This window comes from Ammospiza caudacuta, chromosome 1 (genome assembly GCF_027887145.1).
Source record: "Ammospiza caudacuta isolate bAmmCau1 chromosome 1, bAmmCau1.pri, whole genome shotgun sequence".
Taxonomy (NCBI): domain Eukaryota; kingdom Metazoa; phylum Chordata; class Aves; order Passeriformes; family Passerellidae; genus Ammospiza; species Ammospiza caudacuta.
The window spans coordinates 139750312-140903744 of NC_080593.1; the positions used below are offsets into that span (position 1 = coordinate 139750312).

The 1153433-nt window shown below is 35.2% G+C and overlaps 1 protein-coding gene across 3 annotated transcripts; it reads left to right on the forward strand.

Moving 5' to 3' along the window:
* Positions 1–348350: 348350 nt before the first annotated feature.
* CSMD3 (CUB and Sushi multiple domains 3) lies at positions 348351–934588 on the forward strand. 3 transcript variants are annotated; one of them, XM_058820586.1, is made up of 72 exons: positions 348351–348528; positions 428899–429121; positions 454465–454577; positions 497546–497740; positions 534088–534295; positions 558893–559005; positions 560684–560686; positions 583273–583578; positions 595064–595141; positions 599735–599822; positions 609977–610101; positions 612344–612465; positions 629300–629403; positions 635396–635508; positions 677791–677973; positions 679148–679474; positions 685989–686183; positions 690392–690530; positions 695256–695443; positions 697887–698075; positions 707188–707304; positions 715117–715332; positions 715927–716115; positions 725256–725425; positions 733103–733259; positions 736455–736646; positions 737393–737519; positions 738211–738413; positions 755735–755926; positions 762774–762912; positions 764995–765182; positions 773160–773354; positions 795109–795225; positions 818854–818967; positions 819774–819869; positions 820741–820944; positions 823977–824101; positions 826398–826494; positions 827454–827558; positions 832465–832583; positions 834608–834677; positions 836851–836967; positions 842994–843203; positions 844663–844851; positions 848051–848228; positions 850250–850395; positions 853345–853425; positions 854572–854685; positions 858833–859021; positions 859418–859564; positions 862085–862273; positions 866201–866386; positions 867706–867900; positions 869586–869759; positions 881038–881211; positions 882579–882752; positions 886163–886348; positions 889333–889506; positions 895045–895227; positions 896795–896971; positions 900209–900388; positions 904064–904237; positions 909225–909398; positions 909659–909732; positions 918006–918117; positions 919400–919579; positions 922537–922602; positions 924674–924832; positions 927995–928107; positions 930020–930107; positions 932520–932655; positions 934043–934588. In XM_058820586.1, the coding sequence occupies exons 1-72, from the start codon at positions 348351–348353 to the stop codon at positions 934200–934202; spliced, it is 11121 nt and encodes a 3706-aa protein (XP_058676569.1). In that variant the 3' UTR covers positions 934203–934588. The 3 variants fall into 3 exon arrangements, with proteins under 3 accessions (XP_058676569.1, XP_058676577.1, XP_058676585.1); XM_058820594.1 differs by lacking the exons at positions 560684–560686; positions 583273–583578; positions 867706–867900; XM_058820602.1 differs by lacking the exons at positions 560684–560686; positions 583273–583578; positions 595064–595141; positions 818854–818967; positions 819774–819869.
* The last annotated feature ends 218845 nt before the right edge of the window (positions 934589–1153433 follow it).

Here is a 1153433-nt window from a genome sequence, read left to right on the forward strand (position 1 = left end):
GCTTGAAGTTTAAGGCAGATGAAATCTTCCTGTTGAAAGAATTTTTCCCATTCACAGAGAATATATTTTCCTATCTCAGCAAGAAAAGCCCTGGGCAGCAGATGGGAAGCTGAGAAAAGTTAGAATAAAGCATTTAAAACATTACTTTAGTTTAAATATGCCAAAGTAATTTATTAGCCAATGACGAAAATAAGCAATAACAGAGCACAGAATTTTGCCCCTTATTGTTTCATATGTGGGTGGTCTGTTCACCTTCACACACAGCTCTTTTGTAAGTAAGCTGGAATTTTTGCTTGGCTGCAGCTGCTGAAATGAACAGTAGGATTTGGATTTGGAGAAAAAAGTTGCTACTTAGAACAGTAACTATCAAACCACTTTCTCTGCCATGTGTTCACCAGCTCAGTCCTCTTAAATAAGAGGTACTGAAGCAAGGGTAACACCCAACAAACTGTATTGATACATGTTATATTTCTGATAAACTGCTTTTAATAAAAAGAGAAGTATCACACTGTATATTGTATAGACTGCACATTGTTTTAACACTCTTGGATCTTCAGATAAGTTTGTATCCATGAAGCACGTTTGTTTAGTCACAATTAGATCCGAATTATGTAAATAATTTCAAATAATCGTGTGTGCTAACTCTACCTCAAGTACATTTTACAGCATTTTTGCTGCAAGTCTTAAATTGTCTCCCTCCCCCCTTTTTTGTGATAAATGGATAGTATCAATCCATATGCAATGTAATTTTGTGTGAGGGTACTTGGCTTTGTAATATATGATAATTTAGCCTCTGAGGAAAATATCTTTGCCTCTAAAGAGCTGATTTCCCTCAGTTTACTTTTTTGTTTGTTTGTTTGTTTTCTGATGGTAAAAACAAAACAAAAGATGGTATCCAAAATACCTCATAACAAATATTAACATTCTAATATCTGGTTGTATCTTTTAAAAACTCCATGCAGTGACTCTGCTTACTCTGTGTTAAGAAGGGCTCTATCTAGAGTAGCAGCCATTCAAAACTGTAAGGGGAAAATTGCTAATTATATAATTAGATCCATATTTTATTTAATAGTAATTTTATTTTGAGACACTTCTTACCTATCAACATATATACAAGTCAAAACATGCACAGATGAGCAAGCAAGGTCCTTCTACCAACCCTGAGATGAATCTGATTTTAAGCCATGTAGTCCTGTGTCAAAGCAAAAACAGTAGTCATCTACTCACAACATTAAATATATATATATATACACAAAAGATACACATACAAAAGACACCCAGAGCTTCAGAAATTTCATTTCTGTGCTTTGATAGCAAGGAAGAAAGGAAAAAAAATCCACGTCACCCCATCCACCCTCCCCAAGAACAGGGATCCAGAAACTCTATATGAAATGTTTCTGCTCCAGGGAAAACAATCTGGCTTCATCATGCTTAGTTGGAAAATGTTGCAAAACTTCCTTTTCTTTGAGGCAATTTCCATAATGCAACTATCAGTTATTCAGAGAAAGAAACAGACATTATGCTACCATTTAAAACACTGCATGTTTACTAATCAGACTGAATTCTTTTAAATGAGCCCTTGCCTACATTTGCATTTCCCTGTAGTGTCACACTACAGTAACACTGGAATCCCTGTAATTGCAGAAAACCATTTTATTTCAACTTCTTTTTCTTAAAAAGAATAAAAATATGTCATTCACTGTAAGTTTTGCTATGATTAAATGCATTTTAGAAGCTGGATCTCTCAATATGATCCTGCAATATTAAATAATTTCCCTTTGAGTACCCAAATTTTCACATTAATTACATTACTGAGGTATAAGACTTATTGTCATAGATCTTGGAAATCCCATTAGCTGACTTACTTGAAAAGTCAGTAGTATCTCAGAATAGTTCAATGCATCTACAAATGTCAGTGTTTCTTAAAAAAAACACTGTCTGGATATCTGTGTTAGTAAAGAATCAAAAGCAATAATGTAATTTGGGATAAAGCATAACAATACATCTTTACTAAGGGTAATGAATACAAAGATGTGTAGTAAACCCCACAGATCACTACAGATCTGTATAAGATTTGTTCTAACTGAATGAATTTCTGTTGTTTAGTTGCATGTCTTACATGGATGGCAAAAGCAGAAGCACATTCAGATTTATTTATGCTGTGATTAATAAAAAGCCTTTGCTTACAAAAAATTTGCAAGAATTTTTAACCAATATAATTCAAAAAGTGTCCTGAAGATTCCCTGACAACAAACACACATTCCAGAGCTTTAAAACCTATCTTTCCTTGTTTTCCAATGTTCTACCTCTTATGGCCATATCTCAATGTGCTAAGGAGTACATATACTACCAGTAAAATAATTTTTCCCACTCCAAAGCATTTCAAATTTAAATTAATACACTAGACCAGTTTTAAAATGAGCAGGAAACAATCTACATTTTGAAATAAAATACAGATTTTTTTTTTTGTTATTAGAATCTAGTCATCTGCTAGTCTAGATGAGACAAAGCTATGCGCAATTTCCTACAATAATCAAAATTTCTTGAAATTTAGTTAATATAAAAGAAAATATACACCTGATTTATTTTATTAAAAACAAAGGGAATTCATTACAGACATACAATGTTCTTCAAGAAGAACATTGTTCTCATTCAAGAGCATTGATGATACAGATCCTTGTTGTCTAGTGAAGAGATAAATAGAGAATATTTATGAGCTCAGTGAGGTAACATTTTTGGTACTTTCTGTGCAATACAAGGAGTTGTGTTAATCTCATTCTATTCTCAAACAAGTAGGCAGTCACAAGTAACAAAAAAGAAGGATGTGAACAATCTGCCTGCAGACTGTAACTTAGGATGATTCTCGATAGCGTATGAAGTTACAAGTTCTAGCAGAACCTACACTGAAGCCAATGCACTTAACAGCTGTTGCATGGGCAGGTATTAAGGGTTCTTTAGTGACTTGCCTCATACCACCAAGTTGGGACTGATTCTCTGCAGTGAAAATCCACATCAAAAAGATTCACTATTTCTTATTACTGTTAATTTTAATTATATGCCTCTTTGAAAGATCAAATCCTTTTTGTCTGGAAATAAAAACCAGATACAAACTGTCAGAGCCATTTATACTGCATTGCACAAGCATGCAACACTTTACAGGATTCAAATGCCTTTTAGTGAAGAGTAACTCTCAAATTATCAGTTAAGCCAGTTTTTTTGGGGTTTTTTTGGTTTTTTTTTTTTTTTTATTACAACAGACCCAAGCCCAATGAGAAAAATCCTGAATTAAGCTTTAGAGCTGGGTACCCAATAGGCTAGGACACATTTGGGCTCAAGTCACCTCTTCAGTTAAGAGGGGAAATAACTAGTGGATGTAAATATGAGGATGTTGTGAAAAATGCTGAGCCAGAGACAGGCTGTAGAAAACAGAGACCTAATCAAGGTCACACTGTATCTCATCTCAGACTATGGAATAAAATGCCTTAAAGAATTTTCTTTAACATTGAGTTTCTCTGCTTTAAAGACAAGTGTCTTGGCTACAGCTCTACCTCATCATTCACGTTTGAAAAATGTCTTCCCCTTAGTAGGAAATTTATCAATCTGATCTTCTCTATTTCCGTCATAGAGGTTTTTGTTGTTGTTGTTGTTGTTGTTTGTTTTTGGTTTGGGTTCTTTTTACAGTAAAAATATTTAAGGGCATCTATCCTTTTCTTTTTAGTGTTTATGATCAAATATGTACCTATTGTTTCAGTCATTTAAAATCACAAAATGGATAATGAAAATTTTCATTGTTCCTTTGACATGCAAAATTTCATCCTGTGGGGTTATTTTACTATCTTTTGTTCTATAGTAAGAACGCATTATAGCTTGGGCCAAATTACCCTCAGGTCTGAAGGATCAAAACAAATTATTTCATAATTTTATTCAAACCATGGTATTGTGGAGTTTTATACATTCTTAAAAATTATATATCAGCCTTCAAAAGGAATGATCAAATTATGATTTCACTGAGATGTTAGGTTTTATGCCCATTGTTCTGCACAAAATTCTGTAAAAAGAAGGCCCTGCTCAAAGAAAAAATTCTATTTCTTCCCGTGTAGTAGTTTTGCATGGGAGGCATTTAGGGAAGTGAAATTGCTGTTTCTGCCTGGTTTCAAACTGAAACTGCCACATCATCTCCATTTGATTTGTTGTGTAAATATTGCTGAGTTGATATAGAATGTGTTCTCAGAGTTTTGGCACAGTAGCTGTGTAGTAATTCAAAATAATCTTTTCTGGATTTCACGTAAGTGTTCATGTAAGTAACAATGAGTGTAATTAACATTCCTTGTAATATTGAGATATTGCCAGAACTTTTCTCTTCTGGATTAGACGAGTAATCATTGTTCTTATAAAAAAGAAAACAAAACCAAAAAAACCCAAACAAACAAAACAAACAAACTAACAAAAAAACAAACAAAAAAAATCCCACAAAAACCCCCAACACCTCATAGAGTGTCATAGAGTGATTTCACATGTCTCATTTAAAGTATTAGAAACTGAATGTTCCAAAAAACTAATTTTTTATTATTTAAAAAAAATTAAAGGAAAGTTAGTAAATTATTTAGTCTGTATTTGAACAGCAAAGAATTCCTTGTTTTTCTGCAAGTTGAAGTGTTTGCTGAAAAACTTAACAGCTTAAAACTTTACATTCACCCCAGCATCCATTGTCTGAATGCTGTGGAAGATTATATATGTTTTTCTTTTTGATTCAAAAGCCAGAGGGTGGTTGAATTATTGCAGGAAGTTTTCTGTATAGCATTTCAGAAACTCCATAGCAACTGCATTCAAGTCATGGCACCTGCACAACATGAAACTCTTCAGAGCTCTACTTTAGGTTCAAGGAAGGTATTTTATAAAGTCATGATGACATGCAGAGATTGTCAAAGGAAAATATGTCCATTATGAACAACAACAAAAAAAAGTGTATATAGGAGTATCTTGCAAGCCTACCTACATGGAAATGTTAAAACTATTCTTTTTCTGGAAATAACAATGAGCAGTGGCAATTCCTTTCATTATTTTCTCTGAACTGCAAGCATTGAAAAATCTTGTTCAGTAATATGCTATTAGAAAAGAGGTGACATGTACTCTTGTACCCAACAGCATTTCCAAGAGATTCTTTTTTACTTCGAGAAAACTTATAAGTCTGTTACTGTTTTCCTCTAAGAAACAACAAAAATAATTTTGCTGACATGTTTCTGCAAAACTTTGACATTGTGGTTACATTAACTATAATTTTTCTGACCAGCATTGGCTGCAACAACCAATTATTCCAAGTGTAGTAAGCATTACTATTTACAGTGTTTTACAGCAGCACATGTTTTTAAGAGCAAGGTGGAAATAATTTTGCACAAATTACTTCAGCCTTTTACTTCTTTCTCATTTTAAAAAGGGGACTAAAATTTCCTTTGCTCATTAAAATATTTTTCCTGTTTTTAAATGTTGCTTTATCTGGAATGAGAAATTTTCCCACATATTCATTAAATCAAAAAGAAAGCAATTATTTTAAAATGCACTGAAAAAAATTTCTAAATAAATGACATTCTTTTATAACTGTTCAAATTTCTCACGCGCAGTATCACCATACTTTCATTTGTTCTCCAGTTTTTGGCTTTTAAATTATGTAAAATATAAAAATTATAAATGAATAATAACAAAAATGACACAGTTAAGGTCACCAGTTTTCTTAACACAGAGGTCAACAAAGTAAAATAGGTATTATGAGACTTGAAAAAAGGCATAAACATTTTTAAACATACCACTCTTGTCATTGCTTTTAGATTTGTGTTATTCAGGGTCCAAGCCAGGCACAAATCCAGTGGCAGCATTCTGAACTCTAATATTTACATAAAGCAGTCTCCTATGTGACCTGTGATGAGGGGCTGTAGGGCACTTCAAGTACATATGGCACACCTAAAATGTAGGCAAACTGTAATTACAAACGAGATAAAAACAAAACCTCACCCTCTCCCCTCTGTGACTGGAATAGGCTGGGTGAGCAGGGAAACGCAGCAGTGCTGGACTCTGCATTTCTCAGTTACTCCATGGGGCAGCAGCCAGGCAAGTGACCCTCCCAGAGGTGGCACTGAGCCACCTCATTCACTGTGCCTGTGACACAGCCCCCAGCACAGCGCCTGCATTTCAGCAAATTCCATGCAGCTTGTGAGGTATGTCTTGCTTATGTCAGTGTTAAGGCCCATGCAAATATTGGGAAAAAAAGTAACAGAGAAATTACAGGTATTTATTTATTCAATGTCTATTTTTGGTCATGGTCTAGCAAATGAAGACACTTGAAAAAAATGAATTAATTTAAGGGCCAGTGAGTATGACTATTACTAGTATTGATACAAATAATTTTAATTTTGATACAAATAATTTTGTTTCTTGAGTTCTCTTTGATGCTGTGGCACCTTTTTCTTATCTTAAAAATTGAATGATTACTTTCTTTAGTAAGTTGAGCTTTCAGTTGAGCTTCATTGAAAATGTACTAATATAAACTGTAAGAACTCAAAACCATTGCATAAAACGAGTGAACATGCAAACTTTAATGTGATTTCTATGACATCATCTCTTCTTGATCTGCTTATTACTCAGTTATTGTCAGTGCCCAATGCAGGTATCAGAAGCATAAAGTAAGTTTATTAATTAGTTAGTCACTGCACTTTTAATAATAACCTGGGTTGAAAACATCTGCCATTTCAGACTTGGATCTTTACTAAATAGCTTCTTTCTACTAACGTATGAAAGAATCAGACCAACTATACATGAAGAAATAAGCCATATTTTATTACCACTCATTTGGAGCTGAACAGCACTCAGCTCTGTGCATAAGAAGCATTTCCAAAACCTGCTTTTCAAAGAATTTTAACCTTTGCAAACTGATGTTATGTCACATTCTGTCACTCCTGAAATTTTCTTTTCTTGCTCTGACAGATCTTACCTGCTTTTCCAGAGCACTACTGAATTGTAATCAGGAGATCTGAGAAAATGAAGTGCAGAAATGGTGCTTTCAAAGAAAAGGTGATGCTAAGAACTTTGAGGTTTAATTTAATTGCTCAGTTAGAGCTTTTACTAAACAATGTTACAAAGTCATACATCACCAAGTAGTGATTCTTTTAGAATATGAGAAAGTTTGGCATTTCAACACAGTTTAACACACAGAAATGGAAATCTTTTCTTAGGAAAAGGCCCAATAACTCTATTTCTTGTTTAGCTTGCTCCAGACACAGGACTGTTCTGCTGAATTCCAGTAATTTCTCTTCTCTAGCACCTCTCCTTCAGTACAACTCAGGTACTTTTCAGTTCTGATGTTATAAAGTGCTGAAGGGCCCCTCAAAATCAATGTGTTGTGAGCATTAATCCATAAATCTTTGCATCAATGTTCACATGTGAATGAACATCAACCAGGTGGGAGAACTACACAGTCTGTAATATAAAGAACAAGTCTTAGTTTGTTTTGAAGTTCTGACTGGGGATAAATAATGCAAATATATATGCTTTCACTGATTATAGCAGGAGATCCATTCACTGGATTCCCAAACAGAAGCCAACATGAAGAGGACTGCCACAGTACACATTAACATTGTCACAGGAAAAAGTGGTTTCTTAATATCTTTATCTTGTATGTACTTCATAAACAATGCATAATCCATGGATCAGAATTATTCTCACATACTTATACATTTTCCAAAGCAAAATATTGTCAAGTACTTCCACAAGAGACATAAAGCTTTTTAATATCATTTGAAAACCCAAAATATAGTTTCATTAATTACTTTCTTTTAGACCCTTGATGTCTTAACTGTATAATCATCTGCATTTCTTAATTGTGTTGTTAGAAATTGCTTTCTTTCACATCCACAAATGCTTCAGACTCAGCCAGGCTGAGCCTAATTCACACCAAGTCTTCTTTTTAGGTATCTGAAATGTGCAGTTCCTTCACGTCTCACATGGCATACATCCATGTCAGATAAAGTAGTAATGTTTCTCTCTGAGAATGATGGAAAAAGGAGGGTTCAGGATGCTGGGGGCAAGGGGATGGGCTGTCAGTGGGGCTATCCAGCTGATGAGGAAATGGGCAGGGGAAGGAGATAGGGGAGGTACAAAGTAGGTACAAAAGGGGCTGGCAGCATGAAAAATGTGGATTTTCCTTATGCCTGCCTGACCGAGCCCTGCACCTGATCAATGCAATCTGTTCCATATTCTCAGTAACTATTTTCTTAGCTGTCTCTGCAATCCAGTATATGTGAGTGCCTGTGTCCCTTTGCTCGCAAGCACCGCGCTGGAGCAGTCAGGCAGTCGGAGACTCGTGGGATGAGCAAGAAGGTCTGTGACACTGGCAGTGCAACTGTAAACTGTGTGTGTGCCCACCCTGGTGAGCTGCTCTCCCTGCCAGCCCAGGAGGAGGGGGCTTGGCTGCCTTGCGTGTGCTAGAAGTGGGTGCAGTGTGTAGGTGCTGTTGAAAGCACTGCTGTGGCAGTCTGCGTGACCCGCCACGCCAGTGTCCCCTGGCCACTGTCTCTGGGCCACCAGCTCAGCTTTGCTCAGGGTCAACCCTGCAAAGGGGAGAGCAGCAACTGAATCCTCCAGCCTGGGTCTTCAGACAGCTGGGCAGGAGGGTCCTGAGGCTGCCAGAGGAGATAACAACTCTTAAAGTCACATATCATAAATTATTCTGTCTTTTTAGAATTTGTGGTGCCTGAAATGCCTATCTATATTTTCCCATGCAGAGGAAACCTAAGGAGAGGTAGGCTCCCCAGGCAATTAGACATCAAAATGTCACCCAGAGATTAGTGCTAGCTGAATGTGTTTTCTTTGTATTTTGAAAAAAGGCGTTAATTTTCAGACTGATCCTCTTTTATATAAATGGAATTTTTTCTTAGAACCCAAGAGGCTGCATTTTCTTAGCTCTTTTCCTACTCTATACCAGTCTTTAAAAAATAACATTTGTACAAAGAAGGTTTACTTGAAACTTTTTTATTTGACTTGAAATTAATTCAGATAACCTATTCTAGGGATTGATTTTTATGTGATGGTGCATTTCTCATAATTTAAGAAGTTGTACTAAATGCGGAAAAGTAACTTATTTTTGCTGTTTATCTAAGAGAGAAGAAAAGTCTCATGTAGGCTTTTTACTGATTTTTCCCCTCTCAGCATTAAAATTTCACTCATCATAATTGATTTCACGTATTTTTTTAACTAAAATGAAATTTGAATTTAAATAATATTAAATTCAAGTTCATTCAAAAATGAAAACATGCTTTTTACTGATGTAATGCTTTCATTAAAATTAGGATTCTGACAATGATTCACACCTCCTTTTACATTTACATGTAATTTTGGGCATCTTTGGGAAAATGACACTACACTGCGTGAAAAATTATTGTGATGAGTTTTTAGCTCAGTTCAGTGCAGATAAGTTTTGTGTTTCTTCATGAATTTTCACCTCTTTTATATAAAGAAAGGTAGTAGAAAAACCACCATGGAAATAAAAGAATAATCAAGGGAAGCACAATTTTTGTAGTTACAATAGAGGGACTCAAGGCAAAGATTATAATTTTTAGGTATTAAATAATGACAGACATGAATTCAGTAATAAAATTTATACAATCTTAAAGGTATACATCAATTGAAAATATTAAAGAGATACAAAAGACTTAGAGAGTTAAAACTGATATGTGTATTTAGGATGTGGTAGAAAATGAGCAAAACTTAAAAACAGGAGGTGAAGACTGACAGATGAAAACCAGGAGTTCTTCTGAAGAATAACTTTTGTACCCTGAGGCTCAAAACAGGCTCTTAGCCCTGCAGGCTACACTGCTGCTGAAGGTTTCTCCAGACACATTGTGTTGGTAGGCAAAACCCATGAACTTCTTGTCCAGAACACCAAGCCCAGGTGGCCTCTGTGTGTCTGTGTGTGTTTTCTGTGGAAAAAAGAGAAAAAGAGAGAGAGGAAACGGTTTATATTACGTGTGAGAGCAAAAGGCAAAATGTACAACAATGATGAAGCGAAATTACTGTGCATAGGAAAAAAATATAAAAAATTAATTGTAGAAGAGGGGAAGAATTTGAGCTTCTTGTGGTTTTTACAGACTTCTACCAAGCTTATTTACCTCTGAAGCTAGAATTACATTTTAGTTTCTGTTAGCCATCTGTCTTACCTGGTAAATTCATTTCAACTTTTAATGACAAAGATTCTTTCCATTTCTTTAGAAAAATAACATATTTTATTGATTGTAATCTAGATCTTTCTGAGGTTAGTTTTTATTTATTGTAAACTATTCTTAAAAAGGTTCTGCAATCTAGATGTTGGAAGAATATATTTTTAAATTCATAGACTTTGTTTCTAGAGACATGAAAAAGACATCACACATAATTGCAAGATTAACTGGATCATTGCATTCAACAATTAGAAGTTATATAGCATTTGAAATACTCTTGAGAAGTAATTTTCATTAAATTTTATGAATTTGTTAACATAAAATCAACACAAGATAAATAGCAAATATACTCTGTGAGTTTTCAAATGATGAAAATGCTCTATGCTGTGTATCAGTATTAGGATAGTTCCAAAGAATACATTATGCATTTTGTAATACTCAGAAATTCACAGAGTATCATTCATAATGAAAGTGAATCAGAGGAGACAAAATCTACATATAGGTTGCATTTATTTAACAAAATTATTGAAGGTTTGACTGTGTGACTTGAGGCTTTATTATTCAAATAGAGGAATATTTCTTATCTCTCCCACAAACTGGTATGAAAAATATTTAGAGAATAATAAAGTCACAAAGTTGAGAACACCAGAAAAAGGAATTTAAATAATTAAGCTACTTCTAGAAATATGGCATATGTTGCATTATTTGTACCAACCTTTTTATGGACAGAGCGATCAGCTTGAGGCCACAGACTGCTGAATGTCTCCAGCAAAATCAGATTTGTTAGTCTTCCGGTTTTATGTCTTAAGTACAAGCGACACGGCACCAGAGGGGCAAGATGGATAAAAGTACATAATTATACCATGTAAAGTGTGTCAGTGTGTAAATGCTCTCACAAAAAAAGATCAAATTAAGAGTGCACATGTTTTTCAGAGCAGAGAATGAAAGAGATGAAAGTAGGATAGGAGAAAAAGCTCAGCTTTTTTTGAGAGGTTTTAGAAGCAGCAAAATTTTATTAATGTCTGATATGTGGAAGCTTGGGAAAATCAAAGGATAGATACAAATTACATTCTTTACTGAATTTATCTCTTATTTTTACCTATTTACGTTTTCAATATTTTTGAAAATAAACATCAAAATTCCATTAAAAAACAGTTGAAGTAACTTCTAAAAAATCTATCCAGATGGTTTTTGAAAATTATTGAGATATCTTGAATATAATTTGAATTTAGGAAAAAACAAAAATCAAACACAAAAAATCATAGAAAATGTGGTTTTTTATTTATAAAATTTGTTAACCTGATTAACAGTTGCCATGAAAAATACAGCCTTTTAGAAAAGAATCTTCTTCCAAAAAACAAAATATGGATGGGAATTACCATAGTTTCATTTGATATAAAAATCAAATTAGGTTTGCAGTTTTGAACTTATTTGAAGGAAGAAACTGTAAAGGAAATTGAAGTTTAGGAGTACATTTTGTCTAGATTTCAGTTCACACTTTACTGATTGTTTCCTCAATGCAAAGACATCAATTTATATGCCAAGCCTCTTAAATCTTTATAAGAATGTGTCCATTGCAAGTAGAGGAATAACATAAGCAGCTCCTATGGTGCTTCTCAGCAGTATTTTCAAAGATTTCGTCAGTATTTCAAAAGGTATTTATATCATTTGTATACTCTAGATCTGTGAGAAGAACAGTTCCCAAAGCTGTTCTTAATAAACAGCAGTGAAGTCTCTGGACTCTAACTCAGGGGTCTGACAACCATCAGTTCTTTTACACAAATTAAATTATGCACTTCTGTCATTCATCTTTTCAAACCATTTGCCCTCAAAGAACAAACATGGCTTTATGAAAAGAAACATTAAACTCTGAAACATCTTGTTTCGTCATTGACTTCTTGCACCTTCCATATATCTGCCCAAAATCATCCTACCTTTTTCGTCTGGGAAATTCTATGATGGTCCTGAAATATCATTGTTGTTTCAAAGTAAATAACTTCATTAATCTTTTATTTGTTCAAATTAGAACTAGAGCAGTGGGAATCTGAAAACTTGCTTATCTGTCCTTAAAGTTGCTTGAGACGTATCATGAAAATTCAGGGATTTAATAAGAATTTAGTTAGACTATTATAATTTTCCACAATCTTATTGGGATGACTGCTGGTAAAATTAGTGTAAAAGTGATTTATTTTTCTTTTTATGTAGTTCATACAATACTATTTTTTTTTTCATTTTTCTCACTTCTGAGGACTTCTAAGAACAAGCTTTGACCCTTTCAGAGCTACGTTGATAAAAAATGGGCTTAGGAATTTGTAATTCTACACAATGTCTTGCTTGGGGGGAGAAGCAATAAATATTGAATCTTTAGAACTTGCATGCTTTGAAGTTAAAGCTGTCAGTAAATCTTTGTGAAAGTAGTCAGGACTCGGTTTTCACTATATCAAGAATTGCCTAGCCAACAAGCTAGGCAGCTCCAAAGGCATTTGGCTCTTAGAAATCTATTTCTAACTTTGCAAAGTTAAAGTTGAAGCCAGAGTTACTCCTAAGTCAATAATTTTCAGTTGTCAGTAAACCACAAATGACTTAATTCTCGGTTTCACTCAGAACAGACCACATAATCTAACACCACACACTTCTCTCATTGGAGGTCCATGGCACACCTTCATAAAATGCAGTTGGAGCTCCTGTAACACTTCTGAGCTTTCCTGTAGATCTTCAGAAAAGTCTCAGGGGTTGTGAGAAAAATATGTTCAGACTTAAGCTTTTAACAGGGCAAATGTATGTGGAGTGCCCAGCTTATGCCACAGGCAGTGGTTTTATGAAGCTATTAGGATTACAAGGGAGTTGCCATCTTGTATAAGCAGGAGTGCGGCACACATTGTTAAAAAAGAAAAAAACAACTTTGAAATTACTGGAGGGAAAAAAGAGAAAAGGATTTTTGTGAAATGCTTCAGAAAGCCTCAAGCTCTGATGATCAGAGCACATACCCAAACAGCAGCTTCTTGACAAACTGTGATAAGCACAAAACCTCTATTTACTGTGTATTGAACCTACTCATTTGAGATACTCACCTGTCAGTGCACAATGTGCAAAAAGGCAGAACAGAAATGAACTTCAACAAAGAAAATCTTATGTTTAATTTTCTGTCAGGGAGATTGTCTAGTCTGCTTCTTTTCTTCCTTTAGCCTAGCAACAGCATCATGTACTGCTGGGTGATTCCAGAAAATTTACTGTGATTAATGCAGAATCAAGAAAAAGAACAGAGAGAAGTGTGCATTTCTCTCATATGATAGGATTATAACACAAAGAGGCCTACTTTTTTGTTTTCAGCATCATATATTTAGGATGGCTTTAATTTTATCAACTTAAGCTGGGCAAAGAACTTGATAAACAACATCAGAAAAGGCCCATTTTGTATTTAGAAGCAAAAGTTAAAAGTAAAAATTGATTACACAAATTACTGAAGGAATAGATATAGCCAATGAAGTGTCATTGATTAAAAATGGGTTGCACTCAGCCTTCGTGTAGTATGACTAGCACATAACATATCTAAGTACCTATTTATTTTTTATTTATTTATAAAATAAAGTAAGAGAAGAGAAAAGTTGCAGGAGGATTGAAGAAGAGATGTGGTGAGGAATAAAAGGTGTTTGGAGATAGATATTTACCTCTATATTGAAAGAAATAATGAAAATATTTTGATGCCTTCAGTGTTAGTGACCTGAGAAAAGCCACCTAAAAATGAGAGGGAAATCAGCAAATTTGATAGACATCTGCCAACACAGGTTTGATCTTCCAGAATAAAGTATATATCTAATATTTTTAACAACAAGACCCTTAAATGATCCTAGAAAACTCATGATGACTCACCATCTCCTTGGTAACAGCTTGAACAATTCCTAGACTGTTTGCCTAAAGTACAAGTCTTAAATGACCTGAAGTATAGATCTAAATTAACAATTTATTCCTATTTGCAAACTTGAAGGTCAAGGAAAAATATGTATTTTTTTATTATATATTTTTCTGCCTCATGTAATTTGATAACAGCTTACCATTGTGGAAGTTTCAAAATCAAGTCCAAAGGAGAGGGGAGAGGTGAATCAATCCTCTCCCAGTGAGCGTGCAATTTGCTCCGAAGTGTTGAAGAAATTAGCATCCTTAAAGAAACAGCACTCTGAAGCAACAATCATCTCATTTCCATCAGCTGGAAAACAAAATCACAGTCACGTACTTGTTCCGAACCCTCAGAAACGTATACTTGGCATAGCTCAACATTTTCAGGGATAATCTATCAGGGAATGTTTTAATAATAAGTTTTAATTTTATATCTAGGTTTTCTAGACTACCCATTGTAAAATTACAATATAATCCCAAATATGATGACAATACATTTCCACTGAAGAAATATAGCAATTTGTCAAAAGAAAAACTGAAATAAAAATAAGTCTGCTCAAATAATATAACTTACATATAATGACAGTAAAAACTAAAAAAAATTCCCTATTCAGTTCTAATGTCTACTATTAAAATATGCAACTGAGCTACTGGGTGTCATTTAACTGATTTTTAAAATATTAGATCAATTGCATAATATCTCCTGCAAACTACTATTTAACTGACAACTGAAATTGCAGGTCATTTTCCCAAATGTTATAAAGTTTTACATATAATTGTAGCACCCTCTTCTAAAGTAATAAAGTTACTTTAAAAATTATTCCTTTAGAAAGACCTTTTAAAATCATGAAGTTAATGTTAAATCTGTTTCCAGTACTGAAATGAGTTACCATAGGAGTGCTACGTAACATGTAATGTTTTCACATTTTCAAAAACTTGAAGCTTTTTTTCTTTTTCTAAATTACATATTTGGTGGACCAGAGCAGAGTCTCAGTAATTAGGGCATTTATTTGTTGTGTAGGAGGCTGAGAGTAAATATCTTGTTCCAATTACCATACAATTATTTATGCAAAGTGAATCAGGTCTAGCAGGGATAATACCTTAGCAGGAATAGGAAATACATTGGTAGTGACCTGGACATTGAAGAATGGTAGAACAAGAAACTCAATAGTTTTTTCTCATCCCAAAATTGGGAAAAACTTATTTACATGATTTTCAATTCCATAAAAATCTTGAGATTTTTCCCCCTGTTTTTCCTATGTTAGCCCAAATTCTACCTCTGAGCTTACTAAATACAGTAAGGTATGTTGTTGTGACAAGTTTTAGTTCCTAAAGTAACATATAATATTATCCTTAGAATAAACCCCTGAATAACTGTTCCCAGGACCCAGGAAGTACCATTTGCCACTACAGCCTCTACAGAAATGAGAAAATATGTCTCTACAAATGTAGAGCTGTTCTTCTAGACTGGAACTGTGGTACTTTGAGGTTTCCCTTATTTTCAAAAATGTCACGTGCATAACCTTTGAGGGTTCTGTGGAACTTAACTAAGATTTGCAAATTTTTGTCTCCTCTTTGGACTGGTATTAATCTGCTGCAGGTCATTCAATGGCCACAAATCCCAGAAGTGTTCAAACCTCTTTTTCAGGGAGTGACAATTCTAACATTTCCTGGAAAAATCTTTAAACTTAAACTAGACACATACGGTGTATGCTCCCACTTTTCTACATCTCAGTCATAGTAACTGTGTTGTGTGTACAGTAACTGTGTACATCTGTGTGTAACTTACGTACAGCAAATCTTGTCACAGCTCTGCCAGAAGTCAGAAAATAACAATTTCATTCTGACCAAGGTTTATAAGCGAAAGTAACTACCATATGATTTGTGTCACTCCAACTTTTAACAGCATTTTCACTCTGTTAATTATGTTGTTAGAAAATGTTCCATTTTAGTTGACATCTTCTGATGACTGAAACTGTTTAAGCTGTAGAGCATTCCTGAGTCTTTTAAAAGTATGGAAAATATTTAAATATTAATAAGGGGTCTGAAGTAGTTGATTTTGGTCGAAAACTGCAGAACTACCTTTTTTTTTTTAAATTGTGGAAAAAAACAAAAAATCCTTTTAAGCTTTTTTTGAGACTGACCTTGAGGTAGGACTCCTTTCCTTCTGCATATACCAGATGCTTAGTCCCTGTAAAAAGGAATAAATTTTTGGTGAAAATTATTTTTCTATAGTGCTTATTGTTTTGCTTTATTATTCTCACAGCATCCAGCTGTGCTATTCACATGCAGACTATTTTTCTCAAAGCACTATGCAGGTATAGAGCAAAAAGAAATCTGTAGACTGAGGTCTTAATTTTTCAAACTTTTTATAATTTTTTTATTGAAAAAATATTCAATAAAATTATAAAAAGGAGTACAAGGAAAACTGAGACAACATTGGTTAATAGAATAGGCTGTGGCAAAGGGAAAGTTCACAGAAGACTCTGGAAGAGAAAAATTGAGTACTTTGATGGATAACTGTCCAAGTCATGACAGAGAACACAAAAATACTGGTTTGAAAATATTTTTTCAAGGGATGATTGCAGTTTGTATTATAGGTGGCCAGTCAATTAAGACAAGGAAAAAATTACCAGTGGGTTAGATCAACCTTTCTTCTCAGATTCATAATCTTCTTTGGAGTAAAACTTACTGTGTTGTAGACTATCAGTGCTGAAATACTTATTAGAATATGATGTATATAATTATTTTGATGTTGTCAGAAACTGAAAGGAAGCTCTTTTAATACAACTTCTCCTTAATAAGTTGTAAATTCCTCCCAGGTATTTCCTCTAGACTTCCACAACAGTGTATAGAGTGAGGAATACCTTTCCAAAGAGTAAGTCAGAAAATATGAGTTAGGAGCCAATTTCCTTCATTTATTTACACAGAGGCCCTAAAATAGGAAGCCATATTCATGATGGACATCAAAAAGAGTGAGATTTTGACGAAAATGGCAGTTATACTTTGTGAAGAATAAAAAAACTCCTAAATCATTGACCTAGAAGCCATATTTCCTGACATCCTGTCTGGAACTATAAATTCAATTCTATCTGATTAAAAAGAATGAAAGGCCCAAACTTACCTCTGGTCAAGGTGTTTGCTTTGAGTGGTGATCTGAAAAGGACATAATATAAAAAGGAACAAACTCACTTATTTAGGGGCTATGTTATTTCATACAATCTATCTTAATACTTGGGCTATCATTCATTTATTTTTATTACAAACTTCATTATAATGTTTGAGATTATAGAATACCTGCAACGCACTTTAGAAATATTCATTATATTCAGTCTACTTGTGTACAAAGAAGTTTGTTAATGCAGTAGAAAAATAGTTAATACAGGGAAGAATTAATAGATCACTGACTGAGTTTTGTATGCGTTTGCAGAAAAAATACAAACCCCTGTTCCCTTAATGAAGCATTAAGATTTTGGTTTAAATAAGCACATACTGGGCTTGTTTGAGCATCACAAGTTATTGCCCATAATTAATAAATATACATTTAAGTTTTCCTAACCTATACTATAAATTTTGTGTAGGATATTAGATGCTATAGGAAGATGTGGTCTGTCAAATAATTGCAAAATGAAATTAATGATGTTGAATACTATAGTTGCCATTTGAGTTATTTTTATCAGAATGTATATGTGAATAATTTTTAATTTCAGATCCAGACAGTAGTACAATGAGTTACTGGCAGAATCAGGACATGAAGTTATACAGCTTATCCTTTGTGGGAGGAATTTTCAAAGGATTTAAGGAAACACTACAGCCTCTAACTACGCAGAAGGCATCTTTGGTGGAGGAATACAGGCTTAAGCATTCCTATATGATGTTGATTGGTTTCAAGAAGGTAAGTGCAGCAAAGTAGTTTCAGTCTAAGGAGTAGCAGATGAAAGTGTGAATAGCTAGAGAGTCTAAACCAGCATAGGGTACCTTAAAGAGGTAAAGTATCCCATTCTGGGGTCTTATTTGATGAGCAAGGCAGAAAAAAACCCATAAGAAATAAAAATTTTTCACTGTCTTTATACTGGAGAAAGTAAGGAGTAATTAGTAATCAACTGTCCATTACATGTGAGGATGTGCATGACAGAGGATTGAAGTAAAGCCAGATTGATTATGTCCCAGTTTAGTGCATTAAGCAGAGTAATTTCTACAGCAACTCTTCAAAACAATTTTCTTCCTGAAAGTGTTTCTCATTTTATAAATAGAAATCATAATTTAGGCCAAAAAATACTTTCTTTTACCATTGAGTACAATTGAGCAGAGACATACCAAAGCCATTGAAGAAATAGATGTCACTACAAAGCAAAATACAGAAAAGCTCTCAATTCCTCCTGCACTGTTCAGACAACTTCAGAACTCCAACAGTTGCTGCTGCTAAAATATCAATTAATGTTTTTTCAACTCAATCATTAGTTAAAAATATCCTTTAAAAGTAGATTTCTGTTTGAGCAGTATGAGAATCTACATCTTCCAGGGGATCAGCTCAGCAGGGCATAAGCTATCCAATGGGAAGTGCAAAGTCATGCTCCTGGGGCAGAACAGCCCCATTCACCAGAGCATGCCAGGCTTGGGCCAGGATGAGCAGCTTTGCAGAAAATGTCCTGAGGTCTTGGTTGGACACCAAGTTAGCTGTGAACCAGCAATTTGTCCTTGTTGCAAAGAAGACTAAAACTATCTGAGGATGCATTAGGAGGAGTGCTGTCAGCAGAATAAGGGGATGATCCTTTCCCTTCATCCAGCATTGGTGTACCAGTTCTGGGCTCCTCAGAAGAAGAGACATGAGGACATACTGAAAATAGTCCAGCCATGAAGGTCCAAAAAGACTGACAAAAATTATAAAGATGTGCAAACAACTGCCACAGAAGAAAAGGCTGAGGATATTTAGCCGGGAGAAATGAAGGCTCAAAGGGGTAACTCATCACAGTATAAAAATATCTGAAGGGAAAATGAAAAAAGTGTTAGGTTTTTTTCAGTGATGTCCAGAAACAGGACAACAAGCAAGATGAACAAACTGAAACACAGGACATTCCATCTGAATATCAGGAAACACTGTTTTCTGTAAAGGGTGGCTGAGAACCAGTACAAGTTGCCCTGGGAGACTGTGGGATGTCCTTTGCTAGTGATATTTAGAAGCCATCTGGACACAGTCCTGGGCAGCCCTACAGGAGCAGGCATGTTGGGCCAGATGACTTCTAGAAAAAGTTTCAACCTGAACCAATCTGTCATTCTGTGTTTCAGGTAAACTTCTGGCTTTTACTGTGACTAAGGTGCAAAACACAAAAAACATATCAAAGTCCTGTATTTTATTAACATGGCAAAACACAGTTAACAGCAATAAATAGGAATATGAACATTTATAATCAAATCTACTCCTCAAAACCAGACTACGCTGGATCCACATCCTCACCATTTATTTGTGGTTCTGAAAGATGCTGGAACAGAAACTGTTTTATTGATATTTTCCAAGATGCTATGGAACTAAAATTTTATATAAGCCCGAGGGAGAGATACAGCAAGGTCATGCTGACACTCCTACCAGGAGGTTTACTACTGCTGTATTCAGCACTCATCAGAAAGTCTGAGGAAGAGTTGTGCCATGATAGAGCAGGCTCCATTTTTCCAGGTTCAGGTCTCCATTATCTGGGAAGAGTTCTATGCTCAGCTGGGATCATATTTACATCAGAAACTTAATACTTAAGTTGGCTTCAGACTCCTGCATATATATAAATTGCACTCCCAATATTCTTTAAAATAAATTTATAAACTATTTCCTAGTTTCCTCTACACTTTTGCCAGATATCACGTGACAGAAATTCATTGAGTGTTCCTAGGAACAGTTTTTCTCTTTCGAAATTTATGTGAGGTAACCTGTAGTATCCTGTTCTACACAATAGTTTTTGGGAATTTTTAACCTTACCTGAGACTTCAGATGGTTATTTTATTGCCTATCAGGAAATATCTTTTTTCATTTAATCTGAAAGCAGGAACAACATCCAAAATAAGCCCTGAACATTGCTGTCAATCTGATATTCTCTTATAGCTACTTTCCTCTGTATGTAGTTTTTTTTTTGCATGCAAAAAGGCATGCAAAAAGGCGTGCAAAAATGTATACTTTCAAAACATATTAACATTCATGTCTTCTACAGGAAGATATGAATGTTAATATGTTTTGAATGTATAAATGTGTGCAACTAACTGTAATATTGAAAATGGTTTTAATCAACCTAAAACAAAAAGGACAAATATACAATTGCTACAAAGAAGAGAAAGGACAGCAGAAAACATTCATGGAACCAACTTAAGGTCCATTTTAAAAAAACATTTTGAAAGCAGATTTAGCTTGGTGAGGGACACAAAAAGAATGGAGAAGGCTATAATGAAGAAATCATATCTTGCCTCTGATCAAGGTATGTGTTGTACAGATAGAATGTAGCCCTGTATGAAAACCACATAATTTAAAGAAGCAAGACTGCCACAAGAGTAATAGATTGCTTTACTGCATGTCAGCTCATTTTTAAAGAGAATGCCTCAGAAAAATAAGTAAAGTTTAAACTTTTTGTTTCTCATCCCCATATTCATGGTCATATCTGTTAAGAGACATGGAATACTTTTACTATTTTTCATTCTTCCCAATGCTTCAGATCATAGTTGTATGCAAATAAACTGTTTTGTACTCCACAATGTTCATTGAAAACACAAGTTCTAAATAAAGAGTTTAGTGTACTGCAAAGGAAGAAGCCTGTATTCAGATAAAGTTGGAGCTCTATACCCTCTTTTCGGAGGTACTTTTCAGGTTTCCAGTCACATAGAAAGGACCTCTCTTTAGCTTAAGCAACTTTCTATTTTTCCACTTGTGCTCTGTGGACTAACATAGAAGTAAATCTGGCATACAAGCAAATAGGAAAGAAAAGCAGGAAATCCTCTGATGTTATTATCCCTCCATGTACAAAGCCCACTATGAAAACCACAAATCACTTAAAATTCATTGCTCACTGAGCTCCTCAGAGAGATTTGATCCTGGCCTTATAAAAGCTGTCCTTACAGCTTTGTGTGCCTAATTCCTAAGCTATCCATATAATGAATGTGAGAGGAAGGGATAGTGTCATATTGAAAAACAGCTTTTCTCTGTTAGACAAGAACAGTTGCCTCCTCACTATACCATACGGGTGATTTTCTTAACATAATCCATAAGAAGTATTTATACTTTCTGATGAATGTCAGGACTACCACATTGCTGAAACCTTGGCTTTGCTTGTCAATTGCTGTTTGTAGTTATGGGGGAGATATTTCATCATGGGCATGCAATGGTAGCAGCTGCCAAATATTTTTCTATCATTGTGAATTGTATATAATAATTTACACAGAATTAAAATCACTAGATATTACTGCCAATAATATGTGCCCATTTCAAGGTCCCTTATCACAGTATGAAAGACAACAAAGCAGTGGAGTAGCAGCAGGATCACTATCCTTTGCATAAAATGTACATGAATTTTCAGTTGAGTTCTTTTAAAATTCATGCATATTTTGACCCTGAACCATGGAGTCATTAAAAATGAAAATCTTAAAAGCACAAGTCAGCTTATCCTAACAATAAACATATTTTTTTATTGGAAGCAGCAGTAAGAAAAGACTAAGCTGTATGTCTCTATGATCCCTGCTGTTTTATGATTTTTAGAGCTTTACTAATGCAGAAAATTTTCAGACAATTGCTCTAATTGTGTAACTAGTAACCACAGTGCAGTTCCTTTGGATAAAACCTCCTCATTGCATTCTAGTCAGTATTTAACAAAAGCAAAGATCACAACTAATGGCTGCATAGTCATACATCTCTTTGTTTTAAAGTGATTCTCCCTGAATACAAACAATCTTTAATTTTCACCTCTAGATAAAATTTAAAATCTCTCTCTTAGACCTTTCAAAGTAAGGTATTTTGCTTGTTTACAAAATTCATCAGTATAATAATCCTCTGTATTTATGCAGAATTCTTAATCTCAGTGTGCCCAAGTGTTAAAGAATATTCCTCATATTTTAGAAAACACTTTTAAAGGATGTGTTTTCTGGGTCAAGCTTGCCTGTGCAGCTACACAGCTCCTAGGACTTCATTCATCTTCACAAGCTGTGCAATCACAGAAGCTGTCTGTAATTGTGGAGGCTGTGTCTAACTCACAGAAACAGCAGATATTCCTAGGCAGCCTCAGTACTTGATAATAACTAAGAAAAATAAAAAATAAAACAAAAAACCACAAAGAAGTGCATAATTTCTCCTGATTCTTAGAGATAGCCCAAATCTCTCTAAACTCCTGTTAAAAATTTGGGAGATAATTTTACAAAGCATTAGCAGAGTAAAATATTCAGCTCAGAAATTACTTGTGTAAGCTACTTTTCCCACCTTATTCTTGCTGAAATATGCTTAACACCAACAGCATAAGAAGATGAGATTTGTGTACAAGAAAAACAGAAAAAAAATTAGACCCTCCTTCTTTTTTCATGTCACCTGTTTTCAACATCCTTCTAGTTGTCTTTTTTTTTTTTCCTCTTCTGTTCATGCAGTATTGATTTTAATTTCTTATTGGCTTATTCAGCAAGTGAATCCTGAATCTGCAAAAATATCTGAACATCTATTTTTCTTATGTATGAAATGAGGTTTATACATGAATATTTGCTAGACTGGGAGTTAATCTTAGATGAAATGTAAGGAGAATGAAAAGTAAAGGTTTTGGAAAATTTTAAGTTCATCAAGTGAACAGATGAGATGAAAATATTTTACTTCTATGGGCAGGAAAAAACTCCCCTTGTCATATTTAGCAGTTTCATTTTTCCAGCTCAGACTGGTAAAGCAAATAAGCTGTGCACTCTCACTATACATCTTTGTGCTTCTTTAGTTCCTACAGGTTGTGTTAATGTCATGTGCATAGGATGGGTACAAACAGTTCAGGGAAAAGTTGATGCTTGATGATGACTCTTGAAGAGGAATGAAAAGGAATCTTTTAATATATTCTGAAATATGTAATATATTAAACATTAAACATTTTTATATATACAATATATCTTATAGATTCATAAAATAATAAAATCATTTAGATTGAAAAATACCTGTTTGATCCAGTCCAGGTGCAAATGCAGTCCTGCCAAGTCCGCAATTGAACCACATCATGTCTTCTAAATATTTCTAGGGGCTGTCTCTCCACCACTTCCTGGGGAAGACTGTTACAATGCCTGACAATCCTTGCAAGGAAGAAATTTTTTCCTAATAGTCAATCTAATCCTTCTCCCCACAGGCCATTTCCTCTTGTCTTATCACTTGTTACTTGGGAGGAGACAGCAACTCCCACCTGACTGCGTTTTCCTTTCAGCTGTGGAGTGGAAAGGTCTCACCTCTGCTTCCTTTTCTCCAGGCTGCCCAACCCCAGCTCCCTCAGGCACTTCTCACCAGGCAGGCTCTGACCTCCTTGGCGCCCTGAGCACTCACTGCTCATGTTCAGCAGGGGCTGACCAGCATCCCCTGGTCCTTTCCTTCTGGGCAACTTTCCAGCCACTCTGTTCCAAGCCTATCAAGATATCTTGATTTCTCAAATCTAAAGTTTGCTTCAGCCCCATGGAAATTGGAAATACAGGGTACACTTAACTCCATAAGCATCTTGCAGTGCTACAGAGCATGTTCAATCACAGAGCAGTTGGAAAGATTTCTTCTGGCAGCGTAGACTACAGACTCAAGCGGCAAGAGTCAAGTGCCAATGAACAAAAGTAAAAGCAGCAGTACAACAGCCCAGAGCAGTGATTCTGCTTCTGGATGAGCTCCAAGTGCTTTATGTGGAGCATCAGAAATGTTTTTCAAAGCAGAGTTGACTTCATGCTGTGGGGAATGCTTTACATTTGCATTCCTTGAAATTAGGGCCATTAACTTCTCAAAAGTTTTAATATTTTCTCTACCCTCTCTGTTAATTATCAGGGTTTTGTTCTTCCTCACACACCCACATGATCTTTCTCTGTGATCCTACAATGAATTCATCATGTTGACATTTTGACAGTTCACTTATTTTCAAGCAGTATACTACTATGTCATAAACATAGTGTTTTGATTTTGCTGAAGAATAAAGAATAACATTAAAGTGGAAAGAGAAAGAACATTTTTATTCAAAAGCAAATGTCAACAATGGTGACAGAGGGAAAATAAAATATTTCTGGCACAGAAAATCACTCAAAGTACCACTATCTTTTATCTTTCTAACTTTTGATATATTTTTCCACAGATACAGATTTACAAACATTAGTGAAATTCCTTTATCACCATGTTTCATCTTCCTTGCTCTCTTGCTGATTTTACTCAAAAATCCCAATTTTTCAAAAAATGCTTATTTTATAAAAAATACTATCAAATTTTCTAATGTTTTTGATCATTTAGTATAAACTCTAAGGCCAAACAGTTTAACCAATATTTTTAACCTTCATATCATGACACAGTTTCCAAGTTGCTTCTGCGATGATGATCTTCATAGGCCTTCATCATTGCAGACCTAGAAAATTTGATAATTTTCAAAGTGATTTTGTAGATAAAAAAAAAAAACAAATTCATATTTCCTGCATAAAATATTTATGAAAAGAATTGTTGACACAATTTTTAACCTTAAAAAAATATGTAAGTCAGTTTACTTTTTAAAGAGAAAAAAACCATACCTTGCATCCTTGAATTGTTTGGGTTGGAAAGGACATTAAAGATCACCTAGTTCCAGTCCCCCTGCCATAGGCAAGGATACCACCACTAAATCAGGTTACCCAGAGCCCCACCCAGCCTGGCTGTGAACATTAGATGGATGGAGAAATGACAGCATTTTTGGGCAACCTATTCCTGTGCCTCAGTAAAGAAGCTCTTCCTAAAATTTAATCTAAACCTATCCTCTCTCACTTTGGAGCCATTCCCCTCTATCCCATCACTCCATGTCTTTGTCCTCCAAAGTCCCTCTCCAGCCCTCCTGCAGGCCCCCTTTAGGCACTGGAATGTGAGATAAGGTGTCCCCAGAGCCACCTTTCTCCAGGCTGAACAAGCCAACTGGACATGCTCCAGCCCTCTGATCATCTTCATGTCTTTCCTCTGGACTCACTCCAAAAGACTGATGTCCTTCCTGAGTTAGGCTTCCCCTTTTCCAATCAGTGGGAACTTCAGTGAACTGCCATGATTTCTAAAAAATGATTGATTGTGGTACAGCTCCATTCTACCCCAGTTCCCTCAGGACCCCTGGATGCATCTCGTTAGGTCCCATGGACTTGAGCTCCTTCAGGTTCCTTAGGTGGCCTTGAACCTCATTGTCTTCTGCAGCCAGAGTCCTTCATTGCCCTGCCTTCTGGGGAAGTGTGGCTGGAGTATTTGGTGGTGAAGGCAAAGGAAAAAAAGTTGATGAGTACCTCGGCCTGATTGATGTTCCATCCATCCTTTATAGTAATCCAAAAATAAATTAATTTAATGATTAATTTAATGGGCTACCATTACAGGTTATTTTTTTCAACAGAAGTGAACAACTTTTCTTTTTTTTTCTCCATGTTCATGTTTTGGGTTTTATTCAGATATTTTTATAATAAATATATTTACAATATTATTAATTCATTTTCTTTAACATAATTAATTAAAATAATTTACTTCTATATTCATCAATATTTATATTTAATAATATTTTATATTTTGTGTTTAATATTTTATAAAGTTTTCTTCACTGTTTTGATACTCAGCAGAGCATTTTCTTCTTATAGGTATTTAATGCAAGATATGTGATATCAATATTCAGAGGTGATTGTAGTGGACCAGGAAATTCACTAGATGCCAGGGTGCCAACCGTATCCTGGACCTCAACTCGAGTCCTGGGTGCATTTTTGGGCACAGCAATATAAAGAGGTTATAAAGTGATTACAGGACATTCCAAAGGAGAGCAACAAAGACAGTGAAAGGTCTAGAGGGGAAATGACTGAGGTTACTTGGTCTGTTCACCCTAGAGAAGAGGAGGCTGAGGGAGACCTCATTGCAGTCTTGAGGTTTCTCATGAGGGCAAGCAGAGAGGCAGACACTGCTCTGTTCAGTGACAGGACCTGGGAGGATGGCCTGAAGTTGTGTCAGGAGAGGATAAGTGGTATATTGCAAAAAAGTTCTTCACCCAGAGGATGGCTGGGCCCTGGAACAGCTCCCCAGGGCAGTGGTCACAGCACCAAGCCTGACAGAGCTCAAGGAGCATCTGGACAATGCTCCCAGGTGCATGGTGTGGTTCTTGAGGCGTCCTGTGCAGGACCAGGAGTTGGCCTTGGATGATCCTCATGGGTCCCTTCAAACTCAGGATATTCTGTGAGTCTTGGACTTTCAATCAGTTTCCCAGAGGGGTATTGTGTAGAACTCAGTTCAGTATAAATTGTAATTTTAAATAAATTTCTGTGAATATTTGCGATTTTCAGTGACTTTAAAAAATAATAATGAAAATATTTATAAAGTTTATTCCCAGACTCATATCACTTGCTAAAATGATTGGTATAATGTAAAAAAATAAACCAATGGAAAATGTAAGTACATTTTTCCATTAGATACAAAAAGGAAGATGTTTTCCCACTTCGAGTCTCTCTTCTGCTTAATTTCAATGGGCATCTTTCCTGTGTCTAACCAACACTTTTACTTCTGTGGTAGACTGTTTATGCAAGAACTTCTTCTAAACCCATGTTTATGACAAAAAAAGACATAAACTATCAAAACTAGACATTCTTTCTAGAACTATAAATGAGATTCTGACTAAAGTATAAATACTTAAAGACAGCTCTAGAGAATTTTCAGAGATCTGAATATCTGAGATACTTGGAAAATATTTATCCTCCCATACCTATAAATCCTCACCAAATTTACATTCTGACTATCCCATTCTGGGGATACCTATTATTGTAATCATAGGTAAGTATAAGGGAGCTCAGTTGGTTCTGTAAAGCGTATTTCATGTTAAATGACAAGGTCAATTTTATATTTGAGGCATCTGACTTGTTCCATTTAAATAAAATGCTCAGTTTGGTTTGTTTGCAGCAAGTCAATCCTAAATTTGAAATGATATGACAATGCTTTGTTTTCTTTTTCTTCCCCCAACAAGTTATGATTTTAGACTCATAATCTTTGGATTTACTATTTAATATAAATTCTTTTTTAGTATTACTAGTTTGTGTAAGGCACTACCATCATGGTAACTGCAATGCTTAGCTAATGTAAAGAGTGTGTTGTATGTTTCTGTTTTAATCTGTACTTCAAGAAAATCTTACTTATTCAGAGTACCAGTTTAAATTGCTAGAGTTTAGTAGACTCTTAATCTGTGTAAACTTGAGAAGATTGCTTACTCTTGCCATTCAAAAATTATATTTTGGAGGAACTCAATGTATTTAAATATCAGATTCTTAAGGTCTTATGCATATTATATTTCAGTATTCAGATCAACAAAAATTTGGTCCCCAGCTGAGAATGTAGCAAAAAACATTAATATGTGCAAAAACTCCCTGTATGACAATAATCAAGATCCTTATCAAGAAGAGATATGTTTTCAACAACCCCTTTTCCAAAGCAATGACACACCTCCAAAGCCTTGTGAACTTCCTCTGGAATAAAAAAAACAACAAAAAAAATATACCAAATACAGAAACAGTAACAACAGAAAGCCCACAACCTTGATCCAATAAACCTTAATTTAAAAGTGGTTTCGGGCTACAATCAGCAGCGTGACTCCAGTGAAGAGTGTGTGTCATGTTTGAAGGAAGTATGAGTAGGGATATACAGTAGTTTTCTTATGACTGAGCAGCTTAACTTGATTATCTCCCTGGCAAGTGCCTTTACAAAAAATACATATAGATTTCACAGTGAAATCAACACAGATGGAATACTATAATCAAGATCTTTTTAATGTAGTGGGACTATTTGAATTTTGTTTTGGTCAACTAGTTCTTTTTATTTTTTGGCTTGAATCCCAGGATGTTTCTTTAGCCCTTCAAAAACCAACCAGCCAAACAAAACCAAACAAAATGCCCTGCTCCTATCCACCAAGGTACTTCCTCTCAGCTCAGATTCTGTCATATGATGCAGCACAGGTCAATATTATAACTCATTCTGAAAAGATAATTTGGAATTAATTGAAACTTAAGTTAGCATACATTATTTTTTATAACTTCATAATCTACATCACAAACAGGATTTTGGGTAAAAATTTATAAATTTTATTATGTCCTGCTGATAATTATCAGTCCCAAAAGAAATGTAAAACAAGCTAGGAATAAATGCTGAATGTTCCACTTATATTTTTATACAAGAGGTTTTTGAGTGGAAAGTGTCTTTGAAAAAAGATAAAAACATTTTAAGAAACCTGACTCACTTTAATCAACACTTCAGTGAATGGCCTTGGAATAGGCTGTACAGTAGCCTTCACAATGAGGTTTTAATCTGTGAACAGTACTCATTGCAGTGTCAATAATCCTGTGAAATAACCATTACTTTCCCTTTCAAAATATTAAGTAGAAATACATTTTCCTAGAAACTTCCCCCAGCTATTAGTAGGTTTAATATTTCATTAATAACTATAGATTCTCCAAATGTCATAAAAATAAAATTCATATGCCGGCAAGTTTTGCAGCATTTCATGTCAAATCTTTTTGCTGAACAGATGTACCTATTATAGTTTAAGACTTAAAAAAGGAGAGAAATACATTCTAGGCAAAGTTTGTTAATACACAGTAGTTGTATTATCATCTTATAGGAAAGGTTAGGTTTACAATTATATGGAAAATAAACAAAACTTGAAGTGTTTGCCTAGCCCCATTAAAAACTGTCACCCTCTTCATGTCTGTTGCATTTTTTTATTCACTCTCTTCCAAGATATTAATAAATTCCCCAATAATGTTCTTTCATTCTTCAGAAAAAGACTGTTGATTCAAGAATAGGAATCATTGAGAAGCATGGGATAGTGCAACCTCTTTTCTTTATTTCTTTATTAAACCTGATGTGTATACAAACCCTTGCTTTTATCATAGACAAGCAAATGAAGGAACGTTATTGGAGGGACATGAGACAAGGTATAGTGACAAGTGAAATATTTATTCTCCATTTACCTCACAAATAAAACTACTGTTGAACAAAGATAGCCAAGAATTTCACCCATACTGAGGAGTGAAATTCAAATTTGGGGAGAGTTTAATTCAGACATGTCACTGCTTGTCTTGAATACCATACTAGGATCAATGACTTCTCGCAGGCTGAAAATATTCTCTTCAGAAAATTTTTTATTTTATAAAATGGACTTGGTAGTTATGGCACAGGCTGATTGTTCAGGTTCAAACACTGGCAGCACAACAAACTGTCTCCATATTGTCAATATTTCTCAGGCTGTTAATCAGCACAAAATCTCCATCTGTTGTCAAGGCAATTTACATTTTTACCCCAGTTTGGACTTTGTGAGCTAATTCTGGGGAAGGAAATGAAGGCCTAAAGATTCTGGATTGTGGCTGAGTTCTTCTGTTAAATGAGGAACACAAGGAGTTTGAGCCACATACCTTTGCAAGCCTGAGTTTTGCAACCCTTTGCACCCTTAGCATCTCCTCCTAAACCCCAGCTACCAGATCAGGCACTGATCTGAGATGAAACAGCTTTTTTGTGTTTCAGTTCCCTGTGCTGTGGTACAGAACAGCAGCATTTCTGTATTTTATAGGAGTGATGCTAAAATCCCACAGTATCAGAAGTCCTTCTATGCTAAAATATTGTGCTAGAGAGAGCCCTGCATAAAAATCCCTCAGCAAGAGTGAGAACCTTAGGAGTCCTAGACACTGCTGTGAGAGTGGATATTGGAGACTGGAGTAATTTTCACTTCTCTGGTGATCCTCAGGAGCAGGAATTATTTATGAAACATGGCAAGGAGCTTTCTTTGACTCAGCAAGTCTGTTTCTTGAGATACAAAAAAAGGCAAAACTGAAAAAGACATGAATAGGCAAAAATATTATTTTCAGCCTTCAAAATGTTTGGTTGGCTGTTTTTTTTTCATTTTGTTCACCATAACTGTCATGTCTGCTCTGCTGGTAAAAGACAGAAGAATGTGGAACAAGTTCAAACCAAAGGTATAGAATAGTTTACTAACTGATCAGCAATGAATAAAATGGAATAAAAATGCTTAGCAAAGATGTATTCATATTCTAACACCAATTTTGAACATCTTATATTCTGTCATGATCCATACAATTTTGTTTTTAAACTTTTTCTTACCATCATTACTCCAAATACTTCCCAATAACTAGAACTGAGGTTAAGCCTGATAATATTTAGCAAATTGATTTGTACTGTTGTAATTCATTTGAAAGTTGTACAATTAGACTTATTAAATTAATGAAGCTTGTGTGCATATATATATATATATATATATATATATAAAAATATCCTGTTTTCAAATAACTAATACAAATTCTAACATCAAATCTTGAATTACTCAAATACTGTCCCTGAATAAAAAAAATATGTCTGAAATGTGTGGTTTTCTGCTCCCAGAAAATTAAGGAATATACCACGTTGAGATTTGTTTGCTCAGATTTGTTTTTGTACTAAAAAGCTACATGTAATATTTACCTTAGTGTAACTTTTGCACACCTGTTCTTGGTTTCTCTGGTGCCCAAGGAAAGTAATAGATAAATCACCAGAGATACCAGAGAAAACATTAAAGGTAAAGACTTCATTCTTGAAAAATGGATCTTAAAGAAGAAAAAAAACTACTTGGTCCCATCCCCTTAAATGTAAAGACCAGATAATTCCAAGCATTTCATTTTTTAATTTAAGCGAGTTATGAGGGATTTTTAAAGCCCACTAATAAATCATCTGTACTAGAAGTAAAAGTTGAAGGCAGATGTGTAAAACTTGTTTTATCTTTAAAATTTTTTTTAATATCAGGTTATGACTTATTCTTGCTTTTGACGTTTCTAGCATTTATTGAATGAGTGCATATCTATTGAATCAATTTGCAAACACACTGCATTAGGAAGAAAAAATGTCTAGAGAGATATTGTCAGTCAGAAATCCTATATGTATGCAGTTGGAAGAGCTTTTCCATAGACTCAAGTCTGTTACTTAACGATGACACCTGGATTGTTTACAAAACATTTGTTACACTGTTTCCAGGAAACCTCTAGAAACAGGAATTCTACAACTCACTTATTTCAGGTTTGTGTTTCTTTCTTTTGTTGTCGTTGGTTTTTATCTTTAACACATGATTTAAATTTCCCTTTCTGTCACTTGATTCTTGTGCTGCTCTGAGTAAACACTGAGCAGAAGACACTCTTAAACGAACAAAGTTTCCATTTGGAATGCTAACACTCCACATATGTCCTCATGTTCTCTTCTCCAGCCTAAACAACTTCATCATTTTGGTTTTGTAGAAATCTTATTCTCAGAACTTTTTACCACTTTTGTAAGTCTGCTTGGCGTCATAACCCAATTATCTGTCTTTTTTCTTAAACTAAGGCACAAAACCCATTGATACCAAAGACATTGAAGATTTCTTCACAGACTCTTACATGCAACACTTGTCTTAGTATGTCCTAGGAAACTTTTTTCTGAAATTACTTCAATTTTAAAACATATTAAATCCCTTTATCCACTACAGTACAAGATATTTTTCTGATCAATATCATTGCACAATAATTTAATCTGCTTTTCATATTTGTTACCAATTTTTTCCACAAAATCTTCACTGAATGGAATAATTGAGAGACCATATCCTGTTATGTTTTTCAATTTGAGAGAAATCTGTTACTCATTTTTGAGTAAGTTTTATGAACTGACAATAAAATATATCTTTGAAGGTTTTATTTTCCTCCAGCTTTCAGAATGTTATCTATCAAAAGTGTAATAAAATTAGGATATTTCACAATGATTTCTGTCCAGTAAGACATGGACAGAAAGAAGTAAATTCTATTCAATTAATTTCAATTATCCTCATTGACTAAGAATCTGTACAAAAGTATAACATTTGAATACATCATAGAAATCTGGTTTTCTTTGTGTATAATCTGTTTAATGCAGACCTATAGTCATTTATCAACTGATGAAGGGCTCAAAAATATTGTTATATAACTTATGTTGATTTTCAAAAATTGTTCATAGAAAGTAAGTAATTTTGGTTAAGTTTCTCAGCCAATGCTCAACCTGTGCTATTGTAGCCATTCTTCTAAAAAAATCTTTGTTTTACTACTAGTAAAGGTAATGAGTCTATGGAAGTCATCATCATGATAGGAGCTTTATCTTCAGTCTCCTCATGGGTTTCTCTACAAAGAGGAAATGAAGTGATCATACAATTTAACTAATATATTTTATTTTCCATCTAACCAGGAGATTCACAACTCTGTTGGGCATGCATGTGCACATGTGGAAGTCTGAATGCAGCAGCTGGAGTGTCAGAGGGTCCTTGTGTCTGTGGTGCCAGAGGCAGAAGAGACAGGAGCATCTGCACACTGCAGTGTGTGTGCAAGTAGGTGCCTGCAATTTCCTAGAGAACTTCAGGGTGGACTAGATAACGAGTGTAATAAAAAGGATGGGAATCAGGCATCAGGAGTGCCATGACTTTACTGACATACAGGAGAGTTCAGGGGTGTTGAAACTGACTACTGGAGTGAAGGCTGGTCCCACCTAGCTACTGAGGTCAGGGGATCCCAGGGAGGGCTGTGAGCAAGGCCAGAGATCTAAACCAGCTACTTGTGAGTTCCACTCATGAGGAGGGCATGATTGGGCATGAGGCAAATGGGGAAATGTGGGGACCCATGGGACAGCTACTAAATGGACTGTCTAAAGTTTGTCACAGGAGGAAATTCAGGGTCATATGTCTCTGCATCCATGTGAGCAGGGCTTTGTGTTTATGTCTGGACATCAACAACTGAAATGGGTCTGTGTGACCATTTAGGGGTTCATGAGTTGATGCGCTGGCCACGCATCATCCCAGGATCCAGAGGCAACTGCTGTTTATATATGTGTATAATTTCCACGGATGTTTTTCCTTGATCAGCCAGGAGGGAAATGAGATCAGGCTATTCCTGCTTGTTGTGTTTGAGTTAGTATGGTATGGTTTGTATCTGTATTGATCTATATATATTGAACCATGCACAAATTTACACACAGAGGGAGAGAGAGTATACCTATTTAAAATACAGGCTCAGCCTCACTGCTGATTATCAAGTTGCAACAACCTTTCCTCTCTTGTGTTGCAAAACTTGGCAGTTTCTAAAAGACTCACTTTTGGAGAGTGAGATAAGCAGGTGTTAAAATCTGCATGGAGAAAATAGAGCTGATTACTCATCTGCACAAAATACACTTCGCTGGTACAAATAGATATCCTCAGCTTGTTGCAGATTTATCCCAAAGAGTATAAAAAAACAAAAAAAAATTAAAAAGGGTATATTTATGATTTGTGGTCTTGGATGCATGGGATTCTGGACATTTTGCAGTGGCAAATGCAAAATGCAGTAAGTCTGAGCTGCACTGAATACTAAGTTTTGGGATATTTTGTCTTTGCTGCTGGGTAGTTGTCTACATGGACATTGAACAGACATTTTCTGGAATACCTCAGCTTTGAACTGTTGTAACAGGTTCAATAAGTAGAAATGCAAAAGGTAGAAAGGGCTATGTAGAAAATTTCACACAAAGATAACGCTACATACTCCACAGGAGTAGAAACCAGAGAAAAAGAAGGTTGCAAAATGATCAAAATATGGAGGTCATGAGGATTAAACTACACACTCAAAAATGAAGTATTTAACTCTTCCAGTATAAAACCAATACTCAGTCCAGATTTGTTAAAAAGGTCATGAACCATTGAACCGGACTTTTTGACTCGAACTAAGCTTTTGAAAACTCCATTTCTTCCCAGAGGAGCAGTGAAAGAGGATTGCATTAGCTTTTGATATACTTTACTTGCTGTCAGCAGGGATTCAGTAGTGTCTGAAGAGTTTTGCTTTGAATTTTCTCGTTTGTTTACATGCTTCCAAAGGAATTGAAAAAGCCCATTTTTCCTTTTCATAAAGATTTATCGTGTTCTCTGGTAAATCTTGGATAATTGATATCAAAAGGTTTAATCTTCTCTGAGAGTTCACCACAGATAAACCCTTGGCACCACAAGCTCCAACATTTGGCTGCTTCTTTCTGAAGCAGCACAATGACAAAGCCAGTGTAAGAAAAAATGGAAGCAGAAGTCCATGGTGGGGGTATTTCTGCAGAAACATCCCCACCTCCACTCTCCATTACGTTATTTAAAAACAAACTGGACTGATATGTACCTAAGAAGAATCTTGGAAATCAGAGTGAATCTCAAGAAATCCACTTTAGCTCAGAATATTAAAACTTATAGGCAAGGTCGTTTGTCTTAAAATGGTTCTATGTATAACAGGCAATGTGTGCAAATTTTGGCAAGACGGAGACACTATAGCAACAAAACTATATAAAAAATGGCAATTATCTTCAGCTCATACATTTCAACAAAAGCTAAAGCTGGAGCAACTCTTCAAAGAGTTGGTAACAATGCAGTACCAAAACCAGGCAAAGAGCAAATGGAAGTAGGAAGAGGCAGTTTCAGCTGCATCTAATAACGGTGAAAAAAAATAAAATTGAAAGTTCATTGATTATGGAATGCTACAAATAATGTAATATCATTAATACCCTCATATTTCAAATAAAAACTGCAAATTTATCTTGAGTCTGGGAAAAAAATTGGCAAATATAACAATAATTTCAATTCTCGTTGTATTTCAGGTATATGTCTGGGATTCATCTGTGACAAATCAGCTGTCATATAATGGAAAGATCACGAACTAAATCCAAGAAAACACCAATTCCCTCAGCCAAGCTGAGCGTCAGCTGTTTTCCTAAGTGGGAAACATGATAAAATTACTTTAGTACAGCTAGTAACAAATGCTGTGAGTGAGCATATTTGTAGTCCTTGGTGACATTTTATGACTTGGGTTTAATCCACAATGTAGAAATGAAAATCCATTTAGTTATGGCCTTTTTTCACTTAAAACTTAGAGGGCTCAGAAAGTTCCATTCCAACATATCCCAGACATTATTATTATTATTTGGAAAGTTTCCAGATTTATGTAATAATTTCTTAATTTTGCTTTTTTTAAGTAATCAAATTAAATAGATTTTTTTTTTTTGCAGTTGCTGTATTTATAGAGCAGTGGAAAATGGGGGAAAAAAGTAATTACATGACATGCAAGAAAAAATATATAATTCTGTGCAGCCCAGGCAGCAAAATGGTGAAAAGCCAGTCACTACAACACTAAAAAGTTCCACTCCAGCATACCAGTACACACCTGCCCACCTGAACCAGTACCCACCTTACACACATGTAATTTTTGGATTGCTGTGATTGCTGAGCTGGGTGCAGATACCACAGGAGTCCTTACAAACTTTGTGCTGAGAAAGGATTCTTCAGGAAAGCTGCTGAGTTCTCAAACAAGCTAGATCTGCTCAGAGCAAATTAATTATGTGTGCAACACCTCTAAACCTGTTTTAGATCCTCTAGGATCTATAAAACTAAATTTTTACTTCCCTTTAGAATGTAGGACAGGAAATGGAGCAAAGAAGTCTTCTCATATGGTGTATAACATAGCTGTTGATTAAAGGAAATCACGTGTGATTTGTGTTGGGTGTGATTAGACTGAGATAATAAAATCTGTAAATTTAAATTTTTTTTTTGTTATTTTCAATCTCAAAAAGTCACTACTTTCAGAAATTGGCTTCCAAGGTCACTGTCTTTATGTCAGCACTGGAGTTACAACTCCTGAGATATAAAATAGTTTCACGAATTTGAACACATGATCTTTCTGGAAAGTTTCATGCTGGTTCCTTATGGTTGCTCTGGAATATTCTTTGGAATGAATTTGAGATTTTTAGTTAGTGGTCTTCTGCATCATGTCAAAGGTTTTCAGTGGTGTTTCAATGATTTGTCCATTAGCATACACAGTGGGTATGCACACTGCACAAGGCAGGAAACTATAATTCCTATTTTTCCTTTAGAAAAAGTCCTGAAAATGCATTAAGTGACAACTATGTTACCTCATTTCTTATTCAGGAGCATATGTTTTCTCGTTTTCCTTACTCTGTGTCCAGATTTCTGATTCCACTCCTCAAGATTTCCTTCACATATAATGACTATCCATACTTAATATATTACAGAAGTTTCAGCTGTCAAATTAGTTAAGTTTAACTAGTTTAACTGAAACTGCTGATATTTGGAACATTTCATTTTCTCCTTTCCATTTATTTCTATACATAGAAAGTGCAGAAACAATTTTTTGAGTTAGTAACCAGCAATACTGCCTTATCCCAAGTTATTATAGGACGACGTTTGGCTTAGTTTATAATCTATGTGCTAAATGGCAGCACAATTTCAGTATTTTAAACAATTTTTGGAGCATACCTTACTTCTTCTCCTGCCTCCTGTAAGTACACATCTGATCTTACTGAACTGAACTTTTCTTTTTTCTCCTCTTAGAAGTTATTATTTTCTAGTTAATTTAACATTTTCTGAATGGGAAAAAGGCAAGACCATAATGTTGTATATTTAAAGTGCATCACAAATACAATGACCCAATTTAAGTGAAAATATCTAATTTGAACATATAATCAAAATTTAAAAATATAATTTAAATTTAATTCTAGAATTGAACATTTTGTTGTTGACTATGATTGTGGGAAAAAAAACTTTATCATAGGAATAAAAAAGATTTTTTTTTCAGCAATCAAGTTCCATAAACCCCAAGTATTTTGTGGTAATTTCTTTATCTTTAATTTTTACATTCAAGTTCTGAATATGATTATACTGAATTTAAAATAAATAATTTCAAAAATATATTTTATCTGCTCTCACTATTTACTCTTCCTCTTCAAAAATTCAATAAAAGTGATATTATTATTATTTTTTAGAGTTCTGTTCAAGAAAAAACAAAACTGTGCCAGAGATGATGCCTAAAAATTGCTTACTTATATAAGCAGTGTTAATACATACTTCAAATAATTTTATAAAATTTTTTTGCAAACTTCCTGTTTATTAATTGCTTGCAGAATCTTAATAAGTAGACAATAATCTGATGGACATGAGATATCTTTGTTGACAATAATAATTTTACAAATAAGTTTTGGGAAGGAAGAACTTCCTTGTGTAATTTTATTGTCAGAATGCTCAAAAATAAAGTGCATCTGAAGACAACAATTTCTCAGAGAAGACCAGTCATAAAATTGATTTGACAGGTTTGTTTTTGGCTTCTTGCCCTTAGTCTCTTTAGCATCTTAAATCAGCCTCCAGTTTTTCCTCTGACTAAAAGCTTCAGATTGTTCCTCATTTTTCTTATTTTCTTATTTTTCTTTTCCCCATGTTAGAAGCTATTTCTATTTTTTGAGCTTTAATTGAAATATAGGCAGGTACTCTCTTCAGGCATGAACCCTAATTAAGATTGAAAGGTTTGCAGTTAATGCAATCTCAGTTCCACCAGAAACCTAGGGCTCAATCTGACAGAAGGCTTCAATACCAAAAATAGAATGTAGGTAGAATTGAGTTGCCTATATTTAAACTTGCTACCTTAAAAGCTTGGCAACCTGCACCTTAGCCCGCTAAAGGTGAAGGAATGAGGTTCACTTTTGTTTAACACCACTGTGGGGGCTGAGCTGCTCCTCGGCGTTTCAGCAGTGTGACAGACTCCACACGGAATGACAGCCTGTTTTAGCGATACAGTGATGGTGCTGTAATCCTCCTTTTAAATAATTGTCACAGGTCTAAAGCATGTTTTCAAATCAGGAATTAAGGATCAGCATCCTTCTCAGTTTAACAGATTCTATGAAAACCACTAGAATTTTTTTATTTTCTGGAAGACTGATCTACTTAACAAGTAAATTTTAAATATGTGAAGCATATTCTGAAAAAATGAAAAATCCTGAAAAATTTGTGCAGCAAAGAAAGCAAATGATGTAAAATTGATCAAGCCCTTTACATTTTCAGAAGTGTAAATCCTGGGATATTTAACTCTGGGGATTGTGATCCCTGATACAGTCCTCTTTGTGTATTTCATCAAATGGATATACATCACAGAAGAAACACCTCCTAAACGTAGGAGCCCAGAATATTTTCCTTCTACATAAGTGCAGCAGACACTAAGCTGAAAAATCACATACTGTCTGGTCTAGAGAAGAAAATATGAATTATCTAAAAATAATTGGATTCTTTATTGTATGGAGGAAAATCTACAAGAAGGGGAAAAAATAGTTGTCTGTATTTCTGACACTTAGTCAATTACTTTGAACATAGTCATTGATGAGAGTGTATTTGGCTTACAATGTTAATTTTAGACATCTCAATTGCTAACTTGCCTTCAGTCTAACTCCATTCTGATTCTTAACCATGTACCTAACTGGATGTAGAAAAGTGATACCATTTAGTCTCAGCAATTATGCCAGTCTAGAAAGTAAAGTGGAATGAATTACAAGCTATTAACTGGCTTTGAACTTATTGTTTCACACTTCCATTCTTTTTTTCCCCCTACATCTTGCAAACATAATAGAGGAGTCAAATGAGAAGTAAAAATGTACCAGAGTTTTCACAGTCAAGTAAAAGCTATGTCTTCATTTAAAAAAAAATTAATAATAATCATCAAAAAGTCTATCAACTTACAGTATTAAGCTTGGCCATTTGAAATACATAAGTAGCATCTTCATTGCTATTAACCAGAAAATTCTACAGTATTTTATCATTATACACATCTATATTTGCGATGAGCACTGTAGGACTTATTTTATCATAGCTTCTTATTTCTTACAGTAACTGCCTTGGCTTACGAAGATACAAAACAGTATTAGTCAACTAATTGTGAGAAGTTTTCAGTGAATGTCTATTGAAAATTAAATGCTTATTATATGTACTCTTTGACTTAAAGTGCATGTTTGTTTGTACTTGCCATCATCCATCTTATTTTGGAGACATCTATATGTAGGTCATAGATAAAAATTTTCTTAGAAACTAATTTTAAATTATCTGATATAGGATTTGTCTTGTAACAAATAAATTATTTCTGAATGCATTACTGATCATTTTGAAGCACATATAACTTCAGTTATCTTAAGATCTATCTGTTTACCTTAAAGCAGTTCTGAGGAGTTAGAGCTATTCTCTGTGATCTAGTATTGAGAACACATGTACTTATTACACAACAGAAAAGCTCCTTTATTGAGCAGTAAAATTGGGTTGAAAGCTACACTTACTCTCTTGACAGAGGAAGCAAACTTTTAAACAATATCACCACATTTACTATGATGTTCATTTCAAAGCTGTTTTTTCTGTGCATCTGTGCACACGTCTCAGCAGAAAGAGGTGGGAACTCTCTATGTGCTGGCTTCCTTTGTATTGCTATAACTGCAGTGCACAGCTCTGATAAGAGAAAATATCTTTGCAATACCTATTTCATCTTTCAGTGAGTACTACGCTCCTAGTTTCACTACTCCTCTTTGTTGAAATAGAATTATGGCAGTAGCAATAAAAAGTGAGTAAATGGCCAAGTAAAGGGCTAACAACTAATGCAGTATCATTGCCATTACTGCAATAATGAAATGCAAAGCAGTGATTGAAGGATGGTAACCAGGAAAGCAGTGCACACAACCTGATATATTCTTAATTTATATGAGAGGCATCATATTTTGAATATTTTTTCATATCATTCTACTTTCAATTAGTAAATACAGCTGTGAAAGAGAAAATCTGTTTTATGAGAATTCTACTGTGCATTTGCAAAGCAGTAAATGGAGTGCATGTACTCATGCATGAGAGACAAAGGAGTAGGTGGGCAAGGATATGAAGTTATCAGCTCTATTGTTTACCAAATGTAATATATGAGGTGAGAGGGAAACATAGTTACCACATTTATTGTTGCCATTGTTTTTTGGTTGGACTTTTTTTAAATTTGCCTAGAGTAATTCCATTGATTTGAAATTCAACTCTGAGCAGTCAGCTGAGTTTATATTGTTCTATAATAACATGATTTTACATTTCAGGGGAGAAAAGACTAATGTTTCTGTAATCAAAACCTGTTATGATACTCACTGAAATGACCACAAAAATGAGATGTTTAGCTCTGAAAGAACCTTTTTTTTTCTGTAGATGGAGATAGGGCTCCAAACAATGAACTTAGACCAGCAAATAGAGTACTGATAGACATTACATTGTGCTTTAAGACTGCTTTTGGGTTGTTTTTTGTGTAGGATTTTTGGGGCTTGTGGCTGTTTTTTTTCTCTTGTGCTAAAGCAGCAGGATGTTTTTAAACTACAATATTGAGAATTCACCTTTAATACTTGTGTTTCTCTCTGTACTGGTTGGAGAGATAAGTTAATCTTTGATTGTTTCTTTCCTCTCCACTGATGTCCATAAGTTCTCCTGAGTCTGACTTGTTCTGAAGTTTTCAGCCAGCAGTATTCAAGAGTTCACAGAAAAGATTTAAGAATGTATTTCATATGATCACGTGCTAGCATATAGCTTTTCATCTTTATGCGTTCAAATAAGTAAAGTATGAAGGATAATCATTGAAAATATACATTTTTGTGTTTTGCAAATACTAAATTTACTTTTAATGTGAAAACTTTGGAATACAGGTAAGTAAAAACTAATTTGCTTGAAATATGCCCTCTAGCTACAGAACTTTCTCATATCAGGTATAGTGCTCTTTCATTGTCATTGAAATAAAAGTTCACTTTTCATTGCCCAGACAGCTGAAAAATCTATTGTAACCTCAAGTACCCAGAGTTACACAAGCTGACATTTACATTTGCCATATCTTGGTTAATAAATTTCAGATTCTGACTTTCATGACATTTTCTCATAAAAAGTTACTTTCTTACCTAGAAGTTCAGCAGGTGTGAATTCAAGTCTAAGAAACTGTGATGCCAAGTTTGTGAGATGAATTATAGAAAAGAGAGTGGAAGAAAAGACAGAGAAACTTTAGAAGATAAATTAATAAAATGAGAGGTGGATTGTCAGAGAGTTTATCTTTGAAGAAACACAGTTATACATTCGGCTTATTTTAAAAAATAACAAAAAAGAAAAGGCAGAAAAAACTGTACTGCAACTTTGTTTTACTAAAATTATAAATCTGCTGATGAGATTTAAAGCTCTTGTGTTGTTTGTATTGATGTAATGAAGAGCAGCGTAAGTCAAATGATGTGCTTTATAGTCTAACAAAGTTCAAAGACACTTCTGAAATTATTGTTAGTACAGGGTCTAACTTGGGTTGTCATATTGATTATGTCTTTACTATGAAATATACCCACAAGCAATTCTATGTGTTTTAGCTGATGATTCACTTTTTAAACATGTGTTTTGCTGCATAAATATTCACTTTACTGCTTTGATCTCACTTGTCTCATTTTAGATCTTGCTGAGAACAAGCATGCATTTCAAATTCTGAAAACCACTTCTTTTGAGGGTCTTAGAGCAACAAGAAACTGTGTGACCACATTTTGTTTTCCAGCATTAATTTTAAGATGTATAAAACAGATGCAGACTGAATATTTCCAAATTCATTTGAATTCCCATATTAAATAAGTACTTGCCAAACTTTAAGTTCAAAATTTGTCTTTGCTTCTATATGCAATAGTTTTCTCAATTCCACTTAAAATTTCAGAATTCCTTTGTATCTGAATGCTAAAAAGATAGGATCTGATTTTGATCTGGCTTGCACATCCATAATTCTTTAACTTAAACATTCCTAAATGTTTATGTCTACAGGTAGTTATGAAAACAAAACCAAGTCTGATATACTGGACTATTTTTCTGATAACATTAGTTACCGTAAAACCAAAGACTTTGCTTTTGGAACATTCTTTTATCTTATTGAAAATCTTTTCTCTCTAGGTACAGTTCTGTAGGAATGCTAGTGTTAACAGGCACTTCTAAATCTCATGGTTTCAACATGAGCTTTCACTCATATATTACAAAACATGTATGGTTTACATATTGTGCCACAAATTTTCATTGCTCTTTAAACATCCTGTGGGTGACTTTGGAAATGTCTGGGCAATGTCTACTTCTTCTGAAGACACTTTCTGCCTCTCCTAACAGATTCCCTGCCGTCATCATCACCAGTTACCTTCATCTACCTGAGCTTTTTGACATTTCCATTGTGGCCTGCAATCAATTTTCAAGGTCCTGTGGCTCTGTAATGGAATATTAACACCCTGAAAATAGGCTTGCCAGCAGGAGGTGTGTCAGAGCAATTTGACAAAGAGTGCTTTGAAGGACTATGACCTTGGAAGCCTCTAGCAGGACAATCTATGAATTTGGAGTAGCTGTCAGATTGAATTGCAGGAGAGTGCATATTAACACATGGGATTACAATGAGGACTCATTCATAAACATCGACATCCTGCCAAAGAATGGATCACACAAAAGTTTAATGAATATCTATTCCCTTATTATGAACACATAATCCCCCCAAATTATCTATCTGCATTCTTGGAACACCACAATTGGAACATATTTTTCACATTTAAACATTTCCCTTCTAACATGCCAAATCCTTTTCCAACTGGGGGCTGGCACAGGTCCCACTGATTTTAACAGAAGTAGACCTGCCTTCAAAAGACAGCTATAATGTTGGTCATGTTAATATTGGGAATGGTAACACAGCTAAGTCTCTGAAATTAAATTTTAAATTCCTTATTGTTACTTCTACATACATTTTTCTAGCTTTTCAAAGACTTTCATTGGCCATGAATCAAAGGAAATACCTAGGGGAAGGAAAATTAGGTCATATTTATCTATAAGCCTTAATAAGGATTCAAAGCTTTAACTGCAGACATCCAGCTTTGGAAATATTGGCCTATGGTTGCAGCACAAACATCTCCAGTATTTTCTGGGAATGATCAGACAATTATACAGTAAAGACCATGTGCAGCACTGTTGACTATGGCATAATTAAAGAGAGTCAATAAAGCACTGAGTGCTCAAGTTAAAAAATATTGCAAAATTACGTGTAACCACTGAGCAGATTGTTTTTAGATTCTGTTGGAAAAAAAACCCAAAACCTTCTCTGAGAAGTAAAACTGCAGAACTAAAATATAAATTATAATTACTAAGCCTAAATATACATTTGTGGGGAATTATTTTCAATAATTTTGCATTTATGAGCACAGTTTAAAAGGCAGATTCATACAGCAGCAAAGTCTCACAAAAAGAACCTTCCTTTTGCAAATAGAAATGGGCTGCTGTTAGACAGAAGTACTTATGTGTTTCGTGCTCAACACTATAGTTTATCTCCTTAAGTGTACAGAAAATGTGGAAATGCTAATCCTACCATCTTGCACTGCTCCTCAGTGCAGCAGACTAAGAACTTATGCATATATTGTCTCCTAGAACCATCTAACATTGGCATAAAGAGATATCTCCTTTCCGCTGTGTCCCAGTTCAGCACAACATGGCCTGGCAGCACATGCAAGTCCCACAATTCTGAAGCCCTGCTGGCATCCATCCTGCAGGCAGCAGCAACAACCATCCTACACCTGACCCAAGGCTGACTGAAGTGAAAACGAACTGTCTTATTGCTTTCAGTGCCTTTTGGATCATGCAATCCTTGATAGATATACCCTGCACTGCACTCTGACATAACCCTCATACCACACAAGGTAGTTGGACACAAAAGGTGCTACGACATCAGCAGGCATAAGATTTATTTCAAGAAAATTGTTGAATTATATTCTTTGCATGTCAAGGTTGATCCCCAGACAGAAATATAATAATAATAATAATAATAATAATAATAATAATAATAATAATAATAATAATAATAATAGTAATATAATAATCTGATTATTTGTCATACATCTGGTTTTAGCAGAAAAATACAATTCCTCCTGAAGTAGAATGTTGTTTACTCCACTGGTGATATCAATCATTTTTAAATGATATTTTTCACTCAGAGTTCATTTCACACCATTTTGTAAATGTTGGTGTACAACCACATAGAGGCAGAGGCAGGCAGTGCCAGAGCACTTGACCTTCATGATTCTCCACTGGCAATGTAAAGTTGTTTTCCTTTACTGTATTTTTTTCATCTCTCTCACTCTTTAAATTCCTATGTTGAACATTTATAATTTATTATTTTTTTATTTTGTGCAATCGTGGTTCTATTCACTGACATGAAGACTTTGCTATTACCCTCAGCTTTTAAACACAGTAATAAAGGGCTATGTAGACAGTTCTGGGCTAGCATTAAGAAAAACAACATTGTTCAGTAACTTAAAAAAACTTGAACCAAGTTGTACATGCAGCATGGAACTAAATAAGTGAACCAAGATGCTTTTCTCTACCCACTGTACCAATTTGCATTCTTATAAACAGAATAAGCTATTTTTTATTAGAGTATAATTCAGTAAATGGCACACAATGCAAGTAAGGGAAGAACAATTTTGTAAAATAATTCATATAACTGTTTTACTTGTAAGTTTATAGTCCTTAGATAAACCACATCACTTTGAAAGAGGAGAACAAGTGAAACAAAATGAAAAATGTTGCATCTTTCAGTGGCCTTGAGTCATGTGTTCTGCAACAGATTAATGCTTCACTGCACCTTTAGTCCTTACACTGGGTTTTATTTAAAAATAAAGCCAGAGATAACCCAAATAAGAAGTGGAAGCAGAATTATAGTGAGCGGAGCTATTGAAACAGAAGGAACAGAAGGTTGTGGGGGTTAAAGGACAGCGAGGCAACAGAGAGGAGTGTGGAGGAGGCTGCATATTTTCCATCACACTAACTGGATATTCAGGTAGTTGGCACAAATCACTATGAACTCTAGCCATGTTCTTCTGCCTAACAAAATAAAATCTGAAAATTATAAACATAAAAATGTTTATCTCAAAATATTTTTTGAGATAGAGCGGGGAATTCCACTCCCTGTTTCCCTGTTTTAAGTTATATTATTAAAAGAAAAAAAAAAGGAAAACACAGAAAACAGATTTTTTTTTTCTCTCTATATGTAATGGACAGCCTCAGTAGTGTCTCTGTTAATACAAAACTTCCAATGTCTAGTTTAAATGTACTTCTTGTAATAACATTGTACTTTGCATTACGAACCTTTTCTCCCTTACTCTTTATAAATTCTCATATCAGTCACTTTGGTAAAAGAACAAACTTTGGTTGTTCTTTGGTTGTGGAGAACAACCTGATACTTCTACAATGAAATTATTTGCTAGATGAGCAGACAGCAGTCAATATCGTCTGCCTTGACTTTGGTAAAGTATTCACCACTGTCTCCCATAATAAGATCCTCAATGAAGCTGACGAGGTGTGGGGTGGATGGGCACACAATGAGGTGGATTGAAAATTGGATGAATGGCTGAGCCCAGGGTGGGATGATCTACAGGGCCACATCTAATTGGAGGCATCACCAGTGTAAACTGACAGTCAATACTGGGTGTGGTCCTCTTCATTATCATCCATACTGATTTGGATAATGGGGAAGAGTGTAATCTCAACAAGTTTGCTCGTGATGGACTGACACACCAGTGAGTCATGCTGCAATCCAGAGGCAGGCAGGAGAAATGGGTGGACAGCAACCTCATCAAGTTCAATAAGGGGAGGTAAAAATTTCTGCACCAGGGTACGCTGGGAACACCCAACTGGAAAGCAGCTTTGCAGAAAAGGACCTCAGTGTCCTGGTGAGCTGTTCAGAGGGCTACAGAAACCTCTGCAGTGTGTGACAGTGCCTGCTCAACAGTTCAACATACCCGAGTTACTCTTACTGTATTGTCATACACACAGCTTGACATAACTGCATGACTCTAAAACTGCTACTTGAGTTATTGAAAAGTTATTGAAACCTCATTCTGCTCTAAGTGATATGAAATAGACACACACATCTTTGATCATGAGTCTATTGGTATGCCTACAGGGGACAGACTAACCTTATGACACACGTTTACTATTACCACCCTCTGGGAAACAACACATATTATGACATTGTCTCAGTTTGGAACCAAAAATATCTGCAAAATGCAATCAGACTTCTTTTTTCCCCTCATTTCTTTCTTTTCTTTTGTATATTTTTGCAATCAGTCACACATTCCTTATACAAATCAAGGTGCAGACTTCCTATTGAAATATATCTGTGATCCTGTCAAGGTCAGCCTCACTTTTGTTCGGTGCAGCTCATTAGGGATACTGGAGAAATTCAAGTCCTAGGAAAGCAAATGCAAGAAAGTAACCTACCTTCCAGTTAGCTGAAACTTAATAATTAATTTGTTGCAAAATGCCAAATGCTTACATGAAGAAACATTCACGTATTTAGTTCCATGCTGCATGTACAGTCTAATGCTTTAAATAATTCACTGCAACAATTTCCAAGTCATATCCAAGGCTGTCTCATGGTAGCTCTCACTGATAGCTTGTATAAAACAGTAAGGTCATGCAGTCACTTTACCATAGCTTGTTTGTCACAGGAAATATGTACAAAGCATCAGGATCATAAAACTCTCAGAGTGTGCCTATTTGTATATCCCATGAGGACAAGAAAAGCTGATTTTCTGAACAGCAGATGTGTCTTATGAAAGTCAGAAACATACAAAGAACAACAAAACAATTATTTATTTTTAAATAGTAACATTAGGTTACTAAGTGCAGCTTATACTGAAAAATCTATTAAGAAAAAGAAGATAATTCCTTTGTGTATATCAGTGCATTACCTGTCTAATTTTTAGAATTGCTGAAGCACATCCTATTTCAAATGCAATTGCAACAAAACACTTGTGATAGCGGACATTATAAATTTCCTATAGTAATTCTTTTTTCAACATTTGTAATGGCACACATTACCATAATAGTATTTATGAGAATTACAGCACTATGACTTTCCAAAATAATTGTATCTTACAGATATGAAGACTCAGTGTACTTTCTTGTTAGATAAAGACAACTAGAGGCATGTTTTCTCTCTTATTCCTGGTGTACACACAGACACTGTTTACAGCAAGCTGAATATAGCCCAGGTCACAGCTTGACAATTGCAGTGCTGCTGGGTAGAAGTTAGCAATTAGAAAGTATAATTTTAAGTGCAATTGAGAAAATAGTTTAAAGATATGATTTTGTATTTTGATGAACATAATGGCTTCCATCAAACCAAGTTATGAGTACATTGACGCCAATTTGTTATTAATCAGTATCTTCTTCTGGTTAGATTAATTAAGTTAATCCATTTTGTAGACAGCACATGGGAGTGACAGGTGAGTAAAATCAAACTTTAGTTAACTTTAGCTCTGTTACCATTTCAAGTGAAAGTGACCTATAGGAGTGAAGGAGTGAAATGTCTTAAATAACTGTGGTTTTTGTCATATAGAAATCTTAGAGGAAAGTTTTTCTTTAGGCTATTTCTAACTACTCATGATCTCATTATTTCAAAACATAAGAAATACCTATGTCTAATACCAAATTAAAAATACAGGGACTGGGTCATCTCATTTCTAGAAGCCTCCAAGTTTCTCATCTCTCTCAACTGCATAACTATGAAAAAAAGCTACTTTTATATTTCCCTATTTCCCTACAGTGGCCCATGAAAGCCTGAAACAAATTCCATTTTGAGTTCTGATTTCCTGCAAATTGATAGCCAAAATATTTGTGGGAAATAAAAGAAATAAACAATAGGAACTTGTGATTTTATTTTTTTTCCCTGAGAGATAAGATAAAATTATGAATTTTAAGTCATAGAGGAAAGAAATAATCTAATTATTTCCTTTATTTCCTCAATGCTGCCTTCTTCTCTAGATCAAACTTGAGAACTTCAAAATGGACCTTTAACAAGACTAAGTGGAATACCTATATGAAATATACATAAAAGTAAAAAGGATTTTTTTAGGATTTTTTTTTTTTGCTTTGTTTTCTTTAACATTACAGGTCAAAAAAACACCAAGAAACATCTACCAAATACTAATATTAAACAAAAATCTTTCACTTTGTGACTTGATTTTCAAAGAAGCCTTGCAGAGATATATCAAAGAATCACAGAATAAGGTGAGTTGAAAGGGACCCACAAGGATCCTCGAGTCTGGCTCCTGGCCCTGCACAGCCCCATCCCCAAGAGTCACACACACCACGTGCCTCAGAGCATTGCCCAAACACATCGCGAGCTCTGTCAGGCCGGAGCTGTGATCACTTCCCAGGGGAACCTGTCCCAGTGCCAAACCACTCTGTGGGTGAAGAACCCTTTCCTAATGTCCAACCTAAACTGCCCCTGACCCAGCTTCAGGCCATGGCCTCGGGTCCTGTCACTGCTGACCGCAGAGATCAGTGCCTGCCCCTCCTCCTCCCCTCATGAGGGAATCGTAACTGCACCGAGGCCTCTCCTCAGGCCCCTCCTCTCCAGCCTGAATGGAACCAGTGACCTTGGCCTCTTCGTAAGGCTTCCTCTCAAGCCCCTTCACCATCCTCATGGCCCTCCTTTGGACACTCTCTAATAGTTTAATTTCTTTCCTATATTGTGATGAACTAAACTCCTTACAATATTCCAGGCGAGGTCACACAGTTACACTGCATATGTTCTGAAGGAGTTATTAGGCTAAATAACACCACCAACCTGTATCATGATTACATCCATGCTATATATTGATAGTAGCACAACAACTGCTGTTGATGTCAGTTCAATAAATTTGGGATTTTGTTGGCTCATCATTTTAATGTGAAGCATTTTTTCTGGGAGTAATCCTGTCTGTCAGACATCTTTTTATAAAAACCCTTTCCTTAGGATTTTTTCCTCCTGAGATGCCGAGAGGCCTCAGGAACAAATGTAAACAATGGTTACCTGCTGCTGTGGAATGCACCAGGTGCATCTGTGATTGGTCTCACGTGGTTGTTTGTAATTAATGGCCAATCATAGCAGAACTGGCTCGGACAGAGAGTCCAGGACAGCTGCCTTTGTTATTCACTTTTTTCTATTCTTTGCCTAGCCTTCTGATGAGAACTTTTTCTTCTATTCTTTTAGTAAAATTTTAATGTAATATATATCATAAAATAATAAATTAGGCCTTCTGAAATATGGAGTCAACATTCTTGTCTCTTCCCTCATTTGAAAACCCCTGTGAACACCATCACACTTGTCAAGGAAAACAAGTGGCCATCCTTGCATAATTTTCTTTGAATGGGAATAAGGGGGAAAAAATATATGGCTAGATCCTCTAAGGAAGAAAAATAGGCTTGCTGAGATAAATGTCTGGAAGAACTACAAAACAGGTTCCTTGGCAACAGGTAGTACCTCTTTTGAAGAACACACCACAGCCCAGGTATTCCCACAGAAAGTTTAACTTAGTTTATGATTTTTGATGACCAAAAAGTTTGCTCATGCTCTCTTTTGCAATATTGTCTACAATATAAGAATATTTAGTCATGATGTATACTTGTATATGTATATACATACATCCTTACAAATGTATCCATAAATGTACATTGAGGCAGTTTCTTTCTGTTACTTTACACTGAATTTTTAACACAAAAATAAGGTTGTAAAAATTTTGTTAACAATGAATCATACATACCATAAATCTGTACGCAAATTTGTATATATTTTTAATCTTTTTTGTTGCACCTTAACATTGTCTACCAATCAGTACAGAATGCTAGTAGCTGTGGCATTCTGGTCCTCTAATCTGTTATACTCTCAGAAGAAACAGAAGCTCTCCCTTTTCAAAGCATAACCACAATCCTATTTTCAAGCTGTTTTTTGACTTCCAAGGCTTCCTGCTAGCAGACATAATGCTTTCCCAGCCTTCTGCTTCTTACTTTGATTTTAGATGCTCCTTCTAACACCTAATACACAAAACAGAAATTTTGGATCCAAATTTTGGTGAACTTTTGCTAATGTCTTTCCTGGAATAAATAGTTATAACTATTATAACTATATAATAATAGTTATAATAGTTATAAATGCAGCATAGATCATACAGGTAGGCTTAGATCTGAATGAGAGTTTCTGTTAAGAATTTCCAGTAGGCTATTGTTCCAATAGATATTAAAGACTATTTTAGTCCCAAGACCATACAGAAAACTTAGCATAATTTGGTATTATGACCTTGGTGGATAAATCATATTATCTGTTTTTCAAAAAAGAGAGTCACATGGAAGTCATTGAAAAAGTGAGAAGAGACTAATTTTGAAACATGTTAAGTTGATTAATGATCTAAAGTTCTTCTTCCTGATGAAATACCTGTATATAAATGGTGTTAGCCATCGTCAACTTGAAATACAGTCAAACATTGAAACATTTTAGAGAGAAAAAGCTTAATTAAACCAAAGCTAATGAATAATATTCAAAATATTTGGGCTTCTTTTTTGATACCACATTAATCAATTATTTTAAATTATATGGACAGAAATATTCAGCAAACACACTGACTGGATTGTTCATACATCTTTTAATTCTGTGAAAAATTAAATGATCACCCTGACACTGATTGTCACTGACCTTTGATTTTAGGCCTTGTTATTACATTTTTAGAGCATTTATTCAGCAGAATCTTCAGTATCTTTGTTATTGCTATATAAGGAGAGATTACTTTTACAAATGACTGTTTCAACATTATAAATAGCCCCACTATATTACAGTTTTCCCATGAGTATCCTCTCTATTGAGTAAATTGACCTTATACAGGACAGTAAGTCATTCATGACTGGGAACTTTAAACTACAGAATAAATTTGGAATCACTCAGTTCCCAACTAGACACTCTGTATTTAGCTTCGACATAACCATAAAAATGCTATATAAAGCATCCAGCTGAGATCCTAATACAATTAGTCTCCTAGTCAAATCTGTATTTCATGTATTCTGCTAAACTGCACTTCCATAAATGAACTCCCGGTGTGGGAAAAAAGTAGTGGTAGAAGACATGCTTTGAAGTGTAACCTTTGCTATGTAGAATCAAGTGGTAATTATAAAGGCTTCTTCTCAATTTTAGTAATGAACCTAAAGTGCACAGGAAGATCATGTTCTAGTAACAGTTTATTTAACAAATAGCTAAAAAATGAACATCCTTTTACTTCATCTGCATTTCAACAGGACAACCAAAATTAGGAAAAGAATTCACTCTCCAAATTCCTTATGCCATTTGTCTGGTGAGATTTCTAGTATTAACAGTAGCTACAGAACAGCTTTGTGATATGTGCTTGGCTTGAAAGTCCTGGCCTTGACAAGGAATTAAGTTGCTAACATGTTTTGGATCAGTACTATCCTGAGAAAGTATAACTGCCATGATGGAAAAGGGTCATCAAGCTGTTCCTAGACCTCAGAACATTAAAAAAAACCTGCTGAGTGCTACTTTATAACTATTCAGATTTAGAATTGATGCTGCTAAATGAGAAAGATGAAAAGATAAGCAAATACTTTCAGTAATATCTTATGTAGCAAGTTCTCAGCTCCTCCTTTTCCCTCAGTATAACACAACTAAATCACAAGTAAATGAGGCCACTGCATACAATTTTGCACAAATAATTCACTCTTTAGGCTCTTCTAGGTTGTCATCTTTTTTTCCTATATACAAACCCTTTTCTTAATGTAAAGAAGTGTAAAGTCACTGCGGCAAAATAATTATAGTCCTTCCCATACTTTGACTTCTGTAATCCCAGGTCTTGTGATGTCTCTGGTCACAGATGGTTCCAGCTTCTCTTGCTAACCACCAGAAATCTCTCTCTTTATGAAGCACAAGCTGCAGTGGAGACTAGAAGCACAAAACAAGAGAATATTCAGAAATATACTGGCCCCTACAGAGATGTGACACTGTTGCAGGGGCCTGGATTCCTAAGCTGATGATACTGGCGTCTAGACCTAATGAGTTCTCCTCATCTCAGTGGGGAAAAATTATGAAATGGAAGCTTCTCCAAACCTGGCTTGTGCAACAGAGTTTCAGATGAATTCTAAGCCTTGGGTCAAGTACCTCTTCTCTTCTGTGCAGGCTGTTAAACCGCTCAAAGCAGGTCCCATTCTCACCTTCAGTTCATCAAACACTGACTCAGCAAACAACCCATACAAACTGAAATTACCCAAATAATAAAAAAGTTAACAAAATCACCAGAGCTTGAACAAAGAAATAGAAGATAGAATAGGTGAAGATCAATGTCTCAAGGCAAACAGAAGGGAGAAAATGGACTGGAGATATTGACAACAATAAAACTTTGTGCCTCTAGTTATTTTCTAGGGTAGTTGTAATTTCATATAATAAAATTACAAATATAGATTTAAAAAGAGAAAGAAAAAATTGTTAGCTGAAAGAAGTTTTTTTCTCCTAAGTCTGTGTGACAAGTTTTCCTTAGGAAATGGTATTTGAAGCCATTTGATATACTTGGACTGTAACTTTTCCTGCACTGGAGAAGATGACTGAGATAAAATGGGGACAGAAATAAAAAATATCTCAAAGTAGACAGCAAGCTAATTGTTTAACCCAAGCTAGTTACTAAATTAAGACTTCCAAACTACATCTACTTATGATAAGAGTGTTGAAGGTTTATTTGTGTGTGACCAGAAGCATGCTATGAATATCATCATTGCTATGCTGTATATTGAAAAGATATTCCAAGAATAATAAATATATTTAGTTTTCATGAATAAATAGAAGAGACAGTTTTAATACACCACTAACCACTGTAAAATGTGCACATGTAGAGATTTCAAAAGAAAGTTTATTTTCAACAAGAAAAAATTGAACATTTTCTGAATTTTTTTTTTTAAATTAGTAGAAACTACTATAGGATAGCAGCACATTAAATCAAGAACTACAAGATAAAAATTGACAAATTATTCAGTTTCAGTCACTAAAAACAATTTTATTTCAATCAGACTTCTACAATTCAGCAGAATTAGAAAAGATTTTCAGTTTTTAGTCTTATGAAATAAAAACTATGGGAGAAATCCTTTTAGGTTGTTTTCTTTTACAACAATTCTATACCAAAAAAATTAATGTCCTTTTGTTCTTTCTGAGTCTGTTAAAATTCTGGTGACTTCTGCCCTATTACTCTTGACTTATAGCATATGATCAAATTCAAAGGCATTTAATTCCTGGAACTAGTATGTAATGAAATCAATACTCATTCAATATTTTAACGAAGATGAAATTCCTCGGATTTCTACTTGAGAAAAACAATGATAGCAATAAGAAAGAACAAACAAGGAATTGAAATTTAGAAGTAATTCAGTTTTATCAAGATGTTGTCTTTTGTAAAGGTTGCTTCATAAATCCATTAATTTTAAGTTACGTATCTGAAGTTTATATCAGGATTTCAGAATATTTCAGAGAATATATGAAATTATTAGACATTTCAAATTCCTGAGCAAATATGCGATAGGGATATAAGAATAGAAAGACATATTTGAGAGTCCATAGAGAAAAAGGAAAGCAAAAAGTATTTTAATTGTGAATTGAATGGAGTAAATACAGATTAAAATATCAAGGTTGTGTTTTGTGGCAGACTGTCAGGCATGAAAGAATTCTATAACAAGATAAATAATTTTGCTGAATGATCATCTTGGAATTACAATTTTTCATTCCTTGTTGAACATTCAAGCAAGATACCTTTCAAGAACCATTTCATTTGGAATGTGGGAGTCTTTCCAAATATTGACAATTCCCTTATATATAGTGTAAGAGTTCTGTAAAATTAATGTTTAATTCTGGTGTTTATGAAGATCTTGAGATTACCCTCTTCTGGTGCCTCTGGGTATTTTGTTGTTGGTGCTGGTGTTTATTTATTTTTTTAAGTCAACTTTACTGTTTTTTCCACCAGGGTCACTGTACACTTAATAAGGGATGTAAGTGAACATTTAAAAAGCATTAATCACCTGCCTAGCAGTATTTCTATAGAAGTATTTAGTAAAATACCTTCAACTTCAGGAGGAACACTGGGATAATGATTTATGTATTTTTTCAAAAGAGTTCCTTTTGGTATCAACAGTTTCTTTGCCAACAGAAGAAAACCAAAATACAGTAGGAGCAAAAAAAAGTAGAATTAGAAATATAAGTAGACTGAAGTGTTTTTTTTCTTTAAATTTTGATGTTGTTCTTTAATAAATCTACAGTAGTGGAAAAGATGAACAGATTTGCTTGACAATGAATCACATAACATGAAGAATTCTATTTCATCAAGCCTGGGTGGGTTTTCTACGTAATTCTGAAAAGTTTGTTAAACCTTTTTGCCAATATCTCTTAGAAAACAAAAATGAAGCACCAAAACTCCCCCAAAAATAAAGTGGAAAATAAACCCCTACCATTATTATAATGTCTGTTGAAAAGAAGCATGCTAACAGAATCCATTAGTGTCTTTGATAATCTCAGTTTTTACTGTGATGAAGAAAATACAAGTACAGTACACAGGATGTATCACAGAATCACAGAATCACTAGATTGGAAGAGACCTTCAAGGTCATCGATTCCAACCCAGCCCTAACAGCTCAACTAAACTGTGGCGAAGCGTATGTGGCCAAAGTCCGGCTGGCTGATGGGTAATGTCCGACGCCTCAGCTGCGTGGAACGCCAGCTCCCCTTGCCGTCTTGGCCTCGGGCTGGGCTGGATCGCGGACTGGACTCGCAACGCTGGCGGGACGAGAGGAAGGAGTCGGACACTTGCTGGGGGTGAAGGTCGGTTTATTGATGTCCTGGGAGCACCAACCAAAGGAAGGCACCAACCACCAAATGGCCAAGAGCAGCGGGAGAGGCAGGGTTTTAAATACAGTGGGTGGAGAATGGAGGGATTCACAGAGAACCAATGGGGAAAGGTACAGGGAGGAACTTAACATTACTGACACACAAAGGTATCCAATAAATACAAAGCAAAGGAGGGGCCCCGGGACCACAGCCAACCACAACTCCCAGAGAGAAGAAGGTTCTCGAAAACTAGGAGGAGTGGGGGGTGATTGACTGGGCCCAGGGAGGAGAAAAGGTTTACTTATAAGGAGAAATAAGGGAGGGGAAATTACATAACTTACTTGACTGACAAAGCAAGGGGCAGGGGTAACCATAGAAACGTAACTGTCAAAAGGGCTGTGGCGGGAAAACTGGGGAGGGCAGAACCATGTTACATAGAAAAAGGGGGGAGCAATGCATAAAATGGGGGAGCAAAACAAGAAACTTAAGAACACACTACAACACTAAACCATGGCATCGAGTGCCACATCCAGGCTGTTTTTAAACACGTCTAAGGGTGGTGACTCCACCGCCTCCATGGACGGACCATTCCAGTAATTTATCACTCTTTCCATAAAAAACTTTTTGTAATTACCAGTCTAAACTTCCCTTGGCACATCTTAAGACTGTGTCCTCTCATTCTGTCAGTTGCTGCCTGGAGAAAGAGGCCAACCCCCTCCTGACCACAGCCACCTGTCAGGGAGTTGTAGACAGTGATAAGGTCACCCCTGAGTCTCCTTTTCTCCAGGCTAAACAATCCCAGCCCCCAGTCTCCAAACCAACCACAGCAAATTCTGAGTTCCTTTAATTTTCAAAACTTTCTTCAACAATTAATTGCTCACATGGTTAATGATTTGAAGACCAGCTGCTCTTAGGTGTTGTCACAATTTATTGCATCAACTGGAATTGGTTGTTTGTTAAACTGGAGATGGATCCAATGATCTTCTAACACTCGGTTTAACAAGGTTAGAAGATCCAAGAACACAGTTTAGTTCTGTTTGAGCCCCATCAAGCAGTTTTAATTTGTCATTAAAGACTCATCCAGTGCAGGTTTACTACTGGAGCTGGTTTGTGGTTAATAATTAATGAGATTTGCATGCAAAAATTTATCAGTGGGAGAAGAGGATAAAGAAATGCTGCCTATAGCATGGGAGTGGTGGTTTTATTCTGGGGCATGGTTTAAAATTTTCTATCTCCGTCACCCTCTAAATGTTACTTTAGAGTCTTTTTTACAAGCTGCACTTACTTTCTAAACATATGTCTATATAAATTTTTCATTAATTATTTCCTTTCTATTTTTTCCTAAATTAAAATATTTACCTTGCAGACAAGACTGTATCTCGTATTGTTATGAGACTTCTACTCAGAATAAGATGGTGTAACTGTTCAGGTTTGGAGAATGAGAAATGCAGTAGGAAAGCTAGAGTAGGGCAAAACAAGCTCCCAAATAAAGCAAAAAAAATAAAGAAGAATAATAGATATAGGTAGGGTTTAATTTTAAGCCATATATAATAAATATATTAGTTTTGTTACAGTTGGACTAAGGAAAAAAAACCTTCAAACCTTTGAAGTTTCTCCCACTGAGCAAAACATAAAAACAATTAATTCTCCACTCCACTTCCCTAAACCTTACAAGAATTAATATACTGAAATAGCAAGCAAAATATCAGAAATTTACATTTTCCCTTACATTCACATTTACAGAAATCTGTCTCAAATCCATTCAAAAAGGAGAAGCCCAACTGTGTTGTAATCAGATTTTACACACATCTGTCCATATTTTCCTACATGTTTTATACATTTGATTCTTTCTCCAGGTTTTGGAGGTAGAAGCAGAAAATCCTCAGCTTAGCGAAAGAGTTCTTTTTCTTTTATGTTATGGTCCTTCCGCCTCTGGCCTGCTTTACTGAGTGTTCTGCAAGGCTGTTTTTTGGATCTTACTTTTAAATGGCACAAAGCCCTGCCCCCTTCAAAATATTTAATGATTTCTGGAGAAGAACTTTTGACAGGCAAACCATCCAAGAGAGAATTAGTGGCAGTTAACTTGCAGTTCTTTTCCTGATAGCATGTTTTGCTTCTTAGAATAGGAAAAATCAATTATAAATTAGTTGGCTACAATAACACAAGGTCTTAGCTTTGACTGATCAGGAGATTGGGAGATATCTTTGCCCAGTAACATCTTTCTTAGCACCAAATTACCATTTCTTTTTTGTCATTCTTACTGCAATCAATTATAATTTTTTTTAGTTTTTTTGAGCCAGGAAAACTATACTGTTTATAGTAGTGGCTATTCTATTGACCCGGATTTTCTGAATTTTGGTAGCTTGCATATCAACATGCAAGGCTGGATAAAATAATAGAGTTGTGTTTAATCAAATGAATCTTCAATTATCCAAAGATTTTCTCTTTCGAGTCTCTTCTCCAGGTCCATCAGAAACACCAGGAGGTACTTATCACATATATAGAAACAATCTTTTCATGTTTTCTAGTGCTGAAATTATGAATATGTGGAATTTTAACCAAGGAAACCAAGTAATTAAATTGAGTGTCCTAAGAATAAATTTTGACAGATTTTTTATTTTAAAAAGTGGACATATTTATGAACAGACAAAATAGAATTAATTAAGTGTTAATATTACTTATAAAATTGAGTATTTTAGCTGGAAAAGATGCTATTTCTGTGACAAACAAGGTTTATAATTGTGAATTCTGTTGCTGTGAAAGACGAGCAACAACTGAATCCTGAGCTCAAATTTCATCATGGCAGAAGAACAGATAAATGGACCATTGCTCTTTTGCCTGCTTTTCCTTTCAGAAAATGTCAGAAGCAAAGCTAATTTTTTTTTATTAAAAACATGATACTTATGCCAAAATTAATCAAGCATGGCATCGTTTGAAAGCTCCAAAGAGGTGTTCATGCCTGATGTTGAGGAGTGTGACTCTGTATTTCAGACAGGCCCAGTCATGAGTGATGGAGAGCTGAGGCACAAGCTGCCCACGAGGGGCTCAAGCTGGGGGTGACCCCACTCTGTCTGTGTTCTCACCAGGGATGCACAGTGCCATGGGGGATGAGCACAGGCAGGCAGAGACCTGGGCTGGCAGCAGCTGGGATCCCTCCTGCAGCCAAGCTGGGGGCAGAAGCAGAAGGGCACTGGAGAGGAGCCTACAGTGCTTGTTCAAGATGTCCATCCAGGACACAGGAACAGCCACTCATAATGTTGATGGGGCAGTGGGAGGGAAGGCCACAGGTGGGGCTGGATGGGACCAGGAAGGATTGTTAGTATCCTCAGGATACTGAAAAATTTGACGGTGTGCATCTGTCATCATTACATTGCAGACTCAATCTTATCAGCCTTTCAGGTATAACTTTGAGAAAAATGGTGTTTATGTGGAAGGTCTCTTTTTCTCAAATCAATACAGTTTTTCATTGGAACACTATAAAACAATCCCTAAGAGATGTTTAAAGTCAGGGCACATTGACTATATTTTGTGTTCTCTATTCCCTTGCTAGCTAATGGATTTGTATTCAATTAAAAATAAACCAGAAAAAACAAAAAGCCAAACAGAACCAGAGTATTTCAGTTTCCAATTAACTCTTTAAAAGCACTTTAACAAAAATCTCAGGTACTTAAAAACACATGCTTGTTAAAAGAATTGATAAAGAGAATTAGTGCGGTGGCTTGACTTCTATTCCTCTGAAAACACAGAGCTTCTATAATTTGCCTTATTTTTTCATTAATATAAAAGTCTGGCTCCAGTTTGCTGCTCCATTGGCATTGTAAGACCAGTTTTCAGGCCTGACTGCATAAGACGCCAGTAAGCAAATCACTAAATTAATGCTCAAAATGGTATTTAGGTGACTAAATAATGACCTATTTCCAGCATTTTTATACTTGATTGCTTAAAATTAGGAAGTGTAAATAAATCCCAAGTTAAAATAAGTTATTAATGCAGAAGTGCATTGATCTTCAAAGCTGGAAAAAAAACCAAACTAGTGAGTGTCCCGGGAAAGGTTCAGATATGCATGCACTTTGCAGATTTAGACCTGCAGAAGATCAAGAATGTTGCCTGAATTTGGCTTATAATTTTACCTTCCCTCAGCCATTTTTTGAAAACAGTAACACAAAAGATATAAATTATGAAATATGGAAGTAATATGAGGTTGCTGTAATGCAATTATTTAATTATTTTCTAATGACATGGAAAGATATAGATTTAGATTCACTTGTGTGTAGGGTTCATTTCACTCAAACCTACATACCCTAATGTAGGTCTCTCATTTGGAATTAGTTGCTTAGTTTCCCATTATAGATAACAGTGGTCTAATTAGCATATTCACTGGAGTTTGGTCTTAAGTCCATTGTCCAGATGTAGAAGTCCAATTTAGAAAGAAGTGAATTATACCTTAGTTTCCACACTGATCAATTCTTTGCCAACAGTGAGGCACCTCAGGTGATTTTAATATTGCAGTCACCAGCATTTATCCAGATTAACCCAATCAAATTATAACACTTATAATTTAATGAAGTTATTCCTCAGTGAAAATGGACTGAGGAAAGAAATTGTAGTTCTTTGTGAGTGTATAATGTAATGCTAGCTCTTTTCCCCATTATTTTATAACATCTTCTTCCAAATTAGCTGAAATAAAGTCCTAAAAAATCAACTTAGGAATTTAACTTTTTCATTTTTTTTACCCAAGTGTACCCTCAACAAGTGCTGAGTATATTTGATTTTAAGAGGAACATGAAAAAATCAATATTAATTTGTTCAGATGTTTTTCTGATTTTTAAAATCTTTGTGATGTGGTCAGCATATGAGACAGAAATAATTTTCTATTAATCAATGCACAGTTGTTTGAATGGTTGACCTTGCCATAGCAGAATTAAGTACTAGATTCAGCCTTGAAAATTACATTTATTTGTCCTGTATCCAATTACACAATGGGAAAATGGTGTGATGTAGGGCAGTGATGACTGATATCTATGAGGATAACAAAGCTTGCAATCATTTTTGCCTTGGTGTTTGATTTTCAGAGACAAGAATAGGTGACCTCTGGAGAGCATTTATGACATGAGCATTTGTTGACAGGTTAAACAAGATAATCTTGTGCAAATTACCCTTTTTTTTATAGTCTAGTCTTCATTCTACTTGCACTGTTCATGTTGTCACACTGATATATTGTGTAATTTTTTTTTTAGTTTTTAAATAAATGTCATTATTTCTTTTCACGTCTCAAGATATTGGATATGGACATACTTCCCATCCTTAGTCTCCATGATAACCTCAGAGCTTCCTTTTCTGCTGGCTACAGTGGCAATATTCCAACAGGACAAATGCTGGTGATTAGGATTTTCTGCCTCAAGAAACATGTTCTATTTCCTAGTTGCCAAAGAACTTTCTGAAGGCAAAATCTAGAAGAAAGGCACTGTGAGGAGCCTTGTTAACAAATCTAGGTCTTTCCAGATCTGGAAAGATGTTTATGATGTTCTATGTTGCCAACAGCTGTAGGAAGGGTATGTTTTCTCACAATCAGGCTTGCAGCCTGCTTATGGCAATACAATGAATATTTAGTTGTCAGACAAAGCACTCCCAAGGTTACCAGACAAGTGCTGAACACTGAGAGAGAAAAACATACTGAACAATATTATCTGTCAACAGCAGAGGGTAGCTTGAACGACCTTAAAATCTCAGTGCGAGAGTAAACAATGAGTGTTCATATAGTATTTTAATTTTAGATTAGGACAAATAAAAGATGATACAAGAAAAAAGCTCCTTGGATTCGTGGGTGTAAATACTGTACAATTTTCACCTCATTCTTTTGTTGCAAGTTGTCTGTAGAAGGTATCTTATTTGTAGTCAGAGGATTAAATTGAATCAGGTCATTACAAAGACTTTTACATGAAAGAAATGAATACACTTTTGTTCACATCAGTGAGAGAAGTCAAATGACTGTGCTTATACTTATCTGCAATGATCTTATCATTCCAAGATGACTTAAATTAGAGATGCTCATAAGAAGCAGGGCGTTTTTGTATTGCAGTACTTCTGCCTCAATTTAGACATCAGCAGCAAGATGAAAGGTATCTGACTGTAAATAGGCCTTTTTGTCTTCATGAGCTAAGAAAAGAGTCTTGAAGGCTGGATCAGCTCTCAATATCTACAATGTAGAGACTGATCATAAAAAATTTCCTAGCAGGGTGTAGACCAGGCCACAGATTATCTGACATGGTGTACCTACCACAAGTCTATTTCCCACAGATGTCCATGAGTGACTATTTCACTAGCTCATTTCATGACCATTTTGTTTGCTGCTGCATACCTTGAATGCAATAATAATAAAAAAGTAAAAGCAAAAGGACATTTGAAGCAGACATTCAGGTTTCATTGCAGCACTATTCATGTGATTAATCTGTGTAAATGGTGCTCCATTTATGTTTATGCTATATAAACCAGATTTTCAAAATTAAGAAATGCATCATAAAACAGTGCATGAGATGTTTTACCTCTTCCACTACTGTATATGTTTCTATCTGACTTTTGACCAAGACCCTGTTAAATGTATACATTTTTTTAAAAAGCCCTATCTTACTCATAGTTACCTACCATAAGTTACTATTTTTAGTCACTTATTTTTCCATGCTGAGAGCTGCCCAGTAATAATAACCTAGACGAACCTGAGTATGTGAAACTGAAACTCAGAGCCCACAAGAGATGGGCACAGTGACTGCTCTTTGTGTTGACAGAAGTTTACAAAGAAGTAGAGTACCCTCTAGGCTTCAGATCTATGCATTGAATTTTACATAACTGAAGGCTGGCAGGGGTTTGAAAGGAACATGGGAAATGTCTCTGTTCCACCTTTGTAAAACACAATGGTTACAGCAGATCTTCTTTGAAGTAGAAGCAGATCTTCTTTGAAGCTTTAGCTCTGTAGTTCAAGGTGGCCATCTGTGGCATCCTCTAGGCTACTGTTGAAGAGGTGGGCAGCAACCCTTCCGCCAAGGTTTTTAATAAAAATAATGGTGATTCTTTAGACTTCCAGAGAGTACTAAATGTACAAAGATTGCTCTTATCAGTTTAGCTCCTTTGGGACCTGGAGCCAGCAACACTGGTTCTGTAATCCCGAACAGCCGGAGGTTGGATGACGCTTCGAGCTAAAATGACAGATCCTCTGAGTAAGTATATTGTCAAACTCTGGGCATTAACATTTGTTCTGGTACAATTTGGTTGTCTGCAGGCTGTTAGGCACCTAAGTATTTAGGTGGGAATTGCTGACCAACATTTTGGACTTTCACATGTAGAGAAAAATTAACATTTTTTCATATATATTTTTTTAAATTTCTCCCTGAGCCGTTCAGAAGAAAAGAAAATTGGTTTAGTATAACCATTCAATAAAGTGGCTTACTGCAAAGAAAAAAAATTGTTTATTGCTAAAAAAACCCCACTCTGTGTGTGTACTGAGTTGCATTGTCTGCATATTGCAGACATCTGTTTCATATAATTTTCTTTGAATATGTAATAAGTATTGCTATCAAATTAAAACACTTGATCCTTTTTTTCCTTATTAATGTACAAATATATTCATGTAAGCAATATGTACATTCGTGATTTTCAATTTGTGAAATGAAGTTATAAACACTGCACTGGCAATTGTTCTCAAACACAAAAGCAATTAATAAAAATCAGCAGGCAAACATATTTTTAAACTTTTTATCCCAAGGGAAATCAGACACCTTCTTGAATTTCAAGCACTTGATAATGCTAGTGATGGTTAGATAGTTTCAAGATATCTGATGCTCTAAGCCAATTCAATTATTCTATTTCTTTTGGATTATGCATTAAGAATTGCAGTGTAAGTATTATTGGAAGAAATGCTCTTAGAATGAATAAGATTTAATTCACTGACTCATATACAGTCCTGTTTGTCCTGATCATTAACAGGATAACTTATCTTGGCTGAACTGTGTGTCCCAAAAGAAAATTGCTACAGTGCTTTTTAAGGTGAAGGGAAAAAAAAAGGTTTCATGGAACTGATTAGATTTTTCAAGAACAAGCAGTGTTGTTTTTAAATTTATATACTTACAGGAGCACTTGATTGCTAATTTTATCCAGTAGCCCAAGATATCCCAATTAAGGCACATCATTTAACACAAAAAATAACTAAACTGAGATGTTGCAAGAGGATTTTCTCATTGTAAATGTCAGACAAAGAATACACTAAATTATATCATAAGCATTAAATATGTGCAAACCTATATAAATCAATTTCTCCCACAACAGAGAAGCTTGGAGTTTCAAATAAATTAATGGGCAGAGAATCTCCCATAAAATTTTTGAGCTGCATGTCTTTTCATACACTATGTGAACTACTTGCCAATGAAAAATGATTGACAAATGCAGGAAAAAAGCAAGATGGCAACTTACAGAAATGTCTGTCTCTCTATGTATTTTTAACATCAGCACCAATTTCCTCATAGAATCTTAAAAACCTGCTGTTGCAGATTGCAGACTGATGGTGAAAGCTTGAGAAAAAACAAAAAAGAATTGCTGTTGAAGACAGCATTGCAATGTTCACTGGAGGTTTATGTTTTAAAGGTTTTTTTTTTTTTGGTTTTAAGCCTTTTGAGGAGCTAGTCACTCCCTTTTCTGCAATCACTGCTAGAATGTCTACCAACGTGTTAGATAACGGTACTTTCAAAATCAGTATGCCCTTGCTAAATATTTATTTATTGACAGGGTTTATTTTACTTCATGAGAATCATATTTGAGAAAGTTGAATGATTTATTTAATTTTTGCACCCGACACACTAATTTAACAGCAATGATTGGTTCAACACACTTTTTTTTTACTCTATAGATTTCTATAATGAATATATCAATTGCATATCATATATTTTGATTTCAGAAATTACCAGTCCATGAATTTCTGCTAGAGACCCACAACAAGAGGTCTTTTCATGTTGAAATGTAAAACAATTTTAAACTGTTCTGAGTCTAATGGATAGTGATTAAGTTTGACAGGAAATTATTTTCCTTTTACATGGCAAACTTTGAGAATTTTAATTTAGTCACATTTTTAAATGGAGCAAAAAATAAATCAAAAAAGTTTCTTTCATACATAAAAAAGAAGAAGAACAAAAATATATTCATATATTTCATTGTAGATGATGCATAACACTATGATTTAAATGCTTTTTGCTAATTTTGCTATCAATTACAAAGTTAGTATTTATTTCAAAAAAAATCAAAAGTTTTGTTAATTTTATTTCCCTCTTTATATTTTATTCAGATATTGATAGATTTATTTCTGTGAAAATTTAAGATAAAAAGTTATATTTTTGTATGTTTCATTTATAATGAAACAATTATAATCAAAGGTATACTATAATGCAAGTAAAGATATAGGTAAATTTAGAATTAGGGGAAAATGCTCCAGTTTTTTCACTGAATACCAGAGGTAATGGAAACTTGATTTCCTATTTTATCTCTGATATAGACTTTTTGTATAGATTTATATGAGTTACGTAATCTGTTAGACAACATTTCATTTGCAAGCAATGCAGTGAGGATTAATGATCTGCTATTTCCTATGGCTACGAGGCTGAAAAACATTTAAAAACAGGGCCACATTTGTGTTTGGATAAAATCTTAATATGTCCTAATTTGTCTATGACAGCAGCTGGCCTAAAGATGTCTTTTATTTATAAAAAGTATATTCTAATCTCATCCTGGGAGACTGTAAAAAAATCAGAGGTTTATGAGAAGTTTTTGAGAACCAGAGCCCTGAATTCTGCTCAGTTCTCCCCTGTGGATCATGTGAGGCTAAATTAATTCCTTTCTCTGACAAAATATCGCAATTTTTAATCTGTGTGTGTTTTTTAATTCAAGACTGTTATGCCTTCCTTCCTTCCTTCCTTCCTTCCTTCCTTCCTTCCTTCCTTCCTTCCTTCCTTCCTTCCTTCCTTCCTTCCTTCCTTCCTTCCTTCCTTCCTTCCTTCCTTCCTTCCTTCCTTCCGACACTTCCTTCCTTCCGACACTTCCTTCCTTCCTTCCGACACTTCCTTCCGACACTTCCTTCCGACACTTCCTTCCGACACTTCCTTCCTTCCTTCCGACACTTCCTTCCTTCCTTCCTTCCTTCCTTCCTTCCTTCCTTCCTTCCTTCCTTCCTTCCTTCCTTCCTTCCTTCCTTCCTTCCTTCCTTCCTTCCTTCCTTCCTTCCGACACTTCCTTCCTTCCTTCCGACACTTCCTTCCGACACTTCCTTCCTTCCTTCCTTCCTTCCTTCCTTCCTTCCTTCCTTCCTTCCTTCCTTCCGACACTTCCTTCCGACACTTCCTTCCGACACTTCCTTCCTTCCTTCCTTCCTTCCTTCCTTCCTTCCTTCCTTCCTTCCTTCCTTCCTTCCTTCCTTCCTTCCTTCCTTCCTTCCTTCCTTCCTTCCTTCCTTCCTTCCTTCCTTCCTTCCTTCCTTCCTTCCTTCCTTCCTTCCTTCCTTCCTTCCTTCCTTCCTTCCTTCCTTCCTTCCTTCCTTCCTTCCTTCCTTCCTTCCTTCCTTCCTTCCTCCCTTCCTCCCTTCCTCCCTTCCTCCCTTCCTCCCTCCCTCCCTCCCTCCCTCCCTCCCTTCCTTCCACCTTTCTCAAGATTTCTGAACATTATCTGGCCATGCACTTTCTATATTTTAATAATGAGCAAATGTTGAGGCTTATTCTGTGTATGAGCAATAAATGAACTGTAAAAGGGCAGAGGACTTAGACAACCATATTTTCTCTTTGTAGTTCATTCGCACCTAGACAAAAAAGTGCTTCAAAGGTTTAGGTTTCATATAAGATGAAAACCCACCATATGTTGTATTTTCACAAGTCTTTAAATAAGGATCAACAAAACATTCAAAGTGTTTGGATTTCTACTGGTGTAAATGAGAACTTTCATCAATATTCTGTGATCAGGTCTTTGATTACCAAATATTTTAATACACGGTATTTTGGTGGAATAGTGACAAACTTGGTCAATGGTGAGCTCTCCTCTTATCAAACTAGATTCAAAGCTGGGATTTCATCCGTTTTCATTTTAGACTGCATACATTTTTTTTTTAAAGTTTGTTTTATGTCAGAAAGTTAAACCTTTATTCATGGCCTGATTTACACAAACTACACCCATTAAAAACAAATTAAGCTCAATTTGTAACAGGGACATCGTCTGCAGCAAGCTATTTGGATGGAATGTTGGAGCAAATTAGCACAATTTACAATTCAAAACAGTCAAAGGAAATTTTGGCAGTTGTTGAAGGATTATCATATTGATTGATTATTTTACTTTGTTTTTAAAAGTATATAAATGCATCAAATCAAACAATGGAGAAAAAAGATGCCAAAGATGGTAAACTGGATTTAACATTTCTGGTATTTGTAAACATTTCAGCAATATGATTTACAGACAAATACAGGAGCAGTAAGGAGAAAAAAATGAAGCAGACAGAAGCAACATGCAAAGATAATATTAAGTGAATATAATCCAATGTAAAAGTTCTCCATCTCTGATGAAAAACAAGAGTCTAAGCAAGAATTCTTGGAGGGGTTAAATGAGTAGGTCTATTAGCTACAGAAGTATTTTTAACATAAATATATTATTATTTGGTTGTTGTGTCCTGGTATTGCCTCGGAGCAGTTAGGATCACTGATCTGCATTGTGTTAGGTATTTTATGGATAATTCAGAAATCACAGTTCCTCTATTAAGAATTTGACAAGTCACCTTTTATATTCAGCTAAAATTCTGCACAATTTGCAATGACATTGAATACAACAGGAAACAAATCTATTTTAAGCCTTGAGTTGATTATTCTATCCTGCTCTAACCAACATTAATGGAACTTTTGCAAATCTATCCAGGGTGAAGTACAATGAAAAATGGTCATATAAAGAAAAAACCACATCTGTTTCTAAGAAAAATAAAACACTAATAAACACTGACTACAACAGAAATCCAAAATGCTCCACAGTACCACCCAAATTTAAGTAGTGCTAGACAAAGTCTATTGTGCTATGGTTTTGCTGGGAGTATGATTCATTCTGAAAGGAAGTTTAGTTGGGAAGTGTCCCAGAGGGAATAAGGAAGAGGAGAGTCTTTGCAAAGCTGTACTGTTTCATGTGCTGGTGGCCACAGTTTCCTCCTGGACACATAAATACAGGGAAAATGCATTTTTGGACTTCAGCTGGATAGAAACAAATACTTCTGTCTCTGCCATCATGCAGTATCTTTCCTGCTCTGAAAATTCTCATGCCCATGTAACTCAGCAGTTTGTCCATCTCCTGCATCTCACACTTTGTGCTGAGAAGCTAGAGAAAACTTCAGCATTGTAATGGGCATGTGGGAGGTGGCAGAAGCACAGCAAAGAGAAAATGGGTTAATGCCTACAGGACACCTTGGCATAACAGGGCACCTAAGAACAGTTTCTGTCCTCATACCTCTATCAATCTCCTAGCCATGGAAGCAGCCTCTTGGATCACAATTGTGGTAAATGACACTTTAATCATCACAGAACATGCTGGCAGAAAAAGCTATTCATATTATGATATATTCTTGCTTGTTGCATGCAAATTTTTCATGGCAGAAAGCATGCTGTGGAGACAGACATTCCTCAATTTTCCAAGGACATCTACTTCTCTTCCTTTGAACTCTGTTTGTTTCGCAAGCTTGCCTTTATAACTAAGGAACAAAAGTGAAAAATACCTCTAGAACCCATGACAACAGTAATTTCTAACTTGAATTTATTTCTTTTTGGATTTTTGCCATCTTCTAACTGGGCAAAGGTGTGTACGTATTTTTCACCTGTTACACAAGATGTAGAAGAAAATTAAAAAAAACATGAGCAAACACATTGAACTAAAACACCTCAAACATTGCCTTGAGCCCAGGAGTGGGATTCAGAACTATTATGAACTAGAAATACATTTTTGATGTTGGCATGTCAAAGGGCATATGACTGAATTTTAGTGATGTTTAACAATTCTTTTGGGTATTTTAGTCCCTAAAAATTTAGGGACTGAAAAAAAGCTGCTACTATTGCAGCAAGCTTTCCCAGGACAAATCTATACCCACACATATGTTCCACTATTTTACAGAAAATTGGCTTAATCTAGGTAAAGGTCATTGCTCAAATCAAGAAAACAGGACAGAACAAGAAAAAGGTTTCTGTATCTTGGGCTAGGAAGCATATATTTTTTCTTTTTCACTAGCTTTTAGTCTTAAGACTTTGAATGAGTGCAAATTCTCATTTATAATATATATAGCTATAGTCTCTTTCCCTTGTCTGACAGAAATGGTCCTTGATTTTCCATTTCCTGAGAAGTAGCACTGTGAATATTTTTATGTCTACTTAGAATTTTTGGTTCATGTAAGAGAACATCCAAAGAGCTGTTAGGCTCTTCCCCTTTAAATCTCTTTGCAAGACACTTGTGATACAGCCACAAATCAGACGTCCATTGCTATGGATTCAGCAAAACTGAGCATAAAACTTTTATTAAAGATCTAATTGCATGATACTAGTTATCTGTCTTTGCTATTAATTCCCTGTTGTCTAAAGAGTAGAGAATTAGTTGTTTTCTACAAGGGATATTTTTCTAATGGTTTTAAGTAATGTTTTGTCCAAGAAAAACACCAGTTTTTCTAGTACAGCAGGATGGGTGCACAGTCAGACTTTTATTATTGTTCCATTCCCAATTATAACCATTATGTCAGTGACAATAGGTTCTAATTTTAATCAAAAGTCTCCATGCATAAAGACAAAAATATATTTGAAACAGTTTTTGTTTCATTAGTTCACACAAACTTAGCTACAGACCTCTCCGAAAGACTGGCAAATTAAGTCCTATCATGGCAAAGATGAGAAGGGGAAAAAAAGAGGTTATTCTTGGGGATGGATAGTTCTGGCTATTGCTGCTTCTGCTGCTATGAATTCTATTTCCCTCATCTGGACCCAGCTTTCCCTCCAAAATCTATATTCTCTTCAGTCCTACAGAATAGGACTTTGAAGTACCATGCCAAAGTGGTTGGAGACTGAACAACTCTTTAGACCTGGCTTGGAGGAGAAATACCAAAGACTGTGTTATAGAGGGTGCTGCTGAGACGTATGGCTAATGTGAGAAGACTCCAAACCACAGGGCACTGCGATTTATGTGAATTACAAAGGCATCAACCTGAATAGATAGGGCTTGTAGTCTATACTGTCTTAGGTTGTACCAGATCAGCTTTATAATATACAATAAGTTTAAACTGTAATTAAATAATCAATATGTGCATAAATTTATACATAAATACACACATATATATAAATGAATATACATATGCACATGTGTATATGTATATATATATCTAAATGCAAAGAACTGTGAAAAATGCTTTATGTCTACTGTTCCAAGTAAAGACCAGATTCAATACTTCTTTTTTTCATAACACCTGTTATGGAGATTTTAGAATTATATCCCTCAAAAAATAACTTTTTAAAGGTTTGCAGAAAGATGAAAGTTTGTTTCAGTGATGGTCTAATATGGAAGTGCTACACAAAACAGATGTGCATGCATATGAATGTTCAGTGTCTTAGAAAGGTTGCCTCTACTAAATAATTATGAAGAAAAGGAGGACATTTTGTCCAAGTGTTTAGTCTTAAGGTTAAAAAAAATATATCAAACATTGATTTTAGTAAGGCCAGCTTATGGTAATTGTGGTCAATGTTCAGCAACAGATAGCATCAGACACATATTTCAACTTACGTCTATAGGCAAGAGTTATCAACTGCTTTATACATAAGTAAATTATTCATGTTTCCCTATTTATAGGAAGCCATTGTACCAAGGTGGATGAGCTCAGCAAATACCTGTATCTCAGCATCAGCTCTGCACTACACTTCTGCATCAATGTGCCCTTGAAGGACAAAGCCTTCATGTCTCAGCCCTATTTTCCAAGTGAGAAGCTTTCGTCTTACATTGACACAGCCTCAATGTATGTCAGGTGAAAAGTGCAGAAAGGGAAATAATTTTCACAGTATATAAATAATAATTGCAATTTTTTATAAAAACATATTGGAAAAAACTTTCATAGAAAATTGTGTTGAATGCATTGTTTTCTCTCCCTTTCTTCTTTTAGTAAGTAATAATGAAATTTATTCCAACTGCAGCAACTGGATTATTGGCACAGTTAGTTGGGCAATTTTGCATTTTCCACAGGTTATTCATACATTTGTAACCATTCCCATTTCCATTTGAATTCACTGTGCCAGATCCTTTTTCAGTAATGAATGCTCTATCTAAAGTCTGTTGAGTTCAGTGGAAAGTGCACTTCTGACTTCTGTATTGGAATCAAGGCCCATATACCTTACAAATTGCTCTTGCAGGCACCAGGACAATCTTCTAATTGAGTATAGCCATCAGCTGGTGAACAGACATCCATTGCCAATGGAATATACCAGATGTACTTCACTATAGAGAGCAAGCATGTAAGACAGGACAGAAAGTTAGAATGGCTGTAGACTGTCTCTACACATGGTATCTATCATCCAAATCTGGTACAGCAATTCCTTGTTCAGTGTGAGAATATAGCAGTCTGTAAATGTTTTATAAATTCAGGGATATGTGTTCAGTGGATTTTACTGCATGAGTTATTTTTTGGATTTGAAAGTTTGGGAAGCACTGGCTGTCAGTATGTCTTCCATATTAACTACAGCCGGCTAGATAACAGGGATGCTATGTCATGGAAAAATAATAAAATAAACTCAACCCCAAATTTCAGGTGTCCAGAAAATTGTTTATTTGTTTGTTTCAGTGACGTACACAAAAACAAGCAAGCAGATGACACTGCTTTCTCCATTCCTCTTCTTCTCAGTCAACAGTTCCATGGTTAAGCCATTTTTTTGGCATAGGACAGAACAAGTTGAAAATTCCTTCAAAAGGAATGCTTCCACCAGAGTTGTCCCCATCTGCAGTGTGGAGGGGTGGACAGCTGTGTGCTCTGGAGTAAGTCCCGAGATGTGAGGAGTAAATTGGCCCTGCATCCCCATCTGGACGATGGGAGAGTGGTGGGAACTCGATGCTGCAGCCAGAGGATTCCCTGCCGCATGGCCAGCGGGATGGGGAATGGCTGGGCTGCTCTGAGCTGCCAGGGCAGCAGTCTGACACCCACACCCACATGAATGCAGTCAGGCTAGCACCGATCATCAGCATGCTTCTCCAGTAAATGAGTCTTGTCTCCTCTTTCTGACTTCACACCTGGGAACTATTCTAGTGAAATTTTCGTCAAAACAGATATATTGCAACTTAAAGTTACAGTTGATATATCATTGCTGCTTAATGGAAAAACATTTTTTTGAAAGATTCCTTTCTGTTTTCACATCAGTGTATTTAACTGGTAGAGGAAGTGGTGGGCGTAGAGGGACAGCAAACTCAGCAAATGCTCAGAGGAAAATCAGAGAAATTAGCTGGGAGCCCAAGAAAAATCATGAGAAAATAAGGGAGGTTTTTCAAAAATAAGCAATAGGAAGTCAGTGTTACTTCTGCTCCTAAATCTTTCACTCTGCTTGATACTGCTGTCTTAAATCTTTCTTCTGATCAGCTTTCTGTCATTTGAATGTTTCCACTATTGATGATGATTTCACTTCACTGGGAAATATTATTCTGTTGCTAGGAAGTAAATGTGGTAACCAGGATGCTATAAAACAACAAGAGGTTTTAATGGTTTTCTTAAAGCATGATATTCACATAAGTTAATAGTGTCTGCTCACATGGGAATTCTGTGATCATTAGGTAAAAGAACAGCCTGAGACATTTGTCTCCAGAAATGAGAAATTGTAATACTTTCTTGCAAAGCGATTACAGAAGAAACCTCTGAGACATTGGCAGGCGCCTAAATGTGCTGGCTCATATAGTTGATGATTCTGAGAATTAAGTGGTTGATATACAGCAGAAACCTTTGGAATCAAAGAAGAAAACTATCGAAATAAACCCTGTTATAGGAATAAGGATTCTAGTTAAGATACTTCCTTAAAAGTCTCAAAAACTGTTGCTGATTTAATATCCCTCTACAGTTAGAAAAGTGCATGGCAGACACAAACGATGTATGTTTTTACACTTCTCTTTCTTACCCTTTATCTAGGAATTATATGACTCAAGATTAAAATATCCTTGACTTTGAATTATAACTTTTGCACAACCACTCTGCAGAAGTGTCAATACCTTCACAAGTACAAGGCAAGAAAACCATCACATGCAATTTCTGAATCTAACTTCTGTGGGAAAATTGCAATTGCTTCTGCTTAGTATTTTGCACAGTCCCTAGGGGAATGCCAAGGCTATTTATGTTATAAGCTTTATTAGTATAAGATGCAGGATTATTATTTTCCTGGAAGAATCTCAGTATAGGACTTTGTGGTTGTTTTCTGTTAAGTGGAATGCCTAAATAAAAATATAGTGGTTAGACAGATATAATGGAATATATGATTTGCCATATAAGGATTTCTTCTTTTCTCTCTCCTATTCAATTATATTGTAGCTAAATTTCCACTTCTGTGTTTGCATTTTCAAATCTGCAATTAATTGAGGACTCATTTTATTGCACATTTGAGTCTAATTACTTCTTTGGTGGGCTAAATCTGATACTTAGACATCTAAGTACTTGCAAAAAACCACCAGTTATTTGCAAGTATAATAACTTGCAATCAAAAAGACAAGTGGAAAGGTGGCATTTTCTTTGGAAATTACTCCTTCTACATTATCTATTTATTTATATAATACACACAAGAGACAAATTCATTTTTGGAAAATAAAGTGGAATTCTTGGGAAATCTTAAATCACTTTTTCTCTTTCCTCACTGATGCTGTAAGAAGCAGTCAAAAGCTAATATTCAGAGTAGATAATCCTTCAAAATGTTTGTGCATTACAAAAACACATCAGTATTGAAGGTATTTAAGTAGCTGGTTCTTTTTCTGAATGTTAGGCAAATAAATTCTCTTAGAGAAAATAATATGAAGGAAAATCCTACCAGGGGGTTTTCCAGAATTAGCTACAAGGAAATAAACTATTTTTTGGATATTTCTTTAACTATGCCATAAACATAATTACATGTATATATAAACAAAATGGTTTTTCAGAGTTCAGCAATTGCCTCTGAAATGATTTTGTCATATATTTAATTTTATCCATTTCTTATTTTATTATGGAGAAGCTTTCCTATTTTACATGACTTCCATTTAATCCAATTATTGGTAATTTGATCTGCTGTCCAAAGATATGAAACTGGATCATGCAAAAATAAATAACTATTTTTAACTGTGTTTGCTTTGCAAATGTATCTAGAAAATTTAAGAATCCTCACCAAATTTAAATTTTTTTACGGAACGATTCATTTCAAAATTAAAAGAAAAAGGGAAAATAATATGACAGATGCAAAAGAAATTATTATTTAAAAGAAATTATTATGCAAAACCTTGTCCAGAAGATTGTCCTTTAGATAACAAGCCATTTATTTAAATTGAAAGAACAAGAGAAAAAAATGTGAATAAGAAAGAAGACATCCTACAGATACATTATTGTTGTACCACTTCTGTAGAAATTACAATTAATTTCTAAGTTAATCAAACTTAGACAAATATTTCTGTATATTTTTCATTAGTTTAGCAGAGAAATTTTGATATCCTGGGATGTGACTGTGTCACACATACAGGGGACAACAGCAAATGAAATTGTCGCATAAATATTTCTGAGGAATTAATGGGGATTAAAGATAAGTAAATCTATCGGAAAGTTTTCAGAGTGCAGCAATATCTTAGAGGGAATTAGACCCATTGTGTACATCTCGAATACACAGGTGACAAATAAGAATCCTTCATTTCCTCTAGGGAAACAACCAGAGTTCGCATTGTCATAGGTTCTGAATATCTGGAGAGATGAACATTTGCACCATTTTCACTTTTATCAGTCTCTGGTGTTATGGGCACACAGTTCCCTGTGAAGAAATTGGCTATTACCCAGGAGCATTTCAGAGCATGACCATCCAGTGCTTTCCATGCCAATTACACTTCAAGCTCATCATCATCTGATGTTTCAGTCCCTCTGTCTGGAGACAAGAAAATTTCCTAATTTAGCTGTCAATGCTTTCTTCCAAAGATGGAAAGATAGGATTATCAAACATAAATTTGAATCATTATAAGCTGGATGCTACATTTTTATATAAGATTTAATAGTTATTTCATCACCTAAGCTATGGAAGGAAAGGTCAAAATTTAAATCCCATTCCCTATCCATTCCTTACTGGAAAGCAACTTTGTAAGAAAACCTAATAAGTAAAATGACATCAAAGTTCTCATCAATATTGATCTGACAGCCTCAGTCTTTTGTTGAAAAAAAAAACAACTCTAAGACTTGCTATTAGATGGGGCAAATTTGAACTATATATACACCGAAAAATATCTTTAAATTATTAAATTATTTATCTAGTATCTTCCTATAAGGTACACTGAGTAATCTCTGGGGAGTGCTGAGGAAACATAATTTTTCTGGCAGAATATATTACTGAGTGGGTCAACATAAGTCCTTGAATGTAATAAGTGGTCACTCCACAGACATGAATAGAATCAAACTGCAGATGGGATCTTAGAGCCCAACATGAAACATGGGGAAATCCTGTACTATAACCTTGTTTTAAGTTCAACAGAAAATGGTTTTAAGTCATGACCTTCTACCACTTCTGAAGATGGCTTCAATTTGTAGTTAAATTATTGTTGTCTACTTTGGTTGAATTTAAACTGACCAAAGCAGATCTTAGAAATATTTTGAACCCCTTCTCTATCAGAGAAAAGAAAGAAAAATAGGAACTGGATTAGACCAGGCCAGAGTCTGCTTTTAGGTACTAACATTGTCTGGTTTTGAAACCCTTAACATCCCCCAAAGAATTTTCACATCATCTCAGGTTTTTTGTTCCTGTGTGAACCTAAAGTGACAGCATGATGATGCAGGTTTTACATTATTTCCTCGATAGAGTTACACTTCTCACAGGAGAAGAAATGTGTTCTTACTGCATCTGGTTACCAAGTGAGCATATCACAGAAGATAAGAATTAACATCAAATAATCAAGAATCATCTCTAAGTTTGTTAAAGAAATTTTCTTGACAACAATAGTAACATATCTCTAAGAAATATTTAATGGAAGCTGAAATTAGACTGGCAACATAAAAAATAGTAACATAAATATGTGATTGCCGCAGTTTGCTTGGGTATGAAAATGCTTTTCCCAAACCATTACTGGCCCAAGAGATGTTATCAGCTACAAGGGTTTGCTCCCTAGAGCTGTTGTAACTAGTGCTGTATGATTTTAAAGGAGCAGAGATATCCAAAACAGTCATTAGCATTCCTTTTAAGTAAAGAAATTGGATGCTTTTTTCAAAATAGGTACTCCAGGAATACTTTTAGTTGGCTGAAAAATGGGACCAATTGAACTGACAGATATAAGAATAAATTCACTTTGTGGCTGACTCACATAATATTCAGGTTTCATTTAAAATTCATTTTGAAAACACAAAACATTTAAATTTCATCTTCTCTGCCTCCAGACCACACATTATTGCATGATATGAGACATCATGTTCAGATTTACATATTTTTAAAGTATGGGTGGAAATGCTTTAGCATGTGATAACATAGTTTTAAATTTAATCTGTATAGCAGCAGAAATGCTAAGATTAGGCACAGCTGTTGTATAAGTTTATTTGCTAGATTTCCTAGATTTGAGTGTCCTAGCAGACAATACATACTTTCCAATTGTGTTATTCTAGTACACTGATTTTTTACTTCCTTCCTTCTTTTCTTCATAGCTAGTTTGTTCCCTCTCTGCATCCTTGAACAGCTCATCATTTAAAATTTTCTAAATAAAAAGGAATGTCTACTTGTCTTTTACAGATGCTGAAATTGATTGTCTTTTCCAGTCCAGCCCAGGCTTTCTCCTTCGGTGACCTGACTGCTTTAGTATAAACTTCCTTGAATAATTAGCGAAGGATTGCATTCTTCACTCAAATGCCCTGGCACATTGGATGTAATTTGATCAGGTTCAATCAAAACAGCTATTAGAATGGTATTGCTTCCAAAAATGCTTGTGACATATCTGAGCTCAGTTCTGCAGCCCGGCTCCAAGCTTAATACACTTTGTTGTATCATCTCTCATTGTCACTAACTTCCTACATCTTTCTGGTAATACAGAATGTGGGAAAGAAATCTTAAGGGGCAGCCTTGCAAAACAAAGCCCTATATGACACAGAGAGGAGGAAGAAAGGAATTCCATAAGTTCTTTTACCCCAGGAACTCTGCAGCTGGTTCCTTCTCTTCTCCTAAGTATGTGGAAAACTGTTATCACATCCTGTCACAGTACAGATGGACAAAGATACCTGTTTCTTCTTGCACTATGCTGAATCTTTATTGCACACAGCTCATATTTATATGGTTATCAGAGGGCACCATGTTTAATTCCAATTGGTCAGCAACTTGTTGTAACTCATTCACTGGTTGGTAATGGCTAGTGTACATGTCCATCAAAACTTTTCTCTTTAAGTATGTTTACATATTTGTCTCCTAGGTAAAGAACAATTTCTAACAGGTAAGAGTCTTTCTCCTCACAGGTGCAATTAGTTCCCACAGGAATAGATTGATATGCAAGCTGATTCTCACTGTTACAATTCTTTTATCATGGGAACGTATCAGACTAGCTGTTACCTATACTTAGCTGTAGTAATAAGGCCTGAACCATGATTTTACAAGGCCTTTATTTTGTAAGATTTTACCTATATGTGAAAATGTCCAATTTTTCTTCTGGTGTTGTGTTAAAAAGATATGTCACAATTAGATATCAGAGAGGAAAAGACTGATCTAAATGGAATGAAGTCAGTTTCAAATCTTACACAGTTTGCATAGTGATGCTGGGATGATCTTCTATCTTTACCTAGTGCATCTAATAATTTTGGCATGAAAAATTTTGAACGTGGCAATATCGCTATCATATTTTTTTTGGACTTATGTTGTACCAGTGCACACCATGCCTGGAAGATATTGCTACCTTAGAGCCAAGGAAAACAACAAAACAAGGCAGTTAAGACACATAAGTGGAGGATGTTTTACTATTTTCTCCTAAAAGGGACTGTCCTAAAATTCTCCAACCAGTGTAATCTATTCAGTATGCGCAGGTATCTGTGGTTATTTCTTCTCATGGGCAGAAGTTTGCATTTCCCCTTGCTGAACTTTATGTGATTCATCTCTCTCTTTGTGTGAAACCTAAGGAGCAGCTTGCTGCTCTATGTGGCAGCATACTGACCTGGTCTACCAGCCAGTTCCCTCAGTTCTGTATTTTTGAAATTGCTGATAGGGTACCCCATCTCTTTCTGCAGCTCTTAACAAAAAGTTGCAACAGTACTAGTCCCAGTATTGACCCCTGGGACAATAGTGGCACACCAGTGACAGGACTCCAACCGAGCCCTTCACTGCTCAGCATAACTTTCCAGACCTGGCCTTTCAGTGGCTGTTCAATTCACCTCACTGTATCCTTATCTTTGTTAGCCTCTCTACAAGAAGTTTATTAGAAGTCATGATGGAAGTTTTGCTAAATTGAGATTAAGTAGCATGAACTGCTGTTCCCTATCAAACCATCACCTCACTGAGGCTGCTGAAATAAGAGTTTTCTTTCACATAGCCATACTGACTACTCTTGACCACCTTCTTGTCCTTCATATTTTTGGAATTTTCTCCATCACATTCCCAAGGACTAAGCTTAAATTATTTCCTCTTAGGATTCAGAACACCATCTCCTGGCTACTCTAGCCAAGGGTTATCCTGACTTTCACATCCTTGAACAGTTCTTTCTTGTTCACAAATGTCAGATCCAGCAGAGCCCCTTTCTTTACTGGTTCTTCAGTTACCTGGAACAGAAAGTTGTCTTCAACACATCATAAAAGTCTTTCGGATTACCTGGGTCCTGCTGTGTGTCTATCTAGCATAGATTAAGGTGTTTGGAATCCACCATAGGAAGCAGGGCCTGTGAATGTGAGGCCATATCTGCTTTCTGATCAGGAGGTCTATACTGGATTCTGACTTCAAAAGAAACCTGTGTTGGGCTGCCCACTAGTCTTTACCCATAATTCCTGGACAAATCATAGAGACAGACCTCCATGTAATCAAGTGGTTTCACATAAAGGACAAATCCCTCTTCTCACCTTCCCAGACCTTTCCTTCTAGAGAGCCTGTATCCCTCTCTTGAAGCACTAAGCCATGTGTGCCCTTCCACACATTCATGTAATCTCAATGTACTGCAGTGACAGAGCTGTGAAGAAGAGGAAGATTGAAGGGAAATGGTTGCTTTTACGACAAGCAAGAAAACCAGCCTGGCTTAAGGCAATCTTTCGCTTTGCTTCTTTATGTGATCAAAATAAGATTTAAAAAATGGAAACAGCTAGTGCCTGTTTTGTATTAGCATGACAGCTTTAAGATGTAGGGAGTGCAAGACTGGCTAAAACTGACTAGCTGATTAAATTTGATAGCCTTGTAATAGAATTTTATAAGACTTTGCAGACGTGTACAGTATAGAAATGTGACTGCATGCTGAATAGGCTTTTAGTCCTCATCTTTTTTTAAGTACCAATACTGTCCAAACCAGGCTCTGAAGCATATTCCTTAACTAAAAGATTTGCTATATTTAACTTAGGCAGAGGGACAAGCCCTTGGGAAATATCAAAGTTTTCAGTTATTTAAACCAAATTAACTAATAAAATGTACACTTTACAGATTGTGCAGGTTCCTGTATCTTATCTTTTCAAAATTACTTAGAAGAGATATAGGTGAACTGCTTCCTGTTTACTTCTTTTTATCAGCAGTACTGGCATATTCCTGTATTACCAAAACTCAAACAAGTTAACTTTCACCAGCTGAAGTTCATTGAAAGGATATTTCAGCTCCAGAGCTAAAAGACCAAACTAAAGCTAATCCAATAACTTCTGAAAGTGATACATGACATTTACAAAATTATTTTCTGCAGGTACAACTCTTTTTAATTTTTTTTCTGTTTTAAATCTAGTATTTCTCGTTCATTTAAAACAGATTTTGCCATAGAGGGCCACTGTATGAAAAAGAACTTGCTATTTAATAACACTTTTTTTTTTAGAAACACAGGGTGTTATTATAGTAGTTAATTAATTAATATTAGTCTGACAATTAGGGACAATGAAAGAGATACTTTGAGTGACTTGGGAATATATTCAAATGTAAACAAAATACAAAATACTGTAAATCAGAAACTCTATTCCTGATCAATATATGCTGCTGTGTGCTTTCAATACTAGAAAATTTAGGATGCAATTAGAGTAATAGTAATAGCAAGAAAAAATGAAATACTTTCTATTTAGATAGGTATTTCAACAAGGAAAATATTTTTGAAAAAACTTGCAAATGAAATTAATCTATCAAAATTACTCATAGGAACACTGTATTCCATAAAGAACAGAACAGTTCATATTGAAAGATTTAATAGGCAAAACCCTGAGTGTTCTGGACATTTTTCTTTACACACATTTGTATAAATGTATTATATGAAGGCACACATGTATCAACATTTTTTCTTAATGGAGTAGTTTATTAATAACAGGATATAATATTTTACATGTATATATAGCAACCAAACACTATTTTTTCACTTGAGCATTTTGTAAATGCCCACTGCACTATAAATTTAGCCTAATTTGAAGAAAATGGGAAAACCCCATTAACAAACATGATAAAATCAAATGGAAAAAACCCAAATTTAGGGAATATTTAGAGAATATAGGATGAATATAGGATATATCATGAAGAACCAAAATTATGTTCCACAGCAAGTGCTGTTCTCATGTATAAAGCAATTTGTTCCTGTAGACCTTGTAATAAGGTCTACAGGAACAACTGGTTTCCATTGTCTGTTTTCAGATTCATGGCATAGGAAAAACTGCTGTGGACTGGAAATAGAAGCCATTACTTATAAATAGCATATTGGTAGAAGCTCAGGGATATTACTGTAGCTCTGAACTTCTCTACTTTTTGGTAAGAAAGAGAGAAAGGCATTACGGGAAGCACTGAATAAACTCAAGTGACAGTGAAAGCAATTTCTACTGAGCTTTCACTTCTCATGGTTTAGATACTTGTACTGCTAGTTCTTACTAGTGTAGAGGCATATGAGTTTTGCAATGAAAATCCATTTTTAAAGACATCATATGTTTCATGGTCCTCAGTACTGTGATGTGCTCCTTGCCTACAGAAAAGTTTATCACAAAACTAAGAACAAAAGTCTTCTAGATACACAATCACTAATCCAGAAAGAGTCAAAGTCACAATTAAAGTCACAAAATAATAGAGCTGGGAAAAAAAAAATTGAATTCCCATCAAAATAAAGAATCCTGATGCCTCTTCTTGGCCATCTACAAATAATTAATAACTGAACTTCAACAGAATACAGGTAGTTTCTTGTAAAAATGTGTTTCCACTGCTCCCTGGAGTTTTGCAAATGTGGAACATATAATGTGAAGCCTGAAAATTTTGTGATGATTATTTAGCTTTCAGTGGTATATACATAAGTCATATTTGTCAGAACTTGTTAAAGACTTGCTGACATGGTGCACCAGCTACCAAATGCCCACCCAGCTGATCTCTCACTCATCTTTCTCAAGAAGATAAGGGGAGAAAATAAGAATTAAAAGATCATGGATTTCAAGAATTAGACAGGTAGATTAATAAGAAATTATTTTCCTTGGCAAAACAGACATTACTTAGGGGAGTTAGTAATTAATTTTCAATTAAAATATACATCTATGGTGAAAAATAGAAACAAATTAAAACAATACATAACCCCTGCCTCCACTTTTTTATTAATCTTCACATCACCTTTTCCACTCACAACCCATCTGGGTCCTTGCTGTAACTCAAGCAGTACAGAAGATATGGGGATACAGTTGGTTCATAACTGTTCCTCTGTGCTGCTCCTTCTTCTTCACGCTTTTGCCTGCTGCAATGTGAGTCCTTCCCATGTCCTTCAGGAAAAAGTTGCTCTGGAGGGGGCTCTTCACCAGATGCAGTTCCTGCTGTATCAGCCTTCTTCCACAGGGCCACCTCTGCTTTGGTGCCTGGACACCTCCTTCCCCTTCTTCCCTGACCTTGGTGTTTTCACTGTTCTCTCTAAAACTTCATTTCCTCTCTTCTCTCTGGTGTTTTGGGCATTTCTTAAACATGTTATTAAATATCATTAGAGGAGCCACCAGCATGGCTCTGGGATAGCCATGTCACTGTGTCTGGCATAGGGCAGCTCCTGCCCTCTCAGAGAGCACTGCATCCTCCACACAGTCAAAACCTGGACACAAACATCCCATACACACAATCTCCTGGTGTTTACTGCCCCCAGCCTGAGATTGCTGAGCTGTTGGGGTAAGGAGTCCCCAAGTGTAAACACTGCTCCTTTTTGTGACCTTCTGTCATGTTTTACCCACATCATCTAATAATCTGTGCAGGCACTGGCTACTACTTATTAGGAACAAAACAATAACTAAGTTTTTCAGAACATCTGAAAACATCTGCCAATAACTTTCAAAAATATTGCTCTTGTGTCCACAGATACATGTACTACAAAGGGTTGTTTGCATGGGAGAAGTTTTTTATCAGTGGCTTTCACTGTCATTTGCTCTTATCTTTTCATATTTCCTCCCATGCCAAACCTGTTTCTCTGAAACCTCCAGCTAAATTTCATGGGCTTCATAAAATAATTCACTACCCTAACCTGTACCCCATAATTGCTCCTCTCTGTGCTTTAGGAGAACTCAGCTTTTCCATGAAGGTCACAGCTAAATTTTAGTTGCTGAAACCTTCAGCCTGTCACAGGTTCATTGCTACTGCTCTCTTGACCTTGCAGATAGAGTGGAGGCAATGTGTAATTCCTTATCAGAGAGGAAACAGAAGGGTAAAGAGAAAAATAGTACATATATAAAAGAAATTAAAGGTAAAACTTGTCATGCATGTTCCATTGCTTTCTGGTATATGCAATTCAATTCTAAGCAATTTATTTTTCTTAGTCTAGGTTTTCACAGAGATCTGATTAGGAGAGATTGGGGAGTTCCTGAATGTGAGTGACTATAAGAGGAGAAAAAGATTAAAAAAAAATTAAAATTTACAATTACTATGCTAATATGTTCAGGGGAGGGCCTGTTTGGTTTTTTTCAAGGAAACAATCAAAGACACAACAAACAGGTCCAGAAGAAATCAAAATCTTTTGTGCTTTGTGCTCCATCTGAAAACTTCAGAACATGACTTGAAACCAGACTTCCAGCTTTCTGACCAATGTCAGATAAGACTAAGTACTTCAGAACTTAAACTTTCAGTAGAACATAGCATTTAACATGGCTTTAAAGCATGTAACATACCCAATAATTGTTTTCACAGTAAATGTTGTAGGTGTTCTTCCAAACAGCAGCACCATTAAATATACTCTCCTTCTTGCTGTCATTCTATTACTTTTCCATAATTTTTCTTTTTTCTGCATTTCTTTCTTTCTTCCTTCTTTTAAAAGTTTTGTATGAAAATCCTAAAATAATATATCCTGAGTTTATCACATCAATCAAGAAAAATTTTTACATAAACCCCAAGTAAACATGACCAAAAATAAAGAAAACATGGAATTAATATCTTATAAAACTAAACTTGGAACCTTCCAGTCAAGCTGGTTTATTTTGATTCATTTCTGATTGCTGGGCTACTTTTTCCTTAGGAACAGTACAATCCATTCCTAGCACGACATGACAACCCTCTATGAAATCTTTCTTAATCTCATTTCCGTCCTGCACTAAGCAGGGAAAACTCAAATGCCAGCACCAATCTTGGCAGCACACACCCAAAGAGAAAGTACACACTGAACCAGGAAGGATATTGCCAGCTGAGATTTCCACCAGCTGGAAAGCAGGGGAGCTGCCACAGCACAATCAGTACTGGACGTTTAAACAAGTTTATTGATCATTAGAGCAGTTTTACTGCTATATCTCACATAAACTATGAGCAAAACATTGCATGGAAATCTACAAGCCGGAAAATGTGTTGTGTGTATATACATGAACTTATTATGTAAGTATTATAAATATGCTAAAAAGAATATGGTAATATATGCAATGTATTATATATGGAATGTGTCACATAGTAATATACCTTATAGAAATATTCACTATAAATTTGTCATACATTTATGTTTATTATTTTATGAATATTATGTATCCTTATATTCACTTCTAGAGAAAATAGAAATGTCTTCTGAAAGATATGGACTCTATAACTGTCCACCAGAGGATGGAATGGGTTGGATTTGCATCAGCTGTAGGTCAGTTCTATTCAACTGGTTCATTTTAGTCTCTTTGATTCATATATTCTTAGTAAAGGATTTACCTTTTTCTGTATGTTGCTCTTGTCTTGTACCATGGACTTCACAGAGAAAGTCAATTCCTGCATTTTCTTCTATGTACATTCAGGTCAGTGACTGTTACTTTGTTTATTAGACAGATTCTGCTTGTGAGTAAAAAAAAACCACACTGTTTTTTGTATTTCCCATTAACTTCCTGGCCTAGGCTCTATTTCATGATAAATTCTCTTTTTAAAATCCCAAGATCTAATAAAAACTAGTTAAGAACTTACTTACTCTTATAGTTACCCTGTATTTCATTTCCTCTCTTTTATTCTGACATAAAGAGATAATGTTGTGGAAATTGGGTCTACTATGCAGCACTTTATACACACTGGGGAAAAAAAAAACCTTCTTTCCCTATATAAGCCCATAATGTAACAACATGCTAAATAGAAAATGTAATTCTGATTATTCCATCTCCCAAGGTCACCCAAGGACAGGGAGAGAATGGAACTGCAAAAGGCAAAAAGGGTAAAGTAGATAACTGGAAGCATAGGATAAGTAAAGATTAAGTTAAGATTAGATAGGGTAGCTCGAAAATACAACATATGAGGAAAAACAAGATGTGATACTGGTTTGCCAAATCAAGGACATTATAAAGAATTTGAATAAGCAACAATCAGTATACACAAAACGAAATTTATATGAGGAGAAATAAAGTAAAAAAGTTTTTTTCACATTTCATGTATTTCGTGTCTTTATAGTGTCTTAAGTCTAAAAAATAAGAGTGAAATTAAAAGGGAACTAATTGAGAAGAGGCATTCAGATTATTAAGCATGGTGATTGCTTCTTGGAAGTGATTGTAGGATACAGTGGGGCAGATATCCCTTTATATTTTTCCTTTAATATCTGCTGGTGCTCTTGGAGAAAGAAACAAGGTTAAATCTTTACCCTGACTTGGTGGATCTATCCTTTCACATCCTTATGCAGAGCCATGACAGACAGTTTTCATTAATTATTAAAGTGTTGATCAATGATGATGCAATTAGATGGCCTGAAAACTCTTAAGATTTTTTTTTTTTAATGGGGAAATTTAAGCAAAAGATCAGACTGAACTTGTATAAGCCTGAAATTATTTTTGTTTGTTTGTTTTATGGGCACGTGTTATTCTGTAGTGTTATAAGTATGCAAACGTTTAAAATACTAATGGTATTTAGGAAAATGAAAGGAAATGGAGGAAAAAACCCCAAAAAATCAACAATTTTTAAAGGGATACTGTTGTCAAGCTTGCTTTTCTGGAACACAGAGAGTAGAAATAGCCACTAACTATTGGTGAATCACTGGGAGAGCTGGACTTCCTTGACAGTAGATCTCTAATCAGAGTTTACTTTTTTTCCTGGTCTTTCCTGGATAGTGTACTTGTTCTTCCTTTGATGCTCCTGTGTCCAAGAGGCTTTAAAAATGTTTTTATCATTTCCCTGAGGCATGCAAACAAAAGGAGAAAAGTGTTTTTTCAGTAGTTTGTATCTCAGCAAAAGCCATACAGGCGGGTGGCAGTGCAGGCAATGATATTTATTTTCTTTAAAAGCTTTTAGAATTGGCCTGGATTCAGAACTCCAGTGTTTGTGGCAGCTCAATCTGTATTACCTACTATGCATTTTTTCTGATAAATGGCAGAATCAAGATAATTGTTCTGGTAGACATTAGGTCTGATACTACAGCTCCCAAATCTTTATTTATGTTAGGCTGAGCACATGGGAATTCCAGGCAGTAAGAGTCGTGTTATTTGTCACTTTCAGCTAGGAAAGGCAGGACGTCTAAGCTTTACAAGGTTCTTCCTGCATTCTCAGCAGAAATCCTGAGATGGAGAGAGAATGGAGACAGGCCCTGGTCTAAAATAAATTTTTTATGCTTCCCACTAGGCCTATGTGTGCAAGCGCATATCTGTTTCCCTCTAATTAAAATGCAAATAGATTAACTAAAAGTGCCTGTGATTAAAATTTGATGTTAATCTGTAGGAGTGGAACAATGAAGCTTCAGATGGCCAGTAGCAATTGTGGCTACCCAATCTAGCCTGCCAACACTTCTTTAAGAAAGTGCCCAAGTCCTAATTTAAAGACTGTTCTGGTTGAGGCCTAAGACTCATTCATGAGTGTCTGTGAATCTATACAATTAACTTTCCCTTTGGCATATCTAATCCTACCAGATCTCTTACTCCTTGTTCTGAGTCCTAAATGGGAGATCAGGTTTTGTTCACTTCTATGGATGCCTGTTCCTTGGTTAAGCAATTTTTCCTCCATAGGTCAGTATGTTGAGCAAATAGAGCATCTCTGATCAGGCAGAAGAGATATGCAGATCTGTCTTAGGGGAAATGACAAAGTAACTGGGCAAGTGTTTTGACCTTAAATCAGAGCTGTATGAGGGCTGATGGAGATGTATTTCTAAGGACTTCAAATTATAGAGTCAAATTACTGCATGTGAAATTGCAGTGAACAGTTTGAGGCTGACCTACAGACAGGATGTCTGCTTAAATAAAACTCAGACACCTCATGGAACAAAAGCTCCTATAAGGATTATAACTATGCACATTATATCATCCTGTGTTCAGAAGTTGTCTTGTACCATGACTGAGCACATATTGAACAATTTTAGAAAGATCCCTGCTACATACTTGCAACATTTCAAGTGTCAGTTTATTCTTCTGTACATCTACAAAAGTAAAATATGACAAGTAGGGAGGCATTTATTATCATCCCAACCCCTGTACTGTGTTCCACCTATTTAGAGAAAGATCCTGACCTGAAGGAAGTACATTTAAGTTTTGCCATTGAATAAAATTCGTACAAGGATGTGCTCAGTCTGTTGCAGAAGACAAGGAAGATACTCTTAATTGGGAAGGTGATACTTGAAAACCCAAAAAACCTTTTAAAAGGGATGAGAGTGCTCATTCAGTCTAAGCAAAGGGAACAATGGGTGGCTTGGTACACTTGTCATATTTTGAAAGAAGAAATTTCATCTTGAAAAAGGAAGCAACAGTTTAAAGCTAAAGCCAGAGAAGAAAAAAATTTTCCCGAACTGGAATTACTAACACAAGAATATTAATCACTATTATTTGCTTTGTAAGAAATAAAAAAAGTAAGAAGTAGGAAGGAAAAGTGGTTCCAGAAATGGAGTTCTTCAGGGTAAGTAACAGGACAGCTACAAAGCAGATGAGAGGTTGTGAGCCAGAAAGCTGTATTCAGTACTGCATTATTGCCTCTTACAATTATCTCATTTTACCAGGAAAGACAGTGAAATTCCTAGGTACTGATTTCATAAAACTGAATGCCTATATTTTTATTTTTGTACTTAGAGAAACTTTCTAGTACCTCCACCAAACATTCTCTGTGTTTCTCCTATAATGTTTTTGTTAGTGTACTTTTGCTATGTTCTCTTCTATGAAATAGTTGCCAAATTCTGAGAAGCAGAGAAGTTTGTACTCAAGGTATGACCTTTGCCACCATGACTGTGTACATAAAACTGTCAAAATGCATGTAATTCTAGGTAACTGGCAGAGCAATACAACAGTCTTGTGAGTGAGCTGGAAAACACTGGACTCTTGTGAAATGTGCATCTGTATTCTGATCTGCAAAGCCCTCTTATTTCAACTCTGCCTATGTGTTGATCTTTATCCATTGTAATTACTCCATCAGAGTGAGCATATCAGATTATTAAGTACAAACATTCTAAGACAAAACAAACATGCAATCACAAAAAAGTAATTAAAATGTAGGCATTATTTCCTGATGAGTTGTAGAAAGAGTTCAGATAATCAGTCCTCAAAGTACATTTTAATGAGATTCAATTTTACATGTTAAATTGCGTAAAAATTTGTAGGATAAAAGGTTAAGTATTTTTTGTGAAACAAAAAGCTTAACAGGACTAATTTGCAGACAAAAAAGGTTAAAGTAACTGAGTTTAATGTAAGAGAGAAAGAGAAGAGAAGAGAAGAAGAGAAGAGAAGAGAAGAGAGAGAAGAGAGAGAAGAGAAGAGAAGAGAAGAGAAGAGAAGAGAAGAGAAGAGAAGAGAAGAGAAGAGAAGAGAAGAGAAGAGAAGAGAAGAGAAGAGAAGAGAAGAGAAGAGAAGAGAAGAGAAGAGAAGAGAAGAGAAGAGAAGAGAAGAGAAGAGAAGAGAAGAGAAGAGAGAAAAGTGGAGTAGGATGAGAGGCCACGTAGGATAAAATAGCAAGGATAAGGTAATTTGGGAAAAAAGAAACTTACAAGGATGCTATCTTTTGATTTATTGCCATACACAATAGAAGAACATGTAGGGTTAACTAAGGTTACGTAGCGTTTGAAACCACAATACATCACACTACACCATTGTAAGCATATTTTTCAAACATTAAAAGGCCACAAATCTAAAACACATTGTATGTGTGAAACTGAAACTGCTTTGCAGTTTGCAATACATTAAAAAAGTGCATCATTTCAAATGACATTTGGACCAGCTGGCAACCAAAACCTCCTTGTATCAGTTGCAGCATATTGGATCATCCTTTATTGTCTGCAGCCAGGATGATAAAGTGTTATAGGCAACAGCATTTAGAATATCTTACATTTCCTGACCAGACAATATCCTGAGGGAGGTGACTAGAAATTACTGGTTTGTATAATGAAATTTTTTTCAGAATTTGGCAGTTGCAGCCAAATCTATGCATATATGTAATGTAGCCATATCAGGTGCTTTAACTTGCTTAAGCTTCTTGGAAGTAAGGAAGCATTTCATGCTCTTTTTATGAAACATAGCATAGCAACAATTACCTATTTAGTGACCATAATTAAAAAATTACACTCAGACAGAAAAGAAATAAACTTATCTACCAATATTGCCATAACCACTGCAATCTAGTCTCTAGTCACAGAACCTTCATTACATAAAACTGACAACTGTAATGAAGTTTCTAGAGCTGTAAATGAACAATGCTGCTATCATAGAACTTTTCCCAGAAATCTCATCATAAGGTCTCTTTTTACAGAACTTTATTTAAGAAAGTTTACAGAACTTAAATTTACTGCTAACTTAACTTTTACAGACCTGAATTGTGGAAGACCAAAAAATCAGCACTTTATCTACAAGGTGTATCAGATATACTTTAGAAGAGACCACTTTAAAATTCTACATGTAGGAATCTGACTTACATAGAAATATTTTAAAAAAGTGCTTTTCTTCTACTAAAATCATTCAATCATCATCATATTTTAAGAAATATTTTCACTAGCATTCAGAATAAAAAATCTGTTTCCTATCTATTTGTTTTCTGATTTATTTCAGATTTTCTGCTACACCCAGGACCTGAAGTAGGTCTTTATATACTTTTTTTAGTATTTGCTGTTCTCTGAGTTTACCAATGCCTATTTGTTAACTTATTTAATTTTGTATCTAGCTCTTAGATTATAAGCTCTGTGAATAAAACTTCTTTGTGTTCTTACTGTTACTCCTTTGTAACACAGATCGAGCTACTAGTGTACATAACTTTAACAAAGGTTCTGTATCCAACTACTAATCCTCATTCTGCTCCCAATACACTTTTATAAAGATAGCCATATTATTATAGTCATGCTGTAATTGTGTGTCTCATATAATTTATTGATATATGCTTACAACTTATTGGAAACAGTGAAGAGTGCTTTAAAACAGATATAAGGAGAAAAAGTAAAGTATACTCCTATGTGATTAATAGTTCTCTTTCAGTCGCATATAGATTCTCCAAATATGACATCTGGGTTGTCCTAAATTTTTATTGGTATTGCTGCATGTCAGACAGAACAAACGCCTTATCTCTGTGCCTGATGATTTATCATGAATATTTCTATACCAAAAATTTTCTACAGGGTTGAAAGGCTTTTATTACTTTCAATAAAATCAATGAACAAACAAAAAATTTTGATCATTTTTCCTTTATTCATTCTCAGGCAGTATGTGTATATGAATTATAAAGAGACCTAGGGTTTATTGAAGACAATCTTTTTGTTTGATAAATAAACCTAAAATGTTTTTCTCAGTGCATGGATGATTAAACTGAGTATCTTAACTTTTGAGACAATTTAAATTTATGTTAAAGCACATGAAGTTTATTCAAGGTGGCTGTTACTACAACAGGACTGATACTACCATCAAGAGTAAAGAAATGCTCAGAAAATTTGGAAGAAAATTTGGATATGTTTCTGGTCTCTGTCTGAAAGGTTGTCATGAGAAGAAACTGTGCATCCCCTGTTTCTTTCCTTCTGAGCCAGTTCAGTGTTTAAGCAAGATCTTACTGAGAGAGATCTTCAGGATCTGATCTTCAATAATAAGAAGAGAATAATAGTGGCATTTTTTTAATGTTTCTTTGTCTATACCTTAAAATAATCTTCTATCTGACTTTGAACACAATTGAATCTTCAAGGTTTCAGTTTCTTTTCTGATACTGCTAGGTAGATGGAAGTAATTTCTGAGATGTAGAGCTAGTCACTACTGTGGGATACTCCCACTGACCACCTTGGGCCTGGCAGTTGTTCAGACAGGTGTTGAATAGTCCCTAAACTTCCTGAGGGCACCTTTGTCCAGACTGATCCATTTAAAGGTGAAGGTGTCTATCAGACAGTTTAGATTAGTCTAGGTACTATATTGAGACTTTAGAAATTAAGAGTGATTGAGCTGGAAAAGATATATAGAAGTGGCATGAGAATGTGCAAAATTTTAAGTTGTAACATTTGTGAGGGAGAAACCAAGAAGTGCAAAGACCAGTTTTCAAAATCCTTTTATGCACTCCTATAAATCTCCTAAAGACATCATCAGGACCTCTGCCTTGGCCTGCCAGAGCCATAGGATGCTGTGACAACTTCAGTCCTGTCATCCGTGGGTGACTACGTGCTCACTGGGGAGCAGCACAGGTACAGGTAAGGATGGAGCACCCACATGCCCCACAGAAGGGGTGTGTGAGTGGGATATGCACCCACATACTCAGGAAAGGGGACCTTTGTGGCTGTAGCACATGTGGTCTGTGAGAGCATGTGCGTGCAGCTCTATGTGTGCATGTGCATGGGTGTGAGGCTGCAGCATCTTGGATTTGCCTATAATGTGTGTTTCTTAAGCTCCTAACATGGAGATTTTTTAAGCTCCTAACGTGGAGATTTCTATGTTGCACTGTTGATATCAATCCTAAATGAACGACTGATTGATGGCTAATTATGAATAATTATTAAATCAATAAATAATTTTGATCTTGATTTGGTTTAAACACACATGAACCAAGCGGTTTTTTCCTTATGAAAATGTTCATTATGCTGGTTAAATCCATACTTCAATATTTTCATTGACTCTTACAATAATCAAGAATATATATATATATATATATATATATATATATATATATATATATTTACATATAACATATTTCATCAGTTATATGGATGATCCTTTATTGAAAGATCAAAAGTTGTACAACAGTTGCCTCTTTGCTTTACATCTGCTTACAAAAGGAATGAACATCTTAAAAAAAAAAAAGGAAAAAAAAGCAGCATGGTGACAGTTACTTGTGTCCTAGTTTAACTGTTAGGGCCAATGTTACTCTAAGAGCTAGAGGAAATACATTTCCTTATTAAATTTTCAAACTCTAAGACAGGAGTGTGGTCTTTTTGTTGGATTGAATGTCTCATTCATTTAGATTTTTTTCAGTTTGTTTTTAAGACACTGCTTAATAGTCTAAGGGAAATGTTCCACAATTTTAGTCATTCCTACATAACAAATAAACAGCAATAAAAATATTAATTCTAAAATATATATAGTGGGATAAGGTTTAATTCCAGATTTGACAACTTTCAAGTCAAAAGGTTAATTGAAGTCCAAATCTAATCAACATAGGCAGTATTGATTTTCATGACCAAAGTGAAAATTCTGTGTAGATAACAGAATTAATTTCTCAATTTGCTGTAAATGCTGATAAAGTTCACTGAGATCTTAAAATATTCTGGAGGCAGCTCTAAAAATGAAGATAAAGCACTAAGCACTTTCCCTCAGATCACCAAGAATTAGAGTAACTATATACTTGCTCTGTAGGACCTCTCAGAGTGTCTACTTAATATATGTGCCAGGAGGGGTAAAATGTGTCCCATCCTTGTCATGGGAAATCATTGGATCATAAAATATCCTGAATTAGAGGGACTTACAAGGATCAACTAAAGAGAACTCCTGGCCCTGCACAAGATACCTAAAGATTCACTCCATGTGCCTGAGAACCTTCTCCAAGCGCTTCTTGAACCATCAGGCTGGTGATTTCACCATTTTCCAGGGAAGACTGTTCCACTGCCCAACCACCCCTCAGTGTAGAAACTTTATGTAATATCAAATTTAAACCTCACCTGCCCCTCTGCTTCACCTCATGAGGAGGCTCTAGAATGCAGTGAAGCCTCCCCTCAGTCTCCTCTTTCCTAGGCTGAACAGACCAAGTGACCACAGATGCAACTTTCATGGCTTCCCTTCTAGACTCTTCATCATCTTCACGGCCCTCCTTTGGACACTCTCTAACAGCCCCATGTCTTTTTATATTGTGGTGACCAAAACAGGCCCCAGCACTCGAGGTGAGGCTGCCCCAGAGCAGAGCAGGACAATCCCCTCCCTTGCCTGGCTGGTGATGCTGCCCCTGATGCCCCCCAGGACAGGGTTGGCCCTCCTGGCTGCCAGGGCACTGCTTGCTCATGTCCAACTTGCCATCCACCAGGACCCCCAGGTCCCTTTTGGTGGTTCTGTTCTCTAATCCCTAAGGAAATGAAGCTTCAAACAAAAAGTGATAATTTCAAACTACCATAAAATTTAGCTAAAATATTTGATCTTTAAAATGTCATATAGACAAGTAACAAACAGATGAGAAAAATTTGGAGGAAAATACAGAAGTCAAAATCAAACCCTAGCCTATAGATAAGTGATCCTATCCAAACCAGTATAGAAAAAAAAACAAAAAACAACAAAAAAAAAAAAAAAAAAAAAAAAAAAAAAAAAAAACAAAAAAAACCCAAAAAACAAACAAACAAAAAAAAAACCAAAACAAAAACTTGAAAGATTATCTTTGGTTTACACAGAAATTACCCAAAACAAAAATATTCTCCCATCAGATAAATATGATAAAAAAGCATTTTGTTCATACCACCAGGAAGAATTCTTTAGTTTTCTTTTCCAGTCAAATTGGTTAGTCTAATAAAATCTCTCTTCTACTTGAAGCATCCATTTTTACTGGTTCATTCAAATGTTTTAATCTTACCTCTCAACTATTCTGAAAACTTTAGTGAACTAAATAAACTGAAGTCCAGAGATTCTGTGCTTCTAAAATAATTATCTTTTGGTCTTTAGTGTGATGCAGTAATAGAAAACTGAATTTTGCACTTTTGTGCAAAAATGTGGAACTACAAACACAATAGTTAACTTCCTTAATTACAGTGGGTTTTGCTTCATAGCTTGGTCTCTTCTTTACTTGCCTCTGTTCTATTTGTCTAAATCTTTTTATGTATAGCAAATACACAGTATGTTGGGATAAAGGTGAAATATAATCATTAGTCTCTCTCAAACTTCCCAAGGAAAAAGAGTACCACATGTACAATGTAGCTTTATATTTCTGTATGTTTTTAGATAAACTGATAAGGCTTCAAAACTTAGCATCAGATATTTTGCTATTCATGAAATATGAGTATAGCTTTGAAAAAACTTTTTTTGCAGACGCATTGTCATATGACACAACATACTGTAAATTTAATATTACCTTTCTTGATATAGCACTTGCACTGTATAAAGAGGTGTAAGAAGCTGTTGTGATTATAAAACTTGGTAGAGAATAGTGGTAGTTTGTGTTTTTCCAGGATAGTCTACTAACACTTTTAAAAAAATAATTTTGAGGACATATCAGGAACGTAAACCAGGCTTCAGACTGACAACAGTGAAAATAGTCACAGAACAGCTTGCCATATTAAGAATTTGATGAATATCAGTGTTAATTGTGATTTACAGAATCTCTGTCTTAGAGATAGGACCAACAAAATTATCAGTTTCATTCAGCTTGTTATTCATGTTTCTTTGTAAATATTCTGGAGTTATTGCATATGCAATATGGAAAACTTCTGGAGAACTTGGCCTTTACTGAAAGCTTTAGCAGCTTCTTGCTTCTTGCTTCCCTTAAGATAACAAGTAACTGATGAATCATTTGCTGATTTATACTAATGACAGTTTGAATGTTTTTTTAATAGTACAATTTAAAAAAGCCTTGTACCTTACATATCACTTCTGTTTTATTTTTATGCAAACCAGATAAATGTTTTTATGTTAATCACTAACTTTTTAGTGGAAAATAAAGGAAGAGAAAGGGAAGGAAAAAGGAAGAAAGGCAACAAATAATTGTGTCAGATATTGACACTGACAATGTTATTGTCATAGATGAATGTTACACACACATATTGGCATAATATACGAATATTCAATGTTTCATTGAGTATATTGGAAAATTTATTCAGTGTGGTGGTAGGAAAGTTGAATAAAAATAGGGGCAGAATTTTAGAAAGTGAAAATATCAGTTGCTTAAAAATGAGAAAACTGCTCACTTGAGAAGAGAGTTTCCAGCATTGGGAAGATCCAGGCTGAATAGGATAAAACACTTGGGCCCTTAGAATAATTGAGTTCCTGGGGAAATTTTGACTGTGTAACTCACTGGCCATATACAAAGAAAGTATCTGGACTCACTCATAGGAAGAAGCAGCTGTTGAACAGGTACAGTTCTGCCTGCAGTCAAGACAAACACAGAGCCTTAGCAATTCCTTGCACATGTACAAAATATTCCTACCCATGTAGTGAAAAGCCTACAAGGCACAGTGTAGATTAATTGTTATGATTTCTTAAATGTAGCTGTTAATTTCATATAAATCTCATAAATTTAATATAAATCCCTTATATTTAACACTTTCATTCTTCAGATCAAAGGGTATTTTATTTTATTTTATTTTATTTTATTTTATTTTATTTTATTTTATTTTATTTTATTTTATTTTTAAATAAGGAACTTCAGGTCCACTGCAGTACTCTTTCACAACATACTTGTTTTCTGCATTTTGAATGGCATACTGGGTAATTCCTCTGGGTCAGTAAATGAATTCTGAATACATCAGCATTTAATTCTAAATTTCCTGAAAATTACAGTGTAGAAAAAACTTTTTGAGAAAAATGAACCCTAGCAAGAATGTGTGGGAGGCCTGATATACAATAAAGAGACCATAAGATCACAGCTAATAAGGAGAGGCAAGTACTGTATTAGCATTAAGTGATTAACTTCCAGAAAATTAAAATTACTAATATGACATTAGCAAAGAAAACATTGTTCTGTCATTTATATTGAGTCAAAATGTGTTTGATGCCTCATAGGTGGTTATTATAAAGGAGAATTAGTGACCTATGCCAGATATGTGTTTATATATATCATTAGGATAAGTAATTAGCATAAGTTCCTCTCTAATTGTTTTTGATTGAGACACTGTGGAAAATGTGGAAGATGGTATCTTTCTAAAAAGTTAGCTGAATTAAAGTTTTTAACCTTCCATTTCTGGTAGATTTGTAAAAAGATCAGCTATAATATTAAGAGATTTTGTAGAATCGCTTGATATTTAAGAAAGGTTATGGGATAAAGTTTTGATAACATTAATTCATTTGGAACCTGTGGTGTAATTCAGTGAGATAATGAGGATGACAAGAGGGGAAAGCCAAAGAGATTGTTATTTTTTTTCCTAAGTAATGACCTACATTGTCCTTATATTCATTTTGCATCACTGCTCTGAAAATGGGACAAGTCAAATTTCTTAAAGTAAAGCAGAATCCATCTTTTAATCATAAAAATTACTTAATACAGTGTCATTTTTATTTTTTGTAGTGAATTTCATGCTACCTTCTGGTACTATGTTTACAATTGATATTAAATTGTTCTATGAATGAAATGGTGATGTTTCTGAGGGAGAAGACACTACTTAATATTTAGTATTATTTCTTTTTGTACTTCTTTCATTTAAGTGTGACAATGCAGTTTCTCATTCCTCAATCACTCTCTGACTCATATTTTTAATATAACAGGAAGTGAAAATAAGATGAAAAAGCTTGTGGGTCAAAATCTCTTACCAATTACTGTTGTGGGCAAAAGCGATTTAACTTAGAGAAAATCAGTGTAATTTATTGCAAAGTAGAATAATATGGTAAGAAACAAGAACAAACACTAAAACACCTTTGCCTCACTCCTCTCTTTTCCCAGGCTTAACTTCATTCTTTCATTCTGACTCGCACCCTGACTGGCACTGGGGAGATCTGAGGAATGAGTGTTTCAGTTGGAGGAAATTGGAAGGCCCTGGCATCCTGCCTGTCCCATGATTCTTTTTTGTGCAGAGAATGATGAGAAGCAGTGGTGTAGTTGTGTTCTGTATTCCATCATGTTAGTGAAGCAGGCTTTTGGAGTTGAAAAGCAGGTTCGGGAAATATGTTCAAAGTTCCTATGTATTCATGTATCTGTGGAGATTTTAAAGGCTGTTCTTAAACTTACCTGGATAAGCTGTGGCATCTTGTACGGAGTGTAAAAAGATTCACATGAGCAAGTTACACGGTGTTTTGGAATTATTTTACCTTTTATTCTTCTCTTTTCCAATACATAACTACTAAGTAGTCCAATTAAATTCTTAATATACTAAATGAAGACAATTATTAGAATTGTCTTGATGTTGAAAAACTGATAATGATCTTTCAATAGAAGGGTTTATTCTTTGAAACCTGTGCTGCATCAAACACACCTGTGTTCACTTACAAGTTTACTGCATATCATGCTGTGATCCTCCCCAGCTGAACATTTTTAGAGGCACCACCAGAAGCATTAACAAAAGTGTTTTCTTTATCTGCTGAGGAAACAAATTTGCATGATTCATAAATACTGTGGTTCACACCAAAAGATGACTCTATACTAAAACTAACAAAGAGTTATCAGTACCCTGTATAATCAAAGGAGAAGAAATATAATTTATCATACTTCAGTCTACCATTGTGAAATTCTGCCAAGAGATAAGTAATATTTTGTGAGCAGCTGCAGAAACATTCAATATATGTGATAGCGATTAAGAGAATAACTGTGTGACCTGAATTGTCTCTAATACCGTTCCACACCTAGTGCTGATATGCATTTGAGAAAACCCAGGATCAGTGATTATTAATATGAGAAGGAATTTATTTTAATTTCCTGCTAAGTTCAAGCTCTATAATTTTAAGCAGTGATTCTAACAACAGTTCTGTGACTCTGGTAGAAAAATACACAGACCTTAAATCTGGATTCAGTAAATGCATATTAAAAAACTCCAGTATATTCCTAGCAAAATTGTTTCATTAGTTAACAGCACTGATGTGAAGACCCTAAATCTCATGCTATGAAATCTCATGAGCAGTGTTTTAGTTTTTTCTTTCTTCTATATTTTTTTCCACCCTAACTTCATCTTCCAGCTATTTTTATTTTTATTTTTTTATCAGAATGTTAAAGACTAATTTTTCCTTGTCATCTGTGCTGTATCGACTCCAGCTGGCAACCAAGCCCTCATCCAGTCTCTTGCTCACTAATTCCCTGTGTTGAGATGAAGTTGAGATAAGGATAGTGTAATAAGTGTAGGAAAAGAAAAAATGAAAAAACCCCAGAAGTTATGCAAAGGCAATCATTCACCACCTTTCATGAACAATTTGAAGCCCAGTCAGTCCCCAAGAAACACTTTCCCAAAGTGGAAAAACCCCATCAACCCAGACTTGACACAGTTTTATTGTTCATCATTGTGTTATGGACTATCTCTCTGGTTAGTTTGGGTCAGCTGCCCTCTCTGTGTCCCCTCCCAGCATCCTGCACATCCCCAGCCTACTCATTGTGTGGGCAGAGCAAGAAGCAGGTCAGAAATCTAAAATACACAGCCCCATATGGGCTGCTATGAAAAAGTAGCTCCATCTGAGCCAGATATAATGCACTCCTCTCCAAATATGTTTTTGCTAAAGAGATTGAACTGACCCTGTACGAGTCTATGAAAAATGGCAAGTTGGGCAGCTGAAGAAGGGAAACTGTAGTTCATTCTCCTGCTCCCATCCAGGTGCAGTTTTACTGAGTAGCCCCACTGGATCAACCCTACAAAGGAATCTTTGACACTTTTTGTGATATCACTATGAAGAACAATACTTCAAGTTTTCTTGCAGGAGGCTGCACTCATTATATTACTGAGTATGAAGATGTCCCTGTATGACTCAATTGATTTGGTTTGTTGCTAGAGAAATCAAAACCACCCCCTACCCAAACTTCTGCTTTTTCTAGGCTGCTCTAACTTCCCACTGAAGTTGCTCTGTACCTTGCTTAAATATAACTTATGAATATAACATTTAATAAATTATGCTCATATTTGTACATGTTCTACCTAAAAAATGGCTCTTTAAATGAGCCTATTGGTTTACATATGCATGAATGTGTAAATTTCTGTATACATAAATATACATACATACATATATATATTTATAGTATCATTACAGGACCCATGTTCACAACTATATTTAGGCTTTCCACATCATGTAGTCGAAAAATGTTTGCAAAATAAAAGCAGAAAAATAAAAAAAATATAATGAAAAATATTTTAAAATCAATTTACTAATCAGATCATAAAAGTTAAAATATTTTCTCAGCATTTGTGAACAGAAAAATAGCCATCTACAAACTTTTCTATTAGCGTTCAATGTTTGCAATGTCTTGCTTAGTCTTTAATATCTTTTCCAACTGTTTTAAGATTTGTTTCAGTTGTTTTCTGCCTAAGCTGTTCCATGGTTGATAGATGGTCCTCTGATGAGCAATTTGAGAGTCTGCCAAATAAAGGCTTCACTTAGCCAATGTTATCTTTCATAAAATTATTTAACATACCATGGCTTTAATAAGATTAAGAAACTCAATATAGCTGATTTACATTGCCATATCCAGGTTTTATTTTTTTGAGAATGTTGTTTGAGAAAGAAGAAACAGATGAGAGAGAAAATGGAGACCATAGAAACTGGAAAGTATTTTTAAAAATTAATATTAATCATACCTGCATGTCACTGTAGAAAATGGTTTATACAAGTAAATTAACATTAGTTATGCTCTAATTATGTGAAAAAAATAAACCCTGGTATGCAGAAAATGTGCTTGAGGCTTTCCAGCATTGAGATTTTTAAAAATACTAAGAAAGAAGAAAACTGAACAAATTATAATTTATGCTTTATAGTTTTTTTAAGAGCAATTAAAAACTAAAAAATGTCAACTTAGTTGACATTGATGAGGAGTTCTGGTAAATTGAAGTGGTTGATATCAACAGTAAATCTCTTAGTGGTTTTGAAGAATTTGGTCATTAATTTCGAGATTTCATCTGGATGTATATTACTGAATTTTTGTTTGCATGAATAGTTTAAAATAGTGCTTTTCCTGAGTGAAAACAAGATCTTACACACAGTTCTGTAACAAAGGTAGACTGTACTTTTTGTGTAGTCATTAAAAAAAGAAAGGCATTCATGTGGTTGTCTAGCATTTAAATATGCCAGCACCTCAGAGAGTTCACAAAAGTCTCATGGCTGAGTGATCACACAGAGGAACAGAAACAGGATCACCTTTAATCTCTGTCACAGCTGCTTTACAATCCTGAATGAGCCGCTCCAGGTACCTGTGCACTAAGCAGCGCCAAGTCATAACAGAACTGCCTTGAAAAGCAAAACGGACCCAGCTCTTAGGGTCACGCTGGTAATTGGCCGTGCTAAGTGTTGCACTGTAAGGCCATGTGAGCTTCATCTCTGCACAGAAATACTTTTTTCATGGGACTGTATCCAGCAGTGAGTTCACCACGACTGAGGCCGTTCTCCGTGTGTATGCTCCTGCGGCACACTGAGAGACTCAGTCACACAACTCCACTGCTTTCTTGTCTTTGTTTCTCCTGTACTACTCATTTCAGTTTAAATAGCACAATTTCTCACCAGCTAATTTACCCCTGCCTTTTGAATAACCCGTCCCTGACAGAGGACTGTGCTGCAAGATGTACACAGAATTAGTCACGCTGTTCCTTAACTGTAAGAGTGGGAACACACAGACTTTCTTATTTTTCTTTCTTTCTCTCCTATCTACCTAATTATAAATTGATTGAACTGTAATTTCTACAAATTATTTTTTATTATGCAGACATCTTTGAATCTAACCTGAAGTGTAGCTGGTATATTGTGTGACAATGAGGACTAGGAAGGATGTGAACAGAAGGGGATATGAAATGCCTAGTGTAGAAAAAAAAAATTGGCAAGAGTTTTCTACATGGGGAATAGCACTGGCATAATTTTCCTTGAAAGATTTGGTATTGAATATGTACCCAAATAAAGAATTTCATAATTTTTTCCCCAAAAGGATTTTATATTCTTTGCAAATTATTAAATCACCTCAACATTACAGGTATGACATCATAAATCTAGATTTTTTCTTAGAATAGAAAATATTTGTTTTTCAGATTTACTCTCAGAATTATAAGGTATGTCTGAAACCTCTGTGTAGGGGATGGGAACAATCTTAGCAAAGGTTAGCTGAACAAAAGCATCTTAGATTACTCTTTGGCATTTGCTACACCATCATATAGATAGTACTTGCTTAAACTAGATGTCTACATTTCAGGTGGATAAAACTGGATGAGATTAATTTTATCCTGTGGCACTCTATGTCAGACTAAGAATTACTAAAAGCTAAAGGTTAAAGAACAATTAATCCCTAACTAGTTAAACAGGATGATATAAATTTCTTTCATACGCCATCTCTGGAAAACCTATTTATGTATGGGCATTTTCTATTAATCTCTTTATCTCCTACTCATCTGACTCACATGAATTTTCCTTTCAGTCAATTTTTACTGTAATAATTTTTCAAGTTTTCTTTTCTTTTTAAAAGAGGACCCTTCCCCTAAATCATGGTGCACTCACTCCAATTTTGAGTGTACCACTGCCTGATTTCTCTCTTCATTCTCACTCCAGACAGTAAACACTGGAGGGTTTACCCACTGTAACCACTGTTACCCTTCACCTCACCTCCTCTTTCTTTTCTAGCTCCCCTCATAGTTTTATTTGATTCTTTCATTCTTTCTTTTTTTTTTTTTCCTGACCATATTCTAGCTTTTCTACAGAGAAAATTCATCACTGTACTTCTTAAAGCTCAGGGATGAATTAAACTACTTACTTAAAGCTGTAAGAATAGTTTAAGTTAATAGGTTGTCTAGATAGTTAAAAAAGATAAATAAAAATCTTCAGAAGGCAATTTTTTCCAATATTAATTTTCTCAGTTTATAGTAAATGGGTCAGTTCCATTCAGATGCATTTGTCTGTTAGTAAAAGTCACCTAGGCCCTTAACTTTAAATAGATGCCTTGATTTTGGACAGCTTCTTCTCTCATGGCTCCCTGTCAGGAAATGAGCAACTTAGTGACCCTTAAAGGAGAATCACCCAATACAAGAACTCATCATTTCTTCTGATGATGTCCATGTATTCTCAGCCCTTGTTTGGGTTTTCCTGGCTCTGAGAATCCTATCCACCTGAATCTAGTGCTCGGACACAGAATTTACCACTGTTGTCCCTGCCTACCTTGCTGAGTGCTGATATTGAGTTTTCAAATATTATTTTATATGTGCATGTGTATCCACCTACATTGAAATGCTATGCCAAAAGTATTTAAATTGTATAATTGTATGCAAACATGCCATATTTATATTTCCAAGTACACTTATGGATATATATGTGTGTGTATATATATATATATATATATATGTCTAGATATATGCATATTTAAGTATATAAATGTTTGAATTAGCTACAATCAAACTAGCTCAAATTTCAGTTCTTTATAATCTGAATGATATTTCAAATTCCTTGAGTATATGGAAATTAATCTTAAAATAACAATTACTGAGAAGAGCATCAACTTAGTAATTCAGAACATCCATGCCAATTATCTTATTACTATATTATTGTATTACTTTATTGTATTATTGCCAATTACTGAAATTATATTACTGAGCAGAGCTGATATTGTTCAGAGGAATTGAAAATAATTTAGTTTAACATAGCACCAGTTATCATTATCACCTTATTAGGAAGTTTTATTTCAGAATTAAAACACACAGTTTTATGTGTAAGTGTCTGAAGAAAAATTTTTAAGCACTCTTTTTGATATTGTGATATTATTTTCGGAAACTGTAGGATATAATGTTGATGAAGGATTTATTGGAGGATTTGTTATTCATTCTAAACAGTGTCTAATGTTTATGACTCCTACTCATTTCTGGTAAAATGTAGAGGTTTTGAGGGCTGGCTTGTGGATACACATGGCACCCACACTCTACTTTTAGTTAACAGTAAAAGCAGGTGCTTTTTGTTAGCTCCTGTGAGTTCCGAGTGGATATTTACCTCTGAATTTAGTATCATCACTTTTGCTATTCTTCAGTGCTTCAGCTTCCCAGTGGTTTTGGTCAACGGAAGTAAAGAAGGTGAGAGAGACTAATGTGTCCTCATTCTTTTGTACCAATCAAAGATTAATTCAGGCTGAAGAACAATAAAAGGATGGTTACTAGAATGGTCAGTTAAATAGATGACGTTTTTTGGAAGGACACTAAAAGAAATAGATTTATCTTGGTTAGCAAAAGAAGATCAAGAGTGAATACAGTTGAATTCCTCATGAGTTCTCTAGGATGAGAAACACAAAGACCAAAAAATCTGAAGAGATAACTATGTACAAAATTATCAGATTATTATTAAGATGGAGGATATCTCACGACCAAGGTGGCAGTCTAGAGCATCATTCTACCAGGAACAGAATTAATGGAATTACTGTAGGATCAAGCCTGGTCAGCAAAAGAGATGATGGGCAAATGTTGGCTGTCACAGCAGAGAAATGAGCTTGGCATGATCTTCCATCTCTTGAATTATTGCTCTTCAGTTATGCCAATGAGATATTTTCAATTTCAGTGAATTCCTTACTCATGGCAGGTAAAGTAAATTCATCCACGATATTCTCTTGATTCTCTTGATTCTCTTGTGATTGGACAAGCACAAGGAAAGATGCTGACGCCAGCACTCCTTCATCTTCCAGCTTGACTACACCAATATCCTCCCTTCCAGGATTCCTTTCACCAGAGTTTTAGAAATAATCTATTTTTATATCTTTACCTGAGAATTCATGTAGAATACCTGGACTAGCAAAATAATGATGTTTGAAATATGGCATCACTGTAATTGCTGAAGAGTGAAGTGTTAACACTTCCCATCTGCTCATTTATGGATGAAACAAAATTCTAGAAGTAATGCAAAAAAATATCACAAACCAAATATTTTCATAATTTTATAAGATATAATTTTATTATTGTATAAAAGATAACTCTATGACCTAACTTTTTTTCTTCTAGTGATGCTGGAATAATCTTCTTCTGGGCTGAAATTGGTCTTCTGTGTAGGAATGATCTAAAGTTTAGGACAATAATAACTGCTCAAGTTAGTGTGTGGGTAGGTGTTTCTTTTTCTTTAGCCAATGATGTTTGTAACTAAATAAGTTTTTTAAACACTACAATATATATATGAAGTGACAAGAACAGCACATTTTGGAGACAGAAAAGCCACAAGCTTATTTTCCCATATTAAATTGAAATTGCATACGAGCAGACAAGAATAAATACGACAGTAAAAAACCAACCAACCAACCAACCAACCAACCAACCAACAAACCAACCAACCAAAAAACCAACAAAAAACCCAACAAAAAACCAAAACAAAACAAAAAAAAACAACCAAATAAACCCAAGATTCCCCAAAAAACCTGGAAAAGCCCCAAGAACTGATGAACAAAAGGGAAAGGAGGAGGAGAGGGAAAATTCCAAAATGTTAGGACTTTTAAAGTCTTCCTTACAATCTAAGTTTTTCAGAGCTTGAGGGAAATGAAAATTTGCTCAAAATCTTTTCTTTAATTGCAATCACATTTTTATTTAGCCACAAAGTGTGGATGCATGTGGCCTGTACCCTGCACTGGCCTGCAGTGTGTGATCCTGACGTACAGCCTACAGTGACCATCCTGAGAAAATGGCTGTGTTTGGATAACATGGGAGCCTCTAGCCTGCACAACTGCCTTTGAGTTTGCTTCCTAAAACAGAATGATAAAAAAAGGAAAAGGAGAGAAATTGTTCGGTTGCTGTGTTACACTAATGTGAAATGTCAGGGAGGGATGGATTGTATCATAATAGGAAATTTAAAGCCTAGGGATATGACATGAAGCAGAATCTGTTGGCCTGGTCCAACGCATCATTTAACCAGCTTTATCTGAATTCCTGCTGAACCGTAAATGCCAACCTTTCAAACAATGCAAATTAGATCAGAAAAATGTATAGCCATTCTTATTCACAGATCAATAGATTGAATAAATATGCCATTTATTTGATTTAGCTAAATGTAGAATTAGTTCTCAGTCAATGAAAATATATTAGATTCATAATTATTTTCTAAATTTTTATTTCCCTTAAGAACCAAATTGTATTAACAAGCTTCCCTAAACTTCAAAAGAAACCAGTACTACTTCTTTGAAGTCATCTTATTCTCTTCTCCACTGTCAGTATTTGGACTTCTTGCAAAATCACAGAATCATAGAATCATTTAGATTAGTAAAAAACCCTTAAGAACATGATTCACTGCTGGCAGGACTTCTCTGGGAAGGATAATTCGTGACTTGTATTTAAGAACAGTAATTCTCTGACAATAAGCACAGATTGCTCAGTGCTTCTCTACTTCTAGATTCAGGTCTTGAAATCTCTGAGGTTTCCAAGATATAATGTGCCATGTCTGGAGAGTCAAGTAGTGAGGTACTAATATGCTACAATACTGGAAAACAGGCTGTAGCACAAAACAAATTAAACAGCTGCAATTTTCAAGGAGATATTGATTTACCCCTGAACAGTTGATTCATCTCATTTTGTTGTGTGGTTTCCTTTAGCTAGTACATGTGAGTTATAGTCACCAGTAGGTGAAAATTCAGAGCAGATTGTATTTTATCCAAATTGTTAATATATCTTTCTACTAAAAATTTTCAGAAGAAGTGCTGGATATCCCAATATCCCGCAATAAGAATATTTCTATCTAAATAGAAATATAGGATTTGCAGACTTTAACACATACATTTAAAAACAAAATGATAATATTTTCCTTTAAAAGTAAAATTTTAAAACTAAAATTATTTTAAAATTATTTGATCATGTATTAAGGATAATAAATATAAACCTTTAAATTCAGCAGAATTTAAGCAAAATTTTGAGGCACATTTCAGGCTTAGTAAAGTCTATGTCCTTCCATTAGGTTGATTCTAGCCACTTGGAAATATTTTACTGGAACAATAAATTTTTCAGTTAGGAAAATCAAAATATAAACTGCTTCTCTTTACTATCCTTGCTGAGCAAGGACACGATGGATATGGAATGTAACACAAGAACTGTGCCCCAAAGTATATTCTGCCTTATGAATATGAATTGCATGTTAATGGGCTTGTGTTCTTTATAACTATTACGACACCAACTTAAGGAAGCCTTGATGACCACACAAGGCAAAAAAAAACCCAAAACTGAGCTGGTGTGTGGCTCACAATATCAAAGTTAAGTGGCAATCACTGTGGATGAGGGATTCAAATAAAACCTTAGAAAGAATCTCCAAGGAAGAGGCATGAAGTAAATCAGAGTTGCTGGGAATGCATATGATAAAATTCTTGGTTCCACTGATCATACAACACACCTACAGTAACAATCTCTAATCACCAAATTCAGATTCAATTTAAAAAATATATTAAAAAATATTAATGTTTGACATACAAGCAACACTGCTGCTAAATCAGAAGCAACATTAACTGTCTGACATTTTCCCATAATTATTTACTTCTCGTTTTGAAACAGGTTTTTGCTCCAGTCCCATCAATATTCAAGCAAGTATAACATGTCCTTATTCCCAGTTCTGAGCTAATTTGGGTGTACAACTCCTACAGCAAAATTAAATTGAATTTTCTTTTTGGTGAAGAAGCTGTCCATCAAGAAGGGATGTTTTATCTAAAAACTTCCTTTTTTGAGAGAATATGTCAAATTTGGACAACATGATTTACAGAAAAAGGATTGCATGATATATAGCTCAAAGATTATAAGAACAAAATCAAAATATTTTACTCCAATATTATTGACCTTTTACTGCAATTTATTTTCCAATTCTCATGATTTATAATACACTGTAACAAAATAAAGGCATTTAACATTTCAAAACAACATTAAAATATATAATCTCTTCTGAAATAGCTAAAGGTTTTTTTGCTGTGCTGCTAGTGTAAACAAAATACAAAGCACAAAATAATTTTCTGAGATGAAATTAAATTGAAAACTTCTTTCAGAACAAGTATGTTTTCCTCTATTCATCTCCTCTTTCCATGTTTTGAGATAACTTTCAGTTGCCCAGTTATGAACTTTTCTTTTCATGTGAAGGCCCTAAATCAGACAACCATGCAATCATAAATTCAAAGAATGGTTTGTATTGGAGTGGACTCTAAAGCTCATTTAGTTTCAAGCCCCCTGGTGTGGACAGGGACATCTTCACCTGGACAAGGTTTCTCAAAACTCCATCCAATATCCACATCCTGTGTTTTTGCTTTGGGTTGCCCTAGCCAGGCACAGAACCTTACACTTGGGCCTGTTGAACTCCATGAGGTTTGCACAGGCCCATCTCTCAAACCTGGCAGATAACATTGTAAGACAAAATCTGATTCCATCTTCTATATCTTGAACATAACTTACTTTTCTTTTGCCTTTTGTATTTTTTGTTTATTCACCACCTTCCCCATAATTTTCACACACATATTGCTTTTTCACTATTTGTTAATCGTCCTCCAGCCCTCTTGTTATACAAATTGTTAGTTTAGACAGGTTAATCTAACCCTGATTATCCCACTTCAACTGGGATTTGTTAGTATTTAGTCTTGATTATTATATGGGCTAAGTGGTCTTCTATACAAGCTATACTACTGGTTTTGCTACAGGAAACATCAAAATTAAGGTAGCTTCCTAAAAGACAGGAGTATGGATCTAAGCTATGTGAGAGTTTATTAGAGCCCATGTGATTATCCAGAAACTAATCATAAACTAATTAATGATCATATTAATTTCCATACTTTTCCTTTTTTGAAGTGATTAAGTTCAGTGGAGAAATACATAGATCATATATACAATATATGGGAACATTTTAGATATTCAAGACTCAAAGAATAATTCTATCTATCTTAGAGCTGGGAATAGGCATGATAGAAAAAAATACCAACTCTCTTACCAAAATTCAACTTATTTGATGACAAAACTCTATGAATTACAGAAGGCTAATAGGCAAGGGCAGTCACTGGTTATGGTGACCTTTGTTCCTTAGACTTTAAGAGCCAAAACTGCTGCCACATTTGGGGATTCATTTCTAATAATGTCTCTTCCAACGAAGTGACTGTGCTCTCCAGGCTCTCTCAGTGTGAAGCACGGATATGACAGTGCTGAGTTGCCTCTTGTAATTTATTCATGAAAGTAATGTTAGGTGGAGATATGCAGAACTTGCAGAGATAGATAATGATCTGTCAGTCAGCTGCAGGCTGTGGAGGAAATGAGGACATTATTGTTCCCTTGAACGTATGCACTGTGCTCTACAAGGATGTGCCCAGAGGAAGGAAGGAATATGGATCTACTGTCAGTCCCTCGGCAGAATGCTGAGAACTGCATACTCCTTGGGAACTCCCTGCTGAAGGTGCATTCTGAAGGACAATGTCTCAGGCAACACTTGGATTTAATAAAATGCTGTCACAGGCCTTGGAGAGTGTAATGCAAGATTTTTTTTTTCTATGCAGCAAGAAGTAACCTGACTACCAAATAAAGTAAGAGCAATGTAGTCAGCTTCCAGACATCTCTGCTTCAACCAGACCTTCCCAACTGTGCTGGTAGTTTATGCAGTCATTCCCCTGTATTGGTACCTTATCTATGCATCATGTGACTTAACTTTGTACCTAAATTTTGAATTTGAATGTAACTTTTTTTCTTCCTTCACTGCATTTCCTGAAAGAATATTTTCATACCTCTTCTTTCTGATAAATGGATTATAGAAACAAATGTTATATACATATAACCATGAGCGCTTGTTTTGCCTTGAAAGAATTTTAATATATTCTGTTTTAGCAGCAGTTAAAATCTAGGTATCCATTATTTTGCATACTGCAATAAGTCTTCAGTAAGCCTAAGTGAAAATCCTTATTTATAATAGATTACTGAAATTATCCTAAATATTTACAATGGTTGCAAATATAATTAAACTGAACACCAATATGCACACTATTGAATCCTTGGTAGTTTGCAAAACATGCTAACAGTTTCTATAAATATGCAAACTTAGGACTGCTTTGTTGCAGACTTGTTACTTTGCTCACAATATCACAGATTCACAGTTTTATATGTTTATATAAAAGGTATGAAATAAAGTCAAGAGATTATCAGTTGTAGTGCTATTTTTAGTCTTATTGTCCTCACACTTTCACAGAGAGCACAATATACCCGGTGATAGCTGCAGAATACACAAATTAATTATTAGACCTCTACCCTGGACTTCTCCTGATGTCTTTACATAAGTAAGATTTGAATATTTTGGAAATTTCAGCCTCATATTTTGATGGCTGTACAATGAATTTGATCAAGACAATGTTAGCTTAGTGTTCCACAAGAAATTGGTATTTATAACATAATAAATATTAAGGCATTTTGCATGGTGCATTAGTTATAATTTTGAGGACCAAAATCTATCTTTAGTTCAGTTAAGATTAGGAAGTGGTATCTCAAGCCTTTCAGCTGCAAGAAAAATTGCAGACTACGATGATAAGCAGATTTAAGGAATAGAAGTAATTTGGACAGGAAAGATTTTTTGTATCTGTGTAGACTAAACGAAGGGGATGTCTGTGGGGCCTTTATATTCACTAATGTGACCCTCCAAAATTCTGCAGTGGGCTTGAAAATGACTGGATAGAAGCCAGGTTCAGTCTAGAAGAAATACAGCTTCATTCACACAATCCTGCACCAAAATAATAAATCTTTTCTCTCTAGACTGCAGTGGTTCTGCAGCTATATTGGCTCTCATCTTTGCAAGCCTTGGAAACTACACTGTGCTCCATTGTACAGTCTAAATTCACCCACAGCATTTGGCTGCAGGGCAACTGTAGGCGCCTTCCTTTTCAGCACACTTCAAAGTGTCATAGCACAGAAGCTACGTCTACACTGCTTATTGTGTCAGGGGCATTTACTGGAAATGATAAAATTGGACACCAACATTTTCTGGATTTCATTGTGTTTGTTTTCAGAAACCTGCATTTTAATGAACTGAACTTTTGTGACACAATACAAGACATCATCTATAAACTTGAATTCTGTACTAATGAAGCACTGGTATTTTTCACTTCCAGCTAATTTCTTCAGGGATTTTTGTTTGATTTGGCTTTTATTGAATTGAGACCTTTTTCTTGTAGAAGATGTTCGCTGTTTACATAGTTAATGTTATCAGCCAGGTTGAAGTTGAGATACAGCTATAACTAGATTCTGCATGCAGAATGACTCAATATTTAACCCTAACCTGAACATATGGGTATAAAATGCTATGCTATGCTTATGGTAGAAATGAACCAGCAATGCACTCCTGCTGCAAAGACAAATGGTCACATCAGACTCAGTATTGCCAGCAGGTTGAGGGAAGATCACCTCCCCTTGTACTCAGCCTTGGTGAGGCCACACTAAAAGTACTTTATCCAGGTCTGAGATCTTTGGCGCAAGAGACATAAGTCCATATTGGAGACAGCCCAGAAAAAGGCCAGAAGAATAGTCCAGGCAATCACTATCTGTATAAAGTTTAACAAGGTGATGGATCCTGCATCTGGGAAGGGGATGTATGTTCAAAACTGGGGAATGAGAGGCCAGAAAGCAGAGCTGTGGAAAGGGATCTGAGACTCCTGGTCAATGGCAAGTGGAACATGAGCCAGCAGTGCCCTGGCAGCCAGGAGGGCCAACTGTGCCATGCACAGCATCACCAGCCGGGCAAGGGAGGGGATTGTCCTGCTCTGCTCTGCTTTGCACTGGGGTGGCCTCATCTTGAGGATTGCATGCAGTGTTGGCTATCACAGTGTGAGTGAGATATTAAGCTATTACAGAGTGTCCAAAGGAGGGCAACAAAGACGGTCTTGAGGGTAAGTGATTGAGGTCACCTGGTCCGTTCAGCCTGGAGAAGATGAGACTGAGAGAAGACCTCATTGTGGTGTACAGGTTCCTAGTGAGGGGAAGAGGAGGGGCAGCCACTGATCTCTTCTCTGGGGTGACCAGCAGCAGGACCTGAGGGAATAGTCTGAAGCTGTGTCTAGGGAGATTTAGGTTTGATATTATAAAAAGTTTCTACACTCAGAGGGTGGTTGGGTACCGGAACAGACTCCTCAGGGAAGTGGTCACAGCACCAAGCCTGACAATTCAAGAAGTATTTAGACAATGCTCTCAGGTACATTGTGTGAATCTTGGTGTGGTCCTTTGAGCCACCACGAGTTGGATTTATATTATCCTTGTGAGTCCCTTCCAACTCAGGGTATTCTACGACTCCATGATCCCGTGATTAAGGATCTGGAGCATCTCTCTGACGAGAAAAGCCTGAAAAAGTGGGCATTGTTGAGCATGGGGGAGAGAAGGCAAAGTGGGAAATCTTATTAATGTGTGCAAATACCTGAGGGATGATGCAAAGAGGACAGAGCTTTTCAGTGGTGCCCAGTGACAGAACAAGAGCCAATAGACACAAACTGCAACACAGGATATTACCTCTGAACATGAAAAAAACTTCACTGTCAGGGTGACTGAACACTAGCACAGGTTGCCAAGGGAGGTTGTGGAGTCTCCCTCTTTGGAGATATCCAACGTTGTCTGGGCTTGGTCCTGGTTACCTGGCTCTATGTAGCTGTTCTTGAGCAGATAACCCTTAGAGGTTCTGTCCTATCTCAAGCCCATCCTGTGATTATATGAATTCACTCTTTCTATTTCTATTACCTAGAGTGCAAAGAAGAAATGATGATTATATTTGCTGTGATCCTTTACCTTTCCAAGAATTCATCTCTACCTTGCATGTTTAGATGGAGTGGGTCTTGTACCAGGTGGTGCTTCTGGGCATGCACAACATATGCAGGGAGCCAGTTGCTGGAACTCTTTGGGTCTGCCTTTCCTGGGGGTGCTCCAGAACTGTACAAATGAGTGGCTTTTGAACAGGACATCAAATACCTCACAAGCACTCCTGAGTGTATACCACAAGATACTCAGACAAATTCACATAAAAAATTTGTTAATGTGACACCTAGTCTGTATCCCAAATCAACGGCAAGAATTACAATAAATTATGAGTATGGCTTAAGACAGATCTGCTTATTTTCTTCCATTTTCCTCTTCCTGGAAATCAAACCATATTTGTAAATATTTCCAGTTTATTCTAATTTTATTTATTTTGATCACCCAGAAAGTCAGCATATTTAAAATCATACTAGTGTATGAAGAGTGCTCTTTGCTGTATAGCACCCTTTCTGCTCTATAATTTTGTTAGAAAAAGGAGTATGTCACAAGTTAGAACAGCTTTCAGTATACTTCAACACCTTCTTTTCTGAGCTTAACCTGACTGGACTTCCTGCCTTTGCTGCAGCTGGACCTTTCCAGCACAGCCTAAGTCTCATTCCCTGTGTTGCTCATCTACCCACAACTGGTTCTTCTACTTCTTGTATGAATCACATCTCAGCTTTGTATTAGAACATCTAAACCTTTCAGATTTCAAATTTCTTTGGACCTAGTTGCTGCCTTTTCAGAGACAGAGAGTTTCTCAGGCCCACTCCAAATGATAGCCTCCTACAACCCTTGTGTGGCTTCAAGAGTTTGGGAAAAGGAAAAAAGCCCAAGTCCTCGGGGTCCCTAGAATCCATGAGGATATCCAGCTGTGTGACATGAAGGAAAAGCAGTTCAGCTGCAGCCAGGAAGCCAATTTTCTCTCACAAACCTGATGGTGCTTACTTATACATTCTGAATATTTTCCTCAGTGACATGTTAAAAAATTTGCCAATGGAAAAATCAATAACCAGAACACACTGAGATAACTGTGTTGTGACAAGGATTTGTGGTCCAGCCAGTGACATGGACAGAATGTACAGCACCAGTCACTGCTGACCTTCAGAAGCACTGTGTATCCAGAGTCCTGTGTCAAATTATCTGGTAGGATACTAAGTCTTATCTTACGAAATACATCAAATTTCAATGAAATACAAATAAAAAATTATCTATTACTACGATAGAGAACTCAACAAGATTTTCAGCTCAATAAAACTATTCCAGAGAGATGAAGACACTCTGAAATCACAGATCTGAAAAATGTGACATAATCTATATAAGTTTGTGCATTCCCTCTATATTTAAGCACATGCGTCCACTTATCACACAGAAGTACAGGACTCAGAAGGTAGATAGAGAGGAAAGATGGAATCCCTACCATTGGAAAAAGACAGGGAAAAACCCAAACCCTTGCAGAAGGCATATATACCTTCCAGTCTCCCTCGCCTGCTGCATTCTTCACCCACATCCAAAGGAAGAAGCCTGTTCTGGAAGGAAATTGAATTGCAGAAAAAATACATTCCTTGAATTTCTGAAGAGGGACAGGTTTAATTTACACTGTACACAGAAAAAGCTACTTCATGCCTCCTTAAGGTACCTAATATTTTCAAATGCTAGGAGTTCTGGTAGTTAAAATATACTCCTACAAATCAGTCCCTCTTTGCACAGTGTAATCCATCTGATTTTTAAGACTTGTGCATGCAGCAAGAGGTGTGCCTTGCTTGTTTAAGGCTATAATTTTAAAATTCTACTTTCTCATAAAAACAGTGCAACGCAAAAGCCACTGGGTGTCTGATCTCAGTTGCAGCCTAAGGTTTGAGGAAGAATTGACTGATGTCTAAAAAAACTGCTTGTTTTTCTCTTTCCAAATTCCTGTATTTCTATTACAGCGTCCTGAGTGGGTCGCTGCTGGTGAGAGGGAGATGGTGAATCTTGTCCAGAAGGCTGGATTTATTGATATATGACATATAATACATTATAACTACACTAAATAGAATAAGGAGAGAGAAGTTTGCAGAGCTGCTGCTAGGCTAAGAATAGCAAGAAAGAATCTATAACAAAGTTGTGTCCAAGGACTGTGTCCCTAGCTTGTTCCTTGTGATTGGCCCTTAATTATAAACATGGGAACATGAACCAATCACCAATCAAAATAGGTGCCCCTGTTGCATTCCACAGCAGCTGATAATAATTGTTTACATTATCTTCTGAGGCCTCTGCCCTCCAGAAGACACAGAAATCTGAAAGAAAGGATTTCTGTGAAAAAATGTCTGCGACATATTTCAGGATCCTTTTACCTAGACTTAGCATATCGAATCTGTGCATTCTTAACTTCCAAAAAATTCCAAACTAACATATGGGATTTTGAGCATAAGACAACCTTCACAATGAAAGTTCTGAGCTTTCACTGTGGGAGATTGATATGTCAGCGAGAGAGACAGAGAGAGAGAGAGGTGGAACTAAAAACCTGGCCCTTACATCGCAGGTGTGGGGAGCTCTGCTCCTGTTTACTACAGGTGTCCTGGAGCTTTTCCTTTGTGAATCCCTTTCAAGGACAGCAAGGCACCTTTTGGCAAATCCAATTCTGTTGCCAGCCTGGGCCTTTTTCAAAGATGTAGGATCTGGTCAGAAAGTTTAATGATTTTTGTTTTGGTTTTTCTTTGTAGAGTAGAAAAACTTACCTCATTTACCTACATAAAAAAGACACAGAATTAACTCTTATGGGAGAATAGAGCATAATTTCTAGAGAAAATTTCCAGGGAAACTTTACCTAAAAATTGATTAATCTGATGGCCTCTTACTTGGTTTCTCATCAGCGTTGTACTCTCCATCACAAATATTGCAAAGGCTGTAGATGTACTTGCTCAGACTGGGAGCTTACTCTACAAACACTATGTAAGTATGGGCAGGAACTGGTCATTGGATAAAATTAATATACTTTGGAAAACTTCTTTTTCTATTTTGAGGTAACAAAGCATCAGAAAATTCTAATAGAGTGATATGTTTAAGGGACACAGGAGGGTTTTAAGTAAGAAATATTTTTGGCATGGGACACATCACATCTGAGAACCCACTGGTATTATTATATCATCTACTGATTCATCCTACTTCAGAAAACAATGCATGATGGCTGGCTAAATTGTTTTTGAAATATCATCTTGGAGACAGTTTTCCTCTTTTAAGACCCCAAGTGGCAAAAGCAATTGAAGGGAATATAAAACAATCAAATAGATGTAATATAAAGGCAAATAGGCAGGAGAACTGATAGTTTTCTCTCCAAACCAGCAGGAGATAGTAAAAGATTGCAGGAAAGGATGAAAAAGAAGTGAAACAGAGGTGTAATAAAAAATCCTGTATCCAGCAACCTGACTTTTAATTGCAAATCATGGAGCAATGGGACAAAATCAAGGACCAATTTTCCAGAAACCAAGAGATGAAACTGGTTTTTCTTTCATAAATGTTTTGTAATTTTGCAATATTCTTTTAAATAAGTAAAACATTACAAAACATTTTTAGAGTTATATTTTTGAAGTTTATAATTTGTTTAGGACCATAGTTTCTGCTGAAAATTACAGTAATATATGCTACCAAACTTGTAAAATATATTAAAAATTCAAGTGGGTTTAATACTCAAGCATATGGGACATTTCTTACATTGCTTCTCATCTTATTTTCCTTTCACTCTTTTAAATTCCTTTTTTTTTCCTTCTGTCTTCTTTTGAAGGTTTTCATGTTTTTTCCTTCATAGAATTTTTTTCAATATATTTAGCAAAAGAAGTAAAAATATTTATTTTGGGAGTTCTTTTTAAATATCTGCTATTTTTGCAGGATTAAAATTTTGATGTTCAATGCAGATTTGGACATTGTGTGTTTCAGTTTCTCATGAAAGCATTGACTACTATCACTAGTAGGCAGTGAGTGGAGGCTATACCCTTTGGAAAGAATACAGATTTTATACATAACATGTGGCACATAATTAAAAAAAAAAAAAAAAGCTAGCTGAATAAAAACTACTACTCTAAAATAAGAATGAGTAATAAATTAAACAGCCAGAATGGTACAACATTCTATCCAATTCTTATTTGTAAAACATCACCGTAAAATTGTGAATTTGATCATAAAAAGCAGTATTTTCCAAATAAACATTAAGTTTCATCCACACTCATTTTAGCTGTGTCATTAATGAACTAGAGTCCTGCTCTGCTTTCTCTGAAATCAGTGGAAAATTGATTTAAATGGGTAACAGAAAACCTCTCAGAATTCAGATGCTCTTCCAGTACTTAACTGAAAACTTGAACTGGGTAAACATCTGTTACAGGTAATAAAAAATCAGAAGAAAACTCACACATTACTCTAAATGAATACAAAGAATAAAATCTTTTGTATTGTAGGTAACAGCTGCTCTTACTCATTTATCTCAGGGCAAAATAGAAGAATATGCTTGCATTAGAAAGTGTTCTGTATCGTAGAGATGATCTTTTCCATTTGTAGAGGAAGTGATTATTTGGGAGTTAACTCATTCCACTTTCACCTAGACTTCTATATCATAACTGAGATAGCTCATAAGCACTGAGCATTCCTCATTGTTACCTAATTACATTCCAGATTTCTTTTTTTCTGACATTTCAAAGCACATTCTGGGGTTTTTGGGATGGTGCAACCACAGAGCAATAGCATTCTCTGCTTGCAGTGACAAAAGTGCAAAGGGTTTAAGGGTAGAATGTTTAAAAATAGCAACATGAAAATAAGTCATTTTTTAATTACTGACCTGCAATGTCAATTCTTAATGACAGGAAGCATGCACTTATTGTCAATTTTGCTAAAAGAAATCAAGAGAGAAAAGGAAGCAGGCTGTGAAGTTCAGAATACTAGGTTCAGCTCTGGAGAGCAATGTGATAAACACAAGGTCTGTGGAAAAATTACTTTGCCAGACTTTGCCAAATCACAACTCCTGCCCAGAGAAGCTTGAAAGTTACATTGCTAACTAGGCAAGAAATTGTTCTGACCTTTTCACTGTATTACAAGCATACTGTTATAACGTGATTGCTATTGAAATTGATTTTGGTAGCAGCATAGAAGGCATTTTTGTTGTTCATTGTGTGTTTGTTTTTTAACAGTTTAAACTCATCTTGGTGCTGTGTAACAATATGCTTTCCACGGACTGAATAAATTTTCTGTACATGACCTTAAATTCATGTACAGAAAACAAAACCCAAATCCCTCCTGATAATATTACATAGGTATATGCCTCAGTTTAAAATTCATAACATGATTCTTTTAATATGACCGTGGAGCAGTTATTTAAGAACGAAACAAACAAAAAGGATTATTCTCTTAAAGTTATTTCAAACAGCTCTAAGTATAATGCTAAGTGTAAATTATGCAGAGGTAACTTATCAGACAAGTAACTATAGAAAGAAGGCAATCTCCCTGTCCTGATGAGAGTTTGAATTATATTAAATTTGATTGCTGTATGTATCTCTCCTGTAATAAGTAATGTGGTAGCCTGGTAACATATTACTGTACTCCATATTTGTTATTATAAAGATAACTAAGAAGAACTCCTTTATAGTGTGAGTGGTTTCTATTTCTAATACAGCAATAAAGTATAAATAGTGTAGAAATTTAACTTAGCATCTGACTACATCTATGTTTTCATGTTTTGTGTCTAGCAGAATGAATAAAATTTATAGCGATGAGGCAACTCCTCAAAAGTTTCACATTTTAAAGCCTTCTCATGAGAAAATTCATATCTCCCAGTGAAAAAGACTTCCCAGTCTCATTCCTCCAGCCACCCCTACCCTGATGGATCCTCAAAAATAGAAAAACTATTTAGTCTTTTTATCTTAAGAGCACCTACAGAAGTCTGGCGATGAAAACAAAGAAAGCGTTATCCGCTTTTTGCGTTATTAAGAGATAAGGTGTAATATGGTGTGGAATGAGTATTTCTGAGACTCTCTTGTTATTCATCTTAAGTTGTGTAGTGTAACTATACCAGATTATGACATATTCACAGTGGAGTCATCTATTATCACATATTTAATTTGTGCTGTTACAGTCAGGAAGAAAAATAATTCAGATTACAAATTTGAATACTGAAGCATAACAGTAGCTCAAGATAAAACCTACATAAGGATTTTTCCATTATCACCAGAGATAAATTCTTATGCTATGAAGCTGGTGGGCTTGGTTCTAGCAGTATACTAAATTAATAGCAGTACATGATGGCTAATGGGTTTTACAAAGCATTAAACTGTCCTAGGTGTGGATAAGACATTCACATATCAGGAGATACCTGGAGTACTTCCACAAACAGAAATATATCTGCTATGCAATCACAGCCATGTGGGAAAACATAAAATGGCATTAGTAGGGAAGAAGAAATTATGTATTTTGTGGCCTTGCAAAATTATACAAAAATACTAATTTTTATAATTGTTTTTCACTCAGATTTTTCTTGTTACTGTCCCTATAATTTTTTGATTTGACAAGGGAAGTCATCATCATCCCAAATTACAATAACAGAAAGGGCATATTAGGCATTAGTGACAGAATAATTTATGAATCAAGTAAGAGCTTATAAGCAAATACTGCCAACACTATTTAATTTGCAATGGTGGAAACCAAGAGCCAGTGACAGCTACTGTCTCAGCTGTAGGGTGAAATTCACTACAACCTTCTTTAAGGAAGCACCAGGGGAAAAACTGCATGAAAATGGAAAATAACAAAGAGTTTGATCCTCCTCTCCACTGGGGAAAAAAAAAATCTTCTCAGTAATTGCAAAAGAAATCATAAATGTGATCCTCAGATAGCTGTTTTTGATGTTTCAACATAGGTAAAAACAAAATTCAGAATCTCAGTTTATAAATGCAATTTTATTAAGCAAAAAATAAATGAGAGTAATGCTGACTATATTAAGTCAACTGGCTGCAGAAAACCTAGACTGTATGACATGTAAATTAAATATTTTTTAGGTAAAAAGCACTTGGCTTATGTTAGGAAGTTTAATAATAATAACAGACATGAATCTCTACAGATGAAGGAAGGCTATTTCAAAGTTCTCATGCTGGCAAAACACACCCAGAGAGAGTGCTTTGCTTATTCTGAGCATGCAAAGAATGCAACTCAATTTTGATAGCAACAGCGAAAATAAGAGAAATATCTTTTCTTCAAGCCTTAGCATTTGCAGATAGAAAACTACACCTATATGGATTTGCCAGAATAATAACTTGATTTTGAGGCAACTGTATGTTCCTTGCAATTGTCGGTTGCTCTTTACAAATCATGAGTCCACAATGCATTTGCCATTTGCAATCAGCAAAAACATTCAATGTCTTTCTGCATACACAACTGTATTAATAATAAAAATTAGTCTTTCTGTAGGAAACTTGAATAAACCCTACAACCAAGATTTCTTTTTCTTAACCTAGACAAAGCATGCCAGACCGTGCTGAAAGGAGTCTCAGCCTGTATGGAGAAACAAGTAGATGGTGCATTTCAGAAGGCCATTGTAAAATTCATTGAACTTATTGGCTTCCTCTTGTAGGTCTTATTGGTTTTTTTGTAGTCAATGGAATTTTTACCTGTGCACTAAAAGCACAAATGGAAATATTACTCTGTAACTGCTTTGAGTTGATAGAAAGTGAAGAAATGTGAAGATGCAATTAAAAAAAAAGACATTTTAAACAATTATTCAGACAATAACTTTACTGCTTAAGATATTATATAGGCTGCAATTTTAATTTTTTTAATTGTTTGGCTTTGGTTATGGTTTTGGTTTTTCCAGGCCCTCTGCCATACTATCCAAAACAATGCATGATTAGATTTGGAAAAATTCTTCTAAAAATTTAATTATTTAGATTCTTATCCTAATCCAATCATAATCAACCAAAGAATTTATAATGATTTATTTCGCAGCTGAATAAGATAGTACTGAAATATAAATCAAAACAACAACACATGTGCTGACCTTCACCACAGCAGGTTGACTGGATTTCATTTTGAAATACTCGAAGAAAAATTCTGTCTTCACAAGACACTGGGAAAGGAATTTAATATTCTTCTCCATCTACTTTTCTGAAGAGCAGAATTTTAACCCTCTTTAATCATATAACTTTGGGAAGGGGTTTCAGGTGTTTTTGTTCTCTAACTGATTGCAATCCTGATAATTTTCTTCTTATATTAAGAGTTTTTAACTTTTTAAAAATTCTTTGACAAAAAGATTTTTTTTCAATGAAATGAGTAAAAATGCCCAAATTATTCAGATTCATCTGTAATAGAATAAAAGACTCAAATTCTGAAAGTTAAGTTGCATGTAGCAGAAGTATATGTGGTTTAGATTCTGTAAGAATATTTTGTATTTTTATTACCCTTTGAGTTTTGATGTGATTTATATATATTTCCTGATTACCAGGCTTGCTAGATATTTCTCTATTTCAGTTGTTATAATCTCACTTTTGCTTTATTGAAAGGTATAACTGAGTGTAAAGGTGTAAAAAACTCCACCAACAACAACCAGATCCCAAAATAGTACTGAAAAATGAATTCCATTTATGCATGACTTAATGAGATACTCAGGTCCTAATCCCATACCTAATGTTTGTCAGCCCTCAGTAGATCAGAAATTTATGAGAAATTTTGTTAACTTGTAATTATTAGATTCAATTTAGCAACACTTTTTTTTTTTTTTTTAATGGGTGAATCTAGCTAGAATTTCCTCCCCACCCAAAAACCTCCAAACAAAATCAGCAGAAAAGTAACTTTCTCAGACTCTTGTATTCCCCTATTAATCCAAAAAAAAAAAAAAAAGTCCAAAAATATGATCATAATAAACTGCAATACAATAGAGGAAATGACAAAAGAAAAATCTATTTGATCATGTTGAGTGCTATCCAAGTGTGGCTATCCAAGGTACACTTTAACCATGACCCTCCAGTACGGATTAATGAAGTGCTCTGGTTTATTTCCAAATTTATGAAAGTCTTGGGTGTACATAAGTCAACTCTCATCTCCAAAAATTTAGCAGTAGATAACAAAAGATTAAGTTGTTTCAGTCTTTTGCTTTTCAGCTGATCATAATTCTGGCTGTCAAGAAAAAAATTCAAAAAACAGAATTCTCAACTCTAGAGGATTTTTTTTGTTGTTCTAATCTTCTCTCCTTCTTGAGTCAAATCTAAATAAATATTTTTCTTTAATTTTGAAATCACAATGTGAAAATATTAATGGTTTTAAAATTAAAGCATTAATGTTTTTCAAGAAGATATCTGCCAATTTCAAATAAATAGTTACCTTATGTAAGTTCAGATAGAAATTTTTTGTTCTTTCTAGGAAAATGGTGATAGCAGAAAAGTAGTTTCATTAAAAAGCAGAGTAAGAACAGAATGGTTTCCTATTGGTTCATCAGCTCAATGGTTCTATCCATATCTAGGTTGCAGAAAACATTTGCTTTTCTCTCCTGTCTGAAGGGACTAGGAGGAATTCGTGCCACTTCTCTGAAGAGTGCTGTGCATCTGCATATAACTCCTTTGAGAAGTGATTCTCTCAATCCTTTTCAATAAAGAGTTTAATTTAGTCTGTAATATTTAAATATTCATGCAGTGAGCAAAAGTAAATAAACTAAAGACTAAAGTTAGTGTGGGGCAGTTACTTGCTGTCAGAGATTGAAATGTTGTAAAAAAAGACTGGATGTGGCACTTGCTGCCATGATCTAGCTGAACAGTTGGAACATCGGCTGGACTAGATGATCTTGTGGGTCTCTTCCAGTCTTGAAAATTCTGTGATTCTGTGATTCTGTTATGGTCAATGGCTTAAACATTATTAGGAAGGAGTTTTACCCATTATGGCAAAATTGCACAGAGAAGCTGAGACCACCAAAGCAATCCCACTCTTACCTGAAAATGCCTGACTGGAACTTTGGACTGTGAGTTCAGACACCTAAGGGAACTTGAGATAAGATAAAGGTGACACTATTGTCCAATTATCTCAGGTCTAGGGAGGAATAAACAAAGCTGAGGGAGAAAAATGCTTTCACAGGAAAGCCAAACGCAGTTCTGAAAATCATCCATGGCTGGGTTTGGAGTGGGGGAGACCAAAGTCCACAGGTTCATCTGCTGAGACCAGGTTTGCACACACTCCTCATCATCCAAGGAGAAAGGAGGAAAGTTTTGGGTTATGTGGCGAAACCTCTGGTCAGAGGGAGTGAACACTCATCCCCCCCTACACAAATTGCCTCAGCTGTAAAACCTCCCACCCCAGGAAGGCCACATCCATGGGATATTCACGTGAGAGGAATGGCACTTATGGCACTTAGGAAGTGCCATAAACCATCAAAGACCCCCAAGGTACTTCCCTGGACTAACGCCTGAGGTTTGGCAGCAGAGCATGATGCAAAATGATGCAACAGATCCAGAGTCTGTTAGACTCAGCCTGCAAGAGACAGTGACAAACTTCCCCCACAAACCCAGGGGAGGTACCTGGGCACTCCCACCTGGCCCAGGAAGACCAGATGGAGATTATCAATGAGACTTCCTTGGGATCCACAACGTGGATATTTTCTACTTAATCTCTCTCTATCTCTCTCTCTCATTTCCAGGTACATAACATTCATACTATTGACTTTGGCATATGGTATCATTTGCACCTTAATTCAGGCAGAGGCATCTCTAAACATTTTAATAGCTGGCTCTTAACACTTGCTTCATTGGAAAACTCAAATTGAAACCTTCTAAAACCAATGATGGTGTCATATGATAGAGCTGTAGAGATTTCTACAGCTAGGTTAACAGAGACCTAGTGAAACAGATTTAAAGTTTAGTGATATAGAATACTCAATTTTTTCCTTTTTTTTCTCTTTTTTTTCAAGAAAAAAAGCTATGTTAGATACATTAAGAAAGAAAAGCTGTCTCTGAATATGGACTAGGACTTCTAACATAGAAGACACAGAAAACAATTAGTTACCAGTTTCCTCTTTTCTTTGCTGTTTTTGAACCAGTAAAAGACATTATATAGCTTTCAGCAGTTGAAAAAAAACCCCACAATAATTTATTGAAAGAACTCTCTGCCTGAAAAATATTTCCAAAATATATTGATTATGACAATTTCATTATCAGAAGATAATTTTATATAAGAATGTTATCTGTGAATCTCAGATCAGTAGAAAATTTACATTATCTACTAGTTCACAACAAGCAAAAAGGAAACAGCAGTTGAAGTACACAAATGCTTATCCACAAGAACTTTTCCTTCATCAGTATCAAGGGCAATACTTCCTACATAAGATGTAGGATCATCTTAGTGGTTAATAAAAGGTGACTGCAAGAAAAATAAGACAAGAGATTTTGGCTGAAAGCACAGAGGGATAGAATGCAGGAGTGGTAAAACCTTGGGAAGAATTGTCATTCTGGAAAATGAGGTATGCTAATAGCAGTACTTTGTTCTGAAGTTCTGACACAGCATTATGCATTTCTTGCTCCTGCTTTGCAAGAACCTCTGGTGTGCAAGAGAAATCACATTTCGTGATATGGGCCCAAAAGACATTCCTGGTATATATTCCCCAGGACATGCTCCAATTACTTACTGGCATTTCTTAGCACAGGAGTGTAACAGAAAAGTGGTGCAGTAATGCCACAGGAATTTTATTAAACTCATTCAAATATGCATCTTCATTCATTGATGTAAATGAGATGAATAAGCCCAAGCAGAAATAATCAGGCTCAGTGCAATTTTAAATATGAACATTAAAAATTTGTCCGACAAGGGTTTTCATCCTCAAGGAATTACCCTAGGCAAAACCATAGGGAGAGTTCTCAGCTACTGGCCCAGTGCTCAAGGAGGAACTGACTCAATTGATCTTTCCACAAAACTTCATTTATAGCACATTCAAACCTCATCTTTGGTCAAGTATGGGCTGGACTATGAGATCTCCAGAGCTCCCTGCCATACTCAGTGCTCTATGTTAGAAGACTAATCATCTGTTCTCCAACTAAACACGCTCTTCTATGTTATTAATATATAAAAGTGGAAATTGCCATTAACAGAACATTGATGACAATAGAAGAGAGAAAGATATCCTGTCTCTCCCGGGGAAAAGAAAAAAATAAATAGCAGTGGTCACTTTTGTAACCTGAAAATTTCTGGTTCACTGGTGCCAGAGACTGGACAGATTGATGTCTTGAGACATTTTGGGAGGCATGTGTGTACAGGAAGGGGCAGGTCTGGCCTTGCCCTTGCAAAGCCCCACATGCCCCTAACCCAGTCCCTGATAGACCAAATGACCAAAGTCCCACCTGGGAGAAGGGCCCAGGAAGGCCAAGGGGTATTTAATGGCAAACACAAGGCCATCACTGTCTAGACCCTACCTCTTCTTGGATTTGCTGCTGTTCCCAATCCTGTAGGACTTTGCTTTTCATTCATTAGGAAGATATCTATCTTTATTTGTCCAGCTGATTATCCACTATTATTGCCACAGCCTTTGAAAATCTTCACATTCTGAAATGTGTCATAGCATTTGTACTTACATAAGTGAATTATAGGTGCCCACAGTAAAATATGCATTATTTTTTGATTTACAAATCTATGTCTGGCACCATGTTGCTGTCATGCTTACTATTTATCAATCCCCAGACACTGGACCATCTGAATATTTTACCAGTGGTTCTAACATTTATGTAAAAGTAAAAACTAGAATCAAAGGAAATTCTGGAATCCATCTAGAAATAACATTCAGTAAGTGATAATTGCCTATTTAGAAATAATTTTTAGAATTTAAAAAATATATAATATTTTTGTATCATTTTAGGATGTTTTTATATATGAATGTACATATTTAAATTGGATATAATCCCATTGCTGCATCAGTGTTGAAATATAAAATCATCTACATCCATTTAAATCTGGACCAACTATTGTTTAGCCAAAGCAACATGAAGATCTTCTTGTCTCCTTTATGACATATGATAATTATTGAAATAAATGGAAATAAATCTGTAAATACTTTGTGTATTTTGATGATGAAAAGCGAGAAGAGAATCAGTTCTACCTCTGTCCTTGCACCCTTTCTTGTGTAAGCATAATTTGGCTTTCACCCATGTTTATAATATAGGTTGTAGAACCTTGGCATCAGTTCTTTCTTCTCATAAATGCAGCTTGACTGCACCATAGCATTCAGAAAAAAAAAAAAAATCCATTTCTTAATTAAACCAACAAACAAACAAGTCTTTCTCTATTCCTTCTGACCTTGTAGTCTCTCCAACTCTCATTCCTCCCTCAATCAGGGAAGTAGAAAGTACTCTCATATAACTATTTAGCAGAGAGAAAGTAACAGAATTAGAGTTTAAGGTCATTCATCAGTGTTGGTTTTGAACTTCACGGTGATTCTCTGTCTCTTTTAAAAGGTTCATGAACTTCTATGCGTTAATCAGTTTATGTGTGGAACCTTATTAGCAGGCATATTTTGGGTTTTTATACAAGATGCAGACAGCAGAGCAGATGCTACAGGCAGCCCTTGAGATCTGAAAAGTACAAAGGTAGATTAAACAAAAGCAGAAGAAAACACAGATGTACATGGATATACACAGAAGTTAAGTTGCAGACATTTAATTATCAGTACGTTTCACCATGAGTCTGCATATGTTCTGAAGTACACACAGTGACCTCAGTCCAGCACAGAACTTAGCCATCTGCTTAACTTCTATCATTCTTAGAATTTAAAGGAAACAGAGAAGTGCTTAAGCTTAAACAGAGACTTGAATCTTTTGGATATCTATACGTTCTTATTGGACATATTTAAAAACAGAGGATAGACATACAATTTTTTTTCAGATTTCAGAAAATTATTTGAGTTACAGCATTCAGTAGGAAAAAGATATGCTGCAAAATTGTAATTTAGCTGCAAATTAAGATACCTTAAACTGGTGAGTACCTGTGCAGTGAAGGTGTAAAACTTGGCTGTTGTGAGTAGAGACCTGGACAGTCCAGTCAAAAGAGCCAGGAAAAAAAATTTTGCTCAACCTCTTGTCCATCTAGTGAAAAAAACTCCAAGTGCTGTTGACTTTGTTGACTAAAGCAAAGGGTTTTTGGAAATCTGGCTCACTTACAAACTCTGACACATTCACACATAAATTTAAGGTTCTTCACCTCCAACTGAGTATCATTGTAAATTCCTTTTCGATGCATCCCAGTCTAAGTCTCTCATTATAAACATAAAACTCGGTAATTTGCTTTGCCCACAGAAGTTTAAGAATTGACAGAGTCTAAAATAATGAAGCTAAGCAAATTCAGCTCAATAATAGGACTTTAAAATTTGAATTATGAGAGAATTAGCTAACAGACTAGCTTATAGAGAGTTTTAATTGTGCATCAGACAGAATATTATGGGTTGTTTCACTAGTTGACATTATCACTTGAGAATGCTAATCCTAGCTTTTACTGCAGGTCACATTTGATATCCCTTTTGGCATCATAATCTATGATATTTGATTTATCACAGGACTCACAGATTTACCCCGGCAGAATTTGGAGCTCAGCACTGGCTTTTAACACCCAATCAGAACCTAGTTTGCAAAAAATTGCTGGTTTTATTTAAAAAACCTATTAGACTAACACTTTACACTTTAAAATACAAACTTATTGCCTTATAAAGAACAGCCCATGCAAACTACAAATGTCTATTTTAAATAATACACCTGCTGCTCACTCACAGCCTTTGTGACAACAGGATTTTAATTCTGAGCATAGATCAGAGTCATTAGTGCAATTGTGAGAAAAGACTTAAATGAGCAATCAGTTGTGCAAGCTTCTAGCAAGAAGGGAATTATATTAATAAATCTAGGCAACAAAAACCAATTCTTTCCCTACTTTTTTTTTTTATCTGGGTACTAGTCTTTTAAATTTTTTTTTTCCTTTCATATATATATACATATATATATTTATATATATATATATATATATATATATATACTGTTTTTATATTTAATGAACATAGTACTTACCTTTCTCAAGATGTCTTGAAAACCAAATGTATGGGAGCTTCTGTAATTTGGATATGTTCAGTCATTTTTTTCTAAAACAAAGGGAAAAGGAATTAAAAAGACAGAAAAGTTTAAGAAATATCAAATTTCAGTAAAAGGTACTCTGTGTTGCCAATGCTTTGCTGATGCATTTCCATTAATCTTTCTGTAGCAAACATTGAAAATTTTATCTGTAATGGAAAAAAAAAAATTGGAGGAGGGGAGTGTCAGAAAAGACAAATCCATTTTTTATTAAAAATTCTATTTTAAGATGTAGCATTTCCAATCAAGTTATTAGGAAAAGAAAGCCAAGACTCTGCAATTAGCATGCATACTACAGGAAGCAGAACAGAATTTCTTGAAGTTATCAAAAGCTTAAAATATATCTAAACATGTGACTACCATCACAGTAATACCTGTGGAATTAAAAACATGAATTCACTTACCACCACAGCACCAGTAAAAGCTACCAAAACGATTGCATTCTACACTTAGAAACTGATTTTCACAAAAATATATGAAATTTCAAGAAAATAAAGTATATGGTTGGCCTAGTTCTCCTAATCTTTGTCCAACTTTAGATGTCATGCGTGTTTACCTACGTTTATTATGGCATTCACTGCACTTTGGTGGATCATGGGACAATTCTGTACAGTTGGTACATTTTTGCTTACATGAAGATATTTCTAAAATGTACTCAAAATGCAGTGGGACACTGGATGAAGGATGATATTATGGAACAGTATTTCTGCAGACAGATTACAATAATGAAAATAAACAAATAAATATTTTTTTAAAAAGCTTCAATATAACTACTAGTTCCTTTTAAAAACATATTTTCTGATACAGGACACCTGCTCTGAAGAAGTACTTTTTGAAAAGAAAGTGGTGATATTTAACCCTTCATGATCCGTATTCCCTGCTTGCTATTTCTTGTATACATCTAATTTTTTCCTTTCTTTCTTTCTTTCTTTCTTTCTTTCTTTCTTTCTTTCTTTCTTTCTTTCTTTCTTTCTTTCTTTCTTTCTTTCTTTCTTTCTTTCTTTCTTTCTTTCTTTCTTTCTTTCTTTCTTTCTTTCTTTCTTTCTTTCTTTCTTTCTTTCTTTCTTTCTTTCTTTCTTTCTTTCTTTCTTTCTTTCTTTCCAGCTTTTCTTTTTTTTTCCCTTTGTTTTCTTTTTTACAATTATTGTAATATTTTAAGCCTAGGTGATCTACTTCAGCTAAGTAAATTTTAAAAGTTGGCTGCATGAAAAGAAAACCTAAACCTCTACTACTTTTTTTGTTACTTCCACTTATCTGAGGTGAGGAGGAGTAGCTGGAGACAAACTCTTCCATAACATAATCATAAACATGTGATCCAAAACAAACTAAAAGCAACTTGTCCATTCCTTTATGTAATAATTTTCTGTTGGGAAATAAGGTAATAAATCACTCTCGAGTTAAAATGTCAAGCTGTGGTACTATTTGTGTGTGATGACTGAAGCACAAACTACAGTGTGTTTGGGAAAAGTCCCAAACAATGAAATAGTAATGAACTTAAAAATTGATTTCAATATGGGTCCCTGAGGCCAGGAGTGATGACTTTCCTGACATGCTACTTTGCTACTCATCCAGTGTGGAAGGGGTTTTGAGATTTGATTTCACCCTGCTGTGAGGAGGTAACTAGAACACACACTTTGAATTTTTCAGAGCACACAGTAAATTACAGGAGGAAACTGTCTGGTGCAATTTGCTTAACATTTCAATCTGTTAATTTTCTCATACAATTCATTTCATATTCTACTTCTGAGACAGAAGTAGAATGTTGTAACTCAGAGCTGACCAGACAGTTCTGATCGAATAAATTTTGTTTGGCATTTCTAACCAGAAGGACCCCACACATTAGAAAGCACAATATAATGAAAAGGGGTCAGGTTTTCTTGGGTTTTGTTTGCTTGTTTTTCATTTATCACTATCATAAACACTGTGGTCACAAATCTTGCTTTTTCCTCTTCTTACTACAGTCTTTGTCAGTGAAATGAAACATCAGAGAATTTTAATACCCAGTATAATCTTTGAAACACAGTAATATACTGTGTAACTCTGACCTTTTCTATGTTGTGTAATTTGATTGGCAGGAAGCCATTCTATTTCTCTGTTACATTTTTGGCAGTCTAAATCTCAAAAGAGAGGCTGTATGACCAACCAGTCAAAATGCAAAGTATGTCAGATGCAGTGAGTAAGGTTCAGTAATATAATTTACAGATTACATTAGAGACCAGAGAGAAATGAGATTCTTGTCACCAGTCAATTATTGTATGATAATAGTGTTGATAAACAGCCAAAAAGAACAAAAAAAAAAAAAATTCTAAACAAGGGGTCAAAAATGCTTTTTTTCCCTTCGGATACTGATCAGAAGGATGGTGTTAATGGGATCAAGGAGAGTGGAGAAATGCCCATATGGACAAAAGAGATATATAACACAATATAATCCTTAATATTTTATAAATACTTTTCCAAAGATCTCTGACTACCATTTTAATCCTTTTTTGTTCTGGGATAAAAGGAAAATAAAGGAAAAAAAAAAAAAAAGAAAGGAAAGAGAGAAAAAAGCTGTGTGAAAATTAAATGCAAAAGAAAGAAGAGTGACTATTCTCTTGCTAATGATTATTACAGGAAACAAAGCATGTAAAGTCTAAAATTGAATGACTTTATATTCTCTGACAGCGCATCAAAGCTGGTATCCAGAACTTAAAAGACTGAAGTGCAGATAGAAAATAAGATGTCTAAAATCTTGGCATCTAAGACTGAACTAGTCACTCCTGGGTGTCTTTCTAATCAAGGCAACGTCAAGGTAACATTTGCTTCGGCTCACGCTTAGACAGGTCAGATGCATTTCCTTCTAAAGGTGCCTACGTCCATCCACTGTTTGCAGAGTGAAGCCACTGAGAGGAGCAAGAGCTCCGAAACTTTCAGCAAGGTGAGTTGACCTTGTCTTGATGCCATATGCCCATCCTTTTCATATGCCCATTCTTTTCTCAGCTGCTCAGGGGGAAAAATGAAAGAGTTTGTGGATCTAGATAAAGATAAGTAGATAATTTATTAATTACCATAATAGGAAAACCAGATTTGATTTGGGGAAAATTAATGTCATTCATTGTCAAATAAAACAAATTTGGATATTGAGAAATAAAGATCAAAATACCTTTGACTCCACTTTTTTTCCCAGTCTTGATGCAATTCCTTCATTCCTGACTCATCCATCTCCCCTCAACCTGAGCAGTGCATTGGGGATGGGAAGTAGGAGATTAGGAAGTGAGTCCATTAAGACATCTTGACTTCCTCCTCAAACTTTTCCCCAGCCCCAGTATGATTCTTTTCCGTGGGCTACTTTTAAGAGCTGCTCTGTCCTCAGTCCTCTCCACAGGCTGCAGTCCTCTAGGATAAACCCAGTCCAGAGTGTACTTTCTACCAGCAGCAGTTCCTGTTGTGAGAAGCTGCTCCAGCAGGGGCTCCTCATGACATGCAGATTTTGTCAGAAGTAGTCACCAACTCTGCTCTGGTACCTGGAGCACCACTGCCTCTCCTTGAACTCTCATCTTGGCGTCTGCAGGGCTGTTTCTCATCCTTCTTCCTCTCCCTCTCACACTGCTGCACACTGTTTTGCCCTATATTTATTCAGTGATGTGTTCAGCTTTGTTCTGTCCTGGGACTGCTGCAGGGATGGCTGGAATTGGCTGCATCCAGAGGACACCCTTGGAGTGACCCACTGTCAAAATATTAGCATGGATACCCAGTGCAAAACAGCATATATACACTACCTCAGACTCCAGAAATAAACAACCCACTGAGCTCTGGATACAGAATTTATATCCCCATCTGCGGTTTAAAGCATAAATTTTGGTTCGTCCTTTTATCTGCAGATAAAAGGTAACTTCAGACTGTGAACATACTATGATACATTATCAAATTAAAATATTGCTTTTCAAATAAGATACGTACCTCCACCTTCCAGCATATGTGATTTCAATGCTATTTATCAATACTAATTGTTCTTCTCAGCTGTGGAAGAATCACATTAACCTTTTATGCAAATACTTGTAGCTACAGTAAAGACGAAGATCCTTCCAAGCTTCTTGGATTCAAAAAGCTGGAAGACAGATTTGCTTTGCTCATGAAGAAATGTTAGAGGACAGCAAATATTCCCTTTCTACTTCTTTTCCCATTTCAATTACGTTTGTACCATGTTTCACTGAAGAGGGATAGCTCCTGTGTACAGCTACAAGTCACTTGCTCCAAAGGGCAATGATGAGTGAGGAGCCCAAGGCTCTATCCTTCTGTCTGACAAGCACAGATGCTGTACTTCCCTGAGCAGTATTAACGAGCGTAGCCCCAGTGCCTACATGTCAACATTTTATAGTAGCGCAAACCGACACTGGTAATAGTGGAGAAAGCCGAAAGCTGCAGGTCCTCTTGCCTTTGTTAAATGAGCAATGACTTATCTCACTGGTATCAGCGAATCTGCTTGTCAGCCTGCTTAAATGGAGGAAGCATTTCGAGCAAGATACAGGTGGAGAACAGCTGAAAAAAATTTGAAGTCACTGTCCCAAACCAGAGTTCAATTAAGCACCTGAGAAATTCAGAATAAGTTCCTCGAAGCTGTATAAAATATGTGGAGGCTCCAGCACTCGTATTTTACCTGTGTAATGATGTGTGCTTTTATGTGAAAGGATGCCAAAGGCAACAGGGAGTCAGAAGAAATTAAAGATTGATGGGAGCCAAAACAACTGTGCTAGTGCTTGTATTAACTGAAAAGTCTGTTTAGGAAACAGAAAATGTGCAAATTGATTTGTCTGGCTTGATAAGGCCATTTGAATTGCTCATGAAAATCAACAGAACTGAACATGAAGTAACTAAGTGTCCTTAGCAATTTTTCTTAACAATGGAAACATCTCAAATTATTGACTGCCAGCCCGAGGGAAAAAAAAAATTGAACCCACCCAAAAAAAACCTGACAAACCAAAACCCCAAAAGTTTTTAGGTTATTAAAAGAAGAAGAAATAATATATCATTCCTCAAAATTATTTTGAATATGTGTTATACAGATAAACTGTGTATTTCTCTCTAAGTTTTGGCCACTGATAAGAATTTCTTGCTGCTGCAGTCATGATTACATATTCCCTATTATCTCATCCAACCCCCAAATCTGTCTGCTATAAGTGATGAAAAAAAATCTTTCAAAAATATCTTCAAAAAAAATTTGCCTTGGTGATAGTCTAGTAGGGGAGGAGACTGTTTCTAAACAAAAATAGCTCAAAAATCTAAAATATTATAATTAATCTGACTTCAAAATTAACATTTTAATGAGACTGACATAATCTGATTTGCATTAATTCCTTTTAACATTTCAGTCAGCTAGAAAACACTACTTCTTCTTTCCAATGTACTAAATAAAAAGCATAAATATTTCTGAGGCATTGAGATTTGCTAGAAAGTCTGAAAAAAGGCTCTGTTGAGTCATAACAACAGCATACGAGTCATAGTCCTCATACAAAAGAAATCTTCCTCACCTCTTTTATTTATAAAATATTGTTAAATTGTGCATAATAGGATCTGGATGAAAGACCACAGTTCTGTAAATGTGTTTCCTTTACTACATTCTGTGAGCAATGAATGCTTAATGGCTTAAGCATTTCTAAAATCATCAGAGGACTTTGGCCCACTCTAGCAAACTGCAAAGAAGCAGCTGTTCATCTGTGACCACTGAAGTCCACCCCTCCCCAAACAGGCCAGCTAACTGGAATTTGGACTGTGACAGGAACTTGAGGTAAGATAAAGGGGATACTACTGTCCAATCATCCTAGGTCAGGGGAGAAGAATGTATCCAACAGTGATACTGGAAGAGACTGGAACTGATGGTTCAAACAGGGGAAAAGCTGTTGATGTGCAAAATACCCACCTCAGGCTACAGCTGGTGTTGACTGAGGTACAAGGAAAACCCTGTGGGGCCTGAGGCCAGTACTGACTCTTTGTCCTTACCCCAGAGCCCTTCAGAAGGACCTGGACACATTGGAGAGATGGGCAGAGAAGAAGTTCTTCTGAAATTCAACAAAGGCAAATGCAGGATCCTGCACCTGGTGAGGAACAGCCCCAAGGACCAGTACAGGCTGGGGGCTGACCTGCTGGGAAGCAGCTCTGTGGAGAAGCACCTGGGGATCCTGGTGGAAAACAAACTGTCCATGAGCCAGCAGCGTGGCCTTGTGGCCATGAAGGTCAAGGTTATCCTGGGGTGCATTAGGAAGAGCATTGGCAGTAGGACAAGGGAGGTGATTCTGCCCCTCTACTGAGCCATAGTGAGAAACATCTGGAGGTGCTTTGTCCAGTTCTGTGCTCCTCAGGAAAAGAGAGACAGCATGGAGCTCTTGGAGCAGGTCCAGTGGAGGGTGACAAAGATGATTAAGGGACTGGAGCATCTCTCTTAAAAGGAGAGGCTGAGGGAGCTGGGCCTGTTCAGCCCTGAATTAGAACAACTGAGAGGGGCCCTCATCAACGTCCATAAGTATCTGAAGGGTGACTGTCAAGTGGATGGATCCAGGCTCTTCTTGGTGGTGCCAAGCAATAGTACAAGAGGGTACAGGCAGAAACTACTGCACAGGAAATTCCACCTGAACATGAGAAATAACTTCTTCACGGTGGACCCTCACACAGTCACTGCCCAGTGGAACAGATTGCCCAGGGAGACTGTAGAGCCTTCTTCTCTGGCTGTATTTAAAAGCCACCTGGATACAATCATGAGTAGTGTGCTTTAAGATGCCTCTTAGTCAGTGAGGCTGGACTGGACAACCTCAGTGGTCCCTTCCAATCTTACTCATTCTGTCACTGTGTGTTTCTGCAAGTCAGAAAATCAAGGGAGGAAAATCTCCTTTTTTACTTCCTTAATAAAGGACAAGGCTTTTGAGACTGAAGCATGGGAAGCGTCATGTAATATGAGGCCATTAGATAACACCTTGAATTTATTTTTTGCTATTTAATTAAATATATCTGACTATTTAATAGTTTTGTCTCCTATTCCAATTACATAGATTTTTTAAAATAGATTATCAGTTAAATAAACTTCTTAACTTTCACCTACATCTGGTATAATAATATTCATGTAAAAGTTCACTACATTTCTTACGTGCTATCTATGTTTCAATTCTGAGAGCACAAAAACATATTTTATGTCAGTTTCTAGAGGGAAGAACCTAAAAGAACATACTGCTGTAGAATACAATACAATAATCTGAAAGCATCTTTACAATGGAGGTGTGGTGGTATGAATTGAGTTATTGTACATCTTCCTGTTAGAACATCTGCACTTTTCACTGACCCAAAGATCTTTCCATTAGCTGAGGGCCCTTTACCCACTTAATCATCTGAATTCATTTTTGGATCCTTAAAAAAACTTTGCTTGAAATATTAATACTATTCAGGCACTAAGAAAGTATCACAAACAAAATCTTTTGGGAAAAGAAAAAAGAACTCATGACACTGAGTCTATGGTGTCATGAGTTCTTAAATATAAAATTACCTATTTGCTTCAATTTTCTACAGATATCATTAAATAGTGAATATATATTTTTAAGAGAAAGAGCCATTAGCAAAATTATAATGGTTTAAGAAGATATTTGTAGTACAGCTATAAGCTTCTTCTAAGGGTTTCAAATGGGAAAGCATTTTGTAGGATGAAAATCCCTTAATATTTTCAAATTCCTAATATATATCATCAGATGTAAATCAGCAGCTGATTTGAAAAAGAAAAAGAAAAAAAATCTTTCTGAAATAGCTTCATAGAGTGGTCTGTTACATTATTTTGGAAAATTTATTTCATGAACCTCTGAGTATTTTAAGTTCATAAATCTCATTGGTTCACTTAGGAATAAGAAAATCCATAAAAGTTAGACTTTTTATCTTATCAAGGGTGTTAGAGCATAAAATATTAGTACTGAAATAATATTAGCATTGAGAAATATTAGTATTGAAATTTATTGTCAATATAAAAGTTGACCAACCAAGCTACATCTAAATGAAGAAACCTGAAAAAAGAGAAAGAAAACAAATTTAAGAACCAGGCCAAGCAGAGCACACTTTAAACAATTTGCACCTATGAGGGAGTGCCTCTTAAGACACTGTGACAAATACAGAAAATATTTAGGAAACCAGGCTTTTACCTGTAATCAAACAGCTCATCATGGCTCAATGGTGTTGGCTTTTGGAGATCTGAGTCATCTTCCGATTTCTCAAGGAACTTTATTCTCTCTTCTTATACTTTGTTTTAGTCCACAACATTTCTGCTTAGGCATTTTGCAATACAAGTTACAACCCAACTATATGGAGAAATCAGTGTAATTAAAAAATAATGAAGGCACCAAATAAGACTAAGCATGAAAATTATGGATGTTCTCTGTGATTGTTATCTTCCACAAAAACTGTCTTGGACTTGGAGGTCCTGTCAAATGAAATGAAAAAGTATGAAAAAGTATTAGTATGTAGTGAAATACTTTAGCATTTTACAATTGTGAGGCTAGCATATCCAGTTTTAAAATATGTGCTTTTTTTTATACAGTTTTCTATGCATTTTGATAAGAATAAAATACTTTTAATTGTATAACTGGATGGGAGACAGAAAAGAATACTTTAAAAAAAGAAATAGAAAGAAAGGGAGTGGGTTAAAAAGGGCCAAAAAGCAGGATATAAAATATTAAGGGTGAGAAAATCAGAAAGAGCAATGATTAGCACTTTTTGGGATTGATTTTCATTTTCCTTAAGTCAGTCATAAACATGAGAATGAATAAAACTGGAATCACATCAGACCCTTAATCCGTAATTGACTGGTTCTGCATTCACTGGGATTTTTTCCTTCTCTATGGGCACTAACACACTGCCAGTCTTGGGCTGCAGAATTGCTGTAACTCCGTGCGTTTCAAAAAAATCCTCTAAAACTATTTACTACCCTCTGAGGATTTGACCTATTGTTTAGAAATTCCATAGTTACAGAATTAAAGATGATGAAAAACAAACAGAGAAACCCGAAGCGCTCTTGAGTTTCCTCTGTGTCAGTGAGCTGCCTCTTTGAAAATCCCCGGCAGACTGAGACAAACAGGCTTAGAGAAAGATCCCAGTGGAGCACTCTCCCTAGCAACAATAGTCATGTAAAATGAGTCTCTGCATCCTCTTCTTCTTCACGTAGCTATCCCTGGCTCAGAAACACTCAGAAGCTACAGTCAGTGTAATTTTTGAGTCAATTGGTATCTGTAAAGATATAAATGAGGAAAAAATGAATTACGCAGTACTGTGTTTTCTGATAGAGCATACTTTAAGAAAAGAGTTTGTGTTATTCTGCACATAGGAATTTTCTCTCTTTTTGATATTGCCATCATAATTTATATTATGATACCTAATTTATATTTGGTACAATTATAAAGACTAGAAAATTGATGTATTTTGATATGCTTACCTAGGGCTGGTTTTCAGATCAAGTTTCTGACCTGTGCAAGTCTCATTCATTCTTTTTACACAGTTTACTTTTTTCCCATTAAAAGTTCCTATGGCATTTGTTTTTTTAATTTTAGTCAACCCTAAGAGATAAATAAACACAGTTTCTATTGTACCAAATTCAGGTTATTCTGAAATTCTCAAATCATGCAGTCAATGCATGTATGGCAAGGAGAGGCAGTTGCATCCAAAGTGGATGAAAGTGATTAATGACAACAGCTGAAAGGAAAAATATCAAAGATGGAAATGGTATGAAAATGAATCAATCCTGGCCTAAAAGCACCAGAATGCAGTAACTTGGAATTCACTTTCAGTAAAGGCTATTTTTCTTATTCAATGTCTTGATCTATTTTCTACTCAAAACATGCAGGAAAAAATTCTAAAAAATTACATTGCACCACAGAAAAAAAATAAAACTATTAATTTTTTTGAAAAAACCCCCCTATTATTAGGTAATTCAACTCACTCCCTTAATTTTTTATAATAAAAAAGGATAATTCCCTACTTGCCTCTGTATATAATTCATGATTTTGTATGGAGCATATTTTTTCAAGTTTAAATCTTATTTGGTCATCTATGCTTCTGATCTCTTGCAGCCTACCCTAGAATATTTTCTATTTCTACTGGTGCTTCATGTTCTTGAGAAAGTTCAATCAATAATGTTTAGGGACACTATGGATTTATGTATTGGCTTAATTACATTTTCTGGTTTGTTTTCATTTCCATTCCTAATATTTCCTAGCTTACCTTTTTTTTTCACATATTGACAGACTTTATCCCCTTTTTGACAGAGCATTTCATTTCTGCTACATGCAGGAAAGCATGTATAATGTACAGAATAGCTTCCCAGAGCAGCACCTTGTTCTCACACCCTAACACCAAGTCCCAGGAACATTTGCTGTACACACACGGATGCACTTGGCTATGGATGCTTTTTAATGACCTGGGATCTGCTTGCACAAATATCCTGCATCCAAAACTGAGGAAAGTAGAATTATTCCATTTTGAACAATGCAACCAGGAGCTACTTTCCTGAATGTTACCTGTACTTGTTCCTATCTAGAAAATGCTATCATATTTATTTTATTAAATGCTGTTCCTCAAAGTTCTTAAAGACCAGCCCAGTCTCATTATTTTGGGCTACTGCACTGAATGATAGTACTCCAGGATCAGTGACCCACATATACATTTCATTACTTCATTAAATATTGGTTCCTGATTTCCAGTTATTTCTGTATTTTCTTTTTTTCTGCTACTTGAATAATCTCAGGCTTTTGATGATTTTTTTGTATAGCAAATTCCTGGCCTCCTCTTTTCTCCCATGGCCTGGATATATTTCTAATGACCCTCAGTACCTTAAGGAAGTTTTTCAGAATCAAATGATTGCTGAAGAAGGCAGCAGTAGGTCTTTCCAGCTTCAGTTTGACCTAAAATGCTTTCAGAAAAGTTGCTTAATGCAGTTATATTCTCACACCACTGTTAAGGCTTGCCTCTTTTTTAACTTTTTTCAGTAAGAATATCATCTGTTGTAATTATCTGTTATAATCCTTCAAAGCCTAGTTTACTTTATGTCACTATTGACTTGCAGGCTCTGTTCATACCCAGAGCCCTTTGTACCCAACAATACTTGTCAAGAGGCATGTGAAACACTGCCAAGCTGTTCCAATGACACTGATACTTTGCATGTAAAAATACACACAGTCAGCAGTTTAATCTGGTAAATCATCTAGAGTGTCCTCAATAGCTGGCAAAGATGGGTCATTCTTTTTCCTTGCTTTGTTGGGAGGTCTTGTAAAAATTAATCTGAACATTTTCCCATGGTACTAAATTTATATTTTTTATTTGTGCCGGTTGGGGTTGAGATATTGAAGTTGGCATATTGAAGAGGTTGTGTGGGGTTATATTTGGTTGGTTGGTTTTTTAGAGATTTTTCAGTTCATTCCTTTTACATGACAAAATCTTAATTTTGCATATTACCACTGTGTATTGATACTTTTTTGCTATACTTTTATCTATAATCCCTAATGAATATTTTCCTTCTTTCCTGATTCTGAGGATAGCTTCAAATTATCTTCTGTTCATATCTATATATAGCATTGTTTTGTTGCCCAGCAACTATATCTCAGAGTACAATGTCCTTGTGCGTGTTTCTTAATGGACATTTTACATTTGCAAGATTTGTCCTCACTATTAGAGTCATGATGAGATATCACAAACACTTTATCCACCATTTGGCTCAGACTAATACTGCTGGTTTTCAGCATTGATTGAATTTGAGGTATAACTGAATTAGGCACCAATACAATATCCTAGCTACAGATTTGACATTTGAGTGGTTTTTGCAATATGTGTTCACTAAGAATCTCAGGACATGCTCTTTATAGGCTATAATCTCTTCTCCAACAGAGTTCTGAAGCTATTCAGCCAATACCTGGACTGCAGGTGACTAAGTGACAGTGGACAGAAATGAGATTCAGGCCATGAAATACCTTCTGTGTCTCAGTCTTCACCACTGGGGGCTCCAAGGCCCCTGTGGTCAGTGACAAGTTTCAAGGCTGAGGTCTATCAGCTGTGAACAAGAGCTGAGCCAGGGATTACTGGAGAGGGTTGAACCTCTGCAAGTACATATAAAAGGCTGTGTGCAGTGATGCTGGGAGATCTGGCTGCTCTCACCTTTAACAGGCCATGAAGATAGAGGGAGTATTCCCAAAAACAAGAGAAATGCCCATATTGTACCCATCTTACAAAAAGTCCTAAAGAACAGCCCTGGGAATTACAGATCAGTCATAGTTTTCTCCCCGTGAAAATCACAGAGCAAGGTGTGTTGGAGCTGATTTTCCTCAGACTGTTTTATGTACTTTTACACTGGACAAGAAAGCTCAAGGTCTGTCATTTCTCTGTTTTTCTTTTGCCAAAAGCTGCACAAAATGCTGCAGTGGTAATAGTTGTTTGAGATAAAGTAACAATTTCCAACAAATTAAAATAATTTGAATTATTTTTATACAAATATATTTTAATATTATAATAATAAAAATATATACAATTCTTCTGTCTTTACAAGGTGAATGACTTTCTTTGTGACCCTTTCATGTAATCTTTAGAGACTTCATACTACTTCATTTATTGCCCACTGTCACATCTTCAGGTTTAGTTCACAGCTGTATCTCTATGTTCCATTAGCTGGTGTTCCTTTTCTTCCCACTACCTTCTAAAATTATTCTTTTCCTTTCTGTGGATCCTGGTAGTCCCAGGGCTATCACTACTTCACTGCTTCTCATTATTCCCGAGAGATTCCATGATACCTCTGCAAGACATAAGTTAGCTCCAAATATTCAGCTGTGCCTACATGAAGTAACATAGCAGCTGTGGAAGAACTATTTCAGATTATCACTTATCCCCATCCTGGTTTCTCAGCAAGATTATTGATTACTCAGTTGATGTAAAGCGCTGCACTGACTCAGCTGTAGCATACATAGTCATGGGACTAGCTCACATGCAACAAATTTAAATGTATCCAAGTAGTTGCTATGCTACTTGCAGAAAACATCTAAAACTAAATAGGTTTTATATAAAACCAAACAAAATACAAAAAAAAAATTAAGGAGAGTGCAAGCCATGCAAATAACATCCAAACCACCGTAGATAGTATAGATACTTTTAGGAAAGTAAAACAAGAAATAAAATAACTATACACTTTCACTCATCCTAAAGAAATATCAGAGTTTCGATTGGGGCCAATAAAAGTAAATCTATTTGTCTTTAATTAGAAGTATGGTTGGATTTTTTTTAAAATCATATTCTTGAAATCACATGAATTAAGGTCTATTAAATCACTAATAAGTGAGAGAAAGATTAAACTATATACACCATTCTGTTTACTATTCTATACCTTCATTCCCATGTTGGAAATATTTTACTGTTTTCCAGTGAATTCAAAAATCTTGAATTGAAACAATAATCAGAATAACATATTAAAAAATATAGAAATTTCTGTATAGAGTAGCTCAAAATATCTAGCTCACAGTATGGGGCATCTGTTTTGTGTTTCTTCATGACTATCATCACTTTTCACTCCCTTTTAATGTTTTACTTATATGGCAATATAAGTTTAGCATAACAGAATAGCAAGAGAGTTTCCAAAATTTACAGTAATTAATTAAAAGCAGGCAATTCCTGCAGCGTTTAGGCTAGGAGTCAAGATGATTCCATGTTCTAATTTCAACTATGGCAGTGAATGACTTTGGACAACTTTCCTGACTTTTTCTCCTTGTTCCTTATTCAGCTCAGCTGCACAGCTGAGTAAAAAGCAAGTCACAGTGACAGCCAGCTGCTGTGCCTAACCCATACTCTGGGGAAATTGAAAAGGAATAGGGAGGGAAGAGAACACACAAAACCACCTACCATCTCAAACCAGATAATTGCAAGTACCAAAAAAGTGTCTAAACAATGTGCATGGTCCGAAAGTCCTTACTAAGCATCACAAAGATTCTTCTTGTTTAAAAGGTTTTTAATCTCATGAAAAAATACTCTTGCTGACATTTTATTGTGAGGTGACAAACCACTGTTTAATATCTGGCACTTGCATTCTACCTTCTCTAAATCCTGGTTTCTGCTTATGATAGTATGCAAATTTTATTTAAAACTGTAGCAGGGCAACATTAAATGTTGCTAGTGATTGGCAGCCCACGTGTAGTTGATGAACTATGAGCAGTTAAAGTTTGTAACAATGTAAAACCTTGATAAATTCCCACTGTCTCTAATAAGAATTGATTTAAACACTGCAAGTGAGAGCAGTTTCAGTGCTCCATCACCGAGCAAAGTCAGGATTGAGACATACTGGCACAGCAGTGTGGAAAGCACAGTAGTGCTGATATCCCTTTCATAGCAGGCACCATTTCAGTTTTGATGACATACTCATCATCAGATTGGCCTTATGAACAGTGGCAGCTTGTGCGTTTGCCAATGGGTTAATGCCACCTATTTTGGGTTTTGTGCAGAGTGAGAAGAAAGTGCAGTCTGCTGTTCAAAACTGTTCATTTATATGATTTCTAGTAAATAAATAAGTTAAGAGTTAGATGCCTAAAATTTGGTGTCTGAATTACACTTTTATTTATCTCAGATACTAGTTAATAGATGCCTACAACACATTGTGGTGTATTTCTCCAAGAGAAGGTAAAACTCCTAAATATGCTACACCAAGCAAGAAATTTCATGTATGTGTGTGTGTTTTACTTGGTACAGATTATTTCTCTGTTTATGATGAGTCTATTTAGAGGAGAGCATAGCCATAACGTCCCTGTGAATGAAGGGCAGTAGGCAGTCTCTCTCATAGTGTGTCCTGCAAATGTTCACTGATTTCATGCCCCTCAGTCTTTAGCTTAGTCCCCAGTGACAAGTCACAACCATAAGGACATCTGTGCTTCAGCCTGGTCCCTAGATCAAGCCTCAATTTTTATTTTTTTTTTCACTGCTGTACATGCTAGCAGTGCAATTCTGGGGTTGTGCCCGATCACAAAATGTTTGTTTACAAAGTAGTTTTTGGAGTAACCACAGGTAAGGAACACACTTGCCCTTTATCTCAACTTGCATTGCAGCACTATACATAACTGTGAGCAGTGTACTGCAGAATTATTCGTCCTGCTTAAGACAGCAGAAGACAACATACTGCTGTGAGGCATCTTGCCAGATCATTTAAATGCTGTGATGTCAAACCATTTTAAAGTGCACACTTTAAGTGACATTGTTATCTAACCTTTATTTATATCTTATAACTGGCAATCACTGAGGTACAGAACAGAACTCTGCATGATGCAGATACAGCTGAAAATATAACACAGCCCAAGTATTGTCATTTCTGAATGAGCTATAAACCTGATTTATTAAACGTACTCTATCAATGCTACACCAGGAATGGAGTGGTTACAGAACCTTTTACATTGTAAGAATGTATAATTATGTATCCTCCTTAAGAAAAAAGAGGATTTTTTATGACATACTTAGTATTTTTCAATATGCTGGGCTGTGTAAAACTGATAATGAGTTGAAAATTAAGACTGTCAGCAGTACATTTTACAAAAGAGTACATAAGCCAGTCAAATCCTGAAGCTATAATGAACTTTGTGTTTGGGTTCTTCTGAGAGGGAGAAAGGCTGAGCTGAGTGATTTGGGCTTGGGGTTTTGCTCCCTTGTTTGAGAGGAGGACCAAAAAGAAGAAGCTTTTGGAGAAAGGACATTGACCACCTCATGACAGCTTTACAAAAGAACCCTAGAATTTCTATGACAGAAATAAAAAATTGTTTTGTCATTATCTTGCAATTTAAACGACTATAATAAAAATCAATACTCAATAAACAATACTCTAAAGCCCTTCATCAGCTCAAATTCCCAATGAACTCAATGGCAATTTTGCATTTGAGGACAGATTATAGCACACCCCTCTCTGAAGGAAGCCCACACAAACTTCATGCAGAACTAAAATCAATCATATGTGTTGTTTTGAAGGCTTATGCCCAATTTAGATGATGTGATTTTTTTTTTTTATCTTTGTTAGAAACCTGCAGGTTTTTCTCAAAAATTATTCTTACTCATTCTAGCACTCATCACCTTTTCATAGGTTTTTAGTTAGTATTGAGGTATGGCATGACATTTGTCTTTTTACTGTGATAGCAGTCTCCTTAGACATAACTCCCTAATTTAACATTAAATCACTTGGGACTATGTTAATGTAAAACAGGTACAAGAACACTAATTTTGATAGGATAATTATATGAGTGAACAGTGAAAGATTTCACCCATTCATTAATTAGCAATAATAAAATGAAAATCAGTTTTACAGAGATAACTGCTACAAGGTAAATGTTCTTGGTATTAAGCACAGACATCCAACTACATTTTAAGAAAAAAGATCTTAAGTTTTGGTTTTAGATCCATCTGCAAATCCAAATTATGTTAACAATAATTTTCATGATTTTCAGGTTTTAGTTACTCAAATATTTATAGTAAATTTTCTTTAATAATTGGCAGCATGTTCTACTGAGGTTATATTCTGTATCCCTTATTCACAGTTACTGCATATATTCTCTATGTATATTTTATTTGCATTGAGCTGGATATCTGGAGGGGGTAAGATGCTCTTCAATGACATAAATAAGATGTTAGAATATGTCTACAACTGCTCAGGTAAATTGGCATTTGGTCATAGTAGCAGAAAACATTTTCAGAGAGATTATAAATAGTCATGCAACTCACATTTTACACTTTTATTTATCTCAGATAAAGAGCATTATTCTGAGTGAGGTTGAGGGAATAGTAAACAAAGGGAACTAACTATCTGAGGTAAGGAAAAAGAAATCAGTCCCCTACAAAGGATAAGAGTATAAGACCTGGACTTTTAAACTGTAAATGATTAATAGATACTATCAAGGAGATAAGTAGAAACAATATGATAACATGAACAGGAAATCTGAGCTGCTCTGAACTGGACAGATGAGTAAACCAAATGCTTTTGATAGAAGTTGCATGTGAAGATTTTCTGTTTTCAAAGATATGGAAAGAATCATGCAGATTGCGGTGTAAGGGGGACAATTAAATAAGAATATACAAAGAACACCATAAAAACAATGAAAGATTTGTGAATTCAATCAATATGGCAGTTGCTGTGAAGAGAAATACATGGAAAAATATTGTCAACAAGGAAATATTTGCACCAAAAGTCAGGCAAAGTAGGTGGCAAGATCTTAACTGACATACCACCCTATAATATTTGGACAGGATAAAAAGCAAAATTAAGTGAAAAATTTATCTGTGGGAATATCCGAAAGAAAAAAATGCTCACTGTTATCTACTTAATAATTCTAAATGCCCAAACTAGAAAGACCTGCAACTTACGTAACAGAAGTATGAGTGCATGTGGGATTCAATACATTATGTTCATGGAATGATCATCTTCCCTCTCATAACAACTTTTAAAATCTGGTCTTATTTAGTACTTCAGCTGCTGTCATTTATGTTTTAATCATAGTGGGAGAGAGACTCGTAGTAACCAGCAATAAATAAGTTTGTTTAAATACACAGGCAAATTTCTTTTATATCACTATGCATATTTGTAGAAATGGCAAGTAAAAAGTTACATTGGAAACAATGGTATTAGAACAAAGAAATCATCGACAAAACAGGAAAAACAAACCATGTTTGAAGAGAAGTCTAATACTTTCAAAACTAAATACTGAAATGCATAAAGGTGATTGCTGAATGTTAGATACTCATGAGGTTCATATTATTTTGGTGAAAATACTATCTCCCTGTCCCTTGCAGGTCCAGCACTGTACAGCAGAGAATGATATTCATATTTTGGTTTTAACTCCACTATAGCTCTGTTAATCTAGGAACAGCTCTGCAACAAGATGTATCATGAAATAATACTGAACTGATTACTAGGTAAGCACATATGAAAAAGCATATGGTTGGTGTAATATTAGTGTATCACACCAAAATTATTACTCTATGGAAATATTAAACCCATTGCATTCAATAACCAAAATAATTTATGATGTAAATTTCTGTTCCTCATTCAGACAGAAGAGCATATTTAAATTTTTCTTATGTAACACTTTTTTACATTTACACTGTAAAAGTACAGAGAATTCATATAATGGAAATTGACAAAAATTATGTTACCAACTTTCAAGTGGAGCCTGTAGAAGTAAGACCTATGGTGGTGTTTACAAACAACTTCATACATTTATTCTGAGGCAATCACCACAACAGATTTCATGGCTGCGCAGAGATCACAATTTTCACGTTGGACTTTGCCTCCACTGCTCAAAGCTGTGAGCACTTGACATGACTGTCTTTCTGAAGTCAAAAGGAACTTGGGAACCTCGTACATTTCCAGCTTTTAATTCAATGTACTTAACATAAGTTCTTTAGAGACTTTGCTTCTGAGTCCCTTTAGTAGGCATTTACAACATACCAAGCTTTAGAGGGGCTACAAATATGAAATAAATCTGCTTATGGCATCAGTGTAAGTCAGCCTGAGAGTGCAAAAGATATTGAAACTTAGAATCTTTGAATCTTTTTTCAATTCAGTACTTTACTTATTTACTTCTGTGCACACTTATTTTTATAACCTTGGATTAGTAAATAAATGTGCATACTAGTATGTGTGAAGCTTATTTGAAGCTTATTATTAATGGGATTTGTAGACAAGCATCTCTGTTGCTTGCTGCTAAAGGACAGATTGCTTAAATTATATATCTTCCAAGGAGAGGATCCTCATATAAATCCTTCCTTTCACTCATGTGCAGATGTTAGTAGTGGAAGAGATTTTCTATAGACGCATTTCATCAATATTAATCTTTTCTGTTACAGTATAAATTATAAATAGTTCTATTTAAGTTATACAGATAGGGGATTTTTTTTGTTTTGTGGGAACCAAGATAGCCATTGACTCAAGTTTCAAACCACTTATGCTGAAGAAGACCCTTGGTTACCTATTTCCTGTAAGATGAACTAGGAGCTCCCCACTTTGTCTGCACAGAAGAGCCAAAAAACTGGCCTGAGACAAAGAACTCATCTGCAAAAACCTGAGATTCAGGCACTCATGGTGCATTCTGGTGCATCTGCACTGACTGACAGGTACTATTTGTGTGATTGATTAACCTCCTGGATGGAGAATGTGGCCAGAGACAGCTGTGGGCCCTTCCTAATGTGAAACTGATAGAAATTATACATAAACAAGGTTCCTGTAAATAGCCAGTAGAAACTGTGCTTGCAGATGCAAAATGTTCACATAAGACAATCCTCCTCAAATAAGTGAAATAGTTAAGAGATGTTTTGCACAAAGATTAATACAAATAATAGAAACAATCATGCATGTGCTGAGGGGGTTGTGTGGGCCCACAGCCCAGCTGGACACAAGAACAGAGCAGCTCAGCGATTTGAGGAACCCCATTCAATCCAGCTGGATGTCATTGCAAGGACTTGTGCAACAAAGACTCCCATCACCCTCTGGACTGTGACCAACCATCCTGTCACAGAAATTCAATTCCCATTACAGTGTTCAAAAGATCCCAATAAATTAGCTTTTGTTTGTTTGCTGGTTGTTTTTTGTTTTTTGGTTTTGGTTTTTTTTTTTGTTTTACAGGCATTCTGACCATGAGTGCAACAGCATTCAATTCAAGTCTGTGAAAAGTATAAAAAGAACACTGATGCAATACACATACAAACAGCATAGACATAGAAATTCTTGTACACCCTTTTCTTATGCTAACACATTTTTTTGATTTGCTTCTTACCTGTGCTCAAAGGAATAACTAGTGTTAAAGTAAATAGCAAACAGTGGACAGCAGATTAAAAAAGCCTGTGAAATAAGGATCCACTATTCTTAAAGTAGAAGGTTCACTAGAAAAAAAAAACTTCACTTCTCTTTTTATTCCTTTTATGAGGAAAAAGTAAAGATCATCTGTGCATATGAATTAGCAGACTTTTTGCAGTGAACTTTATACAAATAGCTAGTGCTATCACAGGTCTTTGTGATGATTCTTTTTAGAAAGATAATGCAGAAAAAAAATTCAGCAGGTGTGAAGATGAGGTAATTGTCAGTCTTCTCTATGAGCTATTTCAAACTCAAGATCAGTAAAATAACATATAGAAGTTCAGGAAAATAATATATACATTTCTGGAATAAGTTATGATTGATATTCAAGATCTAGTCACATTTCAAGGAAAAGTTGAAAAATCATACCACAGTATTATGCAGAAATAATATCTATCAGACTATAAGAAAGTGTGTGATAAAATCACTACATCACATAATTACCCACTTGTAAATTCATTGCATCTATTTCTTATTCTGTTTTCCTTTGTAAAGCCATAATGGTATATAAAAATGAATGAAAAGTACTATCTGAGGCTCCATATTTTTAATTTAATATTGTACAATAGATTTTATCCAGTAATCCCAGTAAAACTAATGGATTTAAATGGATCAAGTAATTTCATATCATGGAATTATCTATCAAAAGTTGTATTTTTAGATATGCAGTCCAAGAGCTGTAAAATTTCTCTTTTCTTGTAGGAAATTTTTCACCTGAAGAACAATCCAAAATAAAGTTTAGACTATTTTACTCTTATGAAATGCCTGGAATTTTTTGTTCCTCATGCAGCATGTCTTACAGCTGTCAAGACTTTTTTCCTAAAATTTCTGTGTTGAACTTGAAAAGCACTTTCCATTTTGTGAGTGCAAATGTGTGCAAAGAGGACCCAAAGCTCTTATGTTTTTATAAATTTTATTCTTATAACAAGAAGAGAGAGTGAAAGAATGAAATTTATTAAGACTCAGACTGAATAACTGATTTTAAAATGAGGTGTGGGGAGTGAATGTATTCCAGTTCAATATAGTCATCGTAAAATGAATGTGAACATTTAAGGGATGAAGTTTGCTTGAACATACAGAGAGGTGACAAATTTAAACTTACAGTCACATTCAGAATTAAATTGATAATTTTCACCTGAAATTTTCATCGTCTATTTTGCTTTCTAAGCATCTGTCAAAGGTCCAATGTGCTAGTCAAAGGAGTTCATGGTTCCACATATACGCAAGGTCATGTCTACATGACATCTTGGTGTGCAACACCTTGGGGTATTTTTCTATTTCTCCATCAACATGGTATCTTTTACATTTTGCTTTTTCTATATGTTTATCTCATCACTAAATTGTTATTGATTGGGTGTAAGCATTTGGTACAATTTGTGATTTATATAATTTCTTTGCCATATTCTGTTGTTTAGCCCAGTTATTCTCTACTTACATTTTTCTATTTGACATTTCATGTAAATTAGTGTCAATGTGTTCCTTTCTTTCAGAATCTTATTTCCTAGTCTATAGGGTCTTTACTTGGACTTCTATTTTCTAAAGTATACAGGCAAATCTTCCTTTGTAATTCAGACTTGCAGACCTGGATCATTTTGTTTGCCCCCTTTCAATCTCAACAATGTATTTCTTATATTGAAAAGAATAAAATTGGATGTGATATAAAAAAAAAATCAATTCAATTTTTAAACCATTATCTGGGGAGCAACATAAAGTGCATTATTAGCAGTGTATTTTTTCTTTGAAATCAGAATCTGTTGTGAGATGAATTTAGGTCTCCCTGGCTGCAATAAAAGTAAACAGAATATAATGGGCCAAAGTGCTATGCAGTACAAGCCTTTTCAAGCTAAATTTTGTCTCACTGTCAAGTGAGATTGATATGTTATCACAGGCATTAGTACATCCAAATTTATAGTAAATGCAAACTCTAATGGGAGATAAGGTGCCAAAACAAAAGAATCTATGCAAAACTGAAGTAATTAATTTATCTATCTACTGTAGTCACCACCTGGAGCCTTGTGTCATCACCAATAGTAAGTTCTAAAGGTATCACATGTATCTAAGGTATTTCATAGAACAAATTAAGTTAGGAAAGTCTAATTTTTATGATTCTTATGTGGCTTCATTTATATAGATCACTGGAGCTGAAATTTATGTTGTGTATTGGAGTAGTGAAGTAACATCCAGAAATTTAGAGAAAGATACAATGTAAAAGAGAAGAAAAAAGGATAATGAACGAAAAAATAATTACAGTATCCTACTACTGTTCTTATTTAACTTTAATTTCATTTTCCTGTTCAATATTAATATTTAATATTAATTTTCTTATTGTTGCACTAAAATATCAGAATTTAAGTTGATGATTAATTCATCCAATGAGAATACAGCATAAAGACTGAATCACTGCTCTACTTGCTGAACAAATTGGTGGCTGCATTCCAACATGATGATGTAATTCATTTGTATCTTAAATTGAAATCTTCAATATGACCCACAGTTGGGTTTTCTTCATCTGAGACAACAGTACCATTAGATGGCACTCTGGGTAAAGTTGAAAAATTACTTTGTAAGGCTTTGCAACTCAAGCGTTTAATGAAAGCACAATAAAAGAGAAAATAGAAAAAATTTCATCAAATGAAAATATATTCATATTTATTATAGTTTCAACAGTCTTTTATTATATTTATATAGAATTATTTAGATATTATATTTGAAAACAACATTTTCTTCTTTTGTTTTTGCTTTTAAATGAGAGGTAGTGAATGCTTCCTGTAAGATATACTAACTTGCCCTTTTTTAATCTTCTTTTCAGCTTTCTTTGGGATATGTTAAAGCCAATGGAAAGAATGTCAATATCTAATTATGTAAGACAAGTATCTCACAACATGAACATTTCACAGTATTATGACAGTGATTGAAAAAGTAAGTTACCTCTCAGATATGTGTTACTACATACATATTTTATCCGAAAGTGAAAGCCTGAAATTTTTTATTAATATCAAGTTTGGCTTTCCCTTACTTTGTATGTATAAGTATTAGAGTGTAATAAAAACATGCTTTTGAAGAATGCTCCAAGATGCTTTTTTTTTTCTTGACAGAAGTCTTCATGTGAAAAAGGAGCAAGAAAAACTTCTGAAACTCAAAGCAGTCAATTATTTAAGGGAAAATTTCTCCAAGAACTTCTAGACTAGTCTATCTTTTAATCTGTGTCTACCTGTATAGACATCCTACATCCTGGTAGAAACAAGCTCAATAGAATATTCAAGTGATGATATACTAAAAAAATATTTTAAGTTGTCATTTAACTCCAAAATTGCCATTATTCATACTCAAGGCACCATGAATCCAGTGAAATCCGATGCAGTTCCAAAAGTACACTGATGCAGAACTGTGTGAAAACCTTAATAATTAAATTATTACCTGGATTGTTTCTTATGAAAAGTTGGATTGCCATTGTTGAAAGCCTTTCACTTCAGAGGTTCAATTTTTCTTTCAAGCTGTTCTTAATAACCTGTTTTCACCCAATATTCAAAAATATTTCAAAAGCTGTAGATTTAATCTTAAAACACTTCAATCCCAATAAACCATCACATGTATTTCAAGCAAGTGCTGTGAATTTCAAATTAGACTTTTTATCATGAATACTAGCTAATATGCTTCAGTCTGCTCCATATTGTGGAGAAGAGCAAATGGTAGCTAAAGGGTGGAAATGTCCTTCAATATGCTTTTGGGGAGCAAAAAATCCTCAGTAGTCTTTAGTGCTTTAGCCATGTGAAGCTAAGTTACTAGAAAATCATATTCTGGAAGCTCTCCAAATTTTTAGGGCCAAGTTGTCAAATAATTTATGCCATGGACACTTCTGGCCGCTGAGAAGTTCATTGGGAAATTTTGAATAATTGATTATGGGAGAGGGACACTGTCTCCTTAACATAGGATGAGGAAAAATTTAGAAATATTAGTATCCACTAATAGCAGGCATTTAGCATTAGTATCCACTCACTCATATATGATATGTAACAACACCATCTGGTAGTACAGGAAGATTGATTGATTTTTCAAAATTGATCCCTGCATTTTATACCTTCTTTCTATACCCAGTTTTTATGAACATTAATTCCCTCTCCTTCCACCCACTAGTTGATTTCCACAAGAAGTCCCATTCTCCAGTAATGATGGTCTCACTTGGTATTCAGACACAGGTGTGAAGCTGCCTTTCTTTCTGTGTGCAGCCTTCAAAAATTAAGTTCCACTCTGGTACCTCTACAGGGAAATTTTCACAATTCTGACACCACTAGGGCACTGTAGGCTAGATCTCAGCCTTCAGTCATTCCCAAATGATCTAGCTGAGCTCTGGTAGTGTTTTTATTCAATTTGCAAGTCTGTATTAAGAAAGTTAGGTATTACAGAATTTAAGCTAAAAAAAGGAAAAAATATTTCAAGAGGAAAGCCTTTAAAATTGGAGATTTTTCATTCACTGCACAGAATAATTTTCTACACTTTGGTGATAATCTAGTAAAATATAACTTCTCAGAAACTTATTCTTCTTCCTTTGCCTTAGTCTCTTTGATGTCTTTTTTGTGGAACTATTCTTTCCTTGCCCTTGACTATTCTCAGCACTGAAATGTTTGCTTAGAGGTAGTATTTCTCCAGCTATATGTTTCTTTTCCATTTTTTATTCAACCAGTCTATTAAGCTAAACAAATTTAGTCAATTCAGTAGATAGTTCAGTCACTGGATCCATAAAGACAATTTGATGTCAATTTCTATATGGATTTTCAGAGTTCCCTTTACAATAAAAACTCTAGTCACCAAATACATACAGTTATTTTCTTGATGCTTCAAGATTCCATCAATTCATTAATGAACTAATAGAACTATTACCAGTGTAAATCCCTCTATGCTATTTGGATGCACACGTCAACCTTGTAGAATACCAGTATTTTTGGAAGATAAAATAAAAAACAGCAGCATAACAGATTTTTCTTGTTTGGTTAGTTGGTTTGTTTCCAAGCCCTCTTTTTGTAGCAGGAGAAATGTGAAAACAAAATGGTATAGAGAAAATGGAGCAGAGAGTTTTTTATCTGTGTTAGGACACAAAATATCATGCTATGCCTAGTTTGAGATAGAAGATATGCAGTTATTTTCCACTGCACTTCACCTAGAGGGATAATCACTCTGTCACTCTGCAGACAGAGGAAAGACCCACCACATCAGGAGAGAGGCTGCAGCTAAGGCAGCCTCACCTGCTCCCGGTATAGCAACCATGGTAACTGAGTAAAGCAAGGGGATAGCAGCAGGTGACTCTTCTGAGAAGGAGGGAGGCATCCAGCTGCTGGCCTGCTGCCCTCATGTCCAGAGCTGAGCTCCTCACCAGGGCCTGCTCCTGGCAGGGCTATTCCAGGACCTGCACAGACCATGGCTGTTTCCTGTCAGTCCAGTGACACAGTGTCTGGTTTGAGAGGAAGTGAGTTTTTTGGGATGCTGTGGTCAAACCAATGGGTGCTCAGATTTGAATATTGGCACCTGGTGTGGGCACTGGGGACATGGATACGCCTCTGAGAACACAGGGGTTAAAAGCAGAGAACTGCCAGGGGGAAGCTCTCTTGGGTTCCTGCAAGGAAAAAGGTCAGGCTTCCCCTGGCCCCAGCTGCCGGCTGGGCCGGGGAGGGGAAGTCGTGTGGCCGGGTGAGGTAGGCCTGGCCCTGAGAATGGAAGGGTGGAGGGGCACTGAGGGGCATTGGGCAGCCACCCCCGCTCCTCAGGGGAGAGAGAGAGAGCAACAGCCTGTGCCTGTGCCTGTGCCACCTTGAAATTTGATAGCAGGCCGGGCTGAGAAGGAGGTGGTGGGGGGGGGAGAGGGTGGTGAGCAGGTGCCCGGCAGGGCAGTGTGGGAGTCCTGGGCAGGCAGGATTTTTAACCCTTTTCTTGCATGATGGAAACCTTACCAATGCTGATCCTCCTGGAGCTGAGTGAGAAGAGAGATAGAGAAGAGATCACAGAATCACAGAATTAAAGAAATTCTAGGCTGGAAGAGACCTGTAAGATCATCAAGTCCAACCCATGTTCTAACACCTTAACTAGATCATGGCTCCAAGTGCCACATCCAGTCTTTTTTTAAACTCTTCAAGGGATGATGACTCCACCACCTCCCTGGGTAGATGATTCCAGTATTTGACCACTCTTTCTGTAAAATACTTCCTCCTTAATTCTAACTTGCATCTCCCTTGACGCAGCTTGAGACTGTGTCCTCTTGTTCTGTCTGTTGTTGCCCGGAGAAAGAGACCGACCCCCAGCTCACCACAGCCACCCTTCAGGAAGTTGTAGAGAGTGATAAGGTCACCTCTGAGTCTCCTTTTCTCCAGGCTGAACAACCCCAGCTCCCTCAGTCGTTCTTCATATGGCTTGTGCTCCAAGCCCCTCACCAGCCTCGTTGCTCTCCTCTGGACACACTCAAGCATCTCAACGTCCCTCCTAAAGTGAGGGGCCCAGAACCGGATGCAATACTCCAGGTGAGGCCTCACCAGTGCCAAGTACAGGGGAAGAATGACCTCCCTGCTCCTGCTGGCCACACCGTTCCTGATACTGGCCAGGATGGCATTGGCCCTCTTGGCCACCTGGGCACACTGCTGGCTCATATTCAATCGACTGTCAACCAGCACCCCCAGGTCCCTTTCCACCTGAGCACTGTCCAGCCACACCGTTCCTAGCTTATATCGTTGCAGGGGGTTATTGTGGCCAAAGTGCAGGACTCGACACTTGGATTTATTGAAATTCATCCCATTAGATTCTGCCCATCCATCCAACTGTTCCAAGTCCCTCTGCAAAGCCCTACGTCCCTCTAACAGATCAACACACGTTCCCAGCTTAGTGTTGTCTGCAAATTTGCTGATAAAAGACTCTAAACCCTCATCCATGTCACCAATAAAAATATTAAACAGAGAAAAGAGGAAATGGTCCATGAGAGAAGTGGAGAAGAATCTTAGGTGGGAGGAGATGATGGAGTGTCCTTTGGCTGGACTTTTCTTGTATAGCCATGGACAGAACCATTTTTTTCCTCTGACACAGAGACTGCATTTAGGGGGAGGCAATGGCTTGGAGCCAAGAGAGTGCAGTGATGTTATGTGAAACAGTGCATGAAAAGAGACAAAAGGTGAGGAGGGTGGTTGGTGCCCTCAGTATTCAGAGGAGAAGATCTCTGTTCTTGAGACCCCTCGGCCCCAGGGGGTGAAATCTGGGGGGGACAGTGAGAAAGTGAGAGACTGTGCTCTTTTTTGGAACTGGACAAAGCACCCTTAAAAGGAAAACCCTAGAAGCAGCTCTGGTCCATGCGGAGTGGTGAGAGCACTGGGCATGGAAGGAAGATGTCACGATGGCAATGATCTCCAGGTGGTGCTACGTGTGACAGGAAACACAAGAGGTCTCAACTGTGTTTCCCGGGGAAGCCTATGGCACAAGAGGGACTCCTCACCCCTTGATGAACTGAGAATTGGTTATCTAAAGGGTGGTGATGGACTGAGAGTTGATGATCTGAGGGGTGGATGCATTGGAAATTTGGTGAGGGGGAGGAGGAAATGATTTTGGAAGATTTTCATTCTTTCTGTGTGTTTCTTTTTGCATGTAGTTGTAAGTTAATAAAATTTTCTCTTCTTTATTCCTAAGTTGGAGCCTGCTTTCCTCTATTTCTGGTCACATCTCACAGCAGACACCAGGGAGAATGTATTTTCATGGGGGCACTGGCATTGCGCCAGCGTCAAACCATGACACACAGAAGCAGCATGAGAAGGATCAAGGATTACAGAGTCCTGTGAGCAGTGATAAAGGACTCAGAAGCACAGGTAGTTTTTCATCAGTACTCCTGTTCTAAGGGAAGGAGGTTGAAGGGACAGTAGTATTTGGAGAGTAAACAATGGTCACGGGACTGATGGTACAGCCAGGAGTGAAGTACTTATACCATGGGGCTTGCTCTGTGAAACCTGTTCTGCTGAGGGCAGATGCAGCCCAGCTGTCAGCGAAGGGGAAAATCATCTTTGGTCACAGACTTGACAAGCTGGTTAAGAGGGCCTTAAGCAATAATTAGTGGATAAAAGGAACTTCAATCCATCTCACTCCTGTCAGTTTTATGCCAGCATCAGAATGAGATGCCCAGAGCCTAGAGTAGGGTTACAGATCAGCAAGAGAGCACACAAACACAAAGGAATTTCAGCCACTCCAGACAATAAGGCAGCTTCTATGGGGGCCCAACTTAAATGTCTCTATACAAATACACACAGCATGAAGAATAAAGAGGAGGAGCTAGTGACATGCACACACCTCCAGGGCTGTCATCTTATTAGAATCATGGAGGTGTGGTGGTATGACTCCTGTGAATGGAGTGTCAGAATGGAAGGATACCGGCTCTTTATGAAGGGGTGTTGCTCAGCATTATGGAGACCATGGCAGGAAGGTTGGAATGAGATGATTTTTAATGTCTCTTCCAACCCAAATTATTGCATGATAACAGAAAGCTAGAACTATGAGCTAAATGTCTGCTAAAAATTCTAGAAGAAAGTGATCAGTAGAAAGGCAGCTACACCACACATTTACATGCAAATATAACAGAAAGTGACATTGACTTTCACAGAATGTTCTGGCTATGTAGTTATCATTAAGGTGTCAGACAAAAACTTCTATGAAATTAACTATGAAATTCTCCTAAAGTCTTTTATCTGGTGCCTACCTCTTTTATCTGTCTCATACAGCTGCAGTTCCCTCTGTCAACCAAATAATACTGTGGTGTCTTTATGTTCATATCTATCCTTGTCCTTTCACTCACAGTAGACCAACAAGGCTATGCAGGAAGGCCTGGAAGACAGGTAACAAAAAGTCTTCCAGTACCCTCAGATGTCTACATCATCTCCAGCAACCCACTGAGCAGAGCAGCAACCTATCAGGAATGCGTTTCTACAAAACCCACAAAGCTCTACACTCATATTCACACAAAGTCCAATGAGAAGCTTTTATTGCTTTGTATAATTACCCTGGATTAAGCAGAGTTTCAAATGGCCAGGGGGAGCCAGATGGCATCTTGTCTTTGTGTTCAGAATGGAATTTGTCTATAGTTTACAATGTACAGCAATGTAGTTTGTAGTATATACATTTCTAACTCCTGAGTGATGCTTAACAAAACAAAATTCTGGGTTTTTTCCTCTATTTTCAGTTCAAACTTTTTTTTTTTTTTCCCCAGGCGGATAGAGATGTTAAAGGAAGTAATCAATTTGCTAAATAATACCCTCTGGTATCTTCAAAAAAAGGGACAACATTTCATTGTATCTAATCATATGGAGTGAATGGCTGAATGGCAGACTGACAAATTCTCTGGGGTTGTCACAAATCTTTACACCTACACTGCACAGGAATTCAAACACTGTATCTTTTTTACAGTGAATTGCTAAAGTAAATATATTTCATTTTCTTTCTCATAATCTTCAATGAAACTATAAGTCAATTGTAAAGTTTTGATGGACGTTTACTGTTTAACAATTATTTCTTAGTTAGGTGGCAAAATCATCATCATCATCATATTATTATTATTACTACTATTACTATTATTACTACTATTACATGGCTATTGGTAATTTATTTTAGTATTTCTCTAGTACCTATGACTAGACTTCCTCAAAAGCAAGAACTTTATTTCATACAAAATGTTAAGTTTTGAAATTAATTTCCATTTTTCATCAAGAAGAAAAAAAAAGCCCATATGAAAACAACAGCAACAAAACCACCATAAATTAAAAACAACCAAACAAAAAATCCTCTACAGAAGAAAAAAACACAACAAAATCCTGAGAGAAATACCAAAACAGTCTCAAATGACAAAATTACTAAGGAATTATTACATAGCCAAACAAGCAGCTGGACTACTACTAGTGTTACTTACTGTGTGAGACAGCTTCCCATCTAATTCCTGCAATGCATGTTGTCCCTTTCTTTTTTCTACATTGACACAAACAGAGAAAAAGTTGTGGAGATGGCAATACTGACATAAGTTTATAATTGGAAAATATACAGATGCTGCTTTCTACTGCTGCTACCTCTTCTCAAAATAGTTTCAATGTGTTGATTATCCAACCAGCTTGGAGGAATTGAGATGATGTTTGGATAGTCAAAGACTTATCTAAGCCCTGGTTGAATGACCAGCAGGAATACCTGGGTGAATGGACTGGCTTAGAGGTCTGAGCTGCATCCAAGCTGCCAAACAACTGAAAACTCTTTGCCATTAGTGGGCCCAGAAATAACTAATAAACTGTGTCCGTGCATACTTTATTATGTAACACAGAGACTGTTCCTCTATCTAATATGTGAAATGATGGAAAGAAATGTCAAAGGACTGGGCATAAGGAAGAGAGGGAGAAGAAAACAAAAACCTTAGAATATGCCTATATTAGAATTTAGTTTGGCCCTTGAGTAAGAGATCTATACAACAAAAGAGATAATGTTGAAGAACCAATATTTAACATATGCTTTTCAGAGCTGTTTTCTGGTCCCAAAACATGAATGTTCATTAATGCCAAGAATGCATTAAGTGTTCTCCTGGGATGCATTTTCTTGTTTACTTTCATCTAGAGGAATCTAATTTGTGAGTTCTAAGCCTGCACCGTGGTGCAATCTGAAATCAAATGGCTAAAAACAATAAGTAGATTTATTTTTCACTCTTAATCTAAACAAATTATAGACACACCCCTAGGCACTCAGAATTACTTCGTCATTTCTCTGGGTTTTGTCCAGTGTTTGTAGGCTGTATGTAAACAGTGATTGTCCACGAGTATTTAGGATATTAGTAGTGAATAATATTTTAATTCTAGGTAAATCTATTAGGAATTAACTTAGTAATTGATTTTTCATACTATGACTAACAACACTGTAAGTGATAACACCATTTATTGATTCAAAGATGTGAAAGAGTGACTGAAATGTTGCTTGAGCATCATCACAATTTGTTTCCTCGTGATACATGGAGAAATGTGAAGGATGAGTCAATGTCCTCTAAACTTGCTCCATTTTTTAAGTGTGGCCATTTCCACCTTGATAAAGTAACTTTTGCTGACTAGGTCTGAAATTCACAAAATGTGGTCAGCTTGCTGATGTTGTCTGAAATGATCTGAAGAGTGCTCAACTCCAAATTTCTTGAAATACTACAATGCTTCAGAACTAAGTAAGGGACTGTGGTGAGAATTGGCAACCAAGCTTATTTTATAGTTGGAGAAACATAATTTTATCTTATCAACAGAAAACAAATTTATGTCAACATAACATAAACTTCAAACTTTCACTGAATTGCCCCTGACATGAGTGTTAGAGGCCAGTGCTGTGGGACTGTAACTCCTTGCAATATTTTGCAAGAGTGATAGAAAGGTCCAAGAGAATCTTCAAGTTCTCAAGCACAGGATTCACTGTCAACCTCAGGGATTTAGAAGATGAACAGTGAATGCTTCTCAATTGTTATGAAAAAATTTTTTCACTTAACAACATGAGAGTATGCAGCTTCAGAAATTTTAACCAAACAGTATTGAAAGCTGCTTAAAGCTGGTTAACAAAGAGATTTTAAAATAAGCATTGTGATATTTTTCAATGTTAAAAAAAATATTTTTGATCTAATAAGATGAATATCACCACTAATAGAGAATATACTCCCATGAGCATTTTACTGTACAATAAAAAGGGACCATTATTCACATGTTAATAGAGCAGGAATATGCATGAAGTAGTGACTTCTTTATGAACAAAATGAGAAGATAGAAACAGATAGATCATATTTAACTGTATTCTTGCTCTGTTAGTTACATTATGCCTTTTGGAATTAAAAGGTTGAGTTGTACAAAATTAACAAAGTCACCAAAGCAACACCTAAGATTTAAGCCTTAACAAATGGCAATATATCAAGAGTTTGAATTAGCTTCATGCTGGAAAATGACCTTTTCCCCAACAAAAAAAGTCAATAAAGGAGAACATAAGTTGACCAAATTGCTGTCTGATGTTTTCTAAATTTATTAATTTTTGCTATTAAAATTATCTTGGATGTTTAATTGAGAAATATGTTTCCAAAATACAATGCCAAACCGTTCTGATTAATCTATCCCATCCAATGCTTAGAGAAGTCTTCTCCTTGCACAGGTAGTGAAATAGCCAAATGAGGAATTTTTCTCAGGAACTTTCTCAGGAAAGTGTGGAATGGGATGGAAAGAATCTAAAAGAATGTGGAAAAAATGAGTCAAGGAGAGTGTTGGATTTCTAGCCTGAAAACATTTATACTCTCTATTCGATATTTCAGTTTAAGAAATACAGTTCTCTACCCAAGACATATATAAGCAAAATGTGTCACCGACAATAGCTTACAGCTATTTGCAGTGCGGAATACTGTATTCAAAAAAGAAAGATAACTCTTTTAATGTAACCACAGTGATTTGCTCTTCTACCACATCAGAATGGAAGCTAGATTTTTGCCAAGAGAAACACATATAGCTAATAACATTTTTAGGAGTGAATTGGGCAGAATAGAGAATACAAAGGATCAGTAGGAAAAAAGGAAAACAGAGGATACTATGCCGAGATTGCAGATGGATTTTACATTAAAATCTTTGATAGCAATGCCTCATATTTGCCCTTCTCCAAATTTTTACAGGCACATATGAGCTCCAAAATTTCCCTTCAAGTTTCAGTCTCCAGCACCAGCTCTACACATTCATTAAGGATGTTAACTTCACAAGATTATTATAAGAAAAATTATGCATTTTAAGTTAAATATACCTGAAATAACTGTAAATAAATTAACTTGGTGTAAGTTAAATATACCTGAAATACCTGTAAATAAATTAACTTGGTGTAAGAATTAGTCTGGATGTATCAGTGCAATAAGTGTAAATTGAGAAAAGTAGCATAACAAAATAGAAATATTTTCTTAAAATTCTAGGTTGATTGATTTTTCTTTAACCCTAGGATCTCTATATTACTCTGCAGATTCCAAATGAGTATAACACTGAGGTCCTGGATCCAGAGGCACAAACCTTCTTTTCCTGCAAATATGTCCAAGATCACTCACAGACAAGTTCTAACTATTGGTACATATCTGGTAGTATCTGGTAGTTCACACTTTCAGTACTGGTTATACAAAATTAGCAATCTGCACACATATTGTAGACAAGACATATGTCTTCAGTTTCAGTTTTTAAAGGAAGTTAAAATTTCAGTGAAATAATAAGAAGTAATCATTTCTAGGTAGTCACACAGAGATAAGTGGTGCTAAAACTCACTTGAATAGTTTCATTTTCCCTAATAGTTTTCATGAACAATACAATACTTACATACACAGTTATGACAGCTTCCCTCTTCACACATGGTGTTATAAATCAACTTTCATTCAATATTCAGAGTAACTTGAATAAACATTAAAAGATGTTCAAAAATTGTTTTGACTTTTGTGTATTAGATGATAGTTGGGAAATAAAAGACTCAGATGATGGAGATACACCAGATTCTGCACCTGGAGTGAAGCAACCCTGGCTGTGTATGTGGCCTGGGGAATGAAAGGCTGGAAGGCAGTGCCATGGAAAGGGACCTGGGTGTCCTCTTTAATGGCGCATTTAACATGAGTCAGCAGTGCCCAGGCAGCCAGGAGGGTCAACCTTTTCCTGGGGGGCATCAGGGACAGCATCATCAGCTGGGCAAGGCAGGGGACTGTCCTGCTCTCTCTGCACTGGGGCAGCCTCACCTCAAGTGCTGGGGGCGGTTTTGGGTGGCACAATATGGAAGACATTAAGCAATTAGAGAGTGTCCAAAGGAAGGCAACAAGGAGGGTGAAGGAGGGAAGCCCTGTGAGGAACAGCTTATGTCACTTGGTCTGTTCAGCCTGGAGAGGAGGAGACTGAGGGAAGACCGCATTGCAGTCTTTGCCATCCTCACAAGGAGGACAGGTACAGATCTCTTCACACTTGTGACCAGTGACAGGACTCGAGGAAATGGCATGATGCTGAATCTGGGAAGGTTTAGGTTGGATATCAGAAAAATGTTTTTAACCCAGAAGGTGGCTGGGCACTGGAGCAAGCTCCCTGGGGCAGTGGTCACAGCAACAAGAATGTCCAAGTTCAAGACGTGTTGGACAATAGTCTCTGGTACCTGATGTGATTCCTGGGGCATCCTGCGCAAGGCCAGGAGTTGGACTTGATGATTCTGGAGGGTCCCTTCCAACTCAGCATATTCTGTGATTCTATGGTTCTGCATGGATTATTTCCTAAGCTCTTATTTTTAGATTTAACCAACCAGAGGTTGAGTCAGCTATTTCAGATAATTTCAGAACTCCTGATACATTCATCAAGGAAAAGCTTGTATGTACAGTAAAACCTTCATTACCAGAAGCCTGTATTATCTCATTTATATTTGTTAGGTAGCAAAATCTAAGATTGATATAAGATGTCTTCTATCTGATAGATAACTAAATAAATTTTAATTAAAATTACTTTTATCAATAAGTTTATGGTTTATATTGTTAATTATTCCAATAGTAATATTCAACAAATATTTTCATTTAGGATACAATGCCTATATTATTAATAATATGAGAAATCTCTATATTAAAAATTTATTTACTTTTACCCAGGATATTGTATATTGTATTTTTTTAAAATTTAAGTTTTAAATTTCTAATTGTATGCTAATTTTAATTAGCATAAAAATTAATTTGGTAGGAATACATGAGGATTTTTCCATGTCATTTTTGTTCAGCATACATAGATTTAGTGTGAACAAAATTACCTTGAACTTGAGTGGGAGTCGAGAAAGCAGAAATTTTGTTTTCGAAGGCTTATTTCTCTGTTGTTTATATTTTGTTATTTAATGGCAGTAGTCGCTGCAAAGGTTGCTGTCATGAGCAAAGTGAATTTGATTCAGCTGCTGCTAATCTTGTACAAACACAAACCTGCTAATTGAAAAGCTTATTATGATGATGGAGTGATGAGAAGCACATTGGGCAGGATGACATAAAACCCATGAAACATCTATTATAAACCAGCTGGTCTCTTTTGAAGCTGGAAGTATTATAGATTGCCTTCTTGTGTTAAAGCAGGGATATTAATGTTATTCCTTGCACAGCTAGCCATTTTTAAAATCTAGAACTCTCAATAACCACAGACTTCAAGCAGCCAGAGTAGTCCATAATAATAATATGTACATCAGTTCTATCAGTGTTGACTTTAATGGAAATGTTTAATAAACAGGAAAATGGGAGGCATATGAAGTGCTGATAAATATGAAAAATGAGAAGTCATCAAGCACAAACTCTATTTTTGCTTCAGTCATTGAATTTTTGGCAAGATACTGATTCGTATTTGAACATTATTGAAGACGAAGGTCAGATCAACAAGGATTTGAATCTTTTTCTATTCAGACATTTGAGAAAGCTTTTTCTAGCTTACAGTGGAAGTTTTTGCCAAAGAAAAACCTAGATGCACATTTTCTTATTTGGTGTGCTAATTATTGGATCATCCTTTTCCCCACAACATGCCACCACTGTCTAATGCCATAGGGCTGTAAATCAGAGGAAGAGTAGAAATGGAGACAGTTCTTTTTCTTTAAATATTTTACAGACAATAAAAGAGGCTTAATAACTGAGATGTTAAAAATAAACCACTGTAAATATATATTTCATTATAGTTCAATTGATAAAAAAAATATTTTAACTCAAATAATAGGGTTTTAAAAAATAAAGAGTTTAAAAAAATAAAGCTGCAAGAAGTATCCATGTCAGAGATTAACTTTTAGACAAAATATGAACTGGGGATTAATACTTCTTGTCCAAGCTCTGTTGAATTTTCTCCTGAACTTTCTTTGTACTCTCTCATCAGGGGAAAAAATCTTATTAAATCTTTTAATGACATCAAATAAGTCTTCCTTTTTGAAGGGTCAGTAAGGTTACTTACACATACTATGCCACAAGAAGAAACATATGACTATTGTGGGTATTCTTATAAAGCCACAAATATTCCTAATTTTCAATATATTCTAAACATTTTTTTAAATTGCCTTATGATTTTGACATGAAAATATTTGCCAGAAATTATTGTAATGCCATACAAAAAAATTGTGACTAGTCAACATCTGGACAGAAATTATAAAATGCAATTAAAACAACTGGGGAAAGATTTTAGACTGAATACCAAAGCAAATCTCATTTTCCTATGCAGACACAGATCCCACTTAATTCAGCATAACCTGGTTGTGATTAAGTAGCACTTAGTAGGAACAAACTTAATGGAAATAAAAAATATGTAATAGAAAGCCTAAGCAAAACCAGAATCAAACCTGAAATTCAGTGTTTTCTTTAGCTTTATACAATTTTCTAATGCTTTATTTGTAATAATATCTATTGGTTTATCGGACCTGTGAATTATGGATTCAGAGAACATATATTTGAGTTCATTCCTTATCTCTTAAATTCCTTCCTTCACCTCTGATTTTGCATTTAAGTGCAAAATCTGTATCTCCAAATCACTGTGTGAACAATCGTGTACAATACTATCCATTAACTACAATTTATAAAAATTTGTGTGAATATGCTCTCACTTCTGTCCGTAGATTTTTGTGAGAAGGAACTCAAACTCAGATTTATAGCTTGAATTCTTCCAATATTCTTGATGTAGCTTTCACTCATTATCCTGGTTTGGAGGAGTTAGCTCAGATCATGTAGGTCAGAATCACTGAGAATTGTCTCCCTCACCCAGCTTCCATGGGTGGAAGCTTTCCAAGCACGAAGGAAAACTCCCAGGCTGATGGATAATTTCCTATATCTATTTTGTGCACATACAGAAAATATTTTTAAGAGAGTAGAGGTAAAACTGATTAGACCTACAAGCTAACTTCAGGAGCTGAAACCAATTCCCAAGGAAATAAAAAGGTTGATGGATAGATTTTGCTGGGAATAGTTCACTTAGTGCTTTTCAAAGTACCAATCTCCTTAATTTATGTACCAAAAAAATTTAACAAATTTTATTTACATGTATCATATTTTGTTTCTCTAACATCTCTTGTGAATGTTTGACAGAGGTATAGAATTAAGAAAATACATTGTGGATGTACGTTTGTAAATGAAATCAAATATTCACTTACTGATAAGAGACCATGACTATTCAATTTTTTAAGGAAGATTCTTTGTAGCATGTCAAATTTCATGAAATCACATGGAGCATACTGATATATTTAAAGTTAGACCTCTTGATCAGACTTTTTCCAAGTATATCTGTTGCTCTGTCCTTGATGCAGGAACAAGAGTGCCAGACTCTAATGAAATTTGATTGAACTTTGATTAGGATAATTGCACAGGGCTTTGAAATGCTAGCCTTGATAGAACTACTGGATCTATTATCTTCAGCAGTGTCTAGACTAGTAAATATTTGTTCAAAGTAACTCCAAATCAAAAAGCAAAAAAGCAAAACTGTACTCTCATCCTCTGGGAAAAAAAAAAAAAGTTGAATGAAGCAGTCTCTAAAGCAAATTACTTTGAAAACATTGATTTAGTAAGAGACAGATCTGCTAAACTCTGTTCAGTGACACCATAAGTCAAGAAGTTTGGTGAGAAAATGGAATTTATACCTCATATTTAAAAATATTCCACTATTTCTACAGAAATCACTGAATTATTAGTGCTATGCTAATAAAGTCAGTTGGGTCACCTGACCAGTCTCCTTGCTATGTAATAAAACTTTTAATAAACAAATGAATTTCATCACAGGTTTGTGGTATCTAAGCAGGTAATAAGGACCACGTTGCACAGACAAAAATGCATGCCAAACAGCCAAGAGTACCTTTAGGCAGAAAATAAGGAAAAGAGATTTCCAACCAGTGGCAATTTGAAATAACCTTTCAAGATAAAAGGACTGAAAAAAAGCCTGACTACTTTTAATATACAGATTTACCAATCTGCATAAAGAAATACTAGATTATCCAAAGTCCTCTTGTTCTACAGTTTTTATGGTTTTGTTCAATATATTCTTAAAAATCAAAGAAGTGAACATATTCCCAGCAGTTAATGAATAGAACTTGACTGTCCTCTGTTAGAGGCTGTTACAAAATAGAAGAAAATTATTCTTTAATAGTGGCACCTCTACAAACAGACATTTTTCCTGAAATTGCAAAGACATAAACTACAAGATGAAATAAAAGGTGACCCACAATACTATATTACTGTATTCAGAAGAATTGTCACTTTTCCAGTGCCTTTGTAGAAAATATCCAGATTTTTACAATTATCTGAAACCCCCTTCCTTCTGCCTTAAATTAGTATTTAAATTCGATGTTTAGACAAGTGCTAATAACTAACACAAACACAATACAATGCTGTAACTTTCAAGTTAAAGCTGGGTCGTTGATGCCACAAGAAATTTCCTTTGGAGGTTTTCCTTTATAGAATGATTATTTATTTCATTCATTGCAGGGACTGGAGAATTCCTGCAATGTCTTACTTTAGCAAAGAGGTCTTTCTGTCTTCTTCAACTCTAAAGTAAGTCAATAATTGAGTAAGGCAGCACTTACACTGGAGGTTTCAAGTTGCCCTGCCACTTTTGCAGATGCATTTGCTGTAAGCAATTACAGTCATCACAGATTACAATTTTCACTTTGCTTTTCACAGGTAGGTACAATATTGGTGTTTTGAGAAGGTGGTTTCTGAATATTGAATGAGAAATATTCCCAAAACAGTTTTTCTTTCAACAAGCCAGAAGTAAGCTGAAAGAAATGCATATCACATTTACAACTTGACAGTAGTAAACAATCCTTACAACAATTTCTCCAATGAATGAAGAACAGAAAGCAACATATAATACAGTTTATGATATGGGTTTTTCTACCCTGAGTGCATGTTTTTCTGTTTCTGTTTCTGTGGAAATGACAATAGTATTAATGACAAAACAAAGAAAAACTGAAAATTCAATTACAACTAAGATTATGAAATCTATCTTACTTTTTTGTCTCAATTCTATTTTTCAGAACAAGTACTTTGTAGCTGTCATTATCTTTGCACATTCCTTTAGAATCTTCCTATATCATTTTATAATCCTTAAAAAGATATAGTAACATCATTTTATGTTGGTATATTTAGTATGAGTGACTAAATTTGGGAAAAAACCACAAAACCCAACAAGTTCTTTTACAGATAAAATGGCAATTGCAGTGTATAAGGAATGGGAGATAATCAGTATTCCAGGCAAAGTCTTATTATTCAATTAGTCCAAACTAGAAATGGTCACTGTTTAACAAGAAAAATTTCCTGATGTATTTGTGGTGAGAAATTTGAGCAAGAATCAGGTAAAATTAGGCACATGTTCCACTTCCCTTATGCTGAAGTTCAATTCTTTTATTTTTGTAGCCTTGAAAGCCCCCTGACACTTTTTACCTCCCAGGAAAAACGCCCCACATAACTGCAAATTCTTGTGGAACTTATGGAGTAGCTCACTGCTGATCTCCAGGTGCCATCAGGAGTAAAGTTTAGAGGAAACAGTCTTTTTGGAACATGTATATTATATTTTTGAATCTGCCTTGCACTTCATATGGCACCTGGAAAAGGCTGTGTGAATTAGCCGGGGGTTTTCTGAAGAATTCAACCTGTGTTATAGAATAAAACTAGAATCTGGAGGGCACAAGAGTAAAGGAACCTTTACAGATGGTCCTGTGAGAATTATTTCTTTTTTAAAATTTTGTTTAAAATATTAGAGAATTTTAGAACCTTTTTTTTTTAACCTCCTGGCAATGATTTCTCTGTAGATTTTTCTCTCTGACACTTTCTCTTTTGGTATAAAAAAAGACTTGCAGTCCATCAATCTTTGTACACGAGAGCAAATGCATATATGTTATAATTCTCTTGGTTTCCTTAACAACGGCAAGCAGTCTGTGTGAGAAGGGGATTTCTAGTCCATTGCTGCAACATGATGTTTCACTGCAAGAAAGTCTGGAAAAGGTGATTTACCAAGTTTAAAATATTTTGTCTGCATTTTCTTTTCTGTGATGATGTCATCGTTCATGATGATTCAGTTTGCAAATTGCACTTGAGAAAAATTCAGTTCCAGTTAAATTTATATATATCAACTAGACAATACCATCTCAACCCACAAAGACAAATGAGACAATTCTGTTGCTGCTTTATTTGTCACTGCCAAAAGCTGCCAAGGTGAGGTCCCACACCCTGTTTGGGATTCATTAGCCATGTCACCTTTGCAACTAATTATCTTTTGTTTTGACCCTGAGTTCACACTTCTAAAATCTTAAACATGCATCTAGGCCAACTTGAACACAACTTTTCACTAAAAATTCAGAGTGAGCAGTTACTGCCTGTTTATGTTAACAGGTTTTTGCCCTCAGACCTGCAACAAGTGGCCATCCTGTCTCCTTTCTTTTCTTTCTTATTCTTCTGAGTGGTTAATATCCAATCTGACAAATGCTCATCAATTGATGGACACAAGAATGTGAGAAGGATGGGAGGATTTTAATTTACCACTGTGTTTGCAGTAGACTTAAAGATAGCTCTTCTTCCAAATTCAAATTCACTATATATATATATATATATATATATATATATATATATATAACAGCTTTCCACTATTAACTTCTACTTGTGTACCATCAAGCATATGTCATTTGTCCTACCAAAATTTCTAATTATTATTGAAAGTCCATGAATCACTCATTACTGACTGTGATTCACATTACTTGCAAGTATTTGTCCAGTTTAAACTATACTTATTTCTTTTTATTAAATCTCTGCAAAAATAATAAGAAGGAATGTCTCAACAGAAATATTTCTGATTAACAAAAGCTAGCTACAGGACAGACAAATACTAGAGGTTAATTGGGTTTTTATTGTTTGAATTGATTGAAAAGGTCTCCTAGGGTTTTTTTCAGATTCAGTCTGGGTGGTAGGAGCATGTTTATTGCACAGGAAGGTTCTGTGTTTTCTTGTGAATTCATTTTATACTCAATAGTAGAACAGGGTTAGACTTGCTAAGATTGACATGTGACATCTTTGTTAAAAGATATTTTAAAATAGATGGTGTAATGAAAGTCTAATATCAAACAAGTCTACAGAGAAGAACAAATTCACAGTACAAATGATGAATGCAAATAAAATGAGCAGAGACAAAAATACGGCCAAGAAAATGCACTTACAAAAAAGTGTATTTATGTTTATCATATGTCTCAATGAACAGAAGAATTTCCTATCTCAGGCTTCATTCCTTTAGCAGAAAATTAGACTTTTCTATTGTTAGTCCTGAAAAAAAAACAAAACCAAAAACTACTAATCACCTATAGAGAAAGTAGTTTAATTTCTAGAATTTCAGTGAGAGAAACATAAGCAGCTTAAATCTGTCTCAGACACAAAGTCAATAAAAGTCCAAATGAAATGTGATGCTATCATGGATAGCTATTGGGTTGATTTATAAAATATACAACATTAACAATTGTCACATTATCCAAATAAATATTTTAGGAGCAATCACCTTGCAGTATAAAAATTTTCAGGCTCTAAATAATCTTTGAAATACCAGTTAGCATCTTTAAAATTTGCATATTAAAATAATGCATTATGCAAAATATAAAAGGAAAAAAATTTCCATTGGGCTCAGCCTACAAGTCTACAAGTGAATGTAATACATTAAAGCTAAAATTCAAGGACTGTATAATGACATAAATAAAATCCTAGGAAGGTTGAAAATTTTCAAATGTGCAGCATTTTCAGCTGTTACTGGCATTTTCAAAGGTGACTGATTATATTAGTTGAATTTGCAATGGGAAGTACCATTGGATCAGACATTACTAATTAGAAAGAAGTAAAGATGAATCAGCCTGAAAACAAGCTTTGAGATCAGATGATAATTATTATACAGCTGATTATTATGATAAAAGATGACAGATTCTGCTCTCTCATGCTATGCAAATCTAGAATCATTGCATTTTTGGTAATGCAGACCTTTATTTTCTCATCAGAATGGCAAAAAGGAGGAAACTGTCAGAGAAAATAATAACTGAAAGAAGGAAGTAAAAATGCCTCAAAGTGGGAACAGACAATATTAGAAAATACAATGAAACAGCAACTGAGTAAGAAAATAGAAAAGATAATTCTTGAGATTCAATATCCAGAAAATAAAATAGACTATAGGGACTGAAAAATTGAAAAGGCACAGTTTAATAATCAGGTGTTTTAAAATACTCAGCAGAACAAAATGATATAAGGTGGAAACACTTGAAATCTTTCAAATATTAAATAAAAATAATACAGATAATACATAATGAAAATTATAGAAACTATTATACCGCTGAAATGTTGCTTCTAATGATGATGAAATGCCTCAGAGCATTTCCTAAAAAGTTCTGATTATTTCTTCTCAAAGGGATGTTGCAGAAATAGGGAATCCACACAAAGTAACAGTGTGAAATACACTCGTAACTCAAAATATTCAAAAACACGGGAGAAAACAGGCTTTGTCCTTAACCTTAAGAAGGCAGCTAAGGTGAGATATTACTGCAGAGAGCTATCTGATGCTGGCTGTACATTACGGAGTCTTGGAATGGTTTGGGTGGTGTGGGCAGGTGCAACTTCCCTAGACTTTGCTGCTCAATACCTCATCCAGACGTATTTGAACACTTCCAGTGATTAAGGGGCATCCATGACTTCTCCGGGCAACCTGTTCCAGTGTCTCATCAGTCTTATAATAAAAGAGTTTTTTCCTTATATCCAACTAAAAACCTCTTTTAGTTAAATGCATTGCTCCTTGTCCTGTCACTATAGGCCCTGGTAGATGTCTTGCTCCATATTTCGCTACGAAAATTTCAACTACTGAAAGACCACATTGAAGTTACCCTTGTGCCCCTTCCTCTCCAGTTTGAAAAATCTCAACTTTCTGAGCCTTCTCACATAGAATAGGTGTTCCACTGATAATTTTCATGGCCCTCTTCTGGGCCCACTGTAATCAGTCCCTTTGTGGATGTATACTATGAAAGGACAAAACCCAAAACAAAAGCTACCAAAACCAAACAAACTACCAAAGATATTCAGTTAGGGAAAGATTTTCACTGCTAAGTTTGTCAAAGCCTGTAGGAGGTTGTCCAGTGAGACTGTGGAATCCCCTTCTCTGAAGATACTCAAACTTGACTGCCCAAGGCCATGTGCAACCTCCTCTGCTTTAGCCCTCATGTGGGCAGAGGTGTGGATTAGATGACTCTCAGAGATCTCATGAAACCTGTCTTTTTCTAGAATAGAGAAGAGAACTGAGAAATTGTTTTTCAAAAGAAGTGGTCAGTATCTTCTACAACAGTATTTCCTCATTTAATGACCACCCAAAAGTCAGAAGAAAGTTGGTAGAGTTCAAAATTTTCGGTGCTAAATTCTGAAATCCTTAATTGCTCCTCAAATTAGAAGTAATTATTAAAGATCTGACTGCACATGTGGGAAAATTGCCACATCAAATATTTCTCATGATGACTTGAAAATATCTACATTAATCTTCTCAATCTGAGTACTATTTTCTTTAGGATATTCACAAAATTAGCCAAGTTCAAGTTTCTTGATGCAATAATGTAATTTTCTAAAGTAAAAGAAAAGCTTTTCACATCTAAAGTAAAAGAAAAGCTTTTCTTATCAGAGTAACTTAATAATTATTACTCTTTTGCTGAAACTTTACAAAAAGAAATTCCATTGTTAGCATCACTAGATTGAGGATAATAGAAGTTTATAATAACATGCCTAATATCAATAGTACTTGACAAGTAAATAAAAATAGCAAATGAGATGGAGTATGTTCTGGTGGATAGGGCTTTATCCCTGGCTTTCACATTATCCTGATGAGTAAATTGTATTGCTTAGGTTTTTCTCTATGTACTTGACTTTTCACCTTTTGTTCATCTTTTCCTAGACAACTATACACTGCTCTGAACAGTAGCACTGCATTCTTGCTTGTTTGTTTTGTTTCTAGTATAACAGAGCTGCTAAGGTTGGAACATCTAAATAATACTGTAGTGAAAATTAGCAAATAACGGTAGTGTCAGAGTCTCAGATATTTTACAAGACTTACACAGGCCATGAGGTAGATATAGCACAACAGAATAATGTCTTGTGGTAAGAGCAGCTGATTTATGTCACTGAACCAAACTTCTGAACTTCTGACTTATTTATGTCACTACCACCTGAACTCTTCAGCCACAGTAACTTTTTAAAATTGTCTTTTGCAACAGTTGTTAGACTTCTTAATTGTTTTATATACTATATAGACACAGAACAAGATTATATGCCTTACTAACAAGATCTCTAAACAGTTTGATGTCTAAGTGAATAAGGCAGCTATTTTTTGAAAGAAGGCAAATGCAAAATTAGTAGATGATGAGTGAAAAAACAACCAAAAAAGGGTCAGATCTAGAGGACACTGTATTCAGTGATCCAATATCTCATGCAAAATAGATTTTGGATCAGATTTTTAATCAGCAGAGAAGAAAATCTGTCTCTCCTGCACTCGATTTATTAACAGGTCTGTCTCCCTTGGAAACTAAAATAAACTGATAGCATACAGCATAGCAGTAGTGAAATAATACAGTTTGATTCATAAATTGAAAATACAAGGAAAAATGCATATATCTTAGAAGATTAAATAATACATGAATTTATGAGCAGCCATTGCTAAGTAAGCACCAAACCAAGCTGCTGGGAGGAAAGTGGAAGAATAGCCAGGAGAATGGTAGATTCACTTGAGTGTCCTTGCAGGTGGGATTACTGAGGTCTGGAAAATAATAGTGTGGGAAGCCTCATTATATTATGCCTGCGGCCATTTATCCTCTCTCTGTTTTGAGATGGGAAATCTCTGTGTAACATAGGTGATTACAGAGATTTGGAGGCACTCTCATGGACATGCTTGAACTCTGTGTCTTGGGAGAGAGTTCAAAGTTCAGAGATCACAAAAAGCACAGAGGAGATCACTTTATGGTAGGAAACACTGCATTCTTGGGCCTTTGCTAAATTGGTGCAAACAGCAGCCCTGCCTTGCTGTGACTGAGCCTAACTCTGCCAGAGTTCCCACTTGTGTGTCTCTGCCCAGGTGCTGCTTCAGGATCCTCCAGCTAGCAAGGTGCTGCTGGGCTTGCAAGGGTTGCAGGTTGAAGAGAGAGGCGAGAATCTTGACCTCATGTTCAGAAGCCTGGATTTATTATTTTATGCTATATATTACATTATTACTATGCTAATAGGAATAGAGAGAAAAAGTCTCAGAAGCTTGCTATGCTAAGAATAGAAAAGGAATGAATAAACAAAGGAGTTCTCTCTGATTCTGTCCCAGAGAGAGCTTGGTCTTTGATTGGCCCTTAATTGTAAACATGGAACATGGGCCAATCACAGGTGCACCCGTTGCACTCCACAGCAGCAGATAACCATTGTTTACATTCTTCTTCTGGGGCCTCAGCTTCCCAGAAGGAAAAATCCTAAAGAAAGGATCTTTCACAAAAGATGTCTGTGACAGCAAGGCAATGAAATAAATTTACTCTGTATTTTAGCCATGGTTTCACGTTCTATCCACATGACTGTGTTGATGACTCACACACAAATCCTCTGCAATGCCCCTTTCCACATTCCCAGGTTCCTCTACCCACTACTGAAATAAGCTGTCAGTCAAGGACTTTCAGGTTTCACTGGATTGGTCACCAGTTTGTCTATATATATTTTTGCACTGATATATATCTGCCAGCCAATACAAGAAACAGCAATTGCAATAGAAGTCTGCATCTAAGTGTTTTGAAAGACTCACACGTCAGCATCAGTCTCTTTCTTTTTAGCAGAACTGAATTTCATAAAAGGATTTCTACAGCTTACAAGTTCTTTTGAAACCTCTCTTTACTGTGCATGGCAGTTTTTCCCCACAGTGTTTAGGGGAATTTATGTCATCACTTTGAAAAGCAGTAAGTATTGGCTTAAGATGTAACCTCATTCTCACTGTTTGTCACCACACCCACAACTCTGTTGTGGTAACCAATTTTAAGGTTAATCCCTTGGTACAAAGCATGTTTTTGCAGCTTTAGGATACAGTTCTTCTATATTTTCTTTGATGGATAAGCTCATGTTTGAATTGCTGGACCTCTCTCCTCCCTACTCTAGCTTTATTCTGTAATTCCTTATTTCTTCAGGTAGCCTGATTAAATTTGTGAAAATTTAATTAAATTTGGGAAAATTTGTGGCTTCTGAAAACCACGTTGGTGATATATTTTGGGAAAAGTTTTCATAGTGACTGTGTGATGTCACATCTAGATTATTGTAATCTTTATGATGTGATTTTTTCATTTATAGCTAAAATTGCTTGGTAACTTTTCTAAGCACTACCTTATATTGCACTTTTGCTCTGAAAGTATATCTGCAAAAAGATGTATTGGGAGTTGAAAAGAGGCAATTTGAACAGATAACTTAAAATGTTCTGTAAAACTATTAAAGAACCAATTTGCGCTAATAATATGGCCAACTAATTTACTTGATCACTCCAAGAGGACATCTGAATGGATATAAGTGGTTTCCTGAAAACTCTTGCCTTACAGGAGCTCTCCTGTTACTCTCAAGGTGCTCTAAGGGATGGTTCTTAGATTATATAGCAAATTAAGGAGGTCACTAATTCATATGTCTTTATAGAAACTCAGTCCCATTCTTTTACCCCGGAGGCTTACCCAGTTAGAAATTTTTATTTCAATGATTGCGATCTGGGTTTAAGATATAGTTTGGTTTTTTTTTTTATTTTTTTTTTAATCCTTATTATATAAGACAATTATGTGGTTAGCAGGCAACACATGTAAGATTAAGGTATGGAAACAGATACAGCAAAGGTGGAAAGCAGAAAGCAGATAGAGGGATGCTAACAGCTGATGGTGTGAAAAGATGGTGTGAAAAGAGCAGAGAAGATTACAAGACCTGCAGTAACTGGTGGAAGGACTGAGATATTAAGGGTCCAAGAGTCTTAAGGACATTGAAGGCCTGAAAGAGTGTGAGGGATATTATAAAGTTGGATTGAAGTGTTTGCAGACCTGGAGTACAAGGGATTCCAGAAATTCTGAGGCATGAAGAAGCAAGGTGTCACCTTGATCCTTTACCCTTCCCCAGACATTTCTAACAGCTCAGTTTGGGACCCATACGTAAGTCACCATTGCCATCATTCTCTGTCACCATGATCCTCATTCAGGTATAAACATGATGATTAAAAAGATACAGCTATTGCAATTTTTTACAAATTTATCTCCTATGATGCCTAGAGGCCTGCTATAAATTTCAAAGGAGAGGCCAAGAACATAGATGCTTAAATATTTACTTTTCAGTGAACTAAACTATATATGAAATTATAGTGGATTGTGTTATGCTACTACAAATTTACAAACACACCACATACAGGGCAGGTCTCTGCATGCTCAAGTGGAGCTTGCTCTTTGTTCCTTCTGCAGGAAGTGTAAGTCAGCCCTGAAAAAAGAGCAACCATAATTTTATGTGCAGATGCAAATGGCACATACATCATCCTACAATTTCTATGTAGGATGACAAACACAGACTCCATGTAAGAGATTACTCATTTGTTTGCCACCTTAGTCAGTTTTGTTGTAGTATTGTACAAAGAACTCTTCTCATTTAGTATGCACCAGAACAATAGTAAAACATGTGTTCACTTATCTACCAGGTAATTGAAATCTTCTGTATACTGTGGTGGTCTCACTGACATAACCCCATCTTAATCTTCTAATCTTTTGCACAGACAGGTCTTAAAGATTCCAAATAAATTTCAATACAAATGCTCTAAATGCACGTAAAATGCTTTCATCTGAGTACATGTACTCATGCATCCATGCAAGAGAACATTTAGATTAAACTCATGAATGATGTAAGCACTTTTCCTGAAAAAGAGTTCCACATTTCAATTAAAAAACCAGAAAGTTAAAAACTGAATTAACCTTCCTTCCTATAGGAGTAAACATTTCAGACTTTGATGATTTTTAAAATATTTTTTCCTCTTTTTTATCTGTAGAATGAAAGAAGAGGTCACTCAGGCTGTCAAATTTTGCATAAATCTTGCTGTTCAGATTATGCATATTGTTGTACATACATACAAATCTTGTGTTCAGAATATACATATTATATCCAGAAGTATCCCATTATTTTTAATCTCCATAGTCACACTTTGATACTGATTTCCAGAAACTGTCACAGACTTTAAACCTAAACCAAAAATCCCAAGACACACAAAACACTAGAGGGACAGTCTAGAATACACATTTACAGCTCCAGTGTCCTTGCAGTAGCAGAGCACACCTTAGGTAAGAAGACCAAAAGACCTGGAAGCAATATGCTATGGAAGAAGATAATAAATTCACCCAAAAAATAGGATCTACTAGGAGCCCATGAAAAGATACACAAATTTTATATTCTTATTCCAAATTGGATCATGTGAGCAACATACAATTAGTCATAATAATTATTTCCCGATAGTGTTTATGGTGCATGACAGGTTTGTCTACTTCATTCTTGACTGCAACTATGGAACATAAAATGTATATGGCCTTGAAAAATAATTTAATATATTTTCAACTCAGTTTTCTATTAGGAATTAATTAGGAATCAAAATACTTCAGAAAAATCTCTCATATTCCCCAGACAGATTAAATGAAATCCCCAAGACTTTTTGCCTTTTTCCAATGAAAACATTCTCCTGGGTACTGCACATAATCGGCTCAAGTAGGGAACAATTGGCTCAGAAACTGAACTTTTGTGTTGACATAGAATTCTGAAATCTCATTCATAAACTTTATAGATATAATAGCATCTATGTTTTTCTCTATTTATTCCAATTATCTGTTGTTAAAGGTAAGTTTGATTTTGCAGGAAAAGCAGCAGGAAAATACTGGCTTGTTAAATCTGTTAACTTATTGTGTATTTCACAGCATTTCTGGCATGAGCAAAAAGACGAGTCATCATTCAGTTAAAATAGATATTTGTTCAACAAAGGATATTCAGTAGTCTGGCTATCAAAATCCACTAGCTATGTGGCTGAGTAAATTGAATACACTGAGTATGAATATTAAACTTGATTTCATGTGTAGTTAATTCTAGCAATATACAATTGCACTGAGATCACAAAATCACCAAATACCAAATACCAGAGTGGGTCATCTGATCCAAATTCCCTGCATCCAGGGGATTGCATCCAGAGAGTCCTTGACTATCTCCAGTGAGGGAGACTCCGCACCCTCTCTGGGCAATCTGTTCCAGCACTCAGCCACCTGCGCGGTAAAGAATTTCTTCTTCACATTCAAGTGGAACTTCCTGTGCATCAGCTCTGGCCTCTTGTTCTGTTGCTTGGTGCCACCCAGAAGAGCCTGGCTCCATCCTCTGACACCCTCCCTTGAGGGGAGATAGACATTGATGAGATCCTGTCTCACTCAGCTCTTCTCAAGACTGAACAGCCCCAGCTCCCTCAGCCTGTCCTTGTAAGAGAGATGCTCCAGTCCCTTAATCAGCTTCAGCTCTCTCCACTGGATTCACTCCACGAGCCCAGATATTGAGGATAATCAGTATTTATTTGCTTTATTTAATAATATAATCCAATAATTAAATAAAATCAACTAAATCAGTAAAATATTTATTTGCTTTGTAATGCCTAGACGAGTTTCTAATCAATTGAATCTTGATTCAGAACTGAAGGATATATATATGTTAATTTGAGAAAACAATTATTGAAAATGTAAGAAAATAAACCCCCTTCTGATGTAATGGCGAGATATTTAAATAGCAGGATATTTAGATAGCAAGACTGACACATACATGAGTTTCTTTCCTTGTTACAATCCTATATATTGCCTATTAGCATAATACCTAATTCTAATGATTTTAGTAGGAGGTAGTATATTTTTATACTACCTATAAATATGTCAGGAGGTGGTAATCTATTATTATGCACAATTAAAAAACTTAAGTTAAATCTGTAAGCATATTTTAAAAGGTAGTATTAGAATTTTTTTTTTTTAATTTAGTTCTTGGCTTAGGAATGAAATATGATGTGTTTTGGATTCTGACCAAAGAAATTTACAGACCAGCTTTTTTGGTGAACTTTCCATCCTCAGTCACTTTCAACCTACCAAGAGAATGTTGGCAGGAGCTAGTTTCTGAAAAGTGACTTTTTTTAGCTTGCTCATCACTCTACACAAACAAGTTTCTGTAACTAACTTATTTTAGTGACAGACAATTACCATTTTAATTAGTAAGTCTCTGTAACACTTCAATTAAAAAAAAAGAAAAAAATCATTTTGCCTTTCACTTGCATATGTATGTATCTCAAAGGGCTAAGACTGATATAAAAATCTATCATAGACACAACATTTGGGAAATAAAAGTAATTTCATTGTTAATCTTTCTACTTCTCTCTTTTCCACTATGTAATAAACACACAGAAAATAACAAGTTTTCTTCTACCTACTTGATACACATGCAACTACCTGCTAATGACAGCAGTAAGAGTTGCACTCTGGAGCATAGGATAGAAGTCTGACAATCAAGACTTTGATTTTATTCATAAAAATAAAATATAGTCAGGTTGCACTTAATTTGCTTTGGTCTTGCACTTGAGAAGATTTAGGCAAAAAAGACTTAGAAATATTTTGGAAAATGGAAAAAAACAAACAAAAAGAATGTGATAATTATTCACATATATTCACATTCTCTTCAATAGAAAATAAATATCAAGCAGGATCTAAACATAGCCATAGTAATTTTTTCCTTCAACTACAAATCAAGAAATCTCCACCCATTTGCAGTCCCTGTTTCAAATACAGAGACACAGCAAGAGTTTCTGCACAGCTCTCTGCAGCCTCTTAGAGCCCATCTGCTGATGCCTGAGCAGCCAGAAGATATGGCTCTAAGGAGGATCAGAAAGGGCCAGTTCCAGCCACACATGCTATATATTTACTTATGGTGTTAGATAAGCTGGAAATTTTTTTTTTTTTTTTGGAGAAACACCCTTCTTATTATTTATTTGCTCATGGCAGAAACAATGAAGGGAGTCTGCTTTTAAAAAAGAGGAAGAGAGGAGAGGAGAGGAGAGGAGAGGAGAGGAGAGGAGAGGAGAGGAGAGGAGAGGAGAGGAGAGGAGAGGAGAGGAGAGGAGAGGAGAGGAGAGGAGAGGAGAGGAGAGGAGAGGAGAGGAGAGGAGAGGAGAGGAGAGGAGAGGAGAGGAGAGGAGAGGAGAGGAGAGGAGAGGAGAGGAGAGGAGAGGAGAGGAGAGGAGAGGAGAGGAGAGGAGAGGAGAGGAGAGGAGAGGAGAGGAGAGGAGAGGCTACTGGCTGTTTAATGGTGAATGTCCACTGGTACCACAAACTATTCTCTAGTAATTTGCTTTCCAGATGATTTGACATAATGTGTATGACAGCACGGAATTATCCTTCTCAATTTCATGAGGCTCTTGTTGGCTCACTGCTCCAACCCTTGTAAGTCCCTCTGAATGGCAGCACAAGCCTAAATCCTAAATGCACAAGTTACTCCTCTCAGTTTTTTCTTATCTGTAAACTTTCTGAAGACCTGCTTGGTCATATAATCGGTGTCATTAATAGTGATGTTAAGCAGTGCTACAAGTATTCATCTCTGGTACAACCCACCAGTGTCCAGCTTCTAGATAGACTTTATGCTGCTGATTACAGCCCTGTTCATGTTTGTTTTTCTGTATGCTGGCACTGAAACCCTAAAGTTTACAAAAGATTGGTGGAGCAAATAAGGAAAAAAAAGTGACGTTTTTTATTTTGAAATTTTAGTTCATTTACATATTAAGGGAGAAAAATGTCTTTACATTTAACTACTCAAAACAAACCAAATAATTTTGTGTTTTTGAATAAAGCTCTTTATTAGTATTAGTGTGTTAATTATATGATAGCTTCTATTAGTGCCAAAATGTTGGCATTTCCACAGAAGTAAATACTTATATTCCTTTGAAGATAGATAGAATATAGTGGTTTTGAAGCATGCTTACTTCCCTTCTTACTGGTATCTATCTTATTATAAAGATTTATGAAGAGAAATAATTTAGGAACTGAAATAATCTTCCTCTATAAAGGTTATCTTTTAAAATAATAATACTGGCCTTACAGTGACACATGCAATTCTTGTTAAAACTTGGAACTGAAAACAAGCACTCTGCAGAATGAGGTCTTTTTAAAGTAAACAACTGAAACCAGGGAGCTTCATTACATTTAAATCCTGTTTTCTCATTAGGACTACAGCTCCTTGCCAGCTGGAAGTGACAAGTGTTTAAGAAGGGAATTTGCTCTGCTACTACTTTAATTTTTATTTGTCAGTTTGCCAAGGCTTTCCTCTTGGTTAGAGCATGGTGCTAATAATGCCAAGGTTGTGGGTTTGATCCCTGTACAGGCCAGTCACTTAAGAGTTGGACTCGATGATCCTTGTGGTTTCCTTCCAACTCAGAATATTCTGTGATCAGCATCAGCATCAATTTGCAGCCACAGACCTGGGAATAGATAGGACTTGGCACTGGTTACTGTAGTAAAGAATGCCTCTTGTCAAGACTTCTTGAAAAAATTTAGTGCCAGAACAATTTGCCAGAGAGAAATCCGTGCCCTTTTCTTTATTTTCTTTGTTTAAATTTTCTATTATTTTCATCTTAAGAAAATAATGAAGAAAATAAACCTTTCCAAAATATGATGAGAGAGGCAAGACCAAACACAACAATCAACTTGAGAAACCTATCCAGTTGATCTGAGGATAAGAATCCTATTTCATAAACAATTCTGAAGTATGTGTTTTTGCAATGGAATAAAGCAGAGACATTTATCTTTTTTCACCAGGGAAAAAGAGGAAAAAAGTAAGGACCAAAGAGCACACAACAGTAGAGCAGACCTCAAACTGATATAGCAAGAAGTCCTGTTGTTTCTGCAGCTACATTTTGATGTATGAATTAAACTGTGACAGAAATTTGAATTTGAATATCTCACCTCTCAGAGAAGTGCTTTTTGTTGGCCTTTGTGAGAAGGAATATTGAGGAATGGGAGCACTGCCATAAGGTACCTCTGTCTCTCCCTGCAGAAGAGAATTTAAGCTGCAATCTCTGCAAGGTTAAGTTTCATAATATAATTGATTTGTCTTCTTCAGCTATATAAAAAGAAGTACTGGGTCTGCTTTAGTTTTAGCTGCTTTAACAGTTCCTGCTGCCAAGACACAGGATGCATGAAAACAGATAAAAAATTTGGCAAACACACTGTCAAATGAGGTCACACCCCACTGCCAAAATAGCCATTTGGTTTGGGAACACTTAGACACGGGATAGTACACCAGGAACCCAGTACCAATCTCTAAGCCAGGCAGTTCAGAAGCACAAAAAAACTAAACCTATTTTTGTGAACTGTTTGTCTGGCACATAGATTAGCCAGCACTGAGAAACTAGCTTTTCTCTCCATAGGAAATTTATTTGTCCCAGCTTTGCTGGCAGTTTTGCTCTATTCCCTTGGCACGAACCTGCTGTTCACAATTTTATTCAGATCTTAAGGAACATATTATATGGAACACATTACTGTTCTTGTTGGTTAACATGCTATGACAGATAGTATCTGTGGAGTCCTAGCAGCTATAGTGAATAACAGCCTGAAGTCTTACAATCTTTTAGGATACTGCTTACAGTTAAGTGATTATCCTCTCACATTCCTTCCCCTTTCCACTTCTAAGGATTTGCTGGTACTATGATGGTGTTCATTGCTGATCCAGAAAAATGTGCACTGCAGAAGTGTGAGCCCACCAAAATGGCGTTGACATGAAATGGGTACATGTTTTTCACCCATTCATATTACCTAATTAATGATTAATGACTAAAAATTATAATATTTTCAATAATAATAATAATAATAATAATAATAATAATAATAATAATTTAAACCAATCTCCCTTAACAGGTAATATATATAAAAACTATTCTCCTTTGTTAGTCCTTCTGTCATAGGTAAAACATATAAAATTTAAAGCAGAAAAGACTTTTCATTTCTAAAACATTGGCAAAATTGTCAGTGTCATTACCATTTATGAAAGTGGTTATACTGGAGTAAGACCAAAGATAAGCTATCCCAAAATACAAAACTTTTAAGTTTTCCTGTGTGACTGTCTAGGCATTTCAATCTTTAGTTGGAATGCCCAGTATATTACAGATCCATACATCTCAGAGATGAGTTCTGACAGCTTTGATGGAAATATAACCTACATCTTATTCCAAACATCTAGTATGTCATATATCAAATCTCCCTAAACAGGCAGTCAGCCAAACTGCTGTACAATGTCCAGCTTTGTGAGTTCTAAACTTGAAGGCAGAAGTCCTTGGAGGCAGAAGATGATGAGGAGAGAAAGAAGTTTACCTAAGTATGTACTGAGAAGAGAATGGATTGTCCAGCAAGCTCTGGAAATGCACTTTGTAAAGACTTTCAATCTTCACTGTTAGGACAACTAGGTGTTGTTTTCTACAAAGTAGATGTACCAACTGGGAGGACACACTTGAGAATTTCAGAGTGAAGGGTTACTTGGATGATGGTGACAATAAAATTAGCACTTTCGTGGAATTTAATACAGATGGAATTGTATCAAAATAATAATTTTTAAAAGTCGAGTTATATACTTCAATAAACTTAAAGCATTTATTTGAAAATTTTTATAATGGATCCATCTAAGAAAACAAATCTGGAATAAATTTTGAAAGCATAATAAAAGAGCATTCAAACAAAAGATGAGTTCAGTATACAACTCACAAAGATTAAAAACATGATTGCAAGTGTTTACTACAATCTTGAGAGAAAAAAATCAAATGAAGCACAAAGATGCAACAGTAACCAGAAGCCAATTAGTTGCAGGAGGGAAAGCTAGAAGTGGGCTCATGTGCCACTCAGTGGAGAATGAAAGCTATTGATAGTTAACACCAAAAATATGAACTAATTTTTCCCATTTTTTTTTAACTTAAAAGCTAACTGGATTCAGCTATGACAATTATTTTCAGTTGCAGAAGGAGAAAACAAAAAAAAAATATAACAACAGAGCAGATTATGGGTGTTAGATAAATTCATTGAATTCAAGCCATTGCATTGTAGGACATTTAGGCATCTGGCTGATGAAATTTAGAGAAAGGCGTGGCCAGACTAAAGGAGGTCCAAAGGAGGACCACAGAGATGCTTGAGCATCTGGAGAAATGCTCAGTGAGGAATGACTAAAAGTGTTAGGTCTTTCCTTCCTGGAGAAGGGAACACCTAGGACAGACCTACTGACATCATTCCAGTTCTTAAAGAGCAGCTCCAAAGAGGAGGCTCCCTCTTCCCCAGGAGGCACATGGAGATGACAGAGGACAGCAAGTGAAATTTTCCATGGGAGCAGTTTCATCCCTACATTAAAAACTTATTTTCTATAATAAAAAACTTATTTGGTGAAAGGGCACAGGGTCCCTGTCTCTCGAGGTTTCCAAGATGTGATTGAACAGAGTGTTGCATAATCTCACTGGGGCTTCCACTCCCATGAAATGTTTGACCAGATAATATTTGGAGGTTTCTTCCAACCCGGTCGGTTCTATGATGCTACAATTCTTTGATTCTACAGTCTTGTGATCTCAGCTATCCAGTGATTTTCTTTACAAACTTTTGAAGGACAGCTGAATTTCCAGAGGACTTGGAAAAAAGCCATAAATTATGTTTTTAAAAAAAGAGTATATGGGATATTTAACAGACTCCTGATAGAATATATGGGATATTTATCAGACTCCTGATATTAATTTAAATTTTGAAAGAAACATTGGGTAGAATTTTAAATTAGAAGCAAGCAAACAATTAAACAACAAAAAAATTCACTCCACCTTTAAATATGTGAAATGTGACAAGGAACTAAGGAAAAGAAAATAGAGATTCATTAAGAACAAGGCTGGACAAATCCTAATTCTTTTACATGAGAGAGTAACACCATTAGATGGGAAAAGGCATGCAGAAGGGGAGAAAGAAATAAAACCAAGATCAAGCACAATGATGCATGTTATGTTTGAAAGAAAAATGCAAGAGACCACATGTAGGAGGGAAGACTGAACAAACACAAAATGGTGAAAAATTAGCTTAGTACAATCCAAAGCTTAGAGCAGATCAAATCTGTAAACAAGATGACAAATGAAATAATGTGTTGAAAAGCTGTGCTGGGCTTTGTAAACAACAGTACAGTATGCAGGAACATAAAGTAATCTTTCTGCTGGCTAAGACACAAATAAAGTAATATAGAAAGATGGGGATTTACTAAGAAAATTGCACAAGAGATTGATAAAAATGATCAAAACACGCTGTCTGAAAACTGTTATCCTAAAGTACAAGGAAGGATATGATAACTGCTCTGAAGCATGTAAAAGGCTTCTGTGAATAGTTAATTCTTTTTTCATATTTATAGTGAAAAAGACAAAAAATATAGATTTAAACTGCAGAAAAGATATCTATAAATTAAACATTAGGGGAAAAAAAGTGTTCTATTGCTGATGCTGGTGAGGCTTAGAAAGGAATTGCCTGAGAAGTTGTAGAGTGCTCATTATGGGAGATCTTTAAGAAATCATTAAACAAACATTAGTCAGAAACAGCAGAGATATATTTGATCCTTTTCTGTGTTGGAGGCGAAGACTTTTTTGATGTCTTGAGTGACACTGAAACTCAAGAAGTTGTCCTAATCTTTTAGTTTAAGTACACCTATAAATGGTGCTGAAAATGGAAAAGAACTGCACATTAATGTAATATTCTGATAGCTTCAAAGCATTATGTTCTTTGCTATACTGCATGTACTTACTTTGTTGCTAGCTTGATAGATCTTTATAGGGAAAAAAAAGGACTAGCATAAAACTGTAGTGTAAGACTGAACTGGTAATTTGTGAGTGAGAAAGTTCCTTCCTTAATTTATTTGAGTATGTTGCATTTATCTTTCACAGAGCTACTGGAAATTGTGGTCACGTGTTATACAATATGTAATAGATGCTATAATATGAATGTCCTGCTGCACTTCCTAAATATGTAAAGATAGAAAGAGTAAGGGAACTTTATTAGGTGACCCGGTGTTCAAGGACTGGATATAATTCCCAGCTCCAGAGAGAATCCAGTTGCTTATGCATGTTCAACAGACCTAAAAGAACTCTTCATATCAGCAAAAGAGCTGGTCATTTTGGAAAGACTGATTCTCTTCTGAGAAAGATGAAAAAAATAAAGACTAGAAAAGACTTAGGTATGACACTGGGTCATTTGGGGAATATTCCCTCATCTGGGTGACTTAGTATTTCTTTTTGTTCTTAGTGGTGATCAATTTATTTCCTACTTTCTTATTTTCTTTTCCTGGCTCTCCAGAATGATAAGACTGAGCTTCATGTATATGAAGGGCAGGAAAGAGTTCAAAATCTCCAGAGGTATGGAAGTATTCCTCACCTTAACTTCTCCACATGTCAAAAGTTTCTTTAGTGTGGTAAATGGGTTTACCTCAATGTGGTTTTCCATTATGTAACAACATATATAGGCTTTTCTCCTTTATTTTTAGATATACCTTCCTCCACTTGCTAGAATTAATGGTTGTTCAGACATGCATAATATGCAAACAAATGACTTTGTGTATGGAATGAAATCTTTTCTGTACAAGAAAATCTTCTGGATTAAGTTTCAGAAAATATTAACTGCCAAGGTTCACCCTTCTGTAATTGAAGACAATGGGAAAAAAAATCTTATTTATTGTACTCAACAGACTAAGGATGGTATCAAACTTGAAAAAGAAAACAAAACCCCAAAAACATCCTTTCCCCAAAGATCACACATGCTAATCGCAGGAATGAAGATAAAGTGACACACATTAACTCTAATATTAATCTCTAGAAGTATATCAGAGCAGTGACTCCAATTTTAATAAAATACTGATTAAAAATTCTCATCACATCAAAACATAGAACAATTCAGGCAGTTTAAAGTTCTATGTTAAACTTCTCTCAAAGCTCTAACTAAATAGCTTCCTCACTGCCAAAGTAATTACGTGGAAGAAAAATACTTCTGAAAATTGTTTTCACTACTGAGTAATTTGAAGTCAGTACTATTCAGAAACACTCTACTTTATTAGATGAGTTGGATGGTTGGGATTTGTGTCTGTGAATGTTTTACTTGTGTGTTTTATCTTTTTGTACTGCTTTCCAATGCCTTCTCCAAGTACTTTTCCTTCCACTACCCAAGGTTCAAATTTTACCTTCACTTTCCTTTTCTATCTGAAACACTGCTATAAAAAGAAAAAACTAATACAGAAACAAACAAAGAAAATAAAACAAAACACACCCAAAAAGCAAATCCCCACACACATTAGTTTTTGAATAAATCTTTTTGAATAATTTTTTTCTGTCTGTTTTCAATAGAATCTGAGGAAAGCTGGAAGATCCTTGAATTTCTCTATGTGATACCTGTTGAATTGTTTTTTTTTGAATGTCATGGTTTAGGAATGGCATTATTTAATTTAGTAGTCCAACTAAAATTACCACATGACATTTCCCTCCCTGCTCCAGTGGGAGCCACAAAAGCTGAAGGTAACTGGCTGGGATACAAGCAATTTACAGAAACAGCATTGAGATAAGAAAATGAACAGTAATGGCAATAATAGTAATAACAAAAGGTATAAGACAAAGAAATTATTTACGCAGAAAAACCTCTGAACATAAACCTGCTGGACTTTCCATCTTCCCCACTGGAAGGGAAGGCCCAGTTGCCCTGCCCCTGTCGTATCAGAAACAGTCCTGGCCACTCGTCCTCAGCCACTGCCACTTCCCAAAACCAGGACAATGAGCTATCACTTGTAGCTGCACTGAAGGTGCATTTTATGAAAAATGAACAATAAAATTCTATTCAGTAAAATCTCATCTAATATAAAGTTTTCAATAATTTTTTTTCAGTCCATGTGTGATTAAATTGCTACTGCAGATCTGAAGCTACTGTCACTGCTCTCTCCTTCAGATATTTACAAAGGATAATGTGAAGAATTTAATAATAAAATCATGCCCATAAAAGAAGTCTTCCACCCAGTTAAAAAATTATTATCCAGAGTTGTCTTTATGAAGCTGGATTAAAAGTGATGATCACAAGCATGTATATTATTTCAAACATTTGTGTTTTGTATCTGGGTTTTCTTCTGTGTCAGCTGGATAATACTGCTATAACATGTGAACTTGTACTTGCTTCTTACATTTATAAATTGTAAATTTAAAAAAAAAATTCAAAGCTTTATTGAACAGTATGAAAATTCAGTCCAAAACCAAGTTCCTTGCTGCAACAAAAATATATTTCTCAAGTAAACATTTAAATATGCATATTCCTCTGTTATCATTTTATGAGACTCTTTTCTAGGAGGTTTCAAATGCTTTTCCCTTTAATCCAAGAAAGTGTGTGATGCAAAATTCAATATTGTGCTAATCCTTACATATAGGTAATGCTGACTGAAAGATGCAAAATAAGGTTTATGTTTATGGGATTTGCTGCACTAAACTAAACCTCTGGTGCTTCAAAAGAGAATGTTCTCAGTAAATTATTTCTCCCAGTGTCAAAGGTTGGAAGAGGGTAGTGGAATATACTGATAATGATGGAAGTTTAATCAATAATTCATATTTTGTTGATATTAAGAACATTCCCAGCATAAAGAAATCACAAACTAAATTTGTTTTAAGGAGATAAGTCCTCCAAGGCTTTCTATACTCCTTAGAGAGAGATTCCCTCAGAGAAAAACTCAAAGCCTCCACATCATTTTTGCATTTTGAATCACTCTAAAATAACAGATAATTTCTATCTGTATTGTCTAGCAGCTCAACTCTCTTAGGCTGAAAACAGTTTCTGGGAACCCCATGATCCCAGCTCTAGAAGAAAATTACTAAATTTTACAACTGCTGAAATAATTTTGCATATATTTTTTTCCTGCTGAATCTTTACAAGATTTTAGATCAAAAGTAGTAAAAGAACTTCTTCTCCCTTTTCATCTACAACTTCACAAAGATCTTAGGAGGCAAAAATGGTACTTCTGTAAACTAATCTCTTCTTTCAGGTCTTTATTCTCTCCATGTCACGTGGCTTAAGCTTGGACCCTAAGAATCCAGTCTGCATTATGTGAACAGTTTGCAATACATTAAAATATTGCTGAAGAGATATGGCAGTAGCAAAACTCTCCACCCAGTGTGACTAAATATGTCTTTTGAACATTAATTTACCAACTAGTTTGCATTATATCTTTTCTCTTTTTAATGTACTTTTTATACTGACCTCCTTTTACTTTTTTTCTGTGTGTTAAATTGTTGATTTCCCCACATAATCTTTAAACCTCTTTTTCTCACTTGTTCTTTTCACACACAAATTAATTGTAACTCTTTTTAACTAGCATCCTGAGAATTTATTAGCAAATTTACAGACTCTAATCTGAAGCTCTGAAGCTCTCTCTTGACCTTCAGAGAAAGATTTCTCAGAAGTTCCTAAAAAATAAGATAGCAAAAATAATTTAGAAAAATAAAACCAGGTTATGTGCGTATTTACCATGGTCCAGCCAAGATAATTAGTCACTTTTAAAAATCTTGATATAAAAATCTTATCTGATTTATCCAGATTGAGTCTATTACATGTGAGAGATGTTAGCAAGATAAACATCTTCCATTCTAAATACCTTGACTATCAGCAGAATCAGCAGTTGTAAATCTGTTCTCAGAATGTATAAACCCACTATTGAATGAATGTTTAGCTGCCAGGCAATGACTATAGATAAAAAAATTTCTGTGTTCATGAAATAATTGATGAACACAGGGAAATTATATATCTTTATATTTGAATTTGCTACACCAGGTAAAAGGCCAGATATATTACAACCAACTTCAACTCCAAATGCCTGTCTTGGCTTGATCTTGAAAAGACAGCAGTTGAAAATTTTGGATCACAGCACTTTTTGGTAATTTTAGTGTGCAAATCCTTTTGTTCCTGTCACTGGCTTTCAGAAGCCATTTAGAATCATGCAGTTTGTGATATGGAAATTTCTCCATTTTCTACCCAACTTAGCAACACAGTCAGAAACAAAACAAATAAATCCTTTGAGAAGTGTTGAGGTCAACTGTCATGAGTAACAGTTCCAGTTCAGTTAATTCAAGCTGTTATCAAAAACACTTAAGATTGATCCCTGAGTAAATAAGGCATAAAAATAACATAGCCTCTTATTTGAAGGATGAGAAACTTCATCTGTAATTTTAGTAGGAGATAATTATTTTTGTGCAACAATATTTTAAAATTAAAAAAGAAACTGTAAATTTTTCCAAAATTCAACAAGAAAAAGGGAAGATCAGAAGGACATCATATAACAAAGCAAAGTATTAGCAACCTCGGTTTTAATAGTTTCATATTACGGTCAGAAATGAATTTTTAAAAATTCACCTATGTAAAATGAAATGCAGAGAAGAAATTGCTATTTCTTATAATTTCTAATACGCTTATAAAGGCATGTGAATGAGCTCACATTTATATAGCACTTTTCTTTCAAAAGATTCCTGAGTATTTTGTCCAATATTTTCAAAGATAGCGAAAAATTGAGATTTTTGACCAACTGCAGGTTGAAAGCTCAAAACATGCAACTCATATTAACAACAATTCTTGGATAAAGAAGAAATCAGCAGCATATAAAATGCCATCATGTGGAGAGTCTGGTTCAAGCATGGCTTAAAGAAAGAGGCCATGAAGGCATACAGTTGAGAGAAAAGTAAAAGGTAATTGTAAAGCATTTCCCAGGCTTGATTCTATAAATAATTAGGCTCTCTCAAGCACCACTTTATAAACAATAAGATTCTCAGACAGTTTTCCCATAACAGGCAAAACACTCTGTCCTTGGGCTCTCTGAGACCACTGATCCTGTTTTCAATAAACAAACCACAGGTATTGTAAAACAAAAGGAGGGGTTGGAGTTTTCTCTGTAACCTATCATGAGCTTGGATTTTGCAATATGCATGAAGTTAATTAACACTGTTATATAAAGTGGCTGATTGATCAATAAATGGAAGTCAATGCTGATCAACGACAAGGTGGGTTGGCTTCCCTTTGCTTTCAACACCATCATACAAGGACTGAATGTCCATTTGCATGGCATATGGACATAATAAGATTTGAAGGTGAGCAGTTCCCTGACAATGTCTTTGCCTGCAATTTCCTGAAAAACCTAGGGTTTTTCTGAGCTATCCTCTCAGCAACCAAGTTTTTCCTGTAATTTTGGTGTCTTTGAGAATTATGGCATCGTGGATATCAGACTGTGTGCACACTGTGCATTTCATTCCCTAAATGAATGGTTTAGTGGTTTTCCCTCATCTTGTCTCTGAATAGAGGGGACACCTAACTGATTTGGGACAAGGGTCTCACCTGGGACAAGGTAATTACCTGAACTCCCATCTGCCCTCTCAGCAAAGCATTTGACTGTCTAGTGGGCATTGTACATACATTCAATGAGTTGTTTACCTTCTGCATGAGGAATTTATCAGTACAAGGAATTATTGCTCCTGCGGACTCTTTCCAATGAAAATTTGCTGTGTTTCTTCTTTTGATATTTCTCTATTTTTCCAAAATTTGAATAAAAGACTTACAAGCCCTATAATATCTCACAAAGTTTAGAGGCTTCTTAAAATACCTGTAAATATCTCTCAGTATCAACACGAGTCTATAGTAGAATTGATATTAATAAACAGAAACACTTGTATTCTAATATTAATAAAATTATATTAATAAAGTTAAAATTCAGCAGCAATAAAATTTATAATTCATAGCAGCATAATATTTATATTAAATAATACTGAAATGTAACAATAATCCACATAAACAGTGGCATCTAGAGAATGCATTTTATTTTGGACCAATGGTGTCTAAATTTATAGTCCAGTCTCTAGTGTGTTATGACTAGAATTAGTCACCATTTTAGGTGATACTTAAATTAGGAATATGAAATAAGAAAAATTATCTCTTGTTATAATTTTAAAAATTACAGACAGGTGAGGATTAAGAATCTTTTATTTCAATGGAATATACAAGATGTTAGTTATATGTTCCTTGCAGGTAACAGCTATGCTTTTTTAATTAATCTGAGGAGGTCTATAAAATATTTTTGGTTAAGTATTTTCCAACTTGTTTTTTTTTTACTCTTTTTTTAATCAGTTCCTTATAATGTGTTGAACTCACATTTTCTAGAGAAGTAAACTTCCCTGTATGAGCTTATTGAGTATAATAGCCATTATAAGGGAATATTAGGAGAGTATTTTGTGGTTATTCAGTGAAAACTACCATAACTAATAACAATGTAATTAGATTTGATGTATGTAATGTACATCAATTTTGCTGCCCTTCTAGCAAATTATATCCCCAGAACTGATCAAGTGTTTTTGATTCTCTGATGAGACAACTGCCTCAATGGAAGAGGAAAGTACTGCAGATATTATTTACCCTGATGTCAGAAAGGCTTTCCATTTAGTATCTTGGTGTATCCTTGCAGTCAAATTGTAGAGCTGTGATTTTGACAGTAAAACAAAGCTGTACATCTTAACCAGTAAGACCATGACCAGCAGCAGGAGGAAGAGCTGATGTCCACTTTCCACTGGCACTGCTCAGGGTGCTGGTGCTGTCAAACACCTTCAAGAGGGATCAGGGTGATGTGACAGAAGGCATCTTTTAAAAGCTCATAGCTGATACCAAACTGGGAAACATTCGATATGCTGGAGGGTAAGGCTGTGATCTTAACAGGTTGGAAATTCTCTGGCAAAATATTAATGAATTCCTGCAAAGACAAATGCTAAGATCTGGGACAAAACAATCTCATGTGACAATACCTGCTGAGAAACAACTGGTTAGGAAGGACTTTTACATAAAACAAGCCCCAGGGTCCTGGTATTGAGCATGAGTAGGCAGTAAGCCCCTGTGGCAATGGAAGACTACAGTAAATATAAGCATTTTTCATAGATGTGCCATACTGGAAAAATATACAATCAGAAAAATTGTTCCTCAAATATTTTTTGTGCTCTGTGTATTTAATTATAGGTAAGGGTACCTGGAAAATAGATTCTACCCACAGATATGGATATCCAGGTATATGTTTTGTCCTGGAACAAATGCTGAGAAAGCTGTTCAATAATTCTATTGCTTTCAAATTATTTAAAAAGTCAAGAGAAGACAAAGTTATTTGGGTTTATTGGTTTTTATGGAGTGGTAGTCATTTAGCATTATCAAGTTGTTTCCTTGATATTTCATTTTAAAAATTGCTAAGTAAAATAGTCTTTCTTAGTTGTGGATAGAATGATCTGAATTGTTTACGCTTCCTATCCAGAAATGGGAGAGAAGTAACCAGAATTATCTCTTATGATTATATATGGCAAAGGAAAATAATTTTTACTAGCCCTTCCTGGAAACAGCTGAACTATTTTATCTGAAACATCTCCAGAAATAGTTAGCCTGAGGGGGGCATACTCCATGTAAAACATCAGCCAAATGCTCAGAGATTGGCAAAGCTACAAGCAAATGTATGAATGGTCCAGGTTTTAAAACAGACTATTAAAAATAATGGAATGGGGAAAAAATCGAACTATTTTTGAGAAGAGCTTGATAAATGTGCTATTATTGAATTATGACACAGTTTCTTGAAAAAACAAAGCCCTGATTTGGAAAAACATTAAGGTTTAGTCAGCTATTGAGTCACATTTCACATCGTAGTTACAGAAAATATTTGAAATCAATAGACACATGTAATAGACACAATTAGCAGCTGCCTTTGTAAACAATGTAGAATATCAATTTTCTTCTTTGCATATATAGAGCTCCCAGGGGGTACTTAGAGGAAATTTGAAGAAAACCCCAGAAAATCAAAACACACACACACAAAAACCAAAACAAAACCAAATTATGTGTTATGATTTAGAAATTAGAAGGTTGTCACAAGTAGGATTCTGGCCTTTCACTTGATTGTGGAAAAGCATTACCAGCAGCTAGAACTTTGTGTGTTTTCTATTGTTTTATAGATTTTGAAAAGTGATCAGTCTATGGGTCATATAAAAAAACACTAAACACTTCAAACATCATAGCAACTGTTATTTTTTTTTTATTCGACTACACTGGAAAGTCAAGATTTTTAAAGTTCTATCTAGAATGGCAGTAAAACAAAGTTTCTTCTAAGTCCTTCTGTACCACATGACAAAGAATCTAGGGGATTCATTGAAAGTACAAGCATTTTGTTCATTTTTTCATCTCTCTACCTTTAGTCTGGTCCTCAGGGAAATAAATGCGAAATGTATAATATAAATTTTGTCATATTTCTACCCATGAAACAAAAGTAGGATTTGAACATAAAAGCAAATTGAGTGTGAAACTACCTTTTAAACCAAAAGTGAAGAAAATCTTATGTTTTCTTTCCCCAGTGGAAAAAAAATTAAACACTTTAGTTAAAAGCTTAGGAATTACAAGTAAATAATTTTAATTATTTCTTTTGGTTTATTAACCTGAGACATAATTAAAGAGAGTAGCTGAAAAGTTGGCACCACTGATCTTGTAAGGAACACATTAGCAATATTATTTCCCTTTTGCAATTAACACAATTGCCATTGTATGTTGTCACAGCATTTTTAATGTATTTATTTTCATTCTCTAAAAATACTTAGGAAGAATTTATTTTTTGTTGTATAATAGCTTTTACTTTTTGTCTTTGTCAACAGATGCTGCTCTTTTAAGACAAGGCCTAAGAATCCAATTACAAGTTTTTCAGAGAGCTCCAACTAATTGAGAACAAGATGGTTTACCTGATAACGCTGCAATTACTGACCTGTAACACTCCTGGCCAGCATATAAACAACATCAAGATACAAGTCACTAAACTAGTCTTAAGAATCCAGTGCTAATTATAATTTGCTACTCTATACATAAATAAATAATAAAATTAAAGTATTTCCTTGTCCTTCTCAGCTAATAATATCACACATATAATCTTATTACAAATTATCTGTTTTCTTCTGAGTATCATTTGCTTAATAAGGTATTTGAAATGTGACACTTTTTTATGTGCACTAGGACAACTTATTTACAGTAATTAACATGCAAATAAATTATTATACTAGCAAAAGCTGGGTGCAGTTTTTCAATGAAGATGATGTTTAAGGCACACTGGTTTTCATCCTTTACCCTTTCCTTCTCCATAAAAAACAATAAGACAGACAAAAGCACTTGTCTAACATCAAGTAGAATCGTTTCTCCTCAGGGACTTGAAAAAGGATCTAATATTTCTGTATTGATATTTTCCATTACAATTCCTCTTGTACTTTTCTACTATTGGTCCTTGTAATATATCATGCTTGCAATTAGCATTCTCCAGTAGTTCTGTCTGAAATTTCTTCCTTCCTATTTAATAGTATTTAGTTTTATATAACCAGCTATTAAACCAAATATTCCCTTGACGTAGGAAAATGCATCTTTGCAGTTTGTGGTTTGAGCAGCATTTTGAAAAGTAAAATTGAATTCAACATTTGGAATTTTTCTTTTTTTTTAGAGAAAACTAATGAATCAAAGATGATATTCTAGAAAAGGATCTTAGGCAATGGTGAAACGCTAGCTACTCCAAGGTTTGGTTCTCAAACTACGGAGCAGAAGCTGATGGTTTCCTACCTGTTATTTTTGTGTATGCAGTGCTATCAATGTAGTAGTCAAGGCCCTGAAGAGCTCTTAGGGCTTAAAAAGCCACAAAAGAAAATTTCAGCTTTGAATCAATGACCCTTTTACCAACAAAGTAAAAATCCTTGACAAATATGTTATGCATTGAAAGACTGATAGATTTCTTAGACTGAGTTTGCATCAAAATTTAGATCTACTTCATTAAAAGAATGTTATATAAAAAAGCCAAACTCAAACTATGACATATTTGATGCTACAGAGTAGGGACAACTTTCTATAGAACTTGAATATTTCAAATGCTAGTGAAAAATCTTCAAAGAGAATTCAGAAAAATTCAAAGAGAGAATTCAAGAGAATTCAAAAAAACCCAAAACATCAGCTACTTTAATGTTTAGTCAGAATCAGGTAGAAGTAGGTTTTATATTCTGATTTACAGCATAAAACAGACAAAATAATAACATTCATTAATTCTTGCACTGTGACTCTAATCTCTGATACAGTTATAGTATGGTACTTAAGAACACAACTAATCTTCAACCAATTTCATTTTAAAAATTTCACTTAATGCAAAGTCCTCGAGCTCTCTAGATACATTTCCAAAGGTTAATTATACTCTGTTAAAGTGTACACTGTGTTTCTCAAAGGAATTAGTTTCTTCTCCATTTCTACTCACTTATCCTATTGTTGTTGTACTGACTCAAAAATACATTATTATTCAGTTTCTTTCAAACAAAACTTTTGTGTTTTGTTTGAATTATATGTATGTACTCATGACTATATTCAAGGGAATCATCTGAAATATCAGGTGGAGAACATCTGGTTGGTTACAGCAGCCAAGAGAGCACATTTTTAATTAAGAACTAGTCTACCAACTTGGGGTACAAAGAATAATATTTTCTGAACCTAACAACCACAAAGTTAGAATATAAGAAGATGGAATTATTCTCTCATTCATAATTTTTTTTAATTCTGTTAAAATACGATATAGTTATCATAACAAAACATTTCCCCCCTTGTCTCTTCATAAGCATATCAAATTGTATCATATAACCACCAATGAAAAATACTGTGTAACATATCAGTAGATTCCCCTCAAGTCATAAACTAAAATGGTGGGTCTGAATTGTGGAATTATTTTTGTATTTTTTATTAAAAAACAAATAAAAGCTGGTAATAATCCTTCATCTTAAGACTAATCTTATGACTAAGCTTGAACTCCTCTTAATGGAAAAGTATTTATTTAGAAACCACCTGAAAATTGCCCTTCCATGAAAAAACTAACTTCTCTAACACATACTGAGAAATGTCATCATAAGAGAGGTGTTTCAGCCCTCTGATCATCTTTGTGTCCCCCTGCTGGACTTATCTTTCTCATTGTCTTGACATCTTTCTTGAGCTGAGGACCCCAGGATGCAGAACTGCAGATGAGGGCAGAGGAGAGGGACAGACTCCCCTCTTGACCTGCTGGCCACTCCTCTCTTGATGCAGACCAGAGTGTGGTTGGCTTTCTGAGCTGCAGGCTCACACTGCTGACTCATGTTCAGCACTTTGTCCACAGGAACCTCCAGGTACTTCACAGAACTGCTCTCCATGACTTCTCCCAGTCTGTACTTGTTTCTGGGATTGCCCTGAGCCAGGTGTAGCACCTTTCCCTTGGACCTGTTAATCTTCATGAAGTTCTTATGGGCCCATTTTCACGTTTGTCCTGGTCCCTCTGCACATCATCCCTTTCTTCTGCTGTGTCAGCTGAAGTGCTCAGCTTCGTGTCATCGGCAGACTCGCAGAGGGGGAACTCCACCTCACTCTCTGTGTCATTGATGAAGATATTGAACAGTGCCCATCCAAGACAGAGCCCTGAGGGACACCACTCCTCACCAGCTTCCATCTGGACATGGAACCATTGACCACAGATTGTGGTTGTGTTCACAGGGGTCCCAGGACGGGGGATGAGATGACTCCACATTTCAGAAGGCTGATTTCTTATTTTATTATACATATTATATTAAAAGAAAATTATATCTTAAAACTACACTAAAAGAATAGAAGAAAGGATTTCATCAGAAAGCTAGCAAAGAAAGGAATGAAAATAAAATCTTGTGACTGACCAGAGAGTCTGAGACAGCTGTGCTGTGATTGGCCATTATTAAAAACAACCACATGAGACCAATCAAAGATGCACTGTTGCATTCCACAGCAGCAGATAATTATTGTTTATATTTAGTTTCTGAAGCCTCTCAGCTTCTCAGGAGAAAAAGATCCTGGCAAAGGATTTTTCATAAAATATGTCCGTGACAGCAGATATCTGGCTGTGTCCATCTAGACAGTTCCCCATCCACTGAATAGTCAAAATCCATCCTTCAAACCCATGTCTCTACAATTCTGAGCTTGCTATGTAGAAGAGTTATGTATATAATGTTAATAAGGAGGAGGTGACTAAGAAGAATGCATGGCCTATCTGGAGGTGTGGGCTGGATACATCTGTTTGAACTTGCTGCACAGAGAAATAAAGAAATTTTGTGATTACCTCTGCAAATGGATAACACAAGTCATTCATGAACCAAATATGGGCATTGCCAGACAAATAATTCCAGGAAACCATAGAGAGTGGTAATGAGGTATAGCCAGAAAGTTAATTTTCTTTACTTTAAAAGATTTTTTGTCCTTTGTTTTTTATTGAAATGTCTAAAAATAAACATTTCAAATTAAATTTGACTCCATCTCAATCTGAGATTAAACCAAGTATTATGCAGCCTCTCAAATTCATATCAGAAAAAATAATCAGATATGTGTAGCTTCTTGCTTTATAAACAGAAGTCTCATTTTATAAGTAAGACCTACACTACTATTCCTAGAACTCAGGTGGCAAAAAAAAAAAAAAAAAAAAAGACATTTAATTCAGCAGTATTGCTATTAGGTTTGAACTTTTTAAAAGAAAAAAAGGAAAATTCAATTTTTTATAAAATATTTGCATTTATTGGATTTTTTTAAATTTAAATGTTAAATTCTTACCCATTTTTAACATCCATACTTAATTCTTTTAAAATGCTACTGTTTCAATTTACATTTAGCTGAAATACTCTTATGTTTGGAATCTACTCACCAATCACACAGTATTTGTATCAGCGATGCTCTGAAGTATACATATCTGAACAAATAATTGGAAGCTGCAACAACTGAAAACACCACAGAACTTCAAGTTTTATTCAACTAATAAAAGCAATTTAAACCCACAGCTTTCACACATCTTAAATGAATTTCAATTTTCATGGTAATGAGGCTTGACATAAACAATGACTAAAGATATAATTGTTACCTACTACCCAGTAAATTATTTCTATATATTAACTGTGTGTTGGGAGTTTTCAGAGAAGCTCTCAAAAATTCAGTACTCTAATTTAAAGGGTTTTAGGTCCTTTCCCTGGAGTCTGATTCAGTAAGAGCACCTAAAGCCTTTCCCCTGCACACCACTGGCTGGGGCATGACATACCTATTCTGGATCCCACTGCAAAATAGCATCTTCTTTCCGCAAATTACTTCCTGCTAATACCTAAACTGTAAACAGTTATGTTTTCCCAGTTTCAAGAGGGAAACCAGATGACTTTCAAAAGGGGTAGGCTGGATACCATTACAATAAAGTTATTTCTAAAATATATAACAAGGATCTGTCCCAGTATATGTGCCTTCCACATATTTCTTTTTTTATTCCCCTTTCAGAAAATTACTTTGTTCTGTTTTTTAAGTTACTGAAACTGAAATTCTAGATTTCCTGCAAAGCTGCATTTGGTTTAATGTTTATGAAAATTAATGAGACCAAAACTATTTTTGGGAAGAAAATAAAGGAAACTTACAATTAAAATTAATGATCTTAATCATAATCAAGATGTTAAAAACATGATTAAAATAATATATTTAAATGACAGTTCATGGAACAAAACTAAATTCTAGACTGCCACATGACAATATTGTTCTGTATAGAAGTCTCACATGTACCTAAACTCAATTTAAGTTAAAATTATTAGAGCTAGAAAACTTATCCTCAAAGAATTATAAGTCTCATATACTCATATGAAAGGAAGAAGACTTTAGTTGATTCTCTCTTCACTATTTTTCAGTCTTAGACCAATATTTTTTCAGTCTTAGACTAATATTTTTTTCAGTCTTAGACCAAAAGTAGCTGTCATCAGTTTTTATACACAGAAGTGAAATATGAAGAACAAGGATTGATTGCATTGAAGTCATAGCTAAGACAAATTTCACTGCCTTTTTCAGAGATATCAAACATGGCATGCTGGTTCAGAGACACATCTGCTTAAGGAATATGGACCTGGACATGTTCCTGTGTAACCTGCTCCAGGTGACCCTGCCTTGGCAGGAGTTGGACTTGATGATTTCCAAAGGTCTCTGTGATGATCCATGTTTGAGGGGAAGGAAGCATTTCCCTTCCAACCCTAAATATTCTGTGATTCTGTGAGCTTGATGACATTATACCTTTGCATGTTGATTTTTAGCTTTGAAATGCAAAGTATTTTTGAGGTTTTGTTACAATAGACAACTTAAAAAAATACGTGAATATTTTTTAATCAGTTCCTCTTGGCCAGTGTCATGCTTTGGATAGTCCTAAGCTTAAAACACTTATCATTGAGTAGATAACACCCAAAATCAATGCTCGGATTGGTGAGATTTTGGCTCTATCTACCCCAACTCATTCATATGTTCAGGTATTTGCTGGAAAACAAAGCGCAGAAAATAATTATGGAAAGCCTTGTCAAAAACTCTGAACTGTATATTTGATTTCTTGCAGCGCTTCACTTTTTAGGAGAAGGAACCAAAGGGGCATTCTAAAAAACTTTAAATGCTTATAACACACTTATAGCAGGAAGCCAGAAACTAAGTATAATCTAGGTAACTACTTGGTAATGCGAGCAGCAAGGTCAGTGACAAGTTTTATAACTACCCAAACTAAAATGAAAGAGCGAAAAAAATAGCCTGTTCTGTTCCCCTCCACCTTAGAGGGACACATTCAAAGCCATGCTAAAAGCTGAGTCCAGTGCAGAAGCACTATTCACAAAACCAGCAGATCTTGTAGCACCTCCCAGTACCTAAAGGAGGGCTAGAAAACAGATGGAGAGAGAGTGTTTGCAAGGGGTTGTGGTTTTATTCTGAAAGAGGGTAGGTTTAGATCCGATGTCAGGAATAACTTTTTCACTGTGAGGGTGGTGAGGCACTGGCACAGGTTGCTCAGAGAAGTTGTGGATGCTCCATCCCTGGAAAATGCAAAATGAGAGTTCCCATTCAAGGCAATGTTGGATGGGACCCTGAGCAATCTGGTCTAGTGGAAGATGTCCCTGCCTGTGGCAAGGAGGTTGGAGCTAGAAGATCGTTAATGTGATCCAATCCAAGCCGTTATTTGATTCTATGCACTCTTAGGTACCTTGCCAGCTACAGTGTGTGTTTTAGTGCCCTGAATTCACAGTAGTGGTCACTGTTGGACCAGAAGCCTCAACTGATGTGAGTTTGCTCTGCACAGTGAGTGTAACTGTGTGACACACATGTGCACTTTTTGTAGACCAGAAATCAAAACCCATTTACTATATCTATTGCATTCAGAAACCCCAAATTTTGAGGATTTTTTTTTTTGCTAATGACTACTGTGTTTCTGGTTTTGAGATTTCCTGACTCTTAAACTCTACTGGAAACGAAAAATATTAGCTATGTGCACCGTTCAGTCAACAAATCAAAACAAAGTTTCTGAAGCAAGTTGAGAAGTGAGATTCTACATGCACACATTTTGGTACCTGTTGATGGTAGAAGAGAATGGACACAGCTTTCTTTAGTGAAACTGTCCCATTCTCTTCCCCATTCAGGTACGTGATAACAGTTATAATCTAATATGCTATTTTAAACATATTACTTTAGGATTGTTATCTACATAATTTTATGAAATGCATGAGTTCAATTATAATTTATTTTCTGTGCCTAAGGTAGGGTAGTAGGAACACAGCAGGATTCTTCTAGAACACACAAAAAAGAATTAAATTTAAATGCTTGAGACACAATCAAATGATAAAATCTCCTCATCCAATAGCAATAAAAGAGAGAGATTACTTCTCATTTTAAAGGTCAGCCTATTTGTTAGGAAAATAAAAACATTACTTTTCACTTGGATGAGATTGTCTAAATTATTAAATACTTGGTTAAATTGGAAAAAATGTGTTTACTCTCAAATTAAAACAGTGTTCCTATAAATAGTTCTTACTTTGACACATAGCAATGTGACTCTTCTAAGAATTCTCTAGCACTTGAATGATTAATGTGCCTTTTGCATATTAAAAGTGTAGTTATGCTTTGTGTAAATTATAAGCTCCATTCAAGTGCAAGTATGCCAAGGAATTTTTTTATAGTTTAATCTTCAGTTTCAAATTATTTATTTTCAGTATACAGCTAACAGGGTTCAAATATCTCTTTAGACTTATACAAATATCTGTTCTGAACTACCAAAGATGTCTGTGTCCTAAACCAAACAAACTTTTTCCAGTGTTATATATTTGCTACCATGATTCTCTTCACACATTATTCATTTGAATTTTAAAGTTCTCATTACTTTCCAAATGATAAATCACATTGTGTTCTTGGCCCTTCAAACAGATCTGCATTGGCATATATTGTTTCCCTTCTTCTCTTTATTTAGATTTGATTAAAGACAGTTTTGCATGAATAAGTTCATAAAGAAAGTGAGTACTCTCATGTGTATTTATGACTTTGGGGTATTGATGCCTCATATTAAAATTGATGAAACAAAGTGCGGAATTATGATTTACTATTTTCACATGTCAGTAGAAATCACACCCAAATCAAGTCAAGATTGAATATTCCTTAGAAATATAAATACCTTAAGAGCATTAGCTCTTAATGTGAAAGTGAAAAGAAAAACCAAAATCACAATGTTCACAAAAAGCCTCAAACAAAACCCCAAACCAAATATTTATTTATTTAAAGAAATAGGATTTTAGGGGAGTCAATGATTATTACTTTAAAAGTTTACTTAGTCATTAATTTATTTATTTTCCAACATTTTTTTAGCAATGTCTTGGTGACTTTCCTATTTCTTTGCCAAATAAATAAGTACTTGAAGAAAGATTACATTTTATCACCTAATTGGCCAAATACAAAGGGTTAGGCACATTCTGCAAGTAACTTTCTACTTTGGGCATCTCTCATATTGGCATAAATCATCCTAAAGATGATATTACCTTAGCACAGAGTTAATTTAGGCTGAATCTGTTCCTTTTGTGTTCAAGACTTATGTACTCAGATGCTTCTGAGTGCTGTGGAATAATAGGAGTTAAAACAGAAGGAAGATCCAAAAAAAATTCTGCTCTTTTTTGTCCTTTGTGTTACAAAAATGTTATCAAATTGCAGAAAATATTAATATCAAATCAAAACACATGTTCTGTTACATGCATTTTAAGCAAAAATATTCTACTGCAAAATATTTATTGTATAACATTGAAGAAAAGTGAAGAAAAGAAAACCATCAAAAAACATTTTACATCTCTAATATAATGTTTAGAAATTTTACTCACAAGGTATACTAGAGATGTTAATAGAAATGTTTTATTTGAGGTTTCAGAGGGAAAAGACTGCAAAAGACAAATTTAAATTTTCTTTCTTAACAACAGAAAGAATATTAAAAACATTTAATGCATGACTGAGTACTCAATAAAAAATATTTATGTATGTGAAAGTATATGTACATTGGCTTCACTGTATCAGCATTTACCTCTCAGAGTAGGAGGTTTAATAGTGTAGAATATAAAAGTATGAACCAGAAAGATATGCCATAAAAATAATTTGTTCAGCCCATTAGTCATCAAATCTGCTTCAGGGCAAGTGAAATCTCATAGCTAAAATATTAAGAACAGAAAGTGGCATAAATTGGCTTAGCTGAATGATTGAATTCAGCAAATATTTACTGATGAACATGAGTCAGTAAAAGAAACTCATGTGACTTTCCAGTCACAATTCCAGTAGAATGTTTCAAAGGTGTCATTTCGGTAACTGAGGTAAATAGAGCCATCTTAAATATTTTGTTATTTCCAAGCACTAGTCAGAAAACACTTGTAGAGATTCTTTTGAATAGGCAAAAGAGTAGGATTTAATAAAATAAAATGCTTTGCTCTATTGTTTTTAAGAAAAATTTTACTACAGAAATGCCTTCTGTTAGCAATTGAGGCACAGAAGAAGGGAAGAAACTTCACAGGATTTTGCAGCAACACAAAGGCAAAAAAGGATAATAATTCACATTTTCCCAATTCCAGACTAACATTTATACTACTAAAAATTATAAACCTGTACTGCAACTAGAGCACATATGATTGAAAAACTTTGTCTATTTGTAAAATATCTTCCTGTAAAAGTATTTCTTTAAACTAGAATGAATTAGCCTATGTGATATTCCATAGACTGAGGCATTTCCTTTGCTTCAGTCTCCACTCTCAAGACTGATTGTCCCCAGGATACCCAGCCCTCAGAGCTGGAATTTAGGGACAGGGATCTTAGTGTAACCCTCGTAATGCTGGAGATAGTTAGTGACCTGCTATGCCAATCAGACAACCATAAGTTATGGGTCCTCATGGAAGCCACCTCAGAGTAATGAGGGAAATGCCAAAAGAACTTGCCAAACCACTCTCAATCAACTACCAGCAGCCCTGGTTAACTGGAGAAGCTCTAGGTGACTGGAAATTAGCAAAACCCTTCTACAAGAAGGATTGGAAGGATGATCCAGGGAAATACAGGCCTGTCAGCCTAACCTCAGCTCTGGGCAATGTCACGGAAAAGATCACGCTGAGTGTGATTATACAGCACATGCAGAACAACCAGGGAATCAAACCCAGCCAACATGGATTTAAAAAAAAAAAAACAGGTCTTGCTTGACCAACCTGGTCTTCTATGACAAAGTGACCTGCTTGGTAGATGAGGCAAGGACTTGTGGATGTAGCCCATATAGACTTCAGTAAAGCATTTGACACCATCTCCACAGCATCGTCCTAGAAAAACTGCTTGCTCACAACCTGGGTAGGCTCTTTGCTGGGTAAAAAACTGGTTGTCTGGCCAGGCACAGAGAGTTGTGGTTAATGGAGACAAATCCAATTGGTGGCAGGTCACTTGAGGTGTTCCCAAGGCTAGTTTTGGGGCCAGTATAACATCTTTATTGATGATCTGGATGTGGGGATTGGGACCACCCTCAGTAAATTTGCAGATGACACCAAATTGTGTGGGAGTGTTGATCTGCTCCAGGTGAGGAAGGATCTACAGAGAGACCTGGAAAGATTTGATCAGTGGGCTGAAGACAGCTGCAGGAGGCAAAGTGCCGAGTGCTGCACTTGGGTTACAGCAAGCCCATGAAGCACTACTGGCTGGGGAGAGTGGCTTGAGAGCTGTTTGCAGAAAGGGACTTGGGGATGCTGTTTGACAGCTGGCTCAGCAAGAGCCAGCAGTGTGCCCAGCTGGCCAAGAAGCCCAATGGCATCTTGGCCTCTGTCAGGAACAGAGCAGCCAGCAGGACCAGGGAAGTGATCACCCTCTGTACTCGGGACTGGTGAGGACACATCTGGAGTGCTGTGCTCAGTTCTGGGGCCCTCAATTTAAAAGGGACATGAAGGTGCTGAAGCATGTCATGAGAAGGGTGGCTCACAAATGGATTAGAAAACATGTCATATGAGGAAAGGCTGAGGGAGGTGGGTTTGATTAGTCTTAAGAGGAGGTTCAGGAGGGATGTCATCGCTCTCCACAAGTACCTGGAAGGAGCTTGTAGTGAGGTGGGGGCCAGTCTCTTCTGCCATGTCTGTGGTGACAGGACCAGAGGAAATGGTCTTAATACAGGGAAGATTCAGATTAGATATTAGGGGAAAAAAAAATACTGTTATGGTGGTCAGGCACTGGAATCTGTTGCCCAGGGAGGTGCTGGGGTCACTACCCCTAGAGGTGTTAATGAGGTGTCTGGATCTGGTGCTTGATGGTCTAGTTTAGTAGCTTAGAGTTTAAAGTAGCAGTGCTTGGTTGGCAGCTGAAGTGGATGATTTTAAAGGTCTCTTCAAACCTTGATGATTCGATGATTCTATAGCTACAGACTAGTGTAAGGTCTCAAGTGTAGTTCAGACATGCTCAAGTTTTGTTTGCCAGATGAATAAAAATTATCCTTTTAAAATAATTTTTTTCTTTACTACATTGTGACTTTGCCTCTTCTGCCTCCTTATTCCAGACTACTTTTGGTAAACTTATAAAGAATAACATTAAGGATTGGGTTCTGCAGTTGAATGCTTTTTGCTCTGCTGCTGAGGGAAACCTATAAGCATTCTATATTGAAGGGGACATACAAATTAAGCTAAACAGGAGAGTTTCAAACATAAAGCTTTGAGTTCTGCTATAAGAAAAGTTTCCTTTGCCACACTGGGATGTCGGTAATTGTATTGATAGATTTAATCGCCATCTCTTTATTTTTCTCACTTTCTCCTTCTTTTTCAGGTTGCAGTGATCCTTCTACACTAGTTTGGGGAGTTGGACATTTTTGAAAGTTAATTTAGTTATTAATTTACTTATTTCTCATATTTTTCTTAGTAATTTTGTATTAATTTTTCTACTTCTCTGCCAAATAAATAAGCACCCGAAGAAAGACACTATCAGATGATTGACTTATTATAAACGGTGAACAAAAAGGATAAGCAATGAGTAGAGTTGGGTTTACAGATACGGTTCTTTGATAACTTTGTATTAATAGCCACAAAAAGTAAAAATACTATCTTATAGCCTTCAAACACTGAAAACATTTTTTTGTATTCTCCAGTGAAGAATTTTATCCCCAGAACAATGATTTTCATTTTTCTTTGTCTACCATTTAATTGTTTCATTGGCAGTAACAGCCCAAGAAGGTATTTCTTATATGTAGCTGGAATAAGCAGTGGGCATAAGTTACAGGAAACAAAGCCCGCAATAAAATGCAATTCCTTCCCATTTCTGTAGGAGTTGAAGAATATTCATATTATTTGTATAGTTGCAAGTTATACCATTATTTTACCAACATGTTTGTTGCTGGGTTTGTTATTTATGGTCTAAAACTTACTTTCAGCTGATGCAGTAAATACTTCTAATGTTGTTGTTGGGCCACGATTCACCCCAAGACACAGAGATTTGCCACATGAACATTGGTGAGAAGAGCACCAATTTAATTTGACAGCAGATATATGGGAACCTCACAATCTGTACTTCCATGTAGATACAGCTGTGAAAGTTTCCTCTTTTTTTCCCCTTTTTATAAGTTTAAAACCTTCTATAAAATACAAAAGGCATAAAAATATTTTCTTAGGAAGGGTTTTTAGAGAGCACATAAGAATGCCACTGTGGCAAAGCACTGTGTCAAAGACTTTTGCCCCATTCAGGCTGATCTGGAATGAGAAGGTCTGCCCTAGATAAGTCAGGAAAGATACTGAAACAGGAGTATACGGTTTACAATTCTGGACCAGGAAGAGTGTCCCCAGGCCTGAAGCTAAACACCAGGCCACTTACAATTTTCAAATCCAACAGCTCATGGTTCTGTCAATATTTTTCACAAAATTCCATTTTTCTGAGAACACTGTTTTCAGGAAGGTTTTCTTATTGTTATACTGTGGAAAAAAAAAAATCAGTATATTTCCAAGTCTAAAAACTTGCTTCAGGATGACATTGATTTGCCATTTAATTCTGGCACCATTAGACTGTGGCACCAAATAAAAGACTTCAGAAATTATATAAATCAAGTCTCTAGAACCCATTGAATGTTTACATGTCATCATATTTCCAGACTTGTGATTTTTCTGCTTTCTGGCTATTTTGTATATTACTAGAAACTGAAGGAAAGATTTTAATCTTTAAAGGGAGTTTCTTACAGAGATGACAGTATAATTTGGAAACTGTGCCTTACAGATTCACAGATATTTTGGTAAAATCCTAAATCCCATTAAGCTGCAAAAAGGCATCTCCAGAACAGGGAATGATCAAAAGTAAATTGTTTACTCTTGTAAACTGTGGATCAAAAATTTGCCACAAAAGTTTGCTACATACTGTGTCGTATTTCAATTGACTGAAGTTGAAGTTCATGGCACAGCTATTCACTATGCATGTTTAACTCTGATTATGTAAGGTTGTTTTTGATTTGAGACTCTAAGAGAAGGCATTTATAAGAGGTCTTACAATTCCTCACCCCTTTGGATGCGTCAGTAAACATAACATGGGATAGAAGTTAATTTGCATGTATGTAACCTCATAATTTTTTTTGGAGAATCTTAGTAAAGTAGGCTGTAGAAATATGAATCAAAGCAATGAATGTGAAACTAAGTAACCAAATGTTTAAAACTGCAAATGCTGATGAAAAAAGCTGGTTATGAAAATTTCATCTTTCATTTTTGAATTGACTATATCTTACTATATTTTCCTGGCAAAATGATGTTATGACTGGCATATAAACTAGTTTCAACACAGTGATACATTTTTAAGGATCATCTGTATCGTGTGATTGATTCACAAAGTAATGTAAGGCTTATTTTTCAATGGCTAAGCAGGTAGGACCCCACTTCATGTTTTGAGTTATAATGAAATTTTCATTTCATTTCTAAGAATATAAAGATGCACTCTTTATTTAGATTGAATTGTAAAAAAAAAAAAAAAATGAAAATAAGAAATGTAGATAATCAGCTTCACAGAGAGTGACAGGCAGTAGAGATAAGATCATTTGCCACAACTGATAATACACAGCTAGAATAATTCTATAAAGTGTTCTTCTTCCCAGCTGACAGCCATGTAAATTAAAATAAACACATGAAACATAATTATAGACATAAAACAACTGAAAGAGAGACTGTGGTTTGATTCATGAGTCTTGTCACGCACGCAATCAAGGCAAGGCCAGATGCAGTTAGAGTAACCACACGGAGGCTATGCAAGGACAGTATCTGTCCCTGATCATGCTGGGGGGGATGAGTGAGAGGCTGTGTGGGGCCTTGGCTGCTGGCTGGAGTTAGGCCACAACACCTTTGGGCACCTCATCTCTTTGCCCACATACCTCTACATACTGTACCACAGCTCCCGTTTGTCTTTGCTCACTAACAACACATCTGTTATCATAACTTGCCTTAGATGTGTTGGTGCATTCTTAGTGGGGCAAGCAACGTGTAGGAGACGTTGAATTAGTGCATCCACGTGGGGAGAGTGGAGGAAAACTAAGCCCAGAGCCTACTCCAAAAAGATCCATCAGAGCCTTTCCTACAGCGAATGTATGCATGTTCTAAATTCTTCACATTCTGGGTTTAAATTTATTGATGCCTCAGAAATTCTCTTAGAATCTCTAATGTGACTGTCATTGCAACTACACAGATATGAGATTCAGTCAGCCAAATTCATAGACTGGTTCACAAAAGCCATTTGAAAAAATGTGGATTCCTGCAGTTGAAGCGCCAGGGAGTATAAGTGAGATTAAACTTGTGGTATGTCCGTATGAGTGTGAGAATGAGGTATGACAGAGTTTGAAAGGTCATTTGCAATTCTCTATCCTCTTGTACAGGGCAGAAAAACATTCTTTCCTTGGCTAATGTTTTGTAATGCAAAATTCAAACTTGTCAAACACAAGTTCCTGTGGAGCCACAAACAATCCCCTTGAAATATTGAGCCCTAAACAACTGTTTTTATTTCCAGAGCAAGAGTTTTTGTTATTTTCTTATCTTTTATTTCCATCCAGTGAACAATGCAGTGCTCCCACTAGAAGAGGTAGTGAGAATGGAGATAAATACAATGAATACAGATATAACTTTTAGAATAGGGAAGATATTGTTGTACGTGTGAGTCCTAGGGTAATCCTCCATTAAAAATGGGGGGGGTCAGAAGAAGTGAAGAAAAGTGATTTCGTGTATTATAAATCATATTTAACAACAACAATATAAACATAACAGCTTTTAGCTCTAAGTTTTAGATAACTGAAAAAATATAAATTATAAAATATTAATAATAGCCATGTTTCTACTGTTAGAGGAGAAACTTACCATATAATTTCACATGGAAACATTCAAAGATACTACCAGTACAAAACAGAAGAGCTCAGAAAGTCAAGACTGATGACCCATGCACATATTCTATGCTACCATCTGTGGAGAAAAGTTCAGCCACTCCATTTCAAGGACAGTGGCAGAAAGATGTTACCTGAATGTGTTGGTTTTTGTCAACATACTTATCTATCCTGTCCTTAAAGTAGGAATTTGATTACCAAGAACAATGTAACTGAGCTATGGGCCAGCAAAGCTTGCACAGAGAGCCGAAAAAACCAGCTGTGACTAGACCTACTGCTGTTCCTGCTATATTCCTCAATTCTCCAGATTAATGCTGATTTCACATATTCCTGAACAGTCTTCGTCACCTCTATGTAATCCAGTGGCTATTCCGCATCTAACTCCAATCCCAGCTCATGAGTTGTGTTTCTTTTCCTTTTATGTATCCTTGGTCCTAAGTTGGTGAATATGCCACTGCAGAATTTTCAGCAAGGCTCTGATGGAATTCCAGTGGCTACATTCTGATCGAGTGACTTCAACTCATCCAAAGAACGAAGGTAAACCAATCAGCAGAATGGGGGGTTGCCACAACCTGCACCACACAAAGCCTGGGAGAATTCCTGACTGAAGGCCTCTTAAAGAACAACCTACCAAGGTGAAACCTGTACCTATTTGCCCACCAGTAAAAAATTGTAAGGAGACAGATGGTGAGGAAAAAGGAAACTTAAAGGACAGAGAAAGAAGGGAAGGGAAGGGAAGGGAAGGGAAGGGAAGGGAAGGGAAGGGAAGGGAAGGGAAGGGAAGGGAAGGGAAGGGAAGGGAAGGGAAGGGAAGGGAAGGGAAGGGAAGGGAAGGGAAGGGAAGGGAAGGGAAGGGAAGGGAAGGGAAGGGAAGGGAAGGGAAGGGAAGGGAAGGGAAGGGAAGGGAAGGGAAGGGAAGGGAAAAAAAAAACAAAAACAAAAGGGAGATATGGAGAGGGATGAAAAATAAAGGTGTGGGGTTTTTACATAAAATTACAGAAGAGAGAAAGGAAATAGGTACAAGCATGATACAGCAATTGTCTAATGTGTGGCTTTGAGGTGTGTGATAAAACACTTAGCAAGTTTGTTTACGTCCAATTTATGCTCAGGTCATTACTTTTACTAACCAGTTAGCCATTCTCAAAGGCATGGTTTAAGCTTTATCTACACAGGACTGACTTATAATCTATGGAAAATATAAAGCAATAAGCATTTTCTAAAAGGAAGAAAAGAAGACAGCAGCAGAGTCAGAATCTGGAGACAGAATCTGAGAGATCTTAGGCCTGGGTACCAAAGCAAGAGCAGATTTAACCCAATAGACATCAGAGAAAGGAAATTTGAACATTTAAGAATTGTGGTTTCTGGCGGAAAGATTGTCTTTTTGATCAGTAGGGTCATATAACAGGATTTCTCACTCTCTCTTTAAAGTCACTAGCAAAGAAACTTTCTTTTTTTTAAGCAAGTGGATATGAATGGTAATCACATTTCTCTTACATAGGCATTTTTTATATTTATTTTACTTGTATTTTAGAAGTTAGTAGAGAGAAAGAAAAGCTTGTATTCAGAGAGTTGCTGTAAATGAAGGAAAAAATCTGCTTAATAATTAACAATAAAGAGAATATTCTTTCTCTTTCTTTTTCACATTTTAGTTTCTTGATATGGTTCATGATCAGGAGCTTCATCAGTGATAAAGGCAAAAATAACCAGGTGTGCTTTTGAAGGAAATGCTGTCAAGGTAAACTCCATAACGATTGCGCCTCATAGCAAATATGAAGATTACTTGTAAAGATTGCACTATAGCACCATAGAATAATGGTTTGGAAGGACCTTAAAGATCACCTAACACCAGCACCCCCTCCCACAGGCAGAGATAATGCCGTGAGGTTGGATCCCAACAAGGACCCTATATGCACAAGTACTGCAGGAATCTTCTAAGTTTTTTTTCTTCTATTTGTGGAAAAAAGTCATAGAATCATTCAATCACTTAGGATGGAAAAGACCTTTAGGATCATTGAGTCCAACTGTTGACTCAGCACTGCCAAGTCCACCACTAAACCATGTCCATAAGTGACACATCTACACCACTTTTAAATACCTCTGGGGATACTGACTCCAGGACTTCCCTGGACAGCCTGGTGCAATGCCTGACAGCCCTTTCAAGGAGAATTTTCTTTTTTTCCTAATATTCAATTTAAGCCTCCCCGAGCACAACCTGAGACCATTTCCTCTCATCCTGACACCAGATACAGGGAGAAGAGGCTGACTTCCACCTGGCTACAGCCTCCTTTCAGGGAGTTGTAGGGAGTGATAAGGTCTTCCCTGGGTTCCTGCCTTTTCTCCAGGCTAAACAGCCCCGGCCCCCTCAGCTGCTCCTCACCAGACTTGTGCTCCAGACCCTTCCCCAGCTCTGTTGCTTTCCTCTAGCCCAGCCCCTCCAGCCCCCTGTACTAGAGGGGGGCCAAAACTGAGCACAAAATTCAAGTTGCAGCCTCAGCTGTGCTGAGTACAGGGGAATGATCACTACCTTAGTCCTGATGGACACTAATAAGTACTGATGAACAATTAATAACTTTCTGTCTGTACTTATCACCCACCTACGAGAAAAGTTTAAACAAAATCTGTGATTCTTTCAATATTTCTCATATAAAAAAAAATTGGATTAGGGGGTATATTAAAGTTTTCAATAAGAGAAGGAAAGAGTGAGTTTTCAGAGTATTCAAAAGAATATATTATATTAGTAAAATAAAGTTGAGTAGTTTCCCTTTGGAGAGAAAATTATATACTACTCTTCTCCCAAATGTGTAATTGATGGGAACAAGAAAGAACTAATGGAATACTTTCCATTCTCTCTTCTTTTTAACCCCTTTCATAAATTACTTTTCTCTCAGTACTTTTCCTAATGCTAGCTAGGCAAACGTAATTTTTGCAAAATTAAGTTTCAAACCTGGTAAAATAATGATTAGATTACATCAATATGCAAACTTCCTGTAAAACTTTTCACTGAAATGTAAAGGAAGATGACGCAATGAAATTTTAAAAGGAAACCTGTTAGGCTAGCTGCAGTGCAGGATTTCTGGGTTTATGACCTCTATTTAATATAATTCCAACTTTTTTGTCACTCTGTGAACATATGCTGTTGTTTATGCTGCTCACAGACAGATGGACTGTGCATTTGGCTACAGAAATGGATATGTAATAAGAGAAGCAGCTCCTGAAACTTGTACAGATACATGATTTTTTTTCCAGAACTTTTTCTTACAACCCCATCCAGAGCTACTAATCAGTTTGCTGGGCTGAATTGTGTACAAAATGTGGACAGAATATATTTAATTAACTGATCTATCTATTAATTTACACTACAATTATATTTTTAATATATATTTTTGCAAGTCTATCTATATAAATTTATGAGCTGAAGAGAGTTCATAATATGTATGATGTAGCTAACTTCCTATATTGTGAATATAATAGCTCACACATTCACAAAATACTGATGAATCACTGGACATGAAATTCAAACTTTTAGAATCTATTCCAAAATTCTCTAATGTTCTGCAATACTTGATTTGTACAGTTTTCAGCACAAAGTAATCAAATAGAATAGTCCATCCGACCGATTAATATTAATCATCTAAAAGTATGAAAATCCGCTTTGAACAAAACAGTACAAACAGGGGGGTATGAAGTTCTGTTTAAGTGTCTTTTATTTCCTGACTAGGGATAACCACATCTCTGGCAATGTGTCCTCCAGATACAAGCGCTGACAAGGCAGGAATCCATCACTGTGTCCAGCCAATTCAGCAAGCCAGAATCTCTAATGGTGGATGAATGCTTATGTTATGCTCTTAAAGCCAAGATTTCTAAAGCTGGCTCCCTGAGGTTTTACTTAGATATTTGTTTTCAGCTTCTGTTTAACTCCATCCACAGTAAGCAATTAGAAACTTAATTTTATGTAGACTGTTTTCAAAATTTGAGTCTGTTTAGTTCCTTTGTGTTGGTGTTAATAAAGGAAAAATGCATGCTTTCCTTATAAAAAATTGAAAGTTTGCTTCTTGTGAAAAATAAGAATATTTTGAAAATTAGTAGTTGTGGTTTTTTCTACACATTTCTAACATGAACTTAATCTTCACAGCTATGCAAAAAATATTGTGTTTAACTAAAGATAATAAAGCACATAAAAGAAAACAAAAATGCATACATATGAAATAGCTGTAAAGACAAGATTAGTTAGGAAAAATGGGTGAACTGCAATTCTGTTTGCAGTGTTCTGTATCCAGACTAGACTTGACAAATTCCCTCCTTTTGCCCGGAGGGTCCAGATTTCCATCCCCACCTTCAGGCTTGCCAAGCTCGTTCGTCTGGCGGCTCTGCCATGCATCCGCCTGCCCAGCCGAGGTACCGCGTCCTGCTGACACAACAGCCATTGCAGCCATGTGTGCCAGGGGCCTCGGTGGCACCTGCTCAGCCTGCAGCCATCTGACCTCCTTTCCCTCCATCCCCCAGTCCCTCCCCAGCCCCGCGCAGGCGCAGAGGGGTTGAAAGCGTCTGGTGCCACTGATGCAGCCCTGTTCCCAGGCAGCAGGTTTTGTACCAGCTAGCCAGCCTCGCAGCAGCCCTGTCAACCCCTCTTTTGTCTTGCCAGCCCTGTGATTTGCTCACAGCTTCCAGTTCACCTGACCCAAAGAATGTGCCTGCTGAAATAGCGCTGCATGCACAAGTTGCTCAGCCCTGTTGTCAGGTTCACATCAGTGACAAGTCTCATTCTTTGAAATGAGCCATACAACAGCTTCAGTTCCTAGTGGGTTGTCATCAGCAATTTGTCAGTCTGTAATTTTCCATTTGGATTGTAATGCTGCCAAACGCAGAGCTTTTGCATTTACCTGACTTCTCATTTCTAGATGTCGAACCATGATTTCTCTTTTCTTAGTGTAACTGGGATTTTCAGATAGTATCTAATCCAAGCTACTTCATATTTAATAGCAGGAGAATTTTTTCAAAGGGAATTACATTTACACTGTTTTCCATAATTTCTTCATGATGATAGATAATTAAGAAGAGAAGTTTATTCCCAGTGTAAAAAAAAAAAGCAAAACAATTACTGCTATCTGGAACTGTAAGTTTTGTTTTCCTGTGAAAGAGGAGATTGATTAGAGACACACAGGCAACCACCACCTGCCTGCAGCTGTGTCATGTGATGCAGAAGGACATGGATTATTCTGGCTGAAGGACGGGGAATCCCTCTTGACAAATCTGAGTTTGACTGATGGTACCTTCAAGCATTCTGTATGCAATCTGATGCTGGGGTACTGATCACTGCTACAAATAGCTTTTGTTATTGACCAGAGGAAGTGCTAAAATCCTTGATTCAGCAACATCTTCATTTACAGGTTTTCATTTGGCTTTATAGTAAATGGAGAATGGGAGAGGGTTAGGGACTAGTTTAAACTGCCTTAATATTTCACATGTAAATAACTGTTAAGTAACCAAAACTCCATTAGGTAGGTAATAGTGGATAATTATTTTTATTGAAAATGTTCTCACTACTTTGCAGTTTTGTCAAGGCATTCAGTACAGGCAACATGTTACATCACCACATTTTTCCAACAAGCTATTTGAAATCTGTGTCAGCCAGATTTGATTGATGCAGTGTACCAGAGAGCATAAGTATTGCAAAAAATGCCATTTCAGAGTTCAAAACAGTAGAAAAATTGTTGTTTAATAATTCAGCAGTGAAATGAAAATAATGTAAATAAGATTAGCCATGGTCTTTTATTAGGTGGTATTCATAGTAACATTCTCATTTCTAGGCCTGTTTTGTCCAAGTTATATTTTTAATCAAATGCTATTAATAAAACCTTTTTTCTTCCTGTTTTGAGTAAGGCCATAGAAGAGACATCTTCTAAAAGAACAAACTTCCTTTTATTCAGCAATAATACAGAAATAAAATTTGTTCTATTTATTATACATTTCTTTTGTTTCTATCATAATGATACGCAAAAAATTCAGCCAAAGTCTGTGTCCTCCTAGAATCTGTTGTTTTCATTGTGTGAACTCTTCAAAGGCACTTGCAAACATTCAGCTGCATCCTGTTTTAATATAGCTTAGATCAGAAGTGGAGCTCTAGGATAACTGCTCCATTTCAGTGTTTCTCCCATGTCAAGGGTTTCTTTTACACTCAAAAGAGCTGCTTGGCCAGCAAACACAGTGTCTCCTACACATGTCCATTTCCCTTTCTACCCAGCCACAATTCTCCCAGAAATCTTGAAAAACAGGAAACCCTGAATATTTGCCATATACTAAATTCATGTTCTGCAGACCATTTTTTTTTGACACCTAAAGTAATAGGTTCCTGGGTCAATAACCCTTCACACATTTCCAGGAAGATCTAAAAATTATGTAAATGTATATTCTTGAAAAAGTAAAACAAAGCATTATTCTTCACAGTTATTTTCTCTGCAACTGCAATGAACAAAATAAATATTCAAATTCAACTGAGCTTGCTTATCAGTCAGTTGGACAATCTGGTGAATTCTCAATTCTAAGAATTATATTTCCACAGTTGTTCTGTAAATTGTTCAGTTTCAAATGTTGATTGATCTGTTTGAATATCCTGGCTATTGGAAATCCAGTTTTCAGCAGAATTTATTTGCTAAATCCTCTCTATGTTTGAGAATACAAACACAGAGTAAAATATATTTTGGGGAATTGCCTCATCCTATACATTTTGCAGCATACCTTACCTGAGCCCTTTCCTGTTGAAAATACAAAAGAACAATTTCCATAAGAGCAATAATTCATGTCAGAGCATTTCTAAATTTCAACTGGTGAAAGCATCCAGTAAATTAATTCAGTAATTATTTTACTTGACAACAGGTTTATTAATGGAACTGATATGGACTGGAATTCCAAACACAGCTGTAACAGTGGTGATTTTTTGCTGCAGTGTATATCCCCTACTGTGCAAAACATCCCCTAAGATATTATAAGATTAAGGCAGCCTAGAGATGTTGTTTAAAGAAAACCACCAACAGTCACTGCTCTGTTTCCCAGCCTGGAACAACTTCTATTCTAGTACTTTGGTGCTGCTTGGAGATTGAAAGGCGCCATTCGTTACATCAGTCACCCTAGATATATCTTTGGGTCATTGTGATCTCTGATTAGAAGATCAGCCAATTTCTGAAATTCTTGAAATGTATAAATACGTTTTCAGCATGTTTTCAATAAAGTTGGGAAAAGTAGGAAAAAAGACCCATCCCCATACATAAACTAGCAACATCTGTAATCTACAAAGTATTTGGAAGAATGCAGATTTAGAGCTTTTTTCCCCCTGAGTTTCTAGTCCTCTGTCTTTCTATATTCTGCACACTTCATTGTGTAAGAAAAAATTAGGAATACAATTTTATGTATATTTTTACAAATGGAAGGGTATAATTGAGGAACATGATTTTGCTTTCTGTTTTATGAGGAAATAGAAGAATAAATATTATTTCCAGTCAAAATTCAAGCCATTTAACATATAAATTGCAAAGCTGTTTTCTCTGTTCTGCAGGCAGCCATGTACACAGGTAAAGCAGTGCATGTGCAACAGTGAAAACATCGGGTTAATCTGACATAAAGTGAAATGAAGCAGCACATAGCAAATACTTGTTCATAACACAGATGTTATACCATAGCCTGCAGTTGCCAACAAATAACTTAAATTTTGTTTTCAAGAAATCAGTAGAAAGCATGCTGACCTTTTAAAACAGGAAATATAATCACTTTCTGCTGGGAATATTCACACATTTAAATTTACCAAGGTGTTTAGTTGCTGTCCTGAAACATGCCAGCATGTCCAGCTTCTTTCATTATCAGGTACATTGGAAACACTGCACAGCAATTATTTAAGTTTTGGTACATTGCCACAGCCATTATTTAAGTTTTCGACATACATGGAAAAACAACTCAAGGAATTCTAAATAGTGCTTGTCAAAACATGTTTCTTAGTCATGTATGACAAAACACTGAGAAACAAGAGCAGGGATCAGAAATTACTAATTTAAAAGAATCTCTGATTTAAATTAACAAGAAATACTGTCCATAGTATTATCCACCTGTTAAGATCCAGTTATTAAAATTATTAGAGTGATGCCTCTGCCAGAATTAAGGTGCAGACAAGACCATATGCTGAAGTCAACAGTATAGATTTTATTTAACAGTAAATGGGAGGTAGAGAACAATAAGAAAAAATATAAAAAGAGGTGAGAGGGTAGATGAAAGACAGTGGCAAAGACAGATTAAGTAGAAAATATCACCACTCTGTGGATCCAAAGAGCATCCTGTTATCTTCTTTTTCTGGTGATCTTGGAGGTGAGAGTCCCTCAAAACACGGAGTTTGATGGATTAACAAATCTGGGCCAGGGTGAAGGCCCAGGTACCTCACTTGGCAGGAGAGAAGTTTGATTCTGTCTCTTGCAATGGACTGGATCTATTGAATCTCTGCATCACTTGCAGTTCTGTAGTGCAAGGCCTGAGGAGTCAGTCTGGAGAGAACTTTGGGGGCGTCTTTGATGGTTTATGACACCTCCTCAGCTGCCTCTCACGGGAATGCCTGGTATGGCCAGCTTCCCGGGGTTGGGGGTGGCTTTACAGCTGAGCTGGTCTGTGTAAGGGAGAATGGGAGGTCAGTCTCTGCCCAGAAGTTATACCACACATCCCAGAACTCTTCTCCTTCCCCCCTGGCTGCAGGAAAGTGTGTGCAAACCTGGCCTCAGCAGATGAGTCTGTGGGCTGTGTCCCCACACTGAAGCCAGCTGGGGATGATTTTCAGGACAGCTGTCGGATTTGGCTTCCTTGTGGATACATTTTCTCCCTCAGCCGTGTTTACTTCTCCCTAGACCTGAGATAATTGGACAGTAGTGTCACTTTTCAAATCACTTTACCTCAATTTCCCTTGGGCAGCTTAACTCACAGTCCAAAGTTCCAGTGAGCTGGGATATTCAGGGAGGAGTGGGCTTTGGTGGTCACAGCTTCTTTATACAGTTTTGCCATAACGGGCACACTGTCCTTCGTGACAATATTTAGGTGATTGATCATAGCATTTCAGTCTCTTACACCACCAAACAAAATTTTTCAAGATTTTAATTAGGAGTAAGTCTTATAAGAAACTAATCAGAGAGCATAAAAAAAGTTGTGCACAGATCATAATTTTTTCATTGAATTTGTTAAAGAACCACATATTGGAGTTTTTTAACACCAATTCTTGGAATACCAAAACAGTAATAAAGGTAATTTTTGAAGAATTCCATTAATAATTTTCCCTATGTAAACTTTATAAAACATTCCCATAATGTGAACTGTTTCCTATTTAATGAATATCTGTTTAAATCAAAAGGAATTGCTATTTTGGGGTTTCAGAAGAAGTATCAAAAAATGTTTATCTGGACAAATAAAGGTAACTGTAATATTCAGAAAGCAGATACAAAGATTTTTATTCTGATTTTTATTAAGACAATGCATCAAGATTTTGTAAACTGGTGCTTACTGAATGGACATTCTGTAGCTAAGCCTAGGTAATGCAACTGTACTGTGAATCAGCATTTGGATTTAATCTGTGCTGTGGTGTACATGGGTGCACATTCTTCAGAAAGCTATTTCAAATGCCTCAGCTTTTACATCTGCAGAAAGAAGTGCTGATTTACTAAATTACAGATAGTAGAGAAATATTCAGTTAATGGAAAAGGCAATAGAATTACAAAATAACTTTGAAATTACGGTGTCATTTTTGTTGAAAGTGAAAGCACCTAAACAACCAGACTGCTCAGGGAGGGTCAGCTATAATACATTACCTCAGTCCATGCTTCAAAAGGCTTTGAATATATCCATAATGGAGTTTCCACAAACATTCTGGTCAACCTGTGCCAGTATTTTACCAATCTCACAGTAAAAAAAAAGAAAAAAAGAGTTTTCTAGGACTCAGATTGAATCTGCCTATTTTTTTAATTTTTGGCGATCGTTTCTCCTATCACTGTCTACTGCTGAGAGAAGCCTGCTTATCACATCTTCAGTTCTCCCATCAGGGGGTTATACACATGGATGCTGACCATTCAGAGCCCCCCTCTCTCAGCCTGCTCACTCCAGTGCCCTCATCATTTCTCTGGTACTCCACTGGGTGATCTCCATAAAACTCCATATCTTTCTGGTGCTGGGAGGTCCAGAAATGGCACAGCACTTGAGTTGTGTTTCATCAGAGGAGAGCAGAGAAGAAGGATGACTATCCTTGATTGCTGGCAGGAGCCTGGGAGGTTGTCAGCCTTCTTTTCCTTGTGGGGCATTTCTCACTCAAGGTCACCTTTTTGTCCCCCAGGACCCCAAGTCTCATCTTTACAAATCTGCTTAGGCAATGTAATGTGTCTTGGTGCATAGGGATACTGCTTCACAGATGCAAGATTTTCCTTTTCCTTTGTTAAATTCCATTAAATTCCTGTTGGTCCATTTCAAGTCTGTCTAGGCCTCTCTGAATGGCAGCACAACTCTCTGGTATCACCAGTCAAGCATCTTATCGCACTTTTTAGATCTCTGGAATTTAAGGGAGATATCTCTGAGACATTACTATTTGCCTAACTTGGAAGGTACTCAAGTTTTCCAGACACTGAATGCAAGGCAATAATTCATGTTAAAGTGCCTAAAATTGTATTGTTTTCACCGTATTCAGTGTCCCTGTCTGTATGCAGAAACTCTGAGCTCTCCCTAATTTAAATCAACAGTACTGAGCCTACCATGAATCAGACCTTGAGGTGGGTTCATCAACATTGTGGGGGGCAAGAACAAGCCTGAAAAAGAGCTGACTTTGGTATTAGTCTGGGAATTACAGTCGTCACCCAGAAAATGGGGAGGTCTTGTCTCTTGACCTTTTCAACCCAAAGTGATTTATACCAGCATTTCTCCTTCTTCAGACAATCTCATTTTTTTTTTCCAAAAAAACCCTGACCAAATAAAAAACTACAAATCAGGAAAGAAACTTAGGAATAGAACTTAGGTTTGTCCTTTCTTGTTTTTTTCTTTAAACAGATTTCAGCCTCTGCCAGGATATTTCTCTTCTGTTTCCATGATAAATGAACTCTCAATGGTTGCTTGATAACCTATTATTTAGGGAAACCTCTAGAAAAATGGTTTGGTTCCTTTTAAAAGGAGACAGGCCTATAACTAGTCTTCATTAAATGACATTTGAGTACTAAAGAAGCAATACCTCCTGGAAACCTTAAAATCCTGCTCAATATATGCACTTGCAAAGAATTACTTCAGCAGTATTTTCCAAGGGGATGAGCATATTCATCCTGAAAGTGGCATAAACTTTCAAAGAAGCTAGCCTTTAAGTTCCAAAATTGGATGCAACAGTATTGATATAGATAGCCCTGCACTTGGCCTTTCCTATTGATTAATGCTAGGTCAGCCCTTTCACAGTATATTCATCTTTTTGGATTGCACTTCGGAAGCGACAGATGCTTCTAAATGATTGTGTGGGGAGCACAGAGGTCTAACCCTGCCTTTCTTGGAGCATTACTCAATGAGAATGTTGAATTAGTCTCTGTGGATCTCACCTGAAGGTTGCATTTATCAGATGCTGCTCTTTCCTGCCTTTGGATATAGTTCATTGCCAGTATTTAACATCACTTTTAAAAGTAAGGAGAAAAAAACCATAATCATTATATACATAAGAAGTCAAGAAAATGAGAGATGATCACAATACTAAAGTATTTTTTTTCTGATTCAGAACAACCTTGTAATGTTTACATTCTTATGCTACAATTGTCATTACTATTTTTATAACCAGAACATTCACTTTGCAAATTTCATGGTTTTTTTCCACAATGGATTTATTTTAAGTTCACTATTTGGTCAAAGCAACCAAAATGGAAAGGCATAGCAATAAACAGTGAGGGAGATAATGGGCAGTTTGTATGACAGAAGTAAAATCCATAAATCTGTGACCTGAATATGTCTGAGTAGACAAATTTTCTCTTCATAGACCTGCACACTCAGAATTGAGTCCTGCAGCAGTAACACCACAAGTATATTAAAAATTAAATTCAATCTGAAGTGTTGCAGGAATGTTTTTGTTCTCTGGTTTATCACCATGATAAGGCTGTATTTATGTGTTCATGATGCTTGAAGAGGTACATGAAAACTGAGGGAAGACATGTCCTTGCCTTGGAGAGCTACCAAGGACTGAGGAATCTCTGAAGGATGTGGTTTGGTGAAGGAGCATCCTTGCATAGTCCTGAAGCCAACCTCAGGGGCCTTAACAGGATGTGCTGCTACTCAGAAAGATTATTAAAGCAGAAATTATTTGGTTATGGTATAACCACCTGGAATGACATAGGTAGGCAGGAGACATTGTGTGTTAACCCTTTGTTAACTTACAGGAGGAAGACTTTACAGCAGGAAAATCAGTAATTTATAAGTGCAAGCTTTAGACAGAAATTGTATTTCAGTCAATGTTCTTTGTTGTCACCCATTTCTGATGGTTTGCATTTTTTTCCCCAAGCAGATCCTTGTTACAACCAGAAGGTGAGGATAGCTTAACTTCTTAATAGATCCCCTGGGGTGGATTAAAGTGAAGTAACACTGAATGATCAATTTTTGTAAATATATATAGGGTTTATTTTAGAATTGGTTGCAAAGGAAAACAGATACACAGTCATTTTAGGGGTTATTTTCTATAGTAATAGAGAAATAGAGTAATATAAGAATAATACTTAGGAAAACACGTAAGAAAAAGAGAAAAGACAAACATTGAAAGATATATACAGTCACCACCCCTAGGATCCAGTGGCAAGTCTTGATTGTAGCAATTTCAATTTTCATTGCCAAAGTGACTCCTGATCCATCAGCAGTAGAAAAATTCAACAATTTCATGAATTATATACAGTCAGATTCAGGTAGAAACATGCAGTACTTCCGGGCCTGAGGTGGGAAGTTTTACCCTGGATGATGCAATGCTGTGAGTCCCAGGATACAGTTAGGAGTCTTTGATGGTCTGAGTTCCTAGAGCTGCCTGGTAGGTCAGTGCAGTTGAGTCTATTATGGTCTGTCAGCAGATATGAATACTGTCAAGCCACCTGTGAATGTCCCAGTGTGTCCCAGCAGGAGAGTTATCACAGCTGAGCTCATTTGTGTAGGGACAAGAAGACAGTACCAGCCTCACAGGATTTGCCTCTTTCCTTACCTCAGTCAGCACCAGCTGTAGACTGAGATGGGGCTGTGCTCACCCTCTGCACCTGGGCAGTTTTTTACACATCAGCAGCTTGTGCCCTGAATGCTTAGGCCATCAGCATTCCAATGTCTCTCCCAGTATCACCTGTGGATACATTCTTCTCCCCAGACCTGGGATGATTGGACAATAGTAGCTGTTTTATGGCAGTCCCAACTCCAGTTAGCTGGCCTGTTAGGGTCGGGGTGGATTTCAGGGGTCACAGATGAACAGCTACTTCTTTGCAGTTTGCTACAGTGGGCAAAAGTCCATGATTTTACCAATGTTTAAGCCGTTAACTATTTCAGTGTCTCACAACAAGATTCATGGAACGATTTGCCAGAACTAGGTTTGCCTACGCCAAGAATCTCACATCTTTACCTGTGCTCCTTCCACTGCAACACTCACATAAAAGCTATAAACTTTTAATAATAAACCAGCTGAGTTTGGCTTGTTATTTTATTTATAAATTATTTTTAAAACATTTTGCACATAACTTATCAGTATAACTAAATACTAGTACTATAGTCACTATCTGTTCTTTTTCTTTCTCAAGTTAAGAGGGCACATTTTTCAAATTAGATGTTAATTCCTAATGGAAATTTACCTTCATTTGCAAAAGACTACTCTCTGAAAAAGGGATTTTATGTTTAATAAATACATTTATTTGAGGTCACAGACTTGCCAGTGAAGTAAATAGCTAAATGACATTAATGTCCTAGTGCTTCATGAGTTCACAGAGTTTCTAGTTCTACATAATTTCCCTCTATTTCCCCAGGACTGGGAAGGCAAAAAAAGAACTGATGTGTGATAAATCAGGAGATAAAGAACCCAACTTTATAAAGAAATTAGCATTAAAAACAGCTTAGAGTTCCAAATTTAAGCAGAGGTAAACAAAGAACAAGAGAAATAGCTCATTATAATGAAAATATTTTGCAGTTTTCACATCATCATAATATTAACTTCCGACTACATGGCTGCAATAGAAGTCTTCATCTTCAAAGGGTGCTGTATAAACATAAACTATATTTTTAAATGCCAAAGCAAGCCTTTCAGAATCAAAGGGTAAAAACGAGATTTATGAATGTATTTTTTGTGTAATGTTCATTCAGTGCTGATTCCAGAAAAATATTCTAGATGCATTTACAGATAGTATCCACTCTTGTTTTGGCTTTAAAGTTGTCATAAATACCTTTTGCCCTATATTTATATATGATGTGTCAATGCTAAAACTATTCATATAGTAAAGATCATTTTTATAACAAGGATTGATAACTTACTTTGGTTAAAGTCTCAAAAGTACATCTACAAACCCTCAACTTACAGGAGCCTCACAGGAGCCTCACTTTCTGTTCTTTCTATCCTTCACAGGACGACACCACTTAAAACAATTTCTGGATAACTTTGTGTGTATTCTCCTCAAAGAGCCAACCACTCTTTTGCCAAAATCCTACTCACCTTTATCTATTTTCAAGTAGTCCTTCCCATGAGATGAAAGTATTGCTTACTTCCACAGTAAAACAATGTATATATAATTTACAGCACTTTCACACTACATTTCCAGTAATTTAATTGACCTATAAACCCTTTTTCTAAATCTTCCTGGATTTTTATGACTGTATAAATATATTCATACCCTAGCATCTATATAAAGAAGCTCTGCAGACAGGGATAAATCTTAAATTCGGAATCTGTCTGCATCTTCGTTTCCACCTCAGCAGCTCTTGAAGGTAGTTGCCTGAGTAAGAGATCCATACGTCAGGCATTTCCCTGAAAGTAGTTGTTCAAGTCTAAGTCATGTAGGATGCATTAGATTCACTGTTGATATGAAAATCAATTGCTGCTTGGACTCACTGCTTATGTGCTGATTTGCATGCACGGAACAGCCATTTACCCATCACTTGCAGAAATCAATAGTTTGTTACCTGAAAATAATAATTTAAAAAGCTCGTCAGACTGCCAGTGCAAGGAGAAAGGTTCACAAATCTGTTTCTGAAAATGGGGCAGCTGCTTTCATCTTAACCCTCCTCTCACTCCTTCTCCAATCTAGCAGGTCCAAACTCAGGGCAGACAATTAGTTTGAACATAGTTGGATCAGCATTTTCTGTGCCTAACAGAAATCAAACTGAATTATTTTCTACAGAAGTGTCTGAACCATATGTTATTCTAACTGACCTACAGAAAGCTTCAATAATAATAAAAGTTTACCATGTGCAGTGATGTAATTATATGATATAAACAGACACATGTGCTAAATAGCAATGAAATGAGATAAAATATGCTTTTCTTCTACTTTAAGGACATAATTGAAAGAAATAAATATCTTATATGCCACATAGGGGCAGCTGTCTCTGACATGACCATATCCCATTAAATCTTTGAATCTTCATATTGAAAGGTGTCAGTCAGACACAGGGTACGGAGACATGCTGCAGAAAGGCTGAATTTTCACAAAGAATCTTGGAAACAATTAGGTCTTGATTCATTGAGGTAGAAATTAGTAAAGTGACAGTAGAATAATATTTTATGTTAAAATGCTTGGGTGGACTTTTCAGTCCAGTTACAGAGAAAAGAAATGTCTTGAAGCATGAATAAAGTCAAGTTTTACATAGTTTGTAATGTTTATGATAGCTGGAAGCCAAATAACTTCTTCTATGTTGCTCCCTTCCTAGCACATGCATTTATTTACACCCACATACATGGAACATACATACATCTAGATGTGTTTGTGTTTTTCTAAGGTCTAAACACAAATAACACCTTTTTAGAGAAGATCTTCTTTCCACCCAATAAAGTTACAGAAATGTATCAACAGAGTAGATTTTAGCCTTATGGTCAAATTCTTTGATCCTTACCAAACTAATGCTTAATTAACTATCAGTGGGGAAAAAATGAGTGAGAAGGATGGCTGTCTGGGGGGAGAAAAGAAAAATGTAGAAAAGTTTTAGAAAAGTCAAATGAACAGGAAGGTTGTAGATAAGTGTTTCAAAAGTTCATTGAAGAGAAAACGAACCTTCCAAAAATAATTGTAATAATTCTTGTAATATTATCAACTGAAAATTTCAGAAAGGACAAATTTGAACATTTGAATAGTTTCATTTTCTGAGATGGTATGTATCTATTAACGATTTGTCATTCCCCTCACCCTCACATCCCAAAAAAAGTTTATTGAGATATTTCAAAAATATGCAAAAGTCAAATAATTTTAGATACTTATGAAAGTGTTTGTCATACTTTTGTGTTTGCTAGGTAAGTTACAGTTTTAGACCTCCAAATAACATGTTTTAAATTTATTACTGTTACAGTAAGTTCAATGGAAACAGATAAAAGAAACCTCTCCTATCTGTCCGGCCTAAAGGATGGAATATTTTTACATGGTGTACTTAGTATTTAAAATTCATATATCTTCTAATACATGGACTGACCAAATGTTACAGTGAGTGACAAAGTTTTCCTAAGTTTTACCTACTATCACAGTAAAGTCTTAGAAATACATGCAAATAGATAAAGTAAAAGTAACTCATTGCAAACAAAAAAGTAATCTTTCTCTTTAAAGAAAGAGTGCTGAAATCAATATAACTTTTGTTCCTGTACTCTCCATAGGTAGCTCTGAGCATTCAGCTCATTATAATACAAGACTTTGGTTCAGATACAGGGCAGATTGTGGTGTGTGATGGGTAACAATGTGTGACATAAGAGCACAGTGAACAGAGGTCAACAATTTATCTGTGAAACACATTTGCAAATCAAAATATCTCATGGACTACTTCTAGAAGTGGAAAATAGAAGTAAGATAGAAAAGTATTTCAAATCAGGCTTTCTGCCATGAATTCTTATCCAAAAAGCTTATTTTTAAAACTCTTCCTAGTAATTTATGAGAAGGATTGATGGTCTGAGCTTGAGTGCTTGTAAACATCGCCACCAATTCCATAAATTTGGTCCAGAAACTCTCTGGTCACCATTAGTCTGAGAAGAGTGGGATTTTGTGTGCTGGTAATATAATATTAATGCTTTTCATTTCTTTGTGAAAAATTTTCAGTTTATTCACACATTTGCCTACTACTATTGTTTATTTTTTAAATTTAAAAAATCATAAAGTTGCAGAATACATATTTCAACAATTTTTTTTAGAATTGTCTGAAGCCTACATACAGGGCAGAGGTTTCTCTAAAATAAAAACCATAGAGTAAACTTTTTTCACTGTTCTTTTGAAGCAGTTGGGAGAAGTATTATCTCTGATAACAACTGTATTGATCAAAAATATAAAGAGGTTCTTAGATGTCCACTTCTAGTTTTTGGTCCTATTTGCCTTTATCATCTTACAGGGATTCAGTCTTTCTCTCTCAGTTTCAAAGTAGAAAGAAAAACTAAAGTCAAAGACAATATCTGGAAAACCATTCCATTTCCTGCTAATGCAGATAAAAGTACTTCTGAATTATATTGGAGTAAAATATAAAGTCTCCAGTAGAACCTTACCACCAAGGGTCAAGTCATGGCATTTGGAATGCGTGTGTAGATCAAGATAATTAGCATCACTAAAATAATATAGATACATCTATGTATATGCATATATATTTTTATTTTTATTTTCTATCTTACTAAAATGACATTTAATAATTTTTCATTACAGGATGATTTCTTTTATCTTAAAATGTGTTTATCATAGATTCATATAGAAGCATAACTGTCCTGTCTAATGCATAAAATGAATGACTGACCAGCCAAAAAAATCCCCAGCAAAACAAACAAAAAAAGGAGTATCAAGACAGTAATTGGCAAAGGGGGAAATTATATAAACCCACCAGCCATTAAGAAGAAAGATGGAGAATACAATGCTGCTTAAGTTCTGATTTTTCCTCATCAGAGCCTGACACCCATGACTACCTTGACTGGACACTAAGAGCCACCAAGGACTGCAGTGAAAAATGCTCAAAAATGGCATCAGCTGTGGGATGTTTCGTTAATGCATCTAAAGTAGTATATGATTCCTAAAGAGTAATAATTTTTTTTTCCTCCTGGTAGTGATGATGTTCAATAGAAGCATGAACTATGAAAATATGAAAGTGTGTTGCTTAGGAATAAATTCAATTAAGTTTAGGTATAAACTGGTCTGATTTGTTAGTCTTCTAAACATTCCCATCCAAATTACCTCTGATTTCCTACCTGGTGTATTGATAAATATGTACGTATGAAAACATGCATTTGCTTGCAATAATGGGGAGGTAAATATTCGTACAGAGGAGCTTGATTAGTGAAAAACAGACTGACTCAGTGTGTAAGATATTTTTTTCTTTTTATAATTTCTCTGTGGTGGTTTATATTCTTGGAATAGGTTCCTAAACTAATGCATACCTAACTCCCTTCCTAGTTCCTATTAAAAATTATTTAATAATACAAGCCTAAATCACCTGAATTATCTTCTGTAATACTTAATTTCTGGGTATAGGAAAAAAAAAAGTTATACATGAAGAAAAAAAAAAGAAACAATCAGAAAACAGATTATTTTGTGTAGATTCCCATACGCTGCAACTGACTAGCTCATAAACTTTCATCTCTCTCTTTCTTGCATTCTACACTGAATGCTTGCAAATCCTCTACAATTGTGTATAAATGATGGTTGATTCTGCCATAGTATCGACTCCACTGGAAGAAAATATAAATCCATTCTGATTCTTTTCTGGCCTTTTTCCCCTGAGTTAGATTTATGTGCTCTATTATAGATAGCTGTGATCCTTTCTTATACCTATGTGCTGGAAAACTAAAAAATTCCTGAATCTAAGAGATTGCCCATCATTTGCTAGATTTATACAGTTATCGGATTAGTATAGAAATACTAATTCTACAAAATGGTGAGGCTGAAAACTAAATGACTATATGCAAAGGGTGTTTTTTTAACAGATCCTTTTATTAAGGATTAAGTTTATTGTACAGAAATTCAGAAAGTCTTTTTTTACAGTAGATTAAAATGTTCTGTTATCACTTTATCCTGAGTTTCCAATTTCTGTTCTTCTGATAAATTTTTACTTCTTTCTTGATTAAAATGATATTTCCAGTAGAAATATTCTCAGCCAAAGTCTGCAGTTTCATGTGGCCTTTGCAACCTTATTAAACATGCCCTCAGTAAAATTAAATCAAGACCAGTTCAAATCTATTCTTTATCAGTTCATCCCTCTTGGTGAAAAAGCAACAAAAAAAGAGAAAAAGAAAAATCTGAACAATTTCACTATTTCATTGAAGGATGATATCAAAAGCTGATCAAATAATTATAAGAGCTGACTAATTTAGAAAAGATTAATATATATATTGAGTGTTCATGGCAAGGTTTAGGTAGCAGGGGGGCTAAAGAGGTGACTTTTGTGAGAAGCTGCTAGAAGCCTGACCTTCATGCTACAGAGCCAATACCAGCGAGCTCCAAGAAACCTTGGCCACTGGCCTAGGCTCAGTCCATCAGCCACAGGGGTAGCAGAACCTCCGGGATGCATTTAAGAAGGGCAAGGAAAGGGGAACAAAAAACAAACACCACAACAAAAACAATCTTGCACAAAAGCACTTGCAGCCCCCTAGAGGAGTGAGAATATGTGAAGGAAACAATTCTGCAGGCACCAACACCCATGAAGAAGGAAGGGGAGGAGGTGCTCCAGGTCTCAGAGCAGACATTCCCCTGCAGCCCATCATGAAGACCATGGTCTTGGAGATTAACAATGGAGCATACACCCATAGAGGAGCACATACCCATAGAGGAGGCCACAACAGAACAGATGGATATTTCCAAAAGAGGCTGTGACCCTCAGAGGCTCCTGGAAAGATCTGTAGACCCATGGAGAGAGGAGCTCACATTGCAGCAAGATCCTGGCAGGACTTGTGACCCTGTGGGAGAACCACATTGGAGCAGCCTGTTCCTGAAGAACTACACTCTGTAGAAGGAACCCATGCTGAAGCAGTTAGTGAAGAACTGCAGCCTGTGGCAAGAACTCAGGCTGGAGAAGTTTGTAGAAGACTGTCTCTCATGGGAGGGACCCTGTGCTGGAGCAGGGGAATAGTGTGAGGAGTCCTCCTGTTGAGGAGGGAGGAGCGCAGACACAAAATACAATGAACTGACTGCAACCCCAGTCCTTGTCCTCATGTGCTGCTGGGCAAGAAGGATGTAGGAAATTTGAAAGTAAAGCCCAGAAAGAAGGTTGAGGTCAGAGGAAGGTCTTTGGCAACAAATGAAATTAATTTCCCCAAGCAAAGTCTGTTTTTCCTGTGACAGTAATTGCTGAGTGATCTCTCCTTGTCCTTATCTGGACCCCCAAGCCTTTCATTATATCTTGTTTCCCATCTAGTTGAGGAGAGGAGTGATAGAGTGGCTTTGGTGGATGCTTGGCATTCAGCCAGTGTCAAGCCTCCGCACCAAAATTTCCAACTGCAAGCACAGTAAACCAGTAAGGAACTGATGTCTCATATTTCAACTTCTCTGTCATTTCCAGCATAGGGTTAAAATTTAAAGCTAACCATGACAAGGTATTTTGGTTACTGGAAAGAGATAAAGATACTCTGCATTTTGCTGCACCACAATTTTAGATATTTGCCTCCTAAATATAAACCACTATGTCTATTATACATGCTAACTCCACATTTAAGGCCCAGAAGCACATAAAAGCATAAAAAAAATTGAATTGCCAGAAAGGCCATATTGAATGGAAGATACCTGAAGTAGCCAGAAAAATTGCTGAGGACCAAGGAGAATGTTAAATTTTGCTGCTCTTCAGAGTTTGTGCTACAGAAATATATCTTTTCTCATTTTATTTACACCTTTTTGGAACCAGGTGCAGAAGACCTTATTTTACAACAGACAGATGGCAAAACTGGCACTATTTCCTTTGCTGTGCCCTTTATTCAGTATCTGAACACTCACACAAGACCTGGTTTCAGGTGCCAACAACACCCTGATGAAATGAAAGTCACATCCACTATTCAAGAGAAGCCTGACCTAGCTTCAGTGGTGAAGATCACCTCAGACTGGTTAAGCTGATCCATCCTCTGTAATATAACTAAATAGCTACAGGAAAGTGTGACACTGGAGATGCTCTTAACCAAATGAGTAACTGGTGGAGTTACCATCCCTGGAGGTGTTTAAGGAAATTTAGTGCCATGAGTTGTGACATAAATGCATTTAGTGCATTTAGAGCATTTAGTTGACACGGAGGTATTTGGTCACAAGTTGGACTTGATGATCTTGGGTTTTTTTTCAACTTAATTGATTCTGTGATTCAGTGGCTTGACCCCCAAATGGGCCAGAATCATTAAGGATCTTTATGTCAATTTTTAATCATGAGAGTGAAAATAAATGGCAAACATGCTTTGAAATAAGAGAGAGCTTGTTTGTTAGCTACAAAGTTCAAGTAGACTCTGGGCAGTGATTGACAGGTAAATGGTGCATATATAAAACTATAGATTTGTTAAACTTGCGGAGGTATTGTGAATATGATTTGTTGTATAATTTATAATTAATTAAAATTAAATTTGATACAGATTGAAGAAGATTTACTGGGAGATATTTTTTGATTTATTAAGTCTGACTGAAGGAATTAAAGGACAGGTTAACATGGGTGACACTGTGAGTTTTTACTACAGGTCAGGTGGGCAGGAAGAAGTCAATGAGGCCTTTTACAGGCATTTGGATTTAGCCTCATGACCACAGGCTGTAGATCTCATGGAGCACTTCAGCCACCCTGGTATCTGTTGGAAAGACATCATAGCTGAAGACACACAGTCCAGAAGGTGCCTGTAGAGCACTGATGACAGCTTGACACATGTCGCAAAGGAACCAACTGGAAGAAATGTGTTGTTGGACCTTGTACTAACAAAGAAGGACTGGTTGGGAATGTGAAGGTTGGAAGGCAGCCTTGGCTGCAGTGACCATGATATAGTAGAGTTTAGGATCCTACATGGAGAAAGCAGGGCAATTTGGTAGGACTGCAACCCTGGACTTCAAGACAGGTGACTTTGTCCTCTTCTGAGACCTATTTGGAGGAATCCCATAGGATAGGTCTCTAGAAGGCAGGGGAGTCCACAAAAGCCATTTAATGCTCAAGCGTCACTTCCTCCAAGCTCAAGATCAGTGCATCCCTATCAGTAAGAAATCAAGCAAAAAGTGAAAAGACCTGCATGGATAAGCAAAGAGCTTCTCACAAAACTCAAATAAAAGATGAAGATTTATGGCATGTGGAAAAAGAGACAGGCAACTTGGAAGAAATATAGAAACACTGTCAGAATTTGCAGGGATGCAATGAGAAGGATAGATAAGGTTCATCTCTTTTATGAGGAAGGGCTGAGAGAGCTGGGCTTGTTTACCCTGGAGAAGAAATTATTTTGAAGGGATCTTATCAATGCCTACAAGTATTTAAAGGGTGGATGTCAGGAGGATGGGGCTGTGTATCTTTTTAGTGATGCACAGCAACAGCAGAAGAGTCATCAAGCCCAAACTGAACACAGGCAGGTCTATCTAAATGTGATGGAAAACTTGTTTGTTTTGAGGGTGAGTGAACACCAGAACACACTATCCAGAGAGGTTATAATGTCTCTTTCTCTGGAGGTACTCAAACCTGGACATCATCCTGTGCAACCTGCTCTTGTGGAACATGCTTTTGATGCCTTAGGTTTTATCTTTCACATTTTTCAGATTTTGTACTGCTGTAGTGTGTAGTTCTGAGCATCAAATTAAGGGACAGTAAGGTCTCTTCCCATAGTAGCTAGACAAAACAATTCCTTTTCCTGCTTGGGACCAAGGACAACTGATCCAAATTTCCAGCCCAAAAACATAAACAATGTGGACTGATGAGGAAAAAACAAGGATGTGACTTCATAAGCTAAAGCTGTAACTGGACAATTAACTCCAATATTCTAATGGACCAGAACTGATAGAAGTGAGAAACCTTGTGACCAGCCATCCATTTTTGGTGACCATTTTGGGTTTATCTAGGCTGTAGCCCTGGCTGGGCTCTTGTACTGCCCAAGGTGGACCCATTGAGGCGTTTTAATAAATACCTACTTTGTTCTTTAACTCCATCAAGCCTCTCTTCTAGGTCAGCCTTGACAAGGTATCACTTTAACAGCAGAATTGGACTAGATGATCTCCAGAGATCTGCCAAACCCAACCATTCTGTGACTCTGTAATTCTGTGACTAATGGAAATGAACGAAAATAAAATATTTACTGTCTAGTAACTAATTATTGGGTGAGGGAGGAAAGCAGAGAGTAGATCCATATTTTATGCCACCTAGGTTATTTATGACAAATGAAAACTTCTTTTTTTAAATCTTTAGAGGAGTAAGATGCTTTCCTGTAGTATCAGTAGAAAGCTTCCAGCACTATTTATGTACTTTGCTTTTTTTTTTTCTAATAGATAAAGTGCATTGTATGCTTAGAAGAATTCCTGATAATTTCATTCTTGATGTTAGAAATTAAATCCAGAGTAACTCCTCAAAGGCTGATGATACTTGGCATTTGTGACTTACTGAACAAGTGCAGCAAGCCACAGTTTTATTTGTATAAATAGCTAGTGGAACTTGGTATCAATATCATTGGGAGAAAGTGCAGTACAAATATTTTCACAAAACTGTATGCAGTCTTAGCAAGAAAATGACTGAATAACTTAAAACACATTTTTGAAAGAGTTATTAAATTGGGGAAAAAGAATAGAAGTCCAGAATTAAAAGACCATGTAGGAACTTATGTACTGAAGAAAAGTTATTATATTTTAGAGATGGACTTGAATAAGCAGAGGAATGAATTCAGACTGTAATACAATACACCTGTAGAAAATGGATGTCACAGTTATAACAACTAGATTTTTTAAAGTGTAAATATCTAAAACTTATTTATGCTCATCAGCTGGGCAAAATACAGAGTTTAATAGCCAAAGTTTTCTATTTTATATTTCTAGCATGATTGGGTTTTTTTACCCTTCAGGTAAAAGTTTGGAAAGGCAACAAAACTGATATAGTCAAGACCTCTAAGGTGTTCTAAAATATCTCTTTCCTTGTTTCCCCCTCCTGCTCCGTAATCCTGACAAAAATGTAATATAAATTATTCAACTTGATCTCAGAGAACTGATTGGATTTTGTGATTTGGCCATGTTTTAAATTTACTACAATTCAAAAAAATGTGTGTGATTTTGTTTTTGTGTGTGTGAAATTCAAACAGCAGTAAGTGATGCAGGATTTTATATTCCTTGAGTTTTCTAACTTCATAATTGTGATAATTACACATCATCACTATGAGCTGAGTGAGCAATTGCAGCATATGGTCAGCCCTTGATTCAGAACTCCTCCAGCTAATGTTTATGTTTTACAATTTCTGAATCAGTAAAAGTAAATAAAAGAAAATGCAACAACTACAAAACCATAAAGTGTCTTCTATTTCATTATTTTTACATTCATTCTCTGAAACTTTTCTAGAAAGTGAACTTTTTCAGTCATTCACTCCCAAGTGTAATGTAAAACCAATGAGTACATTAGCATCAAGTGAGCATTTAATCTCTCAGAAGCCTGGTAGACTGGTTTGCAATTGTGAGGGCTTAGCAAGCTCACCTGGCAAATGTGTTCTTCTTTGGATAGTTAGAACAGCTTAAGCTGTCCAAAATCACACACCAATGGAGAGATTAGCAATGTTTGTGTCTGTCATTTTCAAATACTCATTAAATATATTAAAATATTTTCAGTCTTATTCATTGTGGAAATGCTGTTTGTTTTCCTCTAGATTGTACAAACAATGTTATGCCATACTAATTGGAACAAAATAAGATATTTGCTCTGAGTCACCTTCTACTGTAAAATTGCAAAGGCTCCTGGTATTACTCAAGCACCAAAATGTTAGAAAATTCCTGATGCACATCTCTCATTCATTCTGAAGTAGTTGGATAACCAGTTTTTAACCAATGTAACATTTTGAGGTGTCAGAGTTCAATAGGATTCAGAAATGAATTAAAACAGTCAAAATCCAAAGGAATTTTGAGGCAAAACCCTGTTTTAATAAGAGTTATATTATTGTAGTGTCTGATTTTTGTTTATCCTTATTTTCCTCTTCCAAAATAATGTAAAGGATATGAGTTATACATTTAGGGACCAATGAAATAGGTGACAGATCAATATTGTGGAGAAAGTATTTATCAGAAAATAAAGTTTTGAAAAAGACATGATAGTTACTGGGGGCCAGTTAAAATTGATTAAAGATAATGTTTTTCTTCTTCATTATCTTGAGGTAATTACCAAATGACAATGAACTTAGAAGGTTATATAAACAATTAAACATTAGTGTAGAAGTTGACTGCATAAATTGAGTGTCTTGAGAAATAAGACACTTCATGCAAGTCCACCTGAATTATAAATCACTAGATACTTGAATCTTTCGCTGTAGCTGGAATTCAGCTGGGGCATTTAAGGTAATTTTGAAGCATAGTTATGTTCCTATCACACTGTACAGAATAATGAAATCTCTTTCCAAGGTAATATATTGCCCATCACGTCTATCTGGTGTCCCAGTCAGAAGCTGAGGACTAACAGCTGCTTGCACAGCCAATGCTTCACTCACCAATTTTCTTGAGTACCAAAGGTCAGAAGATGACCAGAGCCACCAAAGGTGATGATGATATGAGGGTGGTGGAGCACTGATACAGGTTCCCCAGAAAAGATGTGGTAGTCCCATCCTTGGAAGTGTTCAAAAGCCAAGCTGAAGGGAGCTTTGAGAATATTGTTCTAATGAAAGGTGTCTTTGACCATGGCAGGAGGATTGAATTTATAGTCCCATGGCGTGATCTTCAATGTCCTTTCCAACACAAATCATTCTTGGGTTTGTTCAGCCTGGAAAAGAAAATGTTTAAGGATCACTGGTTGTGGCCTTCTAGCACCTGAAGGGAGCATACAAAAAGGATGGAGACCTTTTTAGAAGAGTGTGTAGGGATAGGACAAGGGGGAAATGTCTTCAAACTGAAAAAGAGTAGGTTTAGATTAGATAATAGTTAGAAATTCTTTACTGTGAGGGTGGTGAGGCACTGGACAGGTTGCCAAGAGAAGTTGTGGATGCTCCATCCCTGGAAGTATTTAAGACCAGATTGGATGGAGACCTGAGAAACCTGGTCTAGTGAAAAGTGTCTCTGTCCACATCAGAGGGGGTGGAACTAGATGGTCTTTAAGATCCTTTCCAACTCAAACCATACTCTGATTCTCTGATTCACTGATTCTATGCTGTGTAACTATCTAGAATTCTGTGAAAAATTGTAACAAAGGGAAAAATGTAGTTCCCATGTTTTGTTCTTTTAATTCACACTATTTTTAAAAGTTCATTGGTTAATAACATGAAACAAATAATTCAGCAATGAAGATCATCCTGAATTATCTGAATCAAACTGGTTTTCTACAAAAGTATATTAATGCTTTAGTCTATTTTGTCTCTTTCAAACAAGGAGTCTTATGAGTCTTACTGCTACCTATGTTTGTTATGCTGCTCCTCAATCAAAGCATTCACCAGTTTATGTCATGAAGTATTTACTAAACTATACCCTGTTCTGAGCAGATCCATGAACTTACTGCTTCATGGATAAGCATTGGCTTTCCTAGGTTCATAGCCATCTGCTGCTGTCTAAACTAAACTAATTATATAGTATCACATAAACTGGACATTAATTCTTACCATTTAATAACATTTCAAAAGTTCTTATGGAAAAAACAATAGTCCTTAAAAACAGCAGCCCAAGGGAGGTGTTGGTTGCCTCATCTCCACCACCCCTGGCTGGGTAAGAGGCGAGGCTGAAGTTGAGTTTCCAGGAGGCCTGTGCACACAGAGCGCATGCAGGTACCACACACAAACCTACACGCATGGCCACACTGGTAACCAGCAGACACACAGAGCATTGCACAAACGCCCTCATGCTTCTTCCCTCTCTGGCTGAGGAGGTGGAGGTCTCCTTGTGAGAATCCATAGAGTTACTATGTACAGCTTGGACTCCTCCCAGCCCAGCTGCTGATACCCAGAACTCCCTTGCTGCAGTTCCTGACACCCTAGCCACACACACCCCTGTGGCACACTGTACCACTACAATTCCTGCTGCTTGCAATCCCTTGCTTCAGCCTCTCCACTGGCTGGCACTGCAAGCACAGAGACCCTCTGGCCCATGGCCTGATTCCAGTTATCACCCTCATGCCTCCATACACATACATGCACACAGAATAGAAAGTCCTTCAGCCAGGAAGGAGTTAGAAAATAATTCAATTGGAAGATAGAAGAGACTGTGCAGTTCAGATATGGCTTATGGTCATCGAAGTGTATTTACTACCAAACAATATATGCCCGGCTACTTTTACCCCCTTATCCTCTCTTTTCTCATGTTATTCCTCCCCAAATCATCCAAATACATTCCTTCACCTGCCTTTGGCCCCTCCCTGAACATTCCCAGCATAACACTTCAAAAGTGCTCTTCCCCTGCATTGCTCTCAGGTAACACGTCTGGCCCTGACTCATCGGGATGGCTTTCACCCCCAGTCACTGGGGCTGAGGCACTCCTGGGGCTGTCCTGGGAGGCTCTCACACAGGGAGTCCCTTTCTCTGAGTCCTCAGAGTCCTGCCTGACAGAGAGGCCTTGTGGTACTATGAATTTAAGATGATAAGCCTTATTATCTTATGGGTTTATGGTTCTTGTTTTGGGCCTGGTAATAGTATACCAGAGTGTTATTTGGGTTTCCCTGCTCCTCTGAGAATTTACAGATGAGCTTTCAGCACACAGCCTACATAAACAAAGTACAAGATGCAAGTAAAATATTTTAAAAGGCAAACCCCTTGAAATAATTAATTTTGAGTCTTCATTTATTGCTGTTGATCATCTTTGCTTTGTTATTCAACAACTGTTTTAATGGAATAATCCCTGCAATAGAACAATCATCCTCTTACAAAGACATAGAGATATATAGAAGCACTTCATATTAAGTCAGAAATACCTTATTGTCTGTATAGAAGCTAGATATAATTTATTGGATAGTCTGTGATATTTGGAGTAATTTCATATCATTTTAGTCAAATATGATGATAATATAACTCAATGGTTATCAGGAATAGACAGACATGTCTAAAGACCAAATAATTCTGCAGTTAGGGGAAGTCTTATGGGATGAATGTGCTTATATAATTCTGGCTCTCTGTACGGGCTGCTGCTGAGGGAACCAGAACAGGTAATTTAGCCTTATGTCCTGATTTCATATGGGATACAGTTAAGTTTCTTCCTGGTAGCTGATACAGTCCTGATCTTTGGATTTAGGGTGAAAGTAATGTTGATAACACACTGAAGTTTCAGTTGTTGCCAAGCAGTGTTTACACTGGGAGAAGCACAAGCTTCTTGGAGAGCGCACAGCCAGGACAGCTGACCACAGCTGGACAGAGGGATATTCTCTGCCATATCTTATCATGCTCGGTTTATAAACTCTTGAAAATGTTGAGCGGGAAACACTGCTCAGAGAGTGGCTGCGCATCAATCAGTGAGTGGTGAGCAATTACATTTGGACAGCACTTGTTTATTTTTATATTTTTTACATTCCCCTTTCTTTTCTGTCCAATTCAAAGGTCTTTATCTTGACCCAGGAATCTGAGATTTTTTTCCCCAATTCTCTCCCCCATCCTACTGTAGGAGGGAGGGAGGGAGGGCATGGCTGTGTGGTGTTGCCTGACATGTTACACCACATTCCTGGAAACCTACCTTTTGGAAACAAGCTTGGGGAGTTTGTTTGTATCACAAATGCTGTTCCTGCCTAGGTATTATACGTGGAGTTCTTTAGAGGTAACTCCATGCCTTTCTGAGAATTCCTCTTCCAATGTGAATGCCATCTCTGGCTCAGCTTGGGGTGTGGGGGGAGGTAAATACACAGCACTTTGGGGTAACAATAACAGTAAATTTCATACCTAATGATATTTGAAGGTGGCAAAACAAAACACCATCCCTGCCTGAAGGGAGAGCACAGTATGTGATTCTAGTCTAATGAAATGTATTTCCTTGAACAATGTTGGAGACTTAAAGCTTCCATTTTTCCAGTGATTTACAGAAAAGGTACAGTTCACAAAAACAATGTGCTACTTTTCAAAGCAAAACATGCAAATTTGGCCTCCCCATGATTCAGGCTGGCTTCTCTTCTACTGATTTGTTATCAATGACATTTTAATTAATGTCCTGCATTAATATTCATTATGGTGTTACCCCTCTTGTGTAGACTGTGCTTTTAGAGAACACCTCTGAGATGTTATTGCTCTCAGTAAGTAGGGGTAGTGATACACATGATGAACAAAATGCAGCAGATTCCAATTAACTTTCTTTTCTACTTTATTGGCAAAGCTGTGCTAACAGTAAGTAATAACATAAAAACTTATTTTCATGGCTACAGTCAGTAACTATGATTCTGAATACACCACAGGGCCAGTCCTTTGATATAAAAAGTGTCACTTTAGGAGATTTTTTAAAAAAAATAAAAATTAGAACTAGAGGTACACTTTTAATATTTAAACTCTTAGAAGTCGTTATTTAATGAATAATTACCCACAATTAAGGGCATAAATTTATGGCATGCAGATTATTTTATTTTTCAACTAAGCTAGTAAGCTGGTGAATTTTAACTATTTGGTGAATGTTCAAATACTTGGTCAATGTTTAAAATTTTACACTTGCTTAAACATTTAATTAATGCCTTTATTGTGAACAAAATATATCACAGCCTTATCTTTTAAGTAGAAATGTGAGCTCAAATTAAGAAACTACAGTTTTGTAAAGCCATCACCCTACAGACTCCAGTCATCAACAACTGATGTTGGCAGATATACTGGTCCCATACCAGATCCATACCAGCTAGGCAGGATTAGGATGAGTTTATACAGTTGTCACAATGAAGACTACAAAAATATTGCAAAATAACAAAGAATGGTTTGGTATTTTTTTTCTCTCACACTAAACCCTGTCACCTCTATCTAAATGAGATAGGATTTTAATCTGACACAAACATTTGAGCTCAGACCAAAAGGCTTTTAATTTCAGTTCTAGTTAGGATCTATTAATAGAGACTGAGTTTAGTCATATATCTTACATAAGATATCTTCATATATATTTTCCTTAAAGGTTAAAAGTAGTTTGTTCTTATTTGGCACCAAAGGTATGTTTCTTCAACATAAATATGTCTGTGTACAATCCATCATATTTTAATTTAAGTCATGGCATTAACTATGTTGCAAAACTCAGTTTTCCATATAACAGGTTCAAATGAATGACAGATTTAGAGAGTATAAAGCTGCTAATTTACCAATGCAATGAAAGGCAGTGTTCAACTCTTAAAAATGGGGAAAAAAGGTATTGAGGATGAATTATAATGTGGCTGAGACATGCAAAGACACAGTGCACTTGAAAGGCATTCCTCTGATCCACTGTGGAAATCTACAGCATCACCTTCTCAACTTAGCAATTATCATAGCACCATTTTATAGTTAAGGGGGAAGAATAGGCAGTCACTGAAAACTAAGTCTTATCCTAAAATGACTGTATAAAACCTTTTGTAAGGATTTCTCCTTTGACTAGAAATGTAAGCTAGTGACTTTCTCATCTCTTGCTATCTACATTGCAAATATCTAAAATCATATGACAAATTTAAAATTTAGAGAGGGATTGATTTTCCTAAATGGAGGTAACAGGTGACATTTGAAATGTTTAAATCTTCTTTGTGAGCTTGGGAAGCATCACAATAACCTACCACCCTGAGGGTCAGGTTGCTTGAGTCAGGCAGTGTACATTATATTCTTAGAGTTAAAACATCTATATGTCTGTTTGCAGATAATAAAACATCATCCTTGCTATCTTTTCATCTTCTATGATTTAATATAGAAAAAGTGGGATTCCTTTCTCATACATTTTACAGGAGTTATATATACTACATATTTGCAATTAACACCAGAGAATCTGGAGATGCTAATATTGTAATAAAAATAAATTATTTGTGAGACCTTGTAAATATTTTAATGCTTTCTCAAGTATTGTTAGCACTAAATGGCAAAATTCAATGAGTAAGACTCAAGATAAAATAGTTTAACTTAATGGGTATTCTCATACCAACAAGTATTGATGTGCTTGCTTTAGGTGGTAAAAGTGTTACATTTTGTCTTTTTGCCAGAAGTCGTTTGAATGTATTCATAAAACAAGTCTAGACTATCTTTCAAATCTAAACACTTAGCCAGCTACTGACAAATCATTTCAGATAAAATCATGAGATTACTGATATTGATACACTCATACTCAATTAAAACATTCTCTTTTCCTGTCTATTTTCTGCCTGTTAGAGAGAGCTCTGGAATTCTTCTGAGGACAAACTATCCCAGACTCTGACACCTGACTTCTTATGTCCATATATTACCTAAAAAAATGATGACTATTTAGTTTTGCAGATGAAATTGAGCCTTAAATGATAGGCAAAATTCTTTAAGGCACAAACACACACAGGTGTATGTATGATGAGAGAATAAAATTTTGGTTCATATTAAGGCAAATAAAAAAAATTATTTATCTCACTGCAATGGACACGTACATTCAGATTAAAAACCTCAAATTTAAAACTAAACTTCCATTATTTCCGTGTCCTTTTCTGCCTGTTATTTAGAATCAGGCTTGCATCCAAATACAATTTGGGCTTTAAATATGAGATGTGAATTAGCTCTGGAAGTTGAGGGGGTAGGGCTGGTGATGCTCTGGCTGCCCCCCAGCCCAGCTCTCTCTGCTTGGGGCTGCAGGACAGTCCTGGGTGCCAGCCCCAGCCCTGCTGCCCCAGGGGAGCCATTCCCTCCCTCCCTCCCTCCTTCCTTCCTTCCTTCCTTCCTTCCTTCCTTCCTTCCTTCCTTCCTTCCTTCCTTCCTTCCTTCCTTCCTTCCTTCCTTCCTTCCTTCCTTCCTTCCTTCCTTCCTTCCTTCCTTCCTTCCTTCCTTCCTTCCTTCCTTCCTTCCTTCCTTCCTTCCTTCCTCCCTCCCTCCCTCCCTCCCTCCCTCCCTCCCTCCCTCCCTCCCTCCCTCCCTCCCTCCCTCTCTCCCTCCCTCTCTCCCTCCCTCCCTCTCTCCCTCCCTCTCTCCCTCCCTCCTTCTCCAGGTGCTGAGGACACCCAAGCCCGTGTGCCCTGGCACACCTGTACCTTGACATCTGCCTTGACTAAAGGCAGTATTTCACAGTTCTAACACCTAAATGCATATCAGTAGAGTATAAAATGTTTATTATTATTATTATTAATTTACATTGATCCCATAAATGTCATGTAAGCTTTATGGAACAGATAAAAAGACATGGTCCATGAAATGAAAACTCACCATCTAATTTTAGAGGAGAGAAAGCCAGAGTAAGCAAATAAGTCATACTGCTGAAGAGAGTCATCAGGAAAGGTTTCCAGCTGAAAAACAATGGTAAGCTGGTGTGGAGCAGCAAATGTAGGCTAAGAAAATGACCATATGAATTTCCTTAAGCTGAAAAGGTATACTGCCTAAGGCTCAATAGGAATAAAAAAAATATATATTTTCATGTGTTGGCACTGAAATCAAGCAAATGATTCTTTGTATGTGAATATCATGTAAAAAATTGGATTAAGGGAATACTGATTGTATCATTCTGACTTCATAAGTGTGCAAATTAAATAATGAAATGCAGCAAATTTATTTTAACAGAAAACACACAGTGAGAATACATGGAGTTCATTTCAGACAAATCCATTGGAGGAAATATGAAAATCTGGTACTACTGGCTCTCACTAGGCACCTACATAATGCCAGATTTTTCATATCACACATTAAATAGTTTTTGGCAGCTCATACTAGGCAGTGTTATAATGAAAAACTGTTTTTAAAAAATTGGCAGCACTGGTGTGAAAGCGAAACTAATCATAATGGTGTGCTGCGGGAATTATTTCAGGACTGACAGAATTATATTTGTGTCATTAACAGAGAGTAATTTTAAATGGTAAAAATACACAAGAAACACTTCTTGAAATAAACGGATCCAGTAACCAATTAGATGTGACAACAACTTCCTGTAAATTTGTAGTTTTATAGATACTCCATATTGAGCAACCTATAAAAAATATGACATGGACTAAAGCAATTGGATGATTTCCAGTTACTATTCTAATTTTCCAAATACTTTTCTTAATGCAGAGAGTCCCTTACCTTTATTCAGGCTGTCTTTGATTTCTTTTGTACATCATATATGCATCAAGCTCAGTTCATACTTCAGGATAGAAATCAAAGTTCTAATTCTTTGGAAAAATCTATGGACTTGCTTATATTCATGTACTGAGGGTAGTATGTCTATGCTTTATAGGGACTACTCAGTGTGTGAGGAGCAGATTTAATGATTACAGCGATGGTGCAAAGCAGAGCAAAAGCACCACCAAGGTGTACTGAAAGCAGAGATCTCAAAGACAGGAGGGGCCATCCAACCAGTCAATTTTTCACTGCATATTGCCCACTCTTGACATTTCTTATAGGTTTTCTCTTTTAACAGATAACTGTGGTTTTCTTTCAGATCAGCTAATTTTCTAGTAAAAGAAATCATGATCTTCTTGAATCTTTGCCACTATTAACTTTTTCATTTGTATCTCAACAAAGTCCTCATTATATCTTAATAAAATACTTACCAGAGTATTCCTGATTATTGTCCAGAGTGCCACCCAACTCGTGGATCCTTTTAGCCACATCTCAGCTGTGAAGTTCAGATTTGCCTTAGGCCCCAGACTAGGCAGTAGTCTTTCTCAAATTCAGGGCTGAAATTAGTGTTTCCAATCTCTTTTTGTTATGGGAATGTGTTGCAGTGGAGTATCTTCAGGCAATCTTCTACCTGGGGGAGAGACCTGAAGTTAATCGTCCATGTGTGCTCCAAATGAAACTTTCTGCACTTGAAGTTGCTCAGTTCCTCAAGTTAACTACCACGTCTCTGTTGCCACATTGCTGCCAGCCTGCCCACAGCTGCAAGGGGGAGCAGAGCAGCTCCTTCTGTTTCTGATGCTGCAGGAAACAACCTTCATTCAGCATCTGCTTGCTGTTCTGCCCAGCAAACTGCAGCCACAGCCCTTCCCGAGTCCTGCAACGCTGAGCTGCATGGAAGGCTTTGCTCTCAGTTTGATGGGTTAAGATGATATATATTTCACACACGTTTCCTTCTGTGTCTGAAGAGACTTTATTACGTCTTTGACTGTGCCTCCTGGTTTTTATGTTCCCTATGATACTTTCTGCTGTCCAGATGACTTGAATCCAGCACAGTTCTCATGTGCAGCACTGAAGACCTACAGTATAAATCATGACTCCTGGTGGTCTCCAGAAAATATTAAGTCCTATAAAGACTGTAAAGGGATATTTTAGGGCATGTCCCTTCGGCCATCTAATTTTTACTGCAATAATGAAAATATAGCACAGATTTTAAGATGGAGACTGTACAAACAGTACGTGTTTGTGAGAGCAGTTTTGTCCTTCTCTAATATGATAATATTTCAAGATAAAATGTTATGAACTCCCGAAGCGTAGACAGGTATAAAAAAATGAGTTTTTACATACTGTGAACACGTTAAAGGAAACTAACTGTGTTTTCCTTTAAAAAACATGAATCGAATTCTCAAACATCATTTTACCATTATGTTCTAGGTCTCTGGAAAGACAATGACTTACAGTGGAATTGCTGACTAACGGATTAGTTTTAACTGTATTGGCATAGCAACTAGATGTCTCTTTCTTTAAATATCTTTGAAGCTTATAGTGAATTCTTTGAATTTTCAGGTTTTCACATTTCCAGTAAAAACTGAAGTGGAAACATTAAATACCTAAATATTTTCCATTAGAGAGGCTAATACTGTTTATTCATTAACATTTTTGTTGATTTATGATATGATGATATTTTGTTGATTTATCATATGATACACAGAGCTTATATTCTTCAGATAGTTTCAGCTAAAAATTAGAGACTAAAGAATTTTATAGCATACCTTAAAAACATGCATAAGCTTAATAGCAGAAAGAAAACATTACCTCAATTAAAACCTCAAGAATGAAGGATGAGACACTAATATTATCTACAATATTCAGTAATATATTTGGTAGCCCTTCCTTACTTTTTTAAGAACCAGTATTTTGACAGTGCCCTTGCATTTTAACTTCTGTGGAGACAGACTCTCAAATAACATCCCTCTAAACTTATAAATGCTAGGAAATGGAACAACTCTGCCCACTACCCACCAACATGTAGGATCTCAAAGGTTAGGTGATGCCACTGTCATATTCAATCTGAGAGATTTTAATGAGGAGAGCTAAATTCTGATTAGTTTTGGCTTCTCAGTGGTCTCACAGAGATTGCAAAAATGCAATTTCAGGTGAAAAAAAGCCTGGTGAGAGTTATCAAGGTTCATATATGAAACACAATTCTATATTATGTGTATAAAAGAAAGATGGGAAAAATAAATAAAAAGCAATCCCATCTGAAACTATCACTGCCCAAGAGTAGCTGGAGGTTTATTGATACCTCCCTACAGGAGAACATCCTAAAGAAGCTCCCGTGCAGAGGACATTACATACCTCATGCCTTCATTTTTGCCTTCCAGCATACCAATAATATTGCAAATTTATTGAGAGACAACCATGGTCTAGGAATCTAAAAGCATGAGACATGATTGTAAATAAAGGAATTAACCCATTAGCTTAAAAGTTAACTCTGTCAAATCTCATTTCACATAATACAGTCACAGAATTGTTTAAGTTGGAAAAGACCATTGAGTCAAACCTTTGATCACCACTTGTCAATTAGACCATGGCACTAAGTGCCACATCCAGTCATTTTTTTAAGACTTCTGGTGGTGATGACTCCTCCACCTCCCTGGGAAGCTTGTTCCAATGCCTAAAAAAGCTTTCCATGAAGAAATTCTTTCTGATATCCAATTTAAACCTCCCCTGGCACCTGAGGCCATTTTTTCTTGTCTAATCACTTGTGTCAGAGAAGAGACCAACCCCCAACTCGCTGCAGCCTCCAGTCAGAGAACTACAGAAAGCAATAAAATGACGTCTTGAGCCTCCATTTCTCCAGACTAAACAAACTCATCTCACTCAGCTGCTCCTCATAGGACTTACTGTTATGATCTGTGGGCATGATGTTCATTGTAAGTTCTCATCAGGTTGAGCAAAGACACCAGACCACGTGTCAGAGAAGTCTTCCACTTTTATTGTACAGTCACTTTACCTCTGGCAACTAGCCCATTCTATAGCCTCAAAGGTGTTAACAAATTCTCAATATCCTTTGTAAAAAGTGGAGGTTAACAAGCCCTTAGATTTTGTATAGTACATTTATATAAGTTCTCAGTTCCCAAACACCACTGCACAAAGGTGTTGGATGACAAGCTGCAACAAACCACCAAAGGTGCTGGCTAAGAAACCACAACACACCAATACTCAAAGGTGTTGCCTAACAAGCCACAACACACTTTTACAAGCTTTCCACTTCCAAAATAAAATTCAGTACAGACTATGAGGTAGAATACAACAGCTGTGTTTTGGACAGTCAAAGCAACAGAAGAGAGAAATAAAGACAGAAAAATAAGAGAGAGAACAAAGACTATCACTAGTCCTTAGATACCACATTCATCCTTCTGTGAGCATGGTCCAGAGATGGGGTGAAAGAGAAAGCGAGGGAAAAGAGAGTGAAGGGTGGTAATCCTGTTCCTTTTATAGTTAAACTGGTGCATACCTATTATGTAAACTAGATTTTTTCTGCTTTTTGCTCACATATGCACAATCAGCCCTCCTTCAGCAAGCTGGGGTAGGGGGATTTGATTGAGCACAAGTCTCAAGGTAGAACAGGAAGCTGCTTCAAAAGAGCACTGCTCCAATTCCATGGGATCCTCTCCTCTGATCACATTTTTGCTGCTGTAACAGATAGAATGTTTGAAACAAAACATGCTTAGGTCTGGTCCTTTCCACTTACCTTCTAGACTGGTCTCCACCTTTATTGCCCTTCTCTGGATATGCTCCAGCACTTCAAGGTCTTTTTTGAAATGACAGTCCCAAAAGTAGACATAATACACAAGGTGTGGCCTCCCCAGTGACAATTATGGGGGGGAATCACTGCCCTGGTCCTGCTGGGATACAGGCCAGGACAACACTGGCTTTTTTGGCCACCAGGGCCCACTGCAAGCTCACGTTCAGTCACTGTCAGCCAGCAGCACAGACCCTTTTCTGCTGAGAAGCTCTCCATCTGCTCTTCCACCAGCCTGTAGCTCTCCATGGTGTTGCTGTGACCCAAGTGCAGGACCCAGGACTTGGCCTTGTGGAACCCCATAGTGTTGGCTTCAGCCAACTGATCAGAATGCTAAAGGGGGACATGGAGGCACTGTGAATCCAAACAGGTTGGCCCTTCCACACAAACTCATTCACTTTTCTCCACTACCTTTAGCATTCCAGATGTTAACTATTACCAGAGTTAAAAATATATCTGTATATCTATTTTTCATTTTTCTAATTTTAATCTTGGGCTCTTTCACTTGATTAAACTGACAATTTACAGTAAGTTATTTCCTTGCTACATATGTATTACCTGCTCGGGCTACTGAATAAATTTCTGTTCAATAAAATAAATGGATTGATTTCTTATATTTGTGTTAGAAATTATGTTTCCACAGCCACATACTTGATGTTGCAGTTTTCTGCATCTATAACATTATTAAAAATCTTGCCAAATATGGGCATTAGAACAAGACTGTTGCAGAATATTCTCACACAAGTATTGTTCCACTAAATATTTTTTAGCTACTTAAAGAAGAAAATGTGGAGAGGTTCCTTAGACTGTATTTTTCATGAGCTGGATGTCAGTATTAGAATGGATAAATTATCCAGTTCACTTACAGGGTACCAGGTAGCTTCTGTCTGGTATTTTTTGGAATTATTTTAATGTTGCTTATGTCATGGTTATTTCTGAGAGAAAAATAGGCTTGTCTTTGCACAGTAACCTGACAGAAAGAAAAACTTTCCCTTTGGAATTTCACTTTGAACTGAAACAGGTTCAAGAGAAAGTATGTTTCAGTTCAATTTTTGTCAAGAGGGAGTTTTTTAGAATTCTAAAATCATATTCAAAGCATTTCTTTTGTCATAATATGTAACTAAAGTTGTACATCTACATTCAGTTCTATCTTATTTCTTTTTCTCTTATTCTATATTATAAATGTCATTCATCTAAACAGAAGCTTCAGAAGAAACTTATTAAAAACTTTATCAAAATGTAATACCCATTTCAGAAAAGAGATGGACTACATCTCTCAAGAAGAGCATTCATCAGAAAGCTTTAAAATGAAAGGTAGGTTTCTAGTATCTTTCAAACATATGAAACAAAAGTCCTTGTAAAAGGAAATGTATGCACAGCAACTCTTTTCTTTTAAAAATGCACTCAAATTTTGAATATTTGCAATAAATATAAAACACGATACATAAAATGGTAGAAATTTTCCCTTAATAAAAATCTTTCTCGTTTCACTGCAGTATTTTGTACCAAAGAACAAACTCAAATATTGCCAGAAAAGCATACAATAGCATAGAGTTTATATGAGAAAAGAAATAGCAGTGAGTATGACAAATAATTAATGGAATAAAATCTCTCACTACATTTCAATAATTCCGCCAACAACACACATGCATTTTAAAGTTAACAGGAAGTGGCACAAACAAGTTATGTTCAGTATTAAAATATTGCATAAACCTATAGATTTGTTTCTATTCTTCCACATCTATACCTAAATGTATCATTGCCTGATTGACTGGCTGTTTAATGATGGTTTGTGGTAAGCTTGCTCTAATACAGGTCTAGCACAGCAAATCTGATGTGGTAACTCCCTCCTAAACCTCATCCCCACATTGCCTGTGGGCATCTGATGATGGAAAGTAACTGTACAACAGGGTACAACAGTGTGAAAAATACTTAATTACTTCTAGTTTTCACCTTTATGGACTAGAAATGTAAAGTAGAGGGTGATTTATACAACAGAAATAATCAACGGCAAAGGAACTGCTATGATATTTCTCTTTCTTATGATTTCTTTTAATAAAGATGAGTGTGATTCAGCTACATGTTAGACACATGAGCTAAGAAAGAAAAATGATGCAATAAAAGCCAAGGAGAACAGGAAGAAGAAAGAAGATGTGCAATTTCAGAAAGTTCTCTTCTGATGTGAAGATACTTTGCAAGGGATGGTGATCATGACCTATATTCACTACATTCATAAAGTTGTAAAGTCATTGTCTTTGGTTAAAACACAAATTTTTGAAAGCAATAAAGGGGAAGAATTTAAAAAAAAAAATATAGTTCCAAATAGCACTCTGACTGCTCTAATTTGGACCAGTGAAAATATCATTCCCTAATTTCATTTTGAATTTTAAGGAAGAAAGGACAAGACTGAACAAGAAAGAAGAAGGCGTAAGAATGGGCAAAAGAGAAGAATATAAAAACACTGACTTGTGCGTCTGTCTCAGCTTTCAAGACCTGTTTCATTGTTAATAGAATCTATCTCTGAATTTGGTATATTTACAAGATATGAGTTTTGATTCAAGGAAAGGTAAATGGAAAAACTGCATGGAGAAATACTGAAAAACCATCAGTAATTCCAGTGCAAAGCAAGAACTGAAAATATTTTATTTTTCTGTGATATGTTTAAGGTTTCAATAGGAGTATCATATAAATGTATGAGCTACAGGCTGTTTTACCATTTTGAAATATAAGTCTGATTATACATAGCAGAAAATCTCATAGCAGTAACTCGCATAATTCTTTAAAAATGGATGTAAAGGTATCAAATGCCACTGCGCCTTGCTAATAAGTCATTCATACTCTAAGGGTAAGTGCAGGTATAGAATTCAAGCTCTTTGCCTGAATATTAATTAGTTGTTAAACAGACTTTTACAGACAAAGGAAATTCACCATGTGTTTCTGAATTGCCAAGCATTATATTAATATTCAATTGGTGAGGTGCTGTGTAGAAGGAATGACCTGCTACAGGCTTAAAATGCTGAATGCATGTCTCAATTTACTGTAACTGCATACTAAAAGGACTTCTCTGTCATACATTAGAAAAAAAAGTTCAACAGCTGTTGTAATGTAGGAAAAGTCCAAATGCAAGGTACTTGGTTTGAGTTCTCAGAATTAATTGAAGTCACAAGCACACTAAAAAAAGGGGGGAAATCCTTTGCCTACATGGATATACTTCTTAAAATAATATCTCTTCTAGGCTTCTGTATTAATCAGTACTTTAAAGGATATCTGTTAGAGTTGAGTGAACTGTTCAGGTTGCATTAAAGCAGATTAGAACATTTTGCCATGACTTGCACTTTTTGAGCCATACATGGTCGCATTGGAATATGCTTGGCCTCAGACTTCTTTGTGTTCTACCTAGGGAAAACAGAAGAAAACTAGAGTCTTCCTAGTATGCTGAGTCCATCCAGGTGAATTCAAATGAGATCATATGTTGTAGTGTGTTTTTAAGTTTCTCAGTTTGCTCCCTCATTTTATGTATGTTCTCCCTTTGTTCTCCATAAATGGCTCCTCTCTTCCCAGTTTTCCCGCCACTATTGCCCTGACAGTTGAGTTACTATGGTTACCCCTGCCCCTGTTAGTTGTCAATCTCCCAAGTTACATAACTGCTCCTCCCTTATCCCACCATATAAGTAAAGTTTTCCTCCCCCCTGGGCCCAGTCAATCACCCCCCACTCCTCCCTGCTTTCGAGAACATTCTTCTCTCTGGGGGTTGTGGTTGGCTGGCGTCCCGGGGCCCCTCCTTTTTTCTATGCTTATTGGATAAGTTCTTGCGTCAGTTTTCTTATGTACAGCCCCATATGTTCCCCTATTGGTTAGCTGGGCTTCCCCTCCCTTCTCCACCCCTTCCCTGTAAAAACTTTGTTTCCCCCCCGTGTTCAGGGCTATTTGCTGTGGGTTTTTCCACCTGTTGGTTGCCCTTTTTGCTGCCTGTGGGCTCCTCAATAAACCGACGTTTTACCCCCAGCAAGTGGTCGCCTCCTCACTCGTCTCGTCCTGCGTGAACCCAAGTCCGCAATCCAGCCCAGCCCGAGGCCAGGACGCCAAGGGGGGCTGGCTTCTGATGCGCAGGGGCGTCGGCCGCTTCTCCCCTTTTGCTAGCCCGACTTAGGGCCGCGCGTGCCCTCGCGCAATCATACGATCTCAAAAGATGATCAGGGCAACCATAAGCAAAGATATCCCCTGTGATGCCAAAAGAGCACAACTATGAACTGGCATATCCAAATTTCATGCAGGTCATGTGCAAACCATAAGCAAAGTCTGATTAGTCTACTTAATTATCAACATTATCCTTGCAGGTTGTCATCAGTATCATGGTAATGTCAGTGACAATGTTATTACCATCCATGCCAGTCTAATTGATTCAGAAATTTTCAGCACACTCATCACATAATTCTATTCAAATATTAAGGAAGACTTGAAAAAATTTGCAAAAGCCTGAACAAAACTAGTATTTTATTTCTTTGGAGGTAGCTTGTCTTTCTTTGCTGTTCCATTTAAAAAGAAGTATATAGCTGCCTTGCCTCAGGAAGCATCAAGAAAAGACATTATTCTCTCACAAAGGCATGATTTCCTCCCTATTCTCTCATTACTCCCAGAGGTTAGCAATTTGTTACTAGCTCTGAACAATGCCAAATGCTGTCTCAGCAACACTGAACACCAATGGGATTTGGAGGGAAGGAGAGAGGAAAAATCATGGTTCCAGTTTTGCTTTTGTCCGGTTTCCTTACAGATACAGAGATTAAGCAAGTGCTAACTCTGCCCTTGCTTTGCTCAGATTAGTTGTCATGGCAAAGAGACTGGTAAGACAGTTTGAAATTTTATTTCTCAGCATAAATAAGGATAATAGTCTGAGATTGAGAATTATTATGGTTTTAGATGCTGAACTAATAATTCTCAATACATGCGGGATAAAGCCTATAGAATCCTTCTACCTTAATTTGTGTTACTTCTATATTTATTGAAATTTCTCTAATAAAAAAATATTTGTAGTCACTTGTTTGGGGAATGAGTGATTCATCCCCTCCCCTCTTTTTCGTTCATTTTAGGTAGGAGTTGGGGGGTTTTTTTGTGGATTTGGGTTTTTTGTTTGTTTGTTTGTTTGTTTGGTTTGGTTTTAGTTTGGGGGGTTTGTTTGTTTGCTTGTTTTTTCCTATGGTAGATGTGTGGCTTGGTCACTTTTGGAGGTAACATTTCAAATAAATATTAACTATGGTATATAACTATATTTTAAACTTTATGGTTAAATTTGTTAAATTTTACAATTATTTATTTTTATAATGATAGACCTGAAAGAGAGATCAAAAATTTCAATTAAATTCATTGTAAGTACAGAAAACTTATGAATAGTATATTGAATTTCTTTTGGGGGGGGGGGGGGAAGTGTTAAATGGGTTCATGTTTATAGTCTTGGCTAAATAATAAAAATGGGAGGAGTGCCCAATTCCCCAGAGCACTTTGCTGCCGTGCAGGAGGATCTCGAGATCCTGGAGAGATGGGCTGAGAGGAACATTTTGAAGCTCAGCAAAGGCTATGGGAGGGTCCTGCACAGGTGGCAATAGCTCCATGCACCAGTACAGGCTAGGACTGACCCACTGGTGACCGTCTCTGGGAAAAAGGACACTGTCCGTGAGCCAGCAGTGCCCAGGAAGGCAGTGGTATCCTGAGCTGCAGTAGGAAGAGCATTCCAGAAGGTTGATCCTGCATCTCAGCCCTGGTTTGCCATACAAGGATTGGCTGAGGTCACTTGGATTGTTCAGCCTGGAGAAGAGACTGAGTGGAAACCTCACTGCAGTTACAACTTCCTCATGATGGGAAGAAGGGAGGCAGGCACTGATCTCTTTTATGTGGTGACCAGTAACTGGACCTGAAGGAGCACTCTGAAACTGAATGAGGGGAGATTCAGAACAGATATTCTGAAAAGGGTTTTCATCCAGAAGGTGGCTGGGCACTAGGACAGACTCCCCAGGGCAGTGGTCACAGCACCAAGCCTGACAGAATTCAAGAAGCATTTGGACAATGCTCTCGGGTGCATGGTGTGATTCTCGATGTGGTGCTGTGGATGGCCAGAAGATGAACTTCAATGATCTTTGTGGGTCCCTTCCAATTCAGGATATTCTATAATTCTATAATAAAATTGAGTGAAGCACAAATCACATGGAAAGGCTGTGCAAGCAGCAACAGACTTGGCCTGTGCAAAGCAATAGATCTAGCTAATACCTTTCAAAGATGTGAGTGATGAGTGTAAACTGAAGTCTGAAAGTCAAGATTAATTTTGTTCCAATGATTCTACCAACAATAAATACACCAGTAAATATTTAGTTGACTCCTGTTGTTTATATGACCAGAATAGAATACAATTCACTTACCTACACATATATTGACACCACAATACCGACAAAGCAAGAAGGATGCTGATGTTGGTCACTAAGCCAATAGATATGAACCTGAACACACAAGAGATTCAGACCATAGAGGAAACTTTGCCATTTATGTTTTTCCAATCAGCCTAGTTCATCCACTTTCTTCTTGTTTTGGAACAAATTCAAATAGTTAACCACAGTAAGTTTTGAAAAGTACGACTTTTAAGTACAATCTTCTCTCTTTACAAAAAGTGTGTGAAATCACTGGACTGTTCTAAGAGCATGTAAGAACAGGGCTGTGCTCTAGGCCTTAGAAATGTTCTAGTGGAATAACACTTTAAATTTTCAGTCCAGGTTTTAGTGACAAGTGATTAAACCATGACAAAATAGCCTTCTTCTCAAACAACACTGCCTGGAAATATATTATTTTTTATGATTAATGCAGTGAAGTGTGAGCTGTAAGAGGCCCAATGCAGTTGTGTGCATTCAGAGAACCATCATTACTGTAATATTTAAAAGGTTCAAGCTGCGACTGAAGAATGGCTGTGAGTTACAGAGGAAAGGAGCTCTGAGAAGTCTTTTATACAAACAGGAGAACTGAATGCTTTTTCTGAAAGATGTTCCTTTGAGCCATACTGAACGCAGGTCTGTGCACCAGGGTATATTGCACAGAAGTTCCACAGACCAGCAGTTGTAGCAGCAGACTTCAGAAGAATTGAGTTTCCTTTTTCTTTGCAGCTGTAATGTTGTCAGCTTAAAAAAAAAAAAACTTTTCAGGTGCTACAAAATAACATAATACCAGTAATTAAAGAACATTTAGAAGGGCGTTTTTTTGTCCATTTGCTGTTCCTATACTATCATTGATATAGGCAAACCTATCAGGTTTAAAACAGAATTATTTTAAAATAAGGAAATAAAAACATTAATAATATTTTTTAGAATTCTCTGATGTGAATCAGAGTATTTCATTCCCACTTCCATAGTTATAGGGGAAAACACCTAAATCATAATTTATGCTGACAGCCAGACAACAGCCTTTGAACAGGTTAGTTTTATAAAACCCTCAAAACATTGCTGAACTTCATTGTACATAGGTCTCAACACTTTCAGTTCGTAAAGGCTTAATATTCTCCTAAGTCTACTTTTTCTATAACCAATTTTAGAAAGGCCTAAAAATTAAACAAAACTTAATTTTTTAAATTTATTCTGTGCTCTCAATGGCTTTTGTCACTTTTGCTATGTTTAAACAACACTTCTTAAACAATAATATGGTGTCTGGGATGGAGATAATTTTCTTTATGGCAGCCTGTAGGGTGCAGTGTTTTGGATTTATGATGAGAACAGTGTTGCTAACACATCTGTTTTGTGATGCATTTTACTGAGCATTATAATGTCAAGGGTTCTCTGTTTCTCACTCTGCCTCTGTACCAAGTAAAAAGGCCAGGAGTGGGCAAGAGGGAGAGGGAAGGGACACAGGAGGGACATGTCATCCCAAACAGCCAAAGGGATATTCCAGGCTACATGATGTCACGCTCAGCAATAAAAAATAAAAAAATAAATTCATTTTGGCTGCATCTCAGAGACTGATTGTACATAAATCTACTAATGGCAAAGGTTACTTCCTTTGCATCGCTTTTGTGTTTTGGTTTTGTTTTGTTGGTGGGTTTTGTTGTTTTTGGTTTTTCTTTGGAGAGAGGGGTCTAGGGGTGATTTGTCTCTCTTTCTTTTGTTTACCAAACTCTCTTTACCTCAACCCATGAGTTTTCTTGGTTTTAGTCTTCCTATTCAGTCCTCAATCAGAAGTGGGGGAAAATGAGTGAGTGGCTGTGTGGGTGCTTAGCTGCTGTGCAGAGTCAGCTTACTGTAACTCTTGAAATGTTTGTCAGGGTTGCAAGCATGAGACCAGACTGCTGACCTGACCTTGGGCTGAAGTTAACTAAGCAGGATGTGATAAAGTACCAGAAAAATCACCACACATGACAAATAGCAGTCTGAGAAGCAGCCAGGTGTTGAAGACAGTGCCACAAAGTAGAGATGAAGCTCAAGAGTGTTTAAAGACAGAAATAGGAAGGGCCTGAGCCTCACAGATCCTTTCAGGGAGTACCGAGTCCTGCTGGGATTGTGTTTGCCGAAGGCCAGCTCTGCCAGGATAACTGACAGCGATGCTGCCCACCACTGTCACCCATGTGGTAACAGCAAAAACACCAAATTGAATGTGGATATAACAGTGCTGGGATTGAAAGAGAAAAAAATAAATTAGGGCAGGTTCTTTATATGAGGGTGTATGGGTGATAAAAAAAGGGTCAAGAACCAGAAAAAATGATAACAATTTATGTAAGTCATGCCATGGGTGCTGCACAGAGATACCTGATGGGCAGCCCTGTGTTTGATGGTACAGGCTGTGATGGACTATAAACCCTTAGGAACATAATGGGACTCCTATAATGGATGAAGTCCCAGTGGAGATCCACAAGGGTGATATGCCACGAAACTTAGAGAATAACTCAGAGAAGATAACTTTATTGCAAAACAGAAAGAAAGTCTGTTTTAGTAAATAGCTATCAAAGTGAGTGTTTCAGCTGGTGTAAATGTTTCTCTTTGAGTTCATTAAATGAGTGTGAAGTGTGATGCTCCCTCACCAATATTGTGTAGGAAACTGTGTGTCTCCTGCCTGCAAAATCAAGTCAGACACCTGTGCTCTCATCAAAACAGGTTTGTTGTTCTGCTCCAAGCTTTGCTGGTCAGATCAGGGTTGCTCACCAGGGACCTCCAAACAGCCCCACTCACAGGTTTTATTTCACGTTATAGCTGGGGTTTTTTTCCCTCTTTCTTCCTCACGGATAAACAATTTACCTACATTAAACATTTTTACCATTTATTCCAGTTTTACTGATTTTACACACTTGGTTTAATTTTGGCCTTAAACACCAAACCCTTCGTGAGCCAGCAGCATCTGTTCCTCTATTTTATTGGCTTCTTTGGCTTATATTCAGCTCCTGATGCTACCACAACTTCCCTAGTTTCTTCCTTTCCTGTCTTAGTAGCTTGGGCCCTGGTCAGTTGGGGCAGCTACTTTTCCCCTTATGTTTTCTGCTGGATCCAGAAAACTTTCGTCTTGAAACCCTGAGATGGAGCTCTGTGGAATTCCACTCCTGACAGGTCACCAGTCTGATGTCACCCCATTCACTGTAATCCATTGTGCCCAACCTGTGAGCCTGCCCACCCATTGCATGATGCATTTATGCAATTGTGTGCTGGATTTGAATATAAAGAACAGTGAAATTTTAAGTGTACTTTGTGTGCTGCTGTCAGGCACAATCAGATGGCATTTTCCATAGTTCTAGTACATTCCAAGAGTCCTTCATGTCTAGCTCCTTACTCAGTGATTTTTATTTTGGCTAGATGACCTATTAAAGAGGAAATGCCTGCTATCACATTGAAACCGTGTCCCATTGCTGCGAAACAGCAATTCAGAGTATAAGGCAGTGAAGAAAAAGCACTGAAAGCTGTATGTTGTGCAAGTTAAAATAAAAATTCTGTTATTTTGTATTTATAGCAGTTACTAATTAAAATCCATCAAAATTCCTTTGTTCAATAAATACCTATAAATAACAATGCTATCTTACTTTTTCTGAAAATGTTCCCCTTCAACAATGACAAAAACATAGTCTGTCATTCACAGACATGCTGGTTGGAAGATGAAAAACTACTTGTTTAGTTTCTTTCTTTGCTATTTGTTTTCTGTTGTGTCTTTTTAGGGCTTTGTTTGTTTGTTTTCTTTACATAAATTTGCAAGGTTGATGAAGCAATTAACCAGATAGGACAGAGGCTAATTTCTCTAAATTACTCCTGAGAGACCACAGAACTCTGTAAAATCAGCTATAAACTGAAAAATCAGCTCTCATGAGTTACGAGTGAGTTTTGACAAATCACTAGAAATTAGTCCTGAAATAATATTAGCATTGTAGGACAATAAAAAAAAAGCTGAGAAGTAAACCGAACCTCCAGGGAGAAGAACATGAGTTTTTCCTTTAGTGGAGGTTACTTATGTGCGATATGATCAACTTTTTGCTGTGAATTGCAGCTGTAAGAAAAAACTGAGCTATTGCTCAGACAGCAATAGCTGTCTTGTAGTGATAGCGATGACATTGGGTAATTTTTTTTCTTAAAGAAACAGCTACAGAGAAGAGTTAGTGTAAAGCATAAATAACAACTTCTCTTCACAGACACTGAAATTAAAAAGGTAGGTAAAAGAGAAAGTTAGTTGAACAAATGATAGATGAGTTTTGTGTTAAAAAGCTCATTAGTCCAGATCAAATACATCAAGGAGCTTATTAAAATATTACTCAAGAAGGCATATTGATAAATATAAATATTATGCTAAAATCCTTTTGGAGCTGGATGAAATTTCTCCTGCTCTGTATCACAAATTGGAATAAAAATGTGAAATTTCAATATTTTTTGAAAGAAAGTGCTATTGTATATGACATTTTGTCTTGACAAAACTTATGTTTGGTAACTTTTGTTTTTTGTCTAGACAAAAAATCTTGTCTAGATAAGATGAAAAAGTTTTACTTTAGTAGTATAATTTAGAGTATACTATACAGTAGTGTAAATACCAATACAAATATTATTGAGTCATAGAGTCAACATTGTGTCAGATTACACACACACAAACAGTGTGTCATATGAAAAACATGGACAGATAAAAGAAATTCACCTTAGAAAAATATAAATTGATATAATTGATTGAAAAAGAAAAGTGAAGCCAAAGCAATAACTGTACCATCTCAACAGGCAACCCCTGTAAGAATTTTTTTCCTTCAAAAAGTAAGATTTTTTTCCATCAAAGATGCCTTAAATTGGTATTCCAGAGGAGCATTGAGACTAGCTGTGCTCTTAGTTCTTCTGACTGACACACATAAGTTTGACAAGGCATTGATTCTAGTGATTCCTTTTCACCCCAGAGACAGTCACAGACAGATATCCTTGTGCTTGGGAAGGATGTTCCAGTCTAGGAATTCACCAGAAGATGTTGGTCTGACAGTGAGACCTGAGGCATATACTTTGTGAAGAAAGAAAGGAAGAGACATTTACCAAATAATTTATTCCCACCAAGTTTCTAAAACATGGGCTTTAAAAATTTAGACTTCTTTGTTGTTTTATAAGCCAGTGTTAAGGAAGAGGTGGCAGAAGTTTTGGCTAAAAACACTGGCTGACCTGGAACCCAGTTACAGATGTACTAAAAGACCCTCTCTACTTTTTGTCTATTAGCTCCTTTTCTATCTTGAGCTGGACAGTGCTTCTGATGCAGCATCACCAGGGCAGAATAGAGGGGGAGTGTAACCTCCCTCAGCCTTGTGGCCACTCTCCTCCTGACACACTCCAGCACCCAGCCACAGAACTCCTTGCTGCTGCTCCCGTCTGCCTCACTGGCTGAGTTTGTTCTACTGAATTGCCTTTCTCTGTAATCATAAATGTCAGCTAGGTTACTCTTCCTAATCATGTTGTCGATATGCTTGAGTTTTGAAAGGCTGATACTTTAAAAACTGTTCTTTGGTTGATTAACTTTAATTTGAAAGGCAATACATGATATACCAGACTTCCAATACCTGAAGGAAGTCAACAAGAAAGATGGAGAGGGACTTTTGGCAATGGCATATAGAGATTGGCCAACAGATTGGCTTCAAATTGAAAAAGAGTAAGCTTAGATTCAATATTAGGAAGAAATACTTTGCTGTGGGAGTAGCAAGGCGCTGGAAGATATTTCCCAGAGAGGTTGTGGAGTCTCCTTTACTGGGGACATAAAAAGTCCTCTGGACAAAATCCAGGCCCTGCCTGAGCAGGTTCTGTGGTTCTATGACCATGGTTTTCAAATAGCAAACAATTCCATGAATTTGCAACTAAAAGTATTGTTACTGTCTGTTTATATATGTATTTTGAGAAACCAGCTTACCAATGAATCACTTTGCAATCAACATATTGAATCCAATCCATTCATTCTGCGGAAAGATGGGCAATTCACAAATATATGTCAAGTCTTACTCGATACATTTATGACATTGATTGTCAATTTTTGAATTTCATGGGGATTTATTTCTATTTTGATAGGTGAATTTCACTTCTACTTGGAAGAATGACTAGGGTTCAAAAAATCTTGTAGGTAACTTGTGTCCAGCTCAGAATAGTGACACAAGATGGAGATTTCTAGTTCTATTAATCACTTCAAAACAACAAATTCCTCTGCAGGGAGCAAGTGCCATGCCTATAATTAACTTCAAAACAAATTCACATGCTTATTCATTTTCCTTTGATCATGTAAGCTACATCTCTTGTAAACTCAAGCAATTTTCTCAGACTATATGAGCTCCCAATTAAAGCAAAAGACTTCTGTTGATAAAGCATTCCAAACAGCAATTCAAGTCAGCTCCCTTTACAGCAACAATAAGCTCTCTCTCTGTTGCATTTTCAGCTACAACTGCACTTGAAAAATGCTCCTCACTAACTACTGTGAATGGCATTATATTTTGAGACAAATATTTGTGGATGTCAATGAAAGGGCAGCAGCCTTCTGCTTTTTGTCAGTGTGATTCAGCCTGAAGGCCCAAGTGAAATGTTAGCTTTATTTGTATAGGAGCATAGGCAAATTAAATAAATCTAAAAAAAATAAAAGTGTGTCATGACTATAACAAAACACTTTTTGGCACATTGAATCTCTTTTTCTATTGCTACATATATCCTGTGTATGCGTGGATTTGCCCTACATCACACATTATTTTCAGTTAGTCCTTTGGATTTTATCACTGCTGTCGCACAAAACAGTATTTGTTCCTAAGAAAATCACCTAGAAGTAAACTTCAGATTTATGTATCTTATGTACTTGGCTGCATTCTGTGCTATTGCATGATTAAAAGAGGAGAAAAAAGAGAAAATAAATGTCACAACCCAAGCCTGAGACCAGGCTCTTGAGAGCTTTCTTAGGTTTTCAAGTTTAGACACAGTGAATGTGGTTAGAGAACAAAGCAGCCATGTACATTCAACATCACTGGGCTGTTTTACTGGGCTGTTTTATATCTGGAAGAGTTAGACTTGGGCAAAACATGTTCAGTGTCTGCATTTTCAGGTGTGGTGCAACTGGGTCACAGAAGACTGACATATTACTCCACCAAAATCCTGTACAGAGATGTGAACTCCTCAGGAACTGACCAAACACAAATTTTGGAGTAGAAAAAGCATCAAGTAGATGCTTAATCATCCCATGACCCTGCAAAAAGTACAGAAAGAGAGAGATAAAAAGAGAATAAATGAAGTAAAGAGGGGGAAAAAAGGAAAAGGAAATAAATTAAATAATAAAAAATATCAGACTTGTAGTCCCTAATATTTTTGTTTCTCTACACATGATGTCAATTTGGCTTTTTAAGGCAGAAATATCTATCTACTGGAAATTAACTAACTCTTTTCAAAGTGGATATTTTGTTATCTGACCCGATGCAGATGTTAACTGAGAGTAAAAGACTCAATGAATTTGCAGAGCTCTGCGCAAAAATGAGTTTTGTCTTTGACCCAGTACTTCAAAGCAAACACATATCATCATTTTATTCCTTTAGCACTGAGAATAAACCACTACATTGAGCATTCCTATTATATTCAATGTAGTTAAATTCCACCTTTCAGGAAAACTATTAATTAATGAAAGTGATTATTCTTTAATTTAGAAAAGGTAGTACTAGAATTCTCTCTGTACACTTTATTAAAAAAAAAATATTCTGGAAAAGTCACAATGCAAAGAAATTAAATATATTTAAACTCAAGTAATTAAATTCCTGTGAACTATTTATAAAAGGAGTATCCAGCAAATTTTTGCTCATGATGAATATTTGTACATGCAAATAGAACTAGTAAGAGATGTCTAGAGTATTTGGAAGTATATAAGGCAGAGGGAGATTTTTCTGATTAGCTATTTCTATAAAGTTCAGTGTGAGCCTTATTTTTCTTCGTTAAAATTGTTAAGTACTAGTTAAACAACTTTAATTTCACTTTCTTAAAGCCCTCCCATTCTTTTTTCTGAATTCTGGAAAGCAAATACCATGTTTATGCTAAAATATATCTTGATGGATTATTTAAACTTTTCCCTCCAAAGTGTACCTCCTTACAAAAAAAAATCAGTTATTATACTAGATGTTGTGTTCTACATGGTTTAGAAAATAGTTTCTCTGAAGTACTTTATGATTTCCTGACTCAGAGTTTGAAATTCCTGCAAGTTACAAATCCATATTATGTTTACAAAATAAATAATAACATTCCCCAGAACTATAATGAGAATCTCTTAATACCATATTGTATTATAATTAGCTTTTTGTAATACATTTGAAAGAAAAAAACTGGCATGTTTAAATGAAACTAGTCTGATCCATAAATGAATTAGAAATCATTTTGAAGTTTAAGTAGCCATAACCAGCCATAACCAGTTGTTTATTCATCAATTATGTGAATAGTTTAAAAATTTAAAATGTATCATACATTAAAGAATTAATTCTCCTTGTCCAAAAATTTTAGCTCAGTTTTTACTTTAAATTCTAATTTTAGACTGTTAATTATTTTAGTTTAAAAATCATATTTACAAATGCAAATATATCAACCAGTGTAAAAACCTGTTTTTTACATCATCTTACAACCATCATTTTACAACCATCATCTCTACCTGTTAAACATATTTCTCTTATTCACTGTAACACACATTCCTGTGTCAGTTTTGGATCAAATGAATCCTCATCTTTACAAATTTTTTTTAAAATTCTGAACCTTCTTGATCTCAATAGCACCATACAAATTTACTGATGTCAAACATTAAATCACAGCAGGCAAAGTCATAAGCATATTATGTCATCAGCTAATGTGTTTAATTTAAATAGCTTGAGTTTGCAATTTGTCACTTGAGGGTTTACATGGGTTCTTTGTGGAGCAGGAGTCTGTCATTGAGTTATGCTTTTACATTGTGCAGTAATGTAAAATGTCCAGAGCTTTTTCCTCCATTTCAGGCAACTGCCCATGATGTATCTATTGACACTGATGTTCTAATGCAACTCATTCCTGCCAGACATTTTAATCCTATCTGCCTGAACTAAAAAAACATTTAAGAAAAAGTATTCATCTTTATGCTGGCTCATACTACAATTATTACAAGGATGAGAACTTTAACAATGTGCTGCAGCCTGAGCATTATGTGTTAGTCATCAGCTTTGATCAATGTTTTGGAGCTTCACTGCTGATGGAAGGAATAAAAAGCAATTATATAGCATTACCACTGAGGTGCTATTCCAACTTCATCATAGTTTTCATTCTTTTTCTTCTTTTTGCTCTAGAAACTAGTAAGTTTTATGATATTTAATATCCTTCTACATTTTCCTCAATCGCTCTTTTCTCCTTCAGTTGTAAACTATCAATAACAGTGCCTTAGTTACTTAATGCATTATGTGAAATACACGTATAAGTTATAGAAGATAGGTAAATACTTCAAAATGGTGAGGACATTTTTTACTTCTTTGTAAGGACCCCCACATCCTTCTCCTCAGGGCTGTTCTCAATCCATTCTCTGTCCAGTCTGTATTGTTTTTTTTTTATTGTCCCAGCTCAGCTGCAGGATCTTGCGCTTGGCCTTGCTAAGCATCATAAGAATTGCACAAGCCCATCTCTCAAGCCTGTCCAGGTCCCTCTGGATGGCATCCCTTCCCTGCAGTGCTGACCACACCCCACAGCTGGGTGCTGTTGCCAAACTTGCTGAGGGTGCACTGGATCCCACTGTCCATGCCACCAACAAAGATGTTAAACAGCACTGGCCCAATGCCAGCCCATGAGGAACGCCCTCAGATCATGCTGAAGTGTTGTTTGTTCTGCAGTTTTAGGACGTGGTTATCTTGTCCTTACTGTTTTGATTACTATCTTAAATGATATGTATCAATCATGGGGGGGGGGGGTGGTTCAGTTTTCTTTTCAGTGTATTCTGTAATCTCACATAGTTTCAAACATCCTTTTCCCTTTTAAATTATTTATTTTTCCAGAAATGTTGACAATCACACCCTAGAGTGTCCATGGAGCACTGTGGGATTTGGCACTGTGAAATCTCTCCTTACCACCCCACTCCTGCCACAAGAGTGCGTGAAAAGATAGGCATGACTTTTGTGATGAACACCACTTATCCAGAGGTGAAAAAAAATTTATAAATGTACTACAACAGAGACATTATTGTTAGGTATTTAAGGTCAAGGCTGACCATTACTGAAGACTCAGCTTTCAGTATTGCTAAAAAGACATTTCAATTAGGAGTACCCCATTATCCTGACCATATCTAAATCCATAGATTTGGTTCAGACCAACTCTTCAGGCAGTATGACAAATCACTCCAACTGTGTGTCAAAAATGAGTGTATGTTTCTAAGAGACTTGGGACTATTTTCTGCTCAGAACTAGATGTACTAGGTTCCTTGTAACCTAGATCCTCTGGTTGTTCTCTGTCCTGTGTCCCTCAGAGCTGAGAGATGTCTCATGGGAAATCATAAAGAGACTTTAGGAGAAATTACCATTCCCAGTATCCAAGCAGTCTTTTTAACTTGACCACAACATCATATATCTTATGTCTTTCTTTATGTCCCCTAAGATGTAAAGAAGGTGAATCTATTGTGAAAAGAAACATCTCAAACTCAAGCATTAGATTAGAACCTATATTCTGCAGTTGCTTTGAAAAGATTAACATGATTTACACATAGACATCTCTTGGGTTCCATGTTTTCTTTATGAAGGAATATAGGATTCAGAAGCAAGACTGATTTCTTCTTCAAAGCATATGTACATTTATAGTAAATCCAAGAGAAGAAAACAAATCAAAGAGATTTTCTAAAGCATTACTTGATATAAATACTTTGGAAAAAATGTAAAGAATCCCAAAAATGGGATATACTATTTTTAAAATTAATCCACTCAGAATTGAAACCCATTATTTGCATAACTTCATACATATTTCCTGGATTTGAATGTAGTAGTAATGAGGAATTTCTGCTCTATTTAAAAGACATTTAGTTACTGACAGGAGTCAAGTACAAAAATGCAAGAATGCACAGATCATGGAAATAACGTAACAGAAAAATCATAATGTTAAGAAAAGTAGTTTGTGTCAAGGACTTAGAACTAATTCTTAAAGAGGTTAAGCAATGAGATAATCAATGAGAAAAAGATAAGGTGAAACATGCTTTAAAACTGTAAAATTTTATTGTTCACATGTTCCATATTAAAAACAAGTGAGAGTGATGAAATCAGATAAGAAAAAAAATCAGTTTGAAATAACAAAATATACACTATTAAGACAATTATATCAGTATATTATTTTTAAAAAAAAGGATGTATTTCAAACAAGAGTATATTTGTTTCTGAAATGGAAACAATATTATTGAAAATATCATGAGAAACCAGCAGGTATACATATCTATTTAAAAAGTAAAACTTCAATTTAAAGATTCACTTTAAGCAGTGAAATTCAGTAGAGGATCATTGGAAGGAGTTAAGAAGATGAATTAAATTTCCAAAGTTCATGTGTGTTAACAGACAATATAAGAAATGTTTAATTAAAATAGTGAAGGTTTTTCTAATATGTACAAAATCTCCTTATGACAGTTACGATTTAAAAAAAATTAGTTGAGATATCAAGCTTAATAAATTTGTGTGAGCATAAGAATAGGTGTTACATTGCTATTTCATTTACATTAAAATGTAGGTTTTATACACCTTTCTTTGTATCCCTAAATGTTGAATAATTTTAAACATTAATTTATATTAAATTTTATTATTGATACAACAAGCAATGGCTTTCCATCAAAAGTGCCTTGTTAATACATCTCTGTATTTCTAATCTTACTTTCTGATAGGTCTACATTTGTTAACTTTAGTGACTGAAAATGTCATAAACTTAAACAATTTTGTTCAAATGAAGAAAGGTAGCTTTTAAAACTTGGGGTTTATTTTGAGGTATTATAATGGTAAATAACAATATCTACATAAAGTAAATTTGAATAAGCATCACTACCCTTTTAAACCAAATGGTTAGGTTTTTAGGGTTTGCATGTTGTGAAACGCATTTTTAAACTGTAAAGATACAAACCACAACTTTTATTTTATTCCTAAACTTATGTCCTTTTAATACTTATTCCATAATGTCTATCCAAGTGAAGAATGGGAAGGCAAGAACTTGGAAAAAAGGCAAGGAAGGAAAATGCCAAATTATAGCAAACCTCTCCAAGTTCCACCAGCTGCTGCTTCTTCTTGGGAATGCTCTTGTTCTAGGGAAGAGACGTTGCCAGCCATATCTGGAAAAGGCTGAAGGAATAGAGAAACAACATTTTGTAGCAATTCTTTGTTGCTAACTAGTATGCCTTAATTTTATAATTTCTACTCTTTGAAATTCAAATAATAAAAGAATAAATCTGTCATCCATGTATACCAATACAAGACCAGCTACATAGTCTCCTAAGAGTAATTTCCTGTCAGAGTATAGATGAGATATTGTGGGTGATAAATTGCAGTCAACCCTTTATTCCAAACTGCAATTCTTATTCTATGGATAAATACCCAACCTTTGAGTTTATTATCTGACACTGCACATAGGAAAAACTAAGACAACACTACCAACACATTTTTAATTGAAAGCCTCCAGAGGAATGAAATAAACTTATACAGGGAAACAATATAGTGGAAATCTACTAATTTCTTATTTCAGATCTCTTGACTGTTGAGTCTTAAGGCTTCATATTCCACAGCTGTTGGTAGAATTATAAGTACATTGCTAGTCTAGAAAAATCAGTTAATAAAGAGATATGTCCTATGAAAGAAACAGTTTCCATATATTTGTCTAAAAAATATTTTTAGATTCCAAATGCATCTACCAACTTCTACAGTTTATACAGTGAATATTAATAAAACTGAATAATCATATGTTTTTGTACTGGATTTACTGTGCAGAGGAGTTTCATTTGGGTCTACAAGTCCTTAGACAAAAGTGTCACCTTTTAATAACTGTCTTTCCCTTGACTGAATGGTATTTAAAAAGGATGTAAAGGTCCTTGAACACGTCCAGATAAAGGCAACCAAGCTGGGGAAAAGGCTGGTAGGCATATCCTGTCAGGAGCAGCTGAGGACTTTGGGCTTGTCTGGTTTAAAGAAAAGGAAGCTGAAGGATGAGCTCTTCATTTGCTACAGCATCCTGAGGAGGCAAAATGGAGAGGGAGAGGCTGACCTCTTTTCCCTGATATCCAGAGACAGGTGTGTGGGAATGGTTCAAAGCTGCATCAGAGAAGCTTTGATTTGGTTCAGACTTTATATGAGAAAACCTTTCTTTACTGAGATGATCATCACATACTGGGAAGGGCATCACAGAGAGGTGATCAGTGCCTGTTAGTTCTCAAAAGGCATTTGTACAACCTCCATAATAAAATGCCTTAACTTTTGGTCAGTACTGAAATGGTCAGGTAGAAGGACTAAAAGATCATTGTGGTCACTTCCAACTGAAAAGATTCTATTCTATTTTTTAGATAAATTTACAGTTTTCTTAGATTCAGCAAAAGTCTTAAATGAATACTCACATATAAACTCAAAGGTTCAAACCTGGAATCATGCAAAAAATCTGTTAGCAATTCTTTCATTCAGGTATTCATTAAGATTTTTCATAAACTTAGAGTCTTGAGTAAAAATGTTTTAAATTTTAGCCTTGGCTAAACTTCCCTGCTAGAATAGTGGACACATTATTTTCCTGAATTTTAGCTGGAGAATTTGGGCTGGGTAACAAGGTTCTGACACAAGTGTTAGAACAGCCTCAGTTTGTAATTTATGCATCTTCTGACTTTTGGTAGGATCCACAACGAGAGAAATGTGTTCTTGTGGCAGCTACAAGTTGCCATATAATCTCCCCAGACAACCTAAGTTTTCTTTATGCAGTCAAATTGTACAGTCTGTTAATGGTCAAATACCCTGCAAACACTTTTTTGCTCTGGAATATAATGGATCAAGGTTCATTAGATTACAATGGCCTCCCTCCCTAACATTTGATCACTGGGCTTCATCACAGTCACTGCATTAATGCTTCCTCTCAAAAGAGCTGTCTGCATTTTGTGAGATGTTAGGAAATTCTTCGTAGTGATAATCCTTTGTTCTTGATACAGCTGTTGCAATAGGAATTATCTAAATTTGATTAGCTGGTTGATAAAATTTTATACTATCCTAGAAGCAATTATGACACTTTGATTTTCTTCTTTTTATTAAAGACAAAACCTGCAGATTTAGAAAAATTCTTTAGTGAATGGTCCTGTATAGTCTTATTTTATTCACCTACTCTGAACTGATTTTAAACAAAGGGTAGTGTTTTGTTTATGATTTGTATAGTGCTTTCATTTGTTTTTCTTTTTCTGCCTCCCTATGTTTCTGCAGTTACAGCCTTGATTTACAGCTGGTTTGCCTTGATTAAGTCTTTTTAATATTCCAGAATGTGTGGTCCTGAAGCTCAGACATTTTTTTACAGTAGTGAAATTTGCCAGCTCAAATTCTCCTTTTTTTATTGCATTCTGCTTTTAAACACTTGCTTCTGGGAAATGCTTGGATGCTTTTAAGAAAACTTCATCACATAAAAGACATTTGTAGTAAAAAGAGTGACTTGTCTCAGCAGGAAATGCAATTTTCAAAGACATCAACCATAGGAGATGTCCACATTCAACTATGTATTATGACAAAGAATTTGGTTTCTAGCAGCAGGAGTATCTCTGAGCTATAAGAAATCACAATGCTTTTTGAAACTGGAGAATATGCAATCTGTCCTATGCTGAAGATATATTTAAGAAGTGATTAGGCTTCTTTGTATAAATGGGTAGCTGAAACAATGGCTGCCATCACATAAAAGGTGAAGAGTATGAAGGTCATAAAAAAACTAAACATATGGAATAAAAACTGGTTTCAGTAGAATATAATAAAAATAATGGATATGAATATGTTTGAATGTGGGAGCAATGCTAACAGCAGTAAGAGAAGAAAAATAAGATGAAAAAATGCACAGTGTTCTGAGGGGAAATACATTTGGGTTGCAACCCAGGAAGATTATTTTGGTTTCCCTTATGTTAATATTCAGAAGAACTGAATTTTGTAACATTTTATGCATATAACAAGAACTCTGCCAAAGATATTTAATCACTAATTTTTTTTCTTTCTTCAAAGGGGCTTTAGAGCTGATATTCATAGTCATTAATTCAGTTGATTAGAGCATGATACTAATAAAGCCAAGGCTGTGTATTCAATCCCTCAATCCCTGTGTAGGCCATTCTCTTAAGAGTTGGACTCAAAATCCTAGTGAGTCCCTTCCTTCTCAGAATATTGCCTAATTTTAATGAATTCAGCTGCGTGAGGTGCTGTACTAGCTCAGAGACTGCTGAAGAACTGCTCCTATGGTTTAATTGTTAGGGCTCCCACTTGCATGATTTATCCCATACCAAACCTCAAACTTCCAGACAGTGTCTGAGAATAATGCTCAGGAGAATAATGGGCCAAAGCATGGGCAGCATGAATGGAGACACCTGTTTTTTACCCTGGAAGAGAATATAATCATAGGGCCTTTTACTTACTGGAAGAGACATAGCCTATAAGTCTTCATATGAGTCACCTGAAATCTGACATTAAGTTAGGTGCAAGGTTGGTGTTGCACAAAGCCAACCAGTTATAGCTTTAACACTTTGTCTTTTCCAAAACTGTTAATACTGCGCATTTAATGTATAGAAACATTTTGTAAATTTTCAAATAATAATTGGCTAATTACAGGATCACAGAATCATGGAATAGTCAAGCTGGAAGAGACTCACAAGGATTACCAAGTACAATCCTTAACCCTGCACAGGACCCTCCCCAAGAGTTCTACCATGTGCTTGAGAGTTATGCTATGTCCAAATGTTTCTTGAGCTCTGTCAGGCTTCATGGTCACTGTGGCTGAGGCAGCTGCCAATCTGCACTCATTCATGAGATCCACTCTGTTCACCAGCTGCAGATCAAGGAGGGCATGTTTCCAAGCAGGCTCCTTTAGGACCTGTTCCATAAAGTTGTCGTCCAGATTTTTTAGGAATCTTCTGGTGCAGGTTGTACCAGCTGTGTGATGCTCCCAGTTAATTTCTGGCAAGTTAAAGCCCTCCATAAGGACAAGGGCAGTTGACTTGGAAGTGTCCCTTAGTTCCTCAAAGAATAAATTCATCAGTGTCATTGTCCTGGCTGGGAGGTTACAGCAGACCCCTACAATGACATTTGCATTATTTGTTTGCCCCTTGATTCTGCCACAGAGACTCTCAATTGTGCCATTGCCAACTGTGAGCTCCATGCATTTGAACATTTCTATTACATACAATGACAACCCCCAGCCTCTTCTGCCCTGCCTGTCCCTCCTGAAGAGCCTGAAACCATCCAACAGGGCACTCCAGACACAGGACTCATCCCACCAGGTTTCACTTATACCAGTAATGTCAAATCTCTGGGACTAGGACAAAGCCTGAAGCTCCTCCTTCTTGTTCCTCATGCGACATGCAATAGTGTAGAAACATTTCAGGTGTGGTACATTGGCACTGGCACCTCATGAAGCAGGCTGAGAGATCCCATTAGTGCTCATTTCCTCAAGTTCTTCACACCATCCCATCACTCATCGCTGGTGACCCTGGGTTTTTCCCTTTCCCCCTTTTAAATCAACTTTTAAATAAATACTTCTGAGGATGACTGTGTTATTCATTTACTCTTTTGCAATATCTATTAAATCAGAATTTCATTTCTAGGTTTACAGAAGTTTAAAATAAACCAAAAAAATTTTTAAAAAGAGAAATAGCAAGCAAGGTTTTTTTCTTTTTTTGTGTATGCGAATTCAGTTTTCCTCAAAATAATCTCATATTTACTATAAGGTTGTTTTATGCTGCAGTACTCCTGAAATAAATCAAATCAGTCTTCATTTATAGCAATCAATGTATATGAATTAAAGTTATATGCAGAATGCTGCACCCTTTGTTCCAAAGACATCCCAAACAAATGATTGTCATTGCTGTGTCTGTGGACATGGCATGCTTAGTCCTACCTTGCAGTGTTAATTCATTAATCTGTCTTGTTTTTGTCCTGATGTGAGAGTCCAATGATTACAGTCACATTTTAGTCTAACCTGTCACTACCAATATTTATGCTGACATTAATAAATGTTAAATGCTTTGGAACCCAAAAAATTTTTAACTGGCCATTTTCTAGTGGGGAGAAAAGTATAGATCCCAACCTGAAGAATGCAGAGAAAAGAATGATATCCCAGAAGAGCAAACTAAAAAATACAATAAGTTCTTGCCCAACTAGATAAATGCCTTTCCTAAATTTAAGTTTTTTGAATGTCCCTTGCTACATTCATCACTCTGCTATATATAGAGCTGCCTTGCAATGAGGCTTTCTTAGCAGGATGACCAGAAGGGTACAACCATGCCCAGTAAAGCTTCATATATCAAAAATTCTGGTCATGACTGCAGTAAAACTTTGAAATCCAGTTGAGTATATTTCACACATATATCATATGGTGACAACCAAAGTTCTTATAAGGCGTTGACATAAATGCAGAGAACACAAAAAAATGTTAATCTCCAAAGTAAGCAGTCAGTGCCTGCCATCACAGTAAATCCATTGTTTTCCAGAAATGCTCATTTGTAGCAATGTATCTGAAAAACTTCTATTACAGGGTGCACCAGCCATCCAGCTTGTAACTGCTCTTATCAGGATTTTCTTAGGGGTCCCTGGAATTCATCAAGGTTACTAAGATATAAACTGCGCTAAAATAAGAAAGAAGAAGCTGAGAAACCAAATTCCAAGATGGCAAGATCTCGATAACAGGGACAGCGAAGCACCTGGACTGTAACTAATTGCATATTCTGAGAAGTGCATGAAAAACACGTGGACAAGCAAAGGCCCCAATAATAAATGAGAGATGAGGTGTGCAGTACAGTTAGAATGCATAAATAAGTGCATAATGAAAACAATAAATGGCTTCTGCTTAATCATATCGGTTACTTGCCCAGTAGTCCTGAATTTCCCACACTCATTGACATTTGTCCTGTGGTTTGTGCACAGAATTAAACCTCAGCCAGTTCTACTGATCACATGGAGAACAAGTGTAAATTACAAACATATCCCCACCAGAAGTAGAGGAGGCCTAGTCAAATCAGCCTCCTGTCCAACTTGTGTACAACTCTCTAGGTATTATATCCTTCTAGTCTTCCTGATTATGCAAATTTTTCAGTCAGATCCATAAGTTAGATGTAATTGATGAAAACACTTAGAAATGGATACAAGGCAAATAAGATAGTAGAGGTGCTGATTTTCCTTATTCTTCATTAGATTACACACAGCATCTAATCACAAAGGCATGGAGTTATTATGAAGTTCCATGCAAGGTTTAAAATACATCATGTGTAACAGTGTTTCTTTCTCTCTCTATTTTTCTTAGACAATGAACTACAGAGAAATGACACATTTCTGACCCTGTAGGAGTACAGGAGATCAGGGAGGCAACTGAAGACAACCTGTGACATTGGCAAAATGAACTCTTTAGACAGGAGATCTGTTAAATTGGAAGACAGCACTGTTTTTTTTAAGCATATTCTTAATTTAAATGGACGTCCTTTAAATAATTGACAAACAACCTTTGTATTTGTGTAATAAGGGTATACATACAAGCAGAAGGTATTGTGTTGGAAATTAATAGAAAATGTCATGCAGTCCAGCATCTTACACAGTACAAATTGTGACAAATTGAAAATTCTTGCAGCCTGCCACACAAACCAGGCAATGAGAGATTCAAAATAATTACACTTATTTGATATTAAATATGACATCACATTGTGTCTCTTGCTTGTTAGCTAAGGTTCTGAGCATCTGATTAAGGCCCCTGAAACAATTCCATAGAATGTAGATCCCTGGAAAGAGAATTCCAAATTTCCATTAATGTGTTATCCAGGGGCATCTGCAGTTCAGTCAGCATTATAATTCCAGACCAGCAGGAGTTGCAGGCACCTTGGCTACTTTTATTTTTACATAGAGCTTTTTATTTAATTAATAATCACTAAACATTTATGTGTTTCAGTTCTGCTGTTACCTTCTGACAGAGTCTAAAGAGAATTTGAAATTCCCAAGAGGGCTTTGATATTGTCTGGACCTACTTAAAATATATTAAATTCAACAAAAAAAGCACATTAGGTATTGTTTCGTGCATTAACATTAGAGGCTAGAGAAGTTCTACTGCCTATATACAGCCTTTAAAACACTGCAAAAATTTTGCAGACTGGACTTCAAATGTCATTCATTTTCCCTTCCTTAATACATAGCAAGCACATAGTTTTCACTTCTTACATGAATCTTCTAAACATATAAGCCTTCTAAACATATAAGCCTCCCTTCCTTCCTTCTAGGCAAGGAATATTGGAGAAATAAACAAAAGACCAGCTCCTTAGCTGAATGACTACTGCTCAATTCCTTTTGGAGTGGTTTAGTATATAATTGGTTTAGTTTCTGACACTTCGCTGAATAAAATGGATGTTTAGTTCTGAATTCAGGACCAGAATGTAAATATACATTTCTAGAAAAGTGTCATAAATATTATTATATATTCCTGGGTTGGTACTTCTGTACTTCTTTGCTACTCTTTTACACTTATAACCTCTGACTATCACATCTTTAACTGGCCCAAGCAAAATCCAACAAAGTATTTTTTTGTCTTTCTTATTCTTTTCTGTGCCAACACCTCTTGGGAAACACATTTTTTGGAGGGGCAAGCATTTCAGGTGAATAGAATATTATAGCATTTCTGATCAGTAACTGGTGCAGTGTCACTAATCAGATTGCTGGAACACTGAATCACCTTTCTCTGCACCTCTCTCCATCCTTCAGCAGCTTTAATTATCTAAACAGCAAACACTGTGAATCACTCAGTCATAGGCAAATAAGCATTTTAGGAATGCCCATATTAGCATTCCTCATGCAGTGATTTTATTGACAGTAATGGATTTATTTTGGTCACAATCAAACATGTAAAAAAGACTGTATGGATATAGCTGAGCATAACATTTCAAGAAAATGAAGACAGTACCAAAGATCAAGACAGCATCAAAATCAGAATTGATATTTGAAGACTAAATTGAATTAGTCAGATAAAGCACTGACAGACATCTTTAAAAGACCTGTGTTTAGATGCTAAGAATTCTGATCAGTTAACATTTGGAAGAAGTTCCTGAATTGTTTCTGATACAACTCCAACAAGAAAAAAACAAGAGTTGGAAGAGGTTACAAAGAAATAATTAAGAGATATAATGTGAAGGAAATACACTAGAAACTAGTTGGAGAAATGTAAACCTGCACACACACACACTAATGTGCTTATTAATCCTTGTGAAGTCTTAGAGCAACATGAAATAGAATGAATGTTGTATATGAAGTATGAAGGAATTTCCAGGTCTAGTTTTCAAATACGGATTTATAAATGTAACATAACTGTATATTTAGGCATCAGCCACATACGTTGGTCATAAATTAGTACTGACTAGCTATAACATATTTTTGGATACCAAAACAAAAACACAAACTCAACACCTCCTCCCTCCTTCCCAAGGAATATTTGAAAAATCAAAAATAGAGAATTGTGGGAATTCAATTTCATATAAAATGTAAACAAAGTACAACCTGGGTTTTATTAAATTATGCTTAAAATAAAATGCAGGTATTAGGAGCTTACATTAGAAGGTGTCAATAAAAGCATTGACTAATAATATCTCACCCATCCTCATTCCTTCTAATTATCTTAAGGTCATTTTAAAAAGAAAACAAAGAAAAAAGTTGAACATAAAGGAACACTATGAATTTTAGACATTAAAAGCATATCTTATGCAAGAAGTATTTGTAAAAATGTGTGAAAAGGTGAATATATCATAATAAGGTTTTACAAAGAAAGAAATCCTAAGGCAAAGCTAAATATGGTTACTGATCTGGCTTAAAATACAGCAGTAAAACTGACCTTACTTGTGAAAAGTGCACATTATATGGCTCTATGCAGATATTTACTGTATGTGTTATGTTGTATTGATTAGTAGTGCTGTATTAACATTTTAATAGTATGGTAAATGTAGTTCTTGTAGTTAAAATAGAAACTATGCATGTGGGATATTTTTTAATGAGGTACTCACACTGAGATAGCAGCCACAGGACACCTAAATCTTTCAGAGAAAAAGAATTTATTGCTCCATTATCAGAAGAAACCAACTTCTTCCTGCCTTGTTCAGCCCTGAGACGCCGTCAGGATTAAGAAGAAGTTGATACTGACCAGATAGAATCCTTTGTTTGAATGGAATTTATGCATCATGTATGAGATGTACGAATATGCAATGGGCTATTGCTTTTAAGAGTTAAACCTCTGTTAACGTGGGCCTTATTTGGGCTCATTTTGCCCATAAAAAGGTACCCAGACTGCCCATAACTCTTTGTTTTTATTGTCTTGCATTGTCCTAAATCCTAATTGCCCAAATTTTTATTACTCTAATTATATTACTATTTTTATAACCATTTTATTACTATTAAACTTTTAAAATTTTAAAAACAAGTGATTGGTGTTTTTCACATCCCTCAAGCTGTACCTCTTCCTCTGCCCCTTTCCAGTAACAAAAGAAATACTAGGACAGATCTCAAGTTGTAATCACAATTTTACTGAAAAACTGACAATGAACACAGAAGTATTATTAAAAGAGGGCACAAAAGAGAGAGTGCTCTACCCACAAGAGGGTATTCACCACCCAACAAACAAAACCACTTCTGAGAGAGAGGGAGAGGAGAGACGAAGAGCCTGGCATTGTTTTCTAGACAAAGGCAAAGTGCCTGTCCCCACTCTGCCCATCGCTCTGCCCGGGAGAACAATGGCAGCATGCTGGACAGGCTCTTCCCTGTGCTCTCCCCAGCCTGCAAACAGGGGCAGCAGGGCAGAGCGGGAGCTGGGCAGCTGGTTCGGATCAGGAGCGTTGCTGCCGAGCTGCAGCTCTGCGCTGCCCCGCGGGGCTCGAGGCTGGGCTGCTCCATCCAGGGAGCACTGAGCATCCAGGGAGTCCCAATCCTGGCCCACCACAGACCTCCCACAAAAAGAGCCCCACAAATAGATGGAGGCCCTTCCAGCCTTGTCCTGCTGAAACCATGGCCCCACTGAGAGTGCGTGGTACGGAATTAGAGCTAGAAATGCCACCCCTCTTTCCTTCTGTGACCAGGACACCTGCAATAGCCTTCAACTTTTGATATTATCAGATGGTTTTCTGTATTGGTTTTATTTTTATTTTCCTCAAAGTCATAGATAACATGAAAAGGCTCTATTTTGTCATCTTTGAGGAACTTCACTTGGCTGAGAAAATTGTTTTTCCAGTGCAAAAGTTTCATCTTAGCATTTCTGCAAAAGTTTTTGAATTTATCTAGGGCATGCCATCAATAAGACAAGAATTAAAAGACACTACCATTTCTAAACTGGATCAATTGTGTACTATAGCATTAAAGATTAGTCTCAATCTCATCTTAAAGTGTTCCAGATATATCAATTTAGAGTATATTTAATTTTATAAATGCTGCTCTAATTATGTATATTAATTCCAGTGAAGCAGAACTGTAAGCACCTAGAAAGCTGTGTCAGCAAGGGCATCCTGTGTTTTAAAAAACAATACGTGACACATCTGGCTGAGTTACAATACCAATACCACTTAAAAGATCTTGAAGCAGTGGAGAATTCACAGCATCTCCTCACAGCCCCAGAGGCATTCAGAGCTTCACCTGGGGCCCTCAGCCACCTTTGCACACAGATCTAGGACATAATTTCATCTCAGCTTTGGGGCTACCACAGCTCCCCAAACAATACTGCAGAAGCCCCAGTCTGCAGCCCAGTCCTGGTCCCCTGGATAAACCCCTCAGCACTGTGATTTGCCTTGCCTTGATTTCTGCTCCTAGGAGCAGGACTTGGAAGGACACTGAACCCGATTCATAGTTTGTCCCACTGATGGACCCTGTCCCCTGTTCTCAGCTCTGCCCCTGGGTTCAGGCCTTGCGGGATTTTCCCCCATCATCAGCAGGGAAACGTCCTGCCACAGCCAGCCTTGGCTTCCAGATTCCGATCCCTTCAAGTGTAGCTGTCCCTCACTGCTCTGTGGCAAACCAGTCTTTAAAAATCTTTACCTTCATGTAGTCTGAATTTCTCTAGTTTTAGATTTTTGATAACAGTTTTCGTTGTGCTGTAGCCAGCTAAGCACAACAAGCATCTTCTCTCTTATTACAGGCAACTACAGATCCAATGTTTTTTCTACTACTTCCCTGAAGTAATAATGCAGAGGTAGATAGATAAAAATTGCTCTGTTTTGTTCCCCTTATGTGTCTGTTTTTATTGAAAAGGCATGCCATGCTACAGATTTTGTGGTACAACCTGAAACAAAATGTTAGGAATGTTACTAAGAATTGAATTTTCTTATGGCTATAGATGAGTGAGCAGGACTGTTTGAGGACTTTCCTACAAAAACTTCTGAAAACTATTATTTTCCAATGACACTGTAAGGATGAAAACCACTGTTAGTTCTGCTTCTGCTGTCGACAAAAGGAGTTAGTGACACACAAATGCTGCACTTTGGAGTCTGTACTAAGCTAGAAACTAAAGTGTGGTGCTAGAGGGCACAGACTTGCTAGAAACATCACATTTTTGCATGAGGCATAGCAACATTAAATCAATGGCTGTGAAAGTCTCAGCTTTGTGCAGACACGAACAGCATTAAAAAAAACCTTTGGAAACAATTTACCTTCTTATATTGGAAATATCCATTTCCATCTTTTTGCTAGGTTTCTGGAATATATGGTGACATCTTTATCAAGTGAATTTCTAATGTTAGTGAAGACCATTACTTAAGATTATCTTAGAACTCTCTCTCTGATACTAAGCCCTTTGTTACAACTCAAAATAAGTCATATATGTTCAGTACAGAATTAAGGAACCTCTCATAATTGAGCCATGCAGGTGTAAAAGTTGTGCTGTGCATTCACAAGTATTTTCTATGCAGTGCAACAATACAAGCATGTTCCTCATGCAAGTGAGGCCCCGAGTCCATATGTGGGTCCTTTATTTAATCAAATTATATCTTTTTTCTGTAGAAAAGGTTCTATTTCCCTGAAGGGCCTGTGGCTTCCCAAATGTGGGACGGTGGGGAGACAGTGCAGACCAAAGCATGGAGAGCCTTGGCAGTGCCCAGCAGGCATGATGCCACCCTGGCAAAAACAGAACTGAAGATTTTACAGTAGGGGTGAACACTGAGGTGGAACAATTCATCCCACTACAAATGATCTTAGGTGACAAATTTAAGAGGGGAGGAAGAACATGTTAGGAAAAGCTATGCTGGAGACCTGCTGGCAGATCAGACAGCACAGAAATGGAGACAGAATAAAAAAAGAAAACAAAAGTGATGAGAAATAGTAGTTTCACATTAAACTAAATAAATTGGAAGGAGAAAAATCAGCAAGCTTCACTGTCTTTATCTGTAACTAAGCTTTCTGCTATGTATAATCATCAACATCATGAAGGTCATAATGGAAAAAGGCAGGAGAAAGGGATCAGTGAACTGTTAGCAAAAAGTTATTGTAATAGCATGATCATCAGCCTTCTGATGGTTTATATTGCCTTATTAACATAATTCAAAATAATTTGGGGAAATAATTTTGCAAGACAATTTCTAAAACTTTGCTTAAATATGTCCAGTAAGGAAAGAACTCTTCTTTATTTGAAATCACTCATGGTAGGAAGAGGAAATGTTCTCTTCATTTTAACCAGAGACACTGTTCAGATTAATACCTCTGTAAAGTCAATAGAAACAATTATTATTTGAAATTATTTCTGTTAAATCATATGGCTTCATTGCTTAGAAGCTTTCAGGAGAGCCCTCCTTGGTATATTTTCACAACATAGGTTGTATTTCAACTGACAATTGATGTTAGTTTACATATAGTTCCTATTTTTTGCTCTGAAAAATTGTCTATAGCCTGGTAAAAATAGAGCAAATTTATCCTTTTGTTCCATTCCTAACACTCCCCTTTATGTTGCAATTGCCAGACATCTTTATCCTTACATTATCTAATCCATTCATGTAATTAAGTTAAATTTTCAATATTTTTGGCTTGAAGTTTCTTCTTCTTGACTTTAGAGAAATGGAAAGATTTGCTTGTTCAACCCTTATATTTCTTCTCTCTTCCCCTCTGCAAGACTTTTGATTTATATAGAAGTTATTACCTTCTACAAACTCTCACTTTTATCCATAGAAATTAATGTCTTTTACAAAAGCAGCATCTAAAATTAGAACACTTGAAACACTTGGTTGTGACTATCTTCTGCAGATCAAATGAAAAAACACGACCAACAGTGGCTGGTGACCATTAGTACTGTCCTGCTGATCAAATCATTGTGTATTTTTGCCTGCATTCACAGGGTGTCCTTTTAAAATAATAACATTTAAAGAAATAAAGTTTTAAAATTTTTGGATTTCCAATATGATTTCACTTTGTTAATTATTTCCATGGAGAAAGAAAATATTTTAAGTAATGGAAAGATATGATGAGCCTGTATTAAAAATGCATGTCACAGATCCATTCTCCAATAAGTTCCTTGTATTATTTCTTAAGAAATAATTCAAGAATTCTTGATATACTGTAGATATTGCGAATGTTATACATTTCTTGTAAATGATGTAATGATAAGCAAGAACTAATTAGATCTACTAACATGGCTTTACTTCTTTTATTTTATTATTGACATAGCTTGCCTGTAATTATAAAAAACAACCAAAATTACCAGTGTAAATAAATAGGGACATTTATATAAAGATCCAGAATTATAAAAAAAATACAAATTTTTAAAAATTGTGCAAATTTCAGGCATTTCAAAGGAGAAAATAAATAAATACAAAATTTTATTTAACCAAAAATTTTCAAAGGATTGTCACATTAACAGTGTGGAGTTTTCCATTAAACACATACAAACAATTTGATTTCAATACAAAATACCAAGTCATTTAAATAGGAAGACTGTCCATTTTTAGTGCCCTCAGTAGTGAATAGACTTCAGCAGAAGAAATTAATTGCTTTATTTAAGAGAAACAATAAGTTATCAGTTAATGCCATTTTGTGAAGTTGCATCATAACATACTGATTTTTTTGAGGATGGGGCTTCTCACATAGAGATGTTTAACCATGGAGAACATTTATGTTAGGTGAGATAGTGGTACAGATGCACAATTTGTAGTTCAACATAAGAAATAAATTCTTTATCTGCTTGTACTGCTGTTCTACTTTTGATTACGGGCTTTACTGTAGTCTGTAAAGAAGAATTTCTTTCCCTTTTCTTTTTTATTTTTTTATGAGTTTAAACTGATACAAACAACACCTACTTCAATGAAAATTGAAGCCAAGGTCTATGTTCCAGAAGATCAAATAGACCCCTTGGCAGCCAGTGCTATGAACCTTGATGTCACAGTTTGCATCTTGGGATTTGGCTTTGGTTTTAATAGTCTTGACATTTCTGACATCCAGTGACACTCAACACAACTTCACTGAGTTATGACAGAAACTAAACTATAACTGAAACTAAGAGCACATGCCAATCATTAACTGCCTTTTTTACCAGTCCACTTTTACATGGATTTTGACAGTAAAACAGCACTAGTTGAATATGGCCACTGATGCAAACACCATTGCATGGGGTTTGCAGGGCAAAGTCGTGGTTGTGGGGCTACAGGGCTGGCTTCTGTGAAAGGTTCTGGAAGCTTCTCCTGGGCTAGACAGGATCGATGCCAGCTCTGCTAGCCAAGGCTGAGCCTATCAGTGACAGTGTTAGCACCTCAGGAATAATGTCTTTAAGAAGGGAAAGAAAAAAGTGTGGAACAGGAGTGAGAATATGTAAGACAACTCTATGTAAACAGCTCTATGCACACTGAGATCAGTGACCAAGGAGGGGAAGGAGGTGCTCCAGGTGCCAGAGCAGGGATTCTTTCCCCTGCAGCCCCTGAAGGATCCCACACTGGAACAGGTGGATGTGCCCAAAGGGTGCTGTGACCCTGAGGGAAGCCCACCCTGGGCAGGCTCCTGGCAGGGATCTGCAGAGTCATGGAGAGAGGAGCGCACGCTGGAGCAGGTTTGCTGGCAGGAGTTGTGTCTCCGTGAGGGACCCCTGCTGGAGCAGCCTGCTCCTGAAGAACTGCACTCTGTGGAAGGGGATCATGCTGGACCATTTTGTGAAGAACTGCAAACCATGAGAGTGACACTATACTGGAGGAGGGGAAGAGCATGAGGAGTCCTGCCCTTGAAGAGGAGGAGCAGCAGAGAAAAAGACTGATGACTTCAGTCTCCTGTTAGAGCCCCATCTGTCTTGACCTCAGATGTTTCCAAGGATGGGGAATTCAGTTTCCTTGGGCAACCTGGTCCAGTGTCTCACCAGCCTCATCATAAACAATGCCTCTTTATATCCAGTTTAAATCTATCCTTTCTATTTAAACCTATTGTCCTTTGTCCTGTTATAGAGGTTTTGGTATGAAGTCTCTGACTTGCTTGTACTCTTCCTTTATATACTAAAGTCCTAAGTATTATTCAGACAGAGGAAACATATACATGAATACAAATTTTGCTGTTTAGTCTAATCCTCAGTCCAGTTGATAATGATTCCACATCCCAGTTTTACAGAGATCTGGTTCCAGACATCAGTTTGATTCTCACTGTCTTCCATTATCCTCCACTTCTACATATAGTACAGAAGATTTATGTATCAGAAATTAATAGGTAAATAATTACCATGAGAAAAAAAAAGTCAGATTAACATAGAAAAGTTGATCTTTAAGTTTCAAATTAAAAATGATAGGTTTAGAGTTCTCCATAGTGAACAGAAGGTGGGTAGCTGAAAAACTCAATTAAACAAAAGACAAAAGACAGATTTTTTTTTTTTTTTTATTCCCCAGGAGAAAAGTTGAGTGAGAAAAGACAAAGAGACCCAGAACATAACAGAAAAATATCCCTAAGTTTAGCACAGAATTTTTCATGCTCACACTTTGTTTTAAGCTGATAGAATTTATGGATGATAAGCTTGATTCCCAAGGACAGTGTTTATAGAAGTAGCCTCCAAGTTGAGTTTCAAGAAGTCCATTGGCCTTATTTATTCTGAACATTGAAAACTATAAAGGAAGTACTCAAACATAACTGTTTAGACCTTATACACAGCACTTAGGAATAAATAAGAAGCTTAGAAAAGGTGTACCTTGCCTGTAAAATTACTTGCATTTCAATTTATCTGGAAGAAAAATGAACAGCCTAAATAGCAATACTAAAAGAAATAGTCTACAGTGAAAATTCAGGAAGAATTGCACCAGTAAAAGAGTGAATGAATTAATTGGAAATATCTCTGTTATTTCTCAGAATATAGCATTATTAATATCTGCATTGTCCATATCCCTCCATGATTCATTACAATTTTAAATTTCCTAGCTAAATATTATTGTACGTAAAATTTTTGCAGAGATTGAGTAGGTTGACAAGTGTTACATAGTAGTGATAAGCATTTTAGAGATGCAGGGTAAGCATTGTGTTCAGCATTTGGATATCAAAACTAGAGTCTACAGAAGAGAGCTAATCCATCTTCTTGCACTAGCTAAATCCCACTGTTACTTCATTCCTCTCAGAGCCATGATTAATGCCTCTCCTGTTTATCACATGCATCCAAATAATGATACAGACCTATAAACAAGTTATATGAGGGAACCTAGAGATGTCCTCTGCTCCATATAAATGTCTGTCTGTTTAGCTAATACATAATGGAGGGCAGTTTACTCCTGAATTGAAGCTGCTACTGAGAGCTTACAAATAATAATGCAGAATTCTGATGTATACTTATTATATTTGCATGATTAAGTATGTTGTGTATTTGTATATTTACTGACTCAGCTCATGTCCATAGCACCACATTCTTCTAATTTAACATGGATTTTCTTAAAGATTCTATGCTACTATGTAATACATATATGACTGTACAGAAATAAGAACAAAGTAATTTGGATCTAGAAGAACACGAATTGATATTTGGTAAAACATACAATCTAATCTGAGTTGTGCAAGTCCCGCAAAAAGGCAGGTGTTATTTTTATTCATTTTATTTACCCATAAAATGCTCTCATTTATGGTTCATTACCTTTATACTTACCATTTAGGTTAAATTAATAGATTTAAATGTCCTTTTTACAGATTTTGTTCTCGTTCTTTATGTTTGTTTGGGTTTTTTGATCTGAAGTGATTCTCTTTTTTGTATTGGACAAGACATAGTGCTATCTCTTTCATCACTCAGAAATGTGTTTGATTAATATCCAATTCAGCAAAGAGGAAGACAGAGTTATATACAATAGATATATTTAAATGAGAACAAATAGTTTACATACTAGAAATAATCTCCATGACTATGGAAAAAAAGGATTCACTAAAAGTATTTTGTAAAATACACATCCATGGCCTCATAGAGTCTATAAAGGCTGTCAAATGATTCTCTGTAATCTGATGAGTAAGGAGAGAATACATCACATATATTTATATAGATATATATGTATATAGGCATAGATATAGATATAGATATAAGTATTGATATAGATATATTGTAGTTGTTAACTGTTGAACAAAGAAATAGTGATATGGGGATGTGAGGCAAGGGGAAAAAATCACTTAGATATTAATTAAGAAAACAGATAAAGAAGAGAGAGGAAAAAGTAATGACATGCATGCAGAAAATCAAAGAGACTTTGGTGGTGTTTCTGCCCTTTTAAATCTAACCAACACTTGTGATTCCAACACCTTCCATTACTTTTTTTTTTAATGTATGAATCAACATGCATATGCTCCTTTTAAACACCCTGTCACAAATTAACAAGACTTTCATGGCAAAATGTCCCTACGAGCATAGTGACACTATTGTAAAAAAAACAAAAGTTGAGTCTGGTCTCTCTTGGACAAAACTGTTAGATGTCATTTATTCTCAAAAGTATATTTACCATTTTACATAAGATATTAAACTTTCATTGCATCTGGTGATAACACTATAACAGAACCAGACTGCATAATTTACATCAGTTAACCACCGAATTTCATAAATGTTTTTCACCTTTATTCTCATTATGCTTCCTTCTCTCATATTTCATCCTGAAATTGTTGACATGAATTTTATGGTACTGGGGAGTGACATTCATCTTTATTTTCTTTCTTCCCTTCCTTTTCTTTCTTGCATTTATTTCTTTACCTTCTAAATTTACCTCTCACTTTTCTGTTCATGTTGTGTGTGTCATTTTTTCAATTGCCAAATAATAACAAATCAATTACTGTGTAAGTATAGAGATTTGTGTCCCAGACTTGCTGTTGCACAGGTTTATGTTTCCAGCTCCATCATAAAATAATATTCCTGAAGATTGATATTTCTTACATATTACAAAAGAAGTCTGAATTGGCTTACTGGTGATGTCAAGCTTAGTTAGTGATGTCCTCTCACATAGTTTCCTCTTTATAGACATTATACATGTCTAATGATGCCTGCACTGTCATGAATAACAAGCTTAATCTCAGTTTGAAGGATACTTGACCTCAACTTTGCCTTAATTATAATTATATTACATTACATTTTATTAATTTATACAGCACTTTTAGTATCAAACACTGACAATGTGTTTCATTTTCAAAGGCTGTCCTTCTAGCATCAAGCTTCATTACTTTTTGCCTTGCCAATGGCTAGTAATTGCTTGATTAGTGATACTTTCTAACTGAGCTGTGAACTTTTGTCTTCAATTATTAAATATGCTATCACAAACCTTCTTCTAGGACCACCAGTACAAATTACTTCAATAAATACATGGAAATGGATGAATACTTATGCATGAATATAAATATTTAAAGTTATATGGTGAAATTCTGTTAACAAGTGATTGCATATATGAATAGATTTGTGTCTTGGTTTTGGCTGAGACAGAGTTAGTTTCTTCTCAGAAGCTAGTAATGTGCTGTGCTTTGGACTCAGTATGAGAATAATGTTGCTAACACATTAATCTTTTGGTTACTGCTAGGTTGTGCTAATCCTAAATCAAGGACTTTTAATGACTCATGCTCTGAGTGAGGAGGTGTAGAAAAAAAGCTGTGAGGGAGCATGGCTAGGATAGGTGCCCAAAACTGACCCAAAGGATATTCTGTACCATAGAACATCATGTCCTGTATATAAATCGGGCAAGTTATCTGGAAGGGGGACTGATCAGGGTTTGGGACAGGATCTGGCATTGGTCAGTGGGTGATGAGCAATTTTATTGTGCATCACTTGTTTTTCCTTGGTTTGTTTCAGTTTTTTTCATTATTATAATTTATTATTATTATTATATTTTACCTAGTTTCAATCATTAAAATGTTCTTATCTCAACCTACATGTTTTACTTTTGATTCCATTTTTCATTCCACTGGGGATGGGGGGAGGGTGTGAGCAAGCAGCTGCATGGTGCTTAGTTGCCAGCTGGCTTTCAACTACAACAATCCTTTTTGGTGCCCAGTGTGAGGCAGTGGGTTGAGATGACAGATCTGACCATACTGTGTAAAATAAAAGTTGTTATAAACATTCAATTGGTTCACTAGTTACTGGTTATAATGGTGATTCATTTGCTCTCACAGTTGTGTTTTAGCCCAGGGCTTTGTGCTGTAATAGCAGTAGTATCTGACTTGCAATGTGTGTTCCCTGGAGCAATCTTTATTGTTCTTGGGGCCTGGGCTAAGATTATCATTGAGGGCCATTTTGTAGTATTGGCTTATGATATGGTAGTTTTGCTGGTTGGTAAGCCAATCTGCTGAATGTATTCAGCATTCCAAACACCTCAGTACTTTGGGACTCATCTACTGAATGATCTACTGGGAAGGATTAATAATCATATTTGTGGCCTTTTCTCCTCAGAAAGAGAGCTGGGTATCCTTTAACACATAGCTTTATACATTTTGTAATACAGTAAGGGAAATAAATACCATACATTTGTTTACTCCATAACAATTGAAACTTATGATTGTCCTGGGTAACCCAAAATGTTATTGCATTCCATAACTATTTATGCCCAAAAAATTGTTAATGCCTCTTAAAAGCCCAGAGGTGTGAGCAGAACCAGAACTGTGTGGCTATCTGGAGGTGCCAGTGCCCTTAGAAGGCTGGGGCACCTGAGCTGACTCCCTCTTTTGCCTGGCAGCCTGTGCTGAAGGCAGAAGCACCGCTTTGGAGAGTGCTGCTTCCCATGGGTTTCTGGGCTTGCAACTGGAGAAACTTAGAAAATCTGCATTTCGCAATTAGAAACTGTTCTCAGAGTGAACTTGGCAAACTCTATCAGCAGTGAAGCATGAGCCAGGCCCAGGCAGCCATTTCAACCCTGTGTGAGCACCAACAAAGGGGTTCTCTCCCCCAGCACACCCACAGAGCAGGGGACAGCAGCACGAACACCGCCAAGTCTGACAGACAGCCGGAGGAAGCAGCGGGCAGGGTATTGACCCCATGCCCTCTGGCAAGCCGCCATCTGCCACTAGAACTTCTCCATAACTTCTTGCATTTGAGGAAGAGTTTGCCACCACCTTGTCCCTTTGTTTCCCAGAGCATGCAGTCCCCCATGTGTGTCCGGGACTTAAGATGGGTCTAAGGCCTGACATATTTTGTCCACGGTTGTGCACATCAAGATAATGTAGAAGAAGAGTTTATTGTTAGCTGGTAGGATTAACCTTCAGAAATGAAACTATGTATCAGTCACCTGGTGTGATTTATCCTGTGAAAGGAAACAATATACAATAAAACCACTCTGATCACGGGCCATTGTGACCTCATCTCATGCATTGCGTCCGTGTGAGATGAGGTTGGAACTGGCCACTCCTGAGGTGGAGATATAAGGGTGTAGTCCCAGGGGAGAGGGTTGAGGATGACATGAAGCACATTGTTTTCATCCAGGGGATGCCCTGAAGGTGCCTTCCCACTCAGGAGCCATGCTCTATCTTTTCCTCCTGCTTGGCAGCCTCTCCGACATCCAGGGGTCAGTATGTATTTATTGCTTTGCTACCCTGACTGCATCTTGATTTTTTTGTGCACAGGCCATCTTCCCTAACCCATAAGACCATGGCAGGCTCCATCTTGGGAACGGTCTGATGTCATTTTCCCTTTGTCTCTGTGCACACTGTCAGCAGTGGGGCCATCTTGGACGGGGGTGGTGCCCTGCCATTTTGTGTGATCCTTCCCAAGGAGTTTATAAGATTTAGCAGTTTTGTACCTAGTGATTACTCACTGCTATTTTATGCCTGTTGCTGTTTCACTTATTACTAAACTGTTATTTTTTCACTTACATTTTCTTGTAGCCATTGCTTATTGGTGGAAAGGGATTGGTTCAAACTAAAGAAAGGTAACTCATTTTAGAATGTCCACCTCTTTAAATTTTCTCTAACAATGGTAAAATAGATTCCTTCATATTTATGTAATTATTCCTTTATTGAATCATACACACACACTAAAATGGTATGTGAAAATAGAACAAAGCTTATACAAAAATGCAACTTATTGTAAGAGGCTAGACAATAATGTAACACATAAAATGGAACTACATAAATAGACTCATAAAGACTACCTAAATAAACTAATAAAAATGAGCTTCTCTTTTGGAATTGTGCAGCCCAATATTAATTATTTTTAAAATTAATTTATGTAGTTTTTCTTTAGTTCCCCGTTGATAGAAAGGATCTTCTCAAATAATTACTTTTAACTAATTTTCATGAGTCCTCAAACAAAATCTCACTCAGCAACTCAACATCCATCACAAAGTATTTATCTTTTCCTTTCCTGAAAGCTATTTTAAAAAATAATAATGGAAGTTTCCTTCCTTAAGCTGTCAGGGAAATGTTCATGGTAAATGAAATCCTATTTTGAATGAAATAATAGTGCTTCTTATCATAATTCCTACATGAAGATTACAGTAGGAATTATATATAGGTCAATGTTTTATCTTTACAAATTTAAAGAGAGGAAACAGAGAAACTAATAAATTAGTCACAGTACAATGAAACCAGTCACTAGCCAAAAAGATATAAAAGTCAAAATTTGAATGGGGATTTAAATGCAGTAAAAAATTGTTTTCAAAAAAAAAAAAAAGAGGTGCAGGTTCTTCTATGCAATTCTATCTAATGTGTTTATATGGATAGTTCAATGTGTATGTCATTATTTGCATAAATGGCAAATGTAGTGTTATTTAAATATTCTCAAATACAGTGATAATTTACAAAATAGGTAAGTCCCAGTTCTGTACCAACAGATAAATGCCTTTATATTAGATAAATCTTAAATCCTATGTAAGAATTCCCTATCAAATTTCTTGTAAACACTGTTCATTCATTTCTGAACACAGTCTCCTCTGTACAGTAAGGTGTGAGACTCTCTGATATGTTTATTTGTTCAATCATGTTCCCTGATTGGCTAGTCTTATAGGCAACAAGTGAACTAATTCTGAAAGCAATTTAGATATCTCTGTGTTTGGACTAAATAACATTGTGATCTTTTGTTGGATCCAACTAAAATCCTTGAAGGGTTGAATTCACTGAGTATGACAATCACCATGACAGCTATTAATTTCTAGTCACCTTAAAACTTGTTCTAATTCCCACTGTTCTTGTTATTTTATGACTAAGACTAGTGAAAAAAAAAAAAAAAAAACAAAAAAAAAACAATAATAAGATTAACAAAAACCAGAACACTAGCTTAGAACATCAGTATCTACAGCTTCAATATTTAGATATATAAGAACATAATTAAACATCTCATTCCTCAGAACTTCATAAGCTCACCCATTTCCTCACCATTAGCCATTTCTTATCCTCTTATTTCCTCCATGATACCTTTGTGCTACACCCACGTGTGTGTGAACAAGTTTCACAAAATTACTGGAACAAGAAGTTGACTTGAAAAATAACACAGCAAAACACAATTAGTCTCCACAGAATTTCTCCAGCTTTTTAGTTTGTGCAATTTATAGTTAGTTCCATGCTATAAAGCCTGAGAAATCCCAAAATACCATATAAGAAAGGCATTAGAGAACTTTTATGTGTAACATGAGCCCATGTTTCCTCAGATGAATAAAGTATTTGAGTTTATATCCTCCATGTTTCATCTAAATATTCTTTTCTTCCCTGGAGTAGGTGATTAGTACAAATTCTTCTCAGAAACATTTTACTAAATATTTTTTCCGTCTGTTTGCTTTGGGTTTTTACTAAACCCCTGACTCTTTAAAGGAGTCAACCTCTGGAGAAAAGAGATTAGGCCAACCCAAAATAATCTCTTTTCCTAATAAAACAACTATGAAGACAACAACATTCACAATCTATTTAGTTCTCTTGAAAGCAATGTTTTCTTTTTTGTTTATTTTGTTTTGGTAATTGTTATACATGTGTAATATGTAGTCATATCAGAGAAATTTTTTTTTGTCAAAGTCTGGCCACCAAGAATTGCTCTCTGTGATGAATTTAAAGATGTGCTTTACTTTTTCCAGTAGTTATCTTTACTGTTTAATTATTCTGAGTATTTTAGGGAAAATATTGATTGCCAAAAAATCTATACTGCTATTAAGAGACTGCAATGAAAACTGAAACTTCTTTCACTGAAATGTTTATTCTGCTGAAGTGGTGGCTGTATAAAGTAAACAAGTTTTCATCCCCGCATTATTTTAAATAGTTTTATCGCCATTGTAAGATTAGCCAGTCCAATCAGATATAAATAAACTGTTTTCCCTCTGAGTGAATTAAAATAGCAATTATGTAAAAAAGCAAACAGGAAGAAAAATCAGAAAGCTCAGCCAGACCTCTATTTTGTTCCTCAAGGACACAAATGTGTCAAGGACACAATATGCCCCTGAGGGGTATATCAGGTTCACATGCAGTAGAAAAATACCCTTTTTCTTACCAGTATTACACGTGAGAGTGATTTGAAGATTCATATTCCCATGTTAGAGGTTGCTGGATTGGTAGCCTGATGGAGATAAGGCTATTGTCCTCCTTGTTTCCAGAGTTCAGCCTGCAAAAAGGCTCATCACACAATCCCCAGCGGGAACACACACGCTCACAGTGCACTCACAGCCTGCTCCATGAACAGCCTGTCACCGTACACACATCCAGCATGCACACAGCTGACTGCACAGACAGCACAGAGGGAAAACAGTGCCTTACCAGCACCTATGCAAATGTGCAGCATTCACACAAACATGAACAACACAGATGGCTTGATCCTTTTCCTCCACAGGAGCAGGGTTAGGAAAGTCTGTTGGTAGGATGATAAAAACCCAAAGAAGTCACTGACTGGGAAAAGGCAACATGCCTTTACTAATACCTGACTTACCTGATCACCTTCTACAGCAAAATGGCATATTCTGTCAACATGAGTGGAGCACTTGGACTTGAGCAAATCATTCAACACCATTTCCCACAGCCTTTTCCTGGACAAACTGCCAAGGCACAGCTTGGATAGGTGGTCTGTGTTTTGGGTATGGAATTGGCTGACAGGCTGCACTCAGTGGGTAGTTGGTGATCAAAATTTTCTCTCAGGCTGGCAGCCTGTCTCCAGTGAGGTCCCCCAGGGATCAATGCTGGGCCCCATAATGTTAAGTATCTTCATAAATTATCTGGATGAAGGGATTGAAAGCAGCCTCAGCAAGTCTGCTGATGACACCAGACTGAGGTGAGGCAGACATGTAAGAAGGAAGAGGCATCTTACAGAGAGACTGAACAGGCTGGAGGAACAGGTGAGAAAGAACTCTCTGAGGTTAACAAAAACACCTGTAAGATTCTGCCCTGGGATGACAGAACCAAAGAGCCCAGAACAGGCCATGATCTGTGCGCTGGCTGGGGAGCAGTGTCACTGAAAGGCTCCCAAGGGTCTTGGTGGACAAGAAGCTGACTGTGAGCCAGCAGTGTGGCTGCAACAGTGAAAGCAAAATGGATCCTGGGCTGCATCTGCAGAAACACTATCAGCAGTGGTAGAGATGTGATCATCCCACTTTGCCCTGAATTTTTAAGGCTACACTTGAAGTACTCTGCACATTTTTGGCACCTGAAATTTAAAAGAGGGTATGGACAGAGGAGAGTCCAATGGAGTGTCACCATGAAGATCCAAGGGGCTGGAGAACCAACCCTAAGAGGAACCAGCTGAAGAAGCTAGGTCTTTTGTCCCTGGAAAGAGAAGGCTTGTGGGAACCTCATAACACCATCTCTGTACTGAAAGGACAGTTACACAGAGGGATGTCTCTCCTCATGGCAGAAGCCACATGAAGAAATCCATGCCCAATGAGTACAAGTTGCAGACCAGGACCAATTTAATCTCTATACAAGGAAAAAATTTTTGCAGTGAGAACAGGCAATGACTAGAACAACCTCCCCAGAGATATGGTAGAGTCCCCATCATTGACGTTTCACAAGACATGATTAACAGGATGCTAGATAAACTCATCTAGGCTGAGGAGATGTCATATAATTATGTCAAAAATTTCACTCTGAATACCCTGAAAAGCAATACTTTCAAGTGTGAGAAACAGAAAACACTTGCATTGTTAACATTTTTTTGTGTGAAAGATACCTTGAAATAAAAGTTATTTGTATTATGTATTTGTTTTACATTATTTTTCATAATATTTGAAATTTGATCATGTTTATTCATTAGTATATATCACATCATGCTAGATTGCATTTAAATATATTTATAAATTATTCTGATTTTAATTTATTTATAGCAGGAAAAAATGTTATGTATTAAAACTATTGTAGACTTCTGATGAAAAGTGTTGCTTACAAATTAGAATATAGACATGACTCTTCTAAGCTGTTTGTATGGTACCATTTATGTTGACATGCGAAGTAAATACTGTATCAGCTTCTGCTGAAATCACAGGATTAATGAGTCATTGCTTTGAAAAACTACTTTCTGAGAAGTAACAAAAGCTACTTAATATTAGGCTACTGCAAAAAACATCAGAGTCTTCCAGATAATCTTTCCAAGCCATCCAAAGCTTCATTTGTTACTAATAAAACAAATGACAAATAAAATGTTTCCCAGATCTATAAAGAACTTTTAGTGAAATTAAAACTGAAACAGAACTGAGTGCTTGATATCTTGATAAACCTTATTTCCTCAATGCTTTAGCCCAGTGGATTGTTAGGAAATTAAAAGATTGGGAAATATATTTAAGATGTGGAAAAGAAATAAGAAAGCATTCAATAACCAAAAGTATTTTTATATGATTAGCTGTCCAATTTCAGTCTAGGCACATGAAAGAGATGGCAACATACAGAGACCAGCTTTGTGTAGACCCCCCAAGTATGCCTCAGTTTTATGGAATAGTGTTTCCTTAGAATGTCTCTCTCCCTAGACATGCCAGGGTTGGTCTAGGCTGTCCTCCCCCTGGAAATGTGAAGATGTGAAACGTGAAATGTGTCCAGGGATGTGGGCACTAAAGGAGTCAGTTCTTACCCTGAGGGGAGTGCAAGGGAACCAAGGCAGCCAAGGCTCCCTGGGTCAGTGTTGACTCAGCTTCCCACCCACTGCAGGAAAAGGTTATGTCCCCTGTGGCAGCTCTCCTTCCAATAGTCAAAGCCCAATGGTTTCATTCAATATGAAATTTTCAGATAATCTTTTAGGTGAGCTGAATACCATCTTCATGCCAAGCCACTCCAAAAAACTTGAGACAAGATTTATAAAGAAACTGAGCTTTATGCAGATACATTTTTGAGATGTCAGCTGTCCTCTGCAGCTGGCTGTCCCAAGTTTCTGGATCAATATGGTATCATGCTGGTGGTATTCATCAAAAGATTAAGAGCCTCTGAGGAAAGACATTACCACAGTTTACAGTGTTAACAGCTATTGCATATGTATAATGTAATATATGAGTATTCTGGATTAATATACACTATTGCAGAAAACTAGAATACACAGCAAAAAGTAATAACAACAGATGCAGAGAATGAATTTAGTCATGAACTGCAGAACATGGGAATTTAAATCCAGCTTCAGCTGAAAGATTTCAAAAAACCTTAAGGACCTATTAACTATGGATTTAATACTTATGCCTACATATTTTTCTTTCTAAGTAGGACATTTTTTTCTCTCTGTAAAGCATAACTCGATACTCATGGAACACTGTGGCTTTACACAACATGTGAAATTTTAATGACAAAAACACGATTCACAAATTAGACATCTATGCAGATGTACATGATTTATGCATTGAATTATTTTTGTGTTACACAGAAAGGACAAGCAGGTCCTTTTGACCCAAATTTGACTTTCATTTTGCTGTTTTAGCCATGACCTAATTTAGAGCTGTCTCAAGCATGTTTATAAAATACTCAGCATTTAGACCATATGGTGTAGTTAGAGGCACATTTGAACCTTCCTTAGAATTAGACTTCAAACTCTTTGTAGTGTTAACATTAAAATCAAACTTTTTAATTTAGTAAATACTATTCAACTATATATATTATATCTATATACTATAGATATAATGCTAAAAGCATAGAAATCCACCATTAAATCTTCAAATTCTCTGAAAAACAGTCCATCTCTTTCTGATGTCTATAAATAGCATTGTTCATGAAAACACAGCACTGATGCTTCTTAATTTATGTCTGAGTAATTAACTGTACATATAACTAAATATCTGCTTCTGCCTTTGACCTAGGAATTGCCTGCTAGCACTAAATCACACATTGTCTTTAACCACCAATTAGATGCATTTACAAAACCTCCAGAAATTAATGCATTTAACTGTAAATAATCCCATTGATGCTAAAACTGTTATCAGCATAAGCAAGTAGACAAATAAAACCTGTAGGCTAAAACATTGCCACCTATTCTCATATTGATTTATGTGTTCTAAGGAAAGAAGACACACAGGCAGACATCTAAAGAGACTGTCCAATGTTTCCAGCTGCCTCTGGCAGGACATTCTGTTCTATTATGTATAGAATATATAGATTTAAATTTGTGAGAGGATTTTTACTCCACTGTTGAAGATCCACTGAGAAGAATCCAACTTGTTCCTAAGCAGGATTTTTAGTGCTTTGCTTTACTTACTGATTCCTGCAAACCCCTATCTTTTTGGCAGTGAAATCAAGACTACAACAGACACAATTTCTTTGCCAGACTTGCTGGAATTCCACCCTCAAGCTTTTTCATTCAAACATTATCTTTTTTTTTCTCAGCTTTCTTAGTACTATCATGAGGCACAATGTTACAAGACTTTAAAAGCTACGTTATTTGACTCTATTACTTCTCTTCTGTCTATGAGGGCTATTATCCTGTTGCAGAAATAAATTAGCATGTTTTGAGGTGGTTTGTTAATGATAAACCTTTTTTTTTTGCTATTGCTCTGCTCTTTCTTATTTGCAGGCACTCCAGGTTTGTTAGATTATTTTTTTCTAGTTTCTATTTAGAAATTAATATCAAAAGATGTACAGTTCCACAGTTCCTCCTTCTCTGTATTTTCTTTAAATGTGGCATAGCAATTACCTTTTTGATCTGTAAATTCTCAAAATAACTACTATCTGAGGTCTGATTTCAGCAGTTAAACCTTTAACTACATAGACTAAAAACTACATAGACTAAGTTAGGTATATTACATAATTTGTATAAGTAGTCTCTAGCCTATTCTTGATTTATTTAAGGCTGAAACATTTCTTTGCTCATTTAACTACATTTATTTCTAGGCTACAGCTGATATTTATGTCAAGAATTCTAAAAACCATAACTTATCATGTTGAACTTCCTATCGTCATCTACCAACAGTTTCCTACTCTTGTAAACGTGGACCCAGTGTCACTAAACCAACTTTTTCATTCTCTTCATGCCTTCTTGTTATTGCAGTCAGTTAACAGTAAACCCAGTGATCTGTTACTATATTTTTGGGAGGGATTAATTAATTTCATGACAGGTAAATGTCTATTATGAATTCCCTTTGCTGTATAAGTAGTATAATGAATCAGATACTCTTAGAATGCAATTCAGCATATACTAAACTGCAGCAGACAGTGAGTAGCAGTTTTCTTCTGCTGCCAGGAAGAGTGCTTAGAATTACCAGCTCCCATGCAAAAGTCTTTACTGTGTATATCTGTAGTTATGTGAAATTGCTCACAACAAGCCTAATTTATGTCATCCCTCAGATTTACTGATCTGTGGGGACTCCTATAATGTTAATGTTCCTTTTGTCCTGAATCATTACCCAGAACATTTCCAAGAGCTTCATTTAAAGTTTCAGTATAAGAATTTTTTCTGTATGTTAGAATGCTGAGTTAGTCCCTCTTCTGTTGCCTTTCTTTGCTAGCAAACCATACTCCTCTCTTGGGCACAAGGGCACACTGCTGGCTCATGGACAGCCTGTTGTCCACCAGAATCCCCTGGCCCTTCACAAAACTGCTTTCCATCAAATCTTTCTTCCAGTCTCCTGATCACCATGACCCTTCCAAAATGATCATGAGTGGCATAGCTAAAGTATCTGCCAGTTTTCACAACACTCATGGGTACATCCTGATTTTTTTTCATGGGCCTGAGAGGCCCACGAACCCAGAGCCTGAAGAAAGGACTTATATAAGAATATAAAATTATAAAAATAAACTAAAGCAGTAACAACTTTAACTCAACTCTGTATTGATAAGAATAGCTAGCAAATGCTTTACATCATCTTTGCAGGTTTTGTACTTTTAATTCTTCACTGATAAATGTTTTCTATAAATTATCCCTTCCGCATTTTATTTACCCTAGCATTAGCCCTCTGATATTTTCATTCATGATTAATGAATAGTTACTGAAGGCTTAGTGTCATAAAATAATTTTTGGTGTTTAGTTGCCATAGAAATGAGAAATATATTTATACAGGTTTATCCCCAGCCTCTGCAAAAAACTAAACATGGGTGAAAAAACCCAAGCTTCATTTTGTTGCTTCTTAGAAAATCAATATTTTTAATGATTTTTCAGCATCTGCACAAAATCTCACTAGTCTTCTTCCTAAAGCTGCTTAGAAAAACTGATTTTTTAAAATTTATTAGACCGTATTTCTGTTACTTATGACTTTGGTGAAAAACTTCTATAATACCCTATTTGAATAATCAATACAAAATATTAATTTTTTTCCACTGGAAAAAAAACCCCACACAAACAGAATACTAAAGAAAAATTAAGAAAAGTCTTGATAAAAATTAGCCTGAGGTACAGAGATAGTAAGAGTTTTAAATGCCTCTTGGTAGCCCATATAGTTGCTTTCATATTTGTTCAAGCAGCAAAGGATGCATGACTGAAGTTTTGGTTACAATGAATTCATTATCTGTGGTACATTAACTACCACATTTCCTTTTATTCAAATTACACAGATAATTTTACATGTTCCATACCTAAACCCTATGAAATCTAAGTGGCATAGATAATGTTTGCACTGGCACAAATGAATGCTAACTGTAGATCTTGTCCTTTTCCAGTCAACCCAAATTTCCACAGATTTTCTTCCCTTCATGAGTGTGTTAGAATTAAATATAGACTGAAGTTACATGAAATACCTGAGGTGACATATCTGAAAAGTAATTGAATGCAGAGTTCAAAATTCTGTGAAACAATAGAAAACCCTTTTGTTTGTTTGTTTGATCCTCAACCCTCTTTATAGCATAACTTCAAAGAACATTTGCAGGCACAATTTTTCCTTTTGAAATGACCTGTTGCTTACAATTCCCAATGAAAATCTTGATTGCATCCATTACTTCAGTTGCTGTCAGATACAGGAACATATGCCTTTCTTTCTTTGTGTATTTGTATTGTATTTGGTTGACTGTGTTGGATTTCTATAGGGAGATAAATGCTCTTGACTTGTTTCTAAAAATCTTTTAACACATTTTGGGAAATCTGCTACTAATGTAAACCTAACAGGGCTCATGAGACCACTGATGAAAATTTTCTTAAATTTCAAATGAAAATGGTCATTAGGCACATATTTATTATGCTTATATGACAAACCTTTACACCAGGACTTTACAGAAAAATGTTTCAACTTTGGCAGCAGAATATTTTTTTCTGATGAGAGCTGAGATTTCTCACTGTATTTTATAACTTTTTTGTATGATTTCAACATCTCAGTAGAAAGCTACCCTCAGTAGCTAAGGGTATTTATGCATTGCAAATGTCAATGCTTATTAAATTATTTTTTTATAAATTTACTCTTCTCTGATGTGTAGAGCAGGTATATATACATACAGAGACCAAAGAAGATAAAAAATATTTAAATTATATTACAATTCACATTGACATTCAAATTTTACAATACTAAATTTTTTTTATGTAGCTTTGTAACTGAGAATGAAGGAAAGAATGATGAGCAGAGATTACCTGTAAAGATTCTCACAGCTTTTGATTTTCCCTTGGAAAATGTGGTATATATAGTAGTAATACATTTCCAGGGGAAAAAACTGAACCAAAATAAAATATAAGATAACATTTCTCTTCTTGAAAGAAAAAAAAAAGTAAAAAGAAAATCAAGATGCTGAGTAGAATTAATATGGACAAAGTGATAGCAATGGAAAACAATATAAATACTTCTTCCTTGTCTCCCTTATTTGCTTTATCTTTGCTATCTTCTGCAAAGGAATGTTATAAAGTTGGGGAAGCCTTTGCAGTCATATTGAACAGCCAGTCTGCAAAGGAAGATAGTTTAGTGTGTGGTTCCAGCCAGGACAGAGTTAATTTTTCAGCAGCCAGGAGAGGGCAAGTCCAGGACCCAGAGGTTATTCTGCCCCACCTCATGTCATTGCCAAGGGCAGGGGGAAGGGAGTCTCTTATGAGGAACAGGCAGAGGTGGGTTGGTGGCTGGAGGGAACAGTTGGGTAATGCTGCTTTCAGGCTGGAGCGAGTGTTGGGGTATTGACTATTGTCAGGGCCTTTTATGGTGGGCACTAACATTTTTTTCATTGTATTCTAAGCCATTAATATTGTTGTTGTTGCTATTCAGTTTTCTCTTATTGCTGTTTCCAGGACAATGTTCTTACCTCAATTTGTGATCTTTCCTTCTTGTGCCTCCAATTCTCCTCTCCAGCCCACCTCAGGAGGGAAGGCAGTTTGGGGACCAAATGAGTAGTGCATTGTTCAGGAAACGTCTGTGGGAGTACTGACCTGGGGATTATCATTCCTAAACCACAACACCTTACCAGACAAACACAATCAACAAAACTGGGGAGCAAATACTGAGCTACAGTTCCTTTTAATGGCAATGGTTACACAGGCAGCAGTGCAATAAGAGGCAGGATTAACCAGTCTGCAGATGAGTTTCTCAAGTATACTGTGAATCATCGATCTATTTTCTGCTGGAGTCTTCTGTAGTCTTCTAGAGAGCTTACAGACAGCTCTGCCTACAATGTCATGTATAGGTTCCACATTAGGGTATGATGCAATTTTATATCAGTAAAAAGGAATTTTCAAAAATAGCCTAAAAGCCTCCTGAACTTTGAAAAACCCTGGTTTGGGGGTGGGAGAAGTCCAAACAAGGTCAGATGTGACTTTTACAGTCTTTATATAATTTGGTCAGATGCATTCTTATTCCAAATGTATTAATAATTTTCTCTAACAGCAACAGAGCCCAGTATATATATAATTTATATAAAAACATATATAGTATAACACTATAATATAATAGTACAACAATGTGTACAAGGATCTTATGATATTGATATCTATTTAGTTTATGACCATGTACTGATATGGACAACAACTTAGTTGCTTTCTGGATGAAACACCGTGCATATATCTTGCCAAAATAAATTCTTGTTCCACTAAGATTTAGTAGTAGTAACACACACTGATTAAAAAAACCAAAATATGTCATATGTAGTTACAGTGTCATACATGCAATTACTGGATGCTGTGAAAAAGGATTTTTCATTACTTGTTTACTGTTAGTCTTGTGCATCCCCAGAGATGAAACAAGATGGTTCTGTTTCCTTGGTACAAAAACATGCCTGTTCTTCTTTCAGGACTAGAGAACAGCTTCGCAGGCAAAATGTCAAACATTCTTGGAATAACATATATTCAGAAATTTGCTACCTCAATCCCAAATGTCTGCTCCAAACAAGCACTGCTAGACTCCTGAAGGGTCTAGCCAGGAGCAAAGAGCACAGAAGTGTTTTTCTTCGCTATTTTTCAAACCTGTTGAAGTCAAAGACTGAAACAAACAAACATTAGCATGCTAATGTAGCTGCTAGTTTGGCAGTTAATTTTCGGCACCATCTTGCTACTCTTATTTCATTATCCCAACTGACATTTTATTCACTTAGTCACAATTACACTGCAGGAAAAGTGTAACTGTGCTAACATAACTTGGAATGGAAAGACATAAAGCATCATGAATTTCCACCTATTAACAATCAACAGTTGGTGGCTTTTTCCACAATGCTAAATGCAAAATCTTTAATTCCTAAATTGTGTAATATGCTTAGTCTTTGCAACATTTGCATATTGAAATGGATGGAAAATAAGAATAATCAATCATGCTGGGAAATCTGAATATAAAGAATAAGGAAAAAAATGTTTCAACTTTATTCTTTTAATCCTTTCAGGATGTATATTCTGTATAAAATGTTTTACTGGTGACAATATATTTAATTATGTAGGTTTTAGTAGACATTTAGACATGTCCAGATTAGACTCCCCAAAATTTTCCATTAGAATGCAAAACCTCAATTCATCTCATTATTATAATTTTTGTCATTTTTGGAATATATTTCCATTTAGCCCTTTCTCAGCTTTTTCAAGGTTCCTTTCTGCATAGTCTCCAATATGGTTTCCAGCTTTTAATTTCTAATATTTTCTGCATATTGACACTCAGCTTTCATTCAAAATGATCTTTAGAAGCCATAGAGTACCGTTTCTGTCCTATTAATCCAAAACTAGAACTAAAGCAAACATAATGCCAGAAAGAAGAATGTGAACGAATAAAAAAAAAACACAACTAAACCAAAAACAGAATAAACCCCACACAACTTGAAGAAGGTATTTTTCCCAAACAGAATATTCAGTCAGCTCATCCCATTTCATTCAAATTGCTATTACCTAAACCTTCTGGCAATTTGAAACTATGTCAACCATTGCACATTTTCTGTGCAAACCTTTAGATGACCTACTCACAACCCATAAAACCATAATGACTCTAAAGAATATGGACTCTTTTCTCCTCCTTGCACTAGATATGTACTTAGAACCAAAACTGTATTTTTAACACGTCAGTAAATGACCTGTTTGCTGGGCTCCCACAGCTTCTACTGATGTCAAGGTTAGTTACCCTTTACATTGTCCTATTTCTTTCTCCAATTCATTTACATGACAAAGCTACAATTTATGATCATTAATAACAGTTACAACTATGCAAGCTAACATAATTACAATAAAATTGTATGCTTCAGGGCATAAACTGATAATCTATGGGAGTCAGGAAAGAACTTTTCTTCTCTCATTATGACATTAAACAATGGACAAGTGCTTTATGGTGGCTTTTGCTGTTATTTGAAGCATCAAGTACAGGCAGCTGCTTATGGAATCAGAATGCCAGAGTAGATCTATTAAGTCAGTAATTCAACATTACCTCTTTTATAGTCTGATAAAATCTCACCCATTATATCTCTTACTGTAACAAATAACATTGATATAAGAATGAATACAGAGGTCATTTTTATTCTGTCATTCCTATGCCAAAAAAGTATTCCTCGGTGTTTCCACTGGCAAGATTGATATTTTCATGGGGTTTTTTTGCTGTTAGTTTTTGTTTGGTATTTTTGGGGTTTTTTAAATAAGTAAATTCCAAGTGAATAGTTCTGAAAGAAAATCTTAAAATGAAAGGTGAACAGTTGCTGGGAGGCAATGAAACTAAGAATGTTGACTAAGTGTGCATGATAAGTCTGTCAAATTGACTCCCAAAAATGTGCTCCAAAGCAATATTTTCCTTTATTCCATTTCCCTTAGAATGTAGGAAGAGAGGAAGCAAGAAACAAAAGAAGGCAAACCTTAAAAAAAAGTAATTACAGAAACCATGACAAAATAATGTGTAATGTAAAGACAAAAAATGTGTAATACAATAAACATACCCTTGATAAATTTCTCCAGTTTTTTGGAGGATCTGTTTCCAGTGACAATTGATGATTTTGGACAACTGGGAAAATAAAATTAAACTTTTAGCAATTATAAAATGATTTATTTTTATTCCTTCTAAATTATTATCCTACAATATTACTTCACAGCTTTGATGGAATTGTCAGTGAAATAAAAAAACATAATTCCAAATCAGTAGATTTTATTCTTAGAACTAACATTGTTATCTTGATATCCAGACAGAATTTTTCAAATCATTAACTACATCTTCCTGGTATCCTCAGTAGTGTACTGCCCCTTGGGATAAAAGCCTAGTTGTCTTTATTAATGACAGAGGAATCAGAGGAAGATTAAAATCACTGGGCTACAGTTAGCCTTTGGGGATATTTCCATAGAGTCTTAATTTTATTGTTGAAATCAGGTGAAGTAAATTCTGATTCTGTATATCAAACACAGAAAAATTTATTATTAGAAAATAAAGCACGCTATTATTGTATGTGGATCCGTAATAAAACAGTTGTAGTCTTGGAGGGGGAGATGATCAGGAAACTGTTACCTTGGTTCCCCAGCAGCTTTATCTAGTAGAGAAACTATCCAGTACCAGACCATTTACCTCTCTCCCATCCAGAAAATTGTTCTCATATCATAGTTTGATGTTTAGTTCCCAAATGAGGAATATATTTAGTCAGCTTCTCTCAGGTCTCTTGAGGGTGCCATCATCATTCTCTGTCTTCAACATGCTATAATTTCAATTTCAGGTAATGCTTGAAAGAAAAGATAAAATGAGAGTTTGCTTCATTTCACTGACCTCTCTAAGCACCCAGATCTCAAATTTCTGTGATACATTAGCCATATTATTGCTATCAAGGTTATCTCTAACAGCCCTTTCCAATCCACATTTTTTTCCACGTCAGTCTACCTGCATGAAAAAATTCAAGTTTGCAAAAGGTATTAGTGCTTTTAAAAATGAGAGGAATTCTTGGTTAAAAACCTGCACAAATGATACCCTCTTGATAGCCCTATTTTAAGCTCCTCTCACATAAAGAGAAGACAGGGCTTTCTTTCTCTCTGAAGCTCTGTGCTGTGGTATTTTCGGGGTCTCCTGTGGCAGGAAGGAATGATGAATCTGACTACAAGTTCTTAGAAGGCTATTATATTATATTACAGTATATTATATTATATTATTATACTAAAACTATAATAAAGAATAGAGAAAGGATACTTACAGAAGGCTTAACAAGATACTAATGAAAAACTCGTGACTCTCCAGAGCTGGACTGTGATTGGTCATTGAGTAAAAACAATTGACATGTTGGATAAACAATCTCCAACCACATTCCAAGGCAGCAAAACAAAGGAGAAGCAAATGAGATAATACTGTTTTTCCTTTTTCTCTGAGGCTTCCCAGCTTCCCAGGAGAAGAAATCCTGGCAAAGGGAATTTTCAGAAAATATGACAGTGACACTGTACATCTATGTTTTTGCTAAATTAATTTGGCAAACAAAACCCTCATGGTCATTTTTCCAGTGGACCCACCAATGGGAATAGTTGTTCTTTAAAACTTAAGAACAGAGATATGGTTAATTCACAATTTTGAGCACTCAAATATCTGTACCTAATATAGTCAAATTAAGAAATTGCTATTTTGTGTCTATAATTGGTCATACCCAATCCACAGAACCCAAATCTGAAAAATTGCTTATTTATAAAATCCTGCTTGCTATTATTCTCTGAAAAGAAAATCTGCTTTTTTTATAGACAGGCTTCAGAAAAAAATCACAATGTGCTCACTAATACTGAACAAAGGAGAAGGATTAAATTACCAAAACATTTAAATATGTTTCCAAATTCTGGCCAGGGTGAAGGCATTTACTTTTGGCAGGGTCTCATACAGATATTTTTAGGCTGCAATCTTCATGAAGAGTGTGCATATCTATGTATAAGGGAATAATATTCAGATTAATTTGGGGGTGTAGAATTTTTACTGCATCTAAATCTGTTCACTTGATCTTAATTTACTCAGCTTGAAGTGGAAGCAGAATCCTGATTCAGTTTTCACAACTAAATTACATACATAAATCTGAACAGACTCTAAATTCAGGACCAGACTTTGTGGCTTAGGTATATTATTGCTTTAAATACCAGCAGAAATCATTATGAGAACACAGAACACAGAAACACATGATCCATCTGAGTCAGTTATTCCTTGAAGGAATATTTTATATTAAAAATTCCCTTCAGAATAATATCTGAGAGATTGGATGGAAGAAAACATAAGGATTCTCTTTTGCATGTTGCTTAATTACCCCTGCTTCATGCCAGAAAAAATTAACTATTCCCTTTAGGATGTGATCTGCAATGTGAGCTATGCTAATCATGAAGGCTACTGGTGCTGATCTTTAAGGCATGACTACAAAATTTTTCCTGAATTCAGAAAACCAGAAATTTAAATCAGATGCATCTTGGATCTCTAAAGGTTTAATGATGAGTTTATTTGGTTAGAAGGCATTGCTACCCACTTTATATTTTCACTTACCCTTTTTTTAAGTCTGTGTACCTTGCAAGTCTACCTTGAGGAGACTGCACAACTGCCTTATCTATAAATTCATAAAGATGCTTATAGATTTGTCATTATATCTATTTTTGCAACATTAATTGGTGCATAGGTTTCCTGACTGTTTTCAGTCCCAGTGAACTCTAATAGCACCTTACATTTGGTACTCTGATAAGTTTAGAGGTCAAATACCTCTCCGGAAAGGCTCCATCATTGCAAAGAAAAATGAGAAAAGCAGCAATGCTGCAGTAGCTGAGCTATAGCTCAGGTAGAAACTACTATCAATCTTCCTTTGCATTTTCTTTGCCAAAGACAAGAGCTGGAAAACAGTGATTGTTAGAGAAATTAAAATCCATATTATGCATTGGTGGTTTGATATGAATACTTCAAGAAGAGTTAAAAACTGACTCTAAGGTACTCAAATCTTTGCAATAAGAAATCGTATTTGCCCAGAGAATTTATGGAGTCTCCCTCACTGGAGATAATCAAGAACCATTCAGACACACTCCTGTGCAGTGTGATCTGGAATGAGCCTGCTTGTGCAGGGAAGTTGGACCAGGAAATTTGGACCACTGTGCTCCCTTCCAACCTGACTCTGTGATTCTGTGATCTTAGCAGGAAGTTTCTAATGCACAAATGCAAAGGCTTTTGAAATTCAGTGAGAAAAACTGTAGAGCAAAGAAAGTTTTAAGACAGTGGTCAAATCATGCATGTATAAATAAATCTATTCAGAAGAAAAATAATGCCATCCATTTGAAGTAAAAGAGACAAATGTCATTTCCAACATAACATGGATGCGGTAAAATATACAGTAAATATTTTTTTGAAAAATATTTTAAATTCTGTACATTTTTTAATTTGCATATTTCAATCTATTGATAGATGATGTTACTATGCCTGGGAGCTGGCCCACTGAGTTTCCATGCATTACTACAGTATAAGCAGAACAGCCAAGTCATGAAATGGAGTATTCTGGAATTCACACAACAGGCTGGGGAACTATGGAGGGACCCAGCTGCCAGTGGAATATTAATCAACAACATTTTCCCTCCATTCTTACCCTGGTGTATCCTGTAAAGTAAAAACAAAAAAAAAATTGCAATTTTTAAAATATGCTCCTTTCTACTTCATAGAAGTCTTGTGGCCACCTAATAGGCATCAGACAAGTTTTATAGGAAACAGGCTAGACTTATTCAGTTAATCTGATTTTACTGTTGCTATTCTCAATATTTTCTCTGTGTGTCACAGAAAAAAATAATTGAAGGGTAACATTGTTCTTGTTCATTGTAGTGCCCTCTAAAATAGAAATAAATTCCTCAATGTTACGTCATTAAGAATTATTATTATTCTCAAACAGTTGATTTTCTATGGGTGTGCATTGAGGCATTTTTTCTTTATTCAAACACTTGTATATATTCTGCATTAAAGGCTGTTTCTATATTAACTACAAGAAGTACAGACCTTTTACTAATGAAGTCAGTCCTATGGAAAATTATCAAATCTCCACATTATGATTTTTCATTTTGTATTTTAAAGAAATAAAAGATGCGGTATCTTTTATAACAAAAGTTTGGTTTCTTTTTCCTACAAAAATCAACAGAATGAGCAAGAGGAAATTAACACCCCACTCTCTTCTACTACTGAAAGCATATGCTAAAATAAAATATTCTATCTCTTGCACTGTATCATCATGTCCATGTAAATGGATATATTTAATAGATACATTTAATTAATTTGAAGTCAATGAAAGTATTCTTATTTTCTTTAGTCACTTTGTATAAGGCCCAAAAACATTTGTTTCTGCTGTTTCACTTTTATTGTACACTTAATACATCCAGTTTACCCTTAGAACATAATTGATTGCAACTAATATAAGCCTTTTTAAGTGTTAGGAACTTAGGATGCCTCTGTGGTCAGTTAAGACACCTGTCCAGGATAAACATTGCAGAAAGACTAGATGTGCTTGTCTCTTGCTATAAATACCAATGAAGCCTAAATAGGTATTTGTCACTAGATTTGTGGCAAGTAAAAAGTTATTAAATGGATCCCAACCTGTTGATTTTAGGGTCTTCTGCATATTTAGAAATTACATATCCAGATCCCCTAAACATACAGCCCAAATTTCATACCTCCTTAGTAAATTGTACATTGACTATAGAGAGCACTGAACTATTGAATAGATAATCTGCTGTACATTCTAAAAAAAGTATCTTACTATTCCTAAAGATGGTCTTTTGATTAACATGCTAGACAGAGACTCAAGCAATCCTTACATTCACAGACAGCTTCACTGAACAGGAAGAGCCTTTTGTTCATCTTTAAAGCAGTGTTTTAAAAGAATTTCCCTTCCCTCTTTCCATTTCTTTTAACACAGAGCTCCTTGCAAACTCAAATCCTTTGGCTTGTGGAAATTTTTATTAGTGCCTATTAAATTAGAACCAATCACACTTGGCAATATATTTTCATGCATAGTTATATTAACATGTTCTCTGTTTTTTCAGATATAATTTAAAAATTATGTTGAAATATCTACCTTTATTCATTAAAATTAGGAATTAGGATAGAAGTCATCTTCTATACAACATATATTTTGATATTAAAGCACACAACCAATGCTCCTCAATTCTGTAACAATACATGACTTTTTCTTTTTTTTTCTTTTTTCTTTTTTTTTTTTTTTTTTGTTTCCAGAGTGGTAAAGATTAATACCATTTTTTTTCAGAAAAAAGAATCAGAATATCAAGTGCCAATGATGTATGAAATGAAAAAAAATTCCAGTCCAATGTGCAGACAGAATATGGACAATGTTAGGTATTCTTAAACATTCTTAGACATCCACAAGGAAAAAAAAAAACAGTGTGGAGGGGAAAAAAGAATATAAGCCAGAACACTTAAAGAGACAACCAAAGCCCATTGTAGTCACAGAAAAAGACTCTTATTAACCTCTGCAAACTTTGGATGTAGTGATTCTAGATGGCTTCTTTGAAGGGGCTATCTTTTTTTTATCCCTTCTGTCTGACTTCTTTCTTTGAATCTTTAAAGCTTCTTGCAGTCATACAGCTCTAATACCAATGTTCCTTTAGACCCATTATTTCAAATCACCTTCAACTGGAATATATATACAAGAAATTTCATAGGAAAATGACATAATCATAGAAAAGTCCAGGTTAGAAGGGAGTTCTGGGAACAGATATTCACCTTTCTGTTGAAAGGAGGCATTAAATTAGACTATTCATGGCTCTGTCAAAACTGTCTTGAATATTTCCAGCAAAGAAATTGAACCACTCCTCTGGGCAATTTATTGCAGTATTTTGTTATTTCCACAGACATGATTATGTTTCTTATATCCAATTGGGATTTCCCCTTAAATAAACTCATGCATATAGTCTTGCCACCATGTATTCTTGCAAAGGAGGTATCCCCATCTTCACAGTAGTTATGTTCTAGGTGCTGGAAGGCAGTGATTAGACTCACACATGCCCATCAGCAACCTCCTCTCATAAGGAATGAAGCCACTTTCTTCAACATTTTCATGCATCAAGTTCTTCAGTCCTTTAACCATCAGAGTGCTGGGGGCCTCACTGGGCCCTTTCCAATATTACGATTTTTCCTCTTATTTGAGCCGGGGGTAGACACAGCTATGCACATTTTTCCAGGTGTTGCCAATGATGTTGCAAGTAGAGTGGACTAACCACACACCTTTATCTGCTGGATTTTATTTTACAGATGCAGCACAGGTTTGCCTTCCTTGCTGCCCTTCCACACTGCTAATCAATATTCATTTTACTGTCCACAGAGGCACTTCAGCAGAACTATACCTCAACCTGTATTTCCTTTGGGAACTATTCTCCAGTGTAGTACTTTCCATATACCATTGTTAAACCTCATAAAATTATTTCTATCCCAATCTTCCAGCCCATTGCAGTGTCTCCATGCAGTGGATTTTCTTTGCAGTGAATCTGCCTTCCCTCGCAATCTGATGAGGCCTGCAGTCTTTTTTAGGAGGCATAGAGTCCTGTTATCCAGATATTTTACAAGGATTTTGTATAGCATTGGACCTAGTATTGATCCTTCTATGGTGGAAAAAGCTTTTCTGAAAATGCTGGTTTTTTTCACATCATGAGGATCAAAGAAAGCAGAAACCATTTTATTCTGATGGAATAATGGCCAAACACAAAATCCAGAGGCATGAATGGGGACATCTACATGATACATCTGGTGCGTTAGAGAGGGGTGTTTGGTGGCAATTTGCTAGTATCCATGCTCACAGGCCTGCACCATGCACCCCAGGGCACCACTGATATGCTCAGAACACAGCAGAACCAGCGCTGAAGGCACAGGGCAAGGAGTCACTTAAAGCTCCTCACTTGGCCCAGGGATGCAAGGTTCTCCAGCTGCTCTGTCCATGCGTGCATGGCTTGTGCTAGGACCAGGATCTCGTGCAAAATGTGTTGCTAATAACTCCATGATGGTCCTGGAACCATAGCAGACCATGTTAAATCAAGTGTTTGACCTTCCTTCCCTGCACTGCACCTGGCAATATTGTATATGCATCCACAAAGGACTATTGGAGTCACTGTAATTTGATTGGGCTGAAAAGACCTAGGGTAATCCTGGCTAAAAATCAGGAAATCTTTATTTCTTCCAGACTGTCTTAGATTCTTCTGCATAAAATACCTACTATTTGCTCAGGTAGATGAGTTGTAAACTACTCAGGGCTAATGTTGCCCTGAAAATATAATATTGCTGTCCACACTGCCTAACTCTTCAGGACCTCAGGAGTAAAATTGCCCAATTGATCTTGGCCTGCCTAGAGATAAAACTTGCTTGTTTCCTTGCAACAACTAGGTTGAATACTACCTAACTCAATCTAGCTCCAGCTGAATTTTCTGCTATTATTACACCTCTTCTTATAACAAATTTTTTAAAAAATTCTGTAACAAATAGATCTTCACAGCAAGTAGGTGGTTTTTTTATAACTCTAGAATAAAAATGAAATGCAGAAAATGAAAAGTGTAAGATGTTAGCAGAGGCTTTGAAAATAGGGACACTACCTGAGCCTTTAAGCATGTAACACCTAAAAAATTATCAAATCCTTGTCAACAATGTAATACTGTCTTGAATAATTTCCTTCAAGAAACAGCTAAAAGACTTTCACCCTGAGTAAAGGTACCTCACTACACCCATTAAATTAGCTCAGATCTCATATTCTCAATTTCTTAGGTTTGCTCTGTGGGAGAGTACTCTAGAGATCCTGAAAAGCACTTTAAGGCTTTGGATCTTGAGTAGCTTGAATCACAGAGCATTTCAGCTGGAAAAGACCTCTGATGGCCATTTAATCCAGTGACCCTGCAATAACAAGGGACATCTCCCACTAGATCAGATTGCTCAGAGCCCCACCTACCCTGATATTAAATGTTGCCAAGTATGGCCATCTGCCACTTCCCTGGGAAAACTCTTCTGGTGTTTTACTGTACTCATGATAAAAAATTTCTTACTTCTATCTAATCTGAATCTACCCTCTTTCAGTTGAAAACCATTATCCCCTGTCATATGGCAACAGGCCCTACTAAAAACTCTGTCCTCATCTTTCTGAAGTACTGAAAAGAAAAAAATATGGTCCCTTCCCTTCCCTTCCCTTCCCTTCCCTTCCCTTCCCTTCCCTTCCCTTCCCTTCCCTTCCCTTCCCTTCCCTTCCCTTCCCTTCCCTTCCCTTCCCTTCCCTTCCCTTCCCTTCCCTTCCCTTCCCTTCCCTTCCCTTCCCTTCCCTTCCCTTCCCTTCATTTTCTCAAGGCTGAACAGCCCCATTTGTCTCACCTTTCCTCACAGGAGAGCTGATGAGAATCCTCCTCATGGGCCTGCTCTGCACCCACCCCAACAGGTCCATTCTTTCCTGCACTGAGTCCAGAGCTGGACCCAGCATTCCAGGTGGGGTCTCAGCCCAGCAGAGTGGAAGGGGCAGAATTCCCTCCCCAGACCTGCTGCCCCCTCTGCCTTGGATGCAGCCCAGGGCATGTTTGGCTTTGTGGCCTGTGAGTGCCCATTGCCAGCTCATGCCCGGCCTCCCAGCCAGCAGCAGCCCCAGGTCCTGCTGGCCAGGGCTGCTCTCCCTCTGTGTGGACACCTGGAGCTGCCCTGACCCAGGTGCAGCACCTTGCACTTGGCCTCGTTGGCCCTCATGGTTCACATGGATCCGCTTCTCCAGCTGGTAAAAACACAAAGATATCATGTGGTTATAAGGAACTCAAAAACTATAAAAGAAAAATTTCTCAGCTTTGACAACATCCTACTCTCACTTTTTATTTTCTTTAATATATTGCAATTAAAATGCTGGTGAACTGTAGATCTGTGGCTAAAAGGTTAAAGATATAGGAGCTGAAAGATTTTCACAAGGAGGCATCAAGGCTACCCTCTCTTTTACTTGGAACAGCATAATTTCATTATGCAGCAAAATTTGGACTATTCATAACATTATTTCATGGCATTCAGTAAAACTGGCAAAAGAAAAAGTGGTTTGATACCTAACATCAAAAATTTTTGCAGACTGGATCACAACTAGTGTATAATATGAAAATTCACTCCAAAATGAAAAGATTAATCTCATCCTTGAGGTTGTAATGATGTAGATAAAAGAACTAAATCAACAAATGATAATGCAAATTTTTAATGCAGAAGTCATAATTTTCAAAAAAAGATTGTTAAAGTCAAGTTCCTAAGATTATGTTTTTGACCAATTAAATCACAGGATCTTTCTAAGACTTTTATTTTCAGAAGAATTTGTCACTTCAACAGGTGTAAAAGAAAATATTAATTTGTACAAATCTTACAAAATTAGTAAAAATTTATTACCCCCCCCCCAGTACATCTGTTGTGCAAAGTGTTTCATTTTTCAAAGCTAGTGGGTTAATTTAAGTAACTCAGAATATTGTTTTAAAATTTTTCTTTATTTATTATTTATAGCTACTTTTCCTACTTGGGCCGTAGAAAAGGCTGTGACTTGACATGGATTTCTCCTGGCTGCATTTTGAGTGGCAAGCAGCCTCCAAATCCTGCACATGGCCTTCCCTTTGTAGCATCATCTGTGTTGGTAGGAATTCTGGGGAGCTCCAGAAATGCCAGGTGAAGGAACTGCTCTGAATAAAAATAATTTAGAGAGAAAGAAAAAAGTGAAACAAAAAGGTTTTTTTCCCCTAATCCTTCCCCAGGGATAATTGTATCAGTGGAAACAACTGGGGTAGGGCAACTGAAATGGCAGCAATGGAACGAGGTAAAGAATCCACATCAAACCTTTCCTGACTGTAAAAGGTTCAGCCCTTTGTGGCAGCCAGTTGATTGCTTTTTCCCCTTGATATTTCAAACTTCCAACAGAGGACTCTATACTATAAACAGTACTTGGGCAAAGTAATAGTTCTTAATTCAACCTTTCATACTGAAATGCCATTCAGGTTCCTGCCAGTAAATGCCACATGGGTGTATTAAGGATTATGGCACTGTCCTGTCTTCCATTTGTTCAGAAACTGTTCAGTCAGCTGACATTTCTGACATATAAATTACTCTGAATCTCAGAAGTTTGTTTGGTTTTCATTTACTAAATACAATCAAGTAGATATATCCAAAGCAAACAAAATTAAAAGTTAATGTGAAAAAGTCAGTGAGTCATTCACTTTACTGACTCAGCAGCACTTGAGATAGTAAACATTAGTATTAAAAGGGAATAGCACTAGTAGTTCTCAAGTAGGATAAGACATCTATCTACTTATTTCAAATAATGCATTACCCTTTCATGGTCCACCCAAAGAGGGGGAATGCTTCAAAAGGGCTCCTCCAGAATCACAGGAAAGAGGAGACAATGTAGGGTTTATTCTGAAAAAGAGTTTTGAAGAATAAGACTTATTAAGATATGGATGGTGGAGTCTTAACGAATTCAAAAGTTTTTATCATTAAAAAATGAAACATTCCAAATTTTCCTAATACTTTTGATCAGTATGCCTCCATGGACAGAGGACATAGTTCAAGCAGGTAACTTTTATCGGCTAACACTGAGAGGAAGTACTGAATGCTTACTTCTTGCAGTTACTGGTGATTTAATAAGAGCCTGGTGGAAGATTGCAAAACACTTTCCATCACCAATAGCTTAGCATTACTCTGCTGCCTCATAGAATTACCTGTTTTATTTTATTTTATATAATTTTATCCAGTAAAAGACTGCAAGGAGAACATCACTTTTTCAATGATTCATTGTTCCTCTCACAAGCTAAAAAAAATATTATTCCTTGCCCCACCTTTAGGGGCTGGGCCATTCAGATTTACCTCTGCTGGATATTGTTGACAATTTATGGTGAATGAACCATCACTAGAAGCAGATTCTTGTTGGTTTAATCTGAATTGTGTTTCCTAAAGCCCTGATCAGTTATTAATCAGATTCATGTACTCTTGAAAAATGAATTTGTATGCATCAGAGCCACAGGGAGAGGAGGGTGAGAAGGACAAAAGAAAACAATTTGGCAAGCAAAAAAGGGCGAAGAAGAAGAAAGATGAAGGACTGACTGTAATCATCTGGGAAATAAACACTAGTAATAAATGGAAAATGCTGGTAGCAGAAAAATATTATTAGAAATTTGCTATCAAGTAAAATGTTAATTTTATTAAGATTATAATTTATTAAAATCTTAATTTATTATTAAGATTATTATTTACCCTAGAAATTAAAAATTAGTGAAAACATTCCAGAATTATCTCAGTGACAATGATGTAGTGAAAGGATATAAATCAGAAGGAAGCAAGGAAGGATGAATGGGATGCAAAAATTACTTTAATGATAAACTTCAATTTAATAATAAACTTCAATTTGTTGGTGAAATAACTTATATGACTGGGTTATCTGTCACAGCAGATGACTCAAGAAGTAGAAGGTTTTTCATAGTTAAAAGTTCTGATCTGATGAATACAGAAGACAGAGGACATGAAAAAAAACAAAAGGTCTTATGACCATCTTTGAAACTTGTTCATGTGTCGTATTAGGCAAGCAATCTCATTGTACCAGTACAAACGTGAAAATTAATAGGTTAGATGACAGAGAGCATTGTATTTTCTTTTCCTAAAATGACAGGGAAAAAAAGCTAAATTACAGTTCAAGTTGTAAATGAAGAGAATTTATGCATTTGAATAGGCTGAAGTAGGGGTACGTGGAAATTAACAAAGTTCCAAAATATGAGAAGGATAATTACACTGAATTTTATAAGCTTTCCAATAAGGTGCTGAAAATGTTAGTTTTTCTGGCACATTTGCATAAGATTTATAATTTTGTTTTCCTACCATCACAGGATGCATAATACTCTTGTGCAATTGTTAAATAGCATGGATTTCTATACCTCTTGCAAAGCCCATATTTGTGGGCCTGGATCAAAAGTACTTGCCATTTAAAGCCTGAGCTGATGAGTTTGGGGACAAGGATATAAGACATACATATGATTTATCAAACCCTGTTGCACATTTCTTTATGGTGCTTTTGTTTCATTTCAATTTATATCTGCTTTACTTTGAAAATTAAAAGGATTTTTAAAATTTTTATTATTTGAGGGTAGTAAGAAGAGTCTCCTTATGATGTAAGTTACATCTTTCTCATAGAAGTAGGACCAACAGAACAAATTAAAGTGCTGCATTCAACTTATTAGTACAATTTATTTGCTTTCTTTTTCTAAGCAACAGTTGCAAGGGACAGTTGAGTTTATAAGGAATCACTTACAGTTTCTCTTTGTCCTGGAACACAACAATGAGGCTGATCTTCTAACTTGAATTAGAACTAACTAACTTCCAACTCCTCTTGAGAAATGCACTGTTACAGAATACAGCAAGAGCTGAGCTAAACCACAGACATGAAAAACAGATTTGAAGGAGGCAGAAAAACCAAATCTTTCTAGTTCACAGAGGTATTAGTTAATTAAAGAAGTTCTAGGATTCCTCTGAAACCTTGCATGCAAGCTAGAGCAAGCTGGATCTCCAGCAAAGGAATGCTCAGGACAGGCAGAGGGGAGGGGAGTTTGATGTGCTCTGCTCTCGTAGCAGGCATTGCCCATGGTGTCTCAGGAAGTTCTCTGAGCAGTGCTCCGACTTAATTCCTCACTCATAGGGTATCTCTATCAGTTCTTCATTAGGGGATGCAAAGCATAGTCATCTACAATTTACTTATTTCCCTCTCATCACCCACAGCCTCCTCATTTCTCAGCGAGTTTGCTACAGTGCCAGAGGCAAATCTCTCCAAATCCAGGGCAGACCCTTTCTAATTACACATTTAGGCCTTATCCTGGTTGAGCACTAGTAAAAGCAGTAAAATGTTTGCAAATGCAAACCCCATTGTATTCAAAGAAAAGTTATGATTCAGTCCATTTTTAGCTCTTCAGAAATTACCTCATAGAAGAAATTAAAAGACACACAAATTCAGAAAACAAAGATCAATACAGGAGACCTTTCTCTCTCAAAAGAACCATAAGAAAAACTGACAGCTGAAGGGAAATATATTTTTATCTGTGGTCACTGGGGAAATAAAGACAAGACTTCAGAAAAGGAAACAATATGGTTTTAGCAACCACAAATAAACTTCCTTAGAAAGAGTTTAAAACAGAGAATCCAAGTGACTTCAAGAGATATTTTAGTGGGTTTATGAGTAGCAAAGGATGAAATAAAAAATTGTGATTACCACATCACTGAAAAAGTGATGTGAGACTTGTGTCTCAAGTCTGCTGAGACAGATACCCTTTCTGATCTTTAAAGAGCTCTCTGTTAAATATACTGCAGTAAAATTATGGAATTGATAAAATTAGCTGCTTTATCCAAATGACTCATCACATTTTTTCTTTGTTTTTAAAGACTTTTTCCTTTGCTTTTTAAGATGGATGATCTATTAAAATTGATTGATATATTTATTCTTATTAAAGTACATAAATTTAATATCAAAGACGGTGTGAATTGGTTAAGAAGCAGTGTCATTTTCAGTATAGATTTTCTCAGTGTTTAACACCAGCAAATCATGCTGTGCTGGGAATGGAGGATAGGAAGCTTCTGGTGAGCTGCAATACAATGATTGATTGTACTTTTCTAAAGTGAGCACAATTTACCTGCCATGCTAAGATTATTTACTTTGTTATTTACTTAGTATTTTTGTTGATCAAAACTGCTGGCAGTAATTGCTGTCAATATACAAACCATTGCTTAAATCTTGAAACATAAATGCTGTATTTCTGAGCAAAATTTTATCACCAGTGTGAGTTTTTCTGTACTGAATTTTTGCTTACATCACCACATTAATTTCCTTTTTGAAGAATGAAGTTCATTTCTTTGTGAAGAGTAGAATTTCAGAGATTCAAAATTAGATAAGATACTTCCTTAGATTTTTTAATTGTAACAACTGAGTTAAATGAATAAGATGGATATTGAATTAGTATTAATCTCCTTGATCATATGCAAAAAAACCTACACAGAACATAGGGCCTGAAGTTTTTATTTTGCTACTTGTGTATGTCAGAAGTAATTCGTTACACAGCCCTGCAGTGGTTTTTGCACCCTAAGACTATTCAATTATTGAGGAATATGCTAGTGTTGTGTTTTAGAAAGTTATTGAAGTCTTAAAAATAAAAATACATTAATTCAAGAACCATAATCTGGTAAATAAAGAGAAAATTCCTTATATTAAAAATTCCAATGATCTTCATTTCTATATTTTCCTATTTTCAAATAGACAATTCTACATACTTTATTTAATAGAATCAAGGACTCATTAAGGTTGGAAAAGACCAGTAAGATCATTGAGTCTGATCTTTGTCTGAACACCTGTCACAGGGCTTGCAAGTGTTGCAGGGTGAAGAGAGACGAGAATGTTGAATCTGTGTTCAGAAGGCTTGGTTTATTATTTTATGATATATATTACATTATTTCTATACTACAAAGAAATAGAAGGAAAGTTCTCAGAAGCTAGCTAAACTAAGAATAGAAAAGGAATGAATAACAAAGATCTGTGTCCCAGCAGAAAGCAAGAATAGCTCTGCTGTGAGTGGTCAATAAATCCAAACATCCACAGGAGACCAATCACGGATCCACCTGTTGAATTCCACAGCAGCAGATAACCATTGTTTACATTTGTTGCTGAGGCCACAGCTTCTCAGAAGGGAGAAAAATCCTAAAGAAAGGATTTTTATGAAAAGATGTCTGTGACAAACACCACCATGCCAAGTATCCCTTTAGATACAGCTAAGCAACAAGGTGTTTAATCTCCCACAATATTCCATGTATCATCACAGCAGTACTGTGCAGTGGACAGCATCACGATATTCTGTTTGCAGAAAAAGAGATTGGTGTGGTTCTACCCCAGGTGGCAGCTCAGCTCCCCTGATGGAATGCAGGAGAGAATCAGAAGAGCAAAAGTGAGAAAATGCATCATTTGAGATAAAGACATTTTAATAGAGAAGGTGCACGCGTGAGCAAAGCAAAACAGGGAATTCATTCACAACTTCCAATGGACAAGGAGGTGCTCAGGAAAGTAGGACTCCAGCATGCATAATGGTGACCTGAAAGACAAACACCATCACTCCAAAAGCCCCTGCTCACTCCTTATTCCCCAGCTCTATGTGCTGAGCACAATGCCATGTGGTCTGGAATATCTCTTGGATCCCAAGAGAGCAGCGATCCTGGCTGTGTCCCCTCCCAGCTCCCTGTGTATCCCCAGCACCCTTGCTGCTGGGGTAGCTGAGAAGCAGAAAAGGCCTTAGTTCTGTGTAAGCACTGCTCAGCAACATTGAAAAAAATCCCTGTGTTATCAACACTGTTTTCAACACATCCAAAACACTGCCCCATAGCAGGTACTGTGAGGAAAATTAACTCTATCCCAGAAGAGAGAAAAAAAAAGTTAAATGTTTAATTGCATGTCAGAAAAAACAGCTATGGTAATTAGGACTCTGAAATTTGCTATTCCAAATGCTATATTTCTATTTAGGATGACTTTATAAGTTGAAAGCCTAACTTTCATCTGATTGTCTAAAATGAAATTGTTTTCTTCAATTCAGTATTGTTCCAGAAAAAAAAGGAAATTATACCAAAGCTTAATTTGCCTATCAACCTATGCATAAAGACTGGTATTTTAATTTCAAAGGAAGAACTATGTCTTCTTTTCATTCTTCAATAATCATCATCATCAACATCATCATAACATTTTGTTCTGTTACTGATTGTATAGTTTTTACTGGCTGCTTGAGGAATTCCCCTGTAAATATTCCCCAATATTTCATGCTGTGTGAAATACATAAAAAATCTGTTCACTCAAATCTGGAAAATAAGAATTCAACTTGCATTAAGGAAAAAAGAAAAGGAAAAAAATGCTGCTGTACAGAGTAAAACAAAATGACAAAAAGATAAACTGTTTAAATTACAAAGTATCTATCAAAAAGAAGAAAACACTTCAGCAAAAGTAGATGTGAGAATGTAGACGTTTTAAAAGAATTTCTCTTGGTGGAATTTTGCTATTATGAAAATAATTATAAGATACAAAATTAGCTTTATTTGCTTTCCTTTAACATTGAATCACCATTGAAAAGCAGATTTGAAAATGCAATCTGAAAACTAAGTCATATGCTAAATATCAAATAACCTTAGTGTGATCATCAAAAACTATAAAATACCTGCAGATTAAAAGAAAAGAGACAAAGGTGTCAAGAGACAGGAATGAGAGACAAGATAGTCTGGATATTTTGATAACAGAATAAACACTGCAGAACATAGAAGCCAGTACACCATTCCAGGAGCAAGATTCAAAGAACTGAAGAAGTATTTCCAAAAGGAAAGAGGGAAAGTTTGTATGTTTTACACTACAACATGGATTATAAAATACATCAACAATAGCAGTAGATAGTTTTATCAACAAGACTCAGACCAGTTCCTTTTTCTCTTTTATTTTTTTTTTTGTAAAAATAATAATTATTGAAAATCCAAGTTTTGAATGCTTGGCTGTTATAGATAAGTCATAGCTAAACTCAGACATGCAGGCAGAACACCTTAATCAGCATTCAGACTGTTGTACATTTTGTAGCCTCTTTGGAGATAAGCAAACATGGTATTTGAGAGCCGTCTATCTGGAACTCAGGATGAAATCTGCACAGAGAAAAAAAATCACTATAAAAGAACCCACAATAAGAAACAACTCCCCCCATCCCCCCCCAAAAAAAATTAGAAAATAAAATTCTGGGCAGACAAAAATGCCATAATTTATCCTGCTCCTAGTAAAGCTCCCTGGTTACATAAATTTTATAGTTTTGTATTAAAATGGGGTTGAAATTATTTTCTGATTTTGGTATGACTGACCTTTTGGAGTCTTCAAAGCTGTCATATTTTAGTCCTACTCCTTACAATTCTCTGATTTTCTTCATGGACTAATTGCTTCTTTCTTCATCCATAAAGGAAATAGACTTTTGAAAAGCTTGGATTTACCCCTTACTTAAATGCCTAAACTGGACATGCAATTAATGAATCAGTAGTCACTTCAATTGTACTAAATACTGCTCACTGCATTAACCACATTGCTCATATTAGTCCTTACAGGTTAGACAACAGAACTAGGAGTTATAGAAATTTGAGCAGGCTTCAAATCTCTCATAGAGCGAATTTAGATACCAAGGGCAGGTTAAATCAGAGCCCCCAAACACACAGGGAAAAACCAAAAAGACATTAAATGAGTCCAGATTTTGAGTTCAGCACTTATTTGCTGCTACGAAATTTTTTCATCTTTGCTCTCCATATTATTCATTCACCAGGTCTCAGCTGAGGAGCTAAGGCAACTTTAGGAAAGATACTTTCAGGAATTTTGTAGTATTAGTAGAGACTTTTCCCAACTAACTTTGTGATTATGTTTCTGCATACAAAGGCAAATATGACAAATTCAGTTGATAAGAATGCTTTAAAAAGGTGTCATTTGTGACTTTCACAACTTTCACAATAATGCAACAACAGACCTGCTTTAGAATAAGGCAGAGCAAAGCCATAAAGTGGAATGTGGAGATTATTTCAGTTCTCTAGATGTTTGAATTCAAAGTATATAAAACTGGACCCCAAAAACTATTGAATAATAATTTCTTCTTTGGAAATTAGTAAATTAGGACTAAAGCTTTCTCCTTTTTGTAGACTTTAGAAATAGACTGATAAATCTTCTTGAGACACACTGATTGAGCACTGATAAAACCCAGAATAATCACTTAAAATTTCTATTCTAATAACTCATCAATACTTTCTTTTCCTAGTTTGAAAACACTGAGTGTTGCATTAAAAGTCTTGTTCTGGGCATGGAAAGCACACATTTTATTTGTGAATCCAAGAGCTTAGTCAATTGAAATAATTTTAATGGTCTAACCTTAATATGGCAGATATAAAGATAAAATGGAGCATCATAGCAAGCCTTCAGAATGCAAGGGTGTCTTCCAGCAGCTTGGCTCTGTCAGCTGGGGTACTCCTGGCTGTCTGTGTGTCCTTTTGTTCAGTGATTCCTGATTATTCAGGCTTTCTATACCCCTTGTTAACTTTAAAACAGATTTTATCTTGAGCAATAACTGGTGTGATTTGCGATTTATGTTAGTGAAGTACCATTTTTAACTCTGTAGCTCAGTAAATATACGGTTGACATTGTTAGTAACAGGCTGTGTAATTACTTAGTTGGGACCTCCAAACTGATGTTACAAAGTTTACTTTGTCTGAATTTGCTTCATCCTACCTGGAAATTTGTTTTTATTTGATTTCTCTGTAACAGCAACTGTTCCAATGACTGGGGCTATACCAAATTTGGTTTCTTTTCACTTATATTTGTATAATATAGCTGCAGTTTTTATATAGAGGGAAGTGCAAGCACGGGGGTGGCAAAGAGACAGAACACAGGCTCCAGACCCCAGGGTTATAAACAATTCAAATAAATGCAGACATAAGAATTGGTTTTGGGGTTTGTTCATAAAAAGAACAAAGGAAACCTAAATTATATCTATACATAAAATGCACCATATGTATCAAATGGTTACAGACCACAGGAGAGAGATCAAACTGCAAAGTGGGTTTAACAAAGGCATAAAAATAGCCCTAAGTAAATTCAGGAGAGAGGAGGAAGAAACCATCATAATTAACACCATACTCCTCCATATGAAAGGACTTAGGATGCTGATGACTTGCAATACCCCAATTATTATTGAAGCCATTTACCCCAGGATGCAGAGAAACAGTGAAAAGATAGTCAAAACCCAGAAAAAATTGGGTTAGGCACCAGGATGTGTGCATAATAACTTCAACAGTATTCTAAAAGATTTTCTTTCTTTTGATAATGACATTACTCCTTATTTTCTTACTTGGCAATAACTGAATCTGATAACAAATGAAATGAAATTAAGTGAAATAAAATAAAATAAAATAAAATAAAATAAAATAAAATAAAATAAAATAAAATAAAATAAAACAAAATAAAACAAAATAAAATCTTGAATAGACTGTTAAGATTTCAACTGTATGAAAAGCAAATTTTTGGCTACATATATTGTTTACCCATAATAAGATGCTCATTATAATATTTCAGTACTAGGAAGTAGCCTCTGGTATCATTCTGTGTCCACTCATCCATACCATATTTTATTCAGAGACAATTTAATCTGCACAGAATAACTATGTCTTCTCACTATAGGCTAAAGCAAAAAAATTCAGTTACCTGATAATTAAACATCTGCTCATATGTCTAAAAGGAGACAAGTACAATCATCCTGAGTCCCCAAAACCTGTGGCCCATCTACGTATAATGGAAATAACCTGATTTACAGAAGATGATTGGATAAAGTGAAAAAACATAGGAGACCTGGTTTAGAAAATTAATAGACAGGGGAAAATAGGACAAAAGGAGCAAAAGATGTGAGGGATAGATGCGCCATGAGGGTGAGATGGAGAAGCAGGGAAGGGCCCTGTCAGTGCTCTGATACTGCAAGGAGCAGTATTAGTGCACTGCACCCCAGCACTGTGGCAAATACCACTGCAAATGTCAGAGAGGGACAAGGCATCATTCTTCATTCTGAATTTGCTGTCATCCCATGGGGTGTCACCAAGTGCTACATTCATAATTTTCAGCCTTGCCACTTTAGGAAAACTTAGCAATAATTTGCCCACTTACCATTGTTTTAGATAAAAGATCTACTTTTTCAAAGTAGAGCTAGTCACAACTAAAATTAGATTGGGACTTTAATTCTTTTTTCCCCAAGTGTGTAAGGTTTCTTAGACCAATGTTTGGGTTAAAGTGTATTCATTGCCTTTCTCCAGAAGAATTGTAATCACGATAAATGAACTGAAATAACTAAATGGCAAGGTGACCAGTTTTTCCTTAGTTATGTGATGCTTCTCCAAAGGCTCTAGAAAATGTGTAGATTTATTCTAATAAATATATTGAAAGAATAAAATATACTTAAATAAATTCTAGTAATTCCTGCACTTTTTAAGTGTAGCTCAATGTACAGAAGAGCTCTTAGTTAACAGTGGGAGCTGAGCTCTACTGAAATTCTTTTCAATTCCACTGAAGACACACATAGTTCTTGGTAGTGATAAATCATTTAATATCTACTCGGAAGAACTTCACAACCTTTTCTAAATTAATTTTAAAAATCAATATAAAAAGCCAGCTGTAGATCCAAATACTGGAATAGATGTGTCACCAGAAAAGAAAGTTAATGAAGACAAGACAGCACTAAAAGGATTCAAGGTGTTACCAACGAACATTAGAGGCTGCGGCCTGACATCATCCAGACTTACATCAGCTTTTTATCAGCTCAGGTTCTGACCATGAACTTAAAAGCAACCCAGGGGCAGATGCACCCTACCTACCACAGGAAAATGGCTTCCTGGCTCCAGCAGGACCTTCAAATGAGGCAGCCAGACTCCTTCCACAGCTTTCCCAAAAAGATCTTCTGGAGAAAGTTACTGTTCTCCACCAACATATTTCTCTACCTGCATTTCCAAAGGCTGTATCAGCTAACAGAATCAAGCAACAGAAAACATGAGTCACATCAAAATACTCTTTTAGGAATATTTTGTCAACTACTTTTTTTAATAAAACAAGACCACTGGAACAAACATAACAGTTCTTTCACAGAGCAGTCCTGTAGTAATAGCACCTGAAGTACTGAAAGTAACAGAATTGAGATATTAAGTCTTTCCTGCCCAGAGCAGCCTTAAACCCATAGCTCTGCTTTCTGAGAAAGTGTCTGAATTTACAAACTGCAGAGCCTGGGGCTGAGCAGTTAGCTTTCCTGATGGAAAGGGAGTAATTTTAGTTACCAGGAAAGTCATACAGAGAATAAACAAAAAAAAGCCTGATGGCTTCCATATGACAAGACCTCTTCTGAGATTTAAGATTTTTCTTTTTTCTGACCAACACTCCCAAGGGTAATTGTGCATTTTCTCCATTAACTTTAAACGTGAAGTTCATAAACAATCTTTGACATTGAGTTCAAGCTCTCATTCCCTCCCACCTCCACACCCACCTTGCTGAGTGGCACAGTAAGGAATTCATGCTGGGAAGTATAAAATCAGATAGAATGGCATTATCAAGGGCAAATTAAGAGTTTCCAATGACAGGATTTTCTCCCAGGTGACACTGTTCATTAGATTTGTCTCAAATTCACAAATTTCACTGCTTAACACATTTTTTAAAATATCGACCATAATGGTTAGGCCCTTTTTTTCCTTGACTGTAATAATAAAATATCTGATTATAAATTTTAAAAAAATTATATAGATATTATGTCTTTTGTTTGGATTTTAGCTTTTTTTGGGGGTTCAGGGTCTTTTGGTGGTTTTGGTTGTTTATTTGGACTTTTTTGCAGCATTCCCTATATATTTAAGAACCTATTTTGGCATATGTAAGTACATTTATAAAATGGATATTTTTTATAGAGAACATTATGTTAAAGGTTAGATAACATCTCTTCATTATAATTATCAGTTAAGGGAGCTGTAGTATGCAGGTGTATTTCAATGGGTAATATGCTTAGATTCCAAGAGTCTTCTCACAATATAAGATTTTAAACAAATTTTCCATACTGTACCATGCACTCTATAAATGATATACAATATCTATTCATCATATATGTTTTTTCTACATAACCAGAATATGCACAAGGCATTATATTATTCTTGTATTCTTTGAACTCCTTTTGGGCTTAAAGCCATGAATTTAATTATCTTCTATCCCAGATATGAAAATCAATTGAACATCCCAAACTTATAGCACAGTTTTGGTGGAGGTTTGAGGCTGATTTTGCATTTTTGAGATGGTTTCTTGGTTACATCAAGGTAATTTAGTTCTATTCCTATTAGAACTGCCTATACTTCTGAATCAGCACTATCCTACAAAGCTGCAAATAGTCAGTTTGTAACTATGACTTCATTCACAACCCTGGTTTGCCTGGTTTGAATAAAGAAACTCTCAAACCAAAGAAGGAAATAGCTGGCATAATTTCAAATACTTTCTTGCTCCATTCAGTTTAACAGGATATACCTAAACTCCGCAACCCAGCCACATGTTATATCCTGTGAGCTATGGGTTTCTCTCCATAATCTAGTGATCACATTCCATTGATCAGGAAAAAAGACGGAGAAAAGCAAGAAAAACCAGTCAAAGCAAAATCCAAAGGATCAAAGCAAACAAAAGGTACTTTGTGAATAAGATTCCTTTAATGTGGGAATACAAAACAATGCAAAGACTTCATCTGAATATTTTCAGTTATGAAAACACATGAAGTTATTCCAAGTTTATTCAGCTTCACTGTTTCATGATCTTGAATTTTTTTGTTCTGAAATGAAATATTTGTCCTGGTTACATTTTACATAAAATCAGTCTGCTTCTCTGGAGAGCCCTTGTCTTGACAAACTTGTATTGTCTAATAGAATACATTTTGTTATTATACCAGTGTCTGCTGATAATACTTGTGTCTACCAACTCTAATGATAAATGCGTGCCTGCAAGCTTCTCAGAATGATGGGCCCTGAAGGAACAGAGCGGAAAAAACCCCATCTTTAGAGTTAGAAACATAAACAAAGAATCCCTATTGCGGCCTTTTCAGACTACAGAAGGAAAATAAAAAATATGCAAACTAATAGTTAATCTAAATTATTGTTTTATATGCAGTGTGACAGTTACTCTTGGAACCCTGGTGTAATAGTCTTCAGCACTTCAAGACACTCTTATTAGACTGTATGATAGAATTCTGTGTGCAAATAGACTAAACTCTAGTAATCTAACACAAATTCCCCATTTCAATGAAGAAGCTTTCAACATGTGTAAGAAAATAAAAGATTTTTTTTTTGTAAAGGCCCTCACAGTAAAAATTATTCTGATTCCAGTTATATTCAATCCTAAATCCAATTCTTAAATTCAGTCCATGGACTGAATATTCTAGGATTATATCCGAAAAGCCAGATTAAATACTCAATGACTTTTACTTATTCCAGCATCTTTCTGCAAACTAATGTCTTTATTAAGCTATATTTAATGCTGAGCAGCTCTTCTCATGGTGGTCTGCTGAAACAGATTGTTTCCTCTTCTAATTAGAGTTTCATTTGCATGAAGAGTATCTTTGATTAGAAGCATTTACATCTTATTTTTTACCATGGCCTTCTGTGAAATTATAATAATTTTCATAGCAATAATTTGAGATATCACAAACAGAAGATTATTAATTCAAGTAGAGACAATAAGCAGATAAGATCCTGTTTTCATTCAAGGTTGTTGGCCATACGGAAAATAAGAAAATGGGTTACATAAAACTGCACAGCATCAGCAGATACTGCAGTGAGAGCTCTGAAGACTGATGTTTATCTGCAGAGCAGGTGTCACTACTTTTAGCCTCTCACACAGACATACTGGTAGGTGTTTCAGCCTTGTTTTGGAAGAAGTGCATCCACAAGAGTGTATGAAAGCTGTTGACTTGCTTTGTTCAACAAGAAAGGGTGACACAGAGCCAGTTATTGTGTGAGAATAACAGCTCCTTCTGAAAAACATTTGATGAATCACTGTGTAGCCAAAGTAGAGATAACATGGTTTATTTTTTTACTTTCAAATTCTAATTTGCAGGAACAAATGTACAGACACACTTTTTAGCACTCTTTAGACAATGCTCTGTTGATGAACAATATAAACATTCTTTAATTTCCTTTTTAAAAAACTTGTTACTTCATGCAGCGTTATTAGGCAGTGTAAGTAAGTGTAAATAGGATTTTATTTTCTAACAGGTCATCTGTTCAGCCTGAATTTGTAATCATCTGTCTGTGGCAATATAAATCATTTGTTTAACTTATAGTTTTGAACTCTTAAACATTTTGCACTGTTGTAAAATATTTTTATTGTAGTGCCTTGTAGTATTCTTGAATTTTAAGGCTTTTCTGATCAAACCTTTTAATTAATTTTGTTTACCCTTGAGGTCATCTGGTAAGAGAAAGATTGTTTTCTTGAAGTTCACACGGAATAGACAGTGGATTTAAAATATCAGTTATTTTTTCAAAGCTCTTAAAGTATCAAATGGTATCAAATGCATGGCATTATTACCATCTATGAGTCATATCATTTTCACAAAAACTGATCCTGTACCTAATTTAATACAACCTCCATTCATTTGCACTTAGAATTATAAAAAGTGTAGAATTGCTTAGGTTGGAAAAGGCCTCTAAGATCATTGAGTCCAACCATTTATGTAGACAAGTTCTGCAAGTCCTCCTCTAAACCATGTCCTTAAACACCACATCTATACATCTTTAAACGCCTCCAGGGGTGGTGGCTCAATCACTTCTCTGGGCTGCTTCTTCCAATGTTTTAACAATCCTTCCAGTTGAGAAACTTTTACTAATTCCTGAATCAAACCTCCACTGGTGCAATTTGAGGCCATTTCTTCTTGTCTTGTTGCTTATTATTTTGGAGAAGAGACTGAACTGATTCCGACCTGGCTACAGCCTTCTTTCAAGGAGTTGCAGAGAAGATCTCCCCTGTGTCTTCTTTTCTCCAGACTAAACAATCCCAGCTCCATCAGCAGCTCCTCATCAGACTGCTCCAGACATTTCACCAGCTTTGTTGCCTTTCTTTGGACACACTTCGGACCCTCAATGTTTTTTATGTAGTGAGGGGCTTAAAACTGATTTGTGTTCCTATTTTAAAAAGTCCTTATTCCCTTCAGAATTACAGATCCATCACATCTCTTAAAAATGCTACTGCCCATGGTGGGCCAATGTGTGCAAGCTTTCCAGTATGGAGTATTTCCTGTTCATGGGAGCATAGGGGCACAGAATCAAAAGCTAATGATTTACAGCAGCTTTACAAGCCACTGTACATGAGGTGAGTTACAATAGCCCATATGTGCACACTTAACTTGCCCTATCTTCTGAGGTAAAATGCATGTGTTTAAAGTAATTTCATGGGGGTATAAATTCTATCTTATCTTTTGGCAAGGTTAAGATGACACATAGCCCATTGCAGTGATATAGCATCTATCGGCTGACTTTTTGGAAGGCTGTAACTCAGTCTGGATTGATCCAGACAAAGCTCTTAGACTATCAGCTTGACTTCTGTAAAAGGTAATTTTTATTGATCTCAGTGATTGCATAACGATAAATCATCTCTTTAAAAAGAAATCCAGTCTTTATTCAAAGAGTCAGAAAGAGGAAGCTTTAATATTTGTGAGAGACTGGATAAAATTATTACTGGCTCTAAATAACTGAAATGTGGATTGGGGGGGATAGCAGTGCAAGTTCTGTGGAAGTAGGGCATGCCCTGCTCCACACCTGATCTCCCTGGAGCCTCCAGGCCAGCCCAGAATGGCTGTCAGCTGCTGGAACTCCTGGCACATGGGAAACAATGCCCTGACCCCACGCCTGCAGCCCCACTGAGCCCCAGAGTGGCCACATGTCTGGAAGCCCCACCTGGGTGGGGGTGGCAACAAGAGGCCAGAGCAGATAAAACTTCTTGCCCTGAGACACACAAGGTTGTATCCCTATTGTACTTGAATTTTATGGCATCTGAAACCACATCAGGATCCAAGACACTAGCTGTATCTTGCTTTTCCCTCTTCCTTTTTCTCTCGTTCTCTTCCTTCCTATTTTTAATTCCCTCTTCTTGAAATATGGGTTATTTAAGGTTGGATGAGTAGAGTTTGCTAAGCCTATTCTCAGTTAAATACTTTATTTTGATTGAATGGCCTTTTTTTTTTAAGTTTTACCGAATTTCTGATCTTCTGAAGTTTGCTAGTTAAATTTGGTTTTAACCTCCTGAGAATACTGTTGCATTTCTCCCATGCACTCACCTCAAGACCCTTTAAAATAAACTTGACGAGTGAGGACTACGGCTCCACACCATTTTTTACTTGACTTAATTGCATTTTCCTATAATCAAAAAATATACCCTTTATTTCTAATTTACTAGATTTTATAATTTCAAGCCATGATTCCTTTTATACCTGTCTCCAGCAGGTTAAAAAAAACAAAAAACAAAAAACCACACAAAACCAAAAACTCACCAGAACTTTCTGTACCTTGAGATATTTATACATTATTTGCAGTTTCTTTGAAGATTGTGATACATGTAATTTCTACAATAGCATCAGCTTCAGTGAAGGAAATAATTTTCAGAAACGCTTTCAAATCCATTCTTCAAACCTGCATTTGTGATAAACACCTTCAGTTCATCATTGTCCAGAGGGGGCCAGGAGGCAAAGTTCAGCCTGTGTGAGGGTGACCAAATTGAGTACTGTACACCCACCTATGTTACCTTAACGGGCTGTCTTTTGGGGCAGCAGGCACAAGCAGAATTCTTCAGTGGCCGGGTTGAGGAGAGGTGGCTGCTGCTGGAACCACACGCGGTGTTGGGAGCGCCCTGCCCACACTGACACCCAGCTGCTGCAGCAATACCTGCACTGCTTCTCTGCAGCGATACCTGCACCGCTCCACTGGCTGCTGCTGCAGCAATAACTGCACTGCTTCGCTGCAGCAATACCTGCACCACTTCAGTGGCAGCTGTTGCAGTGATACCTGCACTGTTTCACTGCAGTGATACCTGCACCGCTGTGCTGGCCGCTGCTGCAGTGATACCTGCACTGTTTCACTGCAGTGATACCTGCACCACTTCAGTGGCAGCTGTTGCAGTGATACCTGCACTGTTTCGCTGCAGTGATACCTGCACCACTTCACTGGCCACTGCTGCAGTGATACCTGCACTGCTTCTCTGCAGCAATACCTGCACCGCTGTGCTGGCCGCTGCTGCAGTGATACCTGCACTGCTTCTCTGGCCACTGCTGCAGTGGCTGCAGTGATACCTGCACTGCTTCTCTGGCCACTGCTGCAGTGATACCTGCACTGCTTCTCTGCAGCAATACCTGCACCACTTCAGTGGCAGCTGTTGCAGTGATACCTGCACTGTTTCACTGCAGTGATACCTGCACCGCTGTGCTGGCCGCTGCTGCAGTGATACCTGCACTGTTTCACTGCAGTGATACCTGCACCACTTCACTGGCCACTGCTGCAGTGATACCTGCACTGCTTCGCTGCAGCAATACCTGCACCGCTGTGCTGGCCGCTACTGCACAGGACCTTAGACCAGTGCCCGGGCCGAGTAAATCCCTTCAGATGGAATGGCCTTCTTTGGCCTCCCAGCCATGTGGAAATTTTGGTTTTGCCTGACCAGGTGGCATTTTTCCTCTGCTGGTTTTGTAGGTAAAACATTTTTTTCTGTACTGTTTGTGAGTTTAGCTTCAGTAAAACTGTGACTAACATTTTTAACCTCTCACAGTCTTGTTTTCTTTGGTTTCCCTCCACATGAGTGAGGCTTGAGCAGTCTTAACTTTTCTCCAGTGAGTTTTTATAGCCAGTACAATAATTAATACATATTTTTGAGTTGTTACTTATTACCGATGATAAACATCAGTCTAAATGCAGCTTCCCAGTTCAATAGCAAAGACAGACACCTATGAATAGTTTTTCCAATATATTTGTAAAATTAGAAATTTTCAACAAATACAGGAACATGATCACAAAATTTACTTTCTTTCCTGTCTTCAATTTTTCCTGGTTTCCTACTTTTGGAATTAACAGGATCTTGTTATATTCTGCTTAAAAGCAGATTATGAATGCAGTTACTGGTGAAACTGTCTGGAAATATATCTTCCATTACTTTTATCAGTTGCATCTGGTAAATTCAATATAAACTTTCAGATTCCATAAAAATAAAAATAACGTAGATATTTATCAGTATAGGCATAGCAATTAACTTTTCTATTTGCCATATTTTTCTTAAAATTTTCTAGCCTACTTTTATTTTTAGTCCAGGATCTTACAATCATCAGAATAATCAGAATTTTATTCTTAAATTCCCTATATAAACAAAGGAGTTAGAATATGGACTTGTAAGCAATATTATATTGTTCCTGAATAAAATAACATTAAATTCCTTCAGCTTGAATAAGAATATCTTAATTTCTTTGTGAGATTCCATAGACTAAAATAGGAGTTTCTACAGTAAATTGATGGTAAGAATGCACATAGCACATAAAAACATGGTTCTAATGATAATCAAGCCATGTATGAGTTCAGAGAACTGCTTGTCTGAAGACTGTAATCAAAGAAAATCTGTTCTCTCCTACAGCCAGCTTTTCCAGGCAGTTAAAGGTCTTGTTAATCCTCACTTAATATCCTGTCCTTATTATCACTGTGTCTCCTTTCAGGTTGATAGCAATGGGCTGAGAATGCATTAATGCCATGTTACTTTTTTCCATTGTGCAATGAATAATTGCATACAGCTCAGTAAATGTTCATCTACTTAATTAAAGTGTACTCTGGCACATACTGAAGAAAGCATGATGTGAGACATGAAACCTATGTTCCTAGGGCAAAAGAACAAGTTTACAATATGTAAGTAACAATGTTTTCTCTCTATGATGAGATGCAATGAAATCTAACATCAATGTCTTCAAGATAAAGAGTTAGCTAAATATAAGTCATGTTTTTCCATTGCTCTGGACAATGACCAGGAAAAAAAATCTGTAGCATCAGAGTGCCACTTTATCCACTTGAGAGCTTTCAGAGCTCTATTGAATATTTAAAATTTATATTATTTTATAATTTAGATACTGGATGTAGCCATGATTTGTTTTATAATAAAGTAAATTATTTAAAAGAAGTCTAGAGTTTTCAAAACCAATTGATGCTTTGGAAAACTGCCTTGCCTTCCAGTGTCAGGAGACTTATGCAAAAATAAGTGTCACTAGAGAAAGACTCTTGTAAACCACTGGGGTTTTACAACTTTTAAGTTTTTCAGGCATCCCACTGAATAAAGCAACCAAAAAATGTTAGCTCTTCCCCTTATAAAATCCTGTAATATTTTCAAGAACTGTGACAAAATACATAATTGTGTGATTATATAAAACACCCACACATCTAAATATTGTCATCTTTGCATTGACATATCTTTGCATTAAATACTAAGATAACAGACCTCTAAAGATTCTACAGAGAGACTGATGACCTACAAGTAAGGCACTGAGTATGTGGTATTAAAGGAATGTATTTTTTCAGAAATTGGAACAGTGGGTTGAAATTATTTCTGAATAATTGGAAAGTAGTGAACAGTCTATCCCTAGTGCCATTCAAATAAATTGTTTTCATAGACATTCATGAAATACACTAGTTTCAGCAGAAAGCTGAGCACATACTTATGTGTCATATTGAGTTGAACAAGATTACTCAGCACAACAAAAACGCTACTTAGCAGATGACAGAATTCACCATTTTGTAAAACAGAGAACAACTATACTATTGGAGCATTAGTAGTCCTGTAAAATGAAAACAATTTACAGGTCCTCCAAAGAACAGGTTATGAAATTTGTCTAAGTTGTCTAGGAGATTTTACTTTAGGTTTCTCCAAAACACAAATGCCTCAAAAAAAAAAAAAAAAAAAAAAAAAAAATAAAAGCATCATTAGGTGTAAATAGAATCTAAATAGAATCTTTATGCACAATATAAAGTTTTATGCTTGGACGAAATTATTCAGTAATAAATTAAAATTACACACAAAAGATAATATTTTCTAAACAACAAAAAAAAATCTCAAATATTTTATCATTTTCCCTGTATTTAGAGGTCCTGTAATTTTTTAGTATTTCAAAAATTTTTCACTTGAGAGGCTGAAGTAAAGAAAAAAAATCCTAATATTAATGTCTATAGGAATATGGTATTTAGTTCTTTTGCATTTTTATATGCTATATTATTTCTAAAAATTATTAACCTTTCCTAAAATTTTCACTTATTCACATACTCCTTTATACACATATAAAATTGATTAGCCAAACTACCCAAAGATGAAGCAATAACTATGAACAGGGAATAATTAATCAATAGCACGTGGAGTACGAATTTGCTTATTGGAACTGTTCAGCAGAAAGATGAAAGAAAAGACATTCAGTGAAATCACGCTATTTAAGCATATCATCCTCAAACACAGATTACAGGAGTGGTTTTTTGATTTTTTTTCTCTGTGCATAACAATTTATTCTCTTTTACTTAGCAAACTTTTTTTAATAATATAACTATTAACCTTGGTAAAAATAAAATTATAGGCATACTTAAAAGTCTTGATACAAGACTGCATATTGATTCAATTCAAAGAACAGCCTGCTAGCAAACAAACACTCAAAGGTAGCTGGTTCCATGCTTAAATTTTTAATATCCTTAGAGCTTCTGGACCTCTAATTACAGTACTGCTCCCTGGATTTCTGAAAAAGAAGTTACTTATTTAAAGGTTGTCCCTACAATTATATTGTGTTGTATCAGACTTGTTAACTGTATGGATCACATCCTCATGGACTAGAAGACCTTCTTTTAATATAAAAGGTATTGGCTAGTTTTAAAGTCCTTTAAACAAATAATAATTTATGATACTCTTTTTTATGCGGATTGGTCTACTGATTCCATAAACTACTCTGTAAGATCTGGCCAAGTAATGCTTCAAGAAAAGAGAAAAGAGGCATATTTCCACAGGGTCTTTAAGAGTGCTGTTGAATTAAGCATGTTCCAGCAGAAAATAAGTGGATAATATAACAGTTGAAGGCATCCCTATTCAGGGAGTTTCATGGTTCTCCAGAAAGAAAAGTCAATGTTCCTCTTGATTTTTCAGGAAGTAGATGTCTTCTTTTACTAGAATGCATGTATGCATATACTTGTGTACAATTTAGTGTATCTGATATCAAACAACACTTGACCTACACAAATTACAGATGCAAGAAGAAAAGTAAGCAATCAGTTGATTAGTTTCACATGTTGAATGTGTACAAGGAAATGGCATATATCTCAGTTTCATCTAAAGGCTCAAAATATTTCAGTGAAATTTGTATTGAATCCAGTAACTTTTGAAAAAAACCATAAGACATTATGCGGTAAACTTCTTTAGTTAAACAAAACTTAATAAAAAGAAACAGCCATTTGATAAAAATTCATTATTAATTCATTATTAGTGGCTCTATGGTTTCTGTCTGATAATGTTTAAGAATGCAACCTATGTACTCCTTACAAACATTCTGTCATGCTTCAGCTAACAGCACAGTGAGCCCACAGGATAACTTCATTAGGTGTCCACCTAGAATTATTTCCAGATACAATGTATTGATCCATCAAAGATGTACTCCTAGAAAATATGCAGTTGGCTGGGCTGCCCATATTCAATATGCTAGTTAATATTTTCTTTCGTCTAACTTTATCTCTGTGTTTGTGCTCTCCAGAGAAAGAAAAGAAGTCAGTTGGCAGTTTGAGTCAGAAAAATAAATCAAGCAGATGTCAAAAAAATTCAAAAAGCATCTTCAAAATATTTAAAAGGATCATTTAAGACTCCAGATTTTTGATGAGTGATTCATATTTTTAAGTTGAGCAACAAAAATCCATCATGTTTGCAACAGGAAGCCTTTGAGCTCCTAGATGAAATTTCTCATTGAAGGAATACTTTGCACTTAAAGGCCTTGGAAACTTAGATGTTACTTCTTCTTAAACACTTTCTAAAGATGAAAGCATAGGCTTTGTAGCACCTAGTTATGTAAGGAAAAAAAATCACATGAGAAATATATCAAATCAAAACAAGTATGTTGTCTGCCCAACAAAAATATTCTACATCTCCTACATTTGTAAAGTCACAGGGTGCTACTGAAGATACAGATTATGTTTTACAAAAGAAATACAATATTTTAGGGATTAAATAAAATCCTAAAAACTTAAGCATAATTGGGCATAATAATGTTCTTAGCTCAGAACTGGAAGCATACTTACTAGATTTGGACCTGCAGTTAATTTATTTCATGTGTATAACAAAGGAAAATCCACTCTAAAAAGAAAGAGAATTTAATGATTTTTCTGTACTATGAAATAGTTTTATGTTTCCGTTTTCTGCTTTTTTTTGTGGTCTTTTCTGTTTTCATTCTCCAATATCATTTTCCTTTGTCTTTTCTCTTGATCCTGAACAGCTCCATGACATCCTTACTTCTTTGTCGAACTCTAGCAAGTTAAACAAAATCTTTATCAGCCTACAAATTGGTTGTGTTTAGTTTCCTAAAATTTAGCAACCATTTCTTTGATTTATCTTCTCAAATTGCAGTCAGTGTTTTAAAAAAATAAAACTGGGGAGTTTTCCTGCTCTAAGACAAAGAACATTTGTGTGATTGTGATGAGGCCTTTAGGAACAATTGTTAGATGAACAACATAATTCACAATAGTAGAAAGATATTAAACATATGACCCTAAATAATATTTGTGTATTTTTCTCTGCTTTCAGTTTATGAAATTCATATACCATGTCAAGCAAAATTCACTCTGTATTCTGCAAGACAAAGATAATTTATTTACCTACATGAGAAAGATGATAACAAAGTAAATTACTCAAGTCATAACAATAGGTGATGATAAAGGAGTTGTTGCTCTGCATTTCAGATGACATGCTTTGGTATGGGGTACTGTGTATTTTTTTAAAAAAGAGATGAATATGTCTTCCACTCTTGTTGCTAAAATGAAGCAAGTACAAACAAATAAAATAGATAAAATCCTTGGGCCTAAGTAGTAATTTATGGTGAATGATCAAATGAATCTTGCATAAAAGTCTTCTATCAAGGATATATGTCCCTACAGCTAGGTACTTATGCATGTATGCACAGAAACCTTAATAGGTTGACCTGCACACCTGCTTGTTGAAACAGCCCTTTTGCCATTCCAGAGTATAAAGTTTTGTAGGCATATTTCAATGAATTTCTGTAATTATCTGTTAAATCTCATTAAAAAGCCCACATTGTTATTCTGAAGGTTTCAGAATGGAATTCTGGATTCATTTTAGCAATAGCACTGGTCTGTTTAGTAAGTGATGTTTTAGGAAAGGAGTGAGGATGATTCTTCCCTCAGGGAAGAATCATTGATGATGAAAGAGCTCTAAAATGCATAGTTATTATAATCACTTTGGCATCAGCAGGTAGAATCCATCCCACATAGAAAAAAAAGAAGAACAAAAAGTATTAATTTGATTATGTGGCTCTCTGAGATTCTCTGGGAGAGTTTTTCAACATTGTTCCAGCTCCTTAAAGAAATTCACACATTTCATTAGATCATTGCTGTAAATGCAACCCATTGAAAAAGCTCAGCTACTGCGAAGGCAGACATTTTACCTTTAGCTCAGTAATATATTACCTTTAACCCCTGAATTATTTCTTTATTTTGCAACAGTTAGGTCTCAGAACAAATATGTCTGTGTTCTATTACATCGTTCCTTAGTTTAACCTTATAAAAACAATTATACATATCCAATGACTAGTGAGTAGGAGCCTCTTTAGTATTTTAGATGTTGTTCTTCAAACTCTGCAAAAGCTTACACTCGGCTGGCATTTTTTACCTGTTATAATGCTATGTTTATTTTTAATTAAAAGTCACTGAAACCACAAACTACTTTGCTTTCTGAAAACTAGTAGATTTCTCCAAATTCTCAGTCATTACTTCTGCTAAAGGAACATATCAACCAATTTCTGTTCAAGAAAAGAGCAAAGAGGTATCATTAAATATATACTTTAAACTCTGTTGAACTCACTTTGCTTTCTATCACAGTTATGCTCTTCTGAAACACACTTGTTTGTGCTCAATTAGCAACATTACCCACAGCTACTTAAGATATCAGATGTAGGTAACAGTGAAATTCTTGCTCAAGTCTTCTGAATTTATATTGAAGAAAACTATATTTCAATAAATATGTTTCCTTATCTACTTCATAACCTGAATTTCATGGCATCCATGAGACAAAAAAAAAGAAAGCTGTATCTCCACCTCTTGTAGTGGGAGCAAGCTCTGCACCTCCTTCAGCTCCATTTCCCAGGTGTCCTTACTCATGCAGAAGAGCCTGTGCTTGGATGGGCTCCAGGCTGGCGGCACAGTCAGGAGCTGCCCCTTCCCAGCTCTCTCTGCAGGCACGGGGCAGGCATGGCAGCGCTGCTCGTGCATCCCTGCTGGGATGCAGGGCGCAGCAAGCTCTTGAAGGCAAAAGCAGGCTTGTCACCAGCGTGTCATACTTTCAAAAACACCCCAGAGAACCACACATCTCTTCAGTCTCACTGTCGTCAGTCCTGCTCATATTCTTCAACTTTCCACTTTTTGGGAAACAGGACCAATGGGTCTCGTCTTGCCACTGCGCTTTGCTGCTCTGTGACTTGCCTTTGTCACACTGCAAGAGCTATTTTTTTCCCAAGCAAAACGGAAGCATGAATCAGCCCGCTCTTGGCTACATCACCTTTTGTTAATGCTAATAAGCATCAGCTCTGAAACAGATTGAGAAAAATAAGATAAAAGAAATAAAATAAAATGAAGTTTCCACTTGTAATCTTTGTGATATGTGTCCTTGAAAATGTTTTTGGAGCTGAAAAACCCTGGCATTTCAGACAATAATAGTCTCTTCATCATTTGACTCATGGTGAGCTCAGGGAATAGGATAGGACAGAATAACATAGAACAGTAGAATAGGTTATGCTACATAATGCCTATGGTAATACATGGCAGTCTAGACCTAGGCATGAGAGGTCCACCCAGGAGCAAAGGCATTTGCAGTGCAGATCCCAGGAGACAATATCAGAGACAGGCACACAAACAGCAGGGACTGAAACATTCCTGTACTGTCAACACTGGTTTTAGCACAAATCCAAAACACAGCCCCACACAAGCTACCATGAAGAAAATTAACTCTGTCCCAGACAAAACCAGCAAAATAGGGATTGATTGCTAGTTTGTAATATCCCTTTGAAAATACAACTTGATGTTATTTTCACACTGTATTGAAAGTGTTCAGAATACTACTTCTAATTAATTGCATTTCTGCTAGCATTAACAACATTTAAAGTAAGAACAGTATATGAGCACAAATTGTATTGTATTTGTACTTGAATTTTTCCTTCATCAATTTTTCAGTGTTTCATCAAGTCATAATAAATCATGCTGAAATTCTGTTTTCTGTGACAGTTTCTGAGGACAAATCAAGTGAGAAACACACCTATCATCAAGCTAGAGGCAGCAGGTGAAACACACTTTTGACCATTTTATTTGAGTTCTAGTTCTGTCTTTGTGTAGTTGTGGAAAGAAAAATGCACATTCACTGTCCCCTGTGGAGCTCAATATATAGAAAAAGATTTCAGCAACACTTGCTCTTTTTTTGGGCACATACTGTCTTTGTCCAGGATAGATGTGTTAGACAAGAGATTTAAAAAAAAAAAATCACACTCGACATCACAGTGAAACAAAACTTTTGTATTACAAAAATGTCTAGGGCAATAAGAAGTTACAGTACGATGTGAACTTTTGGGTATCCAGTATTCCAGAGTTTAAGAAGTTGGAATACACACAGGTTCAGAAGTCAACACATCATGATATAAAGTGCCATGATCTGGGGAGCCTGTTCTAGTGCCCAACTACCCTCTGGGTGACGAAATTTTTTCTAATATCCAACCTAATCTCCCCAGACACAGCATCATGCCATTTCCTTAGATACTATCACTGCTCACCAGAGAGAAGAGACTGATGCTTGCTCCTTTTTTTCTGCTGGTCAGGATGCTGCAGAATCCTCTGAGGACTTGGTCTCGTCCAGGCTATCAGACCAAGTGACCTCAGCCACTCCTCATATGGCTTCTCCTCAAGGCTCTTCACCATCTTTTCTGCTCTCCTTTGGATGCTCTCTAACAGCTTAATATCTTTCTTATATACCAAAAACTGCACACAATATTTGAGGTGAGGCTGCCCCAGGGCAGAGCAGAGCAGGGCAATCCCCTCCCTTGCCCAGCTGGTGATGCTGCCCCTGATGCCCCCAGGACAGGGCTGGCCCTCCTGGCTGCCGGGGCACTGCTGGCTCAGTTGCCATCCACCAGGACCCCCAGGTCCCTTTCCACGGTGCTGCTCCCCACTCACTCATTCCTCAATCTGTCTGTACATCCAGGGATGCCCCATCACAGGTGCAGAATCCAGCACTTGCCCTTATGCTTCACATGGTTGGTGATTGCCCAGTCCTCTCATTTGTTGAGGTCTCTTTGCCTTTGAGGAAGTCAACAGCTTCTCCTAATTTTGTATCATTGGCAAACTTACTTATGACAGAGTACGATTTATTTTGATTGTCCTTCAAAATGCTTAGTACAAAGTACATTTCTCAATTATTTTTGTTTAAAAATATGATTAAATATATTGTGAAAAAAGACCAGCTAGTTAGGATCTATCTTCTTTGACTCTCCTGGGAGCATATTGATTTATGCTAGTTATCTATATGTTACCTAAATTAGAATGATACCATCTTAAATTAAGAATGTACATTTCTTTGTATGCTTTGAAGCCTTGCACTAAGTAGCAACTATGAGTTGAATATGGAGCACTTAGGTTTTTATAATCTCAATATGTGAATGCTACAGAACAAACATGTTCCTATGTCAAAAGAAAGCTTACAAGTATCAACTCATATTGAAAAGTCTGTCAATTATGAGAGAAAATTAAAAACCCCAGAGTACAAGCACTTTCTATTAATTATTGAAGAACAAATTTGCATAGAATAGTAATAAAATCCTTTATATAAAAGATACTAGTTATGCAACACATAGTATAGAAATACTGTGATATCAAAGATGGTTGGAGCACAACTTACTAGTTTATTTTTAATTTTCTGTATATATTTTGGCCTGTTGATTTTTTCCTGAAAATCTCTTACAACAACAACAAAAAAAAGAAAGTAATTTTCCTTTCATTTTTAGCTATTCTAAATCGAGCTGGTATGGTATACAAAACTGTGTGAAAACTGAAATTCTGTTTTAAGGTCCTTGAATACCATAACTTTCTTCAGAAAAGTTGGCTGAAATCTGAGTCTGTGCCTATAATACATTTGAGTACTCATGTCATGGAAATAATTGTTTCTGTGGCTTTTATTCGTTAGACATATACTCGGGTAAATTTTTCCATAGTAGGTACGTCCTATTAAAATCTACACTAAGGGATTGGAAAGACTCGATAATTTGATTTTTTTATTACATCTAAATGTTTTTATCACATCTAAATGTTTTTATTGTTTTGCTGTTTTAGGAAACTTTCCCTAATGAGTGAGAGCATCAGTCTCACACTTGAGGAAAAAAGATGTGTAACTCTAAGGTTTACAATGTTGGCTTCAGGCTTTTAAAGCAGAATACTTTTTTTAAGTCCCTTATGAAAGCCCTATTCTTTTTTTTCCCCTCCTTTTCTTTAAACCATTTGAAGATAATTTAGTGTTGATGAAAAGATGCATTGTGATAGTAATGGAAAGTGGGTATCTTCTCTGCTTAGAGCAAGTATACGAAGACACTAAAATAAAGTAAAATTTAAGGCAATTAATTTACCCAATGAACTAATTTTATATGTCAGCATTTAATGATTTAAATGATGCTCATTTAAAGATCCCCTTTCTTCTTACTTTTTTTTCCCAAGTATGGAAATAAAAAGGTCTGTTGATAATTAGACTCCACAGGTCCTAGATTTATGCATCTAACATCTACTTCAAATCCACTGAGGGGTTTATGATCCCTTCCAATTTGACATCACCTTTCAATTTCTTGCTAAACCAACCATCAGAATTGCTAGATTCACACCAGTAGGACCTTCAGAAACATATTGCTGACAATATTTGCAACCAGTTCAAAACTAATTGAAAAAGTATCTTTGGTTTTTCTTTCCCCTGCTAACCCAGAACAGCAAATTCTGCATTTTTCTTGCTGTGGTCTTCCAACTTTTCACCAAGTGTCACAATCAGAAACAAAAGGATCCATTAAAGGGCTAAAAGCTGCTCCAGGTCCAAACTGGAAGGCAAGAAATCATTGTGGAAAGATACGACATGAAATTATCATTCTTCAATCTACAAAGTGATACAGAGCCATTACATTATTACTGTTTGTTGACCTAAAGTTGAAACAGAGAATAGATGTACCCTACACAGCATCCCTAATATAACCTCTTCAATGCTGTTTCCATAATGATAGAAAAGTTAATTAATTCCTTGCACAAAGGCAAAAAGGGGTCAAATCAAGAGAGGAAATAATTAACAAACCAAAACCCTCCACCATAATTAAATCTCACCTTCAGTCTTTTATAGCAAAAACGTATATTAACAGAGGAGAATGCACCCCCTGGTGAGGACTGTAACAACTTTTTCTGCTATTCAGATCCCTTATTTTCCTCACATGAATTTATTAAATTCTTTTCTTACCTTGTTTGTTGGTGTTCTCTCATTCTCTATCCTATGTATCAAGGCTGCATTCCACAGGAGTGGCAGCAAATGGAGAAGGGGATGTAGGTAACAATGTCCACAGATCAGTGTCCCAGCAACTAGAGAGACCTGAGTGAGTTTATGTTTGCATCTTTGCCCTGGGAATTTAATACTGAACATGTGTGTGTGTGTGTGTGTGTGTGTGTGTGTGTGTGTGTGTGTGTGTGTGTGTGTGATTTCTTAGCAAATGTTTGAGTCCTCTGTGTGTGCCTGTGAGTGTGTGAGAGTCCCTGTGCTGACACGTGGACTCTGGTACACAGGCTCAGCCTCACCAGCTGCCAGACCTGCAGACAGGAACAGCAGCAGCCATGGGAGCAGGACAGAGAGACCCCTGGGTTCCTAGGCTGGATCTGAGATGGCTTCAGCCACTGCAAAGAAGAAACCCTGGCCCTGGAATCCACAGATTTTAACAACTCATAACTGGCAAAATATTTTCACTTTTACTACCTTGGAATTAGACATGCTGGTTTTGATTTGATTTGCTTTGAACAGCTTTCACACAGATCCATTAAAAATACAAAACATTATTTTCATCTGTTTGACTAATATCTTTTTCACAGGAACACAGCATCTGATGTAGAAGATCAGAGGTCCATTTAATCTAATTTTCAAACACTTTGTGCAGTGAGATGCTATGAAAGCTGTCATGTTCAATGGTTCTGCTAACAAACCCCTCATTTTAGAAATTATTAAATTATGGATCTAGGATTCTCTGAAGACTGGTAAGAACAGAAAACTCAGCACTAAGCATGGGACAAGTAGAGTGTCCTTCTGAGTAAGCAAGTATCATCCACAAGCTGAACAGCTGCTGCTTCAATGAATGCTACCAGCAAAAAATCAGTTTCCGGGTCCTTGTGACAGTGTGGAGAAGAGGCAGCAGCAGCAATGAAGAGTCTGGGTGAGAAACCAAGGGAGGGCACAAACTGAGACCTGGGGGATCCTGCAGTGGAAACAATACCTGCAGAAGATGAGTTGGCTGAAAGACAAAACAAAGTGTTTCTTCTCCAATGTCCAGGGCTTCAGTGTTCAACTTTTAGGTCATTGCAATTGAAAAAATATGTGTCTATGCATGCATGTGCACATATACAATATATCTATGTGTATCTATTTTTTTGCTAATTAATAGAACGCCATATAGGGTTTGGAAGACTGACAAATCAGGTCAGTTTTAAGCTTTAAACCCAAATGTTACTAAATTTATTTATTAACAACACATTTTGTGCTAATAATTAGTTTTTCCATATTACCAATCACCGCAATGTATACAAAACTGTCAGTCAGTAACATTAATATGCTACTCATTAATATGCATATCATTTATTATGAGTATGCAACACCAGGGATTTCAGGATGACACTGTTGGCTATGGTCGTTATCAGTTCTCACTTGCTGAGATTAAGATGATTAAGACCAAGAGACTTTGATGAGAGAATTTATAACTGAAGGGCATTTATTTTATTTTTTCTTTATATTTTCATTATGTCTAATGTTTCTAGGCAATTTGGTTCTCCCAAGGGGAAGCAGGCTCTCAACTGCTTCTAAAACTGTTTATATTGGGGTTTTTTCTCATTTTGTCATACTTCTTGAGTATTCCCCAAATCATCTTGTATGCAATACATGTTTGTCCCTTTGATGATCACAGTCCTCACACACTTTGTGAAGTGGTTATGCACAGTTCTGCCATCAGAGCACTAACCAATACATAATATTAATGCCTTATTTTAACTTAATTTAGCACTCTTAAAACTGAGTTCAAGGCAAATTAAAACAGATTACAGCATTTACAGTTTCTCATTGACATAGGCCTCTGCTTTGGCTACAAGGTATCTGGCACCAAGATAAATTATTTAAAACCTAAGCTCAAAGTCTTTGCTCCAGGCAAAACACACAAAGAGACCTGGGCATTCAATAATCAGATGCAGAACAGCCAGTCCTCTGACTAGAGAGTTTCCAGAATGAGCAATTATAGAATAATGAAAAAATGCATCAAGAGTGTACACCTGATTCTCATCCAAAGGGAAATTATTTTATTATGAGGATTATCAGCCTGGAATTCTCTCATGGTCCTTGGTTCCCAAACAATTTCTTTAAGAAACACAGATGAGTCATTTATTCCAGAGGATGCCTGAAAGGAATTCTGCTTAGCAAAATCTCAGGAGTAGGCAGCTTGCCAGGATTTGGGAGTCAGACTGGATGCTCAGCATAGGAGACAGACTGCCTAGAAAGCATGGACAGTGATCAAAGGAGAAAAACATGCTTTGTCCCCTTGAGAAAGGCTCGTGAATAAGTATTAGATTATTAATTCACTTAAGAGAATAGAAACATGTGTCTAGTCCTAGTAAGTACGACAAAAATATTATTAAATAGTCATTACAGAAAGTAAAATTTAGTAAGTTCCAACTTTTTCACTTTATTCAGAAATATTTTCTCATCTCTTATGTTTTTTCAATTCTATATTCACTTTATTTCCCCTAAATTCTCTATGTAATGTTGTGGGCCTCACATGAGTCTGTGGCATCTCCCAGTTTGGTATCATCAGCAAACTTTCTAAGGGTTTATTCAATTCCTGCACCTGCATCACTGATGAAAATATTGAACAAAACTGGCCCTAGATTTGAAGACTGAGGGACACTTGGTACAGCCAGATGTAGCCCCACTCACTGCAACCTGTTCAGCCAGTTCTTCATTCAGGTCACCACTGAACTTGCTCATACCATGAGTGGACAAGTGGTTGAGAAAGATGTTGTGAGAAACAGTATCAAAAAGCCTCACTGAAATCCAGAGAACCTACTTCCACTGCTTTCCCTTAATCCACTATGTGGGTGACCTTAATTAGAAAGGTACTAAATAAGGTAAGACTTTCTCTTTGTAAACCCAAGTTTACTGTGCCTGATGATTGCATTGTTCTTTAAATGACTTTGAATACCACCAAGTATAATCTTCTCCATGACATTTCCAGGACCTGAGGTTAGACTTATGTGTCTGCAGTTCCCTGGGTCTTCCCTCACACCCTTTTTGTAGACTGGAGTAACTGTGGACAGTTTTCTGTCAGGAAGGACTTCACTGAACTTCCAAGACATTTGGTAGATGATCAAGAGGGGTCCTTCCATAGCATCCACTCCTTCAGTACTCTGGGTCGAATCCCATCAGGCTCCTACACTTACAGACTGATACAACTGCTCCCTTAAAACTTCAGTGGCCTCCCCTGGAAAATCACTGTTTCTGCAGCTGTGGTCCTCCAACCCAGAGGACCACATAGCCCATGGGCTTACCAGTATTATTAAAGACTGAGGCAAAAGCCCCCAACACTGAATGCTGTGGAGACCCTGGGGGGCATTCCCTGGTTTAGGGAGACACAGGAACTTACCTCAAAAAGCTGTGAGACCCACTGGCTCATTCCCCTGTTCCTACCTCTGTTCCTACGTCCCTGAGCCTCTCCCTCCCTATTCCCTCACTGGCCCTTATCTTTGTACTGCCCCAAGACTGGATTTACCCCCAGGCCCCTCAGAGACCATCAAGCTGGGGACCCTCCATGTGTGGATGCTGGGACCTGATCATCTCACCGTGTGGCTGAATAAAACATCTGTGGATACCACGCAAAGACCCTTTTTGCCTCCTTACCCTGGACTTTACCAGCAGCAATTCAGGCTGCAACAGAATGCCTCCACCTTTTCTTCACCCTTATTTGTCAGGTGACAATCAAGTATCAATCAAACATTTTCCTTAGACCTCTCTTGCTATTAGTATATTTCAAAATGTCTCTCTTGTTTCCAGACATAACATGGGCCAGTTTCAACTGTATCTGAGCTTTGCCCTTTTTTCTCCCTGCTCTGTGAACTACATCTCTGTAATCTCCCTGTGAAGCCTAACCTTGTTTACAGAGATCATACAGTTTCTTTTTCCTCTTGATCTCCAAGAAGAGTTCTCTGTTCAGGTAAGTTGGTCTTCTATATCACCTACTTGCTTTATGATACTATCTATTAATGATACTGAAAAATTATAACGTTCCTATGGTATATTTTTAGTGTGCTTTTTATTTTCCATCTGATTCTAGGCATACTCCAGCATTTTAATGTGATGAAACCAAATTAATTGTCAAAAAGCCTTTCAAATATTCAGCATTCTTTCCAAGATATTTTCTTGAAATAACCCTGAAATACTTACAGTTAAATTTAACTTTCTCCATTTAATGATTGTAGAGTTACTGAAGATTATTTTACAGTCACCTGAGTTAATTGTCAATTTTTCAATATATTCAATATCTAAGAATCTCATTATTTTCTTTACTTGTAGCCCTTCAATGCTTCTCGTGCAAATCTTTTTTCTCATAGTATAAAATATTTGCATATCATTAATTGTATCTCTAAAATACTTCTGCCAGATGATATTGGCATTTCAGACAAAAAACTACTTACCTATAAATGAAACAATTTTCCTAAAAATATGAATAGACTGAGAAGCATATAGTCATGCATTCAGCAAGACAACACACTACAGTCTTATTTTATTTTGTTTCTATAATAATGACAAACACATATGTAGATAGACAATAAGCCTGAAATTAAAAATGTAATTGATTGCTCTTTCAGAACTGCAGCTAACACTTTAGTGGGAAACTGGAAATCCTGAAGCAGTAAAAATACATTAGTATGGAAAATAAAAAATTAGTGCCTCTATATATTAACACTATACTTTATTGAAGTACTCTTTTTAAATAACTTTTATTTTTAATAACTGAATTTGGAGGACTTAAAACAATAGTTCATTCATGAGCATGGGTAATATAATACATTCTATATTTTTATGTAAAAAAAAAGTAATTACAGAATAGTTATAGAATCAAAACTAGTGCACATATCATGTCAACAAATTTTGTTACTAATGAAACCAATAAATAGGTAAGAAACAGCATATTCAAGTGCATCAAACTACATAAACCAAAGATGTATAGGACTGAAAAGCATAGCCCACCGCCTGAAACACAGACCAGGGTACCAAACAGCAAACTGTCAGCAGATTCCCTCTATCTTCTTCATTTGTTCCTACCCAAACTGGCTTGATCTCTTCATCTGCCCACATTTGGTTCCCCCCGAAATGTTCCATAGTAAATCTTCCATGCTCTTTCCCTGTATCCCGTAATGAGCCCTGTCCCCAGGGCAGGGACCCCTCAGCCTGTGTGTTGTCCCGGGGGGTGATCCCCAGGGGCTTGTGGTGCTTTATCTCACCTGGGGCTGGTGCTCTCCCAGGACAGCCCTGAGGAGCTCAGGGCAAGGGCTCGTGACTTCATGCTCCTCTGTGAGGGGGAAGGCAAGCTTTTCATCACATCCCTTAACACAGGTCAGCTCAGATCTGCATTTCAAGCTGCACAAAAAATTACAGCATCACCACATCAACACTCATTGCTTTTAGCTCATCATTCTCCAAGTGACGTGATGCTCACATAGAGAACAAAGCAAGATACAGAGCTGGTTGTGAAATGCTATTTAAAATCAGCACCAATATACTCTTCACTGTAATACTGCACTCAGCTAAAAAAGGGAAGGATTGAAACATTATAAATCATTTTAGAATGGAGTACAGAGAGAAATAGATAGCAAAAGGGTCTAGCCATGTTCATGCATACCAAGTATGTAGCTGAAACAAAATAGCTTGACACTAGTCCAATATTCTTTCCCACACACTTTCTTTGACCCTCCCTCAGCTTCTGATCAATGTCTGACATTAAATAATATGAAGAAAAGCCTGAAATATTTTACTAAGCTGCCTTGAACACTGTGACAAATTAATAGTTCAGTTGCGAATCAAAATTAAATCTTAGCTTGTTTATCAGATATCCTTACGTTCCTGTTTTTCCTGTCTTTTCTACAAGATTAGTAATTACAAACACTTGCTACCAGAATTTCCTAAGCTATATGTAACTTTAAAATCCCAACATATGGCATCTAAAAGCCATCAGTATATGTTAGCTGTGTGTCCAGAAATACATCTCTAAACCAGGTTATCAACTGCCTGTAATGTCAACAGACATTATATTCTTAAGTGTTTATTAAAGAATATATGGCAGGTAGAATTCCCATCTTCTTTCTAGCTACAAATGACTTAAAAATGTTCTTTATGTAATTTTTAGTCTGAAATTAGAGTCAGGGTTACCAGTATTTTATGGGCTTATGTTATGTACAGCTCCATGCACAAAATTCTGGTTCAAGCCAAGGGAATCTTTCATGAAGAATAACAGGGAAACACAGGCCTACTAGATTTGTTCTAGATTTGTTTCTTTTCTCTGGCATGTGCCAGAAAATTTACATCCATAACTTCTGCAAGTATTATCAAAAATAATTTAAAATTTTATAAATATAGTGCTTATCTTCCCTGAAACTTCAAGAACCATACAAGGACATTGAAAACATTGCAAAAGATAATACAAAAAAAAAAGTCACAGAAATAATTAAAGCAAAACCTGGGATGCAATAATTTTTTTTGTATAAACAATTCCTTTCACCCCACCAGCGAATAAATAGAAGTTTACAGAGAAAATCTACACTCACCAGTGGAACGCATTTCAGATTTGATCAATGAAGAATGATGGTACATACACTGCATTTCCTTATTACTCAATTGCAGTAAATAACTGACATGTTTAATATACCTTAACTATATCTCAATCCAATGCAAACAGAAGAGTGGAATTCTGAAGGACAGTTTAACATCCTCCCACCAGCTCATGAACTTTATTACCTACGTAGTCCACTAAATATACAATTTTTTTTCTTCCTGTTACAGCACTTCACTACCCTTTCCTGACTTCTTTTCCTCTACATACTGCAGTAGTACTATTACAACAGAAGGATAATATGTGATGCAATTCTGGATAATTCCCTTTTGCTTATTACATTAGTGACAAAGCATAGCAATTTCCTAGCACACTTATTTCCCTGCAATATTTACCTTTTCTTCTCTTTTGTTCTACTGACACTGTGTGCAGTAATTTCCTATTATGGAAAACAATGGTATATAGAACCCAAGGTGATATTCTGTCGTCAAGTATATATTAAATAATTTTATTTGGTGCAATGATCATATAAAATGTATTTTTCTATTTTCTAAACCTTCACCATTCAAGTGTCCCTTGGAAAGCTTCCACTGCACAATGCTGTACTGTATCTCATTCATGGGGGAACTATCATGTTGTTATGCTCTCTTTTACTTTGTATCTCCACAAAAGCAGTGCATTGGGCAGAATAAACATTGGCATTTTTGGTCACAGACTGAAAGTCCTAAATTACTGGAGCTAAGGGGTAACACTAGTGTTCAAATGGGTATCTGAACAGAAACCAGTCCATTAGCAAACACAGGGGGATCAAGATATAAATTCTGCCAAAGCTAATGGCATTGTACATACTATATGAAAAGTCATTCTGCCTGTGTAAAGAACTCAGACACTTCTGGTTTTTATATACCCTAGAGAATTCCCAAATCATCCAACTCTGCAGACAAGAGATGGCAGAACACTACAGCAGTGACAGCTTTTGCTGAGAATGCCCATTGTCTAAATCTCAAACAAACACAACTACACACCCACTTCATCTTGACTGATCATGACTAATAAAATACAATACAATAAAAGTAATCACTAAGACAGAAAAATCTTGTAGCAGTAGAACAAAACTAATTCCTTGGATTCCACTTGAGAACTAAGTGTTTTATGGTACAACATCTAAATCAGGAAACATTGCATAAAAGAGAATTGCATTCTCTCTCTTGTCTGCAAATAGATTTCACATGTGGCCTCTAGTAGAATACACGGAACATTTAACAGGAAGTTAACAAAATCACAGCTAATTCTGATACTGAAACATATGAACCCCTTCTCTCTATGCACAGTGCATCTGAAGGAAATACTCTTTATTTTTTAAGTCAGAACTATAGCAGGTACTCTTGAATATTGCCACTATTTAGTTTCCTTGAACAAAAAGAAAGTATATTTTCTTGAAATATTTTGTGTTAGAGGCAGCTTAGAACCTTACTTGTAAAAGCTTAAGTAGTCAAGAAGAGGTCAGTAATCCTGCCCTTTCCCCTCCAGCTTTCTCCATTACTGTATCTGTTTAATACATCTTTTAATTGTTTGGTTGTCTTATCTTTACATTATGACTGTATCCTGTACTGTGAATATGAAGCAGTAACAGCAGCACATCATAGTATCCCAATATTTGTGGAATGATCTCCATGCACTCTTTTCTATTGAAAATTCATTATCTGTTTCATGAAGTAAAATTATTCTAATCTGAGTGAGGTGGGAGTGGCACAATGGTGTCTTCCTCTTTGTGACCTCCCCTGAAGGACTCCAACATGTTCAAAAGCCGAAGTGAGGAAATGGACGTTTACAGCAGATTTATAATACTCTCCTAGTGTTTTCAAGAATGTTAGGTCTCACTGATACACATGCAGTCTGTGTTCTGGGTCAGAGCTCGGACCAAGAATCGTACCAGCGTTTATAACCACATGGACTAAGTTATAGGAATACAGAATATTCTGCAGTCAGGATTTGCAAAAGAATTATATAAATGAATAAATTTTGTATCCCAAGTGAAATACTCATTTTTAAATATCACTGCCTATATGCTTTGCACATGCCTACATATGCTGTCTGTATTTGCAAGCATTGTGCACCGTATTAATCACAGCATTATTTGTCACAGAAGACCCCACTGCATTTTTTAAAGCAGAGCAATCAGTCTATCCACAATTAGAGTGACGTTACCTGGAAGCAAAATGTAGGAGCTATTTAACAAAATACAGCTACCTCACACAAAAGTATATGACAGTGAATGAAGAATAACAAATGCAACTGAAAACATAGGAGGAATTCATAATGTAATTATCAAACTTGAATTTGATCTGCCTTGGCAAAGTGAGCAGGGAACTGTGAACGGGGAAGATGTGAATACCAATAGTAACACCTTATTCTGTAGAACTATTTTGGTGTATTTACTTCTTGGAGATTGAGAGGTAAGCGCCTGCTTACAGATAGTGTAACTAAGGCATCACACCCTGTCAGGTCTGGGATACAAGTTTTCCACTAGCAATGCTGATATTCATGTGCCTGACAGGTCAGACAGCTAAGTATCTGCCCATTTCTGATTTCAGCACATTTTAAAATTCTTGGGAGTATTTAATCATAGTGATTGACTTAATGGTCCTTGCCAAGTCACTTTCATCCTTGACTGATACCCAAATGATCAATAAGCTTGACCATGCCAAAAGTGAGAAGAGAGAGAAGGAGAAAAAAAGAGGGTGAGAAAGAAAAAGAATGAGGAAGAAAGCATAAAACACAAAGGGACGAAGAAAAACAGAGTAAAGAAGGACAAGAAGGAAAAAGAGAAAGAAGGGAAGAAAGGAAGGAAGGAAAGAAAGAAGAAATTGAGGGAAGAAAGGAGAGGAGAGAGGGGAAAGAAAGGAAGGAAAACTAAGATGGAGGAGGTGGAGGACACATTATGAGTATGAAACATACAGCATAATCTATAACTTGAACCCAGAATCACACAGAAGGTTATGGGACACTGGTCTTGAACAACAAATCAATAATGAGAAAAATGCAACATCACCGTGTTGGAGGGTTGGGGTGGGGGGTGAACTATGAAGAAATTCCAGTCCATCTCTAGCACTAATACTACCAAATGTACCTAGCATTTGCCTTAGTAGCTGAAGTGCTATTTTTAAAATGCATCTAAATTACTTGAAAACCTAAGGGTCATTGAAAATTAGTAGGAATTTTATGACAAAAAAAAAAATTGGTTCCTTTTTCAACTGTAAACAATTCTTTGTTCATGTTGAGCATCTAATTGATGAACCAAAAGTTCATTTCCAGAAGTAAGACCGGTAACTTGCAGCATAAATCTTTTTGGATGCCAAACAGATGTGACTTCTAATGACATTAAAGTAAGACCTCTAAACAAGTTAAGGTATTGAAGTACTGAGCAATGCAATGCATGAATTAGAAATAACAAGTCTATATCTTCAGTATCTATTTCTTATCCTCTACAACTGATAAAGTATTTACCCCAAGGGATTTTGAATTTCAGAACCAGAAAGTGTTCTCGGGGGAATAAAGGCAGACTTTTATTCCAAGGACACCCCAAAATATGAATATTTGAGGTCCGGCCATCTATGCTGTTCTGAAAGCACAGGTCGTCAGTTTTGAATTTCTCTTGAAAAAATGGATTACAGTTACATGCATAAATGTAAATACATGTATCTAGTAAAGAGAGAGATTCCATAATTAATAAATGCAGTTGACAGGTTTAGAACAGAGTGATTTTCACCTATCCCACTTTAGCTAAAATAAGAACCACTTGTTTTAAAAATGTTGAAAATTTAAAATTAAATTTTGTCATAACACTGATCCTACCATGGCACTGCCCTTAACACCAACACAAGGCTCACATCACTTGTGCAATCACATTCTTGTGTCACTGCAGAGGAAGCAAACAAGCCTACCAAGTTTCAGTTACAGTAGTCACACTTCAGGACTTATGTGTCAGCAAGAGAAGGCTGTGGATGGTACAAAGGGCTGTGAAATATATATCTTGGCTTCTCCCCAGTCAACAAACATGTATGGATCCAATGGGACTGGTTAGTGTCAGCACTTGTAGCTGAAGTGATTCTGTCCTCACACATGAGAGCTATAGGGGTGGGCACAGCCAGCCATGTGCAGAGCCACACTGAATCACTGCTGGCCTCACTGAAAGAGGGTTTAAGTACAGGTGGAAAAGGCACATCCTGCTCACCCTGACACCCACATGGGAGCAGAATTGGCAGTAAAGGGTGAATCATTACCTTTACAGATTTCTTCAGTACTATTTATCTATGGTGTTGTGGCACTATTACATATATTGTGTATGTATACAAGTATGTGCTCATAAAATTTCATACATGCACCTACACCTATACAGAAAGCCTCAGTTCACATTCCAATTTCCTAACCAGGACAGATCTTTCCAAAAATGCACTCTAGGCATGTAAAGACACATCTCCACCCAGTTCAACACAAGGAAATGCAAACCCCTCTGTGGACACACCTTCAAAGACGTGTTTTATTACAGGCTGCCAGAATTTCTCAGCTCATACACCCATGTCCATTTCCATCGGCACTTCAGATTATGCATTTACATAGGTCACACATTTAACATATGTGCATGTGCACACATGCACTGCATCTTCCATGCAACAACTCATACACACAAACCTGCATGAATTAACAGGTGTGTGAACAAACCGGTGTGCACACACGTGCAAGACAAAAGCACGTCAGAGGCACACATGCTGACGTGTTAGAGCACATTCACACGAATACACGTGCACAAAGCACACACATACACAGAGGCACCGGAAAGAATCCACGCACACTCAAACACTGAAGCGTGCACATATGCACAAAACACGTGTGCGCACACACCCGCACCGAACCATACAAGCACTTGCACACACGAGCACACGCACAAACACCACACACGCACTCACACTCGTCACGGCAGCACAAACGAGCACGCACAGACACTCACTCGTGCAGCGCGAACACTCACAGCCACTCGCGCACCCAAACACGCACTCCGCCCCCAGAGAAACCTCCCACGCACGCACTGCGGGGCCGGCACACGCGCGCAGCGCTTACGCGCAGAAATGCGCCGCCACCATCCCCACCGCCCCCGCACACCTGGGACAACACCCCCGCGCCCACCCACGTGCGCGCCCCCGCACCGCGGGCGGTGCCTGCCCGCCCCTCCACGAGCTCCCCGCAGCGGCGGATCCGCGCAGCTTGCGCGGTGTTGGGCGGGCCGGGCAGGGCAGCCCCGGGCGCGGTTCGGGTTCCCCGGGCCGGGGCAGCGCCGCTCCCGCAGCCCCCCCGCTCCCCGCCCCGGCGGCCGGCAGGTGGCGCCCGCGCTCTTCTGGCGGAGCCGCGGCCGCGCCGCCCCCGCTCCGCTCCCGGCCCGGCCCGGCCCGGCCCGCTGGGAGCCCCCGCCCGCCGGCCCCGGCCCCCGCCCGCCGCGCCAAGGGGGTCCCTCAGCTGCGCTCACGGGCACCCGGGCTGTGCCCGCCGCTCCCCCGCGCCCGGCCTGTAATTCATGTCCCCGCGCAGAGCAACCAGGCTGCGCATCCCCGGGGCCGCGCTCGCTGCCGCGGGCTGTGTGCCCGAAGGCGCGGGCGAGCCGCTGTGTGCGAGCCGCTGTGGCGATGGCAGCCCCGAGCACCGCACGTGCGTGCTCAATAACGGGGCTGTGATTGCTGCCGCGGGCGGGATGGGCGAGCCCGCCGCGCCGGCCGCCCCAGGCTCCGGCGGGCGGCGGGGGGATCCCGGCACTCCGTTATCTCCCGAGCCGCTCTCCCAGGCAGAACTGATCCTCTTGAGAGAGCAAGGGGGTGGGGGGAGAGTCTCAATTGCAAATACTGTTCGGAGTTTATTGGAGAGAGCGAGTGTGAGCGTTGAGGTGCTCTCCCGTGGCTCCCGGTGGATGCTGCGAGGAGGGAGGATTGTGGTGGGTTTCGGCTGCGCAGGGAGTTGGGGTAGCGGGGGGGGTGGGGGAGGAAAAGACACGATCGAGAGTAGCGGAGACTTTGTGCCCCCGTTGGAGAGATGGTTGAGTCCTCGTCAAGGTTGCTGTGGTATCCCAGAAACACCATTCACTCCGAGCTGTGACCGCGCACCATCAACAGCAACAACTCCGCTGCGCCTGGCCGAGGAATAGGAATTAGGAGCTCTCAAGAATAATATGAAAGGGATCTGCAGAGGGGAAATCCGTGCAAAGGAATCGAAATTAGGAGACTTTTGGGAAAGGGGATGTACTAAATGTGGCCGGCTGGACTTCATCCTGGTGAAGAAAATGGAGATTAAAAGTGGATTTACATTTTGGAACCTCGTCTTTTTATTGATGGTTTCGTGTGTGAAAGGTAGGGTAGTATTTGAGTGGTATATTTTTAGGGGTCCATTTGCTTTTTGTCAGGGCGTTGCAAGCTCTCGCCTTGTATCAAGGTGTATTTCAAAATATGTTTATCTCTTATTTTATATTTTTGCCCTTGGTACTTTGCAATGGAAATATATAAACGATCTCTAAGGCGGGGAGGAAAGAAGGAGTTGATTCAGAGCTCTCTTCGGAGATAGGAAATGTATTTGCTTGCCAGAGCTGGCGTTCAATGCAGTGACTGAGCCGGGGCTCAATAAATATTCTTGCAGTATGCTCAAACGGAGACGTGAGTTGGTTCATATAGCCTCTAACTAGTGTATATTCAAACAAATTCCACTGGTTCACTTTTTTTAAGGTGACGATGATGTTAGTGCCGGGTGTGTGGGGGGATTACCTACAATTCTGGATTTCGGTCGAGCAGCGGGATCTTTGCGGGAATGCCTGTATCGATGCACTTATTAGTTTAACCCGTTGCGTGGGGAAAGTTACGGAGGAGCCCAGCGTACTCGCAGGCGTCTCGCAGCCCGAAATGCGCTTCACGCTCAGCTGTCTGTACGCATGCAGGGCTCCCCGGCTGCCGGAAAGGTGCCTTAGTAATTCAGCCTTGGTCTGTCGCTGGGTGCAAAGATCGACACCTTCTCTATTCCCTCGCTTGGTCCCTTTTCTCTGATGTGTGTGAGGGAGTTTGGGTGGTGGTTTTTATCTCTAATTTTTTTCCCCCGAGGCAGCGGCTATTTTGCTTTCTTCTTGCTTCTGTGTTCATGAAAGGAGGGCAAAAAGGAAATGTCTACTTAGCGGCATAAATGTCTTCACTAAGTCTGTGCTTGCAGGCAGTTAAGGGAAATGCTACACACAGAGAAAAGAAGAAATATGTGGCTTGAATAATGTGCACCTGCAGAATTACACAGGCATCGCTAAACAGCGAAGCGCCGATCCCATCACGCGTGCCTTCAGTAAAAGGATCTATTCTGCTACTCCCCACAGTCGGCTGCCTACCCGAAATAATCTCCCCTTGTTTGTGGCCAGTGATTAATATCCGATTAATCACCCTTTTATCCCCCTCCTCATCCTCATCCCTCCTCCCCGCCACACTCATACACTCTCAGAATATTTAGTAGACATTATCGATCCCCCCGAGTTTTTAGACTTGGTTATCGCCTACAGAGGTTGCCTGCACGGGTGGGAAGGAGGTGTCTTGTGGGGGTGGCATTCAAAGGCGTGCCTTCCTGAGCTGGCGCTGGCTTGGATGAAACAGTTTATTGTAGAGCTTTGCAGCTGCTTTTCCCCCCATTTGCATCGCGTTGAAAAAGACAATTCGCGTTTCACGGGGAGGGTCTGGAGGGCTTTTACCTCATCCCGCGTTATCCTGACGCGGGGTATCCAAGGGGCTTGCCTGCGACGTTTATGCACCCTGTAATTAAAGGCAGCCTTTCTGTGTTTGCATCTATTGAAGGAGCCGCTCCCGGCGCTCTGCCCCGGTCTGGAGACGATTCGCTGTCGGCACCGGCCCGGGCCTTTGGGGGCATTTCCTTTCCCCGGTTCAGCCTTCTGCCATGAGCGCGTTCTGGGTGCCGGGTGCCAGGGTGGGCAGCCCCGGGCTGGCTGCCGGCCGGTGCGGGGCGATGCGGGGCTCCGGCGCGGAGCGGAGCGGGGGCTCCGGCGCGGAGCGGAGCGGGGGCTCCGGCGCGGCGCGGTGCGGTGCGGGCGCGGTGCGGTGCCGGGGCTCCGGTGCGGAGCGGTGCGGGCGCGGTGCGGAGCGGTGCGGTGCCGGGGCTCCGGCGCGGTGCGGGCGCGGTGCGGTGCCGGGGCTCCGGCGCGGTGCGGAGCGGTGCGGGCGCGGTGCGGTGCCGGGGCTCCGGCGCGGTGCGGAGCGGAGCGGAGCGGTGCGGGCGCGGTGCGGTGCGGGGGCTCCGGCGCGGCGGCTGCGAGGTGAGCGCGAGTCGCGGGGCGGCAGCACCCGACCGCGGGACGCGCCGCGCGGAGCGGAGCGGAGCGGCTTCCCCAGCACCTGTTGAGAGCCGCCGCTTGCCCTTGGGGGTGGGGTGAGGAAAAAACGCTGAGCACAGAGGGCAAAAGCTGCGATGGAGCGCCAGAAACAGCCCAAGAAAAAGGGAAAAAAGGGTTTTGGAAAACTGGCTGTTTCTACTTCTTCCCATTATTAGGGCCTAAGCTTCCCCGATCCTGGTAGTTTCCATAGACTTCCTTTGGACTGGGGCAGCTCGCCCAGAAATTGCCGACCCAGGAGGTGATGTTTTACATTCTGGATGTGGGTTCCTTTAGGCAGCCAAGCCTTACAGAGCTGGCTTACACTCACTGACTGCAGCACTGCATCTATTCTGGACGTTTATCTTAATTCTTCTTCCACTCCCGTGAATGAAAGCATTTTACTTAGATTTACATTCCCATTGTGTCAACAGAGCTCCTGCCCCCAGAAAGCAGAGGCAAAGGATGAATGAATACCTGCCCACGTAAAATATTGCAGATGTTGGGAGCAAGATGACTCCACAGATCCTACATCTACTCTACCATTGCTTTGCAAGGCCTTTTTACCACACCCCATCTCTGCAAGCTCCCACCCATACCCTTCCTTGTTTAAACATTTCTACTGAACAGTCCAGCACCACATCATAACACCCAAACTGTTGCTGTCATTCCTGTCATCCAGACCAGTTCCACAGCTTCGCTTGATATTTGCCTCTCAGGCTTTTCCAATTTTTGTCATTGTCCTGACATCGTTTCCCCAGTCTTGATCCACAGCTCTCCCATCATTACATATGCCAAACTATCCCCGGATGCTTGAGGAACCACGCTCACATCTGGATAATTAGGCTTTACTTGGATATATTAATATGGACAAAACAAATCCTTCACGTTTATCTATAAATTCATGACTCTTTGGAACCTTCAACAACATTGAAAGGGGTTAGAAAAGGGAGAAGAAAGCAGGGGAAGGTGGAAGAAAGGAAATTGTAAGAACTGCTGAGGAAGGAGTGATAGGAAGAGCTAAATAAAAAGGAATTGTTCCTTTTTCAATTAGTCTTGCTTATACAATATCCCACTTATGCCATGGAACCATCTCCAACAAAATCTTCCTTCAATAGGAATGGAGTAAAAAAGCAAAGAAATGACACCACTGAAAACTGAGTGGTGTGAAAGGCATTAAAACGAACACATCCACGAACCCGCCTTGAGAAAAGGCCGAGCAGAGTGATTCCTGATCAGTTACAGGGGGTGGTGAATCCTGTGCTCTTCCCTTCAGATGAACGAGGCATCCAGGAAAGCTCCCTCCCCTCACACCATGGGAGAAATGAGAAGCACCATTGAGGCAAGGGAGATACAAACCAAATATTGAGGATGAGGGAATGGAAAGCTCCACTGTCCAACTCCCTTACAGAAAGTGTGGAAGAGAGCATGAAAGAGTGGGAAAAAATTAGGCAGCATCAGTGAGCATTGCCTCCTGGGATTTAGCAAAAGACTTGCATGCCTTCGATTTGGCACCTCCTTCCACCAAAAGAAAAAAAAGAAAAAGAAAAAAAAAAGCTTGTGATAGATAGTGGAGGCAAATCCTCCATCTCTGCTCCTTGGCTGTCTCTCCAAGAGAGAGCACCAAGGTCGACTTTTGTCTGCCCGCTAAAATGAAGCTTTGCCGCTGCTGTTGTTCCTCTGTTCCCCTCTTTCAGTTGTGACAAGCGGAACAAGGGCAGCTTTTAAAATGAAAGGGAGATGAAGCACTGAGATTTTAAACGGCTCATTGACAAGAGAAGTGATGAGAAGATGAAAAGCATTTCCATTTCCAGTGATGGGTACCTGGCATGTGGGAGTATTTAGCAGGGACAAAGCGTGCTCTGCTTCTTTTAACCACCTCTGCCATCTCCCTTTTCCCTCATTCCAACCTCAATCCCTTTCCCTTCATGCTCTGCCAGCCCCTCCCCACCGCTTCCTTCCCAGTCACTTGATTTATGCAGTTACTGACGATGGGTATGAGATTACTGGCGGATGGCTTTCCCCACTGGGGCCCGGCTGGGCGCAGGGAGATGCTGCTGGCTCTGTCCCCGAGGCGGGAATGGTCGGAGAGTAGCAGCAGGTTCAGGTTTCCTCACATCCCGATGGTCGATGCCCGCGCTGCATCTTTGTGTGATGTGTGTGTGTTGAGTAAGTTCGTGTGTTTGTGCATGTACTCACGCAGGGATAGGGACACACTGACCGGAGCGGGGACAGCGTGGTCCTTCCTTTCCAACCCCTCCACACCCTCCTCCGGGGAGCCCCTTTGCCGCGGGTGCCACGGGGCTGGCTGTGCTCAGCGGGCTGCGCAAACGCCGCTCGCCGTGTTTTCTATGCAGCTCTTCAGGGTTGCAGCCAAAGTTACCTCTGTCACCCCCGCCTTTCTCAGGGCTAAAACACAGCATGGCCGTGCCCCCGCTTAGCGCTCGCCTCCTCCTCCTCCTCTCCTGCAGGGCAGCAGTGAAGCAGCACACGGCCCCTCCCGGCAGCGCCAGCAGGGACGGCTTCTCCTTTCCCTGCCGGTGCCACTCGGGGCTCACAAAGGGCACAGGAGAGCCTCAGCTCCGCTTTCCTCCGTGTCACTGTGAGAGGCGGCAGTCCCAAGGCGGAGCCGGCCCCGGGCAGCTCCACCCGCGCCGGTCCCGGGCCCGCAGCCCCCGAGGTGTCCGCGCCGCCGGGCGCTCCTGCTGGCGGAATCCCGTCCTTGGGCTTTGCTGACTTCATCTCGGTCACTCCTGCGCCTCTTCGGCCGACAAGTCTAAGGCAGCTCTAGGAGGGTCGGCTGATTGGTTTGTTCGGCTGACACGCAGAAATAGCCCCCAGTCCCTAAGCACAACCAGCCCGTTCCTCTGCGAGAGGCTGAGCTCTTGAGCAGCCATCCAGGGTGGAGAGGGACAGGCTGTACCTTCAACTCCATAATCAGCATCTCAGTTTGCCAGCAGCAGTGCATGAGACCTAAAGAATTCTGTGGATGTGCTTCAAAATTCCTCCTTTTCCAAAATTCCTGTGCAGAATCATAGCAGAAACTTGTAGTCTACCGGTGGTTTTTTCCTTGTTTGCTTGTGTTTGGGGCGGGGGAGGATGTTTTTGAGCCACAAGTCTAGCAGGATAATTGCCCATCTAGCTTAGTGTCCTCTATCTCCAACCATCACAATTAGCGGCAGGCTAGTGAAAGACTGCAGAAACACAGCAAGTGGAGTGACTAGCACTTCCTGGATTGCAGCAGCCAACAGCTTTGGATCTCCTAAGATAGAGGCTGCTTTTGAAATATCACATTTGGAAAGGCATGGACTGGCCTGTGTTCCGTTCATTTGTCTGTTGTCTTTCATTCTGCTGCTTTTTTCCCTTGCTCTGCTTTGCCTTGCCTTGCCTTCCATCCCCATTCCATACCATGGCATTAATACAAATCCTGCATTCTTTCCACTCTTCATCTGGCTGAAAGCACTGGTTTGTATGAATATTTGTGATGAATTTGGTTGTTGTTGACATGATGTGAAGATCTACCCACAAAATCTGATTCAAACCCATTGAATGCACATGTATCTGGTAACAAGAAAGAAAATCACATACTCTTTCAGAGAAATTTGAAAAAGTTTTAAAATATCCTGTGAGGATGGTTCAATTTGCCTGATTGTAACAACTTTTCAGGGAAAATGTTCTGAAGAATAAGACAGCCTTGTGTTGTAGCTTTAAAAAAAATACTGTCTTAGACATTGTCTGATTTTCAGAGGTATTGAGCATTACATTTTGAGGTGGCTCTAGTAAGAGTCTGGGGGACATGTTAACATCTCTGAAGCAAGGCCAAGTGAGTCCAGCATTATGATACTGAGAGACAGAGAAACAGTATAAGTAAAAAAAAGCATCTGTAAAATAAATTAAAATTATATATAAAATTTTAATTCTACAGAATCTGATAAATTGGAATGGTTGGAATAAGAAAGGCTTTATGATCTGCTGTAAAATTTGTTGTTGTTTTGGTTTTTTCCCCTACTTATAGGAAACTTCAATTCTAATTCCATGGAGTTGTGATATCTCAGCTTCAACTACTTGCTGATGCACATCATTCAGGTTGTGTTTCTGACCATAATGGTTAAGGTAGAAGAATAGAACAAAGCATTTAGGGAAATTAGTTTGCCAATTACCTTACAAAGCAATTTCCAGGAAAGAGCAGTCAGAAGAGAACAGACAACTTGGTCTAAGCTGTTGATTTTTTTCCTTAAACCCTTGTATTTTTAAGACAGCTCTTACTATGTGAGATTTTTGAGGAAGCAATTTTTAAGTCATAAATCAGAGCCACATCTGATAAAATCAATTATTGCAAGGTTATAAACCTTACCTCAAAATTTTAAGTAATTTCCATGCTAGAGTTTATTGCAAAATTCCATAACTTTTACAAGATTTAGACACATGCCTTTTAACCAAATTTACAGAAGAATGTTTCCTTGTCAATGAAATGGTACAATTTCTTTACAAAAAAAAGATAACATTTGTCTTTATTTAAAATTCAAGGGACAATATTTGGCAATTATCTTAGGCCTAAATAGAACAGGGTGTGACATGTAATGCACCAATTTTAAAACTCCTTAAAAAAAAAAAAAAAAAACTAGTAGTAGAAAATGTTGAAAAACTCCTTCCCAATATCCAGCTTATTTTCTGGGAAGTAGAATGGAGAAGGATATGGGACTATAAGGAGGATTATTTAAAATACACATATACACACAGAAACACATTTACATTTGTACTTGTTTACAGTCAGTTGTTTACCTTTCCTGGGCAGATTTACAATCATTGCTGCATTGCTTTGTTCTCACAGAACGTGTAAGATTTAGTATGGCTTCATAATTTCAGCATTACAGATGCTGAGTACTGTTGTAAATGTCAAAGATGAAAATAGTGGGAATTCATCATGCCCTTCCCAGGGCCTGAAATCTTAGTTGGGTAAGTTTATAGATTTAGGAACAGTGTTACTCATAAAGGGGGAGCCCCGGTGTATTGATGAATGGCAAACAAGGGATCCCAGCAGGGCTGCTCCTCTCATAGAACTCTTGTTGAAAAACAAGATGGGATGCAGCCAGCACAGACACAGAGAGATGGACTGCCCATTTTCCCTTGGATTCTACAAAATGCTTCATAGCGTCATGTGTCATATTTGCATTGTATCATAGAAATAAGGAAAATAACTGTAAATAACTTAACCACAGAAGCATTCCTGGGGTGATGAATTCTCATCCCCCAAGGCCTGTAAATAGCACAGACTGTCTTTGCAAAAGAACTGAAAGAATTTGGAGGCTTGAGGCAGAAATGACTGAGTTGATTACTTGGATTATACTGCTATTGAATCACTATTTCTGACCTTGAATTCTATTCTGTCTGTTTCCCCTATTTATGTATCTTATTAGCCTTATGCATGTAACTAGTTTGATTCAATTCTCATGGAAATATGTATATGTGTGGAAATTATATCCACATATTTGATTATGTTATGAAGAAATTCAAAAGACTGCATTGTTACCTGTCAAAGGCACAGGTAACAACTCAAAACTTATGTGCTTCCTAAATTATCTATTACCTCTTAATTTATTGTGTATTCCAAATCTCAGAAGGAAGTTCTACTATAATGCATAATTGATTTCACTAACAAAAGAAGAGCGGTAATAGTGATAGCTAGGTATACTTGTTAGGAGAAAAGCTTGATGAAAAGAAAAAACACTAGTTACTAAAACCAGTAATTAAAAAAAAATTAGGAATTGACTGCCATATTTATTCCTAGTGATTTAGGGTTTTTTTACCAGATATAGTTTCTATAAGCTGGTTTTTTTTTAGTAGATTGAAAACGTCTAATCACCTTTCAAGTATACAAAAAAATGAGCATTTCTGCGCTGTCTTCTGGTTTATTTTAATACTGGTGTTATCATTTGAAGAGCCTGACATATCTCAGAGGTGGCTGCATTTCAGTGCAGTTGAAATGAACCCTCTGCCATCATTATCTCCTCATAGAGCCGGTTTCAAACCCAGCAAGCAGATACCTTGGTTAAGGTAGAAGAATAGAACAAAGCCTTTGAGGGAAATTAGTAGTTTGGAGTCCTTAGTGAAAATGAACCTCAGAAATGCAAAGTACACATATTCTCATTGAACATAGTGTTGAGATGGAACTACTTGAATTACAAAACCTTTTCTCCACTATTTAATCTGACCCAGAATGAAAACTTCACAGTCTACTATAGTTAGCTTTCTTGATTGCTGTGCAATTATTTTGGGAAATGAAGCTTAGTCTAATTAAAAGTATTCTAAAAGCCTATACTAAAAGTTGCATTTTTGCTTCTTTGTATGAGCTTTGACCCAAAGGTACCTAGAATTTGTAAAACAGGATATTAAAAGAACCTCTAAGCTGCCTGTTGTATGAGCCCATTGAAGGCAAAAGGAGAGTCCAGAATAAGATCTCTGAGAGTAGATTTTCCTGTTTCTTTTTGTACTGAGTTTTGAATTACAATTTTCTGTACATATATATTATTCTGTACATAAATATTAATTACAACAGAAGTTATGTATTTTGCAATATATGCTTGATATTTTAATTTGAAGTGGTCTTATTGCATTGTAAACCTAAGGATTACACAAGTAAATTGTTTATGATTAAGGGAAAATAAATTATATATTTGGATACAGTAGGAAAATGCCCTTTCCCCATTTCATTGATGGTCACATCAGCAGTTCTAAGGATGAGTTTACTGGATTCAGTGTAATGCTTGTATGCTAATACAATGTCAGGTGTAGTCCCTAGAACACCAGAATGGTCCTGTTTTTGTCAGGACATATGGTGAAGTACAGCAATTTTTTAACCTAGCTTCAAGATTTCATATTAATTTCTTTTGTTTCTCAGTAAAGCATTTTGGAATTTTCACAATGCTGCTAATGGCTGCAGAGGAACTAAGAGGACTTAAGAAAATAGATTTCAGTTCAAAATGCTTCAAATTTAATTATAAATGCAATTTGGTTTTACTTGTATCAGGCTATCATATATTCCAGTATGGAGTTACATTGAAAATGCTGAATTAGCTAATAAAACCAAAGCACAAAAATCAGAAAGTTTCCATGTTAGTTTTATTGCATTTTTTTCTAACAAATTCTTTGTATTTGCCCCTGCCTTATTTTAAAGATGTCTAATATGCGAGTCAAAATCAAAATAACTGAAATATAGTGGAAACCAAAAGTTCAAATCCTGACTTTTGGGAAGCTTACATGGCTAAGCAAAGACTTGGGGAAGAAAAGAATAGGTCTTTGGCCACCTGACATAATCATGGCCATTGGCTTTGTGGTAACAGATGCTTTTTTCTTGCATCTCCAGGGCCATGCAGGGAAGCAGACACACCAGCACTCCTGGTAGCAGGCATCTGTAACTGTGCCCTCTGTCAGGAAGGATTCTGCCTAATTCACGGCTATGCTCTCATCATCTGTGATTTCCCTTGAACGCTTCTGTGCTGACACTCCAGTGATATGGCTCCTGCTGACTTGAGCAATGCTTGTTGCAGAATTGGGTGGGTTGGCAAGAACCTCAAAGACCATCAAGTCCAACTGTTAACCCAGCAGTGCTGAGTGATGAGTGCTCTGCAATTTTAGTGACCACAAGAGAAGAAATATGTATACTTAATAACATATAACAAAAGGACAATCTTTGCATCAATATAATGCTCACAAAAGTTCTCAGCTGATTAGAGAGTTTTTATTGGTATAATACACTGAAGTATATTGGCATTTGCACTGTCAGCAGTGGAAAGTTGCACCAATCAACCACGTAAGACACAGTCTTTTTGAAAATGTACTGACAAATGTTTGATTTGCAAAGCTATTTATCTGATATAGAAATGAGCAACAGAATAATGTTTAATATAGAACAAGTTCAACAGCACTGCTGACTCCTGCATGCCTACCTCCATAACTTTCCTAAGGATGTGCTTCAAAATTCCTAAATCTTTCTAGTACTACAATTGCAGTCCATTGAAACATGTATGAGTTTCTACACTATTTTCAGCTACTTTTAAATTAGACTACCCATGAAAAACCCCACCATTCTCCTAAGCTCTAGCCATATATTTTTACTACACTCAAATCTAGCTCATCAACTAGCTCCTGTAATTTTTCTGAATTTATTCAGCCTCCTCTGCACTTCTGGGCTCCCTTCCCAAATTCTCTTCCCACTCCACAAGTACTGCTGGAAAAGTCCCAATAACATAAAGCCTGCAGAAAAATATAGAAAGTTCTCTTCAATTTCCATGTAATTTGTAAAGTCCTTTTTTGGCCCAAAGTAATAATCATGTAAGGGTAATATGCTAGGAAATGTAATGTCCTCCCAGCCTTAGAGTCATAGATTAGACTTACTAAATTTTCCAGGAAGTTCTTTGGATTTTATATCATCTCCAAAAAATGCAAGATTGGAAGAGTGGTTTTTCAGTTACATTTCTTTTCATTCTTTAGTATCTCGTGCCTTTTTCCCTGATTATTTTTTGATAACCAAAATAATACCCATTCACCCCAAAGAAGAAAACTTTAAAACACACTTTAAAAAAAGTCCAGAATTTGATAGTGAGATATTTTTACACTCACTTGTGTATAAATGAACAGTATAGAATCAGATAGTTAAAAGTGGAACACTTGATATATTTTGGAAATCCAAGATATATCTTCTTGGTTTTTCAAGCTCTAATGTATACAGTTCAACTCTCCAAGTGACATGATAAGAGAAATTTTACAGATCTAATATTACTCCTGTTAATCCTTTACTAATATCATTGTTCTGGGATGACCACTGACTTGTTGGGACTCTGGATTCTACATAATAGTGTAGAATAAGAAAATAATTACATATAAAAGGAAAACAATTGCATATTGTAAAACCAGGCTAGATTTGTCGGGGTGCTGTTACACACGTGCTCCCATTGACTTTGTGTATTCCAATGAAGTCAGGAGGGTTTGCTGTGTATCTGACTTGTGAAAGGTACTGTTCCAAATTGCTCCCTTTGGGGCCTCCTGTATTTGTCCCCTCTTTGAAATCCATTGACAGCTGAGTTAACACAAATCTGAGTCAGAGTGTGCCACAGATACCAACTAAGGAGAGAATCTGCTCATCAGAACCACTGTAATTATTAAGGAGACATGAATTTCCTCCTGGAATTTACAATAGATCTGAAGTAACTATATGGAAAATGGATAGTTTATTTTAGAATATTGTATGCAATGCAATGAGTATTGAATCATCACTTCTGAAAACATAACTGTAAGGTGTTTTCTGAAGAACGTTTTCTTCATTCTTACAAGCTTTATTATTTTGCATTATTAAGCTAGTACAGTGTCCTGTAGGTAAACATCCTCTGGCCAAACTGATATGGGTATATTTTTTTTATCAACCGTTTCTCCTCATCTGCTTCCTCCATACTTCATATGTAAAATTTTATTTCCACTATCTCTTTTGTATCATTCCTTTTTTGTGCTTTTAAGTCAGATTGCTCTGGGCAAGGTTCCTATTTTTTGTCTGGCCCACTTGGATGATTATGCACTTTTTAGAAGGTGTATCTTTGATTTTTCCTCTTTTCCCATCTCTTATCAGTATTAAAAATATGCCCATTATCTACTTGAATGTCCATATTTTACAATATTATTTTCTTTTTTTTCTTACATGACAATACTATTTTTTATTTCTTTTCTATTGATGGCTCAGTTGGTGTTCCTAACAGTGTTTCTATTTCACACTGCTTGGTGGCTCAGTCTTCCCATTTAAAGCGTCTTACTTCTCATGATCACTTTTGAAAAGAGTGATCATTCATTCAATTATAACCTTATTGAAATATTTACCAGTAGATTATTTTAGAGCTTGTCCCCACTGAACTGAAGATTTGTCATTGACTTTTAGCAGAACAGAGCAGATTGATACTAAAAAGCAAAATACTCATTTCAATACAGAGGAGTTTATTTAGGATGTGATAGCTCTACAAAACTGTTTATATCTTGCATGGGACTGAACTGATGAAACTGAAAAGCTGTAATAGATGAACTCCAGCACATTCTATTTGCCAGTACCCTAAAATGATATTAGAGCTAGATGGGTAAGTTATTGACACTCAAAAACCTTTCAGGCTTTGGTCCCTTTCGGTTCATTGTCTTATGAGAGTAGTTAAGTGAGTCGACAAAAACAATGCTTCAGACTACAAGATTAATAATCAGGTTTTATTATCATTTTCAAATCCTATTCTAATTCATCATTCATTTATAAAGATGGCAGGAGTAAGGATACAGTTGCAAGATGACCAAAAATCTAAAATCCTTTTTAAAGTTTAAAGTAAATAATATCAAAATTTTAGAAGACAATGAGTCAAAAGTTTATTAACCAATCACTTTTTTTTTTTAACTAATTTGGTTTAGAATTTGGCAGAAACACATGAGGAGCCCTGAGAGTTTAAAGTTTCTGGCTGATCTCTAAATCTAAAACAGCTGAGCAGATTTAAATATTTTGTGTAAACAAATTTGCATCCAGGCTGCTAATCTGCATGCCAGCTTTCAGCTTGACATTTTCTGAAATGATGGAAAAATGCTAAGCCCTTAATACTAAATGGAGTTCATAATGGAAATGCTGACAGACCCTTAATTACCTGTATTGTGATTCTGCTGAAAGCTTCTTTATCTGTCTAATCTTTCACAATGCAGTTAAATATATAAATTCTTGAAAGGAAGAAGAAAAGGAAATTTGAGTTGGAAATACTAAACTGTAGCAATGCTATATTTTCTTCCAGACATCCACTTATGGAGGCAGCAGTGACAAAAAAATATTTTAAGAAAGATATAGCATTATCTGTGCAAATGTAAAGGCAGCCAATGATGCTTAAAAGTCTAACTTAAACTCCATTTTTCAATCTTTTTGAGTCGCCTTTCGGGCAAAGTATGATTAAACAGATGCAATCAACCATTTTTAATATGATAATGAGGTATTATCATAGAAAAAATTTCTTATTGACTTGACATGGCAAAAAAATCACAACCAACAAAACATAACGAAATTATCATTCCACTGCCCTAATACTGTATATTTATGCTTAGCTCTTCTTCACTGAGTGGAGGAGGAAGCAGAGGATAATGTGAGAGAAAGGCCATTGTCTGGACTCTAATTTACAAATTCTGTAATGTAGAAACTCCACTATCTGCCAACTTTAGAATAGAGTCTTTATGATTCTCTGGAAGAGATTTCTTTGTTGCTGTTGCTGTTGTTGTTCCCACCATGAAAATCTTCCCCAGTTAGTCCAGGCTATAACCACCTGAAAAACTAGACAGTATTTGCTCTGCAGAGATTGCTTAGGGTGGATGACTCGGACATGCCCTCCTTGCTGCAGCTCCGCACAATCTCTGCCCCAGCCAAGGCACACGGCTGTGCCTGTGGAGCAGCTTTCACACAGGACCTTCAAGGAAACAGAATATCCTCCAGCATTTTTGCCTTTGTGCTTTGCTGGGCGAATGAAATCTATTTCTCCAGGGTTCCCACAGCAATGACTGACAAAGCTCAAAGAAAATATCCTGAATGAAAATGAGAAACATACCACTCTGATACCTTCTTTCCAGACGGACACCTTCTCCAAAAAGACACCTGGAATTTTAATTTTTCCTTGTGAAGAAACTACTTCAGTTCCAAGATCAACTATTTGCCCATCCCTGTATCTTCTTTAATATGACTCTGCCTTTCTTGACATAAGGAAATTAGAACTCTGGGCAGTACTCAAGATAGGGGTGCATTGGTGTTTTTTGTAGGGGATAGATTTCACTCTCTTTGTCTTGCTCTTCTGTTTGTGGAAGTGCCATGGAACATGAAGTCAGTAATTTCAAAGAAATTTCAATGATGTGTCTGAGGTCAACTCTGAGTTCTGCTCTCAGGTCAACTCTGAGTTCCAAGCTCATCATCATGCAGGTATCAGTTAGTTATATTTTCCTATATGCATATGAATCGCTAAAACTTGCCTACTTATGCATTTGCACACCTATTGATTTTGTGAGGACATTTTGGAGTACCTTGACATTGCTGCATCATTTGATTACCCAAAAGATCTTAACATCTCCAGTCTAGCAAATTTCCCTACTTACTCCTTACTCTGTTGAGGATAGAGATGTGAGGAAAACTGATGTCATCACTAATCTGAAAGCGGCAACCCCACTTTTGATTCATCATCTAAGCAAGCAATCACTTATTCTGTGTCTTATATTTTAACATCTTTAAGTTCATTAAAGGATCTTTTCATACATCCTATGTATTTTTAAAGGCTTTTGATGGTGAGCGTTGTCAAGAGATTTTTGCATATTCACAGTGACTAAACCTAAAAAAAATTAGTTTTTCTGATTAATGGACCTATACCCAGAATTCCCTTTTCCAGTGTGACAGCTTTAACCAAGGACCAAAAGCCACAGGAGAAGAGCTGCCTGTATACATTGCCTTCTCTGCTACCCAGAAGAAACATAAATATTTTCTAAATCACGGCACTTTTCATAGTACTTCTGAGGTACAATGAGACTGTTTAGTACTTTAATAGCTGACTAAAAAATATATTACTGGAGTTGTAGGAAATGGTGCTATTTCTGTTGGAAGCATTTTCTAGAATTTGAACAAATTACTATTCCAAGCAAAATTTAGAGACACTGAGCTCTTGCAGTTGTCATGTTTCAGATGAGAGGTTGCTGGCATGTCTGCTCCTGAAAGATTGCATGGTATTTTTCACAGAAGATTGTTATTAGCCTTCATCTGCTGGCAGAATTCCAATTTGGATAATTGCAGTCTGCTATCTAAATTCTCTAAGCAGAGTGTGTTAAATAACCTTCTACACTTCCTTTTCTAATCTTCTGAGGGGCATTTCTGAGAATTATTAAATAATAGATCTATTTAATATAAAAGGCAGCTGCTTCTAAATGCAAAGGGAAAGGAACTGTTTTAGAAGGTGTGTTGACTACTCAGTGCTCAGTGATAAATTACACAGTGGCATTGGTGTAGGAAATGCTCCTTAGCACTGTACAAGAAAATAAGGAAATTACCTCCTTAACAAGATTGCTGTAATTTAATTAAGAGTTCATGGAAACATTTTAGATAAACAATACAATATGCTCTTCCAAGATGAGAAGCACTAGCCTGGAGAAATCCATATAGAAATTTTTGGAAAAGTTACAAGTTATTGAAGGTTGAAATAAAGATTTCTTATTCAAGATGAAGGATTAACACACACAACTTTAGTACACAGGAGAATATAGAAAAGTGCAAAGCTGTGCAAAGCTTTGAACTTCCTCAGATACGAAAAAAATCAAAGGGAGAAAATGGGCCAGTTGGACCAGTCATGAAGTCAAGTCTCAGATTTGAAATAAATGGATGAAAAGGAAATATTGCAGATGTAGTTGAGTACAACATTGTGCTGATTACATACTAATTCAGTTATTTCTTTCAATGTGAGAAAAGAAGGGAAGGGAATTCAATATTAATCACAATTGCTTGACATGCCTTTGAACATGTGTAATTATTGGACAAGTTTAAGGATAATTTGTTAAGCATCAGCTCGGTCCATCAAAAGTGGTGTTTGCTTCATCCTCTTGGCCTGATGGTAAGTAACAGCATTCAGCAAAGTAAGAAAGAGATAGGAAGCAAAGAGATGCCACAGAAATGTCTTGACTCAAAAGGTGTTCTCATATTCACAATCTCCATCTTTCCTTGGGGCCTGTTGACACAGATGTGTTAAACTAGAAGAAATCCTTTCCTGTACCCTTTCTTCCAAACTTATTTGCCTTCCATAGAATGCCCTCTATCAAGCCCAAAGTTTTTTGCTCTCCATGTAGAAAAGACAACAGTGTCAACATTTTTGCTCATGATTGTTCCACCCTGCATTTTGAGAACTCTGTACAGGTTCAGAGTAAAACTTTTTTATGGGGGGTTTTGTAGAGAACAATACAACCACATAATAATTCTATGACTGTTATTGTTTGGCATTATTTTAGTTCAAGAAAAAAACATCATACCCACTTGTGCTCTTAAACTATGTCTAAGCTCAGTCCAATCTGTTTGAAAAAGCACAATAACAAGATCATTTTAGGTAATGTTATGTTCAAATTAGGCATTCACTGGGTTGATGCATGTCTGGATGGAATGGAAGCAGAGGTTGTTTATGGCCCTTTGAGAAAGCATTTAAGTCTGGTTCTAAGAAAACTCCTTTATTACAGTGCAGGTGGTTGAGTTGATTGTGATCTTGAAGATTAAGGATATCTTCATTTCTCTGATGTTACAGAAACACAGGAAACTTCTTGGCTTGATTGTCACTATGACTTACTGTTGCCAAAAACTGCATTAACTGCTATTTTGGAGCCTCCTCAGTACAGAATTTTCATTAGTTTAGTTTCTTGTATGAATAAAAAATTAGTAGATATGAGTGTAACACAATATGCACAGTTCCAAACCAAGTAGCAGCATTCTTAAGATAATGATCAAGACAAAAATGGAATGAGCTTATTCTCTCTTAAACAGCTTCATTATCTGTTGGTTTGTGAAACTTCAGGTACTTTGGTGTGCAATTTAACACTACATTGCCAGAAAGATTCAGTATATATATTGCAGTTCGAAATGCACTTTGAAGTCTTCTGTTCTTTATAGTTGTGTAAGAAATTGGCTTCAAGGGAATTGCTACTATCCTTCGCTGGAGAAAAACCAAAAATAAAATCTTGAAGTTAGTGGGTCAAATATCATCTGCTTTAATTACTTTAAACAGATGGAAACCATGAATAACTATTCATAAAAGGCTTTTTATATGCTTTTTCAGGGGGTATTATTGCAAGATTTTTTCAGTTACATAAATAGCAAAGTAAAAATTAGCAGGTAATATCACCTCATATCTGCATTAAGAAAGAGCAATAAATGGTTGGTTTTGTAAGTGCTCTGAGAAGTTGCATGGGTCCAAATCCAGTGCAGACAGCACAAAAAATTTCTAATGATTGAGATCAAACTTGATTGATGGATTTACTTCCAAGCTTCCAATTATTTCTTAATTTTTATCATTGGGTTTCACTAATACATGCTGCTAAGAGGGCAACTGGGTATTAGTTTCTGGGAATTAGATTTTTCACAAGGAGAAGACAACATACCTCTTTTCAGATAAGCTTTCAGATAACGCTTGATTTCTACCAAAGGAAACTGTGCAACATTTTCAAAATTCACAGAGTAAGAGTTCATTCATACATGAAAGATTTCTTTTCCTGATGATTACCCCACTTTCATAATTGTATTACATTTCAATTTGCATTTATATATGTATTATTTCTGATTTTGTGCTCACTAACATACCATGTTTTCGCACCTAAAATCAAACATTTTCCTGCTGACTAGTGGAGTAAGTATTCTTATATAAAATGCTGAAACATATAAAAATCAAAACCATGGCCAAACAACTGTGTCACCATGGCTATTTAGACCTATGCATCTGCTCAGTTTCCCACTCTTCTGAGCTTCCTGGCTATTTGTATCAGCTTCTGAAAATTTCTCCCTGTCCATTCTTACAATTCAAGGTATACCACAGTATAAAATAACTTATACAGTTACAAGTGCTGAAATAATTTACTTCCTACAGTCCATCAGCACATTTCAACTAAGACGCAGCAGGCTTTTCAATTGCTGTTACACAACTAAAATAGACATATGAGAATGCCTGTTTCCTCTTGCACTCACTTGTGGTTGTGAACTCAGTCCTCTGTAATAGCACACCTTTCTTTTTTTATTTTTTTAATATATTTTGGCAGTTCCTAAAAAAAGAGTTTGAATTTCAGAAAATGGAAGCAAAAAGGGAGGATTCCTCAAATGCCTCTCATTCTACATTTCAAAGACTAAAACAGAAATTTGAAAAAAGAAGTTATATATTTGCAAAAATAATAAGCAAAAGTAATTGTTGCTTGTTTCTGCACTTTAATAAGAATGCACTGTACATTGCTAGTTAACTGCAAATAAATTACAAATTATGGTTTTGCCTTTGATATATTATTTTTCCTTCCCAAGACATTTCAACACCTGTTTATCAAAACTGCTTAGGCAACCTCACCAAAATTAGTTTTTTGTTCCTGTTTGCATTATAAACATTGTGGCAGGTTTTTGGTGGTTGGTTGTTCTGCTCTTATTTGAGAAGTGGTCTAGGGGGTCTTTTTTGTCTCATCATTACAAGATTTCACAAACTCTCCCTCTTAGGAGTGAGAACTAATGAAAAAAAGAGCCAAACAAACCTTGTGAGAGCTTTTAGGGCAACATGTTCTGACCTGATTCCACAGATGCTCATCTATGGAGACAGTTACTAAGGACAATTTAAATTTCAGTTTGTTGTACGCTTTGTGGTCCTTTGGGTAAAGAGTTGCTACTTCCATGTAAGCATTACTTCAATAGGAAGCCATACAATTATTTTAGGTATCTTCCTATTGTTTTCTCTGCCCAGCTGGGGGGTTTATCTGCCAGTGAGGCAGCCTGGCTGCTCACCTGTGCAGAGCAAGGGGACCTGCAGGGAGCACTGGATGCTCCTGCACAGAGCACAAAGCAGCCACGCAGAGTGGAACATCCTCTCTGCTAACTAGGCTGCTTCCCAACGTATTATAATAATTTCACACCACATTATTCTGTGAGTCTTAAATGATTGAATGTCTCCTTTGAACATTCAAAGGTTCCCTACTCTGCTAGCTCACTGTTATCGCTTCCTACATTGCCTCGTGGCAAATTATTTGAATATACTGTAAAAAAAGGGAGATCATCAGTATCTTATTTGCATACAAACATCATATTATTTTCAAATTATCTTCTTTAAGGTTCTCATTTTCTTAGGATGTTTTCTTCTGCCTGTATGAAGTTTGCTCATTCTATATGCATTCTTCTATTAGTGTTTTGTTGCATAACATAATAGATTTTCATTTCCACCTTTATTCTCTCCCTGGATATAAGTGCTAAATTACACAATGTTAAGAACATCAGCAATACTTCACAATTAAGTTTTACCAATTTATACAAAGCTAGTCAGAAAAGTTAAGACAAAAATTATACAAAATTAAAAAAAAATCAACCAACTCTTCACTTTCTCACTGCATAAATGCTTGGATGGCTTGAATATTCCTATCATTGTCACTTTGCCTAAAAACTTACAGAAAATTTCTCAGGCTCATAATGCCTTAGGCAGCAACCCCTATGCTTTCCCCTCCCACATAAAAGAAGAAAAGGCTTGCTTACCCTACAGTCTTCATGGGTGTCTTTGGCTCATTCCAGTAACTGTATTGTTTTTGTTTTGTATGAAAAATTTGTACTTTGAGGGACACATACTTTGAGGGATAAGGGAATGGGAGGTGATTTTTCTAAGAGGAAAATGATGAAAAAAAGTTAATCTATGTACAGTTACCAGTGCTTTCAGTGCTGACAATGTCTGAACTGCAGACATGCTGAGATGTAATGGGGAATCACAGCTTCAGGGAGCCATCTGTGGATCTCAATGCAAAATCATTCAACCCAGCGAAGTTAAAGCAGAAGCAGATCTATTTGAATTTTTTTTCTTCAGATGGGAAAAGACTTTCTAAGGAAGATTACAGGAGAATTACTAGATTTCAACTCTACCTTATTTCTTCTTTGTCTTGACCAAACTCCTTTATCAATGATCTGTATTTTTGCAGTACATAATATTAACATTGTACCTCTCATTGAGAAAATGTTAATGTAATTCCTAAAAGACATTTTCATGGCAGCTTTTGAAACATAGGGAAATATGTAATTATGACATTCCTTAACTTTTATATTCTGGAGTTCACTACCTGAAAAATATCTCAGGTGTTATTAGTATTGCTAAAGGGAAGTGTCAGAACCTTACTGTGTTAGGACTGGGAAAAAGTAAAATGTTCTTTGAAGCAGAATTCTGTCCATTGCTTCCTCCCTCTAAATGACAGATTAATAAGGATCTAAAGTATGTACAGAATAAAATGAAATGCTTATTTAATGAAACTGTTATTTGCCTCATATTCTACATATGGTAAGAACTTTTAAGTGATAAAAATTATAATTAAATAAAAGATTCCATGGCAAGTGTTTAAAAAAAATGTCTCACAAAGATTGCCATACATACCTCACTGTTTCTGGATTTCATGCAGCTCCTTTCACTGTCAAGTACTGAACCAAACAAACATCACTACACTTAGCATTGCAAAGATCATGGGGCCTGTGGCTGGCTTCACAGGCTTTCAGGTCCATAGCAAAACAGACCACCAATATGAACAGTGAAACATATGTAAATCCATCACTAATTGCTTAGAACTATAAAAAAACAGAGATATTTCCTTTCCATTGCTAAAAATGAATTGCAATGTATGATCGTATAATCACAGTTTGACATTCAAAATAAACCACAGACATTCTATGTTTGAAGTCATGGAAAGGGGGAGATGTGTAGGGGAGAAAGTGGCACCCGGGCAGATTTTCTGCCCAGTGATTTGGTTATTTTTATTCCAAAATACAAGTTCTCTCTGCTACTGATTAGGAACAGCATGTTTAAAAGCTGCAGTTCATGTGGTGTCAGCTAAATATTGTCACTGTTTGAGATGTGAATAAAGAAACATTATCTTTCACAGAATACTGGTTTTCTAATAATCTCTGGCAGTTAACTTTTTCCTCAAGGATTTTAATAATGCTGCTTAGATATATAAAAATGTGATAGTCATTTCTAGTAAGTGAATGTTGAAATATGTTTTAAAACTTTCAAGCTGGTTATGAGGGTTTTAATTGCTCTTGTTTTTCCAGTCTCTGTCAATATATTATCTGTCACATAAGCGCATACTATTAGTGGGATGTAAGATGTTTGGTCATAATTAAGACTCAGGTCCAAATTTCTTAGTGATCTTTCCTCACTGTATTTTGTATTTCAAAGTGATTCATTAAAACTGAGATTATTTTTTAGATTTACTCTCTTTCCTAATAAGAGTTGCCTTACCTTACCCATTTTTAATGGAATTGTTTTACTCACATGCCAAAAGCAGATTTCTCCATTTCAGGATAACAGCCTTACTTTAAAATACTGAAAAAGCAACAGCAACACAAAGATGCTGTTGTGAGAAATCCTGGTCCAAAGGACCTCTAAGATAATATGAAGTGTTAGTAAAATAGAAGTGCAGTATATGTGAAACAGCACTAGTAAGAAGAAAAAGAGAATATGAAAAATATTTCTAGAAAACTTTGTAAGGGTAGTTGATCCAGAATAGATTGGTTAGACATAGTCTGTCATGTTGCAAGAGTATTTATGACTTTTTTAACTCTCTCATGCATTACATTTCTTATTATCTTCCATCATGCAATTTATTGACAGTTGTTATTTCATCAGTAAAAAAATTCCATGCAAAATCTTCTTTAGCAGTGCCATGCATTAAAATCACACCTGTTTCAATGGACATTTGAAGTGTTCTTTTGATCAGATTAGTAGTGATAGAGAAAAGAGGATGGCCAACTCTGGACAAACAGACAAACAAAACAGCAGAGACAAAGAGAAGCTTTGAAATTGAACACAAACATATATTGGCTTTTAGTGTAAAATTCCTTTGTTACTACAGATTATCTGATAGCTAAATAGTGCACCAAAATGAAAGGAGAAATGGAAAATACCTAGAGCTGAAGTGTTAGTCTAATGTGTGAGTGCAAGTAAATTGGTACAAAGTACAGGTGATTAGAACAGTGAGCATGCCAGATCATTTGAGATCTTGATTGAAAGTTTGGTTTCCTTTTTGGTTTTAAGTCTCTGAGTTTCTTTCAACTCTTCTCAACTTCTTTTCACACCTTTTTTTCAAGGCACTTAATCCTTTTTGTCGCAGTCTTTAAAGCACCTTTAATTCTGCAGTGTCATCTCTGGTACAGGCTGGGCACTACTGTCTGCAGTTTTCTAGATACTACTGCATCATTAATATTATGTAATGACATTTTTTAATGATCTGTCTTACATATTGATATACTATCCCAAGCTTTAATATATAGCAGTGCTATAATCTTTAATGCATGTTTCCTTCTACCAATGTCATAAGGGAATACTATTGCCTGTTACCTTACTTGCAGATAGAAAATCTTTCTGCAATGGGCCCGATTTGTTCAGGGTATTTAGGTACCTAATGATCCAGGCAAGTTCCTAGCGGAACTGACAGAAGCCTAAATGTGTAAGACCCATTATTTCAATAGGTGTTAGGTACTACATTTTTCAAAGTCATGCTATGCCCTCTCTGGAAAGTACCTTTTAAAAATCTTAAAGAATTTTAAAAATGTCCCAAGTGACTTCCCAAAGTTACAGAAGTCTTTCAACAAGCAGAAAGCTGAAGCCATATCTCCTGATTCCAGGACATTTCTGTTAACAGTGATCCATGAAAAATCCTCTCCTTTGCTATGAGTAAACATAAAATATTAACTCTGTTGTCACTAGGTATAAAAGAACAATGTCTGTCGGGAGTTTAGTTCAAGCATGGCTTAAAGAAAAAGGCCATGAAGCCGTGCAATTGAGAGAAAAGTAAAAGGTAGTTGCAAAGCAGCTCTGAAAGCAGTTCCCAGCCTGATTTCTATAAACAATTAGACTCTCTCAGGCATCACTCTATAAACAATAAGGTTCTCAGGCAGTCTTCCCATAACAAGTGTAACACCCTCTCTGGGAAAAGATGGCACCCTGGCAACAGATATGGAAGTTTTGGGAACCTTTCATATCACAGTGGGAACACTGGTTTTGTTTCGTGTAAACAATTATCGGTACTGTAAAACAAAAGGAGTGGTTAGAGTTTTCTCTGTTAGCCTGTCATATACCTGGATTTTGGAATATGCATGAAGTTAATTAACACTGTTATTTAAAGTGACTGATCAATCAATAAATCGGAGTTCGATGCATTAAAGGATGGTCGTCTCCCCCTCACTTCAACAAATGTCCAAGGGGCTTTTTATATTATTTTAAATTTCTATTTTCTTCTAATACGATGTTAGGTTCTATGCCACTTTTCAGTACTGATCTGCCTTACATATTAAATAATCAGCTTAGTGCAATAATTCACAAAATAGAAGTGACACAAGTCTTTAATTACTAGGCATTACTTTCTCTCGCAAATATTAAAATTTGAGTGGACATATAAACTGATATACAGTCAAAGCCATTGGAAAGGGACACATATACAATGAATGCATATGAGAATTATTAGTGTTGACTAAAATAAACAAATAACTGTACTTCCAAAATATATGTGCAGGATCTGGTAAATGAGACTGGTAAAAAAGAATTAATGTAGAGTTTTCTAATATGCACTAGGAATGATTTCTTTTTTGAGATTTTTTTGGTACAATTTCTCTAAACCTGGTACACATCTGACAGTGGGTGAACTGAAAGCACTGCACTTTATGGTGATTAGCACCATCTCACTGTGCTCCCTAGCCTGCATGCACTTGCACTATCCTGCATTCTGTTTAGTCTGCAATCTTCCCAAACTGAAGTCAGTGTCTTTCCTGTCTCAGTGCAGTGTGTAGCACAACATGTGCCTTGTATATATCAATATTTTAGAAATATTTTCACAAAATAATGGCTGAAACTATGCATGTAGAGGATTCAGTGGGTCTAATTATTGACTGCTTGTTCCTTTGAAAGGAAGAGTTGTTATTAAATACAACCAAATCATAATTTTGCATTTCCAATGACAATAACAATTTATGTCCATTTTTCAAAGACATTAATGGCAAAAGGACATTCACGGAGATGAAAGATCAAACCTCATCTCTGTGGGATTCTTGGCCTGTAAATAAACTGGACTTCAAAAGTTTTTAAATCTCTTAAGCATGTTTCAGTAGACTGATTAATGATTAATCAAAATGCATGTAACAATAACCTAATTATCTTCAAAGTTAGTTTGGTTTTTGTTGGGATTTATTAATTATATTAAAGTCCAAATTAGAAAATATTTCTCTTGAATGTCACAAACAACTTCATACTTTAACTGGAACTTTTTCATATTAAATCAATTGTCAATTTTCAATGAAGAAAAATTTGGTGGCTTCTTGAAGGTTTTTATTTTTAAGCATAAATTTAGAAAAATGAATTGTCATATTATATGCTAGATATGCAGTAAAAATATGCCTACCAGTGTGTAAATATTCTTATTTCTCAAATGCTCATTGTGAAGGTCTGCATTCTTGTAATTCCATTTTAAAAAAGTAGAACATATTTTTGCCAAACATTAATGATAATTTTGACATATACACACTGAACTTCCATCCCTGAATTGCAGAAAAATGCAGCTAGCCACACAATATGCTGAAATGTGCCGAAATCTCAGGGGAAAAAAAAAAAAAAGTGTCAAACTTTCTCCACTCCCTTGGTATCCATTCAAATTTGTTTGCAAAGAGGCCAACCAAAGAGGCCAACCAGTATGGAATTCATTCTTGTAATTAAATACATACCAAAGTATTTATTATTATTATTATGCTTCTCTACTACATTGCTATTGTTTATTATGTCTGTAAGATACTAATTATTTTTTTAGTTTACATTGTTCTTATAAAAAATTTACAGTAAGAAAAGGGGTTGCAAGGTTGTAGAAAATCAGATCAGATGCAGAGTAATGAAGATGTAGGTTCTGGTATTTATCTTGCACTTTTATTTAATGGTGTCTCAGGTGTATGTAAATATTCTATCTTGAGATGTATTTTCTATATCCATTACAAGTTCAAATTATATAAACTTTAAATTTTCTTTTTTTTCCCTGAAGTTTGGAGGGTTTTGTCCATGTTTGCTATAGTTGTATTGGCCAACAGCTATTATTAATATTCAAGGCAGGGAATTCTACTTATGATTTAATAGCCAACTTTTGGTTTGGTATGTAACTCATGGGACACAGAAAGAAAATTTATTGAAGTGATTATTAGTGCTTGAACCAAGGACATTTTCTGGCTTGTATTCTTGATCTTCCTTTTGTGTCCAAATGTATACTTCTTTTTTTTTTCTTTCCCCCGTGTTTTTTTTTTCCAAATTGCAATAGAGTGACTACAAATGAAGGACTGGAGAATGTCCAAAAATCATAGTCTGGTGTTTAGGAAAATATAGAAGGCGAGTGAATGGCTTCATGAAGAATCAACAGTTTCTGACCCAGGGAGAATACTCTAGTTATAAGCTTCATTGTAGTGTTTCTACTTAATTTTTTTCTCTTTGGGAGGTTTTTGAGATGAGGAGGTTTCAAACTGAAACTGCCACACCTAGAAAGAGGAACAGAGTTTTATATTAAATTGAAGTATTTTGAGTAAAGTTGTGACTCTTAACATTTTCTAAAAATCACAGAATCATCAAGGTTGTAAAAGACCTTCAAGATCATCTAGTCCATCTATCCAAAATCATCATAATAACCCCAAAACCATATTCACAAGTGACATACCCACACCCCTCTTGAACACTTCCAGAGACAGTGACTCCCACACCACCACCTTGGTCAACTTCTTCCAGTGCCTAATTACTAATTCAGTAATTGTTTTGGTTTTTTTTCCAAAATAACTAATCTGAACCTCCTATGGTACAACTTAAGGCCCTTTCCTCTCCCACTTTCACTTGAGACATGTCAGAAGAGAACAAATCCCTGCTTCAGTACAACCTCCTTTCATGTTCTTGTACCAAGCAATGAGGTGTCCCCGAGCCTCCTATTCTCCAGACAAAACTATTTCAGTTCCCTCAGCCATTCCTGCTAAGATGTTTTTTAGACCTCTCACCATCTTTGTTACCTTTTGTGGACACAAAAGATCAGTACAGACTAGAAACCTAGTCTATTAGATGGATTTTGAGAATGCCTGCTAGATGTTCTGAAGACAGGAGAAAAAGGATGGCCTTAGTCCAGACTAAGTATCAGAGAATTTCTCAGTGTCTCAACTCCATCATACTAAACCCCAGGCTTTTAAGCTTATTCTGTCCTTGTTGTTTTGGGTTTGGTTTTTTTTGGGTTTTTTTTTTTGTTTTTTTTTTATGGTAGCCAAGCAGATTGTGAATATTTCACATTCAAAATGCTCAAATCTTCAGAGATACTTCAACTCCAGTTCCAACTGTATCAGTTGCTTTGAAGTAACTTATTTAATCCTCAGCTTAGCACAGAACTTCTCTATGCCTAATACTTTCTAAAAATTCTGTACCCAAAAGGCATATTTGGATAACATCAACACTTATCCAGTAGACAGAACAAATCATGAACAGGATTTGCTACATATCATTATGTATCGATTAATCAATATCTGTTTGGGAGATCTGTAGGTGGAAAAAAAAAAGGGAAAACATTTTATTAAGGTTTTTTACTAAGTCAAAATAGCATGTAGTAGTGATAAATCTTAATAATTATGAAAAGTAGTTGAATTTAAATACCTTGGCTTAAATGTCTTGCACTGGATTTTTTTTTAATAACAGGGATTAAACAACTATTGCCAAATAATACATGGTTAGTTGAAGGAACTGCATTTACTTATGGGTTTTGTCTGTTTGCTGTATGGGTATTTAAAGAAGTATGTGTATCTTGTCTTTCTGTTGATGTTTATTTTTTTCCTTTCCTCTGGTTTTGTAAATTCTCAAAATATGAATGCATCAGAAGTAATTCACTGGCCGTGCATGAAACACTTACGTGTGAAAACACAGTGACTGCTCTGTTTCTCATAGCTGAGTTCAAGCCAATGCCACTCTTTGTGCTATTAGGGATTAAACCTTCTCTATTTTGTGCTGCAATGTCCACAGAAAACCTTGGCATGCACATGGACCTTGTTTGTCATCTATATTGCTGGGAAAGGGAACTGCATTCATTTACTGTACATGGCTGCTGAAACTAAACCAGCTGGACCTTGGTTCTGGTGTGAGTTTGTTGTTTGGGGTTTTTTGTTGGTTTGTTTGATTGCCTTTAAGAGCAAATGTTCACAGCAACAAAACTAAAATATTTCAGTATTCAAGAAATAGTAGATATGGTTACTCCTCTGTTGTCAGTGCATTTTGATAATGGGAAGTCAGTCTCTCATATTATTATTCTGCTACTCTTGGCAGGCTTCTGATATTATTTATCCTGCATTTGATAATTCATCCTCATAAAGCTGACTTCTCTAAAAATCCTTGTTTGTGGGTCTAAAATGTATGAGATGAATTCAGCATGTAAATTCTGAATTGCATCAATTTCATCATATATAAACAATCTTTTACTAGTGACACATAGATTTTCTTGTGTAAAGATTCTAATGCATAGTTTATAATAAAATAAATGCTAAAAACTTCATGTAAATTTTCATAATTCATTCATGTAGCTTCATTTTTATGAAAAATTTGTAAGCAGAGAAAATTTATTTTCATTCCCTAAAAGTATATCATAGGCACCAAATAATATTAGTGAAGGATTCTATGATTATGAGCCAAAATGTTAGGGAAAAGATGAAATATCCATTATGCAGCATAATACCTTGCTGTATGTTCTTACTTCTATGTCTGATCCTGCACACAAAAGTTTAATTTAATTTACAGAGAAATAATCCTACTAACTCTTTCCTGTTCTCCTCCTGTTGATCTAAATGGCAAAATTCCCACAGGACTGGAAGAACCAGACAAATTTCTTAATATGAAAAGTTAATTGTGTGGCTAGATTCAATTACACGGGTATCAGAGAACAAGCAGCATTTACTTGCTCCCTTCTTGCTCCCTCAATATTGCTGCCTTCCCTCCTTCCCTTCCAGAGGCCATCTAAAAAAAACATATTGTAAGCTAGAACAGAGCTGTTCTACTCCTGTCCGTGTGTGACTTGTGTTTAACTGAGGTAAAAGCTTAGATTGCCTCAAGCCTTTCCCCCCCCCCCAACAATTCAATGGTTCTTTCATCCAGATTTTATAGGTTTTACAGAGATCACCTAGCAGTCTGTGCATCTACTTTTACCAAGCACTTAAAAAGCAGTAAAATGCACACGCAATGTGTAAATATGTACAGGATTGGTTTTGTCTTCAGAAATTAACCAACATAATAAACAAAAGTGCTGACAGGAAAAAAAAAAAGCATTGAGAAAGTATATTTTTCATGTACTGATCTATTATACAATTATAAATCTGAAGTGATGTTTTAATTATTGTACCATAGAACATTTCAGTGTTGCATGCAAGAGCATATTTCCTAGAGACTATTTCCCAGAATATTTAAGAGCAAAAGCAATTCTATCTGAAAAAAAAATCCAATTTCTTTTCTTCTTATTTCTTAGAAGATGATTTTCAAAGCTTGTTAGATAAAGTGGAGATATAAAAAGCCACTTGAAAGCACAAACAAATGAAAAGGGAGGAGAAAAGCAAAGGAAAGCTAGGAAAATCAGAGTAAACAATTATTAACCCTTTTCAGCAATACCCTGCTCACATATTTAGCAGCAGAAATGTCTTCAATGGCCTTATAGATAAAGCTGATGTTTCATTAAAATACATAATAGTTCAGCACATACTGAAAATTAGGCAACTGAATTTATGTACTTCCTTGAATTACAGGCATTTTTTCTACTTCTTCCAGAAGTTTCTCGGTTATAATCAGATGAAACATCTCTGTGCAACAAACAGCTTTTTCTTCTCATGCGGCATTAAAAAAAGCCTGTGCTGGGTTCACCCCTGGTTGGGGACCAGGTGCCCGTTATAGCTGCTCATCACTCCTCTCTCCAACTGGGCAGGGGGGAGAAAATATGAAAAAGGTTTCATGGGTTGAGATCAAGGCAGGGAGAGATCACTCACCAGTTACCATCATAGGCAAAACTGATTTGACTTAGGGAGGATGAGGAATGGGGCCTGTGGTCAGTTCATCACATCTCTGCCAATCCTTCATCCTCAAGAGGACGATTCCTCACACTCTAGCCCTGCTTCATTGTGGAGTCCATTCCATGGGAGGCAGACCTCACAAACTCCTCTGATACACGTCACTCCCATGAGATTCAATTCTTCACAAACTGCTTCAGTGTGGGTCCCCTCCAGAGTCACAAGTCCAGCCAGGAATCCTTTTCCGGGGTGGGCTCCTCTCTCCATGAGACCACAGGTGCTGCCTGGAGCCTGCTGGAGTACCATCTTCCCAGAGTCACAGCATCATTCAGGAACATCCATCTATTCCAACACTGAGTCTTCCGTGGGCTGCAGGTGATTAATTTCTCCACGATGGCCCTCCATGCACTGCAGGGAACAGCCTGTCTCACACAATCTAAGTATCACAGAGTAGTTTGAGTTGGAAGGGACCTTAAACATCATATAGTTCCAAACCCCCTCTGCTATGGACAAGGACACTTTCCACCTGACCAGGTTGCTCAGAGCCCCATTCAGGCTGACCTTGAACACCACCAGGTATGAGGTATCCCTAACTTCTCTGGGAAGTGTATTCCAGTGTCTCATCACTCTTACAGTGAAGAAATATCTAATTCAAACCTATGCTCTTTCTGTTTAAAGCCATACCCTATTATCCTATCACCACATGTCCTTTCAAGTAGTCCCTGTTCAGGCTTCTTGTCGGTCCCCTGACAGTACTGGAAGACTGCTTTAAAGTGAGCTACAGTGTGTGGAATCCCAACTCTCTCAGCCTCTCTTCATAGGAGAGGCATTCCAGCCCTCTGATCATCTCAGTGGCCATCCTCTGGACTCTATATTTATGCTGGGAACCCCAGAGTTGGATGCAGGACTCCAGGTGAAGCCTCAAAAGAGCAGAGACGAGGAGGAGAATTATCTCTGTGGATCTGCTGGTCATGTTCCTTCTGATGCAGGACGCAGTTGGCTTTCTGGATTGCAGGTGCACATTGCCACCTCACATTGAACTTCTTACCCACTAACACTCCCACATGTGGCTTTTCCTTAGGGCTGCTCTTAATACATTCTCTGCCCAACCTGTATTTGTGCTTGGGATTGTCTTGATCCAGAGGCAAGACCTTGCCTATGGTCTTGCTGAACTTCATGAGGTTCAGAAGAACCCACCTCTCAAACCTGTCCAGGTTCTGCTGGATGACATCCCTTCCCTCCAGTGCTGACCACACCACACACCTTGGTGTTGTCAGCAAACTTGCTGAGAATGTACCAGATCTCATGCTCGTGTCACTGACAAAGATGCTGAAGAGCAGCAGTCCCAATACTGACCCCTGCGGAGTAACACTCATGACAGGTCTCCACCTGACAGTGAACAATTGACAAAAGCTCTTGGAATGTGACCATCTTCCTAATTCCTTATCCACTGAGCGACCCACCCACCAAATCTCTGCCTCTCCAATTCAGAGACAAAGAAATTGTGCAGGACAGTGTCAAATACTTTGTTCAATTCCAGGCAGATGACGACACTTGTTCCTCTGTTACCCATCAACACTATAGTCCTGTCACACAAGGTCATCAAATTTTGTGGCACAATTTGCCCTAAGTGGAGCCATGTTGGATGTTGGTGCTCACCAAGCATCTACTTATTTATCTTAGCATAGCTTCCAGCGTGTTCTGCTATGTGACCGTGCCAAGCATAGGGATGAGATTGACCAGCCTGTAGTTTCCTGGGTGTTCCTTATTGCCCTTTTTGGAAATGGGAGTTTTGTTTCCAGTTTTCCAGTTAGTGGGAACCTCACTTTTCCACTATGCTGGATAGTGGCTTGGCAATTTAATCTGCCCATTCCCACAGGACCTTCAGATTGATCTCATTGTGCCCCAAGGACTTGTGTGCTCTCAGGTTCCTTGGGTGGTTTTGTGCTTGGTGTTCTCATACACTGGACATTTATTTGTTCTCCCAGTCACTTCCTTTACCTTTTGTGACTTGGGTGGCGTGTCTGGAGCACTTGCCACTGAAGACAGATACAGAAATGTTGTTGAGTATTGAGTACTCAACCTTCTCTGTACTCTGGGTAACCAAGTCTGCTGTGTCCTTTCATAGAAGGCCCACATTTTCCCTGATCTTTCTTTCACTGCTAACATACCTGTAGAAGCTTTTCTTGTAGTCCTTGACATTCCTGGCCAGATTTCAGTCAAGGCTGTAGCTTTCCTAACCTGATAATTTACTGCTCAAACAATTTCTCTGTATTCCTTCCAGGCTACCTATCCTTGCTTCCATTCCATATCTTTTTGTATTTCAGTTTGTCCGAGAGCTCCTTGTTCATCCTTGCAAGCCTCTGACTTCATCTTTGTTGGAATGCATCCCACTGAGCTTAGAGGAGGTGATCTTTGAATATTAACCAATCTTCTTGGGTCATCTTGCCTCCAGGGCTTTATCCCATAGTATTCTACCAAGCAGATCCATGAAGAAGTCAAGGCTTTCTTCCTGAAGTCCAGGGGTGAACTTGCTGCATGTCCTCCTCACTGCTCTAAGGATCTGAATCAGTTAATGCTCTGTAAAGCCAAGGCAAACCTCCAGGAACCTCCTGGACTGCTTATGCCCTGCTGTGTTGTCCCTTCAACAGGTATCTGTGATTAAAGTCCTCCATGACAACCAGGACTTGTGAATGTAAGGCTGTTCCCATTTATCTCTAGAGGGCCTCATATACTCAGTCTTCCTGGTTGATGGCCTGTAGCAGACCCCTGTGACTATGACTTTGCCCTTCCTTTAATTAATTCTGATGATCCATAGGCTCTTAGTCTGCTCCTCAACCATTCTCAAGCAGACCTCCATGAACGCCAGCTGGAGTGCAACACCCCACTCTCGACTCCTCTACCTGTCCTTCCTGAAGACCTTGTATCCTTGTTCATTGCAACACTCCATTCATAGGAGACATCCATCCCACCAGGTCTGCATGTCATGCAGGTAAGATCACATCCCTGCAGGCATGTGCACATCTCTCACTCCCTTTGTTTATTCCCCATGCTGCTGGTGCTTGCATAGAGCTATTTGAGTTGGAGCCCCAGTGAAGCTGCCCTATGGTCTGGAAGGGTTGGAATTCCCTTGTGCTGCTCTTCAGGTGTTCTCCTGCTGACCTGCAGCTCCTCTCCAGGCTCTGGGCATCTCTTGCTGACACTGACATCAAACTGGTAGAAGTGGAATGGACTGAGATTCCCTTTTCCCTCGCAACTTCCATTGTTTCAAATTCCATAGTCAACTGACTAATTAGAGCAAAATCTAATAATTCATTTCACCGAAAACAGCCAAAAAGGGTGTCTGAAGAAGGCAGGCTACTTGCTTATGTAAATGCGGTGAGGCGTATGTGGCCAAAGGTCCAGCTAGCAGAAGGTGAAAGGCCAACGCCTCTGCTGCATCGAAGGCCAGCCCCCCTTGGCGTCTTGGCCTTGGGCTGGATTGCGGACCGGATTCACGACGCAGAGGAGATGAGCTAGCCAATAGGAAAAGGCATGGGGAGGTACATAACCCAACTGACATACAAAGGCAACCAATAAATACAAAGTAAAGGAGGGGCCCCGGGACCACAGCCAACCACAACCCCCAGAGAGAAGAAGGTTCTCGAAGATTAGGAGGAGTGGGGGGTGATTGACTGGGCCCAGGGAGGAGGAAAAGTTTACTTATAAGGACAAATAGAGGAGGAGAAGTTACATTACTTAGGTGGCTGACAAACTGGGGGAGCAGCGGTAACCATGGAAACATACCTGACAAAGGGCTTGTGGCGGGAAAACTGGGGAGGACAGAACCATTTTACATAAAACAGGGGGGAACATTACATAAAATGGGGGAGCAAAACAAGAAACTTAAGAACACACTGCAACATGTAAACAAGCCATTTTGTAGCCTACAGAGTTAGGGGTTTTTTTTCTAAAAAACGGAAGAATTATTTTCTTTGTGATCACAATACCAATACATAGATAGTGTGCTGCCTTTTTAAGGTGTATACATTTTAGCATGGCATAATATAGGGGATAAGATTTTGAAAGCCCTTAGCATTGACCTAATCTTGTTATCATTTAAGATACTGGTAGTGACTGTAAAAGAAGGGATTTTGTCAGGCCTGAGTGCTACTGCAAATCATATCCATTATTTTTAGCTGTACTTGTGCGCTTTGTGTTGTTTTATAAATCCAAAATCTCATATAAAAACCTTAATGGAAAGATTCATGACTTAGGAGTTAGACATTTCATTAATGCCAGCAGTGAGTGACAAGAAACTGCATCTTCAGGCAAATATTTCAGTACTGAAAGTGCCACCTATCCATTTCAGTTAAAATTGCCTACACTCAATGAGGATAAATAAGTTTATATGGTTTTGAGAGACTGACAGGAAAGATCCTTGATGCTTGATTGTCATGAAATATAGACTTACTCTAATAATTGTTTTTATAATCAGTAACTTATGCAGATACATTTTTTTAGTTGAATATAATGCAATTTAATTTAATTTTAATAAAATGTTACCATTTTTAAAAAATTAAACACTTTATAGTGTAATTTAAATGAGTAAGTAATTTTCAAGTAAAGGTATAGAACTTTTAAATCTCTTAATCAGACGTAGGCCACCATATTTCTTTTGTGAATTTTTATGCTGTATCCTCTGATCTGCACTTGGAATGAGTTCATTAAAAAGTATATTATGCAATTTGAATTGGAACACTCTTCAACTGCATAAAAATATAACTGCTGTAACTATTAGAGGTGGTCTGGGTTTATCTCTCTAATTTAAATTTCGTTCCATTGTCCACTGGTCTGTCAGTCAGATTTACTTCTCTTCCTTCTCTCAGTGAAAGTACTTGAACAACATGAATGACACATAACTTGGTGTTTCGTATAAAAGAACATTTAGATTATTAAAAGATTTGGCATTTTGGAGCTCTAGATCAAATTTCTTTAGCATTTGCAACATTTTGAAATAGTTCAAAATCATAAACACCAGAGACCCCTGAAAGTCTTGAGAGTTCAAGTGTTCAGGGAATACTGAGAATGACAACCAGTGCAGGGAGGGGGTAAAGATGGTGAGCTGCCTGCACATTCTACATTTCTACATTTTTAATTTTCCTGAAAATTGTAAGCAGGATTCTTAATGAAAAAGGCCCTTTTAAAATTATTTCCATCTTAGGGCTCTTCTTGTGCTTTTTGGTAGTGAATACTTACTTTGTTTCAGCTATTTTTTCCGCATTGTGTCATACTTTGGATAATCTAATAAAACATTGGGAGTATCCATTGTACTAAATTGATTCACACAGCCAATATTGCTATTGCTGACAGGACTCATATAAGTGATGGGCCTGGGGGATTGAGAGGGTTAAATTGCTGCTTTTGTGTAGAGAAACAGAAGCATGTACCTTCCAGGAAAGTCAGTCTTTTTTAAGCTGTAGAACTCACTTTTAAATTATTCCTGGTTTTATTTAATTCTGTGTTTCTGTGCTGCTTTCTGTTTGTGCTTCTCCTGATCCTGTTTTCCCAAGAGGTAGTTAGAGCTCCTCTTACCTTCCTTAGACTTTTTCCATACACAGCAGACTGATTTATTTCAGAGTGTTTATACAAATTTCCAGAGGTGAAGATACTTGGCTTTGGCTTAAATGTGTCCAAGTGACTCTTCCAATGACTGCTGTGGAGCAACAGCAAGCAGGATTCCTTGTTTGTGTGTGTGCCAGGGCAACTGTCAAGGGAAGAAATGGAAAGCTGCAGACACAGGAGGAGGATTAAAATGGAGCTTTCAGATTTGCTCTAGATAAGAAACTCTTACCTAATAATTTTTTTTTCTGTTTTTTTAATTTTTTTTTAATATTTATATATTTATTCTTATTTGGAAATTGAATAAATAAGAAGAGAATACACTCACAGCTGTCATTTGGGTAGAATAATATATAAATCATTCTGATTATCAGCATCAACTTGGAAGTCTAGATAAAAAGAGTGAAAGCTAGGACTTTTAAAAATAATTGGTAATTTTTTATTAGACAGAAATTAAAAAAAAAAAACAAAAAACAAAAAACAACAACAACAACAAAAACCCCTCCATGTGCAAAATCCAGGTCAGTTATGGTGTGGTAACAAGGAAAGCTGAGGTAAGAAAAGGGAAACCAAGAATAGCGGGCCCTGCATTAAATTAATGCTTTCCAGCAGTGGAAATGGTTATTAATCTTTCTGTCTTGGAATTATAAACGTTCTTCACATTTCACCAATCTACCAGCTCTGCTTTATGACCCAGATATTTGTCCTATTAGTTTGTTATGTATGTAATGGTGCTGCAAGCAGTACACGTATCACTTGCTAAGGTCAATGACATTGCTAATTTATTCTTACTTTAGGAATCCATCAGTGACCAGCTTAATTTAGTGCAGGTTGGTTTCTGCTACTGAAATATACTAATTTGCAGTATGGAATTGTAGCATTGTTTCATATTTACAATTAAAAATCTGTTACAATTTAAGTGTCATTGATTAAGCACTTTATTTTAGCTGTCCCATTTAAAAAAATTACCTATGTCTAATTTTAATTGTAAAATTTTCAATGGTTTAACTAAGTAACATTTTAAATGTTAAAATCAATTTATTGAAATGGACAGTAAATCATTACATCTATAAAATTTACTTGCATTTATAATAATCTTTAGTGATATCTACTTGACAATAAGATTCCAAATATAAGCTAAAAATATCCACTCGTGTCTAGTTTTAGCTGTCTCTTTGGTTACGTATTCACTGTGATTTATTTCCATGAAACTTTCTAGTATTTTTAAGTCATAAGAGGAAACAAAGGGTCCTTTCAATGTTGGAATGACTTCATATTCATGCAGGTAGCCTTTATGCTTCTGACTGCCAATGTATACTGCATCAGCACCAAAGTGACTATGTTGTATATTTCAGAAGCTTGTTACTGTTGCCACATCTTATTTCACCTCTATTATGGAAATTTATTAATGCCATTAAGAGACCATTGTTCTGGATTCAGTTAATCTTCAGCCTGGAAAAAATGCTGCAACTTTACACATAGTGGTATCCTTGACACAGCTGCTGAGCTGATCTAGGTTAATGTAATTGTTTGTGTGCAAGACCCTTGGTATTGACCTGAGAGACATCAAATTCTGCCTTTACTAACACTCGTATAAATCAGGAGTAGGTCCATTGATTTCAATTACTCAGTATTTACAGTGAAATGAAACAGAACATAATTTACCCTATACATCTAAATTTAACCTTGACACAAACTCTCACAGTCCCTATTTACTTGGATGAAGCAGTCAGAGAATTCCAGAACTGTATTGTAAGTGGAAAACAATGATATCTCAAATAGGCAAAAGTTAGAAAAGTAGCTGAACAGCCATTAAAATTTAGGGAAATTACAATTTTATCTTTCCTTCTGCCCACAAGAATAAAATTTACTTTTTAATTTCATAATTTCTTACCAGATGTAGCTTACTTGTAGTACAGTCTGGATTACTCTTAATTTTATCTTCATGAAGAACTATTCTCAATTGTATTGAGAATGAAGAACATTCTCAATGTACTTTTGCATCCAGTTTCTGCTACTTAGCTCCATGAGAACAGAAGAGGTAATCCTTTAGTCTCTTAGGATAGATTGAAAATTCATCTCAACCAGAAAGCAATTATTCTTAACATGGAGTTTTAGTATTTATAGTGAGCAGTGATTAATCTAAACCTTAAAAAATATATAGAAAAACTGAGATTAGGAAGATTTGTTAAAAGGTAACTTCGGGTTTATGCATGATGTGTAGGAAACAGAACTAATGCTGTCTTTTACCCTGTTTTGGAGACTAAAAATAGGTATTTATCAGGTTTTTATATCTAATAAGGCTATAATTACTAGTCCGATATAATTTAAAGGTTTTTCCAAGAAAAGAATACATACTCTTGCTTATCCCTGCAAAGAACTGTGCAGATAACAGTGATTTATAAATTATGATATTTTATATTCTTTGTGCCTCAACTTTGACTGGTTCAGCTGACTAAAACTGAAAGTTTATTTTAAAGTCTACAGTATTCTCCATAGAAATTATTTTCATATGTTTTATTTTCAAAATGTGTTTTATTCTGTGTTCCATAAATAAAAATTCCTCTTAATATGGATATAATGATGTTTGCTAACATTACATATATGTGGTTTCATATCCCCATTTTCTGTAGCTGTATTTAAACTGTATTCCCTGTCCAGAATGTAACAAAAGATGACAGCATGAAGTACCTATCTGGGTCATCACAATTAAATTGTATAGAAATAGATAAAATAAAACTTTAAAGAAAATTGGTTCCTTTCCTCTGCAGAGACTTGTTCCTCCAGGGTTTCCTAAGGATGAGCATCTTTAATCTTTAAAACCAGGCACTCTGCTGAAACTCTGTTTCTGAATAAAAATATTTTTGTACAGTAAATACATTTTGCAAAACTGAGTACTGTAGCTGTCATATTCATCAGGAAAATCTCAGCATAGAAAACTATTTCTCTGACTTTGAACCTACACTTACATTCACACACATCCTTCTGATGGGCAGATACAAAGTTGTGCTGCTCAAGTTGGGTCAGGTTTTGGGGGTTTTTAGCCTCTCCCTCATGCACATAGAAATAAACATCAACTAATTTGTTTTTTTTTAATAAAAACTAGTGTATTTTTTCCTATAATAATCCTCTTTAAAGTAAAAAACTGTAACTGTAAGATTTTAAAGATAGAGAGGTGACAGAAAATACAGACGTGCATCTAGTAATAATATCATTTGTGCTTAAATAATTAATTTACAGGTCCCTCTGCATCAGCAGACGCCTAAACCTCGATTCAGAGGCCAATAAATTTAATACAGACATAACAAGCTAGTGGTAGAAAGTTCATATCTTTTAGTTTAAGGCTGAATGACCTGTTCTTTTATTCAGACATCATGATATCAAAAATCACTGAGCTCTTTCTCTGATTTTTATCTGGTACTGATAAGCATTTGCACAAGTATTAACATTGCAATCCCTTTTACATGGCTACAGAAGTGCTTCCTCTTTAAGAGCCAGGTGTTTAATCTTGAAGAAATATATTCTGTATATCCTGATGTTGTGAATTTGACCTTATAAAACCATATCAAATTAAGATTAATTAAATTTGCACATTTATATCTACTCAGTCCCTTAGAAGTTTAAAATAATCCCCTCTGCCTGCCTCAGATTTTACCATCTCTTCCTCTGGTGAGCAAGTTGAACAGAATTTCTAACATTTCACAAGGCTTCTTGAATAAAGAGAGGCTGAAAAATCAGAACAAAAATTTGGTACAGGACTTCATAGGATGTTAGATTGCTTTCTCATATGAACAATTCTGCCAGTAGGATGCTGTTTTCGGGACTGTATGAGGATAACAGAGATTATTGCCCTTCTAGTTTATAGGTGATATGTAGATAACAGCTAATCTGTACCACATACATTGCTAACCTCATAATAATTTACTTTGTAAATTTTACTAGTTAAACTTGAGGCTGAAATATGACAGTTTTATAATGCATTGTTTTCGCCCTCTGTGAAGTAATGCAATATCAGAAATCTAATGCCATCCACCCCTCCCAATGCAAATTACCAAGAAAATTAATTCCAGATGTTTTCACTCCTCAAAACTAGCTGAATTTTGATGGGAAATGAAAATGAGCATATTAGAACTGAGTAGATTTTTGGCCTGCTCCCAAACTTGGAAAGTAACAAAACCCTGAGAGGAAAATTGAGAAACACTACTGGGGGAATGGATGGTTACAGTGGAAAAGTTTTCAGAGTTTCCCAGCAAGGTTATAAGCTAAGGAGCATTTTTCATTATTCATCCACAAGGCCAATGATTAGGGATAAGTAGCCTTCACACTATTGCTCAGCCTGAAGATAATGTTGCAAAGAATTTTCTCTGAGTATCTACTATATATATGATGGAAAGGTCCATTGCACACAAAATCTTGAAGCAATCTACAAAGTATGCATTTAATTACTAGAGAGTTAAAATAGATGGATGTGAATGCAGATGGAATACATGATCCAAAAAGCTGCACTGCAAGATAATTTTGCTTCTCTTTCATAACCACAGGATTTGTTTTTCATCTACAGCAGCGTGATAAATACTCAGAACAACAACCCACTGCTTAGGTATTTCCCTCACTGATTGCAATGGCCACCCTCATCAAGCACTTACTATAAACACATGGAAGAATGAACTGGTTTATAAACTATGGAAAATAGTGTGTCTCTAATGTATGTAGTCAGGGCCTGTGCAATACAGATGTTCTGCTGCTTAAACTACAGTGCCCTAACAGCATATGTTGGGTATAGGCACGGACAATTAATCTTAATTAGAGAAAGAGTTTAAAAATTGCTATATACTTACTGCCACCAACTTTGATTTAAATTCATTTGAGTCTTTAAAAAGCAAAATTAGGAAACAGAAATACAATTTTATGCCATCATTTATTAAGGAAGTAGAGGGGAAAATATCTATGTAGTTCATGTATCCATAAGCCTTCTTGATGTTTTTAGCATACCTTTCTTGACCTGGTTGCCTTTACATCTTTTTTGTATATCTTCTTGATTAGTTTCAATGAAACAGATGTTTTCAATGCAAAGCGATACTCTCATCCAAAATAATTTGTACTATTAGAGAAAATAAAGCAGTAAAAAGAGAACAAAACAGCAGCAAATTAGCACTTTTAAATAGTTTAAGTTTATCGTGGGTATAATTTCAAAGAAATCTTATCAATTCAGCAGTAGCAAGCAACAGAATTGTTTATTGTGGTGGTTTGAATCTGGCTGGGTGCCAGATACCTACCAAAACTCTCTATCACTCCTCTTGCAACTGGGCAGGGGTAAAAAAATACAATGAGACTGGTGGGTTGAGATAAGAGCAGGAAAGGTCACTCACTGATTACCATCACAGGCAAAACAGACTTGAATTAGGGAAATTAGTTGAATTTATTACCAAAGAAAATCAGAGCCGGATAATGAGAAGTAAAGCAAATCTTAAAAACACCTTCCTGCCAACCCTCCCTATTTCCCAGCTCTACCTCCTCCCCCTCAGCAGCACAGACAGACAGACAGACAGGGATGGGGGCTGCAGTCAGCTCATCACAGGTTGTTCCTCCTCTGGGAGAGTCCTCGCCCTGCTCCAGCCTGAAGTCCCTCCCATGGGAGGAGGGACAGTTCAAGAACTTGTCAAAAATGAGTCGTTCCCATGGGATGCAGCTCTTCATGAACTGCTGGGGTGCAATCTTTCAGGCACAGGCTGCTTCAACACCAGGCCCCCGCAGGGTCATCATTCCTACCAGCAGTCCTGCTCCAGTGTGGGCTTTTCTCTTCACGATTCTCCAGATCCCTGCCAGGAGCCTGCTCCAGCATGGGCTGCCCACGGGGTCACAGCCTTTTTTGGGTGCATCCGCCCTCTCCAGTGTAGGTTCCTCCAGGGGCTGCAGGCGGATCTCTGCTGCCCTGTGCCCTCCAAGGGCTGCAGGGACACAGCAGTCTCACCACAGGCCGCAGGGGAATCTCAGCTCTGGCACCTAAATCACCTCCTCCCCCTCCTTCCTCACTCACCCTGTTTCTCTCATATACATCACTCTTTATCTGCAATTATTTCTGTGTAATAATTTTTTTCCCCCTTCTTAAATACATTGCTACAGAGACATTATTGCCATCTGTGACGGGCTCAGCCTTGGCCAGCGATGGGCTGTTCTTGGAGCCAGCTGGTGTTGGCTCTGTCAGACACAGGGGGAGCTTCCAGCAGCTTCCCACTGAAATCAGCCCTGCAGGCCCCCTAAACCTTCCAAAACACTTATTAGGGAAAGAGATTATGGTGATCCATGAAAACATGCATATACAGTAAGTTATGACAGTGATACATAATATGTTCTGTTCCTCTACTTTCCTTAAGAACTGTGTTTTTACTCATTTGCTTTTATTCTCCCAACCTACACAGGTGCTTTCTGTTGAGATATTTTTAAAACTTGCTTTTCATAGTATAAAAATTAGTGAGTTCAGATACATCACATGTTTACTGAATGCCTGTCTTATGTTTAAATTGTGTGTCCTCCCCTCTAAAACTATTGGGAAGTAAAATCCTTGAGAAATATTAAGCATAAAGGAACATGTCTTAAGTTCATAAATTTCCAAGGAGTTTGGAGGTTTGCAGAAAATGCCAAGGAAGTTTTATTGCAAACTTCCTTGTTTCATACTCTTCTCCAAGAATTTAATTTACTGACTAATATATCATGCATATAAGCCAGTCTAAGTTTTACTGTGCTTCTTCTTTTAGGGATGCAATAGCAATGTGAGGAAAATACCACTTTTTAACAAATGTATGATTTTCAAATGTAAAAAAAATATGTGTATTATTACTCATGCCCCAGGCTGTTTTCATGGTAGTAAGAAATCTTGTGTTATTTTCCCATGATAAAAAAAGCTGAGATAAGAACATGATTACCATTTCCTAAGAAAGTACCTACTGTAAAAACATAAATTGTTTTAAAAGAATCCATACAAGGCTCATTAAATGAATTGACTTTGTTGCCTGATGTACCCCTGAGAGGATGAATACATTTATGGGAACTTTTTATGCAAAATATTTGCTTTTGAACCATGTGTTGTTATTAAATCACTAGTAGCAGAGGATTCATAAACTTAGGAAGGGTAGTCAGTAGCCATTTTTTCTTCTGTACTGAAGCTGGTGAGAGTCTAATATTACTGCTTTCAGTTTTTCTTAGGTTATTTCTTTCAGTTTTTCAGGAAAGATTGAGATGTACAAGCACCCTCATAAAAAAAACCCTAAAACTCTGTGTTTTCTTATGTTTATTTGTGAGAAGTTGTTGATGTAAATGAACTGATGTGCTGATTTTTCTCTTGTGTTCTCTGGTACCTGCTAGAGCAATGGATGCATGATTTCATCCCACAGCTCTGCATGTGTTGGAGATTGTCTACCTCTTCCTGGTCTAGTTTTGATTTTGATGCTTTTGGAAATACTACATACCTAGTGTTATGTTCTTTATTCAATTCACAGTGTTCCAGCTTCTTCCTACACTCTCCTCTTCACAATTTTGGTATGTCATATAGGAAGAAAGATAACAAGTACCACTCTCCTAGCATTTAATCTGATTTAGTAAAATTTGCTGAGGATATAACCTATACAATCATCCAGATAATTAATGAAGGTGTTAAAGAGAATTGGGCTCAGAATTGACCCCTGGGGTGCATCACCACTTACTGTACTCTAAATACAGTTCATGCCACTGATCACCACCCCCTGGGTCCAGCCATTCCATTCCCCTCACTCTCTGCTCCTCCTACCCATCCTTCATCCACAGCTCTGTGAGGACTGGGAGAGATCCCTGTGGGGAAAAGAAGGATTTCAGGAGAACCTTATGATGGAAAGATTGTCTTGCATAAAATGCAGTCACTATATCTTAATTCTTTTCATAATGCATGAAGTAGAAAATAAAGAGTAATGAGTGTTATCACCCATCAACGAAAAAAATAGAAAAAATAGAAAAAACATTAGAAACCTTTTATCTCTACTGGAGATCTGCTTAAGAACTATAATGAGAACTTTCTACATTCCAGTAATTTCCAGATACACAGGGTTTTTTACTAGTTTCTTTTTGAAAACTGTTTCTGACTGTAGTCAAATTATCCAAATTCCACAGTCTTTCAGGAAAACATTAAAAGAATACTATTCAATGTATCAAAATAATAAAAAACCCCTCTAAATTAAATTTATTTTTTAGAATCTAAATTTATACATTACTTAACAAAAAATAAAATAGAAATCTATTATCTAAATAATAATATATTTTTTTAAGAACCATAACAGTCTGTGATTGGCATAATATTTTTTGAGGGAAAGGTCTTTGACATTTCTTGTTCTTTCTTTGAACATTTATATTTCTTTCTAATGTTTCTGGAATTTGTCAACGAGTAGATAATAGATGATAAAAGAATTTTAAGGTTTAATAGAAAGATAGTAAACACCTTGTAGTAAATATTAGCATCTTAAGCCAAGTTGTGTGTGAGTATCTTTTGCAATCCAGAAGTAGGAGCATGTTCTGCATTTTTTGGACTCCCTCTGCTAGTTTTATACCAAGAAGCTAAACATGACAGATGCAAAACAGAGAAAAGATACCCAAGTCTGTATGAATGCAGTTAAAAATACCCAGACTTCTTTAATTTATGGAATCCCAAGCAGATGGTAAAATATATTTACTGAACTCTTCTCTCTTTTTCTCTAAAGAACCAGAAGCTTTAAATATCACATCATGTTTCAGAATTTGGCAGTGAGGACATAAGTTTTCTCTGGTTTTTTTCTTCTTCTATTTTTTTTTTTTTGAAGTCCTAATAAGATGTTCTGAAATTTGGAGCACTGTTAAGATTTTGATAGCTACAAATCTGACTCAAATTATTTCTTTGATGTCTCTATGGGAAAAATTTACTTTTAAAAATGATATAAAAGAAAAAATGTTTTCTTACTATTTTCAGTGTCTGTACTACAATTTGATTTAGGAATTAGAGTTTAACACTGTCAGAATTAGGCTGCTTTGAAGGCCAAAGTTACAATTAAATTGTGTAGTTTTTTTCTTGCATAACAGGATTAGAATAAAATAATTTCATTATTTTTGCACATAAGGGCAATGTGGTGTTTGTCTGAAACACATCTTCCAGATAGACATTCATTCCTGCACTGAGACAATGAAAGATGAGTCCTGAAGTCACTTATTGAGGATCACCTTAGAACATTTCTTTTTATTTCCTTCAGTTGTCCAGATGGTTTACTTTTAATTCATTTTTACTGTTTTTATTTCTTTTCTTGTGTTGATTCTTAATCATAATTCAGTTTCAGAAATTGAATAGCATTCATTTAAGTGATTAAAGGAAGAGTAAGAGATGATCTGAACTATTGTTACCTCATATCAGTAGGTGATATCAGAAGACACATATATGTGGCTCCATGTTCAGGTTGTTGTTCCAGAAATTTTTGCTAATATTCCTGTCTGAAGACTCTACAATAGTAGTGTTCTACTTACCTAGATAATTATTAATAATTACATTGAGCTTTTGTGTCCTCACAGGTAATTGTGTACTTGTCTTGAATTTGTCTGAAAACTTATTTGATACTCAGGAGTTCCAAATTATTTAAAATTTTTTATTTCCACAATCTTCAAGATAATAGTGAACACCCTGTTGGACTTCCATATGAGGTTGTTGGTATTTGCAAGGTGATTAGATGCAATATGTGTGAAAATTGTGTGTTCAACCTGTGTGAATCTATCTGAAAAAAATTAAGTTACAGTCAAGATCTTCTGAATACTTCTTCACAAAAGTGACTATGAGAGCTTCCTTAGAAGCCTGTCTAAACCAGAACAGGAGAGACCGAGCTGTGTGGCTGGGCAATGTGCAGGCAGCAAACACCAGGCACTTTCTCAGGAGACCACTCTTCAGGATTATTTCTCTGCATAAATTGCTGAAGCTCAGTTTCCAGATGAAAGAAGGAAAAATGGATTTTTACATGCTACATTTTTATGAGATTTTTAATGGCTCCTGAAGGAGCAGGCATGTGAAGCAGAAGCAGAGTACTGCTGTCATTTCCTATGTTTCCAGGACTCAAAGTGAAACTCCTGTAGCTCACATTTCAAAAATTTTGTGGGTATTGCTGAATTTAGATTTTTTCTTCCATCTCTGAAGATAGATAGTATAATGAGAACCAACAACAAGAGAAAGTATTCTCATGCAAATAACTCTGTATTCTGAGTGTTCTGAATGAGTGCTATAGTAGCAATTCAGGGATGACTAAGCCTCAAAGATGGAGTAAGGAATGTGTGTGCATGTTCATACATGTGTACATATCCCATTTTACATATTGAAAAGTATAAGGAACTGTATGAAAGCTGAATTTAATTTACCTCAATCTGCGGGTTTTCCATTCAGCAAGTATCATCTCAATAAAGAGATTATATACATGTTTAAATATGTAGCACTGTAGAGTTAAATTTGACAGCAGAGAAGAAAACTGTTGTTTGGGAATCAGGTCACAATAATATGTAGAAGTGGGAATATGCACTTTTTTGATGGAGACACATACATTTCAATATATGCTTTAATGTAGATATTATTGTGATCTGTTTAAAGGCCTCCTTTTTTTTTCTTATACCTTCCTAAAATTTGCATTTTTTTGATTCCACATTTTTAATAATAATTTATTTACTGTTATATTGATTATTTAGAAAGCTTTGTGACCTTCTAATTGCCTACAGTAGCATCAGATATGTATAAACATAGGGTTATAAATAATATTTGGCATTATTGACAAATGTAATTTAATTTATCCCTTTGAACAATGCCCTCTGAAATGCTGACATTCTAAGCTTTTGAGACATGAATGCTGCTCTGTGAAAACTTCTACATAATGGTTTTGGAGAAAGTGAAGGTGTGAAGAATAAACATTTAAAAGAAAATTTGGAAACAGTTTTCCTGAAAAATTAGGTTGTGAGTATGGTATTGTCCTCTTGAATGTTCCATGAAGCATAAGGGTGAAAATTCAAAACTTTTATTTGCTTTAAGAACTTTTACTACCCTTTTGTGATTGCTAGTTATAACATTTGAGCTGCACACACAATTAAATATTTTTAAAATTAGCTATCCTGGAGCTCCAGTCTTTATTCTCAAAAATGTCTAGAACTTTATGTCAAGAACTTGACTAAAAAAGAAAGGTAGGGATATGAGAACTGGAGTTATGAAAAGTTTGTCTTTAGCTGTGTCCACTTGTAACAAAGACATCAAAACTGAACTTCCTCCATTTCATACAGTGAATTAATAAGAGAAGTGAGCCTTTTATTAAGGCAGTGACCTTAATGGTAATGGTAGACAAATACTTTACAGCCTAGCAGGTCATTGGCTTGGTGATTTTAGGATATGGAATGTTTTGGTTAAGCAACCTGCATCTTATTCTTTCTGGATGAACCAAGACTCTTACATGTGGTTATGAATTACTTCATAGCAAGGACCTGTTTTGGTATAATCAGGGTGGAGAAGTAAGCTGGTCAGATGTCTTGTCCCTGCTTGCCTGCATCTTGCACACAGGTTTTGACCAGAACTGCTGGAATTCCTTTTAAATAAGTTAAAATTATAATAATTTTCTTTATGAACAGTTTCCCTGTACACTCAGATAAGTTATGGATTCTCCTATTTGTTTTTGAATGCATCAGTTTGTAAATCTGACATACCTATTCTAAGCACGTCGTCTTTCTGCTCCTGAGAGTATAGAAGGTAGACTTGTAATAGCTATCAGAATACATTTTCTAAAGCTTTTTTTTCCATTCTTTAACCTTGTTTCTTAACCCACAAGTCTTCAACAAGCCAAGAAAAGGGATCTAGTACACTACTTATCTTCCTTACTTAAAGGTACCTGGTTGTCGCTGAAAATAGTCACATAAAGGGAAAGGAAGGAAGCATCCTCTGCAACCTGATGATCCGAGAGATAACAACATTTTACTTGAACATTTTCTGATTTTCCCATGAAAGAAGCACTATCAAAATGGGAAAAATATCAAAGCAGTGGAAGAAAAACAATGAAATGATAAAAACAGAACTTAAGTATGTTGTGAATAGAATGTCTAAATATATATGTGGACACTGATTAAAACTTGTACAATTGTAAACCTGTACAGTGCACTTCAAGATCAAGATGGTAGATATTCTAAATCTTATCTGTGAAGAACAAAGTTCCTCCCAACTGCTGACTTTGTCTTCAAAACACTATTTCTGTATTACTTCCTAAAAAATAACACAAATTTAATGTGTTCCTTTTGCTTCTCTGACGATTTTTAAGGAAAAAACTAATTTCAAATCTGCCTTGCAATTAAGTGCAATAAGCATTGTTATACAGTGTTTACACTATATTAGGGGAATTGCAATTTGTTGGCTCCTAATTTATTTCTTTAAACTGTGATTATATCAAAGCCTGCAACAAGGAGTCTTTTCTTGATGTGGAAAATTCTCTCTATGTAAACATTTGTTTATGTTTATGTGAGTGTATAGCCATAGCCTTCAGTGCAGATGTAGTTTGGATAGCAAGGGGTGCAACATCAAATCATTGTTTTCTGTTACATTAATGTAAATTCAGCAATTATACACCAATTTCTGGGTTTAAATTCTCTGAGAGACTTTAGAGGGGAAGATGGAAAAAGATGATGAGGTGATCAGGAATTCTAGAAGTCCTAAGTAATTTCAAAGATGAAAAACATGATGTGCAGCTCAGCAGAGAATCTGGGCCATAACTACCAGGGGTAAATCCCACCTGACTGATCTGATTTTTTTCTGTGATAAAATGACTGGGTATGCAGGTGGGGAGAGGGCAGTGGATGTCATTTACACTGACTATAGCAAAATCTGTAATACTCTCAGCCACATTAAACATTGTGGTCTGGATCGGTGGAAAATCAGATGGGTAAAAAGTATTTGGATGGCCGGACTCTAAGAACAGTGGTTAGCAGGTTGGGCAGTTCAGAGGCTGATAACAAGGGCAGGGTCTTGGGCTTGTCTTATTTCCCACCTTTATCTATGACTGGAAGAAAGTTGTGGAGGTTCTAGGTGACAGCAAAGTGGGAGGAAAATAAACGTAAAAATCAATACTTAGTAAAACCTTCTTTAAAATTCTGTAATTCACATCAAAAACTAAATATCTTAGGATATATTAGAGAGAATAAAGTGAATTTATCTGGATGTGAGGTTACTTCATTAATCTATCATAAAATACAGCAAATTCAGAATCTACAGAAAGATAAGCATAGTACAGCTACAAGTCATAGGTCATTCTCTGTGTTACTTCATTTAATTAGAATGTATGAGATATCTTTTTCTAGAACTCAATTTCAAATGATCAAGTTTTGGAAATGTAAATAGGACCTAAATAAAACTGTTCCAAATATGTAGGTAATGATCTGAATATATGATTTAAATTTCCATTTTGGGAACACTCAGAATTTCACACTGAATTTTTAGATAAACTTCTAAAAATGGCTCCTTTTTCTCTACTTTTTTTTTTTAAATAATTCTCTTGGTATTTACCATGTGAAATCCATGTCTGTCTCTCACACCTTTAACAGCACAGCTGCTGTTAATGCGGACATTGTTTTAAAAACCTTATAAACTTTTATGAACCAAACCTGCTCTTGATTAGTCTCACTCAGTGCATAGCATTTCAGTGGAACACTTCAGTATGAAAGATTTTTTAATGGAGGAGAAAACTAAAGCAAGGTGTGATATCACAGCAGATATGACACAATTAGTGATTATAGAGACTGCTAGATTTGAGGCTTTAGCTATTATGCTCTTATAATTAAGTTAACACAAAGTTAAAAAGCTTTTTTTTTTTTTTTGAATGCCAATATTATGGAACTTAAGTTAATTTTGGATTTTTTGCTAAGTTTTATGCATAATATGGGCATAAAACTATATTTCTCCACTATGATCTGGGTTCTATTGCCAGAAAACATTCAGGTTTAACTTCATATGGAGTTAGTAACTTTGATGCTTGATAAAAATAGATGGTACCATATAATTTCCCATAAAGTATTTTGTTTCCAAGTAGGTTATATTATCATTAGAAATGCAGGTGAACTGAAGGATTACTACATTACTACGAAGTTAAGCTGCTTGTAAAATTGTCTGTAAAAACACCGAGAGAGGAAGCAATAAAGATCTGCAAGTAGACTTCCCCAGGCTTAATAGAAAGAAAAAGACCTTTCAGTTAATAATTCAGCACTTTTTTTTTTTTTAGAAAAAGTGTGCTTTATTTCTATTTTAATTAGAAATGTAACAGTCAATGAAATGGAGATCAAGGTGCCAGAGAAACAAATGCAAGCTCCTATTCTCCTTTTCCTTCTTTTCCTATCTTATTCTTGCTCTTATGTTCTTATTTTCAGCTCAGCTTCTTTTTCTCCAAATAGGAATATTATTGGAAATGTAGATTTTACAGGATGTTCAGAAAAAAAAAATCCTGTTCAGGTTTTGTTATAAGTCATCAAAAAGCCAGTAAGGATTCAAGTGAACAAAGTGCTGTTTGGCTATTTGTATAAATTACTGATAGAGATTGTTTTTAAGACCATGTTGCCCATGGTTAAAGTTTCTTTCTGTCTTTCAGTTTTCTAGACCTTCTTACACAAATTCTCTTGACTGAATAATAAGCTGAAAACACTGATAAAACCCCCAAAGCTGACAGCTCCTCTCCCCATTTTGTGCATGAAGCACAGGACACAGACATTTGAGCTCGTGGGATGCCACAGAGGTTGCGTAGCAACGGATGCGAGAGGCAGCTCATCTCTGCTGACTGTCAGACTCCCAGGACAGCACAGAACGTATTTCAGGGATTGCAACCTCAGATCTTTTAGGCTCTTTAACCTTTTGTGTTTAAAAGAAAGAACTATTTTTAAACAGTACTGGATAGGCATACATAGATTTTTAGGTTCCACCAACACAAGGAAAGTTAAACAGGAATATTATTACAACTTTTCAAAAAAGCTTTTTATTTTGCCTTGTACTTTCAGAGAATAAAGCTACAGATGGGACAAAAATGTTAAAGGGAAATCACATACTCGACTGTTCATTGGGAAGATGGCACTACAATTAATTTTTAGTCAATGGTAGAAAACCAATATTTTTTTTGTATTTTTCTGCATCAATGGATCTTTTTTTTTGTGTAGCGAGAGCAGTAAGAGATGCATGATATGCAGAGAATAATGAAGGGGTTGGAAAGGATTGACACTTAAACATGACAATGAAAAGGTTGCGTTTGGGACAAATAACACTGGTCACTAGGTAGGCAGCACTTAGAATTCTTTATATTTCTAATATTTTAGTTTCAGGATTTTCATGTTTTACAAAGTAGAAGTGGGACTTTGCAAGCTACTTTCATTTCTTTAGAAAGAAAATGTGAATCCAAGTAACACTTCACACATCTATAACAGTTCCTTTAGAAGATTATAAAGGCCTTTAACAACATGACGCAACAAAGCTTTGTGACAAATTACTCCCAGATATGAGCAGAAAACAAGTATGGCTCCACAGAGAAATAATTAGGACAAACTGGCACACTATTTAGATTGGAAATCATCATAGGACAAGATTGCCTTTTTAAGCCTCTAAAGAATTTGAAGTGCTAAATTAATTTCTCAATGAAGTATAGACAGCTCCTGTGTTAAGCTGAGTGAGGATTTTCGGGATCAGAAGTCTGGACTTAAGTGCCTAAAATGCCCATACATTTCCTGTGATCCAGAGTCCTTAGTGATAAGTTACTTAAAAGAAAAACTTTAAAGGGATTCAATTGTTTTTGTCAGTAACTGATCCAAGATCCCAGAGGCTGGGTTTTCAGGAGCACTAAGACTTACAGTTCCAATGGAAGCTGGCACTACAGTGCTTTTGAACTTGTATGAACTCATGGAATGTTACAGACTGCTATGTAGTGTGAAAAATTAGATGACTTTAAATACAAACCTTGTAATTATTTTTGGATTTGAAGGCTATGTGATTCAGTCCCTCTCCTATAAACAGTACTAGTTAATCTAGCATGGATATTTTTTGGTGAAGCCATGTTTACAGTTTTGGTATCTGATGCTTGTAGAAGGGTTGCTATATCTGAGGCACAGGCACTGTATTTCAGTAGTGAAATTGTCTCTGCCATTCCACATGCAGGCTTTTACTAATCTTTTCATATTTTAGTATCAGATTAAAAAAAAAATCTGGATGCTCCTGCCAGATCTTTGCTTAAGAAGAATGGCATGCAATTCAAGACGTGGCCAATTTGTTATAATCCCTGTCAACCAAAGGCTGGCCCCAGTGGGAGTGGTATCTCCATGGCTGAAAATGACAGCTTTGGAACTGAGCAGACAAAATTAGGCTCCTCATATCCCAAGATGAGAAAATTAATTTCCATGCCTGTAAGCAAAAGTAGTGCCTGGTATTGCAAGTTCCCCAAGGTGCAAGGACTCCAAGGCATCCTTACACAGATATCACATTAACTGCTAAATTGATGGAGTACAACATAATAGTAACAATGTTGCACACATTATGATATTATATATTTTTAAAGGACTGTATTAGAAAACATACATAAAAAGCTAATTGAGAGAAGTGACATTCACAAATTATTTTGAAGTAAATATTGCTATCATGCATCCATTTTAGAAAGGAAGACAAAATTGGAACCTTCATTTTTTAATAACATTTACTTAATAAACTAAACGAACATTACTAAATAACTTCTCTTGTTTAAAAAATGTGAAGTACAGTTCATATTGCTCTATGACATTGAATATAAAAATAGATTTATAATTTTAAATATAAAACTTTTTGGTAAAGCTGACCATTTGATCGTTGTTGTTTATTGCCAATATGACTTACCATATAAAAACCCCAAAAACAAAACCAACAACAACAAACAAAACAAACCACCAAAAAACAAAAAAAACCACCAAGCAAATAAAAGAAAAAAAAAACCCAATGCCCCCAAGAAAATAAACAAAAAACCCCAAAAAAGCCCAAAACAAAACAAAAACCACCAAAACCCACCCACCTTGGTTCACATTAAAAAGAAGTTAAGATTTCTTTATATTTTAATGTGAGTCTTGAAGATGATTGAATTTTTAGTATTAAAACTGTTCTCACAAAAATTAATCCGTAAAAATTAGGTTACTTACATGCTTATGAACATGGATTTTTTGAGGTTTACCATAGTATCTTTCCTAGCATCAGATAATTTAGCAGCAGTGACCTTTAGTATTTGGCAGTAGTAGTTTTTCCCAAACAGTATTGGAGGAAATGAAACACATGAAAAAATACTTAACTTGTGCTTTGTGGAACTAACAATTTCAATATCTAAGCCTGAGGGACAGATTTATTTTTATTAATCTATTTCTGTAAATGGGATGCAGAGTCACAAAAATTTATTTAAGACCACAACATTGTATAAAAAGTGGTGGAATAGGAACTGAGAGTAAACCTTAAAGAAATCACAGCTATTTACTTGTTACTGAGTTTTTTTCAGTCATAGAAATTTTCTCCTATACTCAGTGCACTCCTTTTCTAATCCTTTTTTCTACTCATAGCACTTACCTTATCCTTGCCTTTCTTAACTCGTTTTCATACTTATGCTTTCTGTCCACTTCTGCAATTGCTAAGAATTTTATAAAAGCACATTCATACAAACACAAGTATATAGTTAGAATGTAGTTGTGTGCATGTAGTTAAGTGTACATGTAGTATGAATTGTAAAACTAAATACTTACATTTTCTAGCATTTGATGACTAGAATAATTGTGAAAATAATATATATTTTTCTGCCATCTGTCTCTAATATTTCAAGTAGAAAGGACTAAAATTCTGCTTTTCTTTTTCCTTTTGATTTTTCTCTTAAATTTATCTTTCATATGTATGTAAGAAATATGACTTGTTCTTGAAAATACTTGAAGAATTTACATTCTGCCCATGTAAAGTCAAACCTTCAATGATTTCAGTGGAAGTACTCAATACGATTTGGAAAAGGAGAAATATGGATCCATACTGAACACTCTTTTTATTCAATTTCTGTTTATTATTTTCTAACATTTGCTGTATATAAGTAAATAAGTATGACAGCTTATTTTGTATTATTTCAACATATCTAAGCCTGCAAATTAAAGTACCTATAGTATCAGAGCAGTTTTAAAACTTCTATGAGCATTTCCAGATAAAGTTTGGTTTTCAGTTGAAAAATGTAATAGAAAAAGTAATATGTAGCACAGGATAGCTGCACACAATTTCCATAAATGGGTTTTCAATAATTATTTGAATGAATTTCATGGTACTCTGCCTTCAAAGAAAAATCAGAAGAAAACACTTATGTGTTCACTATTATGAAGTACTAAAATTAAAACTTATTATGGGCTTCCAGATGAAATCACTGAGGCATTTTTCTCAGAATCATTTTGTAAAATAAGGCAAGTATCCAGATAGATAGTGATGCTTGCTTGCAAGTGCACAGTAACAACATCCTTTCGTATTTAGCTGCTTCCCAACTCTGAAGTGCTCTTTTCCTCTTGTCCCTTGCTACATGACATGAAAGTTTGTCATCTGCACTTGCCTAGACCTCAAAAGAGAAATCTACATATGGAAACTTCTCTCTGGAGATATTTTGACCTTTGATGTAATAATGCAGATTTTTGCTTGTCTGACTAATGCAGTTCTTTATTGTTACCAAATCTATTTATTCCCAGAGCTGGGTTTGAGGTCTTTCAATAACATTATTTTTCTCAGTAGATATAAAAGAGAAAGAATGCCATGAAGGCTCTTATTGGTAGGAGGCTGCAAGGAACACATCTGTTCCAAAACAATTTGTATTACACAGTGTGGATTTCTGATGTTTTACAGCCATGATAATTTATTAAATTAAATTCTGATCAGGAAAGTTACTGTGATAGCAATTGGACAGAAGGGGAGCTAAAAATAATTCTGGTATTTTAGACCTTGTTAACTTTTCCACATGACTGATTCAGATTTTTTGGAACTTCCATAATTCTGTGACAGAAAGCCATAGTATTCTAACTTCTGGAACACTAAAGGATTTGCTCATTATGAGTGGCAAAATGTGCATCATTTGGCTAATATATGATCCTGTGGATGCTAGAAGGTTCAGATGTCCGCTGGTGTGCTTGTGACAAACATTGCTGGTGCTGCTGCGCAGCGTCGGTGTGCGGAGGAAAGGGAGAGCATCCTTTGCTGGGATGTGCCACGCCCCCGAGAGCCGCCAGATGGAGCGTGTCACTTACCCGGGACCGTGTCACTAACCGGGGACAGTGTCACTAACCGGGGACAGTGTCACTAACCGGGGACAGTGTCACTTACCCGGGACCGTGTCACTTACCGGGGACAGTGTCACTAACCGGGGACAGTGTCACTTACCAGGGAACCATGTCACTTACCGGGGAACTGTGTCACTAACCGGGGGACAGTGTCACTAACCGGGGACCGTGTCACTTACCTGGGACCATGTAACTTCCCGGGGCACAGTGACACTAACCGGGGGACAGTGCCACTTACCAGGGAGTGTGTCACTTACCAGGGCACCGTGTCACTTACCGGGGGACAGTGTCACTGACTGGGGGACAGTGTCACTTGCTGGGGACAGTGGCACTTACCGGGGACAGTGTCACTTACCGGGGACCATGTCACTAACTGGGAGACAGTGTCATTTACCGGGGGACACTGTCACTGACCGGGGCACAGTGTCACTTACCAGGGAACTGTGTCACTGACCGGGTTACCACGTCATTTACCGGGGGACAGTGTCACTTACCGAGGGACAGTGTCACTTACCCGGAAACTGTGTCACTGACCAGGGTACTGTGTCACTAACCAGGGGACAGTGTCACTAACCGGGGGACAGTGTCACTAACCAGGGGACAGTGTCACTTACCAGGGACAGTGTCACTTACCGGGGACCGTGTCACTTAACAGGGACAGTGTCACTAACCGGAGGACAGTGTCACTTACCTGGGACTGTGTCACTTACCAGGGACAGTGTCACTTACCAGGGAAGCATGTCACTTACTGGGGACCGTGTCACTTACCCGGGACAGTGTCACTTACCTGGGACTGTGTCACTTACCAGGGACAGTGTCACTTACCGGGATGCGCGGCTGCTCACAGCTCCACCAGCTCACCTGGTCCCAGAGCCTCCAGCACAGCAGTCACACCTCTCCTTTTAAACAGACAGTTCTTAAAAGAATTCAAATGAGAAGCGACTGTGATACGAAACTTCTTACTTTTCCAAATATTATTTCTATAATAGTATTACTAAATATGAATGCATCAAGTATACTTTCTGTACATTCCCAAAATTTAAGCTCGTTTATGTAAATGTTATGCAAGCAATCTAGTACCTTGCAAAAATCTCTTTCTGTCTTTCAATTATACTGCATCTTTTCTGGAAAGGACCTTCCTCCCCCCACCTCCCCAATTCAGTTTACATCATATTCATTGTGCTGTAGTCATAGCCTTTTGTACCCTTGATTATTTTAGGATAGATCTTCCATGTGCCATTTAGCAGAAATTATGGTTTACCTAATTTCTAGAGACTAAAACAGGCTTTACCTTTAGTATAGAGCTAGGGTAAAACTGTTTGATGAGTAAAATTTAATCTTCATTTCTCTATTGGTGCCATGTATAATTTTAAAAATAATTTATACATTAAAATATGAATCATACTGTGAATCCCACAGTAGCTATTCTAAGAAACTCAGACATCAAGGATCCAGGAGCCCCTTGCCATCCTTACCTCCCCTCCCCACAGCAAAGCAATCTCTGAATGCAGAGGAGCTGACTGGGACCTCTAACTTGCTGGTCATAAGCTCATATAAAAACAAAATTGTGATGCTACTCTATCTTGACATGTGTTTGAATTCTTATGAAGAAACACCATTTGTAATCATTGTATTAAAAAAAATCCTTCGGAAATGCAAATACCTTCTACTTTTAAATTGAAAGTAAGCTTAAGAGGTTTTCATACAGATGTGGGGTATTATGAGTTTTTAAAAATTGGAAATCTAGACTTCCCCCCCACCTGCCATTTGGATTAATTGCTTCTGGGCCTGTTTACTGTTTAAACACAAGTGCTTAATGGCATTAACCCCATAACACTCCTCAAAGAAAACAAACCCCTTCCAAACATAGAAAGTCTGGATCTTTTTAGAGTAGTCAGTTTACAAAGACGAAGGTACCTTCATTCTTAAAGTGTATAATGATAGAAGGAATCGTTAATATAGAACTTTCATTATCTGACTAAAATTAGTTTATCTGGAGGAATGCTTCTGTGAATAAATCTTGTATGCAAGGCTGAACAGAAATATTTTTGCAATACGATTTTTATCATGTCAGATATTTTTTTGTCTCTAATAAATAATTTTCTCCTGACATTTTTTATATAACTTACTGCATTCCCCATTCTCACGATCTGAATTCATAAAACCAAAACTCGGATGTTTTATCTCAAAAAGATTTTTTTAAATTAACAGTGATAACAAACCAATGTTAACAAAATGTAAAGCTTAACATCATTCAGCTCTCTGAAAAGATTTGCACAATCAGTTTTGAATAAAAATGCTGTATCTTCTCTTGAGTAAAAATTAATCAAAAGAGTAATAGCATAAGAAAAATATATGTATGGTGAATAAAAATGATGATATCTATTGTTTTTCTCTAGGAAGATGTATGGTTCATTGGTGGAATTACTACTTGGAACAAAACTATAGGAACAAAACAAATGTTGCTATTCTGCAGGAGTTATTGTACAATTGTTTTTCTCTCTCTTTTAAACCAGAAAAGTAAAAAGGCAATGCTGACAACAGATTCTCAAATCAGTTCAAAGTTATTCATACAGAAAAGTTCAAAACTTACCCACATTTCAAGAGAAGTATTTTTGATAAAATGCATATTAGAACTCTTCAAGATTTTATTGAAAGGGATAAAGCTGTTAAACCATTTTCTTTTCTCCAATATGTATTTGAGAATCTGGATGAAGTCAGAGATACAACTTTTCCTGTTATTTCAACCAACACAAGAAGTTTTTCCCCAATTCTTTATTTCTTTTGATGTCTTAGAGGCCATCAGTGAGAACCTCTACTGTTAGGTTGGGAGGATTGTATGCAATAGTAAGGAAAAGAGAAGGCAGCTCTTTGTGTATAGAATAAAGTAATCTAAAAAAATATAGCAGAATATTTGCTAAGGAAATCTGAATGAAGTAGGCATGCAGACCTTAAAATGACAATGGCAGCCATCAAAATGAGTCCGTAATCTGGTACAATGGTGTGGTATCACACACATATAGAGAAGAAATATAGGATTAACATATATAAATTGGTATTTTATTCTATTATCTTTCATTGAATTGATTAACAATACACAGTGATTCAGAGACTTTGACCTAGTCACAATAGTTGTGTTTCATTTATTATTTGGACTGTATAATTTCATACTCATTATCATTGTGTAGTTACAAAAGGAAAGAATAATTCATAGAAAGGTTTGTTCTAGAGTGCTTTGTGATGGAGCTACATCTGCCAGTCTGACTGCAGCTTCAGTTAGGTTTGTAGGATGCTCTAGGTTTAGGAAAGGAAGGGATTTCTGAAGAAAGGGCTTTGGTATCTTTTTTAATCCAAGAAAAACTAGAGAAATCTTATAAAACTGGAGAAAATATACCAGAAAATTCAGTGAACGTAATTTTGCAATCACATAATGTAGTGATAGGCAATAGCATCTGGACCATGACTGCCTCTCTGCCTATGTAATGTAATTGTGGGAAGTATTTTCTTTCCATTGAGATAGCTTATCTTGCATTTTTACTAAATTCATGTGCTAAGTCTTTTCTTGCATGAACAACCTCTACAGAACACTGGTTAAACAGAACTTTACAATGTATAATTATCTTCTTTTAATATTCAAGAATTAGGCAAAATAATAATTTCAGAACATCTTATCTGAACTGCCTGACCTATCATTTAAGCATTCCATCATTTTATATACCTTGTTCTTATTTATCTCTTAAATTGCTTCCTTTCCTTCATTCTCACAGTATCTCTGCACATTTTATTTTTCTTATCATTTCTGTAATATTTCTAAAGAGTAATGAATGTAGTTGATCAGTTACCAGCTGTTTTATATCAGTGTAAATTTTGGGACTTCACTGGATTTATTCCAACATGTATCAGAAGAGGATGCGATTTAATACTTCAGAGGAAGAATTTTCAGGTGCATTAATTCAAAAATATAAACATTAAGTTAATTTTGTGTGTTCACACACAAATTTTTATTTAAAAATTATTTTAGATCACTGTTTCAGTGTAATTAAGATTTCATTCAGATAATCAAAATTATGTCCAGTTAATCAGTTAATTTTCATTCAAAAGTGTGTTAAATCATATCAAGCTATGTTCCTTTTTATCCTCTTTCATTTTCTTAAGTACATCTTTGTTTGTTTTTTACAAACGTGCTCCTGACTTTTTCCATCCTCCATCTCTCAAATGATTTCATCTCTGTAAAATTCTGATCTCTTCCTTAGCCCTTTTCAAAAATCAGTATCCATTTAAAGAAAAAAAGAACTGTAGGACAGTATTTTTTCTCTCTTCTATTGCACTCCACATGACTTACAGCCTGATACAAGTAGGTATTAGATACACCAATTTTTGAAGGTATCTGTATTCATACGAGTTTAGAACAATGAAATTCGATTTTTGCTTTGTTCATAGATGGTATAAACTCCTAAGAAGGGATAGGCAATGAAAGAAAGGCAGAGGTGCAGCCCTGTATGTTTAGAAGAGTTTCAGTTTTCTAGAGTTTGATGCTGCTGATAATAGGGTTGGGTGTTTCTAGGTAAGAATCCGGAGAAGGCCAAGAAAGCAGATAACATGGTGGGAGGCTGTTACAGACCACACATCAGGATGAAGGGATGGATGAAATATTCTATAAGCAGATGGGAGAACTATCATGATTAGTAGCTCTTGTGGGGGGCTTCCACTTTCCAGGAGTCTGCTGGAAATAAAGGACAGCAGAAAGAAAGCAGCCTAGGAGATTTCTTGTATCTGTGGAAGAGAACTTCCTGACACAGCTGGTAAGGGAGACAGCTAGGGAAGGAACCTGTTTGATAATGAAGACTTTGTGGGAGGTGTGATGGTTGCAGACCAACTTGGACAAAGTGATGATGAAATGATAGTTTATAGCTCCCGGAGAAGTAAGGACCAGGCCTTATAGACCTGCTACCTTAGACCTCAGACAGGCAGACTGGCCTGTTTGGGAGACCAGTTGACAGAGTCCTTTGGGATGTGGTCCTGAAGAGCAAAGGAGTCCAGGAACACTTGACATTCTTCAATAGGGAAATCCTGATTATGGGAGCAGGCTGTCCCCATTCACTGAAAGACAGGCTGGAGGGCAAGACCATTCTAGATGAACAAAGAACCTTTGTTTAGAACTCGGGAATCACAGGAGAGTTTATGACCTCTGCTAGAAGGGACAGACAACTCAGGAAGACCACAAGGATATTGCGAGTATATGCAGGGAGAAAATTAGAATGGCCAAAGCCCAACTAAAACTTAACCTGGCTAATGCTGTAAAAGACAATAAATATGTTTCTAAAAAAACACAGAAGGGCTAAGGAGAATCTTCATCTTTTTGGATCTGGAGAAAAGCCTAGTGACAAAAGATGAGGAAAAGACTGAGGAAGTTAATGACTTCTTTGCCTCGGTCTTTAACAGTAGGACCAGCTCTTCTCTGGTTCTCAGACGCTGGAGCTGGAAGACAGAGATGGGGAGCAGAATGAAGCCCCTGTAATCCAAGAGGAAATGATCAGTGACATGCTATACCACAGCAAAATATGAAATCTATCTACAAGAAGGGTCAAAAGGAGGATTAAGAAAAATGTAGGCCTATCAGCCTGAGCTCTGAGACAGGGAAGGCCCTGGAGCAGATAATGTTCAGTATCATGACACAGCATGTCAGGGGATGAGGCCCAGTCAGAGGGAGCTTGTGAAAGGCAGCTCCTGCTTGGCAAACCTGGTCTCCTTCTGTGGCAGGATCACCTGCATTGTGAATGAGAGAAAGGTTTTGCGTGTCTACATGTAAGTAAAAAGCATTTGACAATAGTTTCCCACATGATTCTCCTGGAGAAACTGTTTGTTCATGGCTTGGAAGGGTGGACTCTAAACAACTGTCTATGTCTGGGCCCAGAGGGTGGTGGTGAATGGAGGCAAATCTAGCTGACATCCCCCAGGGCTCAGTATTGGGGCCAGTTCTGTTCAGTATCTTAATGATTTGGTCAAGTGGATTGAGTGATCTTTCAGTCAGTTTGAAGATGACACCAGGTTGGGGGGGAGTGTTGATGTTACGGGGAGTTGTAAGGCTCTGCAAGGGATCTGTACCAGCTGGATTAAGGTCAACCTCACTTGTATCACATTCATCATGGCCAAGTGTCATATCCTGCACTTGGGTCACAACAAACCAGTGCAGTGTTCCAGGTTTGGGACAGACCGCCTTCCAAGCTGCCCAGCAGTAAAGAATCTGGGACTGAAAATGATCCACCATGTACCCAGGTGGCCAAGAAGGCCAACAGCATCCATACTTCTACCAGCAATAGTGTAGCCATTGGTACTAAGACAGTGATGATGCTCCTGTGTTCAGCACTGGTGAGGCTGCACCTCCAATCCTGTGTCCAATTTTTTTCCCCTCTCTACAAGAATGATATTGAGGCACTGAAGTGTGTCCAAGGAAGGGGAATAGAGCTGCTGGGGAACTGAGAGTGCTCAGTCTGGAGAGAAGGAGGGTCAGGGGTGACCTCATGACTCTACAACTACCTGAAAGGAGGCTGTCGTGAGGTGGGAGTCAGTTTCTTCTTCAAAGTAGCAATTGATAGGACAATACAAGATGGCCTCAACTTGTGTCAGGGGAGGTTTAGATGGAATATAAGGGAAATTTTTTTTCCCAAAAAGGGTTGTCAAGCATTGGAACAGGCTACTCAGAGAATTTGTGCAGTCGACATTCTGGGAGATGTATAAAAAATGTGTAGATGTGGTGGTAGATGTGATGTTTAAGGACATGGTTTAGTGGTGGACTTAGCAGTGCTGGCTTGAACTCAGTGATCTGACAGGTCTTTTCCAGCCTAAATTATTCTCTGATTCTAGATGCCACCATATTAAACATGATCAAACATGTATATCTATTCACCTCCTTACTAGCATCCGTATCAATGTATTATCTTTCACTGCCAATTAATCTATGGTCTTGCAAGGCTTTTGTAAAGGACTTTATCCTAAGCTTTTTGGGCATTCAGATAAGTCATACCTGCTCTTTCTCCTCTGTGACAGTACTTTGAAGACTGCCATCTTCAAACACAATTTTTTTTTTTCCTGTCTGGATTGTACTCTTCTGACTGTCATGTCTTTCATTATTGTTTTTATCAGTTTTCCAAAATCCAGTGTATGAATGGCCCTTCAACTACCAGTTTTCCTTAGTAGTCTTGTGGAAATTCTAGTACTATCTAATTCATTGTATCTTAAATGTCTTTTGAATGTCATTTGAAAAAAATAATTAGCAGAGAATTTTATACCAATCTTACTGCAAAAGAAATAAACTGAATAACATATGTTTTTTCTTTTCTTCTCCTGAAGGCAGAGGAATGGAGTGAGGGGCATGAAAGTTACCCATTGTGCATTTTTTGAGCAGGTGTCTTCCAAATCTAATGTAAATTTTCTACTTGCTAATCAAGGCTCTATAGCCAGACTGTGTAAGACTGCAACACCTGCACTTCTGCTGTCTTGTTCTAACTGTATTTTAGTTTCAGTAACAAAACAAATATAATGAATTTTGTAGTGTAATAAAAGGAGAAAAATAACAATGGCAGAAAATAAAAGCACATCTCATTTGGAAGGGCTTTGTAATTTTGTAGGTAGGAATTCTTTCCTTTTTCTTGGAGATTTTTTTTTTCTAATGAGTAACTTACAGCTGTTTGAAGGGCAATGAACTTCATAGATATCATTGTGCATAGCTGTAGCATCTTTTCCTCTCTGTTTTATTTTTTTTCCTAAGGCAAGGCAGCAATGATTATCTTAGTTCAAAGTCAATGTTGCTATGTCATACTGTTATCTGTTAGGTCTGATCCTTATGAATTAATGATAATGATCTATGAACTCCTTTGCCTTAACTTTTTATATAAATGTTTTGCCGTATAGAATCCCAAGGAACATTAAGTTAGAGGAAAATTAAAGAGAAAAGTGACCGAGAATGTCATAATTTGTGAACCCAGTAACAGCTCAGTGTAAATCTTTAAGAGTTCTTTCATCTCTCTTGAGCTCATTAGCTGCAATAATCTTCCTGATTCTGGGTCAGCCATTGAAGTGTAAAACTCTCAGGGATATGATTATATTTACCTGTTGTTAAGACAATTTTTTTTGACATCCCAGGACTGATGAGAAGGGTAACTGTAGCTAATGCTTCTGCATTATTCCTGAGGCATTTTGGAAATCTTGTAACTCAGCCAGATGGAATTTTCCAGTATGTTTCTCAACATTATCTCAATGACATCTTCCCCTGTAGCAGGTAATGCAAGCCACAAAAAGGTTACTAGCTTAAGTAGGCAATAAATTCCCATCAAATGGAATTTAAAAGGCAGATTAAGAGATGTTTTCTCTTGTATGTTTTAAAAAAATTGCCATTGACAATCATTAATATTTTATAGCTCATCCCTAAAACTACTTGTCTCTACTTTTTTTCTTCATTTCCACAGTAATATGAAAATTAGAAAAGTAGTATTTAAACAAATTTTCCAAATATACAGCATACAATTTATTACAATGAAGACTTTTTTGAGAAAAAAAAATCATGTAGAAGCTAGAAGAAAATACTGAATAAAAAAAAACCAAACAGCTGATTGAAACAAATATATGATGAAACAAAATAAAGTAGTAAATATAAAAACACAGTGTTACCAAGATGTTAAAATATTGTCTATCATACACTGATAAAAATATAGCAATCTTTACAATTTTTCCTTATAGCAATCTTTACAATTTTTCCTTATATGGGAATTTGAGTATTTGGTGTCCTAAATTAAATTAATTATAAAACATGAGGATATATATAAGCTGTCAATAAGTAATACAATTTTTTTTCTTGTATCATTCATAGTATAGTAAGGTAACTGGAAGAGAATATTTTTACTTAAGTGGTCATTAAAGAAATGCATTTCATGACTGGCACAAACTGGTTGCTCTGTTATTTCAAAAATTGAGATGAATTTAATACAGGGCTTAACAGCAAATCAGTTAGGCTGGCATTACCAGCCAAAAAAACCCAAAAAATTGGTATTTTTTCCAAATCATGAGTTTTGTATAATATTAGAGCTATCAATATTTGTGGATTTTAAATTAAAATAAAATCTATATCTTGTCTTTTTATAAAATCAGAATCTTTAATTGATTGTGAATTGTAAGAAACAAGTTGTTTTGATTTATTCCTGCTCATATGAAAAAAATCAATTTAGAATTTTATAGAGGCATGAAAAATTTTGAATAGATTATATAAATTATTCTTGCTGTTTATTAGTCTGGTGGGATCATTAACCCTACAAACATTTAGGATTACAGATTAACAGAAGGTAAGTATTAAACAAGTCTAGAGGCAAAGCAGACCAGAATGTCTCACGTTGAGAGTCTGGATAATTGTTTTGCTGAACAGGACCATCTAGGAAGGTGTTATCCATAATTATTGATAAATTGTTTTTGACAATGCATTGTTAATAAGAATAAACACAGATTTTTCTGTGGTGTTGATAAAGTACAAAGAAAGTAAGTTAAATCTTCAGATTTTCTCCATGCTAAATATAATTTTGAAATATACCAAAGTGTTGTTAAACTGTAAGTTTTAATATATGTATAAAATGTTTTATAAGATGGATTCATTGGAATTAATTCTTTTAAAATTCCCACTGGAATGTAGGGAGCTTTATGTGCAAGGGGAGAATTTTTGTGAGGTTGTTTTGTGAACAGAATTGCAAAGTAGCAAAAGGATCTAGACAACAGATGCCACACTTTCTAAATGAAATCTAAAAATAAATTGACATTTTCATGTAAATAAATAGTCTTATTTTTATCAGGAACAGCCTTATTCTCAGCATTTCTGAATATTTTGTATACATATTTTTGGTATCTAATCTTCTATTTCAAACTACAGCTAATGGGTTAGTTTCATTTGGTGCTTAATATGTTAAGACCAGTGGCACTTAAAAAAATTAAATCAAAATTAAAATTTATTCTGTTCCCTCCTTTTGTTCTTATAACATTTATCAAACAAAGATAGATGCAATGCGATCTAGCCTTATTCTTTTAAAAACTAACAACTTGGAGTGGTGATTTGTTTTGTTTCTGAAGTACTGAGAATTCCTCTCTGAAGTTTCTTATTGCACATTTGATGAACTTTCAGAGAGCTTTAATGAACTTCTAAGCTTTGAAAAAAGTTGCAGAATCTGTGCATAAGAGGTATTTGTTCTTTAAATGGAGACCCTCTCAGCTTTCTGGTGAGTTCTAAGAGTTAGTCCATTAATCAACTCAAATCAGTGTTTAACCTTGATATAGCAGCTCATATTACATATTCAAAAAGCCTTTCCAGTATATTAATGATGGCAGTGTCTTAGTAGGACACAATTTTTTTATAGCCTAGCAATCAGGATTTTTGAATGGACTGAGCAGCAGTTGTATTCCCATCCCTGCAGCATCAATCATACACCGTTTGCCACCATAATTGAACAAATTTAGTACATCCCTTACACCCAAGAAGTAGGTAGTTTTTTTTAGAAGTAGTTGGGTTCACTGTGCATTGACTTCAGCATATTGCAGTGTGTTAATATCCTAGTCACATTCTCAAATTACAACAAAGTAATTAAGAGAAGCATAAAAATATATTTTGTTTGACAATTCTGTAATTTCCATGAAGACTGGGTAAATTATTCATACTGGATGTGGATTTCATTTTTGCTTTATTGCACTGATAGCATAATCACATAGTTCTAATTATAGAGATAGTAAATAAGAGAGAAAAGAATATACCAGCCCTTACTCCTCAAGAAATTTCTGCTGGCACAATAAGGACTAATTAAAATTCATTATTGCATCACATTTTGCACCAATACAGAAGTTTTGTAACAAAAGCCTGTGTGGGAAGGAAGGAAGGAAGGAGTCAGAGGGTTACTGTTGGGATATTTTTCAGTGAGTATTACTCTTTCTCTCTAGCGCTTGTTCAAATGCTTCACATTGTGCCCACAAAGCTGTTGCTGTTGGTCACTGGTGTCACAGGGCTGGGGCACTCCAGTGTGGAGCATTCATTTGCAGCACCAGCAGAGCTAATACAATTTTCAATTTCCCTTGAAGAGCTGGTTAAGCTGTACTGCTATTACACACTGTTTTCTTCACTGCCATGTCTCCATCAACTCCACCTTGCCCACAGAAAGATCTGATTTAGGATTTGAGACTGAGGCAGAGGGCAATTGAGCAGCCTAATTACCTTCTGCACTTCTTGGACCTGGGGGAGAAGCTGTTACAGGGAGTTGAAACAAGCCAGCTGGATGGTCCTGCCTAATGGCAGGATGGTAAGATGTGATGTACTGTTGGAACAAGCTGACAGGTTTTGCCTTGCTGTGCTGGCCGTGCTGCATTCTTCTGCACATTCCACAGTGATGGCACCAACCATGGCAACTCCATGTTGTAATGTGCAAGTAGGAAATGGAGACCAGACATGGAGCATGCAATGCTCAGGTACCTGGCCCTCATTTCTTTCAGAAAAGGCAGAGAAAAAGAAAACACTGTGAACCTTACAGTAAAAATTACAAGTAAATACTGAGCTTTATAAGCAACTGTACAGTTTTCCATTAATTTTCTCCAGTCCTTGTCTTGCTAGAGAAGAAAAAAGGCAATGATATAATAATTGAAAAGCACTAAAGTATCGATGTATCTTTGGCAGGATTCTCTCACTTGATCTTAGGCACCTGTGGAACAAGTGTCTAAGTTGACCTAGATATTTAAATTTCTGTTATAGCCAACAGAATGGAGTCAGTTTATTTGATTGCAGTCTGATATACAGGACTAATCATCACTGAATCTATTGTCCAGGACTTGACTGATAATAACAGGAGCCTTCCTGTTAGGACATTGTAAACACCCACATTTAATCAAATTGTGCTCTTTATATCTCATTTGTAAGCAGATGAGAGAAGAATAAATGTCAGTACTGGAACATAAAGATGACTTAAGCCCCTGGACTGCATTCAGTGGCTAGAGGACTCTGGATACCCTGGCAGAAAAGTTACTGACATGCAGTTAAGGCTGAAAAATAAATCTGCTTTTACAGAAACACAATTTGCAAATTTGGATTCAATCCTAAGCAACAAATTTAATGAAAACTAAGACACTCTAGAAGATACAAGCATGAAGCTGACTTGCAATTAACTTGTGTCAAATACTCTGTGGGACACATAAATTGGGAGAACACAGAGACTGAGGACTTGAAATTGAGTTTAGTATACCCCAGTAATTACTGTGAACAGCCAGCTATTACATGGCATGTCACTCTTAGTTAGACCAGAAGTTCATGTTGGCATTAAGAAACCTTAATAAAAATGTCTTTGGATATACATTTAAAGAGGTTTTGATTGAACAAATTTTTATTATATGGAAGGAAAAAAAAAAAAGAAATAAATAGTTATACCCAAAGATTCCAATCAATTCTGTTTCCAACTGCACCATCTCTGAAGAGAGTGCCACACAAGGTGATCAAATCTCCTGTGAGACAGGTACTTTGATGCTATCAAAGCTTTTTCACAGTGGTGTAGTCTTTTACCATGTCCCACATCTCTGGTACTTTTTTGTCAAACATCAATCCAAATTCCACTCCTACACCATACATAGGGTGAAACTGAGCATTTCCTCATCACAAGGATTATTTTGAGCTGTTAAAAAGAATATTTAAAGTATTATAGGTATGTGTGTTTTCTTTTTTCCTTTCCTTTCCTTTCCTTTCCTTTCCTTTCCTTTCCTTTCCTTTCCTTTCCTTTCCTTTCCTTTCCTTTCCTTTCCTTTCCTTTCCTTTCCTTTCCTTTCCTTTCCTTTCCTTTCCTTTCCTTTCCTTTCCTTTCCTTTCCTTTCCTTTCCTTTCCTTTCCTTTCCTTTCTTCACATACATGCTTATATACAGAAATCAAGTATTTTAAAACTATTTCCCATGAAAAAGGCTGTCTCTGTACTCATATTTACTGTCTTATAAGCAGACATTTGGCTTTGCTGCGAAGAAGTAGAGAATCAGTAACTAATGACAACATATCTTTGATTCAGGGAAAGAAAGCAGCATAAAAAAGAGGTGAGATTCCTAATGTTTATACTAAGAGGATCCAATGCTTACTCTTTAATGCCAAAATATAAATCAAAGTAGAAAAAAATAGTGCCTCCCTCCTGAAAATTTTGTTAGGCAAGACACTGCTATTATCTGATATTTAATAAAAAGAATATGACCTGAGAAAGACACAAAGGTTTCTCTCATCATTGGTTTCAATTGAACAAGCTTTAGTACTCTGTTGAGATTCTTTACTACTGGGGATATTTCAGTGCAGTACAATTTGTTTCAAAGTAATAGCTTTCCTGTTAGAGCTAGTTTGTCATGTCAGAGGAGGTGATTATTCATGATAAGCCACTGGCAATATTACCAGCAATTTTTAAAAAATGTAGGGTACTGATTAATTTCAGAAATATTATACTACTGAAAGCAGACATCAGTACTGCAGGATGGATGAGACACTTGGAGTAACAATTGCCAAAAGGTGAAATAAGCTAAAACTTGGGAACACATCAATTACAGATATAAAGTCACACAATTTAATAGAAAATTATGTGTTTTGCTTACCTTATCAGAAAAAAAAACCACTGGACCCTGCTGAGTATTAATTATAGGGAGGGAGAAACTGAATGTCTGAGACTTGGGCTGTTGTACAACAAATTTTCATTAAGTGTCAAGAAATAATTAGCACTTTCTCTTTTTTTTTTTTTTTTTTGTGCTAATACAAGCTGAAATCCAAGAAGAAAGACTCAGTCTAGACATCTGCATTTTTCCTATGCATAAATTGTTGGCATAAGAGTAGTTATGATGTAATAGTATGTAAGAGGCATTAGTGAATACATAAAACCTGGCACATTAGTAAAGTATGTCCAAATTCCAATCTGCAGATATGGCAGAAATTCAGTAATATGCCAGACTCCTTTGTCCCACACAAATTAAAAGAAAGACATTTTGCTAATAATATCTCAGTATTTGCAATAATAATTTTTGCAAAAATAAAATGGTGTAACTGTCCTCTAAAACAACTTTACATTCCAAATATACTATCCAAGTCAGAACTACTTACCTAAACATTTTTTCTTCCTGTTTCTGTTACATCTGTGCTGCAATGTTTGACTTTATTTCTCTGAAGATCAAATGGATTTTTCTTTGATGCTGAGCTGGTGTGCTTGAGTTTTTGTTGGTTTCTCTGTTTGCTGTTTTCAGTGGAGCATGGGAAGAGAGAACATCAATCGATGGTGCTGTAGAACATTTACTCCTCTTCCCCATTTTTTAAATTGTCACAGTGTAGCTTCAAGTTTTATCAAAGCAGGTAGAGAGATAATTATTCTTTTCTTCATGGTGATGACTCTACATGGGGATGTTTATCTCACATGGTAGGCTGGAAACTTCAGCTGGGGTGGATGAATCAGTTCATGCTGTCTCTCTGTACCTCAAAGTCATAGTAAGGGCAGCTGGCCAGGGTAATTCTCATCAGCTGATGCTTAAAACTTGTCTGCTCCTTGCACCAACTCCTAACATTTTGCCATAATATGCTGATTTCCTACTCAGCAACCCAAGATATGAAGTTCACCTGTCTGCCTCTAGAGTGAAGCAGGTTTTCTCTGGAAAGGAACAGAATAAATATATAGAGTATTAGCAACAGCTTCAATAGTCCTGTGGTTATTGGGACCAAAATAAGATCTGAAACAATACTCAATTGTATTGCTCAGCTCTATAACATTTTATCATTCTTATCTCTACTAAATAGTGTAAAAAAATCAAGAAGTTATCAGTGCCAGAGAGTTGGACACATCTGTACATCTTTTGTTGTAGAACAGTTTTAATACCTTGTCTAGAAATTTTTCGTGACTTTGAAGTGCTTCCCATGGTAAGGAGAAATAAATCTCTGATTTATTTTTTAGAAAATTATTTTATTTGTTAAATACTACATATTTAAAAGTCAAATCCTCTGATGATGATGCTTGCTTTCTAAATGGAAATAATGAGAATATATCTATCTAATATATATATTAGATAATATAGACATTAGATAATATAATTATATAAACAATACTGATAATACTAAAGTTACTGTTTTCATTATATCAATCAAATAAGTACCATTAAAAAAATCTTAAAGGCTCAGATATTACAGTAACCAACAGCAGTCTTTATCCTTTATCTTTTGGTCTTTTCTTAGTCTAAACTGTCTCAACAGACTACTGAAATTTAGATTCTGGCTTATGATAAAATATATATATATACATATATATATACTTATATATTTATGACACATAAAAGTAAATGGTAAAGAAGTTTATTCTTTGACCTCCTGCAAATTCAGAAATGTACAATTTGAATAAATTCAAAGTTAAAAATTGAGCAGAAGTGACAATATCTGAAAATTTACTTTTGGATTCAAACACCTGAAATTAGTGGAAAAAATGATAGCAGTCTGTAGATTTTTAGATGAGAAGAATTAATTTTTTTGTATATTTAAAGTCTCCTTCAATCAAAAATTACCTTTCTTGAAATTTTAAGTGTTAAAGACAGAATTAATTTCTGTTCATAATAGGTGTTTAAATTTTTCCAAGATGTTTAAATTGTGCTCTCTTCATTTTTAAGAACTGACAGAAACTGTCCTATGATGTCAAATTCTTCCTGAGAAGTTCTCCTGATCTCCCTGCATTCAGTTGACCCTTATATAGTCTGTGTCTCTTTGAAGTCGTTTTGGGATTTTCTCCACTATTATGTGATCTAGAAAATGAAAAGCAGAAAACCCCTGGAGTATATAAAAGACTCTAGCTGGATTTCCTGCTGCTGCTTCCTTTAATTCTCAACACAACTTTAATTTTGCTACCCTCAGATAGTTTAGGTTATTGTAGAGTACATGGAGTGCATTTGGTACAACAGTCCAAACCCTACAGAAATGGCAGAGTAGCTGCTGACATCAAGTTTTGTATATGCCTCACTGTGAAAGCTGACATTTCAGAAGCATGAAATATTAGTTAGGTAATTACTTAAATTTATAGCAGAGTCTCAAACGTCTGAAATTCCATATGATCTAAATTAGGAATACTTTTATTTTATTTTGTAAAAATTGTATTTTATTAAGGTCATCCTTGTGAGTGAATGAGGAGAACTAGGTTGTTTATGTGTAAAGCAATCTGAGCTGCCACAGAAGTATGTCTTTCTATTTTTGGAAGAAGGAAACAGAATATAGGAAGACTGTCTGTGGTAGTGTTCAGTAAACACTGTTCAATGTCTATTGGCAGAAACACAGACTTAATTTTTTCCTGATTTTCCAAGCACTGAGTATTTAAATCTTTTTCTAGTCTTGCTGAAGTCACTTCAAACCAGCATTGTATTTATTTTGTAGTGCTTACTTCCTATCTGAATGCTTACTAAAAATTTTATCCTTATTCTGACTTTTTTTGCCCCTTCTCCCCACTCCCTCTTTGAGTTTGACTAAATCTATGATGGTTTTGAAGATTTATAGGAACTGTTCCTTTCTTTCTCTAAATCTATATATGAATTTCAGCAGATTACTTAGATTTACAAGAATCTTTTCTGAAACTGCTGCAAGATTTCCAACACCAGAGGAAACATACTGTGGCTCCCTTCCCTTCCCTTCCCTTCCCTTCCCTTCCCTTCCCTTCCCTTCCCTTCCCTTCCCTTCCCTTCCCTTCCCTTCCCTTCCCTTCCCTTCCCTTCCCTTCCCTTCCCTTCCCTTCCCTTCCCTTCCCTTCCCTTCCCTTCCCTTCCCTTCCCTTCCCTTCCCTTCCCTTCCCTTCCCTTCCCTTCCCTTCCCTTCCCTTCCCTTCCCTTCCCTTCCCTTCCCTTCCCTTCCCTTCCCTTCCCTTCCCTTCCCTTCCCTTCCCTTCCCTTCCCTTCCCTTCCCTTCCCTTCCCTTCCCTTCCCTTCCCTTCCCTTCCCTTGATTATGTCTCTGTGTAAATCTCTTTCCAGTGGTCCATATTATCCCACATCTGAGATTTTAATGAACTAGGTATATAATGACAGAAGTTTATTGTGTATGCCAGTGGTCTTTAAATTCAGGGAATTCAACTCAGCATTTTACTGTCTGTTTTCCTGTCACATTAGAATTTGAAAACTAATTAATGCTATGGGACATTTGAACTGTAAAAGTGTAGTACTAAATCTATCTTAATTTCTTCAGAAGTTAATTTTGTTTCAAACATTATTTTTTAGAGGGTATTTCTTTAAATTCCACTATTGCCAAGAGCAAAGACTCTTCAAACACCTTATTGACTTTTTCCCTTAATTAAGAATTGTCTTATTTACCAATTTTGCATTTGTTAAATTGTACATATTGTTAATTAATTATTCTGATATGGAAAACTCAATTTATTCTTTATATTTTTGAAAATAAAATTTCTCCAAGCCCTGTTATCTATTTATATCCTAGAGACCCAAAGACCTGTACTCTAAAGCAAATTATAAACTGCTTTAGAAGCAGTTTGACCTGATACTGCAGTGGTTGTATCTTACAATTTTCTTCATGAGGTTCACATGAAAAGAACTGGCTACTTATCAGCATGTTTTAATAAAATGAAAATTTTACTCTAAGGTATTTTATTTACAAATCAGTTAGGAAATCTGTGCAAACTAAAATTTTATTTCTAAATGAACATGACTCTTTAAATTACGTTACCAATACATAGTATTCTGTAAATGGTCTTCCCTATCAGTTTGATTTGCTGGGAGACAGTTCTAAGGTAACTTTACAAATATCACAATTTAATTATCAAATTAACAGTTTCACAGATCACACATACGATTTAAATAAAAAAACAGCAAATAAAGAGCGTTAAAATCTTTGGACACGTTGTTAGCTTTGCAGAGAAAGAAACAGTGAAAAGGAAATGTAGAATAAATATAATTCTTTCAACAACTTATCTTTGTAATGGAATGTCTGCTCCTGTCTTTTCCAGAGAGTAAATTTTCTATGTTATGTATTTATGTAACCACAAAATTTGCATGAATTCATTTTCAGATGTGCCTTTGATATGCTGTTTTCTTTAGGGTTGCTGGGAAGATTCCTGATACAATTTCTCTTCTATGGTGGTTACTTTCCACTTTTCAAGTGCAAGAATTGCAGGAAGAGCAGGTAGATGCATAAAGAGTGTAAGCTCAGAATACTAATGAGGAAACTTCACAATTATCCTAAAATAAGGAAGTCATAGCTCAAAACGTTTAATCCCAGGAGTGAGAAGCAGGATGGCAAAATGCCACCAAGATGAGAAATTCTATTATTTGAAATCAAAATTATCTTTTAGAAAACCCCTCAAAACACTTTAATATCTATCTACACTCTCCCCAAGCATAAAAAATATTATTTTGCCCTGCAATTCTGTAGTGCTCGCATGTATGAAGGGTATTAAATATGGCAGGATTTCAATCCCAGAGAGTATTTTTAATTTGTTCTGTGATGAGATTCCAAATGTCTTCTCTTGTTTTTATGTCTAGTTCTATTGCCCAGATGCTTGTCACATCTGAGAGATTACCCTTATCTGGCTGCATGAGCAAGGAGGCAGTTGTTTTGGAACAGATGATCCCTTGTCTACCAGGCATTGAGGTATTATATGAGGAATAGGAGAGAAGTATTGAAATATACTTAGAAGGAAAGTTAATTACATACTGGGGATAAAATCCTGGGTGTATTTCAGCTGACTTTGTTGAAAACAGACTTTCATCTGTGGTGGTGCTACCAGTGCTTTTAAAATAGAAGTAGAAGACTATTCCATGTCTGAGAGTTATGTATAATCAAATGCCTAAAGGTGAGTTAAAACCCCCTCTATTTTCCTGTGAAGGTGATAATCTTCTATTGAATCACTTAGAGATTTCTAGATTTATGTTTCATCTTTTTTTTTTAAATTCCTCAAAGACTGACCACACTACTGAACCTAAACCCTCTTTGTTTTCAATTATAGGAAATGACAGTTTTCTGTCGTAGAAAAAGAAATATAAACAATAGCAATAAATTTTTATTTCAATACATGTAATAAAATGGTATGGGTACTTCTGTTACATGAGATCCAGTTTTATTTTGCTGCCCTTCCAATTTAAGCGTCCTGCTGGTCAGAATGTATTCCATGTGAACATGAGCAGCCTTAATGTTCCTTAGACCTTATGTTTCTCCAAAGAAGTAACACACTCAATGTTGACAGGAGAGAACAGAAACTTTTGTCTTTCTGGTATTTTCACAACTAAGACAAGTGGGAGACCAGACTAAAACTTATTTCTAAACTTCTTTCAGAAAATGTGTCTGTAACAGAGATAAGAAATTACCCTCTGGAGGAAAAACACTACCTCCAGAAAGTGTTTCAAATGTGGTGATAATATCCAGTGATTGCTTCTTTTTGACTGGTGTTCTGTACCAGTTCCACTGATTAAGTTATAGAGTTTCCAGTCAACCCTACCAAAAGATCGAAAAAGTCATTTTGGTACTTTATTATAGCTTATGCAAGGGCAAGACAATCTATCTTACTCAGTTATTTATCAAAAAATATAACAATCTTTTCTCATAGACTTAAAATGATAAAAATCACAGATAAACTTCTTTTGAACACTTCATGGTGTCTAAACTTCATAATGTCCCAATTTCCAATAAGTTGTGCAGAGAATAAGCATCAGTATATGTTGTTTGAGAAAGCAAACAACAATGCTTTTAAGAACAAATTGAAGTAAAATGGCAATTTAGTTATGAAATACTCAATTACTTGAGCTGATTTTCAAAGACGGTCTTCAATGTTCTTTGTGCACTTCACAAACACAATATTTTGGTGGTTTTTTTTGTCTTTATAACAAGGCTTTATTAAGCAGGTCTGAGATTTCCTTGGGCTAAAAAAAAAAGTCTTAAATCAAGGAAACTTGCATTATATGTCAAAACCACCAAGAATTATTTACAAAAACAAAAAATAAAAGACAACTCAAAAAGACAGACATTACCAAGACACAGGAAGTTGTAACTGTGAGAGCTGGAGTGTTTAGGTTCCAGGGACACCTTACAGAAACCTTCCAGGACCTAGAAGTCTACGAGAAAGCTTGAGCAGAATTTTTTAGAAGGATGTGTAGTAATAGGACAAAGAGAAATAGTTTTAAACTGATAGAGAATTAGCTATTAGGAAGAAATTTTTCACTATGAGGCCGGTGAGATATTGGAACAGGGTTCCCCAACTTGTAGATTTTCCATCATTGTAGTGTCCAAGGCCAGGTTGGGCAATCTGGTCTAAAGGAAGGTGTCCCTGCCCACAGCAAGGGTTTAGTAATATATGATCTTTAAGGTCCCTACCAAACCAGACTATTTTATGGTTCCAAGTTTTTTATTACTTTGGGAAATTAAAACATGTGACAGTAACAATTATAAGTGGTCAGGCAAAATATTAAGTGTAGACTTTTCTCAGCTGGTAGAGAGCTCATTATAAAAGCTGTTTTTGGAGCTGACAAAGAGAATTATTTGAAGTACAGAACATCAAGTTAAACACAGAGATCTATAGGAATACAAAATAGTCTTTTCTGAAATAGCAGAAGCTCTAAGGCCTTGGGGCTGGCATGGTGTCCTGGTTTAGAGCAAATTTGGGAGAGAATCTCTGAAGGGATTTTTCTAGAAAGCAGATTCCAGCAGCCCCTCCCCCAACTGGTTCGGGAAAATATTTCTTTGGAGAAAGGTAGAAAAAAATGTTTATTTAATATGCAAAGCATTCACCAGCACAAAAAAATGAACAATATTAAACAATAAAACCTCTTGCTACTGACTAAAAGTCAGAAAGTCTCCTTGGTAGGCTGTAGCTCAGCTCCCCCAGCCTGTTATGAGTCCCTCCAGCGCTGGAAATGCTGCAGCCCAGGCCTGGCCCAGTGGGCCACAGGTGGGAGCTCCCGGCGCTCTTCTGGGTGTTCAGTCCAGAGCAGGTTTAAACAAGTTCAAGAAAAAGAAAAAGCAGAGTCCAGGGAACTTTGCTTCAGCTAGCTAAATATAACTAAAAGCAAAGGAGAGTTCTATCCCACTGTCTGTCCATCCACAGACAACACAGTCCAGGAGCAGAAATGTGGAGGAGTGAGTGCAGTTTCTGAAAACCAACTCCACGCTTCTCTCTCCCCCTTTGCTCTCAGAACAAATCTTAATGGTGCAAAACTTATTTCTGGGCTAAACAGACAAATGGGGATACTAGCATCATAAAGTCACCCCAGCACACGTGGATTCCCCTGTGAGCTGCTACCCAGGTGCAGGGTGCTTCTGTCCCGGTGTGCTGTGCTGCAGGGCTGCTGCCTGCGTGTGCACCTCCCTGCCAGCACAGGGGAAACAGGAGAGCTGGGAAAGAACAGGGGCTGTAATGTTCTGTAGGAAGGGACACCAGGCAGTGTCCTTAACAGAGTCCTAGGGTGCCTCAAACCAGGACAAACAGTCAACAGTCTTTTCATATGAAAACACACTAGAATAAGGAAGAAGTTTGCAAGCTGCTGGACACATGGTGTAAGAAGACAAAAAGGTGGAGGGCAGGAGGGAACTAAGTCCAGTACGTTAAAGGAGATGATTACCTTTCATATTTGTACTCATGTGACAAAGTCAATAAAACTTTGTCTTATTGGAAATTCAAGTTAGTAAAAGGAGGCTTGTTTTATGCAGAAAAGAAGCATAATGGGAATGGAAAATAATAAATTAAAGAGAATTAAGACATGATGAAAAGAAAAAGGTTAATTTCAAACACACTTAAAAATAAAATAGAGTCATCACATCTGATGTGAGCATCCAATTCTCAGTTTTATAAATGGACTTAAAGATCTGGGAGTGAGGCATGTCAGGACAATTAAAGTTGAGATACAAATAAATAATAGAATATTAGAAATAAATATTGAGTTTATATTTTACAAAACTGGATAAGATTGATAGCAGAAGAAAAGGATTCACAGCAGAGGGATGGGATCACATCACTATGAAATCTATCTCTGTTGAACTCCAGTAGGTTCTTTGAAGTGCTAACTAAAAGGATGAACCTACAGGAACCATAAAAAACTAAGGTGATGATAATACAAGTGAACAGAAAGAGAATCCAGAAAAACAGAACGGAATTAGCAGGACAGTTTGTACTTATTTATGGTCAGGATGAAAAATAGCTACTTTTTGCTGCCAAATCCAGTCAAGTGATCAAAGACCACAAACAGAAAACAGTGTTGCAGAAACTTGTGATGAGCATGAGGAGAGATAAGTGAATAAAGTATTCTGAATAGAACTACCATTTAGGGAGACAAGAATAATTTTGCAAATAGGTATATTGCAGACAAAAAAGGCACATGAACATGGGTGACATGGCTAAGGAATACTTTAAGATAGGATTGACTATGTTTTAAGATAGGTGCAAGTGAAAGAAATGAAAGGAGATCACATTATCAGAAAATATATAGAAGAAAAATGCAGCATATGAACAAATAGTCTTCCATTTCCTTGGTTTTCTCGTAAAATAAAACAAAGAGAGTATTAAAAACTTAATTAAAAGGAAATACACGAGCAACTTAGAAATGTACAAGTGTGTTAATCACAGCAGACAGTATCATTATCTTATATTAATGACTATTTTTAAAGAACACACTAAACAGGGAAATTAAATGAAAGGTGTGGAGTATTTGAAAGGTGAAAGGTGTAGAAATATGTTATTAAACGGTATAATTGAATGGTCAGGAGAGAGAGAAAAAGCCAAAGACAATATTGTTGAGTATTGAATGAGTGTAATTATGGGACATTCAAGGGCAAGGGGTATGGACATGATGTAAGAACTACTTGCTTTGTTAGAAGGCAATGAATGTTGAATAAATGGATTAAGAACTGCTGTTACTGATGCTCACAATAATCCAACAATGAATCAAAGGATGACTGAAATCAGGAAGAGGAGCTGTGTTTTCTGATTTCAAGAAGTATTTATCCATGTAAAATTGATGAGAATTAAACATCTGAATTTTAAAATCTGGTAGAAAACAATGCAACAGAAACTTTGAATCATACTAGCTATTAAGAGAACCTCATGAGTAGTGTTGTTTATCTTCATACTTATTTCAACAAGAATTTTTCTTTTCTATTCTAACTTCAAGCTTTTCAAAATTCTTTGCTATATGCTTTGAATAAAACCATCATGTAATGAAAAGCAGTTTGCAAGTAAATTCTGCTTGGAATGCTGGTTCTGAAATCTAAATGTAAAAGATCACAGTATATGCTACTAGTTATTTCAGCATGAATTTTACCCCTTGAAAATAAATGTCATGTTTTCCACATTTGATCAGACCAGTCAGTTAATGCACGCTGTCTATTTTGATCATACCCAGGTTGGACTGCCAAGGTGAAGAGCATCACAGAATGAATTAACATATGAAAGCAGAGATTAAAGTGCACGTTGTGCACATGGTTTCTGTAGGCATGACTTTTTTTTATTTTACAGACTAAAAGACTAGATCTATCAAAATCAAACTTCACTGTTGGTTCATTTGGTTTTTTTTCCATTCTTGGAATTAAAAGTGTATCTTCTGATACATGCATAGCTGTGCTACATTCTGCTAGTCATCTCTGAGAAACATCCCAGTTGTATCATCTTGCAGCATATGAATAATTCTCTTTTGTTACAGTTTGAATATGGAATAAAAGGAGTAATTGGAACTTGTATATATCATGGATGTTTACATTTCATATCTGTGTATGAATAGGACTAATTATTGGATTGAGTATGAAGCATTATAATTCCTTATAAGTAGCATTTTATCTCACAAGACTGCGCCCTCATAGTTGTGGCTCTGGGGTTTTTTGGTTGGTGTTTTCTTGTGGTTTTTTTTTTTTTTTTTTTCCGGTGGTTTTGTTTTGTGAGTTTTTTAAAATATAATTTTATTCTGGTAACAGTAGACCTATTATAGATGAGTTTGTCTTTGTAGTTTCTATTGAATTAACAGAACGGTCCATACGTAATTAGAAGCTTTCATGAAATAGGTACAGCAACAAAAATCTGAATTATAGAGCAGTATTATGATCTTGAGTCAAAGTTTATACTGTACTTTCTACACTTGATCTGGAGAGACAGATGAAAAATTAACAGTGTATGCTATTTAATTTTCAAGTCTCCAAGTTTTTTTCTCTAACTCTATTGAAGTAGGCCTCAGCAAGAGATTTCTAGGAAAAGCTAGAATAATAAATATGTGCAGACAGCTATTTAAAAAGACTTATTACTGTGATTGTCTTTGGTAAGAAGTGTTAAAGTTCTAGGATGTAGATCTTATGAGTAAATAGTTTGATTTTCCAAAGGGTCTTGTGCAAAACTGTATTCCAAAAGTGCTAAATAAAACAGCTGAGTTAAATAATAAATAAAAACACATAAAGAGGATTTAAAAATAGTTCAAGTATATGAGGGAGATGCAGAAAGAGATAAATAAAACAGACTTCTAACAATGAAGTTTGTGCAGGTTCTGATATGAGAATGAATTCTCTAAGGCAACTTGCAGTCAAAGGTAAAATTTGCTGTACATGTCAGATGAGATAAACAAAACCCTAATTACATTCTAATAATATTTTCCTTTCCCTTTTTGTCCTATATATCTATGATACACTCCTAATTGTACTAGAAAAGCAGTCAAGCAGTCATACTTCACAAGAGGCATCTTTTCTCACCATTGTAAATATATACAAAAAAGCCGAGAGTAAAAAAATTGTACATGCCACTCTTCTTTCTGTCAAGAAAACACAAATAGCAATACAAAGTGTAAAATCTCAAGAGATTTCTGCTTAGTACTTCAGGGAAAGAGGCCTCTGTACATTTAAATGCTCAGTGTGAAGACAAGCTTGTGAATGAGCCATGAAGGAGATGATTTAACGAGCTCATATATACATGTGTGTATAATTTAAGAGTTGGCGTGTGGTTTGTTTGTTTGTAGTTTGTTATGAAGTGTACATCATGTTGCTGTGAAAGAGCAACTCACTGCTTTGTGCTTTCTCTCAGATGAAATCCCTCCACTAGAAGAGGAGGCTTGCTCTGAGCATTCTTGGGGAAGAGAAGTTTCAGGGCTGTGAAAAGCAAAGCAGGAAAGCTGATCTAATATTTAAGGGATAAGACAGCAGAAAGCCTGGAGAGGGGATGTAGACCTACATTCAGACTACAAAGCTGGTGGAAAACAAAAAATATTCTAAAGTCCCAAAAGTTTTAAGAACTGCCATAACTGAGTATTAGAACTTGAAACAAAATTATAGAAAAGGACTTGCCCTACCAGTGCACAGTGACTTGGGAAAGGCCTTTTTATAATTATTTGTGTTCTCTTATTTTTCTAAGGAAACAGATTTTCTATATTCAAAGGAAATTTTTTATAGTCCAAGAAAAGTTAGGGTTTGAATGTAGGGTAATTTCTGACACTTAGAAGGTTCATTTTAAAAAGGATCTATCAGCAGAACAACTTTTCAGCTTTGACCCACTGTACTGAGTTTGGCTGGGATAGTCTTAATTTTTTTCATGGTAGATCCTATGGTCTTATGTTTTTGGTTTGTGACCAAAACAATGCTGAACATTTGATCGGTGCCTACACACCATCCAGGCTTCCTCTGCTTCTCATACTTCTGGGAATGGGCAAGAAGGAGGGAGGGGACACAGATGGGACATAGATAACCCCAACCAATAAAAGGGATATTCTAGAACGTATGGCAGCATGCTCGGTGGTAAAAGCTGGTGGAAAGAAGGAGGAAGGGACCGCACTAATGGAATGAAGGAGGAAGGGACCATGTTCAGGGTTATGGTGTTTGTCTTCCCATGTAACCATTAGGCCTGATGCAGGCCTTGCTTTCCCAGAGGTGGCTGAACACCCTCCTGCCAAAGCAGCCAATTAATTCCTTCATCTGCTTTGCTTGCATGCACAGCTTTTGCTGTACCTATTAAACTGTCTTTGTCTCAACCCACAAGTTTTTTCACTGTTACTCTTCTTTCCTCCATCCCACTATGGGGAGTGTGAATGTGCTGTTTGAGGGAGCAGCTCTGGGGCCCCACCTGATCACTCCAGTTAAATAACATCCACATAGGGTCAGTCAAAACATGTAAACTGTTAATATTTATATGAGATGATATAGTGGGGCAACAAATGGCTATTGGAGGTTGAGCCCTTAAGTACAGAGTTCTCATAACCCAGATTTATTGATTGGGAAAAGCTTGTTCATAATAAATAGACTTTCAGTGTTTTCCAGAGCCAAAATGCATGGAGGAAAAGCACAAGGTTAATAGGTTTCACCTGTATCAGACCTGTATCCAAAGAGACTTACTTACTCTTCCATTTGACAAAAAAAAAAAGGGAATTGATGTGAATACTTTGCTTCATAAGCAAACAAATTTAGTCATAGATGTTGTTATGTTTATTTTCAGAAATGCTACCATATGTCCTTAGATAAACAGTATGGAAAACACATTTGTTAGGTAGGTGGGATTGTTTTGCATTAAGTGGCCAGCATTTGTATAAAACCATGGGCTTTACCTTTCTAAATGCAGTAATTACTAAAAAAATATTTTGATACTTTTCTAGTGATGTATTCTATTGAAGGTTGATATAAAAATAGATTAGTAACTTTTTTCCCTTGATTTTTTTTTAGGATTTATTTATACCTGTGGTGGAACTTTAAAAGGACTCAATGGCACTATAGAAAGCCCTGGCTTCCCATATGGATATCCAAATGGTGCAAACTGTACCTGGGTTATAATAGCAGAAGAAAGAAACAGAATACAGATCGTCTTTCAGTCTTTTGCTCTAGAAGAAGAATATGATTATTTGTCATTATATGATGGGCATCCTCACCCTGCGAACTTTAGGACAAGGTAAAGAATAAATATTAATAAAATATCACTTGTAGTATTAAATAAAAAATATCTGATAAAGTAGTTAAAGCTAATGTTTTTTAATTATGGATTCTTTCTTAGTCTTTAAGGTGTGCTTCCTCTAATTTATCAGATGTCAAAATGTATATTGTGCTTTAATTCTAGTTAAAGTAATGGCTGAAGTTAATCTACCCCTCACAAAATTGGTCTCAATGAAACATAATTAATTAAGAAGCATGTGAGCATGGATGAAATTATTGTGAAGTAAATATGAGTTTGTGGAGGTCTCAGTTTACATGATCTAGTAATAGTGGAACTTTTGTAGTCTTTGAAACAGGGGGCTATTTATAGAGATCAGGAAACATTTAATTAAGGTAGACTAGGTAATCTGTGTGTGTGTGTGTTTGTATATGAACATCTAAAAAAAGGGTTTACAAAAAAAATCTGTTTGAGATATCAAGGGTGTGATGTGCCACAGAACATTTTCTATCAGAGCCAACTTCAGAGTCTTAGCCCAGATGTTCAGTTCTGGAAGGCTGCAGTTTAAGGAATACATAATTATTCTGCAATACCAACAGATACATTACTATCATCTAACTTCTGTAAGTCATTTTGTCATCTGCCTAGACTTCTGTAAGGCCTTTGGCATGGCCACACAACATCCTTGTTATTAAAGGGGAGAAATTTGTATTTGATTGGGTGGACTGTCTGATGAATAACACAGTGGCCATGTGGCCATACCCAAAACATTGTATTCAACAGCTTAAACTCCAATTAGAAATCAGCTACAAATGGTGTCCCTCAGGGGGTCTGTATTCAGAAAAGTACTATTCAATATCTCTGTTAATGATGTGGACAGTGGAAGTGAGTGCAGCCTCAGCAAGTTTGCAGATATGAGCAGTGCAGTTGACTTGCTTGAGGGGAGGGATGCTGTCCAGAGGGACATCAGCAGGCTGGAGGAGTGGGGCAATGGGATGAGGCCAAGTGCAGCATCCTGGTCAGTTCCCAGTATCCATACCTACTACTGGATCAAGGAATTTAGAGCAGTCCTGCAGAGAAAAACTTGGGGATATTTATAGATGAAAAATTGGATGTGAGCCTGTAACACAGATGAGGACTGGCACACCTCCCCTACAAAGACAGGCTGAGAAAACTGAAGCTGTTCACCCTGGAGAAGGGAAGTTTTTGTGGAGACTTGCAACCTCCCAGTATCTGAATGGGCCTACAGGGAAGTTGGAGAGAGACTCCTCATCAGGAACTGTAGTGATAGGTCAAGGGGGAATGGGTGCAAATTGAAAGAGGGGAAATTCAGGTCAGATATTAGGAAGAAATTTTTTACTGTGAGAATGGTTAGGCACTGGAACAGCTCCTGCCCTGGATGCTCCAGCCCTGGCAGTGTTCAAAGACAGTTGGATAAGGCCTTGAGCAACCTGGTCTACTGGGAGGTGTCCCTGCAGGGGGTGGAACTAAATGATCTTATAGGTCCATTCTAACCTCTTAAAGGTCTTTGGATCTATCACAAGGTTGGATATGAGGAATAAATCCTGTATATAGAATGCAGTAAAATACTGGAACAAGTTGCCCAGAAAAGTCTTAGCTTTGTGTAACCTGAAAGATGTCCTTTCCCATGACAGTGGGGTGGGAACTAGGTTATCTTCCAAACCAAAACCATTCCATGATTTTATCCTGTGATAAAGAATGTAATACATCTTCCAAATCAGGGAACATCCAGTTTCATTTTACTTTGCATAATGTTGCTCAAAGAAAGGGATGTGTTTTCATAATATTTAATGATAAGTGTTGATACACTGGTAATGTATGTTTTAAACTATTGCATAACAATCTGGCATCTGATCACTAAAAGGAATGTGTAACTTGGTACTACAAGGAAATTAGAAGAGTAAAATTCTACATCTCAAATTTTTGCAGGATATAAATTCTCTTAAATGTTTAACAGTCAGCAGATGCAGAGAGATCATCTCTAATGAAATTGTTTTCCTTTGTACTTCTGTGTTTTCATTTATGTTTCATGAATGCTTGCATGCAATTCTGATATCAGCTGCAGGAAAGAGGGAACTCACCGATAAAAGATTTGAGAGCTGTCTTCCAGAAGCATTTGTCCTTTTTATTCACTCCTCAAAATATAAAACTGAGATTTTCTGAAATGTTGGAGCCTGAATAGGCCCTCTCTGTCAGTTGAAACTTTGGTTGGTGAATCTACTTTAAACTGCAATCTCAAGGATTATGTGAACAATGTTCTGCTCAAATGCAAAGAATAAAACTATGATACCATTTAGGAACCAATGGTCCTTACTGAATTTCTGTTTAAATAAACATCAGGGAAAGCAGATGATGGTAGTTAGCAGGCTAAAAGGAAGATGAAAATAATGTCTTGGAAAGGCAGAACTATTTTTCTTTATGTCCTGTTCAAGAAGCTGAAAAGTTTATATCTATTTATGTGAACACATACATTCATATATATGTATCAATACATAGATATATAGACAGATATATATGCACTTATAGATATATATGTGCAAGATTCTTTTGAAATTAAACTAATTCTTCAATGCTGGATCTTTAGAATATGTTTTTTTAATATCTTAGAAGAAAGTCAAGGAAGCCTGTCATGCTTAAATGTTTCAGTACTGTATATTTAGGATGCCATTAGATTTTGGTGAAGAACAGTGTAAGAAGTTATGTAGAAGAGAAAAGAATCAGTCAGCACTTAAAAAGGAAAAGATGATTAAAACTCAATATAGGTCTTGAAATAGACTACTTTTGCAAGACTTACAAGATCTTTTCAGAATGTGGGTGTGGAAGAATAGTACACATTTGTGTGAGTGGAGAATTGGCTTTAAAATTTGGAAAGCATGACAGTGAAATTACACAAGCTTTACTAAAATTTTCATAGTGACATTTATTTTCTCAGGTTGCTGTAGTAATTAGCAAGGGGATGTTTCCTTAAGTTTTCTTTTTTACAAATAAGTGAAGTTTTACTGAGGAACAGTTGCTTGTGGAAACTATTGTTCTAGCATGACAATGTATTTTGACATTTTACTTTGTGACATGAATGAAAGTGTGATCAGATTACACTTTTCTCCCTCCCTTTAATTTTGTATCAGGCAAAAATATTTTCAGGGGACTACACATGTATTTGAAAAAATATATAACTAGACAGCTAAAAAAAACTGTCTTGGATAGACAAGGCCAATACTTCTGTTTTTTACTTTAATATTGTGGAATAACTGTCTGTATGAATGAAATGATTTCGCAGTTCAACTGTTTGTGAATCTAATCACCTTTGACTCCCTCCTCATCCAGTTTTGTACTTTGTCTAATTGGTCTCCTCAGAATTAAATCTTATTGAAATTACATTGCATGTCTTCAGCAAATGCTCAACAGCTTTTAACTGATTTACCTGGCACTCAAATGGCATATAAACAATAATAAATGGAAAAGAAGCATGTCAGATATGACCACTATGGAAAATGTAGTCAGTATCTCACTTGCATCTTTTGCTGCATGCTTGATTTAGTTTATTTCACATTATAATCTTTGTTTAAAACTATAAATACAGAATAACTTAAAACCCTGATCTTTATGCAATTTTTTTTATAAATCATATTTTTAATCACTTAAAAAAAAGTTTACTTGAAGAAAGAAAGTGTTGCTTCCTGTATCTGAACCAAGCTTTTGGCAAAATTTCATAGTTGGGATATTTGTGATTTTTGAGTACCCTTTCTTTCACATTTATACAATTAGTTCCCCTCAAAATAAAAATTAAAAAAATAAAAATCAAGGCTTTATGTTCTGATTGCTTTTAAAAACATTGGTTATCCTTATTTTGGTAAGTAGCTAATATTTCCAAATCCCGTTCTAGATAGAAGTGTTGCATTTCCAGATTAAAACTCCTGTTCCGTTTTTTCCAACTTTCCATCTTTCTCATTTTTTTGTGTGTGGCACAAGAAGAATAATTTCAGCTAATCTTATAACATGTTTTCAATTTTCTGAGTGCCCAGCTTGAGAAAAAAGGGTTTTGTTTGCACTAGTGATAAGAAATCCCATGCTTTAATGAAGTTAGCAGAAGGTATGCTTGAACCAATAAAACATCACATAAATCAACTGCTTTGCAAAGCCAGTAGGAGTCATCTGATGAAACCTTTTGCATGTTATGAAAATAGCCTTTAGTGCAACTTACAAATAATTCATTGTACTAGCGTTATCCTAGGGAGCGGTGGGAAAAGATCTGCACGGAGGCACAAGGCAGGAGCCAAGGAGATGCAGCTCAGGCCGGGCTGGGAGAGCAGAGCTGGGACTCTGAGAGGCTCCAGCAGAGCCCCAGCACAGCCTGAGCCTGGCCCAGGGCCCCTCCGGGCACAGCAGCTGGGAGCAGCAGAAGGACTCGTGGATCACCACAGAGGCTCGGGCAGGAGCAGGCACGGGGACTGGGCTGCAGCAGCATGCCTCAGGGTGGGCTGAAACAGGCCCAGGGACCATGGACAGCGGTGGGCGGCCGTGCCACCATCTGAGGCTTGATAGGGCCAGGAAGGGTTATTGGTTTTCTCAGAGTCCTGACTCTGCAGAAGAGAATCCGTGAGAAAATTATTTAATATTTGCCTATACAACAAAAGATATGGGCCTAACTATATGAATTCTTCATTGTGTACTTCTCTTGTCAGTCCTTGAAGAGGCACATGGAAACCATTATTAGTTTTAAAGCACACCCTCAGTGGCAGTGGTATGGTGCATATGTAGGTGGATGACTTAATGGCAATATAAACCCTGATTATTCCTTGCAATTATTTTACTTTGCAACTCGGATAATATCTTGTTTTCTTCATTCTTTAAAAGAATTTGCTGAGTGTAAGACAACATATTGCCAGTAAATATCAAAAAGCATATTGGTATTTTTCTCCTTTTTCTTTAATCAAGGAGTTAGGTGCTTAGAATTAAATACCAATTTGAAAAGAGGTGTTGTACTCAGCAGTTGTCTAAAACTCTTTTTTTTCTATAATTAGTTTGCAGTGTAATATTCAAAATAGCTTTAAATATTTGAATAATAATGTGACTATATAGCCAAATTCAGTTTGCAGTTCCAAGGAAATATATTTCCAAAGTTACTAGTACTTAACCAGTTAATTAATTTAACCAGTAATTTTTTTTGCCTGTTAAATGTTCATGACAAAGTTAACATTGCATTGAAATCAATGAAATAAGTTCAGATCTATTTCAGACAGAGAAATAAAATGCATCCCTTCTGCAATTGTACTTGGCTAAATTGAAGCATTTAATCCAGTATATTCCTGTCTCTGTATGTTGACTAAAATAACCTTTCATATGTTTATGCTCAGAAAGCTATTTTTTAGTAGCTGAAATGATATATTTTACAAAGTAAAAAAAAAAAAATTTTTTAGAAAATTATTAACCTACCATAATGTTGTAGTAAAAATCATCATAAAATTTCATAATGTGTGTCCTCATAAGTACAGACGTGGTACAGGAGTTTAGAAAGCTCTGCTGTTAGAAAAATGGTATAATCATTTGTGATTCATTTGCAAAAGTGAAAAAAACTATTAATTTTTTTTTTAATATAAGTGGAGTTTTGAGAAACTACAAAAAAATGAAATTTTTGATCCCTGAATAAAAAAAAAAAAATATATATATATATATATATTTCTTTTTTTCCTTGTATTGAGAGCCTGCAAGATGAACATGTATCTGCAGAGATATTTTTAAATGTTGATAACATCACTGTGTCCAAAGATTTAATTATATTAAAATCTTTTCTCTTGTGACTCGTGGTTAATTTTCTCTTAGGAACTTTAATGGAAGGAAGCTTTAAACATAGTGTTTAAAAGGGGAGTTTGTACTCATAGTTTTTAATCTCTTGTATTTAAGCAAGATAAATCCTCCTTTCATCTACACTCCCTGCTGAGGCCACCAAGAATTAAATGTACACGTTACCTGATCAATCCTGCTGAGCTGAATAGGAAAAATTAACTGAAATTACTGGAGACATCTGCTACCTTTCCTCTGTTGGTGAATTGCTCTCCTAAAACATCTGACTCCCTGATTATGCCTACATTTTAAACATTTACTCCCCTTTCAGAGAAAACAGCATTTTCAGTAGATTAATAAGTAGATCTTTAAAATTTCGGCATGCTCCTAGTGTTAAATATAATTTGATATTGGCTCCTCACTCAATTACTTCCAAAGGTTTGAATTTGGTACTTAATCAACAGAATCATACTGACTGTAAAGTTAAAATTAAGTTCTTTGGTCCAACTTTGGTAAAAGTAGAGAAAAAAAAAGAGTGTAAAATATGTAAAATTACAATTTATCCTTAATATTCCTTCATATTAAATACTGCTACAATTGTAGGCAGCATGAATTGTCTGTTTAGTCGACTCTGGGGCAAGGCTATGGTAACCAAGAAGGGGCTGGAAAACCATCGAAGATGCCAGAAGAAGCAGCCAAACTGTCTTGTCTAACCATGCAGGAGTTAGACCTGTCTCAGTGCTCTCAGGGACCACACAAAGAGCAGAAGGAGTGATTTCCCCACCTGCTGAGGGGACATCCATATGGGTGATCTGAGCACCCCATCAGTGCCTGCTCCTGGCCTGAAAACCTTCTCAGATATCTGTTTCTCCATGATAAATGTGCCAGGCATTACTGACAACATGAGCTAACACTGTGTTTTAGCTGAAAACCAATCACAAATCTATGGTAAATTTTCTCTAAATAATTTACTTTTTTATTATTATTATTTTTATTTTTATTTTAGAGCTTTTAAATCATAGAATTATCTATCCTTTTCTCTATATCTAAATTTTAATTAAAAACCATTCAGGGCATTGGATAAATAAAACCAAGTCAAAACAAAATCACCAACAAAATCCAAAACGAAATCAAGAATACTTTCCTAATTTCGTCTTCTCACTTAAAAAATAAACAGCGCAAAGTTAAATGCTAACAATGCCCAATTTTAAAAGGCAAAAAATAGTTTTTGGAAGACTAGATTTTGCCTTTGAAAATTTCTGTTTTTAAAGTGAAAGAATTACAATTTACATCTTTCATTTGCTAAATTGTCAAATTTATTTTACAAGACTTTGATGAAGAAAGACTAGCAAAAGAATAAGTGTTGTCACTAGCAGAAGCTTCCAGTGTCCTCATTTAATAATTCTGCTTGCTTTTGCATTTCTTATTCCTTCACATATATGTTTCTCCTTTCGGTAGATATCAGTTTGTGTCAAACAGGCATCTCAGATTATTCTGCTAACATTGTTCTGTTAACAGAAAAATGTTAACAGAATACCAGCCAGGTATCTCCAGTAAGTGCTTTTTTCTGACCCTGACCCTTTCCTTCTGGTCATTAGAAATTCCTCCATATTTCTTTATGATCATTCATAAGTATCTTGGATCCTTTACTATCTCCCAGCCAAACTCTTTACCTTATTTTTTTTTTTAATGATTAGGCTATTATGTATTTTTATATATTCACTCTATGTTATTATTAGAGCAAGTGTTCCACTCTTTCTCATACTGATTCTCATAAAAACCAGAAGTCAAAAAAAGGTCCACATTTTTGCCTTGCTTTTGCCTCGCTTTTGCCTCCTTCTTCCTCCATTTCTGCTATATCAGGGTTTCCACTTTTAAAATTTCCTGACTTGAAGATTTGTTTTATTTGCTCTGTCTTTTCCCATTTCCTCTCCCTTTAGGTGATCTACAGTACTAAAGATGTAGTGCAGGGTGCCCAGAGCTAGAGCCAATGTCTTGTCTGCGCAAGATATCGTGAGGGTGTGTTGATTCTCCTTCCTGAATCCAAATTTTGTCATATGTAAATCCATTTTACTTCTTGCATGTGTATCCTTTTTTGTCTTATTAAGTTGTTTCTCATATGAACAATTCCTTCTTTAACCATATAAAGACTCTTTCAGAATATTTTATCAATTCACTTAAATTATTGCTATTTTAAATAGCAGATGGAGTATCTAACTCCAAGTTAATTCTGTGCATTACATCTACTAATTTAACAGCTGCTCAAGCTGGCAGACTACTGATAAAATAGAGAAAAACTGTCAGCTCTGTGAGGTTCTAGATGAAGTCTGTCAGAGACCAGCTCTTTCTGACTGTTTTGTTTTAAGGGCTTTAAGACATGTCAGGGTGGAATATTTGCAGTCTTCATTCACCACTAACATTGACAACAGAAACTTACAGAGCTTTCTTTTTCACTCTCCTGTTTACATCTTTTCAGATATTGATGAAGACCAGGACTTGTTGATAGGGAGACAATGAATTCTCTGTACCTCAAAAAGCTTCCAGTATTGTACTGTACCTCAAAAAGTTTCCATTACCAACCATAGCTCTGATTTTTTTCAGCTTAGGCTGTTTATTATGCCCCAAAAATATACATTTTTCTTCTTTCCTCGTGGTTCACTTCCTGTCCAAATTTTCAACCAGAGCAGATACTGTCAGCTGATTAGGATCAAGTTAGGGATTCTCCACTTTATAAACAACTTCAAGTCTCTTATTACAGTGATTTTTACTTCAGCTGCTCCGTGGTTTTTTAGGTTTCTCTATTATTTGCCTAGAAAGAGAAGAAAGAAAGGAATTTCATTTGAGAATTTAGAGACTAGTGAACAAAACCAACAGGATTATACTCTCACAAAGAAAGAGAAAATAAAAAAGGTATAAATCCTAGACAAAGACCAATGAGTAGATAAGGATACAGAAAACAACAAGAACAAATACCAAAGGAATTGAAGGAGACAAGGAAGGCCATTAAAAAAGGAAAGAAAGAACCAGCAACCAAAGTGGAAAACTATGAGATATTAAACTAAAAGATTCTTACTAGGACAATTTTCACAGCACAAACAACCAAAATAAATCCTGCAAAAGAAATAAATACTGTGTGAACAGAAGATGTGTGCAATCTTGAACTGAAAATTGGTAGGGACACAACAAGAAATACAGAAAAAAATTGTAGATAAGAGAAACAGATAATTGAAAGAAATGTAACATAATTAAATATATTGGTAAACAGATATTTAGCTCTGAGATGGATTCTGAGTAGACAAGTAATTTAAAAAGAGGAGGCTTTCCAAATCTGAAAAGTTTGTTTTGTGAAAAAATACATTGAATTAATAAAATGCTTGGCACTATGCTTATAAATGCGAAGCTGAAAGAACATATCAATTGTTCTATACTCTTAGGAATATTTTTATATGATGTTAAAAGTCTAGACACTGATAGAGAGAGAAAGGTAGATAATTAAAACTGATAAAAGAATTTGCTTGTCTAGACAAGGTGCGACTTGTCACCTGAATTTGTACTTACATTGCTAAAAAGAAGCCAAGGTTTTTACAGGTTTGGAAACAATAGTTAGCTAGAAATGAAATCTAAAGTAAAGTTGTAAGGATTTAAAAAACAAACCAAAAACCAAACTAAGCCAAACTAAATGAAACCTAAGCAACCAACTAAAATTTTGGCTATATTTGAAGGTGGAGGTAACTTTCTAGTAATTGATCTTAGGAGAGACTTTCCCATTATCAGCTTTCCATAGGTTATCTTTCTCTGAACTGGATGGCCAGTGTGGCTGCTTTGAATTGGCTGATGGAAATTGGACTAGCTTGTTTACTTCTCATAGAATGGAAGAAAAAACTCTTTTACAGCCTCTGAGATCTGTTCTCTGTCTTCTTTGGATAAACTGATAACTAATTTAAACTGGTAACCACCTAGATATGAAGAGTGCACTTGCCAGTTAATAGTGAGATGAGTATGATCATTTCTGAGAAACAAAAATTTTACTTATTCACTTTTCTTTGTGTTGCTGAATTGCTTCATGGCATTTGAAACAACCTGGGAAGAAAAGCTGATTTTTGTTGTGGAGGCCATTTATACACTAACACAGCCTGCCAGCACTCTCTGTGGCCATTAGTTTTTCATCTATGTTTCAGTTGTAGAAAGGAAAAGAATCATCACAATAATAGACTTGTCCCAGAAAGTTCTAGTCTTTGAGAAAGTATCATTCTATTACAGGACTGTCCAACTGTTAGACCTGTTTACATGACAGAAAGGTAACTACTTAACCAGCTGTTAAATTCACCTTGTATTGTTGCAGTTAGCAGTATCAATAAAAATACCTTATAAAGTTGAGAATTGAATCAGAATATATCTGGAACAGCCAAATATTGTTACTAAACTAAACCCTGAACAGTTGGTTCCTGTATGAATACACTATTTCTATTATCTTTGAAGAAAAGCATAATTCATTTTAACCTGTATGTTTGAAGAAAGCCAAAAGAATCCTTTGAGTTTTTGTGCAAATGCATGTTTGTTTGTATGTATTTACATGTACACTAATTAGAAAGAACATCAGGCATATGGCTTTACCTGGAAAACTTTTCTCTCTGTCTCTCTAATACCGGCACCTGTAATAAGCAATATGCTGGTAGGCTTTCAGCTTTGGGTATATTGAAAGTTGGAATTGCATTCAACGTGATTCAACAATTTTATGTAGAGGTTTAAAACATTTTCTCTTCCCGTGTGTTTTGGGTGAAGTAGATTTAATGTTCCTGTATCTCAGGTTCTCTTGATGGTTATCTAGGGAAATTAAGTCTTGATAGTTTGGATTTTTTCCCAGTCTATTTTTGGACATAGAATTTTGTCTAAACATTTGGTTGTATATAACTGTGCTAAGTAATTGATCAATATGCTGTAACACCAGGTTTCATTATTATGCTAATGTGTTCCAGACATACATGGAGGTGGCTTTTAACACTGTTTCATGAGATGCAGCTGTAAGAAATTTTTTAGCTGATAGTAGGCTATGAAGAAGTCAAATCAAAAACATGAGTTGCTTTTTAAAAAAATAATTGTAAACTTCATCACACAAATTTATTTATTGCACTTTTTGTTTGGTTGGGTTTTTTAGTAAAAAATGTGTTTTCTTAAACAAAGTGTCTTTTTAGATTGGTATTTAGAGTAGCCCCCAATCATTCTTGACATTGAATTAAAAGGTAAAATTTGAAGAAATGTTCAAAGCAGGACCAACTTTGAATGTTCTGAAAAACCCTATTCACTTTATGCCTTGTTAAATGGGTTGTTTAAAGAATAATTTTAAACTGATTTCTCACTTTGCATTATGTGAAGCAGTGGTTTGAAGAAGCTAAATTTAGCATTTTTATAAAGCATATATCCATAAAATGCAAGGAAAATGGAAAAGTTTTAAACTTTCTATGTAGGCTTTTCATTGTCTTTATCAGCCACAGTTCTCAAAAGTAACAACCCTAACTCTTTATTTTGGAATGAAATGTGGGTAGCCAACTCATTTTCTTCTTTGTGAGATATCCTGTTTGCGGTAACAATTGCTTCCTTTTTAAAGTCTTGTTTACTCTGCTATCTGATTCTGTTAATGTCAGTCAATGGTGATTCGGTTAATGTCAGAGTTATGGCTCTGATATGGAACCAAGATAACACAGATAACCTATCCTTTGGTGATTGCAAAATAGATCAGCTAAGTGGACTCATATTTCTATTATAACTTTCTTTTTATTTAAACACGTTTATTAAAAGGCAAATGTTAGTTGCAGACCTGTCAGGCCAATAACTATTTACAGATGTGCATTTTATGTGCCCGTAGCTATCATTCAATCCTAAATACAAAGACAAACACTAGATTTTCTTATCTGATTTCAGCAAAAGTAACAGAATATTTTAAAATCTCTTTTCTGAAATTATTTTGCTATTTCTTTGTTCATTTTGGAAGTATTTCTTCTATGTTCAATCAGTTATTAAAAGATTATGAAGAGTGAAGGTTAGAATAAGGTACCTGACACACTTCTGTTATATTTCCTATGTTCTCCAAGTCCAAATTTTAATTTAGATTTTTCTCCCTTGGAAAAGGGAGCTTATCTTCTATTTTAAAAGCAAGTATCCTTTTCTTACAAAATGCTTTTCATTTTCCTGCTAGAAGTTTTCTAGGGTATTTCATATGTAGCAACCAATATAGAATTAATAATTTACCTTCTATGAGACTGAAAATTGTATTTTTTATATATGTTTATATAGAATGTAAATTGTACTTATGTAATAGGTACATTACTTTAAACCCTTTATTTCACTGCACTTGTAAAAATCATTACAGGGTCACATTTCTGGTTTGATGGGATAAAAAGTGTCTCAAGTGCCATAACCATTTTTATTAGATCTGTCTTTTCCAGAATTTTAGATGTGTAAATGTAAAATATTTTCCATTATAATCTGGTTTTCTTCTAATTTGTACTTAAATTGATTGTCTGTTTTGTTGGTTTTTTTAACTACCCAAGCCCCAAGAGCATTTCAGAGAAATTCAGAGCTTAATTTCTCACTGCAGTGGTCAAAAAGAAAGACTTTATTCATACTTATTTCCTCACAGCAGTGGATTCAGGCTCTGCCTTGAAACACCATATGCTCCAGACCTCTGAGTGTAAAGATAGACGTACCCAGTGCTGGAGGAGAGACACCTCTACTCTAGCACCTCTCTTCCCTCCCTTGCTCTTTCTGGCATACTCTCCTTATATGTTCTCTTTTAAAGTGAACAGGGGCCTGTGAGAAAAGTAAGTTGTTTCTGACTCAGTGAAAGTTTTCTGGAAGAAAATGAATGACATAAAATCCATTGAGTTTTTTGTTTGCTTGTTTTGTTTAGGTATTGCAGCTAATTTAACTGATGAATCAGTTGGTTTTATTCTGTTTGTTGTTATTATTTTGTTTTAAAAAGCTGAATTTTTCATATTAAAAAGGATATGGATTCTGAAATATATGCATATAGTTGGTCATCTTTTATGTGACCTACTACTACAAATTTATCTCTATACCAGAACAGAAATAAAGAATGTGGTGATAATGTCACAAGCCTTTTGCTCATGGATGAATTCCAATGTGATACAGAATATTTAGTATAAGCTGAAGCTGTTCTGGAAGTTCCTGGCACCTACAATGGTGAGAAGCAAAATATGGCATCTCTCCTTTCCATATTGTGCTATTTTCACACATTAAGGCAAAGTTACAAAAGATAGTCCAACTCATCTAAGAGCTTGTTGTCACTCACAGAAGGGAACCCATCTCCTGTGTTCCTCTGGCTTTGGCTCTGTGATCCTTCTCTTTCTTCCACTGGCTCTGGCACTCGGCAGGCATACCACTTTGAGGATATGCTTCCCTTTGCTAACTGAATTGACTCAGGTTTATTTTTAAAGCAATAATTCTTCATCAGGGTGGTTAAATAAATTCAGAGAGAAGGGTGCAAATGACTAGAACCATGTGAACTCAGTGTTAAAACTCTGGGAAAATTGGATGGGGCAAGTTCCTCTCCTTTTGTGCTTTGAAGGCTCCAAGATCTGCTAAAACCTATCATAGATCTTCACCCAGCTTTAAGATGAGGACAGTAAATTATATTGTCACAATGTTCCAGACACTCAAGGTTAAAAATATGTACTGCTTGTTTAATGCTTTTCTTTTTTAATTCTAATTATTTTAAGGACTTAGGATGCTTTCAAATTCTCCAAAGGTTATTGTCTTGGTATGTTTTGTTCTTAACAGTTTTTCTCTCCAAGAAGCCAGCAAGTCCACATCCTACAGATTTTTAAAGACTATTTGTATGGTACTGCAATATCTGGTTCTTCTTACTTATAATTTGAAGTTATTCTTGATAGTTTTATATCTTAAAACAAATTGAGTGCTTTAGAAAAGATAATTATTTATAAAATCTGTTTCATTTCTTATGGTATAAAAAAAGTGGGGAGTTGTTTAATAAAAGTTTTACATTGATAATGGATGATGGCAGGTTTTAGAAACATGTTTTGTACAGAATATAATGATCATACCAGAACTTGATGAGTACTTTATTATTTAGTTCAAAGCAGCTGTTCAATTAACAGTTTTCAGCCTTGACCTATGATCATTATTTTAAAATAATAGATTGCATGAGTGGTTTTGCATTTTGACAGGGAAAAAATTATAATTTGACAAAAATTAAATTAGTTCATAAATCATATGTCAATTTGTTAATGACTTGTTGAACAAAGCATATTTTTATTACTATTTTCAATGAGAGTAAAACTCAAATCTAGTCAATCACTTCTGCTCAATCAATTTTGCTTTATTTTATAAACTATTAAATTCTGTTTATGTATTTTAAACCAATTGAAAAGACACATAAAAATTGTAGGAGTTACTCCTATTAATATTTTAATTAGAATACTCTTAAGGAAGTATTTACATTTCTTACTTTCTTCCTGATTCAATGGCTAAGTAACTGTTTCTTTAGAAAGAAATTTGAAAGACCAAAGATAAGCTGAATTTTACCAGGATGTTGCAGTCCAGTCTTGCAATACTCTCAAATGTAATTCAACACCTTTATTAACTTCACAGCATGTACAGATGAATGCACACAAGCACATCCAAAAACATAAACACTAAAGGGAATTGCACTTAATTGTCTATTACTCAGTAGATAAATGTTATCCTTTTCTAACACACTCCTGAGATTTAAAAGATGTTTGTTCTGAATTGGTGTGTAAGAAAGAACATTAGAAGTTGCGCTGGGTTGATTTTGGCTGGCTGCCAGATGCCCATCAGCCACTCCATCACTCCCCCTCAACAGCAGGACAGCAAGAGAAAAGAAGATGAAAAAATTCCTGGGTCAAGACAATGACAAGGAGGTCTTATCTTTATGCCAGAACCCAATGTACATATGAAATTTATACATTACAGAGCTTCAGTCACTGCCTAAAAATTGATTGATTTCTTGAATTATGGGATTTTCATATCCCGTGTATTGTTTTAGCAATTCTATCAATGATATATTGCTGAACTCTGAATTCACTTATTAGTTACATGTCCAATCCCTTTCTGAATGCTTTTAAACCCTTGGATTAATTGAACAACTAGTTCAACAAGGTAATTGAATTTCATCTTATCAGTTTTAGTTTGACACTTTTCAGTTTAATTAATAAGTGTGTATATATAGCAAGTGAGTGATTGATCACTATTATGGATGATTGTGTGATCCAAATAATCAGAATTCTTTTGGAGTTTATTTGATCCTCACTCGGATTAGCTACTAATATTTGCAGACTTTTTGACCCTTGAGATTCTTTGAAGTTGCTATTAGGATATGGTCTTTTCTGCTCAAAGCTCAAAAAGGCATGGTTGCATAGGTGGATCCATAAAACACGGATGTGAGAATAGGCCAATGCATGGGAGTGTTAATGAGAGATTAGTTTTACTCTGGCGGTTAAAAGAGTCATCAGAAACATATAATCATGGAAATATTGTTGGTGCTATCCATCAGATTAAGTACACAATTCTCAAATCTTCAGAAACTTAAATTCATATGTAAGATGTAAAAAATGTTATTTTGCTTTAAGAAATATTGAGGTGTACTAATATTAAAATATTGTCTTTTTAAAGAATGTAAAACTTCTTTTAATTCTTGAAAAACATTTATTTTCTATTTAGAAAAGAAAAAAAAATAAAAGTAACTCAGAAAATCCACCCCAAATATATGCTATAAACTGAGGAAAGTAGGATGCTTTTGTGTGCAAGTAGAATCATAGAATCATTGTGTTTCCTTGGGTCCTGTCACCGGTCACCACAGAGAGAGACCAGGGTCTGCCCCTCCTCTTTCTCTCATGAAGAAATTGTAGAATGTGGTGAGGTCTCGCCTCAGTCTCCTCCAGACTGAACAGGCCAGGTGACCTCAGTCTCTCCCCTCATGGCTTCTCTTCAAGCCCTTCAACATCTTTGCTTCCCTCAGGCTGAGGCCACACCAGTGCAGAATAATGGGGGACCATCTACTCCCTCAACTGGCAATTAATGCAGTACATGATGAACTTTGTACATCTACTTGATGTAGAAATATTCTTGTAAAATTTATATCATAAATAAATAGTGGTAGTACTAACAAAGATTTGGTTTTTTTCCCCTCCCCTCAGTTAGAGGTTCCAGGGACATCTTATTGTGATCTTTCAGTACTTAAGAGAGGCTTTTAAGAAAGACAGGAACACATTCCCAGTAGGGCCTGTGGTGGTAGGACAAAGGTTAATGGTTTCAAACTAAAAGAGGCTAGATTCAGACTAGATATAATGAAGAAATTTTTTACAGTGAGGGTGGTGAAACAGTGGGCCAGATTGCCCAGAGAAGTGGTAGATGTCCCATCCCCGGAAATATTCAGGGTAAGGTTGGATGGGGCTCTGAGCAGCATCCTCTAGTTGAATATGTCCCTGCTTATCACAAAGGACTTGGACTAGATGACCCTTGAAAGTGCTTTACAACCCAAAGGTTTCTATGCTCCTATGACTTTATTTATCATAAGGACTGTGAAAAAGAACTTTCTACAGAGATTAGGGCTTTTAAAACAAGCCTGAATCCTGGTATTCAAGCCTTTGTATCTGTTCAATCACTGGAAGAACAACACTTTCTGACTTTGGTATGTGCCGTCAGACTAAGCACATTAGAATTTCAAGGCTCTCTCTCCTGTGGTATTTGTGATCACTTTGGTCTGTTACTTAGATCAGGTGACAGGGCTATTACCACACAGAATAATTTGAATCTGATTTAGTGTGTCTCTTGGACAGTTAAGGACTGGATCTGACTGCCCAGAAGGCTGAGACACCTCCTTTCTTGCAGATTTTCAGAACCTAACTGTATAAAGCCCGAACAAACTGTTTTGACCTCAGACCTGCCCCTGCTTTGTTTGATATCCTCTTATTTAGTGCTGTGAAATGAATATTTTTTATATCCAAGCAATCTTTTTACAGTAATTTTCACATATATTTTTCATATTTTCCGTATTAAAACTTTTCTATTTATTTATTTGGGATGATTAATGTAATTTTCATTGTAACGTGTAACCTTGTAACATGCAAGGGAAAAACGTAACAGGAGTGAAAAAAAATCTTTCTTTTGTGATATTCATGATACTTTCAGTGGATATGGAGTCAGTAAAAAAAATGCTGAAATCGTTAGAGCTGCATCTCGAGCACTAGGCTGTGGAATTTGATATAGAAATCCAATAGCATGAGATGTACTTCAAATTTATAATCTGTATGCATTTGTGTATGGAGTTCAGATTTCTGAGAAGGAGGAGAAGCATAGGTAAATATGTTCTGGACCACTTTAAAGGTTTTGTTCAAAAGCAAAAATATTTGAAGTTAACAGTTGTAGATGACTTTACTTTTAAAAATACTTTATTTGATTACTCTTTCATATACTTAAAAACATTGTTGATACTTAAATAATGTATTTAATGATATAGAATATATTTTGTTTCATCATTTTTGGTAGTGAAATACATAAGTAGTTTTTAAAATCATATTGCCTTGCTTTTCTTAGTTTTCTCCTGACTGCCATTTATGGATGACTGCTATTGCTCCTCAAATAGTTTTCAGAGCTTTTGAAACTTTCTACTGGTAGATGCTCGGTTTGCTGTTTAGAGACCAGAGATGCTGTTGTGGCTTAACCCCAGCTGGCAACTAAGGACCACACAGCCACTCCCGAACTCCCCCACCAGGGGGAAGAGAAATTGAAGAGTAAAAGTGATAAAACTCATAGACTGAGACAAAGACAGGTTATTAGGGAAATCCAAAGCCACACACACAAGGAAATCAAACCAAGGAATTAATTCACCCTCAGGCAGGCAGGCAGGCATTCAGTCACCTCCAGGTGAGCGGGCTCCCATGAGGAGTGATGGTGACTTGGGAAGACAAACGCCATCATTCCCAACAGCTCTCCTTCCTTCTTCTTCCCCAGCTTCATATGATGAGCGAGACACCCTGTGCTGTGGGATATCCCTCAGGGCTGGGGCTCAGCTATCCTGGCTGCACCTCCTCCCAGCTTCCCATTCATCCCCAGCCCACTAACTAGAGTGGAAGTGCAGGGAGCAGCAAAGGCACTGCCCAGCAGGAACAGAACCATCCCTGCGTTATCTCACCGTTTTCAGCACAAATACAAAACATAGCCCATATTAATCAGTGTGAAGAGCATTAACTCTACCCCAGTCAAAATCAGCACAGATGCTTACGTGTCTGATGAATTATTATGGAAATGACATAGAAAAAAAGAAGATAACAGACTGAAAGAGAAAGAGATGCTAGATTTTGCATGCCCATAAAAGAGGGCAACCAAAAAAAATTAACAACCAAAATATGGGATGTCAAATTTCATACATTCAACATTGAAAATCTATGTTTATTAAGTAATCATAGATTTTCTTTAATATCTTGGTATAAAAAGTAAGAAAATTCCATGACATGTAGAAATAAGGGGATATGGTCCTCCGAATCAAATATTTGATGAGTATTAGATAAAAACAAATTTGCAGCTAGGAAAAAATAATGAAGAATGTTGTTATTTTAGTTGAGTAGATGCTGGCCACAGCAAATGCAGCAGCAAATTGGGTGAGAATATCATGCTTTTATCTTAGAGAATGTAAATAAGCAAACCCTTCTGTTGAGGGCTTTCTTTTTTCTTTTTTTAATAATAATTAGAGTTAGTGGGAAAATGTTAAACAAGTATCTGGCAGGCAAAAGATCTCACTAAATTTCAAATTGAATCAGTGTAGCATCAGGCTAGTCAGATGTTAAATCTAATCATCTGCTGCTTAGAAAATTAATAGAAGTTTATATGAATACAAAATCACACAGACAGGACTCCAGCAGCTAATAATGGATTCATCAGTATGTGGTCCAACAAAACCAAGCCCCAACAGTACCCAACGAAATTCAAGATTTATTTATTTGCAAAGTATTGACTGGCAGTGTCTGCATAAATAACAGATAGCAAGTTACTGGATATACCAGCAAATATAAAATGGCTGGTAGAAGGATTATAGCTAACTTAATGGGAAAAATCCACTGGTGATGAAGCTTCATTTTGTATATGTGTTATGGATTTTCAAATAATATTTTTTGAAGATTATCAACTTAAATATGTACCATTAAGACCAAAATTTCTTAGTGGAAAATTACATTCATGTAAAAGAAGGAAAAGGAAAAGTTACATCCATGTAAAAGAAAAAAAATTAGAAACATTTTATCTGTTATTTGAAAATATTAGATATTTCAGTTTTCTGTAAACTGCTAAATACAGAATAAAATTTCTGTTGTCTTCAGAAAGTTTTCCTTTACTTGTGGGGAAGATCCTCCATGAAGTTATACACCAGTTTGTTTTACCTGCCTCCCTTTTATACTTAAACTTTGCTTATTATGCATATTCTTTTTCAGAATCTATCTTCTCCTTTTTACAGGAATAAACAGTTATTTGGAGATCAAACTAACAGTGAGAATGTGTAAACTTTGACATTCTTTTTAATTTTGCAGTCAAAGTTACAATAACTCGGCATGTTAACACGTTTTATGTTTCTGCATAATTTTACATAAATTAGGGACAAACAATTCTTTCACCTTTCAGATTAGGCTAATACCTTCCTGCTGTAAAATTTCTGTGACCTAGTCAAAAATTTATTGAGATTAAGTGAGACTGTTATTCACTTAAAACTTTTTTGGTGAATTTCTTTGGATACTCTCCTATCTAAGCAGAAGTATTCCTGAGGAACTGTATTTTCTTTGGAAATAACTAATAAACTCTAGAAAAGCTAGAATCTTGTGAACCCAAAAAGAAAGCAAAACAATACAAAGAGCTGTTAAAATACATGCAAAAAACTACCTATTTAAAAGCATAATCAATGTCAAACAACAAATATCTAAGACACACAAGCAAAGAGGAAATACAGTCATCTTATTCGTCACATCACAGTCTCAAGTAAACAATTTATCTAGGAGCACTTTTCTATGACTAATCAAGATTTCTTTCCATAATTTCAACTTTGCAATTATGAAATGATTGCTCTATTTAGATTCTGAAATTGGGAGCTGGTCTTCCTTGAGGGCTGATGAGTTTAAAGTTCAGCATGCAGCTTAAAGTGATATATGATTTAAGTTTTATCACAAGGACCACAGTAAAAGCAGAAAGCAAATGATTGATCAAACTGCAGAAAATTCCAGTCAGAATTCTAAAGTCTTGGAAACCCCAAATCTGAGATGATTTGTTGTTTTAAAATTATGTCATATGTGATTGAGAAAAGATGGTGGGAGAGATTAAAATAATTACTCTTGGAGTACTAGTGTAAATATACTTAGAAAATGAAAACAGACATTCAACTGTTTAATATACGTGCCTTCTTTTTTTGAATCTATAGCATGTGACAGAATATAGTACAGGAGGAAGAGACACAGGGACACACTCTGTAATGACCTGTTTGAAAGAAAATAATTGTGTCATTTTTAATCATTTACAATACCAAAAAATATTACTACAAATTTACATATAGGTTCAACCATTATCCCTACTGTCCAGAATTTATTTATTGTATTTTAATTGGTATTGAAAGAATATTTAGAAGTTCCTGCATACATAAGACAATATTTTTTTTGACACTCCATTTGACTTTTCCATTACTGAAAAATAAATGAGGATGGTGTCAGAAGACATATAAGACACAGATTCCTTCAAAACTAGTCTCTCACCTGTAAAAAGACATCCTTAACCACTTTATTTGTACATTATGAAATTGTATGCACTTGGACCCTGAGTATTTAGAGACATCTGAGGACCCAAAAAAAATCTTATTTCAAGAAGTCTTAAGAAATGAAGATATAGCAGTGAATAAAACAGCTATTTTTACTAATCTGTCTACAATATTACTAGCACTCATACTCAAAGAAACTAATTATTCAAAAAAATGCAGTTAAAATTGTACAGAATTCTACTAGAATCTACCTCTTTTTTTTTTTTTTTTTTTTTCTGGTGGTGGTCTGTGGTGCTTTTAATGTCCTCTTGGATCCTAAGCCACTTTGGTTTTCCTTGAGAGGATAAAGATGACACCATGGGGTAGTCATGGAAAAAAACCAACAAGATGAATTCTTTGTCACAGAGTATGATGGTGATGATTCTCTTCTCCTCAGTCGTGGGTCTACATGGGTAATTTAATCTCATATGTCCTTTTCTCTGGTTCCAAGGAAATGGGTGTTTCACTTCTCCATTCTTATACTCTGAGATGATTGCAAATACATTGACAGATTCATGTTACTGAAACTATATAGCATTGTAGTTTTGCATGCAAGTAATACATAAATTTTGAATACGTATTGTGTCTCCAAATGATGCCTATAATTTTACCATATTTACTACTGAAGCTTTAGAATTTCTATATACAATAAATATTTCAGGATGAGCATCTGGTCTTTCTGACATAAAAAAGTTGAATCAATAGAAATACTTCTTAACCCTTTCCTGTGCTCCCAGAAACATCTGTAGCCTTGCACTACATACATAATGTGTCCATTTCCTGTGGGTGTTAGGTGCCTGGCAAGCTTGTTAGACACATCAAGAAGAAAAAAAACAAATATATTCACTCATGCAGTGTATTCATTTACAAATTTGTATCACTGTTCTGTGTTTGATAACATTCTGTAGCTAAACTGCATCATCAAAATCAAATACTCAAATAGACTGTCACAATATAAAATTTGGGTTTTTAAGAGTTGAGACAGAAAAAAATAGGTTTTTCTTAAACCTCTGTAGACATTGCCTTTTAGTTCCCATGGTTTCCCATGGTTTCCCATGGTTTCCCATGGCTACCTAGTACCAGGTACTAATGGGATCTCTTAATGAGGTCTGAGAACACTGCCAAAATCAAAAAGGGAAAGAAGAAAAGGAACAGATAATCCCACCAAAAAGAAAAAAAAGAAAAAAAAAAAAAAAAGAAGAGAAAGTGCATCTGCCATATTTATTTTTTTTTTCTGCCAAAGTGGTAGACTATAAAGGAATAATTTAAGAGCCTACCAAAAGATGTAGGCATGTCCTGCTTGGCCTCCATCTCTCCAGAAGCACATGCATCTCACAGTGGTACAATGTCATACCTACCAACTCTGTGGTTCTGTTTCAAATATCTCACAGTATCTAACACAGCAATAGAGAGTCACCTGAACAACTCCATTAGGTATTTTGAATTTGAAAAAAGTTGGTACAAATGGAATAAGATATGCAAATGCAATGTAAGATGGAAAATTGTTGCAGATAAAAAAAACTTCAGCTGCTAGTGGAAATTTAAATTTTAAATGTGTTTAATATGAATATGATATCTGCTTAACAAGATGACTACTTATTTTGCATAATTTTTCCACCTAAAATTTCATTTTTACCAGAGTACTGAGTTAGACATTTAGTTGTCTAACATTTAGTTGGACATTGAGACTGATCTGAATAAGTGGCAATCAGATCCATGCAGATACATTGTCTTACAGGTATTTTGGTGCTTACCTGCCATCTCTCTCCTGCAGTTATGATGTGCTTGCTAAGTTTCATTTTAAAAGGCAATGAAAACTATTCTAGCTAACACTTATGACAGAGTTGTAGAGTTTAACATACAAATAAGACTTAAGCTCTGAGGTCAATATCCTTTTGTACCTAATGAATAATACTCAAGTATTAGGTTATTTCAATATGAATTACATTACAGTTATTTCTAAAAATCTGTAGTATTTTACTGAGTGATATTTGCATGTTGAATTTTTACTTACTAAAATTTTTGATTAATTTTGCATCCACTAAACCAAAAATACCACCTTTGAATTTCTTCATATCATTTCAAGTGTAGCAACCAAATTAAAGAAAGAAGCTTATCCTTTTTGACTCAATGCAACATAATGATGGTTATAAAAGGCCCACTGATGAAAGCTAAATGGTATCCAACAGCTCCTATAATGATCTGTTTTGCATCAGGAGTTGTAATGTTTACTATGTTAGTAACATATGTGTTCATTTTAAAAATCCACTATCCATCTAAGCTGCGTCTACATACCACTCATAAAATTCAATGCTTTGGGATCACTGTATTTCTCTTCTGCTGGGTATATGTTTATACTCAGAATTCTTTTAAATCATTGAGTACATAAATGGATACCAGCTAGACCTACTGTGAGTTTTATTCTAATTATTGGTTTGGTTTTACATTAGGCCAAATTATTTTAAAGTATTGATGATAACCAATAAATTAAGTGATTTATTTGTTGATGACCAATCTATTAGATAAAATGCACTGATATTGATTTATTAAAAATTATGCATATGCCTGTTTGAGAGATGTAAGCATTTTATTTCCTTTTCCTATTAATAGAACAAAAGTATACTTTCCTAACTAAATGAAAATGCATTTCCTCAATCATAAATATTCTGTACATAATTATCCATCTTTTCATATTAACATAAGTTCTTTAGTCTTGTTTTAATGACATTATTCATAAAGATACCAATGACAAAACAAAGAACAGCTTTCTAAATACACCCTCTAAGGACATGCTACATATAATTATGTGAATATATATGTCGTTAGGGACCTTTCCTTCTTTTGTTCATGTTTTTCATTTTCATGGTTATATGATGGGAGTATTATTATCATTTGGCTTTCATATCTGTCATGACTGTAATATGGCAATAATTGGCTACTGTATTGAGGAGGTTTTGTTTTGTTTTGTTTTTTTTAATTTTGTTTTTTTTTTTTCCAAAGATTGTTTAAGAAAAAAACATCAATATAATACCTATAAATTTGCAGTATCTGTTAAGGATACCAAGTACATAGAGATCAAAGAAAAATCTAAAACTTTTTATGATCCCCACACAAATAAGCTTCAGAGTGGATTACTGCTACACTATATTGAACTCACCTAAAGGTATCTTAAAGCTAAAAATAGGCAAAACATTAAATAAATGCTAATATTGCAATTACACAATTTTTTAGCAAATTATTTCCTGACCTGTTGGATTCTGGGCTTCTCATCACTCTACATCCTTCCTTCGATGAGATTAGAAATGCTGATAATGGCAGGACATAACTTATCAGCTAATTTGTGATTTCAGAAGACTGAGACTGAATTTCAGAGTAAGCAGCAGTAAATGTATTGAAACATCAGTAAACGCCATTGGTGTTTGTTCCTACATCAAGCAAAATAAAAAATACGTCATCTCTTCCAGCAAAATTATCAGAGTTTGCAAATTTCTTAAAGCATGCTAAAGACCAGCCTACCTAGCTGCACATATATAGCTGTATTAAAAAAAAAAAAAAAAAACAAAACAAAAAACTAAACCAAACAGAAAAAAACCCTAGCAAACAAAAAATCACCATTAATTTGTTATAGCAATGAAAAAGGAAAGCGTAAATCTTGAGCCACCCAGATTAACTCTGCCTTTTAACCCGCATTGAACAGTAGGTTGGACTATGTGGCCTCTACAGGTCCCTTTTGACCAGTATTTTTCTGTTGTTCTTAATTCAAAGTAAAATGTAAAATAAGGGCTTATCTCAAACATATGGAAATAATTTTAATCACAGTCATTAATAAAATATATCAGCCCATCTACTACAAAATTCACCACACATGGCTGAGTGGGTTCCAAACGTATGTGTTGATTTCACTGGTCTAGGTGTTCACAGCTAAATTTTTCAACTTGTTCTTTACACATTTTTGACAGTTAAATGCTATGGGCTATATTGGTCTGATATGAACCCAGATAAGGTTATTCTCCTAAAACTGAGGAAGATAAGAGTTGTCATATGTACATCAAATAAATATGTAGAAGTGAGTATCAGCAGAGCTGAGTACACAAAAAAAAATTCTTTCATTTGTGTCTCAAACACAGTGGTTTTAATGCAACAAAACAAAACCAAAATTAAAAGTGAGAAAATCACAAACCTTAATGACCCTGTAATTCCTTTAAAGAGAGATTTTTGTAGGGATTTATTATTTCACAATAACGCTGCTCTTCGAGCTGAAATTAAAAATGTCTTCTCTGATGCCAAAGTGCACTGTTTAAATACTAAATTCCCTCATTAAAGTGAATCATGGTCCCTTTCTTTCATCATATTACTGTGGAAAAATTCAGCTACTACAAATTTTAGTAGAAACCTGTATAGGATATTTAATGCAATACATTTTTGAACATAAACCTTAAATTGTCTTATGTATTGTGATTTCTTTGGTTGTTCTATTTTTCCAGCTACCGATAATCTGAACTGGTTTTAAATCCAGTTTCTGCATCTTACTATCATCTATTCTAAGTATAGTGTCCACCAAATATAGTCAAATTTTCTAATAATTTCTCATTTGCTATATAAAATAATTTTTGCAAGTAATGCAAACCACATCCTTTTAAGACAGTTGTCCTTTCCATGATTGAGAACAGCCATCTGTCACACACACTTTTATTTTCCAAACAATTAACCATGAATTGTGCTTTTTTTTTTTTCTTAGGTTAACAGGATTTCATCTTCCTCCACCTGTGACAAGTACCAAATCTGTATTTTCACTGCGCTTGACAAGTGACTTTGCAGTTAGTGCTCATGGGTTTAAAGTTTACTATGAAGGTAAGACATTCTTAACAAAATAATCTGGTTTTTTCTTCCTCTGATCTTTATACATGAAAAAAACCCTAAACTTTCCAAAGAAATATACAGAAATACACATAGATAACCTTATCCAAGTTACTATATTTGCTTTTCATGTAATCATTCACAGATGCATAGTCATGTCTCAAACCAAATATTTTAAACTCTATAATCTATAGTACCATCCAGACACAAATATTTTTTATCTGTAATAGTGACAAGTTCTTTTAATTCTGAGAAACTTAATTGTTATTGAACAATTGTTATTCTGGTTCTTTTGACACATGCATATTCAAATTAATGTCAAGACATTGCTAGTTAGTCTTGAATATCACTGGATAGTGGCATCTGCAAATTTTATGGATGGAAGCCTTCTCATATGTTTGCACAGGAGAACTGCTGACTCAGTTCTCTGAATTGACATAAATATATTTCTCTACTGCTGTTTACACAATTGTCTGCAGTTTTCACACAGACACTGAAGTTAATGAGCTGGAACATGTATTCCTGAAGTCCAGAAGTTCACAGTATTTCATAAATATGTCCCAGGAAGGATCTTGTTTATGATCAATTCACTATGGTAGTATTTTAAGAGTTGGTTTATATCATGCATTTATTTTTTAAACCCTTTTCTTGGTACCAGGGACTATGAACTCTAACAAGTTTTTATAGGATATAAGCAGAAGCTGTTGGTTTGTTTTTTTTTTGTTGTTTTTTTTTTTTTTTTTTTTTTTTTTTTGTTTTTTTTATTTTTGAATTCCCCACCCTTTCTTTAAGGACACTTGGTGTTAACATACTTGATTTTTCTATTTCCATGAAGTGTCTCTGTCAGCAAAGCTGGAGCTCTAGTAAACTGCCTGGAGAAGTTCTGAGGCCATTGCTGTACCCTACGTGGTCCCATCTGGAACAGACACTAATCCCTGAGAAAGTAACTAGCTGAGTAACACTTTGATAGCCAGGAAACTTTCCAAAAATTGGTAATTCAGTGAAGAGCTGCTGTAGAAATACAGCCCAGAATCACTCTGTAGGAAAATGTCTTCAGCCATTGAAATAATTTACCTTTAGGCATGATGCATTAGAATTCTACTTCATATAGAAATTCTCTCCTATATACGAAGATATAAAATGAAAAACATAAAATAATTTTTGGGTCCTTCTTGTTCCTTGATTTATTACAGAAAATAGATGAAATTATTATACACTATCTTTTGTGGGTTGCATATAAAAGAGACATTCAGGCTATATGTAAATGGTTCTGTCTAGATTGCAGCTACTCTGCAGTCTGTTATTTTTCAAGCATTTGGTAACTGCTCAGAAGCAGATAATTAAAACTTTTATTAAAATGCACTATGAAATTCCTATGGATTTTTAATTATGCAAAATACATGCTTCTCATGCATGAATTGAATTCATTATATATGATATCATCTGTCCCTATAAACAACTTACTGAAAGATTTTGCACTGCTAAAGCTAACATATAGCATACCATGCATCTCAGTTATGATAGAGAATAATTAAGATTAAAATGGAAGATCAGTCAAAGGCTTCAGCTTGCACATATGACTGACCCCTCACATAGCTCCTTTCTAGGTGAAAATAACATGCTGATTAATAGAACTCAAGCTCCTGGGTCAATATAAAATCTGGGGAAATCTTACCTTCAACCACAGAAATCAGCATTTTAGAACAAAGCATAAACTTGTTACTTGAACTTGATACTAATTTCTTTTTGAAACTGATGTTTTATTTTGTGAAATTAGGAATTTTAAAAAAAGTTAGGCTGGATACTAGAGTTTTAGTTCAACGGAATCTGCCTTTCCACAGCCAGATCTACAGTTTTAAGACCTGAATCGAGCTGACTTCATTCAGTCAGAGAATTTTTCTTTCGCTATGCTTTTTTCTGACTTCATGTGAAGCTATCCTCTTTATATCCAGATAGCAAAGAAGTGAAAACTCATTACATTACATTACATTCATGTAATGCCTCTTTCCTTGATGTGAGAGAATAGATGTATTTAAATGATAATCACATCAGGGAAATTTCCATTTCTGTTCTTGTACTCTTTGTGAACATGTATAACCCTGCAATCAACATTTTAAGATCTGGTTCTGCCTAGTATCCAGTTTTCAAAAATTTTGATTGCCCAGTAGCTCCTTTTTAGCTTCTTGATGAAACATCTACATACTTAGTACCCTTAAATATCAGGCCTCATAATTTAAACCTTCATTATGGATATGTAATTTGAAATTTAAGACAGACGTGATTAACAACCTGTCATTGCAATAAAACAAAATTATAGAGGTGGTTTGAGAGGATAGGATGAGAAGTAAAGAGACATATATCTGAAGGGATTAGATCCAGTTGTAATTTGAAAAAGAAGGAACATACCTTTCATAATCAGAGATAATTTAAAACACTTTCTTTTGAGATGGTTTGAAATAGATTTCATAGGTTTATGGTTATATGGAATCCATTACTGTTCACTATTTAGAAAAAGTAAAATAAAATAAACAAAGGCTCCAAATATCTATTTTGGTGACTTCTCATCCTCTTGACAAATTTGCAGTTGAGCTGAAAGTTGACAAGAAACTCCAGAGTACCTGCTAGAATCTGTGGGAAATATAAATCTAGGGTGGACTTTCTTGATCATGGCATATAGGAACATATTCATTTTCTAATCTCTTGAGAATAAAAATGTTTATGAAAAGATATAAAATTGTATCATTAATAGAAAGACTATTCTGATACACCATAGGTAATCCACTGCAATTGCATTCAGTCAAACCAAGTGCACTGCAGACCACAAAATATCAGCCCTGGCCTGCTAAACATCAATATCATAAGCCTCAGTCTGCAATCTTCACCCCTCCATTCTTCTCTCCTTCTTTCTCTTCTTCTTATCCCCTTTTTCTTTCCTCTATATCAAGTAGCATATTTGAGTTATCTTTGGTACCATTACACACAAACTTCTTCATGTTCAACTTCTTTATTATTCAGAAAAGACCATATTTGATAAACATACCTCTCTACATAGCACAATACCCCTGAAGAAAATTTACTGCATGAGAGAAAACTGGAACAGATTACTCAAAAGTAATAGACTTCACTTACAGTGACAACAGAAAATGGTGAGGTGCACAAAAAACTAAGGAGGGATTTTAAAAATACCCTGGAGCTAATTTTATCACTGTCTAGTAACACAGCATTGCTGGTTGGAGTGAGAAATGGGGAAGTTCTAAGCCTGCTGAATCTGTGCCTTTTTGTTTGTTTGTTTGTTTGTTTTTGTTTGGGTTTTTTGTTTGTTTTTTTTTTTTGGAGAGGTTTATGAAGAGGTTTTTAGTAGCTTTCAGGCTCTCTACAACATGTATTAATATATGGAGAAAGAATGCTATCCTTAATTTCCTATTTGATAATTTAGCTAAGTACAGTGTAGATGTGCCTATTTTATTTTATAGATGTGCTTTTATTTTTTTTCTTGTGGGATAATTTGATTTTGGAACAGAAGAGGCCGAAGGACTTTTCCATTTCCTGTTGTCCTAAGATACATAAGCAGCTTTATTCACGGAGAGTAAGGGAGGGGAAATACAGCTGCTAAGAAAGAAAGCAGCAGAGCAGCTTGGCCACACAGCAAAGGGGATTCAGTGGACCTAGTCCTGCTTTGAACAGTGCTTCCTTCTGTTCTCACTGTGGTATTTTACAGCTTTTAAACAGGTAGCTGACATTGCTAAAATCATTGAATTCATTAAGAAATGGACTGCTAGCATTTATGGCAATCTTTATTCAAGTTAAATATGATAGACATTCTTGTGTTATCCTATTGGCCATCGCAAAGAATAGAAAAATTTAATATATAGATTACCCTTACAGTGGAAACTCTGAACGCCCAGCAGGTGAATTGCAAATATTTATAGTAATGGTATGAAATATAACTTTACCTGGTTTGTACTGCTGCACATAATTTTAAATCTATATAATAAAACTGAATTATTAGACATTGTATAAGTAATGAAATGGTCTTAATATTTATACTGGAGTGCTGCTATGAAGTTCAGAAATTCTGCTGAAATATTTTTAAGAGGGATCTGAGTGCAATGTTAAACATTTCAAGCATGATCACAGCTTTATCAATAATGGGAGGTGGGGAAGCAAAGAAAGAAGCAGATGGTGTTTATTAACAGAAGAGGATTTTCATCTAGTGACTTCTGTGGACTTATATGCATTTCTTTCAGAAATATTAAGAAAAACTGGTAGCTGATGTACAGCATTATTAAAGCATGTAGATAAGAAATACTAGTAGGACTTAAATATGTCAGGATGTGGGCGCTAAAAATAATTTTGGCAACTGGTATAAAGCTAGAGAATAAATAGGATAAACAATTTTTAGCTCTACTGCATATCAGAATTCAGAAATGTGGCTACACATAATCTAAATCTGGGATTCAGGTAAGGTTCATGAAGTCCTACATGTATAAAGCTAATAATATCACTGCTAGCTTAATATAACATTTAAAGGATTACTAATGAATTATTGTTTGATTTTGGAGTGCTCTCTATAAGAAATCCACTGAAAAATTGTTTGCCAGTTTGGAGTGTTAAAAGACACCAAATTTAAGCTGTGAGTTTGTCACCAAGCTGGTACCTGATGGATACTACAGGCTCTTTGTTGTTCTGTTCACATTTTGCTATAACTGCTGTAAGTGTGACTGCTCTCTGTCATTACATTGTGTCAAGAGACCCTTAATAAAAAATGAATTAAATTGAATTGAGGAGAGGAGAGGAGAGGAGAGGAGAGGAGAGGAGAGGAGAGGAGAGGAGAGGAGAGGAGATGCCATATGAAATCATTACCAGGTTGCCCTGGTGTTTCTACTGATTTTACCTATATGCTGTACTGGTACCATCATTCTTGTATAAATCCAGAGGAAGTAGGGAGAAAAATAGCTCTGTGGACTTAATCTGGTTAATTTTTATAGCGTTTCCCACTATTTTCTTGATACTACAACCACTGATTTGGCTAAAGAATAACTTCTGGAAAAAAAGTTAGCTCTCAAAGACATCAAGCTTTAACTTTCTTTGATCCCACTGATCACTCTGCCTCACTTAGAAGTAAGACTTTTTAATTCTGATTTTTGAACTTCCAGCTACTGGCTTTTGTTCTGCTTTTATCTGCTAAATTATAGAGCCCTTATTATTAGAATCTGTGAGTTCTTATGGAAGTTCTTAAGTACTGCAATTAAATCACAGGCTTCAGAGTATTCTTTCTCTTTAATATGGGCTTTTGAAGCATTAACATTAATTTTCCAAATAATGAATTATTTTCTGTCATTCTTCTGTATTTTCATCATTTTGTTACACCTCTGTGAAAAAGGGCTCTGATCAATGCACTTGTCTGGCTGGGGCCTGCCACCAGATCACCATAACCTGTCCTATCTTCTTATTAAATCTTTTTTTAACTTTCAGAGCAATCTCTCTCTGTGGTGCATTTGTGAGGGTTAAAAGGGCTGAGTGCCAGCTACAGGAGCCAGGCTGGGTTTGTAGGAAACCCTGGCCTGGCACCAGCTACTGGAGAGCCTGGGGTCTCTGTGCCAGCTACTGGAGAGGGTGGGGATCTCAGCTGCCCCTCACTGGGGTGGGGATGGAGTGTGTCCCAAAAAACAGCCATAGCTATCAGGAGGAACCGGCATGAGCAAAGCAAGGGAGGGGCTCCGTGCCAGTGCTTGGAGGAAGCCGTGTGACAGGTGCTGAGGCACTGTGGTGACAGCTGTCCTCAGCTCTCCACACTGGGTGTGCATGGGGCACTCACCTGCACACTTCCATCTGGACTAAGCAGCAGGAAGGAGATCTGGATCTAGGGTGAGGGATCAGCATGGGGAATCCATGCTGGGCAAGTGTGCCAGTACTCCATGTTGGCTAGTGAGCATCAAGCTGGACCAGCCAGTGGTGAGGGGACTCCTGGGGCCAGTAAGGGAGCCTGGAATCTGGGTGGGGTTTCCAGGCAGGCAGAGGGTTCATGCTGGTACCTGTGGGACCCGTGAATGTACATGTGCCCATGCAATCAGGTAATTCTGTGCGTGCCTGCATGGATGGCCTCCTGTGTCTGCCAAGCAAAGAGAGGATTTTGCCACTGGCGCTCATGCTCAGGGGGTGCTGGCAAAGCAGAGTTTTGCCTGTGGCAGTCTGTAGCCCAATCTGTCGGTATCTTGTGTCTGTGTGTTTCTCTGGGGTACTTATTCAGCAGTGAAACTGGTTAAATCCACAAATGGGAAAGCAGCAAAAAAATCCATTGGCTTGAGTTACATCCCCAGGACACAAGCTGTCCCAGGTGCGGGCTCCTGTGGCCAGGCAAGGAAATGACCAGATTTCAGAGCTGCTGGAAGCAGTGGCCAGGGGCTGCTGAAAGCAGTGGCCACTGATTACATCCCTTCAGGTGCCTAAATGTAATTTGGGTTCACGAAGCATCGTTCACCCTTGGTAAGACTGCGCTAACTACTCCCAAATAGAGTCATTCTTTAGGTGATGGAAAAGGGAATACAAAAATATGTTCTTAAGGCTACTTCCAGGAATTGAGGGAAGGATTGTTTGTTTATAGCGTCTGTAGTGATATCTCTTGCTTTCATTAGGACAAGTGTATCACTAATCTGTCTAATCATGAAGGACTACTGCTGATTGCTATAATTTTCCATGGATTATAGACAGCAGCTTTTCAGGTACAGCAGGGTGGGAGAGCTCTTCTGGTATCCTTGGGTGAATCTGTGAATTGAATATATCCAACTTTTCAACGCAAACCCAGAACGAATTCCCACTCTCCTTCCCAACTGGACTGATACCATAACAGGTTACTCCTTATGAAGAACAATGCACACAAGGCATGGAGTTCCTTGGCTTTTTTCATATTGAACATTATTTTCTTTTCCACCTGGTGAATCTGCAATTTTTCCATCCTTTTTTCCCACTAGGATACTTGTGGAGGCCCTTTGTATAATCCATGAAGCTCCTCCCTAGTGTTAGTGCCCCCTTGGACTTTGATCTTCTTGATTTTGTTCCTAAGTTCCATTCCTAACACCTTTCTTTCTGTCCACCCTATTTTCCTTTTTTTTTTTTTTTGTCTGTACTTCTTTGCATTATAGTTCATTAAGAAGCTCCCTTGTTAGCCTCATGAGTCATTTGCCAAAGTTCACTTCCCCTTAAAATAGTTGGGTTGTCATTTAAAAAAATCATCCATCTCTCTGACTACACTTCCTCCCCATAATTGCTTCCCAGGAGATTCTGCCTAACAATTCCCCAAGTAAATCCAAATATGATATCTTAAAGTCTAGTGTCCCAATTTTAGTACTTACTTCTCAGCCTTCCTTCTGAGGCTCAGTTTTCTTTTACTCTGTAGTTAGGTTCCTGTCCCCTAAAAGAGTGAAAACAGTGTTTTTAAAGGCCCTCCTTCTGAGTTAAAAATGCCTATGTACAATTATATTCTTATTTGTGCTGATCAGGCAGTTTCATTTCATCCCAGCAGTCCTACTTTGTCTTCAGCTGAGCTACTATGATTATGAAGACCTGTGAAGACAACTGTGCAACTAGGCATTGTTCTGCTGGATGCACTTGCAGCCACAGCTTTTCTCCTAATCAGAAGGATTGAAAGGGATACCAGCCCCTAAAGGGATCACAGGCATCCATTCTCCTGCTCAGAATCCCATATCAACCTTAGATCAGCTTAAGGTTTCCCTTGGCCATCTTATTACCACTCAGATGAGTGAATAGCATGAAGCAGCAGTTGTGAGGCTGAAAAAAGAGCAATTTCTCAGTAAAATTGTAAAAAAAAATATTCCTGAGCTCCAGGCAAGGAGTACACAGTCCAAGATTAGAGGTCTGTCTTGCAGGCAGGGGACTGTACCGTGTAGGAGGGAGTATCTGACCACTAGAACCTCTCAAAAGCTCTTTATAGATGGCTGTGTCACTTTATTATCAGTACTCAAAAAGTACAGTTAAAGATTGTTTCTGCTGCCAAATATTTGTCATCCTATTTTTGGGAGAATGTGTCATAAATTCATCTAAATAGACTTGTCACTCTCTTCCCTGTTCTTTTGTTTGAAAAATAACATATTTTAAGGGAAAAAGCTCATGCACACGTGCTTGATTATAGATCTAGTGTTTTATTCTACCATAATTAGCAGTTAGCCTCTAGTGGTTTTTGAGTGCTAAATTTTCTTTGATAAATCTTAAAAAAAAATGTTGATTGATTAGATTAGCCACAGAACATGCATAATATTGTTCCAGACAAAATGAATGGAAATATATTTATTTGTTTTATTTTTTGCAAAAAATGTCATTCTTTGAAAGTTAAAAACCAATGAATAACATATAATTACTTCTGCCTTGAGAAAAACTTAATCATTGGGAAAAAAAAGATGTCTCTCCCTTAGTCTGGTAAAAATCCACTTACTATTTCAATGTTCTGTTTAATTTATTTCTTTCAGAATAATGTTGTTAAATAAGCCATATTTGTCAACTTATGGTACTGCAATTTATCATTTTGATGCATGCCTCATATTGAAGCTTAACTAAGACAGAGATTAATTTGAAATCTTAATTATATGTCAGCCTTACTTTAGCAGGTTTTTTCTTATATTTTCAATGTCATTTTTCATTAAAAGAATAATTGAATATATACTGAAAGTCTTGAAAGAAATTTCCCAAGAGATTCTAAGGTTTTCTTGGTGAACTTATATTCTTCATCTACTGGACTGTTAAGTACAGTACCCTGACAATAGCAGATCTTAAGGCAATCTTATTTAAGATTCACATTTTGATCCCATGTCTAGACAAGCAGTGATAACTATAATCCAATGTAGCTGAAACAGTATTCTGCAGGAACCAGTATGTGGTGCTCATTAAAGTACTTAATTAAATGCAGCTCCATGTTTATAAGCAGGTGCTTCCTTCATGTTTTAAGTTACAGCTCAATGAAATCTTTAAATAGTAATTCACAATAGCAGACTTTGAAATATCCAGGCAATTCATAAAAATGAAACTGCTGCTAAATACCACTTGCAAATCTAGAATTACATGGCTTAATCCTTCAATCTGCATTTGGTTTTTGATAGCATTTTGGCTTTGATTTGTGATAGCTTTGACAGAACTTCTGTAGCAATAATATCAAAATACAGAAATCTGCAAGAACAGGTTCAGTATGCCAGCATGCAATCTTAAAAACTCTTCAAAACATAGGAGCTCTGCAGATGGAGAAATTTATTTATGGAGAGAACATAATACAGAATAATACAGAACTGTAACCTAAAAGACTCATTTTGCCATCTTAGCAGATTTTCAAATTTGCAAGTTTTTCACATGAGTTAAATTTGTATTTCATATTTGGACACTTAAATCTATAAAAGATAGTCATACTGTTGAGCACAAATTATGTGACATGGAAATAGGTGAAATTTAAGTATCCAGTTTTGTCAGTCACTAACATTATCCTGAACAATTCCAGTAAAATCATTTAGTGGTGATTATGACAACAGTTTTATTTTAACATGAAGAGAAAAGCAATTGCTTACTCAGCATTGGAATTCTCTGCCTATTAAAATGAAACGAAATTTGTTAGAAGTGTATTTTGAAAGATATTTACTTTTTTGAGCAGCTCTTAGCAGAGAATTTCTCAATAGCCTATGAGGCCATCCAAGGAAAACAGTGCAAATGTAGAGAGCTTTGAGATGGATAATAATACTGTGAACTAGATGGTCACTCAACTGCCTTACAATTTGGAAAAAAAAGTTTCAATTATTGAAAGTAATTTATAATTAAAATGCATTTTTATATATATGAAATAATTAAACACAAGCAAATAGTAATCTTCTTTCTGGTAGAGTCTTTCTCCTTTGAACCCCTGAACACCATGAAGAAAATGTCATTTCTTTGCCAGGTGACAATAGGCCACTAACGTTTCCTGGACCACCAGTGGTATGTTACAGCTAAAAATTATTTAGCTAAAATAAATACTATAGATGTATTTGGAAAGAACACAAAGCATTCACAAAATTTTAAAACTTCTTTTTGAAATTTAAAAGCTAGCCTATTTTTCTGAAACAGATATTTATTCTAGACAAAGTAATAATAAATTCTTGATTTTGGATAAATTCATGAATTCATGGTTGATTCTTGATAGATATTTATTTAAAATCCTAGAAGATTACATACTAAAAGAAACCATTAGTTCATTACATGTAGAATGTAACATAACAAAAGGATTTTCTGAAAATAGTACCAATGAAATAATTAAAAGAAAACCTATCAAAGTATCAGCTCAAGTTTTGGTGCAGAATTCTTATGCCTTCTTTTCTTTTGTTTTTAATTTTACATTCTGCATTTTACCTACTATAAAATAGCATGTGAAGTGTGTATTGAGAAAATGAAGAAACCTGACATCAGAAAATAATCCTAGTGCTTTCATATGAAATTAAATTAAAAGACTTGGAGACATCCTTATACATTTATTGCATGATTAAAGAAGAAATAAAAATATTAGGATCACAAAAGATTTTTTTAAATGGAATTTAGCATTAATGTTGTTCTACCTTACTCTTCTGTCAGTGTGCTTCTAAGCATTCAATTCCCAGTCTCTCTAAAAGATATAATCAACACTGATGCACTTAGTGCCAGTTGTAGAGCTGATTTTGTGATGAAATATGCATCCTATGGGAAATGATTTGAAATCACAGGGTAAGAAAATGCTCCTAAACGATGGCTTCTCAACATGAAGTCCAGGTCTGAACTGATGATGTAGAAATAAAAGTCTGTGCTAAATGCTTATTCTTCTCAGCACCCTGTCACTCCAGATTACTAGTTAATAGTAAGTAGACAGATGACAAGAATAAGATGTTTATAGGCAAATATTGTTGTTAAATAAAAATGTGCTGTGTCATCTTTAATTACAGTGTAGCATTGCTCAGTTCTGTACTTGTCACAGGAGCTCATACTGCAAGAAAAGGAATGTGTTATTCTGGGCATGAGGCATCTTAATTTGGAAAACTTTCTTCCACCCACAATTCTGCTTCTGTCACACCTAAAATACATTCCAGCTTCACATATTATTGAGAAGCCATGAAATACAGATCCTTCATCTAGTTCCAATCCACAGGCATGGTCAGGGACACCTTCCACTAGACTGCATTTGTCAGAGCTCCATCCAGCCTGACCTTAAACACTTCTGGGGATGTGGCATTCACAGCTTCTCTGGTCAGCCTGTTCCAGTGACTCACAGCTAAGAATTTTTCACAGAATCACAGACTACTCTGGGTTGGAAAGGACTCACAAGGACTATTGAGTCCAACTCTTAAGTGAATGGCCCATACCAGGATCAAGCCTGTGACCTTGGCATTATTAGTGCCATGCTCTTTTTCATAAAATCTAATCTAAACCCACAGTTTGAGACACTTTTTCTTTATCATTTAAATATATTTATTTATTTACTATTCATAGGATACCTCTTAAGTGCAGCATAAAATAACATTTAATAAAACCAGGGAAAATAGATCAAAACCAAGGAGTCAATTGGAAAAGAAATCAAAAGAAGAAATTCTTCAAAGATTAAAATGAAAAACAAGACAGAACCTAAGCATTGACAAAACAGATTTAGTTATAATGTAAAGTGAAAGGAAGACTCTTATAACATGCATTCCTCACATTATTGTTGGTGGGCAGCACATTTCAGTTTTGACCAGCAGACCAAGACAAATAAGCACAGTACTAGAGGAGTTTTCAGGGAGTTACTTGGTGAGATCAAATCAGAACTAGAGAGAAGGAAAAGGAATTGAAAAAGCAGTGAAGAGAAAATTGTTTTAATTTGATTATTTAATGTCACTATTGCTTTTGAGGTCCCACAGACTCCATCTGATTCCTATTGTCATGTACCTTTCTCCCTCTCTGCTCAGCACTCACTGGGCTATATAGGGAGCAATCTCAGGGAAACAATATGGATGAAAACAAATTTTGTTGCAGCTGTATTATTTCTTTATCCTTTCTCTAGTCCAGCCTGCTGCATGGCTCAAAACCACCAGCAGGAACCCAAGCAACCAAAGTCATAAATGAGATACAAATAACTGATGCTGTGAGAAAACACGTCTCCATTGGAAACAGCACATTTACTTTAATTTAAAACATTTATCAAATTGCATCTTGATGCATCATGTCTAATGCAGAGTGACAATAGGAGGTTGTAACAGTCTTAGAGCTGTAAATTGACCCACTAATTATCTGCATTTCAATGCTTAAAACCTGCTGACAGATTCACTCACACAAAACTGATGTTTGGTGCTTAGGAGAAAATGCATCACAGAATTTTGGATTCTCAAGATTGTTTGGAGTTGAAAAGGTTCCAAGAAGCAAGTTTGTCATGTTTGGTTTTGGGTCTTTCATGACAGAGTTATGCAGCAGGTCTGTTATATTCACTTGAATCCAGTTTAATCACTATGCCGAGTTGAAATGACAGATTAAAAATGAAAAAAAGTAAAGTCCCAAAGATTAAATTTGTATTACAGATTGAAAATAGTTACAAAAGAGAAACTTAAAAAATTTAAATCATAACACTTATTTTCTTTCTGAACTGTTTCAATTTCCCTTGAGATTGAGATCTCATTTTTCCAAAGTCTCATCTGGAACCTCTTTGGTTTTAAGTTTGGCTTTTCCATGTGAGATATTTCAGAATATGCTTTCACTATTCACATCTATGGCATGGAGTTCTTATGTCTTCTTCTGTCTCTATATTTTAGAACTTAAGTTTATTTATTTGATAGATAGAATGTTCTGAACTGTCCATGAAAATCATGACATGCATCAGTCTTCACTGCCAGTACTACTTAAAACTAAAATGCAAAAGAGGGAAAAAGGATACTGCCCTGATTTTTGCCATTAATTTCCTTTCTTAGGAATGTTTTTAAAACTTTCATTTTAATGGCATTTTTTCTATAGCTCTCTCCTTTAATCCCAGCACACTGTCTTGCAGGTGGCATTTTTAAAGATTGCTACATCAGTTTATAACTCCTATCACTTTTGAGGCTTTAGGTGGTCAGGATTCACTACACAGGTCTTCCAACACACATTTCAGTGCTTATATCAATATCCTGTATCGTCATTGCAGACATCCTGTATCTTAGAGGGTAGAGGTAAACAATTCCAGAGTACTATGCTATTTTTTTTCCTTACTACTGGGTGTAAAGTAAGCATAAATGAATAGGACTTGTAGGTGTATAGGTAAGTCATACCTGGCCACACTGCAACAAACAGTTTTTTCTCTTCATTGCCATGATCACACATATTTGAGTATAAATGTTTTTCACTCCATTCCCCAGAAATCTTAATCAGTTTTACACTATTTTCACATAGGAGCGTGTGACATGGTGAAAACCATAAGTTCTTGTGGCATTATTGCTGCTCCTGCCTTTGTGTCCCAGATGAGCATTGCAGTGACTCCCAGGGCAGCTGGGATTTTCAACACGTGGGAGGGCTGAAAGGCCACAGCAGTATTTCAGTTAAATTCATCCTGTCCTCATCCGAGCACTAAAAACTCCTCCATATTGCTACCCTCAACCAACCTGTCTGATCATTTCACCTGTTGTTTGCAGGTGGATTTTTCCTATGATTTTTGCCTGTATGCAACAAAGGCAAGAGTAGCTTTCAGTCTTTTTCTGAATTTGCTGCTTCTTTGAAAGACTGAAGCTAGGAAACTTATTCAAAGAATTTACTTGGATTTGCTCTATATTTAATGTTATGGTCTACAGATCTGGCCTAAATATGTGCATCTCCATTCCTGATCAAAATTATAAATTCATTACAGTTCATCTGATCTGTTGACTCTTTTTTATTTCTTTGAGAATAACTAAATTAATTTCATTTCATTTACCATAGAAATTGCACAGAATTCTAAGGATAGTTATCAACTGATGCTATTTTAGGAACAAGATGAAGGAACTAATTAGTTGTAAGAGACAGGGCATCTATTGAAAGTCACCTGTTTTTTATTCTGCTGCAATGATTCATTCTGTTTGGTATACAAAACAAACATACCTATTCTTATATATCCACATGTTAAAGCAGCAGATTGTTATAAGCAATACCATTATGGTTTGGAAACAAATGAAAAGCTTTATTTCAAGGCTTGCACTACAGACCTTTGTCTTTCCAGCAACTATTGTGAGATAAATCTAGCGTTGATTTTCATATTACAGAGAAGGTCAGCTTCAGGTTAAAAAAACTCGTGATTCCAGTCAGACTCCTTTGAATATTTTTCTTTCTTTAGACCCTCATAGATATGCTCTCCTCTTTTTTAAAAGAAAATTAATATATCAGGAACACCTGTTCATGTCATTCATTTGGGCCTAAAATCATCTTTTCTGTTACTGGGCTGTTTTGGGAAAATGCTAATAGAAAATTCTTTTCTTGTAACAGGATAAACATAAGCTTCAAATATTCAGTACATGATTTAACAGTGCACCCAGGAAACCATGGAAGTTAATAGCATAGTGGGCTGCCTCAATGCAAGTGACCAGGGAAAGCAAATTTTTCCCCGGCTTTTAAATCTGGAATATGGCATTCATTGTTGGACCCTCAGTGCAAGAAAGATGCTGATACATTGCAGCAAGTTCAGGGAAGGGTCACCATGGAGCACTCACCCCTCAAGGAGAGTGAAGGGAGATGTGCTTCTTCAGCCTAGAGAAGAGTTCCTGGGGACAAGGAGGTGTCACAGCATTCTTCAAATACTTGTATGGAGCTTAGAGAGAGGGGTCTTAATCGAAGTGAATGGAAAGACAGACATACTTACCAAAATTGTCTGCAGTGGTTGTGGAATCTCCCCTTTCAGATCTATTCTTCTAGTTGCTTCTGCTTTGAACAGGAGGTTGGACTAAAGCTCTCCTGAAGTTTCTCTGACCTGAATTATTTTATGAGTCTATACTAAGCAACCCATAGGAAGTAACCAAGAGTAATAATTTTAACTTCGTTGTTTAATATGAACATCAAATGTGCATTCTTGAAGGATTTATTTCCCTGCAAATACAGACAGATTTTGAAGTTAGCTTGACTTTGATCCAATTAGTCCAATTAAATGTAATTTTATTGCCAGAAAAAAACAAAGGCTGGACAAAGAACCTGAAACTGAGGGTCACTGGGTCAGTTTCACAAAGAATGTGCTCTCTTCAGTGGGACACCGTCCCACAGCTGGGACATGGGTAGCAGAGCCAGGGGCTGGTAACAGGGTGAGGGCCAGGCTGGAGATAAAGCACCAACACAGAGCTGAAAGTCCTTACAGAGCTCAGCCCACTGCATCACAGGGCCAAGGCATCTGTGCAGCAAATATCAGAAGGTTGGCTGGAGGGCACTGATGGATCCAGACTGGGATGAAGTGAGACTCCTGAGCCCATGGAAATGCACATCCCAGTGGAGGCTGATCAAGTTCCATTGCTGCCTTCACTGCCTTGGCATTTAATCTGCCCTAGGTTATTGAAGATATTTTTACTTTGTGTATGCATATTTTCCTTTTTTTTTTTTTTGAACTGTGATAGCTGCAAGTATGCAAATCCTACAGTTTTACTACATATCTTGAAATCTATAAATAAGCAGACATGCTCTGTTAATCTTTACTACGTTATTCATTCTTTATATTTCCGAATTGACAAGTCAGAAATACCATCATGTCAAATTCCACAGGAAAATAATTTTAACATTTGTAACCAGGTGACTATTACCTTCAAAATAGCTCAGAAGGCACGATAACAACACTAGAGTTAGTAAAACTCTAGTTTACAACACTAGAGTTAGTTTATCTCAGAGAATGTTTTTTGGACTTCAAATCATCCTCTGAAAAGAAAATATTTTTTTCCATTGATTTTCTGGAAAGCATTATCTCTTAATTTTGAGAACACCATGAGGATCTTGATAGTAAGAAGGATCCCCAGAGGAATCTGGGCAGGCTGGATTGATGGGCTGACACCAGTTATATGAGGCTCCACACTGGGGTCCTGCCCTTGGCTTAAAACAGTCCCCTGCCCCAACAGAGGTTTGGGGCACAATGTCCAGAAAGCTACTGGGTGGAAAAGGATTCTGGGGTGTTGGTCAACAGGCAGCTGAACATGAGGCAGCAGGTGCCCAGGTGGCCCAAAAGTGCAGTGACACATCCTGGCTTGTGTCAGGAGTAGCGTGGACAGCAGGACCAGGGCGGTGAATGTCTGATACTGAGCACAAACAGAACTAATCACTGATATTGACAGTGAATTTCCTTTCTTTTAAAAATATAATTGTACCACTGTGTTATCTGGTGAAATGAACTTAACTGAATTATATTTTGGATATTTTAAAAGTTTCATCAATTTACATGTTATATTTGAAAGCCGTGCAAAACACATTTTCTAACCTTGAAAAGTCTGCAAATTGAGGATGTCACAGACCATACAATGGCAAGAGAAAAGGCTGAGAGACTATATTTCTACTATATGTTTACAAATGTAGACTAAATGTCTAAATTGCATTTCCAATACAGAATACCTTTTGAATGTTCATTACGCCTGGACCAGCATTAGAAAGTAAATTAATTAAATTCCATTAATTAAAGCTGAATAAACTCAATACAGCAAATTATTTACACTTTTTGGCTAATTTTTCTGGCCAACAACCAGTTCTGAAAAAAATTAAATGTGGTTAAGTAGTTATCACTATCAATAAGGACTTGTGCCTTTTTCTGTTTTAACACTATTATTGCTACCCTGTGGTACATTAGTATTTTAAATAGATGGCACATTCTTTTAACTTTTCTAGAAGTGTTCATCTACTTCAACAAACCATTGAGAGCTTATTAGCAGAACTTACTTCTTTGCGACTTGTTTTGTAAACTGTGGTAATTTAAAAATTAAAAATAATCCAAAAAAACAGCAATAGTAATATGTATTAACAATAGTCCTAAAATTAAAGATTTTTTAATATTAACTTTTTTCTTTTCTCTTCTTTGTTGTTTGTTTGTTTGTTTGTTTCCTTTAGTAATGGTCAACCATTCTGTCATTTACTAGGAGTTATGTCATCATTGACTTTTTTCAAGTGAAAAAATCTCTGTAACTCATAGTACTATCATTAGAAATTCCACTGTAATGTTAGACAGACCTAATTTGCAAGAGCATGGCTTCACAACCTGGATCAGAAAAGTAAAGAGGTTATCAGAAAGACTGAAATATGACAAAAGGAAACAATCAATAGCTGGCCTTATCAAAGAGCCTCAGCTAGGGAGACAATGAATTGTCATTGATCTGAGACTTCATGGAAAAACTCAGCAGTTCAAGAAAGATAATTGGATTATCATGAACCTGAAAATGTGTTGAAAAGATAAGAGGAACAGAAGATGGTTTCAGATTGTAGGAAAAAAAATCTTGAGTTGATTTGTTGAAATTTTAAAACAGAAAAGAGGAATTTAAAACTTAGATGAGTAACTCATTTTCCTAATAAGGCTCAATCTTAAAGTAACAAATGAAAAAGTCAAAATAATTTCTCATACAGAAGAACCAGATGCAGTAGATGAATAGCTTTGCAATCTGCAAAAGATAACTGTCAGCAGGTTGGGAATTTCTTGTATTGATTAGAAAACTCCTTCTTAAAGAAAATATCTAAATTTAAATTGCCACCCTGCTTGCAAATTCAGCTAAATTTGAAATGGGCACTTATTCAAGGTCTAGACTCTGTGAACCTGTTAATTAACAAATAATCTGTAGTGGTTGTCTCAGTCTAGATGGTTGCAGCTGTACCTAATTGTATGGACAATTAGGTATTTCTTTCATCAGGGAGTTCAGTCTCTTTTATTCCAGGTGATTATTTGAAGAACCTCACTTTCTTTCTCAGCAAGCTAATATAACCCGGTTAGATACTAGTTTTCATATCTTCCTTTTCAGCTTTATTGAAAATGAGGAAAGTTTTTTTCTCATTCAAAAATTTGGTATTAATAATATTTTTTGCACAATATTTTTTGTGTTTGTTCTTCTGTATTTGTTGCAAAGAACTACAATAATTTTAAAACTATGTAGTTAAATGTCTAACAGGAAAGCATTATTTTATAGGATCTGAGTAGTATTAAAACAGAAGAATTAAACTCTTCATATATTTCAAACATTTAGATAATCTTAGTAAGAAAATACTCTGTTACATGAAAATATTTTTGTAGTGCAGTAAAAAGTACAATTACATTGTAAAAAAATCTTCTTGCCCAACTTAAATATAATTCCTTAAAACAGAAAAATTTAAAAATATGGTCCTATTGGGGATTATATTAACAAAGGAAAATTAGCATGATAAATCACAGTAAGATCACAGTAAGAGAGAGATGAAGTAATAAAATGAAATATTTTCATTTATATATTAATTCTGTTGCATAGTATTATGATTGACTGATTTGATAAAGAACCATAATTTACTTATTATGGTTCTTTCCTGTATGAAGGAACCATGATCAATAGGTATTGGTATGGTATGGTGCACATCACTGATATACAAGTTTTATACTATTATATATTTATATTAATGTATTTTTCCATCATTTAAAAAGCCACGTAACACTTTAAATACCCTGGTTTCTCATAGCAAGGGCAAGGCAAGATCCAGAAGTTCTGTGTAGTGCCAGAATTTATAATGAAAAGAAAAAAGATCTGGATTAGTAGACTGTTCTTATTTCCTATGCAGCCTCGCTGTATGATTTGTGAATAGGGAGAGGCCTGGCGGTGATTTCCAGTAAAGTTCCTGGCCTATAAAGGAGCAGCAACACAATAATGAGCTTGAAGGCTTTTCTCATCCCCAGAACTCTACCAGCACCTTACTAAAGAACTCTTTGTCAGTACAAATGTCTCCTGATATTTTTTTTATTCTTTGCATAAAGGAGCTCTATATAATTTTATTGAAAAGTAAAAGGAAAAAAATAGATAGGGCACAGTCTAATTAGCCATCATAAGATATTGTCTGCAATTTGGAAGTAACATTAAACCAAACCAACCTTAGTTCCTCTCCCTGCAGAGCAGTCCGGGGGCTCATAGACTGTTAGTGGGGACTGTGATGGGGATTGAATCAGTGCTCATCACTGTCCAGGACTTTATCCTGAGAGTGCTAAAGTGCTACAGGCAAGGTGACTGCTGCCAGTGCTTCTACCCAGTGCACTGCAACTTTCGCCCCTACTTCTGTTATGAACAAAACACTGTTGGGATGCCTTTAGCCTGCAAACTGGGGAAAAAAATCTCTTAAATGTTAATATATTATATGAAGTTATTTCAAGAGCATAAGCAATATTGCATTTTAATTATGCTATAAATGCAGTATTTAGATATTTTTAATCAAGAACATAGTATTCTATTCAAATAATTAATAGATCCATATTTCTATATGTTTTAGTTTAAATAAAATAATCATTTGTTCACAGAATTTCACTGGGGTGATAGAAATTGCTCTTTCATTGTCTTTGTAGGTGTTCCATTAAGCTTTCAATGTCAAAGCAGTTTTAAGTCAGCTAATGAAAATAAACTTTTTATTAAAGCACCTTTTTTTTAAATGAAATGCTTATTGCATTCTATGTTCTACTATATTCAATTCTTGCAAAATTCAATTAACCCTTCATATGTTCTCTTTAATGTATTTATTTTAATTGAATTCTCCTCTCCTGCAATTTAGTGAATAAATAGGAAAAGCAAAAGTGAACAAATAGCATTTGGCTGTACTGGGAAATGAAATGTTAGAAATGAGAAAATTAAATAATCACTAAAGCACGTGTGGAAAAATCACTATTGAGGCTAAAATTTGGTAAGATTATGGAAAAAAAAGGACTTGCTATCTATACAGTCACCTTCAACCCTAGCCCAAGTCTTTAAAAGATCAGGAGAGATCCAGGACACCACAGGATTTCATTTTAGAAACAATGATATTTTAAAAATAATCTCTACAAGGTCCATAACTGCAGCATGTCTGTCATAGAAAATCTAGAGGATTCTAGGTCATTTCTCTGCTGTGAACTGTTGAACAAAAGCTTTGAATTAAATATGCTATTCGTCAGCATTTCTACTGCCTGCAACATAAGAAGAGCAGCAAAATGTATAAAATACTTTTTAAATTGTGAAGGAGAAACCATTCAAGCCCTTTCAAGTTTCAAGTGTCAAGAGTTCCAGGCCTTCAGCTCCAGGGACGAAACTTGTATTTTTAATTCTATAATCTGCTTGCGTGGATAGCAAATGATCTGTGATTTCTGGGAGCATTTGCTCAAGATGACAAACACCAAAAGAAGTGGTCTTGTAAAAGAGACAGGAGACTGAGCTAGGGGTAGTCTTTAAAATCTTAATTTCACCAATTTATTTTTGAACTTCCATTTTTTCTCCAGCTTGCACTTGACATATGTATAAAAATGGAAAAACAAATACTAACATGTAAAGTTAATGACAACAGTCACATCTCTTACCAGTTTGTTCTTGCCCAACTTCTATTTCTGTGAAAAGCAGGCTTTGAGCTCTGTCTGCCCTTCCTATCATTAACACTGGCAGAGTCTGCTTTACTTCGTGTGGAGCACTTGGAGCACTAAATGAGATGCATCAACTAAAGCTTCCTAATACCATGGCAAGGTAGAAATGTAAATATAGTCTGTGTACAAACCAGTCTCCTTTTCTGGATAAGGGGTTTATTTTGGATATGCATAGCTGGGAGAGTCTCTTTTTGAAATGACTAGGAATTCTTATGATAGTCAATGACAAAGATGGACACTTTGATAGGACAGTATTAGTACAACCCTAGGCAAGATGGGGAAGTGGTAATTGATAGTTCAGTAGAAAAATATGTCAGACAGAGCTGAAACATGACATGCTGCTAATATTCTGTTTGCCCCACTTCTGGTATGCAGGATGTTTTTTTATGTCTAGACACCATTAAAATTTGGACTGTGGGTTCCAGCATAGTTTCCCACAAATTCTACCTGAAGGCAAAGATAAAATCTAGCATTTCATTTGGAATAAATGACCGCAGTTAAGATCATCAAATTATACCTATTTTTTGCAGAGAAAATTATGTCAGAACATTCAGCAGTCAGTATCATGGAAAAAAAAAAACCTTTGCTTCTATAATTCAGAACTTCAGTGCTTTCACAGGATGCCAAAAGCAAGAAAATACTTCCTAATAAAAACTTACAGTTTTACAGTGCTCCAAAGGGCCACAGGACTTCTTGCCCTTGGTTTGTTTGTATAGCTCCCTATTACATTAATGTGAATTGTATGGGTGAATTAAAGGCTTGGCTGTAGCCTAATTATCCTGACATTTCCACGGTGTATAACTTTTGATGCACAGAAACCACACCAATAGAGTTATTTAAATGTATGCTAAAAATAATAAGTGGAAACAGGTATTTTGCATGTAATTTAGCTCTTTGCAGAAGAGGGGAGGAAAAACAAGGTAGATCACATTTCTTGCATCTTCCTGGATTCAGCTTCAACTTTTTGTTCTTTAAATATAACAGAAACAGAGAATATGTAAGGCAAATATTGCATTTTTTATGTTTCCACAAAAGTTTTCATTATTAGTTTTATTATTTTATTCATAATTTTGTTGGGGTTTTATTCATAGTGAATAAATAATTTTTTTAATTTTGAATATGTTAAAAATTCATTGCTTGTGCACTGAAATTAAAAGGGTTTTTCCAGCTTTATTAAAAGGCAGTTATGTCAAAGACCTGTATTTATTTTGGCCTCTGAAGTCCCTATTCATGGCATGATTCTGCATGTGTCTTGTTGTGTTTATAAATCCATTAAATATATTCTTCTTTCTAGACATCCAGCCCTGACCTCTCTGTCAAAAATTATGAAGTTCAAAATGAATTTTTATACATGGCAAATAAAGTCAGCTTCCAATAGATGTATCTGGTGAATACAGACTGTTTATCCATTTCTACAGGACAAAGTACAGCTGCTTTTAATTTATTGTAGATTAAACAGAAAATCCTATCTGCACTATCTGGTAGTTAAAAGTATTAGTAGTTATAGTATATCTTTATTAGTTAGGGCAAAATAATATGGACAAGACTTACTTTATATATTCTAATTTAAGTTAATTATGTTAAGGACTACTATTTCAGAATTGCTTTCAGGCTGGATTAGCCTTCATTATTCACAGTTGTGAACAATATTGATGTCTGGAGGTGAGATAATCACTGTTCTTTTTCTATAAATGACAGGAAATAAAGCATGAGCCACCCAACTTGGTATAACACTAATGCCATTCATTAAGCTAATTAACTGTTCTTTAAAGATGCTGCTTACAACTAATTATAAATGGAACACAGATGAACAGTTCATAAGTAACTACACTATATATATCTGAATTTATTATAATCATCTATTGTCCTGGAAAGTCTATTTTTTGCATCCTGTTGCTGTATTTTTTAAGCTTTTTTTTTTTATTTTGCTTTGACACAAAAGCAGCATTTATGCACTTCCTATCACAAAACAATTATGACTGATGCACAGTACTATTGAGCAGGAGAAGCTTTTTCACCCGTTGTGCAGTGTCTGTCTGTTGAGCAGAACTACTGTCAGCTTTATTAATCATGACTTGGAAACCAACATGAATTAAAGAGAACACTTGCTGCATGGTCACCTTTGGCTATGCTGAAAGAATTGTATTTGCCAGCCTTTCTAAAGGGCTCTTCAGGGTTAACCCTGCTCCTCAAGTGACTAGTTTGTCATCTCTGTAGCTCAGGTCATGCTGGCACAGCCAAGGTCCAGAAGTGTAACTGAAAAAAAATAATTCACAGTGAAAGAAATAAAAATTCTGAGCAGGGATTTCACCTAGAAATTTTTTAACATTTTAACTAGGGAAGATCTATTTGGGTTACCAGAACCATAAACAATAATTATAAACGTTTTAAGTTTCTTCTGCAAATAATATGCATGTGTTAGTGTTCACTGCACTCTGGGTTTTTTCCAAACCTGATGCATTTTAATGTGTTTCTCCTCTCTCTGATACTTTGTGATACTTGAAAGAATGTGTAGTGTGGTACTTGGAGAAAAAAAACCAACAATTTGTTTATTTTATACAAGTTGGTCTTTGGTCATGGAAAAATTTATTGTGTAACAGCCATGGGTTTCTTTTTATTTCTTGGTCTGATAAAACTGGTTCTGGAAGCATTCTGGATAGTAAAGTTCTGAATTTATATGTCAGTGGGTATAAGATTAAAATAAGTTTTAGTTTTATAGTTTTGATTGGTACATATCTTTCTTGGTAATGTCTTTTTGTAATTTTTTTTAATAGAAGATCTTGATATAAATGTTGATGTAATTTAGAAAATTAAAATTCAGCAAAGCATCTGGATGTTATATGTTGAATAAATATTTGGAAAAGTTATGTTTTAATTTAAATAAAAACAAGCACCCAAACAAACAAGCACCTAAACAAAACACAAAACAAAAAACCAACAAACCAAACAAAAACACAAAAAAAGGACCAAGTCAGAAAATGCTATATTTACTTAATCTGAGGAAGAAAATTCCCAACTCCATACTTTTTTCTATTTCAGTTGTCTGTAAAGTTATGTAGAATCCTAAATGGTCTGATTAGATTCTAATGAAACAGATAAATACCGTGTCACCTAATTTAAGGCATCTATAGTGTACATATGACCTAAACACTGTTTTCTTCTTTTTAAACTGGAGGAAAAAGAGGTGTGCTTCAAGAATCCAATTTATCCAGACTCTGTACTCATCTACATTAGGAAGGCAAAGTCCTTCCCCAGCATCTTTCATCAGCCCTAGCAGCAATCTTGCTGCCACACAGATTTTATTTCCCATCCAAATGGTGTCAACACAAATAAATACAAGTATGTCTTCCCTCCATATGGAGTGCTTGCCCCTCAAAATTTCCAATATTCTGGAAATTTAATTTCAAATTTTTGCTATAGGGGCCTTCCTTCTGCTTAACACTGCTATTAAGAGTGATTCCCAGAGCCTCCTACATAGAGCTCTTGCTCAGGGAATGCATTTCCTTCATCCACATCGCATCTGCCACTTGCAACTGCATCAAAGTTAAAGATAAAACAATGATCCCAGCTTGAGCTTTGTAAGAATAGTTCCATGGTTTTAATTAACAAGGAACCTGATTAGAGCAGATGGAAAGACATTTATGCCGCACCGACTGAAATACTTCAGTTGTATGAACAGTGGTAAACCAAATTCCTATAGGATTGGTCTAGATCAACCCTAGTGGGTGATCATCTCTGCTATTTAATTGTAATATTTACTCCCTAGCATTTTTCCATTTCTATAAATTAGCACCCTGATACAATTCAAAGGCATGATGTATGGGACTTCATGTGTGGATGAGGCTGTCATAGTTTGGGAAAATACTAGAACATAAGGATTTTCACCATGGATTTCCACTGGTTCTCAGGGGTAGTGAATGGTTGCTGACCTATTTCTTTATTAACATTTATGCAGCCTCAACCTCCCCATTGACAAGTGTATAAAAATCACTTGCTTTGCATGGTTTTACCAGCTACAAAATTCTGTATATTCCCATGGAAAATACCCATATATGGGAACTATCTTTCCTTGGTATTCACTTTTTCAGTGTGTAAAACATGGAAATAAGACATGGAATTCAACTTTTTAGATTTTTGCCTTGGAAGATGGGTGTAAAAATCTAGATAAAGCAACAGAGAATATGGCAACTTTTTTACAATTAGATCATCATTGGATTTATTCTCCTCAAAATAATTTCAAAAATAATCAGTTAAGGATTTCAAAATAATGGCAAGAAAAAGAGATAGTTACTTTTATCATGGTTTGGTAGCGTTGGAAAAAAAATAATTCCAAGGCACTTATTCTTGGAGACAAAATAAATTATAATTTATCTTGATGAAGGGCTTTTATGAATTACTTTCATGATTTAGGAACAGTCCTTAAGCAGCTAGAAAAGTTGCATCTTTATGATGGAAAATGGGAGCAGGTACATGTCCAGCTAAGAAACAGCCATGTTAAAAAAAAAAAAAAAAGAAAAAAAAAGAGGATTTTTTAGGTGTTTGGTAGTTTGGCTTCCTGATTGATGGTTTAAGTTATTTAATATGCTTCTAGGTCATTAGGAAGCTTTGCTTTGTCTGTAAAGTTTCACATGTTATACATCAAATATGAGAGAAGAAATTGCTGGTATAGTATCACAAATCAATTGAATGCTGCTTAACAATTTTTATTTCACGCAAATCACCACTACTAGTAAATGAATTATGTTAAGATAACCATCATTGTTTAATAAATAAGGGCTCTTATTTCAAAATTTTTGTTGTTATGTATAAAGCTACCAGATGGCATCTTAAAATATATCTAAATCTGTTGATCTGAGGTTTAGAAACCCCAAGTTTTAGGATGTTCGTGACATGTCACTTCTAACCTTAGACTCAGATTTCTCAAGTCATTCAAGAGATGACTGTTCTGGCAGACATATAAAAAGAAATGAACTAAAACCATAAAGAGGTAAATGAATGGGATGAGGGCAAATTATATGCTAACTGCAGAGAAATAACTGAATATTATATTAAGCTACTAGTTTCTTTTAGTCTATAAAATGTATCAGGCTAAATCTGATTTAATTTGAAATTTATATAAATGCAAAATACTTGACAAGTTAGTGATGCTGTTGATATTAATTTAACTTATGCCTTGGGGCAATTGCCCCACTTTGAAATCAATACATCTGCATAATTTCAAATTTATAGCAGCATTGATGAGATCTTTGCTTTGCTGTTCAACATTATGAATAATTTGAATATTAAGAAGCATATAGCAATCAAAATCCTGAAATATATAAGGATCTGCATGATCACTAATATGGCAAATATCTGGCATTGCAAAAACTGAAAAAAAAAAAAAGAAAAAGGAAGTTGGCACATTAGGACACCATGGCTCCATGACCAAGGATATATTTCATCATGAAAGCATCACAAAATATCAACAAATATAAGCAACTTCTAATAAAAATAAGCAAAGATAAGCAACTTCCTCTGCTTCCTGTGGTAGAGAATATATTGTCACTCCTTTCACTCCTACATTCACAGAAACTACACCCTGACTGCCACTTCCCTGCCCATGAGAGTACTTTACCAACTTTCTGTGTAGTAGAATTAACTGATAGTTTAAAACAAGACCCAATGCTAATTAAAATCATAATAAAGATACAAGAAGATAGACATAGAGGTTATAGTGATAAAGTGTTGATTTCTCAATCTCTGGCCCTCAGGCTGGGCCCGCCTGGGGGGCTCCCCTGTCAGGGGAGATACCTGGAGCGGTTTTGCATCAGGAAAGAGAGGTGCACTGGATTTTTTTGGTCTTCAGGTTCTTGTTCATCATTATCTTATCTAAAGTTTTGCACACTGTCCACACCAGGCATAGCACACTGGAAAAGCACCACAAAAATGGCCAACAATCTCTTGTTACAAGGTCTCTTAGGACTAAACTATCCAATTAAGAACTGACACCTAGATTATTTCCCCTTTTAACCCAATTACTGATCCCAAAGAGCCCGTAATGCGGACTTTTCTGCCCAATTACAAAATGCCACCCAAACCCAGGAAGAAGAAGCATGAAGAAGGAAGAAGAAGCATGAAGAAGAAACCCAGGACAACACCCTGTGCTCTCCATCTTGCTCCCATCCACAACATACTAAAAATTCCAAAATCTAAATTTCTCACCTAAGTGATACACCTACACTACTCTCTATAATCTATTTCACACTTTTGTGGATTCTAGTCTATCTTGAAGTCTAGGAAACTTTCTCCATGGATGAAGGTCAAAGTCAGTGCTCCCCTGGGGGTCGGGACACCCTAGAGCAGACAGAGAAATATTCCCAGCGCCCTGGGTTTCCACAATGAAGAAATTTTCCTTTCTGCTGCTCCTGTAACAAACCCTCTTCTGTTCTGATTCTATTTTACATCCTATTTACCATGCTTGGAACATGGAAGTATATGCATTTTTAAATTTAAATAGTCCCTAAATTAAAAAAAAAAAAAAAAAAACCCAAAACATTTTGTGCCCTCAAAATCTCTTGCTGTCACCTGTAGAAGCTCTGTGTTTGTGGCAGCAGGACAGGCAGCAAGTTGCAATGAACAGGATGGCCTGATGGTAATGAAAGAGCTACAGCAACCCTTTGTATGTCTCAATTTATATGCAAAATTTCTATATTCTCTGGATTGCTGCTCAAAGACCCATTTGCAATTGTTCTCCTCAGCTGTAATTTTTCCTTAGAGATAGCACTAAATTATGGGATGGCTAAATTAGTGTTGTAATCAGAAAAATAGAAGTATAATACAGATTCCAAGGAAACCCTTAAAAATGTCATGATACCTTCATGCCAATACCAATATTAAATCCTTTATCCCAGCCAATTGCAATATGAATAATTAATTCTGCTGAACTATTTTGAAATGCAAGCTATTTTCTAATCCAAGACACAATGCCCTGATTATGTTCTTCATTTTAAATACTATGTTTTATCTGGGATCTCAAGATATTATCCTGAGTAAAAACATTTTCTGGAAACAAACAAGTGAGGAAAAAAATGGGATTTATCAGCTTCATAAAACATCATTTAGGTAATTACTTAGGTCAAAACAGTACCAACAGCATAACCATATGCTATAATGTGTTTTCAAAAGAGAAATTGAATTAAATTTCTAGAATGACAAGGCAGTAGATTTTTACCAGGAAAGATTGCTGAAAGCAAGACTGTTGGAAGTGAAAACCCAAATAGACTAAACCTCAAGCAAACTCTGAACTGAGGAAAAAATAATTCTGAATTCTAGGAAAATGTACTATTAATACAAATACCAAAGCACTTTTAGCAAACTGAAAGCTAATTAATTTCACCAGGTAAATATTATTCAAATTAAAATCATCTCAAAATAGTGTGAATTCAATCAAAGTAGTAATGTCTTTAAGAAATGGTCAAGGACAGATAAGAAGTACTTAATGCATGAAAAAGTTTGAGGTAATAATATATCAACACCTGAAACATATAATGATAAAATTCTTTAACAATACAGCTCTTATCTGAATATGTTTCATGGAAATGATATATTTAAATGATTAAGTGAATCTACTTGCTATGGTGTGCCATATTTACAACACAACTTCATGGAATGCTCCTTCAGAACTGACTTTAAAAGTGAATCTTCATTAAATTCTCTCCAGGTTATTTATAGTTTCTGTATGTAACATTTAGCTTGAGAAACAGCTTTCCTTTGAAATATTGCAGATTGGGTTACTTATCATTATATAAATGTATTTAATAAAGGGATGTCATATTTTCTGTTGTTTATATTTTTAAAAGTTATGTTTAAAGTGAATTTTTCCCATTTTCCAAGTCTTAATTTCTGGGAGGAAGTTTTATCTTCCTGTCTGAAAAACTTGAAAAGCTTTGTAAGTTTTCTACATTCAAGAAGATCTTGAAACTTTAACAAGGTAAACTTTTTGTGTCTCATTACCTTGCCTAATTATGGCTATCACACAGAACTGTAGAGGCCAAGTTCAGTGGGACTGTGGTTATGCAAAGCCGCCAGAAAGGACTCTGTATTTTCAAACCTTTGGAATGAAATTTCTGCACTTTAATGACAAAGGCTTCTCACTGCTCCCTCAAGCTCAGTTAGACCAAACAGGGAGAGTGGGATGCGGGGCCTTCCTCTCCTCTGGTCCCAAGGATTCTGCTGCTGACACCAAGGACACATGAGACACTGCCAGGCCTTTGCCTGTTCTTCATGTTAGGAGGATTGAATACTTTTGGATTGAAGGAGGATGCAGTTCAAGAAACTCTGTCTCACAAAAACTGGAAGATGATCAGCATAATGAGAAGGAATGAAATAATAAGCTTCTTTTGACAGATTTTTTTAAAGTACTTTTTTTTTTTTTCCAGGCAATCACAGCCTCTTTGTGCTCCGCATTATCTTAAAAATAATTTCTCCTTTTATATATTTTTTCTTTGAAAATTATGAAATTCATGCCTAATGTCTAACATTTATAACTGAATAAAAATTTCAGTTTTCTTCCAGTAATTTTGGTTTTCAGCTATAAAATCACTGGATTTTAAGCAGAATCATTCTTGAGCAACTAAAATATGAAAGGTCTTTTAGGAAAAAAACCATTATGTGAGCCTTCTAGACACTGGTAATTTTGCCACCATTTTCTCCTGTATATATTGAAAACTGTTGACTCAGATTATTTAAAATCCTCTGAAATTACCTGAGGCCAGTGTAGTTTTGACACAGAAAACAGATAACCAAAAATAATAATATCAGAAAGGGCTGATATGAGCATACAGGTTTATGGATTTACTTCAGAAATTAGTGGGGTTTTTATTGTTCTTCTTACAGAGTTTAAAGAAGAAAATTCTAGATGGTTCATGATCAAAAGGAGGGCTTGTGTTGTAAAACATATCTTCCTATATGCTCCACATATCAGGTGGAATTATTACTTGTTAAGGGTAGGGAGATATTTAAATGAAAACACTATTTCTTAAAATGGAAGCAATCATGATCCCCTGAATTAAAGAATTTTACTGTGTATAAATTCTTAAAAGATTGAATGATTTCATTTTCAAGTGAAGATTATGTAATTATCAATAGGTCATTCAAATGGATCTGGTATTAGTTAGGACTAAAATATATAGGATGGATTCATTATTGATCAGAAATGAATGGCATTTAGGAAAGCATTTCACCAGGAACTGAGGTGATGTATTTTGATTTCTTGAATTCAATATGTGAATTGATTTGCATTTGAGGTTGCCTTGACATTTGTTTCTAAACCCTTGTAAAAAAATTACCCTTTATTCCAATGCTGTGGTGAAAAAGGACACTTCAGTGTTGTGTGATGCTCTGACATGTACAAATTGAAAATAGTGGTAGTTTTAAACAATAACTGGCATTTCTAAACACTGCTGATGCTTGGAACTTTAGTTTTGGCTGTGAGCCAAAGGACTACAATGCTGAAAACAGCACTGATTTTGGAAGAGCAAGCAAGAAAATTTGATGTTGCAGTCAAACTCGAGGTGTTCTGGGGATTGTTTTCCTTTTGTACCACCAGGAGCAGACTGATCTCAGTAAAGATTGAAGGAGAAAGCAGTGCAGAGAAATTAATGTACTTTTCCAAGGAAAGGTATTAAACTAGTTTGGCTTTGCATAACCAAAAGTACACTTCACCCATCTATTTTCAAGAAAAAACTATGTCTGAGACATTTTCTATTATCTCTACAATTTAAATAAGTTTCTAAATACAATCCCGGTATACATATACATAGAAATACAGACAACAATAAAAAAGCTTTATTTCTTTATTCAGCCACAATAATTTTCATCACCAAGTACAGCAAGTCCTTATTCATCTGGAGCTTGATATCTAATCACATATTTAAGCTTTTTTCAAACACAGCTAAACAACTTAACAGTTTTAATAGCTAAATAGTCCCATAAATTGTAATTTTGTTGAAAAATGACTTATATCAGCAATGTAGCAATGCAAGGAAACATCTGCTAAGGAAAGTTTGTAATTGCTGATTTAATTAAATCACTTTGTTTCCAAATATCTTTTATTTCACAAAAGCAAATGAAATATTTTAAACAAATAAGGATTTTTATTCTTTACTCTCAATCCAATTTTTGATGTCACAGAACTAATGCACCAGAGTTACCAGTGAAGCTTTCTAAACTTTATTAAAAAATGCTCATTAAAACTGTGAATGAGGGGAGATCACAGTATAAATTTGAAATGCTATCTAAAATTTATCTCCAATTTGTAGATTTGATTAATTTAGGTATTGTTACTTTTTAAAAACAGCACTGATGACTACAACAGTAGTCAACTCTACCATAACTGTAGACTTTATATTTAAATCCTCTTGTAAATCTAACTTAGGAAAGCAGAAACACACAGACTCATTGCAGTTGAGATTACATAGTTTTGCTTATGTCTCAGCAGATCCCCAGTATCTTTGTGCAAAAGTTGCTAATGTAAGAGAAGGCAGAACATTACATTAAAGAAGTGAGAGATTTTAAATGGAATAAAGTACTGGGGAAAAAAAAAGAGACTCAAATTATAATAAAAAATTTCAGCTTATATATATTCAGATCTATTATAATAAGAGTTAATAACTCAATTTTCTTTATTTAAACTATATGTAGAGGGAAGAACATATGTTATAAAGAAGCTATGTTTGATTTTCCTTGAAATAAGGTAGATACTCCAGAAATCCTATTAACACTATAGTGTTGTCTATGTAGTGTCCTATGTATTTTAGTAAATATTTGATTAATTGATAAATAATAAATGTTTTTCAGGATTTCCAGATGTTATCCCCAAATAGCAAACTTATTACAGAAAAACTTATTGCAGAAGAATTTTGGACTGAGCATTCAGAGTGCTAAGACACAAAAAAGAAGTCTGGACATCGGTAAACTTCCTTGCACCTGACTCAATCTTTTTTTTTTTTTTAATTATATTCAGAATTTTCCTTATAGACTTTTGTTTACATTTGGCCAATACATCAATTCAGATAAGATCTGATAATCAAGTCCATGTTAATTGCAAAAGTACTTCAATTGTTACAAATGTGTCTGATACAAGGGGTTTTTTTTTTCCTGAATGAAAACACATCTTTCTAAACTTGTTGAGAAAAAATTTAAAAATGGATTTTTCTCCTCATTTTTCCCATTCATCTTTATTTTGCAGGGGAAAAAGGAGGAAAAACCTCAAATGTTCATCAGTTTGTAAGTGTGTGTCCAACAAAAATGGAAAATTAATCTGAAAATAGGGGATATTTGTCTGTCAATTGACACTGGCAATCTCTTGCTCCTTACACATAAATGTAGAACTCTGTATCACGTGATTGAGCATGTCAGATATAGAGCAGAGGACAGATTTCTGCGTATTCCCCACCATTTCACACTGTGCTAACAACCTACTTGTATAACATATATTTCTTTGACGCTGTTTAGCTCTTCTAACACACCAATCTGTCACTCTTTAAAGAAGTTTTGCAAAGATCTCAGTAAGATATATGATCTTTCAGTGAGTTAGCACCACAACGAACACTTCATAAGCTCTGTCAAACAGTGATTTGTGCAGCACTGCAGCAGGCTTTTCCTAGAACATTTTTCTTTTTTTTCAATAAAATCAGAGAGTATTGAAAGTATTTAAAAGTAGAAGCTGACAGGGCGTTGTTCAAGCCATTTTTCAATACAGAAATATCAGTAATTTCAGAGACATGACTGTCACAGCTGTTTCCGTATTAACCTGTCATGTAGAGATAGCCAGAGAAATGGTGACCTACACAGATGTTCAATGTGAAGGTAATGCAAATCTTGAGTTAAAGAAATGATAATCCTTTCTTTCCTCTCAAGTTATGATCACTTCTATTCAATCCAATTACAAATTAGTCAAGAGAGGAATGACCCACAGAGACTAACATGAAGGGATAGGAATAAAAGCAGTTCTTATTGTGGCTGCCAATATGAGGGCTCTCTATGTCAATTCTAGCTTATATTGTTTACAAAAGGAGACTTTGAAGAGAGAAATTTTACATGCTTACGTCTCATTAATTACTTGGCTGTTGCTCTCCATTATTACATCTATAAAATAAGATTAAATGCCTTTTATTACTTGTGTCTCAAACCAGTTATTTTAAAGAAGGAAAAGCAAAGCAAGTTGTTTGATCTCTGATCCTGCAAGACTCAGATTAGAAACTGCAGATAGCACTTTTGATATTAAAATGTCTGGGGAAAAAAATGATACCCACAGTAGTCCATAGCTCAGAATCAATACTGTTGTGAATTGTTCACATTGATATGTTATTTAACTTTTGACTGTTAATAAAAGAGTCTTGATTAACCACTTAAGAAAAAAGTCTTGATTAACCACTTTTCCTCGAGATCCCCAAAGAATAGCTTATATAAATCAGTGCCCACTCTGCCAGGTGTTACTTGCTTACGGAAGAATGTTGGTACATCAATCAATTTGAAAGTTCTTTCTTTCTTCAGAATTTAAAACCACTCCTGCATAACAAAATCATGTTTCATCAAACAATGCACTATTTTCACTTTCCCATGCTTCAGAATTCTGAAAATGTTTTTCCAAATGTTCCAGGGAACTTGGGAACTTGCCTCCAGCATAAGGCAAAGCACACAAATTTTGAGACTTGAGAGATGTTCTCTTAGAACTGTTCTCTAAGCCCATGCAACGAAGGTGATAATAGGATGCTGAACAGCAACATGATGAAGAAATTCTTTACTGAGAGGGTGGTGAGACACTGGAACAGGTTACCCAGAGGAGTTATGGATGACCCAGTCTTGGCAGAGCTCATGGCCAGGTTGGATGGGGTTTTGAACAACCTGGTCAACTGGAAGGTGTCCCTCCCCCTGTTAGGGGCATTGGAACTCGATAATCTTTAAGGTCCAGCCAAACCAGTCTCTGATTCTAATGATACTAGTGATACTAATGTTAACTCTTGCAACAGGAAAATGATAGCATAATGTTGAAATAAAATAACAATTAGAGTTGAATGCTTCTCGAGTGAAGGACATCTGGATATTCTTACTAAAAGTGAAAAGTAAATTTGGAATAGGTAGGAAAAGCAGTTTTAAATTTTTCATGTTTGCTGTATAATGTACCTTTTCTCTCATAGGGAAATATGACTTTTGAAAGGTACAACACTGTGGATGCACATCTCAGCACTGATTCATAAAACAAAATTTTTATGGAATATAAGTTATTCAAAGGTTTTGTAGTTGGTCTTGATGAGTGGCCTATGGCAGATGTTTATGTACATTGCTATCCATTAATTTGATCACACCATCTTTCTTGGTTAAGTAATCATCATGTAAGTAATTTGGACAAGATCGGTAATGTTCTATTATTTCACCTTATGAAATGGAGTCAATAAGCCATAATGCATTTTAGTTCTGTAAAATTATCAGGGCAAGAACCATTAAAAGCATAATAATGCAAATACCCTTGATCTAGCACTTTTTAATGGTCTCTCATCTGGACATTTTTAATGAAAAATTCATATTACACCCAAGATAAGCATTAACCAGAAAGACGAGTCTAGTAAACAGGACTGCATTTAGTAGCCTTCTGCTTTAGACTTTGAATGTATGATTGTGTTAGAAAAATGACTCTGAGAATAGCACTTTATTATGCAAGGTTTTGGATGTACTTCTGAGTTGTATCATAAACACTTAAAAAAATGATCAAAATAAAGGAGCTTTACTACTACTAGTTGTACACTTTTAGCCATAAATTTTCTCTGCCTAATGCATCAAGACTGTTTTCAGCCATATTCTGAATACATGATCTTTGATACAGTCTGATGTAAGCAAATGAGATTACACTTCCATCCTAATCTAGAGTGGAGATTTTATTTCTGTATTTTGATAAAAAAATAATTCAATAAATAGTAACATGATGTATTTTAGAATGAAAAAAAAATTAGCTCACAATTTTTCTACATTATTACAATTTGCATTCTTCAGAGTATGACTAAATAATAATGACAGATATATAATGCAATAAAACATGTTCAAGTGAATAAACTGTATGACAGCCATATAAAGCCTGAAAGATATTCTGGTGCACCATGAAGCATTCACAAAAATACTTTAAATGGAAGCTTGGAGTGAGGGCTTTAAATTTCAGTTGATGTTCTGAGACCTTGAGACATAAAAGGATAAACTTCTAAAAAAAAGACTTGTAAAAAAAGAACATTCAAGAAATTTGTCGAGTATTGGCTCAACAAAGGCATTGCCCAGCCACCATGTATCCTACCAACTGAGCAAAATTCTCTACCCACCAGCTGAGATGCACAATGGAATTTAAAAAAGACCTCTGAAGAGTTGGGTAATGTCCTCAGGACATCTCATAAAGCTGATTTTGACCCTTTGCCATCAAATACAATAAGGGCATTAATTCCATCAAGAAATGGTGTACTGCAAAAACAACTCTGATACAGATTTGGGAGAGAACAATGATTTAATCTTCTAAAGGAAAATTCTAAACCATAAGACTTTCCAAATGAAAATTAAATCACAAAACTAAGGCCATCTTTCCTTTCTCAAATTTTATTCTTTTTTTTCTTCTTCTTAACCAGAAGCATTTAGAACATACAGAAATGTAAGTCTAAATTCGTTAACATGCCTCCTGTAACCAGTGTTGTCACAGGTTTTCATACCAAAAGTAATGGTGGAAGCCAGACTGAAATTTCACTGTAAGAGACAACATGGCCTTTGAGTAAAAGAAGCAGGTGGTACAATTGCCCCAAACGTTTGGATTTCTAATGGGGCACTACAGTGTCTCCCTGTAGTAGTTCCACACATAAACAACAACAGATACATACAAAGCGTATGGAATCAATATGAGAAATTGAAATATTCTTATCTCTAAGATATATAAAAAAGGAAATGCTTGTTACTCTGCCAGATCATACAATAGCTCTGAATGTTTCAGATGCCACCTAGTGCCCAGTTCTCATGTGTCAAAATTCCCTTCAGAAGAAAACTGGTTTTCTTTGTGCCCTTTTATGCCACTGTACAACAACATGTCTATGACATCCCATATCTACATCTTATGCTTTAAATTGCACTTTTAAACTCTGAGTAATTCACAGTAGCAAAAATAACTTTCTAATTTTTTCCTTTTTCTTTCTTTTTTTAAAACAAGTTGAAAAGTTCAACATACCATGAGTTCTGCCTTCATGTTGAGACACAATTTGTGAAGAAGGCCTGTAGCAGGGAAACCTTGGCTAGTAAGTCAGACATGAAGCATGATTGATTAGCCATGTGGTTGTATCCTCAGACTACACACTGGTCGGTTCAGATGAGCTTTGCCAACAGGAAAGTCGAAGAGAAGCTGCATTCTTTTTAAGGTTAACCAGTCTCTAGTTCACAATAATTTAAAACATAAAATTTTCAGACTATCCTTTTTACCAGCTGAAGAGCCAATGTGTTAAATAGAAATGTCTATCAGTGCTCACTGAATTTCTATTTCTTCTTTTTTCTCTAGAAGTCCTGGTACTTTTACATTAAATGTGCTAAATTATCTTGTTCTCTAATTTCAGAAATTCTATCATCTTGAATATAAAATCTATGCATCTTGCTAGTATTTTGTTGTACTTTGGAACAAAATATGGAACCCTAATTTCAGTAGGAAACTAGATATGCTAGTACATCAAATATATGAAAATCATAACTTTTATTTGACATATGTATCTATTATTGTTTGTAAAATTTGAGTGGAGATGCTGCCTATATAATACCACACAACTGGTTTGTGCTGTGACATTCTCCTTCAGTGACTAAACTGATTTTTTCTAATTAGTTATCTTTTTACATATTTGGTTACTGTAAATTTGTAGATTCTCCAGGTAAGAACAGCCAGTGGGTAACAATGCAACATTTCTATTACCTAACACAAAGTAAAATCAGATGAGGCATTGAGGCTAAGATGGAATGAAGAAAGGTAATACAATAAGATAGTTGCTGTCATAATATTTCAGAAATTGAAAATTAAATTGTTTTATATAACTGTAAAAGTCCTAGTAAGAAATATATATTGCAGAAAGATTATCAATAATGTATAAATTTTAGGAATGTTTTTACTTTAAGTTGTCCTGGGCTCTGAAATAATTTTTTCTTTGTAATTTCAACAGCCTCTTTCCAGCTGCCTCCAGAATACAGCCATATTAAAAAAAGTACTCAGAAAACACTGCAGTCTAAATAGAACAATCCCATTTTGACACATACATAGGCATTTCTACACTGCCTTTGCACGATAGGCAGGGTGCATCTGTCTGGACTTCATCCACCTGAGAAGCAGAACAACCCTCACATGTGGCAGATGCACATCTCAGGACTCAAGTGATGCTGATTTGGTTGAATAGTTTCATAACAGGGTGGATGCAGCAATCTCTGTGCTGCTTGCATTGATACTTTACATCCAGGCCAAAACTTCCCGTTGTTTCCAATGGTCTCCCTCAGTCCATGCGCTGTGTGCCTCCACCTTCCAGCCATCCCCAGGATTAAACTGGTGCCCTCAGCAGCTGTGCAGGAATTGACTGCAGCTAGAGCTCCGCTCAAGTGGAACTTGGTGAAGGCAAGGAAGCGTGGCTGGTGCTTTTAACTGCATAGCTTTGCTAACAATCTGGTATTTGCCTGCGTGTCATTCTCTTCAGGTAGCGCTTCAGAAGTGTGTCTGATGGGGAAGATTCAGATTTAACCATATCTACTGAAGCATGTAGTCATCTTTCTGTTGGTTTCACTTGGTCCCTGCTTATGATGCCCTGCGGTTAAATTAGTAACTGCAATTTTATTTTTTTTTTATAATCCTTCACCTCTAGTGGTGCATCTGCAGCTGATTGAAGCAGATATCCTGAACACTGTATTGCATGTGAAGGGAATATATTGCAAACCCTGGACATTTTTCATGCTCACTGTATTAATGTGATTACAGTATTGTAATTATCCCTTGTTTCTCTTACATATCCTGGAGGTTTTTTTCTGCACTTCTTCTCTCTGTTCCCTTGCTTGCAGAAGAATTATGTTAATGCAGTTCTAACTTAATGCTGAAATAAGTTTGTCCCTATTAAAATAGCATATGACTTTATGCTATAAATAGAAACATTCTTGTCTTACTGGCAAGGAAGAAAAAACCAGTGCTTGTTTCAATGTACTTAGAAACAAAATCAAATTCAGTATAAAAAAATCTACATTAAAAGTTTCCTCATAACAGGGTCCTCTGTAATTTTTTGACATGAAAATAATCTCAAAGGGAAGAAAAAAGCAAAATTATGTAATTCATTGAAAAATAGGTAGGAAACTGCAATGTAATTAGCTGTATTATCTTTAGTGAACAGTAGAGACCCTCAGTGAGGTTACTATTGCAGATATATTAATCAAGAAAGAACAATTAGAACAAGAAAAGAAAAAAGTGTTGTTTTTCTTTGGGGAAAAAAAAAAAAACAACCAAAACTTCTTATAGTTTTTGTTGCTTGGCTATTTATAGTTAGACACCAGAATATGACAGTTTCTTTTGACTGATCCACAAAAAATGCAGAGATTAAAATAAGAACTTCAGAGAAGTTTAGATTTTTAGAAAAACAGTTCCTGTCGCTGTTGTAAACAAAGCTGAATTTCAGTATAGTGACTCTTCATTCTGCACTTGCATCTTAAGGTGACAGATTTGTTGGAATCAAGGGATAATGATTTTTGTTGTTGAATTTCTACAAAGGAAAAACCTGGATTTTGGGGGAGGGAATTTTTAAAATTCAATAACTGTTTTAATATATCTGTGCTGATCTGAAAGCATTCATTTATAATGTGTCTTTATTCTCTGAATGTTACATTTTTGTGCAGTTGATCTTTCAATGTTAAGTTTTTCATTTTTTTCCTTCACTGCTCTTATATTGCCTATTCAAATTTTTTCTTGTGGTTTCCTTCACTATGTAATCTCAAGTGAAACATGCATGTTCAATAATTCAATATGTGTGTAGACAAACAACAGTATTCCTATATTCATCTGTTAGTTCTTCTAGTCCCTATTATATTTGAATCTAGACCATGCTTACTCATATATTCAGAGCAATGTGAATGAGGACAGAATAGAAAGTAAGCAAATTAAGCAAAATATTATAAGTTAAAAGTTATGTATCTGAGTTACTTTTTTAGTTTGCAAAACCTGTGGAAAATAATGGACAATTAAAATAAACTATTATAGGATCCAATATAAATGAAATTTTAGACCAGGTAATTTCAGGCTACTTCTTATTTTTACAAAGGCCACACCTGGGAGTAGCAGTAATTGGGATCTTTAGAACACTTACTACATGCAGCACTTCTGAAATCAGCTTTGAGTCTTCAAAAGCATTCTTGCCTGTCAGTAAGCCAAAGTACATATTTCCAAGGGATATCCATGTTCAGACATATTCTAGTGTTTCCAGTACACCAGCATGTCCTGTCCCAAATAACAGCTGGAGTGGTCCCTAGAATAACATGTTCATACTCGTGTTTGCATGGCAGAGGAATTACTGTTTGGGGTACTAGACACAGTGAGCAGTTTAGGACTGGTACCACTCCCATAGGGGGAGATCTCAAACTGGGAGTGTAGGGATACCAGGAGTATTTAATATCAAATTACTACAGAAACAAGTGTTAGCCTGTATTGGGATATTACATACATCTTTCAGTGAGTGAGTACTCGTGAAGATATACATGTTGGCAGTATTTCTCACTTTATTTTGGGAAAAATGGGATCATAATAAATTGCAACAACTGCAACAAAAATGATGAAAATATATGGATCAACCCTTTAAAAAAGTAAAATTATTTATATTCCAAATTTTATAATAAAATAGTGTGTGAAGGTCATTAGTACTCATAACTAAGCTTAATAGAATGCAGTGCTATGACAAATGCCTTTATTACTGGAATATGTGAAAATACTTGTTTTGTATATTTAGACATTGATTATAAATTTAATGTTAAACATTTTAGGGACGATAATGCTGCTCTTGATTTCATAAATATCATGATAGAAAATACCCTAAACATTCCTGACTGAAAATCTGAATAAAAAGCAAATAATTTTGAAGTTTCTGTATCTGGTCCTGGTTTTGTTTCCCTTTGAGTGAAGGCTGACAAAGAGAGTCTAAATTTCTGCTAGCCTTGTTTTTTGAAAAAAAAATCAGAAATAAATTATATTTAATGCTATTTAATTTGAATATCTTATTAATTGGTATCTAAAAGGGGTTGAATTTCTGCTAATTAAAGTCTTTAAGTGAGTGGGTCCCCTCCTGCTAAGCATAAATCTCCCAGATACATTTTACCCACAGCTTTTTTAACAGAATTTACAGTGGCATTAATAAGAATTAATTCAATCGAAACTTACTGAACAGCATTGAAGGATATTTTAAGCTTCATGTTTCAACATGAAAAAAAAAAGACAAATATGTTCATACCTACCTTGTTTACAAAATTAAATCTAGGACAAAGAAAATTCCTGCTTGGAGAGAGATTGAAACAACTGGGGCAGCTTGATTTGAAAAGGAGATGAGAAATAATGCACAAAAATGAAAAAAAGCGGGAAGGTGCAAAAAATTCAATTATGCTTATTTTCAGACTACATAAACAAGAAGTTCAACCAAACTGTAAGATGGCAAATTTAAAAGCAAATACTTTTCCACCCTTTATATCATCAATTATTATCAAAATGTCACTAAAGTCAAGAATCTGTGCAGAGCTGAATACAAATTACAGTCTCATTTGGCAATTCCTGTGTTCCCTGGCAGATGACAATCTTAGGATAACAATCCGTAGCTTTAAATGCCAGGGAGTTGGTAGTACAGTGTCACATTCAGTTTGAAAATAGATACTACCTATCAAAGAAAACAAATGCAGCAACTTTGATAAATTATCTCCCTCTCACCCCCAAATAAGGCACTTGTAGATGTTCAAAATGAAAATACTCACAGAAGAAATTAATATACTTAAAAGTGTAAGATTTATTTTTTTCTACTTTCTTATCTAGAATCAGGAACAAAATGGCTTGAAGGGTTAGAAGTAGTAACATACTCCCAGGCCTCTTTATCATAAAGTTAAAAAGTTAATGAAAAATTCCAAGAATTCCTTTTAGATGAGTCATATAGTATTGCAACTGGAAAATTAGTTTTATTTTAGAAGGAGGGTGATTTTTAATTAGTGCTTTAAAATATAATGTAATTTCACAAGAATAAATTGCCTTCTGTGGGTAACTCTTGGTGAGACAGCAGTAAAAGTAAAGGAAGTAATTTTAGGTAGTGACAGTGCTAATCTTTATATTTTTTATTTCAAAGGACAGGGAATCTTTCTGTGACCTTTTTACAAAGCCCTAAGAGATACAGGCTTCTGAAAGACTTCATCTTCTGGGAGAAGTTGAAAATGAAAACACTGCGTACAGGCCGAGTTTTCAAGTTAATATAATATGATTCATATGATAACTAAAATCCACAGGATGATATTCTTACCTTCATTTTGACATGCTGTGATGATAAATAACAAATTGAATAGCCTTGAAAACTGTTAGAGATTTAAAAGAAATTATTTTGCTCAAATATGCAGGAGACACCATAGTATTGCCTTCTCTGTAAAGCTTGCAAGCAAATTTGAGGGAAAGGGAGTGTTGCTTCAGCACAGAACACTTCAGTAAAAGAGTGATAAGAATATCACTCTTTAGGCGAGCTTTGAAGTGCCCAAGGTGAGATAGGCTAGTTTGTTACTTCTGTGTTGTGTCACTGTGCAAGGTAAAGAAAGTCAAATCCAAAGCCACAGTTTATTATGTAAGAGAAAGCAGGGAATAGCAGCAATGACATCAGCAGCTAATATGCATATTTAACTTATTCACATCAGGACATGATTGGTAAATAAAATCTTGCAAAGTAACTCGTTATTAGCATATATTTTATATATTTATATTTTATATATATATAAATAAATACATATATATATAATATATATAATATATATAGTGCTTATATATGTATGGACATGTAGAGAAAGTTTTGATGGTTATAGTGAATTCTGCCTTTTAATAACTGTTCCATAGTTTTGTTTCATGACTGGTATCACAAATCTAGTAGGATTTCCTAGTTCTTGGTAGTTTTGGGCATTGAAGTTTGAGAATGTAATGAATGTTGGGAGTCATACTGATTGTTTTAATGTGCTTATATATCTTTTTTTAATTGAAACCTATAACACCTTAGATATTTAAATATGTTGTGCACACACTCATGAGCAATTCAGGGCTACTGAAGAATGTTTTAGTCACATGGAATTCATGGAAAAGAAATTAAAACAATACATACATAGCCCTCTCTTCTTCCATCCTTTTGCTTTAGATTAGGGGAATTTGGTATGAATCCAAATACAGGTTTATCTGATTTGCCTCTTCTCCATTAGCATTAGGCTGGCCAGTATATTGGCACAAGCCTTGAAGAGGTCAGGATGGGATTATAAAACATGTTTTGTTCACACTTGCAAAATATCTATGTTTTAATGTCCATTAACTAACTGAAGGACATTGGTAGTAAATGACTGAAAATGTTGTAATCAAGCTATTTATGATGCTGAAACACCAGTCAAAAGGGTACGCAGTCAAAAGAGTACCAGCTACTGAAACTGATCTCTAATTAATGGCCTCAGAGATCAGACTAAGAGCAGCCATGAGTGATTTTGGACTCTCAGTAGTGTAAAGCTCTGTATTATAAAAGTTACCAGACCTGAGGTATTTCACATGATTAAATTAACTAATTCTTTGCTCAGAAGTTAGTTACCCGTAGTATTTCATCCATTTTCCTCATTATCTAAAATCTATTAAATCATTAAGCAGATTCCTGATCATGCTCAGGCTTATGCTTGTTAAAATTTTCTTTTGTCATGATTAATTTTATTTTTCTTCCAGATTTTGTTCAATTTGAACCTGATGTTCTTTCATGTTTGTATTACAATTTTGTTTATTGTTTTGAATTTGTGTAACTTGAAACTCAGAAATATATCAAACTGCTTTGTTTCCTGTTTGTATGTAATGACAGGTATTCGTATGATTTCCAAATGTAATTGGTACAAAATAAATCATTCTTTTGTATCAATTTAATTTTAAAATTGCATGATAGCTGGAGCTTAAGTAAAATCTCATGCTTATTTTTTTCTGCCTTTGGATATTTGGGTACTTAAGGAAATGTTAAATACACTAAGTCAGCAATGGATTTTCAGTGTTGAGAGTTGTATAATATCCAAGAAAACACTATCTGTCCTAACATGCCTTGTGTTCTATACTCTTAAGCAAAATGAAACATTTATTTATCACAACATTGTAAGTATAAAAACATTTTAATTCATAAATACGTATCTTTTCCAGAATTACAGAGTAGTTCCTGTGGCAACCCAGGAGTTCCACCAAAAGGTATTTTGTATGGTCAAAGATTTGATGTTGGTGACAAAATCCGATACAGCTGTGTAACTGGATATATTTTGGATGGACACCCACAGCTTACTTGCATAGCCAGCTCTGTCAATACAGCATCGTGGGACTTTCCTGTTCCTATCTGTAGAGGTAAGAGAAATCCTACAGTAATGTTCTTGAATATATATGTTAGTATTAACAAATTTTAATCTCTCTATTAATAGTTAACGTTTAAACTATGATTAAATAACTCCTCTTTTGAATATTTTGATCTCTTGCTGACATATATGATGTATCTCAGCATATATACCTACCAATTTTCAGGTGAATATTCTACTAAAATTATAGTTATCATTTATTTTTAAAATATATATTATGTAATAAAACTAGAAATCTAGTAATAAGTAGAACATAAATGTCTGCCTACGATGTATTTGCAAGTATGGGAATATAGATTTGGGATCTCTTAGTGCTTTCTAAGAACTGACTTATTGTCTTAGTAGTAACTTGGTTATTGAGCAAACAGAAATATGAAACTGCCAAAACAATTGAGTTACAGGATTTTACCTCATTGTCAGTCAGGTTTAATTATCTTAAGATTTATATATAGAAAATCCCTTGTATTGTAACAGGTATTGTAGGTCAAATCCTTTTTCTTGGCTCTTATTAGAAATATAGCCATAGTAAGGAAGCCTGTATTACGGGTAAATCTTATTTTCTGAGAGAAATATTGTTAAAGATGAATAATGTTTGCAAAACAGCAAAAGGAGGTTATGCCGATAAAATGAAGGCATTATCACTACTATACACAAGCAAAGACAATATGCCAGGTAACCTTGGGATCAGTTTCTAGATTCACAGGTTAATTTTACAAAATGCAACCTTTATATTTGTCTAAAATGTTGATGAAGTATTGCAGAGTCTACAAAAAAATTCCAGCTGAAATTACCATCCTAATAAATACAGATTAGATAAAACATGGTTAAACACCACTGTGAAAATTAATTATGTATGAGAAAAGTGTCATTGGAAATACCATACTTTCATTTCCTGTTCTTGGATTACAGCTATTAAATATGTTTATCCATGGTCTTGAAAAAATTATAACCTTATTTTTAATAATACTATTATCCAGTAAAAATATTTATAACTTCTGAATCTTCACTCCTACTTCCCTGAAAATTGCTAGGTAATAATGAAGTGGATATAAAATCAAGTCATATATCCAAATTTAGTTTCTGGAGATGAGAATGCAAAAGATATGATGAGCATATGTTGACTTGAAAAAGACTTATATTTGTAACAACATCAAAGTCTAATGGACTCCATTGCTCAAATTCTCAATCTGCCAGTTTTGAAATGAATGGCATAAAAAACTGTATTCTTGAATGAGTTACACATTCTTCTTTCTGATATTTCATTTTCAGGAGATCTTTGGATATATTTTGGTTTTGCTCCAAGGGGAGATGAAAATCTATTGTGTAAATTTGTACTCACAAGATAAACTCCCAAAGTAGCCCTGTGGTTAGATATCACTAGTTTGTTAGAGGATGACAACTACATGAGAATATGAAAATCATTTTTTTAAACTCATAATTAGAGAGGTCATTATCTGCACAGTGTCATTTCTAAAAGCAAAATAGAGTTAACAAATTGGAAAGGGTTCAGAAAAAGAGGAAACAAGTTCTGTTAGGTTTCAAAACTGTCATTTTGTCTAGAGCCTGAAGGACTCAAGCTTTTCCATGTACGTAAAGAAGATTAAGACAATGGCTCGATTCACTGCAGAAACAAAACTTTTTTTTTTTTTCATGAAGACAATTCTTTAATCAATAGCAGTGAGGAATTTAAGGGATAAAAGTTTGATGAACAAAAACAAAACAAAAAAACAATCCAAGGTACATTTTTTAATAGTGGTGGTTACAAATTACTGAAATGTGACCTAAGAATGTGGCAGATTCTTGATTTAAGTCTTAACATTATGGCTTAAAGTCTTAATGCATAAAGTGCTGTTAAGGTATTTTTTTGCTATGTCAAATAAAAGAAAAAATAACCAATTATTTTCAAGAGTTCCTTTTGTGACTCAATGTTTTATATCAGAAACATCTAACTTTACACATAAAATGCACCCCTGTGATTCCCTTCAAATGAATCTCTCCTAATTTAGCCTAATACAATTATCCAACACAGAATTCTGCAAAAGGTTGCTAAAGATGATTATAGACTAATGAGCTTCTTATCTCTTTCTCACTGTTTGCCATGGAGACTCTGATTAAACACTCATCCTTAAAGATTTCCTGTGATATATGACTTATTATTCCCTACCAATGGTCATTACATCTAACGCAGTGGATTCTGACACAAGCAAGAAAAAAACTAAGAACAGAACAAAAGTATATTTTGTTCAATATTAATTTGAGGGTTGTTTGTTAGCTTGTTTTTGCATTTCAGAAAGAAACTGAATTTAACGCACACTTAGAAGTCAGCAGGCATAAGATCACAGACGTCTGTTAATCACCTATGTGTAAATATCACTCTCATCTGCCTCTTCTACTTCAGGACAAATAAATTTGAGGATTTTTTTTTAATTTTTATTTTTGATCTTTCCTCTTACATTGCCTTCACTTTAAATGAAGAGATAAGGAAGATGTCAAGCTTGTGCTGTAGCATTGTGATGATTATGGATTGATGTCTCAAAATGGGGAATTTCATTGAAAACAACAGTGTTTTGTAATGTCACAAGCAGAACACTCTACTAATGTTTTAATTTTTGTTTTGTTAAATTATACCAATATTTGCATTTTTAAAAGTAATACATCTTTGGGCCAAATTTTATTAATGAAAAAAAGTTAGTCCTCAAATAGGTTCATATTCCTTTACTTGTCTCTATAGGATTTTATTGAAAAATCAGCAGACTTATTTAATGATTGCTTTATTTCAAAGCCTCTTTCTAACTGAATATTGTTTGAATGCACAAAGATTTTCACCTGCATGTTTTGGTATTCATTAAAATATTGTTACTTTATTAGATTTATTAGAAGTGAAAAAATACCCTAATTATAAAAAAGCGAAATTGTATTTATTTTTCTGGTCAACTACATGGTGGAGTTGCTCTCTATATGAGACAACACTTGAAATGTACCAACCTCTGTCTTGGTGTGGACGACGAGTGAGTTGAGATTTTATGGGCTCAGATCAAAGAGTGGATTAATAAAGGTGACACTGCTGTGGGTGCTTACTACTGGCTGCCTGCTCAGGTGAAGGAGGAGGATGAGGCTTTCTCCAGGCACTTGGAGCAGCCTCCAAGTCAAAGGCACCAGCTCTTGTGAGGGACTCTGTCTACCAGGCCAGCTGCTGGAGAAGCAACACAGCAAAGCAAAAATAGTCTACGGGGTTCCTTTGAAAACATTGATGAAAATTTCCTGTCACTGGTATTAGAGGATCCCACAGGGAACGGTGAGCTGCTCAACCTCAGATTAACAGCATCTCCTTTTTGGAGATGTGAAGGCTGGGGGCAGCCTTGGCTGCAGTGACCATGAAAATTTGGAGCTGCATATCAGGAAAGGAGGAGCAAGTAAGAGTTCAGCCATGGACTTCAGGAAAGCTGATGTGAGCACTTCAGGGATTTTCTTGGAATAATCAGGCACGGCAGGGAAATGGGGTCCAAGAGAGTTGGTTGATGTCCAAAGTTGACTTCCTGCAAAACCAATAATGCTTAATGTCAATGAGCAAGAAATCAGGCAAAGGCAAAGTGGGAGAGAGACCTGCATGGATGAACAAAGAACTCCTGTCGTTACTCAAGCATAAGCAGGAAATGCACAGGAGTTAGAAGAAGAATCAAGCCACATGGAATGAATATAGAGATTGTCAAAGTTGAAATGGGATTGGGAAGGCCAAAGCCCATCTGTAATTAAATCTGACCAGGATGTCAAGGACAAGAAGGGTTTCTTAAAAGACATCAATAACAGAAGAAAAACAAAAGTATAATGTGGGCCCATTAGTAAATGGAAAGAAATCCTGGTAACAGGGGACACAGAGAAGGCAGAGTTATCAAATGCCTTCTTTGCATCAATCTTTAGTAACATAATTTTCCTTGGTGAAGGAGGCTTGAGTTAGATAACACCTAAACAAACTTGACATCCACAAGCCCATGAGCTCTGGCAGGATGTGTCCACAAGAGCTTCTTGACACCATAGCGAGGTCGCTCAGTCATCTTTGCAAGGTCATGGCAACAGAAGAGGTGCCTGGAGACTGGAAAAAAGCAAATCTCACCCTGGTCTTCAAAAAGGTCTTCAAAGTCAGCGCCACTTCAATCCCTGGAAAGGTGATGGAGCATCTCATTCTGAAGGCCATCTGTATCCATATGGATGAGAAGAAGGCAACCAGAGATATTTAGCATGGATACACTAAAGATAAATCAAGCTTGACCAAACATTGCCTTCTACAGTGAAACAACTACCTGGATCAATGGGGAAAGAGCAGTGGATATTCTCTACCTTGGCTTCAGCAAGGCTTTTGATGCTGTCTCTCACAAAATCCTGATAGACAAAATCAGGAACCATTGACTGGATGAGTGGACATAGGTCGATTAAAATATGTCTGAGTAGCAGGGCTGTAATTAGTGACATGGGTCTACTTTGAGGTTTGTCACGAGCAGTGTCCTCCAAAGTTCCATACTGGGCCCAGGATAGTTTAACTTATTCATCAATGACTTGAACAAAATGGCAGATGTCTCCTCAGCAGGTTCACTGATGACACAAAGTTGGGAGGAGTGGCCAATACCTGAGTTCTGTGAGACCTTCAGAAAGACTTTGACAGGCTGGAAAGATGGACAGAGAAGGACTGTGTGAAATTCAACAAAGGACAGAGCAGTCCTGCACCTGGGGAAGAATAACCCCACTGACCAGCACAGTCTGGGGGCTGATCTGGAAAGCAGCTCTGTGGAGAAAGACTTGGGGGTCCTGGTGGATACAATTCTGTGCCATGTGCTCTAGCTGGCCCTGCCTGAGTAGCAAGTTTGGATCAGACCACCCAATGCGTTGCCTCCCAAACTTAGCGATTCTTTGACTTACCCCATGCACAATCCATGACAAGTTTCTAAATAAACCTTCTCGCCTGAAAAATTAGTTTTGATAAGGTTGTTTTCAATAATGAAATCTGACAGAAGCTTAATTATATCACCTATTCCTGAGCTAATGTTGCAGCATGCAGTTTCTCCATAATGCAGCAAACTAGAAACAATTTACTAATAGTAATAAATAATGCTACACTTGTATATAATATTTTCATTCTATAAAGGTTATAAGAATTACACACTTTCATAATCAAGGAAGTATTCTGACATTTATGTCTTCTAAAAAATTCTTATTCCATGCTAAAATGGGTGTTGTAAGATTCTCCATTCTAAAATTTATTTTTTTTTAGAATTCAGAAATTTCAAGTGCAGAATACAGTTGTATTTGTATTCCTAGATGCTCTAATAAAATTTAAATTAAAGTGTCTTGTGGACCTTCCAATTGTCTGTACATATAGCTACAAATTATCTGCCAAAATAAAAACTCCATTTGTATTTTCAACGAGGAATTTTGGTTTTCTACTTGTCTAAATGAACATGTATTTTGATCAGAGAAGCATACAACCCACGGTCTAGCTTCATTTTTTCTATTGAAAAAATGTGTTTCTCCTTTTTTTACTATTTATCTGGGAGGACATTGAGTTATTTCTTGCATATATTGTCATGACAGGTAAAAGGCTGAAGAGGTTCATACTAAATTCCAAGTCTAGAAATTCTGTAACTCCCCTCTAATATATATATATGTATGTAATTATAAAGATATGTCTCTTTATACCTATCTTCTTCAGTGGATTTATTCCAAATGAACTTAACTGAGATATTTATAAACTCTTATTTTTAAAAGTGATCTAACACATGTCAGAATTGAATTAAAATATTCAGCTCACTATTTAAATATTTTGCCATGTCCTTTATGCAGAACCCACTGGACTGAAAAAATTTGTTAATTGCAAGTCACTGTTATAATTGTGTAAGTACACAGATACATGACTATACATATTTCAACTCCATGAGGTGAGTTTTAGGTCAGATACAACACAGAGTAGCTTCAAATTAAATTAAAGTGTTTTGTGGACCTTCCAATGCACTTATATTTAATGGTTGTATTTGTTTATGTATGGTATGGAATAGTATGGAATTTTGAAAAAAAACCCACTAAAATTAAACTTCACATAATTACCAAGAAATAATTATATAGCATTGTAAGCTTTTCACAGACAGATATATTTGGTTGCAGATGGATTTATGATTTTATGAAATCATGTCAAATAGAACCTAGTAATATAAACAGTAAAATAAGACTACTGCCTTGGCATCTTTGTTATAAGCTGGTCTATGTAGGCTTTGTAAAGAACAAAGCAGGATATAAAGTCAAAGTACTGCACTTGATGCCATGTAATGCATTAACTATTGGAACTGACAATCTGCACAGAAGAAAATAGAGTGCACTAACTTGAAAGCAGGAATAAATTACATCTCACAGGGAACGAGCAGTTTTCTGCCTGAAGCGAGTTCTTATACACAAATAGTTATTCTTGCTTATTCTTGGGAAAAGCCCAAGTATAGCTGTGTGAGTCTGGATAAGAAACATGTTAGATTATCTGAGAAAATTGAAAAGAAAACAAAAAAATATTTTCTAGAATTATGTATATGTACATAAGCAACACATTTCTGCAGATCCTTTTTGGCAAATAAGTAATCAGTGGCTTAGAACACTCTTATGGGTGGTATTTAAAAAAATATAAATGCCAATGCTTCTACCTAGAATTAGAGATAATAAGTAAGATTCTTTGGGGGGTGGAATTGATGAAAAAGATCTACTATTTTATTGAAATAGTAGAATAATGGTTGCGTGTTTTCAAGTACCATGCTGTGTGCTTTCAAGCAGGGCAGAGAAGATCTTCAAAATAACACCCAGAATGACATTTTGAATAAAAAAATATACAATATCTTTTGTTGCTTTGAATTTTTGCAATAAAAGAGCTTTGTGAGTTCTTTACTTTAGACATCTTTAAATGTATAATTTTTTGTACCAATAGAATCAAACTTTTCCATTTATGAAAAGCCTTGAAATTGCTCACCACTGTACCTTACCACACTTATATTTTTTCATTATATTAGTGTTATTCTCAGGATACTCACTATTCTTTCTGATACTCACTATCAGGGAAATAATGCAGAGTCTGCTGGTGTGAAAAAACAAAAACCTGAGCCTGAAGAATAGCAAATCCCCATGTGATTTTTATTATGTGACCAGAACCATGGATTTCTTATCATTGTAAATAGAGGTAAAACTTTGCTGAGTTATGTAAAGCTATTTTAAGTCATTAGCACAGAAATAGAAATGCTTACCACATATTCCTAACACGAATGGTAAAATATTCTAGTTTTACTGTATTGACAATAAAAACAATATTAGCATTACTGATATATGTAGTGTCTGTTAAATATATTCCTAACTCACTGAAAATATACCAGCAATAATAATGATCTATCACTGTACATTCTCCTTAAGCAGGCAACACTATTCATGAGAATTCCAATTAGGTTTAATACAATCAATTAATGTCTAGACTCAGTGCTTCTTCATTTATGATATTGGTGGTCAAATAACAAAATCCTTAGGATGCATGGAGAACTGCTCCCATGTGAAAATTTATGGCATGCAATGATGTGCTACTGTAATAGCAATGATACTTGAAAAAAAAATTACAAATTTTCAGAAAGTAATCAAACTATGGAAATATTTCTAACAAAAAATAATTCATTTTTATTAGCTTCATTTTTTAAAATCAGGATTTATATTTTCAAAGCTTTGAATATCTTAAAATGTTTTTCTTACTTGTCCTTTCTTTAAAAATGTATACCTCCACATCAGAATATTAATCAGAACATCAGAATCATACTTCCATTTGGTTAACATAATTTGGCTTTGCACATCTTTATGTAATTTCGGTAATTCCTATCGTAGTGAAGGAAGTTCTCCTAAGATCCATTAGAAAGTTGTATGAGCAGCGGACTAACCCTCAGGAGGTGTGATATAGTCCAGAATGAAAAGGTATATGCATCAAAGTAATTTAAACTCATCAGTGCAGAAACCATGCTAATTTGGAAAACAAGCCTCTTACATTACATCTCCAAACAGTATGCAGAGGACTGGAGAAAGAAGCAGAAATTAACTCTTTCTAAATAAATTAACTTCTGCTTAAAGAAGAAAGAAAGTAAATGTAATTATTCAAGGAAGAGAATGTTTGGGAAAAGTTGTAGTGAACACCAAAGTAAGGAAAAAACAAATATAACAATGCCTTTTGTTGCTACTTTTTCCAGAAAAAGCACCAATAACATCAAATTTAATTACAAAAGGTTGTTGTAACAATTGATATAGGCAATGAAGAGGAAAAAAGAAAGATCAGCTTTTAAAATCAAGAAATCTAGCCCAATACTGAACACAATAAAACTTCTTGAATAACAGAATTTTCATTTCCACCACTGTAAAGGTGGGAATTAGGACTTCTTACACAAGTGGATGGAAGTTAGTTGGGTGGTTTATGACAAGCTTGAAACACTGCTTTCATGTCCTGTTTTATTAAAAATTTTTTTAATGAAGGACAAAGGACATAGAAGTTGTGCTAATTGTTAATGTTAACATATGCTATTGAAATTAAGTTGTGAAGTTTTCACTGAGGACAACATAACAGTGAGAATTATACCTGCAATTGAAAGGGATAAAGATTACTTGAGTAATCAAGATGAATGAATGGGAAGAAGGAACCCAAAAGAGTAAAATGTCGCTTTAGCATTATGTTTAGCATCAAAGCACCGTACTAGAATTGTCAGTTACAAAAAAGACTCGGTCTTTCCCATCTGATTTAAAACGAATATCTTTATTTGTTAGAAACACCTAAAGACTATTCCAAGAGGATGGGTGTTAAATGTTTAACTAGCTTAATCCCAGTTTGGGCTAGTAAATTCTGCTTTTGCAAGGCAATTGTTACCCTTTAACGCCCTCTTGTTCTTCTATGGCTCCTTTTTTATATGGCATTCTTGGATAAAACCTTTGTAGTGATCAATTAGCAGAAATAATATTTGGAAAATAATTTGAGATACTTTGAAAGTAATTACTGGTTCATTAACCCAATTTACTGAACTGCTTAATCTAAAATTTTTGTCTGCCATAGGCTTTGAAACAGACTATTATATTTTCCCTAACATTGCTGAAATTATGGCTTGATAAACCTTTCAATATCTCTCAGTTTCTGCCTAAAATGAGAATTTACCTGGATATGAAATGAAATTGTGGGAATATTGTTCAGAATTTTGGTATCACTTTGCAAATCCTGATTTATAATTCATTTGTAATTACATCTGGAAGGCAGAAGTTATAGCAAATTAGTTTCCTGGGGAGTATTTAAAGTCCTTCAAATATTTCTTCAAGAGAATAACTAATGGCCAGTTGTGTTTTTCGCAGGTGAAAGATTTAATTGCTAAAATTCTAGTATGACATTTTAGCATTCTTCAAGACTACATCTGTCTAAGGCTGCATCTTTCTGAGCCTAAAGATTGATTCACCTATGGAACACAAATCTTCATCTTAAGCATTAATTAATCTTGTTCTTATAATTATCAGAAGTGTTGCTGGTTTATTTAAATATTAAGACATCACTTTTGGCATCTTGTGGGATGGTTTCCAAAACTGTAGCTTGTTTTTAAATTGTAATATTTACAATTGTACACTGATGAAGGAGTTTGAAGATGATACTGTTGTGTTACTAAAATAAATTTGGAATTCCACAAAATTTATTCATCTTTTCATTCAGCTCTTCAAATTCAGAGGCTAAAACCAATTTGCCTTAAATTATCTTGACTCTGGAAACGTATTTAAATTTAATGAAGTTGTAGCGTTTTTGCTATATGTGTATGAAAGATTCCACCAGAAAAGATTTAATTTCTCACAGAGCTAATGAAATGAACATATAGGCAAACAGTCTGTTTTGTTAATTCGTTCATCTTGTATATTGGCCTTTTGAGTTTTGTTTAGGATTAAACTATTGGTGGTAGATCTGTACAAGCGGAGCACATTACATTTATTTTGCATTTCTGTTAACTGGTGGAGGTAACCTTATCTCAGCTGCACAAAACAGTTCATGGGTAAAAGTTTTCTTTGCACTACACCATCAAGTTAATTCTGGGTTGTTTTAAGGCAAACCGAGAGGAGGTAAAAAATTTCAATTGTGAGAATTTAGGATCACTATCTGCCTCATCGGTTTAACCTTCCTAGACCAAATACTCTTAACATTGGCTGGTATTTTGCAGTTCAGAGAAAGAAACTTCCTTGTGTGCAGTTATGCATCAATTCTCTCCATGTCACAGTTCCCTCATCTTTCATTTTGAGGATTTAATATCATATCACAATATTATATGATTCACATAATCACAGCATTGTCAAGGTTGGAAGAGACCTTTAAGGTTATCTAGTTCAACCATCAACCAAGCATCACCATAATCAATATCCCCAGATGCCACATCCAGATGCCCCTTGGACACTTCCTGAGATGGTGCCTCCATCACCTCCCCAGGAAATTTGTTTGAATGCCTAACCACTCTTTCAGTGAAGTTTTTTTTTTCCTAATATCTAATCTGAGCCTCCTCTGGCACAACTTGAGGCCATTTCCTCTTGAGACATGACAGAAGAGACAGACCCCCATATTTTGCACTTTTCTTCTGATATAATTGTAAGTATGTATATTTAAAATTTTTGTATACATCTTGGAACCTGTAAAAACTGTGTAACTAATAGTGAAAAAAAATAGTCTTTGTTTTTGACGCCTGTTAGTTCCTAGTTTTGTCTTCTTTAGAGAACCATGAGGAAAGCAATCTTTTTCAGTATCAATACTTATATGACCCACATTTAAGTCAGGTAGCAGTGGATAGGGTTCATAAACAAAGGATGCAGAATGATGGGCACATGGGTGACATCAGAAATGGTAAGGCAAGGTGAAAGCATACCTGCCTCACGTCAGCCTGGGAGGAAAGCAGGAGTCACAGGAGAGCAACATTGTTGGAATAACTGAGATAGTAGGGCAGCTCACATGGCTGGAGTGTAACAAAGGATGTGTGCAAATTTTTCAGAAGACAAAGATGCAGAATGGGCTGGTCCAGGGTTTGTGGTTCAGGATCAGAGAACACTAGAACAATCAAGGAACTCAGATTATCAGGATAAAGACAAGGCAAGGTGTGAAGTGTTCTTTAAAGAGCTCAAGGAAGTCTCTAATTCACACACTTTAGTTCTCATGCATTTTCACCTTGCTGTTTCTTGTTGAAAAGGCAATAGGGCAGGATGAAAACTGTAAAGATTTCAGATCTTAAAGAATCCTGCATTCCACTGCAAGATCTATTCCCACTAGATAATGTCCTGATAGTTTTTGAAAACCTTACCATTTTCCAAAGGCAGTGGTCTTCTATATATATTTTTTAACATTATTAGAAAGAACTTATATAATTTACTCCACATTTTTTCCCATTGAAATTTAAACATACTATCTTCCACCTCCCTCTTCCCTCCTCATCGTATATACTTTTGCACCAATGCACATTAGAAAAAGTTATTTTCCTCCTCTTTGCAATTTCCTTTTACATATTTAGTTTAGCTCTTTTTTAACTACTATAATATTAATGCTATCTTACTTCACAACTCATGAGACCACTAGTAATGTTTGCTAATTTCCTCTTGATTTTTTTTTAATTTATCTATGCTTTCTTTTGAAGTATTGGGCCCTGATTAGCAAAGACTAGCTAAGAAGTTTTGTGCTTCGTGGATCACAGGTCGTACTTACAGCATAGTCTTTTTGGTCTCTGGATGTGTCCAGTTAAACTGTGAGGGCAATTTCAATTCTTGTTCCACTTTTTAAATAATGTCCTGGTTTTTAAATAACATTTTTTAATGAAAAATATTTGGCTTTTACTTTTATTGTTGATTGGTTGGTTGGTTGTTTGGATTTGTTTGGTTTCTGAGGTTTTTTTATTCAGAACATTAATTTTTGAATTCCAGGTAGATAGGCAAGGCTTTTATCCTTCTGTTTTGTCCGTGGAACAAAGCACTTTTGATAAGACTCAAATTAAAGGGCTTCAGTAGACAAATTTGGCCAAAGTCCCAGAATAATATGGTGTTTATTTACTGCAATCTATAAATCTCTAAGCTAGCCAAAAATGTGGTGTCAGATTCAAATTTCCTAACTATCTGAAGTAAAAAGCAAAGTGCATGCATCTGTAGGAAAAATGCTGTGGTTTAACTCTTCATTTACTCTTATTTAATTTAATACAAATAACGAAAAATAAATATTTGGAGATTCATTCTTCCTGCATGTTTGAACACCAAGTGAAAATGCTGAGGTAGTGGTTGCTTCATGTCAAACTTAAAGAATGATAAACATTTTTTTCTACATTTGTTTATCTAAACATGACTTAAAAAGCAGAGATTTATTAATAACAATAATGACTGTAACTTCATGAGCAAACATTCTGGAATTTTATTTTAATTGGAGATGAAAGTTTAAAGAGTTTCTGTCATTTATCCAAGTCTTGTGTATATTATCCATACACCAAGGATTTATAGTGTTCAGTTTCCACTAGGAACACCAAAGACAGAAGTAAAATTTTATAATCATTAACAAACACTAGGCTTCCATCACCTAAGTAAATCAAAATAGAGTGACTGATACTCACTGAGCTAGGGTTTATCACCTATAAATAGTACAGCAAATGGATTGAGAGCACTCCTTCACTGGAGGGAGAAAGCAGAGGAATGGACAGCACAATAGCTGGCTCTCTGGATTCTCAAGTACAATAATGACAGGTTTTTCCCTTTCCTAATTCGTTGATAGAGAATCAGTTCTTTCCAAATAACATGCAGTTATGCATTAGTCATAGTATAAGAATAATAACTGCAGAAGAATAATAGCTGCATTTTAAATACAGCTAAGTCAGCAAAGTACTTGCCAACCGTTTGCTCTTTCTAAATGTTCCAGGCAGCCCCAGTAGAACCAGTTATTCTTTATGTCTAGGTGCATGGTGACTCCATTATCCTCTTTTGCAGGTTACTGTAGCTGCTCAAGTAAGCTTGAATTGTGCAAGAAAAAGAAGTCTATATAACAGCTATAAGTATGTCTGTGGAAAAATTCCTACTATTTAAAGAGACCTCTTAAAAGAGTTTTCCAACTCCCATTTTGCAAATTTATGACTTGCTTTCTGAGTCTGTGAATTCTTGCCTTAAATTAAACACAGCCTCATATGTCTCACACAGTTTGATGGCACTTTTGGGAACTGTTTTTCATGTTATTACAGGTTTAACATTTGATCACAATCTTGAGCAGTTTGTTTTGGTTTTGTATTTTTTTTTATTTTAAATAGAGATGCACTCAAATATAATCAGAAAATGAAATATAGATTCAACATACAGTAAATATGCTCATAGTTCCTTTCACTTATTTTTCCTTCTGACAATCCTATATCATAGAACAAGGTCCTCCCCTTTTGATCTTGTTTCATCTGGATCTGTCTGGAAGAGTGGCTGGATATTCCAGTCATGTATAGTTGACACAGTAAGGCATTTTTCATTACACTTTCTAATGGCCTTATAATTATCAGATGAAAGATACAATAAATTAGATATTTTCATTTAATATGTGAGACACAACCTGATTACTATAATATTGCTCTTTTTACTTCTGTAGGTACCAATTAAAAGGCATTTCCTTCTCTGTGCTAAGGATAACTCTCTTAAATTTATACCAAGAAGTCCCTCTGAAATTCCTTTACTGATGCAGCTGTTTGCACACGATATACTCAGTTCATTAGCAGCATAGAGAAAAAACACCAACCATCTTAATGATTTTTACATTATTTTTCTCCACTTCATTCCCAATAGTGACACATTTTTATGTTTGTCCAAAAATCCTTAGTAAACCAGGTGTTTATTTTCACATACGTAGTAATTTCTGACTGTTATTTTAAGCACTGCAATTATCAAAGAGAGCAGAGTATACTGCATACCATGTTCTTGGACATAGTATACCATACTCCTTGGACTGAATTTCAAACATTTCTGGAAGACAATTTAACCATTCATTTTGTGTAAGAATAAACAAACTTCATCTAATACTCAGATCTTCTACACTAAAAATTTTCTCGTAGCATTCAATGGCTTTTCTGTGGTGAACCTATCCATTCATAATTTCCTAAAAGTACAGGGGCTGAACACATTTGTAAGGAAGTTATTTCTATTCATCAGTAAGAATTTTTCACTACACTGCTAGCTTTTTGTATTTGGATATCAAACTACCATATTATATTTAAAGTATGTAGTGGGTAAGGGTCTGAATTTAGATTTCCACAATGTTTAACTGTGCAAGTAGACTCATTGGACAGACACTGATTTTAGTATCAATTCTAACAGCATTAAAAAGCTAAAAAGAAACTAAGGAAATGTGTTTCATATATCTTAGAGTCTAAGAACCATAGGAATTTATTTTTAACCAAATATTTTCTACATTTTTATGGATTTTAAAATTTTTTTTAAAGGAAGGTGATATTAAAAATCTTGAATGCTCAATGAAATGTTTTTCTCTCATTTCTAAAACAAGAAAAAATGTATTTAGTTTACTGATGTTGAATGAATTTACATTATAAAAATATATTAATGGAGTTCTAGATTATAACTGCCTCATGTTGGAGCACTTTTTTAAGCACAGGAATTTTTTCAGGGAATTTGGAGGTTTCCACATTAGTCAGGCTATCCACTGAATATGCTGTTTATTAAGTAATGTTTAGCTAGTCTTTCAGAGTCTTGTTACTGTTAAAAATAGCATTAGCATGTTCCAAACATGATATTTGACTTTTCCTCTGAATAGTGACTCTCCTTAGAGCAATCATATACCTATGTAAGGGAATATCCATGTTCTTGCCATGCCAAGCTTCCTGCTGATTGCCTTTAGTTTTGACTATTAATTCTTTCTGCCTAATTATTTACCAAGCATATTTTAAATAGTACATAAGCTACCAGGATATTTTGTAAAAACCTGCAGTTACACATCAGATAAAAACAGCATAAGGTGAAATTTCCATGTAACATAGATGTGTTGAGAGGGTAAGGAGAGATTATTCAAAATATCATTTTTCCTTGCCTCAATGCATTGACACAGTACTTGGAACAGAGATTCATCCTTCTGACCTATCCTGAAAGAAATTTCTCTCAGTATATCGGTATCATCAGGCCTTGCTGTCTATCACCTCCCTGGGAAGCTTGTTCCAAAGCTTGACAACTGCTCACATGAAGAAATTTTTCCTAATAGCCAATCTAAACCTTTTCTGCTGTAACTTGAGACAATTTCCTCTTTCCTTATCTCTTGTTACCTGGGAGAAGAGACCAACAGCCACCACTCTACATCTTCCTTTCAGGCAACTGTAGAGAGTGATGTCTGCCTTGTGCCTCCTTTTGTCCACGCTAAATGGCCCCAGCTCTCTCAGCTGCTCCTCATCAGACTTGTGCCCCAGTCCCTTCACCAGCCCTGCTCCAGACACACTCCAACCTCTCCGTGTCTTTATGATAGTGGGAGGCTCAGATTCTACTTAACACAGGGCTCAAGGAGTGGCCTCAGCAGAGCTGGGTGCAGAGGAACAATCACTGCCCTGGTCCTGCTGAGCACACAGTCACTGACACAGGTCAGACTGTCATTGACCTTCTTGGCCACCTGGACTCACAGCTAGATCATGTTCAGCCACTGTCCAACCAACGCCCCCAGGTTCTTTTCCGCCAGGAACCTTTACAGCCATTTCCCCAAGTTCCAGTGAACTGAATGGTGATGGCAAGAGGCAAAAAAACAACAACAGAGGAAGCGGGAAAGATTAAGGGATTCAAAGGATTGTGCTACCACAGAGATATTGTACTACTGGGAAGGGTAATATATATGCTATTTTGGTAAACAAAGACTTTACCTAGGAAGCCCACTACTTGACTTTCCATTTAATACAAATCTATATTAATTTTGTATGTTGGATCCATGGTCCCCTTTTCCATACTACTTTTTACAGAACTCCTAAGATGATTTTGGAAAAGAGTATGTAAATCCAGGATGATATCCATCTGCACACCTGCCTTTCAGAAGTGTAGTTTTCAAGCATTCATTCTATCAAATTTCTGCCTCTCAACTCTGGAGGTATCTACAAGAAATGCAAGAAATTGGTTTAATTATCATAAGCTAATGTTGATTTATAAACAATATTTCTTCAATAGCAGTAATCTAATTCTTAAAGTTCCAGATATAATTTCGAAGTTTTGTCAGTGAGGGAAATGATTTTACAGTTTTTTCAGGCTCTGCTTACTGGAAAAGCTACAGGGTAATCTGGTTTTTCAGTATCTTCTTCAGTCTGTTATAGCACATTGCTGTTTACATGCCCTGTTTCTCCATCATGAATACTACTGCTCACCACCTAGAACCTTAGATAAATTGCTTGACCAAAGGTTCATTTGGGCATAGAAGAGACAGAAATATGTTCCATATATCAGGAATTGCTAAGTCTGACACTGCATGTTTATTCTGTTTGTTTTGTGCTGTTGCATACAGCCTTACAACCATTCTAATTTCAAGTATTTTTCGATTGTATTTGCTTGTGTTTCATGTCTACCCTGCCATTTGTAAGACTACCTGCCATTTTGAACAAGGATGTTATAATGATCTTGCTATTAGCCAAATAATTTCCTCTCAGACATAAATTCCAATGCTGCATATTATCCGCTTTGTGCCAGCACTCTGGAAATGGTTTACAGACAATAGTGATTTTGTAGCCCTCTAGTCCAAGAATAAATTAATGTATAATCTGCACAATGTCAGCACAGGAGTTGGCAGGCTTAGTAGATTCTGCTGCATTTCAGCCATTCTCTGGCTAGGCTAGTACATAGAAGGTCCAATTAAGAGATTTTCTAAATGCGTACAGATAATTACACTAACATCTCCCTTTTCCATAATCTCCAGTATTTCACTCTTCCAATCTTTCCAAAGATCCAACTTTTTTTCTTAGTTTTTGTACAATCATTTGTGTAACAGTCTGAAAGATCTATGGTCCAAATAAAGAAGCTGCTAGCAAGGAGCTTTGCCATCAATATTTAGATACACTTGAAGAATAGCTTGACATTTATAAGCAACTCTAGCATGCTAAGAGAACACATTTTTTTCTGGATACTGATCAGATATCTCTGTTTGGTAAAAGCTTTCAGTTTGTGGATAAATATTAGACATGTTTATAAAAAATATGTAAAAAGCAAAGATAAAAATATGAGCATTAAAATCCTACAAATGAACAAACTTCATGAAGTTAATGATGTCTGTCATATAACTTGTACATTTAGGAAAGAATATGGAATTCTGGGACAAAAATGCATTTGTTTCTCTCCCTGTCATCTATTTAGGGAGTTCTGAAGATAAACTGTTCATGTCTAATTATAACATTTGTCATAGCTACCTCCAAAGATCTCATGTTGTTAAACTACCATTTCATCTTTGTATCAAAATCTAAAGCAAACCCAAAAAGCAAATAGCAAATGAAGAAAAATGAACTGATTAAGTCACAGTCACGTCTAGTAGGTATGTAAACAACCAACACACAATTTTCAAGGTCTCATAACAGCCCCTGCCCAGAGGCTGCAAACCTCAGTGAAATTAATTTTGTAACTACAGATTACAAACTCCTGAAAAAAAATTACAGTATTTAATGTGAACAAATATTTGACAAGCAAAATAGGCCTATGCAAACTGAAGCTTTTTGGAGAATTTGAAAATTGGGAGACTCTAAAGACTGTTTTGCAGATCTGTCTGATGAGGACAAGAATGAAAGTTCACCTAAGAATAAGACTGATGCACAGGCTACCCCAAAGGAAGAAAGAAAGGAACTCAGGACAGCTCTGTTTTAAGGCACAGGCCTCAGACATCTATTTGCAAGTGCCTGCAGAGGTGATATGGGCTGGGTTTCAGACTCAAATCCACTGACAGTGATTTTAGGTTCAGAATGTATGATGCAGTGTATTCCTACAGGAAACAAATCTAAAATTTTGTACATGCATATGTGTATATGCAGATTATTTCTTCTACTAAATATTCAGATGAAAGAGAGTATTCTCACTGAGGTTCTATTAAAAAAAAAAAGCTGCAGTTTTTGCATAGATTGGATACCACATGTGTCAGATGGCTGGGTGTAATTCAGCTTGAATAGATTTAGGAGGTTTTAACAGGGTCAATTGGAACCTTTTTATATTCTATTGCTTCTTAAAAATTGGATTGCTTTCTATCTATACTTAATTTTTTTATTTTTAAACATTCTTACATAAATTTTAATGTATTTAATATGTGAGAGTAGAGTTTGTGTAAGTCAACCAAAAGCATTACCTTGTTCTTCTGTGTAGTGAGTGTACTTTCATGTTGTATTGTTCTTCTTTTCATAAAATTTATCCTGTATCCTTTGGCAGTATACGTGTGGTATTAAGTGAAGATCTATACTTGAAAAATAAAACAAGTTGTTGCTAAACAATTAGGAAGCATTATGTGATCACCAGTTCCCTAGAGAAGTCTATCCATCACACTGGCAGGGTTTCCATGGAAACAAGAACATTATTAAAGACACAAAAGAGTCCTGTCTTTCTCTGATTTGTCCCCTTTTCTTTTTTTTAGGTAGTTTGTGTTGTGCATAAGCATTTCATTTCAAATTGTGCAATAAATGAAAGCATTTAATCCCCTCATTAAATGGAATATATTCCTTTCTATAATAAGCTCTGAAATTCTGTGAATCTTAAGCTGCTGTTCTAATTTTAGGCAGTTTTACATTAAGAGGATATGACTATTCATTTACTGAGAGTGAATGAGAAATGTGACCTAGACTGCTATTTTTCTGTCATGCTCATTTTTTCTAGTAGCTTTAAAAAAAATAATAAAAAAAAAAAAAAGCAAGAGGAATATGGTATGGGCATGTGACTTACATCAGCCTAGTAACTTGCTTCCTCCATATCTGAATTTCCATAACTCTTAAAGAATACCAGCACTTAGAGGGTGGGTTTTCTTTCTTGGACTGAAATGTTTGCATTTAAACATTTCCTCTGGGCTCTGAACTGTGTATGCAATTGAGATGTTCGTTGACAACTGCAGAGAAATCATACTTGCAAAAATAGAATGTTTAGATGAGAAAACATTTTAATGAAATATTCATTTAGCAGGACAGCAGTAAATATGTTGTTAAATCTATCTTTGTAATGGAAATGAAACTGTGTTATCTTACTAATAGAAGTATCATGTTCTCTTCTGGTATCTTTGAAACATAGAACTTAAGTAAGACTGGGGTTTTTTTTTTCCATTTCTCAAATATCCCTTTCTTCTCATGATAATTTGTTTTCATATTATATGACTACTTCACATTAAAAAACCACGTAACATTTTAAATTCATTTTACGGCAGTTCTCAAAATTTTTAGTATTTATGAATATTGTTAGGTGACCAAAGAGTTAATCAGCCTCCTGTACTATCAACTCAAGTGAAGTTACAAAGCAGAATGGTGTTTAGCTAGATTTGGGATAGCCAGGATGAAAGGGATTCCTCCAAGCATCTTCAATATAAAAGTCTACATGTTCGCTACATTTCTATATTTTTAGGGCCACAACAGAGAATATATAAATCTTATGAAACAAAGAATCTTATGTTCTTTGCTGAAAGAAATCATAGATTTGTGATATCATGTAGGTTGGAAGGGGCCTCAGGAGGCCTTGTGTCCACAACAAGGTCTCAACTACAGTAATTTTCTTGGGCCTACTCTCAGTCTCTTCAAAGATGGAGATAATGTCTACAGAGACTGTCTCTGGGCCCTAGTTCCAGTGTCTGACCTCAATCATGGAAAATTTCTTAAACCTTACATTGAATCTGAATTTCATGTTTCAGTTTATGTTCATTCTCTCTTTTCCTTTCCACTATTTATCTTTTAGAAGAAACTGGCTCCATGTTCTCAGTACCTTACCATTAGGAAGTTGAAGACAACAGTAAGGAGCCCCATATATTTTCTCCAACCTGAACATATCCATTTTTTTCAGCTACTCCTCTAGTCATATGCTCCAGCTCCCAAATCACTGTGGCAACCTTCAACTTGACTCAGTCCAGTATACCTCTGTCTTTCCTGTTGTGTTGGGCTGACCTTGGCTCTATCACTTCTCCTTCTCAGCTGGGCAGGTGAGAGGAAATCTAACAAAAAGCTTATAGTTTCAGATAAGAACAGGGAGAGATCACTCAGGATTACTGTCATGGGCAAAACAGCCTCAGCTTAGGGAAATTAGTTTATTACCAATGAAATCTGAGCAGAATAATGGGAAATAAAATCAAATGTTAAAACACCTTCCCCCAACCCATCCCTTCTTCCTGGACCTGACTTTACTCAAGATTTTTTCTACCTCCTCCACCAAAATAGTGCAGGGATGGCACAGAATGGGGGTCGATGTCAGTTCATCACACATTGTCCCTGCCATTCCTTCCTCCTCATGGGCAGGACTCCTCAGACTCTTGCTCTGCTCCAGGGTGAAATCCTTCCCATGGGAGAGAGCCCTCAAAAAACTCCAGACTGAGTCATTCACACAGGCTGAAGTTCTTCATGAACTGCTCCACCACAGATCTCTCCCATGGGGTGCAGTTCTTCAGGAACAGACTGTTCTAGAGTGGGATATCCCATGGGGTCACAAGTCCTCACAGGAAATCTTTTCCGTGTGGGGTTCTCCATGGGTTCTGCCACGAGCCTACTTCAGTATGGTTCCCATGGGGCCAGGTGTCCTTGAGGTGCTTCTACCTGCTGCAGCATGAGGTTCTCCACTGGGGACCTCCACGAGGTCCAGCCTGCCTGACCATGGTCTTCACCACAGACTGCAAAAGAGCTCTGCTGTGGTGTCTGAAGCATTTTCTCCGCCTTCTTTTTAACTGACCTTGGTGTGTGCAGTGACGTTTCCCTCATGATCTCATACCTTTCTCCAGCTAAAATTGCAGTTTTTATGCCTATCTTGAATACATTATCCCAAAGATGCTATCAGTGTCAGTAATGGGCTCATCCTTGAAGAACCATTGGAGCCAGCAGGCATTAGCTCTGTCAGGTACAGGGGAAGCTTCCAGGAGCTTCTCACAGAAGCCATCCTTGTAGCCCACCTTGTTCTAAAACCTTGTCATTCAGACCCTTTACACTCATACTGGTCTTTTAATATGATGCACTGTAAAAGTGACTATTTCTCATAAATGATTATGAAAGACCCTAAGGTGACTTGCTCAAATACAGAAGTCTAGTGTATACGTATATGAAAATTAGATGAGATTTCCAGTTCCATATATTAAGTGAATACTGCAAATGCAAAGTGAAAGAAATTGCAGGAAAAACCTATCCTGAAGTACCAGACTTTGAATAAGAAATATGAGAGAACACAAGATACAGCAGGCAAGAATATTCTGAGAAATGAAACAGGCAATTTTGAAACTGTTAATGGAAAAAAAAGTCACCGCAATCCAAATATGGCACGGAAGATAAAATAGTCAGCAAGAACAATACAGTGATTATAGGGTATTTTTAAAGGGCCAAATGCGAAGGTCAAATCTGGGGGAATGGAGAGGGTGCACAAAGGGATATAAATATATACAACTGGAAACAAATTTCTCCATGGCAAAAACAAGTTGTATGTTTCCTTGAATGCATATGCCTCTGTTTTGAGAAATAAACAACCCAATTTTTGAATATGAATTAGACTGTATTTTATTTTCTCTTTTTTGTTTCCTTGTTAAACAGTGTATGATCATATTTAGAGGCTGCTGGTCTTCATTTATCAATAACCACTGTACTGTGTTCTGCCAAAAATGGTACATTTCCTTTTGTTGAACTGAAATAAAGATTTTTACTGTGTCAGGAGAACAAACATGAACTTTATCTTGACCACAAATTAACAGATTGAATGGCAAGTAATCTAATTGCATCAAAGAGGCAAGGGAAAAATTCATTATAGTTTAGCATTTTCTTAAAAAGAAACTTAAAAAAAGATAAACTTTTTAAATTTGCTGCATTTTCAATGAATGTTATAGATTTACTAAAAAATTCTAACTATAGTCTTGTAAGTTTTTACATGTGTATTTCAAATAATAAAGATATTGTCCTGAGTACATTATTTATACATATAAAAACACATTAACCAATAAAATACGTAAATATATATTTATATAAACACTCTAGTGACCTGCTATATGTGTTTATATTCTTGTGACATTATTTTTCAGGTAATTTACTATAATCATATTTTATTATTTTATAATTATATTTCCTATTTTATAATTTTTGAAATTGTATGCCGCAGGCTGAAAACTGTAATTTTTATTTTCTACAAGTTTTAATATTTCAAAAGTGTAACTTTCTGATCTTAATTTTTAGTAATTTCTGCATAAGTATAGAGAATTTCTGCATTAGACAGTAGAGTAGGAAGTAAATAGAACATGGATTCAGAAATAGTAATAATTTTGGTAGTCCCTCAGTACCTAGAAGGTGACTACGAAAAGAAAGCTAGAGAGAGGCTTTCCACAAAGGAATGTAGTGATAGGACAATAGGGGATGGCATTAAGCTGAAGGAGGGTAGGCTTAGATGAGATCTTAGAAAGAAATTCTTTACTGTGAGGGTGGTGAGGCTCTGCAACAGGTTGCCCAAAGAATTTGTGGATGTCCCATCCCTGGAGGTGTATAAGCCCAGGCTGGAAGGTGCCCCTGCTCATGGAAGGGGGGTTGGAATTCAAACCCGACCGCTCTATGCTTCTCGGACTGATCCTCATTTAGCAGAGGTTATTGTAGATACAGAGAAATACAATCACTTGTAGAAACCACATCAGTTTAAAAAATATTTAAAAAGTAAATAATAGAGTTGCAAGTATCAATGGTTTTTTTAACATTTAAAATCTAAAGTAATGAAATTACTCAGCTATCTTCAGACTCCTATCTAACCCTTCAAAAACAAGCAAAGAAAAAAAACAAGATAAAAATCTTTATTTTCTGAGGAGGTCAGCTGTAAAAAAAAAAAAAAAAAAAAAAAAAAAAAAAAAAAAAAAAAAAAAAAAAGGCTTTCTAGTCCTTTCCCTTCTGTGAATTTTCATTGTTTAATAATATGATTGTATTTGCTCTCCATTGTGTGAATTCTGCAAAGGGACTAGTAATTTACATCTATCTAGCTGCCTGTTTTCATGAAAATTTTAGCAGAGTTTTTCAGAATGTGTCACTACTGCTAAATTTGCTTAAAGCCAAGCTATAGATTCAAGAGGTGCTGGAGAAGGAAGCAAACTGAAATTCTTTGTGATTGTATAGTCAATTCAGCATCAAGTTTCAACAGTGCAGTTCAGGGCTTCTTTTGCATTTTGCTATACAAGTAATCATATGCACTGTGTTCTCCTAAGCATAATGTTTAATTTATATGACAATAATTTATGCTGTTGTTGAATTATTTAACTTTCAGGTAGTCTATGCTATAATGTAAGGAATGTGTTTTTCTTTGATTCTAACTGTTTCTCTGTCATCACGATGAAAATAGCACATTATGAATTTTATTACTGTATTTTTACATTGTGTGCTTTGAGAATTGTCAAATTCTTGATGCAAATACTTTTGCAGCCAATTAATTGCACGAGGTTCCTCAGCCAATTTGTATTTTCTTGTTTATTTTCTGTGCTGTTACTTCACTGAAGGTACCCAGACACATAAACAGTATTTGCCTTATGTCAGCATTACATTAAAAGCCAACTCATTTTAGAATTAATATTTTAAAATTCTTTTGATAGAAATTTGGTCTGCTGAACTCAGAGTTTTTCCTCATGTTATCTCTAAATACCTTCCTTTACTGTGTAAAAACATTGCTTTAGTAAATCCTGTGTAATGCCATTGGTCTAGATGGAATTGCAAATCAATCCAGCAATGCACATAACATCGCACCATCTTCATAAACAGTGTGATCTACCAAGTATTGGATGAGAAGTGTTACAAGTGAATGTATATAAATATGTCCACATGCATTTATCAGGGTGTAGGATCTTGAAAACATGTCCTTGACAGCCATTCTCATATAATGGACTGGACAGAACAGCCCATTGCAGGTTTTTTATAAGGATGTCTCCTATGAGTATCTACAAACAACCTTGTCCCTTGGGTGAACCACTCACATACTTCTCAAAGCCTCTTGGGTATTGTGTCTCTCTGTGGTGATGCAACATCCCAAAAATGCTTAGGTACTACTGCTTATGCTGCTAAATTGGCTACACAGTTATAGTGCTTTTAGCTGGACGTCAAGCAAATAATTATATCTTGATTAGTGCACTTTAATTTATGCTCGTAATAGACCTCAGCTCAAACTACAGGAGTCAGAGTATGAAGTTGCTTATATTGAGACAAGATGTTCATACTGATTCCCTTTTGATATTTATTTTGTCTAGGCATTTCAATAGCACGATGCCATTGTAATATGATACTTCATTTTCAACATGCTACCAATAAATATTTATCACAAATAATATCAGGATACCGATTTTAATTGCCTTTATCAGGAGAGCAGCTTGACAGCAACCATATATATTCAACTTTTTTTTCAAACTTTGGCAAAGTTTTAAACTTAGTTAAATAGAATTTATAAAACAAAATAATTCCATGTCTTGTATTTTGGAGGTGTCCCTGCCAGTAGGAGAGGGGTAGCAGCAAGATGATGATTAAGGCCCCTTCCAAATAAATCAAATACTTGAGTCTATATCCTGCTAGAGAGTTAATAGGGGAAGAAAAGATGAATATGAAAATAAAGAGAACCTTTTTCAGAATTCTGATTTTAGCAAGGTGGTCTACTACAAGGTCTGTCATCAGGAACCTCAGAGTTTTAATTGTGAGATTGCTGCATCTCTAAATACCTGCTCTTCAACTCAGCTCTATTTCATTTTGGGAAGTGTCTGTAACAGCTGTAGTCATTCACAGTGCTGTGACTCTTAATATCAACAAATGTATTGCAACATCCTTATTTGAAAACGGTACTAAAAAGATGTATGGGGTTTTTTAAATTTATGATTAGCCCAGTTCTGTTACATTGCTTTTTTCACAAGGTCAATATTACAAGATGTTGCATATGTTTTAAGTCCTGGCAATTGAATCTTTGAAGTTTTCAAAAGCTGAGACCAAGCTAATGAAAATAAAGATGAACATTTGGACCATGATTTGAATCATGTTTTAAATCTGAAGCAGTAAAATGGACATCAACCTGAGATTTTAAATTTACTATTAGACATGCATTATGATTTTCCAGGAAAAAGATCTAGAATGACTTCTAGCACACATCTTTAATGCTTTGGATTTCTATCATAAACCAGAATGGCTCCAAAGATGCCATGACTACCTGTTGACTCAATGATGTGTAAAGTAAGAAGGACATACATTGTAGGCCTCAATGGCTCTAAATTCAAGGCTTTTTAAAAGAACTGTTATGTATAACTTTTTTGATTAATGTTGAAGGGACGAAAAGTACAGATACTAAAAAATATGTATGTGTATGTGTATGTGTGTGTGTGTGTGTGTGTGTGTATGTGTATGTGTATGTGTGTGTGTATGTGTGTGTATGTGTATGTGTATGTGTGTGCGTATGTGTATGTGCGTGTGTATGTGTATGTGCATGTGTATGTGTATGTGTGTGTGTATGTGTGTGTGTATGTGTATGTGCATATATTCACTGTGAAATTTCTCGTGTCAGGAAAGGAATACTGAAAAAGGTACTTGCCAGAGCTCAGTCTTTTAGGTAGATCAGAGGAAACAGATGTGTCAGGGTAAAGCTTTTACCTTACTCACATATGATCACCATCCAGAGTGGATGTTGGCTACATCCACGGAAGTCAATAGTCCTTCCAGCCACTCTGTGCTGGTGTTATGCAGTGGCTGGGCTTCAACACACAGCAGCTCCACTGTGGGCACTTTGCTTCTATGCAATTTTGTATGGGTGAATTAAAACACTTCCAGCACATCTCTACAGGCAAGAGTCTTTGCAGGAAATCAGATCTGTCCACAGCCACCCACGTTATGAACCTTTCCTCTATTTTCTGGTATCGGTCTGAAAGTTGTCGATCTGTGGCTAATGTCAAGACTTGTGACAATCAATTTGTTTTTAAAATATCCTGGTTTCCATGGCTTTCTGCAGTCTGCACTGTACTCAGTTCTTGACCTAGAAGACAGCACAGTATTCCCAAAATCACAAAGACAGTATCTGAGGCTGGGAGGCACCTCTGAATATAATCTAGTTCAAGTCGCCCCACTGAGAGCAAGGCCACCTGGAGTGGGGTGATCAGAGCCATGTCCAGTTGAATTTTGAGTATCTTGGGATAGAGATCCCACAGCCTCCCTGAACAAACTGTTTGAGTATTCAATCAACCTTACAGTTTGAACTGTAAGTTTGAACTGTATTACTTTTATTTCAATTTATGCCAAATTTTCTTGTTATTTCTCTTTGTACTATTGAAAAGAGTCTGTCTCCATCTTCTTTACTTCCCTGTCAAGTATTTATAAGCATTGATGATTCCCCTTGAACCTTCTCTACCCCAGGCTGAACATGCACTCTCAGATTCCCTGGTATGTCTGGAACTCCAGTCCCTGAATAATTTTCCTCTTTGTGGGACTCTCTCTGTCCATGTCTCTCATACTGGGGAGCTATCACTGGAGTCAGTACTCCAGGTGCAAGGGAACTGGTCTCTGTCTGGACATTATGCTGCTTTTTGCATTTCACCACCCTTCATGCACTTCACCTCCCAGCTCTTCAGTCACTTTTCAACACATATCACAGACTCGTCACTACCCTGTACTTTATCAGTTTGTCTAGGAGAGTGTTACTGGCCAAAGAGAAGAAGATATATTCAACTTCTACTTCAAAAACTTTGTTCGTCACTCAAGCAGAACACTGAAACTCCTATTTCTAAATGCTTCTGTGGTGTAACAATCTTTTCCTTCCAGTTCTGATTTTAGTTTTCCAAATTTGAATGTCTCTGTGAACTTTTCAAATGCAGGCAGACTTAATTTAAGTTTGATAAATTTTGGCAAATAAGGTAACAGAGCTGCCAAAGCAGTCATAAATTGGCTGAGAAAATGTCTTCAGAAGAGGTTAAGTCCTGCTTCTCTCTTCTGGTGAAGCATCAGTCATAGCTCACATTCAGGAGTGCTGAATTCTAAAGTTTCTGCATAATTAAGCAACTACAGAAATCTTGACTCTGAAACCTTATTGACTCTGAAACATTTTGCCATCATTTAGGTATTTTATGATGCAATACAACACAAATTCTTGTAGAAATGTAAGTTTACAGAAGTAAAGAGATCACAAATATGCCACAGAAATTGTGCTTCTTATTTTGCACCGTGCTGGGTACGAATACAGCCTGTTGTTTAGAGGTTTTACAAAAATGAGCATATGGAATTGCACATTTTAGGAAGAAATTTTGATGAACATTTGCATTTTTCTTCAGTTAAAAGTAAGTTATTTTAAGATCCATGCTCCCTGTAATCCAGCTGTCATTAGGCCAGAAGGTTCAAAGGACTAGACAATGAAAGTTATGATAGCCTCTTATGCCTCTAAAGCCCTATACTGAATGTAATACAGAAAAATTAGTATGAAATCTTGCTTGATGGTTTAGACACTGAAGTGGTCTCATTTCAACATTTTTGAAGGTAAGATAAAAATAACTGAAGATGTACACATTGAAATCCATTCTCCATTGAATGGTGCAAAACTTAAAATAATGCACTGGTTCTGAGGAAAAAAAATACAACTTTTAATCAGGTCAAGAGAGTTGAAACTAAAACAAAGGAAGTATTCTCTTTCTCCTGTTCTTCCTCTAGGTGTTCTACTAGATTATGTGCAGGAAAATTTAAAAAATATTAAGTGAATTCAAACAATACAAGTTCTTCACTGTTTTAGTTTTTCAATTTGCTTGGATGTTATGTTTCTATCTTGAACCTTTATAGGAGAACTATATTGAATGATAGGAGAGCATATTTCAGGACCACAAGAGGTTATCAAATTTAACAGACCTCTCAAGTCTGACTTTAAAGGCAGTTATTTCCAAGGCTGTAAGTTTCACACCCTCTCCAGGCGAACATAAGCTCCATATAGCCTGTATCACCATGGTCTTCTTCACCAGGTACAGGGGAACTTTTGCACTTGTAGCCTATGATACCTTCTTCTTCTTCACTAGACTTGGTGTCTTCAAGTTTGAATCTTCAAGTTTGAATCTCTCATTTTTCTTACACCTCCCCCTCTCTCTCTGTCTCCCTCTGCCTGCTGCTGTACAGCATTTTCCCCTCTTCTTAAATATGTTACCACAGAGGCACTACCAATACTGCTAATTGCCTCAGCTTTACAGCGGTGCAGCTCCATCTTGGAGCATCCTGGAACTGGCTCCATGGAGACAGCCCCTGACAACTGCAGTGACCACTTCTGCAGCCTCCTGATACCAAATCTTGCCACACTAACTCGCTACAATGTTCATTTGTGCCATTTTTCCTTGATGGCTTTCACATCCTGCCTGCTACACTCTTCTCCAGAGAAGTTCCTCCAAACCAAGAGGTGCAAATAGATGCCAAAGGAATCGCTAACTCTTCCTCTCTGCACGCGCTGTCTGTCAGATGACACTGGGTGCTCTGGTTAGGATTCAGCCCTCTTCCTGACTCTACCACCACGTGATTTTCACAGAATAGAAAGAAACTTCTTTTATACAGTAAAATATCAACAGATAAATAAAAGAAATTCCACTTCAAATACTTAGTTACTCGTTTGGAGTGAGTGGATGTGCCGTGCTTTGCTGCCAGGTGGGTTAAAACACAACATTGCCATTATTTTATATATTTCCATAAATATTTGGTTTTAAATTACAATAATTTAATTCTATTTTTTCTGTGGTTCAGAGGCAAAACTGCAAAACCAGGTGTAAAAATCAGCCACTGCCAAGTACATACTTTGATGTAGTTTTTCTCAAGAAAAAAAGAAAACCCAACAAAATCCATGAGATCATCAGTAATTTCTAAAATCTCAAGTATTATGTTCTTTATCATCTTTCACATTTTTCAGGCTTGGTTTAAAGACAAGACAAGTTTTAAAGACAAAATTACATTTATAAATCATAGTAAAAGATGTTTTTCCCTGTAGAAATTAAAAATAATGAGAAATAAAAAATAGTTGAATTTCATGTTGATGAATTGATGTATTTACTTATAGGGTTTTTTTTCCTTTTCTTTGTTGAAGCAATCAACTAAAGTATTTTCTACTTTTCTCTTTATTCCATTTTTAATGAATTTACTCTTATACCTTCTGCCCCTCAGCAACTCAAAGAGTAAATATCAGGGTTGAGAACCATGAAATCTAAATGAGTATCTTAATGCTGCAGAGTTTCTAAGCTTTATTGTTTCACAAAGCAATAGGAAACAGTTTGATCATCAAGAAATCTTTATATATTTTTGTGTTGAGCTTATATTCATACAAGGCCTGCCCAAATATTTTAATTTAAATTATCTTGGTTCGCAAGCAATGAAAACACTAATCTTTTCCCAAAGCTCATTTTATGTGAGAAAAAACTGTAATTAATTTTTTTGTTGGAAGACAGCAGTAAAGGCACGGTTGACTGATATACTGGTTATTTTTGTTAAAAAAATCTTATTAATTAATCCACTAATTCACGTCCTGGTCTACTAAAACAGAAAATTTAAAAAAACAATTCTATGTACATTTTTAACCAAATATATAGGTAAGAGTTCAGGAGGCTGCACCCTTTGGGGCTTTTTTTTTTGTGTGTTGTTGTTGTTTGTTTATTTGTTTGTTTGTTTTGTTTAGTTTTCTTTGTGTTTTGTTTTGTTTTTGTAAAAAAGACAAAGTATGGGCTTTGTGTCAAGACTTTACTTGCGTTTAAATGTTTCCTTCCTTCTTTATAGAATAAACAACAATAAATGAGACCTCTGTGCACCATTGACTAGAAAACAGTTACTTTTCTTAGCAATACAGAAGAGCCCAACTTGCCTAAATAGCATCCATAACATGACGTTCCCTTGGAGAAAAAATGGGTAACTCTGAGGATATCATTGAACTTTTATTTATTGCCAAGTAACAAAAGCGTTTAGTCAAGATGTTAGAGCGCTTAAGCACCGAGAGAACAGTGATTTCCTCTGCTTTCACCTTGGCTCTGTATCTTCCCCCCTTCCCCTCACTCCTGCCGCACCTCACCTTCCTTAGGCCATTGACCTGTGGCGAGGGGACAGTGCCCACAGCTCCCCTTTGTCTGTCATCCTTTGCTGTGTCCTCACAGAATGGTGTCTTCCCCTGCTGCCCTTGGTGCCCTTGGTGCCCCACTGAGCCTCCCCTGCCACCCTCAGTGTCCTTGGTGCCCCACTGAGCCTCCCCTGCCACCCTTGTTGCCCGTGGGGCCCTGCTGAGCCTTCTCCATCACTCTCAGTGCCTTTGGTGCCCGGCTGTGCCTCCCCTGCCACTCCTGTTGCCCTTGGTGTCCTGTTGTGCCTCCCCTGCTGCCCTTGTTGCCCTTGGTGCCCGGCTGTGCCTCCCCTGCCACTCCTGTTGCCCTTGGTGTCCTGTTGTGCCTCCCCTGCTGCCCTCGTTGCCCTTGGTGCCCTTCTGTGCCTCCCCTGCCACCCTCAGTGCTCTTGGTGCCCGCTGCCCTCAGCATGGCCAGGCCGCGGTGCTGGTGCAGCTGCGCCGGGCCTGGGCCATGCATGGCCGTCTTCCTCATGGGTCACCCCACGTTGCCCAATCCCGGCCTCCAGGCAGGCACAGGCTGTGTGGCTATTGCAGTGTTTTCCCCTGGCAGAGGCAGTTTTTGTAGTTCTATCTCAGTGGTGGTAGGTGGGAAGGCAATTTATTCCATTGAACCTATGTTCAAGCACCATTTAAACTCCTCACCTCTTTAGCTACAGATGAATTATTTGATTTTTTTATTTTTTGCTGGCTGTCAAATCTGTGCAATTTTACTGGTATACAGCACAAAAGTGCAAAGTGAGAGATCTGAGGATGTGAATCATGTCAATTTATAGTCATCGCTGTGTTTATTTGGAATTTAAAATCTGTGAGTTTTACAAATCAACACAGAAAATAAGACTTCCATTTGTCCTCAAGAACTGTTTTATGCCCCTCTACTCAAAAGCTGGATGAATTTTATGTAAGCTGAAAAGATGAAAAATTTTCTGCAAAGCTATCCCGAAAGATTTTCAGTTGATGGTTGTTTTTCAATCTTTATATTTCAATTTCTGGAATCTGTAGGGTTATTCTTTGTGCATAAATTATGAGGAAAGGCTGAAATATTTTCATTGTTAAAGATTTGTAGAAAAAGTCAACATATAAATGTTGCTCAGATATTATATATTTATATATCTATCTTGCATTCTATTTCAGAGTTTCTAGAATGTATCAAAATATTTTATAAAATAAATATACATTATACTATAGACACTGATCTCTATACTGTATAGATCCATTCTTTTAATCTCTGACTCTAAACATTACATTATTGAGACTAAATTGAAGAGCTAGTTTTTATTTAGCAGAGCTAGATCTTGATAACCTAATGAGAAGATCCTTCACCGAGGTCCACTGGGTTTTTGTGGTTGTTTACCAAAGCTTGAAGTCTTATTGAGGAGCAGAGGATCAGAGTACACACAGAACAGACTGATGAGAGATTTTCTTGCACTCTTTTTGTGAAGTTGAGTGACCAGAAACAGCTCTCAAGTGTCTGTACGCAAGCAAACGTGGCACAAGAAGCCCAAGAATCGCAAATTTACATGTGATCAGAGATGAAGGACATAATTAAAATCACAGAGCCACAGCAAAACAGTTGGCACTGCTGGAGTTCTGCAATAGACATATAGAGACTCTCCAAGAGAAGTGGGCAGGAAACAAAAGCAGTAAGTGTTTGTGCAAAGGAGGAAGCAGAGGGAACTGGCATTGGCTATAGAGATTCCTAAAGACATTTTTGTGCCTATGTAATCTATTACTGTGCTCATTAGCAAGTTTCATAATCAGACTATAATACTACAGATTTTAAAAATGAGTTTAACTTTTTAGGGTGCTTTTCACTTTAGCCTGTATAGTTTCTATTCTGCCAAATGTAGCACAGCCAATGAAGAAACAGAATAAGAAACTAAATTGAAGCTGTTTTTTTTTTTTGTGAAGGCAGTATAGGAGATGTGGAAAATGTAACTGTTTAATTTGCTACAAATATCTAGATAGGTAAGATGATGTGATACATTATGTACCAGATTAAAGCTTGATCTACCATACAATCTCATTGAATTCTCAATGAAATCCACAAATTTGCATGTTGTATAAATCACTGATGACATTGCCTGTCTTTGATCATCCATTTTACTGTTCAATATTTATGTAGCATTATTGTATCACTGAAAGCTACAAGAATAAGCAGGAAATTAAATAAGACATAACTAGAGAAATATATTTTCAAAATTGATTATGAAAAGTGAACAGTGAACAGCAAAACAGGAATTAAAAAAAGATAAAATTTTATGAAATTGGATTTCACTGGAGATTATTTGAAGTTGTAGATATTTCACTTTTTTTCCTTCTTTTTAATGGGCATTTAATCATAAGATTGTAAAAGCAAAAAAAAAAGGAAGAAAGATAAGAAACTGCAGGTATCTATGAACATAAATAGAAACAATCTATGCCCACAAAAAGTAAAACAAAAACCAAACCCCCAAAACATTACTTTCATAATCATCACTCATCATGGTATCAGTGATACTCCCTCTGCACAAGAGCCCTTATGCATATTCAAACAGAGATCTTAATTTAAATTCATAATACCTTGAAAAGCTTTTTAATGCCAAGTCCCCTCTTGCATATCACTTTGAACAAACTTCCCCTCTCAGCATATGGTTAAGATCAGAGAAATATGTTGGGAAAAATGACATATTGGCAAGTAAGTGCATGTTTTGCATTTATGCCTTCATATCACATTTGCAAGATTGCTATTGGATAAAATTTCCCAGTACATGACCAATTCAATTTAATTTGAAAGCATGGAGTATGAATTATAAAAGTAGATTTTGATATAAATCAGTATTAGCTATGTAATTGTAATTGAACAATGTCAGACTCTATCAAGTCTTAACTGAAGTGTTGTCTTCTTACAATTTCTGTGAGTTTTTTTCTTCATTTTTGCTAATTGGAAATTAAAAGGAGAGGGATGCAGACAATTCTTTCAAGGTATTTAGGTGCTTTACTGCTGTTTAGCTACTACATTTTGACAGTAGTGATCGTAGTGTGCATTGGGTGTGGAAGCATGCAGCACATACACACACAACATAACTACATCCTTAAATTGTCTTGACAACCAACAGATAAATACATTCTCATTAACTACTGTCTTCCATCCTTTCACAGAGAGGTATCATTTTCCCATTTCCTGGACTTCATCCTCTCCAGATGTTCAAAAATAGTCCATGATTTGGGATCCATTCATCAGGATGGGTGCCTATGCCAGGAGAAGCAGCACACTTGATGATTGGGCACCAGCACCAACCAGATCTGGGTCACTGCCACACTGTCCTTGCTCCTCACAAAATTCATTCTTCATAGGTTCATGTTATTCCTGCTGTTTTACTCCCTGCAACAAAAAATCTTGCACCGCAGATTATTTTTTCCCCAAGATTAGATGTCCTTGAGGCACACACTGGGTTTCCCCATCCTGCTGCTTTAGCCACCAAGTATACTGTGAGCAAAGACGATCCCATGAAAGGGCTTGTCTTTTCCCATGGAAAAAGAGGGTTAGGCACTTAAGTATCTTTGAGGACTCCTACCTTGGTAGTCTGTTAGAGGTAATTCAGAAAGTTACAGAAAGTCAGGGAAGGAGATTGTTGTGAATCTGCACCAAAATTACAGCAAAGATTATCTTTCCTCTCTTCCTTGTTCACATCTCCTGACTGGGCTTGTTGCACATTGATGAAGATCAGCCACTGTTACTCTTTATAAATGTTCCCGCACCAGTTATTCTTTTATTTGCAACATTTCATAGCTGACATCTAAGAAATTACGCTGCTTCAATTGTGATAGAAATAGGGGTGCTAAAAGCAGGTTGCACAAAATAACAATTACTACATCTTCTTTTATTTGTCAGGGTCTTGTACACTATGAAGTTAGTGGTAGAACTCCTGTCAACAGTGATTGTCAATTTACTTGAAAATGAAATCTTTTTTTACACTGTCTTCACAACTTAAGGCACCAAACATTTGCATGGCATAATGCTTTTCAGTCTTCTCACAGATGGGAGCTTTTACCTATGGGGATGTGATTGCAAGATTTGAACCAAGCAAATTATATTGTAGGCAGAGGAAAATAAAATCACAGTACAGTAATTCTGTTATTTATTGTTTTAATGCTTGCAATGCACCAAGATGAGTGTGCTTTTAGTTATATATGCAACGCTTAAATGTAGATTATATTAATTGTATTTGTAGCAAATTTGCTACATGAATCAGAATAAAAACCATGATTATTTGTTTGGGCCATTTTGCTGATGGCAGCAAAATCACACTCTGGAAAAATTCCTAAACAGCTGTGGCTCAGAATAAACTGCACGCTCATTGGCATTGTTTATATTTTTAAACATGCCACACTAATTTTTTAAGTTTTAGTATACTATAGCAGCATTGTTAGTAAACAGTTTGTTGTATTTCTCAGAACTAAGATAGGTTTCTCTATAATTAATTTGTGAAAAGCAGGCAATGGATTCTGAAATACAGTAGGAAAGTTTGCTATTGTAAATTAGCAATTTAAAATTATTTTTCTGAATGTCTGTAATGCAGGAAAACATTGTTTTTTTTTTTTTCCTTTCACAGTATGGGGACAGAACCTGTGATGTGATGAGGTTTCTCAGTTTTATTTTATTTGGTGGATTTAAAGTGCTTTGCCTAATTATTAGTAATAAATTTAAAATATGTTTTTACTTTGTGTTTGGTTGTTTTGTTTTGTTTTGTTTTTTTAATCTGGCCATGGCATAATTTATCAGAATTTTTAAAAGAGAAAACCTGGTATTTTAAACTTGTAAACTGCTGTAAGAAAGAGTAATGAATTTTTTTCTTTCTGTTTGAAGTGAGCCATTATGTGTGTCAGAATTATTTAAACTTTTATTCCGTGATCCTATACTCTTTAAAGGTGTTTGGTTTGTTTTTTCCTATCTTTATCATTCATTTTCAATCAATATTGACTGGATTTTCAGACTCTGAGGCAAATTTTATTCATACTAGCACTCTAATTGAGCAGAAACGACCTTCAAATATGCTCCAAACATTTGGGTAATAAACTGAATAAGTAATGCAAAATGGTATTTCCATTCAAGTTATTTGAAAGATATTTCCATTTTTACAAATAATTTTATTAGCTCACAGAAATAATTTTAACATAAGATCCTTAAAAATAATTTTTGAGTTATTAGGCATATATATGCTATTAATAAAGAAGATACAGAACACCAATAATTTGAGAATTGTTTCATCATAGAACAAGTTCTTTTAGAACCGATTTTGTGAATATCCAATGTTTTCCTGGTATATCCAGTCTAAGATCATGTGCTAAAAAACAGAGAAATTTTGGTTTCAGAGTACTGTTAAAAAAAATCATTGTGATAATTGATCAAATAGTTCATAGTTTCATATGACATGAAAAATGTATTTCTATGGTAAAATTGTAAATATTTGATCTATTAAAACTTATTACACTGATGTAAACATCTTAATTTTGAAAGCATCTTGCATCTGACATTAAGAAATTACTCATGAATGGCTTTGGTTTGAAAACTGATCAGCTGTGGGAAAATGTGAAAATGATTTCTCAAGAATAAGTCTTATTACTAGATACTCACTAAAATAAAATATGGCAATAAAATTGGTATATAATGTGTAAGATTTTCATGCTTCTTTTCTCAGTATAATGCGGCTGCTGCACTTCATGTGTCAGACTGTTTATGATAGGGATTAAGCTTGAGTTGATTAATTAAAGCATTTTTGGTTAAAGCAAAATAAGAAATAGTGACATTTTTGCATGCTATTGTAAATTTAAACAATGCTAATCAAAATTTACACTTATTAATAAATAGTAGATTATAAAAATATGTGCTGGCACAAGTATAATAATCCTTAGGTAATTGGTAACTTGAAGCAATTACATTTTAGCACCTTAATTTTGGAGCAGAATTCCAAGTCAAGCATGTAAAAAATTTTTAAGCAATTGTTCACCTAAACAGCAATGAATTTCTATTCTCAGCAATAAAGTATACATTTTTAAGGGGTGATTTTAATTTTTGTGTTTTGCTTTGTTTTTTTACAGCTGAGGATGCTTGTGGAGGAACTATGAGAGGATCAAGTGGAATCATCACAAGTCCCAACTTTCCTAATGAATATCATAATAATGCAGATTGCACATGGACAATTGTGGCAGAGCCTGGTGATACTATCTCACTCATATTTACAGATTTCCAAATGGAAGAAAAATATGATTATTTGGAAATAGAAGGTTCTGAACCACCTACAATAGGGTAAGTCAAATATTGCAACTTTAATGTGATAAAAAAGATGACAAAATGTGAAAATACATCTTTTTGTGAATATGTAGTCTTGCTAAAAAAAACCCCTTCACATTAATAAATGTGACCATGGCATAAATGTTGATATTCCAATTGCAGCTGTAAAATGTTTTTTAAATATATTGTGAAGATGTAGCATCAAGATGAAGGACACTGTAGACTCATTTACCTAATTGTGTCTAACCATTTAACCATTATTATAGAGAAAATGTATATATTTAGAAACAGACTGGAATGGACTGTTGCACTTGGTAGGATTGGTGAAGCCTTCACAGAGTTTCATAATGTCAGAAAGTGAAAGGTGTGGAGGCTTTCAGCACAGAGCTAGGGGGAATTAGCATTGGCCACACCTCTTGGTCATGGGCTGTCTCTGGAGGAGTTTCTGTGCAGAGAACTGCATGCATGGTCTCTAAATAATGTGAGTATGGTTGGTGATACACTTTACCAAGAAATATCTATCCTGATCTGTGAGACCAAACACCCTTAGCTGAATAGTTGCAGTACTTTTTGGAGCTGGTTTTACCACAAATATAGCACCTTCAATCAGAGTTTATGACTGTTTTTTTGTATGTTGACTTAGCAGTAGGAACAATATTTTTGCCAGTCTGACTTCTTCAATTCTTAATCTCAGTGTAGATGTGTTATGTAGGTGTTGTAACACAAGCACAAGAAATAAAATAGTAAATAACTTCTTTCAAGACCAGATTCCATTAAATAGGAAAAATAAATTTTATACATTAAATATAAATTCTGTGGCTTTCTGGTCTGGTAGTTATATGGTAACAGCATCACGCTACTCAAGAAACATGTCAATATGACAAATCCTTTTCTTTATTTTATTAGTTTAAATAAGCTGTAGATTCACAGAAAAGGAGTTGTATACAAGCCCATAAATCACAGTTATGGTCTCCAGTAAAATTTTGATCTCTTAACTGGCTCATGAAGGTTTCTGGAGGTTCTGTATGACAGAAGCATGCGAACAATAGGTGATACAAGTGGCTGGCTAGATACATTAAGGTCAGTAGAGAGCGGTTTTCTTCAAATCAGTGTAAAGCCCCTCCAAATGTAACAGAGACCAAACAAAATGGGTTTGATTTTATAATAAGGAAAGATCTAAAATTAGATAATTATATTGTTTTAAAAGCATCAGATTAGGTTTCTGTAAGTGTTGCTTATAAGTAATATATTTTCACTGCTTCAGAATGTAATAAAAGTCTAAGATTTAGCAAATAGTGTTTTCTAATTTGAGTTAATTTATACTGCCACCTACATAGTTAATTACCTGTATTAGGTATAATTGCCATTGAGTTTTTCAAGCTCTTAAACTGAAATCTTTTAACTGGCTGTCAGCTAAAATAAATTTTAAACAATAATTTATAATAATTAGTGAGGTAACACCAATGACATACAGATATTATGAATCACTTGAATAGCTAAATATGCATTAGATTTTTCTTAAATGTGTTTTATTTATTCATTTATGAGTTACAAACAATTATTTCATTTCTTGTTCTATAAATACAAGGCTGTATTCAAATTATATAATAAGATTATATATGGAAATTCCCATTATATGTTTGCAAAACATGAAAATTTACAATGCTAATTTAATAATTGCTCATGTACAGAAACAGACTGAGAACATATTCTTTTTTTAGCTTGTCATTTATATTCCCTAAATAGGACTGATGTATTCAATTACAGAAAAGTATCCCCCCATATGTTGGGAAAAACAGCTTTGGAAAGCTTAATTAGCAGCAATTTGTTAATTAGATTTACAGTGGTAATACTATATACGCCCTTAGACTATAGTTAATCTAAAACTAAACACAGGTTCTTTATCTTTCATTCTGTAAAAAAGTATTTGCCTAATTTTCAAAATTACTAAAAACTTACTGGTTGATCTGGATAATGAGTATTATGAAAATTTCTTAGAAAATTTGGTGCTTTATATGACTGTTACACCTATTGATTTAAAAGAATCCCTCAAACTTTTCTTCTGAACATCTGCTGTGTTAAAAAAATATTTTTTCTTTTTATTTCTAACTGAAATAAAGAACCAGATTGTGCATCAAGTGGATAGGCTGGTGCTATCCATAAGACAAGACTTGGAATTCTTTATGAAGTACTAACTTTCTATAGTTTTGTAGTCAGTTGTTACAATATTTCAGTTTTGGCAGCCTTCTCTCTCAAGAAAATCTTGATAAGCCATTTTCATTTAAATAGTAGTAAAAAATTATGTAGGTGCCCTTCAGAGTTCTTGTTGTCATGTTGCTTATTCTAACATTTGCCAGCTTGAGTAGAATAATAGCGTTTCTTAAATTTTGGAAGTGAAACTGAAGGAAAATTACTTATTTGAGGAAAATTTTTTACCTATTTTTTTTCAATAAACAAAAAACTGAAAGTTAGTAAGATCTAGTGAAATGTTCCTTTTTGTCTACCAAAAACTAGGCTGTGCCAAACCAATACACAAGCTGACAGCTGTTCTTCCTCCATATTTGGAGGGCTTGGTTGTTAATTAGTATTTCCTGACTCGAAATTCCATTTTACTAGTGCTGTGAAAGAACAAAATGATAAACAGAACCTGTAAGAAATATTAGTGAAGAATATACTAACTAGTGATAATTAAAGTGAGGGTGAGCAAGCAGATAATATCTGTTATGGAAAAGGGTATTTTCTGGGTTGTTTTTTTTTTTTTTTTTTTGTGTGGAAAATGCAGCTATCCATGTTAGATAAATATATGGTCACTTTTATTGCCAGTTTGGTTGCAATAAAAATTAGCCTTTAGGAGGCATTTAAAAATTAAGTGTACTGTCACAACAATTAATCTTCAAGAGACACATGAATTAATAAGACAGATTCTCAATCAGAACTTTTTACCAAAGTGTTTATTTTATTTATCCAGTGCTCAATAAGGTTAGAGTTATTTTCATTTAATGTACTTTATTAAATAATGCTCATATAAAAGTCTACAGAGGAAAACCTCTACCTGACATAAATGTGGCAGCACAGGGATGAAAATCCCACCTCAATAATACAAGTACCAATGAAAGTAACAACATGTTGAAAGAAACAAACCAAAACAGACAAGACAAGGTTCTCATAAGAAGAGATTAAAATAGGAGGGAAAAAAATCCGACCTAAGGCCCAGCATTTTTTTTCTTGAAAAATCACTTCAAATTAGAAAGCGACAAGTATGACAATCTCTGTTTTAATAATGAAGACTGTTGACACTGTTTTAGATAATTATAACTACTTTCTCACTAATGCAAAGTTTTAAAATCTGTGTTTAATGCTAAGAGGAAGGACTCAGGAAGGTAAGGTTTATGAGTAATATGATTTTAATAAGTATGATAAAAGTGCCAGATGAAAAAGTTTGTAATCTGATAACAGTTGGATTTATATTTAAATAATAGCACCAAAATTGATACTGCTTATCACAGGAAAAATTATTTCAGAGGAATGTCATGGCTGTAGCCCAATAGGTAGAAAATTTTATTCAATTAATAGTGCAAGCAAAGTGCAGTCAGAAAAACCTCCTATAATTATCAGAGTGTTTGTTTACTGATAGTGAATAGAATTAATTTTACTGGATTTAATTGCAAAAACAAAATAAAACAAACAAACAAAAAACACATATTAAAAAAAAACAAACAAAAGAAAACCAAAAAAAAAGATAAAAAATGTCACTGCAAAAATCAGCCAAGTTTTGGAGTGCCTAAATCCTTTTCTTCTAAAACAGGGAACAGAAGGTAACAGAGATAATGCTTAACTGTGGAGCAGGGAGAGCAGAAAATCATGAATAGGAGGAATACCAATGCTAAAAATATTATCTGGTTTGAGCCTTTGATAATCCGTCCATTGTTTGTTATCATTTTTATCTTTTTCTGAAGGACTGAGAACAAAAATGAAGTTCTTTATTTCTTGGAAACAAAAGCTTTCCACAGAAGTGAGGTATTTCTGTCCTTTGCTGTTTACTTCTGTAATTTAATTTTTATCTTGGTGATTCAGCATTTCACCTGTGGCATTTCCATGAGGTTATTTGGAACCCTCCTAAAATCATTCTGTAATGTGTAGGGTTCAGGCACAATAAGTGTTTAAGAGGAGAATTTGTTAAGTGACTGTGGAGGTTAATGACATGTTCTTCATTGTTCTATTGTGTGATTCTATCTGGCAATCATCATCTGCAAAGGGCTTTGAAAGTGGCTTTACATCTGGTACTTTCAAATTCTTACTGAAACATGAGAAAGATTTGAATGTAAGAGAGAATAAGATATCAAATCATATGTTTAACGGTAGAGGCAGAGGATCTTCTTGTGTTATTTTATACTACTTGTTCTTGTGTGTTTCTGAAGAAATAGAAGGCCCTTCCATACTGAGTACCCTGTTTCATTGGGGTTTTCTGCATTAATTTCTCAGGTTTCAGTTCAAAGTGCAGCGACAAACGTGCCTCAAAATTTGCAGCCAGAATAGACACATATAAAGATGAGTTACATGATGAAAAGCTGGTGAAAATCTGTAACTTCAGGGTAGACACCTTGCAGTCTACGCTTTTTATAAAAGTTACTTTGTGGCATTTCAATTTAGTGCTTAGTAAAAGGAGAATGTGATTCCTAGAAATTGTCATATCCATGGAAATAGAAATCAACCTAGCTGTAAATCTAGAGTTTCACTCCGGAATTCAATATGTTATATATGTGTCCATATAACCAGCTTGTAAGGAAACACAAGACAGAATGACCAAATTTTATAAGCAGGATAGTTCTGCATGGAAGGGAACTCAGAAGCTGACTTGTCCAATCTACTGCTGAAAGCCAAATCAGCTTTTAGGTAAGGCAAGGTTACCCAGGCCTTCATCACAGCATGGAGTCTAAACAATCTATGTGGACAAGCTTCCTAATTTCCTGACTGTCCTCATGAGAGGAAAAGCTTTTCCATTTTTCCTAATTTAGAAACCATTGTTTTCAGTCAGAAACACAATAATTTATTATGACCAATTATCCATTTGAGGTCCAAACATCTCCTGAGTTCTCTTTCTCCCTTATGGGTAGGCAGTGGTATGGCCTTTCTCCTGAGCAGGTTGGCTGATATGGTCAATCCTAGCTCATGGTTTGAAGATCTTCCTTCGTCAGGCTCAAGTTGTGCCGTTCATCTCACAAGGATATGTACAGGAGCAGAGATATGATTTGTCCTGTCTTCCTCTAGAATACTAAATGCTAAAGCTTATCTGGCACATGCGATTTATAACTACATAGTGGAGTCAAGCCTCAGTGAGAAAACTATCTGTTAAATTCCAGCATGTATTTGCATCATACAAGTCAGGTGCAGGCACAGAATCCCCTTGGCTCACTGTGGTACAAATGAACAATTTACATGGCCACTGTGATGCCGCTTTTGAGAAAATCGTGTCCCCACTTCTATTTCTGACTCATCCCCTACCTGGTATTGGCTCAGACATTCACCCAGTCACAAAGGAACTGCATCAGGAAGTGACACAAGTTAAAATCAAGCTTTTATTTCCCCTGTGTTAGTGAGCAGGAAACACAAGAGTTGAAGACAATGACAAGGCACATAGGGAGGGAAATATTGTTTCTTCAAGCAATAGAACAACTTTATTGTCAAAATAAAGCCTGATCTGTTGTCTTCTCAGGTACTTGTATGTTGAATAATGGTACCTATGCAAAGATCTAGGTTTTTTTTTTCCCCTTTTGCAGTGGGTGCAGAAACTTCAGAGTTATTTTATTTCCTTTATTTTTTATACTGTATCCTTAATTTAATTAATTCTTGTGATGATATGAAATATTTTATTTTTATTAATGTACACAGTGTCACGAAGACAGTATTTGGTTGCTGTTTTTGCAAAAGGTGGTTAAAAGCACTTCTTTTGAGGAATCTTTTCTGAAGCTGCTCCTAATTTTTTACACTTCCTATGTTCAGGAGCACTGAAAAAAGGAAACATTTGTAAACCTTCTCTGAAGCCACATGTTTTCATTATCCTGATAGTACTTTTTAATATGCATGAAGTTATTCTCATCTGGAGTCAGATATTCAGCAGTTATCAAATGAGCAGTTATACATTGGATGGGCTTTTTATGTATATTCTTCTCAACAGAGATAGGATTATATTATTTCACAAAGTCTTATCAACATTCAGAGGCAATTTGTAAAACAGTTCTCTTGAATCTTTATATGCAAGAACAGTACTCTGGTTTTCCCATGTAGGTCTTAGACAAAGACTACTGCTTTTTGTGCTTCCATGGGTCACTTTAATCCTCCTTTGATGAAACAGACAAGAGTGCTTCCAATGTGGCTTATTTGTAACTCTGCATTGTAGAAACCAGGTAAATAATGGTCTAGACCTGGGGGACTTTGTTAATGAATACTTAAAAAGTGTAACAAAAAGAAAGAAAAGTTGGAATAGAAAATTAGAAGCCTCTTACAGCAGATTTGGGGAATAAAATAGGGGTAGGAAAATGGCGTGATGATTTAACAGGGAGCACTTTCAGCGTGCTTGCTGCAGTGGAATACTGTGCTTGTTTTGATGTGGTCATTCACTACAGTCTCAGGATGGCAATTGTTGGAGGAGTACGGGAGACATTGCTCTTGTCTTGGCTGAGACATCAGTGACTGAACTCGTAAGTAAATTTTATGCTGCGTGAGCTGTATGGTGGGGGAAGGTAAGGGAAAAGGCAGGGAAAAAACATCACAACCAACCCAAACCCCAAAGAAAAACTAAACTGAAAAATATATAATTGTTTCATTCCAGAGTAATTAAAACTTAACATTTTCTTCTCATATGTTCTGAGTCTTTGTCACCTTTACTTTATTCAGCAAACGTAAGTAGCATGTTGTGGGAGAACAGTGATCCCTAAAGAGATAATCCCAAATCACTCGCATTCCTAGATTCTGAATTTAAAATTTTAGTACGTTTTTTATGCTGAGTAAACTACATGCATTCATAATTTCAACTTTTATGTCTCAGGCTACAATAGCTAAAAGTATAATATTTTGAATACATGAATGAAATCCTTTAAATTAATAAATTCTGACAAGATAAAACATTATTTATATGGGCCCTACAGGCTAATCATAACTTCACAAACTAATGCTTCTTTTTGTGATTGTCCATCTGTTTTGCCTATGAATATCACATTAAGACATGTAGGGTGTAAATTCATTTGTAAAATGAACCAGTGACTAAACCAACCAATTAAGCATCTTTTGAATCTGCTAATCTACAATTCCATTATATTAACGTCAAACTAGTGTCAGAACAATTTTTTTATAATTACTTGCCAGTGATGCAGGTGTCTAGTGACAACCCACAACTTTCTGGCTATGACCTAACAGTCAGTAAAAAATCAAAATAAACCAGTCATGTACATTTACTGTATGTTTATTTCTTCTGCATACAGTAGGTCATACAAAATTTGACTCTTAAGGTAGTCATGCATTGGAATAGGTTGTCCAGGGAGGATCTTAAACACCAAGCTGGTGTTTAAGAGATATTTAATCTGGCACTGGGTGATATAATTTGGTGGTTTAGGGACTAGAGTGGTAGTGCCGGGTTGATGGTTGGTCTTGATGATCTTAAAGGTCTCCCAACCTTAATAATTCTCTGATTAAGTGATTTCACCTGACATTATCTAATTTTTATTCATAATAAAAATTGTAAGATGCAAACTATACTTTCAATGGCAGCTTTATTTGGTTGTTTTGTGAGGCTTTTTCATCATCAGCTACATTCTATCCTCTACTAAAAAAGTTTATTAATGAAGATCTATCCAGATTGAGTGAACTCCATTCCTCTTTCTTTGCTAAGTAGACTTTTTGCATATTTCTGTAAGTAAGGATATTTGGATATTTCATAAGTAAGTTGTTGGTAGCTTCACATCTCTCCATCAACCTTTTTGGTATCCAGACTAGTGTCTTTGAACCTGCAGAAAAATTACCTACTGCATAGTGCATACTCTTTCTTCCTGAAGCATATAACACAGGTGTTGACATCTTTCATGTGGCTATATTGCACTGCTACAGAAATTCTTTTCCCCATTATTTTTATGTCAGAGGAAAAACTCAAACCATCATCTCTATTTTCTGAGCAAGAATGTGCTGTCCTGAATGTCCTAAGGGAAGTTAAAGGTAAGGTGAAGGCTTATTTTCTGTTTAGTAACTGACACTATGCCTTTCAAGAAAAAGAATCAAAACAATTCTGAACTGAAGCTTCCAACTTTTTACCTAACTTTCCAATCCTAATTAACTTATAGAATATGAGATTAAATCCCAAAATGCATGCATGTTTGCTTGTTTGTATTTAGGTTATTTTTGAGGTACATGTTTTCCAGAGAGTTAATTATAAAAGGGTAATTCTATAATAAGGTGGAGTTAAAGAATTGCTACAGTATTGAATGCAATTTAAAGCAGAGTTCAGCTCCTAAGGGAGAGAAATGAGAGATGATTATGAGAGAGGCAAAGGCTAACAGTCATTAGAGTATTATTTTTTCATTTAGCTTTGAATTACAATTAATCTAACAGCATGACCTTCCACCAGCTTTTAATGGATTTAAACTAGGTAGCTGAAAGTTACATTTTTACTGAAAATTTCACTAACTATGAAGCCACAGCTTTGCTGGATAGGCTGGAAATTATTTTTATTACTGTACTCTTGAGCATCTAAAGGCATATAAAGGCATAAATTGGAGTGTTACAGAAATGTTGCCATTCCATCTGGTTTTGGTGATTTTGAACAGAGGTTCCCCAAAACCGTGAAGCAGAGCAGTACATTTTATTATTCTGCTCTATAAAGATTCCACAGAAATCATAAATTGTTAAACTTTAATTTCAAGTATGTGCTGCTGTTTAAAAGTGATGCAACTTGGTTTAAATAAAAGTCTAATCTATTTAATATTACTTTTCCTCTTAGTTTGTCCAAAGGTTGCTACGCATGCACAAAAAGGGTAAACATGAACCTGGTGGTTTCAATAGCTTACCTCAGTTTACACAGTGGAATCCAGATACTTTGCAAAATATCTTGTATTTCTGGTCTCTGATTTTCCTTTGTGTTTACCTGGAAATATGGGGCATAGATTTCAACTTTAGTGGCTCAGAATTCATGATAGGAGTATCTGTTGTGGTGCTCAGATTGAAAACTATTTTTTACAAGCAACTGGTTCATTCCAGAGACTATGTATACATGTTTTCCCATTAAAAAATATCTAGGGACAAACACTGTGAACTGAAGTTTGCAACTCAACCTGAGAAAAATCAGAGTTTGGAGTAAGATGCCATTGGTGACAACAGTACTCAGACAGATAAATAATTGGTAATTTTTTTGTGCTAAATAAGATGGTCAAAAAAGAAGGTACTGTATACTTATTTGTCCTGAATACCTATTTGTCTGCATTGATCTAAGCAAAATAAAAATATTTCCCTTTGTATATATTTTAATATACATCTGAATTTAAAAGAAAAAAAAAAAGAAAGGAAAATACTAGTGCTGCCAACACTGAATGCTGAAGTAGAAGAGCAAGGCATTCTTTGTATTCTGAAAAACTGCAAAACAAGCTACATGTAAAAGACTATTTGATGAAAAGAAGGATTTAATTTATCAAGAAATTGGTTGAAAGAGAAGAGTGGCATTATATAGATTATATAGACATATGAAGATATTTGTTTTTATGGGAAAAAATATTTATCTAAAAATATGAAGGATTAAGGCAGTTTGAATGGAATTTTGTTACTGTTTATGGGTAAATAGACATCAGTATTGGGGAGAAGGACATCAGGCATTAAAAAACCTACCAAAACCACTTCAGAAAAGAAGGGGCTAATATAATCCACAGGAGATCTGGCAGTAAGTGGAAGTGAATATATCAAGTACATAATAGCAGGCTACCCTATTTCAAAAGAAAGATATCTATCACAGTAAGAGACCTTTAAAGCTCCTGGTGCAGTCATAAAGATATACAGAGCAGAAAGAAATTTTGCAAAAGGTGAGAAAAGAACCACATGACTAATGAATAAAAGCATAAAATACTAAGAAGCTTTGAGAATAAGTAAGAAAGGCTATCACAGTTGCTGAATTACAATTACCAAAGGATATAAAAGACAATGATGGAGAGAGCTTGTAACTACATTACAAGGAAAGAGAAAACAAGAAAAATTGGTTCCTCAGTGAAACAAAAGCAGCAGAGGGCAAAGGAAAGGGACACCTGGAGAGTTGTAATAGAGACAGTTGGTGCTGAACCATGTAAAAATAATGGAGTAGGTGATGAAAAACTACTGAATGAAAAAAATTAATTCTTTTTACCTAGCACTTTTTTATTACAAACTAGTAGAAAAAAGAGTCAATGTTGTCTGTATATATGCGGTGTACTTAATTGGGAAAAGGCACACAAAGAATATGTACTGTTTAGTCTCTGTAAGTCATGTTGTGCTGCATCTTAAATGAATTAGATCTAGGCCTGGTAATGTTAAATATTTTTGCAATATCTCAGTGGAAGAAGGATTATACATAAATATCAATAATTTCAATCCAGAGGGTTATAGGCTTTTTAAAGGACAGCAATATACTTCAAAATAATGCTGATAAATCAAAGTGAACTTGAACATGTGAAATTTACTTCAGAGAGTACAAAACGCTGTAGACTAAATAAAGAAGTCATAGGAGTAAATATCAAATAAAGTAAGGACTAAATACCCAGTCAGAGTACTAACAGTGATTAAATAGATCAAGAAAATACAAAACAATTAAATATTCATAAGAAAAATATTGAACAGTGTCTCCTTGTGTGCACATGCTTTTATGTGTGCAAAAGGAAATTGTTTTTATAGTATATGCCATGCATCTATACAAGCATACAATTTTTGTAAGTTGCAGGTACGGTGAATAAAGATTCTGAAAAGGGTTGAATTCTTATTTAGCTGGAAAAAAATTGTGCATTGATGTTCATTTATAAATGTAAATGACACTTGATATTTATGCAGCCTTTAAAACTGCATTAGCAGTTAACACAAATCTTTTCATGTTTTCTTATGGGGTATTTCCAAGTATATATTGATAAAATAAATTAAAAAAAAAAACAACATTTGAAACAATGTTAAATCATCAGGTGGTGGTGTAGCTCAGTAAGCCCAACATTTGTTTGGTGAGTCATGCCAGAATGGGTATTAAGGGTTGAGACTAAAGAATACGGGCACAGTTGTGTGGCCTAAGCTTGCTTTCACCTGCCCATCTCTGGTTAACTTTCTAATAATTACATTCTTGTAAGTCAATACTTTAAAGGTCAGTCTTAATGTATAGCATGTAAATTAGTGACCAACTATCTTTTATCAGTTATTAGATCTGAGTACTTCCGAACTTTTCAACTCATATTTTTCAGAAGAGTTGCTCAAGATGTTCAGATAACATTATCTCATTACCACTAATATCAGCAAAGGTATCATATTTATAGATAATAGATTCTGATACAAGATATTTTAAAACTGATATTATCTTTTTTACTGCATAATTTAGAATATATTTCTTTCCAGTCAAATTTCATGAACAAAGGTTTCTTTTGGCAACTTCGATTTTTGCTGTTATACTTTATGTATGTGGTAAAGTAAATAAAAATCATTCTTGTAAGGGACACTTGCTTAAAATCTGGTCCAGTCTGGAAAATCTGCATAATCAGCTGGATGTTCAACTCGGATACCAGAATTTCCTAGAGTAGTAAGATATTTCATTCCAAAACCAAAGAATATTGATAGATTTTATAAAACTCTTATTTTTTCTCTAGCAAAATTTTTATGCTTATTAATCAATATACTGAGTAATTCCATAAATTTTATTAAAAATAAATATTATTGTAAATATTTTGTGTTCCTTGTAAAAGCCAACATTATTAAGCAGGTCTACTTGGTTCATTTTTTGTGGCAGAGGGAGAGGCAAAGACGTGAGGGTTAGCAACAAATTATATTTGCTTATAGGACAATGAAAACTTTAGTTTAACTTTCTAAGGAACAAAGCTTTATTTACATTTTGTTATGTCTCTTTCAGCTGTAAATTGAAGACTTGTGAATCCAAGGAGTTTTTTTGAGTAACATAGATTTATATAGCAAAATCAATTTGAAGTACTTTCAACTATCAGTCACCTTTTGTTTTTTTAACAATAATAATTGCCCCTAGTTAAAAAGGAGACTATGGGATTTTATAGTATTATAGAAAATCTTATACATTCTTCTTATTTCATAGTGTCTTGTTGTATATTTTTAGACATTTATTGCTCTTTAATCCTCAGTACAGCCTCTGTTTATGGAAAGTGTGATGTCTTTTTTTGAAAAGTTAAATACCAAATGTTCATTTTGGATACATGTTATCAAATCATGGAGAGATGAAAATGCTGTGTCATGGCTTGTTCACTGGCTGATTTACTGGAAACAACAGGTTGCTAGCAGTCAGGCCCCATGCAGTTTCCCAAAGCATATTCTCATCTCTGAGAGTAGCATTTAGTTTTTAAAAAAAAATAAAATTATATAAATTGTAATTTTACACACACTTTTCTATTAAGAACTGACATAAATAATTTTTACACTTATACTTGCTTATGCTTCAACTTAAGAAACCAAAATTACTGGTCTCATTTTCCATAAGGTTTGACACAAATATTGCTTTTTAAAATTCTTTGTATAATTGCGCGAGTGCGCGCGCGGCCCTAAGCTAGCAAAAGGGGAGAAGCGGCCGACGCCCCTGCGCATCAGAAGCCAGCCCCCCTTGGCGTCCTGGCCTCGGGCTGGGCTGGATTGCGGACTTGGGTTCACGCAGGACGAGACGAGTGAGGAGGCGACCACTTGCTGGGGGTAAAACATCGGTTTATTGAGGAGCCCACAGGCAGCAAAAAGGGCAACCAACAGGTGGAAAAACCCACAGCAAATAGCCCCGAACATGGGGGGGAGACAAAGTTTTTACAGGGAAGGGGTGGAGAAGGGAGGGGAAGCCCAGCTAACCAATAGGGGAACATATGGGGCTGTACAGAAGAAAACTGACACAAGAACTTATCCAATAAGCATAGAACAAAGGAGGGGCCCCGGGACGCCAGCCAACCACAACCCCCAGAGAGAAGAATGTTCTCGAAAGCAGGGAGGAGTGGGGGGTGATTGACTGGGCCCAGGGGGGAGGAAAACTTTACTTATATGGTGGGATAAGGGAGGAGCAGTTATGTAAGTTGGGAGATTGACAACTAACGGGGGCAGGGGTAACCATAGTAACTCAACTGTCAGGGCAATAGTGGCGGGAAAACTGGGAAGAGAGGAGCCATTTATGGAGAACAAAGGGAGAACATACTTAAAATGAGGGAGCAAACTGAGAAACTTAAAAACACACTACAACATATAATATTTATTTTCTAAAAGATGCTAAACACACTGAAAAACTATGTCCTTGTTTTTTCTGGATGTCTTAGCATATGGAAGCTCAATAATAAACTCAATAAACTCAAGAGTACATCAATACTAAAGTTTGGTCAATCCTTTTCAACATGATCTCTTGTAAATCGGTAGAATTTGGCCCAGACTTTCTTTACACACTCATACAGGGTTCAGTTCAGTGTCATACCAGCATAGGTCTAGAACTGGAAGCAGTACAGTTCTAACAATAGGAATCCTTGCTCACTGCAAATATTGGTGCTTTTGAGTGCATGAATACCTCTGAATGTTTTTTCAGTTTGAAGCACGGGAGTGTTTTAACTCCAGAATGTTAGTTATGCGGCACAAAGGGGAAGGGCTCTGGTGCTCATTCATTTGTTATCTGATATCTACACCGTGTGCTCTCCAGTGGTTCAAACTGTAAAGCAGATGTGTGATGTCCAGAATTCAGAGTTAATGAGGTGCTTGGTGCTGACTTGAATATCTCAGAGGTGTTGCTCTTCATTGTCTAGATATGCCAGTAATCTCCAGAATACACACAGAATAGAAAAGGTCATGTGTTCCTAGCAAGGAACAGAAGAGAGAATTTCAGTTACTAGTGTCAGGGGTCAGTAAGAAAGGCATTGTTTTTGAATGAGAGAAGCAACTCTTCTAATTTTTTAGATTCAATACGTGTTTCACAGATGCAGGGTTTAGTGCCAGAAAGAATTAGTGGATAACCTAGTGCCCCTTCCCGTAAATGAGAGCCTTGTACATTTCATTTGTTTTTCTATGCTAATTTAAAAAAAGTCAGAACAAACCAGTCTTCTCTTAAAAGTCCTAAGTGATTAAAATATTTAACTCTTTTTTTTTTTTTTTTCAATATGTTCTGATAGTTACTCACCATTGTCGTAAAAATAGGGGAACAATACACTTTCCATGTGTTTATCATTGGCTTCAGCTGCTGGTATTTTTTTTCATGTCTTTGTCAGGTTAGAGATTTTTGTGGTGGAGAAAAAATATTATCTATGTGTTGGAAATTTAAAAATTATTGTTATTGTTATTACTATCATCATCATCCTCATTATGTAAAGAATGATAGTTTCTTGGTATTTATCAAACACTGAAGTATACGTTGTACAAATTTATTAAGAAATTTCTTATAGATATATTGAAGAAGGGGGACAAGTCACAACAGATAAATGAAATCAATTTAAAAAATTGAATGTCTAATGTGATTAATCCAGTAGAATTAAAAGGAGACACAAAATTTGATATATAAAAGGAAGTTCTTGCACAATATATAGCTGAGCAAAATATTAATCCACCTTCCATAGAAGGTGGATTACACAATTATATTTAAATTATGCAGTAAAATGAGCCTTTACTGGCAGATTTTGATATCTACCTTTATACATTTTCAAAGGGAAGAAACAGGAGGAAGAAAGGATAAAGTAAAGTCTCAGAAAAAGATCATCTGTAATTTGAATTGAAATGTTTAATGTTTATCCCCTTACTTTGTATTGATGAGTTGTTCTTTAAAGGCATTTCAGGACTGTCTTATTATTACCCTTAAAAGATGAAATAACATAACTGACTCAGACTTTAAATGACAGCATTTCAAATTTTTATTCTAATGTTAAGGTACAACTCTTTTAAGATATTTGCATTTTGCATATCTAAATGTGAACAATGAGAGTGGCAGATACTCAGGAAAACTCAAAGTCTAGAAGTACTTTTTCTTATAAGACCCATGGGGTTCTCAATTTTGCTGCAGAGTGGGAGTAATTTGACTTATATTTTAAACTTTATCACCATCCAGAGCTGCATGCCAATTTCTTTTCATGCACTACAGAAAAATACAATTAGAGTATTTTACCAGTTTGATATACCTATATGAGGTGTTCATTTTACCTACTTTATTTACATGAAATACTAAGTTACAGGAAACACTAAGGATTATGGGAAGAAGTTAAATGAGAATTAGCTTCATAGATAAGTGCTCTTTGCTTCCTATTTCTAGTGTCTCCATGTTTCTTTAGTGTCCATCTGGCCATACTGATAACAACTGATAAGTCAGCAAATATGACTTTTGCCGTATTATTGGGAAGTGGTCACAGGCCTTGTATGGCTGTGTATTGATCTGACAGCTGGATTCTCTTAGGACTCTTCTGAAGTGTCTTAACCTGAGCTGTTTCTATCTTTTCTTTGTCTGCTGTTCAAGTCACTATATAACTATCTATATATAGTTATAGTTATAGATGATAGTTATAGTTATAGACGATAGTTATAACTGTGTAACTATCATCTTCACCAAAGGTTTAACAACCCTAAGCAGTTGCTGTGCAACACATGCTGGGCCTCTATGATAATCGGGTCTTGAGAAGGCTGGGAACCAATGAGAAAATACAAAGATTCTGTTTAGGAAGCATCAGCCCAAGGATGACTCAAGACTGAGGAAGGAGAGTGGTATCATGATGATCTCAGGATACTGGTTATAGAATCATAGAGTGGTGTGGGTTGAAAGGACCCTAAAGATGATTTAGTTCCAATGTCTCTGCTGTGGGCAGGTACACTGTCTGCTAGACCAGGTTACTTGCAGCCCCATCCAGCCTGGCCATGAGCACTCCCAGGGATTGGTATCCCCAGCTTCGGGTAACACGATCTGGTGCCTCACCATCCTCACAGTAAAAAATTTCTTCCTAGCATCTTATCCAAACCCACTCTCTTTTAGTTTAATGCCACGTTCCTTGTCCTATCACCACATGACCTTGTCAAAATACCTTTCAAGCTTTTTTATAGGCTCCCCTCATGAACTGAAAGGCCACAGTTAAGTCACCCAGGAGCCATTCCTTCTCTGGGCTGAGAAATACCAATTCTCTCAGCCATTCCTCATACCTCTAATCATTTTCATGGACCCCCTCTCTACTCCAACAGATTTATGTCCTTCTTGTGGTGGGAACTCCAGAGCTGGATGCAGTATTCTGGGTGGGGCCTCACCAGAGTGCACTAGAGGGGCAGAATGACTCACAATAAAAATTTTCCCCATCTATTTAGGGAAGAATGAAGTGCTGATCTCAGGGTACAGAAGGACACTTAAAATTTGGACATATAAAGAAAATAGATGTTAGAAAATTTTCTTTAAATAAATAAGTTACCGATAGCATTAATGAGACTTTTCAATATTTAGACTGTTAGTCTGTTAAAGCATTTATTGGACTAATAATAATTTTGACATGAGTCTCTTCTTTTCTATCCCAACAAGATTTTGTGTGTAAATAAATACTATTGCAGAACATCAAATTGTAGGGCAAGTGTAATATTTTTTAGTTTCATTCATTTATTTACACTTACCAGAAAGACTCAAGAACAAGCTTCCTTCTCCTGCTCAGGCAATACTTATAAGTATAACAATTTCTTATATAGAATTGAAAAGAAAACAGTCGCTTCAGAAATTGAGTGTGGCAACATTTTAAGAGAGGTAAATGATATAAGCCTCTCACAGGCTTATATCCAGTTATTCAGTTTGACTGTTACCCAAAAAAGAATTGGTCACATACAAGTTGTATTCAATTTAGTTTTATTTAGATTTGCTGTGAAAGTAGGGGGAAGAAACGTGCATGATTCCATGGAAAAAGGTCAGATAATCACATTCATCTTCATGGAGGACCTGTCCAGGGTCCTCCCCTCTCCAGCCAAGGCCCTCAGATTTGAGATTCTTGAAAGAGACAGTTTGATTTAGCACGTGCAGGAAAAAACATCCTGGGACAGTTCTTGGTGTCCACCTTAGCAAAGGTTCTGGGCCAGCAGGATCGGTGCCTTGGTGGGAGCCCTAAACTGCACAGCCTGCACCAGGTGGGCCTGTACCTTCCCAGCGGTGCATCCAGACTTGCCTGCCTCTGCTCTTTACTGACTGCCCTCAGCTTGGTCTCACCAACTACACCAAAGAGCTGCATGTGCAACTCCTCACAGATTGTGTGGTAGAAAGGTCCATGTATTAACCACCATGTGCAGCCCAGACCAGGAAAGGTGAATATGTATTTATATTGTTTCTATGATATGCTCAAGGAAATTGAGTCTTGAGTGCAAGGTCACTTCGTACATAAGATATTTACATCACATTTATGAAAAATGATTCCTTCTAAGACCCTGACATCTGTATGAAAATCAGCAGCTTGTACTACGCCTGCAGGCAATCAGGACACACCACTGTCCATCAGTGTTATTTTCTTATGTCACAAAGACAAGATTATATGTATCATGAGCTAACAATTCTGTGTTTAGAAGGCTCCTTTCCTCATACTTTATTATTCTGTCAAGTTAAGAGATTAGTTGCAAAACTTTGACATAGGAACATCTGGCTTTGTGGGGAGCAATCAACTTTTGAATTCAAAAAGTATTTCTCAATCTTGATGCTTTTCAACATTTCATATCCATAGTACTATAAACTTTCATTAATCATCCCTTGGACCTTTATTCAGTCCTTGATGATTTTACACAGGCTTCTCATGGAGCTGCTTTATATGACAGTGACTCTACTCTAAAACTGAACTTTTTCTAGCATTGCAAAGGCAAGACAAAGCTTTCATATATTTCAACACTGACATTTTTAAAACAAAGACCTTTTTTTTCGGTCTTTCAGACATCATAATGTACTTGACAAGAGTCAAAGGGTGAATTATTTTTATTCATCTAGATGAATAACTAAAATTAATTAATAGATTATTAAAGTACTTTACAGAAAAAAATATTTTTTTCGCGGTTAAATAATATAGAACTTTTTTCCTCTTCCTCTCAAGCACTCACTTATCTAAGTTTCCATGTTTTTGTTTTATAAATCAGAAATAAATGATTGTAGTGAAGTGTCAACCTAAACCCTTAGTTTAGTTCTAAATAGCTCATGAGTCTAAATTTGAAGAGTGGCAATTTACTGTTCTAAAAATAAAACCTGGTTTTTGTCATTCATTTGGCTGCAGTTCTGAGATATGGAAACAACAATTAATATAATATCAGACCTGTGAGTGTCCTCATTCCCTGATATATGAATGATCAGACCAGCTGTAAATATTACAGGGACTGACGATAAAAATTGGGTATTTTAATATCTTCATAACCACTTAAAACTTGGGTTATATATTGCCCTCAAAATTCTATTACAGTGGTAGATTTTAAGGTATCTTTGTTTGGGCATTTTACCTTTACTTTTCTCATGAATATTTACCATTGAGAATGGGCTCATTTTAGGAAGAGACTTTTTTTTCTTTCCTCTTTAAATACTAAATTATGACCGTTTAATTTCTCGTGGAATGATGTGTTCTGTCATTTATTATGACTGGGCATTAGACTATGGCTATGCAGAAGAATAACTTAATCCTCTTCTTTTGTTTCTTTTATATATATGTTTGCTTTATTTCCAAGTTCATCTTTCTCTTCCTGTGTTATTTTTGTTTTCATCATTTGAAGTCTCATCTGGGAAACTGCTTATTTTAATATTGTAATTACCTTTCAAATTAGTCTCCTTTCTGAAGCCAATCTATCTCACAAGGTGGACAATTTCTTAATCATGCAGGGAATTAATGACTTGAGTGTACTGACTGCACATACAAAAGCAGCCCTGATGCAACCCACCAGCAGTTTGAGTTTCATATATACAATTAAATGAAAAATTCAACTTAGAATTAAAGTTCTGTAGCTTCTGTCACAGAGATGTCTCATTTAGTCTTTTACTGAATACAGTATTAATATTATAAATGTAAGCTACAATTAAAATTCTAGGGAAACCACAGCTCTTAAAATATTAACTTTATGTTGTAAATTCTTCACAGAAGCAAAATTTACAGGCAATTATCCATTTTGTTGACCTTTGTTGTTATCCAAAGACAAGAGAAAATGCCTATTAGCATTTAATATCTATATGATATCTTCAAAAAGATTTAAATCCTGAGTTATCAGCTTCGACAGCAATAGATTTTGTAAGAAACATAGGAAGTTAGTGGAGCTTTCTTTGCTTTTTGACAATAGAGGTCAGAGCCATGTCCTTCTCTGAAATGATTTAATATAATTTGTATAGAACATTTCCAGGAAAAAAAAGAACAGTAACCAAAGCTGTCATGCAACGGACACTCACATCTATAATGAATGCCATTAAGACCCATTAAACTCATCAGTGAAATTGAAAACATAAAAAAAAAATATTGATATGCCTAGTCCTACAAAATACTTAGTCTTTTAGTGCTTGACCAAAGAGATAGGTTAGAGTCTGAACTTCAGTGTAAACATCATACAAACTGAGTTGGTGCAACGGGAGGGATATGTTAACTTTATCATTAAATCATTCAGAATCTTTCAGACTGAGTAATATATTAAATATTGAGTTGAAATCAGCTTTGCTTCTCTAGTGTGCAACTGCTTGTTTTAAACAGATATGGATTTATTGAATGAGAGACATGAATTTTAATCTTGTGCCCTTAAATCTGCATTGTGTGGTGGATCCTTTGCAAAAGATGCTTATTATGAACCTTGCTATGTGAGGTGCTGCTTTATGGGGTCAAGGCAGTCATGAAGAACAAAAGAAAGGGTCCCAGAAGTCATTGGTAATGTGTATATGTTGCATACAAATACAGGAGACACAATAAGCTGTATGATGTTGCTACTTCAAATTTATATTTAATACAAGCACTGCTTAATTTAAGCATAATTTAGCCAAACCAGAGAGGTCATCAATCAGGTCATTGAGTAAGTCTCTCCTCTCCTTTCAAGGGACACGTGGCTACTCTCTCTTTCACTGCATTATGCTGTGTAAGCATTAAACCCCAGTAGCACATGTATGAACCTGCATAGGCCCTATCAAAACATGTGATAATTTGCCCTTTTTTAATCAAAGCTTTATATAAAGTGGTTTTATTTAAACATGCAAATAATACCAATGAGAAAGAATGCACACAGCTGCAGTTTGCATCAAAACAAGCACTTAGGATTTTGTAGTGCATATAAAATGAGCAATGAGATCTATGTATGCACTTAGCCATGCTTAGATCTAAGTCTTTGTTAGCCTAAGGCTTTAGTAGAATTAGAAAGGGTTTCAGCACTGTTTATAAGAGTGGTATCAACCTCTTTTTTTTTTTTTTTTTAATTAATTCAATTTCTGTGAAGCTGGGATATGAGGAAATGTAGAAACTCTATGCTTAATTAAGAAGTTTTGGGGAAAGTATGCTGTATATTTTTTTAAAGAAAAGCAAAAATTTTTTCCCTTTGGAATACTTTTGGATGTATTGAATCACTAAATTAAGGCCTGTATTACATCATAATAATCAGTGTATTGACAATTGTGACAATCAGTGACAATATGTTTGTAAGAGCTGTCATTTTAGATGACTTTTAGAAATTAAAGCTAAAGTCTGGTACATGAGCAAGAAGAGAATGTTCAAATTACTTGTCAAGATTATAGCTATCTGACAGTATACATTTCAAATGTGAAAGTAAATGTATACTGTTCCTTTTCTGGAAGAAATAGAGGATGTGCACTACGCTATTAAAACACATCAACCCTGAAATCCATTCTTCAGCTTAAGGTGGGAATGATGTGTTGGAATTCTGAGGGCAAATAAAATACTAATTGACTTCACTGGATCAGAATTAGCACAAAACAGGCAAATTTCTTTTTTTAATTACTACCTAAATAGAGTACAAAAGAAGGGAGTAGAGGCATATTGTTGTAATGAAGTGCAAGAAGAATGAAATTTTGGTTCTCAAAAATGTTAGTCCGTTATTTCTCCTGTAAACTGTGGTTTACACACAAACTAAGTGCATAGATGGGAACTTCACTGACATATCTACATGCAGTTTTACATTTCTATTAGTCCTTTTTTTAACAACAAAGGTGCACTGTTTCAGGAAGCACTTCCTTTTTCAAATACATTTTGCAGTAGATAACAGTCGGTGCTGTTGACTGCACATAGTGGTAAGAGACTTTAAGTCTCTGGTTCACAGCCAAGATTCTCCATGAACATTTCTAAGGGTTTATGAAAGACATCTGCAGAAGGGCAGCCTACTCTCTGTTGACTGAAATTTACTATGCAGGATTCTGTGCAGCTTGAGAGGGAGCTACATCTTTTGAATTATAAAAGAACATGAGACAGCTGTGTTTCCTTTATGGAAGATATGGTGTTTTACTTTGAACTTTAGGGAAATATTGTAGATGATGCAGCATAACTACGCTTGGAAAGTAACTGACAGAGAAGTAGGTTGAGCTGCCAATATATTATTATGATGAACAGCTTTATAATTTGCTGAGAAGATAAATTGACACAAGAAAAGGGACAGTTATATCAACAGAATAAATTCTGTCAGTTTGCAAATTACTTTCTGGGAAGAATCCCTTAGAACCCATGAACTGTAAAAATTGGATTGTAGGAACTGTGAATTTAATTAGATGTCAGCATAGATGTAAGGATGCATATATTAGAAAATATCTGATTTGATAGGTAAACTAGATTTTTAGTTATTTTAGAAACAAAATTAATATTTTACTGTGAACATATTTAAATGTCTAGGGTAGTATTTTCTCATGTCTTGGACAATAAACATGCAATGTATTTTTCACATAGTTTTGTGATTATTGAAAAGAAACCTTCTTATAGGCAGAATATATGAGTCAAAATACAGATTAGAAAATGTGTTCTACAGACTTATTTTACTTCAATTGTTCAGTAAGACCTCTTCCAGTAATAGGTTTATTCTAAAATATGCAAGCAGTGAAAGGTTGTTGCCTCTGTCTCTACATTCCCTAACAATTATTTATAGAGTGAGAATTTAAATAAAAGGGCAATTTCCTCTTGCATCATTAGGTAATATTATTATAGAGAGAAATAGCTGTACCATATAGGATACCCTAACCTCTACCTTCCAAAAAAGAAGACACAAATTAAAGCACACTTTTATCTATAATACGAAATGTGTAGCAACTAAAGCCCCTTTGTATCTGTTAAAAAGTGTGCTTTATTCTAAAATTCACGAGGAAAATGCAGAAATATTTGATGTTTTCTAATCAAAAGGTGTAGGCTTCTGTCTCTTACACTTTATATATGTGCTAGTGCATATGACTTTAGTACAGAGCAATGTGCATTCTGTTGCAATCTCATACCACATCCGGTTGCAATCTAATAGCACTATTTTTTTGTTTGGTTGATTGCGTTTGTTTTTTTTTTTTTAACTTCATCAACAGGGTTTCTTGGATCTAAAACTGAAAGTCAATTTCATAAGCTTAAAAATCTTAGATTCTTATGTGTCGTTCAACTAAAATGAATTATGTGAGGTAATATGTTTCCACAGTATGAAAACATCCTCTTGCAAGCATGTGAAGGAGTTTTAATAGCCTATGGTGTCAGTCAATAGATGTCATTTATATCAGTGCCTGAGGGAAAAAGGTACTACTACAGTTTCAGAAATTTGGGAAGTTGTCTTAAACATGTTTTGTTTTGAGGTAAAGTGAGTAGGAAAAGATGAAAAGAACATTACCTCTAAACTATTATTATTTCAAAAGTCTTCCCCACATTATGGTACCTATCCAAACTTACTAGTTATTTATTTAAGCAAGGTTTGGGGTTTTATTTCACTCAAAAAAATAACTTCAGAATTGATTTATTATGAATACAGTTTTTCTTAAAATAAAATAGGAATTCATTATTTCTGAACATAAAATGGCATACTTGTTGGCTAGTATTTTATTTTAACTACGGGAAGCATTCTGTTTATAACTAAATGGAAGAGCATAGGTAAGTATGTTGACATTCTGAAGATGTGACTTATCTTTCTGGTTTTGGTGAGAAATGTATATTGAATTACTGCTTTGGTGGAATAATTTTTTATCTAAACTTTATTCTCCTTTTTTAAAACATGATATATCATTTAAAAATAAAATAACAACAACAAGGAAAAAAAAAAACACTACACAAAAAAGAACTTAAATTCAGACCTTCTTAATGAGCCAATCAAGATGAACGCTACTATAGTTGGAGCAATATCCTTATGCTAAAAAACAAACAGAACAATACAAAAACAAACAAAACATTAAAAAAAATCCAGGTAATTTTTTGTACTGGGTCTAATGGCTCATAATTAATTTTTTTCATAGAAGACTACAAGGTGCTATAGTTTGGATTTGTGGCTAAACCAGAGTTGATAGCACAACAGTGTAGTGGCTGCTTCTGAGCCATGCTTGCACAGCACCAAGGCGTCCTCTGCCCCCTCCTCCTTCCCCTTAGTGAGTAGACCTGGCATAGATAGGGTACTGGAAAGGGAAAAAAATTAAACAGAGCCAAATTGACCAAAAGGATATTTCATATAATATAACTTCATGGTCAGCAATAAAAAATTAGCGGTGCTGAGAGACAGCTGCTAGTCATTGGAGACCATTTTGATTGATCTATTTGTGGAATATCGTCAATTATCGCTTTTGTATCACTTCCTTTTTTTCTCAACTCTTCACTTACAAAACTGTCTTTTGAAGTGTCTTTCTTGCTTTTGCTCTTCCTGTTCTCTCCCCTTACAATTGTTTGGGGCAGGGAAGGAAGGGAGTGAGCAGCTGTGTGGTGCCTGACTGCTAGCTGGGGTGAATCCACTAGAATGCTCTACTCTTCTTGTACATCTGACAATTAATTTTCAAATCCACACAAGTGATGGAATATTTCTTTTATCTTTATACCCTAAAAATAAAAAATTAATTACTCTTGAAAAGTAGATGTCTGTTTTATCATTTTAGATAGTAGTTTGCATAACCTAAGATCTCTTCTTCCGTGTCTTGAAGGTGAAAGTCACAAGGTACAAACTTTCCCTGGTGCCCAGAGCAGTGTTCTGTCTAGCCCATTATCTCACCTGTATTGACACAAATTCTTTCTAGCCTGAGTGCGATGTACTTCCATCTTTACAGTGCTGTGCCTGACCAATAACGTGGCTGTATAGTTTCTGGCTTAGCACTGATTTGTACCCCATCACTTGGTCGGGCATAATGTACAATTTTGTCTGCTCTTGCTTGTTGAAATGCTACTACCCAATAAATAAAAAGTCCCACATAGGGCATGTCAATGAATGCTAGTTTGGATATAAAAAATTTCCAGATAATATTGAGATCCTTTATTAAATTTTTTTTATTTATTTGTTTTATTTCAGGCTTTCTGGAATGAATATACCTCCTCCAGTTATAAGCAACAAAAACTGGCTCAGACTACATTTTGTAACAGACAGCAATCACCGGTACCGTGGATTTAGTGCCCACTACCAAGGTACATTTAAAGAAATAAATTTTAATTGTGGCTGTATTTGTTAGAAAAAATAATGCATGAAGTTTTAGGAAATGGGAAGGGTTACGTTAACAAAAGCACCTCAAAAAAGTATAGCTTGTTTTTCAACCTGCTATATTAAGTTACAGTCTGTTAGAATATGGGTGGTGTGTTATCTAGTGTATCTAAATTCAGTTACCAAAAAAATATTATGGGAGATCCCTGCTTTACTTTAACCTGTGCAAGTACTTAGCTTTTAAAATGGTCCTAATATTCTGAAAAATACTGTGGAACAGTAACAGAAAGAATGTCTTTATCATTAAATTATAGGAATTACTCTAGAGTTATATAAGTCATATTTGTAAAGCAGTAAGTTTCTGTTCACTAAAGTAGCATTTAATCACTATTACTTTTTACTATGTTTTAGAATACTTTGCATTAATAAAGTTTTAATTAACCAGAAAGGTTCTTACTCACAATTTTTATGAACAAACATTTATTTTGAGTACGAGGGAAAGCATCTTAAGCATAATTTTGAGAATGTCACTGTTTGAAACAAGGTCATTCTAATTATGAAGTGCTAATGAAAACTAAATGTCAGTAGTGCAAGGTAATACTGCAAATAATATTTTTCAATATCCACAGTGTATCAATGGATCTTCAGGGAACAGTAGCCCCTTTTTGTGTTTTTGTGCTTTTTTCATTTATCTGATGAAAAACATCATGGCATTCCTACCAAGATCTAGTTCAGGAATGTTTTTTACAGTTTCTAATGGAAAATCTAGCATAGAAAGAAATTAGTTATAGTAAGTTTTTTGGAATCTGATAAAATTAATTAAGTAACGCAAAAAAATGCAATTATCTAAAGCCTATGACAAATGTTTTTAATTTGATTTTTGATAATAGCAAGTTTTACAACTCTGTGTGATTGCCTCAGATAGCACATTCTAAACAAGAACAGAAAAAAATTATTACTATTTCCAGCAGGTATTGTATATCTTTATTTGGACTTCCTGAGTTCATAGATGTTCTGAATGTGTATTCTGAATGAATTTAAATGAAAGAAGCTTTCTTAATGTAGCTTCAGGGCTGCTATAATGATTTATGAAAACATTGACTCATTTTTTGCATATCTTTCATACCACGTATGATAAACCACTCTCTGCTAAGAAGTTGCTAGCTTATGGGACTGTAAAAAGATAGGAAATAGGAATTCTCTGTAATAAATCTACCCCACAATTGAGAAACCATATGATAACTATTTTTGGAGTGTTTTGAATTGTTGAGCTACTTCTTTTGAGCTAATGAGAAAAGAAGAACAAACAATGTCTCATGGTAAACATACGTGCATTCCTGTCAAAAATGTGAGGTAATAGCTAATGAAAGATAACAGGATTATGTTTATTTTTAAATATGTGTTCTACCCAAGACCCATAAAACATGCGAATTTGTAGGTGTGGAAGATTTGAATATGCTGTGTGTCTTCTATTTCTCCTTACTGCCTAAGAATGTAGTGATTAAATAATAGTGGTTTTACTATTTTGGTTTGCTCATTTAATATTTAACTGTGTATTGCTGAATGTGTGTTAAAGTGGACTAAATAGCAAGTTGTCAAATGCTGCAAGAGCCCACCATACTTCAAATGAAGAAAATGTCTTTTGCTACATTAAAATAAATGTAGGCAGTAAAAAAAATCAGCATGTAAAGGAATTAAATCTGCATACTCAAGCCTATATGATCAGTAAAAAATAACCTTGATAGTAGAAAATAGGAAAAACTCATGTTCAGATAATAGAGAAGTGTATTTTCTGGTAGGTTAATGGTAGACTATAGGAAAGAGTTTATGGAAATTTAATAAGTATCATAGAATCATAGAATGGTTTAGGTTGGAAGAGACTTTTAAGACCATCTAGTTCCAATCCCTGTGCCATGAGCAGGGAAACTTCCACTAGACTAGGTTGCTCAAACTCTGCCATGAACATTTCTAGGGATGGGATATATTAAAAAACCTTCCTACATTTATAAAATAAATATTAAATATATAGCACAAAATATTTCAGTTTTTTTGAGAACTATAACCTTAAATTTTTCAGTTAGAGATAACTTTAAGCCTTTTTGTAAGGACAATTTTCAAACTTTAATTTCACTTATTTTGTGACGCGAGTTTTCTGAAAGTCAGATAATTGATAAAAATATTAAAAGTATTGCAAAATGTCATGTAGTACAAGGGCTTGACTCATGCTCAAGAGTTTATTTCTGTATTACTTTTGAGAGGGAATATGTTAATTCTTTCAATAGCCTTTTTTTATCAGAGTGCTACACTGTAATAACTGTGTTGAAACCGAGGTCCTTCTCCTGTTTAATTGATGCGGATTGACTGTAACTTCTTTCTGAGTTCCTGAAACATAGTGTTTGCTACATATTACCACTATAAACAGACTTACTAATTTCTTAGTACTTCCTCTAGTTTAATTTTCTTTAGCCTATTGTTACATGTTTTTAAGGACTTGGAATTCAAATTCTGAACTTCAGAACACTGCATAATTTTAGTCTGTCACTGCGTGGCACTGCAGTACCCTTTTCAACTAATCACTCCCTTGGTTTACTGATTTTGTTTGCAGTAGTGCACATTTTGTTGGTGTATTTGGGTCATGGTTTGACCCTAAGCAGCAACGAGGCCCTCTCACCATCACTCACTCACTCACTCACTCACTCACTCACTCACACCATCCTCAGAGTGCAATGGGACAAAATAGGAAGAACAAGAGTGAGAAGTTTCATGGCTGGAATGAAGATGTGGCAAATCACTCACCAACAACTGTCCTGGAAAAAAATGGCCTTATTATAAAACCTTTTAATGACTGTTTTGGCTGTTGGAAAACAAAGACAAATAGTAAAGAAATTATGAAAAACACATTTACTCGCCTCTTCTGAAAGCTTAACTTCATTCCAAACACTTCCCCTTCCTGTATTTTACCACAGATTACTCTTTGTCTCTTTGGTGACGTGAGCCACTGCAGGAGGTTCAGGTGAAAGTGTAGGAATTCATTTCTGCTGCTCCTCATTTCTCACTCTTTTCTTCTGCCATTTCTTCCCTCTTACTAATTTCTTCTGCCTTGATGTGCATTGACCATGGATCATTGCCTCTTAGGGGAAGAACCTGGTTCTGTGTGGCTTATCCATGGACTGCAAGCCCTTTGATGGTATTACTAGCTCTGGAATGGAGCTTGCATGCTCTGATCTTCTTGTTCATTTCCCTCAGTGTTTATTGCCTTATCTTAAATACGTCTTCATAGAAATGCCACAAATTCTGCTGATGGACTCACTTGTGTACTGTGGTGGGTCCATTGTGGAGCCAGATGTGGCCAGTTGTGACCAGCATGGGACAGCTTAGTGTCTGCTGAAGGGAGAGGTGATACGTTCAGCCCTATACTCCTCTGCTACCAAACCCCTGGCATTTATACTGATTACAGTCTTATTCCCTTCTGATCTCTTAAGTTTATGAAAACTGTTTTTTAAGATTCTTTTTCATAAGGCAGCCTCACCTAGCTGAGCTTCAGTGTAATACCTAAAGCTGTTGTGGCCTAGACATTTGAAAAGAAGACTAAAAGTCTTCTTTTAGATGCACTGCAAAGTCAAAATATAGTTGCCTATTGAAAAAAACCCCACAGCAACAAAAAAATAGAAAACCTAGGGTATTGCACATTTTTTTCTAAACACATTTTTAATGTAATTAAATATATTTCACTAATTTTCTGTTTAAGATCTTGCAAATAGGCAGGAACCTTTAAAGCCCTTAAAGTTTTGGTTTTGTTTTTTTTTTAATTGACTTATACAGAAAAAATGAAATCTGATGAGGTACATGAAACTGTGGGAAGCTCTCAGCTTCATTGAAGTAAACAGTCATGTGAGTTCTGTGTATTACTTTCTTTTAATAGGCAATTTTATTCATTAAAGGTATTCATTTATACAATATTTAAAATACATTGGTAAACAATAACCAATGTGATTAGAAGAGAAATTTCAGCAAGAAATTTCAATTACAGGAGAATGAAAATATTTCCCTACCTAGGTTGTGTTGTCTGGTCATCTGTGTTTCAGCACTTTTTTCTATTCACTGAGAGTTCCTTGCCTTGATGGTTTCTCTTCTTGTTGCCTTGTTAAAACTCCCTTTGAGTCAGAAACTGTTGGCTGAAGTAGAACAAAAGCTTCTTTGGATCTTCTAGAAGCAGCTGCTTCACTGTTTCTTGGCACCAGTAATCCTCTTTTGCTGTTTCTAAAATTAGTTGTGCTCTTTTACTCCTTCCATTTCCAGTTCCTTTTGGTTGTTGCTTTCTTTTGGTTACTTTTTGCACTCCATCTTTTATGTATGAATCCATAATATTATCTAAGTGGGCACAAGGGATTAAGTTAGCTTCACAGCATCTGGTCTTACTGACTGGCATACACAAACTTCAATCTTGATATCAAGCATACCAAAATTCAGAAAGGGCTTTCAGAAAAAAAAAACAACTTCATTTTCTGATAGTTAGATGTTACTTTTAGACGTTACTTTAAGCATCTTTGCTATCTTTTTAGATCCAGAAACCTTTTCCTCTCACTCTCTACCTTAATTCTTCCTTAAGCTCTGGAAAGTCTCAACAGTAGCCCTACAATTGCCAATCATTTAACTTGTGAAATCCATTTCTCAACTGATTTTGTTTCCTTCCCTTGTTTTTTTACCTCTGTTTAAGCATGTGCAAACTCATGCTTCCACTTTGAGCAAAATAGTATCAAATACACAAATTGAGTGCACATTTGCAATCCATTAAGAATATTTGCTTATAAGAAAATACAAATGAAGCCATGAAATATATCCATGAGCATTTCAGAACAAAATAAAATTTAGTTGTATTGCTCATATTTAAAAGTATGCAAATGTTACTCTCCTTCAGACTTTACAGACATTTATGTGGAGCTGAGGTTGGATAAATGTGAGCACCTTAAATGAGGGATGAAATATGAAGAAAAAGATGTTGAAAAGTTTCTTCTTGTTCTGCTTGATTTTCTATTGTTACTTTCTTTTTCTTTCTGTCATTTTGTTTATTAATAGAAATGTATCTTCATCCATAAATTATTTATGGAGTTAGCTCTTCTTAATCTTTTTTTCTTGGTTTTGCTTTCAGAAAGAATGTAAAGCAATTGCCAATCAGGTAAAGAACAATAGTACTAAGCTGCCTTACAACATCATGGCTAGAGTTGCCAGAAGGGGAAAACTGTCTTTATCACTTTTTTACTCAGCATTAGGCAAGTTAATCAGGAATTTGTCATTCATTTCTTATCTCAAAAGCTATTGCAACAACCACTACACTGTACTACTATTGAAAGACTAGCAGCTGTAACAGAGATATAGGTAAGATTTTTGTTTAGACGCCTATAGGTGTCTGCATACCCATTAAAGCTGGAGAGCTGTGAAGCACTCTGCCTGTATATAGGTGCTCTGATGCACCACAGAAATCGCCCAAGATACCCAATGCATTTCTTTGGCAGTGGCAGAAGTGCAGAAGTTCTTTGGGCAGACGAACCAAGGTGTTACCAAGACATGTGTTTTGAGATTAAAAAATTTCTCCAATTCAAATTATGTACGGGTAACTGAGCCTTCCCCATACCTTGCTAATCCTGCCAGTGTGGGCTGCAGAGTGATTCAGCTGGCCACATGGTAGATGTTGGGTAGAGGTGTTCTGGAGTAGAAGAGTCATCTGCATGGTGCTGGCAAGTTAGAACTTACAGGAGATGGAGTGTTTAGTGTGTCAGACACCAAAACACCAAGCAGATGTTTCCTCCCAGCGAGACAGTGGAGAGAGTCATGTATTGAGATAAAGCCGATTTAACACGACAGAAAATGATGGGAAAGTAGTAGTTTCGTTAGGAAATAATGATAAAACAATAAACAAAACTAGTGATACAAAGCAACTCACCACCTGCCAACCAATTTAATTCCAGTCCCTGAGCAGTGATTGCCACCTCCCAGACAAGTTGCCTCATCCTCTGTTCAGCGTGATGTCGTGTGGTATGGAATATTCCTTTGGCCAGTTGGGGTCAGCTCTCCCAGCTGTGTTCCTTTTCAGCTTCTTGTGCACCCTCATCCTCCTTGCTGGCAGAGCAGCGTGAGAAGCTGAAAAGTCCTTGACTCACAATGAGCACTGCTCAGCAAGAGCTAAAACATCAGTGTGCTATTCTCATCCTAAAACCAAAACATGGCACTACAACAGCAACTAGGAAGAAAATTCACTCTATTGTAGCAAGAACCAGGACCCCATGCCATTCTGGCATAGAAACTGGAAGATGGGAAGGAAGAAAGAACATATAGGCATCTGTTATAACGTGTCTTAGGTGTGTGCTTTAAAATTAATTAAAGCACTACATTCCACAGAACACAAAGACTAGATATGCATTTCTTCTAAGAGTTTGTATGCCTAGTGCAACTACAGACACACTGATGTGGGTTTTTAATCTCAGATTGCATTTACTAATCACTAACTGAAATGTTTTATCTAACCAAAACATTCAAGGGCCTGAGGTTCCCTAGAAGAAAGAAAGGTACTGCATCGCTTGAGTCGCATTTGTAGAAATCTACTACTTTGACAAGGGCTGTATCTTCTGCATAGGCCAGTGCAAATAAGTTGCTGCTTTCATTGATAATATATTGACAGATGACAGAAATTTACTTTTAAAGACAGATACCTAGCTATCAGAATTTTGAGTCTGTGACTTTTAAGATCTTGAAATTCTTTTGTCAGTGCAGCACAGATGGCTACCTGATTTTGCAATGGACTCAGGAGTCTCTTCATAGACTGAAATTACCAGAGTCTCTCAGAAGTACTTTTTTTTTTTTCCCCCTCCAGGCATAACAAGAGATTAAATTGTATACATCGTCATATAAGAAAATGTTTTTAGTGGATTTTTATACTCCCAGGTCCTTCAGCTCCACTTCATCTCATACTGAGATATATTTTCTAAACAGATTATTTTTCACCCTTGCACCCTTGAGATGTCTTTTATTAGCAATTATATACCCACACAATTACAGTGCACAGAATGACATTGACTTTGTTCTAATCAAGTTGTAGAAGAGAAAAAATGTTATATTTTGTTGACCATTTCCAAATTTAAAGAACTTACTAGCAGAGTTCCCCCAATGTTAGATTTTAGTAACACCACTGTTGAGTTAGTTCTGATACTGTGTACGAACCCAGAGAGATCTAATTTTAAAGTTTTTTTTACTTCAAGTAACATCATATTTCCTTTAAAAAAGTCAATGGAACTAACATTAAGTATTAAGACATGGTAGTAATTTACTTCTGGAATGAGCATTAAATGATGCAGTAAAGAGTTGTCCTTTCCATTTTTAATGATTTAATGGATGCATCTTTTTAATTTCATATTTACCATAAAGAAAAAAACTCCGATATTTTAGAGGCATTCAAAATATAATATCTTTCTGTTTCATTTGCTGCTCTGCATGCATACTCTTCTTTATTGTTTAAAAAAGAGAAAATGATAATACTTTATGTACTACTGACTGTAATTCAACTGCTCTGCAAAAGAAAAGAAGAAAGTAATGAATTACTCTTTATTTCCATTTAGGTAATGCTTAGAAAGCATTTTTTTTATTTGGGTAACATTGGTGGAAAGCTCAGGAATTTAGAAATTGAAATAAAATACAAGATTTCAAACAAATAGAAAAAACTAGGAAAATGAAATATTGAAAATATGAAATCCATTGGTAATATGAAGAATTCTGGTTTCTGGAAGGGAAAAGAATTATTTAAACCTCAGTGTGGTTTTAATGATCCTATTTATATAGATAGACAAATATAGATACACACATATATATACACACCTATGTAAATATATAAAAAATATTTTAAGTATATGAAAGCATATATATTTACATTTTAACCTATATTAATGTGTATCTGTATATATTTTTGCATATATATGCATAATACACCCATTAAAATATGTGTATTCATAAGGAAGTCCACTAAAATTCAAAGAAAATTAATTGGGAAAATAAATTTTCTATGGCACTTGAAAATTTCTATTAATTGTAGATAAACTTTATAGGACCTTCAAAATTCTTCATATTGATTAGGTCAAGACATTAATACAATAACCTAGATATTTTTATGTTTCTTAGCCATCAAACAGCGTAATGCATTGCACTGACAATCTGTTCATGTCAGGATGATAAAAAAGTGAAAGAAAAACCTGGAATAAAACACTTGTTTACATTCAGAATACTTAGTGGTGAGATTGAATGTTGGAACATTTTGTTTCCTCTTGGAAAATTTTTTACATGCAAATGTTTACATAATATGCTTGGGCTTTTTATTAAATTATTTATATTTTTCAGCTGTGAAAATTATTATTATGATTAATAATTGAATGCAAGAAGCCATTCAGCTTAGTTTATTAATAGTTTTCACCATTATAAGTTTATTGTACATTAAAGAAAATAAAGCTGATATGGTCTAACTCTAGAAAGTAGATTTTAAATGCTAAAATTAATAGTGCCACTGGTATCAGATGCATTGGATTTATTTCTGCTGGAAGATTTACTCCCATTTCCTTCTCTTCCTCACAGCATTTAAATTTTTATTTATTTATTTATTTATTATTTAGTTCTAGAAGATAATTTTACATTTTGGAGGGATGATTTTCTACCCTTAGGGGACACAAACACCAGGAAAGAAATAATTTTGATAAGAAAACAACAGGAAGATGAAGAGAACTAGATAATGAAGTAACTGAATATGAGTTTTTATGTGTACCATCACACTCAAATTTTCCCTTTTACCTTCAAATTAAATGACATATTATTCAGAAATATATTTTCTTTCTGTCTCTCTTTCTTCTCTTAACCTAATCTAGGTATTGTATGTTATTTAGTTACTGAGAGCACCTGTATTTGTGACAGAAGGCATATCCTCATGTCCTTGAGGTTATAAAGGTGGAGTAATTATGTAGTTTTAATTTTAATTTTAAATTAATAACTTGGCTAGGTTAATATATATGTGAAATATAGCTGTTGCATTTTTAAATGTTTCTCCCTGGTCTATTATTTGTAAAAATTTTATTATGGAAGTGACCTGTACAAGATATTATGCCAGAAGTTATTTCTTAGTGCTAAATGAGATGCTATGGTTTTTACTCATTCCCAGTATAGATCAAGTGAGGACATTTGATTTGACAATTCAGAATTAAGTCTAAGATTATCTAATTTGAGAAGTAAAAGTACTTTTTGCAAAGTACTCCCAGTAAATAAGGAGTCAAGTCTATTTAATGAAAAGTTAATCTTTTAATGAATGTTATTTCAAGTAAGAAATGAAATTTTTTGAACTACCTTTCTACTTCCCAGTTACACTTTCTCCACTTTAGTTCCAGTCAATGGATCTCTTTATACTCTAAAACACTGGCAGCTTTATTTGTGTACTGCATCAGTAGCAGTATGAGAAAGCTGAAGGAATTATTTTTTTTTCCCATTCACAAGCACCAGGAAATTTTTCAACATACATCTCTGTTCAACAAAGTGTTTTCACTTAAATGCAGCTGAGGCAATAAAACTTGTGTATTAATGAATATTATTCTATGGAATTTGTTAATGTACAAAATCACTAACTAGTACCAAAGAGATTCTCAGTTATATAATTTCTTAGATTTTTATTATGTGAAATTTCAGTACTGTTTATATTTAAAAGAAAAGTCCTCTGTCTGAAAAATGTCAGAGCAAACATAGAATAGCAGTCTGAATAATAAAGTGTTTCTAGCACTGATGTTTGTTGAATTGTATGTTTCTTTCTAATGTACTTGTTTAGTTTTATAGACGCCAAAATGTATATTGTTTTTGGTCTGGATCCCGGGTCAATATGAACATTGTTAATACCTTTTCAGAAAATTAAACTTTCTGAGTATGTAGAAGAAAGATAGAGAGCCAAGTAAAGTGGTTAGAGTGGAGAGTGAGGGATTGTGAAAGAAAGATTTAGGTGACATGATGGGTAGTAATAAGGAGATTGAACCTGAAGGGATTATGTTGAATAATTATGACTTCTTATATGATACATACTCTGGTTGAAATCTAGTCTGTGCTAGCTGGATTGAACAGTCAGTCAGGATAAATCTCTTTTCCTGAGGCTGAATTCTCTCAGCTTTTCTTCATAGGAGAGGTTCCTCATCTATCAAATTATGTTCATGGTTCTCCTCTGGACCTTCTGTAACAGGTCTATGTTCTTCCTGTGCTGAGGGCCCACATCTGGATGCAGCACTCCAGATGGGGTCTCACAAGGGCAGAGTAGAGTGGCAGAATCCCTTCCCTAGCCCTGCTGTCCATGCTGCTTTTGATGCAGCCCTGGGTCCCATTGGCCTTCAGGGCTGTGAGTGCACATTGCTGGGTCATGTCCAGCTTCTCATCCTCCAGCACCGCTGGCTCCTTAACGGGGCTGCTCTTGATCCAGCCATCTCCCAGGCGGTATTGATCCCTGGGGTTGCCCTGAGCCAGGTACAGCACCTTGTGCTTGGCATTGTTCAATTTAGTGAGGTTCTTATAGGCCATTTCTCAGACTTGTCCAGGTCTCTATGAATGGCATCCCATCCCTGTGACATGTCAACCACAGCACTTGGCTTCTTGTCGTTTTCAAACTGGCTGACAGTGCACTCAATGCCTCAGTATATATCATTGATGAAGACACTAAATAGTACTGATTCCCATATGGGCCCCCAAGGGAAACCACTTTTCTATCATGCCTGTCAGAACATTAAACTGTCCAGAACATTACCCTCTGGACACAACTGTCCAAGCAATTTGTCATCCATTGAACAGTTCACCCATAGAATCCATTTCTCCTCACTTTAGACAGAAGGATGTTGTGGGGGACCATGTCCAAGGCTTTGCAGAAGTCCAAATGGATGACATATATGGCCCTTTGCTGGATGATGTAGTTGGTCCATCATAGAAGGCCAGTGGTTGATTAGAGAGGACTTGCTCTTGGTGAAGCTGTGCTACTGTTCTGAATCACCTCCCTGTCCTCCATGTGCCTCAGCACAGCTTCTAGGAGGATTCTGGTTCATAGTTTTCCCAGGCACAGAGGTGATGCTGACAAGTTGATCATTGCAAAGATCTTCCTTTCTACCCTTTTAAACATAGGTAAAATCTTTCGTCATATGGTACTTTGCCTGGCTGCCATGAATTTTCAAGTATCATGGACAGTGGCTTGGCAACTATATTGGCAAATTCCCTCAGGACTCTGGAGTTCAGTTCATCAGGTCCCGTGGATTTAGGTCTGTTCAGGTGGTCATGAACCTGAATTTCTCTGGCAGTGACTTTGGTCTGCCAGTCCCTGTCTTGAAGCCCATCCACTCGAGAGGTGTGGGAAGAGGATTTGCCAATGAAGATTGAGGCAAAAAAAAAAGTTATACTGAGAGCATGCCGTAGTCCTCAGAATGCTTAAAAAAGCACACCCTAGTACTTTTTGACCTAAACACTAGGAAAAGAGTAGAGGACAGAACAGAAAACATGCTGCTGTATAAATCAAACTTCACCTTGACTCCAGTTGTTGCTCTGGCCTCTTTGCATTTCCAAAGAATATAGCAAAGCTGAAGAAAGTTCAGAGAAAGCAAAGATATCAAACATAAGGGTAAGTTTTTGATTGAAAATTCATCTATGTAGGACCCTGCAGCTTGGAAAAGGAATATATCTATGAAAGGAGGGGAGATAAACAGACCATAAAGTTATGAATCACAGGGATATTGGAAATATTTATTAGATCTCTTTTGGATGTCAGAATTGAGGCACATGCTTCATAGTGACTTACACAAATAATTAAGTTGCCAATGGAATAGGGCACCAGGTCTTTTGAGCCCTAATCCAGGGTAGATAGAAGCTAGGTAACACTTATCATTCCATTTTTGACAAAGCTGGCAGAATTGCTTGGATAATGCTGGTTTAGTTTTTAGTACTGCCTTGGTACACTATGATATATGAAAATGTTTGTGAAGAGAATTCTTAACCTGAAAGGCATATATTCAAATTAAATCAGGCTGACTCAATTTCAAAAGGGAAGAAGTCTATTGACTTTATGAAAATAAAACAAACTGCTGCTTCTTCTATTTTTCTTCACCTGAGTACTTTTCCTTTTCTTCTCAGTTAATATTAAACCTGGAATTAAAAGTCATACCTTTTAATTCCTAACAAATATGTCTAGTGCATTAATGTAATGGGCAGATAGCATTCACAGCTGTTTAATTTGAGATATAAGAAGAAAGTATTCTTCATTTGTATACAGCATTGTGTTGGGTAGTTTGGCTTGTCGTGAAAGATATATAAGGTTTACATGTTTTAATAACATTTTTCCCTAGAAAGTTCTTAAACCCAAAAATTAAACAAATTGGTGATAAAAATATTAGAGTTTTGAAAGAAATTTCAATTATAGTAATCAGACCTTCTGTTTGTTGAGAACATTTGAGCACACTCTTTTGACATTCAGAGCAAACCAGCCAGTAATACTTCAAACAAGAATCATTCAAATTCCCAATGACCCTAGTGGGAAATTATGAATATTAACCAATCTTAAAGAAATTGACAGAATCATAGAATGAATATAATAGAATAATGGAATCATAGGATGGTTTGAGTTTGAAGGGATCGTTTTGTTCCAAACCCCTGACACGGGCAGAGACACCTTTCAGTTGACCAGGTTACTCAGTCCCATCCAGTTTGGCCTTGTAATGTTGGAAGGGACCACAGTGGAGTCATCTGGCCCAACTCCCTGCACAAACAGGATCCTTCTAGAGCACATTGCAGAGGATTGTGTTCAGAGGGTTCTTAAATATAATATATTTATCCTTATACTGCTTGTGCAGGCTATCACAGTCATTTTTGAGTGTGTAGTTAACATTTAAGTATCCCATGGTCCTTATACAGAAGCAAAATGTCTCTTTTTGTACTCAGATTTTTACTCACTTTTTCTAGAATGAATGTGATAAGGTGGGTTTTTTTTGTTTTGGTTTTGGTTTTGGTTGGGTTTTTTTTTTGTTTCTTTGTTGTTGGGGTTAGTTACTTATTATTTCCTGGGGAACAAAGTTATTGCTGAAAACTCTCATTGACTTCTATCCAGCAACTTTTTCTTACATGTGAAGAAGTTGGTTTGGAACTGTGTGGAACCTCTCAGAAATTCTTGCCTCTGTAGAGATGGTCACATCATTTAATTTAGGTAAAATAAATATCAAGCAATGATTGTAAAACTGCTGGCAGTTCTGAAAGTGGCCAAATTCTAAGATGCCTTTCAACTTCAACCATTCTGATGAAGTCTGAAATGTTCAGATATGGTGAGCAATCAGCCATCTCAAAATTTGACATTTTTATGTTCTATCAGTTAAGTGTAAGACGTATCCAAAAACTGCTGCAACTTCTGAAAAATCACAGAATCACAGCATTGTTAGGGTTGGAAGGGACCTCTGGAGATTATCCAGTCCAACCCTTCTGCCAAAGCTGGGTCACTTACAGCAGGTTACACAGGTGCACGTCCAGGTGGCTTTTGAGTGTCTCCAGAGAGGGAGACTCACAACCTCCTTGGGCAGCCTGTCCCAGTGCTCTACCACCCTCGACGTAAAATTCTTCCTCATGTTGATGTGAAACTTCTTGTGGTCAAGTTTATGGCCATCGGTCCTTGTGACATCACTGGGCACCACCAAGCAGAATCTGGCAACATCTTCTTGACACCTGCCCTTGAGATATTTACATGTATTGATGAGATTCCCTCTCATCTTCCTGCTTCTGCACTCTCTCCTTATAAGAGGAATGCTCCAGGCCCCTCATCGTCTATTTTGCCCTCCACTGCACCCTCTCCAGTTGGTCCTTGTCTTTCTTGTGCTGAGGAGCCCAAATGTGGACACAGCACTCCACATGTAGCTGCACTAGGGATGGGGGGAGGATCACCTCTCTCGATCTGATCACACTCTTTCTGTTGAATGGCAGCACAGCCTGCAGGTGTATCAGTCACCTCCCCCAGTTTCATATCATCAGCAAAACTGCACATTCAATCCCTTCATCCAGGCCTTTGAAAAACAAGTTGAAGAAGACTGGACCCAGTATTGATCCCTTGGATTCATCACTGAGTACAGGCTTCCAAGTAGATTCTGCTCTGCTGATCACGACTCTTTGAGCTCTGGCATTCAGCCTGTTCTTGATCCATCTGACTGCCCATTCATCTAACACACATTTCCTGAATTTACCCTCTAGGATGTTATGTAAGATAGTGTCAAATTACCATGTTTTTAGATTTGCCAATATATTTTTTCCTGTAGAAGTTATCTTTGTGAGCATTTCTCTGTGCAACATAAAAGTGAGGATAGATACTCGCAGTATCCAAGCTTTTATGGATATTAGGAACAATTTTGGCTATTGAACAAGAACACTATAATTTTTATCATTGTATTGTGGTGCAAAATTGCCAGAAATGCTCACTAAGGCAATGCATATGTAATTCTTCTTAAAATTATTTTGAAATTTTAGTGTGTAAGCATTTACCTTAAGACATCTTGAAATTGTTGTCTAATGGATCGCTGGGGTTCTCTCACAGGGAAGATTTTCCTCAGGCAAAGCTCTTGTTTTGCACTGGATGCCACTTCTTGAATTAAAAGTTCACTTACTGCCCACTTGATGCTGACAGCACAATGTTCTGCAGGAATAGCTTTATCTCTGTAAACTCTTAGTGGATTTTGAAACAGTTTTTATACTCAAAAAACCTTTTGCCTTGCCAGAGAATTGTTTTCATCTCACTTAGGACCTGAACCTTTCTTTAAAAGTATTATTTTTTAGTCTATCCTGACCTTTTAGATAAAACCAAAACATAAAAGACAGTACAGTTTCATTTATAAATCATTCAACTTTGCTTTGCTTTATAATTAACATTTATTCTGCTTAGAGATTAACTTTATTTATTCAGAGTGAGAAATAAGGGAAAAATAACACTTCTTGTAACATGTAATGTATTGCTTTGTTCTTAGGCATTGTATTTTTCACAGTGAATAAGAGGCCCACAGGCCCACAGTTCCCTGAAGGCTGGCGAGCTCAGGGATCAGGGTTCAGGCCAGCAGTGCAGGGCTTTTCAGCCAGTGCTGGCCTTCAGCCAGGGAGTAGAGCAGGCTTTGTGCACATCTGCAGGCAGAACAAACCCTGGGCATTGGACATCTCCATGGAAAAGAGGACAGGCCAAAGGCGGGCAGGGACATTAGCCCCATGGCTAGGTAGAGCAGGAATAGGGGAAAAGGGGGACAAGCACTTCTGTGGCATCACTGGGGCAGAGACCCATGGCTTCAGCCTGCAGTTCATTTTGGGGCTGGGGAGAGGCCCTGGGGAGGCTGGCCAGTCCTGTTTGGGCTGATCAGAGCCCTCAGAGTCCTGACAATCATTGGAGAGTACTTCAGTGGGGTAGGGCACATAGAAAAATGTTCACTATACAGAACTTAGATCAGAAGTTAGGTGGGTTGTAATGTACTTGTGTAGCATTATGTTAGCCAGAGAATCTTGTTGTAGCCAAAGGGAATATAATTTATTATTATTTTAATTAATGTTATTGTGATCTGATAGTCTGAATTATCAAATATAGTAAAGCATCAAGGATAATAATGCACTTACAAAAGTTAAGAACTGCCTTTCTACTTCCCCCTCTATTTCTTTTGTCTTATTTTTACCCTTTTCTCTGTGCTCCTGGCTGGAGATTATGACCAATTTAGAGCATCCAAGGACCTGTTAGGAGAAGTTTTACACTTCTGGACATGAAGAAGTGGAACTCCTTCTTCAGTCTTGGAGTTGAATGATTCATTTTTTGTATATTTTCTTAACATAGTCTGCTTGTTTCTCATTGTTCTTTACTAAAATCTGAAAGTTGCACATTAGCCTCCCTCAGCCTAAGTATGTTACTTGCCATGCAAGACCTATGTAATTTATCAGATCATTACTGTGTGCAGTAGTATCAAAGCACAACACTTCTGAAATGCCACCAGCTCAAGAAATATTCACTTGATACCTATGAATTATCAAAACTAGTGAAAATAAGTTCAGGCCAAGGCAAGCCTACATGATGTCAACATAAATTCTATGGCCTTGTATTACTAATGGCAAAATTGTTCTTACTAGGCTGTAGTCTCTAAGTATTTTGTGTGACATAGGTAAGGTAAACAATGAAAAAAATATGCTGAAGTATTAAGATTTGTATTCAAGATACCTTTTCTACAACCTTGTCTTTACCATTTGCCAAGTAAATGAACAAACTTTCTAAGAACTTTATATCATTTCTAACAAGTACTAATCAGTTTAGAAACATACAATAATTAAAATATATTAAATATATTATCTATTAAAATAATCTTCTCTGTAATGAAAGTTACTATATTGGATAATTTATTATTTTAAATTAGTTTAGCAATCTCTAGCAATAAGTTTAAGTCAAATAAATTCTTGATGCCTCATATGGGATTTAGAATAGAAAATCTTGGCATTAGCCTGCTTAGGGCAAATATTAGACACTGAAGAGCCATGGTACAAAGATTTTTGCTATTGAGAATAACTGAAAGAGATTATTACTGGGTTTAAGATTCATTATTTTCCCATGTATCTGAACTCCATTGAAAATATTAAAACTATGACTGAGTGTCAATCATATCAATATATAATTTGAGCTTTAGCAAGTATTGTTCGATCTGAAACTGTATATTTGATTTATAACTACCACTCTACTTGCTTATGACAATGAACACCTATATCTTGGCAAGAAAAGACAGGTGTCTGCTAAGGAAGGGAGAAGCCTCCCTTGAAATGGAGACTGTAAACCCCCTCCCTCTGAATTACTATAATTTTATAATTTTATAATAAAAATAAGAGTTCTTCATTAGGGAAAAATAAAATAACAATGCAGTAATACAAAATTGACAGAGTCAAATATGACCTGACACCCTGTCGGTCAGGGTGTTGGTAGCAGTTCCATTAAATGGTGGCTGCAGTCCTCCTGGAGTGACAGATGGGGTTCTGTTGGAGCAGTGGTCCTGTGGAAGGGTGTAGCTTTCCTCTGAAGGTCCAGTGGTGATGTAGATGGGCCTGGTCTTCCTCTGGGAATCCAGTGGAAAAGAAAGCTGCTTTTCTGGCAATCCAGAGGAGGAAAAGGCTGCCTGTGGTGCTCCCAGTGTCAGATTTTATCCAGGTAGGAATCCTTGACTCCTCCCCCTGGGCAGAACATCTCACAATGGGATGACAATTTTATCAGTCAAGCAGTGAGACTCAGTGGCCCACTCACAGAAGATATTTGCCAGAGGGAAGATTGGTTGTGGAAGAGATAAAGAAAACTGCCCAATTAACAGAAGATAACTGCCCTCATCTAACAGATGGCAATAGAATATGCACTCCCATTTGCAATCTAAGGCAACGTATTGGCAACTAACATTAATATTAAAAGGAATGTGAGAATTAAATTTGTTGAAAAGAAATGAAAGCACAATATCATGGCATATCCATGGTGACACAAGAAACAGAATAAGAAGTTAGAACCTTTAAATTTTAAATTTATCTTTTTGTTAAGTGGTTGCTATATGCATTTTAATATATATAGTCTCTACAGTAATTATTCTTTCAGATTTGCTTATTTGATGTTATACTATCTTTGAAAAAGGGAAATAACATTCTTGCACTATGATTCATAGAGTCAAATTAGAAAGAAAATAAATATGTAACACAATATTCGTAAGGCTTTTTACTAGACAAATACAATAAAGCTACCCTTTTTAAGGCAAATAGATGTGAGTGCTTTCTGTTCCCAGTATTATATTGCTCATTTCATAGAGTCCTACAATATTATGGAGAGTCTTGAAGATTTTTTAAGTTGTATTGTTTGGGGGTTTTATTGTATGATTATGTTTGATTTTACAGATCTATGTTACATTGATATATATTTCTTTTGAAAAGAAAACTAAGTATGAAAATATGACAATTACTTTGTATTTGGAATAACTGCTTTCTCATTTATTAACATGCTTTTGTTTCAAGTTTTGGTTTTGTTTTTTTCTTTTTCTTAAAAGTAACAGGCTTTTTAAAAAGTACTTTCTCACTTTAAGTAAACCAACTGAAATAACATTATCCATATGTGGTCATTTTCAATTTTTTTTCTATTCAACAAACATATATTGCTGTAATAAATTCTATTATTTGGACAAATATATATGTTAAAAAAATAGTAGCTTGGTCTATGTCCTGATTTTTGTAGAAAGGAAATGAATAATGTTAGAGATATCTGGAATTTTGCCTCAATTTTCAGATTTCCAAATGTAATAATTTTGACAAAATTAAGATGCAAAAAATTTTCCATATTTTCAATATCTGCTTAAAAAATGTAAAGTGCTCTTAAATTCACTGAGGCATATGGAAGATCATCAAGACATGCATTTGTTTATACTGAAGTATGACATACCACCTGCATCTCTGAAAATTTCTGGGTGATACTTAATTGTCACGTTCAGAATGTTTGATATATGTCTTACTATGGCAATTGATTCAATTTACATAAACAATCCAGAACAATAGAAAAAAGATATAACAATAAGGAGGTTGAGAAAAGGAAGCAGAAAAAAAAGCAAGCTTAAAACACAATCATAAGAGAACGCAATAATGGAAAAAGGTAAATACTGGTACCAAAAGGAAATAAAAATGAAATTTTGATTCTAGTCCCACAAATGTGGACAACCTCAAAACAACAGGAAGCAAAAGGATTTTTTTAAACTTCTGGTTAGATAGCTTTGGAGTTTTTGCTATTTGTATAAGTCATTTTCTGTTTGAACTAAAGTCTAGAAATTTGTTTTGAACCCTATCTTTTTCAGTAATGTATTTCTTTGCAACCATGATTTTATTGTATTTCTGTAAAACCACAGTTTCATTTATTTTCTGAACAGCTGTGAGGTGAAAACAGATTTTGTCAGAAGAATATTTTATGGCAGCCATTAATACTGACTTTATGTTTAAAATTCATGTTTATGTATATGTTTCCTTTATTTTCTATTAAAATTTAATACTAAGAACAGGTAAAGATACTAGAAATTTACAAAGAATAAAATAAGTGATTGTTAAAAATAATATGTCTGGAATGATATATGTTAAAAGAGTCGAATAAGCTGCTATATCTACATAAATCTGAAAATTCCTTTAACAGATCCAGAATATATTCTTCTAATTAGGTTTCTAACTCTACTGGAAATTTTTTGTAAGCATCAGATATTTAATGACAGAGAAGATCAAAGAGAACCGTTAATTAAGTTAGGAAAAAACCCCCATCTTCTTAATAGGATGCCAGGGTCACTCCAAAATTAGTTAAGTGTAGGAAGGTTTTAAGTGAAGAAGCTAAATAAGCCTTGACTAAAAGTCCTTGAACATCGGAAAGAATGAAGGTGGAATATAGTTATTACTCTTTTAAAAAATTCTGTTTGTAATTGTAATGCTCTTTCTTCCTTCAATGAGGTATGAATTTATTTTTTGGTTTAAGACTGTTTACACTTTTTTCTCAAGTACCCATTGCAGAATAATAGACTGGCCTCTTGCTAATAAGATATACAGGAAACCTCCCAGGCTGACCTCATGTCAGTTACCTCATTAACATCTTTCTGTAGTCTGAGTCCCATTTGGGGTCATCTACATTAAGGATCTTTAGCCTTATTTGGGAAGTCTGTGGCTGGATCATATGTGTCACAAGAACTAATAAAGTCCTGTAACTTTATACATCCTGAATAAATAAGATAGTGAATATTCTGATTTGCTTTCGCATTTTGAACTCAACATGGTTTTAGGAATTAATCATAAAATTGAATTCTTATGAATTAAGATAGCTGTTGGATGGCATCCTTAGGTCTCTTTTGGTCTTATGAAAAATTTGCATGTTTTTATCTGTTCTTCAACCACTGAAGTTAAAAAAAATTAAATTTAGAAAGCAGTCATAAATGGGCCAGACTTTCTACCTGGAGTCCAGTAACAAGTGGAACACTACAAGTGTCTGTTCTGATACAAGTTCTCTTCAATATGTTTATCAATGAGCTTCAATCAATGACAGAGAGCAGTCTCATTGGCTTTGCAGACGACACCACAATGTCAGTCATTATAGTCAAGGACCAACAACCAATATAGCTGAGGACAGGGTTGCCACAGGGACACAGAGAAGCTGGAGGAATGAGCTAACAGGAATCCTGTGAAACTCAACAGTGGTCAGTGTGAAGTCCTGCAGCTGGGTAGGAAGAGCCCCTGGCAGCAGGAGCGTCTGATAGCAAAGCACTCTGCTGAATAGACCTGTGCCTTGTGGCAGACAGCAAACTGAGCATGACAGCAGCGTGCCTTGGGAAGAAAGAATGCCAACAGCATCCTGAGTTATGTGAATAAGAATGTGGTCAGTAGATTCGAAGGGAAAGATTTTTGGTTTTGTCTTAACTCTTCTGTGACCATAGCTGGAATAGTGCCTCAAGATTTGGGCTACATGACAGGGAAGACGAGTTTTTCACTGAAGCAAGTTCAGCGGAGGGTCACCAAGATGGCTCAGGGCTGGAGTGCTTACCCTGTGAGGGAAGACTGAGAAACCTGAGCTTTTTCAACCTGGAGAAGAGGAAAACTTTCCAAAGTCAGAGTCCTCTAAAAGGAAAAATAAAAATATCATTTTCAACAAGCATTTTCACTCTGTTAGATACCATTTTTTTGCCCTATTATTGTTTCTGCTGAATGCTTCTCAGAGTGGGCAAAGGTATTTATTACCTCCCTGGATTATTCCCTTAGGCATTACTCATTAAAAGTTAGTCCACTAGATTAATTGGTAATTGAACTTCCACTCTAAGTTTATTTGGGGTAAATTTCCTTTGGTATCATGTTTACAACAGGAACCCTGTGTATACTTGTAGCATATTGCATATGCAAAGTGTGTGCATCTAGCACAGATTCATAATCTATTTTTGGAGCTTTGTTTCAGGCAAATGTCAAAGGCTCTTGCCTCTTCTCTTTACTAAAAATGATCCTGGAATCAAGAACAACTTCCACTCCTATATAAATAGAAAGGCTTATGGGTCTCCCATATGTTTGCATTATCCTAAGTTTTAATGGTTGCAACACTTTTGAGTGGTGTCTTGTTAAGACTAGTTTTCTGAACTGAATTTCTCTGTAGATCATCAGTTTGATCCTTTTTCACTTTTGCAGAGCTATGAGTTTTTAAGTGTAAACACTGCTTTGAATCTTTTCTTGTGCAAGCAGACTAATTTGACACATTACAGGTCCTCTGTTTTACTGGCTTTGATCTGTTCTCCTTCCACAGAGACTTGCTTAGAGAAATGCTGGTCCAGTCTAGTAGGTCTCAGAGTGTTTTGGTGTGGGTTGCTCAGGTTCTCTTTCTTTGTGAACCCATATCCTAAGCAGCCATTATACTTTCTTGACCCCATGTCCTTGCTGCTTCCTCATACGATTCATCCTGGCAGTTCCTCAAATTTCACATTTTCTCAGTGGCTGATTGTGAGTTCAAAGTGATGCTCTGCCTCTGAGTTGACTTCAGTTGACTGTTGAAGCTTTTCTCAAAAAGCAGAGCTCAGTCTTCTTTTCTTCCTTTTTGTGCCAGTTATCATTAAAAGTTTTTCTTCTCTTTTTTCTTTTTAATTTATTTTAACTAGAATATTAAAGTAAAATAATAAAGGAGTATTTCTTTATCCCATAGAAAAATGTAGTTTTTAAAATAATCTCCTTGACAAACTGAAATGTCAGATGTGATTGCAGAAGAGTGGAGAGTATATTAAAATGTCCTTGCAACAAATGTGATTCAGTTGGTCTAAGACTGTTTTTATAAAATAAATGCACCAAAATTCATATTTTGCAGATTACTGTTTGTGGAAAACATTGATTGATCTACCCTGTGCAGTAGCTGATACTTACAAGATTGTTTATACATAACATTAATTTTCTCTCAAAATCTTCCATGTAAATCAAGCCATATTGTTTAACTTTACTGATCATCTGCATGAGTTCTTCAGTGTAAATGGAAGTGGAAGCCTAAAAACTTTCTGTTTGAAAATTGTCTCTGTATCAAAGCAGTACTTTCTAGTGTGTAAGCTTTGTAGCTTTAAGTAAGTTTAATTTTTCTTGCGGTTTTCTTTTGAGATAAACTTTCTTTTAAGTTGTTCTTATTTAAAATGCTGTGCCTATTTAAATAAATAGGATAGATCATGCCATTTGATGGAGATTTTGAATATAGTTTTGCTTTGACCATGATATTGGAAGCAGGTGAATGCCTGTTCTTGTACATTTGCATGCATGATAAAGATATATTCACATAGATTTTGTTTTAATAGCAGTGGTTATGTAACATACATTAAGTTTTCTTTGTTTTAAACAACATTTTTCTGTTCCACAATACCTCTTGGCCATGCATTTGTATTTTCTGTGTTTTAAACTTGATACCAATCTGTCAAAATTTATTGTACACTGAATCGAAAGTAGTCCAGACTTTTGATATTGTGCATATTGTGACAATTTTCTTCTTTTATTATGAAATAAAGAATAAAACATGTCTAGATTTATTTTAGTTACTTAAGCCACTGTAATTGTAGGACAGTGAATGGTTTTTGGTTTGGTCTCTGACAACCTGGAGTCTTACATGGTGCTTCTAAGGTTTTTTAGTTTTGCAGGGGAAACCACCGCTATGATTTAGAAGTGCTAGACTACAGAACAGTTGTTAAGACATTAAATATCAGATAGCAAAAATAAAACATCAGCTTCATTTGTTGTCTTGATAAAGCTAACATATCCTCTTATTTTAGTATTTTAATAGTTTGATAAAATAAACCATTTTAGCCTAAAATTTCTGCAGTAAACAAAAGAGACTTTATTAGCAAGACTGTTTCTGATATGAGTATCTCTTCCATTATTTTAGACAGAAAACTTGAGAATTCTATCAAGAGATCTGATATACCTTGTGCCTTAAATATACTATATAATGCTTAATTTCTCTGGGAATCATATTTCCATTTTCTAGTGGACAGATTTTCCTAATAGTGTGAAAACTCTTGTTGCTTTCCATCTTGACATCACCCACTACATTTAAAAGATAAGTCTCAAAGTACGAGAGGAGAGCACAGAACAAAAAAGAGAAATGTGGAATATTATTGTTTGAATGACTGTTCAAGCACCCCTAATTATTATGATGGAATAAAAAAGCCATGTTTTAAAGATATTAGTGAAACATAGTACAGTTCATGCTACATCAGCTTTGTTTATGCAATTTTTTATGGTGAATTTTGTTATTCATTGTTCAGTCATTTATTTGTTCCAGTCAAAATGGAGTTTCTACTGTGTTAAGATGTTCTAAATGCTCACAGGTGAGAGACTTGGCTTCCAAACATTTGCAACCAAATGTGGGGGATGGGGAAGGATGAAAATGTTAACAAAATATTGAAAAAATTGCTATGTATTTTAAATACTAGAGAACTTAAAAGTACTAACAATGTTTTCACAAGTAGGACATTTTTCTTAGTTTATCGAACATTTTGTGTGTGAAGATTTTTAGTAAAATAATTTAGTTTATTACAGAAATCAGAGAGCAAAAAGAAAATTACATATGAAACCTTTTTACAATCTTAAGTACAAATAACAATGCTGAAAAGTTTTTTTTAAATGGGTACCTCTTATTATTCCTCTACACTTGGCTTCATGTCAAGTCTAAATTGGCTTTTAGAGACCTGTCAAGCTTTGATGAAGAGAATCAGCATATCTGGCAGCCTTATTAGTAGCTGGATTAGTAGCTTATGGCAGCTTTTTCTGCTGCTTAGGTTACTACATAATGCTGCATTTCACTGCTCAATGGGATGGTTACCACTTTTCAAAGTGTGGGGCCCCTGTCAATAGTTTAGCTGTATATTTTGATCTAGCCATACTGGTTCAGGATTGAACATGCAGGGGTGGAAATTATGTGTTGTCATTATGACTGGTAAAAAAATTTAAGTTTTGAGGACATTTAAAACTTGACATGTATTATCACCATTATTACAAAATGTTCACTAGCATTGAACAATGCTCTGATTGCTTCAAATTTTTTAAATAAAGCCTATTGACTTTCCTCTTTTCATGTCAGTTGTCTTTACTATGTTAAACAGAGGGAAATTTAATCTTTTAGATTTATCAAGAAAACACAATTCAAAAGAAAAAGTTAGCATCCAGTACTACTGTGTGTCCCACAGGTTCTACTTTCATCAAAGCTGCCTCCACTGGTGAGTTAGAGGAGCATATTGCAGCCACTACTGGTGCCATTACTGTTGCTAGCACATCTGCTGATGTTGCTGTATCCAGTGCAGTGACCACCTGTAGACAATCTGCTGAAGAACAACGAGTACAAGCTATGAAAATAAGAAAATCAGTTCTGGAGTTGGCCACTTACACGGAAACACTCTCTCTTCATCAAGCAAATTTACAAAGCACAAGACGACGACCAAGAAATGCTGAGCAGATAGAAAGAACTAAAGAACTTGCAGTTGTTACTCATAGAGGTATTGGATATTATTTTACTTGTGCCCATGTAGTTATGAAAGAATATTTTGTTTTAATTAAAAATTAAAGTTCAGGTATCCATTCAGGAAATGTAATTGAACCAAATGGGAAAGGGATAAATCTGTCTAACTTTGAGTTCTAGCAGGGCAGTCAGATAGAAAAATGAAATTAGTAATAATATTGTCTTGGTTATTTAAATTTATTTGATTATAAAAAGACAAAATGTACGTATAAGGAATTGTCTTTTGATGTGACCATAGCTTGCATCATTATATTTCACAATGAAGCCTAGTGTAAGAGATATCTTATGAAAGTTTAGAGAATTCAGATTAGAATATTAATCTATTCTGCATATGGGATTAGATATAATTAACCATAGAATTAAGACTGTACTTTATAAACATCTGCTGTTCTAAACTAATAGGTGATGCAGTTGTATTCATCTCCCATCTGTTTAAATCTTCAGCAAAATTTTGTTTCTTAAAACATCTGTACATATTCATTCTATCAAACATGAAATCAATGATCAAAGCAACATTTAGAACACCAGGATATTCAGCAAATATCAAAGTGTTAAAACTAAAGATCTCATATATTCTTATATTGAGATCATCTAATCTGCATGCTAAAGTATTCATAATGAACAACATTTGGAGGATAAAACTAGCATTGTTTGCTGTGTTAAAAGTAAATGTCTATATCTGAAACATAAAACTCATAAAAAGAAACGGTGGAATGTCTTAATTTAACCCGCAGATATTCAGAAAAAAATTGCATGTGGTGTGTTTGTAAACATGCACAACTTCAGGAAAGGATCAGCTTAATTTTGCAGGCTAATGTTGTTGAATACAATTTATTTTACATTTTGAATTTTTGCTATGTGCTTCATGTTAATCAATTGTACATGAAAAATTTATAAATTTATAGAAACAAACATATTGATAAGAAGCACGTTTTGTAGTCCAAGCAATTTGTAGAAGTCTTATTGTATGATTGATATTTTGTAAGGACAGTTTCATTTGGAATCTGTTGTCTTACTGGATAGTCACCTAGTGTAACACCTAACTATTACTGACACCTTTTGAAACAGGAGAGCTCAAGTTCTTCAGAATTTTAAAATATATAATTAAATAGAATAAATGAAAAACAAACATTGTCTTTGCTTTGCATATAAAATAGAAATCATTAAGTAGGCGTTTATGTTTCATCTGTATTAATTTCAGTGGAGATCTGAAGTATTTTCTGGTTATTGACTGATATAAATTAATCAAAATTTTGGTTTGTACTAGTTGTGTGGCTGTGCACTCACTTCACATCTCTGGACAAATTGAAAAAAAGCAGGCTTATTTTCAGTTATGAGGGAGTATAAGAGGATCTGTAATAATATCTTCTAATCTAAAGATTTAAGAATGTACTACTCTGGCAGTTAAATATGGCCGTAATTGTGATACATATATAGTTTTTTCCCATTTCCTCTTTGGAGTCGTTACAGTGCAGTGTGCACTCCACCGTTTTCTCAGCGTTCCTTTCTTCTGTGACTTATTCCTTAGTACAAAATACAGGTACAGCATGTACTTCTAAATTATTTTATTAAAATAAAATGCTAAACATTAGATTATAAAAAAAGGAGAATAATTTAGACATCAAGATGCTACTAAGATAATGTTAGGATGCTAATTTTTCACATATTAAAACAGTACTACAAGTACCAAAAGGCATGACCATCCACATACAACTGAAATCAGACTTGTGTAGACCTTAGTGGAGAAGAAGGGCCACATCCAGTTCCATGCGCATTTTATTCCCTCATGCAACACTGAAAGTCTTGGTTTTGCTAGCACTCATTATACAAAACTTTAAAACTTTTTACTGTGTCTGTTACTCATGGAACAGTATATGTATGCATGCTATTAAAGGATATTCCTATACTGAGTGAAAATTTACCATTTTTACTCAGTAAACACCAATATTTGATAACAGCCATTAAAGCATACCAAATGACCTTGAATAAATAACCTATAATTTTCTTTCATTAAATATTCCCTACTAAAAAGACACAGACATATTCTGAAGGAATTTTTGTGAATGTAAGAAGCTGTTAATTGACTTGAAGGATTTTTATCACAGAAGGGTGTTCCAGAGGTATTTCTGTAGAATTTCCTATAGGTTATTATTGAAGTATTTTAACCTCTCTTTGACAATACATTATGCACAGAAGTTTAAAAACTCTGCACATTAAATAACTGGGGAATTAAGAATTACTACTTAAAAATTTTATATTGATAACTTTAAAATTATTTGTCTATTGATTATCTATTAAAAATTACATTTTCCTTTGGAAATCTTTTTGCTGTTTTTAATTTAGGAATTTCACTCCCAAGTTATGCAAATTAATTAATAATTGAGAAGACAAAATTTAATATCCTAAATATTGTTACTAAAGCTTACTATATGTAAGTGTGAATATTTGAAATTGTAAAAATTTATTGTATGTATAGACCTAACTGCAGGTTTTTTGAGAATATTACTAGGAAGACCCAAATAGTGCAGGTTTATGATACATTTTCATAGGTGCAAAATCATAACTGCAGAAAAAGGGTAGTACTATTGACCTTCCATGGGACTGTTCTGTGAATAAAGTGTTTCAGAATAAATAGACAATAAGAATACTGTCTTGTTTTGTAAAAATTTTTTGGAAGTTTATGCATGAACAAGATATATATAGAGAGCTAGAGGTTTATATATTCCAAAATTTCAACTGCTAGGTGCAAATTGCTGCACTATATATATATCCTGGATCTCAATTTAAATTATGTCAAAAACTGACTGATTTCTATCTTCTCTAAGCTTATTAGCTGGAAAAAGGAACTTTAGGTGCATTTGGTGAAATACTTTCCTTAAAGTTAGGGAAGTACAAGCATTACTTTTTAAGGCAGTACTGAGATCTCTTGAGGAATATTGTACATTATTATAGTTTCCTCATCAACAAGAACTCATACTGAATCAGATAAAGAAAGGTTATATAATTTTGTTACATTTTCCTGATCATCCCTCCTTACAAAACAAAATGTAAGATAGGATGAAAGCATAAATTTTGAAGTGAATGTCAGTATGTAGAGAACTTAAGTAAGGACAAGATAACATGTAATATATTAATATTTTTATTAAGGAGATGACTCAGAAGAGTTCATTTTATTGGAACACTGAAACCTTGTAGAAGGAGGAAGTAGATGAAGGATGAGAAGCTTACTTTGAAGATGCACCTTGACAGGCCAATGAAAAATATATTTAGATACAATAGCTGGTAGTGAAAAACAGCACCTTTTGGATCTTCAGTTGTAATGAAACCAAGTAGTTAAACTCAGGAAAGTTTGTGTCCTGAAATCAGAATAAGGGTGTAGAAAAAGGAGATCCCTAACCCCTTTCATTCAGTTAAACCTAGGAACTTCAAATGCTGAAATTTAGTAGAAATTCTTTTGATGCTACAATCACAGTTTCTAATATGATCTGTATTTCTCAGATGTGAAAATAAGAAGACAATGAGACATGATAGAAATATGGTATTTCCAAGTGATTTTTTGTTTGTTTGGGGTTTTGTTTCATTTAATTTTGGTTTTGGTTTTTGGGTTTTGTTCCCTCTTTAAGTATTTAAGAATTGTTGGCTTCATCATGAGTAAAGCAATAGAGGATAATCTGACATATTTTTGTTTTCTATGATTTTTGTTTCATATTGTGAATCCAATTTTAGTAATGCTTTTAGTCCTATTGTTCTATAGTTTGCATCAACTACATTCTTTACTTATTAAGGTTTTAGAATTTTTATTTGTGTATATGCATACATAATGATAGATATTTTAGAACATTTTCTTGTGAGAGCTTATATAGCATACTTTTACTGTCTAAAGAAAGGTTAAGAGGCATATGGCCAAATGTTACAAGGCATTTGTACAGTGTTCTTAACAATATGACTTAAATTTTGGTCAGTCCTGAAGAGGTCAGGCAGTTGAGTATCGATTGTTGTTGGTCCCTTCCAACTATCCTATCATTTCTATTCTATTCTATTCTATTCTATTCTATTCTATTCTATTCTATTCTATTCTATTCTATTCTATTCTATTCTATTCATTATATTCTCAACATTCATTTTATTGCAGAAATAAACATACATCATAATTAAATGCCCCTGAGAAACAAATGAGTACCATGTGCAAACAATGAAAAACACCTCTAGTACTGTTTGTAAGTCATAAATTAAATTTAGGAAAAATAAACAGTTGCAAAAAGAGACACAGTAGTTGGAGGAAAAAAATTGCTTAGCAGACTCAGGTTCAAATAGTGCCAGGAAGTCTTAATGGATGACTGTAGTCATTATGTAGCAGTTCACAAGTGTTTCTTTGCTTTCCTTATGAAAACAGTTTCAAGTGAACTCTGGATTCCAAAAAAATTTATGACTCTAAATTTCTCTTTTTAAAGAGAAGAAATGTCTCTATGCATTTGTAAATTTTTAACCATATATTTTCAGTTTGAGGAAATGTATATGTTTTGATGATTCAACTTAACTATTTTTTTACAAAATTTTATAATTCTCTGGATATCTCCATTCTCTACTTTCTCTCTGTTTTTTATTACTTTCTTGTAAACCTTTATAATTTTTCTGTCCTTTCCCCATTCTTCTACAAGAGTACTTGCCTTATGCTTTTTGATGTCTGGCTTTATTTAGTATCTTAGAAATGGCCAGAAAAAAAGAATCAGGGAGAAAAAATCTTGCAACTGGGTGTTCCCTATTAAAACAACGTTTCTTTTTCCTCCTGCCTTACAGGACAATTTATGATGGTAGAAGGCAAGAAGATTTTAAAATTTGTTACAGGAAATTAAATCATATGCCAATGAAACTTTTGAGGAAAAAAAAAAGGATGTTATGAGAGAATTATTTATTTTTTTTAAAGATTCTGATAAAAGTGTATGCTAGATCATTACTTTGGGATTCTTCAATATAAAATTTCTAAGGATTTGTTAGAAAATATGTATTCACATATCGTATTTTTTTTGAGGTCTGCTTAAAAGCAGGAAGAAGAAAGGAGGAGTAAAGATGGAGAGGTTTTTTTGAAGAGTTCGTTAATATTTTTAAGTCTAGTAGATAATCAATCTGCATATGTCCTCAGGGATTTTTGGTTTCTTTGTTTTTGTTAGTGAAACCCAGAACTACAAAGATGGGAATCTGAAGAAAGTAAATGTATTAGGCAGTAAGATTTCTAAGATTATTTGTATATAAAATGATTTGTGTATAAGAAGTTTTCTTCTGAGAATATTTTTAAAGTTTCAAGAAATGAGCATAACACATATGTAATCTAGCCCTCAAACATTTAATCAGTGAATTACACTTGTTTAATATTTCATTATTCTTTTGGAAAAGCCTATTTGATATGTGCAACAAATCCACAGATATATTCTGTTTTGTGGATGAGCTCTATAATGGATGGTTTGTTAATGTCAAGGTTTTTATTAGACAAAAAGTGATAATAACCTAAAGTTCTTGATATGCTCCCACTTGGAAAGAGGAAAGGAGATAATTTTGTTCATCCAACAGTCAGGTCTGGAGTGCTTAGAAGGAAGAAAGGGAAAAAAGGAAAATCAGTCATACATATTTTAATAAATGAGCTGTGGTAATGTTTTAATTGAATTATTGTCTTTTATACTTCTTGTCAATTATCTTCTCAGAACTAGTTTTTCCTATTCATGTTTTTTGCTCGTCCTGCAGTTCTTAATTGTTTTTTCATTGCACTATCAAAGTTTGCTTCTATAATTGATATTTGTCTGATGTGTTGTGTCATTACTTTCTCTTGATATTTCAGGTTTTCTTCTTTTGACTGCAAACTGTTGATATAAATCAGACTTATTTTAGTTAGAATATTAAAAAAGTAGTGAAATTAGAATTTAATATTAAAAACCACATATTAAATGTATTTCCTTCCTTTTAAATTTTTTTTTTCAAATTAGAGAAATTTTATATACTTATAGTACATAGTAGAAAAACTGCAATTTTGATAATTTTAAATTAGTAATGGAGTGCAATAATTCAGTGTAATAATGCAATAGTTGCAGTAATTTGAAATAAAAAGCTTCTATACAATTTGATTTTACCAGGTTACTTTAGAGTTTAAAGTAAAGAGGGATGTGGGAAAATGGGTGGAAGGGGTGGATAGTAAATAAAAAATGAAGATCAGCTCATGTAAAAAGTCAAAAAATTATTAGTATGAGAAGTGAGTGTTTCACCACTTGATTTTCTTTTCATCTTCTGTGTGGCTCTTCAAATTAAGAAATTGTTAGCCTATGCAGTTCATGCTGTACTACAAAAACTGAGGAAAATTCATGTTCTCTCATGCTGACTTTCAAGGTGCAGAAAGTTTCAAGAAGTTAGTGCTACATTAGTTGCTGTGTTGGGTTACAGTGACGTTTATTTGGGTAATCAATAGGTTTAGAGATTTTTTTAGTGGTGATCTCTAAGATACCTGGAGATTTAACTCTTGCATTGTTAGAATTTGGAAATTATGGATAGTTACGAGTAGTATGAGTAGAGAATATGATGCAAATGCAAAACAAAAAAGGTAACTGACTTTTTTATGAGTAGTGAGTAGTAAGTTCAGTGCATTTAGGCAGCAGATGTACTTCTAGAGGAAGTACAATGAATTAGACACGTGCCAAAGGTGAACTGGAAGTATCATGCATGATGCATTTGGTATATGTGCATATGCACAGCCAATGCTGGAAGTCCAAAGTATACAATACTCATTTCTGTCACTAGAAATTGTGGTTGTGAGTAACATCTGCCATCACCACATATTGAAGATTTTGAATAATTAATGAATTACTGGTTCTGCACAAGTCAAAATCACTTCTACACTGTACTCCAAACAATTTTTTTTCTGCCTCTTCAGAAAGCAGTTGAAAATTTAATTCCTCTTTATTTCTCAGATAACCTAACCTCAGGTTTTCCTGTAGTATTATGCTTTTGCATATGCATATTTAAGTAGGGCTGTATATACAATCTTGGAATAATGGCTTTGATGTTTTTATATGGTTTTCCATGCCCGTTAGCTGAGTGATAGTGAATATAAAATAAGAGTAGTTCTGGAGAGAGAAGGAGCTGTTTCCATTGCTCTGTATAGTTGAAATAATGCAACCTGAGTGCCTGCTTTGCATAGAACAGTGGTGTTTTAGTACTCAGGATTTGAAATATTGTTTATATTTGATTTGAAAATTTACAAAATATAGAAAGGACAAGCTGGATACTTCTGCTACATAAATGCTATTGCACAACCAAAACAAAGATGTGAATTTGTCAGTTGACAGTGTTTTAAACAAATGTCCTTGACATGGCTGTATTACCCTGATGCTTCCATATTGTACAAGCAAATTTTCCTTCTTGAATTTTTTTCTTATTTGGCCCTAAAGACACACTTTTTCAATGAAGCTGGAACTGGGTCAACTGAACAATCTTAATTCAAAATGAATTTTGTTTCTAGTGTTTGAGAGCTTGCTGTACTTTAGGTTGTTATTAAAATTTTACTTCTAAGTGGCTTTTTATGATATATGTGCTTAAAACTTCTTTACTTGAGGCCCTTTTTTAATGTAGTGCCTATCCTGAAGTATTAAATGCTGGAATTGTCACTCAGTCCTTTCTTACAAGTGTTTGTATGTAGCATGCCTGCTTATATAGCATACATGCACAAAAGACTTTGGAAAAATATACATAATTACACAGCCTTTATATTAAAGAAAAGGAAAAAGACAATATTTTAGTCTTTATGTATGCCTAAAATTTTGCCGTTAAGTATTAGATTCTTCATTATCTTACATGAGAGACCATTTTGGTCCAAAGCTTCAAGAAAATATTTCTGAGCACCTTTCTCTTTATATTGGCTGCTTGAAAAGTGTGCATGTCTCTGGTGTGCCTATTGACTGAATATTAGCTTACACATCTGTAATGAAAAAAATTCTTACTTTTATTACTGGCACTTCTCTCCTTAATAAAGCATGCAGATCCATCTTCCTTTACAGAAAATATTGCACCTTCTAACTTTAGAAAAAGTTACAGAGAAAGAGTGAGAAGGAGAGAAAGGTGGAGCTGTTCAGTCTGAAGAAGTAAGGCCTTTGTGGGGATTTAGGAGCACCTTTATTTTTCATAAAGAGGACCTTCAAGAGAGCTCTAGAGGGAGTTTTTACATAGGCAGGTAGTGATAGGATGAGGGGAGTTGGCTTTAAGGTCAAGGAGGGTAGGTTTAGATTAGATATTAAGTTCTTTACTTTGAGGGTGGTGAGGTACTAGGACAGGCACTTGGTACTAGATGATCCTTAGTTCCTTTCCAATCCAAACCATTCTATAATGCTATAATAATAATTATGTATTTGTATTAAAGTGACTTGAACTAGGAAAAAAGTATGAGCTTGAGCAGAAATCCCAAGGTGGATGCCTAAATTATTTTCAGGGTTTTGACATAATCTCTGATTTGATTTCACAGAGTTCTGATGCTACTCTTTATGCTTCATCCAGTCATGTGATCAAAAATAGATTTAGGATTGTGAGAGATTTAGTCACATAGGAGATGTGCACCAGTGTTCCTTCTTCTTCAAAAATAAAAAATATTAATAAACAAACCAGCTGTTTTCATAAATTTAAAACCAACCAACCAGCCTAGAAGCCCTATGTATTTAAAGTATCATTAAAAGAAAAATTAAGCCTCTTCTTGTATTTTAACACTGGAAAGATGGTATGTCATATAGGTTTTTATAAATTTAGATTATTTTTAGGATATACTTTTGTCTTATCACTACCTTCCTATTATATTTGCATGTCTCCACAGGAGTATCCTACTTTGTTGGTGTAATTTATTTTCTTGGCTCTTGGCTGTGCAAATATATGAGAACATACTAATCTGACTGTATTTAAATATTTGTACTGTTGTTACTTCTGAACACTTTTTCTTGAGCTAAATGGGCATATAAACTCATTTTATGCAAAAATAGGTATTTAAAGACCAGATTAACTGATCCCTTAAAGTGCCTGTTTTTCTTTGTGGATGGGCTTAGATGTGTACAACTACACAGTTGGTAGTCATTAATCCATCCTCCGAGAATTTTGAAAAGTGAAATCCACTTTCAATACTTACTGTCATGTGTTTGACATGCAAAAGAATCCTTATTTTGCCAAGTATGAAATAATCTATTTATTGGGTAGGAGATTTTTTTGTGATGGTGGGGTTATTTTTATGTATGTTCATGCATTTGCAGCCAACACATAGTTTAGAATCAGCATGTTTGCCATATAAATTTCTATAACTACTCTTTCACAGGGTATTCAGACACTACTGTTCAGTAAATCAACATAAAAACCCCAATTAAGAGTAAAATTCTTCCCTTGTAAACATGCTTTAAAGAACTGGAATTTCTTGCTTTCCTAGTGGTATTTAATAGTCTTGGCAAAGTGATTTTTTGAATCAATCAAAAAAACTTTGATTGATTTCACCATGGTCATCAAGACACTCTTAACTATTTGCAGTTCACCTTAGATCTTGTGAACTCTTTTGTGTACATAAACTAGGGATATGCCATCTACATGCTTCAGAACGAGTAGAAAAAATGAAAAAAAGAAATGCAGGACAGTCTTCCTTTGTTAGTGTGTTGTTTTGATGACTTCTGAAAATAAAAGAGAAACATATATTTAATAAAAACATTTAAACTCATTCCAGCATCTGAGATCATATATTCAGGACCACTCCCATCTTGCTTAGGTGCTGGAAGAATAACTAAGCCTATCTTCTGATTTATGAGGAGTTATTTTAAACCGATCCTTGCAGAAAGCCAAAAGAGAGTTAGAGCTATGATCCAACATTCCTATTTACATAGAAATAACATTTTAGAAAGCTCAGACCATGATGAGAGAACATTGCTGTTATTCCAGTATTTCTCTGTAGTATGAAAGTAGAGTTCTTCAGTCTATGATTTCCCCTGAGGATAGAATTGCTTATGGACTTCAAGTAATTTGGAGAGCAGGAGGGTCTTCTCCTATTAAGAGTAAAAAAGTCCAAAATCGAGTACTTTGTGTTAACATATGTTTTTCTTCTGCAAGTAATGTACTTCCCAGAGCCATTATCAATGTTTATATGTGACATTATAACACACAAGTAAATTTGCATTTTGCCTTTTGAGATATTATTGCTTCTGTATTTATAAGAAAATTTGATCTCTTCAATCAAAGGTATTAAAATATTTATTAACGCATCCTCTACCTATCCTATAAATTGTCTTTCCTAGTAGAATGCTCTTTCCTCTGAATCCTGTTCTTCTGTGCTTAGTAATGATACTTTTATTCATAAAAAGATATCAATAATATTTTGCTACTGTGGTATTTATACCTAATGTAAAGGTTCTTTGACTATCCATTGATTTCCTCTAGGAAGTAATGGGTATAAAAAATTATTTGATGAAGTACAGTGTATCTACTTAGGCTAAGCTCTCCTAGATGCAGCTCCTTTAATTTCTGCTGTCTCCATCAGCAGAATTGCTTGTAGCAAAGATAAAACATCTTCTATATAGTTTTAAAAAAATATATAGTGGCTATAAAGCCACTTAAGTATATTGTACATAAAGTAAACTTAGAATTTAAAATTTTTAAGCAGGTCCATTTTTATTTCTAAGTCACTGCTTACAGGCCAAGACTATTAGAGATGAGGCACTTAGTTTAATGACTGAAAAGGAAAGTTTCTTGTAGAGTATTTGCTTATTCTTGCTTAATTTTTTTAATATATGTTAAGCTTTGGGTTTATTCTCTTTTTATTAGTTGTTTTCTTTCAAAGATATTTTGAGGCCACAAGGTTTGCCTGGACTAATTGTTTATATTATAAAGCCAGCCCACAAGAAGGACTTTGACAAAAACAGATGAGCTCTGGGCTTAATGGAGAGGTGGGAGACAGCTATCTACCATATCACATTTTGCAAAAAACAATTTTCAAGCTAGAAAGAAGACCAGCTGCAGAACCAACAGCAGAATACTATATTGTATTTTATTTTCTACATTCAAATACCTTTTTTCTTCCTTTGTCTTTTTTTTTTTTCTCACCACAGAAGAAACAGCTATTTTTAGAGCAAACATAATTTTAATTCTTTTATTTTTCCAAGTTCCATAAATGTGTGACAATGTTTTATACAATTATGTGGTGCATAATAAGCACTTCTAGCCCTATTTTTTTTTTTTATTATTTATGCAGGAGAAAAAATGTGTTGCAAATGCCATTTCTTTCCTTTGTCAGGTATACAAACTGGTCTAAATTTTTTTTTTGGTAAATTATTTCACACCAAAGGTGCAAAATCTGAACTTGTGAGGTAGCCAGTACTCAAATTTGTATATACTTCCATGATAAAATTTGTCAAATGAAATATTTTAGATTGTATTGCCTGATACATGTTTTTGTTTTTGTTTTTAACTAGTGAAAAAGGCCATAGATTTTAAATCTAGAGGATTTAAATTGTTTCCAGGGAAAGACAACAGCAACAAGTTTTCTATCTGTGAGTGTACTCCTTTTTGTTACTTTTTCCTAGTGCAAGAGTGAAGTTTGTGGTGTGCTGTTTGTGTGTAATTATTTATATATTCTGATAATAGAACTGGTTTCTCCAGTCTGCATGGTGGATTTTTTAGTTTGGTTCTACACCAAAGACAGCCTTTCTATAAATCTGGCATTGTATAGACATGTTATCTTGTCAATAATTTTGCAGTAAATTTACAGTATTTGAAAGGAAACAAATATTCAGCCTTCTAGGTGTCAGCTCTAAATTTAGCTCTGAGTAAGAGATCAGTTTTTTTAATTGAACATTAGAAGTAACATCAAATGCTGTGCAAACTATAGCATATCCTCATTTACAAGTGCACAACCACATATAAGGTCCCTAAGTTTGCACATATAAGGTCATTAAGTTTGACATTTTAACTGATTAACTAGGTGTAGCTTTAAAAATTCTGGAGATGCTTGGTGCCTTCAATTTTAGTTACAGAAATTAGAAACTCAAAGTGCTTGACATCTCAGTGGACCAAGTCCTGATTAAATCACAAGGAGTCAGGCAACTTTCTAGCACAAATTAAACAGGTGTGTCTCTAAATGTATTGAAAGGATGCTTTTGAAAAAGAATGTGCCATTTTTATAGAGGCCTTTTTGGAATAGAACCACATTTTAAATATTTAAAAGTAAATAAAAAGGACTAAATGTTTAGCATATGTTGGATTATACTACATTTCGTTACTCTTCACAGGACTGAAAGGATTTGCTTTTGAAGCTCCCTAGGTTGGACAAGTTTGAATTAATATTTGTTTAAAGTATCTGTGATGAATTCAGTTTGTAGAACTTAGCAGTGTTAGCATATGTTTTTATTTTCAGGGCTAGATTTTAAACTGTCAAGGTATTATTTTTTTAGACAAAGATATCTCCAAGTACCATGACCCTTTAGCATTCACCAAGTCAGAAAAATAAAGCAAAACACACTTCTGTTAAATATTTGTAATGTCATCCATTGCCATATTCAACTTCTCTGTAAACTGCATCACCTAAATAGTTCTGTAAGACATTTCTGGTTTACTTGAAAACTTTGTATCAAGATATTTAAAAACAAATATTCTTTTTATACGTTTTGGGTGAATGGAAAACAAACTGATTATGCAGGAGAAGTAACAGTAAGATAATTGCAGTAGTGTTTATAAAGTACATCACTGAGGCCTCTGCCTAATGGCCCATATGTGATTCTGTAGTTATAAATAATATTACAACAATAATACAATGGATGATAAAATATATTATTTTGCACTAATCATTACATTTTCTACTATATAAACTTTAACAGGAATTCCATATTTATAATGAAATACCAGATACTCATGATATCCAAAGTTGATTGCTATGAAATTAGTGATGAAATTTATCAACGTATTATTGAAGGTCTTTAGATAATTTGTTTTCATATTCTATATGAAGCTGGAAATTTCTTTATATTTTTTGTTATTGATTATGCAGAATAGATTACATATATGAGTCAATAATAAGTGAAGGTGAAAACCTGGGTGATTTGTACCTTTAGTGACCATAATCTTGTCATAAATAGATAGCTAAGGTTTTATATTATAGTTTAGCATTTGATTCTCTAGTCACTTTGGTAGCTTAGAATATTGAAGAAATAGTATTTTGTAGGAAGTTTATTTATTTGGCTGTTGACAAGATAATTTTCTCAGTGTGCCCTCAGCTGGGCCTAGTGTGACAGTAGTACAATGACAGATAGGGTCCTTTGAGAAAAACAATAACCAACATTTTACTGTTAGTGAAAATAAGGATAAGTGAATATCTCTTTTACATTATATCTCTTATTAGTAATGTCTTTAAAAATTTTTTTGTCTAGCATTCTCATCTGTATGTCCTTTCATCATTTTACACATTTTTTGGGTTTTATTTAATGTATCAGTTGTATAACATTCAATTGTAATGCACAGGTGATTTTCACAGAGTAAAGCCAGAAGATATTTCATATAATGATGCACTTTGAAACAAATAGGCATCAGCTTCAGTTTAGAAGTGTTGACACTGACAAATGAATTAATTGGTGGATATAATTCAATCTGGATTTGAACTGTGGATTTCTTGATACCAGTTTCATGACCAGATCATGAATGAATACTTTTCCTAGATGCATTTAATTTACTACAGGAAACCCTTCAATTGCTTATTGTGCACAAGCATCTGAGGTGTAAAACAAAAGTATATAGACAGATATCTGTGGAATTACATAGGGCTGTAGACTGAAAAGTCAAGCATTATGTCTATCAATACAAAAATCCTAAACTGTGAAATTACTTTTCATTAGGCACTTTACAGAAACCAGAATGGCTTCAAGATTGTGTAAATGTATTTTGGAATTGGGATCAAATTAGAAATTAATATCTACCTATAAAATTTTTCTCTGTATTATTAGTGGAGTATATGTCTTTATTTTTTAAATTTAATTATTTCATAGATTTTCTTTAACATAATCCTTTATATTTTTGTTTATGAGTATTGATAATTCCATATATTATAATTTCAAATTATATCCTGTAGAATGTTTCTAGGAATGAAACTTTATCCAGAAAGTGTTGAAAACCAATAGGATTTTCAAGCTTCCATTTCTGGGAGAAATCAAAGTGTATAATAGTTCTTGTGTCTTGCAATCCAGCAGAATATTCTTTTTATACGAATATTTGCTCTATTACCTGTGTATGGGGAAAAATTATGTACAAAAATAAAAGAATTATTTGAAATATTAAAATATGAACTATAATAAATAGAGATAATATTGTTCAAACACTATTTTTTACAGTAAAAATTTCTTCTGTATGCATTGATTTACAATGCGTGGCCAAATGGCACTGTTATAATTTCTAGAAAATTATCAGATATCATGAATAATTTTTAAATTATAGTTTGAATATATATTTAATGTCAGAAAAGTTTGAATGTCTTCTATTTATATGCAGGCTACTTTTGATGATTCTGAGTTTCTCACATCTCATAATGAAGCCTCCAATATTTCAAAGAGAGCGTTAAATTCTAAATGCTTATCCAACAAGATGGCCTTGACTGCTTTCCATGCAGTCTATGGAATGGTAGCTGTCAGATATATATAGATATATTTCAACACTAGCATGAATTTGGGTTTCTCTATCTAATATGCTTTCATCACATGTACATCTATTGGAGGAGGAAAAGGCTGAAATCTGAAACCAGGATGCAAGACTCCTCCTGCCCCAAAAGTCCCCTGAACACAGAAAGGCAGAGATTGCCTTGCAGTGTTTTTAAAGCAACCTTTGACACGTTACGGGTGTCTTGGGACAGAGGAGGGGAAATGCTGTGGTTCCAGCTGACGAGCACTGAGCTTGACAGGCTTTTTGAGCAGTGTGCTGTGCTGAGATGTTCTCTGCTTAAGCCTGTACAACATTTGCCTTTGGCCTTTGTCTTCCTCAGGGGTACCAAACCAATTCTTCCCTTCCTGTGTGTGTAAGAAGACAAATTTCAAGGAAGAGAAACACCCAAGGATTCTGAATTATATTTCTCTTCATTAAAAGCTGAAAGTTAATGAACAGCCTTTAAAAGTATAGTTAGAATCTACTTTTTTTTTTTTTTTTTTTTTTTAATCCAACAGTCTGGTTACCCTAATTACATGCAAACCTTTTCTTTAAAGGGAAGTAAAATTCTGATACTGCAAATCCATTGGGCTGGTTCACCAGTAATAAAGATTAATAAAGGTTAAAATATTTCCCTGCTTAATACAAATTACTTGGCCTCATGTCAACTTTTTTTTTTTAATATTTTTGTGTCAAGCCATGAATTTATCAAGTAATATCAGACCAGCATTCTTTGCTAATTTTCCGCTTTTGTGAATAGGTGGTTGAATATGCTGAGATATGATTGGATTGTTATATACAAATTTCTGGAAAAATACAGAGAATGGTTCACAGGAAGTTTCTGTCTGGAGATCCATTTTAGTTTATAGTAAGATAAATAGATAAATGTATGCAAATCAAACTGGCACTTTGAGTTTACCTTCAGATCACCATATTTTGGGTATATATCCATTTTCAATACTGATTAAGGACAATTCTCTCAGCAGGAGTTTACGCACTCAAGTTTTATTGCAATTCAAGGAGAAAAGGTCAGCTCTTAGTGGAGATGACATTTATTAGCGTATGTTCAGAATAAAATCTCACAGCCCTAAACCTGATGAACATTCCTTTAAATGTTAATGTTTCTAAAAAAATAATAAATACATTTCCATATGGATTCAATAATATTGCAAACAAAAAATAGCTGATTAATACATCTGATAAAAAAAACTTGTGGATTTTTCTTTGGAAAATAACCCAGAAAATACATACTTTGTTAATTATAGGGAGGACAAACTTATGTATAGAGTTGATATGGGTTATCATATTCTGTAGATAATTTGTTTTAAAAGACCTAAAAGGAAAAGGATATACTTTCATATTTGTTAATTGCTTGCCTCTGTATTTTCTAAAAACTTTGTTTCTTTATGTATTTTTTGTTTATTTTATTTTGTTGTTGTTTTTTTTTGTTTCTTTTTTTCCAGTAAATGAGGGAGGTATTAAGCAGGCGTCCAATTTGTGTCCAGATCCTGGAGAACCAGAAAATGGAAAACGGATAGGCTCAGATTTTAGGTAAAATATAAGTTCTATTGTATCATTTCTCTAACACTGAACTTGGAAAATGAATATGTTGAAAATGTATTTGTGTTGCTGAGTACTTTTTCAAAACTGGCCTTCTTAGTAAAAAGTGCACTATAATTCTGTATAAAATTATGTAATGCAATATAGCATATACCTAGTATGCTAATAGATAAAATACCTGCCTAGGAGAGATCATATATCTCTGAAAATCTGAAAAAATTAGGATTGAAGGTAAGTTTAGGTTATTTTCTTATGTAAATACTGTGTAAGATTTATAAATATTGAGCATACATGTTTTACTAAAGGGTTTTGCAAAGGACAAAGTAAAACTGAATACAACACAAGAAAAACAATAAAATCTCAGAGAGAAATTTCAGATCTTACAGAAATATTCATTCAGTCTAATAGAGAAATTACAGTCCCTACTGTATGTTTTCAGGAACCCAGAAATTCTAAATATGCAGATGTATTTCCTTAGTAGTCCTCTCATTGGCCTAGAACTCTTAATACAGACCATTTTTTTATTATTTTTTCTTCAATTCACAGCTATCTTTGAAATTCCTTATCTTGTAAGATAAAAAAGGCTTTCAGTATTCTTTCAAAATATTCTCTTGTTTTATCAGTTACCTTGGCTCCTAATTCCAGTATCACCAGTGGTTAATGAGTAGAGACATAAAAAATGAATTTTTAAGAACGTTTTGGATTAATTTTAATCTGTTTTCTGAATTTCTGATTTTTTCCTTTTCAATTGTTGAACATTTATTTAAAAGGGTTAACATGCATATTATTTTATATTTGACATAAAAAGACACTTCAGACTGTATAAAAAAAACTATGTTCTTGTTTCACGGCATATGCTAATTTCACATTATGTTTATAAAACATGAAACACCTTAATGATGAAAGAAAAAAGAAAGAAGTAGAAGGCTGATAATTTTAAAATTAATTGGTTTTGATACATTCAAGTTTGATTTCTATGTATTTTGTATTGTGCATATCACACAGCACACTTCTAAGCATTTGAAGGGAACTCAGAGTAATCTGAATGTACAAAGATTTTACAAAATTATGATTTTTCATTCTTTTACATAACTTCTTGTTCCTTTTTGTGTGTGTGTTTTGTCTTTTCTCCTTGTAATCAAGGAGACACAGGACTGAAACACAGGACTGAAAACTGCATCCTAAGTAAATATGCTAGCTAGCAAACAGTTATTAAAATTTCTTAATTTTTCATGTCTCCCTATTTCTATAGTTTTGAGAAAAGCAAAAGCTCAATGTGCATCTGAGAAAGCTTTATAACTAATTTTATAAAAATGCAATTTCTTGTGTTGGCTTTCAAAATAAAAAACCATATATTTTCAGAGAAAAAAAAAAGGCTGTATTTAACTATAACACTTTCTAGAATCATTACTTTGGATGATATTTTGTGTTTTAACCTCAAAAATATGGCTTGAGAGCAGCAGCATTTGACAGACAACCTGCCAGCTCTTTTCTAGTGTTAGCTCTGCAAGTGATCATGAAAAGACCTACTTACAGAAATTATTCTAGTTAAACTTATGTGAGGGCAGTATCTTGAAAAAGATATGATGATGATCATGCCCTCATCTTTCTTTTTAAAACAAAATGTTAGGATTTCAGTTAGCATTATTTTTAACTGTATACTGGGATGATGTATCAGGCTTTCCTATTTCAAATGTATTGATGGGAAAATGAAAGGAAAAGGCATTCAAATTACTGAACAATAGTATAAAAGATCTAAACTACCAGCATCAATGTCTTTTACAGTGTTTCTTTTCCCTAATTTCTCATTAATCTTGGTGATATTTTTTTATCTTAGAAGTCCCCCAATAATCTTTCTTAATTTATACTTGTAAAAAACAGCACTGGTGCATATTAGTAAAACATGTGCATTTAACTTGGATTGTAAACTTCATACATTGATAAAGGTATTACAGGACACAAAATCAGACTAAAAATTTTCAGCAGATTTAATAAAATGCCTGTTAAAATTAACCTGGTTTCAATTCCTGACATTATGATAATGGTTGTTCAATTGCTTCATAAGCATCCAAAGTAAGAATGTTACAAATTATTGTTGTGTTACATTTACTTAAAAGCATCTAGTACCATGGAGAATAGTTTTCATTCTGGCCTATACCTGGCTGAAAGATAAATAGCACACTTTCACCTTTTCCTTCATGAAGTCACTGTCTCTGTAATGAAGGAAATAGCTTGAATTTAAGCTTGACTCTTTATTCCTTTCTGAAAAGAAAGTACAATTCCAATTGCAATGCCTTCATTTGAAAACATAATATTTTGAAGAAGGGTTTAGATCTATCTCTACTAACATCAATCAAAATTTAATTTCTGTACAATTTAATATATTATAGAGAAGAACATGCTCTTGTCACATCTCCTTAGCTTTCTTTAAATGTGAAGGTGTAGGTTTGGAAGCATTGTATTGCAGTTTTACTTCTGTTCTGATTAAAAACACTACCTGCTCTCAGCACATTAATTTCCTCTTACATGGTTCTTGCACAGATTTACAAAATCTCTAATGCAAGCTCTTAGACAAACTAGAGCATTCCATGACATTATTTGGGGCCTGTAATTCCATGTTTGTCCTTTTGGATATTTTTTCTAACATTAAAATTCCCCATAGCTGTATTTTGGGGTATTAAAGGCATTGTTTCTGATGCTAGATGCATATTTGAGCATACAAGGTTTTTGCATGTTGAAATAAAGTCAAGAAGACTTATAGCTGCCAGCTTTTCGTGTATTGAAAAAAAAAATTCTACTTCAGAAAGAAAACTTCCCATCCATCCCTAGGAGTTTCTTAAAATTTCAGATACAATAGTGATTATTCAGCTAGAATTTACAATTTTACTTTACTTGTCAACCACTGCAATAAAATCTTTTTAAATCTAATAATAAGTCTTTCTCACGTGTCCAGTTTTATAATGAATGCCGCTATGTAAAGATATAAGATGTAATAGATCAATGAGATAAAAGTTTTCACATGGTTTTGTTTCTACTTTTCGTTATTTCTAGTGGAATAAACATATCCATATTCATATCCTGAATTATCCTTTAACAGGCGTTTTTTTATAAGGCATACATGTTCCTTCATCACCATCTCAAAGTTCTATCTTCATGGGATGAATCAACAAGGCCATCTCTATCCCTCTACCTCTGTAGTGTGGTCCCACTAGGATTTAAAGATTTAAAGAATTCTGATCAAACCTGTATCACAACAAAGCAGTAAAAACTGTTGTAAAAAAATGCTGGTATAGTCTTAAAAATATACATTCTACTGACAGAAGGAAGAATATGAAGTTTATGATAAGGACATAACAAGTCCACGTAAGTCACTAAAAGGTTGAATTACAATATAGTTAATGATTATATCATCTTTCATTTTATATAATAAATTAATTTGTAGTTCTTTTCTTTGGAAGAATGAAATTCAGAATTAATTGACTAGATTGACTAGAAGTTTCACATTTGATTTTTCTTAAATCTTCCCTGAATCACCTATCCTTCTCTGCAGATATGCAAGGTGAGCTTCTAGACTTGGAAACTTGAAGCCAAACATCCTAAAAATGAATCAAACTTGGTTTGCAGCTTGAGATATGAGTCTAGTTTATGGGGGATTTGTGCACCTATCACATTTTAACTGTTAAGTGGATCCTTTGTCAAGAACAAGTGTCTGACAGTACAAGCTTTGCAAGAAAAGATTGCACTTTTTTTTTAAAAATGACTTACTAATGACTTCCATTGTGTCAGGAAATTTAGTCATCAGTTTAGTTGTTTTCAGCACACAGTAAGGATTTTTCTTGGTCAGAAATTTGGAAGATTTAGATATTCTAACATTATATCATGGAATCCTAGCATTTTGCAGTAATATTTCCATGTACAAACTTATCTGTGAAAATGTTCCTATGGATGTTCTTGAGAGAGAGGCTGTGACAGCTTAGGTCTCATACAGTGACTCAAAGACAACAGTAGAACTTATCTGTAGCTTGCACATAAAAAATATATGGATCAGCAGTGTGTAAAAAGTTGCCAGGTTAAAAAAAATCACTGTTCTTAATATTGAAAACTTACATGTCTTTACTTTCTTTTGCTGCAGACAGAAGAAAAAATATATGTGTTGATCGTGTCTTTATGCTAGGATTAAAATATATCCTATTGCTAAATTAAAAATTTGATAGAGAGGGACTTTAAGAACTGATTAATTATTTCTGGCTGTACATTTTCTTCTATGACTAAAAAGAGTGTCCTCTCTCAAATTTGTTCAGTTGCAGGCATAAAATCATGAAGATGGTTTTGATTCCTTGCATAATTGATTACTTTTCAATAATAATTTTAAAAACTTATCAAATAATGGAGAAGAAGAACCCAAAATGAGGTAGTTTGCCACAGAAATGCCAACTGTTACAATAATACTATTTAGTATAAACTTCACATGAAGTTCAAAATTTTAAACTTTCTCATCCTTTAGAGGTCCTATAGTTCATTTTGGACTCTTACTGCTTTTATTTTCTGCTGTTTAAAGAGAAATCACAAATTTGAGGCAAATGATGAAAATTTTAAAAACAGATACGAACTTCAAATTTTGTTCAGATTTGTATACTAACTCCCTTATTTGATACTTGTTTATACATTTTCCTAATAAAAATATATCCAAAATTTGGGGTTTTTATGAAAATGCAAACCTAATGGCAATCATCTTTTGTCTTATTAGAAACAGGAATTTGCAGATAAAGTTACTGAAAGACACTCAGGTCAAGCATTCATTTTTTGAGTTATGAACTGCTTTAGTGCATTATGTTATATAATGCAAAAGTTTTGCATTAATTCAGGACAAATTAAGCAGTTTATGTGAGTCATAGAAATATTGATTGGAAGGTCCTTCAGAAGGCATCCAGTCCATCCTCCTGCCCAATGCAGGACTAGTCAGATCAGCTCTGGCTTTGTTTAGATAATCCTGAAAACTCCAAGGATTAAAGATTTAACAAGAGTTTGTGTATGCTGTTCCAGTTCTGCTTTCCTTTATTGAAGGAAATTTCTTGTAAAGTAAAATCTGAATCTTCCAAATTGTCCCTTGTATAATATCTGGCACATTTAAAAAAGTTTGGCTTCATTATCTTTGTAATGGATCCTGAAATTGTTATGGTCTGCTATTAGATAGTACCTTAGCTTTTTCTTTGTCAGACTAATTTGTCAGTATCAGACCTTATGTTGATTTCCTGTCGCTCAGATTATTACTGTCCACTAGCTGAATATGAAGAGATTGAATTCTTACTCTTTAAGAACAGCTGCCAAGCAGATTTTTCTTATATATTGATTCCGTGTGTGTTTTGTCAGCTCTCAAAGCCCACTGCTGTAAAAAGTCCTCTCAGAAATGTTGTTGATGTTGAGCACTGAGATACTGAGCACTGCTACATCTACCACTGGGCTGTGCAGCCAGTCATTTTGTCATAGAAGACAATGAAGTTGATCAAGCATGACTCAACTTTGGTAAATTTGTGTATGTGCTCTTGATTTCCTGTTCATGCTTTACCAGAGCACATGTTCTTTCCAGAGATCAATGTAAGATTCCTAGCATCTCCTTGCCCTTTGTAAAAGTTCATGTAATGTTAGCCTTTCTATGATCAGTCAGAACATCTCATTATGGTTTTTCGTAGATGATACCCACCTTGCACAGACTCAGGGAGATTTTTCAGCAGCCTTTGGTGAAAGATATCTGGCCACCTGGCCTTGAATACAGCTGTTTCCTTTTTCCTGTTGTTTCCAAGTATTGGCTGTCCCTCTACTTCACAAATTATGTCATGATACCTAGGAGCACATCTGCTGTAGAAATTGATGAAGAAAAGGCATTTTGTGCTTCTGCCTTTTCCATATTGGATTTCAGCACCACAAGATTGCTTCATCCATTTACAAATGAACCCAGATTGTATATAAACTTGCTTTTGTGACTAATATACCCAAAGAAGCATTTTTGCTTTACCAGTGTGCCTTACTAGTCTTAGCTTTAGCTAGGGTTTCATTCAAAAGTCTAATTTAGTTACCCAGAGACTACTAAATTAGTAGATCCAGTTCAGTAATGACCAGAAGATGTGCTACAAATGATTCCTGTATTCTAAAGGTTTTCTCTGAGCATTAACTTTACATCACTTTGTGTTAGCATACTGAATTCAATTGCCATTGACTGCATCCACAAACAATTTTTTTAAATGAATATATTCTGATTCTGAAATTTTATGAGATTTTCATTTTATCCTTGATATTTTTTTCTTTTTTTAGTGATGTATATCTATATTGTATACCATAATGAACAGCTTCATAATTATATCATGCTTCAGTTTTCTTGAGATTTTCAAAGCAGAAATAGTCTACTTTTAGGGGACTTCATCTAGTAAGCAGTTTGGACCAAATGTAAGTCAGGACATCAAACTATCCTTATTTTTTCACACTATTTTTGGTCATTTGTTCCCACAATCTGTTTTCGGACTACTCTACCAGTTTTATCTAAAATAATACCTGCCCACAGTTCAGAGGTTCCCCTAAAACCAGCTTCCACAATCTGATTTTCTCACTCCACAATATTTAGTTCTCTAACATACCAGAAGGCTGAGATCAGATCTCTCACAGGTCCTCCTACAGTACCTCTGTATATGTAATAGATGTCATCAATTTTATCCTATCAAGGTTCTGTCTTTGTCCTATACCACAATCCTTCCATCATCTGAGATCCTGTCAAAGAGAAAGAAAATAAAAACTTAAAACCCTACTGAAATTGTTGCTATGTCACACATCACACAAACCCTCATCAAACTCTTGGCCTATCTTTTATTTCATTTTGTTTTAGAGCTAATGATTTTTTCCTGGTAATTTGCATGTCCTGTTTGAATCTTCATCATATTCACTTCATGGGCCTCATGCACCTGCCAATGGAGGGAAGTGACATTTTACCCTTTTTGTAGTCAAGCAATCAAACTGATTTTAGAGAAAGATGAATTTCTAACTGAATAACTCTAGCTCACATATTAAAGGTATTGGAAAATATTGTCATCAGAAACAAGAAGAATCTCTCCTTTGATCGCTGTGTCGGTCATTCACTTAAGAGTTGGACTCCATGATCCCTGTGGGTACCTTCCAACTCAGAATATTCTACGATTTTGTGATTCTCTGACACTAGAAAATTTGGAAAGAATTGGAAGAATTTCCATTTTTAAGAGTGTATAGACAGATAATGGCAGCAAAATATTAAAAAATGGTAATCTTGACTATGCTTTTCAGTTCCTCAGGGACACATTTTCTTAATATTTTCTTGACAAGCTCTCTATTATTGTCTTTTTTTAGTTGATCTTCCATAGGAACTAATCTCCTGCTCTTCTATTTTCTTTCTTAGACTGGTACTTTATGATCTGCTTATCTAATTGCCCTTAGTAGGTCTCACTCACACAGCATATATGTCAAAGATTTTGTAAATTATCCAGTCCCACTCTGAGTCCAGTCATATGCTTATGGTCATATGCTATTAAATATCAGTTTAATATCAAAACTAATTCGGACAAGTAAAGTGGACTTCATAAATTTATACTTTTGTAGATGATAGAAATAATTATCATGCTTGTACAGTCTTCATAATTATTCAGACCTCTGGGATGTTTGCCTGTTACAGTTGCTTTTTTTTAACCAAGAGTTTAATTTTATTTGTAAATGGTGTACTTCCTGCTCAGCATTTCCTCTTTAAATCACTCCATGGCTAGTTAAAGGAAATATATTACCGTGTTATTTTTCTTCATGTGTTCCTTTTTCTTTTCCTGATAATAAAGATCCTCATGTTTTCTCAGCATGACTTTCTGAAGGAGATGATTATGAAAATCTAATCTTGAGAAAGATATTCGTGTCTTCCCAATTGCTATCCCTTGAACTTTCCTAACCATATAGTCCCTGTAGCAGCTGTGCATAACTTTTTAAATTAGTTATAGACAATCTTTGTGTTTCATAGTTTTGAACTATCCTCCAACTCTGTGATCTGCCTGCTGGGTCTTTTTCCTCAGTCACCTATAAAAGCCTTTTATCCTTACATTGCAAGGGCCTTTACATTATATTTACTTTCTTTATTTCAGTTTTTCACTTTTATATCTCCTTTTTTGGTGGATTCTGCAGCTTTTCTTTATCCCATTCTTTCACAAAAATTCTTAGTCAAACAGGAACTGTTTTGGAACAGTTTATAGAGCTGTTACCCACTGTCAAATCCTCCTTTTCTGAGATATCTGTTCAGGTGACTGTATCATCTTTCATGTCCTCATTTTCTTAGTATCTATGTCCCTGTAAGGCCCAGGTACTTCCCAGATTTCATCAACTATTTTGTGCTAACACTGTTCTTTTTTAAATATCTAACATTTCTAACTCCCTTAAGTTAATTCTTTTTCTGATAAGTATCAATTTTCTTTAGCAGCTTTTTTCATCATAGATTAATAGATTACCTGAAAAAAGTTATTCTCTGGATTGTGCACTCAGCCTTTTTCTTTTTCTCTCTGCCTTTGTGAATTGAAGAATTGCAACACTAAAATGGCCTTCCATCCATCCATCCATCCATCCATGGTCAGATAACTACATGGCTTACAGTGTTATACAGGAAGGCTGCTATATCAAACTCTTGGGGAGTTACTGCACATTTAATCTTAAAAAACCTAGAGAATTGCATTCAGAGTGTAGCCAAGATCTTGTAAGTCATATGTGTGTATAAAGCATTTTACACTTTGCAGCTGTGGCAGACAAGCCTTTAAAAACAGCAGGCTGAAATTATGAAGTGTGAGGTACTGATATCAGAGAAAGGCTTGATGTATTGGATATTTTCAGCTATAATCAGGATTTGAAACCATAATGATATTTAAAGGAAAAAACTTAAGAATATACATTTATATATTGATTTATTCAACTTTTCTGGACTGAACAGCTCTTTTCCCTCTTCCCACCTACCCCCAATCCTCCTCTCAGAAAAACTTAACAAACAACAATAAAAAACAAACAAAACCAACCAACAAAAACAAACAAAAAATGAACCCAACAAACAAACAACAAAACAAAACAAACAACCAAAAACATTTTTCTGGACTTCTTGTTTTGTCCTGAGCTGTTTCCAGCACCAGATGTCAGCTTCATATGAGAAAGTATAAAACCTTTTCAAGCCAGCATTATAACTTCATAAATTATCACACCTAAACACCTCCAAATATGTTTCTAGAACTCTTTTATTTTCTTCCATTAATTTGAGAAACATATGCCAGCTAAATGAGCAAATCCTCACATTCTAGTAACTTTCATTTCTTGTAACTTATCTAGTAGATGTTACATTTAAAATCTTTTTACTTGCAAGAGTACAGCGACCACTTCTATGAAGTTGATTTCACTGCAAGTTTAATTAAAATCTTGACCTTCTAAACAAAATATAAAACAGTGCTATAATTAGAATTCTTAAAATAATACAAATTAATATTTTATACTTTTAATAATATATTAATTTTTAAATACAAGAAACATTATTAATATCTAGCCCTTTTTCTCTGGTATTATGCTCCACCTTCCAATGCCCTCCAGCTCAAAAGCACTAGATTTTCTCAAGAACAATCAGGGCTGGAAGACATTGACGGCATATTATTTATGTACTGAGGTTTTCACTGGGAGAAATAAAATGTTTATAATAGGAACTTCTCTTTCAGTCTTGCAGTTGACCTTTTGCCTTTTCTTCTAGGTGATTCCCTTATCACTTTCCCATTCTTTCCTAGCTTCAATGAACATAAATAACTATTTTTAGTTACACAATGTCTATATTTGTCAAATTTTTACTGTATGGAGGTCTGAAGTTAGGTCAGAAAATAGTCACCTGACCTCCAAAGGACTGTTAAAAGAGACAAACCAGCTCCAGCCAAAGTAGGCCCAGGGAGGGCTGAACAGTGTGCACTATCAGACTAGTACATGGCCTTCAGCATTTTACTATTGAGAGCAGAAATTTCTGGATTACACATTAGTATTGTTTGTCAGGACTATCATATCTAAAGGAATAGGAACAATGGACTGCTATCTATTTGCTAAAAATTGCTTATTTTTATGTCATTGTTTGATTTTAGCTTGGGAGCAACGGTACAGTTCTCCTGTGATGAAGATTATGTGCTACAAGGTTCCAAAAGTATCACCTGTCAGAGGATAGCTGAAGTTTTTGCTGCATGGAGTGATCATAGGCCTGTGTGTAAAGGTAAACAGAAATTCTTACCTTCACAGGGATTATTCCATTTGGCATCTATCCATTGTTTGATAGCCAATCCTATTCAATTTTTTGTAAGTATCTGAAATTTTAATCCTAGTGTCCTCACTTTCTTAATAAAAAAAGATTCTCCTACGCTGTTTTGTTTAACATGAACTTTGTATTTCAGCATGCTTGCTTCAGTAGGCGACTTACATTATAAATTTTGCTTCATAAGGAGCTGACACAAACCTATCACACCCTAATTATTAGAACTTATCAAGATGGATATCAAAATCGCAGTGATTAAATATAAAACCAGTAATTCATCAAGCTTCCTCATTACACATTTTATAAGCAGATAAGAAATTCTTGAGTTTATAATAGGTAAGTAGTGGAGTAACAAGTTTACACCTGGTTTTGACCCCAAGCAAATGGATAAAGGGCAAAAAATTCAGTGAAAGAAGAAAAGCACAAAATAATTTTGCTGAAAATATTTGATGACCTAATACAGCAGCAAGTGGTATGATGAATACCTGAATCATGGAATGAAAGTATTAGTGTGTAGGTACAGATCAGATATTAATATATAATGAAATTATTAATGCACACAAGTACACAGAATTTGTCCTAATCACAACAGGGTTTTCTTTTCTGGATTTCAAACTTAAAGTACTGGAATCAAGTGTCTGTTAGGAATATTTAAAATCAGTATAAATAATAGACATTGTGTGTCAAAGACAGATTTCATTCCACTGTAGAACAACATGGTTCCTTTGAGACCTTCACTATGAGGCTACACCAAGAAAAGGCAGCAAACAGAGCTCATAATTCTTCTGTAGCACACAGGCAAAGGAGCTGTGCTTTACATCCCAACTCTGCCCCAAAGGATGGACTCACATGTTCAGATGGAGCAGCAAATTTTCTAGAACACTCACTGTTTTTCCTCTCCTGACTTACTTCCCACATACAAGCTGCAAGAAGTCATGCAATTTCTTATTAAATATATAGACAAAAATGCTTGGCATTAGTGTTACTGGTGACCCTAATGTGTTCAGCAGCTGATCCTAAATGAGGAGCCTTCCTCTCACCTCTCTACCCTCTACTTCCTTCCAAGGAGCTGGTGTGACTTTGAACACACTCATCACCAGAGAACTGCTTCTCTGAGGGTGGTACATTCTTTCTAGAGAGTAATGTCAGTGAAGGAACAAGCCTTCATCCAGCAGCAGCTGCATCCTGTGTCCAGTATTGATCAAATACATATGCTATGTGAAAGTGCAGTGCAACTCTCGGATTATTTCACATATCTAAGTGTCAATTTGTTTTATTCAATTATGCAAGGCAGTCTGTCAGAATACAGTGGAAGAAATAGTTCTTTAGCTTTTGCAGTTTATGTGGTGTCATAATAATCACTGGAGAAATTGGATGGGCTCATGTTTAGTTGAGGTTTCTTGTCAGTTTTACATCTTAATACATGAAAAGTTAACCAGTAGGGCATTCAGCAAAGATCTGAATATCAAGGAAAGAACAATAAAAGTGTTATTGACTTCAACAGACTAGGAATTTAGTGCCTTGAAAGCGTCACTTGAAAGCACAAAGGACACAGTTTATAACCTTTGTATTATTCATGACAGAGATGCAAGCTATGTAAATAAGAATATTTTTTTTACTGACATGCTATTGTAAATAACCATACAGACTTTGAATTGAAAATAAATACCCTTTGTAATCTTTAGAAATAGATAACACTGTTTTGTGTTAGTCTAACTTTTACAAGATTCATTTAAATTTTTCAGTGCTTTGGTCGTTGATTCAATGGGTTGTACAGGGGTTATAGAAGAAAAAAATGCTGACATGCCATACATCAACACATATGCACAAAAAACCCACCTATGCACAGTGATAAAGGTTTCTACTATTTAAATTTGTCTTTCAAGACACTAGTGAAGGTGGAATAAGTTAGTCTTTGAACAATTTTAAAAATAAATAGGGCAGATTCTGATACTGTATTTACTGTTTTTCCTCAAAATACTTTCAACATTTTTTAAGATTATAAGTTTAGACACAAGAAATCTATTTTATTTTGCCAGAATAATTAAACGTGAATGTTCTATTCTCTTGTAAAAGGTGGTTCTGTTTCTGTCCAGTGGTATTTTAATTCCTCATACCTTGATTAGTGTAAGTTAGAGATCAGTTTATGAACCTGCTACATGTGTTTTCCATGTGAATTAAAAGATGAACTTTCTTTTTGCAGTCAAAACTTGTGGATCCAATCTTCAGGGGCCTGGAGGCACTTTCACATCACCCAATTTTCCATTTCAATATGACAGCAATGCTCAATGTGTGTGGGTCATCACAGCTATCAATACCAATAAGGTAAGTTTAACATTCTGGCTTTTCTTGAAAAAAAACCCCAAAACAAACAAATCCCTCCCTCCACCTCCACCCCCCCAACCCTAAACCAACCAAACAAAGCACACATTGACCATAACACTTTTCACTAATACGATTTATCTCTACAGTCCAGATTTTGTACTAGGTGCATTTCAGATATTTTTAAGAAATGTCTGACACCAGATGACTATGGACAGATGTTAAAACCTCTTGTTTCCCCTAAGATAGTTTTAGTTTTTGTATGCCACGTAGATACTCTCATGTTTTTTATGTCATTCTCCAACTTAATTCCCAGAAGCAACTCTCCAATGGTATGAGGCAATTTCATGGGCCCACTAGTATTGTGTTATAAGTGGAAGAGCTATTTTGTGTGTGTTTATATCATGTTTGGCCTTTGACTGTGTGAGAAATCACTGAAGTTCCTGAATTCACTTTCCCTTTGTGAGGAACTGCTTTGAAGATGTTTATCCTATTGTCTGAACCATTGTAATAAAATCCCATGTACTTTATACCTATACTTTAAAGCAAAAGTACTGAGAGTTCTGATAATGTCAAATGAGTCAAAGTGGAGCAATTAAGCTAAGTTATGACACCAGTTGTCTTTAATCTCAAGAACTAAACACCTGGAAGCAATGGCTATATTCTATTTGCAGGTGTATCAATTTGCGTGAACTGAGTGTAATGGACTTGTTTAGACGTAATAAAACATAAATTAGCTGTGCAGCTCAGGAATGTCTTATGAAAGACTATCATCATCTGTGTTTTCTGGTACAAGGATATGTTTTACCTCTAAATTTTGTTTTATATTGCTATCTGCATCACACTCCATTAACTGCTCAGATAGGCCTATAAGGCCCACTCCTTTACACCTGAATTCATTAGAGGACTCAGTGAAAACCTGACTATTTTCAAAATTTCAAAACCCTTTTAGCTACACTGGTGTACTTTTCACTCTAATTCTGCAAAGTCCTGTGTGGAAGCCATCTTTATGTTCCACTTCAGTAAAGGAAAAAAGGATATTTATACAACTGATTAGAATTTTATAACCAAAATTATAAATGTGTTTAGGGAGGAGGTAATTTTTTTGTTTGATCCTTGTTCCCAGGACTACTAATCAAATTAATCCAATTTATAGGTCATAAAAAAAGTGTGAACAGTTCTTGAAAAATTATTCAGTCTCTGTTCCACAGATGGGCAAAAAGTTGAAAAGTAATATTAAAGATTTCTTATCCCAAAGAATTTTCCTATTTTTATTTCTTTAATTAAAAACTGCTTGTGAGCAAGATGAAATCTGTATACATGTCTAGAATTTCTGAAAGTTTTGTCAAATGTGCCAGCTGAATTTAGTATCATACCATTTGAGGAAATGAAACACAGCTACCACACATTGTACAAGTTCTCTAAATGGACTGAAAATCTTCAATGAGCAGTTGAATGAATTTAAGACCCATTAGGCCACACTTTGCACCAAAGGCATGTCTACATAAAAAAAAGAAAGGCCAAATAAGATTTAGACATTCCACCATTGGTAGAAGGAAACCCTTGAGCTCACAAACTGGTACATATTTACTGGCAAGTAACAGGTGACTGCAGCTTTAAGATTTTAATGACATGGAGCTTGTTAAGGATTACATTTTGCTGGTGATATTCATGTCTTAATGCTGCCTTCCTTCTCCCTCCCTGCCAATTCACAAGATGGTGACACAATGTTAGCTCAAAACCTCAGAACTTTGCTTTTACCAAAATTATTTTTATGGGAATATTTAAAAACATTATTACTCAAATTTCAAAGTCTTATTTTCCTTTGAAATTTCCACTTTCTGAATTTATAGAACTGCAGAAAATTAATTGAATAAATGTTTTGTCTCTGGTTGTCAGTGTGGTTGACAGAGTTACAGAATGATTGAGGTTGGAACGAACCTCTGGAAATCTTGTAGTTGAACTCCACTGCTCAAGCAGAACCGCCTAGAAGCAGCTGCCCAGACTTTGACATCTCAGAAGATGGTGTCCCCATAACCTCTCTGGGCAACCTGAGCTAGTGCTTGCTCACCCCACAGGGGAAACTATTTCCTGATGTTCAGAAGGAACCTCCTGTGTTTTAGTCTCTGCCCTCCAGTCCTGCCACTGGTCCCCACTGGAAAGAGTTTTGTTTCATCTTCTTTACATCCTCCCATCAGGAGTTTATAGACATTGAGATTCAGTGATCCTCTTCTTCTTTAGTATAAGCAGGCTGAGCTGTCTCAACCTTACATGAAAGAAGTTCCAATCCCTTAATCTTTTTAGTGCCCCTTCACTGCACTTACTCTAGTACCTTCCTGTCTTGCTTGTACTGGGCAGGTGCAATTGTTTTCCTTTCTCTCAAAACACTTGAAAAAAACCCAAGTTATTCCACATATAAAAATTCCAATTCTAATGAAAATAAAATTGGCCCTCTCTTTAGTCAGAGATCATTCCTGCTATAGTTCAAATAAAATATGCTTAAGCTTTATTCTACACTGATTTTTTTTTTTCATGAAACTGTAAATACTGCAAAATAGCATATGATCATATGAAAACTTTCCTAGTACCCGAACAGTTCCATATTCTTATATGGAACACCATATAAGAATACACACAGTTTTAATACTTGGAGATGAATCAGAACTCCTATATTTAACTTCTGGTGGCTTAGCAAAATACTTCAGTATATGTATGCTTCAGTTTGATTTTATTTACAAAGCAGAGTTTCAGTGGCATGAATGGCTACTGTAGGAGTGACTTCTCTAGGAAGAGATCCGAAGTGGCCCCCATATCAGACTGAGACAGTTCCAGCTGACTCCAAGACAGACCCACTATAGGACACCATCAGGCAAGCTGGTGGCATCTCTGTGATAATTTATTTGAGTAAGGGCAAAAAAGGGCTGTACAAGAGCAGCTGAAGGAGGTGAATGAGAATACTCAAGAGAAATAACCACACAGACACTACATGCAGAGCAGAAGGAGTGGAAGAAGGCACTCCCTGTGCTGGATCAAGGATTCCCCTGGAGCCTCTGTAGGGCGCCATTGATGCAGGCTGTCCCCCACAGCTCACAGAGTCCATGTGGGGCAGAGATCCACCTGTGGTGTGTGCAGGACATGTGCCTGAAGAGGTGGGTGTGCCTGAAGGAAGCTGTGCCCCCACGGAGAGCCCAAGGTGGATCAGGTTTCTGACAGGACCTGTGACCCCGTGGGAGGAGCACGCTGGAACAGATTTTGAAGAACTGCAGCCTTGTGGGAGAGACCCGTGTTGGAGAAGGGTGTGAAGAACTATTCCCTGTGGGAGGCCTCTAACTCTGGAGCAGGGAAAGAGCATGAGGAGGAAGGAGCAGCACAGATGAAGTGTTACAAACTGACTGCAGCCCCCATTTCACATTCCCCTTTGCCACTTTGGGAGAGAGGAGGGGGCAGAAGAGTCAGGAACAAAAATCTGAATTTGAGCCCATGAAGAAAGGGGTTGGGATGATGGTGGGTTTATATTTGTTCTTATTTGTCATTTTCCTACTCTAATTTTAATTGTCAGTAACTAAAACAAGTTTTCCCTAGATTGAGTTTGTTTTGTCTATGACACTAATTACTGAGCAATCTCCCTGTCCTTATCTTGACCCATGGGCTTTTTCATCCAGCTTTCTCATTCTGTGCTGCTGAGGGGTAGTGATGGAGTTACTTGGTGAGCATCTAACAGGCAGCTAAAGTTAAATTAGCACACCTTGCATATTTATCTGTCCTCTTAAATATTTAAATACTCTGAAGATATAATGTGAAAACAATAATTAAGAACAGGTCACTTATTTAAAATGAGATATGAACATTTAGATACAGCCATAACAAGGAATACCTGTTTGTTGGTGGTACATTAGTATTATACCAGTAATAAGAATACAAAGAAGTAATGTCAGGTTAAGCAAGAAATTTTATTTCAAAGTGTAAGTTGGACACTGTTTCTGAACTTCTGTAATCTACTACTGAAATTGCTGCACTCTGAGTTAGATTCATCATGGGCACATTGTAGTGCTAGGAACTATATTATAATAGTTTCAATATTACCCAGAAAATACTGTTCTTTGCATGGTGTTGGTTGGAATAATAGCTCTTTGATATTGCAATGAAATGCAGATACACAGGAATTATGGAGTTTTTTAACTAAGGAACAGATAAAAGGTTTACAATGTTATCTGGAACAATATTCAGGTATGTTTATAGTTTTCAGAAAAGGTGTCTTGCACTGATTAGAAGAACATTACGTTGTTGAGATTAAAAGAAAAAGAGATCTTTTCACAAGTTAGATCAATTTGTTTTTATGATATATTGAGGAACTTGCATGTATAAAGTCTTTGCTTATATAATCAGTGGTTTAACGTGTTTGGTTTTGATTCATGCTAAAATTGCCTTACTGTTCTGAACACAATATTGCTGGCCTTGTATGACTGCTAGAAGGCATACAAATTGGGAGAAATAATGGGTAAAACAAGTATTCATCGTGTCCTGAAGTAGAATTATAGTGGAGAATTTGTATCATAATTGTAGTGAAGGATCCAGGGGTGGATTTTTGCAATTTTTCGTAATTTTTGCTTTTGTTCTGTGTTGTGAAAATGTATTTTTGGATTTGATGTAGAAAACTTTGTTTTCTGTTTAATTTATTTAGGGATTTTTGGTTGTTCTGAGTGAAGATTTTATTTTGAATATGGATTTTAATGATGTTTTGTGCCTTGAAGTCAAAAACCTCATTGATGTATAAATGAAGATTTGTCATTAAGAGGTTTTTATAATGACTACAACAAATAATGTGATGATATTCATTATAAAATGACAATATTTACAATATTCTACATCACAGCTGTGAGAACCAGGATGACTTCATCATCCTGGTACTTCAGGGATGCTACTGGTTACATACTTTGCAGCAAAATAGCTATGAAACGAAGAATCTTTTAAGGGAGAATGCAATAGATGAAAGACCCTGAAAAGCTCTTTAACTCTAGTATAAATGGCTTTATGCAAGACTGAATCTAGATAATTTTCTCCCAAACTGATTTCAGAAATATGTTTGATAACAGCACCATATAGTTGAATGAAATGTTTCCCACTCAATTATCTGCTTCCTTATCTTTGTACTGCATTATAACAGGTATCTTGCCTCATACATTTAATTAGATATACTGTTCATGCCCAAGCCTTGTTGACAGTGGAGTACGGCCAACTGAAACCCTCAAGCATGGCCAGAGATGAGTTTACTATTGGAAAGTAGAATAAAAATTATTTGTGAAAGGAAAGTCATGTGGATGGACTCCAAATTAAAACTCATTGATGAAGGTGCACTGACACATCTGATGTTATCAGTGAGATCCCCATATTTTCATTGTTCTTGTGCATGTTTTCTGTATTCTTATTCTTATATTAGGATCCTGTTCTCTGGAGCTGATCTGTTTAAGAGAAAACAACTAATTTTTCAATAATTAATATTGTGATTAGAATATTTATAACTATGATGTACAAAGTTCTTAATAATCATTCAGTGGAGAAAGAAATATGAACAATTGATACATAACTTTACAACAGTGAAATATCGATAGCTGCCTGTATGGTATCACACAAACATATTCTTCAAACCTTCTCGATGCCTTGTACCTTGCTTTGTTGCCCTCTCAGGAGGGAAATTTCAAATTCTCTGTGAAGTTCAGTACCTGCAAATGTCTTTTCCAACAGTATATGATAAAGGAAATTATGGACAGTTTTCCCATTTCTGGGTTGTCCTAATATGTTTTCCATATAGTGTTTTATATACACCAATGAAGTGATTGTTGCCACTTTGATCCATGGCTACCCTGGAATCAACAAAAGCTTTGTTGATGAAAAATAGCAAAGCTTTAATTACAGAGATCTACTTGAAAGAACATTAAGGAAAATCATATCTTTCTGTGGAACTCTGAAGAAGCAACAAAATTTAAACTTTACTCGTCTTCAGCTGTGTTGCACATATTATTAATCCTTGGGTCCCTTGAAAAATTTCTTGTGAATATCTGAACAGAAATGAGAACAGTATTTTCTCAGTTTGGACTCCATTTCATTACATCTTTCACATCTAGTAAGGGAAATACCTGGATATCTTTTGGGATACTGTATAAACTCATCAGTTAGGTTCTGGGCCATGGTACGTATTGCCAGTAATTTATTCTGACATTAGGTAATGGGATAATTTTATGTTTACATAAAATTTTGAGTAGTAAACTGTATTTTCAAGATTTAATTCCCATCTCCTCCCCAATTCATTTTCTTGTACGTCTTTTCTCCTAAAAAATTAAAAACTATTTTTCTTTCATTGTTTTGTACGGAAAAAAAAAAAAAAGGAAGGAAGGACTACAAAATGATGAATTTTAAATTTAATGCCAGGCTAAAGTACCAGTGAAATGTGAATTAGGGATAAAATTAACCATATAAAAATACCAGTGAAATCTGAATTAGGGCTAAAGTTAACCAGAGTTCAAGTCTTGTGGATTATACTTGCTGATTTTTTTCTAATCCAGAGTGGCAGAAACACTGTGGAAAATGTCAGTGCTAGAATGGCAGACTTTCTGACAGATCTCAACCACATTCACACCACCATTCACATATCATTCATCACCAAACATCAAGAAGGAGAAAAATAAGCAAAAGGGTTCCTTTAAAAAAAAAATCAAGCTTTTTTTTTTAGAATTGTAAGAAGAAATTATATATGGTAAGCCAACTGCTAAGTTTAGACGGATCAGAAAACTAGGTCCTGGTTAGTTTTGTATGACAGGAATTTTTTTTTTTTTAAATTTACCTGTATGTTATCTTTTGTCATCACCATATTCTATCTTGAATGTATTTCAATCATAAAAATCTCCTTACTGCTTGCATAAATACATTCTTTAAAATGTATTCTTTAGAATATAGGTTTTTGAAAGTTTGACAGTGTTCACATTGTTATCCTTTTATCTATTGAATTTTGAAATAATTTTGAAATTAAGAATGGCATGCTTGAGAGCTGGGAGATAGCTGACTTTTGTTTTTGGCCTTAGGGTTCTTTTAATCATTGTACTTGCTAAGGATTTTTAGATTTTGGAAGTTGCGTTTTTTATTTGGTTTGTTGGGTTTTTATGTGGATGTCAGTTGTCTGTTAGGAAATCTATAATCTGAGTTTTGTTGAAATGGCAGAGCTTACTGAAAATTTATAACATCTGTTTCAAATTGCTGTAGTCCTTTACTTTCTAAGAAACTGTCTGAATAATTCAAAGTATCTGGGAAATTCCTCACATGACATTTTCTGCAAGTCTGGAGAATTATACTGAGGGAATATATTGCAACCATTCCTGAAATAATATTAAATATGGTTGTCATTTAATCACTTTGTATTAAAATAGTCTTTTTTTAAAGTATGTTTTTACATTCAATTCTTCCCTTCCTCCTTCCTTATGTCCTTAAGTTGCTGTTTTCTTCCTTCAAGAAAAATGAATCTTTCAATTTCTGAGCTTTCTTGCTTTTAGACCAAGCCAAAAATAAGCAAAAAAATATTCAGAAAAGCATTGAGTATTTACATTTAATTTTCCACAGCTGTGTTTTTTTGTTAACCATGTCAAAACTGTCAGTGGAACATTTCCTAAGCTTGCTGTTAAGCCTAAACCCAGTTGCCATCCATATTTAATCAGGTTAACAGCATAAATCTCAAGCAGGCAGGGTGCTTCAGCATTAATTCAAAGGTCCATTTCATGAAGTTTCTTTTGGTCAGGTCTGTTGGAACAAAGCACCCTGCAACTCTTTTTTTCAAGCAAATCCCTCAAACTTGGCATTTCCTAAGCCTAGTGTGAAGTTGTACTGTGGGTGTTACAGTCAGTGAAATGATTAAAAAAGTATGAACATACTCAACTCGCTCTAAACTTATATTTTCCACATAATTGTGTTCTTCATCCATTCAGATCAAAAAGGCTGCTCTTGTATTTATCTATATTAGATAATGCATTTTTATCTTATATGAAACTAGAAAGTACAAATGTATATTTTCGTTCCGTTCGGAACACAATAAATTTCTTTGTGGTGTTGGCTACGCTATTCTTCCATATTGTTCGTGTACATTTTGATCCAGTTAAAATATCTGAGTCACATATATACTACAGTTAAAAACTCTTGGAAATATATGTGGACAGAGGGGAGATTCAGCAGAATAAGAGCACAGTAGGAAATCCAGCTATTCCTATGCTAGGAAGCTAACAGGTTTGGCTATGAGGGAACATGCTAAGCTGTTAAAAAAGAGAATTTGGAGTCAGGAAGTCTGTGCAGTAGTAGAGGGATAAATGACTTGTCGCTTCATCCTGAAATTTGGCTATAGGTCTTCATTATGAAAGGAGGACGGGTTCATTATCTTAATTATTGTAAACTTTTTTTCCTGCTATGTCTGTGACTGTAGGAGTGATGTTTCACACTCTGAAAACATGAGCATAGGGAATGGGTGAGATTGTGCTTATTGCAATAGCTACAACAAAAGTAATTATTTCTCTTTGAGCCATTAGCAATAATAGATTTTAGCTGTTGCCTGTATCTACTATACCTGGAGCTATTAACTCCACCCTTCGATAAAACTTTATGTAAAATTAAATGTCAAATTTGAATTTTAGTTCTTTTTGATTTTTTATAAATTCCCAAATTTGGTCTCAGTTATGTCTCACACCAATTCTAAATGCAAACATTTTTCTTACTTTTACTTATCATGAGTATCCACACCCAAGCTAGAACTTTTAAAAAGATTTATGTATATGACTAAGAGACTTTGATAGCAAATTTCCAGTGCTTGTACTGTGAGCACTTGAGATATTTTGGTCTTTTTGGTTTGATGAATTTTTGGCACAGAACTTGTCACTTTTCTCCATGGTTGAGTTCACTTGGTTGGTCTTGTGAGTGATCTTCACAGGAAATTTTTCTGCTCAATATATACCTTTTTTGTGATATTAGACTGGGAAATAGAGCTGATAGTAGTTTGTTTGATTGTTTTTCTGTTTTCTATGATGGGACTCCTTCAAAGGCTCATGGCTACCATTCTGTGGTGTGATAATCTTGGCCGTCAGATGCTCACCAGACTGATCTGTAATGCTCCTTCCTCAACAGGACAGGGGCAGAAAATATGAAGAAAAAGCTCACAGATAAAAATAAGGACAGGAAGATCAATCCCTCGATACTCTCATATGCAAAGCAGACTCAGCTTGGCGAAATTAATAAAATTAACTGACAAATCAGAATAAAATGGTTAAAATAAGAAGAAATCTTAATCAGCACCTTCATCTCACCCTGCAGTACCTCTGCTCCCAAAATCTTTCCTTGTAAATACAATACACATTTGAAGTGGAACTTGAAGACTTGTTCTGAGACTTAGGTCACAGTATGATTCCCATTTTCCCATCCCTTTCAGGATGTGTGGCTGCCCATCAGGTTAGGCTGACATCAGTTAGTGACTTCTCTGCTTTCTTTTGGAACAGATGGTTTACACTCTGTGGGATTAAAAAGTGCAGATTTCTATGCTGGGTGCAAGGATATCCTTCTGAGTAACTACATAGAGGAAGAACCAAAGCAGGGACAAGTAAATTTGAAGTCCTCAGGCCCTTCCTATGATTCCAATTATTTTACTATTTGAGAATAATAACTTTTTTTCTTTTTGTAAACTCTGACACTGAGCTTAGTTTTTTGAGAGAAAGATGAGTGTGATTTTTTCATTGTGGTTTTATAAATTAATTAATTTTCCTTCTTATACCTATTACTGTCTCCTTATAATGGTCCAGGCTAGTCATACATCCTTTCAGGCTGTCTAGAGCATCTTTATCTCCCTTTATCTCCATAGCTATGAAAGTAAAAAAAAAAAAAAAAAATTTCTGCAAAGCAGCTTTCTGGCTGGATGGACCCCACTATGTATTGGTATGTGGGATAGTTCCTACCCAGAGACTTGACTTTGCACTTCCCTTTGTTGAACTTTGTTTTAATGGTCCATTTTTCCAGCCTGTTGATGTCCCTCTTCATGGCAGCATGACCCTCTGGCCTATTAACTGCTCATCCCTTCTCAGTTGCTGTGGCAGTCTGCCCCATCATCTAGATAACCTATGAAGGTGTTAAAGAAGACTTGTCCCAATGTTGACTCCTGAGACACAGCATGAGTTATTGGCCCCTAGCAGGACTTTGTGTCACTGATAACCATCCTCTTGGCCCAGACCTTCATCCAGTTTTCAATCCACCTTGCTAGCCTATACATCAAAGGCTTGTCTGTTAATATCTTGACAATGCCAAAGGCCTACCTGAAGCCCAGGTGGAAAATATCCACTGCTTTTCTTTTGGCCACCAGGTGAGTCATGTAATTATAGAAGTCTATGAAAGTTTGCCAAGCATGACTTCCCCTTGGTAAAGCCATGCTGACTACTCCTGATGATTTTCTTGTCCTTAATTTTCCAGGATTAGCTACTCCATGGTAGCAGTAATATTAAATAAAATTATACCTATGGAAACAATTTAGATAAAATTATAGCTAAGTCTTATAATAAATGGTTGATTCAATATTTTTTCCTTCTGAAACTGTTCTTCTATGATCAAATGTATGATAACACAATTATTTTGATGGAAGAACCTGTGATTCTGTGGAAAATTATGGTGATAAAGCCAATAAATCAGACAGTGATATTTCCTTAGCTTGTACCATCAGATATAAATGCCCATTATTTACTTACTGGGAAATATTCAGACATCCTCAGCACAAAAGCAATTAACCATCCTGAGGGCATATGAGGACACTCAGATACAAACAGGATATGTTTTCTTCTCCTTGCCTAATTTCACTTCTACAAGTGACAAAGGCAACCAGACATCATTAAGAGTCTTTAGGTAGCTTTTTTTCTTGCTAGAGTAATAATGAAAAATGGAGAAAATAGGTATCTTGTGAATATTTTTCAGTGAGATGGATTTCTTATGTTTTGTTCTCATAACATGTAACTGCAAAAGAACCGATTAAACTATTGTTATGTTACAGAACAGTCTTGGATATGTTACATTCTTAGAAGGATGTTTTAATTAATATTTATTCCTTAATATTATCTAATATATAGCTCATTTAAGCTGTGTCTTAGCTTAATACTTAATTACACTCTTAAGGAGAAAACATTCCTTACATCTACAGAAATATCATCATTATTTTACTGGTAGAATGTCCCATTTTATGGAGGGAAAATGTTACTATACATCTGAAAATATTTTTAGAGTTACATTTGCATTGGAAGACTCAGGATAAGAGATGCACAAGTACGTGCAACTTTGTGTCTTTGCTGTTCCCCTTCAGAAGCAGTTCTGAGGAACGTATTCTTGCCTCTGTTACACACCATTCTGCTTTGGATGGTTTGAAATTTTTAAAAGTTGAGTACTTCACCTGGAACACTACCTTCCTTGGCAAATCTTCTGGGAGGTAATTTCATCAGGAACTAGGTACTCTTATTGAACAACTGTCTGGAAAATCTGTTGTCTGGAACACATCCTTCTGAGCATGCTCTCTCTGAAAAACTCTAGGAAGTTCTCAAAGTAGTCATTAAATATTCAATAAAACCTTTTCCCATTTTGCTGCTGAGCTGGTGTTTTGCCCAAGGAGTGGGTTCTAAAGGATATATTCCAAGGCACAAAGAAGGTACACCTACAGAAATTTGTTAGAAATTAGATCTCTGCTCCCAATGATTCCTTTAAAAAATTTCTTACAAAATAATTGGAGATCAAAGTACATAGTTACAATTTTCAGAAAATCATTTTTCAAATAGGGCTTTACTTTTTCTCTGTAGAGACTGGATAATACTTATTAGTTTTACAGTCTCTTATTACTATTTCTGTCTAGGTTTATAACTTCAATTTAAATCAGGCATTAAAACTTGTTTGTTGTTTTTGGGTTTATAAATAGCAAGGGCAGCCCAGAATGTAGAGAGACTTTTGCCTTCTATTTAGCTACTTTTTAATTTATTTTTTTTTTAGGTAATAATGCACAGGTCAGCATATTTTATTTTGAATAAAAATCCAAAACAAAACAAAAGCAGGTACATGTTTTTTATATAGTGGGTACATGAAGGAAGAGGAAATGCAAACTTCCTTTTTCCTCATAGTAGTATATAGGGATGTATTTAATAATATCCTCTGGAACAAAATTCAGGATATTATTAGCCTATGTCAGAACAAATGTAGCAGTCTTATACCTGCTGAATTAATCACAAATGCTATTATAAAGGCACAAAACTTTTAGGCACTACTGAGTATCTCTTTCTAAAACAAGAAAATATTGTAATTAATATATTGCTTAATTTTAAGATATTATTCTTAGTTCTGAAGCCACACAGATACATATCTGATATCATTAGTTGATGCATTATGTGTGAAATGTTGGCTCAAGACTGGTGGAAAACTGTCTGAGATGGGATCTTTGAAATTTTTTTCTTCTACCTTCCAGAACCAACTTTTGGTAGTATAATCCTATTATTGAGAATCTTATAGTTCAGACATATCAATAACGAATATTTTTGTTCATAACATTGTTCCCTGATGCTATACCTTGTTATTTGAAAATATTTTGTGGTCCCTCATTTTTTTTCTATTCAGCTTTGAAAAAGACTGTGGGGCAGTGGATAAATGCAATAAATGCATAAAAATATTATAGCATGATCGATGTTTGTATACATAAATAAAACCCATGGATCTTATTTCATTTGTATTAATGCTTTAATCTTGCTCTGGGAAACTGGAAAAATAGATTTTACTAGAATGCATAGATCAAGAAAAATACCTGTCCCTGTGCTTCTGATTGCTATGCATCTACTAACCAGATCAATAGCACACTTTAATAATGCTAGTCTGATTTAAAAATACATAGAATAAAGCAATAAATCATCACAGTTTTCCCTGAAGTGTTTATTCTTATGAACAACAGACTAAAAAGTAAAATAACTCTTAAGATTTTACTCTAATAATAAAGTGATTCAAGGATCCTACCCAACTTTGGTTTGCCATTTATAGATTTTCAGAAAAATTAACAAAGACACTGTTAGATAACTGGTAAAACAAGACTTTTTGGAAAGTTTATTAAAATGTTTTAAGTTGTTTACTCATCTTACCCAAATTTCAATTTTTATTTTGAAAGGTTCCATCACAATCAAATTTAAATGCTGATATCGTCAAAAAACCTGTTCAGTTGACTGTTGTAGTCAGTTGACTTTGCTAAAGGGAATAGTCAACATTATGAGCAGTGCAAGTCCGACTGACTTTGAGTGTGATCTAACTAAAGCTGACATTGTAAAACAAGGTCTCTGAAAACAAAGCCTTAAGACCACTTATTTTCTTGCTCATTGGCATATTTGGAAGGATTTGAAGTACATTTTCTATTGTACGTTTTGTGTGTACTCTGCATGTCAAAGGATGAATTTCCAAGAAGTATCCAGGGTTTATTTTTACAGTAGGAATATGTAAAGGCTTGTACAGTACATGTGTAGTAAATTAGTTTCCTGATGGATATTGACAGCTCTGCTGTTTCTATACGTTGCTTTTGCTCAATTTGTGCAAATTCCCTTAAAACTAAATATCTTCAATATCAGCTGACAAGCACATTTGTTAAATAAATGGCAAGTATACTTTACCAATTCCAAAATTTGTGCTGTAAATCATGTGAGGTTATGTTAAACCTAAGTTTGAAATCGGTTGCGTATTAACTGTTTCATACAGCTCATTTACTTTTAATGACCTGGAGTTACGAAATACTTCATTGGTACTACAGAATGTTTAGAGTAGGCTTAGCAACCAGTTTTAACCCTCTTCCAGTAGAGGTATGCATGGTGAACAAAATGATTTACCGTCTCAAGGAATAATATTTTACCTTCTACTGCACCTAAAATATGCTTCTATTTGGTGACTTCTGTTTCTGATTTTAATTTACTAGTGTCAATTTTGCACAACGATGAAGCATTTTCTAATTTTCGGTTGAAATGGAAACTTTTAAAAAGAAATATGGGTAATGGACTCACAAGAATAAGATTATCAAATGTTAATGTTTCAAATTACTTATAGTCAGTTCCTACAATGTTTTTTTAATATATTCTAACATTTTTGAAGTCATTAATGACATCATTGCTTCTTATAATCTTAAAAATGTGACTGTTTCACAGAATATTGTACAAGACAAATGTAGACTAAGCTATGCACATGTGGCTTTATCGAACTACAGTTTTCGATATCCTGCCTATCCCATTGTCATAGTTTTAGGTGAGTTAGAAAGACAATGAGAAAAAATTCTTGTAATTAAACATCCCTCTCTGAAAAATTTTAATGGAGAAAAAAATTATAAACTTTAAAAATATACACTTATTTAGATTAAAAATTAAAATTCAAAAAGCTCTCTTTATCATAGAAAATAATTTCAGATTGTAGAAAAGTGTGAGATTATATCAGAGCAGCCAGATTAGAACTGAGTCATCAATAATTTGGATATTCACTACAGAAAAGTGGAAAGATTGAAGCTGAAGTCTAGTGCAAAAGTTGACGCTGAAGCCTATGCTTTGGACAAAAAATCAGTTTTGGTTATTTATTCATCCTCCACAATATTCCTCAATGAGACAGATATTTTTCAGAATTGTCTCAGCTTTTTTATTTGTGGACATTGTTAAAAAAGAATGACAAAGATCTTACTTTTCTGCAGTAAAATAAAGATTTTTTTTCATTCCTATTTAAAAAACCACATACCTTGAAACTTATATTTTCCTTAACCTCTATCTTCTCCTCTGATGAAATACACACACAAGGGATAATGTTGATTGTGCTAAAGAAAATCTGTTTTAGATTTCTGACATAACTTATGTAGACAAGTACTTCCATTACAAAGGAAGAGATGCCTTGTATCAATTTGGTGATACTCAACTAATATAAAATATCTAGAAGGATATTAATTTTAAAAAATATTAAAAACCATTGCATTTGCCAAAAAACAATCTGATAATGAAGTTATATTTCTTGATGTGTTTAATGGAAAACAGGATTAGGATTTATGAACATGAATTAATTATACAATTTTTATACTATCTTCCTTTTCTTCTTATTATGTATATACTATTGATGGTTTTGCTGCAATATTATTTCAAGATGTATTTTACTATTTGTGAGTGAAATATGCTTTCAAGTTGAATTCAATACTAACCTTATTTGCCCTTGTTTTATTGTGAAGCCTTCTGTTCTGATGCAACTGCACATCTAGTTGCACAGAATTTAAAAGTGGACCAAAAAATAACGGCTTAGTTTGGTTGGTTTAGAGGTTTTTGGTTTTGTTGTTGGTTGGTTGTTTTTTCAAGTACTGAGTGAAATATGTGTCAGTCTTAAATGTAGTCATGGATTTCAGTTTAAATTCTTATGCCTAGTGTTACAAATTTTGTGGCTAGAACAGCACAGAATATCCAGAATATTTTTTTATACTAAGAAGATTAAGAAGATTTATGTGTGGTTTTCTCCTCTTTACTCAATTAGAGCAAATCAGCTGCTTGCCTGTGCAATTTTCCACGTCCTTTCCATCTGCACCCTCTTAACTCTCTGTACTTGCCCGCAGTTCCTGGGGTGTGGCACACATGTATGTACACGTGTACATGCACACACAGACATTTATTTATGTGAATGTGCCAAACTGGCTGTTCTTCAGTGTACTTATGTCACCACTTAGACCTGTAAAGGAAAGTGGTTCTCCTCCCTTTGGGACAAATTGCAGTCCTTGGAACATACACCAGTTTTCCAGCTTGCCTGTACTGGCTTTTGCTCATAGAAACACGTCCTCCTTCAATTACCAGAACCCCAGTGTAAGAAAGGAACAGGAGCTTTCAAGGACATGATAATAATCCATCAGAATGGCATCCACATCTTTAAGCACAAATGCTCTCAGTTCTCAATTATAACTGTAATAAAAGATGATTTATTACAGTATTAAAATTCCTACATATAAGTATTCTGTCATTTTAACTAAAGACAGTTACCATGATTAATACATGGGTGGAAACAATGTGCTTAGTGTATTTTTCTTTTCTTTTCTTTTCTTTTCTTTTCTTTTCTTTTCTTTTCTTTTCTTTTCTTTTCTTTTCTTTTCTTTTCTTTTCTTTTCTTTTCTTTTCTTTTCTTTTCTTTTCTTTTCTTTTCTTTTCTTTCTTTTCTTTTCTTTGAAATTGTGCTGAAATTTTTATCCTTCAGCAGAAGTATGCATAGAGCTATTTAATTTACAGGATATTAAAAATGGCCATGATTCTGATAGTTGTATTTTGCTCAACTTCATGAATTAAGAGAATTGCTTTTACCTTTCATACCTCTTTATCCTACTTGGGCCAGATTATACACGTCAAGAGTAAATTATACTCTTCATCTTCACTGCATTTACTTAATGATGTACAATTATTTAGTTGGTATTTGAAGACAGTGGTACTGCACATAAGGCAATTAGTTTTTTTGCCCTTTGAGTATATACTAATCAAAATGTAATGTGACTACCCACAACTGTAATAAACATGTAACAGCTACATAAATAAGTGAAATCATGGTGTTTTGAGGAGGTCAGCAGAGTGATGATACCTAAAGGGTTATTATAATTCACATATCATTAATCAAAACCTAGGGGTTAATTACACTAATTTATTGTGAAATATGCTAAACTTACATGCAATTATTAATTGGAAGATCACTTTTAGTTACACTGCTGAAAAGCTTAATTTGCAGACTCATCTCCCAAGTACTTTTATTTCTAAAATATACTTACTTTTTTATTTTGTAGGTTATTCAGATAAATTTTGAAGAATTTGATCTGGAGATTGGCTATGACACACTGACAATTGGTGATGGAGGAGAAGTGGGTGATCCTAAAACTGTACTTCAAGTGTAAGTCTTTTGCATTTACAGTTTGTGTACATTGAAGAATGCCATGAGTGTGTTTTGACGAGACTAAATAATTATTCGAATCACATAAATCTGAACAAAAACTAAGTGAGCTCCTAAAATTATAAAACTGACAGTGTAAATATATTGCCATATGTTTACTGATCTGAAGTCAGAAAGAGATGACCTAGACATCACAAAAGAAAAAGATGAACTCAAATCAGAAGTTTGAAAGGCATGGTGTGGACACTTACATTTAGATACGTAAATTTTAGGAAGTATTGTTCTCCCTTTTGTGTGTTCTCAGATTAAAAGTGTATAAGAACAATAAGAATAATTGAAAATAGATATATGGACAATTTGTGCACAAATTTTACAGTCCTCTAGCAAGGTTAGCATGACAAAAGATGTACTGCAGTGTCCTGACCTTAATTTGCTTAGTGACTATTACAGATAACTCAGAAGAGCAAGTTAACATAGTGAAGAAAACTACTACAGAGAAAGGCTGAATAGGGAGGTACCTAAACAACATTTTGCAAATCAGCATTGAGTATTGAATAGATTTTTATCTTTTACAGACATTTTTTCTAGAATGTGTGAGCCCAGATATATAGATCTATAATATTCTTAACAATCATTGATTAACTTAAAATCCATATTTCTCAAATACTTAGCTTGTGGCAATAATACTAACAATTGTCTCAAGACAAATCCAGAATTGTATTATTTTGTAAAATTTTCAAGACAGATTTATAAGTCAGTGATTCTGTTTGTTCCACAGTGCCTTGAAAATATGCAGAACACTAATTAGGCCTTATAATGAATAATTTTATATAACTCTATTTCTAGTCTGAATAAATCAGTCATGTAGGAGAAATTAATGTCTTTTAAAGTACATTGCATTTACTTTTTCAAATCGGAGTCAATTTTATTTAAAAAAAAATGATCTACTGCTTAAAAACCATAAATTGCCTGTAAGGGATTATCTGGTATCTAGAGAATATTTTTTAAAGGCCAAATAACATTTAGCTGTTAATTTTAAATAAATGGACCTTTCAGCAAATACCTGATGTAATAATTAGTTCAAATGAGTTAATAATTGAAACACAGATAAGAATGTGATACAAGTTTAGTACAAAATATATTTAATCATAAAACAAAATAATAAAAATTAGGATTCTTTAGAATGATATTCCCTGCAGTATATGTATTGGAAATGTGTTAAAATAATTATATATTATATTTTTCCATTATTCACCATAAGAATGATATGAAGAATTAGTTTCATTTGACTACACTAAACCCAAGCTTTGACTCTTTTTCTGTCCTAATTTTACCTTATTCATATTAGTAATTGCAAAACTTCAGACAGAATATACAATTTTGCTAAGATTTACAGATTTTTCTAATAAATTCCCCTTTAGATTTATCCTCCAGAAGACAGATTACCTGGTCTTCTATTTTTAATTGGTTTTGTAATAATTTTATCCTCTCTGTTTTGTTCTTTTTTGTTTATATCTTCATTAATGGTTTGGACAAGAGGTTTGAGTGTACCCTCAGTCAGTTTGCAGATGACACCAAGCTGGTCAGGTGTGTCCCTCTGCTGGAGGGTAAGCACAGAGCTGAAGTTCACAGATCTGTCGTTCCCTGGATCTTCCTTTCTCTCAGGAGTGATGTTTTCCTCCTTCCTGTAACCACGTGGCTGCCGTGACTTTTCCAATGATGGAGAGTGACCTGGCCACAACGTTAGCTAGCTCCTTATGATCCTGGGATGCATGTCATCAGGCCCCACAGACTTGTGACTTCTCAGTTTCATCAAGTGGTCTTGAACCTGCTCTGTGCTTACAGTGCGAGCGACCTCTCTCCCCCAGATCCCATGTAGAGGATCAAGGACTTGAGGGAAATGGGAAACCTGACAGCCACTAAAGACTGGGGCAAAGAACTCTCTGAAGTTGTCAGCCTTCTCCGTATTTGCTGTCACCAGTTGTCCCCTCTCGTTTATTGGGGGAAACACTCTCTTCACCTTTTTTTCTTTCCTGACTAATGTCAGAAAGATTGGACATTGTTCCAATGTCAAGCACTGGACGAGACTGCCCAAGGAGGTAGTGGAGTCAGCATCCCTAGAGGTGTTCCCGTGTGTAGGTGTGATGTTTAAGGACATGGTTTAGTCGTGGACTTGGCAGTGTTGATTTAACCATTGTACTTGATGATCTTACAGGTCTTTTCCAACCTAAGTATCTGATTCCAGGATTATTATTCATGAAAAGACCACCATTTGGCCAGGTATTTATGGTGCAATTTCTTTAGGATCAGGCAGTCTCTTAATGGATTGGAGATGAGGTAATTGCTACCACTGATAAATTTGAGATTTGTGGAAGTACTGTAATCTCTATTTTTAAGCAGTACTAATCATTTAAAAAATACTGCTGACAATGCTAGAATTTAGTTTCAGCTATTCTTAAATTCCTAAACTATATAGAATAGTCTCTCTTGTGGAAGGAACCTTTATTAAGTGCCAATGCATAAATTCTTACTAAAGTTTAACTAAAATATTGTTACTAAATTACAATAATGCATTAAGGCAAAGTGAAATATTTTAAATTTTGAGTTATATGGTAGAGCAGTCTGCCCAGATTGTATTTCATTGAAGATGTTAGCATTTCATAAAAGTATTTCTGATGATGTACTTTTGGTTGGGGAGAAATGATGGAATTATTAAAAACTATTAAAATTGCCACAAACATAAAGAATCCTGAGTTTTCTTTTTAATTAAAAAGTTAATTAGAATTATGGAGTCTTAACATACAATAACTGTAACTAACTAGGTAAATAATTTTAAAGAATTCTTACTATGAAGATCCTGGAAAAGCAAAAAAAAATACTCCATTAATTTATGGGAGTTTAATATTAAGTAACATTATACAATAAGCCACAAGTATTTTTTTTTAATTTACTCATAGAATCATTATTTGGTGATCAGAAGTATCAATGGTGGAGTTATTAGGGTTAAATGCAAAAAAATTACACGGAAGATGGAAGAAAATTAAGTACTATAAAAACCATGTAAATATTTTCTCTTGTGAGCCATGCAGACTTTGTCTGAGATATGATGCATAGCAAATAAATCAGCTGTTGTATCATTTAATTTTTGGGTTATAAATCTTAAAATAATTATCTTTCCCCTGGAAAATTGCTAAAGAAAATTGGTTTAAATATGTCTTGTTTATGTGTTAATAATGTGAAAACATTTATCTACCAATTTATCAGGGTTAATCAAGAAACTTATCCAAGTGTTTAATCTGCTAGTTTTACTGGGCACTGCTTGATAGTAAGGTTGAGAAGCAAAAATGGAAGTTAAGTGGCATTTAGGAATTAGGTTCCTAAATTGATAATTGCAGTCTTGATTATTCCTATTCTGCTGATGTAAATCAGAGAAGGAGCTAAACTCCAAAGCCTTTTCAGTACTTGCCATTAAATTTCTCTGGTGCCTGTGATTCTGAGCCTGCACCCAGCAATGTGACAGTCTGCTCTGGCCTGGTGAGCCTGGCACCCAAGTGAACTTAAACCTGATTGCCATAATATTTTTAGTCAGCTTGAAAAGATAACTGATATGAAGCCATTCTTAATGATTTCTTATGAAACTAAAATGCAAGGGGCAGCAGTGTTAAGTGTCATTACCAAGGGATAGAGGGGAAGAAGGAGAGTAAATGGTGGCTCCATACATCAGTCGCAGCACTTTTTCAGGACGTTTGGAAGTTTCCTTTCAGCAGCTTGGTCTGACAATTACTGCAGGTGACTTTTAATGCAATATCCATCTAGGCACTGGCTCCTGTAACAAGCCTTTTGAAAATCCAGCATACAAATTGTGAAATTAAATCTTTTAGTATGCTTGCTGTGTTGGGTGTGCATGTGTCTAATCTCATATTACAGGTTGTCTTCAGCAAATGGAGAGTGTCACAATCTTCTGAATGTCCTCAAACCCAGTCTTCAGCGTACTCTCTCAGGGGGAGAATATATGTCACTGGGATGTGGGAGGAGTAGTTCTGGAGTTGTAGAGGAAGAGTTGGAAAACACCCTGCTGGGTGTTGTAACTGTTAAGCTGTTTAATAAAAAGGGAGACATCATAATCACATACTTCCATTTCTACTGCTCTCAGTGTTCACTCTTTAGCTTTTAAAAGGGAACATGTACTTCCAGGACAGGAATCTCGGTACTGAATACAGGGTAGTGGAAACTACATAAATCCCCAGAAGGACAGAAAGAATAATTCTCCAGTGCAGAATTTCATTATTTTTTTTAATAGCTTCCTTCATATAATAATGATTTTCTGGATCTTATTGCTCTGTGGCCCATTCCTAAATGTCTTACAGGGACTTATAAAAGGACTTAAAAGATAGATCAACAAGTGATTTTTCTGTTCTCTTGATTTATTCTTGTTTTTTTTTTTTCATTAATGTATTTTCAAATGTTTTTTTTTTCTTCCTGTACTATTTAATTGGAAAGTATTTCTTGTACAAATATGGATGAAATAAAAAGTATTTATAATTAATTTCATAAAATGGGAATGCTGAACATTTTGATGGAGAATTTTTAAGGAAATTATTCTGTCTGACACAACAGAAAGATTAATATACTCAATGCCCTTAATATTCAAAATACATACTGTCAGTCACCGGTGACAATTACAAAACTCTGTTAGCCATTACATCAGTGTGGTTTTTCAGAAACATCCTGTTAATCTACTAATTTGGCAAAGACTGAATTCACTGAAAACACTTTCCCTTAGTGCAGGAATGAGCAGTTAATATGTTATTTTGGCCAGGCATTTACTTGTTCAGTTCTGGCAAGAGTCTTTCTAGTAGCTCCATCTGTGAACACAGATGTGGGAAACAGACGTGGGTTTTTTTCCCACAGCAGACTATTCAATAGAGAAGGAAGCTAAAAAGGACCAGAGAGAAGAACTAAAATTAACTGTAAAATGCATTTAAAGTAGTCCATTTTAAGTTTCAGCTAGCTTTAAAGAATGGTTAGAACTTCAAAAAATGAGCAATTTTCATTGCTATACAGTATTGTGCTTGTGATCCACTTTACAAGAATAAAAAATATGTGGAAGCTGTTCAGCATTTCATTTCAGATAATAAACTATAACAGAATCTGAGACAAAATTTTGGGGAAAAAAATGCAATAATAACATAAAACTACAGATTTCACAACATTTCCTTATTGCTATCACACTGTTCATTCAGCAAATAGAACCAACATTTAGGACTGCGCTGATTTGCAAGTTTTTGCAAATAATATTAAAATTAAAAGAAAAAAAAGAAAATCAAGTTTACTTCTTTCTATTAATCAGCATCCTGTAAGAGTAGAAGGTTTAAAGTTGTGACATTTGTTAGTTTTCTTAATGAAGGAATAGACAACAGCTTATTCTTTTTAGGCTGTTTTTCCTTTTTTGTAGAAGATGTGATGAGAGGAGGTGAGAGAGTGCAGGGAAGACAAGAGCCTTCATAATAATGTTGCTACTTAAAAATGACAGCTTTCTTTTAAATATGGAAGACATGTATTTTAAAGTGGGTAGCTGCATACTAGAAAAATCAGAGAATCACTCTAATGCCTCATTATGGGCTTCTAATGCAATTGACACGCCTTCATGTACCTGAGTAGTGGACACTGGATTGTCAGATGAGGTTAAGGATTAGGGAGGTTGCATTTCTTTCTGAAGCAGCAACTGAAAGTGAGATGAATATTTCAATACAACATAAGTAGTAGTTGCATGTGTTTATAGACTACTATCAATTTTCCAGTCATTGGAAATGTGAGATTTGTCCTGGTGGGTCAGCTAGTAAATAACTAATTTAGTGTGAGCTGAATGCAATGAATTTAAAAGTAAATATTAAAAAAAAATGCTTGGCAGTTATTTAGATTTCTTACAAAAAGAAAAAAAAAAATCTCCTTAATGCTTAATGGCTTTACAGAAATTTTCTTCTATCTATAGGTTAACCGGGAGCTTTGTACCAGACTTAATTGTGAGCATGAGCAATCAGATGTGGTTGCACCTTCAAACGGATGAAAGTGTGGGCTCAATTGGTTTCAAGGTTAACTACAAAGGTAATGACATCATTGGAAGCAAATGTAATGGTGTACCAAAAACTAGGCCAATATTATGGAATGTTTTTCTTTCATACTAGTGAGTGGATGCATTCTATTTCCAGTTCAGTCAGTTTTAAAAAGAAGAAAAATATAAGCTGAATTGTAAAATAAAAAACAAAAAACAAGCAACAAAAACTCTTAAAGGTGTTGTGTTACATGAAACACAAGCATTTGTTTGATATGTTGTAACAGCAATTGAGTTTTGACATTTAACTTTACACTTTACTCTTATTTTCTCTTATTTAATATTGGCAACTATTAAAATGAAATAATTCTGTGGTTATTTAAAGATGAATGAGTAAAACAAAATGAATACTTCCTACATTTTTTTGAAAATTAATGTCTGTCATAACATAAAAATACCCCTGCGAGTGAGCAACTTGAATTACTACTAAGTTTTGAGCCAGGACCAAAAAAAACCTAATAATGGTATTCTTTATGGTCTTAAAGTACATAATGCACTATATAAACAATCTGTTGCTATTTGATACCTCTGGAAGGGCATACACTTTTTATAGAGCATGAGCAGCGAAAGTACAACATATATATGCATATTCGTGCATTTCTGTATTATTAAAGAATGGGTGTTTTTTTATATTACCTTTGACATAGATGTATGTCTTTCTTACAAAAACTTTAATTTCATGGTTGCTGTCTAGCTCCAAAACCAGATAATAGAAAGTATGATTATTCATCAGAAAATGAGAGAGGGGAGGAAAAAGTTAAACCAGTGATTGTGCATATTAGAAATGGAGCTGATGTTGCTGAGAATCGGCAGAGGGAGTGAATGAGCATATTGTGAATAAACCTGCACAGTGTGACTTGCTGGGGTGTTTTAGTTTTTTTTTTTTGGTTTTTTTTTTTTTTTTTTTTTTTTTTGTCCATAGCTTTCCTGTAGTGTAAAGTAAAACTCCACAGAGGTGTGGTACAAGTGCACTTGTGCACTCTAGATATTCATATCTAGTGGTCTAAGATAAGAAGACCTTAGTACTTTGCTGCATGGTACTAATTAAGACCAAAGATTTCCAAATTCAGGCTATTGAAAGGGGCAAGAGAAGGATTAGTATAAACAAGTTCAATAATTTCCTAAGACAGCAAATTTCCACTTATTTGAGTGGAAAAGGATGGGGTTTTGATCTGAACTCTAACTTGCAGAGCTCAAGTTGTCGATTCTTTTGTTTACATGACTCTTTCCTGATAAAATTAGTTTTACTTGCAGCAGTTTTAGTTTGCAGAAGGCAGAGGATTATTGTCTATTCTTACATGCTATGTCTTTTATTCATGAGTTACATTTATTCTTAGAAGCTATAGTTCTGCAAGAATAAAATTAATTGAATATGAATAGGTAGAAGGGTACAGAAAGGGTGAACATTCACAACAGCATCTCCATTTAATCAACTTAGTGATTGTATGCCTAGATATTGAATCTATTTCTCTCTTGCCCTACAATGGTAATTTTTTTTAGTTCACTAAATAGCACTTGAATGAAGCAAACAATGAATATTTGCTCTGTGGTGGTGGTTGTGTGGGGGGATTGCCTTTTTTTTCTCCTTTTATTTCTGTTTGGGTTTATTTTGTGGGATTCCCCACCACCACCTCACTGCCAATCCAGAGTCTGGGATAATATTTTTATCTAAGTTGCCTTCATTTTGATGCCTGAGAGGATGTGTTTATTAGACATATCAGAAATTAGGCAATGGTCATAAAATGGAAGGGTATCAAGGGCAATCATATCTTAAGGGATTGCTATTTCTGTTGTTTTTAAAACTGTGTTAAGTCCTTTATAGTAACGAGGGTAGGCACTGAAAACAGATGCATAAATGTGTAGTATTTTGGATTTGCAACGGTTCTGCAATTTACGTTTTTAAATTTATGAATTGGAAATTGAGAGAAAATCCAGTGAGGTAAAACTGAGTATTTGCATTAGAACAGTGCATTCAGGGCTGTGACATAACACTGAATTATTTACTAGAATAAAAAAAAATGCAAAGAATTTTCCCTTTTAAGAGAATTTTTAGAGATACTTATTAGAATTATGATTTCTAGAAGTCAGGGTCAAAGGGAATTTCAGTTTAAGTTATTTCATTATTTCTTTAGAATGTATGCTTAGCTTGCTTGTTCATCTCTTTACTAGATACTAGATCAAATGTATTACTTTAACTTCACCTCTTCCACCTCACAAATTCCACTATCCACTTAGACAGCTAGCTATGGCTGATACTGTATTTATTTTACATGTATTTATTTTACATGTATTTATTATGTGTTTAAGTCTTGTAAATTTCTGCTTATGTGACAGGTACAATTACGTTAGCATTTTACCTTAGATCCAGCAGTTTAATTTTTGAACTGAATCTTCTCCTGATCATTCCCACTGACCTTGTTTTAGTTTTCATTATGGAGCAATCTTGAAAGGCACAAATTACATTCGTTTGAGGCAATTCATAAGATGCAATTGAATGGCATCAGGAATAGCATTGCTTTGGTGCTTCAGCTGCTAATGGGCATTTCTCAGGAACTTGTAAAGCTTTTTTCAAAGTAAAACCACTAAAACACAATGAAATGCACGTAGATAATATGGGTATTTATTGTTTCACTTTATTGATCTACTTATGCTGGAGTTAATTATTTGATATTGTACTTATAACAGTATTTACTAACACTAAAATAATTTACTACTAAAAGGTTTTGATGATCTGCTTCTGTGCTTCTCAGACTCAACTATAACTAGATGTAGTGGAGATATCCATGCCTCATCCCATCAAAATTTATGAAGCCATTCTTAAATCTTAGTGACATTTGCATCTGATTCTGGGCATTTTGAAGATCATTCCAATTCCTACCTGGAATTTGAGGAGCAAAAGGTTATGGGATGTCATCACCATCAGTGTCATCACCCAGTGCCCTTTCCCCACTGTTCCCCAAAATAATACACTTGCTTACAGGGCAAGATAGAAGGACACCTCCTTTCTGACTGCAGTAGAACTGAACATGCCACATCATTTTTAGTTTTAGAAATAGACAAAATAATTTTTATATACATCTGTATATATCCGTTTTTAGCTGATTTTTTTCTTTTAAGTTTGTTATTACAAGAACTAACAGATGATCCTCTTTTATGTATCTGCCATTTGATAAAATCTAGGAAGATTTTGCGAAATTTTGTTTACTTACACATTGAGGTGTTGCACATGGAGCTATTTTATGGTTTTTAATAGCTGGATAACATTTAAAATATTAAAAATTAAATATTTGTGAGGCTATTTTTAAGTAAATAAATATTAATTGTTGTTATATAATCTCTTTTCCCATATCACATAAAATAACACTACTTAAAATGGTAGAATAATTAATATAGGGATTAGACAGGACAGAAATACAAGCACTGCCTCATTATAGATAATATTTTATCTCTTAGCCACTGTGGTATAAATTGTTTTGGGTCTGTTTCATGCCTCAAATGTATGTGTAGCTTTATTAAGTAAAAACATGGAATGTTTAGAAATTTAACTGAATTATTTTCACATCATAATTTTAGGAATTATTTGAAAACCTTTCTTTAGAAGTGAGATCAGGCTTTGGTGATTGTGTAGTTAACAAGTAAAATAAATAAATAATGGATTTTCAGACTTGCCATATCATTACTATGAAAAGAAACCACAAATTAATAGTTTTAAATGTTGGAGTGTTTCATGAATGCTTAGGATCATTCAATATTTCAGAAAATGGTACCATATTGTCACAGTAACACTTTTATTCTCAAAGCCATGGTGAAGAGAAAAGAAGTATGTAGCTAAACAGTAGTAGTAGAGAAACTATCTCCAAAATACTCAAACACTGGAACTGAATGGTCTTCATCTATAATTGAGTATAAAACAGCTGCACAAAATATGAGACAAATATATGGCAGAACCTTCAAAGAAACCCATTTTTCTGAATTTTGCAGATTTTGATTTCACAAAATCTTTTACAATCTAGCAATAGAATATTATAGTTCATGGAAAATTATATATGAGAATATAAAGTGTAATAGCTTTCATACACACTTCTCTCCTTTTGTAACTTGGGACATGTGTGAAAGATTAAATACAAGATATTCTTTATACCATCTTTCAACATAAACTGTATGACAAAAAATTTTGGATTAACAAATAATGTAAATAGTCATGGTGTAAAATAGTAGGAAAAGATGCTGTAGGGAATGAAATCAGTAATGTAAACATAGTAAAAATTGGCTTTATCAGCATCATGTGGGAAAGCTGAAATTGTGTTTAGGTCAGATGTGAGTCTTCTGGAACAGACAAAACTAACCATTTTCCACAATGATGACTGAACTTTAGGATGTGGGATTTACACTCTGACATCCTGTATTTCAGATTTCTTTTTGCTTGAAGCATGGCGCCCATCTTGCTTCAAGCACTATGTCTTGTTTTTGAGTTCTTGGGATACTAGTGGAGCCTGGGGCAGCTGTCTGGAGTTTGTGATCCATATTTTATCCTATTTTCATAGCATTAAGCACTGAGTTTCAGATACATCTGAGGGTTTTTGTCACAGATGGCACAGAGATATTTTTCCATGACTAACTGCCCAACAGTGATTGCTTTTCTATTGGTGACAGAGTACTGAATTATCTGAATCCATTGTTAGTCCCCTGTGTCTACAGTCATGAATTTCAAATGTGTGAAATAAGAACCATTTACCATAATACAGACTTCAAGAAGGTCTCACTTTGACAAACTGTGAAATTTGCCTATCTATGGAATACGTGCCTTCACGTTCATTCTACCAAGAGAAAAATATAGCTTTAATTTTACTGTTCCTATTATTGGCTAATTTAAAAAAAAAAAAACAAAACCAACAACTAAACATCAGTGAGACTTTGGACAGTTTCATTGTGTAGCTTTGAGTTTCACAAGACAATTGATGTGTTTCTTTAGTTAAATACTATGTAATCCCCCTTTTGTGAGGATGGGGGAAGTAAAGCTTTTCTGCTTTCTACATATCAAAATCAATAATTAAATATATGACACATTTCTACTTCCTGAATTGTTCAATTTTATAAATTTCAGTGTATATCCTTTTGTGGTATTTTAACTGTTCTGATGATTTCTGTTGCCTTTCTATCCACTCTTTTCTGTGTTTCTCATCATGTACTTGTTCTTTTTGTGTGTTTTGTGATGCAATAACTAGATAGGATCATATAAATTGCTTATTTGATTGGATTCTAGCCTCAGTTCTATGCCTTGTGCATCCTAACTTTGTTTTGCAGAATGACATGCAGAGATTTGCACTAACGTTGAAAATCCATGCAAATTATTTTAATCCATATAAGTTTCATGATTAGTTCAAATTCTTAAATGCAGATACTGCTTTGTATTTTTCAAAAATTTAAACACTTACTTTTGGGCAACTCTACTTACCAACAGTTTACTAATACAGTAAAAATTTCTCTATACCGATTCCACATCTGCTGAAAGTTGTTGAAAGTTTTATAATTCAAGATCATTTCTATTTCAGATATTTCTTGAACAGATTGAGCAAAAGTACATCCATTTCAGAAACTTGTGGCAGTTCCCCTTGTTAACTTAATGCCAAGATAGTAGTTGATTGTGTATTTTACTCTTGTGTTCTTCCTGCTTTGTTGGCCACAATTTACCACTGACTTTTTCTGACCCCACTCAGTCAGCCTTATCAAATATGTTAACAATATTTGTATCTAATTTTCAAACCATGCATTCAACATAGAATTTCCAGTTTGTAATCCCTAGATTAAAAGAGTATGAGAACAGTTTTAGAGAAGCATAAGAAAGATTCATGTAACTGGATACAACATAAGCAAAAAATAGCAAGAAATTATATAGTGATACTTCTACAAAATATTTTCTTACTCCCTAACAGTTTATGGCATAGACACTTTCTAAATCCAGTGTATTTAGAGTAAGTAAAACTTGATGGACTTTTTCATCCATGATTTCATCTGTTTTTCCTCTCAAGCTTACATATAATTTTAGTATTATAAATATTTTATGGCAAGGACATTTCAGTGAAGAAGTATTTCCTTCTGTTCACTGTAATTCTACTAGCTTTATCTGATGCCTTTTTATTTTTTCTAGAAAATACAATGTATTTAATCTTCCATTTTACTGCTTACTTGATTTTGCAGGACTTTTATTTCCTCACAGGTAATTGTCCTCATTACTGTTTTGTGCAAGCTATCATCAGCAAGCTTTGTCATTTCACTGCTTGCCTTGTTTTCCATCTTCTAATATATTGCCAGACAATAACTTTAACTACCCTGACATCTGCTGGACAAGCCACACAGCAGAGCAGAGACAATCCAGGAGGATCCTGGAAAGCTTGGTGGCCGCTTTCTGACACGGGTACTGGAGGACCCCACAAGGATTGGTGTGCTCCTCAGCCTCATTCTACTGAACTGGGAAAGCCTTTCTGGTGATATAAAGGTTGGAAGCAGCCTTGGCTGTAGTGGACATGAGATTGTGAAGTTCAATATTGGGTGAGGAGGAAGCAGGGCAGCAAGTAAAATTACAGCCATTGATTTCAAGAGAGATGACTTCAGTCTGTTTGGAGATGTTCCTTGAAGAATCTCATACAAAAAAGCACCACAGGGAAATGGGGTCCAAGAGAGTTGGTTGATATCCAAGCATCACATCCAACCCTGCACAAGAATGATGCATCCTAACAAGTAAAAAATCAGACAGAGGAGACAAGAGATGTGTGTGAATAAATAAAAAATTGCTGTCACTACTCAAACATCAACAGGAAATACACAGGAGATGAAAGCAGGGATGGAAGTGGCCTCTTGGAATGAATATGGAGAGATTGTCAGAATAAGTAGAAATCAGAGACCAGGAAGGCCAAGGCCCATCTGGAATTAAATCTGACCAATGATGTCCACAACAACAAGAGCTTCTTAAAATGGATCAATAAAAAAAGAAAAACAAAAGAAGAATGTGGGCCCATTAGTGAATTGAGAGGAGCCCTGGTAATAGAGGATGCAGAGAAGGCAGAGTTATCAAATGCCTTCTTTGTATCAATCTTCACTAACATGATCAGCCCTCAGGGTTCTCTGACACAGACCAGGGTAAAGGAGTCTTGGAAAGAAGACTTTTCCTTGGTGAAGGAGGATTGGGTTAGATAACACCTAAGCAAACTTGACATCCACAAGACCATGAGCTCTGGCAGGATGTGTCCACAAGAGCTTCTTGACACCATAGCGAGGTCACTCACAGTCATCTTTGCAAGGTCATGGCAATCAGGAGACGTGCCTGGAGACTGGAAAAAAGCAAATCTCACCCTGGTCTTCAAAAAGGGCAAGAAGAAGGACACAGGGAACTATTGGGCAGTCAACCTCACTTCAATCCCTGGAAAGGTGATGGAGCACTTCATTCTGAAGGCATCTGTATCTATATGGATGACAAGAAGTGTTAGATTAGAAGTATTCAGCATGGATTCACTAAAGGTAAATCAAGCTTGACCAAACATTGCTTTCTACAATGAAACAACTACCTGGATCAATGAGGGGAGAGCAGTGGATACTGTCTACCTTGGCTTCAGCAAAGCTTTTGATGCTGTCTCTCACAAAATCCTGATAGACAAAATCAGGAACTGTTGACTGGATGAGTGAGCAGTGAGGTGGATTAACTGGTTGAATGGCAGATCCCAGAGGGTCATAATCAGTGACAACCTAGTTGAAGTTTTTCACTATTGGTGAAAAAGATTCCATATTGGGCCCAGTATCATTTAACTTATTCATCAATGACTTGGATGAAGGGGCAGATGCCTCCTTGGCAAGTTGACTGATGACACAAGGCTGGGAGGAGTGGCCAACACCCCAAAGGGCTGTCCAGGCCTTCAGAAGGGCCTTAAGAGGTTGGAGAGATGGGCAGAGAAAAGTTTGAAATTCAACAAAGGGAAGTGCAGGGTCCTGCACATGGGGGAAAATAACCCCATGGACCATTAGAGGCTGGGGGCTGACCTGCTGGGAAGCAGCTCTGTGGAGAAGGACCTGGGGGTCCTGCTGGAAAACAAACTGACCATGAGCCCAGCAGTGTGTCTGTGTGGTCAAGAAGGCCAGTGGTGGTCTGGAGTGCATTAGGAAGAGCATTGGCACCAGGTCAGCAGAGGTGATCCTGCCCCTTTACTCAGCCCAAGTGAGGCACATCTGCAGTACTTTGTCCAGTTCTGGAATCCTCAGAAAAAAAAACAAAAAAAAAAAAACAAAAAAAAAAAAAAAAAAAAAAAAAAAAACCCAAAAAAAAACCCATGAAGTTCCTGGAGCAAGTCCAGTGGAGGGCAAAATAGATAAGGAAGGGCCTGTAGCATCTCTCTCATGAGGAAAGACTGAGGGAGCTGGGCTTGTTCGATCTTGAGAAAAGATCTTGGAGAGAGGATCCCATCAATGTCTATAAGTATTTGAAGGGAGGGCATCAGAGGATGGATCCAGGCTCTACTTGATGGTGCCAAGCAATGGGACAAGAGGCAATGAGCAAGAACTGGTGTGCAGGAAGTTCCACCTGAACATGAGGAGGAGCTTTACTGTGCAGTGACCATGCACTGGAATCTCCCTCATTGGAAAAATTCAAGAGCTGGAAGTATTCAATATCTGGACATTCTCCTGGGCATTGTGCTCTGGGATGACCCTGCTTGAGCAGGGAGGTTGGACCAGGTGACTCACTGTGCTCCCTTCCAGCCTTAGCTATTCTGTGATTCTGTGAAACAGTTCAGATACAGAAGAAGTCCATTAGTAACTTCTCTCCTCTGGTGGAACTGACCATTTACTTTTACCATCAACTAACTTTATTTTAAGCTAACATGCAGAAAAAAAGCCTGTCATTTTATGAAAGAGTTCCTAATCTCTGTAAGAACCTTCCATTTGGGCTTCCTCAAATGCTCTTTTAGAACTACAAATAGTATACTTAAACTGAATTTCTCTCATCTCTATGCCAGCTAATCTTTCTGGAAAGCATTAGTGGATTTATAATGCAGGACTTTGCTTTAAAAAAACCGTGGTGGTTTGTTGATGTAATTTTTATCCATGTGTCAGCTGAATTTAAGCTTAATTATAATTTCTACAGTCTTGTTACATCTCAGGTTTACATCTGTACTTTTCAGGTGTCTTTTGGAACTCTTCCCGAAAATAGAAATTGTATTTGCATCCCTGTCCTACATTACTAAAATCACCTTAAGAAATTGGACATTTCTTAAGCTTTTCAACCTGCACTTTGAATCACAACCCAAGTTCTCATAGAATCATGGGTACAGAAAAATTACTTAGGTTTTATACTATTGCTTTATGGCAGCTAGGCAAATTGGAAGCTTTTGGTATTTTCTGATGGAGTACCTATGTTATTTGGATACTAGTTGATAGTTTTGGGGGGTTATGAGAGGGATGTTTACAAATGATCATGTGTTTTTCCCTAGAAAATAAGTTCTTCCAAAACTTTGATACATACTTTGAAGTTTTGTGATGTGTTTTAGGTTGTTTTGTTTTGTTTTGTTTGGGTTTTTTTGTTTGTTTGGGTTTTGTGGATTTTTTTTGCTTTTAATTGTTGTTATTTTTGCTTGTTTTGTTGTTGTTATTGGGATATTAGCTTTTAATTACTAATTTCTTCCAACCAGTTTTTTAACATTGCAATCTTCAATAGTTCATCTTGATTATTAGAAAAGTTCATGTTTGTTGAACGGCTGAAACAAGGAGTTTCCTATCTTTATCAGGATATGTGTTTTGCATTTGGGTTTGAATAAAAAGACTACTGCTGCTCTACTAGCCATTTTCTACCCTTAATCAAGAGATTGTGTGCAATGTTTTTGTATATGTGTGCATTTAAACACACACAAATGCATTTTCAATCCAACAAATAGTCAAATGTTACTATGTAATTGGCTCTTTTTAAATATTCAAAATCATAATTTCATAAAATTTATAGGGAAAAATATAAATCAATGTTGCATCAGATGCGATCTTTCATAAAACCTTATTTGGTATTTCTGATATCTTAAAAGGCTATGCAGGTTATGTTATAAAGAAGGTCTTAAAAATATAAAGTACTCAAGGGTTAAGAAATTACATTTTAATGCAGCCACTGGAATTTAGCTTCTCAATAAATTTTTACCAGTATTTCTTGTAACTCTGTAATCACTCAAAGCAAATATATTGGTCTCAGGTCATTTAAAACTAACAATAAGATGTGTCTCTAAAAGTAGTTGCATCAGAATGTATCTTCATGTAGGGCTTTTGGATGTCTTTTAAAACAATTTCTGGAAGGTGTATCTTTTTGGTACTGAGAAACTTTCATTTTTCTGTTAACTTTCCCAGATCGGTGAAAATTGGTCTTCAGTCTTAAAGCAAGTTCTTAGAAAATTAAATTGTATATGCTTTTTCTCCATTTCACCTTTCTATGTCCCAAAATATTTATTTACTGGTGCTTTTTGCATATAAGCTTCTTTTTGAATGTTGAGTTTTAAATCTGATTTGGCTATGGGGCTAGATCATCTCTGGTTGGACTAGGCCATCTTCAGAGGTCTCTTCCTACCCTAACTATTCTGATTCTCCGTGTTAGTGCTGTTTAATATTATATTCTCCAAGTTGATTTAAAAATGAGGTTATTTGGCTTCAACAAGTCAACTTAATATTCATAATTGTACTTAATTTTTTTGTTTGGTTAAAAGGAAGGTGGCATATGACTACGATCCTTTTCTACAATTCCCCTCTTGTCAGTGGAGAACCGGTCAGACAAGTTCTTATTTGAAGGTGACTCCCACAACTTTTTAATTTTGTTCAATAAAATTGTAGGTCATTCTTTCTGCTTTACAATATTTAATTAAAAGCATTTAGCAATTCAACCTTTTGTGATAGTGTTATCCATAAAGAATTGGAAGGATTTTCACTGCTCTGACCTTAGTCTGTTGGGCAATATGAATACATTACATGTAGAAAGGTCATCTATTGCTATGTCCCTAAATATTAGCTACTGCTTAAACCAGGACGCTGGGCTAAGTGGCTGTTACTCTTTGTTGTCTGCAGTATTTCAGTGTGTATTTAACTGCCATCAGTTTTGTTGTATTCTGCATTAAGCATATATGTTATAAGAGAGTAACTGTTTATCTTTGATTTGGGAGTAAAAAGTATATTCAAAACAGCTTAAGTTAGAATTTTGTTACAAGCATTTATGAACCTTATCTCTATAACTGAAAGCAAAAACAAATAACACAAGTAATAAAACAATTCATGCTTTTCAAAGATTCTCCTGGCCAAAGGGTAGAATTGAAAAGCCCAACATGATAGATTAGCGGTAAGGAAATCTTGACCTGAAGAGCTCTAAAAAGTGGCAGGAATATAGAGTTCTTTGTCCGTACTTAACACCTTTCTTATCTCTGAGTGAATCTACCTCCTTATTTGCAGTGCATGGTTTTTTGTGTTCTCTACCAACTGGTCGTGATTCCTGACTTCAGACCTTATTTTCTCCACACATTTTACAACACTGAGAATGTGCCATGCCTGATTAGTCCATGCCTTTTACTACACTTGCCTTGAGTTGAAGGAGGCTCCTCCTGGTTGTACTGCATCAATTTCTTTGCAGTGGTGAAGGTCTGTGTGTGGCAGTCTCTGGAGATGTCAGCTTTCAAAACATTAAAGATGCATTTCCTGCTACATCAGCCTGTGAAAGGGTGACAGAAGTAAGATTTCCATCTGTTTATCTACTGAAATAACATCATGGCATAGTAGTTGCTTAATTTATTCATCTGTTTGCATTGCATAGAAGAGAGGGCTGAAAATGCATCTTGCTTGGGTAAAGTAGTTATTTTGTTTTGTATATTTCAGTATGTCAGGTAGATGCAAGCAAGTCATATTTAGAATCCAGTCAGGACTTAAAGTGCATGTATGTATAGATTTTTTTTCAATTTTTTTCCAGATAAAATATTCAAAAGAATAAGCATAACTGATTGAGATGTTACACTTTACTAACTTGGTCTTCTGGGTTTTCCATATTGCCAGGCATATGCCCTGAGAATTATATTTATTTTTCCCTTCTTTTTCCTCCAAGTCAATAATTAATTTCTGTGAGTGCTATTATGCTAGAAAACAACTACATCAGCAGGCCTTTTCATCATATATTTTGATAGTCTGAGAAATTTCTATTAATTACTTATATTGTGTTAGTGTAGAGTGTATCTTGCATTTATTGCTGGCATTTATTTCAGTTTGCTGTTGGTTGGCATTTTCTGTAACATATTTCCAGAGAAAATGCCTAAAAGCTATAATGCTTTAATGCTATAACGATTTGCCTGTTTATATTTGACTATTGCAGTTAACCCCAGCAGGCACCTCAATGCCACATGGCCACATCCTCACAATAGGATGGGGTACAGATTCCAAAAGGAAAAAGTGAGAAAACTCATGGACTGAGACAGAGTTTAATAAGTAAATCAAAAGCTGCACATGCAAGCAAAACTAAGCAAGGCACTCATTTTCCTTTTCCTGCTGTCAGGCAGATGTTTAAAAATGTTATTCATAAATGGGAATGCAGGCTCTGTATGTCTGAAGGTCCCTGTCTCCCTCCTTCTCCCAGCTCCTATCGCTGAGTGTGACATCAGATGCTCTGGGCTATCCCTGGGGCCAGCTGGGATCAGCTGTCCTGCCTGTGCCCCCTGGTTTGTGCTGCCACAGCCTCCTCACTGTTGGGCTGCTGAGGAGCACCCAAGGCCTGGCTTCTGTGCAAGCCCTGATCTGCAGTAGGTTAAACATCAGCGTCTCATCAATGCTGCTTTCATTGCAATTCCAAAACTGCACCATGAGCCTCTGGGAAGAAAACTGCCCCTTACCCCAGGCAAAACTATTACACCAGCTCACTACATGGTGATGCTTACTTCCAAAGATGGTGCACAGATAGTGCACTAACCATTAAATTACCGTGCATTACATTAACTTATTATTTTTCTCAACTGATGAGACTGTACTTTCACAGTAATTGGTGTTATTGACAAACTTTTACTAAGTTTTCATCTTTTTTTTTTGGTGATGAAGCAAGAGTTTACTAAAATCTAGTTTCTTTGCCACAGGCGACATTACGTGAATTTCTGCTTGATTTTTTTTTTTTTTTGCTTTTATAGTTTTTTTTAAATTTTAGGGTTTTTAAATTGAGAATTTGATGAAAGATTGTACAAAGAGAGTTTTAACTTAAAAGATGCCTTATTTATGCTGATAATTCATGTTGGTTATCTAAAATATATGGATAAAATATATCCATAATAATGTTTTTTTTTTCTTTCCCCTTTCTTTTAGCCCTGTGTGGTGAATTTCTATGTGTAAAGTATTTCATGACTGGAATAACATATTGTTGATCCCCATGGTGCAAATCTGTTATTAAAGTGAGGTGTATAGTGTGAATTTGCATTCCTAAAAACTAAGGCAAAAATCCAATCTCTAACCTTGAGAGGATTTTTTTTTTTGTGTTGTCACATCAAAAAATAGACAATCATCTTTATCCTTGAATTCTAAATCCAGGCTTTTAAATTTTTTTCTTTAATAAAAGGAGGAGGGTGGCATCTCTCTTTGCCTTTAGCTTTAGCTTTATGTAGTTTTTAGCAGCATGTACAAAATGCTGATAGATTCAATTTTATCAGAAAACAAAATACTGCACTGACTGACCAGTGCTCCAAGGTGGTGCTAAGGTGTCTAAACGCTGAGCCTTTACCTTCTCTGTCAACAGCTCAAAATACATTTCTTTGTTTTTGTTGTCATTACTATTACAATAATAATGTTGCCATTATTAGTTTCCTGTGTTTTAGTATCTGTCCATATCTTTTATAATTCACAATTAATGGCTTCTCCAGATACTGAAGAAAAGTTCTTCCGTTTACACAAAAAGATCTACTTGCCATGGCTGCTCTGTTCTCTCCTTTAATCTCTCCTTCTCTCCCACTCCTCCTCACAATTACTTTCCATCTCATTCTTCTCCCCTTTTCTTTTCCCTTTTTCCTCTCCCCTTCCTCTAGGGTGAAATATTTTGCCCATTGAAAATGTTGCAAATCATGTAAAAAGTGATCTGCTAAGCTGAAGTACCACAAGGTGAGAGTAGCTGATCTGAAATTCCTTGTAACTTGTAATATTCATAAAGTCTGATGGAACACCTGAGAAAGTGAGTGGCAGAGAAACCCTAGGAAGATCCAAGGTGATATGCCTAGGCAAATGTTATGGTTTTCCAGACAACATGCTGTGGAGTTTAATGCTTCTGATGCAGTCTTTGGTCCCATTCACTCTAAAAATACAGTGAATATTCAGAATTAGTTTTATTTTCTAGAATCTCTAAGTTAAAATGAAAGAAAAAGTAATGGGAGTGTAAAAAACGTTTTCCCCATGGTCTCCATGATAGCTTCTTTCTATTGCTCTATTTTTAACTTTAGATATCACAAACCTCAGGTTCCATAGATCTGTCAGCATTTATACACTATGCAATTCTGAAAATAATCTGAGAAACAAATATTTTTTTGGTTTTTCAAGCAGGAAAAAATGAAGATTTTGAAATATAAACTTGCGCTGTTTTATGTCATTCCTCCAAAAATTATTTTTGGCTTTTTCTTGTTCTGAATTACTTATCATAATACTGACAATAAAGACATTTTTATCAATCCAGTGTCCCTTGGAGACAATTTTCTGTTGTTTAGTTTTGTCATGTTGAGAACCACCAGAAAAATACCTGTTCTTTTATGGTTTGTAACAATCAGACTTCTATATTTGTTCTTTACCATGGGAAAAAAGGAAAAAATTTGACTCCCTCAAGTGGGAACAGATTTCAATATAAAAAAAATAAAAATGCACACAGAGTTTTTGCAGTTGAATAATCTAACATGTATGTGGAATTTCAATTATTTTACCTAGGTGAAAGTACAACTGCATTGTGAAAGTAAAACTGAACAAAGTTGCAATTCTATGGTGAAAACTTTAATAATGCTGATTTAATGGTGATAGGGACAGCTAATGAAAGAAGACCACAGCTGGCTTCTCAGCTAAACTGAGTTTTGGGATCCTGTTTTGGACTACTTGTAACTGGGGCTTAGGAGAGCAGCAATTGAAAATACAATGTCTGGGAAATTTGAAATAGCTTCAAGAAACTTCAGTGATACAGAAATGCATTTAAGGTCTTTGTTTCAATTTCTGCAGATAATAGGTTTTTTTCTTTTTAAATGGAACTGGAGATGGTAGTGGACTTGGGTTGGTTTTTTCAATGATTAACTAATATGGAAAAACATATAAAACTGTACAGTATAATATCAATTAAATCTGCATTTTAAACTCATTGGGAAAATATGGAGATATGAGGATGTGCCTCTAAACTAACAAATCTTTATTACTGCTTTTGTTAGTCACTTAAGACTATTAAGTTGAACTGTTTGGATTGTTACAGAGACCCATTTGTGAAGAAAATGAACTTTACTAAATAGGTGTCATGACCAGTATTTTAATTAAATGGTAATTAAAGAGATATTATGACAACTTTCTCTGAGTATTAATGTAAATTATTGAACAAATACAGAAGTTAACCTGATGAAATTAATTAGATGACATGAAACAAATGAGTTCACAAGTCAGCCCTAGAAGGTGCTTTTAGTAGGCATTTAATAATAATGAAAATTAGAAGGCTGTTAATGATGTTATTTGAAACTCAACTGAATTCCTGGAAATAGGGAAGCAAGCTGATATTATTCCAAATTTAAAGAAGGAATTTAAAATATTTTTGTTTCGTGTAATTTTGAGCACCTTGTCCCTGAAATCATGGGGTTTGCAATTCTTCCTCTTTGAGGAGGCATTTCAGGGAGGTGATCTGAAGATCAGCTCATCTAAGATGATGAGAGCTGTGTCATCCAGACAAAGGAAGGGATAAAGAGCAACTTGCACTTCAGTGGAGTGATATATTCAGTCTAAGCATAAGCAAATTGGAACACAGTATAAAAACAACTAAGAATTTCTTCTTTGTCTGATTCACGTTTTAAGTCTAGCATTTAGATTATCTAATTTACACAGAGGAAATTTATTAGCAATACATATAAGATGGTGTAAAACTTTGCTATTATCTGCTCCTTTTCCCTGGATTTCAATTTACCTTCACAAAGTTTTTTTGTGCCCTAACATTAACATTTGCCTTCCACTTGCAGAAGGCAGTGGGGAGGAATGTACTACAATTTATCAGCATCCTGACTTCAGTACTTGGAGTAGGATGATCCTAGTGGGACTCCCTTCTCCTTTGGGTCTCCTTAGGCAGCTGTCCTTACCTACTGCTTGAAACAGCCAGCTTGTTTATGGTTGTTTTCTTTTTTATTTCTTTCTTGTTGTTTTCTTTTTTATTTCTTCTTTGACTCCCAGTTACTCTTTTGAATTTGCACGATCCACTCGCCCACCTTGCACCCCTATTTCCACAACCACCAAGGGCTGTGAAATATTATGCAGTGATTACCCCCATTAGTCAGAGCTTCCCTGCGCATGACTGGCACAAAAGCTCAGAAAGGACAAGTAATAGGTCACATCACTGCCAAACAACTTCTGTTTTGGCTCAAACCAGTTTAAAAGCAGCTCTGGCCATGGCAAACCCAGTCAAACACTGAACCCTGCCATGGCAGGTCATTGCAATGCTTATGGCCATTTAATGTTAATGGGATAGCAACCACACTATATACAACCTTCCTAAAAAGAAAGTTTAAATGCTTTTAAGACTTTTCCTCCAGAACCCAGAGTTCTCTCCAGTCAATTGTCTATGCGTTGCTAACAAGTAGACCACATATAATTTATATATATAAGAGATATATATTAAAAATTGTGAAACATATAGGTGTCTGAATTAGTTCTATGGAGAAAAATGATGTTAAATGCATTGTTTCTTCAGTCTGAGATGATAAAAAAAGTAATCAACATCCACATATTATGAGTTAGGGATAAGGGAAAAGGCAGACAAGTGGTAAAGTTCACTATAATTACAGAAATGACTGCTTTTATAGACCAGATTTATAATAAATACATATAGGTGCATGGAGAAAATGGTTGCCTACAACTAGGAATTTCAAAAGGGGGAAGGAATTGTGCTTGACTTTCGAAAAGTAGTGAATTGTATGAAAATTTAAACTTTTTGGTAGTAACATTGTCAGTAGTAATGAAGGAAAAAAAAGACCTTTCAGTTTAAAATTTTGGCCAAATTGAGGAGAAAACAAAATTACCTTAATTGTTAGTGACAAAGATTAAGTGTGCTTTTGAATACAGTCACTTTCTTGTTGGCAAGACCTAGGGACTGACACCGATTTATTATTTATTATATACAACCATGAATTTTTTAGAATTCTGTCTTGCAATTACTTAAAACAGATATGGATGTAATGCCTGTAGGATATGGACATAGCTGCAATAATAAATCTTATCATAAGTCTAACTGTAAGAAGTATGAAAAAAACCCCTTAGACCATAAGTGTTATGGTTGCTTTCTACATGACATTTGTAGATCATATTTAGGTTAAAAAATACCTTCATATCTGATGATAGAAGCCATTGAGTACTATGACTATCTGAAGATACTGCATTGTAATTTGTTTATTTGAGTGTACTGTGCTAATATTATTTTCTCCTCAAATTGGTTATTTTTCTCCCTAAGCTTAGCCACTTAAATGTACAGTAAGAAATAGATAAATTAAATCAAAAAGAATCCTGAAAATGTACATTGTGTTAGTGTACTTATAATCTGTGAAAATGCCTTATACTTGGGCAGTAGTGAATACACTATGTATTTAGTTAACATGGCAATTACTACTGTTAACTTTTTATTTCAACCTAAAGGACACCTGTAATCTGACAGTCCAGCCCCAGGCTTCATAAAATGAAAGCGCAGACACAGTGTAATAAATAACATTTGGCATAGCGGTATGGTGCATTATTTCCTACTTTAGCATTGCATTTAAAAAGACTAAAAGCTGCACATGACAGAATTTAAGCCCTGGGCATAGTTTTTTCTCAAAATAAAAAAAAGTCTCTAGAATATTACAACCAAGAAATAGGCATAATCTAAAAGCTTCAAGGCACCTTTTCTACAGCTTTGTAGAAACCAAATCACTTCATCTAGTGTGACATATGTACTGTAATATATGGTGTGCCAAGTCAATTAAATCGTTAATTGTCTGTTTTTAAGAAAAACAGATGGTGGGTCAAATTTTATTCACTTTCAACAATTTTAGGTCCCACACCTATTGGTGATATGCTCATATTACCCAGCAGGGAGTTGAAAAAAGATTGTCAATGCCTTTTTCAAACTGTCTGCTTTTCCTCACCACTTCCACCCTTGTTTTAAGGAGTATTTAGAACTGGTTTTGTTTTGTGGGTTTTTTTACAAGTATCATGGAGGTTTTTTTCTGTTTATCTATCCAAAATGCAGCTGTAGCTTAGAAATAATCATATAAAGGTATAGACTAGTGATTGGAAGTTTTCTGGTTTTGATCTCTTCAACTATTTATTAAGGATTATAAAATTAATTTGCTTTAACATGGTCTTATTACCCAGCTGACTGGTCCTGGAAATCTTTTCTCCATTAATTCTATAGTTTATTTTAAAGCGTCTTCTGCAATAATTTTACAATGGCTGTATTTAGGATATTTGGCTAGATATGTGAATCATAATTAAAATCATTACATTTGAGGCATGTTCTCAATTGTTAAGAGTTTTTTACTCTCTGTTCTCTAAGTAGTAACTAGTTATTACCTTCCATGCCAGGGCAATATTTTCTTAGAATAGAATCATCAAGGCTGGAAGAGCCATTCAAGATCACCCATCCAGCTCTTCACTCAGCACTATCATTGCAAACACTAAACTGCCAAACCAGATCATGCAGTGCCAGATCCAGACACCTCCTAAACATCCCAGGGATGGTGACTCCAACACCTCCCTGGGCAACGTATCCCGATACCCGACGACCCTAACAGTGGAATTTTTATTCTAACAGCCAATCTGAATCTCCCTATCTGAGCTTAAGACCATTTCCTCTGCTCCTGTCACTGCAGACACAGCAGTGGAGATCAGCCCCCCCCTCACTACTCCCTCCTTACAGAGAGTGGTGAGCTCCCCCCTGAGCCTCCTCAGAGATTCAACAAAAACAGCTCCCTCGGCCATTCCTGCTAAGACCTATTTCCTAGGCCTTACAAGAGCCCTGTTGCCTTTTTCTGGGCACACTGCAGCACCTCATTGTTCTTTTTAAAGTGAGTGGCCCAGAATTGAGTGCAGTACATGCAGTGAGGCCTCACCAATGCTGAGTACAGTTCTTCCTGCAGATGCCCTCTTTTTTCATAGGCATGTCTGCTAAAGCAGAACCATCTGTTAGCTAAATTCTGGAGTAAATTCTTTCATTTAAATATTAGTCTAATAAGACTTGAAAGTGGAAAAGTATTATATTCTGTCACTGTGAAGCTTTGTGCAGGTAATATATGGACAGCCAGAACAAAACTAGCTTATTCCTTTTGTCTCTTTGTTTAGCAAGATAGAACCAACCTGATCAAAAGAATCAACATTCCAGTCTTCCTCAGGGACTGTCAGCCTTCTTTTTCCAGTGAGACCAATACTACTGAAAAAACTTAACACCTCATCTTTAATTTAAAACATGATATTTAGCTATACCTTTCATTTACCAAGTGAGGAGGGGTGGGGTGGGGGTGGGGGGGAAGCCCAGACTTAATTCAAAAGAAAGAGAAACCTAAAGATTTAGGTTTTGCCCAAATTGGGCTATTCCTAAGACATTTGGAGACACACAACAATAAGATAATTACCTAAGATAATTTTGTTTCCATTGAATTCTGGTTGGCTTTATGCCCATGATCATAAAGTCAGCACTGCTATGTCTAGTTTTCAATTGTTAACACAGTCAAAATGAATGTATTTAAATCTACTATTTCTGTGCCAAAGGAGGTACTTATTGTCATCTATGATGTGCATCTCTTTACAAAAACTGTGATTTTTCCCACTTTTTCTACTAGTTATGATATTTTTGAAAAGCTACATTTATTGTAAATAGGGAAGATTTCTTGTTGTTTGCTGACACATTAGTTACAGTATTTTATTTTTCTGGAGCATTTCAAGTAGCGTTCTTGCCAGACTTAAATGCTCCTTTTATAAAATTGTCAAAATTCTACTATATGGTTGAACCTTAGACTGATTTATTGAGGGCCGGTAAAGAAGATCAAGATTTTGGCACTGTGTTGTGACCCGAGTTGGTGGTGAAGATAAATCATAACAACATGGTGTGATCTGGGCCCAGTGAAGCTGCAATTTCACATTACTCCTGTGCTTCTTCCACCATTACTGAACTACCAGTAATATACTTGAAGTACTTAAGAAATGAATGTAGTTCAATAATGTTAGGTTTTGTTGCTACAGAAACCTCTTTAATGAGCAGTTCGCTTTAGTGTATTTCAAGTATAAATTTACTTTGTATCCCAGTTTCTTTTGTTCAGTGAAATGCATGTAAACATACAGTTTCCATATGAGATAAGTGCTTCAATCACTTGACTAAAGGATAAAATGAGGTAGCTGTTTTGTTGGGTTTTTCTTAGCTCCTTTTCAGCTTTTTATGGCAACTTGTCTTCAGAACTTTTCTGTGAAAGGAAATATTTAGTGGCAGACTTTAAGTTTTAGAGAAATAATGAACATTTGACTTAAGACCTAATTTCAAATTCCTGTAATTTCATTAAAACTATTGGTAGAAAGTGAGGGTCCGAGTGAAGGAGAGTTAACTCCTCCTAAAGTAATGGAGTTGGTGTGAACAGTCAAATTTAGACCCTGAGCACTTTCATAGAACTGTCTGTTGAGGAGCAGGGGTGGCACCCCAGCGTAAAACACAACCTCTCAAAATCATAATGTGGCTGTGGAATAGCCACAAGGCTATTTGGTGACAAGGTGAACAAGGTGAATTCTCAGTAACAGGCAGATCAAAAGCATTTTGTGCAGAGAAGTGTTCCATGTCCAGCTATCTTGCAGAACTGAAATTTACTGGGTGTTTTAGTGAAATAATTAAGTGTGGGTAACATCCCATTAGATCTCTTCTGAAAGGATCCAAGAATAAATGTTACTCTTTAGACTTCTAATTTTTCATGATTTCTAGTTTAATTTAATTTTTACTACTTTTCTATGTTTAAGCACCACTTACACCACTACTTTCAGTAGTAGAAGTGAGCTGATTATTGATGAAGTGAACATTTTTTTTCTGGCTAAGGGGTTCCTAATCTTGTTGGAGGTTCCATCGTCATTTACATTATTCAGACCTTTCAAGTGAAAGTTTGGTCTGTTCAATACTGCCATCATGAGTTTGCATTTATGAAATCAAATAAATGTGTAGGAATATGGTTTTTTTCAGGTAGACTTGCTGAACCTGCTTTTGAGAAACTGGCATCTGATAAAATGTATCTGACTTGTGAATTTTCTCTAATACTTGTCAGCCTTCAAATAGGCAAAACAGTTTCCAGCTGTTTTTTGTCACTCTTTGTGTAGAACACAAAGAGTCACAAATTTGATTCCTTTCTCTCCATAGAGGTTCCCTTTAACAAAGGACATTTCTTATTTCTTTTACCAGCTTCATTAAAACACTTGTCTTCACAAAGGGAATGGAATTATGTCTTGCAGAATTTGTAAGTGACACTGAGGCCAACTTATGATAATATTATGTATTTCCTTCTCTCATTCTTTCATTTTCTATTTCTTTAATTCATTTTAAGGCTTCCATTGGATGACAGTGAACGTATACATGGTATATTCTTAGTCCCTAAACCCATGACAAACTCAGTTTGCACTCTGCCTCCTGGGCCAGTGAATGTAATTCAGTGAGATTTAGGAATCCCCATTTAACTTCTATATCTAGAAATTATAGGGAGCTGTCACAAATAAAACTCATTTTAATCAAATGTCGTAAAGTGTAACTTTAATGCAATTCTCAGCACTTTATGTTTTCTGGCTGGTTTTAAATCTGTTATTTTGTGTGCATGAGTTTCAAATAACTAGAAACAGTAAAGGCACTTAAAGGAATTCCAAGGGATGCAAGGAAGTCTAAATTATCTGAATTTAAATATCTTTCTTAGTGGTCATGAGGGGAGTAGTTTTGTTTGTAAGTTGAAGAGGAGCACATGCTATTTGTTGTAATTCATTGTTTTATATGCTTTTCCCTACTTTGTCGTTGGGGTCATTGCTTTTAATTTCCTTGTCATGACTCCATGACTGTCACAAATGTTAATTATCTTGAAATTGCAGGAATGATGTAGAGATAATTATGTCACCCTTTTTTTCTCCCCCGATTCTTACTGGAGGTCCAAATGATTTTATGTTCTGTGGTAGCTCAAAAAATAATCACACAATTTTCATTTAGTTTTTGTTTTGAAAAATGCATGATCCATGATTTTGCAGTTCTAGCAAATGAAGAAAGTTTTAGGCTGCATAATTTCCAAAGTATCTCACATGTCCTTCTTATAAAGTGATCTACTTAATCTACTTAACTTCCATGGAAACATGGAAAAGTTAAAAACTGTGGTGGCTCTCTGACAGGTCTTAGTCGTGGTAACAGTCTTGCCTGCCAACTTTTATTGCAAAATTGGGATTCTCTGAAAAAAATTAATAACTGGATTCTGCCTATCATTGAAAAGCAACAGCAATACTTGTCTTTATTTTTAGTTAGTCTGTGTTCAAATGGTGAACCATGAGGGAGAATTTTTCCTATTGTACCTTTTATACATGACTGCAGAGACTTTCTATACTACATTATGCACATCAATAAATATCGCATTCACTTAAAAAATCCTGACAGCACAAGTTAAAGTTAAAATAAATATTCTGGCACTAGTTTTGGTATCTACTTTCTCCTCATAAACTATTGTTATGATCCAATTAGTACGTGATGCCTCTGCCCAAACTGAGGTGCAAATGAGACCAAATGCCGAAGTCAAAAATACAAAAAGTAGTTACCAGCCATGGATCCAGCTGCATCCTTTCTTCACCCTGGGCTTCTCAGCTTTGGGTTTCCCAGAGTTGTTCTTCTGGGGGAAACACCTTTGTACAGTCCAAGTTCCAGGTATACTTGGTGCTAATAATGCCAAGGTTGTGGATGCAATCCCTGTATGCGCCATTCACTGGAGAGTTGGAGTCAATGATCCGTGTGGCCCCTTTCGTCTCAAGATATTCTGTGATTTTTTGTATGAGCTGTTATTTCACCGTTTGCCACAGTGGGAACTTTTACCTGGATACATTAACCAGGATGGATTAACCAGACTGTACCTCTGTCTGGCCTGGAATCAGCATCTTCACGTTGCAAATTTCTCCCTTCTGGGCTCATTGAAGTTCCTGCTGTGGTGGCTTATTTTATGGCAGGTTCCTTCTGTGGCCTCCACAGTGTTTTGAGAGAGGCAACTGCGCTCTTTAAGTCCTTAGAACTATTAAAAATAGCAATATGTTAATTGGTAATATCCTGCCACATAACAGGAGACATGACTACAAAATCGAAGTAGGCCTTATCTGATAATTGCTCATCTTTTTCTGATCTTTATAATCTTTAAGACTTATTTTTGATAGAAATATTTGAATATGTTTGACCATAAAAAAGCATAGGGAAACCCCAGAAAATTATTTTATCTAAATGTTTTTCTTTTGTAGGCCTTAACTAGATGAGTGACTAGTCCCTAACATAAGCATAACAAACCTAATTGAATAACAGTATTTTGAAAGCAAGACCATTTCTTCATTAGATAACTGTCACAAAGAAATTCTATTTTTAAACATAAGAAAAATTGGCTGTGCGTTCCTTTTCTTAAAATTCACGCATTTTAGATTTGTTTCTGATATATAATTATTTCTTTAATGATTTAAAAAAATCCTATTTCTGTATAGAAAATTAGGCTCAAATGTAATTAATATTTTAAATTCTGACAGAGCCCATAATTACAGGTTTGAGGTATTTAAAGTGACTTCTTAATTTTAGTAAAGAGATAACTCATATACCCAGTACTATTTTATAAATCAGAACTGATTCTGTGGAAAGAAAAGCATGAATCCAAAACCCGTTTATTCTCTCGAGACTTCTATGTTATTTTGGCACCTGAATGGGTGATGTTTGAGTGATGCCCCAGCACAGGTCACAGTGATCCTTTTCCACTCTGCTGGAATTAGGATTTCTTCACAACTTGTTTATCAGTAGACCTCTGACTCAGTCTGTGCTGCAGTAGTTTGCTTTCAAAAACTACTGGTGAAACATAGTGTGATCGAGGTGAAAAGTTTATTCAAACAGCATTTGACATTTCTGTCTTTACTTAACCTACCTATGGAGTGGACTGAATTAAAAAAACAGTGGATGGGTTTTATAGGGGGCAGTCTTTTTGCGAAGTTGATTTTTCAAAAATTAAGAAGTGTCAGTATGTAAGTTACTCATGAAAGCTTAATTCAGTCTCTGTGCACAAATTCATTAGCATAGCCTTTAATTACACAGTCACACAGTGTTTCCCTTAGGCTCCCTGCCTCCTTCATTGCATTGGATGAATGGTGTCTTGAGTATGTGGCAGCTGTTTAATATTTTTAAGTTCATCATTCAAGTGTTGGCCTTTGCCTTATTTACTGCACAGTCTTTTAAAGCCTGAAATAAGTACACAATTATTCTCTATCAGTTTTAACATATAGATAATTTTTTTTAATGATAACAACAATTATAATAATTGTAATTGTAAAAATTGTAATACTTGCTTCTCCACTTCAAGAGAAAAAAAATATCCTAGCATCATATGTGGAGAAAATGGGATAAGAATAAATCAAAATTAGTGGCAAAACTACTCTAATAACTTCTTATTGCATGATGCACAACTCAGGTTTTATTTCTCCTAACCAAACTGCAATATTAGATGATGCCTTTTATCTCTCATGTGCTTTTCTGTTATTTTTTATTGCTCAGGTACCAGGATCTCAACCTAGACACTCCAAAAATTAAATACCCATGAGAGATGACCACATGTTAAAATTGTGGTTTTTCATTCTTTCCAGGCTTATACATTAATTGCTATTATGCATTTAATGGTGTTAACATTTATATCACATCACAGCCTCCAACTTCTTAGATTCTCCTCATCACATATTTAACTGCAACAGTCTGCTCTTGTCTCCAGGTGTCTAGAAGGACATTTTACTAGTTAGTTTCTATTCCCTGTAGAAATTGTCTCAAAAATTTTCATCTCAAGCTATAGTCTAACTCTTTGAACAGGAGTAACTTACATAAATAAAACAGTGTTCATCCATAAAACTAGTGTTTAAGAAACTGCTATAAATAAATTTATTCCATCCACATTTTCCCAACAATAATCCTTTATGTCTTTTTTTTTTTTGGTTATACAGACTTAACACCTAACTATCAGTATACTGATCTTCTTGCTGGGCAGTAACCTTTAGGCCAAAGGAATTCTGCTTTCTTTGTATTGTGGTATCTGTTAGTTTGCCTGAATGTTAATTTCTCAGACCAAGCTTACAGTTACATTATCAAGGAGTAACACATTGTCCTAATAGGTCCTGATAGCTCCTCCCAAATTAGTTGTTCTTCAGGTGTTTTTCAATAACTCCCAGAACAGTCTTCTCCATAGTTTTCCCAGGCACTGAAGTGAGACTGACAGTAGCTTCCAGGGTCTTCCTTCTTGACTTTCCTAAAAGCTGGGATGCATTAGCCAGCTCGCAGTCAACTGGTGCCTCTCCAGGCTCCTAAGATTGAAAAATCGCTTACAGAGGTTTCCCCATGACATCTGTCATTTCTTTGAGTGTTCTCAGATGAATCCAACTGGGATCAAGATGGAGCAGCAGGTCCCCCACAAGTCTGGAGTTCGCTGGGAGTTTATCATACTCGCAGTCAAGTTCCCCTACCTCAGGGCAATGGAAAATCCATAACCCATAACTGTGACTGTGGTCACAGGGGTTTTCAAGGTGAGAGGAGGAGACAAGAATGTTGCCTCCATGATCAGAAGGCTTGATTTATTATTTTATTATATATATATATATATATATATATATATATATATATATATATATATAACATTATAATTATACTAAAAAGAAAAGGAAGGAAAAGGTTTCTTCAGAAGGCTGCTAAGCTAAGAATAGAAAAGAATTAACAAAGGCAGCTCTCTTGGACTCTGTCCGAGATAGCTCTGTCTTGATTGGCTATTAATTATAAACATTTAAGGCCAATCACAGGTGGACCTGTTGCATTCCACAGCAGCAGATAATCATTGTTTTCATTTGTTGCTGAAAGTTTTCAGCTTCAGCAGGAAAATCTTAAAGAAAAGATTTTCACAAAAAGATGTCTGTGACACATAACCAGTGTTTAAGGCTGAAGCAAAGAAAACATTGACCATCCCTGTCTTGTCTATGCCCCTGTTTTTCAGGTGATTGTCTTGATAGAACTGGATGATGTTATTTTTCACTACCTTTTGCTATCAGTGAATTTTAAAAAACTCTTTTAAATGTCCCACATATTTCTGGCCAGATTCAGCTCTAATTGAGCTCTGGCAACATGAATTTTCTCCCTGCAGTGGAGGGTAGCCTTTCTGTATTCCTCCTATGTCACTTGGCCTTGCTTTCACAGGCAATACACTTTATTTTTTCACCTGAACCCCAGAAGATCCGCGTTCAACCAAGTGAACCCTCTGCCTTGCCTGCTTGACATTTTGGAATTGCCTGCTCCTGTGCACTAAGGAGGTGGCTTTTAAAAAGTGACCAGCACTGATGAATTTCAGCAACTTCAAAAGCATCTGCTCTTCTTATGTTCAGAGGTGAAGTTTTTCCTGATAGATTTCCTCTAGCCACTGGAGATTATAAACCCAACTGCTTTATTTTTCATATAGCAAATATGGTCATCAATCACAGCTTGACCCAGGAACCTGTTATGATCCCACTTCTGACCCCAAAATAATGTTAGAGTAAGATTATTAAGAGATGCCTCTGCCCTAATCAAGGTGCAAACAAGACCACATGCCAAAGTCAATAGTACAGATTTTACTTAACAATAAATGTGGGGTAGCAAGATAGATAGGAAGAGAAGAAAGGAAGGGGGGAGAAGAGAAAGGAAAGAGTAGGGGGAAGAGAAGGGGAGTGAAGGACAGAGTTGTGGGGATGGAGGGAAGGAGGAGAGAAGTGGAGAAGAGAGGTAGAGAGATAAAGATACCACCACCTGGGTTCTAGCAGCATCTCAGCAGCCCTTCTTCTTCTGGTCTTCTCAGTGGGGAGGGGAGGAGGGAGGGAGAGGCTCTTTTATACACTCTGAGTCCCAGGTATCCACAGAGTGTAAATGCTGCTCCCACAGCTTTGGCTGATGTGTATAAGGGTTTGCTTACTTTCTCACATTTTGGTATGATGGGAATTTTTGTCCAGATAGGGTACCCAGATTTGCCTCACCAGGTCTGGCATCTTCTTGTCGTTGCCATCTGTGCTTTTCCCCCAGTTTACACAGCAGAATTTTGTCCTGTGTGCTGGTTCCAAACCTTCTCCTCTGTTAAGTCTGGTATTAATGCCTTCCTGTTTTCCATCTGTGCCTAAATTCCTGTATGGTGGCTTATCTTATGGTGGCTTATCTTTGACAGTACTTGAGACAGTTCATTGTGCTCTTCAAATCTTGACAGAGCCCTTCTCTATTAACAAGCAACAAATCAAAGAGAACATTTTTCCTGGTCATCTCCTTTAGTACCTGTATCAAGAAATTGTCAACCAGATGCTCTAGGAATCTTCTGGAACTGTTTCTATCAGCTGTGTAACATTCCCAGTTAACGTCTGGCAAGTTGAACTCCCCAACTTCAGTTTGGTTGGAGAGACAGCCTTGATGCTGTATCAGGACCTCGTAGCAGTAGCCAAAACACTTGAGTGTCACCAGCATGTTCTAGCTACCAATACAAAGCACAGCCCTATGAGATCTGCTGTGGGGAAAGGTGACTCCATTCCAGCCATACCCAATACATTTTACACTGCTTACTCTTGGTGTAGAAAGTCTGTCTTGCACTTTTTTCTCCTGAGATTTTTTTCATGTCAAAACTGAGATTAGTTTATTCTGCTGCACCAAAAAACAGCTTGTCCTCAAGTTACATTCTTAGACAATTCTCTTTGGAGTATGTTCACCAAAGTGATAGCAAAGAGAGGATTTAATTCCTTCCTGGAAGAGAAATATACAGGAAAAATTTTCATTGTTCTGAAAAGCATGAGCTCATAGAGGAAGCAAATAACTTTCTGATTCTTGTCTTACATAATAAAAACCAAAATATACTGCTGCTGATTATTTCACTGCAGGTGAAATCATGCCATACATTTTTTTTCCTTCTGTAAAAAAGGAGTTTTAAAATGCTCTATTGTAGCACTTAGTGAATATTACAGAAGGCTAGCCTAAAACTTGCTGCACAATATTTGTTACATTAGGATATAGTACAACTATGTTTATTTTACTTTGTATTTTGGGCATCTCCATAAATATTTTATCATGACATGCACATCTTTAGTTTTAGTTTAGTGTTAGCATTCTTTTACTGCTTTACCTAATGTCACTGTGCTGACCTTCAGCAGCCTAACTCCACTGTAACTTAAGTTTAAGGTTGGAAATAAATATTATTCACCTTTATGAGGTGAATTAAAAAACAATTTCTAATGTAAGAATATTTATTGACTTCCTAGTTTTTTTCTAGCAGAGGAAGAAATTCCTATGTGTAATTTAACAAGAAGCCTATTACACTGTAGAACATCAACTTGTAGTAAATGTCTTTCAAGATATTTTCTCTGAGTTTTTGTTTTGTAAGCTTTCTTTCAAATGTCTTGTCATGTTTTCAGTCTCTGCATTAGTTTAAAAGCAGCATAGTGACATTTTTGCAGGAACAACTCTTATTTTCAGGAAATTGTCCAGTACTAAGGAGGTGATCTTTGAATCATTGAAACTGCGGGCTCTCTTTAATATAATACATGGAAGAGTGGAACTATAGAATAGCAGATGATGTAGTGGAAGAAGTACTACTTTCTGACCATTTACGGCAGGGCAATAATCAATTGTTGCATGATAAAATTTTCCTATAGTGCTAGTTAAAAACTTTCACTAAATATGATAATGTAAAGGAGCAGATTGTAAAGGCAGTGCAAGCTATAGGTCTTGCATGAGATTGGAAAGTAAACAACAATTTTTATCAGCTTCATGTTGAACATCGAGTTCTGACAATGAGAGTAATTGCTGCATAATTGCTGTTTTGTTCTAAGAGTTTGATGATTTGCTGAGGCCCAGGTGTATTTTATTTGCTGGCATATCACTTGGAATAATAAATCTATAATTATCTCCATCTACTTTGTGGGGAAAACTCATGCTGTACTCATAGTGTTACAGCAGAGTGGCCCAAGATTGTTAGCCTACCTTGCCAGGAAATCATGCTCTTTGAGTCAGAAAGAGTAAACAAGAAACTGTAGTTGCTCTCTTGACTCATAATATTTATCACTGCTTTAAATTCAATGAAGCTTCTGAGAAAGATAACAGATTTCTAACTGCTGTTTAACTTCATTTTTTTGACTTCATCATCTGTATTTTTGTTTTGTATGTAAATGAAAATGATAATAGGCAGCCTAAATAAACTTTATGGCTATCAGGCTATTCCCATTGTCGTTTGCTTGAATCCTTTCAACTCAGCTATCAAGTGATGTATGCACAATTTAAATAAAAATTATTGCATCTTCAAGTTCTCTGACATAAGTCCTTAAAATACATTTTTTTTCAATAACATAGAATGGCTTAGCTTGATATTTCCTGAATTACATGAACTGTATTTTCTCTTTCTTATCAGATTGAATGGAAATTCCATTAATAGAGACTATGAAAAATGAGGTCATTAGACCTAAAACAAAGACATTTTATTGTGTATCAAGGAAAATTAAAATGTTAATGAACTATTATAATTGAACTATTATAATTGAATATGTTTTGAATCAGTCTGAATCAGTCCTTTTGTTTTCTGTGATCTTAATTTCTCTTATATTTCTGTTTCAATAAGTAACATCACTATTTATATTCCAAGTTGTATAAGCTGTCAGTAAGGTTCAGTACAGGTTAGAGCAAGGGGATGGACATGAGAAAGAAAAAACAACAAGAGGAAGAAATGAGGTCCTTCAATATTTTTTTACATGGTTATGTTCAGTGTCCTGTAGTTGATCTAAAGCTTATAGGTTAGAAAAGCATTAAACAATCCATTAAGTGTCTTTATAATTTAGAAGCCATACTTTTAGGTTCAGTCATTACTGATTTTTATCTTTAAAAATTTAATATTAAATTGGATGTACATGCAATTTGGAATACTATACTTTCCTCTTATGCTTTTTAGGTGATTCTTAGTCTTTTATTTTGTGTGTAAATATGCACTTAAAGCAAATCACATGCAACTTATAGATAAATTTATTTTAATACATGGACTGCAAAATTTTCTCTCATCCTCACATTGACCTTTTTCCAATATTTTACTATTACAGATTGGACACAGTCACAGTAGTAATCTTTCTGGTGTAGAGGGGAAATTCCTGTCTAAATAACACTTTTCTCTGATTTGTATATTTTAACTATAATAGAGAGTGAAACAATAAAACATATTATTGGAAAAAAGAATTCATTGCTTTGAGGTTGAATCATAATTTTGCAAGTAAGATAAATACCAGTTTAATTATTCTTTACAGTTTAGAAACTCTGAACTTAAACTGGTTTTTTGGGCTGAAGTTACCTGTGCTCAATGGCTATCTCACTTGAAGTGCTTATGAGTAAATTCGAAGAAAACACTTAGTATCTTTAAATACCATGATTTCAGGAAAATGCATTCCATTGTGACCAGTAAAAAAACAAACAAACAAACAAAAAAGAGCCTGATAACCTTTCTGATAAGTTCTGACTTTCTTGTTGAATCGGTGACCTGAAATTTGGCAAGGGGACATCTAACCAGATTTAGTTTGTAAAATTATGATTTGCATAGGCTTACTCACTTGTTTAAGAGGATTTAGCTTACAGAAACTGAAATCCCCAAGAGCTTAGTCCGAGCTGCAGTCTTATCAGAGCTCCTAGCAAGGTTTCTGTCTCTTATTATGACTTTCTTTTTTGAGGTGTAGGGGGTGTGAGAGCATTCCATTTTCAACTTGGATAAAGTCTACATTCGACAGCCAGGTTTAGATGAAATTTATATGCATCTCTGTGCTGGATAACCTTGGCTGACTGCAATATGTCCACGAAGCTGCTCCCACTCCCCCTCCTGAGCAGAACAAGGGAAGAAAATAGGATAAAAAACTCATGGGTTGAAATTAAAATGGAAAATAACTTACCAGTTACTGTCATAGACAAACAGACTTAACTGAAAAATGTTTAATTTGATTTATTGCCAAATAAAAACAAAGTAGGATAGTAAAAAGTGAAAACAAAACTAAAAATTTCCTCTGCCTCTTTGTCTTCCCAGATTCCACTCCTTTATTCCAACCTCTTCTAACTTTTCCTTCACCTGGGCAGTAAGGGTGGATCGGGAATGGGGAATGGGATTTGTGGCCAGCTCATAACACTTGGTCTCTGCCACTCCTTCCTCCTCATGCTCTTTCCCTCATTCAGTGTGGAGTGCTTTGTGTCATCTGTAGTTCTCTTAGAGCTGCTCTAGCATGTGTCTTTTCCATGGGGTGTGGTCCTTCAGGAATGGACTGCTCCTCTAGTTGCAGATCCTTTCAGGGCTTATCCCCTTGCTGCTATGTGGGGTCATCCACAGGCTCCAGCAGAGACCTCCGTGTGCTGCAGACAGACAGACAGACAGACAGACAGACTGCTTCCCAGTGACCTTCACCACAGGCTGCAGGGGAATGTCTGCTCTGACACCTGGAGCACCTCTTCTGCTTCCTTCTCTGACCCTCATGTTTGCAGGGCTGTTTCTCACATATTTTTATTGATCTTCTGTCACAGTTGCTTTGCAGCATTTTTTTACCCTTCTTAAATGTGTTATTACAAGGGCACCACCATTGTTTCTGGTGGGTTCAACTTTGACCAGAAGTAGGTCCTTCTTGGAGCTGGCTCTGTTCATCATGGGAGCAGCCTCTTCTCACCGAGGTCACTTCTGCAGACCCCTGACTACCAAAACCTTGTTGTCTAAGTCCAGTACAAATGTATTAAATTACTTTTGGAGCAAACCCTGCTTTGTGTTCATAGCGTTGATCTGGGAACTGCTCTCTGTGTGTGTGTGTGTGTGTGTGTGTGTGTTTGTGTGTGTTTGCCAGATAATAGTATTTGTTCTGTGTTTTGGGATTGGGGTTTTTTGTGTGTTTGGTTTTAGTCTGTTGTAGCCTCCTTTTGGAAAGATATAGTTGCCTGGGCTCAGAAAGGAATAACTGATTGAACCAGAAAGAAGTAGGTTGAAGGATCATGGGACCAGAAGCTTGGGAAAGAAAACAAGGCACATAAATAAGTCTTGGTAACGGTTTCTCTAGACTTTCCTTTTTGCTGTGTTCCATGACCTAAAAAAGGCAAAAGCAAGGTGGAACTAACAGTCTTACATCACGACTAGATGTTTAGCTCAGCAAAACTGAAAAAGTTTAAATGACAATAAAGTTGGTACCAAATTAAAACCTTGGTAGTGATCTATAGTCACATGTATATTCAGAACATGGAACCATTATGAAAGATATCAGAGGACAAATATATTGATTGCCATTAAGGAAGAGTTGCAGAGCTGGTGCAGGTTGCCTTGATCAATAGATTTGAAAGGGTCAACAGATAATATACTAGCTGCAAATAGATTCACTGTTGTCACAGACCAACTCTGTAGGTATCATAGATACATTCTTGATATTAGCCTCAACAGTCTTGGGTTTGGACTTCTATCTGCGCACATTTACCATTAAAGATTAAAAAGAAGAGCACTATTTATAGCAAAAGGATCAAAATTATCTGTACAAAGCTGACCGCTATGTTGCCAGAAAAATATTCCTTGAATTAGTTCATTTTCATTTATATGTTCTTCGAAAGCATACTGACAGTTGGAGAGGAAGCTATTTAGTCCAGTGGAACATTTTGTTTTCCCAAAGATTTTCTTAACTGGAGTGAAAGGCCTTAGTCAAATCATCAATGACACAAATAAGATTCCTCTTACTCATATTATTAAAGCAGGGTATTGCATGTTCTTATCATAACCTAGAATACTTCATAAACATCAAACACATTCTCTCAGCTGAATCTCTTTAGGATGATTAACAACATGCTTTCATTTTATTTAGTCTAAGGAAGAAAACCAGTCTTCTTTTAAAATGAGAAAGGCCTCACCACTTAAATAAAAATTATTCAGACACAGTAATTATAGAATTTGTCTAACTGCTAATAAATGTATTTTAGTCTTAATTTTACCTTGAAAATTAATTCAGACATTTCTGCATATGGTGACTGCCCATTCATTTTGTTTTTTTCCTTTTGACAAGTCAAGCAGTAACCACTGGTCTAAGGGATATTCTCTGTATTCACATTGAAACTGTTCATGTAAAGGATTGCAGACTTAGATAAAATTGTTTACTATTATTTTTCCATTTATTCTTCACTGAGATTGTCTAGTGTCTGTCTTTCCATAAGGAAAGCTAGTAATGTAGTAGTCTGCTACTAAAAGTTATGTAAGTGAGAACTGCTGAAATTCATGGATATTTTTTCTCTTTAACAAAACTACTTTATTTTTTGAGGTTTAACTATGTGATATCGCACACCAGAATATCAAACTGCATTTTAAGTTTTAAATTTGAAAAGTTACATGAAATGTTCTTCAAATTATTCAGTGATCCATCTTTGGTCCAACTAAAGTCAGGTATATTGAGGAAAAGTCATCCTGAATTAGTTAACTATGCCCCGATGTAGCTGCTTCAGACTGAATTAGCTGCATAATGAAAGCAAATATAATATAACTCCTTGCATCCCTTTTGCTTGGTTCTTAGTAGAGGGAGATTAGCTGAAGAAGTAAGGTGTGATTGATTAAAAGCTCTAGTGTTTGGGAAGCAAAGGGGATTGAAGAGGCAGACAGGAATGTAAAGATACACACACACACTGCAGCTTCAGAAGAACACAATGTCTCTCTTGACATGCATCTTCACATCAAAATTATACTGAAACAAAGCAAGTGTTACTTCAATATGACTGAAGGAGAAAGACCATAGTGACAGGGTTTGGGACAGTATAGTTATGAAGGCAACAGAAATCTCTTGAGGCAGCATAGATTAAATACAAACATTGTTCCTAATTCTCACAACTTTAACTGAAATTCTTTAAGAGATAAAATACCAACTGTTTTTGCAAGCAAATATGGTATGAACAAGATACTGTGATTTAGAAGTGATTTATTAAAAATGTGAATATTGATCTAGTACCAATATCCAACTGATGGACAAAGACTCTCTAACAGTTTAAAGTTAGAAAGTGTATGTTTATTGCGACAGCCGGGCAGCGGGCAGGATAGCTCCCAAATACACACCGCAATTTACAGGTGATTACAGACTCCTTTTATCTGTACAAGTATTGAATATCCAAAACACAGATACATATTCATAACCTTGGTACATCCCATTCCCCCGCTTAGTGTGGTAATTAGTTAAGCATGCATAGTTTGTTTCTTTAAATGGGTCAGTGGTCCCTTTCATGAGGAGGGTCCCAAAATGAGGAAGTAAATTAAGTCTTCCTGGTTGTGACCTTTCCACCTTTTCAATGAAAATATGACAAATGAACCCTTGGTAGAACTCCCATTCCCATCTTTTGGTTTCAGAACAGAGGAGGCCTACAATTGTCTTATGTTCCTACAAGCTATTTATCAGTTTCTATATTCTTTATTAAAAACCCAGCTAACCAAACATTATGTTGACAAGCAAACAATTATTAGTTAACCACTAACTCTTAACTTCATCAAGGCCTACCCATTTACTTTAACTCCAATGAAGCTTACCTCTAACTAAAACCTCGGCTCCTCTAAAATCCCTAAATTCCTTAAAGATTATGTCTCAGAAGTATTTCAACAAAAATTTAGGAAATACTCCCATTTTTGTTCATTTTTTATATGAATGGGAAGTCTCACGGTGTGATTAAACTGTTTGTGTGGATAGAGTTCTACATAACAGTTTGTTTTCTAAATCTAAATTAAGCGAGTAACTTATGTTATTGGAGGTGCAGTTATTATTTAAGGCCAGGCCAGCTTATTTCTGGCTGACTAGTAAATAACTCAACTTTAGATATGGAACACAGTCCTGAATAGGAAGAGAAGGAATATGTATGTCCATAAAATCTGTAAGTACCTCAAATATATAACAGAACGTAGTCATGAAATATATTATGGTAGTAGTAGAAAACTTCAGATAAATTATGGAGTAAAAATCATATTGATATATCTGCTGTCCCTCTGAAAAATCTATTGTCATGAAGAATGGCTGTAACATGTTTTTTCTTTATACTAGAAATGTTGAGTGTTAATGATATACTTAAAATGTTACTTTTAATGGTGTCTGCCATTGTTTTCTTACTTCATTCTCAGAGGATCTTCATCTGACTTTTCTATGAGTTTCATTAGAAAAATTATCGTCCTTTAATTCATTATCCCCATTTTTTTCTTTGTGAAATGATCGCATTCTGGCTCATCAATTTATATGATCAGGAAATGAGAAGTACCTTGACAACTGGCACAGTTCAGCAAAGGCATAGAGAGTTATCACCACCTACATAGTAAGGAAAGAATAACTCTTTTTTTATAGATTTATTTTCTCCCCATAGAATTTGAGCAGAATAGAACTGACCCTATACCCCTGAATGGCTGTTCTGTATAGCACATTATAGACAAAACATCTCATGAATTCATATAGGGAAAAGACTGTTGTGCTTAAATCCTCCTCATCATCTCCTTTCCTCCCTTTGCATACCTGTTTCTTCTGTAGAGGGAGCCAGGAGCACAGAGAAGGTGCTGGCACACTGTAATGGGTGTCTCACCCAGAGCAGTCAGGCACAGATGGAGTTTTCTCATAGTTTGGCTACAGGCATCATTCCATTCCGCTTGTATTTAAAAGCAATGCAAGATGCATTCCCTATCTTTACACTTGCCAATTGCTTAAAAAAATAGCCCCACTACATATTACACAAGATTCTTATTTCCTATCTTTTAGGCAAACAAGGAAAGAAAAAGGAAAATAAATACAAAATAAATATAAAACTATTCTGGTCAGAATTGAGGGTGAGAAAATCACACTAGTTGTTCTGGGTAAAAATAGAGGTTAAGATGAAACAAATTTTTTATATATCTGGATTTCCCAGGACTGGAATCTGTAGATAAAAATTTGATCATTAGAAGGAAATAAGGATATTGATAACCTTTGAAATACAACTGAAAATCACATGGAAATAGACATTTTATTCTTTCACAATAGAACTTTCATCTTTTTTTTTAAAAAATACTCCCACTTTACAGTAACAGTAATACACAAAGCTATCTCTTTTATTTGAAGATACATACAAACATTAAAATATTTAGGAGAAGGACTGTTAAATGATTCAAATTTCTGTTTGTTTACAGATACCTAAACCCTATTACAAATAAATGCAACCAATCTCCAATCTATTACCATGTAAATTGGTAAGAATCGTCTAAGACTGCTGAAATTGGTCCAAAACTGTTTGTCTCATATGTTTCTTTATGTTTTTTGAGTATACATACTATGAAGACACATGGTGTAATTTACATTATTTATTATCCTGGCTTATACTGAGAAATGTATATGTTCTTCATTCATAAGCTATTAGTTTTTATTTTTCCTATTTCTGCTTTTTCTGTGCCTTTTCTCCTTAATATTTCAGTTTGAATTTTCAGGATAAGATAGATGATGTGTTGGATTGATTCCAGCTGAATGCCAGGCGCCCACCAAAGTAACTCTATCACTCCACTCCTCAGCAGGACAGGGGAGATTAAGCATAACAAAAGGTTTATGGGTCAAGATAAGGCCAGAATTACCAGTGACCATGGGATGGAAAACAGTCTTGACTTGGGGAAATTAATTTAATTTTTTGCCAATCAAAATCAGAGTAGGATAATGAAAAATAAAGAACAAAATGTTTAAACATTTTCCCCCTGTCCCCGCTCCCCCCACTCTCCCCCCCAAGTTCTCCTTTCTTGGCCTTAACTTTATTCCAGAATTCTCTCCCTTCTCCCTTTCAGTGGCACAGCAGGACAGGGAATGGGGACTGCTCAGTTCATCACACAGTCTCTGCTGTTGCTTCCTCTTCATGGGGAAGGACTCCTCGCACCTTTCCTCTGCTCCAGCATGAGACCCTTCCAAGGGGGGCCAGAATTCCACAAACTTCTCCAGTGTGGGCTCTTCCCACAGGCTGCAGTTCTTCTCAATGTGATCCTGCATGGGTCCCTTTCAGGGGCACAGTCCTTCCTCTATCAAAACCTTGGCACACAAACCTAAAGATCATTATGCTAACACTGGTTCCTTGGCCTTTGCCAGTGAAAGTAACTCAAATTGCCTCCCTTATTTGAGATATTCATGAACTGTCTGGACACAATCCTGGGCAAAGTGTTGAGCAGGGAGGTTGGACCCGATGACTCACTGTGCTCCCTTCCAGCCTTACCTGTTCTGTGATTCTGTGAAATATATGATGGCCTATTTTTCTAAATTTTTGAATAAGAAAATCCTGTACTGGGAATATAAGCACAACAATTTCACAACTAAGTTAGATATATGTATTCAGTAATGTGTGTATAAATTGTGCATACCATGGTATTTCAAAGTGGGATTACATAAATTTTTAATGTATTATCTTGAAAAATGTCAGTGTATCTATATATGGTGGTGAATGTCTGTAGCTTTTGCATAAAGAATTCAAATATCAAACAGCAGGTTTTACCTTTTTGAATTACATACTTGCACTTTCTTTTCAGGTCCTAGTATTTAGTTCCTCCAGTATTCTTTGTTTCAAAAAATACTGTGTAATGAATTCAAATGCTCTTTTACTAATGACTAAACAAATCTAGTTGCATGTCATATTTCCTTTGATGCAGTCAGTAGAACAAATAATGAGCATTATTCTGAGATGTTGTTAAAATATAGAATGTTTGGTCTTGCTTGGTGTTTCTCTGAAGGACTACTATTTTGAATCTCTGCTGAAGTAATAACAAGTCTTCAGTATTGCCCTTTTCCCGTGTGCACCAGTGATCTCTTTTCTTTCAAAATTATTTTCCTTATAGGAATCACATTCTTATCTTTTATTCACTCTTGAGTTACAGGAACGGAAAGATAGACAAGTTACCTCTCCAAACCCTAACTCCAGTGCATTTCTGTCAAAATGCATTTGTGTAGCAAGTGACCATTTCTTTTCCCCAAGGCCCCCTTAGTCACCTCCAAAATGGGCTTGTCCTTCACATGAAGAGAAGGGTAAAAGAAAGAAAAAACAACATTCCTATCTTGATATACTGGGGGCTGTTGTAGCCTGGGCCTCTCCCTTCAGTACATCACTGGGTAGAAACCTGCAAAATCTTTCAGTGAGATATACAAAAGTAGTGTAAGGATAATTTAAAATGAAAGGAGATGGTTATCCTAATTTTCTTTATATTGTTCTTTTACTCTTCCCTTAACCTGATATATTTTCTAGATATGTCTTGTTCGAATACTTTGGCAATTATTAAATTAATTCAATAGCTGTGAAACTGCTAACTGTATAGATTTTTTTAGGATAATTGCTTTTTTACAAACTTAGTATCCTAAATAGTTTCAGCAGGAGTTTATCTTTTTAAAAAAGATGTCTTTGTAACATCACCAGAAATCATCCCTCATTTTACTGTTAATGTCTTTCTTTGTGAAATAATTTATGAAAACAAAAATGGATTTGTTTTCTATCTCAAAAAACTTAAAACACAAAATATGTGTGATTCATTGTTAACACATTTAACAATTTTATTTATTGGTAGAGGTTATTGCCCTTTTTATCAGGCTACAATGAAATAAGGACTATTTACCATAAATAATATTATCATAAGGTGTTGTTTTTTCCTTAGGCACAAATAGCAATACTTATCTTTTGTATCACAGTGGTAATGATCACAGGAAAGCAAATATCCATCCTAGCCATCTCATTGTAGCTAACATAAAGTGCAAATCTCAAAAAGCAGAATGAACTATAAAAGAGATCAAAAACCAATACGTAACACTACAAAGTAACCAAAATGTAAAATAAAATACAAAAATGTGCTTAACCAACAAATTTACTTTTGACTTTTCAAGGTAGCTGATATATATAATAAACTTATTCCAATTACTTAGACTAATATATTACAGAAACAGTGTTTCTAAACTAAAATATACTCTATAACAATTTCTGCTGTGAATGGCACCTTTTTTACAGCTGTATTGCATCAAAGACAGCATAAAAATTACTAATATTTTAGTCCAACAAATACACTAAGCAATGGACTCTTACATGCAGTTTTATTGACAGGCATTCAAGTTATTTTCCTGAAAAGTAGCCCATATACCTTCTTCTTCTCTTTACAATTTGCTGCCTCACACTGACATTTCCAATTTTTTAGTTGTGGGGATTTTTATGTTTTAATTATGGCATTAATAATTAAGCTGTCTGAAAATTTACTGTTTTACTGCTAATCGTAAAACAACAGTAAATTACGTCTGTTTATCATGAATGAATTATTTACAATGAGGGACTAGTATGAGTGTTTCAAGAAGAGAGGCTCTGTCAGGCTCTGGATCTAACTGCTTAGGAAGTTTTGAAACAAAATATGTAGTGCAGGGAAGCTGAAACACAAGTGGTAGAACTAGCAGTAAAAATCTGATTTTAATTTACTCCTTAGTGAATTGAAATAAATATTAATACGCTTTCCTAAAATCATGCTATTTAAAATGTGATTATATGACAAAAGCCCAGGAATCGGTTTGTTTTTTTTCTCTCTGTTTTAAGGAAAGTTTATTGACATTCTCGAAAGAAATCTAAGAAGTATTTGCCCTTCAATTAACAAAAAAAAAAAAACCAAAACACCAACAACTAAACAGCAGCAAAACCCCAAACAAAACAGAAACTCGAACAAAATTATTTCTGCTCCTGTGGAAAATTAAGTAATGACAGAAATAGTCTGTTTCAAATTCAGAGATGAACTGATGCTAATACAAAATTTAGAAAGTGTATAAAGTGTTGCAAGTAATGCATCCAGAAAAATTTTAAAAGTAAAGAAAGAAATATTTGCTATAAATTTAAATTAATACAGATGGGGTTTAGGACTGGTTTAATTAATTTAAATCTATTATTCATACAGCATTTTGTTCAACTTGATTTTGTTTATGAAAGGAGATTCAGCATAAGGCTATGGATATAATCTCTCAAATACAGCAATCACATAGAATTTTTTTCCCAACTAGCTCCTGTAAATGACTTTACTCTGCTTAAAAATTTCTTGAATGAAGAGCAGTTCCTTTGAGTCCTAAAAAGGATAGTTTTGATCAGCTACATATCTTTTCAAATTTGAGAAAAAAACATGGAATCTCTTGCCCAGCTACATCAGAATAGAAGACCCAAAAAAGAGTAAATTGCAGTAGATATAAATCCATTTACTGCCTGCATTTTCCATACATTGTTTGAGAAAACTACAGTAAGTTACATGATGTAGTCACTTGCTAGAGAACTAGTTTGTAGAATTCATTTGTATATAGAATATATTTGTTTTCCCAAATGAAATATGAAATGACTTCAACACTTAGGATTATATTCATCCACCAGGACAGCCTAGGAAAACTTTATATTTCTTTAGCAGTTAAAAACTGAGCAGTTCTGTAGATCTGACATTAACAGTCACATGAAAATTGATGACAGGAGAGTGAATTTGTGTGTTCTTTGGGATAGCTTATGTTGTTTCTTCAGGAAAGCTGTAACTTTTTTTTTTTTTTTTTTGAGGTTTGTAATCTCAGGATAAATTGAACATGGGTTTTTTTGTTTTTATAATAGTAAATTGTATAAATCCTTTCATAGAACTGTTTGGAAAAAAATACAAATAAACCAAAAAGAAGTGTTCATGGTTTTTTGTGCTTTTTATTAGATTGTTTTCTTTTGTGGTTTTTGAGTTTTATTTATCTAAACAGAATAATAAAGCCTTCCAAAACTCTGTGGAGTATATTTTTAGATAATCTTCAAGTCTTTTTCAGTTTCTTGTTAAAATTGAATGGTCTTCATTTGCTTTGTGTGGCATTTTAATTGTATTTAGAAGTTTAATATCCGAAAGCTTTGAGAAATCAAGTGTATGCTGCTGAAAACATTACCCTGGAAAAATTGTTGGTGTTAAAATCAAAACACTTGCTATTCTGTTTTTACATTGTAGTCAAACTATCATATATGGAAATGTGAGAAAAAAAGGCTTCAAGTCCTTTAAAGAGAAAACCTCAAACTATGGTACAGGGTGTTTGATGCTGTCATTACATGTAAATTTTTAGAACATTCTTCCATGCTTGTAACCACTGAAAGTTCCACACAGGATGCAGCCTGTGAGAATATCACAGCTCTAAGATTTGTTGAGTTAGTAATCATTCAGATTCCTTGCTGTTAAGACTACTGTGGTAAAATGTTATTTGACTATAGAGAAATTATTTTTTGGATATGTTTACATAATGCATGTGTATATAAATTTGTATATTTATTTATGTCTAGCCTCCTTTTATGCTGTGGGCAATTCTTTTAGTGCCACCACTCCCTTACCATGTCATTGGTACCTCAATTTGAACTGTGTTGGAACCTGCACAGTGTTTACACATTGGGGAACTGATCTCTCTTTCTATTTTTAAGAGTTCATGTTCTAGTAGCACTATTTTACTTAATGATATTAAGGTTTAAAATTTTATGAAATAAAATAGGGCAGAAACACTTTTCCTCATATCTTTTAATTTTCAAGTATTTTATAAACACAAAGAGTTTTGATTTTTCTAATCCCTTGTAGTGGTTGAATTCTAGCCAACAACTAAGCCCAACACGACCACTCACTCATTCCCCCTTATGCAGAATTTCCTCCCTAAGAAGCTGGGGTATAAAATCAGATTCAGTGGTGCATTTTGACAGCTGTTCTTACGTAGATCATTTTAATTTGCTTAGAATTTTCTACATGTCAGCATATACATGCAGCAAGTTTGTTTTATTCTTCTATGAATAAATCCCTTATTTATTTCAACAGAAATTGAAAAAGAAAGCTGTGGGGATCCTGGAACACCATTGTATGGTATTAGAGAAGGGGACGGATTTTCTAATCGTGATGTTTTAAGGTTTGAGTGTCAGTTTGGATTTGAATTAATTGGAGAGAAATCTATCATTTGCCAAGAAAACAACCAGTGGTCTGCAAACATACCAATCTGTATTTGTATGTACCACATATTTTCTTCTTATTATTTTTAAGGCATTGTGATTAGCTTTACTTATGGGTAATAATTATGGGTAATTATTTGTGTGATTGATTTCAGAGTTAAAAAGCTATTAACTCTCCTGATAGGATGAATTTACTTTTTCTTAGCAGGTTTGCCTAATGTACATCCCCAAGGGATGTACATTATATACTTATACCAAGTCTTAAAGCAATTCTCTTTATGTGTTTTGATATAGTGGTTTATTATTGGCTTTTTTTTTTTTTGGTAGGATTCTGTTGATTTTATGATGTAAATTATGTATGATACAATTTTGATAGCCAGTCTTAAATTTTAATATATTTCCTCAGATTAGAAGTCGCAGAATTGAAATCAAGAGTTTAAATTATTTAAATTTCCCCCATGTATTTTATATAAATACCTATTATCACTTAGATTATCATAAATATTCATAGCTCTCTTCCAGCAGCATTCTATAGGATAAGTAAAACATTTGCACTACATAGCATAAGTAAAACATTTGCACTACGTGGCATAAGTTATATTATATAGCACAGGTATATACAATGCTTTGATACTTATTTGTGGCAGCACCTACCTTAACTTTTCCACTAAATAGTATGGATCAAATATATTCAGAGTGCAATCAGTTGTTTTCATCTCTGCAACTCAATTTAATATGGCTCAGCTGAATTTATTGAATATAATATGTTATCCTGATAACAACAAAACATCTCATCTCTTTGAGGCTTCTTAATTTCTTGTGCCTCTGTGTGAACAACAAATGATAAGGGCACTATTGACTTTCTGCGCCTTTAATGCACTCAGTAGGAGGTCTGCTCATCTAAGCAGCTCCCTGCAAGAGAAAATAAGTGGTGCCAAGGGATTGTTATCAAGAGTAAATTGTAAGGACTGCCATGGATTTCCAATGCAACACATATGTTCTGTATTTTTTGTGAGCTCTGCTTGAGAGGTAGTTTTATTGAGAAAAAGGAAATATGAATATTGAAAAAACAACCTTCTTTCCAGATTCACATATCACCACAAATAATGGATTATTCAGTTGAGGTACTCAGCGAATTTTAAGATTTCTTTCAAAAAACTTAGCACTAGAAAAGTCCTTATTGAAGTATTTTAGTCCATTATCTAATTTATCTCTCCTTTTTTTGGCAGTTCCTTGTCTTTCCAATTTCACTGCACCGATGGGAACAGTTCTTTCACCAGATTATCCAGAGGGATACGGGAATAATTTAAACTGTATCTGGACAATAATTTCAGACCCTGGGAGTCGAATTCATCTCTCCTTTAATGACTTTGACTTGGAATCTCAGTTTGACTTCCTTGCAGTTAAAGATGGCGATTCTGTAGATTCCCCCATAATTGGAACATTTACTGGTGCTGAAGTTCCTTCCCATCTTACCAGTAATGGTCATATTTTGCGTCTGGAATTTCAAGCTGACCATTCTATGTCAGGACGTGGATTTAACATCACTTATAACAGTGAGTAATCTTATTTTTTTTTGTGTGCGCGGTTTTGTTTTCAACATACAGTCTAGGAGAAAGGCTTAAGTTTTTAAAAATGATGCTATGGTAATGCAGCTTCAAGTAAATCCTATATACCTAAAAATTCCTAATATATTTGTTTGGATTATTGCTCAAAGTATTGCTCTCATTTATGGCTTTAGAGATCATTGTGATAGGAGTGTTTGGCAGACTGACAAATCAGGCCAGTTCCAAATTGTATAATAGGGCTTAACTAAATTTGCTGACAATGCAATGCCACATAATATTAATTACCACCACTGCCTGAATGAAACTGTTCTTGAAAACTCATACGTTCAGCTGTGAACTTATGTTATGTCCTGGAGCTGATGGCTGCAATCTTTTCTAGCTCGTAGTCATGGCAGTTCAGTAAGCAGCCGTAGGAGCTCTTTGATCAGTCAAACCACAATAGACTTGTCTTTTTTTTTTTTTTTTTTTTGCTGTTTTCCTTCCTTCCTTACTAACCACATAATAAAATTGAAAGTGATATCAAATATCCTCTCCAGTATTAAATACCATTAGCATTTATTCACCTTTTTGCTGCCAAAACTGTTACATTTCTTGTGAAACACATATGAAGAGCTGCCTATCTTGCATTGGTACCAAGTAATTTGGTATTTATTACACACTAAAATCCAGACAGGATATGTTCCCAGCTAGTGCAGACATGGTGATGCAAGGCCATAGCATGAATAATTGCAAGATACCCTGTGAAACTTTCTTGGGAGCGTATGCAAAATTAAATTTTGTCACTCCAGCAGTATCCTGAAGTGTTAGGCTTGCTGCTATGGGTAGAGTGTGATAGGAACAAGAGAACATCTAGTAGGGAGTTCAGCAGTACCCTTCAACCAGAGCTTCACCACTTCATCAATCCCCCACATCTGGAAATTTGGATTTCTTTCTTTTCTTTCTTTCTGATGGTAGGGGTAGCAGAGTTTTCAATGCCAACAGACAGAGAAAAAAAAGCAAAATACAATAAGTATTTTGATATTTCCAAAATGTGATGTGATGTATAATTAGTCCCATTCCTGTCTTTCTCCCTAACATCTGAGAGTATATCTAATTCCAGAGGCTTGCTTGAGATTTAAGAGAATATACAACAACATGATTTGAAGGAGAGCACATCTCTCTCTTCCTGTATTGCCTGCTGGACTATATGAAATAAAACCAACTTTGTTGTTTAGGTTTCTTTACTCTTAAAAAACCTAAACAAAAACTTAAATCAAAAAGGAAATGAGACACTAAGAGAAGTTGATAAGTGACAGACCTAGACTTCACATTTTTCTCAAACAAATGTTAACCGTTAATATTGTTTTCATAAAATTTCAAGGACTGAAGTCCCATGTGGCTGCTTACTTTTCTTGCATTATCTTTCACCTCTCCATGTTTATTTTCCCTCTTTTTATTTTTGTTTTGGTTTAGGTTGTCAGTCTTTCAGGGAATGATTTATTAAGATCTACATTAAACGTTTCTGTCTGAATAGGAAAGAGATAAACTGGCACTAGATTATTCTGTAAACATTATTTTTCTAATTTTGTCTTATATTATCTTATATTTTTACTCTCAGCCCTCTGATTCATCCTCAGATCATTTGTCACAAATGTAGAATGTAAGCATGAAGAATATGTGATATCTTCTTGGTACCTATAAAAACCAGTATTTTCTTACTGGATTTTATAGGTACCAATCATCATTCCAAACTAACCTTGAACTTGTAGCTACATATCTCAGTACTGTAACTAAATATTGGAAAGTCAGGGGTTATTCAGAGCTACCAAAATATGAAATCAGATATAAGGAAAATGAGATATTGAATCCATGTTTCTTTCCAGATGTTTTAACATTTGCTCTTTATTTTCTTTTGTCTCGTGTCCTTTTAACACTTATACCAGTTCTCTTTACTTTAAAGTTTCATTGTCGTGTGCTCAATGCTGTCAAGCCTAAATCTAAATGAGAAAACCAAAATCAGCTATTGGAGAATATAAGGTAGTCTTCCAGGATAAAAATTAGGACTGGGTATAAGTGGATTTTCTCAAGTTATCCGATTTTGTACAACTAGAACTAAATGTAGATCAGTTAATGTAGAATTTATAGTGAAAATGAAAGATGGAGAAGATTAGTATGGAATGCTCCTCATATTTAGTTCATTTTTTGAACTTCATAGAAATATACTTATCAGATAAATTCCGCTTCTTTAAAAAATTTGCAGACTTCTTTGGGCATATATTAGTTTTATCATTTAAATTATGCACCAATAGTATCAAATGATACAATTTTAATTTTGAAAAGAAGCAACAATCCAATATCAACTTTTACCTGTTGTATAATGAAACCACTTAACTCTGAAAATAATTTAAAACGTTTTACACATTTGAACAGTTTAATGCATTTATATTTTTATTTCTTTTCATGGGTGTGTTTGTTAAACTCTGTAGCTAAAATCTACTTACAAAAGCAGCAATATCTCCAAGTAATGTCTATTATTTCTTCAGTAAAGACAGCTTCAATCTGATAAATTACAGAAGTAATCTTTCCATATTAAATAAAGGCAAAAACAGATAATAAAAAAGGCGTGAATTGAATTTCACTCTGTCTTAGCATTTGTAAACCCAAAGTTAATTAAAAATATCTGTTTTCTGCTAACACTCCAGTTGATATATTCCAAAGCTATCCATCTCTTTTTTGTCCCTTTCAAGAGTAGAAACAGTATATCTCAGAAAGAGTATGTCTTGATCAATCTTTTCTAATAAGAATGTAGGCTAGTAATGTAAATAATTTCATTGATGTTTTTGAGGTGTAGAATGGAGAATTATAAAACTGAGTTACTATTACATAATCTGATTATTTCATGGTATTTCTCAGAAAATATTTCAATGCCATATTTATTTTTATTACAGGAACATGTCATCTCAGATTACTCTCTTTCCAGTAAAATTGAACATAAATCTAACTTTTGTTGGAATTAAGAAAAATATTAGATTTCAAGTGTGTCATCTTTGAGTTATTACACTAAGTCTAACAAAGATTTCCTACTTAGTTCAATTTAGGGACTATATCATAGAAATATATGACATGAAAATGGATGATACAGAAAATGTTCCAATAAGCAAAGGTATAGGAACTGAAAGGCTGTGATTTTCTGCTTGGAAAAGGAGGCAGAAGAATGTTTCACTAGGTGCAGCAGAACACAGGGACACAGCAACCCAAAACTGCATCGGTTTAAGTTGCTATGGAAATGCATACTTACACCTGATTCCTTGTTTCTCCTTTATATCCCAAACCCAAGAGCTGCTAATGATATTTCTGGTGCCTGTGAAGATATTTATAAAGTCAGTCATCCCCTAATCCTGCCTGTAGTAAGCTATATGCATTGTACTACTCAGTTCAAGGAAAGTATGAGCCTTTCATCGTACTTGTGACTCCTTTATGAATGCTTCCCACTTTATATATATGTATATATATATATCTTTGTTTAATTATAGAGAACAGAGCTAGACCTAGTAGTGAATGTAGTCACATAAATTACAAGAAATAAATTTATATGGCCTCTTTGCTTCAGTGTAGATTTCCTAGCTTAGGTTAGAACAGATGAAATGCACACCTAAAGTGCAGTGTGACAACTGAAGCCATGTGACAGACAATGCATATTTACTGCCCGTGACAAAGGAGTTGATGCAGAGAAAACTCAAAAATTCCTAGGTCCTCCATGAGCAGAAATTCCACAAACCAGACTCATGCTAACCTTCCTGTGGGCTGAAGTGGATGAGTATTTTGAGGTGTAAAGCATCGTCCAGATTGCTTGATTTATGCTTGTTGTGGACTTCTTTGAGCTTTTCCTCATTGATTGGGGTATAGTGCTGGGCAATTATCTTTGAATAAGCTTGAATGAGCTGCTGCTTCTTATGTAGATATTTTTGTTACTTTTTTTTAATTACAGCTGTTTAATTGTACTAGCAAAAAACCTTATGAATTACATAGCAGCCTGACAAAGGTCAAATTATGGGCCTCTGACATCAGCCTCATTACTCCAGTCATTTCAGCTCAGTGGAGCAAAACATGGAAAATGCCAGATGATGTGTTTATGTACAAAAACTGATTTAGTGTGGTTTATTGCTGTGTTAGAATATGTTCATCACAACACAATTTTCCTGCCAGTTTCTCCTGTTAAGACTTTGAGAAAGTCTCAGTACTTGTCAAGCTAGAACTCTTCAGAGGGTAGTGTACTAGAAAGAAGTAGGAGTTTACATGTGATGGTACTGAATAAGCTGCCACTTGTGTACATAGCTTTAAATAGTCTTTCACAATGAAATATATTGTTATAATTTTTTATTCCCTTAACTTTTTTTTTTTTCTCTGATATTTTCTTCTGAAAGTACTCTCTTTACTTCAAAGTTATTGCTATACTTACAAGCTAAAACTCTTGGTAGGGCAATCCACCAAAACAATTAATTGCGCCAGTGGACCACTCCTTTGTAGTCCTATTTGAAAGGACCTTTCAAAGCTGGCTTTAGATGAGATGAGCTGTGATTAGCTAGATACCTGCCTTCCTATCTCATGAGATCTCTGCAGTTCCTTCCCTCTGTTTTTTTGTTTTGGTTTGGTTTTTGTTTGTTTTATAATGCAAAATGCATATTTTAATATACTTCTGAGTTAAAAGCAGAATATCACCATTGCCCTGATCTGTGATTATATTTCCTGACATTTTTCCAGATATTGCCTTATCTACTTGTGCAGTCATGATAGTTGATGAAGATAAATACCAGGAAAACTGTGTTTCCTCTTTATGTGTAATAGTTCATAAGGAACTTTTTTGTGGTTTCTTGATTTTTTGATGAGAAGTAAAATATTAATTAATCATATACCCATGTATTCTTTTTCTTTTCAGCCTAAGGCTAGTATTTAATATTACAGCTCCACCATGAAGCTTTCTAGAAGTATCAGCAGATGGAATATGGCTCATTGAATAATATAATTGTAGGCAGGCTGAGCTACGAGTGACTGCTGTTGGTGGGACAGATTGTCTTTCACCATCTTGCCTCCCAAAGTCATTCTATGCAGTAAAATTGATCACATAGGAGCAGCAGTGGCAGCATTTCCTGAGCTGAAATATAGAGCAATGAATTGATTTTTCAACCATAATAAGCTGGTGTCACACACAAGCAAGCTAAACCTGGAGTCAACATTTATCTACATTTATAGATAACAATATTGAAAATCTATCTCTGGGTTGTCTGAAAGTAGTAAGAAAAACAGACAATCAATGCCTTCTCTAAAAGTGATGACTGTGAGCAAAGAATTGGAAAAGTTTTTGTAACTCCTCTGAAAAAGTATGAGATTGCATCACTTTTAATGCAATCTTTAAATGGTAGACAATTATTCAATGAAAACACTCTTTTCTTTCCCAGTATATATGGCAATGTCTGAGTCAAAATGTCGATAAATAAATGCTTTCTCTTGTCTGTTATTATGATTTAAAATACCTCTGCAATGGAACATCTGAGAAATCTTTCTAGTAACTTATTGAAATATTACTTTAAAAAAATCATTAGGGGATTTGTATATGTTTTTTCTAGCAGAAACTTCAGGGGGAAAAGTGAAAATCATCTTTTTAAGGACTTAGTAGTTACTGATGTCTCCACATGTAAACATGTTTAGGAAGATACTATTTGCAGTCATCATACATAAGGAAGGTGGATATTTGTTCTCACTGAAAAAATCAACATTTTAAAAAATATAAGATGTGTCTTTATCAATAAAACAACAAAATACAATAACTAACTACAACATATAATTTAAGAACAATGCTACAAGTATGACTGTGCTGATTTCTGTTGGAAGATGATCTTTCTTCTCCAAAAGTAAGGTATACTCTGCAGTAAAAGACATGTATAGTCTTTGTCATAGTATCTACATGTATACAGGGAAATTAATTTTTTTTCAATTTATCTAGACCTAAACTTGAAATGTTCAAAGTTTCAAGTTTTCTTCTATGGCCAACATGACCCTTTTTTTCACTGTTCACCACCTCTAAATACAAGAAACAAAGTTAATTATGGTAGGATAAAGCCCTTGAAGGTCAATATGGCTCAAATGGTGTGATTTACAAAAGATGAGTAAAGTTTTTGTATCATACATAAATGCTTGCCCTGCCCTTCTGAAGGAACATTCTGTCCCATTTTAACATTAAATAGGATGAGTGTTGTTGAAAAAGGAGAATTTAGCCATCACTGAAATCTGCCAGCAACAAGCTGTCCAAGCTGAGATCGATGCTGTTATAACTTCATATTTTAAGCAATTATTTATGCTGTTTTGCATAAATAATTGTTCTTGAGAAAATTCTTGACTCTTATTTATCCCCTCAGTTTCCTAATATAAATTGTTTGTTTTTACTAGCGATGAAAATCTTCAAAATGTCATCTCCCTTGTAAGAGTTCTATGTCCTCTACCACTTTTCTTTTTTCCTCTTAAAAAGCATTTGGACATAATGAGTGCCCAGATCCTGGAGTGCCAATCAATGCTCGGCGTTTTGGGGATAACTTTCAGCTGGGGAGCTCAATTTCAGTTATATGTGAAGAAGGATTTATTAAAACACAAGGAACTGAAACAATTACTTGTATGCTAGTGGATGGAAAAGTAATGTGGAGTGGACCTATTCCTAAGTGTGGAGGTATGTATGATATTTCTTTCTAAATCAGGAGAACTTGATGTAATGCATTGCAAACTGCCACCAAATGCAGTTGAGATTTTTGCAAATGAATAGCACAAAGCTTCTGTTATAGCTGATATAGTATTAGATTGGAATGAAGATGTTGATCTCTGCTGGCTATGGCATTTAAAACTGTTTAAGATGTTTTACCTATCTGTTGCAGTGACTCTAGGCTGTGGAAGACTCTCTTAGCAATTGATTTCTCTTTTTTATAGAAATTACATACTTCCATACATAGCAACCTAAAATCACACTGTTATACATATTTCCTTTGACTTGTTTATACTAACTGACACTAAAATACAATCTTTGCTTCATTACTTGTCTATATTCTAGGAACTTTGTACCTAAAGGGGAAAAATTAATTCAGCTGTTTGTAATAATTAAAAAAAACAAAACAAAACAAAACAAACCAACAAAAGACAGTTATAATATAATCTTTGGTTTCTTAGCTTTTACTTTAAACAACAGTTTAGTTCTTATTTTCACTGTGTAACTGCCTTCCTGACAAAATTTAAACAATTTTAATACATTAGTGCAACTGCTTGCAATATGCTTTGCATCCATGTTTACTTTCTGTGATGAATGATTATTGCTTCACAGATATAATATAAGGTGTGTCAGTTTCACTGGACAGGATAACTCATAATACCTTTTCTTTATTATAAGGTGCATGGATCTGTACAACGTTGCTAATAAAGGATAAGGTTGCATTTTCAATGTTACATTTAAATCTTAAATTACTGGGAATATTTTTAAATGTCAGTCCATGCACAATGATAATATGATTCCCAGGTGGTCTGAGACTGAGTGGAAAATATTTTGGAATCCTAAAGTTTGAGACACAGGTATATTTGAATTAGATGGTTTTTATGAGCTGTAGAATTAGATATATTTTAAAATTTATAATAAAATTGAAAGGCAAATTAAAATATTTTTAAATTGACAATTTAATTTGGTCTGTTGGGGTGTTCAGAAGTTTTATTTACTGTGTACACATTTGTCTGTAAAACAGATAAATGTTTGATATAAGCTGTTTGATATAAACTCTACATATACCTGATAATTTCATTGTCATATATATCAATTCAAAGGCATAAGCTCCATATACTGGCTAGGAGGTGACTGCTGTGCAGTTTTCCTTACAGTTGAGAATTGTCAGAAATTACAGTATACAAGAAGGAGCTATTTATTAATCTGCTGCAGATTAACAGGCTCAACATTCTAATTTTTCAGGGCAATCCTGGCTAGCCTCTGCTGGGACTTCCTCCCAGCCCTGCCCACAGCCCAGGATTCTGTTTCAGCTCAGACAACCACTTTGCTGTCACCAAACCCCTTTCCTGTAACAAAACCAGTCCTGTTCACCTTTCTCAGGTGGAATTGGATATGTCTGTGAAGACACTAACTCCGTGTGTGAGTGTGTACGTGTGTGTGTGTGCATGTGCCCAAGTGAGCATCCCTGGTTCTTGGCTTCTTTTTTTAGTGAAGAGATCCTGATTTTGCTGCTCCCTGTTGAATTTGAGTTTGGGATTCCTGTCTTCATGCCTTTCATCTTTCCTATGTGAGGGTTATGTGGAGGAATTTCCCATAATCTGTTCTAATATTGTGCTGTTGTACCCATGCTGAAGCTCTAACCTTGGTCTTTCTGTGTAACTCTTTTAGGGCTTAATATCCATTCTATAGCAGTAGTGATAAGCTCTTCAAAAAAACATTTCTAAAACTATGAGTCTACAAGATGTTTAGTGTTTCTGTGAATAGCCTGTTACCCTACAGGCATTTTTCTTGCTCATGTAGGAAAATTTCCTGTTTCAACCCATGCACCTTGCTATACAAAGAAATAAATACAAATGACTTTGTGAGAATTCTTAGATCAGATTGAAATTGTTCTTTACTATTTGACATAGGCCTGTTTGATAAAGAGATTCTGCTTGATGACCATCTCTAGTTGTGTTATATTTCTAGAGTTTCATTTTGAACACATGAACACTGTGTATGAACCTGTCAGACAACCATCAAACAAGACTGTAGGAATGAAGAGGGGATTAAAATCAGTGTGAAAAAGGTTAGGGAAAAAATCCTTTGGCACGATGACTCGAGAGTTTTATTTTCTAAAAAACAAGGCTTTTTAAGATAAGCTCAGTAGCTCAGCTATTCTGAAGGAAAGTTCTCCTGGGTTTAGGAAATCAGCATGTAATGGTGAAAGTCAAACAAAAAAACCCATTTGATATTTATTTGCAAGAGCCACAATCAGAGGACAGATAAGAAACATTTTCTTTAAGGAAAACTGGCAGCAAAACACTGCTAAATAAAATCGAGAAATCATTCCAAATTTAGGCAGTCTTACAGTGTGCCTTACTTTTATTGCACTATTCATAGGAATATTTTTGTAATAGAGGTTTGGAGCTTTTTCCATATTCTAAATGCAATTTGTGTAATGAAAATTTGGTGAGAATATGGAACTTTGTACAAGTTTAGTAACACTATTGTAAATATGGAGTGTACTGGAGTGTAAGGCCATCTGATTCCTATTTTGTCAATATATTTTGTTGTTTGTAGGCTCTATATGTACAATGAATATTTCAAAGTGCTTATATACAATAAAATATAGAGATTATGAATGTTCTAGAGTTAACCTTCTGATTGTTGAGGTAAATATGGGTTTAAATAACTTATGTTTGACTGATACTGTTTACTGAGGGTAGTATGAAAAAACAACTCTAAGATAAAAGGTGAGAAACGCCCACGTTAAATCCATCACTGAGTAAAAAAAGAGGCATTCATCTGCATATTTATTGTTTGCAACATACTGAATTCTGAACTCTGTAACTTTAGAAACCTTTTCTTTTCCCTACACAGGATGGAAAGATGGAGCATTATGTCCTTAAAAAATATGAAATAAAAGAAACCAAAACAAACCTGTTTAAAACAAATTGACATTTAAATATAGGGCCTTGGTATTCTCCTGACAAAAATGAAGATCAGACAAATGTGTAATAATTCATGGTCTTCAACTTGAAGCTTTGTCAAAGAGAACAAAATTAATATATTTTTCTGTAATGAAGAAGTTCAGAATAATATAGGCAATGATATGTACTGTTCTACTTTGTCAAAATGAGCAACCAAAACTTTTTGCAGGCTCTGCTAGGTGAAAAACCACAAACAGAAATGGAATAAATAGCCATGATTTTGTCAGAAAATGTTGTGTGTTTTACACTATTTTTAGTAGAGACTCTAGCTTGTCAACGGTACCTGTAATAGCTTTCCAGCTTCTTTGTGATATACAGTGATATGCATCGTTAGCTGTGACACTGTGACATAGACTTTTGGGGTTTTTTGGGATTTTTTTTTTTTTTCTGAGTAGCCATGCATTCATAAAGGCCACTGAAACCATGGTGTTATGAAACTCTATGGTGCAGCCTTCTCTTCCTACAAAGTAACGTGCTTCTGCTCTCTGTCTAAATGGCAAAGGCCCCGGGTGTCCTCATGGACACCAAGTTAGACTTGTGTCCTTGATGCAGAGAAGGTCAGTGGTGTCCTGGGATGGATAAGGCAAACCCTTGAGAAGGCTGAAGCCAGTGATCTTTCCCCTCTACATGAGTACTGCTTGCAGAAGTATATATTGCAATATTTATATATATTTTTCAATTAAAAAATATCAACTAATGGTAAGTATGGTAAGAAGAATGGTAGGTATGTCTTTTTCATGAATGAGGAATTTGAACTGCTAACATGCCAAGCAAAACATGTGGTATAACAACAGATTCCATGATGTCAAATTTAAAGTAACAGTTCACTGATTTCTAGCTTTAAATTCAGCTGAAACTTCAGCAAGTTTTTCAAGACTCTCTGCTCACAATTAAAAGCAAAAATAATGATATTTTGTAGAGACTGTGTTTTCTTTACGTTCTTTAATGCAGAAAATGTATTATACGAAAGAAAAAAAACCTTTTTCAGAATTATTGAGCAATTTATTTCATCTATTTAAGGCCTTAATTCGGTTATCTCCATCTAATTCTGAACACCCCAGAGCCTGTCAGTTTTGAAGAAATTGCATCTTCCTGCAACTAGATTTTAAATATTTGTTCATTCTAATTGTCCTATATTGAAATTGGTAAATATTGCACTTAATAAATCTGTACTATTTACCTTTCTCTTTGTTTCATTTTTAGCTCCATGTGGTGGGCATTTTTCATCTCCAAGTGGAGTAATCCTCTCTCCAGGCTGGCCAGGGTATTATAAAGATTCCTTGAATTGTGAGTGGGTGATAGAAGCTGAACCTGGACACTCTATCAAAATTACATTCGAAAGGTCTTGGCTAAAGTTTTTCTTACTTCTTGTTTTCCAGTTTTTACCAGGAAACAGGAGTTATTAGCTTTATCATAACATTAATTTGCATTATCTAAAAACAAGCAATTTTATTGTCACATAGGACTTTTGGAAACTTCTTCAGAGCACAGATATTATCTTGAGTGTAATTTCTACTTTGATGTGCTGAAAAGCTTTTGAAATTTCTACCCTCTTACCCATATTTAAACCTGTCTAGCCCAATAAAAAATGCCTGTTTTAAATATTAGCATGTTTCATTTGCTTTTGACTATATTGCTATGATGAATTATAATTGCTATGTTATTTTTTTTTCTTTCAAAATCACATAATTGTCAACTCTGAAAATTTGAATCAGCTGTGAAAATTAAATTAAATACAGTCATAATTTCCCCTACTCTGAATATTTAATTATCACAATAGCTGAACTATTGTGAAAGGATTGTGTGCTCTCAAGATGGAGTTCCAGTGTCCTCTAATTACTGCAGCATTCCACCTTCCTAGACTAATGTCTGTTACTAAAGTCCCTTCCTTATTCAAAAGACTGAAATGTGCTGAAGCACCTCACATTTCTCATGGTAGAAAGATGTTGACATTTAATTTGAACTCTTTATCAGAAAACAAGACAAAAAATGCAATAAAGAATGATATTCTTCTTATGTTTTGGATATTTTTTAATTGTAGATATTAAAAAATTTAGATGAAAACCCAGTAAAAAAGTGCCATTGATGATCAAAATTATAGTGTACAAATATCATACAAGTACTTTTCAGTTTATATTTATACAGCATGTTTTGACTAGGCCTGCTCACACTTGACTTAAAAGAAGGTATTTCTTCATGTTAATATAATATAAAAGGAAAGGCTTTTTTAGCAAGGGATGAATTTCGTATTCTCTTAAAATTTGTCACTGTGATAAGATTTTTCAAACCTTTTTTTTTCTTACTATAGCTTACTCTATAATAAAATATACATGGGAAAATATAAACAATCAAAGGACATGTAATAAGTACACTTTACTTATTTTCTATCCTTACTATAACATGAAAACTAATCTTCCAAAATCACTTAAAATTATGATTTACCAAATTTTTGCCAATTAGACTACAATAAAAAATTGAATAACTCCCTCCTGCTGAAACTTCTGTTAAGTTTTTGAAAAGAAAATTATAATTTCAAATAGGTGATTTTTAATTCAGTAATTCATTTAAACTACATATTTCATGTGGAATGTCATTTCAAAGTAAAAAGCATTTGCCTTTATATTTGCCCGTTGCATTTTCTTTCTTCACACCTGAATTTCACTAAATCTGACCCTCTCTTGCATACAGTTTTTGTTTGTAATACATTAACGCCTTGTCAAAAAATTGCGCAACCTCTATTACTCTTGTAAGAAAGATCAAAAAAGAACAAGATGTGGTTTCTTTGGATCACAGAGAAAGCTTCTATCCTCTTTATGGTACTTTTTTTCCCATTGCTGCTCATTTTTGATGCTCTTGTCACTTGTCAGAATTGGTCTGGTACGCATATTGCTCAGATGCAGCAATCCAGAGAGGCCCCACTTGCAGACAAACGTGCACTCCTATGCATCTCTGTGCAGAGGTACACTTAAAAATACATCTATGTATGTTCACACAGATGCACTTAGATATATATAGCTATGTGTCTGGATGCAAAGAAAAAGTTTTTCATAAATTAAATGGTGGAATAAAACTTTATAGTGTAATGAAAGAAAACATTTTGTTAACTGCTGTTATGTTATTTACTTAGACATTAGTATTTTCCACATAGTTTAAATTTGCCTTCTGAGTAATTTATGCATAGGCTTTTAAAAGGCTCATTCTTGTCTTGGCTACCCTTGTTCTGCTGCTTCTGCTTGCAAATTTTCAGCTGCACTTTCTTAAGAGAAAAGGATATTTTGTTGAAATCACAGTTTTAAAACTATAGCCAAACTACTTTCCTATATGATTAAAAAAAAAAAACAACTCATATTTTTCCTATTTCTTTACCTTTTAACTTTGTCCTGACAACCACACATACTCTTTATTGGTAGCCTTTATTGGTGCAAATACCAAAATTTCCACAATATATGTGGATGTTTGAAAGAATTTGAATTTCTTGGTCAGTGATAAATATTTATTGTACATATCTATACCTTTTAAATAATTTTTGGATTTTCTAAGTTTCTTACTCGCAGAGTAGTTTCCTTTTAATCTTCCTACCTTCCTATGTCTTCTCTTTTACCACATTGGGTAGGAGTGAGGTACTGCATTCCATAGCTGTATGCTAAACCATTCCTGTGCCAAGGAGATAGACATGAGAAAAGAAGATCTAAAGACAAATCAAATAAAAATCACTATTAATTTTGTGCTTTTGGCATGCAAAAAATAAAACTTTTTCACATATTTTTATATGATTGTGCATGTATTTTTTAAAATGTTTATTCCTGTTCTACAAGGAATTATCTAAGATAGATGATCTGTTGATATTTTGGTTTAAATCAGAATCTTTTTAGGCTCAATTGAAATGGCAGAAGCGAGGAATGGCAATGCCATTCTTGATTGTAATGAAGTGTTTATCATGAAGCCTAATTATGAGTATTTAAATGTGAGAGATGCTGATAGCAAAGTACTGATTGGGGTACTAGTCACGTTTGTGTATTGAGTATTTACTGTGGAGCAGGAAATCCTGACACTGCAATGAGTTGATAAGGATGTCTCTTAGAAACAAAGATGTGTGTTATAAATATTCAGGCACCTTTGTCTATTCAAATAAGGCCTCCTAAAAAAGTGTATATGGGATCTCCTGTTTTAAAACTTTTTTCACTCCTGTCTTCTTGTGAGCCCTTCACAAGATTAGACGTGACATAGCAATTAAGACATTCAGGGTAATTTAACAGTAATGATCAACTAAGTAGGAAAGAACATTGGAAGGGTCTCGCATGAGCCTAGGGTATTTCTTATCCAGTTTCCTAAAAGCCCCTACTCTTTTGTTACATTGAGGGGAAAAAAAGTATGTAAATATAGCAGATATGTTGAGCATCAAGGGAAAAGATATTGAAGGAAAAACTGATATAAGCATGAGATTTATAAATGAATGTTTTTCAGTCTTTGAGCTAAATGACCAAGCAAAAGCATTGAACATAATGCCTTCTTCAAATTTGTTCCAGTTTATCTCACTTAAAAATAGTTCTTACATTTTTTTATGGGTCATTTTTTATTTTTTTCATTTTCATATTTTGTCTGATATTTGTGGGGATATAGTCTAAGCAGTTTTGAGAGAATTTCCTTTATGTCTTTGGAGATTCAACTTAATTTCAACTTGACTTTAGTTGCGTTACATTTATCAGATCCATGGCTTTTAACACCTTCTGTCTCAAGTATGCTTTTGATATAGGTGCTAAGAAAGTTGAGCAAGACTAAATTATCTGTTTCCAAGATTTCTCCTGTGTTATATGGATTGCTGGAAAAAAGACAAAAAAAAAAAAGAAAATATTGGAAAGAACAAGTTATTGCCTAGTAGCTTTTCAGCAGGATGTCATTGCAAGTTACTGGGGGACCTAACCAAACCCAAAATTTTCAGTTTTCCTGCTTCTAGGATTATCCCACTTCATTTCTGTAACTCCTTATCACTTTAGTTCCAGGCTCTTTTATACATTATTTAGTGGGAGCAGAACATCAATAAAAGAAAATACATGTTTTGTGGGTTTAATTTGTCTTCTTGTCTTTTGCCAGACTCCTTTAGATCTTTAGGCTCTCACTCATGGGACATAAATACTGAAATATTGAGTTCCTCAGTACACTGACTTTACTCACACAGTTCTTTGAACGGATTTCACCTAGCTAAATTAGGTGTCTGAGTAAATCAAAGCAAGAATTAAGACTATCTAAAGATCATTGTAAGATCCTGCTGTTAATTGTTGCTTTTTAATTCTGGAAAGGTTTTTCAGTAATCCATCAGAGTCCTTTATAAAGCATTATGATTGATTTAAAGTCTGTCATAGCAAGAAAGAGATAAGCCACTGTCAAAACACCAAACAGGTGTTTAGAATTGCTGATACCATCTAAAAGAAGACAAGCAAGGAGATATCTAGCAGCACTATCACACTCAGCTTTCCTTGACAGGGAGAGCACACATACTGTATTTAGTGCTTTCTAAAAAGGATTTTATTTGTGGGTTTTTCTTCAAATAACTTCTGTCACTACTTTGGACTGAGTCTCAGCTGGCAGAAAGCCACTGGAGTCAAGAGTCAAATAATTCTATTCCTGCTTAGAGATGATTGTAAAGTAGGAACTCAAGAGTATGGGCCCTTGATGATACAAAGTACTTTGATATTTTTGCCAAATGCATCAATATGCCCTCTATATAATTTAATCAATTATTCAAAAGGAAAAATAATGTTATAAAATAGCATATGGATTTTTAATTGTTAATATTTATTAACAAACTGGTTTTAGCTTTTGTTTCCTGCCATACAAACCAGCTCAAGGAGTTTAAATTTATTTCTCATCTTTCGAAGGAACTAACTTGAAATTTTATTATTGCATAAATTATATAAGATAATTAATATTATTGCAATGGTATTGAAAAAATAGATATGTGGAGAAAAAATATTTCATGAAAGGTGCATAGTTTAAAAAATATGTGTTTATTGAATTTGCTTTAACTGTCTCTTAAATTTTGTGCCTCTGTGTTTTTCCACAATTCCAGATTCCAGACTGAACTGAATTACGATGTTTTGGAAGTTCATGATGGACCAAACCTATTATCTCCACTTCTGGGTTCTTACAATGGTACACAGGTCCCACAGTTTCTGTTTAGCAGTAGCAATTTCATGTATCTTCTCTTTACAACTGATAACAGTCGTTCTAACAATGGATTCAAAATTCACTATGAAAGTAAGTACCTCTATGATGTATTATTTGATCTCCCCTCCCCCTCAATGCTTACCCTAGTCATGTACAGGCTTCATATTGGCTAATTTCCTGTTATTTCCCAATCTGAGAAAGATTTAGTAATGTTTAAGTGCAAAAGAGATGACCACTACTTTTATTTATGTTTAATGTCACTGATGTACTGCTCTGTGCGTTGAGAATCAAAAGATGAGAATAAGAAGTAAATGCCTTTCTTCTGGAGGCTGCTTTTATGTCCTAATATTCTTAAATTTTATGCAATGAATTTTTGTGAGTGTAAAATGGCATGAGATCAGGAAGATTATGAAAAACTAAGAAAAAAACTGAATTAGTGTTCTGGTTAATGTATCTGCAGCTTTAACTGAACATAGGGGAAAATGCAGTTTTCATAATGACAAATCAAGAAATGAAATTGGTTGATTATGGATTTTTTGGATTCTAAAAACTTGCTTATATGATTTTTTTTTCTGACATAAAAATACTCTTTGTCCTTATTTTAGTCATATAAACTATGTCACAGAAAGTGTCTGTAAGATTTCATACTTCAATAATTATTAAAATGCCTATGTTGAAATATTATAATTCAATTTACATTTTGTCTTTCTAAATATAACTTCTGTTGTAATAATTCCTACTTATATGAGAAATAATATTTTACTGTAATTGCTATCTTAATTGCTTTGTAAATGTTATTGGCACATTGCTTGTACTTCTACTTGGAGTTATTACCAAAAATTTCCAGATGTTCTTAATTTTTAACATTATTTTTTGCAATTTTCACTATTCCTGGCCGCTATAAGGGTACTAAAACTAACATGCATAGGGAAGATTTTGCCAGATAAAATTTGGATTGATTTGAAGTCCAGTGAATGCTAAATTCAGGCTCTTTATTGGAAAAAAAAATTCATATTATACCAAAATTATTACCTAGCATTCACCCACAAATGTTTACCTGTAAATTCTTCTGCATTATGAAAAAGTGATGATTTTGTTAGTTTTCATCCATTCAGAAGTTTGAAAGAAGGCTATCCTAACACATTAGGAGCGCTAGATTAAGATTGCCCACCAAGACACTAAATTCCTAGAAAGACTGAATAATGTTAAATGGTAGAAATTATACTTTGGGAATGTGAACAGCAAAAAAAGAAAATCTGCACTTATTACAAATAATAAACAGTTTCAATTAAATAAACTTGGAAAAGAAATCTGAAATTTCTTTATAAATAAATTCTTGGATTTCATTATAAAATCCTCTTTTTTGTAAAAGTGATCCACACCCCACAGTTCTCTACACCAGTGGAGTAAAAGGCTAAATTTATACTATCAGAGAGCATGGAAAATGTATATTCTTACCCCTGGTACACAAAATAAACAATTTTCAGTACTTTCTTTTCTGTTTAATAGCCTCTGTTTATAGACAGAAGTCTAGTATTCATTTCATTTTTGCTTAATTCTTACTGGTTTCTTATCTTGCATTATCCAGTACAATCCAATTCTGCTTTCCTTTTTGGAAACACGAATAATAATGATCAGTGGTCTCCTATTCATCAGTTCTTCTCCCTTCAAATAATGTATTGAAAGCTTTTTATATCTTTTATATGTTCATAACTTTTATGCTAATTATATCTTTCCACAATGAATTTCTTTGTAATGAAAGACTTTTTATGACTTCTATGTAGGAATAAAAGGAATAACATGCATTAAAAATTTTTGCACTGAATACTTCTAGTAATTTACTAATTTCAGTACTATCTGAAGAGGGTTGAGGTTTTTTCATTACTGTTTTATACTGGACTTCTTTATATAAGCTTTGTATATTAACTTCTCACTGGGAAATAACCTAAAAGGCTTAATTTTTTAGCACACATTGAAATCCCTTAACAAGTCAACTTCTCTTTAATCTTTTCTGCTATTCTTTATCTTCTCAATGTCTCATATATCAAATAACATTAGGTATGAGTATGATTTATGTAAATAATTGATCTATGTAAATATTTAAAATATAAATATCAGAAGAAATGTAACCAATTTCACCTATGCTAGCAAATTTTCTCCAGGAAAAAATAAAGGCTGAAAATCAAAATTTTGAGTGATCATCAAAGCTTTTTAATATCAGCATCAGGTACAAAATCATTTAATGTTACTAAGACAGGAACAAAATAATATCCTGTAAATTATGGGATATTTTTCTTATTTTTCTCTGCAACAATGGCAGGATTCAAACTGTGATCTATAGTATCTTTTAGTGGTAACACTGAGAAGAATAGTGGAAAGATAATTCACTGTAATTGTGAGATAATGAAGCCTTCACCACACAACCATCACAACCAATTACTTAAATTAATTTAAAAAAATCTATAGGTCCTTTGTTTAATTATTTTCTTTTCCTTTTTTTTTTCTTTTTTTTTTTTTTTTTTTTTTAATCTAGGTGTAACTGTTAATACTTACTCTTGCTTGGATCCTGGCATACCGGTGCATGGACGGCGTTATGGACATGACTTCTCTATAGGTTCCACTGTCTCATTTAGTTGTGATCCAGGTTATAGGCTCAGTCATGAGGAGCCTTTACTATGTGAAAAAAATCACTGGTGGAGTCACCCACTCCCAACTTGTGATGGTAAGGATGAACAGATTTAATACAGAGTACTTTGAGTTTTACAAGTTTTGCCAGACTGTTATTAGTCAAAATTATTTAAATGCCAGAGCCCGTAAAACCTGTATTTTTAGGAAAGTGAAAGAGTAATTAGAGGAAATAAATGCCATATATCTCTGTGATAAGACATATGAAACAGAGAATGATATATAGTTATTTAATCCTGCAGATTACTGAAGGTTTATCTATCTGAATTTATGTAACTGTGAGCTAACTGATTGCAAACTTAGTGTATATCTGGTTGTAAAGCACTTATTACAGCTTAAAAACATTTGTGTTTGGGTATCCATCTATGGACAGAGATTGCTGACGTAAAACCCATGAAATTAAGTTCATTTGCACCTGACTCAGAAACTTCATTTTCTCCTGTTTCATGATGATCCCTCTGTTTATGGCTTATTAACAGAACTTCACACCCTTCCGTCACTGTGGAAATTTATCAGGACCACATTATATCTGATGATTATTAAACCAGACATAAGTGGTCTCTGCTATATCATTAAATCTGAAAAATTATCCAACATTTTCAGTCATCTCTTGTAATTGGAATTGTTCATTTAATGCTTTCCCAGTTGGGGTCATATCGTTTAGATGTACTATTAAGAAAGTGGATTGTAATGTTCATTCAGTCACATTATTTGAGATATTTACTTCTTAAAACAGTTTCCCTCTTTGCAGCATGGTGCATGTTTTTGATGTTAAAAATATTTTCAGGAGTAATATAACCATTTAATTTCTAGTATTTTACCGGAGAAAGTCCCCTGAGCTTTTATGAGCTACAGAATGTACATGATACTGTATTTTTTCTAATACAGTTCTTAGTGTCCCAGGACAATAATTTTGAAAGAAAGATTTGAATGAAGACTGACACAAGCTCATTGAATCATGTGTGATTTGCCATATGGAAGACTACTCATTCCTGCTGCATTACTTTATTTAGAAAATGGCTGGGACTTCTTTGGCCTGCAGATTGTTTGATTAGGAAATGCTTTGGGATTTTAGGATGTTCAGGAAGGTGAAGGTGTCAGATTATGATAATACTCAAAATCTGTGGTAATAGGAAGGGATGTGAATAATCACTTTGCTGAAAATGGTCCTCTGTAGTTCTCCAAGTCCGTTTTCTGAAAGATTCCACATCTCAGTCAGGTTCTTGCAATGAAGAATTGCAGAGTTCCCACAATTTGCAGTCAAGGGGATGATATTTTTCTGAATAGAGCACAAAACTAGGATGTGTTTTTTAATGGTGATAAGCACTAGATGCTGACCATGTAAAACAAACAAATAAACACACTCCCTATGAATACTGTTCTCTGTTGTGGAATAAACTTACATATTATGATCAATTTCTTCCTAAAGATGCCAAACTAGTATGCAATTCATTAGGTAAATGAGGTTTCTTTTTCTCCAGAGCACATTGCTAAATGGTGATTTTACATTCAATAAATATCTTGTAAAGGTAGGATTGAGTACATTTATTCTACTAAATATAGTCAGTTTATGGTTGATGTAATTTTCATTTCATTGCTGAATTTATTCTCTGGTGGAATGTTTTTTAAAACAATCCAGAGTCCTTGCACCCCAGGCAAAAAAGAGCATTTGCTAAATGGGCTGTTCTTTCCATAAATTATGAGTTTGGGTTTGTGTTAATCATACCACTAACAAACACATCAGTCACTATCACTGTGCATTCAGAATGTTACTCTGATGGTTTCTGAAGAGACAAGTTCTTTTTTGTTTGCTCTTTTGATAACTTCATCTCCTTTTGTATAATTATATCGTGTAGTGATGTGGAGACAGACCGTGGTAATTGTGCAGATAGGTCATGGCAACTCATGAGTGGGTGTGGTTTGGAGAAATGACTACAAGACAAAAAATTTTAAAATTCTTAAAGCAAGTTCCTCCTCAAAGTAGAACATGGTGTTGACTGAAATTCCATTTGAAGGAGTGTAAACTAAATTTTTCATTATGTGTTTGATGTTGCCCAGATAAACAAAGAGGTAAAACAGTTTAAAAAAATGGTTACGAGTTTTTTCTGAGAAAACACTGTTTATATTGCATCTCTACCATTCCCATATACCAACTACATATGATCCATTTTTTACCTATGTATCTGGAATGCCTTGAATTTCTTAACTGTAATCACCACCCAGTGCTTAACTAAAAAGATGAAATTATATCTTATAATGTCCTTTCTTTATGAACACTATGATAGAATTTTGCTTTTAAGCTTTGAATACATGTGAGGAACCATTTGTGAGAATTCATACTCTACCCAGTATATGAATTACTGTAGTCATCCCATCAAAAAATATAGGAAAATGAATGTAAAAGTTAGGAGTGTAAAGTGCTGTTTATTCCTTTCATCATTAAATTGAATGCTAATAGATAATTCTTATTCATAATTTGAATTAAAAATATTGTCATTCCCTGATCTTAATTTATATAAGAAAATTAATAAATAGAATGAAAATATTCAATTAAGATAAAAAAGAAAACCTTTAATATTTATATTAGAAACCCCTAGATGACCAAATGAATTAGCAAATATGACTCATGCAGTACATGAGGAACATATTCAAGGAATAATGCAGAGGTATTATGTCCCTTCTGTTGACATCTCTAAAATAAAAATAATACTTCCACTAAAACACAGCTATTAAAGAACCTGCTTCAAATAGTGGAATAGAAGCAAGAATTGAAAATGGAAAGCATGTATGGTCTATTTTAGATTTAAATGAGAAGGTAAAAATGCAAGTTTATATTGTGAATAATCTAGGCTACATTAGTTTATATTAAATTAATCTCTTGCATAATAAAACTCAAGTCCAAGGTTTATTTCTTGTAGCTGAGTATGGTAATTTGATGTCCATATCTTTATTTATTTACCCCTACTTAACTACATCCCATTTTAAGATACATTACATTTTCTATGATTAGGGAAGACAAATGCTGAATTACTTGGTCTGTGAAGCACAGTATATTAGATTCAAGCTCTAATTCGCTGTTTCAATAATTTTAGTCTATTCTATATACCACTTTTCTTATCCAATTGCACAATAAATTAAAATCATCTCAGAATTACATGTGTAGATGGAAGTTAGAGTCAATTAAATAAATTAATGTAATGAGGCCTCTGTGTGTTTGTGCACACATATATTTGTATTTAGACTTATATATACACAAAGATATTTCCATATAGATAGATTTTTCTTTTTTTTTCTCTGCAGTCCTTTCTAAACTAGCATATGTTATTAGTCTTCTTTGACGATGGTTCAAATCTAAAGCTAATTGTTATTACTAATCAATTATAATTGTGTGTTTTCTCATTCCATCACTTCTGAAAACCAAATAGTTTCCACTTATGTGTACTTACAACAAATATAACTTCTGCAAAAAAGTTTGTGGTTGTTGATTTTTTTTTTTCTGGAAGCTTTTCTTCTTCTTAAGAGAATTTTATCTTTCCTGAGAAAATTGAGATACATCATTTTATGTTAGTGTTTGACTTGCGGGTGGTGACCTATGGCCAGTCTCTTGAAAAATCTTTAAATAAGGAAATAATAGATGATACCATTTGAAAATGTGAAAAATGCTAATTTCACAGATATCACCATCATCAATCATGCTAAAAAAGTAAAACACTTTTTATTTTATTTTTTTAAAGTGAATTACTAATGAACACTCAGTTGAAATGCATCAGAAATACATTTATATGAATCTGTATCTATCTATCTATTTATCTATCTCATACATTTTCTTCATATTTTCTGTTCTTTTTGGATATGGGGACTGTTATGATCCAATTTAAACCCAGAGGATCAAAGAAAGTGGAGTTTCTGTGTATAAACCAGAAATAAGTTTGAAGGTTCAAAATATACCCAAAAATTAGATTAAAATCAAATGAGGTTAGAGGCTGGTGCCAAAGAATGGATATGATTAATTTAATAGTAAAAGAGGCAAAGAGAAAGGAGAGAGAGGGAGGAAGGGAGGGAGGGAGGGAGGGAGGGAGGGAGGGAGGGAGGAAGGAAGGAAGGAAGGAAGGAAGGAAGGAAGGAAGGAAGGAAGGAAGGAAGGAAGGAAGGAAGGAAGGAAGGAAGGAAGGAAGGAAGGAAGGAAGGAAGGAAGGAAGGAAGGAAGGACAGGGGTTATGTGAAAGCATATCACCCACCCAAGGGTCCCAGCCATGTGTCATTGCTCCCCTCCATGTGGTCTTCATGTTGATCAGGGTCCCCTGTGGCTGCCACACACTGCACCACACTGAAGAGTGCAGAATTCCATGGGTTAATCCACACATTAGGCAGGTGGGAATGCCCTGTGCCTCCCTTGCAGGAGGCCAGTTTGACACTGTCCCTTCCAATACTGAGGGTCTGTTGGACCATCTCTGGTACTCTGGTGCAGGGTCTGGGGAACCCTTTAGGGTGCCCTTTGATGGGCCATGCCATGTTTTAGTAGAGGTGTTAGGGCATGGGTTGGACTCGATGATCTTTAAGGTCTCTTCTATGAATTCTGTGAAATCTGTGAACTCCCTCTGCTGTGGATGAGTTTTCCCCGGGTGAAGGGCCCCTCAGCCGGGCTCCTCAGCACAGCGGAGGGTGGAGCCACTGCCTCTGACCAGAGGCCTTTCCAGCACACACCCAAGGCCTCTCTGCCCCACTCTCTGCTGTGAGGGTCTGTGAGCCTGGCAGCTGATAGCCCTGGGGCTGTGGCCTCCACCCTGAAGGGACCAGGCCTGTGCTTTGTCAATGTCCCCAGCCGGCCCTGAGTTGTTACTACAACTTGTTTTCATCAGTGAATGCTGTAGGGCCTCTCAGAGCCCCATCCAGGGTATGGTGATCTTCTCTGCAGCTTTTGTAATACAGTTTTAGAAGTCCTTCATGAAAATGCTTAAATCATAAACTATAATATTTCAGTCATAAACTATAATATTTCATTCTCTGACGGAGACCCCCTTCCTCTCATATCCAGATTTCTAGACATTTCATATCACTATGCTCTTCATAACTCTGAGAATGACTTGTATCACATGAAAACAAACTTGTTTTAAATAGATTGTAAATTGTATTTGTAGATCTCGGGTGACAGCAAACATAATTAGTGTTTATTGAGTTTTCCTGATGGTTATAAAAAGCAAAATTTACGAGAGTTTTCTGTGAATAAGTGTTAAGCTAGCTATGCAGGATGACCCTATGCAGGAAGAGAATATAAAAACTGACTTCTACAGTAAAATATAAACATGCTAAAACCAGAACAGAGGGCATGTGAGAATAAAATGGAAAACACAAAGAAACAAATATGAGAAAACATGTCATAATCTAATGTGAAGTGTCCTAGAAATATGTTTCTGTGGCATAGATGCTGTGGCAAGACAGCTAAGTACTTGCAATTGTTAATGCAGGGTCGTAGAGATGGAAAACATATCCTACTGAAGTAGATTTAAAAAATCCTGTCTCATTACTGATCAGAAATCATAGATTCTTACGTGGTTTGCTAGCCTTCCCAAGTGAGACCCCAAGAGGGAATTCAATATAATGACAGTTTAGCAGAAGATCAAATGGGTAAAAATAGACTATGAATAAATTTAGGCTGAAAATTATAAGGCTATTTCTAGTATTGCAAGATTGATTTCCTATAACAGTTTTATAGTAGCATGAAATATGGTCTGAAGTGGAACTTTGCTATGAATGACAAAAGTCAAGTGTTTTTATTACAAATATTAATGTATTTTTGGGATGAAACATGGCCTGCATGTCTCCCACTGAGACATGAGTAGCCTGACTAAAGGTTCTGAAATTATTTGGGCCAAAAATTATTTTCCAAGTATATTTGGAGCCATTTTCTAAACTAAGCTTACTTGTTGTCACTTTTTTTTTTGTGTGATTGATCATGTTACTGAGCAAAATGAATGCAGTTGCAACAAAAGAGAGTGCAAGTATTCAGCCCAATATTGTAAGAATTTATTTCAGCAGAACATCGGAACCAAACTCCACTATTAAATTGGAATCCTCATTCATAGTTATCCAAAACTTGCTTCTTAGATTGTTACATCACTTCTGATCACCACAGAGTATACTTCTACATACCACTCTGTATTTCATAAAACCACTTTTATATTTTGTTCTCTTTACTTTTTTGTTCTTTTATTCTCATTGTTGTTGTTTTATTACATTTTTTAAAATTTTATTTTGCTTCTCACTATTTGGAAAACAGTAATGCAAGCATGTCTTGATTCAACTTCTCTGATTGTGTAAAAAAAAATTAATTGGTGTGTTAACATAATGTTCCATTTTCCACATTATAAATCAAAAGTATTACCTCAATTGTTTCCTTAATTGTTCATTCTACTTTTACTCCTTCCTAGATTCCATCTTGGTATAATCAGATAAAGTAGAAAGGTAGAATTTGGAAATAATGTGTATTTTTCCTTTGCTGTTCTTATTTTTACGTGCTCTTGTTTTCCTTTGAACTCTGAAAAACAGTCAGATACTAGTAGTGATATTACATGCTTGGGCTGTTAGCCATCTTCTCAGGGCCAGTTGCACATGTAGGGTTTCAGATTTGTCAGCTTGGCTTTATTTTCTAAAAGGCTGCTCCCTTGATGCCTTTTTCTGCCATCTGCTAGCCTTCACAGAGTTACACTGAAGGCCTGATGGCATGCCATAGATGTTTTGTCACTATTTGCATTCCTGAAATGTTTTCCAAACACCTTCTGTAAAATATATTATTTGGTCTGTAGCCCATGATTATAAAAACTGGCTGTATTTATTATTTAATGGATGAAGTAGATAGTTACCATCAGGAGCTCCAATAATATGCTGTCACAGCCTTGGCTGTATTTTGCTAATGTCTAAATATAGCAAGATCAGATTATAAAGTGGCAGTATTTGCCTTCACTGTCTCTTCATCAGAGAAGTGAGGAGGAAAATTAATATGGAAGGAGGTTATTTGCCTGTGGCAACATTGGAGAGATTGGGCAAATGTGGTCCTAGAATGTCTTATTTCAGCCTGTGGTACTGGATTTGCAAATTTGCATCTTACAATTAGGCCAACAAAGGCTAGAAAGTTGGCAGGAGAAATAGCACATACAAAGCTATGAGGCATTGCCGACAAGTAAGCATGTTTAAAACAGAAATATATTTAGTTAGAATGACCAAACAAATTTTAGCTTGGCAAGATAGGGCAGCCTTCAACCTAGTATATAGGATGAAATTCCATTTCTGATTTATAAAATAAGGCTTATTAAATGTATACTTCTTTTAGTGCCCTGAACACAATGATGATATACAGTGCCATAGCCTCATTATGAAAAATTTGAAAAATAATTGATCTTTATGAAAACATTTCACAGTGCTACTGAAAATGCATGTATTTCATTGACACAAATGTCTGCTTAGGTACAAGGTGAGATTGAAGGTACATTCTGGATATTCTCTTGATTCCCTTTCTTCTGTGTCCTCAAATCAGTTATGAATTTACATCTGCAAGCAGAAGATTATGACATGTCCATATATTCATTCTCAAATATATAACATTAACAGCAAAAGCATAATGAGTGTAACTTCAATCATTTACTCCATCAAAGTGTGGCAGAAATTGCCATAAGCAGCATAACTATCAAGACATAGGAGAAGAAACAGCATGATGCAGCAAATTACTCGCAGCACCTTGCTCCTGAAGTATGTAATGCTTGAGCACATACTGAAAGGCCAGACTTGTCCCTCCTTTAGGAGTCACACTGCTGAGTGCTGCCTTAGGAGGTGCTCAGATGTTTTGGGAGGGGTAGGAGCAGGTTAAACCAGCTAGGGCAGGTGGGGCAGCATCTCAGGAAGAGGCATTGCTCCTCCAACCTTCGACAGGCTCCTTCCCTCACCCTCATCGCTCTGGCAGCAGGGTGGGAAGCACAGACATGAGCAAGAAATAGTTGAGTGACCGCTTATAGAGCAAGAGGAGGGTTTGATATTTGTATCAACTGGAGTTACAGACAAATAGCTGCCATTTGCATCTCTCCAAAATTGCCTTTGAAGACCTTTAACATCTTCTAAAGATAAGAGAAGAATTTGTGTTAATTACTTTGGAAAGACTGCAATCAACTGCTGGAATGGTCTAAATTATTTGACCTGAAACTGGTGACAATAGTTCATTGCTTTTATTCTAAAATATTTCTGCGAAATAATTTTGGTAATGCATATAATTAGGGTAAGGAAAATAAAAGGAATAGATGCTTTTAACCTTGAGGAAAAAAAATAGAACTAGTAATTTGTTTTATAATGTATGGCCTTCTGAGATAATCTATATTCAGAGAACTCTGACGCAATGACTTGGTACTGAATTTTAATAGCTGTTATTGATATATGATAATTCTAAAATGCAAGACTCGTCCTTACTAAAATTACCTGATTAATGTTGTATTTCAAAAACCCTGGAACAGAAGATCATTGAGCTGTACATTTTTGCCAGTGTTGTAATGACTAAATTTTTGTATTTTGCATTAATTAAAGCTGTAATTTAATTTTTGTATTGCTCAATTACTGATTACTTTTACAAAGTTGCTAATGAAACTATAGAAATGCTTATTCGTATACTGGAATTTCTCATTAGCACGAACATCATAGCTACAAACACATAACCAATAATTATAATTGTATTCACGAAATGAGGTCAACCATCCCTGTGCAAATATTTTAAGTAAATAATTTTTCAATAGCCATGATCCACCATTTTGACTCTCCAGCCTTGGCTTCTGTTTAAGTGATATTGTTTGGCTCTCTATCATCTGCCTGCATCTCTCTGCTGAACTTAACAATTTTCACAGAGGCTTCAGAAACCTGAAAAAAACAACTAATTACTTGATTTTGATTTTCTTATGCATATTAAACAAAAATTAATTAATAATTTATTTCATTTCTTTTTCTACTGCATAAAAATGGTCTTTAGTCATATCTTAAATTGCTAAATCATTTGAGTAATTACTTTTAAATAATTTTAAAAGCAGGAAGTTTTAGGTTTGTTCTCTCACATTTTCTATGTTTTCTGTTATTTATATTATTATTATTGTAATTGTTATTTTTTTTTTTATTTCTAGCTTTATGTGGTGGAGATGTTAGAGGACCTAGTGGAACAATTTTATCCCCAGGTTATCCTGATCTATATCCAAATTCACTGAATTGCACATGGACTGTGGATGTTACCCATGGAAAAGGTAAAAAAAATCCTTTTCTCTTTTTCCACTTTTTTTGGGTGTTTTTTTTTTTTTTTTTTTTTTTTTTTTTTTAATGTGTAAGTTCAGTATTTTCTGCTCTAGAAGGAGACCTAGGTTAGCACCAAAGCTAACCTAGGTTTTGCATAGCTGATTTTTGGGTTTGTTTAATTTTCTTGTAGTAATTCCTAGAATTCCAGAACTGGACTAGGCCCTTACACTTCCCACAGAATGAAAAATCAGTGAGAAAGAATTATATAATGGCTGATTACAGAAGCTGAAGGAAAAATGGCTTTTAAGGAAGAAGTTGTTATTACTTGAAGTCAGATTTCAGGAAAAAGATATAACAGGAATTTTAGCTCTTCTCTGAGAGGTTAAATAATGCTTAGGACACAAATGGAAGCTAGTATTTCCAGGTAACAAAGTTTCCTAAATAAATGTGTCCTAGTTGCTTTCAAATGAAAGGTTTTGGTACTTGATGAGATGGATCATACTTTTAGGTTTTTGTTGGTATTTTATATTAAATGTGGGAGTGACTCTTGGAAAAGCTAGAGCAGTATAAGATTTAATGTTAGGGGAAGGAGACAGAGATAGATGTCACAAGAGAAATTTAGTACAAATAGAGTAAGCTGGTAAGAACAAAAAAAGGAGAATTATATTGTAACACTGGAAACACTGTAACAGTGGAAAGAGTACAGAAAAAGAAATGAAAGGAAGAAGAAGGAAGGCAAGTTCGATTCTGAATTTCATCAGTGTTCTCTGTGAGGGCATGAAAAATGTGACAAAGTACGGTGATGATGTATTCCTCTAAGAAAGAGTTATTGATAACATAAAAATAAGACTTCAGATAAAGAGAACTGTGCTCATCTGTGATCCCCTTATTCTATTTTGTACAAGTAGTGTGATAGTTTCTCTTCTAGATATTAAATCACTCTGACTGGTTGTCCCATTTAAAACTCCTTAAAGCATTAAAGTGGTAAAGTGTGTCTCTCAAAATTATTGCTCCAGCTCTTCCAGTAATAAGAGTAGTCTCTCTTATTACCAAGTGATGCCTTTGTGTCAGTGTAATTTGATTCTAAATATCCACAATGAAAGAGCCTCCTGAACTTAGTGATGCTACATCACATATTACATTTGCCTTTGTTACCTCTATGTATCATACATGGCTTCTGGAGTTGTGGGAATATAAGGGACTGTGTATCTTTTGTTCTTCTGGATAAGAAAAAAGACTAAAAGAAGGTGTAAAGAAACTGTTAGACCTGTAGTCATTTATCTTGCACTCTGTCTGAGAAGTCATTGGATAACAGCACAAGCTTTATAATCTGAGAACTGAAGGCAAGTAGCAGAGATGGATAAGAGTTTAGCTTCATGTAGTAATACATGACAGAAAATGATGTGAATCCTACAGTAAAAATGAGGTCAGATTAAGCCACATTTTTCAGGATTCTTGACAGACATTTTATTAACTCTTTAATTGCTCTTAAAATGAAAAGAGGATTATGAAGAAAAGTGCGTGGCAAGTTTTGGGAAGTTTTGGGGGTTTCTTTAATTTTATTTTCCTTTTTAGAAAATGAAGCAGCTCTTTTGTGATTCATCCTTTTTTCTTAAAACCTCAGCTAGAGAAATAGTTAATAGTTGGGAAAAATAAAAGCTGAAATTCTCAATGTTATAATATTTTACATGAGCCTGTTAAGAAAATCCACCATATATAATGAGACTCCTGGGAAAACAAATTTGCAGAAATAAAGTATAGAGGGGAAGACATAATAGTATAAATATGGATATTTATAAGCACATATACACTGAAACATGTATCCACACATATTTATAGACTCGTAGTCTTGTTTGATTCAATGTCATGTAATGTTACAGTCTCGGGGCAGAGTAGCTGGAAAGCAGCTCAGTGGAGAAAGATCTGAGGGTGCTGGTTGATAGCAGCTGAACATGATCCAGCAATGAGCTCAGGTGGCCAAGAAACCCAATGACACCCTGGCCTGGATCAGAAGTGGTGTGGCCAGCAGGACCAGGGCGGTGATTGTATCTCTGTACTCAGCACTGGTGGTCCTGTGTCCAGTTCTGGGCCCTTTTCATGATCCATCCTTACGAACGGGTTTCGTGATGGTTCATAGGGTGATCTCAGGGTGCAAAAACCAACACAGCACAGGGGATTTGCAGTAATAAACAAACAAGTGCAACTTTATTGAAATAACCACAGCAGAAATGTGTTGGGGAAGGAACTGGGGAAAAAGGAGGAAATAAGGGAAAAGAGGGAAGGAAAAGAGTGGGTTTATAGCTACCAAACGTGGTCTTCGTAGTCCTTCGGAGCCCAGCTCACCAGGTCATGTCTGGGGAGATCTCAGAGGCACAGTTCATCTGGACCCCAATTACATTCTTTTTCTTTGGGGGAAGGGGGAATAAATTTCACAACCGAAACAAAGGTCTTCAAGGGGGAAGAATAGCGTTTGAAAGGGGTGTACACAAAGTCCAAGCTAGACAGCAGGTGAGAGCCGTTGTTTTTTGTTTTTGACGGCCTGCACCTGGGACATCCATCTTGCTTTGGGCAGCTTTCCTTCCCCCCAGCCCCTGCACACCTCCCCCGAGTTGGGAGTTTCAGTCCCAGTCTCTGGAAGAAGGTGAGAGGGGGCCTTCTCACATAGGGATTTCATGTCTCGGTCCCTTGATGAAGAGGCTTCTTACATCTCTACTTGTCTGTCACAATGGCTAAGGATGGGTGAGAGGGGTCTTCTCTTGGAGGAGGGACCACCCCAAAGCTCAAACCAGCCAGGCCAAGAGCTATTGTGCAAAAAGGGCAGGGTGCCCTGTGAGCTCAGTGTAGCATACAGCAAACAACAGCCGTGGAAACAGTGAGCTAACAATACTTTCAGACCTCAGGCACGTGACTTTCCCCCTCACCGGTTCAGCAAACAGGGGTTTTAATTATTCTTTGGTCTCTCTCCATGACGATTGTGAGGCAGATCAGGGCCATTTAGGATGCACTCTCACAGCCCTTCAGTACAAGAAAGGCATCGAGGCGCTGGAGCATGTCCATGGACATTAGGAGAAAATTTCTTTATGGAAGGTGTTGTCAGTTATTGAAACAGGCTGCCCAGGGAATTGTCATCCCTGGAGCCATTTAAAAAACATGTTGATGTGGCACTTAAGGACATTGTTTAGTGGTGGACTTGGCAGTGCTGGATTAGTGGCTAGACTCAATGATCTTAGAGGTCTTATCTAAACTAAATGACCTATCATTCTGTAATTTTTATATTGTTGTATGGAAATGTTATTATTTATGGAAAAACATTAAGCATGTATGCAATGTCAAAATTTGACTTGGACATTTTGATTCATGCTGCTCAAAGAGCTGCTGGAAAAAACTGTGGAGTGGGTATTTGCTCTGAGTAGGAAATAGTGTATGAAATCTTCATATTTTGTACTTGTTGGCAAAAGGCTATTAATTCTTTAAGCTCTTCCTGTTGTACTGCATGAGGAAGATAGCTGTCCTTTTATGATAATGTCACAGGCTTACCTAATTTAAATTTCTAACAGTTAAGTTCTATGTCACAGTGAACTAGTCAAATAGGACACTTCTGTATTTAATGGAAAAATGCATGTATCTTTAGGATGTGAGTCATTGCACCCTGAAAAAGCAGGTGGAATGAACTATCCTCTGAAGGTACCTGTTCATCTCCATCCATCATGCAATGTCCAGTGGGATAATATAGTCCTCAGAAGAAGTGTCTATGGGGAGACTGAGTGACTAAGGCTTACATGGTTACCATTTAGAAAAATTGATCCCATACATATAAATGGGTTATTTTAATGAGAGGGAGAAATAAACTTTGTTCTGGATATCTCATTTTCTGCTCTATTTCATGGCTAGTGTAATTTCAACTTCAGAAACCCAAGGAGTATCTTCTACTAGCTACTAACTAGTGAGATGATTTTTACTTTAAACTATTTTGAAGTTTTTTTCTATAAAGTTTTGTAGTTTCATGTCAGACTGCCAAGAGAAAAGTATATAACTTGTAACTCCAGAATGCTGTGAGGTACTTTCTTATACACACATCTTTATGTTACAACTTCATACTGCTATTACATAAAAACTGGTAATTAAATGTATAGTTTTAGTTATTATGTGTATTTTATGTCTGTATATGTTGAATTGCTAGGAAATACAGTTTCTGTGTTTGTATATACTGTTTTAAATGACAATATTGCAATATAAATATATGTGGTTTTAATAATACTCTTCAAGTGTATCTTAAGTTTTAGAATTAATTCTTCATTTGTGTTCTTGTGGACCAGCATTTTGATTCTTGAGTGTCTATTAAAACTTGATATAATTTTCTTTCATTTAAAAAAAAAATGTATTAGCTAGAGAATTGAACATTTATCTTAAATATAGTTAATATGTCTATTAATCACTATAATGAAAAGAAAAGGGAACACCTATTGGCAATAATTATTGCATTTTGTCTCTGATTAGAATGCAATTTAAATATATGGTGAAATGAAATGTGTGGAGTGTCAGTGGTATGTTTTAAAAGATCTATTATGAGATCAGTTAATTGACCCGTCCCCCAAAAGTCTGGATTGTAACACAGAGAAGTGACATTTCACATTATGTCTTCCTATCTTCATTTCAGATTTTAAATATTCCCCTTATAAAAAAGGCGAATGTGAGGCAGAATGAGATGGAATCTACCTGAACATATCTTTTAAAATTCTTCCCTGGAGAAGACACAATCTGTCACACAGCACTTATTAATGTGATTAGAATATTTTCTGAAGAAAACCAAATTGTACAGCTACTGCTGTAATATACCTTGGGGTTTTGCTAAGAAATGTCATGGCAATCTGCAAAATTGATTGAAACATTCCCTTGAGTTAAACCTTGTGTGATGTTTGAACAATACTCAGTGAAGCTCAGCTGTGATTCACAGGAATTTCATTATTTTGGATTAGTACCATAAAATTTTCTTTCGGCATTTCTGATTTTGTTGTTTCAGTATACATGCATGCATTAAAGGGACCAAAATTAATTTGGAGTGCAGCAAATGCAAAAATTATGAGCTGATATTCAGTCTTATTCTGTATCTATATCGCATGGGATTTTTTAAGAGCTCTTTGCATGTGAAATCAACACTACATCCTATATGAACTAAGTTAATAAAAAACTGCAGACATTTAAGAATTTATTAATTCCAAAGCTATAATTATATACATTACTTCAAAAGATATACAACCCCATCTCAGTTCCAGAATTCTGTGTGTCATTTTTGCCAATTTATTTTCACACAAGCTGGGAGAATAAATAGAATTATCAAAATAGATGAATGGCTTTGCTCATGCAATTAGTAAATTAAGAACTTTTAAAAGCCAGAATAAATCTTTTGGACTATTTATTTTTATCATAAGTATAAAATAAAATCTCATCCAGTAATTTCAATATCAGTGCTACTTAGTAAGAATGTATTTTTCTGGATTCAGAGGGAGTATGTGATGTGTGTGGAGTTTTAAGAAGAAAAGGAGTTATCTACTTGAAAAACCTGAATGGTTCTCCAGTCTCTGTGAAGGGAAGTAAAAGATAAAAGTCTCCAAGATCCAAGGATTTTCTCTGATTGCTCCTATCTGTATGTCCAGCTGGTGGCAAGACTAAGCATGTATTAGATGCCAGTATGTATGGCAGGTCACACAGCTTAACAAGGGTGGAGGCAAATGTCTTATTGGTCTGCATAGAAACCAGCAGCACTGAAACAGACATGAGCACTACAGGCAACCAAATCCTATTTCTCCATCCAGGCTGAGGGGAAAGGGCTCTGTTAGAAGTGACACTCACAAATGCGCATGCATGTGCTCCCCCAACCTTCCATATTCTGACCCAGGAGCTGGAGTTCAGATTCCACTCCTGCTAGGTTCTGCCTGGTCTGTGATCAATGGCTCTTTTTCCAGTTGTCCCCTGATCTCATCCTGCTCCCCAGACAGTCCACACTAATGTTCACTAGTGATCACCCATGTGCTCACTCTCTGGACAGAAGAGACATTTGCACGCTAATAAGGAGTAGAGTTTTGAAAGGATAGAGGACATGTTGCACTGGTTAGGTGCAGATATTAGAGAGCCTAAACTCTCTCCTTTTGCTGACGCATTTTTCACTCTTATCTAGCATGATCCTTTCCCTTATCTTCCTTTGGCCCAAAACATCTCATTAAAAGTTTTAAGGTCTCCAAGTACCATTTAAAAAAAAGTCTTCAGTTTTATTTAATCTCACAAATTCCCTCAAATACTCCATGGTAAATTTCTAATTTTCATGACACCTAAGATAAAATTCTTTTATCATCAATTACTAAGATGTAACTACTTTAAGATTACAATAATACTCTTAATTTACCATCAGACAGAAACATAAGAAATCTGGTCTTTGTTGGTACTTCCACTTAATCCTGCTCATTAAAGCTTATGTCTGTGTGTAAACCATTCATTACTTCTCTCATTTCCTGTCTTTGCTTCCTGTCCTGAAAGTCCATTACCAGATTTATAAACCAAGTGTCCTTGCACTCTAGATACCCATACAAGCTGTATTCCTTAGGTGTGATTGAGTTGCTTTAACATAAATGTTTAACGCTATTCAAGCAACCTCAGAAATATTATAAAAACAAACAAACAAAACCAATAATAGACAATTGCACTGAGAGCTTCTAAAGCTGCCTGTGAGGTCTAGAAAAGGTAACCTACAACATCTGAAGGGGCATTCTATTTCTTTACTTAGACAGCTTAGTCAAGCAGAATATATCTAGCTTGGATTTTATTACCCTGTTTGGGAAATTTGGGGCTGGTGGTGGCAGGGGTAGGGCGAGGGGTGCAGTGTTGGGTCTGTAGGAAGGGGAACTGTTTCTTTGCTTTTTGATTAAATTCTCTTTACTATTAAAAATATATTGGCCATGGGTCATTACTATTCATCTGCTATGTTAATCTGCAATCACATGAAAGGATCATCCTAAGTATTGCATCATCAGATATATTTGAAGAGACTGAATCATTGGTTTATAACTTACATGATAAAACTGAAAATAGCATTACATTAGAGGTATCCCTAATCACTTAAGCTAGCTAATGGATTCTATGGATTCTTCTGTTTATTTTTCTTGGCTTTTCTGTGCATTCTACCAAAAGATCATGCTCTAAATCTTAGTTAAAAATGCAGAAATGATATAATTGTTTGTCTTGATCTTTAAGTCTTTTTATTGCTACTGGATTTCCAGGTGATATCTTCCTTTCTACATGTGTGATGTATATATGATGATTGGCAAAAAAATTGTACTTTTGATGTATTTAACATCTTATTTAGAGACCTCCCCTTTTTTTGGGAGGAATTGGTGATGCTATTGAGGTGTCATTAGAATTTAAGATCATACAGTTTATAATCTTTTCTTTCACTGGTGCTACTCAAGGATACTGGTGATTGTAAGAAATAAGGCTTACCTTTTTTGTTCTGCCATTAACTGTTTCTATTTTTGAATACACATAGCGCGTCACTGGATTTTACACAAAAATGGAAGCATCTATGTTTAAATTCTATAAATCAGATGTCCATATTTTGCAGCTAAAGACAAAAGTTAAATATGACGTCAAAACAAAACCTACTGCAAAGATATTTTCATTCCAAAATCAAGACAGATACTAATTTTTAGAAAAAAATTGATTTTAATTTTCCAAATGATTATTCATAATGTGACGCCTGAATTTTAACTTTGGCTTAGTGCCATGGATGTTAATAGGGTGACATGTATATCTAATTCTACTTTTTCTAACAGGTGTGCAATTCACCTTCTACACATTTCATTTGGAGGATCATCATGACTACTTACTAATAACAGAGAATGGCAGTTTCACACAGCCATTGGCACGTCTGACTGGCTCAGAGCTTCCTTCACCAATCAATGCTGGTCTCTATGGAAATTTCAGAGCTCAGTTGCGGTTTATTTCAGATTTTTCAATATCATATGAAGGATTTAATATTTCTTTCTCTGGTAAGGAAATACCTGTAATATCTGGTTATTGAAAAACTTGCTCATTTGGGGTTTTTTTTTTGCATACTATATAAAGAAAAAAATAATTTAAATTATTTTGATGAATATATATACTGAAAAATTATATTATATATTTTTTTCCTAAGCGCAATAATTTAAAAGCAAATGAACCTCTGTGCCACATGTGGAATAAGATGTCAGTAAACTGTAAGACACATTATCAAGTGAGGAGAGGAAACAGAATTAGTCTAATTTCAGTTACTCAAATTCCAGATGACTTGAAGTGTCAACTATTTAGTTTTTGTTATGGATTTTTAAAAATTTGTTTTATTTACTGGAGTTATTTATGGCTCTTATAAGCATGATAAATCATGTTGTGTCATGCATGCTTAAAACATTGTGAATGTAGTAATATGCCTTACTTTCAACATAATCTAATTATCAATTTAACATTCACATTATAATTTTGTTTTAAAATCTGATGCCTGTATTGATATTCAGGTGAAAATATACAGAAATTACTCGACTGCAGGACTACATATATGACTGGTGAAGAATGTGTTGTCATAAAAGCTGACTTGCTCTTGTTTACAGAGTATAATCTTGAACCTTGTGAAGATCCCGGGATCCCACAATTTGGTAGCAGAATAGGATTTAATTTTGGCGTTGGAGATATTCTGACATTCTCCTGTTCGTCTGGATATCGTTTAGAAGGAGCTTCAGAGGTTATTTGTCTCGGTGGTGGCCGACGAGTGTGGAGTGCACCTCTGCCAAGGTGTGTGGGTACGTGGTCAGCTGCTTTCATTTGCTTGTATGTGTAGTCATTGTCCATGGACTCGCAGATTTAGAGCATGGAAAACCATGGTAATACACCTCTTTTAATGTACTCTCATACTCTCCATATCTCCTTAGTCAATTTTTTACCTTTTTTAAAATAAATTTGGTATTATAAGTGAACTTCAAAGTCTTTACATGACAGCAATTCAATTTAAGGGTGCAATGCTTACTCCTCTTATTTGTATTAATAGGTTAGGAAAACTGGGTATAAATTTAAATCAGCATTTACCAGTTCAGATGTCAGGTAGTTGATTTTTTTTTTTTTTTTGGTCAATGCAAGCTTCAAAGTGATAGCTGTATTATAAAATTGTGGTTTGATCACTTACACCAGATTTGTTTCATAAAACTGGGTCCATTTATAGGAGTACAGTCAACCTGGACATTCTATGTCAGAACCATATCCTCAGAATATTCTTAGAACAGTTTTTCTGGTTTTTAAATGACAGCTAAGACAATTGAGAAGAAACACTTTCTGATAATTCCTACCTAACACTCTCCAGTCACTGTAGAGGCAGCCTATATATGTAGATTTGACTAGAAATTTAGGTTTAAATGGCTAAAGAATGTTGATTGAGCTGAATGCTTCCTAAATTATTTGGTTTTCAGTTCCATTAGGAATTGTTAAAACAATAAGGTCTCTAAAAAGTAGGAAAGTTGCTTAAATATCTGCATTATTTTTATTTAAGGGTACATATTGCTGAAATGTAGGTACTATATGGAAAGGTTTATACATGAAAACATCTATATCAGTGTGCATTTAAAATATTTTTTCATACTAAATTTTATGTTAGTTAAACATAAATGCTTAAAATTTATGTTTAACTAACATAAAATTTAGTATGAAAAAATATTTAACATCTTTCAGATGTTGATTGCATAGTAACTATGGATTGGTTATTTGTTTCCTCTTCTTTGTTGTTAGTTACTGTATCAAGATTTTTTGGTTCAAACCACTCCTATTCCATTTCCTTTACCTCAGTATGAGGAAAATTATGAATTTAGCTTATGCATTAGCAACATTTATATATGTACCTATAGAAGAGATAGTTTAGAAGCTGAGTGAGAGCAATGGATGAATACAAGTTATTTTTGTGTTGGGGTTGATAAATTTTTTACAATAAGAAGAATAATGAATGTGCGCACAGTCAAGAAGATAGGTTAAATTTCAGTAACAAATTTCAGGAAGGGTTAATAAAAATGAATTAGTAAATTATCAGCAAAAATATTCACAGCAGCATAAAAATAAAAAAAATTCCTATACAGCTTTCATGACAGAAAAATAATGCTTATGTTTGCTTGTTGGAGGAAAAGAGAAAACCTGTAATAGAAGGAATAAATTACTTTCTAGTCAACATGTTTTCTCCTTACTTTTGGAAATAAAAGATAGTCTCACTAGAATGGCTTAATTAGACATTTTCACTCCTTAAATAGCCAGTGCTTAATTTCTGTGTCATAATAGTGAAATTCAAACAAGACAAGAGTAGAAATTCCTGTTGATCACTTATATTGGACTCAAAATTTATGTATTGGTACTGTTGCTCACATTTGGCGTTTTTTGTCAAAATGATTAATGAGAGAATGCTTCTGATACAACATGCACTTTCACACACACAAAATCAGTTGGGAAGTAACCACTGCTCACAATATTTGTGTTATGATTGTCAACACAAGAATAAAATGCAAGGAAGACAGATAAAGTAGAAGTTTGGTGGAAGGCCAAGCATCCCTGTCTGGATACAACAAAAGCTAATATGTTGGGTTTTGGAACAGAGTAATCAGTCATAATCAGTTCTAAACCAAATAATTTGCCAGAAAATTAGCAGCTGTCTTTTCTTATTTAGAAGACGGATAAATACTTGTAATTTATTAATTAATGTTATTATTCAATCCATAAAAATAATTTTTTTAAATTTACTTAAGACTTAAGAAATGAAATTTTGAAATTAGGAATTATTAAATTAAGAATTCTTATTTACTAATACATTATTGCATTTTGAAAAAATATTCAATTAATTATTAACTATTATTAAATTATTAGGAATTATTAATTAAACATTAATCATTATCAATGTTCAAATAGCAAACAAATATATTCTTACTGAATTTTTAAGGCTGAATTTCTCAAATGATGGTATTATCTCAATTCAGGAGGGCTTGATGTTGCACTGAAATAATTTTCATAATAAGATTTTTCTAAAAAAAGCATAAAGGTTCTCCATGTTTCTGTTCACCCTATGATGCAGCACTTCTTGGGGTAGATGTCTGTAGTCACTCAGGGCAAGCACAGTTCAATGGTAGCTGAAACTTTGGTGTCTTATCTACTCTGTGTTGGCTGACAAAACTAAAACATGCTCTGTATGAGATACTACAAAGCAACTGCCACACAGCCAACTGAACAAGCTGGTGATAAATGGATGTATCTAATGATAACAGAAAAAAGTCCATAATCTTTAAATTGCTTTCTTTGAACTTTTCCATGGACAGTGAAAAAGAAGTCTCCTTCTGAATCTAAGTAATATATTTGTAAAAAACAAAATTTACAATAAGTATGAATGCATGTTCACTTTTGACTTTATAAAAAGCAAAATCTAAGCTCTGGGTGGTCCTAAGGAATCCCATTTTCCTCAATACGCTAGGCGCTTGTCTCCAGCTTGTAATACAGAGCAGAGAAATCATCTTAAGTTTGTGAATATGGAGCTGCTTTCTTAGGGTTGTAGTGCCTCTGAAATGTTCTGATGCATTTGAAACTCAGACTAGTTTCTTTGCCTAGTTCCCTTTATAATTTTCAATGCCACAGATAGCTTACAAGAATTTTCCTGTAACTGTGTTACAGATAGGAACAAACAAGAGCAATTATTATTGCTTTAAAGGGAAAAATAGTGACAGTGATAAAATTAAGCTTCTCTTATCATCAATAATGAAATGAAGATGATTAAAGATCTTTTAGAACACTGTTATTCCTTAGTTTCATGATTTATCTTTATGCTGTACTCAAGTGATAACCAAATGCAGAGTTCATATTCAGCACACATATTTCTTTCTTAGAATTGCTTTTCTTTTCAGTAAAATATGGAAAGTTGTTTCTATTATAGCAGGATTTCTTATATCTTTTTTTCCTTTCACTTGCCCTTTTCCAGTTTTTTTTTTTTTTCATTCCTTATAAGGCTGTTAAAACCCAGATTGTATTACCTTTCATTATAACTGTCAAGTTTGAATTTATAAACCCTAATTGTTTCTATGTCTGTGTAAAATAATCTGTCTTCATAGCTTCCCAGCCATGTCAAGTGTTTTCCTTTGGCTTTCTTAGGGCTATATGATTTCTTTCCAGACTCCTAAACCTTCACTGGAAGACATTGAAGCTAAAACTTTTTTCTTCTATGCTACTTTCACTTTTTATTTTCATTCTTCTCAGTAGGTCCTAAACAGTCTCTAATTCTGGACTTACAGATTTCCAAGGAATTATGCCCCTGAAATGATAAAAAGCATAAAAAAAGACATAAAATATCTACGGGCAAACTCAATAATTTCTGTCATGTTGCATACTTTTCAGATAATATGGTACATCATCTTTTTCCATCAGAGATTTTTTGCCAAGGTGTTCAGTGATGCAGCTTCTTTGCCAAGCTTTAGTTAAAGTGCTTTTCAAAGAACACTGAGAACAGACATTTCAGAAATATCTGAAAGATTATATTGTTTGAAAGAAAAAAATAACTTCAGCATTGACTGGATATGCATTAATATGGAGCCAAGGAAGGGAAGGTGCTACCACAGAATACATCTGTAGTAAGTTCCCTTATTAGCAGGAGAATGATTGGTACCCTGTGTGCATCTTATTCTATATTCCATTAATCTTACTCCATCTACATAGCTCTATCCATTTCTGTGCATACAAAACATTCAAGATAAAAAGTGCTTTTAATATATTTTGCTTCAAAAAAAATGTCCTTATGCTAGTTTTGAGATTTTTTTTAATATGTGGAATGTTTGGGCAGCATGAATTCTGAGTTTAAGGATTGTGATATCCACTTACAAATTTCATTGATTCATCTCAGAACAAATGAATCCTAAACTTTCTTCTGTTCATCAGAAGTAATTTTATTCCCTTAAATATTTCTTCTGTTGGGTGTGAAAATGTTACATATCTATTATTTTCTTCAGGGATAGGATTCCTGTAAAAAGCAAAACACAGTCATTGAGGTCTCACCATATGTTAGTATAATAGCATTATGATGTGATAAGACTTTTTTTTTGTATTTCTTATGTATTTTTAGATTTTGCATCAAGTTTTAACTGTTCCTCTTCCCCATATGGAAATTTTTGCTAAGTTCCAACAGTTTCAGCACTTCCTGAGTTATTTTGTGGAGGGGTTTTTTTGATTGTTCATGTTTTTGGGATATTTTTTGTTAGTGTTGGGTTTTATTATCTGAATATTAAATTAGTTTAAAGGAAAATCATGCACATTGGTAGTTTAAATTCTTCTAATATAGAATGTGGGTTTTTTAATACAATTTGCCTTGTTAACATTAATTCAAAAGCTCATTTGTCATGCTATTTCTTCATCCTCCTTTGACTGATTGCAATGCAGGAGCATATTATTTAATGTATATGGGACTCCTACCCACTCTTGTCAGCTGGAGGGATCAATTATGAAAAATAACATTAATAATGTAAGTAAGTCTTTCTAAAAAAGCTTTCTTCTGTGTTTGGCCATTGGCCATTTAGCCATTGATGTAAAAATATCTTTTTGTAAAATTATTTCTAGCTCATAAATACAGGATCTTCCCAGATCTGGAAATACTACCTTTCATTATAAGATAAATAATGTAATCATAAACCAGCCAAAGTATATTAAAAGAAAAGTTTAGTACACAAACAGCTGCATGAATCTTTTGATGGTCAGATCAAGTAGGAAGGAGATAACCTCTATTGCAGATACACAATAAGGAATTTCTGTTAATAATTTTTGTCTATATGAAAGGAAGTCTTGTATTTTGGAACAATGTAAAATAAAAGGAAGCCCCATAATTCTTACTGATTGAAGAAGATAATGTTTTTACTTTTTTCATCAGCATAGGGCTCCCTGTCAGAATATAAAAAATGCCTGGAAAACTTGTGATAACCTTATGATTCATGCTATTCACGGAAAGAAAGCTTTAGCAACAACTTAATCCTTTCAGAATTTTTGTGTTACTGTCTCTTTTACTGCTATGTTTTGACAAGAAAGTATTTTCTGGTTTCTGCCAGCCTTCAGTTGAAGAGGTAGAACATCTGAAGACAAACAGCTTTATAAGAAACCCTTTGTTGAGCACTGAATTTAGATACAGTTTCTGAAGTAACTGTTTATTTACAATCTAGTACAAAGTTGTATAAAGATAAAATCCTTTTTGGAATGCTTCTGCGCACTTGCCTTGCCAAGCTGTTGCAATACACAGCCTCCTAACCAAGAGATACCATCTTTTCAAAACACAGGACTCCTAGACATAGCTCTTATCTTTTGATTCTAAAGGGTTGCATTGAAGAAAACAATTTCCCTCTCTCTGAATTTTGATCTGTAGGAGCACAGAGTGTGTTTTTGATTCATAATTACTTATGGCAAGAATTTTAATCTTCAATTCATTGAAGAATTGAGTTCAAATGGTTAAGTTACCCAAATAGATGCATTTCATTCCTTGGTTACAATCACAATGACATTTCACCTGCTTACAAAATTTAAATGCACTAATAAAATTCATCTGTCTTATAATGGAAAGGTGAAATGAACACACATTCATAACCAAAAGCATCACAGTCTGTTACTGCAATTATCTTGTTATAGAATTTTTTATTTTTCATTATTTTTCTTTTGATTTTTTTTGTTTATTTTCCTTTCTAACACTGAAATAAATCTATTTTTTTTGTCACAGTCTGAAAACAGTAATTGACTTCAGTAATTTACTTGCTGTTACATCCTTCTACTTTATATTAGGCTGAATTTAAGTATTTGTGAAAATATATCTGGATGTGGAATATTTTTCCTATTTTTCTTTGTACAAGAGCAGTGTGTAAGGCAGGTTCCAAGTTTCAGCAGAAACAAGAAGAATTTTTTTAAAAACACAAAACTTTATTAATAAAGCAGCCTGATTTTTATCTCCGTTGAACAGGGAATATTACTAAAATGAAACATAAATACAGTAACAAAATATTTTTAAATTCTGATAACAGCTCCACGTATGATTTAAAGAATAGTTACAGACTCTCTGATCCACTGTAATTTTTCCTTTACTTTTGAAGTACTGTTTTGTCACCTCTTTTATATGCTTTCCTGTTTACACATATTCCTTTAATTTCATCCTGGTTTGCCTATTAAGTTTCTTTTTAACTTTCATTCACTGTAATGCCTGTTAAAATTATTTTCCAAACACTTTGAAAAAATTGCATGTGTTTAATATTTGGATTTATTTTAAACTTAAGAACTCCATTGACATTACTTTTTCTGGACACTTTTTTACTCAGCACTTAAATGCAAATATAATTATTATGGTCTTTTTTTATCTTTCCTTCAGTATTAATATCAGAGAATAGAAAGAAACTGTAAGTCCCATGAAGCTCTATGTGATTTTAAACAATATATGTTTATAGATAGGAGTGGAGATTCTCACATAGAACTCTCTGTGCTGCAGTTTGGAATGTCTTGCAATATTAATTGTGGACCTTCCCAGTTTGATTTAGCACTTGTTCCAAAATATAGCCCTAACTCCTGTCTTTGTCTGAGCATGTGTTTGATGCTTTGTGGTTAGTTGTTCTGTTGTAGTTTTTTAAGCCATAATTTGCACTGACAGGAGGCAAGGAGAGAAGCCAGGAACTAACTGTTGATTTTGTCAGAATTCTGCTGAGAAGTGTACAAAAGAAGCAACTGGAGGACTGTGTGCCTCCATGGAACTGTGATGTTGCTATGGGAGAAATTCTATTGTACTGTGGTTTTTGGCACTGTGTTTACTAAACTAGCTTTCTTGTCCGCTAACATAAGATACAAAGAATCTCAGAATGGTTTGGGTTGGAAGGAACCTTTGAAGATCATGTGGTACATCCATTTACCGTAGGCAGAAACATTTTTCAGTCAATCATGTTGCTCAAGCCCTATTCAACCTGAATTTGGACACTTCCAGGGATAGGACATCCACAACTTGGAATACAATATTCTCTCTAAATTCAGAAAATCATATTGATAAATACGATGACATGAAACACAACAACAAGTTCACATCCTTCTTCTTAACAGGAAACTTAGCATACTTGTAAAACATTAGCTGAAATTGTCTTAACAGTTAGCTTACTGCTGTGTTCAGATTTAAAAAAATTGCTTTGAATTACAGCTCTGAAATAGCCCAGAGTTGTTGGATCAACTTAATACCATAATTACCTTGTGCCTTTTGGCTTTTATATCCCTCTGGATTGTGAAAAGAGATCTCTCAATCCTGAAATTACAATCATCTTACTCCTTTCTGTTGTAATTCAAAGTGACCTATGCATCTTTGAAATAGGAAATACCCATTTATTTGAGAGTGCAATAAAAGGATAACTGTGATCGTGTGGAATAGGAGGTTTTCCACTTCTGCCTAGATTGGGTGTATCCCGCTGTTCCAGGACAAAATAATGTCACCTGAATTATTTGGGTACTTGTTCTATATTGTTGAATGAGATGTAGTCATCAAGCATTTGTTCTTCAATCTGTGCCTGATTTGGATTTCTGTGCAATGTCTGCTTCAGCTGCATACAGAAAGGGTAGTTTATCAAGCTGGGGTTTTTTTTGTCATTGCTGTCATTTAATTTCATGTACAAAGGATATATTTTATTATCCTGAATATTACTCAAACAAGTCTAGGGTGGAAATTATAAAAATGCTAATAACAAATAAAAGCTTTTAGAATAGACACCATAGTTTGCCTAAACATCTTCTAAAACATTAAGATTACCGTGGAGTTTTACACAACAATATTACTTATTCTGTGAAATTATAAATCAACTAAATTTCCAGGTTTAAATAAATGAGATGCATTCTCATGAGGATAAAATAAGTGGCTACTGAAATAATCCTGAAAACAAACATAAACCCAGAAAATTTAATGTTACAGTTAAATTCAAAGATAATCTAAATCTGTTAAAAAGACAGGAAATACTCCCGTACTTTCCACTATAATGGCCACATACAAAGCTTAAATAAAAAGGGAAGCAAAGAATTGTAATAGTATTTCAGTGTCTACTTAAAATACGTGGTAACTAAATGCTAAAAATTACTTAATTAAAATTATATATAGTCCAATATATGATAGGAGATGAAAGTTAGTTTATAATACCTAATGAAGCATTGCCACAAGTGTTTATGTTTCTAGGTTTTTTTTTGTTGATTAAATGAATTGCCAAAGTCTTGGACTACAAGGTATACTTCTTGAAATAAAAACTTGAATTACTTGTATTACTTGAAAATTATTAAATTAATTATTTTTCCCCTGAGACTTATGTTTCTCTTATTTACTTGTTATTGATTTTTTTCTATATTTATCTGGTAGCTATAACATAATATTTTACTACTGTAATTTACACCATTGACTATGTTGGTTATCTTGGTTAAAAAATACCAGAGGAAAAAAATTATTTTTTTCATTAATCTATGTGAAAATTTAGGTACCTACACATATATATATTGATTAATATGTGTGTATAAATAAATAAATACTCTATAAATTTATAGAATTCTTCTACTTCCATTTAATTTGCACATCTTTATGAATTTCAGTGTTGGAGAAATTGAAACAAATACAACAAAATTCAAGGAAGATCCTATAAAACAATATGATTATCAAATATGTAATTTATATGGTTTTAACTCTCAGTGGTTTTTACCTACTTTTACTAAAGTATTGCAATTTAAAAATATTCTTGTAGTCTCCAATCACCATCATGATCATGTACTTAAAACTGGATTTTAGATATTAATAAACATTATTAATGTTGAGCTAGGTTACATTAACATTACCATTATCACCATTACTAAAATATTTATGTGTTTTATTAAAGCATGCCTTAACTTTTTTTTTTTTCAATTGCAGCTGAATGTGGAGCCTCCACAACAAATAATGAAGGAATCTTACTGTCCCCCAATTATCCTCTTAACTATGAAAACAACCATGAATGTATTTATAGCATTCAGGTACAAGCAGGGAAAGGAATCAATATTTCTGCAAGAACATTTCACTTAGCCCAAGGAGATGTTCTTAAGGTATGTAATCCTGTAATTTATTTGTTATTTCTCAACTTCTAGTACCTCCCATCACTGAGGTTTATCTGCAATAGTACAGTACCAGGTAAGTGGATATAAAGCATCTCTTACAAAATATCTTTCTAAACTGGTTCCATTTTTAAGAAGTTAAAAATTAGGCACCCTCAGGTGCCCCCATAGTCTGTTTCTTAATACATGTTTTTCTAACCAGAGATAATTAAAAAAGAAGTTGAAAAAATGAAACAAATGTTGCCTTAATGGTTATGAGTATTGTATCTTCAGTGTTAAATATTCATCAATTACTTCTTTGGATTTGTTTTCTTCCACAGTATCTCCATAATTTGAGCTGCGATGTAAACATAATAAGACATAATGCAACACCCATAACTTTAATTTAACACTGCCTAAATACTGCCTATTGTACATAAGTTTTACATTTTAAATTACTCTAATCTGATGTGCATGGAAAAAAGAAATAACAAGAGGGAAAGAGGGATACTATAACTTACCAGAGTTTTAGACCGTGTTTTCCCCCTGTCTTTGATTTGTTCATAGATTTTATTATTGTACTCCAAAAAATATACTTCCAGATACATGTATTACTTAACCATCTACACATTTAAAACCGATGTTGGTCAGGGTGTCTTTTCACATATGCCATCTGCAATAGCACACCAATGCAATAAGATATCTGTGATTAAATAATTGTCCAATTCTTCAGAATATGTAATTTAATTAAATTTGCCTCTGTGAAATCAAAGGAACAAGAGGTACCATGCCACTCATGTTTGATGTAAAAAAGTTTTTCTGCCATATTCTTATTACTTATGTAATAAGTACCCTGTACTTATTAGATAAGAAGGATTATGAAAATATGTATTCCTAAGAAACAACCCGGATTCATACTGGGGTTTATCTCATCTAACTGTAACCATCTGTGCATTAGGGTGGGGTTTCTGTCTTTAGTTGTCAGACACAGGCATTTCCAAAATGGGCTAATTATATAAAGTATGAGCAGACCTAAACCACTAATGTAAAATTAAATTGGGCATCAAAAAGAAAAAGCAAATCAAATGGTTTTTAAAAAATACTATGCTCTTCTTAAAGCAAAAGAGAAGCAAAGAAAAATTAACCAAAAGGTATTAGATACCCAGAATGCACAGGTGTGTTTATTTTATATTAAATTTGTTGTTTATTTGAGAACCAAGTGGGATACCCTTTAAGTGTTACATTAATTAATTTTGAAAGATTTAATTTGAAAGCTGTTTAGCATTTATTGAAATGTAAGCAGTAGGGAAAAAATACCTCAAACCAACCAATGAACCAATCAGAGCAATTGTTCAATTAACTGTTGGCCAATAAAAGCATCTGAATGGATTTTTCTCAGGATTTTTAGGCTGCAACCCTTCAACTCTATTATCTTAATTTAAAATATATACTACTGTGAGAATGGAGATACAGTTGTGTGCAGTTAGATAAATAGAAATTAATATAAAAATAAAAAAATTCAACTTTTTTTTCTTTTTCTGATCTAATAATTTATGACTTTTCAAGGGCCATTTGAACCATATGCACCTCAGATGTTTAACTTGACAATCTTTACTCAGAGACTTAGAGAAGAAAATTTTGCTATAATGCTGCTACTCATTTAATGTGAAATTAAGAGCAATGCAAAATTAATTCTAAATAGATGGAGGCCAGCACTCAGCTGTAAATATCAGTGGCAGAAATATTTGCTGTATATTGTAGGTGTATTTTTTAAATGAAATTAGTGTTGTGTAATTAGAGTGTTTGTTTTTCAAGTCAGTAACCTTGAATTATAATGAGCTGAAATTCGTCCCTATTAAAAAAATCCAAAACAAACTCTAAGAGGTATTCTTGATTATGACTATCACTTTTTTCAGTCTATCTGACATCATAGCAAGTCAGAGGCACTCAGCCTTTGCAATTGTGGGAAGAAATAACTCTAGAATCCATTGTGTTTTTTCCGGCCTCCTTTCTTAGATTAAATTCTCACAAACTGTCTTAATTATATCACTCTCTTCTTTCATGTGTTCATTTGATAAAGAAAAATTCTTCAGGGAGCACATTACCAGTCACACATTCCTAACCTTTTCTCCCAGAATCAATTCTGCAGTTATCTGTTGATCCCTTTTTATGATCCTACTCTACTCTGAAAAAGGAAATATTTGACTGTTTTGCTGATTTTGGAGAATCACCTTTTGTCTACAGGAATAGAACATGGGGGTTATATTTTAGTTTTAAATGAATCATTAATAGCCAACAAATGCTTTTAACCTTAAATATATATCACTACTTTAAACATAACCTTTAATATGTATCACTACTTTGTAACTGGGAGGAACTGAAGTTAAAAAAAGAAAATATTCATCCTGTCTTCAAAACAACCAAATAACATATAGTGAATACAGGGTTTCATGTCAGCTGTGAAAGAGGGAGGCTGTAGTAGTCACCATTTTAAAACCAAGATACTTAAAACACCAGCTCCTAGAGTAGTATTCCTTCCCTTAAACACAAATGAAGCAACTCCATATTTCATGGTTAAAACTCAGTTTTTTAGTGACAAGCTTGGATAATCCATCTCTTTTCACCAGAAGCTAGAGATGAAAATGTTGGCAAGGAAGTTAGTAATGTGCTTTGTGTTACTTTTTCTTGCAGCTAGGACTTTTAGATCACTAGAGGTATGCTGCTAAAATTCCATTCAAAGTCTAAATAGACTGAGTATTCTAATAAAATTTTGACAAATTCTTTAATGAAGCCATGAGGTCTGCTGCTTGCCACATGGGTTAACTGACAGGCACTGTGACTGAAACAATGAAACAGCTGTACTGGGAATGCAGCCTTAGAGTGAAACAGCATATTTAACACAAGTAAATCACCACCCTTACTATTACCTCAGGGACAGAGAAGGAGGAGTTCCCATTTGTCAGTTCTGAACTGGTATAAAACAGAGGTTTCAGAGCATATAATTTGTTTTTCATTTGCTTCATTTAGTATTCAATTCTCTTGTTCTCCTTTCAATGTAACTGCTCTGGCTACTTACATTAATGGTGTAGTTCTTTTTGGGTTTTATTAGAAACTGCAATAAATATATAAATATCTCTACCTTTTGTGTGTGTGTGTAGGGATATAACCTGCTCTTGAAAGTGCCATATATTGCTCTAATATTTATGAAAGTTATATGAAGACATATGAGGAATTTAGGATCTGTGCAATCACTGCAAGCCAGTTTATTTAATATTAATCTCAGAAACTCTGTAACTTGCTTCCTTCTTTGAAATTGTACAGATAATTGAGTCTGTGTGCTATCTTTCCATAATTCAATACTTTTAGAGTAAACTACCTATGTGGGAGGCAAGGATAAATTATGCATTTTTTCCAAAGTATGAAAATATTTCTACCTGGCTTTTTTCCCCCTGCTTTTATCTCCATCCACCAATTTTACTCATAAACTCTCTAGTCTCTGCTAGCTGTAAGCAAGTCCTTGAGATATACATAGAAAGAACAGAGTTACCATTGTTCTACTTCCCTGAATAGTCCATTGATAGTAGTGAACGTGTTATTTGTGTTGTAAATCTGTTGAGTGTAGAAAATATTCTTTTATATCAAGGGTATTTTAACATACTTTTCAATTTACAGGGAAAAAGGACCTTTATTAAAATTGAAACTTGGACATGGCTAATATAATTATTTTCTTTATTTTCAGTAGATTTCAGCATAAATAAAAATGTCCCTGTGCATGGTACTAATTAATAGGTAGTTTTCTGGTAATGTTTAAATAAAAGAAAATGCCATAAAACAAACCACCTCCAAAAATTCTGCAGACAGATTTCATTGAGTAACCCTAAAACAAAGGAGACAGGAACACTGATTATAAAAATGACCCTTTTTCTCTTTTGAAGCAGACTTTGTGCTTGGCTTTATGTAGCATGAGACATTGTGATAGCTGATATTGCATCTCTGTGGAAAAATGGATTTAAGAATTATTTTTAATAACATTCTAAAGCAATCTCTCTTTTTCCTTTCACTAAAGCACTCACTGCAGCAACAGGCAGGTAACAGCGTGTCAGCAAACAGAACTGGCACTCGCTTCTCTTCGGCTGTGCTTGGCACAGCACTGTCTGTGCTCCTGCCAAATACAGAGGAGTCACTTTTACTGCATTTGTTCATTGTCTCCTCTGTGGGCCAGATTTTAAATGTGTGCACATGATCCAGTTTTTGAGGGGTTTGGGCAAATACTTTGAAGGGATGTGATGTTCAGATCTTTTTGTTAATTTGTTTCTTAAGAATCTTCATGTTTATAATAATAATACTTTTAGCAATATCATCCTGAATATGACTGAGAAAAAGGTAATAAATGCTGGGGACAAACCCCCCACCCCCTCACCCCCCCAAACATATGGACCCTTTTCTTTCTTTATATTAGTGCTTCTATTCACGTGTGATATACATTTGACAGGGCGTTGACAGCCTCAGTTCTGAGCTGCTGATTTTATGTTATTTCTTCTCTTTATAAAGGAACAGATCTTCGTATCCATATGCCTTTTATGTTTCAATGGAAAATTTCAAAAATAGCTTGATTAAAATGCACAAATTTTATACATTCACTTATGATACTCCCTTGGTAAAATTTTATATAGTTAAATAAATTAGCAGAAAAAAGGGCATTGATTTCCATTTAAAATTTGTTGGTAATGGAGCCACTTAAGAAATTAGCAAGTTTTATTTTCCCCCTAATTGCAAATGCAAATAACACTTCCTTCAAAAATTGAATATAACATCTATTAGTTCAAAAATTTAGGTATAGTGTTTCCTATTAGCATCCTGCCCTGTAACATTTGAACATATTATTGTGGTACGAAGAACATTAAGACAATTTTCTGTGCCTTTTTTCCTTTATGAGTTAATAATTTAAAAGATTGGGTCATTAAATACTTAATAAAGATAAACCTCTGTTTTCTGAATAGTTTGTTACTTGCATAACAAGCATTATCTAGTCATGAATAAATTATCTTTGAATTAATGTTACAGGTTGACTTTAAGAAAAATTTATCCAAGTGAATAATATTTTTATGATTATTCTTGGACTTATCTTTAGCACCCAACTGACTTAAATCTAGATGTACTGGCAAGGCCTATAAGAAAGTATATCCATATTTTTAAAAAAAGCTAATTGTACTTCCTTAATTCACATGTAATATTGCCTTCCAAAAGAATTATGAAGCTGAATTGCTAACTCTTTCAAAATAATTAGTTGCCACCTAGTTTAACAAGGTTAGAAAGAAAACATTGGTTCTGCAATTCTCAGAAGGGTCTGCTACCATTTTATGGCAAGCTAAATGGTATAATTTAAATTATTCTGTAAATTTCCATATTTTTTTTCCTGTTACATCAAATGTAGTAGGGAAATGAAAATGTGACCTAAATTGAGAGTTACACTACAAAACATGCATTCATTTATTGTCCTAAGGGAGACCCCAGTGTCTTAGGAAGAGGGATACTTTTAATGTCTGAAAAACAGCAAACACAAGAAAAAAATAATTCAATTTAGTGTTCAGATGAATCACAATCCTGCCTCAGCCAAATGCATTTCTCCTACTCAAATGAATCAGTTTCAGAAGTGTTAAATACTTTAAATTCTGTTCCTTCATAGAAATTATATAGGTTTAAAAACATACAGTGTGACAGCTGCTTAGCCCATGAAATAGAATGAATATTAACTAATGAGAGATGTCAGTGGACTAATGTGCAAGATTTAATGTGGTAGGACACCTAACAAAATTGGCAATAAATTGTGTCTAGGGAAATTGTAACATGAAGAAAATTGGTATCATGACATGGCTTGTTCAAAGTTTGTGTGAGACATTGAAAATAGTTGGTATCACTTCTTACCAGCTTCCTTTGGTTAAGTATTAGTGATACACAGATAGCAGGAAATGGTTTGCTCTTACATAGCTTTTAAAACTAAATAAATCCTGAATCCTGGGTTATTATTAATTATAAGTAGGTTCAAGCTGGGTTTTGTTTAAGTCTGTCATGATGTAAATATCTCTGCTGGATAGCAGCACTTCTCCTGAAAAGGATATTTTCCTTTCACTTGCTAAAACAAAACTAAGTGCATTTCAGATTTATTTTCCTGGATTGGTTGGGATTTTTTTGTTTGGTTTTGGTTTGGGTTGGTTTTAGTTTTGTTTTCTTTCCTTGGGGTTAGTTTTGGGGCTTTTTTTCTTTTTCTGAAAGGCAAGACATCTATTTTAATACTGCTTTATATATTGAAATTATTTCTTGGTTGATATGCATTAATTAAAATTGTTCCTTCTTTCCTGGTTTCTTACTTTTAGTCCATATGAGGAAATTGGCTTTTAAATTTAAGTTTGCCTGGAATTATTTGCTTGTGTCACTAAAAACCCGAGGAATCATGTCAAGTGACGTCGTGCATCTTAAACTCCTGTACAATTATTTTACTCATTACACAAAGCTAGAAGTCATTTACTTGTTTTATTTCAGCATTTAATTAAATATAAAGTCTTTTTTATTACTAGAGACATGAGGATTTCTGGAAAATAGGAATTAGGTGTGTAACTCATTCTTACAGATAGGGAACAGGCATCATAATACTTCACATTTTCTTTTTGTCTTACTTCTATTGCTGGTGTATTTGTTATGATTTCATTCTGATGAAGACTCCTGTCTAAAAATGCAAACTTTGTTTGTAAATAATAGAATTAAATAGAATTTAGAACTGCAGACGAATTAGTGTCTTTTAATAAGGCTTTACAATTTCCCCTTATTGCAATTTGAAAATTATTCAAAGGTCAATTTACTCATTTGCAAATGAAATTTTTCATAAAACACATCAATCAATGTTTTAGTTATTGTAGAAGTCCCTAAATAAATCCTACTGGAAATAATATGTGGGAGAGCAATTATAGTAAATTATAGGAATTTTTTTAGGAATTACAGGAATACAACAACCTGTGGTGTTTTAAAGCAACCAGATTTGTAGGGAAATTTCTTGAGAATTGTTAGAAGATTTTTCTATATATTTATTATTCTGATAGATGGAAAACAGCAACACTTGAAGAAAAATCAATAATAAAAATGCAGTACTGTGATTTACATATATATTACATACTCTTTCAGTTTACAGAAGCAGTGGTTAAATTTATTTCCTAGTCTCCTTTTACTTCCTAGTTATATTTTAACCTGTCTTCACAGGATAAAAAGCCACCTCAGGTTTCTTTAAAAGACCAAATATGTGAGATTTTCTGTTCCGCCACCTCAGACTAGAGGCAGACACACGTTATAGGTGTTTGCTGATAGTTAGTGATCAGCATGACAATACTGACCGTGAAAGAGAAAACACAGAGACCTCAACAACAGAGCTGATGTGGCACCTCTGCCCCCTTCTATTGTCATGTAAAAAATGAATTGACATATTTTAAACTACATTTGAAAATTCACCACACCTAAATCAACCTAAGTCAAGAGAGGCAAATAGTATATCTAAACAGTACTTCAGGTTGGCTGGAAATAGATCTCCCTTGACAAAACCGTTCTTCCTCTTAATGCAGATGTACAGAATTGTTTTGTGAGTAAAAGATATCTTCTTTTCTTTTTCTTTCTTCATAACTGTAAAACTCACATTTTTTACAGATCTATGATGGCAAAGACAACACTGCTCACCTGCTGGGAGCATATACTGGGGCATCATTAAGAGGCCTGACACTAAGTAGCACTTCAAATCATTTATGGCTGGAATTTAACTCGGACATGGAGGGCACTGATGAAGGTTTTCAGCTTGTGTATACCAGTAAGTATTTAAGTAGGAATAGATTTATACTTTTAATGGAATGAAAATTCTGCACTCATAAGATGAAAATGCAGTTAATTACAATTATGGAAGAAATTAACAAAAAATTACTTATCAAAATAATATACTTTCATTGCTGTACCTCACAAAAACCCAAAACACACAGCGTACTGAAAGCTGGCTTTGACATTTTATCTGGTACATAAATTGCTGTTGTTTTTCTAGAGGGGTATTTTTCAATTTTGGAGAACATAAGAAAAAACAGGGTAAGTTTAAGTTAATTGTTTTAGCACATAAAAATATTGAAGTATGTGAGTAGTTTAAAAGATGCAACCAAAAGGCATTGCTTCACAAAGATTAGTCACAAGTAAGGAAATTCTCCTTCTTAAGACTAATCTCTGATATTTACCTTGCTTTTTTTTCTAAGCTTGGATTATTGTTTAGAACCAAAATGATAAAGAAAAGTTCCTAACAAAAACCGATATATGGACATGAGCTATGAAGATGAGGAGAGGAAAACAAAATTTCTGATATCCAGCTTAGAGGTTATATGGAAGAAGCCATATACATGAACTTTACCAAGTGTCTGTTTCTGAAAATTGTTGCGCATGACTATTGACTATTGACACTATGTAGTGTGTATGACTTTTTAAATGTATAATTTTTTGTGCTGTCACTGAATTATTATGTAGAACTAATATTTTCCAAGCAGGACAGTGTTATAAGGTAATTATGCAATGCAGCTATCAACATATTTTCTTTGTCCTTGTGCTCAAATCATTCATTTTTCACCTGTTCAAAAATTGTTCATTTAAAGGCTCAACATTCAACATAATGTTTTTAAAAGTAATTCTGATAAACAATAGCATAATTCTTGCAGTATGAAAGGAAAATACTTCAAGATAATAAAAGAGTATGTAATTACTTTTCAGATGAAAGTTGCATAATTATATTCTGTATTAGCATGTGATAGGATAGGACTGTACCCAGTGATTAAAGATAGGATGTTCAGTGCTGTGTTGCTATATAAGTGTCAAGGAATTTAATTTTTCATATTTTTATAGGTAGAACCAAACCCAGCACTTGAACCTTATCAATAACATTTCCTGTCTTTTGAGATATTCATATTAGAGTACACTTCTTAGCCTGAAGAATTCTTAACCTGAAGAGTGATGAATCTTCTTTTGCTGATAGTGGTAGAATTTAAATAAAAAAAAAGTAGTCCAGAAGAAGGTAGCAGAGATGATCAAAGGCCTGGAACACCTCTCCTATGAAAAAAGGCTAAGTGATTTAGGGGTCTTCAGCCTGGAGGCTCTGGGGAGACCTTTTAGGATGTTCCAGTGCCTAAAGAGAGCCTACAAGAAAGATTGGGAGAGACTCTTTGCAAGGACATGTGATAACAGGACGAGGGGTACTGGCCTTAAATGGAAAGAGGGCACATTTAGATTGGATACAAGGAAGTGCTCAGTCTGAGCGCTGCGAGGATCCATAAGCCAGAAGAAACGGTGCAGACCTCCCAGTCAGAGCTGCCACCTGTGCTCTGAGAAGTGTCCACCATTCTGCCTTTAGTCAGGTTGGAATAGCACCAACAAACCAGGTAGTCTCTCTACCAAGGCCATGGAAGCTCCACCCTTCAGAGAGGCATTCTCCCTGTGTGCTGTCCCCCACACACTGCCCCACCAGGCCCTGGCTGGGGCACCACACCCTCTGCCTGCTCTGGTCACACGCAGTTAAGGCAGAAAAATACTGCTAGCTCCTGTGGTTGGGCAGTGGAGGTACATGGTCACCCTCACAGGGTGATCAGTTAAAAAGTTGACTTTGGTTCTGTCTCTGTAAGAAGGCTGTCCAGAAATGAGGATATATTAGGGATCAAGGCAGATTTGAACTTCTTTTCACAGTGTGGTCAGAAGTTTTCTTAGAAGGGAGGTAATTTTAACTGGTCAATATGTGTCCAGATCAGCATTGTCAAAAATGGTTCTTCATCTGGGACTCACGTTAATGTCTTTCAGAGCTTCTGCAGCATACACTGTACTAAGAAACAACAGTTTAGGAATGAGAAAAATTCAGCTCAGAGGTTGTGGAGGCTGAGACATGTTCAGTCATACATGAAATGAACTGAAGGAAGAACCACAAAGATACAACATTTGATATATTTTTTTGCTTTGTTTCCTTTTTTTCTTAGCAGCCTTACTGAACATTTACAATGCATTTACACGTATTTTGCCTGTAAAATAAAATAAAGAAGATTTTTTTTTTCAATAAAGAATAGTAATGCACCATCTGAGGAGAGATTGTGAAAGGCTACCAACAGTTGACCTGATGGACAGATACTGTGTGAATGATTTGTTGAACAAAGTAGACATGAAAATCCCTTCATTTCCTCCCATATTACCTATGTATAGGAATAGCAATCTGATACAAAGGCTCTATTTTTTTGCCTATATACATGATAGTGGTAAAATTATTTGATTAGGAAAAAAAGTGAAATTTCAAGTTGCTTCTCAGTTAATAACAGAAAACTTGATTTGGAATAGAAAATTTTTCTCCGAAATTGCAGTTTATTTTTCCCTATAAGTTAGCATACCTCCCTGTTTCCATGTAATGCATTGTTATTATGTTTTCTTCTTGTTTCCAGTCTCTTAAGTCTCAAAAATGTCCAATTTGTTAGGCTTGAGTTCTCTCTATTATGATTTTCATTGATTCCTGCACGTAGTTCTTAAATTTACGAACTACTGAACAAAAGATTAGCATAGGGATTGATGAAAAATAGCATTTTTTCTTTGCTGCCACAGGTGCTATTGTGCTGCTATTGTTACAATGCAAAATAATGAGAAATCTGCTGTTGTTTGGTTTATGAACCTTTAAATATCTATTAAGAAGTGGACAGTACCTTTAGCTTCTAGTTTATAATTCATCATAAAATTTAAAAAATGATTGATCTTGATATTGGATTTTTTATGTCTTAAATTGAACTCTTAGGAAAATTGAATTTATGACACAGCTTGGTCATGCTCTGGGAAAGGTGTATAGGCACTTATCCTACTTAGAATGCTTAATAACAGAGAAGAAATCCTAAAGATGTTATTATATGTAGTTTGAAAATGATTGATTTCCACTGAAAACCAGAAAATCTGGATTTCTTTAATGTATTTATCTGTTTGATTCTGTAAATGCAACATTTTATTCCTCACACAGGTTTTGAGCTGTCACATTGTGAGGACCCTGGTGTGCCACAGTTTGGATATAAAATTAGTGACCAAGGTCATTTTGCTGGGAGTACCATAATTTATGGATGCAATCCAGGTTACACACTCCATGGAAGTAGCCTTCTAAAGTGTATGACTGGGGAAAGAAGGGCATGGGACTATCCTCTACCATCATGCATTGGTATTACACTCTTCTATTTTTTTTTTTTTGTTTCTTTACTGTTTTGGTTTTTTTTGAATGCAAGAACGAAAAAATATTCTAAGGATTGTTATATCTATGTAAAATCTGATGTGTATGACCTGATCTGATATGTGTAGAGATCTATTTACACAGGCACTTATAGTTCTCTCTGCATGTACCTCACCTAAGTCTTTCTAGGTTAAAAATAAATAGCAATTCTTAAACATTTGTGCCCATGGAAAGTCCTAATACATGCCAATCTAGTTAATGTCAGAAAATGATCAACATAAAAAGTTTTATTATAAAGACATTGTAAAATTAGTATTTTTTTACTTATATATAAATATAAATAAGCTAGAAAAATCTCTTATATTTATGTGAAATAGATTAAATAACATAATTAAGACATGAAGAGATATAAAGTTTTTTTGTATTTTTGTCGTTCCTGTTTCTTTACAATATTACTATAACTTCATAAGTTTTGCAGCTATCTACAGGCTCAGTTATTCCCATAGGAGAGTGATAAGACAAGAGTTAAATATTATTGTATCTTTCTTTTTCATCTTCATTTAGAGGAAATTGGGATTGGTAAGTAGGTGAAGCAAGGGGTGAAATGCTTATTTGTTTTTTTAATATTATGGCATATGATCAGTTTAATTGTGTAACCTGTTCAACAAAATAGTAAATGTATAAAGTGGTTGCTCAGATGATTAGCTTTAAGATCATTCCATAATGTTTTTTATTAGCTGAATGTGGAGGACGGTTTAAAGGAGAGTCATCAGGAAGAATTTTGTCTCCTGGCTATCCTTTTCCCTATGACAACAATCTGCGCTGCATGTGGGTGATTGAAGTAGACCCAGGAAATATTGTCAGGTACTGAAAATGAATCCTAAAATTTAGACTTTTTATTTTTTGGGGTTTTTTTCACTGTAATCAAATCTTACGGGCATAATAACCAAATCACTCTCTTGAGTGAAGGGAAAAAAGGGGATTATGGGTGAAAAACTTAAGATGCAAATCACAGGTTTTGGCATTTTAGGTTTGGGTTGAAACTGTTGATTTTTAAGAAGCATTATCCAAAGAAGACTGAGCTTTAAAATTGGTTATAATTTTGTGAAATGCAGGAGGCAGAAGAAATCTTTAGTGAAAGACTATATTAAAAAATACCACAAAACAACGAAACAACACAACCTGCATTTTCAAAGCTCTTTTTAGTTAATTAGTTTTGATGGGAATGTGATATATAATATTGTTTTAGAAAAACTGAAACTAAAGCTCTCTTCTGAAAAGATTGTGTATATACTTATAGTTTATTTGAATGGCTAAAGTAATATATTATTTTATGGTGGAAAAATTCAAATATTCTAAGGTTTTTTTTTCTTTCAAATTCATTTTTGTATTGGGCTGTCATGCATTCAAAGATAAATGTGTGAAACATTATAAAAATTGCCCTTTGGAGTTAAATTTTATTTGGTTGTTTTTCTGTTGCTTGTTTGGTTTTGTTGTTAAAGTTATATTTTTGAGTAATATTAAAGCTGACAATAAAATCATTATGTTCTTTCAGCCTCCAGTTTCTTGCTTTTGATACTGAGGCATCCCATGACATTCTTCGAGTTTGGGATGGTCCACCTGAGAATGAGATGTTGCTCAAAGAAATTAGTGGCTCCCTTATTCCTGAAGGCATTCACAGTACACTCAACATAGTAACTATCCAGTTTGACACAGACTTTTACATCAGTAAATCTGGATTTGCCATACAGTTTTCAAGTAAGTTGATTCATTTAATTTTTAATTTATTATAAGATGAATTCACTCACAGATAATTATCATGCTAGAAACACTTGAAATCAGTGACTACATTTCTGATGTTTTAAGGGAAAAAAGTGGCACAGACTTAAAGATTTGTTGTAAAAATATTTTTTTATCCTAAAGAAAGAAATAAACAAAAATAAAATATCATGTTCTTTGCTAGTGTTGGTTTTCAAGGGCAGCTGGGACAGTGCGAGAATGCTTATAACTATGATTAGTGTTTTTCACAAAGGAGGCGAAGTAAGCATGCTAAAATCTCCATCCTTTTCTAATCAGTAAGAGTTTCTGCTTTCAGAGATATATGTGGTGAGTTTTCATTTCTTTTGTGATTGTGTGGGATGAAAACAGGAAAGAGCTCCACAGGAACAGCAATGTCCTTCTCCCTTTTGCCTTCTAGTGCTATATCATCTTATTACAGGCAGCAGGATGACAAATCTAAACAGTTGCCTAACTGTTATTAAATCCCTTTAGACATTTTATTGCTGAAACAGAAGAAATCATTGAGCCAGGTCCATTTTGACCTTCTTTTTCATCGGGTCAGTGAAATTTATATATATTTTTTCAAGATTAGCAAAGACTAGTCTAATATAATTTTGTGTAGTGGTAGCAAGGTTTCTAACATGGGTTGACACAGAGACTCAATGTTAACACTGTTTACCTCATTGTGCTTCCTGTGCTTGGTAGCTGTATTAGCCCTTGTATTAGCCCTACTCTTATTCTTTCCATGTGTATGACAAATACATGTATGTGCATACAGTAATTTAAAGGAAGGATGAATTATGGAAATGCAAGTACAAAGTGAAAGATATTTTATTTGTAGTGACAGAGTGCTTCAGCTCCATCAGCTTATTTTTGAAGCTCTGAATAGATGTTTTAATCCTTTGGCTCCAAGGTATTTTTGCCATTTTACTACCTTCCCCTCTTTCAGACCCTGTATGAGAGATTCTCACATGTTTCCGTTATCAGACATGCTTTTATATTTAATGTTGAAGCCAGAGAGGGAGACCATTATGCACTGGACTTATTTAGGCAGTCATTAAAGCTGAGTGGAAAAATAGATGGATGCAGAATAATAATGGAGTTACAAGGAAAAATGGATAGTACATGGGAGTAAAGTTACAAAACAGCTACTGATGCATTTGCATTGATTTATGTGAAAAAAGGGTTTAGAAATTTATCTGATAGGCTTTTTATTTGTTTCTCCATGCTGTTGCAGTCTGTTGAGTTCTAATGACGCTAAAGAAACTGAGAAGTTTTACTGCCTCAGCATTGCTCTTTGTCTTTAGTCCAGATTCTCAAAATCAGAGTGTCCTTCTCAAACTGTTGATGTGGCATGGTTTGGGTGTATATTCTCGGTAGAAAAACAGAGGATTTTTGTTTTGTTTTGTTTTTTTCCCTAAGTAAATATTTTAAAGTAATGTGCAAATATCTACAGAACCTGAATAACACTATTGCTCTATGGACATATTATTTCACTAACAAATAGAGAAAAATATTTGAGGAGATGGGGAAATGAGAAGGACAATTCTTTGCAACTTTGTTCCAAGTATTCATATACTTTCTTTGAGTACATAATATTGTCTGAGTAAAACAGATGGTGTCTTTATACTCTAGCTACATTGTAATTAACCAACAGAAAGCTCACACAAGGGAGGTATCTGCTTTTACTTCCCTCTTGCTATTTCATGAAGACAATTTAACTGGATTATTGGCCCTTTTACCTCAAGAGGAATGTTATTCAATGACAGCAGATATTTTATGTTCAAACTCATTTAAGAGTTTGAATGCTTTATTTTCTTCTCTATTATGTTCTTACCCTTTAAAGAAAAATGTGTTTCCAAAAATGGGTTAAGCCTTTCTATTAGTTCCTTACAGTTTTTTATTTCTTTTTATCAATTGTTCTTACACAATTTTGCATCTGTCATTTAATGAGCAAAAATTATCACCACTGATAATGTGGTATAATTTATATTTGACTCCTCTATAAGCCATCCAATGTTATCAGAAAAACAATTTTTGTCTGGAGATACAAAAGGCAGGTGAGATAGCATTCTTCACCAAATTAAAGGGTGGATGCAAAAACCTAAAGATAAAATGTTATATAAAAAGTAGAAAGAAAATTATATTTAATTAGTATTATGTATTACAGCAGGCAATATTAGAATTGTTTCTTTCTAGGGCTGCCCAAAGCAATCCTTTAAAAGTCCTGGAAGTTGTTATTATTTTTTAAAATTTAGAGGATCCAAAGGGAAAAAAAATCACAATGAGATTTTTCTTGCCCATTATGTTAATTAGTCTATTTTTTTTTTCTTTTTGTCAACTTGCCTTTTTGTGGAGGAAATAAACCCCAAAAGTTTATTTTTATCTGCAAAAGTAGAACTATTTTGACGGTTTAAACATTCACAATCTCTTTCTGTAATAAAATAATCACAGAATCATTGAATGGCCTGGGTTGGAAGGGACCTTAAAGACCACCCAGTTCCAACCCTCCAACCCTCTTGCCATGGGCAGGGACACCTTTCCCCAGAGCAGGTTTCCCTGAGCTCCATCCAGCCTGGCCCGTTGAACACTGCCAGTTGTGGGTCACCCCCAGCTTCTCTGGGCAGCCTGTTCCAGTGCCTCACCATGCTCATAGTAAAGAATTTCTTCCTCATATGTAATGTAAACCTACTCTGTTCAGTTTGACCCTTGTCCTGCCACTCCATGCCCTGGTCAAAAATCTCTCTCTGTGTTTCATGTAGGCTTCCTTCATGTACTGGAAGTCCACAACTAGGACTCCTTGTAGCCTTCTCTTTTCCAAACAGAGCAATCCCAGTTCTCTCAGCCTTTCCTCGCAGGGGAGGTGTCTTATCTCTCTAATCATCTTGGTGGACTCACTCCAATAGGCTCATGCCCTGTCTGTGCTGGGGACTAGGAAGCTGGATGCAATACTCCAGCTGGGGTCTCACAAGGTCAGAGTAGAGGGGTAAGAAGTTATTTCTTTTATGCTGAACTAAGGAATGCTGGAGATTTTTTTTATGGTTGACAAGTATAAATTTCTAATTTAACAAAATTGTGCATTACTCTCAGAGGAAGAAATAAAAATGGTGAATTTCAGATGAAATAAGGGAACTCAGCCTGATTGTTCTTCTCTACTTTCCACCAGTTATCCAGGGCTAGTGAAAGTATACAGCTTCTTTTATACATCTAATGTAAACAAAGAAATTAATGACTTCACATCATCACTAGGCATAGCAGAATTTTGGTCTAATATTTCTTTTATGTGTCTTTATGTCTTTCAATTTTGTATTGGACCTCTGCAAATTACCATAACAGTATCTCTTAATTAAACATTACAGCTTTTCAGTTTCTGCAGTTTTCTTTGAGACTTCAATGAAGTAACATGATAGAAAGCAGAGCCCACAAATCCTGAAAATCAAAGTAGCAAAAGACGTATAACAAAGCAGAATATTTCAAAAACTTTGTATATATGTGTAAAAGGAAAATAAGAAACTCTGGTGATTCAACAGTAAGACAAAAATATGAGGATTTTGGAACATGTATAAATGGCATGTGAATGCCTATGTAGCTATAGAACAAATGCCAGTGGTCTAACCTTAAAAAATTGTGAAAAGTTGACAACAGGCCAAAAGCAATATGCAAACAGGAAATGCCTGTTACAGTATATTTTCTCTCAGCTGAAAGAGACAGAACATGGGGAGTCCAGTACATACTGGAAAAACACCAATTAAATCAGCAGTAATTTTTTTTTTTGAACGGTGAGTTCTGCACAAAATAGAAAATTAAACCTTCAAGACAAGTGAAGAGAAAGTGAAGGGAACAATCATGTCCTTGCCAAAGACATGAGCTGTATTTCTCAGGGTCAGAGCAAAATATGAGGCACAGTGAAACATTTTCATCTGTTGATATCACTTCATGTCACCAAGATTAAAGTAGTAGCTGTGAAAAAAGACAGAGAACTGAAAGGAGAGTAATAACACTAAAATGTAAAACATTTGCTGATAACAATTGTGTGCATATTTAAAATAATATTTTTAATCACTTTAATATTTCTGAAGTGTGTAATATTAGATCAGATCCCAATGAAATTAATCAAATCCTTTCCACAGATTTCAATGGCCTTTGATTCTGGTATTACAGGAAAGTTTTCTCTCTGCTAACTTTAACATTTCGGGTGCCATTTAGCTTTCATGCAGAAAGGAAGGATCTGTATTCATCTTTAGTAGGCCATTATTTCACCACTGATAGCTGCACTACTGAATCACTTAGCATTACAGAATACATTCTGCTCAGATCTCAGAGTGCAGTCACATTTCTGACTAATTAAGCAGCACACAGGATAGAGCATTTTTGAGTATTATAATGCAGTCAGTGCAGAACTAAACTGTAAATATTTTTTGAGTTTTAGAAGGGTTTTGTAAATAGATGCTCTAGCAGTATCTCTTATATAACAGGATATGCCTTAAAATGCTTGGATTTACTGTCAAATTGCAGCTAGCTGCTCCTTCTTATTTTAACACTGGATGTGCCCTTTGGAGTACTTACCTCTATATACTACAGAAAAAGCCTAGAACCCTTGAGGCAGGTACCTGCTTGCATGACTGTCTGACAATATTAATTTCCAGTCTAGAATTATAATGCATCATATTGGTTGCATTGATTACTGTGATGATTAAATGCTTGCAAGTCAACTTTCTATATTTATGATTTATAACCACAGTGTCTTCTGAATGTTTTGTGTTCAATTTTTTTCTTTTATTTCTTTTTTCTGTTATTGTTTTTGGTTGTTTTCATTGTTGTCTTGTTTTCTGGTGTGATTTCTTTTGTTCAAAGACAGACCTATTAGCCACATTCATATGTAGGAAGATTCTTTTGATGATGAACACCTTCCTGTAGTTCTATTTTTTTTTTCTTTTCTTCAGTTTTCGAGTAACAAAGATCTCTACTTCTGATATATTTACCCTGAAGGGGATTTGCAAATGCATATGGGGAATTTTACAGGTTTCTTTCTCAGAATGCTGTTTCCTACCACTGCTGGTATAGGGATCACTTCCTGATATAACTTTTTCATTTTTTCTGAAGTCACTAACATAGGGTTTATTTTTCCTTGTGTCTATTCCATAGCAGAAAGAAATTTTAATCTAAAATATTTTCACACTCTGGTTTGCTGATTTCTTTCAACTTTGAGCAGAATCCTTTGGATTTATAGATTCCAGGAGCACTACTTTCCTATCAGAAATATCTGTGGATGTCCACACTTGTAAATTTAGCTCAGTAGATTTCTTTTAGGTTTGTAGGAGGTGGTATTGGTGTACATTTTCTTGTTTAGTTTCGGGATTTTTTTTGTTTGATTTTGGGGGTGGGTTTGCTTTGTTTTTAGCATCAAGAGGCTTAAAAAGAAAGAAACCATTTATTAGATTTGTTTCCTTCTATTGGCTGTTACCTTCCTTTTAAGAAGTAGATATTAGTAAAAGGAGTGATCATTTATGTCTTTCAATGACACAAATTTCATTCCTGTCACAAGTTTGTAAATGGCAATAACTTAGTAGCTGTCATCTCTCACTTCAGTAGCATAGATGGTACGTGCATTTATGCAGGCAAATACTATGAGTCAATGCTTACCTGTAAAATGCCTTGGTAATGACTTGTAGCTAGAGAGACCTGGATTTATAGTATTAATAAGTGAAAGCTGAAAGGAAATATAAAAAGAATTTGGTGACTTATAATTACATTATAAATATTTTTAACATTATAAATAAACAAGTCCTCCTCTCCACCATGTCACCAGAAAAGTAACTTCTTTTAATTATATTTGAGATTAAAATTCCTGATTTTTAAACCCCATGCATTATAGTTTGTCCAAACCTTTTTGACTTGTATGAATAGAAAGTCTACTCACCTGTCCTAAATTTACATATGTAAAGTTGACTTTGTCTGACTTGTGACATAGCATTTCAGAGAGATCAAGCTGATAGGGTTCCAAATTTCAAATGTTGTGTGTCTCAGACTTATATTTTAATTTCATATTTCAATTTTATATGTGGGAGAGGTATTCTTTGAATCTGAAAAATCTGATGTTATCTTTTCTGTTAAATAATAATAAAATTGAACACTCTGCTTTAAGCTTCTTGGATAAATGTTCAGTTCCAATAGGTTACTTTAATTGCAGAAGAAGTCCATTATAAATATTTATAAAATAATATATTTATATATATTTTAAATAATATAAATATTATTTAAAATAATAGTTTTATTGCAAAACTATACTTCCAAATTTACTTTGCTGTATACACAATTATTGGTTCTTAATATTATATTATTGATTCTTAATATTAATATTATTATAGTATTGGTTCTTAATATTATTATTATAATATTGGTTCTTAATATTATTATTATAAATAAAATTACTTTTCTGTTTCAGAAAAGGTTCTCTAACTTCCATATATTTTTCTCCTTTGGTCAATCCAATCTCTCATTGAAATCTAAGTCAGCTATTGAGCACCAGACAGCAAAATATTTATGTAATAATACAACTCCTTGAAATTATTTCAACTAAGACACTTTGAAGATTTAATTAATAGCATGTATTTTATTTTCTGTTCTGTATTAGTCACTAAAAATTTGTCAAATTGTCAACAGAAAAGCATTACAATTTGGTCTATATCCACATACACAAGTGTATGATTTTATTCAAAGTATCAAATCATAGAATGAGGATATGAGGAAGACTGGTGATCAAATAACCTGTGCTTTTAATATAGTTTGCCTCTTTGGGGCCAAAATTATGTGACTCCATCGATTGGATAAGGAGTATAATCCCAATTAAGCTTTCCTTCCTTTCTATTTCCTTTGCTACCAATAAGTGGACAAAACTGCATGAGACCAAGACTTAATCATGTTTTGTCTTCTGCATACAAAGAAATATAATCCAGACCCCTTGTCTTGTGAAAAATTCACCATGACAATTAGTCTCTGCATTCATATGCTACATTGATTACTCATCAGTCCATATTTGCAATCTTATATAGAATATCAAGCAAAATACTGTGGGACTGATGAATCCATCATTTGAGGCTTATGTGATTTATTTGTACAAAACCATGCACAGGTGACAGGTTGCACGTCTTTAAAGGTACATGGAGTTCATTTTCTTGCAATAACTTCTGTACCTAGGAGAACAATATATTGAGCTGTTTTTACAGAATTCTCCAAAATGGTGTCTTGCTAAACATTTGATATAAAAGACAGAAGAAAACTGTGGAATTGACATTCAATAGCATGACTGGGGAAGCCATTTTCCAGTGGGAGATAAATTGGATGCTATAGTTAATTTGTTCTCTGTTGTCACTGAGCAATTTTGTTTTTCATTCATTCTAGTTAATGTTACTTTGGAGATAGATATTCTGTTCATAATTTTCAGTATCATTAGTTTCCTTTGTTTATCATTCATGTGCCATCCTTTATAGATACATGCACATGCATGCATGTGATGGGATCTTTCCTGCAAGTACAGGTACATCTTCAGGACTCTTACCTTTTTTCTACATTCAGATTGCAGTAGAGTTCACAAATGTACAGGAGGGACAACTATTTTGAGACTTATCTTCTGTTTCTCCAAGGTCTTAGTCTCTTCTCATTTGAACATCTCTCCTTTTTAAGTCAATGAGTGTAAGTGAAGTGCATATTCTATTGTATACAATCCATATCAAAGGAAAGGAAAGTGTCTTGGAGGTTTTATTCCAAGCTTGTAATTGACTGAACATCACAGAAATGCATCTAGAGAGAAGTAATATTTTGAGAGAATGGCATGCCTATATATATATATGCATAATCATTAATGTTGGAAAAGACTTCTGAGATCATCAAGTCCAACCATCACGGTAGCACAAACACCTGCCATAGTGGAGTTGACTTCAAGTGTGTCAGTTTATTGTCTGTTCCTACTTTCCCTCTTACCCCATTTCTGCCCAAGGATACCCATTTTGTAACATAGTAATATAAAAGAGAGAGATTTTTGCTTCTATTGTTTTTGTCAAGGAAATGATAATTTTTCTTCACAGCATTCCAGTAAACTGCCTGATCTCATAACTGACAGATAGAGAAAAGACTCTTGACTGATGATTGCTTGTCTTTCTGTCTTATGTGTATTAATGTGGAAAAAATTGAAAAATTATTTGTGGACTGGTGTCTTCATTTAGAGGCTGGACATACTCTGACATGCAGTCTGAGATACAATTCATTTGCAGAGATGAATTTTAAAATCTTGCTAAATATATAAACATAGAATCTTTATTCTTATTAATATTCCATTGTTGTTTTGATAAAATGTAATATGTACAATACTAAAGAAAACAGAAGCTATTCTTTGACAGTGTTCTTTAAATTTTTCAAGTGATTATAGTATAATACTTCCTTCAACAGAAAAAAATTATTGCCTTTGCAAAGAACAGGGTAATTACATTCAAGTGTATGGACAGAATATTACCAAATGATGAGGCAAATTCTGCATCAATGTCAAACTTATCAATTATAGTACACCCTCCCCACCACCCCCCCAACCCAACCCAAGCAAACAAATAAAAAGAATGTTTGGAAAAATTTTACAAAAATAAAACATTCAGACAGATTAAAGATTTGACCTTATCTTTAGGAACTATCAAAATATTCTCGGTGTTTTGAAACTATAAATCTAAAATGCAAATATAAAATTTATGAAACTAAAAGGCAAAATAAAAAATTTAACTTTTAACATAGGAACAATCTCCCCCTCTCTTCAGAAGATTTCAGTTAAAGGACAAGGCAAACCAGAAGTGCTGTTCTCTCCTATACAACCATATCCTGAACAGTTGCAACAAAGCAGGTTGCACACTATTCTGCAGACCACCAAATGAAACTCTCACATTTTACCTCAAATCATCTGAAAAATCTTTTTAATAGAAATGTTGTTAAGAACTGAATTACTATTAATAAGATTTTTCACTGCCTGAGCAGCCCTTGTGTGTGGCCCGAGGTTCTCATAATTTCTTCTTTTTGAGCAGCTTTTTCTATTTCACTGTATTCACATGTATACATAAAGGAATATGCACTCTGATATAATATAAAAATCTTAAAAGAACCAAAATGTTCCAAAAAACCCCAAGCCGTAAACACACAATCTAAATGAAATTAGGATTTTCAAAACCGTTTCCAGCTGGAATGCATTGCCAGCATGATTAGATATTGACACAGTATCCATTTTCTATTGAGTTTCAGAAATTATCTGAAGCCATATGTCAATTTATTTATTTGGGCCTGAGTTTCATACTCATTACCAAAGCTCTGAGCAAATACTTAAAAAATAATACCTGTTCCAAGCTGGAGAGTTCATATTATTGGAAAAAAAAGATTATTACTTATGTACTGGAGATAAAATAACTCTTAAGGTTTCCAATAAGACACACTAAGAGAAATGTAGTGCTTTGGATGGTTTTACCACTAGTATAAATTGAAAAAACAAAAACAAAGAGAAAAAGTAAAATTATCTCATTAAACCAATGTCATTTATCTGCCTAAGAACTACAATGTAGTTCCTAGGGAGATAAATCTAGTAATACAATCCATAACCTATCCTTTCTGATAACCTATCTCTAATCCTATCTGATAGTAAAATCAGATAAAGAGCCTTAAGAAAAATCTTCATGTCCATTGTTGCCCTCCTCCCCCATTTACCATCCCCACCCACACCCCCCAAAAAGAGGCTATACCAGGTTAGAGTGTAAACAAGAGTTTTAAAACAAGTTTAGTTGATGTCTGAGTTGGGGTCAAGCTGGTGAGGAATCTTGTTCTGACTGTTGGTTGTGGAGTGTGTGGCCATGAAGGAGCCTTAGCCCAAGCTTTGGTTGTGCAAGTGTGACTGCCAGAGTTGGTCCAAGAGTGGTTGGATGGGGAAGTTTCCTCAGCACAGAGACCTGCCTATACAACCTAGAAAACCTGGTTATGCAGGATGTTAAACTTCTTCATTGAAGGGATGTGTTGTCCAAAATAAAATTCTGGTTCTTTGATTTATTCCTAATATTTTCCCATTTTAATCTTCAAACAATAACTGACAAACTTGGATAGAGTCGATGAAGTCATGCAAAATCAACAAATGGAGTCTGTGGTTAGAATTTACTTAAGAATTACAATGACCGTGCTTCTAAATATCTGTTAGATCTACAGCAGAAAGGAGAGTTAAAAATAGATTAAAGAAATGCTATCAGCAATGCTTCTGTTAGTAGAAGACCATGAAAATGCTGTAGGTAATTTGTTCTTTCTTTTTCAGGAAAATTTATATAGAAGGTTGGATTTAAAATAGCAAATACCAGGCTTACCTGGTTCTCAAACAGCATTAGAGATTCGGGGAGACTGCAGTGTCCATATGGGCAAAGGTTTTATGTGGGTCCTGAGACAGCTTGAATTTTGAAGGTGCTTTCAGGTTTGGTTCAGGCTGATGTGTGTTTGAAAGACCAGCAATACTAGAAAGACTTTATTTAAAGTGATAGGAGTTTAGAAGAATATGTTGGTTTAAATAAGTTTATAATAATATTTTAAACATGATTTGTGTTATAAGGGCCCTGAAATTTGGAAGGCTTGAAGCTACTGACATGACTGTGGGCTCTGGGGAAAGAAAAAAAAATTAAAGGGGAAAAATGAAATTTTTTTTTTCCTTAATTTCTTCAGCTTTGCAATTCAGACTCTTTAATTATATTTGACTTGGCATGCATTAGGACATCAAATTTACAAATCACTGTTAACACCAAGAAATCTCAAGACATTTATTATATTGTTTCCAGCATCAGTGGAGTCTCTTACAGCCTTGTCCAACTTTTAATGCGATGTTTCAAGGTATCTTTCCTCCATGAAATTAGAGCTGTCCTTTTAGAACATTTCAGCCACCTGTTAAATTGCCTGGACTTATGAACTATCAGAAACTTTTTGAACCTGGTAGTAACTTACGGCTTTTGAAGCAGGAATAATCAATTAAGAATATTTAATTATCTGATTTATGGATTAAATATATTTTTCCTTATTATTGAAAAGATGTATCAAAACCTTTTTATACCCCACATAAAGGACACTTTTAGAAAGATCTGTGTTTACATCTTTTCTGGGTATGATTGAGTGCTGGTTTAGTGGTTTCTGTGGCTCTGTAGGAGCATTTGCACAGTATTGTACAGCTCATAAAGAGATTATTTAGGATCATCTCCCTCATCTCTACTGCTCAAAACACATGAATCTGTTTATATAAATGCTCTTAGGAAAAATTCAAACAAGTTTTGGGTGGAAGGGAAATTAATTTTTTGCATAGCTTGGCTGCCAAGATTCTAAACAAGATTCTGCCTCACTTTTTTCAAGTCACCTAGCAGGAGCTGTGTAAGATAAACAACTTTCCAGAGTAAATACTTCTGCCTCTGCAATGGCATTTGTTTTCTGGAGGATTGTTGATCTCATATTCAAAGTCTAAATTAGAAAATATGGTTATATGACTATCTGAGATATTAAGTCTCACTTGTGGGTCCTTCAGTAATTTCTGTGTTAGCACATCACACAGGAGAACTAAGAGGAGCTGATGCACGGATTGAAACAGCTGGTAATGAACCACTGCTGGCAACACTGTTTAGAGATATTCTTAGTTCAGAGTCGATCTAGCGTAGTTCAGTAGTGTATCTTCAAATTTAGCTTCATCCAAATGAAAACAATTCATCTGCTCCAAAACCATGACCCACTGCAAACCAAAACACAATCTGGAGTTTTATTTTACAAACATGCTCAGCTCAGAAGTGTGTAATAATGTTGTTGAAACACTTTCTGTCACTCTGACCGTGTAGAGAGACACACAAGCTCTGTGTATCTCATGTGTTCACTAATCTCTCACTCACTGAGCAGTCTGAGCATGAGCTGTGTTCATCCCCATCCTGAGACTAAGAATTGTCTCTTAGTTCTTTATCTAGCCCAAATTGTTTGACTGATTGCATGTGATTACTCTGAACTAGCAGTGCCAAGATAAAAAATAAAATAGGTTTCTGCATTTTTCTCTCTTCATTAAAGAAAAAAGGCTCTCAGATGATCGCTCACAGGTTTGTGCAACACACAGAGTCACTCTTGCACCTGTTATGCTGCATATATTAGGTAATAGACACATCTGAGGTTTGTCCATTTCCCATAAAAATGTTTTTATAGGAATTTAATGGATAACATTCACAAATCACAGCTTGCTAGTTATTCAAGACAATATTTCCTACTCTGAGTTTCCAATTATTGCAATAGAATAAAACATGAAGTATTCTTTTCTTACTTTATCAACTCTAATACATCACAAAGAACTTTAATGCTTATACATGAACTTATGGGTAACTGTGATAGCCCAATCTTTATTTTGCAGAAAGGTGTCAAGATTGCATTGCAGGTAATCAGGCATATGTAAAGGTATTATTCCCAGAATTTTTGCTTACTCCACAAATTTTCATGGGGAATTATGTGATCACTTCAGTGATTGAGGTGCCTGAATATATAAAAGGAAAAAAATCCCCCTTCTTGTACTGGAATATACAGTTCATAAACAGTATTGACACATTCAAGAGAGAGAAAAAAAAAAGGTTGAAGATAGGTAATGAAAAGAAATATTAAAAAAAAAAAACAGATTAAAGAGGCAAAAAGAGTTGAGAATGGAGGACAGAACACACAGATAACCTCTCTGAAATAAAAACCCTTAAACATACACAACTTTTAACTGTAGTAATGATGAGCTAGAGTCAGGCACATGAAAAAACCCTTATGGCTACAGCAGACATGACAGAAAGCTGTGATTAAGAAATTCAGTTTGAATATATGGGGAATACACGTTATCTCTCAAATGCATTAATTCTATAATTGCAAACAGTATCGAGATATTCTTTCTCCAGTCTCCTTCTTGCATGGCTATTTTTTAATTTTTCCCTCAAAAAAAAAGATATTTATGTTTGAGGATTCTTATTCTGACAAATTTATTTATAAAAAAAAATCCACCTCCTCTTTGAGGTAAATAGATGACAATAAGCAAGTAAAAATGGAATTTACCAACAGATTTAATATTAAAATAGAGACAACACATTTAATATAGATTATTAATACATCATTTCTGTCTAAATTGAAAAAAATAATGTATTTCCTTCTGTTCCAGTGGATGAGAACATTAAGTATCAATCTTAAGTAAAAGTTTCTCCCTTATGATACTGATTGTAGAGGGAATCTGGGGAACAAGCTTATTAATATGACACCAAACTTTTGCATGACCAAAATTAAATTAAATTAATCCCAGTCCCAGTTAAGCAAGTTGATTTAGACATGTGCTTACAAAGCAAGATATGTGGTGTTCAGAAATAATATGAAGGAATAATTTATTTATGTTCCAATCTCCATGTAGTTGTGGAACTCTGGATACCTTCTCTTCGTTTATTCTCCTTAAAATGAATTAGAGAGGGAAAAAAAAAAAAGAAAAGTAAGGAAAAATAATTTCCTAAAAGTAATTTTTAGGAAATCTGTAATGCCCACTTATTTCCACACAAAGTATGATGACATGCAAGAAAATCAAATAAACAAGCCAACATGATTATGCATATGTATGTATATATATATACATACAAATATATGTATATATATGTATGTATTTATGTATGTATGTATGTATGTATGTATGTAGATAAATACCATAAATTATGGTCAAAATTTATATATATAATTATATATATATAATTATGGTCAAAATTATATATATATATAATTCTACCATAATTTATATACATAAACCTTTACCACAATTTAAAATTACCATCAAAGTAAAATAACAGCTGAAATTTTCGTATCTAAATCTCTCAGTTCCAGTTGTTGAAATGCTCCATGGAGGTAGGTGTATAGGTTGAAATAGCGGTGAAAGACACAAAGTTTTTGCTTTCAAATAAAAAATAAGTAGATTTTTATATAGATAGAAATTAAACATTTAGAGAAAAATGTGTTTCAAAAACTTGTATATATATTTGAATTGTCCAGTGTGCATGAGGCTGAGGCTATTTCCTATTTTTACCCTACCACATCTCCAAAGTCTGTTTGAAAAAATGTACTAAGTGCTCCAAGTTAGTAGCTTTATAGCTTTACAGTGTGCTTTCACTAAGAACTCATCACTGTTTTATTATCCTGATGATGATATTTAGGATAATGTCGTGCAACTACATGAATAAATAAATCACATATCATGTAACAGCTGTATTATGAAGGTTTTTTCCTCTCTTCCTTTAGGTAGCACTTTAGGGAGAAGAGAGAAGCAAAATTTCCCACAGATTTTAGGCAAATCTAGCCTAATAAATGATTATTTATTTATGATAAATCAAAGTATATTCAGTACTTTTAATGGCATGATGCATTCTTTCCCTTTCTTACATTCTGTTCATTCAGAATAAATTTTTTATCAGCCTGTTGAGATCTGATCTGTCAAACCAGTTCATAAACCCTTCAGTTAGATTTTCTGCTTTTAATAGAGCCTTTCAAACTGCTGAACAAACTCAGAAAAAAATGAGAATTAGACTTCCAGAAATCATCTACTTAAAATTCTAAAACCCAGATGATGACATAGTGGGAGCGGAGAAGCTCTCTTTTGCATTCTAGTGTTCCAGTGCAGAAAACAGTCTTAAAGCAATGGTTTTATTTTTAAATTAGATCTGTGTGTATTAAGTGTGAATTAGAAAAGTTTCAAAATATTCATGGAATAGTTAAAGTTGGAAACTACCTCTGAAGACCTCTAGTCCAATTCCTTGGTCACAAAACAGTCAAACAGATAACAACCACTCTGTAAAAAAAAAAAAAAAAAAAAAAAACATAAAGAATTGATCACACTTGAAGTGAAACAGTGTTTTCCTTTATACATCTGGAGTTTTGCTCATTGCATCTTCTGATTGCTATCTTTGTGCTTTTGCTGCACACATGCTTCCTAGAAGGGCTTTTGTCTTCTCTATTCCTTTTCCATAAAGCTGCTTTCTAGTGAATTCTTCCTTGGGATTCATTTGTCCCAGATGAATTTCCTTTTTAGAACCTCCTGAAGTTTTTCTCAGGCTTTTTCTCCAGCCTACTGAGACCTCCCTAAATATCATCCCTGCACTAGAGCATATCTACTGATCAGCCAGTGTCTGTACACTTGCCAAAAGCCACCTTTGTCTCATTGTCCCCATCTTTAATGAATATTGAAGTCAACAACCACCCCTGAGGGACACTGCTGCTAAACAGCTCCTGCCTGGGTTTTGGATCATGGACCCTCTTTGAACCTGGCACACCAACCTGTTTTCCATCCATTTCATACTCCACTTATCCAATCCATGCTTCATGAATTTGGCTGCAAAGCCAAAAGTCCAGGAGGTGTGTTGAGCAAGCGTGCAAGCATGCCAGATGACTGCTATACAAGGCAAATAAGGGTAAGGTGATAGGTTTGGGGCACAGATCTCATCTTATAAAAGTAATTTGCATAAATATTAGTTAGTGATTAAAATACCCAAAGAGATTGTATCAGAAATTCCTATGTGGCCACTTCGTGTCTTTTTCAGCCATATCCAATTTTTTTTCAGAATGATGCAATCTAGTAAGAGCAATATGATGAACAGACAGTAACAAGTTTCATGCCAACATTGTCTCTTTGGTCCCTCAAGACTGATTGCAAATTCTGAGTGAGAGTCAGCCCCCATTCTTCTGGAATTGCATGTTTTAGATAAAGCAGAGAACTGTTTTTCTTTTTAATGGCAAAATTCAAGGCAGATGATATTAAAGTGGGCAGAACACAGTAAATTTAGTAATCTCATATCTTAGAGATATGAGATTTTTTCTAAGTTTAAACCCAGGAACATATTTAAAGATACAAACAAGTAGTCATGATAGTGTCTAAAGCAGAATTTTTTTTTAAATTGCATGACAATATTAAAAAGTAAAACTGTATTTAATTTATTATGAAACATTTAAAATAAATATATATTTAATAGTTGAGGACTAAGAAGGAAAATTTTCCCCTTCTATTCATGCTTGATTTTTTGAGAGAATTTATTTGTGTGGATTTTTTCCCTATAGTCAGTACTTCCTAGGTTTAAAAACAACTCCATAAAAATCCCAATTTTTATACAGCTATAACTCTATTGCACCAATTACATTTTTATTAAGTATGTCTCAGAAAGGAACGTCCTTGGAGAGGTTTTTTTTGGTTTTGGTTTTTTTTTTTTGTTTTTTTTAAGATAAATACAGTTAAGACCAAAATTTGCTCTTCAAGAACATTGAAAATACAAAAGCCAGACACATTTTGGATGAATAGATTGCTGTCTGCTGGTATTACCTTCCCAGAAAGAGGGCATCTGAATTAAATCTCAGTACTGCCACTTTGTGTTTATGTTACACAGATTGCTGAGCTCAGTGGGACTAGTTCCACAGGCAAGTCTGACATTTGCTATTTATTTGTAATACATATAACATGTTTCTGTTCCTTAATGTTAGTAAGAAATAATATTTACTTGAATAAATATTGATGTACTTACTTTTTGCTAAAGCTTACATTTTAGTTTTAGTGCATATTTTATTATGTTGATGAAGAGGAAAATTTCTTTAAATTTTTTTATACTTTTTTGTAATTGTTGTGATTGTACTTTATCTTAATAATAATCCATACTGATGTATAATATATAGCTTTACATTGTCTCAGAGTAAATCCATGTGTATTTTTTGTAATGATTTCTTTATTATTACTACAGAAGTCTTGTGTTGTAGATATGTCCTATGCAAGGGTATAGATATGAGTGATCAATAAAATTCTCTTCCAAGGTCACAGCTGAATGTTACATCATAGATACATTTATGAACTACAGAATTATGGAGAACTGAAGATGTATGCAAGCATACCTTAATTGGAAAACCTGAAGTCCTTAATCTGCTTTTAATTCTATTCATATTAAAAATTGCTCTAAGTTAAAAGTACTAAATGTCCAGGGTAATTGGAAATCTCCTCCTTTCCTTTCTGCATGCTGCAGTGCTTCACAGAATTAAAAAATAACTACAAGAAAAATTAGGCACTTTTAATAACTAAAGGAGATAGAAAAAATTAATAATATAAAAGCAGCAGATTTTTTGATGATTTCTCAGCAATTTTAAGTGATTAAGAAAATTTTGAATTTGCAGAGCTTCCTGATTAGAAAAATGTTACAAAATGGAATTTTATTTTTCTTTAAAAAATGTATTTATATTTTTCACTATGTTGCTAGGTTCTGTAGCAACTGCCTGTCGTGATCCTGGTGTCCCCATGAATGGAACTAGAAATGGTGATGGAAGAGAACCTGGAGACACTGTAATTTTTCAGTGTGACCCTGGCTATGAACTTCAAGGAGATGAGAAAATAACCTGCATCCAGGTAGAAAACCGGTACTTCTGGCAGCCAAACCCACCAGTCTGTATAGGTATGCAGAAAAAAAATTAAATAATGTTTTCTTAAAAATAGAAATCGTTATGTAATGAATTACACTGTTCTAGGAACTTGTTTAAAGAAAATGCACGTACTGCACATCTTAAAAATGATTTTACATCAACCTCTGATAGTCATAACCAAAACCTTTCCTCTGTACTTGTTAGTATAATAGTTCTCATGCTCTCCCTCTCAGGGCCATCTCATTTATAATTTGATGATCTGGGACAGAGAAAACCAGTCAGTGTCAGTGACTATTATCCTTGGTAGTGTATTCTTGGACAAACATTGCGGGGAGGAATTCGCCAGAGATTACAACTGCAAGGAGCTCTGCAAAGCTTTCAAACACTCTCCTTCATTTAACAAACTTATCTTGACCTTAGCTGTAACAAATGAAATCTGCATTCTATTTGCATATCCTCTGTATGCACACTGTCTACCCTGTTCATGCATACCTGCAGACAGGTGTTTGCAAACACTACAGTACTGACTTGGTGTTTTGGTTATTCTACTTAAGGTGTTAAAGTATTATTTTCTCTGTTCTTACTCTCCTTACTATGCCTTCCTGAGTCATTTGAGCTTATGGGCTTGAAGACAAGAACTGTCTAGACTATTTTCTGTAAGACTGCAGTAAAGAAACATTTTATTGCTCATCTCTTATACTTCTTAGATGTGAAAATATGCATTTTGTAGTAATGGTGACTGAACATCCGTAAATATCTAAGTGAACAAGTAAAAGGAATTCTAGGGCTCTGGGCCCTAAAGTTAAAATATTTTTCTCTCATGTTGGCCTTACTTGATATTGCTGTTTTTAAAATATATATCTCAACTGAAAAATAATTACCCTATTATAAAGCAATACTAACAGTTTTAATCACTATCAATAGTGAGTTGATGATATTACAAAATAGATTAAATGTAGGTGTAGGTGCTCAACTGACATTCTGTCTGTAGCACATATTAAATATGCATACACTTGATTTTAGCTGCAAGAATCCATTTAATTAATACTGGTAAGTTCCACACTTCATGCAAAACACCTACTGTACACAGAGCAGCAAGAATGCTTATTATGATGATTTATTTGTCCAAATGTCAAGCATGAAGTTATTCTCCATTGATTTCCTATAATGATACATTCTCAGAGAATATGAACTGCTAATAGACTAGAGTGTGCAAACCTTGTCTTGGAGCTAAGTGATTTCAAAACTGTGTTGTAGCTCAGTACTCCCTGAAGTTCATTGATTTTTTTTTTCTCATAACTTGTACTATATTCATTAATGTTGCTTCCATCCCTGGAAATCCAAACTGTGCAACACTTACCCCACAAATAACTTCAACATCATCATCATTTATCAAAGTTAAAAAAACCCCCATAATTTTGATGAAAGAATAAGAGGCAGGAATAATTCTGAAGGTGTATAGTTGTACCATGTTCTAGATCTATTTTACTGGTTCTTTACACACCTAAGTGTCTTTTCAGACCTCTTAATTATTAATGCTCAAAATGAGGGAAATGTTGGTTTTAATTGTTCTTACCTGTGGGAGTGCCTTGTTTTTTTTAATTCCCTTAGTCTTGCCTCACAAAATTTTAAGAACATCTTCCTTTCTAAGGTACTAGCAATGGGACAATAACAAAGAGTTAAATAATGATTCATGTATTTGAATGAAAGATAGTAATTAAAAATTCTTCTACACTGAAGGTATTCTGAGAAACTATAAATCTGAGAGCAGTTTTCTGCCAAAAGACAGTCCTTTGGTTTGTGTCTGTGCTGCAAAAAATAGCTCCATGTTTTCCATTTCAAAGTTTTCTGGATCCAATCCTGCATATATACCAGAATCTTAAGTGACTGTATTTGCTTATTTTTCTCAGAGATTACATTAAAAATTCTGTTATGCAAAAACAGATTTTAGGATTCAGGTTAACTCTGCATTTAGGGGTACTATAAACTGTCTCCCAAGGTTTCAGACTTTCTTCAGAAATTCATAGGTCAATATTTTTTCCTTGTGGCTCGATTTTGTTTGTTTCTATTGTTTTGTTTCAGGCAAGGTCTTGTTTTTCATATTTATATCTATAAAAATGTTTTATTGTAAAAACTTAATTCCAATGGTACTTTCCATTCAAAATCAAATAATGCAATGATTCTGTATTTCATATGTTGGGATTTTTTTTTTAAAAAGGAAAGAAAAAGTAAATGAAGCCATGCATTCTGTTTCATTTCTTAAGAAGTAACTAAATTAAGAAATAAAAGCCAGAAAGCTGTGGAATAAGATTTTATTGCCTCCTAGAGAAAATAAATGGTAAATAAAAACCACCCCAACCTATATTTCCTTGTATAGAAATAATGAATGCTGAGATCATCACAGAGACAGTAAGGCTCAGTGCTTGCTTACCACTGTGTCTATGCAGGGGTTTATAAAGACAGGCTCACATAATCTGCATCTAGTTTTTACTGCATAACACATATAAAATTGTATATTTTTCATAGTGTTTTGACATTTGCCTTTCTTTCTAGATGAGCTGTTATATTTGCTCATACTCACCTCTTACGTCCAATGCTGTAAAAGGTTTTCTTTAAACTTTGTTTTCAGAGCTGGTCTGTCCTCAGTTAAAAATAAGGTTATGGCAATAATAATTTTCTACACATTAAATTCAGAAAATTATGGATTCTGAAACACATAAGAATTTAATTAAAATGCACAGAAACAAAAGTCTGTGACTAAGTTTAGAGAAGATAGTAAACTGGAAAGGGAAACATAATCTAATAACATTTTTCACTAGATTATGTTAACATTCTCAACTTACTATCTTATGAACTGACAATTAAAATAATCTGAAAGCATTCTATTGGAAGAAAATTTTATCTGGGAGATATTTTGCAAAGTTGAAGATTATGGTTTTTATTATTATCTTTTACTGTGGTTAATGGCATGACTTGAAATAAAATATATTGTGTCTGTCTAACTTAGTGTACTTTCCATTTATTCTCTTTTTGATTATCAACAGACCTTAAGAATAATTAAATGGAAACACTGTAAACAGCAGAGGTAACTGTGTGTAAAGAAAGAATAGGTATATAAGAAAGAAGTTACTCATATGGAAATATTCTATCAATGAACTAACAGGGGACTAAACTAAATCAAGAGCTCAGGAAAGTAGCATGAATGCAGACATCGGCAGAATTTAGTCTGGAACAGGGACATAGCATTTAACTTCCTTGTATCGGTATATGCCAATTCAGAATACTTCAAAAATGTCATCAGACTCATACAGTTTAGTGATCAGTTCAGTGAAGCCTGGTTACAGTGAATAACCTGAATATCCTCTTTGGTATTCTTCACATTTTCATTCCTAGGAAATGCAGAGAGTGCAACCTAAACCATTAAAGTACACGAAAATGAGGAATGTACAGGATTATACTGGAGAACATTAGTTCCAGCTCATGAGCAGCCTTTACATTCCATACAATCTCACAGTTCCTTTTTTACAGGAACTTTTACTTCAACAAGGTTACAGAAAGTTAAAGGTTTTTTAACTGAACTATTTTACAATTAATGAATATGTGTTGTTTTATAAAAATTTAATTTTACTCAGTTTGAAATTGTGACAAAGGAACATTCAATGACATATGCTTTTAATTAGAAACAATACAAATTTTAATTTTTTGAAGACAGAAAATTTGCCCTTATTATCCTTATTGTAAAAATAAGTAAATGTTTCACACTAAATGAAATTTCTCCCATCTCTTCCCTTGTAGCTAATGGAACTTTACCTATCAACTGAAACATCTGGGAAAATGTTATTGTGATAAAAATTGTATTCAGCAGTTGTCAAAAAAATTTAAAAAATGATGCTAGGTCTGGAATATATATTTTATGCATTTGCCACTACTATTAATTTGTGATATTATTGTGTTCTTAAAGCCATCCTAGTGTCTGTTGTTTCCACTTCTGTTTTTACACAAAATGATGATTTTAGAATTCATCACCAATTTTAATACAAAAATGTCAACAAAGATTCTAAATTTTTGGTGTTTTGTTTTGTTTTGAGTTAATTTTACTATTCATTACTCCCTTTTAATGTAAACAGATGGATAATATGTAGAAAGAATATACTCATATGTACTGTGACTGTGGATATGTTAATCTCCCTAAGTATTCTACTTGCTTTACTTGAATTCATAAATGACCTGTGATTTAATTATTAGAATCATAGATTCACAGAGTGGTTTGGGTTAAACCGCCTAATTCCCACTCTCCTGCAGTGTCAGGGACACTTTCTCTTAGACCAAATTACTCAAAGCCCCATCCAGCCTTATCTTGAAGAGTTCCAGGGATTGGCATCCAAAAATTCCATGGACAACCTGCTACAAGTCTCACCACTCTTCCAGTAAAGAATTTCCTCCTAAAACCTGATCCAAAACTACTTTTAAGTTTAAAACACTTCCCCCTTGTCCTGCTACTGAACGGCCTTGTGAAAAATCCCACTCCAGCTCTCTTGTAGGCCGTCTTTAGGCACTGAAAGGCACCATAAATTCTCCTGGAGCCTTGTCTTCTCCAGGCAGAGCAATCCCAACTCTCACAGGTTGTTTTTGTAGGAGAGGTGTTCCATCTCCCTGATCATCCCTCCTCTGGACTCTCTCCAAAGGGTTGATGTCTTTCTTTGTTGAATGCTCCAGAGCTGGAAGCAGTATTTCTCATGGTATTAGGAAATACTCTGTATATTTCCCAGAAGGTTTAATTATACCTTTACATATCATCTCTATCTGTACAAATCCTCTTGAGTGCAATCACACAGCATATACAGAACAGCCAGAGGATCAGGCCCAGACAACATTGGTTTATGAAAGGTAGGTTCTGAATGAGCATCCTGATCTCCTTATATGACAAGGACACCTGCTCAGGGTGTGTTAACTATCCAGCATTTGGTTAAGTGTTTGACACTATTTCCAGCATCATTCTCATGGAGAAACTGACTGTTCATTGGACAGGTTCATTGGACTCTTCACTGGGTAACTACAGACTGGATGGCTGGGCCCAGAGAGTCAGGGTGGGTGGAGTGACATCCAGCTGGTGGCCAGTCACCTGTGGTGTTCCCCAGGTCTCAGTACTGGGGCCAGTCCTGTTTAATCTCTTTATTGATGATCTGGATGAGGCGACTGAGGACACTCTCAGTTTTCTGGCATCACTAAGTTGTGCTGGAGTGTTGATCTGCTGGAGGGTAGGAAGGCTCTGCAGCAGGATTTGGTGAGGCTAGATCAGTGGGCCAAGACCACTGCTACAAGGTTCAATAAGGTGAAGTGATGAGTCGTGCACTACACCATGGAGCACTCCAGGCTTGGGGGATGAATGGCTGGGAAGGTGCCCATTGGAAAAGGACCGGGGAGCATTGGTTGACAGGTGGCCAAACACGAGCCAGTGTGTGTCCAGAGGCCCACAAGAAATCCAGTGGTATCCTGGCTCGTATCAGCAAGGAATGGCCAGCATGATCAGGGCAGCAATCATCCTCCTGTACTCGGTGCTGGTGATACTGAGGTAGAGTGAGTCCAGAGAAGGGCAACAAAGCTGGTGGAGGGTCCAGATAACAGCATTATGAAGATCCCCTGAGGAAGCTGACAATGTATAGCTTAGAGGAAAGGAGGCTCAGGGAAAACATTCTTGCTTCCTACAAGCACCTGAAATGAAGTTGTACTGAGGGTGTTGTTCATTTCTTTACCCAAGTAATAAATGACAGGATGAGAGGAAATGGCCTCAATTTGCACAATGGGAGGTTTAGATTGGCTGTAAGGACAGATTTCTTCATCACCAGTAGGGTTACCAAGCATTGGTACAGGCTGACCAGGGAAGTGGCTTAGTGCCTGACCCTGGAGGTGTTTAAAACACAAGTAGATGTGGCACTTAGGGACATGGTTTTGTGATGAACTTGGCAGTGTTAAGTTTGTGGTTGCACTCAATGATCTATATGATTATACGAGATTTAAATAGCCTTCGAGCTCACAGAATCTCTGTTACAAAAGACCTGAGTAATCCATTACCTTCCTAGGCCAAGATGATCATTTAGCAGAATTAAAACTCAAAAATATAAATCTTATCTGGAATCTTTTGAATAATATTATAAGAAGTTCTTTCAAAGAAGATCTTTAGAAAACCTAATTATTCTCTGGTGCTACATGAAGTCTCAGATAAGGAATAGTGAAGAGCAAAATTTCATTAAATGTTCCTTCTTTTCTTACTATTCATTTTGCTGGACTGAAATCCCACAACATTTGGAAACCTCAAAATCACAGAAAAATGTGGTTGTTTTACTCTGATTGTACTTAATGCTATTTTATTTATCTCAGAGTTTGAAAAGTGCAATTACTTGAATATTTTTAACATTTAATTTATATTATATCCATCTTGATCTGAACTAATCACTGTTATCTGGTGAAAAGGCAGATAATTGCATTATCAATGTAAGTATCATGTTTCATAGCCTAAGAAGGTTCTTTTAGAATGTCTTTAACAAGAAGTAGAAAGAGGAAAACTTATCCAGTCAAGTCTTTTTATGTGTGTTGCCAGAGCATTTTTCATTTTCAAGTTCACAATATATTCAGAAAAACCTTGAAATGATGCTATGCAAGCAAAAGGACAGATTTCAAAAGCAAGAGTTTCACATAATAGTATTAGTATTTGTCTAAGGCAAAATGTGAATATGTTTTTTGTTTGTTTCTATTAAAGCTTTGTAAATACCTCACTTGTTTAACTTTTGGAGGACACTAAATGTCAGTGAACAGATTGCTGCTACTTGCTTCTTTGTCTCTTACCTTCTTTCCTCAAGTTCAGTCTATTTTTATTCACAGCTCCCTGTGGAGGAAACCTGACGGGCTCATCAGGTTTTATACTTTCACCAAACTTCCCTCATCCGTATCCCCACAGCAGAGATTGTGACTGGACTATCAATGTTAATAGTGATTATGTTATATCATTAGCATTTATCAGGTAAGCTGCTACTTAAAAATTTTAAAGTCATGTTTATAATTTATTATTGGCATCATTATTATAACTTTATTATTGTTCAGATTTCTGTAGGGTAGTGTATGTGTACTTAATATAATTATCAAAGGGATTAGTAATTATCTTTGTTAAAAGTTACAATAACTATGTCAGAGTCATCAATACACATACAGGTGGAGCTTGGAAACTCATTGCTGTTTCCTTAAAAGCATCCTGTTTACACTGGCTAATGTTGAAGAAGATGGTGCTTAATTTAACTGAGATTCAGTTCCTGAGAAGGTGGCATGGAGTAACTCACTGAAACATCTTCAAACCAGGATGGTCTTTAATGATGAAAACTATTGATTCATCTGCTTGTATGTGACAGCTGCTATTTAGGCAAAATTTCAAAAGTAGTCTTTAAATTTAGTTTTATTAGTCCATATAATTTCAGGACACTCAAGATACTTCCTGATGTTCTGGCTATTAAATAGAATTGTTCTAGCCTTTTATCACAATAGAAGACTAAATTGAGTTTAATAGAATTCACAAAGGAACTTCTGCTCTCTGCATTGTTTGTAACACATGATGTAAATTAATATATCTATTATGTGTGAAAATTATGCATCCTAACTAGGAAATATGTCACAGAAAAGGTAAAAATGATACTTATGATGTCCCATCAAATTTAAGTTCTTCTTATGCTGGGTGTTCTATATTAGTGTCTATATTGTTCTGACCAGAATTAATGTGATGACTTCTTTAGACAGGTAGCTCATATAGTCTGTTCTTGGTGGTCAATAACATAGTATGTGTTTTTGTAAATCCATCCTAAAATCCATACTCAATTAACAGTATAATTATTTTGTCGGTGATTTCAGAAAGTTGTAAGTTGGTAGGAAACTTTCTATTGTGTACTAGCACTTTGTTGGTTTGGCCTAATATCATGAGCTCAATATATTTAAGAGTATTCTGCTTTTTATATTCTATATTTAGATATGAGATCCTCCATCTAAGAGTAAAAAAATGTTTTGCAGTGTGAATCCAGATACTATGAACAGTTTGTAGATCCCAAATACCAAGTTAAAAAAAAATCTCAATATATAGTCTGTTGCTATGAATCTTTGATAGAAATTCAGAAGCTTAATCTTGGTCAAAGAAGATTGCATCTTTTATTGCCTCATTTGTGACGCACAGACTGACCTAGAGTGTGAAACACTGCATACTCCACTAAGTCTGTTAAATGGTCTTTTGAGTGGAACTTACTCCAGCTAATCCTTTTAAACTCAAGATGAACTATGGCACTTAAATAATCAAAGCTGTTGACTTTTTACTTTCACATTTCTTTTATAAGGAAATATATTTTAAATAATCCTAAAGTTAGTAGGGGAGCTCTATCAGGTCTTCAATGCCTACATTTATTTCAGTGAGGGCCTACTGTCAAGTTGAGACCTAGTCTGGATTTTCATTCTCTTACTAATTACCTTTTTAGAAAACTTTCTTTTTCTACAGGGACAATCTTATAAGTAAAATTAGTTAACTCTCTGCCCTTAACTAAAATTAAGTTTGAATTTAACTAACTAAGTTATCAAATATAGTTAATAATGTAGTTCAGAAGAAAATGGGAAGCTTCAATACTTGATCTTTTTTATTTAAACTGATCATAGGCAAAATGCTTCTTGCTCTAAGAGATATGGAAAGATCATCCTCTGGCTGTTTGAAAGTCTTTAACCTGGCTGAAAGCTGAGTGCATTGTATCATAAAGCATTTCTGCCAAGGGTTCCAATAGATCTAGGTTGTTTATTTTTCTAAACCTTTAGGAATATGTTATTATTTTTATCTATTTAAAAAGCTTTTCTTTTTTCTGGCTAGCAGGAAGTTATTGTTTCTAAGGTGTGAACCAAAAGATTGAATATTTCTGTGTTTGCTAATAAAACACTTCTACCAACCATTTTTTTTTTTCTGACAGTGGATAGATTTTTTTCCTTTTATTAAAACAATGGCAGTAAATTTCAAATTTAAGCTAATAAGAGTGAAAATGTTAGGCAAAGCATATTCCATCTGATATTTCTCTTTTTTGTTTTCTAGCTTCAGTATAGAACCAAATTATGATTTTCTTTATATCTATGATGGGCCAGACAGTAACAGCCCACTGATTGGGAGCTTTCAAGACAGCAAACTGCCAGAGAGGATAGAGAGCAGTTCAAATACCATGCATCTGGCTTTTCGGAGTGATGGATCTGTTAGTTTTACTGGATTCCATCTGGAATACAAAGGTAAATAAAATTATTTTTCTCTATATTTACACCATTCAATGCATGAGTGCAAATTTTGGTTTAAATTCTCATAATTTTATGCCTGGTAATGTTTTTGTTTTGCCTGAGAATATGATAATGTGAATACTCAATTCATACAAGTACAATGTTATAAGATTGCTAAATTAAAATAAAGTTTCTGGTGTGACTTCATTTACCTGTAATGTTGAATGCATGATTCCTTTCAGTGTTTGAAGCAGGCTTACAAGAAGGCTGGGCAGGCACTTTTCATGAGGGCATGTAGTGATAGGACAAGGAGGAATAGCCTTAAGCTGAAGAAGGGCAGATTTAGATTAGATATTAAGAAGAAATTCCTTATTGTGAGGGTGGTGAGGCACTGGAAGAAGTTGCCCAGAGAGACTGTACACACCCAGTCCCTGGAGGTTTTAAAAACCAGGATGGACGCAGCTCTGAGCAACCTGGTCTAGTGGAAGCTCTGAACAACCTGGTCTTCCTGGCTAATGACAGGAGCGTTTGGACCTAGATGATCTTTAAGGACCCTTGCAACATAAATTATTCTATGAGTCTGTGATTCTGTGAAAAAATAGGAAACAGCAGTATACAGGTTTCAAAAAAGAATGTTGCAGTGGCATAACTTAACGACATATACATATATATATATAATGTAGAATTTAATTCTTTTTTTTTTATTTTACATAAAAGGTCATGTTGATTTAGGTGCATTTAAGGTCCTGTCAGATGAAATTACATGCAAGAATCTAAGAGTCCAATATTGAAAATAAAACACTATTTTGGCTAGACCTTTATATGATAGACCACAGCAGAGCTGTCCACCTGTCTCAGAGCTGCCTGAGGTCATAGCACAGTAAACAAGAAAATGTAGACTTTCAAAATATATAATCAACATGAACTTCCATAACTGCCTCTGCATGGCTTGAGAAACAGAAATATTTGCTATTAAATGAATATGAAAATATTCTGTAAAGACAATCAGAAAGAAAATAAGGGTGGTATAGACCTCCTTGGTCTTATTTTCTTCTCCATTTATTCTGAGAGCCGTTAGTAATTTCAAAGGTATAGAAGGGAAAGAATAATGTATTTAGTGCTTCATAAAGCCCATGAAGCCTCCTTATGCTTTCCTACAGTCATTGGATCCTAGAGATGTCAAGAAAGTTGTCTCCACAGTATGAGCTAGTCCTGAAAAGTTAAAAGTAGGTCTCAACCATATTGATGGTAGGCCCAGATGTATGATGTTTCAGTTCACTTACATATATTTCTTCTACTAAATTGAAAAATAATAAATGCAGATAGAAGTGCTAGAGCGAGATCACAGAACTTCTGAAGAACAAGAAAATAAATTATTTTTAAAGAGTCCAATATTTTTCTTCTGTACTGTTGAATGAAGTCTTGTGTCGTGGAATCAAAGTGCTTCTCCTTTCCATCAATCTAAGTGTGAAAGATATTTATTAGGGAGACAGTATCTTCTCATGCTTCTTTTCTGGTGAGGGGTCTGGGGAAGCAGAAGAAGCTGGGAGGGAACACAGCCACAGCACCTGGCCCCACCTTTCCAACATGATATTCTGGCCTGAGAGAGCCTACTTAGGTGCTGGCTGGGCATCAGTCAGTTGGTCATAGGCAATTGTTTTGCATTTACACTACTTGTTTTTCTGAGGTTTTATGTCTGTCTCTTTGTTTAAATTTTCCTTCCATTATAATTTATTATTTTTTCTATTATTGTTATTATTATTACATTTTATTTAAACTATTAAACCATTCTTATTTCAATCTACAAATCATCTCAATTTAATCTTTCCAGTTCTCTCTCCATACCACTGTGGATCCCACGAAATGAGTAGCTGCATGGTCCTTAGTTGCTGAATGGGCTAAAACTCAACAGTCCTTTTTGGCAGGCTGACTGCAGGTCTGACCAGAGTGTGTTTAAGAAAATTTGTTTTAGTCATCCATTATAATAATTCAATAGTCACTGGTCTATCAAAATCACAATGTTGATTTATTTGGAGTCAGAGTTGTTGTGCTTGTTCTGAGAATTGGGTTATGTATTACTTTCTCTCTGTGTTCTTCTTTTGTTACCTCTGGGGCGTGGATTAAGGATATAATTTTGATGGACTGTGTAACACTGGTTCAAGATAAAATATTTCCTGTTTGTGAGACTAATCTTGTATTTTTGCTCAGTATGGTTGTCACATATGTAGTTTTAGGAACCACCTCTTGAAAACTATTAACAATCACACCTTTTACCTTTTCTCATCAGAGACCCAATCTATGGGGCAGATGAGGAGGAGCACATTCCTTCACCTTTTCTTTCACTTTCACCTTTTCATTCTCCTCCAGGCCAATTTCAACAGCTCTTGAGAATTTTGAATATCCTTGAGATGTTCAAACCAGTGTATTCATATTGCTATGTCTCCTGCATGTGTTTCAGGTTTTGCTTGAGGTTAAACAATTATTTAGGGATACTGCCCAGGGTTCTGCCCTGAAGCTGGATTGTTACAAGCTACAGAGTGTCGCAGACATCCTTTCATTAAAAATCCTTTCTTAGGGGTTTTCTTCCTGAGAAGCTGAGAGGCTTCAGGAACAAATGTAAACAATGGTTATCTGCTGCTGTGGAATGCAACGGGTGCATCTGTGATTGGCCCATCTTGGATGTTTACAATTAATGGCCAACCACAGCCCAGTTTGCTTGGACTCTCTGTCTGAGACACAAAACTTTATTATTCATTCCTTTCTATTCTTAGCTTAGCTGGCCTTCTGAGATGAAACTTTTCCTTCTATTATTTTTAGTATATTTTCAATGTAATATAGATCATAATATAATAAATCAAGCTTTCTGAACACGGAGTCAACATTCTTGTCTCTTCCCTCACCTGAAAACCCCTGTGAACACCGTCACAACAGAGTGCCTGGGAAAGGGTGGGCAAGTACCAAGGACATTGTCCACCTCCAATGTTTTGGTAGTTCAGCCCCAAACAAGTGTAGAATGCCCAAAAACTACTAAAATATTTGAGGAAAGTATCTTGTCACACTAGCAATTCCAGAGAGACATAAATCATTGCAATGTGCTGGGACCTGGCCCAGGCCTACCAAGCCCTACTAAACATAATTGACTGTCCTCAAGCAGAAGAGGCCTCTGGATCTGACAACAAAGCAACGGGAGCTCTGGCTCCTCCATGGTAGGCCTTGCAACTGAACCAGAGGAACAGCCTGTGCTGGTATCAGTCACCCCTACACACAAACAGAAATATTGCAAACATTAGCTTGTTTGGTAAGGAAAGAAACTCTTCCTAAGAAGGAAAAGGAGGAGGAACTGGATGAAGAGGGCTACTCCAAAGGGCCATAACAAGAGGAGGAGTAAGAGGAAGAAGTCATAAACAAGTCAGTTACCATACAATGAGCAGACACCTTGGCTGTGCCAATGCTGGGTTAACAGGGTCAGTAAGCTGGAATTAGAAGGAAAAGTCCAGCACGTGGGATCCCTTTCTAGGGAAGGGGACATTGTCAAAATGATTGCAAATGGGGTACAAGCCCTCGGCCTCTGAGGATGATTTCTTCCAGGCATGAGCAAAAGCTATCCTTTTTAAGATGATGTTATAATCCATTCAGGCAAATGGGCCCCCATGAGGAGATGTATCCAGTACCTGAAGGAATTAGCTATGCTGCAGGTGATTTATGATGACCTTTATACTGAACAGTTATCCAAAGATCCAGAAGTCCTGTGTAAATGATCCTCATGCTGTAGGTTTTTACAGAGCACATCAAATGTCACTGCCTCATTGGCAGTAAAGACTTGGGAAGACAGAGAGAGACAATCAGTGGATAAACTGGACATGGAGAGAACATGAGAAAGTGAGATAGAATATCAGCCTCAGTCCCAGAGACATGGGAATATGAGTTGCCAGGAAAAAAATCACAAAAGGGGTTTTTCCAGGAAAATGGCCACTCCAGTTTCCAGCAGGATGGGGGAAATAATAAAAGTGAGAAAACTCATGGGTTGAGATAAAGGCAGTTTAATATAGAAAACAAGAGCCATGCATATATACAGAGGAATTCATTCCCATGGGCAGGGAGATGTTCAGCCATCTCCAGTAAAGCAAGGCTCCATCACATGTAATGATGACTAGGGAAGACAAATGCACAACTTCAAATGTCCCTCCCTTCCTTCTTCTTCCCCAAAATTTATATCCAGGGCATGGCATCATATGATATAGATGCCATACCATATGGTAGGATCCAGCTTTGGTCATTTGGCATCAGCTTCCCAACTGGGTTTGCTCCAACTACCTCAGGAGGGAGTGTTGCAAGGGCATGTTGAAAAGGCAAAGCCAAAGTCTTCTCAGGTTCTCATAGTGATAAGCTGAGAGCTAATAGACTGAAAAATTGACATAACAGAAATTCCAATTGCATATTAATAAAAAAATTAATCACTCTGATAGTCAAACGTTGAAAGTGCTTGCCCTTAGATTATGGCATTGGAATCCTTCAAAATCATAACTGGACTGTATAAAGGCCTAAGTAACATGATCAAATTGGCCCTGATTTGCATGGGAGTTGTACTACATCACTTTCAACCTAATATTTTCTGATTTGATGAACATAAATTTTTCATGCAAATTGTAACTGATGCAGTTGTGTCCTATATGTACATTAATCATATTTTAAGTGTAAGGGTACTCAAATTATACTTCATTGGTGGACCCTATTTTTCAGATCCAAATCTCAGACTGACCCATGTCCCAGGTCTAATCTGTAACCACGTGGTTGAGTTTTATTGCCATTCTCTCTCCCTCACTTCATTCCTATATTATAATGGAGGAAAAGCTCTTTAGTTCTATCAGGTACTCTGGAGAATGATTACTGAATGCTTGCTATAGTTTGGTATGTCTGTAATATTATCTCCAAGAAGTTTATTATGGCTTTATTCCCTTTGAGACTTAGGGATGTAGTGGTAAGTCATCATGTTCTGGACAAAACACTTGCTTCTCTTGCCTTCCAATACCATTTTCCAAACACTGAGATACTGGTTTTCAGGAGGATTTTGGCATCATTACACTATGATATTCAACAGAGACTTCCTTGTTGCACTTGAGATTGAAACAGCATTTGTCACTGTTTTCAGCCTGTATTTCTGAGCCTTACTTGATCCAGTGGTGTGACAATGTTATCAGAGAAGTAAATGCTGGTTTCTTTGAAGCACCTTGCAAAATTTTATTATGTACAGAAGGAATTGGCACCTGGTATGAACAGACAAGAATTTAATGCTACTGTAACCCAAATCTGAACTACCCACTGGAAAAAATTATTTCCTGGCTACTTATTACAGAAAATAATTTTTAAAACACTCTACTGAAAAAACATTCTTTGTAATATTACAGCATTTTCTCTGATGTTCTGCTATATCTGTCACTGCCTTTACATGTTTTTAACTTAATGATACTAATATTGTTAGGAAAAAAGGGAAAGGGCTACAGGGATAATCAATGTCTTGTGATCCTCAGTTGGAGCAACATGATATCAGTGGTGAACAACTTTCCCTCCGGTCTCCTGGGAGCACTTATAAATTAGCTGAAACAGCCTTCTTACTTGGTCTTTTTTTCATTGCATGTGAAGAATTCTTTTGCCTCATTTGATTTGTGCTTCATACATTGTAACATATTTACTAACTTCTTCTACAAGTTCACTTAGCAGTTCCTTCAGATTTGCAGAAGTAGTTTTAAGGTACTTAGTATTTCAGGCTTTATTTTTCAGAATTGGTGTTAAGAAACTGTATTAATGTAGTGACATTGTTACTGTTTAGTCAGCAATTTCAGAAGCCTGTCACAACTATAATTTTGGGGAAAAGAAAATTACAGGGCTGTATTTTTTTCCCTAGAGGTAATTTGTGCAATGACAGATCATTCTTTTCTCAATTTTTGATTTATGCACCAGACATAATAGATTATTTTTTCTCTCTTTATTTTTTTCGTCTAGGACTAATATCCACTTTATCTGTGTACCTTCTAGAGTACCTTTGAAACATTTTGAATTATTTTTGTCATAAATTCAAGAATGATGATTTCACAATAGCAATTATGAATCAATGCAGTTATATCAATATTGGTTCAATAACAGGAAAAATGTTATTGTATTGATTTTCTAAAGTATTAGTTATAATCCTAAATTAATTTATCCTTTTTTTTTCCTTTTTTCCCCCTAAGTATGATAATTTAGACTTGAAAGAGTTTGAAATTTGCCCTATGACCGGCCAGACTTCTCAAATGAGTGTGTGAATGGCTTACTCAATAATTAATAATATCTGTGTGATATCTTATAGACTTTCTAGTAAATTGCATCTTTTGACTTTTCATTGTCCATCCAAATTTTTTTAATGTGTGTTAAATAATTTTAAGACTACACAGTACTTCTACCTATATAAATCAATGTGAGTACCTAATGCTGTTCTTAATGATAAAAGATGTATTGTAATTATTATTTGTTACTCTGTTTTTCATATCAGAACCATGCTCTGTAGATTATATGTGCAAATCATAATAAATTTTTAAACACACTAGGAGACCTTGACATGCTTTTGAAAGATTGAAATTGAAAATTCAAAAGAATTATTCTGTGTTTCCTTCTTCAAATGTTACCACAATGTATTTATTTATCTCCTCTCAGAACCATTAAAACATAAAAGTGGCCTTAAGGGATGTACTTAGTTCATTAACTTGGCTCTAGTAGTGACCAATAGTTTATGTGTGGCCAAACTGTATAAAAGTCAAATAAATAATAATTGTTCCTTCTTATCTGTAATTTCTCAGAAACTTCATTTTAGGTACTGACAGAATCAGATAAAGTGTCTTTTTATATAAAACTCTTAAAAAGCTTTCCAGGAAGTTCAAAACTGATATAATCTTTTGGCAACCATACTTACCTGTAGCAGAAAGTTCCACAGTGCAAATATGCCTGCTAAATAAACATTTTTTGATGTATTTGAAAGCTGGCACTGGTCTTGTAGAAAATGAAGAAGTGTTCTGTATTGATTTTCTCCAAAACACTCTTAAATGTTAAAGTCTGAAATTTCCATCTTCTACTTGATAAAATATATTATTCCATATTCCATCCTGCACACATAAAATAATCTGTTTTACTCCAGCTTCTACATAATACTCTTGTTTCCTTAAAGGAAATTGCATTTTTTCCTAAATATTTTACTATTCTCACTTTCTGCATAATAATGCTGTTAATTAGAAGTGTTGTGTATTTATTTTTGTTCAATATGTTACTGGACATTGGTATTCACGTTCTAGAAGTAAAAGGGAAGCAAAGATAAAAGCCTATGCATATGTTTGAATTTATTTCAATAATTTGAAACAAATAGTTATAAATGATAAAAGAATGAGATACATTTAGGGAACATTTTTATATTTTTTCATCCACTGAGGGATAAATATGTATGTGAAAATGTATACCATCACATCATATACATATAGAAACTCACCTGAGGTTTATTAATTTTGAAGACATTCTGGTTTGCATACTTCTTATTGTGCAACAAATTGTTCATGTTGTTTCCTCCATTTACCAGTTTTCACACCATAGATTTTAAAACTAGGATGTGCCTTATCTACTGGAAGAATTTCTGTGTATCTAACTTAATCTAACTACATAACTTTATCATTGATCAGAATGAATTCTGAAAAAAAATGGAGCACTATAAGAATTATGTTAAAAAAAGGACAGAAGACATAGTTTCTGACATGATATAGTAATTTGTACAGTTGTTAGAATGAAGTAGAGAAGACATTTGATGGAAAACCTAAAAAAAAAGAAAACAGATTCTACAGGGTACTCAAAGAAGGCCTCAAGAGAACTCCAGGAAATATTTAGATTATAATTATTTTTATTTGTTTTAATTTATGTTTATTATTTATTCATTTTGGATTATATTTAGAATTATATTCACGCTTGTTTCCTCTACAGCAAAACTTCGTGAGTCGTGTTTTGATCCTGGAAATATAATGAATGGAACCAGACTTGGAATGGATTACAAACTGGGTTCCACTGTCACATATTACTGTGATGCAGGATATGTTCTTCAGGGGTACTCGACCCTAACGTGTATCATGGGAGATGATGGAAGACCTGGGTGGAACAGAGCCCTGCCCAGCTGTCATGGTAAGAGCAGTTTTTCATTTATTTTAGTTGCTGTTGTCATTACTCTTGCTTTGAAATAGAGAAGAAACAAGTGGAAATTTTGAGGTGATTTTAATAATATTCTCTTTCAGAAAAAAACTCTTTCCAAATATATATGTAATAAAATACATATGTGACAACTCAGGAAACTATTGTTTCCAGTTTTTATTAACATTGAATAAATAGTGTTTTTATTTTGAATTTTGTCTTTTTTAGCAATGTCATTCTTCACATCAACATGTGTTCTTGAATTAACTTACAGCAGAATATAGAGATATATACTATATATATGTATTTAAGTACAACAGTAAGTACACATTGGCTTTCATAATATATGTTTGTTTCTTTTTGCTATTACTGGCTTTAAAAACATGCCGATGAAATATTTTGTATATATTACATTACAAGATTTAAATTCTTGGACATGTGGGAATGCCTTGAAATGCAGGAAATATCTAGTTACTCAAACTTTTAAAGATAGGAAGTCTGCTCATTTCAAGATTCTTCTGACTTTAGCTGTATGACCATTGACAATCTCAAGCATCAGTGTTTTCAGATTTAAACTCTAAGAAAAGATTAAAGTTTTATTTTACTGATGTCTTAACAGGAAGTGATAGCCACTTGCTATTTTAACTTTGTGAAAAGTCACATATTCTGTAAGATTCAGCACAAAACCCCTCCCATGTATGCAGATATCATATGAGAAAACTAGCATTTGCTTCTTAAGTTAAAAGAAAATCCAATTATTATGTTACTTGCCATTTCCTTTTCACATTTTGAGGAGAAAATACCTGTTAAATCCATTTCCAATTTGAACAAACATAGATTTAAAATAGAATATGGATTTTCTTTGTTGTGTGCTCAAATTTCTATTACAAAGTGGATGGTAGAGTACCTGCAAAACCAACAAAAAAAATTCAAATCTAAACAATATCCAATATTATAATCATTTGAAGAAGTTCAGTATTTTCATTATCTACCAAAACCATCATAGCACTGCATTCCAAAACCCAGTGGCATCAAACTGAGACATCAGCCCTTGAAAAAGTTTGGGAGTGTGTTCAAACTTCTAAAATCTCTGCATTAGAAGTCAAATATTTTTCCTCATTTTAAAATGAGGGATGAATGCTGTTTTTTAGGGAGGACATGGTGAGGAAGGTTGTTGCATACAATAGGGGAAAGATAATCTTTTTTTAAATAATGTCTTGATGGGTAATGGAAGTTAAAAAATATTTTATTGATGCAATAATTGTGTCTATTAGTGTCACTTATAATCTACTTAGCAATCTTTCAGTGCTGTCTGTTGTAACTTCCAGTGAAGGGAGAGTATTTTGCTTGGAAGTACTGCCATTGTAATAAATGGAGAAAAATAATGGCTTTTTTTCAAACATGAAAAAGCCCATACTTCTTTAGGATATGATGACATAGAATAGATTTTTTTTTTTTTATTTTGCTTTTTCCACTAGTTAAGAAGTAGTGGAGTTTTTTAGTTATGTTGCTGTGATATATTATGTTATATTTTGGCCACGTTATCAATGCTTTCCACTTTTGGGTGATTTATCTCAAGAAAAACAGAACTTTTATACAGATATAAGAAAGATCATATCAGTTAATTAGCTTTCAGGTACAGAGTCAGCAAGAAACAATTTGAGAGCTGAATTTAGCTCCTGAAAACCAGTCTCACCTACACAATAAAATTTGCATAGTAGAAATCAGATTCCTCCATTCTTCAGTTTGTATTTTTGCAGCTGCTTTGAAACTGATAGAGTTACAATTAAGTATGATATAAAATACCACCTCGGTGTATACTGGGGGTTTATTTAGTTAGTTAATTAGTTTTAAGAAAAAAATTGAACAGATGCTAAGATTATCTAGGCTAATGTGCTAAGGAGTTTGGTATTTCACTATGGATGTTAAGAACAGGATGTAATGAACATACGCAGATGCATTACTGGTATGACAGAGACAATGATTAATGTTTTCTTTCAGCTTCAGCAACTATAGGTAATTTTAAATTTTTGGTAGCAAACAATAATTGTTTGCAGAATAGCAAAAAGACAACTAATGGAAAATCATATTCATAACTGAATGTGAAAACCTTGTTCCTAGCAGAAGAAATAATTTATTGATCACTAACACATTTTACTACATTTCATTACAGTTGCATCCTTGGAAATATTTTAATCCAGGCTTCAAAAAAATTCCATCTGTAAGATATACCTAACAATATCTAATATTTTTTAACTGCCTATGAGAATATGCCTATGCTTATGATTTATTCACTTTCTAATTTGGTAGCTAAACCAATTCAAGGTGTTATATCAGTTTCTTTTGATCTGATGGCTATTTGAGGCAGCTCAAATCAGGTTTATATCTGAAAACTTTTAGGGTAGAAAAGAGATATGCAAAAAATATGCTTATTGTTTTGTAATATAGGAAATGCTGACAACTTTTTAATAAATCACTCAACATTGTTTACTTAATCAGAGGCTTTATAGATCATATTTTTATGCACTTTTTACAAACTGACCATACAAAGAGTTGTAATTTAAATATATTTCAAATTTTGAATGAGGAATGAGTTGGGCAACTGCACAAGCCAGAATATTGCTGCAGTTAATGAAGCTGAATGTTACTGTTAATGACATGCTTTGTGTCTCTGTGTTTTATAGTTCCAAAGTAATGGTCAGTTTCACCACTTAAGCAGCATATTTTACTTAAAATTGTCATATGTTGACTTTTTATTAAGCATTTCTCACTTTCTTTTTGCCCAAAACATCATGTTTGTTTTGTAGAATCACATAAACAATGACCTGAGTACTTTGAAGTAGAATGGAAATCAGTTAGGATTTTGCTTTGAATACAAAAATGCTATTTAAATTCTGAATACTTGGAAAGGTTAACTCTAAACTAGAAAAGTCAAATGAAGGTATTTTGAAAAAAAATATGAAGGATTTTATTTTATTGTTATTGAGCTATCTTCTGAAGCTTCCACTTCCAAATTTTTACAAATTTATGTACATTGCTTCACCATTCCAAGCTTTCCTTCCATATAGTCAGTGGAGAGAGACAGGCTTCTTAAAAGGTCATCAAGGGGCATTCAAAGAGCTGGTTAAGAAGGCATATTTTTCCATTTGCATTTGGACTGCATTAACAGGATTTAATCTGCTTGCATGCTCAGCAGAATATGACTTAGAACAGCAACACGGGAAATACTAGATCTAGTGAAATATCTGAATATACTGTGTGGAAGCAGTACTGTTTGCACTAAAAGCACACAACAAACACTATTTTGGAGGGATATATGTGTTAAAATTTAGCAGCTAGATTTTTGAGTAAAGTAAAGAAGTAGGCATCTAAGTGTGAGTGTACCTTAACCTATAAACCTCACACTACAGACCCTTTTCTGTGTGAGCAAACTCATTATTCCTCAGCCATGCAAAGGAGACCATTGTAACCTAGGAACCAGCAAGTCAAAAAGCCAAACTGAGAAAATCTAGCTTCCACCTAGTGGAATTTGCAGTAACTGACTAGGGATTTAGTTGTCAGTATATACTTCTCAGAGACAGTGGTCTCGTTCTTCTGAAGATGTGTGATTGATTCTTTACTGTAAAATACACAAATAGTTTTGCAAACAGAAAATTAATCTAATCTCTTTCTATGTGACCATGCAGACAGCTGGTATTTTTCTGAAAACCCCACAGTTGTTTTTTTTTTTTTTAATGTGTTTAAGTTAAAAACTCAGCTTTTCTTACAGATTTTCTGTTCATATCAGAAAAAAAATCAAATTTTTACTGGAATTAAATATAAATATTAACAATTCTGGAAAGATGGAAGACAAAAATAATACAGACAGATGCTTATATTCACAGCAAGAACTACTCTGACCTTTTGCATACACATTTGGAATTCATATTATGGCTTTACAAAGTCCATTGAATAATAAATATTGTGTGTAATTATTCTAGGCTTTCATTTAAGAAGTAATAATATCATATAATGGTAAGTAAAGTATTGGAAATGAAGAAAGTTGTTAATTACAATGATCTTATTAAAATCAACTGCCAGAGAACCCTGATTCCCAATGAATTTAAAGGATTAGTTAAGTGGAGTGCATCATAAAACCAGTCACTTCCTCTTCTGCTGAAATAAATCTGCAGCCAAATTTTGGGACCAGAGTTTAATGAAGGAAATTTTATAAGAACAAAAAATATTTTAAACTATAAAATATTGGGGTTTTTCAGCTTTCATTTTTTACTTTCTTTGCTATAAAAGAAATTATTTGAAATCAAGCATATCTATTCAAGCCATAATTTTAAAAGATTTTGTACACAATTGTTAGTTTGAAACAACATCATGAATTAGCAAGGAAAATGTCACAGCAACTTTAATATTTTTGAAAATAGTGTGTTAATTATAAAATATGTAAATCAATTGACAGAGTTTCTCATTTGTTTGGCAATAAAAGTGTACAGAAAGTACCAATGAAAATACATAATAAATTATGTGATATTTTTTCTGCTTTAGAATATTAAAAACCGACATTTCTCTGTGCTTTGAATATGTAAATTTTCTAGTTAAAGATTGAAAAAACATTACCTTAAAAAAATTTTTTTCATAAGGTATTTTGAGGTGCAGAGAAAAACTGGTTTTAGCATTAGTTTACATAAATATATGCCTTTTCCTGTATTTAGTATTAGAACCATAGGTGCATATTTTTCTTTGAAGATTTTTTCAAGCAGACAAGGTGACTTCAGGGTATTCTGTTCTTAGAAGGAAAAATATATCTTTACCATTTAGTCACACAGAGAAGCAAATATTTACTTTCCAAAGTCTGCAAGACATTGAATAAGGATAGGATTATGTAATATCAGTTAATAATCATGGTAAATTAATTAATAAATAACTGGAATTAAAGTAACTGATCCAGTCATCTGCACTGGCTGTAGCTGACATGCATATTTCTAACCTAACCTCAGGCAGCAGTCAGAACGTCCTCACTCTTGTTTAACAAGACCTCAGTAATGCACTGGAAGAAGATTTATTATGTGGAATATGCAGGTGGTTGCATCCATAAGACTCATATTTCATTGTTTGCACAAGTTTTGTCATCTCCACTTTGTCTGTCACTGTGGAGACTGGGGGATGGATGGTTCTGGGCAACAGAATAAACCTGTAATTAAGGGACTGCATTGTTTTAAAATTGAATTCTATTTTGTTTTCCTTCTTGACTGGGTTACATAAAGCATTTTGCCAACATACTATAGGAATGTAGGCAAGGACAGTGTCCAGCATAAAAATAAAGAGCATAGCTCTCTCTTACAGATCCCATGTCCACTGACATTTAGCTCAGGAGCTGCTTGTGTTACAGCTTTGTTTTGCTGATGTTGCACTCTTATGAAGGAAAAGTGTCTTTTACAACAAGTGTCTTTTATGCTTAGTTTTGAGGTTTTTGCAGGAATATTTTCATGATATATTTCTGTTTTGCACCATAAACAGTAGCTGAGTTTTAAGAAGTTAATATAAACATCACAACACCATGCAATATGCAGTTGTGTATTCCATCTATTGCAGAAATTATTTTGTTGCTATAAATTTAAAAGATTACAATTTCTTCACTGTTGTACTGCACATTTTATATGTTTCTATTATTTTGTTATTCCATTACTGACTTAGATAGTAATTTAAACCTTTAGTTAGGTGACATGCTAGGAAATCACTGCTTTAGTTTGGGGTTTTTAAAAATGTGTTTAAAAACAATATTTTTAGACATTAATCTATATTTATATTTACCATTGAGAATAAATACAAGTAATAGAAGACCAGAGTACATTATTTTCAGTGATATTTTAATTATTTTCAGTTCAAATGCTGGTGATTCAATTAACATCCTCTATTTCAGTATAAGATAAAAGTATGGAATGAATAGAGAAACAGCTGGTCTAAAGCAGAGCAGACTTTCTCAATGGGAGTAAATGTGACAATAATATGCTCTAAATGTATCTAAAGCGTCTATAATACATTCAAATTGGGCGCTCTAGGAGGAAAGAAAGAGGAAAATTATTTTTTTTTACTTTGTATGGGGAACAATATTAAACTAGGGAAGGTTGTTGAAATAGATTTGAAGACAACAGCAAAAAGGTAAGTATTTACTGTTGATCTGAAGTAATGTAAAAACACCATGTTAGCATATTGCCAATCAGAATCAAAATTTGAATGTATCTCCGAAAGAGGTGATGAAACAACACAGTCAAGGGATCTAGTAGATATTAGGATATGCATTTCAGGAAAATTAAATGTTTTAAGAAGAAGGTAGTGGAGTAGAAAGTGTTTAAAAGAAGGTTGTAGAAAATGTGGCCAACAAGGTTTTGAGGAAAAAATCCCAAAAACCTAATTTAAGCAGTAATACAGTTTTGCAAAGATTAAAAAAGTAAAACCTTACTAAAGAGTTAACAACAGATCAAGGCCAAAAATGAATTTAAAGACAATGTTATTGAGGGGAAAGAAAAAAAATTCATTATCTATTATGTTGTATTTCTTATGTTACCCTACTGAGGTAACAGGATAAGTAGTGCATTGGAGCAATTCCTTTGGCTTGAAGGAACAGAGTTAAAATGAGGAAAATCAATAAACAGAAGCATAGCAAGTTGCTAGGATAAGACAGTCTTTTCTGTGTAGTTGTGAAAGAGATAGATATGAAGTGTTTGAAGTACAAATGTTGACCTTGAGGTTAAGTTAGCCTTTCTGTCGAAGCAGTGGGAGGTGATGAACCTGTCAGAAATCTTCCTTGATGAGCAGCTGGCCAATTTCCACAGTTAGAAAATTGGTAGAGATTAGTTAAAAAAAAAAAAAAAAAGTGAAAAAGTAGAACTAGGAGACACATTGTTCAACAAGCTGAAGAAAAATCAATATAACTTTTGAAGAGGAATGTGGATCTTTTTAGGGTGTCTTAGAACTCAACAAGCATATGGATGAAATTAAAATATAGTTGTTACCATGTAATTGAATTTATAAAGATGTTTGGCAGTGTTCCATGAAAAAATATTATCTTTTAAGGGAAAGTAATAGAATGCATTAGGATAATATTTGATTACAAGGTAAGAATTGAAAGTTGTTGATGTGATGTCCAGTTTTGAGTTATCTAGAAAAAAATCAATAAAGGAAGGCTATCACAAAGATCTCATATCAGTGATACTTTTGCCCAGTTCCAGGAAGAATGATGAGGAGAACTCCATGGATATCAGAAGGCAAATTAATTCTTATACTATATTATTCCATATTATATTACCCTATATTACATTACATGTAAACTGAATCTGCCAAGAACTCAACTCTGCACACACCTGCACTCAACTGCCCAGAATCTCGTGACTGTCTGCTTACTGACAGTCTGGACATGCACTTGGCCTGATAGGCCAAGGAAACAAAGCACCATCACTTTGGGTAAATACTTTCCATATTGCATTCTACTTTAGCACAACACAGGAGCAGCGAATGAGATAAGAATTGTTTTTATCATTCTTTGCTTCTCTCACTGCTTCTCTCAGGTTCAGCGAATATGAATCCCACAATACCATGCATATTTTGCCTATGAATTGTGCAATAGTTGTTTTGTTCCAATAAAAATTCACATAAAATTGAGATGACAAACTTCACATTATCACAAAATTATATGGTATAATCATATCTAAAGTCAAATGCACAGAGTAAAAGGTACAACAATTTCACTTCTGTTAAGTGCAGATAAAATGCTTATATAAGAAATAACCCTAAGTATAGGCATGTTATGACAATTAGATTTTGGTTGTGAAGTATCACAATAGCACAGAGTGGGTAAGGTTGGAGGGGACCACAGTGGGTCACCTAGTCCAACCTCTCTAGCCCATTATATATACTGTGATGAGGCAGTGTTAACAAAAAGTAAACAAACATAACATGAAATTCATATTTACTTCTTGCCTGCAGATACGGGAGAGTCTATTTCTCAGCACGCATAGTTCAAGGAAAAATAGAATTGGAGTTTTTATATGTAGTCCTTATTACAACAAAATAAAAAATCTTAAATTTTTGAGAAGTGTAATTAAAAATTTTCCAATACTGAGAAATAGATCTGGACTCTTCAACTTGGTAATCTAAAATGTAGTAGATAAGATTGTCTGAGTTGCTGATCCCTAGAGATCCCAGTGACATGTGTGAAAGTTTACCAGACACAAAAGTTTCACGTGTATTTTTCTTTCTTTGTCTTCTGCATGTTTTAAATGTCAATTATGTATTATTTAGTTTTGTATTTTCAATTGGTATTTGTGCTCATAGCTGTTCATTGACTGCTTATTTTGACTATTGTTCCATTTTATAGTTCTTTCTGAGCCTACTTTTCCTCCCTGTGTTTCAGGAGTCCCAGTTCCTAACTTTCTTGATTAGTTTTATTGACTTCTAATCTGAATGTGTCCTTAATTATGGATATTATATTGTTTCTGTCTTTTTTTCTTCCTTCTTTTTAATTTTCTTTAGTTCATTTTGCTTTAGTGAGTTAGAAAAGTGGGAATTTCTGTCTCTTTAAAATTAATTTAAAAGTCTGTATGACAAACCTAAACAACAGTGATGGAAAAGAAAGCTGAGATTGAGAGGATTACAATGACCTCAGTGAATTTACCGTTAACTGTCAGATCTCAAATTTAAAATTACAATCATTAACTGTTCCTGCAGTTTCCTTTTAAACTGCTGATGCACACACACTCAAAATATTTAAAATCACTTGGAAACAAAGTGATCATAATTTGAAAACCTCAAGTGTCATTCTAGTATTATAATATCATTTGCAGACGATTCAAGAAAAAGCTGATTCTTTGTTCCAGCTGTGGTTCACTGCTAATGCTTAAAAACTCATTTGGATAAAGGCAGTATACAACAACATAAAGGGGGTTTGAATGGGCAATATACTCTTTACAGAATCACACAATCACTAGGTTGGAAGAGACCTTCAAGATCATTGAGCCCAACCCAGCCCTAAAACCTCAACTAAACCATGGCACTGAGTGCCACATCCAGTCTTTTTTTAAACACATCCAGGGATGGTGACTTCAAGACCTCCCTGGGCAATGCATTCCAAAACTTTTTCACCCTTTCTGTAAAAAACTTTTTTCTAATATCCAACCTATATTTCCCTTGGCACAGCTTGAGACTGTGTCCTCTCATTCTGTCAGTTGTGGCCTGGAGAAAGAGACCAACTCCACCTGACCATGACCACCTTTCAAGAAGTTTGAGAGAGTGATAAGTTCACCTCTGAGTCTCCTTTTCTCCAGGCTAAACACCCCCAGCTCCCTCAGTTGTTCCTCACAGGATTTGTGTTCCAAGCCCCTCACCAGCCTCGTTGCCGCCTCTGGACACGCTCAAGTCTCTCAACGTCCTTCCAAACTGAGGGGCCAGAGCTGGACACAGCACTCAAGGTGCAGCCCCACCAGTGCCAGTACAGGGGAAGGATGACCTCCCTGCTCCTGCTGACTACACTGTTCCTGACCCAGGCCAGGGAGCCATTGGCCTTCTTTGCTACCAGGGCACACTGCTGGCTCATGCCCAGTTGGCTGCTGACCAGCACCCCCAGGTCCCTTTCTGCCTGGGCACTGTCCAGCCACACCGTCCCCAGCTTATATCGTTGCAGGGGGTTATTGTCGCCAAGATGCAGGACTCAACATTTGGATTTATTAAACTTCATCCTATTGGACTCTGCCCATTCATCCACCCATTCCAGGTCTCTCTGCAGAGCCCTCCTACCATCCAACAGAATGACACACACTCCTAGCTTAGTGTCATCTGCAAATTACTAATGAAAGACTCAATCCCCTCATCCATGTGGTCAATAAAAATATTGAACAGCACTGGCCCCAGCACAGACCCCTGAGGGACAGCCCTGCTGACCGGCCCCAGCTGGATGCAGCTCTGCTCACCACCACCCTCTGGGCCCAGCCAGTTCCTAACCCAGCACAGAGTGCTCCTGTCCAAGCCGTGGGCTGCAGCTTTCCCAGGAGTGTGCTGTGGGAGACAGTGGCAAAGGCCTTGCTAAAGTCCAAATAGACAACATCCACAGCCTTTCCTGCATCCACCAGGCAGGTCACTTGGTCATTAAAGGAGATCAGGTTGGTCAAACATGACCTACCCCTCCTAAACCCTGCTGGCTGGGTCTGATACTCTGGCCATCCTGTAAGTGCTGCACGATGACACTCCGTACAAACTGTTCCATTGCCTTACCAGGTACTGAGGTCAGGCTGACTGGCCTGTAATTACCAGGATCCTCCTTCCCACCCTTTTTGTGAATGGTAATCTCACTGGCCATCTTCCAGTCCTCTGGAACCTCACCTGTGATCCATGACTGTTGGTAAATGATGGAGAGTGGCTTCACAAGCTCATATGCCGGCTCCCTCATCACCCTGGGATGGATCCCGTCTGGGTCTATAGCTATAAGTATCCAAGCAGCTCAGCAGTTCTCTGGCTGCCTCCTCCTGGATAACAGGGGGATCATTCTGCTCCCTGACACCATCTACCAACCCAGGAGGACAGTTGTCCTGAGGACAAGCTGTCTTCTCACTAAAGACTGAGGCAAAGAAGGTGTTAAGCATTTCCAGCTTCTCCTCATCTGCAGTTACTAAGCTCTCTACCACATCCAGTAGAGAACAAAGGTTTTTCTTACCCTTCCTTTCACCATTAAAATATTTGTTAAAACATTTTTTATTATCCTTTACAGAAGTTGCCAAATTAAGTTCAAACTGAGTTTTGGCCTCCCTCGTATTTTTCCTACATATCCTAGCACCCCCTTAAATACTTCTTGAAAAACCTGACTCTCTTTCCAAAGATGATACATCCTCTTTTCACTCCTAAGTTCCTTTGAATTTACAGCCTCCCTAGCCCTAAAATGGTCAAAGTCCTATCACCAAAACAAGATTCAGGGGCTGATATCACTTATGAGCTCTATAGTAATAAGTAGATTCTTTGTTCTGCGAAGTTTGAAATGAACTTATAAAGTTAGTGAGTTCTGAGAAAGCTCATAATTTACCTTTCATCCTCACATTTTTTATGTTTCTTCTGCTTAGAAACCATCATCATGCTCTTCATCATATAATAGAATTTATTCTTAAACCAAAGAAGTAATGAAATCTTATTTAGATATGAAGAGTGCACAGATGAACAAATAAATAATAAGTACGCTATATGACCTTCAAAAAGAAAAAAAAAAGGAAGTTTCTCCTTGGAAGGGATGATTATTTCTTGTGAAGAGATCTATAAATCCTTGCACATTTTTGATTCATATTTTCTGATGCACCAATTTCTCAATTCTGCTATTGTAGCTAAAATATGTTAAGCTTTGTTAATCTCTGATTTATTTTTACTTCTACACATCTGTCATATAATGCTCTTTTCCTCTTGCTATCTTAATATACTTGAAAGACTCTGAAATGGTCTTCCCCAGAAGACTGCCAATTTTCTTTTCTCTTCTTTTTTATTCATTTAGTATGTTGGCAGTTAAATTGTTTTAAAATCATTGTTCGTTTTCCCTCAGCAGTTCCTTAAATATCCTGTCAAGTCTCCTGCAGGCAGTTGACTTGAAAAGCTTGTTCAAACTCTTATTTAGTTACTTTTCTTCAGCTGTGGAAAATATAACACTGGTGTGCTCTTTCAAAGGAATGAAGCAGTGCTGAAGCATAGGCTGACTGCAGAGACCTATTCCGTCTCCATTTATTATAGGCAGAGAGTGTTTCACTGCAAAGATCTTTATTCTAGCACAAAAGTTGTTAGAAAATGTTTTCTCCTATTTGATGGCTTTATTCTCAGACCCTGCTACTTTAATACCATCTTACTGGCAAAAGAAAACAAAACATTAAATGAAAGAACACAACATTATTAAGTGAGTGCTTGGGCAGTGAGAGACTCCTGGAAAAATATCACACAGCATTCTACTGGTTTTATCAAGTGGAGCAGTGAGAAACATGAACAGGAGGAGCTCCAGCTCCCGTGCAAACAGCAAGACAGGGAGAAGTCAGGTCCCACCCCTTGTTCTAGGGGCAAGCAACGTAAAAAATTTTCATCATCTGCACACAATTCCTTCAGAACAAAAATATTAATGCATTAAACATCACTTGAAATTCTAGAAGACTATACTGCACTGGAAAATAGTTTCATCCACTGCTCCTTGTTGAAGAAAGCTTTCATTCAGGAAGCTATTTCTTGCAGTATTAGCAGAAAAATGAAGAATTAAGAATAATAATTTTCTGCAATTCAGCTATTTTAAATTCATAAATTACTAATACATCTGTTAAACAGGGATTTAAAATTTCCTATAAATTAATTTTAATCTAGTTATTTTTAGTTTTAGTTATTAACCATTAATATATTAACCATATTTATTTGGTTACCTATTTGGTATCTGATTATGCTATGGAATATTTTGACATTTACATTCCACAGGCCTTGACAATAAATAATTCATGATGTATAGCTATACCCTGACATTTAAAAATGGAATCATTATATAGAATTACATTTTGGATTATAAAATTGGAAATCTGACTCTTCAAATCTCCTTTAATGTTCTCTCTAAGGCTTTGACAATTGAAGTAGGAGCACACAATTTTTCATTTATGCTTGTTCACTTTACTGCTCATCTAAAATGAACTTAAATTTAGTCAGATAGGGCAGAAACAGAAATATGTCTGATTTCCAGCTAATTGCATTTGTTCAGAAAAAATATAGAAAAAAAAATAAAGAAGAAATAATTTTGCAAACTGATAATATTTTGGATTTATGAATAACAACCAATATTATGAAAGACCTATCAGATGTGAACCCATTCTACAACAAAAAACAATGTAGGATTTTGACCTTCTGCTACATCTCAGTTTCTATTTAAAAAAAAAATAATTTCATACTTTCTTCCACTTGGCTAAAATGAGTAAATTTAGTAAATGAATTTTAAGCAACACATGATTTCAGCAATTGAGAAAACTATATGGAATTTTTGAAAACTCTGTGCACCATAGTTCCTTATAGAAAAACTGAATAGAACTGATATTTATATTTAATCATTAAATTGAGAGCAAACATTGTTTCTAAAGTTAGATTTCCCCTGAATATAGAAGTGCATCTCATAATCAGCTGTATAAAATCTGCTTTTTGTATCTTCAGAAAAACATCTAGTTTTGTTTAAAAGATTTCAAGAAACAGAAACTGAAGATAAAAAGTTATTTGGCTTATTTGGCTTTGGTGGTAAAAGTTGATGAACTGTTAAATAAATTTTCATAGAAATAATTTGATATTGCGTTTAGTTGCATTTTATGTATTTATATAAACTTTATGTATTAACATCAAAGGCACTGCTAAATTTTCTGCTGCTTCTCTTTATTTAAAAGAAAGAGGCACTTTCCTCTTGAAATGTACTTCTCAAACTGTATCTAATTGTGTTTCTCTGCTAATTATCCACTACACAGATTCTAATCTCTTTGATTTTATCCTTACAAGACAAATTTTACTGATTATACATACTTTAGAAAACTTTGAAAATAGCTGTAGGTTCTCAGGGATTTTTTTTAGGAATTGCTGTTAGGTGTTCTCCCATTTTGTACTTTTTTACTCATAATCTTTTTTCTTAATGAGTTTCTCTTCTTGAAAATATTAAATAACCCATCATGCTATAGCAGTTGATTTGTGGGTTTAGCACTGCCAGCACCAAAAATATCAGACAAACTTCCTTGTCATCTTAGAATCAATTACTATGCATAGATCCATAACCAATTATAATAAGTACTATCTCTTTTCTATTATTATATCCTTAATCCATTGTGACAGATATTTATATCTCTCTCTCTTCCAGGAATCACACAATAATTTAATAACATCCCAAAAATATTTATGAGAATATATAAAATTATTTTATTATACTAGAATTGCTGGCAATCATTACTCTAATCTTTATGTCAATTTACCACATATTCAAAAAGTGACCAGACTGCCCACGTTCTCATTCTCATTTTAAAGACTAAACCCCCCCTAGTATTTCAAAGCTTTGCGCTAATATGAAAATGTTGGTTTTTAATGTTAATGGCAAAAAATTGATGTGATGTTCTTATTGAAACTTCAGTGCTCTTAAATGGAACAGAAATGTTACCTTCTATGTCTACATTAAAGCCTAGCTTACATATATCTTTCTCTACAACAATGTTTTATTGAAACTCAAAATCTGTATTTGATCTTTTAGGTTTTTCTGCAACAGTTGCTAGCTGCTTCTGATCTTGTGTTTCTACAATTGCTGATACTTTTCAAGTTGCTACTTAGAATTTCTCTGTTTGAGGTTTTTTAGTTTGGGTTTGGTTTTTCTTTTTCATTATTGTTTTGTTTTGGGGGTTTTGTTTGTTTTCTTTTAAATAATGCCATGATTTCCTCATTTACTGTTAATGATTCAGGGCCTGCTTTAGTAAATTTCTAAATTGCCAGCTTCTGCTGGCCTGTTTTAACTAATTACAATCAAATACTTTTACATATACTAACCTCAGTTTCTTTCTCATTTTTTACATCAGTTTTGATTGCATAGTTGAATTCTGTTGTGAAGACTGAAAAGACTACAGTATGGAAATCTATATTCTTTGTTTTCTTCTTTCATACTGCTTTTAAGCATTATGATGTTGCACTGTCTCTCTCTCTCTGTATTTTTTAGTGTCTTTTTATTTCTAATGTATTTCTGCTTTTCCAAGTCGCAACTAAAACATACATTTTTTAATCAGATTGTCATTTACATATTCATTGTTTTTTAAAAGCAGCTTTAGGTCCTTCATCAGCTTCAAATTTACAGACTGATATCCACAATAAATATATCTGTAATTTAGAACTTTAGGATAAATATCTACCATTTTTATATGTTACAATATCTTTTGCATTAAAACTATTTTGTATCTATAAGGTGATATCTCAGTCTCTGTATTTGTTTTCTTTTTACCTACGACCACTACAAGAAATCATTGCAACTGAAAATCTTGTAATTGGGCTACAAAGGATAAATAGAATGATATTTTATTACATAAGACTAGGAAAAAGAGCATCCAATGATTTAATATATGTGGAAGTCTGGGCTAGTATATCACAGAATCACAGAATCACAGAAATTCAAGGCTGGAAGAGACCTATAAGATCATCAAGTCCAACCCATGTTCTAACAATTCAACTAGATCATGGCAGCAAGTGCCACATCCAGTCTTTTTTTGAACTCTTCGAGGGATGATGACTCCACCACCTCACTGGGTAGATGATTCCAGTATTTGACCACTCTTTCTGTAAAATACTTCCTTCTTAATTCTAACTTGCATCTCCCTTGACGCAGCTTGAGACTGTGTCCTCTTGTTCTGTCTGTTGTCGCCCGGAGAAAGAGACCGACCCCCAGCTCACCACAGCCACCCTTCAGGAAGTTGTAGAGAGTGATGAGGTCACCCCTGAGTCTCCTTTTCTCCAGGCTGAACAACCCCAGCTCCCTCAGTCGTTCTTCATATGGCTTGTGCTCCAAGCCCCTCACCAGCCTCGTTGCTCTCCTTTGGACACGCTCAAGCATCTCAACGTCCCTCCTAAAGTGAGGGGCCCAGAACTGGATGCAATACTCCAGGTGAGGCCTCACCAGTGCTGAGTACAGGGGAAGAATGACCTCCCTGCTCCTGCTGGCCACACCGTTCCTGATACTGGCCAGGATGGCATTGGCCCTCTTGGCCACCTGGGCACACTGCTGGCTCATATTCAATCGACTGTCAACCAGCACCCCCAGGTCCCTTTCCACCTGAGCACTGTCCAGCCACACCGTCCCCAGCTTTATATAATTCATTTTCCTCACAGTAGCTAGTAGGACCTGGATTTTTGCTGGTTTGATAATACCAGGGGGTTTTCATTACTGCTGAGCAGTGTTTACATAGAGTCAAAGCCTTTGGTGCTCCTCTTACCATCCCACCAGTGAACAGCCTGGAGGGGCACGCGGAGCTGGGAGGCAGCGCAGCTGGGACAGCTGATCCCAAATCACCAAAGGGACATTCCGTGCCTTACGGCATCATGTTCAGCAATAATACAGGGGGAAGGTTGGCCTGGGGTCACTGATGAGCAACTAGCAAGGTATTGGTTGCTTGATGGTGAACAAGTGTTTTCATCACTGTTACTTGGCTTTCGTAGGTTACATTCCTATTTTATTTTCCTTCTCTTTACAATTTCCAGTTTTACCCTTTCAATTGTCTCACTCCCCCTGCAAGGGGAGATGAGCAAGATGAGCAAGCAGGACTGTGTGGTATTTATTTTCCAGCTGGGGTTAAACCACAATAATATATTAAATTTTATAAACATAAATCATGTCACTAAGTAATTTTTTTTCTGAGTATACTCATTTAGATGAATTGAATACTAGGTATTCAATTCATCTGAGAACTTTTTAGACTGGATTTTGATACAGTGACCCATTAGATAAAAAGCCAGTATCCCATCACCAGTACTTCAAGGCATTTTTCCTTCCTTTTCCAGACTGCATGCACAGTTGCTCTTATTTTTTGATTTTATTTGTAGCTATGTAATCAAATTTATCTGCATGATATAAAGCCATATTGTGCCATTCATTTTTAAGCAGTGTTCCCCATTGATTCCATTGAGAAATGCTGCTTAAAAATGGATAGTGCAACATGGCACTTAAATCTGCAAATACAATTAAATTATATTAGATCTTAGCTGTAGGAGCTAGAAAGTAGTGATCTGAAAGCAAGAGTAGGAATTTAAAACTTCAAGCTGCATTAAAAAAAAACCCTTGATAGCAAAATATTCATTTTTAAAAGAAAATTACGAGATTTGAAGTTGATCCTCATGCTTAGGTAGTCCATTCTTCACTTTTTTGTATTACTCAACTTTCACCTTGTGCATTCTTTCTTTTGGTTAAACTGCAAAGGCCTGATGAAAAACATATGAGCAATAAGCACATGACTGGGGCTCTTAACATTGTACTGTTTAGCTGGAGGCGCAGAAAATTTGACTTTATAGCAGTAGTTAGGCATCGATAACGAGAACCTATTGTTCTGCTGGGTGATTTTCCCTCTGTGGTTTTCAACTACATTTCTTTTACAACTACTGAAATTTGAGAAAAGATATCGTTGTGATGGTAATGCATTTTATATTGCATTCTCTATTTACTAACACACTGCCATAATGAGGTAGGATGTAGTTCTTTGACAAAGGTAAATAAATACCAATGATCAAGGTGGGTAATCTTCCAGATTAAATGCTTGCCAATTTACATACAGAATGGGTGATACTCTATTGCTTTTGTGATAAGATTTGTCAAGGGCTACAGGGGATGTTGTTTTACAAGACAAGATAACATTAGGTTCAGTACACACAGCAACTTTTTACCATTAATGCTAAAAATGTTTTAAGGAAATAGGGAGAAATGCATCAACACACTGATCTTTATCACATTCTTAACAGAGTCAAGTCCCTTGCCCTCCCCCTAGTGCTCCATTGCTGACCCTGGAAAGCAGGACAAGGACAGCATACTGCATAAAATTTTGGTGAATAAACTAGAATAAGCTAGATCATAAATAAATACATAAAGGAGTACATTATTTCAGAGTCTAAGCAAACATTATTAAAAAATAATGAAATACTATTGGAGAATTGCATTAGAAAATATCAGTTGCCTCCTGAAGGGTTTTTTTTGCTGGTTGGTTGATTGGTTGCATTATTTTGTTCTGCAGGATGTTTTACATTCAGGGGAATGGTTCTCAGTATTTGTTGCATTTTTTGTTTGTTTTAACAATTTATATTTGTGGGTGAGATGGGTTTGCTAGATTATTATTATAGCTAGACTTTTCAATGCAGACCATAATAATTAGACAAGTTGATTTTCACAATTTATAAGTCTTTGACTTTCTATTCATAAGGATACTAAACAAATCCTTGCACTATAAAACTGAAACCAACACAGTAAGACCTACTTAGCTGAATTAGGCATTAGTGAAAGTCAATGGATAGCATTGTAGCAATGGAACTTTTACATCTATCCAAACAACTTGATGCTAGCTGTTTGTTGGAGGCAAAAAATATATGTTTGCATCAACTTAATGTTTTCAATTCACCTTAGCTATGGTTTCATGTCCATCTTTGATTTCTGAGCATTAATGTTTAGTGTAGGTCAGGGTAAAATATCTTCTTCTTGAAACTTTTTGAAATTTTAGATAAAGCATTTCCCAAAATGCAAGGAAGGAAATACAGTCAGTGAGCTCTCTCAGCTTACTAAAATACCAAGCAAGTCTCTTCCCCCTCCCTGACACATTCAGAAAAGTCTTGAAGGACCGTCTGGCTGCTATAAGAGTTTAATTGTTCACTACCTAATGATTTACAAAATTTAACATTTTCTCAGCTTGTAAAGGTCAACTGGATGCTTACATCTTGAACAAACTTCCCTTTAGACTAGTTGTTTTTGAGACGCAGGAATGTGAATTATTGTGAAGATAAGAGTCATTACAGAAGCAGCTGGAAAAGAAGGGATATAATAAGGGGAAAAATAAACTCAGAAAGGTCTGAGTGAAAAAAAAAAATCCAGAATGAGAAGACCAAGGAAAGAAATTCAAGGAAAGAAATGCTTAACACAAGTATTAAATTCTTACTGCTGACTGTATATTGCATATGCCAGAGTGACAAATGGTTCATGTCTAACTCTGGTTTGTACTGAGTCCATTGTAACAAAGGCTGAAGTCAAGTGTTGTTGAAAGACCTTGTACCTAAAAGATTCTCACTGGAAATCCTGCTTAGACTAGTAGTGTGTGTCCACTCCCCTTGTGTGAATATGCCAGCTCCTCTTGTGTGAACATATATATGATCATTTAAGTCCAGTACAGATGTATGTTATTTTCATGGAATTCAGCGTGTGGGAAGAATGTTTAGATGTTTCATACAAAGTGTCATATAAACATTTTAATTATCAACTGTAAAAGAAATTGGATATATATTCACCTTTTAGAGACTTGGAAGTCATTTTAACCATAATTCAGTACTAATGAGAACTCTCCGATTTTTGAAGATGCTGGATAGTTTTTTTCTTAATTTGCAAAAAATTGTTGGGTTTAATGACATCTAGATATCTGTAAGCACTTTTCAATAAATATATTGACTTTCTCAAAAAAATTAGTGAATTTTTTGTATCAGCTGTCATAATATTATCTTGACACTTATCATGACATATTTTGTCTAGATCTGTATATTGGTAAACATATTTTGCTCTGATTTAAGCATACTAGTGTAAGAACCCTTTTTTACAATTAAGATAATGCCTTTATTAATTGCAGAACCTGTAAGAATAGGAAAGAAACAGAGTACATAAAAATTATTTTTCTTTAAGAGTAAAGGTCCACAATATGCTGAGGACTGTATTTAGCTCTTAATTTCTTATTTTATTTTTAAAGTACTGCCTTTATGTACAAAGACTTGAAGTTTCATTAAGGGTGAAATTATGTTCCTTTTTGTGTCAACGCCATTGACTTTAGTGGAATTGTAGTTTTACCCTAAATTTGCATATTATTTCTGCTGATTAAGAAGGTGTAATAATGATGTGAATGCAAGAGTGGGACCGTGGTACTGGTGATTGTAGCTTAATCATTCAATTGACAAACAGTAAAGAGGGACATGGAGTTAGGGATAAATTATTTTTTTTAGTCTTATTTTTCTTATTGTAATGCTTTTGTGGCTTATATTCTTCCATATTCACTTCTGTTTAATCCAAAATCTGGAATAGAAAATCTTGAGTACTTCCAAGCTGGTAAACAGATCTGATTTTGTCACAAATATTTGCCACATTTAAATAGTGAATGTTTCTTACTTTGTGTTTTTCCAGTAACTCATTGTAAATAAGTGTCTGCAAATGAGCCTTGGCCAAGACAATTACTGCTTCTTGGAAAAAGTCCCAGTAGTTCTATTATCTAAATGTGTTTTCACAAGAGATTATGAATTCTAACATTTCACATGGTGGTGGATTGATGGAAGGCGCTGAGAATTACTCTTTTAGCCACAGAGGGCAATATTCCATGTACATGTAGAAGTCAGTGCTTACTCTGTGTGTCAGGGTGTGTGCCCATCCCTGTCCTGAGCCTCACCAAGAGCTCATCTTGGTCTGGTTCCTGATGGATTTGCTGAGCTCCAGTATATCTGGACATGTGCGTGCACGTGCCTCATCTGCCTCATGCATACACATATGCTCAAGCAGAAGCCACAACCCTTCTGTTGACAAATTTCAAATACCGTGACTTTCACAGCAATCCATTAAATAATTTCCAAATCTGTATTCAAACTGGAGCAATAGGTGCCATCTGCTCCTGTTTCAGGTACACAGCCCACAAAACTCTGAAGTTACACCATAGGAAAGGAATCCATGCTAATGCAAATTGCATAAACCTGTTCTCAAATTGCTGGGGCCTTAACTTGCTACATTTTAAAGATGTTGTTGTTTTCATGATATACTCCACCAAACATTTTGAGTGAACTAACTAAAAGTAGTGTTAAAATATGTTATTTGTAACGACTCTAATAATTGTCTTGATTTTAGTATGATAAGTATTGAAATAAAGTCTTCTGGAATAGTAGTAAGAAAACCATCTTTTCCTTATTTAATATAATTAATGAAGTATTAATATTTTGAGAAAATGCCACAAAAAAAACCCCAGATATGTTTAGTAAATTAAACATTGAGTACTACTTCATTTATAAATTCATGTCTTAACAGGAAATAATTTTTTTTAAATAGATAAGTTAACACTAAACTCATTAAAAAGAGTTTTAACAAAGAGAAAAAATATTCTGAAGAGCTGCCATAGTCTAGAAAATAGATTAGGGTTAAATCTAAATTAAAACCCTAAATTACAAAGTCTCTGTGACAAGCAGGTAATAGACATAGGAAACCACTAACATTGAATAATATATATGCACCTATACATCTTATGAAAAAAAACAAAAAACTAAATAGCTGTTTCTTACTTGACATTTTTGAATAATGCCAAATACCAAGTTTTGTAATAAACCTTAGAAAAATACATTGTTGTGATAAAAAGCATTTGTATCTATCTTCTATTTGATCAAGTACTATGGCTGTGGCAGCATAAACATGATGTTTCTGTGATAAAGAAAAGTATGTGCTCATAACTTTTTATATAAAAAGTTATAAATAATTGAGATATAAGTAAGTGGTACATCATGTTCAGTGAAGAAAACCTGACTTTCTTATATCATTAGTTGTAGTTGTACATTATTTTGGATGGTGAGTGTATTGGCATGATAAGAATTTACTAGTGTGTAGAAGGGCTGTGTAATCTATGCTCTTAACATCGTATAAAGCATCATAGGAATGAATAATAGTTTTGTATGCTGTAAATAATATCATACTGCATATAAATGACATCATTACTTTTATTAAGAAGGTTTATAAATTTTAAAGAAAAAACAATCGATCTGGAAATCTTTAGAGTGCCATCAATTCTCATTTGATATATGAGAAAATTGCACATACTCCGTATGTCACAGGATGTACAAATTTAATCCAGTTTAGAAGGGTAATAAAATTTCCTGTAATATCATATACCAACATACAACAAATGCGCCTGCCTGGGGACTCTGCGTCACTCTGCTTTGTAACACAATTTAAACTGATTTTTTAATGATATTACATTTTTAAAAACCAATTATCTTCACTTTCTAGCACCCTGTGGAAGCCGATCAACAGGTTCTGAAGGGACTGTATTATCACCAAACTACCCCAAGAATTATAGCATTGGTCACAACTGTATTTACTCTATCACTGTTCCTAAGGAATTTGGTAAGTAAGTCTGGTCTCATTAATATCTTTTTATTGCTTGGATACTTTCAACAATCCTGGATGATTTGTATGCTTGCGTTTACATAAAATTATTAATGCGTATAAGCTGTTTTAAGCTGATACTTCTATTACCACTTTTATCATTTTATAGTGCATTATTTTCTCAAAACACTTTTGTTGGCATTTATCTCTTGAAATTAGTGTTCAGTATTTTTGTCTCACTGTGATAACTACCCTGTAACTTAGAATACTACTGTGATGCTAACCAAATATATTTGTGCTACCACTTCATGTTTCTTTTCACCCAGGGTCATGTGCCTATGCTCTAGAAAGTGAAGCATAGCTCCAGTAAGTCCATGTAAGCAGGGGAAGAAATTTTTATCTTAAATATTTGGTAGCATTGCTCTTATAACCCTTGGTTTCTCTGCATCATGAGGCAATGGCATAGTCTTTGTTGACAAAGGAAATTAGAGCAGCAGGTTTCTGCTCGGGTTTTGTAGATTCTCTGATCCTCCATCAAAACTCCATCTCCATACTAACACTTTTCTGTTGACTAGACAAATATTTTAATGGTGTCTTCTGTCCCATACAAAGACAGTTTGCCTCCCTGGATTTATGAATTATTCTATCTCATTTTGTTGTCTGTGGTACCTGCTGATGGGTTTTTTGTTCACTTTGACTTCTTGGTAATCAGTATGCCACATATTGAGAATCATTTAAGCTTTAAATATCCATGCTGTGGTTTCATGCTTGGAAAATCAGGATTTCATTATGACCCCCAGCTCACATTTCAGTTTATCAAATAACAGGTACCTGGGGATGGGGATGGGGATTTCTTAACCTTCCTTCATGTTGATTCTGCAAACATCTTAGCCAAATTAAAGACAATGCGTCAGCTGCTGTGTGTCCATCTGCCATACTCACGATATCTGAACTCCCTTAATATCCAATTAGCTTATTCTTGGGTATAGTGTAGAGGTGCATAGACTACTACAAAATAAATAGATTTTTAAAAGTATTGCTTCCAAAGTCATGCCAATTTCTCCTTATTCCAAAAATATTAAGAAAAAATTAACCAGATGTGCACAATTTTTGGTTTATTTCTAGCTATTAGAAGCATGGATTTTGACACATCTAATCATTTCTAGATAAACTGAAAAGTTTATATCCTCCCATTTCCATCAAATCTGAAGTTACTCATTGAATATCATTATAGTGGTGCTCAGTTTTTGAAACAGATGTCAACATGTAAAGCCTTAAAATAACTACAATAATGGATTCAAAATGTGTAGTTTTGTGATTTCCAGAAACAAACCAGATTTCCAAAAACAGCACATGGAAATGCAAAAAAATCCCACTGCTCTGCATAGTTATTTATTTGGAATAGTTTGAGAAATACTTGTTGTCTTACACACTAAGCAAGATAGTAACAGTATTAAGGAATTCTGTTTAACTGTTTCACAGTGATTAGACAAAACAATGCTGATGCAAATAAAAATTCTTAAATATGCATAACCTTAGCATATAAGGATTCATTGTCATATTGTGGAATATAAATGTCATAGAATGCCTAAGCCTTTTGTCTGTTCTACTTTGGGATAAACCTTTATTTTTTTTTTTTTGTATTTAAATAGTGTATTTTGACAATTAGTTCAGGTACATGTAGAATATATCATAGATGATATTTGATCCACTTTTGTGAATGCAGAACACAAAAGTCTATTGAAAGAGAAAGGTAAAAAAGGTATCTGGCAGTAACCACTCAAAATGAGGATGACATGACACATTGAAGCAAGTGCCAAAACATATATTTCTGTTTTAGCTGTTTTTTTCCAATGATGCTCATATAGAATAAGCAGTATTCCTCACACCCAGAAGCTTACATTTTAAAATCTGAATGTTTCTTTGAATTGGACAGTGATGTGCAATTTTTTTTGTAAGTTATTAATACAGATTTTTTCCTTACCTGGGCTCTTTCTGCAAACTGTCTTTAATAAAATTATTCCAGCAAAAACCATTAGGAAGAGCAAATTTTGACAATTGATTTAACTGAATTTTTTTACATTCAGTGTAATTATTTGTCTCAGTCTGAAATTTTACAGTATGAGTAATGAATGTGTTTTATCTAATAGCTTTTACCTCTCACTCATCAAAATATATTTAAGTTCAGAGAAGAATAGCCATAAAATTGCAATGCTGAGGTCTTTCAGATCAATTTTAGTAAGTAGAATCTTTTCTTCTGTTAACTCTGTTGTTTTGGGTCCTGATAGAAGATATTGCATTAAGAGTCTTCACTTGCAATTGTTGGTATGTAGGGATCACTCACTGACAAATGGTCACAAAAAAATCTGACCTTTGTGGAAAAAGACGTAAGATTTCATATTTAATTCACTTGGTAATATGCATCACATCGTGTAGATTTGACAGAGATTACTTGAGACAAAAAAGAGTCAAAATAATCTTCATGAGAATGAAGGGGTGTGGGAAACCAGGACTCCTGTGTGGCTAACCAGTATGATTGAGCAGAAGCCATTTCCTGTTTACATTATGCACTTATTTATAGATTCTACAACTACTGCACACGCTGATCACACCTTTCTTGACTGATGCCTCTATCCTGTCCACGCATTCTGCAGAAACTCTTCAGAGTATGGGATTGGTTACAGTCCAGGTGCCTCACAACTCCCTGTTATCAAGTTCTTGTGGTCTTGATATTCTGTTTCTCAGCCTCTTCTTTCTTATTTTAGAACAGTTTATGTCTTTGTAAACTTGATGCATTCCAGAGGGCTCTGCTAAGAAGAACTACTAGCAGTATGGCTGGCGCACAAGGCAGTCTAAGTTGTTCAGATGCATTGCTACAAAGGGGTACTCCAGCAAAGCTGCTGACATATGATAATTTAATTTCCCTAAAGAAAACAGCGACAAATCTGTCAGCTTCTCTGTGGCTCCAATCTTCAAAGTGAAATACAGCAATCAAATATTTGCTGAATGGAAACTCTTCAAGAACTGGTTTTGGCATCCAATACAGTATATGAGAACTTAAAACAAAGAACAGTTAGAGAAAAAAACAAAAGTGAAAACCTGGTCAATAGAGACAAAACCCACAAACAATGTAATAATATATTCAGTGTGTAGAAGGGAACTCATAGGCCTGGATTAGTTTTTGATGGACTGAAAAGAAAACCTATTTCATCTGCAGCTTCTTGGGTTCTCAAGTCAAAAATTCTGTGGAAAAGTCATTTCAATGTGGACTTTTTCCCAGTGTTTCATTATTCTGTCATGCAGAATCACAGCTGCAATATTTCATACCATGACAGGTTTAAGCTACAAGATAAATGATTCACAAAAGCACACAGTGTGCCACAGGCAAAATCTTCTGTAAACATGGAAAATTCAGCTTCTTATTTGACACTCTCCTACTGATATTTAAAGTGGTGTAATGACTGTTAATTGTTCAGTCCTGAAATACAGCTTTGGTCACAATTAAAATGCAGATGTTTGAGATTTTAGTTATTTTTCCCTGATGGACATGATCTAAATTTTATGCTCTGCTCTGTATAATGGTGTCATCTATGCTTCTTTTTAAATTAATATTTTTAACAGTAAAATCGATTTTATATCAGCTGGCCTCAGCAAATGGCTTTCCTTTTTGTTAGAGTAAAAAGATAGATTGAACATTCATGGTAAGGTATGTAAGTGTGGCTTTGAGCTACGCTACCACAAAATAAATATGTTTTCTCAGTTGCCATCAAAAATTATGAAATGTAAGCAGAGCTATCTTTTCTCACCTAAAAGCTGAAACATTAATAGGGAAAATGTATAGTTTCCATGGAAACATTTGATTTACATCTACATGAAAATATAATAGAAAATACCAAGAATTTTATTGATAAGAATGATATTTTGGAATAAGACTTCTTAGAATTATGGCAATGAACATAGATCCAGTTTGCTTGCTGTAAACAGGGAAATTTAATTCCACTATTCTCTTCAGTTCCTGAATAACTGGCTTATATTCGCAGACACATTTATGTCATTTTCAGCTTTTGCTTATGTCTTGTCTTGAATTTCTAAGAGACAGACATGAGTTATTCCATATTAGCAACAAAGGAAAGAAAGAAGTAGAACCAAACAGCTGAACTTTGGGATTATTGTTATTATTAATAATGTCCTTGAAGGAATAATTTTTTACCAGTTACTGGAAGGTAAATGTACAGATTTTAGTCTGCCAGTGAAGATACACACTGATCAAACAATGGTGTCAACATAGGCTTTCTGTTAGACAGCTCACTGCATCTACAACTGTTAGACCCCTTAACAGTCGTGTCACAGTAAAGTTATTTCAGTAGTTTGATTTGATTACAAACTCACATTACATTTGGAAAGAAAAAGGTAGGCAAGGACAGATCATAAGTGGCAGAATGTGCCAAATGACAACCTCACATCAAGATGGAATGAGAACCAAAATTCTATTTATGATAATACTTATCTGAATTAGAGTCAAACATCTGTACATCTACAGATGTACATCTACAGTAAAAGCATTTTAGTAACTTGAATCCATCATCACTGCTGTGTACATCTTAATATAATTTAAGAAATGTGGCAGATGCATATGGACTGCCATTTTTTAAATGTGGAGGGTTTAAATCTCCATCTTAGGTAAAAATGGATGGAAATGTCTGGCTAAATAACTTGCATCAATATTTTTAAGCATAAACTAAACAATTATTGAATTAAGCAATAGTTTACTGAAAGGGAGATAGAAATGAATGAATATTTTCTAAAATATCAAAATGTCGCCATAGGCAGGAATCTGATTCTGCTCCTACCCTCTTTTTATACAAGCAAACACTTCAAAGCTGCGGGACTGCACTGTTCAAACAATGATTACTTGTCAACAAGATGGAGTGAAGCCACAAAGACTGCTCCAAAAGCTTGAGTGTCCAACTGTGTAAAGGTTCAAGACACTAATTTCAGAAGAAAGAGACAGCGATCCAGCTTGCACCCTATATTTTATAAGAACAAGTCAGCTCACCTCACCTTTCCTTCCCAAAAAGAAAATTACTTCAAATCAAAATGACTTCCAAGAAAAGAGACCATTTATTTATTTTCTCTTTTTTCATGTAACCATAAAACTATTTTTAAAGAAAAAAATAATCTATATTTTTGTATTTGTTTGCAAAATTTTTGCATTAAAACATAAAAACTGACTATCACAGGGCACTTCATATAAAAACTAAAAATATTTTAAAAACATTTATCAGTTAATCCAGAAATTTAATGAAATCAAATTTAGTTGAGTAATTCAGTTTTCTGGTTTGTTTTCTCAGCTTTCTAAAGTATAGAGTGATCATCATGGAATACTGAGGGTGTACATACAAATATTTATTGTGAACAATAGGAAGAAGTACCTTCTGTATAAGTAATACCAATACTTGATAGAAAATTCACACCTCATCCTTTTTTCTTGGTATTCTATTATCTCTGTTGCCATGTTGTAATTTCTCTTACCACCATTCTGATACTGCAGTTTCAAGGATCTTGTACTAGTTAGACTAGGATGATTCTTAGTAAATTCTTGAAGCTAAACTTCAAGAGCTCAGCTTTAAAAAATTTGTAGTAGTCCTTTTCTTCAGTTTTCTCCAGTCAGCTGATTAAGTTTCATTCAAAAGTACATTAGCAGGAGTTTCATCCATGGTAGACTTTAGAAAACCTGGCCAGCACTGAGAGATCATTGCGCAAAGGATATCAGCCAAGCACAGAAGTACTTTTCATCCCAGAGATAATAAGCTTAATAAAGATAATATTTATATGTAATATTTAATTACAATTGCTGAAGTAATTATTTTTAATGAATGAATGAAAGTGAGTGTTTCAGTATGGAAGCGTTCACATTGGTGTAAATGCTGCTTTATGTTAATTTAACTCATTGCCAGAATATTGTTTGAATTTGAAAATTCTCTGAGTGGATGTAACATGGTAGGTATATGTCTTTTCATTTGACTCTTTTTCAAATTTAATTTTGAGAGTTAATGAAGAGAACTGAAGAGGGTTAAGCATGGAGTCAGGCTGATTAGGGCCAGAAAAATGTGTAGATTGTGTTCATTGTGCTTGAAATAAATTAATGCACCCTCCTACCATAATAGAAATTGAATATTCTCCATGTTCATTCAATGTGCATTGAATGACTGAGTATGAATTTATTTTCCACTATTACTTTGATTAAATATGATAAACGGACAATTTTTCTGAAATTTACAATGCATAAAATTAACCATACAAAGTAATGGTTCATTTCTTCCTTAAAGTAAGAAAACTGTATAGCTATATAATGAATACAGTAAATTGGTAGAATCTGACTCATTGTATTCTGCACAATTTAGCAAGAAAAGAATGTAGTGGTGTTGAGCCAGAAATAAAAAGCTTTGAAGTCTATCTTCTACATACTAAATGGACATGAAAATCTTAATGAAAAAAAAGAGTCTTCATCCATAAATGTAAATTCTGGACTTTTGGAGTTGGATGCAGCAACGGGATTTGTGTTTTAATCTGTATAATCCAAATGGGTATGATTTAAATCTGTGAATGTCTAGAAGTGCAGTTTTAGGCTTGCAGGCAAAGCAAATAGGTGTGTATACATGCAATTGAATCCTATGCTGGAATACATTTCCTCTTGTTTTAGTTATACACCTAATTAGATAACTTATCGAAGCCATTCAGATCCTTGCTCTAATCAACAAATAGAGATACGAATTCCCATGGTGTGATTCAACCCATCTAAAACATCTATCTGCAATTTTTGAAAGAACATCATTTATTTGTAATTTAAAAGAAACAACAAAGCCTTATTTTATCATATTTCCTCTGGCATTAACGAAGGATTAAATGAATCAGAGAACATTGCATATGTGATCTCCATCCATCCTGCAGTCCCATTGCACACACAGAACTTCATGATTTTATCGTATGCATATGTTGTAAAGCTGGCAATTTCTGATACATTTCAGGGAGCAATCATTTAGTGCCTGGGGATTGGTTGATTCAAATTCAAGCTATTAGTGATTCCTCACCCTCAAATGGTGAGGTGGAGGTGAACAAAATGTCAACCTAATGGTGGAGGTGAACAAAATGTCTAATAATGTCCTATTATTAAGTGTTGTTGGACACAAGAAGAATTTGAGGTGATGGACTGCATTATGTTGGTTTTCTACAGGTACAGGAAGCCATGCCCTCTAGTTTGTCTTCAGAATGAATACCTAATGGATTTATGAAAAGGGAAAATGAAAGGCAGGATTAATTATATGCTGGAAATAATTTTATGTGAGTTTTTGGGAGGAACTTTAGTGAGTATTAGGTATTCTCTTCTCTAGAATAGACAATATATGTACCTAAAACTGCTATTTAAAACATTAATATTTTCATTATTTGGTATAAAAATAGTTGTAGCACAGGTATTTAAGTTAAATATAAGAACTGTGAAATTATTTATCCTTTAATGAAAGAATTTATTCTTTTGAAGAATATTTTGCTAGTTTTAACAAGGTTGTGCCAAATATTTTTATTTTTCATTGTATTTAAAAACAGAACAATAATACTGACTAATTTTTTTTTTTAATAGGAATGGTCCAATGGTAAAATATTATCTATCAGACATACCTGATAGATAGTGAATATGTATTTTTGTTATAATTTCAAGTATACATGGATTACTGTGCTACAGGCTTTCCATAGAATAGCTGGAGCTTGCAGCCTAAGATTTTTTTTTAAGAAGAGAGGTGAGCATTAGGTGTATAACTATTAACTTCTGGTTTGATTTTCTAATTCAAGGACAAAGTTGTGTCATTGAGATGCTAACAATATAAATTACAGATATACCAGAAGGTCATTTTGCATCACTTTCCACTGAACTATGAATCTCCTAGGTTCTGAGAGGAAGAATTAGATGATTTTACGCACTCAAACTCACAGCTGGGGAGTACTTCATTCATTGGTTCAGTGCTTAACATGCTTGCCAAGTGAGCAGATGCCAATAAAAAAGTCACCATAGGGTGACATTTAAAGGACCTCAAACTATTCAATGTATTTTTGAAGTGAAATTTAAAGAATATAGTTGATTCATATGATCTGAAGTCACTTTTTTCAGTGCTGTTTTTAGATTTTTTCAATAAAAATTATTAGTTTTGGCTCAAATATTAATGATGTGTTTGAACATAATAATGACCAATTAAATACAGACGACAAAATAGCTTAAGCTATTGGGTTTGACTATAAACATATGGCACCAGTAGAGCTGCCTTTTTAATGCCCTAAACCCAAAGTCCAATAAGACCACATCTGTGGTCTTCAAAGAAATTCACAGTTCCCAAATAAGTAAAATAATTTCGCTGTAATGTGATTGAATTGATGCAAGATTTCTTAAGACTTTTTCTCGTTTGGTTTTTTTTTTTTCCTAATATTCTAAGCACTATGACTCCAGCTGCTCAAAATATGTAATCATCAAATCTTGTTCACAGAAAAGGCTGTTATTAAAATAGCTGAAATTAGTCTGGATTTCTGGTTATTCCAAATATTGGATGAAAGACTACATTACAATCATTGCTTAAAGCTTTTAAACACATGTTACTGTCCCAAGGAGGAGACTGAATGGTGACATATATTCTGAAACAATTCTGTTTTCTATTTGGTTTACTTCTTGGGACAAGATTCCAGTACTTTGGAAGGACAATAGCAAAATCTTGAATCTCCATTTTTTAGGACATCTTATAATAAAGTTATATTAATAATGAAGGCATAATTTTTACTGTTAATCTTTTCATGAGTAAAAAAGCTGCTTTCTCAGTCTTCCAGCCTGGGCAGTTGTAGGGACCAGGCATTTCTTTCTCTTGGGTTTTGTGGTTCTTTGGTTTTAGCAGTTTGGGGTTTTTTGCTATGTTTCTCCCCCTCCACTGCATTTTCCTATTTTGTAGCTCCAAAAATCAGTAGGAAAATCATCCTAAGAGAACAACTGCAGAAATGCCTCCTCCCTGATACATTTTTCACTTGTTGGCAGTAAAAGACAGAGAGACTTGGAAAGAGATACATGAAAAGTTAGTGTGACCATGGCCAAGTTTCCACCCTGAAATATTCTGGTATATTTCAGGGAAGGAGCTCATTAGGATCAGACTAGGATCAAGGAACTGCAAAAATTTCTTTTACAAAACACCTTCTGCTTATTAAATGGTTCACTGTTAGGCCCTGTTTACATACTTTTAATCCATATTTCTTACTTTTCCTCTTCATTATATTCCTTTGGATATAAGCCAATTCTCTCTCAAGTAAGATTACCTTTATTGACTCAAATATTTGTACTCACCACTGGGTACACAGATGCAAATTTCAAAGATACTGGATTTCTCTCAGTGATTTCTATTTAATTTCCTTTGTTTAGAAAACAAATAAAAAGGTCTTTGCAGTCCCCACTATATTTTGCTTTGCATTTCTTCAGTATGTATTCCTGACTGCAGAACTGGCTGATTATTCCACTTACTTAGAAAGCGAATCTCTGAACAATCTGTTTTACTGAAAAAAGGGGAGGGGGGTGTTAGCCACTTGCTGTTTGTATCCAGTTATTTATTTATAGTAATTTTATAGGAAATTTTCTAGTTGAATTTTAGATAGAGATGAATTGCATCTGCTCTGATAATGAGTAAATTTCAAGAAAATGCGAATAAATTCTCAAAGAGGGAAATAAACAAATTTGGAAGTTGGCAGTTGCACATATTTTGAGGCAAAAAGTGACCCATCTCTTTATAGAAGTTTATAACATTAATTGCATTTTGGGAAGTCATTGAAAGACTGTCAAAACACGGCTATTTGGTGAGGCAAAATTACTTTGAGTTGTTACTTAATGAAAGTGTTGAATTTCTGGTTTTGGAGGCCATCATGGAATCAACTGAAGGATGGCAGCCCTATTGTTTCTGAGAGGTAGAACCTGGGGCATGTCAATAAGGCAGGAAACTGGAGGAGAACCATATAGTTTGATGATTACAAGGGATGAATAGCAAAAGAAGGAATGGGAAGAGTAGGAAAAGTGGTATGTACATATATATATAAATATATATATTTGGATGCAAATACATGTACATATACCTATATTTTGTGAAAGGGTAAAGCCTCCCTGAAACCAACACTTGGGTAATAAGACTTGCCCTCCTCAAACTGATTATATAAGAGTTGCATGAGAAGAAAAAGGCAAACATCAACTTTGTTACTTGCATGGGGTGAGACCATGCAAGAGCACTGGTCTGATAAAGCACCTGTACCACATCTGTCCAGGTCTTGTAAATGTTTGGGATGATGTCAGAGCAATGTGGTTCTCTTGTTGTGACTATCACACTTCAAGTTCCACTCTAACAGTGTGTGTATTAAGTGTAACTTTGGTTGGAATACTTTGCTTTTGCTTCAATACTTGAGGCCTGGAGAGTCCTATCATTTTAAAATACATCTCATAGTAAACACCCGCTTGCACAGTTTAGAAGTAATAATAGACAATAAGAAAAAGGCTTCTAAAAAGCCTGTGTTTTGTAATGTTTCTTATTATTGAATCACCAAATCAAACTTTTGTTTCTTCAAGCCATCTGTTCCTCCTGTTCTCAGCATCCTTTCTCCCATTCCCATTTTCTATAAAGGACTGTAGATCTTGAAATGACAAACTGATTGTTATGCAAGATTTGCTTTCTCCAAAAACAAAAAAGTTTCTCATTTAGGTCTTGAAACCCTCCCTAGATTTTGACTTCACATTTCAGTTATAGACTCAGGCAGACTGGCAACACATCTGTTGCCAGACTGGCGACTGATGAGTGCTTCTATTTACTATAAGGATCATTCTGATGAAGTCCTGCTTCTCGTATTTACTGCCATCAAATGGATGGAACATTTTAACTTTTTCCTTTCACAGGTTTCCTTTATATAATTTTTGATGATTTTTGACTATGAAGGATTATCTCAATGTATTCTCGCTTTGTTTTGGTTTGGTTTGGTTTTTTAGGTTTTTTGTTTGTTTGCTTTTTGGTGCTGTATTTTTTTTTTTTTTTTTTTAGTATTCCACTGGGAGTTCTTTCGGGTTTGCCTACAAATGAAAATAAAAATAATTACTCAAATATTAATTTCATCCATATGACTCAGTAAACTGAAATGATAATTTGTTTCAGATGAATGAAGAGATTAATCATCTGATCTAAAAATTTTTCTTCTGGAATTAAATTTGATAACTGAACACTCCCTCAGAAAATATCACAGTCCTAAATAAGAAAAAAATGCTGATCCTCTCCCCTCTGTCTCACAGCTCTCCTATTTACTGGTAGGATGATAAAAGATAATTATTTTATGTAGAAAGCTGTTGTACTTTTAATTAGTAGCTCTAAATTAGCTGAGAGGTGACTGAAGAAACAGAGCTTTTTCAAAGTGACTTTGCCATTAAATTTAGAACCCTTATTACATAATTAATAGTATGGTTTGAATTAAATCTCCTATCTTAATAAAGTTCTTTTTTATTTTGGAATAATAGTGTTCTATTATTGTATTCTTCTTATTATTACTATTGTTACTCCAGAGTTTAAATTGTTTATTCTTTCTATTATTTATATTACTTAAGAGGTTAGTCTCCCAAAGTATTAGAGAGAGACTTAAAAATAAATTTATCAAAGGAAAACCAGTCTACAAATTTGGGCACCTTACTTAAATACCTCATTAGCCCATTTCATGGTCCCTTGCTACATTTATTTTTTATCATTTTCTTATATTAAAAAGTCACTTCTGCCCAAAACTATAATGAGGGGTTTTGAAAGATACAATTAGTTTGAACTTCATGTAATTTGTGTTTATATAGATAATAGTTTCATGAATGATTTTGTTATTGCTATCACAAAAGTCATCAACAAAACCAATTTTTCTACATCTTTTGTCTCTTTGGGTATCCCTTCTGTTATATACAGGCTACTGTTAAGATCTACAGAAAAGCAACAAAAAATTGCAGGTGTTTCCTTTCTCCTTCAGTTCAGAGACTGTAATAGAAAAAATAGCAATAAACAAAATTCAGATGTTTCACCTCTACCAGGTTTTTCTTTTCAGAACATCTTATTTAGACAGTCAGATGCTATGGAAGTGCTATTGTGGTTTGTTTTCTCAAAGCATGGAAGCAATTGTGTAAGAACACAATGAAGCAAGATTGGAAGATGCTGTCCATGTTCAAGATTACCAAGGTCTTCACATTTCTGTGGTTCAGAACACTTTTGTAGCAGCAGGGCGATGGCCTCCAACTTACTGTCTGCAGTCTAAACTCTTCCACTCATTTTTCTCAATTAAATTGGCCAATGAAGTGATGGATCATGCAACGTGCTCAACTGGTCTCAGAATGTTATTATCTGAGTAGTACCTTCTTCACAATAAAGTACATGTCACTAGTTGTTAGCTCTACAGTCTTGGATTCTTGTCCTGTTCACACACTATTTTGTAAGAGACTCAAGTAAAAACTCTTTGGGTTACAATTACTGGGCCTAAGTGAAAAGCATTCCATCTTATTGCCTTGTTCCTTTCAGAGAATCCTGAGTACTTGCACATCATAACAGTGTTTTATTTAGAAGAAGAAAAATAATATCATTAATTATACTTTCTTTTTTTTTTTTTTTCTCACTACTGTATTGCTCACAGATGTACTTTCAGAGAAGTGAACACATAATTTTGTCTCCCTTGCTCTTCCACTCAGAGTAGATTTGAAGCCACAAGTTTAAACTGTACAAAACAGTTTATTTCAAATCAGCAGCTAGGTCTGCAGCTTTGACTACTGCCTTGGTAAAATAATCTCAGAAAACACAGCCTGTGCAAAGTAGATGTGAAACATACTTCTCTCATTCTTCTGCTTTTATTTAAGTTTATAGCATTAATCACTGATGCATCTGTTAGGCATTATCATAGATTTAAAATGTGTTGTATTATATACCACAAAAATACCTAATTAATAAACATTACTAGTGACCAAAGACCTAGTTTAGTTTTTAAGAAAGACTATATATAGGACTGACATAATGTAGGAAAATGTCTGGACATGTTAATTGAAGAGTTTCACTAGGATGCTTTGAAACTAGTGTACTTTTATATCAAACAATATATTGCCTTATTTATTAGTAGGCTTTCTCTAGGCAGCTTTTATTCAAATTAAACTTCTAATTCTCACTCTAGTCTGTGCTCCAGGTCTGTTAACTCACTCTCAGTCTATTAAACAAAATATAATTACTGCCTAGGGCCAGCTGTATTTTTTTTGTCAAACTTTTTCACTTCAATTGCATTATCACTTCGATCTTCTTTCCCTAGTTTAGAAATGACATTGGCAACATATGAGAGGTATATTTTTCATGCAAGACATTGAGAATGACATTCTTTCAAAAAAAAAAAAAAAAAGAAAATAGTAGCAGTGTCTGTGATTTGGGAAATTTACTCCAATTTAGTGCTCTCACTAAAACCATAAGGCCACTTGCTACCCCATCCCCCTTCCCTCTTGTGAGTGGCTGGAGATAAGAACTGGAGGCTCAAAAGATCATGGTTTGAGATAAGAACAATTTACTGTAAACAGCAATGAGATAAGAATAAGATCAGTAACAGAAACAGTATTAATGACAGAGGGCATAAGAAAAGAAGCAATTCACATGGAAAAGAAGCCAGATGAAAACAGACAGTACCAGATGGCTCTCCCTGCCAGGCTTGCAGGATCTGAAGGAACCCTTCTTCTAAAGGAGCCTTCCTTCCCCCATCCCCTGACAGTCACATGAGGTGGTAAAGAAAATCCTCCTGTCCTGGCCATGCCCCTCCTGGCTACTGCAAAATGTAACCCTGTCCTGGCTGAAACCAGAACACACAGGAACAGAGGCCTTTTTAAATGTGGTGTTACATTTCCTTCCACTCAGCAAAAATACTGAATAATAAGGCGTAAAAAACCATCTGCTTTTTAAGTAGGTAAGAAAATGAGATCAATTCAGCATCTCAGATATAAAATAATAAATCTGAAGAGTATTAAAGGAGTTAAAATTATAAGATAAAATATTTTTTTTTTGTCCACAGGGATAAATAAATCTATGCTACCTTTTTAAACAAATTATAACAATAGGTGTTTGAATTTCAGTTGAATAAAATCAAAACAAATCAATATAGAGAAAAGAAAGTTTGTGTGGTTTGATGCTTCCTTAAGGTTTCTGTGATAGCAGATGTACATAATAGGAATTTTAAAATTATTGCAAGTAATATACTCTAATAATATAAAATAACATTATATAACTGTTTTCCCTCTACTGTTGTGTTGTTGCAGATCCTGAAAGAGCTTTACATGTATGCATGATTCAGGCCAGGATAGAGGGATGAGAGTTGCAGAATGGAAGAAGAGAGGGAGGCAGAGGTTTGAAGCCAGAGGAGAATGATAGTTTATTTAGTGTAATAGGCTCTGCTGATTTCAGAAGAAAGCGGGAAATGTGTTGATTAGGAGAGTTCAGTCCTCTTCCAGCTCCAGGAAAAGTCTTAAATCTCATATTTTATGTGGAATTGTGCTCATTTGTGGGGAAATATGCATGTAAGGTTTTTTCTGTGCAGTTTAAGATCACTCCTCAAGCTGAGCTTCTAGTGTTAATAACTGCCCCATCTTCTGTCTCCAAATTTATTCTTATTATCTTTTTATACATTCAGATACATATTTCCTTTTCTCAAACATGAGAAATCAGCAGATCCCGTCTCCTTCTTCCTCTCTGAGTCTGAGAATGCAGGAATACTATAAGAGGAGAGAGGACAAATCATATTTCTGTTCAACATTTCCTTTGTAGAATTGAGACAAAGGAAGAACCACAGAGGATGGCTTGCAGCTCAGTCTAGACCTGTGGGCTCTGGTTTTTTGAGATAACAGAATGGAACAGCTATTTTCTTCACCTTCATCTGTGGAGGAAAAGGGCACATGTGAGCTTTAAGAACCAGAACTCTTTCCTGTCCTTCCTTACCTCTTCCTTGTTTGCAGAGAGACTCATTTATTCTGCCTTTTCCTCCCTAATGATCTGGATATCATGCCAGGAAATGTAGGATTACATTTGCCATCTCCAGCTCAGACTACCAAAGGAACACCAATAATTCTTGATGAAAAGCAGATAATTCAGTAAAGGCTTAATCTCTGTGGAGACTTTAGGGAGAGTCTCCACAGAGATTAAGGATGAGACAGTAGTGTAAGTCACAAACATTGAGAAGAACTACTATATATTTCAATTAATTCACCCTTTTCAAGTACAGTTAACTGGCACATCTTTGTGTGGTTTGGAAAACCTCCATGACTTTTATGTTAATCACTAATAATAATTTGCTAATAACAGTAAATTTGTGCTATACATATGATGTTGAAATAGAATTTTGTTATTTTTGAGGACTTTTGTAGGTTTGTCTTGTATGGTCATGCTTCTTTACGCTGGGAAACTCGTGTAAAGTTTCTATAGTTTCTATAGCTTATCTAAAGTTCAGTTGCTATAGAAAATGTGGATATATATATATGTGTGTGTGTGTGTGTTTGTGTGTGTGTGTATGTGAGGGAGGGAGGGTTCCTTTTACCTATTGGCAGCTTTAGCAATTTTTCAGTTATATAATTATTCTCTTTATTTTATATCTGACTATGTTTAGTAACATTAATATATCAAGTCCATTTAGTTTCATTGCTCAGTTACTCAGCACCTCTCTGTCCTTAACTCATGCCACTAAGAATATCCCTTTCAATGGTTTACACATAAACCCCTCTCTAGCCTTATTTTGGCATCTAGTCTGTAGTGCACCCAAGAGGCTCATACAGGTGGAATTAATTTTTACTTCTTCCAAGTTCAGGAGCACTAGACAACTGCTTTATTCTGTTGTTTTGAAATTAATCAGGATTTACACAACATGATACTATTAGCAGAAACTCTACTTTGTATTCACAAACAATAATTTTCCTGTTGCAGCATATGATAAGAAGTGTCAACCATAACAGAGAAATGGAACTGATATCACTAAAGATCACTGTTACAGACACAGACTAGACTGAATGTATGAGCAGTAACTGGCAGACAATAAAATGTTTGGAAATGTCAGGGGAGAAACATTCTTTAAAATTGAGACCTCTGCTACTATTTTCATTTAGAAATTACAGTAACGGTGCTAACTCAGACATAGTCAGTGTTATGTCAAACTGAAGTATTACACTGAACAGCAAAAGATCAAATCTTCTAATTCTTTCATGTGAGCTGGTCAAAATCAGTTTAGGTTTCCTTACTGAGAGCAGTACTCCTATCCATGAGTTCTGTAAGATCCTCTCTTTGGGGTGTCATCTTTCAATCTTTTCCTCCAAAAACCTTCTCAGAGATTACTGAATTGCTTCTCCACAAAAAGCCCAACAAACACTCAAATTATCTTGCAGCTTTACTGGACATTTTTCTCAGCAGAAGGGGGCAAATATCTGTTTAGTTGGTGTCTACATGAATATGTTACTTTTAAAATGCTGAGTCAGTTTGTCATTTGTGTTTCTAATTCAACGAATCACAGTGTATTGCTGATTCATCCTAAATACAAAGGAAAAATTCATAATTTTTTTCCTTATCTCCTGTTTGTTGCAAAACTAAACACTTAAATTGAAAGGAGCCATTTAAAGAGAAAGGCTATGTTCCTGTAGGAGGGGCAGATATACATTGCAACAGAAGGTATACTGACTTTTTAAACATTATAGTAAAAGTAATTTTTCTGCTTTTGTCATGTATTAAAACAGCAAAGGGATGATTTGTACCAGATCATCTCTGAGTTTATTATATATAATTTCCATGATTAAGCTATGTTACACAAAAGTCTTGGCTTGCAGAGCTACTTCATATAAAATAATGTATGCACCTTAACTTTAAAATATTTCTAGATTGTGATATTAATTTATGCATTTGTTTTTTTTCAAGGCTACTCCATAGCTGGTTTGAGATGTCTTGAAAGTGACATGCAAAGAAAATTGTAGAAGTGAAAAATTCAAATAATGTCCAAATTCTTACAAAAAAAAAGCCCAAAACAAAACAAGAAAAACCTCACTCTTTCCTCCCCTCCTCCTCCTAAAAAAAATTAAAAAATCTGTAACTTCTGCAATGAAAATGGGTTGAAAGTGTTTGTCATCATACTAGGGTAGTCAAATCTTAATGCAGGTGTCTATTTTGTGAGGAATTCTGAGAATGGCACAAGGTTTTTGCTATCAGTTGATCATTTGACATGGTCAACCCTAAGGACTTGCTGAGTCTCTTTCATTGAGAGAAAACATCACACAATAGTTTCCTGATTCCTGGAGTTATGCCTGAATCCTGTTTATTTAAAGCATAGATTTTCTCCATTGTCATTTATCATTTGGCTGACTGACCATGAACCACCACTTAACACAGTGAATGGGATTTCCAGACTAGGGAGTTAAGATGCATGAGAAATTTGCATTTCTTCTTTCTTAGTGCACACTTTTTATCCTTAATCACCATAGGTACTATTTCTCTAGTGAGAGATTCCTCTGTTTTTTAAAGAAGTTTCTCAAAAATGTGGACTTCTTCCTCTTTTTTATTTTCTTTCCCAAAAAAGAATTAAATATGGTATTGTAATTTCTTCAAAGGAGCTCACAGGAAAAAAAAATTAAGCTAAATCATAAGCAAAGAGAGCATATCATCAGTGGACAAGACATAGAAACAGATTTTTATGGGGTTTTTTCCACTGTGAAATAAAATTTTTATATTTTATTTGTTCAGGTTGTGAACAAAACTCTCCTTTGGAAATATTATTTAGACAGACTACAGAAATTTTTTTGAAACTATGAAAAGTTAATTATTACAGAGTAACTTCAAATTCTGAGAAAGACCTCTAGCTCTAAAATTAGATCTTTTTTTATACCACAAGCAGTAAACATCTGAATACCTTAATTTTTCATTCACAGCTAGAAGAAACCTCTTTTAAATATATTAGAGGAAATGATCTAAAATACCATTTTAAAGCACAATTTTAAATTCTCATTCTGAACAAATAAGTTCACTTCTCTGGGTATTTTGTTTGTTGCGATTTTGCTCAGTTCTTTCAACTGATTTGGTGCTAGAGAAACAGTGAAGTTACGGGAGAAAATAAGGACCATGATATAGCCCATATATGGCTTTTCCAGACTGAAACAGATTCTGATTGGAGACAAAAGAACTATAAAGGTAATTTGGGTTCTGTTACAGTTAATAGGGCTGATTTTCATATTTCCTTGCTCAGTTATTAAGACCTATCATTATAAATGCTGATTCAGCCTTTAAAGTCTCGCCAGCAGGGCACATATGAATAGCACGTTTCAATTTCTGTAATAGCAATGCTTAAACCATGTTAGTCCTTCTGGTGTTTTTTTAAAGGCAAGTGAATTACAACAGTAGTGGACTTGATTTTACACTAAAGCTTACTGATTTCAGTAAATCATTAGGCACACAAAATATCCCTAAGAAGGGAAAATTCAGGGTGAAGAATTATCATCATATTCTATTGTTATTGAAGTAAGTTTTAAAGAGTATTTCTTTATATCCAATAGCTGGCATAATATATAAAATAAATATATTTTTTCCAAGTAAATACTACTTGATCAGTAGTAGCATTAATGGCAATTACATGCTACATGTTTGAATTTTGAGTTAGGATTAATAACTCTTTCCTGGGTCAGTGTTGTGGGTTGACCTTGGCTGGATGTCAGGTCTCACCAAGCCACTCTGTAAATCCCCTTCTCAGCAGACCAAGGGAGAGAGAGTAAGATGGAAAACAACTAGAAGGTTTAAACAAAAAAAAAAGTAAAGCGAAACCTTGTCTGTGCATAGGGAACAGTTAATCTGTAGTTCCCATCAAAGAGCAATGTTCAGACATTTCCCAGGGCCTCAGCACCCATAGCATTTGCTGCAGTAGGCAAACATTGTAGGATAAAAAAGACCCCTCATTCCTTCACTCTCCCTTAGCTTTTATATCTGTGCTGCCATCCCACAGTATGTAATATCTCTTTGGCTAATTTGAGTCAGGTGTCCTGGTTCTGTGCCCTCCCCCAGGACCTTGCCCACTCCCAGCCCTCGTTAACGCTGGTGTGTTATCAACACCTTTCCAGCTACCCATGCAAAGCGCAACACTGTGAGGGCTGCTGAAGAAAAATGAACTCTATCTCAGTCAGACCCAATACAGTCAGAAATGTGAATAATTCAGGGGTCTCTTTTGGAACACTCTGATTGTACATGGCCCTGGACAGATGAGAACCCCAGGAAGTAAATTTAATTTTCAGGGATCACTACTTCAAGAAAGTAATGGTCCATGCCGATGATAAAACAAAGGTAGCAAAGACCCTGCACAGATGAGCAAGGAGCTGCTGATAAAACTTGAACATTAAAAAAAAGAAAAATTCAAGGGGTTGAAGCAAGGTCAGATGTTCGAGGAGGAATACAAACAGTTGAACTACACTGAAAAGATGAGGTTAGAAAAGTCAAAATCCATGTAGAATTGAATCCGGGCTGAAGTCTCTGAAGAAAAATTAATTCAGAGAAACACGAATTAATAAATTTCTTCTTAACTACAGTCTTTACAGTAAACCAATCTTGAACAATCCTGGAACCCTGAGACCGGCAGAAAAGTCTAGAGTAAGGATGACTTAGAGGATGACTAGGAGCACTTAGACAAACGGGGCAAACCCATGGGACATGATGGGTGCATGGGAGTCAGTTACCCTTGGCAGGTTGTGATGCTGAGGGAGGTTCCCAAGGGCTGGAAAAAGACAAAAACATTCCTATCTTCAGGAACAGCAATGAGAAGGATTGAGGGAACTGAAATCCAGTTGATCTCACCTCTCTACTTGCAAAGGTGATAGAGCAAATAGTCCTGGTCACCTTCTGCAAATATCAGAGATGATCAAGATGATTTAAAGTAGAGTTTTAAATGTTCACCCAAGGGGAAGAAAGGCAAGGCAAGGCAAGGCAAGGGATAAAAACTGTAAGGGAGGCAGGATGCTGGGTCAGGTTGCTCAAAGAGGTTGTGGGTTCTCCACCCCCAGATAAGTTCAAAACCTGATTATACATGGACCAGAGCGATCTGGCCATCCTGTCTGCAAAAGGACTGTACTAGACCATTGGCAAAGGCTTCTAGTCTCAGTTATTTTCTAATTTTATGCTAGGAATTATACTGAGTATACTGTTCATAATCTAATACCATTTAAATTATACCATTTATACGTATTTTATTAAGCAGGCAGATGTAAATTCTATACCTATTTATTTCTTACTCTAAAGATGAAACTAAAATTTCTTTGATGAATTTTTTAACTAGTAAACTATTTTTGGCCAATTCCATCTGTTTTTAGATGCTTTCCAAACTCTTTGAAAGTGTCCAGATGTTACAGTGATGAAGGCCATAGAAACTTCTAAATATTTAGAGGCATGGAAAGTCTGCTTATCTAGCTATTGCCTTTTTAAAAGGGAGCTTTCTTGTGCTGACATAATTTGAATTGATGGATTTCCTCTGTCCTAAATTACTGGCTGTATTAACATTAGAATTTACCTGGAATTTTTAAATTTAAAAAAATCACACAAATGGAAATGTATAAAAAACCCCTTAAAATGTATTTTGTTTATTTTTTTTTAAGAAATGCATAAATCATTAACTATCAAAATTTCAAGAGAAAGTAGTTTTTGAACAATCTTGCATTGTTTATCTTGTAAAATAAAAGACAACTAAATGTGTAAGTAAAATATTAAACCACAAAACACAGGGAAAATTGTATTTTATTTTTAAATAGCATTGCTACAAAACATTGAATGCCAAGATGAGCATAAATTCAGAAATAATTTGCTCAACTTTAGATGTCAAAAGTCTAAAGAACATCTTTGGACAGGTGATTTTCAGTGGACAGGGGATAGCAGATGATGAAGTCATTATTCAGAGAATGCTTATCCATCCATCATTAGGGAAAAAAAATCATACCCAAATTCTTCAGTTGAAGTGATTTGATCTTTATTTGAACTGGATAATAGTTCTCAATTATTTGTTTACCACAGGCAGACTATACTGAATACTTACATAATATTTTATCAGCATTTGCTAATTTAAAAGGTGGTTTGCACTGGCTACAAATATGCTAGTTATTATTTAATTTTAAGAAAATTCTTTTCAAACACTAGAAAATAAAAGAATGAACACCAAGTGAAACTACTACCAAATGAAGTAGACAATAATGAGCACCAGAAAACACAGGAATAATGAACTGGTGTTTTTCTAATAATCTGAATTTCCTTTCTCACGACGTTATGTCAACTAGTCAGGTATCAGTCACTATACCTTTCAATATTTTGCAGTTTAATAAATAAAAAGTATCCTGGCACACAGAAAGGAAGGAGAAGGATCTAGATTATTTCTTCCCTAGTGGCTGCAGCATATTCCTGCTTAATTTGAGAAAGCAGCTTGACTCATATAAATCGCTCATAAAGGGCTCAAAACCCCTTACTTGAGCTCTCTGCTCTTCTATGTTAACCTCTTTCTGGCAGTAATTCCTCTTTGCCACTTTTGATGTCTCAGCCACTTAAAATCCCTTTAAAATATATTTTTTATCTCAAGTCAATGGAAAACTTTTGGTTATGTTCTTATATTTATGTTTGTATTTTATTAGGAAATGCACAAATGATAATAAAAAAAAAAAGTTCCAAAAATTATACGTGGGCCTTTCTCATTCCAAAGTGGCTGATTTTAGGTCATGTATTAGTTCACTTTCTTCAATGTTATACTTTTAGATCAAAGGGTTCCCTGGACAAAACTAGAGGCAAAACCAATATTGAAATACTTACAAAAAATATAAAAAATACCTGGAATTTTACTCATATAAGGTAAAATTATGGATGAATAGTTTATTTATGTATTTTGTAACCCATTAAAATACAAATATAGCTTAACAAGTCAATTTTTGCAGTTTTCCCAGGATACAGCTCTTGATAACAGCTATGTGTACTTGTTACAGGAGCCTCAGCACTTGCCTGAATTTTCTATACATAGTTTGAAACTGAATTCAAAATGGGAAATAGCAGTGGAAGTCACAAGGAACTTTTCTTGTCTCAATGGCAAAATGAAATTCACTGAGTATGAAAAAAAGATTTGATAAAAGTCAAAATATGACAGAAAAATTAACTGGATTAAAAGCTTGTTTGTTGTCTTTACCAACACCAAGAGAAGACTTGAATCCAGACAAATATTATTTTGAAAATAAGCAGAACTATTAAAAACATCAATGATTAATTTTCTGGAAATTGAAGGAGAAATTATGAAGATAATTCAGCATCTCTCTTATAGTTCCTCTTAAAATATGGACAAGAATCTTTGGAAGTGTCTCAGCAAAACTTTTGTTTCAAATTTTTATAAATATAACATTCAGTCTTTTCCTTCAAAAAGAGGCTTTTAAAACTGAAACAATTAAATGTTAAGATCATGAGTAAGGTACATGAAACTGCCTTTAAAAAAAAATCATTCAAAGAAAGGTCAACAACTTGAAGACAGTTCAGTTTTAATATAAAATTTTTAAAGCTTTAAGGGTGTATAATTAATTGAAAGAAATGGAGGTGAGAGCTTCATCTTCTATAACTAAAACTACCAAATGAAGGTACTGCAGAACTTTTGACAGACAACCAGAACCAAGTAGTAGCACATTGGAATAATGAACAAGAAATGTTTCAATTTATTTTTAGTTGTTCCAATACATAAAAATATCTGGCTGCTTCCACCTTAATACATGCATAGTTCCTAAGTCATTTTCCCCTCTACAGCTTATAGTATTGGATATAAATACTTTCTAGGTACTAGGGTCAGAACTAACCCAAAAATTTCTTTGGTTTTTTTTGTTTGGTTTTTTTTTTTTTTTTTTTTTTTTTTTCCCCACTGATTAATTGTACTGAAAGAGAAAAAATCTTTAATTCAAATGGGCTGTGCAACCTTGCATTGAGTTGCTCTACTAGAATGACATTAAAAATAAAGATTTTTGTGATTCAATAGATGTATTCTTAAAATTGTTTGTTGCTTTTCAATCAGTTGCTCATTTATTTCACAAAAACAAAGATATATGGAATGTTACTATTCTTAAAAAAGGGAAACATTCCAAGGTAAGTAAAAGTTACAGAGGTTTATCACCAAAATGAATTCATAAAGCACAGTCTATAATAATATGCCTGGAATTATAAAGGAGGAAATTGCACTGAGAACTTAGATGTGTGGTGGAGGGCACAAAATTTGAAGGTAGAAAATAATTCAATAGCAGTAAAATTGTTTTGTTCCATATTTATTAGAATCCTTTAATGATTATATGTATTTGTAGGGCTTCTGTACCTTCACTGTCTCTTTTAGATGTACTTTCATCCTTTTACTGTACTTTTAATGGTGTGAAAAATAACCTACATTCAGCACCAGGACAGGTGATGTAGTTATTTTTAAAACCATACATTAATATATATTTTGTTCTCTCTCTCTTTTTTTTTCCCTTTCTTATTCTCTTCCATGTGTTTGTGTTTTTTTGTCTTGGCTACTGGTGCCTCTTCCTTCTATTCCTTTCTATTTGGACAGTTGTTTTTGGCCAGTTTGTGTTTTTCCAGACATCACTCCATGATGTTGTTGAGGTATATGATGGCCCAGCTCTTCAGTCATCTTTGTTATCCTCTCTCTCAGGATCTCATTCAGGTATCATTTAAAAGAACTGTCAGTATATTGTTATTTATTTTTTAAAAGGAAAATATAGTCAAAAAAAAAGAGACAAAAAGTACTGTCATATTTGCTTAAATTCATCTCAAGCAAATATATGAAATCCACATTTTGAACTAAACACTTCAAAATTTTTGCATTGATGAATGAAATGAAGTAAAAATGCTTTTTTTTTTTTTTTGCCTTTTTAAAAATTTTGATATTTAGCTAATATTTTGGATATTTAGAACTTCTTACTCTGTGCCTTTATGGCTTTATCTGAAATAGGTAGTACATATTCTAAAGGGAAAGCAAGGCACATTTGTACCAAAGTAAAATTAAATAGATTAGTTACATGTTGAGTCTATTTAAAGAGGTTGGGGTTTTTTTTGTTTGTTTTTTTTTCCATTTTGGTTTAGGTTTTCTGTGGGGGTTTTTTTGTTTTGTTTTTTTTTTTTTTTTTTGTAGGGGAGTATGTTGTGGTGTGCGTATTTGTTGTCGGTTTTTTTGTTATTGGTTCATTGGTTTGGGTTTTTTTGTTTTTTTTTTTTGAAGGGGGGGTTGTTTGGTTTTGGTAAAGGAAAAAGGCAACAAACATTCTTCATAACTAAGATGAGTTTTAACTCCCCTTTCCTAGAATGACATAATGCTGTCAACAAAAAATATCAAAACTGCATATATCTTGCAGAGTTTACTGAAGCAGAACAGAGTTTGGAGAGTATTATTTCTGTCTGCAAAGATGTTGACAAGTGTTTTCTTTGGTTTAAAGTGGCTACGATAACTTTGTATTTTCATTGTTTGAGTAGGCGAATCCCTTCCATTGAGCTCGAGGAACCAGATCACAGTCAGATTTACCTCAGTGGGACCAGTAACAGCTAAAGGATTTCATTTTGTTTATCAAGGTGAGACAACCTAGGGAAATGTGTACATTTATTCTGTTCATCATAGTTTGTAAATCATCAAAGAGGAACAGACTGAGAATAAAGAGGAAACTAATAGCCTTTTAACAATAGAAAATTATCACTATTTCTACATGTTTTGAAAATTTTTTGAAACTATTCTTTTATTTGTATTTTAAAAGCTGAGATCAAATACTTAAGAAACATAAGAGGGGTTACAAATTTAAGAAGAGAGTTACACAAAACTGCTGGTTTTGTTTGCTAATCTGATTGACAAATGTTAGATCCATCTGGATGCTCTAACTGGTTTATCTCCCAATTTAAATATGAATAGCTGTAAATGTTATTACCTGTGGATTAAAAATTATCTTACTGTTATTAAGATGTTTTTCTTGGTTTACATTATTTGCCTTTTTATGGGTCAAGTGGGAAATTTTATATACCAACACTTGCAACTGCAATTCACTCTTTCATTACATATAAATACTCATCTGACAGTCAGAACACACATTTAGAAAACCACATGAATAAATGTAAATATCTGACACAAACTGTTATTTTGAAACCCAGTATTACTTAAGTATCTCATGGCAGTATTTCTTAAAAGTGTCATTTTAGATAGGTTTCCATGTGGATTTTATGCATTACTTCCAATCTTGGCAAGGCTATCAATGCTATGCTCTCCTAAATAGTAACTCAGACATCAAAAGTGAACAATCTCTATTGTGAAGATTCACTTGGGGGTTATGGAAATGTTCTCAGCTGGAAAATAGCTGAAAGTTTCTTCTAGACATGTTAAATATTTCTGATTCAATATGTGTATTCCCTCACCAAATCAAAAATTAAGAGTTCACAATTGTTTGTATGTTCACAGCTGTTCCAAGAACAAGTGCAACACAGTGTAGCTCTGTGCCTGAACCAAGATTTGGAAAAAGGATTGGAAATGAATTTGCAGTTGGTTCACTGGTTCTTTTTGAGTGCAATCCAGGCTATATCCTCCATGGTTCAACAGCAATTAGATGTGATACAGTACCAAATGCATTGGCACAATGGAATGATTCACTCCCTACATGTATTGGTGAGTTCCGAAGGCCTCTTAATATAAATAATTACTGCTTAAAGTGTGGACTATTCTCCTGTTGAATATGTTTATTGTTTGTCATTGATATAGTATTTTATTCTTGCTTACTTTAATTTACTTCCTTTTTTATTCAAGGCTAAGTTTTATTCTCCTTTCTATTCTAACCTTTCTATTCTATTTCCATTGTGACCTTGCTGTCAACTTTCACAAGTTTCATGAATATGCTCTGCTGCCATAATTAATGTGATAGCTTCTCTTACATTAACATCCCTGGAAGTTCCTGAGTATCCCTCTTTAATCAAGAATCAGAAGTATTAGTTTGGCCCCTGACTTCTTGCAAGACTAAGATGCTTTTACACTGCAGATGTCTAACAAGATACTGCAAGCTATTAGGAAGAACATTACTATATTAAAGATTTAGAAATACTTAAATTAATATTTTGTTACTTTTCAGGAAAAGACCAGTAGCTTTTCAGATCAGAAAACATACTTTTTCTGGTTCTAGACACTTTGAGATTAATTTCTCAAAATTAAATTCATAAATTAACGTGCATCCATTGATATTTATAAACTGACTTGGACCAACTGGAAATCTAGTAATTGTAATGAATTTCCCCACTTTACTTTCCTGATAGGGAACAGAAGTTTTTATAAAAAATATTATAACCCATTGCAAAAATGGCATTATTGTACTGACTCCAGCAGAATACATAAACAGAGGTTTAGGTGAGTAGATGGAAAGAAAACAAAGAACATGTTTTCGTTAGGCTGATGTTTCATCTGCCATGCTAACCAGCTGATGGTGCCCAGTAGAGTATGAGTGGTTTTTAGTTAATTATAAGATTATCTCCAAAATATCAAAATCCTGATAGAGATCAAGGCTAAGTATCACTGGAGTACTATTGATAAAATATGATTAATCATGTTTTAAACAAATAATGTTGCTTTAGACTGTTTCAGGCATAGCAATAGAACTACAATTTCTATATCGATAAGAAGGTGACATATATAGCTCTATCTCATTTAGTCTCATAGACTACAGTTTAATCAGTAGAATTGTACTACTTTTCCCCTTGAATTATATTCCCTTTGGTTTTTTTTTTCAGTTATAACAACTTGACAAAGTGTTGAAATCATTCTTTTGGACATTGATTACAATGTATTATTGCTATTTTAATACATGATTTAGTCTACAAAGAGAAAGCTATGTGTCTAGACAAGCTCAATTGAGGAAGGGTTACAGGCCACCTTCTGTGTGAAAATCCTGTGTCAATAAATGTGATAAAACACCTATGAGATGAAAATTGCATTAAACTAAACCAGTTTAATAATTGAAAGGGTAGATGTGACCATATTAAATTGCCTGAATTCTAGTGAATGTTTTAATATTACATATTCAGATAATAGACAAATAATCATTGAATCATAGAATCATTAAGGTCAGAAAATATATTCAAGATCATCGAGTTCAACCTTTGATCAAACCTCACCATGTCATCTACAGCACAGCACAAAGTTCCACATCCACTCATTTCTTGGACACTCACAGGGGTGATGAGTCCACCACTTCCCTGGGAAGCACATTGTAATGCTTAACCATCCCTCCTGCAAAGAACTTCACCTGATGTCCAATCTGAACCTGCCCTGGCACAGCCTGAGGCAATGTTCTCTTGCCTTACTTGCATGGGAGGAGAGCCCAACTCCAACCTGGCTGCAACCTCCTTTCCGACTGTAGAGTGATGAGATCTCCCTGAGCCTTCTTTACCTCAGGCTGAGCAGCCCCAGCTCCCTCAGCCACTCTGATGTTGTACTCTCTGGAGCCTCTGCCAGCTTTGCTGCCTCTCTCTGGACTTACTGCAGCACTTCAAGGTCTTTTTTGTAGTGCAGGGCTCAAAAATTAACACAACACTCAAGGTGCAGCCTGGCATCAACCATTCCATTTGGTCATCCTTTTATGAGTAATTGCGTAAACACTTTAAGTGGCACTAGCTTTTAATTTATCCATGTAGTTCCAAACAGATTCTATTAATTTTATGCCACGCAATATGTAGCTACAATATTTATTATTAAGATAAGTTGCATTCTATCTATTTTCTAAATCCTCATATTTGCAGCTCCTGTAGTCCCTTCAGAACTTGGTGATGTTGCATAGAAGTGATGCATTAGCTTTTAATGGACTTGATAAACCATCTCATCAATCTTCTCCTTCAATTTAAAAAATACCAACAAAATATCTATGTGCAGATTAAGATGTAATATTATTTGTCTCCGTTAGAGCCTCTAATGATATAGACAAGATGTTTTCAAGTTGAACATTCAAAAGAGATACTTGATGGTACCTAATGTGTCTGTCCTGTTTCATGCATAACACTTTTATTAATCCATGAACAGATGTGATGAATGTAGTCTTGCAAAGATCTTGTAAATCCTTTGCTGATGCAGTAGATGCACAGACTGTGATGAAATAACTCACACAAGCACACAACAGTCAAGGAGTTGAGACTGGTGTTATTAATTATTTAGAGGAGCAATATTAGAAAGAATGAATGAAAAATATTAGAAAGAAAGAAGAAACAATGTTACCTTTTTTGTGCCACTTTTTATCTTTTATAGTTATACAATACTTATACAATACAATATATAAAATACAGTACTTTATATTATACAATACAATACAAAGTATGGGTTTTTCATACTTCAACCTAAGCCTTAAAAAATGCTTTATTTTTGTAAGATTACCAGGAGACAATGGAATGGATTTCACTCTGTAAAGGTGAAATAAACAAGGGGAATATTAGCATGATTCTGTCAGGTAGGAAACTGACATAATTCTAATTTTCTTCTCCTCCTTTTTTGGTCAGATAAAGGAAGAGTTTTGAGATATAAAATTTTATTTTCCTGAGGCATATAGGTATTTTCTAATGTAGCATCAATTGAAAATGTTTCCAGCCACAGTATAAGCTTTTATAAAAAGTCTTGTCATTCTGAAGCTTTATACTTCTTTTCTTCCCTTATGCATTTCCTTTCAGTGCCCTGTGGTGGTATTTTAACAAAGCGCAAAGGGACCATTTTATCTCCTGGTTATCCTGAGCCTTATGACAACAATCTGAATTGTGTGTGGAAGATCACAGTACCAGAGGGAGCTGGGATTCAAGTAAGTTTACTTGCTATTTGCTTGCTACCATCATATTTAGAACTGTTTTTCCTTATGCAAAAGATCATCTATCTGTACAATATTTCTATCTCATTAGTGATTCTGAAATTTTTAATGCACATCTTTTCAATTATGCAGTGATTGAATGTTATAGGATTCTTAAATATCTTAAAATATGCACTTGTAGCCTTTTACTTAGAAGAATATCACCACAACTTCTAAATGTATTTCAATAAATCAGTGACTCCTTATAAGCCAAGGGAAATAGAGAGCCTTCCTAGGAATTCTTTTTTGCTCTCCCCAGATTTATTTGTCTCCTTTCACACAGTGAAATTAAGTGAGTTGCTTTCAAGGACAAGTTATATGTGTTATCCTAGAAACTCTGCTATTTACTCTGTGTTTATGGAAGTTTACTGTGATGTAAAGATGCTTCATTATGTTTTGATGTGAGATGGGAATTTATTCTTTTAAATAGTTTCAGAGTTGTTGCTAATTTACATAGATTAATAATCTCATAGAACAAACAGTAGGAAAGTATCCATTAAGCTTAGTCATGCATATCTCTAGAGTTCACTAAAGAAACTGACAGAAATCTGGTTATTGCACAGGCAGTTGAATTTAATAAATTAGAACTTCTAAGCATCATCTAAACAAATTCCTAGCAAAATGCACATCAAGAAATCATGATATAAAGTTTTCTATATCTATCCTATTTCAAAATATAACAGCTGCAGAAAATGAATAAAGAGCTCAGTTTATGCAGTTAAAGACATAATAATTAAGAAAATCTGAAAAAATCTTAACAGTGCTTTAAAGCCTTTTTACAAGTTTCATTACAAAGTTTTCAATAATATTTAATAGTCTAAATCAGCTTTGAGATTGATTTTGAGAAATACTACTTGATTTAAAGAGTTGACTAGGACAGCTGACAGGATACTTTGTTCTATGCATTTCTTATACTAGGAAGATAGTTCAGAGGATTTAAATTAGGCAGTAACTTTCCTCCTGACTTAGGCCATAACTGTTGCTTTTTGAAAATGTTTATCTCTTATCACAGGCTGCATTTTTCAGAATCATTAATGAGGTGATTAAATTAGTAACTTTGATTTCAATTTAGGTGTTTACTCTTCATGATATTCTTTGCCCAAGAGTTGTAATAAATAAAAAAATATATTTACTGTCTACAAGTATCTGAAGCGTGCAAACAGTGAGGGACTCTCTGCTGCTTCACTTAAGAAAAAGAAATCTGTTCGCTATTGTATCTGACCAATTCCTACAAAAATAGGTGCAGTATTTGAGGCCCCCATCCAAGAAACAGATAGCCAAACTGAACATTTATTTCATGTAAGACAAGGTCCACGCAATCTATTTCACATAGAAAAATGGCTTCATGACTTTGTTTTACTGGAACTAGTGTTTATTTCTTGTGTTGCAATTATTCCATTCTGAGAGAAAAAAAAATGGAGGCAAAAGCAGCATTATTCTCTAACTTTAATGACTAAGGCACCCCTTTTTGAGGGTGGTTGGGATTTCATCATGCTTCTGTCTCTTTTAAAGCATTTCAGTAAACAGTTAAAACAAACAGGAAGCTAACACCAGAAACTCTCCCCTACTAATCAGGAACAAGAATCTGATATTTCTCTGCTTTGTAAGGTGTGATTTCACTTTATGAGAACAGGTATGGCCTCCTGCTTGCAGTTTATCTCCTTACCACTTTGCATCTCCATATGAGTGGAAGAATATTTTCCCCTCTGGAAGAAAGGAAGTGACTATTCTGCCTTTTGTTTGTAGCATGCTAGTGACTGCCCCTCCTCAGGAGAGGAGCTGGTGATGAAGGTAATCAAACACAGCGGTTTTCTCTTACCTGGAGGCAGAATTTAAAATGGCAAAATAGATGAAGCATTGTGCATCCCTGTGGGACTAGTTTAGTCCTGGAGAAAATAGAGAGGAAAAACCTGCATGTATTGAAAATACCATGTTTCATCTTCTCCTCAATGTCCTCCAAACAAGAGAATCATATTCTATACCCATCTGATTTTCATGGCTGTGTGACTCTTGACAGAGGTAATATGTGGTTGTCACTAAAGGTTACAGGATTCATAGTTTGAATAGGCAATCAAATAAAAAATAGTTGCCGTTTTATTCACTTAATGATGATTTTCCATTCTCTTTGACAAGGGGAGCAAGACAACTTTTCATGACTGAGAGAAACAGAGGCTACAATTTCGAGTCATCTTTGAGCTTGAATAAAGAGGGGAAGAAGTTTATGTTCTTTGCCTCACATTTTTCTTCATAGGTGCAGGTGGTGAGTTTTGCCACAGAACACAACTGGGATTCCTTAGACTTTTATGATGGTGCTGACAACAATGCTCCAAGGCTTGGAAGTTATTCAGGTGACTGAGAAGATTTTACAATAAATGGTTCACAGATTCAACTCTTTACTGTAAACACACAGCTCTTTCTGTGTGTGTAAGCATGCTTGAGCATGGTATGTGTGCTTGTTTCTCCTGTAATTAGCAACAGGTAGTACTAGTTCTGTTTTAATCAGTCATCACTTAGCAGACTTTCATAAACATGTATATTTTAAAATGTTAGAAATGAAATAACACTCAGAGGCTTCCAAACTAGACCTCTCTTAATCCAATTATTTTCTCAGACTTGTAGGTCCAAAAATACAGACCTCAAAAATAGGTATCTCTTGATATTGCTGATGAAAAAGGATGCATTCTTTATCCTTATTTTAGACAAAGAAGACAGTTCTTTTTGCTTTACTTTTTCTTGTTTTCTTTTGTTTTCTTTGATTATAATAAATATGTGTGTATGCTAAGAAATCAGAGTTATTCATATTATCTTGACTTGTGCTGAAACACAAATAAATAGTCCATCACATTTCTAAGAACAGTCCAGCAACATATTTTCAGAGCTGCTTGATATATTATCTTGACATAATAAATAAACATAACATGACTGTTATGTTTAGAATCATCCTGGGGACAGGATTTGCTCTTGTTTTTAAAAAGACACTAGTGAATATTTCTCCTTTTGTGGGTAAAAAACAAGTAATATAAATTTATATTAGCCTTTCCTTGTCTATTGTTCATGTCTCTGATATTGTGGTGTACTGAGAATGTAATAAAACTTTTATAGGGACAGGTATTTGATAGCATCCATGATGACAGAATATTATGGAATTGGTTATGTGACCTATCTCTTGCTCCCACCCTCTCCCCCTCCCTCTTTCTCTTTTTTTCTCCTTAATTCTGTTTATATACACACACAGACATCACGGCCTTACGTCTACATTTATGTCACTTTCTGTGCTTTTCAATAATATTTTGAATTCTCTTTTCAGGAACAACCATACCTCCACTTCTAAACAGCACATCAAATAATTTGTACCTCAATTTTCAGTCTGATATCAGTGTTTCAGCTGCTGGATTTCACCTTGAGTATACAGGTAATTCAGAAATATTCAATTAATAAAGAGCACTCTCTAGTTCCAGACATCAGTTCTACCTAAACTATACAATAAAGGAATATTTAGTGCTATTACACATAATGTGCTACATACTGTAACTTCAAAGTCATTTGCAAAATTCTCATTTAAATCCAAGTGAGCAAATTCAGGCCTGAAAACCGTACTATAAGGACTGTGAAATTTAGTTTGTCTTGCTTTCATCCTTAAATTGCTTCCATCCTTAAATTGCTTTGCTCTCTGAAAAACTTTCTGAACCTACAGCAGACAGAAATAAATGCAGATATGCTCATGTGGCAATCCTAATCCATTGTGTCCAGTGCAGCCCTGGTCTCTTCCCACAGATGCCCCCCCTGCAGCTCCACACCCCAGCACTCTCAGCCAAAATCTACAAATTATGCTCAATACAATCACATATGTACTATACAGTATGTATGTGGAGGATACAACTAGTCACCCTTGGCAAAGAGGAGAGATGGAATAATCTGAAAATAGCAGTTGTGCATCTTAAGTGAGAAATGCCTGCAGGTTAATGAGAACACTGGATTATTTTAAATGGTTTTTATTATTGCTGAGTACACCTCCAGTGGAAAAGGCTGTAGTTAAAAACATACTTTCTGTCTGAATGACTTTGTCTCAGATGACTGACAGGAATTCTGGCAATCACCAGCTGTGTGGTTCCCTCTGCTTATATTGGTTCTGGTGTCTGATCTGCATAATTGTGTCACAGTTATTTCTTTTGCATATTTACCATATGCAAATCCCATGCTCTGGTTGTCTGATTAGCCAGTTGGAGAACACAGCCTTGCAAAATTACAGCCTGATTGCTTGTCTGTAACTAAACATTAATTATAGGTAGAATTATCCTGCAATTTCCTTGAAATGCAGATAGTTTCTCAGCCACTTACAACTTCAGATGAGAAAAAACATCAGGAAGTTATGAAAATGAAATAAAATTAGACTGAATCCAGTGAAATTGAAAAGGCACCTTTGTATACCCACATGTCCAAATAATATGTGTAATATATTCTGCCCATGGAAAACTTCCACCTTTAAAAAGGGAAAAGATTAACAGTACACTGTTTAAAGTATTGGTCCATGTCAAGAACAATTACCAAATACGTGTGTATGGGTTTGTACAGGGATGTATGTGTGAATCTGAACAAAAGCAATATTTTCTGTGTGAATGAATAAACCCAAAGTATATGTTGAAAATTTGTGATTCAGGAAATAATACTGATGTCTCTCAATAGATAGCCAATTAACCAGTAGCTCAGTGAAATATACTGCTTTGCAAGATAAATTATTAATTTACTTTTCTTGGGTAAGTGATAGAGATATGTGATTAAAACATCATTCAGTCTCTTGTGGTTTAATCCTAAGCACATAAAGCTGCTTGCTCACTTCCCTCCCCCTGCTTCCAAGTAGGATGGGGAACAGATTTGGAAAAAAAGTCAAATTTGTGGGTTGAGATAAAAACGGCTTAATAGAACATAAAAGGAAGGGGAAATAATAATAATATGCAAATCAAAAAATAATAATAATGATTAAATAAAATATACAAAAACAGATGATGCACAATGCAGTTGTTCACCATCCACTGACTGATACCCAGACAGTTCACAGGCAGCAGTCCTCAGCCAGTTTTCCCCTTAGTTTATATGCTGAGCATGGGGTCATATGATATGGAATTTGTTCAGTTGGGGTCAGCTGTCCTGAAACCTTATAGTTAGTTGCTTAGTGTGAATTTCAATTCCTAGGCACCAGCTGTTTCACTACTTGAATCCATGACTCTTACTCCTCCATTATTCTCTAAGAAAGACATAGTCTCTATTACCTGTGGAAGTTTTATGATTTTTTTTTTTCCATCTGTTGTTCAATTGTTTTTCAATAAGAGACTATGGAAAATTCTGCATTGAGCTGAATCACGAATTTGGTATGGGAGATTAAGCCAAGGGACAGCACTTTGTCATCATTGCTAGGAAGAAAGACAACAGAAACTGTGCCTTGTATATCTTTTGGATTTTTGTCTCTTGCATTTTTCTACAACAAACAGGTTATTTGCTTGCAATTCCAGAACTCACAAAACTGCTGTATTTATGAAGAGATTTTGCCAGAAAGAAGGAGATACAGGGTTGCTCTCTTCAATTGTCCTGGTCATATCTGACTCTCAGACAGCAGTTCCTGCTCAAAAACTGTGATTATGTTTATAAATATAGTTAGTAAGTGGAAAGTAATGGCCAAATTTTAATTGTTTCATAAATTTATTTCATTTAATTGGAACCCATGCTGGCCAAGGACATCATGAGGAGTCGGCTGAATTAAAGTCTCGGTCTCTGAAATACTAAGGCATGGTTCTCATGCAGAATCACATCAGAGTTGAAGACTTATATTAAGTGTTTTTCAAGTGAGCTTGCCATAAAGATTGATTTTGTCCAATTTTTAGTGTGTCTTCCAAGTCTATTTCACCTATTCTAGGAGGCACAAGTCTGAGAGGAAGTATGCCCCATTTGTGAAAATGATTACTTTTCATTTCAACAACAGATTTCTCTAAGAAGGTTTCATTCTGTTTCATTTCCAATATCTCTTTTCATTCCTCATGAATAGTTTGTTGTCCTGTCTGCTAGGGATTATCTTCTGAACTTCTAAAGAACCCAAATGTGGTTCTTTAGAAGTAAAGGAAAACAAAATAAACTTTATTTGTTGAAGAAATATTTTAACACAAGTAAATGATACTTTGACATAAAGAATTAAGTTTTCATGTTCTGAAACTGAATAGTGTTCCTATCTATAATTTTTTTTCTATAATATTTTTACTTCTCTTTTGAATTCTTACATTGTTATTTTATCCACAAAATTCATTTTCTGTATTTCATTGGACATCTTAAATACAAAAATATATATTGCATTGAAAATACATTATATCACCTGAACTTTTCCAACAAAGAATGCCACAGAATGGTTTGTTAAACACTTCTATAATGTTTATGTATTTTTCACCACTATAAAAATTTTGATTTATTGCTCATTTTCTCTAACTAAAGTTTTGTATTATCAAAAATTTCATTGGTAGGTTTTTGTATTGAGCATTACAGGAGCTGCTGGAGAAGGGCAAGACAGCATCAAATAGCTTCTTTTTCTTTATACACAATTGTTCTTATCTGAAAAGTAGAAGATACTGAAAGTATGTTTTCAATGAATGCCTATGTTAAAATCTCTTTTTATTACCATTGGCTATGCGAGTTCAATAATTTAACACATTTTACTGTGAGAGTATTATAAGGTAGTTCAAGAAAGTATTCATGCACCACAAATAAATCAATAATGAACAGACTGCAGTTTATTATATTTATGAGTACATTTTTATGACCTGAATAAATATTACAACACTCCAAAGACACGAGCTCTGAACTAGCCCTCAGCTGGGAAGATGTCAAAATTTGTTTCAGTTTTTGAAAGGTATTGTAGGCTTTCAGACTATATTTTTTTCCCAAATATGATTTTGTTAATTGAAGTGAGAGACATAAGGATGAACACCTGTGAATGTGGTTTGGGCTGCTAAGGCAGCCTGAGAAAGGCATTTAGATGAAGTCATTTGTCTTTGCATGGCCTGACTATTCACATAGTTAGGTTACACGCTTCAGCTGAAGGTTCAGTTATTGGAAACTAAAACCTGTTAGTTCTTAGTTTAACTGTTCAAAACAGCTAATAAGTAATCTTCTGTGTAAGCCAAGCACAGTTGTTATTTTGCATTTGTACTTTGTACATTACCTGGATCACATTCTGGATGTCTGAAATGTAAAAAGTGGATCTAGGTCCATCATTCATTTTCAAAACTGGTTCTTTGCTCTTCTCTAGTTTGAGAACAGAAAATAGAATTTGCAGACTAAAAATTTCTGTTAGCTTTCATCTTTCATATTGTATAAAAATGCACTCTTTTAAGGTGGTAGATTTTACTTCGTGAGAATCTTATGTGATCAGTTACTTTAGTAAGTTTTAAAACAGGCGGATTTTGATAGTGCTCTGAGGAAGTAGGTGGCCATAACTGAATTCCACAATGTTTCTCTACTACATTGTGTACTGATGACCAGTTGTGTAATAGTCCTTACTTCACAACTAGGCTTTAATTCCCACATTAGGCAAAGAAAACAACTCAGTTGATTATACTTTCTTACATTCCTGGACCTTCCTGGGTAGATGCAAGGAAAAAAAAATTCTCTTTTTGATGACTATAAAAAAAAGCATGTGGCATCTTGGCAAAAAGCTTCCATTGCAATCAGAAATTCAAAATATCAGTGTTATAGCTCTATAGGTACTTCTTTAAACATAGCAGATTAAATGAAGTCTGATGCAAATATTTATTCTGTGTGTGTGTGTGTGTATCTGTCGGTGTGTGTAAATGAATGAAGGAGTTGAGTCACACTTGTGGAGGATGGAATGCTGGAGAGCACTTTTACTTTGCATTGTTCTTCCAGTGTTTTGCAGTTGATGTATTGTTGGCCAGCCTCCCCTAGAACACATGCTGGTAAAGCACAGTGGAGGTGTTCTCAGTCTGAATGATGAAGGCTGTAATTACTAGTGAGACTGGAGGTAGAAATGAATAAGTCTGTGCCAGGAGACAGTGGAATTTTAGAACTGAGACTGCAGATTGGGAAGTGGTTTTTGCCACACCAATCCTTTTTCTTTACTCAAGAAAGAATATTTTTTCCTCCTTATATACAGTAGTTCCAAAATAATATTCTACTTTTCCACAGACAACTGCTGATTCCCAAGAGCACCCAAAAGGTTATCAACACAATGTGCCTATGTACACTGTACACAGTCCTATGCAAATCTAAAAAACAATTTCATGTTCTTTAGAATGACTAAACTTCTCTATTTTTCTCAGCTATAGGTTTGGACTCTTGTCCTGAACCACAGACTCCAAGTAACGGGATCAAAATTGGAGACAGATACATGGTTGGAGATGTGGTGTCTTTCCAATGTGACCAGGGTTATTCTCTGCAGGTAAGCCAAGTTTCCTATTTCAAATGGTGCCTTTCAGCTCTTTAACGTGGTTATGATTGGGCCTGTCAGTGCAAAATGGACACTGAGCTCTTCAGGAATTGTGTACACATGATAAGTTTACAGGACTGTGTGCTTTTCTACCAGACAGTGAATTAGAAACTATCCAAGAATTCCATCACAAGTGTATGGCTTTGTGCTTCTTCTGCATTAGAGGTTATAGCTTATTATCTATTGTTGATGGCTTTTTTGATAATTATAGCTGAACCACTGTGGCAAAATTAAGTTAAAATAACTTGATGAACAATTAATAGTATTTCTCTATACACAGGAGGAAAAAGAAGTAAAGAGGAGAACTAAGAATAAAAAAAGGGAAATAAATAATTGCTTTTCTTAGTAAATCACATAGTGTCAGTTGTTTTCTTGCAGCAATTTCTTGGGTTTTTTTTCTCCAAAATGTTTATCAAATAGGGTTGTATTTTTTCCAAGTAAATTTCCAATGTCCTTGCACTAACAAAAGGTATATCCAGGGGAGATGTAGTGATTGCAAATCACCAGTAGGAACTTGTCTCCTTATAGGAAAGAAGATCAAAAACTTGTACAGTTATGCCAAAGAATCAGATCCAAAACCAAGTATTGCTTTTACTTGAGACTCCCCAAAAAGAGTTTGTATATTCTACAGTCTTCCTTTATCTAGGTCTTTGAGAGCCAAAAGCACAGAAAATTATTACATTACCCAAGTACTGAAAAAAAGAAAAGTCTTGTAAAAAGAAAATAATTTCTATATAACAGCACATTATGAACACATTATAAGGGAGTTCGGGAAACTTTTGGAGCAAAATAGCAAAATATGCAAGAATGAGCAAAGTATCATTAATATCAGTCTCACCCATAAAGTGTTGATGTCAGACTAACTAAATGAAGTCTAAAAATGCTAATAATTTCAATTATTTATTTTACATAATTCTGTGAAAACTTAGATACAGGGTTTATATGTGTTGCCTAAAAAATAGAAACTGAATTATATTCTTTGACAAAAAAAAAAAAACAACCAAAAAAACCCTAGTTTATAGTGATCGAACAAAGTAGTCTTGTCTGCCTCCAGATTTCAATTGCTGTTTCAATTTGGGACCTCTATCCCAATCAATTCTCCTTCAAGACAGAATTCCTAGTCATGCCTGCAGATTTCTAGCATTTCAAGAACAGATAAAACAGATGTCCTGTGATTGCAGCTCTGAGAATGAATATTGAAGTTTTCTTCTTATGTTGCCTGCTTTTAACTGGCCACTCTTGGAAACAGCCTGAGAAATAATTTTTGCTTCTTTGCTTTAATTCCCACCTTAAATACAAGTGAGTGTGAACAGATAAGCCACAGTAAAGGCTGAAATAAAGAAAATGAAACATAGAGAAAATAAAGAATTTAAGAGCATAGACTGTGCAAACACCCATGTAAAGTTTCTTCCCACCATACAGTTTTTCTAACTTATGCAGTCTGACTAGATGGTTTTGGAAGATATCCCAAGTACAGTTTTCTCTTCAGACTTTCCATTTTTGTTTGCTTTCTCTGGTAGGCAGTTAGAATTACGTGAGGGTGATGAACAGCACAGAGAGTGTGTCTATGATGAGTTTAGAACGTAAAGTCAGCACTTACATAATTTATATAGTATGTAAAGTTTCATCATGTTCAACACCTGATGGGCATCCATACTAGGCAAACATTGCTTCAGTTAGACCTGTAGTTGCCAGACCTTTGGTTTATACTGAGACAAGCACAAGATTCAGCTGGATTCTGTAATACTGTAAGAAATAATATTAATAGACACCATCATGTAGTAAGCTAACAGTCACAGTCTTCTCTGCTGTTTTCAAGGCATGAAACAATTCACAGTGTACAATGTAAATACTCTACCTTTTTGGTTTTGTGCATTTTGATGATGTTTTAAATTATACATTCTTTTTGTTGAAATACTAACTTGCTGTATATCATATATTTTTAATATGAATTAGCAAATATTGTGTCATTTTAGGGACATTCACATATCACTTGTATGCCGGGACCAGTAAGAAGATGGAATTATCCCATTCCAATATGTTTAGGTATGTTCAGCTTCCATCATTTTTCCTAAATATACCAGAATAAGGAAACCAGAAAACTCAAAAATAATAGACACGTAGTGGAAAGAATTGGGAGAATGGGAGGAACTTAATTAAATGTGAAAATGGTCAAATTAAATCAGAGATTTTCAAAGGTTGCTGCCCACTAATGTTGGCAAATCTTTCCTGAAATGTCCAAGCAATAAAAGGACAACACATTGTCCCTTTCAACCCAAACTATTCTATATGATTCTGTGTGTTCTAGTCAGAAATATCATCAATTCATTATCAGGAATGACACCTCCAGAGACCTTGGCAACATAGCTAATTTATTTAGGACTCATTTCCCCAGAAGAGTGATGGCAATTGCGGACGATAGGAATAACATTACATTTTCATCTCTAATGAATTCAACATAATCATGTCTACCAAATTTGAGAAGATACATTATTTTTCAAGTTAAATTATACATATGTCCGTAATATTATTGGGAAAAGCACAGAAAACCTGTCAGAAAGCAAAATGAAACCTGTGAAGTGTGTTTAAATATACTCTTTTTATGTGATAAATAATGTAAGGAATGTAAAACTCCTTCTAGTTGTAATCTTTTTCACTGCATGTAAATGCCTTTTTGTTTGGGTTCCCTAACAATAAAAGTTATCTGGATTTGTAATCTTGAATATATGGAAAACAGGATGCTGTAGATCTCATTAAAGATTTTTTTGCTTTGCTTTTCTTCAAGACAGTTAATGTATATCCTCTTGAGCTGCTTCACATAATCCTGTTCTTAATCCTGTGGAGTGTTAAAAGCCTCCTGTGAGGTATTGAGCTCTCTCAGCTTAGAATTTATAAATATTCAACAAGGTTGAGGTATTTGTAAGAATTTTTTCAGGAGTTAGTCTTCAATTTTTGTCATTATGCATTAGCATATGGTTAGGAAGTCTGATATTATAATTGCACTGCTCTTGGTAAATTCTGAAGATATAGATGCTGTGCTAAAAAATTGGTGACCTTTTTTTCATATATTTTTCCTTTTTTTTGCAAGTACTGATTTTTACTTGTGTTTCAAATAGTGTAGCAAATTTTACTTGGACAAAACTTCTGAACAAAGTTCTGTTTGTCATAATTACCACCTTTAAATGCAATATAGATGTCTAAGTAATTTGATTTACTGTTGCCATGCCTGAAAACTAAAATAAAATTAAGATATTAATTTAGCCTCATTTCTGGAAGTATGTGTATGTTTACTTTTCTAAGTTTGTTTATCTCACTTTTAGAACAAAAGGATATAAATGCAGTTTTCAAAAGGCCTCCTGAATAGCTTATAGTACAAAGTCTTTTTATAATACATTATCTTATATTATTCAGATGCTCCTTTACAAACAAACACAATTGTCTCAGCCCTGCTATAAGCTGGTGTGTGCTGCTTGCCTGTCACAAGGACAGTTCTGGTAGACAAACTGCAGAGTAAGCATTAGGGAAATGAGGCTGGTGGAAGCACAAGTCTTATGTGGAGTGGCTGAGGGAGCTGGGGTTGTTCAGCCTGGACAAAAAGGAGGTTCAGGGAGATGTTATCACTCTCTACAGCTCCCTGAAAGGAGCCAGGCGGGGTTGATCTCTTTTCCCAGGCAGCCACTGACAGGATGAGAGGACAGAGCCTCCAGATGCACCTGGGAAGGTTCAGGTTCAACATCAGGAAGAATTTCTTTATGGGAAAGGTGGTCAGGAATTTCATACTATTTCTTGACTGAATGGGCTGCCTAGGGATATGGTGGAGTCACCATCCCTGTGGGTGCTTAGCAAGTGGCTGGATGTGCAATTTAGTGCCCTAGTCTAATGGGAAAGGTGATGATCAGTTAAAGGTTGGACTTGATAATATTGGAGGTCTTTTCCAACCTAAATGATTCTACAGTTCTGTAATCTGTTCTATTTTGGGTGTATGTATCCCCCAAGTTAAAATCTACGCAACTCAGAGCTGATACAAAGTTGCAATGTACCTACCTGTAAATTAATTTCTAACAGACATTTAGTGGTAAAGAAATGTCTGTGTATTTGTCTAAATATAACCCTAGGTATTATTATATTATTAATGCTCTAAGGATCTTCACTGTTACGGATTATTTTTTGTTCATTTGACTCCTCTGAAAAATATTTTTGGTTTGTTTTTTATTTTTAGCACAATGTGGTGGTGGCATGTCAGACTTCAGTGGAGTGATTCTCAGTCCAGGGTTTCCTGGCAACTATCCTAGCAGTTTGGATTGCACATGGACAATAAAACTGCCTATTGGGTTCGGTATGTGCTGTTTTATGGATTTAAAATTGCTTTTTTAAGAGTGCAAAACATTGAACATAGATTTTAAAATGTTGTTAATCTTTATGCCAGCAAAAACCCACAAGTAACTATAATCCATTTGAAGAAGTTAACAAAATCTTAAAAGAAATATTTAAAATAGAAAAGTAGCAAGGGTCTTGGGTTTTCATTTAATATATGCCAACATTTTCTCATATAGACAAAATTGTTTAATTAGAATTCAGCACAATTTTCTAACTTTACAGAACTGATTTATATTTTTGTGAAATCATAAACCCAACAAAAAAATAGCTATCATGAATATTTCACACCAGATCAATTTAGAAGTTAAAGCTATATTTTAATTAATTATTTTATCATTAAGCTTCTTTGCATATCCTAAATGAAACTCAAAGCATCATAGAAATGTAGAAGCCCCCCACTTAAAGCTGTCAAACTTCCCACTCAAAGTAGAATTGTGGATCAAGCCCAGGACTGGTGGAACTGTCTCACTAGGGCTGCTACTCACCTAATACATCCCCAGGCTGTAACAGATAAGGATGTTGTACTCCAGATGTAGAATTTTGCACCTCCAGAATTTTTCCGCCAGAATTATTTTGCCATGGTTTGACACTGGCACAATGCCAGTGCCCCCATGAGAATACTCTCTCCCTGGTGTCTGCTGTGAGATGTGACCAGGAATAAGCAAAGCAGGCTCCTACTTAGGAATTAAGAAAACATTATTAACTAAACCACAAGGGAAAGAAAAAGAAAAGAAACACACAAGGAAAATGAAAACTTCACAAAAGCATTTTCCTCTTCCCCCCACCAAATTTCCAATACAATACATCTCCCAAATCACCAACTCTTGGTTCAGCACCACCCTTTAGAATACTCAATCCTCAGTTCATCAAGAGGAGAAGGAGTCCTTCTTTGTGCCATGGACTTCTTGTCACATGTGGCACTGTCCAGAGATCATTTGCCATCGTTCCTTCCATGCCCAGTGCTCTCACCACTGTGCATGGACCAAGGCTGCTTCCACGGTTCCTTTTAAAGATGCCTTGTCTCCTTCCAAAAAGGCACAGTCTCAACTTTGGGACATCTCTCCCCCCCATGTTTTTTTCACCCCTTGGGAGCAAAAAACCCTCTGGGTCCGAGGGGTACCCACACTGAACCCTCCTGGTTCTGAGGCATTGCCCCCCCTGGAAGCAGTCTCTGTATCACAAGGAAAGAGTCTATGGCTATACAATAAAAGGAGTCCAGCAAAAAAATGCCACTCCATCTTCTCCATTCTTCCAACATCTCTCTCTCTGCCCAGACCTTCATCACTCTTCTAGGAAAGGTTAATGTTCTGTAAAGTTTTCATTGTCCACAAAGGGGTTAAAAGCTCCCACAAGCGGCTGGACACATCGCTGCCTCCTCTGCCTCCTTCTGCCCCCTTTCCTCCTTCTCAGCCATGCTGCCTGCTGCTGCACATGTTTATCAAGTTTCAAGGTAACTCTCAGGCACAGCTCTGTTTCTCTCTCTGTCTCTGTCTCCCAGAAGGGGTGTGGGGGGTGAAATGTCTCTCAGTAGTTCGATGCTTCCACCCTTGGGCCCCTCAGGGTCAGGCCTACTTCTCCCAGGCCACGTGGCTTTCCCCTCCCTGCGCCCAGCCTCTCTCCCGCCTGAAATCCAAAGAGAAACTTCTAGGGGGGAGCCCTGCTTTTAACCCTGTGTTCTCAGAGGCAGATCCAAATGTCCCAATGGCCACAGCTGGTGCCAATATTAAAATCTGAGCACCCGTTGGTTTGACTGCAGCATCCCAGAAATCCCATTTCCGGTCAAACCACCACACCTTGTGCAAACCTTTAAGAAACATTTATTTACTCAGTCCTTAAGTGTTTTTAATGTTCTTCAGAGAAATATTGTGTCATTTAATATATCATCCATAACCCTTAGTTTAGTATCCTGCACACATTTGTTGAGGATGCCTTCTCTTTTTCCAAGTCTGTTCTGATGACATAAACCAGTGTAAGCTTCCATAGCAACCCACAGAATATTGTGCTTGTTACTGGCTGCCAACCATTGAATGGCTGATTATCACCCTTGGAGCCTCAAAGTTATGTTAATTTTTAACTGACTTCCTTTGCATTCATCAAGCTCATGTATGTTGAGCTTTCAGATGAGAATGTTATAGACCGAGTCAAAAGCCATAGCAGGGTGAAAGTATGTTATATACACTTTTCTCCTTTTGTCAATTTAATAATAGAAGGATATGATGGTTGATTAACTGTTATTTTCTATTAGAAAATCCATGATGAATGCTCCTAAGTGTCTTTTTGTCTCTTATATGTTTGGAAATTGTGTTCAAACAACAAGTTCCATAATTTTTCCAAGGACTGCAACGAACCTGTAGTTGTCATTTCCCAGGTCCTTTTTGTTGTCTTAAAGCTGAATGTAAATTCAGACTTTTTCAAGTCACTAGAACTTCTCTTATTTCACTATGGTTTTGTATAGATACTATCAGCATTTTAATTATATTTGCTAGCACCTTGAGCAACTTTGGGTGGATCCTATGCATATTTTATTGTGAAATCATTATTTGAAGCCAGCCAGAAGAGTTGTCTCATCTAATTTTTTATAAAATGTGGCACTTTTTAAGGCCCATGTGCACTTGGATTTTTTTCTTTATATGCTAGTTGAATGGTTTTCTTTGACAGGCCTTATCGTTTTCTAATTTATACTTACCATCTTCTGCCCTATTCTTTACTTGACAATACAGAATTTCTGGGTCTTACGGAATGAGTGCGATGTCCCAAATAGCATTCTTCTTTGCATAGGTTCAGATTCTTTCCCTCCTCTTTTTAAAATAATTTCTGTGGATTTTTTTTATTAGAAAAATTAGTTCACTTATGATTTATATGAAAGCCAATTGTTCTGCATGGGTTGTTCTATCTGGGGGAAATACATTATATTAAAATAGGGATTTCTATATAGAACCCAATTTGTTTGTTTGCATTTTGTTCAAACACACAAGATTACAGTCAATAATTGATTTTTTTTTGTCTTAGCACTTTATAGAAATAACATTGACACTTTAACTCTGCCAATACCTGAATTTTTAGATAGCCTGATGGGACAATTTGTAGTGCTTCATTATGAGTCATAGTGCTGTCTAGAATCACAAATCAATTTCTGCTTGTTAAGCTATCAAAAAAAAAAAATTTAGCAGTAGTAGGTACATTATTTCTGGATCAAATCCACAGGAGAAAAGAATATTCAGAGCTATAAGGGAATACGCTATTTTGACAGATGATTCCAAAGACATTTGCTAATAAAGAAGAGATAATAAAAATCTGAAATATTGCTTAAATTTCAAATTTAACAAAATGGTATCTTCAACTGCATCCAGAACCTGCTGTCTTTTTATCCCAAATACATTGCCATCTGCCTCTTCCTTCACTTTACTGCTATCCTGTCTCTCTTCCCATACTGACTCCTTACTACATTTTCTTTGCTTGCAGTCTGCCAGGCTTTTGTGTCCAATAATTCTAACTTAACTCTTCAGACTGCTATTTACACTCTGCATTGTTAACATACTATTTAGTTTGACTTCCATTAGGCAGGAGATTCAGCTACTGAAGTTTTGGAAACAGTTTCTTGGATAACTAAGTTTAACCACCAAAATCAATAGCTCTGAACTGCTTTGTACCAACTGAAGTTTATTCACTGGATTTATGAACTATTTTCCAGTTCATGTATAGGCAAATGAAATCATTCATTTCCTAGAAGAAAACTAAAGCTGCATTGATTGAAACATGCCTGATGGTTTTTTGCTGGGATTCATAAAGTCAGAGGGTTTTGAGAAAATGGTTAAAAAGGACAAGCCTTTGAGAGAAGTTTTGTGAACATTGCTAATACAGCAAAAAGTTTTCTAAGCAGTAGAGCAGACGTGACACATAGCACAATAGACTTCTGTAAAACTGGCCTTATAAATTGCAACAAAGTTATTTAATGTATATCTTTAGAACGTTAGTATGACTAGATCTCTGTGCTTTGTCTCTCATGAACGAGCCATTGTATTAACTACCATTACGTGTGTTTCATATGATTGGATAAATTTCTTGTTAATATGTTTTGCTCTATGTGTGATTAGCTAAAATCTAAGTTGAGATAGTTTTATACTATGCTGTAATGTAACACCCCCTTAACATTTCCTTTAAATCAGAGAGCTGTTAACATCCTGTCTCCATTGTCCTAACAATGTACTGACTGATGTGCTAAATAAATAGCTCATGACACTAATTCAAATTTGCCCCGTCTCCGTTCGTTTGTAAATACCAACCAACAGCACTTTTTTACCTTTTTTAAGTGAGATATGTTTGAAACTAAATTGAATATTAAAATAAAATTTCAGTGTAAAAAATAAAAATATTACTTTTGAAGCAATGATGGCTAAAACTGGTTTTAGTGATGCTGTGACTCTGATCTACTGGAGGCATGTCCAACTCTTCTGTGTAGTAAATAGAAAAACTCAAAAACACCATCGTGGGGACCTTCTACAGACTTTCACTTGTTTAACTCTTTTTAGAAAGGTTTTCTCCCAATTATAAGTTACAGATCATAAGCTTCTTCACTGTAAATTAGCTAATGGTATAATGTTTTTACTAAGGACACTGTGTTTATTTGCATAGATAAATATATTAACTACTCTTTCAAGCAGGATGTCTAAACTGCAAAAAGACATGGCAAAAAAAATAAATCAGTCTAACAAGCTGAAGTTTCAGACAAATAGAGGTAGGTGCTACTGGCAGAGCAAGGGATGAATACTTCTGAAGATTGATATGGTTCAGAAACTTGAAGAGAAAGACAGTGTAATACAGAGAGCAGGATGATTTGCGAAAATATATTTATACTTTTGTATCAAAGAAAGTTCATGAAAGAGGAAAAATCTGATAGCAAGGTCACAGGAGCTGGCAGCTGTTAATGACAGTTTAACTTTGGATAAGTGTATGGTTCACAGGATCAAATTAAAGGCCAAAGTATGGTAGAGAAAGGGCAAAGACTGAATATAGCTTGATTCTCTGTATAGGAAATATTTGGAAGGCTGACAAAGTCAAAGAATGACACTTAAAAATGCTTTCTTATCACTTATAGACTGTCTTCAGATAAAGCAAGACAAATTATCAGGGTAACAGTAATGGAATTATGCACATAACCTGCATATAAAACGTTACGTGCTTCAGAAAATCTTTTATAAACTTTACATAATATCTGAGGGAAAAGTTCTAAAGGACAGTGAGAAACACTATTTAAGTATTACAGTTCAGGAGTTACAAAACTATTCATGACTTTCAATAATTTACCTGACATTATATCTTTTACTTTCAGTTTTATATAAAATTCTGTTGTTTGTCTTTGCCAGAAATACCAGCAGGACTCAATCATCTTTCTAGTGAAACTACTGCATTATCATGCCATAGTTGCAATAGATCCAAACAAACTGCAAATTTTCTTGGTTGTAACTTATACAGAAAAATCTTATAAAAACAGGAAATGCTTAAGAGCCCTATAATTATTCAGTGCATAGAATTTTCTTCTCAGGCTGCATAATTTTTGTAATACATCACCAGATTAGGAGAGATAACTTGCTAATAGATCTAAGCTGCCCTCTTATTCCTTACTGAACCAAATAATCAGAAAGTTTTTTCACCAAAACCATCATATTCCACAGTGTATGTGTGAGTAACACATATGTTCCCCATGCACTCTGCTTTCACGAATCCTTGGGTACCAGCAGAGGCTCTGCCTGCCTGATACTCTGAGCTGGACCTGAGGCCTTCCTGCTCACCATCTAGTCCAATTTAAAGACTGCTGGCAGATGTGCACCCCACACACATCAAAACTGTGAAATACACAGATAGTAGCCAGGTAGCACATAGATTTCCACCTGGTTATTTTCTGCAATTATCAGTATACAATGAACACTTTATTTTCCCTCCTGGTTTTGGTACTGATGGTGTTTATTTACTGACAATGTTTTTCAGGTGTCCATTTGCAATTTTTGAATTTCTCAACGGAGACCATACACGATTACTTAGAGGTTAGGAGTGGATCTACAGAAACTAGCACTGTTATTGGAAGACTAAGTGGCCCTCAGCTACCAGCCTCTCTGTTCAGCACAACTCATGAAACCAGCCTATACTTTCACAGTGATTATTCACAGAACAAACAAGGATTTCATATTGTATATCAAGGTGAGATTTGGACATTCTAATGAGAGAGAGCGAGGTGGCTATTATAGATTTTATGAAGTTTTGGGGATTCCTAAAAATAAATATGAAAGATTCTATGTGTTTTGGTGCCAAGCTTTAAACATTGAGATAAAACAGAAGAATGAAGAAAGTTAAGATGAAAAAAACCCAATTAATTGCATTTTTTTTTCATTATAATCTGGTCAAAGGTCAGCAAACACATAATTGCCAATATCTGAAGCTGATTGACATATTAATTTACATTGCATGCCTTTACAAAGGAAACATCTCTATTCCATGTTTGGAAGCATACTGGAATTTTAATTTAGTGTAATGGGTTCTGGAAAGTGTACATATAAATACTGTTTTGTATTACTGGATGAATGTAGGCTTGTGCAAATTAATGACAACCCAAAAATCAACAAATCCATTTTATTTCCTAGTTCACAATTTCCTGAAGGTTCTTTTCTTTTGTACCCGAGTATGTCATGCTGAGCTGGTGAAGATCACGAGATCATAGTTCTATTTATAGAATTGCATTTTCATTTAAAAAGGATTAGATCACCACTGTTCATGAAAAAAGGTCAAATGTGTATTTTAAAGTAGACCTGTTTTCATTATACAAATAACACCTAAGAGTGATTTAAAGAGATTTTACTTTAGAGCAGTCTCCTACTACTCTTTTAATAGTAACAAGTCCAAATTGATTTGAACTCCGTGTAACATTCTGGAAGTGAGCCACTGTAAAAAGAGTTAGCTTTTAAAGAAAAAGTCAATTCGAGGTGTAAAGTGCTAAGGACAGTAAAAACCGAAGCCCATATATTATTATTAGTAACAGTGATAATTTAGGAGATGTTGTAATTTGTCAAAAAACTGGTAAGTTCTTTTCTCTGTTTTAACCACATAAGACAAAATGGGTTCTTTCAAATATAAATGACAGGATATTCTTATATTTCAGACTGCACACAGCTTATTTGCTCTCACATTGGTAATAGGAAGACAATGCTTCAAATCTTCTTGGAAAAACATTACCAAGATGTGTGAGAAAAGCTTGTTTTCAAATTGGACTTATTCACTATAAAGTCTTTGATATTCCAGTTCGTTATAGAGCCTTTAATTCTTCTGGGAAAAACAAATAAAAGTATAGACATGTTTATTTCTCTTTTTCCTTAAACAGAAGAATGTAAAACCTGACAACTTCTATTGGATCAGAGAAGCACTTCATCTATCTCAGAACAGTATCTTCAAACAGCAAAAATAAATGTTACCTAACAGCACAGAAGTGTAGCCGGTTTCACTGTACTTCTCCAGCTGTAAAATCAATGATTTGATCACGAGCATCATGAAAATTTCGTTCCCATCACATAGGCTTTTATTTTTATTCTAATTAAAATTCTTATTTTTGAGACAATCAGAATTTTTATTTTACTGATTTTTTCACCCTTATTATTATTTATTTCAGCATATCAGCTACAAAGCTGTCCTGATCCTCGACCATTTCGTAATGGTTTTGTTATTGGAAATGACTTTACTGTGGGACAAACTATTTCATTTGAGTGTTTTCCTGGCTACACGTTGATTGGAAATTCAGCTCTAACTTGTCTTCATGGCATCAGCCGCAACTGGAATCATCCTCTCCCCAGATGTGAAGGTACGTTCCAGGTGACCTAGAAACCCTTCATCATTTGAAAGTCTTCCTAAGACTGTTAACTGAAGTCATTTCAGCTTTTGATTTACAGAGGTCTGTATATTTACAGTGTAGTCTTTGCAAGGGAAGTATTCAATTTTGCACTTTAAAATTTTAGCAGAGAAGCTGAAATGTTTTGTAATGCGCAGTCTCTTAAAACTTATATGAGATACAATGTTTGCTTTTGGAAGGTTAAGCTTAAAGTCTGGAATATGGAGACCCATGCAGCTTTTAATCTAGGTGAAGCAATGAAGTATAAACTATGGACTAAATTAAGAAAAAATCTTCAAAAATTGAATTTACCAATTCTGGCCACTTATGTTCTTTCTTATCGGTTAGTAAGAAATGATAAAGCTGGTCTAGAGTGAAATTGTACTCCAGCCAGTGCTCTGTAAAATCATTTGTACATATGTTTTTTTTCTGAATTTTTTTTAATTACATTTTTTAACCTTTTACATTTGTTTTTTTCACTTGTGCTTGAAACAAAAAAGAAGGTTGCAGGGACTGTGAATTGCACACAGCTGTAATTTTAAGGAGACAGAATGACTGTGGTGGTTCTGTAGAAGTGTTTATCTCTTCCCTAGCTATGCTGAAAGGAACCTGTTTCTAAGCAGCAGGCCAAAGAAGCTCAGTCCTCCACTTAAAGGCCTAGCTCCCCTTCATATTGAATGGTGAAACAGCATTGAGAATGGCATCCTCAGAATCACATAGGAGAAATGCCCAAATAAAACCCCCCAACAACAGCACAACAGCATCCCACCACCAAAAAATCTCCAAAGCCAAATGCAACCACCCAAATAGAAATTAAAAAGCTCCTCTGTTTTCTGGATTTTTTCATTATATTTTGCACCATATACCCAAATTTAGGTACTTGAATGAAAAGCTTCATTATTCAAAATTCCTGCTGGACTCAAGTGAACCTTAGCAATTTTGGGGGGATTTGGTAGGGAAATTAGGACTGGTACTGAATTCAGAGGGGGAAGCTTTGTAATATAAAAGACAGATGGCACCTACACTGTCATTTTTTTGAAAGGGGAAGAAGTTAATTCATTATAATTAGGTTTCACCACTCATTTTCTGGATCTTGTGGAGTAGTAATGCCTTCATAGTTCATGTCTTAAGTGCTAAACACTTAGCTTTTCCTGTTAGTTTGTTCTTGTTTTATTTTCTGTGCCTCACAATCAAAACAATTTATTGAATGCAGAGATTCTGTTTCTTTGAAATACCTTACTGGAACCAATAATTTAATTAGAAAATTGTAAGATGTCCAAAGCATGTTGTTTCTGAGTATCAATTTCGATGAAGTTCCTGAACAATAGCTGAATGTTCTTTGTTTCTACTTAATTTGATATGAAAAATGAAGATTAAAAAATCCACCAACTTGATAAAAGAGATTTAAGATGCATATTTTCTGCATAATTACAGACTGTCAACACTACTCAACCCCTAGACAAATTTCTTAAATTACATGGGGGTTTGTGCTGATACTTACTGTGGTATTTTTAGTAAAGGGTTTGTGATATTTTTATATGTTACAGATATTTTTGAGTTGGTTTTTGGGTTTTTGTTTAGTTTTGTTTTGTTTTATTGTTGCAGGAAAAGGATAATGAGTTATCTTCTAGTTTCACTTGGTTTGATTTAAGATAAAGGTTTTGTGTTCAAAAGCATTAAAATGAAGTTGGCTTTTTTGTGTACACCTAGTACCAGAAATACATGGCATGTCTTGAATTTGTATTTACTTTCATTGTATTTGCTTTATTCTAAGACAAGATATACAAAGCCTTTTTTAATTCCTCAGATATCTTGAAGCAGACAATCTGAATTAAATAAGACTAAACTAGCTTCTGTTTAAACAGTTTTATTCTCTTCTTGCATCCCCATGCACCTAACATTCCTTTAACCTGTGCTCAGCATCATCTAACACTCTCTGACCCTTCTAAACTCATCTTCCTTGCTTTAACCTGTTTGGATTCTGTTTCCTCTCCTTTTCCAAGAATTCTTGTTCCCTGACAGTCATCAGACCATGTTTTCACTCCCCTAAGAACTGGCTGCAAAACCATTTCCATCTGTACTGCTCAAACCCCCTTGAGCCTTTAAGGTTAAAGCTGAAGAAAAGCAGTGCCCAGTCTGTTGAGTCTGAATGGTTAAAGTGTCACTGTGCATCAGTTCTTACCATACAGTTCAGCACCAAAGTTTATAAACATAAACCATAACATATGTTTTTGCTAAATACAAATGATGCATAATTCCTATATGTCAAACCTATGTGTCAAAACTGCTCTGGTTGAAGATTTGTAAACATATTTTAGAAAATGTGTTGCCATACCATGCACCTTGTGGGGTGGAGTGAGCAAAATAAATGTATGCAAAATAAAGCAAATTACACAATTTTAAGCTTTGCTTACTTTTCCAGAGCTAAGCTTGTATAACATTTCTCTTCTGTAATAGCTGAATCTGAAATCTGTATGGAGAAAATATAGTTTGGACTAAAATTTTTCCAGAAATATAGAGTTATGAAAGTCCAGAATCTGTATGGTCCCTCTTGCACTGTATGATGTCTAAAATTAGCACTCTTTCACACATATTACAGAGAGGACTCTTACTTTATGTACCAGAATTTATATCCATAAATGCAAAATTACTATTCATACTGTTGGTCACAATGTTTGAATTTTGAAATTCTTCTCTAACCTTTACTGACTCCTCAACCTTGTATGTGCATTCTTTCATGTGTTAATTTTGGTTGGCTATCTTCTTGTGACCATACATGAAACTATGGTCCCAAGAAGATAGCCAACCAAAATTAATTAATGTGATTTGTTGCTGATTTGTAGCTAAAATTTACACAAAGTCCTGACAACGTAATTTTCAGTTGTGTAGGGAATTTCCACCTGTATGTATACATATTTATTCAATTCCATTTCTGATAGTATTTGTTGCATCAGAATGACTATTTTTTTTTACTTTTATATTTGACAAATACTGTCAAAATAGACTTCTAAATCTGCAAAAAGCTGAATAAAATCTGTTTTCTTTGCACAGGAATGGTCATATGCAATGAAGTTAAGTGCACCAAACGTGTTCAAAACTAGAGCTTTGATATAGTCTAAGTAAAATACAAAAAGCATTTACTGGCTATTTTTAAAAAGTGTCTTTTTCATAGCTCTGTGTGGAGGAAACATAACTGCAATGAATGGCACCATATACTCTCCAGGATACCCTGATGAGTATCCAAACTTTCAAGACTGCTTCTGGCTTGTAAGAGTACCACCTGGGAATGGAATCTACATCAATTTCACAGTTCTCCAAACAGAGCCAATATATGATTTCATAACTGTCTGGTAAGAAAACACTTTTGGCATTTATTTAATCTTCATGTGACACTATATAACCAAATATGAATTTAAAATAATATATTTTTGATTTTCCCCTTGAAACTGGTGTTTTCTCTAGCAGAAATGAATGAGTTGCACCAATCCATGTTTTTCATTCTCTCTAGATAGCAGTGGACAAGAAATCAAAAACAATAATAGTGTTTCTCAGTTTGCCAACAAAGAAAAGCATAGAGAGGTACGCTATAATAGTTCATCAACAATCAAGAGAAATACTACTTAAGAAGGGAGTGATAAGGAGTTTTAAATGTAGATATTAGTGTTTTAGGAAAAGCTACTAGAAACTAAAGTAGGGCAATACTTCATTAATTTCTTCCAAGTTGGCTTCTTTTATTCTTAAGAGTACATAAAATGAGAGGCTCTTTTTGATTTGGCTGTGACAAAGCAAATTGAGCTTACAATAACTGTAAACAAATCCTATTCTCTGTGTACTTGAATCCACGCCTGTCGTGGCTCTGCATGATGACCCTCAGCAGCAGCCTATCACATTAATGCCTGCAGCACGTGTTTGAAGACATTTAATGGCTTTAGTCCTCATTTGTACACGTGTAAAAGTTGTATTGTATACATGATGGCTATTTAATTATGTAGCCTATACCATTTCTGGGATACTTTTTATTAAAAATTTTATAGCACTTTCCAATGCAAAAAAAACCCCTTTTTATTCATAATTCAAATGCTTCAAAGCATACAACTTCGTTGCTAAAACAGAAGGGAAAGGGTCAATGTGCCATAATTTGGAAAACATATTACTACAAAATTTTCAAAATAAAATATATCTGTATTATTTTTGGGGTTTTTTAATATATTATGCTAATAACTATTGAAAAAAAAAAAAACCTTTAAATTTAAACATCTATTGCTTACTATTTGACAATTCTAATCTGGAAGGAAATAAGGATGAACATTTAATATTCTTCTATCATGATGCTGTCCTCTGTACAGTTCCACTGTTGTTTTGTACTAACTTTGATTTAATTTTTCTATTGAAATGAGTGTTTCATTTCTCCGTAAGGTAGCAATCATCTTTTGAGCAGTACATGTATTGTCGAAACCATAATAAATAGTACAAAATAATATCAGTACATTCATATGAAGAAGGTTCAAGAAATTATTCAGCTGCTTATCCTACTCAGTTTTGGTTTAAGCTACCAAAAATTATATTAATACCTACCTGTAGTGGTAAACCATGACACTACCTGAATCAAAAATACATGACCATTTATATAAAATTCATAACAGAGTAACACATTGGTTGAGAAAACTCTGAATCATTCATAAAAATAAACTTTAAATCAATTCTTATCTATCCATATATACTATAAACAATAACATTAAAACTATGAATTAGGGGAGAAAAGCTAGGTTAAAATATGCTGACTATAGCATATCTAAAAGTAACTTAGAATAAGCATTGGAAATAAAATGTGCATTTATTGATGTCAACATGCAGTTTTCAAGGGGAATCTTGTATTCAGCAGTCTGTAAGCATTTTGGGTCCATTTTTACCAAAGACTATATTCATTCTTGTATTTTTAATTTATTATTTTAATTAATTATAACAACACTATTTATCTCTTAATTTTCCTATAAATTATAAGATTCAAAAGACTGGTGGACATGAACAGTTATTAATTTCATTTATTTTCTGATAGCCACATTTGAACGTAGAGATACAATAATGTGATCAGAGGTTATGGCAAGTAGATGAAGTACAATCACAAATTCAATAATTTTGAATTGTCTGAAATTTTTATTAGAAAATAAGAATTTGACTTTCAAAAGGTGGTTGAAGTACAGGATATGAGAAGGTCTTCAGCCCTTGTTGTCTGGTTTATCTTATTTTAGTTGTCTCATGCCTTTTAGTGTAATCTAGGGAAAATTTACTACATTCACTTAAAATTTGGAGAAATCATATTAAATTTTTGGACCAGAGAAAGAAAAAAAATTATTCTGTTTGTTTTTCTTAGGGATGGACCAGATCAAACTTCCCCTCAAATTGGACAATTTAGTGGCAACACTGCACTAGAATCAGTCTATAGTACTTCCAATCAGATTCTGATAAAGTTTCACAGTGACTTTACTACCAGTGGCTTCTTTGTACTTAGTTATCATGGTAAGTGTGATAAATTAAACTTTTTCACTGTTTTTACGGGTCACTGGAGGACGGCAAGGCATAAAAAAAGTCTGTAGCTTTTTCTAAGAAGAGTTGTTATTATTAATATGATTGACCACTACTAGGGTAATACAAACATATGAAAGACTAACATGAATTATGAAAAATCATTTCTTTTCTTGACCAGATATTTAATTTACTATTAGTCAAACAAAATAAAAAGATTGCAGTATGATGAGACACGAGCAAAGAAGGCAGCATCAAAACCCTGAAGTTCAAGGTGCACATTCTTTTACTGTTTTACAATGCTTCTAAAATTCCTTTGAAACCTAAATGTTTTGGGAGGACATTAAATTTCTTTTTGAAATTTTGAGGTGTTGCTTTTGTAGAGATACCAATGATAGTGAATTATACCTATGATATATTTTTTCTACACTATATAGTTCAATGATAGTGAACCACAAAGTGGAGTTAGCATTAATCTGCCCTTGAATTAAATACTGACTGAATGAAAATGTGTATGAATTAATTCACTGAATTCTACCTCTTTTTGTAGTCATCCAGACCCTCTGTGGCCAAGTGTCTTGTACATTGTTATAACTACAAGGAAACAGATTGAGAAGTTAGGGTGGGTTGAGGTGCTATTTGAATGCCCATTGGATTGGACATCCTAGGAAATTTGAGCACACTACATCCCGTTTTCTGGATGCTGATCAAATTTTGTGACTAGAAGATTTTCTTTTTGACTTATTAAAGACAGTGGTGAGTACAGATAGACAGAATTGACAGGCTTAAAGGAACTTTAAGCTAAGCAAAACAAAACAGAAAAAATACATAAAGCCTACAATGAAAAAAAACCACCAGCAATTGATTATGGAATAAAGACTCTAGCAGGGATAGGCAGAGAGGGATCAGAATTTCCATTCCAAATCTTGGCATCCATATTGCATGTATCAAATTGCAAAGGACAAAAGGACATTTTGTATTCATTAATGAGTCCATATGTATTGATATCTAGTAAAATATCAATATATGACCAAACATATGCTAAACCGCTCATGGAATCTTAGAATTATTCAGATTGGAAAAGACCTTTTAGATCATCAAGTCCAACTATAAACCCAACACTGCCAATTTTGCCACTAAACCATGCTGATAAAAGGCACATTACATGTCTTGTAAGTACCTCCAGAGATGGTGACTCCTCCTCTTCCCTGGGCAGCCTGTCCCAGTGCTTGGCAGCCCTTTTGGTTAGCTCATTTTTACTAATATCCAGTCTCATGTGGAGTAACTTAAGACTATTTCTTCTGGTCCAGTAATTTGCTAGTATTAAATTGTCTCGAAAGATTTCCTTTTGCTTGTTTCTTCTGTTGTGAAAATTTTCATGCCACAGGTGTGGGCTCTAATGCACAATAAAGATGCAAACCAAGCAGCACAAAGATTACTTATAAAGAAACTTAAAGCCATTTTTGAACTAATGTTGTCAAGACAAATAAATATCTTTGTGTCTTGGAGTCTGTGATCCTTCATATCAGCTGAACAAAACTTACAGTAATGAGGGAAAGGCAGTCAGGGAGTCAAATAAATGCAAGGAGTCAAATTTATTTAAAATAAATTATTTTGGGATTTAAAATAAATGATTTGGGATTATTATTAATTAATGATACTCCTGTTACCCTAAAATTAGAGACATTTGAGATAATTTGTAGGACTTCTTTATTGAATCAATTTTTAATTATGTTCATGATTTTTATTATTATTTTTCTTAAGATGCAAACAGCACAGCTCTTTCATGTTTAATTGGTGTGTTTTATTGGTTTGGCTTTCTGACTCACTGATTTAAGTAGATCTTCATTACCTGAGTGAGGAAAAAGTGTAATAGAAAGATATCAAATTACGGTGACTCATTAGTAACAAAAGGTCTTACTTATGGTATAAATTTCATGATTTTCAAAAGTTGGACCAATTAGAGTACTAAAGGATCTAATCACACAAAGCAACCAATAATGGGTATGACTGAAGCTGAACTGTCATCTGCCATAAATAGATGGTATTTTGTGCTGAAGAGAAATGCTATAAACCAATGCTGTATGAAAATGCAATATTAATGAGAACCAAGCATACTTCATCCTGAACATACACTTTACCACAGAAAAGACTCCACTGTATGTAAAAATATATCAAAGTGAGTTCTGTTGCCAGATTTCTGTCCTAATTGTATTAAAGTCAGATTGTATTTTGTCTGTCTCCAAACATGGGCCCATTTTCATTGGATCTCTGGGGGAAAAATCAGTTTGCACTACTTCTGCATACACTTCCTACTTATTTTTAATTTATTTGACGTGATTATTTTGCTTGGCTGTTGCATCATGTGCTAAATCTGGGAACATTATTTCATGTGAAACTTCAAATGAGAATTTTGAAAGCAGGATTATTCTCTGACACTATCTGCAGGTTATGTATACTCTAAAACTGTTTATTTATTAGGAAATTTCACTTTCAAAATGCTTCTGCCCAGTAGTTATGCTGCCTCCGTGTAGAATCTTTGGGATTCCAAAACTTGTATTTATTGCAAGGTTTCAAAAATGGAAAAGTTCAAAATTAAAATTGTTTCATGAAAAAAAAAACCAAAAAACCAACAAGCAAAACAATGATTGAAAAGTGCAAAAATATTTGCTTTTTGACTAGAATTGCTCAAATGAGAAAATTGGCAACCACTTCTAAATTTTTTATGTTATTTATGAAGAGGATTTCACCACTGAAACTAAATAACTGAGAATACAGACACAACTTCCAATGTTTTCATTTCCTTTATTTTGATTCTTTTGAAAGTTTCAATATAAATTGAGTTTTTATGTTTATCCTGCTAATGTGGGTATTAAATCTGTTATTGCATGGCTATGATAACTCTACTTGAGAATGTCAACTGTGCTTTGTTCCTGTTCGTAGCCTATCAGCTCCGTGTCTGCCAGCCTCCAGCAAATATACCAAATGCTGAAATTCTAGCTGAGGATGACGAATTTGAAATAGGTAATATTAAAATAAAAGCACAACATTTGTTTATGAAAGAAACTTGCTGTGCACAGGGTGCTTCTCAGAATGCAAATCATACTTGTAATATTTTAGATTTTTTTTTGAAAATACACTTTTTTAAGAAATCATTCCTCTTTCTTACGCATCCTGAATCCCATCCATGTTTCAGAGATAACATGTAAGTAATACAATAACTCTTTGTAATTGACCTAATTTTAAAATACATTTGTCATAGTATTTAATATAAAACATATTTCACTGAAACAAACAAACAACCCATAAAAAACCGTGTAGACAATCGTATATTCAATGCCAGAATTAAGGTTCTGTGATTCTAAAAGTAAAATCAAATTTGTAAAAGTTATGAGGATCAGAGAAGGGGATGATATTCTGACTTTCTGAGACATGTCAATAATATTACTTAGCCACTTACAGTTCAAAGAAATATGATTTATGATCTGATTTCAGATTTCTGGTGAGATAGTTTTGCTCACGTTACAGCAAAGAAAATATTATTTTTAGTATATTCACCAATACATGATTAGTTATATAGGTCACAAAGGGAAATTACCTTTTTTATTCCTTTTCTCTCTGTAATACAGGCCAAAGAGAACTTCTGGAATATGCAGGTTTTTACTTTTATTGGTACATAAAACTACATAAATTTTTGGTTTCTTAATTAAAAAATGAAAATTCTTATTCTCAGAGTGCCAGACCTAGATAACATCAACAAAACCATTTGGTATTTAATTTTTTCCCTCAGGATTGTATGAATTACTGACTTGATCTTAGACCTTTATTTAGGTCCATAATGTTTATCCTATAAATTATATTGCTTAAAGCTCTATGGACATTTGCTTCACACAGCATCAGTCAAAGCCAGACAACTTAGCAAACTATCTAATAAATAATGTGGTGGAAAGGAATGATAGATTCAGCACAGTGTGCAACACAAAGCTCATTTACCACATTTCTTAGACTAATCAAAGTTGTTTATGCCAGAGGTCATTTAGCCCATTGTATAATATGGTGGTAAGAAACTTCATTAATCAATAATGTTTTCAAAGCTAAAAAGTCCCAGTTAATTGCTGTTTAATGCTTATTTTGTTTGTGTGTTTTGCCCTGTGTTGTTTTTCTGAACAGGAGACATCATAAGGTACCAGTGTCAGCCAGGCTTTACGCTGGTTGGGAATGAGATTCTGACATGCCGGCTAGGGGAAAGGCTTCAGATGGATGGAGCACCACCCACCTGTCAAGGTTTTTTTCCTTTTTATTTTCCTGCTGCCATACCAGTTCAGTGGTGATTCCTTAAATAACTTCTGCATCTCTTTATATGAGACAGCATACTGAAACTATTTCAGACTTTTGATGATTTATCCCACTATATCTCTCTTTGGTTTGTTTCATGTATTTCAGATATTAATGCAAAATAATTAGTAATCTTTTAATGAACTTCACAAGTTGAAAGGTCTGCTTCTCTACTTTGTGAAAATAATTTTACAATTCCTTTTTATTTTTTTTAGGAAGTCTGGTAAATAACGAGACTCATTTCTCTACAACCTAATAATGTGAAAATTTATATGGGAATTCTAAAAGACGCTAAATTAACATAGCATGGATTTGGGTGAACAAGCTCACAAAATTATTTTTTCATGCAATTTTAACTACTTGCATTTTTTATTCAATGTATTCCAAAAAACAGGTTTTCTGCATGTGTGTGTGTGTTTGTTCACTTTTTCTCTTATTGAGAATTGTGAACACAGAGATAATGCCATCTCCTTGATAAGGTCAAAATTATTACAGTTCTACCAGGCACTAACATCACACTTTAAACTAGCATTTATTAAGGCAAAAATTGATGTCTTATGGTAGAATATAGATTTTCCATAATTAAAAAAAAAAAAAATCTTTCTTTCATCCTAAACTGATTAGGGAACAAATGAAGATTGGCCTTGCACATGCTTCATTAAAAAATGAAATCTCCTTGCAGTTCCAGCAATGGGCATGAGTTTATGTTTTGCTACTAATTATTCCAATTATATCTGGAAAGATAAATAAGGATCTAGAGTTATAAACATGTATGATAAAGCTTTTTCAAGAAAAAAATACCAAAGCGAAACACCACAGCCTCATAAAAGTATAAGTTATATAAACAAAAACCATTTTGAATTCGGCTAGTTTTGTGTTATACTTTTGTGATCCCTCTGTTCCTGAGCTTAGTATTCTAACATCTACATTAGGATTAAAATACTTTTTCAAATCAGTCCAATAAGTGTGTTTGATTTATATTTGTATTATATGAAAAATACTGCCATCTGTTTTTTTCTACCAATCTGATGTTTTGGTGTGTCCTTCTACAGTAATTTTCATTCATTAACATATCCATAAAACACCCATGATGAAAGATTCATTGGGCAATAACAAATTAATTATGAATAAATCTAGTAAATTTACAAGCAAAACTTTGTTATTTTACTGTTTCTAAGCATTTTCTAAAATTATAAAATAGTGCACAATGTTAAGAAATTAAACATCAGTATATTAATTTTTAGGACGTTATTATTACTATATCATTCGCCTGAGCTTTCAGCTGAGAATTTAAAAAATCTTGTATAAATATACTCTTTTCCTCCATTCCTAGAAAGCTGGAAGTTACTCTTATAACTGAATAAGCTGTTTTCCCCTGATTTTATGAACAAAACTATGCATAAGTCAGTCATTCACAGCACTGAGTGTAGTTCTTAAAATGCAAAGTGAAATTGAAATGTGAGCTTCATAAGAACTTTTACACTGATAATTTCTGAAAATCTAGACATTTCGTTAGATACTAATGTGTCTAGAAATAGCTTCCAACACTCCAATTTAAATTTAAATCCTAACTTGCCAGACGTATAGCATTTAATAGGTGAAAAACCATAGTAACGTCCAGGCATTGCTTTAAATGTTAAAATGATGCAATATTAGATAGGGCAAATAGGGACATATGTGTTGATCCTGAAGCATTCTCTCAGTGTGTGTTGCTGAAGGCATTTTTGTATTCAATGCAAGGCCCAAGACAAAAACTCAGGAATGATGACTTCATTTACCGTAGTTAATCTTTTATCTGTCAGATATGAATGCTAAACATTGGTTCCAAAGCTAAACTTTAAATCTATACTCTTATAATTTCTGTTTAAAGCAAAATGAAATTAACATGGTCTTCAGAATTAGATTTGGAAAATTAAAAAGAAAATTGCAAAAGAATTTGTCAAATTGTGCTAAAAATGACCATTCCTACTGGCAACCTAGAAAAGAAAGCAGCATATTTTCTTTTATCTTTGTTTATCTGATGTCTAAGTTTGAAGATCACAGATATAAGTTCCATTTCTGTAGTAAAAGATGAATAGACAGCTTTGTGGAACCTAAAGGCAGCAAAAATACACGCCAAAAAATTTCTGTGTTTCATGATTTTACTGTATTGCATTGGTCTATGGATAAGCTACCACACTTCACTGTGCAGAGTGTAACATGCTACGTAAGAGTCACTTTCAAGGAAAAGTCTCAGTTCTTCTGATGGTTCATATTAGTATGAGTGTACTAATTCTTTTCACTGGGTAGACCATATGGGTTTTTTTAACTTAATACTGTTAATTCCTGATGCTTTAACCTTGTGCATATCTTATATGCTTTAGCCAGTATAGTATATAGTCAGGCATTTGATTGAACTTTTCTTTAAATTTTGACTTAAAATAAATCAATACCTACATTCAAAATTAATCCATAAGTAAATCTGAAGAATGCTGCTGAGCAAAAGTAACATAAAACTAACATTAGTCTTGAATCTTATATATTGCAGTATAGATATAATAGACAAATGACAAATTCCTAAAAAAATATTGATGCAAACTATATTTAATATTTATGTGGTAATTTTAATTATTGCATGTTAGTTTACATCACATTTAGTACTATTTAAAAGTATGTCAATTTTTTTTCTCCACTTTTTCTCTTGTGTGTGTCAGTTGGATGAGCATTTCTCAAAATTCTTGCAGATTTCCTTTAGGTGTGAAAATAATCACTAAATTCCACAAGTTTAGCCAATTTTTATCAACTTATTTAGTTAAAATAAGCTATCGTGCAAACAAAGCATGTAATTTTGCCCTCAATTTTCTTTTAAATTAGCTTCTACTTTCAGGATAAAATGAAAATTTCAGACTAAGAAGATTCAAAGTATATTTTGCATCATAATAAGGGGACCCTGAGAAAATTCTTTAGTGATATCTCTTAACTATATCTCAGATAACATTTTCGCTGATTCATGAAACTTACCTACTCAATTCCCAAAGGGAAACTCTTTAACAGAAACAAGTCTTTAAATTCCCCATGAAATTCCTGAGGGATGTTTAGCCAAAAATCTTGAAATTAAGGACAGTTTGTAAGACAAAACCAGCTGCAAATAAATGACTGTAGCCAGATCCCTGTTGTGCTCTCCCTGCCACACATTTTTATATAAATATATGTCTATATGTATGTATAAAGTTGAGAGGATTGCTTTGTTCATTTTCTTGAGATATGTGACACAAGTGGCACAGCACTGAAGTTTGACAGCCAGATTCCAGCCATGAGAGTTTTGTTAAATGGGTTGGAGGCGCTGTATTCAATTTCTTCTTGAGTAATTGAAACAAAGAGGTCATGAGAAACAACTCTTGAAGTTTAGCAACTAGATGATAATTTGCAACCAAGATACAAATATTTTTAAAATATGTGGGCAGTACAGTTATTCAAGGTCAGTTTGGATGCATTTGAAGAGGGTTGGACTAGATGATCATCAAAGGGTACTTCCAACCCAAATATTCTATGATTTTTGCAAAGTTTTTTTTAAGAAGATACTCCTTTTCTCTCCCTTTCTCTGCTTTCCTGTATTCTTTATCTCTCTTTATAATTCAATAATTTTTTCATCATAAAACCTGATTTTCATAATTAATGAGACAATTTTATTTCCAATGGTCTTGAGAAAACTAAGATCCTATTCTTTTTCTTGTGTAACTCAGGACTAACTCATCTTCATGTAGGAGTTAGTTGTCAGTATAAAAAGAGTTCAAAGCTTCTGTTTATCAGTGTTAGGTTCTGAATATAATGAAGACATTTGTTCATATAGCATGAGGCAAATATATTTTTTGAAAAAACTTCCAATAACATGGCAATATCAACTATTTCTATTTAATGAGATGTGTATTCTTGTAGACCTAGTGAATCTAGATAAATTCAAAATTAAATAATTTTATCATATTTTAAATCACCATGTTTCTCAATTTAAGGAAATAGAATGAGTAATGCAGTTCTTTAAAACTCGGGAAAATCTCATCAATCACATGAAATAGAAATAATGGTCTTTAGACTTTTTGCCAATTTTTCTGTTCCACAGTGCTCTGTCCAGCAAATGAAATGCGTCTGGATTCAACAGGCGTAATACTGAGCCCTGGATATCCTGACAGCTACCCAAACCTCCAGATGTGTGCATGGACCATTACTGTGGAAAAGGGTTACAATATCAGCATGTTCTTTGAATTCTTCCAGACAGAAAAGGAATTTGATATACTTGAGGTTTTTGATGGTAACTATAGAATACATAACTTTGGATGATACCTTGTCTATATAATTCGGTTTTTTAATATTGCTTCTGTCTAATTACTATCATTTATGCATATCATATTTTTTCAGTATAAAAAAAATCTTAGGCAATTATTTTGATTTTTTATGATAAAAAGAACTGTTGGATTACTTTATTTTAAAATTGTATGGCATGCTACACTTAGAAATAATATTTTTTTTGAGCAAATATATAACTTCCAGTTATAACATATTTCAATATTTTAGTTCAAATTAATTTACCATTTGCTTGAAGGAAGTTTTGCATGTATGTTAATTGCGTGCATATGTTTTATTGTATGTTATTTTAAACTTTGTAACTCCTTTTGTCCTTCTTCTTTTTTCCTTCCTTTGTACCAAGGACCAAATAGTCATAGCCCATTGCTCATATCTCTCAGTGGGGACTATTCATCTTCTCTAAATATAACCAGCAATAGCCATGAAGTATTTCTCCGGTGGTCAGCAGATCATGGCACCAATAAAAAAGGTTTCAGGATAAGATATATAGGTATGCAAATATGGCTTTTTATAACGTGCATAAAATTTCAATGTGGAACATTTGTTTATGTGAAAAGGGTAATATAAGCTATGTTCAGTATCCTTAATTAACCAAACTGAAAGAAAATCCAATCTGTTCTATATATATGAATCTAATGACCCTCATCTTGTGAGGAAAAAAAACCCCACACATGTGCTCTGTAGAGAATTAATAAAAGACAGGGGTTCAAAATGGCATAAGGCAGTACTAAAGATAAAAGAAGCAGCTTCCCCATCTCCCTCCCATTTATTTGCACTTGTGTACCTCTTCATACTAGGGTGTTTTTCTAACAAGATCTTTATGCAATTTGTCATTAAGAATTTTGGTGGGATAGGGGAAAGCATTGCAATAAGGCAGGAGTGAACAGCTATAAAGTGGAAAAATGTAATACCCTGAAGAGTTGAACTTTTTAATTTAAGGTTCAACAGAAACAGCAATCAACATTAAAAGAGATAAATTAGTATGTAAAAAAGCCAGTATTTTATGTGTTATTAATTCAAATTAACATATTTAGGAATAGTGTATGGAAATGGTACCTGACAAAGTTAGATTTTAGTAAAATTGCTTTTACAGAATTATTATATAATATTTATTTTTCTGGAAAATCTTTTAATTAGTCAAGCTAAAATAGATTTGTTGCAATTTACAGTAATTGCCCAAAATAGATATTTGAATTTTTTTATGATGACCAAAGATATGAAATACACACAAGGAAGACTACTGGGGATAGTATCTGTAGATATTAGAGAAGTTATTGGCATAAAAGCAGTTCAATTTCACAAGGTGGATAAACACATAAAGAATAAGTATATAATTCTTTCTGCTGATTTTTTTTTTCCTCAATTTTTTGGCTACTTCACAATTGGAGAAAAATAATTATGATCATATATACTGCAAATACATCAGTTCCATCTTTCCCTTTAGGAGAGGATCGTTTTCTCAGATTTAAAATATTTGTCATTCATTAGGTAAAATTTACTGTTTACTAGGCATAAAATAATATATATGCTATTGATTTTCATTTCCTGTAGTCCATTTTGGATCTGTTAAAAGAGAAGAAAGAGAAAATTCTTCGAAGTCTTTCAGGCAGTGAGAGAACGGTTGAGAGGCAGACAGGAAGTATTTTCTAGTGGTCTGTTTCACACAGAAAATACTGGTATGTCTCTGTATCTTTGGTTCTTTCAAAAAGTGCAAGTCGGGAGACATTTACTGTAAGGAAGAAAATACTTTCATAGTATTTGGTCTGAAAGATATAGTAGTAGTTCTGATTCTGCTCTTTTCTTTAGTGTGTTTAATAAATATCTTTTGTAAACAAACAGCCATATGACTCCATTCTGGCCAGAGGAAGCTTTCACATGAGAAAAACATTGACCTGAAGGAAGTCGTGAGACATGGAAAAATTTAAAGAGCGAGTAAAGCAGCAGATCTCCCATTTGCCTGAGAAAATAAATATCAAGTTATCAGCATTCCTTCAAAGCATAAACAAAGCACTTGGAAACAAACTTCCAGCACAGTTTTCTTCCCAACAAAAAGGGAAAAAAGCCTTTATGGTTTGTAGCTATTAATCAAATTAATCAGAGACCAAGTTAAACTTTTGCACACACAAAATTCATCTTAAAGTGGTTACCAGGTTATAAGAGACTTCTAGTCCACTCCTATGACAAGATAGCCAAACCTAAATTGCTTGGTACTCAATAAACAAATGAGATAAAGGAGACATAGTAAGTAACCAGTGTTTAATGTCAGAGTTGTTAAGTACATAAATAATTTCAGATTATAAGAACTGTAACTCTTAGAGATGTTTTTTCTCTCGTATTGAGTTATGATTTTTTTTCATAGTCTCTAGATAAGACTCCTGTAAAACTTAATGTGTTCTAAATAAATCAACAGCTAAAAGCAGTATTTTTGCCATGGATTTATCACAGTAGTCATAAATATCATTAAAATCTATTTTTAATGTTTTACTTCAGTTCAGTGTATTACAGAACTTGAATGAATGAACTTATTTAGGGCCAGAAAAAAGGACTATTTAAAAAGAGTTGTACTAGTATTCAGGATGTACTAGTTATTTCCCTCTTTCTCAAAAACTTGTATACTACTGAAATGTACACAATTGCAGTAAATTTCATCATAAACTAAAGTTCAGTAGTATATTTGATTTAAAAAGAAGATGGTAAAAAAAGCCCTAACCTCAAAGCTATAGCCAGTTATAAAAGTGAGCTATAGCCAATTATAAAAGTGAGCTATCACTTCATTTTTTTGGAGTCTACTGAAACCTGAATCTTGTAAATATCTTTTAAAGCTCTATTTTTATTACCTTTTTATTTTGTGAAACTGGTCAATGCATGCATTATCATACATAACATACAACTTTTAGCAATGGTTTCTCAGTGTCCGATCAGATGTCCACTGAGTTCAACTAGAATTTCTCAAGAATTGCTACACGAATTCTGAACACACATTTTATTCCTTTAATATTTATGTTTCCAGCTCTGTACTGCAGCACCCCAGAGTCGCCCCCGCACGGTTTCATTGTCAGTCAGACGGGCGGACAGCTCAACAGCGTGGTCCGCTGGGCGTGCGACCGCGGCTTTCGGCTCATCGGGAAAAGTACTGCCGTGTGCAGGAAGTCTCCATATGGGTATTACTCCTGGGATGTTCCCGTCCCAGCTTGTCAAGGTAAATTCTTTTGTTAAAAAAAAAGATACACTCTAAGAAACTTTCTTTTTCTTTTCTGACATAAAATGAATAGAAGGGAAATGTTTCAGGGTCATACTTCTGCGCCAAAATTTTTCAAACTCGCAAGAAAAAAAATGCACTTTTAAGAAAATGCACTTTCAAGTGGAGCTAATAAGAGTGGCATGCAAAAAAACACTGCTTTAATATTCAGTGAAGAATATTGAAGAACTTCCTTTTGATCCAATAACAATTTCTGAAATTTCACATAAGTCTTCAAAATGCTGGTCTTCTTTGAGAACGAATATGACTAAGGTTTTCCAAGGACTGTGTATATTTTTAATGTACATCTTTGGAACTGGAACTATGTTCCAAAGTTTGTGAAAAGGGAATAGATTTTAATGTTTCAGTTCGATTAACTGAATTAATGTTGCCTAAGCTGACATATAGTGACAAAACATTTCTGTGATAGTTCTATTTTTAGGGAATTTTGGATATTTCCTATTTGTAATTTTTTCCTCTCTAAGTATCTGATGTGGCAATAAATTTTCCTGATTTTTTTTTACATTTTCCCCTAACTAAAAGGTAATTTTCATAAAATCATACAAGGGTTTACTGGGAAGGGACCTTAGAGCTGTAGTTCCAGGCCCTCTGGGATGGGCAGGAACACTGTTCGCTCGACTAGGTTGCTTAAGCCAGTCCGACCTAGCCTTGAGCACTTCCAGGGATACAGCATCCACAACTTCTCTGGACAACTTTTCTATGCAAGTTTCCACAAATGTGAAATTCAGCTCATAACTGCCACAAATTAAAATGTCATTGGGTGATTTTTGGGAGATCTGTTAATTATATAAAAGTCTGTTGTCATGCCTTGGTGGTTTACATCTTGTTTCTTAAAAATTTACGGTTAAGGGACCGATGTATTTTTCGTGTGCCACAAGATTGACTGTTAACATGGATAATATGACTCAAAATTTATCAAGTCACAAATGGAGATTTTTGAATACTGAAGGAGTAATTAATCTCAATGGTAGATATAGAACACCTCAGGTTGCAGCTAGGATGTATCTGATATATATTTTACTGACTGGTAAAAGACACAAAAAAAGCATGGGAATTATGTCCATTACGTGAATAAGCAATATTGTGGAATTTGTTGGTGCTTAGGATTGTAATCAATGCTGTTTACATGTCACAATTATTTTGCAAGTGGATATTAATTTTATGCACTGCTGAATGCTAGCCCCGATGTGACACAATGAACATTGTTTGGACAACTCTTGTAGTTGTCTCAAAGCTTTTATTATCATTAGCGTGCTTCTGAAGGAAGAGGTTAAACAAGGCCAGGTATGCAGTAAAGAGTGTTACTTGGTTACACAAGCATATAGCTGTCATCTTGGAATGGTTAGATTTACCTAATCTGCAATCCAAGCTATTGAAGAATTTAAGAAATAATAAACATAGTCATGTTTTCATTTTAGTGCCATAGAAGTTGTTTCTTTCTTTGGTGATGGCAAGTGAAATAGTAGTTTTATCAGATGTTCAGTAAAAATGGAAGGGGAAGATTCTTGTTTAATTAGCTTGTCACTCTTTATCTCTCTGGGGTCATGTTCTCATACCCTCTAAACCTTTGAATTCAGTAATAGTTTCTTGGGGGTCTTCAATTTCTTAATCACAGTTCTCTTATTTTTTTTCTAAATGTGAGTTTGTCTCTCCTTGCCAATAGATGCTGTGACAGTATTTGGTATATGTTCTTATGGTTGCCAAGACAGGGCAATAGCAAATTAGAAATATTTTACTGTGATCTTTTTAGCAGAATGTGTCTGTACTGTGGTTTTTGATTTTTCTTTTTCTTAAATTTCCATGTAATATGCAAGAGTTTTTTTTTAAGGCTATGCAAGCATATTTTAACATTGATTCTTATGCCTCTGTTCTGCAAGTTGTTATAGGATTGGTGCTTTACCTGTGTCTTAGCTGTGATTATTAGCTCTGGTACTGTGCCACACAGTTGTTATATTGCTTATGAAGCAAATCAGTTTTATGTCAGATCAGCTCCCAGAAGGGGCAAAAATAGATTGCACTCTTTTTTTTCCCAAGTATTTATACATAGTCTGAGAGGATTTACCTTCCTGTGTGGGCATGATAGGTGCTTTCTTAAGGCTCAAGATTTGACTTCAAAGTAAGGTAGTTCAGACTTAAATGTCTAAGCCCTTTTTTTCCACTTTTTTTTTTTTTTTTTTTTTTTTTTAATCTGACCTACATTAGATATATGGTTTCAGAATCTGGAAAGGGGTTAGTTTTTATTTTTTTGGTCCCGAAACAGACAGAGAATTATTTAGAACCAGATCTTCTCTTGGTACATTATTTTTGTTAAAGAAAAGAAATAAAATAGTAGCTTATACTTTTATTTGCAGTTTTCAACTTTCTCCTCTAAGAGATAAAGGAGCCAGCAAGGAGAGGTGCTATGCTGGATCTTTTTGTCAGCAACAAGCAGGGGCTGATGAGCAATATAAAGCTGAAGGGTGCAATGACTGTGAAATTCTAGGGTACAAAATCTATAGAGCAGAGAACAGGGTGAATGCTAGCTAGCATTGACTTCAGAAGAGCAGAATTTGACCACTTCAGAGATTTGCTTGGTAGAGTACCATGGAATAAAGCCTTAGATTTAAGGCTTTATAGACAAAGATAACTGGTTAATAGTCAAAGGATGACTTCTTCCAAGTTCAGAGTAGTTTGCATCCTTAGAAATGTTGTCAAAGTCAGGTAGAAAATTCAGGACACCTGCCTGGATGAGCAAGGAGCTCCTGGACCAAACAAAATACAAAGGCGAAGCCTAGAAAGGGTGGAAATAAGGACAGGCATCCTGGGAGGAATGCAGGCAAGTTGTCCAAGCAGCTGTGGATCAGGTTAGAGCCTTGATAAAATAAATCTGTCCATGGTTGTCAAGGGCAACCAAAACAGCTTCTAAAGATATATTGGTGATAAAATGAAGACCAGGCAAATTGTAATCCCTGTCCAGAAGGATACAGGACACTCAGTTACCTGGGACAAGGAGACAGCTGAGCTACTCTGCAGTGGTTTTGAAAGACTTCACTGACAAGTGCTTCAGTCTGGCTTCATAAGTCACAGATTACAAAGATGAGGGCTAAAAGAAGCCTACAGGAAACCTGGAGAGGGGCTTTTTTCAAGGGTATGCAGTGACAGAATAGGGAGAATGGCTTTAAAATAAAAGGGGATCAATTCAAATCACACATTCAGGAGGGAATTCCTTACTGGTTGCCCAGAGGAGCTGTAGATGTCCCACGCCGGGAAGGCTGGACTGGACTTTAAGCCATCTGATGTAGTAAATGATGTTTCTGCCCATTGCAGAGGGATTGGAGCTAGATCTTAGAGTTTCACCCTAGGCCTTTCACCCTAGGCCATTTTATGATTCTATGATTCAATATTTTCAAAAGGGTATATTCTTTCTGCTTTCCAGGTGGAAAAAATAGAATGTTGAAAGGTAATTTTAGTGATTTCCTGAGGTCACAAAGTACAGCCGATGAAAGAAATCTGAACATAAATCATATGACACAGAAATACAGAAAGTGTCTTTCTCAGACTGGTGCCTTGCTGATTCAACCATGCTGGTCATATATTTTTCCAGATATTTTCTATTCCCTTTTCTATATTGTCACCTGCATTTTGAATTCTTAGCTGCAGACTTATGAACCATTATTCTTATTTTTTACTTTCTCCATCAAAAGCTTCATTGTATTCAATTCCCTAAAATTTTAAGAAAATTTATTTTCATGCTTAAAACTCACATTAATGAGGTAAAAATTAATTTTCATGAATTTAAGACTAGTGATTTTACAATGTATAAGCTCTCTGAGGTCAGTGGAAACTTATAGTGAAGACATAAAAAACTTTGTCTTTGTCTCTACTCAGCAATATCTTGTGGAATTCCTAAAGCTCCACTAAATGGTGGGATATTAACTACAGATTACTTGGTTGGCACCCGTGTTACTTATTTTTGCAATGATGGATACAGGCTATCAGCCAAAGAGCTTACCACTGCAGTCTGCCAGCCCGATGGCACCTGGAGCAATCACAATAAAACACCTCGCTGTGTAGGTGAGTAACACGTAAGAAGTCTCTGGTGAGTAAAAAAACCCGTCTGTGCATTTTTTTATATATCCATGACACAAATCTTCACATGACTTAAATGCTCATCTTCAGGTTACTTTAATCTATGAATTATGTGCTGGTATTCAATTATTATGAAATGCACATATGAAGTATATGTAACTAAGACATGCTGAAATTTCACAGCATAAGCAGAATAAACATGCTAGACCTTATAGATTACAATCAAGCTAATAATCAATTTACAGTTAAATCAAAGTTAATGGTTGCAGAGGTTTTCTACAAAAGTCATCTCTTCAGTGATAGCTGCATAATACATGTACTGTTAGCAAACCCTTTTTACTATCCAGAATTGCAAAACCTGTGATAGTTGTTTGAGACTGATGCTTATTATTTATATTCATCCCATCATTATAGTCCTACACAATCTAAACTTGAGACAACATCACTGCAGGGAAAATGCATTTAACTCCCAAAATCAAGTGGATATCAGCAATTACAAATAGGAAATGGGATATGAAAACCCAGGTGGTTGCAAGAGTGATACAGGGATTTCAGTGTCTCATGCACATTAGGATTTGGATTATTTCACCAAATGAATTTTGGAAATGAAAGCAAATTAAGACTGGAGTATTTTTCAAGGATTTCCCATTTCTTCTTTTTTTCCTTCTGGTTCTTGAAAATTTCATTCTGTCAAGAATTTTTCTCTTTCTAAAGAACCACTGAAAATAGAGAAAAACAAAGTGGGGAAAATCATTATGCTTCTTACACTATTTTTTATTCTATTAGTGTTGTAGAATGTTATTGTTTCATTTCTGGAGGAAGAACACTTAGAATTAAGAAATGAGACAAAACTATATATCTGTCAAAAAAAACAACTTGTATATGGTTATTATTTTTTCTGTCACCAATGTACAGCCTCTCAAAGAAGTCTTTCATATGTCATAGAGTTTACCTGGGTAGAAAAATAATTTCTTCATTTAAATGTACTTAAAATTTTAGTCAGGATTCTGGTGCCTGATGTAAAATGTCACGGAAGGTCCACCTATAGTGAATTCAACCATGCTATGGCTCCTATCTACACCAACTGCAACACTCTGCATACACAATCCCTTCTCTTTCTGGATAATTATTAATTAAATGAGACAACTCATGCCCTCTAACCACAGCCAATTTCAAGTACAGCTTTAGTTTTCAAAGATTATGTCATTGTGTTTAAAATACGTTTTTTATTAATAATGGTACAGATTTTCCCAACCTGCCTGTGCTAAGCCACCAATAACTGTGTCTTTTTGTTATTTTGGAAGTTGTTACATGTCCGAGCATCAATTCTTTTACCCTGGAACATGGAAGATGGAGAATAGTGAATGGTTCACACTATGAGTATAAAACAAAAGTAGTTTTCAGCTGTGATCCTGGGTATTATGGTTTGGGACCAGCATCTATCGAGTGTCTTGCTAATGGCACCTGGAGTTGGAGAAATGAGCGGCCTTACTGCCAAAGTGAGTACATCTTTTATCTGCATCTGCTGTACAGATTTCAGGAAAAAATATTTTATTGGGTGAACTAGAAATGAACTAATTTAGTATTCAAAACTGTAAATTAGAAAAAGTGTTTCTTGGCTGGAATTCCTGGGTATCCTAAAGGTTGTTATTTACAAATATAATACATTAGATTTAGTGACAAGAACATATCTGTAGGCACACTTCTGGAGTTTAAAGATCACTTAATTTGTAATGGTACAAAGAAAATATTTTCCTATATGTTTATTTTAGATCAGGAATGCTGTAAAGTCTTAAAAATGCAAAACCTTTGTGTCCTGTCTGCACTCTTGATAAATAAAATAATCTCTCCTTTCTGGTAGTTACCATGTAGTGTGCATTTGCATACATCCACATCATCCCTACCATTAGCTGGTATGCTGGTAACCCGCAATAGATAATGTTAAAAAAATAAGTAATTAATATTCAGATATTTAAACCAACTAAAGATGTAGCTATCATTGTGTTTCCCTCCCCTACTGCTGTGAAAAGCACTTTTCTTTATAAATTTACATTTAGACATCTCTTTTTCAAAACTGTGGGGTTTTGCTTACACTTTGAAGCTGCAAAACTCTTTCTCTTTATGGAACATGGTGTGACATACCCTCTGACAGAGTGCGATACAACTGTGTTTTTGGTTCCTGCATCAAAAATGTGTGTATCTGCATGTTTATGTATAAATACAAAAATATCTAAAAAAGCCTGTAAATAAGCCAGACAACTGTGGCTCAAAATACATTTGTAATTTATTGACAATATATATGAAAACAAAGAACTTTAAAAATGCATTTTCAAACACAGATGAATTATACTGGAAATTAACCTAGATTTTGAGTTCTTTATAACTGGAAATTGAATATAGAATTTAGAGAATTTTAAAAATTTAATTGCAATATTTCGTCTCTACTGTGTATTTGTCTGCATGTATATCTCTGTGTATATATACTGTACATACTAAATCTGTATTCGTATCTCTTTTTACTTTGAAAGGCAAACTACTTCTATCTATGTTTTGAGAAGCTTTGTTTGAAATATTATTACTTACTTTCTTCTAGGCATAAAGTGTGCTACTTAATTTCAGCCTCCTATTTACTACTAATATATTAGTTTTGTTAATTAATAAAAGAAAATTGACAGAGAAAAATATTATTTTTATTGAAAAGATGTTTCAATTGTAAATAAATAGCAATAAATTCCATCAATATCATACACTCTTTATAAAACTGTAATGTGTGAATGCTAGGGAAGGCATTTCATTATGATCTAGAAGACCAAAATGGCCCCTTCCCAAAGAAGCATAACTAAATCTGATAGCAATTGTGATGTTCCAGTATGCAAAATGTACTTGATAAAGCCAAGGTAATTAAACAACATTCAAGAGTGTTCTGAGTACCTTTTTTAACTTTACAGAAATTATTTCAATCGTTATTCATCCTCTCTTAAGTATAATTTCTGGGGAAGGAATAGTTTTTGTTCACAGGTTTTTAATCTATGATTTCTACAGATTTCTCCAAAATCCTTCAAGGTGTGAAATTTATTTATTTGATTGACTGGTTGATAAGTATTTTTTCTTAATAGGAATTATTGTTTGGGTGTTTGTGATTCTCAGCTGTACACTTATGTTTTGTTTTTGTTTTGCCATGAAGTTATTTCCTGCGGAGAACTCCCTACACCTCCAAATGGGAATAAGATTGGAACTCAAATCACATATGGATCTACAGCTATATTTACTTGTGACTCAGGATACATGCTAGTTGGCTCTGCAGTGAGGGAATGCCTGTCATCTGGACTCTGGAGAGGAATTGAGACCAGGTGTTTAGGTATGGATACTCCTGTCATGACTTGTCCATTTTCTTTCTCTCTAGGAGACAAAAGTAAGCAAAGTGATCTGCTTCTCCTTTTCTATACAGCAGACACATTGAAGAGAGCTCTGCATGTGTGTGGCTGGGCAGCATTGTTTTTCTCATCAAATTAGAACTATGTTTATATTTTCAAAAATTACATTATCTCTACAACTTGCAAAATCTGTTAGTGTATTTTTGTATATGCCTTTAAAGTAGGACTATACATAAGCAGCAAGACAGATTGATTCCATGTGTATCAACTCTAATACATATCCTCACTAAAATATCTGCACAGTAGATCTGAACTAAGTGGTTATGTCATAGAATTAAACTGTATTCTTGAAAAGATACAGAAAGAAGAAAAAAATTGTGGAAACTTTGACAGGATCAGTGCAGCCTTATTTCTGAGAGAAAGCCACTATCCTGATGCTTTTTACAGAATTTGAGACCCTTTACTTGTACAAGGTTAGGCATCTTCTCTTATTTAATAAACTCAGACATTGTTGCCTGAATTATTTATGAATAAAATGAACACATGAAGCAATTTCAGGACTTCTTTCTGATTCATTGTCATGTGTACCTTGAGCTGGGTTATTATATTATGTAGACACATAGGTTTTAACTCTATATTTAACCAAAATTTTAATTTCAGTTGAAATCAAAAGTATGTTAGCATTCTGAATTAGAATGAAATCTGCAAATCATATTGTATCTTGTTTGTAGAGGCATGAATATATAACAGAATATCCATAAACTGATACTCAGAAAATTGAACTAGTATATACATTAAATATTGGGGTTTGTTGCAATATATCTTTGTACAGATTTCCATTCACCTTTTTAAATGACTTTTAATCCCAAATAAACAGCATTATTTTCTAATGTGCACATAAGTGAATGACTCATGAATGAGCAGAAGTGTTCCTTATCAGGCTACAAGTCTGCAGCTGGAATGTTCCCTGACATGAAGCAGGGAGGGATAGAGGCTTTGTTAGTATTTCACTTTAATAGTAGAAACTCTTGATATCTTCATCTTCTAAATTGTCAGCAATTGCATGGTCTAAATCTAAATTTTTGAAGCACCATACTATGTGTTTAATCAAAATGTTCTGCTTTTTTGTCTTGTTTGCCTATTTGTTTGTTTTTATTTTTACTGATTTTTCTGCAGAAGTTACAGCTGTTGAAGTTAGGAGAAATGTAAAAAATTTTCTTCAGAAAAATAATATATAATATAAAACCAGATAAATTAGATGCTATTTGTGAATAATACCTTGGAAAAATGCTTGCATTTAAGAATTTTGCCAAAATAACTTCATTATTAAAAATCATCACAGAATGAATTGAATTTCTCCTACATTTGCCCATGGAAATAAAATCGTAATATAACTTAATAATAGTAACAGATTACATAATCTTTACTTGTAACTTAAAAGAGAACCCTTACTTCTTGGAACTGATTCATTATTATTCAGTTCCTAAACTATAATGTCCAGTAACAATAAAAATTTAAGAAAACAACTATAAAACTAGAGGACAAAAACAGTAATCTAAGCCAAGCCTATTGTATCAGAGTAATAGCACTACAGTAAATCGTATAATGCATATCTTTAAAGGTTTATTATGGCAAATTGTGGAAGACAGCATGAAAACAATTTTTTTGTATTCAGAAAATTAGAATATACATCATATACAGCATGGAAAAAATATATACCTTGCTTAAAAAAAAAAAAAAAAAGAAACAAACAGAAAAGCTAGTGACAGAGCAAATTTATAAAAGGGAGAGTCATGGCTGCCATAATTTCTCTTGCAACAACACTGCCTACTGTGTTACATCACTGTGCAGGAACGAGTGCCCTGCAGACTCAGAATAACTCAGTTCAATTCTTGTTTATTCCATAAGAAATTTGAGACTTGAGAGGGATGAGATCAGCTAATGACAAATTAGAAATAAGAAATATTTTAAAGAAGGTTGTTGTGAGAAAGCATAGGAAATGGAGGAAATTAAAGAACTATTAGAATGTGGGAGAAAGGAGATCAAATACAGCAGGGAGACTTACAAGGTGGGTATTTTAAGAAATTAATTTTGTGCAACTTATCAGTAATGTTCACTATCTACTTCTGATGTTTTTGTGCTCTCAGTTGTAAACATGCTTTACAACTGATCTTTTCCACTTTTACTTTCTGAAAAATGTAGTTCTTGGACTGAAGTGATTACCAATGTATTTCTGTTTTAAGTTTTTAGGATGCCCTTAGGAATACCCTTAAATGACATACATGAAATCCTACAGGATAAAGTAATACCCTTTTCAAGTATTTTGTTTTAAAATGCACTTATTTTTTTTCAAAAGTGCTACTGAAATAATTACATTTAATTGTTGTATTAGATAGCCTGATTTTAATTTCAGGTATGTGTAATTTTAAAAGTATATGACAGGTAGAACAAACAAGAATCTAAGTATCTGCAGTAGAACTTTAAAGTAGTTTGTGGTGAACCTAACCAGATATAGGTGAGAATTAGAACTGAGGTAAGCTTTAAATCACCAAAAATATGGACTAAAATCCAAGTTATGTTATTCCATGACATTGGGAACAGTAGTGCATGGTTTTGATAACAGCCATAATAGTGTGAGAATATGATGATAAGTTTCACAGCTCTTTTTTGTCTTTCTTTTCTCATTCTGACTTTTACTAAAAGATGGGTAATTTATGGATAATGAATCTATGGAAAAGCCAGAGCCCTTAACACAACTGCCTTCCTTTCTCAATCCCACTTTTTTTTCTTTAAATAATACCTAAATGACAAAGTAGTACTTCATGAGTAATCACCTTATTATAACAGTAGGAAATTGACTTCTTGGTCCTTATTCTCCGTAGCTGATGAGAAGAAACAATGTTCAAATTGAAAAAAACAAATGAAACAAAACAGAATAGAGCTTCTCAAGCACTTCTGTTGTCAAAGTTAAAAAATTAAATGTTTCAGGACATTTTATTGTGAAAAAATCACATTAGTCTTTTCAAATAAAAAACAAGCAAAGATTAAAATCATGACAGTTGTGTCTCCTAGGTTACAAACAGTCTCACTATTTATTATGCTTGATCTTTTTCTGTACTGGTTACACTGAAACTGTCTATGTAATAAATCCTGAGAAACATTCAAAAACATGGAATAGATTTTTACTGAATATCCTAGTTATAAAAAGAGACTGACAAATCTGTGATTTTGTTATACATTTTCCTCTTGGAAAAATACTTAAATATTCAACAAGAAATTGATTATTCTTTTGTCTGTTTGTGTGAAAACTTTGTATATTTACAGTATTTACTGATGATATATTTACAATTTTATATTTTGCATTATTTCCTTTATTCATTGCATTAATTTTGCTTGCTTTAATTTAATGCCAGGAAAAACATTGATCATAAAAATATATATCATCATACTCTAGGTGTTTTTTTAATGTATTTATTTTAATATGTAATCAGATATTTAGTAAACTGGGCATTTCCTAGAGTGGACGTAAATTGGGTCTACTTTAATAACTCTATAGTACTTTCAGATAAACTTTGGAGTTAAATAGAATATGAATGGTGAAAAGCATTTCCTAAGATTTCTCTAGCACAAATTTTTCCCCTTTTTTTCAGAACATTACTTTTACACATCGTGATCAGGACTACTTTTTCCTTTTTTTAAAATGTATCTTTTGCCTATTAAAATGTTTTATGTCTTATTTTGGTTAGCATTTTAGACAGCTTAGTCAAAAACACTTAACAAAGTAAAACTAACACAGAAAAGTATAGCATACTTTGAAAAGTCTTTCTGTTAGATAGAGTTCTTCTTACTGCCCTTCTAATGGAGCAGTTTTCTTAGATTCTTACAAAGAATTCTGATTTCTTTCTAGGACCTTGCTCATTGTAAATGTAATGTACAAAATTCTATACTTCTCTTTGGGGGTTATTTAACAGCTTCTCTCACTTGTGCTAGTTACATGACTGATAGTAATGTTAAATCTTGTTTAGACATCTCATCAATGAAAACTACATGTAAAGGCAGCAAAAAATAGGATTTTCAACCAATACTTAAACTCAGAGGAAAGATATGCACATTTGTCTTTTTTGTTGATTGTTGAGCTAACTCCAAGTTTTCACATTTCTTGAACTCGTGACTCTATCCTCTTCATCTCAGCTGTACAACACCTAACATTTATTTCTTAATACCTTTTTCTTTCTCAATACCTCATGGCATCTAAACATCCTGATAAAACAGATATGTTGATGTTCTCTCCCTTATTTACCAAAAGTCAGTGCCATTATTTCATATGGGATAGACTCAGCAACTTCTGGAACAATAGTTTTGTTCAGTTCTGCATATTAGTATTAAATCTCAAATAAAGATAAATTATGAAATATGATTACATTTTTAAAGGTCTGTAAGACTTCACATTTTGCTGTTAATTGTGATATGATCAAATGATGTTAATTCAGTTCATTTGGAAAACACCTTTATAAAGTGCCCCTATGAATTAAATGCAAAAATGAAGAATGAAGTTTATTTGATTAATAAGGCATAAGGTAGTGTGGTTCCCAAACATGGCTAATATTAGAGGAGCTTTCAGTAAAGGCAGATGGGTAGAAGAAATACCTTTTTAGGTTAGTGTGTACATTAAATGTCAACATTTTCACTTCCCAAACAATAATATTAAGATTACCATTCTTCTCTTCTCTTAAGAGAAAGGCCACACTTCACATACTGTGTATTTGTCTGAATTAAAAAATAATCCATCAGATTGAGCAGATCATGAAACAAATAGCTGATTTAGGATTATCTACATTTGCATTACATATGGTTCAGAGAGTTTTCCTTGGACTATATCTGCTCTAGTCCTCTGGGCCAAATGCCATCATTTCTTATATGGTTTTAAGTTGTCAAAAAATTTGTTATTAATTTTGACTACTTTTTATCCAAAAGGAGATGAAACACGTTTTGTGCACCTAGTCGAGCTTCTCAGTGTGCTTCCTCTGAAAGGAAGCTAATTTGTTCATGGTAAAATCACTCAGCACATTTAAGAGAAGGAAGATCTGAACCAAAATTCTAATGTGAACACAACCTTTGATGTGTTAGCTGGGGAATATTTATCCCAGTTTTACTCAACTCTTTTTTCATACAAAAATACTGCTTTAAAATGCTAATGAGTCATTGTTGGCTGCCTGTTACTCGTCAAAGGAAAACCAGTTATCCATCAACTCTAAGAACAATGCTGTCCATGGAGTCAAAGAAATAGCATACATACGATCTGGGGCAAAGCAACTATGGAGGCTAACAGCAAAGAATGTTCAGTGCATTCATTTCTCAGTAGTATTTCATATATTTTCTCAATTAGCTTTCAGCTACTGAAAGGTTTCCATGTCTATGTAACCTCTGAAGTGTAACCTCTCTGCCAATACTTTCATACTTGAAACTTCTAGAAACTATATAAGCCACTACCTTCTTCATCTTCACTATTTTTTAAATCTCTTTTTTATACTCTTGGTATTTCAGTTAAGGGGGATTCTGCATCTCCAGTGTTACTGAATTAATATATCTGGAGTTAGCCATATGCTTCTCTTTGTTCTTCAGTACCACTGTATAATAATAACTAGACTTTCAGATTAGGTACATGATGTTTCATCTTTAAAGAATTATTCAGCTGTTTCAAGGAATTCAGCAGAGAACTTCCCTCTGTGGGCCATGGATTAAAAAAAGATTTCAAATAACTTTACCATTCATCCTGAACAGTTTTAGTACAGCTTGAACAGCTGTAAAAATGAGACTCTTCTGAAAATAGCAAGAGAAATGCCCCAAGCCCTGTTTTGTCCAGAGCTGTGCCTTCTTATATCTTTTTATTAAATGGAAGCCCTGTAAAGAAGTAGAAAAAAAAATAAAAAGCAAGGAAATAATTCCTCCCTTTTCAGCTGAGGTCATCTTGACAGGTTAATTAACTTTGTTGAATAATAAATAACATAAATATCTTTTCAATAATACATTGGTATGTAGATTTGTTTCACCACTATGCTCATTTTTGAAACTACTGACAAATAAAGTAAGTACAGGCATGTTTTTTGCCTTTTAATGTAAAGATTCTGTATATATTTATTCCTGTTCTCATAGAACAACCTGCAGAAAAGAAATCTCATTTACAGCCATGGTTTCAAAGGCTCTGACACTAAGTTATTATGCTCATTCTTCATTGCTAGAACAGGGTTTCATGTCAAATTAGGTAATTTATTTGGTGGTCACAGGTTATTAATATCCTTCATTCCCAATCTTTGACTAATTTTGTTTTTTAATAATATTTCATGCAATTATTCTTCTCAAGTTTTACTAGACTGGAAATTGAGAATGTTATATTTCTTATTTCTTCTCTCAAATCTGCTACTCAGTAAAACCTTCACATTTAGTCTCTTTTAATACTTTTTTTGTAATTTTCACTTGTCTTTGCAAAAGTGGTATATTTTGATTCAGTATTACAAGTTACAGGTTATATTAAGACCCATGGGTCTCATCTGGATTCATAGAAATGCTACAAAAATCTTTTACATCTATGTCTTAGAAAAAATGGAACTACAACTACTCTTATGGTACAGCAGAAAAATAGAGATCTTGACAATGGACAAAGATGTCAAAAAAACAGTCTAGATGAGCTTAGTCTAATGTAGTCTAGAATCTTAACTTAGTGGGAAGTCAGCTATTTACTACCAGGGCACTAGAATTTACTTATTTGCCACAAAGCCCTTATAATAGGAGTTTAAATGAAAATCCTGAGAAACAATTACCATCAGAATTGATATTAAAAAATACTAGAATATATAGCAATAAATATGAGCATATCTTTAATCTATAATGAATGTCTTGGAATTATTTTCATAGATAGCTTAATAAAAAATGTTAAAGGTAAGAATTCTACTAAAATTCATGAGGAAACACCTTACTTTTAGAAGAAATGAAAAAAAAAGCCCAGAATAGAATTTAAGTTAAGTAATAATTGCTCTTCCAAAACAGGTGTTGATAATGATAGAGGTTCTTTGATGGTTTGAGAGGTGTTTTGTTTTTTCTTCCTCTAATCTTTTATTTTCCCCTCTTGATATTGGAGAAGTAATGATAGCTGCTACTATAAGTTGAGGTCTTAATTTCCTCTGGCAGAGAGCATCTCTATGGTTGTGTAAAATAGAGTGGGAAAATACAGCAAATAATAAAAGTTCTGGAAAATATTAATGATTCTCTAACTTTTTTCAATCTTATAGAATTTAGTTATTTGCATGAATCAGTGGAAATTCTAGTAAAGTTCTCCAACAATCTCTTGACAGGAACTATGTACACCAATATTTAGACTTGTCATAGCAAACATAGTGAACTGCTTACCACATGCACCCCTTGGTTTTGGAGTTTTTTTGAAAATACAAAAAATAATGCTGAACCCATAATTTTGGGGTATTGGATTGTTTTTGTTTTGGGATTTTTTAACCTCCTTTTTTATTTTGTTTGGTTTGGTTTTAATGTTTTTTTATATATCCCTCAGTCACACTAAACTTCCACTGGAAAGTAGAGTAAAAACTGGCAGAAAATCCTGCAAATTCCCACGTTTTGTTTGTTTGTTTGTTTGTTTTAATCTCTTTTAGATTTGAGATAAAAAATGTTTCACAAGTCTGGTATATCCTGTTTTTAAATTATATTTACTTAACATTTTCATTGATTTAGAATTCTGTTTTGACAGAAGTACAGTTTTATAACACAGCATTAAAATATTCTTAATTAATTCAGATTTATTTCTCAGTTTGGAAATCTTAAATAGGGATAGAAGTAGTCTCTACTGATTTAAAATCATGTTTCATTACTAGTAGTGGGAAGTTCACAATCAGTCATGCAATATCGCTAGCACTCCAAAGGTATAACTGTTACACAGAGTGGGAGAAATAATCAAGACAGAGGGATTTGAAGTAACAGACTCATAGAACAGCCCAGGTTGGAAGAGAATTTGAAAAATCATCTGATCCAACATTTCATGACAAAGGGAGCTGGGATGGATTACCTAGCAACCTGTTTAGTCCCATTTTGAAAACATCTGGTGGTGTAGACTCCCATCACATCTCTGAATAGATTGTTCTGGGGAATGCTTGTTCTTACTGTCAAAAGAATTCTTTCTTATGCAATGATGAAACCTTTCCCAGTGCAGCTTGCGCCCATTGCTCTTCCTCCTCTCCATGTGACTCCATGTGAAGAGAGAGCCTCCAATATTTTCCTAGCCACTCTCTAAGTACTGGGATGCTGTGATGAGCCCCACCCTGCCTGAGCCTTCTCTTCTCCAGGAGCTAATAATGCCTTCAGCCTTTCCTCACAGGAGACGTTTTTCAGCCTTTGATTATTTTCATGACCTGCCTTTGCAGTCTGTCTGAATCCTTCTGCATCTTTCATGTGCAGCCTGGCAAGCACTGGATAGAGTGGGATGATCACATCTCTACCACTGCTGATAGTGTTTCTGCAGATGCGGCCCAGGATCCATTTTGCTTTCACTGTTGCAGCCACACTGCTGGCTCACAGTCAGCTTCTTGTCCACCAAGACCCTTGGGAGCCTTTCAGTGACACTGCTCCCCAGCCAGCGCACAGATCATGGCCTGTTCTGGGCTCTTTGGTTCTGTCATCCCAGGGGCAGAATCTTGCAAATGTTTTTGTTAACCTCAGAGAGTTCTTTCTCACTTGCTCTTCCAGCCTGCCCAGAACTTTCTGTAAGATATCTCTTCCTTCTCACATGTCTGCCTCACCTCACCTCAGTCTGGTGTCATCAGCAAACTTGGTGAGGCAGCTTTCAATCCCATCATCCAGATAATTTATGAAGATATTCAATGTCATAGGCCCCATTACTAATCCTTAGGGAACCCTGCTGTGATAGATTTCCAACCTGAGTGCAAACCATTGATCACCACCCTTTTAGTGCAGCCTCTTAACCCATTCGCTACCCATCTTGAAGACCACCCACCCAATCTGTATCTTGCACTTTTGTGCAGGAAAAGGCTGTGAGAAATGGTGTTGAATTTTTTGCTGAATTTCAGGTAAGCAACATCCACCACCCCTCTCCTTGTATATAGATGTTGAAGAAAGTCAAATGAAAAGAAGTAAATAAAGAAAAAAGAAACTCAAAAGTCAAAGAAGTCAAAACTAAGGACTGAGAGGTTTATGACAATGAAAGGAATTAGACTAAGAGGATGGGAATTTTAAATTACTTTAAATTTTCTGAAGTGAGGCTGGGATATTGCTGCAAGACATATAGATGATTTGTAATGAATTTTCACCTGTTGAAGTTGTATGGTTTTGTAAAGTTTTGAAAAGTTGCAGAAACTGCACTGTGATCTCAGTTGCCTCACATGTTGAATTACTTCAGTTTTATTCTCTCTGCACAGGAAACAGAGATTGACCTTTCTGGTGAAGTATTCTGCTTTCACTCTGCCATAAAGCAACACTAAATTCTTAATTAGGAACCAAGCCATATATTTTAATTAAATGCAACTTGAAAAATATTTCCTTGAGCATGATCTGAATCACTGCTGACTGCCTGGTTGGATTTTGATAGAAACTAATCTTTTACAACTCAGTTTTTATTCCTCATCTGGTTAGTCCTGTTTATAGTCAGAAATATGAGAGGATAGGGAAATCAGTTCCTTTGGAGCATTTTCAAAAAAATCTACTACATGCTGAATGGATTATGAATTTCTTGGAAAATCAAGAAATACTCTGACAAAAATTTTTTAAGCATGTTATTCTATCTTATCCTAGAAAACATAATTTAATGTTTTTAATATAAGACTGAGGGTAACAGGGAGGGAACAAAGAAGGGTTAATATAGCTTTGAATGCTACCAGGCTTGGACTCCTGATAAGTACACAGAAGTCAAATTGGAGTCATCAATCTAATATATGTGGAGGTTCATATACTACTAATACTGAATTGGTAAATTCTGATCGTTTTATCATGTTTCATACAATGAAATACAATACAAAATTCAAGTTGTAAGAAAATGTAACATTTTCTCTTCTTTTCTTTTTTTTTTTAATTTCTAGTCTCAAATGAATGAGGTAAAATGCAGAAAAATACATCAGGATATTAGAAGCATTTAAAATTTCAAAGGAAAAAACAGTCCAAACCATATTGGTTCTCTATGCCTTTTCTTATCAGCAATTCCATGCTTTGTAGATTTGTTTGTGGGGGCTATTTGAGGAAAATTAGAAGACAAAAGGAGAGCAGAGGAGTTTGAGTGGCTGGAGGTTTGGGTTTTTTTCCCTAAAAAATATTAGCTGAAACACTGCTCTATTTTTTTTTTTTCTTGTCTTACTCTTCTTTTGGCAGTGAATTCTCTACCAAATGTCACAATCTTCTTGAAGTCAACCATTCTTAGAAGACTTTCCCATTACCAGATTTTTTGCTGAATCACAGTGCCCATTTTCCAGAATTCATTATGAAAAATAGCAACTACACAGTTTTTTGGTTTTTTCCTCAGTCTCTCTGTAGGCTAAATGTCTCTTTATGACTTTCATAATGAAAATACAATAATTCTCATATTTTGACAATACAGAGTAAAAGATTAGGCCCAGGCATAGACAGATTTTTGGTTGCCATTTGGCTGCTGTAAGATTTGGCAGCTGTTGTGCTGACTGCCTTCAACCAAAGAATGTTAATCTCTTTGGAATCCACTGGGAAGGAGAGAAAGAATGGAAAACATAACAGAGATCCAAATTCCAGCAATAAATTGTTCAAGTTAATTCTTTTATTTTTATTGTAAAAAGGCTATATTTATAATGCCCACATGGATTGATATCTGTAATATTTGTATTATTTTTATTTATGTAGAATTTTTCTCTTCAGTTAAATGAATGATGTTTTAATGCTGCCTTATTCATTAATCATAATCAAAATAAAACTAAGGTAAATAATACATGTTTTGACATATTGCAATAAAAAGGAATTATATTTTTAAAGGAAATTTTATTATATATATGACATTTAATCTCTTTGCTACATCATCAGTAGCTATACATTGCTATACATATTCATGATTACAGTTTTCACCAAGCTAATACAAATAAAGCTTTGAATTAGGTCAATAAAAAACCTTAAAAATATTCAGCATTTCTTTGTTTTAGATGAGAAAGTTTATTTAATGTTTATATGACATATTTACTGATATTTTTTTCTTTTTTTCTCTTTTTTCTTTACCATACATAAATCTAGCTGGTCACTGTGGTATCCCAGATCTTATAGTCAATGGACAAGTAATAGGAGAAAATTATGGCTATAGAGACACAGTTGTTTACCAGTGCAGTCCTGGTTTTCGGTTGATTGGCTCTTCTGTAAGAATCTGCCAACAGGATCACAACTGGTCTGGCCAACTTCCATCCTGTGTGCGTAAGTAAGCATGGCAGCACATTCTGATTGATGTTACAGGAGTAGCTGCATCACACTAGATGAGGGTCGAATGCTCCTCAAAAGTATGGGGACACTTGTGATGTCTGTGATTCATCTATCGGGTGAAGTTGTCACGTAAAATGTCCACTGCCTGTTTTTGGTGACTGAATACCTGCGGTTTTGGATATGAAAATTCTTCAGAATGTGATAGGATTAATGAATGCCACTACTCTAATTTGAAATTGGCTTTATGACCTGTAGCGGCTTTTGGAAATGTTTAATGTGTATTTACTTTCACTGTTTCAGTTGGATAAGTAAATACTGTTGGAGTAAACTGTCAACACTGCAGATTGAAATGTTTACCAAATTTTTTTTCCTTCTTCTACCTCTCAGAGGTGCTGTTACTTTGATTTGTGGTTTTGGTGTTCTTTTGAGTGAATATTGTGCTTTGTTAATGAGATTTCTTTCTCATGATAAGTGTGTCAAGACATTACATGAAAGACTTTAAGTAATAACATCAAATTATGTATTTAATTTAGGAAAATTTGAGATTTCTCTAAGCACTTTAAAGTAAATTACCAGTATTTTGCAGGTAATATTAGTGTATTGAAACTGTATAAATCTGCCTCTAAATATCCTATCCTTGAAGCAGAAATTCTCTTAATGCCAAGTCATAACACACAATGTTAATTCATTTGTTCTGTCATTTTTAAATATGTATTTTTAATTACTGATTAACCTTTTTTTTCCAACAGTTGTTACAAAATAGAAGAAAATATTTGCTAAGTGTTTTTGGATCATTTTGAGAATATTAATTTGTGTCCAATTTCCTTACTTTTCTTTCGTCTGGTTTTTGTAGGCACAGAAAATAAACTTTACCTTCTTTAGATGGAATTTTTATAAACATTAGAAAAATTTCACTGTGCCAATAGTTCTGGGGCATTTTCAAAAAAAAAAAAGTCATAAATTTATAGCTTCACTAAGTATTTAGGCCACAAAGATAAAATATTGAGTTGATAATAAGACAAATTTGTAAGAAATAATTCCTGAGGAACTAAGGTAGTGAAATATTTCCTTTCAATTTCAGACTATACATAATGAAAATCTAGTGCTTTCTTTTCTCCTGCTTCTTCAGAACAGTTTTCTTCATTTGCTTTCATTACTGCATGTCAAATTCTTTTCAGTTTATTTAAAAATTTAATTAAGTTCTTGAACATTAATACATCATGGAAAATACGCAGTATCTTATAATATCAAAACTTGAAAATACTAATATATCATTATTATCGTATAATAAATAATGAAAAGTGATAACATCATGTTATGGTTTTGGTTTTTTTTTTTTTTTTTGACTGCTGCTATGCTAGCTGTCAGCTGTGGTCACCCTGGTAGTCCTATTTATGGAAGAACAAGTGGAAATGGTTTCAACTTCAATGATGTTGTGACATTTTCCTGTAATACTGGGTATGTTATGCAAGGACCGACCAAAGCTCAGTGCCAAGCTAATAGGCAGTGGAGCCACTCACCCCCTATATGCAAAGGTAAGAAAGCACCATTTCCAGGTTTCTAACTAAATGTTGTAAAATTAAGGCTGAAAAATAAGCAGAGGGTAAAAGAACACAAGACAAAATGATTCCTTTCTCATCAACAGAGAGACTGATTAACTAACATAATAATGTTCTTATTTAAGACTTTTTGTGATGCTATGATTTTTTACAGTCAGGTTGCCAGGATAACAGTTGCAGAGAAACTTTCTTATGTGTCTGTAGACTGTATTGCTTTTTAAAAAGTTGTCTCTACAAGTTACTGAAGCAAAATTATGGAGAGATAATTAAGAGCTTAAAGCCTGAAATAATTTTCTCTGCATTTTTAGACAATATAGTTCTAGCAGACACATAAGAAAAGCTACTTTTCTTCCTTTTACATTTCCATTGGTGCTTCACAGAGCATCTTGACTTTGAAAATTGCTATTCTAATTTATTAATGTTGTCCATTTCTGTTCGTTCTCAATGCTTCTAGATATTCTTTCACTTAGAAAAATAATTCTTTCACTTAGAAAAATTATAGTATGGTATTAGTCCTATTTAATTGTTCAAAAACAGTTTTAGCAAGGTTTTGTCATCCCTATATTTTTAAAATTTTGATGTGTTTTTAAATAATTTGTTTTATTTAGAAAAACGTACTTTTTGCTGTAGCTTGCATGTACATATGCAGAAATTCTAATGATTGTTCTTCAGCATTTTCTCTGCAGCTTCTCTGTATTTTTATCTGTGCATAAACTAAATAATGTATTTTTATAGAAGTTTTATTGACTATATATATTCTTTTCAATAGGTGTTCTCCACTTTCATTTCATTACTTTCCCCTAAGAGATACTGCCAAATAGTTTACAGAACTTAAATTTCCAAGGAACCCTTTGTTGATGAGAAGACATTATTTTCTAAATTTACAGTACTAAACATGTACTGTGTGTTTAGGGTACCTGCTTAATCTCATCTTCAATCCAGTTGCTATCAGTCACTTTGGTTTTCTTGTATTACAGAGTGCCAAAGTGCTGACAGCTTATTGGCATGTAGGGATTCGTGAATAAGTTGTTCAGGTTGCTCTTTGAAAGTTTACACAGTCCTGAAATTGTATATTGGTTTTAGGAGAGATTTTAAAAACAATAAGTACTAATCTTGTGTTGGACATCATTAATCATGTCAGCAATGTGCAGTGAAATCCATTCTAATGTGATTTTGTTTTATTTGCTTTGAAGTTAAATAATAATACAATGTTACCTTACATATTTGTAAACTACCAAAAGTGCAATATTATAGAAAGGCGGCACACTGTTGTGAAGTCCTTCCTTTTGTCCCATAAATTCTTCATGTAAATTCAGTGCACTTGCTGTTATACTATAAACAACTTTATTAAATGTCTAGCTTCTTAGCCAACCATAATAATTGTGTAAAACTACTGAAATGGTCAAAGTTCCTTGTATTTTGTTTCAAGTGCTCACTACTCCTGAATAATGAATAAACTCTTTTCGTTACTTTAAATATATGCTTAGTAACAGGAACATGGACAACATTGTCAGGCCCATGGTGTGATTCTTAGGGCTGTCCTGTGCAGGGTCAGGAGCTGGACTTCAATGATCCTTGCAGGGGGGTAAACAGAAAAAAAAGACAGAAATGTAGCTCAGGCCTTCCTCCAGGAAAAGAAAAATATTCAATATTGACCATCAATGTAGCTAACAAATTGTACTGTCCTTTACTGTTAAAGAAGTCAAATACAAGCAGAAAGGCATTTCTGTCCTTGGAAAAGGTATGTTTTCTAGGCTTATAGTATCAATATTTGAGACCTGCTAGAAGAAGCACACAAGCAGGCAAAAAAATTTAGAATAGTGGCTAGAGAGGACATGAGCCATAAAATGACTACATTAAATGATTTAGGTGGGAAAAAGGATCTTGAATTGCATCTGGCAATACCAGTTTTCCTTTGCAATTTACAGAGCTTTTCAGCATATTTTAATAATTTCATATACACACATCCATGAATATTTATCTCTGAAATCCATCAAATGTGAATGCACGGTCCTGCACCTGGGGAAGGAAGGGTAACCCCAGTAACCCCATGCACCAATACAGGCTGGGGGTGGAAAGCAGCTCTGCAGAGAAGGACCTGGGGTTCCTGGTGGACAGCAAACTGCCCACAAGCCCAGCAGTGCCCGTGTGGCCATGAAGGCCAGCGTTGTCCTGATGTGCATTGGCAAGAGCATTGCCAGCAGTCGAGGGAGGTGATCCCACCCCACTACTGAGCCCTCGTCAGGAACATCTGGAGAACCTGGAGTGTGCTCAGCTGAGTGCTACAAAGATTATTAGGGACTGGAGCATCTCTCTTACACAGACAGGCTGAGGGAGCTGGGCCTGTTCACTCTTGGGAAGAGGTGACTGAGAGGGGACTTCATCACCATCAGGAACTGAAGGGAGGATGTCAAGAGGATGGAGCCAGGCTCCTCTTAGTGGTGCCAAGCAAAAAGATGAGATGCAAAAAGATGGATAGGAATTGATGCAAAGGAAATTCCACCTGAATACACATGCAGATATATAGACTTGCACATAGGTGTGTGCAAGTGCATGTATATAAACATGCAATTGATTATAAGGGTATGGGGATAGTAATTTTTACGGGAACTTTGGTTTTCTAGAAAAACAAAATTATTCACTTTGAATAAATGATGATGTGTTTCCTTGACCAGAGGAAACCATATGAAAACTGTTAAAATAATCTTCATGACCCCCAAAAAAGGTATTATACTGAACTCACCAGTAGCTGCAAGACACAAGGAGGAAAAAATCCATATTCAGAAATTTTCAAAAATATAACTTTTTAAGTGCTAAGAACTCAAAAAATTCATCCGTATTCTTAACCATTAAAGTTGACCTCTATTTTTAAAAGCTCTTACCCACTTGTTGGGATATGTTCTTATTCTGTCAGGTTCACCACAGTCTTACCTAACTGACCTTGTGCCCTTTAGCTCAAAACATCTGTCTTACAGGTGATCCATTATCAAAATGCTGGTATAGGAACATAAGTATGTTTGCATTTCTGTGTGTGTTAGACCAAAATCACATCTAGCCCCAAAATATGTTTCTATTTGTGGACAATAGTGTGTGTCAAGACAGGAATGTAAATTCGTTTTATTGGTATGTTCAGTAATTTTTAGTGGCCAATAATTTTACAGTATTACCACACTATAAAGAAGCATTTCCTTTTATTTGCTCTGAGTTTAACACCTTCTGGCTTTAGCATTTTGTTGTTTCAGTTCTTCTTCCTATTTCACTACCATTATATAAAATGTTAGGATGTATAAAACCAGCAACACATTGGATGTTTCTTATACAAAGAATAGGAGACCATTTTAGGAGACTGTGTTATTATGGCTCTCAAGTTCTCTTTTTCTTTTTAGTGGTCAATTGTTCTGATCCTGGAATTCCTGCAAATTCTATAAGAGAAAGTAAAATTGAACATGGAAATTTCACGTATGGCACAGTGGTATTTTATGACTGCAATCCTGGATATTTTTTGTTTGGCTCTTCAGTTTTAATTTGTCAACCAAATGGCCACTGGGACAAACCTCTACCTGAATGCATTAGTAAGTAGATAATGAGTTTGCTTCTACAAGGAACGTGGACTAGACGAGGCGTTATTTTACACAACATTTTCATCAGTCTCATGACAGCAATTATGAAATTCACATTTATATACATTTGTGTGTGTGTGGTTTGGATGGAGGGTCTCAGTAGCTGCTGAAATAGCAGTTATATTACTCTTGTATGTAGCAAATAGCATAGAATACTTATGAAATGCAATAGCCAAACAAACATCTGTGAATGCTCCAGCATAATAATCCCTGATAGCAGATATGCAAGGTCAAAACCTGTCCATTGACTTCACCAGTGATAGCACTGTAGAACACCTAAGATGTCCTCTGGACAGTGTGCTCAGTTTGCCACACTAACAGAGGTACCCGAGCATCATACTCATACACAACCTGTTCACTAAGGCAACTGCATCAACACAAGTAGGTTATTTTTATTCTGGTTTGTCATGAGCAACTTTCTAACTGTGATGCAGATATAGCCAGAGATGTTTCTTAGACTTTTAATTGGCTGAGACATTGATTTACCTGGTTCTCTATTAGTCTGTGAAAAGGGTTTTGTTTAGGATCAACATTTTTCACTGAGAAAAGGCTTCTTTTCTAGACATGGAAAGGAAAACAGTCTAAAGGTTACTTATTCAGGAATCATGGACTGATATTTGCAATACTGAAGGTATTTGTTCTCGGGAGGCTTCACTAGTTCTACTATCACCTCTATATAAGAGGTGATAAAATAAGAATAAAATAACCTTTTTTTCTTGTTCGTGATAAAAATTTCAGTTATGGAACTTGTCTCTTTCTTTGATGGGATAAGTAGCTTGATTGCAAGTCACAGTTAAACCTAAAACAAAGTGTCTGTTGGTCACAAGTTAAATTTCAAAGGCAACATTACCTTTTCAAAAGGAGAAATATTCCTTAATAGTAAAGTATTTAGAAAGAGAAACTAATTTAAAGGTAAAGTTGCAAAGACTTTTTTCCTTCTACATTTGCATTTTAATCTCTTAGTGATTTTTTATCTGAATTGTCACAAGTAATTTAATAATGCAGCCTTTTTTCTTCTTTTAAAAGAGCTTTGGGAATAAAAGGGATTTATATAATTTTGAAAGGGCATTTTCTGCTTTATTTGTGTCATTTTCATAGAGGGGTCAATGAATTCTACCTAAGTGGTATCCATGATATTTTGTAATCATAAGCTTACCAGAAGTTTTTAAGAGCCTTTTTTAAGAGCTTCTGGAGTGTTTTTCAAATTATTGCTGGAATGAAACTCTTTACAATGGTGTGGATTGATAGCACAAGGAATAATGCTTTAAACTAAAAAGAGTTTGTTTAGATTAGATATAGAGATGTTTCTTTGTTTTTGGTTTTGTTTTAATGAGTGTGGTAAATAGAAGAAAATTAGTTAGAATTTGAAAAAAAAAGAAATTCAATCAACTTCTCATATGAAATCCCAGCCTGAAAACATTAGTATCAAATTAAATTTTATAGAATTCATAATCATATAAAGGGTATTGTTAAGGGTGCTATAATTTTAAAGTCAATTATTAGGGATCCAAGACTTCTAGATATAAATGTAAACAGAAATTTGTGTACAGGAAAGCCCAAAGGTGAAAACTTTAAGGTACCAGTATGATATTAACTGTTTCCTGAATGACAGCTGACTAGGGCAAAAGAATCAATCAAGAATACTACAGATAACAAAATCTTCTGAAAAACTGTGAATGTTCTTCAGAGGATAAAGGTCTGATCTTGTTGAAGCCTGCATGACCAACATGCCTTGTTCTTGATGATGTTCTGAGTTTTCATTCTTAGCAATTATCCATAGCTGATAGTAGATTTTAGTTAGAAGCAATTGATTAAAAAAATAACACTCTGACAACAAGTGCTTGTTATATGAAGTTGACTATTCTGGCTGTTTTACTCAAAGTCCTCAAAGCAGAACAGTCACAGGGGTCAGCAACACTATGTAAGAATCAAAGTTGATCGATAGTTTGCCATATTCCTAAATCCTTTGTGATCCTGTCAGGAAGGTTCCGCACCGTGAAGGTTGGACCTTTGGGAGAACATGTCATTCAATGCAAATCAGTATATACATAAATTAAAGCTCTAAGACCATAGTAATATTTTAAGAAAGAAAAATTGCCATATATGATTTTGGTCTTATGCTGTATTGTACAATCATGGTACTATTGCATGCATCTGAAATGCCATGGAATTGAACACATCCTTGACCCCGATCAGGCTTCACATCTGGATTTCTCTTTAATAAAGAAGTCCTGCTGAAAATAGTATTTAATGTGATGAAATTTTCATAAATCATAAAATCTACAAGTACAGTTGTATGATTTAGCAGCTGATTCTACTACACTAATATTTGCAAACCTAATTTGTGGGCTTCATGGTACATAAGTGCAACTATCTCTGGCAAAGACAGTCTACATACCATGGACAGATGTAAGATAAGAAATCAAACATCAGGCCTAAATTCAGTTTGTGTACACAGTGGATTGATTTATGAAATTTTGGTTTATGAATTTTTTTTTGCATTTCCTAAACTTGATTTATTTAGCTTGCTTTTAAATTAACTCCTTGTCTTGAATTATTAAAAGAGGGATGAATTTCTGCATATTCTCTACCACAGCAGTGACTTTGGCAGATACTGTGTTCCTGTAATTTTTCTCTGAAGAGTATAAGGTGTCTGTATGTGTTCATGACATAAACATCAACTTAGTGAATGAGTGGTTTTGAACATCTATATATGTATCTAAAATATTTTTTTTGACACCTCAAAAAATTTCTTTCATAGCTTTTGGTCTGAAGCATATTTTGCATTCTAATCCCATGATCTTCCCCCTTCCTGCAAACCCTAAAAATGTTAACCCCTTCACAAAGTTTATGTGTGCAGTTGTAAAAATGAAAACTAAAAATTGCACGATCAGTGATAATAACCTTCTTTTATCTCCAATAATTATGCATTGTAGTGATTGACTGTGGACATCCTGGAGTTCCTCCGAACGCAGTCCTGTCAGGAGATAAATATACCTTTGGTTCCACTGTTCATTACACCTGCACGGGGAGGCGGTCGCTCTTGGGGCAGGCGTCTCGCACGTGTCAGTTGAATGGACACTGGAGTGGATCTCTTCCTCACTGCTCAGGTAATATTTGTGAATTAATGACTGTATCCTGAAGTGGTTTTAAATATATTTTGATTTTTTCAGAAGGCCATTTAAAAATCTGAAAAATCATGTATAAAGCTGAATTACCTACTCAGTAGAAGTAAAAAGTAAAACCAAAGTAAGCATAAAGTATTAGCGAGAAAATAATCTGGAAGAAGTAGACTTTCCTGGTGGCACTTAACATGAACAAGAAATTTCACATTCGGTTGACTGTTAACCAGTTTGCTTTGAAGATATTTTTTATGTGATTTCTGGCAATAGTGTTTATTTCCACAGTGAAATCTTGCAGCATTGTCTCTTCAAGATGATGGGTTAATTTTCTTATATTTTTTCTTTCAACTTGCAAATGTCTACTGGCTTGATGTCACCTCAAATATAACTTGATTGTGTAATACATTCATCTGTATAATAAGGCCAGGTAGGATCCACATAATTTCAAGACAGGGTACTCAGTTTTTGAGGGAGAACTATCTAATCCTTGTTTAGCCCTCAATAAAGTCAAGATATGTTTTCTGAAGAACTTTTTGCTTAGGAATATTGTATTTCAAAACTTCATTTTGATTCACTTTAAGAGCAGTGATCAAGTGAAAAACCGAAATCCAAGTCACACACTAATTTAGGATTTGATTAAATCCCTTTTGTTATTAAAGACTATGTAAACAAATACTGTTATGAAGGTTAACCATGTTAGCAGTTTTAATTCTCAGTAAATACTGGTGGAAGTTCTTTCTTGTCCTGCATAGGTTTAATAATTTAATTGAAGAAATCAGAGGAGTTTTGAATCTTATTTAAACCCATGCAATTCAGAGAACTTAGACATGTTAAATGGCAGAAAATAATAAGAAAATAATTGTCATGGTTTTTCTTAGATTAGATCTATGCCAAAACTAGAAGTGAAAAATAACTGATGTACAAGACTGACTATGCTCTACTAGTTTCACATTCAAAATCCAAGCTTCTTTAAAGTATTAGTAAATAATAGCATCATAGAATGGTGGAAGTCAGAAGGATCTTTACAAATCATCTAGTCCAGCCTCTTTCCAGTGACTCACTGCACACATCGTAAGAAATGTCTGCTTTATGCCCAAACTAAACTTAGCCGCTTTCACTTTAAAATTGTCCCCTCTTCTCCTGTCACCACAGACCTTGATAAAAAGCCACTGTACATCTTTCTTCTATATTTCATGTATTGAAAGGCCACAATGGAGTCTTCTGGAAGCCTTCCTTTCTTAGGTTGAACAGCCCAAATTCTCTCAGCCTTGTTGCACAGCAGAGGTGTCCCAGCCCTCAGATCATATTTATTGAATTCCACTGGAACTACTCTAAGAGGTCTTGGTTTCTGTTGTATTGGAAACCTCAGAAATGGGTACAGTAGTCCAAGTGGCAGTCTCACGTATTCCAAACCTTTTTGGTTTTGGTTTTTTTCCTCTCCTGCCCTTATCTCTTCAGTGTAATCAGTTATAAACTGATTATCAGCTGCAGTTTCAGGATACAAAATTTTACATCCCAAGGCACAGACATAGTTGAAAATAATATGAAATATTAAAATAGAGCTTCTTGTTTAAAATATTGCATTAAATTCTAAAGTGTTGGAAAAATTTTTCTCTATCTGAACCTTCTCTAGCAAACTCTCAAGAACCTAAAATGTGGCATAACATAGAAAAATATAAATCTAATTTAATCCTTAAACTTTCCATTAATAAAGCAGAAGGAAATTTGTCACAGTGAAGAAAATTATAATCTTATAATCTATACTTTTAAAGATATGCACTAGAAATCATACTTTAATGCAAAATAATCTTATTTAATAAATAATTATATATTTAGGTATTTGCAAATTGGAACTATTTTAATACAAAGTGGTTTTACAGCTAGAAAGAACTCATATTTGTTTGGGGGGAAATATACTCTTTAGATCAAATCTAAGGCTACTTGTAGTTTTTCATAGTATTAATAATAAAATATTAAAAATCTAAATTGTGAATTTCAAAATTAATTTAATAAATAGACAAAAATATCAATGAATATAACCTAAAAATACACATGAAAATATGAAAGCAGCCCAACTGGAAATAGGGCTATTCTATACTATTTCTATTCTATAGTATTTCTCTTATTAAATTAAAGAAGTGTTGAAATATCTCAGGATAATATGAGTGAGGTTCATGAAATTATTTAAATTGTTTTTCTACCTACACATAGGAAACTATAATCAGATCTAATTAATGTTTCTAAATTCATTTAAAAAATTCCTTGACATAGGAACATTTGAATGTTAACCATAATGAATCAAATTGTACAGAATATAACTACTTTTTTCTTTAATGTTACCATACCCAACTATAATTCTTAGAAAAATTTTGAGATTTTGTCTTCAAAGTTTAATACTGAAATATTTCTCATTATAAAATAATTTGCAGTTCATGATAGAGAATTTCTATATTTTGCATCTAAAACATGGTAAATCATCAGCTTTTATTATTAGCCTTAAATTGGTTTCTTCATATTAATGCGTATTAAAACATTGAATTTTGCATGTTTGTTTAAATTATTCATAATTTATAATATAGAATATTTAACTGAGTAAAGATGCAGCACACTTGTCTTTTTAGTATGTGAAAAAGAATTTAAAAAGAAAATGCTAGATCAGTGAACATAAGGTTACTAAATTTTGTATCATCCTTATGACAGTTTCTTGTCACATGACATTGAGCTAGAAGGAATTTTCCTGTCCCATTGATATATACTGTCATTCATAAACACTTTTCAATCATCATATGCATAGCAGATGCAGTCAGAAATTTTTTGCAATGTAGAATTCCTCATAAGTGCAGCAAGGGTTGTAAATAGTCTAAATATCCTCCATTTCATCAAGATTAAATGTCAACTGAGAATTTTTTACACATGTGAGTGAAGGATGGCTCATAACTAACTGTAAAAACAATTTAGTTGAGTCTGCATGAGGTAATAAAAATATGTTCTCTTACACATCATCACAGTCTACAATTTCCACCTGAGGGGAAGAGGAGGGGCAGGCGCTGATCTCTGTGGGGAGCAGTGGCGGGACCCAAGGGCATGGCCTGAAGCTGTGTCAGGGGAGGTTTAGGTTGGATTTTAGATAAAGGTTCTTCACCCAGAGGGTGGCTGGGCACTGGAACAGCTCCCCAGGGACGAGGTCACAGCTCCAGCCTGGCAGAGCTCAAGAAGGGTTTGAGCAATGCTCTGAGGCATGTGGTGTGTGTGACTCTTGGGGGTGGAGCTGTGCAGGGCTGGGACCCGGATTCGGTGATCCTTGTTGTGGGTCACTTCCAACTCAGCTTATTCTGTGGTTCTTTGATTCCATCACATCTGATGTGATTAGTCATTTAGAAAAATTATTTCTGTAATCTTCAATTAAAGGAGCTGGTGGTTAACCTTCCTAAAATAAAAAAAGTCTGTTAATCCATAGTGATAATTAGGCATTAGAAAAGAACACATGATTTCCCTTAGAAGAAGAATATGTGATTTCTGTTTGGCATAGCAAATAACCTATTTTCCTTTTTTCAACATAAAATTCTTTTAGGCATAATGCTAAATAACTTGCCAAAAACGAGCTGTTATTATGAAGACTTTGCAAATGTAGAATGATGAGTAGGCCCCATTCCAATTTTATCATAGTCTAACTAAATACTACTAGAAAATGTAGGCCACAGATTCCCAAAACAACAAAAAACACCCTTGATCTATGAATCAATTTTTTTTAATTATTTCAAAAAACATGAAGCAGACTTTTTTTCAAACTAGAGGGTTGTTAAGTCACCTAAGTACCTTGGACATAAATTATTTTTAAAGCTTATAAAATTTTTTTGCTGTAATTTGGGACTGTTTGCAATTTGTTTTTAAATAGGGCTGGCAATCTGCTTTACAGATCTGTGTCATATAATGAAATGGGTAAACATAGAACAGCCTAACTTCTCAGCCTGTGATTTTGAAGCAGACAAATAACCCTTTTACTAACTTGTAATTATGAAATAAATTAAATACATTGTACCATTTACTTCTTAGACATAATGGACTAAACCAAATATTTGCTGATGCACCATAGTTTTCAAAGCAGAGGAAGCTACTTCTACTCTTCTGCCGTCACTGTTCAGTTCTGAACATACTTTTGTCAGTAGAGAGTTGTGTCCAACTGCTCCCTCCGAACAGCATTTTTAAAACATATACAGTGCCAAGTAAGGCAGCAGAACACTTGTTTTTCTCTGCATGTAACACTCCAGGGTGATAACTTCCCATAGAACCCGTCTCCAGTGAATTTGTCACTTTTGGTCTTCTGCCTATTTAGAGTTTGCAAATCTGTTTACCATTTCTTTGTAAAAATTGCTCTTATTACTTCTATTTAAGTTTAGACATACCCCAGAAAATCTGCATGACAGATTATATACATAGTAGGATTAATTTTTTCTACCTGATTTTTGAAATATTTCATTTTTATTTAAAATAGTTTAACTAACTACAAAGTAATGAAGATTTTCTCTCAGAAATATTGATACGTTTGACATATTTTTTGTCTAGAAGACCTTCATTTTATTTGCAAGCTATTAGAAAAACAGATGAGCTATGAGGAAGAAACCAGAACAATGGAGCTCCAAGAATTCTAGAATTCAACTCTTGAGTATTGAAACTCAGGAATATAATATACCTTAATCTCTTTTTACATAAAAACTATCTTAAAGTTCTCCAAAAAATAAAGTAGATGGTTCTAAGTAAACATTAAAAGATTCAAATGAATGAGCTGATGTTCATGTGTTATCTAGAAGTTCCTAAAAGTTCTTATAAAGACTTAGATGTATAATCTTTGGTATTATTATTACTTTTTATTGTTATCATTATTACTGCATTGATTATTCTAACATTTATATACAGCAGATAGCATTTAACATTATTAATTTATTTTTTATATAAATACAAACTTGTTTACCATTAACCTTCTATCTTAGAATTTTCTGAAACATTTATATCTGAGGGAGATTTTAGCTATTGGTCAGTTTTCACATGATGTTCCAACATTTCTAGAATGCAGGAAAATTCTTCATGTCTGTTCGAAGTCTGGTGATACCATAAAACTAAGAAATATTTTATGAACACTAGTTATATACAAGAAAATTGTCTTTGCAATCAGGACTTTATTTTTCCTCAGAATTCCTTATTTTAAAATTAAAAATTCCCAAGGTTTTGTGCTTGTCTTTCCCCCCATAATTTATTTGATATTTCTGTTATCAAAATTTTAGCATGGTATTAGGGGAATTTGAGAAAATTATAATTCTTCTTCTGCAATACTATAAAATAAGTAGAAAAAATTAGTGGAAGATCAAGTAATTTTGCATTTATAGGGACTCACACTGATATATATGGGGATTTTAAAAAAATATATTTATGAACTTATTTATAAATACATATGGAATAAAGGCTTTATAAATGCAGAATAATAATAATAATATTTTATAAGTATTCTAATCTTTGTACTCTAAAATCTAGGTGATACAGCTGGTTCTTGTGGTGATCCAGGTATCCCAGGCCATGGGTCTAGGGAAGAAAACAATTTTAAAATTAAAAGCACGATACATTTCAGCTGTGATGTTGGATATATCTTGCATGGCTCAGAAGAAAGAACATGTTTGGCAAATGGAAGCTGGACAGGAAGACAACCTGAGTGCAAAGGTAAATCAAAGATGTACTTAAGTTTTTAGCTGTGTTTTTAATACTGTTCAGCAGAAAACCAATTTTGCATTGCCAGCCTTCTGTTGTGAAGAGGGTGCAGTTATTTTGGACTGAAAAATTTTTTCAAATAAGTTTTGCACTATAGCAGTGGCTTGATATCAGGTGAAAAAATTTGAAACCAGTTCCTGGCACCCATTGAAAAGCATGTTTACAGGTTTTGAGGGAAAAAATAAATAAGCCTTTAGAACTCAATTTTTTATGAATATTTTTTCACTTAAAAATCTCAGCATAACCTGACCTTTAATAACAACCATATACCACATGAATTTCAGACAAAAACCCCAGTTTTAGGAAAATGTTAGTGTCAGGATTTCTTTAGGTTTATTCATCTGTGTATAAATGGTTGACTTAAAATTTCATTTATTAATACTGTTGACTTTGCTTTTTTCAATAGAAAACAAAATGATGAATCAAGTTTATTTGTAAAATACAATTCTGAAAATTTCAAGGTAGACAAATTATTATAAAAGAAAGCTATGAAAGGATATTTCTGAAGACTCATTTATTGCCTAGTTCACCTTGCTTCAGAATAGGAAAATAATTCCCAACAGATTCTTTTGCAAAACAAAGTGTCGTGAAAAGAAGGAAATAATTTGAGAACATGTACTCTTAATTTCTACTTTCTCACTGTTGACTGTGTTAACTGTATGAACAAGTAATTTAGTTTTAAAAACTTGTTTCATAAACTGGTCTTGTAATATCCTTTCTGCTGAATGATTATCAAATTTACACTACATTGAAAATATAATATATATATTTGTGTGTATGTGTATATATATATATACATATATTTTGCTAGTATTGAAAGGGATATGCTTTGCCCAACTCTACCATCTGCTATTTTGACCTTATCTATTACAGAAATAAATCAGCTCTTATACATTTTAAGATAGTTTTGATGATATTTCTTTCTTGAAATGATAAATATAGTTCACAGATAAATGTAGGTGTTGGTAGTGCATGCAGAGGTATATTGTTCTAGTTTAGGTCATATAGACTAAATGTACATATATGTAATCACATAAGAAGGACACATTCAAATTCCCAAGTTGAACATTAACAAACTGGGTTACCGCAGGATTCCACCTCCCTGTGATGTTGACTCCATTCAATGCTTTGAATTAGAAAGATTATATTTTGTTTATGCTAGAAACACATGATTCAAATTAAATCTACAAATATAATTGTCAATCAGATTTTTTTTTTTATAATTGGAAGGGGTTTTCTTTGCAGCTGAACTATCTTTTCACTAATGCAGATTATAAAGCTAAATTTGTACGTTTTGTTTCTCTACAAACCCAAGGGAAAAAATAGTAATTCATGCACACAGTTTTTTACTGTACAATGTGCCTTATCAGTAGATGGTGAAACTTACATTTTTAAGGACAACAGAATGGATTTCTACCAAGCAGCACTGCTGGAAGAAGGATTGTTCCTGCTCCATTTTTTCCCATTTCAGAAATCATCTTTACTACATTTTGAAAATATTCCACATTTTCCTTTATAGCTGTGCAGTGTGGTAATCCAGGAACAACTGCTAATGGAAAAGTACTTCGTATTGATGGGACTACATTCTCTAATTCAGTAATTTATTCATGCTTGGAAGGATACATACTTTCTGGATCATCTGTAAGACAATGCACAGCCAATGGAACATGGTCTGGATCCTTGCCAAACTGCACAAGTAAGACACATTTCTAAAGACTAATTTTGTTTTTCCTCTCCTCTGAAAGTAATAAATAAAGTAAAATATGGAAGTCTCATGCCAATAAATTTTCAGCTTTTTCTTGCATTACTTCCTACATAATTTTGTATGCTAAATAAAAATATAATGCTATGCAAATATGAAGAATATGGTTTTTTAAAGGCAGAGTATAGTAAAATGTGTAGACTGCTGTTTCAGTTTAAGAGAGTTGTATGGTTACATAATCTAGCTTCTTTAATTCTTTGCCAGTATATATGTTCAATCTTATTTATATTTTGTGATATGATGTATCCAGACATTTTTTATTTTAATTGCTTTACTTCATCTTGAAAAATTAGCAGTAAAATATTCTGTTCTTCCAGAGAGTAGAAAATAAAAACCTTGCAATGAACACTTGAGGATTCTTTTCATAGTGACTCCAAGGTTTAAAGTGTTGTCCCATTTTGACATACCATCTTCTGTTTGGCCTCTTCATTAACCTTAAAACTCCTTTGGCTACCCAACTAACAGAAGCTATTACAGCATCTCTAACATTTATAATGAGCACTTTGCAACACTTTATTTTCAAGCCCATCTGTTCCTTCTTTATTACATGTCCTAGTTCATCTTTTAGTAGCAATTATGAAAATTTTACATTTATGTGATGCATGAGACTGCCTATCATTTTCAAAAAACATATCCTCATCAGAGGTATAGCAAACTGTTTTTTAAATTTTGAACACGCTTAGAACAACTCAAATAGAAGCCAAAAGCTAGATCATAAAACTGCTTGTTAATTCCATCTTAAATGAATTTTTGCAGTCATAAAGCCTGAGAGAGAGAGCCCAGTATTTTTGTTTATTTATTATTTTAAAAATTAAAATGAGAGCCAGATTAATTGTACCAAAGATAATGGTGGCTTGTGATGTCAACGTCATCTATATTTTTTCTTGTATTTTAGAACAGCATTTTACTGAAATACGTGCCAAACAATCTTCTCAGGACACATTACTCAGGTAGAAACGTGAGATTTTAACTTGAAATATGTTGACAGAGGAAGTATCATAGTAAAACCAAGACAGTGAGATTAAGGGTATACTACTTTTTTTTAGTCAAGGTGTTATCACAATTTAGGGGGTTTAGAGCTGGCACTGTAGGAAGAGAATAGCCTAAATAATTTTATGCTCCTTTACAGGCTGGGAGCCCTGGGCAGCATACCATCAAACAGGACTGACCCTAGTGCAACTTCATGCAGACCTAGACCACAGCAAACTATTGTAGGATTTTCTTAGAAAGAAACAACACTACCATATCTGCAGCCAAACAGGAACAAAATTCTCATGAGAGCTTCTTGTTGCAGTGCTCAATAAAAAGCAAGGCCGTGTAGTCAGCAAGGCGCAGTCACTGAGTTGGGCGCCTGCAGCGGCTCAGCTGCTGGGAGCTGGCTGGGGCTGCGCCCGGGCAGGAGAGCTGTGGGCACGGCACAGCTCTGAATGCCACCCTGGCTGGGCAGCACAAGCCTGGGGCTCCCCACCTCCACCCACTGGCATTCACTGGCTCTCAACAGCAAATGCTCTTCTGGCCAGCATCACTGCAACAATTTAAGATGTTTTTCCTTAAAACAGTGGCTTGAGTGAAGGTGGTCCAACTGAAATGAACCAAAGATTAGAGGAAAAAGGATAACGCCATTCGCTTTATATTTTAATTCAGTCAAAACAATAGTATATCTTTAAAAATTTTGTGGATTATTTTAGTAAAATTTGAACATTAAGAATAATAAATGGAATGTTTCAAATAAAGAAAGTTTCAGAGTATTTGAAAGTACATGTGTTAATAACAGAAACAGTTCTCTTTCCCAGTTCTATGTTATTTGAAAAATGACCAAGAAAAATATATGGCTTTTTGAAAAATTGAAATTACTGTGTTACTAGGTAAGCTAGAATAGATTGATCTCCAGTTTTCTTTATCAGTATCTTAGCTACCTGTTTTCTTTATCAGTACATTAGCTACCTTTGCAGTAATTCAGATAACCCTGTGGTATGTTTTCTGGTCTCTTCTATGTACATACAGTGATTACATGGGACATTTTATGATTTGCTATATGCTGTGTAATTAGTATCTGCTCTGTCAGATCATGGTAAACTGTAGATAAGGTGTATTATATATATATCTTTGATTCTCAGGTCCCGAGTTATTAGGTCAAGGGAGCTACACCACAAATATGTAATCATGATTTTTTGTGATTTTGGAGATCCAGATCCAGGAAGAGTGATATTCACATCAGCCATGCTTTGGCATTGAGCTAGAAGTGGCCAGGATGTGTACTCTGCTCAGAAAACTCCTTCTCACACTTTCCCAGAAGAAATAGCAATGCTGTAGGGTGATTTTTATGTTTACTATAAAATAAACGATAAAACACATGGAATACTATATTTCGTGTGAACACTAGAGACTGTCTCCACTCTCCAAAGACTATCCCAAAAACTGATAGATCCAGTTGACCAAATCTGAGGGAAACTTACCTGTTTTAACACTATTCTCAGATTACAATGATCTAAAACTTTTTATTAACTCCTTATGAGTATTTTACTTCATTAGGAAATTTAATTACCTCCTGACACAACAAGTCATAAAAGGTTTTACAATCACTCCCACACATTACAGTGCTATAGACCTAATTTTTATGTAAGTCATAGACCATGTTTGGGGGTCACCTGAATATTCTCACCTGTTTATGTACATAGCAAATATGTGAGCATTTATAAAGTGGGAAGTTTTTGCAGGCATATATTTTAAATTTTCCAGATTTTGTTTCCTTTCAGGATATCATAGAAAAGTAAAGTAAGTAATAGGCATCTCCTTTTTTAATAATGAAACTGAATTGATAGGAAAATTTTAGCATATCCAAGGGTGATAGTGGCATAAGTATTATTTCTTTCTTTTTTTTATTTCGTAATCTTGAAATTTTGTCAATACAAATTTTACAGTCCTTTACTACTACTGTTAAAGTAAAGTATTTATTTCTCCAAATATAGCTGTTATATAGCTCCATATATGTTTGACAGCTAATTAGGATGGCATATGTTTATCTTCTCTTGGTGGAGATAAGATTAATGTTACTTTTTTCTCCTTTTTTTTCCCCAGTCAATGCCTAGTTTTGTAGTGGGTTTTTTTCCCTCACATATAGGTAAATCTCACTTAGATTTTAAAATATGTTCCTCAACTATTTACTTGCAGTTATCAGTTGTGGAGATCCAGGAGTCCCAGCCAATGGCATGAGATATGGTGATGATTATGTTGTTGGACAAAATGTTACTTACATGTGCCAACCTGGTTATACAATGGAAGCAAATAGTTCCTTAATTCGCACTTGTACTAGCAATGGCACGTGGAGTGGAGCAATCCCAACATGCAAAGGTACAACATTTATTTTGCTTGTCAGCTATTTCTTCTATTATATTTACCAACACTGCTTATTTCAAATTATTAATTTATTGTGTATTTCCACAGAAATCAAAACTTACTTTTAGTATGAATATATTGAATTGATTTATTTAGCTGCAGAAACAATGACTTCATCTTTTACTTCTTATCCCTTTTATATTCCTACAAGCACAATATATTGAACAGTTTTTTATAGTTCTGTTCTGCAGAATACTTTAGTACTTTGCTCGATGGTTTAGATTTATTAATTGCAGTTAGCCTGTCATAAGAAAGTGATCATATATATGTCTTTGCTTTTACAAACAGAACACTCAAACATGTAAAAGACACCTCTGGAAAAGATCTAAATATATACAAACTGAACTTTGTCAAAGGCAAATTCACCTGAATTGCTCTATCTATATATAATACTAAAATTTTCCCCCTGATCTTTCCTTTATTAGACGGGTACCTTTAAGCATCACCTTGCTGCAAAAAGACTAAATCATTCTTAAAAATTTCCCAATAAAGATTTTTCTGTTTCATGTTATTTTCTCTACTGTGGAAGTTGAAGGGGTTAATGTCAAAATATTCCTTCATCTTCTTCAAATTGCATGCCTGATTTAATGTTTTTTTTTTTGTTTGATTTTGTTGGGGGTTTTTTTGTTGTAGTTGGTTTTGGGGTTTTTCATGTTCAAATTTAACCCTGTTAAAATTTTAACAGCAAAAAATCTGAACATAACTGACAGACAAACTTGTCTGTGTCATCAAAAATGTTTTCTCTGAGAAACTCACTTTCTCAATGCTAAAACAAGTTCTCTCTAGAGTAATTTTTCTGTCTCTCTGATACTACATTTGTAGAAAAGCAGTATTACAATTTGGCATATTCTTTCCGGGTTCACACTAGCTACATCTGATCTCTATTCTTTCAAAGCTTAGTTAGCTACCTTTGTACTTAATTTTTGTTATCCATCTTCCTTCTGTTTCGTTTTAAGGAAGCAAAGTAACACACCTGCTAAGCAGTGCTCATTTTCCTCCCATAAATGCATTTGTCAAACTAGATTAAATTAATTTCAAAGCTCTACCATATTTGCAATTACTATTCTTGCTGAACACAGTTTTCCCAGTATCTTACCAAGTGCAGTTTAATTCACTTTTGACAATATCAATTTTTAAGTTATTTTCCTGACACATTCTTAAAGATGTCAACACTGAAATCCTCTAGACATTTCACTCTTATTTTCCTATTGGCATTGTGCTTATGGATAGCCTCAGTTTCAATTAAAAAATTATTTTAAGAACTGAAGATTGGACATAGTGGTCATATTGACCAAGAGTCTGTCTGTCTCCAAGAGTGGCTGCCAGCCAACAGCTAGAAGATCATAAGATAGAGCAAATATTTTTTATAAAGTCTCTCACCTCTAATTCTTATGGTCTACAGGACACCTACCTGGGACCAGGAGATCTAATTCTGATTTGACTCAAGCAGATTGATACCAAGAAAGAATTTTACTATCAATTTTAACTTTGAGTTTTTGATTCTTTCTGGTTTTGGATCATACATATTTAAAGCTGGTATAAATACTAATTAATAACCGTATGAAGAATCTCTAGTCTTCGCAGAATTTCATTCTACTTTACATTAGTTTGTGTAAGTACACTAGGCAAGTTAATAGTGTAATTAAAATAATATATAATATGCAGTAGTGTTAAATGTATAACAATTAGTTTTTACTGTCAGAATGAAGTGCCAGGGTCCTTTGGTACTATTTAGTTAAAATAATTGAAAAATGAACTGGGCAGAAAATACATGCATAATTGTCACTGTGCCATTGAAAGGGAAGATATAAATACTGCTCTGCTATGCCAAGTTGGAAAAGGATTCGTGTTCATCTGCAGCTAGATATTCAAATATTCTAACATTGTCTTTTTTGCAGACTTGCATTTGTAATACACTTGTAGTTCTTAAACTGAGAATGTCGTGGTACATATTTATGTCTAAGTCTCTGACCAAAATAGAGAAACATTCTGGCTTGCTGCTAGGTATTGTTTTGTTTTCCTTTTCTCATCCTAAAATTCTGATGTTACATCTATTTTCTTCTACTTCTTCTCTCCTTTCCCAAGTAATCACCAATATTTCCTCCCTTATTAGGAATTTAAAATACACAGTCCCTTTTAAAAGGACTATTCATGAAGCTCTTGGAGAATGAAGACAGAATTCTGCTGCTTAGAGCACTTATTTTGAATTAGTTTTTTTTAAAGCATCATAGAAGTGTGGCAAAAGCTATCATGTCCTTTTCTGGGACAAAACTAAGGTCCCAAAATCTAGATTTGATTTACTGGCTGGTAAAGAGTATTTGATACCAGTATTCTCAAACAGCCATGAATGCTGCTGTAAAGTGTTTTTATGGTCTACATAACTGAGATTCTCTCACTGAAGAGAATAATAAAAATGTAGAAATGGTACCTAGTGAACCCTCTGCAGGTTGCATTCAAATACATATTATTCATCACCTAGTAACTCTGAATTCTTTTAAGCCTGCAAGATGACAGCTCTTCTAAACATTAGTTTAAAGATTATGGGTGCAGCATTTAACTTCCTCCATTGTTGTGACCTGTGTGTTCTCTGCTTGATTTTTAATCACCACATCTTCTCATTTATCCCAACTGGCTTTACCAGACTAAATTGTATTATATTTTTTTGCTTTCTTTCTCTTTTTCCTAGCACAGTTTGCCCTTTCATCTACCTCATTCATTCTATCAACTTGGTCTAAATTTCATCCTTTCCCTTTTTTAGTTCAGGTTTTCTTTCATTTAATGTCCTTAATATTTTTTCCCTTAAGCTTTCAATTAGCAATTGTCTGTTACTATACGACTATCCAGTGAATAACACATTTATCTTCATCACAACTGTTGTATCTCTTTATTTCTACTGCCTTCCTGTACTGTTTTTCAGTCCTCTGGCCTACAACCAAGTACAAGATGTTTCTATTTTTTCCTAGGAGGCCTGGCAATTACAAAATATACTGAAATACTTCTTGTTGGCCTTCTTAGAGGTAGCACTACTAAGAGGTTCAAGGAATTGCAAATCTTTACATTTTCTCTCTATTGCTAGCAACTAGATGCTTTTCGGTGATGAACTACTCACAAAGCAAATAGTAACCAAACTGTGCTACTTAGAAACAGGCTTTCAAGTAATATTTTGGAACAGTTATCCTGGAATTTCATCCCTACACATAAAATATAGCAAATGCCTAAGATGGCCAACAGGAAGAACATATTTTATTATTGCCACACTAACAAAATATGGTTGTACTCTATGTAGTTTTAACAGAGAAAAAAAAATTTGTAGTAGATTACCAGACATATCTTAAATGTTGTACATGTTATAGTTTCCATACCGATTTTTAGGTAGTCTTCCTATTTGGTTTGATGCAATATCCTGGTATATTTAAGACACTTCATCAATCATCTGCTGCCTCCTAAATGAAGGAAACCAGACGTACTAACTTCAGGAAATGTGGCAAGAATACAGTGAGAAAGATAGTATGCCCTGACTGTATTGTCCTCTAAAAAAAGGTGAAATTAGCCCATATGGTTCTTCTGGTAATTGTGTACACTGGGGATATTTACAGCAGCTGGCCCTAATTATTTTGAATATTATTGCAGCTGTTACCTGCCCGACTCCTCCGCAGATCTCTAATGGAAGGTTGGAAGGAACAAACCTGGACTGGGGATTTAGCATTAGCTATATCTGCTCTCCAGGATATGAACTCTCTTTTCCTGCTGTTTTGACTTGTGTTGGGAATGGAACATGGAGTGGTGAAGTACCTCAGTGCTTACGTATGTATTCACATCATTGTCTGTATTTTGCTGCGTTATGATTTTCTCCTCTTTTAAGTTTTCACTTTTTTTTCCTCCTTCCCTCCCTTCTTCCCTCTCCCAATGGCTCAATAATTTCAGACCTGGGATAGTTACAATCCTTCCAAAAATTTCTAAAATTTTCCAAAATTTTAATGTTACTAGTAGATTGAGAAGGTCATGGGAATATCTGTAAACCCTATGTGAGCATATATGAGTCTTTAGACATAGATGCAAAAAAAAAGATAATGCAGGCAATGTGTACAACATAATCCAAGGTAATTCAAAATTCAAAGGTTCTGTCTTGTTTTCAGATCCAGCTACATATGTGATAAGGTAACTTTCATTATAATCCCTTTTATTTCCTCATACTCATCCTAAACTTCCTGTGATGTCACAGAGAAATTTTTCTGGCTGTCATGTTGACTAGGTCCTGGGTAATTCTGTGACAATTATCTATTTTTCATATTTTATGCAGTTAATTTTATTAATCTGGAAGTTATAAATAACAGTGATGGATTCTTGTATTTCTAAAAATTTCATTACAGTATCCAATCCTATTCATTAAAAGTGATTGTGATTTTTCTGAGAGATATCCAATTGATTGCACTGAAGAAGGAGGTTTTGTAGTTATTTGTAGAATAATTATACCACTCTGTAATAGTCTTCAAAAAGGAGTCTAACTGGAAGAGGATCATATCTTATTCATGGCTTTACAGTCTCTGAAATTTAATTTGAACTTGCCAAGTAGCTGTGCTTGCCAGGTAGCTTGCTAAATGTTGCAAAATGCACTTCTGTTTTCTTTTACTATTTTTTTTATTTTGTCATCTCTCCCTGTCAAAAATTTCCTCTATTTTGGCTATATCCCAGTACCATGAAAGTATATATAGACCATCTTTTCTTTTCCTTTTTTTCCAATTAAATTCTCATATCATCAGTTTCTGACTGCTGCTGAAACTCTGTGTGCCAGAGGTGGAGCACAATGAAAGCCATATTTTTCTGGAAGAAAAAGAGCAAGACCACTATTTGTTGCTTAAATTTTCTATGTAGAGCTCTTATAGAGTCCACTATACTGTGAATATGAGAGACTATGAAAATTTATTTTCATTATTTGTTCTTGATTGAAAAATGGTGTCCTTCTTTCATTTTTGAATACCACAAGCTATTTATGATTTTTAAAGTTGGAATACTCAATATTGCAGTATACTCTGAAAATTGGGCTCTGCCTTTAAACTTTTTAAAGGTATATTTAGCACAGAATGCAGCTGCCTGGGAATTAAAGGCTATTTCATGCAGATTACGTTAACTGAATGTTGTTGATGTGCAACGGTTGTCCATTGGCCTGCAAGAGAAAACAACTGGCAGCCAGTGCTTGTCGAAGAGCTTAAGCTAGTTGCCATCTGGCAGAAATGAAGGGGAGCTGGTGAAAGTCATTCTCAATAAGCAGTTCCTGACATCAGAAATTTATTTCCTAGCTTAGTTCCATAGAGCCTGTAGCTGAAGATGTGCAAGGTACAGTTATGACATAGAATAATTATTCAGAATGGAATATGACCGTGTCCTTGGTTGAGTGTTTGTCATCTATGACCCAGTAAATTTGTTTGCTTAATTACTCATGCAGTAATTTCAGTATTGCTGGTTTTATAATTTTGGCAATGGATGGGAAAAATGTAGACGTCTGCCAAAAAATTCCTAACTGCGGATATAACTTCAAATCATAGAATTATCACAGAATATAATGAATTGGAAGAGATCCATGAAGTCCAGCTGCTGGCCCAGCATAGAACAACCCAAAATGTTGTACCCATGTACCTGAGAGCATTGACCAAAGATTTCTCAACACCTATGAGGCCTGGTTGCTGTGACCACTTCCCTGAGCCTGTTCCAGTGTCCAACCATGCTCTGGGGGAAAACCTTTTCTTGATATGGAACCCAAACCTCCCTGACCTTCATATCATTCCCATGGATCTTGTCACTGGTTGCCTCACAGAAGAGATCAGTGCCTGTCATTTTGCTATGTCTCATGAAGAAGCTGAAGATCTCAATGAGGTGTTGCCACAGTCTCCTCCTCTAGCCTGAACAAATCAAGTGACCTCAGACTCTCCTCATGTGGCTTCCTCTCAAGGCCCTTTACTGCCTTTGCTGCCCTCATTTGCCTACTCTCTAATAGCTTTACTTCTTTACATTGTGTCATCCAAAACTTCACACAACATTCAAGGCAAGGCTGCCCCAGTGCAGAGCAGAGTGGGACTATTCCCTCGCTTTCCCAGCTGGTGATACTGCCCCTGATAGCCCTGGGACATGGTTGGTCCTCCTGGCTGCCAGGACACTGCTGGCTCATATTCATCTAGTCGCCAAGCAGGACCTCCAGGTCTCTTTCTCAGTGCTGCTGTCCAGCAGTGTTTTCTTATTCTGTATATACATCCAGGGTTGTCCCATCCCAGGTGCAGTGTTCTTGTTAAACTTCATATCGCTGGTGATTGCCCAGTTCTCTGGTCTGTCTGGGTTTTTTCATAGGACACAGATGGCTTCAAGTGAGTCAACAGGTCCTCCCAATTTAGTGTCAGCAGCAAACACACTACCTTTTGAGTCCAGGTGTTTAGGATTCTTCTGGACCTGTTTGTACCTGCTGTGTGGTATTCACAGTAGCATCTGGCAGGTTGAAGTCCCCCAAAAGGACAACATAAGTTGATTTAGAGGTCTCCCTTAGTTAATTGAAGAGTAGTTTTCCAGTGTCAACATCCTGACTGTGTCCTATAGTAGACTCCCATAACAACATCTGCTTTGTTTGTGTGTCTCTTAATCTTTACCAAAGGCTCTTAGTGTGCCATAATATCCTGGGTTTGGCCAGGACAGGGTTAATTTTTGGCAGTAGCTGGGAGGGGGCAGGGCTAAGTCCCAGGTGTTATTCTATAACATCTCTCATCATTGCCAGGTGTGGGAGAAGGGATTTCTGATTCTGAGGAGAAAGGTGGTCTTTCCACTCAGAAAAAAACACTGTGATCAGATCAGATTGGGTTCTGTAGTCAATATTTTGCAAGAAAATCAGCCTCACTTTTGTATACTTTTGTAATTAATATTGTTGCTGTTACTGTTTGTTTACTTATCTCATAGCGGTTGCCAGTAAATTGTTCTTATCTGAACCCATGATCTCTGCCTTTTTCCCTGTAATTCTCCATGCCAGCCTGACACAGACCAAGAGGAGTGAAAGTGAAAAGCAGGGTGCTTTTGGAGAATCACAGTGGGGAGGCCCTGAATTTCGAAGTGCCATTCCTAAACCGGGACACATAACAAACAGCAAGCTCTGACACCCCTCACCCCTGCCTCATCCCCCAGCTCACTTACCCTGCCTAGCACTCCTGAGGAGTGTGCAACCCTCCATACTGGCACACAGACACAGGCCTGATCCCACCAGCTTTTGCTTGTGCCAAGGATGTCATACTTCATGGGCTGAGTCAAGGCTTCTAGGTCCTCAAGGAGAAGACTGAAGGATCTCACTTATGCTAAAACTCTGGCATGCCTTCCCATTGCTTTTCACAGATCAACCTGATTTTGTCCCTTTCCCTCTTCCTGTGTAGTTTGAAATTTGAAATTGTACTGGTCAGCCTTTCTAACTCCTGCACATAAAACATTTTCCTCCTCTGAGAAGAGAGTCTTCTGACTGCCATTGAATAGCAGTTGATCTGATGTTGTATAGACCATAATATGATCAAAACCCCTAAAGCTCCTCTGATGACACTATCCTCAGAGCCATCTGTTGATCAGTTGGGTCTGCCTGCCTGAAAGGATTGATGAAAGCACTAGATGTCCTTCTGATCCTTCAAACAATTGTGCTAAAGCCTGAAATCTCTTTTGGTTGGCCTTGGACTTCTCTTTGCTACCTCACTGCTGTGGGCATAAAGAGCAGCAGATAATAATCAGACTAGAGAGTTTACTTGTAACGTCCCAGCTCCAGAGAGGCAGCAGGCTTCTCTATGAGTAAGGTCTGGTTGGCATATGGGGTCCTCTGATTCCCTCAGAGGGGTTCATCTATGAAAACCACCATTCTTTTTATTAGACAGAGGTGGTCATGATGCAGGGAGTAGGTCATTTTGCCCTCCAATTCCAGAAGGACCTTAATCTGCATCTTAAGTTTTCAGTCCATTTAGTTCCTGGACCAGAAGAATGACAGTAAATTTGCTAACAGTGCGTTTACTCAATTATGACATGCTATAGACATAAGGAATCCTTAGGTGATAGGAATAAGGTAAAAAATATCAATTTAAGAAGAGATTTTTATGAGTGAAATTTATCCTGTCTAAATACAGTTTATTAGTATCTGACTTTTAAATTGCTACAGAAGTTTCTTTATTATGGGGTATTTTTGGTGTTTCATTATTGTTAACTGTTCTAACTTTAAGTATTGTATTTCCATACATACCAAATCTTGCCTTTCAGTGAAGGATGAGGAAGTAGGACTTTATGACTCCTATAATCTATCTGCTGAATCCTTTAATCATACAAAATTGTTGAGCACTGGGTAGGTGTCAAGAAAGCAGGAGAGGAGGGAAGATTGACATGGAAGTTTGATACACTCTGATTGCTCTCTAAAGATTTCCAGACACATGTGGTTTGGGGCATGGAGGAATTGTGACTATTTGTACTTTAATGAAATAAGTTGTCAAATTGATATGTTAAGTGTGAGGTACTGATCAAGCACACTATATAGTAATTTTGAACAACTATCAGAACTAATACAATCTAACAGACTAAATATTATATATCTAGCCTCTCTGAATTCCTGTTAAAACTTTCCATATTTCACCTGTGTTTAATAAAAAATTACAAAATTTTGACCTGTGTTTAATAAAAAAATACAAAATTTTGACCTGTGTTTAATAAAAAAATACATAATTTCTTCACTTAGTTCAGCTGTTATTTTTTTTTAAATAAATGCCACATTCCATTTCTATCATGTCTTTTTTCACAGCAAAGTTTTGTGGTGACCCTGGAGTACCTGCGCAAGGGAAAAGAGAAGGCAAAAGCTTCATCTATCAGTCAGAAGTCTCTTTCAGCTGCAACTCTCCTTTTATTTTGGTTGGCTCTAACACCAGGATTTGCCAAGCAGATGGAACATGGAGTGGTTCTTCTCCTCGATGCATAGGTATGATTATGTCCATGAATTGAAATTTCTTTTCATGCTTATTATTCTTCTTCTTGCTAAGTCAATCTAGAATTTTCCCATTATTTTGCATTATCTTGGTGTTATTCTATGCTCTCTAAGAATCAAATAATTTTATTTTTGTCTTTTTGATTGGCTTTATGATTGCATGTGGCTGAGCAAGCTTAATTTTGTCATAGAATTGTGAATTTAATTAAAATACTGTAATTTGTTTTGTCTTTAATATATTGCAACTTTTTTAGAACCTACTCGCACAGCATGTGAAAATCCAGGAGTCCCAAGGCATGGGTCACAAAATAACACATTTGGCTATCAGGTAGAGTATACTTTTTTAAATTTACTTGCATAAATATTTCAATATTTTATACTACCTCAAAGTCTAGACACATCTGATTAGGGGTTTAGAGACTGCTTCTGTAAGAGTTGTTTGCTGCTGTGTTGCTCTGTTTCCTTATTTCTAGCTGTAGGATTACACTAACCCTGTGTCCCTATCAGCAATGCACTACATGAAAAACTTGTGATCAAGTTCTGCTTGATTTCACTTTGAAGACTTTCAGTATCTCCTACCAATATAGAAGTGCTTCCTACAATTTATTAAGTAGGCTTTTTTCTCCTCAAAAGTGTGTATACTGTGTGTTAAACTGCTAGTATAGACATACTATAAGAACCAGGCCTTTTTTCCTGAGAGAAAATCTGTTTGGAACCACAAATGAATTACAGAGTCCCAGACTTATTAGGAGAACTTCTAGTCCACTTCCCCTTCTCAAAATAGATCAGCTAGAACAGGTTTATGAGGGCTATCTCCAGGTGGTTTTGAATATTTGCAGAGATGGAGACTCAAGAGTGCCTCTGGGTATCCCTTGCCAAACTGATCACCCATACAGTGAAAATTAACACTTTTTTCTTAGTTTTAAAGAGAATTTAATATATTTCAATTTATAGCTATTTCTTCTTGTTGTGTCTCTGGGAACCACTGAAGAAAATCTGCTTCTGTTGCTTGTCCTGCCCCCAGGGGTTTTTTGTTTTGTGGGTTTGGTTTGGTTTTTTTTTGTTGTTGTTTGTTTTTTCTTATTTTTGTGGTTTTTGGTGGTTTTTTTTTGTTTGTTTGTTTGTTTTGGGTTTTGTTTCAATTATTTTTTGTTTTTGTTTTTTTTTGTTTTGTTTGGGGTTTTTTTGTTTGTTTTTTTGTTTGTGTTTTTTTTTTTTTTTCCAGGCTGGATAACCCCAGGCCTTTTAGCTACTCCTTGTATTTCAGATGCTGTAGTCCCTTAATGAATTTTGTGGCCTATCACTGAACCCAGTATAGTATTGTCCTTGTCTCTCTTGCACTGGTGAGCCAGCCCTGGCCCCAGCTCTCACTTGTGACTCACTGGGGCTAGAGGAGAAGGAACACCTTCCTTGACCTGTTTTCTCTGCCCTGCCTGATGCCTTCCTGGAGACTGTTTGCCACATTTTATACAAGGCTGTGTTGTGGCAAATGGTGCTTGCATATGTTTCTGTTGGAAAAAGAATTGAGAAACTGAAAATTATTTTGAACTGCTCATTTTCTGATTCACACAAAACACTTATGCCTGTGAGATGTTTTCATGAGTAAATGGTTTAGAGATGCAAAAATGTACCTTATAATTTGCTAGGAATCTTGTGAACAAAGAGAGAGCCCAAGCTATCCTGTGACATCTGTGTTTGATGTCAGGGCTAAAAGCTCCAGGCACATGAAGAGGGATGAGCAGAAGAGTACCTAGCAGCTCCACAGCTGTATGAAGTCTCTGTCTAGTACAAGTAGAATAAAAAACTGCAGTTTGCTGGAAATGCAAGAAAGGGCTGGGTGAAATTTGAACAAATTTACAAAATTCAATTAGTTTTTAAAAGCAAATTGTTGCTAAAGACTTTTGAAAGTTTCATGGTCAAAAATTTCTTTGCTTTATCCTTTTCTTTGGTTTACCCTTGGTGGCCTTTATGCATGCTCCTCTGGCTTGGTTTTTAGCAATATTTGGGTTTTCAGATTGTGCTACATCACAATCATATGAGAGTGATAATAAAATTGTCTAACTTTTCTCTAGGAACTGAAAGTGCTGCTTTGTGCCAAGATAGGGTACGTAGGGGCAGACCTTAGACTAACTTAGTTTGGTTACAATACAATGTTAACCTAGGGGACAACTCTTTATTCAACTATGTATCAAAGACATAATTTATTAATCATTTTGTATGATTTTATTATCACATTTTCATATATTAGTGAGCTTTCATTGAAGATGGTAAGGCAGTCTCTCATTTGCGCTGTAGTTGTGAGTAAAATATCACTCCTAGCTAGCATGGAACTGTAAAAATATCAAGCAAATGTCAATTAACAAATCATTCGTATAATAAGTGTAAATTCTGGCAGAGTTTACATCTCTGTAAATTCTAAGAAAAAAAATTAAAAATTGTAAACAATTATAAGGTTAGTTCCCAGTATTTAAGGTGTATGTGCTATAGTCTCCTTACCCAGCTAGCAACTTATTCTCATGTTCACACAGTGAATTTGATTTTATGTAGTAACTAAATGTGCAACTTCTGGTTACTCTAAGTATGATTGCTTAGTTGATACATAACTGGGTAGAAGTATCAGTCACACAGATGAAGATGAACTTAGCTCTTGATTGGGTTGAAACAATTGTGAAAATGATTGGTTCTAGACAAGTTATTGTCTGTAGATCTCAGAAAGAAATTTTGCATTATCATATATTGTATAATGTTATGACTCCTTAAAAAACACAAAAATGTTGTTAATTAATGTATATTATGCTATAATTATCTTCCTGTGTGCATGGGATTATAGGGATTTTTTCTTCTATCCATAGCAGGAAGGTAAAGAATAATTATAAATTGTTCCAAAATACAGATGTGGGTTTTTTGTTTTGTTTTATTTGGGATTTCTTTGTTTTGTTTTAACTCTCTTAAATACTTTATATTTAAACTAATATTAGTAGGGTAACTTAATTGAGTTAACTGTCAAAGTTTAAATTTATTTCTCTGTCTCATAAAAAATACCAATCTGTAGCCTTACCCTTAGAATCCAAGTTCTCTTATGTGGAATACTGTTTTAAGTACTTTTCATCAAATGGCACTACTTCTTTTATCTGACAAAAATCACTCACTGACACTTGCTTTTCACAACGGTGATGTCAAGTTATGAGCTTCCACAGCACCATTGCTTTGTTCCTGTTTTTTCCCCTACTCTTGATTATCTTTTTTCCTATCTCATTGATTGGACTGCAAGTTCAGGCAAACACAAGATAATTCTAGGCTTGACTAAAAGGCGTGTCTAAACCTGACCTCCTGGAACCTACAACCTACACAAACAAAAGCACCAGTTAGATTTGAATGATGTTTCAACTATTAAAAAAGAGCTTTGTAGAAAATGAGGCAACAGAATACTGCAGGGATTTTATTGTTCAGGATTGAATTCTTCAGGCATAAGCAGTTTCTTATGTGTTCAAATAACATCAAAATACCAGATTCGTTCTACTTGGATATCTGGCATGGCATGGAAATGAGTAGCATCATCTGCTTTAATTGTTATGAATACCTATGTCTAGGATGCTTACCTTTCAGCTGAGCCATTTTTATTTGACAGATCTACCTCAGCAGTGTGTTACAATGGAGACAAAATAACTTTAGAATTTAGTGAATACTGACTTCATCTGTAATCTGGAAAATAAATCACTCCTTGGAAAGAAACTGTGGAGTTTGAAATACTTCTTCAGCTATATTGCTAGAAACAGAAAAGTGCTTATAGCACTTTCACCATAAGCTATTGTAACACAAGGCACTACTCAATTGAAGAAACAGTTTAGAACTGCTTAGATCAGTCAGTCATATATATAAGATTTACTACTTCTCATACTTTTCCAACATGATTTTTAGAAACTCAGCTGTCTTCCCTTATACTGAGGCCTAAACTGAGCCAAAGAGCAGTCTTAATTTTAAAAGGAAAATGGACACAATGATAGCCCTCTGCTAGCTCTTGGGTTCTATTTTATGAAATTCTATATGAAACTTGATCTGCAGATGTTGAGCAGTCTTACAAATAATCTCCTTCTGTGAATGTAATGCTTATAAAAACTTCAGTGTTGATTAAATTCTAAGATGAAGTTCCTAGTGAAGTGCTCTACTACCACAATATAGCTCTCTCCATTAGCACAACTGGCACTACCACTGCATCAATGAAAATATAATTTAAGCCATATCAGACACCATGTATTTTCCTGCTTCTCATTGTCCTGAGGTCTCTGTTGTCATTGTGTTAGTGTCACAATCTGGAGTGCTTCACTGGGACGAATATAATATGATTTTTCTTTTTTTTTTTTTTTTTTTTTTTTTTTTTTTTTTTTTTTTCTTTTTTTTTTTTTTGTTTCTAACACACTTTTACACCACTCACACTACAGCTCATTATTATATACATATATTTCAATCTATACTATAAGGTACATTTCACCTATGTAAAATAGTTGTTCTTTTTTCCTCTGAAACCTGAACCTGTCCAGGCCTCTATGTTTTTAAGGGTGAGTTGTTCACAGCAACAGGATCTCCAGTGCTAAGACTGTGTTGCATCTTTTATCATGGTCACACTGTAGCCATCCTCAGAGTATCCTGCTGTCTGCATTTCTCAAGGGCTTTGCTGTTGTTCCAGTACCAGGCCTATATTTCTCTGTACTGCATCACATTAGTGGGAAATAGCTCATTCTGCACATATTGGATTCTTTTTTTTTCTCCTATGGATATAATCTGTGGTAGTGCCATACAAAGACACATAAAACCTGATCAAAGCTACCTGATCATAGGAAATTAAAATTTTACAGCTAAAGCAAGTTTTGAAACAAAACAAAACAAAACTGAAACAAACACAAAGCTCCAGGCAGCTCAAAACTCTTTCAGACAAAGGAAGCCTGTCAAGGTTCTGCCCAGCAGTCTTGCAAACCCAAAACCCTGTTGTAAGGGCAATAATGTATTAGTGGGTTACCAAACTACAGATTTAGTGAAGAACTAATGAGGCATGTTTTCATTCACTTAAAATGTGATGCTAAAAGTTACTGAAAATAAATAACTGGCATTCCCTTGGCTTCTCAATTCTTCAGCAAAAATTACTGGGGATGAAGAAATTCATTAGAGTATTTTCATGTTCTTTGGTGGACTGAAATCTAAGAAAAAACTTGACTGTAGAGTAACTCATGAGAGTTAGAAGTATCTTAAAATCTTACAAAAAATATAAGAAATATGAAGGATAATAACTTATTATTTTGATAATTGTTATACGTTATTTTCATCTTATTTGGTGAAAAAATTATCCAGAGTACTTTATAAATGGGATGAGGTTGATGTTTATTCATTTTCTTCTCAGATTTATGAATTTTCTTCTCAGATTTTCTTGTTAGAGAATAACAAATATTCAAAAAGAGAAAAGTTAATTATGATGTTAATTTTGGGACTATCCAAGCTATAACTGACACTATAGAAAAGGCAGCTGTAGAACAGACATCAAGCACTATTTTTTTTATTTGATGAAAACAGCGTTGTCCAGAGTACTAATGCTTCTACTTGAGCTACAGAATCAAACTTAAAACAAACACGAACATCTGAGGAGGAATTTTTTCAGCATAGAATACTGTATTGTAGCGCCATCTGGTGCCTGTGACGCAAGCATATTGCAAAGTAAACCTTGAAACTCCTAAAAATTACTTTTATTTGTTTAATAATTACTATACATATCCTATATATTTTATAGGATATTTATTACACGTTAATTTATTATTTTCATTTATTTGTAATCTTGAACAGCATGGCAGCACTTAAACATCTTCATCCCTTGGGCAGCGGCTGCATTTTTGACGCTGCTTTGGTGCTTACATATATAAAGGTTGTGTTTCTTGTGAAACCATAAAATCATGGTATGGTTTGGGTGAAAGGGACCTTCAAGATAATTTAGTTTGACCCCCCCTTGCCATGGACAGGGACACCTTCCAGTAGACCAGGTTGCTTAGAGCCCCATCCAGCCTGGCTTTGAACACAGCCTGGTATGAGGCATCAAGAATTTCTCCGAGCAACTTGTCCTAGTCTCTCACCACCCTCGCAACAAAGAACTTCCTTCTAGTATCTAGTCTAAACCTTTCCTGAATCTGCTCTCTCTTGTCCTATCACTACACGTGGCTGTAAACAGTCCCTCTCCAGGTTTCTTGTAGGCTCCCTTCAGATACTGGAAGGCCACAATTAGATCAGAATGAAGCCTTCTTTTTTCCAGGCTAAAAACCCACATCTCTCTCAGCCTTTACTCAGAGGAGAATCACTCAGAACCTTCTGGTGGCCCTCCTGTGGATTTCCTCCAACAAGTGTGTGGTTTTGTGCTGAGACACTCAAAGTGGGACGCAGGACTCTGGGTGAGGTCTCAGCAGAACAGAGTAGAGGACAAAATCACTTCCCTCAACCTGCTGCCCTACGCTGCTTTTGGTACCTCCCTAGATTGAACTGGTTTTTGGGATGCAAGGGCACATTGCTGTCTCATGCCCAGCCTCTCAGCCACCAGTTCCTCCAAGTCCTTCTCAGCAGGGCTGCTCTCGATCTCTTCATATCCTAGTGCACCCCTACTATAAGGTGTAGTGCAGCACTTAGAACTTGGTCTTACTAAACCTCAGGATGTTCTCATGGACCACTTCTCAAGCTTTTTCAAGTCCCTCTGGATGCATCTCATCCTTCAGATGTGTCACACACACCACTCAGCTTGGTGTCATTTGTGAATTTGCTGCGGGTGCACTCAATCTCTTCACCTGTGTTGTTAAGGAAGATATTAAATATCTGGTAAATAACACAGGTTCCAATACAGAGCCCTGAGTGACACCATGTGTCATTGATGTCCACTGGGATTCTGAGACATTGACCACTATCCTCTGGATGTGACAGTCCCATCACTTTCTTATCCATCTAACAGTCCACTGATCTAATCAATCTTTGTCCAGTTTAGAGAGAAGGATGTTTGGGGGGATTCTTGAGAAAGACTTTACAGAAGTCCAGAAAAATGATATCTGCAGTGCTTCCCTTGTCCACTGATGTGGACATATGAACACATCTTTCTTAAGGCTGGTACTTTTTAAAAGTAATATATTGATGGTGATTGTTTTAACTAAGATCTTTACCATGAAATAAAAAAAAAGTCTTCTATAGCTACTTGTTGCAATTTCTAAAACTTGTAGTACTTTACTACTTTGTGTTTAATCATGCAAGTGATTTAGTGTATTTCCTTCAAAATCTTTTACAAGTAATTACATAGTCCAGTGAACACAGAAAAGAGCAAAATAAAGGGAGATGAATTTTAAATACCATCCCGTGTTGATGAGCTACTATCTCGAGTTCATGGGTTATTATTAAATTTCATTCTGATGAGAAACTTGAGCTGAAATGGAATAGTACTATCAAGTTTCAAATGAATACTTGTAGCAGTGAAATGCTGTTTCCCAGTAATGAACTATCAAGAAATAATCCACATCTTACCTTTGAGCATCAGTCTGAATCAAGTATTATGCATTTAGGCAAAATAATTAAAAAATCATACCCAAACCAGAACTATAAATGTGCTGTCACAGATAATTTAACGTTTGCAACTTCTTGTTTAAACATGAGTTGATAAATATATTAATACAGGTCACTGCAGAACAGTGGATATGATCTATGCACCTTAATATTTTAGTTAAGCACTCACACTATGTAATACAATACTCTCTGAATTATGTACTTCTAATCTAATTTCCTCGCTTTTGATGGAAACTAAGAATTATTTGCATTTTCATCAATTTCACCATGACTGGACATGCTGAACAAGTTATTCCATTTTATGTTTGTGAAGAAACTGTAAGAATTCTATTTTCTTTTTTATGCAACACATACCCATAATAAGGGTAATAATTAAAAGCTAATCTCAGATGAATTGCTACTGTAAATTTTAATGCACTTGTGTTCCGGTTTCTATTATCAAAGTGGTATGAAGAGCTGTTATTCTTTACCTCCTCTCATCAAAAACCAAAATTAAAATATCATAGGAACATTCTGAAGCATGAGACAGTGTTGTTGACCAGCCCCTATATATTTCTCATTATAATCTGTGAATATATGCAGCATTCCCCAAAGGGGGATCTAGTTCAGAAAAAGTCCAGCAGAATCTAATGCTCATTTCAGTTCTGTGACTTCCCTTGTTTGTGGCAATTTTGCCCAACTGGCTCTCCTTTGGCCCAGAGTGGGGAAGGCACCATAATCTTTGTTTCCAAACTCACAGTTCATCAACTGTTCCAGGCCCAAAGCAACACACTAGAGAGGCCGCAGATGATGAGGATTCGATTTTCTTCCATGGTGGATCTAATTTTGGGGGGAGAGTAATTCTACTGAGAATGAAGCAGTTTTTTATTTCATATCAAATTGTTCTGTGAAATTAATTTACTTTCCAGAGAAAGGGAATCACAACTTATCAAGTCTGCATTATGTGAAGGAGTGATCAAATTTAGGAAAAAAAATCCCAGCTTGATAGTTGCTCATAACAATATTATTGTGTTTTCTGCTTTTCAACAGGTGGGAAATGTTGTTCAATTTCAGTGTAAAAAAGGGCACCTTCTCCATGGTTCAACAACAAGAACCTGCCTTCCTGATCTTACATGGAGTGGCATCCAGCCAGAATGTATACGTAAGAAATTATTAATTTTCTTCTTTCCTCAGTTCTTTAATCTAGATTATTTAGCTGCAGTAACATTGTCATAAAGTTATTTTATATGCATTTATTAACTGAAAGTCACAGAAATCTGCATTACTAGCTTACAGCAGCTAGAAATATGATTCTGAGTGATTTTTTCTATGATAACAATGTAATTTAAAAAAAAAAAAAGAGATAAAATAGGCAGATCTTCATCCAAAGTCAATTTCTGTCTAAGAGGGTGCAACCCTTCCAACTCAGAGAGGAGGTGGTGACAAAAGGACATATCAGATGGCCCTATTCTAAAATACACAGGAAAGCAGATAATTAAAATCAATTCTAGTAAAGAGTTTGAACTGTTTCCCAGCCAAGGATTCACAGTATTTTAAGATGGGTAAACAAGTGTTTGCAATTGGAAATTTTTGAATCTGAAATAGAGACAATCTTCTTTGAATATAGACAACAGCACTTAATTTCATAGATATTTTACTCTTTGGTAAATAATGATAATTTGCTGAAGATGTGAGATCATGGTTAATCTTTCCAGTTCAGCTAGTCAGCTGTATTTTCTGGAAATAGTCTTACTTTGTAAGGTCTGACCCTATAGAATGACCCAGTGAATGGAGAACATATCCACAGAAGGAAGCAGCATTACTATTATTTCAGCTGGTGCTAGCATTAATCTTAAGCAAGCAGCAAATCAGCAGCTCAGTGTGGAGGGTGAACTCCTCTCTTGGAGGTATGCTGTCTTTGAGATAACACATAAATCCCATATATTCTGGTGATTGTTAAATATATAAGACTCTTCATATGACATTAGAAAAGGTAACTTAATTTTTCTGATATTTACAACTCACTTTAAATTTCTCCTTGACCTTTCTTAGTGTTTTCCAACTGACCATTTACTTAACTGTTATGCAATGCTACATAGATATCATAAGCGGTGTAAACCAGAAGCTATGATTGCTTTTAAGTCTGCTGTGGTGTGTGCTGTTTCTCTTCTCATATGCAGACAATTAATTTTGTTCATACAAGTCAGTCTGTTCTTCCTTTAATTCCTTTGGAATTAAAAGGTCCATGTTTAAGGGTGTATTTACTGATTTGTAGTGATGTTTTATAGACTATATAGTAATTTAGACTGTGAATTAAAATATAGTAATATATAATTTCTATTGATTTTTTACTTTGCTAATTAACTGTCAGAATGGGCATATATCATCTTTTCAGAAATATTTCCACCATTTTGACAGAAGGATATTTTACATTTTCTTTGTAGCTCACAGCTGTAAACAACCAGAAACACCAAGTCATGCTAATGTTGCAGGAATGGATCTTCCCTCACTTGGTTATACCTTGATTTACACTTGTCAGCCAGGCTTCTTCTTGGCAGGAGGATCAGAGCACAGAGCCTGTAGGTCTGATGGCACATGGACTGGGAAGGTTCCAGTTTGTGAAGGTAAGCTCTTCTGTTTCCCACTGCATCTGCCATCTGTCATGTTTCAGAGCTTTTCTTTACTTGCAGTTGTCACATGCATACCAGCAATTTGACTGGGCCCAGTCAGCAAGTTTTAATGAAAGGCAGGTCCAGCTTGATGAACCAAATCTTCTTCTGTAACAAACTGACCTGCTTAGCGGTCGCTCAGTACCTGGCACTGCTGAGACCACACCTTGAAAGGAGTATGCAGTTTTGGACCCCTCTCTCAGAGAAAGACATTGAGGTACTGGGCTGTTCCCAAAGAAGAGGAATGAAGCTGCTGAAAGGTTTGCAGCAGAAGGCTTATGAGGAGAGGCTGGGGAAGCTGAGGGTCTTTATCCTGGAGAAAAGGATGCTGAGGGGAGACCTTATTGCTCTTAATAAGTACCTGAAACTTATTGTTTGTTGCAAGGTGAATGTTGGTCTCTTCTTCAAATTAACAAGTGATGAGAGGAACAGGCCTAAAGCTGTGCCAGTCGCTTAGGTTGGACATTATGAGAAATTTTAGGAAAATTTAGGAAGAGTTGACAAGCATTGGAGCAGGCTGCCCAGGAAAATGGTGGAGGTGGATGTGTAGATGTGGCATTTAGAGCCATAATGTTGTGGAGGCCTTGGTAGTGCTAGGTTAGCTATTGGACTCTAAGATCATAGAGGTCTCTTCCAACCTAAATGATTGAATGATTTTGTATTAATTTTTGAGAAAGATGCCCAAAGTCCAAGATTTCCGAATTACTGTGTAAAATTAATACAAAGAGTACCTATTTTTTTATATTTTTATGTATGAAACTATATACTACTAGATAAGGAAATGTATCGACTTTGTCCTTGCAGTTCCCACCTTTGTTTCTAATTTTTACTACCCACTTTTTCAAGGTAGGACATGGAAAACATCATAGCCAAGTCATGGTGAGCAAGGGGGTTTTCATGTGAGATAAGGAATATACTCAAGTGTAAGAACTGTTTTGAATTTTATTTCCTGAATAATTAAAGGCCTTTTCAGATTACTGTTACCTAATGTTTCAGATGTGGCTATCCCCAGGGCTCTTGCAGAGGCATTCAAAGGCTTTTTAGCCAAACACTGCTACTTGGATGGGAAATAGGAAATGAATAGTTTGTATTACTAAAAAACAGGTGTCCTGGAATTGCATGCCAGGCAAGTGCTGGGGGAAAATAAAGCAGAGCTTTGGGAAAGTGCTAGAAAGCTAGCAGCCAGGAAGCTTATGATTTGCTCAGTAGTTGGAAAGTATTATGGCAGGCCAAATGATTCATAGATTGTATTGTGATTCAGGAATTTTCTGCTGCTGCTGCTGGAAGAAGTTGTTCACCTCTTACTGTGAATTTCACAAAAATGACTTAGAAATAGATGAAACGGAATAAAATGAGCTAAGATCTCTAAAGGGATATGTAGGGGAATTAAACTAGAATTTGATGCTTTAAATACAAAATTGAAATCTTGAGATTGCAAGGATATGGACTTGGAAATTTAAACTTCATAGTTAGCTACTTTTAGCTTTGAATTTTTATCTATTGTTTGTATTTAGGTTGTATTTTGTGTTTCAAATTTCAGTTGTGGACTTGACTAGAAAATTTTCAACTTGACAAAGCAAATTGACTCATCATCTTTTTATGCTAAAACCCAGCTGGAAAGTGTGATCCAGATATTTCTAATGTGAATTTAATGTAGTCAGAAAGCATACGCTGTTGAACCATGCCCTCCAGGTCAACAATGTACAGTGAAGCTCAGTAAATTTCTTTCAAAACAGTGAGGAAATAAAAGTTAATCAATCAGTAGTAACAGTCCATGAGAACCTTAGACTGCATTTCAACCCTGCCCTTGCTTCTTCACAGTCTTAACATGCTTGACAAGAAAACACCTTTTAAAAAAGATAAAAGTTATTCTCATTAAAAGCATTCTCAGTCCTTCTTGCAAAATTTTCCTTTTTATGTGGAAAAACACTCAGCTTAGGAGCAAGGTAGTTTCTTTTGTTGTGGATTTTTTTAGAACATGGATTGGAGAGAAAAGGCCTGAGTTCAAGGCCAAGACCCAAAATACAAAACATTGAAATCATAGTTAGAGCAAGGAATTGACTCTACTGCTACATGAGAATATTTTACATTAGGAGAAAGAGTTATTTGTCTTCTTTATTTTCCAATGAATCCAAATGAGTTTTAAAAAAAAAAAAGAAAAGGTTAATCTCCAGGAAATTATAAAGTCCTATTGCATTTAGTTCATCATCCTCAGTGTTGGGAGAGTTTTTTTCTCTAAGCAGAGAAGAAATTATATTCTCCAACTTCCAGTTCTCATATCACCTGAGCAGTTGGAGATACTCTGGGCAGCCTCTTTTGCTTGTTTATTTCTGCTGTTATCCTTTAAAGAATCAGGGACCTTCTCCTTCAATATTAAGAGATTAAAGCAATACCTATGGGTTTTCAGTCTTGAAGACAAGATGTCTCACTCAGTGCTGTTGAAGATAGTTAAGCCCTGGAGAGAAATGATTTCAAGCTCCCTTTGTTAGGTGTGTCTTCCCTTTTTGGTCTTACATTGCAGTCAATGCACTGTTCACTGTTCCTAGTCCAAGTGACATAGCCAAGATTAGATGCTATATTAGAAGGCATCTCACATATTAGGTGCATGATCCAGGACTGTAAGTTTTAAAACATGGATTCTGAAGTGAAACCCTGCACTGTTTGACAGCTGAAAGTGACTTAATAGCATATAGGTGCCTGGTTTAGGAGGATATGGGGGAACAGAATAAATTTGTGTGCCAGTGCTCCTGTGATACTAAGGTTTGATACTAATTGAAATACCACTCACAATTGAGTTTTAAACATCATCCTATATACTTTCAAACAAATAAATTCCATGATGGATTTTTTTATTGTTTCTGAGTAACATCTTGCTACTGATATCTCTTTATATCTTTTATTCTTTCTAACAGCTGGTTCTAAAATATTAGTGAAGGATCCCAGACCAGCGTTGGGAACACCAAGTCCCAAACTAAGTGGTAAGTACTCCAAGGCTTCTATCGTTATAAACCATTTCTGTAGAAAAACCAGTGAGGATGATTTTAGTGAAATTGCACTGAGTGGTTTAGAATATGTAAAGGATATTAGATGAGGCACTGGATTAACAAGGGGGAAAATGTAATTGAATTATTCCCTAATTTTGAAGTTCATCTATCATATGGTGTAATTTATATCTGTATGCAATTTCTGTTATGTAATAACAGAAGAGTTTTATTGGTTTCACTGAAATCACTGTGTTCTGTGTAAGATTCTATGCAATTTACCTATTTAGAAGCTGTACTACTCACCTTGAAATAATTTAAAGATGTTTTGCAGTTTTCTTCAGTCATGCACTTTTTACATATCTCTAATTTAAATTGCTCTCCCTAAATACCTCATATTAGCCTTGAACTTAGCCTTTAGAAAAAAAAGCTAAATTTATCTGAGACAAGGTAATCTCTCCAATTCTGGCTCAAGTCTCCAGTTTTAACAGATTTGCTGAAGACCATATTTGGATATTCTGACCAGAGAAGCTCTCTGTCCACTGAAAAGATTTTTTGAAAAGAGCAGTGTCCTTAACTAAAATTAACCTTTGGCTACAATAAACTAATTGAATTTCTACTGATAATGAATAAGATTCAAAAGTAGTACTTTAACATATTGGGATTTGGGGGATTTTTTTTATTTTTATATTTTGTGTATTAATTCAAAAAAGTGTTTTTCAATGATGTTCTGCAGAATGGAAGGCATCAAGTTTTTAATTCAGAAAATTTTCATTCATTTTGTTCAATCCCAGTTAACTTCCAATTTAGCACAAAAAGATCAGTTTTCCTAAAAGTAGGAAAATATATTTCAGGCAGACTACAAATCAGCAACATCAGAGCATTTCCACCATGCAATTTCCTTGCTTACAGGTCCGGTACCTACATGTTTTTTCAAGCAAATATACATACACGTACACAGACAAAAATAAACTAGGAAAGCTCCTTTACCCTTCATGTAAAAGAACTGTCTTTGTATTGCATGAAATAAATGATGAAGGAATGCTGTGGGTATCCCAGTGTGCCCCAGTCTTGGATTTAGGGGTAGTCTGAGAGAGAAAAGGGCAAATATTCCTCTCTGCTCATCTGACATGAGATGCAAATGCACACATGAACACAGAGCTTTAAGTTCGGTGTGAAGTACTTCAAATAATGTGAAAGTGCCGATTTTAAATAGTTATTCTTAAAGGGTAACTCTGATATATTACTTTGGAAAGTGTAGTAAGCCCATCCTAAATCACTTTCAATTTAATTGTTTGAAAGGTATGTCATGTTAAGATTTTAAAGATTTGCATGTATCAGTTTTTACATCACAGGTAGCTTTTTGTTGTTTTGGTGGCATTATTTCCTTGCTGAAATAGCATTACTTAAATTAATAATTTTTCAGTTCACTAATGGTAAGTATTAAATATGAGGGTATAAATCTAGTGTATTTTTTCCCTAGGAGACTATGTCTGTTTTAAATTTAAATTAGAGAATTATTTTTTTTCTCCTGGTGAAGATCATAATGTTTTTAAGCATTTGAAGACAAGACAAAACTTATATGCTTTTTATTAGAAAAGTTGAATACTTAATAAAGAAAATTTTTATAATATTTCATGTCATTTAAAGAAATTGCTTATTAAAATTTTTGATATCCAAATAGATACTAATTTCTGCAAAATTTCATGCAGCCATATGTCCCTAGCTGTCTGTGCTGGCATAGGAAAGATTCCACAGTGAGCAGAATATGCTCTTCTGGCTAAAGTTTTCAGAATTTGTGAAACTGGTTATTCCTGGGGCAGGTCCATATTTTAGGAAAAAGGCGAATGAAGATGTAGTTGTGGTTGTGTTCTTCAGTGCAAATACATTTCTTTCATAAAAGTTTATGCCAGGTTTCTATGTTTTATATCTGAAAATTACAACCTAGTAGATTTATAAAGAGTAAAGGAAAGAAAATGCTAATATTTATCATATATTTTGTTGGTTATTTGACTTTTTAAGTACTAAATATCACAAAATGTGTTGACACATGCTTTCGTCTGCCTAGTTCCTGATGATGTATTTGCCCAAAATTATATATGGAAAGGATCTTACAATTACAAAAGCAAGAAGCAACCCATGACTTTGACAGTTACCAGTTTCAATGCAACTTCAGGAAGAGTAAATGCAACACTTACAAACAGCAATATGGAATTGCTGCTATCAGGTATGAGCTAAGGAAAACTAATTTCCTTTTTTTTTATTTTTTTTTCTCTTACAGACATTGGTTTCCTGTAACTTTCTGCATAACTTAAATTTTATTATCTTATCAAAGAAATTTTCACTGCATTTCAGTTCCTTTCCAAAGGCAGGGATTTTTCCATTTCTCTCCTTCCTCTTGTTTCTGTGTTTTGTTTTGTTTTCATTTTTTTTTACTTTTCTGAGATTTTACTATATCTGGAGTTAATAGTCAACAAGGAGTGAAGGAATCACATTAATTATCATGATTCTCTTTTAAACATTTAAAATAAGATTCAAGTACCGTTTGTGCGATTTTCTTATTTCTTAATTATAAAATTTCCCCACAGTGGCCTAATGGCTAATAATAAATATGATGAGATTGATATCTGTTGACCTAGAAAGTCGGAGGATACCTAATGAACATGGAAAGAAACTAGAGTTGGCACTTATTAGATTTTCTAAGAAAGGAAAAAAAAAGTTAGAATCCTAGAATTGCTTAGGTCTAAAAAGATTTGTAAGACAACCAAGTTAATCTAATACTGTCAAATCCATCACTGAATCATGTCTCTGGAAGTGCCACGTGCGCATCTTTTAAATACCTCCAGGGACGGTGACTCCACATTTCTCTAGACAGCCTATTCCAATGCAGACAACCCTTTCAGTGATTAATTTTTTCATAAGATCTAATCTAAACTTCTCCTGGCAAAACTTGAAGCTGTTTCCTTTCAAGCACCAGAAAATACCTTGCTTCGCCTTCTTTTCAGGTAGTTAAAGAGAGGATGTAGTCTCCCTTCAATCTCCTTTTTTCCAGACTAAATAACCCAAATTTCCTCAGACTCTCCCCATAAGACTTGTGCTACAGACCCTTCTCCAGCTCCACTGCCCTTCTCTGGACATGCTCCAGCACTTCCACATCTCTCTTGTAATGAGGGTCCAAAACTGATTGCAGGATTTAAGGTGCGGCCTCACCAGTGCCAAATACAGGGGGTGATCACTGCCCTGGTGCTGCTGACCACCCCATTTATTATACAAGCCAGGATGCCATTGGCCTTCTTGGCCACCTGAGCACACTGAAGGATCATTCAGTCGTGACTAGCACCCCCAGAGCCTCCCAGGCCTGTAGAGTTGCCTGGGGTTGTTGTGAGCCAGGTGCAGGCCCATTGATCCAAGCTGTCCAGATCCTTCTGCAGAGCCTTCCTACTCTCCAGCACATCAGCATTCCTGCCCAACTTGGTGTCATCTGCAAACTGACTGAGGGTGCCTTATCCAGATTGTAGATAAAGGTATCAGACAGGACTGGCCACAGCACTGAGCTCTGGGGAGCAGCAGTTGTGACTGGCCACTGAATGTAACATTAATCAACACAAATCTCTGAGCTCATCCCACCTATCAGCTTGTTAATGTCCAACCCATGAACAGTAAGTTTCTCCAGAAGGATTCTGTTGGAAATGCTGTCAAAGGCTTTACTAAAGTTCAAAGAGATGACATCCACAGCTTTTTTTTTCATCCACTGAGTCACCTTATCATAGAAGTAGCCCAGAGCAGCCAAGCAAGATCTGCCTTTCATAAACCTGTTTGGCTGGGCTTGATCTCCTGGTTGCTGAGAGGGGTGGTCTGCAGAAAGGATCTAATAAGCCACAGAATCTGTGTTTGCTTTGAGTTGAGTAGAATGGTGAATTTTTATTACTAGGTTTGTCTTTTAAATTATTTTTAGGTGTCCTTTGAAGAATCATGCTTGAGAGTGGACAGAATGTTTTCTGACTGATAACTATGTTTGTCTTGGCTGTGTGTAAATTTTTTCTGGTGTGTTAATTTCATTTATGTCGTTTCTATGATGATATTAGGAGTAACAGATGTAGTATTTTGTACTTTTAGAATTAGGAAAGTAAACCACTGTGTTTTCTCACTCAAAACACTCGTCCTCCAAATAAAAGGTTCCTTCAACTAGACACAAATGTGATTCCAAATGCCCTTTTCCACTCTATGTACAGACATTACGCATCAGGTGTCATCAGGTAATTAATATTTTTTTATTTCCCTGCTCTAAACATAGAACACTGAGATCTTGTATACTGTAAGGGCACCTTAGGGCCAGGAAGTAGGGATGGATAAAAAATACATTTACATGCTAGGAAGCTGAATTCACCAATATTCAGTTTGTATTTTTCTCAAATGAAAAGTAGTTCCCTCTTCCTGCATAATTTACTGTTTTGCATTCCATCATTTGATGCATCTCTCTTTACTTCTTTTTATTTTGACACCTGTGCTTGCTGTAATGGTTCATAGAATAAACACATCTTGCCAAGGCTCATTCATCTGAGCTCAGTGTAGTGTTTACATGGCAGTAAGCCTTCTCATTAGCTCAGAGATTATTGGTATGTAATGATACCTCCTACAGGGCAGTCACCAATCCTTAATGTGGAAAAGGCTTTTTTTTTCAATTTGGGCATGTACACAAGAGACACGAATTAGGAATGGAAGAGGAAGTCACTAAACATTTTCTGGTATTTTATTTTCATTTCCAAATTAACAAGTAATGATATTTGGGTTCTAAATAATTATTCTGCAAGAACAAGAATAAGTCAATAATTATGTCTACAAAGTAAATAAACTGGCATACAAGTCTTCTCATTATATGGAAGAAACTGGTTTGTAACTGACACTACTATGAAGAACAATCCAATTGTAAAAAAATATTTTAATTTTTTTTTAATTTAGCAGCAGCTTTTGGAATCAAATTTGTGTGTGGATGTTCCTATTATGATATTTTCTATGTAATGACTAAATTATATATATTGAAAGTAGGGATGTGAGGTTTAAATACATTCTTCCTGAATCAGAACAATATTTTCAATTTCAAATCAGATTGCTGTCAATGTTTTGCCTAAAGCTTGAAGTAACAGCTGTGTGTATGGAGTTTCCCTTCTCTCCTCTCTACAGGCTAAGCTAAATCTGTTTCTATTGAAATCTTAGGATTATTGAAATAATTTCAAAATAGAGTGCATCTTTTTAAACAAACAATGTTGAAAATTGGTACCTATTTTTCTTGGTTTTCTTCTTAAGGAAAAGAGATTATGTGTTTATTCTCAAGGATAACATTATTTTTCTATTCAACACAAATATAAATTTTTACAACTATATTCTACAGGAGTGTATAAAAGCCAGGAAGCTCGGCTAATGCTCCACATATATCTCATTAAAGCACCCTCCCATACATCTGCAAGCAAGTTGAAAGAAGAAAAATGGGCTATGGATGGTTTTGTGAGTATATTTCTGCTACAAAAGAGAGGGATTTTTTTTTTGTATGATTGAAATCATGCTGGTTTTTACATCCAAAAAATCCTCAGACATATCAAACTGAATCTTTTTAGTAAGGCTGATTCATTAAGCTACATGAAAATTTTCTTGTAAAATGCAGACCAGTCCAAGGGAAAATGTGGGAACAGCCATAGAGTGTAGGCAAAATTATAATGTGTGTTAGTACAGAAGCCTTTCTTGTAGGCTTCTTCTATGTCTCTGTATTCCAATATATTTATAAATTTTATAATAATTAAACATAAAACCATTGATGATAATATTATATTCTATTAATACAACAACAATTATAATCATTATATTAGGATACGTTTTACTTTTTGATGATTTTTAAAAAATACCTTGAAAAAGATGAACTGTCACATGTATATGTAAAACAAAATAGATTACTCCAGTTTAGCATTAGGCCCCTTGGGGTTTGGGCTACAAGTTTATTCTTTAAAACAGGGAGGAAGAGAACACATAACTGAGGAGAGGTAAAGGGGAGGGTTAAATAGTCCAGATTTCTGGGATGTGATTAAACCATGAAAAGGAAATGCCTTCCAAGAATAAATAGAGGCAAAAGTAGAATTTTTAGAAAAGAAAGAGCCTAAAATTATTTGGATTAGTATAAACACTCATATAGCCTTACTACTACATCTGATTTTTTAAGGTGTTTGTGTGTCTTATGTTTCAGCTATTAGTTAAGCACTAGAGGGACACCACTATGTTTGCACATGCCATGTGTACATTGAACTGTACACACAAATTTTTATTTTTATAACAAGTGACACTGGTTGAACAATTTTTTTTTTCAAAGGTTCAGAATGAAAACCTTAAACTAAACTCATTAAGCAAGAAATGAACTAGTAAAATGACTTAACTCTCTTGGCTTGTAATAACTTAAGGCTTCAAGAACACGCTCCTGAGGTAGCAAAAGCAATGAATTTACTTTCAGACTTCTAAATATACAAAATTAGACAGAATACTTCCTATATTCCATATGCTATTTACATACTGCTCCTACTTGACCTTTTTTTCCCTTGAGTCTTGGATTAGCACAAAGAGGCTACTCTAGCCCAAAGTAAAAAGTCACCTAAAAAAGTACATGGTCTTCAGTGAAAACACAGCTTCAGGTCACTGCTGAAAAACATGCTGTGTCTTGAGAACGGGAAGGTTAAGGGGAAAGGTTGAAGGAACCTATCTAGAAAACACTGAATTTAAACATAATTATTCTTAGAAGCAAGTATATGTCGAGTTGTATGCAGTACACTAGACTGTACTTACTGTAATAAGAGAGATAATCATGGGATCACAACCATCCCCTTGCTCCCACAAGACTTTTAGTTTATACTAAAGTTTTATACTTCTACCAAAGCTTTATTCAATGTTCTTCTGGTCCATGGCCATATAATTAAGTGCTCTTTTGGACAGGTACTGAGAAAAATTGAAATAACTTTCAATTAATTTGAGGTTTTTTATTAAGTTTAAAACAACTATTAAAACCTCAATATTCTCATCCTTAGGATTATATGCAATATAACTTCTTCAATTAACTTCCCAAACAAATCAGAAAACTATAAAGTATAATACTGACATTTGAACTACCAGAAATTTTAGGTCTTACTAGTTTTTAAAAAGTACAATTAAATGTAGTATAAGGTGTCATATGTGACCATAAACCACCATGACGAGTGCCTATAACAGTCCTGCCTTTTCTTTTGAACTCTCTATATAAAATTCCTATAAAAATAGGGTGTTTATAATGGGGAATAACAGCTACCAGTCAAGCATATTGGTATATAGAATACAATAGCTCCCTATCATATAGATACATGCAACAGTTTTCCCCACTTAATTCAAAGATTTTTATTTACAGGTCTCTGCTGAACCTGATGGAGCAACATATGTTTTTCAAGGATTCATCCAGGGTAAAGATTATGGACAATTTGGGCTTCAAAGAATAGGTATTAAAATAATTCTAATTCTTTGCTCGTTCATTGTTCCATATTCAGTTTTCTTATATCCAGTAGTTTGAGGGTATCTGCAGGATGTTACAGAATTGACATTTCATAGAATATTGAGATATTAATATCTTCAAACTGTCATTTAAGTGATATAAATTACAAATGAATTGTAAGATGACTTGCAATCTACTTCTCAGTATTCACATTCATTTGTAATATTTTGAGCAATTATTATAACCAATTATGTGTAAAATGCATTTAATTTCATATCTTAACAGCTATCTAGAAAACCCATGTTGTAGAATGCTTTGATAAACTGGTTTCTTGCTTATGGTGCTGAAACACCATTTCACCTAAACATTTGTTAGAAGAGGGAAACTGTTAAATATTTGCAAATAAATACTTATATTACTTTTACAAAGAAAAAATTCTTACTTGATAAGTGTTTATTTCATAAAAATTAATTTCTTGTTTCTATACTAAGAGAGCTTTAGTAACAAAGCTCAGGAATCAACATTCTGTTGTGCTATTTAAGAAAATAATTTAATTTTCTTTTCTAATGTTGTCTTAAGAACTGTGATATTTCTCCTTACATGAGAATTTGAATTTAGTTTATTCTGAATTTTAAATCATAAATACTGTTGAGAATACCTTAGAAGAGGACTTGCTTTTTACTAATATAATGTTTGTTGAGATAAAGTTCTTACCTTCCCATAAAAGTGCTATCTGTGGATGAAAAATTATGTTCTTTCAGACACAAAATATTGTTCCTTCTTATTTTTTTTTAGTAAAATCAGGAAATTCTTTAATTCTTGAATGTTCTGGAAAGAAGGAATCTAAAGTCAAATTTATCTTTTACAGTTCTCACAGTAAAACATACTGATCTTGTTTTTCACTGTAATTTCTTATGCAAATTACTTTGCCAGAATTTTTAGAAATATCTTTATCAAGAAATATTTTATTTAGATTAATATAATAAGTTATTTCCTTTTATTAACTTTAAAATATTTTAAAGTCATCTAAGAAAAATTAAATGCAAGACTTCCTTGGTAAATTGTTTAGATAGATTATAACAAAAATTATATTTCTTCATTTGAATTTGGATGATATTTTTGAGATTCATTTCTGTAATATATTGAAGGTTATTTTCATTGGTGTATAACTTCGAGGAAAAGGATGATTAAGAGTCAAATTCTATACAATATTTAATTGTAGCTGATATAATAAATTATATCACTATAAAGAAATTCACAGTCTTTGAAGAGATTTTTTTTAGCATGCTTACCATTTAATTATTCCATGCACACAAACTCAAAATTAGCTTCTCTGAAATAAAATTTTTTGACTGTTATTCTCACACAGTTTTCCTCACATTGTTGTTGGTTGATTGTGGTCTCAGCCGTGGATGGTTGTTTGGGGCTTTTTTGGTGCTTTGTTGGTTTTTTAAAATTTCTGTATATTGTCTTATATGGCCGAGAAATTCATAAAACATTATGATCTAAACAGTTCATAAACGATCCAGTTAAAATCTTGAAAATTAACTTTGAAGATGCATTAGAGGATCACAGAATCAACTAGTTTGGAAAAGACCTTGGAGACCATCAACTCCAACCTATGACCCAAGATGACCTTATCGACTAAGGCATGACACTGAGTGCCTCAACCTATTTGTCTTTAAATGCCTCCGGGGTCTGTGACTCCCCCACTTCTTGGCCAGCCCATTCCAGTGCCCACTTCTTCTGAAAAGATTTTTTTTTTTTATGTCTGGGTCATTGTTACAGCCTTTCTTCACATTTAAAAGAGGTATAACTTGTCTATGTAGATACTGTATTCTTCAGCCATGCAGGAGGTCATGTTTCTATTTTTCTAATCAATATCTGGCTTTAACTATTCAAAATTGTTCCTATCTCTTTCCCTCTGTGTATCAATAGCAGTGCCTAAGGAAGTAATGAGTTTTCAATTTTCAAAATTTCTTTTCAGGTGATTGACCTTTTCCTTGATAGTGTGTTTGGGTTTTGTATATGTAGTATTTATTAATTAATGAAATATACAAATGAAACCTGCCACATAGTCAATCTAATATATGCATTATTATAAATTTGACTTTTCATATCACAGTAATGTGTTTTCCTTGCATACAGAAGTTGAATCCCATGCAGAATTATGCTGTAAGATATTTACTGTACCAGAGTACGTGTACTGTTCTCCCAACATATGGCATCCACATATCCATCAGAATATGGGATATATTCCAATTCCAGGTGGCCTCAGCATACAGCTGTATGTATGTAGCAAAACATATGATGATGACCTAGTAACAAGTTGTTCTTGAATTCCAAAGATTATGGAGTCGTATGTGCTACTGATAACAGACATGTATACGATATTACTTGTTTTTCTTCTTTTCTTTAGGTCTTAACATGTCTGAGGGTTCAAATTCTTCTAATCAACCACATGGTACAAATAGTAGTTCAGTGGCCATTGCTATCCTTGTGCCTTTCTTTGCCCTTATATTTGCTGGTTTTGGCTTTTATCTTTATAAACAAAGGTAAGTACAAATTATATATACGGAATTCCCCTATTCCTCTAAGTGTTGGTGGTTTTTTTTGTCTTCAGTTTTTGCTAGTGTAAATTAAGTTTTCTGTAAAAAAAAAAAAAAGACTGTGCAAAATATGCATGTAGACAGGTCTTCCTACGTTTATTAATATCTGGTATAATAAGTAAGAGATGAGTTTATGATACGGTGCTGTACTTTCATTCTTATTTATTTAAAATCTTATAAATTTATCTCTTAATGATAAAATGGATGCTGTAAATTATTAGCATATGCTGAATAATATAATTGGTAGATTTTTTGACTAAGATTCTGTCACATGATGAAAAGAATAAATTGCCTTTATTATTTTCTTCATGTGACAGAGTCGAATCATATCCTGAGTAATTTATCTTAATGCCTGACCAGTTCATTTGCATACAACTATATATGCAAACATTATGTCATTAAGAGATTTCATTGTGAATCTTTCTGCATCTGAAATCATTAGTTCATATGCAATTATGTTAAATAGCCACCAGCCTTTCATTTTCATCAGTCTAAATTCATCCATTTTTTCATGTTACCTAGACCAATACTAATTATTTGGATGCAGTAAACTTTTCCTGTAGCTTTAAAGCATTTGATGGCTAAAGAAACCCTAATTCCTTTAATGCCGAGACAATTCATTGCATAATAACTGCTAAAATGGTGATTTACATCTGGTAGTCTGACAATACTACTAGTAATATACGTTACAGGATAACATTAGTTTAAACCATTTTTAATTAGCACTATTTGTTTTCAGCTGCTCCGGTATATGATAAATTGCCCATGTAATTTTTTATGTATTTGCTATTAGCTGTATTCTGTAAGCACTTGTCTTGGCTTTTTGTATTGATGACTTAGAATATAGTATGCATTTTGTATAGCAATATAGAACACTTTTAAGGGTTTGAACTCTGGTACTTTGAGCTATTTAGTGAAAAAGAGGGCGTTTCAGCTATAAACTTATTCTTGGTAAAATTGCTGAGTCTCCAAAGGGAAAAAGGAAAGCTCATCTTACTGGGGAATTATTGTGTCTTTACAAGACTTTGTTGTACTCTTTATAATCTGATTATCCAAGTGGAATGGATAACAGCTTGGATAATGGATACAATAACAACCAATAGCCTCTTCTAAGGTTGTTAACTAAGTTCTAACTGAAGGCTATTTCCATGGAATCATAAAGCCCTTAAACTACAATAAAGACAGTACTAATTCTTAACATAAATAATGTAAAAGAAAATCAAGATGTCATATTTAGCTCCTGTAATTGTAATTGAGAATTAAGCTCTGTTCTGATTCTTAAACCATATTAAGGAAAACTGCAGTTTTCAAATGTTCTGTCTTTCTTCTACAGGACTGCACCTAAAACGCAGTACACAGGATGCTCTGTACATGAAAATAATAATGGACAAGCTGCTTTTGAAAACCCCATGTATGACACAAATGCAAAGTCAGTGGAAGGGAAAGCAGTACGATTTGACCCCAACTTGAACACTGTTTGCACAATGGTATAATGTGGTAATGATTTGTCTTCAAAGTCTGGGAATTGACACACAACACAGTGCACACACAGTTCACTGCTTAAAAAAAAAAAGAAAAAAAGAAAAAAAGAATGAAAAAAAAAATTAAAGCACACTTTTCAGGATCTAGTGGGTCACCTTTTCCTGAGGATGATAGGCAAGTCTGGGTTGTAGTTATTTTGTTTTGATTTTGTTTTTCATAAACTGGATCAGAATTCTTCTTTGTGTATGCCACGGAGAGTTTTAAAAAATTTTGCTGCACTCCATGAGTGCTACTCACAGTTTATTTGCTTTTTTAAAAAAGGAGGTTATTCTAAAACATAAAACATATTTGCATATATTGGAGGAGCATCCACTATCAGTATTCTGTGCTTTATAAAAAATATAATAGAGGGACTGGTTAAAAAAAACCGATATAGGTAGAAAATAAGAGCTATACTTACAGGAGACAATAGGTCACTGATTTCTCTTTAACAGTCATATGCTACATCTTTCTTGTGAGTTTGTATCTATTTTCCTTTTTCAGCCCTTTAAGCATTTTATTTTTTCTCAGAACACTCGAATTTCTGAGTAATTTTATTTTTTTTCAGAACAGTTGCATTTCTAAGTCCAGGATGTAGTATTTAGAAATCAGCAAGTATAACTTACTCTTTTTGTATCACCGAAAAAAATTAAAATTTCATGTCCTTATAAAATGAATTTTCTTCCCTGCTTTACATCTTGTTTCATTTTCATATTCCAAGTCAAGCTTATTTTCTGTTTCTATTAACAATATCCACAAATTGTAATGTTTTTCTATTTCTTTTGTCAATCATATGTCTAGACAAATTTTACAATGAATAATCTAATATGAATTGAGTTTTGTATGTGACTATGTTCCTTTAATGTTGAAGAGCGTTCAGGAGTGACCATCTTACTTTTCTTTCAAAAGTTAAAACATAATTTAATATTTCCTATTAAAAAGTGCAGTTTACAGTAATATTAATAACAAAATCCCTATATCCAAAATAGGAGGCCATTTTTCACTCCATGTTACTTAAAACTAGGCCATATCTCACCTGTTTGTTCCTTCAGCATTTTGACAAAATGTATGCACAAAGCGTGATGCGATCCCTTTGAAATTGATGGATTCTAAGAGACTCCAATGAACTTTGGATCCTATCTACAAGACAACAGGAAGTTAAAATTTGGAAATACTGTGTTTTCCCATCTGTTTTATCTATATATTCCATATACTCTATGGAAGAAAATCCTTACAGCTCATTTAAAATTGAATATATTACCATAGTGCAATGAAAAAAAATTATATACATATATATATATATATATATATAAAGCCATGATTTTATTAGGGACAATCCATTCATTTTAGGGACAATTCAGATTCCACAGCCCTCAAATACGAGTTTTAGACATTCCAGAATCACTTTTAAGGAAATGCAGTTTTTAGTTTTGCAGTTATTTCATATCAGAATTATTCAACAGGAACTCAGTAATTTATTTGGTGTATGTCATTGTCTTCCATTCATAGCATGACTCTCAAATGCTGTGTGTTAGCCAGTGTGAATTATCTGTTATTGTCCCTTTCAGACATTAATAATTCTGTGAAAATAACCTTTTTATTACCGTAATAGAGAGTGCCTACCAAAAATCATTGTACCCAGGATTGCTGCTTGGATTTCTATAATGTTTGATGAATTTCTTATAAATCATTTTACAACACTTTGTTTTGAATATTCATACAACTCTGTCAACTGTATTCTACTAAAAGGATGCTGTTTTATATTTTATACCATTGGTTGTTATTTATTCTTGTTTATTCAAATGACTGCAATAACTATTATTCATTCATTAATGTTAAGGTTAATACATTTGAGATCGTTTAAAATGTTTCTTCTGCAACTGGCTACTCCTCTTATATTAATGCATACACTTTTGTAAAGAAGTATATTTTTATGAAAAAGGATTTGTAAAAGTATGATGTAAATTTTCAGTGCAATGTAAACAAAATAAAACCGGACAATTGCTTTTTTAAATCATGTCTCTTCTTTAGAATATGAGCTTTAAACTTATTTAAGTTGTGAAGATCAGAAAATAACCAAATTAAGAATTCAAATTCGGTCTTCTTGTGGGTCTTAAAATCATGTTAATTTTTCTGAATATTTCTGCAAATTTTAGGTAAAGTTGTAAGATTCAGATTGCTTTCAAAAATAGTTGTTTAGCACAATGTTTGAAGCTCTTTATTTTCTAAAATTAATTTTCAGTTTTACTTGAAGAAGCAGTTTTACAGAAAAATAGGCCTACCCTTGTCAACCCATTGGAAAGCACAGGAAAAAGGTTAAAAGGAAAAAGTAATGTAGAAAACTTTAGCATTTCTCAAGATGGTAGACAGCCTTTCCATATTATTTTGCTGCCTCTTCTCAGAAATGTGAAGGACAGTACCAGTGCATACCATATTTTCTGGCATTAAAAACCCCCGGTGATTCTTTTAGTGACTTTGAACTGGAGGGAGGGATGTTAATTATATTAATATAATATTGGAACTTTCTTTTAATGACCCCTTTTACTTAAAAGCTTGGAAAGTGGATGGAGAATCCTGATCTGAAATGCTAGTTGTAGAATGGGGGCATGGGGAAATAGTCTAAAATTCATTTGAGAATTTGATGCTCTATATAAACTACAAATGCTTGTTAAGGTCCATATTGAAATTGCTGAAAATTGTGTTGTTAAATACATTAGAGAATCATGGATTCTGTTTAAAAAGCATGAGGATTAGGTTTTTGAGGGGAAGGAGGTGGTGTTCTACAGCAAATTGGTTCACTCTGCAAAACAAAAAAATCCTGTTTCACAGTAGCCAAATGAGAATATGAAGTTAAGCTCTTCGATTTTTGTTTATGCATTATATGTTTCAACATATAAAAGTAAATAAACTTATAAAATAAACTTATATCAAATTAGTTCCACAATTATGTTAATTAGCTTAGCTAATAGACCCAGTTTGTACTTTTCAAGAGTTATACTGACTTCATTGTTACAGAAAATGCATAATGGAGTGAATTTCGGGCTTGATAGGTTTGTTTGCTTTTGTTTTGGATCTGTTTGTTTGTTTGCTTGTGGATTTTTCCTTTTTTTTTTTTTTGTTTTCTTGGGGGGGGGGGGTTTGGTGGGGAGGGAGATTGTTTTTTGGGGTGGGTTTTTGTTCCTGTAGTTCCTGACATGTTTGACTTATAAATTATGTGTGAAGTGTTTGATTTTCTAGTAGCAGAGTGGTCAATTTTCACTCTGACAGATGGAATTCCAAGTTTTGGATGCTTCATTGGAAGTTGTTAGCACAGTCTACTCACTGTCTTGTTTTCTTGGGAAGGTAGGTGAATAGAAGTTACCACTTTGGCTGCCTTATTCAAGCAAAGTGAGTACACAGAGAAAATGTGCCTGAATAGAAATTGTCATGCAACTCTGTGAGTCTTTTCAAGATTAAGACATCTTGTGCAATAAATATTATGGACTGAAGTTTAAAATTTTCTGTAAGGTTCTAGAACATGGAGCCCTTTTATTTCTACATTATCTGTGTGTCAGGGCCCATCTTGTCCAGTACATGCCATTAAATCTCAACATGATCTGGTTTGTTACAGGAATCCAGAAACTACACAATTTTAACTACATTCACCAAAATAGCAGTTCTAGTAGAATTTCTCAGAAGCATCATAAAATTGAGCTTAAATTCCCATATTTTACTTTTGCTTGTAAAACAGAACTGCCATTGATATGAAGATATCTTAATGTGAAGGAATTCTTTGACAAAAGTAGAATGAGCTGTTCTTGTCAAGGAAATGGTTTAATGGCTACAAATCTTATAGCTTCCTATGGAAAGCTAATGGAAAATAAAGTGAGCCTGTAGCCAAGTCATTAAGTCCATATGTGTTGCAGCATCTTTATTTATAGGATGATCAGAGTTGGAGAAAAATATGTCTTATATCATTTGCTGTAATATATTAAAGCTCCACAGTCTTAGATTAGTTTATGAAAATATTTTATAATTTCAGATTTTCAGTGGGGATTGATATAGGCACATGAAGAGTCTGGATGGCTACTTAAGCAATGTTAAATTCAGCCACCAAGTTCCAGAGCTCGTGTTACACTTGTTGCTTGTAGTCTTACTAGCCTTTCATGGTACATCAGAAAATCTACATAGCATCCCTCAAAATCCCTAACTTTCCTTTCATTTCTATGTGTTTCTGCAATTTAATTTTGATTTGGTTGCCAGAAGTTTAGTTCAACATGATGAATAAAGATGCACTAGGTTGGTTTTCTGGTAAACTGTATTACTGGTTAGCAAATAAACATATTCATCTCTTTTTCTATCTTGCTTTATAAAATAATCTATTCTTACAGAGGAGATTGTTCACATGAGGCAAGCATGATACATGGGTTAGGAATGAAATTAGGATTTAAGATTCCTGTTCTGTATATTTATTTTCCATAATCTTTTTGTGATCCCAGATGTTAAACATATGAAGGCCTGTCATTTCTGCACTTAGTTTCAGACTGTCTCCCATTGCCTGATCATTTTGTTCATCACCTATGTACTGATGTCTTAAGTGGCAGTCAGGAAAATCAATAAAAAGGGCGATGTTAGGACAATGAAAAATGATTCATCTTTAATTTCCTTATGTAGTAAATAAGTGAAATAATTAATAGTTCAATAAAATAATTTTGAATAATTTAAATTCATATATTATGCAGAACCTATATTAAATTAGCTTTTGATTACCCAAAATAATATTTCATTTAAGTAGCTGTGTTCCCATTAATTATCTTCTTGTTTCTGAAACAAAGACAACATAATATCCTGATTTGCTGAACTAGGAGTAAGTGTAGTAATAGTTCTGAAATGTAAGTTCCATCATTTTATGAAAAACTGTTGTTGAAGACACATATCACAGTAATTATGCAGTGGTTATTTTTCAGTGCTCCATACTTTGCTGCATATCAATTCATGCTAAAGCAGCCAGCTTAAGCTGATCAGGTCAAAACACATTTTGTCTAAAGTATATTGAGAACACGCTTGTAGAAAATGCCCTAGTGGCAAAACAGGCTGAAGAGAAGGTAACTTCCAAAAAAGGAGCTAAACATGCATTTTAAGGAAAAAACACATTAACTAGTGCCCAGAATTTTATGCTTTAGTTTCATGTTCACATTTCCAAGTATAGAATTATATATCTTCTCTGTACAGCTTATCTCTAATTGTATCTACAAAAGGCTAGTTGTGCCGCATCAGTCATGCCCGTAATTTAACATTAAATGATGGTGGATTTTGTCATTAGTAAAAAGAAAAATTAGTATAATTGGCCTAGTGTACAGAGCTTTCCAGAGCTTTCTTCAGTAAAGAAATTGTCACCACGTTTGAATGAGCTAAAATAAATTGTCAATTTCTCTCTGAGAAAGAGATTAAATTGCACAAGTAAAATTCATGAGAACAGGCAACTGTCTTCACCACAGCCATGGGATCCAGAGAATCATGTAAAGTGACAAAAAAAATTAAAGAAAATAAAGAGCTGATAGTTGAGGAGTCAGTTAGGGTGAATGTCTCATATAAGGATCCAGAAGACACTGATGAGTATATATTTATATATGCTGGATGTATATTATGTGTACACTGAGTATATAGTGTATATGGAGAGCAGAATGAAGCCCCCATAATCCAAGGGGAAATGGTCACTGATCTGCTGCACCACTTAGACACACACAAGGCTGTGGGGCTGAATGAAATTCACCCAGAGGTGCTGGTACTGAGCTGAAGTGCTCAGTGAGCCACTTTCAACAATTTGCCAGCAGTCCTGTCTAACTGGGGAGGTCCCAGCTGACTGAAGGTTAACAAATGTGGCAGCCATTTGTTAAAAACCACTTTAAACACAGAACAGCAAAGAAAATGAAGTCTCTGTGAATAAAATGGAAAACTTTGAAGATACAAAATATTCCTAAAAATCAAGATAAAAACCGAATGAGATTAAATATTGATGCCAAAATTTGATATATTTTTATTTAATAGTAAAAGAGGAAAAGAGAAAGAAAAAGTAGAGAAAATTTAGGAAGAGCTAGGGTTACTTTAAAAAGCACTGGAGAGGTCATCACCACAGTGTTCTATCTTTGTTGCTGCTGAGACCAGGGTGCACCATCACGAGGCACATACAAGAAAATCACATGTGCTGGGTTGACCTTGGATGATGTCAGGCTCCCACCACAGCTCCACTCCTCACATGTGCAGGGGAGAGAAAATGTAAGAAAAAGCTTGTGGGTTTAGACAAGGACAGGAAGAGATCATCACCCAAATACAAAGAACAACTAACAAAGAAAACAGACTTGACTCAGAGAAAATTAATTTAGTGTATTAAGAATTATTAAGAGTTGAATAACGAGAAATAAAAGCTAAATCATAAAGCTTTAACATTTGATTCCTTCTATTTCCCACCTTGTTATTCCAACCTGTCACTAGTAAATATACTTGGAAATGATAAAAATATTCATGTTTTGTTTTTTCAGCCAGGCAAAATAATAGCCTTCAGTGTTATACCATCTAGGCAAACATACTTGCTTGTTTATTTGAGGCATGCAGCATTAAGCTTTAGGAGAATCTGCAGAAGTAAGAGAAAAAAGCTGAAGGAAAAAAAACAAACCAAAACAATAAAACAAAAAAAAACCACAAGGAAAAAAGAAAAAACAAACAAAAAAGGAGGCAAAACCAAACCATGGCAGACTGACATTGTTTTTCCTAATTTTACTGTTGTGACTATAGTGTACCTCTGTCTATATCCATCAGCCATGTTCTTATTTTGCTCTTGAGTTGGTAGCATGTGAAAACTAGATAACATTATATAAAATCAAGTGCAAAAGCTAGACAGAGAAGATGGAACTAGATGGTCTTCAAAGTTTCTTCTAATCATAACTATTCTATAAGTCTCTGTCTCTATAATTCTCTTAAGACAGGAAGTATAAGGGTTCAACTGATACAGTAAAAGAAGTCTGAAGAAGATGTTCTTGTCTTATTTAACTTCGGCACTATATGTAGGCAATGTCTTATTATAACACTGATTTAACTGGGGGATTACATTTAGAGACACACAGAATTGTATGTTTGAGTGTAGAGAAAATAAATTTCCTTGCTGCTGTCATCAAGAAGATAAACCAGCCACAACCACTTTAACACATTTTACACCCTATAAACCAGCAAAGAGTGTTGATAAAATATATTCAAATGATAAGATTTTTACCAGAAGTAATTACATCACATCAAATTAGGAACAAAATAAACCCAGTTAAACTATCTCATGAAGAGTTTATAGGTCTAAGAGTCAAAATCCTCCACATATTATTGAGTGGAGATGTTCCTTTTTCCTGTTTTCCATTTGGATTATTTTGCAGCTGAGTTCCTTGTCTCCCTGAAAAGAAAAATAAAGACATTACACCAATTGCTCTTAAACTATCAGCCTACATACACACCACTTTAGAAAACACACAGGCTGGTTTGCATGGCAGTTTCAGTGCTTGATTTTCCCCAAGACAAATGCAGCTCCTGGCAGATCTCATGGCTGAAGAGCAGCTGAAGAGTGATCAGGTGGAAACCATGAGTCACTGGCATTCCTCCGTGGGGAAATCCCACGCGTGCCTCACTCACATTGTGTAGGGAACACATCTATCAGCCCTGGCAGTTCAATCCCATGGCCCACTCAGCAGATGGCACGATGACAAAGCCTTTCCTGGAAAGACTCCGTAAATGTACAGCAAAGGCTGATGTGGTGCACAGAATTACGGAAGTGTCTGCACTGCTCTTTGCTAATGGTCTCTAAGTAGTGAACTGACCAAAGGACACACAGAGCAAGAATATACTGACTTTTGTCCAATATTCTACTTTAAGATTTTTATTTAACACCAGGAGTATTGCAACATTTTAAAAGCAATAAACTCTGCTTCCAGAAAAGCAAAACTGTAGTGAAAGTCTACTTTTTTTTCCTTTTATTTTTCCTTTTTTTGCTTAGAAAAGATCAAAAGATTCATGTAAACCATTTACAGCTTTAACATCACAGCTTTAGCTTATGAGACAGCATGCTGTGGAGTTTTTGTGAGTTTTGTTTTGTTTTTTTTTTTTTTTTTATCTTCTTACACTGAGTAACCTTTTCTGAGAAGACAGATCTTTTGTTTTGCTTAATGTAGATGTGACCCTGAGAGCTCTGAAGTTTCATGACAATATCTCCATTCCTCTTGACTTCTTCCATAGTGGCAACTGAAGAATGATGCTCATCACCCACGCTGTTTTATAAGATTAGAGGAAATATTAAAAAGTACAGAGACCATAGGCAGATGCTTTTTTTGGCCTGTGCTAAGAAAGAAAATAAACAAATTAAATATCTACTGAGGAAAATCAAGAATAAAAAATCTCTAGTTTCATGAACAAATGTCACACCCTAGTTAACAGAACTTTACTTCTTCATTGATTTTGCACATGCTGCATTCATTTCTGGATCACATCTAGAAAACTTTCCCACTTCAGACAACAGAGGGAAAAAGCAATGAAGGGAATTCATTGAACAGGGAAGGTACTTCAGGCAAAAAGTTGGGCATTATGGGATAACAAAAGATGTCCACTAAATTCTGTCCAAGAGCAAGATTAATTTACTTATTATAGTAAAAAGTACCATAGAAAAATATCTGTCTTGACAGGGCTACAGATATGATTTTTTTTTAAACTATGAAATATGAAACTTTATAATTTAATTCATGTCTTCATTGAGAAACAGTTGCTATACAAAATGTTGAATAAAATTGCACATAGAGAATTCATTTGTACTGAATATATCAAGAAATATATTTTATTTCAATAAATATGGACATTTAAAACAAATGGTTTAGCATTGATCCGGAGGAAAAAAAAATCAGAGAAAAAATATCAGAGAAAAATTAATTACTCACAAGCAGCTGGTGGCTTTGCTGATCAAATCCCTTACAGAGAGATATCTACGCAGTTTCATAACTTAAGATATCAGGAAAATCTTTGCTTTCTGTGACTGTGAAAAAGTAATGCATAATTTCAGATTAACTTCATCTTTTTGACTGAGAACACTGAAAGAAAATAAAGTGATTAGAAGGTTTACTGCAAAATTTTTGAACATTTGTGAAATCCAGGAAAGTATTAAGCAGGAGTCCTTTAAATACAGTAAAGATTTGCATTGAGATATCTAGGCAATATTTCTCCATTAATTATCACTTATGTTGATTAGCAAGTAGCATGGTTCTAGGAATACTGTTATCCTGGATACTGTTAGATAAATAAAATGATACAGGTCTTTCTGAAGAGTAAGATTCTCATCAGCTTTTGAAAATGATTAATGAAGAGGACTAATGTAAAGACTGCATAGATTATTTTATGCTCTATCACAAGACCTGTTGTATATTCTCCTGTAATGGAGCTAAATTCAAAACTAGCACTCAAAATACTGAGGACTCTTTATTCAGACTTCTCATATTCATTTCCATAACCCAAATAACCTTTGATGAAACTTTTCCATAGAGTATTTGTAGAATCAAGATTTTTCACCCTGCGCTACATTTTGTTATTCAAAGCTCAAAAGCCCTGATAAATTTTTGATAAAGGTCCGATAAATTTCTCATCATGGCACTATTCTGCCATGATGAGAAATTTACCAGACTGCCTAACAGTCGTTATATTTGTTAATCTTTATTTTGTATGCAGGAGAACTTGATTTTGATTATAAATACCTTTTGATTTAAAAAGGTGTAATTGTCTTGACTTCAGTTAAGTTTTTTCCATGGGGATCTATACTGCTGTGTGGAAGAGGTGACCTTGTCCCTAAATATAATTCAACAGCTTGAGTCATTGTTGCTATACACGGAAAAGAGCAGGATGTTACAAGTTTCCATTATTACAATCTTCGATTTACAGCTGTGTTTCGTTTTAGAGAATTCCTGTAAGATTCTAATTCCAGAAGAAAAAAGTAAAACATGCTGTCCATGAAGATAAGCAAGAAGAGCTTTACACTTAGGGTCATACTCTATGCTGATATTCTCCAACATTGTCCTTTTTTCAAAGGTCTGAATATAAATGCAATAAAACCTTTTAAGGTGTGAATACATTATTGAGAAACTTCAGAAATATATCATGTTAGCATTCATCAAGGTCTTTAAGTAAGTCTACTCTAATTTCAACTTTATAACAGAGAAAGAAATTAGAAAATAGAACTTGTCATCACTATTGGAAATCAGCATTTCTGTAAATATGGAAAAAAAATTCTGAGAGGTGACATTTTAACAACAATTTCCTGTTGTTTAGCTAGAAGCTATGCTAAGGCAATGAAAGACAGGGAGGTGATTTGAGTCAGCCAGCAGGGGTTCACCAAGGGCAAGTCCTGACTGACCAACATAATGGCTTTCTATGATGGAATGACTGCAACAGTGGACAAGGGAAGCACTGCAGATGTCAGTTTTCTGGACTTCTGTAAAGCCTTTACCATGATTCCCCACAACATTCCTCTCTCTAAACTGAAGAAAGACGGATTCAATGAGGGGACTGTTAAATGGATAAGAAATTGATTGAACAGCTGCTGCCAGCGGGGAGTGGTCAATAGCTCTGAGTCCCAAAGAACATTAGTGACAGCTGGTGTCCCTCAGGGCTCTGCACTGGGACCACTGTAATTTAATATATTCATTACTTACATGGACAAAGGGGTCAAGTGCATCCTCAGCAAATTTGCAGAAGACACCAAACTGAGTGGTGCTGTTAACACACCTGGAGAATGGAATCCACCTAGAGGGACCTGGACAAGCTTAAGAAGTGGGTCCATGAATCTCATGAAGTTTAAGAAAACCAAGTACAAGGTGCTCTGTGTGAGTTGGGGAAATCCTGAGTATCCATGCACACTGAGGAATGAACAGATCAACAACAGCCCTGTTGAGAAGGACTTGGGAGTGCTGCTGCATGAGAGCCTGGACACGAGACAGCAATGTGCTCTGGCAGCCTAGAAAGCCAAACATGTCCTGGTCTGCATCAAAAGCAGCGTGGGCAGGAGGTGGAGGAAGGTGAATCTGCCCCTCTAGTCCATTCTGGTGTAGTCTCCACCTCAAGTGCCATGTCCATCGCTGGGGTCCTCAGCACAAGAAAGACATGGACCTGTTAGAAAAAGTCCAGAGGAGGCCACGTGGAGAAGCTCTCATGCCAGGAAAGGCTGAGAGAATTGGACTTGTTCAGTCTCTGGAAAAGATAATGTTTCAGGGTTGATCTAATCGGAGTCTTCCAGTACCTTAAAGGGAGCCTGCAGCAAAGATGGAGACTATTTACAAGGACATGTAGGACAAAAGGGAATGGCTTCAAACTAAAAGAGGGTAAGTTTACAGTAGATATTAGGGAAAAAAATCTTTACTGTTGAGAGTATTGAGGCACTGGAAATGGTTTTCCAGAGAAGCTGTGGATGCCCCATTCCTGGAAGTGTTCAAGATCAGTCTGGATGGAGCATAGATAGTGACAGGTGTCCCTACTCATGGGAAAGATGATCTTAAAGATCCCATTCTATGATTCTGTGATTCTGTATTAATAGTTTACAAAGAAAATTATATATGCACTCATAAAACCAACACTTCAAATATATTTCAAATAACTTTTAATAGATATTTGATTAGGCCATTGTAGTTCAGAAAGAAAAAGATTTTAGGAGACACTGTAATACTATTTCTTTCCCAGCAACAGACACTGAGTTTTAAATGCAGTTATCTAAAGAGCATGAAAAATTACACAAAACCTGAAAAAAGCATTAAGCCCTTTAGTTGGCTGAAAGTAGGGGGAAAAAATGCATGAAAGTCTATATAAATGAGAAATAATACTAGAACCTTTAGGAAAGCTTTCAAAGCTTTCCTTTAATAACACAATTTCACCTCCACTCCCACTCACTCTATTCTTTTTGTCGAACCTAACACTAACTTTTCTGCTAACCTTTAGAAAACACCTAACTATTGCCCAGAGGAAAATGCAGTTGAAGAAAATTTCTGCTACACAAAGGTGACTGCAGGAGTCCCATGTGCAGAAGTCTGTTAATGGACACTACAGCAACAGCATACATCAACTCCAACGCCAAAAAAACCCCAAGGCCCACAAAATTAACAGAGAGAAGGGGAGAGAGACAGGGCGACAGAGCAAACAGAAAAGGGATAACTCTTCCCAGATGCCTTTCTTAAGGATATGAGAAACATGGTCCCACATGAGCATTCCCCACTACAAGTCCTCACCAGTGCAGCAAGTGACAATGAAAAAGATTATGAAGATTATGATATTTTGTAGATGTTGTGCTTTACCTCAGGTTCAATAGACTTTCCATACAGAGCAGCATAAATGTACTGTTGGTTGCGACTGTGGTTTTGTTAGCACTGATTAACATAATCAGAATTAACACTGATCCTTTCTTAAGCTTCTGTTCACAATATTATTAGATAACATTTGTCAAGTATTGAAATTACTATTATTTTTTTACTTGAGAATTGTGTTTTAATTTCTTTAAAATAAACCAAAGAACTCAAACAAGACATGTCAAGGAAACAGGGACAAGGTGACTCAAAGACAACAGTTCTGTACTTCCCATGCATCACATTAAACAACAAAATATAAAAGTGTGGATGCATGAGAATAAACAAAAGCATATGAGACTAACAGCCCAGGTGCTCTAAAGCAAAAGTTTTGCAGTGCTGCAAAATGCTATCCAAATAAATATAAAAAGTCACAGAATATCACAGGATAAAGAGAAGGTTTCTCTTTCTTTATGCCCTAACTTTATCCCTGATCTGTCCCTGGTGCTTTAGCCAAAGCCCCAGCCTTGGTTCCAGGGAAAAACATCACATGGTCAGGGCACTTTGAGACCCTGCTGCTCCCATTCATTGTGTCATGCCAGCTCTGTTTTGCCAAAGTAGCTCTGTTTTTCCCTGAACCCAGACCCTAACCCTATGTTCCAGTGGAGCCCAAGGCACTGCTTCTGTTGTAGTAGGGCTAGATGTAACAGAATTTTTTCCAGTAGTTGTACTATATGTCTTCTAGAAATAATATTTAAAGATTAAAAAAAAAAGAATTAGGAAAAATAAAACCAGACATCCTATATGTAGTGCATATTTTTTCCTCAGGATATTTAACTTTGTAAATGTTTGTATTATGTTTCCATTTTTTAAATTCATGGACCCAAAGAGGCAGATGGCTAAGTAGTTTGCAGATGGTTGAAAATGATAAATGGTGATGACAAGGTTAGTAATAGTACTTTTGTTCACTGTATTAGTACAATCTGTTTCTGCCAAGGAAGAAACCTGAACTATTAAGTGGACTTAAATTAACAAAGTATTTTTCTCTGCTTTTTGCTCTGATATTTTATGGCTTTATTTTCAATATAATTCATATTTATCTATACTGAGTGCCATTTTAATACACTTGCAGTTTTACAGCTATTAGCTGCATCTTGGGTGACACCTGCTATTTTATCTGTGTATATTATCTAAACTTTTTTCAGACATATTTAGAGGTTTTTGAGTTCATGGCATGTTACTAATGAAGAAAGAAAATCCATATGGTCTCACAGATGCATTCCATAACTATCCTGTAAAACTGGTAGAGGGAAGTGCCTTGTATTTGGTTTTGTTCCCATGAATTATTATGTCAGCTGTGATAATTTGGAATGGCAAGGTTAGTAGTAAAAAGAAAAAGTATTATGTATTCTTACTCTTTTTGTGTATTTATTCATTGTTTTCCCTTTTCCAATTTACTGGACTGACAGTGAAGAAAGTAGCAGGAGATAATAAAGGATAAGTGGGTAGCCAAAACATTGGTAAAACGTAGGGAAAAGATGATTATATGAATATGAGAATGGAAGCTTACTTTGATTCAAACCAATGGCTTGTCAGGTTAGGCCTCTGAAACATGACAGTATAGGGCACCATTGATTTTCAGATTAAGGTAGAGGAAAAACAGTGACATTCCCCCAGTGTGGTCTTAATTTCATCTCCATTCTATTGATGGGTAATGGAATTTTTTACTGGAATAATTTCTCAATAATCCCCATATTAAAACAAAACAAAAAAATTATGAGTTTACAATAAACAGATTTTTTCTAGACACTTCTTTGTTGGTTGTAAGTTTGTAATTTTGTTTTGTAATTTTGTAATTTTGTAAGTTTTCCTAGAAAAAATTACAACTGGCCTTGCCATTTTTAGCTGGGAATTTTATCTATCACTGTCCATATGTGGCAGGATGTTTACCTCCCCTTGCCCCACTCCTTTCTACCACAGATAGCTGGTGCATAAGAGAAAACCCAGGCTGAAAGGCCCAGCAAAGGGTCATCTCTGGTGCCAAAAGAGCTCAGGCCTCAGCTGGGAATCAACACCTTAGTCTGGGGAGCAGATGTGGGAAGAGATAAAAGAATTATTCTTGACTGAGATACTGTTTCACAAACTATAAAAGACACAAGGGTTATCTCAGAAGCAGAAGCCTCTTACACCCTGAAACGTTCAAGACTTTCTCCCTGGAGTTTGGGCGCAGATTCCATGGTTACCTTCCTGGGGACTGAGGGAAAGGATCTTGATGTGTGCCCCACCAACTATTGGATGGTAAGATACATTGAATCCTAAGTCATATTATTTCTTCTCTACCTGTAAAATTAATACGTGCCTTTAACCTCATGGTGTAAATACCTACTAGTAGTTTTATATTTGTCTTTATTCCTGTGTGGTATTAGTTTAAGTCTTAGGTCTTTTAGTTTTATGCATATTAAATAAATCATTCATTCTATAACAGACTGAATCAGCCATTATTAAAGAACTTGTGAACGAGAGTGGGTTTTGGGGCGCTGGCCACCTCAATTAAGCTACTGCCTGCTGCCAGATGCCTGAGCAAAAGGCAAGAACTCATTTAACCCCCATGCCCTTTCATAACACCATACCAGAAATTTTACTAAATTCTTCAAAGCTCTTGACTATCCTTTCAGATTTTGCTAAGAATTTTTGCATAAATATTTCTGACATCAATTCTACTCTGGACCCACCATTATGAACATATCATAGTGATGCAGTTAAAGCAATCACTTTGATGAATATTTTTTTTCCTATCTTCTAGTTCCAATCAAATACCCTAACTCTCATGTCCTTTAGAATAAAAAGGTGTTAGTCAGAGTTTACGGGTAATGTTTTAGGTATCTTAAATGTCTGGTTCTTATATATTTATGTGACTTCTTTTGACAAATTTATGGCTTTCTCATCTGCTAGTCTATGATCACTGATGACATACTCACCATACAGTTACCAGGTTCATTCCCTCAACTCGTTTTGAATATAATCTTCTTAATTTTTCCGTCATCTGGTACTTTTGTTCATTCTTAAAGATAATTTCCTGTGAATAAAAAATATTGCCAGAAAGTTCTTAAAATACTGAATGCAGCTCTTCCAACCCTTCAGACCTTAAATATTTCTCCTGTATTCATGAAACATACTCTTTACTTACTGAAACTAGAAAAGTCTCTCAAAGGCACGTAGACATAGACCTGCTTCCATCTTAATACAGAATAGAAGTAGTTAGCAGATAGTTCCATCTTTCAGCAATACATCTGAACAACCTTTTAACATTTGGTCAGATTTAGATATACTGTAATTTGGTAGTTTATTCCTAATCTCAGTTTTGTCTATCATAATAGTCTTATATGGTACTGGGATATGGCCACATTTATAAAATAGTCTAAAATAGATTATCCCACAGCAATGACACAGCTTAGTGCATCCCTTTAAAGCCAGGTATTTTCAGAACACAGCTAAGTGGAGGAAGTCCAGGAAGGATTGACTGAAGTCATATAGACCAGGAACTGTTCTTCTGAAGAGAAAATTAGATAGGGCTGCCCTATGGAAGAATTGAGACTTCCAAGGGCCAACAGGATTTAAAAAGAATGAACAGACTACCAATGGGTTATTTAAACACAAATAACATAGAGTTGCAATTCTACTTCTGAAAATGAGGAGAAATAATTCAAACTACAATGTCAGAGTCAAAATCGGAGAGCCTGTAATTCTAAGAGATTCAGCATGTCAAAATTGACAGTAATAGATTTCTGATAAATATCAGAAGCCTTAAAGCTTTAGTGTTGAATGACAGACAGGGAAGAATATAAGCAATATTTAGTTCCTAAATGCAATAGTTTAATTTACATTGACCGCTTTCAATAATTTAAATGTAAGAGAAGTGTTTCTAGCAATCATATAATCTAGAGATGTCTAATACAAAAAAACAGTTGTCCTTCAGGGGCAACTTTTCTCTTGTAGAGTTACACTCCCCTTATTCACACATACACAAACACATTCAGGGCCTCATAATAATACATAAATTTGAATTTGTTTATGCATCATCCACCCTATTCTTCAAAAAAAAGTGACAAGAAATAAAAATCCAAATTAAATCTGTGAAATTTATTGAAATGCAGACTTGGCAATGTAAAATCCAATCTGCTCAATTTTGAGCGGATCCCACCACTCAAACTTCCAGCCTTTGGGAATATTTCCATTAACATAGCCAAGAGCAGACTGCTGCCCTGATACTCTGAAAATAATGACTTTTAAAAGCCTTTGACCCCAGGATAGTAGTCATGTACAGGTGCATTTGCTTGTCCATCCTTTTTCCACACATTTTCTCCACAGAGAGCAGTTTATCTACATAGATATTGCAAAAATAACTTTTTATGAATTTAGCATAATTTAGCAAAGCTCTGTGCTTTATTTGTACCATTCCCCCTCTCAAGCCTAGTGAAGGATGAATATTGCAATAATGCATACATATTCATAGGCAATATTGTAGGCTAATTCTCACTGGGCTGCTATTATTCACAGTTTATAAATGAGTCCTTAATATCCATTCACATCTATAAATAACCATCATATAGTTGGTCAAATTGCCATTTTACTGCAGAACAATGATGAAAAAATATTAGGAATTTAGTATGAAGTACTTTCTTTTGACATGCAATAGGAAAAATATGAAAACAGGCAGAAATACATATTTGATGTGGAGCCATCAAACTGCATATTATGCATTAACTTTTTCTGTTGTGTTGCATCTTACTACCACATTACAATGGATGTACATTGCTGCAGACCAATCAAGAATGCAGCTGACCAAATCCAGAGATCAGGCTTAAAATTATTGCAACGTGCCAGTGTCAGTGTTCATCGTGACCTCAGTAAGAAAAGCATTCAGACTGTTTTCATTTAAACACCATTTATTAAACCAAATGCTATAAAGAAGAAGAGGATAGACAATCCTAGGCAGCATCATAGAATGTTTGAGGTTGGAAGGGACATTCATTCCACCCCCTGTGCCCTTGGCCTTCCACTAGAACAGATTGCTCAGAGGCCCATCCAAACTGGCCTTGACACCTTCAGGGGTGGGGCATCCACAAGTTCTCTGGGCAACCTGTTCCAGTGCCCCAACCTCACAGTAAAGATTTTTTTCTAACATTTAACCTAAACCTACCCTCTGATTAAAGCCACTACGCCTTGTCCTGTCATTGTCCTTTTAAAAGACCTTTTCCAGCTCCCTTTTACGTACTGGAAAGCTGTTATAAAGTCTTCCTTTACCTCAGATTAAACAATCCCAACTCTTTCAGCATATTTTTATAGAAGAGATATTCCAGCTCTTTGATCATCTTCACATTCCTCCTCAGGACTTGCACCAATATGTCCAAATCCTTCATATGTTAGGGGGTTCCAGAGCTGGACACAGAATTCCAAAGAGAGCCTCACAAGAGCAGAGTAGAGGAGAAGAGTCACCTCTGCTGACCTGCTGGCCACACTGTTTTGTTTGGGGGTGCAGTCGATTCCACTGTCCATATCACCACCAAAGTTTTAAACAGCACCAGGTCCTAAGGAATGCCCCCGGTCTTCTCTTGGACATGGAGCCACTGAGTGATGCCATCCAGATAATTCCTTTTCCCACCAAGTGATCTGTTTGTCAAACAGATGTGTCTCCAGCTTAGAGACAAGAATGTCACGTGGAAAAGTGTCAAACTCTCTTTACAAGACTGGGTAGAGTACATCTGTTGCTCTTATATACCATCACTGAAAGTATCTACCCATCATATATGGAGACCCTACCCATCATATGTGGAGACCCTGCATTCCCTGGTCTAGAGAGACACAAGAAGCTTCCCTCAAAAAGCTCTGTTAGACTTCATTGGCTCCTTCCCCTGTTCCTATGTGTGTTCCTATGTTCCTGAGTCACACCTATTCCCTATTCCCTGACTGGCCCCTCATCTTTGTACTGCCCCAGGACCAGGGCCAGCCCCCAGGCCTCTGTAGAGAGTGTTTGATTCTCTGTGTGGGTGCTGGGACCTGAACATCTCACCACACAGCTGAATAAAACATCTGTGGATATTATGCAAAGGTCATTTCTGCTTCCTTACCCTGGACTATGCTAGCAGCAATTCAGGCTGCTACAATCATAGGAGATTGCTAAATTTGTCAGGCATGATTTTCTTTTATTGAAGCCAAGATGGTGATCACTAATCACCTACTATTTTTCTATGTACCTTTACATGGAGGATTCAGGAGCATCTGCTTCATGATCTTGCTGGGCATAGAAGCAAGGCAGACTGACCTGTAGTTCCCTGTATCATCCTTTTCCCCTTTTTAAAAATGAATGTTATATTTCTCCTTCTCCAAACTGCCATGACTGCTCCAATAAAAGGGATAATAGATCAATGATCCATTTATTTAAAACTAAATCAATTATTAATGGTATTTTTAGCTTGTTTATTTACATGTTATGGGTGTGAATTTCAATAAGAGAGCACACTCTCTAGAATCTCACAAATAAAACTTCACACCTGTGGAAACATTTCTAGTGAACAAAATTACAGCCTACACAGTATTTATCATCAAAGTTCTGTAAATAATTTGCAAACACAGAAATAGAAGTGTCTAGAAACACTGAAAAATTCCAACCTGCTGCCTCACTTGTACATACTAATCATAATCATATGCATTCTTCCTTGAATTCACAGTCAAGTTTTTATCAGCAGTTTTAATTACCCTTGAAAATTTTAAGCTGTATGTAATATAACAAGTTGAGATTTCATAGACTTTTCTGAGAGTCAGAGGCAAACTAAGATTTCTATTCATTTGGATGTCTTTGTGCGTGTGTCCTTTCCATGGGTTAAAAAGAGAAGGAAGCAAAAATCCTAAGCATTTCATCATCCTAAGATGATGAAAGGACTAGAGGATGTCTCATATGTTGAAAGGTTGAGAGAACTGGGACTGTTCAGCCTGGAGAAGTCTCTGGAGATCTTATCAATGTATATAAGCTCCTTCAGGGATTCTGTGAAGACACAGAGCAAGGCTCTTCTCTGTGCTGTCCAATGAGAGGCAAGAGTCACAAATTGAAACAGAAGAGGTTCCCTCTGATCATGATAATTGAAAGATTTTGAGAGTGACTGAGCAGATTGTTCAGAGAGCCTGTGGTATCTCCTTGAAGACACTCCAAAGCCATTTTGATGGGCCACCTCCTCCAGATGTGTCTGCTTGAGCAGAGAGACTGAACAGGATGCCTTCTTGAAGTGTCTTCCAAACTCAACCATTCTTTACGTCTATGAAAAACAGGTATTATAGCTCCACTGCACACCTCCTGGCAAAAAAGGGTGGGATCCTGCCGTACTCTGATGCTAAAGGCAAACCTTGCCTTAATGAGGAACAAACTATATTTTCTAAGACACATAGGTGTATTTTTGTAAATTGGCTTGAGGTGCCAATTTATTTTTGTTTAAAAACTTGATAGAATTGGCTGTACATTTGGCATTTTCTTGAGATCACTTTAAATACTTAGACAGTCTTCAAATAATAATAAGCTGCATTCTGACAAAACAGAGGATTATATTCTCCCTTATAGAATCAGGAAAACAAACACTTCTGTTCCTTCCACCTTGTCTACTTCCTAATGAAGAAAACATCACAAAAGATTCACGAATTTCTTATTTTGTGTTTGGTTAGAATTTCTCAAAACAGGTGGCTGTGGGGTGAGGCTGTATAAGCAAAGAGGCAGGATGGGTTTCACCAGCAGAATGACCTTCAGACTGGGAAGAAGGAAATGGAGAACATTAAATATCTGAGGGGATTATGGCATGAAGCCAAGACAGTGAAAGAAACATAATGGAAGTACCTCTCTACTTAAGTAACTGGAGTCACAATAACTTACTTTCTGTTTTCATTACTATAGACTTTGTTGCTTTTTTTTCCCCTATGTATGTTTTGAGGATTTTATTGATTTTTTAATGAAATCGAGAGGAACAAAATGATACTGCTTTGATTATATCACTCTGGTTTACAAAATTTTGCTCTTTTATCTGAACAGCTGAATGTGCAAATATAAAAAAGAACAGCCTGGTGCCAGCAAAGGTGGGCTGACCTGTCACTCTCTATATATGTATTTGATATCCAAACAAGGGGGAATTATAAGCTAGAAGTTGGCCACCCTTTCAAATATACAGCTCTGTCAGAACATCTCCTGCATTAAACCAATCATGGTTTTTAACTTTACATTTAAAATAATTCTGTGCCTTTTTATATTTTTACTAGGTGGTATTTCATGGTCTATCAAATCACAATATACTTACCTATTTCAAAATAATTAAATTCAATTAAATTATCTTAAATTATTTTAAATAAATTAACTTCCTACTGAAAATCTGAAAGCATTTATTAGCAATAAATCTTTTTTTGGTAATAATATACCTACTCTGGGAATTCAGGTAAATGGTCTTTTTTAAGACACTGCCTAAGGTCTTGTCCATCTTGGAAAGCTGCTATGCAGCCCAAATATTACATAGCACTTCTACCTCAAGTTAACAACAATTTATTTCCTATGTGACATATTTTAGTCCTTGGCTCTTATGGTTCCACTTGGAGAGATCAAAAATAAAACTTTAGCTGCTTGGCTACTGCTCTGTACTGGAAGCTCCCCAGTTCTTGATTCTGCCATATAAAAAGTACAAGATTTTAACCTAATTTAAACAAAATGGTTTATCTTTTCTAAAAATATGCTTTAAAGCTTCATCACTTTGAAAGAGCAGAAGGAGGTTATCATTGCAATATCTCTTAGACAAGAATGTCTTTTCTTTCTCTGCTGAGTAGTTTACTCTCAAGCCTTGACTAGTTAGTCTCGTAGAGTAAGGGATAGTAAGTAGTAGATTTTTGGATATTTAAACAGAGCAAACTGCAAAAATGAAAACAGATAAGATTTTTTTTGATAGCAACTTTACATATTATTTTATTGAGAAAAAAAGGTTTAAGCAGACAAAAAATCAGTAAAAAGCGTATAAAAGTGTCAGGATGATTCCTTTTTCTTTAAGATACCATGTGATCTACATGTAAAGAAGGTTTGCATGCAAAGAAAATAAAGGAAAGGGGGAAAACCCAAAAACTAATCACTGATTTTAACAAAAAGCATCTGTGATTCTAACTTGGAAACAGGTACAACAGGATTTAGATTATTAAAATGTCCCATGTTGACCAGACTGAAATAATTCCTGCATTTGTGACCAAGGAGTGAAGATGTTGCTCACGCTTGAACAGGATGCCAGTCCTCCCTGAGCAAAAACACTACAAAACCAGCTAAAAAAGAGTGCCTTGCTGGCTTTAAGCACAGTAGGAAATGTACCTAGAACTCAATGTTTTGTACTTCATTTGCATTGCATTTGGCAGTCTTGGTATCAAGTGAGAACTACCATACTAATAACTTCAAACAGCTGGATTTAAATGCCCATAATACAATTGTATTTTCTATGCAACTTTATAATTTCCTCCTGCCAAATGATGTGCCATTAACAGAGAGTAACGTTTTTCTGAGTCTTTGTCTACTATCATACTTGTAATAGAAGTACTGAAGGAGAGTCCTGTGTGACTTTATATAAATTTTCAGAAAATTCTTTTCCTCCAGTCAAAGTAGTGTTTATTCTGCCTCCAAAAAAGTCAACAGCCTAATCCTACATCTTTCTTTAGACTTTGAGGATGCTCCTATTTGAGGCATTTCTGGGTAGTACACATCACTTGTCAAAAGAAAGAAACATTTCTCCAAAGTTCTGAAGAAACTTGATGATTTTTCTTTTCCATGTGCAGAGACAATCTCTGGATGCTGAGGACATTGTTGGTCAGATATAAAAGAATTTAAAATTATTTTACATTATGGATCCTGGACTATAGGCATAAAAGTTGCTGGGTTTTTCTCCTTTGCTTTAAGCATTTTTCCTTGAATAGAGCAAATTTCAGTGAATAGAGATTAAGATAATAAATTCAAATGCCATCCTTGGTTTCTCTTCGCATACATACCAGGCTAAATATCAGAGCATTCAGTGGCTCCTTTCTTACGCTAGGAAAAGAAAAACCCATTTTCCTGAAAATGTTTGGTCCTCTTCAGTGTCGTTCCAAACCTCATGGAGAGAAAAAAAAACCCCTTCATTTTTAAGAAAAACCTATATAAATCGGTGAATAAATTCTAAATTTACTATCCTTATTTATACTATTGAGCCCTATTTAAAAACTTCAAATATATTTGACTGAGAGCTTAATTATATAATATGGTGTGCTCAAAGCCAGTCTCAAATTACTGTCTTTGACACATCCAAGTGTAGCAGGTGTAGAGCAGAACCATGCTGTCACAGGCACAGCACAAGTAAGACTATGCTTAATGTGTTTTTTTCTTACATTCTATCCACTATTTGGACCCCCATGTGAGTATTGTATACTGGTTTCCTTACTGCAATAGAATTTTGACTTACTTATTTCAATTATTGTCTTTTGGTTGCCTTCTGATTGAAATATAAGCCATTCTATATTCAAAGCAAAATATGCTTCAAATTCATCAAGATTCTTTCAATCAAAGCATTAGCAGCTAGGTAGGATAAATAAAGATAGTAGAGCTTAAACACGGGATTTCTTGCTCGGTCATTAGAAAATTATAGTGCATATTTGATGAAAGATTTTTAAATGTGTAAAAGAGCAATGTCATTAATTCTGCCTTTTTCCTTGTATATCTGATTGCAAGGTAACAGAGGTAATTATGAGAAAAGAAGTGAAGGTAGTTATTCATATAACATAGGCTATTTGAATTAGCTAAACTTTATTTCTGTTCTGCACTACTTATGAAGCTTCTCTGAGTTTGAAGAGAGAGTTCGTCACACCCATTGAAGAAGGTAGAAATCACTGGTAAAGTATTTGGAATTATACTTTGCTACTGCTTTTCTTTAGCCCATGGAAATCATGTTAAAAGGCAATAAACAAGGAAACTATATTTTACCTATAAAATAACTTGGGCTGGGATTGAAGGCCCTGGTCTGGGTTTGCACAAGGCAGTTCTGTGTGAGGCTGTTTCAGGGCAGTTAAGGTTTCATACTTAACTGCTTTGAGAGTACTTTTATGTAGTAAATAAGACTACATAAGGCTTCCATAGAAATAAATACATTTCTATATCTATGGAAATGTAGTGAATCTTCCAATAATTTGGAGTGACATAGACCATGAGAGGATGTTAATTCCACCTCTAGCTCAGAGCAGGGTCAGTCATAAAGTCAAACAAGGATGCTCTGGGCTGAAGACTGCACAGACTCTCTAGACAAGGTGTATTAATTCATGACTGTGCTCATTACTGACCTGTGATCAGTACTTAGAAGTTTTTATATAGTCTGAACCTTTACTCTTTTAACTTATGCCTATTATGTCTGTCCCATTAGGAACCTCTGCAGAGATACTTTCCTATCTTATTGACCTCACTATAGATGTTTAATGGCTTCTATGAGGTTTCCCCATAGTCATCCCTTCTCCACACTGAATCAGCCTCTGCTCACAAGGAAAGTGCCTTGGCCAGCATAGTGGCTTTCCACTATGCACTCCCTAGATTATTGATTTCTTTCTGTTTGTAATGAAAAATTAGACATGGGATTCTAGATGCAGTCTAATGAGAGCTGACTAAAGAAAAACAATAATTTCCCCTGATGCACTGGCTGCACTTCTGTTAACACAGCACAGGAGGCTTTTGGCTCTCTTTGCTGCCAGTGCACACTGCTGGGTGATGATCAGCTTGCTGTCTGGCAGGACGCCCAGGGCCTTTGGAGTGGAGCTGCTTTCCATGACATCAGACCCTACCCTGTAATGCTGCCAGGGATTCTTTCTTGCCAGGCATGGGACGTCCCACTGTGGACAACCAATGACTTCTGTCCCCTCAATCCAGCCTGCCTGGACCTCCTTGATGGTTCTCCTGTCCTCAAGTGCAGTCATGAGTCCTCCTACCAGTTTGGTGCCATCTGCAAACTTGATAAGGGAACACTGACACTCCTCTCAGCCTTTTATAAAGACATTAAATGGGATCAGCCAGGACAGACCTCTTGGCACTGCTCTTGTTATCAGCCTCTAGGAAGAGAATTACCCATTAGCCTGAGTCAAATAGCTCAAACATTTTTTTTCCTTTCTCCTTTCCCTAACTGGTTGTCCATGCATCCAAACAACATCCTTACTTTGACACAAAGAGTACTGTTAGAACAGAGTGACAGCAGGCATCCTAAAGACTAAAATAATTGCATCTAATGCCCTCCTCTTATCTAGAAATCCAGGCATACCATAGAAAGCAATTGAGATGGTCAGGAGTGATTTGTTCTTGATAAATTCATTATGGCTATTCCTAACCAGATTTTTCTTTTCCAAGTATCCAGAAATTTTAAAATGATCCATTCCTTGATTTTCTCAGGGACTGTGGTGAGGCTGACCAGCCTGTAGTTTTCTAAATTGCTAAATTCTCTCCAAGGTTTTTGGATGAAATGGCTGAAATATTTGCCTTCTCCCACTAATTGGAGAATGCCCTGATAAGAGTAACTTTTGAAAATGATAGCTGCCTTGCAATGACAAATGCCAGCTCTCATCACCCTTGGATACAAGGTGTCCATCTCATACACTTACATCGCTCCAGTTCTCTGAAGTGATCCTTGGCTCATACCTCATTCACTGCAAACAGATCTCTTCCTTGAATCCTGCCTTTTGACATAAGGGCCAAGGACACCTTGGAGGAGGAAGTTTTTCCTTTGGCCGCCCTTGCTGAGCCAAAGGAACACATTCAGTACCTCAGTCTCATCTGTCCCCAGTTTTCATCTATTCCTCCAATACACTCCAGAAAATGCTTCCTTTGACACTTTGGGTTTTTAGCAAAGTATCAAACTCTTAACAAAACTTAAAAAATTAATTTTAGTAATTTTAAAGTGAAAAGGGTTTACTCTAAGTTTTCTGTAATGCCCTATTGGCATACTAACTTTAAAAATTGGGGGCATTACGCAGATGTTGTAAAAATGTGCAAACTAATAAAACTTAGGAAACTTTCCAAAAGTGTTGGTGCTCATAAATCATACTTGAAGAAAATGTCATTGTAGTTTTGGAAAGCCTATACTTAATAAATCATTGCTCAGCAAAAGATTTTCTTCATGCATGAAGGAGAGGATAGTGGGGACATATCATATAATTGCAGCTTTCCTTTCAGAGGGAGGAGGGGGACAGAAGGGCTGTAAACCACACCCTTTTTTAAAGGATATGCATTTAAAAGATTATTGAAAGTAATGGACCTATTTCATGATGATTAGACAAAGTTACTCCACTGTAAAAATTTTCAGTTGTTATTTCTCCTGCTAAAAATATATAATGCATATCTTGATTTAATGATCACTTCAGTGATCGCTTTTCACTTTACCAGTTCTGGTAATTTTAAAAGCATGTTCACTCAAATGGGAAGTACATGGCTGGACACACTCAAAATTTTCTCTCAGCAAATTTCTGTCCTGTAATGTTGTAAATATAATAAACTATGAATCTTTTGGTATAGATTTACTAAATATTTAGTTGCATAAAAGTTTCTATATCTGTCTTATGAATATTAATATTCAAGAATTATTTCTTGTGCCATTTACAACTTATTAACTCTTTGGTCAAGTGACAAAACGTGATTTCTTTGCACAGTCTAGTACTGTTGCTCACTGACTCAATGTAAGGGGGTTTTTTTGATAAAGAAAATTACTTCAGAACCCAAGTGGTGTAATTGAGGCAAGCAGCTATTAGGGCTTAGCTGATGCACGATAATTCATTAAACCATAGTAATTCAATAGCTTCCGCTCATATGATAATAAAGTATATGTAAAACTCCATTTTGTCAATGCAAATTAAAAATCAGTGGGTAATTCTTTACATTTCTACCACAATCTTGTTCAGTTTTGGTTTTTTTTTTGTGATTGTAAAAAGCCTATTTTCTTTTTTTTTTTTAATAAGTAATCTAAGTTTTAGACTAGAAATATATTCTAATTTAGTGAAAATCAACCTCATTCACAGCTTTATAGTAATTCTGTGTGTGTAAATGGAAATTTTTCAGTAACCATTGTAGGGTAATGCTTCTGCTACAATTATAGTGCCATACACTTTAGGATAACTGTGTCCCACCAGCATTTATTTTTAGTATTAGTAGAGTGAAATTAATGGCATGCAATACTGTGTCTCTCCATTATTTCTTTCCTTAGGGAAAAAAAAAAAAAAAGATCTAGTTAATGAAATGCACATAGATAGCAGTAATAAATTGAATTCAATGGTGTTTGAGGTACATTTGATGCTCTATTAAGGTGGTGTCTCCAGAGGAAAGAAATTAAAAGTTTTTTAACACTTTCTTAAAAACATGTTTAGATGAAAAGCTTATGATTTCAATGTTCTTTCCAAGATGGATAAATGTGTCATATAATATAAATTCTTGAATAAAAGATATAGAAAGATAGAATATTCTTGCTTGTAAGATTTTTATAACTTCAAGAGCAAGGCACCAAAGCTATAAACCTGTTATCATCATGTTCTTAAATATTTTTTCCTCTATATAGCTTTTCTACAAGGGAAAAGAAAACCTGCTATATTAAATTGTCTATTTTCTTCATTATCAACAGCTCCCCAGCCATTTATAGTAAAAGTGTATGATCTAAAGGGTTGTGCAAAAAAGCCCCAGATAATTTTATTTCCCCTTTTCAATATCCTTTCCCTTCATGTTTTTGCTTAATCTCTCTGTTGTTATAATTTCTTAATTGAGAATCACAGAATTACAGATTGGAAAAGATCCTTGAGATTATGGAGACCAAGAAATTACCTCCTGCAATTGCTATTAAGGAGAGTTTAAATTCTATTCTCCTTCTATAACATTAGCACAAACAAATTACAGGAGATCACTTTGTAAGACAGGGTTCACAGTAGGTAGATTGTTAAAGGTTTGCATTTTTCCCAGCTAGACTTGAGAGACCAACTAGCTTCCTCATTAATTTGGTTTCAGATGTTGTTTTATTAAAACAATTTTGAACAACAACTTATTTGTTGTTGCAACTGCTGCTGCTGCTGTTGCTGTTGTTGACACTGACACAAGCTGCCCAGAGATCTTGTGGCTGCTCCATCACAGGAATTGGTTAAGTCCAGGTTGGATGGTGCCCTGAGTAAACTCATCTAGTAGTGGAATCCCTGCCCATGGTGCAGACCTTGGGATTATGTGATCTTTAATGTTCCTTCCAACCCAAACTGCTCTATGATTCTAGTGTAAGAACTAGTAGCAATGGCAGGTGTTGGAAAAAATGCATCATAAAAATAAAGTTTGGACAAGTGAAGAATTTTGTGTTTGATTCTTTGGAGCTGGTATAAAGTAGTTCAGCAGAAAATAAGTAAAGAGATGTGAAAAAAGTTTCCCTGTAAATGGAAATTTTCCATTTTGTTTTCTTTTAACATTAGGTATGATTAGTCTCCTTTTATAAAATTGCTGTTTTCTTCCAAAAATTCAGCTGCAGACTATCTGTGTGTCTATTGTACCATTTTCTGAACAAGCTGCTGTTACTAACATTCCTGTAATTGCTTCTAAAATATATCAATTCAGAAGTGCTACTACCATTCAAATATCAGCCTAAGTGTAATGTTCTCCATATTAGCCACAGGACAGGGAACAGAGGGCAAATAAAGGAAGAGTTTGATATATCATCTCTAATAGGTAATCAGTGGCAGATAATTTTCAAAAATAATGAGGAAAAGTGATAGTAAATTACATTAAATTGTTCTTATATAAACATTTTAAACTAACTTAAAAATGTTAGTTATTCATAACATTAATTATTTTTATGGGAATTTTGCATCCCTAGGAATTACAAGTTCATGTATGGCTTTCTAGATTTATGTAAATGAAGATGGCTACGCTCAGAAATAGTAGAAAAAACATATTTAAGGGAATTATCAGTGAATAAAGTTTGATGTTTATAAAATATGGACATAATAACTTACAGCTTAAAACATTTACTTCAGGTTTAGTTGAGGATTGGAATAAATTTTTAAGAAACATTAATAATTGAAATTATGAGAAAGACAGCAGAAGTTACAAGGGAATGGTTGGTGGGTAAGAAAAACTTGTGGAAAAAAAATAATTGAACAGTGGCAACAGTAGAGAAGAAGAAAAAAATTGTTTTACTGTTAAAAAACTTTACTAAAATCACTTATTTATCTTGTCCAATTACTAAAATTCAAAGTAATATAATCACCATATTTCAGAAATGCTAAATGATCCATTTTTTGCACATATGAACCAATATCTACTGTTGAAAATTCATTTATTATACTAATATATAATACTACTTATTACATCGTGTCATGTCACAAATCCTTGATGTCTGCCTCCAAAATATGTGTTTACAAGCAAAAGACATGTGTCTCTCAAAGCAGAATTATCCATTTTAAAACAAATATACAGAGCAGGCAGAAAGTAATAATCAAAAATATTTTTTTTTTTTTTATTATTTATTAAATAAAAAAAATGTGGAACCTGTTTCTCTTCAAAAGTTGATTAGGCAACAGTGTCACATCAAATACACTAAGGTGTTTTAACAAAAAAGAAAAAGAAACAACAAAAAACCTAAGAAAGATAGGTAGCTTCAAGTTTAGGCTGCTTTTCATTATTTCTTAAACTGAAATATTTCCATATTTCATATTTCCCCCTCCACTCTGCATTGGTGCAGCCTCACCTTCAGTCCTGAGAGCAGTTTTGGGCACCACTGTGTAAGATGGATATAAAGCTACTAAAGAGCATCCCAAGGTGGGGTCCTGTGAAGATGGTGAAGGGCCTTGAGAGGAAGCTGCAAAAGAACGACTGAGTTTTATGAGATTTTCAAAGAATCACTTGGGTTTTTCATCTGGAAGAAGAGGAGACAGAGGGAAGACGTCCTTGGGGTCTGCAGCTTCCTTGTAAGGCGAAGTGGAGGGGCAGGCACTGATCCCTTCTGTCTGGTGACCTCTGGCGGGACCCAAGGGCATGGCCTGAAGCTGTGTCAGGGAGGTTTAGGTTGGATTTTAGATAAAGGTTCTTCACCCAGAGGGTGGTTGGGCACTGGAACAGCTCCCCAGGGACGTGGTCACAGCTCCAGCCTGGCAGAGCTCAAGAAGGGTTTGGACAATGCCCTTGGGTACATGGTGTGTGTGACTCTTGGGGGTGGAGCTGAGCAGGGCCAGAAGATGGATTTTGGTGATTCTTGTGGTACCTTCCAGCTCAAGAATAGTCCATGATTCTATAGTTCTATGATTAATCATGAATTCCAAAGTATGTTTTTGCTCAACTTTAACTCTTTCTTAAACAGATAGGAATAAATTTCAAGTGTGCAAATATTTGTAGCATCAGTGGCTTTTAGACTAAGATTATGATGATCTTTGCAGTGGATTACTTTATTAACAGATTACTACAGTTAGATTACATGTTATTTTCATTTCATCTCATACTTCCCAAATGCCCGCACATTTGAGAAGCTATTATTTTATTGCCTTTTTTTCCCCTTTTTGTGTACCTTAATTATAGAATCACATCAGAAAATGGGTTACAGAGTCTTTGCTGTAGCTGCTATAAATGTTATGAATCAGATCATATTTGCAAATCATTGATGTTCAAGTACAAAAGAGTTCAAATTATCTCTGAAGGAAAAATTTGGTGAGAACTGTTGACAACTTAGAAATATCATTAAATTTCAAATTTATTGAGTGACTTAGGATGTGCCCAGGGTGCCTAGAGGAGATACACAGAGTGCTTGCATTGTTCTTATACTCCAGGCATATACTTATGCTCCAGACACATATTTATACTTTTTTGCTACTTTTAGAGGCAGGATACAAAATATGGTGGTATTTGATTTGAATCCATAAGTTTTCTTTAGGATAGTCTTACTTATTTCTGATTCCTTCTAGTATTTGGGGGGGGGGGGAAGGTTTGTTTGTTTGTTTCTCTTGTGTGTTTTCATTTGTTTTTGTTTTTGTTTTTTGTTTGTTTTCATTTTTTGGATGCTGTCAGTACTAGAGGCATTCCGTGCTATAATCACAAACACCCAAATAGTGATCACACAAATCACACAAATAGCGATAACTATATTTTGTTGTAATCTTATCTTTCAAGTATAATCCATTTAAGGAGATGATTTTCTTATGATATGTACTTACATTTGAGTTATATATTAAAGATGAAAAAGCATGCATCTCTGTTAGTAATGGAATTATTAAGACTATCATTAAAAAAAGCATACACATACCAGAAAAAATGGTGTTTTAACTTCTCTTAAAATCCATCCCTCTTAAAGAGTTTATGGAGACTTCCATTTTTATGCTGATTCACACAAGAATTAAACTTTACACCTTGCAGAAATGCGTAATCACTTATTTTTTACCATGAGTGATTATAAAGATGTCATCCTGTGTAAAACAATTAGCTAATTAATAAATTAATATATTGAACAAATGAAGGTTTTAACAGAAGGGCACAGTAACCCAGACAAATTATAAACATAATGATATGAGAGATGTACAGGCAGTGCAGACAACGTCAGTGCAGCTGTCTGAAGAGTCTGCCAATGGGCCAGATGCTGCTGTGGAGAAATTATATTTCTCAGATGGCATCAGGCTAGTGTTTGTCATCTGAAAGTGAAAATGACTTATGTTTGTAATGTGATGGGGCAAATAGCATCTATTCCATCACCATGCAGTCATCTTTATTAAGTGTCTTTGGAAATCCATTCTGTATGTGTATTTTACATTTCATATTTCACTAGTGGCAGGAGAACCTCATGTAAGTAATCATGGGAAAAAGTATTTGAATGAATTAATCAAATTATAAATGGTAAATGATAGCACAGACAAATGCATTTTCTATTTTGTTCTTAGGAATAACTTTACTCTTTGCATTTCAATGAATACTTTTTCAGATTCTGAGTAATAATTAATATTCTTACTCTTAAGACCAGACAAAGATGAAGTTAAAGTGGTGTCAATGACATTGAGATTCGGGGCCATTTTTCCTAGTTGAAAAATTCAGAAGCAGAAATTTCACAAGTGTTTGGATTGGGCTTTTTTTTCCTCTCTGTATATATCTATCTAGATCTAGACAAATACAAATACAGATACATGGATTTATATTAAAATACAGAGAATCCTAATTGCCTTCTTACTCTGTGGGAAAGAAAAATCAGACTTCATCTTTCAACATTTCTACCACTAAAAAGCTTTCAAAACAGAATTATCAATGACCAAGTAGCACTCTACTTCTGAAATTATGACAGATCTGGAATTCTTTGGACTGTAGCAGAGTCTTCACAGCTTGGCAAGGAATTATGAACATAAAAAGGCCAAAAGCGTGACTTAATGATAAAGAAAATTTCTATAAGAATTATATGTTTTAATATCATCACAGGCAAATTTAAGGTGTCACTCAGTGCTCCTTCACTGTAAAGAGATTCTGTGATAAATACAAGCCAAAAGAAACATGAAATGGACAAAGTGAAATAGCTCTTTTTCCTGCTGGATTAAGTGTGACAAGTGAATGTTCAGCATAGACTTAATTTTAAAAAATACTAGTGCTTTTACACAGCTGAGAAGTTTTATGAAATTCATCGCATAGTGCAGAATTCACCATGGGCTTGTTTGTTTGCAACATCTCACATCCTTAGCCAAGTTGCATCACCTCTATGTGAGTATTTTTGTATGTTTTAGCTGTATTTTAAGTGAACATACATTTGTATTTCCCTAACACTGAGTTTCTGTGGAGTTCTGAGAAAACTAGAGTATTCTGTTTAGCAACAGAGTCTGGAATTTGACTGTGCCAATAACTTGACCAAATGACACTGGTCAGAGCAAGACCATTTATGTTAGATATAGAAACAGAGAAAAAAGTGGGAGACATGTCAGACTGAACTGCACTGGGATTGCCCATTATTTGGACAATATTCCAGTGGTTTTAGGGATTTTCTGATCTTGAAAAATACTACAGGATAGAACCAAACCAACAAACATAGAAGGCCAAATCTAAATTCCTTAAGATAACTGTCAAACAATATTTTCTTCCCATTTCAAAACATATCGACACTAATTTTACCATCTGAGAGATTCATCGAAGTAGATCTATGTTTTACCATGCTAATAAAAAATTTACCTTCCAGAATTGCATGCAATAAGTATGAAGCACAATTACTTTTGTACTAGGTCATAGAATCATAAAATAGCCCTTGAATGTTCAACTGGTCCAACATGTCAAGGGAAAGGAGTCCAGATGAGAGTACCCAACACCTCTTCAGCCACCTCATGAACAGCGGTGACTTCTACTCGTGGTGGCTTCACCCCATCCCTGGGGAAGTTCTTCCAGTGATCAATTGTTCTCGCTGTAAAAAATCCTTGTTTTATCACTATGAAACCGTGCAGTACAACTTGCAGTCATCGCCACATTTCCTATCCAAATAACAATCATCTGTAGCAGATTAGCCCAAGTTTGTTGAAGCAATTGGAACTGCGCCATTTGAAGGTTTCCAGCAGCCCTGTTAACCTTTATACTCACTCTAGTCTCCATTTTATAATAACATCAGGATCCAGATCTGTTCTTTAAAGTCTTAGAAAAATTTATTTTGGCTTACTGAAAAAATTCAAATAGTATAATCGTTTTTATATCAGAAGTTGACTCCAGTGAGGATTTCTACTTGAAAGCTGGTACTGTGATATATTCTGAAATTATTTGGTAGAGTTCAGTCTGTTGACAAGAAACCATCCATGGAATAGCAGTTTTATGGCTCTAAATAATGGGCTGTAAATAATGTCCTGATAGACTCCATTCTTATAAGGATCTCAAAAGCATTTGCAAACATAGGATTTTATGTTAAAATTTAAAGAAAACCAAAATACAAACCAATGAATGTTTCAAGAAAAATAGTATTGTCATTTACTTGTTATGAGTTTTGCTGTTTGTCTTGTCCCTCATACAGCAAACTTATAATAGATGGGAAATAAAAAGATAATAATTCTGATTTAAAGAGTAAATTTTTATATACATCAGGGATAAAACATTTCCAAGGCTATATATTTCACCCATTTCACCCATTATTCCATTTTTTATATGAAAAAGATGAATTCTTTCATTGTTCTACTGTGTTAATCCATTCTTGGAAACCATCAGCTTTTCATAAGCAAGAATTTTGTTTGTCTGCATATTAGAAAACTTCTTCCCACTTATACTGTAATATGAAAATCATAAATTATATTTTCACAACAGTTACAAATGTTGGCAATGTTTGTGTTACAACATTTTCTGATAAATTAAATGTCTATGTAGCATAACTGTTTCCACAGGTACCAGGAGATTTCAAGGATAAAATAGGATAATCTCAGTTTAAGCATCTGGAGTAATTTAATAAAGTTAAAACAATTTCAGTGGACTTGTGTTTTTCAAGTTTGATGAGGGCACAGCTCCACTTAAAACACTGCTTTGTGAAGTTAATAACTTGAAAAGGAATTTTTCAGCTGTGTTCAGGGCCTGATAAAATCTGGGTTCATTGAGAACTTTCCAACTGACAAGGATTCTACTTTAAAAAAAATACTCTGTGTGGATCAGTTCCATTAGAACATTTGATTGCTCTAGTGTGTTATCAAAAAATTTACCAGAAATTTCCAGATGAGACTGCTCAGAATAATGGAAGCCCATAAATAGTTTATCTTGTAAATAATTTAAGAATAATAACTAATTGTTCTTGCAGTATCATACAGTCATGAAGTATAATACAGTCTTCCAACTGGTTTGCATCAGGAATCCACTAATTTGCCACCAAAATCTGCTTTTAAAATTCTCTCTAGAGACTTAAAAAAAATCTAAATGAAATATAAATCCCATTAATTGAAATTAATGATGATAAATTTCCTTGTTTTAATAAAATGAAAATGCATAGTCAGAGAAAAATAAAGTCAAACAAATTAATTTATTTAAATAATTGGGAGATGGTGGGTATGTCAAAGAGATGCAGGTAAAAAAGTTTTTGAATGAATAGTGAATTATCAATTTGTGTGGAGGTTCTTCTGCAACAGGCACAGCCATCTCTTTCAGGTCCATAAGGAATCATTAAAAATTAGAAACAAGCATTAAATTAATTGGTGTTTTTTTAAGGAAAAATGAATATACAAATGAAACTGACAGAATATCTGGTATGTAAAATCCAATTCAGCCTTACCTTTTCAATTTTATTTATTAAACTCTTGAGAAAACAAATGAAAATGAGAAAAATATTAATTAAATGTCTCCCTTTTTTCCAGTTTTCCTTTAAAAGATGGTGGCAAAATCTCAAAAGTTTGTGGTGCTTATTTCTGAAAAACCATACATGATTATTTCACAAAGTAGTTGTAATGCAGACTCTGAAATGCCTGCCTGTGTGTTTCTTCTGTTTTCTGAGAAGCTGACTTTGTAACTAATGAACTCAATGGGAAATTTGATTATCATAATCAAAATACAACATTCCAAATTGCTTTCTGCAAATACAGGGCACAAGAATTTAAAATGTCCATGAACACTCTTTCCAGTAATGGCTGCTATATCTAGTAAGTCAAAATTTGTCACCAATAACAATATTTTCTCACTGCATAACCTCATTATCCTTTAACTTTACACATTTTTCTTCCACTTATTCTGAATCCTCCAAAAACTTTATAAATTCCAGGAATGCATGATATTTTCAGAATGCTCGACACCTCATATTGCATGAGGGATGCTCTTTGCCATAACACAAACAGGAAGTAATGATTTTAAAATTCTATTCAGTTGCTAGGAGTACTTGACACAGTGATGAATATGAGAGAATATGACTTTATTGATTTATTTACATGTGATTTAGAATGATGCTTTACTACTGCCCTGGGCACTGTAGAAATAAGTGAAATCTGGATGAAGCAGAGGTGTGGATGGAGGTGTGTGGCCACCTTCTGTCACAAGCAGGAGGAAATGATGTGTCAGGAATGACAGTGAGCAGAAGCAGGGCTGCTGGCTGCTCTCTGGCCAAGAATGCAATGCAACAACAGAGGCAAAACTTTATCAGTCTTGTGACTTGAGCCATTGGTAGAAATTGCCTTCTGTGACTTCCTGTGCAGTTGGCTACACCAGGTTGGGATTTGTCTGCCTCATCATCTGTGCTTCATGTTCCCAAAGACACGAGAATGTTTAAAGCAAATTTGCAAATACTGACTATGTTTATGGGATGGAGAACTGAAAGATCATTTTTAGGTCTGTTTTCAGGTATTTCTTGGTCCTTGATTCTTTAATTTCCTGTCAGGAAATAATCCAGATACATTTTTAAACTGAGCCAGTGGAAAGAAAAATCTACATGACTAGGTTCTTGCAGAAGAAAATCAGCTCAGATTATCCAGCAGCATTTTGCAACAGCTATGCCTGGACATTTTCCATTATGTATTTATACCCATGGGTGATTTTAAAGAAACTGTTCACATGTCTTTAAGTGAAACATGATTTTCTGCAAGAAACAGAATTAAAACTATGGATCTCTTTTCAAAAGTTATTGCCTTGTAAATTATATTTGTTCTGAATAGAAGTTCATTGCAATAATGTATAAACCCGTGAAATCTTAGAGTTATGAAAAATTAAAAACCAAACCAAAAACTGGTGTGATTTAAGCTAAGCAGGTAATTCATTATCATGCAGACACTTGCTTGCTCCCCCCAGTGGTATGTGGGACAGAATTAGAAGGTAAAAGTGCAATCAGAAAGCCTTTTGTAGCTTATTTCTCAAAGGATGATATTTAGTAGAATGAAATTTATTAATGATTTTTTTTTACTGATGATTTTATTAATTTTTTTTTTTTTTCAAACCAAAACATGGTTGGTTTGATTTAGTAGGAAGTCAAGGAGTTTCAAAGAAAAGTTAATGAGTCACATTGTTCATATATAAATTGAATTTCATTTATTTAAAGCATGTGTTTGTCACCGGATATAAATCACGAAGAAAATATTTAAATTATAACCAAAAAACCTTGATATGATGCTTTGAATCCTACTTCCTCCTATCTGCTGTTTACAAAAATAGGGAAAAATTACTTAAGCAAGAAATTCTTTGTGGGGAAAGTGCGTTTAACTGGGATCAATAGTGGCCCAATAGAATCAATACAGTCTGACTGAGCAGCTGTCTGAGCCAGGGCTGTTTGCTACAACACAGGAAAAAAAAAGGGGATATGTTTATAGTTGTGGCAAGCAAGTCGAATAACCCCAGAGCATGAATAAAAATTACAATATTGTAATCATTTATATGAGAAAAAGTCATAGAAAATACATAATATTTACTTAATCCTGTCACCCCAGGCTTGCAAATGCAAAGAAAGTGACTTAGTGCTAAGTGATTTTTGTTATTCAGCACTGTACTGTAGTCAAATGGCTGATATTTGACAGACATTGAAAGACAACAGCATTAAACTTGTCCCTTCATCCCAGATTATGCAAAACAATTACTCTTTCTGCTTCATTAGGTGCCTAGATCTACTACTTCGGCACCTGTGACATCTTTCAAGTTAAATGTTAGTTTTCACTAATTCAATAAGTACTCACCTGTTGGGTGGATATGAACCAAATTATACAAGGTAACAAGATGATAGAAATTTCAGCTGAGACCTCTGTGGAAAGAAAATCTTAAATTAAGTGCTCCCCAGGCATTAGCCTCAGAAAAGATCCATCTACAACTATATAGCACATGTTTGGCTGTTTGAGGAGACATTAAAAATCTACATTTCTCTGTGAGCTGAAGCCTAACACAGATTTCCAGGATGATTATTAGGCTGTCAGATATCTGTTCTGAGATATCTTAGCATATGCCTCTGGCAGATATGTTCTACTCTGTATTCAAAGGACTAAAGGAATTTTAAACATAAAGGAATTGTTTGTATTTTTTGTAAAAATGGTCTTTCATATCCCTTTGGGAGGATGCTATCTCAAGATAAAGAGTATTAAAGGATAAGGTGTTGACTGTTCTTTCAAAGATATGACAGATAGAAACCTAGGAGCTGTGTAATACCAGCTTAGGAGTAGAGGACCGTCATCATACTTTGCCCTTCCAAGCAGTTTTCAATTTTCCAGACACATTTTGGCCAGGATCCATTATCAAAAAGCAGTTTTCTTTTGCTAAAAAATTTTATGTAAAAAAAGAAGCACCTTATACATAAACATAGCAATTTATTATGACTATCATTAAAATTATAACAGCTTGATCATTTCTAGTCTTGCACTTGCCCTTACACACATACATTTCTCAGTAGACCTTCTCATATGAGTGGCCTGGAAAAGCTCATTCATCGTGGAATTACAACTTGCTAATGAGATAGGCATTTCTTGCATTACTTCAGTAAATTCTTTTAAGAACAGAGCCTATGTGACTTTCCTGTCTGTTAGCTTCCTTTGAAGCTTGGGATGAAAATTTTTGTCATCCCAGGCTTTGTTTCACCTCTTCAGCCTGGTGCCAGCTTTGTCACCAGTTGTGTTATGTTCTCGATACGTGGGCAGAGTTGGAGCGCTGCGGAGGTGAGGCTGGCAGGCAGGAGGTGCCAGGAGAATCTGAAGCTGTGACAGGCGCTCCTAGTCTGGCTCTGCCTTCTGTAGTACTTGTAGGTTGCACTCGGTGGAAATGGTGTGATAATCACATAGCATGATCATGAACTCAGTCCAAAAGCTGCATATTATGGAAGGCAGAGGGGTCTCATACAATGCAAGGCAATAACACCAGTCACAGCAGTGGCAGGGACAGGAGCCAAGCTCTCAGTGAGCTCTGCTTGTTCTCAGACTTTCTATGAAGGTGATTTTTTGTTTTTTGTTTGCTTTTAATGTTTCTACATTTCTGTAGAAAGCTATTGATGCACACTACATGTATCCATAATTTTAAATTATCTGAGACCTCATCATTGATTATCCAGACCCTGAAATAAAATATCTCCAGTATCTAAACTGCTATCTGTGTGAACAGATTTAAATATGGCAACATAGCAAATAGTTGCATGTATTTTGACACCATAAGAGTGCAATTTTAAGCTTTAGGGAAGCTTCAATTGTAAAGATTCCACAGGGAAAAAACATTAAGTCTTAGTTTGATTTCTGGTACACTCTGGGTTGCAATCCTTTCTGAACTTGAACAATCTTAATTTCTGTGCATGAGTTCTGCTCAGCTCCTATTTCCTGTGCCCTGCAGATGCCTGCATTTGCAGGGCTTTTTTATTCTGCCTCAGTAATTGGGGTGTAGGATTATATGCTACACCTACTGAGCCTACTGCTGGGATTACATTTATTCATGGAATTTTGCTTTCTGACAGGCCCTGTTATTACCTGGCCTGCACTTTTTATGTTGATATGTTGGCCACGGGGTGTCCTTCTACAAAAATCACATGATCACGCACAGTGCTTCTTCAGGAGAGAGATACGTCCTTGTGAATCCCTTAGGTGCATTTACCTAAATGGTTTACTAGATTGGATTTCCTTCACCAAAGATAGAGAGAGTAAGCAAAAAACATCCTTTGCACTTTCTAGCATGCAGGAAAAGATGCTGGATACTCCTTAAAACTCAGCCAAAGGAAAGCACAACTGTTCATATGCTTCTGTCTAGCCTTGGCTTTTCTACATGACAGAAAATGCAGCCTTATGAGAATGATAGTTTTTACAAAGGAGTTTTTCATATTAGTGTACATTTAGGATGTAATCTTTCAAGATACTGCAGGCCTTTTGGTAGCAGTAGTGAAATTCCAATAACATTTAACAATCTAAAGATCAAGTTCTCATGAAAAATGTGATAGCTATGAATACTAATATATTTCAACTATATTCATATTTCAAAACAATACTGAAGCATGGAGGAATGAGGAATTAAGACACATTGAAGAAGTTTCAATAAATCAATACCTAAAGAAGAAATTTTTCAAGTCCAATTATATTGGAAGTTTGAAACAGAAGGCAGCTAGGAAAATACTGCCACTTCCTACAGTTTACAAGTCTACCTTCCATCTTTCACACCAGGTACTAAAATAAAATATGAAGATAAGAGGAAAAAAGTAAGTACCCTTGGTTCTTTCCTATTAAAATCAGATTATGAAATGTATCAGGAGAACTGTTCAAATATTCTAACTTGTCAGTCATTAAATCTGCAAACCATGGTTAAATAGCTACATGTAGAAATGTGCTGCCATTTGTATTTGAGTATAATTATAGTTTTTTTAAAACATACTTTGTATTATTCTTGTTTGATACACCACATAGCAGAGCCTTCAAGAATCAGCTCCTCCTTAAGTGAGAAAGAGAGAAAATTTTTTCATGTGTGCTTCTGTAGCACTTCAGACATGAACTGAATGGTGCTATCATCTTTTGGGTTTTCTAATCTGTGAATAGTGATAAACTTATACAGAACATCTGAGACTCCAGACATTTTGAGGATGATAAAATGTCAGTTAGGTCTTTATTTACTATCATTAGCTTATGATCCACTGAGCCTTCATCAGAGACACTGTTCTGGGTTTGTTTTTCCCCCAACAGCTACAACACCTGGTCTCTCTTGGCAGTAAGTTCTATGTGTTATACAGCTATTACCTCTGATATATAAAAAGCTTCCCTGAGATCTGGAGTGGAAAGCTAACTCATGGAGTCTTTTCACAGTCACCAGAATTATACATATATTTCATTGACTATTTTACATAATTCCCATTAAAAGTTTTGATGAATTCATCACCTTTAAATTGTAACTTCCAATCTATTTGGAATTCTTGACAGGTTATTGAGATGCTCAACCACACCTAGACGGCAGAAGAATAAAAACTCAAGTCTGGGACTTTATACTTTGCACTGACTATTGTTCCTGTAGTATATTTTTGGCGTGTTTTATTTTCTTGGTCAGTTGTTTTTTATTTTAGACTTTTCCTCAAAAGAATGAAATAGAAAGTTCTTGAAAATTCAAAAATATATGTTTGACACCAGAACAAAAATTACTAATTTTTCAGAAGCAACTTTCTTTTACTAGAAATATATATTAAAATATTTTTTGGAGTCTTTGTCCATACCTTTTATGTATTGTATTATTAGGTACTGATGGTAGGATGATGATGTTGTGCTTAACGTAGCAGTTCCTCCACTACTTTTACAAAAAATTCCTTTTACTTGTGAAGACCTGCAGTTTCAATGATCGGTCAGGGAATGAGATGCAGGGCTAGAGGGCGGCAACAGTGTCACAGAGGATCTCAGTGATCCCAGGGAGGAGGATAGCAGAGTCAGAAATGACATAGTGTGCATCAGCCTGAATAGAGAATAGGCAGAAAAATAGAGAATAAGTGCAAAAAGCCAAGGGGATATAAAATCAAATTCAAGTCTAAAGATACCTCTGTGTCAGGATTTAACCTCAGGGTAGCTTGCACTGCTTTTAAGGAAAAAAATTCAAACCATTTTGCTTTCATACTAGAATCTCATAATTTGCTTCATTTATGTCATAATGTTATTAATTAACCACAGAAATGAAATCTGGACACTATCTTAAAATGATTAGAACATATCAACAACTATGTCAGAGCTGGAATTTTAGGACTCTCAGGATTTCTTCCTTTTTTGCAATGGTGTCCTAGCATTAGGCAGTTTGTTATTTCTCCCTTTCTGGTCAATGCCTAAACTATGGAATCAGAAAACCTCTCCTCAACCCTTTACAGATGTAAAGAGCATATGGCACATGCACTGCATAGGTGCTACTAATTTTCTGGCCTCCTGTCATCATATAAAACAGTGTGGTGATGTAATAGAGCTATCTTCTATGAATTTAGATGTTGGAAACAGCGTTTTAATGTTTTAAATTTGGCAAGGTTTATTCTTTAAATTGATTGACAGTTTTGTCTCTAGGCATAGACAAAATTGGCAATATGACATCCTGTGACAACAGATAGACTGATTTATAATTTATTTAAGCTAAACTGGTTGTTCACTGCTTGATGGAGAAATTCAAATTGTAAGTTCTCAGCAGTGGTAATTTGTGACACTAAAATAATCTGGAATGGAGGGTGAGAAGGCCCACCTACAGAAGGGTTTAAATTGCCTGGAAGCAGGAATTTCATAGCCAGAGGGACAGACTTTGTTGAAGAGACAAGAAACAGACAGCATTTACCTGTCCTCAGCCATCCTACAATGTGAGCACACAGGAGCTACATTTGGGCAGCAGGACTAAAGGCTGGACTAGGTGCCCCACATCAGCATTCACAGGACTGGTGCTAATACAAGCAGATATAAGGAATCAGCTTAGCATAAGACTCAGCTGGGTTAGAAATAGTGTTTCCTGTTGCTTTCCTAAGAATGCATCAATAATAAAATATTTATTAGCAATAAAAAATTACCTTATAACTGTGTGGCAGAAAATATATAATTATGTCATAACTTCAGGTAAAAATATGAGATCTTCAAAAACAATGAACATTAAATATTTTTGGAAGTTACATATTGGAATGTGTGACAAGAATAGCTTCAGAGTAGGAGAAGTCCAAACATAATGTACCATAAAAGCTTGAATCTTGTCCTCATTTTTCACATATTGATGGCAAAGTTCATAATTTAAAATGGGTCTCAAGAGAGGTACAGGTTCTGGAGTGCAACTTACTCTATCTTACATCAAAGAAATTGAAATACCATTAGCACACAGAAACCATCTCTCCAAGGTATACTAATGTATTCTATATGTCAGCCTGCTGCCCACAATGAATGCATATTGTCCCATTTAACACTTGTTGTATTATTTAGGGTCTTGAAATCAAATTGAAATGGATATACTATTCCTTCCCTGGTTTCTCAGTAAAGTTATTGTAGAACTACTTTTTAATTAAAACAAACAGATAAAAGCAACACAGATAGCCAGTTGCTGGGAGGGCTTATATTAACATCTTGAAATAAATCACTAAACCATAAATTAAATGTGTATATATTTTATTTTAAAATAATAATTTATTTTTATCACAATTGCAATTGGTCATTTTCACCAGCACAGCCAAATTGTTCTTGGCTTAGGGCTATGAAAGGCAAGGACAAAGTATTGATTCTTTTACCCCTATGAGCCACTGACAATAAACTTGTCTGATTTTCTAAAAGCTTGATCAATTTGCATCATGGGCATATTGTATCAATGAAACATATTGTATCAAATGGGAGGCCTGAAAGCAGAAGCCACCTGGCTATATCTCCCTCACAAGGAAAAGAATCTCACTATTATGTTCAACAGCACTCTGTCTGCTTTGAGCTGTTGAACGTCCCAGAGATAGCAAGCTCTAAGCTATCAGTCTCCAAATCACAATACATGGCTTTTATTTTGTGGGAGTGTTGTCATGAGGTCATACCACAGAAGCACAGAATTACAGAATGGGTAAGGTGTGAAGTATCCCCAGTGGATGATCTGGTCCAACATCCCTTCCCAGAGCACATGGCACAGAATTGCACCCAGATGGTTCTTAAACATCTCCAGTGAGGGAGACTCCACACCTTCTCTGGATAATCTTTTCCAGTGCATGGTCACTGCACATGAAAGAATTTCTTCCTCATGCTCAGGTGGAATTTCCTGCGTATCAGTTCCTGCCCATTGCCTTTTTTCCTATTGCTTGGCACCACCCAGAGGAGCCTGACTCCGTTCTCTTGTCACCTTCCCTTCAGACACTCATAGACGTTGATGAGTTCCCCTCTCAATCTCCTCTAGGCTGAACAGGCCCAGCTCCCTCAGCCTGTCCTTGTGAGGGAGCTGCTCCAGTCCCTTAACCATCTTTGTCACCCTCCTCTGGACCCTCTCCAGGATCTCCAGGTTTCTTTTGTACTGAGAATTCCAGAACTGGACAAAGTACTGCAGATGTGCCTCACTAGGGCTGAGTAAAGGGGCAGGATCACCTCTGCTGACCTGGTGCCAATGCTCTTCCTAATGCACTCCAGACCACCACTGGCCTTCTTGACCACACAGACACACTGCTGGGCTCATGGTCAGTTTGTTTTCCAGCAGGACCCCCAGGTTCCTCTCCACAGAGCTGCTTCCCAGCAGGTCAGCCCCCAGCCTCTACTGGTGCATATGTAATGCAACTCCAAAATACTTACATTACTTCCAACTCTTAGAATGACTATAGACTATTTTTGGGTGGGAAAGAGAAGAAATTAAATTATAATGATATCAAAAATTGAAAAGTAATGCATATGTATAAAAGCTGGTGAGAATTGAGATAATAAATTTAGATTTGGATGAAAATTGGTAATTACATTTATTCATATGCAAAGTAGATTTTCGTATGCCAATCTTCCAGCTGAATAACTAGCTTTAGTATGTCCACTAATCTGAAATTCAAATGAATCAGTATTTGAATAAGACAAAGTAAGCAAACAGATAATTTTAAAATGTAGTACAAATTTACAAGAAACATCAATCTGATGTCTTGGATCCCTTATTTTTTTTTTTTAAATAAACTGAGTTTCTGAAAACCTCAGTATGAGGTTGTTCCAGATTCCTAACACTGTTTTATCAAAAATGACGGTGTAATCCCATATATTGCAAAATAAATGCAAAAGTAATTTGCACAAATGGATTTACAAATATTATGAATGTGGTATGCAAATCATTCTATGTTTCCGTAATAGATAAGAGAAAAAAATCTGAACATTTCAGAATTCATCAGGAGCATGTATTACAGATGTATTACATTTTTTAAAATTAACCATCTAATGTTAAGTAGTGTCAGTTTTCTGGGATGCATGAAACAATGAATGTGCCAGCCATTTGAGAAACTCTGCACTGTTAAATTGAAGATTGATTCAATCGTTGGAGATATAAATGTGCCTTTTTTAATCAAGTGGGGTGGGTATCTACTAAATTTGTGATCAAATATTCCAAAAACTAAGATTTTACATCCGTGTCTAAACATTCAAACTAAAATTTTTCATCCAGGATCTATGCCTGAAAAATTATTAAACTTTCATGTCAAGTAATTCAGTTGCTTCTAGTTCTAGAAAATTTTACCTTTTTTATGTTTGAATTGCAGCAGCATAGCTGCACAGTTTGGATAGAAATTTGAAATGCCTTTATCTGAAATAGACCTTTTCAGGTCTTCTTGGAACCTGCTATTGTCTTATGGAACTCACCAGCAGTTTAGAAATGTAATTTTTTCCTCAGAATAATGTCTCAGGGTTTTGCTGCTGTTTTTAAGCATTCTTAGAATTGTTCTGCTCGCCAAAGTTCTATAAATACCATTCCTTGTTCCAGCATCACACAGCTCCTTCAAAAGTGTCAGTCCCCCAAGAATGTGATAAGACATAGGGACAGGGATCAGACAGGGAAGCTGGAAACTCAGCTAAAGGCAACTGTAGGAGTTCCTGTAACCACACAAGAGCAAAAAATGAGAAACGTGACCTAATTGTGGATGTTTGTCTCATCTCTCACTAGATACTAAAAAATTTGCACCTCAGTCCTACACAGTGCTAAAAAAATAAGGTCCCTATGTCCTGACCTTGAGGGAGACAAGTTTTTCTTCTCAGAGGGAAGTAGAGACTTCTCAGGATATGCACTTTGGATGGATGATGGAGATGAGAAAAGGTGAACTTAAGGTACCTTGACTGTTTTAATTTGTGGTGGATACCTCAGAGCCATTTGTCCATAAGGGATTCCTGAAACACATGCCCAGACAATCTGTATATACTATATACCCAGTAGCTTAAAAAAGCCATTAAATAATTCTTATAATCTTTACAGATGAAATCTTAAGAGTTTTAGCTTACTAGTTCATATCAAATTGTTACAGAAAAAGAAACAATAATAACATGGTTCAAATTATTACATAGAACTTTCTACTCCTTTTCTTTTACTGTGTTCACCCTTGCCCTTCTCTGGATTCCAAGACTGATGGTTTCATTGTGATCATAGTGGCATTGGGTATTACAGTGGGTGGTCAACTCCTGGACACCTTCACCACTAAGTGGAATATAATGTGCAAGTTGATGGTTTATTCTTCCTCACTGTAGGATCCACTTGAAATAATATTCTTTTGTCTATTTGCTAACACAGTTTTACACTTAGACTCTTTTTTTGTTTGTCTGCATTTCTACATTCTGTTCAAATTTACTAATTATAGTGGCTTTTACCTATGCTGGATTAATTTTTCTCCTTGTTCCTCTTAAGATGATAACATTTTTTTTCTCATATTTTCCATTTGGCTTCATAGGAATACAATTTGATACTAACAAACAAATGTGCATCCATTTTAGCATTATCCACCTGTGCAATGAGATGGTGCAACTCTGTTTCATTTCTGCTATTTATATTCCAAGTTACTAATAGGCATTTTAGGAGGACCATCCACATTTCTTAACACAGCTTTTACTACGTATTAGTATCACATTATCTGTTAGCTTGCTTTTGGCTCACTGGCTGAGGAAATCTGTTTCTCTTTTATTGTCAATATTTGAGCCCCTGATACTGCAGGGATAATGACATTTTAAGTCTAATAACACTAATGTTGAGAGTTATGTCCAGCTGAATGAGGATATAAGGATGATATAAAATGCCCGTGTCAGGCACTTACTTGCATCCTTTTATTGAATGCAAATAGAGCACTGTTACACCAACAAAAAAAGCATCTACATTTTTCTCCTATTTTTTGTGTTCTCCCATGTCTGCAGCATTTTTTTTATATTTCAATCTTATTCAAAGGTTTATTATTTTGCAAATTAATTTCACCTTCTTTGTTTAAAATAAACATTTCCCACACAAAAATAAACCACTTTAAAAAGATCTGTGGAAATTCCAAAATCTACTAACTAAAATTTGTGTTAGAACCTGACTATTAGTCATGATCCTTTTCTTTTATGTACATTTTTGCAATATGCTTTTTTTCTTGCAGGAAAGAGTGACTCTTTCTTCAAATGATTTATTGCAAATAACAAAAATATTGTAAATATAGGCAAAAAGTCTTTCTCTCTTCTGTAAACACTTATTTTCAGAAGCTGGCCTCTTTGAAGAGAAAAAAAAAGGCAAAAACCAAACAGAAGATTCAAAATACTTGAAAAAAAAAAAGACAATTGCATGTTGAGAGCTGACAACATTTCAAACAAGCACGCTCTAGGCAAGCAATTAAGATGGGTCAGGATTAAAAACGATGTAACATATTTGAAGAGAACTTATCCTCAGAGATCCATCTGCTCCCAGGTGCTGGGAAAGTCAGATTTAGAAGAGGCTCCACCCGTGCAGCGGCTGCAGAAGAGCTCCCCCTGGCAGCCCTGGATACAAAACTCATCTAACAGAGGTTGGCATCTGAAAGTCTGCAAGAGTTCACTCTAAGCTAAACAAAATTTCTATTTATTTTCTAGCTGAATTTTTTTGCTTACTTGTTATTTTAATTAATGTGTATTTCTGTATCTCTGTGCACTTCCACAAAAAAGAAATTAATAGTGATAAAAAATACATTAAATATTCATTTCAGTGTTTATCCTGGGGTTTTTTTTCCAAATATTCAGGGATGAAATACTATAATATGCAAATAATAATATGCTAAAAATATCATGCTGATGATATTTTTAATATTAAAAAAAGTAAAGATGTGGTGTAGAAAAAGAAACAGTAAATTTCCAGAAGGAAAAAAAAAAGTAGAAAGAAAGAAAATAGCTGAAGGTACAGAGCAATTTAAAGTATTAAAGTAAATCAGTAGTGTTATGGAAAACCTCATGCATTGTTATAGGAATAAATTAAATAATAACCATGAACTCTACATATTTTCAGTGTGAAAATTCAAGCTTCCTTTTTGTTTTTTCAATATTGCATTTTATTTTACTACTCTTTGACATTGCCTATTAAAATCCTGAAATCAAGAAACCTGATATCAGGACATAGCCAGGTTTCACAGAATTACAGATTGAAGCACAGCCCATAGACTGAGAAAAGTGATTATCCTCCATTATTCAGCACTCATTAGACCACATCTGGAATACATCCAGGTTTGGTCTTCCAGTATAGACGAGACATGTGTAAACTGCAGTGAACTCTTGGTGAGGCCACCAGGCTGGCTGAGACTGGAGCCCTTGTCCTGAGAGCAGAATCCCTCTCAGTGCACCCGATCAGCCTGCAGGAGGATCGGTTCGAGTGGGTGGAGGGCTGGTTGAAGATGGGCCTCGATGAGAACAGTGCTTGGTGGGTGGATGAGCAATGATCATAAGCTGAATATTTTCCCCGCTACAGGAAGAGGCTGCTGGGACAGTCTGTGTAGTCCCCACCCCGGGAGGCTTTTTCAGATCTGATTAGGCCAGCTGGATAAACCCCTGGGCAACCTAAGCTGATCTCACACCTGACCTTGATGAACTGGAGACCTCCTGGTTTCTCTTTCAGCCTAAATTATTCTACCTATGCTACCTTTAATTGCTGTACAAGTTAAAAGCAAAATTCTGAAACACCAGACAGATTTTTTCTGCTTATTCCAATGTCACCTTCCACCTGTTAATTTTGTACTCAGCACTTTTCCTTTTAATGTGTATTAACCGGCATGAAGTCAGTTTAATCTTTTCCATGACCCAGAAATTCTCTTCTGTCCAGCAAGAAATCTCTGGCTTCCAGCAGTCCACTGCAATGAATGGCCAAGCAAAAAGCAAAAGGATGCAGTAATAAACCATGACTTCTAACCTTTTTCACACCATTTTCATTAAAAATACATGAATGATATGGCTTACAGCCACACCACTGGAGTGACATATAATGTTTCACCCTCGGCCTCTACTATGCATGTTAATTTAGATTATCATTCTTATATATTTAACCTATTTTGTTTATTTTTATAGTATACTTATATTTACTATTTTAATTTTTTTATTATTTTGTTTAAAGTGTATGAGAATAAATAATTTCTGAAAAAATTCTTCCTAATTTCTTAATTTATTCCAGAGTTCTAAAGATGTAGTCATCAATTTGAAATTAAATTGATTGAAACACTGAAAAAAAAGTATTAATGGTTAACTATGAGTAAGCTGTTGTAAATAAAACAGTGTACTGAATGATGTGGTGTCCCACTCTTAAGGGGAAAGGATTATTTTCTTGGGGGGAAACCAAGAGTCATAAAATTTAGCACACGACTGTATATGTAAATTAAGCATTTCTGTGGGATGTTTTCTCGTACTCTTTCATTTAGTAGTGTAGAAATAGCCTTAATACATTGAAAAACAGGGGCTGCCCTTTTCAAAGATTTTCCTCTGATGTAACTCTGTGCTCCTGACATGCAACTATATTTAGGTTTAGTGAATTCAGGTGGAATATGTGGGGTAAATGAAGATACTGAAGATGAAAATACACTGTCATTACACAGATAGTAGGAGAAAGTGCCTATAGGGTGCTCATCAGATGAAGAAAAATAAAAGCATATGCTCTTCCTTTTGTGTGTGAAACTCAACATCTCTGATGTCATGTCATCAGAAGGGTAAAATGAGACATTTTTGAAAAATAGTATGGGTTTCTTACTAGATAACTCCAACTTTCTTCTTCTTGTACTTAGTTTTTATATACTTTGAGAGCTTAAGTTCAGCTTTTCTGTCTTCAAGCAGCTTCCTACTCAGCTCTTCAAAAGACTTTTTTTTTTTATTTTTATGAGATGGGCTGTCCTGGAGAACAATTATGTGAGTTATGCACAATTTCTGAAGCTAGTTAATAGGTCCCATTGAACTGCCAAAGCTTTGGAAATACATCTGTAAAAATGTCAATTTTAAAATAATATAAGTAGGCTGATATGAATTGCTACATTATTAAACTTTTTTTAATTAAAAAGAGAATAATGAAATAAGTGCAGAGGGCATATTTGTTTCTCTCTATGAGAATCACATAGAAATGAAATATTATGGTGTCCTACCTTTACTAACTATATTTCATCTACCTCAAAGCAAAATAAAGCAGTAAACTCTGTAATAGTCTTTTAAACAGATCATATCAGAGAAAAGTTTCTTATTGTCAGCATGGGCCGCTTTTATTTGCCCCAAGTTTTTGACATATTATGGTATACAATTTTGGGTTTAACTCTTGGGCACTATTTATCCTAACTACTTCACAAAAGTTTTCCAAAAATATTGTTCAATTTCTATTTTAATGCAGAGTATTTTTAAATTTTGAAAGCATTTTCTACCATTTTTGTATCTATAAAATGTTAATAATGGCAATTTTTAAGGATAACAATGTTTCAGAAATGAAGCTCTGTACTGCGAGTGATCAGATATATCCTCAATCATTTTTCATCTTCAGTTTCAACCTGATGAGAGAAGATTAATATGTAAGTGAAGTATTTGGAAGTGGATATTATAGCAGGGCATGAGTGAAGCTGTGGTACATGCCCTATGATTATCCAAAGATTCCAGATGTCTATCACAATCTTCAAGTAGTCATAGCTCTATTCTTACACACCAGTGGTGTATAATTTCATTGTCATGATACGCTCTTCTACTTCTGAAATGGGAAAGCACACATATATTAACATTTACCAACACTTTTTTTCTTTTCTTTTTTTTTTTTTTTGGTGGTGGTATTTGTTTTGTTTTGCTTTTTTCCTTTCCCCCAGCTTGATACAAGCAGAAAAAAACTGTTAATCTTCACTCTGATTGATAAAATAATGCATCTAGGCAAACCTACTATTAAAATGAATACAAGCAAACCAACAAAGATTAACTTAGCGTGCCACAATGCACACACAAATACTCCAAATTTAGTTGTTTAGGTTTTTGTATGAAATGAATGAAAGTTTTAGGTTTTTAATAAAACTTTAGGACCAAACTCCCCTCCTGGAGTCACCAGAATAATTCATGAGTCATTGAACATATTACAACAGAAACAGTATCATTATTTGGCCCTAAGGAAAGGCTTATGATCCTATATGTTAGCAAGATTCTGAAAGAAATTATAATTTATTTCTAATCCTGCTTCTTCAAGTATTATTGAAAGGGTAGAACCAACTACTAGATTATGCAGTTAAAATACAGACAATGTGCAATTTCCATTTTTATTTAGTGGGTTTTTTCCCCTCAGTCATAGCAAAAAAATTTCTAAATTTCTTATATTATTTTTGATGTCTCAAACTAATTTTAAAGTGATAACAGGAATTTTAAGACAAACATTGAAATTGTTATTCTAAAGGGTTAAAATTAATTAATCAGCTCCGCCTGTTAAAATCTTGAGTTTTGAAGATAACAAAATATAATATAATTTTTCATTATTTTTAAAGTGTAGAGTTTCGGTTAATTGCTTTTTTTGTTAGTGTTTGTCTTTTACCTTTTGATTTCTAAGCTGTCCGAGTCTCAGGATTTCTGCTGGTCCGAGTGACCCCGAGATACACACAAGTGTCTTTTCCCAGCCCGGCAGTCAAAGAAGGAGTCAGGATTCTTCTGTTCTCGTTCTCAAGGTTGTTTATTATTTCTTATCTATAACATTCTTTCTCCACCCTCTGCGGTCTGTCTGGCAGGTCAGGTTGAGGCACGCTGTCCATCCTTAGGGTGGTGTTGTCTTTTGTACAAAAACTACGTGCACATTATTTTCAATAACTTCCCAATACCTATCACTCATCAGTCATAGACAGTGAGTTTCTACCTTAAACCAATCCAAAAGTGCCAATATCACCCAGAAGATGGAGGCTAGGAAGAGGAAAGAAGAAGGACAGGGTATGCCCAAATTCCTCCATCTTGGGACCCCGAGCCCCAATTCTAAAACCCCAAAAATTTACTTTTCACCCCGTGACAAAATAGCTATTATTCTACTTAAACTCTCTTGACTTGTAATTCTTCATATAAAGGTGGTAATTTGCTCCAGGGTCAAAATCAATGTCACAGATATCTTGGGCTCTGTGCCAAGGTCTCTGAGCCCCCTGGCAGGGGCTGAATCCATCCAGGACAGCCAGAGAGATGTCCTGACTTCTGACATCTGAGTAAACAAACAAGGTCATATTTTCAAAACTATACAAATTATGTATTTAGCAAATATTTTTGAAATATTTGTAATGAATGTTGAAAAAGAAAAAACAAGCTATTGAAAAGAGTGAAATCAAGAAAATACAGAGGAGGAAAAGAATTTACATTGTACTTCATTAAAAAAATTGCATTAATATCATTAAGAATTTGCTAGTGAGCTAATTTCAGAAATATTAAATATATATACATACAAACATACACTATTGTTGAAAATCCAGTTTAGTTATCAGCTACACTAAAAAAGCTAGGCTACTCTTTTGCTTTGTCTCACAAGGATATATATTATTGGTTTATTTTTCTGGAACAAAATATGCAACACTTTTAATAAATGCACACAGTGTTTGTTGTCTTTTGGGTATTTCATAGATCAGATGCATCTGTTTAATGTCGCCCTTAATGATAATGCTTGAACTCACAGAGTCTGAATCCATCTATAGATGCATGTTTATAAATCTAATTTTAATATATGCATAAATCCAATTGATTCTGATGAAACTGGAATATGCACATATTATTACTGTTTTCTTGAATTGTCTAATAAAGAGGAACATCTGTTTCTTTAGCTGAAATTTTGCTTATTTCAACATTCACCTCTTTACTTCAATTTTCTCTGTTTGGGCTATCCATCCCTGATTATAGACATGACTTGGAGGACTGTATTATCAGGTGAATTTGATGACTATAAAATTTCAAGTGTTTATATAAATTCAGAGGATATCAGAGTAAGCTTGGGGTTTTTTGTTTTTTTTCTCTACTGTTCCTGGAGTCTAGCCCAAAATTCTTCAAAGGGCATGTATTTGGCCTGGAAAATATTCACAACGTCTTGAAGTCACTGAGGTACAACACTGAAAAAAAGGCAAAGTACGTGGTGCTCAGAAATGTAACGTTGAAATCCAAAATCCCTAGATAGATATGATGGTGTTTGCTATGAAATAAAGTGGGCTTTGAATCATTCACTGAAGTGAGGGTGGGAGCCTTTTAGTCATTTAGCTAAACTCTCACCCTGTTTCTGCCAGGGATCTGTCACTCATCCTGCCTCAGAGGAACAAGCCCTGCAGTCAAAAGTCCCCAAACATCATCTGGAAAAGCACTTGTTGAGAAAGGCCAAAAACATTTCTGGAAGCATTTTGAAGTGGTGTTTAAAACATGCATGCCTGTCTATTAATTTAGAAATAGACCCTTTATATACAGCATACACAGAGGATGGACCCATAAAAGCCAGACATTAAATTGAGCACTGCTTAATTGAACATTCCTAGTCAAGAGGAAACGCCAAGGAAAAGGGTTCTGTGGCTAACTGTGGTTAATTAGACTCTTCTATCACAGCATGCCTCACTCTGAAGCTAAAAGAAGCATCTTCCTGGAATGAGAAGCAAGAGATTCACAATGTTATGAGTCCATGGACCTTGTTACGGCAAAGACAAAGTTTCATGGCACTTACTCAGAAGATCAAGCAAGCATCTACTGACACTGTTCTTCTTGTATGAAAGAAATTAACCCACAATTTGGTACAACAAGTTAAGAAATATGCACTAGTGTATATTTCTTTATTTTAGTCATACTAATAATATTTAAATAGTTGCAAATTAGTTATTTGTGTAAAGGACATTAATAAACATTTGTAGGGCCACCACAGTGGCCAAGAATGATACCTTTTTTTTTTTTTTAATTCAAAAATGTATGGCTAAGGAGTAACTTTTTACATAGTATTTAGAACCCGAGTAGAAGAGACACAATGAAAAAGAAGTAATGAACATCAGTAACATATTGTACAATCACTTCAAACCTCATTTAATGTATATTTCCTCATTGAGAATTTCCAACTACAAAGTAAGGTTCAGTTCTTGTGAGGTAGAGGATGAATCAAAAAAAAAGAAGAAAAAATTTAAAAGTTCTGATAAAGCTTTGATCTCTTCTCTTTGAAGAAATTATTTAATTGGGAATTTTCTTTGTGTGAACACAAAATTTACATTGAACTCTTAAGTATCAAACAACAGTCTGTTGAAACATTTCAGTGGGCCACCTGTATCTCAAATTTAACAAAGCCAAAGATCATGGTCTTTCTTTGTAAACCCTTGTTTTAACTTCAAGATACCAAGTTTTGCAGTCTTACACAGCTCTCTACTGTTCTGAAACTTAAAGGCATTTTGTCCTTGAATATCATCTTTTGAGGGTGGATAGCTATCCCCATCCCTACTGGTTTTTAGCCATGCTTCATCTGGGCTATTAGGTGACTCCGTCCACACTCAGTGGGAATCCACTGTGTTACTCTTCTACTCTTCTAACAGTGCTTTTCTCCTGAATATACTGTAGAAGATATTTTGCCATCCAGTACTGTCTATTCTATCCTCTGATAACAACTCTCCTCCCTCACTATTCACAACAAAGACTCAGTGTGCCTCCATTCTGGTTTTAATCGCTATCCTGTTTTATTCCTCTGCTCCAAATTATTTCATTTCTTTCCCCTTTTATCCTTGTCATCTCTTCTTTTCATCTTTAACTGCTTCACTCAGCTCTCACGTTCACCTTTGACCCGGTGTGGAACAAAGTTCCACCCATTGTCCGGTAGGGAGCTGGGATTGCACCATGAGGCTAAAATATCTCTGCTAGTCTGACATTGAAGTATATGTCCAGATATTTTTATAGGGGATCATAAAATGGATAGTCATAAAACCACTAGCATCTTCCATCAGGTCTCTTCTTTTGGTTTTGTTTTTGGTTTGTTGGTTGGGGGTTTTTTGTAGGGTTTTCTTTGTATTTTTTGTTGTGGTTTTTTGATTTGTTTGATTTGGGTATTGTTGGTTTTTTGTTTTGTTTTGTTTTGTTTTTTTTTTTTTTTACTTCCTGTGGAAGTAGTTCTTTGAAGATTTTCTTACTGAGAAATAGTCATCAGGACAACAGTTTTGTAAGACACTGTGTATGTCTTCATAAAGACTAATCTGAGTTACATGACATAAGTTTTAATACTGTTTTTAAAATACCACAGAAATATCTCCCTCATTTTAATGGGCTCTCATTCATATTTTGTTTAGGTAGCTCCTTTTCTATTTATAAGAGTTGAAGATGCACACATGATATCTTTCAAGACCCAATTCCAAAAGAATGAAGTTCCAAGCATTTTTTTCACTTGAATGACAGTTACACATAATAGTCTGTTTTGAAACCTCAACAATTAAGGAACTGCTTTGAGGAATGCTTTGGTTTAGAGAAGGTAGTATCATCAATATGGCCACTGTAAACCTCACATAGATAAAAATGTAACATTTTATCTTGGACATTTGTAAGGATAGGGCTTTGAGAAAAGAGCAGAAGAAGATGAACAGAGAGATACCAAGAAAATAATTAGAAAGTACCAGAGACATTACAGATGCGGGTTTAGGAGCATATCTCAGTTGTCATGTCAATTTTTTATCACAGTTTATAGACGCCTAAAATGGAATTCTCAAAAGGGAATGTTAACCTAGATGCAACACCATGCTCAGAAGGCTGTTGGGCATTTGGATCAGAGCTAGTTCTGTTTTGTCAGCTTAGAGCTCAGTCAGGCTAAGCTCAGCTGAGGTGCATGAACAAGTAGTTATGACTTTCAGTGATTTAGATGAATCAGCTTTATCAGCCAGGCAGTTCATGGGTTGTTAATTGTATGTTTTGATTGAAATTGCATTTTATATTAGTAGTTAAGCTATTAAAACATTCTAAAATGGCTGCCTTAATACACAGTAATTTAGAAAGTTAATAAATATCACTGTCTTTGGAAACTTGCAGTCAATGGTAATGCCTTATCTGAATCTCTTCATCCTAGAATTACCCGTCCCCATTCTTGGCTTTGATATGAAAAGAACTTGGGTTATGTGCACTGCATCTTCCCTAGGCCTTAAATATGAACATTGTATTCAGATAAGAGGAAGGGAGAAATGAAGTTTAAATGGATATTTTCCTAACATGTGTGAAATGGATTTGAATGTTTTCATTTTCTCTAAAAGTAATTATTATCACAGTTTTTCATCTCCAAAGATGTTGCATGTTCTCTGTTCTTTAAGTTCTCATTATTTCATAGTTTATTTTTCATTAAGAAAATGCTGTTTACATAAATACCCAAGAAAGGTATGTAGTGCAAAACCAAAAATTTTACCTAATTTAATCTGTTGAATTATCACATCATCTGGTAGACCTGTTAAAGATAGAATTACAGATTGATTTACATTTGTAAATCAGCATATGAAAGGGGTTGGAAGTTTAGTGGTAAATTCAGAGAGAACAGATTATCCACTAGTGATTAGAAGTGATTAGGTCACTGTGCAGTGGGGTTGTTGTAACCTCAGGCATTTTAAGGTCAAAAGAATCACACTGGTCTTACTGAGCTGTTATATTAACTCTGTTGTATAGTTGTTTTGGTAGTTTGAACAATAAAATGAAATGTGGATTACACTAAGGTTTTTGGCTTGTTTGGGAGGTGGGAATTTAATTTTTGATGTAGATATTCATGATTAACACAATGTTAAGGATCTGAAGCTTATATCAAGTCATAATTTTCTAATTCCTAGTAATTGGATTTTGTTTTGCTTTTGTCTACTAAATGGAGTGACTCAATTATTCACTAGATGCCATAGGATTGGGATGAAGTTGCTTCTGTCTTAATTGCAACAAATTATATAGTGATTTCCTTACATTTCTTATTAAGAAGCACACTAATCAGACCATAAAATACTCTAGAGACAGTTTTCAGATACTTATTAAACATTTTCTTATCCCTGTTGTAATGTTGCTTTTCATCTCTCCTGCTCCCTCTCTCCAGTACTTTCCAGTGTCACAAGTAGAAAATGTCTTAGCATTGCGATAAAGGACTTGAGAGCATTTTATATTTCATACTGTGTGAATGTAGTTTAACTGTGATATTCTGTCTTCTCTAAATTTCAGTTACAGCAAATTGAATTACAAAAACCTTGCCTCAGTGATCCTGATTTTTCACTGTATTTTTTAATGCCTAACTCCCCACTTTTCAAGTACTTGTCAATACCAAGCAGTAGATATTACCCTTCTTCATCACTGAATACTGTCCTATTTTTTGACTTTTTAAAAGTCTCGCCTTCATACAGAAAGATGCAGTTCTACAGTCAAGTATACAATGATATCTCTTCCCACAAAAATGTTGAGCTTATAACTTTTGCTCCAGTTCCATGGAAACTTTTCGTTTCTTTCCCAGCTACGTGTAGAATGGTAGCTGGAAAGTCAGCAGAAATAAGAGCAAAGGATTTTGGAAAGTGCCCTTTGATTTCTGATCCTCTGAAATTTCTTTCTAAGCATTATTTTCATGTGTTTTGGGCAACTAACAGAGAAATAGTAACAAGACTTGTCTCAGCTGGATTCAAAGACAACTCTGAATTCAAAGGATTTCAGTAAATGAAATAAAATACTGTAGCATAACTTGGATGATCTATCCAAAAATGCCTCTGATAAAAATAAGCCTTTTCCCAGGCTTTAATGTCTTGCAATCAAGATGTAGTCTGAGAATATCCTCAAATGGGAAGAAATTAAAAGAATATTTAATGCTTCCTTCTCAGATATGCTAAACTTTCTTATTTCCTTGCTGGATTCACCCAACTAGACAACTTTGTTTTTCCTTTCTTCCCTTCCCCACAGCTAGAAAGTTCATCAGGTGTATGTGTACATCTTATCTTATTCTGTTTTTATCTCTCTGAATCCAGAAGAAAAAAAATGCCGCCTTTCTTTCCACACACACAGAGTACAAAACAAAACAAAACAAAACAAAACAAAACAGATATGGAGTTTAGGTTGAATGATTTGTCTTCCTCTAAAATATAGAACAAATTTTATTATGCCTTGTAACTCTTCTATGTATTTGATTTTCACTTAATGTGAGTAATGTAATAATATTTTGACAGTGAAATACATTAAAACGTACTGTTATGCTCAAATTCTGATCTTTTTTTTAATTAAAATTTTTCTCATCTGGAAAATATCATTACACAAAATCTAGGATTGATTTATTTATATGTGGAGTTATCTGAATTATTTATTGTGAATGAAAAGAATTTTCTTTATCTAGAACGCATGTTTGGTTAAAAACTCAATCTGTTAATGACTCTGGTGACAGCTTCAATAAGAGATTACTCTTCAGTGTAAACCAGTGATGAGGAAAACATCAAATTCTGGTAGGTCACTCCAGAATTTACTCCCTCACGCACCAATGAAGAATTGCTGGATGTTTTGTACTGTCAAGCATTTTGAACGGTCCAATTTAAAATTGGCTGATTGATTGGTACCCAATATTGACACATAGTTAAGCAGTCTATTCTAGGCAAGGCTTTATTTTTTTCTTTGTATTTCTGTCATTTCTCCTTGTTTTACCTCTCTGAAACAATAATTAGATTCTTGTGCTCTATTTCAACCTACTTTATATTTGCCTGATTTTTTGCATGAGTCACTCATCCTTCTGCCTTGCATTCTTCAGTCATATCAGCTCAGCAAGAATAGAGAGAAATCTGAATTTCATACCTTCAGTGTGATGAAAACTATCAATTATTCTGTGTATATGGCCGCGGTGAGTTTTCATGGTTAATTTTTGGTAATTGGACAGATACAGGAGTGGCAGGGGAGAAGCTGCTGGAAGCTTCCCTTATGTCCAATGCCAGCTGACTCTGAGATGGACTCACTGCAGGCCAAGGATGAGTCCATCAGAGAGGATGGATAAAGCTCTGTCATGATGTTTTTTAGGAAGCAAAAAAGAACCTGTGCAATAGCAAACACAGCTGAAGAGAGGAGTTAGATTATATGATAGAAGCAATTCTGCAGATTCCAAGGTCAGTGAGAATGATGGGACAGAAGATGCCATAGGTACCAGAGAAGAGCTTCCTTTGCAGCCGGTGGTGAAGACCGTGGTAAAGCAGCTGTGCCCCTTCAGCCCATGAAGGTTCAGGGGTGTTCAGAGATCCACATGTTTTTAAATTTAATAAAATTTACAAACAAACATACATATGAATAAAAATTTATCTGTAAGTGCTATAAAGAGCTAGAATAAAAGTTGTTAAACAGAGGTCACAAGTAGTTTACATGAATAAAATGTTTAGCAACAAGATAATCAATAGGTTATATTTATAAGAAAGCCCTGAACTCTTGAGAAAACAATTGGCATATGATAAGAAAATATGGTACTTAATTTTACTAAAATAGGAAAACAAATTTAAAGCGTCAGGAACCCATGAAAACTTGATGACCTGCACATCATTCTGTGTGTTCTAGCTGTAGTAAAACAAAATATTGAAAGGGGAAAGAAGGCCTGATTTTTAAAAAAAAAAAGCTTAAACATGATGCTTAAATTTACAGAATTATTTTTTAATTCAGTTCTTTTTTGTCTCCAAGTTTTAAAAAAACAGTTATAGCTAATATGTTTAAATTTTAATAATATTTGTTATAACACTGGAAGATATCAGAGAAAAAAAACCCCTCTGAATACTGCAAATGATTGTTTATTTGGTCTGGTGAGGAAACAGACACTAAGGAAGAGAAATAACAATAAGAATTTTATGGTTAACGATGGTCATATTGCACCACTATTGTTCTTCACAGAATAATGATCTGGAAGGAGGGAGTAGACAGCCTGTAATTGAAAATCACAGATTATCTCAGAAGAAAAAAAAGAGCCAATAGAGAGAACATCAAGAACGTTAGAAATTGGATAGGAAAAAAAGCAATATGTCCCTTTGTGTGTGGATGTATAAGGGTATACAGAAACACTTGCAATGTTTCTCATAATTTTTTTTGACTTTTGTTTTCCATGATTTAAAACGGAATATTGAAATTTCAGTCTCAACTCAGAGAGACGAAACAAACTATGTTTGAAAATATATGTCCTCCTGACCTTGAACTTGCTGACAGTTCCACTTGATCTCACCAGTTCTGTTTTTTCAATCCATTAGTAAGTATTCCAATGAACTCAAGTCTCTCAGGACAACAAAGTTCTTCTAGAACTTCAAGACTTGAGAGGAAATAGAAAATAGAGTATCAGAGAGGGGACAATGGAGGGATCCAAAACTTGTAGGCATAGTGGGGCACTTTCCTGCCTGGTAAGTTCTTTCGAAACCATATCACAAGGTAGCTTTGACTCTTGGGTTCGGGAATACACAATACTTAGAGAATAAGACGTGGAAGTGAGTGTCACAGGGTGAGCTGGCAATACCAAATAAAATAAAATTGTTAAACTGTTGTTTGGCTAAAACAGGTCCAAGTGACTTTGTAGCAGTAGCACAGACATTAGCCTGAAGCTGTATCATGGTAATGTGTTGAACAATGGAGTAAGACTGAAAATTAGATTACTTTGACAGAAGTTTGTCTTTCTCTCAGAGCCATGTACTTTTGCTTTCTGTAAAAAGGATCCAATAAATGCCCTTTGTCATCAAGAACAGAATATTCTTTATCATCATATGGGAAAGACTGTTCCCTGAGTCCTTTACTTCCTCTAACATATTGGAAAGGTGACATACTGCATATTCCGTGGTGGGCTCTGCTTGCCTTCCTTTCCATTTCTTCTATTTATTTTTTGTCTCACTGATAGAACTCATTGGCTAATTGAGATAGTTTACCAAAGTGTTTTTCCTGAAACACCATAAGATAACACTCAATTACCACATAATGAGTCTCAGTTTGAAAATATTGGAAGAAGAAATCTGAATTAACTATGGGCATGAACTGTCCTTCACCATGGCTGTCTAGGATATAACTATGATTTACAATGTTTGGCTGTAGGATTTATATGCTAAGCTGCCATTAAAATCTTATGATGTGAGGTTCCCAGGAGTCAGCACATGTCTTACTAATGTCATAACTTTGATAAGCATCAAATGAAAGCAAGGTTTTGAAGTTCAAGTAAAAGTTTTTTCCAAGGTATTTAAAACTGAAACATAAAAATAAAAATTAATAATAATTAATAATAATAATAATAATAATAATAATAATAGTAGTAGTAGTAGTAGTAGTAGTAGTAGTAATAGAGACTAATATTTCCTGAAAGTTTTCTTAATAATTGGAAAAAGTCTGATTATCTTAACAGATATAACCTTTTGGCCTTAACCAGTTTTTATGGACTACAGATGAACTAGAAAGTAATCTAGAAATACTTTTGACTTTATATTCTTGGATAATTCAGTATTAAAATGTATACTTTAGACATCTTTGAGGATTTTTCTGCGTTTCTAGAATGGTTATAATTTGGTTCTTGCTGTAGTCCTTGGAAGACAAGCAAAACTACTCAGTTAGCAGAAAAGCAGACATTAAAAAGCAGGAGAAGAATTAGCAATGCATTCTCAATATATTTTGTATATGCAGGAGGTACAGGTAAGGGGAAGAGGAAACAAGACAGAAAAAGAAAAAGAACCAGAATGAAAATAAACCCCCTGCATTGACAGTATGGATGGAGTCCACAAATAAAATACTTGCCTACCTTCCTTATCACCGAAAAAAAAAAAAAAGAAGACATTTATTGCTGCTAGAGACAAAGCAAATTGACAAAATGAAGACAATTTTGAAACAGTAAAGTTCATAATCCAGACACTTCAGTGTGACTCAGGGAGTATATCAGGAGCACAGAAACAAAAGCTAATTGTGGCATGGCTCCTTCACTTAGCCTGAAGGATATTTTTGCCTGGATTAATTTTGCACTTGTTTAAAAAACTCCCCGTAGTTTTTAAAAGTCTAGGCACAATTCTGAAAGAAGTCTCGTATACATTTTGAATGGAAATATTCACCCAGCTAGTGAATTATAGCTTATAACTAGTTTCAAGTATTTGCTCATATCTGGTTGTATTTTGTTCACATGAAGTAATAGAAAGGCAGGCAGAAAGAAAGAAATATATTTGAAAAGGTCATGAGACCTCAAGCAAAAGCGATGCTAAGCTCTGTCTTGAAAAATATTAAGTTATAAAAGATCAAGTGGGTCTGTAAAGCTTTCAAGAAAATTCCAAGTTTTGAATGCATGTATGACCAATACAGAATATTGAAAATGAAGCTTTACCGTGCAAAGGAGACTAAAAGTATCAAAAGCTGTAGTCAAAATATAGTTCAAACACCAACTGTACTGAATTATTGAATGAAAAACATACTCTCATAGATATATTTAACATAAATTCAGTGTGAGTACTGTATCTTCATTTAAAGAGTGCAATGTCATCATTAGCCATTAACACCATAAACCATCTTACAGTGCCTTAAAAATTCAATCCCAAATTTGGAATGCCCTTTATGTCATAATCAATAATCAGCATCAGGCTATTTAACCATAACATGGCCAAAACAATAAAATTTCAGGAGCCAGAACAGATTTGAGCACAGACTGGTTTATGTGTCTTCAAAAAGCTCAGTAAATCATCTTTGATAAGGTTGAGACACCCTTCTTCACGCGAGTAAACAACTTTTCTCCTGATGATACTTATAACGAATTTCCATGCTGCCTGGCAATTGTATGTCATAATGACAACAACAGAAAGCCTATAGGCTGCATTTTCAAATCAAAAGGGTTCCTGCCAACACTCTTGCTGTTATTTTTTACTATTAATGCATTATCTACCCTGACATGCTTTTGTGTATAGTACATTTAATCTGGGAATTATGAATAATTTTAACATTTCTGTTTAAATAGTAGTTAAAATTATTTTCTCAAGTGTTATTTTGCCATATTTATGCCAAATAATTTTAATTCTCATTTACTGCTTTTTAAAGGAATCTAATATTTGGTAGAACCTGTATTTGGCTCCAAAACAAGAGATGTAGTCATGCACCCCAGAAATTTCAGTTAACATTTCTCTGCTGTAAAGTACGAGGAAGAATCCTTTTCTCTCTCAGGTTTGGTGCATTATTTTCACTGTGACTAAGAATCTGCATATATTTACAACAGAATTAAATGCAGCATACAAACATATCCAAAAGAAGTCTTGATTTCTTTCTACACAGGAAATAATCAGGCCTTTAAGGCACCTCCAAAGATGTGCATGTGCTTCCATGAGAAATGAGAGGACGGGCATCTTTGGCAAAGTGCAAAGATGTCACATGTTACTTAAATTATGTGATGAGCAAAGACACATTATCACCCAGGAGGTGCTCAGATATAATATAGGATTCATAGGTCTTAGCCATGTAACTTTATTGTCACATTGCATTATTTAGAATTGCATGTTCTGCTTTGAGTTGGTTTCTTGGTTTGTGGGCTGTGTGGTTTATATGTTAAAGAATCAGAAAAGAAATTAATCTTGTTTGAGGAAAAGAAGAACTTTGGAAAAGCATTTCTGTGAAATAAAGAATTGTGTAAAAATATTTTCATGTGTATGATACTTCTGCACTTCCATGCATTAGTGTATGTCCTATGTTTCAGCACTGTATGATGTGTTGTTTTCTTCTATCTCATGCTTCTCATAAAAGCCAGATGTAACACACAGTTGTAACATAGCACTGTCTCTGGGCAGAAGAAATAATCAGTTTGCTCTGAGTTTCAGTTACGTGTTTCTCACTGCCTCTTGGGAATACTATGTTAGATTTTTAAATTTAAAATTATTTCTATTTCAGGACAACCTATACAACAGTGGAGAAAACCCCAGCAAAACAAGCCCAACTTTTTCTAGGTAATCAGCAAAATGTAAAACATATTCCTCCCGGCTGTTATTTTTCTGAAACACGCAGAACAATAAAAAAAAAATTGAGAGAAAGAAAGCATTGTAGAATCTCTGCTTTCTGGAAACTGGCTTCTTACACAGCTGAAACCTAGCACCTATTAACCTGCTGCTCATAGAGAGCTGCTGACTTTTGCTGTGCATTAATAAATATTCTTCTATTTCTATTATTTTGTTTAACTCTGAATATCTGTCTTCAAACAGTGATATGTTTTTTCTCTTGTTGGTGCTTAAATTAAAAAGGACAACAATAACAACTGACTTTTTATTTTATTTTTAGGTTTTCTCAGGCATAAGTAATAAAATCAGAATATTCAGAACTTTTTATCTGGAATTTGCTTGTACTTTATGTTAATATAATTTCACATAATCCTTCTCATCATAGTTATTCATGCAAAACCAAGACACTATAATAAATTAGATTTTCAAAAGTAGATCAGGTGAATTTTTACATCCTTATTCTGAGAAACATGTTCTCCATTTCTGACACAACAGATACACATAAATTGATTTTTTGGAAACAGGACTAATAGGGTCAGAACAATTGCGGGGAGCAGGGCGGGCTTCCTAAGGCAGCCCCAGACAAGGCATAAGGCGCCTGCCTGGGGACAAGGCAGCTTGAAGCCAATGCTGGGGTACAGATCAGGTCCAGTGAGAATGGAATTGGGGTCAGACACAAACTTGGGACAACTGGGCAGCTGAGGGGATGGGCTGAAACCAGGCCAGGATGACAGCATGTGGGTGAGGATCAGGATCAGACACTCTGGGCTGTCCACCATGGCTGGGTGGGGTCAGACTGCAGCATGGCAGGAGCTGTGTTTGTTCCATGCACCTGGAATCCTGCCCAGGACCCTGGCAGGACATAAACTGTGGAAGGCAAAGCTCTCCACCTACTGCACCAGGCTAGTGACAAGTGCCTTCCACTTTCTAAAGCTTTGCTAAACAAGTACTAAATGTTTCTTCTAATGCCTGAGGCATTGCCCACATCCAGTCATGCTGTGATCTGGATTGGAGTGACCTGACAGAAAAAGATCGGGAAAACAGATGCCAAAATCAGGACACATAATTGTCTTCTTATCAAGTTAGCTATAGCAGCATGGGGGGATTCTGCATGAACCCTTTGAATGAATGCATTTGCCATCTGCTGTTCTCTTGCAGGACATCGTTCTTCTGCTTAGCACCGCTCAATGCACGCAAGCAGCACCCAGCTACCTTCAGCCATGCACAGAAATGGTGTGGGCTATTCCTCTACAAAAGTAGTGCTCTTTGGAAATATTACATGAGATAGTCATGAGCAGTTTTTGTTAAAACTGGTAAAATACATCTATTCTGACTATAGTTTTCGGTGTACAAAAATCACTGGTTTTTTGTGAACAAGATTTCCTTGTTTGTACATTCAAACTGGTGAGGGAAATGACGTTTGTCAATAATCATAATTCTAACTCTTCTTTGGAATATTATTTGTTGGACCTTTCAAATAGGTGTTAGTCTGCTTAAGGTTTCTGATCTGTCAGCCTTTATAAATGAACAAACCTAAAGTTTGAAGACTCTGTGTTGATTTGAAGACTGAAAAAAGAAAAAGAAGCCGCTGTGCTCCCTTGACAAGACATGTACTTGGATGGGATTGGTTTATTGAAGCACAGATCAACATTCTGACTTTTCAGAATGTGTTAAAAAGGAATCAAACCTCAGGGCAATTATAAGCATGCAACAATAGTTCCCTGCTGCCTTTCAAACTATAATTTTTTCCTGTCAAGAAGAAAAACAGAAATAACCTACATAGAAAATGTTTTTGGTACTTCTAAAGATGTTTTGTATTAGGGAGAATTATTTTTAAAAGAAAAATTATTCAATAACTTGCTAAAGTTCTTCTTATACACTACCCAGGCTTCATGTAATATATATCATAATGCATGACTTCAAAATTAAGTTTGCATTTGAAAACATGTAAGACATGTTTTTATGTATTTTTTTCCCATAGGGCTGATTTCTTAATCTGTTTTTTCTCCTCCCAGAAACATTGCTTGCATATTCAGATCTTAAAAATAACTTCATAGCAACTGACTTGTCTTCACATCCTGTGCAGAACCACTCTGGAAAACCTTACTGTCAGCATTGCAGCAGACTTGTCAACAGCTACCTGCCCTCAGTTGCTGATGAAGCCATCTAGAGCAGTTCAGTTATTAGAGTATTCATGTAATAATATTAAATTTGTGGATTTTTATAAATTAAAATATAAATCTACAAGGTAGAAGCCAAATAATATTTTCAAGATATGGTTATTTTAATGTAGAACAGAAACTAGCAAGCTCTAAAATACTATTTTGAAAAATAATTATTTTCCAGAGTAGAAAGATACCACAAGTTATTATTTAACTGTGAAACACAATAAATAAATTTTTAGAGTAGATTAGGCAAAATTTTCTTGACAGTTTTTCCTGAGTCAAACAACAAAAATATATAAGCTTCCAAATGTTTTGTAATGGAGCTATTCTGTGAACATAAACATATTGGCACTACTTTTCTTTACTGTTAATAATAATGACAACAATAACAAGAAAAATAAACATGTCTTGGGACATAATTCTGCAATAAGTTCTTTGCCTTTTTAATGGAAGATGACATTTGAGATATGACTTTAGTGGGTTTCTATTAAGTTCAAGATCCCTACTTTACAAAATTTAAATATACAGTATTCTTTTTAAGACAAGTTGCCTTCATCCTTTTATCCTGTTCAATACTCTTCATCTGATTTGCCGCTAGATTTTAATAAAAGAGTCTAGATGTCAATGAAGAATTTAATAGCATTAAATTATTATTAAATAAATGGAGCAAATATACTCAATTAAATTAAAAGAATCAAATTAACAATGTTTTTCTCAACTGTTGATGACATGTCATTTTGATATAATTTTTTGAGGGGGTTGCATATTCATGTTGTTAAACCAAAAATTTATCTTCTTTCATGCAGGCTGTAAATCACCTTGAGCTGAGTTCTTGTTTTTCTTGTTTTTCTGAGGTCTGCATTGGGAATACTAGGAGAAATAAGGTTTGTGCATATAGTGTATTATATAGTGTATTTGCTACAAACTAAATTTGCCTTCAAAACCAGATGTGCAGTTTTATAAGAAATGTGGATTCATAAAAATGAATGAGGATCTTTAAAATTCTGGTAGTTCGGCCAGGTCAAAATTCACTAATTACTTTTTTCTATTCTAGAAGTTGTAAACTCACTCTGTCCCTCCCATTGCAAAATACTTGCACTACTTCCACATTTTTTCTCATTTTAAAAAGAAATCACGCAACTTTTTACCTTGCAACTTATATTTTAAGGTGATTCAGATGTGCATAACTTTTTGTTTCTTTCTTTCCACCCTTCCTACGGTAGAATTCCCTAGAAATTATGGAAAACTTAAGCTCTGAGTCTGCTGAATAACTGAGGACACAGTCAGCAAAAAAGTGAGTTTCTTGACTATGGTTATGCAGACTATGCAGCTTTCAATGGAAGATGAAATGTGATTCAAGATAATCTTTCCACCTTGCACCTTCTCACTTTAAAAAGTGACTGCTGTAAATTTCTACTTGCATAATGGAATGGGATATTAAATTTTCCTACTAATTCTTGAAACTGAAGTTAGCACTTAACAGAGGTTTTCCTGAAAGACCAATTCAATGGCTAGAGGAGAGGCTTTATTATTAAAAATATATCTTTACAATTAAAGTCATGATTCTGAATATTTTCATATCACCTTGGTTCCTTAGAGTTATTATTTGAATCTGGCATAGATTCAAGTAATTTTTAATATACCTGCAGGTAATATACAGAGGAAAATGAAACTAATATCTGATCTAATGACATCTGTGGTTAATTTGTCATGGATAAACTGGCAGAGTTGCACAGCTATTATATAACTAAGGAAAACAAAAAAAACAACTTAGAATAGAATGTGGCCTGTCCACGGCAATACTGAATTACCAAAATGGGATATGAAAATGATTCTGCATTGAGCTATGTGACTCTATTTTTTCCAGTGGGAGACAACGAACCAAAACATAACTATAGTGATGCATTAGGATTGAGCACAGTATCAGCCTGATTTAAAATGAATGTATGTTTGAAATTCAGGTGTGTATTAATAATTCCATGTGGTACTAATAAACCTAGTTCCTCAGTCGGGGAGGATTTTGTGCAAGAAGATAAATCTAGCAATTTATTTACTGGCCTCAATCAGTTGTGGCACCTGGCTGAGTTTTGAGAAGAAGATACAAAGACTGTATAAATAGACTCAGTTAATTCAATATTTTGCTTTGCAGTTATACTGAGTTTTCAACATACTATGGGGTCTATTTCTGATATAATTTTGGAGCATTTTCCTACACATTAATACTGTATGGCATTACAGTCCTTTTGCTATTAAAATACAGGTTATTGTGTCTGTCTAGAGTCCATAACAAAAATGGGAAACCTTGTATGTGTTATTTTGGACAAATTATCATAAACAATGTCCAAAGTGTCAATTTATTTCTAGGTAAAAGGAGTGACAACTTAGCTGTGGAGATAATAATATATATTATTGGTCTACTTAAAGTCTAGAGAGTTTAATCAAAAGAAAAAAAGCTAATAGTAAGAAAAATAGAGGTGATTTCCAGCTACAACATTCAGTTTGAATGAACTCAGGAAAAACCTTTTCAATAACAGAGTTAAAACTTTCCAAAAAAATAGAAAAACCCTAAAAAACAAACCCAAACAAAGGGAAAAAAATCTATTTAGTTTAATCCCCTTCTTCTTTGTATTACTTTCTCTTATCCAGTGTCCTTCTGAATCCCCATGTCAACATGTTTCAAAAAAACAAAGATGAGCAGTTAAAACCAGGTTAAAATATCTCGAAACAAGACAAACCCAGAGAGTTCCTGCAACCCAGTATGGGTGGGTTAGTGCAATGTCTGCGGCCTCTTCTTAGGGATGGGACAAAAAATCACATTTAGTGGCTATATTGTGAAATATCTGTGGAGTCTTTTCTTCTCTACATAATAAACTAAACTAATGATAAAGTGAGATTTCAGACGAGACTCAAAGAGAGATCAAGGAAGTGCAGTAGTGCCACAATGATAAGCAGATGGGGCTCAGTTTCTTCATGCAGAAAAGCCCGATCTTTGTTGCATAGTTCATATTTTTATAGGATTATCAGAAAGGCATCGTCTTAGATTTAATTGGCTAACAATACACTGACACTCAGTTCGTTGGTCAGTAAATGGCATTTTGCATATCCATTAAACCTCTCTATTTTTGGTTAGGTTACATATTTTCTTCACTGATTCTCATGGGACAGATTTCTTGTTTTTTGCAGGTGTGAATGGTTCTCTTACCAGAATAGATTCTTTTGCTAACTGGCTTTCATTCTTATGATTTTTTCACATGGAAAGTTATAAGCTAATTGCTAGCTGCATTCAGCCAAAGTAACAGGCTTAACTCTATTTTATAAGGCTTTTCTTTTTTCAGGTATTACCTATATGCAACATATTAGTCTTTGAGCAGGATTGTGGCATACCAGTAGTTATTTCACAATTCAGTTAAAATGTAAGTATAAATTTAGTCTTGGTTTCATTTTACTCTTCTAAACAATTTTGGTCAAGGCTGGCCAAATGTGCATCTTTACCCAAGCTCTAAATCATTCATTTGTATGTTATCCTGGTAACTTGAGTCTCAAGATCTACATCTTTCACAAAAATGTAAAATTGCTTCTGGAAGCTATAATATATTTTTATGAGTTTGAACTGATATCACATTTGCCAGGTGAATGAGTGTGTGTGAATGTGTATGTTCTTGTCATTGATGTAGCAACTGGTATTGATATCACTGTTTGCCAGTTGCAAACCTAAGATGACTGCAGTCTTGAGCTGAATGAATTTTGATGTCACAACTTCTCAATGGGTTTTCGATGTGCCCAGTAGAATATATGCCTCGATGACAGCTGCATGTATATGTAAAAATCTATTTTTTTGCATTTTATCTATTCAGGTAAAATTTTTTGCTCATGCAAATCAACTATTGTCCAGAAGTGATGCACCTGAAATAATGAAGAAATGAAGTCTCAAAGGAGGGAGCTTCTTCAGGAAAGGGGGAAGGTTTTCAAATAATTTTCATACTAACTGTCTACAGGCACATTGTCTTGCGAGATATCTTGCGCTCAAATAAAAAAAAAAATCTGTTACAGGCATTGTGCCTCTGGAAAGGCGGACAAAAGTGTGAATTGACAAAAGATGAACTACAAGGTTTGCTAAAGGTAAGACAATCTTGCCAGATCTTCACTGTCCACCCTGACGTTTTTGCTTTTATGAAGGACAATAAGCTATGTCCAATAAAGCTTCTGAATACACTGTATTTATTTTTAAATAAAAATAAAAAAATCATGACCAGTGTTATACACCGTACTTATGACTCTGTCAGGACGTGCTTGTTTCTGAGTCAGGTTATATGCTGTGGTGCAAAGCTGTCATGTAGGAGATTTTACCTTAATGTGATATAAATAGCCATGGAATTGCTTGAGATTAATACCTCCTTCTCATATATATTACAGTGCAGATTATGAAATAATATTATAAAATTATAAAAAATTAGAAACATTTTCTATCTGTGATTTCCTTATCCACCTTGAGAAGTTAAAGCTGAGCAAATGAAAAAGTCACCTAATGACAATCTCTGTCACAAAACAGCTTATTGTCAAAGTGTAATTAACCAAGGATAGTTGCACAATTTGCAGGAACAACATATCAGTGTGAGCAGAGAAAGATCATGAGGTAAAAGGCATACTCACAGTTCAGCTTTGGAAGAACAAAGACATTTCCCCAGGATGTGATTGGAAAAGGCGCTGAAAGCTGATGAAGAAAGAATGAAAGAAAAAGCATTTTTTGACTAAGAAGAAAAATGGTTTTATTGAATTCATCTTAGCCATTTGTTTCAGTGTGTTTAGAGGTCTCTGTTTAATAAGCTGCTGTGCTCCATTTCAGTTCTTAATTTTTTTGCATTATATTAAGCATGGTGCTAAACAGACGACCAGAAACTTTATTAAGCCTCTTTTTTCCTTAGATGTGTTTGTTTAGATGTGTGTGTGTTTGATATGTTAGTGGTGGGAGGGGGGAAATTTTCATGTCAAGATCTAAAAGTCATGTCACAAAGCCTTCATCATCTAGGATTGTAGAGAAACATAAGATATTAATTTTATGTAAAATTTCATTTTTTACAATATGCTTTTGATCAAAATTAGATAAAATTAATTATAAAACATTTCTGTGGGCAAGACATTTCCTGTAGATGCTTAGTAAAACTGACCTTATTGTCAATGTTTTTGCTGCTAGAAGCATTTGGGGATCCAAAAAGAATGCTGATGTTATTTAGCTTTTTAGAAAGTTCTAACATGGATGGCTAATTCTATAAATTTAAAGGAAGCCACAGAGTTCGATCTGAAATGAGAAGCTTAGTTGATTTGGCAGTGGTAGATCCAGAAAAGTTTTCCTCAGAGATTTAGAGATGAGATAAACTCCAAACAGAACATGAATTTCCAGGGCTTTCAGATGCCAAACATCAAAGGAAACAGCTTAGGTTACAGATATCCAGGCTTACAAGCAGTCAGTGGTGAAGAAGTTTAAGAAATTTGTTGCAACATTTCAAAATATGAAGAAAAGAATACATTGCCCTAAATACCAGAGGAATATACCCTTTAAATATGAAAAAAACCTGCTTTTGATGAGATAATAGAACATTCTGACTACAGACAGTCCTTTTCTTGTTTATATATCCAAAGTTGCTAAAACTCTATTAGATATGGTTTTTATTACAGACCTAGCATTAGGAATCATCATTTTAGCACACTTCAGAATGTGAAAAAGATTCTGGGTTTTTCTTTAGGACAGATCCAAAATGTGCACAAAGAAACTAATTGATGTAACATGTTAGGTGTCAAAGTAATTATTTTCTTATCAAAATGTTTGAGATTTAGCTCTAATGTGTTCTCTTAGAAGTTGAGCTAGAAAGAACAGTAAGTTAAGTTTTTACTGGCCTCAGAAGCAGAATGCCCTCTGATGTCTTATTTAATCTGAGGGTTCTCTAAGAATCTGAAAGTCTGCAGAAAAACAGACACATTGCACTTGGTATGCTGTATAATGACCTGAACTCAGTTCTAGATATCTCTAATTACCTTTTTTCTTATTTCTGAAATGTGGCTAATCCACAAAGCATATCCAAAGCATACCTGAAGACAGTTAGACTTCTTTCAATTTGTCTCCAAATACTTATTCTGAGCAATTAGCTGATAAAGCCATTGAAACAATGCTGGAACCATGACCACCAAGCACTCCCCTCTGCTGCCCAGTGTCACACATCCTGCTGGTAAGGCACCGACTCACTGAAGATGTGTAGGGGCAGCCCAAGGACTCCCTGCAGCAGCACTGCAGGAAGCCTGGAGGGTCTCAGTGGTAATGTTTTGTGGAGAAAAGAAAAAGTACCTCACAACTTTGTAAAAGTTGTAAAGCCAGTATGTTTATTACAGTGCTGGACGCATTGCTCTCCTCAAAAAAGGCATGTGTACCTCTGAGAACTTCAGGGTTTTTTTTATCTCTCTCTCAAATACATATGCATACAGTTTCACAATAGGTTCATACATATTCATTTTCATGGGTTTCGCATGACATTTACCGCTAGTTCCTTTTTATCAGAAAGAATTCCGAGGTCAGGTTGGCTTGCCCTTACAGCAGTCCCTGTCACTCTCTATCATTTTCTGTCTCCCCTCCTTTATCTCTGTCCTTCACTGAAGTAACTTCACCAAGCTTAGGCCTTGCAGTCTGGCTAAATAACTACGATTTCTTACCACAGACTCAACTCAAAAATGTACATTTCACCTAAATTAAAATGGATTTCTATCCTGGAAAATTTTCACTTTGCTTCAGTACAGAGCAGTGGAGTTTGTACGTGCCCCTCCTGTGCACAGCCCTTGGCCTGTGCTTGGTGGCTGATCAAGGCTCAGGACAGCAGAAGGCCTTGACACATCAGGGCATATTTGATATGCAGGGTTATAGCAGGTGGGGATTTCTGAGAAGGAATGGATTACATGGAGAATGATAGTAATAACCCAAATATATTCTCAGGGTTGGTTTAGAGATTGTCTGGGGGTTTTGTGTTGTGTTTTGTTATTGGTTTGGGGGCTTTTCAGTGGGTTGGTTCTTGTTGTGCTTTTTTATGGTTTTGGTTGTTTTTGGGGTTTTTTTTGCATTGTCCCTCACTTTAAATAACTATGTGGATGCTCTTCTATCAGAATTCTATTTTAAATACTGCAGAAAATTATTCCTTTTCCTGTCATGTGAAAATTCACTACGTTAAATACTTATAACCTTTACATATAGAATAATAATTTACTTTAAAAAAAACCCAAACCTAGAACTGAGAAAATATCATTACCTTTTTTTCCTATAGGTGAAATACGCTAAATGACATAGAAAAAAGAAATCCAGACAAAATTTAGCAGTTCCCAGTTGAACCTGAATTTAATTTACAGGGACACACAAACAGTGTCCTTTGAAGGGAGAAGAAGAAGAAAATTTATTTTCACCTAATTAGCCCACCTAAAAGTAAATTGTCAAAATTAATCCTTTTCAAATTAGTTTCAAGCTTTTATGAATGCATTTCACATTAAAGTGCATCAACAAACAAAATGAATTAAATACCCAGGACCACAGACAAAGTAAATCCTGCTGTCTATCAGCTTGCTCATAAACAATAGAATCCTGGTAAATCAGGCAAGTTCTTGTGGGTTCCATCGTGTATCATTTCATTTAAATTTACCTTCAGTAGTCCCTGTACAGTCTAGAGTTCGCCCTTCATTTATCAAACATGGCAGATATACAGCACCCTAAATTAAAAATTAAAGTAAATTATCTGTATCCTAGAAACTTTTCTTTGTCATGACTAATTGTCAAGACTGATTGTCAAGACTAAATTATTTGTTGGAATAAAAGATGTTTAACAAATAATAAACTATTTGGAGATTCTAAAAAGGTTCTTAATGACATTATTGTAGATAAAATTTCAAATACCATTATATAGAATCCTGTAATTTTTATTGTCTTTCTGAGTGATTCAGAAAAGTGAGACATAATTTTAAGCTACAATTTTTGACTTCTTTTTCTGGGATCATGCATCAAATTACTTGACATATAAAGAATTTTCAAGCAATTTCTCAACTGTTTCAATAATTGTATTTCAGGAAAGAGTTCATTAAGGGGATTCCCTAAGCTGTATTCTGAAGATCTTGTTCCATCTTTGAATATAGACCAGGATGTGTTTTTGTCTTGAATCCTCTTTTTGCCTGAAAATTCACTATCGCTCTCAACAGATTTTCATTTTGTTTTGTTTTGTTTCTTTTAAGATACTTTTCATTTTCAAAAATTGTGAAAGATTTTTATTGAAAATAGAAATACAGATTTTTTTTCATGTCAAAGACAGATAATAATATATTTGGAATTGATTTAAACATTTTCATAGTGGCAAAATACCAAATGTGAAAATTGTATGGAGTGCAGAGACAGTGATACAATTCCTACTGTAGAAAACTTCATATCAAAGTATGGATGGAAATGTTCTTTGACATATCTGCCAATGGCATTTCAGTTGTTTGTCTTTAGCGGAAGTCCCATACACTCCATATTTAAAAAAGCTTTTGTAGGTCATTGACATTTAAGCACAACAGTGCAGGGCACTTCTACATCTGAAATAAAGATAAATTTCATTCATTGAAGGTTATTTCACCTTCAGAAAAGGTCTATCTTTATTTCTTCTGTAAGATATTTCAGTGAGAAATTAGTGGGGAAAAAAGTGCTAATCCTAATTTTACTTCACTTTTATGATTGAAAGCAAAGCATCTAAAACCTCAAAAATAAATAATTTTTTTGAAGAGTGTCCTCCCAAAAATGAAGTGGAATTGGAGATAGGTTTTGCTAATACCCATGCTGATAATTATAAAAGAAAAACTGAATAATCAATGCTATGTTTGTGGTTGCATGGGTCATTGGATTTCTCATGCATGATTGATGATAATGATGGATGAAAAAGAGGTGGTGCAATAAATTATCAGGTAACTGAAAAGCATAGACAGCTTAATAGTCTGAAAAATTTAAAAAAAAATTTCTTCTTGCCTTGTTTTCCTTGCAAAAATTGCAAGGAAATAGGAGAAATGTTCTTTTTATCAACGAGTTTTGCCAATTTTTTGCCATTAATTATGATATCTCATTTTGCAAGAATACATAACATCCTGTTATAGAGTATGTGAAAAATGAATAGGAAAAACTCTTGTGACTACTGTTCAGTGATTCCAGCTGAGACACAAATGTGATAGTTGCTTATGTTAGCAAAACTTTTTAAGAATTTAAAGTAACCAGAAATGCAAAATGCCTCCAGACACATTTCATCAGTTTCGGTATTTCTAAGTTATTTAAATGTTCTACTTTAAAGACATGAAGAATTTACTTATGGGGTCTTACATGTCCATATGTAAAGATGATATGCAGGATGTTGAAATTTTTACAGTATGCTTTATATAACAGTATTTTACCCATTTGTTACAGTAAATCCCTGTAAGTTTAGTTTCATAATATGACTAATGGGTGGGGTCTTGTTTGTCCCTTCTTTTTTGTCAGTGAAACAGAATATCAATAAATAAAAAGAAAGTTATTGTATTAGAATTTCCTTTGGTGATACAGGAGCCTACTGGGATTTTCCGCGACATTTTCAGTGCTTGTCTGTCTCTCACAAGTCATGAGTTATTTTCTGTTCCTGAGTGAAAGTGCCTGAGTAGATCACTTAAAACCTGATTATTTTATTTATTTATTTAAATATGTGAACCAAAATAGCAAAGAGAGAATACCGTGGAAGATTATTATTGCAAATACATTTCAAACCCAGACTGCAGCTATCTACTACTGCTAGGATAAAAGAGTTTTCCTAACTGCCTGATACTGAGTCCCTTAATGCTTTGTTTATGTTGACAGTAAAGGGGGACAAGCGGGATTAAGTTCATGGGTTTCTTTTCAAATCTGGTAAACAACTCTATTCCAGGAACTTTTCTATGATGAATCAACTAATTCTGTGTGGGTCCAGAGATAGCTACCAGTCATAATTTTAGAGGTTTAGTTAAAAGGAAAATGCTGTCAGTTTTTAGAAGTCCAACCCCGCTTACAACACAAATGTGTCCAGCTTGAGACAGAGAGCATCTATGCATGTCTAGTCTCCTGTGGAATTTCTGGTCTTTTGCAGCGGATATAAATTCTGGCAAGAGGTGCGGCAAATTCCCTGTCTTGCTGCACTAGTTATATTTGATGCTGTTTTTCAAAAGTCTGTGCTTCATTTCTTACTTTTAATCTTTTAGAAATAACCTTGAGTTTATCCACTGTCAGTTTGTATTATTTTGTTGTCTTTATTTTCCTTCAGCTCTTTCTATTTGCATGCCTATTTAATTATAGAAAGAAAAGTACATTTCATTTCAACTTTACATAAGGAATAGTTTTAAGACCTATTTTTCTTTTTCTAAAACCTTTTCTTTAGCCTTCACTTTTAACAAGCTTTTTCTGCATTTTTTCTAGCTCAAATATATGTTTCTTAAATATTGATTAAACAGCAGTCCATACTATATAGATGAGTCGCAATTAATGCTTTGTACATTGACAGTAAGATTACTTCATATTTAAATTGTGTTTACTATATCCAGACATTACATTTGTTTACTGCCATAGCTTCATCATGTTGGTAATTTGCAACCACCTTATTATCAGTTCATAAATCCTTTTCCTATTTCTTCTCTGCTTCAATCCAAAAAATTTTCTGTTCTTGTTAACATCAATAAAGAACCAGGCATTGTTGCACTGAATTTTTCTTTTTCCATCCCTAAAGATTATCCATCCCTTCATGGATATTATTCTAATTCTCTCAAATCTTGTTAATTCTTTTATGCTATAAATTAAGTACATTATCATTCTTCTTCCATCTATGATGCTAACAAAAATTTTTATATTAATATGAGTAGTACCAAGACAGATTCTTTAGGAGTTCACCACATTGGCAATTCCCCAGGGTTATAACACCATGACTAAAGAAATAGATTTATTGTGATCTCCTTCTAAAAGTCTCATTAGCTTTGTAATACATTTATTTTACTGCTATGGGAGAGAGGTTATGCTATTCTTTCTAAAACACAGTCCAACATAGCACAATTCCATAAGTATGCTTCCATTTCCATTACCTTTTCTATTTTTGCTCTGTGTTTGAAATTTTCTTCTTTTATGATACCCGAATGAAGAACTTACATAATTTTTAGGCAATACCTAGAATATCTGCAATCTCAGTGCTGTCTCTGTGAAAAAATGGCATATTATCTCATTGCATTTAAGGTTTGATAAATTATATTCCTCTTGCTTTAATTAAACTTTGTAATACATATGTTGAAAGACTTTATGAAACTCTTTAATGACAGTCTGAGTTTCTATATTGTTTGATAAAATGTGAAGTCAATAATTTTTTTAAGTAAAGAAACTCATCCAGATTTAAACCTCACAGTAAAATGCTATATCCAGCTCAAGTTGACTCTGCTATGTCTGCTTCCTTAATTCTTGTTTGTAACATACATGTTGGAAGATCCCTGTATGCCTTCTATGGATGTGAATATGGAAAAGAATTAATTGAGCTGTAGAACACAGAAGTGTTATGTCCTCTGTGTGGTACTTTGACATTTGAGGTGGGATGTGTTAAATTCTATTACAAACACATTAATTTCCTCAATTCAAGGCATTAAAAATAATGTTCCAAAATTTTAACAGATCATAAACAGCTTTTCTATTCATTCTAATATAGGAACAACCAAAATACAGCGTCAAACATCCAATTTAAGAACAACTCTGAATCTCCATTAATTAGCTCATATGTGACTATATTTTGAAAAATTAGTCTAAACCCATAAGAAAAGAGTAAACTGAAATGAACCTTTTGAGGAAAACAAACAGACAAAACTTAAACCTCCAGCATTTCACTAGTTATACAAAGAATAAAAAATTGCTTAATGATATTATTATACATTACCCAGTAAATTAATTGTCATGGTAATATAAAAAATTACCAGATCTTACTAATTTTTTTTCCACTCTGTATTCTAATATTTCATCTTGAGGTTATCTGGGTCAGAAAACTGTCAGCGAAGTGCTTGTTATTGCCTCCATGTGTGATTGATGGCTCATTTTAAATAAGACAGCAACATGATTCTAGTAGCAGTGACACAAGATATACCAGAATATTTTAATAATATATGCTCTGGTATTTTTGCTGCTTTGAAAAAAAAAAAAAAAAGTTAATTCCATTTTTAGCATGGAGTTGAACAGAATAAGGATTTCTTATTAGGCCATGCGATTAATATCTTTGATTTACCTAAAGTGTTTGTAAAGCAATGTGTACAAACAAATTGAACCCTACACATAGAGTATGTGATTTAAACTTGAAATGAGAAAATCTTTTCCTGTAGGTTAAATAAATACAGATGATTGACCACAGTTAAATTCCTCAGCAAAAAAAGAGAAGACTCTGGACTATTTATTTAATCTTGCTATATTCCTACAGATTATATATTGATGAATATTTTAGGAAAATACTATATTATGGATTTTTTTAAAAGTCTCACACATTTAAAACCCATGAAACACATAGATATTATATATATAAAAAAATCTAACTTTTTAGTCCATCTTAATGAAATTTCTATATCATATATATTGTTAATTATCCAGCAGTACTGCTTTGTAATCTAGATACTGCTATCTGAAACCCTCTCAAATTATTGAAGCAAAAGGGCTTTCTTATGTCTGTATGCGGTTTCTTTTATGATTGACTGTAGTGTCATTTTAAAATATTAGTTATGGAGCACTATGTAGCATTCAGCTAGAAATTCCAAGGAAGGGATTTCACCCATGTCTTTCAGTTCTCCAGAAAGGTAGTCAAAGACACAGAGAACCTGAAGACTTGTTGGTTGTCTACTGAAGGGTTTTGAAGTAGTTTTCATGTTCCAAATTGTCCTAAACACCCCTTCATAAAGATTTAAACTTCCTTGTCCTCTTTAGCTAGCTTAAGTACAAGACTACTCTTTCTCAATTGCTTGTAATTACCTCCTTCCTACATATTTCACTGCATATTTCACTAAGCTAGAGAAGTCCTGGAGACAATTCTTTTTTTAGAAACTCAGCTGTAAATTGTTCAAAGTCATGAGTCCTGAACCATGAAGATTATGACATTTAAGTTGTGTCTTTTTTCCTCATCAGACTTGGGTCCATTTTTATCCTTGCTGAATGCAGTCTGAGTCCTCTCTGTTTTCATTGTTTCCTAAATATTGAATTTTTCTGTTATGTTGGTTATCAACAAAACTGTTTTTATCTGATTCACAAAATTGCACTGCTGCAGTGACCAGAAACTGAGCATAGTACATGGAACCATCCAAGACCTGTGGTATCATCTCCTTTCTCTGATTTTTTTGTTACAGGGTCATAGCTAGTTCATTCTACAGAGAGTAACTACTCTTCCTATAAACTCCACCAAACTAAACACAATTAAGGCAGAAATTTCCTATTTGCAACACAGTTTTTAACACAGATAAAACAAATCCAGATTGGCTTTAAATTCACACGAATCTCATGTCCTGTGTTGTCAATATAAAATCTGTGGCCCTGAACTAGCAAAAAACTCTGGGCTACAGCTGACGAGTTTTTGAGCCAATTAGAAAAGTAGAGAGTCCTACTGGCAATGTTATATTCATATCTCAATGACCTTCTCAGGAGAAATTTTGAAATATTTTGGTACACTAGCCATCTGCTACTTCATTTAATGCAGTGAATGAGATCAAATTTTCCTCTTTAAGTTGAAATATATCAAAAAAGGTTATTTTGTCTATCTGTTTCACAACTGCCCTCTGAAAATGGAATAATACTGAGATGTAAGGTTTTTGGTTGTCACTTAAAATTTTAGTCTTTGGATATTGTAGGTTGATCATTCTTTTCATCACAAACTTAAGAATTTATCTCCTTGCCCTCCTCATGACTGCGGTTCAACATCCTTTATCAATAACAGTTCATCTTGTCTTTCTTTTTTTTTGATTTAATCCTGTGAGCTAGTAATGCAAAATGTCAACCCTGCTAAGACAGAGGGAAAGCACGTAAATAATTCTACAGCAACTGCCAATGTCTCTCTTCTCTCCCAGGGTTTTTAGTCTGTGGCCACAGGTAAGTCTTCACAGTTTTCATCTGTACATCTGGAGATTCATACTTTCACTTTTGATGGCCAAGGTACCCATATGCTTATTTTATACTTTTTTATAACCCAAAAATTCACTGTCTAGTGTTTAATTTACCAGAATACTTCTTTAATGCATGAGTTGCATTGTGAGTTGAATCCTGTAGTATGTCCAAATTTGGCAACAATGTATAAGGTATTCCATTAAGAAAGGCATTGACAGGATGAAATATTAAAGTATGAACTTGAAAATATTGGAATCCTAATCTGTATTGTTCTGGGTCAATAATTTCTTATAAAAGTTGCAGAAAATCTTCAAAACTCCTTGTTCTTTGGCTGGAAATTTCAACTAATGACAATCTTACTGTGGGATTGGTGGCAGGAGATGACTTGGAATTGGAGATTCACCGAGCTATGTACTGCCTTTTTATATGAATTTTGGATAAAAACTCATAAACTGAGTAACAAATACCCCTCAACAGAACACCAAATATCACAATCTGCAGCTAGATGAAAGCAAGAAAAAATACACTGGATCTTTCTGGGAAGTTTTTTTTGCTTTTATAGAAGCATTAATTTAGGAAATTCCTACGCTTCCACTGCCCAACAGATTGACGCTGTCCTGCTTTGCTAATACTGTTTTTGCATAGGGAAAAAAAGAGAGAAACCCTAACCTCCCAAAAAATAGTAACTATTTTTTTCCCCAGGTTTTGGTGTGTATGTACAAATACATGTATGTTCATTCACTAATATAGCTCATGCCCTTATGATGTATTAATGTCAGAGTCCTCATACCAAAAAATGTCCCTCCTTCAAACATACTTTGTATTGCTGTTTTCATCATGGTTATTTATGTTATAATAATTCACAACAGTTGTACACATCATAAGTGTATATAAAAATTAGAATTCAGACTACTCAGAGATAAAACCATGTACAGAATTATGCTAGCAAGAATACCAGTAATATAAAGCATTAAGAATTGTCGTTATGTTTTTTGGTTTGAATTTATGATTGCTTCTTGAACAATGTAATCAGACTGTACTCTTTATCTGGAATTTTAGAAGATATAAGCCTTTCTTTCTTTAAATGATTGAAGTAAAGGAAAACTCTTTATACTGACTTCAGATGAACAGACACCAGGATCTTAATAAACGCATTTTTGATATTAAGAGCGAATAGTCACACCCATAGTCATTGGCTCTTAATGAGATACCTTAATGTTACTCTTTACTTACAGAAAATATAATTTTCTCAATGTTCAAAGGGACCTAAGATTTTTCAGGCATTTGCAAGAAATATTCTAACCTAGTAATTTGGTCGGGATATTGAGAAATACCTGAAAGGTAAATTAACTGCAGTAGAATTAACCATGTAAGAAAGCAAGCTGGATTTGGGCCACTGTGTTTTCTTTTTCATTACCAAGACCAGATATATTTGCCTGAACACTGTTCCTTCAGTACTCATTTTGTTGTATTCTTTCTGCTGTGCTAGTGTTTAGGAATTCATCTTTGGTTCTGTCAGGCAGTGCTTATGATTTGTGCTTTTCATCAAATTTGCCCTTGCTACTTTCACTCAATTCTAGATTTTGATATACTGCCACTTCTCTGGTCTTGAAGTAATTAAATAGATAAGAGTATTTTCCCATGATAGATATCTGCAATATAAAATTAGTAGAATATTAGAATTAAATATGTACAACAATCAATAATTTTCCTTTGATTCATCATATCCTAGACACCATTTCTGCCTCTTAAATATTCTTGAAGAATATCATCACCTTGGTAGTAACTTCTATTTGTTCTAGATTACAATATGTATCAAAAATTCTACTTTTCCTCAGAATTTCACTGGAATGTTGTCTAATGTTTTATTAGCCAAAAAACAAGTTACAAAATTTTTGCTAATACTCAATGGAAAACACAGAATTAATAATTTATCCATAGGATCCAGACATTTCATATTGATTAAGCGTAAGCAAAGGCTTTGGCATTTGTCTGTTTAATCACCTTTATGAGTTTTTCAGTAACTCTTCAACCTATAAGAGTTTTAGCAAATGGACTTCTGAACAAGTGTTTATTATGGTTCTAACATGAGAACTTAAATTTCCCATCACTTTATTGGGACTGTAAAATGAGTAACTTTACCTACAGGATATTATTTCTTTTGCTGTGCATAATCCTGATGGAAATGACTGTGAAAACACCCCTTGTTATCACAGTCAAAATTTTGAACTCAAGACTCCTATAATGTGAGATGAGACAGCTGGAGTATTCAAGATGGGCATTTTGCAATGAGAATGTACTATCTTGCTTTAATTTTGCTTTATTCAGTCATGACAGAAAATTTTAATTTCTGGATGCCATCCAGAGAATTACAGATATTAGCAGAAAAGAAAACTATCAGTGGAGATTGAAGGACTTTTTCAGACTTTATTCTTGTTAATGCACATTCTTCAAATTTTAATATCCTAGCATAAATAATATTTCTTTAATTTGTTCTGTTTTTTTAAGTACTCCTGATTAATGCTACTGAAATCTGAATTTCTGGTATTTATTTGTTTAGCAGGGTAATCCTGCCTATGAAGTGTTGATTTAAATGCGTAAGACAGAAAAACAAAATTAAAAAAACATTGAAAGAAATGTCAAAGAGGTTGAAAGATGAAATTTTCATCTTTCTGGACTGGACTAGATGATACGGTGTCTTCTTTTATGATAAACAAAGAAACTAACATGAAATTAACAACGATGTTTAACAGGCTATGGGCAAATTCACCAAGAAGAATATAGACAATTTAGTCTATTTTGTGTAGCACTATATATTTTACTGTGATTCCTCATGCCCAGCTGGGAAACATGGAAAATAAGACTGGTTTCTCTTTCCTTCCACCCATCTGCTGCTGACAGCAAATGCCACTGGCCAAGCAGCTTCTGCAGTTAGCCTGCAAGACTCTTGAGGCAGCCTTTCCTACGGAAACAATTAAATGAGGCTGTTTGGAGACCAGCTAATATCATCCACAGCCTTCAGCGGGAGCTTTCCAATGTTTCTAAATTTCCAACACGCCATGTAGTAAACAAACACATAAGTAAAGGAAACTCCCAGAAGATAGAAAAGGTGACTAAAGAAATAACCTGATGAAAATATATCAGCATCTTAAAAGATTGAAATGAAGGACTTAAACAACCAAAATTTCTAGGTATTGCAAAGAAACAGCAGAAACTTAGGAGAAAAGTATATAACAGGCACAAATCTACCCAAGATTGTCCCAGGAGCATCACATCCTATTCTATAACATACTAAAAAGACCAAAAGGTCCACATATTTCTGCAGTGTTAATTTTGCCTGAGGTTACAGCTACATGCAGAAATTGGTTAGGGCTTTCTTTCTCCAAAAAATATCCCAAACTCTTCAAATGATACCATAAGCAATAGAATCACTAAAATATGAGACATAAATTATAATTGAATGTATTAAATGATTGAAAAATTGTTCAATATATTTGCTATATATTGAGAGGAAAATACTGAAGATTATTAGTTATTATGGTACAGGAAAGATATTTTTGCAATGATTATACATGAAATATGACATCAATTAACAAATCCTAAGAAGATATTATTTCATTCTTATAAATGAGAGCAGGACTGAATCCGCCTCTTGTGACTATTCATCACAAATACTTCAGGGTATTCCTTTTCCCATTCTTGTTTAATAGTTCAGTACTTTGGCTTCATCTCATTAACATTGTCCCTTATTCATGCATTTAGTCATTTGCTGCTTCAAAACAATTCAAATAGAGCAATTTAAAGTATTAAAATGTAGTGTTGTGTATCCTCAGTAAAACATAAACTCTCCTTCACAATTTGTCGAGATGATAGAAATAATCTCAACATGATGATAAAAATAAGCTCAGCATTTCAGAGACAGTAACATTGCTACAGATCTATACTAACTCCATTTTTCTACCAGCAGGGCAAAGAGTACAGTCTGCTTTGGGGGTTTTACAATGCTGCTATGGTTCTTAACGTGCAATTAAGAAACTATCTGTCCATAAATATTCCATAGACTGAGGAGCAAGGATTTTGACTGCAAGGACACATAACTTTTTATTAAAATGCATATTTTTTTTAGAAAATACCAAAACATACTGCCTGACAGGAAAAGATTAAATTTGAATCTCTTGTAAATAAATATAAGCATTGTCATGGTGAGAATTTCTTCTTTCTCTTTATCTAGATGGGCCATGATGTCAATGATTATAATTTTTTCTTCTTTTCCCACTTAAATCCATTGTTAATCTCTCTTCATAAATTTTGTTTTTTCTCCAGTAGTTTGCAGCTCTCTGTTGTTTTCAACTTTACTGTATACATGGCTTTTAATATATGTTAGATACTTATCTTTTTATTACCCCTTAAAATGAGGTTTTCTCACCTTCTGTTTTCTTTTCACACCTTCTTTACATTGTTACTGGTAACTTACCATACATGAGCTCTTGATAATCCCAGAGCTTTTTTTCATCTCTGGTATCATCTGCCCCATAGCTTTAGAGTTTCTGTTGCCAAGCCAGTCTTGTATTGCTTCACAAACACCATAACCTGTGCAGAGGATAGCAGAAAGGCTGTAGATGTTGTTTGCCTGAGCTTTAGTCAAGTTTTTGACATTGCTTCCCACAATATTATCCTGGAAAAACTGGCTGCTCATGGTTTACTCAGGTGTATTCTTTGCTGGGCAAACAACTGGCTGAATGGTCAAACACAGACAGTGGCAGAGAATGGGCTTAAATTCCATTGCCCGGTCAATGAACATGAGTTCTCAAGGTCTCTTTGCTGTGGCCAGTCCTCTTTAATACTTTATCAATGACCCGCATGAGGGAATTGAGCACACTCTCAGTATATTCAAAGAACAAAGGAAGTTGTGTAGGAGTGCTGATGTGCTGGAGGGTAGGAGGGCTTTACAGAAGAATATGAAGAAGCAGGACTGATGGCCAGAGGCCAGCTGCAAAACTCTCAACATGAACAAGTTGAGCAAGATCCTGCACTCTCATCACAGCAAACCCATGCAGTGCTAGAGGCCGGGGGCAGAGGAGATGGAAAGTGGCCCAACAGGAAAAGACGTGTGAGTATTGGAAAGCTGGCTGAACATGAGCTAGCCTGTGCCCAGTGGCCAAGAAGGTCAGTGACATCCTGGCCTGTGTCACAAAATGTGTGGCCAGCAGGACCAGAGCAGCGATTGTTCCACTGTACTCACCACTGGTGAGGCAGCATCTCAAATACTGTGCTTGATTTTGGGACCTTCTCTTCAAAAACCATATGGAGGTGCTGGAGCAGGTCCAGAGAATAGCAAAGAAGCTGAGAGAATGGTCTGAAGCACAAGTCTTAAGCAGCAGAGGGAACTGGGGTTGTTTAGCCTGGAGAATAGGAGGCTCAGGAGAGATCTTACTCTATCTATAACGGCCTGAAAGAAGGTTGCAGTGAAGTGAGTGTTTGTCTCTTCCCCAAATTAACAGGTGATAGGACAGGAGGAAATGGCCTAAAGTTGCACCAGGAGAGGTTTAGGTTGGATATTAGGAAAAAATTCTTTACAGAAAGAGTTGTCAAGCTCATTAGAATGAGCTGCTCAGGAAAGTGGTGAGTCTCCATCCTTGGACATATTTAAAGGAAATGTAGATGTGGCACATGGGATGAGGTTTAGTGGTGGACTTGGCAGTGTTAGGTTAACAGTTGTACTTCGATGTTGAGTCTTTTCATATGTCAATGATTCTATGACTATATAATTCTGTTATTCTAGGACCTTAGACAGTTCTTTCAACTTACATAGTGTAGCCAATTGTTATGTATATCACATATTAAAAAGGACATGTAATAAACAATTACAGAAAGGTATAAAAACCACTTCTGTCTTCAAAAAATGCAGACTTGAGCCCCTGTTGAAATTCTTGACCTTTTGTAATTATCTTCTATTTTTCTCTTTTCCCATCAATCACAATACTAAGGCATTTTTCACCGAATGCATTGCAAAATTAACTTGTCAGTACAGCCATCTGAAAGAAATGAAGGCTCGTTAATACCCTGTTTGACCTCAAAGATTTGCAGCAGAATACATTGCAGGACAATTTGACTCTCTCTGATTAATTTTAGCTGACCTTGTGTAAATAACAAGATATTAAAATACTAAAAAACCCACACAAAAGAAATCACCCTACAGTGCAATTCTTTCACTACTTTGCACATCATGTGTGCCCAGTTAAGTCAAAATTTTTTTGTCTGAAATGCAAGTTAACAGCAAGATATTTTAAAACTGACCTAAGAAACTTCTAATATGGCAGTTGAATCCAACAGAGACAAGCACTCAAAAATATCTGAACATGGTTTAGATTCAAAGAGAAAAAATTATATCATTTTACTGGAAATGGGAAAGTAGAAGACAGATATAAATCAGTACGAGAAACTGTCTTGAAATATACCATACAGGAAGTCTGGAGAAAGAAATCAGGCAAGATGTCTTGTGAATAATAGTCCTATAGGCATAATTCCTTTATTTCTTTCTATTCTGTGTATATTTATTTTCTCTGCATTGACACCAAACCTGTCCATCATAGTTTAGAATCACGGACTTTTATTCCCAATTTTCTGTATGAAGGAAGAATCTTCTAATATTACTTTCATAATAACATAGTTCTTCCACCTACAGACTTTACTTAGATCAATGTCACTCGTAATTTTCATTCTGCTTCAAAGATAAATGTTTCCATTTTTTTAAGTCCTCTGTCACAGTAATTGAATAGTGCTAAACTATTTTCCTGTCTAAATATCCAATCTTTCCTCAAAAAAAAAAAAATAAGAGAAAGAAAGAAAGAAAGAAAGAAAGAAAGAAAGAAAGAAAGAAAGAAAGAAAGAAAGAAAAGAAAGAAAGAAAGAAAGAAAGAAAGAAAGAAAGAAAGAAAGAAAGAAAGAAAGAAAGAAAGAAAGAAAGAAAGAAAGAAAGAAAGAAAGAAAGAAAGAAAGAAAGAAAGAAAGAAAGAAAGAAAGAAAGAAAGAGAAAGAAAGCAAAGACATACTTTCCTCACTCTTTTCTGAACACTTAAGGTGATAATCAGCTTTGTGCGAGGTTGAGTTGCAGAGGAACTCTTACTTCTATATGTTCATAAAATATTCCAGGACTGAAGCAGTTATCCCTGAAACTTTTAATGAAATTAAGCTATTAATTTTCTTTAATGTTTTCAGCTATTTTGTGGTAAGGACATTTATTGTAAAAGCTGGTGATGACAAAGAAGATATGTGTATTGGGTTTGCATGGCCTGTTTTTTGGTGGCATGGGGGGCTACAGGGGTTACTGGTGACACCAGAGATGGACGTGCTGCTGGCCAAGGCTGGGCCAGTTTGAAATGATGACAGTACCTCCGTGATAACAGATTTAAGAAGAAATCAAAACAAAAAGTGGTGGCACAGTTTTAATTTCGGCCATAGAGCAGAGTAAGATGATGTGAGAGGAACAGTTCTGCAGACACCAAGGCCAGTGCAGTAGGAGGGGCAGGAGGTGCTCCAAGTGCTGCAGCTGAGATTTCCCTGCAGCCCATGGTGCAGACCCTGGCGAGGCAACTGTGCCCTTGCAGCCCTGGAGGACCATGGAAATCCACCTGCACCCCGTGGAGGAGCCCCACACCAGAGCAGGTGGAGAAAATGTGCAGGATAATGTAACTCTGATGATGGAAAAAGAATTGGAAAAGAAAAAAAAGAAAATAACGCTGATAAAATAATGGATGGGACAATAATCAATGTACAATATGATGGACAGAACAATTAAAAAATCATGGTTATAGTATTAATAAGAAGGAAATTGACAGGATTGTATAAAGAGAATGAGCTGCTGGTCAAAACAAATAGCCTTACTAGAAAAATCTGAGGAATTGAGGGTTGAAGAGTGGAATAGAAGAGTATGATTAAAAATCACACAAGAAAATAAGGACAATGAAAAATGGACTACACGGACATTTGTGACATGAATATGAATGTCAAAATCACTATCAATGAGGATGAAAGATTAGATTCTATACTCTCGTGCTTCCTCTCAAAGTCCTACCATATCCCAGTTTGGTTGGATGAACCGAGTTCTTGCAAAGCATTGACAACCTAAGCAAACAGCTTTGTAAGTGTAGGATTTTGCTGGTGACTAAGAGGTAAATGTATACTCAGAGTCAAAAAATGAAGTTTATTTAGAACAATTAGTTTAAAATGTGCCTGCATTTAAGATCTCTAAGTTCAAGTGTAGTAAACAAGAAATTTAAGGTGCAATAGAACACACATATGCAGATAACTGTATTCATGAACTCAGAGACATGTTTGACAAACACCAATTTAAAGAAATTTATAGGAAAAATGATAGAATGTAAGTCTCTGAAATTATTAGGAAAAGAGTTGGAAAGAGCACTTCACTTTCTGATGTGATGAGAATTGTATCTGTCCTTTAGTGTTGAATGGGATAAACTCTCCTCTTTCTCTCTCTCTCTCTTTCTCCTCCTTGACTTATCTCTCTCCCTCCTCACTCTTCAAGTGTCAATCCCATACTGATAGGAAAATGAAATTCCCATACTTATGTTTACACATTAAATAAAATGTACTCTTAATGTAAACGCAGAAAATTAACAGAAAATTAAAAATCAATGTTAATCCTGGCCTTAGTAAAGGGAGTGGCAAACAGTTTCTTTTCCTGGGAACAAAGAAGGATTTCCAGAGAATGACTAATTTGAAAATCTCATCCGTACCAGGATTAACAGAAGCTAGCATCTCCTTCTGAGCTAACAGCTGTTCCTAGCTCTGTCTAGGCACAGGGAGCTGTCCACATAAGGAAACTGTCTTATCATGCCTGAACAGAAAACTGCTTAATCATGCATTCCCATGCTATGTCCATCAAAACTATTGTGAACACTGAATTAGCTGAGGAGACTGCCCAATTGATTCAGAAGCATTTGAGATTTACTGCTGATTAAACCCGTTTCTTTTTTGTTTCTAATATCTCCCATGCAACTCATCCTTGAGCATGGATGGAATAACATTTCTTTCTAACACTTACAGCTTTAGATCTGAACCTATTTCAGATAGTTTCTGTGAGTCAGTGGATTTCCTGGGCACAAGCAGGGAGCCCACCTTAACAACTCAGTCATGATTCCATTGCTGAAAGTAAAAATTGTTTCCATTCAGAAACGTGTTGAAGCAATGTAAGAAAGAACATACCAGTGGCCTTTGAAAGCAAGATCCATAATTTACATAGCCTTCCTAAAACAGATTTTCTAGAGCTAATAGAAACTGTTGATCTCTCCAGTATCTGACATATTGCCCATACCTGGTTTGAACCTTGAGATGTAGTCATTAAGCTTAGGACAGTGTTCAAACAAAAATTAAAATTATGTAGAATGGAGAAATAGGAAGTGTTCTTAGACACTGCCATCTTAAGATACAGAAAAGAAGAAAAGCCAAGATTTTGATATTCTACATACACAAAAAAAAAAAAGGTAATGTTTTAAAAGCTTCTTCCTAATGTATGCTTTTTGATTCTTGTTAAGTTTCTGAACACTGCTCCCAGCAAAATTAACGTAATTTTCTTTCAAAGTAATTTACTATCATGCTTAATGGCTGAAATATATTTTGGCATTTCTTGAGAAAAAGAGGAACCCAGAAACTTTTAGGTTACTCATTTTTCTTTAAGATTACAATTATTGAAGTTGTATTTGGTTTTGACACAATTTGAATTTGTTCCTTAAGAAAATATTTTTTTTCTTTTTACTTTTCTTCTAATCATTTGGAGAGAAAGGTAGGCAGAAATTTTTATAGTTTTACTTGTTGCTTTTTTCACCAATAAAACCAAAAGAAAATCATTCCTTACCATGAAATGCAGCATGTCTTACAGTAAATCGCAAAATGAAGTATCTCATCTTCAAGATATTTAGACCATTTGAGTTGTTAGACTGCACCAGCACTTGGAAATGCAAAATATGGTCTGTCACCCTACTCAAAATAGTGAAAATGCCAGTAATTTGCACCACAATTGAAATACTCTTTCACTCTGTTTCAATAATTCCAATAATTGAAAAAATAGTCAATTTCCTACTAATAATGCTACCATTCAGCTAAGCTAAATGTAGTTTGCAGTTTAAGCTTCTTACCAGTTTTCTACTAAACATGCTTTGATGACTTATTTACTACCTTGTTCAAATCATAATGTACAGATATACAAGGATTATTCTTTTCACCTGCTGAGATATAGCCACTTTGGCTTAGAATTTACTGTCCATTTTAAGCATCCTGTCATGAAATTAGATTACTTCAGGGACATGAAGACATTTATTATAAGGAAGTACAGGAAAAAAAATAATGTCACATCATCTATAAAGTTTAAATAAAAGGTATATTGGGATATTTCTTTTGTCAGGGTCTGATCAGAAGAAGCAACTAGAATGTAATATGAAACCTTCATCAGTAAACTTGAAACAGATGTCCCAAGAGGAAATGACAATTATGACAAATCTTCCCTTGTGTGGCATATTTTAGGTGTCAGTGTGAGATGAAAATATGCACAGATTTAATCTTACAGACAAGACCTCACTGTCATTAGCAGCACACGGAAAAGTGCAGAAGCTCACTTTAATCTCTCACTGTCAAATAGGTTTTGCTACTTCCGTGTTCTTTTGCAGCCTTTCAAGTTTATAATCTTGATTACTTCGACTCTACCAATTCCAAAAGGTCTGCACTGACTCTTTCTATTACACAAAATAATTACAAACCTGAATATTATCCTAGAGGAGTCTTTTAGATGTCTGAAGCAGTTATATATATCCAAACAACACCTTTCCTTTTAAAAAGATGAATAGCTATAAAAAGGATTGTAGAGCAAATAGCCAGCTGTTGGCACTGTGTTAACTTTCTTTCCCACACTAATAAAATGTACTTCAATATACTTCAAAAACATTCATTAAGAGATTCTTTTTTCCCCCCAGGCAGTTGACAATTCTTACCTGCACCTTCTTTTCTAGAAAATTTGCTTCACGTTGAAGGGAAAACTGCGGTTGTAGCATAGCAGTCTGAGTAAACATGAAGACAAAATTATCTTTTCAACTTCTTTGTCAGTTGTACCTCTAAACAGATAGGATGTACACATAACTTTTATACATTTAATCCCTTGGATGCTCACATTTATATAAAAATTAACTGGACAAAAAGGGAAAAAAGGCCTTTAATTTTCACATAACTGAACTGCAAAAGAAGTTTAATATAAGAGTATAAGACCTACAGCTTTTCACTGGAGAAATCAATGTGTAAGCATTTTTTCACTGACTTCAGTATCTCATGTGGGTGTCAATCTAGCCAGAAAATCTTTCATTTCTGTATTACTGTAGTTCCAAAAAGCCTCTAATCTGGAGAAAAACCATCTGAATCAGCACAAATCTTAAACCCCTGTGGAATTTCACTCCCTAAAGTAGATAAATAAAAATTTAATGCATTTCAGAATCAATATTGTGGGAAACCATAAGCCACTTAGATGGGTTTAGGAAAAGTTTTTTTCTTTTCAGTCCTTTGTGATAGAAACTCCCAAGATATTGCTAGAAGTTTAATTCCCATGTGCAACAAATGCTGCATTCCAGCTCAAAATCAGATTTTCCACAAGACTGCTGCCCTTTTCATTTATCACAGAAGAAGTCAAAACTTCAAAGATGGCAGAAGCAGCATGTAGTTAAGAGCACTTTCATGACTTAGCTAGCTGAAGTAAGCTGCATCCAAATATTCCTTAACAAATGTAATTTTGCCTGGTTTTTGAAGAAAAAAGTCTTTGTTTCAGTTTGTGACAGAGGTCTATTAACTAAACCATAATAAGGGTAAGTTTAAATATTTTCTTTTTTAAAATGATTAGTGAGATTGAGTATTCTTCTTTGTACCAACAGACAGTAATGGCTTACTTGAGAGCTTTTAGCAGTTATAGCAAAGCTGAAGCTTTTTATGACTCTTACTTTCACCCCAAAGATTTAACTTTGCCTTTTTCTTCTTTTAGGATAACAAGGGAATTTCAATACATTCCTTTTTATGATGTCACCCTGACAGGCCTGTGTTTATGCATTAGACACAGGACATATACGTAGATCAGCCTCTGACCTGGTATTTCTTTTCTTTGTTTTAAGTCAATATCAAGCACCTTAAGTGCCATAGTACCTTTGAAAATCAGTACATTTCCAATACAAGCAATTCAAGGCATAAATCCAAAACCTGACACCTCTTTCATATTGCTTCATTTTTAACATATTATAGCTGCAATGCCAGTGAATCACATACATATAACAATATGTAATATACCATGTCCTAGCTTTTAGGAAGTTTTGAAGGAAATTTTGATAAATTCAACAGGTACCAGAAATACCTTAGGTATTGTTTGTACAGCTATGGTTACAGTTGCATGTATAGATGATCCACTTGTATAATTTAAATTCCTCTGTAATTAAAGGTTATACAGGTGTGGGAAACTGATAAATAATGATGTGTCTGGTGGTGCTCATTGAAATTCTGACTGGAGGAAATTATAAGGTAAAATAAGGACATCTGGTGCTATCTAATGAACCTTGCAGAGAAGTATTTGTGAAAGCAAATTAATTTCCATTATACTCTTTATTGATTTTTCTTTATAAAAGAATGATTTTTTCCCCAAAAACACTTAGAAAGTGAAAATCTTAAGAAACTCCATAAGAATGTGAGTAAATGGAGAGAAACTTGATTACTGAATATTTGGTGGGTCACATGTGAGTGTAGGAAGGTAATTGTTTTCCTTTGAGACTTAGGAAAGTTTCAATATCCATCCAACTATAAAAATAGTGGAACTATTTGAAACTAAGACCATGAACACCAGAGGAGTCAAAGGCAATGTCAAGATGATGGACAACTCATAAAATAAGGACATTTTTATTCAGAAAATGAACTCCCAATGTGATTCTGAAGGAGGGCTTCCAGTAATTCTATCTCTAAGATTTAAAAGCAACAATTCTAAAAAAATAAATAATATATTATTTTCTTAGAAGCTTTTAAATACCTGTTTTAGAAGATTTTAATTTCTTATAAATTACTTTAAATGGGTAATGTTTCAATTGTAAATATATATATATGATTGCTATTAAAAATATAGGCCAGTATACTAGCATTTTTCACTGTTGAACAGAAATTCTGTAGCTGGAAATATTTGTTTGACTTTATTTTTGCAAAATATTATTAAATACTATCATATTTGTAGCTTTTTCATGCTTAAAACTTTTTTCTTTTAAATTAATTTGGAAATATAAGTTCAATTATATCTTTAATTTGAAAGAACTCAATTTATGAACTTCAAAGAAAAGTAGAGAACCAAACTGTAACTATGCTGAGTATATGAGAAAACTGAAAATTTTGAAAAGCACTGAATGTGCAATCAGTATCACCCTCAAAATGCCTGGCTGACTTGGGATCAAATGAACAAAAAATGGAAAGGAAAATAAAAGCTCCTTGTGTTCAACGTGATAAACATAAGGCTAAAATTAAATAAACACATGTCACAGGACTATACATTCTAGTAATGAACTTGAACTAGATTTCAGAATTTAAAAAGGAGGATGCTAGATTCATCTGCTAGGAGAGACTTGACGGATGAAGGACAGTCAAAAGCAAAACAAAGAGGAAAGAATACGTAGGGGAGTCAGGAAATGCATAAGACATGTCAGCAGGGAAAATTCACAAGAACTGTAAATAGACTTTAGATGGCACTTGAGGGCTATGAGACTACAGCTGGCTGCAAGAGGACAGCTACTCTTATTAATAAAATAGCATCAAAATACTGTTTCATTGTCAAAAAGTCTGAAAAAAAATGTCATGAGTGTAAAATAACTTGTGTTTTGTGTTTACTGTCTTTAAAATCTGAGCAGTAGTATAAAAAAAGAAATAAAATAACATCCCTCATCCTCCAGATCATAAATGAACCCCTCCCTCCTGTGTTTTTATAGAAGATAAATATTATAAGTAGGGACATAAATTCTTATAAAACCTTTCATGCTCTAATGCTGGACTTGCATCAAAACAGATTGTTGAAAAAACAGTTCTTTTTCATGTGCTGCAGATTAATGAACCCTGGCAAAATATAAAGCAGAGATGTGATAAAATAAGCAACTTTAATTGGCCAAAAAGGAAATGGAGAAGACTAAAATAGAAATTAATTTATTAAATAAATAAAAATTAAAAGATCCAACTTGTCTGCTGTCACAGATCAGGTATCATTTAAAGAACTTAAAAAGATGGGACCAGCTTTGAAAGATACAATAACAAGAAAAGAGAAAGTCAGACAGAGGCTAATGAACTCATCAGCACTAGAGCCAGAAACATTGAGGTCATACGTGCTACTGTTAAAAACAGTTGAAGCCATATGTGATGACAACAGTAAAAATTAATGAACCTTCTACCTCTAAGCAACACATTCTTTTTCCAACCATTCCTCTGAGGTTTCAGTGCTATAGGGTCCACTTCTATCCTTAGAACTTTGAATTCAGTCAGTCATACTAACATAACTATCATTTTCACACAGAGGTAGAGCTCTCATCAAAGGCCTAATTACTTTAAACATCTGATCAAAACCAACACATCATCTAACACCCGTCCTAAAGTCCAGAAATTAATGGGGTTTAGTCCCAAGGTCATCTTGGGAGATCTTGGAATTTTAGATATTTGGGATACTGCTTCCTACCCAAAGAGATGCTGCATATCCTCACCTTTTCTCTTCTGTTTGTTCAGATGCTGCAGTGACCGACCTCAGTGACAATCCCTTAAAGGCCAAAATGAGATGTCTCAATTCACCTTCTGGTGTGTGACAGCCAATAAGAATCTTGGGACAGAACTAAGGCCAGCTATTTCAGTGAACAGGTCTTGACACCAAAAAAATATAAAATGATTCTGCAAAAGATTTCAACAAAATTTTCCCAAAGATAGAAAAGGAAGCACGCGTACAGAAAAGGAGGAAGGAAAAAATATGCCCAGCAAGGACATAAATCATTGTTCTGAAGTGAAATTACACATACTCAAATTTCAGATTATGAGGCAAGAGAAAATTGACCTGTAAAGGTATTAATTGTGAAATTAATCCTGCAGTCCTAAAAGAAAAGTCAAAATGACTGAATCAGTAAGTCAAAATCTTGACCAAAGTTATAAAATGTTCCTTGTAGTGCTGGGCAAAATTATTTCTAAATATTTAGAACACCTGCATAAAGTAAAGAGACAATATTATGGCTTCAAAAATTAAATATTAATTACCCCAGGAAAAAAAAGAGTTTCTGGGAAGCCCAAAATAATGTGGAAAAACTATGCTTTTTTTGCCTACTCCTTCACAACAGATAAAAAACTTTTGGCATACAAAAGCAAAAAAAGAGAAAACAGTTTAGAAAAATTGCTATGTCTGAGCCCCATTTTATGGTTTTGGTAAAGTAATTCCATCGTGTATTAATTGGTGTCCTGATTAGAATTGGTGTCCTGATTAGCATTGCTGCAATTTTAATTCATCTTCTTACAATCTTGAAATAAATCATACATATATAAAATTCCACTTCTTACAAATAGGATGTCATTTTACACTTTACATCTAACACAAATAAAACACAAAGTGGTTGTAATTGCATGTAACATTTTACTCTTTGGTCGAAAGTAATTTTGCATTGACATGTCTTTCATAGGCATCTACAAATAGTCATGTTCTTAATTTATATGATTGATACTAATAAAAAATAACTTGGCATTTAAAATGTCAATAATTTTTTTCAAGGGGTAATCATAATTCAAGCAGTTATGTTGTTAGTGAAGCCTAATAGATCAATGGAGGTGGCTAAGACAAAGTTTTCTCTGAGTGCAAGTTCCATTCCATTCTTCCATTATACATTATTTTTACAAAAAAGAAACGTAACTTGAGAAAACAAATTGTGTGTATTTTTATTTTTCCCCCACTTAGGTATAATAATCTGCTTAAAAATATAAGCAAAATGTCAGTGCAACTCTTAAACATTATATATGAGATAAGATTGTCTCCCAAACTGTTCCAAATCATATAAATATATTCAAACATACACACAGAATTCAGTGGGGTTGAAGTGTTACAGTATTTTTTTTAACAGATTAGTCCACAGAACCGCAGAAGGGTTAAGGGACCTTAAAGGTCATGTAGTTCTCACCCTCCTGCCGTGGGCAGGCATCCTTGTACTGCGTGCGTCCCAACAGGGACCGTGGACTAAATGCATAACCACCCAGTGCATATCCTCTTTGCTCCAGCCTTTTCCCTTTGTCTCTGGGATCTTGGTTTCTTGAAGGACACTCTTGCAAGCAAAGGCTGAGGCAAAGAAAACCTTTTATACCAGAGCCTTTTCCAGGTCCCCATCTTGTTGGAATGGGCTCACATTTCCCCTAGTCTATCGTTAGTCACCTATGTGCTCGTACAAATTCTTGTTTACTTTGACATCTCTGGCCAGATGCAATTCCATTTGGCATTTAGATTTCCTAATTTCATCTCTGGGTGTTCTAACAATGTTTCTGGATTCCTCCCTTGTTATCACACCCTGCTTGCTTCCTACCCCTGTATGACTCCCTTTACCTGGCTGAGTCTGATCATCCACACATGCCACCTGCTATTCTTGTCTAACTTCATATTTATTAGAATTGTTGGGCATCAGTTAGTATCAGTATGAGCATGCATGCTGCACTTGTGTTTTTTTCTTTTATTCCTTCTGGACAACATTTTGTTCATCTGAAACATTTAGAAAACTCTTTTCAAAAATTCAAATTTTTGAAGGTGAGTGGCTATTTTTTTTTAATAAGATTTTTCTGGCACAAGGAGAAGACTGTTCTCCATAGTTTATTCATACTTCTTTCAGGTGTGATTCATCTGTTATAGAATCAAATGCAGTTTGTGCTAGCTGTACAATGACTCAGAACCCTGAATAAATTAGAGTCTATTGTGCTGTGTGTTGTCACAGCGAGGAAAAGCAGCAGTGAGCTTTCAGGTGCTTTTAAACATTGCTTGTTCAGCATGAAAGAACTGATCTAAAATACAGCGGTTTCAGTGTTGCTTGTATATTTTTGTATTTTGGAAAAGATAGCTCTATCCAATTATAACCTTGCCATAATGTTCATCTTCATGCAAGGCATGAAAACAGGTAACCACAGCAGCATCAGCGACAGGGCGAGTAGTTTAACCTTGGTGTGTGTTCTCCTACACACACACCTCAGAGCAACCTGCTGGACACAAGACACCCTAATCACCTGCAGTCACACTATAGATATAATACAGAAGATCTTGAGCAACAGCATCTTCAGTGAAAAAAACTCTGAGGACTTTTGGCATCTCTCCATTTAAGGCATAGTGTTACAGGGAGATTTGGAAGAGACAGCCACCTTTTTTGCCCCTCATGTATTAATATGTCTTGTGAAAAAAAGTAATTCCATTTCAGGACATGCTTTTTTCCCTTTTTCCTTTCTGCTATCGACATTGTGCTTATGTGTCTTGTAGAGAGAATAGAAATGTTAAACTATTAAAAGTATTTCTATTTTTTGACATATTGTTCTACATATTGCTAGAATCCTCCATGTAATTTGCTTGGAAATCTTGAACAGAAAAAATGAAACAGATTTTAAAATTACTAGACAAAATAATTTTTAAATTTTAGTTTTAACTATGTATGCATGGCAATAGTCTTGGTCAGAATCCAGATCTGAAGTAAAAGTTCCACTTTCTCTTTTGAAAATGTATGTCCTAATGACATCAGCTATGAGATATTCTATAAAATTATTATTCTTCAGAACAGGTGCTTGTGTCTGGTCTGCAACACAAAGTCAGCATGGACAATAAAAGATGACATCACCTTGACAAAATTTTTAAATAAAGATCTTGACTAATAAGATCCTCTCCTGGGACTTGGAAGATATTCATTAGCACCAGGTGGATAAGATCAGCTCCTTTTGTCTCCTTGGAATTTTTTAACAGAGACATAACTCCTGTTGTCCTAAAGTTTGTGTTAGAGAGTTCCTAAATATATGATTCAAGGCAAGAAATTATGGTTTCTGTGTTGTCACTGTACATCTTAAGCAAATGAAAGAACCCATGTTGTGTTTTCTAACAAACCTATTTATTGCAAACCTTTTCCTACATGAACAGATGCATCAGTAGTATTTGTGTTTTCTAAAAGAGATAGAAAGATAAATGTTACTAACTTATTACAGATTTATAGTAATTTAAAAACAAGGACTGTCTGAGATAGCGTGTAATATATCTGAAATTTTCAGTCTTTGAGGGTTGTTTAAAAGCAAAATCAGTTAAAAAGTGATGCTATAGGCTAAATTTTCACCAACTTATAGTCCAAGAAAAGAAAAATGCTTCAGTCTTTTGTTCAGTGTAATTACAAGTAAAATAGTTTGTAGCTGTCTTTCATAGGATCAAATTACTGACTTTTCCCCAGGCTTGAGTAGTCAAGTATTGATAAAGAATAAAATGTTGGTTCCTTTCTTGCTACTGATCATGAAGTGAGGGTTCACAGCATATGTACAAATACAAAACCAAAAAACAAGCACAAGAGACCAACCAAAAAAAAAATGCAAACACACAACCAAAATATAAATCCCTCTTATTTGAACAATTTACCTGCAACCATATAAAATTTAATTTTCCATTATTCGGAAAATGACCAAACAAGGGAACAAAACCAAGAGCACAAAATGTTGACATTTCAAAAGTCATTGTAGATCATCTGCAAGCCTCCTAAATGCAGGCCAATATCTCTCTGAACTTACCTGAATTTTGGAAGAAGTTTGTAGAGCTGTCAGTAAGCAATTTGACATAAAGATATACTTTATATAAAATTCATCAATTTAGGAATAATTAGGTTAAAGGTTAAAGTCCCATCTTAGAAATACTTTGTTAATTAGAAATAGATTAATCAATTTAGTTATAAGACTAACAGAACAGACATCTTCAGAACAGATTCTTTTCTTTATAAAGAACAACAGGTAGTGCTGCTATTGCATACTTCAAGGTTTAGATTGTTTAGTCCTATATTCCTTTACAAATATATGTGTTTGTCACTAAGTACTCTTAATAATGTCTTTTTTAATGTATTTTCTTGAAATCATATTCTCAAATATAAACTTTTTATGTGAAAAAGTTTAATATTTTAAATTTCATTTACCACTGGCAAATACTTTAATTCCTTTGAAACTTGCATTAAGTACTATGAGTTGACATGGAATGCACTCACTCCTTTCTTTTGTTGTTGTTTATTTACATTGTGTGGATTTTCTAATGTCTATGGAAAATTATAAATGAGCAAAAATGTATAAACTACAGTAAAACAAATAGTATCAGGAAAGGGATAAGAAGACTATAGTTCAAGTCTAGAGAACAAAAAAAATAATGGTTTATTATAATAACAGGTTTGTCATAACCTTTTCTCTCTACACAGAGTGCATGGTGGCTACATCTGGCATCCCTCAGTGTGTGAGGGTCCAAAAAAGTGGCACTAAATGCAAAATACTGTTAAACAACTGCTGTTATAGTTAAAACCATCTACGGGATTTAAAATAAACTAGCCAAAATTTAGTTCCTTCCTCCTTCTTGCTTTTATTTTGTCTGTGATTATGTCAGAAGACAGGATGACCAACAGTTGCATTATACTGCCACCATTTTATTGTACTTCTTTAATATTATTTTCTTTTTGTTTTCCTTCTCAAAATTAAAGAATAGTTTGATTGGAAGGTACCTTTGAGCATCATCTAGCTCAAACCTCTGCAATGAGCAGTGGTATCTCCTGTTAAATCAGGAGACTCTTGAAGAAAGAGCAAAAATTCTCTCATTGCAGAGAGGACAGCTTAGACTTCATGATGGTGGTTCCATATAACCTCAATTAGTTGTCTTAGCTAGCACACTGATCCAGCAGCTGTGCAAAAAGAATACTTATAAGAATACTTGGTTTTTTAGACTTTTCCTAATTTTCATAATGGACATTTTTCATTGCCTTTCCGCCCCCATTTCAACAGATTGTTCATTTCATTTACTTCTTTGTTGAGTACTTTCTGGAACATTTCCAGTCCTTGGGATATTGGCCTACAGGTCCAATATTTTAATGGTCATGATTTGGTAGACTAGTATGAGAGCTCCTTTTACTTTCCTAAATTATCTCTGGCATCCTGTAGAACTTGCATCTTGCAGTCCGTTGCTTGTTCCTACTAATGTTGAGCACAAATTGCAAAAAAAAATCTTTAGGTACTGCTGCAGTTCTAAATCCACCATTATATTTCAGTCTCACAGTTGTTATTGCTACTGGTAATAATAGTATATCAGCATATTCTCTGTGATTTACATTCATACCATGAAGTCCAGATGTTAGACTCTTTTTAACATCCTCCATTCTCTGTCATAAGATGTGGGACAAAGGTAAAGATAATTAAAATAATTAGAAAAGTTCAAGTATGAGATTTGTGTTAAATATCAGAGAAAATCCCAGTCTGCAGTAGGATATTGATATGTTAATTAGCTTGTACTTTCTCTAAAAGGAAATGTTAAATAAGGTCTCCACACACTTTATAAGCAGAATAGCTTGAACAATGCTTATCCTTAATCTAAGAAATACTTTCATGAAAAAATTCTTTGGGTTTATTACCTCATTTCTATAGCAATATAGTCTTATATTTGACAAAGGTAAGTAAAATTATTATTAAATTTAATATTGGAACAGAAATATTTCTTTTTAGTTTAATAGGGTGTTTATCATAGTGCTTTGGCTGAAAAAGGGAGATAGAAATTTGAAAATAATTTAGATATGAGTCTGGGAATGTCACACCCTTGCTTATTGCACTGAAGATGCAAACCAAGTTTCAAGGGCTACCTTTTGACTTCCACTTGGTGCCCATCTGCCATATTAGACATTTGATATAAGAGATAAATTTATAATGCAATCAGTTTTGTTATTGAAAAGTCCATTCTCATTCATTTAAAGGGGAATTTAGAATATCTGTTTTCTGGGACTTCAGAAGGAGATAGTGCTAATGTCTATGTACATTGCTCCTATTCCATTTTGGAAACAAAGTTCCAAAATTATCCCATGTTGTTTTAGTTACATTTCTCTTGTTTATTTTGTGTCTTTAATGTCTTTGCTTCTGCTTGCTCCCTTTCAGCTTAGTCTTTTGGCTCTTTCATATATAAGAAAATTTTGTCAAACAATATTCAATAAAATATCAAAACTAAATATGGTTTATGGATTTTTTTTGTTTATTGATTTAATACATGCTTGAAGATTCCCTTTATTACCAATTGCCTCTGTAGCAGATTATCTGGCATGTAAAAACAATCAGATCTGTTTTTACAATTAATTAAATAAAAGGGTGCTTAATTATCTCATATCCACACCAGCTCTTATTTATTAGAAAATGGGATCTGCATCTCAGATTGCACAGGACCATGTGAATGGAGCCTAACAGCCTTGGGAAGCAGCAGGCATTTGTGTGGGAGCAGAGATTCCTTTCACCACTGCAGCAGCTGCAATTGTACAGCAACCAGCACGCTCATGTCCTTGAGCATGCACTTGTATGCCTTTACTCTGTGACTGTGCCATTTTCCTCTAAGAAAACACATAATCTGTATCCGAATATCTCTTCTGTGTGCATTCAGTTTGGGAGAGGGGTGACAAAGCTAAACAAATTCCAACCGCTTTGATTTAGTTTTTGTTTTTTATTTATAAATAATCCATTGAGAACTGCAGTATCTGTGGACTCATCCAGCTCTGGAACAAAGAGGCAGCTGCTCTTCATTCTAGGAAGAACTGTGTTTTGAAATATTTCAATATTATAATATCCCAATATCCAAATAATTTTGCCCAAAGCTAGGCTGGGCCTAATTGATAAAGGTTTTTTCTTTTAACATAGCTGTTACCCTATCTCTTTCAAAAGATAGCACCAGGTTTTCTGTGTCTGTGAAGTTCTTCAGGCCAAAGTGTTACATGGTATATACAAAAAGATGCTTGAACAATTCAGTAAATGACAGAAGAGAGCCAAAATTTCTTTTTTGCTGTTAGTTCTCTTACATCAAAGTCACACTTCTTTCTTTTAAAATAGATATGCATTCATAAAGGTATAATGGAGATTTAATTTTCAAATTTGAAAAATTTCAGTAAATTTCAAAAATCTGAAACTCAAGGAATATCATTGGCTGATTTGGATCAAATAACACTTGAATATAATTTGGTCGTGTCACACACTACATCCACTTTCCACTGCCTCCAGCTTTTTCACCAACTCTGGGACAGGTTTTGCCTTATTTGATGAATTTGTAAGAACCCTGAGGGTTTGGTTTTTTACTCTTTCTGTCTCAAGTCACTCACAATAGTAACTAAAATGTGTGATTCCCTTCAAGATCTATTGACAGTTTTTCTGACATGTTCCAGAGTGCTAAATTGTAAAACAGAAACACCTAAAAGTTAAAGAACAATACAGTAGCAACTTTTTTGGAAGTACTATAGGACAATAACAGAGGGTCCAAAAATACTTATGGTCAGTTGTAATCATTAAAAGAATACAACCCTGGGACATACCTGTTCTCAGGGATAGCAGCAAGGAGCAAGCCTTTAATGTATACAAAACATTCTCTGGGTAATTAAGGTCAGATACAGGCTGGAATTTGTTGAGCGGTGTTGACAGGGAAGGTAATTAGACAGTGAAAAAAACACATAAAAGACCCTCAAAAATTTCATGGATATCCTGCCTTTGATTATCTGTGGCTGAAATGAAGAAAAGCTTAGGCTACTTAAAAATTATTTTTGCTTAAATAAGGACCCTACTGGCTGCACACCAATATTCTTTGGCAAATAAAATGCTTCAGAAGTGTTCAGACTCATGATCTCTCAGCTTGGTATTTTTAAAAGAAATTCAGTATTTTCCTAGCCAATTTTCTGTGAGATTCAGAGGTGAGGGACATTTTGTACGGTTTGGCAGTTCATCAGCGTGGCTGGACTTGCTTTTATAAATCTATGTGAGATACCAAACTAAATCCCACTGGTTTGGAGGAATCATATGTGATGTCCCACCCTTACAGGGATGGAAGCACTCAAGACTTGTAAATGCTCATAGTTGAAATGAATGACAAAATTCAAAAGGCCCACAAAACAATCAGAAAATTTTATTAGTAAATTATACACTTGCCATGTAAATTGGTGTGATTTGTGTGTTAGTCCCTGACCTATTATATAAATACATGGCAGAAATTTTTGGATAAAGCACTAGGGTGAAAGGGAAGAGAGAAAGGAAGAAATTAATTCAAAGTGGAGGAAGGAAAAAGGGGAGGTAGACACACACACACCCCCACACACAGTGACAGAGAAGGAAAAAAAGAAAAGAGAAAGAAAAAGAAAAAGATGAGAAAAGACCCCATGAATAAAGTCAGCCTATTTTGTTGCATTTTATAGAACAAGACAGGAATTTGTTCTTATATGTAAGAGATCCTGTTGGCTTCCAGATGCTCACAGGTTAGAACAGAAATTCATGTTTATCTAAGCAGAGCATTATGAATGAGTTATAGCAGCACTTCATGACACTAAACCATTTTCTACAATTTTCATGCAGTCAAAAAGCTGCAAAATAAGTTTCATACAGATAAAAAGTCTGAAAAGAAAGAAGTTCACAGGCAGAAGAGAAGAGTATCCTTTGTTAGATCCTAAAGGTCTGCTGTAGTTTCTGGGTGCACAACTAATTACCAGGTAAATTTGGCCTCTATGGCCTCTGTTGACTGATTTTCTTTTACAGCAGGGGTTCAGATTAGCTATCCATCAGTGCCCTGCAGTTCAGTCTGATCACATAATGCATCCCAACCAGAAGCTGACTTCTTAGTCTTAGCATGTCATCGTTTTAGCAGGTTCTGCCAGATGTGATGAAATAAAATGGAAATAAATCCAGTTTAAAACACCTTTACAAATGCCTGAGAATTTGAAAGAGCTAGGTTTTTATAATTCTCTCTTCTCAACTCCCTCCAACAACCGTAGTTACGGATCTGACTGCATTGTTTCCTTTAGATTTTATACTTATATTAATCTACCCATGATTTTATTAGGATTTGGAGGTAAGAACCTAAAAATAATATTTATCTATACCATAATTTTGCACTATCATGATTACTAATCCTTCTTTTACAAGGAAGTTTGTGTTCAAACTGCAAGCCAGAGAAACAATAATACATGCAATCTCTATTGTAGGAAAGAGCTGCAATATAAATTATGTCTCTGAAACATTCCCTATAGCACATATGCTCAGTGTCAGAAATATGAACACTTCATAACATTACTTTGTGAAGTGATGACTTTAAAGGCTTTGCCTGCTTTGGCCAGGGTGAGATAAATACCTAAATCTCTATTTCTAATCAGACCTCATCTATTTGGAAGAGCTTGTCTGGATTTTTGTCATCCTTTTCTCCAGTGATAACACTTAGCATTGCAAAATATGACAAACATTAGTAAATTAAAAGCATGACTTCATTCCACAAAAGTCTGAACATTTTCTAAGCTCAGTAAAAATGTCTGTCACCATAAATTCTCATTGCTAAAAGCATGGAATTATGAACAATTGATGTCTTGGTTCTCTGACTTAAACAAACAATCAGGGAATACCAGTCTTGGGTATTTATGCTGTTTTATTTCTGAAGTCCAGTTGAAATGGAAACATTAATAGGACATCTTAAGGTCTGCATGGATTGCAGATAATAAGATCTGCATAAGATTTTATCTCTTTCTGCCATGAAATCCTACATGCCACCTTTCTCCTTTAGCCTGGCAACATGTACTAATATAGAATCATCGAATCCTCAGGGCTGGAAGAGACCTTTAAAATCACCAATTCCAACCATCAACTCAGCACTAGCACAGTAATCCCTAAACCACTAAACCACAGCACCCAGCACCAGATCCAAGCATTTCTTAAACACCTCCAGGCTGGATGACTCCAGAGAGGTGACAGCCTCCCAGAGCAGCCTATTCCAATGCCTGACCACCTTTATTGTGAAAAAAACTTTTTCATAATATCTAAACTGAATTTACTCTTTCTCACCTTAAGGTCATTTTTCCTGGTCCTCTCACTGCAGGCACAGCAGAAGAAACCAGCTACAAACCTTGCTACAATCTCCTTTCAGGTACTTGGGGAGAGCAGTGAGATCTCCTTAGCCTCCCCTTCTCAAGACCAAAGAAATCCAACTCCCTCAGCCATTCCTCATGCAATGCATTTCCTAAGCCCTTCATGAGGTGCCTTTGTTGTCCTTTTCTGGACACACTCCAGCACCTCAATGTCTTTTTCAAAGTGAGAAGCCCAGAACTGAATGCAGGACTCCAGGTGTGGCCTCACCACTGCTGAGTACAGGGCGATGATCCCTTACCAGTCCTGCTGGTTGTACCATTCTTGATAAGCTGTGCACAGCACACACTGTTGGCTCATATATCTTTAGGGAATTGCTTAAATTGCACATCAGGAATCCACCATATCATTACCTTGCATTCCTACAAGCATTAGGTTTATTGTCACACTTCATTTCCTACTTGGAAGGATGAGTTGTGAGCATCTATCTTAAGGAATGAGACTGCAGGCTAGTTTTCACAGAAGTGTCTTTCTTTAGTAGTATGAAGTACTAGACTCAAGAGTACAAAATTTACAAAGCAGCCTTAGATTTCCATTTTTTGCTGCTGAGATACAAGACTTTTACAAGCTGAACTTGCGTATATTAGTTCATATACCTGTCCACATTAAGTTTTTGCAAAAGGTAGATGCTGAGACTTTAACCAAAACAATATGAATAGTTCCTTCAATTATTACTCAATTTGGTTTAAGTTTTGGAAAATTTTCTGGAATGTGTACTTGAAGATTAAAAAAACCCCACATTTACTTTGATAGTTTCTGTCTGCAAGGTTTGTATATTGAAAATATATAAATTAAAAACAAATTCAGGAATATGAAGAATTCCTTTACTGTCCCTAATTATTTTTTTTGTTTGGTTGTTTCATTTTTCTCTGAAATACTTTTAGGTGTCTAAGTCTTGTGCTGGATCTGGTCTTCTGTTTAGTATAAGGTTAAGTGAAATACAAGACTTTGAAGAACACAATAAATAGCTAAATAGTTGATGGGTTTTTTTTCTCTCTATTTATCTATCACTGAGAGAGACACATCTGAATGTGTATGCTTCTGCCAATCTCTTGTGGTTTTGGGTTCTTTCAAAATAGTTCTTATTTTGTAAACTCTTCTATAAATCAGATTACAATAATCTGCATTGTGATGAATGAAAAATAAATGCTTTAACAGTAGGAGTACTATAGAATTTAAAGCAAAATAAATAACTACTTTTCCAATTAAAAAAAAGTTAACTTTCAAAGCTCAGTTTTAAAATCAAAATCTTGCTTATTTGCACTACATCCAGATATTCTGCTTCTTAGAAAAAAAATTTAACTGGTTATCACCATTCCAATATCAGTAAACTGGTTTGCAGAAGACAAAACAAAGAAGAAAACCACACTGTACTATAAACTGCACTTCTAAGAGACTATTTTCTTCAGACTTTATTTCTTAACACCACAACATTTCTTCATACCCGTCTTTAAAAAAGTCTTAATTTCTTGCATTCCCTTTAAATATAGCACACAATTCAGAGGTTTAAGTATGCATACTCTCACACAAACACATGGAAATAAGATACTGTTATCTTTTTTTAAAATTTGCTATTAATATCTGATAGTTTACTATTATCAGGAGGGCAGCTGCTGGTTATTAACTGATTCTGAATATAAACAAAGATGGGAAATTCTTCTATAATGCATTAAGAGGATCTTTAGGTCTCATTCTAATTCTTGTGATCTGTAAAATCTGCCAAACAAGAACACCACAGACATTTGTCAACCATGAAGAACTAGCAGTCACACTAATAACTGCTGTAAAATTGCAGATTATTTGCATTCTCAGTGTACAAAAATTCTTTCAATTGTATGCAATTTGACACTTAGCAATAGTGCTTGAACAGTATTGCACCAGTGAACATCTCAGTTCAGTCTCAGAAGCATTGGGCAAGACATTATATTGGAACAATTCTGACTATATTTTCTTTATTATTCTAATGAAAGTCAAGAAAATATCCACGCTCAATCCAATATGATTCAAAATAGACCATGAAAACTTCATAAAACACCCACTGTGTATGTGGCATTGTAACTTACATTTCTTTCATGTCACAGTTTTTATCTTAAACAGTTAATTTTGCAATTGCAGTTGCTTTTGCTCATTATAAACCAAGTCCTGCAAAGAGGTGTCTTCAACTTACATTGACCTCAAGGGAATAATTCCTTACAGTTTGTTATGGTTTCTTAGAAACACAAAGATGATTACTATTTTTTTCCAAATGCTGCTGGCTTTAGGACCTGAAATCTTCTGGGAGAATTTTGTGTCCAAGACTTAATGACTCTGGTCCTATTTCTATTTTTTTTTTTTTTTAACATTTACAATTCCAAAAGTGAGGCTGAAAGATACTTGCGGGAGGAGACACTGCTATTATTGATGCATACAAGTGGATGTCTTGAGGAATTATGTTCAGACAATGGTTTCTGTGTTGCCATGGTTAAATAAATTCTGTGGGCATGCAAGGCAGGCATTACATTAGAAGAAGGACAACAGTAAACAGGGATAAATTTAGATTAAATGGAGAAGATAACTATTGAAAAGACTTCTATAGAGACACAAGTGAAGACAGATTGTTCAGTGCCTTAGAAAAAGTTGCAAAGTTTTCTATGAAAGAATAGAATGGAAAAACATCAATTTTAGTCTAAACATTAAGCTTTTCATAGCAGTCTTTAAAGAATAGAGGTTGTATATTGTCCTGGTTTAGGGCAAATCTGGGAGAGAATCTCCAAAGGGGGCCCCTCCAGAGAGCAAACCCACACAGGCCCTTCCCCCCCGCCCCCCCAGCTGGTTTGGGAAGAATTCCTCGGAGAGAAGCGGAAAAAACCTGTTTATTTGACAGGCACAGCACCCCCCAGCACACAAAATGAACAATACCAGGTGACACCACTCTTTCACCGCTCTGAAAAAGATGACAAATTCAGAAAGTCTCTCCTGGGGGTGGTCGCTCTGTTATCAGTCCCTCCAGCGCTGGGGCAGCTGCTGCAGCCACACGGTGCCAACTCTCGGTGTGCCCAGGTCCCAGTGTGGAGCAGGCTCGAGTAGGTCCAAAAAGGAAAGAAGAAACAGTTCAGGAAGGAATTTGGACTGTTTAGCTAAACTAGCTAATGAGCAGAAGCAAGAGCAAGCAGAAGCAAAGCAGAAGCAAGAGTGAGAGGAAAGCGAAAAGCCAGTCAAAAAGCAAAAGCAGCACCATGTACTGTCCCGTCTGTGTGTTCCACCCCGTGGGGGAGCTGCTGATAAGAAACCAAAACAAAACATTCACTTTTCAGAGCCAGTCTTGAAGGCACAGAACATGATATCCAGCATAAACAGCACACATGAATGGGGATACAAGCATCCTAACATCACCCTAGGATACCTAGGACATGTCACTCTAAGTTGCTTTAGTGGAATTCATTAAAAATAGCTCAGAAACTGGTGTAAAAATGCCCTCTGTCTAGTAAATCTATCAGTTGATTCGATTCTATATTGAGAGTTTTATTACTATTTTGTAATTATATGTTTAGAAAAAACATACATTTTAAGTACTTTTTCATGTAGTTCTGGAACAAAAATTAAAATTAATAGGTTAATTTTGTCCAACATTATGGGTGAAAAGGAAAATTTAGAGGAAATTTATGTAAATATAATTGTACTGAAATCTAAACATGTAGAACAGGTGACATAATTTTAGAGTTATATTTTAATAACAAGGACAGAAAATAACCTTTCCTGAAGTGCAGAAATCTGTCTTGTCTTCTTGATCACATCATAATTAATTCATTTCATTTTTTTTTGCTTTCCCTTAACTTTTTTTCTGTGACAACCTATAACTTCCCATGGGTGAGTCTACTATCTGCAAACCTTTGCCTTAAATCTTTAGATGCCAAGGAGATGTTTAATTTCCTTTAAGGCAGATTTTTTAAGTCCAAAAGCTCTCAGAGGTGCTAGGGCTTCTAATCACAGGATGTAAATAAATTAAAATTTTCCCCTTTATCACGCTAGCTATCTGCAATATTCAGGTTTGATGCAGTATTGCTTATTTCTAGACAAGGAGTGATCTGGATTACAGTCTGGAATGGGAGAGCTGCGAGTGTCCTGGGGATCTGTTTGTGGACCCCATAGAGGGAGAACAGATAGGAAACTCTATAGGTCTATCAGAGGTGTGAAATAAACCAGACTTCTCTGCAGACTGTGTGACACCACTTTATCAGCATGGTATATTGATCTGTAAAAGATAGACTCGGTTCAAATAAAAGGGAATACTGCGCTGTGACCAAAGGTATGTGAGAAGGACTAAATAATTTGCATGTTTCAAATTCCATCAATTCATTGACACTGATAAATTCTGTGTCAATGAGAATTAAAAAAATCTTGTGGCATGCATAATGACTTGAATCTTACAAGTCTGGAATTAATTTCAGGATACTTTCTGTTGCAATAGCTCTGATAAAGCCATTCCTGTTAGTCATAGTAATATTTTAGCAAATGGCAGGGGCACCTCCTGGGGGATTCATGTCATATTATCCCCTCTCTGTGTGTGTTATCCCTGAAATTAAAACAATGCAAAACAAAACAAAATTGGGAAAAAATGACTTAAAGTGAAAAGAATAAAAAACATATAAAATTGAAAGTAAAATTGAAAGTAAAATTGAAAGTAAAATTTCTTGGACATGTTGTGTAAAGAGTTTTTGATTATTGTCTTTTTCTGTCATAGTCTCTAAATAAAGCATTTATGTACAGTGCATTGTTAAGTTTAGAGACAGTTCTTTTTTAGAGAAGGATAAAAACTAAAACATATAAAAACATCTTGAGTTTTTCCATACAATTTTTATATCTAGCCTTGCATCCTGTTACTGGTAATGGCCACATAAGTCATTTTCCCAGGAAAATGTATCACTTTAGAATAGTAGAACAGTTGGAAGGGACAGATTCCACAGGACCAGATTGGTCAGAGCCCCATCCAACCTGACCTTGAATACTTCCAGGGATGCACTTCTGGACATGTTTCAGTGTCTCACCACCCCTAAAGGGTTTTCTCCCTAATATCTAATCTAAACCTACTCCCTTTCAGTTTAAAGCCATTCCTTCTCATTCTATAAGTGTACTCCATGAAAAAGGGTCCATTTACTCTAATCCTTTTTAGGTATTGGAAAGCTGCTCTAAGGTTTCTGCACTCTTCTCCAGGCTGAACAGCTCCATCACTCCCAGCCTCTTTTCAGAGAAGATCTGCTTGCTCCAGCCTCTGATGATATCATGGCCCTCCTCTGGACATACTTCAACAGGTCCACATATTTCTAGAGCTGGGTAAAGAACTCCAGGTGTGGGTCTTATGAGAGGAGCAAAGGGGAAAATTAAATCCCTCCAGCGTGTTGGCCAAGCTGCTTTTGATGCAACCCAGGATGTGGTTGGCTTTCTGGGCTGGGAGTGCACATTTCAGGTTCATATTCAGTTTTTCATTCACCAATACCCCAAGAAGTTCTGCTCAAGGTTGCTCTCAATCTACTTTTTGCCCAGTGTGAATCCACATTTGGGATTGTCAAGAGTCAGATACAGGACTTGGCCTGCTTGCCTTCAGAAACTATCTGAGATTCACCCAGGCCCACCTCTCAAGCCTGTCAAAGTCACTCAGGATGGCATCCCTTCCCTCTAGAGTACAACCACAGCACAAAACTTGGTGTCATCCCTTTTTCCAGCCAGTGGAAACTTCACCAGTCTGTCATAACTGGCCAAACATGACAGACAGTGGCTTAGTATTTGAGTGATTCCTCTGGAGCCCTGGATACATCTTACCACATCCCATGGACTTGTGCTGTTTCTGGTACTTTATACTCCCAGTCCCTGCCTTTTGATTTGTGAGTTGGGTGGTGTGGCTGGAGCACTTGCTGGTCCAGACTGAGGCAAAAGACTTATGGAATATTAAAACTCAATAGGCACTTGAACTAAAATATGCAATCCTACTACTAAATATTGAATTTATTTTTTTGCCATGTTGAGTGATTTTTTAAATTACTAAAAGCTTTTAGAAAATACAATGTCAATAATGTCATCATCAAAACTCAGAAAAATACCAGTGCTAATTTTTTCTGGTATCCTAAAGACAAATTGTTTCTTTATAATAAATTTGTGCCTATTATGTAACAGCTACCCAAGTCAAAGTATTTGAAACAAGTTAAATAAATACCTTTTACATTATGTTATGTTCTCCAAATGCAACCATTAGAGATACATTAAATACCATAGCTATTTTACATGTCATGACTGTGAACTGCAGTTACCAGACAAGTACAACACTCTGGAAGAGATGAACTGTTTAATGATTTATTTGACTCTTTTTGCTGGTTATCTTGTTTGAACTTAGTAAGCTAAAATGGCAGCTCTGACCCTAGTGTGATACAGACCCTGCATGGCCTCAAATCTCACCATAAGATGAAAAAAAGTCAAATTTGTAACAAAAGACTTGATGCTAAGGAGCATATCTTGGGCATTCAGAATCTAAAGAAATACAAACACTCACATCTGTAGAGTCCGCCAAAAAATGTGATGGTATGAAACACTGACCAGCAAATATTTTTTATGAGTACTGACTATATGCAATTCTCAGAAACATATCAGAAAGACTAAAATAGAAAAATGATGATCCAAAAGAAACCTCTTCAAAAATAATTATTTAATTTTAATGAACTGACCAATTCTTTCAAATTCTTAAAAACCATTTGGTGGTAATAGAATTTCGAACACAGATAAAAACACAGCATGTACTTGCAAAAGAAAGATATAAAAGTGAAAGATGCATCAAAAAATAGCAGCAACACCAGACTAATTCATTAAATTAGTGGTGTTGCCAAGTTTATAGCTGAAGATAATTACACTTAGACTTGTGCATTCAGCTATGAAGTCATTAAAATTGACTCAGTTCCCATCCTGCTGCAGCAGTTATCACCTTAGCCACACTGCCATAAGATGACATTAATCCCTTTGAGGAGCTCTGAACTCTCAGCAGATATAGCACGCTTCCCCCGAAAATAGGACACTTGGATGCAAACCATGTTTCTTCTCTCCCATGAGAGGTACTTTAACCTCAGGTCATAGCACAGACTGAGCTGGAAACTCTAAAACCCTCTTGTTTACCTTCTGACATTGTTAGGAAAGAAATACCTATTCATGGATTCAAGATGTGACAGAAAATGGCTTTATTGAGTTTGTAAAGAAACTTTTTTGAGAAGGTGAATGGCTTGACCCTGACCAGAAAGACATTTCCAAATCTGATCCATTAACTCTTACAGCAAAAGGGTCACCACAATGTTTGTAAATTCAAAATGTAGATGGCAAGACTCACAGTGGAAAGAGCGGATCCTGTAGATAATTATGGTAGATAATTTAGTGATAGACTACTGAATTTGGGTTCTGAGGGTTCTTAAGTAACATTGTGTCAATCTTCTGAAGCTTAAGTGAATTAGATAGAAGTCAGACATCAAGCTCCTGAGAATGTGGAAGTGGTTGAAAATGTGGAGAAAAAACTATTGAGGATTTCTAAGCCAAACTGGAAGGCGTCTTTTAGGCTTTGGAATATTATGAATAGGTGTCAGCTGTCCTTTTAGTTTTTGCTTTATTTATGCACTAATACAACTTTTGAAATCATGATTCTTCTATGAAAAATACAGAATGTAAAGAGATTGAGTTGGATGCAACATAAAGTAGAAATAATGACCAAATGCACAAATGTATATATATTCTATAGAATCCAATTAAATATGCACATTCTTAACACAAATCTATTACAGGGAAACAAAAATAACTGAACAATACATTAATGATAAATGCTATGTGTGATATTGTAAAAATTGAGAAAATTCAATTAATGCAGTTAATCTCATAAAGTATGTTACATATGTGCATGTATATATGTGCATGAAGTAGACATACCCATAATGGATGGATCCCCACAGCCTAGTTGTTGATCTGGTAAACCATTGCATGTAAACTACAAGCCAGAAAATGAAGGGTATAAATAATTGTTCTGCAAAGAAATCAAGATGTGAAAAAAAGAAGACATGGATGGGGATGTCTAGAAATTAATGTGAATATAATCACTGTTTCATTTTAGGGCAGTACAAAGATTTACTTAATTCTTTTTTCTTTGAGTATGTTCATTAGTAATTATGGAACACAAGTGCTTGAAAAAAGACACTATAAAATGTATAAATATTGATTTTAAAAGAAATATTAAATTAGACTTGCTTTATATTTTGATAGTTTTGGTTCATCTGTTTTGGGCACAGAAATGAAAAGAGGATATAATTGTTTCACAATGTAGTTTGATTTCAAAGCATTTAGGAACAATTTTTTTCTACCTAATTTATCACTAACTTCAATTAATTGCTTTTGTTTGTTTTGTTTTGCTTTATTTCCCCTTCTATCTTTTTATCTCAATGGTCTTTAATTATACAGAAAGTTGTGATCAGGGTTTACAGAATGGTAACAGACAATCACAGTGCAATCAACATCAACTCCTGCTTCATGATGGAAGCTTCTCTACCTTTGATGAGGATTCTTTACTGCTTTCAGAATATAATTTTGAAAAGAGATTTCTTAACTCCCTATTTGACTTTCATTATGTGAACACTGCATAATAGCAGTGGGATACCAATATCAAAATGATTAAAATTAGCCATTATTTCACACTTTTAGTGTTAGCCAAGAGAGACACGCAGTGGTGTGATAAAGATACAGACTCTATGGTTTCAACGATTATACTATTTTGACTTCTGGAAAAAAATTTAACAACTTAAAATTACATCCTATTAGAAGAATTTGGTGTTGCAGTAACTTGATTATACAATTAATCACTTTCATATAAGTATTGGGGGAAAAAAATCTACTGGAGTGGAATTCATATGGTAAGTTAGTGCATGACCATGTCCTCGGGTGTTAGATTTGTTTTCTTTTTAGCAGTTTTTCATTTCACTTGCAGTGAAGCTATTTGAAAGAACATATGATATATCACAGTGGTCAACTTTTCATAAATGTAGGATCTATCATGCCCATTATCTTGCTATCTAAGCATATACAAAATTAAGGAAATATTTTTGCAAATATTTTACGGCTTACTTTAAAAACATATCCTTAGCTAAAGAAAGTGGCACTTCTCAAATTTACTTCAATTGTTACGTAATAGTCATGGGTAGATGGTTTTGCTGTGTAGAATGTGTACTAAAGAAGGCATGTCTTAAGAAACAAAAAGTTTGGAATTCTGACCGGACATTGGAAGGGGAAGTGTCACAGTAAGCTAGAAAGGTTAGGATTAGAACTGCTTCAAAGTATTAAAAATGGGAGTGTAAATTGTCAGTAGGAATTTGTCTTGGAGAAGATGATTAAACCACCCACAATATTGTCTAGAAAGTCAGAAATTACCCTTACAGATCTTTAGCTTATAAATATGGTATAAATTCTGACAAACTTTTCTTTACAACGTCTACCTACCCAGACAAAAATTACTTGATTTTTCTCTAAATATTAGTAGTTGTTTGTTTTGGGTTATTTTTTTGCTGCAAAAATTCCAGACGGTGTACAACTTGATATAGGGCTAGTTTCTAATCACACTGTGCAGAACACTGGAAAAATTTCACCCATCACCTGTGTTTTTTCTGTTTAACTGATTGCATAGCCAGATGGGTCTTCAGAAAAAAAAAAAATTCTCATAATTTTTACTGACAATCTTACAAAAAATTTTATATATTTTTTGTGTTTGCAAGTTACCCAGGCCAAGAAGTTGGAGTGAAACCTCTTGGAAGAAGTGCAAGCAGGTTACACCAGCACTGGTTTCTGTTGTACCAGATAATAACCATCAGACCATATGGTTTTTTAGGGCACTTGAATTCCTTTACATTTTACAAGCAGTAATTGAGGTGAACTGCTGAATGGAGTTTACCTGCACACTGTAAATAAACAAGAAATGCTTCCTTTCCAGGGGATAGTGTTTTAGTGTGGTTTTAATGCCTCGTGTACATGGTCATGGGCACATTTTAGAACATGTGTTTCATCAGCTGATCAAACCAGGACCAAGAAAGTGAAAATTATAATTCTGAAATAGCTGACTTGCGCTGGTTTATTTTTTCGTTTGTTTTGGGGTTTTTTGGTTGGTATTATGGTCACTTTTAGTAATAAATACAACTTTTCACTTCTGATGATAAACTGTTCTTCCTACCAGGATGTTTACAACTTTAACAAGAATCAGAATAATAAAACAGTCAATCCTATCTGAATGAAGTCTACTGACAGATGAAGTTGGCAACCCTCAGTGCTTAAATGAGTGTTTCACCAGTATTCTAAATGGAAGCAGATGGCAACTTCCAGGAGAATGTGCACATTCCCCGGGGGAGAGGAGAAATGTTACAGCACTCCACCACTTCACTGAAGCAGATAATTAGGCAATTAGATCTATTAAAAGCTGACAAAAGGAAAAGTATAGATGAACCTTCTCCTTAGGCTTCAATATGGCAGCACTTGTAATAGCCTGGACAAATTCACAGTGAACACATGATTTATGAATTTTAAGACTGATTTATTGCAAATTACATATGTATAATACCATGCACACTAAATATATACTAGGTATATTTTTCATATATCCATATATGTTTACACATATAATACAGGTGTGATTACAAATAATTGTCTCTTTTCAGACTTTCATGAATTTTTTAAAAGCCTGAGACAAATGTAGATTATGCTCTAATTTCCCTCAGTGGACTTGATTCCACACAGATCTGTTTCAGGAGGCCAAAATGGAAGACTGGGAAGTGTTTTGCTTCTCATGGAAGCTAGTTGCCTTTTCCAATGCATCTGGGAGACACAAAAGTTTGCAGTATAATGAGTGGAGAGAGAGCTTCTCCATTTCTCAAACAATAAATTTTCTAGGAAATGAACACCTCTTCAGCACAGACTCTGTGTGTGTCTGCATACATCCTTCAGCAATAGTCAGATAAACCCAGCTTAAACATGTCACAGAAAGAAAGATTGTGGAAGTAAAGATTTAGTAAGAATTAAAAGTTTTGGGATGTGGCATAAGCTACTTAAAAGCCTGTGAAAATAAGTAGATTTTAGGAAAGGGGATCCTCGTCAGTGTAATGTCAGAAAAGTTCAACAAATAAGATATGATCTATGAGACATATATGTCAGCAATTTCCTATTCATGTGATTTTGAAAGATAAAAAGATTTTTTTTTTAATGAAAAGATTGGTGGAACTGAAACTAATTTACTCTCTAAACTCTCATATTTGGTTAAATGATAACAACATAAAAGGTGCAAAATAATGGTGTCAGTTAGACCTGCTTATATCTGGTTTATGAGTACAAGTAACAGATTTCACAATTTATTTCTTGCATGTTCCTTCTGGTACAAAGAAAAAGGCAGATTTAAAGGCCCTTCCCAGTCAGCTTTTTTTTTAGGTGAAAAATGAAGATGCAACTACACATTTCTCTGTCTTTTTCCATATATTTGGGTATACATAGGCATTTTAATAAAATATATTGTTAATTAAATAATAATATACTCTCTATGTTTAAAATGTATTATTTACTAATAATGTATTATTAATATTATAATTTTTATGTTATGCTATGACTCAGGAGTCAGTCATTGGGACAGGAAATATACAAACACAAGAGAAAACAAATGTAGATTAATGCACACTTCAGAAAATCTATACTACACAGTATTTTAAGACATACATAGGAACATGAATAATTAATTATAGACAATACAATAAAGTAAATTTGCATCAAATAAATTAGAAAGAGTTTGATCATAAGGAAATTGAAGGAACCCAAAGTTAAAGACATCAGGCAGAATATACCTTTTGATATTGGATGCAATGTGGCACAGAATGAAGAAATGAAAATACAAGGAAAAAAACAAAGCCTTAAAACAATAAAAAGACCAAGCAATGCTAGAGGAAGATATAGCAAACAGTTGCTATGAGATAGAGCTATAGATAGAGCTATAGAAAGAGCTATATCATCAGCTTCTTAAGGCATTTCAAAACTAAGTTGATTTAAAAAATCCTTTCTTCCTAGAGGCCTATAGCTTTTATGTTGCTTGAGTATTCTACATCGATGTTCTCCTTCTTGAGCTGTTCCTTTGCAAGAAAAGTGAAAAGTTCCTTATTTCTCAGCAAACAAGGAGATCTTTTTTTTTTTTCTAAATTACCTCACAGTTTTATTTACTTTTTAAAATATGGCATACTTGAACTATTCCTACTTTGTTCTGTACATCAGTGGTAGTTTTGCATTCTCCTCTGGTAATTTCTGGATGGTTTCCAATTTCTATGACTTCTTTGTGAGGCCAAGAATATAAATGTTCTCTCAGCACTGCATTATAATTCTAATGCCCAACATTTTGCAGGTTTCAGAGAGATAGTTCACATGCATGAGCATACAACTGGGTTTTATATATATCTGGTTGTCATTGCAGAAGGAAACTAGGAAGGCGTCATTGTCCTCCTTGTCCCTCTCGCTTCTTCAATGAAAACTGTTTATTGCATTGGCAAATGCCATTTTGATGCAGGAAATCTAATGGCTCTGTATTCCCTCAGAATGCCTTTTGAGAGTTTGATTTCCTTTCAAGCAAGGAGACTAAATTGACCTTCATCAGATCAAGCTACCATCTTTGAAGTTTCCTTATATGACTTCTTATTGGAAAAAACAAAAGTGATAAATCTCTGAGACTTTACAACTAATGGGTCTTTAAACAGGTTAACAAGGAAAAAAATAAAAAGGTGGTTCAGGCCACACAACCCAATGTTTCCTTCTGGTATTTAATTCAATGCATTGATGACTTATTATTTTACTATTTCTCCTTTCTGCTTAAGCATTATGAATATATTATGGAACAACTGAAAAGGCACAAAGGAAGTGAAAAGTCTGTGTAAAAAGCAACTAGCTTAGATGTTGCTCTAGTATAATTAACACATAGTTCTCTGAATATGTACCAAGATATAAAAGTTGTTCATCTATTTTATAGAGGGCAATCTGAAATTTTGGATAAAAGGATGCTATATTTGAGTTCCTGTAAGAGACATAAAATATAAAATAATAAAAAATATAAAATAATCAAATTTCTTGGTTTTTAAAGCTAAGAAATCAAGATAAAGAGATTTTCAAGCAGGTTGAAATAATGTGGTACCCGTTATAAGGTCTAAAGTTGAAATTGTGATTATTTATAGAATTTCATGCAGTTTTAAGTTAGAGAGTAACAGGAGTAGCTTAAAATACTGTAAACAATTAAAGAAAGACTTTTCTATCCCATTTGAATTTAATGTTTTTGAATGAGAACATTTCATGTTATTTTTGTCAGCTGCAACTCAGATAAAAAAGTTACATAAAATAAAAAAATAAATTTCTTTAATTCATTTTTTAAATAGACACTACTGCTATGATCATAAAGCAGTTTGGTTCTGAACAGCTCTTTAATGCTACTAGGAATATTTCTGTGTCTATTTTTTTTTTTCAGTTCATTATATGTTGTGATTGGAACGGAGATCACGAAGGTATTTAATGAAGGTATCTCATGAAGGTATCTAACTCAGTTTCTGCTTAAGTATAAGTCATTTTTGACAGATGTTCTTTTTATCCTGTTTCAAGCAGTGGTGGTGGAGGTTCCAAAGCCTCAACAATGTAGTTCAGAACTGTTCTACCCATATCACCAGATGTCTCATCTGTTTCATTTCTTAGCTAAAATTATTATTGATGTTTCACATGCAAACACTGAAAGAAGGAAAACTGGAAAACATAGTTGGTTTGATTACGTGTTCCTAATAGTTTTCAAGGAACATTGAAAAGTATAGGTATATCTATATCTAGTAATTCCTCTTTTCTGATATTATAAAAATAGGGACCATAGAGCTTTACCCAGTCTTTCAAAATCTCAACAAGTATCCCTGAATTCTAAATAGATAAATTACTTAATCTCTGAGGCTTCATTATCCAAAGTCCAAGTGTTTTTATATGAAATTATCCTATAAAAGGAAAATGCGTGAATTTTCAAAGTACTTTAAAGTTTTCTTGGTTATTCCTAAGATTTTATCTTTTTCAATGTAATTGTTCTGTGTTCATCAATTTAGTATAATGTGATTTACTTCATTTTTGTGGCATTAGTATGAATTTCAAAGTTTCCATGTTGCCGTTAACCTACTTACAGAATAAATGCTTGTGTAACTTTGTACCTTTGTATATTTAATTTTTGAAGGTTTTCCTGATTTTGTTCAGGTCAGTTTATGCTTAGTACCTTGTCCTAGACTTTGATTTTTCTACATAATCTCTTCTGTGTTTGAGGTTCAGGAAGAAATATCTATATGTAGCCAACCTAATTAAAAAAAACAATATGCCCATGCTTTCTTGGACTGTTTATATGTGTATTTTCAATCCAATCTTTTAAAAAAAGAAGTATTGTAAAACTTCTTTAGTACTTTCTGACCTATTTCTTAGGATGTTTTACAGGCTTTCAGAGTTTGAGTTCAACTTGTAAAATGATACAACATTAAAGTAAAAAATATTTCTATTTCCATAGTTCTTATAAAATAATGCAGTGGAAACAAAAATATTTAAGTCCTTCATACACTACATTTTTTTTTATTTAGTTTTGCTTCTTAACACAAGAATTATGAACATATTCTCAATATTTTAAGTTTTTGAACGATAGGTAGGACAACCTGCCCTGCAGGTGTTGTGTATAACTATATATTCAAAGAATTTTGCTGAGATTCAGTTTACGAAGCACTGCCTCTGTCAATAGCTGCTACAGCTTCACCAGTCTTCTAGGTTATATTCATCGTCTGTAAAGAAATGAAAAAGCTACTTTTAATATTGTGAATTATGTGATTAAATCTGCGTTTTTTCCCCCAGAGCCAGTTCAGCTGATAAGCAATAACCACTCCTGCACTTAGAATTGGAAAGGCAAAATCCTACCCTACATGTCAAGCTGTCCTACCTCTCACAGTACGATACCATACTAATAAGAATCCCAACACCTAAAATACCAATCCTTCACATGATTCTGGCAGTTTATCAAATGAAGCTGCATCTCCCCACCCTTCTAAAATTGCCAGTGAAATGTTGCTAGACAGTAATTTATTAATTTTCTTCTCAAATATCTTCTGTTCCATATTTTACATTCCAGATGACCTGTATTTGCCCTCAACACACAAGGCAAACAATGGTTGTTTATGAAGTCATCAAGGTCCATGTATGGCCCAGTAAGGTGAATTTTTTTTTTTTTGCATTTACTTAGGCTATTGCTAATGTTATCTGGGTACTTACATATAAGAAAAAGCACAATTCTACTCTGTGCTTCCATCATTCTTTCGAAGGAATGTGGATTTTCTGCCTCCTTCTCCTCTCATATGAGTGATTATATCTGTCATCTCCACCATAATTTCATTTCTTCTGTATTGCATTTCCTCATTCTAAAGTCCTTTTCATCTCACTTTCATGAAGACAGCTTTCTTCTTCTAGTTTTCTTGGCTTTCGTAAAGCCAAATGGTTTAAAAATGTAATGGCTGAATACATTAGTACGTGGCTGTACCACACTTACTTTGTGTTTAATATATATGCATAAACATATAAAGCTTAAAGTATTTTATAATTGCACATATATAATATTATTTCTTATTTTTATATGTGTGTAAATATATATATATATATATGTATAATTCAAACATGCATACATACACACATGCTTTTGGCCTTCCCTGGCTTTTTTTTTCTTGTTTTTCAGAAATTTAATGTCTTATTCATTCTTTCTTTCACTTCAAATTTGGATTTCATGAACAAGCTACTCTATGCCTCTTTTAGACAGTGAAAAGACTAAGAATGAATTTGAAATTCACATTGTTTTCCCCATAAGCCTGTTTACTGTCAAATGCTCCAAATGAAAAGGAAATTTATGAATCCAATATTTTCATTCGCCTTTGAAATAAAACGAAGGGTGGTTTCAGGAAACTAATGCACAACAATTGAGAAATAAGCCTCCATACTGAGGCAGTGATTCACTTCATGGTAAAAGCTGAAGTTTTGTTTGATCCCACTTATGACATTAATATATGTTCTTGTTCAGAAGTTTTCAGAGGTGTTACTTTAAATGGAAAAGTCAGACATGAGATTTTTTCTTATTTTAAGTATAATTCTTTTATTTCCAAGTTAAAACTGAAGCTGTTATAGCTATCTTAAATTGTGATTTAAGTGGTGCCCTTAAGGATCTTTTGACAAAAGTTTACTAGGTATTCTTTGAAGATCTCATTCTCTAATCTAAAATTCAACATTTTGAAGACATTTTCACAAATTACTCACAAAAAACTCAAGACAAAGGTCTGCCTTTTACCAATAACTATTTTCCTATAGCAATATTTTTAAACAAATATAGGTTACTATCCTGAAAAATGGGAACTATCTCAGTTTTTAGGGCTTTCATTATTTTTATTATTTTTTCTGCAAATTTTATAACTATTCTTTTCCTAGAGAAAAAAAATATTCTCTCAGTTAAGTGTGTGTCCTAAACCCTCATCACAGATACCTTAACAAACCGCTATAGAAAAAGACAACATTAAACAGAATGCAAAGCAGGTCTCGTGCACTGGCTTCAAAACATGAATGAGGCACAGGATAAAAGCTTTATATTGGCATGTTCTACAAATGTCTAATGTTTCAGCTTTACTAGAGGTAGCACTTTCATTGATACAGCATGAAAATGCTTCATGTTCCCTAACTTGTCACAGTACATTAATCGACTCAATTATCGTTTGCTGGCCTCATTTGTCAATTCCTGGCATTTAAACTGAGAATTTTTAGCAGCAGATAATGTATTAAACTAGAACTTGTTTACTGTATACCTTGGTATTTGGATTAAATGATTTAAGTGAATAGTTTATCAAAGTATATACATAATTTCCTTTAATGAAAATATATTATTCACTTAAACATGGAAATATAACATCAGTCAATGCACACATAACTGTGATGACTTAAACATCAAAATTCCATTCTTTACTTTCCTAACTTTACATATTAAATCCTCCAAACTTAGAACGTGAAAAAAGTGTTTTTATTGTTTTCATTTTTTTTCATTTATTTCTTTAATTTACTTACATATATTCTTTGCAATGATATTTTAATGAGACTATAAATGTCATGTTTTCTACAAGATCTCTGTCTTTTTGTCTGTAAAAATAGAATTGTTCAGTATGTGAATCTTGATAGTACTTTTTCTTTGGAAGAACACAGCATCCCTTTGTTACTGAATCTTAAATTGAGTGGTTAGAGCCAGGAAATTATGGTACTATAACCTAACTTTTATAGTCAGCAGAATATTATTTTGAAACTCAATATTATTAAACTTGAGTTTGAGACATATTTAGCACATAATACTGGACATAGCAGCCATAAAAGACTTTGTGTTTGGAATTTTGTGAATAAGTTTTTGAACACCAGTAAGAGAAGACAGCCAAGATGTTGAAGTGCTATATTCACAGCTTTCTCTGAAGGCTAGAGAACTACCTACATTTCTGGAAATATGCTAAATTAAACATAGAAGCATAAAATTGTTACAGCTTGAAAAGATCCCCAAGATCACAGACCATCAAGTCCTACCAGTGAAGTACCACTGCCACCTTCACCAATAAACAATGTCCCCAAGTGACACATCTAGATATATTTTGAACACTTCCAGTGATGGTGATTCTACCATATACCCCAACAGCTTTCTCCAATGCCTCACCACCCTTTTGGTGAAGAAATTTTCCCTAATATCCAACCTGAATAACTCGTGAAAGAACTTGGGGTGATTTCTTCTCATCCTATTGCTTGTTACTTGGGAGAAAAGACTGAAACCCACCAAGATTTGTAGAGACAGTGAAGGTTGTCCCAAACTTGCTTTACTCCAGGCTAAACAACCCCAGCTCTCTCAAGCGCTCATTATGAGATTTGTGCTCCAGTCCCTTCACCAGCTTCATTGACATTCTCTGGACACTCTCCAGCCCCTCAATGTCTTGTTTATATTGAGGAGCTCAAAACCAAACACTGCATTTGGGTACAGGGGTTGATCTCTGCCTTGTTACTGCTGACCACGCTGAAGGCCAGGATAGCATCGGCCTTCTTGACCACCTGGGCCCACATTGGATCACTTTGAGCCACTGTTGACCAGCACACCAAGGTCCTTCTCTGCTGGCAGCTTTCCAGACATTCTTCCCTCAGCCTATCCAAATGCAGGACCCAGCATTTTGCTTTGTTGAACTTCAGAAAATTGCCTGTAGCCATTAGGCTTTGGCCTATAAATTCAGCTTCTCCAGGTTAGAGCCTTTCTACTCTCCAGCAGGTCAAGACTCACATTCGGTGTAATTCCCAAATTTACTGGAGATGCACTTAATCCTCTCATCCAGGAATAGAGATATTAAACAGGACTTGCCCCAGTATTGAGCCCTGGGGATCTTGTGACCAGCCACTAACTGGATTTAACTCCATTCACCACCACTTTCTGGGCTCCATCATCCAGATAGATTTTTACACAATGGACATTGTGCCTGTCCTAGGCATGAGCAGCCACACTCTCCAGAAGAATGCTGTGGGAGACAGTGTGAAAGACTAATGAAATCTAGGCAGCCAACACCCACAGCCTTTGTGTCATCGACCTAGTGGATCACTTTTTCATAGAAATAGATGAGGCAGGTGGAGCAGGACCTGTCATCCATAAACCTACACTCTCTGGGCCTGATCCCTGGTTGTCTTGTACATGTTATGTGATGGCACTCAAGATGATATGTTCCATGATCTTCCTTGGCACCAAGGTCAGGCTGACAGGCCTGTAGTTCCCCTGATCCTCCTGCCTGACTGTCTTACAGATGGGTATCATATTACTAATGTACAGTCAGCTGGGACCTCCTCAGGAAGCCAGGACTGCTGGTAAATGATTGAAAGTGGCCCAGTGAGCACTTCCATCAGCTCTCTCAGTACACTTGAGTGAATCTCAGATGGCCCTATAGGCTTCTGTGTATCTAAGAGGTGTGGCAGATCTCGGATTGTTTCTTTCTTGTTCTATGGAGGTTTCATTCTGTTCCCGGTATTTCAGCTCATGGGGCTGGGCAACCTGAAGACAACTTGTTGTGCTCTTAAAGACTGAGGCAAAGAAGGTGCTAAGTATCTCAGACTTTTCCTCATCCTGCATTATTATGATTCCACCCCCTAACCTGCAAAGCATGGAGATTCTCCTTAGCACTCATTTTTTTGCTGATATATTTATAAAAACTTTTTATTTTTCCACAGCTTTAGCCATATAAAGTTCTAGTTGGGATTTTGCCCTTCTAAATTTTTCCCTGCATAATCTCACGACACCCTTCTGAGTTCTAACTCAAGATAGTCCTCCTGAGTTGCCTGTCTGTTCTTCCAAAGCTAATAAAATAATAAACATAAGAAATATTTCCAGACACACGAGTTTGGTGTCTAAGCTGGAAGAATTTTCCCACTTTTAATACAGACCAGAAACTTGCACTTTAACTTTGATATGGATTAACAAAACCTTTCTTAGATAAATCCCAAGCGAGGCTTATAGGTTACTACTGCTTAGAGATAATTTCCAAAAAGCAGTTTTGACATGATAAAATGCTATTCAGAGAAATAAGATGAGGTAATTTAGACAACGGATGTTCTCAGTGAGAGAGAAGAGTCTAAGGTGAATACAATTTTCTGTTGTAGATATAGCATTTAAGGCCTTTATATTTATCATTTCTTGTTATATAAGAAGCAGTCCAAAGAACACTCCCAGTTGAGATATATTTGGCCATGAAAGAAAATGAATACTCGTAGTCACAGAATACTTTTTTTTTTTTAATCTAGCCTGGAATTACTTTTTTTCTTTCTTCTGGGTATGATAAGAGTAAAATAAAATTCTCTACTGAAAGACCTCTTAAAAAAGATTCAGTTTTCATGGTCTGGTCCAGCTGCTTGACAGAATGCTCATTATCAGTATCAATATTGTTCTGCTGTTTTTATCTTCCTTATGTGCAAGAGTAAAAAGATGAGAGGCTCATAGCAAAGTTAAGAATATGACCGTACAATGGAAAAGAAAACCATTCCAGAATAGCCAGCCTCACACCCAGAAATTATTGCCAGGTACATTGAATTTACAAATATGGATATAGGTATGTGATGCCTACTAATGCAAAATACTTTCCCTCAACTCTGGGTCTTCAAGCCTTCAGACAATGAAATAAAATAAAACATATTTTTATTTAAAAAAATAAAATAAAAGATAATTTTAGTGTTAATCCCTAAGTGCACAGATACAGAAAAGGACTTGTTCACACCTCAAATAAAATAAAAGCTGAGCATTCCCTCTGCTCAGTAGGTCCATGTCCTGAAATTACCTAAACATGCTATTGTTCCCCACTTCTAGCAATCTGGTCTTCTTCAGAGAATATATATCTCAACAGATGCAGGCTATCAGCATGCAGTCTAAGTTTCAAAAAAAGTAATAAACAGCTAAGCAGAGGGAAATGGCATACTCTCAGGTGCCCAATTTTTAAAGATGTGATTAGAAGAAATATACAGCATGCCAGAAGATTCAAAACATTTCAGAGATGAATACCATACTGTATATTTGCTTGTAAATGCAGCTCATTGTAGAGGAGGAAAAAGAGACTCTTTTTATGATGTCCCAGTGACCCAGTGTCTTGACCTTCTGCTCAAGAATTAGAAGAAACAGAAAATTCAGTGCTCTTCCTGTTTTCAGACATGTCCAGCTTCTTAAAACATTTTTAAGTACTTTTACAAGGGCAAGTGCTGGATTCTGCACCTGGGATAGCACAGTTCTGTGTACAGACTGGGGAGGCTGGAGAGCAGTGCTGCAGAAGGGAACCTGGGGGTCCTTGCCAATGGCACATTTAACATGAGTTAGCAGTGCCCTGCAGCCAGGAGGGCCAGCTGGGGAATCAGGAACAACATCACCAGCTGGGCAAGGGAGGGGGCTCTCCTGGGGTGCTCTGCTCTGGGGCAGCCTCACCTCGAGTGCTGGGAGCAGTTTGGGTGCCACAATATAAGAAATGAAGCTATTAGAGAGTACCCAGAGGAGAACAAGGGGGATGGTGAAGGGTCTGGAGAGGAAGGTGTGTGAGGAGCAGCTGAGGTCACTTGGTACATTCAGCCTGGAGGAAACGGAGGGAAGAATTCATTGAAATCCTCAACACACTCATGAAAGGAAGCAGAAGGTACTGACCTCTTCACTCTTGAGACCAGTGATTGGACTTGAGTAAATGCCATGAAGCTGAATCGGGGGAGTTTTATGTTAGATATCAGCAAGATGTTTTTCTCCCAAAGAGTTGTTGAGTACTGAATCAGGCTCCCCAAGGAAGTAGTCATAGCACCAAGCCTGTCTGAGTTCAAGAAGCATTTGGACAATGCTCTTGGGCACATGATGTGATTTTTGGGTTTTCCTGCACCAGGCAAGGAATTTGACTTGATGATCCTGATAGATCCCTTTCAACTCAGCATATACTATGATTCTATGGTTCCATGCTTGTTGTATTTCTAACTTTAAAGCCTTTTAATTAAAATCAAGAGCAACCAGGGCATTGGAAGCTGTTAATATTTCTCTTCTCTGAACATTTGAATACTCTGACTCCTCCTACATTAAAGAGTCATGTTTTCGCTTGTTAATATTTCAGTCCATGAACATTTTCTGGTTTAGATTTTAGGGGTTTTTTTGGCTTTTTTGTTTTGTTTTGCATTGTTTTATTTTTTGTTTTTCCTGTGTAGTTGCATAGCTTTTTAAAGGTATGGAAGAAGAATCAGATGGTGCCTAACAAAAACAGGCAAATATTTAAAGTATGTCTCCTGGGAACTGCCTGATTAATTTTACCTCAACTAGCAGATATTTTAAAACCATTTTGTCATGGATGAATCTTCATCTTCTAAGTTGCTAGATATGAGACAGAAGCCATCCATAGCACCTTCATCTGTTTTATTTTGAAAACACCTGCAACAACTAAGTATATGTGCAATAAATGAACTGTTTGAAAATCTACCAAACTGAACCGCAAGATTATCTAGATTTCCTTAGAGTTTTGAGAACACTTAGAATTATCTGAAAGGTAGTCCCTGTCTCAATAGAGGCTTAAAGTTAGTCTACTCATCTCTCTTCTTCTAGCTTTTAATGGAATACCCTAGAAAATTTTGAAAGTCTGTCTCCTAAACTACAAAATCTCTATCCCTATGGTTTGTTATTGTCACATGTAATATAGCATCTCAGTTTGAAAATATAATTTCTTAAAAAAGGAACAACCAATTGAAAAGGAGATCTTTCAATGGAAAATTTCAGTTTCCCTCAGCATTATGCAATGCTGGTAAAACCTCTGTCAACATGTTGGATTCTACAAATAATTTGATATTAAAAAGTACACTCATAAATATAGATAAAATGAATATTGCACATACACCTGGAAGTAAATAACTGAATAAAAATAAGTAAAGTCCAATCCTCTGATGGGGAGAACAGTAGCCTAGCAGTTTTTAATTTGTTTTTAAGATATCTAAACAAATGAAACATAAAATAATTTAAAAATAAATTACATAAAATAATTTTTTAAATAAAAAACCTAAAATAATTTAAAAATTAACAATAACTTTTGTACGTCACAACATTTTTTCTGAACTGGCAATCAAAAATGAAAACTAGATCTGTTCATTAAAGAACAGAAAAAAAGAATACAAGTTTTTAATAGTTTTGCACTAGAATTTTTCCAGATAAACTGCTGGAGAAACTTAGAGAGCTTGCTTCAGACTATATTGATCCAATAAATTATCATTTCATGTCTGCATTTTTGGTACCTTGGAGCCATCCCCACAAGCACACGGTAATTACTGTGCTGTATACACATGAAATCAGAACATGAGTACATCTTTTAATGACCTTATAATTCTGATATGAATAAAGAGACAGTAGATGACGCAAAAAGCTAGGCAAGGGGAAGAGAAGTTTGCATCCTGATCTTAGGACACCAGCACTGTCAGAGTTGTCAAATACTCTCTAGGCAATGCAGTATAGGCGGAGTATTTTGCAGACAGCAAATAGAGAGGAGAAGCTCCAGATTAGTCAATGGCTCATTAGTAGAAATTTCTAATGATTCAGGTTTCAGGTCCTGTAAAGGCCTTCCTCATGCACATAAAATATTTCTTGTCCTTTCTTTTCAGGAACACCGGGTTTCTTACAATAGCTACTTTTATATTCCTAAATCTCAGTACTTAGTTCATCTTCTCCCTGTATTAATGTAATGTATTAAATACATTTTTATTTAATATGGTCACAACAGGTTTAGTTGTTGGGTTTTTTTTTTCTCATAAACAAAAATTGCAATTCCTGTTTTGGTGTTCTTAATTTAAAAATCTTTGAAGTATCAAAATCAGAATTCTGTGAATTTTATCTTTCTTATTTTAAACATAGAGCCATGTGTATTACATGAGAAACTTAGGCAGTTGCTGAAGTTTGAGGTGATATTTACAGTAATTTTCAATGAAGATAAAAAAATAATGGAGTGTGTGAGACTAGAAGGAAAGTGCTCAGATATATGATCCATTGACTCAAATTTAAACTATCATATATTGCCTGATTTGCAAAACTGTCTGAAGAAGAAAAAAGAAAAAGAAAAAGAAAAAAATAAAAAGAAAAAGAAAAAGAAAAAGATCTCATTTCTTGGGTCACACTCTAAAGATTTTAAGTAAGAGATATTTTGTGGTGAACTCAGCTGATTCATAAAGCTGAAATGACACAAACTGACTTAAAAATTATAGACTTGAAAAATTAAATTTGTGAAAATCTAATTAATTTGTCCTTCAAGATATTTTCTGAGGATCTTCAATTCTCTTTGGTAGTGAAAAAATAAATATACATGCCTATTATCCAATTTCTAAAGGTATTTATACTCTTAGATCCTGTTTAAATCAAGAGAATTTATGTTACTCAATTACTTTGAAGTTGTGATTGCATAACTCTCATTGAATATCTAATTTTTATGCAGATTAGTCTCAAGTTCTTATGAAATTTCCTCCCATTCCTGAGATTTAATGCTATTGTTTCAGTCCTACCTGACTTCATACAGCTGTTTTTCTATGACTAGCCATTAATATTGATTGAGGAATATTTACTACTTTTCTCTACTAGGGATATTTACTTTTATTTTATTAGAATTTGGTCCAAAAACGGCTAATGAGAGTACATCCTATAGCTTTATTTTTTAATAATGTGGCAATTTCAGTCCATGATAAAGTTAAGTTTTTCATATCTGCATTTAAACTTGGACCTGCTTCCCTATTCATATTATGGTGGTTCATGCTTTAGTGTTTGCCCAGCATCAGAAGGTTAATTCTATATATCCAACAGCTCCAAAAATGGAAATAACCATTACCATAGGATTTTTATTCAGATCTCTGTTTTAAATCCATCAGAATAGTTAGTGACAGAGCTAATAAACATTGGCTTGACTATTCATTTCTATTTTCTTTCCTTGCTAATTACCTTTGTGCCTGAGCAGGCCTACCAGGATTAGCCTCATTGTTGAAGCCACTGAGACAGTGTCTCATTTTTAAATGCTGCTTTAGATCTCCCAGGACATTGACTTGAACATGGGCTTTTTAGCAGACTGCAAGGTATTCCTAAATTCTCTATAAGTACTTTATCAGGACTTGGATAAAACACAATGGTGAAATTCCTAAAAAGGTAGTGAACAGTAGGTAAAATTTCACAAGTTTCCATCTTAGGCATCGGAAAATATTTAAAAATATGAATTGAGGAAATAAGGGATTTTTGAAAGCAGAGCTTTATGTTTCTAATTTAATTATTTTAAATTTTTTTGGCCATATATTAAACTGAAAAATTAATCCCTGCAAAATTTACTAATGCTAATTTTGGCCCAGAATTCACTGACGTCTCAGGATATGGGAGAAGATTGTTCAGGGCCATTTCCACTTGAAAGATTGGAATCTTTATTCATACCTCATTGGCCAATTTTTATTACATCAGAACTGTGACCAGCATGTTGAAGTAGGTGATTTCTCCCCTCTGCACTGCTCTTGTAAAACCTCACCTGGAGTAATGCATCCTGTTCTGGGGCCACCAACATAAGAAGGACATGGACTTGTTCAAGCAGGTCCTGATAAAAACAACGGAGATGATCAGTGGGCTGCAGCACCTTTTCTATGAAGGTGAATTGAGAAAATTTGGATTGTTCAGCCTGGAGAAGAGAAGGTTTGAGGGAGAACTTGTCATTGCATAAAGCCCTACAAGAGAGCTGGAGAAGGACTTTTTATGTAGGCATGTAGTGACAAGACAAAGGTTAGTGGTTGTGAACTGCAAGAGGATAGGTTTAAATCAGATATTAGGAAGAAAATCTTTACTGTGAGAGTAGTGAGACACCAGAACAAGTTGCCCAGGAAAGTTGTGGATATCCCAACACTAGCAGTGTTCAAGGCCAGGCTAAACAAGGCTCTGAGCAACCTGATCCAGTGGGTGGCATGACCACCCATGGCAGAGGGGTTGGGACTAGATGATCTTTTAATTTCCCTTCCAACACTTAAAATTCTATAATTATATGATTCATAAGCTTCACACAGGTCCACTTCTCAGGCCTATCCAGGTCCCTCTGGAAGGAATCCCTTCACTTAAACATATTGACAGCACCACAGTGTCTCCATGCCACCATGAGATTTGGGTACATTCAAGTCCACTGTCCATCTTGCTGACAAAGGTGGGAAGCAGATCCAGTCCTAATGCCAATCCCTGAGAAACATTGACCATCCCTGGTTTCCACTTGGACACTGAGTTGTCGATCACAGCTATAAGCCAAAGTAGCATGTAGAAAGCAATAGAATGTAAAACGTTATTTATCTAACTTAGTTGGAACATAAAATTCTCTTTATTGGTAATTCTAAGCAACATCATGCTTTGATATTAAGTAGGGTGCATTGGCATCAGCAACTGGGATGGTCCCGTGCCCAACCCACCAGAGAACAGTGGTGGCACTGGATGCTGCAAAAAAAATGTGAATGTGGCTGCTCTAAGATTTTGCAGCGTACTTACAGAGGATGCAATTTCTTCAGTTTCAAATCTAGGCAAGAAAAATTCCATCTTCTGTAGCACTGCTTGAAGCACATCACAGACCCTTTCCCTTGTTTAAATTCTATTTCTATGCATGAAAGTCATCTTGTATATTCTAACACTAAATTGTAGTTGTAAAGTGGTGTAAGACTAAACTACCTGAAGCAAGATGAAGTCTTTGCCTCCTACTCCTGTGGCTCTCTGGACAACCTAATGGAACACCAGATATTCTCTGCCTCTCTGTCTTTAATTATGACATGGAAACGCAACTGCTTCCATGTTAACGAGATGATAGAAGAGTTCTTTATAACATTACAATGAGTAAAGAATCTATGAGGAGATATTAAAACTGGTTCAGAGTTCCTGCAGGGGAACTGCTCTGTAAAATGCATTTTGCAGTCTCTTGAAGAAAAAGAGAGTTATTATTTCAAAAATTTGGTGCAGGTGTATGCAATTAGAAGGACTGAAATATGAACATGGGAGTGTATGGCTAGGATGCTGATGTGTTTAACTCTTCCTTCTACATCTTTTAGGTAGCTACTTCATATTTTTAAAGTCAAATAAGGACACTGGCTTCTAGCAAAATCACGTTTTTACAATTTCAGCTTAGTTTTCTTTTACTTTTAAAAATCATCTTCATAAGACTTTGTTTATAGAAGCTCTTGTAAAAAATTTCATCATGATTGCATTGCATATCCAAAAGATACAAGAGAACTTTTCCACTCTCAAACTATTGAAAATATCAGGTTAATAATTCATTCCTTTCTCCATGAGGCAGAAAGATTTAGTTGCAATTACTTAATATCATACTTTAAAAGTTGTTTAATATATCAGCACACGTATGTAATTATATGATCAAGAGTATTAATAGTGCTTATTGATAATTTTTATTAATATTCATATTTCATAGCATGAATTGGTGAATCTTTTTTCAGGATTAAAAGAGTGAACTTGAAATTTATACTATGAAAAATCTAAGAAGCCAAAGAGTTAGTTGATTTCCATTGTGTTTTTATCCTTACCTTGTGTCACCTGATAATTCTTCTTAATGTAGTAGGCAGTCAGCAAAGACCACAGTAGGAGAAATAGCATCAGTTAGAAGAACAGATAAAGCAGAATAGCAGATGTCATATCTGAGCCCTTTATAAAGAATTTTCATTACCTACAGGTATTTTAGAAGCTGCATTTCTTTCAATTTGTTATTTACAGTTCCTCTCCTGTGTTTTGGGCTAAGGCAAATAATCTTTCTTCTGTGTAATGTTTTTGTATTCTTTACATGAGAGTGAATGTGGACAATAACATATGGATTCTCTATTTCTCTTTCTGAAAAGTAGTGAAACTATACTCTTCCAACTTCAAAATAAATGTAAAAATGGTAAGCTTTAACAAGAAGCAAATAATGGAATAAAAAGATGAGTAGCTTGTTTTGTAAGGTGATACAAACACATCAAATTACATAATATATCAGCTGCTGATGTCATTCCAGAAAAACAAAACATGAGCCACTGGAATAACCGCAAGTTCTGTGTTAGTCTATAGCCTAATCATACAGTACCGTATTGCTAGAAGCAGTCTATGAACTGTATACCAAGATTGCAAGAATAAGGGCTGTGGTTGGCTAGGCTTGCTCTAAGTGAAGCCACCAGTATCTCCAAAGGCCTCCTTCACAGGGCTACTCTCTACACACTCACTGTCCAGTCTATATTGATTGTGGGGATTGGTTTCCCTGACCCAGGTGTGGGATCTTGCACTTGGCCTTGTTGAACTTCACGACATCCATATTTCCCACTCCTCAAGCTTGTTCAGGTCCATCTGGATGCTATCCATTTGCTCAAGAATGTGGACTGAACCACTCAGCTTGCTGTCATCTGCAAAATTGTTGAGCACACACTCATCTGTGTAATGAACTAAGACATTAAATAGTATTGGACCCAGTGTGGACGCTCTAAGGAATATCACTAGTTTTCTATTTGGACATTGAGCCATTGACTGCAACTTCAGATGCATCCATACAGCCAACTCCTTCATCAAATAATTCATTCTTCAAATATATATATCTCCACTGTGTAAGGCGTAAGAATGTTGTGGTCCACCACTATCAAGACAGAAGACACCAGCTGCTCTTCCCTTATGTTCTGATGCTATTCATTCCATTGTAGAAGTGGTGTAGGGCAGAGTAATGCAGGCCTGATGGGAAATCAGATACCTTGAAAAGTGTGGAAATGGGATGGAGCATAGAGGAGTATAGGCATAGGACATAGGCTTTTCACTAGACACTCCTTGACTATAAACAACTTCTCCATGAGCAGTACAACATTCTGAGTGCAACAAAGGAAACAGGCAACATGTACTAGCACACCAGCACATACAGTCAATTTGGAGGTGCAAAGCCACTGAAGAAAGATCATGTCACTAAACATGAAAATGACTCCTTGGGAAATGTAGAGAAAAAACTGTGTAGAAGAAACTATCAGCATGAATATCATATCTTTCTGTCTGGGCAACGTAGCTCAGATATTAAATACTCCCAATAACACTCCATCACATACCGATACTAGAAAGAAACTTAGGACATAGGAGCAGGGGGAGGGTAAACATAACACCAGGGGAAGTAGGAATAGTTGAGAAATGTGTATTTAACAGTTTTAGGTGGATTGGTATTTTTCTTATTCTGCAATAATTATCTGGCCAACAATTACTAGATTTAAGTTATAAAAACAATATTTGTTAAATGAACAAAAAGTGATCTTTTTCTTCGACCATAAAAAGATTTTAATAACCCCTGCATTTCTCATCCTAGTGTTAAAATTCTTGGGGATATTTTTAGAGAACTTTTTTGTCATGCCTATTCCTTAAAAGGCACACAGACATAGCAGAAACTCTGGAGGTGGGAGAATGACTGGATGAGTCAGAAAGACAGGAAAGAATAGATTTGTTGTTTACAGAAGAAAAAAACAACATACATGTGGCAGAGATCTTGGATGGCTGTATAAGGGAGAATTTGACACACACCTCTGTGCCAGAAAAGACTCTTTAGCGGGTTCACAGCATTTATTCAGTGAGTTTCTTTCTGAACTGAGTTTAGCCTCATAATATGACATGCCAATGCCTGGAATGGAGTTACTCTTGATTTACACTATGGTAACTGTGATTACAATTTGCTCCATTGCTTGAAACAAACATTCGCGAGGAGCTGATCATGCAGGAAAAGATTCAAGTGACATCCAAAATATCCATGTCATGCAACTGGAAAAAGCAACAGTTAACAGGTCCAGTGAAGCAATAATAAACTGGGACTTGACATTCCTCCCTTGTCTCCAGGCTGTTGGCTTGTGCAGTAAAAAGCACTAACTGTCCATTCACTGAATTTTGTCAGTCTGATTATCTTTTTTTACCTGCAGGGACTATCTAGTGTAACAAGGACTTAGAAAAAGATCATCGTTCTTTTAGCCTTTTAAAGTAATTGAAGAGACAGCTTCTAGATGGTTTAACCCCAGTGCCCTTTTATAAGATGAATTAGTGGATGCCAGTGGGTCTCTGGAGTTTGTTGCTCTTTTATTTTCTAGCTGTATTATAACTCAAAGACTAAGCTCTCTGTAAAATCAGTAGTCCATTTTTTTTTCTGACAGTAATTTTAGTGTTCCTATTATTCTCTTCAGTATCTGTCTCTACACAATATGGAAAATATAAACACGTAACAACACTTCCCAGTCATCATCTAGTATGGAACATTTATATCTGTTAAACTACACAGGTATTGTCTGTACCCTGCAATCATACGCTGAAATCTAGACTGTAGACCTGCTTGATCATAAATATCTTGACAGATAAAGCATTTGCCTAAAGGCCATATTAGAATGGCCTTATCAGTTTCCAGCTAACAACGATTCAGCCAGAATTCCCCAAAAGACATAGCTTTAGTCTAACTTCATCTCAGTGAATATCTAGTTAACAAGCAGTATCTCCCTTGAAGATCATGAAGTAATTTATTTACTTGTATTTTTATGCTGTTGCTTTCCAGTACCTTGGCCTCTTGAGCTCTTGGAAGACATTTCCCCCATCTAATTTTTCTGTTGATAAATTGCTTGTTATTAAGCTGAAGATATTCAACAAAAAGAAATGGAGCAGTTAAAAGGCAATAGATTCCCGGGATTTTGTTATATTTTTGTATGTCTGCTAAACACTGTCACCTGTCCTGTAGGTGGTTTCTAAAGATCTATCACATTTCATAGCACAATAAGGTAGTTAAAATGAACATCAGAAAATCTGAGACCATTGTGTCAGTTCTTTGTTAGCCTTTCCATTCCTTTCAACAGTGCTGCAGTATGTATTCATTGGAAAGGAAATTGTAGGTTTATAATAATTTTATATTTTGGTCTTTTCAAATAACTTACGGGCTTTATTAATTGTCTGAAAACTGAACTGATGTTTACATGAATAATGCAATAATAGATAGCTATCATATCCCCGAGGTTTCCCTTCTCATTATTAATGATCGCATGATTTAAATACATATATTGATTATTTGACTCATGAACACAGAATCATAGAATCATGGCATCATACAGCAGTTTGGATTGGAAGGGACCTTTCTAATAAGCTCCCTTTCTGGACCCAGCGTCCCTGCAGGGATATTATGTGAGAGTGAGTAGTAGCATCACCTCATGGCCACACTGCTTTTGATACAGCCTAGGATGCATTTGTCTTTCTGGATTGCCAGTTCTTACCCAGTTTTTCATCCACAGTATCCACCTATCTGAGTAGTGAACAGAGATATCAATGTCTCCTCTGAGTGATAAATCTAATTTATCTTCTCCTGGACTCATGAGTAGCAAACTTAGAAATTTTCAAACCTGCTAAACATATGAATCAGCTGTGCCACCTTTGTCTTGTTACCTTCTGCATCAGAAAAAATCCTTCATAATCCTTAGCAATCAAAGTTATGTCACTTGAGCGTCCTTTGCAGATCATTCTGAATAGCATTCAAATAATATAATTTCAGGAAAATAATGCTGAATGTCTTTTGGCATTTTAAAAACATTAAAAAGTGACTTATCATATAACAATCACTTTCACAGAAAACTTGTCTAGGAAAACTGAAATTTTACAGGTAATTTCACTAGGTGAAGATGTGAGCATGTGTCTTCAAGGTGTCACAAGAGCAATGTATAACACATATTTCACAAAGGCTGACAGACCAGGTAAGCTCTGGTCAGGACTTTGCAGGAGAGGTGTGCCTTAGCAATATTTCCAATTTGTGATTTTCTCTGTGTTCACCTCTTCCCCTTAAACACAAACACTGAAAAGTGCTCTGCTCTATTAGAAAATCTCTTGCAGTATTGTATCCATATAAAATGTATAATCCATCAAACCTGAGATTGCCAGGCATTTTTTTCACTATTTAGTAACTGCAGTATTTTATAGTCCTGCTATGTGGTTAAGAATCTGAATAAATATTTATTTCATAACCACTCTCACACTATACACATTTATTTCTCCTTGCCTGGAGTCAGTAGTCTGGACTCAGCATGAATTATGAACATAAAATTAATTGCTGGGAAAATGTGTATAAGTTTTAACATAATTTTATCTCTTCCAAACAAGCGAGACTGAACTGAATATGAAGGAATTAAAATTAAAAAACACTTAAATTATATATTTTTAGCCTATTGAATTGTGAAATTTACTTTCTAAGGTAGATTTGTTTAAAAATGTTCAGAGTGTTACCCACATGTAAATATATTCACTCAAATGAGCAAATATCTGAAAAATCTTAAATAGCTTTTAAATTTTAAATACAATAACCATAGAGAAGTTGATTGATTACTGATATTCTTCTTAGGAGATTATAATTCAGACCTTTGGGATTTCCACCAATTTCATATCTCTGACTGTATTTTAATAAATTATCTAATCGTCCAAGATGTTAATCCATTTCCTGTGACTCACAATCATCCTCTCCCTCCTTTCTCAATGGTAACTAGTTGTTTTTTTTTACAGAAAAACATGATATTTGGAAATTTTTTACAGTTGTAAGTACTTAAAAAATATTGTTGCCTCTTCCAGAACACTGTCAAGGCCACAGAAGGAAATTGCATAAGATAAACCACCACAGCAGGAACCTGAGATAAACACAGGCAGGAGAAATTTACAACAGGAAGGTACTAATTTCAAGCCTGGTGAGGCAGATCTGGTTAGCCCATCTTGGTCAATGAATCCAGACAAAAATTCCCACTGTGGGAAACTGTGAGAAAGGAGGTGACTGCTTATACATAATCACCAGTCACACAGAGCTCACCCCAAGTTATGGGCACAGCCTCTATGGATGCCTGGACTTGGACTGTGTGAAAGTGGTACCCTCGGAAGAAGAACTCTGGGATCTCACCGCCTAGAAGCCCAACATGAAGGAAGACCAAAGGGATGTTATTGGATCCATGGGTGCTGATTATCATCTGCTTCTCTCTCTCTCTCTCTCTCTCTCACATTTTCTTGATCTCTATCTTTTCCATTTCTTTTATCTTTCTACCTCACATTTACTTTTAAATAGACTATTGACTTCAGCATATGAAAAGGTCTTTTATAATCCTTGGCAATCTAAGTTGTGCCACTCAAGTGTTCTTTTGCAGCTTGGAAAAATTCAAATCATATAGTTTGAGGAAAATGCTGATTGCCTTTTCATATTTTAAGTGTGAAAAAGGCCTGCAAAAGTGACTGAACATATAACAATATTATTCACAGACAACTTCACTAAGGAACTCTTAAATTTTAGCTTAATTCAGGCAGAGGCACCTCTCATTAATTGGATCATAGCAAATGGATTTTTTTTCCTACCTGCAAGTGACATTTTAGACAAGAATGCAGACACAAATATTTTGAAAAAGACTTGTATTTATTTCTGATGTCTTTTAATTTAAGGAACACAATGTAATGTCTCATAAAAATTCTGAATAAATCCAGTGATAGATTTAGTTTAATTACCTTAGCCATATACCGCTATTGGAGGGCAGTGCTGTGGATTAACTCCCATCAGTATCTAAGCACAAAACAGCTACTCATTCACGTCCCCCTGGAAAGGATAGGAAAAAGTTTGGAAGAATAGATGTGAAAAAAATTGTGGGTTGATGTCCTGGTTTTCTCTGCAATAACTGTGTGTTTTTCTAGTAGCAGCCACAGTGCTGTACTTTGGGTTTAATAAAAGAATGATGCTGATAATGCACTGATGTTTTATTCATTGCTGGGCAGTGCTTGCACTGAGTCCAGGAATTTTCAGTCTCCCCTTCTTCACCAGTGGGGAGTTGCACCAGAAGCTGGGGTGGAGTATGCCCAGAACAGCTGACCCCAACTGGACAAAATGACATTCCATACCATGCCACCATGCTCAATCTATAAATTAGCAGGACATGGCCAGGAGGGCCTTATCAGTGCTTGGGGAAATGCTGGGATTGGCCAGCAGCTGGTGAGCAATTGTATTGTGTATGTGTATGACTTGTTTTTGCTGTGTTTTGTGTTTTGCTTCTCTCTCTCTCTCTTTTTTTTTCTTTCTTTTTATTTTTTTTTTCCCATTACAATTTTATCCTGCTTGTCCTTCCTCTTCTTCTTAAACTGTTCTTAATGTTCACAGTTTTTTACCTCTATCTGATTCTCCTCTCTGTCTCACCAGGGATGTGAGGGGAGGAAGTGGGCAAGTGTCTGCAGTGGTTTCTTCACTGGAGGGGTTCAAACCATGGTGGTTAAGATAAAGACAAATAATAAGCAAAGGAAAATACAAGCATACAAGCCAAGTAAACCAAGAATTAATTCACCACTTCCCATGGGCAAGCAGTGTTCATCCACCCCCAGGAAAGCAAGGCTCCATCATCACCCTGAATGCCTCCCCTGTCCTTCTTCTTCCAGCTTTACATGCTAAGCACAACACCATATGGACTGGACTGCCCCTTAGGTCAGCTGGGGTCAGCTGTCCTGGCTGTGCCTCCTCCCAACTCATTGTGTACCCCCTGCCTCCTCCCTGAGTGGGACACAGTTGTTGAATATGTACATTACATATCATTCCCTGGAATTATTGACTTTGCAAAATCTTTGTACAAATTATTATTATTTATTCTGTTTCTTTTGGTAATTAATTCTTAGAACAAAAACAAGAAAAACAAAAACAAAAGAAGACCAAAAAAAAAGAAAAAATATGAGTACTATCACATATTATTTTCCTGCATTTTTTTTAACTTGTTGATGCATTTTTTTGTGATTTCAAGTAGGTACTCAAATAACTTTGGATTTAGATAGTTCAACAAATTTTGAAATACGTTTTGCTAATATATCTAGAAACCACAATCACAGTCTATTCAACGGTAATTGAATTAAAATCTATATTGCTAAAAAGTCAGATATAACTTTCCTTTGTTATAATACTCTGTGATATGCTTTACATTCATGCAAACATAATAAGTGTTTTGCAGTGATGTTAGATAAGAATCTAACCTCAGTCAGTTTGCAGGCATATTATATAATTTTTCTTTCCAGTACCACTGGATGTATGGGACAATGAATAGTATCTATGAAGTAAGATGTTGTACATACTCTTTTCACTGACACTTGTTTATAATTTGAAGCAAGAAGCTACGATGTAGAACTGGTATTGTCTACTATAGAGCAAGAAACTGGCATTTACATTTTTATGTAGTCTGTGAAAGACAGTCTCTTTAAACACTGATGCATTTAAACACAGATGCATTGCCTGCATCTATCTTCTCTGTAAGACAAGCAATTATTTTCTAGGAGTCAGTATATTGCACATGATTGCATTCACTTAACATCCTTCATTGTCTTTAATTTTGAAGTTTCAATGAAGTTGGATTGGCTTCTTAAAGAAGACTAGACTGATATGCTAAATACAATTACATAAGTTCTGGAAACTAAAGGCTTCTTTTTTCATGTTGCTTTCTTTGTGAGTACTGTACACACTTTTTAAGCAGAGAGTTTTTTCTAGTTTAGATTATACTGTAGATTCTTATTCATGTTTTGTCACACCTTTCTTACATCTATTTTGAAATCTTATAAAAGGTTTCCTTTTTGTTTTTACTAATGAGACTTTTTTCCATCCTCCTTGAGTTTTCCAGATTTCTTTCTTTGCATCCAGAAAATAAAATAACGAGAAATAGTCCAGAAGCCATTAGAATATAACACATCAGTGATGAAGATATTTATGGGGAAAGCAACATTTAAAAAAATCTTTATTTTCTGCTTCATGCTACTGATTTGCATATGGATAGTAATTATCTTACAGAAGCATACTAAGCATTGATGCAGAATGATGTAGAACAGGAATGGCCATTTCCTTTGTGACAGAGGAAACACCAATTATCTTGTTACTTACTTAATCACTTTCCCACAGCAATGTAGTGTTTAGGCTTTCTCAAAGAAATAGAGGAGATTCAGAGTCCTTTTAAAACCTGTGTAGCAGCTTCTGTGTAAACTTTCACGCTTTTTCTTTTGATAATGCCATCAAAAATAAAAACTAGTAATTTCTCTCAATACCTATATAAATGTTGAAGCCACATAGGAACTCAGAATAAATCTGTAGAAAGATATAGATATATTCTTTCATAATTTTTGGTATATTGTGTTATTGAAGTGATTTGTATAAGGAGGTTTTAATTTATTTAAAATTAATATATTTTACTTAGAAATGCATTTAAATGTGTTGAGATTTCTCATGAGATTAAAGTAATGGATTAGCTTTACAAAAGGATTTAATTTGTTAAAATATGGTTCACAAGTTCTGAAGAATTTTCCTTTGGAAAACTAATAATTTTCTGGGTCTGTGTTTCTCCTCAGGAGGGACGCTGGTGGTCTGGGCTGATGGCCACGTCAGTACTGCAAGAAGCAGTCTTGTGATGCTCAGCAGAGTTCAGAGCCTCTTCTGCTTGGGACTCACTTTAAAATTCAAGATCTCTAACCAACTTAGCAGCTTTGCTTTGAAAGTGGTCTGATATTTCTCACCTGCCCACCAGACATTCCTTTCTGTCTTGAGGCTGGCCCTGCCATGCACAGAGGGTGTGTAGGCGAATCTGGACCCTTGTCTGCCCCAGCTGCTGCCCCCAGGGCTGCCCTGCTCAGCTTGTTCAGCCACACGGGACAGTGCCTGGCTGGCCTCGAGCCTGCCCTCCGTCCTGCAGCGAATCCCTCAGCCCAGCTCAGCTCAGTGCCCTGGGTTTGCAGAGCCACTTTGCTCTGCTGCTCCTTGGTGGAGCTGTGCAGAAGTAGAAACAAGCAGGTGAGTTTGAAAAGAGCCTGTTTCTAGATTTTTCTCTGCCCATTTATAAAAACTTTGTGTAGATCGAGCATGCCCTTAGCATCTAACTCTGTGAGAAGGGAAGAAGGTACAGATTCTATTTGTATTTTGTAAAATACTACTTCAATACATGCACATTGTTTGTCAGCAATGGATGTTAAGACAATTTATAATCATTAATAATCTGGACACTGGCAAGATAACTCTTCATCAATGACATAGTTTAGAATTAGAACTCTATACAGCTTATTCCTATTACTTTTTCCTTCCTAATATGCATTTCTCCTAAGAGTTGTGTGCATTGCAATTAGTTGTAAAAAGTACAGTTATATTTTTTGAAACAGTAATGAAGATTATGAAAATGAAATAAGCATTCCGTTCTAATCAGTCATATAACTAGTGTACAATAAAAAAATTACAGTCTTGATGAATTAGATTTTTGTATTGCCATTTCTGTTAGCAGGTCTGTTCTCTGTTGAACACGTTCAAGACTTTGTTATTTTTTACATAATTCCAGCTTGCTTAACTAAATTTTAAGCAGCTTTATTCTAAAAATTGAAATATGCTTTTAATATTTTCTGGTTTAGGATAATCTTCAGCATAAATTTTTAACTAAAAAAAAAACCCTGACATCTTCTGTGAAAGATGAATCAGATAGGATCTGATTAGCTTCCACTACCATGTAAAGGAGCTATCTGTAGTCTCTGTCTTCCCAGGGAATTATCCTGAAGATTTATTAATTTTCAGGTTTGTTGTAAGCTTTTTTAAGCATAAAGTCAAGAAAGGAGGTCAATCTCATATTTATATTTTAATTTTGAGTAATCTATTTAGTTAAAAATCCAGGTGTATTTACATGAAATTTATATTTGTTTAACTAAAAATATTAATTCAACAAAACCATCTAGCATATAGTTACTATCAGTCCTATAGGAATAATCAACATTTAACACCATTCGACCTGTTGCTGTTTTATTCTGAATTTTTTAATTGAAATATAAACAGCCATTTGTATTTTTAGATAAAAGTGTTACTAAGGTTGTTTTTATTATTAATCCAATTAGTCACCATGGCACAAAAGCTGGTAGTGAGTGATGAAGTCTGCTGGCAGCACTAAGTTGAGATATTGTCAATACAGAGAAACAGGATATCACAGAAGAGGAAAAACTGGAAAATGAGAGGATAGAACCAGGAAAAAATGTATTAGAAAAGAAAATTTACAGTCCTAGGTTCTATTTTAAATGCTACAAGCTATTATGTTCATTATTTTGAAATAATTGAATTGTGGGTAAGCTTTGTGATGAAAGGGGGTTACACAGCCAGAATACTCCAAGACAGATACATCAGGAACTGACAAGTGCTCCCTTTCTTGTAAATGGCACCAGTGAGAATTCATTTGAAATTCTGTATAAGGCTCTGGTTCTTTATTGTAATGAAGATGAGCTGAACTGGAACAAATGAGGAGAAAGACAGGCAGGATGACTTGGAAAAAGAAAAACCCCTCTTATGAGATAACACTGCCAAAAATAGTCTAAGAAGGCACAGAATATAAAATATATAATCAGTCATTACCTTATTAAGGTAGGAACAAAATTTACGGCTTAAAATCCATATTATAATTCTTAGGGAGTGATTTAAAAAATCCTCTTTTTCAAACATTGTCTGCCTGTGATTATAGCTTAGATATGCTACACTTTCTTTTCTACTCTACATAGCTGACTATAATGTCATATGTGATAGTAATGTTGCTAAAATGTATTGTATCTATATATTTTCTCAGTCTCATAAACCATTTTTATAATCTTGTTTGTCAAATAAAAAGAGGTAAACATATCTGAATCCAAGCTTGAGGATATTATTTATGATTTGCTGTAACTGATGGTCGAAGATGAGTATTATGAGAAAATAAACTTGGTTAAAATCTTATCTGCTTCGACACATCAAAATTAGTTAGTCAGGGGCTCAGCTTCTACATTTGAACCTTTAAAGTTTCATTGTTGTTTGTTTAAAAGACATGGGATGAAATAAAGCTTTTCTAAAGGTAGCCAGATCAAAATCAAAAGCAAGGGCGGTCAGTGGTTACAAGTCAATTTTTTCACTAGATATTACTGTCTAATAAGTGGTATAGCACTCACTTAAAATTTTCAATAACTGCTAAAAATTAGATTAAATTTCTTTATGTTTTTAGGAATGGAAAGTCTCATTCCATTAATATTTTACTTATTTTTTGCCAATTTTTAAATTGCAGTTTACATTTCAGTTAAAGAATTGTTTTTTAAATAAGTAATGTGCTTATTAATGTTGTTAACCTCAGGCCAAATCTGGGACTTAGGGGAGCTCTCATGCCCAGTCTGTTTGCTGATGTTCCTCTTTAAGTGACCCCATAGCAACAAGACTAAGCATGTTCAAAACTACAGATACACATGCACACAGTGTATGGTACATCTGTATGGATGGACATACGTCACAGGGCTTGCAAGGGTTGCAGGATGAAGAGAGAGGCGAGAATGTTGACCTCATGTTCAGAAGGCTTGATTTATTATTTTATGATATATATTACATTATGACTATGCTAAAAATAATAGAGAGAAAGTTCTCAGAAGGCTAGCTCAGCTAAGAATAGAAAAGAATGAATAACAAAGATCTGTGTCCCGGGAGAGAGTGAGAACAGCTCTGCCGTGAGTGGTCAATAAATTCAAACATCCACAGGAGACCAATCACGGATCCACCTGTTGCATTCCACAGCAGCAGATAACCATTGTTTACATTTGTTGCTGAGGCCACAGCTTCTCAGAAGGGAGAAAAATCCTAAAGAAAGGATTTTTCACACAAGATGTCTGTGACAGACGTAGAGCAATGATCCTCCTAGCACCCACTTAAACCCCATCAACACTCCCAGCTGTGAACAACTCAGGCAGATCTTTCTTTTCTTCACTTTATCAAGACAAGAGTTCCTCCTTTATCACTTCCCCTATCCCCAGCTATCCCTTGAGCAAGTGCCACATGCACATCTGCTGATGTTTCTCCAAGCCTGAAAAGCCTTTGCCAATCGTATCTTCCCAGAGTCCCAGCCCATGTCTTCGGCACTGTTTGTCCAGCCTTCACTTCTGTCACCGGCTTTTTTAGATTCTGAATAGCATTGACTTGCTGTGCAGTTCAGTTTGAGGAAAAAAGAGAATTCCATACACAAACAGAATCCACATATGCAAATACATATATGTGAGTACACAGAATAGAGCTGGTTGAACTTTTCATGTCAGTGCTGCACCATTTCTTTAAAGTCCCAGCTGTTAGTGACCTAATCTCTAGGGTTTGCTGTTTTCTTTAAAATGCACTTTACATCATGGTTTATATATCAGGGCTTTATAAATTTATTGAGTTTACCTTTACTGTGAATAAGATATCTTTATAAACCATACTCTTGCAAATATATTGATAGGTTCATATTTTGTCTTGAAAGTGCTCATAATGAAATAAGTTTCAGGATGATTTTAGAGAGCAATGCTACATAAAACACTCAGGATGCAGTGACAAGGTTTTATCTACCGAATAAAAAAAGCTAGAAACAGAAACTTGAAATCTAAATGGCTACTAGAGAGAATAATTTTCTGTATCTCTGAGGTTTGGCTAAAGTCATGACTTGTTTTAAAAAAAGTAAACCTCATCAGCATCTGATTGCAAGAGATCCAATTGAAAAGCATCACAAAATAATTAAAATATAAGCTTCACCAGGAGATTTTGGACATCTTGTCCTTGTTGGTAATTGTACAAGAAAGAAAGGACTGCAGACAGTGAAAATCATACAGAAAAATTTCATAGGCTAATAGTCTTTTAAGAGATTTATCTTATTTGTTTCCAAGAAAGAGAAACATTTGCACAAAGAGAAACATTTGCTTCAATCTAAAAAAATAATGTCCTAACTTACAAAATCACTAAGTACTTATATATCTTATGCTAGAGCACATGCTTACACCAGAGTAAAATTTTCATATTAGTCACCTGAGAAGGGGAAAACTTTCTGGAAAAATAGGAAAGCAGTTAATTTTCTTCAGTGTATCAACTACTGAGTTTGTAAATTCTTGTTTTGGTTGAAGACTACAGGGCATTTAGACAATCCAATGTTTTCTAATGCATGTACAGCTACTCTGGATATTTACACCCATCTTATCCCTGAATTTTATAGTCACAAGTAAATTTTTTCAAGTCAATCTGAATGACTTTTTCTCTAATCCTAGAAGTGGCAGAATTTCACTCAGGAATCATTACTTGTTTTAAAATGATCTTCAGTTCTGAGATTTGATTTTTCCCCCCTTTAGTCATATAAACTAATATCCATGTCATTTAACTTTGATATTTTTAATCTGGACAGTTATTGTGCACAGTGCACAATAAATGACAAGATCTTTGTGATTCATTAAGCACAAAGTATCTTTCAAAATTGAAGCATCCATTCAAGTGACAAATACCAATGAGTAGATATGGGAGAGAAATATCAACTGAGAACTATACTCTAGGGTTTTATGAGACATAACACTGATTGAAGTTTCCTTGTGATTAGAGAATGATAAAACTCTCCACTGAGCTTAATGAGATCTAGTAAAAGTGGACTTTATACAGAAAAAAAAAATCTGTAAGAATACCAACAGAGTTTCTGGACAAGAAGGCAAATCAAAATTTCATGCATTCTACAGAGTGGTTAGTTAAAGTCTACTTGCAATTTTTCAAAGTTTGCATGAATATGAGAACCAGAATTTGAACAGTATCAAACTTGAATGACATCAAAAGAAGCAAAGCAAAGAAAGCATAAGAGGTAGAAGAATCTGAAGGAAAAAAAAAAAAAAAAAAAAAAAAAAAGATGGAATAAGCTGAAAGGGACGAAGGGATGTACATGTTTCTGTAACGGGTGGGGAACTAAAGTTACCAAATAGGATACCTATCACTGCCAGAAAATATGATTCTATGGCTGAAAAAAGTTGCAGTTTTCAAAAATTTTCAACACTATCTTTTATCTATGAGTAAGAGGGTTGATCAGAAAATTATTTCCCTCTGGTTCTAGTGAGAGCTGCTAACCATGCAATATTTGCAATATTTGTATCACTACATCTCTGTATGATCTTTTTATTTTCCATTTTTTTTTCAGTAAACATAGGTAAGACATTTGAAGTTTCAGGATCATCTATAAATCTTTAATAAGGAACTTTAATTGCTCCTTACTAAAATGAATCTCTTAGTGTAGATTTTAGATATAAGTTTTAGACTAAAATTGTGTGGGTCAGAGTTTTCCAGTAAAGTCTTTAGTAACTCAGTTCATAGCCTAATCTTTATAATAGTATTTTAAGTTATAGATGGAGAGAAAAATGCACAATTCCAAGACATTTTGTCAAGCCCTAATTTTCAGTAAAATTCTTACTTAAAATTCTTGTTCTCTGATCAGTGAACAAATGCCTGAATCTGGTTGGAGGCCTGATTAGCCCAATTCTTTTCCTGAATAATGTAACAGAAAGAGTCCCTCAGCTTTCCCTCCCATTTGGAAATGTTCTGATTCTTAATTAAGTTACTAGCATGTCTAAAAAAGTGCTATACATGTTAATAGCACCAAAACCAATTACAATGATAACAACAGCCAAAGAAAAATAACATATATACTAACCAGCATTATAGTGTGACTGTAATTTGAGAGTAATACTTTAAACACCTTTGGCCTAAAAATTTATGTTCAGGACTATGGTTATTGCCTCATAAACAAGAAAAACCCCTCAAGTTACCATAATCAACTCTGCTACTTACCATTAGTAGAATGCTAAAATCTCTACACTGGTTTAAAGTAAAATGAAGCATAAATTCATTCCTTTTATGGTTTGGATTGTGCATTTTTGTAGATCTAAAGAGAGAAATCTGTGTACTAACCACCAATTTATTGGAGCATTGCTAATTTGCATATCTAATTTCAAACTGTACTAATTGCCTTTGAAAATGCCAAGCTTGTTTATTAGCTATTTCTTATTTTCCTGAAGGAAGAGTCTATTTACACAGAAGCATTCTCCATAACTGGAAAATCATTATCCTGGGACCTAAGGAAAAAAATAAACTAACATTTCAAATATATCATGGCTAGGTACAGTTCTTTTGTCTTATATCATGAAATTTTGCAATTAAGTTAGCAGATGCCTTCAGGCATTTCGGTGGGGGCATTATTTCTATTAAGTGTTTAATCTGCTTTAAGTATCATAAATTGGAATATTTCGATTGCTTTGCGAGCAGCACATAAATATTTTGCTTTTTTTTGTATATGTCTCATTTAATCGTATAGGTCCAGACAAAAAGCATTATGAAGCTTAATTCATGTGTGCTTATTCCATTAAAAATAAATTGCATAATTCCTAAAATATCTAGTCATAAAATAAATTTCCATAGCTGCCGTCTCTGATTTAACAGAATTCTTTTAGTTGTTTACCTACTAAAAAGCCCAACCATAATAAAGTCAGTTTTACTATGGCTAAAATAGGAATAATTACATGTTTAACATTCAAAGTTTTATTTTTTTCTGTGACAAGAAGATATAAACTGCTAAATTTAGTAATGCTGTTGCTATATTAGGGACTAATATGTAAATAGAAGCAACTGTGGTAATAGGGAAGTAAAACATTTAATAGACAAGAAAATCAAATTTAGGTGTAATACCAATATTTTAGAAGAATCTAGAAAGCGTTATCGTACACTATGCCTCTGGAAGGAAAAAATTAAAATTCACTTTCTAATTGTTATAAGATATAAACCAAGACATTTTGTCCATGTTTTTAAAACTGTGAAATATAAGAAGCAAAATGGGAACAGTTTTTGTAGAGAATGTTGATATTTATCTTAATGTAAAATTCAGAGCAGATACAGAAGCTCATCCTTACTCACCAGTTCTCACTCTTAACACCAGATAAATTAGCAAGGTGGTTTTAGTTGGGTTTTTACTCCTTATCTTAAAGCAGGATATTCACCCTTTCTCATTTTCCCACTCATGTGCTTAGAAGAGGGAAGGAAGTGTCGGAAGGAAGGAAGTGTCGGAAGGAAGTGTCGGAAGGAAGTGTCGGAAGGAAGGAAGGAAGTGTCGGAAGGAAGGAAGTGTTGGAAGGAAGTGTCGGAAGGAAGTGTCGGAAGGAAGGAAGGAAGTGTCGGAAGGAAGGAAGTGTCGGAAGGAAGTGTCGGAAGGAAGTGTCGGAAGGAAGGAAGGAAGGAAGGAAGGAAGGAAGGAAGGAAGGAAGGAAGGAAGGAAGGAAGGAAGGAAGGAAGGAAGGAAGTGTCGGAAGGAAGTGTCGGAAGGAAGTGTCGGAAGGAAGGAAGGAAGTGTCGGAAGGAAGGAAGTGTCGGAAGGAAGTGTCGGAAGGAAGGAAGGAAGTGTCGGAAGGAAGGAAGTCGGAAGGAAGTGTCGGAAGGAAGTGTCGGAAGGAAGTGTCGGAAGGAAGTGTCGGAAGGAAGTGTCGGAAGGAAGGAAGGAAGGAAGGAAGGAAGGAAGGAAGGAAGGAAGGAAGGAAGGAAGGAAGGAAGGAAGGAAGGAAGGAAGGAAGGAAGGAAGTGTCGGAAGGAAGGAAGGAAGGAAGGAAGGAAGGAAGGAAGGAAGGAAGGAAGGAAGGAAGGAAGGAGAATTTTTTCATTCATAACATGACAGTGATCAAGTTAAGAACTCAAATATAAAAAAGTGAAAAGGAATCTTGAATAGAATATGTATCTATCTGTAGAAGTATAGAATCATTAATGTTGGAAAACACTTCTAAAATCACCAAGTCAAACCATCAACTTAGCACTATGTCCTGCAGTATCCACATGGCAGTATACATTCAGACATTCAACTTATCAAAAGACAAATATATAATTTTCCTTATATGGGAATACCAGCAACCCTAAAATTTGATTGAAACATATTCCTTTTTTATATATTATATATATACGGGCTAGCATAAAATTGCATTATTCATAATCGATTGTGATCTCAATCCTTTGCTCTGCAATATCAGCATCACAAGAATTCATGGAGAGATGTGAGTTTGTGAAATGTAACCTTTTAATAGGATCCAGTTAATTTTTTCTTTAAACCATACAAATTAATGACCCAAGAGGTGCAAAAAATACCCTTAGGATGACTGAAACGTATTGTAATTTGCCACCTAAAGTTTTTTATTTGAAATTTCATAAATTTCATCTGTATATGTACTGAACTAAGAATTTGCAGTTTGGAGTCATAGTTAATCTGTGATCACGGAGGCGACACATGAAAATATCAGCAGCACTTGTCAGGTTTATTCAATTTTAATAACTTACAGTAATAATGAACTGTTAGAAGGAAAATAAATAAATTGGGGCAGGGAAAGCAAACCAAATATAAAATGAAAATATAACTGAATACTTGCCTCTGAGTCAGCGCTACGGTATAGTAAACATTTGTAGTGAATATGGCTAAAGAAATACCTGACCCAACTGAAAGTAGCTCTGTTATCAGAAGCTCACTTATGGTTTTTTCTTTTCCCAAACCTGAGCTACAAACCTCAGGACAGTGGAGCTTTACCTAACCTTTTGCATCACAGCCATGGTAGGCATTATACATGAGTCATATCTACTTTTGACAGATTTTGTTCACATCAGTCTAGTTAAATTAAATGCTTGTGGAATGACTATATTGTTTAAATGCATTTAATAATGCCATGATAATCACGATAACATATAGTGACATATCACAATTGTTATAAGGATCTTCTGAACTTTCCTGATAAAAATTTAACATTTTGCCATAAAATCCACCCTTGATTCATTTCATGAAAAATACTTTGTCTTTTTCTTTTTTTTTTTAATTTTATTTTATTAGATATCTTAGGAATAGCTTTGGTTTAGTAATAACTAGTAAGTTGTGTTGTTTTCCATTTCTATGAGAAAAAATGCTTACAACTATTACACGCATTTTTGAATTAGTGATTTGAACCAGTTAAGAGATGTTCAAGATTTTTCAAATCTTTGAAATTGATTCAAGAGAAATATTATTGGAAATGTGGAATTTCTTGTCAAGAATTGAAAAGATAACTTTTAAAAGAAATATTTATCATTATCCTTAAGATCTGAAGATATTTTGCTTAAAAACTGATTTGACCCTGCACTCATTAGTCTACAATATTCTGTTTAGAATACTTTTTTTTTCTTTTTTTTTTTTTTTTCACAATTATAGAACCATTTAGATGGGAAAAGATCTGAAAATCGGTGAGTCTAACATAAATCTAACACTGTGAAGTCACTACTAAAACATGTGCCTAAGTGCCACATTTACATATTTTTTCAATACCTCCAGGAATGGTGACTTAACCACCTCCCTGGGTGTCTTGTTCCAATACCTCAAATGATTTTTGGTGTAAGAATTTTTCCTAGTGTGTAGTCTAAGCCATCTCTGGGGTAGCTTGAGGCCATTTCTTCTTGTCCTGTCACTCGCAACATGGGAGAAGAGGCCGACCCCCACCTGGCTGCAAGTTCCATTCAGGTACTTACAGGTCATGATGTGGCTCCCCTGAGCCTCCTTTTCTACAGGCTAAACAACCCACCGTCCTTCAGCTGTTCCCCATAAATCTTGTGCTCCAGACCTTTAATCATTGTTGTTGCCCTTCTTTGGTTGTGTTCCAGTCATTGTCTCTCTTGTATCGAGAGGCCCAAAATCATACACAGGATTTGACATCTTTCATACATTCTAAATTATCTTCACATGCTGTTTACTCATCTGGGTTTTTTTAAGATTGTGTTAATTAACCACTGCTGAAGACATTGCTTAATATACTACCCAGGAAATTTGTTGTTTTAATGAGTTCATGATTTGATATTTTAATCTTTATTGTGTGACTGAATGTAAGAGATTCTAGAAAAGGGCAGTACTATTGCTATGAGTAAAATTTCATATTTCATGTTACACAACAAACACTTATAGCTTGTTTGCAGTTTAAAAAAGAAAAGGAAAAGGAAAAGGAAAAGGAAAAGGAAAAGGAAAAGGAAAAGGAAAAGGAAAAGGAAAAGGAAAAGGAAAAGGAAAAGGAAAAGGAAAAGGAAAAGGAAAAGGAAAAGGAAAAAAAAGAAAAAGAAAGAAAAAGAAGAAGAAAAAGAAGAAGAAAAAGAAAAAGAAAAAGAAAAAGAAAAAGAAAAAGAAAAAGAAAAAGAAAAAGAAAAAGAAAAAGAAAAAGAAAAAGAACAATGTCATCTTCTTGCCAAAAAGAGTATAAGTAAATTCTAGTTAATTCTGAGTCTCTTCAGGAATGAGGCACCTTTCCAATAGTTATTTTACGAGCTTTACATCTTTAAAGGGAGTTGTTTTGAAGAAAGAAAATAACACATAGTAACAAAACTCAAGGTAGATAGACGTACAGTGTTAAATGCATTCATATTTTATCTTGTTTACATTCATCAATTTTATTTTATATTGTCTTTATTCACTGTAATTTACAATATTCAGAATGGACTATATTTCAGAAATATGAAGTGGTGAATTTCAGTGTATAACAACTATCTTTGTAGGATAAAATATCTTGAGAGTTCACATCTTTATGTGACTCAATTTAATCTGGAATCTGTCAGTGGAGCAGAAATGGGTGGACCTCGTCTGTCACTTCAAGAAATATGATCACATTCTTATTATTTGCTGTCATACCAACATAGTGCTGGTGAGAACCATGTTCCTGTAATGTGAGGTTATGTACAATGAAAGAAACCTCCATTATTTCTGTTACCTTCTGAAATTGTTTCAGTTACAAAATAATTAATAATGTTCATTATTTGATTACATGTGCTGGTTTTGGCTCGGGTAGAGTTATTTTTCTTCACAGTGGCTGGTATGGGGCTGTGCTATGGGTTTGTGATGAAGACAGGGTTGATAATATAGAGATGTTTTTGTTATCACTGAGCAGTGCCTGTACAGAGTAAAGAACTTTTCTGCTTTTTGTACCACCACACTTGTCAGAATACTGGGGGATACATGAGAAATTGAGACGAGGCACAATTGTGACAGTGACCCAAACTGAACAAAGGGATATTCCAGACCATATGAGATCATGCTCAGTATATAAAGTGGGGGCAAGAAGGAGGAAGAGGGGGATATTTGGAGTGATGGTGTTTGCCTTCCCAAGTCACCATAATGCATGATGGAGCCCTGCTCTCCTGCAGACAGTTGAGCACCCTCCTGCCAATGGAAAGAGGTGAATTAATTTATTGCTTTGCCTTTCTTGTGTGCACAGCTTTTCCTTTTCCTAATAGTTGTCTTTAGCTCAACTCATGATTTTCTGGCTTTTATCCTTCTAATTTTGTCTCCAGTACTGCTGGTGAAGGAGTGAGCCAGTAGGTGTGTGATGCTTGGATGCTGGAAGGGGTTAAACCATGACAGTATGTCAAGGATGGTTCAAAGTTTCATAAATAAGAGGTTATTATACTTTTTTGCCTTCGCAAACTGGTCTGGTACCACATTTTTTTCTTACTTGTAATAAGGTTTGCATATGTGTGCACCTTGAAAATAGCAACTGTTCTGAAGAGTTGACAGAAATACAGAGAGTTGATTGTGTCCTCTGGCCAATAGAGGCACCAATATGCACCAATATTCAACAGTATTAGCTGATTTAGAGGAATTTTTAATCTCACTAGGTAAGGAATTCCTGTTTCAAGAAGTGAAGCTTGTAAGCACTGTTCCAGATGCTACCTAGAGGTGATTGCTTATGTTGCTTCTTTGTCTGAAACTGTGAAATCTTTAAAATATATGTCATCTTTGAAATTGTTGCAGTATCCTGAGAGTGTAAGTGCAGTATATTTAGAGTGTAAATGTTGAGGAAATTGTGATATTTCAAAAATTCTTCTACTGGAATCAAATACACAAATGCCTATTATGATTATTCTATTGCCTATTGTAATAATTAAATGTGTCTTAAAAAGGGAATAAATTGCTTATTCAGAGAGTTTGATAAAATATAACCTTAGCATGTGGCAATGGTAGACATGTGCACTAGGAATACTGTAGATGGACAGTAAAATAAAACTGATTCATTAGTAAAAACAACAGTCATTTAAATATAAATGTAGTAATTTATGTGATTTTAGGGTTTTTTGCTTCCTGCTAAGCATAAATATTTTCATGCTTAGTTTAACTTATATTATAGTGACACCTGAAGAGATATATTTTTCATGGCAATGTTGTCTATTTGAAAAATTGCCTTTAGTTAAAAATGTGATAACTAGCCCAAATGAGACAGTCTGCTTTCATAATTGCAAACAAAAATTAAAAATGTGCAAAATTCACTATGGTTAAGCTCCTGGCTTGAATCTGTATTCTGTAGGTAGATATTGAAAATTTTAAGGAATTTATATTATGTTGATTTTTTACTAAAAATGTAACATATCCTTCAAAAAAAAGCCCTAAAGCCTATCACATTAAATTGCCATAATATATTAGCTTTGAGACCATATAATGCACATTAAGTGAATCGTATGTATCAGTTTTTCCCATGTGTCTGCTGTGCTTCTTAGAGGAGCATCTTAGAAGCACAAGTTAGAATAATTAAAAACATTTCAAAGTAACTAGGATTCTAGAGTGTCTCAATCTGTATGCATCATTCAAGAGACATAGGGGGCTAATATTCATAGAAGGATTGTGCCATACTTTCTTTATTCATCACTTCTGAGTATCTTGACCTTCATTTATTTGTCCCTGACTATTTTTTTTTACTGTATAACCAGCTTCAAAATTTCCCTTTCTCAAAATTTTCTTACAAAATAATTATCTCTGCAATCTGTCTTCTAAAGCATGGTGCAAGATACATTATTACATGGGTAATGCAGGGAGAAGGGGTTGAAAATGGAAAATTGACTGAGAAGTAAAGGAATAAGAGTTGTTTTCACTCAAAGACGACCTTACAGCTGGAAGAAACTAAGAATATTTGGTGTGGGAGTTTTACACGTTGTGGTTACCTCGTGTTTTTCCATCTACCTCAAGAGTGGGTGTTATGGTTTGGGCCTGGCAAAGCGAGAGCCCCCATGAGTATACCCTCTACCTGATATCTGCTGTGAGATGTGAGCAGGAATAAGCAAAGCAGGCTCCAGCTTAAACATAAAGAAAAGTTTATTAACTAAACTACACACAATTACTAAACTACACACACAAAAAAAAAAAAAAAAAAAAAAAATCACAAGGAGAATGAAAACTACACAGAAACACTTCCCCCTCCTCCTCCAGATCCCAGTACAATTCATCTCCCAAAATTATCCACACTCAGTCTGGCACCACCCTTTAGAAAATCAAATCTTCAGCTTATGAAGAGTAGACAGAGTCCTTCCCTGTACCACGGACTTCTTGTCACAATTAGCACCGTCTGGAGTCCTGCTCTCTCGTGACATCTCCTTTCCATGCCAAGGTGCTCTCACCACAGGCATGGGATGGGGCAGAGGCCTGCTTTCATCCTTTTTAAGGATGCCTCGTCTCGTTCCAAGCAGAGCAGAGTCTCCTCTCTGGGACCTTTGTCCCCCCCATTTCTTCTATACCCCCTGGGGCCGAGGGGTCTCAACACCAAACTCTCCTGGCTCCGAGCCTCCGCTTCCCCCTGCAATGCAGCCTCTGTATCACCAGGAAACAGTCCATGGATTTACAACAAAAGAGTCCAGCAAAGTTGCCACTCCATCTTCCCCCATTCCTTCAACATCTCTCTCTCTCTTTGCCAGACCCCCTTACTGGCCTGTTTCTTCCTTCATCTTCCACCCTTACCCCTTTCCTAGGAAAGGTAATGTTCCGTGAAGTTCTCACTATCCACAAGGGTTAAAAGCTCTCCCAGGCTGCTGGGCTGCTCGCTGCCCCCCCCCCCCCCCCCTTCTCCTCTCAGCCGTGCTGCCGGCACATGATATCAAGTTTCAAGATAACAGCACAGGCTGCATTCTCTCCGTCTCCAAAAAGGGGTGGGGGGGGAATAAACAGGTCGCTCGATGCCCCCCCACCCTTCCACCGGGTCCGGGCCTACCGTAGATGGGCCACGTGGCTTTCCCCTCCCCCAGCCCAGCCAGCAACTGGGCCGGGGGAGGGAGGCCCAACCCTTCCCGCCGGAAATCCCAAGAGGGCTCTGAAGGACAAGATCCCTGCTTTTAACTCCTTGGGTTTGTGGTCTCAAGAGGTGGATCCAATGCCCCACTGGTCAAATCAGGTGCCCATCTTAAAATCCCAACACCCATTGGTAACCACAGCCAAACAACATATCCCAGATGTCCCATTTCCGGTCAAACCACGACAGTGGGATTCCTGCAGAAGATACCCGGATGTTGTAAAAAGACCTAAAAAACATTTTTCATAGGCCTAGGCCTCCCAGTGGAAGAGAGATACAAAGCTTAGAGATTGTAAAAGCACAGTCTTGTGAAGGAATACATGTGTGGGAACCCCTATGATGTGTTAAAGTAGGGGATAAACATGCACTTTTTGTCCTTGCCAAGAGAGAATGAGCTTAGCAGTGTATGTGTCCCCATTTTGCCAGTGTGATGACGGAATAATTCTACTCTTTAAGCACTTCATCTCTGGATTTTGGCCATGTTGGTTACATGCAAATATTTGATTCTAACTCTTCATGTAGTTGTTACCAGAATGAAACCTACCTGAAGAAAAACATGCTTTTTCCTGAAAAATATTCATTTATTATGAACACCATCTACTGTAAAGTGTATTTCTTTATTCCAAGTTTATCTTTCAAATGTTGTTGCACTGTATGTTTGAAACTTTTATTGCAATAATTGCAAGCAACCGTTTTCCCAATATTTATGGAACAAAAATTAAAAGAGAAAAAGCTTTTAAGTTGGATTTCTCACTCCAAATGTATAAATGCAATGGAGTATCGTGTGAAACTTTATTAAATCTGATCTCTACATTTGTTACATTTTCCAGTCTAGCAAGTACTTTCCAATGATTAGTTCCAAAATGGTAGCCTGTATTTTCAAAGATTTCTTTTGGTGAATACATTACAAAGTCCTCACACAATTTTTTCTTTCTGACATCTGTTTCACCAGATTTGGATTACAAATAAAGGAAGCATTGTACATTCTGTATTTTATGTTAGTTTAAATCCATCTGTCCAAGAAAGAAACCACATATTCAATCACAAGTTGGACTGAAATAAAATACTTTTTATAACAAAGATAATCTCTAGTTATGAAATTTCCCTGACAGAAGTTAGCATTGAACTTGGTATTCTAGTAATGACATTTTCTTTAAATTCCATACAGGTAATAAAATATTGTCTGTATTGACATCTCTTAATCTGTTACTAAAAGGCAATTTCAAATGTCAAACAGTCTATACTACATCTAACCCTCTGTAGTTTAAAGAATTGCAAAAAGATCACTTGAGATAACCTCAGTAATTGGATTCTGTACTGTATAAGCATTTTTGAAACATATTATAAGGAAAGTAAATCCAGGGTAGATGGATAAAGCAAAATTTTAATTACTTCTTTACAGGAACGTACATTCTCCCTCTCCATTCAAAATCAGATGGAAACTTATATAATGCTGACAATAAATAGCACACATAACAGACTGTATTATTATTGGTCACTAGCTCTTTAAAGGTTCTGTTTGTTTTGGAGGTTTTTTCTTTTTTCCTCCTGTCTATACCAGAAAAGTGACTCAGTTTGAGGTCATCTTGAGGTGATGCCTCTGGCTTAAAAGTTGAAGGTACATATGCTCTTCAACAGCTGTCAAGGTGCTGTCTGAAAAATATGGAAACAGTTTTCTTCATTTAATGTTTTAAATAAAAAATGCATATTTCTCCCTATTTCTATCAAAGATTGAATGTTATTTTCTTATGCACTTAGCAATTCCTTTTTGTACTAAACTAAAATATTATTACTTTTTTGCTAAAGAAAGTAATATGCATTTTATTTGTCTATGTACAAATGGCCATATATTTTTTGTATATATATATATATATTCATATATTACTGGTTATATATATATGTGTGTGCATATATATACACACACACACATATACATATATAACATATATATTATGTTAGACATATATATACATATATTACTGGTTATATATGTATGTGTGTGTATATATATATACACACATGCACACATATATATACATATGCATACCTATATATATATGTGTGTGTATATGTATGTAATATATGTTATATGTGTGTGTGTGTGTGTGTGTGTGTGCATATATACTCACACACACATATACATATATAACATATATATTATGTTAGACATATATATACATATATTACTGGTTTCATTCTAGACTATTATCTGCCTACACTTTTGCTTATTTCTACTTGTGCTATTTAAATTTAAGTCTCCCTTCAGAATTTTTTCATGCTTATATTGTCTAATAGTCATCTGGAATGGCTCACTTAGGTGAAATAGTACTGTAAAATCAGATTCTAAACTGCTAGAATTAATTTGACATCTCAATTGAATGACTTTCAATACAAGTTGCTGCAAAACTTTTAAAATATCCTGTACAATCCAGGATGTTAGGACAAGGAACTTTCTTCTTTACTTTTTATATATTGGTAAATATAAGCTGAAATTCCTCTCCCTCATAGACTAAAGTTATTTCTTAATGGGTAAGATAGGTGCACTCCTAATCAGAAATATTAGTAGTACTTTGAATTATTTTCTATCTGCACACCTTATAAAACAAATGGAAGAAAGCCAACACAATTACACCCATTCCTCCAATTTCCCAAGAGACTTCAGCTCAACTATCAGAATTCTAATCTCTTTCATTTTGTTTAGAACTAAACAAAAACATCTACAGTTCTTTCAGCATTAATTACTCAGATAACATAGCTTATTTTATAAATAATGTTTAAATATGCTAAAATATTTTCTAAAACTGCTTTAATATTTCTGAAAAAGTATATCTTTTATTTTTTTTAAATTACTTTATCAGAGAAATCTTAATTTTGGGCAGGCTAGATTAAATTCTTAATTTTCTACTACTTACCAAGTTCTTGTTTCCATCTATTTGCATAAGTAAAAACACCTTTCTGATTGTAGAGACACTAATCCATTCCCTATTCCAGCAGCCACAAAGCTAACATTTGACAGGTCCAAGTTCTAACTTACCAAAACAGAAGCAACACATTACCTGTCCAAGCTGATTCCTTTTTCACTTGTGCCATTTCTTATTGCCATACATATTTCTGACTCCCTGTTCCTTGAGGATTTTTCATCATGAAAGAAACAATCTGGTTTCTCTTTCTTCACGGATATGAGGATTCTTCTTGTGTGAGCATTTCAGGCAAAATATCCAGTAGAAGAGTAAATAATGAAGTGTACTCGGAAGTGAAATAAATTACGTTTCAGAGGTTTTCAGTACAGAAATTAATCTGTGCTAATTCAAGCACAGCCATGGGACTTCAAAGAAAGTTTCAGATGACTCCATGTCATCTGAAGAAAGAATGGGACCACTGGTGGGAACCACAGCACCAGACTGATATGAAAAAAATATAGGTGATAGAATCTCTCATTGCTAATATATTTTATTATTTTATTTTATTTTATTTTACTTTATTTTATTTTATTACAAGCTAATATAAGCTTGTAACTAGAAGGAAATGTTACATTGCCCATTGTAATATCATGGAAACAGGTTTTCTTCCAAGGTGATGAACATTTAGTGTATAGTATCAACTTTTAACATTTTGTTTAAGGAGGTAACGTCCCACTGGTGACCTGCCACTAGTGGGGTTCCACAGGGCTCTATATTAGGTCCTGTGCTCTTCAAAATTCCCATCAATTACTTGAACACAGCACTGAAAGGGATACTGAGCAAGTTCACAGATGATACATAACTGGGAGATGCTGATACCTGTATAAAATCTGTTACTCCAGATTATATGATCACAGATGATACAAAAGTGGGAGGCCCTGCAGAGAAACCTCAACAAATCAGAGGAACTGGATAACCCCAAAAAATATGGAATTCAAGAGAGAAAGTGCTGGATTCTACACCTGGGATGGGTCAGCCTTGGATGTAAGTCCAGACTGGGGAATGAGATGCTGAAAAGCAGTGCTGTGCAAAGGGACCCGGAGATCTTGGTCAATGGCAAGCTGAACATGAGCCAGCAGTGCCCCGGCAGCCAGGAGGGCCAACCCTGTCCCGGGGGGCATCAGGCACAGCATCACCAGCTGGGCAAGGGAGGGGATTGTGCTGCTCTGCTCTGCTCTGGGGCAGCCTCACCTCAAATATTGTGTGCAATTTTGGATGCCACAATTTAAGAAAGACATCAAACTATTGGAGATGGACCAAAGGAGGGCAATGAAGATGGTGAAGGGCCTTGAGGGGAAGCTGTATGAGTACTGGCTGAGGTCAGACAGTCTGTTGAGCCTGGAGAAGAGGAGACTGAGGAAAGATGTCTTTGTAGTCTACAACTTCCTCTTGAGGGGAAGAGGAGAGGCAGATACTGGTCTCTCTTTATGGTGACCAGTGGCAGAAGCCAAGGGAATGGCCTGAAGCTGTGTTAGGGGAGGTTTAGGTTGGATTTTAGAAAAAGGTTCTTCACTCAGAGGGTGGTTGGGCACTGGAACAGACTCCCCAGGCAAGTGGTCACAGCACCAGCCTGACAGAGCTCAAGAAGTGTTTGGAAAATGCTCTGAGGCATGTGCTGTAACTCTTGAGGATGGCCCTGCGAAGGACTGGGAATTGGATTCAGTGATCCTTGTGGATTCCTTCCATCGCAGCATATTCTGTGATTCTGTGATTTTGTGCTTTTCTAAGTACAGTGCAGTAGCTGAGATTGTATTTGAATATTTAAACATTAGTATTTTAGCTTATGTTAGAGAGCAAGAAAATTCCTTCCAAAGGGTAATTGTCCTGCTTATGTTGACAGCCTAATACATGAATAGTAGTCTGTATGAACCAGCATTTCATTATTTACTAAATCCCATTAAAAGAGAAATCTGAATAATTTTTATATGCCAGCCAATTTATCTTGGCACCACAACTACCTGTTTTCTTCCGATGTTCTCTATTCTGACATGGTCAGTCAAACCATGCTTATTCTGACAATATAATCCAGGACCACCTTCCTAACTCAAACAGTGTGTACTATTAAACTGTTCTTTTAATTCAAGTATACCTTTTCACAAGAAACACTTAGGGTTTTTTGGTTTTTTTCCCCCTAGCTTTTTGCTAGAACAACTACAAAAGAACCTTAACCTCCCACCAAGAAATCCAACCAACCATACAAAACCTAAACACAAAGTACTGGCACTTAGAAATGGAAGCCTTCTGTCATCTTGCAGTGTCTTGTGCACATTGTGCTCATAAAGCATTCTAGGTTTTTATTCTTTAAGCAAAAAAATAAAACCAAACTTAAGGGAAAGAAGAAAGGGAAGGTGGAAGGGCAATAAAAAGGGGAAGAAGAAGGCAAGAAGAAAAGGGAAACAAGAAAAGAAAGCAAAAGAAAAAAAGAAAAACACAAGGAATGAGGAAGAGAAGAGAAGAGAAGAGAAGAGAAGAGAAGAGAAGAGAAGAGAAGAGAAGAGAAGAGAAGAGAAGAGAAGAGAAGAGAAGAGAAGAGAAGAGAAGAGAAGATCCTTTGAAGCTGTGTCCTAAACTATTTAACTATGCAGTCCAGGACAGTTCACAGTAGTCTATAGATCAACAGTTTGAGGGTTTATTTAGCTACCAATAACCAATGGGAAGAAATTTCAGATCATAAAATATAAAATTATTTTCTATGTAAATCATAGCTGATGAAAAATTGAGGATGTATTCAGTCTGTGTTTGGAAGTAATTAATTTACTCCAACTGTGTTCATGATCATCCAGATCTTGATTACAGGGTTCTTAAAAACTGTGCAAAAAAAAAAAGGTTTTATTCATAACAGCTCTATTCTATGTCTTAAGTCCATTCAGTCACCAGCTGATAATGGTATTATCAATTCTGCATCATAATTTTAGCACAGAACAGGAATTAACTTTAAGTGTTAAATGCAAAAGATTGTTCAAAGATTTTACGTGGGTGTTAGTGAAATAGCAAACTTGAAAAAACAATGAACTTTACATATTAAGCAAATGACATTTGAAAAGATGATTTTTTAATTTTAGATTTTTTAATTTCCTTAATAATGTTTGGGTTTTAAAATCCAGAAATAAAAGTGTTTTCATTCCATGTGGTGTTGTGTCGGTTTGAACATATGGGTTCTTACTGTTTCACAATGTATGGCTGGACTTATGCAAAATAATTAAATGGAAGGTATTTTAAATAAGTAGTTATAATTTCTGTTGAAATTAGCAGAGTATCATGAATATATGTATAAATATCTCTAATTATGAATTTATTTGGAGAATCTTAATTATTGAATAATCTTGATACAATTTGGTGAAGATGATGAGGAAAAAAATCATAATTCTATATTTAAAATTAATCTGCTGTTAACTGTTCTATATTAAAATTTTTCTTTATTTCTGTGCTAAAATCTTACTCCAAACTATATGATCATTTTATATTCAATATAACTTTAAAAATCAATTATATTAAAATATTTTAATGTCTATTTCAAGATCTATTACCTTTATATAGTATTTGAACATAATATTTGAATAGCTAGTAGTGGTATAATTCACTGAAATCTGTCTGATTAGGTCTGATCCAAATCAGTTTCCATATAAATCTATTATGAACTGCCTTTGTGGAAAAATAAATACAATAAAAAGAGGAAACATTTCTCTAGTTATCTGTGTTGTACTGCATTAACAATAATTGTTCTAATTTATTAAAATTTTTAATTAACGGTATTAAAGTAGTGATTTTTTAAATTTAACTAGTTAGAAACATCTTATGTTCACTTACTCAAATCATCCCTTTGATATTCCTGAAAAACAGATAAAAAGACTACTGAAGCCTTAGAACAGTAATTTGCTGATTAGGACAGAATTAACACTTTTCAAAGCATTATATTCAAGGAAATTATTAATTTTCTAAATGAAGGGACAGTTTTTATATGCAAAAATATAAAAGCTCTTTTCACCAGAGATCTCTAATTGCTCTCATTCCATGTTGATTTTAATGAAAGATGTAACCATTTCTCAATGCAGAATGTAATGATACCTTCAGAACTCCAAACTCCATCCTCTTTCCACGTGGTTTGGGTGAGGACAGACAAGGTTGGTTCGGGTGAGATTGTGGTGGGTGTCTCCTGTGGGTCACCTCCCAGGAAGATCAGGCACTCCGCAGAGTCGGCAGCAGCCTCACGCTCGCAGGACCCTGCCCTCGTGGGGGACTCCAGCCAACCTGATACCTGCTGGAGTGTTGTGGTGTGAAGCAATATCCTCTTTTAGCTATCCCAGTTTCCCAGGTGTGTCAACCTCTCCCTTCTTATCTGCAGCGTTTGAAATCTTCTCTAGAATGAATTTTGACAACAGCCGAGCTTGGTCTTCAGGCTTAGCCCACTCCCCCTCACCACACAGATGTTCTTAAGTAATGTTATTATTTTCTAAATCTTTGGCACCTTGAGGGGTTTGGTTAAGTTCCTCCACGAGCTCACTGAGAGATCTCTTCCAGGAGCTTTCCCATAGATTGAACTCTGACTAGGTTAGCAGGCACCGGAAAAGATCTACGATGGCAGCAAGAAACAAATTCAAGGGATGTTAATGTAGCTTTCATCATGCTTCTAAAAATTTCACTATTTCTCCCAAATTCTAATTGACTTATAAGAAAATTTCCAGGAGGTTCCTGGAGGACTTTATTGACAGCTTTTTGACTCAAGTGAGAAAGGAGCCGAAAGAGAAGCATTTTGCTGGACCTTGTACTCTCAAACAAGATGCTTATTGGCACATAAAGGGGGAAGGTAGTCTTGGCTGCAGCAGCCATGAGATGATGAAATTAAGGTTCCTGAGAGGAGGAAGCACAGCAGAAAGCAGGATCACAGTGTTTGACTTCGGGAAGGCAGACTGATCACTTCAAGCATCTTTTGAGCATAGTCACAGGGAATAAGGTCCTGGAGGGACAAAGCACTTGAGAAAGCTGATTAATATTCAGGAATAACCAGCTCCAAGTTCAAGAGCAGTCCATCACAGCAAGGAAGAAATCAATCAAAAAAGGCCAGACCTATGTGGCTGAAAAAGTATTATCTATTTAAAGATAAAAAGGAGGCATTCAGAGGGTGGATGCAAAGATGGATAATCTGGGACTAAATGGAAAATTAAAAAGAAACTAACACTATGCAAATATTCATAAAGGATAGATAAGATTATTTAAGCAATTCTAAAACTAATTAGCCTAATACTTTATTTTGAGTATATTAATAGACATCCTGATATAGAATCAAACAAGTTATTAAAGGAAAAGAATTAATAATAATTAGAATGGCTTCCTAGATATTTTTTCTTTTAAAATTTGGCTCCTTTTTTGACAAAGACAGAATTGATTGGAATATTGGTTAGCTCACAATTCAGTGTCCCATTTTTACATTTGAATTTTAAAGACCTATCATGTTTTAAGAAAAGTATGGTTGTGAAGATGATCAAGGCATTGGACAAGGGAAGTTGTGGGAATCAAACCTTGGAGACATTGACAAGATGTTTTACAAGTTATGAAGACTCCTTTCACTTTTAAGCAGGAGAGTTTGGACTATACAATCTTTGGAAGTTTTTAAAATATCATCCACTCTGTGATTCTGTGAATACTAAAAGATATTACTTGAAATAAGCCTTATTGGACTGACATATTTAAAAGCAGAATTTTCAGAGGGGAATCATGTTTGAATAACATTTTTCCTAGGGAAAGTTCAAACTGATTGATATTAAAACCAAACCTGTTAAGACTTTATTATACCCTCTTGAAGTAGGTGTCAGTTCAATGTTGATTACATTTCCAGGTGGTGCAAAGATAGACAGAATGATAATAAATCATGAGGACAGAGTAATCATATAGCAAATTTTGTATGGAAACATGCACTCACCTCATTTGAAGAATAAAAAATAAAGTGTTCTAATAACATAGGGAAATTATGACTAGATTAGGAAACAGTATCATGAAAAGCTGTGACTATAACAGGGTATAGGGGTCATGTCATATCCTGGGCAGAACTGCAGAAAAGGATGCTGATCTTTAAAAGAATTAATAAAATAATAAGGAAAATAAAAGTTAAGAGGAGATTTGTGACTAGAGTGTAGTGAGCACATTTTTTAATACCAGAAATAAAAGATTTTAAGAAGCAAACAAAAATTTCTCAAAAGAAATAGCATAGATTCAAACATCTTGTGAGAAATAGGACAGATTTCTGTAGAATTCAACAGAAAAAGTCATGTTGAAAAAACCAGTCTCTGACTTAACTGAAAAACTGAAAAACAAATGAAGTCTAAAGTTGATTTCTTTATTTGTTTTGTAGGGATTTTATTTTTTTGGGGGGTTTTTTCTGTTTTGTTTGTTTTTGTTTTTAAAGAATGTTGAACTTCTCTAAAGAAAAAAAAAAGGGTGAAATACCCGTGTTTTGGTAAAGAGATGATTTCCTGAATGTAGCCTCACACAAATATATGATCATGTGTTCCATACTATACTACTGAGCAAAATATAAAGCAGAAGATACACAGGAAATGGGATAAACAGACCTAGATGCATCTGCTTGCCTTATACCCTGTGCATTGACTTAGGATAATTTTAAAATCAAGAAACTTTATATTTTTTTATATTAATTTATTTTGTATGCAAATACTGTGATCCTTCTGAAACCACAGAAATATTTTCAAGTATAAGACAAAATATTTCTAATCAGACCAGAAAAATCTTCAAGTACTTTCCAACAGAAAGAAGAAATAAAGTAAGTCCAATGTCTTAAAAGCCAGTGTGACTATGAACCACTATTCTAGGAAAGATATAATACAAAATATCTAGTGAGTTGAAAGTCACTTCACTTTATTCATAAATTAGTTTCCAGAGTTTAAAGACCTTTATGTAATGCATTTGACTTTTGAAAAACACAACTTACAGTAATATACGTTATCAATCTACTATTACTGCTACAAACTGTGTTAGAATAAAGCTTAAGCTTCAGAAAATCAGTTTCATCATATACTGACATTATTAAGAAACTAAGACCTCAGTGCAACACTTCCAATGTCATTTTCTCCAGTATCTCAGTATTGTATACTGCCTGTTTTCAGCTGGGATAGAGTTCATTTTCTTCTCAGTAGCTGGTACTGTGCTAGGTTTTGGTTTAGAATGAGAATAATATTGATAAGCACACTGAAGTTTTGATTATTATTAAGCAGTGCTTACCCTGAGGACTTCTCAGTGTTGTACACTCTGCCAGTGAAGAGCTGCACAAGAAAAATTGGGACCAAGCATAGCAAGGACAGTTGATCCAAACTGAACAAAGTGATATTCCATACCAGAGACCATCATGCCTGTTCTATACTGTAACATAATCTCTTTAATGAATTAAATATAGTAAGGTTATATGAAGGACATTTTCACAGTTCTTGTCCTGATCTGTTATTTATTAGTTATAACATATTTACATATACAAGTAGAACCATATTTATTAGTTATTGTGCCATCACTTTTATTGTCCTCAAATCTTCAGTGTTTTTGCTGGAGATATTGAAACTAAAAGCTTAATATTGGTCTTCACATTTATCAACCTGCTCACTATCCTTGTATTGATTCAACAAACCAAGATATGAATTACCAGTCTATTATAGCATTAAACAGAGTCCTTAAGGTTTCTTTATTGCCCAGCATGTCACCTAAATCACTTTCAGAGCCTCTGCTCTTCAATGTAATGTTCAGTGTGCTGTTCAACAGATTTCCATCATCTGATATATTATACTAAATCTTATTTTACATGTTATTCTAGAGTTTACCTGGCAGGCAGTTGATGTTGCTGCAGAGATCTCCCTGACCAAAAAGCACAAAGAGGTCAAAGTGATGGCTTCTACAGTACTGGCTTCAATAGAATGATCTTAAAATAATGGGACCTTCCACTATCCACTACTTCTGAGTTACTGGGCTTGCTGAAAAACTATGTGAGCATAGAAGAGCTCATGAGTTCAACTGTTCCCCAATAATTCTGGTAAACCTTGCAGTACCAAGCTGTATATTTGAAGTTTACAGTGTTCACTGTTAAAGAAATTATGATAAATTATTCCAATTCATAAATGTAATAAGTATAATTATACATCATTATTATTATCACTTATTATCCTAATTCCACAGATGGTGAACAGAGGCAGAGAGATTAATATAGAAAAAGAATTCACTGAGGAAAGAGTGAAAAAAACTTGTTCACAATTTATTTTCATTCAGTTAAGAGAGTACTATGGATTTTCAGCAGGGTCTCTGTCAGTATCAGCAATCCCTTCAGATCATCATTTTTGTTCCAACCTTGGGTAATTCAGCGTGTGCTTCTCCAGTCTGCCTTAACTCAGGACTTCTGACAGCCTTCCACCTTTATCCACAGCCTGCACCCAACTAAGCCCATCTCAGAAATCTGATTCCCATTCTAGCAGATCATCAGTGCAGTGGAGACAAAACTCCTTCCACCTCTTCTTGTGCAAAACTTTCATTCTCTGAATGAAAAAAAAAAAAAAATACTGCTCATTTCCAGGGCAGAGGCTGCCTAATCTGCATGGCATCGTGGCCCATTTATTTGTTCTGTCAAGAACTACCTTAAAACAAGTAAAGTATAGCTTTTCCCATTCCAGTTAATATTTTTATAGGGAGAGATATCAAAGAAAAAACCCTTCTTTCAAATGTCAAATTGCAACTTTGAAATTCAGCACTGTTACAATTTATTAAAAAACACAAAGAAATTTAAAAAATCACAACTGTCCAACACAAAACTATCAACCACAACATCCCTATAAATCTCCTAAAAATTCTCTATGCTTGTGGATTAGTTCTGAATTTTTAGAAATAAATGTAACTTACTCTGACATAGAAATGCAGTGAAGAATTAAATCCAAACAAGTGCTTAAAGAAAAGTTTATATGGAATGAAAAATTGCAAGAGCTTTATGTTGTCATTATAAAAAAAATGTATCAGAAAAACTTAGTAATGAGCAATAGAAGAGTTTCAAATGGTAATAAGTCAAGAACATTGAGAACATAATTTATGATGCTATGCTGGTATTACAGTATTATTAAGTAAATAATGAAATGCCACACAAGCTGTTTTCATGCTGAGACTATTTTATAGTTACTGATGAGTTAATGTTTCTATTCAATTATATAGGTGAAAATCTTTAATAATTGCTGTCAATGACAGGAGTGAACTTCAAATAGCTCTAAATAAAATACTAATGCTGCAATTATGAAGAAGCATAACAAAAGCACCTTTTACAAATTCTCATGGGATTTATCCTCATTATCATAAAATTTATGATTAACTAAAAATGTCACCACTATTAATTCATTATATAAAATACCTTATTTAAACGTCTGACAAAAAATTTTAATTCGTATTTCATCCATCACCATTGGCTTTAACTTTCCAGCATTTGTGCAGTTCTAAAATTGCATTTTAATATTGAGACTAGTAAAAGGAAACTATAATTTCAGAAGTGAACATTCACTTCATGCAGGTATGAAATAACTAGATGTATTCCCATCCATAGAATTTAAAATGTTCATTGTTTCTGCCATAAATATTATATGGGGAAAAAAAGCAAGTTTTCTATGAATCTTTTCCTATTTCATTTTAACTATAACTTTTGCAGAGAACTTGACACTCTAATACTACTTCTTAAAACATGTATCTTAACAGCATATTCTATACATCTATTTATGAGCATTTAGTTTAACATTCTATCATTTTATAAAGCCCAGAGTTATTGAAATGGCAGTAAAATGCACAACAAAAGAGCATCAGTTACATGAATATAAATTAAAACCCTTTCTCATGAAAATATAAAGCAGTATTGCTTGAAGTTACATAGAATGAAAGAACCTCAGACTGCATATTTAATTTGTAAGGATGTTTGCTGCAGTTGCTCCACAACTGTCTGTTTGAGTGAGGAATAGTCCTACTGTCTGAGATTTTTGGATTTCTCTGCCTAAATTCCCATGATCATCTGGTTTCTTTTCCAGGAGCCAAGGGTAATATAATTACTGTAGAGGTTTAAGGGTAGGATAAGGATATAGTTTAAGGATATAGTTATAACATCATGAAGTTCAAATTAATGATCCAACTACCTAGTGATACATGTCTGCCTCTCTTTTTTCCCAACTGCTTCCATGCAGAACAATTTTGTATGTGGTATCAGGTAAATTATTTAGCAAAGGGTAGTTTATTATAGGCTGAGTAATTCAATGAAAAAAAAAAAAAAAAAAAAAAAAAAACCAAAAAAAACCAAACCAAAACAAGACAAAGAAAACCCACAAAAAAGAAAAAAAATCCAGAACCAAATAAATGCCCAGAAACAGTAAGGAAAAGCGGTTGCTAGAAATGAGAATTAAAATAACTGAGCAGTTCCTCATTGAGGATTTCAGACAGTTTCCTACCCCAGAAACCATTAATTGTGACCAGCCCTGGGCTGTCTTCTCTTCAGCTCATACCAGTACGTTCCTGTGCTTTGACTTGAACTTGAAGACATTTCCAAAGAACAAACAACTTAATCTAAAGCACAGAAAAAGGATTCACTATAGTTAAAGATTTTGAGCTCTTCTCCCTTTGGTAACAGTCTGGAAGATGAGTTTTCATCATTTCTGATGATTTTGTTAATCAATAAAATCTGTGCTGTCAAAAGTATGTTTCATTTTGAAATAGCTGTAGTTTTTCCAATGGAAGTTGGGTTTTATCAAGCTTAAATTTATTAAAAATGTTACCAAGCACACTTCATAAAAACCTTGCCTGTCAGCTAAGGCATAATGTATCATTTTCTCAGTGTGAGATGCATATATTGAATTGATTAGCGACAAAATAAGAGCTCAATCTAGAAATTTGAAATTAATTAAAAACCCTGCTCCTTTCACTTCCATCATGGGGTTTTTTTGTTTACTATTAAGAATACTACTGTTATTGCTATTATTAATGAGGATTGTTGTAGTGCGTTCAGCTATTTTATTTAATTGCTCCCCCATTTGATATATTGCTCCCCCTATTTTGTGTAAAATGGTTCTGCCCTCCCCAGTTTTCCCGCCACAGCCCTGCCAGTTATGTTGTTAGCAACCCTTGCTATGTGTATTGTCAATCTTTTAGGTTATATAATTCCTCCTCCCCTTTTTCCCTTATATGTATGCTTTTTCTCCTCCCTGGGTCCAGTCAATCACCCCCCCCACTCCACCTGGTATTCCAGAAGCTTCTCCTCTTTGGGGGTTGTGGTTGTGGTTGGCTGTGGTCCCGGGGGCCCTCCCATACCTGGTACCTATTGGGCTCTCCACTATGTCATTTGTGTTAAGCTCATCCTCTCTTCTCCCCCTATTGGTCTTTTTTAAACCCCTCCCTTACCCGCCCCCCTTCCCTTTATAACCCTCTCCCGACTCCATTTTAGTGTCGCTCCCTGGTTGGCATCGTGGGCTTTCCAGTAAACGTGTTTCACCCCAGCGAGTGTCCAGCTCCTTCCTTCTCGTCGTTTAGCAGCGATCCAGTCCGCAGCCAGCACAGGCCGAGGCCTTACGACGCCGAGGGGCGCTGGCAGGATTGCAGCGAGGTGTCGGCTTAACCTCAGCTAGCCGGACTCTGACCTTGAAGGCCAGATACACCTCGCTGCAGAGGATAATTGTTATTATTAATTTTTCATCTGATTATAAACCACAATCTCTGGCTTTTAATGGCTGCTTGAAGAGGTAAAGAAATTTCCCTCATCTTGCCAGAACTCTGCGATTATGCAAACTCATATCTTGCATTTCTTATTGATCTCTCATGAACTTTCAGCCTGAGAGAGAATCCATTTTCTTTAGGGAGAATAAAACTAAAAGATAAATAAAATACAAATTAAAAATATAAATAAAATTAAAACTAGCACACAAGAGCAGCAGTAGGAAGCAATGTCCCCTACTGACCTCCATCACACCTCTTTCCCACTATTATAACTTCCTGTTGCAGTTGAAGCAGCTGAAGAAAAATGTACTTTTAAAAAAGGTGATTTGTTCCAACTCCAACATTTGCAGATGCAACAGTCTGAGTCTGCTGGAGACACAAATGGAGCCATTATTTCAAAAGATTGTTTTGCATGTCAGAAAAGATTTCTGTATGTCAGGAAAAGAATTTTTAAAAATGTTGAACTACAGTGTAAAACAGCAAAGAATAACAAGCAAAGATGAGTGAAAAGAAAAATTATGAAAACAAATTTATTAGCAGTTGAAATGTTTCAAGAGGGCTTCATTTTCAAAATGAAAATTTAGTTCACTTTATAGGTATTTTACTGGTGTGTTAGCATTTCATAGTTTTAAGTAGAAGGTAATTTCTGCTTTGCTATTAAATTCTAAATCAGCAGCACAGAATATAGGAGGAGATAGTAATTCAGTATGAGGAAAAATTGATTCCTTGAATTTCAAGTTTCAAGAATAAAAATGTGATAAGTAAAGAGCTTGTTAAGCTGATACTGTATAGCATATCTTCAGAAAAAGTGCTCCACAGCCCCAGGCTATTTGAGTGAAGATTAAAAAATTACTGTAGGCACTTGTGTTGCTGTGAAAATGTATTAACTCAGTATAGGATAGTATATTGTTTCTGTAATCAAAGTGTCAGATGATCTTATTTGTACCAAGTCTTTCATCAGGTAGACCGAAATGAGCTTTTGCCACTCTGGATAAGAAAGTTGACAATTCCAACTCTTAGTAAGAAAGCTGACAATTCCAAATCCACTGTTATTTTGTACTATATAGCTCAATTTTTTTGTACTACGTTTTTCCTTAGTGCATAATTTTGTAAAAAGAATCTTAAAATGTGCAGCATTAGTGTTGCAGATGGATATTTGCAAGATGTCAAGGAAACAATACCATGCATCTAAGGCTGGGTAATAATAACAAAATAATAATTGAAATAATCTCTTGTTCATTTGACACTTCCATCTCATAAAAGAAAACACGTGGAGGTAGTGCCACTGCAGAGAATTGTCCTTCCACTCTTTCCAAGATGGAACAATATTTCATTTAGCAATGATTTTTATTGGCAATGACAGGTAGACACAGATCTTCTGCTACCTATGCACAAACTGTGTAGGCAAAAGAGGTGTGGAGATATAATCTGATTTCCTAGCATCTATTAATTCACCCCAGAACCCGTCACTTTTTAAGGCATGAGCATCTCCATCCCACATTGTCCTGACTGGCCTGACAGAGAACTGTGGATGAAAAAATGTGATTAACTTTGGGACACGACCAGCCTGCAGAAGTAGCATAATCTACATTCTCTAAAACCTTTGGGTTTGGGGATATTTAGTTTGGATTTTAATATGCCATTAGTGTGCATTGTTCAGATACATTAGTAAGTATAGTATACCTGGTTTAGATCAGTTATATATTTTTCAGATCTATAAAATGTTTATCTCAAGCTAGAAAGCCTATTTGTATTGGTTATTATCTGTTCATGAAAGAAAATACTAAGTGTACATAACTAGATGAAAGGCTGAGACTAGCAGGTTTATCTGAAAACTGATTCTTTTTAAGGGCTTGAATAGTGTTTAAAGTGATTTTTACAGATGATTAGTAGACTTTGAAAAATCTGAAAGGTATTAGCCAATATTAGATCACATGAAAGCTCATTTTCCAGGACTAACCTTTTAAAATAAGTTGTAAACCTTCCTTCAGAGTTAAAACTGCATGAGTATTAGTATCAGAAATAAAAGGAAGTGAAACAAATCTTATCTTGAGGGTTCCCTCAGGATTTTGCTATGTACTGGATATCAGTCAGATCAGAAGATGGATTTGACAGATATAAATTAATAAACAGCTGTTGGATTTTTAATCTCTTGGATTTCTTTAGTAGACTCCTGAGTAACAGCAGTGTGGTACATGGAACTCTGAAAGTGAAGGAAAAATCACCTTGGGAAGTGACCTGTAGCTCCTGAACGTATTTGAAAATCAGCTAGATAACAAAAATATCCTGCAGATGATATATCTATTGATTTTTTGGTGTATGTTTGTCCACATTAAGATATATGTGCGAAATCAGGATCCTAAAATCTATGTGCCTTTTAGGATACACAGATTCCAGACATCCAGAACTGCTGATTTAAAAATGTTTATTCCTAACAGACATCATCTGATAAGCTTCTCTATTGCCAGAGGATTCAAGAAATGTTTTGTATGCAAGAGAAGCATTCATGCCATAATGCTGCTTTTCAAAAACAATAATTTTTTTAACATAATCCTTAACATACTTTCTATTCCTTTCTAATAATCGACTAAAAACATTGCTACAACTGGTTTCCTGACATAGTATTATCCTTTCTTTTATCTAGTTAGAGTATCATGCATGAGGAAACCAGTGATACACAAATTTTTCAAACCCAGGGAAAATGATACTGAGCTTCACCAATAAAATTTCCTTTTCTACAGTAATTACTTCCTGATCTTTGTATTTTTTGAAGATAAATATGTATATATGTATGTGTTGCAATGAGGTATAAAAATCATAAAGAAAAGCGTTGTAAAATCAAGGCTGCTCTCTAAAATTAGGGTTGGCCTTGTCAAGTTCCCATGTGAAAGCAATCCTGGTATGAGCAGTTTGTTAACAAAACAATCTATTCCTGGGTGAAAATACAACTAGCACCTGTATAAACTGGTTTTACACCATTACATAGAAAATTGAAAACTATCTCTCACAAACAGCTTTCCTGCATGTGCACACAGGGGGTTTGAGTGACCAATAGTTGCAGGATAACAACTTGTTTCTAACCAATAAAGTAAACAAAGCTTTATAAAGCAAAATAAAGCAAAAAAGTAAATAAGCTGCTGACCAATAAAGCAAAAAAGCTGCTGACCAATTGAAGTTACACAGGAGATCTGTAAAACTGTATAAAACGAGTTACATGAATAAGGAATGGGCTTTTTCCACCATGAAGAAAATGGAGTCTGCATGAGTTATTCCCATATGTATGCATTTATATATTCTTATATTAGAGTGTCTACCAGGTATCTACAACATCTGAGGAACCAGGTACATAAGTACTCAAAAAGAGTTTTCATAAGGCTATACATTTGTATTTTTCTCTCTAGCATAATAAATCACAAATCGACTGCTAAAAGGTCAAAGAAATAGTCTAAGAAATAAAATATTATTTCAATCCTTTAAGCAGAGAACAATTTCAAATCTTCCACACCCTAGAAATTACTATAACATGTTTTACTTTCCTCTGTTTTAGAAGTGATAGTCATTTCTCTTTTTAAAATTACTTTTACAAGAAATAGCTGAAATAGCTGCCCCATTCTAAATCAGCGGTATGTATCTAAGGAAGGAGGATGTACATGTTTCCTCTGTTTCTGGTTGCTTGGCTATTTCTATAGGTGTATTTCTATACAGCTGTATGGCTATTGCAAACACCACCACTTTTTTGGCTGGATAATTTTGCTTGTTTGGTGTTTGTTTGTTTTGGCTTTGTTGTTTTGGGGTTTTTGATTGGTTAGTTGGCTTTAGTTTGGGGGGCTTTTTAGTGATTATTGACCTTAAAGACCAGTCCAGTCCAGGGTTTAAATGGACCCTTAGATTAAATAAACTGCAAGTTAGTTAAGTGTGACTTCTTTTGCTTAGGTCTGAAGCTTTGATAGGCGCCCGTGGTCAAAGCTATGCTGAGAATGCATCTAATTCTTACCAAGCCATACAGAATCCCCCCAGAAAAGATAATCCAGGATTAAAAACCTGGTTTTTTGGAAAGTCTAGTCAGACTTATGCAATAATATGAGGTGAGAGGGACAGCTGGAAGTTCTCTAGTCTGTTTTCTTAGACTAAGGCTGTCTTTGAAGTTATTTAAGGTTGCTTAGGGTCTTATCTAACTGAATTATAAATATTTACCAGGGTAGAGATACCATATACATAGGCCATCCTGTTGCACTGCTATTTGTACAATTTACTTTTCCTTATATCTAGCAAAAATTTTCAGTGTTGCAATTTGTTCATTATATATTTTACATTAAACCCTTTCTTTGGTAAGCAGTGCTATTTTCTAGTCACCTTTGGTCTCTATGAAATTCACCACCTGTTTTTGTAATGACCCAGCATCAGTGGGAAAGATTTAGACACTTTTTCATTCTGATTACAAGGTCAGCTTCAAAGCACACATATGGTAGTCAGTTGCATAAAACAACAAAGTGCCAGGGGCCTGACAAGCAGCGATAACAACCCATTTAGGCTATTGTGCAAGCCACTCTTTTCAGATTAAAATAGCAAGCAATGTGCCTAAGTCAATAACAGTGTTTGAGATTCATTCAGTTTTTCACAAAGGCACACAGCAAAATTGAGGAAGTCCTTTCTCTGTTGTTTCTTCCAGGCTTTTTAGCAGATGACAAATGCTGGAAATCACAACAAAAACATTATTTTAATTTGCTGGGGTTTTTTCATGCATAGTCTTATGCCAGCTAACTTTTAATCGGGTTACTTAAGTATATTTGCAAAAATCTAGTAATTTTTTATTTAGCTTTGAGAAGGAAGATATAGACACATTTCTAAAGTACAGCTGAATATCACAAATATGACAGACAAATGAAACTAAGTGAATGATTGTCTGACTTTTCCAGCTGATCATTTAATCTACATTATTGAGTTGGTTTATTTTGCTTTCTATTTGCTGATGTGCATTGCACAGTGCATTTCTCAGACCAATTTTTTGCCATTTACTTAACAGAATTCCCTTTTGTACATCATCAAGTGAAATATTTTAAGTAAAATACACGTGTTCCCAAAAAGCAGTGTAGAGAAGAGGCAGGAAGAATAGCTTAATGGTGACAAATAATTTCTTCTTTATCTTGTCCTCACTCAATGAATTTTAATGGCTCGCATTTAAAACCTTACTGAAACACAGCTCTTGCACTTAGACCTACTTTGTATTCTACCTCCATTGGAAAGATTACAATTGAGACAGGCAAAACCATGAAATAATTTTTTTAAAAATCATTTATCTTTTCTGCAAAAAGAATTGAGAAGGCTGACAGTAGAGGGTCTGTACATATCTGGTGATATCTGGTCATAAAAGAAGAATACCTACCAAATCTCTACAAACATCTGGGAAATCCTGAGTGTTAATGAAGAACAAGACTCCTCAAGTGCACAGATATATGACTTGTTATTTTGACTTGTGGTGCAAGATATTGCTGTGGCTTAGATTTGCTCTTTATTTTGTGGTGGAGGTTTGTTTTGTTAATTTTTTTCCATAAGAAGTGTTTACAGGCATGATGATAATTTCCATGTTAGGTAGTCAGGCACTGGAATAGGTTGCCCAGGGGGGTGGCGGAGTCACCATCCCTGGAGGTGTTTAAGAGGTGTTTGAATCTGTCACTGCTTGATCTGTTTTAGTCATTTAGGTTACAGAGGTAATGCTGGGTTGATGACTGGTCAGGAATGATCTCTTGTAGCATTTTTTTTAAAGGTTTTAAAGAACATGAAACAGAGAAATCAATTCATTCACGTGCAGGATTGCTCATGAGCACAATAATATCAATAACAGTTTTTCTTAATCTAAAGAAGCAGTATATCATACTTCTGTCACATATGTTTTTATGTTTTTCTTGTATTTCTAGGTACCTTTTTCCCAAAGTATATGATGGCAATCTTTGATTCATGTAGAATATTTTTCATTTCAGAAATTCTCAGACATTTTTTAAAGGAGATTAATTTAGTTATTCTGAATTTAAAACACACGTTTATATTTTTGGGCTGGACATAAAACTTTTGAAAAGGCTTGTTACATCATTTATATGTCAGACCTTCTAGTTTGCAGTTAAAATTCCAAAGAAATCTTAAGACAAATGGTGTGACAGGCATTAAGACATCCCAGAATATGCAGATGTCATGCTGATCTTATAAACACTTTTAAGAGTATGTTAATTATTGGAGCCTGAGAACAGCTTACTTTCTTCTGTGGAATTAAAAATCAATTAGAGACAAACAAATTAAAACATACAGTAATTCAAAAATGTTGTGTTCCCTTCCTTTTCCCAAGAGAAGGAACAAAAACTAACTTTATCTGCCTCAAGGATCCTGAATTTACAGTTCAGCCAGGACTGACAACACCACCTAATTCTGGACTAAAACAAAATCCCTTATAACTAAAGATTTCACAAAAAAATAAGACGACAATTAGATGAGCACTGGTACACAAGTGTAGAAACAGTTCATAATTGTGAAGTCATATTGAACAAGTATCACATTAATTAATGGCATTTTCCATAAGGAGAGCAGGCCAGACACTGGGTAATTTTACATCTACTGAGAAAAGCACAATTTAATTTGGAAATATACAGAATTAAAATTAGAACTCAATTACTCAATTGACTCAACTGAAATTCCTAAGAAATAAAACAGACTCTGAAGGTACTTGATATAGTTGTCAGTACACAGACAGGTATTGAAGAACTGAGACCAAGTTGGTAATTAATGTAAAGAAAAAAAAAGAAAGAAAGATAAAAAAAGAAAAAATAAAAATAGGAAAAAGGGAAGGAAAGGGAAAAAGAAAAAAAAAAGAAGAATGAAAAAGAATTTTCAGTTGTGAGGGGTGTGCAGCAATCATCTTATCCAGCTACTTGAGTACTTCAGGGCTATGAGAAAGTTAAAGCACGTTTTCCAAATGCCTTTTGAACACTGACAGCTTTGGGGCATCAAACTCCTCTCTCAGGAAGTCTGTTTCACTGTTTGGTGATCCTTTCACTAAATAAATTATTCCAAATGTCCAGTCTAAATCCCGTCTGGTGTAGCTTTGAACCATGATCTCTCCCAAGAAGAAAAGTTCAGCACCTCTGTCTCTCTGACCCCTCTTCAGGAAGCTGTAGAAAGCAATAAGATCCATCTTCAGCCTCCTTTCCTCCAAACCAGACAAACACAGAGTCCTCAGCTGGTTGTCACAGGACGTGCCCTGCAGCCCCATCACCAGTCATGTTGCTCTTCTCTGCCCTCCTGCTTTTGTCCCAATTAATCACACTAGCATAGAAAAAATGTGAAACTAGATAAAAGACAAAAACTTCATTATTGAAGGAAACATTTGGAATTGTTCAGCCTATAGAAGAGAAGGCTTGCAGGGGGTTCTTATTCGTATATATAATTACCTAGAGGGAAAGTGTAGAGGGAATGGGCCCAGATTCTTCTCAGCTGGGCAGTGACAGGACCAGCAGCAATGAGCACAAACTGAAAAGAATAAAGTCCCCTCTGAACATCAAAAAATTGTTGTCCTTTGTGTGTCAGTAACAGAATTTGATCCATATCTCCAGCTGACACCACCAGTGGCAAGGATGAGCTCAGCATGGCAACCTTCACTATGATTACATAATTTTAAGAAGCTATATTTGCCATAGGGCTTTATAAATTTGGTTAACATAGATGCTATTTTTGTCTATTATAGTAGCTACCTAGATGATAAATACATGTTTCTAACAAACATTTTAAAACCCAAAAAAACTAGAAATCCTCAAATTTAATAATGCTTTCATTTTCATTTTATTTTTCATTTACTTTGCTTTGAGGAAAATATTGGTGAAAATGTGTAAGCATAAAAGGACTAACATTTATGTGGAGTTTCCACTTTCTGGTAGCTGATACAAAAATATTTTTGTTTACTTTTAGTTAAAAGGTAGTTTATTACTTGTGATGCATCTTCTTTTTATACCTCACATCGACATGGGCTTCAGGCAAAATGTGGGATGAAAAATGGAAAGGTCACAGACTTTTGTATTTTAGAATGTTCTGTGATTCCTTTGGTTCTTTCAGCAGGTTACAGAAGTCGTGCTAAATATTAAGATGTAGATCACATTACCATGTCTGCTTTTGTTTTTTTCCTATTATGTCTGCCTAAGTGGATTATATTTCACTCCTCTCTATATTCCTAGCATTGAAGCCACGAGAGATTGGTGGATAAATACCAGTTTTATTTATTTGAAAGTCTTGTTTTCCTTAGAAGGCCTTGTCAGCCAATATTTTATAAATCAAGATAGACATCACAGAACAATGGAGTGATATTGTCATCAACAATCTAAAAAAATTGCTAAGTTAAATAATTTAATAATTTTTCTCTTTGTGTGTTTACTGTACAATGCTTATAATGAACTGATTTTATGATAAACTTCAGATAGAAATTTTCTGATATATACTTAAACTATATGTAATATAGCTAATAACCATTCTTGGAATAGGAATGGCACTGTGTGACTTCATTGATAAATACACTCCTCAAGATGCTGAACAGGAATCTGGTTCGTTTTCATCTCTATACAGATATGGGATTAAACAGCTCATCTTAAGTTATAATATACACTAGGCTATACACTAGATAATTTCGAGCTTCAGGAAAAGTCAAAAACATGGTGACCAAGTAAACATGGAGAAATATAGGACTTTATTTTTCAGTTTGCATGATGTAACAAGAAATAGCTACTGCAAAACAGATGTTTCTAGATATGCCTCATACAGCTATATTTTTGACAGAAAGATTTTTCTTGACATGATTATTCTGGTTATTGTCACCTATCAAATTTGCTTTAATAGCTCATTAAATCTGATTAAAATTACAAATTTGCAGAAAATAAAATTTAAAAGATAAACAAAAATAAAAATATCAAACCAACAAAACCCAAATCAAACTCTAACACAAACCAAATCTAGTAATCACAAGAGTTGTATAAACTGAATTGAATAAAGAAAGACACAGAAAAGGTAAATATTAGTTTTATTATTTCACTCATTGATTTGAAAGTATACAGTTAAAATATACAGGCTGTGAAAATTAAGGGAAATTTGACTACAAACCTAAACCCACTTGTATAATTTCTGTTTTTAGAGTTTATCTACAAGTGTTATGCTACTATGACTAGCAAGAACTGTTCACAAAAGTGCTAGATTTTACTGAAAATTTTAAGTACAGTGTTGCAACCCAGCCATTGAACATCATTTGTATTTTTAGAAAAACTGCTGCAAAATATGATAGAGGAAGCTTTATGATTATTAGAAGGAATACATAACAAATAAACAGCTGTGATAACTTTGTTCTTCTTATAATAAATCTGAAAGAGAATTCTAATTATTCTAAGTATATTTGGTGAGTGGAAAAAAAAATTTCTGTAATAAATATAGCACATAAATACTTATTAGGATTGTCAGGATGCTATCATAATATATATGTAGGTATTTTAATAGGTATTTTGTTATGAGAAGTTGCATGCAGACATTTTATCTTTCTTATTTACAAAGGATATTTGACAGTGAGAAAGAAAAGAGATAAATTTGTTGGTCACTTATGATTTCCCCTCAGCAAAATTTAATACAAGAGAAAGACCACTTATGATATTTAAACGTATGTGACACAAATATACATTCCTAAGGCAGTCTGTTTGCAAGCAATCTGTGACAGACAAATGTGCTATGAAATAAACTGGAGTTGACAGAGTCCATAAAACAAGCTGTGCATTTGCCTGAAGATGTAAAGCGTCAGACAAAGGACTGTAATTTTGAAAGTCTAAATGGAGGGTACCATGTCCCATGCTTTTCAGGAGCCATAGATATATATGGGCAATTTTTTATATTTTCTGATGGAGCAAAAACAGGCTGTGTCTTCTTGATCAGAATCTAAGGTTAAGAGAAGAAAAAAACAACAGAAAACTCTAAATCAAACAAAAGTTCCAAAGACTACGAGGGCTTGGGGAAACAGGGACTTCTCTAGTCAATTCAGGCATCTTGATTCTCACGTAGAGAGAGTTTCAGTCACACAGAAGTGATTACCCTCAGAAATCTGAGGCTTCTTAAAAGGTTTACTTTCCACAAGGCTTCTTTAAACACTTTCTGAAAATCAGAATTTCAGTATTTTGAAGATATGTATATTGAGTTATAGAACACACTGCTCACTCCTTTTTTTCCCCTCTCCTCTTAATTTTTGTGCAGCTGGAAGATACTCCCAATTTAAATTTTTACTAGCTTGTACCCAGCTCAAAGAGAGGTTTTTTTGAAGATAAATAGATGATAATATCCTATCAGTAGAATTGATTATGGTCAGTTTTTAACAGCTATCTTCCTTTAGGCTTCTTTTGGCTACTGGTCCTGCAGCTGTACAAAATCCTGAAAGAAATAATTATTTTTGAATTTGTTCCTTTCCATTAGTGGTAGGAAAGAACACCATTTGGAGTTTTGCCATAAAAACACAGAGGGAAATTTGGACTTTAAATCAGGATAAGGCTCTGAGTTAGCATGATGCTGGAAGCTAATAACAGGCTTGATGAACAAATCTATTCAGATCTGTTTGGTTTAACAAGTGTTTCTACTTTTGGTGGCTGTCATAATGTTTGAAGCAGATTTCATGTTTTAACAGATGGTGAAATTGTAAACTGGACACAGAGCAGGAGTTCTGGCACAGTGTTGCCATATGAGAACACTGTAAGATTTGAAACTAACTTGACATTTCCAGGATAAAGCATTCCAGGATAAGCTGAGAAGAATGTATATCATAATTTCTTGGTATACATAGGAAGCCCTACTTGTTCCCACAATACTTCATTCAATGTTACTGCTTTTATTGGCTTCCAAGTCTCATGTAATTTAAACATAATTACTTTATTGCAACTACATTGTCTTGTAACAAGGGACAGTGACAAATACACTATTGAAACTTTTTATATAATCTGTCAAAGGGAGTTTTGATGAGTGAATGATGACCAAGACATCCTTTCTCAGAGGGAGACTATATAAAAGTACTTCTGATTAAAAATACTACCATCACTGTAATTTGAATAGCGATAAATTTTGAATAGACTATTAGCAGTCTAATGAAAGTATTAGTAAATTTCTGAATTGATGAGTGAGATATTTTCCTTTATCTTATGTAAGTGTCAGGTGGTTTTTGGTCTGACAGACTTAGTTCTAATTTTGATGCAATGGTTGAACTACTATGGAAAGTTTATTGTGGTTTAGTTTGCTTATTTCTCTGTTTCCCTTCCCTATTTTTTTTTATGTAGTGACTTATTCAGTTATTCAGTGTCACATCTTCTGGAATAGAGCTAACAATGAAGAAATATGTTTAAGAAAGAAGTATGGAAAAGAGAGATCATGGCTGGCACTGATTGATGGATCAGTATTCAAAGATATGTGGTAGTGGATCTTTTGGTTAGGCAGGGAGAAAGATGCATATTTTAAATTACTTTTCTTAAGAAAAATGATGGATGGGCTCAACTAAAAGAACAGTTCTTTTGCTGGGGAAAAGGTTGAACTTCTGTTATAACTAGGGAAGAGATGGTTTTTATGCCAAAGGAGGGTTGTATTTTTTGGAAGACTCTCCAAGCACAATTATCCCTCATCCCTTCAATCCCTCTTCTATGACAGTATTCATATCATGCTGTTCAATTACTGCCTTCAACCTCAAAAGAGAAAAAAACCCAAAAAACAAAACCCACACCAAAGCAAGCACACAAGAAATAAAACAAAGTTTACTACAAGAAATGAAATTTGTAGGCAACTTTCTGTTACAAAAAATATAGAAACACTTTATAAAAATGTCGGTAGCATTTTATAGCTATAGACATTCTTATGTTTTGATTTCACTATAAAGCTAAAAATGTGTTCAGAGTTCATTATTTCACAGTCCATTTTTTTATAGGGGCCATTTTGTGCACTTCACTGATAGAGATTTTTCTGTTTCCAGTCCATTTATTACCTGACATAATCTAGATATTTTACCTCCATTTTTTGTCAGGAGTTTTTTCCTCTCCATTACCTACTATCTAGCTTGTTAGCACATAAACTTGCTTCTTCTCTCATGAAATAGATGTTCATCATATCATTATAGGCATGGCTTCCTACTCTAAATGCCCATTGTTTTCACTGCTGTGAGATTAGTCATCCAACTATTTCTCCAATGTCACATCATTTTTTACCCAGTGTGCATGTTGGACCAAGAAACAATTACAAGACTTCCCATGTAGAGCATGAAGGAAAGACGTTGGGCAGCATTTTGGTGACTGCAAAGAAACACATTTTTTATACCACAACTCTGAAAACAACGTTTTGATGTGTATAATTTAACAAAGCAAATGACAGACTTGATGAAAGTAAGTGGTAAAGTAAAAAAAGTAGGTTACCTACCAACAAGACTGAATGCTGAATTCATAATGCAGTTCTAAAATACCCCAAACCCTCCGAAAATCCAGAAACCAAACAAAAACCCAAATCCCCAAAATCACAAAGCTCTCAACAAAACAAAACAAAACAAAACTAAGAAAATCCTCAATAGAAATGCTGTCTATTTCTTCTCACATAGATATTTCAGGAAATGAACCTTCTCCCTTGGTAAAAATGCTTTGGAGAGGAGTGCTTTTGTTTTCTTAAAGAAGGGTATGGATGGGTTTAGTGCAGATGGCAAACATGACAGATATTTATTTGCTGGCTGTGTTTACATATCAGGAACATGGTTTTTTGGAACAACAAGCTTGAAGACAGATTTACAAACCACATGATGCTCATATATTTTTTTAGCTTTTTGTGACATTAGTGGAAGTTGGATATGAGAGGCAGTTTCTTCCCTGATTATAATCTTTGTTTGCAGAACTACCCTATAAACTGAGAGAATCGTTAACCAGCATTTCAAAATACTACAAGAACAGTGACACACAGTTCTTCACTGAAAAGAAAAACAATCAGAAGTAATAGAAAGTAATTTAATATGTTGTTAAAGATATGTAACCTGACAAAGGAAGGTCAAAGAACTGATTGCATAATCTGTTGATAGGTATCCATTAAATTCCTCTCTGGATGTCTGACCACAAAACTTGGAACAACTAGCAAGATGTTTTCCCTCAAATACCATCTCTGGGGACTGATTTAGTGTAATATTTCCATGACTGATATGACACAAAAGAATAATAATCAATACTTTTAAAAAATCAACAAAAATACTGTATTTAAAAATGGGCTTGATTTTAAGAGATAAAGGAAATAGAATCAATATATTAGGTGCAGCTCTCTCAATTTTAAGGACTAGCAAGAATTTATCAAATAAAATGAAATGTCACATTCTTAAATATAAGGAGGGCAAGAATGGATTAATTGATGAGAAAAGGACTATAGATCAATGGAATTAGGCAATTATGAAAAGGATAAATATAAACCTGACATGAATTCTAGTACATATATTAATGTATTTTGATTGCGGTATATGATATTTCCTGAGGCTTGTATTTTTAATAATTTATTTCTAGGAGCAATAACTACCATTCAGAAGTTTAGGAACTCATATGTGAACTGTGACAACCCCTGCTCAAAATTCCCCTGCTCATTCTGCTCAAAACTAACTGAAGAACATATTGACTATGTGCCATTAAGATTGTTCAATCTTCATAGCAAGTTAATTTCTTTACTGGCTTTTTTTTTTTTTTGCTTGTGATTTATGTGGTGGAGTTTTTTTTTTTTTTTTTTTTTTTGCTATTGTTTACTTATTGTTATATTAGAGGTTCAGCTTGAACTCTTAATTTATATGCTTTAATTTTTATGATGTTCTCTATATCATGGACTGAAGTGTATGTAATACAGTAGGATAAGTCAGCTTATTTTCCCTGAATAATTTACAATAAACTTATCCCCAGAGTCAGATGTCCCCTCATCTTCTGTAATTGCTTTGTAATAATATTTCAAAAGGCCATCCCTTTTGGAGTAAGACTTCTGTTATCAAGAGCCATCTTTTCTGTGTCTGTCTTTCTATGGTAGCACTGTGGTTCAGGCAAGAACAAAACTGGATTCTCATAGAAATATTTAAAAGATAGAAGGAGCTTTCTTGTGACAGTGGTCACAGGAGCCTCAGGATGAGGGAAGAGACATAGATCTGACTCCATGTTACAGAAAGCTTGATTTATTATTTTATGATATATATTACATTAAAACTATACTAAAGATAGAAGGAAAGGTTTCATCTCAGAAGGCTAGCTAAGCTAAGAATAGAAAAGAAAGAATGATAACAAAGGCAGCTACCTCAAACTCTCTATCCGAGTCAGCTCTGCTGTGATTGCCCATTAATTACAAACAAGCACATGAGACCAATCACGGATGCACCTGTTGCATTCCACAGCAGCAGAGGACCGTTGTTTGCATTTTGTTCCTGAAGCCTCTCAGCTTCTCAGGGAGGAAAAATCTTAAGAAAAGGATTTTCACAAAAAGATGTCTGCGACACTTTCTTTCATGAAAGCCCTTTTAGCCCTGTAATTATACGATAAAGTATTTGTATTCACTGTAACAGACTATTCCTTGAATTCAGCTAACATCACATTCATCAAGCCTGGGAATATCACCAGAATTTTCTCTGGACTTGCCTTTGTTATCGCTTTCTTTTTGCGTATTTATCTATAAAGTCATTTGTGCAATGACCATATTGCTGTTGCCTAGCTTGCTTTAGTTTTGTTTAACTTGGAGTATAAAATTTTAATATTTGAGGAGCAATGTTTAATTTTTTGTAAAATATTTTGAATTTTAACAAGCACTGCTACAATTTTTTCTGTGGACAGTAACAGCAAGTAGCTGTCCTTTGTGCTGGGCCCTGGGACAAAGACACAGCTAAAGGAATGCTGGCATCCAGTGACAATGGAAACTCTCAGCAGGGGACGGCACTGGAGAACCACTCTATCAAAGTCATCAGTAACCATATATTGACAGTAATACAAAGATAAAAGCTGGACAAAAGTAGTTTTAGGTGCAGTAAAAATGAAACTCAACCTCTACCTAGTACATGTAAAACACTCCAAAGGCAACAAAGTGAGATATAACTGTGTGTTTCAATGAAGAAGACTGCAAAAACAATCAGAGGACTGAAACATCTCTCCCATGAGGACAGGCTGAGAGAGCTGAAGGTTTTCAGTGTGGAGAAGAAAAACCTATAAAATTTTGCTGACCTTGCTGCAGTCTTTCAATACTTAAAAGGGGCTAGTAAGAAAGATGGTGACAGGCTGGTTTTAAACTAAGAGAGTGGCTTTGGACTAGGTATAAGGAAGAAAGATGATGAATAAATTAAAATAGTGAAAAGATTACCCAGAAAGGTGATAGATGCCCCATGCAGGGAAACATTCAAGGTTGGGTCTGGGCTCTGAGCAACCTGATCTGGTAGAAGATGTCCCTGCTCCTTGCAGGAAATTGGCACTTGACTATAATAAAAGGTCCCTTCCAAGTCAAACTCTTCTATCATTCTTATTCTAAGAAAGTAGGTGTGAAACATGGAAATTGAACAATATAAATAATCCTAAGCTCACCCAAAGATGAGGAAGAGAAAAAACTTGAATATTAATGTCTTCTTCCTACTACCAAAAGGGAAGGAACTTACCTCTGAATACCTCATGCTTGGGATACTGACAACTTGTTATGGTTGTCTTCTCCCTGCAGAACTCTTGACGCTAAGATCCTGAAGAACAATGAAAAGCTCAAAGCACAATGCTAAGAAAAGGTGTGAAGAAAAGGTGTGAAGATATTAGATATTATATTTTTTGTATGAGAATTTTCAATTTCAGCACTGATAATGAAAATTTTTTAGAATTAATAATCTAAATAACAAGTGTTTGCATCATTGTAACTGGGTTAATAGTAGCAACTATTGTATTTTGGTTGCATTGGTAAATAGTTCTTAAAAACAAGTAATAAGTTCCTGGCTTCACTTACAAGTGAAGTATTTACCTTTTTGCACATCACTGTTTAAATGAAGGGAATACAAGGAACTATAGAACCAAAGTAAATCAAATTCACATATCAAATACATCCAAGAAGTAGAAATTATCTCCTTTAAAATCCTCTGAGAGGCAGTATATTAGAGATGAGGATGGATTATCTGAATTAGAAAACTGGAAGAGTAAAAATAATAAGGGAAATAATTAATCAGTCCTTGAGACAGAATGCTGCCACTAAAACATCTTATGACTTTCTGATGACACCTATGATTAAAGTGTCTTACACAAACAGCTTTTTTCATTCCTCCTGGGGTCTACTTGGTCATTTGCAGAATTTAATTCTATGGCAAGCAGTATCCCTGCATTTGTGAGTTTTGCTTTCATAACAGTATTGGTATGCATTGCCACGGTCACCCATTTAGAAGTATCAGAAATATAAAATTTAGGTGCATATTGGGGTACAAAGCTGGAACTAATGGGAAAAAAAAAATTAATTGAAAGAATTTATTTGGTAGGAGATGAGAGTGGTAAAGGAGGAAAAACCAGAGAAAAAAACCACAGGAAATAGGGAATATAACGAGTAGAAAATCCTGTGATCTGTACTGTTTGATGGTCCTTTTAAAGAAGCTCTGTATCTGAATACAGCAGTTTGGAACAGGACAGTAAATCCACTGTTCCACTCTGCACATGTCTGACCTAGTTCCAGTGTATGATTAGAACAAGGACCATGAAGTAGTACAGGAGATCAGAAAACCTGCCAACACTAAAAACAAAATAAAACCTCAAAACTGGTAATATACACTTCATAAAAAGTACACATCAGGACATGAGGAGGATTAAGGATTTTAAAGCTACACTCACGGTTTCTGGGACTAGTTACTTGGAAAACTCATACAGGAAAAACTATCTAATGTAATCCTGAAAAGTTCTAGTTCAAGATGTTAGACTATAAAAGCCACCTCAATTAGAAAAAAAGAGAAGTACACAAACCCAGCTTTCTTGTAGCTGGAAGGCCAAAATTTCTACTTTGGAACTTTGAAGATGAAGAGGTGCATTAGAAAGAAATTAAACTTTTCACCTGAAAGAGTAAAATTCCTATTCATTGCAGCTTTGCAGAAGGATACAATATTAAAAGCTCAGAGTAAATGCAGACTGCCGTTCAGAATGGCCTTTAAAAAAAACACATAAAGAAGGAACTAATTCGTCAGTATGATTAGAGAGAAGCCGACAAGAGACTATTAGTGGATAAAAAGTAGCTTCAAAAGTAGAAACATATCAAAATGAGTAGAACAGAAAAGAACCTTTTAGAGATTTTGAGAAGAAAATTTAAAGGTATTAAAACTAATAATAAAATGTTTCAATCAATAACAAGCAAAAAGCTTTCTACAAGCTAGCACTAACCCAGTGTATAGTTGAGCTGAAAAAGTAGCATAAATAACAAAAAACATACTCAGAAACATAATTTCAGTGTTTACTTCAGGGAATTGCAAGGAGTTCCTGCAGCAGAGAAAGCAGTAGAAACCTGAAGTATTTCATCAGATAGATGTGTCAATAGAAGGTATTAAAAACTACTAATTCAAGTTAATAGTCATGCCAACTCTTGAGTATATTCACTCAAACATTTCCTTTATGTGACTTCCTTATCAGTTCTTCAAGTTCCTCATTTATGTATCACCAAGCTGTAAGTGTTGCAACTTCATCCATAAGAACAGGTCCAGAGTAGTCTATAATATGTATTTGATACATAATTCATCAAGCATTAGTGTTTATCGTCACAGAAAGCAGTACTTGAAGAAGTGGTTGTCATAGCAATTAATTGTCAGCATTTATATTTAGAGGTGAAGTTGGCTTGTCATCTGTAAAACATTTTCCCATCAGAACTCTGCAACAGATTCCTGAGGTATTAATTCTAAGGTTTCACTTTAATTAAAGTCAGTGGAATGGGTCTTTGTGTTTGTGTCTGCTGTGTTCAATCAATGACATGAACCAGTCTCTGCACAAGATAGATTTTTGATTAGTAATGGATGGAGAGTATTTGTTCAATACACTTTTGTTGTCAAAAAATAGAATTAGATATTTACTTTGTCATTTGTTATTCATAAAGTATTGCAAAAATTAGATTTTATAGATAGTCCTGTTTTATCTCATTGTCAGGTGATCCCAGTGTCGCAAAATTTGGCTTTCTTAATTAAATCATATGCTCGACTAGTACTGAGAATATTATTGAGCATTTAAATAAATCCATTTTTTGGGCTTGACTTCCTTTTTAGACAATCATGATTTGCCAGCATTCTACTTACACAAGTAAAATTTCAGATATTGCACAGTGATAGGTCCAATTACCCAGAAAAAGAGTTATATTTTGAGATTATGATTTTACTCCATGAGAAAAAAAAAAAAAAAAAAGATGCCTGGGTATCTGACAGGAAGATCTCACAGACAGTTTAGATATGTGTCTTTCATCAGATTTAATTAGATTGAACAGAAAAATTGAAGTGTACTTTTGCATATTTTCTTCTCAAATCAAGTGCCAAATTTGAAGACTGAATTATTGTCTTCTCTAAAAATTGTCTTTCTAAAAACTATATATGATTATACTAATTTTAAAATTGAGAGATACAAGATTTAGTGTTGTCTTCATTGCTTCATGCAGACTTGAATGTCAATCACATGAGATCTGTGAAATGCAATTTTTTTACTTTAGTCTAGTGCACAGCATTATTTCAGCTTTTCAGAACAGATACACTGCCATAACATACTGCATCATCTATCAAAATATGCAGTTCACCCCAATGTGTCCCACATTTAAAATACAGGGGAGAGATCTTACAGAACATCTTTGACATATCTTGGCAAAATGCTGGAAATAATCTTTCTGGTTTTGCTGGCACTGCCATTCATTAGAAAGACACACTGCTCTGTGAAACACTGTAAAGGGAGGAAGTGAAGCTGAAGCCAACCAGCAGCTATAGGGAGAGTGGCTTTGTGCATTCTGTCTGTCTCTGCTGTGTAGCTGTGTGAGAAACAATGCTTCATTGTGGAGACTGAAAACCTCAGAAACTACAAACGATGTATGCAGACCACAAATCATTCTCTGGGAAAGAGAAAGATCATAGCATTTTAGTCTTTAGGGTTTTAGTTTTTTTGGTTTGACTAATTTAATTTTTTAGGTGTTTCCTTACTGTACTGCTATACAAAGAAGGATCAGAAAGCTCATGGTTGCTGCAGCTCTTAAGAATGCATTTGGTACATATTTCTTGTCTATATATCTGGACTGAAAAATGTGACATTCATTGGGGCAAAATGAGCAAGTGAAGTTAGTGTGGACATGAAGCAAATTATTATGTTTATTCTAATTATAATCATAATAAAAAAATTTATTTCAAAGTCGGATATTCAGAATTATGGTTTTTGTACCATCCCCTTATATCTAATGGATAGACGTAGAACTGTAAATAGTACCAAAGTGTAGCTTTTAAATTCTGATTTCAGCTGAAAAAATTGTTCCTGAAAGGATTTTATTAATGGATTGTATTTTTTTTTCCTGTATGTTTCTTTGTTTATGGGCAAGTTTTGAGGTGTTTTTAGGATTCTCAGAATGGAGGCTTTCCATTTTTATTTACAATGAACAGACAAAAAAAAAATTATGCAGGGGACATGAGGGGTTTTCTTCTAACTAAAAGCAGTTAATAGCCTATTTTTAAAACAAATACATATATATAGCAGTTTATTGTCCATTGCTTTCTAAAAATTTGTAAAACTATAGGGAAGAAAAACTGGGAAACTCAAAGAGTTTGGAGGTTCAATGCTGTGAAATAAGGTCACAGTAGTGAACAGTTTCTCATACACTTGGAGTATTTTAGAATAATCAGTATTGTATGAAAAAATATTTTCATTGATATTTTTTCCTTCAACAAATTTCTAATTTTAAACAAGTAAATAATAGCAATGCTGTTGCAGACATCTTTTCACTAAAAATCTTTTCTTGGGATTTTTTTCCTTCTGAGAAGCTGAGGCCTCAGAAACAAAATGTAAACAATGGTTATCTGCTGCTGTGGAATGCAACAGGTGGATTTTTGATTGGCCCATCTTGGATGTTTATAATTAATGGCCAATCAAAGCCGAGCTATCTCGGACAGAGTCTGAGAGAGCTGCCTTTTGTTATCATTCTTTTCTATTCTATTCTTACCTAGCCTTCTGAGAGGAAACCTTTCCTTCTATTCTTTTTAGTTAGTTATAATGTAATATATATATCATAAAATAATAAATCAAGCCTTCTGCACATGGAGTTAACATTCTCGTCTCTTCCCTCACCTGAAGACCCCTGTGACCACTGTCACACAATGCTATTTCAAATTTCTGGTGCAGAGTGGGTACCTATTCCCTCAATAATTCTAAAGTCATTACTGAAGACTGGAAAATAGGAAGTGAGGTAAAAACACCTTCTGGAGAAAGAGTAAGAAATTAATATTTATTAATGAAATTTTGCAGCAGCATTTCTGTGATTACTTGAAACAAACAAGGCTCTTCAAGAATTATTCTAAAGAAACCACACTATTGTCCATTCAGAAGCATTGGTTCTGCTCATCAGTATTTTGTATCTAATTTCCTGAGATCTTTATCTGTAATGGACAGACAATATTAATGCTGAGCAATTTACCACACTATTTATGAGAGTTTCAGGAGGAAATGTGTATGAAATAGCCTTACAGATGACTCAGTGAAATCTTACGGTTTGTATGTATCAAATAGGTCTGTGAAATCTGGAAATATCACTGAAGAGTGGAAACCAGACCTACAGCTAAACTGCAAGTGTTTTAGCAGGTAGAAAATCCACTCTTAGAGAACTGACAAAGCCTAAAGGCAAATCATAGTCTAACTGGATAAATGTGACTTGATGATATCAGTTAGGCACAGCCCAGTGCTGGAACACTGAGTACATAACATTCTCTCATCTAAGAAGTAACTTCGTAAAGAGCTGAATGATAACTAGCAGGGAAATCTCACTGCTAAGCACACTGCTTCACCAAGTCCATCTCTCCTGGTGATCAAAGTTGAGGAAGTGATTTTTTTTCTTTCCCTAATTTGAGGCAGCAGGAATATTTTGTGTATAAATAAACATGACAGGGAGTGGAGAACAGGAATTGTGTCCTCCTGGAAATTTTTTTGTGCATTAACATGATTTCCCTCCCTGCTTTGCTGAAAGTTTCTTCTTGGGAATGATTAGAATGCTTCTTCATGTATGAGTATTTGAGTAGTTCTGTAACTGTTGGGGAAAAAAGTAATTACTGGGAAAAAAAATACTGGGCCAAGTAATTTGCTGTTTTGTAATACTGACCCAGCTTATCCTTTCTAAGGAAAAAAAGTTGCTTTCGTATCTCCCACGTCATTATTCTTCCATTCTCACAGAAGACATGGTAATAAGGGGATGAATTTCAGCAGTTTTTAAACTTTGTTTAAGGAGGTCTAATTATGGGATTTGTTTGAGCCTGTTTAAAGAGGACTAATTATATGATTTTCCTTCCCTTTGTGGTGCAGTAGTTGAAGAACTGATACCAACATTCTGAACTGATGAGGCAATACTAGTTCTTTCCAGATAAGCACATTTTCCTAAGAATTAGTTTATGTCTGCCTTAAATATTCAGAGCTCTTTTCAACACTCTAAACCCAGTAATTGGATCAATTATGAGGAGAGAGAAGGAAAAGGTAATTTCATTTTAATCAGAATGATTTCCCAGTACTCTATTATCTAAAGGCACAGTGCTCTCCCAAGGTAAAAGCATCTTGCAGGGCAGGACTCAGGAATGTCTTGGCTTTGCTTGAACTCTGGAGGACACATCTCCTTTTCACTGATTGCCAAGCTTAGCTCATGAACATGTCCCCCTGGGATCATGTTCCTGGACTCATACTCTTGATTATTTGCTCTTCCGCTGTGCTGGAAGAATTAAAAAAAAAAAAAAAAAAAAATAGAAGAAAGGGTTGAAAGAATTCCTGGAACAAAAAAGCAATATATTCTACAATTGAAGTCAAGCTTTCTTAGATCATGTGCCAAAATAGGCATAGTAACATGAAAGACCAATTATGATGAGATTAGCCTCTTCAATAAGACTGATCAAATAACTCATTAACTCTGGTGTATAGTGTAATAGCAATGCACTATGATAGAACAAAAGGAATTAAGTATTACTGTTCATATCTAATCAAGATAATTTCAAAACTTTCCTACATTTAGACTGAAAATATTTTCTGTAAAAAAAATTACTGATACTATTACAAGCTATTCCCCCTTTTACTTGGCACAATCCTCATTCAATTTAGAATCATTTTCATAAAGGTTGGAAAAGACCTCTAAGACCATTGAGTCCAACTGTGTAGCTAACAAGTCCACCACTGAACCATGTCCCTTAGTGCCCCATCTACATGTCTTTTCAGTACCTCCAGGAATGGTAGTTCAACCACTTCCCTGTTTCAATGCTTGACAACAATTTTGGTGGAGAAATCTCCCCTAATATTGACCTAAACCTCCCCTGGTGCAACTTGAGGCTATTTCCTCTAGTCCTGTCACTTGTTACTTGGGATAAGAGACCAACTCTCCACTCATTATAATCTCCTTTCAGGTTGTCAAGAGCAATAAGGTCTCCCATGAGCATCCTTTTCTCCAGGCTAAACAACCCCAGTTCCCTCAGCTTTTTTTTTAAATATTTAGTCAAAATATTTTATTGATTTATTGGTTAATCAAAACCATCAATTGCCCACTCAAGCTAATAATAATATCTAAGTGGCATTATTATACTTGCACAATAAGAGTATCTAAAAATATACCTTATATTAAAATTGGTTTTGCTCTTAAAAAACACATTACATGATCTTGTGGCTAAGTGGTCTTCTATTCCTGCTCTAGTCTTACTTCTTGACATTGTGTAAGTCACTTAGCTTCTTCTTTCTTCATGCCCAGTCTGTAAAGTGACCAGCATGCATATTTCCATTCTACATTCCTTTTAGTGCAAGGATATTTGTTCATAGTATTTTTCTACGTCCGAGGGCATGGAGGTTCCTGGTCTGAGCTACATAGTCTGAATGCAGATTTACGGCACCAATGACACATGAAAGCTTTCCTTCTGACTTGAAAGAGATCTGAGAATGACCTCATCAAATCAGACCTTTATTTAACTATTTCTTCAAACCCCTAAATCTTTATCAATGTGTTATATATGATCATGGAAACAGGAATGACATTTGAATTCCTTGTGTTGGCTGCATGGAATAAATCTCAGATTTGTACGAAAATGCTTGTGAGTCATTGGAAGGAGTTGGAGACTTCAAGCAAGTAACTTACTTTTTCTTGAAATCTGCCCCTATTGCATTTATTCTTTTAATGGGAATTCTCTTTAATAAACGCTGGATTACTAGAATGTAATTTGTGATCATATTAACATGATTACATCTCTCAGAATCCCAGTGGAGACTCTAGAAATATTATTAGGATTGTCAGTAGAAAGGAGTGTATGGTTTAAAAAGTTCTAAACTAATCATGCACTTATTAGTTATGGTCAAATTCCTGCTAACTCCCAGATGAGAGAGAAAAACCAGAACTAATTACTACAGTTGTGCACACAGGGGAAGGTGTCTGTGTTAGAAAAAAAGTAGAATAAAGCAGCTCTCATGCCTATAATTACTTTTTCCATTATGTCATTTTGAATTATTACAGAAAAAAAAATAATAGTAGCATGGTAATATAAGGTGCTGATGGGCTACAGCAATATAAAAATGGGTAACAAGACAGCAGCTGCAGAATGTTACTCTGTGAAATAATTTTTGCAGTTAGCAGAAATAGATTTATGAATCCATTTAGCAGGACAAATAGGTGTAGCTCTGACTTGAAAATAAGCAGATTTAGGAGCACTAAGACTGATGATTTCAATCTTCAGTTCAGTCTTCTTACTTTAAAAATGTCAGAATAACAATTTTTTTTTTGTTTCAGAATATGAAACAAATGTGTACTATAGAAACAAACGTTAAAGGGAAAACATTCTTTCAAGAGATCATGCTGATAACTTTCTATATTAATGCAACTTTTAAAAACCAGCATCTAATCTTATTTTTAATAAAATTATGATACTTTACTAGTGATTATCTAATAATAATCTAGTAATTTAGATTTTCCAGGAAGACCATTCTTAAAACCTAATGTCCTGGTTCCAGCCATGACAGTATTAATTTTGCAGTAGTCATAAGGGGTCATGGTTAGGACCTAGAAGTTATTTTACACCATCTCGCATCATTGCCAAGGGATGGGGAAAAGGACTCTCTTCTGGGGACAAGGGAATCTGTCCACTTGAGAAAACGTGGTGTAGGGAGCCATCCAGTATTGTCTGTTGTTTGGTTTATTTTTCCACATGAATTGTGTCTTACAATTTTTGTTATTAATATTGTTCCTGTTACTGTTAGTTTTCTTCTCTTATTACTGTTTAGAGTAAATTTTTTTCAACCTGTGATCTTTGCCTTTTGTGTCTCTAGTTGGAGAGGGAAGGGTGAGTGGCACATGGTTTTAGTAAGAGAATACCATTCCTAAACCATGATAATCTATAAAAAAGAAATTCCTCCTTATTTTATTCCCCCATACTCAGCACTGTTGGGGCTGTGTCCAGTTCTGGCCCCTCAGTTTAGGAAGGACATGGAGACTTGAGCACATCCAGAGGAGGCAACGAGGCTGCTGAGGGGCTTGGAACACAAACCCTGTGAGGAACGACTGAGGGGGCTGGGGGTGTTTAGCCTGGAGAAAAGGAGACTCAGAGGTGAACTTATCACTCTCTTCAACTCCCTGAAAGGTGGTCGTGGTCAGCTGGGGGTTGGTCTCTTTCTCCAGCAGCAACTGACAGAACGAGAGGACACAGTCTCAGGCTGCATCAAAGGAAATATAGATTGGATATTAGGAAAAAGTTTTTTACAGAAAGAGTGATAAAGTAGTGGAATGGCCTGCCCAGAGAGGTGGTGCAGTCACCAAGCCTGGATGTGGCACTCAATGCCAGGGTTTAGTTGAGGTGTTAGGGCTGGGTTGGACTCTATGATCTTGAAGGTCTCTTCCGACCTAGTGATTCTGTGTAAAAAAATAAGAGAGTAAGTATCAGAAGAATAAACGCAGGGTATGATTATATTCTAAAAATTGATGGTATAAACCAGGATCTGAATAACTAAAATCACAGCCCTTTAGAAAAACAAAATTGCAAACACAGGGTAAGTTAAAAGCCCTTAGAGCACATCTTAGGAAATATACTGGATATGGTATTCAAATGGGAATGCAAGTCTCCAATTTACTTTGAAAAAACCCATTCCTGACAGGAGAATCCCACTATGGAATAAAAGTTGCAGTTTGTGATATAATGTCTAATGATTGATACATGTTTTGTTTTATAAAAGGTTCCATGTAGATTTGCATGGAAGCTAATAAAAGGCTTTCTTGTATTCTATCCATGTCCCATTTTGGTCCTTGACTGTCCTTCTTTCTGGTCTAGGAAAGGTGACTCAACCGTAACACTTCCTTTTGTTTTGTTAGGACTATTAAGTTTACTCATTAATATCTCTGAAAAATTTAGCCAAATCCATATAAATCTAAAGACTTCTGAGGCAAAACAAGGAAGGTTAATACATGTTTTGACAAATTCCTCCCTTCTGTGCCTAAGTTCCTGCTGCAGTGGCTTATTTTATCACAAGTTTTTTCTGTGGTCTTGAAAATATTTGAGACAGGCAACTGTGATCCTTAAGTTCCTACAACCCACTGAACAGAAAGAACTTATTAGGATTTAAATATGTGTATAGGCACTAGATCTAATATGACCTATGACTGAAAGAGGATGATCTTAGCATTTACAGGGTGCTCTTGCAAAATCACTGAATCAAAAACTGCAGGAACAAAGTCAGAGGTGTCTATAGCAAACACACAACATCTATTACAAGACACAGGCCTGTTTTCTGTAAAGGTTACTGATTTGAAAACTTTCAGGAAACTTAAAATAACTGAGTAAAAGCTCCAGCCAAGCTGATAATAGAACTTCCCTTTCTTTCAAATTCCAAGACCATTTTACTCAAAAATCTGTAATTCAGCATATGAGGCAAAGGAAAGGGGACACTCAAGAATTCAGAATTTTTCTTTGAAGGAATAACAAATTCAAAAGTGTATGGCTCTGTACAGTATTATAATAATGCAGTTCATGACTCAATAAATCAACACAGCTCAAATGAAACATCTCCTTTACAGATGTTTATTGAAAAGTGTTGTTTTAACAGCTATGTGGATCACTGGGAAAACTGCATCACATCAATTTTAATATATCAGATTTAAAAACTCTACATATAATTGTAAGAAAGTGTTTTAAATACTTTAAAAGTGGATTTTTTCTAAATTTCAGTGAAGAAAGGTCAAGCATGGAATGCATAACTTGGAAACAGTAGAAATGTCTTAAAAGTAAGTAAACAAATAAAAAAAAATATTCCCTACATAAAACTGAAAAGAAATATTATATCTGAAGATAATTTTAATGTTCTGGTTCCCAGTTTTTCTTCTGATAATAAAATACACAATTTAGGTTTTAATGCAGGAAATACTCTTTCTTCTTACTTTTTGTTAGATGCATAAAACAAATCTTTCTTTTCAGTTAACTTGCAGAAAACCAGCATTAATTTGGCATTTATAAACAGGAGAATAAAGACTGATACATTAATTCATATCATACTGAAAAGCATGACATTGTGTAAATCCATTTCCTGAGCACCTGGATCTTTCTTGGCAATTTTGATTTCTGCCTTTGTGTTTATCTCCATCCCTGAACACATTCTTCCCTACCCTTTTCAAACCCTTACATTTAAAAAAAGGGTATGATAGTATTAAAACTAAAGCAATTAAATTAAAATAAAAATTAGAATCCTTGGGGTTTTTTTTCAGATAAGTTACTATTTTCAGGACTATTATGGAAGAATTTAGCTGAATATTTACTTTTTGTTTATCATCTCTGTAGAGGAGCAACACTTACTTTTTGTCTACGTGACAACATGAGGCAAACAGTCTTCTGCAGTATTCTTCAACAACACTTTATTTTTTAAATTGATCTGCTTTAAAATACCTAGACATCTACCTTAAATAAGGGATTGCTTGCATGAAAATAATCTCAAATTTATTTTTTCTTAATACATATTGAACAGCTTTATGCAATGTATTTTGTATGCTAAAAGACATATTGATTTCAATTACCCTAAAAAAACATGGAAGGATAGCTGCAATAAGAAATTCTTGAGAAGGAGCCTCAAAATAAACCTAAAGAAATGGCTGAAGCAATCACTCAAAGTGGTATTAAATGAAAATGTTCTAATCCCTGATGTACTATTATTATGAACTGATTGCCAAAAGCTTTTCCAGTTGGGAGCAACACGCTGAACATGCATCTGACAGAGACCTGCACTGGTACAATATTCCTTCACAGTTAGGCGATCACAAGATGCCAAGTAATTTGTAGATAAAGCCGGGAACAGGACACAGACATGTTCTTCCCTGAGGCTTATCAGAAGAGCAGGGGAATGATACCAACTAAGCAATGCACAACCACCAGAAAATATTTTCAGTATTTTACTTGCTCAGTACTTAGGAAATCTCCCCTTGCCTGGTGACTGGAAACCAAATATACCTCAATACTGAAAAGGAGTACGGAATAAAGTGGTGCCTAGATATTCCTCAGAGTTTGCTTGCTTTTACTTCTGACCTTTTTGGTGAAGGAAAATGACAGTTTGTCTAGTTTTTAAGATAAGTCAGCAGACTGATACATGCATGAAACTTTCACACACAGCCAAATGCATAGAGGTTAGATAAGATAGAGGACTTCTCTTTGTCCACTGGTTAGAAAAAGAAGAAAAAAAAGCAAGAAAAGGTATGCAGGTTAGATGTAATTAGTGAACCCAACATGTAAAAAAGGTACATTAGAAAGTGACATTATTTCCTATACTGAAGAAGAAATACATTTATGAAAAACTGAAACTGTATATGAAGAAATATATATATATCTATTTATGGAGAACTTATGTGTCGAGAGAAGGGGACCAGGACACCAGCTGGTTCATCACTGGTCCAGTTTATTGAAGAAAGCATCAAACACTTATACAGCAAATAATAAGCTTATGAATATTCTGTAAGCCAAGCAATCTATTGGTTAAACTATACCATGAACTCACCCTCATTCCTTAGGGGTTACATCTCTCTTTTCTCAAGTCTCTTTCACTATTTGTTATCGTACTACAGCTAGGCCCAAGGACACGCTATCTAGCAGGTGAAAAACTTGGAATTAGCCACGCCTTTGTACTTTTCCAGTCTATAGTCAGCTAAATTTCCCAACACTTATGGAACTCCTAAACTGTCAAAAATAGTAAATATCACAATTTTCTTTTCTTCCCAAAGAATTACGAACAATAAAATTTCCCCCCACAGTTTATTTTTCATTGTTTACTTTTTAAGTTCTTTTTGGAATTTATGAAGAATATTTGTTAATTATTTGTATTATTTTCACCTAAGCTACTACACTCACTACTAATATCCTATGATGAAAAAGGTAGAACTCCTCTCTTACATTCTACTATCTCTATTTTTCTTTACAGACAAAAGTTCTAAATAAATGTGATGTTAAATCAAAGTAAAATCTGGTTTATTTGCAGCAGAAAAATCATGCCACAACTCTCTTTCAAAGTAGAAGCAATTGTTAGAGCAAGTATTAAGGTCTAAAGTGACATTATCCTGGTCCATTCTCTGATGTGTTTCCCTAAAATGCTTTGCAGCCACAAAGAAACAGTGTTTTTTAATGATAATACTATTTCAACTAAAATAAATAAATATTCCAAAACACACCAAATTTGCATCCTAACAGAATTTTTAAGTTAGACTTAGAAAAAAATGAATAACATGGCCTCTAAAAAACCCTTCAAAACAAATAAACAAAAAATAACCTAAGATTATTTTAAAAAGAAGTATGTAATATTTTGGTGGGGAAAACCAAAAGCAAATACACATGAAAAATGCTAATTAGACCAAAGGCCGCAAGTCACAGCCTCAAACAGGAAGGCTTTTTTTCTCTTTTGGGTTTTTTTTTTTTTTTTGGTTGTTGTTGTTTCTAAGGTGTTTATGATATTTACTGCTTCAAGTCTGCCTACAGCTGTAGATGTACAAAAGCATAAAAAGTGATCCTGTTACATTCCCACTTACTTGAATCCTTGTCTAACTTGCGCAATCTCTTCACAGTGTTGGTGATCCTCTCGTTCTTATGGTTATCCCAAAGGGACAGGACTCTGTCAGTGCTCTGCACAATGACTAACTATATAACTCTCTTGAGGCAAATATATATAAAAAATTATTTTAAATCCTTTAGAAGAGATGTTTAACTACAATATGAACTAGAAGTGAGTTTTAAACAGAGACACAGAAACAAACATGTGTCCAGTATTCAGATAAATTCAGATAAAACAATTAAAAATAATAAAGAACCCTTGGAACCAAATATTGCATTTTCTCTTTCCTGCTACATCTTACAAGACTTTACTCAAATCAGTAACTTTCAGTGACTTTAAAAATAGCAATAGAAATAGAAAAGATAGCAATACATTGTGTAAATGTACTGGTTTTTACTGTGATAAATTTCTTTCTATATATCTAGGATGGGGTTATGTTCTGGAGATGTGATGAAAACAATGTTGATAACACACAAATGTTTTCATTTTGCCTAACAGTGCTTACAGAGCATTATACCCTTTTCTGTTTCTCACATCACACCACCAGTGAGTAGGCTAGGAGTGCACTAGAATTTTGGAGGAGACACAGTTCTGGGGAAAAAGAGGAACTGGAGGAGATGTTCAGAATTAAAGAGTTTGCCTCCCCAAGGCACTGTCATGCAAGTTGGAGCTTTACTTTTCTGCTGTTGTCAGTGAATGCCTTGTATTTTTTTTTTTTTTGCTTTTGTGTGCAGCTTTTGTTTTGCATATTACATTGTCTTCATATCAGTCCTTGAGTTTTCTCACTTTTACCTTTCTGATTTTCTCCCCCATCCCATCTAGGGTGAGTGACCAAGTGGCAGTGTGGCACAGAGTTGCTCACCATGGTCACACCACAAGCACAGAATAACTTCTAAAGTCTTTAATTTAGATTTCTGATGCCACAGTAATGCTCCCCAACCCTGAGACACTTTGTTTCCATGGTCACACTCTAGCACCAGGACATGCTGGTCCATATCAAGGCCAGGGGTTTCTCCCAGGTAAGCTTTAATACTTACATCTCTCAGGAGAGAATTAATGTCATTCACACCCACAAGAGAATGGCCTTCGATAGCCCTCTTCTCTACTGTTCAGCTTATTATTATATTGAACAAAGTTTAATATTAAACTATATAGAGCAGATAGATGAAGAGCAATTAGGTCTTATCTGTCACAGGTGACTAGACTGTGCCTTGCCTGACAGGGAAGATCCTGACTGACACAAAATTAAGACTTTCTTCCCTGGCACACTCTACCCCATGGCACACCTACCACACCTGACAGAACCTAGCTACTCACACATCACGCTACTCACACAATTGGATAATCAAACAAAGGGCACACAAGTATATATATTTACATCTCCTACATGCTGGTAGTGTTCAAAAATGCTATCATAAGTGTTTCCTATTCTTGTCTCCAGATTTTTGTGTAGAGAATCTCAGAATGATGAGAAGATACCCCTGAAGGTCATCTCTTCCAGCCCCCTCAACAAACAGCATCATCTAAAGCAGAATCTCCAGGACAGTGTCCAGACAGCTTTTAAACATCTCCAGGAACTGAGAAGCCACAAATTCTCTGGGGCTTCCTGCTCCAACCATATTATTCTTCTTTTATTCTCTTCTTGATGTACAAATAATGCAAAATTTAGATTCTATGCTGATTAATGTCAGGACTCATCCCCATACAGGATACCAATTGATGGCATCAGTGCTTGGCACCAATCAACAGTGGATGGAAACTGTCATTGCCAGCTTGTTATCTTACTGTAAAACTTTCATATCTTCCCCTCTGTCAGTTCCCAAAGGCAGCTTCTTGCCACTGACTTATTTTCTCTTTCTTCTACATGGCCAGCTGACTCCTTCCTGTCCCTTGCATGACCACCTAGCCCTTTCTCCTCACAGCACAGCCAACCACCCCAGCTAACCCACTCTTTTATAGCACCCATTCTTAGTGGACATAGCTGTGCTCTATTAAGGGCAGGGCTGTTCCTACTCTTTGGTAATGGGTACAGCTGCAGCCCATCAGGGGTGAGATTGCCTTGAGCACTATCTCTATTCTCCCACAATCCATCCTCCCACAGAGTAACACCTTTTAAAATCCATGCATGGCAATGCATGCAATTTAGCAGCCAATTAAAAGCTTTGTTTCTTAAGGATTTCACTTCAAATTATGATAATATACTTTAGAGATCCTGAATTAAGAGCCTCCAAATATATAAGTACTTCAATATTATTTTTGGGCTATATCACTTAAGTGCCATAATTTCATACTTAGAGGCTTAATGTTACAAGAATGAGCCACATAGAATCACAGAACCATAGCATCATTTAGCTTGGAAAAGACCTTTAAGACCACTGAGTCCAAACATTAGCCTAACACTGTACAGTTCACCACTAGATCCTGTCCTTAATTGGCTCATATCTTAATTACCTCCAAGGATGGTGGCTCAACCACTGACCTGAGCAGCCTGTTCCAATGCTTGACATATCCAATTCGAACCTCTTTTAGTGGAACTTGATGTCATTTCTTTGTGAGAAAGAGGGCCAGGGTCATCTTTGAAAACTGGACATATGAACCTTTTTTAAGTACCTCGAAAAGTACTTCAGAATTGTCTCATTTGTGTCTAGGCTGTTTTCCATTTGTCACGTGGTCCTGAAATGTAAGCAAACAGCCTCAATAATGCAATATTTTCTACAACCCTGTTATTTACAAAGTGCATTTATTTTGTTAAGTATTTGATTTTTAATAATGGGTAGAACTTGTTTTAATTTTCTCTGCACTCTGGAGTCACATAACTTGCCCTTCTCATTCAACTGGGGACCGGGACAAAAGTCATTCCTGCTTCAGGTGACACTAGCAGCTACTGAATCATTTCATATGCAGATTAAATACTGCATTACAGCCTTCTTCATGCCTAGAATACCAAATAATTAAATGCCTAATCCATAACTACTGCATCCTCCAAACTGTCATGGAAAATACTAAGTTGCCCTGCCTGCTACTTCTGGTAGTGTCTATTCATTATTATAGACTACTATATAATTACATTTGTATTATTGTTTATAATGATGTTGAAAAAAAAAGTGTTGGTAATTACTTCTGACCTTTTTAGTGTCGACTGTCTTATTCTTGGAGTATTTTTGAGAGATTTTTAGGGATGTTTTTTCTTCAGAGAGAAAAGCAACGCACAACTTCCCAAGGATATTTCTGGGATTCACATTATCTGAACCTCAGAGAAAGAAAAAACAACTCTTATCTCATTTGCTGCTCCTCTTGTTGTTCACAAGTGGAATACATTGTGGAAGATTGTTTACCTGAAGGGAATTGGTAACTGGATTCTGGTGTGAGTGTTCTGATTCATTGACCAATTGAATCCAGGTTTGTGTGTCAGGACTGCCAGCTGACAGTCATGAGATTCTGTGCAGTTGAATTGAGTTGGGTGCTTGTGCAGATTCAGTTTAGATGTAGTGGAATATAATATAGAATAATATAGTATAATAAAGTAATTCTGATATCCATGGAGTCCTCCTCGTCATTTCTCCTGGATGTTGGGCAAAAATATCACCAATAATGTCTGATTTTCCTTCAAATGTAATGCAAAACTAAATACAATTATTTGTTAGGTTTTTGAAATTTATCTCTAAGTCTCCAAACTACTTCCTAGGTGAATGTCAGTTCAACCAATATCAGAAAACATTGAAATGATGAATTTTACACTTGCCTTTGTTCAGTCAAAGATATACAAGACAAATGGCAATCATTTCCTATGAAATAGAAATTTATCAGCTGTTGCTACTACTATCTCTAAATCTTACAGTCTTACAGTAAACTTATTTTTGATGTGTTTTATTAATAAAAGTGTTCATTCACAATATTACAAAGAATAATATTTAAAAATATATATATTATACCAATTCCTGAAGACTACTGGAAGAAAAAAATCTCCATGGAAATCTATGACTGTACCAGAAATCTCACAGAAGTCATATATTCTCTGACATCAAAGTACTTTTCACTTACAAGTATCCAGATGTCAGTACATATATCTGAGTTTGCTCTTTTGGAAGTTAGATTATTACTCTTAAGTAAATCAAACATAGATTTCTTTATCCTGAAAACATTTCAAAAATATTTTTCCCTGGAATGATTAAATGCACATGTATGAAAGAACGTGATGATTTAGAATATAATTAACTCAGCATAGCATAAGACAAAAGATAATTTCTTTGTGAAATCAGGACTTGGGATTTCATTTAATAATTAAGATATTCAGGTAAGTTCTTTCACATAATACTGCAAAACATTAAATATGGAACTTTTGTTTAAAAATAAAAAAGAAAAAAAGCTTTTTGTTGCAGTTTGAGGGACAGTTCTAAAGTTGCAGTAATATCCAGTCCTGTAGAAAGCAAGCTGTAAGAAATTATGAACAACTTGTTTCATCTGAAGAGAAAACTGCAAGACTCAGCCTTACAATTTCATTTCCTAATTCAACCACTTGTTTCTTCAGTTTCTTTTTACTAGGCAATTAGGGAATCTCCTTAATTACAAAGTGCAAAACACTTTGGGAAAATTGTTTGGGACCTTGATGATCTTCTAGTGATATTTTTAGCCTATCACTCAATTATGGAAGAAAAGAAAATCTGTTACCTTACTCTCATTGACTACTGGAATTTTGGAATATTCATAATACTAGATGCTGCGGTTAGAAGGCAATAATTGGGAAGAAAATATTAATATCTCTGTAGGTAGTAACTTGGGGAGCACTGATTAAGTTTCTTTCCCTTTCCCATTTTTTTTAGCAATCCAAAAATCTGCTTGTTTTGGAGACCTTAGGTGCTTATCTGGACTTATTCTATCCCTTTGTCACTGTTGCTCAAGGAACAAATAGGTACAAGATACTTTCTTTTTTCAGCGAGAGTGACCTGCTAAAGCAGAGGTGAAGAAAGTCCAGAATTCATTGGGAGAACACAGTCCCAATGAGTGACAGACACAGACACGCTTGCACTGACCCTGGGCTGGCGCGAGGGTCCTCGGGAGGGCTGGGCTCCCTCATCCAGGCAGTCACATCTCACAGCTGTGCCTGACCTCAGACTGCTGGATCTTCCAGGCTGCCTTGCCAGGGACCTTCTGGAAGTTGGGTGCTGCCAGGTCAAGAGCTTTTAGGAGTGATTGCCTTAAAATATCCCCACCAGACACCATCCATTTTGCCAGGGCTGGACAGCTTCCTCCAAGCAGCGTAGCCAAAATTCCCAGCCCGTGCTTTCTGCTGATTGCCCCAGTGGTAGTCAGGTCATCCTCTACTCACACTTTGTCAAACTACCCATCAGCTCCAGCACTATTGTCATATGACATTAGAATATGCTAGAATTTTCAAGGGCAGAAACACCAATGATTCTTAATGAAAAGTGGACACAGAGAATAAAACTTGTTCATGAGCTTGATCCAGCTGCTGCTGAAGTGAAAGAGAATTTCCCCATTGATTAAGAAGGATACTAGTTACTTATCCTTGTCTGGTAAAGTTTGAACATTACATTTACTTTAAATAGAGAGAAAATTTGTTATATATAAGATTAAAATGCCAAGAAAAGAACGTTATTTAAAGGAAGGGACATTTTAAATCTGACTAATTAAATGGAGAAAGATAGAGGAAATTATTTACTCATTCATAGATACAGGTAGAGAGAAACACAGTTTTATACCAGAGAGAAAAAAATGTTTTCAATTTCTTCCAGACTTAGTGATCATGTATGCCATCTCCCAAGACGGATATTAGTCCACCTCTTATTGACTCCTGAAACACGTTTCATGTCTATAATGAAAAAAAAAAAAATTAGCTAGGGTGCAATCATTTTTTCTGAGTCCCTTTATATTTTCTTAGAATTGGCCTGGTAAAATAACCGTGGCTGAAATTACCATGTTCAATATCTAAACAACTCTCCCTATATGTCAATATCACTTCACAAATTTTTATTTCAGAAATTGTACTTCAGCTGCAGAAAAATAAAGCTGACTTAACTGATTTTTGGTCTTGACCCTGTATCATTTCTTTGAGTGTTGAAAGGAGGTGATATCCTGACTTCCATTGTAAGTCTGAATCCCATGATGCTGTACCCAAAGTGGTGTACTCTCTTTTAATTATACATCAATATACTATTTCACTTTTTTTTTATCTGACACTTTAAGTTTGTAAACAGAATTTTATACATTTTATACATTCATATATTCCTCAAGCATTTAAATCCAGAAATGGTTCAGATTTAATGCAACTAGTGCAAGCTTCTGACAAACAGTATATTCTTAATGCACAGAATGATAGGTAAATTATATTATTAAATTCATGGCTGTTGTAGTTACATAATTTTTCAGGTGTTTTTTCTCACATGTATCTGTATGTGAATTTAGAAGTACAGAAAAAACTTGAAGTATGGTTAAGAAAATACAGCAATTCCTATTTCCAAACAAAGTTCATTAAGTTATTATTGCATCTTATTTTGAGCATTCTCCAGTACTTTATGTATTTTCAATATTAGCTTTCATTTTTAGCATAAGTGAATATTTGTATTGTTTTATATTTTGTATTATTTGATCTACTTCCATAATTCTACAGATAAAAAAGGAATATGAAGTAAAGCAGGAGGGGTTTTGGACAAAATCCTTATGCTTAAATAGAGTTAGTACACAAATTCATGTGCTTTTTGCAGGCCCAACTGTGAACTTAATTTATATATCCTTTATCTGTAATTATCTATGTAGATGGGATAAATTGCTCTTGCCTATAAATAGGTACTTAAGACTTAAACAAACAGGTACCTGACTGACACGTGCAATCAGGGTAACTGATCTTGCAATTACATGTATCTACCATGCAGGTCAATAAAATTCAGTTAATTATCAATAATGTTTTGATATGAGAATCGCATACATATACTTCACTCAAGTAGCAAGCTGCCAAAAATAGAGTACTTGAGCTGCTTTTTCTACACTGCCTTGTAAGGATAGGCTAAAATTTCTGCCCTTCAGCTGCACAAGGCAAATCAAATCTTTTCTAAGAGTGATGACAAAACACCAGTAAAGACAGGAATTTTCTTGTTACCAAACTACTTTACCTCATAAATAATTTGCTTAGCCATTATTTCAGCCTTTCCCGCTGAACTTGATGATGGTAAAATCCACAAAAAAAGGTACTGTATTTCTATTTCCCCCTTCAAATTTTAATTGAGAGTAAAGGAAGTCTTAAATAAATGTGTTATAAACCGGCAGACTATTCTTATTACTGTTAGCATTGATTAAAAATCAAAAATGAGAAAAAAATCACTTTTGGTATATTGCCAGTAGCTAAGAGATTAGCTACAGAAGATTTTCTCCAAGACATTTCAGGTTAATAAGCATTTCATTAAAAAAAATAGGTTCTTCAAAAAGGAAAAGTAGCTGCAGGCTGAGGATTCTTCACCACAAAAGCACATTTTCTATAGATGATGTTCTCTTTGAATAGTATGGCCAGTCAGATCACTTGGGGCAGGTCAGAAGGAATGCAAAATATGACATTTAACTCACCTTTACATAACCTTCTCCTTTGAAAAGTCCATTTTCATGCTGTCTTTAAATAACCTAAGGCTCTCCCTTCTAATGCTAGGTTGTAGAGGCCACTAAGAATCATAAACATTGTTCACCAAGCAGCACAGGATAAATCCAAACAAAATATGCTCCTTTTTTGCAGTCTTAGATGCTGAGAGAGTTAGGCAAGAGCCATGTGTCATGTCAATCTACTGGATGAAATATGATGCATTTTGGAGAGTTAAGCACAAATAAATGTTATGAAAGTACAGAATAGCAGTATTTTTTTAATATTGTGTGTATATATATATATATCTATATCTATGCATGCATATATAGCTATATATATGTATATATGTCTTCCCATGCATTTTCTCCTTCCACAAAAATGTATGTGTGCATATTCACCTGGTAAAATTGTCTATACCCCAAGATCCATTTCAGAGCTTTGACTCATCTTTCATACACCTGGAAAAAGGCAATTCCTAAATCATGTTCATTCTGGCCACATCTAGACCTTCCCTACATGGTCAGAGCTATTGTGCATTTCACTGTTATCACACAAGTGAGAATGGAAGGCTAAAACCTCTGGGAAATGAATTCGTGCACGTGGGAAGAACGACATAGTGCACATACTTCCATTAAGGGAATTCTAGACAGAAATATGCTACCTCTAGTCAGTGAATTAACAGCAAAAAATTACCAGAAGCATGATGTGGCTGAACCACTTAATGTTTTCTTATACATTTTAGGCCTTGGTGGGAGCCACAGCATAATGGTTTGTTGGGCCAGAGACCAAACTTTTTTTTCCTGAAACATATGACGCAGTCTGTAAAATGCAATTTATTTTTTTTCTACAGGGTGGACTAACTTTGTGAAGAGTCATTCAGAACAACCACTTTCAAAGCAATCTATAACTCAAAAACCAATTAAAATATTGTTACAACATGTGAAAACTGTTTGCTACAATTGAGTTGAACTCAGTATTGCACTGTTGCATACAGCAAGAAATTCTTCCTGTTGTTCCTTGATACCACCCCATGAGAAGTCTAATTCTTGATGTCTTCTGGACAAAATGTAAAAGTAAAACAATGTTTGTCCTTTCCTACAATGGATATAATTTTTCCCAATCATAGCCATTTTTTCCTCAGAGTGCCGTTTTCAAGGGAATATCACTTTTCCCAATGCTCCAAGAGTCTAAAGAATCCAACATGAGTGTATACTCAACTAGATAGTAAAATGCCAAAAAATTGATATTTCATTATTTTAATTGTCTTTCTTAAGTCACTATTCCAGCCGTGGGAGAATATCTGATCCACTTTTCTTTCATGCTGAGACAAGACTTGCATTCATCAAGGATTAGTTTATCAATAACCACCTGACCCATCTTACAGTAAAAATCAACAGAAAAAGCCTGTATGTCACACAAAGCACCAAACATAAAGAAACAAAAATTATTTTGGTGACAAAAGAAGCTGCATATCACTAATTGCAAAGCAAGCATCCTGGCAATAGACAGAGGTATCAGAGGTGATACCTCTACCTCTCATTTTGGAGTCATTATATGCTGATCTTTCACTTGTCTCTTACATGTTATATAAAGACCTGAAAAGGAAATATATTTGTACATGAATAACAATGAATTTATTTTATAGCCTATTTCACTTTGTTGTCAGCTAATTAAATTCTGTCACTGAACCAAATATGATTAATTGTTACCTGCAGCTGTTCCCTCTAAATCTGTCTACAAATAGTTGCTTCAAGATGGTAAGCATTCTGACACTCTCTAAAATACAGTCAGCAACAGAAACAGACAACCGTTGAAAATTTAATCTTAACAAGACTTACACTAAACTCAGGGGGATACCATTTTTAATTAGAAAGAGAATGCCAGACTCTGAGTAGCTAGCTTAGCAAAGTTCACTAAGTAACATCTGATTAAAAGACATGAGGTGGACAGCTTTATTTTCCCTCTAAGAAACCCAACAGCTACAAAAATGATTTCCTTCATAAGATACATTTAGTCATCAAAATGACAGGCTTGTCAGACATGTGGTAGATTACTGGTTTTTTTTTTTTTTGAGTTTTTTCCTACTCATGTGTCAATAAAGAGAACACACTGCCAGGGAATTTTGCTATGAACAACATATTTTATGATGGTGTGATGGGACAAAATACACTTTCAGAAATGCTGCAATAACACAAATCTGGAAAAAGTGATTCACCGGTGGTGGTACTGCCATTCAGACAGACCTTGAGAGGTTGTAGGAAAGGATATTGTAAAATCCCATACAGTTCAACAAGAACTACAAATTGAATAATCATAGAATTATACAATAGAAGAATTATAGAATCGGGATAGAAGGTACCTTAAATGTTATCTTGTTCCAACCCCTTTGACATGGGTAGGAATGCCACCCACTAAATCAGATTGCTTGGGGGTTCATCCCAACTGGCTTTGAGCACTTCCTTGGATGAACCAGTCACAACTTCTTTAGGAAGCCTGTTTCAGTGCTTCACTACTTTCACAGTAAAAAGTATCTTCCTAACATCTAATCTAAATATCTCCTTTTTTATTTTAAAAACATTCCTCCTTGTTCTTTCACTACATATCATTGGAAATAACTCCTCTCCAGCTCACTTATACGGTCCCTTCAGGTACTGAAAGGCTGCTGTAAGATATCCTCATATCCTTCTCCAAGTTGAACAAGTCCAACTCTCTCTGACTGTCTTCATAGGAGAGATGCTCCAGCCTTCAGATTGTCTTTGTGACCCTCTTCTGGACCCAATCTAGAAGTTCCATGTCTTTCTTGTGCTGAGGACTCCAGGGCTGGACACATTACTCCAATGGGAGCTCTGTGGGCCATAGCAGGAGAGAATCTCCTCCTTTGCCTGGCTGACTACCCCTCTTTTGATGCAGCTCAGGATGTGACTGGCCTTCCTGGCTGTGAGTGCATGCTGTTGGCTAATATCCAAATTTTCATCCACCTGTACCCCCAAGTCCTCTGGAGAAATGATCTCAGTGAGCTCTTCTCCAAGTCTGCACTCACTTCTGGGATTCCCTTGACCCAGGTGCAGCACATTACACTTGAACTTGTTGAGCTTTGTGACACGTTTGTGGGCCCACTTCTCCCACTGGATGGCATCCCATCCTTCTGTTGTGTCAACTGAATTGCTCAGCTTCGTGTCATTGGCAGACCCGCAGAGGGTGCACTCAATCTCACTCTCAGTGTCATTGATGAAGGTATTGAACAGTGCCCATCCAAGACAGAGCCCTGAGGGACATAATTCATCACCAGCCTCTACCTGGACACAGAGCCAGTGATCATAACTTTTCTCATTTGATTTTTCCCAATCCTCTCTATACCCCTCCTAGTAATGGCAGGAGTTGTCTTTGTGGTTCCTATTGACCTGTTTAAATTCTGAAAGAGAAGTTGATCACACTATCCACATTACACTATAGCACAGTTTAGCCTTTTCTGCAAACTGTGGACAAGCACGTACTGTTTGATGGCCTCTGTGAAATTAGTGAAATTTGGGCTAGGGAAACAATAGAAAGGTGATAAAATATATTGAAACTGAATTTTAACTTCTTTGAAAATAACCATCAGATGAGGCCTCCAACCCTTGATACAAATGATTACTCAGTTTGGACACCATTAATTGTTCAAAATACCTAATAGGAACTGACTGCTAATAACTTTAATATGGAAAGGTGAAAGTTTCTGAAGTTGCCCTCTTAGTGCAGATACAAAGCAGTATGATCCCTGTTCCATTTATTCTGGTAAATGTAATTTCTGTTTTCATACATTACAAATGATGTATGGAGACTGACTCTACATACCAGGAAATAACAATATTAGTAATGAAATGTTAATACAGCCATCTGTCTTCTTTAATGTCTAGCTAAACTGGAAATGCAAATCAAACATACACATTTTTTCTCAAAATGCAGAGTTTTCACAAGGTAGATTGTAGCCACATTTTTCTTCATAGACAAAAGCAAGGCACAACTTCCCAAGGATATTTCTGGGATTCACATTCTCTGAACCTCAAAGAAAGAAAAAACAATTCTTATCTCATTTACTGCTCCTGTGTTGTTCAGAAGTGGAATACATTGTGGAAGATTGTTTACCTGAAGGGAATTGGTAATTGGATTCTGGTGTGAGTGTTTTGATTCACTGACCAATTGAATCCATGTGTGTATGTGTTGGCATTGTCAGCTGACAGTCACAAGATGCTGTGCAGTGGAGTGTAGTTGAGTGCTTGGCAGATTCAGTTTAGATGTAATGTAACATAGTGTAATATAATATAAAATAATCTAGTATAACAAAGTAATTAATTAGCCTTCTGATAAGATGGAGTCCTCCTCATGATTCCTCCTGGATGTTGGGCAAAAATATCACCAATAGTAGCTATCTTAATTCTTGGCTATTTTTCTTCTGTATTTAGTTGAAGAACACTTTGGCTGTATGTGATAGCTTTTACGAGAAAAAAATTAACTCTCATATTGACATAGAAGCTTGCTAGGTCCTATATACCCAGAAGATATTCAGACCTGCAGCTTACTCAAATTGTATACTGTATTTCTCAAAAACTTTCCAGTGTTTAGCAGGGATATTTCCAGAAGAAATTATCACCACATAAGTGAAGGAAAGCATAGTCATGCCATTTTATGAATGCTTGTTTTACTTAAAATTATTCTTCTTCTGTCAGAGTAATTGCCATTTATAATTTAAATAATTGTCTTCTCTCACTGAAGAAATCATACTCTCTGATGCAGAGGTGCATGTGTACTCTGTTTGTATTCTTGTGCAAACAGAGTACCCATGCAATCTCTGCATTTGCAGTCTTTATTCAATGTGGAGAAAAGGTAGATTTCAGGTCTGTGGAAGTAAACACTGGGTGTCTTTACATATCTGTGAGCATGTTCATACTAATAAGGAGAATAAATCTATCTTAGGTGCAGTTACGTGAACTTGTGAGGTTGAGAGTAGTTTCAAGGTTGCTCTTTCTGGCAGTGAGAAATCTAATACGGTAAAAGGCACAGATAGGAGAAACACTGATAAATTATTTCCAGACTACCTGCTTCCTAGAAATGTATGACCCTACTTACTCCATACTCTACTCTGTTCAGTTCATGATTGTGTATAAATAGCAATTTTTAAACAAGGAGTGAACAAGTGACAAGCAGCATATGGACAGTTAAATAGATCATGCCACCAGGAATTTCAAAGCTGCTTAACTGCACTGGAGTACTTCTTCCCAAAATGCATACATGGCATCACTTTCAGTTCACTTATTTGCTCTTATATTTTTAACCTGACTTCTGCTTTTCTGTTTCATGTACCTTGAAGTTGAGCTCAGATGCTCTAACACAGAAACCTATGATCTTTTGCATGTAGCTACATTTCTGTAGACATCTACACAATCAAAAACTGAAACAGGGACTCCATCATCCCTGAAATTATAGTAAAAATGCAGTTTACTCCACACTAGAGAGCTTTGGTCTAGAAAAAAAACCACTGATTTTTGCTGGGGAAAATGAAGAGAGGCATGCCTACGTAACAACTGAAACAGAAAGATATTTTGAAGCTCACAGTATTTAAAACCAGAAAGATGTTTGCCCATCTGTGCTGGGTTGGCTGGGGTAGAGTTAATAGAGCAGTCTTAAGCTGCATCAAGGGAAATATAGGTTGGATATTAGGAAAAAGTTTTTTACAGGAAGAGTGATAAAGTACTGGAATGGTCTGCCCGGGGAAGTGGCGGAGTCACCGTCTCTGGATGTGTTTAAATAAAGACTGGATGCGGCACTGGGTGCCCTGGTCTAGTTGAGGTGTTAGGGCTGGATTGGACTTGATGATCTTGTAGGTCTCTTCCAACACAGGGATTCTGTGTGATTCTGTGTAATATTCTTTGCAGTAGCTAGTATGAGGCTATGATTTGGATTTGTGCTGAAGTCGCGTTGATAAGACACTGGTGTTTTGTTACTACTGAGAAATGCCTACATACCATCAAGGCCTCTTCTACCGCTCATATTGCCACAACAGTGCACAGCAGAGAGGGGACACAGCCAGGAGAGCTGGCTCCAACTGACCCAAGGGATATTTCATACCATATGTCATGGTGCTCAGCATGTAAAAGTGGAGAAAAAGAAGAAAGGAGGGGACATTTTAGTGATGATGTTTGTCTTTCCAAGTAACTGCTCTTTCCTGGAGGTAGAACACCTGTCTGCCTTTGTAAAATGATGAATGAGTTCCTTATTTTGCTTAAATTCCTTGTTTTTCTTTGCTTGTGTGCATGGCTTTTGCTTTACTTATTAGATTGTCTTTATCTCAACTGCTGAATTTTCTTACTTTTATTCTACCAATTCTCTCCCCATCTCACCATCTCAGCAGGTGAGTGAGCAAGAGGTTGTGTGAGGTTTAGTTGCAGGCTGGGATTAGACCCCAACAATCTGGATTTAACCCTCTCAGCAAAGGTCAAAGATTTATATAGTGATTTTTGCAATCAGCCCATCACCTTTTCAAATAAAAAACTACTTATTTTTCTGCTCTTTGAAATGCTGTTTCCTTCCCTGAAAGAACTGACAGTAGATCTTTTGGTCTGTTTTATTCTCTGTATCCCCCAACACTTCTACAAAACAACAGGCTATGAATCTGAACCTATGGAAATGTCCTTCCACTGACTAGAAAATAACAGTCACAAAATTATTTCCTGCGCACTTTTGCTTTATTTCAAAGTGTCTGCATTTTGCTTTTTTCAGAGAAATTACTACCTTTTTCTTCCTTCATTAATTAAAATAATTCAGAGCCATAGAAAATAGTTAATCTATATTGCATTTATTTTCAGCAATTCTCTAAGTCTGTATTACCTCAATAAATATATATTTTATGTTAAAGTTCAGTTTTACAACGTCTGAGAGTTTTGAAGCTAGAGTTTCTACAACAAAGCAACAATTCAGTGATTTTGTAATTGTTTTAATTTTTGGGAATGTCAAAGCTGAAGATGACTCATTTGTCTTTTTTTTTAATATTATCTGGGTCCAAAGTCTAACTTATTTATTTGAGATCCTACAGTTAGTCATTGGTGAAATGAAATCCTTATGACCTCAAATTTTAATAAATTGCAATAATCTGTTCACTACATAACACTGCATTCCCTTTTAAACTCTAGATGCGTTTTAGAAAGATGGTCTTTGCTGTGAATGTTTATAGAAAATAAAAAAGTTCTTTACACTGTCCTGATTGCACTTAAAGATGCATCTATGGTCCTAAATGAAAATGGGGAGAATATCTAAACGGTCTCAATCTCTTCTGTTCAATATTTTTATTGACGACATGGATGAGGGCTTAGAGTCTTTTATTAGTAAATTTGCAGATGGCACTAAATTGGGAACGTGTGTAGATCTGCCAGAGGGACGTAGGGCTCTGCAGAGAGATTTGGAACAGTTGGATGCATGGGCAGAATCAAACGGGATGAACTTCAATAAGTCCAAGTGCCGAGTCCTGCACTTTGGCCACAATAACCCCCTGCACCGATATAAGCTGGGGACGGTGTGGCTGGACAGTGCTCAGGTGGAAAGGGACCTGGGGGTGCTGGTTGACAGTCGATTGAATATGAGCCAGCAGTGTGCCCAGGTGGCCAAGAGGGCCAATGCCATCCTGGCCAGTATCAGGAACGGTGTGGCCAGCAGGAGCAGGGAGGTCATTCTTCCCCTGTACTCAGCACTGGTGAGGCCTCACCTGGAGTATTGTATCCAGTTCTGGGCCCCTCACTTTAGGAGGGACGTTGAGATGCTTGAGCGTGTCCAGAGGAGAGCAACGAGGCTGGTGAGGGGCTTGGAGCACAAGCCATATGAAGAGCGACTGAGGGAGCTGGGGTTGTTCAGCCTGGAGAAAAGGAGACTCAGGGGTGACCTCATCGCTCTCTACAACTTCCTGAAGGGTGGCTGTGGTGAGCTGGGGGTCGGTCTCTTTCTCCGAGCGACAACAGATAGAACAAGAGGACACAGTCTCAAGCTGCGTCAAGGGAGATGCAAGTTAGAATTAAGGAGGAAGTATTTTACAGAAAGAGTGGTCAGATACTGGAATCATCTACCCAGTGAGGTGCTGGAGTCATCATCCCTCGAAGAGTTCAAAAAAAGACTGGATGTGGCACTTGCTGCCATGATCTAGTTGAATTGTTAGAACATGGGTTGGACTTGATGATCTTACAGGTCTCTTCCAGCCTTGAATTTCTGTGATTCTGTGATTCTGTCTCTGAAGACACTTGCTTGGAGAAGAATAAGGACAGGGAGATGTTTGTCCAAATAGAGATGTATTTTTTTACATCAGATATCATATAAGAGCAAAATCAGAAAAAACCAAACCAAACAAAACAACGCCCTTAAAATTTAGATAAGAGACATGTGAAGCAATTATATCTCTCAGATAAGTTCTTATCAGGTCATTGAAAACCACGACCATCTGATTCAGCACTGTCTGAAATGGGCTTATAATGCTAGTCCTAGAGAAATAAATAAAAAATTATGAATTAAAAGAAAAAAAAAAAAACCAAAAACATATTGGTGACATTTGGGAAATGAGTAGGGAGCTTATTTCAGGACTGATCACCATTTGCACATCAGGGCAGGTTTGCCTTGTAGTTATACCAAGCTTTACGTGGTCATTGCGATAGTGAAGTCAAGAAATACAGAAGGCAAAGATCTTCTGTTCTTTGTCTTAGCTGTGATATTGCCTAACTGGATATTTTCTACATGTTCACTTTGCCTTCTATTTTTTTTCTTGATTTATCAACCTTTCATTTATCTGTATATTGCAAGCTCTCTTTGGTTTTTTTGGGTTTTTTTGTTATTTTTAGGAGATAGAAACAAATTTTTCTTGTTTTCTAATTTACCTTTATTATTATGTTTCATTGTCTGTTTCCTCTGTGACCCTATTTTTATTTTCAGTAAGAATGAATTTATGCTGAACTGATAAACTCTGCATATGAATGTGCAGACTTTCAGTTAACACTGCAGTTTTGACATTTAGGCTTTTCAAGCATAACCATATTGCTTATTGTTTGGGGCTCTTGCTTTTTCTTGTATCCTGTAATCAGTTATTCCACACAATTTCTTGATCTTTTTTTTTTTTCAATTTAAATGAAAAGTTGTGATCTTGCCTTCGTTTTATGCATCAACTGCATGAAGTTTACATCCATCCCAAAGGCTGGAAATCATAAACAGAAGAACCAAGTATTAGGTTCTAGAAATTTATAGTTAATATAGTTATATATAGTTAATATACAGATTTATAGTTAATATAGTATATATAGTTAATATACAGATTACTAATTTAACCTTTTATTTTAATTCCCTGTAAGCTAGGTGTAATGCTTAACAGTTAATAGGTAGTTGATAACTGTGAATCATGTTTACAATGTGGAACTATATAGTACTATTACATTTTGTTCAGTGGATGAGGAAAAGTAGCAGCTACAGTAAGAATTAAATAATGAGGGAACTGTAATAAATCAAAATTCCATGATACCTGATGTCTAGGTGTAACTAGAATAATTATTTTACTAGAATTACTTTTAAAAGTCAAGTTGAGAAATTTTACATAAAATATTCAGAAGATGAAATTAAAATATTCTTTACTTACCCACAACTTACTACTGAAAGGTTTTAGTCTAAGGTAAAAACATAGGGTTAACATTTTATTCCTCTCATAATTTAATTGATTGAATATTGTCTTTCAGGCCCTGAAATATGTGGAATTGATAATATTTTATAATTTTAATATTTAATATAAGATTTTAAACATAGAAATGAAAGAGTTCAATATTTTTGCAATATATAGTATATATGGTCTCACTTTTGTTTCTCCAGATCTTCTATTTTTTGAAAGAGTGTCTTTTTAATCTTGTTTGGTAGCACTCAACACAAAAATAAAACTAGAAATCTCCCTTGGAGAAAAATTAATTCTGTTTTTATATAGTGGCCTCATTATATTATTAAAATGTTCTAAAACTGTTTTGTTCTTATGTTACTAATTTAGGTCTATGGTCTATGCTCTATGTTCTAGGTGTATAACTGAAATTCTTAAAACGTTCTGACTAACTTCTTCAAAATTTTCCATCTTGCATGTCTACAGGTGTACAGAGATTTTTCACCATTTGCATCACATGCATCCCAGTTTTGCCATTAATCTGGATAAAACATAGAAAGAGTTTTAGTGAAGAAGCTTGAACCTTGGTTTCCTTGACCTCTCTGTAACAGTGTCCTACTTTCTAGCCAGCATGCAACATTTCCTTCATCCTTTCTCTAAATCTGACTTCAGTTTCTTTATTGAACTTGATTTATTTTCTTCATAGTGGCAAAACTTTCTTTAAAGAGATGGATAGTGTTTTTTTATGTGAATCAGACTAGCATCTATCTAAAGGTGATGGTATCTTATAGAGGGAGAAAAGAACTGGTGCAATCTCCTTCTCCAACCTCTGTTTTCCTGAGGTTGAACTTTAAAATAATGCTTTATGCAAAAACAGTGCTATTCTGATTGAATTTTTAAAATATAAGTTCTTACAAAGAGTTATCACCCTTCTTTGAAAAGTTTTGTGGCTAAAGGGCTGGGCACACTCAGGCTGGTTGGGATGAGTTATCTTTAAAAATATTCCAATTACTCATAAGGGAGATATTGATAACCTTATTATATCAGAATTCAAAAACCCTAAATCACAGCATTACATGCTGTGCTTAAGGTTAGGCATCTGCAATGAGCTATTTAGAGTTCAAGGTATCCCAGAATGCAGCTCATAATTGGGATAATTTAATACACATCTCAAATAAAATTTCTACATATTGATTCTGATATTAAAAAAAAGGAAAAAGAAAAGGTAATATCATATAATATTATGCATCCGTTTTCTTCTTTTTGTTTTATAAGAAGCCACATTTGACAGTTAAGTTATTTCAAGACTAAATCTTTGTCTAAAAAAGCTTCAGGTCCTGACAAATATTTCCATAATGCATACAAACATATTTTTGTAGAAAAAGATGAGATAATAAAATGCTCATGGATTACTGAAAATAATTATCAGGAAATCTCAGCAAAGGTTAGTCATGGTCATGAGTGCCAAGCTTACTCTGAGAAATTAGTTGTTAATGACATAAAACTGAAAAAAAATTCAGCCTTATTGATGTCTAACACTAGTAAGAAAAAAAAATCTCAGAATTCAATATTTCTGTAGCCTGCTCATTTGAAAGACTGTGCAGACATCATAGTTACATTGCCCAACTATAAAAAAAAAAACCATAATTATGATCATGCTTGTCTAGCACCTCTTTTCCAAGCATCTTAAGTTCTTTGTAAACAATTACTAATTAAATATCCTTATAACTTCCTTTCTGGTGCAGACAACAAAAACAGTTCCCTTTCTTTATAGGTCTCTTTTATTTAATGGTGTAGGGTGACAAGTAAGAAGTAGAAAATTTTTTCTGATTAATGGTTCATCGGCAAGATCATCTCATGCTTTGCTTTTTAAGAGGCTACACAAGCACTGTTTTTATACCTTTAGCACATCACACACAAAAACATGCCTGAGACTTCCACTGCCCTTTGTGAAAAGCTGTTTTGCCTCCTAGACATGTAACAAGTTTCTGTAATAAATTCATGTTTTTGTCTGTTACCTCATTTTACAACAGTGGAATGTCATAGAAAATCTTCATTAGATCATCTGTGATGGCATCCCTGTAAAAATCTAAGAAAATGAAACTCGGATTTAATGCAATATAAATCTTCTGAGTATTCTGGATTATTTTTTAAGCTCATTACAGAACAAAGAACAAAGACTCTCTACAGCAAAAAGCACAAAAGATCCACAGATGATCCAGACAAAATAACAAATGTGTACCCCATGCCCTCACTTTAGTTTTGTGACCATTCTACAGCTGGGCAGGATTGAACACGTCCAGGATATTTTCACCAGGCAACATTCAGTTCAGTCACATCAAAGAATAAAAAAAGGGGTAATGACTTGCACACATGTGCAGTCCAATGACATTTTTCTCTCTCTGGTTGTACATCTAGGGAAGGTTACACGGCAAGAGAGATTTGAATTGATATAAAGGCCTGGGAAACAAAGTAATGAAGTAAGTGTATGCAAACTTATAGCAAATATACCTCAATACACATGTTTATAGAACATTAATCTGCATTTATGAATGTATATAAACACACACACACACATATACATGCAGATACAAATGTACTAATTTATTAATTTATCCAAATTTGCAATTAAAAATAGTTTAAAAAAGGAAAGTTAAAGAGCAAGAGAAGGAAAGATTCAAATGTCAGAACTTCATTGGGTTTCCTTAAAGTCTTATCGAACATTGAGGGCGCACTTTATCTACTCACCGGAGTAGGTGGTTAACATTTAGCTCTTGTGGGTTATGTCTTTTTAAAATTTCATTTTGATTCTTCTGAGATAAGTTGTTTGTCCCTTTAGTGGCTTGGAACACCTTCATAAGCGCTGTAGCTATATTCTGTGAGTATTTCATACAATTGCTGTTTTCTTGTAGGAAAGATCAATCATCTAGGTTTTGCCTTAGGAGCTAGGAGCTAGTCTAAATATGCAACTATTTTCTTCAAGTCATTCCTGTAGGCAAGAGGGAGCACATCTGCTCCCTCGTAAACAGGAAA

Coding starts and splice junctions, on each gene's coding strand:
- CSMD3 (XM_058820586.1), top strand. CDS start 348,351: ATGAAAGGGATCTGCAGAGGGGAAATCCGTGCAAAGGAATCGAAATTA. Junction 348,529..428,898: donor GATGGTTTCGTGTGTGAAAG/GTAGGGTAGTAT, acceptor ATTTTTTTTTAG/GATTTATTTATACCTGTGGT. Junction 733,260..736,454: donor TTTTCAGCTTGTGTATACCA/GTAAGTATTTAA, acceptor TTCCTCACACAG/GTTTTGAGCTGTCACATTGT.